The 1,153,433-nt window shown below is 38.7% G+C and overlaps 24 protein-coding genes and 2 long non-coding RNA genes across 61 annotated transcripts; 12 read left to right on the top strand and 14 right to left on the bottom strand.

Moving 5' to 3' along the window:
- Nucleotides 1-48,994: 48,994 nt before the first annotated feature.
- On the bottom strand, nucleotides 48,995-148,722 carry ptn (pleiotrophin). 3 transcript variants are annotated; one of them, XM_015353017.2, is made up of 6 exons: nucleotides 148,586-148,722; nucleotides 127,384-127,417; nucleotides 66,582-66,679; nucleotides 65,162-65,335; nucleotides 60,412-60,573; nucleotides 48,995-49,575 (listed from the first exon to the last, which is right to left on the bottom strand). In XM_015353017.2, exons 3-6 carry the CDS (start codon nucleotides 66,676-66,678, stop codon nucleotides 49,520-49,522), a joined length of 489 nt encoding a protein of 162 aa, XP_015208503.1. In that variant the 5' UTR covers nucleotide 66,679; nucleotides 127,384-127,417; nucleotides 148,586-148,722; the 3' UTR covers nucleotides 48,995-49,519. The 3 variants fall into 3 exon arrangements, with proteins under 3 accessions (XP_015208503.1, XP_015208502.1, XP_006633748.1); XM_015353016.2 differs by lacking the exon at nucleotides 127,384-127,417 and adding an exon at nucleotides 109,722-109,827; XM_006633685.3 differs by lacking the exon at nucleotides 127,384-127,417 and having other exon boundaries at nucleotides 148,586-148,721.
- On the top strand, nucleotides 123,734-127,888 carry LOC138240812 (uncharacterized). The gene is made up of 2 exons (XR_011190058.1): nucleotides 123,734-123,804; nucleotides 125,141-127,888. It is a non-coding gene; the product is annotated as an uncharacterized lncRNA (long non-coding RNA).
- Nucleotides 148,723-253,134: 104,412 nt separating the features above from the next.
- Nucleotides 253,135-266,592, top strand: LOC102697499 (protein mono-ADP-ribosyltransferase TIPARP-like). Of its 2 annotated transcripts, none has more exons than XM_006633686.3 (6): nucleotides 253,135-253,225; nucleotides 254,646-255,409; nucleotides 256,191-256,359; nucleotides 259,887-260,074; nucleotides 260,583-260,852; nucleotides 265,311-266,592. In XM_006633686.3, exons 2-6 carry the CDS (start codon nucleotides 254,790-254,792, stop codon nucleotides 265,756-265,758), a joined length of 1,695 nt encoding a protein of 564 aa, XP_006633749.2. In that variant the 5' UTR covers nucleotides 253,135-253,225; nucleotides 254,646-254,789; the 3' UTR covers nucleotides 265,759-266,592. The 2 variants fall into 2 exon arrangements, with proteins under 2 accessions (XP_006633749.2, XP_015208504.2); XM_015353018.2 differs by lacking the exon at nucleotides 253,135-253,225 and adding an exon at nucleotides 253,693-253,756.
- A 7,568-nt stretch (nucleotides 266,593-274,160) lies between these two features.
- tulp3 (TUB like protein 3) lies at nucleotides 274,161-353,968 on the bottom strand. Of its 10 annotated transcripts, none has more exons than XM_069192129.1 (15): nucleotides 353,826-353,968; nucleotides 324,049-324,090; nucleotides 317,338-317,389; nucleotides 296,198-296,360; nucleotides 295,570-295,743; nucleotides 294,546-294,686; nucleotides 291,432-291,608; nucleotides 287,420-287,608; nucleotides 285,379-285,509; nucleotides 284,651-284,842; nucleotides 280,781-280,893; nucleotides 279,530-279,644; nucleotides 275,689-275,787; nucleotides 275,196-275,367; nucleotides 274,161-274,486 (listed from the first exon to the last, which is right to left on the bottom strand). In XM_069192129.1, the coding sequence occupies exons 1-15, from the start codon at nucleotides 353,843-353,845 to the stop codon at nucleotides 274,353-274,355; spliced, it is 1,914 nt and encodes a 637-aa protein (XP_069048230.1). In that variant the 5' UTR covers nucleotides 353,846-353,968; the 3' UTR covers nucleotides 274,161-274,352. The 10 variants fall into 10 exon arrangements, with proteins under 10 accessions (XP_069048230.1, XP_069048229.1, XP_069048232.1 ...); XM_069192128.1 differs by lacking the exon at nucleotides 353,826-353,968 and adding an exon at nucleotides 352,897-353,126; XM_069192131.1 differs by lacking the exon at nucleotides 353,826-353,968 and adding an exon at nucleotides 352,897-353,126 and having other exon boundaries at nucleotides 287,420-287,605.
- Nucleotides 353,969-361,156: 7,188 nt separating this feature from the next.
- Nucleotides 361,157-369,801, bottom strand: rhno1 (RAD9-HUS1-RAD1 interacting nuclear orphan 1). The gene is made up of 3 exons (XM_006633688.3): nucleotides 369,651-369,801; nucleotides 368,843-369,037; nucleotides 361,157-365,532 (listed from the first exon to the last, which is right to left on the bottom strand). Exons 2-3 carry the CDS (start codon nucleotides 369,014-369,016, stop codon nucleotides 364,837-364,839), a joined length of 870 nt encoding a protein of 289 aa, XP_006633751.2. The 5' UTR covers nucleotides 369,017-369,037; nucleotides 369,651-369,801; the 3' UTR covers nucleotides 361,157-364,836.
- A 77-nt stretch (nucleotides 369,802-369,878) lies between these two features.
- On the top strand, nucleotides 369,879-384,018 carry foxm1 (forkhead box M1). 4 transcript variants are annotated; one of them, XM_015353100.2, is made up of 9 exons: nucleotides 369,879-370,038; nucleotides 371,955-372,479; nucleotides 373,564-373,706; nucleotides 374,533-374,727; nucleotides 375,702-375,830; nucleotides 377,269-377,328; nucleotides 377,617-377,689; nucleotides 382,152-382,330; nucleotides 382,802-384,018. In XM_015353100.2, exons 2-9 carry the CDS (start codon nucleotides 372,005-372,007, stop codon nucleotides 383,573-383,575), a joined length of 2,028 nt encoding a protein of 675 aa, XP_015208586.2. In that variant the 5' UTR covers nucleotides 369,879-370,038; nucleotides 371,955-372,004; the 3' UTR covers nucleotides 383,576-384,018. The 4 variants fall into 4 exon arrangements, with proteins under 4 accessions (XP_015208586.2, XP_015208584.2, XP_015208587.2 ...); XM_015353098.2 differs by having other exon boundaries at nucleotides 369,880-370,038; nucleotides 382,760-384,018; XM_015353099.2 differs by lacking the exon at nucleotides 369,879-370,038 and adding an exon at nucleotides 371,084-371,359 and having other exon boundaries at nucleotides 382,760-384,018.
- Nucleotides 384,019-394,830: 10,812 nt separating this feature from the next.
- On the top strand, nucleotides 394,831-407,086 carry LOC107078064 (uncharacterized). Its single transcript, XM_015353020.2, has 4 exons — nucleotides 394,831-394,900; nucleotides 395,013-395,062; nucleotides 397,272-397,754; nucleotides 406,791-407,086. The coding sequence occupies exons 2-4, from the start codon at nucleotides 395,049-395,051 to the stop codon at nucleotides 406,951-406,953; spliced, it is 660 nt and encodes a 219-aa protein (XP_015208506.2). The 5' UTR covers nucleotides 394,831-394,900; nucleotides 395,013-395,048; the 3' UTR covers nucleotides 406,954-407,086.
- A 1,862-nt stretch (nucleotides 407,087-408,948) lies between these two features.
- Nucleotides 408,949-413,794, bottom strand: LOC107078065 (probable serine/threonine-protein kinase pkgA). Its single transcript, XM_015353027.2, has 2 exons — nucleotides 413,736-413,794; nucleotides 408,949-411,408 (listed from the first exon to the last, which is right to left on the bottom strand). The coding sequence occupies exon 2, from the start codon at nucleotides 411,317-411,319 to the stop codon at nucleotides 409,250-409,252; it is 2,070 nt and encodes a 689-aa protein (XP_015208513.2). The 5' UTR covers nucleotides 411,320-411,408; nucleotides 413,736-413,794; the 3' UTR covers nucleotides 408,949-409,249.
- An 11,332-nt stretch (nucleotides 413,795-425,126) lies between these two features.
- nrip2 (nuclear receptor interacting protein 2) lies at nucleotides 425,127-474,598 on the top strand. Its single transcript, XM_006633690.3, has 6 exons — nucleotides 425,127-425,461; nucleotides 450,466-450,786; nucleotides 467,017-467,099; nucleotides 470,028-470,173; nucleotides 470,900-470,952; nucleotides 473,059-474,598. Exons 1-6 carry the CDS (start codon nucleotides 425,306-425,308, stop codon nucleotides 473,158-473,160), a joined length of 861 nt encoding a protein of 286 aa, XP_006633753.2. The 5' UTR covers nucleotides 425,127-425,305; the 3' UTR covers nucleotides 473,161-474,598.
- A 27,188-nt stretch (nucleotides 474,599-501,786) lies between these two features.
- On the bottom strand, nucleotides 501,787-569,282 carry itfg2 (integrin alpha FG-GAP repeat containing 2). 2 transcript variants are annotated; one of them, XM_015353118.2, is made up of 12 exons: nucleotides 568,951-569,282; nucleotides 567,368-567,463; nucleotides 566,610-566,651; nucleotides 566,150-566,321; nucleotides 558,383-558,522; nucleotides 557,248-557,396; nucleotides 555,894-555,988; nucleotides 545,039-545,092; nucleotides 536,379-536,470; nucleotides 530,717-530,834; nucleotides 520,392-520,565; nucleotides 501,787-501,927 (listed from the first exon to the last, which is right to left on the bottom strand). In XM_015353118.2, the coding sequence occupies exons 1-12, from the start codon at nucleotides 569,044-569,046 to the stop codon at nucleotides 501,851-501,853; spliced, it is 1,305 nt and encodes a 434-aa protein (XP_015208604.2). In that variant the 5' UTR covers nucleotides 569,047-569,282; the 3' UTR covers nucleotides 501,787-501,850. The 2 variants fall into 2 exon arrangements, with proteins under 2 accessions (XP_015208604.2, XP_015208605.2); XM_015353119.2 differs by lacking the exon at nucleotides 545,039-545,092.
- A 21,162-nt stretch (nucleotides 569,283-590,444) lies between these two features.
- usp18 (ubiquitin specific peptidase 18) lies at nucleotides 590,445-603,448 on the bottom strand. The gene is made up of 11 exons (XM_015353015.2): nucleotides 603,210-603,448; nucleotides 600,473-600,564; nucleotides 600,191-600,287; nucleotides 599,506-599,651; nucleotides 598,013-598,092; nucleotides 596,835-596,975; nucleotides 595,981-596,076; nucleotides 594,713-594,877; nucleotides 593,216-593,341; nucleotides 591,734-591,777; nucleotides 590,445-591,215 (listed from the first exon to the last, which is right to left on the bottom strand). The coding sequence occupies exons 2-11, from the start codon at nucleotides 600,537-600,539 to the stop codon at nucleotides 591,110-591,112; spliced, it is 1,068 nt and encodes a 355-aa protein (XP_015208501.1). The 5' UTR covers nucleotides 600,540-600,564; nucleotides 603,210-603,448; the 3' UTR covers nucleotides 590,445-591,109.
- A 1,842-nt stretch (nucleotides 603,449-605,290) lies between these two features.
- On the bottom strand, nucleotides 605,291-616,469 carry pex26 (peroxisomal biogenesis factor 26). Its single transcript, XM_015353013.2, has 6 exons — nucleotides 616,236-616,469; nucleotides 614,855-615,079; nucleotides 611,527-611,676; nucleotides 610,391-610,689; nucleotides 609,530-609,676; nucleotides 605,291-608,431 (listed from the first exon to the last, which is right to left on the bottom strand). The coding sequence occupies exons 2-6, from the start codon at nucleotides 615,076-615,078 to the stop codon at nucleotides 608,328-608,330; spliced, it is 924 nt and encodes a 307-aa protein (XP_015208499.2). The 5' UTR covers nucleotide 615,079; nucleotides 616,236-616,469; the 3' UTR covers nucleotides 605,291-608,327.
- Nucleotides 616,470-619,854: 3,385 nt separating this feature from the next.
- Nucleotides 619,855-640,277, top strand: LOC102699090 (cystine/glutamate transporter). The gene is made up of 12 exons (XM_006633694.3): nucleotides 619,855-620,507; nucleotides 623,240-623,366; nucleotides 624,546-624,661; nucleotides 625,403-625,528; nucleotides 626,025-626,124; nucleotides 628,468-628,512; nucleotides 632,010-632,133; nucleotides 632,664-632,767; nucleotides 633,815-633,911; nucleotides 635,229-635,378; nucleotides 636,461-636,638; nucleotides 638,183-640,277. Exons 1-12 carry the CDS (start codon nucleotides 620,300-620,302, stop codon nucleotides 638,245-638,247), a joined length of 1,440 nt encoding a protein of 479 aa, XP_006633757.1. The 5' UTR covers nucleotides 619,855-620,299; the 3' UTR covers nucleotides 638,248-640,277.
- An 8,305-nt stretch (nucleotides 640,278-648,582) lies between these two features.
- ribc2 (RIB43A domain with coiled-coils 2) lies at nucleotides 648,583-663,779 on the top strand. Its single transcript, XM_006633665.3, has 7 exons — nucleotides 648,583-648,801; nucleotides 649,918-649,999; nucleotides 651,422-651,745; nucleotides 655,652-655,770; nucleotides 658,738-658,965; nucleotides 659,570-659,736; nucleotides 663,608-663,779. Exons 1-7 carry the CDS (start codon nucleotides 648,685-648,687, stop codon nucleotides 663,687-663,689), a joined length of 1,119 nt encoding a protein of 372 aa, XP_006633728.2. The 5' UTR covers nucleotides 648,583-648,684; the 3' UTR covers nucleotides 663,690-663,779.
- Nucleotides 663,780-665,278: 1,499 nt separating this feature from the next.
- On the bottom strand, nucleotides 665,279-676,599 carry ada2 (adenosine deaminase 2). Its single transcript, XM_015353111.2, has 10 exons — nucleotides 676,248-676,599; nucleotides 672,116-672,436; nucleotides 671,775-671,997; nucleotides 671,051-671,261; nucleotides 670,311-670,438; nucleotides 669,024-669,114; nucleotides 668,338-668,446; nucleotides 667,328-667,485; nucleotides 666,741-666,943; nucleotides 665,279-665,446 (listed from the first exon to the last, which is right to left on the bottom strand). The coding sequence occupies exons 2-10, from the start codon at nucleotides 672,429-672,431 to the stop codon at nucleotides 665,338-665,340; spliced, it is 1,548 nt and encodes a 515-aa protein (XP_015208597.1). The 5' UTR covers nucleotides 672,432-672,436; nucleotides 676,248-676,599; the 3' UTR covers nucleotides 665,279-665,337.
- Nucleotides 676,600-680,287: 3,688 nt separating this feature from the next.
- On the bottom strand, nucleotides 680,288-762,688 carry cecr2 (CECR2 histone acetyl-lysine reader). Of its 4 annotated transcripts, none has more exons than XM_015353102.2 (19): nucleotides 762,272-762,688; nucleotides 725,072-725,166; nucleotides 720,181-720,364; nucleotides 712,577-712,704; nucleotides 711,414-711,503; nucleotides 709,721-709,773; nucleotides 708,989-709,149; nucleotides 705,706-705,795; nucleotides 702,097-702,256; nucleotides 699,845-699,974; nucleotides 698,574-698,611; nucleotides 698,350-698,441; nucleotides 696,406-696,532; nucleotides 694,171-694,553; nucleotides 693,488-693,628; nucleotides 692,471-693,326; nucleotides 688,457-689,909; nucleotides 686,325-686,416; nucleotides 680,288-685,427 (listed from the first exon to the last, which is right to left on the bottom strand). In XM_015353102.2, exons 1-18 carry the CDS (start codon nucleotides 762,389-762,391, stop codon nucleotides 686,356-686,358), a joined length of 4,362 nt encoding a protein of 1,453 aa, XP_015208588.2. In that variant the 5' UTR covers nucleotides 762,392-762,688; the 3' UTR covers nucleotides 680,288-685,427; nucleotides 686,325-686,355. The 4 variants fall into 4 exon arrangements, with proteins under 4 accessions (XP_015208588.2, XP_015208590.2, XP_015208591.2 ...); XM_015353104.2 differs by having other exon boundaries at nucleotides 680,288-685,423; XM_069192125.1 differs by lacking the exon at nucleotides 680,288-685,427 and adding an exon at nucleotides 685,494-686,072.
- Nucleotides 762,689-767,156: 4,468 nt separating this feature from the next.
- slc25a18 (solute carrier family 25 member 18) lies at nucleotides 767,157-795,779 on the top strand. Its single transcript, XM_069192124.1, has 10 exons — nucleotides 767,157-767,232; nucleotides 772,240-772,363; nucleotides 773,546-773,668; nucleotides 782,210-782,265; nucleotides 783,160-783,250; nucleotides 789,207-789,325; nucleotides 790,912-791,089; nucleotides 792,674-792,828; nucleotides 793,859-793,934; nucleotides 794,999-795,779. The coding sequence occupies exons 2-10, from the start codon at nucleotides 772,344-772,346 to the stop codon at nucleotides 795,138-795,140; spliced, it is 960 nt and encodes a 319-aa protein (XP_069048225.1). The 5' UTR covers nucleotides 767,157-767,232; nucleotides 772,240-772,343; the 3' UTR covers nucleotides 795,141-795,779.
- Nucleotides 795,780-799,380: 3,601 nt separating this feature from the next.
- Nucleotides 799,381-815,062, bottom strand: atp6v1e1a (ATPase H+ transporting V1 subunit E1a). Its single transcript, XM_006633666.3, has 9 exons — nucleotides 814,814-815,062; nucleotides 811,005-811,070; nucleotides 810,430-810,539; nucleotides 809,472-809,538; nucleotides 809,026-809,115; nucleotides 806,146-806,214; nucleotides 804,474-804,568; nucleotides 803,005-803,092; nucleotides 799,381-801,562 (listed from the first exon to the last, which is right to left on the bottom strand). The coding sequence occupies exons 1-9, from the start codon at nucleotides 814,844-814,846 to the stop codon at nucleotides 801,500-801,502; spliced, it is 681 nt and encodes a 226-aa protein (XP_006633729.1). The 5' UTR covers nucleotides 814,847-815,062; the 3' UTR covers nucleotides 799,381-801,499.
- A 526-nt stretch (nucleotides 815,063-815,588) lies between these two features.
- On the top strand, nucleotides 815,589-856,918 carry bcl2l13 (BCL2 like 13). Of its 2 annotated transcripts, XM_015353080.2 has the most exons (9): nucleotides 815,589-815,737; nucleotides 816,028-816,162; nucleotides 816,273-816,335; nucleotides 818,581-818,768; nucleotides 825,129-825,233; nucleotides 828,611-828,767; nucleotides 830,566-830,635; nucleotides 834,315-834,458; nucleotides 852,186-856,918. In XM_015353080.2, the coding sequence occupies exons 4-9, from the start codon at nucleotides 818,636-818,638 to the stop codon at nucleotides 853,071-853,073; spliced, it is 1,497 nt and encodes a 498-aa protein (XP_015208566.2). In that variant the 5' UTR covers nucleotides 815,589-815,737; nucleotides 816,028-816,162; nucleotides 816,273-816,335; nucleotides 818,581-818,635; the 3' UTR covers nucleotides 853,074-856,918. The 2 variants fall into 2 exon arrangements, with proteins under 2 accessions (XP_015208566.2, XP_015208567.2); XM_015353081.2 differs by lacking the exon at nucleotides 816,273-816,335 and having other exon boundaries at nucleotides 815,589-816,162.
- bida (BH3 interacting domain death agonist) lies at nucleotides 856,272-873,832 on the bottom strand. 6 transcript variants are annotated; one of them, XM_015353010.2, is made up of 6 exons: nucleotides 873,776-873,832; nucleotides 871,120-871,183; nucleotides 867,007-867,284; nucleotides 864,178-864,311; nucleotides 859,864-860,082; nucleotides 856,272-859,611 (listed from the first exon to the last, which is right to left on the bottom strand). In XM_015353010.2, the coding sequence occupies exons 3-5, from the start codon at nucleotides 867,275-867,277 to the stop codon at nucleotides 859,864-859,866; spliced, it is 624 nt and encodes a 207-aa protein (XP_015208496.2). In that variant the 5' UTR covers nucleotides 867,278-867,284; nucleotides 871,120-871,183; nucleotides 873,776-873,832; the 3' UTR covers nucleotides 856,272-859,611. The 6 variants fall into 6 exon arrangements, with proteins under 6 accessions (XP_015208496.2, XP_015208497.2, XP_015208498.2 ...); XM_015353011.2 differs by lacking the exon at nucleotides 873,776-873,832 and adding an exon at nucleotides 872,935-872,951; XM_015353012.2 differs by lacking the exons at nucleotides 871,120-871,183; nucleotides 873,776-873,832 and adding an exon at nucleotides 870,388-870,486.
- A 201-nt stretch (nucleotides 873,833-874,033) lies between these two features.
- Nucleotides 874,034-879,399, top strand: LOC107078063 (uncharacterized). The gene is made up of 4 exons (XR_001479041.2): nucleotides 874,034-874,118; nucleotides 875,111-875,143; nucleotides 876,937-877,047; nucleotides 878,749-879,399. It is a non-coding gene; the product is annotated as an uncharacterized lncRNA (long non-coding RNA).
- A 4,518-nt stretch (nucleotides 879,400-883,917) lies between these two features.
- Nucleotides 883,918-912,556, bottom strand: wee2 (WEE2 oocyte meiosis inhibiting kinase). Of its 4 annotated transcripts, none has more exons than XM_015353073.2 (13): nucleotides 912,422-912,556; nucleotides 907,924-908,225; nucleotides 905,715-905,905; nucleotides 901,190-901,241; nucleotides 900,007-900,176; nucleotides 895,229-895,350; nucleotides 894,120-894,266; nucleotides 892,668-892,781; nucleotides 892,040-892,125; nucleotides 891,159-891,329; nucleotides 887,218-887,363; nucleotides 884,801-884,987; nucleotides 883,918-884,571 (listed from the first exon to the last, which is right to left on the bottom strand). In XM_015353073.2, exons 1-12 carry the CDS (start codon nucleotides 912,486-912,488, stop codon nucleotides 884,837-884,839), a joined length of 1,719 nt encoding a protein of 572 aa, XP_015208559.1. In that variant the 5' UTR covers nucleotides 912,489-912,556; the 3' UTR covers nucleotides 883,918-884,571; nucleotides 884,801-884,836. The 4 variants fall into 4 exon arrangements, with proteins under 4 accessions (XP_015208559.1, XP_006633762.2, XP_015208560.1 ...); XM_006633699.3 differs by having other exon boundaries at nucleotides 884,814-884,987; XM_015353074.2 differs by lacking the exon at nucleotides 912,422-912,556 and adding an exon at nucleotides 911,965-912,050.
- Nucleotides 912,557-912,597: 41 nt separating this feature from the next.
- dennd11 (DENN domain containing 11) lies at nucleotides 912,598-947,493 on the top strand. Its single transcript, XM_006633700.3, has 9 exons — nucleotides 912,598-913,231; nucleotides 928,933-929,032; nucleotides 930,963-931,121; nucleotides 933,479-933,632; nucleotides 934,617-934,755; nucleotides 936,242-936,373; nucleotides 937,828-937,978; nucleotides 941,134-941,202; nucleotides 942,640-947,493. The coding sequence occupies exons 1-9, from the start codon at nucleotides 912,847-912,849 to the stop codon at nucleotides 942,833-942,835; spliced, it is 1,485 nt and encodes a 494-aa protein (XP_006633763.2). The 5' UTR covers nucleotides 912,598-912,846; the 3' UTR covers nucleotides 942,836-947,493.
- Nucleotides 947,133-960,347, bottom strand: agk (acylglycerol kinase). Its single transcript, XM_006633701.3, has 15 exons — nucleotides 960,073-960,347; nucleotides 959,666-959,705; nucleotides 958,917-958,996; nucleotides 958,721-958,796; nucleotides 958,530-958,622; nucleotides 957,256-957,288; nucleotides 956,596-956,690; nucleotides 956,252-956,321; nucleotides 955,634-955,713; nucleotides 955,301-955,358; nucleotides 954,287-954,434; nucleotides 952,467-952,564; nucleotides 951,340-951,410; nucleotides 948,697-948,781; nucleotides 947,133-948,209 (listed from the first exon to the last, which is right to left on the bottom strand). Exons 1-15 carry the CDS (start codon nucleotides 960,180-960,182, stop codon nucleotides 948,075-948,077), a joined length of 1,272 nt encoding a protein of 423 aa, XP_006633764.1. The 5' UTR covers nucleotides 960,183-960,347; the 3' UTR covers nucleotides 947,133-948,074.
- Nucleotides 960,348-960,995: 648 nt separating this feature from the next.
- Nucleotides 960,996-1,021,601, top strand: nup205 (nucleoporin 205). Its single transcript, XM_006633702.3, has 43 exons — nucleotides 960,996-961,053; nucleotides 963,780-963,922; nucleotides 969,657-969,828; nucleotides 970,717-970,861; nucleotides 972,499-972,658; nucleotides 973,423-973,651; nucleotides 974,743-974,907; nucleotides 975,264-975,439; nucleotides 976,143-976,259; nucleotides 977,488-977,628; nucleotides 978,795-978,945; nucleotides 980,007-980,212; nucleotides 981,192-981,374; nucleotides 983,630-983,683; nucleotides 984,066-984,275; nucleotides 984,972-985,071; nucleotides 985,831-985,968; nucleotides 986,801-986,990; nucleotides 987,560-987,680; nucleotides 988,363-988,444; nucleotides 992,149-992,313; nucleotides 993,176-993,300; nucleotides 995,334-995,448; nucleotides 997,225-997,374; nucleotides 999,126-999,200; nucleotides 1,000,075-1,000,232; nucleotides 1,000,561-1,000,641; nucleotides 1,002,041-1,002,232; nucleotides 1,003,235-1,003,442; nucleotides 1,004,225-1,004,323; nucleotides 1,005,139-1,005,287; nucleotides 1,006,599-1,006,790; nucleotides 1,007,640-1,007,761; nucleotides 1,007,868-1,008,003; nucleotides 1,010,336-1,010,462; nucleotides 1,010,879-1,010,952; nucleotides 1,012,848-1,012,979; nucleotides 1,016,326-1,016,452; nucleotides 1,017,817-1,017,983; nucleotides 1,018,727-1,018,856; nucleotides 1,019,923-1,020,051; nucleotides 1,020,361-1,020,437; nucleotides 1,021,307-1,021,601. Exons 1-43 carry the CDS (start codon nucleotides 961,026-961,028, stop codon nucleotides 1,021,457-1,021,459), a joined length of 5,994 nt encoding a protein of 1,997 aa, XP_006633765.1. The 5' UTR covers nucleotides 960,996-961,025; the 3' UTR covers nucleotides 1,021,460-1,021,601.
- Nucleotides 1,021,602-1,023,498: 1,897 nt separating this feature from the next.
- Nucleotides 1,023,499-1,153,089, bottom strand: fgd4a (FYVE, RhoGEF and PH domain containing 4a). 8 transcript variants are annotated; one of them, XM_015353045.2, is made up of 20 exons: nucleotides 1,153,072-1,153,089; nucleotides 1,152,501-1,152,592; nucleotides 1,151,892-1,152,004; nucleotides 1,084,658-1,084,741; nucleotides 1,059,320-1,059,496; nucleotides 1,049,797-1,049,965; nucleotides 1,047,601-1,048,051; nucleotides 1,044,765-1,044,854; nucleotides 1,038,349-1,038,494; nucleotides 1,036,769-1,036,925; nucleotides 1,036,272-1,036,410; nucleotides 1,035,593-1,035,651; nucleotides 1,035,043-1,035,189; nucleotides 1,033,076-1,033,248; nucleotides 1,032,171-1,032,201; nucleotides 1,031,128-1,031,223; nucleotides 1,030,570-1,030,695; nucleotides 1,029,623-1,029,772; nucleotides 1,028,271-1,028,411; nucleotides 1,023,499-1,026,532 (listed from the first exon to the last, which is right to left on the bottom strand). In XM_015353045.2, the coding sequence occupies exons 3-20, from the start codon at nucleotides 1,151,971-1,151,973 to the stop codon at nucleotides 1,026,275-1,026,277; spliced, it is 2,676 nt and encodes an 891-aa protein (XP_015208531.2). In that variant the 5' UTR covers nucleotides 1,151,974-1,152,004; nucleotides 1,152,501-1,152,592; nucleotides 1,153,072-1,153,089; the 3' UTR covers nucleotides 1,023,499-1,026,274. The 8 variants fall into 8 exon arrangements, with proteins under 8 accessions (XP_015208531.2, XP_015208532.2, XP_015208529.2 ...); XM_015353046.2 differs by lacking the exons at nucleotides 1,152,501-1,152,592; nucleotides 1,153,072-1,153,089 and adding an exon at nucleotides 1,152,196-1,152,459; XM_015353043.2 differs by lacking the exons at nucleotides 1,151,892-1,152,004; nucleotides 1,152,501-1,152,592; nucleotides 1,153,072-1,153,089 and adding exons at nucleotides 1,125,417-1,125,473; nucleotides 1,125,604-1,125,680.
- Between the last annotated feature and the right edge of the window lie 344 nt (nucleotides 1,153,090-1,153,433).

Below are 1,153,433 nucleotides of genomic sequence, written 5' to 3'. Positions count from 1 at the left end.
CTTATTTTGCAGGGCGAAATGATGAGGGTTGCGAAGAGAACACACATTTCAAGGGTTTATTCATTGCGAATCTCCACCCATCAGTCAGAAAGATGATCTTAATGCATACAGATGCACAGACCATGAAAATGACTGATATTAAGAGATTCGTGCAGAAAGCCTGGGAGTATGATGTCAAAAGTCGCTCTGAGCGAAAAGCTGTTAAAGCGACTGTGTTCGCCGTCAGAGCCAGCAGGGTTAATTCCCCCCTGCTCGAAGGAGCACAGGCTCCTGAGCTGGCTAAGCCCCGTTCCAAAGCACTCACACAGGACCGCACCCAGCGTCCTAAGTGCCATGAGAACACCGGGGGAGGGAAAGGGCTAGAAAAAACTGAACAAAAGGATTCAGTAGCCGCCCGCCTGGCCAGGCTTGAACAAGCTTTATTAGGACAGGGACAACCGCTCCCCAAGGCTGCCGGAAGCGTGAATGAGCTGATACTCTCCACTTTAGGAGGCGGAGACCCGCCCCCTCTCCCTCCCTCAGTCTATCTGATTGAGCGGAATGGTTCCTGCCTGGATAAGGTCAGCCACTCCCAAGTGAGTGCTGACTCCACCCCTGAAGTCACAGAGCAGGCAGTAAAACGCAGAGGAAAAGCAAGAAGCTTTTACCTCAAGGCTGCCATGGGAGATGTCTTACCCAGTGAGACACTGATTGACACTGAGGTTGAAAGGTGTTTGAGGTCACACGGCAAGCTCAAACGGGTAGAAAAAGAAAAGGGCATGCGACTCAGAGAGGAACCTTTGGTGAATCACCAGAAAGGCAAGGTGTGGAAACAGGTCAAGGCTCCTAAGCCTTCTGTACAGAAGGAAAGAGGGGCCAAGAGGCAGACTGTGCTCACACAGTGCCCACCGAACACAGAAGCCTATGCGGAGATTCCTTCTGTTCCCTCTGGACAAGAAATAAAAATATTTCCTTGTTCCCCAGATATACAGGGAAGTCGTGTCCCGGCTGAGGTCCCAACAGCCTCCCTGCCACAGGAGCGCTGCTCCGAGCAGCCGCATGATCCACCAGGTAAAGCACACCCCTTTTACATCCCTAAAGAGGAGCAGATCTCCCCACCTGGCGATGAAAAGGATCTTTCCCTGTGCACCCTGGCACCCAAGAGGGGTCAGGACCACCACCCTGCAGTGGTGGAAGGGATCCAGATGGCAGGAGAGCAGGTTGGTGATGAAGCCCTCACCCTTAGCCCTGAGAGGTCCTCTATTAGTGAGGATCTGCTTGAGCAGCTGTCACAGGGCCACCGCCAGGTGCCCCTAGTGCAACATTCACAGGTTAGACAGGAGGTCCAGCTGGACGCTGAGACTACTGCGCTGTGGACACACCTGATCCCAGATGCCGATTCCCTCTGCTGTGACCCAGGGAACCTGCAGTCAAGTAACATTATTTCTCACAACTACCAGGTAGTGAGTGAGACTGACCTGATTGTTCCTGCCTCAACGGCAGGGTTGCCTACACACCCAGTCCCCCAGAAGGGACAGGGAATGAAAGCCGAGCTGGTTTTCTTACAGCCACCAGCTCAGTCTGTCAGTCTGAGTCTGACCAACAGTGGTTCAGCCAGACTGGAGCTGGATGGTCAAGCCACCCGCCTGCCAGTGCAGGACATCGCAAAGAGGGGTGTCAGAACCCCAGCCTGCACTGACATGGGCCTGGTGAGTGATAGTAAGTTCAAAGACAGTGAACTAGCTATCCCAGTGCTGGGGCAGCTCCCTGAACCCCTAGCGAGGGAAGGGGGGAGCGAGCAGGTGTCCTACACCTACCCCCAGCGAACGATTGTAAACATGCCGATAGAGGGATTCCTCAATCGGGAAGTGTGCAGGGTGGACCTGAACAGTGAGAATAGGGTAACAATCCCAGATCACTCAGACACTCCAGATGACCACTCAGCCGAGGGTCAGGCATGCTCCACCGCTGCACCGCCCCCTGCAGGGTTCCTAGAGCACAGGCATGAACAAATTGAAAGAGCAGATGCCCTGGAAAAGGAGGAACAGCATCAGCAGCTGCGTCAGATCTCCCCAGATTTCCAGGATGTTGGTGCCCAAGATGCCACAGGGCATACTGAGAAAGACACCATGTACATGCTGCGCCAGCTTAGAAAGGCAACAGTCACTCAGAAGGAGATGACTGGGATCAGCCACCCGAAAAGACTTTTGGGAGGACTGATTGCTGCCACCACTGTTGTGCATTTGCTATTTCTGGTAGGTTTGTGTGCTACTGGCACTCTCACCCTGACTGCCCCAAGAAGGCAGGTGTCAGAGATGCCAGAGGGTAGTGACAGACTGTATCAACAGCAGCAAAAGTTGGAAAGCTTAGGGAAAACCCTACAGGCAACTTCCTATGCAACAGGGTTAAACCTTATTCCCCAAACAGTGGACATGATTGTTGGTGTTATACAGTGGGTTTATGCTTGTGTGCAACAGGCCAGAATGTTGACACAAGACCTGTTAAGGGAGTTTAGTGCCACTGTAGCCAGTCTAACCACGGCACAAATCCCAACCCACTTGATTCCACTCTTCTCAGTAGAGGAGTGTGTGACATTAACCCCATCGCTCATAGCTCACCCAGAAGGCAATCCAAGATTGAATTTGGTTCCAAATCTTGAGATGGGTATGGCTACCAAAGCTATCCATTGGCTGTGTCTAAGCGATTCACCAATGAAGGGTGTAAAGCTACTAACGAGCAGAGGGAGGTTAATGAACCCCACGAAGAGCAGGTGGGAAGTAAATGGCTGGTCAGCACACCACATTTAACAGACACTGTGACTTGTGACAGGTATGATACAGCTACCACAATGCAACTACCTAACCAATAGTTTTCCTGTAAGTTCCCGAGGAGGCCATAGTACAGCATGGTAACTTAACACTGTACGGTCTGGAACCAGACAACATAAGACCAAACTTGAGGTCATGGATGCCTTCAGGTGCCACACTATTGAATTGGATAGAAATCCAAGAAACAGTAAGCCCTGAAGAGGTACAGGTAGTTGAGTTTGCTTTAATGGAACAAACCTCCAAATCACCCTAGCAGATACCCAACACAGGTGTTGTGGTTTATCGGGGGGCTGGGAACAGGAACTGGTGTTATTGTAACACTACTGCCAGGTAGCTGGATCATGACTGACAGTGTACTCTGAATGATGTAGTCTCACATCAAGATGTACTCTGGGTAGCATGAATGAGTCAAAGGTAGCATGTCAAAAGAAAGGAAGTGACTTCTCCCCAAATATCTACCACAGAGGTATCAGATATTGACAGTGAACTTCCTGATGTGTAATTCCTAGACTGAGATAGTGTCTCCTACCGTGTTTATACATACTCCAGATGTTATTCATCCTGTTTGTATCCAATGCTGGTTCCGGTATGAATTCTCGAGGAGTAATGTGGACATTTAAGGTTAATGTTCTAAGGGCAAGGGACATCACTTAACTCTGTTTTGTTTTGAAGGCAACAATGCCTCGGGACCTCGTGGCCTTCAAAAAGGGGGGATATGTAGCGGCGAGGCTTAATAATAAGACAGAATTAAGTGTTTCTGAGCTTTCCCAAATTAGGCCTCATTTCTCTGTTCATCTCTGTGGTGCAGCCACAGAGAAACCATTCATGCAAGGTGATTTAAGGTCCAAGGACAGCTCCCAAAGGGGGATGCACTTAGCTAAGCCTGGCTATCATGATCAATGGTCACCCATTGGCGCCTATCTGTCTAGGGAGTGCGAGTTGGACATCTGGATTGCATTCCTAAGTGTCAGGACTAAGTGACTCATATCTCACCTTGATCAACCAATCAGGGACCGGTAGGGCCGAGTAACCCACGTGGGACTCTGATGCCCATGGAACTTTCAGCCAATCAATGAGCTGAAGTTCCTCCAGGTAAAAACAGGCAACACAGAGAGCCTGAGAGATTCAACAAGATTCTGTAAGATTCTAAAGGGCAGGACGGCCCAGGAGCAGAGGGCTCCCAAGGGCAGGACATTCTCGCAGCGCGCCTCCTGACCATCCTGAGACTCAGCCCGGACAACCACGGAACGGCCAGTGTGTCCGAGTGCCAGAACCTTCCTTTGTTCGAAGAGTCTAGAGTGGAGGTTGCCAGAGAGTAACCAGCAGCAGGCCTCGTGAACAGGTCGGAACTGTGGAAAGCTGAATCACTATTCAGAACTAGCTCTTCATCAGGAACGAACCGGTCCTCTTCCTGACTTGCTGGGACCCACAGTCATCTTTTCTCCTGTGCACAAACTTTGCTAGTTAAAGCCAACAATGAGCATCAGCAGCGCACCGTCGCAAGCCGCACAGCACAGCCTGGCACCGAGCCAGAGAGCGCGGATTGGACAGCAACAGCCTGCAACTGTTCCTTTGTGCCCGCAGGAGATCTGAATCCCCAAAGATTGGATGAGTATTCAACTTCAATGCATTACAGCTCGAGAATTCAATTGTTATCCCAACCAGTTGATATCAATTTAATTCCTAAGAGTTATGTACTTGTTTGAGTATCTAATGTAGAAGTTGTAACCAAGTTCACTTTACGAAACGGTCTTAATGAATGATATACTGAACGTATGTCCTCTTGATATGTGTAACTCTTTGTAACTGATTGAATATATATCTTTTGTATTCTGATAACCCTCTCGATAAGATCTGTTAGGTTTATATGCATATTCTATGTATTAATAAATGTATCCTCGTGTATTAGTACCTGTGTGTGCGCGTTGTTTGAGTTATGTCGCATGGTTGGATTCTAAAGCCATCAAAAGAATCAACTTTGTGATTTACTGCTACAATTAATAATTGTCTCAGTAAATGCCCAAACCCTACAGAACTGGTGCCTTCAGAGAGCCACTATGATTACATATTTGGCGTCCCTGAACCGGCATAATCTACACTGTGTAACAAAAAAGGCAACCAGTCAGTACTGTATACCCATATACAGTATATATACATATATTTAAAATATAGGGACAAGTAATAGGTTTATTCCATGCTGAAAAAAGAAGAAAGAAAACAACATTTCGGCTGTGAAGCACCTGAAAAAGACTCCATGGCCAAACGTGTTTTCTTTCTTCTCTTTTCAGCATGGAATAAACCTATCACTTATTCCTTTGCAGCCTATGCATGCTGACGCACCTACTCAAACTGAGCTATTTAAAATATATGGTTTTTCCATATAAGAATGTATTAATTTCACATCGTACAGTATATTTAACCATTTACTAACGTCAGATCCTTAAGAACTCAGATATTAAGGATTTAAAATTCAACACGTTTTCTAGGTTTTCTTAAGTAAAAATTATTAAAGTTTTAATTAAACTTTTAGCACAGTTTTAAAGATGCTGATGAGGTGTCTTTAGAAACATGACTAATAAGTTTGAATGCATACCAGGAAGACCCTTCAATAAGTCCTAGAAAACCTGCAGAATTCATGAGCACCAAAGAACCCCTGATTTAGACCAGACATACATACAGTATCAATCAACTAATAATTCAAACATTTTTTTAACTGGTACTTGTGTATCTGTGTTTTATGTACTGTATGTATCTTTTAGTTGAAAAACTTTAATGGTTTTCAGCAAACTGTAATGCATGTGTTTTCTGCACTTTTCTTTTTAATTGTTTATTTTTCCAGGAAGATTTGTATAGCACATAATTAATTGGAGGTGTTTGCTAAATGTCAAAGGAACATTTTCCTTCAAATTAGTTCAGGAAATAAATGACTAGGTTAGTGTTGATGTTCTCTTTTGGGAAATCTTCTTTATTTAACTGCCTTAATTAGACATTAAACAGGGGTGAATGCTAAACCAGCTATCTGTTATTTTTCCAAACATGCACACAACAACCAACTTGAATGTTCTTAGACTTTTCCCACTGTCCTCTTAATCCTAATTATGGCATGTCACCACAGACCTGACATAAATAAGTTAGAAATAAGCTTCCAGGCTGAAAAACCACTTAATAGATATTTTGATTTATAATTAAATTTAACTAAAGATATTTAAAGATTGGAGATATTTATATTTCCAATTTTAGATTCAATAATTTATTCAATTACAGATTTTGAAGTTCTATTCTAGAGAACGTTCATGTATAATCTCAATCAGTATGATTTAATAATCTCCATAAATCTGCATTGCCCAATTCAGTTAAAAAAATATTTTAATTTTTTAAAGATCTTGTGATACACCTTGAACTATTATTGGATCTATCAATGCCATCTTTAACCAAATTAAAGTACTCTGCAATGACGAGAGGAATTGAGGACCATGAAGTAATAATAGGGAAAATAGAATTAAAAAATGTGACCTGGATTAGGAATAAATACTAATTATACCCAAATTCATGTTACATTCTTTAACAAGTATTATTTGTCAGAAAAAACGTCTTGAAACTGAAAGCAATATTTCTATTAGATTAAAAGAGATGTGCTCAAAAGCCTGCTTCTTTACAATGAAATAAGACCATATCACATCCCAGGATGTTTTGTTGTCTCGTTCTGAATCTCAGAACATGGCACTGCACATACTGTACCTGGAAATTTTGTGATTTAAAGTTAATGTACAAGTGACTGTGTATATTGTAATTTTATTGTGGTTTGAAATGCACTCATTAATGTTGACCTCGAAATATAAAAATAGATTTGTGCCAGAGCAGGGAGAATTTTCTTTCATTTGTTTCGATTTATAAATTCTACATTCTAAACTCTACATAAAGGAGATACTGTAAATCCTTTAGCTTTCATTATTTGCCAGTATACTGTATGTTATAGTAAGCTACCAGATTTAGTTTGGTCTTTAAAGGTCTGTGTGTTAAAGAATTAAAATTAAAATCTGATAATATGATGAAGGAAAATATTAACCTATTAATAAAGAAACTAGCAAAATTTAAGATACGTATAAAATACAAGTACACTACACAGAAAAAAATAAGTCAGGTATGGCATTTAGTCTAATGTTCCAAACAATAATACAATTGATGTATTAAAGCATCATACTGTCTTGAGGTTAGTAAAAAATACAACCAGATAAGAAAAATGTAAAAGTTGTGTCATGCTTACTGTATAAACCCAGCAGCCCATCAACCCGAAACAGTTAACAGAAACCTTATTAACTAAAATAGCCTTCATATCATCAACTCAAATAGGAATTCCAAGACTAAACAACAACCACATTCTATTGGTGCTTCCCTACCACCCCAATACCCGTTCTAGTCCCAGGACCATCATGATAACTTCCCCAGTCAATACAACATGACTCTCCCACTGAAAACCTCTTTCCTGACCACCCCATCATCTCATATTACAGATCACCTCCAAGTATACTGTATATCTAATGCAAAGCACATTCAAGGCCCAACTCAGTGTCACCCAGATGACATTATGTGACATTAGATAACATTAGATAACAATGTATTTTCATCAACCTCATTTACTTCATCTCATGCAGAAAATGCCTGGACTTTTACATTGGTAAGACAGTTAGACTGGCAGACCATTTCAGGGAACATGTCAGAAAGCTGTGAGGATCAAGATCTCTCCAAACTTTCTTATTTTTGATTTAATGATTCTGATTTTTCTGTTTTGGATATGTTTTTGCAGAGAGACATCTGAAACCAAAATTATCCTTAAACATGGACCACATCTTCCCCCTTCTCTCAATGATAGACTAGTCTCTTTCAATGTCCTCTCTATCTGCATATTTTAGCTTTCCACTCCTCTCCTACTGCTCTCCTGGAGTTTGGACACTCATTCACACCTGCTTTGTGCCCATTTCCCCACTTATCTCCACCCCTTCTCTGTGTCGTGTAGTTATAGCAAATCCATTACTAATATTACATAACAGTATGGTAATCTGTTGATTTTTTTCAACACTGAAATAGCCAGTGGCCCAGCAGAGGTGCTAGAGAGCTGTGCATTGAGCAAATATTTAAGGAAGCTTCACACTTAATAATAAAAGTGTTTATTTTAATTATAATCAAGAACAAAACATGATATTAGAAAATAAGGACATGAGACAATGAAGCTGATAAACATCCAATAAAGAAAATAAAAACATAAAAAAACCAAAGACAAACTAAGAATAACACAATAATAAACACACTAAAATAAAAATGTGAACTCCTGTGACTGGAATGAACATTTCTGGTAACTAGCTGAAAACTAGTCAAGAAAAAAAAATTCTGACTGCTTGTGGGTCAGACAAAACAGAAGGGAAAACAAACAGCCATGTCTTTTTTAGCACTGACATTGCCAGAAGATTAAATAGTGAGGAATAGTGAGGGGTGAAAGCCAAATGGAAAGTGAACTACACATTTGGGTGAATTGCAGCATCACTCTCAGTAACAACTAAGAGGCTTGAACAAATCACAAAAGATATTGAAGAAGTGTAATTCAAAATGAATGGGCTGTGCAGAAACACCTTTGTTTAATCATGATCTGTAACTTTTGAATGCACAAAAGTGACCAGTTGGTAATGAAGTATGTGATATTTAAAGGCAACAAGTTTTTCTTGGGAAATTTAGGAAGAATTCAAGCAGGTAGCTGTTTCAGGATGCATATGCTGCAAAGGAACAAGTGAAGGTTTATTCCATGCTGAAAGGAAAATATAGACAGAATGTTTTGACTGTGGAGCCGTCTTCAGGTGTGAAAATTAGAAGGATATGAGTTTTACTGTGATGTTATCATTCACTTTACACCATAACTGCACTCTGTACTGCTACCAGCAAACATGGTAACCCAAACAATAACAGTTACTGTAATTGGGTCTTTCACAATTATTGTAAGAGGTTAATTAGATTCAGATGTTTAAATAATTGGGATGGCACGATGCTTTGCAGTGCTGGGGCCCTCAGTGTGGAGTTTGAATGTTTTCCCCATGTTCCCCTGGTCCTGGTGTGAATGTGTGCATATCTGTGTGTGTATCCTATGATGGACAGTTGTCCTGCCTTGTTTTGCACCCATTGCTTGTTGGGACAGGCTATGTCTTCCCCACGACACTGTATTGGAAAAAGCAATTAGAAAATTGATGGATAGTTAAGTAATCATGTAACACATGAAGTAGGACTGACTTTGAGCCACCCTGTCCTATATAGTGGTGAGAAACTTTGAGTTTGGTGGTCACCGTATACTGTAGATTACTGAAAACACATCATGCCCTGATCAATGGAGATTTCAGAAGAGCTCAGAAAAATAATAAAATCATGGACTTAATAAAGATGAAAAATAGTCAAGACCATGGATTACCAAGTACCGGTTGTCCTGCCATCTCCCAAAGAGCTTCCCATAAAATCATCCAGGAATTCATAAAGATCCCTACAGTAACATCTAAAACTCTGTAGGCCTCTCTTCCTGTGGATAATATGAGTGTACATGCCTCAGCTCTCAGGAAAAGGCTGAAAGAGAATGGTTTCTTAAAGAGCATCTGTACGATTTTCAAGATTCCTGGAAGAATGTTCTCTGGACTGAAAAGTCAAAAGTTGAGCTCTTGGTAAATTATTTTGGTAAAACACAAATGCTGCCACATATTATCTAATTCTGGAGGAGAATGTCATCCTTTTATAATTTGAAGCTTTGCCAGTAGGAATGATGGGCCCAAAGTCCTAAAAGCCAATGTGAGAAGCTGACAGTTACAGTAAACACCTAGTTGAAGCCATTGCTGCTCAAGCAGGTGCCATCAATTACCAAATCTAAAAGTTAATATATGTATTCACATTTATTTCTTAATTAAATATTCAAAATATATTCTCTCTGTCACAGAGATGCAGCTGTAGATAGGTAGATAGAGTTCCAAAACAGTATTGTACTAAACGAGAGGCGACGTAGTGGTCTTAAATGAAAGTGAGGAGTCAAAAACCAGTAGGCTTCCGAATCGATGAAGTACCAAAATGAGAGGTGAAGTCGTGGTCAAAAGTAATATTCGCTGAAAGGTGAGACTAGAAACCAGTTTCGGAGCTCAGGGAGGAGACTTTGATTGTTAGCACGGTACAGTACAAGAGGAGAGTGAGGATTTAAATAGTGTGCGGTGTTAATTGGTGCATGGATGTTTAGAGTGAATGGAGCTCGAAGGAATCTGGGAGCGCTTGCATGCTTGCATGCGGTTCGTGACAGTAGGATCCCGCCACAAAAGAAGTCTAAGAGACACTGCACCCCCACCTCTCCCCCCTCTTTTTTCAAGCTCATTTCCCGTCTGCCTCCCTGTATAAATGTGGGCCCCTTCCCAGTACATTTATATCACAATAGGATAATTTCTAAATGGTCTCTAAATTCAATTAGAAAGAATAAAACATGGTGGGTGTGGGGTTTGGATTTTGTGTGAAAGCACATGCTTCATGGAAACACATTGTCTGTGGACATCTCACTAGTGCTGGCACTCACCAGAAGCACAGATATGATGTACCTGTATACTTCTGGGTACCTGTTTGTGTGACTGTGAACCAAGTTTGAAAGTAAGACTTCTTTGTGAAAGAAGTGGTTGTCTCTCAGCTTCATGAAAAAGGCTCAGTCAGGTGCTGGGAACTGCAGGGAAGGTGTGCATGAATCCAGGTAAAAACCTGATAATAATAAATGATAAACTTTATTTTATAAAGTGCCGTTAAAGGTGGCTTCTCAAAGTGCTTTACAACAGCAACAGCACCAACAACAACAACAATTATAAAAATACACAATAAACAATAAAAAAATGCAAGATAAGCACGATGAGAATATGCAGAGGAGACAGTAGATGGTAGTGCTTAGTACAGTAGGAGCAGAGGGGTAAAGAATGGAACCAGTTAAGTAAAGGCTCTTCTAAAGAAGAAGTCTGAGTCTGGATTTTAAGGAGTTTAGAGAAAGTGAGTCTCTGAAATCCTTGGGGATAGAGTTCAAGAGCTTAGGGGCATAACAGGAGAAGGCTCTGTCACCCATAGAGTGTAGATGGACTTGGGGGAAAGTTAGACCAGAATAAGAGGAGCGAAGGTTTCAAGATGGGGAGTAAGGCGATAATAGCTCAGACAAGTACTGAGGTGCCAAACCATGCAGACCCTTATAGGTGAGCATGAGAATTTTGATGTTGACGCAAAACTTGACAGGAAGCCAGTGCAAGGACTCCAGGATAGGAGTAATGTGATCACTCGCACTAGACCTGGTCAGGATTCTGGCTGCCAAATTTTGGACATACTGGAGTTTGTTCAATGGGGATTTAGATACCCCAGTGAGTAGCATTACAGAAGTCAATTCGGGAGAAGACAAACGTGTTGATCAGCTTTTCAGACACAGTTAGTGATAACATAGGGCATAGTCTAGCGATATTTCTGAGGTGAAAGAAAGATGTTTTAACAATATGCTGCACATGTGGGTCGAATGTTAACCTGAATCAAATATCACTCCAAGGTATGTAAATTTAGACTGAAGCCCAAGTACATGATTGTGTATGGTTATAATATTAATTGCTTACACTTGTATAATGCTTTTCTGGCTTTTCAAAGTACTTTACAGGTAATGGGGACTCCCCTCTACCACCACCAATGTGCAGCATCCAACTAGATGATGCAACGGCAGCCATAGTGTGCCAGAAAACTCATCACACATCAGCGATTAGTGGGGAGGAGAACAGAGTAATGAAGCCAATTCATAGATGGGGGTAATTAGGAGTCCATAATTGGTAAGGGACAATGGGAAACTTGGCTAGGACGCCAGGGTTACACCCCTACTCTTTTCAAGAAATGCCCCTGTATTTGTAATGACCACAGAGAGTCAGTACCTCGGTTTTATGTTTCATCCGAAGGGCGCCTTTTTTTTTTACAGTATTGTGTCCCAGTCACTATACTTGGGCATAAAGACCTACCTAGACCACAGGGTGAGCACCCCCTACTGGCCCCACTAACACTTCTTTCAGCAGCAACCTTAGTTTTTCTCAGAAGGTCTCCCATTCAGGTATTGCCCAGGCTCACAGCTGCCTAGCTTCTGTGGGTCACCAGTTGAGAGTTGCAGGGTGATGTGGCTCAAGTAACTGGACTGTGGTTTTGCTGCAGTAACAGGGTGCAAGTACAGAAATAAAAAGGGAGCAGTGCTAATCTAGAAATAGTGTTCTCATGGGAATCAGAGCATATTTCACCAGACTTGACATTCAATAGACTAATCAATCAACTCTCTTATTAATGAGGTTATTTAGAGACAGTCAAAGTCACTTGGTCAATCTTGAATAATCAATTAATGAAAATGATGACAAATATTTTAAATATTTAGTCAATATTCTTAATCCATATGCTTCATTTTTCAACAAACACACATACCTAAATAAAGTGATAACCTTCTTTTTGATGCACAGTACTGTTTATCATGATGACTAATATTCTGTGTTCCTGGTTTTTCTTTTATGTGTAGGTTACCTAACTTATTGTTTGCTTTCCCATTTCATTCTCAGTATGATTATTTCCTTTATTTTACTTCAATACCAATTGGTAGGCATGCCAAAAGTACAATGGTAATAGTTGGCAAACCTCTCTTGGCTGTCAGCAACACAGCAAGCCTATGTCCTTGTCCTTGTAGTGCTATAGGTAAGGTAGTATCCCTCCTCCAATCAGAGCTGAATCTCTGGTACAGAGCTGTGTTGCTTGTGGGGTGATGAAAGGTAAATGATTTGCTGGGATGTTGGAGAAATCTGTTTACACTTCTTCATTCTAATCTTTGTGAGGGCAAGAGCTGTGTGTACTTTGTGTTTATTTCATAGAAGCTATTCTCAAAATATAAGATGGTATTTTATTTTTGTATATGGTACTTCTAGTATTCCTTTTTGAGGGTAGTGGATGAATCAGTACCTTTCTATTCTAACTTGAACAAAAACTTACAGAAGTATTCTTGGAAGTCAAGAAAATTGAACTAATACTGTATCTGAGAATAAGGTGTGCAATAGAATTCAGAAAATATCAAAAACAAAAGACATACAGTATTAGACATACAGTAATAGACAAAGAATATGCACAAAGCCTTGCAACCTTGTTCTTTCATAATAAGACATTTGACTTACTTAAATGTGTATACAGTATCAAAATTATTTGAATGACAAACAGTAGATGGAAAAGTATTTGAAGGTCTCTAAGATATCCGATTTTCAAAAGATGTGCTGCTTAGCCAGCATTTGTACAGATTTTAATGGCAATGTCTGAACTGCATAATCATATGATAAAAGCTTTAGTCTAATGAGATTAGCAATGCTCTGAAAGGCGGAGTTGTAAGGATTACTTAGATCTATAATCAGATCTTTCATGACTGGACATTTGCTAGTCTCAATACCAATATAAATAAAGTAAAATAAAGGACATTTATTTTGGAGGTTTATTTTGTAATAAATGGTCTTCCAGTTCAAATTCGGTGAGAGTTGAGTTTAGGTCACAGTGAGCTTTTAAATCATTAGATGTTCTTCAATCCATGTATGGAAGCTGACAGAGACCAAATATTATACAACTCATAACTTGTTTATCTGTTTGGTTTTAAAAAGTGAGGCTGATTATGGGAGATTATGGGAGAGCAAAATGTTTTTGTTTAAAATACTGTATAATAAAAGGCTTGTCTGCCTATACTAAGAAACAACAAAAAACCAACATGTACTGTATTTGTAAAATAAAATGAATGAACACATACAGTATAAACCTTTATGTTAAAGTTAAAATTTAGCTGGAAATGGGGAAAAAAAGATGGGAACTGTTACAGTGGGAGTAGCTGCATCCCTCCTAGATGAAAAAACTCAAATTGTGAATGACAGAATGATGAGGATCTGACTACTTTGGTTCTAAATTTGAAAGTTAGTATACAAGTAGATAAAGGATATTAGGTGAAGGAGAAGTAGTTACCAGATCATCATGCTAGAGGAATCACTCAAGACCAAAACATGGTGATGTAGCTTGGGTTGGCTCATTATCGGGGCACAGGTTAAGCGGCAGGGTGCTGAGTACAGACACTCCTCACACACAAGTTAAACTGCGATTTATTGACTGGAATTGTGTGGATTATGGCTTGTTCCTGCAACAGGGGTGGTCATTTTCATTTCTGATGCAGTCCAGGGTGTAGTAGAATAGGTTGTGATTTGCCACAGAACAGTAGTCTTCCCCTTGTGGCTGTGTTGGTGTACTAGCAGCCTGAATGGGTGGCCAAACAACTTAGGCAAAAAAGTACAGTTTTTCTTCAGCCCCAAGTTTGTTTTATATTAAACCCACTAAGGGGGTTTGAGCTTTCAGCCTGGGGCTGAAGAGTAAAAAAGATGCACCCAGCCTGTGCTTGAGGCTGGGATTGTAGCGGTTAGGCAAGTATCATCAGCCCAGAGGCTAGATTAGCAGTATTTCAGCCTATGCCAGGGAACAGATTGATGCAATGATCTTGCAAAGTGCATGCTTAGACTTCATTTCCTGGTCATCTTTGCATTTTACTGGTTTGGCACTCTTTTGGGTTTGAAGCAGGATACACAGATTATGCCTGCTCTGGTGTTTGCCAGCATCCAGTCTCTGTCAGATATATTTTGCCATCTTAGGTACAGTAGGGGAAAAGCTTAAAAAAAACTAGGAGTCCTCAGGTAACGTAAAAAAAATGACAAAGACAAATCAAAATAAGTGAGACACCAAGAAGAATGCGTCACATGTTTTAAATATGCATAATTTAAAGAAACAGTTCAGGTGGGTGGCTGCGTCAGCATGCGTAGGCTGCAAAGGAACAAGTAATAGGTTTATTCCATGCTGAAAAGAGAAGAAAGAAAACACAACATTTTGACCGTGGAGCCTTCTCCACAGCCGAAATGTTATGTTTTCTTTCTTCTCTTAGCAGAGAATCTTTAAAGATATGAGTGTTTTATCACATGACCATTAGATACTATGAACAACTACTAGAAGAATTGTCATTATCATGAAAAGTAATGAGTACCAATGTTAAAACCCTTTTTAGTAACTGAGTTATTTCCTAATGATTCATTTTGAAACAAACATTATGCTCTGATCTTTGCTTTTTGGGGCTCATGTTCTCTACCTTATTTGCACATACTCTAAAATGTTGTGTATGATTTTCCCTTCTTTGGTGACTCTTCAGTTTCATTTTCAGTGCAGAGCAACAGAGTACTTCCTTTTACTTTTTGGACTGCACAGCTTCTATAATTATGTTGTACTTAGAAAGATTGGCTGAAATGTTTCTCTTACAGTTTGAGGAAGCACGTTTTCAAAAACTCTGGGTTTTACTATATCTCATAAACGCATGTTGGCTGTTGTATGCCAGAAAGAGGAGAGAGACATTTAAGAACAACAAACAATTAATTCTGTTGGGAATGAACTTTTAAGATTAGAATCTTTTCTAATTTTGGGGAAATAAACACACAAATTGCCATTCAATATGGAGATCTTTTGACAACAAAGCTTCTGCAGTCATCAATTTTACAATCCCTTCTATTTTGCAATCTCATTCATGGTTTTGGTACAACTAGAATGGTGTAAATCTTTTTTTTTAAATAATTAGTTGCTTTAATTTATGTAGTATGTAAAGTTATTATTTAAATTAATATATTATCTTAAAACAATTTCCCCAAACTACTGAGTAGCAGTGTTCATTTTTTAAACTGTGAATTTAAAAAGTAAATCTCTTATGTACGTACAGTAGCTTGTAACTGTATTGCATTACTTTTGAAATTACATTTTAGGTTCTTTTGTTTTTTTTCCTCCATTCATACTCTCGTGTTTTGCAACTTACAATTTTGAAACAACATTAAAATGCGTTTCTTCACAGCACCTGGTCTTCTAAGCAGATGTATTGAACTATACATAGAACTGTAGCAACCCTTAATACTAGTCACTCCTGGATTAGTGCTTGTAGTTGGTCATCTTCCTTTTAGTTTCTATTTGTGCCCTTCGATTTGTGCTTCACTGTTCATTCTGAAAACCTCTACTGGGTTCTTTGAAAATGCCTTTGAGGATTTTAAATATTTGTGTCAGGGCCCAACATCTTTTCTAGAACATGGTTGATAAATATTGTACAAAATATTCTAAATGAGGGCTCACTAGTGCGTTATACAGTTTTAACATAACATGTCTTGATTGAAATTCTACACTTTTAACTATATATCCTAGCATTTTGTTTGCTTTTTGTTTCCCCATATTGTATAGAATCTCTAGATAATGTCAACATAAACACCTGTCTTTTTTGTAAGTAGCCTCTTTGAGCTCAGTGTCAACCATTTTGTATTTAGTTTATGTTTTTATTACCTACATGTAGTACCCTGCACCTGTTATATTAAATGTAATCTGCTAGGTGTCTTTTGCCCAGTCCGGAATTTTATTTAAATCTTTTAAAAACTAATTTGCTTCTACTGTGTTGATAACTCTCTTAATTTGGTATCATCTTCACTAGACCAGTCATCTTCACTAGTTTACTAACTATTCCAGAAGTTATTTCGTTGATATAAGTTAAGAAGAGCTGTGATCCTAGTTTGGGTGGCACAGTGGTTAGCATTTCTGCCTTGCAGGTCAGTCCTGGACCTAGGGTGGTATCTGTGTGGAGTTCACATGTTCTCCCTGTGTTTGCATGCGCTTCTTCTGGGTGCTCAAGTTTCCTCCAAAAGTCCAACAAAGTAGCGACAGACTGCAGGGTCAGCCATTTATATGGTACCCCTGGAGCAATTGGGGGTAAGGGCCTTGCTCAGAGGCCCAACAGAATAAGATTCCTCTGCCGGCCACGGGATACAAACCAACAACCTTCCAGCCACAGGCACAGATCCTTAGCCACAGAGTCACCTCACTACCCTTAGACATAATACACAACACAATATTCCCTAAAAGAAATATATATATGAAAGAGACTTTATTATGCACAGAATTGTGGCTACCAGCTGCAAAACAGAAATATTTTGGAGACAAGACCAACTTTGCAACACTAAAAGAGGATGAAAATGAGGATGGTGAATTGATGAAAATGAAAATTATAAATTATTCTGGAAAGAGTTACCACTCAATCTGAAATCTATTACCAGCAAGTCAGTGATTGTTGGTTGACTGGACTAGAGCAAAGAACTGTTTTGTATGGTAAATCTGGTGCATACTGTATGTTATTTTGACATACATTTCGAAACACTACTTGAAATGTACTTCTCAAATACAAAACTGCCAGCCTACAGACGATGTCTTAAACGCATCAGGGCATCAGTTATAACTGTAAAAACATCAATGCTTCAGGACTGTTTTGAGTCCACAGACTGGAGTGTGTTCAAAGATGCAGCTTCCCACAGATCCCACACCAATACTGACATGTACAGTATGTATCATCAGTCACCAGCTACATCAGCAAATGTGCTGATAATGTGGTGAGCATTAAAAAGATACGCAAACTCGCAAATCAAAAACCTTGGATAAACACTGAGATCCGCTCCCTGCTCAAAGCACATGATGCAGCTTTCAAATCTGGTAATGTGGAAGAATTGAGAGTGGCAAGGAAAAAATTAAGAGCTGGCATAAAATCTGCCAAGAAACACTACAAATCCCAGATAGAACACCACTACAACACCAACCATAACCCACAACACATGTGGCAAGACATAAATACAATCACAAACTACATGAACAAAACAAGCCCTGTAAGTGCTACTAACCCCTCCCTTCCAAACAAGCTTGACACCTTCTACACACGCTTGGAAGCTCAAAACTTTGGACCAGCCACCTGGACCACTGACTCCCCTGCCACCCCAACCTCACACTATCCAAGCTACAGATGCAGCCATTCAAAATGCGCGGGCGATACCGCATTATTTTCCAGTACTCTGTACGCAGTCTACCGCGAGTTACCGGTAAATACCGCGAGTTACCGGTAAATACCGCTAGCGAAATAATAGTATCCGGAATTTCCGCAAGGTGGAGCTAATAAAGCTCAACCTCTCATGTTTGAGCTGTCGCCATCAAAGTCTTTATCAAAGATATTACTAATAGTATTAATAATGAATGACCTTGGACAAGCTGTAAGTGTAAACTCAAAGTTAATATTGTTTATGGCCTTCCCTGGTCCACATTCCTTTTTTCATTGATGGTCTTTGTAAAAGTAACACCACAGCATTTCGCAATCACGCATTTTTTTCCAATCATGCAAAGTACAGTAATTTTAGAGAATCGATTCACCATGCCTTTCACATGCTCATAAAAGAGATTGATTTAGGAACATAAACATATTACCGTATGCAAACTGTACTGTATACAGTATGTATATGTATATTTAATGTCTTAACTGTGCCCGTTTAAGTATTGAATATTCATATGGAATTTTACCACTGAAGGGAAATCTTAGTAGCTGGGCATACAAAGAATAGGAGCATACTGCAACGCGTGTGAAGGCCATAAACAATATTAATTTTGGAACATAAACATACAGTATATGGCTGGTCTCGGTACTTTAAAGAAAACATACACGAAACATGGTTTCATTATGACCAGAATTGGTCTTGAGATGTTTTTAACTTGATTTACAGTATTTGAGAGGTATGTCTTAACACCGATACTACGTAAATACAGTTCACGTACAGTATATGTTTCTAGGTTTATATTATGCATTTCATACGGTCAAATTACTTTTCAGCAACTAATAAGAACCGCGAAACAGTATGCCCAGGGCGTTTTAGTTTCGTTTTGTGCTGGGACTCTGCTTTAACAATGTCGCCGTGGATTGATTAGAGATATCAAGTACATACAAGTCATTTTTTAAATGTTGTAGTTCGTCTTGTAAAAATGTTACGAGTACATCATCTATCAACAATTACACAGGTTCTGTTTCCATATTGCGGATTTTGGTTACGTAATATTATTTTCTAAATTTCACGTTGTGAATATATGATTTGGGCAAACAGAGCCGCAAAGAAGTACATTATGGGTTGTTGTTTTTTTTTTTGCAGTTTTATCTAGAACAAGCGATGCTTAAACCTTTGTCTGATTCTTGTGAAACTATCCACACGACAGTTACAGTACCTAGGAGTTGACTTCAGTGATGTCACTGATGGGATGTTTCTAAAAATCCACCCTCTGTAAAACGTCTTCTCTAGTTGTCCTGCATATGTATTCGCTAATGAAGCTGTGTGTTCTGAGCCTGGATCTCTACATTTCTGTGTGAACCAGCTTAGAGGGCTAAAGACAGCTTGTGTTTAAATTGAGTGTAAGGTAATTTATGCTTCTAAAGTCATGGTCAGCATTTATTATTGTACTGTGCTGTAAACTTGTTCTGTGCCTAGTCACATTATTTTATAGCGTTTGTATAGCGTTATCAAATCTGGTGGCGCTGTGTGTTAGTTTCCTGACTCCCATGTCACATGGTCTGTGATTGAATCCCATGGAACTATGACTTTATTTTTTAACAAACATTTCTTTGAAAAAATTAAACGTTTCCCTTGGTCAGAGATTAAATAAAACCTCACTCGCACCAAATTTATATTTCTAAATATCGCATGATCGAATTTAAGTATTTTTAATAACAATGAATAGTCACCTATGCGTTACAAAATAAACATTTATATTGATTTGAATCCCGTTTTGATTTAAATCGTAAACGCGTGTTTAAATATATGTGTTTAAAAGCGATATACTGTATAAAAGCGCTAATTCTTATCGACTGTGTTCCACCGGGGATTCAAAACATTTTTTTTTAATCGAGTATCTAACGAAAATTGCAGTATAACTTTGTTCATGCACAAACAGTGGCATGTTACATTATAATTTGGGTGTCTCCTCTTGCCAGAAAGCTCTAAATTGCATTTTGAGTGCGGTTTTTGACTTTTTCTAAATTGCAACCCATAAATAAAGCTGATAAAGTTTAGACTAACTGTATTCTAAACTGTATTACAACAGCACATTGGACAATGCAATGCAAATTTCAAAAATGCACTTGGAATTTGTCCAAGCCCTCATACGAAAATTATTTAAATTGCGACACTTATCATTCATCTCTAAATAAACTTTATTTTATATAGCATTTTAAGCGAATAGGTAATTAGATTGCTCATAAACCTAATCGCTTTTTCTACATTAACACAGCGTGATTGCTCTCTGAAAATGCTTTTCCTTTATATTTAGGCTCAGATTTCAACTATAGATCGTATTATTATAAACTTTCTTGGAAAATGTATTTTATGTAAACCATGTTTGCTATTAATACATTTAGGGCTAAAATACGTTCATTGTCTTCCAATCGAGTCGAGCTGACATTGGAAGCTTGCCACTCCCAGACTGTTACACCAACGCATTAGCATGTTAAAGCGATTTCATTGAGGAGCCTAGCTACCAGTTAACTGTACTTCCTACTTTGAAAATACCTGTGAAACCAGTTTAATTTGTCACAGTCAGCACTCCGGCAGAGAGGGGGTTGTACTCGTAAAGTAGAAGCAGGCGAGATTTACAGCGAAAGACACCTCCCCCCCTCAAAAACCCAGTAAGTACAGTACCAGTTAAGAAAGGTGAGGCTCCTCAATGAAATCGCTTTAACATGCTAATATGTTGGTGTAAGAGTCCGGGCGTGGCAAGCTTCTAATTTCAACCCGACCACGGCGAAAGGAACCCTTCTTTCATTTGAAGACAATGAACATACTTTAGCCCTGAATGAATTAATAGCAGGGGAGGGATGTTAGTTTTGCATAAGGGGCGGGGCTATGGAAATGAGGTCTGTTAGGAAATGTGGAGTTACATGTTCTGGCTGTTTGTGAATTATCTTTGTTGAGTATTGCGTGTTGAGGTATTCATTTTGTGTAATGCTTTATGTTGAAAATTGAGGTGGATTTTATTTATGATAAATAGGATAAACTGGGCTGGGAGGAGGGTTTGGTTTTGCATAAGGCGTGGGATTATGATAATTGGAGGAATTTGCGAGAGTATAATGGTTTGATATATTTGTTTTTGTATTGTGGTCGTTATCTATGTTTTTGGTTGGTATTATGTTTATATGGTTGTTTTGTTGGTTGGTTGTTATTATGGTTATTAATAATACGATCTATAGTTGAAATCTGAGCCTAAATAACAAGAAAAAACAAGTGATTAGGTTTATGAGCAATCTAATTACTTATTCGTTTAAAACGCTATATAAAATAAAGTTTATTATTAATTTGCTGGACAGAGCGGTGAACATTATTATGCATAAGACAAAGATAACGATCCTGATCAGTTTAGAAATCTGTGTACGCTGTAAGGTTTTTACTTCTTAATTAAACTTTTAAAATACACGTTTCGAATAGAAAGAAATCCTCTTCCTGGTACAGTCGCATGAAGAGAGAGGCGAAACAGCCCTACACAGCCCTGTCGCAGTACACGAATATAATCATATCATTATTAAATTATTTAGATACGCGATTCCATATTATATTAGCAGAAAAGCTTAAAACTACCACTTTTTCACACGCTATTTCACGTTAGTTAAATTTAATTTATTTATATATTATATATTTAATATCTCTGACCAAGGGAAACGTTTCATTTTTTCAAAGAATTGTGTTGCGGTACATGAATATAATTATATCGTTACGAATTTCGTTAGATACGCAATTCCATATTATATTCCCTTTTAATCAAATTCTAAAAGTATGCTTGTTGACTACGGTATCTCTTTAGTTAAAGACTTCAATGCTTAAAATGTTTAGGGAGAAATGGAATACTGGTGTGTATTTTTTCTTTAAAGTACCAAGACCAGCCATATACTGTATGTTTATGTTCCAAAATTAATATTGTTTATGGCCTTCACAGGCGTTACAGTATGCTCCTATTCTTTTTATGCTCAGCTACTAAGATTTCCCTTTAGTGGTAAAATTCAATATCTACAACGGGCACAGTAAAGACGTTTACTGTAAGTCTTTCTACGACGGACCACGAGTGGCCCTGTCGGTCAACCAATCACGTACCGCGGTACCCCGCGTCATCTTGCGTCACGATGCGCGACGCCACCTGCGGTACGTGTCTGTAACGCGCACTTTGAATGGCTGCATCTGTAGATATCTGGAAATCACTATGTAGAGTGAACACTCAAAAAGCTGCTGAAACTTGATAATATCCCTGGCCTGGTACTCAGAACATGTTCTTGGCAGATAGCTGATGTCTGTACCGACATCTTCAACATGTCCTTGGCCCAGGCCACTGTACCTAGCTTCAAGACGACCACCATCGTGCCAGTTACTCCCTGTTCACCCACGACTGTACTGACAAGTTCAGCACAAACACCATCATCAAGTATGCTGACGATACCACAATCGTGGGCCTGATCACTGACAACCATGAGACTATAGGGAGGACATAAAACAACTTGCAGACTGGTGCCAAACCAACAACCTACTGCACGTCGCAACATAAGCAAAACCAAAGAGTTGATCGTTGACTTCAGGAGACAAGGAAAAGTCCACTCCCCCATCTACATCGAAGGGTCTGCGGTGGAGATGGTGAATAACTTCAAATTCCTAGGTGTTCCCATCCCTAAGGACCTCTCATGGGCACTCAACACCTCCAGTCTCATCAAGAAGGCACAACAGCGGCTGTACTTCCTGAGAAGGCTGAAGAAAATATTCCTGCATCCACACCTCAAAAACATCTACAGATGTACAGTGGAGAGCATACTAACCAGCTGCATCACCGTCTGGTACGGCAACTGCACCACACTGCACTGCACCGGGTGGTCAAAACTGCCCAACACATCATTGACAGTGCCTTACCATCCATCCAGGAAATCTACAACACCAGACGTTTGAAAAAAGCCACCAAAATTATGTCTGACCCCACTCACCCCAGTCATAACTTGTTCTTTCCCCTACCATCTGGTAGAAGGTTCTGGACCCTCCAGTCGCACACAACTAGACTCCAAAATAGCTTTTTCCCCAGAGCCGTCAAGCTGGTGACGCCCCCACTCCCTCCCATCATACTATGATCTCTCCTCACTTCTTCCTGTACACACAATGACTGTACTCCAACACCACTACATACACGACAACTGAATGTAAGCTGAAATTGTACTTAAAACTGTACTAGTTGTACTATTTATTAATCATCGTATTGTTTTTGCAGTGTTCGCCTTTTGTACTGTTTTTGTCCTGTTTGTATACTTTTCTCTGTTTGCATATTTGCATAGTTTTTCACGATTTTGCATTGGCTCCATACTGTTGTTTACAATTTTTATTGTATTACTGTCTCTTATCTTGTCTTCTGTTCTATTTACATACTGCACCTGAGAGACTAATGAGAAACACTTTTCACTATACTATACACCCGTGTAAGTATAATGATAAATAAAGTTGAATTGAATTGAACTGAATTGAAAACAGTGTCTTCAGAAATTATTCACCCCCTTTCCAAAACATTTTCAAATATTGTTTGAGTATGGTCAGAACTTTTAGTGCATTGAATGTTTTTTCACCTTGATTCACACACATGCAACAAAGGACAAAATGGACAAAAATATTTTTGTTACTTTCAACACATGCTTTAATATACCCCTCCCCAGATCTATGCCTCTTCAAAATGATATCATGGACAGCTCCTTGGTCTTCAAAGTAGAGTTTCCGCTCTGACATGCACTGCCATCCTGCTGTATACTGTATACAGTATAGGTGTATTTTTCTGAAATCATGTCAGCAAATTGAACTGGCCAGAGGTGGACTCTATTTAAGTTTTAGAGTGATCTCACAAGGAAATTGGGTGCCATTGGGCTCAGTTTGGAGTGGCATAGCAAAGCGTGTGAAGACAAAAAAAAAACAAGACAGTTAATTTTTTTAAATTTTTAATTACATATAGTATAACAAATTTCCAGAACTTTCATCCCACTTTGGTGATTTGTGTAGATCAGTGACAAAAAATCCCACATGCATAGATTTCTCTTTGAGTATGTAATATAACAAATCATGAACAAATTGCAATTTCATAACTTTTGTGAAAAAGTGCTTTCTAAAGCAATGAATAATTATAATTTTTAACTCCTATATTTTCTTACAACAATAGAACAGTGGTCTGTGGAATGATGTTTTATGCTAACAAAATACAGAAGTTTAGAAAAACATTATGCTGTTTAAAACATCATTTAAACCATTTTGTTTTAATCTTTTTTTTTAAACTTCTGAATAATGTACTCTGCTAAATTATTTTAGTTGACAGTATTTTGAGGAATATTCAGTTGGTTATTGGGGCCAAGGGATAAAATCCATGTCAAACCTGCATGCTTCTAGGAGCATACCAAAGATCCCTGTGAAAACCTGTAGAAACACTGGGGGAACATTGACATTCTCACAAAGGGTTCTTCAGCATGGAATAGAACCATGGACCTTTAATAAGAGCTTTGTCAGCATCCACCCTTCTGTTCATAGCTGTTGTGCTTTAAATTCTCAGTTTCTCTGTACATTTTCTCCATGAGATGATCACTTACAGCATGGAATCAAACTCACTCTGGGTACATAGGCTTTGAATCTTTGCAATCCTAAGGTGCTGCATTTATCCAATTAATCAACTCGACATATAAAACAATTAAGGGATTTGTTATGGTGCAAATAACAGGGGTTTGAAACATTTAACCTAGACTTTACTGAAACTAAATTGATGTTTCCTTTTTGAAATGTCAGTTTATTTCTTGGCTAGTCTTAGCATTGTTGGAACATTTTTTTCCCAGTATGATGAAGTATCCTTCTTTCTTCTCATTTCTAAAACAATCTTTTTTTATATATACACATGCATAGCTAAGTTAGTAGATATAAGAAACTTCAGCATAACTTGTATTCTTTCTTTATTGTTTAATAGTAGATGAAACCATGGCTCACCTGTGCACAAACAGACAAAGAAGTTGAAATTATTCACAGCTGGTTGAATAGGCTTGCTTCTTTAGCCATGGTCCCCTGAGTGTTGATTTTAATGTACTTGGCTGGATTCCCCTCCGCCAGGTCATTTGTTTGCGTCACTTTTAAGATGTTAGAAGAGTGGTAATAGTGGGATCCTGAGAATGCAGATTAAAAATACTGTCTAAAGAAAAACAAAAGGCCTATTCCATCATCTGGTGTGAAACTAGGGCACTAGGGCAGTCAGGCACCATGACTTAAGCCAACTAATTATTTTGTTTACAAATTGTTTTCTTGTTACATTTGAAAAATCTTATTATTTGTTAACTCTTGAAAATGTTTAAAATTTCACAAAATATAAAGATGTTAGGAATCTCGACATTGTTTCCTTAATACTACAGGTGATAGAGGTAATAGTAACAATCCCTCAGAGAATACAGAGATCAGCTAAAAATGGCATAGCACACAAAATGAACAAATAAAAATTAAAACTTATGTACTGTACAACTGGAGTTGGTCCCATAACATATACACTACATTAAACTTTCACTTGGTAATTAATTGACAAACTCATGTATAGTACTCAGAAGAAGACAAATCTTTACTTGTAACTAATTTCAGAAAATAATCCTCCACAGGTAAATTCACAAAAGACTGAACGCATCCATTGGTCTCTCTATCATGTATCCAAATAAAATTAAAATTGCAAACTTTACCTGATTAACCTTTTTCCTGAGTCATTTCAATGCCCAATGCCCAATAAACAGTATTAGGCTTAATGAATGTTGAATCTAATTTAGTAGTGCTGAAACCCTCCCTCCCAACTGCCTCTACCAAAATATGCTGGTTTCCAGGTCCAAACAATCCAAGCTGTGAAACAATTTTGATTGTCTCTGATAAATTGGCAGCTGCTTGACTTTGTTATCCTTGACATGTAAAAGCAGCTCAGAAGAGTTTGACTGTACATGTTTAAAACAATTCTAATTAGACCACTGCTACAACAGCAACATTTTTAAAATGAGAGACAATACAAATAACAAACGTGCATGTCCAAAATGTCTTGAGATACCCAACAAATAACAATATTTATGAAGGTTTTTAAAAAACTTACATGTACATTTTACACTTTCAATAGTATTTGGCAAAAATATTTCTCTTAAATGAAAGTGGAAACCCTGCAGTGCACCAAGGTAATATGTTAGTTAGTACTGTGTAATGTGCTTAAATAATAGGAATACTTTTCAAAAACTACAACTTTGCAATTTACTATGAGCAAAATTGATTGGGACTGTTATGAATAAAGTCAGTGAAGTGTGTTCATGAAACCAATTTCACACACGACAGACTTCGCTATCTGTCAGTCCCAATGGGTGCAGACTCAAAAGCTGAAATCATGTATAGTGCACAAGTGTAACACCAGCACTGAAATATGGCAAGAAAAATAAACAGTCTTTAGTGTTGCATGAAGCAGATGAAGAGTTTGACACACATTAAAAAAGTATATCACATAAGGTAAGACACTGAAAGAATAAGTTAGAAATTGTTGTGACATACTACGAAACATTCCAGTTTCTAGCAGTATGCCTCAGAGATATTTATACATGAAAACATTCCACTTCAACAAAGATGTAACAAAGAACATTTATTCACCCTTTAGAACAATCTCTTCATCCATGTGCTAGCAATACGTGTTCAGTCCCTCTCTATAAACACAACTGGCAGTTTGTTACTGGTTCCAAACCAGCTACTCTCTGAGATCAAGAGAAACTTATACTTTTATGCTCGTGGGTTCATTGGTTGGTCAATTTCTTCTTTGTTTCCTTTTTCCTTTTGATACTACACTTGAGCTAATCCAAAAAGTCGAGAAGCAGCTTTTTCACTTTGGTGACATCGCAAAACTGAAAGTCAGCGGAGTTTAACAAGTTCTTGTAAACCTCAGCTTCCTGGTTTTTAAATGTCACCCAACCAATTGTCTTCCACCACGTGGACAGGTGACTGAGGACAACAGGTACTCATGGCCTTCTGTGGAATATACAGTAGACAAATGTCTCTATAATACCCTTATTGATTTATTCCTTTTTTTAATTGTATAATGTATACATGCCCAAAGGGGTTGGGCAGCCAGTTGACCTTGGACCCCTAGAGTTTTTTTTCTCCTTACTAAGGAGTTTTTGGTTCCTCTCCTCCATTGTCTTCTGGTCTTTTTGGTTCTGTATTCACAACATTTATGGACACTTGCTTTGTTAAGTGCCTTGGGGCAACCTTGTTGTGAAAGGCAATATATAAAAATAAATTGAATTGAATATCTTGTCTGAACCCACCGCCCTTTTACAATACCGAGTTAATTTAATCAATCCCATATGATAATTTAATCATAGCCACCCACTTACAGACTAATCCACTCCAAATCTGGAGCCTCAAAACTTAAATTAAAAAGTTAGATTCAAAGATCAGTAATATTTTCAGTTGCATGATTTGCATTTCTCTCCTACTAAACAGAAACCTGTGAAGAGACAGGTGAACTATACATATCCCTTGAGTGAGTCTGAACTACAGGAGCTATGCAGGGAAAGCAGTGATTATAGAAATTATAGTCAGTGGAGGGAAATTATGGAAAAAAAAAGTGTGGAATTTAAGTCAAGAAATGACATGGTCAAGATTTACAATGCATCAGTAATACTTCATTTAGAATATTGTGAAGAATGATTCTTCATCATACAGGAACAAGTTAAAGGAACTCATATATATTCAGTCTAGAACAAAGAAGAGTGACAGGAAATTACAATAAGGTGAACCAAGAGGACCCAAGTTAACAATCTGAAAGTAAACCATAATTCATTTAAGATGGAGAAAAGGAAATAGTTGTTTATACAATTATGGATATCTGTAACAGGCTTCCCAGCCAGGTGGTTCAGAAAATGAGTGTATAAGAGTTAAGGAACAAGTAATAGGTTTATTCCATGCTTCAAAGAGAAGAAAGAAATGTTTCTGCTGTGGAGCCTTCTTCAGATGTAAGCCAACGTATGCTGACGCAGCTACTGTACCCACCTGTACAAGAGTTAATATTCACTTACCTTGTTGCAGAATTTCTATTTAATTTTAAACTACCATGTTCATTAATCTGATACCATACTATTACCTTGGTATTTTTTCTTATAATTATTTCTTATAACATTAACACAACATTAAAAAGGGAAGATGATACATTGTAGTGAAAATGTGAACATCTTCTAAATTTATTAGTGTTAGCCTTGAGGTGATTAGAGTGCACACTGAGTTTTTTAGCCTGGAGGATGCCAGAAAAAAATTAAAGGTACAAGTAAAGGTTTATTCTATGCGGAAGAGAAGAAAAGAAACACAATGTTTCAGCTATGAGCCTTTTTCAAGTGTCTTTTTCCTCACCTTTAGAAGGCTCCTCAGCTGAAACATTGTGTTTCTTTTCTTCTTCTCTTAAGCATTGAATAAACCTTTTCTTGTTTCTTTGCCGGTTACGAATGCTGACTCAGCTACCTACTGTACTTGAACTACAGAAAAATGTAAGCTAACAGTCTATGACTGGGGGCTACCGAAGAGTGGTGCGCAGCTGACTAACAATTGCTAGGGTTGGAGGAATAGTATGGATTTAGTTGGGGTTTCCTAGATCATCAAACATAATGAGCCCCTTTTAACTTAAAAAAACACTGACACCATCACACAAAATTAGCAAGTGACAAAGTCATTTTAAAAAACCCAAAAAATTGATGAGTTGTTTGTTTGCTTTACGGAGCATATACAGTACCTTGCAGATGATCAGACCCATTGTATAGTTTCCTATTTTATAAAATTACAAAATAATGTGTACTGTACAGTACATATTTGTAACTAGATATTTCATTCAAAATATAAATAGCCTTGCTGAAGACTTCAGAGGGTAAAATATGTTACAGTAAATGATGGCAAAAACTGAAGAGAAAAAAAGGAATATATTTATTGTACCTGAGTATACAGAAGGTCCCTGAACTGGATATTTGGTGGAAGCATTTTCTTGAACAATTACTATCTCAAGCATTTTCGTTTGCAATTTTTAGTTTGGTGCAATTTTTCTCCATTACTCTTGACAGATTTGCTGAAGTTTTTTGAAGTTGCTTGGGGCTCACGTAAGGCCAACAGTTTTCAAGCATTTCCACAGATTCGCAATGTAAAGTTCAAGTCAGGATTTTAGTTAAGCTTCTCAAGGACATTCAATTTCTATTCTTAAGTCACTCCAGTGTATCTTTGGCCTTGTACTTTGGGTCATTCTCCTACTGAAAAGTGATTTTTTGTCCATGTTTTATGTCTTTAGCAGATTGAAGGGGGTTTTCCATTTCCCTCTAGAATAATCCCTTGCCAACCGTGAATTTACCAAATGCGGATTTAAGTGTGTACAAATTTCTGTATATCTGCTTGTGTACCATGACCCATTATAATTCTGCAACAGTAATGTATATTTAGAGTTTCTCTCATTACTTATCACATGTACTATATACATTGTTTTAAGTGCCTCTCATGTTGTATAGTGAATTACATGGATAGGTGATTGTAGTTCAAGTGATAACAATATAGTTATACTGTACTTTCCTCCTGTCTCCTATCAGGGTGAGTGTCACCAGTGGTACTGTACCCTGTCTTCACTTAAAGTTTCAAGTTTCATAAATGCCACGTGACTCAAACACTTATAAAATAGAGCAGGATTTGCATATTTTGATAGAAGACCAGACGTCGAAAAAATGCCTCTGAGTATGCATATAATATGTAATAAAGCTAAGAGAATTACCAAGAATCCTGTTGAAAATTTAGGACAGGGAGACTTTGAAAAGTTTCCTTTTAGCAAAGGGTGGTTTGATAACTTTAAAAATCATTACAGTCTACATAGAGTGAAGTTACTGTAGCATGGGTGGCAGCATCAGCAGATAAGGAGAAATGATCTTAGTTTCTTGCTGAAAAGAAGAAGTTGATTGATGCAAATGTCTATTTGCCTGATCAAGTCTTCATGCTGATGAAAGTGGGCTATTTTGAAAATGTGTGCCTGATTGCACATTCATTGCAAAACCTGAGAAAATGCCTAACGTTTATGTGACTCCATGGTGAAGTCTATGCTTTTATACAGTTTTTAATCCATGTTCTCTTAAGGGAAAAACAATAATGATTCTGTTCTCTGGAGAGTAAATAGAAAATGACTGTAAATGTATGAAGGTATGGGTGTTATCACAAAGTTTGATTGATTTGCCAAGAAGGCAAGGGAACTGTACATTGATCCAACCATTTCACCTCGGACTACACAGTTCTCTGTCCTTAATGATGAGAAGCTGTCCCATAAACATACTGAGTGACTCACCGTATTGTTTTTACTACACAATGAAAATGATACAGACCAAAATGTTTAAATCTGATCACAAACACATTTTACCAAATGTTTCTATTGTCACTTTTACATACTGTAATGGGTTTTGAGTTTGTGAAAGTCATGTTTTTAAAAATGCTAAACAACCAGATGTGTTAGATAGACCTAATGGTCCCATTTCATTTATAATTTGTTTTATTTTTTACATTATAGTCTAAATGGAAAAAGAAGAATTTAAACCTAACAATCCCATAAAAATATACTGTACAGTCTTGTCTTCACCATAATAGCTCTTAGCTTCAACTCAGTCTTTACATTAAAGTACTTACAGTACAATGAGTAATGCCATTTAAAGGAACATAATGGATTTGAAGAAGTAAACAGATAGATGTTAGCAAATACTCTTCTCGTCTTAGATCACAGAAACAAGGAAATCAAGGATTTTGATTTGAAAAAAAATTCGCTGAACTCTGTTTCATGTGTCAATGCTATTTTGCTTTAGAGCAGGGGAAGAAAATTAGTTATGTTGCCGATAATTTCAACTTTCAAATTTCAAGTCAATTAGACTTGTTCCCTATCCTTTGATGGACTTTCCTTTTTAATGAGCAAAAACACCTCTAGGTATTGTATTAACTTATAGTTATTCCTTTAATTATATTTCTGAGGTACTTTGCTGTTTCTAACTAGATTGCTAGAAGAAAATCAATATTCACAGCTCATAGTTGCATTCTCCCTAGAACTCTCTCTTGACACCCTTAACAGCATTCCTTTCAATTCAACTGTGAAGAAAAATAGTCATATTTAACAGAAGTATGTAATAGAATGTAAAATGTGCACCTCAAAAATTTGAAAGGGACGACATAAACCTAAACAGTGATACCATTGTAGAACTTTACATACTGTAAGTGGTGAAAAAGGTGGCTCCTGGAAAGGAAAAATAAAAATGACAAAAACATTAAAAATCAACGTTTTAGCTAATGAAGTCTAGAGCTGGTGTTTTGTGGGAGCACACATTCACTTTACACCAGGTGCTGTATACAGTATTTGGTTTATTCCATGCTGAAAGGAGAAAAGAGAAAACACAACATTTAAGCTGTGAAGCCTTCTTCAGGTGTGAGAAATACAGACAGCAAAGATTAAATAGCACAGAAGAACAAAAGCTAGAAGGGGGGGTGGGGGAGAGGCAGAGAGTCCCCTCAGGTAGTGCAAAGTGGAGAGGGGTGAAGAAAGGTGTGAAGTCAAAACTGTCATGAGAATAGAGATTACATGAAAATAAGATGGTCATTGAGAGAAGGGGGAAGGTTGAGAAACCCTTCTTTGTGAACAGAGACAGAGAGATCAGTGTGATCATGGCTGTCTGAGGTGAAATGAGAAACTATGGGCTTTGAGAAATCTTTAACATTTTAACATCTTCACAGCCCTAACATGTTCATTGAAGCGGTCTCCTAGTCTCCTAGTCTCCTTCTGGTTTCCCCAACATAGATAGCTGGGCATTTTTTGTGAGAGAAACAGTAGATGAGGTTTCTGGAGGTACATGGTCTCGTCTGGGTGATCCAGAATTGACCTGAGGGGCCCTAAATGAGTTGTTAGATATGTATTTGCAGGTGATGCAGCGAGTTCTGTTGCAGGGGAAGGTGCCTGGTGGGGATGATTGCCAAGAGTAGTCAAGGGAGTTCTGAACAAGAAGTTTACGTAGATTGGGTGGTCAGCGGTAAGAGATGATTGGGCGGTCAGAAAAAAAGGGAACCGACGGAGGGATTGTCCTGTAAAATGGAGTAGTTGTTAATAATTCCTGGGGGTAGAAAGAGTGTTATAGTGGTAGGGAAGCATTAAATGAATGCAGTTGTGAGACCGGGAGTTCCTGATTGGGTTGATGATCCAAGGGCTGTTTTTGGCCCAGGTGAGGGCCCTATCAATAACATAGATGGGGTATCCTCTGTTGAAAAAATAATGCATTTTGAATGCTTGGTTCTGGAAATCCATGTCATCACTGCAGAGTTGATGTAGCCTGAGGAACATTACCTTTGCTTACTGCCTTGTCTTTCTCACACCTGAAGAAGGCTCCACGGCCGAAACATTGTGTTTTCTTTTTTCTTTTTTTCAGGATGGAATAAACCGATTACTTTTTCCTTTACTACCCACCTGAACTACTGTACCCTCTATTGGTTGCCTTTTTTCTGACCACCCAATCATCTCTTCCCATCGACTACCCAATCTACGTAAACTTCTTGTTCACAGCTCCCTTGACCTCACTCGGCAATCATCCCCACCAGACACCTTCCTCTACAACTGAACTCGCTGCATCACCTGAAAATACATATCTAATAACACGCTCATTCAGGGCCAATCAGGTCAATTTCAGATCACCCAGACAACACCGTGTGCTTCCAGCAACCTCATTTGCTTTATCTCTTGCAAAAAATGCCCAGCTATCTACATTGGGGAAACTGGAAGGAGACTAGGAGACCGCTTCAGAGAACATGTTGGGGCTGTGAAGATTAAAGATTTCTCCAAGCCCATAGTTTCTCATTTCACTTCAGACGCCCATGATCACACTGTCTGTCTCTGGTCTCAAAGAAGGGTTCCTCTACTCCCATAGCAGAAAGACTACACAAACGAAACTCATCCTGAAACTAGGTTCACACCTTCCCCCTTCTCTCAATGACCAACTAATTTTCATGTAATCTTCTCTATTCTCATGCCAGTTTTGACTTCACACTATTCTTCACCCCTCTCCTCTTTGCCCAGCTTTTGTTCTTCTGTGCTATTGAATCTTTGCTGTCTGCCCTGTCTTTCTCACACCTGAAGAAGGCTTCAAAGCTAAAACTGTGTGTTTTCTCTCCTCTCCTTTCAGCATGTAATAAACCTGTTTCTTTGCAGACTTCACCTGCTGACACAGCTACACACCTGAACTGCAGTATTTTATTCTGAGGGAGGATTGTAAAACTAGTAACACTGACTCAAGTAGTGTTAAAGAGAAAAACCGAACACTCTAAAGGTAATGTAAACTTCCTTAGAGCAAAATAATAATAATAATTGCTTACACTTATATAGTGCTGTTCTGGACACTCCACTCAAAGTGCTTTACAGGTAATGGGGACTCCCCTCCACCACCACCAATGTGCAGCATTCACTTGGATGATGGTGTGCCAGAACACTCACCACACATCAGCTATCAGTGGGGAGGAAAGCAGAATAATGGAGCCAATTCATAGAGGGGGATTATTAGGAGGCCATGAGCAGTAAGGGCCATTGGGAAGCTTGGCCAGGACACCAAGGTTACACCCCTACTCTTTTCGAGAAGCACCCTGGGATTTTTAATGACCACAGAGAGTCAGGACCTTGGTTTTACATCTCATCCAAAGGACAGCGCTTATTTACAGTATAGTGTCCCCATCACTATACTGGGGCATTAGGACCCACATGGACCACAGGGTGAGCACCCCCTGCTGGCCCCACTAACACCTCTTCCAGCAACAACCTTAGTTTTTCCCCACAAGGTCTCCCATCCAGGTACTGACCAGGCTCACACCTGCTTAGCAGCAGCAGGTTGCCAGATGTGAGTTGCAGGGTGATATGGCTGCTAGCTGACAGCTTGCTAATAACAACAAAATGTTGTTATCAACAAGAATTGTGTAAAGTAAAATTATTTACTTTTTTGCAACACAGCAAAAGGGTGAGGCAAAGTCTGCGGAGAGTGGTTCTGGAAGGAACATTACTCCATCACAGAGGATGCATACTGTACACACATATAGTACATATATGAAGACCTAGCACATAGAGACACTTTTAACAACACAAATTAACTCTGATTATATATGAATAGAAAAAGAAAAAAAAAAACATTTTAAATCTTCTGACAGGAATGGCAGCCCTTCTGTGGGATCATATTCATTTTTGCAGAGAAATCTGCATGACACTGCTAACATTTGCTCCATTACATTTCTTAATGATACTTCATTACAGCCATGGAACTATAAAAATAAAAAGGAAAACACCTGGAAACATTATAATCCTCTTGTGCCAATGTCTGCATCTCTTCAAACCTGTCAAAAACAGCCACAGCAGGAAACTTACAAGGTATGGTGAATCATCACATTTTTCAACATGCCATTAAACAAAGTTTCCTTTTGCAATTTTTCCAGTTGTCTTTTACAATTCTATTGAAAAAAGTTTCTGAAGCTTAATTTTCATGAAGAAAAATCTTAATAATAGATTTGCAAGTAAACAAAATATATTTGTGCCACAAGAGTCAATTACGTTCTTTAATTTCCTGGACAATTAGTGATAGTCAATGTGCTCATCTTCTAGTTAAACCTCACAAGCTTGACTAATGAGTTATTGGGATCAATAATCTAACAGCATTTTACATGCTGCAGACCACATTGTATACAAACCTGTGGTGCAAGAAGCAAAATACAGTAGGCTTTATGTATGTTTTAAGAGAGCTATATGCAAAAGAAAAGAGTAATAAAAAAGCAGCTAACAATAATGCAGATTATACAGGGGAACACAAGACAGCATATTAATCACAGAGATGTGCTATCCCTTGGACTGCATACACAAATTGTAACAATAATTACAGACCCCCAAGTGACTCAACCAATAATTGTATTAATGGTCTATGATTCAGATATTGTGTGTTAAAGCCTAGGTTATGTTACAGCCAATTGTGACTGGGATTCCCTGATGGCAGTGCTGAACTGATCGCGTTGCGTGAAATGACAAATGACTCTGTAGATGCTCAGAGGAACCCTCTTGCATGTCTCATTCTGCTTGAAAGCAAAGTCTTAAAACAAATATCAATTCCAAATCATATAGGTACTGTATAAACACAATAGATGGAGATTCAAATTTTATAAAATATTAGTACACATTATGATAAATGTTAAGATGAGCATATACTTTTGAAAACGTGGAAATATTCTTTCCATAAACCTTTGATATTCCCCCTGCTCTATGCTTCTTTGATGGATGCATATTGCCTTTCTTGTGTTTTTAGTTTTGTAGTAAGTTTGTAGAAGCTGAATATTCCCCTAACATTTAGAATATTTTGAATTATTTTGAATGCAGTTTTATCACAGATAATATCCAATTAGCTTCAAATTCACCTTCTGGATAATGGATAATAAATTATACAGTATGTCAGATTGTATGTGCAACAGACTTTACTGGGTGCATTATAAATTTGATTTGGTATTAATGAGAGTTGTGTTGCTACTCCTTTTGATAACAGTTCATTTTGTGGAATTCTGTGTTGGGAAAATGGAAGAAATGGAAAAGTGATCATGGTCTTTACTTACCCATATTTAAAAAATCTGAAATAAAAATGGAAGATATTGAAAGAGGACAGCATTGTGGCACCCTGGTAAGCATTGCTGATTCACAGCATTGGGGCCAATGGGTTTTATTCCTGTAGTGCTCTCTTTATGGACTTTTTATGTTCTCACTATGTTCGTGTCAGTTTCTTCCAGGTTCTCTGTTTTCCTTCCACAGTCTGAAGACATACTGTACAGAATTGGCTTCTTGGAAATTTGGCCCTGGTTTAATTGTCTGTTTGTGTTACTGTGTGTCCTGCAAATGGACAGACATTGCATCCAGGGCGCTTTCAGTCTTTTTCCTATTGCTTGCCAGGATAGGCTCTGGCTTGCCCGTCACCTATATTGGATAAAGAAGTTATAAAATGAATGGAATGGATGGGACTGAAAGACTCTAGTAACAGTGGATGGTTTATGACACAATAGCTACTCACTGATTACAAATGATCCTCCGGTAATACCGTCATATATTATACTACGCAAAAGGTACTGTAATTAGATATCAACAAGAAGATATAATTTATGAGGTCCATGAGTCAAACATAAGCTCAGTTGTCAGAAGCTCAGCAGAAGTACTATAAAAACAAAAAGATTAAAGGGTTTTATTGTTCTTAAAAAACATGATCTGAATTTTGAAACAGATCAAACTTCAATAAAAAGAACATCTGTATTCCTCATTCATATGCAAACCTTTTAAATTAAGACAGCAAAATCTTGATAATTATGACATGTATTGTTTATACTTCTTCACAACAAATGGGCGTTGTGGTGGCTCTGTACCTAAGGATCTGTGCCTGTGGCTGGAAGGTTGCTGGTTTGTATCCGGTGGCTGCCAGAGGAAATATACCCTGTTGGGCCCCTGCACAAGGCCCCCAACCCCAACTACTCCAGGGGTGACATATAAATGGCTGACCCCAAGCTTCTTTCCCTGTGTGTGTGTCTCATGGAGAGCAAGTTGCAGTATATGAAAAGAAAAATTCCTAATACATGAAATTGTATATGGCCAAGAAAGTGATTTTATCTTAAAATCAAACAACTCTCAAGGTAAATTTTCAGCATGTAAATTACAGCTTTTAAAAAGTCAAAATAGAATTCTTGTCCCTGGTCTCTGAGCTCTTTAGTGAGCATATTCATATGAAGTTTAAGAGCTAAACCAGAACTTTTTAAAATAAAACCCAAAGAAGTGAAAAAAATATTTTTTTTCCTTTCACTGCATCCTTATATTTGTGTCACATGGTCTTTACTCCTCCTCACTCACGTTCTCTGGTTCTCTGGTAAATTTTAGATGTTCAGCAAAAAGTACAGTAATTGTTATACAGCTGAAGTGGCTGTCAAGCTTTTTTTTAAAGCTTCAAGCTTTCCAAAGATCACATAGAAACAGATTTAGTGCACTGTGCATTACAGCTTTCAATGAATGGGGAGAGGTGGAGAGGTGGCTCTGTGGCTAGGGTTCTGTGCCTGTGACTGGAAGGTTGCTAGTTCAAATCCTGTGGCTGGTAGAAGAAGCCTATTCCGTTGGGCCCCTGAGCAAGGTCTTTAACCCCAACTGCTCCAGGGGCACTAATAAAAAAGGTGATTCTTGCTTAACGTTTTTAGTCAAGTTAAGGCAACTTTGACAAGCAACAACAGTAATGGATACAGATATGTCACATTATGTGGTGTATTTAGATTTTCAGAAGGCTTTTGATAAAGTTCATTTTGGTAATCGATCTACTGCTTTATTAGGGCCAGGTCTAGGATTCTAAGTGAAAGGAAGATATACAGTAGACAGTACCTAGTGATAATGTTCAGGTGGGTATCTGTGTCAGCATGTGTAGTCTGCAAAGGAACAAGTAATAGGTTTATTCCATGCTGAAAAGAGAAGAGAAAAAACAGGTTTCGGCTGCGAAGCCTTCTTCAGGTGATAATGATAATGAAAGTGATAATGACTCACTAAAATGACTGCTTGTCATCTAAATTTTGTCTTGGAGTGTTTTATATTTTTGGGTTTTTTGAAATAAAGTGTATTATTGATGGAAGAAAGTTGAACCTTTTGTTTACTTTTTGTTACCTTTTGTTTTAACCAACTATACATTAGATGTCAATCTAAATATTCGCAAACATTTGCATTTTCTGAGGAAAGCTGTTATTTTTGTTAAGGAACAAGTAATAGGTTTATTCCATGCTGAAAAAAAGAAGAAAGAGAACACAACGTTTCGGCCGTGGAGCCTTCTTCAGGTGTGTGAAGAAGACACCTAAAGAAGGCTCCACGGCCGAAACGTTGTGTTCTCTTTCTTCTTTTTTTCAGCATGGAATAAACCTATTACTTGTTCCTTTGCAGCCTACGCATGCTGACGCAGCTACCCACCTGAACTACTGTTATTTTTGTTGTTTACTGAAAGGCGTTTGTTCATGTTTTGTCTCTGTGCTTTGTACAGTATGTGTAACTTGACTTCTCATAATAATGAATGTATATATTTATCAACTTTCTGACCTTGTCCATATGTTAAGCACAGCTCAAGTGCTACAATATGGCAGTTCTAGAGGAAAAAGGGATCAAGGGTTTCGTGTTTAAAGAAGCAAGATGACATGGGCCTGTTTAAAAGCAATCAAAATATCTAGGGATTAGAGAAGTATTAAAAATGCCAATGAAGGAAAGTAAATAGGAGGCAAAACCTAGAAAGAATCAAAATGTAAGAATATGAGCAAATTCAGCAATTAGCAAAAAAAGGAGGCAAGTTCAGAGATGATTGGATCTCTGAATCAAGGTAAAGGGAAGACGAGTGTGGGGCAAAGTGACACAGTAGAATGAGATTGTACATAGCGGAGAAGATGTGAGAGAGCAGCAGAGGTGATGGTAGTGGGGGCAACCATACAAGGTTAATGGCATATGACAGTATGAAACATGAAAAAGGAAGATGTTATAGAGATAAAGAGTGATTAAAGATCTTGAGGGGAGTCAAATAAGGAATGTGGAGAGATTTAGAACCCTGAGAAGTGGGAGGCAATAAACAACTGTAGAGAAAGAAGGGATTTAGGAAGGCCAAGTTTATTAATGAAGTACCTGAAAGGACCTAGTGTTTGATATGGAACAATAAGGAAGAGACAGGAATGAGAAGGAACATCAGGAATGTGGAATGGGATGTGTTACAGACATGGTGACTCCTAAATACAGGAACTACTTTTGCTTTGTAGCCAGCTATTGTACGCCTAACAATTTTAAAGGGTGCTAGGTCCCTTTTTCCCTTGCCACAGGTTCTTGTTATGTCCCAGAACCACCAGTGCACCCACAGACCAAGATCATTATCCTACATAATATCACATTTATTTATGGTATTTCAATTTTACCATCAATTAAAAGTATCCCGGTAATACAGCAAGTCCTACGACTGCCCACTCAAAGCACAGAACACATGATACAACTTACTCATAGAACAATACAAGAACTCCACGGACCTCAGTTACCAGAATCAAATGTCCAAGAGGAACAGTTCAGCAATGCTGTTCTCCAAAACCAGCTCTCTTCGGTAACTTGTCATGCCTCCTTTCACTGCAACAAACAAATTTGTTTTTAAGCCAGTAAGCAGCTTTACAGCCATATACAATAGGTGTGGACTAAAGAAGTTAGTCAGTAGCTCAGCTACTTAGCTGAGCTAAGCTTTTGTTGGTTTAAATTGCACTGGTGTTTGTATATGTACACAGCTGTATATTAGTGTATCTGTTCTTCTGGACCCATCTATTTTTTAAAGATCCTGTTAAGACATATCCAGTGGGGTCTGACAGTGTGCAAATTCTCCAGTAGACATTGCAGAGACTATAATTGCATTAAGACATATGGGGTCAATTGCAGTGCGCCAATTTAGAACTCAACTAAGCTGAGTACTAGCCGGTGTGGTACTATCTTGGGATCATCTCCAGCAGCACATTCAATTGTAATGAAAAAAAATGTCAGAGACCTGATGATCCTGTTCTTAGTATGGGACTAGGGATTAAGCTGTTGTTCTATTAAGCAGAAACTGAAGAAGGTCCTGATTTGCAATATTTTAATTATTTGTACCAGTAAGATAATATGTGGGCTGATATATAAATATGTATTTAGTGCTTTGTCATATACAGTATATAGCCGAATGCTCATAATGTTAGTTTTTAAGAAAAAAACACATTTTTGTATGCTAAAATACTCCAGATAAAGGCACGTAACTAGCTATATCACATTCTATAATGTCAATGCACAAAAAATAAGTGCAATTGCTGTTGGTTGGTTTTTTAATTGGATCATGTGGCTTTAATTTTCATTGACAGACATACTAAGACACGTTGGAAATTTGTTTTTTAGGAGAGTCTTAGTCTACATTTTTGTGTGTAAAATAAAGGTAAACTTCACACCCTTTCATGTGCTACATTAGTACTAAGATGCACTAAGAAGTGTTTTGTAATTTTTCTGTGGATCTTGACTTTTCAGAGTAGCTGGGTTTTGATAATGATCCTTATTTTCTGAAGATGAAGGAAGCCTCTAATGCAATCCATTCCTTTATACACCCTCACATTTAAATAAATAAAATGACACATTGTACCCACTGTACTAATGTTCCTCTATACTGTATGCGACTAATATGTGTCTAGATATGACTGAAAATACTTATTAATAGTTACTTCCCTTTTAGTTATATGTATCTGCCTCAATTTCAATTCAATTCAATTTATTTTTATATAGCGCCTTTCACAACAAGGTTGCAACAAGGTGATTAACAATGCAAGTAACCATACATTTTGTGAATACAGAACAGAAGACCAAAAGACAACGGAGGAGAGGAACAAAAAACTCCTTAGTAAGGAGAAAAAAACCTCTAGGGTTCCAAGGTCAACTGGCTGCCCAACCACTTTGGGCATGCTAACATTATATAATTTTAAAAAAAGAAATAAATGAATGAGGGTACTAATCCATCCATCCATCATGTCTTCTGTATGTCAGTACTCCATGCAGATCCACAATGTCCCGCTTGGATCCATGGCAGTAATGCAGATGCAGCATCCAACTCAGATGGTGCCCAGCTCGGGCGCCATCTGGACATGTGGGGAGGAGAATAGGATAGTTTGGTCAGAACAGATGTATCTGCCTGGTGGGCCGACATAGAGACACACACATGTACAGCAGCACCAGCAGCCACGGTTGCAGCAGGCTATAATGTAAGGTGTGAGTAGGCTAGTCTGAAGTAATATGTCTTCAGTCTGGATTTGAATACTGAGATTGACTCAGCATCCTGAATATGGAGAGGGAGACTGTTCCATTAGCTAGGGACCCTGTAGGCTTTACCGCCAACTGTTTTTTTATTAATGCATGGAATATTAAGAAGACTGTGATCTAAGCAGGCGACTTGGATGGTAAACATTAATACGTTCTATTAGATAGACAGGTGCCTGACCTCTGAGAGCCTTGTAAGTAGAAAGATTTTGAAGTCCTGTACCTGACAGGAAGTCTATGAAGAGAGCTAAGTATGGGGGTCATATGGTTGTACTTTCTGCTCCTAGTAACAATTCTAGCTGACGCATTCTGAATTCGCTCTAAGTTGTTGAAAGAGTGGTGGGTGCTCCCTGATAGTAGGACATTGCAGTAGTCTAACCTGCTGTATATAAGAACATGTATTAATTTCTCTGTCTTGAGTGGAGAGAAACTGCCTTAGTTTTGCAATATTTCATAACTGTAGGAAGTATGTTTTAGATACTGTTTTAACATGAGAGTTAAATGAGAGGCTTGTGTCTAATATGACGACTAGGTTACATGCTGAGTCTTTGAGGCAAATTTTTAAATCCTCTGAGTTAAGTGCTAAAGTTATAGTAGTCCTATCAGTATTGTTGCCTCCAAACAACAGAACGTCAGTTTTATCAGAGTTGAGTAACAAGATGTTTTCACACATCCAAGTCTTTACTTCATGAATGCAATTTACTAAAGTGGTAGTAGAAGAGTTGTCATTATGTGTAAAAAATATATATATTTGTGTGTCAGCAGCATATGAATGAATGTTAATATTATGTTTTTATGTTATCCTACCTACTGGCAGCATGTAGTGAGAGAACAATATTGGTCCCAGCACTGATCCCTGTGGTACCCCAAACTGAACTGGTGATATTGATGAAGCAGTACAATTATTAGATATTTGAAGATAATGAAAATGATTAGCTGAATATGAAGTAAACCATTTAAGGACGGATCCAGATAAGCCAACCTCAAACTCAAGCCTGTGTAACAAAACAGAGTGGTCAACCGTGTCAAAGGTAGCATTAAGAAGCACAAGCACTGTTGCATTCCCTGCGTCAGTAGCTAACAGAATATCATTTACGACTCTTGTTAATGCAGTTTCAGTGCTGTGGCCTGGGCAGACACCAGAATAGATTTTCTCAGGTATATTATTTGAGTCCAGATACGATTGAAGTTGGGGCACAATTATTCTCTCAAGAATTTTAGGTAGAAATGGGATGTTTGAGACAGGCCTGTAGTTGTTAAGAACTTGTGGATCCAAATTTCTAACAACCGCTACCTTAAATTGATCAGGTACATTGCCTGATGCAAGGGTCGTGTTCATCATACTAACTATAGGTCCTGCCAGTACTTCGAGGGCATCTTTGACTAGCTGAGTCGGAATGGGATCTAGCGGACAGGTGGTTGACTTTGTCTTAATAATTAATTTCTTAAATTCTTGTTCATTAACTAATTAAAAAACACTAAAGAGGTGCTCATATTGTTTCTGTACCAGACTTCTTTGCAGCTTATTTGATTGTGTTTGAAGTCTGATTAATTTTATCGTTAAAGAAGTTCATGAAATTGTCACTACTAAAGTTAGATGGTCCGATAGAATCGGTTTTATTTGTTAGATTACCTATTGTCTTAAATAGTTAGTAGTAGAGTAGTAAGCTGAACGAGCTCTACTCGAGCCTGTTGCAGGCTATCAGTCCATGATGACTTGAATACTTGCAAAGCTCCATTTGCGCTCTAGTTTGCGGCACTCCAGTTTAAGGGATCGTGTGTGATCATTATACCATGGAGAGTGTCTAGTGGTTTTGACTACCTTAGTCTTTAATGGGGCAATTTCATCAAGGGCCTGTCTGACCACTGTATTATAGTTATGTGTGATTTTGTGAACATTATTACTGGAATGGCATCTTGAATATCAGTTTGCTTTCCCGCTCATATTTTTCTCAATATATATGGTATTTCAGAACTCAGTATCACATACCACATACCTTTCTTTATGATCAGTAAAAGAAACATGGGATTTAGTGTATGTGGCTGGAATACAATTTTAGTTGAATATTACAATTAATTTCTCTGTGCGGAATGCTTACAATCGTTGCATATTAATTATTTTATTTCAATATTAAGCCTCTAGTATATTCATAACTTCCTCATGTGATCAGCGTTGGGTTCTTTGCAATATTTCAGGATCTGGTAATTTTAGAAGTTTATTGCAATTGGTATTAACCTAACATACAGAGCTACATTCTAACTGTGGGATCATCTCCAGTTAGAATGCGACTTTTTCTATGTTGCAAGTGACCCATAAAGATGAGAGTTTACTTGTGAGCAATTGTGATGGGCAGTTTTTTTTATACAAGTATGCAGTAGGTCCAGGTCCAAAAGGATACACAAATTCTTCAATTATCATGGCATCAATTAAAACATGCATGATTTTTTTATAACCATGGTTGGAAAATGTGTTTTTTGCAAATCCACATAATGGAAATGGAAGAAGAGACACATAGACCATGCCCAGAAAATTATGATCAAAGAATAAGTGGTCTTATAGCCGCCCATTTGTTTGCCTCACAGGAGGATGTTGACTACTTCATTTTTCAAGCATTTTAAGTGCATTACTTTGTAAGTCATTGTCAGTATCTTTTAAATTTCTATAAATTGAAAATAAAATGTAGTGTTTTCAGCCCAATTTAGGCTCTACCATTAAGCTTAGGTACTTGAGAGTGAAATTCCCACAGCAAACTTCCTGTTTCTTATCACATAACTCTTCTTCCCCTTTGAGATGGATTTTAATTGCCCTTTGCAAGGATCTGAGTCCTTGTGGAAAAAGGAAAAGTGAATTTCAACTAGATTCGATGTGTCTCTTTTATTTAAAGTGGTGTGTTTTTTATACAAATTCTAACCCTATTGAGGAAACAAGATGTCACAGCATGAGCACTGTGACCTTTTATTGAGTAAAGGTGGGAGTTTATTTTGAGATCATAAATTCAAGAAATGTCTTACAGTATGTGTATTCTCAGTCAGACTGAATTTGAATCTGATAAACAGGTGATCACCTATGAAGGAGTGTGCAGATACAGTATGTCAATTATTTTTTTTAGATAATTGCTCTTTATTTAGAGTATGGGATATGGGACAATATATTTAAGTTAAGGGCTAATAATAGATAAAGTTTACTACATACATTTGCACTTGCCTTTTAAATGAGTGATTTTTAAAATGGAAAATATACTATTTTTATCCAAATAACATGGCTTATTTTGATGTGTAGTGTGCTCTCTGAAGGCACCAGTTCTGTAGGGTTTGGGCATTTACTGGGACAATTATTAATTGTAGCAGTAAATCACAAAATGATTCTTTTCATGGCTTTAGAATCCAACCATGCGATATAACTCAAACAACGCAAACACACAGGTACTAATACACGAGGATACATTTATTAATACATAGAATATGCATGTAAACCTAACAGATCTTATCGAGAGGGTTATCAGAATACAAAAGGTATATATTCAGTCAGTTATGAAGAGTTACATATATCAAGAGGACATACGTTCAGTATATCATTCATTTAAACCGTTTCATACAGTGAACTTGGTTACAACTTCTACATTAGATACTCAAAACAAGTACATAACTCTTAGGCATTAAATTGATATCAACTGGTTGGGATAACAATTGAATTCTCGAGCTGTAATGCATTGAAGTTGAATACTCATCCAATCTCTGGGGATTCAGATCTCCTGCGGACTCTCTGGCTCCGTGCCAGGCTGTGCTGTGCGGCTTGCGATGGTGCGCTGCTGATGCTCACTGACGGCTAGTTAGTGTTGGCTGTAACTAGCAATAGTTTGTGCACAGGAGAAAAGATGACTGTGGCTCCCAGCAGGTCAGGAAGAGGACCAGTTCATTCCTGATGAAGCGCTAGTTCTGAATAGTGATTCAGCTGTCCACAGTTCCGACCTGTTCACGAGGCTTGCTGCTGATGCTAACTTTGGATGGATCCTCTGGTTACTCTCTGGCAACCTCCGTTCTAGACTCTTAGAACAAAAGAAAGTTCTGGCACTCGGGCACTCGGACACACTGGCCATTCCGTGGTTGTCCGGGCTGAGTCTCAGGAAGGTCAGGATGCGCGCTGCGAGAATGTCCTGCCCTTGGGACATTCTGCTCCTGGGCCGTCCTGCCCTGGAATTCTCCTTTGAATTCCCTTTAGAAAAGTCCACAAAAAGTCTACAGAATTCTCTCAGGCCCTCTGTGTTGCCTGTTTTTACCTGGAGGAACTTCAGCTCGTTCATTGGCTGAAAGTTCCATGGGCATCAGAGTCCCACGTGGGTTACTCAGCCCTACCAGTCCCTGATTGGTTGATCAAGGTGAGATATGAATCACTTACTCCTGACACTTAGGAATGCAGTCCAGATGTCCATCTGGCACTCCCTAGACAGATAGGCGCCAATGGATGACCATTGATCATGATAGCCGGGCTTAGCTAAGTGTATCCCCCTCTGGGAGCTGTCCCTTATCAAAAGAAAACATCTTTAAATCAGCCTGCATGAATAGTTTCTCTGTGGCTGCACCACGGAGATGAACAGAGAGATGGGGCCTCATTTGGGAAAGCACCGCAACACTTAATTCTGTCTTATTAATAAGCCTCGCCGCTACAGATGTCATATCTGTAATTTTATTTTAACTTTTGAGAAGCCTTTTTTCCTGTTGTAGTGCTCATTTACATTATACAGTATATAATTAAATAATATTTTTATATTCTGACAACTTTTAAGTAAAGGCCTGTAATAGCAGGACTCATACTATATATCCATAGTTGTGGAAGTATAAACAAGCAGTGCATTTATGGTATAATACTGTTACAGTTTTGGGTGACTTGAGAAGTGTTTCTCAGATTTTAAATAACATTTGTGACATTGTGAAGAGTAAACATGTCTAATTTCAAAGCAGAGAGGATGTTTGCTGAGGTCCCTTGAGCAGAAACAATAGTAAAGTTTATCTTAGTACCTGTATGCCTAGGCAAGTTGTGCATTGATGATTGCAAAGGAGCAGGGCAGAAAGACACAGTATAAGTTCTGTGTCCTCCAGAGAGGACAGGCTGTGCTCCCACTGCCAGCGGGGAGAAATAGAGAAAGAGGTGCACTTCGTACTGCACTGAGACAAATATTCTGGGATTAGAGAAACATTCTTCCCTAAATTTACAAATCTAATCCCAGAATTCCCACACCTGCCATAATCACAACAGGTCCCAATCCTACTGGAAAAGGGAGGAGGGAACTCAGTTGAACTTGCAGCCCAGTATGTGTTCTCCTGTCACAGCCTGAGGAACAGTGAGCCTGTCTCCCAATAATGCTTTGTATGTTAACAGTATATGTAAATATATTATGATATGTCTTTGTTGTAAATGTCTGTAGATTTTTTAATGTTCATTTTATTTCCATTTGCTTTGGCAACACTGGTTGTACTCATCAGACATGTCAATAAAGCATCTTGAATTGAACTGAATAATAATTGTAACCTTAAGAGCACATGGGGAGAAAGAAAAAAACAGGAGGAGATGCAGGAGGAAGAAACAAGGAGAGCAGGGAGAAGAGAGAGAGTCCAGGGGGGTTGGGACTTGAAGCTTGCACCAGGCAAGAGCTAAGCATTTGAACCTTGATAGAGAGAGCATGCTATTCTCTGTTTCTTTAGAGAACTTGGGTTTCCTGTTAACTCAGTTAGAAATGTCTTTCCTGATTAGGGTGTATTTTATGGATAGAGATATAGGCTCCCATTTATTTTGTGGCATCCAGGGTGTGGAGAGAGAAATTTAACTGTAGGTTACTTTTTATTAAGTTAGAAGGCAGCTCATCCCTTGTGTGGCCTCTGTAGGCATAGAGTATGTTTAGTGCTTAGCAGCAGTCTGGGGTTTTCTGGGTGTCCAGAATGCTAGGCCTGTGAAACGCCTTGTCTGTAAATACTGTATGTAATGTAACTTTATGTGTTTTGTTGTGTGTTGTGTCATTGTTTTAAAATATCTCTCCAGCCCCATTTGTAACAATATAATGTAACTTGGTGTGTTGTATGTTTTGTGTATTTTATTGTACTTTATTGTAATAAATATTTGTTTTAGCCAAGTGTGCCTGGATTATTACTCCTCTCAACAAAGCTGTGCCAGAGAATAAAGAATTTACGTGCCTCTAGTTATACCAGCTGCTCGGGTATAGAAATCACTTACAATTCGGGGGGGTTAAGAATAATTATTTCACTGATTGACTCATTTCCTGATTTTCACCAGTTCCATAGCCCCCCAATTGTAACAATATGTAGACTAAAATGAAGAAAGAGAAAAAAGATAGCAATAGTACTTAGTCTGCTGTATAAATGCTAGACCATTCTCGAACATATTCATAATTCATTTATAAGAGCTGTGAAACACAATGTATAAATCTGAAGCCATTTTATGCATTTGATATTTAGATATTTAATCCTATTATTTTTTTCCCAATGGCTTAATAACTGGTTTTAAAGTCTACATTTTCCTCAAAAGAAAATAGAAAAAAGGGTCCTGCTTATGATACATAATACAGTGCAATAAGATAAGTATATAAAAGCTTGTTTACTTATGGGTACACATTTATTTCAGCTATTAGAAAGCTTAATAAAGTTTGTCCATAGGTGTTATTAAGAAATTCACAACTTTAACAACAGAGCTTTGCCAAAAACTGATTGAATTAAGGGCATTCGTTTAGCATGAATTTGAAATTAAGTTCAGTGATCTGAGTCCTTAACAAGCCTTAGATCCCAAACAGCCTGAATCCCTAATTGTCCAGATGCTGTGTGGAAAATCAGCTATTCCACAGTAGGCTCTGTTAAGACACAGAAGTGAAATGTTTTGCATTTCATTTTAATTTGAATTCAATTTACTTTGAATGACAGAGTACACAAAGATGTTATTTCTACAGTATATCTGTGTTTTAGACTGTTTTGGTCTGCAGGCATAAATGGACTCTAACGCTCTATGTTTCTTTTTAGACAAAATATTCAGATGTGGATATTTATATTTAAATATATTTATACAATATTGATGTGTTTTTGATGTCATTTATATTAGTTGATCATTCATGACAGACTGATCAGACTGACTTTAACAATTGCATAAGCATAAAATCACCTCATTAGTAAAAGAATTGATTGGCATTCTCAATAAAAATGTAAGACAAACACAAATATGAAACGATAGACCCCTCTTAACAAGAGAACAGCACCTTCAGGATATCAGTATACTGGAGCAAAACCAGTGGTCTCTTTAGTAATGAATCAAAGTTTTACGAAGACCACCCATAAGGTGACCACCCACACAGCAACAAGTGTGGTGTAGACAGAACTCCATTTGTAGTGTAGTGAGTTGCAGCCTGACGGTACAGAGGTACCTTGTTTAAGTCCTCAGACCTCATTTGTTGATCTTTCCAGGGCGTTAATCCTGACGTACAGTAACAACACATTTCCTCATACTGAATGTATAAAAATGGCTCTCTTGCACACTGACAAAATTAAAGTTATGCCATAGATGTCCTACTTACCATGCTTGAGACCCATTGTGTGAAATTTAAGGATGCTGAGGCTAGTGAACAGACACTTTATTTTCCAGGAGAAAATCAGACAGATGTAAAATATCTTGTATCATGGTGGAAAACATGCATTTCATACTGTATGTACAGCTTGTATTACTTGCAATGGTGATCAGAATTGCTACTAGCCTCTGACTTTAACAGTAGAACCTCTTCTGATCAACCTTGGTGATGACATTCATCAAATTAATGAATTTAACAATGTCATATCCCTTCAATAAAGTATCTCTTAACCTACTACAAACTTATTTGTCTTTCCTTTTCTCATGTTGTTGTATATAAATACAACATTTTATAAAAATGATAAGCTTCATTGGTGGGTCAATACTTTATTCCAAACTTTCTTCACCAGAAAATTAAAATAGTTCCAACAATGGTTTCAAATGATTTGCCAAGATGCTGATTCATGTGTTTATTACAACACTGAAGTGAGACAGTGGATGAGGAGGTAACATATATTTAATCTTAACATAATTTTGCTCACACTAAGAACTACTGGAAATGATCCATTGCAGTTTGTTATGTAGATATGTTATACCAATAAAATCAATTCACACCTGAAAGTTCGACTTATAGTTTTCAAATTGAACAAGACCTAAAAAAGTATTCGACCCAGATGCCAATGGGAAATTCCAGACATGGTAGCTTTGCGCATCTTTCCCTGTATGTAGCTACTGTCAAGAATTGGGTCTGAGATCTAGCTTGGTCGAATTTTTTTATTTTTTATTTAATCTGGACTCAGATGTTTTAAAAAGTATACAGTACAGTACTCAGAAGAAAAAAATAATAACCACTCCCAAATACATTGTAATAATAATAAAAATAATTGTGTAAAAAAGGATTAACAGTTTTCCCTCTATGTAATATACAGCCCAGACTGAAACCTACAAAAATATTACTCAATAGTGTTAAGTCTTTATTATTATGATTTTACAAGCATGCATTTTGAAAGTTTTTTTTTTTGCAAGGCACTGTAGTGCCTATTATTAGTCCCTTTGTATTTTAATATAATTGGAAATTAAAGTCTCTAAAAGAAATACAAGTAAATTTATATCTGTATTTAGGAAAAAGTAACACTTTATTTTTTGTCTTACTTACACATACTGTATGTGCTACAATCATGATAATGGGTTCATTCATGACCTACTATGGGTGGGAAAGAGTTAAAGAAAAGAAATAGAATGGTCAATATTGTGAAAGGCTCTTCCTAACTAGCCTGCAGCACCATTAGTCCATTGGAGTTCTCTCCTTCTTCTTTCCCTCTCGTTTCGGCTTCTTAGAATCTGCGCAGAAGAGGAAAAGGATAAATTGTCAAAAGAGAAGCTTATTTTTGCCTTTGTTCTGATGGTGGGTTTTCAGATTCTGTGCTGTGTATTTTATTAGTTTTACAAGATCTAATGTCTCCTGTTTGAAAAGATTCCACTATTGTTGCATGGAATATCATGCACCTTTTCAATAAATCTGCAGGAAATGACTGACCATTAACAAAACCAAATATATTTATATTTAGGCTGAAGAAATAGGGATAAATGTAGCCAACAATCTCAATAACAAAAACAACAATAATTTTTTACATTGTTTTAATGTTCATGTAAAACTTTGCATACATATACAGTAAGTTACTTTATACAGTATAGTGTATATATAATTTTATGAATAAATAATTTGTGAATTAATTAGAACATTTATTTTACAGTAACATAAACAAGGCTGCCATTTCAGCTTTTCATTAGCTTAGTTTCAGTAGCTTAGTAGCTTAGTAGCTTAGTTTTCCAAATTTAACATTTCTAAAAAGAAGTCCAGGTATCAGCTTTACAAACATGGCTGTGAATTGTTTTGCACTCCTGAAACCCACTGTATAATGACCAGGCTAACAGAGCTCTTGTTTTTTTTCCAATATAGAGGGGTGAGTATATAATAAGTATAATTTTAGACACATGTGCATGGAGATAAAAACTCAACACAACAAACAAGACAGCAACCCAAGTTTAAATTCACTAAAACTGGGTTCATAGAAAATATAGTTCTGATTAATACATTAAATAATTCTAACATAATATCACTTGATTTAAATACTACAACTTTAACTGCTTTGCAGTATACAGTATATCTGAACACTATGACTTATTCATTGTTTCGAAAGTAACAATGATGTATCAATAAAGACACCTAATTCATTTTCATACTTTTTTATATATTTTACATAGTTTCTTTGGATATGTTTCCCATCTTTTATTCACAGTTTATTTTTTTGCTTCCTGCATGTAACTCTTTACTCTACATGACATATGTATTACTCTTCTTTAAATGTCATCTGTCAGGTGTTTAGCAAAACATGACTGTATGCAGTAATGCAGAGATTAAAACCATGACTTTTTATTAACTTGCTTGCCTTACATTGTTTTTTGTGTTGGTTTTATAAAGTGCCCACTTAATTTGGAACTATAAACCAGCAATGTCAATCTTTCCCGCTAACGCCACAACCCGTAACATGCTCAAGGCCATTACACAGAAAAGACATTATAATTTCATAGTACAGTGACTGTCCAAATAGTTTATTCTCCCTTTGGCACAAGCCTCTGTCTTGAAGATGTGACCTTTTGAGAATGATTGAGAGCACATTTGCATGAGAGTGCCCCATAGCTAAACTGAGAAAAATGCAAATCAAAAGAAATTCTTTTTTTTTTCATGCTTAATGTACCAACTGGATGAAACAAAGGGTTTCAGCTCTTCCATTCTGCCTGAAAATCAAGCCACTGGGAATGTATTTAGACCTTGAGCACAGAGAGGAAATATGCCCTTTTTAAAAGTTCAAAGATTGCGCGATAGTTTGGGGAATCTTCAGTTTAATGCATTGCCATCTACCACGTAAGATGAAATCTTAAAATCACATCCCAGCTGGGCATTTCCTTTAAACAGCATATCTTTCTCTCTCTTTAGTTACAGTTCAGGGAAAGCTGATTCAGAATAACAAATTACTCTTTGTTTGTGGCTCCAGCTGTGTTAGGACATGTCTCTATCATGGTCCTGTGTGTTTGCACATGAGTTAAATCAACATTAATTTGTTTTTTCTAAAACAAACATCAGGTGATCTGTGAGGAATTAGAAAACATGCCTGTGGTGGGCTTACATTAGAAAGGCATTAACTTTTGTTTTTATTTTGTGGACACAGTGGTTGGGTTGAAAGCCATCTTAAAAAGAGCTGCATGTACAGTATGTTTAGGATCAATGTCTTTCAGTTCAGCTTCAGGTCATGTACAGATAGCTTGACATTCTCCTCTAGAATCTTCTGATAGAATGGATAATTCAAGTTTGTGTCAATGATGGCAACTCATCCAGTACCAGAGGCTGTAAAGCAGCCCCAAACCATCACACTCTGACCATGCTTGATGGTTGGGATGAGGATCTTCTGTCCAAAGCAGTATTTAGTTTTCGCCAAACATAACATTCTCATTGAGGCCAAAGATTTCTATCTTTGAATCATCTGTCCAGAGAACATTGTTCTAGAAGCCATGTGGACCATCTATGTATGACCATCTATGTAGGCAAACTTCAGATGTGTAGCAATGTTCTTTTAGGAAAGCTTAGAAATGTTTTTTTCCTTATCACTCCATGAATAACATTTTTGTTCTGTCCTCTCCTGATACCAGAGTAATACACAGTCACATTAACCAAGGTGAAGGTAGCCAGCAGTTCCTTGAATGTTACTCTGGGGTTCATATAACTTCACGATTTTCTGGTTTGTTGTTGAAAAGATTATGCTAGGATGACCACTCCTGGTAAGTGTAACAGTGGTCTGTAACATTCTCCATTAGTTGATTATCTGTTTGACATAGAATTGGTGGAGCCCTAAGAAATAGTTTTGGAACCCTTTCCAGGCTGGTGAGCATCAATAACACTTCATCTTTATCTTCTAAATCCACTTTCCATGATCTACTTAATTATTTAAACATCTGATTTTAATTATTTCCTTATTGGAGCTAATGAAAGTTGAATTCATACATTATGTTTCTTTCAGGAGACATGCAGTTGGTAACTATAAATCCCACTGTATATGTACATTCAGACTACTTTTTGTTTAAGAAGGCTATCAATAGTCTTGGTACTATAGCAATATTACATTAACATGATCAGCCACTGAACTGATTATTGTTGAATGTTCACCACTTCCTTTTAGTTGGTGAGGGTCTGCAAGTCACAAGTCTCCGGTTGATGGAAACTGCTGTGTTAGATAGCTGATTCTTCCCCACATCATCACATTTCCACTGCCCCAATAGTTGCTTTGAACAAAAATAACACCAACAAAGCATTGCACTACTCTCCCTGTCACCATGTCAGATATACTCTGACTCACTGAAGGTGGATTTGTCTCTTAGATGTCAATGTTATCTCTGAATAGCCTCTAAGCATGCAAATAATTTTCATACAGAAAGTAAGCTATTTCTATTTCTGGTTTTACTTCTTTGGTTGCTGATAAATCAGACATATGTAATTGTCTTGGCCTGTACTAGGAACCTTCCAAAAATGTGACTTTTCCTCTCACAGAATATATTTCCTGTTTTTTTTTTCTGAATTCGCCTGCTGAAGGTTTCCTTTCTCTGAGAATTTTTTTTCACAGAGGATACCTTCAATGACACCAGTAGAAACTAAATAAAGTCATCTTCAGAATGTTTATTTAAACAGATGTTTAATCAACTCACTTTAACAATCTTAACTCAACTCAAGCACCAAACAATGAGTGCCAGACATTTGTACACAATTGTATGCCGCAGCTTAGTATTCTGCTATCTGAAGATAATAGCCAATAAACTTCTCTGCTCAATATTGAAAATGGAAAGAGTGCAGCTTTCCCCCCTCCGACTTCAGAGGCATGCACTCCCCAGACATACAGTAGGATTCAGATAGATTAAAAGGTGAGGCCTTCCACTACAGGAAATTCAATGTAAGTTCCAAGAGAGAGACATCAGCTTAACCCCCTTGTGTGTCTCAATTCAAAATTCAATTAATTTTGATTAATATAAGGAAGGTCATTTTTTTGTAATATACCAGTTAACATTAATGTGAATCCACTGATATAAACACTCAAAAAACAATTTGGATATGACTTGTAGTGTGACCTAACATTTATTTTACCCAAACACCTTTCCATCATTTGGGAACCACATTGGGGAAGAGAGAATTAAGCTAGTTTTCTTTTGTGGCATCTTTTAAATTAAGATGTTTATAAAGGTAGACAGTTTTCTTTTCACTGAGAACCTTTACAGTATTATTTCTGTTTTTGTAAGTACCTAAACATTGTTTTTAGCCAATTCTGGTCCAAAACTAAATAGCCACAACATAAATAAGTTTTAAAATGTGTTAAAATGTTTCATCAATTTCCCTACGGGATTAATAAAGTATTATCTATCTATCTAAAAGAAGCCTTCACACTTTTCAAAATCATTTATTCATATGTACTGAATCAGATATCTAAATATTCTGCATGTCCCGGGCTATTTTCATATTGGAGTGGACTATTGTTATCATTTCCAGCTGGGATCTCAAGATATTTCTGCAGCATAGGCATTTTTTTAATGCATTCTCATTACCAAACAACTGCTGTTCATCAGCAGGGGTCCTTGATGTGCAAATATTTATGCAGTGTGGTCCCATTGTGACAAAGCTTGCTATGCAATTACCATGTGTTTATATAGGAGTTCTGGTATAGGAGCAAAGAGCCTCCTGAGAAGAAATGTCTTGACATTGCAAAACATTACCTGTTTTGAGCTCTTTAAGGAAACAATATCGCATTTTTTTGTGGAATCATCTTTGACATTCATACTTGCTCCCATAGATGCATTTTACTAACACCGGGAAGGAGGAATAGAGCTCCTTTTCAAATGTAGGGTTCTTCCCTTTTTGTAATTCTTTAATTTAAAGGACAATACCCCTGAATGCCTCATACCTCTGATTCTTTAATAAGTCAACTTATTAAAAACTACATTTGTTTGGGTGTTTTAAATGAGGGGAAGCCTACTGTATCTCTGTCACCTGGAGTTACAATTTAGAACTGCAAATGACATCACAGGACTTCTTGGTCTAGCCAGAAGTCAGATGACCTTTTCTTCACAACACAGGAAACACTGGAAATATTATTGTTGCCATAAAGTATTTGACCTTTTTTCCAAGATACACATTGCCACAACTCTATGTATGTCTATTATGTCTAATGTAGTGGCAAAGCATATTATAGCACTTCCTTAGAGAGGTTTTCTCAGCAATGTTAGGCAAAGCTCTCCCCTCTCTCCTGTCTGCACAGTGACGGCCCCACAGTGCAAGCAACTGACAAATCTGACTGCGGGAAACTCATCAAGAAACATATGGAAAATGGATCTTCAAATATTATATTTCTTTATTCACATTATAATTCTTAAGAGTTGAACTATTACAATATTCCACACTAGTTTGATAGTTTAGTAACGCGTTATAGCCAAGATACCCTGTATGTGCTGGGTTAGTCTGCAGTCAGATTTGCACTGTGGGACAGGAGAGGGGGGAGAGCTTAGCCTAGCATTGCTGAGAAAAGTTTACATATGTTAACTCTGATGCTATCAACTATTATCTTTGTAATCCCTTAATGAAGGATCAACCTTTAGTATCACAGCAGTTCTATTCTATTCACAAATATAATAAAGTAAATGAGACTGTAAAGTATTACGTTTGATTCCTAAGAGTCATTGTGATATTGTATTCTCACAATGTACTGTTGTAATTTTTAATTGTTACTGTACATTAAAATAAAAACCTTCACATTGCTACATGCCCCAATCATCCAAGCCTTCTTACATACATGTACTACATAGTTCTGTCATTCATAAAAAAAGCTCCCTTGGTACCGATGCTTCTGGTTATACTTACAGTAAATGTAAACATAAGGCAGCTAAATTCTGCATTAGATCTTCATTTTTGCCACCACTAAACAGACTTCAAGTTTCCATTTTTAAAAAGCAAAATTCTGATTATGGTTTATGATTTAATTGTCAGATTCTTATCAGACCATGTACAGTATGTTCAGTATGTTTATAATTCTACGTTATGGAACTGTATTTTGGAACAAGGCTGTGCGTTGTGCATTTAAAGTAATAAATGGAGTTTGCTGTGATATTGATTCACAGAAGGGAATGAAGAGTGTTAATAATCATAACCTCAACTTAAACTTCCTCATCTTTGTCAGACTATCATAGAAAACACTCTTTTACACCCTGTTTTCATCCCTTTTAGAAACAGGGTAATTCAACAATTTCTTGATACCTTCAGGCTGGAGCTTGGCCTGATTAATCTCTGCTTGACCTCTGTCTTATTCTGTACTGCACAACTATATATTTTGTGGTGAAAGGTTTTAATTTAATTTATTTTTTGTTCCTGGTTGTTTTTTGTTTATTGTTAGCACAACTGCAGAGTCAGAGGCAGAGTCAGGATGCAAACTAATACTGTACCTATCTTCAAGACAAGTAGTCAAAACAGACACAAGCTGCAACCTCATCGAATACTCAGAATTAACAACAACTACTAGCCTGGTTTATCACATGAATAAGGAAGAATATTAATTTTCTCAATCATTGTTTTAATGGTAAAACATGATTTTATGTTTTAATATATATATAATATAATATAAATATATATCATATATGCTGTACATGAGAGGTTAGCAGCATATATATTTGGCACGTAAAACAGTTCACTTATATAACAAAAGAAATTGTACTGAAATTACATCAGGAAACTTAAAACTTAAGGAAACTTTAAGGAAACTTAAAAGTAAGAAATAAAGCATCTAATTCAATGTGTGACAGCAGTATACCTCTTTATACATAGTATCACAGCAATGTGATGCAGTGAAATTCAATGGTGGATTAATGGAGTAACAGGGACAAAACAGTGTAAATATGCCATTGAATGATTTCTAAGAAAGCTTATATACTGTGTACAGTATGTACTGTATACAAATACAGCCATTCAAAATGCACGGTACAGACACATACCGCGGGTAATTGGCTACGTCCTCGCGCATTGTGACACGCGTTGACGCAAAATACCGCGGTACGTGATTGGTTGACCAACAGGGGCACTCGTGGTGCGTTGGTCGGTCGTAGAAAGATTTAAATGTCTTTACTGTGCCCGTTTTAGTATTGAATATTTATATGGAATTTTACCACTGAAGGGAAATCTTAGTAGCTGAGCATAAAAAGAATAGGAGCATACTGTAACACGTGTGAAGGCCATAAACGATATTAATTTTGGAACATAAACATACAGTATATGGCTGGTCTCGGTACTTTAAAGACAAAATACACAACAGTATTCCATTTCTCTCTAAACATTTTAAGCATTGAAGTCTTTAACTAACGTGAAATAGCGTGTAAAAAAGTGGTAGTTTTAAGCTTTTCTGCTAATATAATATGGAATATCTAAAGAAATTAATAATGATATAATTATATCCGTGTTCTGCGACAGGGCTGTGTAGGGCTGTGTAGGGCTGTTTCACCTTTCCTCACATGACTTCCCCAGTAGCCTGCTGGTCTACATGCCAGACTAATAACCCACAGGTTGTGTGTTCAAATCCAGCTGACGCTGCAACTTTTCCTTTAACAAACATTTCTTTGAAAAAATAGAATAGCAATATTATGGACAATTGACTTTTTATATCTCTAAATCGAATTTAAGTCATTTTTAATAACAATGAATAGTCACCTTCTTTCCTTCTGACAACTGTCCCCGCTTCTGCTTCCTGCTTCTATTGTGTGTGTGTGGGGGGGGGATCCCTTTAGATCTCCCTTCAGATTTAAAAGGTTATTAATCATATCTTCGGTGTCGCATCTTCCCAGTGTAGCTGATCTTTTGCTGCCTGGGTAAACTATCACAAAGCTTTAGAGAACTTAACATTTATATTATCAACAAATTGTAAATACGACGTTTACATTGGCATTATTAATTTTTCACTTGGGTGTATGGAGGATTGTCAGCTGTCACTGAGAGTAGACCCCCCCTCTTTTAAACGATCTTTTAAATTTTGAGAAATGGAATACTGGTGTGTATTTTTTCTTTAAAGTACCCATTCCTGGAATCTGACTGGCCAACACCCTTCTGAAGTGGTACCATAATATTTGGTATACGGAAAAGAAAGTGTAGATAAAAAATCTTGGATTCTCATGTATCTGATACAAGTATCTTTTAATACAGTCTTTGCTGTGCTCTTGAGGATCCTTGTGATATTTTGAGCTCTGGTTGAATGATACGTGTCGCAGTTTAAATAATTTTCATAGTTAGAAATTATGAAATGCTCTGTTAAAAGCAAAGGGAGTTTTTATGTCCGTTGCAGTAATAGAAAATGCCTGACAAAGTAGGGCTTGGACAGATTCAAAGTGCTTGTACAAATGTGCTAAAGAAATTAGCAAAAAAAGTAATTCCTTTATCGTATTGGCTAGCTAATGTCCTGTCCTCGTTAGTTAGATCAATGAAATGTTGTGGTGTTTGTCAAAGAAAAAAATAAAAGTATTTTCGTTTATAATGACAGTTAGAAAGAATGTGGACCAGCGTAATACTTTGAGTTTACAGCTTGTCCAAAGTCATTCATTATTAATACTATTAGTAATATCTTCGGTAAAGGCTTTGATGCATAAAATATTTCTGCATAATTAAAATATTTATGATAAAGGTAGGTTGTGTACTTTTGTCCAACTGAGCAATCTTGCTTTCATAAAATATACCAACTTTTTAATGACTGATGATTAACATGCTGTAATACACAGTTTAAATTTAAAAGCTCAAATGCTGTACATGAGAGGTTAAGCTTTATTGGCTCGTCCTGGCGGTTTTACAAGGTGATTCCGGATACTTTCCGGCATGACGTCAAATACGCGATACACTTCGTGATACTGATGCGACACGCCCACTGCAGTATACCGCGAAATACCCCACCTGTTTTGAATGGCTGCATCTGTATATATATAGTATTTGTGAATAGCGTAATCTCAAATATTTTATTTTTATCTTTGCTCCAGTAGCTCTGACTCAGTTTGGTTTCACATATAAAATGTCAAAGATAATTTTGGCTAATTTGAACATAAGCAATTATTGATTTACTTTAAAGTGCAATTACTCTGCAAAAGAAGCATGCCATGGTTTAGATATTCTTTGTAATTATTCTGCTAAGCAAAAGGCAAAAGGATCATGGTATACTCAGTTTAATATCCATTTCACTTGTAAAATTATTTTGATCAAATCTGCTCTCTTTAAAAACAAGCATGGGGACAGAAAGTTTTTTTTGCATTCTGTATTTTATGTTATGAAGAATTCCTTTTGAATTATTTTATCTGATAGAAAGTAAAATTGTGTTTTTGTCTGGCCAGCCCTAGAAATAACTGCAATTGCAGTTACTGTGCCACCAGGAGAACCTCTGATTTCTGTAAATAGACTCAGTAGGTGTCTATTTGATTATTAGGCAATTAGTGATAGGTTAAAAAGTGTATGATCTCACATTGGGTTTAATAAGTGGTGCATTTTGTATACAAAGGGCATGATTTTGCATGCTGCAAAATCCTTTGTGCTTAGCCTAGAAAAAAGATTACTATAAAAATTCTGTTACTTCACTTTGATGGTCATTGAGTGCACTGATCTCTGTGACTTCCTATTGAAAGGTGCAGGGTCTGTCACAATAGTGTTCATTAACTATGTATTAAAGAAACCTGCTAAATAGCTTTAAACCTAAGCCATTTTTAACCTTTTAAATGGGTTTATTTTACCAAAACATGGGCAAGAATGGTGGCATAGTGGTTATCATTGCTGACATACAGTGCTGGGGCCCTTTTTGTTCAATTCTGGCCCTGGAATGCTATCTGGATGCAGTTTGTATGTTCTCATCGTGTTTATGTTGATTTTTATTAATATAAATCATATATCTTAGCATAGTTACATTTTAAAATGCAAATATTTTATATTCTTCACAATTGTCTAGGCTGTTATACTGTATTAAATCTGACTATGTGGCTTATTAATTGATTTAATGTAAATTACCAAATTCTCTTAACTGTTTTTAAGATGGTCTTGCAAATTCACACTTTTATTCTCACCCATGTTTAAATGTTTCCTTAATATACAATATGTCACATATTCTTCGCCAAGCATTAATTTATTTGCTGTATAATATATTTGATACATTGTTTCATTAACAAAACTTAGCTAAATCAAACTTTGCATGATGTATGATGATTGACCTTCTAATCCAAGAAAATGTCATTTGTGAGCATTGTTGGCTGGTTACTACAACAGCAACATAGAGTAGTTAGTTGGCATGTCCTATAGGAAGACTACAAGCTGAGGACAGGAGCCCTTTATAAAGATTTTGTACAGAGAAGACTTGACTCTACTTATTATCCTGCATGCAGCTTTTAAATATTTGATTTCTTACATTAGCAATACAATGGATTTACTTCAAATGGCTTTTAAGCCAGTTTTAACTTGGAGAATCTCAGATGAAAATAATGACTCTAAAACTGCTACATAAGCCTTAAAAGAGCACTGTTCTGAAGGATCAACATAGGGATTTCTTAATTCAAACAGCTAAGAAAATTAAACAATTGCATCCACCCAATAAATTAAATATAGATTATGACATTTTCTGCTAGCATTGTTATACTATAAATCATTTCACATTTATGACTTTTCACTTTAATTTACTTGCCATAATCTACACAACTACCTCGGAAACTGGTCTACCAAAGTTAATTGATTCTCAGGTGTCAAAAAAGTAATTAAAATACTTTTCACACTGTTATGGCAAAAAAGAGTCAAGTTAATTTAAGAAATATCTATGTTTTAAATATCACTATCACATAATGTTTGACCCAAGAAAAAATGAATTGAAAGAAGGTTGTATTATGTGTTGTAATTAATTAATTTGTTGTATTGGACTGAATTGCAGTAACTGTGTCCCCATTCATTTTAGTCTTGAAAATAATTGTAATCTTAAATGATGCTTAAGCAGGAAACCAATCTAAACTGCTCAAAAATGTACTTTCCAGTGTTCCCTTTGCAAAATAAACCTGGTTCTAAACTAAGTTGCCTCATACCTAGTGTCTCACCTTGTAGTTTTGTCTTGACAATTTTGCCACAGGGCTTTGTGGCACTGACGGTGTCAGGACAGGTGGCATCTGGTAGGGCTCTTTTCAGGACCCCCGTACGGTTCTTCTTGCCAGTGGACATGTCACAATCCCCCCATGCCTGGAAGTCATACTTGCATTCACCTGCCAGGGGCAGGAAAATAAGTTCTATGACATTGGTACAGAATACATATACAGATATACAACAATGTACATTTCTGTGTTTAGAAAGGGGCTGAACGATAGCAAGTTAAGTAGGTAGTGATTGAGATGTGGGTGTCTATAGGCTGTTTTCATGGATTTTGTTTGGTATGTGGGTGGTGGGTGATTCCCATGTGGGTGAGTATTAGGAATTTCTACTGTAGTTCCCTATTGTTTTTGTCGGCCTTGGCAGAATTGCTGAGGCTAGTTAGTGAGTTAAGTAAGGCTTGTAATGTTCATATTCGAATCCTTACATGGATACTTTATTGTCCACTGCTATGGAAATTTGTCTTTATTAGCAGCACCAAAAGAAATAATGCAATATATTTCAATTTCTCCTCTTTCATTTACATAACCTATAACAGTTAACTGCTACTCTGGGATTCTTATCATCCCTGCTCCAGAAGCAGGAAAAGTGTGAATTTTCAGACAGTAAGTTCTCATTTGTTTTATGAGCAAAACAAAATGAGGCCTGTTTAAAGTTAATGTTGAGGTCTTGTATTGACAAACACTTTCTTGGTTAGAATGATGCAAAAAGTACTATAGTTTACCTTTCAGAAATTACACCTATCTGATTTGAAATCAGCCCAGTATTCAAGTATCCATTAAGTGTTTTTAAATGAGTGCTGGCAAGTGTATTGAGATCACTTCATGGATATAAACAATTTTGACTCATTGAAGGACAGAATATAAAGCTTCTTTCTATGAGGTAGCCATAAGGCATAACATAACAAAAGTATGTCTTCTACAGTGTAGTTTGTACAATGATGTGAAATAAATATTAACCAGAGAAGCAAATCTATCCTGTAACATACCATATAATACAGTCTAGGATACTGTAATGACTGATACTCCTGAATGTGTAGTTCAATCAAATTAAGGCTTAACTAAGATTGTCTTTCTTCAGCAGACTACCTTACATGTCAAGTGAAGTATTTAAAAAGAGTAGGCAAAAATGAGGCCCTTTCAGAAGTACGAAAGTTCAAAGAGGTGCTTTCTGGTATTTTAAAATATAATATATGATCTGCAAAGTTTGAGAATGCTGTTTGTCATTTTATTTCAAATTGAAATGCTTCGGTTTGTTTATAGAAAGAGATTTTTACTCCTATAATCATCTTAAAGTAATGTTTTTTTCTCAGTGTTTTCATAATCCTTGTTTCTGGGATAATACCCCATATTCCAAGTGTCTTCTGACATTCTGAAGCAAACTCAAGTTGCCTGGTAAATGAATAGATCATTTGCTATACTTTAAAATGACAAAGGATACATTTTTATTTTTATTATTTTCCATATTTTCAATATTTGACAATAAACCATTTTGCAATGAAGGAAAAGTAGCATGATTATTAAATGCACATGCGGTGCCTCACTGGAGCGAATAGCTCTGTTTTTTACACAGCACTAGTGACCCACAGTTCAGTTCATAACTCTTAAAGACCTTGTATCCCAGTTCATATGAATCCTCTCTGCAGCTGATCTAATATGCCTAGTAATTCATATTTCCACCTTGCTGCTGTCATGCTTACTTGCTTCCTGATGTTTGGTTTCCACAGGAATGGCGGACACAGCCTTGCCGTTCACTTGATTCTTACAGCCCCATGGGCTCATTTGAAATCTCAATTTCCCAGTCCCCACAAGCTAATACATCTGCTTCATTTTCAAATTGCCAAGCAGCCAGCTAACCCTTTAATCTTGGAATACCAAGGGAAGAGATAGCCCACGCATTACAAGTTCTCAAAGGTCTCCTTCTTAAAGTACCAAAAAACATGTATACCATCACAAAGAATATACTGTATGTAGTTTGGAATTTTAGTAACTTCTCCAAGAAAGTTTTTTTTTTCTATTTGTCTCTTAACTTCTATCAGCCTAGTTTTGGCTTCTGCTATGTATGACTTATTTAAGGAGTAAAATTAAGTACTGTACAGATCCAGAAATTAACTCTTCATTGTTTTCTAGAGGATCTTTGTGCAATCAGTCCACACAGTTTGTATGCACTACATGTGTACCAGTATATTCTACTTTTTGAGAAATTGGTAGAGGAACATGTTAAACTGACATTCAAAAATTGTTTTTAATCTACATTCACCTTAAGAAGATAGAGGCATTTTGAAGAAGAGCCTAATTTTGAAGGCATGTCATGCAGAAGTTAGCATAGAAAGTTAGCATAGAATTTTGGTACAGTATATTAGTATTAAAATTAATCAAAATTAATATTTTGATTAATATATTTTCTTCTTGCTCCTGACATTTCTCATTAAGAATTAAACAACCATAAACATATTACTCCAATGGCAATAAAAGTGCAAGTCATTAACTGTTGAACACCTGTAGGAATTATCACAACTTTGTCTAAAAATTATTAATATTGACAGTGACAGGTATCAGCACTGCATGGACATTTTTACAAGCTCTCACCCTGCTCTAGCCTATCAAATCTATTGGAAGAGAGAAACTGTCATTTTGAGATGCCCTTGTACTTAAACTGTCAAGACCCTTGGGCCCAACGTAAAAAAAAATAGAGAGAAAATAAGTGCCAGGTTGCCCTGCAATGGTATTCCCCTGCAGTTAGTGAGCAGGCTAAGTGTTGGCATCAAAGTAGATACAGGTAGTACAATGCTCACTCATCAACCAGCATGTTTATATAGCAAACAAGTTATTTCTGAAACAAGTGACAAGAAAAGTGTAGTTTGATGACCCGGGAAATTATTTAGCTCTCAGATGGGCAAAGCAAATTGATCCACCCGTTCAGGAGGAAGGTACCCCATTATGTTATTGACAATAGAGAAAAATGGGTAGGTAAAGTGGGTTATGAACCAGATTAGCACTGCAAAAGTGAATTAGTAACAGCACAGTAGGTTCAGTTTCTGCCTCTGAACAGACATTCCCAGAGCAGTTGTATTCAGTTGTATTCTGTTTCAATATAAATGTTATAGAGACCCCACATAAAGGGCAATTAATGTGCATGAATGCTCCGCCACCATGGCAAAAGTAAAGGCATCCTAGGTTTAGTGTTGCACACTCCAACCTGCAGAGCTAGCCCTATAGTTAGCACTAAGCATACTTTAGGTGAAAGGGTTGCACGACTGCCTTCCCATGTGGCTGCCAGCCGTTTTATTCTAACAAACTGTAAGACTAGTATACCCTTCTTGGCCTGTCTAAATGATATAAATCTGGTGTTACACATTGGAGAGGTATGATGATATTTTATTACTCTAAAACCTGACCATTATAGTGTTAATGTAATGAAAAAATTACAAATGTTTAAACTCAATTGTGAAAATTCATTGGAATATTGGGGTATACGGACATACTGTATAAAGTATGTACAGTTTTTGCTTTCATATGTAAAACATACTCCACACATTCAAAACAAAAAGTAAGACGTAAATACATAATTCATATGGAACAAAAATAGAAAAGTTGTGATCTCATAAGTATTCAATTACCATTTACTGTGGCAAACCCAAATTAATTTAGGTGCATAAAATTGATTTAATGAGCCACAAAATTAGTTCAGTGGCCTCTGTGAGCAATAAAAGGGGTTCACATGACTTCAGAATAAATACATCTGCTTCTGTGTGGTTCTTCAGTCAGGTAGTAGATTCAACCATGAAGACCAAGAATCTTTCAAAACAACTCAGCTGCAAAAAATACAGCATGCAGAAAACACAGCTGCAGAAGAGCATAGACCAGAATAAGGGTATAAACATTTAAAAATTACTGATATTCCTTTGAAAATGGTGAAGTCAATTAGTAATAAGTGAAAGGTGTATTGCACTACATCAGAAACTGCCTACATCAAGTTGTCCCTCCCAGCTGAGCAACCATACAAGGAGAAAACAGTTAGGGATGACACTGTGAGGGCAGCAGCTACTTTATAAAAGATACAGAGTGGAATGACTGAGAGGGAAGATAATGTTTGTGAGTCAAACCTAACTTGTATGCAAAGTGGCAAAAAGGAAGCCATTACTGAAAAAAACCTATCTCAAATTCTGCATGGAGTTTCTAGCAAAGCATTTAAATGATGTTGCATACATGTGACTATATTTTTAAGGTCAGCAATACAGAATTGTAAAATAGGAATTGTGTTCTAAATGCAAAATATGCTGTCTAGTGCAAACAACCCAGAGTACATCACTCAGTCAACACTATCCATCCTATTATGCTTCTCAAGACTGATTAGAAAAGAAGTAGCAAACTTCTAATAAATATTATATGAATAAAATTCAATAAAACTTTCAGAAGAACAATGATCCATAGCATAATGCCAAAGCTACACTGGAGTGGCTTAATAATAAGACAATGGATGTCATTGAGTAATTCAGTCAAAATCCTGCCTTATATTCTATTGAGAATCTGCCAAGAAAATGGGCAAACATTGCACCAAAGAGTGCAAAGTCTGTAGAGACCCAAACCTATCTGCAGCTGTAATGGCATCCAAGGGTTCTGAATACTTCTGCAAGGCAATGTTCCTATCATTAAGACTGACATTGGATCAGAAGCATACAAAGACTTAATGAAAAAAACTTACCCCCAAACTGTTTTTTCCAGTTACAAGGAATCTTGCACTTCTGAGTTTTGATAGTCTGCTTACAGTCATTTCCTGTCCTAGTTCCCTCTCTTGTCCCAAGACCACAATCCCCAACGTTGGCCACACAGACGCTCCACTGCCACTCTCCACAGTCTGACTTCCTCTCCTTCTTCCCTGTGTATACAGTACATATGGAGATCAATCTTTTTCTGTTTAAGAAAAGTATTCAGAGTCTTTTCTTTGCTGTAGCTCTAGGTCATGTTTCATACAGTATTTTTCACAGGTAAAGTGCCAATTGTTAGAATGATTACATTTATTTTTCTTAACCTCAGATGTTAAGAAAAAAGATTCAGTTTATTGCTGTACTCCTCTGGTCATGATAAATTAACTGATATTGCATGTGGAACTGTGCATAACATTTAAATATCAGTTTGGGATTTATCCCAAATAATAAATGGAGTAAATCTGTTGTTTCTGCTTCCCCTTAAAAGACAGTCAGGAGTCTGTCTCAGTTTTCACTTAGCTTTGTATCACACATTCCTACAGTATATAACACAGTATAGATTACATAGTAGCCCTTGTGTCCAGCGATTCTTCCATTCCAGGTCAAAGTATGTCCACCTTATAAAATACTTTAGCTTCAGAAGGTAAAGTATGTAGAAAGACAGAGTTCTTGGATAGTCTTTCATTCCCTCCTATTAAATCAACTGTTGAATCAGTTTCTCTGGTTAGGTTGTCTTAGCTTATATTCTTATTAGACTAATTGGAAACACTAACTCCATTAACTCCATTCTCAAGAAGAATATATCAAAATATTTATATAGAAATAAGTTCCCTTGCAAAAATATTTGAACTCTGTATTTTTAAGGTGTAAAGATACAATTCAGTTAGAAGGAGAAAATGTTTTCTGTTAAAATTAAAGAACAATAGAAAGGGAAACAGTATATACAAAGTAGAAGTAGAATTCAAAGGAACAAGTAAAGGTTTATTCCATGCTGAAAAGAGAAAAAAAGGAACACAACATTTTGGCTGTGGAGCCTTCTTCATGTGACCTGAAGCATGCCGATGAGCCACCTACTTGAATTAATTTAGAATTACAGACATACAGTACATTTACCATTTGTAATAAACTACTAGTTTAGTATCAGTCCCATCTGTGTCTCCAGATATTAATACAGTATATGTTTTGCTAGTAACATTATTTTTCTGCCTTTTCATTAACTATTTGCTAACCACATCATCTCCGTACTATGACACTGATAATACCGGGCATAACTGGGGTGAGGACTGTACATATTTTCTTTCGGAACTGTGAGTGCTGTTTTGCATCGAGGCTTCTACTTTAAGGTTCAATATTTAGTAGTTCTTCATACTAGTTAAGACTCTTTGCATCTTGTGTTGGTAAATAAATCAACTTCACCTTGTTTCTCTGCTTTGCCAATGTCTCCTGCCATTGCTGTGAGAACCAAAAGAGCCACCACCAGAGCTCCTATCATCCACTGCTGATGGTTCTGCATTCTGGGGAAATAGCAGAGAAAATATTACATGGTTACACGATAAGGTGGTAAAAGCAATGGACAAAACCATACTTACTGTATGTTATTTTGGGAAACCTACTGCATTAGAATTGGGAAATGTTTGGTATAATTATAGTACAATCAGTTAACTGAGCAGATAAAAACAAATGTTTAAAAGGTGGACAACAAAAATAATACATTTAAAACTAAATTTAAATTAAATAAGTCAAATAAATAATTAATTTGAATCTTTATGTTATTAACTTTTGTTCTAGGTTTTATTGTGATTTTTTTCACCCTCCTTTTAACTTTATAATCCTTAAATGAGGCATTTGTGCTAACAAGGAATGATATGACCTATGGAGTTCATATGTATTATATATTTTACATTAATGTAAAACAGCAAAAAATATTTAATATATTTTGTATGCTAAACACTTACATAGGCTTTATTGCATGTTGTAGGGACAAGGTCTATTATTTCACTTAGAATTAAGTGTTATTAAATATTTCTGTGCCTTGACCAAGTAGCTGAACAATGTAAGAATATATAGTGCAAGTGGGTCCACCAACATTCCAGTCACCCAGGGGAGGATCCACCAATAATTGATCTGTTAGGTAGGTACCAGAACCAAACTTGATAGTATCTTGGCCAATTACCAACCGGTGATGTCACCCCATATAAACAAGTCATTTTTTTCTCCAGTTAACTCATTAATCTGAAGATCTCTCCCTAAACTGGCCAACTGACTTTTATGACCAGATAACTACAAACATTTGAACATTTCTCCAAGACACCAGGCCAAGAGAGTGAGTCATTTAGAACAGAATATATACTCTCTGAAACAGAAGAAATCTTGTGTTTGTTTATTATTATTCAAATCCACTATTATTTTCCATGATTAATGAAATTAGACCACTTGACTCTTTCTTTTTGTTGACATCCAGAATTTTCTGAATAAAGCTATAGCAAGGAATAAACTGAGTTTCCCTTTTGTCTTTTGTCACAAGAACCTCAAGAAAGCAAACTGCGTACAGCCAGTTTTAAAGACCAAAGCCAGTAGAGTGCTACTTTAACAAAGCTGCCTGAGGCCAATGTAAGTGCTAGGCAATGTCAGAAAAGCACTCTCTTTCTCCTGTATTGGGACCCCCAGCACCAAGAACCTGCTATGGAAATCCAGCCAGTTTAAACTCATCAAGGACTAGGCAATGGATTGTTAAGTATAACCTCATTAGGCACAATTCTCAACAATTATTGTTACAAATGCATGTTTGATGTTTAGTTCCCAATAGTAAATGCATATTTACTTGTGTCTGAAAATTTAAATGTGATTTAGTTATAATAGACTGTTATAATAGACTATAAAACCTACAAGCTAGACTGTTAAACATTAGGAAAACATATACCTGAAGCCATTATAGTATAGTTTGTATGTATATTGTTTGGCTTTGTGCTTTGGATTATTGTCTTTCTGGAAGATTTTTAGGTCTAAAACAAGCTAACTTCTAAGAAAAACTAGTACTTTTCTCCATCTATTCACATCAGTTTTTACAAGCTTCACAGTCACTGTTTTTTTAAACAATATATTTATTGGTTTTTCCATATTAAATATGAAATGAGAAATATTAACATGTACAAACAACAACAAAAAGGAAAACAACAATAAAAAGGAAGAATGTGATAAAACATCCAGACAGTTTGCACATTTACAAATAGCTTATACAATGGCAGTGATTCAAAACACAAGTTACATAGGTGTTCGTTTTTTAACATAGATACATGTTGTATATATATCTTAAATGTATTACCTTTCATAAAGTAGTTCCCCTAATTTAAGCCTTTACTCACCTTATCTCTAGATGTTACCCCTATGATTCTCTAGAAAGTTTAGAAATGAATCCCATATCTCTCTGAATTCTCTCATTTTTGATTTAAGGAGATAAGTAATCTTTTCCAATGCAAGGCATGAAGTCATCCCCTTCAACCAATGTGACACACAAGGACTTTCTTCCTGTCTCCAAAAATAGGCTATCACTCGTTTTGCTTCCAAAAGGCAGATGGTTACCAATGAACACTCCTTTTTAGTTATCCTAAGCTGTTCTGGATATATATTAAGAAAGCATAATTAAGGGTTAGGAGGCAATTTCATACCAATAATCTGTGAAACTACATGCAATGGCTGCTTCCAAAAACCCTGAACTTTTAGACATTCCCACATGCAGTGAAATAATGCACCTTTGTTATCTTTCCATTTAATACAGAAGTCAGGAATATTAGGATTGAATTGATGAAGTTTATGTGGTGTGATATATAATTTTCCTATCCACTTATACTGTTAGAGTTTTAAGCTAGTATTAACAGTCTTAGTCTGAGCTTTTAAACAAGTTTCCCTCCACTCTTCCTCAGATATGTCTTCTTGTATATCTTTCTTCCAAGATTGAAGCCTACAATCAAACGATTGATCTAATGAGTGATTCTGCTTTGAGAGGATATAACTTCTCAGTTGTAGATACTTAAAAAAACTGGGTTTTTGGAATACTGTAAGTGTTTCTAAGATCCTCAAAAGTCATGTTATATACCCATCTTTATAAATATCTGATACCTGCTTAATACCTAGATTTGACCATAATTTTAAATCCTGGATCAGACTTCCTAGGACAAAAATCTTCATTACCAAAAACAGGAGTAAACTGAGATATCTGTGAAGCCTCCCCTAAATATGAAAGGGTTTCGTGCCAAACAGATAATGCATTTTTAAGAAAAGGATTTTTTGTGTTTTTCAAGTTTTTACTATCAGATAAAAAAAAGATATAGATTCAGTGGGATCTTAGCTATTGATTGAGATTCAATCAGCATCCAAGCAGGTGGTGAATCTGTGTTAAGATAAAACCTAGCAGCCTGGATCTGTGCTGCCCAGTAGTACCATTTTAGATTCGGTAATTGTAGCGCTCCACTCTCATATGGTAAATACAGTAAAGACAAACTGAGTCTAGGATGTTAATTATTCCAAATAAAATTTGTGAATGCTTTCTTCAATAAATTAAAAAAAGAAGGAGGTGGGTAAAGAGGGATTGGCTGGAAAAGATACAGAAACATTAGGTAAAACTGACATTTTAATTATATTGATTCTCCCAATCAATGATACGGGCATTTTGGTCCACCTATTTATTGATTCTATTACTGATTCTAATTTTTTGGGATTATTTGTTGACTTCTGGGGTAATGTTATAAAATAAGATCACTTTATTAGCCATTTACAATTTCTTGCATTAGGAATTTGTCTTTTCACATACCCCAGCTTGCTCTCCAAGAGACACAGACACACAGACAGAGAAGCTTAGGGTCCAAGCACAGGGTCAGCCATTGTACAACACCACTGAAGCAGTTGGGGTTAAGGGTCTTGCTCAGGGGACCAACAGAGTAGGATTCCTCTGCCAACCACAGGATTTGAACCAGCAACCTTCTAGCCACAGGCACAGATCCTTAGCCACAGTGCCACTGCTCCTTAATGCCTAAATAAGTAAAACCCTCCTTGCATACCACAAAAGGGGTTTGAATTGGTGGATGACCTCTCTCATTCTCATATAAGAACATGAAAGCTGATTTATTGTTATTTATCTTATATCCTGAAAAGAGCCCATATGTTTTAATCAGATCTTAAAGAGAGGGTATTGAATGATTTAAGTTTGTAAGAAATAAAATTATGTCATAAGCGTATAATGCTATCCGATGTTCTACATTACCTATATTTATACCATTAATGCCATGGCCAATGGTTCAATGGCTAGTGTAAACAGCAACAATGACAAGGAACATCTTTGTCATGTTCCCCTGCTGAGATTAAAAGTTGTAGATATCAAACCATTGGTTAGAATTTCAGCGGATTGGTTATCATAAATTACTTTAATCCATTTGAGAAACCCTCTTCCTATCCCCATTCTGGATAGAACCTCAAACAGGTACTGATGCTCGATCTGATCAAATGCTTTATCTGCGTCTAATGATAAAACTGCATTGTCAGGCACCCCTTTCTTTCATCATACAATGTTGAGTACCCTTCTAATATTGTGGAATGCTTGCCTATCCTTAACAAATCAATTTTGATCACTATGAACTAATTGAGGCAAAAGATTCCCTAGTCTTTTTGCCAAAACTTTACACAAAATCTTTGTGTCATTATTGATCAGTGAAATGGGTCTGTATGAACCCTGTTCTAATAGTGATTTTCCGGGTTTTATTAACAGTGCAATTTATGTACGATTAAATAAAAGAGGTTGAATTCCATTTTTATATGACTCTTAGTACTTATATGTCTATAAGCGGCTGAATTAGTTAACTTTTAAATATTTTATAGATTTCTATAGGGATGCCATCGGACCTTGATTTCTTTCCTCCATTCATATTGACAACAGCTTCAGACAGTTCATCAACCTTTAAGTTATCCTCTAAATATGCAACTAAATCCTCCTCTAGATAAGGAAACTCCAGAGTATCTAAAAAGTTTGACTGCTGGGGCTGGCAGGCCTCTGAATATTCTGAACTACAGTATATAGAGTCTCATAATAACATTTAAATGCATTATTTATCTCTGTTGGTTCAGCTGTAAGATTTCTGTCATTAGACTGAATGGCACTTATTGCACTCTCTGATTGTATCTGTTTGATGTGCCAAGCCAATAATTTGCCAGCTCTTTCTCCCTGTTCATAATAACTTTGTTTCAGTCGCAGTAAACCTTTTGCTGCCTGATTCATTGATAATTCATTATAGAGGGTTTTACTTTATTCAATTCAGGAATGAACTCAAAGGAGCTATTTGAAAATATCTTCTAGTTCTTTTACTCTGTTCTCTAATCTTTTCATTTCAAGTTGGGAGGCTTTAAATTTAGAACTCATATAGCTAATCATTTGACCTCTAAGAAAAGCTTTAAATGCTCCCCAACTCACACAAGCTGAAGTTTGAGTTGTATTTACCTCAGAAAAGAAATCTATTTGTGCTTCCAAAAATTTTAAAAAGTCCAGATCTTTCAACCATGTTGTTTGAAAACGCCACCTAGAAAGTCCTTTGAGAGAGCTTGGACATAGAAAGTTAAATGAAACACATACATGGTCTGAAATAATTATGCTGTCATACCAGCATTTTGAAATTTTAGGTAATAAATCTTCAGATATCAAGAAATAGTCTATTCGAGAAAAAGTTTTTTAAGTGTCTGAATAACAAGAGAAAGCCTTGAGTTCAGGGTTTCTAAATCTCCAAATGTCCAATAGGTTAAAATCTTCTATACAGTGATGTAGCTTTCTTTGCTTGCTGATGAGATGTGTCGATACCAGTCAACCTCTTTTTCAGGGCAGAGGGTACAGTTAAAATCTATGATAAAATGACCTGGCAGTGAGGCCAGTATCAGGAATAATTTTCTGTAAAAGTTGGGATCATTATCATTTGTTCCATAAATGTTTACTAGATTAAGTTTAACAGAAAGCAGCTCACACTGGATATTGACATACCTCCCTAAGCGGTCACATATTTTATCTTTTACTTGTAGAGGAATTGATTTGTGTACAAGAGTAATGACTCCTCTTGCCTGAGAGTTACATGAAGCAATAAACACCTGTCCAGGCCATCTCTTGCGTACTCTATGTCCTCAGACATTAAATGGCTTTCCTGGAGAAAAACTATTTAAGATTTTAATTGTCTTATTCTATTCATAACATGCTTTAAGTTAGTAAGTTTATTTAAGCCTCTAACATTCCATGATGTAAACTGTATTTCAAAAGGTACCGCCATTGCAGCAACATAAATAATTTATTATAAGAATTGTACCATCTGTGCTACGCTCACTGCCGATAATAGTAATCCTACATTTTAAGATGTATTTAGATTTAGAACGAAGAACAAAATAAACCTTGCAAACACCCATAGAAAGAAAAACACAACCAAACAAAAAAACATTGGAACACAGAAAAAAAATACTTCCCCAATCAAGCTTTGCGACGATTCCACCCTACCCATTCCCTTTCCAGAAAGACCTGGTTATGGAGCCTGTCCAGTCCTTGTTCTTAAGGAACAGCTCTAGACTGTTTTAAAAGTCTGGGCTGAGTCCCTATAAATCAGATTTACTAAAAAAAACACTAAATGAAACAGATCAATAATTCGGTGCAATATCTTAATGAAAACCAGTTCAACACCAGTTCTTGAACATTACACAGAACACAAAGAATTTTAAAGTATACAGCATTATAAATTTAACAAGAAAGCAAATACTGTAGTCAGTATGACTTGAACTAAGATCAGCAAAGAACCTTTCTTTCAGTAGCTAAGCACTATACAATAAAATACATTAAGGCTATAAAAGAAACTGCAAAGTCATACTCATCCCTCATCTGTCACTTCCCGATTTTCATTTTTTAACTTCTGAACGAATTTCTGTGCCTCTGACGGGCTATCAAAGGTGCTACATTTTTTAATTGTACTGTATGTCACACAAAATATTGCAGGGTAGATGATTCCTTATCTGAGACCAGGGATATCAAGAGCCCAAAGTTCCTTCTTTGCCGGATCAAACCTCATCCGTTTTTGATGAAGCTCTGCTGAAATGTCCGGGAAGAACATTATTCGTTGATTTCCAACCATTATTGTCTCTTGCTTGTCACTGTAGTTAAAACATTTTATTATAACAACCCTTGGGAAGGATCTTGACAGGTCTTCGTTGATTCGACCAATTCTATGTGCCCTCAGAAATGACCAGTGGGACAGAAAAGACACCGTAGCCCAGCACCTCAGGGAGCCACTTTTGTAGAAAAGCACACGTCTTTACCCTCTTTCTTTTCTGGTAGGCCTACAAGTCGCAGGTTTGATCAGCAACAAAGATTTAACAAATCATCCACCTTTACAGTTAGTGCCTTAACAGTCTCATCCAGCTATTCTGCCTGACTTTGCAGAGCACTGATGTCATCCTCGTTGGTGCTAATTCATTCCTATGCTTTAGTTATCTGTGTAGTGTGAATTTTCAGCTCCCCTTGAATTCTTTGGATAGCGTTTAGGATGCTATCAGACCTTTCAGGAAAGTCCTCTTTCACAGAGTCCTCTTGCTGTCACTTCAGACTTACTCCCTCTTCATCGGCATTCCCTTTAGCCTCGCTCTGTGAGTCCAGTTTCAGCTGTTTTTGAGCTTGTTTGATCATTTTCGATGCCATATGTCTTAAGTCCATTATATAAACTGATATATACGTTTGAATGTCATGAAGTGGTTTTATTCAAATAATTAATTCAAAATATTATAGCAGGGCTCTGACTAACATCTGCTCATTTCTGCACCATAATCCGATCCCTCTCACAGTCACTGTTGATGAGAAAGCAGAACTACAGTGTAAAATAATAGTGACCGTTTATATATTTTAGATTTTATTAAATGGTGGATAGTAGGGATTGTATTAACTGGATGATGAACTGTGTTGTTTGCACTAGATTGTTGTTTTGCATTCAGATTACAATGTTCCCATTTTGTGTCATCTGACCCTTAAACAAATTGTTTACAATATACAGTTACCGTATATACAGTGTATATAATCACTTAAATCCTTTGCTAGAAACACCATGCAGGATTTGAGATTATATTTTCAGTAATGGTTTCTGTCTTTCTATTCAACCATGCAGGCTATCTTTTACTCATGATCTGTAGATTTTTCAAAGTAATTGCTTTGAAAAAAAAGTTAATTAAAACAGCTCTATTCCCTGAGTTGTTTTGAAATTTCCTTAGCTTTCACAGTTCAATCTTTGCTTGAAATTCACTACCTGATTAAAGAACAGTGACAAAGGTACTGTATGGAGCCATGTGAACCAATATTACTGCAAACAGACAGAGGCTATTTCTAATTTTGTGGCACATTAAGGTAATTTTGTGCACCTAATGAATTTACTTTTGCAATAGCAAGTGTTTCGGTACTTTTGCAATCTTGCTACTTTCAAATGAATTATCTGTTTACTGTGCATATTAAGTTTTATTTTTGTATTTGAATGCACAGAGCAGGTTATGTTTTTATAACAGATATTAATTGCTACTTCAGACTGCAATGACTGCAAGCTGTAAAGCAAAAAAATGTGAATACTGGGCAGGGGTGTGAATACTTTTGCAAGGCACTGTAACGGGTATTCTGGTAACAAAGGTCAAACGGCACTGAGATTCAAGCACTGGTACTTAACATCAGCATATACAGTAACACTTATGTCAAAGAGTCAGACTATTTTATGAGGCCTATGTTTCTATATACAGTACATCGATTTTCATTATCTAGAGCATACCATACCATTTCCCTATGGCAGTTACAGTATATACAGTATGACATTTCAGAGATCCCTGTACAATATACAGTATGCTCTGATACTACAAACAGTTAAAGCAGTTGAAACTCACAAGATAATAATCATGAATATCCTGGACCACAGTTAGATATTATACTACTGTGGAATTCAACAGGAATATGTAATTATAAGAACATACTTGAATAGTCAGCCTTACAACCACTAACCCACTGTTCAGTGGCATCTGAAATACAAAACTAGTAGTCCTGGAATTCATATGGCATTTATCCTGGTGAAAACACTTTTCTGTCAAAACATTAGACTATTTACATCTCTTGCTCATTGTGATAAAAATGATTAAGTGCATTTTATTAGTGGATTAACTGTTCAACTGTTGAAATCTAACACAATGAAAGGAACATGTGAAGGCAACTGAGCATGCAGTTGGTAGTCTTTATTTTACTAGGAATTATTATGAATCAAAGTTACTTTGTGAACTTAAAACTGTACCTTTTGGGGCAAAGCTATCTATTCATTGAAATGGCAATTACAACAACCAGAAGATGAATTTTCTTATAAATTGTAACAGCACAAGACCCTTATTTTAACAGTCCCCTTTCTCTCCCCCTTCTCTTTGCAGAATTCATTAAATGAACAACTGAGAATGCTCAATGTACAAATCTTTTATGTTATTCGTTATGGGCTTGGCTAAGACTGGATTGATATAGGCAAGAGGATGATGGCCTTAGAGAATAAGAGAAGAGGTTTAAAATTGCCTGTAGCAAAGATTTGTAGTTAAACATGAATGGAAATCATACAAAACGCTGTAATTTATGAAGCTATACATTCTCTCACTACTTTCCTGCACTGAGCACTATTCATCTTTGTGTTTTGTATAGTATTTACATTTTAAAAACCATCAAGACTCTCTATAGGACCAACAGACTGCAAATGGATGGATTTAAAAAAAGGCACAGCTATTCATTTAACTATTTGACTTAAAGCTTAAGATTATTTAATTAAAAAGTGAATTTAAATGTAAATCTTGTCACAATATTGGTCATATAATAATAATAATAATAATAGCTTACATTTCTATAGCGCTTTTCTGGACACTCCACTCAAAGCGCTTTTACAGGTAATGGGGACTCCCCTGCACCACCACCAATGTGCAGCATCCACCTGGATGATGTGACGGCAGCCATAGTGCACCAGAACACTCACCACACATCAGCTATCAGTGGGGAGGAGAGCAGAGTAATGAAACCAATTCATAGATGGGGATTATTAGGAGGCCATAATTGGTAAGGGACAATGGGAAATTTGGCCAGGACACCGGGGTTACACCCCTACTCTTTACAAGAGATGCCCTGGGATTTTTAATGACCACAGAGAGTCAGGACCTCGGTTTTACGTCTCATCGGAAGGACGACGCCTGTTTACAGTATAGTGTCCCCATCACTATACTGGGGCATTAGGACCCACATGGACCGCAGGGTGAGCGCCACCTGCTGGCCCCACTAACACCTCTTCCCAGGAGGTCTCCCATCCAGGTGCTGACCAGGCTCACACCTGCTTAGCTTCAGTGGGCTGCCAGTTGTGAGTTGCAGGGTGATATGGCTGCTAAAATAAAGCAGTTATTTCAGTTACTTTCATTCTGAGGATTGACAAATGGATTACAAAGTTTAAATTTTTGTTATACATACTCCAGAATGTTACAAAATGTTTTAAGAGAAGAAATGTCAGCAAAATATTTGAAATGAGTGAAAAATTCATGCAGTCTCCCTGAGACCAACATCAGTTAAACTAGGTGACCAATTCAACAGATTGTAATAGAACCATTACATCAATTTTTTACTGATAGGGATTGGCATGCAGAGCAATTCTCCAGGTCTGTTCTAGAGCAGTTCAATAACTCAAGGCTGGAAGAACACTTTTCTCTGTGTGGTGTCTCGGAGAATTTCCTCAACCCTGGAAGAATGGACAGATTTAATCATACACATTGCTATAGGTCCCACATGATGATGAGACATTAACATAATTTCAGTAAGAAAGGGACAGAGACTTCCTTTACTTTCAAGTCTCAAAAGGAGTACAGCATTTGGTAAAAGAGAATCAGCATGAGACTGAAGCAATTACGAGCAATCTTGTTACTTAAATGCTCTGCTGTGCTCAAATTACTGTAAAGGTACAGCACACTGGGGAATTCATTTCTGTTGCTCAATTTCAATTAATTATGAGTTGACTCCCTCGTATTCACATCACTTTGTAGTTTCTTTTGATTTTTTAAGTCTATAAAGAAGTAATTAAGTTTTTTTTCAATTAGTTGGGACACCAGATCCATGAAAATACAACAAACATAGAGTACAGTAGATTATGAAAAGCATAAAGCAGATTATAAATTCATTTGGCCTATTTTATCCTCCAGTTGTTAGATTATTTCAGACAGACATTTCTGTAATGGTCTTGCTAAATCAGGTTCCAGTCCTGTTTGAGAGTATTCTCCAATCCTTTGATCAAAAATAACAGGGTTAACATTTCTGCATTTAATTTTTAGTTTTATTTTGAGTTGTGAGACTAAAATGAAATTAGGGGTTATTTTTAAAAATTTAAACTAATTGACATTTTGTCAGTATTTCTGAACAAATGTCTTTTCTATGACATGCAACATCAGACAAGCATGTTTGCTCACATCTTCTTGCTTTGACAATTTCCTAAACTCAAAGGGAAGATCTGGTGAAAAAAAATATAAACTGTACCAAATTGGATCTCATGATGACAGATTTCTATCTCGTTGATACAATGAAGAAACTCTTCAAGGTGAAAACCTCAGTTATGACAACAAGGTTCAAGTGTTTGTGTAGGACGTTACAGGAGAACATTAGTTCTCCATGAGTTTTCTCTGAAATAGTTGAGGTACCACATGCATTATCTAGAATTTCAGGCAGAAATTCCAAGATTTATCACATGCTTGAAATCCTGGTGTCTACAAGGCCATATCACACTGCAACTCAGAACTGGCAACCCACTGAAGCCCAGCAGGTGTGAGCCTGGTCAATACGTGGATTGGAGAACTCCTGAGAAAAAAGGTTGCTGCTGGAAGAGATGGGGCCCTTACCCTGTGGTCCATGTGGGTCCCAATGCAGTGGGTCCATTGTAGTGACGGGGACTATATTGTAAAAAGGTGCCATCCTTCGGATGAGGCGTAAAACCAAGGTTCTGACTATCATTAAAAATCCCACAGAGTTTATTGAAAAGAGTAGGGGTGTAACCCTGGCATCCTGGCCATATTCCCCCATCTATAAATTGGCTCACTATGGCTTCCGTTGCATCATCTAGGTGGATGCTGCACATTGGTGGTGGTGGAGGGGAGTCCCCATTACCTGTAAAACGCTTTGAGTGGAGTGTCCAGAAAAGTGTTATACTGTATAAGTGTAAGCAATTATTATTATTAATTACAAGAGATTTTAGGTTTATGAGATGTTGGTCACTCTTCTTGAATCAATGGGATTTGTACAAGCAGAACCTTTAAGTCAGGCTTCAGGCTGCCATAGCACTGAAACTGCTTTGGTGAAAGTTGTGATCTCTATCGATACTGTTTTTGCTCTCCACTCTTGTTCTATTAGACCTTTCAGCAGCCTTTGAAACTGTAAACCAGTGTAGGTTTTAGTGACAATGCACTACAGTGGTTAAAGTCTTATCTTTCTCACAGACAACAATTTGATAGCCTTGGTCATTTTAAATTGGATCCTTACTCCTTATGTCCAAATAACATGAATAAGACCAAGATGCTTTTAATTAGCTATCCCCATTATTTATAATAACAATTAATAATTGCTCACAATTATATAGCAGGTTTCTGGACACTCCCCTACACCACCACCAATGTGCAGCGCCTGTTTACAGTATAGGGTCCCCATCACTATACTGGTGCATTAGGACCCACATGGAACACAAGGTGAGCACCCTCTGCTGGCCCTACTAACACCTCTTCCAGCAACAACCTTAGCTTTTCCCAGGAGGTCTCCTATCCAGGTACTGACCAGGTTCACATCTGCTTAGCTTCAGTGGGTTGTCAGTTGTGAGCTGCAGAGTGATATGGCTGCTCTGACCAGAGTCAAACTTCTCTTGTTGGCCTATAAGGTACTGCGTGATCTGTCTCCTGTGTACCCACACACCCCATTTTACTCACTTCATTCAGCTGATTCCAGGTTCCTTAACCATCCAAGGACTCCACCAATTACATGAGGGGATCTCTTCCTAACAATATTACTAATAAATTATTTGCTGGTGTTTTTTAATATTATTACTATTTTTTCTGCTCAATGTACTTTTTTTCACATGTATAATTTATGTAAACACCTTGAGAGTGCTCTGGATTTCAACGCAGGATTTCAACGCAGTACTGTATATAAGAATATAAATTGACATTGATTGATTGATAACAGTCAACATCTGAATCAATATGGAGTAAATGCAATGGAAAGGTATACTGGCAATGTAATTGAGAATTATATACAGAGTTCGGGGCAGGGTGCTCAATTAAAGGGAAATCAGTTGTATTAGACATTGCCCATACTGAAACATTGGTGATGAGGGTAATTGCTTTTTTTTAAGACCAAGCAGGCTAAAAACAATGAAAGTAAAAGAAAAAGCCTTAAACAACCAAGCCTGTAGAAACACATACCTAAATGCTAGGAGCATAAAAATAACATACTGGATTTAGAAGCTATAGCATTAACAATCTAGTAAACTAGTAAACTATTAAGCTTTGCAGAGATTTACAGTGACAGAGTGAATTTCAAAAGTGAGTATGGAATCTGCACTACAAATAAAATCTAAAACATTTTTGTTGGAAGTCATTTACAGAAATACTAGGAGCTAGAAATACTAGAAACGCAATTTTCATGTTTTCTGGCCTTTATGATACATGTGATTTTGCTGTTGTATTATAATTACATTTTTAAAATAATTTAAGCAAGAGACATTATCCAATCCATAAAAGCAAATAAATGAGCACAGTGACGATGATTATACTGAGGCAATTTATGGAATCAATAGTCCTTTTTTAAGTCTCTTACAAAAATTATAAAAATGTTCAGTTGAGACAGAAAATACCAAATAATTGGTGGACTAAGGCTTAACAGTTCATATAAAAATGACTGATATAATTTAACTGTATGGATTCTCCTTTTCATCAAATACAGAGAAGCTACATGATAGTTACTGATGTTTTAGAGGACAATCCAAAGTAACATATCCAGACTAATTCCTGGTCTGTAGAGAATATTGTACTTAAACACAAAGGGAGCTGAAACCTTTTAACTTGGATAAAGATTACATTAGACCTTGATTTGGAATTTTAAATCCTGAAAGATATTGACAAAATCAGTTCCTTGAACTCACTTTGCTGCTTTTTGCATGGGGTTTCAGCTCCTGGTCTATTTTACACAACAGAAGCCAGACTAGTCTGCTTTCCACTAAGAAGAAACTAAAATATAAATTCTCCTTAACTGTTTAAGATAGCCACACTGCCCAAGCACCTAATAGATCAGCAGACAATGGTAACCCCTTTACTTTGTTGCTATGGAGTTGAAAATGCCAATTATTCAACTAATCGGTTAAAGATTAAGATTAAGGACTTCACCTCAGTTAGTAGCTGCTTCATATGTTATTTCTTAAATACTTTTATTCTTCTTTCATGTTCAATTGGTTTCTAATACATATGCCTAATATTTCTATTTTGTCCTGGATCATGCACAGACTAAATTCTTACACCAACATTTGCTGTGATCAAGAAATATAGATACTGCCATGATTCAGTCTCATTTGACACAAAACAACATTTGCATATGTACTAATTAGTATTATTTGTTAATTTAAGAAATCATGTTCAAGATCTGGGAGGTGATAGATATATACAGTATGTGACTGGCACAGTGTGCAGAAGCTTGTAGCCTACTATGCCACCTACTGTGGCAATTTAAGGGTGCTCAGACACTTCTTCCTGCAAGAGATTTTTCGTATCCCTCAGACCCACCAATGCACCTAGACAGTAATACTACATAATTACTTTTTTTATTACTTTAGCTACTACTGTACATTATTTAACCATTAAAAATACAAGAATAGAAAAGCATCTTTAAGTGATGCACACAGAAATAAATGAATATCATCTAAGAAGGCTCCACAGATTAAACATTGTGTTTCTTTTCTTCTCTTTTTCATATGGAATAAACCTTTACTTGTTCCTTTGCATTCCTACGCATGCTGACACAGCTACCTACTTAAATTAATATCAGATTATTATCACCCAAAAAATGTTTCAGGAAAAGAAATTCAGCATTACTCAGTTCGGTACCTCAGTCTCAAATGATATGTCCCATTATACGCCCCCTATCGTGTCCCAATACAAAAATACAAGGTAGGGAGTAAAATATGATGACTGAGCCTTCCTCTGCTATGCAGAGGAATCCCTACCTCATTTCTGTGTCCTTTATAGTGTTAAGTGGTGCAAATCCTCTGTCCAAAATTATATAGACCCTATTTGTAGGGGCCTAATTTATTAACTGTTTGCAGTTTGCAGTTTGCAGTTTACCAGGTGTTAACAGCCTAAGGCCTCTTCCTTCTTTGTTCTGTTGCTCCCTCTCTGTCTCAGGTCTGGGTAGACCAGTTACAAAATGCTACGTCACTCTGACTCTGTGATAATTAATGGGCTTCTAAGCAAACAGTCGGATTAACTTTTTATTTTATTTACAACTGTCCTACAGTTTGCACCAGGAAGGCTTGGAGACAAACATGCCAAATCTGATAAAAACACTGGCCAGTATACTGTATGCATCTACTGTATAAAACCAATATAGCCTCCATGCTACTGCCCTACCCCCGCTATTTGTCACTCCATGACAATTATTAATTCCTCATTGACAATGAACATGATCATTATTTCTGTTTTGCCCTGGAATACAAACTGACTAAATTCTCCCACCTGTAGAAATCACTCAATGATCAGGTTCTTGAAGTGAGCAGGAAAGCTGACCTTTATGTATACATACAGGAGCACAGTACAGAATACAGTTCTGAGTGTAGTTCAAACTGAATACAGCAGTGTTTCCCTTTTTATACAGTGAGAGTCACACTAATTCAGTCATATGTAAATGACTGGCGCTAGGGCAGTGTGGTGGCTCTGTGGCTAAGGATTTGCACCTGTGGCTAGAAGGTTGCTGGTTTGTATCCTGCAGCTGGTCAAGGAATCCTCCTCTGTTGGGCCCCTAAGCAAAACCCTTAACCCTAACTGCTCCAGGGGTGCTATAAATGGCAGATCCTACACTTTGACCCTAAGCTTCTCTCCTAGTCTGTATATAAAAATGGAACTCAACCTCCTTTATTAAATCGTACATAAATTGCACTGTTAATAAAACCCGGAAAATCACCATTAAAACGGGGTTCATACAGACCCATTTCACTGATCAATAATGACACTAAGATTTTGTGTAAAGTTTTGGCAAAAAGACTAGGGAATCTTTTGCCTCAATTAGTTCATAGTGATCAAAATTGATTTGTTAAGGATAGGCAAGCATTCCACAATATTAGAAGGGTACTCAACATTGTATGATAAAAGAAAGGGGTGCCTGACAATGCAATATTATCATTAGATGCAGATAAAGCATTTGATCAGATCGAGCATCAGTACCTGTTTGAGGTTCTATCCAGAATGGGGATAGGAAAAGGGTTTCTCAAATGGATTAAAGTAATTTATGCTAACCAATCCGCTGAAATTGTAACCAATGGTTTGATATCTACAACTTTTAATCTCAGCAGAGGAACATGACAAAGATGTTCCTTGTCGTTGTTGCTGTTTACACTAGCCATTGAACCATTGGCCATGGCATTAATGGTATAAATATAGGTAATGTAGAACATCGGATAGCATTACACGCTTATGACATAATTTTATTTCTTACAAACTTAAATCATTCAATACCCTCTCTTTTAGATCTGATTAAAACATATGGGCTTTTTTCAGGATATAAGATAAATAACAATAAATCAGCTTTTATGTTCTTATATGAGAATGAGAGAGGTCATCCACCAATTCAAACCCCTTTTGTGGTATGCAAGGAGGGTTTTACTTATTTAGGCATTAAGGAGCAGTGGCACTGTGGCTAAGGATCTGTGCCTGTGGCTGGAAGGTTGCTGGTTCAAATTCTGTGGTTGGCAGAGGAATCCTACTCTGTTGGTCCCCTGAGCAAGACCCTTAACCCCAACTGCTCCAGTGGTGTTGTACAATGGCTGACCCTGTGCTTGGACCCTAAACTTCTCTGTCTGTGTGTCTGTGTCTCATGGAGAGCAAGTTGGGGTATGTGAAAAGACAAATTCTTAATACAAGAAATTGTATATGGCCAATAAAGTGATCTTATTTGTTATAGAAGTGGAAGCCAAAACAACAGCAGATATTCCAGCTGAATAACATCTACAAGATATTTTCTTAAGCAGTTTCAGTTGTTTGCATACCAAGAGAACATTTAGTTTCAAAACAGGATGTCTATTACCTGATAATAGAGAGTCATAAGTGATCAGCCAGCTACTCACTAAGGACAGTTATGAGAACAAAGCCCATTGTTCCTTTCTCAGAGCACAAAATTCTTAACTCTGGATTTCTTCAATTCCCCCCTTAGAAACCCTACCCACATGGTGATTTTGTTTTAACTATCTACTTTTAACTGTCTATTCTCTCTTTTTAGAGGGAAACTCTAAAATATGCTAACTGTTAAGAGGAAGATATGGTGAATGATAAACTATCATGAACCAAGTCTACTTTGAAACAAGATTTATTGTAAAATATATAATTTATAATATTGTTTGTACATTTGTTATTGCAGTATAATATAAATATACATTCTAAATTATTTCCATGTGGTTGCCTCGTCTTATGCATTGCAAAGTTTTTGGAATTTCTACACTGGGAACAGGGCATAACAAACTAAGAAGGGTGATATATTTAAGAACTAGTATATCAGACAAAAATTGATTTTGTTTCCCATTTTTGCCCATATGAATTTAGACTGACTTGTAAGCATATTTCCTATCCAAACCCCTGCTGGAACATAATGTACTGCCTTTGATGTGATTCTGAATGCAGACATTAACCTCGGCATGCATCACATACTGGACCCTTAAAGTTGAAAGAGATAAATGTCCAATATTTTCTGCTACAATAGATATAAACTGTATAGAAGAATATACTTTATATCTGTTTTCCAAGTGATTTTTTCTGTTGCATTCAAAGCCTAGATACTGCCATGTCTTTATCAGATCACCATGCCAGTTTCTTCAGATATGTTTTAATTGATATATCCTTGCGTGCCCCTACTGGTATTTATCTTTACATTTTATTGCATTTTGTACCACTACAAAACCACAATGTTGTATAGGATATATCCTAATGTTTCATAAAGGATAATTCTGCTCTAATAGCTGGACAACTACATAAATATAATTTTAGGAAAAGGAGTTAGCTTTTCTAGGGCATAATCACTCCTTGGGGTGCAGTGGTGGCACTGTGGCTAAGGATATGTGCCTGTAGCTAGAAGGTTGCTGGTTCAAATCCTGTGGCCTGCACTCTGTAAGGCCCCTGAGTAAGGCCCTTAACCCCAACTGCTTCAGGGGTGCTACCGTATATAAATGGCTGACCCTGCACTCTGACCCCAAGCTTCTCTCTGTGTCTGTGTCTCATGGAGAGCAAGCTGGGGTATGTGAAAAGACTAATTCCTAATACAAGAAATTGTATATGGCTAATAGAGTGATCTTATCTTATCCCTCATAAATTTTAGCTGTCTTTTTCTAACATAGCAAACAAGTATCCAAAACAATATCTTGAAACAAAAGCTGCAATCCTATACCTTTGTCTCATATCTAAATTTGGTCTCAGATACTTTTGATTATGTGCTTCCTTGTAGTATTTTTATCGATTCCTGTAACGCTACTGGGATAGATTGCACTTTAGAATTTTAAACTTTCCCTGACACTCCTATGTCTTGGTATGCACTTGAAAAATGTGTGTCATAACTTAGATGTAATTTATACTGTTAGACATTATAGATTATGTTTTGGCCTCATAGTTACACAATTAATTTAGATTTGCCATTCAGCAAAAAAGATTCATAATATTAGAGAAATCATAAAATCTTCATAGATAATTAGAAGCGAAAAAGAAAGATCAGCAGCAATATGAAGACCTGGGGACACAAGCATAAACTATTTAAATGCATTCAAAACAGAAAACAGGAGGTACATCCTTATTCCACTTCCATATTACTATGCCTACAGATCCGGAAAGAAAAGAATAAAATCATGATATCTAAACTCCAAATGATTAAAACTGGTCAAATTTCCTCTTATTATAAGCATTCTTATGCTCCAACCAACATCATTCTATTATGTGGAAATCCATAACCTTCTAATTTATGAAAGAATTATGTAGATGTGCAACAATAGTGACAAATTAAAGTTTGTCATGTTTGAAGAGTATTTGTGCAATAAATTTCAAATGTGCTTTTCTTATTGATTAACTTTCATGTTATAGTTAAACACTACTCTAAAATGATCACTAAAGCCTTAATAACCACTACAATATGTGACAAAGTGTCATATTGAAACATGCCAAATCCTCTGTAACCACAAATGAATCACAAAAGTATTTTATAGATAAAGATGGGTTACAGAAGATAAGAAATAGAAGAAAACAGACAAGTCTTCAGGTGCATAGAGACCTATCCATTGCTGGAACATCACTAGCCTAAAGGCAAAGCACAGTTTTCCTCTTACTCTCTGAACGGCTCAGTGTTTAATCTTAGGCAATTTTGTCTTCTAAATGAATTTTTGAATTTAATATTCTGTGTGTGAAAGGAAAAATATTCCCCTTTCAAATTTGTTTTGATTCATCTACAGTATAAAGTACAAAGTAAAAATCTGGCTTAACCTTACATGCACCATTTTCATTTATACAGTAGATACTTTTATTGTCCCAGATGGTAAATTTGCTTTACAGGCAGATAAAAGATATAACACAATGCATTTCATAAAACATGAACCCATTAAAAAATAACAGACATATGTCTGATGAGAAAGAAAAAATATCTAAATAATATATACTATCAGTTGTCCAGATCAAGCTGGTTAATAGCCATGGGAATGAAGGATAACTGAGTTCTATTGGACTCTGTGTAGTCTAAATGGCCAGATGAAAGGAACTCAAATTCACTGGGCAAGGGGTGGTCACGATAGTCAATGATTCTATTGGCCTTCCGCACTACTTGTTTGACCTAGGTGCCTGACAGCTGTAGCCGGCATCCACCAATAATTTTGCTGGCTACCTGCTATCTTCCTCAATCTGTATCTATTGCATGTATTAAGGTGTAAACAAACGAGGTTACTGCAGTGAATGTTAGGACAGATTCAATAAAACTTCTAAAGAATAAAGTCATTGTTGTAGTACACATTAAAAGAGCAGAGTTTTATCAGGAAGATCAATCACTGCTGGGTCATCTTACATATAGCATCTGTGTTTTCTAAAAAGGTAAACTTGTAATCAACAATAGTGCATAGATTTTTGTAACTGTTGACAATTTCAATTTCTTGCTCCTCAGCTACTGTTGGTTTAGCAGCTGGTGGTTGCTTTCTGCAATCAATGATCATCTATCTGGTTTTTGACACTTGGAACCAAAAGAAGGAGTTGTTACACCATTCAGCAAAATAAACCACCACAGGCAAATTGTCACGATCGTCATCCCCCCTCTTAAGGGAGCTTCAACCCTTTTGTATTTTAGTTTATTATGTGTACCTGCCCCCTGTTTAGTCTGTCATTATTTAAGCCTGGTGCTCCCGCTATTCCTGGCCCAGCATTGGAAGATGGACCAGCAGGTCCAGGAGAGACCCGATGGCATAGGCTTCATCACAGTGTCCTGACAATCAGAGTCCCGGGCTCGGGGCCTGGCCTCGTTATCCTGTTTTTATCTTCTTGGTTCCCTGTTCCTGTTCTGGATCCTGTTCCAGATTTTAACCTGTCTTGTATGGATCTCCCAGCACCTGGACCCTGGACTGCGCCCCAGATTTCCTCCTTGGACTGTTTGGACTTGTTTGCCTGTCTTTCCTTAGACATCATCATAAAGATGATGATGATGCACTTCTCTAGTTAATTTTATCCAAAGGAAGAGGTGGTCTTTCCAGGTGTTGGCTCTCTGGTAATGAGTGACATCTAGTGTGTATACACTACATGGTCAGAGAAAGACTTTGGCAGATAAGAGTGAACACCACACTGTGAAATTATGAACCGGTGAGTAACGTGAGAGAACTGTGTTTGGGTGATATAAATGTAAAAGAAAAAAGTAACATGACTGAGTTACAAGTGTGTGAAGATCACATACAGATGGGCCTGTTCACCCAGTGGGGTGAGGCCTGTTTTAACATCTTCTTAGAATTGTGCTCCATCAGGAACATTGGATTGAAGTATTTAAAGAGAAGAATGCTTACAAAGTATTAAATCCACAACCACAAAAATAATAAGCAATCAGTAAAATAAGCCATGATTGTTTTGTTTAACTCCTTACATTTTATTGATGATCTATGTAATGTTAAAAAACTTTGTTTGAAACAATCCTTTTAGAAGGATAAAAGTACAGTAGGTGACTATACTAAAAGATGGAATTATTCTAGTGTATTGCAAATCACAAAGAGGTTCATTTTCTCTGTGTTTGTCCTTCAGAGAGGGGCAAAGTCAAAACAATATATTTTTGTTCAAAATCAACATGATGAAAATTGAAGAAAACAAAATTGTTTCAGCAAATACATTAGACGCTATAGTCAGAACTGATTATCCATCCCCTAAATCTCCCGCAGATAGGTTGGAAACCAAGGACAGAAAAGTGAGGGGAATGGAGATATTGTCAAGGCACTGCGTGAATGCCGCTGAATACGATAATGTGAAGGTAATATAAACCATTCTGTGTTGTTGCAAAACTGTTACTTTTTGACATTCCCTCCCATGGAAAAGTTAAGGACAAATATACGTCAGCAAACTTTTGTGAATTATGTTATTTTTTCAGCATGGTAGAACACTTCAGAAAGATTTTCATCTCACAGAAAGTCATATTTACACTATGCATCATCTCAGAGTGTATTTGGATCTGAAAAGAGTGAATATATATGAAGTCTTCCAGTACATCGGTCAGCAAAGGATTTGATATGTAGCATGCAAAACAAGCACAGCTCTTCCTGCCTTCACCACAATATAATACTGTACCTTGTGGGCTAAGAGTTCACAGAGCACCACTCCCTAGACAGAAGATTAACTCCACTGTGCCAAAAAACCTGCACTGTTTAGCACAGTGAGCTCCAAGGATTTCTTATGTACGCACATATGCAAAGGTATCGACATTAAAACTGACAGTGGGCAGCCTTTGCAGCCAATAGTACTCAACGATCAGTCTGCAGAGGTTGTGGAGAGATTTAAATTACAAAAGACACATATTGACCAGAGGCTGAGTTACACTGAGAACACAAACAATATTTTTAAGAAAGCAAATCAGAGGTTGCTTTTAATTCAAAGACTAAAGAACTTTAGTCTTAGTCAAAATGTCCTAGAGAAGGCCTATAAAAACCTTGTTGAGAACATCCTGGCATTTAATATGAGAGTTTGGTAAGGAAACCTGGGGTTGAAAAGTAAAACCAAACTGTCCTGGATTGTGAAAATGGCAGGAGAAATAATTGGGAAACAGCAGTCCCAGTTCAGCGATTTATTTCATAATACTCTCAGAAATGCAAGGAAGAAACATCACATTAATTCCACCCATCCAGTCTATTCTCAATTTGTAACTTCTCATCAGGGAGACAGTATAGGATTTCAAATTTAAACAAAAAACATTTGTAAGAAGTCCCCTGTACAATGAAGCTGCTCAATGATTAATGTTTTAAACATTAATTTAAACATGAGTTTGAAAAACATTTTAGCATGCATCTTACAAATGGACATGTCATCAACATGATGTGAAGTTTGTGCACTTTTGGGTGAGAATATTTTTACTGCCCACATAAAACTGCCCAAACAGATATTTTTTTTAAGAACAACTATCCAATTTTCATGGATTGTGAAGATTCTTTGTTAATGATGTTTTATTTTACACAGTGCTGATAACTAATGTTAATATGCTATTTACACAAATTAGGGCTATTGTGGAGATTGACAGTAAACAAATCACAGGGAGGGTGTCAGTAGGTGGTTCTCAAGGAGAAAACAAATGCTTTTAGGAATAATGTGGAGCTTGCTTTCTGAAAGCAACCAGAAATTAGTCCAATCTAACAGTCCATTTCTCTATTGATTGGTAAGAATTACAGTAGACTAGAAGGAGGAGAGGGAGATGGGTGCCAATCAATGAATTCTCAGCATGCCTGCGTGCTTCAACACACCAGGACAAAAGAGTCTGCCATTTGGGTATAGATGAGGAGCAGTTTTTACCTCCCCTAATTGGTAATCAACCATGGCATGCTGCCTCATTCATATCGATTTCCAGTTAAGGTGCTGGTATTACATACTTTATAGTCGGTGAAAAATGGTTTTCTTTTTCCCTTTCTAGTTTGTTTTATTTTAATTGCATTTTCATTTTGTAGCTGTAGTAAATGTTATTTATTGTCAGAAGAGAACATTAGCCAGTGACGTCGTGTCTGGTGGAAAGGTACAGTACACCTACACTGTTGGAGGCATGAGAGACAGAAATTGATTAAAATGCCACCAGTAAATGCAGGGCACGAGTCGTTTTGACCTATTTTTAATTATTCACATTAGGAGCATATGCATTGTTTTTATTGTAGTCAGAAATAATAATAATATAACAAACTCATAATCTCTGAATTGTTTTTTTTTCATTATTTATTGGGTTTCATCACAGAATATTGTTCTGTAATGTAGTGTTTGTTTATAGATTGGTGTTTGAAATGAAACTATTGCAATGTAAATCACTTCTACAGCTTATTGTTATATATTCAGGTTGAGTATACTCAAGTAAAAACATATCAAAGTCAGATGAAACTGTGAAATCACGATTCAAGTATGAGCTTTGCAAAATACAATATTGTATTGTATTAAGCACTACACATAATACATCAAAAATTTAAAAATATTATATAGTAAAGAACATAAAGAAAAATCAAGGAAAACTGAAAATGTTACCTTTATACAATATATAAAATATAGCACATTATAAATCCTTCTGAAAGGATTTTTGCTAATTTGAATATTACAAAATGACCTGAAGCAAAATATAGTATGTAATCATCTGATTAAAGATTAATCAGCTACTTTTTATATGGAATACGTTTTCTAATTTATCTCTAAACTGAAATAGATACATAATTAATGACTATGATGTGTCATTTTTAAAATGTCTGCATCTCAAAATGTAAGGTTAATCTTAGTCACAGTACCAGCTCTAACACTAACATTGCTTCTTGGCAATAAGACAGAAGTCAAGTAAAAAGAGGTTACAAGAAAATGGATTCCATGGATTTTTTTTATTCACTCTTCAGTTGAGGAAAAAAGTCTACCTTTTTCCTGAACTGAATCTCCTTTTGCAAGTGATACCCCTGAGGTCATTATAAAGTATTTAACATCCTAAAAAACATTAACTTTGTCTACCACTTTATATTCAACATTTGTTTCATATTTAACAGTGCATTTAAGATGGAGAACAGGAGACCCACCTTTGTACAAAGGACTGAGTGTCAGCAATGTTGCTAATGACAATTACCTGGATCCTTCAAGAAATAAGTAATCATTAAGATTATAATATTTGAAAGAACAAGATGGGTTAAATGGCATCCTCTCTTGTGTAACCTATCTTTTACTTATTGGTGAAGTACAGTAGTATTAAGTTGAAATGATAATAACATTAAGTAAAACAGCAAGAAGATGTTAAGGAGGAAGAGACAATATTGTCTCCACTACCAACATCATAATGGGTTAATTTTATAAAATGGTAATTTTTTGTCTCTTTCATTCATTCAGTGCTGTTTTATTCTATTAAATTATTATTAGTAGCTCAAACTGGTGATGAGATAATGTACTGTATACTAATGCAATATGAATGGGTTTCAGGTGTTCTTGTAGCCTGCCTGAACCATTCTTATGCAAACTCCTTATTGTAGTCAATAAATTTCATTAGATTTACAAACATATATTCTTGTTCATTACAAAATATATTTACAATTTATTTACAAAAAGATAGTGTACTGATAACACATCATATTACTATACCTAATCCAGTTTCCTCAGCATAGCTGATATTTATCCTTTATCAATGACTACAAATCATTAGTTAGATTTTAGATGGACTGAGAGACAGTACGCTATATAAGCATACAGCAAATTAAACCCTGAACATTTTAGTACCTTCTCATTTCTCTATCACAGCTTAGAATATCATTATAACTATGTGAGAGTTTGGAGAAAAGCATTACAATATGTGAGGGTTTCTTTGAGTCTCTCACATGAAACGTTGGCAAGGAAACATGCTCTTGTTTCAATCTGATTCTTGAGAAGTTATGGAGTAGAGCCAGCTTAATTGTCAAATAGATTAGCAGTGCACTGAGATGTGTATCCATTCAGCTATAAAATGAGAAATCCCAATTTATATTCAGAGCAGATCAATTGTTGAATTAGAGGCAGTAATTGAATTACATCTCATAAGATTGTGATACATCTGTCTTGTCTTTAAAACAAAGGGATCTGACTAAGGGGAGTATAAAACCACACTACCCAAAGAAAACAAAACATGAAAACAGTTTGTTTAAATCTATTATCATTCAAGATGCTGTTTACATTGTGGCACAAGGTCTCCTTTTCAAGACACAATTAAAACAAAATAATTAAAAGAATATTAAGCCTTCTACATCAAATTAAATGCAAATGCAAAAGCCATCCTCAAGAATGAGGGCTAAATTGAATTGGATAATTACAAAAATATCCATTTCATTACATTTCATTATTTCATCTGTAAAAAAATGGCATCTTTCATAGAAGCCAAAGGCTATCTGTAGATTAATTTTATGTGCTGTAATGTTATCAAACAGGATGGGAAACAAGAGTTTCAATGATTATTCAAGATCCAAAATAAATTTCTTTAACAGTATACTTGGATTTCCAGAAAGATCTTTGTCCGTACAGTACATAACCTGTTGTACAGAGTGATAAAAGTGATAAATGAAAAAGAAAAACACAAAGCCTAAGTCAGAGCCACAAGAACTGATAATGTTAGGTTTTTCCACAAAGTATAAAACTACCTTATACTGTAGGTTTGATATTCAAAGAGTACAACTGAGTGTACTGAAGGTTGAAAACAAAAGCAATGTTTTCACAAAATGAGTTCCAAGCCATGTTGTGGAAGCTAATTTCTTAGTAAGCCTTGAAATGTACAGTAAATGTGAATATATGTGAATAGTGTGTGTCTCACCCCCTTCATTGTGAATTCACACTTCATCCATCTGGGAGATGCCTCTCTGCCCCCAGGTGTAAAACCAACAGACTCAGGAAATCTTTCATTCCCACTGCAATTACACTTTTAAACAATGCAAAGTAACTACTTTGTCTCTTGTTTATTTTCTCCTCTAACACTTCTGTATTCTCTTCCCTTTTGATGATGTGTAATTGTCATTGCGTTGTGTTTGTGCCATAAAACAAGTTTCCCCTGGGGGACAATAAAGCTTAAAGCTTGAATTGAATAAACCTATAACCATATAAGGATTATAGATTAAACAGCTTCTTGGTGATACCAATTCTCATTTAAACCCATTTAAATGGGGACAAACAACACATAGGAAAAAAACTTAAACACATACAGTATGCTTTGTGTTTTCAAAGTATAGAGTTTGATGTTAAAATATGATTTTTTAGTACTGAAGATACAGGTAGAAGATAAATCTGTAAAAGCATGAAAATTAGGTCTACAAAATACTATGACATTATTATTTAATTACTTTGGACACACCCTTATCACTTCAATTTGTGTAACTGCAAAGAAAAGCAGACATATATATCCATCATTATTCAGCCCACTTACCCTGGTGAAGATTGCACTGGAAAAAATAAAAGTACATTCATCGACCAAATTTTCCTGACAAATTTAGCTTCAAGTCTATCCAGAAATTACAAGGTAAAAGGCAGCCAATCACAAGACAAACAAACATCCACATACATATAGGGATATTTTTAGACACCGATTAACATAACCAGCTTGTCCTTTGGAAGTGCAAGGAAAGCAGAATAAGTTCACAAAGGATAGAAATTTAATTCTGCATATGTTGTTCATGCTTCTTGAAGGGGAAAACATGGTATTCTCAGGGGTTCTTAATATTTTTACTAGTGAGTATAATGTAAGACATACAGTACTATTAAACAATTTTATGCGACAGTGACATTAAGGTTTTATTACTGCATAAAAATTTCAGGACATTTATCATAAACATATTGTTACACTTCTCACTTTTTAAAGTATGTCACTTTTTAATTTGTATACAGAGCATCAGTTCAGCTCTCACTAACACCATGAATATGATCATGCATTTACAAATCCCGCCTTTTGGATGAGACATTGAACCGAGGTCCTAACTTTCTGTGGTCATTAAAGAGCCCCAGGCATTTCTTGATAAGAATAGGGAGTTATCCCAGTGTCTGGGCTAAATTGTCTCCCTTGGCCTTTACCGTGGCCTCCAAACTGTCCCCATGTATGATTGGCTTGCACTTGCCCTGAGATTGACTGGTGCCCTGTCCAGGGTGTACCCAGCCTTGCGCTCGTTGCTTGCCGAGTAGGCTCCGGCTTCCCACAACACTATATGGTATAAAGCAGTTTGGCGAATGACATGACATGACATTTACAAGGACATTTGGTCTATGAAGCGCACTTTGGTTTCAGTATCTATTTGAAAATGTCAATCTTCTCCAGCAGGTTTTTTACAGAAATCTGGGTGTCACTTCAATAACATGTGTAGCTTCTTCTATACTGAACTCCAATAACCCTTTTCATAAAAACCCTCCTGTTCCCATTTCAAATGCACATAGCCGTAGTTGTTACGAGTTTAGTTTTAATTATCTTTTTCATAGCTTGCATTTAATAGACGTAAGACCTGTTGGTCTACAATTACTTGGTTTGTTTTTTCATCATTTGTATAATGTATTTAGATTGGTTACTAGCAATTTTCCAGTCAGTGGGTATGACCCTTGTCTTAGGACACTGATGGGAGAGTTTTATTAATGGTCTGTTTCATTTTGTTTCCTTAAGTACAATGGGTACTTAAGGAAACAAGTGAAGATTTGTTTATTTTAAATGTTTCAATTTCCTGTAGGACTTCTAGTTCTTTTGAGAGAAGCATTTCTAATTGACTGAAACAAGAGAATGAATTGTTGTGAACCTGTGTTTGACTACCACTACTGAAAAATGAAGCCATCAATATAGATGTAACATAACCATAAACAATAATCTTCAGAGCACAAGCAGCAAGATCTGAAAAACATTAGCGGCTCAATTATTTATTTTTATTTTTTTGGCACCCGTTTTCATGGTAGGGGTGAAAATAGACAGTTTGCATGTGGTTTGCATGACAAAAAGATGAGCAATGATTTATATTGTTGAAGTTGCAGACCAAGATTTACAATAGGCATATACTTGTTTACTTAAGACAAAATCAGAAAGAGCATAACTAGTACTGGGCAGCATGGTGGCACAATGTTTAGGATGGCTGTCTTACTCTGCTGGAGCCCTGGGTTCAATTTGACGTCTGCATAGAGTTTTTATGTGCTCCCCATGTTCACATACTGTTTCTCCTGTTCACATAGGTTTCTCCTGGGTGCTCCAGTTTTCTCCAACAGTCTAAAGACATGCCAGTAAGTTAATTGGCTTCTGTAAACATTAGTCCAGGCATGAGTGCTTGCATGTTTGTGTCTGTAGTGTGCCTAGCAATGGACTATCGTTCTGTTCAGGGTGTATCCAATATTGTGCCCAATGCATTCTGGGATTTGTTTTGGGCCTAAATTGGGTAAGTGGTTATTAAAATTGATGTTACGATTAGTATAATTATGATTAAGGACTTGTTTCATTAATTTGTTCAATTGTGGGGTGCTGTCAGGGGCTGTGAAACCACTGGAGAAAGTATAGAAACTGAAGAATTAGTTCCTAAGTTGTATAGTTTAAAAGCCATTGCATTTGTTTTATGTTCTATGCTGTTATCCAGGTGGAGAGACTTTAACTATAATTGGACAAGTAATGATCCCTTATTAAACAGAATGCTTTCTTTCTCTACAGTATACTGTAAAGTCACGGGATGACAAAAGTGGGTCGTAGGGCTGGGACTATGTTTACTTATGTTGTGTATATAATGGCCAGTACTTTTGTCAGTTTATTTTTTCTCTTCTGTGTCTGCATCTCTCTCAGTTTGTCCCTGTAATGAATAATATGTGGCAGGTGACAATCATCACAGTTTAAATGAGATGCTGTTGTGTAGTTGCCCATCAATTACCAACCAGTCAGTGGTGACACGTTGGGTGTATGGGGTTGCTAAGCAGACTAGAATCAGACCTGGAACAGACGGGCAAAGAGGAAAGACAAAGGATAAATGATGATGTCCTTTTAAAGGTGGTTCTGGGAGATATGACAGCATGTGGAAAGACAAACATCCTAGCATTTTTTAATTGCTAAGATGTGTAGGTGGCTACTAGACGTTCTAATGAGTATCACTACTATGGCGCTGCATATACTGTACTCTAATTGTCCCTAATTCTTAAGTGATTTTATCAGAAATATTTTCTAATATATTTCTTGTGCAATACAAAAAGTGGTCATGTCACATTAAACTCATCTGTAAATTACATGTTGTCTTACCCATAAAATGGAAGCTATTTCTTTTAGAATCATGATTTAAGCAGAACCTCGCAGGAAGGGTTAATGATCCTTGATCATATTTTTAGAAAATGGTTGTGATTACTGTTAAAGAGAGGCTATATGTCACCTCCACAAAATGATTGAGATAAAACTTTGTGCAGCCTTTGAAAAATTTTCCAAGTCAGTCAGTTCTCGAGTTATTTGATATGCGTCTACTAAACCTACTGAATAATGCACTTGCAATGGCTTTTATTCCAAAAGGATATGAGTAACATTCAATGATCAGAAATGAGTGGATTTACAATCTTATCCTATGGAAGCCACAAAGCAAATCAGCTCCACGGCTACAGCACATATTGTACGCATGAGAAAGCAATAAGCTTATGAATCATACCCTTGTGGTCTAGAAGCTGCAAATAAAATTGTAACTTCACAGAAGAAAACAGACAGTGAAGAGCAGGATTCGTTCCCATTCTTCCTGTAGGCAAATATAAAGGTTGACATTTCTGATCTGAAATGTTAAGAAAAATCAAGCAGTGTAATGATTTCTAAAACTATGAGAGATTCAAGTTCTGGATTGAAGTGTGAGGGTTAATATTTATTGGACCCAAAGCAGAAAACCCCAACACAATCAAGAAACTATTCAGAATTGTTCAGTCTGATAATACAAAATATACTAAAATGTTTTTAAATACAGAAGAATATGAATGCAGAACATAAGAATGCAAAATGCAAATAAGTAGTGTTAGTAAATACATGCAATTGACAATGGTGACTAATTTCAGTATTCATCCATTTTATAACTTTATCTAATACAGGGTGGCAGGTGACAGGTATATGGAGCCTATCCTGGCAAGCAACAGGCTCAAGGCAGAATAAACCTTGGATGGGATGCCAGGCCATTGTAGGGCTCACACAGATACAAACATGCACATGCTAACAATTGGGCCAATTTTCCCAGAAGCCAATTAACCTACTGGTATGTTTGATCAGTAGATGGGAGGAAAACCAGAGGAAAACCGCACAATTGGGGGGGGGGGGGGGTATATAAACTCCATGCACATAGCACCCGAAACATTTAACCCTGGGCACCACTGCCATGAAGCAGCAATCCTAACTGCTGTGCCACCACACTGCTTTAATTTCATTAGGAGGAGGACTACAGTTCTTATCTGTATTTGGTAGCTTATTTCAATCAGCTGTCCAAAAAAGTATTTCTTCTCATAGAATAATATTCTTCTATATTATTCTAATATAAAAATAGGAGTACTAACACCTTCCAGTCCAAAAATAAGAATAAATTATATCCATTGTCATGTAGAGTTCAACAGCACCCTTACAAAAACAGGAGGGTTAAGGAAGAAACAAGACCTTTGAACTAATAAGGAAGGGAATAAGGAGAAAGTTCCGAACAATCTGAAACAGATTCTTTGCCACTGGATGCAGCTCACATTCATCGCCTTCATCCAGGACAAGAGCCTCTCTCGCTTCTCTAGCCTCACCACACCTAAGGCCCCATCTTGTACAGGTATACTGTACTGTATGTTGTCTCCCACTCCACTCCACAGGTACGAGCGCATGGAGCCTGTCTGCACCAAATCCAGGTCCACCCATTGTTCACTCCCACACAGTCCCAAGCTGGGACAAGGCTACATCGATGGATTCCATATCCATGTACCCCTCCTTTTGTATGGCATCCAACTGGTTGGTATCAACATTTGACTCTTCTGCCACCTTTAGCTTCCAGCCTGATATACCTCCTCTTAAATATGTTCTGGTCATCAAGTTACAGTAAATTCAGCAGGCAGCACCTCTCTTCCACATTCCATGCCAGCCTACTCTTCTGGTGACTCAGCATCTTCCACTGCCCACAGAGTTCCTGTCTCAAACTAACTTTAGTAGCATGCTGAAGTAGTTCACGTAGGTAGCTGTGTCAGCCTGTGTAGGCAGTAAAAGAAAAGAAACACAACCTGAAGAAGGCTCCATAGTGGAAATGTTGTGTTTAATTTCTACCCTTTTCAGCATCGAATAAACCCTTACTTGTTCCTACTGTAGCATGCTACCTACTAACTGGTAGCTCTTCTTCCGATTCCATGTCCGACTACTCTTCTAGTTGCCTAGTGTCCTCTGCTACCCTCCACAGAGCTCCAATCCAAACAAGCCAGTCCTGCTATGGCTGCTTGCCGATAATGGTACCACCTGTTTTCTGATTTGAATCTTGTCATCCACAGCATCCATGCTTCTCAGGCACTACATCCAAATCCACAAACTCATACAAGTGTAAACCCGTATTATACATGTTTTTATATGTTACATACAAATTCTACTGGCTTCTGTCAAAACCAAACTCCAACCAACTTGTTTTTAGCTCAGAGTTAGAAATCTGTGTCTTAGGGGGATGATGGTGCTGATCCTTGCTCAGTGCCATCATGTTCTCAGCAAGACAAGTTAAATCCAAATTATTGAGCACTTTTTATTCATCAGCTCATTTCACCATTATTGGAAATGTCCAATCAACTGAAATAGTTAAAGCATAAAATTTATATCAAGGGATGGTAACTGTAAAACTCAGTTTTAGGGCTCATCTGGGATATTGTTTATAATACTGGTAACTGGTAATATAGGAAAAGATATTGCTGCTTTGGAATATGTACAGAGAAGAGCAACCAAATATTTTCTGGGGCTTAAGGGAATGTCCTACACTTTCAGGTGGAAGGAACAGAACAGAACAGGACTAAGAGGGGAACTGATACAAGTATCAAATGCTCAAAGGCACTGATAAAGGCAACCCAGCAAACATCTTCAGAATGAACAGTGAAACACAAACCAAAGCGCAGAAGTTGAAATTACAGTATGTGGTATGTAGTAAAAACGAAAACACTTCGCCCCGGCTTCCGGTATATATTGTACTATAATGTTATACAATGTTATACAACAATACCCGTTCTTATAACAGTTAATGTTGGTTGTAACAAAGAACTGGAACCAAATAATCTGAGAAGGCCATTTGGTGAGTAGCTCAATTTGTACTAATCACTAATTAAAATATTTTCATATGCCTGAACAGGGTCTTTCTCCATGGTACACTTGTAACACAACTGGCAGGAAAATTCACTTTGTGGTATTTGAACTTTACCATACAACACGTAGCTGTGACAATTGATTTTGTTAATTTATTCCAAACTCACCTATTGCAATCAAACATTTCAAAATCTTTGCATTCTCAGTGAAACAATTCATTTAATTCAATTTATTATTGTTGCTTTCCATATAGTTGTTCCCCGTCTCTAAAGGTAATCCACTTCATCCTTTAATATTTTTAATGGAGATATAAAGCATCTCTCTTCAAATGTACTCATGCTGGGATGCGAACAGATAAAGCCACTTGTTATCGGTTATGGTTCAAAGTAACTCAGAGATTAGAGGATATATACGCTTTCCATGTTTTTAGAAATAAGGCCAAAGAAGAGCATTCAGTAGTATAATGAATGGAGTCTTTTGATGTTCCCTTTAGCAATCCCATAGTGCCAGGGAAAGGTTGTTCTATTTGTTTGTTTTTTTTTTTATCAGGGACAGGTGTTTTATTTTGTTATGAACAAAAATAGTTTTTAGAGGAGAACCTGTCCACAGCTGACTGAAATATGCTGTTATTTTCTAGTGGAGTGACACTCGGGGGCACATGCGAGGAAGAAATGGAGTGTATAGATGAATTTAGGCGAGCTTTAGGATAAAACTGAAAAAGGGATAAGCAATTGTCTGATTTAAAAACCCATCTGATGCTTGTCTGTGGATAGCAGAGTCCATTTTAGAGAAAATAAAGCCTTTTAGCAATTTATCTAAGTACACAACATTGAAGCTCCTGCAGTCCAACACGGATAGATCCTCAGTGTTTGCAAATTATCTCTATGAAAAAAAGCTTAACTTTTGCACCCAAAAATGCAGGATAAATAGATGCCGACATTTACTGCTATACATCTATAAAAAGTCTGATTTTCACAGATATCCTGTAAATGCATATTACAGTAGGTTTCTGATTGACATTTAAAATATTCATTGGGATTCCTCACAAAAGTGTCTCACAATTTCATTGTGTTGATAGTAATAGCTGTATTATGGTATTTTGGTGTATAATGCTCTTCCTTTAAGTGTGGCATATCCCTTGTTAATTTTACTAACTTTATTTTGTGCATGTTGTCCAGGTGACTGAATAATCCAGGTGTAGACACCTTGGCAGTTCTATTCCACAATTTTATTCAAGTTCTTAATGGGCTACAGATGCCCTATAAAAACACAACAATCTACATTTTGCACCAGTAGCTCACTGGGCACAGCCATAATGTTACTGTATATACATTTTAAATAGAAGAATAGTTTGCTCATAGGTCAAGTAACATTGCTGCCTGGAATAACAAATCATAGGATTTCATTAAGTCTTATTGTGCTCAATTTCGTATTTGAGTTTAGTTACAATTGCTGAAATTTCCATGACTGAAAGCATATTTTAGGGAAAAGTTGCCGAGAATTTAAATCCGCTTAAAAATTCAGAAGACTAATCTAGAAAAAAACACATAAATGGTTCAATGAGGAACAGTCCACTTCTTGGGATGGCAGAGGATTACCAAAGCAGGGAGGGACCATCTCAAACATTTGATGTGTGTCTGTGTAATTTTCATCCAGACAGCAGAGTATTGTGACAGCTGTATGGAATATGGAATTATACTTCAAAATGAAATGTTATGATAATGTGGCTTACTGTCTGTACAGAAATTATTTGCTTGCTTGGAGATTGTTGTGGTGTAATGTCGAAAGTTAAGAGACAAAATTCTGTACGCCGTGGGACTGACAACATATGATGTGGCAACAGAGTGACAAAGTGTTTAAGTCACTAAAAATCCTGATGTGGCCTTCACAGACCTGGAAAATGTCACTGAAGAGGTGGAAGAGGGATGGCATAGAGGAGCTCTTCTACCCCAAGAAAAACTTTGGAGCAGACTGAGGCCGACATTACTGCTCAATGAAAATGTTTAGTCTTTGAGCCAAATCTTGTCCATTCCTGCAAGCAGCGAGTATTCCATTGCGATGATGCAATACCACACAAACTTTGGATCATAAAGGAGCAAACTAATAGTAAAACTGACCAATGTATTAATATTCAGGTGGGTAGCTGCGTCAGCATGCGTAGGCTGCAAAGGAACAAGTAATAGGTTTATTCCATGCTGAAAAAAAGAAGAAAGAGAACACAACGTTTCGGCCGTGGAGCCTTCTTCAGGTGTCACACCTGAAGAAGGCTCCATGGCCGAAACGTTGTGTTCTCTTTCTTCTTTTTTTCAGCATGGAATAAACCTATTACTTGTTCCTTTGCAATGTATTAATATATTGTCTAAGATTTTGCTCACCATGTTATAAAAAGATATTGCTGGTCTAAGATCAGTCCAGAGAAGAGCAACCGGATGTTTCAGGGCTTAAAGGAATGTTCTACACTGACAGGATAAAGAACCTGAACAGACAAGACTATGGGGGGACCTGATCAAATTATTAAAAATCCTCAATGGAACAGAGAAGGTGAGAACACAGAACTTCTAAATAAACAGGGAAACACAAACCAGAGGACATATGTTGAAATACATTTAAAACAGAGAACAGGACAGAATCCTTAACTCTAAGGATAGTGATAGTGTGGAACAAGCTACCAAGCACAGTTCAAATAGCCTGGTTTCTTCAAAGAAATGGATGGATGAGATCTTTGGATCAATTCGTTTCTATTAACCAAACAAGCTGGATAGGCTTGTTGGTTGCAAATCATTTGTAACTTTTCTTATGTTCTTACTACTGCCCTGCCATCAATAGCTGGCTGCACGGGGTGAAACATCTCACAGCAGTGTGTCCAGAAACAAGATTATAAATGTTATCTCAGTCAAGGCTGTGATAATGCTGAGGGTTTACTATATTTGAAGTGTTTTTATTTCACAGGGACCCATGTTTCATACTGAAAATGTATCATGATTCTTTGATTTGTGTTTTTATTTTATCTGTGTTCGTGTTCTGTGATGTTGCTTGTATCTGTATATAGTATAAAACATTTGATTCTATCTATTTTATTTAATTCCTTGACTTACATTAACATCCTTAGGTACTGTACTTCAAATGTATCAAATGTATTTTATTCATTTGCTTACAAATCTGTGTTGTAAGAATTGTTAAGTTTCCTGGATTGATCCTGAAGCTGCCCTAATATATTATGTATAAAAACTTGTAAACATTTTAAGCATCAACCCATTTTGCTTGATGTTGCTTCTGATTCTGTATTGTAGTTCTAGCCCCTAGTTTTAATTGCCATAGGCACTACATTTGTTGAATCATCCCATCTTTATGGAAAGTGTGTACTGTGGACCCAAGATTAATAGCCATCCAAGCCTGTGTGAAAGAACTATAATTTGATCTCTTTACATCAGCATTAATTTGCTCAGTGATAACACAAAGCTGGTTGTGAATCATGTTTTACAGTTCAGGAGTGAGCGCACAACCCCTAGTCTTTGAAAGCTTTGCTATTTTCAGTTTCTTGTTTCTTTGACCTTTAAATGAGGTCATTCAAAAAGTTAAATCCTTTCACGAATTCTCAGGCTGTTGGTAATATGAAAAATCCCTTTAGAAGTCACTAGACTGTGCACCATAGACATACAGACAAAAATACAGAAAAACAAATTGCAGATACTTCTGCTCTCAAAGACTACTACTATTCACTACACTTTATTGTGTATGATTATTTGTAGTTCTTCCTGTACACAAATGTAATGTACTGTAGTTGAATGGTAAGAATGGTAAATCAAGAACTACAGGAGAAAATAGGGAAGGGTATAACTGTCCTCCATTCAGAGAAAAAAAGTATTCCCAAAGATACTGTACTTGAATTCCAAATGAGAAACCACACATTCAGGAGGCTCGCATTGCACTGTCACATAATACCACTTAAATACTCTGTGTCCTTTTACAATGGAGAAAATCATCTTTGGAGCACAGTATACAGTGCCTTGCGAAAGTATTCGGCCCCCTTGAACTTTTCAACCTTTTGCCACATTTCTGGCTTCAAACATAAAGATATAAATTTTTTATTTTATGTGAAGAATCACCAACAAGTGGGACACAATTGTGAAGTGGAACGAAATCTATTGGATTTTTGAAACTTTTTTAACTAATAAAAAAATGAAAAGTGGGGCGTGCAAAATTATTCGGCCCCCTTGCGTTAATACTTTGTAGAGCCACCTTTTGCTGCGATTACAGCTGCAAGTCGCTTGGGGTATGTCTCTATCAGTTTTGCACATCGAGAGACTGAAATTCTTGCCCATTCTTCCTTGCAAAACAGCTCGAGCTCAGTGAGGTTGGATGGAGAGCGTTTGTGAACAGCAGTTTTCAGCTCTTTCCACAGATTCTCGATTGGATTCAGGTCTGGACTTTGACTTGGCCATTCAAACACCTGGATACGTTTATTTGTGAACCATTCCTTTGTAGATTTTGCTGTATGTTTGGGATCATTGTCTTGTTGGAAGATAAATCTCCGTCCCAGTTTCAGGTCTTTTGCAGACTCCAACAGGTTTTCATCCAGAATGGTCCTGTATTTGGCTGCATCCATCTTCCCCTCAATTTTAACCATCTTCCCTGTCCCTGCTGAAGAAAAGCAGGCCCAAACTATGATGCTGCCACCACCATGTTTGACAGTGGGGATGGTGTGTTGAGGGTGATGAGCTGTGTTGCTTTTACGCCAAACATATCGTTTTGCATTGTGGCCAAAAAGTTCGATTTTGGTTTCATCTGACCAGAGCACCTTCTTCCACATGTTTGGGGTGTCTCCCAGGTGGCTTGTGGCAAACTTTAGACAAGACTTTTTATGGATATCTTTGAGAAATGGCTTTCTTCTTGCCACTCTTCCATAAAGGCCAGATTTGTGCAGTGTAAGACTGATTGTTGTCCTATGGACAGACTCTCCCACCTCAGCTGTAGTTCTCTGCAGTTCATCCAGAGTGATCATGGGCCTCTTGGCTGCATCTCTGATCAGTCTTCTCCTTGTCTGAGCTGAAAGTTTAGAGGGACGGCCAGGTCTTGGTAGATTTGCAGTGGTCTGATACTCCTTCCATTTCAAGATGATCACTTGCACAGTGCTCCTTGGGATGTTTGAAGCTTGGGAAATCTTTTTGTATCCAAATCCGGCTTTAAACTTCTCCACAACAGTATTACGGACCTGCCTGGTGTGTTCCTTGGTCTTCATGATGCTCTCTGCGCTTTCAACAGAACCTTGAGACTATCACAGAGCAGGTGCATTTATACAGAGACTTGATTACACACAGGTGGATTCTATTTATCACCATCAGTCATTTAGGACAACATTGGATCATTCAGAGATCCTCGCTGAACTTCTGGAGTGAGTTTGCTGCACTGAAAGTAAAGGGGCCGAATAATTTTGCACGCCCCACTTTTCATTTTTTTATTAGTTAAAAAAGTTTCAAAAATCCAATAGATTTCGTTCCGCTTCACAATTGTGTCCCACTTGTTGGTGATTCTTCACATAAAATAAAAAATGTATATCTTTATGTTTGAAGCCTGAAATGTGGCAAAAGGTTGAAAAGTTCAAGGGGGCCGAATACTTTCGCAAGGCACTGTAAGTGCCATTTATGCATTTATTTTTTGTTGTTCCATAAACAACAAAAAAGTAGACCATTTTCTTTGTTCAATTGATTTAGCATTTTTTAAGAAACAGACCACTCCATAATGTACATACTGCACACACAGTCTCCCATAGGGATGTTCTAATCATTTAAGTTAGCTGATTTGAGGATCAGCTATTCCCAGTGTGCTCACCAAAGGCCAAGCAATTAAAACCTATTTGTGGACTGTTGCACCTTGGACGGTGTCACCATTAATCAGAGTTAGTTGAACATTGAACATGTTGCATAATAATACACAATTTTAGATTCATTTGGAGTGCCTGCTGAGGAGCAGAACGGCATGTTTAATGATAAAATAAAATGATAAACAGCAGCTCAAAAGTGCATTAGAGCCTAAATGTTAGAATTGAAGGCATCAAATTGTGCATAAAAGACGCCATTTCTTCCAACAAATTGCACAGCTGTGCCTTTCACCCCCTCTGAATAATCTTCATCTCAAGGTACCTTGTACAGGATCTTTCATCAACACAGAAAGGTCAATGAGAAATTACTGTCCTATGTCTGTAATTCCTGCAGAAATCCTTTAGATCGGCTAGGCTGTTGTTGCTTGGATTTTGTACACATTTGGCACAGAACCAATTGGAGTATATATAATTAACTTGTTGGTATTTAATGTTATCATATATCAGAAAAAGGGAAGCAGTTTCTCTTCTGTGTTTTATGTTTCTGTACAAAAGATTCATAATGGCATCTGCAGAGTAATTGTGTGGTTTTCCTGTAATTTCAACAGACTGTCCAAAGTATTTACTGTACTTACAATATGCTACACTGATTTTATGAATTAACATTTAAAATTAATAACTTTACAATACATATATGTTATCATATCCCTTCAATGCTTTATTATGATATGATATACCATAGCAAGTAATTCTAATGTAATATAATATGTTATGTCATTAACATAAACAACATGTTTTTATGATCACCTTGGATCACAGGATTTTTCCTTGGGACCTGGACCTGGAGGTCAGAAATTAGCCAGTACTTAAAAGATTTTTAAGGGTGGTAGAATATCTGTCATGGGACAGTTAAGAGGGTTCATATTACTCTAGAGAGATACAACTTAAAACTCTGCTTAACTCGGTCTACTTACAGTACTTCGATGAAAGTCTTATAAATGATAGGAACACTGTGTTCTGATTAATCTAAGGCTGTTACATTTTTGCTTTGTTGCATCACTTAAGGATGATCACCTCTTGTATTCTAAAAATAACTTTCATAACCTTCAAGTGAAAAAAACAAAATAACAAATGTAAAAATTGTTAAAGAATACAATGTGCAGCATTCTCAACTGGAAATTGAATCCCCTGTATTTCTAATGAAGGCTTTCACCAATGGGTGAAATAACATACACTGCAGTACTTTATTAATTCAAAAATGCGTGCTAAAAATAAAAATGTGGCAAGTCATCAAATCATTCATCAAACATCATAAAACCTGCAACTCCACAGCCATTTGTAAGAACACTCAGCAGTGTAATCAGCAACATCAAGAGCTGATGAATAAGGAGATAATTATTCAGATTTCAGAGATAAACAGAGGATGTATCCTGATCAGAAAATGTAATGGCAAGAATATAATATAAAGTTCATAAGTGGCAGAAAATAAATGTAGTTGTTGGTTTGATGCATGCTAGACAAATGTATGACCAGAAACATTTTGGAATGTATGATTTTTTAACTGAATCTGGTTCACTTTAAATGTTAATGCATTTGGAATTCTTTGAAAAAAAAATAATATTGACAAGGTGATGACCGCTTATATGATACTTTCTAATGTCTTGAACTCAGTTTACTTTAACACACATAGGCTATACATTTATGATTATTGTGTCAAATTGCCACCATCATCAAATAAAATGCCATAGAAAGAGACAACTAAAGTAGGATTATGTAAGATCCAGCACTTTTGCATTCTTTTATCCAGTGCTTTGAGTTTGTTGAAAAGTGCTTATAAATAACTTTTTATTATAATATACATTTACCACTAAGTGTTTGAAGTCAGGATTGAATTACGAACCTACTGGCTACCCATGGCTTTTTTAAATGGTTTCTGTTTTTTTTTCTTTCTTCTTGGCATATAGGAGATATTTATTCTTAGTCATTTACAATAGATCATCTAATTCTGACGTTCTTTCTGATCTCTTCATGAGGCTGACAGCTGCAAGAGGCAGCGCTATCACACTGCATTTGTCCTATCTATGTCTTCCTCTCACACTTTCTTTTTAAATCTTTAAAAGGTGTCTTCAAAAGCTTCTGATTTAAATGAATGAGCAACTTAAATAAATGAGTTTTGGAGAAGACATAGTTTAAGGCACCTTGGGATACGTGTTCATTAAAATGTGCCATGTTCCCATATAGTATGCCAATCGATAGGGGCTTTGTCAGCCTCTAATTTAAGCACCTCTTTCACACTGATAGTCTGAGCACTGCAAATGCAATTGAGTCACAAAGGACACCATTTAAAGCTGGTTATAGAATGCTTACAGTTTAGATACAGTCCATTGCAACACACAAATTTAGTGACTTCAAAATTCAGAATGTGCATCTGTGTATAAACTGATAAGATGTACAGGAAAGCACAGCAACCAAGATTTCAAAATTACGCATTGCATCTAATTCACTTTCACAATGTTTCCTCATGTTTTTTCACCACTTCACATCTTACAAGGATCAATTGGAGTTAAAATACGTACAGCATAACACAAGTCTCCACAGACATAATTTGGGGTATTAAATCAATAAAAAATGTGTTGACATTGAAAGCATGTGGGTGGGACTAAAGTTTGTTCATGCACAAATCAAAATTCTTTTTAAAATAAATATGTTCAATATAAGATGATCATGCATATTATACAGATCATGCATCAATCCAGATTAGATTTCTGGATGTGTCCCATTTCAAACCTTTGAAACCTACAGCTCTGAGTACATTCTCAACAGAACCACAGGCTGTGGTCATTGCATTGGAATCATTTGTCCATCCATCTGTTAACAGAAAGCCATTTAATCCTAGTGATTATTGCAGCAATCCAGAGCCTTTGCCAGTGGGGGTCTGGAAAAAGCTGTTCAGCTGTTTTATTGAGGCATGTTTCCTGGTATCATGCAAGTGGTCAATTCTCAGTAGAAACCTTTGAAGTAAGATGTGAAGACGGGGTTAATTTAAAGTTCTTTCTTCATTAAGGTTAGACTTCTAAGGCTGGAGTTTATGGCAGGAAGGGGGTTAACTGATAAGGATTCCAGATGTGAGCTAGGAGAGCTAGAGAACCCCCTGTGTGAACCCCCTGACCATTTGGCCAAAAAGCTGTAAGCTGGCCAGACACGTGACCTCCCCCCTTTGCCATAACAGTGACATCAGAAGCGGAAAGGAAAGGATATATAAACCTAAAGTTTGTACCAGCACTTTGAACAATACTTCGGTTTTGTTGTTTCTTGCAGGAAACAAGACTTCAGCTTTATTGTTCCTTGCATGCAATAAACTCATCTGTTTAACTTCATCTCAGGATCCAGAACCTTATTCTTTCTGTTACACCTTTCTTTAGCATAAAAACCTAGATGACTGCTGAAATAAAGACTCCTCAACACTATGCTTTGGTGTGCTACACCCTAAATGTCATGTTCTAGTCATTGCATAAGATACTGAAACTACAGTACATTATTAACTGTCAAATACAGTAAATGTCTTAGTATACTTTAAGTTAATTTGCTATGCCAAATAGTATTTGGAAAGTATTCAAAAGTAATTGTCTTGTAGTTTTTAACCTTTATAACTTCAAAATATCTGAATTTGGTGGAGGAACAATATCCATTTGTTCTTTTTTCATAAAGGTGGACTTCATTTGGAACTGATATGACTGTACATAAACAATGCTATTGTTAACATACAGTACATAGACAATGAGCCATTACTGCCAATGAGCCTGACTAATATTTCATGATCATTTCTTAATCTCTAATCATTTCATAGTCCCATCTCTATCATACTGCAATACAAATTATAGTGAGTAATAAGAAACTGGAAAACAAATTATCATAAATAAAACTTTTTTTTATTGTTCAATTGAAATTACCCATTGTACTGTAGGTCTAGCACATTTCTGGAAATCTGAATACAATCTCACAATTTATATTTACTAGGTTTCAGAATACCGTATGTAGCATATTGTATATGACGAAGAACTGATAGATATGTTATAATCATACTGTTTGGCCATAGATAGTCCTGTCATGATTCATAAAATATCTGCAAATTCATATTGTGGTTTTAACAAGTCAAATTTTAAAAAATGAAATTGTTGTGAGGAGACTGAAAGTTATATGAAGCTACAATTTAAACACTGTTTAAAATAGTACTTACCCTCTCATTTTTTTCTATTTTTGTATTATTTGTGATAATACTAAAATGACTTAGAAAATCATAGTATTATTTTACTGGTTGTTAAATTAAAATGTGCAGCTGTCAATTACAGAAAGAACATTTATGCAAAGTATTTGGAAGTGAAGGGAAAAATGTTGTTTATAATTTATTTTGTCTTTAATTTCCTGCTTACCTTTGTGTTATAAGAAAACAATCTTTACAAATAATTCCTATGTGAATGACTTTTATTCTGATTTTATTTAAAACTAGAGGTTCACATTTCATAAGTATTCTCTTCTTTTTCTATTATTCATTCTCAAAGAATACAAATGCAAACTACTCCTTATTTGACTTGCATATTGACTGTCCATTTCATATTAAATTAATTACATGACTAATTTGCCTTCTGTTCACTGTTTTAATCTAAATTGTAACACAACTGAGATTATGCTAATAAACCAATATCAGATTCACAGGATATGTAATCTTAGTTTTGTTATTGATAGTGCTGAAATCATTACTATACAGTTTTAAACCTGTGGTCATTTGAATCTCATGTTATGAACACAGAAAGGGTATTTTTTGCCGATGTGCAAACATTGATTAATGTTTAAATGGATATCTGTATTTAGTCAAAATCTGTAATATTAATTATATCTAATATCTAAAATCTTATCTTTAGTCCATAACCGCTCCATCTCAGTGGTTCCCAGTGAAATTAAGAGGTTAAGTAGAACTGTTCTTACTTACGTGTAGGACACTGAGCAGTCAATGTCCAAGTTAATTTAAGGAGCTCTTGCTTGGGCAAAATCCTACTTCAAATCTTAGATCAACCGAGGGAGGCCTTCTTGCTTATCTGAGGATCAAGTTCCACACAATAGGAAAGAGTGACTTGTATCAACCTTATGTCTGTCAGACTCACTGCCCAAGTCCATTAGAGAATGTTGACATTTTTAAAATCTTGCTTTAAAGACTTAGCTTTCCACGAAAATATTTAATGCAATTAATTAAGCTTTACCTGGTCAGTTCAATGTACTTTTCCTTTTACTTGTTATGTACAGTAAATAATGCACAGAATGCATACATGTACACATATATATATATGTACAAACATATGTACATCATACATACATGTATAGCATGTACAGTATGTACATAACAGTGCCATGCGTGCACTTTGAGTTTCTTGAGCAGTACTCAAAACAAAACTAGAATATTACTACAACTACAAAAGACTCACACCCCAAGGTGCCATTGAAGTAAATGTACTGTATATTTTTTTTCAATTAAAATAGGCATGGGTGTACTACACCATGCCCACTTTATTTTGATCTCCAAATTAATGTTTGATTTACTTCACAAATTTGCCACTTTTACCAGGGAAAATGTTATTTCCTGTCTTTCAACCATTAGAATATATTTATTTCAGAATATTAATGAAAAAATACATTAAGGGCATTTTGTGAATGTGCCATATTTGAGAGATGTGTTTTTTTTTAAGATGTACTTTTTTAAAGTGTTGAACTCTCTTTTAGATATACTACACTGGGTGCAGTGTAGTGTCCTAGGTAAGTCTCTGGACTCATGACCCATGGGTTTAGAGTTCAAGTCGTTGTTGCACACATTGCTAGTATACCCCAATTGCTTCAGTTCATCTAGCTGTATAAATAAGCACGGTCATTGCTGGGGGTAATATTTGTGATGGACGAGTATCTCATACAGGTGGGAGTCATGTGCTCTCTGATCACTTCATGCCTAAAAAACAGGATAAGCTCTGCCCTGAAGAGTTACTGAGTGTTACTCAAATGGAATTACAAACCTACAGATGTACTGTTCTGCTTTATGTTTTCTGCAGTATTTTTGTATATTTATGCTGTCAATTTGTATAGATTTTTTCACTTTTCACATGATATCCTACTTACTTTTTTTTTTGCATTATACCTTGCTGTTTATCTGCTATTCTACTTATTTCATTCCTTGTATTGTAGTATTGCAATAGGTTATAGATGATTTATAAACAAAAGCTTTATTGTACCTATTGCATTGTGTAACCTAGTTATAGTTGACTGTGAAATTGTGATACCTTGTGCATCTTGCTTGAAGAAGAAGAGGATTAATTAATTCATGATTATTTTATCAATTGTAATGAAATTGACAAGATTATTTGTCACAAACATGTTTTTATTGAGTTAACACAGTGGTATCATGGCAAGCATTGCTGCCTCACAGCTCTTCCACAACTAGGTTTGATTCCAGTATTCAAGTGCTGGACTGGATTCAGACATTTCTTTGTAGAGTTTGCATGTACCCTCTGAGATGTGGATCTTCTCTAGATCTCGAGATACTCCAGTATCCTCCCACCATCTAAATGCATGCTGGATAGGTTAAAAAGTATTTTAATTGTCCATATTTGTGTGTCCTGGTGACGGGTGTCTCATCCAGGAATTAAACCCTCCCTCTATGCTTCCAGGATAAACTTTTGATTGCCACAAACCTTACCCGAGACATACAGATTTCTGTTAAAGGATGGAAGTTAACATCTTAGATAAAAAACAATGATGAAAACTATATATATATACAATATCTTGATTATTTAAAACTTTGTTGCACTGAAAGCAGTTTGTGCAAATGTCTGTCATTTTACCAAGCTAAGCTCTCTCCCCCAGTCTGTACCCTACAGTTCGTGAATGTGTCTCTGAAGAGGAACTTCAGTCAGAAAGTACCTGCTGGTCTCCCCCACTGACTACTGGAGGTTGCTTGTTGTTCTTAGAGAGAAGACCATTGGGCCAATGATTTCATAGCTTTTAAACTGATGTACCACATCCATAAATTCGGTGTCTGACACAACTAATTTCAACCATTTATTTCACTTTGTGGTGTCTATGTTTTATCCAAAGTTAAAAACGTGAGTGAACACTTGTAAAGCATGTCTCATATCTACCATGGTTAATAATTTTCCTATCTCAACTGTCAGCCAGCCAGTAGTTACATCTTAGAATTCAAATTCCATTTTTGTCTTGCAACCTGGGGCTAGCCTTCAAGCTAAAGTGATAAACAATAAGCATTTTCTGATGTCACAATTTCAGCAAACACCACAATTTTTCTTGCTGAACTTCAGTCAAAGGATGTTACTGACTGACAACATCCAGAAGAAGAAGAGTCATCTCACCGCATACTGTATAGCAGAGTTCCTAGTTGTACTATTCTACTAGCACCTACTGTAGCTGCTATGGAGACAAAGAAAGGAATTTGGGTCATCTTTGGGTGTAATTCTAAGGTCATGCCGAGCAGGTATCTTCCTACACTCACACTTGCATCTATGAAGAAAGTCTACACATATATTTATAACTATCGAAGTTTGAGGGCATTTTTATTAAATTATTTTAAGTTTTATTTTTGCCCTCTGGGATGAAAACAATAACCATGTTTTCTCACAAATCTTTTTAGGTTTTGTTTAATATGAAATATGAGTTTCATTTTTGTGTAAATTTAAGTTTCTATTTTCTGTGCAGGGCACAGCTGGAAGTCATGTTTTCAGAACACGTCAGTAAGAAGAAAATTTCAGACCAATTTGAAATATTTTAGGGCTTTCTTACAGCACCTGTTCATGATGAAGAAGTCTGCATTGCTCAATGAAAAATTATTAAAATACTGTATTTGGGCTACTTTACTTTGACTTTATCAGTGAATGATTCAGGAGACACTAAATACATCAATCAAAAATAGTTCAAAGAACACTTGGATTTCCCCAAGTAGCTGTTGAGATTGCCAGAGAAGTTGTCAAAATTTAAAAGAAAGGCTTGATAAAAGCCTCATCATTTTACTTCAATTTTTTACTTTGAATTTTATTTGAAATTTCATTAATTTTACATATGAATTTTCAAGCTTAAATCCTTATAATGATAATGCAGCACAGTAGTTTAATTAGAAATTAACACCAAGGAGCATAAAGATTAAAACTCACTCTTCAGTCTTCTAAACCATTCCTTTCATAAAAAATCAAACTTGCTGTCCTATCTTATCCTATGCTTCTACACAGAGATGTTCCAGATGAAATATCTTGTTAACCTGTGCCCAGATTCACAGACTACATTCTGCTGCAAATCCCATCATTAGGTGATATGGTAGAATTGTCATAATTCCACAGAATTGGACTGGTGCTTCTGATGCTGCTAAAATTATCTCTATTCCATCAATCACAGATGCTCCCCCCACCCGTGAGTGTCAGCGTTTTACATACCAAATAGAGTTTATATTAAGTATTTCTGAAATTAGTTATCAGTGATCCTCTTGAGCAGATCTTTATGAAATAGAGTGAACAATGGCCCAGGACAGTGACTGCTCATATAATCACATTAAGAAGGTGGACAAGTTGAATAGAAAGAACCTTTTTTAATGCTGTAATTACCTAATTGAATGCTTCATTCTCTGCCTATAAATTAATTTTGCATATTTCATTTTGTTCTTCTTTGCAAGGTTTAGGTTTATTATTGTGAGGAAAATGAAGCAACAAGAGCAGTAGTAGAAAATGTGCTGCATTGCACATGGTATTGCAGATGGTAGTAGGTACAGCATATACCAAATTACAAAGGTATTAGGAGCCTGTCTGCCTCCCTTTTAGCAAAATTACCTCCCTCATTCAATGAATCTGTGTCATGACAGCCTTGCCAACATGCTTACTATATATTTCAAGTGCCAATTAATATATTTCCAAAAGATTATGCCAAAACTGATGAATAATTATCAAACCACTCTTTGGAAGCATTACTTCTGCTTACGGATTTGATATAAATATGCATTCTGTTCTATTTCTATTTGTCTATTCACTTTGGTATCAAAGAAATGTTTGTATATTTAATTAAAATAATTAAATCATCAAGTCACTGATCAGAAATTCAGGTTGTGACTTGAAGGAAAGGCACAAACCCTTTTTCATCTTAACTAGGTAATGCCTTATCTACTATTTATATATTATTCCTTGATCTTTTACCCTCCCCACACATGCTCATTCTTCCTGCTTCTTGCCATATGAAAAAGGTGGTAGAATATAACTTGAGTTTATCATATGAGGTGTTAACAAAGCTTCACTGTCTCTCTCAGTGCTTAAAGATTAAAGACAATAAAACCCTGTGACCTTGCAATCTGTTGTTTTGCTCGCTTCCTTCTCTATTCAATGACACACTTCAAAAGGTAAAAAGTATACTGCTACATTAGTGTCAGTCGAATAGAAATCTCATCAACTTTTTCCCACAAAGGTACTGTTACGAGTTCGGTAATAGGGACCGAACTAGTGAGTGAACCCACTTGCAGGAGCGAACAAAGCCAAGTCGTGAACCGAAAGCAAACCGTAATCGTAGGAACGAGCCGAGAGTCCAGGGGGAGCAAGATATCCGAAAGGGAACGTGTACCAAAGCCGAAGTGTGATCCGAAGTCGTAGTCCGTAGAGCAATCCGAGAATCCAGAGGTAGCCAGTAATCCAAGACAGAGCGAAAGTACCAATCCAAGTCGAGATCCGAAAAGCCGAAGTCCAAAGGGAAAAACCGTAAGCCGAAATCCAAGACAAACACAGAGTAGAAGAAGCGCAACCAGGAAGCTCGATAGGGAAAACCAATACTGAGCAACGAGGTAGGGAAGGACAGGTGTTTAAGTAGGATGAGACGGGGGTGTGGTGGTGAATGGGAAAACTGATAGGTGAACTGATGGATAGGGGCTACACCTACTTCTGCCTCCTCCGTTGCCGAGAGGCAGGGATCGTAACAGGTACAACATGGATGAAGGGAGGAAGATGGATGAATCCCAATTTGGCAAGTATTTGGTTGGATTGCCAATCAGGAGGGACAAGAGACCATACTGTTGTGGCAAGAACAGCTTGAGTGTAGCTTTTGTCAAACAGGGGAGAAACTCCTGGGCTTTTGGAGTAGACCACTTGTGTTTGAGGGAGGCCCAGGAAGAGCTAATTGGCCTTACTTCATCATTACTAGGGGCTACACCTACTTCTGCCTCCTCCGTTGCCGAGAGGCAGGGATCGTAACATTACCCCCCCCTCTACGGGCGGCTCCTGACTCCCTAACGGGACGATCCGGGAAGTTAAGGTGGAAGTCTTTGATGAGATTGGGGTCCAGAATATCCTTCTCCGAAACCCACAAGCGCTCCTCCGGACCGTAGCCTTCCCAATCGACGAGATATTGTAGGGCTCCACGAGACCATCGGGAATCCAGGATTTTATTGACCGTGTAAGCAGGGAGTCCATCAATCACTCGAGGCGGTGGGGGTTTTTGTTGTGGTTTAGACAGGGTGGATCTGTGAAAGGGTTTAAGGAGGGAAACATGGAAAGTAGGATGGATCCGAAGGGTAGGAGGCAAGGCCAGTCTGTAAGTTACAGGGGTAATCTGGGCGAGGACACGAAAAGGACCAATGTACCTGGGAGCAAGCTTGCCAGAAGGTTGCTTAAGAGGAAGGTTACGAGTGGATAACCAAACAAACTGACCGCGTCGAAGTCTGGGTGGGATCCGACGGCGCCGATCAGTTACCTTCTTCTGCTGAGCTGAGGTGCGAAGAAGGGTGGCTTTGGCCTTCCTCCAGAAGGTCTTCAGGTTAGAGATATAGTCCTGAACCGAAGGGACCTCTGTGTTGGGGTGGGAGTCAGGGATCAGAGGAGGCTGATAACCTAAGGCACACTTAAAGGGAGACATGCCAGTAGATGTAGTATACAATGAGTTGTGTGCATACTCAGCCCATGGGAGCAAGGACACCCAATTATCATGGGTAGAGGAGATATAAGTCCGTAAATAGGTCAGCAGTTCCTGATTTATACGTTCTGTCTGACCGTTGGCCTGAGGGTGGTAAGCTGAGGTAAGTGAGACTGAGGCGCCCAGAGTCTTACAGAAGGCCCTCCAAAACCGGGAGACAAACTGAGGGCCCCTATCTGAAACAATATCCTTAGGGATGCCATGCTGTACAAACAATTCTGCTAGTTCTCGAGCTGTAGGTAAAGATGGTAGGGGAATAAAATGAGCAGATTTGGAGAAACGGTCTACCACTACCATAATAGTTACCATGGCTGGGTGGAAGGTCAGTAACGAAATCTACTGAGAGGTGGGTTCAAGGACGATCTGGGATGGGTAAGGGTTGAAGAAGACCCGCTGCCTTCATTCGGGAAGACTTCATTTGGGAACAGATAGCGCAGGCCTGGACATACTCCTTGGTATCCTTAGCCATAGTTGGCCACCAGAAGTCTCTGGAGATGAAATCCAAGGTACGGTGGACTCCAGGGTGTCCAGCGAAGCGGGAGTCATGACCCCATTGTAAAACTGCCGATCGGACGGGATGAGAGACAAATAACTTGTCCTGAGGACACTGAGGAGGTACCGTCTGCCCAACCAAGGCTCGTCGGACAATCACCTCAATGTCCCATCTTACCGCAGCCAGGAACTTACCAGATGGAATGATGGGTTCTGGGGTCAATTCGGCCTCAGGGGGGTCATGGATCCGCGAGAGGGCGTCTGCTTTGACGTTCTTAGAACCTGGAGTATAGGTGATCAAAAAATTAAACCTGGAAAAAAAAAGAGACCACCTAGCCTGGCGAGGACAAAGACGTTTGGCCGACTGCAGGTACTCCAGGTTTTTGTGATCTGTGTAAATCAAAAAAGGGTGATGAGCACCCTCTAACCAGTGCCTCCATTCCTCCAATGCCAGCTTAATGGCCAAGAGCTCACGGTTACCCATGTCATAGTTCATTTGGGCAGGGGATAACTTCTTGGAGAAGAAGGCGCAGGGGTGAAGAATCTGTTTTTCTCCATGACGTTGAGAGAGAACAGCCCCCACACCATGGCCAGAGGCATCCACTTCGACTACAAAAGGCAAAGTTGGATCAGGGTGTTTTAGGATGGGGGCTGTTGTGAACAGGTGTTTCAGACGCTGAAATGCTTCTTCGGCTTGAGGGGTCCATTTGCCTTGTCTTGGTCCTTTACGGGTCAAAGAGGTTATGGGAGTGACCACTGAGCTGAAGATTCGAATAAACTTCCTGTAAAAATTAGCAAAGCCGAGAAATCGTTGAATGTGTTTGAGGTTCTTGGGTGTGGGCCAATCAGTAATCGCCGAGACTTTACTCGAATCCATTTCCACACCCTCTGGAGAGATGACATAACCTAAAAAATGTATCCTTGAAGCATGGAAGGTACACTTCTCCAGTTTGACATATAGTTTATTCTTGATGAGCCGGGAGAGTACTTCTCTGACGTGGAGAACATGATCCTGGAAGGAATCAGAAAAAATTAGAATGTCATCTAGATAGACCAAGACAAATCTTTGTAGTAGATCACGAAAGATGTCATTAATAAAAGACTGAAACACCGCTGGGGCATTAACCAAACCAAAGGGCATGACCAAATATTCGTAATGTCCATGGGTAGTCATAAAGGCCGTCTTCCACTCGTCCCCTTCCCGAATGCGGATTAGATTATAGGCCCCTCGTAAATCCAGTTTGGTGAAGGCTTTGGCTCCATGCACCGACTCAAGTGCTGCTGGAATTAGAGGCATAGGGTACCGATTCTTGATTGTGATCTCGTTGAGACCACGATAGTCGATGCAGGGACGAAGCCCACCATCCTTCTTTTCCACGAAAAAAAAACTGGCACATGCTGGTGAAGTGGATGGACGTATAAGTCCAGCTTTCAGAGAATCCTGTATGTAGACTTTCAGGGCCTCAGACTCAGAACTGGAGAGCGGAAAAATACGACCTTTAGGAGGGATAGTACCTGGCAAAAGGTCAATAACACAATCATAAGGTCGATGAGGTGGGAGGGTCAAGGCCTCCTGCTCATTAAAGGCTTCCTGTAGATCGGAATATTGAGGGGGTATGGTAGGAACCCCTGAAGGGGATGTCGCCGTGAGTGCAATTCGTACTGGTAGACGACAGCAGTCTTTAATACATCTGGGTCCCCAAGCTAAAATTTCTTTTCGGGACCAAGAAATGTTAGGGTCATGCTGTTGTAGCCAAGGAAAGCCCAACACCAGAGGATGTGTTGGGGTCTCAAGGAGATAAAACCAGATGTCTTCCACATGGGTGGCGCCAATCTGCAAACTTATAATTTCAGTTTGCCATCTAATGAGTCCTGGAGATACGGGGGAGCCGTCGATCGATTGAACACGAAGTGGTGTAGTCACCGGGGTCAAGGGTAATTTCCAAGTTTGAGCGATGGAGGCATCAATAAAGTTTCCTGCTGCCCCTGAGTCTATAAAAGCTAGAAGAGGTCTCCTTTCATTACCCCAGAATAGTGTAGAACGAATAAAAAATCCAGAGGAAAACTGAGGGGATTGAGAAATCTCACTCACCTTAGGAACTTGAGAAGGTGGGCTGCGCCTCAATGACGAGTATGAGGCAGGGCAGGCCGTTTTAAAGTGTCCTAATTTCCCACAGTACATGCAGCGACCCTCTGGTTGGCGCCTCTCTCGTTCTTCAGGGGTTAACTGGGTTCGGGCTACTTCCCTAGGTTGATCTGAGTCGAAAGATCTGATAGGAGAAAGCCGAGGAGCCTTTAATATTGAGGTCCGAGATCTTTCAGCACTCCTTTGACGAATTCTGATATCCAATTCCAATACTCGTGAAATTACTTCTTCCAAGGTACTGCCCAATTGCGGCATATTTACCAGACGATCCTTTATTTCTTCACTGAGTCCTTGACGGAAAAAAAAATTAGGACCTCGTTGTTCCAGTGAGTCTCCGCTGCTGCTACTTGAAAATCTATAGCATAGTCTTGTACAGACCGGCAGCCCTGGCGGATGGAGGAGAGGCGGAAGGCAGAGTCTAGACCAACTACAGGATAACAAAAAAAACCCTTAAATTTTCCTAAAAAGAGATCATAATCCTGAATTTCAGGAGCCTCGTGATCAAGCAGAGCAGTAGCCCATTCCAAAGCGCGGCCAGTTAGCAGTGAAACTATGAAGGCGATCTTGTCCTGAGGAGAAAAAAAGGTTTCCGGATGGAGCCTGAAAACCAGCGCACACTGTGCTAAAAAGCCCCGACATTTCGTAGGGTTGCCGTCAAACCTGTCAGGTGGAGTTAGTGGAAGAGGTCGAGGGGCAGGTGTAGCAGCTGGCGGGGGTGGAGCCAAAGCGGCAGCTCCAGCGTTGCTTCCTAGATTGCCGATGGGCGGCATTGCAGACAGGTGCACAGAGATCTGTTGGACAGAAGCCTGGAGCTGGAGTAAGGCTTGTTCGTGCTGATCCAAAGCCGTGCGAATCTCCTGTTGCTCCGCTGGGTCCATGTTAAATGGCTCAGTATTCTGTTACGAGTTCGGTAATAGGGACCGAACTAGTGAGTGAACCCACTTGCAGGAGCGAACAAAGCCAACTCGTGAACCGAAAGCAAACCGTAATCGTAGGAACGAACGAGTCCAGGGGGAGCAAGATATCCGAAAGGGAATGTGTACCGAAGCCGAAGTGTGATCCGAAGTCGTAGTCCGTAGAGCAATCCGAGAATCCAGAGGTAGCCAGTAATCCAAGACAGAGCGAAAGTACCAATCCAAGCCGAGATCCGAAAAGCCGAAGTCCAAAGGGAAAAACCGTAAGCCGAAATCCAAGACAAAAACAGAGTAGAAGAAGCGCAACCAGGAAGCTCGATAGGGAAAACCAATACTGAGCAACGAGGTAGGGAAGGACAGGTGTTTAAGTAGGATGAGACGGGGGTGTGGTGGTGAATGGGAAAACTGATAGGTGAACTGATGGATAGGGGCTACACCTACTTCTGCCTCCTCCGTTGCCGAGAGGCAGGGATCGTAACAGGTACAACATGGATGAAGGGAGGAAGATGGATGAATCCCAATTTGGCAAGTATTTGGTTGGATTGCCAATCAGGAGGGACAAGAGACCATACTGTTGTGGCAAGAACAGCTTGAGTGTAGCTTTTGTCAAACAGGGGAGAAACTCCTGGGCTTTTGGAGTAGACCACTTGTGTTTGAGGGAGGCCCAGGAAGAGCTAATTGGCCTTACTTCATCATTACTTAAGCACCAACAGTCTAAGACACCACATTTTCCTGGCTATCTCATTGGGTAGGCACGTGAGGCTGAAGGAATCTTAAATTAGTCATCTCCAACACAGTCTGACAAGAAGGACCAAGTGCCAAACCAGACAAAGCTTCCCTTCTGCTCAGCTGGTCATGGCAGTTGCTAATGAACGTGAATTGACTATTGTCCATCCTGACCTTCTCCCATAAGAAACTCAGCTGGGTTCAACTGACCTGAGGTTGAGCACAGTTATGGGAGACATGTGTGCATGTGTGCACCTATGTAGGTGTGCTAACAATCCTTCAGAGAACCTCGATGGGTTTGCTGCCATCCAAATCCAATCTGCCAAGAGTCCTATATTCATGGCTTGGATTTTTTCGGCTAGTTGGAGCTAGTTGGATCTTTAACAGTCATCAGTCTCCCTCCTGAGAGATTCAGTGCTCTGCCTGCATACCGCCTGTCTCCCAGATTGTCCCTCCTGAGCTGTTCAGGTTGGTACAATCCCAATCCCTGTACTCTGTATCCCTTTCCTCTCCTGATGGGAAGTACAAGGGTTGGTCTGGATCACTAGAGGCCATGTAAGGTCAGCAAGCTAATTGCAATTCACAGCAACCAATGTCCCTTAAGAGGCAGTGTGGCTCTAGAACCAGGTTACCAGGGATGCAGTGGTCTGTGCTCTGTGGGAAAGAGGCACCAAAGGCTTGAATCAAGAGCAAAGAAACCACTATTCATTAATGTATAAACAGTAATGATGGGAGAGCTGGACCTACTCTCTCATGAGTTGCCAGATAACACTACACAGAGTCTATGCCTCTCTGGAAAAGAGTATGAAGACAGACTTAGAGCTTCCAGAAGCCTTCCAGTGGTAACACCCTACCTGGGATGAAATAGTTGCTTGCCCTACCTCATTATAGGTGCTCTGGGCTCAGTGTTCAGGCCCATAACTCAACTAGGGGCACTGAAGCTCTCAGGAGGTGAAAGAAATGCTGGATTCATCCTTCCTCTTGAGAACCACTGTAATATTCCCAATAAAAAGAGGGGAGGTAGAAATCTCACAGTACTTTATTTTACCCCATGGAGTGTTAGTTAATGTTATGCTCTCTCCAAGCAATTAACACACACCTGTCAAACACTGAAGGCAAAAATCCCCTATGAACTTGCAACCAAGTGTTCTTACAGATTTGTTCTTCGCTCATCAACACAATTCAAGGAACAAAGGGAAACTTGTACATTATGAGTTATATGTTAAAAATCCTTAAAAGCAGAAAATACTTAAATTAAATTGACAATTAATAAACTACAGCGCAAATCTTGTCAATTAATGTTTTGTAAGCATTTGTCAAGTGCTCTCTAGAATGCTTATTTGTATTTCTCTATATATCACATCTGAAAAAAAGTCAGCCAGCATCTTTTTGATCCATAACTCTTCCGGCTTTTATTCAGCCCAGCTGTTCTGTAATTATACTTCAGGCTTCATGCTTTCATGTTATCTGCTGTTGTTTCTCTGAGGCAGCAGGCTTTCTCTCACTACATCCTATTACAGTACTTAACAGAGAGTTCCTTCTTGAACCCCATCATGATATCTCTGATGTTTAAAACCAAGACATCTTGTTCTTTTTCTGTCAGACTACTGACATTTTCACCAGCCAATTACTTTGTCTTTTATAAACAAAAAGAAATAAGAAATACCTTTCTTTCTAGTTTTCATGATAAATCATAAATACCTGGATATGTGGCATTATGCAGGTAAACTAATGGTTTTCATAGAATGAGATCTTTGAAACACCAGACCAAGTTGTACACCCTCCAGAAGATTTTTGAAATGCATTGGGACGCATTGGGACATTTTTGTAATACAAATCCAGTGAAAAGTATACAAGTCAAACTCACTGGAAGGGCATAATGTCCTACTGTATGGAAAAATATAGTTTATTGTGCTATAAAATGGAAAGTTTAAATGGTGAATAAAGTTCTGTAACAGATTTTGTAGTCAGACATTATATATGTGTTCTTTTTTTATTCTTAGCATTTAAAAACACACAACTGTTTAAATAAATTTGTAATTAATAAATTTAACCCAGGTAAGAAGAAGGGGGTCACAGATGACCCATATTGACAATCTATGCTAGCAAATAGTTTAGAAGTGGAAGCTTTTGTTTGTTAATTACACACTGCCCTCTGGTGGCTCCAAATAAGACAGTGTTTGACATAAAAACACAGCTTAAAGTTTGACTTTTTGATATCACTTTGCGTCCAAACCGACTCTATGGCACTTACCAGAACTTTAGTATTCAACAACATTTTGAATTTAACAATTCAATTTTACGATTAGAGTTTAAATAATGGTTACTGTATTACCTATCTAGTGAACCTATTTATCATTCCAAGCATATTATTGATGATGCTTCACACACCTGTGCATTGCCAAGCTATTTAACACTGAAGGGTTCTCCATGTGTTGTGGATACAATTCAATATTTTCTCAAACCCAGGCTTGAACATTTTGGGATCAAGTCTATATTCTGGATGTATTTAATTCATACTGAAGACTAGCATTTGTTTTGTAATTTATGTACAGCAAATGATTGATTGTTGATACTTACCAAGCAAATGCTGATTTTGAATCATTTTATTGAATCAAGCTCCAATGCAGTCCAAAATGTCCCTTATTGCCTGAAAGTAGAGCCAATAGCCTACTATAGTCACAATACTCACAAATCCTACAAATTAAAACCACAGCTAGGATGTAGTGTGCAGTATTGTGGAGGATAGGTGAGGTCAAATCCACTGTAAAATCCTTGCCTCAGCATGCTACGAGGATAGCCAGTTGCTGTTCCATGTTACTACAAGTCATTATAAGTGTTATTTTAAAGCCACTATTTACATCATATTAAATTCTCAATGCCCATACTGAAAGCTGATGTTCAACTTTAAACCAGCACAGTTCAATTATTTGATTTACACTGTACAGTACATACATACTACAGCAGGGGTGCCCAACCTTATTTAACATAAGATCTACTTTTTCATTTGCCAGTCCAGTGCGACCTACTAGTGTGAATTTGAAGCTCTGATATAAGAAAAACAGACTGTGGGCACATCAGTACAGTAACAATACCCATCACTAGAATGACAGCAAATAAAAGCAAGTGACTCATGCTACAGTGAACAAGTAATGTTTCCCCTTTTCGAAAAAAAAGAATAGCCTACCTTAATGTGAGCATTGGCACTGAGAAGCTTACTTGAGAACACTTATAATTCCTTTAACGTGTTGACCCTGCTGATCATGTCGATGACATTTTTATTTTGTCCCTACAGCTCAACATTCAGCAGTTCAGTCAAGTATGTGAGAAATAATAAATCCACAAGCCAGTGGTCATCCTCTAATTGGGCATATTCACCATGTTTAGACAACTTGAGAAACTCTTTGATTTCAGGCAACAGCTGTCTGAACCTTCCCAAAAATGTTTGCTTTTGAAATCTCCAAACAACAAGTCAGCAGCCTCAGTAAACGCGTTTTTTTAATTACTTCTCGATCCCTGAATGACTTCTTGTGTTTAGCCAGGACCTGGCTCACACGGAACGATGCGATGATTGCCGTTTTCCCTCGTATTAGGCCTCGTGAAAACCGACTGCTGCTAGTTGAGATTGAAATTTTTTCACTTTTCTTTTCCATAACTCACTTTTAGCCGGAAAATCCACGTTATATGTTTTGTGTACAATTTTGAAATGTTGTTCTATATTTCTCTTTTTCCCTTAGATGTCAGCATTGCAGATTTGAATGCGAAAGTACAAAAGAATAATCATGCTCCCATTACTTGTGGTACCGGTAAGATTTCGGTCTCTTTGCTTCATCATTTTCACTCAAACACTACAACTATCAAACAGGCAATCAAACTTACCAAACTGTTAGCGAGTCCGTTTCGCTCCACTTTGCACTGTAGAGAATGTGGGGTTCGTGCGGCAATAACCAGAGCACAACAAGACTATTTACGGAGCTCCTGTAGCCTTTTCAGTGTCAGCCAGCACTCAGGGAAGAGACGATCACAACCCATTCAACAAGATTTAAACACACACAAGGGCAATGAAATGTATGATAACATGCACAGATCTGAATGAATTTTTAGGCTATCAAAAAAGTCAAAAGTCAAATGGCCCATTTATTTTTTTCCAAACATTCTTGCGATCGATCGACCGACAAGCACTGGTTGGGCACCCCTGCTCTACAGTAAATAAGCACAATAATCAGCTGCTATTCTTTTATTGTATTTGCCTGATTTTTTAGACTTTATGTTGATGTACTTGACCATGTACTGACCCTTAAAAATTCACTGACCAAAATGTATAATTTAGTATTTAGAATTCACTCATTTTGGTTTCTGACCAAACATACTGTATTTGCAAAGAAAAACAATCGAAGCACAGCTTGAAAATAACTTTTCAGTATTCTTAGCCCAAGCCTTCAGTTGTGTTTGTATCAAGGATAATGGTGTGTAGGACTGAATTGTACATTCCACCAGATTCAGATGTAGGGATTGTAGACAGTTAGGTCAGGGAAGTCTATCTTGTGCTTCCCAAGCCTACTCTACTCACTGAGAGTCTATTTCACTAATATTTTCAACAATTAATAAAATTAAGAAAACATTTAGTATATTATTTAATATACTGTTAAACATTATGGGGGAAAGTTACAAAGGAATTATGGACAATGGAACTAGTAAGTTTCTAAACCCTTTAATCTTACTTGCTAAAGTTTGTACTGTACATTTGAGGATCTTCCTATATAATGCGAGGTAGAAAACACAATCTTAGGATCTAAGAAAGCATTTTGAGAGAAGACATCCAAAATGAGCTTTAAGTCTAGGTTGTGGATCACAGTTCTTTCAATTTAGGTTGTTTCTCAGACTTTAAAAAGGAACAAGCATGGCTCTGGGTGAGACCTGGTCTTATGATAGAGCTTTTATTGTCAGACAAACTTCTATAACCAATGGAGCAACTGGGAAAGGAGTACTTTCAGAATGATTTTTGGGAAAATGCAGAGATCGATTTAAAGGATCTGTGAGGTATTTGGTTACCATCATTTAATGATTAGTTAATGGTGTTGCTCCCAGGCTTTCAAATAGACCTACTGTATTAACTGAAAATGTATTTTTGCTTATTTCTAGGGGTGCTTCATGAAGATAAAAACACCATGGCAATAGCACATACTGTAAACACTTAACCTATGACTGTCACTCTGCTAAAAGTATCTGGGCTAGCAATCTACTGGAACCCCAGAACATCACAATATGTATTTATAGTGACTTGCAAATATATCTTACTAATTTTTTAGCTTTAAAGCTTGATGTCAGGGGCAATTTGAATTATCAATTAATATTTATTATATACACAATCTACTCCACACATTTACGGCAAGAAAACAAAAAGAAAGAAGTAAATTAATAATTCATATTACAAAATTGAACTTTCATGCTTGTATGATCATTCAAACCTTTTGATGGGGAAAACCTAAGTTAATTAAGGTGAACAAAATAATTTGATGTTCAATGGTCAGGAAGTGAATTTCAAGCAAAGAGTCAACATTAACATTGCATAAAACTATTGAACAGCACAGATCAGAAGAAGGGTACAACAAATGCTGAAGTTTGTGAATATTCCTGTGAACACAGTCTACTCAATCATCAAGAAGTAGAAGGTGCATCGTACTACCCAGACACTGCCTAGATTAGGTCATCCCTCCAAACTGAGCAGCCAGGAAAGGAAACTCATGAAGGATGCCACTGTGAGGACAACAACAAGTTTGTTATTAGCTACAGATTCTCTCCTTAAGAGAGACCCCTATATGGGGTGCACAAGTGACTGATCAAGTGTTCATCACAGCTCTCAATCCTGTTCTCTCCTATAAAAAGAGAGAAGAAATAAAACACTTCTCCTATTTCAAGATGATAGTTACAAAGCAAACAAGTATTCCCCAGAGAGCTCATTGCTGACAGTCTACTTGTTGACAGAGATATTGACTGGGGTCAACGATCACCGCAGGTCTGTTCATTACCTCACAGTACCCTGTTACAGAGTCTACAACAAAGCACCTGAGTGATTCTACAAAATGTTTGGGCAGATTACACTAAACTGGATCTTTTTGGTCTAAATGCTGAGCGTTACATTTACTAAAGGTTCATTTTAGCTTAATTAAATCCTGTTAAGTCAGTCCTGACATAATTCCTATTGACTTAAGAGAGCCTGAACAAATCTGCCCAAAAGAATAGTTAAAAATTGCACCAAGGCAGTGTACAAAAGGAGACTTACCCAGAGAGATTTAATTTAAGTCTGCAATTGCTCTAAAAGGTGCTTCTACCAAAAAACTGAGTTAAAGGGTCTGAGTTTGATTTTATTTACTCTTTACTCTGTATTGACATTTACTGTAATCTTAGCATTAGAAGTTTTTAGTTTGAGCCTTTATGTTTTGAATAAAATGTGGTTTCCATTGTCCTCAGGAATGTGGACAATATATTCCTTTATAAAGGATAAGAACAGGATACAGTGTATACAAAAAAACAAATAGTGTAGAAATGTAGAAGTTACTACATTACTTATTTAGTTATTATTTATCTGAGACAACCTATATTCAAGACACTTACTGACCTGTAAAAAATGAACATTGCAAATGTTACAGCAATAATATGTAGCAAAAAGCTTAGAATTTTACAACCAACATATTAAGAAAGAAAATACTTTATCACTCAGCAAAAAAAATGTGAGGAGATAAAATCAACACATAGCAAACAAACACATATAAATAAGTATAGCTATCTATTGTTACAGTTATTGGAAGTGACTACTGAGAAGAATCTAGGGACAATAGTCAAACATCTAGCATGTGTTAACATTTATACTTCTCAGGGACTATAAAGCAAGAAAGGACCTTGGGTATTAATAATTAATAATAATTACTTATACTTATATAGTGCTTTTCTGGACACTCCATTCAAAGTGTTTTACAGGTAATGGGGACTCTCCTCCACCATCACAATTGTTCAGCACCATCCTGAATGATTTGACAGCAGCCATAGTGCGCTAATATGCTCACCACACATCAGCTTTCAGTGGAACAACATGAAGGCAATTCATAGGTGGGGATTATTAGGAGGCTGTGACTGAAAATGGCTAATGGGAAATGTGGCCAGGATGCCAGGGTAAAACCCTTACTCTTTTCGAGAATCACCACAGAGAGTCAGGACTTAGGTTTTACGTCTCATCCAAAATGGAACACCTTTTTACAAGATAGTGTCCCCGTCACTATACTGGGGCAATAGGGCCCACACAGACCACAGATTGAATACCCCCTACTGGCACCACTTCCAGCAGTAACCTTAGTTTTTCCCAGGAGGTCTCCCATCCAGGTACTGACCAGTCTCACACCTGCTTAGCTTCAACTTGAGGAACTGAGGAAGAAGAAAAGACAGAAAGACACAAAGGAAGAGGAGAGGAGCCAATTACAGTTGGCTGATTACAGTTAAGCATTTGAACCTTGTTTAAGAGAACTTGTCCTTCTTTGGTTTTTGAGAAGCTCAGATTTCCTGTATAGAGAATCCCTAGGTTAAATATGGCCTCCCCTGATTACTTAACGCGTTTTTGGAATAGGGAAATATTTTTCCCATTCATTTTGTATCTGGGTTTATATACTGTATAGAGAGATTTAACTCTAGGCTGCATTCTGTTGGCTATATCTCTGTTTTTGAGCCTGTTAAGTGTTACATAGGATTTGAATGCTTGGTAGCAGTCTGGGGTATCTCTGGTTGTCAGGACGTAGGCCTTCGACATGCCTTATTTGTAAATAGTGTAACTTTTATATTTTTTTTATGTTGTGTGTTGTTTAATTTGTGTTGTGTCATAAATAAATGTTTAACCCAGTGTACCTGAATTATTTCTGTTTTCACTTAAGCTGTCTTATCACTGAAGTTTTCACAAAGAATCCTTTGCCTCTAATAATACCAAGTGCTCTGACATATTCTTCTCAAAATCTTTACAATTTAGGGGGTTATGATTATTTATTTTTAAATCACGTTCCACCTGTTTTGTGTATTTCTATATTTTTGTATTTTGTAACACTAGTATTTTAAAAATTCTTCAATGCAATGCGTAAGGGAACCATATGAAGCAGTCTACATACCTGCCTTGAAAACTGTACTGATAAAGAAAAAAATAACATTCTTGAAATATTTCATGAATTAAATATGACAAAGTGGGGGCCCAGGTAACAAATTATATTTCACTGTCATACCCAAATTGTTGCTCTCTTTTGGCTGGCTGAATGCTCTCTATTTCATGATAAAGATGTTCTTTTGCCACACTCTTTACTCCTTCTCTTAAATCCAGGTCAGCCCTTTTTTCCCAGCATGCCTTTCTCTCCCTGATGAATGAGCTTCTTTCTTTTGCTTTGAGATGCCAATGAAAAGACCAGAGGTAGGATGCCCCCGTTTTTTCGGTGAAGCTTTTCATTTCCATGGCAACCATAGTGGTAGGGTTGAAGGGTAGATGGTTAGGGGATCATTGGAGAGTGAAGGGGGCTCTTTCTCAATTGAGTCTTTCAGCCTTGCCTGTCTGTATTTAAGAGGGTAAGTCAGATTTTGGGGAACAGACTGACATTCCCCCATAAGGTGTGATATCTAATTTACCAAGTTTTTTTTGTTAATATTTTTTTCACTACAAGGAAAAATAAAAGTAGGAGATCCCAACTAAAAATGTTCAAGTCCTAAATGTAATACGTTTTTAACAAATGTTATATTATCACTGTTTCATTAGCATGAAAACTGAAAGCACCCCAGGACAAAAAGCTCTAACATTTTGTCTTCTAATGTGGGTCATATGCAGCAGTTGACTAATCATCATAATTGGACATGAAGGTCTAGAAGTAGGTGTTACAATCTTACTCTAGGTTTTAATTGTTACAAATTACTCCCTATATTTATCAATGTGTGCTAAACAGTGATTGTGTGAAAGAATTCAGGAGGAACTTAATAAAGACAAAATTGTGAATTTGACAAGTGTTTTTGGAATTCTGTCACTAATGATGGTTGACTGGTTGTCACCAAACTTTGTAAAGAGCAATTCTTCAACTAACAAATGTAGCAAAAGATCACACTTCTGACTTGCAGAATTCCAGAATGTTGCATCAGAATGGAATCTTGTAGGCAGAATTACTGTAAAACAATGTCTAGTGAGAATGCATTACAGTACATTTTATTTTAGGATCAAGTAAAACTACATTCAAAAGTACACTCTTTAATACAAATGAGAAAATTGCACATACTGTACAGTACTTTTCAGTTTTGTATCAAGTATCTTGTATCTTTCATCATAGTGCAGTGACTTATCATTTCAATAGGCCCACACAACAACATGAAACAAGGACTGGGCAATATAAGTTAGAACGTACCACATCAGGAATTATTTTTACTGAGTAAATAGATTCTGAATCAGAGTAGATATACAAATGAGAAATACAGTATCCTGAACATACTATTATTTTATTTTATGGAAACAGTTGAAGAAGTAGTAATGCAAATTGAAAACCAAATACAGTAAATACTCCCTGGGTGTACATGTAACTTCTTAACTTCTTCATATAAATTATATAAATTATTTAAAATTTAAAGTATTGCTGGGTTTAAGTTTAATTTAAGATCATTACCATTATTTTAGAAAGTACACCAATTAAGCTACCCATTAATCAACTTAGGTACCTGAATTAACAGACTAAATATTTTATTTTAATGACAACCCAGCTTCTGTGAATTACATAGCAGTAGGATTATTACTAGCACTGTCAATAACATTTTCCACTCATGGAAACACCTTGTGTCAGTTGCAGAGTGCTGTTTTACCAAAGTCTCCAAGGTGTGAAAGCTATAATTTTATAATACTGGAAGAGTAAAAACACGATTTGACAGACCAAAGCATTAGGACTGCTGGTGTAAGAAAGACATTGCATATACGGAAACACAAACCATGCTCAAAACTGAAAAGCACTTGGGAAGAGCTTGGGATTGTAATATTAATATTACCAGAATTTCAAAAACTTGTTTTAATATCCAGTTGCTTGACAAAAAAAAAAACACTTTTATGTTACACTGCTTAGGAGCTGACTTTGACGTAAAGGTATCAACAAGCCTAGGAGATTGTTCTTGTTTCGTTGCTATGAAAGACACCAGATAAACTTACACCCCTGGAACTGAGGTAGAACTGGGCTAACCAAAAAGAACAACTCTGGAAGCAAAAGTGCCACGATTGTAGTCCCTCCTCCTTAAGGGCGCTCTGGCTCTTTTCACTTAGGACTTAATTCTGTGCACCTGCCCCTTGTTCCAGCCTCCTTCCCGTTCCCCTTAAAAGCTCAGTCAGATCCGGGCTCCGCATTTGATTTCCATATCGTGCGAGCCCGGGTCCCAATGAGTATGGCTCTTTCATGTTTTAAAGTCTCTGTTCCTGTTCCCCCTTCCGGTTCCGACCCGGTTCCTGGTTTTAAACCTTTGTCGTGGATGGTTCACCTAGCCATGTACTTTTGCCCATTTTTGGATTCGCCTATGGATTTATTATTTGGATTGTTTGCATCGCCCACACCTCCCCCGTGCACCAGGGCACTTTGGACATGCCCCCCTGTTTTCATCCCCTTATTCCTGCATGACCTTTTTCCCCAGTGTTTCCTCACTACTTCGGATTGTGTCGTCCACATAGGGTCCGGAAAGAACTGTTCCGTTACAAAAAGATGTTTATGTGTGAAATTTCACAATGTGAAAAAGGTGTCTCTTACTTATAATTCTATTATTATTAATACACGATTTTGTTGTTGGGGGCAGAAGTGCAGCACAGTGTTTAGCATTGTCGTCTTTGTTTCTAGTGTGCTACACTACGGTATCTGCATGGAGTTTGTATATTCTCCTGTTGCTTGCATTTCTTTACTTCAGGTGCTCTGTTTTCCTCCCACATTTCAAAAGACATATTGATATGATAATTGGCTTCTGTAAAAATTGGCCCTAGAGTGACTGTGTGTGTTTGTGTACAGTATGTGTGTGTCTTGCGATGGACTGGCATCATGTCCAGGGTGTATCCCGCCCAATGCTTTCCAGGTGAGACTGGCTTCCCCAGCTTTTGATTAGCTCTTATTCCAGTCCCGGCTGAGAGGGAACACTGGTGTGCTTGTCTGCCGCTCCTCTCACCAGTTTTTCAAATTACTTCTTTTTAAAATCTACTTTTTCATCTTTTTTCTTTCTCTGCTGCCCTGGTTATTTATTTTTATTAGCTTTTTGTTGCAATTTACAAATGCAACCCACTTGCATTGTGACTATTGCTTCTACTGCCAACTACTCCCTGATGAAATTGTTCAACTGAGGCCTTTTAACCACGTGCTACCACATTGATTCAGGATTTCCTTCTTGTCTTGTTGCATCGTCGCAGATTCATCGAACATGCTTCAAAGGTACACCTCACTGCAACTGCTGCAACTGAAACTGAATTATTTCCTGGTAGAAGACACATTTGATTATTGTAATATTGTAATATTGTAAGAATGATTGTTCGGAAAACCGTCTTTGAGAACACAGACGGAGAGATTAGAGTGGCCGTGGCCGTCAGAGGTGAAATGAGAAACAATGGTCTTGGAGAGATCTTTAATCTTCACAGCCCTGACGTGTTCGAACTCATACATCAGAAAGACCACCGAAACTAAAATTATTCTGCAGCTAGGATCACATATTCTCCCTTCCCTTAACGACAGACTACTGTTCTTTTAAATTTTCTCCATTCATTGGAAGTTTCATTTCACACCTCTCTGCACCCATTCTGACTTCACACCTCTTGATTGGCCTCTCTTTCTGTCCCCTGCTCCCGCCTCTCACTCCTCCTCCCTCCCAACCTTTGTTCTCCCGCTACTTTACCTTTGCCTACCGCCCTGTCTCTTTCACACCTGAAGAAGGCTCCACGGCCGAAACGGTGTGTTCTCTTTCTTCTTTTTTTCAGCATGGAATAAACCTATTAAAAGTTACTAATGATCTTTTAATATCTTCTGATTCTGGTTCTCTCTCTATGCTCATTCTTCTTGATCTTAGTGCTGCTTTAGACACTGTTAACCATAACATCTTACTTTCTCGTTTTAAGACTGTGTCTGACACTGCTCTCAAATGGTTCAAGTTTTACCTCACTGATCGCTGTTACTTTGCCTCTCTTGGTGGATTTTGGTCTGAAATTGGTCTGGTGTTCCTCAGGGCTCAATACTGAGTCCCCTACTTTTCACTTGGTCAGCTCTAAAGATTACATGGCCTCAACTATTATTTCTATCCTGATGATACTCAAATATACATCCATACCAAACCTGACACTGACGTGGCTGTCTCTATTCTATCTAATTGTATCTCTGACATAAAAACTTGAATGACTCCAAATTTTGCAAATTACCCATCTCATCCAAACAGCTTTGAAGGTCATGTGAGTGAAACAGCACCCCTCCCTTCAGACAATCTTTGAAAAAGCCATAATCAAACAGGCAGAAAAAACCCTTCCCAGGATCCTCAATTCTGAATACCAACTTCTTTCTTCTGGCAAACATTTTAGAGTTCCCAAATGTAAGTCAAACAGATGCAAACATTCCTTTGTTCCTCTATATATTAAAGCTGTCGATGCAAATGGTGCTTAATCTTAATTGTGACAAGACTGAAGTCATGCTTATTGGCACCCCCCATCAACTTTATGAACCCAATCCTGTAACCCTGTCTGTACTTGAGCTTCAGTCTAAATTGAAAATCTTTGGGGTGATATTTGATTCAGGCTTAACATCCGACCCCCATGTGCAGCACATTATTTAAACATCTTTCTTTCACCTCAGAAATATCACTAGACTACACCCTTTGTTATCACTAACAGTGGCTGAAAAGATGATTAACACATTTGTCTTGATTACTGTAGTGCTCTACTTGCTGGGGTATCTAAATCCACATTGAACAGACTCCAGTATGTCCAAAGTTCGGCAGCCAGAATCTTGACCAGGTCTAGTGCAAGTGATCACATTATTCCTATCCTGGAGTCCTTGCACTGGCTTCCTGTCAAGTTTCGTGCCAACTTCAAAATCCTTATGCTCACCTATAATACTCTGCATGGCTTTGCACCTTAGAACCTGCTTAAGCTATTATCACCCCACTCCCCATCTCGCAACCTTTGCTCCTCTAATTCTGGTCTCCTATCTGTCCAACAAGCCCATCTACACTCTATGGGTGACAGGGCCTTCTCATCTTATGCCCCTAAGCTCACAAACTCTCTCACCAAGGATATCAGAGATTCACCTTCTCTAAACTCCTTCTTTACCCCTCTGCTCCTACTGTATTAGGAATTTGCTGTTTCTTATTCTTCAAGATTTGCATAACATCTTTCTATTATTTTGTAAGCTGCAACTGATGAAAATGATATATCTAAATATAGTGAAAACTAAAGTTGTTTTGAACTAGTAAGCACTGTTATGCCAATACATTTGATTCAGTGTAGTATTATTTCTCAACTTCCTAAAATCAAGACCTACCTTTGGTAGCAAGTGCTCTGGATAACAGATACTTCTTTGAGACCAAGATATGGAAATCGATGTGTATCCAGTCAAGGAGGTCTAATACTGCACTTCCCATTTGTAAAATATTTTAGGTAACAGTGAGCAGCCTGACATTAATACCTGTACATTAATATAGCATTAATATAGAAGAGACCCATCCAGATTTCGGATGGTCTGAGATTCCGCGGAACCTAGTAAGTGAACAATTTGCAGTATTTCAATGACCCATAGAATATGTTGTGCATAGTACACAGGTTAATGTTGAGTTTATTTGCTCTATTTTCCTTTGGTCTTTCACAATTGCACATTCAATCCAATCGAAATTATCTTCTGTGGTGGAGGTGCTTGAATGCCTCAGTTGCTGCTCAGTGTATACCTCTGTCCTGCACTTATTGAAAGTTTTCAGCAGTTACTGTATTATTTACGACATAATGTTAGGTTTACAGTATGTTTTCACTGATTTCCATAGAGAGGAGAGATCAACAAGAAATGGAGTCTATCTAATAGCCAACATGCTTGCAGTGATACAGCACTCTCTTGTTAAATAAATTGTTATTTTTAGACGCCTTCAATCCTGTTAAGTACAGAAAATACAATTTCCCCCAGACACAAAATCTAATATAAAATCATGCTGAGCACCTCAATGTTGGACTACAGTATGCCTGCCAAGGCCAGCCAAGTACATAATGTTACTAGGAGATTAGTGACCATGGGCCAGGTACTGCATTTCCTGTAATTTATTTCACGAAATACAACAAGAAAAAATTATCAGAATCATAAGACAATAGACATAAAGTCTAGAAAACGCATTACTTCCAGCAAAATTTAAAATATATCTATTTTTTGTCTTAAATTGGAATCAATACCATAAAGCTCATGTTTTCAATATTTTGCTGATACCTACTGATGATGCATACCTATGTTAGCTATCGAAAAGAGGGTGAATATATACTGTATACAGTACAAACATATTTTAGTGTTGGATTTTTCTTTGCAGCTTTGTGCTGACATTTGGCTTCTCTCTCTCAGAGAAAGTTTTGATAACGTAATCCGTTTTGAGCATTAGTGGCATTAGTTTTAGAACAAGGACAAGATAAAGACGTACTGTCATGATTGTAATCCCTCCTCTTAAGGGTGCTCCGGCTCTTTCACATTTAGTTACCTGCCTCCAGTCCTGCCCCTCCTTAAAAGCCAGACGCTCACTCTATTCCGGGTTCTGCATTGGAAGATAGACGCCCGCAGGCCCGCAGTCGCGCCTACCACGAAGTCGCCCTGCGCCCGCGGCTTGAGGGCATAGGCCTCCTATTCACGTCCTGACATAGCCGAGTCCATGGTTCAGAGCACCTGGCCTCGTCACCCCCGCTTCTATTCCCCGTCCCTGCACCGGATCCCGTTCCGGTTTCTAACCTTGTCTTTGTTTTGTTTGGATTACCCAGCTCTGAACTTTTGAACTTGCTGTCTGTTTCACTCCCTTACGGATTCTGCTGTCTGCATAGGGTCCTGTAAAACGCTTCGTAACAGGTACGACTTTATATATTGTACATGTATATATGTATATACTGTGCAACCTACACAGTTACTGTATCTTGGATTGGTACTAATTAAGACATGGTAAATACAGTGAGTACTGCATCACTGTATAGATATATAGTAAGTTAAATTTAAGACCTCGCAAAAATAAATATTACAGTAAATATATAAAATCTAAGCTGATGCTGAATATGATTGTACTAATGAAACAGGCACCAGATATGCTGTAAGAAATAATTAATGGCTCCAATACATTAGAGTATGAAGTTAAATGGGGATTCAAACATTTTAATTTGAAATAATTTAAATTGACTCAAGATGAATAAAATAAGCTGCTTGTGTTTGGAGTTTTTAACTTGAAATAGGCTGCAATCTATTTAGGTGGACTAAAAAGAATTTTGATTAATTTCACTTGAATTACATAAACTGCATTTACTAAAAATTGTTGCCTTGGATACTAATGTAACAGCTGGAAAATACAAGAAGTGGCTACAATAGCTATAATTTACATGAATAACTTCTATAGTTATGAATTCTGATATTATTTTATTCAATTTAGCTTTTTCTTCTTAAAAAAACATTTTTACATGGTATAACGTTTTAAATTTTCTACCTATAATTCTGGTAACTCTGGAACACACTTAATTTGGGGTACAAAAAGGCACAATTAAAGAAACCAGTGCTCCAGGTGTTAAAGAGCATGTATATGACAATCCTCAACTACTGACAAAACAACAAAATGATCAGCACCAGTACAATATTGCTACAAAATGGTGCTTTTTAAAAATAAATCATAATAGTACTTTTTGTTAGATGTTGTCGTTTATAATCTATGAAGTTTTTACTTTGTAACCTTTAACATCTGTTCCGAATGGTAAAAATTGTGTTTGAAGCAAACTTCTTTGAAATGTTTGTAATTTGCAATTAATTTTTTACTCACCATAAATGCACAGGCAAAAAAGTCTATTAGTCATGACAGCTTTTGTGAATCATGGGGAAAATAAGTTTAGATTTTATTAATGGGACAACCTGGAAAATCTGTTTAAGAATGACCCTCACATAGCACAGATCTTATGTAATTACAACCAACTGATCACCAATGTGGGCACCAGTTACTTAAAGTCCCTTAGTGATTTATCAACATGAGGTGGTTTTTAATGTACCAGTCTGCAGAGGAAGCTACTGTATACGTCTGCAAATGCTGCAACAACATTCGTTTGTATCTCTGTGTATTTCATTCCCGATATGTAAATAGCAACATTTTCCGCTTGTTTGTTGATTTAGTTATTTCAACCCATTTTCATGTGGAATTAGCTTAATTATATACTTAATTAATATACTTAATGATCCCTTTTTTATGAAAGATGTTTATATGAACGTTTCTGCACTTAAAGTGCAGTTTACATTATATCTTTCTATATCTAGAAAGAATTTCTAGAAGTTCTATTGGCTACCAGGTGAATACTTGATACAGTATGAGAACTGCAAATGACACAGAACTGACCCACCGAGAAGTGATGCCTTTTCCCCTTTGTTTTGTTTTTAAAGTAAAATAACTGGATACTCCTGTGAGGGTTTTATTCTGCCTCAAAATTAAATTTACACTGAGAAAAAATCTCTAAACATAAAATATATATATATATATCATATCCATATATACTTTAATTTCTGGTTATTTACTGTATATACCCCTTTCAGTTATATCTATACCAGTTACATTAAAATCTATATTAAATCAAAATGTTTACCCAAATGGAAATGTCAAACCTAGTATCTGATGGTGACTTTTTTTTGTGGAATTTGTAGATCAAATATTTTGTCTAAATCCATCTCTCTTGTAAGTACAGTATATATTGATATTGGACTACAGCCTGTGAAAATGTACATTTCTCCTAAAGCACAACACATGTTTCTCATTGTTAGAAATAGAATTCAGATGGAATAGAGTTCAGAACAAAGGTTCAACTGGAAGACAAACCCCAACTACAGCCAAAACGTGTTCTCACAAAATATGAGAAAATAGACTTTAGCTCCCAGTATTTTTCAACAACCACATCTATCATTGCAGCTCCTTATGCTTATGATGTATCAGTCAATCCATTAAGCTAAAGAAATTTAGCTTTCTCACTTAAACTGAAAATGATTGATGTTGGGCTTGTCTCTATTTGTCTGTATGACAGTAGAGTTCACCACTAATTTGCTCTCAGAAGCTAAGCAAAGGTTGGCCCTTTTCAATAGAAGGATAGGAGACCTCTAAGAGACACCAGATTTGCTGTTGTATGTGATTTTGGATCATAGGTGGCATTGTTTATTTTGAATCAGAGTTTTTTGACTAAACATATACTGTATTTCATCTTCATTATGTACGTATTGAAATAACATGCTGTCCCACTCCCAAAACAAAAATCACAGCAAATTATCTGAGTGGAGAATTATTTTAAAATAGTAATATATAATATGATGTAAATACATTTTAGTAATATGAATTGTATAAAATATTTAAATAAAAAATAAAATTGCAGAGCATACATACAATGGATAAACAAGAATCACGTTATTAGTTTTAAATGGGATTGTTAATACCTCTGTCTCACAGCTTTTTGATACAACAGCAGGTTCTATTAAAGCTTTGGGCACCTTCTGCTTACCTTTTCTCTGAGTGATTACATGGGTTTTCTCTGTATGTTCCAGTTTACTCACATAATTCCTTTCTATTACTTCCACCATCGAAAGACATGCTGGCTAGGTTAATTGGTGACTCTAATTTTTCCATGTGAGAATATTGTATATGTTAGGGGATAATGACTGGTGTCCCATCCATGTAACAGTCCTGCACTCACTACTTATGGAATAGTCTTCAGGTCATCACAACCCTTAACAGAAATAAATGATCATGATAATAAATGGATAGTTATACATTATGCATTGGGGACATGATAGTGAAGATGATAGTTCACTAATGTTTTACACGTCCAGGGCTCCTGTTTTAGTTCAAAATCAGGGAGCCTGTAGGAAAAGCATGCAGTATGGTGTCCACTGGTCTGTGAGCCCTATATATGCCACATGTAATCCCAGTCCTTCTCACAAATCATTACTTTTCTTCTGTGTATTCTGTGTTCCTTTTGTGAATTTGTATATGCTGTATATTATCCCGATGTAAGTTTTCTCAGCATGCTTTGATTTCCTCTCATACAGTATGTGACACTCATGCAATTTAAGTTTTATTGGCTACTCTACATTATGCCTTTCTTGGTGGGGAGGGGAAACTTCAAGGGAATATCATGCTTTGGTGAATTGTTCCCACTACCAGCTATGGCACTACAGAAAAGTACAACCAAACAAGCACACGACCAAACAGTCTATTCTTTATATGTGGCTCTTCTGATAGTATCCTTCACAGACATACTGTACAGTAGTCCTAGATTCACATTTTCATTATTTGTATTTTTTTGTATTGTTTAATTTTTTTGCTTACTGACATACTTTGACATGCTGACAACTTTTTTATGTCTCCCGTGATATATGGAAATACGAATTATCTAAGGGCTACATTTAAAAGCAAGATACAAGTGTTCACAAGACACAGTGGCAAGCAAATATACCTAGGAGCCTTAATTATAAAAACAGATCAAGCACAGATCAAAACTCAGACTACATTCTGTTAATGAAATACAAAAGAGACAACTGTGGGAGGCCAAAGACAGTCCATTACCTAATCAGAGCTTTACATCACCTACTTATCTTAAGTAAGTGACATAAAAGCCTTGTAAAACTTAATTTTATCAACAAAATAAAATTAAATTCTATAATAATTCAATATATGAATTATTGAATTAGGTTTACATTCACAACACCTGAAATAATTCTAGCACTGTTCATACCAAAAAGAAACCTTGACATTTTTCTTTGTTTATGTAGTAAGAGCAATTGTACATACAGTAAACATTTAATAAAAGATGTTTGCTCTGTAAAAGATATCTATCAGCAAAATGATGATCTTTTCTGTAGGTGTTCTAACATTTCATTGAAAGTCACGATTGAGGTAAATGTTTTATGCTGATTAGCATTTGTCATCAAATGGAATGATTAACAGGAGTTCTACTGTTAAAGTCACATGCTAATTATGGCCAGTGTTGTAATCAATAGAAGCTGGATATCTGTGACACATGCTTTTTGCCAAGTTGTAGGCGCTGTCTAGTAAAACCTTTCCACTTAAAAGTGTTCAGAGAAGCATATGCTTGTTCACTGGTCTATGAGCCCTAGATGCCACATGTCATCCTTGTCTTTCTCAAAATCATCATCGGGGTTTTTTTTGACAAGTAAGGTGTTGATGGCATGCCTGTCGTATTCTTGTTTCACATGACAGCCACCATTACATGAGGATATTGACCTGCTGGAATATTGTCACTTAAAAATACCCCTGCAGTAAGATCAGGAATTGAGGCCCTAGGACATGATTGTAACGCACCGGAGGGTACAGCAAGGGGATTGGACCCTATGTGGTGCTGAGCAAAAGATGTTAGACAAGGAAATTGTATGGAGAGCAGAAGCAGGGAGTACTTAGCAGAGTCGCGTTGCCAAAAGTCGTGGTCAGGAGGATGTGTAGGTCAAGAAGCTGGGTTTTCTCAAGATGATGGTTTTCTCAGACAAAGAGTTTATAATGAAGGGGAGCTCTATTAGTACAGATGTAATACTGAGTGAGGAGGTGCAGGTGAGGAGCCCTAAAGTAGTGGGTGGTTGGATGGTGTTTTGCAGGACTAGGGATGTGGTTGGATAATTTGAATGTGCGTTGGCGTCTGTGGAAAGAAGCAATGGCTTGTGTCTGCTTAGTGGAGGCCGAGACAATGATGAATATAATGCTATGCTGTCAGGTTCCTTTTTAGTTTACTTTCTGGTAAAATTAGCTCTTAGCTGTTTAGAACACATAGAATACTCTAAAACTGCTGCTTAATGTGAATTACAATGTATTTTATTTTCTAAATCAGAAAATCTAGATTCTTCGAAATCTTGGGCACTTCTTCTAAACAGCACTTCTTTATAGGTCAGTGTTTCTGTACTGGAAAATCTAATGCTGCCAAATTTAGTTTTGATTAGAGGTAATTCCATCAAAATGAGAGTAAAGTACCAAGATGTATGCAAATATTCTAGACAAATTGGGAGTTCTGAGCCTAGAAGCCCTCACTGAGGGCAGACTGTGACAATGCTAATCAGTCCTCCCACGCCAGGCTCTGAGAATACCTCATCGAACTGAAGTCCCTAAGAAACCTTGCTAAGCCAGTCAACACAAACTAAAGGATAACAGTGTTAATTCATTCTGACTTCATCCTTCCATCAGACACCTCACAAAGTGTGGCTGTGTTCTGCATACCTTGGCTGCTGCTGTGCTCTGGTCTATGTGCTCTAAAACATGTGAGAACATAAAGAGAACAATTATATCATTGACTACATTAATACTAAACAGTATATTTATTTCAGCTACCATAAAAACTCTCACAATTCACAAGAAAAGGACAAAATAATAAAAAACATATTCACAATATTCATCATATTCACAAACTGTAAGACAAGTAATTCTCCTGCCTATAATTAAGTACTAGCCAGCTGAAACAAACACCAGATATTAAGGCCAGAAAAACAATTTAAGATGCTTTTTTTGCTGACTTCATAGTCCTTTAATTGTGATAACAACATATATTGGCTGTTGATAAATGACCTATGACAACCACACTGTTTTCCTGGCTGTACAATCTCCTGTATGTCCTCATTCTCCTCACAGAAACTGCAGAAACTGCTCATTGTAAAATTAACCACGCATTAATGCCAAGACTACACTTTCTAGCATCTATATTTTCCACTCTGTTCAGTATATACAGTACATGTCATAAAGTCTGCTATAGCATACCTACTGAGTGCTATAATTCTCTCCACTAGCACTAGATCATTTTATTGCACATACTGCATGTTATTGTTTATTGCATATTATTGTACATACAGTACTGTATTTCCATTGTAGGAGCCCTGGTTTTACTCATACTTGAGCACCAGAAATGGATTGTAAAATCTGATGTAAAGTTACTGTAATTGTATTTATAAAGTTAGGACTGTTTTGACTTAAACCTTTCTTTCAATTGGAAAAAAGCCCAATTACAGACAGAAAAAAGTTTCTGCCACCATGGGAAAATGCACAGTACATTTTATACCCAATCCGTATAACTCAGACATGTTTGTTCTTACAGAAAACCTGCTTTTAATACAGTGATTCACTGAAGATTGTGATTATTTTCTACTACTACAACGTACAACAGTACACCATTAATTGAGTCTTACATTGGCCCTTTATAAAGCTGGGACAGTCACAAAATAACCCCCAACACCCAAGATTTCATTATTTCAAACTGGTTTATATGAAGAGTTTAGGGATTTGCTTACCAAGCTTCTTGTTCCCCTAAGTCCTAAATATTGTATGGAAAAAACTGTGAGTAATAAAGTACTACATCTTGGCAGATATAATTTCTTTGTAACTTTCAGTAATATTCTTCTTTGAAAAATAATAATAAAAACCAGTCAACTTGGGAATTGGTAAAAAGCAGTTAATGAACATAACAGATTGCACATGTGTATACAAAGTGACAGTTTACTTGATAGGGTCATAGTTGCTTTGAGATGTGAAGTGTATGCATGGTATCAGTTTAATGAGGTTTTTAAAAAGTGAACATGTTCTACTCTTTATCTCATCTGGGATTTGTTGGAGTTCTTTTAAGGCTGCGGCACTGGCATATCTCCCAATCTGTTAATAAGCAATCCAAATTGCAAACTGCAAATGTTGTTTTCCAGTCATCAACAAAATACTACCACATGAATTAGATTATATGGTGCACTGTAACCTCTTCTCTCTTTCGCTGTTCCATTAGTTTTGAGGCGGTGATAGAGCAGTTTTGAATTGTGTAAAGTGTGACATGATAAACAGAACCTAAATTTAACATGAACCTAGTTTCATGTTAAACATTTGATCTCTCACATACAGTATGGGGGTTGATGTCATCGCATAAAGTATTTGACATTCGTTTAAGGTTTGTAGCACTGTAGGTGTGAGGACTTTAGATATGACTACAAAAATGTCTTTGTTTCGTCCAGTGTCGCTTTTCTTTTGCCCTTTTACAATATGGGATTTGTGAATTTATCTGAATAAAATTGATCAATCTCTTTAAAAAGACTTAATGTTGCTTTTCATCGTCATCTTGAAGGTCTATAATCTCTGATTCTCTCAGGTTTTATAAATTCCATGTTAAAAGTAGTTTGAAAAAAAGTTCATTTGAAATGATTTTATGTTTGACAGAATTTATAGTAAACATTTCCTTAACATACCTGTAAAGCATAATGTGAAGACAAAAGCTTCAGAAGCAATGACAACTAAAATATACCTACAGATCATACATTTCCCCCGTGCTCTTGTCTCAAAACTCCTCCCCTTACTTTCTTTTTCTCTCCGGTGTGCTGAGAGAAACAGGAGACTGTGTTAATTACAGAAACACAAACAACAAGCACAAACACTTCTGTCCCCAGGGGAAAGTAATGTCAACGGACAAACAAACAGAGAGAACGAGTATACAAATACCTGTAAGTATCAAGAGGGGAACTTGATCTTGACTGGTACCTAAACTGTACCTAAACTGTGCACTTCACAGAACCCAATTCTGATATAAATTCCAAAGGGCACTTTTGTACTGTTTTTTTTAATTCTTGCAATGTGCATACTTTCATAAAAAATAGCAATGCTCAAATGATTTGTTCTACGAAAACTAAAAGATGTTCTACCACACTTTTGTAGCACTCTTTTTTCCAGCTCTTTCCTATTGCATAATGACATGGGTTTCTGAGTCTCTGAGTCTAAATTTAATGAGTTTCTGAAGTATTTTTGCTTTCTTGCTTAATTGTACCTGATTTTCAAGAAAATCACAATACTTACAGTATTCACTTACACTTGACAAAAGTGATACTATTCCTTACCAATGTTTGTACAGTATTTGGCTGCACACCCATTTAATAACAAATTCTCACATTGATTATTTCACACAAATAAGATCAAATAAATTGCTTTAATATTTTTCTAATGCCAGGAATTTTGTTACTGTGAAAGTTACTAACTGATTTGAATTGCAAGCTTCATAAATGAACTCGAGTGCATGGTAAATTTAGTATTAAATGGAACCTTAGCGTACACAAATTGATCAGTGTTAAAGGCCAGGTAGTTTCAAAAGTGTCTTGAATATCTAGCAATTTAACCTGTAAACACTTCATACAGTAGCTTCTGAGGAACCGTACACAGTCTAGAAGTACCCAAGCTACCAAACTGACATGTTTGGTCACAGCTCTGTTACACTACAGCAGTTTTTAACTGAAGCCTGGGATCAGAAGGTTACTTAACTCTTAAACTGAACAAAACATATCTGTTCTGCTTTGTGGAACCTGTGGTTTTAATATATGAAGTTGCTACTTTACAAGCCCTTCATTATAAAAACTAATAAGTTACGCTTACTCCTAACAAGGTAAACACCAGTAGTATTTTTTTTCCAGCTTTAGTGAGATGCAACTTTTATCATGAATACAAATATGGTAATTTCGTTAGAGAAAAGCCTTTTTACCTTTAAGATAAATACCAGTGTATGTCATTTTCATCATGCAATAACACTGGGATACTTATTAAAAATGCATTGTTTATATTTTTGTGATCTTCATATTCTTAACTACTTTTTCTTCTGCAAATAAAAAAAAACGTATTCTCCTGTATTAGCTCTTAATAGTTAAATCCAATCAAACATGCTTGTTTTATCACTTTACAGTATGGCTATAGTAAGCCCACACAACTAATTCAAATACAATATTGTGTACAAAATTAGGTCACATTATATTCTGAGTGAAGCTGGACTGTGTTCTGTACACATACGTAAGTAGGTCCCATTAGCCTTTGGGGCTTACCACTCTGGAAGGGCAGCAATTGCATCAAAGTTATATAACTGTAGCTTTGTCAGTTTTTGTTAGAACAAACTATTTAAAAAGACCTAAATGCAAAAACTGAATAACCTTTGCACAGAAAGACAGCCTCCTCAAAGACAAGCTTATTCTCTTGAATTTCATTTTTTACAGTTTTATTGTTGTTTCATTATACTTATATTTAATTTTACTTAATGTGTCCATTGAGCTTGACAGTTTCTTTTTGTGATTTTTTATTTACGTTTATTTCACTGGTCTTTTGTGCATTGTTCTGCTTTTTCTGTGATGTACTACTGTAAAAAAAGTATTTGTAAAGGTAAACAGATAATTATTTTTGTCTCAGAGTTTTAAACAATATTCTTCTAGAGTGACTTTAATTTTCAGATCCAATGCAATCCTAATTTTATAAAAACTGAACAAACATATTGGCTGTCAGCCAGACAATATTATTTGACTCAATTGTGTTGAGTACCTTGTAGCTTTTTGCTGTTTGTTGCTAAATGTTATACACAATTTGAACTACAGTACATGCATACTGTTTGGTGGTTTCCTTCATGAAAATAATAAGCATTCATATAAATAATGTTATTTTATTCAAGCAACAATTGAGAAAACCCAATGTAAAAATAACTTAAGGACAAACACAGACCTCATTATGTTCCCCTGCCATTCTGTGCACCACAGCTCCAGAAACTCTCAAGTTAACAATAAACAATAAAACTGCTTTGTGTACTGTATCAATACCAGCTCCACTTCTCAAAGACTCAGCCATAATAAGGAAAATAAGCCAAGTGCAGTTTTTTTTTCTTGATTACTGGGATATGCTGTGATTGATGTTACTCCCAAAAGCACAAAAGACAGCTTGCTGGATGTGTTCATTGAAAAATAAAGAATTTGCACAGCAATTAGTTAATTTTTTATCCCTTTTGCTTGTTTAAGGAATATTTTGTCATTGCAATACAGACAGTGCTCAGTTTCCAGACCCCTCACTTTTAATGCTGCCTGCAATGCAAACCCTTCCAACCCCATATGAATTGCAGCTTCCTGCTTTTTTTTTTGCTAATGCAGTAACCAAGAAAAGAAAGCCTTCTGAATTAGAGCAAAGCTAATTTGTGGAATCTATCAAGCCACAGACTCCTTAAGGATTCAAACCAAAAAACCTGCCAGGCTTCAATGCTTCACCATTCAAGTGCACAGGTTTGTTCTATACATTGTCCACACCACTTCACACCAACCGCTGATGTTCTGGAAGTTCAGTAGCTAGTGTGTGTGATCTCCTTTGTTCATCAACAAAAGAGAACAAATGTGTGTGGTGTGACTGTTAACTGGTGAAACTGCAAATGCTTGATGCTGATTTTAGTGGTTTGTGTCACTGAGATTACTTGCTGTTTTTCTTTACTACCCACTGTAATACCAGACATAACTATATACAGTAGTTACTGTATATATATTTTGCGACATTTCTCAAAGATTGTTAGAAAAAAAGACTAATGTGAATACTACTCAGTTCAAATACTGCTTCTTTTGTTAAATAAACCATAGTTGTTGCAGACATAAGCAATATCACATAATAATATTTAAAACAAGTTTCAGTACTTCCAGATTTATTACAGCAATATTTATATTTGTCAAAACTCTTTAACAACGTTTTAATCTTTTTTGGATAAATAGGTAGCATTTCTTTTAAAAGTAATTTGGAAAATCAGAAAAAATAAAGCTTTGACTCCTTTTGTACATCTCAAGTCAATTGTCTTCCTCAATTAATTTACCCTGAACTGTTCGAACTGTGTAATCTCTGAATTCGTGTGCGGCATCTGAACCACGACAATCTGAAACTGACGTTCTTTCATCTTGGGACTGTCACCCTGGTGCCTCACCATAGCACTTGCTTTAGAGTGTATTTCATTTTATCAGCCACTGGCAGTGGTATGACCTGGCACTGGGTCTGATTTGGTCTAGAAAAGCAAAGTGTGAGGATGGCAGAGAGCTTATGAGGCCTTTTGCTGTTTCTGTTCTCAAGTGAAAGGTCAATGTTTTCAGAAGAATAATAATTCACAGGATGAATGCTGGAGGCTTAACACTTATTTTCCATTCAGAACTCATTCATTGAGAATAACTGAAACACAGCAGAATTACAGCCAATCACCTCTCACTGCTGGTGTGTTTCTTATGATCAAACAATGCATCAAGGATGCAGGTCATATTCATTGGATGTACCCTAAAACAGATTGCATGACAAAGAAAAAACATAATATCGTTAATGCACATGTGATGCAAGATAGAAAGATAGTATGATACAGTTCACCAGTTTATGAGTTCACATCCTATACTTTTTAAAGTATTGCCTGGTGAAATCTACAACAACTGGGCAAGTGAAAACCGAAAAAGAGATATCATTTGGAATAACATTAAGCAGAAGAAGCCTGGTGTATTATTGATCATTTGTTCAAAGGCATCTGTGATCTGTTTGTAGGGAATGGGAAATGGGAAATAAATGAAGTCCGTCAAAAGGAATTTCTCTATGCACTGATTGCAAGAAACTGAATGAGTAAAAAGATGGCAAAATCAGCAGTTGACATGGATTTTGTCTAATTGTCTGTTTCCTTCTTCATATGAAGAATAATTCATGTTCAAGATTAAATGTACCTCTAGCAATAAGACATGTTGGGTGCTAACCCAAAAAATAAAAGCCAGTTAGGGCCGAATATCACAAAAACTGGCAAGAAGTAATATCCTTAGAAAATGCTAGAGCGAGAGTCAGTAACAAATACCAATATATACAGTATGATGGCATAACATTCAAATTAACATAATTGCTTCTCAATTCTAATGCTTTTTATAAACAGATTTCAATGGAGAAATGTAGAAAGAACAGATTTAATGTTTCCTATTTTATTTTGGAACCTAACCACATGGGCTACTTGTTTAATGAGTCATATCTAACCTAATCAATATGAGTGTTGTTGGAGGTTTCTTAGTTTCCTATTCCTGTCAGGTTTGACCCAATTTCTTCTCTTGTGTGATAACTCCCCCACTCTCCCTAGCCAAACACATACACAGCTCTGCTATTTTCTGGCTCTAGCTATGCCAAAGCAATTGAATAAGGTTAATCCACAAGCAACCAATATTTCAGTTTTTCTTATAAGAACCAGTAGTTCTCAGACTTGAATTCCTACAAGCTCTGAAAATCTTTGAAAATTGTAACTCAATTGTAAATGACTTCTTTCCTCAGGAGCAACAGCCAGACTCAGAATACCATGCATTGAAATACCATTTGTATTCATTCGTTAATCAGCATCAGCTGCAATATTTAATGAGAAAATTGCATTGCAATTCATGCCAATTTCTAACTTGGGATGACATTCCTGAGCAGAAAGATCCTGTACAATTAAGTGTACAGAACATTGTATTGGAATTGACTTAGAAATGCATAACAATTGAATTGTTTCAATATCAATATATCAATTGTATTTATTAACCTTCAATAATAAAGTAAAAAAAGAAATACTCTCTAACTGGGCTTATCTGAACTCATTTTTCAACAGATTTCAATGTATTTCAGGAAGGTTTTCTGTGTAGGATTTCACAAATACTTCATACAAAAAAATGATGCATCTACCACAAAAAAGAAAATAATATTTCTTAATAGATATCTGAAAACATTTGGACCATTTGGTAAAATGCACAGTTTTATTATCCAATTCTGGACAATGTAACTGTTGCCTATAAAATTTTTGTTGTTGTGCTTGGTACAACGTTTATTGCCAGCTTGTCCAAATCCACCTGCAAATGGGTTATAAATGGAAACAAAATTTTAACTGTGTACTGAATGAAAATCATATGTGAGGTACTGTATTTAACTAGATTTGGTTACACAATAATGACAGTAAAGTTTTAAAATTTATTAAGATATATTTACTATTAAGATATAACAAATGTCATATACATAAGGATTTTTACTTTAATGAACAGTTTTCCAAACATTTCTTAATAAAATATTCAAAGAACATTAAAAAAAGTACTATGTATGATCAAGCCAAAGTGAAGACACCTGTTGCATAAACTCAAGGCAAAAAAGAGCTCCAACCGCTAATTCAGATCCTTAAAGTGAGATCTCGCAATTATCACAAATTATGAAAATGCCAGCTGTTAAAATACTCTAGCCCTTGCTCACTTGTGGTTAATATAATCAATACAATTCAACTTTATTGTCATTTTTTTTGTTTCTGAGTTTGCATACATACATCTTTACATTTTTATATTAGTAAAGAAAATAATCATATAATTGATAATTTCACCACTGCAAAACCTCTTCACCTCTTGTTTTTTATATGTCATCACAGTATGCTTCACTCACACAGCCCAACAGCTGAGTGAACACACACCAGACTCTATTCCCAGCTCAGAAGGAGCTGATCAGAGTGCTGAAGTACATTTCTAGCTCTCCCCAACTGCTTCTGCAATTCCGTGTTTGTGAACAGAACACACTACCTTCAGCACTTACTTTGAGTTGAAAGGTGTAGAAGTGCCTTTGAACTTGCAGTGGTTTTCCTTCTCTTCCCCAGTTCCTTCTTCTCCCTTTAACCAGACTCACAATGCAATGCCTGTTTTGTTGTGAAGACACCCTGACTGAAAGCTCTTTTCCTGACTCGTGATCAGGAGCTCATTAAGGCAAGGTCACTCCAGGGACAGGCCTGACAGCAGGGGGAGAGCTAAAGGGAGTAGGAGGGAGGCATATGGATGGAGAAGTACAGCACAAGCAGCAGAAGAATTGGACAGAGGAGAGCTTAGGACAGATGGAAAGTAGGGGTAAAGGCCTGAGAAAAAAGTTGGGAGTTAAAAAAGAAGCAAGGTGAAGGATATAAGTGATCTGAAGCCAGTTTAATAATAAGTGCAATTAGCATAAATGAGCATTTATTGTTGAAAGAAAAAGCCAAGTTTCCTTTGATGATGCCAATGAAGTTAATATGTGAACAAAATAGTTTAGACAATAAAATCTTATCAGTTATTTTAGTTAAAATAACAGTGAAATGTACCCACATACTTTATGCTGAATAAAACTTTTTTTCTGTGGAAAATTGTAAAACTAAAATGCATTATTAATGTGCAAAAAAGATGATAACATCAGAACATTGTTCATAAATTACTTAGTAAGGTAAAATGCTGAAATCTGCCACATGCAGTGCTACACATCATCATAAAAATGGTAGTGAGTGAATATAGTGAGGATACACTTAGGAATTTTTACCTATTGTTATCAGTCCTATTACATACAGTATAGCCACATCACCGTACTTTCATTTCCTGTATATTCTAAGAAACGACAGCAGATTGCAAAAAAAGGGCATCCTACAATCGATTCATTCTTAACACTTTTCTTAGTTATGGCACAGATTGTTTTTACAAATTTATGAGATGTCTTTGAGTTGAAAGATAAGACTCAGTAGTTACCATCTATTGCACAGTGTATTTTGTAAACTGTCCATGGTTAATTTTGTCAACAACATTTCTGATCAAAATCTTCATCAGCTAATTCTTTTATCTTTTACTCAACAATGACAAAAAGCTCTTGTAAATAATTTCGAATGATGATGATGAAGATGCTTTGCATTTTTGTTTGAGTAAATTAAGAAGAGACAAAATCACCTGTGTGACTAAAACTCAGATGAAAAGGAATGTCGTCATGAGAGTCACTGTTTGAGCATTTATTGTCTGGCAAAAACCATGCTGATTCTAATTGGTACAATCTTAGGGCTACTACTGTATAATAATTAACAAGTCCCGGGGTCTGTTCTTTTGTTTTTTTTCTATTATTTTGTATCTGTCCCTCATTTCCAGCAGGTCTTATCCACACTCCAGAGTAATGAACTCTTATTTTGTGTTAATTGAAGCAATAATGTGCATTTCTATCAAATTATATACAGTAATCCACACAAGTGTATGTGGCAGCATTTGGACCAAAGAAATACTGAATTGCAAGAGTCCAAAACTGACCAAGCATTTTCCCCTGTATAACATAAAAAGTGTGCAGACGCAATGTGGATTAGCACAGCTGAAGTCAGTATTGCAGATGCAGATGCAGATGAATCTAGAAGAGACCTTCTTACAGCTGTGGGTCAACTAAGGTAAAGATGAGGATGAAATTGTTAATACATAACCAATATTTTTAAATGACATTATTGATTGATGATAGTTTTTCAGGCACTCAGTGAGAAGCTGTCAATGTACAATTTTTCAAGTGTACAGTATAGAAAACATTTTTAGCATGAATCTACAATATAATTTCATAATATTCTTCTGTTAAGGACACTTCTCTGTTGCCCGAGGAAATGTGACAAGAATTTGCTCATTAGAATACATTTCTGAATAAGGTTAATGTATTTTACTTTATCCATCAAAATACCATAGACACATAATTATTTGAATCAGTCCCGCATCATTGCAGTAGCAGAGTATCACTTACTGTATATAGCACCTTATCTAAAGCCCAACACTTATGTAAAGTTATCTTAAGTTCCCATTCTAAATAAAAAAATGCTAAGATCATTTGTTTATTTGGCAGGAGTGAATTGCAGTTTTGGTCCGAAAGCAAGTAAGCAGTAAAAGAATACCAGAAGGGGCACTGTAGCTAATTAGTGTTAAGTAGCTGGAACCATAAGTGCTGTGCCAATAAATAAAAAAAGTGCTTCACTGCTTTCTTAGAAAGTTTAGTAAACTGTTAGACCATAGGACCCTGCAACACAAGAATTGGGATTTCTAAATTAAAATTTGCAAGCACATTCTGCAATGCTTGTTTAATAGAAATATAACTTCTCATCCTTGTTATTTCTTTTTAATTTAATTTTATTTTTGCTGTTGTCACTTCATGTTCAAAAATGTACTGTAGCATATTACAATCTGGAAGAAGTAAAATTTAAATTCCAACAAAACAAAGGTATTGGTGACCTTCCTTGAAAAGAATGTTATGTATTTCAACTCAATTTATTATATTGTATCACTTAAAAGTGCCGTGAGTTTACCAGAAACATATTTTTTTTCCTAAGGGGAAAAAAAACCCTCAGGATGACCACAAGATGGAATAATTACATCTTTTTTATTGAAATCAAATGTTTACAAATCAGTTTGTTCCCTATGCATTGTAGGTACTTACATAATAAAAACAGCATCTGCAATTTGTTAAAACCTACACTGTTCTCAAGCAGCTCAAGCTGGCTTAATCAGCAATCAACGTTTTGGTATCTGGTGTCAGAAAAAAATACTGCAGTCATACCACAAACTGTCATCCCTCCTCTACAGGGCGCTCCAACCTTTTACTATTAGTTTCATTATTACGTGCAGCTGTCTCCTGTTTAACCCATTAATACTGTATATAAGTTATGTGCCTCCTAAGCTCTGCGCTCAGCATTGGAAGATAGACACCCGGATGCCCACCTACTGCGCCAGCAGAGACCAGACAGCATAGGCTTCATTACGGCATCCTGACCATCTGGGTCCGGGGCTTGGAGCACCTGGCCTTATCATCGTGTTTTTAACTTCCTTGTTCCTGTTCCTGTTCCAGTTCCAACCAGGTTCTCGATTTAACTGTCCGTCTTGGATTGATCTCTGGGCTACCTGGACTTTGGACTACGCCCTGTTTTTCCTTTTTGGACTCCCACTGGACTTGTTTGCCTGCGCTCCCTCTTGCACCTGGATCACCATCGGCACCGCCCCCTGTCTATCCTCCCATCCATTCTTCTCTGTGTTTTCCCTATTGTCCTTCTCCAGTCTCTTCTGGATTATACCGTCTGCATAGGGTCCTAAATACGCACTACACAGGAGTCAGAACCATCTCCAGTTTCAAAAACACTTGATCACTTGTGATCGACCCCTTGGGCAGACCCTGGTGATCCCCTGCAGTCTTGACCTGAAAGATAGATGGCTCAACAATGACTCCAGCTGGCTAAACAATGTCCCCAGGGAGAACTCTTATCTTCTGCCTCAGTCAATTACACAGTTGCAATTACACATCAAACCAGTCCATAAACCACTGGAGTGGTTGCCAACACGGTTACAATCACCAACCAGATGAGGAGCCTATTTAGGGATATTAATTAAAAGGGAGAAACAACAACAGAAAGGCAACATACTTATACAGCAACCCTTAATTCCTGCTTGCTAAAGCACCCCCAGGTCACTAGGTATAACATAATATTCTTCACAGCAGGATATTTCTAATGTGTTGCCTGAGCTGGAGAGGGAAATAAATAGCAGCATAATGGCTCTCCAGACGGAGCTGGGGAAGAATAATAGTTAGCAGTAGTTCTGCCCTTTAAGCCAAAGATGAGGAAAAATAAGATACCGTAGTAGTAGCACAGTCCTTTCAGCTGGAGATGGATTCAATATGTGCTGGTTGATCTGACAGGGCTCCTCCTAGGATTTGACTCCATGTGAACACTGTCTTGTTCTCTGCTCAGTGCTCCATTCTTTCTGTCTGAAGCAGGATGCACAGCTGATCCTTCTCCAGTGATTGCTGAGTGTCCTGTCAAACTACCCATGATCTGTGCACCACCATCTTGGGAAGAGGAAAGCTTCAGAAAAAAATGCAAGTCCACAGGGGAAGGCACCACTCCTTAAGGACTCAGCCCCACAGTAATTATCACAATAATTATTGTTATAAGCCGGTATGGTGTTTTGTGATATATTGAAATACAAGCCTTTAAGTGTTCTTTTTGATGATTATCTTGGATTTGTACTCAATACAAAGCCCATTAAATAATATGATCAATCGTTTCTGCTCCTAACTTCTATTCCAATTGGAATAAGGCACAAACACATCTACTGGCTACACGTAGTTCACTGTACTGTATTCCCGACTTTAATAATTCATCATTAATTAATATTTAATATTAATATAATACTGAAATCGGCAGTGGTGGCAACTATCCCTTCTGTGAATTCAGAATATACAGTATCTGTCATTTTTAAGTTATGGAAAGAGCAAAATCTGAATTTGTTTTGACACAAGATGGTATTCACATTAATTCAGAAATGAATGTTTCAAAAATGTCAATTAAAGGTTCAAGGACAGATGGTACAATCATAAATAAAGACTTAAACACAACACAGTTTCAGATGATCACACTTGACACAAACCAGATTTTGCATTATATAACTGTCATATTTATTTTAGCAAACTTACATGAAGAGTACTTGCATGTTTAGTTGATTGCAGCATTTATCATTTATTTTAGATAACTCATTAGGGTATGCTGGTATGACAGTGATGTTAAATGTTAAGATTCTGGAATATACAGTTAGCTGGTTCAAAAACATGATTTTCCCTTGTGGCATTTTTAGTGTGTATTCTTGCAATGGACAAGAGCTAATTACAAAACTCTGAAAGCCCCTTGATTGCCTCATTTGCATGTTTCAGTGTGGTGAGAAAAGTGGAGTTGCAGAAATGTGTGCTCTGAAAAAACACAGCTGGATGTCTCTATGAAGGATAAGTACATCTAGGAATATATGTCCTTGTCATGGTAGGTTAATGAAGTGCTGATCATGATATTATCCACTATGATTGGTGATGCACAATACCCCAAGATGATAGCATACATTTATTATAATTTGTCTTCAATTACATTCATGCATTTCCCGAAACTGTAACGAATGCTGTACATTTTAATCATGTAATGTTTATAGTCATTTGGTAGTTTCATAAAGTCTCAGAAAGTTTACGGAAGCTTACTAAAGCTGCTTTGTTTGTCACTGGGAATTAAAGGAGAGTGAATAGAGAAATAAAATACAAATGCCTCTTGTCATCGTGGGGTTTGAGTATCTGTGGTAAATGATTATTAGCTTCATTAGCTCTTGTGGTGTATTTTTAAAGGGTCTATAAGACATCTCAGTTTCAAATCTGGCAACCGTCATCAAGCAAATCAAGGCTAATGTGATGATGGCTTCCACCAGGAAGAGCACAAACGAAAAGTTTGCCTAATGTGTAGCCAGAAATGTAGTTTATAGTGAGTACCCACAACCAAGGGTAACAATTGTAAATCTTCAAATACCTTGGGTAACATCAGGATACAGTGTCTTTTAAATTATTAAACTGATATCATGTTGCATTGTCCAAACAGAAAATAGTATTATAAAACACAAAATATTGAATGACTAAACTAAGGACATCTTTTAGCTTCAAGATAAACAAAGATAGATCTAGTCAGTACTGGGTTGAGAGATCTCCATGAAAAACCAAGTTGCCTCTTTGCACAGATGCTCAAGACACAAGATGCCAAAGCAACAGAAAAGTTATTAGACATCTTTATAATAATGCTTAATTCTCAGTGAAATAATATACCTTACCTCTACAAAGATAAGTAAATATAATTATTATTATTATGAACTAAAATTAATCATTTGTGTTTGGGATAACAAGTTAACTCTTGAGATCTATAATGCAATAATTACAGTTTTCTTTATTTAAACAATCTAGTCAAACAGTTCTATGAGCAATTTGAAAAAATACAAACGATAGAGCTGGGCTGAGTTTGACACAGCTGTCCAGTCTCTCTGTGCTCTGTGCCAGTTGTACAGTCAGGGATGGAAAAGAGAGGGAATTTCCTGACTAGTGTTGCTTAGCTAGGTGCTGAAGATGGAAGCTTAGTATTATGCTTAATTTAGCTTTCAAACACTCTGCAAAGACAGTTTGACTACGGTCATATCAAGAAACCGGTGGGGAGAAATTGGGTTGTCCTGGGGTGTAGCACTTTTACTGAATATAGTTTTGATTTTCATGCTGTCGACAAGAAGGTCCAACTGTATTAATTATATTTATAAGGTGATATTTTATAAGACTTTACAATCCGACTTCAAAATCCTCATGCTCACCTACAAAGCTCTGCATGGCTTGGCACCTCAGTACCTGTCTGATCTATTATCGCCCTACTCCCCACCTCACAACCTTAGTTCTTCTAATTCTGGTCTCATAACTGTCCCCCACGTCTGTCTACACTCTATGGGTGACAGGGCCTTCTCCTGTTATGCCCCTAAGCTCTGGAACTCTCTCCTCAAGCATAGCAGAGATTAATTCACCTTCTCTAAACTCCTTAATATCCAGACTCAAAACCTTCTTCTTTAGAAGAGCCTTTACTTAACTGGTTCCATTTCTTACCCCTCTGCTCCTACTATATTTAGTACCACCATCTACTGTCTCCTCTGCGTATTCTCATCGTGTTTACCTTGTGTATTTTTTATTGTTTATTGTGTATGTTTTATTGTTTATTTTTAATTGTTGTTGTTGCTGTTGTTATTCTGTAAAGCCCTTTGAGAAGCCACCTTTAAAGGCGCTATATAAAATAAAGTTTATTATTATTATTAAATGTACAACTGACTAACCAATCACAAGATTTCTCTAATGCAGAAAGAATCTTAGGCAGAAGTCTGTTTACTTATTGGCTTACTCTCGATCTGGCCTGGTTGACAGACAAGTTGAAGGTAGAACTCTTTGACCGCAATTAGTAACGATATGTGTTGCAAAAATTAAACACTTCTATCAAAGAGAAGAACCTTACCATAAGGCCAACAGCCATATCACCCTGCAACTCACAACTGGCAGTCCACTGAAGCTAAGCAGGTGTGAGCCTGGTCAGTACCTGGATAGGAGACCTCCTGGGAAAACTAAGGTTGCTCCTGGAAGAGGTGTTAATGGGGCCAGCATGGGGCGCTTACCCTGCGGTCCATGTGGGTCCTAGTGCCCCAGTTTAGTGACAGGGACACTATATTGTAAAAAGGCGCTCTCTTTTGGATGAGATGTAAAACTGAGGTCCTGACTGTCTGTGGTCATTAAAAATCCCAGGGCACTTCTCGAAAAGAGTAGGGGTGTAACCCTGGTGTCCTGGCCAAATTTCCCATTGGCCCTTATCAATCATGGCCTCGTAATAATCCCCGTCTATGAATTAGCTTCATTACTCTGCTTTCCTCCCCACTGATAGCTGAAGTGTAGTGAGCATTCTGGCGCACTTTGGCTGCTGTTGCATCATCCAGGTGGATGCTGCACATTGGTGGTGATGGAGGGGAGTCCCTGTCATTACCTGTAAAGCACTTTGAGAGGAGTGTCCAGAAAAGCACTATATAAGTGTAAGCAATTATTATAATCATTATTATTATTATTATTATTATTATTATTATTATTATTATTATTATTATAACTGTCAAGGATGATAGTGGGATTTGCTGCCTCATAATCTTGAAGGCTAGCCATCATTGAGACACCCTTAAATTCAGCAGTGTATCAGCAGATTCTAGAGCAAAATGTCACCTGAAGTGCATCTTGTAGTGAGCCAGATCCTAGCTTAAAAAGAATTACAAGAAGCAGAAATGTTATATTTTACAATGATCTAGTCAAACACCTGACTTGAACCCCAAAATAATATTTTGGCAGGACCTGAAGTAAGCTATCCATTTAAAGAAGTCCTCAAAAATTGCAGTGTTGGAGGAGTCATATAAGGAGGAATGAACTAAAATTATTCAAAACCAATGTGAGTGAACAAGAGTTACATGAAATATTTACTTGCAGTCATTGCTGCTGGGGCTGCTACTGATTAATGAATTTAAAGGTTTACATTCTTTCACACATGGATAATGAATGTCGCATAATTTGATGAAAAATAAATGTTTAAAGAGTATTATGTTTCATGTCATTTCATTAGCTAACCATATATATTATTAGGACTTATATTCTGATCTAAAAACATTTTACTTTTTAGATATGTGAAAAATGTGAAAATCCTAAAGGGAAAAACTTTTTTTGGGCATCATAGGTTGCCATCTTTTTTCCCTTTCATTCTCTGTTTTTTCTGTTCTTCTAATTCAGGTCCAGTATCTGTTCTGCACTACACATTTAAACAACGCAAGCAATTTGTGAGATGGCAATGGAGTGTTCACTGGCTGAGAGTTAAGATTGCCACAATCTGTGGTCCAAAAAGAAGACTTTAAATAGACAACTGTGATAGAAGCATTTGTCATTTGGTTTTCTTTTCTTTATTTATTCATTTCTTATATAATGTGGACTGTATATGTATGTATACTATCTATATTTATATATTATAAATATATAGGTATTTATAGAAACCAACTGTGAATCCATCACAACTGTGAAGTCAACAAGAAAACAAACATACTGACGCACTACTGTACAATAGAAAGAGAACATTTGTAAAGTTTTCTTTACGGACATGGTCATGGACACGTTGTCATTATGTTGCAGTGAAAAAATCTATTTTATTAATCTAATGTGTTGTGATTAAATGTATACAAAAGGGCATAATGCAAGAGATGAACATAGTCTTTTTTAATTCAGTGTAATACAAATGAATAAGAGAATTTCAAAACTCCATTGCTATTACTAAATATATACATAAACAATATAAATCTGTTTCCAAAATAATTGGTTCAAAATCTTTGTATCCACTTTAAGGATGTAGTTCATATTATTTTATTTTAATCGAGAATGAAATCATAGTGAAATACAGTATGAGACAGACAATGCTCTTAAATGGAGCATGTAGTATATTTAGAATTCAAGAGAGAGAGATGGCTTTTAGAAAATATGTTTGTGCTGTGAGGCAGAGTTAGCTCCATTGGCCCACCACACTGTGGGCTGCAGTGAAGCAATGTGTTCCTTTGAAACAATTTGTATGTGTGTGCTGTCTGCGTTTCTCGGTGAGTGTCAGTCAGCCAGCTAATGATGGGAACTGGGGGCCTGGGAAGTATAGTGTCTGTGAGGGCTGTTTATTCCTTAGTTGCCAGCAATTTCAGTCAGGCACTCTTTCCTGCTGGGATTCTCTAACAAAACCTACATTCACTTGCCTTTGCTTCTGTTGCAGCTGGCTCTGCTTTCTCTGTGCTGGTGATCTCCCATCCCTGCAGCCTCAGTGTGAAGCTTTTTAAGGGGGTGACAATGCTAGATGATTTGAAACTGAACACCAGTGGGACCCTCATTCTAATTGAAGCCATAGCTAATGCCCTCCCGTCTTCGGCCTCTGCTTCTCAGCTCGCAGCTTTTCAGTGTAGTGTGTTTGAAACAAAACTACATGGGGAGCATGTGACTGTCCAAACAACAGAGTTACACTGTGAAATGACCTAGTGTAATCCTCCATGCAGATTCAGAAGTAAATTACATTAGAAGGAAGGTGTTCATTGGTTCTTGTTCCCAAACTTTATAATTAAGTTTAGTCTTCAGTGAACCTCTCACTCCTAATCACATCGCTTATGGGAATTAAGGAGGATTTCCATAGAACTCTGTATAAAAATGTAAATGTAATTTTCATGAGACGCATGCTAAGTTTAGAATCTTACTGGAAGACTGGTTCACAGTTTTATCAATTGGCTTTTGCTTTTGTGTGACTGCAAGAAAAATGCATTTTTTGTAGAAAATCTAATCAATTAATGTATTTTTTTTAATTTGTGCACTTTATTTACAATAAACCATAAAGTGCAATGGAAAATGTTAAATATTACCATTTTGAATCACATATTAGAATCCAAAAAAGATTTAGACTCTATAGTCTTTCTGAGCTATAATTAATGTTGTAGGGATTGAAATAAATTTTCAATACTTTCCTGTCTATGAATCCAAACATTTTCTAATCAGTACTGTATATCCAATACAGGATCATGGGGAAGCCAGAGTCTCTCCCAGCAAGCAACTGGCACAAGGCAGGATACACCCTGGACAGGATGACAGTCCATTGCTGGGCACACACAGACACTCACATACAATCACACCAGGGTCAATTTTTAAATAAGCTAATTTACCTGCAGGTAGGTCTTTGGAGTGTTGGAGGAAACTGGTGAACCTGGAGGAAAAATCCACAAATACAGGGAGAACATAATCTCCACGCAGATAGCATCCCAGGAATTTAGCCAATTCAAGGGCAATACAATGCTAATCACTGTGCCACCATGATGACCATTAGTTTTTTGTAAATAATCAAAGTGTCAATATCATTATGTAGCAGAGTGTAGCTTACGAGTTTCTAAATGTATTCATTCATCTCATTTGTACATTAAAAATGTCATAAGCATTATTTTTTAAAATTCTATTTGACAGTTGAGTTGTTTTCCCACACATTTGTTCTTACTAAAGCAATTTATTTTGGAAGACATTCCACAGAAAACACAAGAAAGACATTGTAGTGCAGCATAGCTCAAAGTTAGGCATTTTTTATTTGCTACTTTGCCTTTAAAGCTTTTTCTCATTTAAAATCACTGTTGTGATACCAACAGTTTTCACAATAATTGACACAGACCTTGAGATTGTATACAGCACTGTAATAATCTGCGTATCTGAAGTTTAATTATGGTGTGGTGTAATGCGTAATTGCAATATGTTTCAGCTGATCCCTTTAAACATTGAAGGTCCTTCCCACAATGCACTTCATTCTTGCAGGTTTCTAAATGGTGCACTCTGTGTTTTTCTTTGTCACTGTTTTATGTTCTAATATCATTCATAATTTTAAAGCCATGGATAAGAATCACTGGGCATCTGAGAATTGTTTGGACTGTACTATTTACTGCATACTATTTCATTGATTAGTGAATTTCAGGGATGTGGTATCTTTTAAGAGTATGCTGTCACTATAAAAAGGACTGTTATAGTAAAATACTATGAAAAGGAATATTGATTAGCCCTTACTGTTTTAATGGGACAGGAACTGTCTGAACAGAATTTTAATTCCTCTGCTGTATAAATCATTTCATTAATAGTTTTAAAGGAAGTTAAGCTGCAATACAAATAAATGACTGAAAAAGAAATGTTAAGTTCTCATTTTTTACATCATTTGTGTTTAAATCATATGTTCTAGATGATTTATACAAAAAACTGTATCTGTTTAGAAAGATATCACCACTGAGAATTAAAAGACAAAAACAAGCACAATGAGTTTATTGAACTGGGGTTATATTGGTTAAGTAGGTCCCTTTCTGTATGTTAAGCTCTTTTGAATCCTTTGGGATAAGGCATAGTACCTCCACTTAGTTTCTTGTGGTCACTCAGTACCTGTCCATATTCTGTCATGTCTTGGTTTGATCTTGGTGTTGTTTCTATGAGGCTTAACAATTTAAGCACATTCAAGCAGGATTTCCCAGCCTCTGTTGGTGTGCTGTATAGTTACAGTAGCTGTAAAGTATTGTATTGGAAACCATGGTCCCTGGCAAAAGTTTGAAAGTCTTTGCTTCTTAACTGCTGGCTGTTTTTAGTGAACTCCAAGCTTTACAAAAATTGATGTTATATTTGTAATTGAATGTAACAAGAAGTCCTTGCCTTTAGGTGGAATCAAGTCAGCTCCCACATTGTATCAGCACACTATAGGCATAGTGTACGGTTGCAGTGGCTCTTTCTGCTACTACGTTCTGTGTCTTTGACAGGCCTTGCATCTGTGTCCTATGTGTTTAATGCCTCTGTACATGTTTGGCCAGTAAATAACATGTCCCCTGTGTCCGTTGAATACTCAGCTGCACTCTATCTGTACAATTTTTCACCTCTTTTGTTCAGTGTGTCATTTGTGATAGTTTCTTCAGCTGTTGTGCTGTCAGACACAATGTGATTAAATGGGAATCTATTTCATGTTTACTAGAGCTTGGGATACTGTTTTGCACACTGACTCTAGAGAGAACAATGCCAATTTGTCAGAACATACCTTTACTCTCTGAGCAAAAATCACTGTTTGTCCAGAGAAGTAACATGCAGCCTCTTCTTGGAGATGGGTGTAAGTGGTTTGTGATCTGTTTCCAGATTACTGGTTGCCCAAAAATGTACTCACGAAACTCTTAAGAGTCACAGACTGTTCTAGGGATAACTTTTTGTAATTTGAACATTGTGGTTTTCTGCTAGTGTCATACTACTTGAAGCTTTTTTAATCATCTATTTGACAAGATAAATTAACAGAGAACAAAATTACATTTACCCTGACAACCTGGAGAGCGCATATTTATACAGAAAGTCATTAACATGCATAATCTGAGTGAAACAGTTTCCTCAATGTTTCAACAGTACTTAAAATGTAAAATGCAAACGTAAAGGTATATGAGCCTGAGGCCATCTGTCAATACATAAATTTTTGTATGTGAGTTTTTGAGCAGTTTTTGGCTCAAAGAAATTTAAGGCTATTTCTTTGATGAAGCATATTTTCAGTTCCAGGCATTTGTTTCATGTATGTGGTTACATTGTCACTCTCTGCTTGTCTCCAATAGGCTTCTCAGTGCTCCTAAGTTTGCTATCATGAGTAACATGAGTAAATGTAACAATATAAGTCATATAAATCTATACTTTTTTGTAAGTTATTATTTATGAACTGTTTTTAATAATTAATTTGGGAAATCATTGACTGATATATCTTGTTGTTTCTTTCTCAGTACCATCTATGGAAATCACATTTTAATAAACATAATATTAAAGACAAGGTAGTGACAGGGTAGGATGATTATCTTATTTGACCTACAAAAAAAAACAGAATTTTATAATAAACATTTTGTCACAGCATTTTGTCTGTGACAAATACAAATACTATCAAGAACACTAACTATGTATTGTCATTGTGCATATTTGGAAATATATTGTATAGTTTTGGTAGTAATCATACAGTAAATAAAAATTCTGGAATTCTTCACCCCATCTAGCCCACTTAGTAATTGATAAGGATCTAGACTTTTCAAGGAGGAAATTGTTTTGTGGTTTTCACAGATGTTATTTGGCTGTTGAGAGCCCTTCGGGATGCTCCACATGTTTCACAAGCTGTAAATCCCAGGACTGAATACCATTTTTCAGGTGGATGATTATTTCTATAAAACATTTAGGAAAGTCAACTTTTTCTTGAGATGAGAAACAGAGCAGCTGTTTCTTCCCAGCTGTTCAGCTCTGACTGTTAGTCATAGCCACCAATCTCCAAACCTGGGGAATGGCAGGGGGGAAAGGGGGTGGAACAGTGGTCTCCTGAACCTTTCACAGAGGGTAGACAGTATACAGTATTTTCCCCAATTTTAAAAATCTCATTAAAATATTATATTGCACAATCTTTGTGGGATTTTTCTTTGTATGTTTGTGTGCAGGTATGTAAGGGACTGAGCATACTAGAACATTTGTCAAGAATCTAAATGATAAGTTAATTGAAGGTTAAATTCCACTTTTATATAACAAAGACATACTAACTGGGAAAGAGGGAATTATTTTATATGATTCACTGGTAATGTGTGTAACATTTGGGCAAAGAATTTGAAAATGTTTACAGAGCAGATGTAAAATTTAATACTATGCTTACGGATGTGAGTAACAGAGCCTCAAGCTCAAAAGAAGGTTTTACAGTGGACTAGTTTCTAGTCTTGTTTCACTTTATTTTAACAGAAACTTAAAAACATACAGTACTTCAAAGCCGTAATACATGACATACTGGAATACCTCGCAGAAAGACTCCCCAAGTCTTTGTCTGAAGTTTTCAACTGTTCAGCAGGTCTCCTTAATTTTAATCAATACCACAAGACCTCAAGAAGATGGTTAAATTATCTCAGTTAAGACTCAATTGGACTAATTTATCCCTCTTCTACAGGTCTGAGGATGCTAGTGATTTAAGGAGACTACAAAACCTACTTGACTGTAGCTTTAGGCATCTTTAGGAACCTTATACAGTATCCAGTCAATCAGTTTTGAATTCTGTATTTCTACATTGCCTCCAGAACTGTCAAGTTAACACCCAGAGTATTTTATAAATATTCTCAGATCACTCTAGTCAGCTCTGGAAGAGGAATGGAGTCCCACAATAAAATGTGATTATAAAAAACATTATTCCCACACTATTACAGAACAAGAGTGGTACAGTGGTTAGCATTGCCTGCCCTGCAGTGGGTGCAGTTCTTGGAATGGTTTTATCTGTGTTGAGGTTGCATGTTCTCCTCATGCTAGCATAGGTTTCCGTTGGAAGCTCTGGTTTATTCCCACAGTGCAAAGCCTTACTGATTTTTTAATTTTTCTATCAACAAAATGGCCCTGGTGTGAGTGTATATATGTCTCTGTGTACCCTGTTATGAATTACTGTCCTATCCAGGGTGTATCCCACCTTTGCGCCGAGGCTACCATGACCCTGAATTCCAAAAGTGGTTATTGATTGTGATAAGCTCATGATGATAATCATGCACATCTCTCCTAATGTATTATCAATATCCCTGGTGGTTCCAGTATTGCCCTGCCTTAATGTCTTATGCCACAGTAATTAGCACTGCTTCTCTATGCAATATAGCACAATTAGTTGTCTTTTCTGACCCTGTGTGCTTAGACTCTTGGCTTAATATGCACAGGGGTCTTGTCTTTCCCAAGTAGTAATACAAGTCTGCAAATAGATCAATTTGTCAATTTGATCAATTTGCCTCATGTGCACTCAAAGGGAAAACCTCCCTATTGCTCATAGTAGAACTCTAGAATGCACATCTGGGCAATAATGAAATGTACGGTATTTAAAACTAGAAAAACAAGATAAAGTGCTGAGGAGCACTAAAAATACAGTTCTCTGCTCTCTCTCCTCCATGTGTAGCTTCTGCAGCACATCTTTCAGTTTCTTGAAAGTGAATGTTATAAAGTTGGTGGAGGGAAGACAAGCCACATTTGTGGCTTGAAGTTTAAGACATATTTTAATTCAGATTGTTTCCAAAAATAATTTGTACCATGCACCATGCACCATGCACCATGCACCATGCACCATGTACCAAATTGCCTATGCCAATGTCCAATATCAAATACTTTGAAACATACAATAGACAGCTAAACCATAGTTCTACTATTTCTGAGTCCTACCAGAGTGTGATACACTTTCTCTCAGCTTTTTTTAAGTTTCACTACTTTTTCATGCTTACAAATTAAGACCAATCAACTGAAAAAAAAGTTCTTGATACAAACAGGGCTCTGTTTTATAATAATGTGTGAAAAACTATGCTATATTGAAATCTATCAAATCTTGTAAGAAAATGTGCCTATATACTGTATATTTTACTTTGCAATAGGTATTTCATGTAGCTGTAGTTCTCATCTTTAGATATCAGAACAATTTCAAAAGAAAATGTTCAATCTTTAAAAAACTGACAGTTTCATTATTAAATCCCTCCAACATCAGTTCTCTATCTAATGACCTGTGTTTTTAGATTTCAGCTTAGATGGAAGGAAACTCCCCTTAGTGTAGCATTTAATATAAAACCATATCATTTCCTCTAAACTGCTAAAATTACCAAAGAAAATCCATTGCTGTGCTGTCATTTTTATCATTTTATTGCACAACATGTTTCCAAAACGTTTAGAGCTCTTCTGTGGATAGATTAGAAGATAAAAGATACACTCAAAAATACTCAAAGCAATAGAGCTAGGAGAATTAGTGCCCAAAGGTTTATAAGGTCCACAAGATGCAGTGAATTTCAAGTGATTTTCCTTTTGTAATGTTTTCTTTGTGAAGGGTTGTTAGAGAATCTAAGTAATGTTTAAAGTGACACCTGTCACAAAGCGTTCTTTCAGGACCCTATGCAGACAGCACAATCCAGGGAGGAGTGAGAAAAATACAGGGAAAAAAGCATGCAAGGGGGCTGGAAGGAAAATAGGGGGCATGTCCAAAGTGCGCTGGTGTTCAGGGGGTGTGTCCGAGGAAAACAAGTCCAATGGGTGTCCACAGGAAAATCCTTGACGAAGCAAATGTCCAGAGCAGAGTTAAAAGCCGGAGCGGGATCTGGCGAAGGGTCGGGGGAATAAAAAGGGGGAAACAGGACCTGACGCTACAGTCCCAGACCCAGAAGGTCAGGATGCCATTGTGAAGCCTGTGGCGTCGTGCTCCTCCTGGACTCACGGGCTTCTGGGCGTCCATCTTCCAAAGCTGAGTCCAGATTGGCAGGAACATCTGGCTTTTATAGGATTGGGGGCAGGAACCGGAGGCAGGTGCAGGAGATGAGTACAAAACTAGAAAGGGCTGGAGCGTCCTTAAGAGGTGGGGTTCTGAGCATGACAACACCCTTGTGAATAGGTGGGTGTGGAAAGCTGTTCCACCAGAATAACAAAATATCATTTGATATAATGTAATGAAAGTAAGCCGCATTAGTCCCCAGAAGCCTTTTGAATGGAATTATTTATAAATTTCTGTAAAACAGCCTCATTTGATATGAAAACTTTGCCAGCAAACCATTTCTTTAAAATTTCAAATTTTCCAGATTAGATAGATAGATAATACTTAATTAATCCCGTAGGTAAATTGATGTGTTACAGCAGTCCAGCCCAAGACAAGCAAAAACAGACATCAGAATTGATATAAAACAAAAGACAACAAAATCAATAAAAATAAACATAAAATAAATAAATACATAGGTGTGTGCAAAATGTAATGATCATAGTCACTGTAAAAACAATAAAATATGTGCAAAATGTGTATAGGTTTATACAGACTGACTGTCCAAAAAGTACAATGGAGCAAAAATGCTGTCCATAGACGAGCAAATGAAGGGCTAACAGTCCTAGCCTAGGGCAGGGTTATACACCCTGACAGGCACCGGGAGGAAAGACCTGTGGAAATGTTCCCTTGAAAACCATAGCTGGAGCAGTCTGTTGCTAAAAGTGCTCCGCTTCCCAGTAACAGTCCCATGAAGTGGATGAGAGGTGTTGTTCATGATGGGTGTGAGCTTGGTCAGCATTCTCCTCTCAGCCACCACCTCCATGGGGTCAAGGCTCATCCCCAACACAGTGGCAGCCTTTTTGATAAGTTTATTGGGCCTATTTGCATCTTTTGTCATTATGCTGCTGCCCCAGCACACAACAGCGTAGAAGATGGCCACTGCCACCACTGATTCATAAAAAATGTGTAGCAGTGTTCCACACACACCAAAGGACCTGAGTCTCCTAAGAAAATAGAGTTGGCTCTTACCTTTCTTGTACAGGCTGTCAGTGTTACCAGACCACTCCAGCTTATCATCCAGGTGTACCACTAAGTACTTGTAGGAATGTACGCCCTCTATGTCCTCACCCAGGTGGAAACAGGGTTCAGCGGAGACTTATTCCTTCGAAAGTCCAAGATCATTTCTTTGGTCTTGCTGGTGTTAAGCTGGAGATGGTTAAGGTGACACCACTCCACAAAGTTGGTAATCAAGCTCCTATATTCCTCCTCCCTCCCCTCTCTAATACACCCCAGAATTGCAGAGTCATCCGAAAACTTCTGCAGATGACATGTCTCAGAGTTGTACCTGAATTCAGAGGTGTAAAAGGTGAACAGGAATGGAGCAAGGACAGTCCCCTCTGGAGCCCCAGTACTGCTAACAATCTGTTTGGACACACAGCTCTGTAGGCGTACATACTGTGGCCTGCAGGTCAGATAGTCTATAATCCAGGACAGCAGGGGAGTGTCCACCTGCGCCGCCCTTAGCTTATCTGTCAGTAAAGGTGGATGGATGGTGTTAAAGGCACTTGAGAAGTCAAAGAACATAACTCTCACAATGCTCCCCATCTTCTCCAGGTGAGAGTTAGCTCTGTGTAGCAGATAGATGACTGCATCCTCCACTTCCAAGTGTGGCCGGTAGGCGAACTGCAGGGGGTCCAGTGCTGTACTCACCAGGGCTCTGAGGTGGTCCAGTACAAACCTTTCCAGAGTTTTCATTAGGTGTGATGTAAGTGCCACTGGTCTGTAGTCATTCAAGACTTTAGGGTGCCCCTTTTTGGGTACTGGCACCAGGCAAGATGTCTTCCAGAGCATAGGAACCTTTTCTAATCTCAGGCTGAGGTTGACGATGTACTGTAGCACTGAACCCAGTTGGTCTGCACAGATCTTAAGCACCCTGGAGCTGACACCATCAGATTAGTGTCACATGCACCTGTTGATGATTATGATCATAATGCAAATTTTAACGGTATTCTTCTTATATATTACCTGTTCCATAAATATTTGTGTTGTTAATGTTCACTGACAAAGAACAGTGTTTCATCTACAAAAAACCTTAAAGGAGCAGGGACTCACAAGTTCAGGTTCTACAACAAAAGAACGTTCCTCTCTGTTAATCAATAAGTCATCCAAAGTGAAGAGATTAATTTAGCTGTCCTTTTTCACAACACCAGTGACCTTTCTGATTACAGAACTGTAGTTTGCATTTCAATATCCATCAAACTAATGCTCTCAGATTCCCATTCTTTCCATTCTCTTTCAGTATCAGATTTCAACCTTGCTTTCTCCATGGTCAGAAATGTCCTGTACTCACCATTCAGAGAGCAATGGAACAAATTGGACAACAACATGTCCTCTTGACCTCACTTTCTGTTTCAGTGGCTCAATCCTATATGGATATCAAAATCAGCTCTCAGCTCAAGCTGCTACCCACCTAGAGTTACCCTCTAATAACTGTAAAATCCCCTCAGCTACTCATATCTTGGATCATTTTCTTCTCATTAATTTCCCTTCTGTACCTCCTGTTCCAACTCTTTTGGCCCTAATTCAACCACAAAATTTGGGGTGGTGCAGTGGCTCTGTGGCTAAGGATCTGTGCCTGTGGTTGGAAGGTTGCCAGTTTGTATCCCATGGCCTGCAGAGGAATCCTACTGGGTTGGGCCTGTGAGTAATTGCTCCAGGAGTGCTGTATAAATGGCTGACCCTGTGCTCTGACCCCAAGCTTCTCCCCCTGTCTGTGTGTCTCATGAAGAGCAAGTTCCTAATACAAGAAATTGTATATGGCCACTACTGTGTTCTCTTACCTTAATTAAGGTATTTTCAAACTGTTCCATCTCTGATTCTCAATTCTAATTCTCTGTTTCTTTACTACAGGAAAATACTGATTCCAAACCTGATAACAAACTTATACATACATGTATCTTCCTTTGCTCTCATTTTTGTTATGTCTGAGCTTCTCTTATTTGTGAAACTATACCATGCATACCATAACTTAAGTGTGCTCTTTTACTTCCCATCTCTTCAACCTCACTTCTTACACAGCATCTCTGCATCACCACTTTAGGCTGCGGCTCCTTTTTCTGCTGCAGTGAAACGGAATCATCTTCTTTTATAGTGACTGGTAATCTCCAACTTTTTCCGATGCTGCACTCTCTTAAGGCTTTGTTGCTTATTAGTTGAGAAAATGCCCCTGGGCCCAAAAAACTTTGTTAAATTTCACTTTCGGATTCCCCTGTTACACTTTAGGAAGTTTTATAGTTTTATAAGTTTTATTTAGTTTCTATTATTTGGGATCCATCCTGTGGCCAACGTCCACCCACATTTCTTCAGACAATATATCTGTAGTCTTATTCTAAATCTCTGATTCACTTTCTTATTATTACTTTAAAAATTATGAACCATAAATATGGATGCAGCTAAAGAAGAATCACCAATTTATTCTTATTTTTGCATGCTGATTACTATAAAAAGTTTTAACTATTTTCAACTCCGAAATGACTATTTCTCCTTTCCTACATTTCCTATATTTTCCTATATTTCCAAGAGTTATTTCTTCTAGTTCTCTTTCAATTCCTCTAATTCTATTAATTTTCTGCCACTAATGTCTGACCTGCTTTTCAGACAGTTTAGTTTTCAAAATTACAAATGGAGCCACTCAGAAAGTGTGGTAGAACTCATTGCTGTGTTAGATGTGTTGAGGTACACTGTATGTAATTTGGTTGTGCAATTTACTGGCCAAAGCAGTGCTTTAGATGGTAGTGAAATAATTGCTTAATTTAATCTGTTTCCCTACTCTACTTCTTTCAATCCACTTAAAATAAAATATACCCCTACTTCTTTTTATGAAGGTCATTTGTTCCAAGAAAACCTTTCGTGTATAGAAAATTCATAAAAAGAAAAGCTATTTCCATTATTTCTTGTGGGGAAAATTACAGTCCATTCCAAATCCCAAAAATGTCACTCCTACGTTTACCTTTTTCAATAAAAAATGATAAAAGATACAATAATATCTAACATTCATACTGTGTTTTGTGGTTTTAGTGTTAAAAAAAAACTGCTTACCAAGTTAGACATCCTTTAACATACCTACTGCAAGTACAGTACTGTACAATAATTAATTTATTTAACTTAATTTGCTTTTTGTATAATTGCAGACACACTGACAATTTTAATTTTAATTAAAACCTTTAGGGTCCGTGATAAAGTCTAAACTGTAACGAACAGTTCTTTCCGGACCCTATGTGGACGACACAATCCGACCGAGTGGGGAAACACTAGGGAAACGTCATGCAGGAAAACGGGGCAGAAGACAGGGGGGCATGTCCAAGGTGCGCTGGTGCACGGGGGAGGTGTGGCCGAGGCGAACAATCCAAAAGAGTAGTCCTTAGGGAATATCCAAAACACAAGGGTAAGTCCAAAACCAGGAGATCCATCAGAACAAGGAATTAAAAACCACGAAGGCCGGGTCAGAACCGGCGGACGGGGAACAGGAATGGGAACAGAGGTTAAAACCTTAACGGGACCAGGCGCTTCCAGGTCCCGGACTCCCACGATATGGAAATCAGATGCAGAGCCCGGATGAGCATCAGCGCCTGGCTTTTAAGGTTTGCTGGGAATGGGAAACAGGTGCAGAGAATAAAGTCTTGAGTGAAAGAGCTGGAGCACCCTTAAGGAGGGGGAACTATAATCGTGACATAAACCACACATTCTCTAACACAAAAAGTAGGAGTTGCATTAAGCAAGACGCGGTGAACTGTATCACTGTCTCTCATAACACTCCATAGGCTACGTGCTAGCTCTCACCCATACTAGTTATTGGAATGTGATGTGTACACTCAATATGAGGCAGTTAGTATTATTTTATTTTTTTCGACTGACTTAAGAAAAAAGGAAGTAGGAAGTAAAAGAACAAAGCAAGGAGGGAGGCTGAGATATTGCAACAGCATGCACAGTGACCTAAAGGAAACTTTTTTCTCAAGATCAGGAAAATAATAAAGTGTTAATAAACGTGATTAAGTTCCTTAATCATGAAACCATCATGATTAATCCAGACAACACAGACTCACACCAGTTAACAACTGTGATTGTTAAATATTTGTTTAATCCAGTGTGTCTGAATTTTTACTCTTTTCACCAAAGCTGTGCCAGAGAACAAAGAATTTGTGTGCCTTTAATTGTATCAATTGCTTGGGCATATTTTTGGCAAAATAATTTACAAGTTGGGGATTATGATTATTTATTTCAAGAAATGATTTGTCCACTCCATCATTTCTGATTTTCTCTATTTTTGTAACTCCCCATTTGAAACAGTATGTTTTTATACTTTTTAAATTAAATTTAAACATACAATTGGCAGAAAAAATTAAGTGAAAAGCATGTATGTCTTACTTTTTACTAAGGAGATGCAAACCTCGATGGAATTGGGTAAATTAGGCCTTCTTCCGTCCTTCAGTGGTCTTCAACTCCTACAAAGGCATGTTTCCATTGGACTGTTGCTGGCAGTAATATGTCTAGAAAGTAGGACAGATCCCTCTGCCAAACAAAAATATCTTTTATATGTCCTTTCAACATAATTAATTTTTAAACTCCAATTTAACTACATGTGTCTTCAGTGCCTTTTTTGTGGCTGTTTCTCATCAAAGACATTGTCTCATCCAAGTCGTTCTCTTCAACAACATGACAGGTAATGTAGCTTGTTCCTTATTACCACAACCCTTCAAGTGCCTCTTGTTCTCAATTTTAAATGCACTTCCACATTGTCTCCACTGATCCTCTGGTTGACTTTGTCAGTGCCTTTGAGGATTCTGAATACTTGTATCAGGTCTCCACATATTGTACTCTGTTCTAAACTAAAAAGGTTCAGTTCTTTTAGCCTGTCTGTGAAGGATATTCCATGAATTAATAAAATAACAGTTGGTGGTAAAGCCTTTAGTTACAGGGCCCCTAGTTTATGGAACAGTCTCCCACCCCATATTTGGGATGCCGAGTCAATCTCAGTATTCAAATCCAGACTGAAGACCTATTACTTCAGCCTAGCCTACTCATACCTTACATTATAGCCTGCTGGTGCTGCTGTACATGCCATTGTGTGTCTCTATGTTGGCCCATCAGGTAGATACATCTGTTCTGGCCAAACTATCCTATTCTTCTCCCCACAATTCCAGATGGCGCCCGGGCTGGGCACCATCTGAGTTGGATGCTGCATCACTGCCGTGGATCCAAGAGAAACATAATGAATATAGCTATTGTTTAGAAGGAATTTACTGGTCTACAGAAATCTGCATGGAGCACTAACACACAGAAGATATGATGGATGGACAGATGGATTAATACCCTCATTATTTCCTTTTTTTAATTATATAATGTTAGTGTAACGCTGCTCTGTAGAGGTGAAAAGGATCCGATGCAGATGCAGGAGTCGCAGGGAGGTAAGTAAGCGTACTGAGCAAATCCAGGAGCTGAGTCGTAGTCCGAAGGCGAAGGTAGGTCGAGATCCGGTAAAGGCACTGGTGGCGAACAATCCAAAACGTGAGACAGAATCGTGGTCGAAAAGAGAGCTACAGGGTCAAATCCAAAACAGGCAATGATAGCAAACAATCCAAGGGGCGAGACGAGATCCGAAGTCCGAAGGCAAAAGGTGCAGGCAGAATTCCAGGAAGGCAAAAGAGGGGTAAGAACGCTAGGCTGAGCTACAAGTAGAGAACTCAATACCGAGCAACGGGAATCAGGTAAGAATGGTATAAATAACCCGGCGTGCCGCACGGTTGAGCATTTGCAGGTTTGTTAACTCGTGCTGCGGCGCTTGTTAGTAGTAATCCGCTGCTGGTGCTGATTGGCTCGCTTATGTGTTGATCTCAGCTGGCTGGTGGTCGTGACAGTTAGCATGCCCAAAGGGGTTGGGCAACCAGTTGACCTTGGACCCCTAGAGGTTTTTTTTCTCCTTACTAAGGAGTTTTTAAGTTCCTCTCTTCCGTTGTCTTCTGGTCTTCTGTTCTGTTTTGACAAAATGTATCATCAATTGCATTGTTAAGCGCCTTGGAGCAACCTTGTTGTGAAAGGCACTATATAAAAATAGATTGAATCTAATTGAATTGAATTAATCCCTGGTACTATATGTTCTGCTTGTAGCAAAGTGATCAGAGTCAAACTCTTTCTGCTTCTTTTTGGGGATCATAAAGAGGAGTGTAGCTTTTTGGGAACCCTTACTATCTCAAATTAAAGACAATATTTCAGAAACATCTGCAGATAGACTACATTAAAAAGGAAAAGGAGCATATGGCAACAAGCTCCAGATTTGGGCTTTCATTTATACAATCTTGCCACACAATCTCCCTGAAGAATCAATACTGTAAATGACAAAGATAAGAGTACTATACAGTATAGGTATACAGTATAATTATTGTCTTCTTCTACTAGACTGTGGAGGAAAGCAATGACATACTGTATGCGAATATATTGTTAGTGTAAAATTTAAATGAAGACAATTCATGTTAAAATTATACAATATATTCGTTTAACCTAACATGGAATAAGTTCAGTTCTGTACATCATTTTACAAGAAAGACATTAATTCTCCAGAGGAAGTACACAACCAAGCCTGGGTCTAGCCTGTTGGGAATGTTACAGGCTGGAACATAGAAGATTATAGAGGACTTGATTCAAGTATTTTGAATCCTGAAAGACAGCAGCAACACAAGGATTTAAGGATGCAAGTGGAAATTAGAATTAGGGCCATTTATGACAAACAAAAAGACACTTTACAAAGAGGATAGTAGGAGTTTAGAACCAACTTCCAGGATGTGGTTGAAGTTTACTGTATAGGAAAGGTATAGATAGAATTATTAGAACATTAACCTTCAAACAACAAAACCAGCAGGATGGGCTTAATGGCCATCTCTTGTGTATTTGTTTCCTTATGGTCTATTGATCAAAATAATTGTTGGGGCTCATGGATCAAGTACAGCATAAAGAAAGAAACAAGGTATGACCAAAACTGTAAACTGTCAAAGTTAACTGTTGTCATCTGTCACCTCGTCTTAACCGTCATTTGTTTTGTTAAATCATTTCAAGCTTTTTTTACTACCGTCACATTTCTGTATGGATTTAATGTATCCATTTTTAAACATTTAGAACTTGTACTTTTTATTCTAAAGAGGATTATGAATAACAAAATAATATTGGCGTAGCTAGGTCCCATCCTGGTGCCCATGGCGATTCCACTTACCTGCTGATAAAAAAGGTTATTAATTATGTCTAGCATGTGCTTGAGCACTGTAAGACTGTCATGGAGGGGAATATTTTTGTCGGCTGGGTAGAAGAATGCCTCTTTGCTTCCTACACTGTCTTTGTCCCTGACCTCTACAAGCGATACATCGATGACTGCATCAGTGCTGCTACATGCTCTAATGACCAGCTAACTCTCACCCATCCCTCAAATAAACAGTTAACATATCTTCCACCACTCTTTTGTTTCTAGACATAAATTTATTTATTAACCACCCATGACTCTCTACCTTGGTCTATTACAAACACACAGATTCACACAGCTATCTCCTGTACAGCTTTTTTCAACCCACTCACACCAAGAACTCTCTCCCTATTTCACAGTTCCTCAGGCTACGTGAAACTCTGCAGTGACTAAATGGATTTCCAGAACCAAGCACTCAAAATGCATTATTTTTTCATTGACGGAGGATACCCCACCCATGTTATCGATAGGGCCCTGAATCAGGCCAAAAATAGCCTTGGATCATCAACTCAATCAGGAACTCCCGGTCTCACAACCACATTCATTTAGTGCTTCCCTACCACTCTAACACACTTTTTACCCCCAGGACCATTATTAACAACTACTCCATTTTACAGGACGTACCCTCCATTGGTTTCCTTTTTTCTGACCGCCCAATCATCTCTTACCACCGACCACCCAATCTATGTAAACTTCTTGTTCACAGCTCCCTTGATCACTCTTGGCAAACACGCTCACTCAGGTCAATTCCGGATCACCCAGACGACATCCTGTACCTCAAGCAACCTCATTTACTGTATCTCTTGCACAAAATGCTCAGCTATCTACGTTGGGGGATCTGGAAGGAGACTAGGAGAACGCTTCAGAGAACATGTTAGAGCTGTGAAGATTAAAGATTTCTCCAAGCCCATAGATTCTCATTTTCACCTCAGACGGCCATGATCTCTGTCTCTGTTCTCAAAGAAGGGTTTCTCAACTTCCATAGCAGAAACTAGGTTCTCACCTTCCCCTTTCTCTCAATGACTGACTTGTTTTCCTGTAATCTTCTCTATTCTCGTGCCGTTTGACTTCACACCTTTCTTCACCCCTCTCTGTACTTTGCACTTCCTGAGGTGCCTCTTTGCCTCTCTGCCTCTCCCCTCACCCCTCCAGCTTTTGTCCTTCTGTGCTATTTAATCTTTGCCCTTACTTTCTCACACCTCCACTTCCACTGTTCCATTTTCAGTTGAAATTTACAATTTCAATATATACAGCGAAATCTTTTCCAACACTTTAACATTAAATTAACATTAACTGCATTAATTATGTTGTTTAGATTTAGAAATTTTAGTTTATGAGTGTATGGTTGCTGCTTATTCTTTGGATATTGGATTTTGTTTTTTAAAAGGCCTCATCATTTCTTTTTCTGAACACTGCTCAGCCTGTGTATTTCTATACTTTCATAAAAAGTATAGAAATAAGTCTATTTCTATACTTTCATAAATCCTCCATACATGTTTTGCTTTTCATTTTATTGTTTGCTGACAATATTTTAACCTATTGTGAATTTTCTGTGAGTCTTGCTGCATGTAAAGCTGTTTCAGCATGAAGACATTATCCATAGTGCACACAGCTGAATCGATTAATACAAAGGATAGAAACTTGGTAGGAAAATGAAGGGCCCCTGGCTTCACTGTACATTATCTGGGATGACATTTTTTAATCTCTGTCCTAAATTCCTAAAGGCTACAATATCTCAGTAATTCTCTGATGTTATAGCATTTAACCACAAACACTTTATACATCTTTTTCAAGGTCATGGCCTATATTTCTGCGTGCAACTCTGTTGAAAGGTTGAAAAGTACATTTTTTAAAAAATTGTTTAGGGGGAAGAGAATAGAATGCAATAGTGCAGTGGTTCTCAAACTTTTTGGACCAAGTACCACCCCTAATCCAACCAAAGCATCCAAGTACCACCTACAAGTCATCATCTCATAGGAACCCAAGAAATTCTCAATGACCAACATGAGCGCGCGTGCACACACACTCACACATACATACTGTATAATAAATATTATAATAATAAACTTTATTTGATATAGCGCCTTTAAAGGTGGTTTCTCAAAGTGTTTTACAGAAAAAAAAACATTAACAACAACTGATAAAAAAGCACCATTTCAGTGAGAGGGGTGAGCCTGTTTAGTGAGCAAAGCAGATGTGAATTAATTTTTCGAGCCTTGATACAATTCACAACAGAGTCTAACAGATATTAAATCGTCAGGCATTTTCTTGACGGCAAAGGTCTCGCGGTGGATGTTGTAATGCGTACATTAATTTCTGGAGCAACCTATCTAATTCGTGCAACTACACCGTCATGTCGGCTTGTCATAGCTCTAGTACTGTCTGTACAAACTCAGACGCATTTTATCCAGTCGAGGCCATTCTCTTCGATAAATTCATTCAGAAGCTGAAATATGTGCTCTCCTGTAGTTCCTGTTGGTAGCGGTTTACAGAACAGAAAGTCTTCATGGGACATGCCCTCAAACCCGTATCTCACGTAAACGAGCAAATTGGCCAAATCGACTACAGACTCATCTAATTGCAGTGAAAAACATCTGCTCATCTTAACGCGCTCTACCAGTGTACTTTTGATATAATCCTTCATTTCAATAATTCTATGAATGACTGTGTCTTTCGGGGGGGGCAGCAGGTCGAGCTGTTTAGCAGCTTTTTCTCTACACATAATACGTGTCAGCTCTTTTGCCAATGGTAAATACGTTTCTTCAAAAACAGTGCAGCTTACCTGCTTTAGCAATCCGCAAGCTTGCATTTTTCCGCGTTTCCGTTTTTATTTCCGTATTTATTTAAAGTTTTTATTTCATGCGCATGGGAGCGAAACACAGAGACACTCGGTATATTTTTCTCAAATTAGAACAGTTCTTAAATATTTTTCTGTTATCACGCTTTCGTGTGCTCACAAGATTACCTGCGTTCGTAGCACGTATTTCTATGCATTTCTGTGTTTACAACGTTAGCATTGTTCCAAAATCACGCACATTCTACTTTCTCCCTATTTGCTGGAGATACAGTAGCTTTTTTAAATACAATTGGTCACTTGCATCCGTAGCACGCATTCCTATAGAGTGGTATAGAATTACAGAGTATCTCTTGTGACCACTGAGGTATTAGCGCGCACTGAATCGTAGTACCTAGGCTGCGTATTCGACACGTATTAAAATACTAAATATGAAAACCCGTCCCGATTTTTCAGCGCACACGACACAGTTCCAGGGTCATTTGGCGTACCACTTGGCGGCACGCCACGTACCACTGCCGGTACGCGTACCACAGTTTGAGAACCACTGCAATAGTGTATATGAGGAAAAATGTGAATAATGTTGGCATAGTTTCACAAGCTTGATATCTCACATTTCCAATCCTTGAATCCTTGTCTGAATTGTAATTCTTCCACCCAATATGTCCAATGATTGTCTCCAGTAAGTAATAAGAAGTCTCCAGTGCAAATACATAAGAAAGTATAAAACAAAATTAAAAATAAATAAATGTAGTTGAAATAATTCTATGCAGAAGGTTGTTTTAAATTTGTTACTATTCATACAGTTTAGGTATAACTGCAATTACTTTTAGTATTTACATTAACTCTGTATTTCTGAACATACAGAATATACAGTATTCTTTAGGCCTGAAGGTCTATAACCAGGAATATATGGGGATGGTGTGCTATCTCATAAAAATAAAATCACCATTTTAACTTTGTCAATGGCAGACATTTTTCAGACATAGCCACAACTATTCATCTAAGCTGAGCATTGCAGATGTAGGGAAAATCATTCAAGAAACATATTTGTAAGCCCCTTGAGCATATTTTGTTTTGGGCTTTCATTTTAGAAAGTATGACATGTTCAAAAAATTCGAAAGAATCGCCTAGAAAGACAATTGCAGTCTTCATAAATGTTTCTTCCTAGAATGCCAATCAACAGCTTCAAAATGTGTGTCTTGACTTTTCAGTAATGTTTTAACCTTTTTAATAATGTTTTATGCTTAAATTGTACCCAAACAGGAACATTGGCCTCACCTGAACAAGAATAAAGGCTTTTACAGTCTTTCACCCTGTTTGGCTCATAGTGCACTGGAAAGCTTCCCATATGCCTTGTAATGATATAAATGGCAATTCTGATGCATTAACAGAGCTCTCTTTCCTGCTGATTACTGACCATGATAGGAGTACCTGAGAGGAAATCAATGAAAAATAAATTACCACCAGCAGTGTTTACCCACTGGATATCTATTTTATTTTCAGGTACTCTCGTGCTAAATCAAATCTGTCAAATCACCAAACTCTTACACACCTCAGCTAAGACAAAGCATCTATAGACACAGTGCTGTGGTATATCAAAATTAATCATTTCTAACACTTAGCAAATCATCAGCATTTACTCAATATCCAACATTCATTCATTAATTCATATGTTTTCTAGACAAGCAAATAAATCTAAATTTTATCAAGGGCTGTAGTAATTGTGCTGGCATCTATTGACATAAAATGAGCTTCAATCCTTTTGTCCAATAAAATCCAGACAGTACTTTAACAACAAAAATGTGATGATGCACAGCACCTGTCACGCCCTCTGCAGCCAGAGGGCGCTCCTTCTCTGTCCTGTCCCTAGTTTCCGGTCTGCTGTCCTTCCTGTCCCTCTCTTTCCCTTGGGCTATATATTTCTGGGTCTTGGACTCTGTCCTCGTTCAGCATTGACGTTCGGATGTCCTGAGACCCGCCTAGCACCAGGGCGCCCCACGTCCGCTCCCTGAGGGCATAGGTTTCTATACGGCATTCCTGAACTCTTTGCACTATGAGCCCGGGCCTTTTCCCCGTCTCGCCGCTACGCATATGGGTCTTTTTCTGCTCTCCTGCTCCCCACGGTTAGTCCCTTTGGACGTCCGTGACAGAATGCTGAGCCACCTACTGACCCCGCGAGCGGCGCTTTTTTTTGTCTTGCCGCAGTTTTTTTTTTCTTTTTTTCTCTGGGCTGTTTTTTTTCAGTTCCTCTATTCTAATCACTGGATATCACTCCGATCTTCCGTGCCTGTGAGCGTGTCCTGCACCTGGCTTTCCTCGGGTAGATCACTCCGATATCAGTGATTTGAATGTTGAGCTGGCTTGCCTATCCTTATTACTGGATATCACTCCGAGCTTCTGTGTCTGGAGCGGGTTCTCGTGCCTGGCTCTTCCTGGTCTGGCTCTCTCCGATATCAGTGATAGAATGGTAAGCTTTCTGCCGTTCCTCCATGCCTTTCGCTGGATATCACTCCGGGCATCTGTGTCTGCGAGCGGACTTCGGTCTGGCTTTCCTCAGGTTGTCCACTCCGATATCAGCATTAGAATGTGAACGTGCCATTTGCCCAGTCTGCGGTATTTTTCCCCGGGATTTTTGTGTTTTTTTTTCTTGTTTTTTGCCTTTTGTTTTGATTTTTTTCTTCCTGGTTTCCCCTTTGTGGTCCCCCCCTGCTCTCTGTGTCTCGGAACTTTGGTTCCTACCTGTTTTTGGTTCCTATGTTTCTTGTGGTTTGTCTCCCTGGTCTTTCCCAGGTTTTTGTTTGTGTTTGTGCTTGTGTACTTTTTTGTTTTTAGTCTCTGGAGCTCTTCTCTACCCCCCCCTTCCTCCACCCAATAAAGGTTTATACCCCGGAGGAAGGGGTAGCTCTCAGCCGTGGATTCCCGGAGGTTTCCTTTCAGTTAAATGAGGTTTTTCCTCCCCCCAGTGCTGGGCAGCTCATTTATTTGTATGGGCGTCGGGAGCCGCCCATGAAGGGGGGGGTACTGTCACGCCCTCTGCAGCTAGAGGGCGCTCCTTCTCTGTCCTGTCCCTAGTTTCCGGTCTGCTGTCCTTCCTGTTCCCTCTCTTTCCCTTGGGCTATATATTGCTGGGTCTTGCACTCTGTCCTCGCTCAGCATTGACGTTCGGATGTCCTGAGACCCGCCTAGCACCAGGGCGCCCCACGTCCGCTCCCTGAGGGCATAGGTTTCTATACGGCATTCCTGAACTCTTTGCACTATGAGCCCGGGCCTTTTCCCCGTCTCGCCGCTACGCATATGGGTCTTTTTCCGCTCTCCTGCTCCCCACGGTTAGTCCCTTTGGACGTCCGTGACACAACTTAAGCACAGTATCAATTATCATGCACCTGCTAAAAGCAGGACCCTCTGTCCAAGGTGTAGGTGTGAGTATTGGGTACGCGAGACTGATTAAGAAGCAAGTAATTGATAAGTGGATAATGCAGATTCCTTGTTAGATTCATTTGGTATCAGCACTGTTATTTTTCTTGCTTTCTCTTTTATTCATTACAGTTGAAAGGTGGAAGAGGCTGTCCATGAGAGACAGAGATATGTGTTGCTGCTGAAGTCAGACTTTTTTTTTTGTTTATTAATAAACTTTTGGAATCAATGCTGCTCATCCCACCCCCTCCCCAGTAAATATGTTGTATTATTTCCGGACCCTGCTAGCGTAGTAGTGTATTTCAATTCATTCCTACTTACCTGTTTTTTTTAAAGCAGCATTTATCAGGGGAAATGTCTTCTACAAATCTGTAAGAAAAGTGATACATTTATTCAACTGAGTAACGTTAAATCAAAGGTGGGCATTACTTTGATGTAATACCACGTAGAAATTATGGTGTATATCAATCGGTTTACAATACTAGGGCAGTATACCCTGTCCATAGCTGAATAGTGTAGACCTAAACTGGATTAAGAATTCTGAATAAAATGAATTTTATGTAAGATGAATTCAGCATTTCTTTCACAGAGAACTGTTGACCATCTTTTGATTCCTGAACTATTCACATTTATTAGACATGAATTAATAAAAATATATTCCCTTTAAAGAGCAGTGTATACAGAATATCCATTGAATCCATTTGCTTGTACTTGAGCTTAAATGACACCTATCAAATTCAGCTCAATTCAATTTTTGTTGCCAAGTGGTACACTAAAACCCACACTACACAGTTCCAAAAACAGCAATAACTCTAAAACTCTAATGGGCTAATATTCAGAAAAAAATGTAATTAATGGATTGGTAGTATGATAGGATGTATATTTGATAGAGTCACTTTACAAATTTTATATATTTTCATGGATATTATTTATTTTTAAATATGGGTTTTAAAAATATTATGTAAGGAAAAAATGTAAAAATCACATTAATTCATTTGGGACATTGAAAGTGATTATGTAATGAGTTGCCTAAAAGACAATATGCAACATTATGCTGCTCAGAAATACATTTAAGCCCACACATATTGTTTATAGACAAAATGTAGCTGGGCTGTTTAAGAGCTATTTTGTACAAGGAAAATGATTCAACTTAATTGTGTCCCCAGTGCTGATTTCGGTAGGCATAAATGATTTATGAGAATATATATAAAGTCTAATGACAAGTTAAAACATATACTGTTCCCTGCACTACTAGTAACATAGTTTCCATGGCAACAAGAAATGTCCCATAGACTGAAAATCTCTATGCAAAGAGAGATATTTCATCTAATTAGAATGATAAGAGAACACTTTTATCAAAATTATAGCATTAAGTTAATCCATTTTTAATTAAAAGTATCTTAAAGTTTTACTTTCTTGAAAAAGGAAAAAAGCAGTTTTCAGCAGATGTCACTATTGAGATTACTAGAAATGAGAAAGTCATCAGAGAAAATAATACATGGTTCTACAGCGACAACTTCAGGCTGTGTGTGAAGACCATGTAGTCATAGCAGTACATTATGATTATTATGAAAAGGAAACTTTTTTCTGCTTTTTAACCTTCCATCTAATATGTGTATAGAAAGTGCATGTTGTTTTTTTTTTCAAGCAAAAAAGTAATTGTATTTCTCTCTGGTTCTAATGTCAGTATGAGGACCAGCAAGTGTCAATCATTCCTTTGAATCAGAATTTCTAAACCAATACCCTAATGTGGACAGTACTGATCTATGAAATACGACACATTTTAAAAATGTATTGGTGTTAGCTACATTGCATTCTGCAATGTGGCCTAAAGTTAAAATAATTCATAAAGCAATTTCTCAATTCTTTGCTCGAGCTGCTGTGTAATGGAACTGTTGGCACATAATTACTGCTGCTTGTTGCCCATGTGGATGCTGCATTTGAGTGGTGGATGATATCTGAGTTTTCTGATATCCATAGAAATTTACAGTACTTTAGGATGAATGCAAGGCAGTATACATATTATTACCGTCATTAGCACTGTCACATCAATGTTTTACTCCTTAAGCTTCACCCCCTCCAATAATTTAGCTTTCCAGCACTACAGGAGGTCACAGTGCCTTCCTGCACAGGAGAGAGCTTAACTAAAGCTATTAAGATAACTGAATTATACTGTGACCCCTTTCACAAACAATCTCAGGACCTGCCAGTTTTCTAGTACCCGGATGTTCCAAAGTCACACAGAGCAAATACTAAAAAAATACCTTATGGCACTAACACAGTTAAAGCAAAACAGTTTAGGTTTTTCAGTTGGATATAAATGATAAACAAAGACTGTCGATACAAACTCAGGTTTGTCTTCAGGCTTACAAGAATGATAAGAATAAAGAAATAGCACAGTATATACAGTATATATCACTGATTTCATACGGATAGTAGAAGTAAAACCCTGAGTTCAGTCTAGCAGTAGAGTTCATAATCACACAAAAATATATTTTAAAAATCTATATAAATCCCCCTCACTCAATGAAGAAACATTATTCTTCCAAGAACATTGTGAACAGATGATTGAAGCTGTCATATTGGAGAAGGACCAAAAGTTAATGAAGAGAAAATGCCACAAATGGAATCCAATAAAAAGATTGTATGAATCATTTTTCCTCCCATGCAGTTAAGTTAATCTTGGATACTCTGACTGTTACAAAATCTTGATGTCATCTCTAATAGTGCCTTAAAGTTTGTAATAAAATAAGGCTGAAAGAAAGAGCCTACTCAGCAGATTTTGCTTGTTTAATTGTCTCATTAGGTCAACCTAAAAATTCATTATTTTCAGAGCCTGGAGTTTAGGATTCAACCTTGTGCTTAGGAACACTGTTGCAGACACCCACAACTCTTTGCATAAAATAGTGGCACCAACACTCTATCTCATATTAATTCCCTTTTTATGTTTAATTGTTCCATGTTCTTGTTACAGGTTCTTGTTTCACTAGTAAGTGATAAACTTATGAGTGATTCATGTTCCTGTTTCACTTATGAGCGATAAAGTCTGATTTCGCCCAGTTGACTCTACTTACATCTCTTGAAATCTTATACTTTTATTCTCTTACCTGTTCACCTGCTCACCTGATACTCTTCTTTAAACTTTTTCAAGACAAGAATATTTTTTGTGGTATGCTGACCAAAATACTACAAATATTCTATAAAAGGTTTTATTGTTGAATTGTATATCTTGATTTAAATTGCACATTTTTCTATATACATGTAGATGTACCCAAGCATTCTATTTGCAATTTTTATTGCTTCCCCTCATTGCCTTGATGAGGACATAGAAGAGTCTACATTAACTCCCTTATCCTTTTAGTGCACAGATTCTTGCAACTCACATTCACTAATATAGTATGTACAGTATAATGTAATATTCATAGTACCTGTTTGGATAACTTTGTACTTACTGTATCAATGTTAATTTTTATTGGCAATTTCTGCCCAATACTTGGTTTTATCTTGAATATCTAAAATCAAATGTGTCTTTGCAAATTGCTTGTTGCTGTTACTATGTTTGTACTCCCTAATTTAAATCTTATTTATATAAATCTGGAAGTTTAACTGACCTAAAATGCTCCATACAGATGCATTTGCCTAATTAGAGTTTAATTAATCTGTTTCCTGTTCCTGTCCTGTTCTTAATCCATGAAAATACATTAATTTAGCATTATGGCATTTAATTTGAGAACACCTTTTTTTTCAGTGGCCTCATTAAAAGCCTCCCGAAAGTCTGTACAATATCATGCCACATGCTCTTTGTTGCTTGTTTTAAAAAAATCTAGGAAGTCAAACTGCACCTTTCCTTTCAAAATCCACCCAGCCATCTCCACTCTCTTACTGGTTCCCTTCTGGACTATTGGGCTGATATGATGGCCCCACCCTCAACTGGTGTAGTAGGTGAGTAGATCTTTTGTTATCATCACCCCCCTTTTCTTTGCTGATCAGGGAGAAGTCAAGCAGCTCATGTCTCCTTTTCTTTCAATGTCAGGGGAAGGTCAGGATGCCCCTTTCTCTCTTTCACCTCAACCTCTGGCAACTCCTTTTCTGCATTTCTTACAGTCATCTTGATTCAAGGGCCTTTCCAAAGCAACAATGACTAGTATTCTTTTTCCTCCAGATTCTCATCAATTATAGGGTTAGCTTTCACTTCTTAAGACAGGGATTGTGGCTCCTCCCACACACCCTAAGAGGATTAGTAAGGCATCAGCTAAATTCTATGCAGTTGATTCTCACCCTTCTCACCCACTTTCTTATTTAGCTGATATTCTCTCACTTATTCATTTACTAACTTGATTTTGGCTTTTTCTTCACCCCCACCCTTGCTTTGCTCCTTCTCCTACTCATGCAATGGACCAATAGATCCTTCAGACTATGTCTTAAATTGTTACCTGACCAGCTGTCTTTCTCCAATTTCTTAAGTGACTGGTGGTAGGTAATTCCCCACAGGTTTCTAGGGAATATACTAAAATGGGGTATTTTGTCTGAATCTACAATCCTCTCACATATCACTTAATATTACAGCAGAGTGCATTCATTTTCGTGTACAAAATAAATTCAAGAACATTTGCTAGCATCAGCTTACTAATACTACTAAAACTGTAGTGATAGGGCTATGGACAAGTTGCAAAAGTTTCATTAGGGTTTCCAGAAGAAATAGTTCACAAATAAAGAGAAGAACTACAAAAAGGTGAAAAAATAAAAATTGTTGACTTAATATTTTTAGAACGTATGTTCTACTACCTACAGTAATAGTAAAAAAAATCAAACCCAATCAATCAAGGTCAGAATTATTTGATACCAGTTCTGGGTCTGATCTTGCTGAAAACAATACCTCAATCAATACTGGCAATACTCTCTCACCCACACACACAACAGAAAAGAAAAAGGAATTGTATCAAAAACAAGTTAGATATTAAACAGTGAAATCTGGGCATGTATCACATTCTATATCACATTGTGTGCTTGACATTATGCACAGTGAAATCATGTTAAAGTTAACTATTGCTCAGTCTTTTTTTCTTTAAATAAACATACTTTTTACTCTAAAAATGTGTAACTCTGCCAAAGTCACGAGTTGAACCCAGAACATTTTGCTGCCCATCAAGCTCTCTCATGGCTTTTGTTCTATGAACACAGTACAGTCTTGTTATGGAACTCTGCCTGTTTTCAGATGATGGCTTATATCATTCTGTTAGTAGGTTTATATTTGTCACTGTGACCTAGGGTTATTGGATCTTTACGTAGAAGAGTCTTTGTTTTCCATAGAAGCATTAGATCAAAACCATGAAACAAAAAATATTTTTATAGGAATAGAGTATTTATATCATAGTGTTATTATTTCTTAATACATTGTTAAATACACTGTCTTTATATATTGTGTATATTGTAAAGTATGAGGCATGAAATGCCAAAAGGCAGAGCCTCTTGTTAGAGAAATGTGTATTGCTTAGCGACAACAGCTGTAGAGACTTGGTGATTTAACAAGAAACAACTGTGAGCAGTCTTATTGTTACCAGTTCCCTACTTAATTATTTACACAGCTCTTTTGCAGATGATCATTAAAATTATATTAAAATGTTTTGAGCAGTGCACATCTCAACAATGTAAAGGCAAATTGCAATATTAACTATTTAAATATATGGATTTAAATATAGTGCAGATTTGTATAAGCTACAATGCACCTTACAGTCAAAGTCGTTCCAAAATACTCAGAATTTTTATTTCAATCTGGGCTGTTTTTTTTTTTTACATGTTTATATGCTTTTAAATAAGCTATATTTTTTACGCCACTAGGAATACTATATTCTATATTTTTTTCTAATTAAGATCTAACATAAAATTATGAGTAATTACTATTTACAAAAATTACTAAAAAGTGTACATACTCCATATAACTAATATTATTATACAGTATTGGGACATACAATATCTCATTTGGAGTTGTGGTAGCAACATGGTAACAACATCTTAGCTCAACAATGTAAACATTGTATTTCATGAATTGGTTGTTACTAGTATGTACATGGTGTGATTAGAGCAGAAAAGCACAAATGGGTTAATAAACATTTATAACTGTACAGATTTGATTGACAACTTAAAGGAATTTAATTTGTTTGGTACTTAAAGGATTCACTGCACCACCAGTTTAACAGAATACTGAATTTCTGCATCAGAATATATGAATATAGAAAAATAAAAAAGCAATACAGCATTAGGGTCCATGACACCACATTGCCTATTTCAGCATTCCTACTGACACCTCACGCATTCTAGATGGCTACATCTGCAAGTGAGTCTGGTGTGCAAGATTGATGTGTTGAAGGCTCTAGATGAGTTGAAAGTGTGAGAATGTCAGCCTCTTGGTGTAAGAGACATCAGCTGCTAGGCAGACATTAAGACTAATGTCTGACTCACAGAGAGTGATTGAGTCAATAGCCATCGTGAGTGAGTTACAGAAAGATGCATTTATAGACTAATAGTGAGAGAGGAAACAGGAGGTTCGATGTGAGTGTCTTGGAATACAGAGGCTACTACAGGCACAATATCATCAAGGTGTGGGGAAAAATCCCGTAAAGTAGCAGTCTACTGTATGTCATTGCCATGTTGGCCTGTCGGTGGTTAAGAAAATGAGAAAACAGTAAAGCATTCCTCATGTCCTACTGTATGTACCCTGAATAGGGTGTTTCTGAGCACCACTCTCAGAGGACAGTGTATGAAAAGTGAAAATGAGTGAGAAAGATTCCCAACATACAGTGACGGGCATATCAGTCACTGTGGATCCACCTTGTATCATGTCTTTAAAGTGATGGCCAGCCCCTTGGCATCACAATATATACTACATGTATTTATAGTATATTCTTGTGTATGATTGTATCTGTTGGGTGGAAGCACAACTTATAGCCAATATACAGTGCCTTGCAATCATATTCACCTGCTTCTAATGATGCCCCATTAGCTGAATTACAATGTACAGTATAAACATTTTTATTTACAGTATATGTTTAATATTTCCATCTTACAGCTAATGCAATACTTCACAATTTCCATTATGTTATAGTCACTTAACTTTTCTATTTGATCCATGTGACTTACTAATCATAGATAAATGGTATTTTGATGTGCATTTCACAGTCTATGGACTGACTTTAACTCATATTATTTACTTCTGAAATCTAAGCACGACTTTTCTGTTGTCTACGTTATTTCCGTTCAAGTTAAATTTCCGTTAAAGTCAATAGCAACTTTAAAAGAGTTATATTTAATGGGGAGAAAATGTTCGCGAGTCAGAAATATCAAGTCTCTGGGGGCTACTTCTTATCAGCAAAGACTGGGAAGCTTGCCAAGATTGAAGGGAAAATGAGTGAAGCAAAGTAAAGACAAATCTGAGAGGAAAACCTAGGACACATATTCACTTCAGCAAGATAATGACCAAAAACATGACACAAGGCTAAACCTACATTGTAGTAGGTAGTACTAAACTTGGGGGAGGGGGAGTTCAATACTTGTGCAATTAACATGTTTTAAATTTAAAATGTTCTTTACTATAATTGGTGACATTTTAATGCATTCACTCACAAATGTTCAGTTTGAGAATTCAGATTTAGATTAAAATACTGTAACGCTCTCGGGGTTCGCCGATGGAAAGAAAAAGGCCAGAGGCTCTGGCACAGGTGGGCAGGACATTTATTAAAGATGCTGAGGGGGGCTACACACATAGAGACAGGGGAAATACAGCACTACACCACACCTACACAGACACAAGAGGGAAGAGGGTGTCTCCAGCTCATCCCACTATATACGGACGGGTAGTCCCGCCCCTCAGCTGCCGTTCCCAGCCTGCGTTGTGTGCACCCCACGTGGGCACTAAAGTACACATTTTTTAAATATACACATTAGTAATTCAACAAAACAGGTTATCATTGGAAGTGTATGGATGCTTTTGCAGGGAACTCTATATTATATAAGAAGAACGTTGCGCTCCACTCTTGTACCTAAAGGTTTGGATACCTAACACTAGAAGCTTTAAAATGTTAGTGTCATAAAAAGAGCACACTGACCCTGAAACAGGCATGAAGTACACACAAGTAATTCTGTTTAATAAAGCCTTCCCTTAAGATGAAAACCACTTGTATAGTTTGCTAGGATTGCGGACTGTAAGTAACAGTACTGTAGGTGACAGAACTGTTTTCAGTAAGTAATTCAGAAATGTTTTTTTTCTACCAAACAGGATAAAACAAAATAAGCAAGACAGGCTCTGAAATCTGAAGTGAGAATGCAAAACAAGGTTGAAGAACTTTGCTACTCATGGAATGTATCTTTAAGGTCTGAAACACATTTGAAAAGCATTGGTTCTTTCCAGGCCACTGCCAGACATTGCTGCTTTTAAGTAAACAGAGTGGCATTCTGTACCCTGAAAAGAATGCAGGCATTGTGAATTTGCAGAACTCTTTATAAAAAGTTTCAACAACTACCTTTTACCCTAAGGGAAATATCCTCTTGTGCACTCCACATCACAGGCAAGACAGGCAAGACAGGCAAAACAGGGAAAACAGGGAAAAACTGGTTTTGTCCGCTATTATATTTACTAGAGCTCAAACTTGTAGAGTATGTAGCGTACCACAGTGCTCGAAATACCAATTTCAATGATTAATCCGTTATTAGGCATCTTAGTTGAATGAAGGAGTCATTTACCACAGGTTACCATGTGGCAGATCAAAATAATAAAAGGCAACTAAACAGGTTTTCTGTCAGGGCTCGATCCCAAAATGTAGGATCGTTTAGCTTTGTAGCCGACTATGCCACCTAGCAATTTTATATCTTCCAGAACTACCAGTGCATTGACAGTCAAGCACAAGACATTAATATCCAAGAATTTTTCTTTTTATTCTTCTAACTCCTAGAATATATCACTATTTATCCAAAATCACAAAACACACAACACAGATTTCCCACAAGGGACAAATGCATTCACAAATACACATGGACACTACGGACCCCAGTTACACAAACACCAAAGTCGTAAAGGAGCAGTCCATCATCACCTTTCCCCAAAAACACAGCTCCAGTCAGTAACCTGGCATGCCCCCTTTAACCACAGTGAAGAAACTCTGTGTAGTCTTCTGGTGGCCTAAGAAATTGTCTACGGTCTCAACCAATCTGAACAATGTGATCCATTATGCTCCCCTATACTGCTAGTGTCTAGTCTAGTGGTGCAATCTATATTTTGTCAAATTCTCCGTCCCATTCATCTGTCCCTCTTTCTGTGTGTGCTGTGTCAATCCTCTGGCACTGTGAAGCCTTTTTCTAACCAGGACTCGTTATAGGAAGGGGGAGTAGCATGTTTCCATGGAGATGTCTTCGTTGCAGGCAGAGATAATAGCGCTGGGACAATTAATGAACTGGCCATATGCAGATAGCCAGGTGTAATGATAAATTGTCTATTCTTACCCTGTTCTGGAGACCCCCACTCAGTCAGAGGCCCAGTTAGACATATCTTGCAATTCCACATGTCTAGTCCACTTCTGAACTAGCTACTACTTAGACTAAAGTTACTGTTTCAATGCATAAAGAGGCAAATGCTCAGATTGGGCTGGCACTTTATCTAAATCTTGTTATATAAAACTTTATTACAATAGTCTGTCAATTATCTATCACAGTGTTTTTGATACAATTTTAATTATTGAGTTATCATTTATTTTTATCTCTTAAAACTTCTGATTTGTCCTTAATGGTACATGTACTATAGCTGTACAAAGTATTAGGTCTTGTAACATTAACAGGAAAGCTGGAAAAAATAAAACACCATATTAATTTTAGGGCTGCGGTTTATAAAATGTCATATTTTGAAAGCAATATATAGATTTCACTTCTGGGCAAAATAGATCTGCCCTATATTACTTCATAATTTAAAACTTAATTTTGTGATTTTAATGGCTAGTTTGCAAAGCAGTGCAATGAATGTTTCAGGCAATCACTACCATCAATATCCCAAGAAATTCTTAACATCTTTATGGATAATAGCAGTTCTAAACAGTCAATATAGGCTGACCTTTTTGAAGCCAATGGAACACATTGGCGGACCATCTAGCCCACTTTGTTTCCTTTACTTATTGTTTAAATGCCATTATTTGCCCAAATTAAATCCCTTAGAAAATATTGAACTGAGCACAATGAAGCAACCTTTGGCCATACAAATGATTGATCAGGAATAAATATAGCAGTAATTTGACATTGCCCAACAAGTGTGGTCGATGTGGAACTTAATTTCTGAAACTTTAAAATCTTTAAATTACCATTACAGATGGCTTTTTAGTTATGTTTTTATAGTATTTTGTTTCAGTTGAAAATCTATTCTGTTTCACATTAGATTTTTAGATCTTATCTGATCTGAGGGAAATGAAAACTAAAAAATAATCTTCAAAATGAAAGGCTGGAGCTACATTTCCCTTGTCACTTGTGACATTATTTTCCATAATTTCATTATCAAGGAGAGAAACAGAAGAAATAAATATTCACTTTAACACTGAAATAAAGCAGAAAAGGCAACATTATATTGAATGTGGATCTCCAATGGGAATGTCAGTTTCTGATGCTTTAATCCTTTGCTGATCCAATTCCTGGTGGTATTCAGTCACACATCTTGGCTGTTGCTGTATGCTACATAAGCATTTGCAATGCCCCTGGCTTTCTGTTCTATTTTCAGCTTTTAATTGAATATTTTTTGCAGTTATTTACTATTTTCATTATGTTTCCAAGTCTATAGGCATTGATTATTTTCAGAAACATGATCAATCTGCTGGGCTGATGGTTTTGTAGGTTCTAGGGATGGAAGTTGGGACCAATTCTGAAGTAATGTATTACCGTTACAAGAGGAAGGGAGTTTAGAAGAAAAGTTTAGAACAGTTTAGGAGAAAATAACTTCACAAAGAAATTATTAACATCGATCTATAGTACATAGTTAGTGTTAAGTTAGTATGAAAAGTAACACATTAACTTGTAAAAGAACCTGTTTGAACCTGTTGAATATATTTTAAAACATTCCTTTCATGAGATTAGTTGCATTGCATTGATTTTAGCCATTGTGTTCCAAACGTAACACTTAAAAACCCCACAATCCTGTGAACACATACTGTATATCCTCCCACCCATCACAATGTGACTGGCAGAGAAGTTCAACAAAAAGTTCACTGATTAAGCATTTTAATTTTTGTTTTTGCTAGATTTGTTTTTCCAAATAGAATGTGTGCGAAAACATAGTAACACCAATGCATTTGTGATGGGTGATGGAGAAATATCTGCACTCGAGCAAAAGAACTTACATTACTGCAACTATAATGCCTCTAAAATGTAGTTCCTTTCTAAGGATAGGCCAAGGCTATAATGAATTTCATAATAAAACCATACCTAATTTAATTATAATTTAGCAGCATGTTTTCCTTAAACTAACCATCGATATTCCTTTCCTTCCAAAAAAACTCAAATTGTCTCACATGCAAAAGTAAAACTAAAATATCTAACAAACAAGGATTCAGAACTAAAATACTGTATAAGAATAGCACTTGCAAAATGTAAAATGGCGTGGTCTAATTAGACACATGACAGAATTATTTCAGTTCAATTATTAATGTTATTTGAGATGGATTGCTCATTATTTTTGACTATTTTATTCTTTTTTACATTATCATGTGTTTTTATCACACCTTATGAAGATTAATTTTTGTGTAGGATTGTTATTTTGATTACTTTGACTGTTTTCTCACACATCTGTAATTTCCTTTCATCACCATTGTGCAGCTTCAGCACCTAATGAGACAAGCAATTTTTCTGTTAAATCAAAAGCAAACAGTACCAAACTTTGAAAAACACATCTTACAATGACATCTAATATCCTGATGACCAGAATTCCTGTTGTTTTGTTTTCTGTTGGAAGCAAAAATCATGAAACAACACCATTTGCTGCATCATATTAAAGGAAGTTACAATTCAATTTGGATGACAGTTAGTGTAATTGTACAGCCCTCCTCTCAACTAAACATCTTTGGATAAACTTCACTTCATGTGTTCAGCACCATATGGTTTTGCTAACAAACTGGTGGATTTAAGGCCACAAAGGTTTTAAGAAAGTGTTGGAGTTAAAAATGTACGTAATATAGAAATCTATTTCACCTTGTCCTATGCCTGCAGCCTTAAAAAAAAATCTGTTTAAATTTCAAAGTACCAAAAGTTAGCATATTCTCTCATTGTTTATGTCATTTTCAGCCACATAGTTGAAATCTCAAATTATGCGCTCTTTCTGAAGAAACAATAAAAATTAAGTTTTTCTGGAGTTTGAATGAGTATTTCCTCATTAAATTATGCTATTAAATGCACTTCATTATTTTATTGGTGAGGACTAAAGTTTTGGTTTTTTACAAAGGTTAAAGTGTTTCACTTACTTTTCAAGATATCTTCTTCGAATTTATTGTTTTTTATAGTTTCTAACCAAGCCTGAAAATCCTGTTAAATACTATTTAACATGAGTAAAAGGCCTGAAGCAACCCTTCTGTGATTAAGAGCTTTTCTGTACTCATTCAATATGTTCTCATGAGCTAGACCATCCATCCATTTTCTAACCACTTCATCCTATACAGGGGAGCTAGAACAGTGTCTTACAAATGAGCAGGAGAACGTCCACTTTAAATTTCACCAACACGATTAAAGTTCAAATATGTGCCGAAATAGAGTACAGTTAGAGTAGATGGAACATGATTCATAGGTCTACTCTAGGGTTACATTTATCCAATTAAGATTTAGCTGGATTAGTTTAGCCTTTCCCCATGGCCTTAAACAGTGTACAGGCACGCTTGTAATATATTGTAGGAATATACTGTAAATGTTAATCTTCAAATGCATCTTTTTTGATTACAAAATGTAATGTTCAAACTGAAAATGTATACATTCATAGTAAAGGAATTTGAATAGCAGCAAAACCTGCAAAGTAGATATACTAAGTGAAAAAGTTTCAGCCTCCTTAATCAGTACTTGGTGGTAGGATCTTTGACATTAATTACTGCTCTCCTCCATTTTAGATAGGTTTCAGCTTTTCATGTTGGATGGTGTAATTTTATCCATCTTTCTAGGGCTTTTTTTACATTTCAAAAGTTTATTGGGGGTATTTAATGACTGCAATTATCAAGCTTCACCATAAATTTTATATATTGGATTCATGTCAGGCTTTTGACCAGAACACTCAAGAACATTTACTATCTTCTTGTTGTAACACTTCAGTGTGGCTTTAGTCTTTTTTGTGTGAATAATTTTTGTGAATACTATTCCAAGGGACCCAACAGTACATGACTGAATTAACAACCTGGAAATACATGGCTTTTCATGTCTTATTTCCAATAAAACTGTTATCAACTGTACTGTATATCTTCATCCTTTCAGCTGGACTTTTAACTTTCTAATTCAATTCATAATTGCCTTATTGAGACAATTAAGATAACTTTTTTTCTTTGCACTTCAGGGGCTTGAATGTGTAAAGCAATGAATGTGTCTGGATTGTACCAGTATAATGTCCTTAAACTATATGTAGAAATCATATACGAGTTTTTGGTCCTGCCAAGCTCTAATAACATATTTGTACATGTATTTGATGTTCATGATTTTAGCTTTTGCTGTACTGTGCCTTACTTGTCAGTTTGGTATTTTTAAAGATGCTACCACATTTATATTGTTGAGCTGAAATTGCTTTTGTAGCTCTTGGATAGTATTTTGTTTCACAGATGATCTACATTCACTGTGATTCAATGGGAAATAGGGAAGGCATTTGAATGAAAGGGATACAACTTGACTTCTTCCCCATATTCTGGACACTGCTATTGACTGTTACAACCAGGCACTGCCCCCCAGGGAATGGGGAGGTCATGGAAAGATGTTACAGACCTTGGGTGCCACAATCAAGGAGGAGTGGCCGGCTCACTGCACCTCAGGCGCAAGGCAAGATGACACAAAGACATCCTGAGGCAATACTGTCCACACAAATCCAGGGCCAAGGCCCGTAAGTAAAGGATGCACAGGGCGTTGGACATATCAGGATCAGTCTGGGCCCCTCTGGTCAGAGGGCCACACAAGGTGGCAGACAGCCAGGGACGCAGGCAGGAAGACTGAGGGACTGAAATGCAGGAGATGGAAGTGCGGAGAAGGTTGACAGGCAGGCATGGATGGGCAAGAGCCACCAAAGTTCAGAGCTATACTTCATTCCAGAGTCCCAACATCCAGTTCACACCCAGCAGCCTGGTGAAGCCCTGGACAGCACAACCACGGACAGCAATCCCCAGCGGACCACAAGAGAACTGGAAACCAGGAACAAGAAGGGCTTCACTGGGAGGCTGGGACACTGGAAGGTGGCTCAGGAGTGAAGTGGTGAATGCTGAGGGGGACTGAACAGGTTTAAAATACCCTCAGAACACCTGCTGCAGGGAGACTAATCACTACAGACAGGTGCTCATTCTTTCTCCTTGGCAATCGAGCTGAGGCTGTCCAGTAGTACAGCAGGGTGAGCTGATATAAATAAAACAGTGAATGTGGCATATGCATAATATCAGCTGCTGTTCTGATTAGATATTGGAATTAAAGACAATTCATGAATGTAAGCTAAATATGGACTCTTTAAAGATTTTATCCTTAAAGAAGAAATGTAGAACAGAATCAGTTTGTTATTCAGCAGGGGCAGCCTTTCCAATTCATAAAGTTTGTGACTTAATTGTAAATTTAATGTTTTCTTTTTCCATTAAAAGGTATTTGTTTTAATCGATCTTGCCATAGCCTGGTGCCAAATTCACAGGGGTTGCAAGGCCTTTTGCTTTCAATGCAGTGTAAACACTTAATTAACATAATCAATCTAGTGATTTACTCATTTGGACATATTTTCTTCAAGGTCTTTTACTGTTAAAAAATTAAAATACTGGAGTAAAACAGCTCTAATCCTTCAAGATGTACAGGTGTCATCTATCAATGGCTAAAAATGACAATGAGCTTGATTAATGAACTTAAGATTTGGTTCCATTAATAAACTGATACTGTAGCTGTGTTAGAAAACCTACAGCTCTTCTCTACCAAGGTTAGTACTCCCTAAATCACAAAATACTTGATAATACTTATTTCATTTACAGAAAGCAAAACATATACAGCTTGTGGAGATGCATCAAATGTATTCAATGAATTTTAGGTTAATATTAATTCTTGTGTTTGAATTAATGCCTGAAGACGCTGAGGTCCTCTGAGAATTGAGCATGACCTCCCCATTAGAAGTTAGTAGATTGTTTTCTTTTTGTACTGTTTGGAAAAGTGGTAACTCTCAACATGAATGCGTTATCAGGAATCTAGATAACATAGGATTTTGAAGTTCCTTGAGTCAGAAACATAATGAGAAAAATGTCTGCCTTTGTAAAATCCTAAATGTAAGTATTGCTGCATTCAAAGACATACAATGATTAAGTTCCTTAGTAACCATATAAAAAGCTGTTTTTAGAGTCTGAAACGATCAGAATCAGTTATTTTTTGAAAATTTAGATGATTTTATCACTGATAACTTTTTGACGATAGAGGACAATGTCAGATTAATTGTACTTACTGTATACGCAGATCTTTGCCTATGTGCTGTCTGTTTCCATATTTTGTCCTTAAGAGATTCACAACTGAAAATGCTGCTTTGCAAATATAGTCATAAATACCTTACTTCTGACTTTTTTGATTTTCCTCCTTTCCGAAATACAAAAAAGCCAATTGCAACAGATGTTTTGCTTCTTTCAGCTGAACACCAGATTTAAATTCTTTTGTTACATATTCAGTTTAGGTCAACATTTTTAAGGTCTGACATTGTTGATTTTCCTCCTTTCCAAAATACAAAAAAGCCAATTACAACAGATGTTTTGCTTCTTTCAGCTGAACACCAGATCTGAATTCTTTTGTTACATATTCAGTTTAGGTCAACATTTTTTAGGTCTGACATTTTTGATTTTCCTCCTTTCCAAAATACAAAAAAGCCAATTACAACAGATGTTTTGCTTCTTTCAGCTGAACACCAGATCTGAACTCTTTCGTTACATATTCAGTTTAGGTCAACATTTGCCTTGCAGTTAACTCCATCCAACTTCAAAACAGACCAAAATGCTCTGTGCATTCAGGTTTGGTTCATATTTAAAGCTGTAGATGTGACCAGGTGTATGCAATTTTTTTACAGTTACTATATGTAACTTACAGCATATAGAGTTTAGTAAAGGATATAACTGAAATTTAAACCATCACAAATTCCATATCAGGTCTTTTTTTGAATGAGTTTAAGAAGGTAGCAGCATCAGCATGCGTAGGCTGCAAAGGAGCAAGTAACATTTTATTCCATGCTGAAAAGAAGAAAAGAAACATGGCATTTCAGACTTGGAGCCTTCTTTTGGTGTGAACTAGAAGACCCACATTTATTCAATACCAGAAATGGTGTTTCTGAATATCAGAAGAAATTTATCACATACGTGTGTATTTTGAGAAATAAAGTATACAGATTTTGTATATTGATTAAATATTGTGGAACTTTATTATTTTGATTAACAGATGATCATGACTAACTGTGATACAATGACTATGAGTGGTACAAGAAGAATAAATCACCTCATTAGTGAGGCAAATGATAAGGCAAAGATAATGAGGTGATTTAATCTGCTGAATTTCAAGAGTGGCAAAAATAAGAAAGAAGGATACAGAAAGTATAAATACTGTACTGCATATCATACTTGACAAGAGAGCAGTACCTTCTGTGGTGTCGACGGGGGAACACAGGTGTAAAAGAGATGTAACTCACACCACACTGATCTTCTTTGTTCTTCGTCCGTACATCTCCCTAAATCCGTTCCGTAATCCATTGCCAGTATCCTTAAACGACCCAAATTTCCAGGTCTGTATGTCCACACTACTCCGCACCGTATCCAAGCCGTAATCCATAATCTTAGTCATAAAACGTATCCAATAGTTCGTTATTCTCAAATTCCTTCCAGCACAATCCTAAATCTCTCCTTCCTCCGAAACGCTTTCACCTTATCGGCTTCCGTGCCGGCTCATCGCTTCTGGGACATTTATATCCTGTTGCCTGATGTAGTTCAGCTGTGTCTCCTTGTTTCGCTGCATAGGCTTTTTCCAATAGCGGGTCAGCTGGTTATCCTGGGTGGCATTCTTGTCCAGGTCTATATGGAGTATTTTCAGTGTTTCGTTCCGGAAATATCGGTTATAAATGACCCTTCCCTTGGTCCTCTTACTTTCCCTCCCCCTGAGATCAGCCCTGTCCTCGGGTGATCTAGAAAAAAACAAACAGTGCATTCTGGAGAGAACATCTGCATTTCCTTGTTTCCTTCCGGGTCTATATACCATTTGGAATTGAAACCTTTGCAGACTAAGACCCCATCGTGTAATTCTATCATTTTTATCCATATTTTGTAACATCCATGTTAATGGTGCATGATCTGTGTATAATATAAATCGTCTTCCCAATAAATAATACCTCCAATAGTCTAGGGCCATTTGATCGCTAGACATTCTTTCTCTATCATAGAATAGTGTTTTTCAGCCGGATTCAACTTATGGCTGATATATAAAATAGGATGCTCCAGTCCTTAAATTTCTTGTGAGACTATGGCTCTAATTCCAGTGTCAGAAGCATCAGTTTGTACCATGAAAGGTTTATTGAAGTCTGGTTCCTGTAAGAAGGGTTGAGAAGAGAGAGTTGTTTTTCAGTCTCGGAAGGCCCTCTCTTCTAAATCGGTCCATTTTTTTTTCTCCGGACAGCTCGTCTTCCTCAAGTCGTGCAGAGGGGCAGCAATGGAGGCAAACCCTGGAAGGAAACATCGATAGTACCTTGCCAGTCCCAAAAATGTTCGGATTTGCTTCTTAGTAGCAGGTTTGGGCCAGTTCTTAATTAACTGCACCTTCTGATCTTGGGGCATGATCAATCCTCTCATGATCGTATAACCCAGATAATTGGCTTCCCAAGCCCCCAGACAACATTTATTTGGGTAGGCTGTTAATCCTGCTGCTCGCAACGGTCCAGTCACTGCTTCCAGGTGTTGTAGATGTTGTTCCCATGTCGTGCTATGGATCACAACGTCATCCAAGTAGGCGGCTGCAAAATCACGATATGGTCTCGGAATTCGGTCCATTAATCTTTGAAACGGTGCGGTAGCGCCATGCTGATATAGTCCCTCAGGTGTGGCAAAAGCGGTTTTGGCTTTATCTTCTTCAGCCAGCGGCACTTGCCAATATCCCTTCATAAGATTAAGGGTGCTGATGTATCAGGCGTTACCTAATCGCTTGATTAGTTCATCTATACGGGGCATGGGGTATGCATCAAACAGCGAGATCTCATTTAACCTTTAAAATTGTTATGAAATCGAATAGTTCCATCCGGCTTGGGGATCAGAACTATCAGGCTGGCCCACTCACTATGGGATTCCTCGATTATTCCCATCTCCAGCATTTTTCCCACCTCTTCTTTAATCAATTTCCTTTTGGCTTCTGGCACTCAATACAGGGGTAGCCTTACCTTCTTCCCTGGTTCCGTGATAATCTTATGTCGTATAAGATTGGTTTGACCAGGTGTCAGGGAAAAAACATCTTTGTTTTGGGTTAGGAATTCTTGTAGTTCCAGTTTCTGTGCTGGAGCCAGGTCTCCCATGGCTACTGCACCCGTTTCTTCTTCCAGAGGGTCAGGGGAAAAGTGGGTGAGCAGAACTTCAGAACCATGCCATTTCTTCAGCAAATTGATGTGGTAGATTTGATGCTGCCGTCTTCTGTCATGTTGCTTGACCTTATAATTGACCGGCCCCACTTTTTCCACCACTTCATAAGGCCCCTTCCAGGATGCCAAGAATTTACACTCTTGGGTTGGAACTAAGACCAGTACTTTGTCCCCAGTCTGAAATTGCCTCGCAACCACTCCCCTATTATAAATTTGTTGTTGTTGAGCCTGGGCTTTCTCCATGTTTTCTTTCACTATGGGATCAATAACATTTATTATTTCTCTCATCTGTTCCACATGCTTAATGATGGTTTGTAAAGGGGAAGGTTGATGCTCCCACGATTCTTTGACCACATCCAATAGGCCCCGTGGTTTCCCGAGAGTATAATAATTCAAATGGGGAAAATCTGGTCGAGGCCTGCGGTACTTCTCGAACCGCGAACATGAGATCCTAATTTTTCCCATCCTTTTGCATAGTCTTCCTCAGCATGCTTTTCAGGGTCTAAATAAAACATTCTACTAGACCATTGGTTTGAGGGTGATAGACCGAGGTTCGGATCTGCTGTATACCCGGTAGCTTACATTAGTCTCGCATGACTTTATACATGAAAGGAGTCCCTTGATCAACTGATCAACTGAAAAGATCTCTTTAGGTATTCCGACTCGAGCAAACAGCTGTACTAGCTCCCTAGCTATGTTTTTGCCGGTGGCAGCTCTCAACGGAATGGATTCGGGGTACCTTGTAGCATAGTCCACTATTACTAAAATATACTGGTGACCTTTGGTGGTTCTGATCAGGGGCCCCACCAAATCCATCCCAATCCATTCAAAGGGGGTTTCAATAATTAGGAGGGGAATCAAAGGGTTTCTATAGTAAGGTTGTGGTGCACTTTTCTGACACTCGTGGCATTCCCGACAATACTTCTCGATGGCCTTATAGATCCCTGGCCAAAAGAACCTAGAGAGGTGTCTCTCGGACGTCTTCTTTACCCCCAGGTGTCCTCCCAGGAGGTGGCTATGGGCCAAGTTGAGGAGCTTTATCTGGTAGGCCCGGGGAATAAGGAGTTGTTCCACTTCTTCCTGTCCTTTCTGCTGCACCTGAGAGAGGAGATTATTCTTTGTCATTAAATATGGGCAACTCACCGTACTAGGATCAGTACACCACTTCCCATCAATTTTCCTGACATGTCCCCACGCATATCTCAAGTTTCCATCTTCTAATTGGGCCGACCTAAAATTACCACGATGTTCTGGGGGTTCCCAGTCCGGTAAATCCATATTTTCAAACTCAACTCCAAGTTCAGCTCCTCCTTCTTGTGGGATCATCTCATCAGGGTGTCACCCCGGTCTTCAGGGCAGGGGATTGGTCTTTGCCTAGGAACAGTGTTCCAAATCTGGAGGAAGTGGGGACAGTCTCGTCCCAGTACGACAGGGTAAGGCAACTGCTCAACCACTCCTACCGTTGAACCTGGTAGGTCCCCTGTTCCGTAGAGATGCTCATTTCTACCGTCGGATAGACCTTGGTGTCCCCGTGAATGCAAGTAATAGGTATTTCCTCTGTTCTCCGGATCTCCAGTTCTCCTGGAAGTATTGTAGGGGTCACCAGGGTCACAGTACTGCCGGAGTCCAACAAGGCCTCAACGGGTTCTCCCCCTATCTCGACTTTTGTAAGATGGGGATCCTCGCAGGTTGGGACCCGTGCTGTAAGGTGGCTTCGTCCTTGGGGTCTACCTGCATGGGTTCGGACAGGCCAGGGCAATGGCTGGCAAAATGCCCTTCTTCCTGACAATTAAAACATCGTTGGGTTTCTTTCCATGGTCGGGGCCTTGAGTCTGACCTTTCCCAAAAGGTTTCTTAAACTGTATAGGTCCACGATAATCACTGTACTTTATCGGCCGATACTTAATTTCGGTTTCCAGACTCTTGGGGCTTCTTCTCTCCTCTTTTCGAAAGTCCCCCTTTTCCTCCCTAATCAGGGCCTCTGTGGCATGGTGTCTGTCCACTAAGTCCACTGCCTGATCTAGTGTCTAGTGGGGATCCCCTTCACTTATTTTCCTTTTCAGGTGAACAGGCAGACTCCTCACAAAGTGATCCAACACCACCCTTTCTACCACCTGTCTTGGGTTTAATTCTTCTGGCTGGAGCTATATCTTTGCCAGATGTACCAGGTCAAACATCTGAGACCTCGTAGGCTTGTCCATTTGGTATCTCCAATTGTGAAACAGGACCACTTGTATTGCCATGGTTACCCCTAGTCTTGCCAAAATCTCCTTTTTCAGAGTCTCATAATTCTCTGCATCTTCCTCTTTTCTTCTCTAAATCATAATAGGCTTTTTGGGCATCTCCAATTAAATAAGGGGCTACTCTCCCGGCCCATTGCTCTTTGGGCCATGCATTTTGAGATGCAGTTCTTTCAAAGGTGGTTAAATACGCTTCCACATCATCAAGCTCTGTCATCTTTTGTAGCGCAATTTGTTCAACCTGAACGGTGTCTCTCCCTACTACTGGGGCCTGCCGGATTTCTTCCCCTAATCTGTGCAATTTTTCCAGTACTAATTTTTGCTCCTCTATAATTCCTTCGTTAGTTTCGCTTTGAATTTGATTCGCCTCCCGTTGCACTTGGATAGCTTCTTGCTGTCCTTTTAAAACCTGAAATTGGGCGAGGGTGGCCTGAGACAATTGCTGTATTAATTGTTCCATGGTTTTTCTCCACACACGCAAAGTGAAACCCACACACACACAAAAAAAAAACTTGCTTTCTTCGATTCTCAATCCTGAGCGGGAGGTGCCCGCATCCTCCACCAATTGTGGTGTCGCCGGGGGAACACAGGTGTAAAAGAGATGTAACCCACACCACACTGATCTTCTTTGTTCTTCGTCTGTCCGTCTCCCCAAATCAGTTCCGTAATCCATTGCCAGTATCCTTAAACGATCCAAATTTCCAAGTCCGTATATCCACACTACTCCGCACCATATCCAAGCCATAATCCGTAATCTTAGTCATAAATCGTATCCAATAGTCCTTTATTCTTAATTTCCTTCCAGCACAATCCTAAATCTCTCCTTCTTCCGAAATGCTTTCACCTTATCGGCTTCCGCGCCGGCTCATCGCTTCTGGGGCATCTATATCCTGTTTCCTGATGTAGTTCAGCTGTGTCTCCTTGTTTCGTTGCATAGGCTTTTTCCAATAGCAGGTCAGCTGGTTATCCTGGGTGGCCATCTTGCCTAGGTCTATATCGAGTATTTTCACTGTTTTGTTCCGGAAATACCAGTTATAAATGACCCTTCCCCGGGTCCTCTTACACTTCATACTATCAGTAAGCTGTTTGGGGCTAAACTCTGTGCACAGGCACCAGTTATCTGAGGTTTTCACAATTGTTTTTAACCTAGCAAGATGTTACAGCTCATTAACGATGGGCCATGGTCTGTAAGACTACAAGTCACAGCACTTAATCAAAGTAGATTGATTAGGAGATTCAAGTATACTTCAAGTGATAGTTTTGATAGGGAATTCTGCCCACTATAGAACTGTAGTATTTGTAGTAACCTGACTGTATAGTAATACTCTGATTAAGTACGTGGACCTCAGTTGCTTCCCTCAAGTGGCAGCAAGGGCATAGAGACCAATAGATAGACGTGTGTGTATGCAGGCTCAATGAGATGAATGGGACAGAACAGAATGTACAATATGGGGCAAAACATGCTTTGCAAATTGCATTGCTTCTAGCCAGTGACTTTTAAAGTGATCAGTCTTGCGGATGATAAATTGTAATTAGTATAATAAATTTACCTGAATCTTACAAAAAACGATTTTGTCATTTTCCTGATATAAATATACTGAGCTGAGTTTAAATAAAAACCTGCTGAAACACCATCACTGACATGACTCCCAAACATAGCTTTATAATTAGGCACTTATTGTCCGTATCCTGCTGTACTAAGGTGAATGGTTTAAAAGGCATCCGACAGACTCAGCTTTCTCAAAAGAAAATTATTTAAAATGTTAAAAAGAAAAAAAGTTATTGTAAAACATGTAAGCTGTTGTTTCACTACTGTACTGTACTTGTGTTTGTTTGGCATAAGGATTATGTAACAATGGGTACAATTAGCCAAGTTATTGGCATACTTGGAATTAACCCAAATCCATCCAAATATGTCATTCTCAAAGTCAATGTGTTATTATGGGGATAATCCTAATGAAAACTGACATATTTACCCTCCCAAACATGTCTTTTGTATGTTGTTAGATTGAAATATCACATAAAAAAGTGATACCAGGATGTTATGCAACAGACTACTGGAAAAATCACTCCTGAAACAAATAGAGCTGAAGAGTTTAAAAAAAGGGACCAACAGCAGTTTTATTTTGAGGCATGAGATGAATGATGATTCTCAATGGCAGAAATAAAAAGTGTGTCCTAGGGAGAAATAATGCAAAATTCTGCTTATAAAAGCTTGAATCCATTTGAGATGATTAAAAACAGTAATCATTGCAGCACAAGCCCATACTGTATACTGTATGTAATAGTATTTAATTAGTATGCAATGAGCTGATTTCTGAATATGAATGCAGGGTTAATTATGTAATGTTCTGAGGGTCCCTTTAATATTGCACTTGTGGTATACTGTATGCTTTAAAGAGCAAATGTTTTCAGAGTAGATTAAAAATATCTGCTACAGGAGTAGATCAAGAACAGTGAAGACTAACAGTGCACAGTTCAGGTCTCAATTGAAACAGGCACTTCAGCACACCTTTTGTTTTCCACACCAGAACCTGAAAATCCTTCTGTTCATCTTGGGCAAAAGGTTAGTCGGACTCTCTTTAGCTGTCTAGCTATAACTCTAGTCCTGGTGTGTGTTATTGCTCTTACTACCTCACACACCTGCTGTGAAGATGCAAGCCATTAAATACAGAGGAGCTCAACTGTCAGGTATCAGGAGTACAGCATCTGACAGCTGACTCCTCTTAGGTAGTGACTCACGCTGACTGCCTGTCACAGTTCCAAAGACAAGACTAACAACATAGATGAAAGTGGGCATTCTTGATGAGGGTCTTTAGATATAGCAAACTGGGATGAACACCTGACATTGCCATGTGGTAGGTATGGAAAATTTTAAACATTAATGAAACCTGATCTGGGATCCGTATGATCTAGAACAGACAATTGCTATTCCCACTGGGCTAGTGAAAAGTCCTCTTGATATCCAATGAAAATATGGTAAAGGGGGAGGCATATAGCAGGAAACCATAAAAATTATCAGATGTAAACCCTATAATGAAGCCTGTCTAATCATGTATTAATGCGGCCAAACAAGCCTCCACACAGCATGATAGCAGCTTATCATATAGCTTGGCATTTTAACTATCAAAAAGACAATATGGGAAATATTTTACCTAAATTGTGAAATGTTTGTAAATAATAGGGGTTATTATTATTTCATCATAATAATAGGTACAATGTTAATAAAACTAACATAACAGTGTCACAATCGTCATCCCTCATCTAGAGGGCGCTCTGACCCTTTTTTATGTTCACTTGCCACTTGTTCTGTGTGTATTATTTAAACTCCGTGCTTCCGAACCGCTACACCCAGCTTTGGAAGATGGACGCCACAAGGCTTGCCTATTCCCTGGGCTTGTGGGTAGCCCGAGGGCAGGTGTTATCCTGGCTATCTGGGTCAGGGGCTCGGAGCACCCGGCTCCTTTATGATTTTAACTTCTTAATTCCTGATTCCTCGTCCACGTTCCTGTGTATCTTTGGATGGATCTCCTGGCTATGGACCTTTGGACTGCTTCCTGGATTCCCCTTCCGGATTGTTTTGGACTTTTTCACCTGCGCCACCCCCCCCGGGGTACCGGAATACTGCTTTCACGCCTCCCTGTTGGTCACCCCGTCCTGATCCTGTCATGTTTCCCTGTTGCCCTTCTCTAGTCTCATCCAGATTTTACCGTCTGCATAAGGTCCTTAATATGCACTACACGGGAGTCTGAACCGGCTCCCATTATAAACACTCTAATAGTCAGTAAATGGTTTGGCCAGTTACGATTAATATATTACCTACTGTACATTGATGAATAAGACAGTCTAAGCATTTGCAAAGTTGTAGTGATGAAGTAGCATCAGGAAAAGTGGATGTAGATCATGTTCTAAAATTGACAGTTTGGTTTCCAATTCAATAAATATACTAAGACTAAACTACTATCTAGAGAGTTGTGAGGCAAATAGTGGAGTTATCTTTAATTAAGTTTGGTATGAGACAAGATCTGCTATAAGAGGATGTTAAAATTGAGAAACTCCTCTAAATTAGCCTGAACTGAAATACCTCAGGATCAGGACAGAGACACAATGGTTAGCATTGCTGCTTCACGGGCACTGGAGCCCTGGGTTCAATTTCCAACCCAAGATGCTACTGTATCTACGTGGCATTTGTACGTTCTTCTCTAGGTTTTCTCCAGTTACTTCTGTTTCCTACCACAGTCCAAAAACATACTGGTAGGTTAATTGGTTTCTGGGAAAATTTGCCTTGGTGGAAGCGTGTGTCTGTGTTTGTGTCTGTCTGGTGATGTACTGGGATGTACTGGCATTGCGCCTGTTGCTGGCCAAGTTAGGCTCATGCTCTCCCTTTACTCCTGAACAGCCGCAGTTGCTTGCTCTAAATTAGAACAAGTGGTAATAAAATGAATGGATGGATGAAATATCTTGTCTTGTAATAGTTTAGTATCAAAACCCCAAAAGGAAGGTGAGTATGTATTAGAATCAATCTTCTGAAATTGGCATAATGATCTAATAGCAACATAGATAGCATCTCACCATTGCATATAAAAGGTGCTTGGGTGGAAGAAATAAAGGCAGTTTTTGTAGCACAAATTCTTTATCAGATGGGTTATAGACACACATTACATACAATTCCCAATCTGCAGAATCCACACATAGGCAACCCTTCAGCTTTGATTGTAGTCTATCAAGTACATGATTCATTACAAAATTTCACCCAAAACTGAAATACTATACTAATTTTCAAATATACTGTACTATACTATACACAGAAAAAAAATAATATAATAAGGAAAACAGTAAAAGAATCCCACTGTACTAAACTGCCAAACAAATTAAGCAAAAATTATGATATTATTTAACGCATTTAAACCGAAAAGCATGGTGACTTAGTAGTTAGCTGTAATGTCTCACAGCTTTTGGTTGCTAGGTTCAGTTCTGGTCTATGCAGTTTGGTTCCTTTCCCCACAACCAGAAATGTTTTCTTTTGGTGCTCTCATTTCCTCCAAGTTCATTGATCTCACATGTGTGGACTGTGTTGGCCTTGAGTCCCATCCTGACTAAAGTGACCCCTTGCGCCCCATACTTCCAGGATGGGCTCTGGGTTGTCATGAACTCTACTAAGTATTAGTAGCTTTAAATCAGTGGTGGTGAAGGGCCAGCGTTTTCTGCAGGTTTTCTACTTTAGGGATCTTCAAAGTACCAGTTAAGAGCTGAGCTATATTGAAAGCCTTCAGACCCTCTAGGACCAGCTAAATGATGTATTTAAACACTATCAAAGTATAGTAGAGAATTCGGGTTCGGTGAGGACGGACATAGTGACTCAGACTTTGAGGAGTGAAAAACAGCGCTTCATTTATTTATTTCTCTCCCGCGTGTGGAGGGAGGGAGAGAGAGAGAAATAGAGACAGAGGTGCACTTCCTACTGCACTGTGACAGATACTCTGGGATTAGAGAAACATTCTTTCCTAAACTCAGAAATCTACAGTAGTCCCAGAATTCCCACACCTGTCAGAATCACAACGGGTCCCAATCCTACTGGGAGAGAGAGGAGGGAACTCAGTTGAACAGGCAGCCCAGTATGTTTTCTCCTGTCACAGCCTGAGGAACAGTGAGTCTGTCTCCCAATAATGCTCCTTCTGTCTACAGTATATGTAAATATTTTATAATATGTCATTGTTGTAAATGTCTGTAGATTTTATATTAATTTTATTTTTTGTTTTGTTTCACGTGAATTTCATTATTTTATTTGCTTTGGCAACACTGATTGTAGCCATCGGTCATGCTAATAAAGCACCTTGAATTGAATTGAATTGAGAGAGCAGCACACAGGGGTCTATTCGGGTAGTTACACAGGGATACAGTGTCAATTGGGTACACGTATAACAGGGGTGCGAAACCAGGGAAGTATGCCCGTTTTGCAGTGGGTCAGCTGCACTGGTCATTGGCTTTCCTAGTCCCTACTCTGACCACTACTACTCCCGTCCTGCCCCAGCTGGGCACTTTTCGGCTGGAGTGCCGGGCGAATGCGCTACAGTATATTCCAGTAGGACAAGTATCTTAGAGGAAACTTACAGTCACTGAGCTAACAATTTTCCATAACAAATATAACAGAACAGCAAAAAAATAGTGATGGCAATGCTCTGCAAATGTCAGATGTTTTGAGTCAGGAATGTGTCACAAAACCTCAGAAGGTGAGTTTTAAACAATGCTTTCACTCATTTGTCTCCTGAGCTGAGGTTAAACAGGCACTGTCCATCCACCATGGAGGACTTTGAGCACTGTGGGGCACAATAGGTAAGAGTTGTCTGCCATCTGTAAAGTCTCAAAAAACAAATAAACTTGTTTTGGCCTCCAGAAATGTCTCCATATAAGCTGTGCTCTCTTTCCATGCTAAAGTTTGAACCATACTTGGAAATCACATGGATTTTTTTCAACAATCCAACAGGATCATCAAATTCAGTTGTCAAAGTCCACTATGTCAACGTTATTCCATTGTGAGCAATCTTCCAGTTTGACCTCAGGCTAAACTTTCCAGCTTCATGGTGTGAGTATTCAATTACATTTTTGTAACTCTTCCAGTTACTTCTTTGTTGATAATTTATATAATTGCAGAATTGTTAAAACATGTCTAATACTGTTGTAGTAACAGTAAGAGTCACTTGGGACTAAATTTAAGAAGTAGGGTGGGTGATATACTATAGCTGTTCACACCCAAAGTTTCAAATGTTAGCCTGTGTAACCCCAGCCTTCTGAAATGATTAACTGTCATGTATTAACAAAACACCATAGTTCTAATTTTCATAAAGGTTCAAAATGAAGCACATATATTAAGTCATTACACCAATCACTGTATAAAATAGAGTACTGATGTCTTTGTGTGTGGAATTTAGCTTGATTCACAGAGAAGAACAATATTAATACATTTTTTAATGCAATAGAGGGGATACAAAAAGTGAAAAAAACAAGAAATAATTTTATGATTAATGGAAAGAAATTGACTTATTTGACCTCATTTTAATGTGGTCATTATGTCATAATGGTCGCAATGTGGTCATAAAAAAAATTCCCTCAGGGGACAATAAAATATTATCTTATCTTATTTATGACAGCATTTGCATTTTTGATAACACATAGTACTATTTTTATATTGGTTTGAGGTTCAGTCTCTAATGTTATTTTCTCTTTTAAGTTATTTACATTTGAAATATTTTAAAGCAATTAGTAGCCAATATTTAATCTGGTGATACAGTTTAAAGTACAGATGAATGAAGTGAAGATTGTAATAAGATGTTGACAATGCAAGATGAATATAATGAAGAAACTGAAGCACATTAGAATTCATTTATGAATTGAGAAACCCATCCAGGTCAGGTTAATATCAATTATAACAGTGACAACAGCAGAAATGATTGCTTAATATTAAGGCTTATTTTGCTGTGCAGTCAATGGTGAAAAAAACACAATATGCCCTGCCATTTCTCAAGAATAGCTATACAGTATGAAGAATGTGTGTCTCTTATGGCCCTGTTAAACAGTATTTCAGGAAGAAGTCAGATTGTAATCTCGCATCTGCAGCCTCTTACGTATGCAGACTTACTTGCTGTTCACAGCTCTGCACTCTGTGTTTGGTCTCATGTCAAGGAATCTTTATCAAAGAAGAGCCAGGAAAGGTGTTCTCATTCACTCAGTGGCATTTATTCATATTGCGCAATAGGGAAAAACAGAAACCACTAGTGTGTGCAGCAAGTGGGAGCTGATTTCAAAGTAAAATAAAGAAAGGTCCCCTATTTTATACACTTAACTGATGCAACACCTCAACCTGTTTACTTCATTATGTTTGGTTAGTAATACAAAGACAGGCAAGGCAGTAATTTTCCAGTCCTTATAGGTCTTAGCCTTCAAGGACAGAGAAGACAGCTACATGCAGTTTTGCATCGCCTTTTTGCTGGTGCAGAGATAAACATATACTTAGAACATCCTGTGCCCTTGACTCGGTGGGTACAATCACACTTTCTTCATAGAATCCAGCTGCTTTTGCAACACAGCTCTGCCCGTAAACGACATTTTTAGGATAAAACACTTTTCTTCAGTAACTTTCCATTACACTCATTGGACCACTCACTCTGCTCTCTTCTTCCCTCTTCTCTCCATTTCTCATGGAGAATCCAGCCCACTGCACATGTAGCCCCTGTCTATCTTCATTATTACATCTCTTACGACTGATACTTATCCTACTCCTGTATTATGACAGTTCATGTCCAGCTATTCTTTCTAGGTTTGTTGCCCACCACAGAATCCCAGCCTCAAGCGAGCTGGTGGCTGTTTGTTGACTTGCGTTTCATTGCCTGCACCATACATGTTTCTAATTCACTTAATTCTACATCAGTGTTCCTGCAAAACACTGCATATCCAAGAGCTGACTCTTGCATGATACTATAAGTGCTTCTCATTAACTCATTGCTACGGTTCCTGTAACATTTTCCATACCCAAACAATCCAATAATATTCATGCTCCAAAGTTTAAAGTACACTATTTCTTTATGTCCATCAGTTTTTTTGTCATCTTTAAAATTTGACTGAAATGTTTCATTGAGTTCTCTTTCCTTGTCTATAGAAAGCCGTGCTCTGATTGTCACATATTTTTAAATACCTGTAGTAATAGTCTAAAATGTGTGTTATTGTATGTATTTATAAATTATTGGAAAGTAAATATTTGTTTATACTTTTTAAGTTTGGCACCTGGCAATTAGTTTTTTATCACTCTGCGCCGAAGAAAAATGTGTACTCTTGGCATTCCCTAATTATATGGAGTATATAACTGAAATTTTTTAGAATTTGCTTGCATATCAAACTGGTGTAAGAACAAGATATTAATTTTAGTGTGATTTAATATAAAGTTTTTTTTTGTTTCCCTTATAAATAAAGTGTCTATTAATAAGTCCAGGTTACAGTACATTCCTAAATAAAGCAACTTATAGTGAAATGACTTAAGGGAATCAATATAAATAAGGAATAATGTACTTTTCTTCAGATACATTTATAAGATACAGTTTAGACACATGTACAGTACTCTTCACAATATTTTTTAATTATTTTTTTTAAATTGTTTAAATAAAACAAAACAATCTACAAACCGCCTGCTGTATGTTTCTCGCTTTTGTTGTCTTGATAAATGACTTAAGTGCTGGGATGTTTTATATCAAGTTCCTCAATTTATCAAAGATGTACTGTAAGTGTGAAACAAAGTGCTGTACCTATATACTGAACAACTAATAATGGGGGACACCTGCACTCTCTAATTTTCTTAATGCTGTGAGACCAGGATAAACTCTTGCCAATGAGCCACTGTGGCTTTGGTATGGTCTTTATCTTTCTTTCATTTATTCTCCCCCTAACTATATAGAATAGCTTGAATGTCTTTTACAACCATAATGGGACATGCTTTAACCTTTTTTACAGTGAGATTTGGGTAAAATGGCAAAGATAACTGTCTCATTCAAAGCTTTTCTACTGTACTTGGCTCTGACATTTTATATTTGATGGAAGGAGAGTCCTTCTGAGGTTTTGTCCACAGTAGCTCTACCCTAGTAGAGCCATAATTCTATAATACTAATGCCATTGTAAAGCAATTGTGCCACAGCACAAAGCATGAATTGTAAGTACAGTAAATTTTAACTTTTCAAAGATCTACTGTATGTGAACCACATAATTGTTATAAAATACAAGTTTAAAAAAACTCTGTAACTTGTGGCAACTACACATTCAATATTCCCTCCACAGCTCAGAAGTAATACTCAGAAAAGTTTAATACGAGACATTCTCACACACTCAATATCTCATTTGGAGAGAACAACTGGCAGTAGAGATAGGTTCACACTCAGGTTAGGTTCTTTTTTTAGCAGACAGAAAACATCAAAAATATTTGTGACATTGTGAGTGACCATCCAGTGAAATACTAAGATTTAGTTGAAAAGGTGATCTCAATTTAGCCAAGGGGTAACTAATTAGTGGTACACTTAAAGTCACGAAGTGTGAATCCAACTTTCGGTTACTATGACTTCAAAATGTCGCTGAGAAAGAATGATCTTCGAAAGCTTACAGTGCAGAAAAGACATCAAAGAAAGAAAGCTAACAGACCATTATTTTTTTCTGCCTTTTGCTTATTCCATGAATATTTGGACCCAGATACAGTAATCCTGGCAAATTGAATGTATAGTTACAGTACATACTTTACATAACTTCAGAAAAATATTTTAAAAAAATTCAGAATCTTTACAGGGTTTCTTGAAAACATATTGGTCATCTTATATTTATCACTTTATACATAGAACTGATGAAAAGTGGGTCCACAATGCAAATGATACATTATAGACTAATTGGTTTGTGCAAAACTGAAATTTTAAAACAGCATTAGGTTTGAAATGGGGTCCGAATCAATGTTTGTTGATTACAAAGGAATAAGTAAAGGTCAATTTTCTTTCCCTTTTTTCTTTCTATTTTTTTTTGCAAGGAAATAACCTTTATTTGTACCTACAGTTGCGTGCTACAATAGCATTAGTTGTTATCAGCCTATCAGAAGGACCTACACTGCCTGAAGGCCTATGTGAATATGGGTAGTGATGCGAATGTAGAGTTTTTAATATGTGTTGAACACAATGGCTCTGGGGAAGGATATCTAACAATGCCTAGAATTTAAAGTTTAGCTAATGAAGGTGATTCTATCAGCACATTGCAACCCAGCTTAAAATTTTGCATAGTAATATACAGTTGCAAGAAAAAGTGTGTGAACCCTTTGGAATTACCTGGATTTCTGCATTAATTACTCATAAAAATGTGATCTGATATTCAACTAAGTCACTATAATAGACAAACACATTCTGCTTAAACTAATAACACACAAACAATTGCAGTTTTTCTTGTCAATGCTGAACACATCATTTAAGCCAGAGCCTTGGCAAGCAACACATGCAAGCATTGGAGTATGGGATAGCAATCCATCATAGGGCAGACACAGACATAAACACACACATACCAGGCACAGTTTTCCCAGTATGTCTTCGGATTGTGTGAGGAAACAAGAGTTCCAGGTAGAAACTTTACAGAAATGGGGAGAACATATAAACTCCACACAGATAGCCAAACCCTGGGCCCCAGAGGTGCAAGGCAGCAATCTTAATCATTGCACTTCCATACTGCCCATAATGCATATTGATAATGCAATTCAGTATGACTGTGATTAGAAAAAGGAGAAAGTGCTGTATGTAGTAAAGTGATATATATATATAAATAAATGTATAAGTATTATTTGGAATTACAAGTAATAGTCCATCAGATGGGTCTACCTCATTTTCCTAAGCTGTAGGAGTCACCCGGCTGTTATAGTTTTTGCGCCAGAAAGCAAAGGAGAAAACCGGGAAGAGCTGGGGAGCTTGGGGACAGTTGAGGGGAGCTAGAGTGAGAGTGAGATGTCGGATCGGTAGTGTAATGTTCTGTACAACCAAACTTGAATATATAGTTCATTGTTCCACACCCGCCTCTTTGTCATTCTTTGCTTCATGTGAAGATACAACAGGGTACTGTACAAAAGTGTCACTCAGATCCCCTAGCAAGAAAATAGGAAGACACTCTAAAATGAGCAAATGTGCCTTGAAAGCAAACAACACAGTTCCTCCAGTGTTCAAGAACCATTAAGTTTTTTTCCTTAGTACTTCATTTGTCAGCTGGAGCAAGGAAAATGTCCCTTTTTTAAAACTAGAATCCCCTCTTTTTTATATACAGTAACCAATACAAAGGAAAGGGCAATAGTGTGTTTTCTCATTTGGGCCAAATAGAATTTCTTTTTTTCTGGGACATTACACACACTCAGGGTGACTATTCCCCAAAACAGCATTTTTCTGATCTGAAGAAATCAGCATGCAAACTGAGTGTGGTCCCCTAAAAGGGGGTCTTTTCTATTATACGGTTCTGGGTTTAATGATTAAGGCTGAAATGAGAGTGAGACCACCAGGACAGTGAACTCTGGACAGTTTATTATAAGCAAGGCTCCCACTGAACATTTTTGTTCTTTACTCTCAGCAAATAATAAAGAAATGAATCAGCTAAGAAATTGGTTCTTTTTTTCCCTGTTACTTTCAACTTCTCCTTTCACAATCCATCTTTGTCAGCCATGAAACATAGCTCTATGATCCTAGTTTTCACACTTCCATTGTTTGGCTATCGTTAATGTTACAATTCTAGACAGTATTTAAAGTATATGTAAATGAGTTCTGTAGCAGTGTGAGAAATGCCATCATTATGTGTGTGGTCCTGTATTATTTATCGACCTGGTTAGTGTGCAAGCATGATGGTAGGGTTTTTAAGTGATCCTGGATTTTCAAAGAAATTGTTTGTGGTTCTTCATTATTCATTTTCTTTTGGAAATACGTCTTTATTTTTTTCACCTTTAAAACTTCAATTATTTTTCAATTGTACTTTCCAAACCTAAATATAATAAAATATTCCTTTATGTTTTGTTAAGAGACATTACTTTTTCTGTAGTCCTTTAAATTAAAAAAATGAAGGGATAGTTTTCTTATCAGGTACTGTAATGACACTTTGCAATACATTTAATAAGGAAATGGTTTAATTAGATGTTTAAAGATGACTCTGCCCAATAATCACACTTCAATGTCACTCAAGGGAACAATATTAAATCCTGTAAGTATTATCTACAGTGGTCCAAAAGATTTTCCTGTGATTCCAGTATGAATATTTTTCTCAATTTGAATTTTTAATTTTCCACTCCATATAACACATTTGTTGTATTATTAACTTATTTTCACCTTAGATGAAAGCATTAGCCAAATAAATCAATAATTTAAGAAATTAATTTAACAAGTATCTGTTTTTAAGTTTAAATTCACACTTGACATGAAAGTTAGATAGAAATCCTTTATTGTCTGTGAGAAATGTTTGTGATGACTGAGTCTATGAGTCATTAGCAGTACATTCAACAGATCTTTGTGAGTATTAAAGAATTTCATTATGTATAAAAAATATATTTTTATAGCTGCACTTAATAAATTGATTGTGAAATGAACTATGTAGTTTCAGGGACCCTTATGGTACATGAGCATTTTTGTGTTTCTGTTTAATGTATTGTCAAAGATTCCATCAAAAAGTTTAATGCTGTACTGATATAACATGATCATCTATGACTCACCAGTTCACACCAGAAAACATTGTGTTTTAATACTTAATATTTCACATGGCTATTTCATCCATCAGCATATTAGATTCAAACATTGCAGCTGTTGCAAAAAGGCAACTGTTCTAGCACTTCTAGCACAAGTGGAAACTATTTCTACAAGCAAGCAATAGACAATCAGATTTAAGGAAAAAGTTTGAAACAAAGGAAAGTTTAATAGTTTGAGATGTTTAAGAACATGTTTGAAGACTGAACACTTACAATTTATTTTTAAAAGTATACTGTACACTGTAGATCAAAGAATACAGAGGACAATGCTTTGTGTAACAAGTATGAGTAAGCACTGTAACTGCATCTGTCCAATTTTGTAAACAAACATGCACTAAAGGAACGATAAAAAATGATATACTAACAATGCATTCATTTTATCCCTTAATTTGTGCATTACTGTTGCTCCTATTGAGGTAATAAGGAGCTTTACTGCTGAAGAGGGTAGATTCCTTGGAGGAATGAGCTCATGTCAAAGGGAATTCAAAATGGAAGAATGAGCTTGTGATACTAGAAGAATTTAAAGGGAAACTGCAGTCCCCATTTCCCAGACCAGGTATGAAATCTCTATAACAAAATAAATTAATTGACAGCATAGCAGAATTTTACAAATTTCCAATTAAGCACAAAATCGTGAAGTTTGCGAAGGTGCTGTATGCTTTCCATGTTGTTGCAAACTGCTGGTCTTGCCACAGGCAAATACATGTTGTGCAACAGACACTTCAGTGCAGAAAATGTTCCAATGTTCTGCATCCAGAGCAGTAGTGTTTGTCAGCAACACCGGCTGAAAGTCGATATGTTGTATTCAATTCAATTGCACTCATTCAAATCTGCAGTCTAGATAAAGTAAAAAATGCTGCTTTGTATGTGTATTATATATAAATTAATACAGTAGCAAAATTTGCTTGGTCTGAAGCATGTGCTTTATTGTATTATTGAAGCAGAAATAGATTGGCCTTCAAATATTGTCTATTAGGACATATGTCTTGAAATTTTCTCTGCTTTGGAGTTTATATTACAATGAAAATCTGACAGCTCTTAATATGATTTTTTTTTCATTTCAGATACTGAATCAAAATTGTGCTAGTCCTGTTATTTCAAGAATCAAGGCTGCTCATTCTAATAAGGTAGCATTGTATAGATGTATTTTTGTCTTCTAATTTACACACAGCTATAGGGACTTAAATGAATATGAATTTACAAGGCTCTATAGTACATCACTGTGACAGTGATCAATAGGTATGTGGTAGGTTTGATAAGCTAAGGTTAACTTAATTACTTTCACCAGGAGATACTTGTGTTTGTGATTTTCTGTTTAAAAGAATTTAAGAGTTTAAAAGAATTTGGAATAAGAACTCTATCTTCAATTTTTTTTGTACAGTTAAAAATACTTTCCATTAACTTCACTGTCTCATAAAAAAACTGAAGTTTACTTTCTATATAAATCTAGATACAGTTTATATTGCCATGTATTCTCTGTCATAGATTACTAAATGATACTTTTTGTAAAAGGTCTTTGTTATGAAATGCAGTGATACATTTTTGCCACTATGCGTTCATCAATCAAAAATCCATTACATTGTTTCCTTGCAATACAATAGAATTGTTTTTGCTCTGACTGTGGAGGATTATTAAAACAGTAGATACATTTCTAATGATTCTGTGTTTTGCTATCAGTGTTGTTTCAGACTTCATCAATATAGCATATCTACTGATGATTAAGCTTTGAATAGATCTCCAGTTAGGGTAGTTTTTTTATCATTCAAAAGAAAATTTACAAAACACAGTATTATATCCTTCAATCTAAATAACGATTATCCTTTTTTGCAGTCTCATAGACTCTGGATATTTACAAAGTATAAGAGTGTTACAGATTCTTCTTGTCATTCTCACTTACATGATATGCAGGACCGTGAAAGATGCATCTGTATCTTTAAAGTTAAAAAAAAGCTTAATGTACACAAGGATATTAGAGTTTCTGGGAGAAAGCAGAGGCCATTTGGGCAATTCAGGGTAATCTCTTTCTGATAGCCCAAGAGAAGCAACTGTTTTTCAACAGTTTTTCAAAATAAGTACATACAGTAAGTATTACAAACAGGGTTCGGCCACTCATACATTTAGTTTGCTACTATAGGTTGATAGTACTCAATTGATCAGAGGATCTTATTGTGTTTTTGTATAAATGTTTGTGTAAAGAAGAGCCTTCTGTTCTCAGTTTCAAATGCTTTTCTACTTGTAAAGTCCATTGGTTTACTTTGCCAGTGCTTTTTAATCTGTAAAATTCCTGAATCAGATCCTCTCATAATTATTGTCTTTTCATGTAGAAAACAAGTCAGTGCTACAAGTCAGAGTAGCTCTTTACTTTAAGCCCAGAAATGTGTCTGCTCACTCATTTCTGGAGTGATTCTTAATTTTTTTGTAACGGACACCCAAATTGTACACAGTATTCAAAATAATTACTTCCACATTGTAGAAACTGAATAGAAATTCACCTGAATGAAATACTTTAAAAAATATTTTTGTGAGCTGCTGATGCGTCATTTGCAGTTCACGTCTTATTTAGAAAACCTAAAACAAAGGGTGTTATCTGAGGTGTTTGTTTAGCTGTAGGTTTACTGAAAGACAGGTAATGAATAATAAAAATAACCATTCAACATCTATAGAACACAGCATAAGTAAGGAAAAAAGGGAAAGATAGAATATTTCTTGTTCCTGTAAGGTTTGTGCCATGGGAGAAGACCTTCTTCTGATCAGTCTTGGAGATCAGATTCAGGCTAAGTAATCTAAATCTATAAGTAGTCTGTTGTTAAATTAACAGATTAAAAACATTGGCTTTTAGATGGTGATACATTTAGTTGGAAAAGGGATGTCGATTCCCTTTTACCTTTAAGCAAATATGTTGTAGGAAGGGAGATATCGTTCTGGTTTGTATTATTTTATTATTTCTCTTTGTGGCCTGTTAAGGTATTGCATAGTGTTTCCAATTATAGGGGGTAGAATTCTGTTTCTGGGTCTATAGGACATTGGCCTCTGAAATGTATTGATTTGTATATAACCAATCATCAGCTGTGCTTTCCTCCTTTATAAAGGAAATATACAATTAATTTAATTGGTTAACTCACTGGACCCTCTGCTTTCTCCAACTAGCCTGGCGCTCTGACTTTCCCAAATATGTGTCTAAAGTACAGAATTACAGTATGTGCTAGATATTCTTTCTGCAACAGATGAAATCTTGTGTTTTGTAAACCATTTGTTATTTTCACCTGATCAAAAAATTGAAACAGTTGGACTCTTTCTGATGATATTTTGAATATCCAATCATATTCCGTAAAAAGCTATAGCCAGCATGAATCCAAGCAAACAGCTGTGCACAGATTGTTTTAAAGACTGAAGTTCAGTATAATGCTAAATTCCTTGTACAGTTGTGCTCAGCAACGATAGGGAAAATTCTTTCTCTTCTCTCTGAACTGGGACACTTCCAGAGCAAGCAGTTGACAAGTGAGCTCACTGTCCATCCCAGCACAGTGCATCTCAGAGGGAAATTGAAACTCATCATGAAAAATTTGACCAGTTGATATTTGAGTATAAAACATCCTGATTCACATTATAATCTCAAGAGTTGAACTATTATTCCAATCATATTTGATAGTTAAGTTCACAATAATATATGCATACTTACTTGTGTACGAAAATCTACAGTAAATGTGATTTAACTATATGAGGTTATGAAGCATGAAGTAGATCATTACATATTATAGTCAATATATTTTAACACTTCTGTTATTATCTCTTATTTTTGTACTCCCTGGGTGAATAATCAACTTTTCATATCACAGCAGATGTGTCACGGATGTCGGAAGGGATGAACTGTGGAATGGCAGGAGAGCGTAAAAGACCCTATGCGTAGCGGCGAGAGGGGGGTTAGCCCTGGCTTGGCTGTTCAGGAAGTGCCGTATAGAAACCTATGCCCTCAGGTAGCGGAAGTGGGGCAACCTGGTGCTAGGCGGGTTTCAGGACATCCAAATGTCAATGCTGAGCGAAGACAAATGAAAGACCCAGAAATATATAGCCCCAGAGAGAGAGAAACACCGGAAGGACAGCAAAGCACCAGAAACAAGAGACAGGACAGAGAAGGAGTGCTCTCTGGCTCCAGAGGGCGTGACAGTATCCACCCCCCTTAATAGGCGGCTCCTAATGCCTATATAAATAAATGAGCTGCACAGCACTGGGGGGAGGAAAAACCTAATTTAACTGAAAGGACACCTCTGGGAGTCCACGGCTGAGAGCTGCCCCCTCCTCCAGGGTATAAACCTTTATGGGGTAGAGGAAGGCGGGTTCGAGTAGGGCTCCAGAGACTTTAAAAAAAAGACAAGTACACAAGCACAAACCACAACAAACATAAACCTGGGAGACCAGGGTGACAAACAAAAAAAAACAGATAGGAACCAAAAGTTCCAAGACAGACGGGACAGGGGGACCAGATAGAAGGGGAAACCAGGAAGAGAAAAAAATCAAAACACCAAGCACAAAACAAGAATAAAAACAAAAAACCCGGGGGAAAAATAACGCAGACTGGGCACGTTCACATTCTTACACTGATATCGGAGTAGACAACATGAGGAAAGCCAGACTGTAGTCCACTCACAAGCACAGATGTCCAGAGAGATATCCAGTGAAAAGAATGGAGGAACGGCAAAAAGGTCACCAACCTAATGCTGATGTCGGAGTGGACAACCCGAGGAAAGTCAGGCACAGGACCCGCTCACAGACACGGATGACCGGAGTGATATCCAGTAATTAGAAAGGGAGAGGAAAAAGGCTCAGCATCCTATCACTGATATCGGAGTGATCTACCCCAGAAAAGCCAGGTACAGGACCCGCTCACAGACACGGAAGACCAGAGTGATATCCAGCAATAAGGATGGGAGAGCCAGCTCAACATTCAATCACAAATGCCGGGAGAGACAACCTGAGGAAAGCCAGGTATTCAGGAGTGTATGTTGGAACAGCATGACACAGAATGACCTGCTCACAGACATGGAAGTCAGGAATAGCATCCTGTGATTCGAATAGAAGAACTGAAGAAAAAAAGCCCAGAGAAAAAGAAAAAACTGTGGAAAAAACAGAAGGCTCCGCTCGCAGGGTCGAAAATGGCTCAGCATTCTGTCATGGATGTCGGAAAGGACAAACCGTGGAATGGCAGGAGAACTAAAAAGACCCTACATAGAGGCGAGACGGGGATTAGCCCGGGCTCAGCTGTTCAGGAAATGCCGTATAGAAACCTATGCCCTTTAGGAAGCAGACTAGGGGTGACCTGGTGCTAGGCGGGTTTCAGGACATCCGAACGTCAATGCTGAGTGAAGGCAAATGAAAGGCCCAGAAATATATAGCCCCAGAGAGAGAGAAACACAGGAAGGACAGCAAAGCACCGGAAACAAAAGACAGGACAGAGAAGGAGCGCCCTCTGGCTACAGAGGGCGTGACAAGATGAATTCACAATTCTAGCCTACTGCTGTTGTTGGTTTGTTATGCAAAACTTATTGGCACATAGGTGATATTTAATATTTTACTATATGTTTTCTCTTTTTTCTCCATCCACCATTACCACCGTGTTTTCCTAACAGTTTCTAATTGCTACAGTAAATTAAAAACCCCCACATCACTACATCTTTTTCATTGCTTCCCCACATTCTCTTGTAGATGTAAATGATGTGTCAACATAAACACCACGGTCTTTTAATAAGTAGCTTTTCAAGATCAGTATTTCCCATCTTATATTTATAATTTATGTCTTTGTTACCCATAGGTAACTTTACGCTCTTCACTTATATACATTAAATGTCTTCTAGGTGTTTTGAATTTTGTGTAAATATTTTAATCTGCAGATTCTATAGTATTTGCTAATCATATTATGATAATATAAATTGCGAACTATAACTGACACAATACTGTAAAAAAAAGGTGCTTTCCTTTGGATGAGATGTAAAACTGAGGTCCTGAATCTTTGTGGTCATTAAAAATCCCAGGGTGTTTCTCAAAAAGAGTAGGGGTGTTACCCCAGTGTCCTGGCCAAATTTCCCATTGGCCTTTACCATTCATGGCCTCCTAATAATCCCCTCCCAACACATATGGCTGCCAACACATCATCCACGTAGATTCTGCACATATGTGGTTGTTGAGGGGAGTCTCCATTATCTGTAAAGCGCTTTGAGTGGAGTGTTCAGAAAAGCACTATATAAGTGTAAGTATTTCTACTTGACTACTTTAATTATGCCAGAATCTATGTCATTAGAGTACTGTAGATGATGCAGACTGGATGGTATTCTATATTTTGAATTTTAGAAGGCTCATATTAGATTAATTGCTAATTTTCAGGCAAAACAGTAAAGATTTTGGAATTATAACTAGTTTAACAGAAAACATAAGTATTCTGATAAAGTTTTAATTAGTACCAGTGGGATAAGTATTAAGACCACAGCTTTTCCTAATTTACTGTATTTTATCTATCTTGCTTGTTAAAAAACTATAACTTGTTTAATATTGGGGATGCAATATCTACTATCTCTAAAACTTTGTTAACTGTCATATGGAATCCTATTGTCATGATTTTGTAATTATTCCTATTTATTATTCTAATGTTTAAATTATTTGTTCCTTAACTTTCTAGTTTATGTAGTAAATATACAGTACTTATTATTTTATAATTACATGGATCAATCTTATTAGCCTTTTTTTGAATAATTGCATCATTATTTTTCTGTGATTGCAAATTAAATCAAACCATTAAGCTGGGAAGATATATTTATCCTGATTACTTCTGATTCCTGAAACTCTCCTACCTCTGCTTTGCTAATACTGTCAATATAAAATTTTGTCTTGAACTTCAGCCTCAGGCATATAGTCTGTGTGTTCCTGGATAATCACCTTAGTGAAATGTTAATTTAATAAATTATTTTTTTCATACTCACTTTCATCCTCTAAAACATTCCATTTTAATATCTCCATAATACTTTATTTTATTCTTTACAATTCTTTTCCTGTTGTTGTATAAAAATAAAATTTGATTTATTTTAACCTCTATGATAATATTCTTTTCTTTCTCTCTCTGGGCTGCTCTAATATCATTTTTATATCATTCAAGCGTTCATAACGCTTTAATCTTGGGTGTTCATTCCTAGTGAAATGTGTATTATATGGAAGAATGAAATGTATTACTCTTTACTTCAGTTAATTATTCTTATTATTTTTATTTATATATATTTTTTAAAAGAGATTCAAGATAGCATTGATATTGGGGTATTTTTACCTTTACCAACAAATCAATGGCTATGTTTTAAGGTTCATTAAACAAACAAAGAATCACAAATCATAAGCAGAGAGAGAAGAGAGAGTTTTTCTGTCACCAAAATGTGACTGTTTTTCTTAAGGTTGACTTTTTTCTCACTAGAAACCTATATGCAGATTGTGTTACTTAATGTAATTTGCAACTGTAATGATATTAACATTGTGTTCAACAGTTTTCTGATAAATCTTGGATATGAACTGTTGTTTTCACAACTGTTCTTTTCACAACTAAAAAAATTAGTTTTGCAAAATTTGTACAAAGCAGCTGTAAATTTGACAGCAAATAACAAGACATCTTCACTTGTGCAATGTATCAGAATTTGTGTATTGCGCAATTACACACAGAACATGTTCATGCAGGTATAATCTGATAAAGGAGTGGTGCTTTTTCATAAAAATGTTATGACAGCATAGAAGAAATCTTTTACAAAATTAAGCTATGATTATTTGTGAAAATAAAATAAGTCAAAAATGTCAAAATTAGCAATGCCATAAAAGACCCACATCTGTGCGGGTTACGAACACTGAAAAACACTCCAATGAGAATCATTTGTGTATTTTTGCTCCTTAATATTTTTCTTAGATTTCCTCTCTTTCTTTCTGGTTCTCTGAAATGAATGCAGCCATTATCAATAGGAGAAGCACCATATCACTTACCAGGGTAACGTGGTTTCATCTATACCAATTACAGACAGAACCAGAGGATGACTGAGATCAGCCTAGAAAGGATCATGACAGCATTTTTTTTCACACTACAGGTTAGGTCAGCAGCACAAAAGAAAAGTTACAAGCGTAAGTAAGACACTCAACCCATCTCGTCCATTTGGAATAGCAACTAATTGTCCCATAGATCTCATTCAGGTGTTTCTTTGCATAAAGAAGAGCCACCTGGGTTGTGAAAAATAGAACACCCTAGCAATGGCAGGCTGTAGGCTGATGGCACAATCAAACTCAGGGTGTGATTCATCCATCACATTGATAATATATAACCCTGTAAACTTAGTGGGCAAACTCCAGTTCTCTACCACACAGGTCTCATCCAGGAATATACCTGGATGGTATAATATTGGGATATAGAGAGCCCAGCACAATGTGCCCTGGTGGAGGATACTGTAGGTTCCAGAGATAGGAGACCAGTGACAAGGAATGGTGACATTTTCCAATAGTTCAAAAGCAGACTCAGTACTTATAGAAAACAGGACCAGGGAGGCCAGAAGACTGGCAATACAATTAGGTGATAGGGGTGATCCCAGAGGATACAGGACTGATAAAGTATTCAGTAAGAAGACAAGGATGTGCCCCAGCAAGGCCCAGGATAGGTCAGGTGATATAAAGGGAGGAGTCTTTAACTGACAGCACTTGAAGGTCATGCACTCTGATAGTAGCAATGATGACCAACAGAAAGGTCTTTTTAAATATCAAGGGGTATGTGAATGGTAGGATTAGCTGTTCAAAAGAGGACTGCATCAAAGCCGACGCAAATAAAAGTAGGTCCCAGGAGCTTCCCTGCAATAACTGAGTGGCATGGTAACATACAGCAACTGTCTGACTGTCGGACATGCAATGACAGGCTGAAATGGCTGCTAAGCAGACTGCGAGTAAAGAATTTGTCTTTTCATCATCGGACAAGGAATGCAGGGATTCGAGCACCATGAAGATGAGACAAAAGAACACGTCCTCATTCCAAGTCAAACACCAGAGTATAAGTGTCAAGGAGAATCCCTGAAAGTCAACTACAAAGCGTGGTCTATATATGTACCAGACACTATGTGTTGTCCATCTTAGTCAATGTGTGAGTCATGACTCAGTAAAAAAGGTTGGGGCCTACAGAAGCACTCTTCATCAAGTTGTTGGAGACTTGCCATTGGCCCAGAGACCTAGAGTCACAATTATGACTAGGTATTTTAGGCATAATTGCTTCACATGACAAAGAAAAGGAATACAATGAGCAATAAATAACAATTTATATACCATACATTTTAAATGTATGACAGTAGTAATAGTGCATAATTACAGTATACCTTTTTTCTGAAGAAACAAGTAACAATTACTTTTATGTCTATAACTCTGATGAAGGATAGTAGGTGGGTAGAGTAACAGAGATAAAGAACTTTAGTAACATGTTTTGACAAGGAAATTATTCTCCCAAATTTTGTCACGAAGACTTCTTTTGTCATGAGATTTCATGATAGATTTCACTTTTATATGTGTTACAATTATGACACAGTGGTTTTTCTAATATTTCATTGTATCAGTTAGAATTTAGTTTGTCTAAATCAATTTTCTGTTGAGTTTTATTGCACTACCTTAATATAAAAATAAAATATTTATAAATCCTATTGCTCCTCAGTGATAATGACTTTTGCTGGTACAGTAGGTCTCTGAATTAATATACAGTGCCTTGCGAAAGTATTCGGCCCCCTTGAACTTTTCAACCTTTTGCCACATTTCAGGCTTCAAACATAAAGATATAAATTTTTTATTTTATGTGAAGAATCACCAACAAGTGGGACACAATTGTGAAGTGGAACGAAATCTATTGGATTTTTGAAACTTTTTTAACTAATAAAAAAATGAAAAGTGGGGCGTGCAAAATTATTCGGCCCCTTTACTTTCAGTGCAGCAAACTCACTCCAGAAGTTCAGCGAGGATCTCTGAATGATCCAATGTTGTCCTAAATGACTGATGGTGATAAATAGAATCCACCTGTGTGTAATCAAGTCTCTGTATAAATGCACCTGCTCTGTGATAGTCTCAAGGTTCTGTTGAAAGCGCAGAGAGCATCATGAAGACCAAGGAACACACCAGGCAGGTCCGTAATACTGTTGTGGAGAAGTTTAAAGCCGGATTTGGATACAAAAAGATTTCCCAAGCTTCAAACATCCCAAGGAGCACTGTGCAAGCGATCATCTTGAAATGGAAGGAGTATCAGACCACTGCAAATCTACCAAGACCTGGTCGTCCCTCTAAACTTTCAGCTCAGACAAGGAGAAGACTGATCAGAGATGCAGCCAAGAGGGCCATGATCACTCTGGATGAACTGCAGAGAACTACAGCTGAGGTGGGAGAGTCTGTCCATAGGACAACAATCAGTCTTACACTGCACAAATCTGGCCTTTATGGAAGAGTGGCAAGAAGAAAGCCATTTCTCAAAGATATCCATAAAAAGTCTTGTCTAAAGTTTGCCACAAGCCACCTGGGAGACACCCCAAACATGTGGAAGAAGGTGCTCTGGTCAGATGAAACCAAAATCGAACTTTTTGGCCACAATGCAAAACGATATGTTTGGCGTAAAAGCAACACAGCTCATCACCCTCAACACACCATCCCCACTGTCAAACATGGTGGTGGCAGCATCATGGTTTGGGCCTGCTTTTCTTCAGCAGGGACAGGGAAGATGGTTAAAATTGAGGGGAAGATGGATGCAGCCAAATACAGGACCATTCTGAATGAAAACCTGTTGGAGTCTGCAAAAGACCTGAAACTGGGACGGAGATTTATCTTCCAACAAGACAATGATCCCAAATATACAGCAAAATCTACAAAGGAATGGTTCACAAATAAACGTATCCAGGTGTTTGAATGGCCAAGTCAAAGTCCAGACCTGAATCCAATCGAGAATCTGTGGAAAGAGCTGAAAACTGCTGTTCACAAACGCTCTCCATCCAACCTCACTGAGCTCGAGCTGTTTTGCAAGGAAGAATGGGCAAGAATTTCAGTCTCTCGATGTGCAAAACTGATAGAGACATACCCCAAGCGACTTGCAGCTGTAATCGCAGCAAAAGGTGGCTCTACAAAGTATTAACGCAAGGGGGCCGAATAATTTTGCACGCCCCAATTTTCATTTTTTTATTAGTTAAAAAAGTTTCAAAAATCCAATAGATTTCGTTCCACTTCACAATTGTGTCCCACTTGTTGGTGATTCTTCACATAAAATAAAAAATTTATATCTTTATGTTTGAAGCCTGAAATGTGGCAAAAGGTTAAAAAGTTCAAGGGGGCCGAATACTTTCGCAAGGCACTGTATATATATATTAATGGGTTGGAGCATCATCATTTGTTAATGCATAAACTTTAGCAGAAAAATTACATGTATTTTCCTTAAAATGTTGTAAATAGCCACCATTTTAGTGTGTGAGTTCCTTTTTTGTATGTGTATTTTCAAATTAAAACAGTCATTAATAAAGTTATTAATAAAGTTATTAATAAAGATAAACTATTAAGACATGCAGTAGTTTGGATGTTGTTTTACAAAACACTAAACATTGAGAGATAAATTTACATATAAAATAAGTATATTAGAAAAGCTATTGTACTTTTAGGAATTGTGTCCCGCGGTTGTTATAAATATCAGCCTTCCTGATGTCTAATTGAATTTTACCATCTGGACAATCTTGAATGCTTCTATAGCATAGCATGCCAGTGATATCTTTCCACTGTCAGGGAATATTCATTTAGTCATAAAAAATAGAACATCTGTTTAAAATGCTGATTTCAGCAAAGTCATCATTCACATTTCTTAGCTGACTGCTGTGGGCTTCTTACTTCAGTCAGTATGAGAAGGATTAATGTCTAGAAATATATTCCAGAACTGGAACTGATCTTAAATAAAGCTAAACATATATTTTTTTTACAGCATTGTGACATTAAAAAAATCACAATGCAGCAAAGTTTTTTGGTAAAATACCAGTTTTCACTAAAAATGAAATGGCCTTAAGCATATGCTGGTTTGGGTTGAGCATCACCTAACTGCCCAGCAGAGCAATTCATCAGTTACACTTTACACCTCTTGATAATGTACAGTTTGAGAGTGCAGCCAACACAAAAACAGACACCTGGGACCAATGTGTAGCCAGCTAGAGTGTGTTAGCTGAAGATGGCAGCCATGAGTTTAATCTTATCCTTGCTGTGAGAAACAGATCAATTTGGCTTCACTTAAGATTTTCCTGTTACACTACCTATTCTACCTCCTTTTTTCAGAAAAGGTTTTGTATTATTGCAGGTCCATAAACAAAATAAAAATATGGTCATAGCGTATTCATATATGTCTAGAGGAATTGTATATCATGCAATTTAATGCACACTCATTAGTGCCTTCACTACATTTGAGTGGCCATAGACAGGTTCTCACAGTACTTCTCTGGTATAAAAAATGAAGTGCTACTGATGTTTTTTATACAGTACAATCTCACTTGAATACTTATTCTTAGAATGTCAGAGTGGAGCAGGTTCTTTACCTCCAGCTGATACAGAAAACATCTGCAGCAAGCTGAAAAAAGATTAACCTTCCAATGCTTTCATTGTGAAATTTCCCTCAAAAGGAAAGGTTGGTAAACCAGTTCTTGTCTGCTGGCTGAGAAGTTTATGACTGACTGAACTGACTTAATTTAATTATTCCTCCTGAATGGACAGTTCAGTAGCTCAATAGCCACACAACCAAATAAAGCTTAGGGTGTAAACAGAGCCCTGCAAGGACATCCCTATTTTCATGTGTGTTTAATTTATGTCATTTTCTCATTTTGAACTGGTTCCTCCAAATGGCAAAGCACACTAACTAGCCAACAGCCATATCACTCTGCAACTCACAACTAGCAACCCACTGAAGCTAAGCAAGTGTGAGCCTAGTCAGTACCTGGATGGGAGACTTCCTGGGAAAAACTAAGGTTGCTGCTGGAAGATGTGTTAGTGGGGCCAGCAGGGGGTGGTCCATGTGGGTCCTAATGCCCTACTATAGTGATGGGGACACTATACTGTAAACATGTGCCATCCTTTGGCTGAGATGTAAAACTGAGGTCCTGACTCTCTGTGGTCATTACAAATCCCAGGGTGTTTCTTGAAAAGAGTAGGGTGTTACCCTGGTGTCCTGGCCAAATTTCCCATCAGCCCTTACCAATCATGGCCTCCTAATAATCCCCATCTTGAATTGGCTTCATTACTCTGCTCTCCTCCCCACTGATAGCTGATGTGTGGTGAGCGTTCTGGCGCAGTATGGCTGCCGTCGCATCATCCAGGTGGATGCTGCACATTGGTGGTGATGGAGGGTAGTCCCCATTACCTGTAAAGTGCTTTAAGTAAAGTGACCAGAAAAGCGCTATATAAGTGTAAGTAATTATTATTATTATTATAATTATTATTATTAACTTACCAAAACACTGCCTTATAGAAAAATAAGAATAAACAAATAAGAAATAAACAAATTATAAACAAGAGGGCATTCAGCCCATCTACCGTACCTCTTTTTTTCTAGCAGCTAAATAACCCCAGGATCTCATCCAGATGTCTCTCTTGTTCCATACAATCATTTGTGTAAAAATCTGCCACCTGTTCTGATTTTTAAATATACTTCCACATATTTTTCACCTGTGTTCTCTGCAGACTTTTTTACTGAAGACTAAAGAAGTTCAGTTCTTTTAGCCTGTAGGTATCAAGCCTCAAACATATCTATTTGCAGGTGAATGCTTACTAATTCTAGTGTAGCATTACCTTTTTTTGTAACATGGTGACCAAAATGTATACAATATGTACTATATGGCAAGTGTACATGTTTAATGTTGCATCACTCAAATTAAATTCTTTTAAAATATACTGTATGAGCTAACACTCTGTCTTTTTATTGCTTCCCCAATTTTTGCAGAAGTTACCTCAAAACATAATTTTGTTTTTCACAGATGTCTCCTTCAATCTCAGCATTTCCAATTTCTAACATTGGTTTTTTGCTGCCAAATAGGAGTGGGCTCCTATGGTGTCTTTGGCTTGCCACACAGCTGACAGTCTTCTGACTTGGCAGGTGCCTGTGAATTTGCAGTGTTGTCAATAAAGTCACACCACCCCTCAGATGATCCCAACTGCTCTATGAGCTCTATGACACCATGGCTCTGGCATGGTCCTCCTTACTCCTGTGCTGGGTCACGGTGAATCCAAATTGTCTGAATTCTGAAAAGGAAAAGTGTTTCATTATTCTTATTCAGGCAAAACACATTTTTCAATATCACAGTACTGAAACAAACATGTCTCTTCTTAACTTTACTTCTGATGTATTGCCTTTAAATGTGTTTGTCCATCTTTGTATTCTATAAGCAATTTCAGAAATCATCAACAGACAACAGCTGCAACGTTAACGTTTTTTTAAGTAGTCCATTGATAGGATCTAGTCTTCTCCATTATTCTGTGTTAGTCTCAACAGTGCAATGCATAGCAGTGGAATTATTCTGTGCTTGTATCATTTAAATGGTGTGAGGTATTACTAAACAAAAAAAACACTTAATAGAAAACTGAGTCACACTCAAGCACAAATTAATCTTTCAGAAACAACTTGTACACAGTTTCTCAGATGGAATGAAAAGTAGCAGGTATGTGGAGAGCTTTGTTCTCACTTTCCTGTCTGCACCATGTTATTAAATTGATGTCAGTTCTTTAAACTCCATTAGGGGGAAGGTGGAGGGAAACTGCAGACCTCATAATTCTCAGCTTTTAGAACACCCCTGGGATCAGGCAAACAGCTTTTGGCATGCTTCCAGCACCTCAAGGAGGTGGCTGAGCATCAGGCTCCTGCTTGAGCACTGAAAATAAGTTTTGATTCTTTTTCAAAGCTCACCCGAGGAATCCCTTCTGTATATGTATAGATTTAAATATCTGGACTTGACCCTGATAATCCATAGAACACAGGTCTGCTTAGTTCCCAGATGTCTTTGAAGTTAGGTCTAGCATTGCTGCTTCTAAATGCTTTCTTGCCTAGAGTTTTGGAAAGCTCATCTAATTCAGTGGGCAAAACGTGTGAGTCATGGTAGTAGGCTACTGTATTTGCTCAATATAGTAACTAACATTATGAAACAGGGCCTTTTCTTTGATTTCAACACCACATCTAGTGATGAATCCTGTGAGGATGATCATGTTTTTTGGACACAGTTTGACAGAATCTGGGAGTAAAGTTTGTTTTCTGCTAGAACTTATATAAGTTTTACTAATAAGTATGATAAACAAGTCAGCTGTGTACTGGAAAGAAAACTACGCTTGAGTCCTCTTTCTTACTGACGATCTTCAGGTTGGACGTTCATCCATTATTTCAACTAGATTTATAATACAGTCATTTTTATTCATTTACATTTTTAACAATACTTTGATTTTAAGATATTTAGTCATTTCAGGACAGATCCCATACAGTATGCTTCCTCAGGGGATGCACAATTTAAATTACACTGTTTGAGTCAAAAAACAAAGGAGAAAGAAAAAAAGGGGAGAAACATACTAATTTTCCTTAAAGGCTCTTCCTCTGCCAACACACACAGCTTCCTTTGTTGAGCCATTCTGTAGCTGAGACATGAGACATTGGTACACTTGCTGAGCTGCATCAGTGCATTCAGGTCAGGATATTTACTGTCTCTAAGAAAAAGTATATGGTATCGGATTGTGCTATTAAGGAGGAATCTGGGTGTTTTTGCTTTGTTATTTTTGTTATGATCCTTCCTGCTGGCAAATCATATTTGGCCAGTGTTGGTGAAGTTAATCAGTTTTTTCTGCCTTCTTCTAAGGAATGTGTTCCTATTTTCACTTTTCTTGTAATAGAATTTGTGCTTGTGTCAGCTGTAAATTATTTTCAAAATAATCAGAAGCATCAGCATTTAAGGAAATGCAGGCAAAGGTGTTGGCTTCCTCCATCTTTTTAACCTATTGTTTTAACCAATTTAGTTATTTTTAAAGATACTTTCTTTTTTAAAACTACATTGTAATGTCAGTTATATGAAGATACTTATATATATTTATATTTTAACAGGCAATAATTCATATATAGGCAACTTTAAATGTTTTAGCTCAATGAGCTCCGGCTGGTGTTTTTATAGTAGAGATGCCATAGGCATTAACACCTCTAAAAAATGCCATACAAGAAACATGCTGATCTGAGAGTTTTGTGAAGATGCTGACTTGTTTCATGAAGATCCCCCCACTTACAAAATAAACATAAAATAAGTAGCAGACTGCTCAGTTCAAAAGTAATAATTATTTGTCTCCAGCCTGCATATTCGGCAATATCTTTGCTCCCTTTTGTTTTGACTGATTTCTGGTTAAGGTAAATAGCAGAAATTTGGGAAGAGACAGAAACCTATTAGTAGCAATAAGTTTTAAAACCCAAATTTTATAATCAAATAATATATATATAAATTACTGACACTATTGACATCAATGATCCCATACTGAAATGTTAGTTTGCCGAATAACATAATCTGAATATATGCATAAAATTGCAGAGGCCACAGAGGATTTAATGAGGATAACAAATAACAGAATAAAAGGAGTGTGCTGTGATTACTGTTCACATTTGTTCATTATTATATATAGTACCATGTAATAATTTTTTCCCTGAAAAACCAATAAACAAATTGAACATAAAAGGAGAATAAAAAGACAATTATACACCTTCTCTACTTGAATGTGCAGAATGGGAAACTGAAACGTATTCCAGCAGCTATTGCTATTTTTATTTTGGAGCAATTGAAAATCCTCAAACATGTTCACAAGGGCATTGAAATTCCAATAGATGTCTTCAGATTGAACAGGAAAACACAAACCAGATTGCAAAAGTAGAAACTACATGTAAGTGGATTTAAAAACTGAGTACAGGAGGCCTATCCTTACCTTAAATATCGTGGGGGTATGGAACAAGCTACCCAGCTATGATGTTGAAGCAGATACACTGGTTTCCTTTAAGAAATGGCTGGATATGATCCTTGAGCCACTAATGACCAAATGAGCAATATGGGCTGAATGGCCTCCTCTCGTTTGTAACTTTTTTTATAAGAATAATAATTTCTTACACTTATATACTGTAGCACTTTTCTGGACACTCCACTCAAAGCGCTTTACAGGTAAATGGGGACTCCCCTCCACCACCACCAATGAGCAGCCCCACCTGCATGATGGGATGGGAGCCAGAGGTGCCCCAGTACACTCGCCCCACACCAGGTACCAGTGAGAAGGAGGACAGAGTGATGAAACCAGTTCATAGATAGGGATTATTAGGAGGCTAAGACTGGTAAAGACCAGTGGGAAATTTGCCCAGGAAATATTTAATGACCACAGATAGTCAGGACCTCAGTCTTACATCTCATTCGAAGGACAACACCTTTTCACTGTGTCCCCGTCACTATACTGGGGCATTATGACCCACACAAACCGCAGGGTGAGCGCCACCTACTGACCCCTCTAATACTTCTACCAGCAGCAACCTTAGTTTTTCCCAGGACGTCTCCCATCCAGGTACTGTCCAGGTTGACACCTGCTTAGTTTCAGTGGGTTGCCAAGCGTGAGTTGTATGGTGATATGGTTGCTTAGGTGCTTAGTTCTTATCTATGCTAATAGTGTTAAACCACATTTAATCTTTAAGTTTTATTTTAATTAAATGCAATTTTTGTTAAGTATGTCCACACTGACTATTTTTAATTTAACAGAATTTAGCAGCATTTTTGGTTTAAATTAATGAAACTACTTGCTGGGCTCCTACCTTTAGTGTTCTGGTCTTTAATCCTCATCCAAAACTCTGCTGTTCTCCTTGTGTTCTCTTTCTCCTTTACAGCTCCTCTGCTTCTGTTTACTCACTGACTGCTAGCATGCATCCAGGTGAAAATACTTTTTCTTACCTACTGTGCTCACTAACACTCTTCCCAATCTTACCTTGAGTCACTCCCTTTCCTTATATCTCTTCTCATATTCATTTCACTCAGCCATTACTAATTGTTAATGCTCCCACTTTTGCCCTTCTTTCTCTCATACTTTGTTTTCTCTTCTTACCCCCTCTATGGTAAAACAAGCTACCTGTGCACATCAAAACTGATAATGAATGATGAATGAATGACATTATTCTACGTTTCCTACCCTGATCCCTATCAGCACTGTACTGCTTCACATATTGTGAAGTCAAGATGACTTGTTTTTCTTTCAGCTTGATCTGCTGTTACTTGTTATTCATCTTTTGATTTTATTTACTTGTTAATAGGTACTTATTCTGTATATTGTATTGTCCTTTATCAAGTTCAGTAGGTTATGTTGCAGTATTAACTTTATTAAATCACTCTACTTTATTGTGACATTGTGTGATTTAGTTACAATTGACAATTAATTTATGATGTCTATTGCTTGAATTGTGAATATCTATTGCAAGACGCCTTGGATAAACTCATCTTCTAAATAAATTAAAAAAGAAATGTGTGAAAAAAATCAGTACCATTTTCCCTGCTTTACAAGACATAGCCAATGAGATAGATAAAATAAGATCAATTTGCATGCTTGTAAAACCACATTTAACTGATATGTAAATAAACTGAAACATGACTTGTTTCAACTTATGGCAACTTGTTTAGAATTATAAGAATAATTACTATTTAATTTATAATAATCTGGGATTTATTTAATTTATTCAAAATGGTAATCATAATTACAGATCATGTCTGGTCAAAGCAACTGACTAAAGATAGAAACCTCAAGATGATATAAAAAAGGCTAGTATCTTATGTTAATAATCATTTGTATTAACTTTTCTTGCAATTCATTAATTTTGTCAATTTGCATTAGAGTTTAGTCTAATCTGCTTTATATTGAACCAGGACAGCTAAGACAGTCATTTTTTTTTAAATATGGGGAACATTTTGAAAGCATCTCTCAAATCCTTGTGAACAACTGGAGATTCTGAAGACCTTATTAAGATTATTTGTTTCAATGTTGCATCAGTTTTTAAGAATTTTTTTATTCATGAATACAATTATTTGTAATTTTCTAAATAACAAGGAAATAACAAATTAAAAGTGACAGTGAGTTCTAGGGAGAATGACAATAACAAGGAGCAAAAGAGAAAGATCTCTGTCACAATGGAACACACATACCAATCCCAAGAGATAGTAATTTCTAAGTATGCTGCAGAACCATAGCAGGAAACAGCTCGACACACATGGAACTTCCTTTATTCTTTAGTTTTTTTCAGAGCCATCTCTTTATAACAGCTGGCTTCTCTCACTCTGTCTCCCACAGAGACGCTGATATAAAGCGCTCCAGTTACAATGGCCCTACCTGTGACACACACAAAACTATTTCTGAGGCTGATGGCTCAGCTAATGAGGCATCAAAGGTTTTTCAGTATCTCTGCATCCGTTAACTTTCCTGTGCATTTGTCTCCCGCCCTCATTCTTACCTAAATTCTTAGGCATTCTTATCAGGGAATAGGATAAAGTTGTGTGTGGGTCAACTCCCTGAGGCCAAGGCTATGGTCTCACAAATAATCTGAATGGCACCTCAAGATTTCAGATCAACTGTGCTTTCCTTCTCTTAGAATCCATGCAGTGAGTACTATTACTTTACATAGAAAACTACTAAATATATTGAAAAATATTTTGTACGCTTAAGAAAATCAACATTTATTTATTGAATTTGCCTGTCTGAAACTGATAATGCATCCATCCATTTTTAGCAATCACTTTATACTTAGATGATCACAGTGATCTGGTGCCTAACCCAGCACGTGCAGAGATCAAGGTGCAAGGGATTGCCCCCTGAAAAGACATAGGCTTCATATACATATAACGGAAGTGGCAAGGCACCAAAGAAGAGGCTTGTACCTGTGCCTTAAGTTATATGAGGTAATAAGGTCTGAGTCAAGAACTCAGTGAGAGAGAAGTACCCCACATAGGAATCATATTACACTCATTCTTCATGTAGGACATTTATAGAGCAGCTCTGAGAAAAAGAAAACTAGTAGTCTGCACTTAGACTCAATTTAGAAACTAAAACTAAAATCTTCAAATCATTTGTATACCACTCTTTCCCATCCTGAGACTGTATCTTTAATGCAAAGTGCCCCTAGACAAACAGGATCAGATGTCCTAGACTAGGGCTCTGTCATTTTGCTAATGGAGGGCTGAGAGAAAAAGTTTTGTTCCTCCACACAGGTCCCGATAAAGAGAAAAACAACTTACTTGCTCACACCATCTTCATCAACTCTTGGAACTAGAGATAGCACAGGTGGAGTGAAAAACAGATTTTTTATTTGTTCTTCCAAAAGTCAGTGGGTGTAAAAGGCTGTGTAGAGTGTATGAAAGCTTCACATTGAGTGAAAGGAGATACACCAGATGGTATTACCAGGACTGAACAGAAGAAGCTTTGCCTTTGCCTGGCCAGACATTTCCTTAAAGCAAATGTACTTTTTTGTACTACTACATGGAGAGAACACAACAGGAATGAATGTGATTAAGTCAGTGTGTGACTCTAAGAGACACTAAGAGTTGAAGATGTTCAAGTAGGTAGCTGCGTAGGTAGTATGTGTAGGCTGCAAAGGAACAAGTAAAGGTTTAGTACATGCTGAAAAGAAAATAAAGAGACACAACATTTCAGGTGTGGAGCCTTCTACAGGTGTGAGGTAGAGAGGAAAACAGACAGTTGATAAAGCAAGGGAGAACAAAAGATGGGAGTGTAGAAGAGGCAGGAGAGAAGCAGAATCGATACTCAGGTTGTGTGAAGTCAAGAGAGATGAAGAGAGATGTGAAGTCAAAACCTGCAAATGAATAGAGAGAATAAAATGAGAAGAAATTGAGTCTGTCCTTGAGAGAAGGTGGAAGATGTGATCCTATTTTCAGGAAAAATGTGGTATCAGACGTCTTTCTGCAATAAGAGTTCCGAAACCCCTCTGTGACAACACAGATGGAGTAATCAGTATGATCATAGCCATTAGTGGTGAAATGGGAAACTATGGGTTTGGAGTTATCTTTGATCCTCACAGCCTTGACATGTTCCCTGAAATGTTCTCCCAGTCTCCTTCCTTCCTCACAAATGTAAATAGCTGGGCATTTTCAGTAAATAAACAGTAAATAAAGTTGCTGGAAAAACAAGATGTCATCTGAGTGATCCAGAATTGTCCAGAGGGGCCTTGAATGTATGCGGTATTGGATATATATACTGATGAAAAAAAGAAATGCAATAGTTAAAGCTTATGAGATAGATAGATACTTTATTGATCCCGTGAGGGAAATTGCAGTGCAACAGCAGCTTAACACAGACAACACAGCCACAGTGTAACGAATGATACAATAATAATAACAATGCAATACATACAATACAATCAGTACAGTGAGAAGTGCACTAAAAGAGTTACTCACAGTCCAGAACACACAAGAACAAACTAGAACAGAACAGTACGCAGAAAAATCGTATTGCACATATGAATATAAATATAGATGTAAATATAAATATAAATGTATTGCACGGGTCCCTGGCATATATTGCACAAAAAACGGTTGTAAATGGGAAAAGAAAAAAGAACAGATGTGTCAGTTTAATGTTCAGTCCAGAAACAGGTCACTGTCAATGTTACCTCTGCCAAGACGCAAGGTGGATGCGTTGTACAGTCTTATGGCAGAAGGCAAAAATGACCTCCTGTAGCGCTCCCTGTCACACCGTGGATGAATCATTCTATTGCCGAACATGCTCTTCATAACTACAAGCCTGTCATAGAGGGGATGGGAGACGTTGTCCATGATGGCCTCTAGTTTGGACACCATTCTCCTCTCATCCACTACCTCCAGGGTGTCCAGGCCAGACCCAATGAAAGAGCTTGCTCTCCTGATGAGCTTGTTCAGCCTTTTAGAATCCACTGCTCCCAGGGCCCCAGCATACCACCGCGTAGAAGATGGCGCTCGCTACCACCGACTGATAGAACATATGTAGCATCTTACTACACACATTGAAGGACCTGAGCCTCCTCAGGAAATAAAGTCGGCTCTGTCCCTTCTTGTAGATGGCCTCGATGATTTTAGACCATTCCGGTCTATCGTCGATGTGCACTCCCAGGTACTTGTCCACCATCTCCACATCACTCCCATGGATGTAGACAGGAGTAGGCTTGACCTTTTTCCTCCTGAAATCTACCACCAGTTCCTTTGTCTTTGTTACATTCAATTGCAAGTGGTTCTCCCCACACCACTCCACAAAGCTGCTGACCAGTCCTCTGTACTCCTCCTCCTGCCCATCCTTGATACATCCCGCAATTGCAGAGTCATCTGAGAACTTCTGCAGGTGGCATGACTTTGAGTTGTACTTAAAGTCCGAAGTATAGAGGAACAGGGAAAGAACCGTCCCCTGAGGAGTCCCTGTGTTACTCACTACCTGTTCAGACACACAGTTCTGAAGTCTCACAGACTGTGGTCTGCCTGTCAGGTAGTCAGTGATCCATAAGATCATGGAGGCACCAACTTGCATCTCCTCCAGCTTCTTCCTTAGAAGTAAGGGCTGGATAGTATTGAAGGCACTGGAGAAGTCGAAAAACATGATCCTTATGGTGTTGCCAGCCCTGTCCAGGTTTGAGAAGGCCCTTTGCAGCATGTAGATGACTGCATCCTCCACACCAACACTGGGCTGGTAGGCGAACTGTATGTACTTTCACAAAAAGTTGTCAATTTGTTTTAAGCCCTCTGACCAGCAATACAGCTTGTGCAGTGAGGCATTGCAACTTGCCAATCACACGAAAGCTCGTTAGGTGCAGTTTTACCCAACATGGTCCAGATGGAAAAATGCCTGATCAGGCCACCTTTTAAAAAGGCCTTCAAAGCTTAGGTCACTGCAAGATAAAGGCCACACTTAGTCAGTTTTCTGTGCATTACATAATGCCTCAAATGTCACCAGAAGCAAGGGAGAGGGCCATTGGCATGCTGCAGGCAGGCATGTCATGTGCCACCATTGCCAGGCACTATGGAGTAAGCCACTCCACTGTGTCTCAACTGCGGAGGAGGTTTTAGCAGACTGGCAGGACAGATGACCATCCAAGATCCAGTTGCCCTCGAGTGACCACACCAGAGCAGGACCGACATATCAGAGTGGTCCATCTGAGAGATTGTTTCAGATCTGCTACCCGTACTGCTGCTGAAACTGCTGGCAGTCACAATGCCCGCATCAGTGACAGGACAGTGAGGCTCCAAGCTGCTGGCCTTAGAGCAGGGTGACCTGTCAGAGGATTTCTGCTCCTACACATCACACTGGTTTGGGCCACACAGAGGCTGAGATTGACTCGTCAGCAGCGGCATCAGGTCCTCTTCATGGATGAGTCAATCTTCAGCCTGTTCCATGCAGACGGAAGGGCCAGAGTGCGAAGGAGGAGGTGTTGTGTTTCTTTTTTCCATCAGTATATTTACAGGTGATGCAACAAGTTCTGTTGCAGGGGAAAGTGCTTGTTTTACTTAATACACAGCTAAGACCATGAATACATTTTAACTTACATTGTACCAAAGTTGCAAATAAAAGGAAGCTATAAATTTTATTTTTTCTTCGACATAAGAACATAAGAAAGGTTACATATGAGAGGGGACCATTTTGGCCTGTGTAGTTCATTTGGTTGTCAGTAGTCAAGTGATCAAAGGATCTCTCCCAGAACATCCATGTACTTTCCACTTGTGGCCTCTGATTCGTGTTTCATCGTTCAGTTTGTAGAAATCTGTTGGTTTGACTTTTCCAATAATTTTTGAGAACTTTGAATACTTTTATCCAGTCCCTTCATAGCCTAATGTGTTCAAGATTTACTATATTTACTCTATTGTGTACTATAATTTGAAACAACTGACTAGTGCTCCATACAATTTTAACATGACATCCCTTGATTTAAATTCTACATTTATAACTACAGTGTTTATAGCATTTATTTCTCTTTTTAATTGCTTCCCTAAGTTTTCTTGAAGATGGAAGTGAGGTGTAAACATAAACCACCAAGTTTTTGTCAGAAATATGCAGTTTTATTAAAGTAAGGACCTCAAAATCTCTGTGTTCTCACATAAGTAACATGTTTATCAAATGCACTAGATTAAAATTCCATTCCTAGCTTTAATTCTGAAAGTATTCCTATTTTATTTTCAGCCTAAAGGGAAATTCTGGGACTTATCTTGCTAGAGTACCTCAGGAATGTGAAGGCATCATTGAAATCTCCCCAAAAACGTCTTTGTGGTGAACTACAGAAGTTTAGGTTCCTGAATGAGCCCACACAAGTTGTGCATTGATATACCACACTAAAAAGGGCTTCCTTCTGCAACTTATCATTGCTCCATCTCTACAACACTTTCCTGAATTTAAAGTTTAAAATTCAAAGGAAGAGCACAGTTGTGTGACTGCCTGTCTTTCTTACTTTCACTCTTTTTCACTTTGTTTATTGTAGTAGGAGATCTGGGTTTTCAAAGCCTATCCCCTAGAACAAAACAGGATTAGAAGTGAGTTTTTTTTTCTAACAACACAACATGTTTGAATGAACGATTCAGTAGATTTAAACACAACACATCAAAGCAGATATGATTGTGTTTAAGAAGAAAATGTGACAGTGCTTACAGCCCAATAGTAGCTTTCAGTTGTGTGCAGACTCTCTGCTGTGCAACTTCTCATTTGAATCTCCCCCAGGTCCCAAAGGAATTTGATGATCGAAATGCGTCTCTGTTCTAAAGCTGTATTAGTTCAACTAATGAACAGTCATAAAGAAATGACCAGCTGCATCACAAATGATCAAAGCGGATGAGTTATGACTTTCCTATGCTCCCTTTCGTCTTTATAAAGGAAAGATTAGACAATGAAATGTACCAGTCCAGGCATGTTTCAGGCTAACTACTGTATATAGGATTTTTTTAAGTGACACAATGTGACATCAGATGTTGATTTCCTCTGGTGTTGATTTCACTATCATCATTTTCTAACTGTTGTGGCAGTGATGGCAATAACAATTTGAGCAGAGTAGATTAGATTTACCTTTCTCCAGATCCAGTTTCTATATCCTCATGAGGGATTTCCAGGTGTTCCCAGGCTACCCAAGAGATGTATTCGCTGTATAGTGGCCTGGTTGTGCTCCAGGATTTCTTCCCAGTGGGTTGTGCCCAGTACACCTCAACTGGCTCTTTCTGAAAGCTTTCTGAGTGTTGGCTAAAGGTGTAAAAGACTGACTACGGTCCACTCTAACTGCTGACACTGAGTAGACTGAACAGTTTTCAGCTGGCAGCTCTCCTGACATCTGTGTCATTGCCATTGTTGTTCTGTGTATAACCCAGGTGTCACCTTAAGGTGTACACAGGTGGCGATATTTTTACATCTACTTACAGTACAAGCAGAACCGTACTAAGCTGCCAAAACAATTACCAAACTAGTAATTTAGCTTTGTTTCCACAAATCAAAATTAAAATTGTTAAATTTAATACTTCATAGAAATGCTATTTTTAACTGATCTACAGCTTGTGTGATATGTGGACCTTCATGGAGAACTTCCAACAGCCAAATACAACTGTGGTAGCTAATACAAAATACAGATCCTGTTTCAAAGTCAATGCATTGGAGAAGAAACTATGGAAGTGTTACACCCAGGCGGGTCCAAACTCTCAGCCGCCACTCTCCTCGGAGAACAGTCACATTCAAATGAGGAACTCAAACAAGCACTAGACTCAGTATGCTCTCCAAACCACTGGCCACTCGTTAACATTAATGAGCACAGTATTTAAACCCAGCAGCACCACTGCTCAGAATTAGGTTATTGAGCTGCTCTCAGTCTCTCTCTGAGTTCTGTGTTTCTGTATCTTGCTTTCTTTGACCCTGTGCAATCCCACTTCTTCTTCCTGGTCCTGTTTCTGCTTACCTAACAGTCTATGCAGTCCTATTCCTGTTTCTAGTCTGGTGTTGCTTCCTGAATATCCTGTCAGCTACATCGCCCCTTTTGCTCCTTGTCCAACCATCTCCCTCTCAATAAAGCAGCCTGTATCATAAACATGGATCCCTTTATTCCTCTGAACACTGAAAGCAACCTTCCATCTGGCCCAGTGTAACAGGAACTAAAGGAACTCAGAGAAATCCAAGAGATTGAAAAACTGAGAAAACCTTTAGGAAGGTGTGCAGCCTGAGCTGTCAGAGAAATAACAAGAAGAAACTGAGAGAAACTGAGAAAAAAAAAATTAAACAACCCATCCTAACCATACTGCACAGCAACATATCACTAGATAAATTTGCTCCATTCCAGGATAGGGAATCAGACAGTTAGGATATAGGACACAAAACAGCAGCTGCCGGTACACTATCATCACTGACCCTGAAATTCAGTGATCTCTACTATGATTACAGGCAATACTACAAAAAATCCCAAACAATCGGTAGTTTTCTCAGGACTCCTTTTCGCACAGGGCAAAGGAGAACAACACTGAATGTTAATCAGCACAACACACTGCTGTTGTGCAGAAGACTTCCACTATTTTGACCACTGGAAACATGTCTATGGGAAAGGTCATCTGTACAGACATGATAAATTACATTTGAGATGGGTACCTGTTGCCAAGGCAAAATGACATTTTTTCAACTAGAAAAATATGAAATATTTCAACTAGAATGGAAAGTTAGACATCCCAAAGAAATTGTAAAAGAAAGATATGTGCAGAATAAAGTCATAAGGAGAATCCAAGAGAAAAACAGAATAGAGTATGAGGTAATTAACATAAGTGGCTATGACTTTATTGGAATCACAGAAACACGGCTAAGTTTCACCAAAAGGTATGAAGATGAATGCACATAAACTCCCAAGCTTAAAGATTATCCTACACTGACAGACTAAAAAAGCTTTTTAGTCTTGAAGAGCAAAGACTACGAAGGAACATGAACCAAGTAAATGAAAACTAAAACACAAACCAAAGGACACAGGTGGAAACTGTGTGGAAGTCCATTTAAAACAGAAGGAATGTCTTTTATACAAAGAGTTATAGGCATATGAAACAGTCTACACAACCATGTTATTAAAGCAGATTCCCTTGCTTCTATAAAAATAAATGGATGGATGAGATCCTTGGATGAATTAGCTATTAACTACGAAGGTTAGATGGGCCAAATAGCCTTTTCTCATTTATATAATGATTCTTTAATTATTCTCATATTTCTCATGATTAAGTAATTTCAATAATCACATTAACTAGAATATCATACCACGATTAATGTAGTCAAATTCCACAATACACACTGAAACAAGCTGGATCAAATTATTTTGCCCAATTTTGAAGGTTTCATCTGGCTATATTTGATTACTTTGGAAATACCCTAAAAAACAAAACAACAAGTCAGAAAAACCTCTATGAAAATAATGTCAAACATTATATGCAGAAAGGTACTTGTACATCACAAATATCACTTTTATATTTTACAGCTTATGAACCATCTTGAATTACAGTTGTTGATTGCATTAGATTCTTGAATACCCATTTCTGAGGAAAAAAAGTCCCTTGAGTTTTTCAGCTCTGACAAATTCTGCACTATGAACTTCATTAATAAAGAGGTGAATGATTCTGAATGCTTATTAAGGGTAATCGAGTAACAGGTTACCTCTTTACATTGATATTTACTCCATATTGATTTAAAAGGTGGAGCAACACAGCATTTACTATAGATGCATCTACAGTATGCTTCACAAAGGAAGACCTGAATTACAACACAGAAAATGTCTTTTTTGTGAAATAAATAATTAGGTGGACCAATATACATATATATAACTAGTTTGTGATTTAGAATAGTGGGAACCCAGTGAATTGTGCAGAATTTGAAAAGAAAGCTAACTGCTACAGTAGTGTTTTTTGTGGAAGTAGGTTAATACAATGAAGATTTGCTACTGTATCTCACTAGTGCATGAATGGCATCAGCTGTTAAATTGCACTGACTTTTCCCTTGATGGTTCTGTCGTACCTTTAAATTTGATATCAGGCATTATTTAGCAAAGAAATAGTTCAAGTAGGTAGCTGTCAGCATGCATAAGCTGCAAAGTTCTTGCCCCGAAGAAGGCTCCACAGCTGATACGTTGTGTTTCTTTTCTTCTATGTTCAGCATGGAATAAACCTTTACTTGTTCATTATTAAGCAAACTGCTTTCATTTTCTAACATAGTTCTGTCAATATTAAAAGTAGATGAAGTATGTTTGCTATACAGCTATAATAGGTTTGTTAAACCTGTTCATTAATAAAGCCTTGTGCTGTATCACTTTGAGACAATGAAAAAATAATCTGGAGTTTTAAAAGCAGCTTTTGTTTTAAACTAAATACTAAGTACAGAAAAACAAAATTAAACAGATAACCTATACATATTTTAGCAATCATACCGGTGTCAATAAAGAACATAGATAAATAGATATGAACATAGATATTAAGGACAATGTTGACTTTTTTCATGGATCCTGTACTCCCTCAGAAATTTTTATTTAAATTAGAACTGACAAAAATATTGAACACTTCTTCCCTTACTAGTTATCTTTTATGTTTTAATTAAGAAACTGTATGCTCTCAGAATCTGTGGAAAGGCAGATACTGTACTGTATATACTGTAGATAAAAACAAAGAACCTTTATTATTTAGCTACTGTACACTTAAACTGTGATAATGTGAATGACATCAGATAAAATTATATAGTTTTCCTTTGAGAGCTTTAATTTTAAATATGTTTACTGTTCAATTATTTTAAACTATTCATTTAAGCGAACAGAATATGAACTTAAATTTCCATCTTGATCTAAATTCAGACCTGGTTCTTATATTCTAACTGGACTGTAGACAAGAAAAATAAAATTAATGAAGCCTATTTTCGCTTTAATCACAGTGCAACAGTACAGTCATCTAACTTTAGTATGATAATAGTGTTTTGCTCATGCAAGAACATTAAAGTTAATTATAGCACAAATTTATATAATAGAAGCAGCATGAAGGCATAGAGGTTAGAATTGCTGCTTTGCAGCACTGGAGACTGGGTCTGTGTAAAGTTTGTAGGTTTTCCCTGTTTTTGTATGGGTTTTCTCCGTGTGCTAGTTTCTTCCCATAGTCCAAGGGCATACTGGTAGTTTGGTAGCTTCTGGGAAAATTTACCCTGGTGTGAGTATGTGCGTGTTTATTTCTGTATGTGACCTGCAGTGAATGGTGTCCCTTCCATTATGCCTACTGCTTGCCAGATTACTTCATTCTCTCCTGCCACTCTAAATTGGATAAAGTGGTTAGAAAATAGTAGTACAGAAAGAAAATTTAGTCAGCTTATTGAAATTACAATGAATTAGTTATATTTTTGTAAGAAATAAATAAGTAATTGCATTTTTGTTTGACTAACATGTAAGAGTAACAGTTAACTTTCTTTAAAAAGTAACTACCATTAAGAATTGTTTTCAGACACAGTACTGGCTATGGAAACATTTTTCCTGTGATAGAATCAACTTTTTTTCAATAACGTTTTGCCTTTGGACATTCTGCAGCTCTGTGAGGGATTCATCTGTCATTGCAAGACTTAGACTTCTGTAGAAGGTTCTGTAGAATTCTGTCACAACTTGTAATTCTTCTAAAGCTCATCATTTTATTGGTATGTACACTACTACACAATGCCCCTTAATGGGAGTACCACAACAGAATCTTTAATAAAAAATAAAAAGAATAGCTGAGGGAGATATAATAATGTGCTGCATAAAGTTTTGCTTAATCCCAATCCATTTAGTGTCTTAAATGTTAATGAAAGAATTTTAGAAATCAACACGATACAAAATGAAAGCCAGTACAGTTAAGTCAATACAAAAATTGTTTTATTCTCTTGTAAATCTGCTATTTATAACAATAACTGCAAACAAAATGAACCCTGATTCTTTTTGCATGTTATATTTAAAGCATTTAAATTTAAATTTAAACCATCTTTTATTGGTGGGAAGGGAGTTAGCAGAATCAAGGTGAATGCAACCAGTTATGAATAGTGACCTGAGCACTTTTTACATTTTAACACAAAAGCTGTATTCAAGCCATAAATGGTTAAAAATACTTAGTCCAACTCTACAGAGGAGCTTGGAGTTCACTATAAGACTCTTTATAATGTCTGTCAAGATAAGGCTGCCAAGGGAGCTAGTATCGTCCTGAAAGTCCTCCACAATGCAATCACTGGTGTTACAAACATTTTCCTATTTTCTCGTTTGTTCCTAATCTTATCAAAAATGTAACATGGTGCATTAATTATCCACACCTCGCCTCTCCAGCACAAAGGAGACAACCCCAGCAAGACAGAAATCACACCTCAAAGTCACAAGAATAAACACAGACCAACTGCGGCAATGAAAAATCCGCCACAATAAATCTCTAGGGGAGGCGCAGTCGGAGACCCATGCCACATGATAATAAATGCTGTTAACGGGAATGGAAAGTTTGTATAGTGTTCCTCCAGCCGTGGCTGATATGACAGTTTAATAAATGAGCTGCTACCCAGATAAACATTCCAGCGGCCCTGCTCGCAGCTGCAGGACCAGCTGAGGCAGACTTCTCTCGCTTTTGATTTTTTTTTGGTCAGTATCTTATCATCTGTCTTAACTGCTATTTTAAAAGATAGCTTTACTACTGCCCTTGAGCATTTTCTTTTTTTTGTGCAATACATATTTTAAAATATGAGAATTATGCATGGATATCAACAAAAAAAAAACTTCAGGGCACTTTTGTCTGAGTTTATCTGAATATTTCTCCACAGAGATAAGGGACATTGTGGAACAGGACTGGTGCAAGACTCCCAAGGGGAAGTGAAGAGGGTACAGAACAATTATTCTCCTTTATAGAAAGCCCACAAAATCTGTAAAGAAATTTTTGTTCACTGTAATCATAATAGTGTTGTCAAGTCGTGAATAACCACAGGTAGTGGTTATTTTTATATTAAACCTTATTTTTTTAAACCTAATGTTTAAAAAGTAATAAAATATACATTTTAAAACACATAAATTGGATTTTATTGACTTCAGGCTCTTCATATTCTTACCAGCTACAGTATGTTTATTAATAAATACCAGTATTTCTTAAGAGACATACAGTACAAAAGTGCCATTCAAAATTTCTTGAAATTAGGGGCTAGAAAGCCATCAAGTCAGAAAAATGTTTTTTTTGTTTTACTTTACTATCATCAGTGTTTGCATCCACAAACTGTGTCCTCTTTTAATAAAGAATTATAGTCATTTATAAGACCAATATTGACCCCACATGCCCTTTACTTTTAAAGCTCTCTTAGTCTAAATAAAACAAGCTTCACTAAAATCATGATAATGATTTCAATGTCTACAAATAACTTTTGAAAAGGAAGTGGTTAGCACTGCTGTCTCACAGATATTAAGTTCCTGGGTTCAATTCCAACCTGTGCTACCTTATGTCTGAAAGAGGGGTCTGGATCCTGGACATTTCCAATCCAATTATTCTTATAGGTCCAACTGAATAAACTGTAATTTAAAGATTAGTAAAACTTTTCTAGCAATGGATTAAGCAAGTTATAATTCAAAGATGGGAAACACAGGTCCTCGAGTACCTGATGGATACTCTGATTTTTCTTCCAAATAACCCCTAAATTACTTAATTGAATAGATTGCCTGTTTAAGTGATCAAAGATAAATTGTTCCTGCCCTTTAGAAATTGATTATTTAAAGGTCACCCTATAACACCTGCTGGACTAGGGGCTTCCCAGGACCAGGTTTGGAGAAGCCTTGTTTCGAATGTTCTCCATACACGTATATTCTCTCCTTATTTTCCAACACACTGGTTCCCTCATGTCTTCTAAAGACACACTGAGCTATTCTGAATTGTTCTTTTCTCCATGGACCTGCAATGGGTTGGTGATGCATCCAGGGCAATAGCAGTCATTAGTGCCATTGTTCTCCATTTGTGACTTATTCTTCCAGTACAGAAGCTGTTTCTTTTACATCCTCAGGATACAAGTGTGTTTAATCTGTGTTGCTGACCTCAGTTTCTCAGAACTTGTTGTTTGTAACTGTGTTATAATAATAATAATAATAATAATAATAATAATAATAATAATAATAATTGCTTACACTTCTGGACACTCCACTCAAAGCGCTTCACAGGTAATGGGGACTCACCTCCACCACAAACAATGTGCAGCATCCACCTGGATGATGCGACGGCAGCCATAGTGCACCAGAACGCTCACCACACATCAGCTATCAGTGGAGAGGAGAGCAGAGTAATGAAGCCAATTCATAGAGGGGGATTATTAGGAGGCCATGATTGATAAGTGCCAATGGGAAATTTGGCCAGGACGCCGGGGTTACACCCCTACTCTTTTCGAGAAACGCCCTGGGATTTTTAATGACCACAGAGTCAGGAACTTGGTTTTACATCTCATCCGAAGGATGTGTTCAAAGAAACCAACACATTTAGTTTGTCAGCACCATCACAGATGGCTGGTCAGGCTCTCTTTAGCTTGGCCTCTAATTTAATAATTAAAACTGAAGATGCTTATAAACAAGTGTTTATACTTGCAGTGCTGAACAGTTATACATACTTTTTATACAGTTATTTATCAGGACATTTCACAATAAAAAAAAAACAAACAAAAGGATGGTCCTTTCCAAAGTCCTGGCTCAACTCATTCCTAAATAGGAATTAGGCTAAATCCCTTTCCAGCCTAAACATTTTCCTTCCTCTTCACAGTGGCTCACACACACATGTATTCCATCCATCCAACCATTTTCTAACCAATTGTGCATGTGCATCCCTAACAATTGCAATACATAGTTTTTAGCAATGGGCACAAGGCAGGAGAGACCCTGAATGGGATGCTAGTCCATTACCGGGCGCACACACAAACACAGACACACACACAAGGCAGGGCCAGTTTTCCCAGAAGCCAATTAACCTACCGGTATATCTTTTGATTGTAGGAGGAAACCAAAGCATCTATGGGAAAACCCAAAAGAACACACAAGCCCCAGTCAGCAAGCACTCTAGGACAAGAATTGATCCCAGGGCTCTAGAGCTGAGAGGCAGCAGTACTAACCACTGCACCATCATGCTACCCCTCCCATACTGTCTGTTCGACAATTATACATTATAATACATTTTTTTCACTTTTTAGGAAACGTGAAGCCCTGTACAATAGCATACACAATACACAACAGAAACAGAAACAAAAAGAAAATAGAAAGTAAAAAAGTACCGAGTGAAAGATAGCATAAGAATAAATTTCACATTAAAAACACATTTCCATAACATTTGCAAGAAAATACACATTGGAAATAGGGTAGCTGTACAGTAGCTCTCAAGTACTTAGACCACTTGAGAAGCCAAAACTGGTTTCACACAAGTACTGTATAACAGCAGACTTTAAAGGCATAAGATCAGATGTCAAGGACTTATGGCGAGGTTACTAAGAAATGGACAAAGAGCTGGGGTGTAGGAATATTGTTCAAGACATGGTTAGCAAGTCTTATTTTAGCCACCAGCTGAATGGCTACCAGCTGTTAAGTAGGCAGCATCAACAGCAGTAATGAGAAAAATACAAACTATGAAAGCAGAAGAGGGCACAGTTGTCTGAACTACAGGAGGAGAGGTAAGTCTATTGTCTATTAATATTATGTATTTTGTTGTAAAAGAATTTCAGGAATGTGTTACATTTTTCAAAGATGGAGGAAAAGCAGACTTATTGGCTGTTTTAAACTTTTTATTGATGTTAGAGAAAAGGAGTATAGGACTACTGTAACCACTCTCAAGAATGGAATAGATGGAGGACCTGTCCTGTACTATGCAATGCACAGTACTATAGGTTTCCTAATGTTCTTCATTCTTCATTAGCTTGTAAATGACCGGTCCTGTCTATCAGAAAACAGAGTTTATTTAGGTCCAGATGGAAAGATGTGTAAGGTTTGTGAAGTAGTTTTTATAGGAGATGGACTACTGATAACCTTGTAACAGAGCTCAGATTTCTCCCATTTCTCCTCAGTTTCTCTCTCTCTTTCCCCTTTAGTCACTCTCTTGTCGGAAGCCTGGTCTTTACCCTAGGTTTATTCTTCCCAAGATTTGGACTGATATGGTCCCTACACAAACTTCGCATACCCAGCAAATATGGAAGTCAGAGCAGTTGCTTTTAAATCCTAAGGATTCAAGTATATTTCATATCCTAATGGAATTTACTGTCTAGCTACAGCATCTAGCGCTACACAGCTGTACTACAGAGAGCTGCAATTTGCCATGTACAGTATATGTTAGGAAGGAGTATCGTCTCGCCATAGACCAATCATAAGCTGATTTTCCTTAATCAAAGCTTAGAACATTGTCAGTTCTAGGGTTTTTACATTACATACTATAAGGACACAAGTTGTGGCTGCCACCAGACTTGATGATCATGCATTCTCATGGTGTGGGTTGTGGTACAGTAATTTAGACTACAGTGAATTAGATAAATAAGTAAGCAATTATTTGTTCAGGGGTATTACTGAATATACTGTAGTTGTCACGAACACAGACTGAAATCCATGTCAGGTCTTGTAGTAGACCCTATGCGATGCGGTAAGAGCTGGAGAAAACAGGTTAAAATTCCCGGGAGGGGGGAACACACGGACAGACAAAACATGGAGGTCCAAGGGTGACGGGGCGAGATCCTCCAGACCCCGGGCTCAGGAAGCGGAAGGTGTCGGGAATGAGGCCTATGCCCTCAGGAGACAGACGTAGGGTTTCCTGATGCTAGGCGGGGCCTTGCGACATCCTTGCCCTAATGATGAGCACAGAGGACTGGAGGAACTATTCTTTAAATATTAAAGCTAAGAGGGAGGGATGTCGGGCATGACAATAGTCTTGACTGCAAAAAAGAATGAATAATATAATTTCCTCTTAATGTCTCTCTGTACATGCTAAAACTTACTATATTATACATTTTGCTTTCAGATTTAAAATAAATTATGTTAAATATTGTAGAGCAGAAGCTATGTTTTTGCTTCAGTTTTGTATTGGAGATATATTCAGTTTTATATTTGTCTACATGGAATCGGAGGGCAATTGGAAAGTTGTATATTTTGCTTTGGCACTGACCTCAACCTGTGAGATAGCCCTTGGGGTGTGGATGTACTGTCAATTGGGCTAGAAGTCATTCTCTGAAATGTTGTTTAAGAATCAGGTTCTCACAGCAAAGAGTCCGCAATACATTAGTCTAGAGTGACACCTACCCACTTTTTTTGTAACTGTAACCTAAATAATTCAAGCACAGCCAAGGAGAAATTCACTTGGCTCCTGGCATATTCATTGCAATGTAAAATAAAATATATTGAATTTGACATATTTGAAAGACCTTATTTTTAAATTAAGTGAACCTTCATGGATCTACAGTATGAAGTTTGTAATTAGAAATCTATGGAACATTCCAATGGACCAAAAACTGATATTCTTAACATATTTTGTTCTTATGTTTCCTTTCCCCCTCTCTGATCCTCACTTGCTGTTAACTAAGTTGTTTGTTCTTTTCATATTCCTGAGCCTTGTTCTCCCTCATTCTTCCCCATTGTTCACTTGTGATAATACAAGAAGCATCAGGACTGTGCCATATCTGGTGCTGACTCAAGACCCTCCAGATCAGACTGTACATTGAGTGTCTGAAGTTCATCCTGTATTGCTGAGCTTTGTACAATCTCTGGACTTTGTATTGCAACCCTTGTCTCTAACTCTGGTCCTAGAGAGCCTCAGAGAGCAGGTTTTATACTGTAGGCAGCTGTTAAACCAACCAATTTATAAAGAACCATTTTACTATAATCAAATAAACAGCTGGTGTGTTCAACTAAGTTATTTAGTGGTCATTTGGAACTAATCTCCAGCACATGTTCTCCAATACAAGGGTTGTATACCCCAGACCTAAGCTGTACTTTTAGAGCCTTGCATTGCATTCTGAACCTTGCATTCTTTCAGTTATTTCACTAATTGTTTTTTATACAAGACTAGTTTATGTATTTTTAATGTTATGGTGTTCACTGATGATTTTAATTTTGACTGACTTTCAACAAAAACACCAATTTAACAACTACTGTATAATGTTTCAAAGGCCTCTGCATGCACTCCAACATTTTGCCACTAGAGAGCATCAAGAACTAAAAAAATACCTTCTGTTATATACTGTATACAATGTACAGTAAATTAATAAATTATATATTATTCTTTGAAAGCTTTGAAGCTTGGAGAAGCTCAACATAGAGAAGGCTCCACGGCCAAAACCTTGTGTTTTCTTTTTTCTCTTTTCAACATGGAATAAACCTATTACTTGTTCCTACGTATGCTGTCGCAGCTACCCACCTGAAATACTGTAGGAATGTTGGGTGACCACAAAGAGATGTAAATATATTCCTACCGATTGTATGCAGATGACCAGGTAACACATTGCCACTGTCCCTCCACCCTTTTGGACATTCACACATTTAGTTAACGCACACATCTAATTAACATCCATTAATAAACCCCCCAGGGCCCAATAGTATCTTACCACTACAAAAGATAAATTCTCAAAGAAATGAGTGACTTTATTCAGAAGCTGTTCATTGAAACAGGTCTTCCAACAGTCCCTTAAGACTCAAAGTGTGAAACCAACTTTTGTCATATATGGAAGGACAGGACAATCACTGACAAACATAATATAACAGGACGAACATTCAAAGCGTGAAATAAACATCTTTCTGAGCCTGTACCATGTACTGTATAAGAGCTGGGAAACTGTTGCAGTTTGTCTGTTCTGCAGGGCAGACCCAACACGCATTGCTTTACTTATTGAACTCAATAAAAACTGAATCTGCACAAGACTGTATCCTGCTCCTCTGATGAAGAATTTCCCACAACAATAAAGTTCCCAGTAAAAGATTAATTCTCAAATTGCAGGCAATAGTATGGAAACATTAGTGTTTGGATTCAGAATTGTTTATTCAACAGAAAATGCAGAGCATAAATACTCAAAAAGGGGTAATGGGGCTAATTAGTTGAGTAACATGGGATCTGTACAAGGACCAATACTCTTCTTAATTTATATCAATGATCTAGATTACAGAATGGTTAATAAATTAGTCAAATTTGCAGATGACACCAAATTTAGAGGATTGGCATATTCTGTGGAAGCTGCTAATTAAATTATATTAGATAAACACATTGCAAATGATTAATGTAGACAAGCACATATTATTGCATACAGGTGGTAAAAACAAATTATAAGTATAATGTGGGAAATACTGAGCTAGGAGAGGCCACCTATGAAAAAAACTTATGTTAACACATTATTTATCTAATCTAGACAATGTGGGGAAGTAATTAAAAAGACAAATAAGATGAGAGGATATATGGAAATAGTGTAGAAGTTAAAACAAGGGATGTTATGATTAAACTGTGTAAATCACTAGTAAGGCATCATCTGGAATATTCAAGGTCAAGGTCAAGTTTTTTTGTCATTCCAGCCATATACAAGTATACAGAGGAGCAGGATATCATTCTCCAGGTCTACGGTGCAAATACAGACAAGACACTGACAAGACAATGCCATAGACAATGTAGAGATAGACTGGGTACAGGGTACATAAAGTGCAATGTGCATAGTATAATTCACTTTACAGGACCGTGCACAGAATTGTGCAAAGAATACATCAGACAGTATGCCTGACATTAAGCAAAAAATAACTACGTTTCCAAATTTGGAGTAGGTGCAGTAGGTACCAGGTTGTTGAGGAGCCTGACAGCCTGTGGAAAAAAGTTGTAATGGAGTCTAGTGGAGCTGGCCCGTATACTGCGATAACTTTTACCAGATGGTAGTAGGAGTGGGAGGGATTGTCCACAATACTGGAGACTTTGTGTGTGCAGTGTTCGTGGTAGATGTCCTGAATGGACGGAAGGGAGGCTCCAACGATGTTTCCTGCCGTACTGATAATTCGTTGCAGGGACCTGTGGTCTGAGACCTTGCAATTCCCAAACCAAACAGTTTGCACTTTGTTAAGATGCTCTTGATGGTACCTCTACAGAATGTGGATAGTATGGGGGGGGGGGGTTTGCCCTTCTCAGTCACCGCAGGAAGTGGAGACGTTGTTGTGCTTTTTTAGCTAGGGAGATGGTGTTGATGGTCCAAGTGAGATAATCTGTAATATACACACCAAGAAACTTAGTACTTCTAGCTGTTTCCACTGGGGAGCCATTGATGTGCAGTGGGGAGTGATCAGTGTGGGCCTTCAAGAAGTCAATTATCATGTCTTTTGTCTTACAAATTGTATTGTGTACAATTCTGTTGACCATGTTATAGAAAAAATATTGCTGAGCAGGAACCGATCACACAAAGAGCAATTAGATCTAGTCCGTAGCTTGAAGATGGTCCTCCAAAGTCAGGCTGAACATTTTTAGTCATGAGAAGAGAAGACTATGAAGGGACCTGATGCAAGTATTCAAAATCCTCAAAGGCCTTAACAAAGTCAATCCAGTAGATTTCCTCAAAATGAACAGAAGAGACACAAAGCAGAAGACACCAGTGGAAACGGAGTGGAAGTGTATTTAAAACTGAGAGCAGGAGATATATCTTTACCCAAAGAGCTGTGGGAGTCTGGAACAAGCTACCAGCTGTGTTGTTGAGACTGTGTGTGGTCAATTACAACTGTAGTAACTGACAGGTGTCTAGTGTGTTTCTGTGATGACTGTGTCCTGCCATACTGTATTTGCAGGTGTTTCAATTTCCTTGTTTTTAAAGGAAATTTCATGACTTTTACATGAATACTATAGCGCTTACACGGCTGGGTTCGCCGAAGAAGAAATGGCACTGTCTCTCAGAACAAAACAGTGTGACTCAGAATGATCACAAGACAGTGGACCGTCTCGTTATAGGAACACGTGCAACGGAGCACCATTTCTCACACTCACTGTCAAATCGTACAGTAACTCCCTAAGGTCACATGGTGCCTAAATGTTATTAACATAATCATTCATATAATTACAATCACAGTTTTTTATTTATTTATAGCGTTATATATTGAGCCAAAATACTGTATAAATCCAGACACTTATCGTACTTAGAGTGCTTTCTTTTACGCAAAATGAAACGTGATTTTTAAGTAGTTTCACCTGAACACGTTTTATTACCACGTAAATACATGGCAAGAGTGAGTGAGACTAAAAAAAACACTATTCACGCTTCCCCACATCCTTTTTCCAAAACTGGGGGGTCGAATCTATCTATATACAGTAAGTGAAAACAAAAACGCGCCACAGAATAATAACAAAACTGAAAGTGAAACAAATTTTAACGTCAAATTGAACATTCTCAGATGTAACCAAGGATGTTAAAATACAGGCTATCGGAACTCAGGAGTCCAGGTAAGAATTTCACAACAGAAATACGGACGAATTAAATTAGTTTAGCTTAATTTTATGAAATGCATTTTATTTTTAAAATACTGTCAATTGCTAGAACTCCTAATACGAATTTTTAAACATTATACCGGAAATGAATAAATTTAAGACATGAATATGAATACAAAACATTGCTTGGAAATATAACTTTCTCCGTTGTTCTGACTTCTACATTCCAGGCTTTCGTGTTTCATTTTATTTTTTTATGATAACATCTGAGCAGGATTGTCGGTTTAGACGTTTGAAGAACGTTACCTCTGGTATTACATTTAAAAGATGTTAATTTTCTGCTAAGTACTACAAGCATGGATTGTTCATTTCGATACAACATTTATAATAGATTGTGAAGCACCTCAAAACGAACAGACACGATCTGAATAAAACGAAAACTACTGTATCTGCAAAACTAGCCGATAATGCAATTGTACTAGGACTGTTCTCTGCACAGGCTGTCGGATCCCCCAGCCACCACGGCTCACAGACGTGCACAAACAGGTAGATTACATATTACGGTTTTATTTTAGATATTACCGTTAAATACAATAAGTATCCATGGCTCTCAATTTAAAAAAAAACGGAACAAAAAAATGGAGGTATCTATGAGAGACGCATGAAAAACAACATAATTTCAATCCTCCGACAGTCCAGGCATGCTTCCTTAGGCCAATACCGAATAAAAAAAAAGTACTTCGTTGTTTTACTAGAATGTACTAGACCGTCATGACGGTTCCAGAACAATATTTTTATTATCGACCTCCAGAGAAATGGAGGCAGATTCCAAACCCTCTACCTCGAGTGGATTTTCCCTTCCTGGAGAGAACTGTTACAGTATGTCACACATAGCGTCCGTTTGGGGTTTACTAGGACTGTCCAGAAGTGTCCGGTTGATCACAGGGGAAGCAAATATTACAAGGCTGGGGATATTGTGGACCATGTCTACATGCGGACTGACAGTCCTTTCTGTCCCTCTGTTTGAAGTCCAGTTTGCATGGTTTAGCACCTCCACACACCTCCCATTTCTGTGTGGTGATTGACAGGCATCTCGTCAAACAGTGTGTCAAACACTCAGTTCAGTGAAGATTGCTTCACATTGTAGTTTGCAGTAGGGCATCAAGAAACATTTAGAAAGGAGAGGAAAGTGAACACAAAAGAGAAAATAACACCATACCCAACAACCGTTATTTGATAACGGAAACAAACATTGTTTCAAAGCTGCTGATCTAATCCTACTTCTGTACCTATCTGACACTATCATTAATGTATACTTATTAATTAAAATATTATGTTCCTCTTAATTAAAATTACTGTGATCACTCAGTGTAAAGGATAACATAAAGGATTATTAAAAATGATTCAGACTTTTATCTTGTTTTCTTTTACTTAGCTAAGGGGAATTCCATATTCAACAAGGAAGGCCTGAGTCAAAGAATTCCCCAGGTCTGACACTTCTACAAGAAATCTTGCCTCTGCTTTGAGGACAACATGCTGCAAGTCCACGCAACCTTTGGACTACCTCCCCTTGACTAAGATGGCTGAACTTCTGACCAGCAAATGTGAAGTCCCCCCAAAGAAGAGGAAATATGACTTTCAAGGGGTCTCAGACTCACCTGGGCAGTTCATTGGGAGTTTTCTCACTTCCACTCAGCTGTCTCTCCAGATACCTCAGAACATCAACACTGACCTGCCTGTCTGGGCCTCAGTTCGCACTTGCCAGGTGGAAATACAGTGGAACATCACACCATACAAAATTGACATTTGCATTGTTCCTTTGAACTCCAGCACAGTGGCTCTCCTCCAATCTCAGGGACAAATCAAAGACGAGCAAGAATGCAACCATTCACACACAGGAGACGATCTTGACACAGATCTAGCTTCAGGCCTTTACCAGCCTGTTCACAATGCTGAGTGGATTCAACAGGCTTCCTTTCACACCAAGCCTTATGACAACATCAAGATATGTGACAAGTTTCTTCTTGGAACCTGTAGGCTTGGCTTTCACTGCAACCAGCACCACACACCCTATCCCTACCACTGGCAGCTGCGTCGAGAAGACACATATCAGTGGGTGAGCGTGTCCCATTCTGCACAGATCAAGCTTGAGAAGCTCTACTGCATCAAGGACAAAGATCAGGCAACACTGGTACAAATGTAGGTTCAGTGAGGTTTCTCAAGGTTTTTATTAAGGCTTAAAAAAGTTTTTTTATGGCCTTATGGCTGCAGTTCAAATCTAGATTTTGCTTTTTTCTCTACTGTGCTAGGGAGATCATGTTTTGTGCATTTTCTATAGTAATCAGTACTCGTACATTTTACATGTTTTAGGTCAGAATTTGGAAAATATTTGTATAAATTCTGTTATGCAACAGAACCACCTGTTGTTCAACTGGGTGGCACTTATACAGGTATCAATGTTTCAACAACTCTAGTCACACATTAGACATTTGGTGAGAATACAACGATTAAGAATAAATTGTATTTTCCACTATTTTCACTTGTCAAAAGTGCTATTTCTGAGAGTTGGCAGGATGGAGGAGGCTTGGGAATCCACAGATTTCCACCTGCCTACCAGTTTTTTGACTGGACTGGACACCGATGGTAACAGAAGTGCGTCTGTCTTCACAACCTTGTGCTAAAGCTCAAACATGAAAAAGATCAGAGTTTAGCATAGTATGAGTGTGTAACTCAGCTTTATTTTTTTTAATTTGTGAATTAAATTTATCAGTGGTTAACGCTTAAGACAATAGACTAATTATGTGCTACAGTACCTTATAAATTGTTCATTATAAAACCTGGGAAAGCTTCATGTACTGAAGAAATATATAAGATTTAATACTAATAAGAAATTTATAATCTATGGACTTTGTGTTGCAAAGAAAATGTTAAACATAGTATCTGTTGCTTCATTTCTTGACTGTTTGCTCTGATTCTTCAGGAGCGACACATTCACCCTGGATTTTGAGAAGATGATGATAGAAAATTCAGAAGTTTATGGTAAAGTGAGAAGACTCTCGAACACAACCAATCCAGAATGGAACACCCATTTCCCCACAAACTGGCAGATTTACTGGTGGAATGATTTTAAGTGGGAAAAGTACACAAAGGTTAGTGTATAACTTTTATTTTGTTAACACGGAATCGGTAACATCTGTAAGTGTAAATGCATTATACTATAGGAGAAATGAAATCACAAACCTTCATAGCCTTACTGAAAACAGTACTGCCTAAAAAATTAAAAAGAACAGGAATTGAAGAAATATTTTCAATTTCAAACATAAATAAATGTCTGCCACCCGCATTCTATCAGGAGAAAAATAAATACTGTAACACTTCAGGGCTCAGGTGGGCACCCTTGCCACTGCCACATCAGGTCAGCCCCCCACCGTCAGGAACTCAAACCCAGGCTTCCAGCATCACTCAACAGGGACCCAGCCTGTTGAGCTAACTAGAAATCTCCCTTTAGTGCAATAGGCTGGGTCCTTGTTGAGTGATGCCGGAGGCCTGGGTTCAAGTCCCTGACGGTGGGGGGCCGACCTGATGTGGCAGCAGGCGAGGGTGCCCACGTGAACCCTGTAGCGTTACATTGGTGTCAGAAGCGGGGTGGGGTAGTCCTTCGCTGAGGATGGTGAGTTAAGCGGGGGAGAGTGTGACAATTACGGCCACCAGTGAGTATGTAAGAGCTGGCTTACCAGAGCGAGATGTCACCGCCCATTCCTGTGATAGCAGGGCCTGCAGCCGCTGTGCTGGGGGGAGATCTCTCTTTAGCTCAACAGGCTGGGTCCCTGTGGAGTGACGCCGGAGGGCCGCGTTCGAGTCCCCAACAGTGGGGGGCTGACCTGATGCGGCAGCAGGCGAGGGCGCCCACGTGAACCCCGTAGCGTTACAATACTATAATATTACTTTAACAAATTACAAGGACAACTTGTACAAGTACTAACAAGTGCTCTGGATTCCTGAAGTTGAAGGTTTCCGTTACAAATGTTGTTGACCTATCATACATCTTTTGCTGTCTTCCTCAGTGGTTATTCTGTCAAAACCTAGACCTGTGGGAACAGTGGAAGTCTTATGTAAAATTGCTGCTATAGATGCAAACATCACTATAATTATCACTGACTTATCATTATAGTTGTTGACAGTATAAGCAGTTGTGTAATTCTTAGCATTGTCCTGAACATTTCCCCAAAGTCTCCCAGTCTGAACATGCAACTCTGTTCAATACTGAAGCTAAACTGTCACACTGTCAATTCCAACAGTTTTAAAACTTCTAATTTTCAAACAGAATGAACAGCATTAGCAATGCTACTGTATGTGGGAACAGCTTATAGAACAGGCTTATAACTGTTACTTATTCCCAAGATGTTACCTGTTACAGAAGTAAAAACTGTTTGTTCTTTAGTTTCCTGGTTCAACCCATCAATACCCCTTAGTGTTGTATGTTCTGTACTTGAATCGAATCCCCTTTTGATCTCCTTTGTTTTCGAGTTTTATGGTATAGTGATCAAAATTCTATGTGAGATATTACTTGGGCATTGTAAAATTTAAAGTTTTTTGTGGCCAGCTGCCATATCACCCTGCAACTCACAACTGGCAACCCACTGAAGCTAAGCAGGTACTGTATGAGCCTGGATGGGAGACCTCCTGGGAAAAACTAAGGTTGCTGCTGGAAGAGGTGTTAGTGAGGCCAGCAGGGGGTGCTCACCCTGAGGTCTATGTGGGTCCTAATGCCCCAGTATAGTGATGGAGACACTATACTGTAAAAAGGCACTGACCTTTGTATGAGATGTAAAACTGAGGTCCTGACTCTCTGTGGCCATTAAAAATCCCGGGATGTTTCTTGAAAAGAGTAGGGGTGTTACCCCAGTGTCCTGACCAAATTTCTATTGGCCTTTACCAATCATGGCCTCCTCATAATCCCTATCTATGAACTAGCTTCATCACTCTGCTCTCCTCCCCACTGATAGCTGATGTGTGGTGAGTGTACTGGAGCACTATGGCTGTGGTTGCATCATTCAGGTTGATGCCGCACATTGGTGGTGTTGGAGGGGAGCCCCTATTACCTGTTGTTACGTCCCAGCGTGTGGTCCATGTGTGTTTTGTTGCTGTTCCGCACTACCTGACCTTGATTGTTCTCCCTCCCCCATTGGTCAATTATTGCATCATTGTTTCTGTTTGACATTGTCTTCAGTTGACTCTCAGACAGTCAGAGTGCAGATTATTCGGTTGGAGGTTTTCAGAAGGAAGGGGCCTTTCATTTGACTTCAGTCCCACTCGGCTCAGTTTAGGCTTCGTTTCGCATTTGGTTTTTGCTTTGGTTTCGTTTCCCTTCGTGTGTATGTCTTTTCGTATAGCTTCGGCTTTTTGTTTTGTTGGTTTGTGTTAGTCTCTTTGTGCTTTCGTTTGTTTGTGTTTATTTTTGTTTCGCCATTGCCTTGCCCAAACTTGTTGTATGTTATGTGTTCAACCTCTGTGTTCTTTTGTACCCTGTTACTTATGTCTACTCTCGTTTTCCCTTATTTATATTCATAGTTTGCTGGTGTATTTGTGTGAACTTTTGTGTTATGGGTTAGTTTAGGTTGTTGGGTACATTCTACACACTTAGTTGATTTTTGTATCAGTAACATTAGTTAGTACGGATGAGTGCCATTTGTCTTGTATGGTTTTGGGTAGTCAGTGAAGGTTAGCTAGGGTGTTTGAAGACGCTGAAGACCGTGTGTTTCGAGTTTTGTTTCGTAGTTAGGTCAGCTTTCTCTCACTTTCTTAGCCAGCTCCATTTTGTTTGTTATTTTCTTTCCTTTGGCATCGCTCTAGTTCCCTGCCCCTGTTTCTTATTGTTTCTTATTTCGTACCAGTCACTTATTCATGTTAAAATAATCACTTTTGCACCAACCCTTGTTGTAACGCTTCCTAAGTCCCTCACCAGAACCCACCTGCATCCAAAACCCATTCTAAATGTTACAGCCCTTTTCCCCTAAACACTTGTGGTCATAACACCTGTAAAGCGCTTTGAGTGGAGTATCCAAAAAAACACTATATAAGTGTAAACTATTATTATTATTATTATTATTATTATTATTATTATTATTATTATTATTATTAAAGCGTAACGTACCTCTAATTAAATTTCACATTTTCCCCAAGCATTCTGTTTTGTTTTCTATTACTTTCCCCATCATTGGGTTGAGGACTTTCCATTACTCAGAAAGAGTAACAGGTTCAAAATGGATCGCTGTGGTAAACCACTGTTCAGATCTGCCTAATTAGATGATGTGCTGTTTTCTGTTTGGCTTTTAATTAATCAACCTTTTGAGACCTACTGTCTCTGAAGCTTATTGGAAGTCTAGATATATTATATTGAATGGTTTTATCTACACTCTCTTTTGTTTGTTTGAAGAATTCTAACAAGTAAGTTAAACAAGCCTTAATTTTTTTAATCCATCTTGATTGTCTCTTTAAATGCTGTTCTGTGCATTATTTGATTTTAAATAACAGTGATTTCCCAAAACCACACTCTTTAACATGTTACTTCTCCCCCCATTCCTGGTCCTGAACAACAACAAAAATGGTAAGAATATGCATATATGACAACAAGAAGCTCTATTTTGTTGTTAAGAGCAATTTCTGTTTTTTGCAGTGTGTTTTAAAGATTTTGCTAGCCAAAATGGAGGCTGGAGAAAACAAATGCACAGTCACAATCAGGAAACAGAAGTATGAGGTGGACTTCAATAGCTTAATGCAGACAAACCTCAAAACGGGATTTGTGCGGAAAATACGACGACGACCCACCTTCCGTTCTCCTCATTCCCTGAAGCCTCACTTGAAGTAAGGTTTCAGTTCTCTGTGCTTTTTGTCTTACCAGTTATTTTTTTCATTATTTTTTTCAGATGATCTGCATATACTATACTTTCAGCTCACTCATGTTGTGTGCATATTTAAAAACAGCTAAAGATATTTTTACAAAGATGTTACTTAAGCTCTAGAGTTAGTTCTAATGTATTGCAAAATACAAAAGGTAAGCACGTAATTGACCAAGAGCATTACATTTTTTAAGAAAAATATTTTTCTTAATTTTTAACAGCTTTTTGGGAACTTGTACTGCACCGATTGTGGTATATGATTAATGTAATTCATGAGATTGTGACATATCAAGAAAGTCCTCAGTCTTGAAATTCACCTTGAGGGATAAACAAATTATATCTGATTTCTGCATGTGACCATATCATGTCTAGTGCCAAAATTAGGGTGGTTTATATCATGCACCACTCTGAAGAGCTTTAAAATGTTTTTAGTTCCAAATTAATATTTGATGGTCTTCTTTCATTCTCTCTAGGACTGTTATCTTAAATGAATTGCAAATTCAAAGTGATATGGTTCCCCAGAAGTACGACTTTGATCCACTGTCAGAATTTAGAAGTTGGTATCCCCCTGTGTGGACAATGCCACTGGCCCAGGACGAGTTCAAGAAAGTGGATGTGCCCCCCAGGGAACAAGCATTTTATACCATTTATGAGCTTTTCTACACCACTATGTCTGAGATGGAGGTGGAGATTGTGAGCATCCAGCAAATCCAGAATATCTTCCAGTGGGACAAATACAGAAGGTAAGAACAGAAGACCCCTAATGTCCAAAATTAGGGCAATGAAGGTATGAAAATTGCTGTAAGAGTTGCTCATTCAATCTTGTGTGCTACAGTACAAATGAAAAACCAGGGATTTCAAAGAAAACATTCAGTCCCTGGTTAAATATTTAGGAAAATGCAGTAAAAATGCTGTGAACGTTCTATGGAAAGCATCATGTTACAGTATTAAAATTAAATTGCTGTTGCAAGGCATCAACACACCATATTGCTAAAGAACAGAATATTAAGAGACAGAACTTTTTCCCCATAGGATGTACATTTGGTCTAGTTTACATCTAGTTAAAACCTAGAAACCTATCCTAGAAAAAACTTACATACACTCATATTAACATTTTGAAGGCATTTAGACAATTTAGACAAGACTGCAGTAGTAAATATAAAAATTAAATAAAAAATGGGTATTCTATTTGCAAACCATTGCCCTTTAGAGTTTGATTGTCTCTCCTGTTTGTTATTGCTGTGCAAGCAATGTAAAGATAAGGGCAATAACCTTCTTTTTTTTTTGAAAAAACAGAACCAAAGAGGAAACTCATTTCAGTCTGGTGATTTTATTAATGCTGACCCTTTTGACCATTTGCATATACAGTACAGGCGGAAAAGGAGTGTATCAGGTTCTCAAAGTTTAGTGTGCTCACTTTAAAATGCAAACTACAAGCTGTGCATTATGAAGCCTATTTGGAGACTTGTAGTGTCTATATTTTTTCGGCAGTCAATTTGTCTGTATTTATTGGGTGGTTTGGGTCCACAGCCATATAATGGTTAGATAGCCAATTTCCTTATGTATAACTATACCTTCACACACCTTGCTGATCACACTTTTCTGCCATCTTTCCCCCACAGTGCAAGGAATTCAACACGTTGCAAACATGTATGTATGAATGTATGAAAAGATGCTAACAAGACATGCTACTCTTTTTTAGGTCATGGCAGCTAATCTACCCTTAAAAGTTAATTTAAGTACCGTATTTACTATTATTCTGTATTTACATATTCTCTGCCATTGACAAATTGCATTTATTATGAGAACTAAGTAATGGACCACATGTAGTATTCTTATGTAAATTAACTAAATCAAATAACAGCTCATAAACTAAACTGCGTAATTTCGCGTTTATAATACCTGTACAGAAAATAATTTGTGGTTTTTATTGGGATGTTGGTCGTGCCATCAATCTATCAAACTGGCTTCCAAACATCATCATAGCAGAAGAAGCTACAGTATGTCCACAAAAAAGCAACATTGAAGCATTAACGGATCCAACCAAAAGAGAACACTTCCAAGAATACACTAGATAAAAGCTCTTTTGGGAGATCTCAAGACAAATATCACCTATGCCCGTGAACAACAGGACTGTTTTTACAAAATGACTAGATATCAAATGACTGTATTGATCACAATCACAAGGGTTTCTGTGCATGACAGATTGACCAAATTCCCAGCTAAAGAAGCTGACCTACTGACAAGTCAGAAGTTCAAAGGTGAACTGTTATGACATGGCATTTCACTTGAATTGAAGAACGGGTGTAAGACAAACAAGGCAATTTAACATCTTGCAGACATGAATAATATCAATCGTTTCTTCACTGCCACTGTTTATGACTTAAAGATCCATGTACATGACCTTTTAAGACTTAAGGAAAGGGGAGAGCTGATCTAGGAAATGGCGGCAGTCAATGCCTATTTGAAGGAGATGGTTCCAGTCAGTTAAGAGCAAAATATTCAATTCCACCCCACAACACGCAATCAGAGACAACCTTATTCTATGGATATGTAATGGAAAACAACAAAATAGCAAAAGCTAATAGAATTACTGCTAAACTTTGTAAGCACAATGGAGAGGAAATAATTTTTACACTCTCTGAACACATCAGATCTGGACTAAAGAGATAACCCATTGCAGGGCCCATTGCAGTCCAGACCATAACAAGAACCTCGGAAACTGTTTCATTCCTTTTGCTGGAGAGCTTCTTACAGAATCCAAGTGTGGGGTTCAGACCTCAAGTGGCACAGCTGAATTAGCACTTCAAATTACAGAAAAAAAAAACATTGCGAGCAATGCTCTGCCTTTTTTGACTTGTCAAAATACTCCGAGAATTGCACGGAATGCTGTAAAATCCTCCTGAAGTAAAGCTATTCTCCACAATTCTACAACTTAAGCAATTCTTGCCTGCTTCATCATATTATACATAGATATGAAAAACATGGTGAACATGAAAAATGGGTCCATTACATAGTGCTTTGTGTTCTAGACAGGAGTCAAACAATTTTGTGTCATCACCTCAATTCTATTTTAGTTATTTCTTAGCACCACGGTGTACTTCATTGAACTCAAACCAAGTTGGAGTGCAGCTGCGTAGTGAATTGAGTAATTGAGTAGTGAATTTAATTAATCCTCAACTACTCCAGTTCAGAATTAGAATTACCAAGACTTCCGTCATTGAACTCCAGTATGCTAATACTGTACAGTAGTAAAACTTGGCAGCAATGGATTTCCATACAACTGGCAATAAAAGTGTACATTCAGATAACTAAAAAAACTCATGAGTAACACTGGAAAGTGTTTATAATTCTATTGCAGGATTTCATTTACTGGCTTTACCAATAAATATCTGAAAAAAATACTTCTTTCCAATGTTCCAAGGCAGGATCTTCCCAGAATTGATTACTCAATTGCACAAACGTCACCTTAGACAACTTGCCTGATAGAAATAGTTAACTCCTTATTTACAATGTTTATATTTGTTTACCTTACTGTTGTTTTATTTTGTTATTTGACTCCTGGTCATGTTTACATATTGTTTGTGATAACAATAATTACACATTTATGAAAGATAATTGTAAGATAAAATGCTAAAATATATAACATGATGTTTTGAAGATTTCCAACCATTATGATTCATGTCTAAGAAGACTTCCGTAAGAAACTTGTGTCCAATTCTGGGAAGAAGTATTTGAACTTCAAACCTAATTGTTTTATTTACCAAAAGTGAATGCTCTGTATGTAAAAAAATTAGCAATGAAGTCCTTAAGTGAAGTCTTCATTAAATATATACTGGAACTTCCAGTATATCACTGGAGAAAAAAACAGGTGAGATCAAATTTAAGATTATTGGCTATACTGTAACAGAAGAAAATATATTTCACAAAAAAGAGAAATAATAAAAAAACATTTGTGTAGACCCAATGTTTAAAGCCAGTGAAGTTCCTATAAAAACGTAGAGGTTGAGATGTGCTAATGGTGTTCAACTTTATTTAAATAGTAAAATGTACAGTACCCTCAACAGGAAAAACCAGGTAGATTCTAGATCTGATTCTAAACCGCAAAGAAATCTTGGCTAATGAAGAACAAACTGGAGATTCAACATTAGTTCAATACCTTCCACACAGTCCATATTTCAATATAGTCAGAAAGCCTGGAATTACATGGAATCACTGAGGAAAGCATAGAAAACCAAGGAGTAACTTTACAATGTTCTTCAGGATAAGATATATAAAAAATACAAGCACCTTTAAGGGCAGAGTATTTAATTATTTCAAAACAAAAGGTGGTGTTCAAACATATTTATGAAGTTTCATACTGTAATGTACTAGTTTGTGTATTTCATACATACATTTATCGTTGCTATGACTGGATAACAGTATTTATAAAAGTGATTGAGCCACAGATAAGGGTTCCTGTTCTATCTGTCCTATCTATTCCAAAACTAACTTCTATAAAAGAGAAAAAGCACTCGTCAAATATAAGCAACACAGATGGAAATGTCTAATACATGATGAAATCACTTCCTGATGTCAATGATGAAGGCTGCATATTTGAATTTTATCCACATGTCTGTACATGAAATAAGGAAACAATAGGAGTGTACTCAGATGGTCTATATACTGTACAACTGCAGAAGCAATAGTCTCTGAGTCTCCCCTTTATATTTAACTAAAGCCTCAACTAAAGTTTTTCAACCAAATAAAATGTTTCCACTATGTTACATTTTGGAAACCTCTGAATTTCACACTTTAAAGATTAAATATCAGAATACAACAGAGGTTATTTATGGAGATCTAGAGTACAACAGAGTTATAGTTTTTAGAATTTTTTTAAAAAATAAATGCCTTACTGATAATATGGAGCTTCACTATCCTGCATACTGCCCTTCTATTAGTTTATTATGTAGAACTTGTCAAGAGACTACACATGGGCATATGGAGTTTACAAGACAATAGCAGACAAATTCATGAGATTTGTCTCAAAGCATGAAATTCAAGTATCCATACCATCATTTAAGAACCAGTGTTACAACAGATTAATCGATAGTCTATTAATTCCCATCTTATCTTTTGGACATTTTGTGCTTGGAAATAGGTGATGAAACATAGAGAATTATAAAAATTAGAGAAACATAACTATTTCTTTTACATTTTAGACAAAAGGAGTTTATGTCTGCAAAGCACTCCCATGGTATAACAATTGAGCGCCATTTATTCCATGGGACCACAGAAGAATCAGTGGACATCATTTGCAAGATGAACTTTGACCCCCGTGTGGCAGGGAAGAATGGCATTGCTTATGGCAGAGGGAGCTACTTTGCAAAGGATGCCAGCTACTCTGACAAGTATGCACCAGCCACTTCAGAGGGATTCCAATACATGTTCCTGGCCAAAGTCCTTGTGGGGAAAACCATCATTGGAAACCAAAGCTACTACCGGCCTCCACCTCTTTGTCCCTCAGCAGCAGGAAGTGACATATACGACACCTGTGTGAATCGTGAGAAAGACCCTTCAATTTTTGTTGCCTTTGATAGCTGTCAGTGTTACCCTTATTACCTTATCAAGTACCGAATTCTCTCGGATGTTGTGAACGCATTTGAATAACGGAATACTGTAAAGAGACCTGTGGAGGGTTTGTGGAAATTTGCCGATTTGTTTTTTTTTTTCATTCAGCTCTTGGGTACTAAATGTGTTTACTTATTGTGCCTGTCACATAAAATATCTTAAAGCACTTTATAAAGAAACTTGGGTTTCCAACAATACAAATTAAATACATTAATCATTAAATAACCAAAAACATTAAATCCAATTGAATCTACATATTTGTAAAGTAGCATGAAATAAAAATAAAGCCAAGTGAAATTACAGTAAAAGCATAGTAAAGCACAGAGATGGAGACATATGGTAAAGCTTGAATGAAAAAAGTGGTGTCTAAGGACACTGTATTACACATCAGTTAGGTATGTAGCAGTAAGACATTGTATGGTGCCAAGTATTCTAACTTGGGTTTCTCCTTTCAGAATTATTTTAAAGTGAAGTACTTCTCAACCTTATTTCTTCACAGAAAATAAGGTATAATTAACTGAATAATAAATTGAAAGGTCATATGTTGTCAATGAAATAATGAAGATTGCAGTGGCATCATTGCTGCCTATTGATGGACAACTATTGGGTGGAGCGGTGGCTCTGTGGCTAAAGATCTGCGCCTATTTGCCGGTTCAAATCCTGCAGCTGGCAGAGGAATCCTACTCTGTTGGGCCCCTGAGCAAGGCCCTTAACCCCAACTGCTCCAGGGGCGCTGTACAATGGCTGACCCTGCGCTCTGACCCCAAGCTTCTCTCTGTCGCTCTGTCTGTGTCTCACGGAGAACAAGTTGGGGTATGTGAAAAAGACAAATTGCAAGAAATTGTATATGGCTAATAAAGTGATAAAGATTAATTATAAGACTGAATATGTTACTTAATATTCCACACAATTGTTTGCAACAGAAGACATCGATATCATAACCCATGTTTAAAATCACGCTCCATCAGTATTGGGTAATCTTGACATACAGTAGCTGACACCCAGGACGATGAAAAACACCAAAATCAATGGGGACTGAGTGCATGTTCCAAGGCATACCTAATGAAATGAAGATTATTATTCATAGAACCCTAAGGAGGATATTTCAGTTCTCACTTTGATTGGGAGCAGTGCTCACAGATTGGAGAACTGTAGATGTAACACCAATTTATAAGGAGGCAGACAGAATTCAACCAAGACACTATAGAAAACCTTACTTCTGTTACAGATCAACTTTTGAAAACGATAATTACAGATAAATTAAATGAATTCTTAGAAAACAATGGTATTTTAAGAAACAGCTAACTTCAGTCTAGAAAGGGAAGGACTTGTTTTTAATAACTTGCTAGAATTCTTGAACAATCAACAAGAAGAGTAAATACCACTGAAGCATGCGACATTGTACTGTATGTTTAACTCTATTACATTTTTTTTATACTACACACACCACCCTATGCAAGATTATGTAAAACACCACCAAAAATCTAATTCATTACCTACCTACCAACAAGTGATCCTATTTACAGGTGCTAAAAGCCCTGCCCCTTGATGGCTTCCAGTGGCTGGTCAGCTGATATTAAAGACTCCACAGCCCAGTCTGCTACAAAGCCAAATTGACTTAAGACATCTGCAACAGTGTATTTTCAATTATTCTTCAATTTTCTTAGTATTGTAAAATGCAAACTGAGATAATGCATTACACAGAAGACTTGTGGTCACAAAATATTGGAATTATCCATCCATCTGCTTTATCCAATATCGGGTCATGGGAGGAGCGCCAAAGCCTATCCTGGCAAGCCGCAGGCATAAGGAATGATACACCCTGGATGGGATACCATTACATCACAGGTTACACACAGAAAAGACAAGCACAAACTCACGCCAGGGCCAATTTTCCCAGAATTAACCTAGCCATATGTCTTTGGACTGTGGGCAGATGCCCACATGAACACAGGGAGAACATAAACTCCATGCAGAAAACACACCTGGAATTGAACCCAGGGTCCAACAAGTGCAAGGCAGCAATGCTTACCACTGCACCATTATACTGCTCATATTTTAAATATAGTTAAAATGAAAATAAATGTGTTTAATGCATGACTTTCCAGTCTTTTGAATTGTCTTCATTAAAGTCAGTAAAAAATTGATATTAAGTCAGCATTCAGTTAACTAAACACAGTCTGTAATACATAAATGCAAGTCTACAACCTGGTGATAGACAACGATGAATAAGTGCTGTGTTTGAAGTTTGCTGTTTGTAGATGGTTAAAGATTTGATTTAATCTCGTCTCTAGAACGAAAAGGAACCTTAAAGATACAATTGTTCTCAGAGTCTAATTTAGCCCTTCTCAGAACTTATTTAATGAAATTACTTCTCATCATTTACAAAAAGAATGACACATTCCAACTAAATTCACCATAATAGTAGTATGCAAGACAGATATAAAAAGCTTGATACACAATCGTTTTGGCTGTCATTTTGAGCTCCATATTCGGGGGATTTTAATTGTTATGGATAATATTTAATTATTTTAAGTATTCGATAATTAAATGTTTTCAGTAAATGGAAAGTTCTATCATGCCATGTGAGATAAAGCTTATCTTTAGGTTGATTGAAGAGATTGGAGAAACCAAACGAAATGATATCCTGTTGAACGCTATTCTAGATGGCACTTACGGATGACTGAAAATAAGTGTGTATTACAGTTAGTATTTTTTCGACATCATTATTAAGCAATATGTTTAGATAAATTCATTTTTTCTGTTTTTTTTTCACTAATGCAGTAAAATAATATAAAATAAGAATGTTTGCATATGGAATACTAAGGATATTACTACAAGGTTCATTGGGTACAATGTTAATCAAGCCGCAGATTGACCAAAGATTAAATTGCAGTGACACCATGTCCCCTTAATGTCAAAATAAGGTAAAAATGTGTTGTTCTGAAACAGCAATTAGTCTGACCACCTACATCAAGCAATTAGTCTAACTACCTTCATAGCTATGAAAGGTTTGTAGCACCTAAAAGTCTCTTTCCATCTCACAAGAATATAAGGCTTTGAAAGGTTTAATGCTATTGGTAATAGGTGGGCATGTTTAATATATTCACCTTACAACAGAGCCATGCACTACACGCCAATCACTCCAGGTTTTAAGAGCCCACATCTTAAGTTAAGTTTTCTAAAAAAAACATTTAGACTAGATGTCTGCATCACTGGTACTGAAGATACAGTACATATTATAAACTTAGTTTTGTCCTTAGTGAGCTGTGAATATGTTGGACAAATTAATTAATTAGTAGCAGTTACTGTTTTCTGTGACTCAATTTTTTAACATTCTGAAGTTCCTTATAAAATCTTCAGGACTCCGGTAGGCCGGTACTCCAAGACCAAGACTACAGATCTCTGGTTAACTAAAAAGAAACATACAGCAGTAAAGAAAGATGTACTGTAATACTGTTCAAAATTCTCTGCATCCTAAATTTTCTAGATTTATAATTTATAATTATAAACACTGTTTCTTAAAAAAATATCAAGTTATATACAGTATAATGGCTTGAAAAAGTATAAAATCTGAGCAAATCCTGCATAAAGTACAAAATTCACATTAGCATAGTTTTTTTTTTACTTGTGCATCATCATAATTGTACTAGGGGGAAAACCAATACCCTCAACAGGAATGTTGCTGTGCTTGTAAAAACAATATTTTGAATTGTCTGGGCAAATAATTTAAAACCTTGTACAGGACAAGTGGCAGTGATATTTCTGTTAGGCTTTACAACAAAGATTGTGCATGATGAAATAGTAAAAAATGACATTCTGGCAACAGAGGAACTGACATTTTATTCAATAGGATGCTTTATAATGGTCTCCCGAGAGGCTTTAATAGAAAGACCTATTTAGTGCTTGAGCTCTACAGTTTAAATATAGCTGACTCAAGTCTTTAATATAATAAAATTCAACAATGCTCAGATTTTTTTCATCATCAGACTTTCCCTTGATGCTATTTCAGCAGAGGATACGGTGTGGCTTGTCATGTGAAAGCTGATAATTTTTTTACCTGTGGAGCCTCGAAATGTTGTGTTTTCTTTTTTCTCTATTCAGCATGGAATAAACCTATTACTTGTTGCTTTGCAGCCTACACATGCTGAAGCTGCTACACACCTGAACTAATTTTTGTACCTGCCAGGTAAAAAAACCTGAATCTGTGTGATGGTACCTAGAATTGCACAGTTGATATCTGAAGGAATAACTGAAACCAAAAACATACTGACATATGAATGTTCACAGACAACATTGTAATTTAATGTATTTGCAGACAAATTAACAAAATAAAAATCAAACAGAATGCATCAAAATAAAATGAATGTGTATCAAAATACATTATTCCAAATACAAGTAATCATTAGGGGTATTTTATCTCAGATTTCTTTCAATACTGTAACAGCAATAACCAAAAACTTAATGTAAGTGAAGTTAATATTTCTCTGTTGTGTGTGCTCTTTCCAACTCATTGTGCAGTAGTTGCCAGGTATGCATCTTTCCCATTGAATACACAACATCACAGTGCTGGCTTAAGATGTACTCATATTCTGCCACTTTTTTATTTGATGCAGGCAGTTTTAAGATCATGGCAGAACACCTGTAATTAAACAAAACTGTGTGCCTTTAAATATATCAGTGTGCACATTACACAATATAATAAAAATGACAACATAATAAAAGACCTCAAGAATTAATGGACAACTTTGGGGAAAAAAACAAGGGCAAATGAAGTGACTTGGATGGTTTTGGATTTTATATATCAGCCAAGTTACTGCATAGGATTTTAAATACCAGCATATATCAGGGTGCCTTTATGATTCAGGAAAATGATTTTTTTTGTTTATTCTCATAAGAGAAAATCTTCTCCTGCTGCATCTTTCTCAAGCTGAAGATTTTGTTGTTGCCAGTTAAAGTTGTTTTGCAGCCTCTTCATTTGGAGTCACAAATTTATCAAATCAGGATGAAGACCACTACAATTTATCCTCTGGAGTGTCTACTATGAAGCCATTTGTCTCTTTTCATAGGGCATACCAAATAGTAAATACACCAGAGATGACATCCAAAGAACTGATGCAGCTCTTGCTAACACTACTCAAAGGAGTTTGTCAAGCTAAAGGTTACTGCCTTGTAACAAGCCACACTCCGGTCTCAGAGGCAATCCATCAATTGCACACTGCAGCTTGCATATCAGTTCCATTCGATTAACAACATGGAAGGAGGTTTCTGAACATATAGAATTGCTAAAGACATGTCAAGAGATAGATACTGTACATTACCTGCAGACAGTAGTAGTGTATCTTAAAAGGATGTACATGGATTACAATTTACCATATGAAATGCTTTTAACTTAAAATCAAAGCAGAGAAATACAGTCACTAAGAAACCTACAGGTGTGGTTAGTTTAACGTTAATGTACTAAAACATAGCACTTACGCTACATTGCTTAAGAGCAAATGTTGTGGGAGAAAACAATTCTGTACAAATAAGAATTACAGTGTACTATGAAAACACAATATTTATACAATATACTGTATGCTATATGCTACAGTAAAATTCAGACACATGGTACATTTTGATATTAGTTTTTATAACATAATGGACAATGGTCTTTGCTATCATTTTGTCCACAGATTGAAAATATAAAATTCTGCCAAAGCAACACCCAGGAGACAAAGAACAATGATTTGGTGATACTGTAGGTCAGAAAAATGGCCATTCAGAGACTGGATCAAAGACTCTGTACTTCAAAGAACAAATGTAATTTCACGTGCTTAAAAGACAGTGAAAAGGGAAAAAATAAGGAAAAGAAAGACAAGCAAGTAGATTTCAATTATACAAAGAAATGGTGATGTAGCTAGAACTCATGGTCAAAATTTCTCATGCCCAAAAAAACTACTATCCAGAATTTACACAGTGATTCTGCACAAGCTGCTTAATAAAAGCATACAATATGTAATGGAACAAGTAATTGGTTTATTCCTATTTCAATTTATTCAATTCTAGTATACATTCCAATATGTAATGTATACTAAAATGGCTTAACTAAGTTAACAGGAAAGAATATTATCTAAAAACATAAATCAATGCTTTATATGACATTGTTAACAAGAAATGCTGTAAAATAAACAGCTGTTGAATAGCATGCTTATGCTTAGTCTATTTTTTGTACAATATTTCTTAGCAGGCACCATTTTCATGCCTACAATTCCAAAATAAGCAGAACAAGACAAAACAAGAGCTGGCTTTCAGGTGTCCAGAAGAGCTAGTTTACTGTATATTGATTTCTATCGAGTCATTTTGGTAAAAATAACTTGATTTTTCTTAGCAATTATGTGAGCTCACAGTGTAGCCAGTTCTAATCCTAACAGTGGATGAAGTGCACTTTTCAGTGTGAAACAAAACAAAAGATACTATATGTTGTAGTGTAAATTCCATCAATGCAGAACTTTAGCATTCTCCCCTAGGGATTGTTTTGTACACATTATTAAATTCAGAGAATGGACAAAATGTGAGCCACAGTTCAAAGCTGAATGCTGACATGGTAGAACCCAATATTTCATGCACAGTACTTCACACATGGTATCAAAATGGTGACTTTCAGCTCAAAGCTAGGACGGGTGATCGCTCAAGAAGGGTATTGACCTGGCAGAATATGATTCAGTATATAAACAAAAACATCTGAGAAACCCCAGATTACACTATCCAACTGAATCCCAGTGAAACCTGGTTTATCTTTGGAATTCTCCTGATTTCATTTGGAGAGGTGCACCAAATTAGACTTAAGTCCATAATTTCAGTTTTGGAGTCAAGAACCATATATTTTACTATTAGACATTGACCTCTTCACTATGCATGACACTCCCAGGTGGCTGAAGGACTTACCTACAGTATATACTGTACCTTGATCATGTTTTTACTGCTTCACTGAGTAACCTAAAAAATTGTATATATCAACCTGAAAAGCAGCAACCAGTGTGAGAAAGGTCAGTACCACCTTCTACCTTGAAATATACAGTTAAACTAGAAGGTGGAAAACCACTGACTAAGCTGATCGAGTCTCTGAGTGTCACAGATAACCTGATTTTAGAACATATTCCATCTCACACTAATTTTAAACTTCAAAACTAATAAGCATTTAAACCTTTTTAGTTACCAGTGACTAGTAATAATAAAAGGGAAATTAATCAACACAAAGACACTGCACTCCAGTGACATAGATTGTAAGCGAGTGTATGATGCAGCATCTTGAAACCCTCAAGAACACAGAACCAGTGGTCTTCCTCTTTAAGTCTATTATGTGACATTAAGCTACAAAGCATGCAAAATTTCTAGGGAGAGTTCCAATTGTAGTTTTTGGTGCTGTGATAACGGTACAGCTATCAATGTGGTGCCTCTCCTGTACAGGACAGGAATATGCCAATAAGCTGCTATAAAAATGTCATTCAAGATTTCTTCACACCTATTGTTAAGTGACATATTTCAGAATGAAAAATTTAAATGCAATGATTTACTGTATGTATTTAATGTATGATCTTTGCCATAAAGCAAAATCTTAGTCAGCTCTTTAAGTTTAGCTTGCCCTTCCAGGGAATAGATTTAAGGCAGAAGGAAGCAAACGGGCTTTTCAATAACTATATTAATATCTCAACAAACGTGTGTCAAAGTGTCAGATGGGATCTGCATGTCAGTGAATTATGTAGAAAATTAGAAAAAACAATACAATTTTGTAAATGACTCAAAATTACCTCCCACATAAAGAAAATCCTTAAAGAAAATCATTTCAAGACCCTGAACTATACAATTGGGTCTTACGTCACAAAGAGAGAAATTGCTATTTCTATCTTACATTCAGATTGTAGCTATACCCCCATTCAATGTATTATTGCACTTTTAAACAGAAAAGAAGCTTAAAGTGCAAGGTCTTTTGGTACACACAAGAAAAAGTTTTCATGGTTAGTTCATAATGCACTGCAGGTTAGCAAAAGCAAACTGACAAATCTTTTCATACAAAAACAGGAGAATTCCAGATACATTAACTTGACAAAAGTATTTCATCACACATAAAAGTACTCACTGATCCTTTCACTGGAGTCCTGGCTCCTCTATTCCAAATATCCTGTTTTACATAAATAATCCATGAAATAAATTTTGAAACACAAAAAAGAAAAATGAAAACTTTTAACCTGTCTAGTAAGAAGATGTTTATACATCTGATTTCCTTAGTTTAAAGGCACCGAGGAAGAAGACTGCCAACACTAGATGGCCTTTCCCTTTCTGTGCAAGATTTGAGAAATTTCTGCTGTTAAAAAGAGTAATGATTCAACCCAATAACATTTAAAAAATAAAGAACAGACACAAAACTTTAGAAACATGAAATCAAAGCATTAACATTAATATGTGTCTCAAGTGTTGTTTGTTTTTTAGTTAACAGAATCCTTTTCACTGAACTCAGCATGATTTCATTATATACCACAAGGTCACATCATGATTGCGACAAAGCACAATGCAGCATAATAAACACAACCCATTTTAGAGGCCCATCTGGAAACTGCATAATGTTAGTCTGAGGAGCCTGACATTCCATTATCTCACTCGCATGCCAGTTTGCCATCAAAGCTAGAGAGTCCAATGGCAAAGGCCTGCAAAGCGCACATAGGGTAGTTGTAGTCCAGAGTAAAGACATCCTCTGCTACTCGGCCAAACTGCATCACTATGTAGTCGGCTGTGGAGAGACAGGCAGAGACATCAAGTTTAGTGTTTATCAAAGAGACTTGAGCTTCCTAGCAAGATATTTACACAACAGTGTAGACATGTGTCTGCATTTTAACCGCCTCTATCCAAAAAATATTTGAAATATTTGAAAGTACAGTATAAAGAGACACAAAAACATGAGTGAACATATGGAACATATGGGATCTCAAACTGTGAATGATAAATATATTTCATCATTATTTTCTTCATCTCTTATCAATGATCTGTTGGGAAAAGAGCTTCCCTATGCATTACCCACTAACATCTGAAAGCTATACCCATCCAGCTTGCTCCTGCAAACTGAATGACTTCATCTTGACATTTCACATGAAGATGTCTTCTTTTTTGTTTTTGTATCTTGGATTTCAGTTCAGTAATTCCATAGTTCATCTGTTTTTCACTCTTCAGGCTTCTGGTTTGAGCCATCCTCTTTTTTGTCTCCTCACTATTCCAATGATATCCAATGTTATTTCAAAGGAAATAAATGATAGAGAAAGGCCTTCCTAAAAGTGAATGACCCTATAGTAATTTGACCTTATTTGGTACAGGACAAAAGCCTGATGTTATTACATTGGGCTTTTATCCTGTACTAATCTATCCTGTACATACCCTGTACTGATTCTTATTTTCTTGTGTATATTCTTGCATGTGCCACAGGTTTTTTCCTGTGAAATACTCACGGTCGTTATCATGGACAATCTGAAAATTCTTCACAGAGGCCTGGGTGACCCTGCCGTGGAAATTGAGCACGTAGGACTGCGTGTCATCATTCCACACGGGTGTCTTGTTGTGCAGCTCAATGAGGTTATCTAAAGAATGGTTCTGCCACTTTGACAACAAGGTCTCATGATCCTGAAAATCAACCATTACAGACATGCATTCTAGTTTCAGCTTCAGTTCCTTAAAACCCTGCACCCCATTAAGATCATTTGTTAAATAGAGGTTTAAAATACATACTTTGAAAATGAGGTAATATGTCAGAATTCAGTCTGTTAGTAAGTAAAGGTGTATTTACAATCATTTCATCTTCTTATACTCTGGTACATCTTACTTGACAGACATTTAAGATGTAAACAGATCACCTAAAATTAAATTTTCAAAATCAGGTGTTAAAAAAGCTGAGGTTGATTTAAGATTAATCATACCACTTATTTTTTATATACTGTAACTCACATTTTGTGGTCGAACAGGCACCCTCTCAAAATTCATATTCATCCCAGGAATTATTACAGTCATCTTCCGTGGACCTTTGAATCCCAGAACATTGGTTTCCTGAAGAGAATACAAATTGCTAACAAACTGTTAAGAGGTATTCGGAACATCTTACATGTGTGGAGTATACGGATATGTGTAAATCATTCTGTTAAATTTAGAGCACAACAAACATTCCTAAAAAATCCTTTTAATGAGAAGAGCCCAATATACTGGACTCACCCAAGTTAGAGAACACACAAAATAAATATGCCAAGGACAGTAAAACACAGTATTTAAGCTAATAGCATCAAGGGAAGAAGACAAACAAGAATCTTAATAGCAAAGATCTGACAACAGCCTTACATTAGATCATAAAGGACTTCCATATAATCAACTAAAATTAAGGTTACTCATTTAATATTGTTGTTAAATGATTAATATTGTTAGTCTAATATCCTCCTACTTTTGTTGTTATTGGTTAATCATTCAATATTCTCATTTTATCAGCCTGGGAAAAGTATAAACTGAAATATCAGTTTCATCACGAGAGACTAACAGTTGGAAGAATGCTATACAGTTAAAAAGGTTCTGCAATTCCTTTAAATAACTTGTAAGAATTCGTTGTACAGTTTCTAGACTTTTAAGGCTGCTGTTGTCAGCTTGTCTTCAGAGTTGATTCTGGGATACATTCAAGGGAGTATGTGACATGAGCCAAGAGTACGATCTTAAAGTGTGTTCAGAGTTAGTTTAAAGTTCTTGTTAGAGACTTAGAAAGATATGGAGTACATATACATAGTAAATGAAGTCGAGTGCCTCCCTCGACTTTTAATTTGTTTAATCATTCAGGTCCTGATCTGTATACAGCAAACATGAAACCCAATGGTCTGATCCTCAATTGTTGTTCATATCTTGGTACCACCTGCTAGTGGGGATTGGTTGGCTAACTTACAGTTATTCTCTCCATCATTTTTATAAGAATCACAACAGGGTTTGGTACAGGGTTTACTTGACCAAAGAATGTTATTCACAGACTAGAAAAGACTGGTTGACATTTCAGCAGAATATCATCTGTTTAACATTTGCTAGTTGCTTATTGTCACAGTGTTCTTCTTTCCTCCAGAGAGATCAAATCATGCAGGAAAGACCCAAAGTTCTCCTTTGAATTACAAATCTTAAACTGGAAACAAAGTAGTACAACAATAATGACTGGGTGGTACATTTGGCATTCTAGTATTTTCTTATTAGACAGTAACACTTGAGTAGTTTGTGTTAGCAGCAATATCAGTTTGAGTATACTTAAATACAGCAATGCAGCAATACCTTACTTAGTGCTGAGCATGCATTTCATAGAAAGGAGTGCGGTGTAAAATGGCCCTAATAGAGGCAATTATAGCATGGTTTCAAATGGGATGCATTCAAAGAAGAGCCATTTCTTACATATGAGTGCTTTATAAAGAATGCATTGAGCTATCAGTAATGGCGGTACCACAGCATATAACAAAATAACCCTTATTATTCAAACAGATTATTTTTAAATATAGCAGCAGAAGAAATACAGTTCATAACATTTCACAACATACCAAACATCCAGCTGGAACTTTACACAGATTAAACACTGTATGCCTTTGTCCTGCAACTTGGCAGCTGGTGGAGTCAGATGGTGGTCTGAGCTACTGTACATCTGGCAGAATGAGCCAGGCTGTGGTCTTTCTTTGGTCTAGATGGGCCTAATCTTATTTGTACCTTTTCCAGATTACCACTCATGGTTATGGCAGTTATCTAACCATTCAATTGCAAAATTTTATCACCAAAAATGTGTTTGTGTACCCGATACATCAGAAGTCACAAGAAAAAAACTTAATTCAAACAGGTCCTACTTAAGTAGATCCTGAGTGGACTGAGCCCAGTCGTCCAACAATGTTCCTCATGTTGACTTGGATTCTAGTGTCACACCAAGGAAAGTGAGTGGGAGGAAAGCTAAGTTGCTTTTTTGTAGGCTTTTTTTCTGCAGTATTCCATCGCCAATAGTGCCAACAACACATACATGAGTTAGTTTTCTATTGCATCCAACACCCTGATGCCCTGGCATCTATTTTAATTTTTAGAATGCGTATGGTGCCAGCAAGAAGCCTACTTCAGCAGGCTGAGAAGGTTGGAGACATGATGAGGACAAAAAATATCTCACTTAGGCACAAAGAAATCCCCTCATCCATCACTATACGTGCACAATTGTTTCCAAAAATTTGCTCATGCATCAAAACTTGTAATTTAGTTTTAGTTTAACTTCGTTCCAAGTGCTCACTAGGGGATATAAACCAATTGATTTAGTTATCTTTATGATGTATTTGGATAGTTTTGCACCATAAATCGCTAAGTATATGTTACAAAATGCAGAATTTACAAACACTTCTTTTATAAGCAAGATGCAAAGCTTAAATTTATTATGAAACAGTAATGTGGAGAAATAAAAGTTAATGATTGCCATAGTAGAGATATAATGTGCTTAATACAGTACATGTAACGTACATTTTAGCAACAGCTTATAATGCTCTGTTGCTACTACTGCTTAAGTGGGATTCTGATACAATGGTGAACCCTTTCTATCAATTCAGTTGTAACTTCATGCACACTGATATGTGATGGTACTGCAGATTGACCAAGTTTCATCAAGTCACCTGTAATGCTCAGAAATTTCATAGAAGTACAGAGGACCAGTAGGGATAGTGCTATGGTTCATTTTTATGGGAAATTCAAGATTCATAGATTCAAGATTTATAGACGGTAGGTACTCTATTTCAGATTGTCATCTGGTAAATGTAAAAACACACCATCCCTCTATGTTCACACCAGGGTGTTCATCAGTGGCTCTTCAGTTCAAAAATTACCTTTAAAACTATTATGGAGATTCCAATCAACACTATTATTGTATTACTCTATTCATATAAGTATACATTTACTAGCACCACACTGTTTCAAAACATTTTATACAAGTTTTAAGACTCATGAGACACTTTGACCATCTGCAAAGACACAAGACAGTTACAGAAAGTCTGCATACAGTATGTTTATCTAGTTCAGATTGTCAAAAAACTGCCTTGTAACAACTGGATGATACCAAAAATTATTTTTTAATGATCTCTATTAAATGACAGTACATGACAAGGAATTATACTGAAATGACAAATATTGGGACACCACTGCTTTTTAATACCTTATATCACCATTTTATTTATGAAGGTGTGTGCCACACATAATCAATAAATGGTAACAGGCAGCACATTTTGTAAAGTATTTTTTCATATAGCATTTCTTTAAAGTATTACCAGCTTCAGATGATTAGATACTACAATTCCATGTCTTAAAGATGTTTTGTTTTTACTTTCAAAATAAACATTCTTATTTAATTGCTTTAATCAGTTTTAAGTCTATAAAGTACACTGGTTATATTATGCAGTGTGGACATCTGTGTGGTACTTAATAAAATGAAAATTCAATTTTAAAATGCTGCACACAGGTTAATAGTATTTGAAAGCAGGCAGTAGAATGTCTCAATTATCAGCTCTAATTAAAATGAGAAATACTGTATGTTTCAGGGTCATTTCAATTCTTCATAACTTTTTATTTTCCTTTCTGTATGCTAGTTTATCATACTGTACAAGCTAGGTTTCTAAAGAACAAAGTGAATACAAACCTGTGAGTTTTCTCAACAGTTATTAAGCGTCAATCCCAGAACACATGCTCTGAGGAGTTAAGCGTATCATAAACCCTATAAAAGGGGTCTCGTAAGGTTCTTTTCAGAGACAGGAGGTGTAGTACTCACATAGCAGATGGCAGCCAGCTCTTGGCGGGTGTTGCTTTCCTCAAGAAGGCCCTGGGCCTTGCTTGGGTTTGTTCCATTATCATAGACAGTAAACTTGGTCCCCATGAGGTTTGACCTAATAAAAGAGTCATCATACAGCATTGAGTTACTACAGTCATAGTAGTCATAGTCATAGGGAGGCTTTAGTAAAAAAAACAGTATCCCTGCATTTTGCCCCCATCCCCGTTCCTGAAGTACCCCTGTGCTATCAGGTTTTTGTACCGTAAGATCATTTTATTAGTACTTAATAAACTATTATTTAGACAGAAGTCTAAAATAAAAATATTTTGTGTATTGAAATGCAATGCAGTGAAATGTTGCTCTGCCGTACCTTTCTTTGCGAATTGACTATCAATTAAGGTTGTACTAAAAAAAGTGGGAATGATACTACATGAAACACTCTCATACTTTACATTCTTTGCTGTGTATAAACTCTACCTGAACATTTAAAAAATAATCCTAAATAACAGGAGATTCTGAATCCAAGCATCTCGCACAGGATTAATGTAATTTTCAAACAATGGCCTACAATATAAGAGCTGTCCAATAAAGTTTATTTAAGAAAGAGCACAGCTGGAATGAAAAACCAAAAGATCAAGGGGTTCTTAAGATTTAAACCTGGAAAATACTGGGCTACTCATACCTCATTAAAACACAAGTTAGAAAATACCCAGCTGTGACCATAGACATCAATTTGTTTTGTATCTACACTGAGAGGCATTAAAATGCAATAAATGAGCAACAATAACCAATAGCTTTTGTGATGTTTTTAATGTCCCTGAGCATATTTCACATCTTGACTGAACAGTTTCAGGACCACCTTGACATTTAAAAATGGATAACATTTCATTTTAGCTCGACTCCTTTTGCCATTTACATTGTCCTACAGGAAACTACACCCACCAATTTAAGGGATGGCATAACGAAAGGAGATGGCAGAAACCTGTGTTCTTTGACAAATGGCTGTAAATTAAAGAAAAAACATCCAACCGTGGCACATAATATTTTGTACTAGATACAAATAATAATAATAAAAAAGCAAGAAGATAAAAGATGCATATATGTATCATTTACTGTTAAATCACAGAGAACAACTATATTTGTCTAAAAATAAAGCTTATGATAAAATGCCTAATGCACAGTAGTATAACAGTGTTTAATCTTAAAGGAGAAAAATATCTCAAAACCACATGGGTGGTGGGGGGAGAGTACCTCAACTTTCCCACAAAACTCTCTCCTTCCCTGGAGAGGTCAGTGGGATCCACTGAAATCAGGTAGTTAGAGGTTTTGCTCTTCTTCCTTTTCCTGCCAGCAAGCAAAAAAACCTGGGAGCATGAAGAAAAGACAACAGGAACAGACTCTGTTACTGATGAACATGAAGGGTACTACACTTTTTTGTCCATCTTTTATCTAACCGGATAAGCAAACTGAAAATAACTATTATATTTACCTGACTATAAGCTAACACTTTTTTCCCCAAATTTCAGGGTGGTACAATTGGCCTGAAGATTACAGTATATTGCAGTACACGCAAAAACAATTCTGAAGTTGATCTGTTTGTTGATATATTTACCACCAGAGTATTGAACAGTCTGTGCATACTGTAGGTTTTGGCATGTTGTTGCAATCGAATTATATAAAACTTGAATATTCATTTTTAGATATCCAAAATGAACAAGAGGTCACAGTGCACATTTGCAACCAAGAAGGAGGTTATCCTGTGTGCTGAACAGTATGGGAATTACCAGGCTTGAAGGCTGTTTTTAGTGGATTCCCCGTCACAACAGATATGATCAAGTTTAAAAACCCTTGAGGGATCTACTGTACACAATTAAACAATCCAATTCACAAATTCAGAGCGACTCATTTTTGAATAACACATTTCATCAGGAGGAATGGGTTTTATTATTGTGGTGTTGTCCTAAAGACTAGGTAACCTTGCTTCTCAGTTTGCTTTGATCTCATTCACCCAAAACATCCTCATACCACCCCTCCCCACACACACGTATTCTGGATATCAGAGAGTTTTCTGTATTATTTGCATTTTGTATTTTAAACTCCTCTCCATTTTCCTTTATTTATATAAAACCAAGAGAACATCTATTCAGAAAGGTAAATTTTGCTTTTAAAGAAAATTACACAGTCCATATACTTATGGGTAGCTTATACCTGGGTAAATACAATACTTCATACAAGAAATAATAATAGGCTTTGTTTAAAGTTTTTTTTAAAGCAATTACTCAAAGCAGCTGACAATACATAAAAGGCACATCACAACATGAAATTAAAACTATAGAATAGATACGGAAAAAAATAGATACGGAAGATAAAACTATAAAAAAAAGCCTTTTTTAAAAAGCAAATTGGCTGGACTGGAAAAGCAACCAATGTAAATGAGATCCTGTCATTTGTAATAGCTTTCTAGAACTTGGAGGAACCTGAGCATGAATCAGCCTTTAAACAATTAGGATATTTGTTAGTCTGCCAATATTATGCATAAAAAATTAAATCCAAGATTGAACATCATCCCCATATTATAAATTCTGGGATGAAACTCAAGTACACTGCCATCTATTAACAAGGTTACAGCAATTGTTTTACATATCAGATAAGAGGAACCTAATATGATGACCTTAATCTCCACAGAGCTAGACAATGATTTATATCAGAGAATGCCATCACACAGCACATAAGGTACAGATAAACATGCCTGTATCATTTACAAATAGCTTTTATTCAGGCCATATACTTTTAGCATTTGAGCAAACTGTAAATTCTACAAGAGGGCGCAGTATTGAACCTTGTGTGATACCAGATGTAACCCACCCAATCTTGAAACTGAAACTACTCAGAGAAATAAAATGTTGATGCTCAATACGGGAAAGTTTACACTATTTAAGGACAGTTAAAGAGATGCCAAAAAAATTTTCCTACTGAGCAAGTAGGATGTCATTGGTTATACTCTCAATCACATCTAAGAAATCTAAGAGAATTTGCAGCCAAATCAGCTGTCATATAACCTTATTTTTAATCAGAGAAGTTATGTTGCTGTAACACTGTTTAAAGCCACATTGAAGGCTTAAAATTTCTTTTTACAGCTTTTTAGTTGAACTGCAATAGTTCACATTCTAAGATCTTTGCAAAAAAGAGGACCAATTAGATATGTAGTGAAAATGATTCAGATTATGAGTAGCCATGTTAGGAGTTTCAGTCACTGACATGGCTACAGCAGTTTTAAAACTGCTGGAACCAAACTAGAGGTCAAAAAGTGTTAAGTGTTATGTTATTATGTTAAGAACCAAGGTGCAAAACACAGAAAAATCGAAGCAAAATAAAAAAGGGAATATGGGGTCCAACAAACAGGAAGTGGATTTCATACACGATACCAATTCAGTAGGATATGCAAAAATAAAATGTGTAAAATAAAAAAGTGCCCAACCAACAGTTGTTCACACAAGGAGGAAGTGCCATAAAGGTATGTGAGTTGAGAATGTTGTGTGAGATGTTATCTTAGTTGTGAAGACATTTAGAAAATAGTGCATAAATGAGATAATGCAATAATGTAACGGGACAGTTAAGCAAATGATTGAAAAAAAATATGATTCTTTTGATTATTCTCAATATTGTGAGAAAATCAATCTATCTAGTTCTCTGTATGGCATCATGCTCAGTGTCATACTGCTTAAATGATGGATTGGCTACCTACAGTATAACCGTCAGAGTGCAACTTGTTGATATACCATTTTAACAAGGGCAAAGTTATCAAGTGTTTATGTAAGATACCTATTGAACAACTGCTGAATAACTCATTTTTCATTAGTACTGGCAACAGGTAAACCAAATGGTGAAGAATGAAGCAAATATGATTTGGTCAACTGAATAAAAATTGCACATATACAGACAGAAAAGAGGGCTAAGAAACTCCATATCAAAAACAATAGTCACGTGATCAGAAAGACCCAAATCGAGATTAGATAAAATCCACAACAGGCTGGAGACAAAAGCTATTAGAAATTCCTAAAAGCAAGAAATGACCTTTGTCATGAGTTGGATCATGGACAACTGTGTAAGGCCAAAAACAACCCAGAAGTGATAGATATTCCACGTCCAGACTGGAATGATGTGAGCATATCAAAATCATTCAGGATTCAAATTTTTGATTCTGTGACTGCCCTGCGATGGACTGGTGTCCCATCTAGGATTTACCCCACCTTGCCCCCGTCGCTTACAAGGATAGGCTTTGGCTCCCCTGCAACCCTGACAATGACAATAGCAGTTTTAAAATGGATGGATGAATGGAAGTACTGTACCAAGGTGAATTGAGTGTAGGCAGCAGAGTTCTACACTCAACAGAATGGCGATAGTACAGAGACATTTCTAAGAGTAGATTCATGGTAATACTAAAACATGAGAGAAAATGGAAAGCAATTTTGCTTTATTGTAGCTGTACAGCAGTACTATTGAGGGCCTTTTGAACGTGAGATATACAGTATAGGCAGATCTTAATTATCTTAATCAATTCATAACTAGAAACCTTGGGAGAAAGAAATGCTTATATAAAGAGTCAATGAGAGAATATCATTTTGTAATGATAATAATGTCTGGCATTTGTATAGTCACTATTATTCTGAACGATGACAGTCATTATAGGATGGAATGAACTCCTTTTGGCAAGCACACTCATTATGCTTACAATGGCGGCCCATTTTTCACTAGCAGCTCAATTATCAACAAATTATGTGAAGTGAGGAATTACTGAACATTTATACCATTTCTGGTGGCCTGGGAATGGGAGCATAAATTGGAATTTTGGCTCCAGTCAGCACCTTATTTATTTGACAACTGAATTGATTTTTAAATGGCATTACATAGTCAGGGCTTAAAAATGTCTCGTACAAAGAAGAGTACAGTCTCCATTCACAGCACACTAAAACATTAGTTTAGAATTTCAGTAACACTACTAGTTCCAACTGCAACCTGATTTCTCCTCCCCAATGCTGACCAAAACCAGCCTTTTTTTAATTTGACCTGATAAGGCCTCTAAGGCTCTTTATCATTTCCCCACAGCCTGGTCTCTCTAACCTTTTTGTTGTCATCCTTCTCCAGGTGCATGAAGTAGGTGGGATACAGACCCCGGTCCATGCCCTTCTTGTCCCTTGTGATACGACACTTTACAGTAATCCCACGAGGTGCAGGCTGCAGTGCAAACTCTTCCAGGTTGTCCACCTCAATGGAAGATCCGTTAGTCTCAGGGGAGCCTTGGTTGGCCCTCTCCTGCAAACATGGGACATTTGTTTTAACATTTCTTCACAAAATGCTTCAATGGTTCCCCCACTACCTGCTCTTCATCAAGATTTTAGACAGGTTTTCTTTCCATTAGTATGCAAGTCTGATTATCAAAACTTGTCTGTATCTGTGTCCAAGAACACCAATATAATTTCTCTATGACATCCTGGAACTGATTTGCCCCCTAAACACCAATGAATACAAAAGGAAGATTTCAACTGCAGCACTAAGAAGGAATATGCCTGTACAGTTTTTGTATTCAATTCTGACTCTATGCCCAGGGTGCTCTTAAGAATTTTAATAGAGTGGTAAAACCCTGGTACACATGTATTCTTCTGTGACCTCTTATTAACTAGGAAGACAGTTCCCTTCACCCAATCAATCTGTGCTTGTCAAAATCCTTGAATTCAAGATCCTTCAATCTTCTGTAAGTCACAAGACTGCACTGTTCTACAGCAATAAACTCCCTGATATCGATCTGGAGACAGTAAATGACTAAGAGCTAGGGCAAGAAAAGGTTTTACCGTGTTAGACTTGCTGCTGGATGCAGAAGCAGGCCGGGGGATTTCAGCATGTGGGGAATGGGACCGGGCATTCTCTTCCTCCTCTGCTTCTTCATCACTATCCTCATCAAAGTTGAGGCTTCCAGAGATCCCTGCCAGTACACAGAAGTGTAACAAGAATTTCCTCCTAAAGCAGTTCCCTCGACACAAAGGCATCTATACCCAGAACACCTGATTGAGGCCAAGTAAATTAAATGTAACTGCAATACATTCCTTCTGTTAAAAACACCAAATCAACACAAGCAACAACACTGCAATGCATCATTTCTGCTTCAATTGGGTTATGGAAGCTGACAGAAATTGATTAATCAGCACAGATCATTTACATTGTAAAAATGTGTATTTTACAATACTGATTATGAAAGCAGGACCTTACATCAATGACAGCAACCCAGGATATATATTGTACAAGCAAACTTATAACAGAATTTATCTATAACATTCCTCTTATTTCTCATAATGCAGATTTTATTTTCCATCTGTACAAAAATAGGAATATCATAAGAATAAAAGTGTAATGGCATTATGAAGAAAAAAGTGTTTTAGATTAAGTAGAAATGTCCGGAAAGTAAAAAAGTAAGGTTCTTTTTCTGAACTGCTCCTTTTATGTCCCCAAAGTGAAAACCCTGTGAGAAAATTCACTTCATTAACACGATAGATCATTCTGCTGTAGGCAAAAGAAAATGAAGATCTTAGAAAAATAACATCAAGCTGGGAATAACTACCTGTCAGATAAGACAGCAGAGAAGGAAAGCAGTGCAGATTAAAGTTACCCTTTAAACCCAAGATCCTAAGAGAGTTGGCCTTTCACCATTTCATCAATCTAGTCACCCAAGGCTGAAGGCTAGAGTATCCCCTTTCACAGGCAGTCTAAGCACAAATTGAATTAAGTAAATGTAATAATTTATACCAATTAGAAAGCTAAATATAAATTAAAGTCACTAGTGGGGCCTTTAAAAGTGAACTGAAATTCATTGAAACAGCTTTGGAAAACACATCAGGTTTAGCCAAAGGCAGACCCTGAGACTACCAGCATAGAGCATATTGAATAGAACTTCCACAAAGCATAATAAATCACTCTCGGCACTTACCACTGTTTTTTACAGGATATGCATGATAGTTCTATATAAATCTGTATGGTAAATTCATACTATTACCATGATTTTACTCCACAGTGTACTGTAGCATACATGGTTCTTTTGTATGCTTTTGCCAAGTGATTAACTACACTAGACAACAATATTATCATAATTTAAGTTAATGGTATGTTTGTGACACTACCATGTCATGGTAAGCCTTCTAACTGAAACCTGATATAGGGGACACACGCTAATTTAAACTACAGTACATTAATCTGAGACACAAACAGATAATTGCATACATTTGATTATACTATATTACATTTTAACAAAAATTAAATAGTCTAATCAAAAACCAGCAAATTGTTGTCCTTTTAAAATATCTCTAAGAGTCTCTAAAATCTTTTAATTATACCTGGGCTGGGCAACTGTTTTTTTTTTTGCAAAAAAAAAAACAAAAATGAGAAATACTGATGCTTACCTGCTTAACTACAGCATACAGTATGTCTGATCATCTAATTAGGAAACAAGCATGTGCTTAAAACTCAGGAAATCCAAGAGTGCAAATAAATTTCAAAATTTATTTTCCCACTGCACAGAAAAATAAGAAAGACATAAACAGTCTATTCACAATGCTATAATTGCCCACTTTTTAAGGAGGTTTTAAGTTTTTATTTGGTGGGATTAATCTTTGTTTCAACTATGCAGTCTCACATCACAGAAGTCATCTGCTGCAGCTGGTTTTCTCATCACTCCTTAAGTACACATTAGGATGTCTTATCCTAATGTGTTTCATCTCTTTGTTTTGAAATGTCCTGTTGTAAATTAACAGAAGTTGGCTTTGATCCTGTGAAAAGGGGACAGCTCTGTGCCTCCAAGCCTCTCCCAGTGAAAAATCTCTGGCTGGTAATCCATCGTACTACCTGATTGAATCAATTTCTCTCGGGCAGACAGGGGACGCAATGGCCCCACAGATGCCCCTTCCTGGGGACATTTCTCATCCTCTTCATCGTTAGCCTGGCTTCCTAAAACCACAACCCTCGCACGAGGGTTCTCTGCAAGACAAGGTGAGGGGGCCCGCTCACCAGGAGCATGCTCAGGGACCCATGCTGCTGTGAACAGAATTGCACAGTTCAATGTGCAGGATTAGTATAAGATAAGATAAGATCACTTTATTAGCCATATACAATTTCTTGCATTAGGAATTAGTCTTTTTTTGCATACTCCAGCTTGCTCTCCATGAGACACAGGCACACAGACAGGGAAAGAAGCTTGGGGTCAGATCACAAGGTCAGCCATTGTACAGCGCCCCTGGAGCAGTTGGGTTTAAAGGCCTTGCTCAGGGGCCCAACGGCGTAGGATCCCTTTGCCGGCCATGGGATTTGAACCGGCAACCTTCCAGCCACAGGAGCAGATCCTTAGCCACAGTGCCACCGCTCCACCCCGATTAGTAGTAGACCTGTGATGATTCATACGAATGATTCATAGTATGTGACTAGGTGACATACTACACGGACACAATGTTTTAAGAAACATTTTGAAGAAGATGTGTCTATGGGATTATTCCTGGGTGTTTCTGTAAGTCTGCAAATACAAGGTGAGTTTTGAGCAAAAACGGAGGTTTCTCAAATATTAAATTAAGATGTATTACATCTCCCAGCAATTCTGACTCTTAAAAATTCACTTGATGAGAGAAGACCGTTGGAAGGATTGTCAGTGCAATCAGCAATCTCTTAAAAAGCAATATGGGAAAAAGAGTGTTCTTTAAACATGGCCTTCGTGACTGCTAAATAAAGCAGACATAACAAAAAGCATATCACCTAAAGAGTTTATCTCAGGACTAAAAAATATATGGTGTATTGAATGATCTAAAAGATGACCTAGAGATTCTCACACATGCTATACCCACAATGGTAAAATGATTACACATACTGTACATTATGTTCAAGCCTCTACCTCCTTTCAGGGAACTGTGGGTATACATGTTGGCATTTTTCGCTTTCTCATGTGGTGTGATTTATGCTTCATGCTTCATTGAGATGAACACACAAATTACTATTTTCCCCTAAAAGCAGGATTGACCTTCAAGTCTCTACCACTTAAACCTTCAGTTCATTCTATGCATGTGTATAAAAGGTGGAATCATACCTATTCTATTATATGTGCAAGTGAGTTGTAATTCAAACTTAACAATTACTAATGTTGTAATGGCAAGGTCAATTTTTAATTCTTAGGAATAGCTGTATTTATACTGCATACTGCAATATTCTGAAATCTGTAGCAAAACCCCTACAACGTTCCAAAGTATTACAACATATATTTAAGTTCTTCTCATTAATATATCATATTTCAATACATAGAACATAGTGTGTACTTTCCTGAACACAACTGCAGATTTCTTTATGTTTGTGCCATGACTGGCCTTTCTAGGTTACATCTGTCTCTTGGTGTTATGCTCAGATGACAACCAGCAATGAGACATATTGTATTGCAATATGCTTACCACCTGTATACTTGTACTTACTTGTGTAAGTTTACTGATATCAAGAAGAAAATTGAGTTAATCTTTTGCTACATCAAAATTACATTTTAATATATAATATAATATATATATAATATAAGATAAATGATAAATTAAGAACAAAGGAGATATCAACCAATGTCTCACAAAAGTGAGTTCTGGTGAATTTTTAAATTGGAGATTATGAATGGCAGTTTTGTTCTTTTAGTTATTTTGTACAGTATGAATTTGCAGTCATGGCTTTCTATAGATCTTCCGAATCAGCAATATAACTTTGAATGTTTTCTACCTAATGAGGTTAAAGGTAGTTAAAGAAGTGAGGACTGATTCGGCAAGTTATAAAACAACCTAGTGTGAAAATAAGGGCATGGTTTACATGCAAAATGACACTGTTGTATTAGATCATTAGATAAAAAATTCCAGGAAAAATTCAATTCTGTACCATGACAAATTGATTTCATACAATACTTTGAACTGCAAAGAGAAAAACTAGTCAGAGAGCTTCAGGGCAGAATCTTACTGGAAACATTTCTCTCTCCTTTGTTTCACAGTCACCTGAGACAAGTCACCTTGCACTCTGTGACACACATCAGTTCTTATCACACAGCATTCTAAATGCAATGGTAGATTGATTAGGCTAGGTGGTAGGTATTGACTGAAGTGCTGAACTTGAAATGAGGGACTGACAAAAAAAATGACAAGCCTTTTTTCTGCCTTCTCTTTTTAACAGACTGATAAGTTTTACCTTCCCACAAGAAGATAGTGACACCCTGCAATAAAAACTTTTTCGCTCTGTCACACATACTTGCTAACAAGATACCCATGTTAACCCTCTGTAGCTTGGTTTATAATATACAGTCACTAGGTTAAAGATTAGGAACTAAGTGCAGGCTCTTTGAACAGCAAGAATAGCTTGAACAGGTGGCATTGTGGCTTTGTGGTTCTGTTTTCTTATCTTATAGATGTTCAATGGGAGTCAGGTTTTGTGATATACATGACATTACAGTCAAGTTTCCAGCTTGCAAGGAAACATATTTTAATCAAGTAAACATAAGATAGTGTGTTGTCCTACTGGAATGCTGTTACATCAGGATGCCTGTACCAAGGGCAGCAAGTGAAGTCCCAGGACTGAAACAATGTAGTGTTGTGCCATCAATCACTAAAAGAGCTCTGTACTGTAGTTATCACTACTATCCAGATCATCACAGTTGAACCTGTCTATTGGTCTTCACCAAGTGTTGTGACTCATGGTCTCCCATGGACTATCATTGATGACTGGGTGCAACATAATTCCAGTTTAGAAATTGCTGGCTATAAACAATGAAGGTGGCCTGTGGCAGTTCACTGACTTAGTATATCCTCCAACATACAGTGCCTTGGTGTATGTATATTCCTTTTGCAATAATGCCTCATTTTGTTGAATTACAATGATGCACTTATTATACTGCTGAAATTGAACACTTTTATGAGTAAAAATGTATATACTATATTTAAAAAAAAACAAAGTAATTTATTTTGATATTCAGTATATAATGCAAATTATACAACAGCAGAACTAATATTTGTAGCAGTCATTGGTATAACTGAATAGTTTTTGGTTATACACAATGTACACATGTCCTAATGTTTTACCACCATATACCAACAGCAGCTAGATGAAAACAACAGCTTTTTGAATATTACAGTTTATAATGTGACTTTTTGTACTCTAAAAACGTTTTTGGCAAGTCTTTCATACTTATGGTTGTTTTACAAAAGCCTACTACATATCTTTTAACTATAATATTCTATAATATAGAATATTATATATATATCTTGAAATTCTATTATATTAGTAAAAATTAGGAAAAACTGTGATATTTGAGGCCATCATGATAAAAAAAAGGCAGAGTGAAAGGGCCATATAGGCCATATATCCACATGGACTGATTTATACACTGGGGCTGTCAAAACATAATATGGGCATTTATCATTACACCTTGCCACTAAGTAACGGGCTAGTTAACTACTGTGGTTTTTAAGTCCTGCCTGAACCCCTTCTCAGTGCTCTGTTTTGGGGTTTTCCTCTGAGAGTCCTCACTTGCTTTGCTGCATTCTGCTTCTCTTTGCTTTCACCTTGCTTTACTTGTGCCTTGTCTTGCTTGCCCCGTCTTCCAACCGAGTTCCTGGATCTTCCCTGGCTTGTTCACATCATGAAACCTGGCTATGTACCTCACCTGTCTGACTTTTTGGATACTCCTTCGGATCCTGCCCTGTGTTATCCCTCTTCTTGCTTAGTGTTTATTTATATCCACCTTTTACCTCATTTTTCTGTGTGCTAGCCTGCATTTGGATTCTAGTTCCTGTCTTGGAATCACTGCACTCACCCTAAGTTCCCGCTGTCAATGAAGGGAGAGACAGTGTGGGCTGCTCACCTCGTTTCTGCAGGATGTCCTGGATGTCACTTTTGGCTGAGGGCTCCAGCAGAGTCTCTGTGTCTCCATCTCTGTCCACCTCCTCTGTCGGGGGGGACTGGCTCACTGATAAGATTTGAACCTTAGTGCTTAGGTCAGGAACCTCAGAGTTCATAAATGCAGCTGGTCCATCAATACCTGCATGGAGAGGGAGTTTTATTCATTATGCTGTGCACAAACATGAATGTCATTCTGATTTTTATAAAGAGATCTTTCTAGAAGGGATGTTAACTCTAATATATTCTAGATTTTGCTTCATTATCAAACTCATACATTCTCCTGTTATTTTAAATTATAAAATTTGTAAATAAATTGACAACCATAAAATAATGTAAGGGAGTCAGTATCCAGTTCTCAAGCATGACAGTTTTTATGGTTTTATACTTAGTACAATTCTTAGATTAAATCACAGACTTTTATATTAATATTTTAATAATTCTTCAGAGTTATTTTTATTTTTTTAAACATTTGTAATATTTGCATTTTATTTTTGATTCATATTATCCTGTTTACACAAGAATAATTTTGTAAATTCTATTCAAATATATTAAAATGTGTCTATAATAATCTGCCAAATACATAATAATAGAGTAATATTTTATTGCTGTTCTATTCATATTAATTTTAAACTATTGACCTCAGAGAACTTAGAGGAAAAAAATTAATTTAAACTAAGTAGCTTTCATTTAATAAATGTGTTTGAAGTGAAAAATTAAGCATAAAGGAAAAGGCATGGGGGAATATTCTCTCGAAAATGTACCAACTATTTTTATGATAAATAGTTTCAAATATAAATTTAGCTAACTGACTCAGAAGATAAAATTACCTGGCATTTCTACTAGTGTTTTATAATTTCTATTAAGAGAAACACTATGAGGAAAAAGAGGAATGAGAAATGTATAGCTCTTTTAGTGCTTAGTAGTCTAATACTACTAAACAGCTCTAATACACTCATAATGTGTAATGGAAAAAAAACTATTTCCATCACAGATGCAGCCAGTAACACAAGAGCCTGGCAAAGCACTAAAGGTTGTACAGCATCCCTCTTAGTTGAATTAACTAAGAGTCCTTTAATCTTGACAATGCCAAAGAGGTACCTGGAAAGTAACAGCTTTGTTTTGCAATGAATAGATCAAGTGTACTTTTAAGTGAAGTGATATGCATCATGCTTAAAAGTTACTTAATTAGCTCTTTGAATTAGAAATTGCCAATTGCAGCTGCTAATTAAGGATGCTGTAGGAAATCAAATGTATTACTGTAATGACAAAGATGGGTTTCCTACAGATTGGGGCACAGCTGCAAAATAGGAAGGGTTAATGCACATGTACCTTTCTGAAATTAATCAATTAGACCAATCCAAGTAATTTTTTACAGGTGTTTGGACAAACAGACTTGGTGAAACCTATCTATGCGTAGATACTATACGGTGCCAAGGAAAAATCCTTCCTTGGCCTGGACAGCCCACAAAACTACCTGAAGACTGCTCTCTGTACAGAAAAGACTATAATTTGAACTTTTTGGCCACACAAATACGTGTTTTGAGTGGCAAAAACCAAACAGTTCTTTCTAGCAGAAATCCTGACTGTTGAGCATGGTGGTAAGAGTATCATGATCTGGGCTTCTGTGCTACCTAGGCACCAGAATGGCTTGCTTGCTTTGTTAAAGGAATTAATTGTGTTGTATTAGCAAATTTTGGAGGAGAATGCCCGGCCATCCATTCATCTGCTGAAGCCAAACCAAAAGTGCAGAATGGAGCAAGAATATGATTATTAAGATACAAGCAGATCTACAACAGAATGGATGAATAAGAAGAAATTTCGTAGTTTGGATTACTTAAGTTGAAGTCTGGCAGTAACCATTTGTAATGTTATAGCAGGACTTGAAATAAGCTGAAAAAAACCCTAAACGTTAATGCAAGAGACTTAACAGTTGCTAGTCGAAGTTATTGCTGATCGAGGATGTGTAAACAGTTATCCAAGGGTTCACATACTTATTCACACAAGGTTAAATAACCATTTAGTAAAATAATAAAAATATTTTTTTGCATTTATATTATGTGTTTTTTGTTTAATCAAGTCAATCTTTATCTTTTATAAAGACTTTCAAGAAGAACTAATGATGTTGATCTAAAATATATGAGAATACTGATAAAAATGTGGTTTTCACAGACACCCCACTGAAGATAATTTTATACATATATTTTTGTATGCATCTCAGCAGCCACAATTTTCAGAACCAGGTCTATTGTTGTAGACAGACAAGTGGCCTACTTGCTGAAGCCTTCGCTAAGTAAGTATCTTTACAACTCAGGTCATTTCAGATTTAGATGAGCTGACGCATTGCTTCTGGGAATAAAAGTCAATCCAAAAAACAGAGAGTGACATTATTTGTGCTTTTCGGAATTACAAACATCCACTAAAATAAGATTTTCCCCCAAGATCAAACTTTTTCTAAAATATAATTGTTTTACTAATCAACCATTTCACATACAGATCAACAATACTACAGCATATGTAACTGATCTCTAGACAGTTATTATTGAAACTGTAATAATTAACATTACATATATCCACATAACAATTTGACACGCCAATTTCAGCTATTTGTGTTTGATGTAGCAATAATCAGAAAATCCAATTACCTTTAGTGAGAGTGATAGAGCTGATTGAATAACCATCTATTTTCTCATATATTTTTCACTTTTGTAGTGTGATTCAATAAATACACTGCTTTAATCTGCTGAACCACTATAATACTATTTATAGTACATCTGTCTTTGTAAATGATAAATCAAACAGCTTAGTGATTTTCTGTCTGCACAGGTTGAAACTTACACACATTCCTTTTTTGACAGAAATAAATGTGTATGTGACTTTCACAATCTCTTGTTAAAAGGATGCATTAATAATGTGCCTACTGTATTTGCAGACATGCTTCAACAGGCCTTTAAGTAATACATACTGGAATCTCCCAGAGATATTGTACAAGGGAATTAAGATATCATTGGTTGTGGTCTACAGAACATGATGCACCACCTGACAGTCATAAAATGGTTAATAACCCATTAATTCATGCCTTGGTTTATGGTAGCTAACTTTCCTCTCTGTTTCCTGATTTTTCCTCTTCCCTGAAATGCTTTTCTGGGTTTTATCCATAGCTCTGGCCTGGGTGTTTCCTCTATGACTTTAAACTTCGGCTTCTCATTCAACTCCTGCACTGTGGAAACATGATACATACAGTATTTGGAGTCATAGACCTGCACTCACAGGCAGTTCTGCTAAATCTCAAGAACATAGCCACCCACTTACAGTGGAATTAATGTGGATTTCCTCACAATAACACATTTTCCCATTCTTCTTATCTTAATGTTTAAAAAGGGTTTCATTTATGTACTCATTAAGTACTCGTGACAGTACACAAGACAGCATACAGCATATAACACTAAACCTTCTGATTCATTGGACTATGATATCAATTTATTAGCAACATGAAAAGTAAACAAAGTTAGTCATGTCAGATGAAGACCGACAATTAATCATTACTGGAAGAGTACTTACAAAGTGTAATAGTGGAAGAGCATTAAAAGACATCTTATATGAATCACAAGAACAGTATTTACCAATCATGTTTTCTGTGCTGTCCATCCAATACCACTGTGACCATATAACAATGAACATAATTGTAATTTGGGATATTTTGATCAATGTATCTTGGGACATACATCAGCTAAAGAATTACTATGAAAATAAATCACTTGCACTCTAAATTGACAATGTTGACAAACGGATAATGTGGGCCCTCAAAAAGTTTCCTTTTTCAGTCACTGAAACAGGTTTTTTGTTGACTTTAAACACTTCAACAGTTATAAATACAACACAGAAGGGAGCCATGGCAAGTAGAGTGTTGCGCATTTATGATAAAACAGTGCTCTGTAACCCTTTAAGGTTAATCATGCTTTCTGTAGACTTGTCATAGAAATGGAATCACGGAAATGGCTCAACATCTCTAATACACTGTAATAAAAAATAAGGACATCAAGACATTCCATTCTCAATTATAAAATTGTTGTTTATAAAACCGTTGGCCTGTTCTGCACTACCTTTGTCTCTCAGCCCTCTGGGTTCCTCTTTGAGCGGGTCTAAGTTATGTTGTTTCAGATTGTTCTTGCTCCCTGACTTTACCCTATAGCCAGTCTGAGCTGTCAGGTCTTCTTTCTCCTGCGCAGAGCCTGTTCTCAGAATACTTCTCTGCCTGATGTCTCTGTGTGCTAAAACTGGGACACAGCATGGAATGATGCCACTCTGTGTACAAAAATGCAATACATTTGCTGCTAGCTCAATACAGGTCTGCTTCAAATTATAATAGTACAAAACATAAATAGAATGTTGCAAGGTCACCACTGACAGCAATTGTGTCAATGTTAAGAAGGGCAAAAGCCATTCACCAGAAGTTAATGAAAGCATCTAAAGCCATCTCAGGGAGGTTAAAGATCTCTTTTTAGAGGAGAACTTTCTTCTTGCAATTTTGCAAGTCTTCTCTAACAAGCTGATGAAAGCCAAAGTGATATTTTTTTTCTAGCTTAGCCCATCACCATCACCATGGACTCCAGGGCATACCTGCCCTCTGCAGGCTATAATTGTTTTTATGTGCAGGTTGTCAGACTCAACTTATGCTATGGATTCCCCAAGCATCTCGTCATCTTACACAACTCTCATTCTCCCTCTTACCATCCAGGATGACATCGCTGGTGATGCTGAGGCGGGACTCTACAAGTGGGGCCTGTTCCTCGCTCCTGCGGGGTTTGGACCGCCTGGGTTTGGCTTCTGGATTGGGCTGCACCATCAGAGGCTCCTGCCGTTTCCTCCTTTGCTTCTGCTCCAGGAGGGCCCGCTGACAACAAAGGACAAGAAGGAGCTTGAGCTTAATGGGTTTCACAGCTTTTGTGCTTTAGTCCTCCATTACTACTAAAAAAAAGACAAATATATATATATATGCGAAATCCAGAATGATATATATTGTCATGGAAGACATTAACAAGACGTCTATAAGAGAGTGAGATCGCCGATGAGGCAGTGTAACAGAGCATCAGGGAAGCTCTGTCAGCTGGAGATGCCATGAAGGAGTAGAAATTCGGTGAAAAAGAGTCCAATCTGACAGCCCAGTGGTAAGAATCATAATACAGCTGGGTATAACTGCTGGTGAAGAGATGGGGCTGGACAGCAGACCCACAGTAGGCTGCAGAAGTCGTGGCTGATAAAAATGTGTGTGGTGTGTTTGTTATCACCAGAGAAGCAGCTCTTGAATAGCTGAGAGTTGTTGACCATGGAGATACTCCAGATATCATGGAGGTATATACAGTGTGTCGTTGAAGAGAGAAAGGTGAGACGGAAAGCCTGCAGGAGGAATGCACCATGCAGAAAACAAATCAAGATCTGTGTAGGCACATTATTTCAGTAAAGAATGCAACCTCAAAAACACATAGTCCAGCTGGAATGAAAACCAGAAGAAGCTTGGGTCTTTCAGGGTTGAGCATTCTAAATTAAAGCGCCATGGGTAAAGATTTCAGTGACAGTGCTATTACAGCAACACAACAGTGGTACACTTCTGATGCACTTCATTAGCACCTTGACATATATGGCCCAATCACAGCAAAAAAGAATTCAGGAGGAATACTGCTGTAAAGGTTTGCCTCCCATCAGAGAGACTTATTCCCTTCCTATCTTAAAATTGTATTTGCAGCTGCTGACAAGAAACAGTGACACAGCTGAATAACATTTGTCCCTTGAAAATTAATAAAAAATTAAGTATTTTTAATCCTTGTAGTGTGTAGAGTATTTTTTAAAAATGTTTATTATGAAAAAAATAAGAGAGTACATAACTCATCATTACAGCCATAAGTTAAGAGCCTAGCTAATGGATGTGCATCCTACTTGCCTGCATTGCAGGTTTACAAACCACTTATACATTAGCTGTTCAAATGGTATTTAATGTAGAACTTCAGGGCTCTCTCGCTGTTGCCTGAAGACACAGAGCTCAGCTACACACTTCCATAAACCTACTGTCAACCTATCATCCTCAGTGAGCATCCCTTTATCATGTATTACTTTATTAACTGAAACAGACATACTGTAGGTAAGCAATGCTTCTAAGCTAGAGCTGTAGTAATAGATAGCATAAATAAATCTTTAGGTAGTTTTTAAAATGGTCTAGGATTGCTTGTTTGTTTTTTTAACCTAAGAAGTTGACGTTGGAGAAAAAGATGACTACAGTACATTGCACAGGACATTGCCAGGGTGACTTTTGGCTCATAACATTATTTTGTACCTTTCAAGAGAATTAAATTTGCATCATTATACTGTACACAACAGAACACATTGCCAAGAGTACAATAAACAACTCCTAAGGAACTAGTTTAATACAAATTTAAATGATAATTCTTTGTTTTTCATTTCAGATTTTGTATGGTTTACTATTATGCTGTTTTTCTGTTTGTCACTGTTTGATACCATGCATGTACTGCTCTATACTTTGAACGATAGTTTCAAAATGATTTCACCATAGATTGTTGCACTGATCTGACTGTATCAGTCATACACCCAGAATTAAATGTAGTGTTAAATTGATCCCACATAATGACTCTTCTCCTTCATGAGTAAGTACTGTACAACTCAGCAAACTAACAACCAAAGAGACCCTTCTCCAAACAGCCATTCACTGTCCCCACCCTTGTGGCACAGGGCCATACTTGCTTCAAACAAGATCCTGAATTACCAGCTTTTATTATGCTCATCTGCTCATCAACACTGGATGTATATAAGCATTTACAATATCATTCATAAACACAGGTGACACATCCCCTGCTAAAGACCTACCTACTCCATTACATAATAATCATGAAAAGTATTTATAAAAAGAAAGTACTGAATGTCCTACTTATTTTACTGAATAAAATATTCAACGGAACATTTTATGAGAATACTCAATTCCAAAATACTCTGTTTCACAGTAGATGAGTATGGTATATTCCCAACAGAATTACTTGAAGGAGGGGGAAAATGCAATGTTTTTCAACCAAAGTGAAATGGCTCCTTCTTTCAAACAAATGTTTGTGTGTGGCTGCCAGAATCCTTGGGTCTAAAAAGAGCAAAAAAAATGTTTCCATGGTAACAGCACGCTAGCAACGATGTAAGAAGGAAAGACAAAAGTAGCTCATGTCCTTGAAATAGTTTTCTGTTCTCTCACAAAAAGGAGCTGCTTTGATCACCATACTGCATCTTACAGATTACTCACTAAAACAATTCTAATCAGACTGACACCAGGCGGGGACCAGAAGATTTTTCTAAGCCACTAATTAAGAGCTTCAGAGGTGTCTGTATTTTAAGAAAGATTTAGATTAGGTAAGGAAGAACATGACTTCAAGTCTATAAGCTTCAAAATTGCTTATTTTAAGAAATAGAAAATAGAATATAATGTGACAGTTGTGTCTCTGAAGTTCCCTTTAAATCACTATTAAATTGTTACAGGTTTCTTACTTCTTGGCAACTAACCAGTTGTATTTACAAATGAGCTGAAGGGGAAAAAAAGCACAAATGACAAGACTACTGTACCTTATGATAAGATTTACTGAGTTATTTTTAACAAAGGGATATTACATCTATAGAAAAAGATCTAGAATTTTGAACAGAAATACCTATTAGAAATCCTAATAATTCCATACAGAAAGATGATTAAAAGAGTATGATGCATGCATTTCAAAACACCTACGTAACCACAAACAGCCATGACCACAGATGAATTACACAACCAGTTATAATAAGCATGGTAGTCTAAATATTGCATTTACAAAATTATACTTTGGTGCGAAAGCCAGTCAGGTCAATCTGTGCTGGGTTGAATTTTACTTGATACACACTATCAAGTTAAATAGTTAAATAGGGTTAGAGAGCATGATTCTTCTTGAATGGCAGTGGATGTACTACAAAGGTTTTGTGGTCATGCCATGAAGCTGCTGCTTGGAAATGCTTCACAGATGGGAATTACTGATGAACAGGAAGAAGAGGACTTCATTTTTCTAGAAGAAGTAAATGATATGTCAACAAACTCCTAAGCTGCATAAGCATTTCATTAGTAGCACCTTCAAGCTCATCATCATCATCATCATATTCTAACAGCCTACTTCTAAGGAGAGTTGTGGTGGTAAGAGCAGAGTCTTTCCCCATCAGCAGTTTCTGACGAATGTCCTGGGTTTGCTCCAGGGTCTCTTCCCAATGGGCTGTGCCTGGTACACCTCCTGGACTGCCAAACTCCTCACTCTGTCACAGAGAGTAAGCCCAGCAAACCAAGGGAGAAACATAATTTCTGTTGCTTGTAATTGTGATCTCCCACTGCACCTCCACGGTTCAGGACAGCATTCACATTACTACAGCTGCTGCACCAAACCACAGGTCAATCTCATGATCTTCTCTACTCTCAAACATCAACAAGACATCCAGGTACTTAAACTCCTCTACGTGGGGCAGCTGTTCCACGCTTTTCCAGGGAGAGAACCACGACCTCAGATTTGGAGGTGCTGACCCTCATCTTGACCGTGTCACTCTCAAGCTGCAAACCTCTCCAGTGCCCATCGGAGATCAGACAGATGGTGGATGGATCATATACAAACAACAAAGATGCAACCCTCCAATCCTCAAACTGGATTCCAAACCTCAGCTGTGTCTTGATATATATTCTGCCCATGAAGATCACAAACAGAAGAGGAGACAAGAAGTACCCCTTGCAGAGTCTTAATGCTGATAACGTGGACACTACTCCTTTCCTGAACTCTGGCATAGGCTTTCCCGGAGAGGCTGTGGAGTGTGATTCCTCTGGTCTTTTTATTTTAAAAAACCATCAAGCTCAGTGTTTTTTATTTTGTAACTAAAGTTTTCCTTTTCGATACCTGTTAGGAATATTATGCATGTCTGGAATATTATGCATGTCTACGTTAAATGATCTCCCTCTCCAACAGGACCCTACTACTGACTACCAAAAGGAAGTGGTATCCACCATTTCTCTTCTTATCAGCAGTAATGAGCTCCCCCATCATGTTCATCATGGAACATTCGCAGGTATCTCAATTTAACCTCCTCCCCAAAATCCACAAACCGGACACCCCTGGACGCCCCATCGTATCAGCATGTAACTGTCCAACTACTTACATCTCAGCCTTTCTCGACAGCCTCATGAGACCGCTGGTTGAAGATCTTCCCTCATACATCAAAGACACCAACCACGCGCTCCAACTTTTTAATGATTTCCAATTTCAGGGAATGCTACATTTTTACCATGGACATCACATCTCTGTACACCGTCATTCCCCATAATGACAGCATTACAGCCCTCAAGCACATGCTGGACAAACGCACAGTGCTTGATCCACCCACCCACACCCTGGTAAGCCTTGCAGAATTGGTTCTCACACTGAAAATGGTCCTCTTCCAATAATCTTTTTTACCAACAGGTCAGTGGAGTTGCCATGGGCACCAGAATGGGACCCAGCTATGTCAATATTTTTGTCGGCTGGGTAGAAGAACACTTCTTCGCTTCCTACACTGGCTATGTCCCTGACCTCTACAAACGATATACTGATGACTGCGTCGGTGCCGCCACATGCTCCAACCATCAGCTTGATTTCTTCCTGCACCATTTCACCAACTTCCACCTGTCCCTCAAATATACAGTTAACATATCTTCCACTACTCTTCCATTTCTAGACATCAACTTCTCTATCAACTACCCCGACTGTCCACTTCAGCTTATTACAAACCCACGGATTCACACAGCTACCTCCTGTACAGCTCATTTCACCCCAACCACACTAAAAACTCTCTTCCTTTTTCACAGTTCCTTAGGCTAAGACGATTATGCAGCGACGACATCGACTTCGAGAACCAAGCCCTCGAAATGTACTCCTTTTTCATCAACAGAGGATATCCCAGCAGTGTGATTGACAGGGCCCTTGCCCGAGCCAAAAACACCCCCCAGACCATCAACCCGATCAGGAACTCCCGCCGTAACAACCACATTCCTTTGGTGCTTCCTTACCACCCTAACACACTTCCTATCCCCAGGACCATTAACCACAACTTTTCCATCCTACAGGATGATCCCTCCATTGGGGCCCTCTTTTCTGATCGCCCTATCATCTCATATCGCCGACCACCTTATCTGCGTAACCTCCTTGTTCACAGCTCCCTTGACCGCCCTCAACAACCATCCACACCAGGCACTTTCCCTTGCAACAGAGCTCACTGTATCACCTGCAAGTACACATCCACCACCACACTCATTCAAGGCTCCTCAGGACAATTCCGGATCACCCAAACAGCATCTTGTACCTCCAGCAACCTTATTTACTGTATCTCTTGCAGTAAATGCCCAGCCATCTACATTAGAGAAACAGGAAGGAGACTCGGAGACCGCTTCAGAGAACACGACAGGGCTGTGAAGATTAAAGATCTCTCCAAGCCCATTGTTTCTCATTTCACCTCTGACGGCCACGACCACTCTTATCTCTCTGTCTGTGTTCTCAAAGACGGTTTTCCGAACTCATACATCAGAAAGACCACCGAAACTAAAATTATTCTGCAGCTAGGATCACACATTCTCCCTTCTCTTAACGACAGACTACTGTTCTTTTAAATTTTCTCCATTCATTGGAAGTTTCATTTCACACCTCTCTGCACCCATTCTGACTTCACACCTCTTGATTGGCCTCTCTTTCTGTCCCCTGCTCCCGTCTCTCAGACCTCCTCCCTCCCAACCTTTGTTCTCCCGCTAATTTACCTTTGCCTACTGCCCTGTCTCTCTCACACCTGAAGAAGGCTCCACGGCCGAAAAGTTGTGTTCTCTTTCTTCTTTTTTTCAGCATGGAATAAACCTATTACATGTTCCTTTGCAGCCTATGCATGCTGATGCAGCTACCCACCTGAACTACTACATTAAATGATAGTTGTTTGTCCACTCTTAGATTTTATCACTTTCCTTTTTGAATTTCATTTGCTGCTTGCTAACTCCTCAGTTTTGATATAACCTCACTAGCGTTCCAGAATATAAATCTTTGGTATAAATTATTAAGTGCAGAGGCCCTTGTACAGATCCCTAAGGTACTTCACTAATTACAGATGCAGCCATTCAAAATGCATGGTACAACCCCATACCGCGTGAAATTGTCTACAGTTCACCGCATTGTACTGCAGTACGTGATTAGCTGGCCAAAATGACCGACAGGTGGCACTCATGGTAAATTGGTTGTTAGTGAAACGATTGCTTCATTTAATCTCATTAATATGGAATTTTACAACTAAGGGGATATTTTAGTAGCTGAGCATAAAAAGAAGAGGAGCATAACGCGTCTGAAGGTCATAAATAATATTAATTTAGGAACATAAACATATTACTGTATGTAAACTGTGTATGGCTGGTATTGGTAGCTTAAATAAAAAAATACACACCAGTATTCAACTTTATTCTTAAACTTTTTAAGCTTCAAAGTCTTTCATTCGGTTACATACTGTGGTTATTTTGAAAAAGTTTTTATGTGCTCCTTCTGACTAGATTAAGTTTATATACTTCATAAAAAGTTATAATGTTTTAACTTTTTCTATGAATACTTGCAATCGTTATTGCAGTAAAGGAAACGCATACTTTCTGAATTTCATTAATAGGGAATATAATATGGAATCGGGTATCTAACGATATAATTATATCCATATAGCTCAAATTATCACAGCAGTACACTTTCTTTGTAACATCTGCATCCCAAATTTGAGCAGTCAGTGTTAAGGTGTCTCATATTGGATACATTCTCGGGATTTTCACTTCAGTATCTTGCATTTCAGCTTTACTAGAAAGAGACATTTCCATCCTCTTTCACTTTCACCAAGTGAAGTAATGCAGTGTTTTTAACAGGAGGTTCGTATGGGTAGAAGGAAGAAACCAAAAAGCTGCCATAACCAGACTTGTGATTGTGTTGACTCATTCTGAAAGCAGCTTTTTGATAGTGTCTGATATGACTGTGTATTTTCTTAAAATACTCAAAAACTTCATAAAGATTGTCTAAAAATGAACATCACAGTATACAATAACTAAATAAAACACATTCTTAAATATACTGACATATCTATTATGACAGTAATGACTTCTAAAGATTCTTGACTATGTATCTAGAAGGTTTTGAAAATCTGCATATCTTGCTATTACCACCAGAAACTGTTAATACTCTGTTTAACACTCAAGAAAGAGTGAAAATAAGTACTTTGTTCTTTTGTGGGAATAGAGGTGCTGCCATGGAGAAAAACTCTTGAACAGACTGTTTAAATTACTTTGGCCCACATGTTCAAAATGAGTAGAGGTCAATGTTTTAAAACCCCTATCTAACCTCAAATTTTACTTTCAGTCATCACTCAAAATACATATACCTGTAAGTTCAAGTGTAACTGTCACTTTGTTGTATGTTAATTATTCCATGAAACATATGCATGTATATGCATACAGTGCACACCACATATATTATACTGTAATCTTAGCAGCAGTTTACAGAGGAAAAGAAGAAAGCCATATTTGACATAAAATAATTTATTTTAATCCATGAAAACAAATGAGTCACAATTATTTACACCTTAGTGACTAGTATTAGTACTACGCTATGTGAATAGTAAGATGCCTACTTAAGTGTGTAATGATGTTCTGCCACTTCTGAAGGGAGTTTTTAAGGAATACTTAGATGTATGAATAAATGTTACTCTCATGTTTTTTTAAACTGAATTAATAAATTGTAACTAATAAGACTGTTCTGTGAAATGATATTACAAAAGCATAATAATTTAAGATTTTTAAGAAATAAAAATATCAATCCATTAATCTTTCTGTAATATTATATTTTTGCTCTTATTTCATTGGGGGTATGAACAAATCTGAAGAGCACAGTATATGGAATCTTCATCTCCAGGATTTATGCTACTTTAAAATGGATAATCACAATAACTACAGTCTGCAGTGTCATTCACACAACCACTCATCATTATCAGTTGTAAACACAAAAACAAGAAGACTAATTCCCCATAGTATGTTGCTAAAGATAAAAGCTGCAGCATAACTCCACACTGTAGAAAGACCAGACTCTAGTGTGACAGAACACAAAGTCATCCTTTAGAGGTTTTTGTTTTGATCTGCTTAGACCACACAATCTCACAGTATTTTGTTAGTAAGAAACAAGCAAATTCGCTGCAGGTGAAAGAACAAATAAGCATAAATAGACTGCAAACAAGAGCAGGTCTTAGCCCTTCCTGCTATTTTGGTAGTTTAGTAGTGAATTGAATCTAAAATTTTGGCCAAATGCATTCCCACCCCAGACATTTGGCTTCGATGACCAAGAATGAGCACCTGTTTCACATACCCATGTAGCAAACAAGCATATTCTTATGTGATAGTCACGGTTCCGCACAGGGTCGTGCCCCGCACCACCCGTTCCGTCCCCCACACCTGGGGCGCGAACCCGGGTCTCTGGTGTAACGCAACAGGGCTCCAACTGCATGAGCTAAAGGAGACCTCCCTCAGCCCAGGCCGCTGAGGACCCTGCTACGCGCAGTGAGGGTGCTGACGTCACCACACTAGCTCCGCTACACCCTCCCCAGCTGAACTTCGGCTCGGCGAAGGACACTCCACACTCCTGGCCGGGTTAGGCACCAATGTGATAGTCAAAGTTCTGCGCGGGGTCATGCCCCCCATCGCCCGTTCTGTCCCGCACACCTGGGGCACGAACCCGGGTCTCCGGCGTAACGCAACTGGGCTCCAATCACGTGAGCTAAAGGAGACCTCCCTCAATCCAGGCAGCTGAGGACCCTGCTAAGCACAGCGCAGTGAGGGCACTGACGTCACCACACTAGCTCTGCTACAGTTACACAAAGAACTAAGTTCTATTAAAGATTTCCAATAATATTTCTGTTGCTTTGACCAGGTATAACCCAGCAACTTAGGCCATCATGTAAAGCACTTGTAATGCAGCAGAAAGGGGATCTTTGGAAAGTAAGATATAACACTAACCATAACATCATAAACTGGGACCATTTTAAACCTAAAGTCTCTTGACTAAGACCAGGGATCAGTGGTCACTTTCAATCACTCAAAAGGTTAACCAACCTATGAGGAGCCTGCAGAGTGGACAGAAAGATCACACCTGCTGTAATAATGTCATAACCAATCACTAACTGTGACTTTCTGGTTTAAAAAGTACTGGTTAAGTTGGATTTTTTTGTCAACATCCTGAATATCAACACCTACACTAACCCACGACGCATGTGGCAAGACATAAATACAATCACAAGCTACAAGAGCAAAACAAGCCCTGTAAGCGCTACTGACCCCTCTCTTCCAAACAAGCTTAACACCTTCTACGCAGGCTTCGAAGCTCAAAACCCTGAACCAACCACCTGGACTACTGACTCCCCTGCCACCCCAACCCCCACACTATCCAAGCTAGATGTGTGGAAATCACTAAGTAGAGTGAACACACATAAAGCTGCTGGACCTGATGGTATCCCTGGCCTGGTACTCAGAACACGTGCCTGGCAGATAGCTGATGTCTGTACCGACATCTTCAACATGTCCTTGGCCCAGGCCACTGTACCTAGCTGCTTCAAGACGACCACCATCGTGCCAGTACCGAAAAAATCAGCCCCCACATGCCTAAACGACTACCGCCCTATTGCACTCACCCCCATCATAATGAAGTGCTTTGAAAAACTACTTACTCCGCACATTAAAGCCACCATTCCATAAACACTGGATCCTCTCCAGTTTGCCTATTGCACAAACCGCTCCACAGAGGATGCAATCTCTATAGCTTTACACACCACACTAACCCACCTGGATAAAAGGAATACCTATAAAAGAATGCTGTTCATTGACTTTAGCTCAGCATTTAACACCATCATACCCATAAAACTTTCTACCAAACTCAGGGCTCTAGGTTTAGATACAACCCCCTGCAGCTGGATCCTAGACTTCCTCACCAGCAGACCCCAGACTGTCAGGATTGGCAACCTCATCTCCAACACACTCACCCTTAACACCGGTGCCCCTCAAGGCTGTGTGCTCAGCCCACTGATTTACTCCCTGTTCACCCACGACTGCACTGCTAAGTTCAGCACAAACACCATCATCAAGTATGCTGACGATACCACAGTTGTGGGCCTGATCACTGACAATGATGAGACTGCCTACAGGGAGGAGATAAAACAACTCGCAGACTGGTGTCGAACCAAAAACCTATGTCTCAACATCAGCAAAACCAAAGAGCTGATTGTTGACTTCAGAAGACAAGGAAAATTTCACTCCCCCATCTACATAGAAGGGTCTGCGGTGGAGATGGTGAATAACTTCAAATTCCTAGGTGTTCACATCTCTAAGGACCTTACATGGACAGTGAACACCTCCAGTCTCATCAAGAAGGCACAACAGCGGCTGTACTTCCTGAGAAGGCTGAAGAAAATATACCTACATCCACTGATCCTCACCAACTTCTACAGATGTACGGTGGAGAGCATACTGACCAGCTGCATCACAGTCTGGTACGGCAACTGCACCGCATCCGACAGTAAGGCACTACAGCGGGTGATCAAAACTGCCCAACACATCATCGGCAGTGCCTTACCATCCACCCAGAAAATATACAACACCAGGAGTCTGAAAAAAGCCACCAGTTGAATTGAATTGAATATCAGAGCATATTCAATAATAGTGCTATAGCCAGGAGAAAACAAGTTCTTGACAGCCACGGAATATTTAACTGTCTTTAAGAATCTGAATGTGGTTAACTATATGAGATAGACAGAACTTAAGACATAGTCAAAAACAAATGTTATAGTCAATATATTTTAACTGACATTATTAATCAACCGTTTTTTATCAGGGCAGATCAATTCACATACTGTACTGTATATGTTGTTGTTGCTTTGCTATGCATTTATAAATTGGAATGTGTGTGTTTCAGTAAATTAACAATCTTCACATTAATACACCTAAAACACTTTGTGTAATAAAGTTTTTTGTATTCTTAGTCCTAAATTTCACTTTCAGATTCCAATTAGTAACTGTTTGTGTCATTATATACACATTATTCCTCCTCTTGCTTCCTGTAGGATTTTATATACATGAGTTAAATCTCTTTAATGTAGCATGTTGGTTTATGCTGTACTTTGTTTTCTGTTTGTTAACCATTTCTCAATCCATTTTCATACATCACTTTGGACTTCTATGACTTTTGATTACTAATCCTTCAAGTGAGACTGCCAAAAGCTTTTAGAAAAAAATTCTAGATAGCTAAAGAGCTCTTTGAGTTTTCTTCCAAGTTTTCTTTTAGGTTTGTACTGAAACTCACCTGTCATCTGTTTCATATTATGTATTCTAACGGTTACATGCACCTGCAACATCTGAAGAAGGCTCCACGGCCGAAACGTTGTGTTCTCTTTCTTCTTTTTTTCAGCATCGAATAAACATATTACTTGTTCCCCTGCAACATCGATGAGTGTGATAACTGAAGACAGCCTAGTGCTACAGTAATCTGAAATTTGGAATTAATGTTAAAAAGACTGAATGATCTTTTAAGTTTGCTGCTGCCAATGTTTTTAGTTAATGGGTGCTAAAAAAAATTCTGGTCAAAGATATATTAATCTGATATTATGGGCTCAATCTTGAATTGTACAGCTACATGCAATATAATACCACACCTGTATTCAGAACTATGTTAGAAATTCTGAAATGCGTGTCCATGTGAGGAATGTGCTTGAGATGTAACGGAGTAAGAAGGTATACACTTGTCTTTATATTTTTATTTTACTGTGCAGTAAACAAAAATAACATGTCCTTCGCAGAAAACATTAGGTTACGAGCAAAGACAAAAAACAAATCCCTTATTCCTAGATAATCCATTTTCTGGGTAGAGGTGGTCTTAATTTGCCTTTTTTTTGTCTTTTTAACTATTAAAACTGCGGTTATAAATGTTTGTTTAAAATATTTTTTTTGAGATCTGCACAATGACGTTTTGTGCAAACGTTGGGCTACACAAATATTTTTAAACAGCATCTACCAAAACAGAAACAGGTTAAATTTAGAACAATAATAACAACAATTTAATGTATTAATATAGCACTATCCAACCCAAAAGATCCAAGGAACTACTGATGTGCAGCACCCACCTGGATGACATGTAGCAGACCTCATGCACCAGCACTCCCACTATACAGTACATCTGATGGAAAAGTGAAAAATTGTTTCAGTAATCGAAGTAAATGATTATGTAAACCCAGAGCCAGAACAGGCAAGACCAATGTCATCTACTTTTCCAAACATTGTCATGGGATCCATAATGACCACGTAATTAGAACATCAGTTTAATGTCTCATCCAAATGATGTCATCAAATGATCTATGTCACTATATTGGGACATTAATTTGTAAATTATAGTCCACAGGGAAATGTGCCACCTATTGGTCCATTAACACAATTTACAGCAGCTACCTTATTTTCCTTGGAGGTCTCTCATCACATTACTAATCGGATTTTGTTTTGCCAACTTTATGAGTTTCAGTTAAGTTTAAGGAAGAAGGTAATGGCGTTGTTGCTTTTACATTTTGCAGTAAATAACACTTAAATATTATTTCTAGATCAAATCATTTTAATTATGGTGCTTCAAAAATATTTCTATCCTCTGTGCCTTGTCATTTGAGTATTACTTCCTTTCATTTGAGCATTCAAATGTGTCTGAGTCACACAGAAGGTGGCAACTCAAGTAGAAAGTTTCAGAAGTGCAGGTGAAAAATGTTACCCACAATATACAATACAGGCCTATCTATTCAGGTAAACAAAATCTGAAAAACTATAAGTTTAATACAATTAAACTAAGACTGCCCTTGACACTGTGTCTGTTATATTGGGGTTGCAAACTTTGGCAAGTAACATTTCAACAGCCAGCAACATTGTGACTGCTCCTTTCATTTTTGGAGCACTGACATGAAGTCCAAAACAAATTGCACTGTAACAATGTCTTAAAATATAATTCACCAAACTTTGGTAAAGGGAGTGGAGCTTTTTTCCAAAAATATTTTTGATTAAATGGAACTAAAATAGAAGATAAGGTGTTCAGGTGTTAACCATTAGTGAAACATGTTTAAAGAAGGCTGGAAATATTTTTTTAACACTGATTTAATGTGTGTGCCTAAAACATGAAATATATAAACTTTTATGATTAGGAGGAAGTGTTAAACAGAAATTGGATGGTGTTTTACAGAATCTTTGAGTACATGACACCCTTCTAAACACAGCAATAGTAGCAGGATAATAAAGCACTAACTTCATGGTGAATTCATAGTTTGATCTGAAGTTATGGAAGATCAACTAAGAGCTACACCAGATTCTACCAGAATTAACACTTTCAAATCTGATTGTGTCTGATCTTGGAAGCTTCACAAGGTTGGACTTGGTCAGTACTGTGATGGAAGAAAACCGGGCAGCTGCTGTATGTGGTGTTGGTAAATCAATAGATAGGACTCTCTACTTTGTAACTAAATTCTCAAACTAACATCCAACCATGGTAACTGAGGACACAGTGTTTTAGGAAGAGCCATCCTTCTTATGATGCATTGAACTGCGGTCCTGGCTTGTTGGTCATCTAAGATCCCAATGGACAATTCCAACTGAGACTTGCACAACCAGACTCACCTAATGCTCCTCCTTAATTCAATTGGTGGAGCAATTTCTCACTTCTCTACCTGATCTTCTGTAAAGTAGGAGGACACATAATTGCCACACTTCAGTGTCGGATGTAGTGGGTAATTTATTACATACAAAGGATGCAGGGATTCTCTGGGACAGAAAAATCCTGTCAAACACAAGAAGTGGCCACTGTTGGAGCTTAGTTTTCCAGGAAAATACACAGCAGATTTCTTCTAATATACTACACAAACGTTTGTCTAAAGGCTGCCAATCACAAAATATTTTTAGCCAGTTTTGTACTTATACTATAAAACTTCAAAAGTATTTTGATTGTGCTATAATTCTTATTAAACTATTACCCTTATTGTAAAAATGTCGATGTGGTTTTCACCTACACAACTTTAAAAAAAAAGATCACTTTAAAATGTTTCTGTCGAGCAAATAATCTTAAAAAGAATTTCTGTTTTAGGCTCCCATGCGGCTCATGAAATAAACAACCTTCACTCAAATTATAAAATGCCATATAGCTTGGACCTTACTTAAATACAGGCACTCCCACTAACTATAACTGATCAGGTGCTTGCACAGGTAGCTGGATGGCTTAAAACAAGCTGGGCAGCCTTAACCTCATTACACCTCAATGACCTTTGCGACTTGTCTGGTGCCAATGCATTTATGGTGTTATTAGGGAGAGCTTCATTAGTACTCTATCTGACACAACAGCTCAGCTGTCTGTAATCTGGCATTTCAGTGTTTTGGACACAAGACTCACCTGTGGACAAGACAAAGACTGTCATTTTGCAACAGTCTGTATAGAATTTAATTATGTAAGTTAAGCTCCTTATAGTCTGAAATTCTAAATCATTGAAAAATTGAAAAATAGTTAGATATTTTGAGCTAAAAATAAAAAAGCATTAAAAATTAGTCAGTTTATTATAAAAATGTAATGTAAATGCAGATCACTTCAATAACATAAAGGCAGTAATATACAAGAAAAATTATTATACATATTTTGTGTATTATTGTATTCATGTCATTGCAGCTACTGTATATGCTAAAAAAAAGCATAACAGATATAAAATACCTCATAAGTAATAGAATTCCACAAAAATCTGCAACACCTTGTTGAAATGAAACACTCATAAATATCTAGGATCTGGGACAGTTTACCGGTGTTTAAGTGAAATAAATATACAATGTCTTAAAGAGCACAAAGTATCATCACAGGATTAAGACAAATCCTTGAATCAAAAGTTAGTAAACCTCTTATAATACAGGGCAAACATGTTGTGAAATATCATTACGAAAAACTATACCATTTAAAGAGCAATTGATAACTGCTGAAACCAAAACATAAATGCTACTATACGAGCGGTGAGCTTCTCATTTTACAAAAGTAACAAAATCTGTAAAGTATGGAACCCATATTCATCAGTGGCAAAGATAGAAATAATACTAAAAAAATAAAATGCATTACCCACTCCTCAGAAAACCTGATTCCAGAAAAAAGGAAGTGAGTTCAAGGAAGCGAGATTAAACCCATCGAAGAATAAGTTGCATTATAATAAAAATACAGCGTAGCTTATGAATACTATTAATGCTATATGCAAGAACAAAACCACAAAATTATACACAAAGAAAAAGCAAACCCACCTTTTCAATAGACATCCTGACTTGAGGATTAGGAGTTCTCTCAAAGACAAGGCAGGGCAGAGCGCTATAGCCCAGTAAACTCAGCCTGTTGTCGTCAATTCCCCCATGCGGGTTCCTTATCCCCAAGTGTGTGGCTTGATAACAAGAAACTAAAGTATTTTAGGATTCTGGGTGTGTTTAAGAGAGAAACCATGCATGTGTATGGCACAGGGGCTTCCTAGGCTGCACATCCACCCGCTCCACAACTGTGCTAATCAGCAGCGCTTCAGCGCTGGAGCTAGAGTGTGATAGTGCTGGAAACAGACAGTACCACTGCTAGCATTCAGTGGAGGGGGGATGATCTCACAGTGCAAGAACACCAGCTCCCCAAACACAGCCTTTTTCAATTCAGAATGCCAGACAGTGAAGTTTTTCTTAAACATCAACCCTTATTTTCATAGCTTACAAAAAATAATAGTTTCAAACCATTTTCCTCCCCCATTTGCCATGGTTTATGTGTACATATCCAGAGGAAACTACTATATTTTTATTGTTTTAATTATGTAATGACACAAAACACTGCCCTGTTGTACTAAACTCATCATCTGGAAGTTTTCCTGAAAAGATTCCTAATGAAGGCAGCCTGCAACAGACTCCCACTGTGTTTCACAAGTGGTTAAAGGAGACCATTGACATCTTCTGTTTGCAAGGCTTTATGCAAATGGTGTGTGCTGAGTTTTTCAGAAACAGCAGTGTTTGTAAAGCACAAACTAAAGCATGCATACATAAAGCTAAAAGAATATACATAAACTTTCATTTAATGATGGATAGAACTGTTAATGATGGTCTTAGCTAAATTCCACTGTGGATTTGCTCAATGTGATTTGCTGCATTTTTCCTTTTAATACAAGTGGTGAAGCAATTTCTGACCTGCTGTGTAGGAGGCCCACTGCCAAGCACTATGCAGGTAAGTGCCGTAGTTTAGTGGTGGAGTGAGTCCTGTACTACTGTATGCATAAGGAACTTTGGGATGCTTAGGGATAAAATGCACTTTGGAAATGTAAACAATTAGATAATAATAATGAACACATACAGTATGGGGTATTGTCACGCCCGACATCCCTCCCTAGAGGGCGCTCCACTGCTCTCATTATTGTTCGTGTCATTTAGCTCTCCAGGTGTACCCTTTTAGTGTTATTATTTAAAGACCAGCTCCTCCAGTCCTCGGGGCTCATCAGTAGGGTAAGATGTCGCGAGGCTCGCCTAGCACCAGGAAACCCTACATCCGTCTCCTGAGGGCATAGGCCTCATCCCCGACACCTCCCGTTTCCTGAGCCCGGGGTCTGGAGGATCTCGCCCCGTCACCCTTGGACCTCCATGTTTCGTTTGTCCGTGTGCTCCCCCTCCCGGGGATTTTAATTTTGTCGCGTCCCAGGATGGATTTCCAGTTGATGGACTTTCGGACCGTGCTTTGACCTGCCCTTGGACCCGTTTGGATTTGGATGCCGTTTTGTCTTCCCCGTACACTGTCTCACGGACTGTCACTATTATTTTGTGCACTATTAAACCCCTGTGTGTTCCTTTTTACCACGCCTCCTGTTTTCTCCAGCTCTTACCGCATCGCATAGGGTCTTCTACAAGATCTGACACGGATTCCAGTCTGTGTCCGTTACAGGTATAGCTTACTGGCCACTTCATTCATAAGGGCCTTTTATATTGCAAGATTTTATTCTAGAGGTGTAATGTTACAAGGATGCTAAAAATATAACATTTATTAAAGTACAATTAGGACATTACCATAATGAGAGTCAGTGAGAACAGATTGAGTTCAAATTGCAGAGACAGGGTGAAGTGTCTGGCACATTTATGGAGCAAAGAACACATAGCATGTGAAAGCTGACAGCACAATTCGTTTAAGGAGACAATTATAGCTTTACCACACAGTGCTCCTTAACTTCTTTAAAAAAGATGAACTGTAAGGCTTTTTTAAAAACTGTTGCGAAACTTACAAAAGTAAGAACTTCATCAGTATGTTAAAAGGTTGCTTGATACAGGAATGAACAAGTTAAAGGCTTGTTCAAGGCTCTGAATTATTTTAGATACTGCAAAGGAACAGTTAAAGGTTTATTCCATCCTGAAAAGAGATATTTCAGCTGTGAAGCCTTCTTCAGGTGTGAAAATGAAACTATTTTTTTTCACCATGGAATAAACCTTTACCTGTTCCTTTGCAGCCTATGCATGCTGACACAGTTACCTACTTGAACTTGTTCATTTTAGATACTTGCAGGAAAACAAGTTATCTAATAACTAACTCAATTAAATTTTACTCTCACTAAGTAGAAATGTGCCAAAAGTGAAGTTGGTGTCATGATGGTACTGTAGGTAGATGATAGTTCCGATTTTAGTAGAAGAGTACTTAATAAAGAGTATTAGGAACATGACCTGTGTAAATTTCAGCTCATCCAAAGATGTGAACATGTTTAATCCTCTAGCATAAAGGTCACAGGAGTGAAGAGCGGAAGTTAACATCTGTTTCTGGATTTATTTTAATTCTTTATTCATGCTATGCATTGCAACCATCACCATACAGCTGTCTTCGCACATTTCTTGATTTAAATAACGGCTGAGTCAGTAGCATGAAATTAAATTCTTCTGTTCTGACGAGAAGGCATTTAGTACCTGCGGAACCAAATATTGACCTAGATTAAAGTGTTCAGGAAAAATTGTTTAAAAAATGTATGAAATTAAATTATTTGTGGAGAAATGACAATACAGTTTATATAAATTGTCATAACAGTTTAAATAACAGGATTAAATAACTTATTTAACCGTTTACAGTGTAAACAGTTCATTTGCTACATATTGTGGCTCAAAGGTTCACCATTTCATTTTCATTCTTAGCGTTTCAAGATTTGATCATATTGTAACAATTAATTTATCAGAATTAAGACCACTTATCGTCTCTAAAGATACTGTATGCTGCATTCATGAATTGTGTATTGTAGTCTGTATTTTTTTAAAAATGAATAGGTCTCTATATCATTTTAAAATAATATTTATATCAGAATGAAAACTTCATCCAATTCAGGAATGTAGGGGAGCCAGAGCCTATCCCGGCAAGCAACAGGCGTAAGACAGGATACACTGTTGATGGGACACAAGTCTATTGCAGGCCATGCTTAGAATATTATAGAAGTAAAATACTGAATACCATAATATGACAGTAAATGAGAAACATTAAATATTTCAAACTGCTTCATAATATATGGTATTCTAAAGTGTAGTACTGCAAATACTCAGTTTGTCCCTATAGAACTAACCTACCAACATCACAGACCGTTAGGAATGACTTGCTAGTGATGCAAAACCTTGTAGAAATATGCTTTTACTCTACCACTATTCAGAAACCACACGGCAGAAATAAAAGGCAGTACACAATAATAAACTGCCTGTTCTGGAAAAATAAATATCCAGAACATTTTGCACTAGCACAATTTTTTTGCTCTGTTTACTATGTGTAACATTATAAAAGTTTTTTACTGAAATATAGATTTCTCAAAATGTTTGGAGTTTCAATGATAAATTTAGCTAAACCATGTATTCTGATGATACGGTCGTTAACAAGACAGGGGTACATATTAAAAAGGGGTTTAAAAACTAGAACAGCCACATTCAAGCTGTCATTTGAGAAGCCCCAGACAGCTAGAGCCCTCTATTCAGCCTGATGTCTACTTTGTGGTTTATCACATCACAGCCAGGGCCCATAGCCTGGAGTAATTGAATAAGTGTGCCCTTCCTGTCCCTGCTAAAGCACCTTGAAAAAACCTTCCTTTCTCATCCAGCTGCTGCTCCATCTGACAGGTAGCTTTATTACTTTATTCAACCTGAATTTCAACCTTTAATTCAGGGAGTCCCCACAGACAGAAAGAGCAGCAGGTTAAGCTCAGACCCCATACAATACAAAGTTAAAGTGGATGTGATTTACCTAATATCATGAAATGATTACTTTTTGCAGAGTTTCTGTGTAGATGCAGGTGTATGACTAGGTGTATATTTGACATGCAAAATCACAAAATTGACTAGTGAATGCTATGAGTTTGAAAATATTGATGATGAATTATTAGAATTATGAGTGTTGCTTTTGTTTAAGACAAAAGGTGTCTCCTCTTTAAGTGGCATGGTGGTGCAGTGGATAGCATTGCTGTCTCGCAGCACTATGGCCCTTGGTTCAATTCTGAACTCTGCAGAGTTTCTGCATCATGGGTTTCATGGGTTTCCGGGTTCTTTCATTTCCTCCTCAAGTCCAAAGACATACTGGTTAACTGGATTAATCGGCTTCTGGGAAAACTGGCCCTAGTGTGAGTGTGTGTCTGGTGTACCATCCACGGTGTTGCCTGCCTTGGACCCGCTGCTTTCTGAAACAAGCTCTGGCTGCTCCACGACCTGTCACAAAGCAGTCAGGAGATAGATGGATGTGATGCATCAATGCTAACCACTGCACCACCGTGCAACCCATATGTGTGCTTTGCAATTGATATACTTTAAGAGCTGCACTAAAAATGTACATAGCATCTGAATTTTTTTTAACAGTACTTTGGATTCTAAGACAGACTGCTTACTGTACTGTAAGCAGATGCAGCACACAGAAACACCTAGTGAAAGCCTTCATCTTTATTCTGATGATTCTGAGCAATGCCTTTTTGGAATGCCATGCTTCTCACTTTTTAAAACTTTTTTAACAAGATTTGTTTTCATCCAAAGATAAATATTTTTATAGTGTGGCTCATCCCCAAGAACAAGAGTTATTGCTAGTTAAAGCAAAGAAGAACACTATGAAAGTCACTTATATACTGTATTTAACACCTCGGCCCATGTGTTTCTTCACAATGTTTTTTGTGTTGACCTTGTTGCAACAAAATGGTTCAACCTGTTGAACCTGTACAAGTAATGCATTCATGCACTGCAGTACATTAAATTCTGCCAGCCCTGCCTCATTAGTATCTAAATTCATAAGTTTTCCTTTGGAAGATACTGTTTTGATCTGAAGACATTATTACTGAAAAAATAGTAACAACAGTAACAAATACTTCTTACAGTTGAAAACATTTTAATATCAGGAAGGTTTTCACTGAAATAACCCCCTAGTATTATGTTTAGTTGCATAACTGCATCGGGATCTGTAGCTAATGCATTATGCAGTACTGTACAGCCCTGAAGGTTTATGTGCATGTTTTACAGCAGTCCATCAATACCACAGCAATTCCACAATAAAATGCATTTGGTTTGATAGTGAGTTATAAATGAGTTATATAATTATAAATTATGAGCATTTCATAAATTATGTAAGTACTGTATATCTCCTAATGCACTAACACAGTCAATTAAGTTGGTTTCTTTGTGAAAGTGGAAAAGATTAGATTTCATTCCACGTGAACATTTACAGAGAAGTAACAGGTTCTCTACTTGTATCACTGTGGTATCTTACCTGCTTCTCGAGCTTCTGCTGTCGGAGGCTGGTGTTTTCATCATCCAGGACACTGAAAGGAAGAAGTTTAGCTTTCAATTTAACAATCAAAGGAACTCTGTATGTCTTCTGAGAAGTCTGAAAATCTGACAGAAGGGTTTTGGTAGGTGTCATATTTACAACCGCCTTAATATGTACACTTAAATCATATTAATTACTGCCAGCGATTAAAAATGAGTCCACAGATCACTAGCAGAACACTACATGTTACTGAATTGGTAACTTGTGGACTTTCCTACAACAACATATAAAACAGTTGAGCAACTCATCAGTTATATTATAGCTACATGCCAAGATATTTTATCACTTGTGTGCTTGCAAAATCCAATAGCTTGTTACAATCACCAACTGTGCTATATAGTTGCTTTCTGTAAATAAGAGTTGCCAACAAAACAACATGCATTAATGGAGATATCCTTAGAAGTGTTGTTGAGTGCAAGTATCTAAAAATGCCTTGTATTTCTAGAGAGATTTCTCAGTCTTGTCCCACTGTTTTGTTTTTTATATTGACAAACAAATGTTTGTTAATGCTTTTTTAAAACCTCTGTACTGTGTTTGCTCAAGACCTTAAGACATTATATATTAATTATCTGTTATTACTATATAATAATACAATATATATATATTACATAAGCATTTATTAAATATATTATATGCAATTGGGGTCTTTTCATCTCCTGTGTGCCTTTGACTTAATTTAGTTTCCACTGGATGGTGGCCAGTAGTTTCTGTATTGGTAATTATTACAGTAACAAATACCTAGAAGTAAAGCCTTATCATACAACTAACAATATACATTCTATTTTTTTCAACTATTCAATACGAAAAGCCAAACTGAAAAATATAGATTTTTAAACAAATGTTTAATTTGAGTATTCATGTATTATATCAAAATTGACTGAAACTGTAGTATTGATCAATACTAATATTGATTTGTTGATTAATTCCTGAGGATTATTTTTGCTATTATTGTAACACTTTTACATCCTGCAAAACTTAGTCTTAAATAGTCTGTACTTCTTTTATACTATTCTCTTTATTTTATCCATTTGTTTGAGAATATTTATATGGGATGACTAAATGATCAAGTACTCCACTATTTATTAACCAATTAGGGTTGGACACTTACAGAAGAGATAGGCAATAATTAGCCAGCCACCCCTACCTGAATGTGTATTTAATGCCTGGTGCTTGCTCTTATTCTTTAAGTGGTTTATGGAGCTCCCATGAAGCTTCTCATGTGCATACCAAGAGTAAAGGTAGAAGATTCACCTCTCTACTGTCTCTAGAATGATTCATCCTTGGGTCTGTCCTGACTGCTTGCCTCTTATCCTGACACATTTAATGTAACATCTTGTAAACATTATTCAAATACTATGAATAGTTTACTCTAAAAATTGAGTCCTACATTTTCCCGTAATTAGTATTTTTGCTTTTGGAATTAAAAAGTGAAAAAATTATATAAAAATATCATTTAAAAAAACATAGCTCTTTGTATGAAAGGACTGTAAAGTCTACAACAATAAGTTAAAATTATAATATTGACGCCCATCTTTTGCCCCTTGAATCTCTGATCCAAAATTAAATAGAAATATCTAGTACTATAAATAAAATTTTCATCAGCTAATTTTTACATTGCATGCCCAATAAACATGAAACTATTTCTTTGTTTCTACCACCAGGTGGCACACACTTGCTTTACTTTGTCACAAGTTCCCAGTAAGACTGAAGTGCCACTATCAAGCCTACGTCTACTAAATCTTTGTAGTGCTTAAATAAAAAAGCTACTGCATAATCGAGGCATGAGAGTAATTACTCACAATAAAATGGATAATTAACAAATAGATATTTTGGTATGAGTCTGTTAGAGTTACGCCAGCAGCTATATCACCCTGCAACTCACAACTGGCAATCCACTGAACTAAGCAGGTGTTAGCCTGGTCAGTATCTGGATAGGAGACCTCCTGGGAAAAACTAAGGTTGCTGCTGGGAGAGGTGTTAGTGGAGCCAGCAGGGGGCGCTCACCCTGCGGTCCATGTGGGTCCTAATGCCCCAGTATAGTAACGGGGACACTATACTGTAAACAGGCGCCGTCCTTCTGATAAGACGTAAAACCGAGGTCCTGACTCTCTGTGGTCATTAAAAATCCCAGGGCGTTTCTCGAAAAGCGTAGGGGTGTAACCCCGGCGTCCTGGCTAAATTTCCCATTGGCCCTTACCAATCATGGCCTCGTAATAATCCCCCTCTATGAATTGGCTACATTACTCTGCTCTCCTCCCCACTGATAGCCGATGTGTGGTGAGCGTTCTGGCGCACTATGGCTGCCATCGCATCATCCAGGTGGATGCTGCACATTGGTGGTGGTGGAGAGGAGTCACCATTACCTGTAAAGCGCTTTGAGTGGAGTGTCCAGAAACGCGCTATATAAGCAATTATTATTATAATTGTTATTATTAGAGTTTGAATGTTTGGCCTTTCCTGGTATGATATAAGAAATATGAAAAGGTCATAGACCTTAAATAAACTACTAAGAAAGCATGCATGCTATGGAAACAAAATGGCCTTTGCCATTTGGAAGAATGAAAGAACATTCCCCATTCAGGTTAAGGAAAGTTTTAGCACACGACTCTACCTTACAGAAAACTGTAGTACAGAGCTGGGGCACACTTAACGAAATGAAGCCAATCTGGCTTCCCTCCCTTCCCCGAGAATACAGATATCGATAGAGACCTTCCTCTCTATCCCATCACTGGGCCCAGGGTATTTCTTAATCTTGAGTGCTTTTAGTACCAGAAACATTTCAGCTTCTTCTATGCTTATTATCATTTAATTCAGACATTTTTCTTCCTTGATAATGGGGAATATGCATACACATGCAAGTAATTACTGTACAACGCTTATTGTATTGTATGCTATATACAATACAATGTATCTTCTTCCACTTTTAACATTTGTCAAACAGTTAAAATTTCTGAATATTTTTCCATCTTAACTTTAGTGTTACCATTAAAAATTAAAATGAAATCTTTGCCTAATTCTTTCAAAAACTGTTTTTACTAAGAAAACTCCATTCAAAGAAAACAATAGCAGTTCTAACTCATTTTAATGTAATGATTTTGGAAATATACAGTATATTACCAGTGATTCTCAGTTTACTGCTTATATGTTTTAAACAGATATGTTAATTTAATAATGCGTTTTGTTTGCTGAAGGTAATACATACAGTAGAAAAGATCATTTCTATAACAGATTATAGTGGTGAAATTGTACAGCTGTGACCAGTTACAAGGTGTTCAGGTAAAAGTAAGAGCTTTTGCTTGTATATGAAAAGCTTCTTCTTACAAGGTCTGAAAGCAGCCTCTTTAAACAAGACAAGAGAACTCAATAAGTTTCAGTTTATTATCACCAAAGTAGAGGTAATTGTCAGTCATTTCCAAGATTAAGTAATACAGTAGGTTTATTCCAAGGCAGCAATACTAACAGTTGCACCACTGTGCTCCCCTGTATTTCATCCTGTATTTATTTTTAATGGCAAAACGACAATTTGTTTGAAGTGAACAAACTGATCTTGGAAATAGTTCAGATGAGTAGCTGTGTCAGCATGGGTAGGCTGCCGTGCTGAAAAGAGAAGAAAGAAAACACAACGTTCAGGCCGTGGAGCACCTGAAGAAGGCTTCACGGCCGAAACGTGTTTTCTTTCTTCTCTTTTCAGCATGGAATTAACCTATTACTTGTTCCTTTGCAGCCTACGCATGCTGACAAAGCTACCCACCTGAACTATTTCCAAGATCAGTTTGTTCACTTCAAACAAATTGTCGTTTTGCCATTAAAAATAAATACAGGATGAAATACAGGGGAGCACAGTGGTGCAACTGTTAGTATTGCTGCCTTGCAGCACTGCGGTCATGGCTTTAATTCCTAGGGTGCTATCTGTGTGAAGTTTGTATGTTCTATCTGTGTTGAGTTTGTATGTCCTTCCCATGTCTGAATAGGTTAATAGGTTTCTGGCCCTAGTTAGCATGTGTCTGTGTGTGTCCTGAGATGGACTGGCGTCCTGTCCAGGGTGTATCCTGCCTTGTGTGGCTTCTTTTTGTAACTGGCTAGGGAGAAATGTCCCTTTGCTAGGAGGAAAAGCATCTGGCTCCTCCACGACCCTGTATTGGATAAAGTGGACAGAAATTGAAGGGATGAATAGGATGAAATTAAACCTAAAATCAGACCTCCAGCTCAAATTAACAAAGATTTCACCAAACATCTGACAGCTGTGCTATATCAAACAAGCTCACCTTGTTTATTTATTTTAAATTTATGGAGCATAAAATCTGTCACAGTTTGGAGATTGCTGATTTAATTGAAAAACTATAAATAGATTACTCTAAAATTACGAAAACTATATACATTATCTTGATACCATTAAATTTGATCAAATTAATTATTTATTGAAGGATTCTGAACATCATAACTGCAAAAACTAAATTTAAATTAATTATAGCAGACACATGTAATGAAATTAAATGAGGAATTTTAAAACTGAATTTAAATTAACTGGAATAAATGCATAAAATGACTGTACCAAATGATTTAATAAAATCTATGTGTTGTCTCTTGCTCAGATAGCACTGGACTGTTGCTGTTAGCAGATACACTACAACAAACATTTGATTGTTTCTTAATATAATCATTGAAACTATCAGAATGCTTTACTTCGAATATAACTAAATAAAACTTGTGCCAACCTACAGTATGAGTTAGTTCCATAATAGCATATTAGCAATGGATGCTCCTTTCAAATGAAAAATGTTCAGATTTCTGACAGATCTGGGAGACTGACACTAAACCAGGTATATTTTTTTGAAGCCAGAAACACATAAATGACAGAAAAGCTAATTAACAGCAAGTGAAGCGAGACTCTGTGACAGACTGGCTGCCACGTAAATCTGAGACTGCAGAGGTGCTAATTAAGCCAGCTGTGACAACAAGAGTCTCAGCTGTGTGAAGGTTACAGCCATTTCTGGAAAGAAGGTAAAGCACGAGGAAGCTGACCTGCCCCAGTGGGTGGGTTTTGAAGTCTGTCTTTAATGGGATTCAGGGAGAGTAAGGATAGGAGGTACTCAATGGGGACCTTGAGCTCTTTGAGCCTAAAGACTTATCAAAGACCCCAGCAGGATCTCTCTGATAGTGTTAAAAAAATAAATTAAAAAAACTAAGCCAATCAGTACACCAGACAAACTAAAACCAAAACACAATTTGTATATTAGGCATGTGATTGTGTTGTGTTGTTAACAAATATAGATGAAAACTTAAATCAAAGACAAATTAAAATTGTGTGAGTAAAGCAAAAATGCACCTTGTTATTTCCATTATGTTACACAGCAGTGTGTAACTGTATTAGATTCTTTGACTTACTATGAAAGATTATTTTAAATAATTAAACATTTAAAATTTCAATATTTATATTAAATGTATACTATATTACTAAAATACTATATTACTTTATTACTTTGACTTAATGTAATGGACTTTGACTGGCTTCATACAGTGCAATACAAAAGTATTCACCCCCTATAATGATGTTCCATTTGGTGGAATTACAAATGATGTATACACTTTACCATTGAGACCATTTGGTAGTTGGTAGCTTGTTCCATACTCTCACCACCCTTTGTGTAAAGCAGTGCTTCCTGTTCTCAGTTTCAATATTTATTTTTTTATGTACTATAAAGTAGTGAATATAATTAAAAAACAGAACATAGTCTTGAGTAGAAACTGAAAATCTGTGCAGTATTCTGGGGCTCATTTTATTCTGAGGACTGTCCACCTAGCAATTTTCTAACAGCTTTAGGCAATACAGGGTTGCGAGGGAGGCAAAGCCTATCCCTGCAAGGAACAGGTGAGAGGCAGGTTACACCTTGGATGGGATACCAGTCCACTGGAGGGCACACAGACACAAAACATGCACACGTTCACATCAATTAACCTACCTATATGTTTTTGGACTGTGGAAGGAAACTGGAGCAACCAGAGAAAACCCACGTGAACACGGGGAGAACATGTAGAAACTGTACAAACTCAGTATTCAAACCCATGAACTCAATATTTGGTGGAATGCCAAACATACAGCTGCCAGGAATTAAACCCAGAACCCCAGCACTGTGAATCAGCAATACTAACCACTGTACCACCATGCTGGCCATTCTTACGGATGTTTAAAAAAAAAGTGATTTTTTTGCAAAATATCTACTTTAGCTAAAAGCACATGGCCTGCAAATTAATACACAAAACACATGCAACTAGACAACATGCTGCATGTCGTCCCCTCATTTCATTTCATCACACCAATTTAATTTATAGAATAATTTACACTTTTAAATAAAGCAATACCAAGTTGGTATTTGATGGAGTAGAACTGACACCAGTAGAGTCTGACAGGTCTATTAAAAGCTTAGAATTATGACATCATCAGTAGTCTTATGAAAACATAATAACAGGCACTATAAAAGGAATATTATTACACAGAGATTATTTTGTGGTGGCAATTTTATGTTCTCCTGTAATAGTTCCATATTTTACACAACTGCCTAGCATTAGGCGACTAGTAAATCTTAATGCAGCAGTGTTCTTGAGAAATACTTAAAATATATGAAGCATCTCAAAGGTGAAATATTAGCTTACCTTGTAGATGAGGTAGATGAAAAACTGGCTGAGCTAGAGGGTCTTCGTTCATCCAGCCAAATACACAGACAAAACAGCACACACAGACAATTCCAAGCAGAGAGGGGGAAAAAAACAACAACATGTGAGTTAAAGTGACCAGAGTTAAGCGTTACAAGTTTTTTATTTAAAAACAAATATAAAGGGCATTGAGTCATATTGAGTCTCCTTAATCATATGATATTTTACCACAGTAAATATGCTTTTTCTCAATGGATGTAGAAGTACATATGCACCCCCATGTTTTACCATGCTTTCACTTTTATATATTTTATCTCACTTTCATCACTAACAGAACAGCGGCTTTCAACAATAGGTCTGGGCAACGATTGTGTTTTCTGGTGGTTTTAATTTATAGTGGTGCTAGAAAGTTTGTGGACCCTTTAGAATTTTCTGAATTTCTGCATAAATTTGACCTAATTTGTGATCAAATCTTCATCTAAGTCACAGAAATAGAAAACGCAACAAATAACACCCAAAAGGATATACTTTTTAATTCATTTATTTATCAAAATGATCCAACATTAAATGTCTTTGTTTGGAAAAAGTATGTGAACCTAGGCTTTCAGTAACTGGTGTGACCCCCTTTAGCAGCAATGACTTCATCCAAACGTTTCCAGTAACTGTTGATTGGTCCCACACATTAGCTTTGAGGAATTTCGGCCCATTCCTCCTTACAGAACTGCTTCAGCTCAGTGATGTTGGTGGGCTTTCTTGCATGAACTCCCCGCTTCAGGTCCTGCCACAACATTTCTATTGGATTAAGGTCTGGACTTTGACTCATCTATTCCAAAACGAGAACTTTCTTCTGCTTCAACCATTCTTTGGTAGACTGACTTGTGTGTTTAGGGTCACTGTCTTGCTGCAAGACCCACCTTCTATTGAGCTTTAGTTCACGGAAGGATACCCTGATATACTCCTGTAGAATTTGCTGGAACAATCCAGAATTCATAGTTCCATCAATGATGGCAAGCCATCCTGGTCCCATGGCAGCAAAACAGCCCCAAACCATGATACTGCCACCACCGTGTTTCACAGCTGGGATGTGGTTCTCATGTAGGAATGCAGTTATGTTTAGCAAAAAGCTTTCATTTAAACCAAAAAGTTCTATTTTCGACTCATCAGTCCACAGAACATTCTTCCAGTAGTCTTCTGGCTCATCCAGGTGATCTTTAGCAAACTTTAAACGGGCAGCAATGTTCTGCTTGGAGAGTAGTGGCTTCCCTCCTTCCTATCCTCCCATGCACACTATTCTTGTTCAGTGTTTTCCAGAAGGCGGACTAATGAACACTGACATTAGCCAGTGCAAGAGAGGCCTGCAGATCCTTAGACTTTACACTGGGGTTATTTGTGATCTCCCGGAATATAATTACCTTGCTCTTGGAGTGATTTTTGTTGGATTTTTGTGTGTTATTTATATTATTGGGATCTCTTTATCTATTTTTATGACTTGCATGAAGATCTGATCACATTTTAGGGCAAATTTATGCAGAAATTCAGAAAATTCTAAAGGGTTCACAAACTTCCTAGCACCACTGTATATCTGTTTGCATTTTGAGGCATATTTCTAACATTGCTTTGAATGTTTCTTAGAATTTATAATTCCTATCAATCTTTTACATGAGTATGGTCCAGAACTGAAATGATTCAGGTCTATAAACAAATAACCAATTGGACCTCTGCAGAGGGAAAAACCACACTGAGGGAGTGTTATTATTCCCATCATTGTCTGTTTATCATGAATTGATTTTAAAAGATACATTTGTAAAAAGTAAAAAAAGTAAAAAATGACAGTCACATTTCTTTAATTACAGGTGCAAACGCCTAAGAGGAAGTTGAAGAGCTCACAAGTTGTCACAAGTCGAATATTTTTAAAACAAAGGACTGAAGTACAGAAAAATATCTAGACAAGCAATCACGCACATCAAAGGCACCAGTCAGCACAGGTGATTTATTGGAATGAAAACCAGCGGTCCCCCAGAACCAGACTCAAGAATAACTGCTATATACAGTGCCTTGCGAAAGTATTCGGCCCCCTTGAACTTTTCAACCTTTTGCCACATTTCAGGCTTAAATTTTTTATTTTATGTGAAGAATCACCAACAAGTGGGACACAATTGTGAAGTGGAACGAAATCTATTGGATTTTTGAAACTTTTTTAACTAATAAAAAAATGAAAAGTGGGGCGTGCAAAATTATTCGGCCCCCTTGCGTTAATACTTTGTAGAGCCACCTTTTGCTGCGATTACAGCTGCAAGTCGCTTGGGGTATGTCTCTATCAGTTTTGCACATCGAGAGACTGAAATTCTTGCCCATTCTTCCTTGCAAAACAGCTCGAGCTCAGTGAGGTTGGATGGAGAGCGTTTGTGAACAGCAGTTTTCAGCTCTTTCCACAGATTCTCAATTGGATTCAGGTCTGGACTTTGACTTGGCCATTCAAACACCTGGATACGTTTATTTGTGAACCATTCCTTTGTAGATTTTGCTGTATGTTTGGGATCATTGTCTTGTTGGAAGATAAATCTCCGTCCCAGTTTCAGGTCTTTTGCAGACTCCAACAGGTTTTCATCCAGAATGGTCCTGTATTTGGCTGCATCCATCTTCCCCTCAATTTTAACCATCTTCCCTGTCCCTGCTGAAGAAAAGCAGGCCCAAACCATGATGCTGCCACCACCATGTTTGACAGTGGGGATGGTGTGTTGAGGGTGATGAGCTGTGTTGCTTTTACGCCAAACATATCGTTTTCCATTGTGGCAGAAAAGTTCGATTTTGGTTTCATCTGACCAGAGCACCTTCTTCCACATGTTTGGGGTGTCTCCCAGGTGGCTTGTGGCAAACTTTAGACGAGACTTTTTATGGATATCTTTGAGAAATGGCTTTCTTCTTGCCACTCTTCCATAAAGGCCAGATTTGTGCAGTGTAAGACTGATTGTTGTCCTATGGACAGACTCTCCCACCTCAGCTGTAGTTCTCTGCAGTTCATCCAGAGTGATCATGGGCCTCTTGGCTGCATCTCTGATCAGTCTTCTCCTTGTCTGAGCTGAAAGTTTAGAGGGACGGCCAGGTCTTGGTAGATTTGCAGTGGTCTTATACTCCTTCCATTTCAAGATGATCGCTTGCACAGTGCTCTTTGGGATGTTTGAAGCTTGGGAAATCTTTTTGTATCCAAATCCGGCTTTAAACTTCTCCACAACAGTATTACAGACCTGCCTGGTGTGTTCCTTGGTCTTCATGATGCTCTCTGCGCTTTCAACAGAACCTTGAGACTATCACAGAGCAGGTGCATTTATACAGAGACTTGATTACACACAGGTGGATTCTATTTATCACCATCAGTCATTTAGGACAACATTGGATCATTCAGAGATCCTCGCTGAACTTCTGGAGTGAGTTTGCTGCACTGAAAGTAAAGGGGCCGAATAATTTTGCACGCCCCACTTTTCATTTTTTTATTAGTTAAAAACGTTTCAAAAATCCAATAGATTTCGTTCCACTTCACAATTGTGTCCCACTTGTTGGTGATTCTTCACATAAAATAAAAAATTTATATCTTTATGTTTGAAGCCTGAAATGTGGCAAAAGGTTGAAAAGTTCAAGGGGGCCGAATACTTTCGCAAGGCACTGTAACCTTTATGAACAATTATAAGAGCAAATTAAATAGAGCAATCCTGTTATTTAGGACACCAGTGACAGTGCAGAAAGTATGAAGTCTGGAGGAGCACTACCCAGGTTTCCATGGAGCTTACAGTCAACACTGTCTTCAGAGTTACAGATTAGAAAAAGAGATTCTTTTTCTCAGTAGTGTACTCATAATGCTTCAGAACTTCTACTGTATAGTCTATAGTATTTTGTTCCAAGAATACCATCTTCTAGGCTTTTCAAACATAGGCACATTAATCTGAAGCTGCCAGAACTCAAATGTCACTAAGCATTAGGCCAGGAGTTAAAATAACAAACTAGAAAACTGTAAGTGATTTTAAAAGCTTCCCATCAGGTTCAATTGTTATGATGCAGTAGAAACTGCTTGAAATTGAAATGTAGTTGAAGTTGGAATAGGTTGTAATAGAAATGCAAACCACATCTGCAATAAGGATTTTATTAAGTAAATGTCTGCAGCAAAGAAATATATAAACATATGGAAACAATGTAGCAGTCAGGTGTGTATATTATTGATGTATAAACTCACAAGACAATACCTACCAGTTTTGAAGTGCACAGTTTAACCACAATCAGTTTAAATGTTTAGAATATAACAGCACAAACGTCTAGGAGTGACCCGACGGCATAGGCTTCATCACTGCGTCCAGACCATCTGGGTCCGGTGGTTGGAGCGCCTGGCCTCGTTAACCCCTTTTTATTCCCTGTCTCTGTACCAGATTCTGTTCCAGTTTTTAACCATGTTTTGTCTTGTCTTGGATGTATCACCCGGTTCTGGACTTTGGACTTCACCTCAGATCTCCCCCCTAGACTCTTTCGACTCATTTGCCTTGGCAACGCCCCCCGAGCACCAGATCACCGTCGCCAAGCCCCCCTGTCTGTCAACCCCTCCTGATCCTCGTGGTCTCCTCCCTGATGTCCTTCTACACTTATTTCCTGATTATACCATCTGCATACGGTCGTGAACTACGCTTTACGGGAGCCGGTCACAAAAGCACCTTAGCAGTCAGGTGGCTACTGATCTGGGCTTGTACAGCAAGCAGTAATTGTTTTGTCTCCACGTTTGATTAGTTTATTGACCAACATTTTGTAAACAGAAGCAACAGCTCTTAAAACACAGTTTACATACAATACATCCTTTGTACCATATTGTCAATACGATTACACAGTAAAGATGACTGTTTATATAGTACAAACCACACTTAAAATCATTTAAAATAATAATGTGAACTATTCTTGCCTTCAGTAGCATGGATCAGATGATCTTCACGCATGAAGTACTGACATACTGAATGAAATAAAAGTTCATGTGGTTTCATGGCTTGGTTTTCTTAACAGGTTTCTTAACATGGTTTTGTAAATAAAATTAAAAAGAAGACTTAAAAAATACATAACACTAAACATACAGCTTCAAAGGCTATAGTATACTTCTTTTCCTTCCTCCTCTCCAGTGACACCACACCCTAAAATGCACTATGGACACTATGTAACCTCAGGTAAAAAGCATTAGATTAATCAAACAAGTAAATAAATGGAGGGGAAACTATTTATACGTATTTACAAAATCTAGTCTTTTAACACTGTTTTTGATTAACCTAAACTACTCCGACAACAGTCCTTTTGGCAGACACCCCACTCTTCTTAGCTCAGGCTCCACTCAGTGGGGTGAGGGTTAGTGTACCACGAGGCAATATACTGGATGAACAGGCAGAACTGAAAATAGAACATTCTCCTCTAGGATCAGGAACCAAATATACTTGCTGGCTCACCCATCCTACATGATTCATCTCCTGCACTCCAGCAGCATGTGTCCCCTAGAGTGACTGGTAAGTGACAGAGGTACTACCTCTCACCACTAGGTACTCCTTCCTGCATGTGTCCAGTGTACTTACTACTGCATTTGCCCCTCATATCTTCACTGTTCACCCTACAGCAAAAGAGAACCTGGAAATCCTTAAAGCAATGGCAGAGCAGACTGCCCAGTCTCTTTCAGGGTTTCGGAAGATGTGCTTTGACCAAACCCCTTTTGTTCAAGGCCATGAGGTGGTCATGGGTGGTGGGACCATGTTCTCTGGAGAGGAACCCCTGCTGTGTTCCTCAATGTCTAGGAAACTACCCTCTATCATGAAGCTTACAGCTGCTCACATTCAGCATCCATTCTATACTATATGTGTCTGAACTGGAGAACTCAGCAAGGGAAAGCAAGAGCAAGGATCACACTAAATGGTAAGATGAGCATATTTATTCATTTTAGATACTATTATATTTGTTTTTTTTCATATTCAAAATGTAAGTAATTGATATATTGAAAAAGTATCAATGGCATGCAAAACACTAGCAACAATTGCTTGAGCTAATTTTTGGCACTCCCCTTCTGAAAGTTTGCCAACCCGATTCTACAGCATACACCAAGGCCTGCTGCCAAACCAGACTGCCAGTGGCCCATGCCTGTTGGTCATCTTAACATTTAGGCCACTGGTGATTAACAATTATACTGTGGGTTCTGTGTGACATGATAGAGAGCTATCGCAAACATGCCTTCTTCCTTCTTGTGCATCTCTTGTATACCTAGTGCAGAGGCGCTTTGCTTTAAATGGAAAGAGGTTAAGTTAATGCGCAGTTAATATAGTGGACTCCAATATGAAAAAAGGTTTTTACTCTATATAAACTCTAACTCCTAATAAATATGGCACATCTTCACACACTTCAAGTGTTCAAACACTTTCTGAGTCACAGAGAGTCTTCTGACTGAACAATAAAGGTAAAACAATGTAAAAGGAAAATATACAAGCTAATTTCTTTATGACGACAGTCAGCAGGTCCACACATGCAAAGATAAAAAGCATACTCTAGCAGCAGGGGAGAGCCAGAGAAAGCCCCTGCATTACAGAAAAACACTACTACAACTACTCAGCAGACATTCTGGTTTGAACTGGCATTCAGAGGCAACACTTCAGTGTGCAAGCTTTTTCTGAAGGAGCCAATGTGCTTACAGTACAAAGCTGTGCACTGTTGAAAAAAACATAGTTTGAAAAATGCCATCATTAGAAAAGCACACTGTCCAAGACAATCTAAAACACGACTACATAAGCAATTGTAGCTTCCCTCCTGAATCAAAGATACGCTATACTTTAAGTGTATAAAACTACGTCACATACCCTTTTCAAGACAAAGAATAACATACCCTTTAAAGTCATTTCATCATCCTGCATTTTGGTTGTATGCTACAGCCACAATTCAAAAATCAAATTAAAGTGGTGCTTTTTTAAAGAAAGTTAATTACTGTACATGATGTTCAGATCCTGGTAGTACCTGTTGTAACTCCATCGACTGTAGACAGGCTGGGAACCATTTTTTAAACTATCCATTCCAGCAGTGTTTGAAGTAAGCCTTGCTTGACTGGCTCCTGTATATCTGAGAGCTCAAGAACTACACCCAGGCTCATTATGAGCTAGGAGAAAGCAAGTGAGAGACTCAAGGGAGGCAGGTAGGCGAGTTGACCTGCAGCGTTGCCATGAGCACAGAGCACTCCACACAGCACAGTCACTCAGAGATGAGGGCTTGCAGGAGGCCTTCCACTTTTTGCAGTCTCTCAATATAGACCCTATAATAGATGGGCCTTTAATTTGAAGAAGACTTGTACTGTCATGACTCTGCAGCTCAATTATATCAGAGCATCCCCAGCTCCAATCAGAACACCACAAGCTACTGTATAATTAGTAAAACTGTAAATGATATTCCTCAGACAGCTAACCTTCTAAGCAATAGTTAATTTTATTGTGTTCTTTATTGTTTTAGCATTTTTCTAGTGATTATTCTGTTACAGAACATGAATTTTAATGTATGGTGATTATCCTAACATTATGTTGTTTAAATTCTTAATTTGTATTTTCAAATAAAACTAGTAACTCTATTACTTTGTGAACATCTGCAAGCAACAGAGATGTATACAGGATGCAACATTTATTTAATCAAAAGCACTAAGGGTATTTGGTACAGAAATCTTTATATCCTCCCATTAAAACCATCTGTTTTAATTTGTCAGAACTTTAGGATTTAAATTTTGTCCTGAAGTCCTGCACCTTCAGAATTACCATATTTCCAGTGTTAAAAACAAGGTAATCTGGGATACAGAGAAGAACATGACCACATTACCTTATTGGTAAGGTTGGTGCCATCACTGTTATTATAACTTTCTTTTTATGGTTCTGCAACAGGTACCTGCAATTCCTAGCAGAAACACCTCAGTGTCCAGTGGATTGCCAATTGCAGTGTTAATCATTGAGTGAGTTTTAGGAGTAAACACACACAAACACAGTTTATGACCACACTGCCTGGAAGCAGGGGTGGTAACAGACATCATCAAAATAATGCAAAAAATTGAAGTGCAAAAAACAGTGGACCCTAAGCTCCATCCCCAGCTCCTCCTGATGCACAGTAAGCCTACATTTAAATCAGAGGCGAGACGGGGTCTGTAATTTGACACAAAATGGTAGAACAGGGAGGACACAAAGACAACACCATGGATTTACAACAGGTAAGACTCCAAGAAAAATAACAATTGCAGCCAATCTAAAACTGAAATTTACAATAACAACAAGTAACATAAACACAAAGATATAATGCCCTTCCTTTACAAATTTTCCAGAATGACAACCATGATGAAATAGGTAAGTGAATAATAAATGTGAGAGATTATGAGAGACATCATCAGAGGTCATGCAATGCAGGTGTGCATCAGCCCTTCATCAAAGATAAACAAAATAATTAATATCACCCTTATTTCTGTATCTTCATATCAAAGTAATAAAAGCGTAATGCAGCAGAGAAAAACTGTTTCAATACCTGTTGCCAGTTCTTGCATAAGTGTTGCAAGAGACTGGATATTTTCAGTTAAGTGGAACAGGGGACTGGCTACTAAGTCACTCTAAGTAAAGAAGCAGAGACAAAAGTACTTGAACTGTCTCTTCTCAATATTTTCCTATTTACAGTTTTAAATTTCCAGACTTTGAAATTTGAAATTTGATAAGACATTTGCAGAAAGGTTAGTAACACAGGCAGCCTGCACAGTTGTAAGACTGAATCCTGTTATAATGTCACAGATAACTGACAACCCTCCAAATGAAGAGCCCAACGCATTTCCCAGGATTTCAAACCTGTCCTAATCGCTTGCTAACTGGGTTTTGACATCTCTGTGAAGGACAAGAAAATCTCAAAACGGCAACAATTGTAGGAATAGGTCCTACAATTAAGGGACAAAAAAAAATTATAACCAAATCAAGCTCTATCATGCTCCTGTCCACACAGCAAAGGAAGGGACATACTGTATTAATGGCAAGATTTAACATCAGCTGTAACTCCTCCAAGTAAAGACTAATATAGCGGTAGCATACAGGTGTAAATGACAGACCATAGAACAATGTAATGAATACTTTGCTATAAAACAAATACATAGGACTCCAGAGTGGCACAAACAGTAGATTTACCTATATTTGGAGTGTATGATGGCATTGTGTAGACAACATTTACTTCATACAGTGCCTTGAAAAAGTATTTAGACCCTTCCTAAGCTGTACCATTTTGTGACATTACAAAATAATGCATACAAATTTTTCTAAATTTATATTTGATTCAATACCTGGATGCCCAACCCAAAGACTTCTTAAGACAACAAAGAGGCACAAACTAAAGAGAAAAGACTGAAATATGCTGACTGTATTCGAACCTGTGAACTCCACATTTGTTGGAAGCCCCTTTGGCAGTAATTACCGCGTCAGGGTTTTTCTCTCAGCAAAATCAGCTTGGTACAATTTTTGCCCATTTTTCTTGTCTGAATTGATCAAGCTCTCTCAGGTTGTGTGGGGACTGCTTATGAACAGCAATATTGAAGTGTCTGTATATATTCTCAACTGGCTTCAATTCAGGACTTTGAGTAGGTTATTAATTATCTTACTCATAAGCCACTTCATAGCTTTGGATTTGTCTTTTGGGTCACGGTCCTGCTGAAAGGAGAATATTTGTCCCAGTTTTAGTCTTTTAAGTCTTCCCAGTCTGGAGCAGGTTTTTCTTTAAGATTTGCGAATAGTTTGCTCCATCTGTTTTCATCAGTCTTAACAAGCCTCCCTGTCTCTGCTGGGGAGAAGAAGAATTATAACATAATGCTGACACCACCATTCTTGACAGTAGGGATGGTGTTGACTGAGCGGTATACCACGTTAGGATTGCATCAGATCTAATGCTTTCCTGTCAGACCAAAACGTTCCAATTTTGTCTTGTCCAAGCACAAACCATTTTTGCCATAGGTTTACAGTATCTCTTAAATGATTGTTGCAAACCCCATGTGGGATTTGCGATGGGTTTTCCATTCTGACAAACAGGCCAGCTTTGTAGAGAGGGATATTGTTGCTTCGTGCACATTTCAATGACTGAGATGAGAGAAATTCTGTAGCACTTTTAAAGTCATCATTGGCTTCACAGTTGAATTATTTTCCTCCTTGCCCGAGTGTTAATTAGGGGGGAAAGCCAAATGCAGGCAGTGTTTAGGTTGTATGATATACTTTCCACTTCTTAATGATCAACCTTGCAGTACACAAAGGGATATTCAGTATTCTGCATTCTGAATTATTTTAATACATTAATTCTGATCAGTATTTTTCAACTACTTTATCTGTGATAGGATTTGAAAGCTCCTTAGTCTCCATGACTGAGCGTTTGCCGTCTTGCCAAGGTACACACATGAGGCCAGTGTACTCGGTGAGAGCTCCCTCAGTTCTCCACTTGAAGCTTACTGTTATAAGTACTGTGAGACCAGTCTGGTGAAAAAGAAGCAGATGGTTTTGAGTGTGAATTTCAGGGGAAAGTATACAAAATCCCCATCCATAAACTGCTGGTATGAAGGTTAAAGTGGTAACATCTAGTAAATATAATTGCTCACTCCACATATTGGTATGGAAGAGGGTATGACAATAGTCCAAATAAATGAAGGCAGTCTGTCCAATTACGAATTTCTCTCCGATTTGAAATTTCTCTCAGAAGTTAAAAGGACATTTTTAAATAGCCCTCAATAAGAAAAGAGAAGTATACTATATGATTATATACTATAATAGAAGTTTATTAGCCTATTATGAATAACTCATCTGAAGCAAAAACATGCTCTATGGTATTAAGTTAATATTATTTGTATAGAGACAAAAAAATAGGATTAGGCTTCTTTTTCCAACTGTGTGGTCATTACTACAGTGCTTTGCATCTGCCAAGCATGAAAAACACAACCTTCTTTTAACTTTAATCTTCCTTTATAATTAATAATACCCAACAATATGTTGATACATAAAATTCTACATAGATCAAAACACAGACTTCCTTTTAGCCATTTAAAGGAATAAGACTGGTTTAATTTTGACATAAGGTTGCCTGGTAAAGTTTCAAAGTGGTGTGTGCGGTGTGAATGAGCGTTTTGGTGCACTATGGCTGCCGTCACGTCATCCAGGTGGATTCTGCACATTGGTGGTGGTGGAGAGGGAGTCCCCATTACCTGTAAAGCGCTTTGAGTGGAGTGTCCAGAAAAGCTCTATATAAGCTCTATATAATTATTATTATGATTATTATTATTATTATTCAAAGTGAATAATTTATTAATAATTATACTTACGTTTACGGCAGAAATTGACTTGCACAATCAACATAATCAGACTGAGACCTGCTATGTGCAGATCATGCTAATCTAAAATCAAAACATAAAATAAATTATCGAATCAAAAATGTATTATTGTTTTGAATAATCATATCAATCAAGGCCCTATATAATTATTTTGTGTGGCAAGAAAGGTTTTAAAATCTGTGAATAGATAAACCAGTCATGAATTCACTTCTGTATTCTAAAAGCCATACAGCATAAGCTTACAGGAATTAAATATTTATTTTGTCAAATGCGTTAAATTCTTACTTACAAAAACGGATTTCTACCTTCAACATGAAAGCAGAACCATTTGTCTAATTTAAAAGCAAGAAACCCCTTTCCTACAAGTCCCCCATCTGTACCATATTAGTACTGACATACCACAGTGCTGCAAATGTGAATCAAAATGAAATAATATGCAAAAGAAAACGTCAGTCTGTAACCAAGATACATCAAGCTTACTTCAAACAGGGCCAGCTCCTCCGTTTCAACCCTCCCACCCCCTTTAAAAATAAACATTCCCTATAGTTAAGGTTCTGTTCTCAGTAACAGGGTTTTTTCTATTTGTTTTTTGAATGGCAATCTATTTTGTAATGATTTCAATGAACAGCTGCACAGGCATGCTTTCCTTAGGTGACAGAGCAGTACAAAGCACAGTCTAGAATATAAAACACTTTCCTCTCTTTCTCAATGGGAGGTCTGCATTCATCTGAGAGCAAATGCTAGTGGTTTTCAGTCCTAGCTCTAATTAAACCAGTTATATGAAATGTAAACACCCGTTCATCTATAAGAAACAGATAAGTACTATATGCTGCCAAGGAGACTGTTATCTGTTGCCACGCTACAAGGATTTCAAACACTCTTGTGTGCAGTTACAAGGAAAGAAACCAAGCACTTTTTTTGTGGTCAGACCGTATCTTCTAGGAATAGATCATGTGGGAATAATTACCAACTGATAAAAAAGGAGTAAACAAACAAATGCATTCATCAACAGTATGTCTGTATCTCCTACCTGAAATTCAACACAGCTCCTCAAGCTGTACCTTTTAGGGGTGATAGACAATTTGTATTAAAATACAGGTTAGATACAATGGCAATATTTTTTATGAATTTAGTCAAATAAAAAAAATACATTTACATAATGGATGCTAAAATCTCGCAGTTCAAAAGTGTTTTAATAGTGTCTTATAATTTGAGCATTCCCGTAACATCTAACTATTTTTTTCCTTCTAGAATTGAATTACTTTACTCAGATCATAAAATCTTTTCTGGCACACAAAACTAAGAGGCTGAAAGATTGATTCCATTATTCTTGCCATTACCATTGATAGCATAGTAAGGAAATGGAGCTGCACTAGGAATTAAAATGACCTACCCTGGGATACAGATAACAAAATCTATTATTTATAAGATACTCAGACCTCAAATATTTTTCTTAGTTTCAGATTCAGGCTGTAGTGGTTGAAACTATAATAATCTGGCATGCCTGTTTATTGCACTACTAAACAAAAATGTGTTCTCCTTATCAGACTCAGCTATTATTATCTGTTACATAATTGTCAACCTTCTCTGCAATTGTTAAGTCTTAGCCCATTTATCAACAGTGTGAAGCACAGCAAAGCTTAAGCTCACTTCTATCACATGAAGTGAGCAAGGCACAAGGAAATCAAATGCTTAGTTAGGATAGATGGAAAAGTATGATGGAAATATAATCATACTTGTGTCTTGCAACACAACAGTACTGGGTTCAAAGTGCAATATTTAAGTAGTTGGAATGCCATGCACACTACACAGAATTATGTTGTTCAAATATCAATGAATATACAAAACATGGATGCATGGAGTTCATTTGTTCTGGGTTTGTGTGGGTTTCCTCCAGGTTCTCTGGTTTCTTCCTACCATCCAAAGACACAATATAGGTTATTTGGCTTCTGGGGGAAGTCTGTATGTCTGTGTGTGCCCTATAATGGACTGGCATCTCATCCAGGGTGTATCCTCCCCTTTGCTTACCAGGTTAGACTCACATTTTACTCACGATCCAGTACTAGATCTCTGTTCAGAAAATCTGTTCTGATTTTTCATACGATGATAGAGACTGTGCTTTCTATAGCACTAGAGTAGTTTCTCAAGATTCTAACATATAACCCTCTGAGACACCCTGTACAAGCCTAGCTCTCTCTTTAATGCTTTCCAGAATTATAAATCTTCATTCATATACTCAGTTTTGTATTTAAAATGGGGCTTGCTTTCTGGGAGTTCCCTTACTCTAGAGCTGTCCACCTCTCACTCCTCTGTAGAGCTCTGGAGTTCCCTGCTGAAACTAACTTCTTTCTAGGCATATTGATTTTCCTTCTTTTGTCAGATCTACTTCTCTCATCTTTACCCTTGAGTAGTCAATGCTCTGTCAACCCCTTCTACAGCAAGATTTATCATCCCTTCGTTGAGAATTTCTTTGTTATGCTTCCTACATAGTTATTCTGCTCCTGTACTCTGGAGTACATATTAGGTTCTACCTCCTTTTACCCAGCTATCATTTTCTATGGTGAATTATATGTAATCTCTCTTTCAAACCTGCCTTCCTGACCAATCCTCCTTTTTTGGTAACATCTTCCCCCATTGAGCACTTATTCATCCAATCTAAAACGGCACCTATGAGGTCTTTTCTGTGCTTGCAGCAGACTGATCCTATCTCCTCTGATCACTCTTTTATATACGTCCCAAGTCACAATGCAGCTGTGGCCAATTCCACTTGAGTATGTGTTGAGTAGTCTTCAATTAAATCCATAATTTCGCATGAAATGCCACGGCGCTACCTGTGTATCCTGTGTAACCTAATTACCTTGCTCTGCATCACAAGTATTCAAATATGATGTCATATTGTGAGAAGTAATAACTGTAGAACCAGATCTTCCAGAACCATAATAATGCCACACTTATCCTTAGCTTATCCTATAAATGTTTAACAGAAGTCAAGTCTGGGAACTGGACATCCATGGCACAACTGTCACATTCTCTTACGACAAGAAAGTATTTGATGCACAAGCAGTACAAGGATGATTTTTGCTCCTAGAATGTAATCACACCAGAATGAGCTCCTAGGAAGGGCAGCATTTAAGCCACTAGAACTATCAAAGTACCACCATTCAGTCAGTTTTCCTTCATTACTCCATGAGCAACAAGACACTCTTGCCCAAACCATCACATTTGGACCTCCCCTCCATGTCTTCGAGAGTGTCATGACTCATGGTCTTCTAGATCTTGGTTTATCATTGGAAAGCCTGTAATCTCTTATGTGATGCAATAAGAGATTTTTGTAGTGATGAAATCAGCTCAGAAAGTTGAAGGCTCAAACAAATGTCAGTGTGCATTCTGCATATGGTAGTTACAGAAATCAAGTGAAACAGTAAGTGTCTGCTCCGACAGAGCTATAATGTTAATGTCTTGGGTGAGACACAAAAAAGAGACTATTGTAAGAAAGTGCAAGCTCGTGGCTTTACGAACTACAGAACAGAAATACTCCAATGGGTGCTTTATCCAACATATGTGAGCTGGAAGAATTCACGTTCAGTCCCAACCTTGGGACAAACAGGATCTATACCAGATATACCAGGGAAATTATGCCATCCCGATGGTATCCGTGTTCAAGGGTCTAAAATACTCTAGAATAAAATAAGGCTAGACCTCAGTCCAAGGTAGTGTATCATAACGGGGGGGGGGGGTTAATACACACCTATATTCTCTATTGTCTTCCCACATACAGGGATAAATACAGTAAATATACATATATCTCACAAAATACACCACATGACCAGAAGAACTGCTATACTTACCAGATTAGAAATTTCTGTTTGTGAACACCCCAAACTTAAAAATACCAATGGCACAAATGGCATTGTTCTTTTGATAAGAAGGACATATTGGTTCCTGTGTAATGTTTGACACCAATCTTGTCAATCAGCAGGTTATATAATCTCTTCACCTCCACCCTATCTCACTAATTAGGTGATTTACTGCAAGGGTATCCCAGTCAGACTTGAAAGATTAATTAAAATGACACAAATTAATCAATATCTAAATCTATAGGCTTTGTTTCTCTGAAACCATACATGCATAGCATTTTTAAGATTAACTGATAATAGTTTAAAATACCTAAATTTTGACATATGAATGACATATGAATGGTATTAAATTATGTAAGTCTTGAAACTGACTCTTTTGTTCATGTACTTCCTTGTGCTCTATCTCTCTACTGTATTGTGCATTGTTTTCAATTCAGAATAAAATGTTATAAATGTCATCGGGCTGAGTCTTCCAGGGTCATATAGACAGATTTTATAACATTGTAATACTAAGAGTTTAGTTTTCCTTTTTTATCATAGGAAATAAACAGTGAACAAGAATTTATGAGTGTAAGATAAGATAAGTTAAGACTTTATTGATCCCGAAGGGAAATTGATGTAAGATGTAAGACTTACAGAATGTCATGAATATGGATACAAATGGTTATAAAATGTTGTCCTTTGTGTTTCCGAGTATGCAGACTACATACACACTCTACACAGACATCACATGCCGTAAACTACAGTAGCAGTCTTCCAACTGTGAGTCAGGACACAGCAGTAGGTTGTCAGGTTGTCAGAATTAAAGACTAAATCTGAAATTTAGGATTATCATATCTATTGTAACTGCAATAACATATCTATATATAGAGAGAGGTCATATCTCTACAATATGGTTTCACTCCAAGTACCACAAAATTGAACAGGAGGCTCAGCATGTGCTTATACTGTACATTTTATATCCACACATCAGTTTAATACACCTACTTGTCAAGAAGGAACAAAGAGGAAGGCTTAATGTAACACGTGGCAATCTTTGCTTTACTCAGCAAATTGTGGAAAAAGAAATAGGCACAGTCATACCACTGACAATTATCCTTTTATTAGTTCTCTGGTGAAATTAAGCCAACATTTGAGCGTGGCACATTTTTTCAAGTGGGTCATGGGGTTAAAAAGGTTGAGAACAATGGCTATCTGTCTACCTTGGCAAGGGTTGGAGTTGTGGGTCTTCTAGAGATTTTCACATACATTTGCTTTAAAATGTAGTTTTGGGAACATTTTTTTATAAACAGCATCTTTAATATTTTGAAAGAAAGAATAGCATTTTTTATTTCAATGCAGCTATGCAACAAGCAAAGAAAAATACAATGATCAGTTTTTTCTGGGCCTAAGAGAGAACAGTTATTTTTATATACAGGTGAGGAATTATTAGAAAATTTGAACATACACAGATCATAGTGTTAAAAAATAACGAGCATTACTCATGCAATAAAAACAAATGACTATTGTTAAAACTGCTGGTGTACAGACTGCACAAACTGGCTCCTATAAAACACCCTAACAAGCCCTCTGTCGTGACATCAGCTCTGTACAACAGGAAAGAGAAAACAGCACCCTCATATCCTCTCCCAGTGAGTCACTATTGACCATAGACAGGGAAATTATATTTCTCACAGAATGATTAATAACTTCATGTGTCACTGTTGAGAAAAAAAGGATAAGCAAAAATGAGTGGTACTTTCTAAGTACTACAATTCTGAGAAGGTGGCTCTTAGAAATACTGTACCAGTTACAGTACATTGCATTTCGATATTTAGTTTACCTATTCTATAGACTTCGTAAGATTTTAGAAATGTATCCACGGTATATTATCAGAAATCGATTAAACTGAGTATTATTTCAATTAATCGTTTTTTATTTTATTGACAGCTGGGACCATACATTGCATTCACATATTACAAAATAGAAAATATTGCAAAGGCACAGCAGGGGATTTTCAAACAACTATGTAAAAATAGTCTTTTGAACAAGGATTAAGAGAAAACAGCTCTCTTTGCAGAAAATACATGTAGGATTTGCAAGCCTAAAAAATTTTCAAAGCAAGGTCATACTATTGACAAAATAAATTTACATGAGCTTTGTAAAGTCTGGTCTACTGTCATGTTTAACATTGCAATATTCTAGGAAAGTTATCAGTCTAAAATAGCTAGTTCTATAAAACACGTTTCTATCCCCAAGAAGTGAGAACTAGGTGAATATACTGAAAAGGAGAACATTTCTCAGCTTCGAGCAAACTCATTAACATTACTGCTGCCAAAAGCATGCTTTGCCCAACAATTCTTCAACAACTCCAAATGATCATTAGCACTTACAGTGTGAGCAAGATTTTTTCAGTGTCCTCAGAAACTAAAGAAAATTCTCAGAAACGATGCAACAAAAAAACATATATTTGCCATGAGGTGGTTATGTAACTGAAATGTGACAGTGCGTTCTAGAATTTTTGCAAGAAAGGGTAAATTGGAGATGGGGCGAAAATTGTTTAGATTGTCCAGAGAATTGTTAGGCGTTTTTGTCACAGGGGTAATAGCAGCAGTTTTGAGGACTGTTGGTACAATGCCAGTTCTCAAGGATTCATTTATAATATCGAGGACAATGGGACAGAGGGAAGAGAAACAGGAATGAAATAAAGCTGTGATAATGGGATCTAAAATAGATGTGGTGGGTTTCATGTGTGTGTAACTGGTTTATTAAGGAAGTCAAGAAGAGAGAAGTTGGAGAGAAGGGAACCAGAAAAGTTGAATAAGGAGGGAGAAGGTATGGAAATTATATGCATAGTGGAGAGAATGGGATCCCAGATGTTGTCGATCTTGGAGCTAAAGAAATCTAAGAAAAGCAAAGCTACGATGAGGCAGGTAATGTGGTGGGACAGTTTTGCTTTAGTAAACTGTTGATGGTGGAGAAAAGATGACTGGGGTTGAGGTGGTTAGTTTTAATGATGTGAGAGAAGTAGGTGGATCTAGCAGACTTTATTGTAACCACTAAATATCACAATAAAATATCCTGCAACCGGCAGAGGAATCCTACTCCGTTGGGCCCCTGAGCAAGGCCCTTAACCCCAACTGCTCCAGGGGTTCTGTACAATGGCTGACCCTGCGCTCTGACCCCCAGCTTCTCTCCCTGTCTGTGTCTGTGTCTCATAGAGAGCAAGCTGTGGTATGTGAAAAGACAAATTCCTGATCCAAGAAATTGTATAGGGCTAACAAAGCAACATTATCATTATCATTAACCAAAACTGAAATTATAAAAACGTTGCAAACACCTGACTATTACCCATCACACCTTACATAGGGCTAAAATTTCTACTGATTTTTGTGTTCTTTCTGATGTACAGCTGGTGCTGTTATTATAGTTCTTTCAATGAGAATAAATTGTAAGCAGTTTATTTACTTGTAACAAAACCACAAACTTCTAAATAATTAAAGTGGCATAATTCAATTATTAATTCCATTGCTAAATAATGCCCTCCCTAGAAAAATAACTTTCATTCACAGCAGAAATTGTATGTATTTAACCAGCCTTCAGCATCTTTTATGTGAATTGTTTAAAATTATCTAAAAATACAAGGAAAAGCAACTACAAATAATTGTTATCAAACTAACACTAACTTTTTTGTCAAAATTGAAATGATAATTAAATCCATCGCACTCCAAAGTTTAGACATTTTGGTGATGTTGTAGAAGATGGAATTCTGATGAATCACATCTTTAAACTTCACATTCATCACAGAACGTCATGTCATGGACTTTAATGCTTCTTACTGTATGTGGGAAATGTTTTTGCAATGCCAACACAAAACCATCAAAGCTAAAAGCGTGCCTTTCTTTTGTTCATGCTGGAAGTGCAAGTCTTGAGGTATTTCAAAAGAAAAAGGCTGAATTTGAGTCATCAGGAACTTAAGAAACATGGATTTGCTCCAAGGCAAAAAGCATCTTACAAAGTCACATTTTTATATTACAAAAAGAGAAAACATATACTATTGGAGAGAGGTCAAGCCTTGGGCCTTGAGCCGATATGTGGTAAAGAACAACAAAAGAAGACTGAGGAAGGTCCTTTCTCAAATGATATAATTCGTTCTCAAATTGCTGACATGTGTAGGATATTCTGAAACCGGTTATGGAAGAATTGGAAGCTAGCCTATATCACTTCAGCATGCAATTGGACAAGACTACTGACAGGTCGTCGTGTAGTCAGCTGCTCCTTTTTATTCAGTGTGTGTACGCGAATACCATACAAGAAGAATTTCTCTTTTGTGAGCCTTTTCCAACAAGGACTAACACTTCAGATGTTCCTGAAAAACTAAAAAATTATTTCCCAAGCAAGTGTTTGATAAGAAGGAACACTCTGGCACAAGATGGACGGATGGAGTAGCTTCTAAGGTGAGAAAGAAATCTAGGTGTTCCTCCGTCGTGAAAAGAACCTCCACACATCATTGGAACTCACTGCTTCCTATAACTGTCATGCTTTGGCTTCTAAATCCCTTACAGACATTTTATAAAAATGTCCTGTCAACAGCTGTACTAGAAGTAACCTTTATTTGTGCGAGAACTCTTAACCTTCGTCCGTTCAAGAAGCTTTGCCAAGAAAAGGGAGAACATTAAGTTTTCTTTACTACACAGAAGGTCACTGTCTTTGGAGAAGTCATGTTTTGAAACATCTGATGTAACTTAAAGTTAAAATCTCACATTTTTCTTGAGGGAGAAAGAAAATCCCCTGTCTGAGTGATTTCAAAGTAATGATTTTATTCTTATTTTATTCTTTCCTTGGGATATTTTGCAGATAGATTGTCTTATTTGAACAACACAAATACATCCAAAATACATTTTAGGTCCACCTGTTACCATCATGGAGGCTACTGAAATACTCCACTGATGTCTGAAAAACATTCTGGTAAAATTGTCCTTTTGGAGAGAAGAGTACAAAAAGAAATCAACACCTTGATTTGCAATCCTTTTCTAACCATGACATTCTTGTAGATGATGACTTAGCAAAAGATGACATAATCAATTTAAGAGGAAAGGAATTATTGAAAAGAAAGGCTGCTGAAAAGCCTGGCCAAATTCTGTTGTGCTTTGGTTCATGCTTATCCACAGAAGAGTTTTAACAGCCATTGTTCCCTTTGCTACACATTACCTGTGCGAGTCAGGTTTCTTCTACACTGGTTGCTGAAACTTCTGAGATTGCAGAAAGGGAAGGAGAAGAAAGGACAGGAAAGAGAGACGAAGGAGAAGATGAGAGGAGTCAGGAGGAATTGGAACTTGAAACTTAGACCAGGCGAGAGCCCCTACTTCACGATCATCTAAACAAAACCAGATTGGAGCTAAGTATTTGAACTTTGCTTAGAGAGAGCTTGCTATTCTGTGTTTTTAGGGAACTTGGGCCTTCCTTGGCAAAAGATACCTTGGTTAGACATTTTTCCTGCTTATGGGTGCATTTTTAGAATAAGCTTCCATTTAATTTGTGCCACCCGGGTTTGCAGAGAGAGAGATTTACCTGCAGGTTGTATTGTATTTTTTAAGAATACTCTTAATAAATCTCTTTTCATCTCTTATTGTGGCCTCTGTGAGTATTATTTAAGAGATTAGGATGTTAGGTCTCTGAAATCCCTTGTTTGTACATACTGTAGATATAGTAAAAGTTGTGTGCTGTATGTTTTTTTTTGTGTAGCATAGTGTTTGTTTTGTCATAGTTAATAAACATTTGTTTAACCAAGTGTATCTGGATTATTACTCTTTTCACCAAAGCTGTGGCAGAGAAAAAAGCATTCATGTGCCTCTAATTATACCAGCCTCTCAGGTATATTCTGGAGAAATCACTTACAAGTTGGGGGTTATGAATATTTATTTTACTCATTGACTAAACCGCTCAGTCAATATTAGACATTTGCCATTTCTGTAACCGACAATTTGTAACACTACTGTATATACAGACAGGTTAAAGGAACTTAACCGTTTTACATCGAGAACAAATGTCTAAAATTCTAAGGCGTATATAGATGCGACACAAACGAAAACTTAAAAGAGAGTTCATTTAGGAAAGACAATAGGATAAACGTCTTTACATAAAGATGTGTGTCCAATAAACAGTTGGACAACAAAATTTGATTTACTTGGATACTCAACTACCAAATGGCAACCTTACTTACTGTAATGCTTACGGCCGACAGATACTGTGTAAGAGCCGGCTTACCAGAGCAGTGACGTCGCCGCCCTTCCCTGTGATAGCAGGACTACAGCTACTGGGCTGTGAAGAGATCTCTCTGTGGCTCACTGGGCTGGGTCCCTGTTGAGTGACGTGGGAGTCCTGGGTTCGAGACCCTGATGGTGGGGGGGGGGGTTGACCTAATGTGGCAAGGGTGCCCGTCTGAGCCCCTGTTCTGTCACGTTGGTGTCAGCAGTGGGATGGGATAGCCCTTTGCTGGGGACAGTGAGTTAAGCGGGGGAGAGTGTAACGCTTATGGCCGACAGATACTGTTTAAGAGCTGACTTACCAGAGCAGGTGATGTCACCGCCCTTCCCTGTGATAGCAGGACTACAGCTACTGGGCTGTAGAGAGATCTCTCTTTAGCTCACCGGGCTGGGTCGTTGGTGAGTGACGCGGGAGTCCCGGGTTCGAGCCCCCGACAGTGGGGGGCCAACCTAATGCGGCAAGGGCGCCCGCCTGAGCACCCGTTGCGTTACATTATGTTCTTATAAAAGGAGCATTATGATTTTGCAGCTGAGATTATTCATACTGATTTGTGAAACTGTGACCCTTTGCTAGTGCTGGGCGATAATTCGATAACGATAAGCATCGCGATATAATTTTCCGCGATATATTTTTAACAAAAGTTGGATAAATGTTCGATATTTATGCATTGCGCGAGTGCGCGTGCGCGCGTGCGTGTTGCAGACCGGGCAGCTAACGTGGTGGTGTTTACCCACAGGGTGGTGGCTGACAGGGTTGTAGTTAAGAGTGGAGAAATGAGCGACACTGAAGCAAATGTAGTGCTGCCAACGACCAGCTCGAAGGACGATGACATCGCCGACAGAAAAGGTCATTCAACTTCGTAAAAAGCCAAAATATCTCCAAATTACCGATCAGACATAAAGCAGAGCACTTTAAACATTGCAGTCTGTCTGAGCCATCTTCTATGCGTGTTTTATCACACTGCAGTATTTAATTTTTCTATTAAGACATTTCTTTTGTAAATTTTACTCATGCATATTTTGACATAAAAAAATACTTGAATACTCTCTACCTCAGATTTGTTTAATGTTTCTGCTGTTTGGCAAGTGTTTGTTGTGTTCTTAAAATAAAGAGTTGTTTAATTTACCAATTAACTGTCTGGTTTCTTCAACTTTCACTCAGGAGAAAAAATCTGCCTTTAAACTTTAATATACTAAAAGAAATAATGATTTGACATTTATCGTGATAATTATCTATATCGACTGATATGAACATTTTTATAGTGATAATGTTTCTGGACATATCGTCCAGCCCTACCCTTTGCTGCCATAGAATCTCTATTAAGAAGCCCGCCCGAGGAAATCATCTTATTGATAAGACAAAGACAGTCCAGACACACCAAGTGAACTCTGCCTGGACAGGCCACAGCAGATTATGATGCCCTGACCCACTTGCCATGTTATAGCTGCATGAGTGTTGTCACCTTGGGCATCATCTGATCATCTTTTAACAGGTGATCACAGGCACAGACAGGTAAACATCCTTTCTGTTGACTAGACAGAAGTTGCACTTACAGTGTTTTGCTGAATGATTGCATCCCATACCATGAAAGAAAGACTGCAATATTTTTTTCATTAACTACTTCCTAGATGGACTAGGAAAAAAAGCAGTTTTTAAAAGACATTAGTCATTTTTGATGATGATGATGATGATAATGATGATGATCTCCACACCAAATTATAAACTCTCCCTTAAGCTTCTCTTCCACTGTTCCTTTGCTCTGTGGGGATGATGTTTGATGGATTGGGTGCTGCATATTTACACATCAGGGTTCAGTTTCCATGCTTCATTTTACAGCAGTAAGTGTATGTTTGCTTGGTTTAGCCCTTTATTAAATTACTTTTTTTGGTTTCTATTAAACAGAACAGTCACTAGCTGAAATGTTAAGAATTGAATATGCAGTTCACTGGAGATGTCTCAACGGTTTCTTTCCTGATCCCATGATCTAGCCATATCACCTTCCAAAAATCTAATCTGTTTAATTCTCTTTTCATGGAATGGTCACCTGAAGACTCAGGATGTCTGTTCTTACTGAGAAGTCTCAGGTGCCTTCCTACAAAAAAATAGTTTAAAAACAAAAACAGCTTAAAATAAAATGTATGGACATTATTCAACCATATTCCTCTGTAATCACTAAGTTCTGCTTGTTTTTATTTCTGGTGCTGAATATGAGACCCCTACCATTTCTTCAGCCAAAGCTATCCTGTTGAGTGGCAATCCCTTGAATGCATTCAACATCGCACATCCTCTCCTTATCATTGTTCTGCTTCCTTGCCTTTTAGGAGTATAATGGTACCATATTCACCTCCACTCATTGTTCCCAATCCGGGGTCAAGCGTTTGAGGCTTTGCCAAAGTCAGTGTTGCAATATAAATAAAACACTACCGGTAGCATGTATAGAATTACCATTATTTATTCAACTGGTTGATGCCTTTATCAAAGGACACTTGTAGTAACCAATACAAGCATGCCAGTATTGTTCAACCACAACTAAGAGGAAAAAGACTCACTTTGCAAACACATCAGAATAAATACATTAGAGGTGGTAAAGAGTGGGTAATGTTTCCATGTTTCATGCATTAAGACAAAAGTTACTGCCAGAATCAATATACATTCATTAAAATTCAAGCAAACAATTCCCATTTAAATCATGAATGTATTTCATGTACCTTTAAATTATATATCTGCTACCATCACTCCACAGTCAAAACATTGTGTTTTCTTTCTTCTCTTTTCAGCATGGAATAAACCTATTACTTGTTCCTTTGCAGCCTACGCACGCTGACGCAGCTACCCACCTGAGTGTACATGTATTTCCTTTGATTTAAATATCTGCTACCATCACTGATTGCTGTTAAGGACACTATGCATACTGGATGGTGGAATCCAAAAGGCATCATGACAGAAAACATTTATTGATAGGGTTTTTTATTCTACATCATTCTATTTTTATCAATCAAAACACACTGAAAGCTTGAACCTGAAAATACCCAAAATAGAATCTCAGCATATCAGAAGCCAGAACAAACTGACCAAAAACTGTAAACTAAAACCTGCCAGTTATACAAAAATATAATGGAAGAGTAGATGGGTGGAATGACCTGGGTAAACTCTATATTCTAATTTACAACTAAATGCCTTTATAATTAGAGCTCCACTGAAAAGCCCATTTTATATAAAGTTTTTACAGTCAAACAATTTTTGTAGTGCTTGCACAAGTTATATTCTTATTGGTCAATTACTTATTTAAAAAAATCGCAATGAGCAACTGTAGAGGAGTCACATAGCCTCCTCTCATTTGTAAGCGTTTATGTTTGCCATACATTTACTGAATGACTCCGGATGTGGGTGAGAGGCTAGATTGGTCCATCGGAGACACAAACATGAACAGGCTCACACCAGGGACAATTCTCCCTAAATACCAAACAGTAAATATTTGGCTGTGGGAGGAAACCAGAGCACCAGGAGGAAACCCACATGAATGCAGGGAGAACATACAAACTCCACACAGATAGCAACCCCAGGAACTGAACCCAGGGTCCTAGCACTGAAAGGCAGTAATACTAACCACTGTACCCCTGTGCCATCTTAGGACATTAGTAAATGGCACTATAAAATCAAATTTAAAACACTCCCCTGACAAAAAAAGCTTTCTTTTAAAAATAATCTTGAAAGGTTCTTTGATGAGCTTTTGGGGATTACCAAGTGGCTCAACTAATCAAGGTGTCAAAGAAAAGTGCAGGCTAAAATGCAATACAGACTTGCAAGTTTAAGAATGACTTAAGCAAGTTTTTCAGCTAGAATTCTCAACCCACTTAATTTTTCATACATAAGTAAACTGAAAATGAGAGCATGGAGGACTGCACTGAGCTCAAAGATGATTCATTTTAAAAAATTCATTACACTGTTACATCTACAAAACCTAGAGCAATCTACCTCTAGCTTTAAAATAATAATATGCCGAAGTGCTGGTAAAGGTATATTATAGGGAAGGACAAAATAATGGAAATACCAAGCAATAGTTGAGCCACCCTTTGCTTTCAGAACACATTCAATGATCCTTGAAATACTATTATACAAGCTTTGATCTGTTTCTTTTTTTAGCTGTTTCTACAGATATTGAAAAGCCTCCAGTTCTTAGAACAATGAAGGAGATGGAAACCCACTCCACACTATATGTTCTATAACTTCTCATAAAGGATCAACAATGTTTAGATCTGGTGATTGGGAATGCCACGGAAGGCATTTGCTTTCATCCTGATGCTCATGAAAGCACTCTTGAATCCATTGAGCAGTTAGACTATGGGCATTATCATATTGGATTATGGGAATATCTCGAGGAAAAAATGGCTTTGTAGAGTAATAACTGTGACCCAGTTCCTTCCACAAGATTGTTGGCCCTACCATAACAGATCCACCACCATGTTTAACAGTTGGAAAACAGGCGGTGTAGGTTGAAGGCTTTCTTCGGTTTTCTCCAAACAGAAACCCATCCAGATTTAGAAAAAAGAATAAAAGACAACTCATCAGGACATACTGTAATACTTTGTTCCATTGCTTGGAAGCCCAGGTTTTGTGCTCATCTCATCAGACAGCCTTGGTTACAAGCAGTTTCTAAATAGCATCCCTACCATATACGTATATCAACTTTATGAAGATCAAGTCGTACAGTACCGGGTTACACAGGCGTAGATTCAGTTCTGTGATAATATTTGAGGCCATTATTATGTGGTCTTAAGCAGCTATTCTCCTCATCAGTGAGACTTCGACATACAACCACTGTTCTTCTTTCCTGATGCTATTTTCTCATTTGGCATATACCATCATGAGTTTATAATAATAATAATAATAATAATAATAATAATAATAATAATTACTTACACTTATATAGCACTTTTCTGGACACTCCACTCAAAGCGCTTTACAGGTAATGGGGACTCCCCTCCTCCACCACCAATGTGCAGCATCCACCTGGATGATACGATGGCAGCCATAGTGCGCCAGAATGCTCACCACACATCAGCTATCAGTGGGGAGGAGAGCAGAGTAATGTAGCCAATTCATAGAGGGGGATTATTAGGAGGCCATGATTGGTAAGGGCCAATTGGAAATTTGGCCAGCACACCGGGGTTACACCCCTACTCTTTTTGAGAAGCACCCTGGGATTTTTAATGACCACAGAGAGTCAGGACCTCGGTTTTACGTCTCATCTGAAGGATGGCGCCTGTTTACAGTATAGTGTCCCCGTCACTATACTGGGGCATTAGGACCCACATGGACCGCAGGGTGAGCGCCCCCTGCTGGCCCCACTAACACCTCTTCCAGCAGCAACCTTAGTTTTTCCCAGGAGGTCTCCTATCCAGGTACTGACCAGGCTCACACCTGCTGAGCTTCAGTGGGTTGCCAGTTGTGAGTTGCAGGGTGATATGGCTGCTGTCTCCTAGATCAGCAGCAGCAGACCACAAAGAGTCAGGACCTCGGTTTTACGTCTCATCCGAAGGACGGTTTCAACACATTAAATAATTTTACCATTTCTTTGACACACTTGCAATTCAGCCACAAGCTCCTTTTTTTTTACTACTAAAAATTCTGTTAGATCTCTCTTTTTGCATATTAAATTGTTGATTTGAATACATCTTTTATAGCAGAAACATATTGCCAATTAGTACTTAGATTAAAGTGAAATACATGTAGAATCCTTTTAACTGTGATTTAGTTATTTGAAAATATAAATCCTTTTTCAGTGGGTAATTTCATTATTTTGTCCACACTCTGTATATGTGTTAACTACATGCTAACTTAATTTTCAGTCTGCATCTGGTTTATTTGATCACTGCATTTCATCTAATCAGATAGCATTAAGTACTATGCTTTTGCCATTTGTTGTTTTTCCATACATACTGGAACACAATATACCAGATGTCAAAGAAAAATCAGCACAGAGAGGGGTGGACAAAAACGTTTACACATGTTCAATACAGTTTACAGCTGCCATGACAATGATTCTGACAATACAGCGGAGATTAAGGCTGCTGATAACTATACATTATGGTGCACTCAAACTGTATTTTATTTTATGTGGAACCCGGAAAAGAAGACCTGAGATGAGATCGTATTTCTAAGACAGTCAAACCTCTGTCTTGACAACAATTTAAAAGAAGCATGATGGCAAAGCGTGTAGCCATGCATGGTGGACTGCTCATTAGCTGACATTAGGGAGCACAAGGAAAACCACAGCTTATGAATAAGTGATCCCTTTACTCTCTTTGACAGTATGCCCTTCTACCATTTCAGCCTTGAACACCAAATATCATTGATTCAAACAAACAGAAAGCCCATTAAGAGTCTATACACATTACAATAGCTATTGCAGCAGTCCCCTCCTACCATTACAAAATCCTGTTCTTAAAAGACCCTATAATATGAGACCTCCTTACCTATGCTTTTGAAAGTCAGAAAAAATGTTTATTGCAAAGAATAACTGTATTGAAGTGATAAAGCAGAGGTCACTTTTATTTTATTTTTTCAGATTAGGAGAGGCTCCTTTCCTAAGAGCAAATGTATTCGTATTTTAGCTTCCGAACTGAAGCTTTGCAGTTTTTCTTGATAAAGAAAGCAATTCCAGTGACTGTATCACAAGGTTTCGGGGAGGGGTGACGTTTATGACTACAGTTAGGGATTTAGAAGCTCAAATGAGGCAACAAGAATTGATGCTGTTCCACACATTAACATTGAAAAGTAAAGGAAACCTTTTAATATAACATAATGTACTGTAACATCACTTTATTACCCCTATACAATTTCTTGCATTAGAAATTGTCTTTTCACATACCCCAGCTCGCTCTCCATGAGACACACAGGCACACAGACAGGGAGAGAGAACCTTGTGGTCAGACTGCAGGGTCAGCCATTGTACAGCACCCCTGGAGCAGTTAGGCTTAAGGGCCTTGCTCAGGGGCCCAACGGAGTAGGATTCCTCTGCCGGCCGCAGGATTTGAACCAGCAACTTTCCAGCCACAGGCGCAGATCCTTAGCCACAGAGCCACTGCTCCGCCCATATGCTAAAGCTTTCACTCCCAGCAGAAAATGTGCAATCTCAAACTCATAACAAATGTGAGCTACTTTACTACTTATGGTCATGTGCAATCGCAAGGATTCAGTTTTCTGAGAGGAAAATTGATATTATAATTAAACACTGAAAGCAACTCGCTTCCTAGTACCAGATTTTAAAAATATATGAAAAAACATTATCTTCAAAATTATATCTCTTTAGTGTAGTTTAGTCCACCACAAACTTCAAATCTGACACAGCAATTCAAGCTACTAATCAAATGAAGTATTTTTTTTTACCTGTTTATGTTGTAACTCATGCTGGTTTCTCCTGTGTATTTGAGGCTAAAAAAAGCTTCTTTTCCAAATGGAGAGAGACTGTAACACCACAGCGACTTCTGCTTGATCACAAAGCTCTCACATTTCTGACTTGAAAAGTCTCATGAGGAGCACAGCCCTTGTTAACTCTGTGGTGTAACTGAATCTGCCCTACAGCGCCATAGTGACCTGTAACCGAGGAGCTTCAGCCTGTATCTGTCCATCCTGACGTCACAATGTTAACTAGCATACACGATATCCTGAATTTCAGTGAGGAGACTTGAACAGCTTCCGCTCCATGTTCTCTGTGGCAGCAATGCGCTACGACAGCACTTCCAACTCTTGTAAAAGTAAATAATATACAGCTATCCATTCAATATCGACAACATGAAGTAAAAGAAAGTAAAATAATCAGAACTGAATTTAAGAGTAACGATGGGAGCCAGAGAAAGAAACTTAAATAGTACTTTCTCATTAAACAAAATAATGATTTACAGAACAGTTTTATTTGTATTGACTATTTAATTTCCAAATTATGGAAAACGAATTTCTGGATATCGTTTAAACTGTAGCTGCTAAGTCCGTAAAATTATATATAGATAATAAATCGCACTGCAATAACAAGAAACGAGTAAAGTACACCTCGTGCTGTTTTAGTACGTACTACAAGTCCTTGTACTGGTTACAATTTCTCAATATTTAATACAAATCAAATATTCCAGATGTAGTATTACTTAGGTATATGTATCGATGTCACTTTCGTCTGTAGCAAAATCTAACTTACAGAGTAAAGATCAACAGCATCGTATAAAATCACAGGGAAATTAAGTCAAACATCTCTCAATCTCCCTCAGAAAGAAAGCAGGGAATTTAAAAGGCTTTAAAATAACGTTTCGAGTTTGTTTGCTTACCTGATGCTGTAATAACTCATGTTTATCCTCCGTTGCTATGGATGCCCCAGCTGTTGGCCTCCCTGTGTCTGTGAGTTCCTTTAACACCAAAGGAAAAAGACTCCTCCAGCCTTAGCAACCGCACAGGCCTGTAAAATTCCTCCTTATTGGCCGCGTGTTGGTTGTAGCGCAGTTGGGATTGGCTACGGCCACCGCGTGGCTTTATTTGGAGGCAAAACAGCGCGGTGACGCGTGTGAGGTGGCAAACACTTTTAAGAAGACCACACAACTATTTTCCATCCTGATCCCTATTAACAAGAAGAAACCTCTCTATCCCGATAGACATTAATTCTTTCACAATCATATTTACTTTAATATATAATATGCCACTCCTTTCTTGTGTCTAGAAATCTGTAATCTGAGTTTATGTTTATATTGCTTACATACAGTATAAAGGTACACAATGGTCTACCTTCAGGTTACCTTCAGGATTTGTTGCAAAGCATGACTATCAAGTCCAACACGTATTCTGCTAATTAAGGTCTTCTCATTCCACATAAAACCATGTTCAAATTATGGGCTATAGAGCCTTCTCTTGTGCTGCATTGCTTAGATTGAATAGATACTTTTTATAACTGTGCACTTAAAAAAATAATTTAAATATATATATACTATAGTTTTAAATGTATAAAACTTTTGGATGTATTTGATAAATGAACTGATGTATTCTGCTACATGTTCTGTGTGTATGGTATTTTGTAGGACTTTGAGGGTTTTGAAAGCATTTATAAATGTACTGTTATTCCTTAAAATATAATCTATTAAAACATTCAGATATCTCTCTGGCTTTCACCCTGCTTTGGAATTTTCCCAATGTAGTGCTTCTTAGTTACAGACTGAGCTTGTTTACAGCTCTGTAGCTAAAGATCTGTGCCTGTGGCTGGAAGGTTGCCGCTTTGAATCCAGTGGCTAGCAAAGGAATCCTACTCCGTTGGGCCCCTGAGCAAGGCCCTTAACCCCAACGGCTCCGAGGGAGCTGTACAATGGCTGACCCTGCGCTCTGACCCCAAGCTTCTCTCCCATTCTGTGTGTCTCATGGAGAGCAAGTTGGGGTGTGTGAAAAGGCAAATTCCTCATACAAGAAAATGTATATGGCCAATAAAGTGATCTTATCTTTTAGATCTTAGCTTGGATTCCCTCTGTAATTTGCTACAGTGTCTTCCCAGGTTCAACACCTTGAAAGTATCGGAGAAGGAGCTGCTTAGTTCAAAGCTGCTGCTTAGTTCCACCTTAAGCAGCGGACATGATGAACCCTACATATATTGCTATATTCAAGATCCAGTTGTAACATTTTTGTCACAACAATTTAGCAAGTTCTATGTACATCAATTGTTGTCAAAACATGCACAAAAAGCGTGGTAAAAGTGTCAGCAACCCAGAGACTGTCCTGGAAACATGCCCATACCCTGACATAAACAAAAACACATAGATTGTTCAAAGACACCAGTTAACTTAGCCAGCATGTCTGAGGTCATGAGGTCTGAGGTCAGAAGGTCTGAGATAGGCATCAAACAGTAACTGCAACTGTATTGTTTATGAAACACTCACAAGTGTGTTAGATTTCATATCTTTAGAATATCATATTGGTGATAATAAATCTAGATAAATTCCATGGGTGCATGCTGCAGCACGAGCAGCAAGTGCCAGTGATATAGCACAGCCCCCAGTGTTGAAGCCCAGTGTTGCATGGACCAGGCAGTCTGGCTGCAGGAGTCCATTGGGAAGGTGACAGGATGCTACAAGCAAGCTTTAGCAGGATCTCCCTAGTGCTCATGTTCCTGGACAAGCTCGGCTCTTACCAGCTCTTCTCATTTCCAGCTTACTCTCATCTCAGCCTTTTACCTACTGTGAGGTTCTCCTCTATTCCTGATACAGTATATCACCTCACCCTCCTTGAGACAACAGCTACAGAAATTTACTCTGTAAAACAGTGTCACAAATACAGACTGAAATCCGTGTCAGATCTTTTAGTAGACCCTATGCGATGCGGTAAGAGCTGGAGAAAACAGGAGGCGTGGTAAAAGGGAACACACAGGGGTTCAATAGTGCACAAAATAGTGACAATCCATGAGATAGTGAACGGGGAAGACAAAGAACGGCATCCAAATCCAAATGGGTCCAAAGGCATGTCAGGGCACAGTCTGAGAGTCCATCAGCGAGAAATCCATCCTGGGACGTGACAAGGCTAAAATCCCCAGGAGGGGCGAACACACGGTGAGACAAAACATCAAGGTCCAAGGGTGACGGTACGAGATCCTCCAGACCCCGGGCTCACGAGGCGCGCCTCGCGACATCCTTACCCTAATGATGAACACCGAGGACTGGAGGAGCTAGTCTTTAAATAATTAACCTAAAAAGGTGCACCTGGGGAGCTTAATCACAGGAACAATAACAGGAGTAGCAGCTATTCTCCTCATCAGTGAGACTTCGACATACATCCACTGTTCTTCTTTCCTGATGCTATTTTCTCATTTGGCATATACCATCATGAGTTTATAATAATAATAATAATAATAATAATAATAATAATAATAATAATAATAATAATAATAATAATAATAATAATTACTTACACTTTTATAGCACTTTTCTGGGCGCTTTACAGGTAATGGGGACTCCCCTCCACCACCACCAATGTGCAGCATCCTCCTGGATGATGCAACCGCAGCCATAGTGCGCCAGAACGCTCACCTCACATCAGTGGGGAGGAGAGGAGAGTAATGTAGCCAATTCATAGATGAGGATTATTAGGAGGCCATGATTGGTAAGGGCCAATTGGAAATTTGGCCAGGACGCTGGGGTTACACCCCTACTCTTTTCGAGAAGCACCCTGGGATTTTTAATGACCACAGAGAGTCAGGACCTCGGTTTTACGTCTCATCCGAAGGATGGCGCCTGTTTACAGTATAGTGTCCCCGTCACTATACTGGGGCATTAGGACCCACATGGACCACAGGGTGAGCGCCCCCTGCTGGCCCCACTAACACCTCTTCCAGCAGCAACCTTAGTTTTTCCCAGGAGGTCTCCTATCCAGGTACTGACCAGGCTCACACCTGCTGAGCTTCAGTGGGTTGCCAGTTGTGAGTTGCAGGGTGATATGGCTGCTGGCTCCTAGATCAGCAGCAGCAGCCTGGTAGAGATAGGGTGTTGGATGCATGTGGCATACTTGCCCCTGCTATATTTGTAATTATTCCTGAATTCTTAACACTTACACTTAACACTATTTAACCTTAATCTAATCCATTCCATTCACATTCCAATGCAAAAAAACTAAAGCATATATTTTCATCAACATTTTAGGTGACAACTGAAGAAGGCTCCACGGCCGAAAGGCTCCACGGCCGAAACGTTGTGTTCTCTTTCTTCTTTTTTTCAGCATGGAATAAACCTATTACTTGTTCCTTTGCAGCCTACGCATGCTGACGCAGCTACCCACCTGAACTACTACCGTCAACATAATAATGCCTACCTCCATCCTCAACACTCCCTTCCCACCCTCAAGCTACTCATTGCATATCCTCTCAGTCATCCACTGCTCCATCCTTCTCCTCCTTCCAACCCTTCTCTGATGTCTGATATTGACATATCCTTACACTTAGGCCATAAGCATGCCACATGCATCCAAGACCCTATCTCTACCAGCCTGCTGCTGCTGATCTCCTCCCACCTCAGCATTTCCCTTCTCTAAGGTTGTTAAACCTTTTCTAGGGAATATATGCATGTATCACCGCCTCAGAAAACATCCTTCTCAGAATTATCATCCCATCTCCTTTCCCCCTTTCCACCTTTCTAAAATTCCCAGACAGACTTCACATTGCCTGATTCTTTACGTACCTCACTCAGTATTTGCTGCTTAAACTCCCACCAGTCTAACTTTTGCTCTCTACTGAAATTGCTTTTCTCTCCTTTCCCAAAGTCTTTGACTACATTATACTGCCTCCCTCTTATCTGTTCTCATCACCTTTGGTCTCCTTTCTTCTGTCTTTGAGATTGTGAATCACATTACCCTGTCAACACTTGCTGACCTGACAATCTCTGTCACCTCTGACGCCTTGCTAATCCTATTTACCATCATGGTAAGATCCAGCCATGGTTCACTCTGTGTGTCTTATTCACTTTCCACTGGTGTCCCCCAAGGCCCTGTGTTGGATTTTCTGGTATTCTCTCTTTACATCTGCTCCCTAAGACCTCTGATCTCCTTCCATGGCTTTTTAAGCACCCTTTATGGAGAGGATGCTTCAATCTTCTTTCTTTTCCTCCCTCTGATCACCTTGTCTCCTCTTATATTAATGCCTTTCTTTCAGCCATCTTGTTCTGGGTGAACTCTCAAATCATCTCAAACTGAACCTTTCTACGTGAATTCTTACCCTTTCTTCTTTCGTTTCTGTTTATCTCTCCATCTGTTTCTTTTGATTCCACTCTCCCACTACTTCTCTTATGAGACCCTTTCTGTTACTCTTTCCTATTCCCATTAAATTTCTGGCTTGGCATACTGCTGCTACTTATTTCTCAAGTTATTCCTGAAGGAAAAAAATCCTTTCTCACAACTTTTTCTATACAACTTCTGATTCAGACCTCAGTACTCTCCTGCCTGGCGTACTGCAACTCTCTTTTAGATAACCAGCTGGCCAGCACTATCTGCCTTTTCCGACCCATTCAGAACTGTGCTTCTCACATGCTTATGCCTCACCTCCTACCTCTCATGTCATGCCACTACTCCAGTATCTCCCTGTAACTGCACAATTTTTTATCAAAACACTCCTTGATAACCATTGTCTTCGCCAGACTGTCACTTCTCATCTCTCTCTACACAGCCCCCTCGCCCAACATCTCTCTTCCTCCTTCAGACGGTGTGTTCCTGCTCTCCATGTCCCCACCTCCAGGTCCCATTCATTCCAGGCTCCACAGCGATGGAATGAACATTTAAATCAGAACTGCTCATTCCCAGACAGCTTTTAGCATCTCTTCCAAAATCATCTAATTGTGACGTTTCTCACATTGTCATGAGTTTTTATTACCATATGATACTGGACTTCACTCAACTCTGCTCCTTCGTTATTGCAGAGGATCTCAGATCTGTCCTGGGGAATGGCTGTGTCTATTGGTTTTTGCTCTATCCTAGTTGTTAATTGCAGATTAATTTCTATTTTACTAAAAAATTTTAGGTGCATCACTAACATTTCTTTCAGCTTTTAAAAAGTTTGATGAGGCTTACAATCGGTTTTTGGCCATTTTTCAAAATTCTCTTTATTGAGGTGTGTTGACAGAGATGTAACCAATTAAACTTCATCTGAGTAAAAAAATTAAAACTTATTGTGAGAGTGTCTGATATATTGTCATTCCAAGTTGTATCTATTCATCATAAATTGATTGCGTATTAATAACTATTCAGTCAGTAGTATGTAGTATTGTACTAGTAGTAGTAATTTCTTCAACGAGTTGATGAGGATTGTCATGAGTCACAATACACTATACAATATCAGCCATCTTGCAAGTCCTCTAGGTAACTACCTAAACCTAGCAATTTAAAAGATGCTAGGACCCTTCTCCCCACACACTTTCTTGGATTCCCCAGAACCACCAGCATACCCAAAGACTAGCCCAAGACACTAAATCACGTAGTAGCCATTTTTATTCCTTAAGCAATTAGAATAAAGTAAAACTCCTCAATACAAAAGAACACAAGAAAAAAAATATCCACAATGGACACACACAAAAAAAATGAATGCCCAGACAAAAGCACCCCAAAAAATCCAACAGCATTACTCTTCTGAATCAGTTCTGTCTGGTATCCTTATACCAGGGAGAAAAATACTGCACCCACACCTCCAGCTCCTCAGCATGCACTGACTATGGCTTTGTGCCCATAACTCTTGGACATATGAGGGGTAGGAAATTTCTGGCTGATCCTTGGCGGGGGTGTTGGGGAACGAGGGGCTGTGATGAGAATACATGAACAAGTGGGGGCTACTTGAAAAACTGACTGCATGCTAATGACCACCATTTCCCATTGGTCTTTACCAATCATGGCCTCCTAATAATCCCCATGTATGAATTGGTTTCATCACTCTGTTCTCATCCGCATTGATAGCTGGTGTGTGGTGAGCATACTGGCGCACTAGGACTGCCATTGCATCATATGCACACTAGCAGCAATATCACCCTGAAACTGATGAATGACAACCCACTGAAGCTCAGCAGGTGTGAGCCTGGCCAGTACCTGGATGGGAATTGATTCCTGGGAAAAACTAAGGTTGTTGCTAGAAGAGGTGTTAGTGGGGCCAGCAGGGGGTGCTCACCCTGCAGTCCGTGTGGGTCCTCATGCCCCAGTATAGTGACGGGGACACTATACTGCAAAAAGGCGCTGACCTTTGGATGAGACGTAAAAATGGAGGCCCTGACTGTCAGTGGTCATCAAAAACCCCAGGGTGTTTCTGAATAAGAGTAGGGGTGTTCCCTGGTGTCCTGGCCAAATTACCCATTGTACCTTACTTAATTGTGACATCCTAATAATCCCCATCTATGAATTGGCTTCATCACCTCTCCACACTGATAGCTGGTGTGTGGTGAGAGTACTGGGGCACTATGGCTGCCATCGCATCATCCAGGTGGGGGCAGGTGGTGGAGGGGAGTCCCCATTACCCGTAAAGTGCTTTGAGTGGAGTGTCAAAAAAAGTGCCATGTAAGTGTAAGAAATTATTACTATTTACCTAGGATATGTTTAAACCAAAGACTGAGGCCAGAAAAAAGTGTAAACTAACAGATCAATTGTATCAAGTTGCACTGTGACTAATGACTCAGTTTAAACAACATCCATCAGACACAGTGGTCCCCAAGGGTCAGGATTGAGAACTGTTTCACTGTAATCTATGATTCTGTATCTACATGTTTTTTTACCACTCAATGAACACTGTTTTCATTTGATCTGCACAGACATTGCATTTCTAACATGTTTGTTGCAGTGTTATTATTATTTTTCCTATTTTTGTATGTATTTGATTTTGATTTTGTTTGTATTTATTCCATAATTTAGTGTCTTGTACATCACCCTGCAGAAATATGCCTGCTATGCAAATAAATAGAAAAAAGGTGGGAGAAACATGGTGACTGTAAATTCCGTTTTTAGCAAACTGGCTCCCTCTAGCTAGAAGTGGTGTGTATTTTGTTTTTCTAACTGTACAGCAAATATTCACAAAACAACCTGTTTATCAGCACAACAAAAATCACTGAAATAATTTCACTTCACCGTGGACACTGGTTCTGACCATTTTTTAAATTCATGGAACCTTCAGTTGAGCAAAAGGGCAAAAGTTTATTTCATCCTGATTTTTAGTTTGAGTACACACCATGAAAAACAGAGCTTTGTGATCCTTCTGGCTTTTAAGATTTTAAGCTGCAGGTGTCAGAAAAATGACTAAATGGGTAAATGACTAGTGGCATGCAAACATACAAGCAACATTACTTCATAATCCTTCATTGTTGGCTCTTCTTAAAATAAAATAAAGCAGAAACATCACTGAGTGCTGGTTTGTTCACTATCTAGAAGGGGACATGACCATCACGAGACTGATTCGTTTTAGTTGCTTTTTTGCTTGTAGTTCACTCATTTGGTGTATAAACAAGCATCTGTGGGATTGTGTTTAAATGTCTCTAAATCAGAATCTCCCCTAAAACCATTCAGTGCTTTCATGGTCTGTTGTTTGTCAACTCTCATTTCCTTCATTCCATTGAGCTGTTGGTCCTTGTTCTTCAGTTCCTTTCCCACTCTCTTAAACTGTATCGCACAGGAGATTGGGGACACAAGAAATACAAAAAGAAATACAAAGTGAAAGAGCAGGAAAACAAAGATAATACTGTCAAGCAATTCAGCACTTGGCCTCCTCTATGATTCAATTTATTGTACATGTTTTCGTGCTCAGCCAAGTGTTACTTTTCCAAGTTATCATAACAGCCTGTAATTATCTAAATGATACATTCATAAGACAAACAATTTTAAAAATATAAGAAAAAGCATAATAATTGAGAAAATGTAATTGAAAAAATAGTTTTTTTCTACATACAAATGATCGTGTGCTTCTTGTGATCATTATAAAAGACATAAAGCTAAATTACACAAATATGAAAATGAAATGAGCACATCTCCTGACTGGCGGACCTCTACATAAGACATTGCTTTCAACAGTCATTCCCCTCCCACCCATTTGACTTTCAACATTGTACAAAAAATGATTTACAATGACATAGAATTTAGGCATCATTAAATTGGTAAGGTGATAAAACATACTTACTGAACAAAAACCTTAAAAAGCATGATCAATATTTTCAAGAAAAAATCATTATTAGATTACAGTAAACAAAATGCAGTTCCTATTATAGATCATACTATAACACTGAAGGATTGTACAGCCTACAATATTTTTATTTTTTAAAATTAGCATTGATTTTACAAATGTACTGTATAAACTGGTAGTAACATTAATAGAACAGAAATAACATGGGGATTTACATTTAAATCAGTGACAAATTAATATTCATAAAGAAAGAGAAATGATGTTATTTTAGGGTTCAGTTGAAATTGATTATGGAATAACTGTGATACTCTTCACAGTGTAGTATTACACCAGGACATTACATCAGGGCAGCTAATTTTTAACTTAATCAATGTGCTATTGATGTATAAGAGCAAATACTGAGGGATCAGTATTGATCAGCGTTGATGGTATTCTCTTCAAAGTTTAGCTAGTACTGAAAATATTTTTTTATTGGGCTCAAAAACTTATGTACTGCTCAGTGGGCATGCTCATAACCGATTTTGGGTGGGTAATAAAAGATGACAGCTATGCTATGCACTTAAGCAACTGTGTCTTTTGTAGAATTTGTAATCAAATAATGTATGCACTTTCATAAATATACTGGATTTGACTAGAAAGCTGCAATGTGGTGCAGAGTGATCATATATATAAGAAATAAGAAATTGTTCCGTTGTTCAGCACTGAAAGTTTCCTCCAATTTACGTAGAGAAAATATTGTACCCATTAGGATTGTCATATGTTTTACAGATTTGCAACCTGACATGTTATTAGTTTAATCTACAGTAAGTCCTAATGAAAGATCTCAGCCCCTACTTTTTCCCTTAACTGAGCTAACTAGGAGAAACTAGGAGTTCACCTTTCCACATCCCCTGCACTTGTTTAACTCATACATCATTTTGTTTCAAGAGACAGAGAACTGGTTACTATAAACCCTTGGATATTTAAAGACTGGTTTTGATTCAAGAAGGATATCATGGCAAAACTATGAAATTTTCATAGATATCTAGAGAGAATCAAGCTCTATGTCTCTGGCTTTAAGCGCATCCAAGATTTTCTGGAGACCTTTGCACCATTTTGGAAAATATCTTGGACCCCCAGCAAATAGTGCTGGGTACTTGTGAGTAGCAAGACCAAGACACAGCATGCATTTGGCAATGCTTTGAAATAATCACATCCCAGTCCCATTCGCTACTCATGCAGTAGTGATAGCTTTAACCTCCAGAAATCTATTTTCTCCCCTTTACAAATTCTTGATTGTGTTCATAGCACTCGCTGCCCTTCCCAGAGGCTCAACCTAATGTGATGACATTCCAGCAGGATGACATACAGTATGTCCTCATGCAGCTAATGTAAGCGCAGGTCTGATGCAAGACTGGAATGTGATAGTTATGCCATGGATACCCTTTGCGCCAGACTTAAGCACCATCAGACATGTGTTCATCGAGCAGGCATGCTTGTCCAGGATTTACAAGAGATGTAAGAAAAAATTCCAAAAGACAGAATTTGCAACCCGGTGCAAAGCAGTTGCGGATACAAAACAGCAATAAATTACTTCCAGCAGTGGCCAGGCATACCCCTAGACTGTGACTTTCACAGCAGACCCCTCTTGATGACAAATGTTAACCAGCATAATTAAATTCACCCATGTCATTTCTGTGGGATAAAATGTCATTGCACCTGTTACAACAATTTGAATTTTCCTGTAGTTGTGATAACTTTCTTTTGATGCTAGATTTGGCCAGTGACTATAACAAGACAACTAAGGATGGGATTAAGAATTAATTATAAGTAATACAATATAATATCAGTTTATTATAGGAAAAACCGCAAGCCTTTAGGAGAGGCTATTTGACTGAGCATTCAACAAAATTACTGTAATTAGCTATTGACTGCACTGGCTCTGTAGTTTGGTATTTACATAGCTACACAGTTACAGCGTAGGGGAATATTCCAGCATTATGTTTTTCATTTTGCTTGAGAATCATGTACAGACAACTAATTTTTCAGGAAGGATGAATCAATACTGTTACCATTTTTTTAAAATCTAAAACAAGAAACCTAATTCTTACATTTTAATGTAGTCATCTGGGAAAATGTTCTATAAATCATTTCAATAGGTAAAACAAAGTTAGTAACAACATTCTAAATATTTTGATGTCCATTGTGCTCCTCAGTCCACCATGCAACATTCAACCACTTCATGAAGCATTCTTTAGTCTTAGACATGGGCACCATTACTTCTCTTCCATTATAGATGCAGAGTTTCAGACACACCTTGCAGATGTAACGTGGTAATTCCACAGACAAAGAGACACTCACAAAGGTTTGCAAGGGTCTTTCCATTATCATGCTTGTGAAACATTTATTACAGGCAAAAAAAGAGAAAACATTGTTTTAACATCATTCATTATTTTAACCTAGATATTTTCAACTCCTGACTTCAAGGGGCATCATCCGATAGGTTATTTGGAATCTCCTTAAGAACCAAATTTGCAGATTAGTTGCAATGTTCCACTTAAGCCTTGATTAGTCATATTTCTTTTTTTTTCCTGTCTGAGAAGGACTTTAAAAATCCTGGGTATCAGGACTCAAGGACCTGACCTGAGTTAGAAAACTCGTTAATCAACTGAAGCACAGCCCCTTCTACCTCTTCCTCCCAACTAACTGCTCACTAACGCCTCCTTGCTGGTCAGCTTGCCCTGGTCTTGCAGGAATCTCATAATCCCTTTCCTCTTCCTCCAGGTCACCTTCACCCCATAATCTTGCTCTGGGGTGTCCTTCACCAGAGTTTCTGCTTGGGACTCTGTGTCTGTTGGGGTTGGGGCAAAAAAGATGAGCCGCCCTGCAAGGTCACTGGCAAAGTTTTGAGATTCACAGCTCCTCCTGCCCCCACTGTCTGCTCCCGGGGTATGAAGGGAAGGTGGGGTGGAGGCACTCTCCATGTCAGAGTCTCTACAAGCTCGAGGTGTCCCCTCAAGGTCTCTTTCCATCTCAGGCACTGGGGTCCTCCGAACCTCACAAACATCACTGCTGAGTTTGCGTGGGTTCTTTTGAACCCCATTCAGAGATTCAAACCCTCTATTTACTTCTAAAGCCTCGTTTTTCTCAGGAAGGCCAGTCTGGCAAGAGCCCTTTCCTGCGGAGACTGCAAGCAAAGGCTGCTGCGGTTGGCAGGGTGCCTCAAAACTGCACTCAAAAGTTAATGAGGGGAACTTGCAGACGCTGGTTTTCTTGGCCCGCACTAGCGAGCTCCTCCCCAGCACACTCCTCTGGTGCGTGAAGCTGCCTGACTGCTGTCTTTTCCTCCGCCGCGCCGGGAAGTGCAACTGCATGGTGGTGTCAAACTGAGAAGTCACCTGCCAGTGCAGACGAAAAGACAACAGATGTGTAACATCAGCGGCATCTCGCTAGTGTACAGAATGCTGACGCTGAAAGTGGAAAACTACTTTATGCTTTGAATACACTTTTTATTTAGCATTCATGGTGGTAGAGCAATTATTCCCCCCTTCTCTGGGGTCATTCCATGACAAATCACTTTTAACTCAGATAAAAAAAAAGCTATCTATGGTGTTTATGTTAATATTGTAAAAGATCACGATTTAAAATTGGATGTGCAGCTAGACTGGATCACCAGTTCTGACATTTCAAAGAGTAAGATTAAGAATCTGTGCATACAAACATTCCTATTCAGGAATATACAGAAAGTACCACATTGATGGCATTAAAATCATGATGTCTAACCATGAAAGAAAATCCCCCCCCCCCATGTTAAAGACAACTCAGAAAAAAGGAAGAATAAAGCTTAAGATGTTCTCTAAACAATTCATTTCAGTTTTGATCTTCAAGATCATGAAATATTTGTTCTTCTACAAATATCTTTTATGGAATTTGATGTTTGACCATAACTATTCTAGGGTAGTCCACTCCCAATATTTAATAATTTAGCTAAAGTCTTTGTGAATTGTGAACCATTAATTAAGCATGCCAGATAATACTCTGGTTCCTGGATGTTGTCAAATTGCTCTGAATTTCAAACTATTATCAATCAAGCAGAAACTGACTTCCTGTATTTGCACCTCTGCCTGATTAAGTCAGTGTTTTTTAGCATACAAGTGTACAAGATACCATGAAATAAATCAGCCAGAAGTGCCAATACTGTGAATTTGAATTACACAAAGCTGTTGTGCATGACTCTCCTACCAGCAACACCGGTTTAATATTCCACTGTACTGTACTAATACAGTGAATAATCAAGAACTTTGTCTCACCTTTCTCAAATTACCCCACACAGAAAATAATGGTCCTCCTGCAATGTCATTACTTTGGATCACAAGCTTTGGTTCAATTAAAACACTTCCAATAGATTCAGATAAACAGCTATGGACTAATTGACTCTCTGTGCTATCTTGACAGTTTCTGAGTAAGACCATTCATGCCCAGTGTACTATAGCACCAATTACTGCTATAGACTAGCAGATGTGAAGGCAAATGAATCTGCTGTTTTTCTCACTAAACTAATTTTCACCTCTGTGGGATGTCAGCCTGGAGTCACTGACAAGAGAGTTGTGTATACTGGGATCCTTCTGACAAGCTGCACTGGTAAATTCAGATTTCAGACTTCATACCAATCTTATGAACACTTTATAGAAAAGATAAGGATTGTGAAGCCCTGCCATTTGTGTACTCTGATTCTTATTCCAGTCGCACCTCAAACACTTCACCTAACCGAGTTCTTAATTAAATTAATAATTTGCTCAATTAGACCTCTTTCAACTGTTTGTGACAATTCTGATCTTGACATCTGTAAACATTTAAGAGAACAATAAATCAGCTTAAATCAGTAAGTTATCAATCCAACAAAGAATTCAATTAAGTCATTGGGAAATCAGTTTAAACACAAGACACTCCTGTGTTGAAGGACCAGGATGAATAGCCCTTCTTAAGGCCAAAAGTATTTTACTAACAACATCATCCAATTGGTAGTGGTTTCATTAATAGCTGTGAAAACTGCATTTGAATTTTGTGCTTTTATGAAAGAGTACGATACAGTGCTCTCCAAATGTATTGGGACAGGAATATAAAAACTATTTTTGCTTTACAGTAAAACAATTAGCATTTGTAATCATGAAATGAATATGAATTATAGGTGCAATATAATATTTAAGTGTGTTTAAGTTTTGGGTAATTACATGCATACTTATTTATTATATTAGATGAAAACATACTCCACGTTCAACCTAGGGATTTCAATTGACCCTAAATACTGGAACACATTCGCTTAGGTAAATTTCGCTCAGCAGCGCCTTTATTTCTTGAGGTGCCTCAAGCGATGGGGGATGCAAACACATGTGTTGGTGAACTTCTACCGCTGCACTATCGAGAGCGTCCTCACCAACGGGATCACCGTGTGGTATGGCAACACCTCTTCGCGAGAAAGAAAGGCACTGCAGAGAATGGTCAATATGGCCCAGAAGATCATCGGCTGCGGTCTCACCGAGATTAAACAGCTCTATGAGGACCGCTGCCGTGGTAGAATTCTGGCCATCACAGAGGACAGTCACCACCCAGGGCATGAGCTCTTCACCCCACTGCCCTCAGGCAAGAGATATAAGAGCATACGGACACTTACCACTAGATTCTTCAATAGCTTCTATCCACAAACAGTGAGACTGGCGAACACATTTAGCCATCCCCCTCGGACCACACCTACACCATCACCATCTACCTCATTGTAATTTATTAATTGTACGTCTCCAGTCATTGTTTACACGTCTGTATTGTTTATATTCAAACTGTCTGCATGTTTACTTGCACATTGTCTATTGTTTGTTTGTACATTGTCTTGATGCACTGTTTGCACTTTGTTTTGTTTTTTACACTTGTTTTATAATCGAGAGACTTTCTGTAAGTAAGAATTCCATTGTACCAGTACCGGTTACATATGGCAATAAAGTTCAAGTTCAAGTTCAAGTTCAGTATAAAAGTCCGTATTTGGCTGCATATCCATCTGAGCCCACAACTGCATGAAGCTTGTGAGCCACTGAGCTCACCAACCTCTTTAATTATCTGAGATCCTTTACATAGCTTTCACAGCAAATATTTTGAATTGTTAGCCGTTTTTGGAGTGTTCAATTTTACATGTTTTGTGCAGTATGTTAAATCATGCTCAGTTGAATTTAAATCTCATCCCCTGTCTTCTCTCCCGATGAACTCCTTAGTTACACTATCGATATCTTTTGGGTCATTGTCATCCTGCACAGTGAAGCCTTGCGCAGTACAGTATTTGTTCTACATATGCTGTAAAAAATGCTTCTGTACACTTCAGAATTCATTCTACTGCTGCCATAGTTGCAATTTACGATTGACTGTAAAGAACAAGTAACAAATTTGACTTTACTTTGCCAATACTTTTGGGGACACTGTATATAAAATCCATGTATTAAAATAATGTTTTAAGAACAAGCATTTTAATAGTTTAATCGGAATTAAAGTTCAGATGAATTAGCCGCTACCAAACAAACATGCTAAAGGGTCTTAGGTCTTTTGTTCACAAAGTAACTTTGGGATGTTATATTAAATAATTGTTAACAATATACAGATCAACATTCTTAACAATTAGTAATAAAACAAATCAGTCAATACATCATTCACGTATGGTTTCATTACCCATTGCTCGCTGGTTGTGTTCTGTTCGCATGGCTGAGCTACAACTCGTAATGGGTTCACAGCCGATTTGATAGGAGTCCCGTATTGGTGTTTGGCTCCATCTATTGGACGTTCCTCGAACAGCAGCGGAGGCTTCTTCAATTGGGTGTAGCTGTTCTTCCCTTTACGGGGCATCAGAGGCCAGCCATGATCGCCCTTTGCATTAAAGAATGGATAGTTATATTCATTATTTATTAAAAATGGTGTAAATACCAATTAATACAACTTGAAGTAAATAGGCTGGTTAAGGGATTATTATAAAATTTAAAAAATATTTTGTAAAAAAGCGCAAAATGTACTCCCTTTAAATGACAAAAGGACTCATGACTTACAAAATATACAATACTTAGGCTATAAACACAAAAATGTTTAGATTTGTGGGCATTCTTCAGTAGGCAGGTAATTGATTTTAGTAAAACATGGCAATAAGATTAAAGTAAATAGAGAATCGCCGGAGCACTCTGGACAATAAAGTACTAATCACTAATGATGTGTGTGCAGATCTCGATTTTCAAAGTCACTTAATTTCAGTAATATTATACTGGAAATAAGGAAGTAGGTATTGATGCCAGATGACGAGTGTAAGTGGGCCGAAAGAACTACTATAGTGAACATAATTGACAGTCACTCCACTTCCAGTTTCGGAATATAAAAACTACTAAACTCGCATCATTTTAGTGTTCGTGAAAGCTTGATAACGAATTAAACTAAAATACAATATTTGATAACCTTAGTCTGACACGCATACAACTAAAGGCTGAATACTCACGGCTCTATTGTCCAAAAAAGTATTCCCATGTATCAAACGATATCCACATTTCCGTTTCTAATTTTTCTTGTTTGATGTCCCTGTCTTGTGTGACACAGTCCAAAGTGAAACCTGCCAGTCGCGCTGATTGGTCCGCTAAGGAATCGCGAATCGGCTTTCCCTGTCTCTCATTGGATGGTATCAGATCACATGACCGGAACGAACGTACCAGCGCCAAAATTCAAAATCCTACTGTGTCTGAATTAGAAAAAATTCAGGCTCGATATTTTTTAAAATGGTTGCGTAGAAACGTGTTGGAAATAATAACTATTTAATCAGTCTACAAAGGAATTGTTGCGTTTCGGCGCTGGAATCATAACTTCAAAAAGAACAGTCTTCTAATATGAAGGTAAGCTTTAAGTCATTGTGTAACTCGTAACGCTTTGTTATAAAATAATATGGAGGTCACACATTGCTCAGCGTAACAGATAATATACATATAGAAATTATGTTTTGGGGAAAAAATCACACTGAAAAAGATCCTGAAAGTTAACATCACATTCGTCTGTGTTTTCTGAAAAAGAAACTGTCTACTATAATGTGATGAGCGCGTACGCGTCTTAAGAACAAATAAAGGTTACAAATGAAAGCCACAAATAGTGTAAAGTAGGGTATTTTAACTTTTTTTCCGTTGCACAAACAAGTAGTAAACAATTACTGAATCAATTGAGAAACACAAACTAGAGGACACAAGTGAAGCTAAGGGGAAGTAGAACAGGAAGCACTTTTTACACAAACGTGTTGTGTGGGTCTGTAACAAGCCATTATGTTGAAGGTGATACACTAGCTTCGTTCAAGAAACCGCTTCACGAGATCCCGGGATCAATTAACTCCAATTCAAGCAATAAAACGAACTAATTATATAAGTATCTCAAGCAGATGGCTTTCTCTAGCTTGTCACAAGTCTTATGTTTTTAAAGTATCCTGCTCTCAACTCAGGGTTTGTTAAGGTGGTTCGTTGTCCTAGAAAGTACAGCAAACTGGGTAAAGCGGAGACATGACGGTTGTAAACCTCTCGACCACTGAATGATGGGTAGCCACACCTCTGTATATGTATTATTGCGATGTAATATACAATATTTTTAAAGCAAAACATGAGAATTTCGTTCACGTTTCCTGTGCGCGTCAGACCCTGCAACATTACTGCCGTTTTTATCGAGGACTTGCAGTAGGGGAGTCCGAAGGCATTTTGAATTGTAACTTCTTTAGGACAATTTGTGATGTCCATAAATAGAATCCGGCTGTAATCTAAACAAAAATATCTACTATTTTAAGAATTAATACGTCCAGATATTTAATCGGCACCCGATATTTTTGTACATAATAAGGAAACGCAGTCCCAAAATCAGTTTAACGGCTTTTCTGTTCCAGAAGACTGCACGTCACAAGAGAGGTGACATTTGAAACAGAATTTCAATCGTTACTAAAAGTCGCTTGTTGATTTCAATTTGAACGTGTCCTGTGACTAAATCAATCGAGGTTGTTTTCGTTTAATTAGCATCGTTCGGTTGGACTGATCTGTGCTCTCCTGGAAGTTCTTGTCCAAGTAATGATGCCTTTTGCTTAAAGCGCACCGAAAGACAAAGATAAGCAACGTCTCAGACCAATAGAACAGGAAATATACCCAGTGCGCAGCAGCTTTTCAGATATAGTACCGACAGTGGAGACAGGTAGCCTAGTCTTAAATTGTTCTTTTTGAAAGTTACTTGTTCAAGTCATTTTGTTGTTCTCACCAAATAGAATTTAAATACCAGATGCATTGTTTAACACTGTGATCGTAAATTGTTAGGATTAATTTTTAAATATTGCATTTTCTTACTTTTGATATGCACTCCCTTTTATTTAGTGAGAATGATTATTTGATTAATATCTGATTATGATGATTGAATATTAAGTCGTTCATTTAATTTATCCTGCGCCGTGTTTTACGAGTAGGTAAATCGCTGTGGGATTATGGGATTGCGAATTATTTGACACTTCCATGAAGTTCCGTGCACAAATTAAAGTCATTGTGCTGTTCTTAGAGGGGACAGCTTCATGGAGCTCCTCATTGTGTGTTTGTATTTTTGCAATCTACATTTATCGCACTAATTGCATATGATTGTATTCCAGATATAATAAAGTTAAATATGATCTTGATTTTGACATCTTTATTCTTTCTCAGGATTAGGATTTTAGAAGTGAAAAAAACTCCATATCTAAAGATTTTGTCTGATTGGAAGCCTATTTAATTGGCTGTGCTAAATGCCTTTTTTATTTTTTCAGAAAAATAAATTTTGCAGAGAGATTTTCAACATCAATACTGCCTGATCAGGATGAAAGAGAGCCCAAGGAGGCCCTTAATCCTTAAAAGGAGGAAGCTTGCCCTCTCTAAGAAGGAGGAAGAGGTTGGCAAGGATGAGCCTGATGGAGCAAAGCAGAAGTCAGACGCCTGCAGTGGACAGCAGTTCCCTGCCGGAATCCGGATCATGGATCACCCCTCCTTGCCCAACACACAAGTGGTAGTGATTCCAAAAACAGCCAATCTTCAGAGTGTCATAGGGGCCCTCACTGCCAAAGGGAAGGAATGTGGTGCACAAGGGCCCAATAAATTCATCCTGCTGAGCAGTGGAGGTGGAATAGAGGATGGGCCTGTATCCTCCAAACAAAGCCGTATTGTTGCTCCTGAGGGAGATGGGATTTCCCCAGTCCCCCTAGGTCCGTGTGGGCAGCTAGAGGTGATTAAAGAGCATCAGGGGGATGAGAAAAATCAGTCCACATCAATCATGCCTCTAACAGAAATAAAACCTAGTAAGTATTTCTTGGTGCAAGCTGTCAGTCAGCATGTTTCTTTTCTACAGCAGCAGCTGTTCTGTGATTGGGATTTCTTTCTCGGGCAGGAGAAAAAATTGCCAAGTTGTAGGGTTAAATAAAATAAGTGCCGGTTACTGTTTGAAGGTAATTTTGTGGAATTGAGTTAGTCATTATATACATGTAATGTTGAAAATCAATATTAAATCAAAACTGTTTTTTTTTCTAATGGATTTATTGGTCTGGGAAACTTCATTTATTGCCATATTAAACCGGTTCACTTTAAATATATTGCTTTCACCATGCTCTCAAACTAGGGAAACTTAAAGAGAACAGGTAAAGGTTTATTCCATGCTGAAAAGAAAAAGGTTTTGGCTGTGGAGCCTTCTTCTGGTGACGGAATTAAGGAATAAATCTTTTCCTTTGCAGCCCACACCTGCTGACGCAGCTAACTACATGAACTTCTTCAACCCATTTCCGCCACTACCCACTATGCCTTCCGCTACACTGTTTTCTAGATCTCTTTTATAATTCCTTCTCCTCCCTGGGCTACTTGTGCCGTTCTTTCACTAAACTGGCATTCTGTCTCTTCACAGAGATCTCTTCCAAGAAGGCTTTCAAACTATCTCCTTTTCCTCTAGAGATTTTGGTTTTATAATATCATTCCTGAAGGATTTAGTCTGAAATTTAACACCTTTTCCTTTGACTTGGACACCACCCAGAGTAACATTCAGAGACTTCTTCAACAATTTTCAAAACAACTAATGCTTTCAGCCATTTTCTCCCTCAAACAACAGCTAGCTCTTTCTGAATCAAAGAAACAAAGGAATTTGTATGGCTAACAGCTCCGCATTATCTTCCTTTTATAACTAACCTCATCAGATCCCACAACTCCACACCTGAAGAAGGCTTCAGAGCCAAAATGTCTCTTTTCCTTTCAGCATTGTTATTCCCCTTACTTGGTCCTTTGCAGCCTATGCATGCTGTCACAGCTACCTACTTGAGCTACTTAAAGAGAAAATTCTCTTCAAAGGGTTTCTAAAAATTGGAATTGCTTCAAATGTATTGTTTCTCTTTTTTCCAGTGAATAAGGAATCAGACTGCTCCCCGCTTGATGAAAGCCTCACTAATATCCATTGGCTGGGTGGAATGAGTAGTGATGGCTTAACACCTTGTGATGTTAATGAACAGTCAAGCAAGGAGAATCAAGATTCACAAATGTCCCAGGTGATTGTTCTACTATAACTAACACCTTTCATCCACTGTGCTATGGTTCAGTTTTATTTACTGAACAGTGTTCAATAAACTTGAATAACTAGAAGGTATTGGTTGACACTTGGTTCAAACATTCTGCCAAGGCCAGTGGATGTCAATACTTCTAAGTGTGTGACTCAGCGGGCAGTTCCTGTCCACAATGCTGTTGGAATTGACATCACAAGAGACATCACTAATGCTGCTTGTCTCACTGAGGTATCACTGAAGATAAACTGGCTAAAGTCTTCTTCGCAAAGATGTTTAGATATAGTCTTTAGACAATGTTTGCTGGATAAGAAGGCTAACTTTGTATTGAAAAGAGTGAACCAAAGGGACAGAATTTTGCATCTTAAGAGAAAATCGTTTAGTATCATCTTATGTAAATAGACATTTTAGAATGTCTAGTTCAACAGATGCTGTGGATCAATGTTTCAATTGTAATTAGCTCTGGAAGCGAATTAACTAGTAGGTAATTTTGCTTATTTCTGATTGGGCAGTTTACGGGACATGGGCAGTTACGTGAATATGCTAAGGAGTTACATATGATACTCAAATGATATTCTATTCACGCTCAAATATCCACACTGTTGCATAATAATGAAGAAAATGTATTCAAGCAATCTATTTTCCCACACTGCTGTTCACATTTGTAGTGCTAAACCATCTTTCACAGAATTCCCTAGCCTTTACCAAATAGAGAACTTCTCTGTGAAAGCATGCAATGTACTGTTTAGTGAGGTAATAATGTCAGGTTTTTTATAGAAACTTCATTCATTAAGTTTTTGCTTCTCTCATGTAGGCAGTGAAAGAGAGTAAGGAGGAACATTCTCCTGTTAAGGACCCCTTCTTTGAGCGACCTCCTTACTCTTACATGGCTATGATCCAGTTTGCGATTAACAGCACAAAAAGCAAGCAGATGACCCTGAAAGAAATCTACACATGGATTGAGGTCCATTTTCCTTATTTCAGATATGTCGCCAAGCCAGGCTGGAAGGTAAATACAAATTCTGTTGCATGAGCAGGTTTGCAGATTCAGCAGTTCTGCTTTCTAATGAAGTGTTGTGCTGAGTACAAAGTTTGGTGTTCGTAATTGCGCCCTCAAAATAACTTGTAATTTGACTGAAATGGGGGGAGGGGAGTTGAACAAGTAATTGTTGGAACAATTTTCACAACACAGTTCAGGCACTAACCATTTCTAACTGGCATGGCAGATTTGGCAGGGTGATGCCAGTGCAGGGTGTGATTAGTTAGTCAGCATTTGCTCATGTGGCAGCTGTAGGTTTGCAGTGGTATCAGTAACAGATTCAACTCTAGCAGTGCTGTCAAATTCTACAATGTATGGAAACATGAGAAATCATAACAGGTGTGTTAGAGGAACCTGGCTGTGTACCTTTATTAAGAAAGTATTATCTGAAATCAATTGGTAGTTCCAAACTGGTTGAGTTATATATAATACAAAAAGCTGGTTATTCCAAATTATTGTAAATGAAATGAATGCCTCCATTCACAGTAAAAGAGAGCATGTTTCACCCCTGGCAAAGTCATGAAGACGTGCTATAGTCATTTTTTATTTGAAATTTAAGGTTTGATGCTGATGCATGATATAATTTAAATTAATATCTATATTTTAAGACTATTATAATAAGATTTTTGAGCTCTAAATAATAGTATTGTTGAGATTATCAAAGGCAAAAGGTACAGTATTTACATTGCTTTTACTAACCCCAAATGATTTTTGGAAGAAACAAATTGGAGTTTTTTTTAAATCCAGTAGAGACTAATAGCTTAAAATAGAACATGACTGAAAAACCTACTGTCATATAAATCCTTTTCTGGTTGTTGGAAAAAGATATACTACAGATATGAAGATATACTATAGTCATCCAGATATACTATACATATTGTTTAAAAAAATGTACATTGTTATTTTCATGGTATTTGACTTTGTCTTCTTTTATATTCTGATAGAATTCTATCCGCCACAATCTTTCTCTTCATGACATGTTCACACGAGAGACTTCTCCAGATGGCAGAATCTCCTACTGGACCATCCGACCAGAGGCAAATCGCTGCCTAACCTTGGAACAGGTGTATAAGGTTGGTATTCTTAGGGTTCTCTCTGCATTATGGTTCAGTTCATCCACCCCATTGGTAGCTACTAACAAAATTAAAAAAAATTGTAAAGTTGCCATTTTAAAATGGGATTTAGCACAGAGGGCTCAGGTATGCTGAGCTTGTATATCAATTCTGCAGTGTACACTGAGTATGCAGTGCATAAAATGCCCCATTGTCTCTCTGATGATATAGCCATGCTATTTTCCACAAATTTCAGTTCCATATGCCTTGCAGATGGGACATTTCTAGTGTCTTAAAGTTTCTACTGTCTTTCTGCTCTCGAGGGTATGTACTGTATGCAGAACATATTAGACATGTACCTCTTCCCACAGTGGCTATACCAATGCAATTGCTAGACATACTGTACTGTGCTTTTGCCTGGTGTACATGCTTTCTGTGCACTCCTTACACCTATACCTGCCTTCCATAATCTTCTGTGTATCATGTAAGCCTTTATGCCTTTTGGGTACATCTCCTGGGTATCAGTGTGTATTTTAAACCTGTGCCCCCTTGCACTTGATAGCTACTTTTTCTTAGCACCGCTTTGGAGACCACATTTCATCAGTGTACATCCTGGGGTTGGAGCCTGTCTCTGGAGGACAGTCATACCTGCTGATAGGGCTGCTTTCTCCCAGAGCGCATTCACCAGGAGGGCGATAATGGATGTTTCTGTGCAAGACATCCATGGTCTGAACCAAATAGTTTAAAAATGTTTACAAGTTTGTGTTGCTGTTATAACATTGTACATTTTATTCTAATTTCCCTTTTTTATTGTAACCATTATTGTTTTTCCTCCACCTTCTAATTGCTGCTGCATCCTGTGTTAAGGACAGGATTAGATATTCCCAGTTGCATTTTACAAGTGTAATACTAGTGTATTGCTTTGCATTGCTTTGTGTTTCCTCATGGCACAGACAAAAAGTGTTATTTTTTATATTTATACTACACTTTATATAGTTCTGCTATACATTTACCTCATCTTGAATTTGTGTAAATGCTTTGTGTTAGAGGGCACCACACAAATTACATTTATATTAAATGCTCAACCAAAAGAAAAAGCATGTTACTTCAAGAAGAAATAAAAACTGTTTGCTTTCCCCCCTGCACTGTTACATTGTACACATCTTGCTAGGTACATCTCATCTCTTATGAAAGTGATACTGATTCATTGACAAAAACATAAGAGGTTACAAATGAAATATTTGGTTCATCTTGCTCATCCAGTAGTTCCTGCCCTGTGCTTATTCTAGAAGAATCTCTGAGTTGGTTCTTCAAGATGTGAGGTTTACTTCTTCTTATGCGTATACACTTTTATATCTCTGAAATCTATTCTTTCAGAAATATAAACTTTCTTTCCAAATTCCATTTGTGTTTCAACTACTTCATGTGTTTTTTTTATTTTTATCATAAACCCCTTCAGCCAGTGGTGGAGCCAGCTGCACCCTCCCCAGTACAGACTGTGCAAGTCTGTGAGGAACAAGTAAGACTGTTTAATATTTAAAAAATCACTTTCATTTGTTTTTTTTGGTATGGTTTTATGATAGCTCCAGTGCAATCAGGTAAAGGAGGCATCTCTGTCTTTATACCAGTTCCCGAGCATCTAAAATACTGTGGTCCAAGATTAGTCTGATCACTGAGACTAAGAAACCTGTTTTTCTTTAAAAGGAGTTAACATGAAAGCAGCTGCAGGGAAAAGACAGGAAGTGCAAGCAAGGAGCAGGGTTTGTCAATTTAATTCAATGTTTGACAAATCTTTTTCCTATCCTAGAATCAGAGGCCTGTTGTAGCTGAGCCTAAAAAGGTCCAAGCCCCCAAACCTTCCAAAGCCCCTAGTGGTTCAGGTAAGTATGCTTCAGTGGCTCAAAGTATCTAGATCTTTTGCTTTCAGTGGACGGAGAGTATATGTGTGATTGGGATCCACGTTCATGGAGGTTAACTGGAAACATATATATTGGGATAAATACTCTTGCGCATGTATGCTTTGAGTTGTGAACCCCACATGTCCCTGTGATTATGAGTGCAGTAGTCTAATCATTATTGCCTGTTGCTATTCCGTGGGTTTCCCTGTATTCCATGGGGAAACAGAGCGAGCAGGCTCCTGTGATCACTGCTGCTTTGTCAATATGTACTCTGTTGCTGACAGTTGTTAAACAGAACGCTTTAAAAAAGGCTATCAGAATGTTATACTCTAAATATTTTATTATCATTTCTTTAAACATTTGTTATTGCTAGAAATCACTCATATTTAAATGAAAGATTGAAATTAAAACTTGATATGTCTTTTACTTAGTTTTCACTGCTAAAGAGTGATAAGGTTTGCACACAGTTTAACCACTGAGGTACTTTTATCTCACATGGGATTTAATCTTATATGTATAGTTTTGGGATTAACTGATTTGTTTATTTATCCTTTTAATCCCTGCAGTGTGCATGTAGATCTCACTACTCAGGCAGCAGAAAGTGTTTAGAGTATTTTCAGAATTTTTATATCTCAAACCTTTTTAAATTGATAGCAGGAACATATTTTGGAAATCTGTTTGTGATTATGTCCCAGGACACGATCAGTTCAGTGCTGTACAGTCAGATTGCCATCAAATCAGTACAAGTGGAGTTCTCAGGTGATTAGACACTCCTGCCAGATAATCACATCTGGAACTCCCTATTGATTGATCTGTTGTATACAACAATTGTTTTATCCTGCACATCTAAGCCATGCTCATTGAGGTTTGTAATGGTGATCTACAAAAAACCTGGATTCATAATTAAAGAGATATTGGCTTCGTGCTGGCAAATCCACAAGCTGTTGTTCTGACATATCAAAGACAAAGCCACATAGATGTTATATTGACAAGCAGAGCATATTGATTCTTTTTTGTTTTTCCTCACAAGATTTTTACAAAGTTGACCTTCAACAGGCTTAATCACCCCTTTTTACCTCGACCTATCTATTGAATGGTTTGTTATAGAAATTTTGTGCACTTAATTTAAGGGCACAAAATTTACCACAGCAGAGGTTTTGAATGCAGTCATGACCTTTTTATTTTATTTTGTCTTGCATATATGCGTGTTAACTTTTTTAATTTTTTGCTTTGAACACTTGGAATAGGTAGTGTACCTTTTTGCTTCTATAAAATCATGACTGCAAACTTTAAAGCAACAAAAGTGCAAGGCTATAGATAGTTTTGCAAGGCACGATCTATATGCAGGAAGGGAAAATAGGTGTCGGTATACCTGATACATTAAATGAGAGTTGCGTCTTTGAGAAATATGTCTTTCTTATAGTCTTATGTCCAACCCTCATCCTTTGGTCTGGCTTTAAAAGTTCTGGTTATAAGTATAGGTATTTGTACATCAATTTGAAAACATTTATTCAATGGGGGACAGAAGGGTTGAAAGCCAAACATATGATAAATTACATTCTACAGACTACATTTATTGCATATACACACAATACTGAAGCTAAGAAACGGCATGTGGGATGCAATATGAGGCAAGGGTGTGGAAAGCAACCTTGCCATAGCAACACTTTGTAGTTTTTGGCTGCAACAATCAAGTCCCAGGGAGATATAGGACTATCGGGAGCCAATTTTTTGTTCGCTCCAGGTTGATTGGGTACAGCTGTCTTCTGTCGAGCCGTGTTGTATAAAAAGATGAGGCAAACTTTTGTTTGAGAACTGACCTGGTGCCTTGGGAGCAAGAAATCCAAAAGATAGACAAGATTTCAGAAGATAGATCCGTAACCTAAAGCTAAAAGAGAACAAACCTTCTACAGAAGTGAAATGATTAAACATTGTCTTGGATAGTCCATTTAAAACCCTTCTTGTAGTTTAGATTCACAAATCAGGTTAATATTTTTCTTACCATGCTGGAACTGACCTTCTCTGGAAATGTAAACAAATGCTAAGAAACCAGTTAAAAACACCAATATCCACACCCAGACTATTCTTTTATACTAGAAACTAGACAAACTAGAAAGGACTCATTCAGGGGATGGGGGTAGTGAGGCTGTCAAAGGCAGAAAACATTGTCTAGGTTAGCAAACAATAGTTTGAGAACCTCTTCAATTGGGATTATGCTGAAATCTCACGTCTGTTCCCAATAAGCAAAAACATTTATGGAGGTGTTCGAACGGTGCTCTTAGCGCTGGAATGTCTATTATTAAAAAATCTAAGGGCGAGATCCTGTGACTTTTGAGTATTGAAGATGTGTATGTGTACAACGTGAAAGTGATGGGTGGTGTTAGGGATGTACTGTAGCAATTGAAATTTAATTGAAATGCTAATTCTGGCTAGCTGGTATTTGTACAGGGTGCAGGAAGAGGCTCACTCAATAACTTGAATAGTGTAATAATCACTTAACCTTCATTTATGGTTTCATCCCGCTTTGCTCTGTTTCCATCCAAGACCCTATAAGCAAGATCAGATGGTGAATAAATTAATTTGCGAATGTTAAATTTGAACTTCGAGATCCTCACTGTATTTGTTTTACTGAATGTGTCCTTTAAGGTTTTTTTTAATCTAACCCATTTAGTTTGTAAGGGATCTAAGGGTAGGTTAAAGGGTGCATTGATTTGATTTCCAGAATTACAAAGAATTTTGTACTTAAGAATGGTGCAATTAATTAATATCAGTATTTAATTGATAATTTGTGATAGGTGATACAGTACATTTATCCATAATCATAACTATCCTCAGACCCTTGTTCAAAACAAATGCAAAAAGGGGACTATCCAGAAGAATGTGATCTTGTATTTTCTCACCTTTTTATATTAAAACAGAACAAAATAATATGCTTTTTGACATAAAACAATGATCTGATTTTAAATCTCTTTTTTCATAACTTATAGTACAGGTTTTTTTCTGGCTCTTTTCTACATGTAGAACTTTGTCTCCTAGCAGCCACAATCAAATTAAACAACAAACTAAATACATGATTCTCTGTAACACTAGTTACCCCTAAACAGCAACATCATAACTATGTACTTAGCTTTGCATGCAGCATAACACATCTGAAAATTGCATGGCGTTTGTACAGTTCAGTTAATATTTGATTGAAGCCTGCAAGTTAGATAAAAAAATTGGCAGGGGGTAAAAACTGTGGGAGCAGTTAATCTGCATAGACAATTCAACCATAATGTGTGCTCAGTCATCCCATTAGATTGTTCTGACTTCTCTTAGAGTTCTAGTTTATTTTTTCATCTCTTTCCTGGTGGGGATTTTCCCCTTCTATTAAATGTATACATGTATTTTCAAAAGTTACTTATTCCAAAACGTGTGTAATATGTCAGCCCCTAGCAGACAGTGAGTGGAAGGCCACCGTGGGGTAAATCATGTGACAATCCCTGTTACAATATGCTCAAGGATCTTTAAAATAGGTGGGTCCAGGACAACTGACTCATGTACACATCCGTGCTCCTTTATCTATATTGAGGGGAATCCAAATATACCACAAACAAAAAGGACAAAGCTCCTTTTTTGAGCTCCTGGCTAAACTTCTCCATAAAGTTCAGAACTATCATACCAGGCGGCTAAGAAAACTGGTGAGCACCTTTAAAACAAAAAATCAACAAAACTTTTGTGTCCACTGAGACTTTTCACAAATTTTCCAAAAAACCCAAAACATGTGGTTCAATTTAACAAAATCTCACTAAATATTCCAGTCTTCAGTTAGTCCTCTCTCTGGTAAGTGGAGTACGCAAGAGAACTGTCTTCTGTCCTGACATCATTCCAGCTAATTGATACAAGAAGCCTCTGCTTCCTGGTTTTTAAACAGTCAAGTGACCAGTTGTCTTCCAGTAGATGGTCAGGTGACTGAGAGCAGGAGCTCATTCCCCCAGAAAATCTGGGGAATGTAGTCCAGACTCAACTGTGCTCTCACTATTATTATTTCTAAACCAGTAATGTTGTAAATAAATATAATAAAATCACAATGTGACGATCTTCTTTAATTCTGATGTGGGAGTAAACGTTCCCTTTAAGTATGCCTATAGATGATGATAGATTTTTGATATACAGTTCTATGCCACTACTATCAATTTAGTCGATTTTCAGTTGCTCCTTTTAAGACCTTCTTGTGAATTCACCTCTATTTATCACGGAGATACAAGCTTTGAAGTGTATATATTTAAATGTTTTTTTCTTTTATCATACTTTTTCCCATCTGTTTTCATCCGACTTTTTCCCATCTGTTTTCATCCCATTTTCCCCCATTCTGTTACACCTGAATAGTTGTGGAACACGTCTGTGGCTTCTTACTACAAGCACATATGAACCGATTTAAACAAATGTCTTTTTCTCCAAACAGAGAGAAAGATGAAGCCTCTTTTACCTCGCACAGACTCCTACCTAGTACCAATTCAACTTCCACTCACCTCGCCACTCATCCTGCCTGCAACTCCACAGCTTCCCCTTTCACTTCCCATGGAGAATAGCAGCTCCACATCTGTCAACAGAAGTGGCAAGAAGGTTCGCATTGCTCCCAAGGTAAATATCAGCTGATGCTGCTCCCTTATCCAGTAAGAAAGATGAAAGCGTGCCAAAAGAATCTCTTTGTGTTATCCAATAGTAAACAGTCTAGTTTTATGATACTTTCAAAAGTGGTATTTGCCAAAGAAAGTGTTATCAGTCTTAAAGTGTCAAGTACTTTGATTTCATAGGATGAAAATGTTTTTTTTTTCTGAAACTGTTAAATCTTCTACCTTTTTTTTCCATTTTTACTGGAAAGAATAAAGTGGAAGATCACATAAGCAGTACTGACTGTTCAAGTTCTGATATCTAACATGATACCTCAATTTGAAAGAATTTAGTGGGTTTTTTTTTTTCTCTGGCCCATTCGTTCTTGATTCATAGAAATTAAACATTGGTCTGTATTTGTTTCTATTATGTTGTTTTCAAAGAATCTCTCTTTTGCAGGCCCCTGATCTTTCCAGTGTCCCTGTTTTCACACTTCCCCAGGTGGAGCCAAGAAAGGACAAAGAGCTCTGCATTAGTGACACTCAGACCCCAGAGGCCCAGTTGGACTGCCCACCCAGAGAGAGAAAGGAGACCAGTAGCTCCAGGAGAAAGCAGCGTCTAGTATTGCCTGGTTCAGAGGAACCTGTCATCCTCTTTCCAGAGACCAGCTTCTTTGACTCTGGGCTGGCCTCAGACCTTTCCACCTTCCATGAATCTCAAGAGCCTGACCTGGACAGCCCTGTGAAGAAGTACACCTTCAAAACACCAATCAAAGGTGGTCTGCCTGCCTCTTCCACTCCCAGCAAGACCGTCGTTGGAGAGCCACTGACCACTCAGGAACCTTGGAGAACAACGCCACTCAATAAAGGAAGCCATGGCGTACTGGACTTCAGCCCCATCCACACCCCTCGTGGAGTCACCCTCACCCCCCAGCAGGAGGACCAGACCCACTTCAGCTTCAACAGTACTCCATTCAAGGAGCTGCCTCTCTTCAACTCCCCACGAGAGCTACTGAACACTCTCTCGCCTGTGTCTCTGGCCCAGCCTCACTCCAGCTCCCCTGTCCCTGAGAGTGGCAAACTGAGGCGGTGTTCCCGGGAGCTGCAAGTGGAGACCCTAGGTACCAACCGCTCCCTCACAGAGGGTTTGGTTCTGGACACCATGAACGACAGTCTCAGTAAGATTCTAGTGGACATCAGCTTTACTGGGCTGGAGGAAGAAGATTTTGGCATGGGGAACATTAGCTGGTCTCAGCTGATCCCTGAGCTGAAGTAACTTCCACTTTAAATAAGCATCGTCAACGGAAAGCTTTCCAATAATTTGATTTAAGATTGTGAAAACAAGGAACTGTGCCTGTAGATTGCATTTTATTGTTAAGGCGTTGCTCAAAATCTTCCTCTCTTATGGAATTTTGCCTTCATTTGATCCTTTTGCCCTTTCTGTATGACTGATATTTTGTCTGATGAGCTTTGCAAGGCTGCTTTCCAGTTCACTGGGAACTTACTTCTATGCCATTGTCTTCAAATATCAGCTCACAATTTTACGTGGATTTCTCCATGTTCTCCATGATGGATATGACAAGTCAGTAAAACAAGCCACTTTCTGTATTTATCATTTGTGATTAATGAATGTACATAGAATCTTTTAGCTTTGATTTGCACACTGTACATTTTTATTTAGATATTCAATTGTAAATTAAAATATTACCTTATCTTCCAGTAATACACTACCATGCAAAATATTACTGCTGCTTAAGCTTGCTGTTTCTGTGTGTCAAGATTAAGTGTCCGTTCATGGAAGTATTCACTTTACTTTTAGCAGCATAAAACCAGAGGGTTTTTTAGGTTTTATTTTTATATAGCCTGTATTCTGAGTAATATTAATTAACAACAGCAGGGAAAAAACTAGAGGAGTTTTTTTAAGTTCTTTCCTTGAAACAAGGTAAGACGATGCATTTGTGTGGCTTCCATGGCTGCCCCCTTTAATGCATCCAGACAGGTACTAGAAGTCTGACTTCATACATTCAGGGGTCTGTAAAGGTTTATTGGATGCTGATCATTTTCTGCATGCAAAGAAACCTTTCTGACTAAGTGTACAAAAGAAAAAACGGGGTGATATTTTTTTAAGCGTATAACGGTTTGATAATTTGCTTTCCACAGTATTGTAATAGTATTTTTTCATCATCATCATTGCAGCCTGAAGAAAACATTAAACCTGGCAACAGATTCCAATTAATTCTTTTTAATTCACTAGCTGTATTTGTCCTAATCCTGTTTAATATTCACATCCTAAATGTAGTAGCTTTGCCCGGAGCCAAGGATAGCATCTTTTCAGCCACATGCTTGGTTTCCTAATGTATGTTAATAAATTAGCACTTAAAAACCATAAGGACTTTTTTTCAGGCTTAACACCTCAAGGACTGAAGTTTTGAATTGAATTTGAGTTTGTGATGCCCCTTAATACATTTGCTTTCTGTGACATCCCTTGTTCCTGATGTAGCATTTAACAAAGGAAAATCTTTTTCCTTTCCTTTATCTATTTTATTGGAGTTAATCATAATTTAATTTAAGTTGCCTATGCAAAGCTTTCATATAGAATATTTAAGCCCTTACGCAAATGATAGGACAACATTACATACACATTTGAATTAATTAATTAATAATAATAATTGCTTACACTTATATAGCGCTTTTCTGGACACTCCGCTCAAAGCGCTTTACAGGTAATGGGGACTCCCCTCCACCACCACCAATGTGCAGCATCCACCTAGATGATGCGACGGCAGCCATAGTGCGCCAGAACGCTCACCACACATCAGCTATCTGTAGGGAGGAGAGCAGAGTAATGTAGTCAATTATTACGAGGCCATGATTGGTAAGGGCCAATGGAAAATTTGGCCAGGACACCGGGGTTACACCCCTACTCTTTTCAAGAAATGCCCTGGGATTTTTAATGACCACAGAGAGTCAGGACCTTGGTTTTACGTCTCATCCGAATTGCCAAATATAGAGCAGTGGGTTTTAGAGTCTTTTGTCACATTTGTGTTATTGTTGATATATAATTTATAAGCAAAAAGCAAATACATATAATGTAAATTTCACTTCTGTTTTCTGCTAAATTAAAAAAAATGCAATTTCAGAGGTTTATAAAAATGAATATCTGAAGGAAAGACTGATGCTTTGTCTAGCAGCAGAATAAAGCTGTCAAATGGGGACTACAATTGCTAAAAATGTTTTGCAAAGCTTTTTTTTTACTTAATTTTGTTGTTTTTAAAAAAAAACAGAAATGGAGTGTGTGGTAAAGATTATTGGGAAAATATCTGCTCTATAAGAATCCCTGCAGGATTCTGTAAGGTTTGTTTTACACTAGTACAGTCACAGACATATTCATTGGCACCCCTTCAGCATCGCCAAAGATATAATCTGAGAATTAAAGAAGTTTGTCAAATTATACATTTCTTTGAACATTAGAGCTATATCAAGTTGACACACCAATGAAAACACCAATGTAAAGTCACTTAAAGGGAAATTCAGTCCCAATTTCTCAGACTGGTTATTAAAACGGCAACAAAATAAATTGACAAGGTATCGAAATTTTACAAATTCAGAATTCAGCACAAAATCATGAATTTTGTGAAAGTAATGTACAGTATACACCTTGTGGCGAGAACAAGGGTTTGCAACGCGTGAGAGTCGCTGTAATGACTAATGTAATGTGATATATGGGCGAGTAAGAACAGGTTGTACAGCAGACATTTCACCGCGGAAATTTCAACATGATCTGCATGTAGAGCTAACAAGTAAGTTGTATTTGCCATCAAAACTGTCTCAAAGTCAAGCTTAATATTTCTTTTGATCTAAGAGATGTATATTCAGAAGCCTGTTTTTTTAATAATATAATAGGGCTGCTTCGCCTCACCAGATGTTCAGTTGCCTCATTCTAAATTGCAGAACATGGCTCTGTATACCTGGACATTTTGTCTATTTTATGATGTAAATAAGAGGTTTTACACAATACTGTGTACATTTTATGGCTGTTATGGTTTGAAATGGATTCATCAATGACAACTATTTTTAAATCCAAAATATAAAAGTAGGGCTGCTGTTCCTTTTTAATAGGGAGGTGGGTTACCACACAGTTTGTACAGGCTGTATGCAATGTGGCATAGAGGTCACCAGCATCTGGAATTCTGCTGTTCAAAAATGTTGCTCTAGAATGTCCTATAAATGCTTGATTTTGTTCAGATCTGGTGACTGAGAAGGCTATGACCTATGGGTAATCAATGTTGTGCTCATCAAACCATTGGGCAACCACATGTGTTACCCCTAGCCATTCCTGGCCAGAAAGAAATGCTGGAACGTGATGTGACAATAATCACTTAGTACCATTAAATAGCAATTAGCATTGATCTTGTCTTCTAAGAGAATGAATGCACCCAGTCCATACAATACAAATTTATAGAATTGCTAGAAATATGTGCTGTTTGAACCAAGCATTCAGGGCTGTATAGTTCTTTAGGTTAGCACCACATGTGCACTTGCTTGTACCTGTATGTTGATGGACATGATGAAGGATGATTCATCTGATTCATATTGCGTCTCATCCCTGTGTGGTATTCTGTTGCCTTTTATATTGGCCTTGACTTGAACATCATGCATTACCAGGTGTGAACGTTTTGCACATAGAACATCTCATCTAATTTAAAACTTCAAGCATGAATGCCTTTTTTAAATATCTTTAACAATTATAGTTTAACAATATTTACTAAACTGAATTCACTTGTGAATAACATTTTTGAAGACGGAGAAAGATATTTGACTGTATTAACAGGTTGGTGCCATCTTATGTCCTGCGAAGCAGAAAAAAACATTGGCATGGTCTCTGATCACTGCCTAAATCAGTCCAGTGATCCCAGCTGCATAGATATATGATTAATATGTTCACCATCATGACTTAAGAGGAACCCTTTAAAGAATCACTGCTGTAAGGCACTGCATTTGTACTGAAGCTGCACAAGATGGCAGTAAACCATAACTTAGCTTCAGAAGCAGTTTTGTTTATTACAACCTGAAGACACCCGTGAAACATTCAGCACTTTTTCATTTATCCCAAAGAATCATTTATGTAGAATTTTTTTTCTCTAATGTTCACTTCTGTCCACATCATTGTTTTTTCAAATGCATGTGACTGTATGTATGTCTGTCTTGAAGTAGGGATGGCCAGCCACAATTTTTTTTTTAATGGAACAGATGTTTGATCTTAATTTTAAAAGGTCTGCATTCAATGTATCACGACCAGATCTCCAGAGACTGCAAAACACTGAGTGGTTATGTACTTAACTTTAAAGTTGTTCCAAGCTCTTGCAGAAATCGATAATTCGAGGAGGACCTATAAAACCTGGATATCAGCTCTACAAGTCTGTCTATCCATTTCAATTAATCTTAGGTTTATATTTTCATTTATCTACTTCGAAGACAACATGTTCCTAAAGCCTTGTCTCTAATCCCAAATGCCAGTCTTGATTATGAGAAGCATTACTGTGGGCTCTAGTTAGCTTGTGTTTTATTAAAGCATATTGCAGAAACACATTTTTGTGTACATTCCAATGATACAATAAACAAAAAAGATGAGCAATTTAAAGTTTATAGTATTATGTACATTATCAACATCAACAATCAAATCTCAACACCTCTCTCTGTATAGTGAGTGATGCTTCACAACAAAACAGGCCTGATTTACATTTGTGTAGTTCCAAAGCATGGTATTTTTAATAATAATTTGTAAATGGATGTTTCTGATGATGAGTAAGACTGTAATTCCTTACACCAAGCTGGATCTAACAAAAACTCATTAAATTTACAGCATTAACTTGATGTGATGGATTTAGGTACAATTTTCATGTTATATGATATGTACTGCATCTGATGCCAGTAATTGCTTGACCTCATTTACAATAACCATATCTACTTTCTGACACTGGAAATGTACAAACTCTAGAAGTGGAAATGATTTTCATAACTAGTTTGGAGCAGAGGATAATACTGATTTCAGAAAAACTTTGTACAGCACTTTACTGTTCCAGTAAATACGTTTTTACATACTTTAATTCTCAATTTCACATTTTTAATTTTCAATTTTACAATTCATCCTTTTACCTAGTCTTATTTACTTAATAAAAAATCTGCAATTTTTCAGCATTCCAGTTCTATGAAATAGACAAGATTTTCAAAGCAATATTACACTGCTGCACTTTCTACTTGGTGATATGGAATCAGGATACACTAAAGACTACCTTGGTTGCTATAGGAACCAGTCTAGTTTGCAAACAGACTGCAGCCAGCGTAGTTTGTTAAGACATAAGGACTGAACAAATTAATTTCTTTATTAAACAGGAATTTCTTTAAATAGCATTAAAGAAAAATTAAATTGCATGTCTGGCGTTAACCATGTTCACAAAATGCCTACAAACAAAACTTGGAGAACTAACATAAACTGATAAGGTACAGTATGTTTAGATTTCCCTTCACTGCCATTTGAATCTTTTCAGGCCTTTTCAGATTTGCTGATGAAAATTGCATGTATATTTCAGATGTGCACCAGGATAAGCAGGAATTACACAAATAGTAGAAGTAAATAACTTTTTTGAGCTGTGCTTGTACTGTATGTGATAAGCAGAAATGTGCAAATTTATTTTTTTAAGGATTATTATTGTAAGACATAGGTGTCAGGGCTCCCAAGGTGTAAAACTCAGAATACTGTACTGGTTTCTATAAAATCATGGATCTGCTTGACATCTAAAGTGGCATTATAGAAATCTGTTTAATCAACACCCTTCTAATGTACACGTATCTATTGGGTGGAATATTTGTATTATTATGCACAGTGTTCTTGGAGAGATATGTTTGTCTAAAAATGGATTTACATAATCCTTTAATAAAATTAAAGTATGTAGTAGCTTTGCCTGGAGCCAAGGATAGCATCCTTTCAGCCACATGCTCGGTTTCCTAATGTATGTTAATAAATTAGCACTTAAAAACCATAAGGACTTTTTTTCAGGCTTAACACCTCAAGGACTGAAGTTTTAAATTGAATTTGAATTTGTGATGCCCCTTGTTCCTGATGTAGCATTTAACAAAAGAAAACCTTTTTCCTTTCCTTTATCTATTTTATTGGAGTTGATCATAATTTAATTTAAGTTGCCTATGCAAAGCTTTCATAGAATATTTAAGCCCTTATGCAAATGATAGGACAACATTACATACACATTTGAATTAATTAATAATAATAATTGCTTACACTTATATAGCACTTTTCTGGACACTCCACTCAAAGCGCTTTACAGGTAATGGGGACTCCCCTCCACCACAAACAATGTGCAGCATCCACCTGGATGATGCGACGGCAGCCATAGTGTGTGTTAAAATTGGACTTCTGTTTTAGACATAAATCTTGCTTTTCATTTGTAGATAAAAATTAACTGGTATGCTTTACTTATTTCAATAATTGCTTGAGGTATTATATATTTCATGAAATCGAATGTTTGGGGACATAAAAGCAGGTATAGAAAAATAAAGGAATGGCTAATAAGATTCACTATGATTTTAAATCCTAAGACAGGAAGTGTTCACTGCCTTAGATTTTTTCCACAATTTGTTAAATTGAGTTATACTCAAATAAAAATTAATTTATCATTAATTTCACTCATTTATAACAGATTTTTGTCAATGATACAAACAAAGTGCTACTCTATATAATGTCACAGTGTAACAAAAGTACTGGCATTTTTTATGTGTAATTTAAAGTAAAACCCTGAAATGACTTGTTTTGTTAAGCTTTCACCTACCTTTGTTATGTGTGAAAGCCAGTAAAAACACTCACCACAGCTAATTCACATAACAAAGCCAAGTTTATTAAGTAAGGTAGTCTCCACAGATCACCATGTTCCACAGCAAAGAGAAGGTAGAGTCTACGATGCCAGCATTAGTCAATCGCACTGAGAATCTGTAGAAGGACTTAAAGTTTTTGTTCACTAATATACCCCATCCAGTTTGACAGACTTTGAGCAAGTGTTTAAGGAAGAATGGGAAGAAATCCCTTAATCCAGATGTGGAAAGCTGATATGGTTCTTCTCAAGATGTCTCAAAAATATTTTTGACTCTTTAAATTGTTAACATCTGTTGTGTGAATCAAGGTAAACAATTCATTGTAATAAAATAATATTTGGATTTGTGCAGGAGGAAGGAATACTTTCTAAAGGTACTGTAATTGTAAAAAATACAAAAGATGCACAAAATGTGTGCAATTTCAATAAGGGTGTGTAGACTTTTTATATCCACTGTATTAGGGAATACTATGTACGCATGTAATAAATGCCCCAAATAAAGATATTAATGTTGTACAGCAAAGCCTCCTTAAAATCTCTTTTACATTTAAATTGTAAAATTTAGTCCAAAGCCACTTCTCCCTCCTTAAAAATTCAGAATTCATAGCACATGATTTTTCTCGGTAATCCACTGGGCCCTCTCATTTTGGAGGCAAAGGACTGAAAATCTTAATGCAAAAAGACTATTAATTTTTATCATAACACAGCCAGTTTGTAATGAAGCTTGTAAACACACCCATCTATTCATGTTTGCCTTCAGCTGTCATAAAATCATTAAAAATGTAAGTTATGATAGAATGTAATAAGAGCTGAATATCTACACCTAAATAGTTTACATGCATAATCAGCAGTATTTTAATACTCAGCAATGGCAGGGCAGCACCTTCCATCTCAGTGTTCAAGGACATCAACACTGTCTTTAATCAGTTAATCATACATCCTGTCACTGAACAGACACGGCGTTGATTTAGAGACATTAAGAAGTGCACATCATCTGTGTGAAGGGAGCTGATGCTGAGCTGAGTTGACAGTGATAGGAGCAGAAAGGTTGCCAAACAGCAAGAATTAGGAGTTCCAATGACAAGGCAAAAATACTGGAAAAGTGGAGAGCCCTGATGAGCGCCTTTCGAAATAATAAACTGGGTATTGCATGTGGGCAGAGACACTGAAGGCTTAACATATGCAGTAATACTATATTAATAAACTGTGGGCCCAGCCCCATCAGATCCAACGCCAACCAGAGATGATGCCATTCTTATTTGGTAAAACGCTCTTTGGGACCTATTGATTGAACAGCACAAGTATGTGATGTGTAGAAGATGGTGTTTTTCATGTTGGAGAACATCTTCTGAGAAGCCTTGTTCAATCAATATGGACTATTTTAGTTATAAAAGCTTAATGCTGATGTGATAATATAAGACAGAGCTTGGCATCTTTTTGATCTTTTAATGAAAGACGGTGATAATGTTCTTTTCTAGTAGTAAGGACATACAATAGTAGCTGTTTTTTACATCTCTAGGAGATGAGACTTGCTTAATAGCAGTCTGACTAATATCTACAGTAACAAAAGGAAGGCCAACTAAATCCAAAAAGCTAGACAGAATTCAGATGGGATACCATCAATTCTGGTAAAATGGGAGATCTTTTATGCCCTGCAGTACATCCTTTAGCTCTGCGAATATCAATGGTTTAACAAGGCTTTGAAGGAAACGTGCAGATTTCCTTAGCAAGATGGGTATCAGAGCTACTGTATATAGTGAAGTCCAATAGAAACAGAATGCATTATTTATCCTGGTTAGATACATTAAAATAGTAATAATTCCTTACACTTATACAGCGCTTTTCTGGACACTCCACTCAAAGCGCTTTACAGGTAATAAGGACTCCCCTCCACCACCACCACCAATGTGCAACATCCACCTGGATGATGCGATGGTAGCCATAGTGTGCCAGTACACTCATCACACACTTGCTATCAGTGGAGTAAAGTGATAAAGCCAATCCATAGATGGGGATTATTATGAGGCCATAATGGGAAATTTGGCCAGGATGCCAGGGTAACACCTCTCTTCTTTTTGGGAAACGCCCTGGGATTTTTAATGATCACAGAGACTCAGGACCTTGGTTTTACGTCTCATTCTAAGGACGGCGCCTTTTTACAGTATAGTGTCCCTGTCACTATACTGGGCCATTAGGACCCACACGAACCACAGGGTGACTGCCCCCGCTGGCCCCACTAACACCTCTTCCAGCAGCAACCAAGCAGTTTTTCCCATGAGGTCTACATCCAAGTACTGGCCAGGCTCATACCTGCTTAGCTTCAGTGGGTTGCATGGTGATATGCCTGCTGGCTAAAATATCCTAATGGAAAGATTTAACTTATACAATGTCTACATAGTTTTCATTATTATGAAGTCAAAGAACCAGCAAATAACTGGGTCTTCTGCTGTTTAAATATTTTTTTCTGGCTCTGTGGATCAGTGAGTCTTCATGCTTCTTAAACAGAAGATTAATTTCTGAGCTAATGATATTCAGTTCATCTTGTATAACTTCCAAAGGAGTGCTTTGCTGAGCACACTCCTGAAAAGAGTCTCTAATTCAGTAATTTTGAGTTGATATTTTTTTTCACTGTGAGGCAAATAGTAAATTTATTTTTAATACATTTCTTAAATCCTATGTAATTTATGGATTGTCTGCTACACCACTATTGAAGCTGATAAGTTAATTGAACTCAGTCTGGTATTGTTATTTGTAAAAATGTGGTGTGAAACCACCAGCATTTGGAGTTCAATTGAAAGTGACAACTAGTATTGTAGGTGTCTCTGACTGCTCTGACTGAGCAACTGTGCATTATGTGTAAGAAACATGATTCTGAAAGTAGTCTATATCTGGAATATTGTAGGTTACAATAGGAAAAAGAACCCTAACCCTAAAAAAATATACAGTATACCTGATTTAAAGCATCTGCCCTCGATCTTCTGTATCTAAGCTAATGTCTGTGCTTTAATTAAGACATTTGAAGAGAGGAAGTAAAACGACAAATGAAACAATTTCTGAGCAACCACATACTCATTGCGATCATTATTTACTGATGTATATTTATGTTACTGCACAGCCATTCATCACCAGCATAGCCACTGTGGCAATGGTAGTTCAAACCAGAAAGAATGTGTTTGTCCTGAGAGGTTTACTGCTACTATATTGATGTACTGTATAAAGTAAAGCAGGTTCCAGGTGGCCAGAAAGAGCGATCAAAAGCAGATTCCCAATATTGTCTGACTATAATGACCATGTACACATGTGTGAACAAGAATCAGCAGAGTCTAATTCAATGTGCGGTGGCATTCCTCCCACTCCCAGCCCAACATCCAGCTCTCAGAATGGCTGGAGAAACTGAGTGCTTCAAGAAAACAGTGAGCATCTGATATTTCTGATGATTTAAACAGATGTTCACCTAATCGCTGATTAATCTGTCTTTAAATAAATGTGCAGGTTGTCGACTGGACTGGTTGAACCTGATGATGTAAATTAACATGGAAACCATGGAAAAGTTCGATATATTGGGATAGTGATCAAATGCCAATGTAGAGTTTTAGAAGGTGAATTTGTTAATTAATCTGTTGAATTGGGAAGCGGTGTAGTCTATTCATTTGTTGTTTTTTGGCCATTTAAAAAGAATGCAATAGGTATATGCAACCATTCTTAACAGTATTATCAGAAACTGATGATGCTTTCCCTTATTCCCCATAATTTAATCATAAACAAGCACTACGTATCACGTTTGGCCTGTTTAATGAAGAATTGTAACTTTTTTTCCCCAAAATTCCATTTTTTAAATTCTTTATAACCTATAACAGAACTTTAGCAGTGTTAATAATCTTGTAGAAAATGACACCTCTTGATCAAATTTTATATAATATATACTTTATTAATGGATGCTAAATAGTAATAAGTTTAAGTGAGTTATTTTCTAAGTGAAACTGCTACTGGAAGACTGTCGTTTTTCATTCAACTTAGGTTATACATGGACCAATGTCTTCAATTACAGTACCTCTTATGCTTCAACTACGCATATTTGCATAATGAAGTATTGGTCATATTAGGAAGGTTTGTTAATGCATTTGTGAATGTGTTGAGTGAATGCATTCTGACATTGTCTTTATGTTGTATATATCTATGGTATTTCTTTAATTGTATGGGGTCACCAAACCAACACACAGTATAACTAGTTGTTATGGCAATAAAGTAATGAATCTATCTGAAAATTACTTATTCCTGGCACAAGCTGTGACAGTTCACAACTTGTTCCAGAATCACAGGGTACAATGAAGTGAGTCCTGAATGAATGAGTCACCAGTTCATTGCAAGGCACACATACAAAGGGATAATTCAGAGACACCGGTTAACTTAGACATGTCTTTGGGGATATTATTATATTTAATAATTGTATCCAAAAGGATTTAGAACAGCTGGAGAAAACTCCAGAAGATACAATACAAAATCAAAGCCAGGACCCGAGTGCTGTGAGCCAGCAGACGTAACCACCACATTACCCACAATGAGGTCACAATAACAGTATCACCTGGCACTCAGCCACTTCTCTGACATCACGGCTTTTTATATGAGGTCAAGGTAGTCTGCAGAAAAAGTTGCTGTCTCTGAAACTGCCGTGGCTTTTCATAGAGAGTGCTTCCACTGCCAATAGAGGGGTTGTAAATGTAAGAGTCTGCGATTTTAAATTGTATGCATAATGTATCATAATAATCTATAATCACATAATAATCTATCTATATAGGTACTCTGTTCCTGATACTTTGATTTTTTATTCAGGATAATATCAGCATCAGCATAAAGGACAACATTTCAATGACTCTGAAAAGGTACAGAAAAGGTACAGCATTTTGAAAATGTCTTAATAGTTGAAAATATGTCATGTTTTATTTTGTTGGGACTAAAGATTATCCATTCAACAGTTCTTAAAAAGCAGATTTAAACTAACTACAACCTACAACAGCGTATAGTATGTGAAAATTATGGCATGTTTACTGTTCCTCATCAAAATGTGTATTTACAACAGTATGCACTGTCCTGGTGGAGAATGTCAATACATAATTGTAAATTTAGTGTAACCATTTTGGGAAAAGAAAAATAGACGTGGACAAGATGTTGGGTTTAATTATTAGACCTGCCTAAGCGTTTTTTGCTTACAAGTTTTCTTTGACAGGAAAAAAATCTAAAAGTTGTATTTTACTATTTAAACGTTGATGAATGAAAATGCTAAAAATTTAAAGAATTATACAGTATGTCAGCCCATATAAGATTACAATGTTGTTATTCAATTATTTTCTTATAAGAGTAGAGTAAGGCTCTAACACTAATTGTCAGGTATCTTCTTAAATAAGCTTTACACAATTATCTGTGAAAATGTGGCAAACATATTCATACATTATTCCATAAATATAAATTAGCAGTGTGCACATACTGTATGTACTTTTTAGCTTTTGAGGATAAAGTTAGTTATTTAAAGTTAGTTGAAGAAAGTGTTTTTGATTGAAAACAACTCAGAGAAAGAAAGAATGACTCTGTTTTATATTTAGATTGATATTTTTTAATATTTAGATTTTTAATTTAATCCTGTAGTAAACTAGACTATAACTAATTAGTGTTTACAACCACACCCTCAGAGAGTTCTTACTTATACCGCAGAGCAAATGACTGGAGCAAAAAGAGTGAATTTCATTGTTCAGGCATGTAGAACCTACAATCAATTGATCCAGACGATCAGTGCCCTGGGGAGTTTTTAAATATAAAACTCACAACTGGTAACCCACTGAAGCTAAGCAGGTGTGAGCCTGGTCAGTACCTGGATGGGAGACCTCCTGGGAAAAACTAAGGTTGCTGCTGGAAGAGGTGTTAGTGGGGCCAGCAGGGGGCGCTCACCCTGCGGTCCATGTGGGTCCTAATGCCCCAGTATAGTGATGGGGACACTATACTGTAAACAGGCGTTGCCTTCGGATGAGACGTAAAACCAAGGTCCTGACTCTGTGGTCGTTAAAAATCCCAGGGCGTTTCTCGAAAAGAGTAGGGGTGTAACCCTGGCTTCCTGGCCAAATTTCCCATTGGCCCTCACCAATCATGGCCTCCTAATAATCCCCATCTATGAATTGGCTACATTACTTTGCTGTTCTCCACACTGATAGTTGATGTGTGGTGAGCGTTCTGGCGCACTATGGCTGCCGTCGCATCATCCAGGTGGATGCTGCACATTGGTGGTGGTGGAGGGGAGTCCCCATTACCTGTAAAGCGCATTGAGTGGAATGTCCAGAAAAGCGCTATATATGTGTAAGCAATTATTATTATTATAATTATTATTATAAATATATGGTGTTTTTAACAGGTTAATTGGTCCTGGGTTTTACACACAGGCTGAGAGTGGCTCTTATCCCAGTGTTGCCCCTAACAACCAGCACATTCGCACTGGGACCTGTCTAACCCCGTGCAGATTCACTCAGGGCACATCTCCCAGCCCCCATTAATTTATTAATCAGGCACACCCCAATCATCACTTGAGCTCTTTATTTAAGGTTGATTCCCTGCTTGCTCTGTGCTCCAACGTTGATCTGATGCTCAGTTCCACTAACCAGAACTCTAGTGCTTTTCTCATTTTATCACAATGATTGCCGCTAATGGCACTGACAAGTAAGGGAATGTTTTTTCCACACCACCTTAGATTTACAGTAGCTAATCTTTTTCTCCACACCAACTAGTCCGCCTCTGAAACTCAGGCAGACCTTTGGTCCCCCCAGAACTCCTCAGAGTCTCTCTGAACACCCGTAGAGCTTGGCTTGCCAATCATCACAGTCCCTGTATGTCAGGGACCTGAGCATAACACTGGGATTAATTGTATTTGTGATTTATACCATGTTCAATTGTATTTTTTCTTGAAATGCTCCTCAACACTGTCACTTAGCACACTGTTTATTTTCATTGCATGGGATTTGTCTAGTTGATTGCCAACTAAACTTTGGAGGGCACAACAATGTGTGTTTCTGGCAAGAGTTTAACACTGCTTTTATCTGACTTCTGCAGAATGGACATGGTCAAATTTACAAGCTTCTGTCCACGATCCACACAGAGGCTTATCCTCACAAGCCCATCAAGAAGCTCTGACACCAAGATGAGACTCCAGCATTGGCTTAGCCGGTCCACGGAGCAGATCCCTCTTGACAAGCCATGCTTGGAGTACATTCAGTGGTTGAAGGCTGGGGAGGACCCTAATTGGCAGGAACAAGGGTGGAGAGACACTGCTTATCACAGCCGGGCCCAGAACATTACGGTCATGATAGCCTCTCTGTATCCCCTCTCCCTACCCAAACCTTCCAGAATGGGCCCCAATACCTACACGCATTTCTTGTCACAAAAGGGACATACATCTTCCTGGTCCAGGAAAAAGGCATCGGTACAATCAAACCTAGCAAGGAGAGAGCAAGATAGGATCAGTTTTCTCAGCCAGATCAGAACACCTACTCTGGACAGTCATGGAAACATACTTCCTCCTGAAAACTTCAAAAGGTATCCAAAAAACAGACTTGCATAACTTCATCATTTGCATGCTTTCGAAAAACAGGGTGAATAATACATCCCTAATTAAAGTACCTTCGCTTACATTTAAACTGTCTTTTTGGTTACTTGGGAGTTAGGAAAGATGCTGCTTGCTAACATCCATAAATCAACGCATCCCTTTAAATTATGCGTTCCTCAATGCATGGGTTCCTTCTGGGTGTTGTAATTATAGCCTTTCCCTTACTATTTGGAGAGCTACTTAGTTAAGCCTTTTTTTAAAACTGAAGGTGAAAGTTAGATAACCTGAACTTAACAATTAAATTCAGGATATCACAGCTTAGCATTCTTACTCTGGTGCCTTTTTATTGCTGATTTTATCTAAACTGAGTTTTAATGACCACAAGTAGTTTAAAACAGCAGTACTCCTAAAAATCAATAGTCATTGTTATTATATTAGGAGCATTAGTTTGGAATTTCGTATCCAAGGAAGAAGAGTGATAAATATTTGTGGTCCACCAGCACTACTAAACATGATGTTAGATTTATTAACATGATAATAGGTCTCCCATTCAAGTACTGCAAGGGGAACTTTGCTTAATGTTGAATATGATGATTTGATTATCAATTACTACAATTTCTTACAAATTCATATCACTGATCTAGATTTTGGAATACATCATATGCTAGTTAAATTAGCAAATCTTACTATAATAGGAGTATAGTTTCCTTTACTTTTGTCTAGTCTTTTTATAATTTTCCTTGATGGTTTTTCAGTGTTTTCTTATCTTCCTATTTGATATCATCGATGAAACTGACTAGTATACTTAATATATCAAAAATAAGAACATATGGTAGGAACCTTACAAAAGATTGTTACAAACTACAGGTCGGTCAGTCCATAAAGCCCATTTGGTAGTTAATAGTTAATTGATTCAAGGATCTCATCCAGCTGTTTCTCGAAGGAAATCCACTGTGTTGACTTAGTACCTGAGGATTTTGAATACTTGTAGCAGGTTAATTTCCTTCAGTGTGGACTGATTCGGCACAGCAATATTTGTTCTGTGAGGTGGCAACCAAATTTTACACAATATTGTAAATGAGGCTATATGAGTACGTTAGATAATTTTATCATAATGTCCCTTAACTTAAATTCTTCATTTTTAACCATATAGCTTAGAATTTTGTTTGCCTTTTTAAACGCTTCTCCACATTGTTTAGTATACTGTATGTTAATTCTTCTATGTGATCTGCATTTCCCATTTTGTATTTACCGTATGAACTTTAAGTGCCATTATTATTATAATTTATTATTTAAATTAAGGATAGCACTGGCCCTAGTACAGATCCCTGTGATACTCCACTAATTACATCACACAGTCTAAGTATTTATCCCTTATCTAGTTTGAAGGCTGAGTGGGGAGCTGCATCAGTGTGCAGCCTACAAAGGAAAAAGTAGAGGTTAAATCCACACTAAAAAGTAAAAAGTAAAACATACAGAAGGCTATCATAAAGTGTGAGAAAGAATGTGGGGATTTAAAGCCCAAATTAATGGAAGTCAGGGCAAATGCATAAAGCTGAACTATAAAAAAGGAGAGATTCTACAAAGAAATGTGAAAATAGAGCTGTTGGAAGGTGCAATCCAAGTCTGAGGATAATCTTGGCTTCTGATATCTTTTAAGAGTATGAGTCTTGAAAACCCTGTAAAAGGAGACAGACAGAACAGTGTAATCACTATGGCCGGATAGATGTAAAAATGGGCAACAGCTGTAGTTGCTTAGACAAAACTAATACATACTGTTCTGTTATGTTTCCTGAAAAAGTCAGTCGCCAATAGAATATACTACAGGGTACTCTCTGCAAGACATGCAATAAATGAGATTGTGGAGACAACATTAAGGACTCTGATTATTGGTTGATTATTTAAATACAAAATAATCCTATGATAATCCTGTAGATCATTAGGAACTGAGGTCTCACACAAAAACATGGATTCAGCTCTTGTCTGTGTTTTAGTACTCTAATTCCAAAAGTGCTTTACAAATAGTAGGAGAGCTATTTCATCCACCACTGAAACTCAACCACTTGGGTAATTTGTGGCTGCCCTTACAGTATGTGCCTGCAACAGTACAACAGCCTGCAGAAGATCACTTGGAAGAGAAAAAAATCTTAATCTATTGGATTAAATAGAAACTTTAGTTTCACCAGATTTTACAAGCAAAGACTGGAATTTGCCCAGTCACATATTGGAGTATTGGTTTGAAAATGTGGGGGTACAGAGTGTGCCACTACTAGTCCATCTGCAGCAATATTATAATGCAATATAAAATTGAATTAAAATTAGTATCTGAATTTGGTGATCTGTAGTGTACTCCTAATGCCTTTCGAATCTTTTTTTCTTATATTTTATATACTGTATATGACCTATATACAGATTTTGATATAGATGTTTGAAACCATTGATTTATCTAATTCATCTTATGCGTCTGTATGCTCTTTTGATATACAGTATAGGTAAAAGTTTTTTGACTGATCTTTTAATGTATTGTTTCTCACTTTCCCACTTGAATCTGCTCTCCTATGTATCTGCCTTACAGATTGATTTTTCTATAAATGTTATTGAAATCTTTGTCTCTGGCCTCTTCTCAAATAGATGCATTCCATGGTGACTGTTCAGATAGGTCTTGCTATAACAAGGCGTTCAGCGCACCATGCATTCTGCCCTGCGTCTAGGTTTTATGGAACGACATTTGGAAGTGTTCCATCAGAAAAACACTTAGTTGGAACATTCTCTTTTGCACTGTATGAGTATATAAATGAAGTATGAGGTCTCATTTTGAGACACATTGCTTATAAAACTCAATTGAGATGAAAGAAAAGAAGCAAGAAAGGTTAAAGGAAAACAAAATGAAGAGGCTAAACACAGGATTATTCTACCTAGAACTTGTGTCCAATAGTGACATGTTAATTCTGAAAAGTGTCTGACTAAAATCAACATGCCACCTGCTTGGATAAGCATGTTTTCAAATGCTTATGAGTAAAAGATGTAATTTGATACACAATCCATGCCAGTAAAAATCTGGAAATCAAGGGGAAACCAGCACAGTCATTAAGCATACTGTATCTGTTTTTGCTATTTTTACAGTTTAAATTTACAGAAGTGCATTTAATAGCAGTAGTATTTTACTAGTCTAGTTCACATAACAAAGTTTTACGTGGTAAAACAAAACAAACTTGAATATTTTAAAAACAGAGGTCCTCCTATTCAATGTAATTGTAGTACTTGATCCTGATACTCTTTGAAATCCAATTGAAAAATAGGCTGTATTCTTCACTACTCCACTGTAGAGGCAGTGTGATTTTTCCATAAACAATGCAATCCTTTATGTCATTCTTCTCATTTTTGGTTCAGGATGTTACAAGTTATTTATAGCCTGAGAGAAACAAAACCGCACAAACTGCATGTTGAGATAATTGAGTCTCAGATAATGTGAGCAGCTTTGAATTAATTACAGTAGTGAGGCATGAAACAGCTAGCAGAAGGGATATAGGAGGAAGAATTAAGTAAGACTGAATTACACATTTCAGTATGGTTAAAGCATCTAAGAATACTGCAGTCGTTGTTTTGGATGAGCGTTAGAGAACACTAGTTGAGAAAAAGACTAAAGCCTGGTCAAAGGAATGGGTATAGACATACAGCTTTATCTGAGATGTCTTTTATGTATGGAGTCTGTGTATAGTATAGACAGTTTCACTTACCTCTAGGTTTCTCAATTGTTCTGATTGTGATTTATTAACCAGAGCTGTATAGCAGTTGTATAATATAATTAACAATATGAATGGACTGTGGTCAAGGTTGTTGGGCTTTTCTCAGCATTTTTTCTCTACTCCAAGCAGTATGATAAATGTGTTATATTCCAGTATGTTCATGCTCTTTGGTAAATTAGAACACACTGTGGTCTCAGTGTGAGGCTCACCCAGTGCTTGTTCAGGGGCAGAATGAATCCTAAAGCTCAGAAATCATCAAATCAAGTTCGGGCTGTGCCATTAACTTTTTGTGACTAGTGACAGTTCTCAGGTGATGATGTTAAACGCACTTATTTCTTCTAGGGTGTCCTTATTGATCCCTCTGATTTGCTGATATCCTGTGAGCCCACATTGTTTACAGTGAGATCACAGTTATCAACAGGTCTCGATTCAGCCAGATAGGTGAGACATAACAACCCAAGCATTGACTGCTTGTTACCAGGACATTATTGATCAATTATCACTCGGCAACTTTATTTCTACTTGTATTCACTGTTTCTTTGGATTCATTGTAATTTGCTGTAACTGATATTTTTGCAACACTGTTCACAGGAATGAGAGGCTAGAACCTTTGCAATAGACTCTCGAGTGTGATCTCTAATTTACAGCAATTAAAGAGATACTGCAGGTAGTCTCAGCAATAGCATGTATCCAACTCCTGGACTCCCAGAGCTCGAGGCAGGAAATTATTTTGTGGTGTCCCAAAGAATGTTAAAGAAAATACTGAATGTTAAATACAAATACTGAAAACAATTCAATCCATAAAACAATTAGTCTAGGAAAATACAGTTTAAAATACTTTAACAGAGAAATGAAGAGAAAACATCTGGAGAGAATGTTACACATACTGTACAAAAGGGCCTAATATTCCACAATAAAAGAGTACACAGAATTGCACGCACAAGTGAAAAAAATAGAATTGTCAAGTGAGAAGTGGAGTCATAAAATAACATATACAAGGTATGTTTTCAATAACACAACAATGAAAGAACTGTAAAATGTTGAATGACTCATTCATGGGATAACAGATGATTTATAATAAAACATAAAAATAAATAGAAAACATTCTAAATATTTCATGTAGTTGTTTTTGCAGTAGATAATATCAGTAATACACCCTGTGATACAGAAAGACCTCTATTGTTGTTGTAACCTACTTGACACTGAGGATCTACTGAACTAGCCTGTGGGTCTGATTGTTTAATTAGTTCCTGTTTAGAAGAAATATACAAAGTTTTTCTAGACAACCAAACTGAAACCCAGTACTAGGGCAAATGTGAATTCCAATGCTCTGTGCTGTTTAACACCTAATACAGTTAAAACTTCTAATCAAACAAAGAAAATAAAGCTCTCCTAAAGGGTTCAGTACACTTGAGTAATTTAGTACAGTATATTGATGTTAGGAATATACAGGTTCTGAGGACTAGCAATGGGGAACTTACTTCACCTCTTGAAAAGAAAATGTTAAACATTAAATATTAGAAAATGTCAACCTCAATCCTGATTCCACAGTGATTCTTTGCTTCATCTAATTTTTTTTATATTCAAGACATCTTCAGCAAGAGGAAGGACTAGGAAATTAAAAGTAATTTAAGTACAGGTTTGATTGAAAACTTTAAATTTGCTGCTGCAATATGTTTTTTCTTAGCTCCTATAGTCATGTATAACAATACAGTATTTGCAAGATTTTAGAACACAACATTTCAAAATATACAGAAGCATCTATCAGTCTCAACTGTTTCACTATAAAATTTCTGCTTATCAGTACTGATCTTAAATAAACTGATCATTTTATTGTGATTAAGAGTTGTTCCTTTGCACATTTATGATAATACAATTCCTAATATTTCCAGGTAAGGTCCCAGAATATAGAAAAGAAAACAAGCATTATATAGCATATAATATATGACCGTTGGTTTTTACTATTGTGTTTCATGTTGTTGTCCATGAGACCTTGAATAACAAAAGTATACATAGTGGACTTTTAAATGTCTGGTCTGGAGGAGCTCCTTTTATTCTTAAACCCATCTAAAATTGTGTTTGTTTTGATTGCAAAGCTCAGAAATGAGTGATACATTTGCAGTTTCAATTTTAAAGTGAGAACTGAAATCTCTGCAATCTTCATAACATGCACATATTCTGAGAAAACACATTTGCTCCTTTAAGATCTGAATCGCCTGCATTCTGCAAATCCCAGGATTTCATTTTTCACAGCCGAAAATCCCAGTTTGCTTCCTTAATGCTTCCTGAATGTCCAAATTTCGTTGATTCTTTCATCTGAGAAGGAGATGTAGGCTTTGAATTATAATGAGTTGAATTTTCAGCAGCTTCTTGTGTTTCGCAGTCATCCTTCCTTGCCTTGAATGTCTCAGAGCAAATTACAGTAATCAAGGTTTTGCTATTTCTAGATGAGTCCACACAGGGTATCTTTACTCCTTTAGCTGTGCTTTCATTAGAAGGAAGCTGATCTCCAAAAAAAGGGGAACATTTATCCCAAGCCCCTGGGGACAGACTTGTTGAAGCATCTCTTCCACTAGTTTTCAGATATTTCATCCTTGGTACCTGTTTCTTCATTTCCTTACAAGCCATCTGTTATTATTCTATTTTTAGAATAGTTTTGAGTCTACAGTAACTGTGATCCTTAAAAACGAGTAAAATTTGCCTGAATAATTCATGTTACTGTCCTCATGTCTGTATGCCTTTCTTAGTAAAGGGTTAGTTTGCCGTGTGTTAGGTTTTTCTGTATAAACTTATATTTTTAACTATTACTACAACCTGGTTTAACTAATTGTTCAGTTCACTATACTACTGTAAATAACTTTTAGTAACAGTGGAGTTACTCTTTCACAAACAGTTAAAGTTTTAAATGCTTTTAAAAATATGTTGTGTTGTTTATTCTCATAACACTAATGATAATTTACTGTGGTTTATCATTGTGCAACATGAATTATGAAAATGCAGTGGATTTTCATTACCATGGATTAAATCATGGATGAAAATAAACCTTTACTAACCCATCCCAACCATATGTAAAAATACATACTGTATAAACACACTGTCAGAATAATTATTTGCATTTTACAAAATGCCTTAAAATACTAGTTTGTTCACACACAACTGAAAAAATATTGATTTAACTGATAACATACATTGAAAATGCTTTTATTTTTATTGGGTCACATATCACTAGCATCATTGATTAGTTTTATTTAGCATCTTTTAAGTTAGTGTGCCCTATTTATACAAGGTGTTTATGAGGAGGGTCTCAAGCCATTAAGGACTTAAATCTATGATTAATTTAATCTGATCCTTGCTTTAAATGTTTTCTTTCTTTACTTGGTTCCTTGAATCAAAAGGGTTTACCTTTAAATCGGGTTCTTTACCAAATTAAAAGAAAAATGCTTTCATCTCAGTCATTGAGATTTGTGGCAGATTTGAGTACATCCACTACTCATCAAGGTCACCTTACAGGTGCTTGTTAAACTCAGGGCCATCATATTCAGCCATCTTAAAACACTGCCACTCCCACCCCCTTGTGGGAAGTGTAGTTCCAGATACCAATGTTGCGACTGCAAGAACTACAATTTCTTCATAGCAAGGTTACGATATGCATAATGGCGATCCTTTTTATGGACCAGACTATCCCCTTATTCTCAGGTTTTCCTATCTCCATATGTAAGGAATAGAAGAGCTTTCCAAAGCAATGGAAACTTTAAATAAATTTACTAAGAAAAGTACTCATCACCAGATATCTCATTTTTCAATAATTGTCTCAAACAAGGCTAGTAGTAAAACAAATATAATAACATTCAAATAAATTAGATTTTTTGTATAGCACCCTTTACAACATGTTGCCATAGAGAGCTTACACAGTTATTTACACATACTGTACTTTACAGACAAGGTTATACAATACAATAAATCAAAACAGAATTAGAGCGTGTGGATGCAAAGTACTTTAGTGGATCATAGAGTAGTAGTGTAACCATTAGATACGGAAGTAAAGAAAAAAAACTCCATAAAGAGAAAAATAAATCTCATTATCAAAATAAATTGTATTACTATCCAAATATTTCAACATTCTGTATAACAACTATCTGCTTTAAAATACAAGGTTAAAGACCTTACAAAAACACCCAAAACAAAAATCACAAAAATCCTTTATGTTAAATTCGTCAATATCTGCAGGGATATCAGAGAGAATATCTAAACTCAGTGATATGAGTTTTTACTTTCATTAATAACACAACAGTTTAAGGGATGTGAATGACAATTTATAAATGCAAAACAAACTGAACACTCAAGCATATAATAAGATAAGATTTTATTATCCCCTGAGGAAATTTCTTATGGCGGCCAGCACTCCTGGCACACACACAAAGAAAAACATTGCATATTATACGATATTATATATATATATATTATACTACCTGTGAGTGATCACCAACTGTTCTGGGATCGAAAACTATTTCTTTTGTTTTTTTAGCATTCAAAAGTAGGCTATTGTTGTCACACCATTGCACAAATCTGTGGATTTCTGACATGTATACAGATGAGCTGCTACTATCTATATATATTATGCATTAAGCCAAGAACAGCTTGTTGACCCTGACATACTGTGATTTGTTAAAAATGAATGGTACCATCTTATAATGTTATGGTTAACGGACATTTGGTTCACCTTACTTATCAATAGATGGAGCTGCAGCATATTAAATGCAGAGCTAAAGTCCACAAACAGCATCCGAGCATAGGCATTGGGTTCCTCTAGGTGTTTTAGAACAAGATGCATTATGTTGTTGAGTGCATCATCGGTGCGCCGCCGGTGTTTATATGCAAACTGATATGGATCCAGTACAGTGTTCACTTCTGAGCACCACTGATACATGAAATATGACATATGTCTGACTGGTAGACAATCAGGCAATTATCTATTAGTGGCAATTATTTTTACCATATTATTTACACTCTGTTAACACCATGTTACTGCAATACATTACTGGTTAAAAGAGTTCATTTCCAATGGAAAGTGTTACCATTTCCTGTAAAAAATCTCATAAACAGTTTAGTGGATCCTTGAACTGATTAGATCCTTGTCTAATATAAAAGAATTAAATATATTGAAAATAGGAAGAGGTACACTATTAAAAAAAGAAAACATTACCAAATTGTAACTGTAATTTTTCCTCTGTTTATTGAAAATCACAAACCTTTGATAAGTGTCTCTCTGCGGTCCTCCAGACAGACTGGCTACAGGTTGACTCCGGCTGTCAAGAAGGACAGGACAGTGCCACCTGTCCCAGACCTCCCTCCCCCCTCTGCAGATGGGTTCAGACCCCGACTGGGAAAGCTGTCTTTCCAAAAGAACTGCCCTGTCTTTGAGAAGCTGATGAAAAAAGACTGACAAATAGCACAAAGCTGAGATCTCTAATTGCTAGCTCATACTTGTAAGTTTTACAGTCTCTCATAAACGTAAAACATTCAGACTTACATTCAGATATCCTGCTGTATCTACAGTATAAAAAGTCTGTTAATTACATCGTGTAAGTATATTCATCCAATTTTCTGTTTCATCCGATATAGCATTGTAGTGGAAGCTGGGGCCTATCTCTGCAAGCACCAGATGCAAGCAAGGGACAGCAGTATATCATAGGGCACACACAGGCACAAATAAGCACACAATTACACCAGGGCCAGTTTTCCCAGAAGTCATTAACCTACCTGTATGTTTTTGCACTGTGGGAGAAAAACCAGAGCACCCAGACAAAACCCACACAAACATGGGTACAACATACAAACTCCACGCAGGCCTAGAATTGAACCCAGGGCCCCAGCGCTGCTAGGCAGCAATGCTAGCTGTGCTGCCCTCTGAGAATCCACTGAGATCTATACCTGAACTGGCATCCTTGGTATTGGAGAAGAAAATCAATAGAATCATTTGCTAATAATTTACTCTACTTCAACAAAGCTTTTCTTCCAAAAAGGACAATCTGTACACATAAAATTTCATAGGACACAAGCAAAATACACAAGAATTATGCTTATGTTTTAGGAAAATACTTTAATACAAGCAGAATAAATACTGCATGCTGAAATAAATACAGGATAAGCAGCTAAAATCTTGCATAACCTGTATCTGTCAAGACTGAAATGCTCTATTTTACCAAATGATCTGAATATAGTACCAGTATGTCTTTAGACTGTGTGGAAACTGGAGTACATGGAGGAAACTATCATGGACATTGGGAGAACATACAAACTCCACACAGATAGCACCTAGGTCTTTATATGAGGCATGAATGCTAACAACTGCACCACCATGCCTTTCTAAGAGTATGTACTATATATAATATCGAAAAATCTTTGAAAATACATAGAAAAGGTTTTGAAAACATAGTCAAATCTATGCTCTTGTGTCTGAGTCTTTGGATATACATTTTTATTATGAATTGTTTCTTATTCTCTGTATATTTTTCAATACTAAAAAACAAAAGAAAATCATTTAAATTGCACTAAAAATAGAAATGATTTCCATTCCATTTTTCAAATTAAAGTACACTATTTAAAATACAAATTCAGGATATTTTTCATATTTTCATTCACTGCAGGCAGTAAAGCTGGGTGTGTCCATGGGCAATTACAGTACAAACGACAAAATTCCATTAAATGGAAATTATGAAGCGGGGGAAATCTGAGAGATCTAATATGAAATATGTATGGAAATGTAAATGGAATATTTAAATGGAAAATTGTTAATGGAAAATTTAAAAAGGTATTTCAAGAAATTATACTCTCACCGTGATAAAATTATACTCTTGCTGTGATAATATATAACTGGAATTGTGTGAAATACTTGTTTATGTTTGAATAAAGTGCTTGGTGAAATGTAATCTGCATATGGAGATAAAATTATTATTAACAGAACTTATTGGATCAGAACTACACTTTTTCTCTGCCTGTAATAAAAACTTGACTTTGCTTTATAAAGGTTTGTTTTTAACTGTGGAATCCTCTTCAAGCTATAAAGCTGCAATCCACAACTAATGGTGGAATTTATAGGTAAATTATAGGTAGCAGAAGGCAGAAGTAAAATCAAATGCACAATAATCACTCTTAAATTAAAAAAATAAAATAAAACAAATGTTTTCACAGAATGGCATGTGCATGATTTTATCATTGCAAAGCCATAATGGATGTACAGTAATGCATTTTTAATGTTTGCAATTTTTTCTCAGGACCTGTGATTTTGTATTTGTATTTGTATTGAAAGTGTATTGTGTTGAAATTGAAGTGATAAAATTATATAATTTTAATTTAAACCCCTTTTCCAAACTAAATAACCAATACATAATGTTCTTAATAAACTGGCTTAAATTGTTATTTTTTAATAGTGCACCACATCAGTCACACAATATTAAATATCAGCATACAGTAATTATACATTTGTTTGCTTCCATTGTCAGTAGACTTTAGTGACCAGCAACACAGTAATGAAGGTATTATTCCATGTCACATAAGGTGAAATATGTTAAAAACTGAGATATACTCTTTACCTTTTGTGACAAAGAGTAACCACCCATTTAAGATGAAATGATTTTCCTAATACAGCACTTCATAATTTACATAGTTACATAATGTTTTTAATATATAGATATAGAGAGCAAACAAAATTTTCAGAACAAGTTTGATATTCTTTAACCTCACTGAGTTTTGAAAACTGCCTCTCCTTCACTTCCCTGAGGCTCAGGGCGCTCAGGTAAGTTCACATTAACCTGGTTTCCAGTTGCATCTGTTCTATTTCCTCTTTTCCCTCTGATTTTAATTTTAAGGGAGTTGGCTTTACATTTGTCTGAAGATTTGACAGATTTTAAGCAGACAGGCTCAGACTCATTGGCATTCAGGTTCTGCTCTGAAATGTCACTACATCCTGTTTTCACTGCATTCTGGGCCAGCACTCGCAGGAACTGCTGCTCCACTGCCAAATTCAACTTTGCATCTTTAACCCACTTTGGTCTGGTCACTGGATTCAGAATTGACTCCATATCAGAAGACCTATTAAAAGGGATCCCTGTATCCACCTTATTCTTCCCCTCTCGGATTGTTTCTATTCTCCTCCTGGCCAGTTTTGGGATAATGTCCTGGAGATCAGGGTCCAACTGGGCCACCTTTTTCTTATGTTTCTCCTCATTCTTCTTCTCTTCTGTCTTCCTTTGAAGCCACTCACTATGAGATAGCCTAAGACTTGTTGGTAGTTTATTTCCACTGTCTGGGCCTTTAGAGCACAGAGGCCTGTTTTCTGATCTATGTGGTTTGAGGGGCTTCATTGGTATGATAGCTAAGCTCTTTTTGGTCTTCCAGCTTTCTCCTTTTTTATCATCTTTGGCATCTTGTAAAGTGCCAACACTGGTTGTAAGCAAGGACTTTTCGTGTGGTACTACTTTAATATCTGTTAAAGTTCTTCTGATGGTTTTGGAAGATTTTAGTGAAAGAGTCTCATTTTTGGATACTTCTTCAGTTCTCATCACTTGAACTTTACTTGTGTCTGTAGGCTTCCCCTTTCTTTTGTTCTGGGATGCCAGAGGCTTGGGAGTAGCTGTCTTACTCAAAGTTTCCTCTGTAAGACCAGTCACTGTGCTTGATATCTGACCAACTGGCTGTGAAGCAGCAATGCCCTCTTGCTCTACTTTACTAGAAAGCATGTTATATTCTAATGAAAGATTCTCTGAAGCTGTGTTCCCGTCTTTCATCGAATCTGTTTGTCCCTCACCAATCAGACTTGTCTTTTGGGGCAAGGGGTCTGCACTAGTGTGGATCGCCAATTTATCCATTTTTGGTCTGTTTAGCTGTTTCATTGCTTGTAAACATTGACTTTGACGAGCATGAGTACCACAATGTAGATGTGTCTCTTTATCATGGCTCTTTGGTTGCTGGGATACTTCACCAGAGCCATGATTTTTTAACCCCCTGTCAGTTTTCAAATGATTAGCACTCTGCTGCACAGAAGCCTCCCTTCTCTTCCTTTCCATCCAGGCTCTCACCTGCTGCTCTGAGTCCTTTGCTCTCTCCTGCTTCTGTTGTTCTCTCCTTTTCTTCTCTTCCCTCTCCTGCCTCTTTTGGTTCCTCCTGGCTGCTCTTTTTTTTCTCCTCAGCAGGTTCTTCTGATGAAGCCACTCCTTGAGCTGCCTGTTCTCAGAGGTGTCCAGCCTGCATACTGTAGCTGCCTTTAGAGGGAGGGTTCCCACTTCTGCTTCCTTTTCCTCTGTTAAAACGTTGTTAGCTTTCATTTGCAGTTTGGCTTTCTTCAGGTACTCCACAGACACATTTTTTGTAGGTGCTGAATGACACCGTAGAATCCGTATTCCAAAAGGCTTCAAAACCGCAATGAACAGTCTTTGGTGATTTCTGTCTTTGGATACTCCAGTTCCTTCAGAATTATTTCTTGTAATGCTGGAGATTTCCTTTTCTATCTCTCCCAGAGACGGTATTTTGGAGTTAGGATGTGAAGACCACCTGATTCTGCTACTGGCATTTTTCCTTAAAATGTCGCACCCTTGCTTGTCTTCACTGGTCCTAGATGTCTTATTATGAGAAAAACACTGTTCATTTTTCTCTCTCTCATACATGTTCTGCAGATTGACAACTATTGTCTTCTTCTTCACATTCCTCTTCTTCTGGGCTTCCTCATGATCTCCCCTTTGCTCTGCTGCTGAACAAACCTCTTTTATAGCTGGTTGAGAAAATCCTGTCTTGGTCTCTTGGTATGATCTCATACTTTTCCCAGAGACCACCAAGAAGTCTCTGTTTTAACTTTCTTGGATTCTTTTATGTAGTCTGTAAAGTGCTATCCTCCACATTTCATCTGTTCAAAAACAAATCATGGAAAAATATTTTGAAATGTTTGTGGAAAATTGATTAACTTACTGCTATCTCACTAATAATACTGTCATTATTAAAACACACTAACACTTAAAAATGTAGTACATTTAATTTAAGGATAATAGGATAAAGTTTATTTGCATTGAACATTTTAAATGCTCTGATTAAGAAAGATTAAGAAAATATTAGCAGGACTATAGGTTAAACAGGAAAATACAAATTCTAAAGGATTAACATGAGGTGTACAGTATATATAGCCTCAGTGTAGCCACATCCCCTCTTGTCAACAGCATAAGCACCATAGCAAGCCTTTCACCGGTCACTCATATCCCGAGACTCGCAATTTGCCAGCTATACAAATTTAAGTTATGGCATTTTTGCTGACCTGCAGAAATGTTTTGTTTCCCTTTTGAGAGAAAAATGATTTGGTTGTGTAGTCATCCCTCTCAAATGGGTGGTGCAATGCGGTGCAGTGGTTCTGTGGCCAATGATCTGCGCCTGTGGCTGGAAGGTTGCTGGTTTGTATCTGTCATGCCCTCTGCAGCCAGAAGGCGTTCCTACTCTGTCCTGTCCCTAGTTTCCTGCTTTGCTGTCCTTCCGGTTTCCCTCTTTCCTTGGGCTATATATTTCCAAGTCACTTATTCTGCCTTGCTTGGCATTGACGTTCGGATGTCCTGAGACCCGCCTAGCACCAGGTCCCCCCATATCTGCTACCTGAGGGCATAGGTTTCTATTCGGTACTCCAGAACTCTTTGCACTGACGAGCCCGGGCTAACTCCCCGTTCTGCCGCCTTGCACAGGGTCTTTTTCGCTCTCCTGCCTCTCCACGGTTTGTCCTTTCCGACATCCGTGATAGTATCCCATGGCCGGCAGAAGAATCCTACTCCCTTGGGCCCCCGAGCTCCATGGGTGCTGTATAAATGGCTGACCCTACGCTCTGACCCCAAGCTTCTCTCCCTGTCTGTGTGTCTCATGGAGAGCAAGTGGGGGCATGCAAAAAGACAAATTCCTAATACAAGAAATTGTATATGGCCAATAAAGTGATCTTCTCTTCCCTTCAAACTTCAGTTAAGAACTCCATTTAAAAAATATTATACAAGTATAGTTTATTAAGAAACAGACTAGCAACTTGGGGGTTCTAATAACTTCTTACTATCTGCATATGTATATCTAAAAGAAGAATTTTAATTAAGCTTGTGCATCTCACCAATAGCTAATGATGGTTAATTACTGTATTTGTTGTTTATTGTTCTTTTAAAACATTTAACCAACAAATGTTTTAGTTTAGAGACTGTGAGCTTTGTGGAAAATTGCATGGGGAATAAGATGCATGTAAAGGACACCCAATACAGTATATAATGTTAAAGTTATTTTTTTCTTTCATCTGAACAGAGTCTACTAAATCTACCCCATCTCCAGAAAAGTGGTCTGCAAAGCCTTTTAATCCTACAGTACATGTTACATTTTAAAGTAAAACATTAAAACAAATGAACAAAAGGTGGTAAGATGAAGAAGCACAATTGAGATTCACAACCAAGAGCATCTTCTTTATGTTGCATTTATGTAGTGATACAGTAAATACTACCCATTATTAGGTCATAATTATATTTTGTCTGACTCCCAGTGAAATTAATTTAGCAGAAGTTCATATCTAGTCAATGAAAGATAATAAGGTCAGCAATACAGCTGTCCACTAAAGTGTGGACGTAGAAGAACTAAGCAATAATAGTAAGACAAAGGATAGTCTACAGGAGTTCCTGAGCTGGCATTGAACATCAGTGCAGGTTTTACATTGTTTTCAGAAAAAAATATTCTTCAAATGTCAAAGTATAGGTTCAGACCTTACACACATATACAGTACGTATGGCACATTTCTATGGTATCATTAATTAGATTAGGCATTCTCATTATGCTGAGTATCACAAATATCCATTACTGTATTTGTTGTCTGCAACCTTTTACAGTATATTCAGTTTTGTTAACACCTTGCGTACTGTAAAAGTAAAACGCTTGACACTTGCAGCGCGCAGATCCACAATTTGTTACCTAAAAATGTAGATTATGAATGCACTGTAAAAAAAGTCTTCATAAATTGTACGTTTTAACATTCAGCTAGATTCTGAAATGCCGGCGTTGAAAAGCACTATTGAATAGTACCTTTCAACCAATCAAATTATTTTCGAGGTCTACTCCATACTGGAGATGGTTGTGCTATAAAATCTACTGTTTGGTTTCAAAAATCATAAACTGTTCAAAATGCTTCTTCTTTTGTTATTTTAACGCCCTTCCCCAATACACATGAATACTTACAATAAATGGAGTTTCGTGTGCGAATTTTATAATCTCATCTCTGTTCATTTTGTGTCTAATGCTTGCACTTAGCAACCAAACCAAACAATAGGACTTAAACCGTCTCACGTTTTTAAAGGGCTAGTTGATTTTAGTTTAGTGACCTATCCATGCATTTAAAATTGCGATATAAACCCAGTTTTGGAAAGACGTGATAGAATGGTAACGTTACGAATGGTATTTAAGAGCCCATAATAAAGTGTTCAAAAAGAACAGCAGAAAATAAAGTATCGTGACTTTACAATAAAGAAAAAATAAACAATACTTCACAGTCCTTAAAACCAAACCAAAAATAAATTATTCAGATTAGGTTTGCTGCCTCGGAGCGCACGGGGCTTTGATTCAATTCCGCATCTGAGTTGCTATCTGTGTGGAGTATGTATGTTCTCTCTGCGTTCGCATGGGTGTCCTCCAGGTGCTCCACTTTCCTCCCACAGTCTAAAATCAAAGTGTAAGTAAATTGGCTTCTGGGGAGATTAGACCTGGTGAGAACGTGTGCTGGTTGCGTCCGTCTTGCGATGGACTGCAGTCCAGTTCGCTGTTTATCCCGCCTTGTGCCTGTTGCTTGCCGGAATAGGCTTAGGCTCCCCTGCAACCCTGAATTTAATGAAGCGGTAAAAAAATGGGTAGGTCGAAGTCGCTAGAAATGGACAAGCTAAAAAATGCGTTGTTGTACTGTATGCTTAATTTTGGAAATTAAAGACGTTAATTACCAGGAGATGGCGTTATTGCTCCAACGTGACGAAATGAGCACATTGCGTCTGCAACTGCATAAAACTGCTTATCCGTGTTATCTGATGACATTGACACCCCCAGTTACTCTTTTCTATACTTTTGGGTTGTTTAATCCACACCCCTGTGCTAAAATAATTGCAATTCTAGCATCGGAACCTGAAGAAAATACCTTTTGATTTAGATTATAATGTAGCTTGCAGTGCAACCAGACCACACGTTTTTTTTCTTTACAGAAGATGTCTTCTGTAGTTTGCAACAGACTTGTGAATAGCTGCAGAACTTTAACACTATTAACTATTTAACAAAGGCTTCCTACATCAGCAATTAATTAATGTGCATAAACACTAAAATAGAACTTGAGACGTGAGTGCTAAAGATATTACTGTTAAAAATAATTAATATAAAATGTACTATATAAAATGTCCCATATTTGGGAAAAAAAAGTGCAGACAATTTGCTAACTCTCTGTAAGCACATCATACAATTCAGAAAGGAAACCCATGTTCATAGGTTTTCTAGATTTGTTTTTATTTATACATACCGTTATTACATAAAATGCGCAGGAAGTCTCAGAGATTAATGCTTATGAATTAGTCTCTATGCTAGCACTATAAGAGCATTACTATAGTGTCCTTCATCCATTTCAAGTATTTTGTACTGTGTAAAGGAGAGGAAACACAAAACAGTGAAGTGAGAAGTATCAGAATTTCAAGTTATTTCACCCAAAGGACAACACTTCCTACAACAGTGTCATTAGTCACTAACTAATAAGAAATTACATGTAAAGAAGTAAAAAGTATTTACTCATTTACATGGTTGGCACTGTTTTGTTCAATATGTCATAGTCATATTCACCAATCTTGAACAGTTCTTTTCCATCACAAAGTAGTCTGTAACATATACTAATGCACAAATGAAATGCAACAATAATGGTTTAAATCAAGGGTGGCATGGTGGTGCAGTTGTAAGCATTGCTGCGTTGCAGTGATGCCGCCCAGAGTTCAATTCAGGAACTGTGATGCTATGCGTGTGGAGTTTGTATGTTCTCCCAGTGTGCAAATGGGTTTCCTCCAGATGCTTCTGTTTCCTCCCACAGGCCAGAGACATACTGGTAGGTTAACTGGCTTCTGGGAAAATTGGGCCTGGTGTGAGTGTGTGCATGTCTGTGCCTGCATGGACTGTATGGACTGCATCAGTCCTGCAATGGACTGGTGTCCCACCCAGAGTATATCCTGCTTTGCACCCGTTGCTTGCTGGGAGTAGACACTGGCTCCCCTGTGACCCTGCATTGGATGAAGCAGTTATAAATATGGATGGAACGGATTCAATTAAATCTAATATGTTACTATGCAAACATCCGAGACATGTACTGTATGATTTTTGTGCTCTTTTCTCTCAGTGTTTTTTCCTTCTTTATGCAGAAACAAAATTCCTTTATTAACTTCTACTCTCCAAAATTTTAGTCATTAACAGTTATATAATAGAAATCCTAATAGATATCTGTCCTGTGCTACAAAAGAAGTCTTTTAGGTTTATGGATGTGTAGAGAGAAACACCCATTATTAATGAAGAGGAACACCTGAGAGAAATTTGATTGAAAAACATGATAGATAAGCTACTAAGAGCACATGATATATGCTGCTCATGTGTTGTTTACTTTGAACTGTTGCAACTGAGTTTTTGAAGATTCAGATTAAAGTCAATTAAAAGATTACTAAATGACAACTCTAATTTAATCTATTTCATCTAACTAATTTCATTTAGCTAATTTCTATTTATAATTTTTCGTGAAAGTAGAAAACAAGAGTGGAGGCTTGGAATGAGTTCTCGTCACATGCATACAACAAAAATGTTGATAAAATAATCATAATATGTTTTCAGTATGAAATGTACCGTAACACTGTCAAGAAGACAACAATACAAAATCAGTACCAGCTATGATTTGGTGAATAGAGCACTCTACCACTCTCTTGGCACCACTCCAAATGTTCTCTGGCCCACAGACGGCTGGGTCAGCCAGCTTTCTACATTATCTACATTATGAATGGTTTCCAAACATACAGATCATTTTCATGTAGATGGCAAGCTATTTCTGCTCCTAAAGTTCACAAGTATTGGTTGTAGTTAAGCTTTAGAGCATAATGCAAAACCAGTGCTGTAAACAATGGGTTACATGGGTTTCAAGATATGAAAGCATGTAAGAGTTAGGGATTAAAAACTGTGTAATTGCATTTAAAAGCCTTGGATGAGGAAAGTACTGTGGATCGATAAATTGTGGCTAAGCCCTATAAGACATATTAACATAATGCTACAAAAGCCTATTTACTGTAAATTTCTACTGAGGTATATGTTAGGTATAATACACCACAATTACCCAATACTAAAACAGTGAAAGAAAATGGAAAGCCATGGCATAATAAATTAACTTTAGTTGAGGCCAGCAGCCATATCACCCGCAACTCACAACTGGCAACCCACTGACACTAAGCAGGTGTGAGCCTGGGCAGTACCTGGATAGGAGACCTACTGGGAAAAACTAAGGTTGCTGCTGGAAGAGGTGTTATTGGGGCCAGTACGTGGTGCTCACCCTGTGGTCTATGTGGGTCGTAATGCCCAGTGATAGGGACACTATACTATAAAGGTGCTGTCCTTCGGATGAGACGTAAAACCGATGTCCTGACTTTCTGTGGTCATCAAAAATCCCAGAGCGTTTCTTGAAAAGAGTAGGAGTGTAACCCCGGCGTCCTGGCCAAATTACCCATTGTCCCTAACCAATCATGGCCTCCTAATAAACCCTATCTATATATTGGCTTCATCACTCGGTTCTCCTCCCCACTGATATTGTGTGGTGAGCGTACTGGTGCACTATGGCTGCCGTCACATTATCCAGGTGGGGCTGCACATTGGTGAGGGGAGTCCCCATTACCTGTAAAGTGCTTTCAGTGGAGTGTCCAGAAAATCACTATATAATGTAAGCAATTATTATTCATGGTGTTAGAAATTTAAATGGCTGTAATATACAGTACCAAAAAAAAGTACATTGGATATTAAGGAAAAAGGAGTTCATTGATAATAATTATTTTAATTGCTAGTTATAGGGGACATGGTGGCGCAGTGGGTAGCATCTCTGCCTTGCAATACTGGGGCACCTGAGTTTGATCCTGGGATGCTATCTGTGTGGAGTTTGTATGTTCTTCCTGTGTTTGTGTGGGTTTCTTCCAGGTGATCTGGTCCAAAGACATACTGGTAGGTTAATTGGCTTCCAGGACAAAAATGGCTCTGGTGTGAGTGGTGTCTGCCCAGGTTGTATTCTGCCTTGTACTATACTTGTTGTTTGCCTGGAAAAGACCCTTTATAGGATAAAGGAAAATGGATGAATAGATTACTAGTCATTAAAGTTTACACTGAAGATTACATTGATTACATTGAATGTATTTAGGAACATTTGCATTTTGTAACCAACATGAAGAAATAAAATCATCAAAGGCTTTATGAGAAGGTTTAATTCAAGAAACCAACACAGGTTTGTCAAACGTTGCTTTCTTGATCATTTTAACAAAAAGTTCACAATTATACCTTTATTTTAAAATGCTTCTGATGCTTTCTTTACTTGGATTACAATGTCCAACCAAAATAAATACAAGCACAACCTCACATTCCCTTCCTTTCTTTCAAGCCAATCCTGAAACATAAAGGTTATAATATACCAGTATTCCTCATTAAAAACAAAAAAAATTAAACATGTCATGTTTCAGTAACCCCCACTATATTAAATTATTAATATACTGATTCCCAGATAGCTTTCTGTATTTTTTAGCTAAACTGCAGGTATTTCTCCACTCTCTCCATTCCCTCAGTTAGCATACTGTACATCACCTCCTTTTCAGCAATTATACTGAAAACATTTCCAGATCTACAGTCCTGTGCTGTACGATCATACTAAATACTGTTGTACTGTTACAGACCAAAGTTCAGCTAGTCTTTCAACAATGCCCTTTACATACGTAGGCCATTACTACTGTATGTTTTCTGGTGCATTTTAATGAAATAGGGTTAAAATAAAATATGATCTGCTATTTTAAAAATCACATAAATTTTGGATACACATAATATGTTTCCACCACCTTAAACAAAGTTTTGGAAAATATGTAAAAGCTGCTGGTTGATTCTTGTTATTTGAGAAAATCACATAGTTCTCTGTGGGTTTGCCAAACATAGAAAATCTGAGATTGTTCAACATGGAGACACAGAGAGAGAAGGCAGCTCTGGGAATAAGGGACTCATGGTGACAATTATTTATAAATGATTATTTATCTCATAGCAGGGCCTCTACTCTTGTGTGTCTGGTCTACCAGTCTCCTGAGAGGGGCTTGAGTTTGAAAAGGGCAGGGGCTGCTGAATCAATCTCCGAGCCTGCCAGGCAGAAAAAGTGACTCAGGCCATACAGGGTGTCAATTCATGCTGCCCATTGATTACTCTCTCCAGTAGCACTTGTGCTTGGCCCCAGAAATCAATGGGAATCATTGAGCCAGTCACCATATTGTGTTTCCCTGCTTTTACATTTACAAAGCAGTACATGAAGTTTGGAAAACAGTATTGAATTTAATAGCCTAATTCACCAAACACATTCAGCTCCACAATGAACGTTTTGCTTTTTTGGGGGGTTTGAATTTGTTTAACCAGTACAAATTGCATCAGGATAGAGAATTCATTAAACTGTTTCGATGGGACTCCAAAGCGATAGCGTTTATACGGAGCACTGGCTGAACCCTATGAGCCAGACATTTTGCACATCTGGATTATCATTGGGAAATCTGGGAAGCAATGGATTTATCATCATTTCACTGTACTTCAGTATTCTTTATTCTGATTCAACCATGGAGTACAGATAAACACTTTTATAAGGGAGATTATTCGTAAGGGAGATTAATCTCCCTTAATCATAAAAGAGATTAAAGGTGAGAGTTAGGGAGAGCAAGGTTGCTTATGGGAGGAAAATGGAGGACAGGCTGAGCGAGAGTAATGTGAGAGAAGTGTGGAATGGCATGAGGAAGATCTCCGGATACAAGTTGTCCGGCGGCCAACAGAGTGAGGGAGGCCTGGAGAGGGCCAATGAGCTGAATCTTTTCTTTAACAGATTGGATACAGGGTCCACTGTCCATTCATCTCACAGGCCTTCACCCCAGACACCCTCTTCATGTCCTCAGTCACCCCATCATGAGATCCCTCCTACTCCTACTCCATCTTCCCCTGCCCTCCACGGCCTATCCATCACAGCTGACCAGGTCAGAAGGTAGTTGAGGAGAGAGGGTCCTGACAGTGTCAGTTCCAGGGTGCTAAAGATCTGCACGGACCAACTGGGTTCAGTGCTGCAGTACATCTTCAACCTCAGCCTGAGATTAGAAAAGGTTTCGATGCTCTGGAAGACATCTTGCCTGGTGCCAGTACCCAAAAAGGGGCACCCTAAAGTCTTGAATGACTACAGACCAGTGGCACTTACATCACACCTAATGAAAACTCTGGAAAGGCTTGTACTGGACCTCCTCAGAACCCTGGTGAGTACAGCACTGGACCCCCTGCAGTTCACCTACCGGTCACACTTGGAAGTGGAGGATGCAGTCATCTATCTGCTACACAGAGCTAACTCTCGCCTGGAGAAGACGGGGAGCATTGTGAGAGTTATGTTCTTTGACTTCTCCAGTGCCTTTAACATCATCCATCCACCTTTACTGAGAGATAAGCTAAGGGCAGCGCAGGTGGACACTCCCCTGGTGTCCTGGATTATAGACTATCTGACTTGCTGGCCACAGTACAGTATGTAAGGCTACAGAGCTGTGTGTCTGAACAGGTTGTTAGCAGTACTGGGGCTCCACAGGGGACCGATCTTGCTCCATTCCTGTACACCTTTTACACCTCTGACTTCAGGTACAACTCTGAGACATGTCATCTGCAGAAGTTTTCAGATGACTCTGCAATTGTGGGGTGTATTAGAGAGGGGAGGGAGGAGGAATATAGGAGATTGATTACCAACTTTGTGGAGTGGTGTCATCTTAACCATCTCCATCTTAACACCAGCAAGACCAAAGAAATGATCTTGGACTTTCCATCCAGGGTGAGGACATAGAGGGCGTACATTCCTACAAGTACTTAGGGGTACACCTGGATGATAAGCTGGTGTGGTTTGGTAACACTGACGCCCTGTACAAGAAAGGCCAGAGCCAACTCTATTTTCTTAGGAGGCTCAGGTCCTTTGGTGTGTGTGGAACACAGCTACACATTTTTTATGAATCAGTGGTGGCAGCGGCCATCTTCTATGCTGTTGTGTGCTGGGGCAGCAGCATCATGACAAGAGATGCAAATAGGCTCAATAAACTTATCAAGAAGGCTGGCTCTGTGTTGGGGATGAGCCTTGACTCCATGGAGGTGGTGGCTGAGAGGAGAATGCTGACCAAGCTCACAGCCACCATGAACAACACCTCTCATCCGCTTCATGGGACTGTTACTGGGCAGTGGAGCACTTTTAGCAACAGATTGCTCCAGCTACGGTGTTCAAGGGAACATTTCCGCAGGTCTTACCTGTGTGTAACATATTGTGTTTTCGTCCCAAAAAGTTCACCTCCCCAGTAATGATACATAAAGAGATCACAGCAGTGAGTTGGATTGAAAAAGTTATAGAACTAATTTGAGAACTAAGAGGAAAAAACATCCTTATAGACTGTTTGTTAGTAACTAATTTGCTTAATGAGCCCTTCCATCTCTTTCTTGAAAGTTCCAGGCAATCAGCTTTAACATTATATACATAACCATCTTTGACCCTGCTTACTGCAGACTCTCACAACCCACTGTGTTAAAACACTCCTCCTGTTCTCAGTTTTAATTGAACACCCCCATAGCACCAATTTGTGTATTTTAATTAATCTTAAATAGAAGACGTCCATTGGGTTAACTTAGTCCTGACTTGAAGATTTTGAATACTCAGAGTCAGGTACCCCTGTAAATGTATGTGCTTAAGACTAAAAGGATTTATTGTAATTATCTAAGCCTGCCAGGGTAGGGCATTTCTTTGAAAGAGAGATTGTGCCTGATGGATCTTCACTGAGTGGATTCCAGAACAGTTATATATATTTTGTAATATTACAATTACAATAAAATATTCATCTGTATAACTGTTATCAGAAAAAGACACTTATTCCTGAAAATGATCTCTACAATCTGGAGCCTTTCCAGGAAGAATAGGGTGCCACTCCAACAGACATATAACATCTCTTAATTGAAGGGCCAAAATTGTAATGATACATCCTAACATTCCAAAACTGATTGAGTCTACAAAAGCAATTTTCCTACAATGTTTTTTCCTAGGGTAGCTACTTCAAAAGTAGCATTTCTCACCTTATATGTAAAAGTTATGTTTAACTACCTTCATATACTGTAGCATGTGCTTGCATTTTCTGATTCCTGAAACTCCATGCGTAAAACAGAGGAGCTTGCCCAGTCTTGAATTTTGTCAACTTCTTTTTGAAATTCCTGTAATGCTTTCAAACAATTTGAAAATTCTGTTAAGTATCATCTTCTCTGGTGTCCTAGATATACCTGAGTCTAGATCAGTTACAGTATATAAAGCTACTGTAGTGGAGCGGTGAGTTCTGATACAGACCCATGCAGTACTCCACCAAATTACATTGCCTCAATGTGAGCAGTCATCTTTTATACTTTTTTTGTTTAACCAATTCTAGATCCAATGATTCATATGCATTCATAATTACATATGATCAAATTGGCAGATATTTGAATCTTAATTCTGTTTACATTTGCACCCATCCATGCAGCATTTTTAGTAAAACACTCTTACTGAAGAACCTTGCTGAAGGGTACAACAGCAGTGACACACCTAGGATTTGAATCAATTTATTTTTATATAGCGCCTTTCACAACAAGGTTGCCCCAAGGCACTTAACAAAGCTGTGTGACAAAACTTGACATTACAATAAAGAAAGAGAAAAAGCCAGAAGACAACGGAGGAGAGGAATCCACATTCCTCCATCCTAACAACTTCTCCACACTGCTGTCCAGCATTGGCTGTGTTACCTGAGATGCTTACAGCCTTGAATTTATTTCATGTGCAACTTTCTCAAAAGCATTGAGAGTATCGAAATATTCTGTATTCTATGCTTTACTTGTGTGCATTACGGTTCTTGTATCTTCAAAGAAGTTTGCTTTAGTACAATTAGCTAATTCCTTCCATTGCCTGTAACACTTCTTCCGCTATGCTAATACAAACATATAACATTTTTTTATCAGCCTGAAGAAATATTATTTTAACAGAATAACCATTTCCTTTTAATCTTCTAAATGTACCTCTGATACATTTTACTTCATTTCATTTATTTTCTTTTGCTATTACAGTACTGTAAAAATATAAGTTTAGCCTCCTTTGCAATACTGTTTTCTCTCTGTTGAACATTCTAATATTTATTTTAATCTGTGTATGTAAATCATTGCACTCCTTTTTTAACCTTACATTTTGCTTATTTTAAAAACAAAAATAAACCACTTGTGTTAGTGCTTTCTGAATTTTGATTTACAGTACTTGCTTTTTGGATGAATGTGTCCTGCATACATTATCTGCTAATTGCACATACTGTATATTCTATCCCATTCCTCTTCTCTTTTGCACAGTTTTATTCCACACAATCTGCTTTCCTCACAATGTAAACCTTTGTTTTGGATTTAACCTTTGGACAGAATCATTTAGAATTGTACTTCAAGCCATGATCAGTGTCCTAATGATTCCCTTGCCCCTCTTTTCCTTACTGTCATGATTATTTAAAAATACTGCATCAATAAAGTATTCCTTTCAGAGGTTATCCCACGCGACTGAATAAGATAGGTGTATCATTTCAGTTCTCACATCAGTGAGGGTTTTGTCCAGTCTTCAAGAGGAAAATTAAAATATTCTGTGATAGCCACTTCTTCCTTTTACGAATACATCTGATTTCATTATAAAAGTCTTGATTAAAAACATTTGATTAATGTATGGTAATTCTCTAGATGCTATTTTTGACTGATAGTGTTCAAGTTCCACCTCTTTCATCTTCCCTGACTCTTTTTAATGCTGTATTTGTCACCACCTTTTCTGTTCACCATGTTTCCTTGATTCCTTTTCTGCCATAGTCACATATTAATATGTCAACTTTTTTCCCCTCTTTTACTTGCTAATGCTTCTTGGAATTCTATTCTACTGTACTTCAACTTTTCTCAAATTTCTCTGTACCAAGAGAAAGCTAGATCAAGAATTGGTAGCTTGCTCTCCAAAAGAGCTTGCCATTATGTTGGTTTCAAATAGCACTTTTTACAGACTGGTTTTCAGTGAACTAAAAAGCAGAAGTCTTTGGTGACATTTCATTGAATGTATTTGCAAAGTAGTGCATGTAGTTGTTCTGTTTTGCAAGATACAGACGAGATCCTCAAAGACCCTAGTGGTTTGGTCCTACTCTTCTGTTTATTTCCAACATCTTTCAATTTATTTTACAGATAAAATTATTGCTTAATTAATAATTATCTACATTTATATAGAACAATTAATCCCAAAGCATCCACAGTGCTTTACATTTAAAATGGAACTCATTTCATCCACCTTTGAAGTACAGTACCCACATGGGTTGACATACAGTATTATAGTCATTATAACAACAGTAGCCCTGCTACACAGTACAACAGACATAAGATATTTCTCTACCAATTGAATTAAGGAGGAAAATAGCAGGTTGGATTTAGTCAGGATAATGCAGTTATCACCCACACTTTCAAAAAGTTACAAATATTTAACACCTGGTTTTAACTTGTCATCTGAAGAACAGCACAGTATCTTTGTTCACCATACTAAAGCATTTGTTTGGAATTTCTAGTCTAGAAGAAAGAGTGCTACCTATTGGTCCATCGATATCAACTTGGACCTACTAGGATCATCTTACAAGGTGGTCTGCTGCCTTAAGCCAATGTCATTTATCCTGACTAGAACAACAATCACCAGGTGTTTTCCTAGACTTGCTAGAATCCTTTACTCTTTGTCAGTCATTTCAGTTCCAGGGAGGCAGCATATTGCTGATGACAATTTAAAACCAGGAGGGTAATAAAATGAGCAATTCTGAATTCGTTTTAAAATAACTGGTAGAAGGGACAGGTGTTTTACATTCTAGAAAACCTTCTAAATTTAGAAGGGAATTTAATATTTTTTGATAAAAAGCACAATCATGTAATTTGTTACCATTTATTATATAAATGTGAAAATTATGAGTCGAAAGTGATCACATCTATGAGACATATCACTGACACAAATGTCTTAATTGACAACCTTAATGTGGTTTTCATTTTATCTGTTTTTGTTTGATTTGTCCTTATGGCAGTATGGTTCACTGGTTCAACACTCTTGAATGTATTCCAGTGGCAGTCTAAGTGTTAAAGAACAGTGGTTAGGCATTGCTTTCCAAACCAGTGAATTTTATTCCCCTCCCGGTGTTGGATAATATATGGAAATGTGTTCATGACGTAAAATGATGGGAGGGGAGGTGTGTTTTGTAGGGGAGGGGGTTGCAAAAAAGCACATCTTCAGAGCTGCAGTGAGAGAGAGAAAGCACTGTTTGCATCTGCAGCACAGCAAGGACAAGTTACAAAGAGAGAGAGGCAGAGAGGCAGAGGGACTGAGATCAGCACTGCCAACCTGAAAGAGAGCTCAAGGAAGATAACACATAAAATCAAGCCCTGTTTTAGAGGAACAGGCTGTGCAGGCAAGAAATATCATGACAGACTCCAAGAAGAGTGAGATGGAGATCCGGGATAAAGCTATTCTGCACCAGCAACGCCGACTTAAGCAGGCAACCCAGTTCATGCACAAGGATTCAGCTGACCTCCTTCCCCTGGATGGACTAAAGAGACTGGGCACTACTAAAGACCTGGTGAGCACCGTCACCCCCTCCCCCTTGAGCTGAGGGTATCAGAGAGAGAGAGAGAGCTGCAGGATTGAGACACTGTATTGCAGCTCTCTCCCTCTGCCCCAGTAGAGAGCCCTGCACTCATAACTGCTGTAGGAGATGTGCGTATGTAAAAACAGAAAAGAATCCTGAAGAGCAGCATTAAAGAACCTAATCTGAAGTCACTCCAAATTCCTATTGTTCAGCTGCAGTTTTGAATTAGTTGACATAGAGTAAGTTACAGGTATGAATTTCTAAAGGCATCTTTCAGACCTTTGAGGCACTCTGAAAAGTAAATTATAATCATATGGAATATGGTAACGTGTTTCATGTTTCATTTAAGTCACTATGCATGGTAGTCTTTAATGGAAATTGTACCTAAAGTATCTATATAACTATTTATCTGTGTTTAACTCTTGATCTACTGTATATACTCTGTGTGTCTTGCAGAAGAGTTTGTGTCATAATGTTACTGTGCAAGGAACAGTTGCTTTAATGGTCGCTGCTTTTTTCTGAGTGTTATAAATTCCTTTCTTTGTTATTTGCATCTTTAGAAAAGCAATCGTTTATGCGCATCAAAGAGCTTTTCACTGTGACTGAAAACTTGGAATAACGTAAAATGAAAATATCTATCTAATCTAATAGCTAAAAATATTGTAATTGTGCTATAAGATCAAAAATATATAGGAAAAAAAACATCACTTACTCTGTATCATATTTTTCATCATAGTTGGTTATAAAGCATTCTTTATATTTTAAATATTCAGTTTTACTTAAGCACTTACTCTTACTAAATTACCTAAATAACTAAATTAGCTAAGAAGGCTTGTTTCTTGTAAAATAATGATGCCCAAAGATGAGCAGCCTGGTCAATTCAAAAACCTTAGTTTCTTAGACTCTAATACTACTAGACTGATAAAAATAGATTTCCTGTGGAAATTTCCTACACATTTATTTCAGTTAATTAGACTTTTATTATTGCCTAATTTCTGTTAAAATAGAATGACAAATAGAATGGCCTTAGTTTTACTATACTACAAGGACACAGTAAAGGCTACAAACTAGTGAAAGCCATTTGGCCCAGCTGGCCCATGCTTCTTAGTAATTTCTCAGATCTAAGACCTGTTTCTTAAAAGACTGTAGGAAGCTATTTCGTCAATCTGTCTGGTAGATCATACCAGACACCCACAACGCTTTCTTCAAAGAAGAGCTTTTGTTTTGTTAAAGACATTGTTTTTTTTCCTTCAGCAAAAACAGCTGTTGAAAGGATGTCAGCTGCCCAATTGAAGAGCCCTTAGTTCTGTGTTTGAATATCAACAATAAGAATTCACTTCAGAAATCATGTACGTCAATGGGGAATCTCACAGCAGTAACCCCTGGTCTGGTGCAACTGCAAGGATATCTGCAAAGTATTCATTGAGGAGGAGTCTTGAGGCTAGTAAACCTGACTGACTACTATTGAAGTAATAATTCTACCTAGATATACAGTATGTGTAATAAATTTAAATAATATCCGTACAACTAATTTAATTATTTTAACAAGGCTAATTTCAAATGCAGTAGAATTGAAAAAGTGAGCTCTTAAGCATGTTCTAAAACACCCATGTGGTACCTAGTCACTAATTTTACTAAAATGAGATTTATGCAGCTGTAAGGCAAATACAGTAACACTATGTTAAATAACATCTATAGCTATGTCCAAACCATGTTTAAAACCAAAAAAAAAAAACAGAACATTGTGTAATAATCACATTTCACACGTTCTTGCAGAGATCGTGTGAAATGTGAAAAACTGAAAAAGCCCACAACAGACTTGAATAAGAATATCTGGATTCTAGATTATATACAGTAGCAGCATTACCACCTTATAGCTTGATCTCATTATGTCAGTACTCAGTAATCATTACCTCAAAGAAAAGTCAAGTTACTTCTGTAACTGGCGATGGTGGACCAGTAAATGGCGCTTCTTCATAAGAACATAATAATGGCTAAAACCTAACAGGACATTGGCCCATTATGCTCATTTGTTTGATATAAACTAATTAATCTGAATATTTAATGTTCTTTCTTGGAAGACACTAGGATCTTCAAGGCATCTCTGGCTGGGGAGCTTGTTCCAGCTTTCCACAGAGAACTAGAATTCCCAGCTAGTGCTACAAAATGGTGACAGAGAACACTGTGCAATAGGAGGTTCTGGCCTTCCAGAAGAGGTGTTAAGTTGATGTCCTGAATTCTTTATTTAAAGAATCATTCCCTTTGAATTTTGCAGCTGGTGAAAGTCAGCTTACCTCTTACTACTCTTCATATACTATCACAGTAACAATCTTAATAACATTCTTAATCAGGCTGAAGTGCACTTGACCAGATGAGCTAATTTGACCAATTCTTTTCAAGCTTGCATCTTTGAAATAATATCTAAAAATAAACATGCTTCCTCTTTCTCCCCCTTTAATGAATAAGATTTGATTCCATTCTCAAAATCCAAAATTGTTTTTTTGGTTCACTTCTCACATTCTTGGCATCCACTTGAAAAAAATCTATTCCCGTTACATATTGTAGATAAACTATGGCGACATCATTCCAACTTGGTGTTTGGTGAAAAGATTCAAAAAGATTTGTTTCCTTTGACAGACATTGCCATTGACAATGGGAGAATGGGAGATAGTTATAATGTTAGACTGCTATATTCTGATTTTTGTCTGTTTTTCAAAAAAAATGTACTTTCATTAAATACAAGGTTGCTGCACAGTAGCTATCTAAGAAAAAGTGAATATATCAGACATTTATTATAAGCCAATAAAAAGTTGAGGCTAGTTTATTGCCGAAAAGCAAAAATAAATGTTTTAGTATTAGACAAAGGTAGAAGTTGAAAAGGTAATATAAGATGGAAATCTGGTTGTGAAAAGGAAACTGAATCCGAATCTAACCTGCAGGGTAAGATTCTACAAATAAGTGTAGAGATTAGAAAGACATTAGTCATTTGTTGCACACTGAAAGAATACAGTTTGTGCACAATTTAACAATGGACTAATTATTTTGTATATTACTCTTTTCCACACCAACCCATCTTTGCTTCATGTTTTTTCTCTCACCCTCTCTACTGCACACAGTTCAAATCTTTCTGTTCACTTTTCAGTGAGGAATGAATCTTTTCTTGCTGCTTTGTGGCTCGCATGCTGACACATGCTCCCCACTCCATTCTATGTACTGTAGTTTTTAGTCACACTCTGTGACTGCATAATTACAGATCTGGGAGCATAATTGCAAATGAGCCTGATTGCTCATAATATTGCTGTTTTTATTACATGTCTATGAGTAATAAAATTAAGACAATATTAGACATTGATGAGATAATATGACATGTTTACATAGGTGCAACATCTCAATATATAGTCATATAAAATGTATATACTTCAGGTATTTAAGACTTGATGTAACTTAGTGGCACATACTGTAATTATCTAATTACTACTTGTAGCTACAGGGGAAGCCTAAGTACATCGCATTTGCATTCTAAATCCTAAATATCTTTCAATGACAGTGAAATTGCACATTAAATTGTTTTCTCAGAAGATCAATGCTATAGGTTTCAGAGAGTGCTTTTGTGTGTATGAATATAGTAGTCCTACTGCCAGCTCTAAAATAAGAAGCACTTTGGCAGGCTGACAGATCATTGCAGAGGGATACAAAAACAGTGCTCTCAATGTTGTTTTGAAGATCACAATTTCTAAAAAAGAGCTCCCCGATCAATCCCTGGAGGGAATACCTCACATAACTGATTGCGAGTCTGAGTTTAAAAAAAAGCATTGCAATACTTAATTTTTATTAAGCATATGATTCTCTATTAAATTAACTTGGAGAGAATGTTTAATCTCCCGAAAATAATAAGAATGATGTCCAAGGATAATATGAGCCATATTGACCAGAGGTAGATTCATTGCAGAAGTAAAAGAGGGGTAATTCTGCAGATGTTCATGCTACAAGCGATTCCCCTGTGTTTTGTCAGCTTTGTTTTCTGTGTGTTTGAAGAACTTAGTTATGACTGATTGATGACATCAGGAGACTGTATTGGAGATATCTAATACATTATAGGTCAAGCACTCTGCAGCCATTCTTGTAAAGGTTTCTGGAAGTGAACTCTATAAGATCACAGGAATGTAAACCCTCTGATGTAAATGGCAAACCAATGGAAATGGAAATTGATACTGGTGCTTTCGTCTTTCTGAAGACATGTAGAAATTAAAACTGGCAAAAAGAAGTAGTTAAAGTATTGCTAACTGATCCTGGTAAAATTTGAACATACTAAGTAGACTGCACCCAGTGTGAAGCCTGATGGATTTATTATAGATGATGTGTGGATGGCCAGTGATCCTGGCTATGGCAGTGCCAGACATAAAACATTTCACCAAACTAAAGTATCCAGTTCTGGGAGGGATTGGACTGCACAGGACCACACTGGAAGTTAAGGGGACTTGACATTGATGGCATCCCTAGAGTGTGTACTTTTGTTTATCACCTGGTAAATGCCAGCTAATCCTGGTTGTGTCCAATACAGTTGGTCCAGAAAAACAAAATCTGGAGAGAGTTGTCCTGGAGCAATTGTGCTTTGAGATGCTATTCTGAGCTGTGTCATTGAGTGAAGACCCACTGACTCAGAACCCTTAGAGACATAAAGAAGCTTGCTGAAGATTACCTGCACTACAGGGAAGATGAAAACTCACAACCACTAGCTGTCCTCTGAGGACAGATTCCACAGATTCCACAGCAAAGACAGTCCAAGGCTGCAGACACATTTCAGTTGCCTGAAAGTTGCATTCTACAGCCTGTGCCTCACCTAAATTCCTGTGCAAGACCAGCGTGATGTTTCTGGTACCAACTTTCACTTTTGGCAGGATGTGTGTCCCTGGAAAGGCAGAAGTAGCAAGTCTGCACTGTGGGGTCCCAGGGCATAGAATACCACACTGTCTGCAAATGGATGTAGAGTGAACAGGGCTGCTTGGACATGCGCTAGCATATCTCTCATTTTGGAAAAGGACTTCATTTGGAGTAGACAAAATCAATGCTCTCCTAGACTCGGGTTGCAGTCAGACCCTAGTTCATGTTCCAAAGAGGCGTGGGGGTCATGGCACAAGGATTAGGACAGAGCTGATGTACTCTGTGTAGAGTATTCTACACAGACGATGACTCTGATTATCGACTAGAAAAATTACAGGGAGAGGGGATCCTGGGGAATCAACAGCTTGGCTGGCAGCCACAGTGAGAGATAACGATGAACATCAAGCACCTTCTGCTGGTGACTAATTCTTCTTGAAGTGTGATAAGACTGAAAAGTCATGAGACACGGAAACCACCTATCCCTAGAACCTGAAACATACTTCTGGGAAAAAGATGACACTCTGAGCAGATGGTTTGAAAAGGTGGTAGTGGTAGATGGACAGAAAGACAGAGCACTGCGCATTCAAACTACTTGCAATTCCATGGAAAAAAAAGCTCTACAGGACGGACCGCTAAACCAGCGAACAGTTGATTGTTCTCAGAATCCACCACCAAAAAATTGAATTAGTGTCTAGCCTTCTCCAAACCCCACTCAATAACAGTGGCCAGACTATATAGACATATATGGCCTGAATTATTGGTTTTAATTCACCTTTTAATGAGAGAGGAATGCACAGCTGAGAAAACACAGCTGTACCGGAGGCGTTCTTTCTGGACCCTATGCAGACAACACAATCCGGGGTAGAGTGAGGAAAACACAGGGGAAAAAAGCATGCAGGAGTCGGGAATGAAAACAGGGGGCATGTCCAAGGTGTTCAGGTGTTCTGGGGGGTGAATCCAAGGCAAATGGTCCAAAAGGGAGTCGAAAGGGAAATCTAAGACGTGGCAAATGTCCAGAGCTGGGCGGTCCATCAGAGACAAAGACAAATGGGTTTAAAAACGGGAGTGGGATCCAGTGGAGGGCCGGGGGGATCGGGACCAGACGCTACCAGTCCCGGACTCGCCTGGTACAGGAACCAATGCAGAGCCCAGAACAGAGTGAGGGTCTGGCTTTTAAGGTGGGCTGAATAGGAGGCTGGAACAGGGGGCAGGTGCACAAAATCAAGTCAGAAGTGAAAGAGCCAGCGCATCTTTAAGGGGGAGGGGCTACAATCATAACAACAGCAGCAGGACCATGTCATGAGCCCCACTCATACCATTATCTCTAATGGATACTCTATTTCAGCATATATGTATGGACCTGATTGGTCCACTTGAAGATAGTGAATCAGGACACTGTTTTGTGTTGCTTGTTGAGGACTACACAACACAGTATCCTTAAGCAATCCTTCTTATAAAGATGTCTACTGGACTGTGGAGGACTTCTTTAACATTTTCTCTAGGGTAGTGGTTCCTGATGAAATCCTCACAGATCAAGGGACTCATATCCTCAGTGATGCAGGAACTCTGTCAGATATTAAATGTCTAAGACCTTGGGACCTCAGATTGATGGTTTAGTTGAGCTGTTCAATCAGATTTGAGAATTTAAATTTGCAAGTTTGTGAGCACTGACAGCTGGAACTGCACCCTGGACAAATTAATACTGGGTTTTCTCATCTCACAATGTATTACAGAATATGTGGGTTCTCAATTTATTAAAATAAAGATATGATAATAACCAAATGAATGCCAGTCCACAGTACACACATCCTTGATATAAAGAGATCGCCAAGCACAATAGCATGTATTTCTCAGGAAAATCTTTGAAAGATCTAGGAATGTTTTGTACTGTACAGGTGAGTCTGGCTCTGAACGTTTGCTCCAAGTAAGAGAGTGTGGATATTACACCACATCTCTTCTTCCAAACTGTTAACAAGGGGCAAAGGCTCTTTGAGGTGAATTATGCATTTATTTGCAGAAACAGGTGTCAGGAAAAATTGATCTACCAAATAAATGAGTTGAAGGAGAGTGAAGAGAACGAAGGAGAGTGGCATTTCTCCTATACCAGCTTGCCTGGAGATCGGCAAATCACCTTTCAGAATTGAACTTGAACTTTATTGCCATATGTAACTGGTAATTCTTACTTACAGAAAGTAAAAACACAAAGTGCAGACAGTGCATCAAGACAATATACAAACAAACAGTAGACAATGTACAAGTAAACAAGTAAACAGTTTGAATGTAAACAATGCAGACATGTAAACAATGACTGGAGATGTGCAATAAATAGGAAATCATAATGAGGTAGATGGTATAGATGTGGTCCGAGGGGCATGGCTAAATGTGTTTGCCAAAAGCACAAACCTGAGACAAACCTGAGCAGCGTGCAGAAACGTCAGGTGCTCTTTTCGAATTCACATGATGGTTATGACAAACATGCTCCAGGAGCTAAGGACCACAAGACTCACAGCTATCCCAGGTAAATGTGCCATTCTTTTTGATAATTGAAAACAGAGTAAAACTACTTTCAAGAACACCAGCCATCCCCCGAGTGCAATTCACAATTCTTCAGCATTCACGCTTCTGTGAGGTGCTTTATTTTCAAGCAACAGCTCCATAGTCTCCATGTGGCTGATACATCCCTGCTGAGATCCCTGGACAGATTGCCAATTAGACTGTACTGATGCTCTTGTTTAATTTTTATTACCCTCTATCAGCTCTTGCCATAATGTTTACTAAATGGCAAATTACCAACAAAGTACTTGTTGTCTGCAGAGAGGGTTTCACAATTCACTGTTCTGTGTCCAGTAGCAACAAGAAATATAATTTATATGTGCATTTATATCACTGTATTAACACACTTCTGGGCAGCTTCTGGACATTCAAAGCTTTTGAATCAAACCTTTTCCAGTGATAATCTAAATGTATGTTAGCTGAAGAATTATAGGGTTTTACTGGACTGAAATGAGGAAGAAGGGCAGTCTTCTGATGACTTACCTGATTCTTGGGTTCTTCACTTCTGGTGTTCTTTAGAACCCATTGCTTATGAACATGAATCTACCCTAGAAGTACTTTGTGCAATATTGATGATTTTAAGATAAAAAGACTGAGTCAGGTAGTATCAAGTAACAGATTTTTAACGTAAATATATTTTACAAAAAAAGTATGGTTTCTAATCTTTTAGTGCATTAATAATTCCGTTTGTAAAAGATAGTTATTGGGTTTTAGATTTGTAGTATTTCAAGGACTGGGTCTGAGCTCCACCTTTGTTTGTAGTTGTCACAAATTCCTTAATTGTTAAAATACTTTGCAAGAAGATAGCAGGTTGGTCAAGTAATTGGTGTGAGGCAAAAAGACATTAGGGTGGAGCGGTGGCTCTGTGGCTAAGGCTGTACCCCTCTGACTGGAAGGTTGCTGGTTCAAATCCTGTGGCTGGCAGAGGAATCCTACTCTGTTGGGACCCTGAGCAAGGCCCTTAACCACAACTGCTTCAGGGGTGCTGTACAATGGCAGACCCTGTGCTGTGACCCCAAGCTTCTCTCCCTGTCTGTGTCTCCATGGAGAAAAGCTGGGGTATGTGAAAAGATTAATTCCTAATGCAAGAAAATGTATAGGGCTAATAAAGAAATATTATTATTGACCTACAAGAGTACAATGAGGCAAAAACTCAAAAATTCTGGCTCTTGAGGACCAAATAATTAAGGGTTCAGTTAGCACATTCTCATGGTGTTTAGCTAGGCCATTGATGGCCAGTTCAGGACATGAGCATTTATTTAGTTAATCATTTGTTTTTCTTCCCACTCACATTTTAAAGAGTTGTGCTCCATTATCAAGTGGGGGCAGTCCTGCACTAAAGCATGTACAGTACACTCTTTTCATGTACAGTACATAGCCATTAGAATACAGTTAGAATGTCTCAAGCATCAGTCGTTTTTAACTTATCCTTTAGTATCCCAAGCCAAAATGAAAAGGGTTATGCTATGCTTACTTGGAGTGGCAGAAGAAACAATTTGAGCTATGCTAATAATTGGAAATTCAGTAACTGGAACAGACTGATGATTCAGTGTAGGCTCAAATCAGAACAGATTGTAAGAATCAACTGGAACAGATGATTCACAGTGCCCCTGCATCCATCTAAACTTTTTAAAAAGGCCTTTTATTAAACAATGTATTCATCCTTCATACTCAGTCTCTTCCAGAGTTCATTTAAATCAGTCTCCTGCACTCAGTTTTGTTGTCTAAGAGTGGGTGAATTGTGGAATTTAAGACATTCAAATACCAGCTGCTCACCCAATGAAAGGGTACCTGATCCAAAGCTTCATTTAGTCTATCCAAATGTCACTATCAGACAACCTTTGGTCTGTTTTTTTTTAATGCTGTCTTTCCAGTTTAAAGCAGAAATGCACCTTTAATTGAGATGCTACATTTCCCTCAGGTCACATACATAACGCATTAGCAAGCTTGGTTGCAAGGTACTGTTCTCCATTACCACAGAGTGAGGTCTGACAGACAGCCTGTGATCAGAACATTCTGTGACCTACATTCACCCCTGTCATGGATAGGTGTTAAAAATGGCCTATAAATATGTAGGCTATTCAGATCATTTTATAAAATAGAGTACTTCAGTCTTGAAAGGTACAGGTTATGCAAGATTTTAGCTTCATGTCATGTATTTATTTCAGCATGCAGCATTTGTTCGGCTTGTATTAAAGTATTTTCCAAAAACCTAGGCATAATATTTGTGTATTTTGCTTGTATTTTATGAAATCTTAATGTGCACAGATTATGCTTTTTGTGAGAAAAACTGTTGAATTAGGGTAAATTATTAGCATATGAGTCTGTTGATTTGCTTCTTCAGTCCCAAGGATATTAGTTCAGATATAGACCTCAGTGGATTCTGAGAGGTCAGCAGAGTTACAGTAGTATTGCTTCATAGCAGCACTGGGGCCCTAGGTTCAATTCTAGGCCTGTGTGGAGTTTGTATGTTCTCCCCATGTTTGTGTGTTTTGTCTGGGTACTCTCATTTCCTCCCACAGTACAAAAACATTCAGGTAGGTTAACTGGATTCTGGGAAAATTAGCCCTGGTGTAATTGTGTGCTTGTCTGTGTCTGCCCTGTGATGGACTGGCATGCCATCCAGGGTTTATCTTTCCTTGTACCTACTGGTTGCTGGGATAGCCTCCAGCCCCCAGCAACCCAGTATTGGATAAAGGGGTTAGAAAACAGATGGGTGGTTTATGCTAACAGCTTTCAAAATAATCGATACATTAGCTTGTCACATAGTTATTAATTGTAATCGGATCTATCTATGATCAAAGCATTAACCTCTTTGGTAATTATTCCACTCTACATGATAGAAGCAGCTCAGGAGGTAGTGAAGTTCTCAAGGAATATGCATGTGAAACAAAAAACACATTGTCTCCTTTTCATCTTAGTACCACACTAAAAATAAGTTCCATTAAAAAAAAAGTTTGTTTTATACATCACTGCAATATGACACATGCAACATTTACACTTTATTACAGCCTATAGAGTATATAAATTATGATAAAACCATCAGGATGCCTTCTTTCTTAATTTGTTTCTTAAGTATCAGCAGTCACACTACTTAGTTGTCAACAGCTAAAGTTATTGAAGGAATTGTAAATTAATCATTCATGAATCACTATATCTTTTTCTCATCAAAAGCATGTCACCTTTGCAATTTATTCTGTCTCTTAGTAAGCTCTTACCACAGTCAAATGGTTTAATTTGTAATTTTTCATTTGTTTCTAAGAGTTTTTTGTACTGAAATGAGGGACAATCTCTGGTAACCTTGGAAACCTTAGAATTCAACACTCCAAGGCCTATGCTGGGGTAAGAGTTTAATGAATGGATTCAGAGTTTGTTTTCCCCCTGGATTTCTTCATATCCTGTTTTCTCTTGGTCTAGCTGCCAAAGTTGTTATCAATCTTGTTGTATTATTTTGCAATCTATAACCTAAGGCTGCATAAACAAGCTACATTGGATCAGTCCATGATCTTTTATTATTATTGATATTTTCTGCTGTGCATTGCATGTCAGTTTCTTTGTGAACAGTGTATAGAATGTGGCAGGTAATTTGTTACTTTGTGAATATAAAGTTAATACAGTTATTGTTGATGTACCCAATGAATGTGCCTCTTTGGAATCCCCACTGCATTCAAATAAATTTGTCCCATCATTTCCTGCACAGAAGAAATCTTTAGTTTGACAATTTTGTTATAATGACTTTTCCTATCAGATATTCATCCTCACTGGTAAATTTGGATGCCTCTAGCTGCAGTATTTGCTTCTGCTTGGTAGCTGTGAACCAATCACGTTGTCAAACCATTGACCAAATATTTTGTCACATTGTTTGTTTAGTGGTCTCCAGTGACCATTCTTGGGTGCTTATAATTAATAATGAACTAACAAGGATTCATTGATTATGAATCCTTTTGAAGAACCTTCATGTTTGCTAACACTGAACTGAGTTGTTAAAAAATTATTAACAGGTATTTGTAAAGGATTTATAAATCTTATCCTTGACCTAAAATCATGTTGCTATAAAGTATTAATGGAAATTAATAAGATATTATTAATTAATTTAACAAGGATAATCTACAATTTATTAATGTTTTTGCAGCACTCCATCTAAAGTATCAACCTAGAGTTTATATATTTTATATATCACCGCAAAATCATGTCGTAGCAAACTATAGACGTAATTAAAAACATTTTTAGCCACACATTAATTGTGTGAAAAATGGAGTACACAGCACTAAAATAAACAAGAGATATGTCAGAGATATGTTTCTAATGGTGAGATTGTGTCTCAGCGAAACTGTAGGCACTAAAACTAACTACATTTAGTCTAAAATTAATCTGGAATCTGGTTCTATGTCCTAGAATTTACACATAAATTACATGCATTAAATTGTCTGGTGTTCTGTTCCAGGTTGGACTTCAGCAATCTTGTCTATGTTTGCAGCTTAGAGATACTAGCCTTAAGAAGTGGAGAATTGGATGCCATAAATATAGTGTGTACTTGCAATATTTTTAATATACAATATTTTAAAAATATGTGTTTTTCCAAAAGCTAACTTTACAAAAAAGGAGAGTTGTAATTAAAGAAAAGGTATAGAGTATGTATTTACTGCATTTTTTCACTTCTTATCCAACATTTTCCATGGTGCTTTCCTCTGCTTTTGGATTTCCTGACCATAGAGCCAAAGCAATTCTATGTCTGTCTGAGTGATCAAAAATCACTCACCCTTGGAGCTCCTCACTTTTGGATTTATACCACAAGCTTTTCTTAAATTCAGTTTTCCAAACACGATAAATAATTGTTTTCCAATGGATGCAGTGAACTGCTTGTTTAGGTGCATGAATACGGCTAACATTTGAATACAGCTGGACATTTTTCCAGGGAGGAAATGTATGTGTGACTGCACCCTGTCAGGGTTTTCTATGAAGGCTGAGTGCAGCTGAGTAACCAAATCAGTGGCGCATACATTTATGCTCTTGTATGCTGTCGTCTTGGATTAGTGTGGCAGCTCATGAAGGAAAGCACATTTTGCTGAATCCAGGCACATGTAAAAGGGACAGAAAAGTGGTTATTTTACAGCAAGAGACATAACAGGAAAACATCCAAAGAAAATCCTATCATATCCTTTCATAATCATGCCATTCGATGGCACTTATTATTCGTAATAGACTCTTTGTACTAAAGACTTTGGACTGAACTGTAGCAGGAACTGAATTCTGTGGCCCCTAGCTCTTGTTCCAACCCTGTGCTGTATTGTCTAATAGGTCTAATTATTTAATTAATTAAGTAAGTATGGTATAACATTCCCCTCAACCCATTGGTATATTGAAAAAAACACAGTGTAGTGTATTAGGGCTTTTACTGTAACTATCACTGCAGTCTTAGATCATTCACAATTATTGAAATACTAATCTACTTTCTCTCCTGTTTTGTGAATGTGAAAAAAATGGCTACATTATAACAGGCCTATTTACTAAAAGTAGAGTTATCGGAAACAGATGACAAATTGCAAAAACATTGGGCTAAACTTGTCTCCCAAGCTGCAAAGCATGACTGGCTATTGTTTCATGTGCATAATATGTTTCTTACAAATATTTTGCCATTTGCACTCATTAAACATTTGTATGGAGACTCACAACATTAGTCTAAGGTATCCCAATACTGACCTTAATAGACCCTGCTTAACCTTTGAAAGCTGGCAACATCAACCTACATGTTTTATAGCTACTGGCTGTTTGGTAACACAACATGCATTTAAAATGCAGAGGAAGGTAAATTTTAATAAGCAAAATACAGTATTTCACAATGACCTTATAGCCTACTTTGTTTGAGACATGATTGTAATAACACAACAATTCTGTTCTCATTAGGATTAATACCTAATTAAATCCTTTACACAACCAAACCCCTACAGTGTTAATGTTAAGAAATGATTTAACAGATTTAAATAATAATCAAATACTTAGCATCAAAAGAACTTGTAACTGCAACAAGAACCTAAGAACATTGGGAATATTAAAAATTAGATGAGGCCATTCAACCCATCTAACCCATTTGGCAGTCTGTACCTAATACACAATATATGGTAAAGTCTTCTAGGTAGATCTTGAAAGAAGTAGGGATATCAGCTGTGGAAGCATGGCTTAGTAGCTTGTTCCATACCCCCACAATCCTTTGTGTAACAAAGTGATTCTTGTTCTCAATTTTAAATGAATTTGTTTCTAATTGTGTCCTCTGGTTTCACTGTTGATAATGAAGAAGATTACTTGGTTGACTATGTCAGTGTCTTTGAGGGTTTTAAATACTTGTATCAGATCCCCATTTAGTTCTCTGTTAAAAGGCTCGACTAAAATGTTTGTAAGGACATTGTTTTAAAACACAGTATTTTACAGGTTGTTCCCCTCTGGATTGATTCCAGAGCTGCAATATACAGTTTTTTTATTATTCCAATTCACAAAGTGATATTTGTAAATTTGATAAATGTAAATATGATCATAAAGTTAGTATCATGAAACCAACCTAAATCTTTCTTGCAACATGTGCACTCACATGCTATTGAAAAGACATGACATGGGTTCGTTCATTATGCTGATAGACTTTTGAAAACAGGGCTGACCTCCCCTGGGGTTTAACCATCACCAACTTGCAGAATGTGTGGCAACCGCTAGAAACAATACAAGTTGTACAGATTCGCGACAGCCCGAATTCTTGGGATTCTGTTCCTTTCCTTTCAAAGAACCTGGACAAACATGTGACTGTTCACTAACTTGTCTCTGAAGCTACTGCTGACGCGTGGGTTGTTGCCATCTGGAGTTCCTGATGCAGTGGAACAGGCAGTGCAGACATGATCACGCAGATGGATTATAATAATGTGTCCATCTTGAAGAGGTCTCCCAGATCGTGGCATATTACCATGAACTGTACTTGGACATAAAGTCTTGCCAGGTTAGAAATAGGTGGCTTTTAATGCTTCATGCATGGAATGACAGTGTGCTGACTAAGTAAACCCACCAACTTCCAGTACCAAAGACACAAAGGTGCTTTATCGTCTCTTAATAAAACCAGGAACATTGTTCCTTTTTTCTGTTTTGATTTTTGACGCGTTAGAAGCACCTCATCACGTGCATCCTCTCAATTAATGTCTATTTTGTTGTTGTTTATATACGGTGCATACATATAGAAATATATTTTTCTTGTAATGCTCTTTGTGAATTACTCTGACTTTCTGTTTGACTTTCTGATTCTGGTGGACTTTCATTCAAAATAGAGGATGTGGATAAGGGATGAATACTCAGATTGGGATGGTGTAATTAATGGAGTTCTGGATGGATCTGTACTAGGCCCAATGCTCTTCTTAATTTATATCAATGATCTAGAATTCCAGAATATTTAGTAAACTAGATACATCTGCAGATGATTCCAATTTAGGATGAACAAACACTGTAGAATCTGCAAATTAAACTAAAAATGATATTCATAAAATCCAAGTAAAGGTTTATTCTATGCTGAAAAGAGAACAAAAGAGACACAATGTTTCGGCTGTGAGGCCTTCTTCAGGGGAAAATAAACTTTTACTTGATCCTGACGCAGCTACCTGAACTACATAAAAATCAAGACTGCTAACACATAGCTGATGAAGTGGACAAATGCTGGGTATTGCATGCAAATATTAAAAGCAAATTATGAATAAAAAAAATTAAACAATGAGCTAGAAGTGACTACTTAAAGAATGCAAATGCCTTTTTTTTAAAGTATGTTGACGTGTTATTTACATTTTGCAGACTATATGGAAGCAATATAAAAAACAAATTAAATGTTATATTATACTGACAAAAGTGTTTATCTTGACATGTTATTTACATATTCCAGACAATGTGGGGAAGAAATTAAAAACAAAATGCTAGGATATATACTGTAGAGAAAAAAGTAGAATTTATTGCTATGTTTGAACTGTATTATGCACTACCTGTATTAAGGCCTCATTTGGAATATCATGTCTAGAGAAAAGCAACTGGAAACATTCAGGGGGATTAATTCAATATTCTACACTGACAAACTAAAGAAACTAAACTGTACCAGAGATTTTCAGATTCAAGCCAGGACTTTGATTAGTTGACTTGAAGACTTTCACTTTCTTCTAGTAAAGTCACAACATTGTAGCTTTTAAGTCATTGTCCCACTGAAAGGTAATTTTTCATTCCATTTTTACTAAAAGTAATGGTTGGAATTTTATAATTAAATAGATTTGGTGTATTTCAAAAAACACTTCATGGCAAAATGTACAATTTTAAAATAGAAATACAGTACTTCGCTAAGCATGATATGAGTACTACAGGCTTTGTGTCTGAAGTAAGTTCTGAGGAAGTGCTGCATCAGATTTCCCCTCCACCTATCACAGTATGTGTGGGTTTGTTAAATAGTTTTTAATTAATCAGCAAAAGTCCAGGTAAATTAGGTCAATTAATTAATTTTATGCAAAGGTACAATTAAAAGTTTATTCCATGCTGAAAAGAGACAAAAAGAAACACAACATTTTGGCTGTAGAGCCTTCTTTGGGTGGAAACTTGAACTAATTAATTTTATTATTTAATTGAAATTATGCCTTACTGTAATACAGTAGCAGTAAGCAAAGGCTTAAAGTTCAGTTCACACATTCTTTTGTTTCATTAGTAGCGATTAGAAGGCGCAGAATAAATCAACATGATGCAAATGATCTATGGGCTATTACTAAAGTACAACATGCCTTTGAAATGCACTTGATTAAGAAAATAAATATTTAATTCAGCACTAATAGATGCAGATCTAAAGTCACATTGATTGTATTTCATTACTCATAACAAAGCATCACATTTCTTCACCACATTAATTGATTTGTAATGTCAACAAATGTCACTGCGATGCCACTGACAGCAAAAACTACATTATTTTTGTTAGCTTGCTTATACAGTAGCTCACATTGGAATTCAGTAAGGGTGCAAGAGGACACAGGTTTTGGTAACAATGTAAGGCTTGTGAGGAATTGCTGAACTGAAATGATCTAAATGGGTGAATTTCCAACACACCTCCTAATCATACAGTAGAGAGGAACAGTAAATTGGATATGTCATGCTGAGCACAGGTGCTTGTTCCATCATGGCTTATTCAGACTCTGAGACTCTTCTCTGCTTTTGCAGCTGTCAGTCCTTATTGTGTTGCGCCAGCCACACATTACATTCAAACACATGAAAACACAAATATCTGTCAGCTGGGAAAGGCTAACAATAGGAGGCAAGGAGACGGCACATGTTCCACTTTGATAGATACTGTAACACCAAGGCAGGGCCTTCAAGTGAATTATTTTACAGATTTAATAAAACCCCTCCTAATGATAACAAGAGGGCACGTTTGAGACGGGGGGGGGAGTTGAGAAAAAGAAAGCTAGAAAAATTGCTTGACAACCAGAGGGGTTGTATGGGGAAGTGATGATATCAGTCTGTGGCTGTGCGCATCTGTCAGCAAGACCTCAATGAGACATGCTTCTTTGTTAAGCTCTACAATGTGCTGCCTATAGGACTCATGAGGGGAAGCAATTAAGCAGTAGGACAATTGTACAGTATGTTTATAGTCAGGGACTGAATCTGCAGGGCATATGAGGAACCCCAAAAAATGAAAACCTTGCCTTGGTGGGAATTCTTAGCATTATTTTCTTCTTTTTTAAGTTATTGCATTTAAAAATTTGTGTGTGGTATTAAATATCCAATGCATAATTACACACAAAACATTCAGTTTCTATGAATTTGAAATGTGTCCCAGAACTTTATGCCAGTGGTATTATCAAGATTGACCTGTCATTTATCTAGAGAAGTGCAGATTAAGTTTAAAATACTTTGCTGTTTTCAGCATCCATAACCACTTTTCATATCAATACAGGATTCTTCCGCAAATAAAAATGCACAGCAATTTGAAAGGATGCTTTCTGTTTCACAATACAGTACATAATTTGATGTTGCCCAATAAGAGTATGTCTAATGTTATACGTCAATCAGCAGAGTCACCTGGCAGTTGTGTTAGCAGAATACATAGAGTAATATTTAATGCATTGTACTGCAGATGATGCTTTTATCTAAAGCAGGTTACCTCCTAAACACCCAGGAAAGGTAAAAATACTTTTTATAATTATATTATAAGTATATGTAATGCTTACGTAGTGTGAAGTGAGTTGACACGACATGATACTGTATATAGAATACTACAGTTCATGCATTAAGTTACATCAATATCATCTACAGTAGTTAACTCGACAAATAAAAAAGTATTCTGGTACACTTAAGGGTGTTAAAAAACGTATGTTTTTGAGAAACCAGAAATCAGGAATTCAGGAAGAAAGAAAGATTACAAAAAGATTACAAAAAGATTAAAAAGAACAAATCCAATAAAATAAATAGTATAGAGACAGAACATTGTAAAGAATTTCAGAAATAGTTTATTTTAAACATACTGTAGTAATAATTAGGCCTTTGGACCCATAGCTGGAAGAGTGTGGACTGCTATATCATTGAGCTTCAGGATGCAGCGCTATTATATTGTTACAAATGATCAGGAAAATATCAGATCAGAAAAATAGAGCAGTTAAATAAAAAGGACCTGAGCACTACTGTAGGTACTAACTGAGACACATGAGTTCTGGCAAATGGGTTCTTTATATTCTCTTGCACAGCTCTGGCAGAAGAGTAATGAGAGTCGGTAATGAGAGAGAAATGAAAGTCAAACTTGGACATATATTTTTTAAGCATCAAATACCACATAAATATTCAACAGAAAACCTTAAACAAAAACACTTGTAAACAAAACTATGCCTCTTAGAGGCCTATGTACTACATACTTTGTATGAAGCCCTATACACACTTCAACAGGCCAAAAAGATAACAAAACCCTGCAACAAAAACACAATTTTTCTTTATTGAAAACGCAATAGGACAGCAAGCTCTCTAAAACAAGGTTCAAATTATTTAGCCAAATCTGGTCTCTAAGGCTGATCAAAAGGTTGTCTTGCATTGGACAAGCTTAGAGGAAAAGGAGTTTACTCTGCTTCTCCCTCTCCTTTATACAGTATTTCCTTCCTTCCTCCTGTCTGCTATCTTTGTCTTTTTATGCTCTACTTCTATGAAGGCTCTAATGATTTATCATGAAGTTAGTTAACCTGAGTAAACTCAAAAGTAAACTTTGATCATGTTTGTTTACCTCTCAACCCACCTACACCTAGGCAAACACCTCAAATGAAATTCATTATTCTTAGGTTTTCAGAGATGCTAACTTTAGAAATGTAAATCGCTAGTATTAAAGATTGTAATGTCCCAAACCTAGATTGTAACAATACACATAAAGTATCATAAAAGATCAATGTTCAAGGCCTTTTGGCATTCTTCCAAGAGTGATACATACATAATATCATTAATAAGAGTCTTTCAAAGGCAATAATAGATTAATTAAATTGCCGTGATTCTCTGTGGCTGTGAAGCCCTTGAGCTCCAGGGTGTCTTCCTTCTCAGTGGGCCTCGGGCTGGTGGAGCAGGAGTGGTTGCCAGGAGATGCTACAGTTCCTTGGTAGGAGGCCATCTGGTCCTGGTGGAGCAACCAGACAGCCTCGCAGGGGCAGGCCCACTCCCTAGTGTATTCCACTACCCTGTGGGCTCTTTGAAGGAGAGGAGCCAACTGAGGGCAGCAGGGCCTATTAGAGGCCAGACACCTTTTAATGAAGCATGTCTGCTCACATTGAACTAATTAGTTCATATAACCTCCAGCTCACATGAAAATGCCAGAGTTCTGAGCAGATCGGTGAGATGGGACAACAACTTCCGCAAAGTTCTTTTTACAATAATAGAGCAGTGTTAGCATCCCTTGAATAGAGACCCCCCCCCAAATATAGTAGCTTCTGAAGGAGAATGACTACTGTATATAAATGAAGGCATTGGAGAAATCTCATTCTCTTTGCCTGATAATACTGAATTTATATTGCAATTTAGAATAAAACAAGCAAAATGTTGCATTTATATGCATGAGACTGCAGAGTCTGCAAACTAACAAAGTGGGTGGCTTCAAAATAATGTTTTCTTGAATGACGTACTGAAGATAATAATAATTAATAATAATAATAATTGCTTACACTTTTATAGCACTTTTCTGGACACTCCACTCAAAGCACTTTGCAGGTAATAGGGACTCCCCTCCACCACCACCAATGTGCAGCATCCACCTGGATGATGCGATGGCAGCCTCAGTGCACCAGAATGCTCACCACACATCAGCTATCAGTGGGGAGGAGAGCAGAGTAATGAAGCCAGTTCATAGATGGGGATTATTAGGAGGCCATGATTGGTAAGGGTCAATGGGAAACTTGGCCATGCTCTGGAAAAGTCAGCTTGCTTTTCAATTAAAAAAAATCCAAAATGATAGAGTATCCTTTAATTCCAATATATAATAATTCCAATACAACCAAGTATTCCAGTGCAATTCCAAAGGCAGAAAACTATCTTTATTGAAACCTTTGTGTTCTACAGAATGCAAGAATTGTCACCCAGGCCATGGTTAAAGTCAAGGAACTTTTCAAATTTAGCTTGAAACAGCATTCACATTCCCTCATTATGCAGTAGTGTAATATTAAAACATCAGCAAGAGGCACACAAGAATCTATTTAACAAAAGAGGTGGGAGTTGTCAACAGCATCTAAATTATAAACCAAGATTCCCTACCTCCTCCTAAATTGCACTGCACAGGTGGATAGATTTAAGGATGGTTAAATGGGAAATGTATTTCTTTAAAATCTGAAATATAGACCTTTTCAATGAATTTTAAGTGACTTAAAAGCTTATAATAGATATGTCTTATCTGAAATGTGATATGGATCAAGCAAATTGCCTATAACACAGTTTTAAATCCATCTTACTTTTCTAACAACATTAATCACTGTCACCTCTTTCAATAGGCAGCTGGCACTTGTTTCAAAATTCCCTTGATGTAATAATAAGTTTAAAAGCACCTTTAAAAATATAATTTCATAACAGTCTGCAGGAAAAGTAAAAAAACAGTTAAAATTATGAAAACAGTAACTAAATTAACTCAAAGAAACAGAAGGAATAAAATGAGGTAGAGGTTCAAGGGGGCAGGCACAGACATCTATTAAATAAAAGCCTTCCTGAAGGAGAAGGTTTTGATTCTGTGTTTGAAAGCACACAGGGAAATCTGACTTTCTAATATCCTTAGGGATAGAATTCCAGATAGGAGACCAGAACGAAGGTTGCAAGGTGGGGAGTAGGAAGATTATCACAGGTCAGATGTCAGACAACGAATGAGTTACCAAGACATATAGTCTTATACAATACAGTAGGTGAGAGTTTTGAAGTAGACATGAAACCAAATAGAAAGCCAGTGCAAGGACTCCAGTACAGGATCACTTGCACATGTCCTTGTCAAAGTTCTGGCTGCTGAATTCTGGACATGCTGAATTTGGTTCAGAGTCAACGTAGATACCACAGCAAAAAGAGCATTGCAGCAATCAGTTCTAGAGAAGATGATCTTATTGATCACCTTTCAGCTATAATCAGACCCAAAATGGGATGTAGTGTGTTAGATTTCTGAGGTGAAAGAGTGATATTTTTACAATATTTGGACACATGAGTATCATCAGTATCAGTATCATCACCTCCTAATAATCCCCATCTATGAATTGGCTTCATTAGTCTGCTCTCCTCCCCACTGATAGCTGATGTGTGGAGAGTGTTCTGGCGCATTATGACTCCCGTCGCATCATCCAGGTGGATGCTGCACATTGGTGGTGGTAGAGGGGAGTCCCCATTACCTGTAAAGCGCTTTGAGTGGAGTGTCCAGAAAAGCGCTATATAAGTGTAAACAATTATTATTATTATCAGCATAGAAATGACAAATCAGACCATGTGATCTTAATAGCAGACCAAGTAGGAACATGTAAATGCTGAATTGTAAGAGGCCCACATGTCAAGCCCTATTAATAGTGTATATTAGAGGAAGACTTACAGTCCCTAACTTCAGAACTGAAATCTTCAACAGAGAAATGGGGGTTAGTAAAGTAAGTGTTGATAAAGTAAAAGGTGGACCACTCAAGAGCAACAAGAAGCTCCAAACACAATCTAAAAACTGGAAAGTAAGACGTCATGGTTAACAGTGTCAAAAGCAGCACTGAGATCTAGGAGAATAAGGATAGATGGGGGACTGGAATCAGAAGCCATTTGAAGATAGTTAGTGACTTTAACCAGTTTCTGTGTTGTGTAAGTGACTGAAACCAGTTAAGGAAGGGTTCAAAGAGGTTATTTGCAAAGAAATTGTTATTTAATTAAACTGCAACAGCACATTCTAAAATATTAGCAATAAAACGTAGGTTGTCTATAGGGCAAAAACTGCTTAGGTTGTCCAGTGTCATATTTGGTTCTTTTGTTGTCTCTGTGCATGCCCTGTATAAAATTGCTGTTATATTTATATCAATACAAAGTTAACAAACCTTTAGCACATACTATTCACCAGACATTGGATAAGTATTGAAAGCAGGCGCCATACAGAAAATAAAACAAAAGCAGAACAATCTTGTTAAGCACTTAACGCATCATTGTCAAATATTACTTTGAAGTAGTATCTGTCATAATTAAAAGTTCCAAAATCATAATTACAAGTTCCAAAATCATAAAAGGCATTGAAAAAGTCAACACAGTTGACATCTTCAGGGTCAAAAGTAATGTGTGAGCCAAAGCACACAGGTGCTAACATTAATTTATTATTAATGTAATGTTAATAATGGCTAAAATTCTTTTAAAAGGAGAATATCTACAGTAGCACTATTTTACCAAAAAAAGTGTTGTGGGATTATGGTACAAGCTACTCAGCCTTATTGTCAAAACTCATACCCTGTTTCTTTGTGGAAATGATTGGCGGCAACCAATCATAGCAACCAAGCAAGATAAGTCAGCTAATGACCTCACATTTGTAACTTTTCTTACATACTATGTTTTACTTATATTTTAGAAAGTACTGTAATGTATTGATTCAGCTTATCTTTCAACATAAACAGTGGAAATATACTTCATTGTATTTTTGTAAGAATAAGAGTTCATTGTGGTATTCTGAGGTAGTGCTCTTTACATACATACTGTCAATCTAACAGTTGCTAAATGCAGAAATCATATTTAATGACACATATTAAATAAAACATACCCCTAGCCAACCTTAATTCTCTTTGCAAAACAATTCTAAACACTCCCATATTCCACAAATGTACAGTAGTTGCTTGCTTACCACAGAGTAAAATACCAAAACAATTATATTTTCTTTTTTATGGGCATTTTTTTTTCCCCTGAGTGGAGTGGGGCTTAATGAAAGATAATAAAGAGGAGCATACAGAAGATCCAGTAGAGATAATCAGCATTGGTTTGGAGATTAAGGCTTTAATGGAGCAATAAAGAACACTTGAAGCTAAAGTGAATGATCGGCAAAGCAAGGGTCTTTTGCTTTAGCATCATTAAGTGGCAGCTCAATGGATTTCAAAATGCAATGCGAATATGTTTCAAAGGAGCGCAGAGATTTGAAGCTAACTGCCTCTGATGCAGTAGGATGCTACATGACTTACAGTATTACTGAAAACAGTTTGTTCCCTTCAGGGTGGCCAGAACTTTTTTTTCCTGTTGTCGTTGCTCTTTTATTTCTTTAAGAAATTGAAAAAGGAAAAAAAAATACCACCTTACCCAGAACACAATGAGTTTGGCTTTTACAGGAGAAATTAGCTGAGCACTACTTGTGGAGGTGTATTTTTCCCGATCTTTTAAAACCAAAATAATCCTCAGCTGGTGCTCGTTATTTACTGAAATTGTACTGTACCTTTTTTTTCAATCATTAAGCCCACTCCTTTGACTTCTTCAGGAGGAAAAGACCTGCACATCACAAATAAAAAGAAATCTCACAGCAGGTGACTAATCTTCCATCCAAAAGACACAGAATGGTATTACTTTCTCAAGTAACATTTTAGCATATTATGGAAAGTAATGGTCTGCATATATCAACAGACAAAAACGTCTAAAAAGGTCAGTAATTGTGGAATTAGTAATTTACATTCTTAGGATCTTAGCATTAAGCAAGAGAGATAGAGCTGAATGAGTAGGACAATTTGACTGACAGTTTTGATCTTCTAGGCTGCAGTATTAAACCATCCATTAGGTGATTGTAATCAGCTAAACTGTTTTAAAGTGTCTGACCTGAGCTAAGATCAAAACTACAGCATTGCACTGAAGCTCTGATGGACTGGTTCATTGAAAGGGAGCTCTGCATGTCTGGCCTGCTGGAGACATTATTTGATGGTCATATAGAATAATTGCTGTATGACAAATTTGCATGTGTTTCAAGTAACTGTATTAGTCCATATTTTTATGATTGAATTCATACATAGTGCCTTGAAATGTATTCAGACCCTTGTTCAGTTTTCACTAAAGCTAGCAGTCATGACACTTTGATGTAGCAAGTACAGTAATATTTGTTGTATAATCAACCTGCTCCACTGAAATTCTAAAAGAAAACTGGAGAGGTCATGATTGCAAAAGTACTCAAATCCTTTACTGTGCCAAACCTACATTTATTTAGGTGCACAAAATTAACGCAACAAGGCTCTTAATTAGCTGAGCAGTCTTTGCCTGTGCGCAATAATATTGGATCAAATGATTTCAGAGTAAAGTCATATATCTCTGTAAAGTCCTTCAGTCAAGTAGTGAATTTCAAGCAAAGATTTAACTACGAAAACTAACCTTGAGCTGTCCAAATCAAGAAAAGGGTATTAAAACTTAAGGACAGTGAATAACCCTTTGAGTATGGTCAATTCAAATATTAAGAAGTGTAAAAAGGTGTAGGTGTATTTGGAAATGGATGGAGCAAATTACAGGCACATCTAAGAGGAGACCTGGTTCAGTCTGCTAAAGTGCTAAACCTAGGACATAAATTCATCTTTCATTTGGAGAATGAGACAAAACACGAGGCCAAAGCTAAACTGGAGTGCCTTAAAATTACAAAACTGCATTTCGTTGAGTGGCCCAGTCAAATTACTGACTTAAATCTTATCGCAAATCTGTGTAAACATTTCAATACTGCTGTCCATAAGTAATCCTCTAGCAACTTGAGATAACATAATAAAATTTGACAAGAAGAAAGGACAAAAATTGCACAAAGCCTGTGTGAAAAAGTTGATAGAGACTTATTCAGAAAGATTTGTGGCTGTAAACACCAACAAACCACCAAATATTGGGACTGGATATTTATACAGTACAATCAACATATTGCAGTATTTGCTTCCTTTTAGCTTTTGCTGATAATTTTTTGCAAGTTATCTTACCCTTAGTAGTCCTCAGCTTTTAGGCTTTGAATCAAATATTCTGTTTTAACAATGTGTATGTATGACTACACAAACTAAAGGACCCAGAAATACATTTTCTCTGTCCACGATGACCTCTTTAATTTCTGTTCACCTCTCCCTTCATTTCTACAGCAACCTCACAGCATTGTACAGCGGCGCCTCTTAGAGGGAAACGTGACGAGGCTGAGGGGGGAGAGCAGAGACTTGTCCACCAGGGTGCGCTCCCCACTGGCAGAGGAGAAGGAGGACAGAGAAGCAGCAGAAACAAGAACATCCACAGTGGAGAAAGAGTCTCCAGAGGAGGGAGAGATAAAGGAGGTAGAAGCAGCAGAGGAGACAGGCACAAAAGGGGAGAAACGGGAGAGAGAAATGTTGGAAAACACAAGGAAGGAGGAGGGACAGACGACAGAAGATAAATCCAAATCCTTAGAGGCACTGGTTATCTGCTGCAAGGTACAAAACTAGGAGGCTCTCAAGTTTTGGGGCAGCAAAACTTTTTATAACTAAGTATAAATATTCACCTATGATGTTTTAAAACTATTACAATCAGGCTTGTTGCTATTGAAATTAATCAATAGGTTGTACGGAGTCACTGCCCTTGTAGTGAGCAGATTTAAATCAATAGATTGTACAGAGCAGAATTTCATAGACAATACATTGAAAATTATTGAAAAACAATGTTACTTTCTCTATATTATTTCTTAATGGAACGTACTTTTGTCACTTTTCTGGTGGATTTTCTCCAAGATAATATTGTTATATTTATAGTTATACACAATAATTTATTTTAGGAAAACAATTCATAAGAATTATTGTAGCTATTTTTTTCTAATTTGATTAATTAAATTAGATGGTTTGATTAGATACAGTAGTTTCACTTGATTTCAACAAGTGAAAGGGCTACTTCTGACGCCAGATGATTATTATTGCCAGGTAGATCTTTTGCTCCTTGTTTTCTATTTACTGTATCTCTCCGTTTCTGAATACGTTAAAGTGGCTATCCAAGATCAAAGATGCCAAAGTCTTGTGGGTCTATTGGATACTGGATACAGGCCAATGTCTATAAAATCACATCAGTTTAAATAGTTATTTAGTGACATTCACAGTTTTATCCCAATAGGAGTACTGAAACATAAACAAAGGTGAGTTTAATATTAATTAGTGCATTTCTTCATTTGGCAAACATTTTATCTAAAGCCACTTACAATCACATGTGGTCAAGATACAAAAGGTGCATATAACATGAGCTAAACGGAACATTTCAGATATACTGTATTACGATTTAGTGCACATCATAAAGATCATAAAGATCAATGTTAGTAAAAGAGAACCACTAAGATATTATAATATTGTGCTAACTTTGTATGTTTACTTACTCATGCAATGTTATTTCACTATTTAGCTACTGTCACAGTAGCAGTTAGCTTTGTCAGTCACTGAAAATATTGTAGGACAAGGTATTAGGCAGCTCTTCAATTGCTTCCTCCTATCCCCACATTCTTAGTAACGGAGGCTATCAGATAATTTAATGGCTTCTCGCCTGCAGGTACTGTGGGAGTAAGAGAGCTGTTTAAAAAAATACCCCTTAAAACATGCTTGGGGAGAATATTCTGAAATAGTCCTATAATTTCATTTTATTGATTCTAAAGGTCTTGTGATAATAAAAAGTCAGAGGCTGTGGTTCTATTGGTCTGACATTTCCATTCCACTCACATGCATCTCAACCTCATTATCACAGAGATGATAAATATGCACAGACTCAATCCATAGTCTCTGCTGGGCTGAAATGGACCTGCAGTGCGATGAGGCTCTGTTTCATAAGCTGAATTCACAGACAAATATTGCTTTTTTATGAGGCCTTTGGCAATTGTTCTACAGAAAATACAGTTTAGGTAATCCATACCCCAAGTGTGTTGGGCTGCACACACATTAATTCTGACCTAGAAGATTACTGACTAGTTTATTTGATTATGCAATTTTCATTGACTTTACAAATCCAAAGAGAATTCAGCATTTACATGTGCATTTATCGCTCTTATCGCTGTACATTGTGGGAGAATTGTCATTTCAAAAGAAACTGCAATTGGGTGGCCTGGTGATGTGACAGGACTGTTTCCTCGGAGTTCACGTGTCCTCAGATTCTGGACAGGGGTTCCTTCTGTGTGTGGAGTTTCCTCTGACCTTTCAAAGACATGTCCCTGTGTATCTGACTATAGACTAGTGTCCCATCCAGGGTACAGTTCTGCCTTCTTCCTTATGCTTCTATTCAATAGGCTCAGTAGTTGCCACAGACCTTCCTTATGTTAAAAATATTTTCTTCTTTCCTATAAAGCCTTGCATATTCCTTATTTTGTCTTATGACTTTTATGCCTTTGGGGCCTTATTTTAACTTGGGACTCATTTAGCATGTGATACAGTCCAGAGAGTACTGGTTCTTTTATACTAACAGAGATCTTGATGATGTGCACTGAATATGTCTGATATACAGTATATTTGAAATGCTCCGTTTAGCTACTGTTATACAGTACGCACCCTTTGTATCTTGACCAGATGTGACAGTAAGTGGCTTTGAATAAAAACGTCTACCAAATGGAAAGAAATTTAATCAAATAAAAATAAAATATTATTTTGGCTTTCAGTTCCATCTCGCAAGAGGCATTGAGCTGTGGCCAAACCTTTGGTTAGCTTTTCTTAGTGAACACAGCTTAATAATTAAAAAGAACCTCAGAAAGATTGGCTGTGTTAAACTATATAATAATAATAATAATAATAATAATAATAATAATAAGAAGAAGAAGAAGAAGAAGAAGAAGAAGAAGAAGAAGAAGAAGAAGAAGAAGAAGAATTAATAATAATAATTGCTTACACTTATATAGCGCTTTTCTGGACAATCCACTCAAAGCACTTTACAGGTAATGGGTACTCCCCTCCACCACCACCAATGTGCAGCATCCACCTATATATCCATCTACAGTACATGAAACATCACATTTATTGTGTCGGATTGCATCTTTCCTAAAAACTAAATCAACAACTTTACAAAACTAAATTGAAAATCAGATAATTCATGTTATGTATTAGTCTAGACTGGCAGATTGTGTGTGCTGTAAATTGGGGCCGAGTTCCACCCTCTGTGTGTCTGTTTTGTGAATTTTAATAAGGAATAGAGGTGTGTAGATGAAAACTGTTCCCCTTTCCAAATGGCCCATTTGCAGAAACATTTAGGGAAGGCTTATTATATTAGCTAAGGTACAGAATGAGCTACTGTATTTGTTTATAAACAAGTAAATTACATCAACGGGCAATTTATTCGAAAAAGTCCATGAAGATCTTTTTGTTTTGGAATAGTGAAGCTTAATTAGTTAATTCCTGAAAAAATAGTACTGTATAATGATAAAACTTTGTTATATAAAAACATGAACCAATCACAGGAAAGGGTTCAAATGAAAGCAGGTTAGTAGCAGACCAATTTCAGAATTTCATCCAAGATATTTCTAATATTGTTAGATATTCTAATTCAAAAACATGGCTGCAAAAAATCAGCCCTGGGTAATCGGTAGTGGATTTGAACCAGGCAGAAACTAGCCGTCTCTTGCAAACAAGAATTTGTTTAATAGTTTCGAATTTATAGCTTTATTGATTCATGTCAATTCAGCCTATAAAGGGTCTCAAGAGAGAGATCTCCTTGTTACGTTAGTACAAACTGTGATACTATGATCAGACCCTTTTGCTCATCTTCAAAACCTGGTGAAGGGGACCCCACCACTTCCCTAAATGAGCCTGTGCTCCACCACTTTCTGTATATGGAACATAGCTTTTCACATTTTCTTTTTTCTTTTGTTAAACATATTTAAAACATGTTCAGTGCAAGGAACTTCTTACCTCTTACTTCTTACTTCTTACCTTATATTCACACGCCAGCAGCCATATCATCCTGCAGCTCACAACTGGCAACCCACTGAAGCTAGGCAGGTGTGAGCCTGGTCAGTACCTGGATGGAGACCTCCTGGGAAAAACTAAGGTTGCTGCTGGAAGAGGTGTTAGTGGGGCCAGCAGGGGGCGCTCACCCTGCGGCTCATGTGGGTCCTAATGCCCCAGTGTAGTGACGGGGACACTAGACTGTAAACAAGCGCCGTCCTTCGGATGAGACGCAAAACTGAGGTCCTGACTCTCTGTGGTCATTAAAAATCCCAGGGCGTTTCTCGAAAAGAGTAGGGGTGTACCCTGCCGTCCTGGCCAAATTTCCCATTGGCCTTTATCAATCATGGCCTCCTTACAATCCCCCTCTATAAATTGGCTTCATTACTCTGCTCTCCTCCCCACTGATTGCTGAGCTATGGCTGCCGTTGCATCATCCAGGTGGATGCTGCACATTGGTGGTGGTGGAGGGGAGTCCCCATTACCTGTAAAGCGCTTTGAGTGGACTGTCCACAAAAGTGCTATATAAGTGTAAGCAATTATTATTATTATAATTATACCTAAGACTTTTCCTGAAAATATTCAGTAATTTTCATTTGTTGTGTCACCTTTTTCATTTTGTACCAATATTTATTTTCATTGATGATGTACAGTACAGTCACCTTGATAAAGATGAGCAAAAAATAAAAACTGTATGATCATATAGAAAATATAGGGAAGCTATATTCTTGTATTCTAGTTTTTTGTTATTAAAAAGTAATAATTTTACTTCTCAAATAGATAGATGTCAAAATTACTGGCACCTCTAAAGATTCTTATAAATTAAATCAAATAAAATTACATCCGCATTCATATTCTACTTTTTATGTTCATCTGAGTCTTAAGGAACTACTGTATATGATGGAGTTCTATGGATTCCTTTTTCATTGGGTTATAAAAATGAAGTAACATGCAAATAACATCTTTTCATCCATCAGCCACCACCATGGGGAAAGGCAAAGAACTAAAAAATGAACAGAGACCTCGGACCTTTATAAATTTGGCAATGGGTACAAGGAATAAATGCAAACTAAGTACTGTATACCAAGGCAATAATTAAGAACATTTAAGTCACTGTAATGGTGGTAAACTTGCCTGGTAGAGGATGCAAGTTCCCTTCAAACAGTGAGGAGGATGGCTTGGGAGGCAAGGTCACAAGGTCCGAGGTCACATTTGAAGAATTACAGAACCTGTTTGCATCTTGGGGTCACCAAGTTTCCAAATCTACAATTGGACACCACTTCCATGCCAATTGTCTGTTGTTAAGGGTGCCAATAACTTTGGAGGTGACTGTATCACTTACTCCATGTCACTACATATAAGCCTTTTTTATGCAGGATCCAAGTACTGTATACTGCACTTACCCAAGGGAATGCCAGTCAGTGGAAGGTCATGAACAATAATTTAATATGTCTGTGTCTAATATCCCCTTGTGTATGGCAAATGTATTCCACAATATCTCAGTCTCAGTATTTATCAAGAATCATGTCCATAAAAGGAACTTTTAAAAGTAGGACATACAATACAGTAACAGCATGTTTCTGAAGGAAATTTATTTGGAAATTCCATGCATTATAACAAGAAAATGGGACACTTGCAATCTGAAGATTTGCATACAGGATATGCAGATGCCTCCTAGAGATTAATAACAACATTAATAATGATTTAAATTGTATACATGATTATGTAAAAATATGAATACGTTAATAATTTATTTAGCCTGGTGATATTGATTTGTTAATTATACAAGTGATATTGGTTTGTAAATGAAATGTTGAGAGGGGTTTCAAACATGCCTGTGAAAACAGAATAATAAGAACTGCTTGCCATTTTTAGATGTGTGTCTGAAGTCATCACCATTCTGAATAGGATTGAATAGGATGTTAGGGCATGTAGAACATAAATAATTACAATAGGGAAGCAAGTATTTTGATCTACAGTACACAATAAATTAAAACTACAGAATCAAGGGAGATACGTATATTCATGCAACAAAGTCAATGGATGACATCTTTATGAAAATAAGCTTTGAAGCTTTGATGTTTATAAACTAGCTGGCTGGAGAAACAGCAACTTCTCTGATATGACTATCATTGTTTTTGTTATTTTAGGAGAACTATTCCTGGAGCAAAAGTTAAAGAAACCATAAATCTGAGTCCATTTTTCTAAATGCTTGTGTCCATTACTGTCCATGGCAGAATAAAACTGTCTCTCCCTCAAGAATCTAGAGGAGCTGGTGTATCAGGGTGCGAGTATACATCAGTATACATCAGTACATGAGTATAGCTCAGGTTTTAATCAATAATCATACTCATTTGTTTTCTGCATAAGACATACTGTAAGAACTTAGAAATGATATAAAGGACAGGATGTCATTCAATGTATCTAGCCCATTTTATTGCTAGTAGCTAAGGATTTCATCCAGCCATTTCTTTAAAGAAGCCAGGGAGGTTTGTTCTGGACTCCAGCATGTGATGTGTTACCCACGGCTGAAGATGTAAATAAATGGTCCATCCATTATCAGTACATCACTTATACTGGTAAGGGGTGCAGCAGTCTTGAGCCTTATAAAGAGACACAGTACACAATGTGGGGACTCCCACCTGGTTGGGATTTCAATCTAGCATAGAACCAAGGAAAGGGGTGATTTAGAGTAGCCAATCAAACCGGAGAGGTGGGGTAATTGCAGCACCTGGCCAGAATCTACATAAATTCAAGGAGACCATGCAAACTCCACCCAGACAGACATCCAAGCTGGGGTTTGAAGTGGCAAAGAAAAAAAAATCAAAACACCACAGTGCTGTTTGAAAGAAGTGGTGGTTCGCTTATCTGGAAAATTTTCTATTTTGAAGACTAACCAACCTTTAAAAATTGTAAATGAGTCCAAAGGTCTCACCAGTGGTCTAGACTCATTCAAGACATCTCATTGAGCTTTTCTGGGAGAAAAAATCATTTTTTTATTCCATATTTATTGTATTATATTCCATTTGTTTATGTTTCTCAAAGGTTTTCTTTTGTCACTACAATAAAAAATCACAGCAAACATACTTCACCCTTACAAACGCCAACAGTGGCTGTTTAAATATTGACATTTTTTTATAAAGATACAAGACACCTCATTAAAAAACAATGTATCTCAATTTTTCAGAATTACAATAATATCCATAACTTACTTTAGAGAATTAAGAAAATAATTTTAAAATGCAGTCTCTAATAAATACAACTTATTTAAACAGCATAGCCAGTCATACAAAGAATGAAACTGCAACAGTTTTTAGAATACACTGATATCCATCATTAATCAACATTACGTCTCTAATTTCAACTGTTCAACTGAAGCTAATGTTCCACCTTCCTTCAAGATGCAGCTGAAAGTGAGTTTTATACATATGGAGAAGGACATTCATCTAAATAATTTCATAGCCAGAGTATAAAATCGAATTCTTTTTTTCATCTGATTTGGGATGACATCTTTAATTTATACCTCCAAAGTGACTCTTCACCACCTGACTCCTTAGCTTTTTGACACCAATACACTTCAAATCAGAACTCAGCAAGAAGTACTATCATGTTTAAAGTTGTTGTTCACTTAATCTGATGAATGATTTTATATCCATAACCATTTTCACATGGGCATGGTAATTAATCAATTTAATTGTTATTATATTAGTGTTATAATATTATTGTATTAGTATTAATAATATAATTATATTATTAAATACAAAATTCAATTTAGCTTTGTATGACCAGAGTACAAAATTTAAAATGCTTTAATAGGATTTTTCCAAAACGTGCTACTGAAAAACATCCCATTTTATTTTTCTTGGCAAGATTTGAGATAATAAGCTTTCACTAGTATATTTTAATAAGTTCTTTGCGTGCTCACTATTAAAATTATGTACTCTAAAATTAAGTGACAAGTAGATGTGTTAAAAAGTGAATTGATTTATCCAAGGGCAAAATACTATCTGATGTGTGGTAAGAGTACTGGTGCACTTTGGCTGCCATCGCATCATCCAGGTGGATGCTGCACATTGGTGGTGGTGGAGAGAAGTCCCCGTTATCTGTAAAGCACTTTGATTGGAGTGTCCAGAAAAGCACTATACTGTATACTTTACAAGTGTAAGGAATTATTCTTATTGCCAAATATAGACTTAGTTGAATAACCCTAAGGATTATGTGAAATCACATAACATATTTTATAAATAAACATATAATAAACATATTCTAAATTGGTATTATTGGTCTTCAAAGTATTCCTCTTCCTAAGTTTCTACACAATCTATAGTATATATTTGAATGAGATACTTCTTTAATAATTGGATGATAACTGACTGATAAAGTTATTTTATTTGCTGTTTTGCAACATACAGTACAGTGGTACTAAAATGATTATCACAAAGACTCACATATAGTAAATTAATATAATTCATTTTTCACAACAGTGTTAACCTGTTCATTGTTAACCTTTGTATAAATGGAATTCACAAAGTTTCCAAATTAGTGTCAATGACAGGCAAAATCATCTTGCTCTTACAAGTTCAGTATTTTACAACCTTCATAAAGATTACTGTTATCAAGATAATCGTCTTCAAATTAACATGCATATATTTGCATAATTGGGTGCTAATGGGGGTCCCATTGTCATTGCTTGTATCTGTAAACAATAATCATTGTCAAAGAAAGAAAAATAATTCTTATAATTGCTAATTAAAATCAGCAGGAGGATGAAAAATCTGTCATCTAAAGAGAATGTGCTTCAATTATGTCAGAATCAGGGGTATTTGTGTAAAAGGAAGAGTATATTTTTAGTTGGAATTCTGTTTGCAGATGCAATGTTCTAGATCAGTGGTTCTCAAACCGCAGGGGTTCCGTAAGCTCTCAAATAGGCTATAAGAAAAATAAAAATTTGCTATCAATGAAAACAAAAAATTGAGTTACGATGGCTTTTCATGGCTCCAAGAAGTCAGAAAAATTCGACATACTGTACAGTATCTTCTGAAACGTCATCTTCAAATTCACTCTCTGAATACATTTCTGTGCTTTCGCTGCTAGAGCCAGAGGGTACCTCAAAGGTGTCGGATGAAATTTCCTCTTCCATTTCCACTTCATCGATCTTGTTTGGAGATACTGTACAAATATTTGCCATTTCGCCATCCGGCTAATCTCAAAAACTCTCGCAATGAGAGAAAATAGCATGTTACTGTGTAGAAGGATCGCTTAGAAATTGCTGCAACCACGAGAGAGAGAAAAAAGAAAAAGAAAAATGTGACATAAAACTTAAGAGACTTCACGTCACAAGGAAATGAGAAGTTCATTGACCTAAATTCAGATTCTTTCTTACAAACAGCTTTTAATGAAGAGTTTTGGTGCAGCACCGAAAACGAATATCCAGTACTATCAGAGAAAGCTCTGTTCTTCTCCCGTATGTGACTACCGATCTGTGTGAAACCGGATTTTCGTCGTACAGTACGTGTCCACAAACACAAAGTATCGCAACTGATTGGATGCAGAGTCGAACATGAGACTGCAACTCACATCCACAACTCCAGCTATAAAAAAAAAACGTAGAAGAGGCAAACTCACTCATCACGCTGAGATTGTTCTAGTCCTACTGGTTCGAAGTAAATGTTGCTTAAAAATTATCAGCACTCTTTTAAAAAAAAATACATGTATTGTTGTCTCACTGTGTTTTACTTAGTCATTTTGCTACCAACGTTTCGTATGTCGTCTGGTTTTATAAATCTATTAGTTTTTTTTCCTTCGTTAACAATGTAAACAATTAAACGGTTTTCAAACCAGAAGGAAACCCTTCTGGTTTTCTTCTAACTTGGTCAAACCAGTGGTAAGAACTTTGATTATTTTATTCTTAAAGAGTATTTCAGTGATTAAGCTTTATTGAACTTTATTGAATCGTAGACAAGTTATCATGTGATTAATCCATCCATGTTCACTTCCGGTTTTCCTGGTGAGGGTCGCGGTGAAGACGGAGCATAACCGGCAAGCAACAAGCTCAAGGCAGGGTACACCCTGGACAGGGCGCCACTCCATCGCAGGGCAACTGCAAAGCAATCATACTATACAGTACATGGGGACAATTTGTAGGCCACAGTAAGGGCTGGGATAACTCCCCTACTGTTCTCAAGAAAGGTCTGAGGATTATCGGTTTAACGTCTCATTGGAAAGACAGCACCCACTACAGTATAGTGTCCCTGCTACTATACTGGGGCATTAGGACCCACACAGACCACAGGGTGGGTAACCCCCACTGGTCCCACTAATACAGGTCCCAGGAGGTCTCACAACTAGGTACTGTCCAGACTCAACCCTGCTTAGCTTCAGTGGGTTGCCAGTTGCGAGTTGCAGGGTGATAAGGCTGCTAGCCTAACGTGATTAATAAATGACTGAAATATACTCAATGGGCTCATACAGTGCTTACAATTAAAACAAAAGCAAATGATAGTTTCTTCCGTAATAATTGGCTAAATTGCCTCTGAATAGCAGTCCTAGAATGCTTTTTGCAGAACACCGTCATAGCTAATCCTGAAAAGTAAGAAAAAAGGTTGCTGGGGATCTGCGGCATTAGCTTCAACAGAAAAAGGGTTCCGTCATCGAAAATGTTTGAGTACCACTGTTCTAGATGATGAAAAGGAAATGACGGATGTACTAAACCACTATTTCACTCAGATGCTGACTTTGAAAAAGTCAACAGTATGCCTCAAGCAGCAGAAGGTAGTTTTTTTATTAAACAAAATAAGTTTTCCTTTCAACTGTCGCTTAATAATAATAATATCACGTTATTGACCCTTTACAATTTCTTGCATTAGGAATTATCTTTTCATATATCCCAGCTTGCTCTCCATGAGACACACAGACAGGGAGAGAGCCTGGGGTCAAAGCACAGGGTCTGCCATTATATGGAGGATTCTTCTGCCAGCTGCAGGATTTGAACTGGCAACCTTCTAACCACAGGTACAGATCCTTAGCCACAGAGCCACCTGTGAAGAGAGGTGTAGTACCCATGGACTGTAGAACAGCTAAACTAGTGCCGATTCATAAGAATGCTGACAAAGCTGACACACATAATTATAGACTAATGTCTGACTTCTGTTACATGCAAATGTTACAGGGTTTAGTGTGCTGAGTGAGTTAAAGAAGTGATGCCATCTATCTACTGTATGCTTTTGGCATGGTGGAGTACAGGGAGTTGCACTGTGCATGTTTGGAGTGAATGATTGGGATTAACTCCTGGCTAGGGCATTTGTCACATAAGGTTATGGAGAAAAACTGTTAGAACTGGAGTATCACCCACATGGGGGTGGCACGGGGGTGCCGTGCAGTTCTGGGACCCAGGGTTCAATTCCTGACCTGGGATGCTATCTGTGTGAAGTTTGTATTTCCTCCCTATGTTTGCGTAGGTTTCCTTCAGGTGGTTTGGTTTCCTCTCACAATCCGCATACATACATGTACTGTACTCATAGGTTAATTGGCTTCTGGGAAAATTGGCTGTGGTGTTTGTGTGTGCCTTTGACAGACTGGCTTGGTCTGAACAAGAGATAGCAATTGTGTATCTAAGTTTGGAGAAATAGTCCTGGCAGTTCATCTCTAGGGAACAGAACGCTACAAATTGTACAGAATAAATAAAGCACTATCAGATACTGTAATGTACAGTTAACACCTACCTGTTTACAATATGATAACTTTCAAATTTCAACAAAACTGAAAACTTGTGTCCCACACCACTCTTCTTAACTCCGAAAATATGAAAATAAAAAAAACAAAACAACCAGTTACTAAAACATACTCTAAATAAAAGGTAAAATTAAAAAACACAAACATTAGGCTAATTATGTATATAGCTTGCTGTATTTTATTTATTGTTTATTTTAATATATCCTTATCAAAAAAGAATACATTTACCACAAGAGTGTACATTAATATATAAAATACTATAATATTTATTGCAAAATCCTTCAATCAAATCTTACATTAATGCTTAAGGGAAAAATTGCTTAAATGCATAATTCCACTGCAAGTGACCTCAATGAATAACAGGGTGTACACTGTACCTTACCATTCATCTACTGTGTGAGTACTGCTAGGGCATGTTTGTGTGCTTTTGAGATGGCTAGAGAATATACAGATACATGTATACACATATTGGTACATGTAAGCACCTATCTTTTTACAGATTATTCTAATACACTAGTAACTCCTGATAATTTCACAGACAATGATAATGAATGCTGTTTTTTCACAACACTTAAAAAGATGCAGGAAAACTGCATTGTTGAGCAACTCTGAATAATATATCTTGTCACAATGTTCCTAGAATGTATTTCTTTCATTGGTTCTATATATGATGCATTAGGATATTTCTTATGAAAGTTTACAAGGGATTTTCTGCCCCATCAGTTTGCATCTGCATTCTTACAACAGCAACACTGGCAGCTGGAAGAGATATATCAGCACTGAACTGGAGGGAAGCACAATTAAAACTGACCTTTGATGAACAGTTGGATTCTCCAGTTGGATCATTTCTGGAGGGCTTTTGAAATTGATCAGCTGCCTAAAACCCAAGACACCAGTGCTTTACAACACAACAGAGAAGTCACAGCCATTAATTTACAGATATTTAGAGCATCTCAACAAATCCAATTCCCCTCTTACATATTTTTGTCTGTTACAACTTGGCCATCCCCAGGCTAATCTTGAGCCTCAAGCACTTTTAAAATAACATCTTGAATTGAACATCGTCAGTATTCAGCAGTGAATCAGATTGAAAAGTGAGAAATGTTCAAATTCAGGGTGGATAACGAGCAAAATTATTTGAGATTATATAGCCCTGTAACATTTACATCCGGGTTCAATGTTGTAGGGAAAACCAGTTCAGGGACGCCAAATATGTAATCATAGTGGCTCTCTGAAGGCACCAGTTTTGTAGGGTTTGGGCATTTACTGAGACAATTATTAATTGTAGCAGTAAATCACAAAGTTGATTCTTTTGATGGCTTTAGAATCCAACCATGCGACATAACTCAAACAACGCGCACACACAGGTACTAATACACGAGGATACATTTATTAATGCATAGAATATGCATATAAAACTAACAGATCTTATCGAGTGGGTTATCAGAATACAAAAGGTATATATTCAATCAGTTACAAAGAGTTACATATATCAAGAGGACATACGTTCAGTATATCATTCATTAAGAGCGTTTCGTAAAGTGAACTTGGTTACAACTTCTACATTAGATACTCAAAACAAGTACATAACTCTTAGGAATTAAATTGATATCAACTGGTTGGGATAACAATTGAATTCTCGAGCTGTAATGCATTGAAGTTGAATACTCATCCAATCTCTGGGGATTCAGATCTCCAGCTGGCACAAAGAAACAGTTGCAGGCTGTTGCTGTCCAATCCGCGCTCTCTGGCTCCGTGCCAGGCTGTGCTGTGCGGCTTGCGACGGTGCGCTGCTGATGCTCACTGTTGGCTTTAACTAGCAAAGTTTGTGCACAGGAGAAAAGATGACTGTGGGTCCCAGCAAGTCAGGAAGAGGACCGGTTCGTTCCTGATGAAGAGCTAGTTCTGAATAGTGATTCAGCTGTCCACAGTTCCGACCTGTTCACGAGGCCTGCTGCTGGTTACTCTCTTGCAACCTCCACTCTAGACTCTTAGAACAAAGGAAAGTTCTGACACTCGGACACACTGGCCGTTCCGTGGTTGTCCGGGCTGAGTCTCAGGATGGTCAGGAGGCGCGATGCGAGAATGTCCTGCCCTTGGGAGCCTTCTGCTCCTAGGCCGTCCTGCCCTGGAATTCTCCTTTGAATTCCCTTTAGAACAGTCCACAGATTCCTCTCCAGAATCTTACTGAATCTTGTTGAATCTCCCTTTCTGAATCTGAATCTGAATCTTAATCTAAACCTGAATCTAACAGGCTCTCTGTGTTGCCTGTTTTTACCTGGAGGAACTTCAGCTCATTGATTGGCTGAAAGTTCCATGGGCATCAGAGTCCCACGTGGGTTACTCGGCCCTACCAGTCCCTGATTGGTTGATCAAGGTGAGATATGAGTCACTTAGTCCTGACACTTAGTAATGCAGTCCAGATGTCCAACTGGCACTCCCTAGACAGATAGGCGCCAATGGATGACCATTGATCATGATAGCCAGGCTTAGCTAAGTGCATCCCCCTTTGGGAGCTGTCCTTATCAAAAGAAAACATCTTGCATGAATGGTTTCTCTGTGGCTGCACCACAGAGATGAACAGAGAAATGGGGCCTAATTTGGGAAAGCTCAGAAACACTTAATTCTGCCTTATTAATAAGCCTCACCGCTACAATGTATTGTAGGAAATGTATAAGGGGAGGGGTTTAGAGTTTTTTGCTTCACAGCAGAATTTCTCTCAATTTCTAGCAAGGTGCAGTAAAAGTACTGTATAAAAAAGACAATCATGAGAAAAATACATGAATTAAAAAAAATCATTTTATCCATTCAGGAACTTAAAGTGTCCATCAACTTAACCTTCACAAGCGAGATGAGAACTGTTCAGGCTGGCCTCTGGAATATGCACTCTCAACCCCATCCTTAAGTGACTGAGCCATATGAGAAGGCCACCCCATCCAACTCTCAAATATCTTTACCTTTCCCTTTTCATAAAATACTCTGCACACAACATGCTGAGAGGTGAAAGTGTGAATTATATTGTCAAGCTCTGCTAGCCCCAGGCAGAAACCTGCCTCATTCTTTACTGAAACAAGCTTGAGTTTAAAATGATACAACTGCCACCAGCTGCATGTTTCACACATTTTATTATTCTCAAAGTGCAAAGTATTTTTCACATCATGTCAGCGTATTGCTTTTTCTTAGCAGTTGCTCGTGCCCTCTGGTGCTTCTCAGTAAATAGAAGGAATTTTTAAGCATGTCAATGAAATTTTTCCAATGTTAGGGCCCAGAGAAGTTACTCTAACCTCTGAGATTACTTTAACTTGTGTTTGCAGCACAGTAACTTTATCTAAGTATTTATTTATACATTTATTTTATAAATATGTGCCATATACTGCCCAGCAAAAATATTCCATAATAACCCTCTTCATATCCTTATGATATATACTGTATACTGTATGATTGCAAGTTCCACTTAAAGGTTTCAATTCCAATTTAATGGTAAAACATTCACAGATGTACAGTAGATATATGGGACCACTCAAGAATTGGTCAACTTTGGCTGTATACCCTTGCAAGTTTTTAAATTAGCCAGGTTTGTTGTTGCATCAGCTATGCATGAGAGCCACCCATAATCATGGCTCTTTTGAGGCCTAGTCTTTTTTGAGATCCTAGTGCATCTTATAATCATGTTATCAAATTCTGAGCCATTTCTATCAGATAAGATCACTTTATTAGCCATATACAATTTCTTGTATTCGAAACTCATCTTTTCACATTGCCTTTTCACATTTCACTCAGGGATTCAACAGAGTATTCCTCTGCCAGCCATAGGATTTGAACCAGCAACCTTCCACCCACAGGCACAGATCCTTAGCCACAGAGCCACTGCTCCACCCTATTCCTGTACCTTTGGCTTATTATTATGGTAGGGCAGGGTCTATAACTGAGGTGAAGCATTGTGCAACTTTCGCTTTACTGTTTTTCAACTCGGCAGTATAAGAAACACAAATGGTAAATTACAAGCGTTTTGCTCAGCAATAATTTATTTACCATTCCAATTCAGATTTATATTTATATTGCACGATTCACAAAGTAGTTTCCTTACCTATGCGTACCCCACACCCATATTTAATATGTATTCACATTTTCTTACTTTAGGCATTGCAGTGTATAGAAAAATAATAAAAATGATTTTACATATGGCTTCACATCTTTTTTTAGATTCGAGAAAAAGTACTTCTCCAGGAAAAGCTGTTTGTACAAACTTGACACACACTGAAAACGGAGGTCTTCACTCCCTTTATAACCACTATTAAACATTGGTAATGGCCCCATTTCTATATACATGACTGTTCGTATACAAAATAGAATAGTGTTTAAAAAATGGCTCTGTGTGCTACTGATCCACACTGCAGAATGGGTTGTGTGACAGGAAGAAGGCTGAGTCTTTAGAAGAACTGTTTATCAGAGCTTGATCATGTCGTGATGGAGTCCCTGCTGTGGTGCTGCGTGCCTGTAAGGTCTTTTCCATTGCTTTAGAAAAACCACTCAGCTACTGTATTTTCTTGAGCTGCTGTACAACTGATTGTCACGGTGAGTCCAGGACCCCACCCCTCCCCCTGCACACATAAACAAAGCCTAAAGCAAAGCAGCTGAGATGCATGGAGGAGATGAAAATAAATGCCTGTCTGAAAATCACTGGAAAGTGAAAGCCTACCAAAAGACAGCAAGCCAAGATACATGTTGAGAAAAAAAAACTGAGCTTCAGCATTAAGCATCTGTCATTTGCTAATTATATACTTAATACAATTTAAAATGGCATTTTTTATCAAGAACAGCAGTGCTGAGTGATCAGATAATTCCTCATTTCCAGACTGAAATAAAGGTTTGACCCTTGATGACTGGAGTTTGAGACCCCTTACATACATGTTTTTTGTTAACACCTCAACCTTCCTCATCATACTAAATTCAACCCAACTGCTGTCTGTGTCAGTAAAGCAGGCCACATGTAGGCCTTTTACTCACTCTACCATTGTCTCTGTTTCCCTATAGTGCTGTGACAAGGAGCTGAAGGCAACAATCAACACAGGCCACCAGCACAACTTTATATCCCAGAGCTGCTGCAGACAGCTGGGGTGAGTTTGGGCTCCTCTTCAGCAATGAGGTGCTTGAACACTGTAGTGTCCTGGGAACAGAATTAACTAATTTCAGTTCACATGGTCTCAATGTGCAGCACTTGAACTTAAGCTGGGAGTTTAAAAATTAGGGTTTGAAAATATGTACAAAAATGCATGTTTCAATTTGGCTTCTGGCACAAAATGTTCTCTCTCATGTATTCATGATGTATTCATCTCGGGCTTCATTGAACCTCACCTTCCTACCAAATTCTGAATGATAGCAATTCAACCCACACAGCTTCAGACCATGGTGTTTACTGTGGTGTAAAGAATGGCTAGCATGAAGTCACAGAAATAACAGGTCAGGAAAGTGACAGGTGTGTTTTTTTAGTTTTCTTTTTTTGTTTTAATAGTAATGATATATTTAATATAAATGTGTGTTTATGACTAATTGATGATTAATAAGGGGTATAATATGATTTGGTGTGAGATATGTCAGTCCAAAACAACAACAACAACACAACATAACAACCACCACCAACAGAGAGGTTACAACAAGCAATATGAGGAACATATCATATGAAAGCTATGTTAAAATAAACGTATTAGGCTGCATATTGAAGCAGTGATCACAGCACTGGAGCACTGGGTTCAGAAATGGACCTGTGTAGAAATTGTATTTTCCCCCCATGTTTGCGTGGCTTTGCTGTGGGTGTTCCAGTTTCACTGGTAGGTTAATTGACTTCTGGGAAGATTGTATGAGAGAGTGAGTGTGTGTGTGTTTGACTGGTGTACCATTCAGGATCTATCCTGTTTTGCATCTGTTGTATCTATGACCTATACCTAAAATTTGTAATCATTAACAATCTCTGCAGTCTGATCATTTAGACCAATGAAGCGGGAATTACATTTCTCTTAAAACCGATTATATAAATTTTTTGGTATCCAAAACATTTAACTCCAAAGAGAACTCATTGCACCATTTAATAAAATAATTAAATATAAATATAAAAATGTATTATTTTACATAAGAAATCTGTCTGTGTGTTTGTCCTTACAATCATAAGTATACAAAATGTAGAAAACAGTGTACAGAATGTTCACTTCTATTGGATAGTCCTTGTACATGAGATTATTTTACCACTTTTAAACTGTTTGTTAAAAAATCTCAAATACATCTCTTCAAGTTGCCATTCAATATGACATTTTTTGAGTGTTTGAATCATTTGAATAGGTGTTTATATACAGGTATGTTTGACAAAGTGAGTATTGTATTGTCTACTCCTCCCTTTCCCTGTGTGCAGGCTGCTGGGGATCAGTAAGGTCCTGTGTGTCCTTAATAACATATAGCTTCATTATTCTCTCCAGACTCTGCATAGGTATAAATGTGAGAGCCATTGACCTGTAGTTGTTAAGTTTAACTTGGTCTTGCAGTTTTTGGGATAGGATAATAACACATTTGGGAAAAATCCAATAATATTTTGTAGGATAATAGAGTTTGCACAGAAAGAAAAACAATCAGACACTACTTAAACAATTTCACGAATATCCTTTGATTTGTGGTGTTTAATATGAACTCAAACAGGTAACCATTATGATATATATTATATTTAGATTGGACTTTAAATAGGCAAAGGTTTGTTTTTTTCATTTTTATCTGGTACAAGCTGAATTTGTATAACTTGTTTCAGAGCTAAAAAATATCTCCTCGATGTCCTTATGAACAAGGACAGGAGAGAAAGAAATACAGTACCCTAATGGTCTAAGTGATTCTGATGACAAATGAAGTAAAAACTGGGAAAGAAAATGAATGAATATTGTGCGAAGGGCACTCCTTAATCAGGAATGTAAGAAATTGGTTCTTCAGTGCAGCAAGGGGCTGATTCCTTTCTGTCCATCATGTCTGAGAAACTAGTATGAATAGTTAAAATTAAAAGATTGAACAAGTTAGCTTATCTTGTATTTTTCACAAGATTCCAGATGCCTATTGTCCACACAGATATTGTCACCCCAAAATCATGTTTATCTTCCTCAGCTGCCAGTTCATTCCTTCACTTTTACCAAAATTAGTTTCCCCAAAGAGGAGAATGGTAATTTATTGTTTATCATATTACTATGGGGAGTGTATCTTGGTTACTGTCTGGCCTTGGTTTTTCTAGTAAAAACCCTTTTATTCAGTCATAAATTGGCATATATTTATGACACTGCCATTAGCAAAAAGGAAGCTTATAAGAGTACTGAGAACATTGGAGGAGGACGTCATGTAGTCTAAAGCCAAACTATGGGGATGAAACCAAACTACAGAATCTCTCATGAACATGGAACCAAAAAAGCTCTCTAATTGTCTGTTCCACCTGTGTCCTGCTTAATGGTTTTGATTACTGCACATTTGTGGCTTTATCAGATTGCTTTGAGAATGTCTGGAATACTTGGTAAGGTTGGGTTTAACCTGCTTGGTTAATGGTTAGCCTATTAGCCATAGGTTAAGAAGGCTCGAACCCCATTTAGAAGGACTGAACCAAGGGGCAGCTGCAAGGTGCACATGGGGTGATGACGGGATGCTTCACATGAATGAGAAAGGAAGTGTTTGTGTTCGATATACTGTACGGTATATAGCTAATTTAGTAATGATGGTGATTTCATAATGATGGTGATACAGCTGTGTGTAATTGATTTGACACTGTTATTCCTCCCAAATGTCAGGTAATAAACTTCATTTTATTTTCAAATAATTATTTGTGTGCTTAAAATTGGATATTAGTGAGGAAATATTGGAAATTCCTGATAGAAATGTTGATACTGTACTGTTTGTTATTTTTGATTGGTGCAGATGTAAACCCAGCACTATAAAATATAGTCATCAGGAGGGAAAACGTCTCCAGAACAAATAAAACATCTAAAACATCTTTTTGTCTAGCACTGAAGGCTAGTACTTTCTGTTTACAGGCTGAGGAGCACCCAGGAGAGTGGCAGCCATGACCAATCAGACTCAGGTCTCTGCCTGTCTTCTGGGATGACACTTGCTGGAGTGGTGGAGAATCTTGAGCTCCAGCTGGGCAAGGAGAAAGTGGAGTGTTCAGCACATGTCGTGGGTAAGAAAGAGAAAGCAAATGGCAACACAAATTCAAATGACAGTACTGTGGCTTCTCCAATGTTGCCACTTTAATCCATGTTAATCAATTTTACTGTGTTAAAATTCAATTTAACTGTTACTATTTTATAGCCCCTTTCAGTTATAGAAGCAAAAAGACATTACTGTTATGCATGATATCCTGTTATATACTGTATGATGTGTGTTAGTAGGAAGAACAAGACAACCATAATAGACTGGAGATTCAAAGTCACAAGGAAATGCTTTTGTTAAAATCAGTTTTAGAGACACTCCAGGCAATAACGATAAAGTGAAGGTATTTAAGGTAAAAGCTAGGATTGCCATGGCACCAAAAATAGGTCACATTCAATAAAAACAGCATACAAAAGAATTTATTCTTTAACATTAAAACTCTATGGGCTTCCTCAGTACATCAGCCCTAACCAGTAAGGTGTTACATTAAGTTAATCTCCACTGGATTTCTAAAATACAAAACTGATAAAAATGTTGCTTTTTAAAATAGTTTTCTGTAAATATAATGTAGCAAACCACAGTGAATAATTTAATTTAAGCCCTCTGTCACAAAATAATAACCAACTGCTGTGGTCTAAATTGGCTCCTGATCTGTCAAGTGTTTAAAAAGTCCCGAAAACATTTTAGTGGGTTTCTAATGGCTATTATTCTTTAAAGAATTAACTTTATTCTTCGTTTTTTTCCCCTTTTTTAGAGGACGACACGTTTGAGCTGTGCCTGGGATTGCAGACTCTGTTAAACCTCAAAGTAAATGAAGAGGTCTTCTTTTTGTTCAAAACCTGTTTCTTCTTCCTTTAATGAAAGCACTTCAAAGTACTCTGTAGCCTTCTCAGTTCATTAGCTTGGCAACGTGATCTGATAAATGTTCACTGGATTAAAAAGAGTACAGTCCATACAGGAACTGAATGTCTGTCTTCTTAAAAAAAGACCAAGTATATGAGTACAGTACTTGAATATTTATACTTGGCTTCCTGGGTGGGGTCACATAAGGAAGAGTTATGGATGCTAAAAGCTCTTCAGCTGAAGAACAGGGATTTCATTGAAGTTCTCAGCAGTCCTTAAATATTTTTCATATTCAAGAACCTTTAATTTTAAAAGAAAAAATATTACATACATTCCCGAAAAGGATTTTTAATTATTCTCTCATCAAAAAAGAACATTAATTTTAATTTAAAAAATCTCTTCAGATCCCAGATCTCTTCAGTAAGCCTCACAACCCCAAAAATAGAGAGCAATCAGAAAATATTGCTTTATATGTAGAAGTTCCCCTGAGATACTGTACATCTTCTCTCCACCAGAGTGTAACTGGGGCAAACCTAAGCAGTATTTCCTTAATTTGAAGTGCTTCATTGCTATAATCAACCATTATGTATCCAGAAACCTTGATAGAAATACAGTAATTGAATATCTGATTATCTGGGCTCTAAATATTCCCCAGTGTGCTTCTCCCTTTTTTCAGTAGTATATTTTTTCACTACCTATGGTCCAATAAGCTGAAAAGTACTTCATATTGTTGTTTGCAGACTTCGATTGGTAATGTTTTTTTAGATTTTTTGCTGCTTTTTACAGCATTCCAACAATATCAAGGCAATGCCAGGCCTGCAGTGACAAATCATACTGTAGTGTAATGGTATAGTAAGATATTTTTCTTCTTTCATGGACATTAAGCAAACTTAAACTAAGCAAACAGAAGAATTTAAATTGTTAACAAGGGCAGTCAAGAACACAATGAGTGAGGATAGTAAAGTTGCAGATTTGTATTGCTAAAACCAAATCAGAATTACTGCGAAGACATGACTGTATTTACTGTATTGGAAAGTTTAGCAGGCCTTGTTAGTATTGTAAATAACGAAGTCTTTACAAACATAGGCTTATCATACACTTTGTGTCATAGTTATCATTAATTATGAATACAACATTTTCTACACACAAAAATGTTACATTCATGTTTACTGACAGCTTAGGATCTCAAAGCATTAGTCATTCTATTCTACCAAGACACAAAGTAAGTAGACCATAAAAGCAGGAAACAGGAAAGGGAAATAACTTTTTTTGTGAGAATCTCTTTGGAGTATTGAAACTTTTATTAAATATTTTACTTACATGGATTTCACCTTTATACTGAGGTTTCAGTTGATATTTTATAAAATAATTCAAAAAGACACTGCCCAATATCATGTGTTCTCATTCCCAAATTTTACCTAATGCCTCTGGAATAGGCTCCAGTTTGCCAGCCCTGTAATAGAATGCAAGGTTGGACAGTGCCTGTGACAATACTTTTGGACATTCCAGTGCAGCTGAACACAGACAATACCAGGCTTACCAGTACTACAGCAGCAAAACTTTTATTTATTTAGACTATTCGGTTCAATTAATTTTAAACCAAAGTAGTTTCTCAATAAGGAAGGACAGAAGGAGTCTTGAATTCAACTGGTTTCATTTTATAGTCTACAAACAGTATACCGTACCATTTTTCACTGATGAGGCACAGAAATAGATAAAGTACAGGGTGGGTGCTAGCCTTTTCACACAGGGATGTTGGATGTGCTTGATTAAAATAAATGAAGCAAGCACCAAACTTTGGTGTTATTTGTTCACTTAGAATCCCTTTATATATCACTAGGACCCACATTTAAGCTCTGATACCATTCAGTGGCAAAATATGCAAAAATTCAGAAAATCTGAATACTTTTGCACAGACCTGTATATTGGATTCAGGTATTAACAATGTCATTGTGCTTGGTTCAGAAACACTGACACTCATGTACTGTAATGTACTTGACTGGAAGGAAGGAAGACAGCTGTCATTTTGCTAAGAAGAGTATGTTTTTTCTTTTCTTCCTTATGTTGCAGTGCTGTCTGGACTTGCACATGGGAGTCCTGAAGCTGAGTGAGTCCGATGTGGAGTTACCTTTCCTTGAGAGCCCCAAAGAAGATCACAATGACATCATCTGACCCGGCAGAGCGGTTAGCTTCCTCTTTCATTCTGAGTCGATGGCATCAAAACAATGAAAAAGGGCCTTACTTTCCATAGCAGAGTTGCAGTCCATCCCACGACATGACCACCAGGCCACATCTGTCTAATTGTCTTCTGAATGTTGAATGTGGCAGGATACAACTTTCTTGTTTTAGCTTTTTTATGGAAGGCCATAAAGATCTGGGTGGATGAAGCTATTACTCAAATACATCTGTACCCTGCACACACAGGCACACACAAAAGAAAAATCAGAGCAGCGTGACAGTTGTTCAAGTTATCTCCTCTCTAGCTACCTGACCGTGGAAAATAATCTCATCCGCTCTTGGGCAGTTAGTGGAAGTGCTGTCAGTCTTTCTGAATTGTACTGTACTTCTACAATACCTGTTTTACAGTCTCCATCTTGCAATACAGCTTTGTAAGAGTGTATGACAGCCAGCTAGAGCTGCAGGTTACGAATAAGGATGACAGTAATATTCCCAGGGAAAAATTTTCTAAAATGCAAGCAATGACCAATGACAGATTTCCTATTTAGCCAAGAAAGATATGTATAGTTTGTTTATTATGCCCTGTCCCACTAAATGGTGGCCTGAAAGACAACTATGCTTTCTGAGGATCGTATTTAGCTTCCTGCTTTTGAATCTGGGCATGTCTACATGTGGGTGTGCTTATGAGTGTGTGACTTATGCTCCCTTTTTGTTATAATCATTTCACACGGGAAAAAAAAATGTTGCTGTGTTTATTCCACATCTGTGCATTCCAGAACCAATCTAGCTCGGCTGCCAGGCAATGGCCTCATGTGTTTTCCTTGCTGTCCTTCAGGGGATATTAATCAAGCTGAGCGGATGCTCCATTTTGTACCAAGACACTGGCAGGGTTTCATTCTGGGAAACTGTTGTTTGTATTTGGCCAGCTTCATTTTTTTATTCTGGCCTTGGATAGGATCCTTGCCCATTCTATCCTTAAATCAACTCATTTATAAATTCTTTCTACTGTTGCAGAGCACCTGTGAAGAGTCAATATGTCTGTCTGTGACTGTGCGCTCCATAGGTATTTTTGGCATGTATACCGTATGTTTCTATTCGGCAGTTTTATGTTATCAAGCTCCATCAGCCATGTCGGTCTTTTCTTCTGCCTTGAGATGACATGGAAATAATCTGGTCTGTGTTCAATCGCAGTTTTGTAGCTGTATGCGCTCCACATCCTGGTTCGTTTTCATGGTAGGTAGTCTACAGAGTGTTAGTTGAATTAGCCTTTGCATACTTCCTCTTTTGTCATATTAAAAAGTTGATGTACTCTTTCTGAAGTTCTGTAAAATAAGTGTCTGGAACGAAGAGACTGGTGCTTGAAAGAAATTTATTTTTTGTGTTTATGGAAAGTATTTTATCTGCCTAATAAAATATGTATTCTGGCTATAAATGTCTTATTTTATTGCACATAAGTGAATGAATGGCTGACTGATGCATAAAGGAAAACACTACATGCAGAGAAAATGATATTTTGTTTAGTTTGGGCGTTTGTATGGGCATTAACAATCTTTATAAAAGGCAAATAAAGGGTTAACACCCCTAGAGGTAAAAGTAAATGCGTTATGTATTGCAAAACACTATCCATCTTGGAGTTTATAGTGAAAACGCAAGTTTGAAAGTGTGAAAACGCAAGGATGATATCAGCCAAGTTCTTGAGTGGGGTGTCCAGAAAAGCGCTAAGTAAGTGTAAGCAATTATTAAATATTAATTATTAATTATTAATTATTATTATCTCCTTCACATTAGCCGTTTACATCTCTCCTCCACCCCATCTCCACCTCTCCAGCTTCCACTTGGTCTCTCCTCATGCTGAGAGCTCTAGCCTCCTCGTCCAGTGGCCAGGAGGTTAACCCTCAGCCAAGTGGGTAAAGACAAACTACTGTAACTTTAAACACTGAATAAACCTGAAAAAATATGCCTAATTCCCGGCTGTTGTCATTCTTAGTGAAGTGTAAATTAAGAAAACCCTTATCCTGACTATAGTCTGAAGCATACCTTTCAGACATAGTCTGACATAAGTCCCCCAGCCTTAAGAGCCAGAATCCAAAAGGTTTGCTAGGTCTCTTTAACAGATAACAGACCTTTAAACCTATTATACTGGCACAATTAAGCTAATGATCAGCTCAATTATGTCATTAAGAACAGAGGTGGAGTAAACATCTGCAGACACTGTGGCTCTCCAGGACTGCATCTGTCCAGCACTGCCCTAGGGTTAGAGGTGTGTAATATTTTAGAACCATTGTTAACAGCTTTAGTATATGTTCATTTATTATTTGTAGACAGTTTCTAACAGACAAAAACAGTATATAAACTGAAGTGTTATCACCCTTTCCACCACTATGAAAACATACCAGATTAACCAAGCAATCTCTAGAAAAATGCAACCAATAAACATTTCCTTATAACAAGGGTAAAAACTGGCCAAAGCTACATGTCTGGTGTCTTAGCTGAGAAAAAATAGTTAACTTTGTCCAGCATTTTCCAAGCAGTGGCACATTATTGTCTCAGGAGAACCAGAGATGGAGTTGGAATTAATCCATTTCCTCAGTAACATGTATAACTTCACAAACATCTACAGGGTCACACTACAATGGGGGTTATGCAATTATGTAGTGACCAAATTAATAATATCCATATATGAGTGAAGAATATAAATGTAGAAGAACAAGTAATAGGTTTATTCCATGATGAAAAGAGAAGAAAGAAAACACGTTTCGGCCGTGGAGCCTTCTTTAGGTGTCTGAAGGTCTTGACACCCGAAGAAGGCTCCACGACTGAAACGTTGTGTTTTATTTCTTCTCTTTTCAGCATAGAATAAACCTATTATTTGTTCCTTTGCAGCCAATGCATGCTGATGCAGCTACCCACCTGAACTAGTATAAATGTAGAATATAAATATCTTTGATGAACAGCAACTGAGCATCAGATGAGATAAAGACCTTAGTACACATTCTCTGCCTTCATCTTAAGCTAAGTATTTCTCTGGAAATGTGATTTTATTTTGTTTATTTTTTCAATGTGTAAAAGCCATTTGAGTCTATATACTGTCAGACAAGGAGGCAAACTCCGAAAATACTGATTAAAAGATTAAACGTGTAACTAACTTGAATGGCCATGTTATTTTCAGGTTGACACAGTTTTCTCTATTGAGACCTGAAGCATGTTAGTATGGTTGATGGGCATGTTAATATGGTTACAGTCTGCTTTTCCTGCTACCACATGTGTTTTTGCTTTCATATTACTGGTGATGCAAACATTAATATTTAGCTGCATTATAATTAGGGTACCAGTGAAACACGAATGAAAAAATGACTGGTGTCATAGGTAAGCACTGAGAAGACTAATTAAGACTAGTGGCAAAAGCCTATGATTAAAAAGTGGTAAATATATTACCTGTCTAGTTAAATCTGGTTACTAATTAAGGTATTACAGTACAGTACATCAATTTTGGGGCTTTTAATTATAAAAGTGTTAATAAGTTTAAATTGAATATAATCAAAACATTTACAGCACAAGGTAAGAATCAGCAGCTCTGTCATTATGAGCCAAAGGACCAAGTACCCACCACAGAAAAGTTAAACAAAAAGTTCAATAAACTCTCCAAAAACAAAACAAGTAAAATTTCTTACATGTATTTAAGTTACACTACATTATTATTTCACATTTCGGACTACATACTATAAAATGTCTACGAAAGACAACAGCACATATTGGCACTTGAGTATTAACTTCTTGGGCCTGCCTGGGGAAAGCAATGGCTCTGTGCCCCTTAACAGAGGTTTTGCAGTGCATTCCTGAAGCTGAGCATGAATTTGTGGGGTAGCTTACTTCTGCATTTGAGTGAGGGAAGCATGCATTTATCAAATTAATACTGCTGTACAGTATATTTGTTACAATTCATTTTCTTGTAAACTTCAAAAATATTAATGCAGTATTAAGGCTCTGATTAGCCAATCAATTGTTTAATTAATTAATAGATGTCTCTAAGTCAGGTCAACTCGTGGTAAGTTTGTTTAATATGTAATTCTGTACTGTAAAGCTTTGCCATTCAGTACCTTCAATTTAACATTCATGTTAAGTTGTTTAATTAATCTTTAAAATAAGTCAATGATTGTTGTACATTTTTTTGTTATCTTATCATTATAGTGACCTTTTTCACCACTTCAAATTTAATCATTCCACTTTTTAACTAGTTTTGGGTATGACAGTTTGACAGATGTGTCTTTAAGTTTTTCTCACATGTAAGAATCGTGCGAATGTTAAGTTGATGCAGACTGTGGTAAATTTTGAATAATGAGACTGAATAAATACTGAATGTTTAAAGATTCATTCTTGTATGACTTAAAATCCTCTCTCACCCTTAAAAAACACCTCCTCCTCATTGGCGTTTATACTGTATATGCTGTTATGAGGAGTATTTCAATTTTTTTTAATTACATTTCTGCCTATACATTTTTAATTTTTTAAATTACTTTTAAACAATCACATTGCTATTGAACTCACATACTGTCAGGACACAGTTTTAATAATCTGTGAACATATTCAAGGTTAAAAAATGATAATGTAATTTGTAGCCACAAATCCAGAGGTTTGCCATAATAAGTAATCTACTACAAATGACATGGATTATTCAACACAAATTGCTTTGTCCTTCCATAATGAAAAGAGTAGTCTCAGTCTGACCAAACATCATATTAGACATTAAGATTATCAAAATTGCAATCAATATCTGTGTCACAAATGCATATAGGTGGGGAAAAACTGATAGTTATAATAAAAAAAATGAAAGTCATCTTGGATTTTTGAAGTCTGACATTTTCTTCTTAATAAATATTTCACAACAGTAGGTTTTTACCAGGTTTGATTCTTGTGACACACTTGGAAAAATAATCATATGCACTATTCACCCAAAGACAGTGATCATGTAACATTTTCGAAGCAGGACATATTTTATCTATCTTTTGTTGATGACTAAATGTCTTATGAAAAAGTAAAAAGACACAAGATTTCTTTAGCAGATGTGGATGCCGATGTTCCCACAAAGAAGTGGCTGACCTAAGCTGGCCTGTAGCTCATTGCGTGGTTCATATCCCATGCCCCCTTTGGTGCCCATTCATGCTGCCAGATGGAAATAAGAGCATCTCAGACACAGATGGTTTACACAAATTCTGGACCCTCAGGAAGGAATCTAAACACATTAGGTCTGCCTCCAAATATACTAGCTATGGCCCAGTGCCAACATACTAGAAATATTATTAGATTTGTGACCTTTTTATAGCTTTATCTCACGATATGAATTTTATTTTGTCTGGACAGGAAGTCAAAAGCCCCAGCATTACAAAGATAAAAATATTCTTAATTGTATTCTGCCTTTGTTTTTTTGTCATTCTAAAAATGAATAAATTGTATTTTTTTACAAGTACACATATTCTCATACTCCTTCAGGGCCAAATGTAATTTATCACACTGCAAGCCCTGTTGAACCTACAGCAGGGATAGATCACCGAGTTACAGACTGCAAGCTCACAGGCACACATCAAGTCACATACTTGCCTCGCAAACACACAGATTTGCAAAAGAAATGCCCCCTTTCCGAGAACATTGTTTTGTTCTGTTCTATTGCAAAAGAAAGGAGAAACAACATAAGGATATTATAATGTGTTATACAGACTGGGAATACAAGACACAGTGAATTAAATACATTTAAAGCCATAGGAAAATATAGTGCAAGTTTATTTTTGTACACTCTAGATATATCAATATAAGATATGGATACAGCTAAGATATAGATACATACAGTATAAGATAAAACAGATTAAATTAAATGGAAGAATCTGTATTAATTGCTTCATAATATGCAGTGTTCAACATTTGACATCTCCTGGGTGTCATTATAATGGAAAATTACATTGAAAATGCTTCCTGCTGTGTCACAGGTCATTTTATATTCCATTTGAATAAATAAAATCACACTTGAAACTTGGCATTACAACTTCTTACTATAGGCTATAACTTACTGTACCTGTAGTTTGCACAAGGAAATCTTTATTATTCAGCTGCACCACATTTTGTTTTGGTCTCTGCACTTTGAACATGATGAAAGGAGGCAGAAATTACTTTATAGCCTTTTCCTGTATTAACTGGTTCCTGTCTGAGAGATTAACCCTTATTACACAGTACTTTACAAACCAATTTTTTCCTCCCTTTTGATTAAACCAAAGGTCTTCACCATGAAAATTGTGAACCTGATAATTTGAAAGTTAGTGGGATCTTCTTTTACCACCTGGATTTCAGCAGAAGAACATATTTCCCTTTCCTCCGGACACATCACCATCAATTTAAAATATCTAGTATTTATTTTAGGAAAGCCTTGACTCTTGGTTCTGCTGTCTTTTTATTGTTCAAGGCCTGAAGAGGAGATGTTATGAGAGCAGGCTGTGGGAATGCCAGAGAAGAGTCTTGATTTATTTTACTGGCTGTATCTACAGTATGTGTGCAAATTAAAAATGTCCAGCTATCAATATCCAAAGTTCCCTTTTCTGTCAATAAGAATAAAAGCATATAGAAATGCTTTTGCAGCACTGAAAGGTGGTATGACACATGCTGTTCCAGTCCCCTGAGGTGTTATACAGATGCAGCCATTCAAAACAAGCAGGCGATACCGCGTTAAAACGCGGTGCGCTTGTCGCAGTATAACTCAATTTACCATAATACCGCAGGATATCGCAAGTAAAATAATAGAATCTGGAATTTCCGCCAGGTGGAGCTAATAAAGCTCAACCTCTCATATACAGCGTTTGAGCTGTCGCCATCAAAGTCTTTACCGAAGATATTACTAATGGTATTAATAATGAATGACCTTGGACAAGCTGCAAACTCAAAGTATTTGTAACCGTCTCTGTAAACGGAAATATTTTATTTTTTCATTGACTGTCTTTGTAAATGAAAAGACTTTATTTTTTCATTAACAAAAAGTAGCACCACAGCATTTCGTTGATCCAATCATGCATTTGTTTCCAATCATACAAAGCAATTCTTGAGAATCTCCGATTCACCATGCCTTTCACATGCTCATAAAATATATTGATTTAGGAACATAAACATATTACTGTATGCAAACTGTACTGTATATGTATATTTAATGTCTTTACTGTGCACTTTTTGGAATTGAATATTTATATGGAATTTTACCACTGAAGGGAAATTTTAGTAGCAAAAAGAATAGGAGCATAACGCATGTGAATTATGTATTATGTTAACTGTATATGACTGGTCTCAGTACTTTAAAGAAAACATACACACCAGTATTCCATTTCTCCCTAAACATTTTAAGCATCAAAGTCTTTAACTAACATATGAAATAACGTGGTTATTTCAGAAAGCTTTTATGTGCTTGTTGCTCCCTCTGATCACCTTACTGGACATTTATACAGTATACAGTACTCTGTGGGAAAAGTGGTAGTTTTAAGCTTTTCTGCGAATACGCTCGATACCAGAGTAAAAAAGCATACTTTTAGAATTTGATTAATAGGGAATATAATATGGAATTAATAATTATATAATTACAGTATATTCATGTACTGCAACACAAACAGTAGTATACTGTAGCTGTGTGAAACATTTTATCCTCATTGAGGAGAAATGAACAGTGAATTCTAGAAAATTAAAAATGACAATAAATACAGTATTTGCACATTATACTGTAGCTTTCCAGTCTAATCTGTTAGTTCTATTACAAAAACTGTTGCTCCCAAGTGACTCAAACATGAACGATGTCCATTAGGATCACAGTTTGTGTCACGATTTTAGTCCCTCCTCCTTAAGGGCGCTCTGGCTCTTTCACTTCTGACTTGATTTTGTGCACCTGCCCCCTGTTTCAGCCTCCTATCCAGCCCCCCTTAAAAGCCAGATGCTGACTCTGTTCTGGGCTCTGTATTGGTTCCTGTACCAAGCGAGTCCGGGAACGGTAGCGTCTGGTTCCGTTCCCCCTGACCCTCCACCTGATCCCACTCCGGTTTTTAATCCTGTTTGTCTTCGTCTCTGATGGACCTCCCGGCCCTGGACTTTTGCCTCATCTTGGATTTCCCATTGGACTCTGTTTTGGATTGTTTGCCCCAGACTCACCCACCCAGAACACCTGCGCACCTTGGACACGCCCCCAGTTTTCATTCCCGACTCCCGCATGCTTTCCCCCCCAGTGTTTTCCTCATTCTACCCCGGATTGTGTCATCTGCATAAGGTCTGGAAAGAATGCCTTTGTTGCAGTTTGTGCCCTGTGCACCAGAATAGTGGTCCCATTCAACCAGTAATTGGCCAGCTCAGTGTTGTAAACACTTGTCTAAGACTTGGGTGGATTCATAGCAGGATATCCAATTGTGACCCCTCTGCATCTTTCATCTTGTAGTGTTATCAGAGATAGCTGCATCATTCCTGTCTTTCTCACTGGCTCTGTGAAAAAAAAATCAGATGGTCTGTCAGTACATGTTTCAGATGATGTTTGTATGTTGTTTTCATCTGTCATTTGTGAACAGGAAGATTTTTCATATTTCTGTTTCCATATGCAGTCATAATAACAACAATGACAGTAATAATAATAGTTATAAACGTTATATTATTCACAAAGAGCTTTCCAAAGTAGCACACAATAAAAAGTCATAAAGAATACAGCTACTGTATTTACATACTTTTTTGTTACCATTTTGACTGTTTTCAATTTTGAAGAGGGTATTAAGCAATATATATATATAATTCTCCAAGTCTACGGTGCGAATACAGACAAGACACTGACAAGGCAATGCTATAGCCAATGAAAACATAGACATTTCAGACAGGGTACATAAAGTGCAATGTGCATAGTACAATTTAATTTACAGGATTGTGCAAAGAATACATCAGACAGTATGCCTGACATTAGGCAAAAAAGAACTAAGTTTCCAAATCTGGAGTAGGCGCAGTAGGTACCAGGTTGTTGAGGAGCCTGACAGCCTGTGGAAAAAAGCTGTAATGGAGTCTGGTGGAGCTGGCCCATATACTGCGATACCTTTTACCAGATGGTAGTAGGAGTGGAAGGGATCGTCCACAATACTGGAGACTTTGTGAGTGCAGCATTTGTGGTACTGTAGATGTCCTAAATGGACGGAAGGGAGGCTCCAATGATGTTTCCTGCCGTATTGACAATTCATTGCAGGGACTTGCGGTCTGAGACCTTGCAATTCCCAAACCAAACAATGATGCAGTTTGTTAAGATACTCTCGATGGTACCTCTATGGAATGTGGATGGTATGGGGGGGGGGGGGAGGTTTGCCCTTCTCAGTCGCCGCAGGAAGTGGAGATGATTTTTTAGCTAGGAAGGTGGTGTTGACGGTCCAAGTGAGGTCATCTGTGATATGCACACGACTAACAGTTATTTATTATGGTTTATAATAAACATATTTATTATGTGTTAGGAATTAATACATTATAATATTTTAAGATAGGATCAGAAATGTTATTACTAATGCAGTACTACAGTAACATGAGGAACATTTTCCTTAAGAAAAAGAATTATTTAACATATAGACTTTGGTGAGGCTACTATCTGTGCTTAGCACCAGTGATTCTTTATGGTTGCCACAATGCATAGAACAGGGATGTCAGCCTCAGGTCCTGGAGGGACTAGTATTTTTTGTGCTCTGCACAAGCTGTCTGCTCCATAGCTGGTCTAACTATTTACTGTAATTAACAGTGTAATTGTTAATTTTTCTAACCAGACTTAAAGTATTTTACAAGTACAGTAATTGTCCATATTTGTACTTTTCTTGGTGTGTTTTTTAGTAATTAACTGTGGAAAAATATGTTAGAAATACTTAATATATCTGATATAGAGAATAATTCTAAACTGTTAAAAATATACCCAAGTATTCTGTTGGCCATTTTCAGTACATTCCATTTCCACAATGTTTAGATGATAGAACAATGAGACTACATAAGCTCCAACATCTTACTTATACTTTGATTCTTCCTTATTAATACAATCCTTTTGGTAAATATATATTTGTAATGTAACTATGCATGTAATGCTTTCTACTGAAATTAAAATCCACATTATCCACATTAAATTAACTTGCCAAGTGTTTGCTCAGTTGCTCAGTATTTGCTATTGTTCTGAATAGTGTCTACATCCTCATGCACTGTCTGCATTATCAACACACTATTTGAAACTCCTCCTACTTCAGTCACATATACAAACTTGACAGCTTTATTGCTTACAGTATATTAGGGTCTCTACCAATCTTGGTCCTGAAGGATACCTGTATCTTCTGTTTCGTGCTCCAATTAAGAGCAATCAAAATGAATACATACCTAAACCATCAAATGATTGAAAGCATATTGAAAAGGATTTAATAAGCTATTTACTGTATTTACTGTATTTCTATTAATGTTATAAAAAGCAATCTAGTGCATAAATGGAAAGAGCACTTATTGATGAAAACCAGGAAGAGCAGCATCCTAATTGTTATCCATATGATAACCTTCTAATGAATTGGCTGCAGTCTGAAGTACTGTACAGTAACTCCCTTTATCAGTAACCTATGTTTCCTATGTACAGAAGTGCATTGCTGCCACCAAGGGAAAACAAATTTGCCCCATTATCTCGTAATTACAAGAAAAGTATCTCGTAATGACAAGATAGCAATGATTACTTCAGTGTATGTACGACCTGTGATGTTGTGCACTGAACACATCTAGAAGCTACCGTGAACTGGGCTGGCACTTTCGGCTTAATGATTATGAACAGTTATACACGCAATCAGTTCCACTGCTTAAAACTGTAAGTCCACATGTAGCAATATAGGTACTTTTATATGACAATTGTGCTATCACATGATCACAAAGTAAGTGAGAAATACTCTCTCTTAATTACAAGATAAGGGCAAGGATTTTTTTTTCCTTGGTGGCAACAATGCACTTCCATACCTGTGGATTAGCCAGTTCTTAATCCATGAGCATACAGTACATTATCCTGGATTCCTGCTGTTTTAAGTTTGAGCATTAGTCTGTTACGTGGAACTTCATCAAAGCCTTTTTAAAAATAAAAATGCTGTACACTTTGTCCTATTTTTTATTTTTTACTGTTGTACTGTAGGTAAAAGCCAACCTATATTAATTTATTTAACAATAAATAAATTAATGACCTCACCAGGTGAAGTGTATTGGAGATCGATGTATTGGAGATACTGTAGCTCTAATAGGCCCTTTCTAAATTCATGCCTTGTCCCAGAATTTGTTTTCCATTAGATGTTCATCAAATGTTTCAGCTTTACATGTAATCAGTGTAAATTATGCAGCTGTAATTGCCTTGCATGGTTTTGTAATAAATGGGTATTGAATTAACGATTTTCGGCACAGCCCCTGTCCTAAGAGCCAATTAGCTCTCAATTAGTGGTATGTGAATAAATATCAATAGATCATAAGTCAGAAATGTCTAAATGCATTGCTATTTGGCTTGTATGGAACATCACTTGATAAAGCATTTTAAAAATGGATGGATATATTTTATAGGATCACATTCTACAAAATATTTTTTTTTAATTTCGGTATGTTGTGCCTTTTAGCAACTTGGCACATGCAGATCTAACGGTGTTTATTGTGAGAGTGTTAACCTGTTAATAGTTCCTTCCTGTTTCTATGAGTTGAGCTGCATGAGTAGTTATAATACTTTTATTTCACAGGCCTGTGGAGACACACAGTTCTCAGGACAATGAGACAATGAGACGAAGAACAGTCGTCAGCTGCTCCATACAGAAAATGACCAAAAATATTCTTCTTGTATGCTAAAATATCATTCTGAAGGCTAATACTACTTTAAGTATACTGTAATTTGAAACATTTCCAGTAGTGGAGAAAACTGTAATTTAGCAAATTTATCGGAAAAACAAAGTGTTGTGAACTGGCTGCTGGTGTAGGAGGTGCGGGGAAGGAGCAGGCTGGAAAGGGCTGGTCAGGCTCTCAATCAGGTTTATTGCCCTTTTTATTTCCAGAAGAGGCATGCCAGTCACTACAGGGAGGTAGCTAAGGGCATGAGAGAGGAAAAGAGAGAGAGAAAGAGGCTTTGGCTAAACAGAAGTGAAAGAGGGAGAAAAGGGTTGTTGTTTTTATAAAGAGGAAAGGTAAGCCTTAGAGGGAAAAGGGCAGAGGTTACTGGAACAGACCACTCCTGGGGGTGTGGAATGATACAATAGTAGAAATACACCTGGGTTTGCAAACATGATGTTCAAGTGCAGTGAATATTGCACCAAAGCCATAGCAATCATGAAAAATAATAAATTTAACTCACGACATTCATTCCTAAACAGGCTAATACAAAGGAAAACAGTAGTATGGCTTGTCATTAGTGTGGATTTATGTTGACTGAACAAGGTTGGGCACAAACAGTACTGGAAGTACTTCAAAGCAAAAGCAGATTTTAGCTGCTAGCCGTGCTTACAGACCAGTAGATGGCATACTTACCTTTGGACCACAATTTGCAAATCAAAGAGCCAGAACCAGGTACACTGTGTTGTGGTATTATAGGTGTTATTCAGATGAGATATCAAACCAAGGTTTAGTACTTCATCAACATAAATCTTGTGGCTCTTTTTAAAAGCTTAGGATTGAATTGTTGTTGGTTAAAAAACAATATTATCACTCTTAAAACATGGTGAAGGATTTAAGATCAGTTTGCTAATGTGGTTAACGCCAAATAGTCAAGCTCCTTCTAAACCCTTTCTAAAGAAGACTACCAAACTATTCCCCCCAAATTAAAAAAGGATGGCACACATCTCACATCTTAACAAAAAGTTTCCATAGACTTGTTCAGGTCTAGCCAATTACACACTTGTTATTATTTAAACCTAAAGAAAGATGAGGTCAACAACAAAGTCTAACAAAATTCACAAATATTCCTTATCACCGTATCATAGGGAAACGATCAAAAATTGAAATTTTAATTACAATATCTACAAGTGTTAGTTTATAATGTACTATATGTCAGTTTTGATTGTATGTATCTGCTCCTGATTTTATCAGCACACCTCATCCGTCGAGAATGAATCATGTAATGACAATGTGGGCTGGCATTCCGAAATGTTTTTTTGTGTTTGTGTCCTGTCTGTGATGTTTCCATGACTCTGTTATCACATTACTCTCCCACCCCCTGCAAAGGGAAACTTGAGACAGCTGTGTTCTTCAGGGTGTTGGCATAGTTCAATCATAATTAAATCAATAGTAAGAAGTGTTCATGTCACAGGGGTTTGTTTTGTTTTTTGGGTGGCATTGTTCCTAGTCAGGTATAGTAAGTAAGATTTCAAGAGAAGAAATCTCCAACCTTATTCTGTAACCCAGGGTAATGTACTTGAGCACAATGAAGGTGTAATGACAAAACCCAACACATGCATCAATTACTGTTGTCCTTCATAGTGTTAAACCACTGGAGAGCACTATAATATGTTTACAGTTTGAGTAATTGTCCAAATAATATTGTGGAGTAACTGATCAGAGCCCACTTGACAGCTAGACACACTTGTGTTGGTGGCATCAAAGGTATTTGCAATGTAGGTACTCTTGCAATCTTTCTCCTGAAGTGAGATGTAAAAACTGGGATTTTAACGACAGATGCATTGATTTAGTTTTTGTTCAGTTTGTGGAAGATAATTATTCATTTGTCCAAGTAAATTTCTTATAAGATTTTGTCCTCACTGAGGTTATGACAGTGATGTCAGTGAACTGGGAAACAAAACGTTGATACAAGCTGACTAGACCAAGAAATGACCTCATGCCTTGAGAGTGGAAGGGATGACCATGCAAGCATAACCTTGGCTTTGTCTACTTGAGGCCAGTCTGTGCCATTGCTCACTATATATTTGTGATATTGGAACATAGTGTGAGCCAAATAACATTTAGTGCAGTTGATTGTTCAGCCCACCACATTATGATTCTTTGGAAGTATTTTGCATATGATAAAAATGGGCTTGCCAAGAAAGTGCAGTAATGAAATATGTTATCTAATGTAGATAGGCATGACGTTGAATTGAAGAAGTTAGAATGGGGTTCTGAAGGCAGTGAGCACTGTTGCATGGTTGATAAGTGGAACCTGCCTACATTCTTTGCTGAAACCAATTGTGGGAAGATACTGTATAGTCTTCCTGTCCTGTATAGAAAATCATCAATACAAGGTATAAATCTGAGCCAAAGTACACAGAGGTCTATGCATCCTATCGATTTCTTGTGTTGTAAGGGCTTGTACTGTGTATTGTCAAATGGCTTTCAAATGGGAATATGTTGTTCAATTCAGCTTTAACCATTGTCCTCCTATGGTGTGGCACTTGATACCTTTTCTCCCTTTGTGGCACAATCCAACCCATGAACTACATTTATAACTCTGAGTCAGTATGTCACCAGATTACACATGCACATTTAGATGGTTTATCGCTACTGTATGTCTGGAGCATAGAACCCAACTGGGCTTCTATGTTGTATTAGTGTACCCCTTTTGGAGAATTCTGCACAGTCCATAGCTTAGTTCCTCTCACAGAGGTATTAATTAGAACAATATCCATCAGAATGGATCAATGGGACCATTCTCCTCAACACACTGTACAGACCCTGCCATTTTGCCAAGATTTACTATAGGCAACAGCAACATGACTTTCTGTTCAGGCTTCCATGATCGTTTTCCAAAATAGAGATTATATACAGTAGTTTGTTTTGGTCTCCTCTGGGGTTCTGTATTGCCAGAGACTCTTTGGAATGCAGTCACTGATTTTCTGATTGAGTGTGCTGGTTTGCACAGAAAAGGACTCCACAATATCCTCAGAATGGATATCCTTCACAATAGCCAGTGGGCTCCTAGTTTTCTGCCACAAAGGAAATGGAAGGGTGAGAAATGTGTTGATGCTTGTGGAACCTGAAAGTTTGCAAACAACAAACTTTGCAGCAAGGCAAGATATTCACTCACTCTATACTTTTTCACAAGTGATAAAATTAAATATCTTTTTATATACAAGCTGTGACACATGCAGGGAAATTCTATCTGAATACAACTTTGTATGGCATATTAAGTAGGCTAACAGTTATTTTAGACACTTGGTTCAAAACATAAAACAAACCATTCTCAGTTTTACATGAACACTCTTCTCCATGCACACAGTGAAAGGATTATTTCTCCTAATATGGATTCACCTTCTACCAGATTCACTCTAAGGACAGGTTGCTGTCGCTTTCTATGAGTATCTGAGATGTTTTAACATTAACCGATATAGTGACAGGTTTTTATCATTTTTATTAAACGTTTTACGTGACTTGAATGTACTGCATAAAGCACATTTCCTTAAAGAAACACTGTGATGCTGTGTAACCCAACATTTGTTTTACAAGGATATAGGACAGTTTATTTACTGCAGCTGTTTCACAGACAGTGCAACTTGCTTTCACCCTCCAGGGTTTGCTTGGAGAGAATACAGTACTACCCAGACTAATTCTTATTTTTGCAATACACAAATACTATTTTACGTGTTGGAGCCACTGATGGAGACACTACAGAATACAAGCTTTCTGCAGATTATATACAAGTAGAGTTACATTTCTCAGGGTAGGTAAGGGGAAGAGGTACATTCACAGTAATGTCCTTGCTTCTTTGACCTCAGTTCTCTGACTTTCTCATAAAAGCTTTAATTTGTACCACATAATGCAGTTTAACCTTCTGACTGACTCTTCCTCCCTGAAAGCCTTCAGATGTTTGGGCCTATTGTGTATAAGGCTTGTCTTTAATTGCACTGCCCAAATGACATTCCTGGCTGAGGAAGGCTGTGCAGGGTGAAAATGAAGCCCTGGGGATGCTATGTTCAGTCTATCTACAGGACAGACAGGCCTTTGGGCAGCAAGAATGGAAGAATAAGCCATTAAGCAAGCTGTGGACAGATAGAACAGAGTTGTGTTTGACAACAATACGCTCGAAGCAGGCATTTGTCAGACTAAGACAGAAAATTAAGAATTATTTGAGATCATTGAGAGTGCGAGAATTGCTAACCTATGGATATGTTAGTACTCCAAAATCAGGAATGGGTCTTGTTACTATACAACTTGTTCCTTTGTAGCCTACGCATGCTGATGCAGCTACCCACCATTGTTACTATAGTCTATTATTATGTAAATATTACAGTCCAGGCAGAGATGCCAGTGAGCTACAGTATGACATCTGAAAGGAAATTGAATCTCGGTCTGGGTTCTGCTTCTTTATTCCTTGATTTACATAACCCTCCTTCAGACATGGCACCCTTCAGCCCTGTCACGGCAGATCAGGTTCTGTAAAAAACTGAGAAAAAATTAAGTGGGGTTTGTTTTATTATTTTATCTTCTGGCCTGGGGTAGTGAGATTCTTGACATAAATGTTGTTTATAAAGCTCTTGTCCTCTTGACAATAAAATTATTATTCTGACTAATCTCTACTGATCTGAACACAGCAGTTTTGATAAGGCAAGGTTCTGTGTATATAAAAACAGTATGAGAACTGGAATACCCAAGAGACAGAGAAGACAATAAATAGTGAAACACATTATCAGCAAAGTTCAGTTTTAAAGATATGAATCCTGAATATTGCATATTTAGCATATAGAAACAGCCTGTCAAATTAAAAACTGATAAAGGCTACTGTTCTACAAGATCCAGATAAATAATCAATTTACTGTTTAAAGCTAGCGAGGTAAATTCTGTTTCCATTTATATTAATTTCACAGTTTGTTATATCATGACACTATAATCACATGCCAGTATTTTGGCTTTTCAACTGCATTTATAAAGGACATTTCATCTCAATGGCCCCACAAACCTGGGTGATGCAGCCATTATGTAGTAAAATGCCATAAAAAAAAATGAGAAAGTACTGTATGCCATCAGCTGAATTAAGGGGGGGCTTCAGGTAGTTCTGATTTAAGCCGATGAAACAGACAGAAATCCCCTACTCATAAGACCAGTGCCATGGGATCTTTAATAACCTACTAGTCCACCATCAACAGTAGTCTTGTTTTCCTTAGCTGTCTCCAATTCCAGAAACGACCAGGCCCAGCTTTGATTAGCTTCTCATGTCTGACAAAATGGGACCAAAAGACATTAATGATGCGTTATATTCTCTGTGTGACTTGCTAAAATGTCTGCTTAGTTTGTTGTTTGCTGAGCTCATTGACTATTCAGCCCAGAGCAGCATGTAACATATTGCACAGAACCAATAGTAACTCATGCTGTAGTATAGAAAACTTTATAAACATTACTTATGTGGAGTATATTGCAGTATTGATCATCAGTAAAGCACTGTGAATTCAAAAGACATAATGACAAATGATGGCAAATAAATAAACCATGGCAAACTTTCACAAGGGTTGTCAATGTTATTAAGACAGATGCTGAAAGATCAACTGAATATACTGTAGAGCTCACAGCAGGGAGCTGCAAAGGGACAAGTTAAGGTTAATTTCACACTGGAAAGGAGGAAGAAGGAGCACAAAAACAAACTTTTGGCTGTGAATCCTTTCTCAGTTCTGCTATAGATAAGGAAGACTCAAGAACAATAGTTGTCGATGTACAGTCTACAGTATTTGTCTAGATACCTGTATTTGTTTGAATGCACTGTAAGCTCATAAATAATTAAAATAGACTTTAAACAATAACTATAGCTAAATTTCAGTATTATTCCAATAAAACATTTTTGTGTCCTTTTTCATTTTGAAACAACAGCATATGCCCAATATAATTACATGCTGCTATAACTTAAAAGGTTATTTCAAATGTGATTTCAAAGGTCAGTGCATGTGCAGATGGATTTCAATACTTTTTTAACCACTTTAATATTGAAATGCATATATATAAACTAGATTAATCAAAGGCCTTCATGAATCTAAGTAGCTTATAAAGCAGTTCATCCTGGCTTAAATAGCACGGAGTGACCTAAGAGCTCTCATTTGTCTGAATCGCATGCCTAGTCAAGCTTCAGTTCAGGCAGAATCAAGTACAACGACATGAAAAGGATTATACAAACAGACTTTATCTATACAGTCCTCAGTCTTCTTGTCATATGTTAAAATTGCCATTTAAACTAATCTTTTATATAGCAGGATTAAGTAACTTAATTAGTATGCCATGTGCTACTCTTCGTTGGGATTGATAGAACCCAATTCAGTGGGTTATTGTGGCAACATCATAGTAATTCTAGAATCACTTAACCATGCGTCCAGTTCATGTGCATTCTTGCAACAAAAATCTGTCACAGGCAGTATTGCACAGATGTAAATTGAAAGACTGTGACATTATCCAGCTACAGTATTTCATCACAGATTTGTGCAGCTCCAGGGTAGTGGTTAGCACTACTGCCTTGCAGGGCTTGGGTCCAGGGTTCAATTTCTGGGGTGCTATCAGTGCCAAGATTGTATGTTCTCTCAGTGTTCAAGTGGGTTTCCTCTGGGTGCACTAGTCAAAAGACATGCTGGTAGCTTAATTGGCTGTTGTAAAAATTCACCCTGATGTGAGTGAATGTGTGTTTGTGCCCATGCGTGTCCTATGAAGGACTGGTGTCTCATCCAGGGTGTATTCCACCTTGTACCCAGTTTTTCCCTGAAGTGGCTCCAGGCCACCATGACCCTGAATTGTATAAGCATTTATTAAATGTGATAGTGATGGTGATTTGTGCAGATTATCCACAGTCCAGCACAGCTTTGACAAATAGCTGTGGGAGACTGTGAACTGCTAAGGAGATGCAGAGGTCAAGAATGGCATTACTATGAAGTTATTGATGTTATTATGTTGTTATACACTTATATAATCCTAATTACTCTAATTGCTGGTTAGAATGGAATGTTACTTTTGTTCTGTGCAGACCTTATGGTACATACAATATCCAGATACAGGAACTTGACATACAGGACCAGTACTCTCCCCTCCGGATGTCCCATTTTGTTTAAATGCAAATGATGAATACATTTCTTTAAAGTGAGGATTTTCAATAAAAACCTGAAACATAATGCCTGTTTTCCCTTAAAAGAGGTCAATTTGAGCATTCTAGTTTTAACTACAAACACTAACTTTAAAAAAATAATACATTTGTAATTCAACAAAATGGAACATCATCAGAAAGGAGTTAATACTTTTGCAAGGCACTGAGTATATGATGTGCGCAGTAGATGGAGACACTTTCTTCAAAGATCATGATGAGGTACTGCACCTTTATTTCTGAAAAAAAACCCAATGCACACTTTAAGTTCTCATTCATATTATAATATTAATATAAGACAATAAACCATGACATTGCCACTAACAAGTGGGTCCACAATTTGCAGCAAAGTCGGCAGGGCATTTCTGCTTCATGCCCCTAATGAAGTGAACTAGCTACATCTGTGGAATTTGGTGTAAAGAAAAACAACTCTTGAAGATTTATATGCAGTTGCTGCAAACCCTGTGAGGGATGGTCAGGGCTGCTGGAGATGTTTGCAACAGATATCCTAAAACTCTTCTACTGGTGACAGGTCTGGCGATATTACTGCCTAAGTTATGTTATGAATAGGCCGTCTCTCAAAAGACTTACATAGTACAACCCGGGCAAGGTCCCAGGAAAATCAATCCACCACAAAGTTAATGGACACGAATTAATATCCAAATCGTTAATGCATAATTTAACATGGAGATTTTTAAAATATTTCTACAAAATGTATAACACTCAAAAGGATTTTAATATAGCTCGATCAACTTGCTTCATCAGAGTTGTAGTTTTGGGCTTTCACTCATGTGATAAAAGGATACAGGCTTTGGCTTTGTTCCAAATGCAGACAGAAACTGTACAGAAGGCTCCAGAGCAGGTCAGTGTGAAAAGCTGCTTATTTCTGGTGATGATGCACCTGAGCCATGATTCACACTTCTTTATATATAATCTCTTATTCCCTGGTGGAATAAATACTTTTTAAACACCTGCTATTGCTAATTAGCACCATTTTAAACACAACTCCCTAAAACTCCCCGACATCCCTTTCATCATATATGATTTCTGACCTATTTTATTTTTGTTTCAGACCCTGCCTGTATAGGGGTTGCTTTTATTTTGTTTTATGTTAAAAGGAGAATATTATAATATCTACAGAATAATCCAAATTAAGAAATTTAGTATTGACTACCTAAAAAAAATATTAACAATGTTTTTTTCATTACAAGGGCTTCAGGAAACTCCTGGGAATATGTTCCTAAAAGATGATAAAGGAGCAATGGAGAATGTGGTTTCCTCTTGCTGGAGATGGTGGGATGATGACTCTGTACTGTACATCAATTCTTAAATGGAATGTGATATGTCATGATATTCTGTAACTATATGTATTCCATCAGTTATGTTTTCCTGTACACACCTTTCTGCATTACTTAACTTAGGCAAAATACAATGGGGACACTAAAGTATTGCATTGTTAGTAAGGGACCAAAATAATTTGAGGACTAATGTCATTCACAATCTCTTCAGCCTTGAACAGTGAAGCTAATGGGTGATTTACATATAAGTAACACTTTAACAGAAAAAGACAAACATATTAAACAAGCCAATGAGATTAATTAGTTTGGTTTTGGTACAGTTGGTGACAATAACACAGAATCCTGAAAGGTTTTGACAATGGTACTGACACAATGGATGACATCATTTTCAGGAATGAAACAAAGATCCAAGGACTTTTGTGAAAATTATAGGAAGATGTTATTAGTGTGAAACAACTATACAGTAGGTACGCATACTGGGATTGGGACAAGCACAGATATTGTGCATCAATATGTACTGTACAACTACAGATACAGCTATAGATACACACATACCTGTACTGTATACAGTGACACATACAGGTCCTTAAGTAGTTTTTCTTGCTGTTGCATACAATTATTCTCAGGTGAGTTTCAGAATGCACCAAACATTTTTATCATTTTACAAACAAAATGCATAGTTTAGAGTCATAAAAATGATTATTGTCTGTAAACAACAACTTGAAAAAAAAAGCTTTGCTAAGAGACCATTCACTATACAATGTGGCAGGAGATAGGAAATCCCCACACACGACAAGATCAGGGATGTCAAGAATATGGCCTGCAGGTCCCTCTCATCAGTACCATTGTTCAGCTTGTGTGGCAGTTGTTGTCCGAGCTGTGGGCCAGAATTCAATATATGTGTTGTCCGATTCCTTATAGCCCACACAGTAAACAGGTGCCCTCAGTGATGGATCTGTATCACTTGCCAACGAACTCCCTGTGGTCCTCTACCTCTGTCCAATCATAGTGCACCTCTTTGATAATGTCACAGTTTTAGTTTGACATGGACATGTCTCCTCCAAAGTTCAGTTACTAAACCACCTTTGGTCTTTCTTGAACATTACTTGCAGTAGTGTTTTTTATGATCTCAAAAGGAGATTTTTCAACACAGAAATAGAGAAGCTCGCACCTGTTCACATGCCTCTGAACCCTAGATTCCATGCACCATCCTAGCTCATCCCCCATTCACCAGGGCTTGAATCTGAGAATAAGGCATCCATAGCATAGTTCATCTCTCAGGAAAGCTGTCGTTACACCAAAAACAAGAGGACACGCATTGCCCTGCAGGAATGTTGTTTCAGTATGTCACCAAGCCAGAACAGCAGCCAGGGCGCCTTTAATGACTACAAATCAGGGTCTGTAGTAAGTAGACACTCCTACACAGGCGATCACATTTCAACTACCACATTGATTAGTCTCTTTTACAGAACATTTAAGATAAGATAAGATCACTTTATTAGCCCTATACAATTTCTTACATTCGGAATTAGTCTTTTTGCATACCACAGCTTGCTCTCCATGAGACACACAGACAGGGAGAGAGAAGCCTGGGGGTCAGAGCACAGGGTCAGCCATTGTACAGCGCCCCTGGAGCAGCTGGGGCTAAGGGCCTTGCTCAGGGGCCCAACAGAGTAGGATTCCTCTGCCAGCTATGGGATTTAAACTATCAACCTTCCAACCACAGGCACAGTACCTTAGCCACAGAGCCACTGCTCCACCCATTTATCTGACATTCAACAGTGTTCTACACAAAACCTTAATTCATCACTACAAAGAATTCGATTTTCTATGTCCAATCAGTACTTACAGTAGGTGATTTTGTGCTTGTGCAACAAAGTCACTCATGTGTATCAGTCAACCATGGATGATCAACCAATCAAAATGATGTAAAAAACTTGTAATCAATATTAAAAAATCCAGATACTTATTTGTAAATACAATGACAAGTTATTTGTTATGCTTGGAATCTTACAGTGTGCTCTAAAAGACGGTTAAATCAATGAAGACATGTTTATACCTGAGCCTGCAAGAATGGCTTTAAAGCAGGAAAAATTACTCCAAGGCCCCATTGGGATAAGTCAAGCCACATATACAGAGCAGTGAAAAGCATATACTGTACCGTATTTAACTCAGAAACAAATAATACAACCATGTCTCACTTTAAAATGATGCAGACCACTAAATTATAATTTAAAACAGTTGCTAATATAGATGCATTATTCTCCTTTAAAAGGTACGTAAAAATAAAAGGGCCTGGTTAATACTGTGATGGGAGTTTTATCTATTTAGCCAAAGTAAATTTTATGAGCATTATAATGCTTAGAAAGTAAAGAGATACAATAAAACCCTCAGTTTAATGAACTTTGGATTTAAAAGACAACATTTACTGAAGGGTAATTATGGTCAGTTGCTTACAGTGGGTGTTGTTTGTGTTTCATATGTGTTAATGAATTTTGTACAGTATATTTACAACACATTAATATAAACAAGATAAATAACTTGTATATTTATGCTAAAAGCACAGAAACAATTTTCATTGATGGTGGTGATTGCAATTGTTATAAAATAAGTCAAAAGATCCAGTAACTGTATATACTGCATATATATATTTCATATATACTAATGTATTTTTGGACTGAAAAAACATAATTTGTGATTGAATGGACACCCCTTCCCCCAATTAGTCCTTTAAACCAAGGGTTTACTACACTAAAATACTGCTGTTTATTGCATTTGGGTTGGATTTTGCCTTTGTTACAGGAAAGCAATGTATTATATTCTCACATTTGAGTGTTTTTATTAATTTTTTATTATTGTTGATTGAATTTATTTTTGAAGATATTATAGAGAACCCAGACACCAGGATTTATGAACCAGTATTCATAAACACATGTGATAAGAGTTAAATATAAACTGTGCAAAACCATACGTAAAAGGAACCAATTCTAGTTTAAATGGAAATCATCACAACCGACTATTCAAACAACAGCTCTCTAAAATGTCACTTGGCACCATTTATGCATTATTATTAACTCTCTGACATAGACATGCAGTAGAAATTATGGCACAGAAGATCTTGCTCTGGCTTTGCTTTTTCATTTCTTTGTTCCCTTGATTTTTCTTCTGAAAAAGAGATGGAAGTGGTATTGGTGGACCAGTACGTAGCACTCTCCCCACTGGTCCAGAATTTCCGAACCAGTGCTTTTGGATAAATACTGTAAGCATCTGTCAGGAATCCGGCAGGTAGTTTTCCGGGGATCCTGTGCATAGCCATGAATTCTGGAAGATGCAGAGGCAAACATTCCAAAATTGTAATCCAGAAGCAAGGTCGACAGTAGAAACTAGAGATCAGTTAACCAGAAAGAGCCGAGACAAACTGAGAAGACAATCCAAAAGGTGAAATCCGAGAGACGAGATCAAAAGGGAAAAGTTAAGTCCAAAAAATGGGAAATCCAACAAGACAAAAACATGCACTAGAAAACACTAAAGGAGGCTTTTCAATAGTGAGCATGGTTTGGTGCGTGAGGGAACTTTAAATAGTGACGGGAGAGGGACGTGTTTGGATCATTGGTTCAGGAGTGAGAATCTGTGGAATCTTGTTCCTGTGAAAATGTGATGGGTTCCGTTAGAAATGGGAGCGTGAAACAGTGGGTTTTGGAATATTATGGCTTTTGCGACGGCAAGTGCGGGGCGTGACAGCATCCAGATCAGAAATAGTCATAAGGAACCATACAGTATGTGCTGATGGAGTTGCTTTCAGACAGTCCAAGGTCCTGACTACTTGTCTGATTGATAATTGCTCCTCTTGGCATGCAAAATCTGGTATAACTACAGTTCCCCTCTAATCCAACCTCTAATCCAATTCATTAGGTGAAGCACTTTCTTACGTCTCCACTTGATGTGCTGTGTATTGGGCCTGGCTGGTGTAGAATTGCTGCCACACCCCAGGCAGGTGGATGCTGCCCTTCTTTGGGTGAAGTGGGTCCTATAAGCGGAGCACTTTGGGATCCCTTAGGATGAAAACTTTCTATAAAAATGCAAATAAATCTAACCAAATTAGAGTTGAGTGTGGGGCTGCATCAGTGTTCAATCTAGAAAAGGAACAAATTGTGGTTTATCTATCTAAATGTAAAAGGCACCAGAGCCAAACTGTAACCTTCCTTCTTCCATTATATTTTTTGGCACAGAATTATACTCTACTTGTTCCTGTAGACATATTTAGGCTTGAGTTAATAACTATGCCTGCTAGCCACTGAATTTCTAAATGGCCTGGATGCGGTATCCCTTATGAACCTAATTCACCATATATACTGTATATACAACATGTTATATGCTCAAGGGAGGGAGCTTGATATACTGTACATCACATGGTGTATATTCTCTAAAACAATGTTGGACTTTATCTCAACAAAAGAACTGAAGGGCTGTCAGACCTCTCACAGCAAAGCTGCACTGGATATAAATGTAATAGGAAATGTAACAGGAACATGCACAGTATGTTACTTAAAGCAAAACACTATACAATATACAGTACTGTAATGTTTTATTCACTCTATACTGATCTCCACTTCACCCATAAGGCCATAGCGCTTTTTTATAGAAGGCCACTGGGTTGAACTAACAAAGCACAAGGGCAAAAAGAAATGTATATACAACTGAAAACTCCCCTGTCAAATCTACCAATATCCTTTCATGCCAATGAATTCTAAAAGTCATTTTTTTCTGTCCCAATGACAGGGAAATTTCATCCATAATGCATGCTTGGCAGCAGACCTGCTGGACAGGAGATGGGCGTGGGATCTTCCCTCTGAACCCTGTCAATAACACAGCCAGTGGAAGGCTGTGGAATGGAATTTCGCAATTCCTACAAAAACATTGCTGACACAAGACTAGGCACAAGACATACAAACTGTGAAACTCTATGGTGCAGGAGGGGAATGATGGGGTCTTTGTGCATCGATAGTGAAAATAAAAAAAATAATGACATCAGACTATATAAGCACACACATGCTGCTAATAATGAATGTGTACAGTACATTAGAACACTTTACCTGTTATTAATAACACACAATAAATAATTAGCAGAGCATCATTTGCTACCATAGTGTCAGGTGATGACAGTGTTATAAATGTCATTTATATAGTAAGACCCCAATGTAAGGTGTTTCTAGATGTCAAAGTGCAGTAACTGTTTGGGTGACTGCAATCGTTAAGATGCAAAATGACAAAGATTTGGAGCACAACTCATACTGAAATTGTGTAATGTTTTAACTGGAAGGGTACATGCTTGATGCTTGTAATAATACGGAAACATTATCCTATCTTGTATACACCTGAGTATAATACAAAGTAAGGCAATATCAAAATCTAGTGTACTGTACTATGTCTGCTCTTGTTTTCAGGTTAAGGGTTAAAATTGGGTTTTTGTTTTACATGTGGTCTCTCATGTTAATGATGGAACATTGGCAAAAAGAGCATTTAGTTTTATAACTTCAATTATCATTATGTTATGGTAAACATCTAAACCTGAAATATTTTTCTGGTTTATTGCATTGTTTCAGGTGATGTGAACACATTTCACTCACACTGTCTTCACTGTGTACTGTGATACATGGAATCATGGATAAGACCAGTTATATTTGACCAGTACCCAGACTCGTATGACAAAGGCCTGTTCTGCTCTAATATCATAGAAACACTATATTCCCTTGAAGTTTGCCTGTTTACTATGAGTGACTGTAGGTATAGATCTTCCTTACATGGTTTTTTTATTGGTAATATTTAAAAGTGTTATTAAATATTAGTTTTATCAAATTATTTCTATAGCAGTTCATATTGAAATAAGTAAAAATATTTTTTTCAATACAGTACAAACTAGATCTGGATCTTTGTTGTTTTGCTGGCATTCTACAGAGAACTTTTTAACTGAAAAACAAATACTGTCTGAAGATCACTGAATTGATCTGAAGATTATTGAAGTAATGGTGTAGAATGGAGGAATAAAAAACAGCAAGTGCAACAGTTTAATGTACTGTAACCAAGGTCTGCCTTTCTTGGGTACAGAAATCACCCAAAATTAACTTTTCACTTCAGAGGTAATACAAGTGATGTTGCCTACTTACTTTTGAGTTTTAAAAGGCAATTTCAAGAATAGGTTTAAAATTGAACATTTTAAACCAGAAAGTTTGGTCTGAAATGCCAATGCCTTACTTTTTATGAACCTACTGCAATAACTAAACGTTTGATGCCTCATTTGTATCGCAGTGCAGAAGCAAATGGAATTGAGCCATCCCTGGATACAGTATGATAAATTCAGTTATTTTTTTGTCCTTCTCTTAATGGAGCAGAAGAATCACAGTGTAAACACTCAAAACCCTTTCCCTTCCACACAGTTCCCAGTTAGGTGTCCAGCTGGCTGTCAAATGGGATAACAGGAACACGGTTGCTATAGTAACTCAGCCTTCACCTAGGCCTGCTCTTATTCAAATGTCAGCAAGGCCTGTGTATCTCCCCAAAGAGAGGCTAAATAGATATTAGTTAGGAAAACATCAGAGGGAGATGTTACTAAATTCCCTCTTGTGCATTAAGTACTATAGACAAAATAGGATTTGTGAGTGCCTAAAACATTTGCAATAGCCACGAGCATCAAATACAACCGAATGCTCCATTAAAACCTTCATTTAACATACTGTATAACTTGATCTACTTGGTTCTTCTGCCAATTGTTTTATTTAAAATGTAGTAATTAAAATATTTTACATAGTTTCCTATACACCTTAGAAAACAAGAATCTGATGTTACACACAAAGAGAGGCCAATCGCCTTAAGTTTGTGCATTAATACTAATGCAATAATAACTAATACAGGAGGACACTTACTTTATTATCCAATGAACTGCAGCACCTGCTTGCTGATGTTCACCAGCTATCTTCCACTAGATAGCAATTCAGGTAAAGCAGTAAGAAACTACTTCACCAACTAAATTAATGGGAATGGTATGTAGGTAGGTCAACTTGTGAACCTGTCAAGATGAAGGGATTAGTAACCCTTACTCCTCTAAACTTCCATTGAGCTGCAATACAAAAAAGGAGCAAGTCCACAAATCTCTAACAATTTGGCTTTTTACTTCCTAACTAAAACCAGACTAGGAAAAATATTAGTAATAATTATCTTGGAGTGCCAATAATTTTCAATTTCAAACCAATGATCTTGCAAAGGTTTGTACCCTTCTCTTTCTTTAAGTGTAAAATCCAAGTCTTCAGTACACCCACCTAAGTCTCAATACAAAAACAAACCACTCTGGATTGCTGCACCTTATATACTGTACACACAGACCTTAATTGACACCATCTATTATATTCTCAGGTAACTCAGAGACTCCTTCAATTTGCCAACAAGGAAACCTACTGTACAGGAAGTTCTAGATAGACTCCTTGGACTAAACAAAACAGATAGGAAATTTGAAGAGGGAAAGACTAATCAATATCATTGGCCCACAATAGCCTAAATCTCTATAACTTTACCCTGTACTCTGTCAGAGGACTTATATATCTTTGTAAGGTTGGTATTAATCAAAAGCACAGTTCTAATGACAGCACGTATATTACCAGCAGCAATCTCACCCTGCAACACACAACTGGCAACCCACTGTAGCAGAGCAGGTGTGAGCCTGGTCAGTACCTGGATGGGAGACCTCCTGGGAAAAACTAAGGCTGCTGCTGGAAGGGGTGATAGTTGGGCCAGTAGGGGGTGCTCATCCTATGGTCTGTGGGTCCTAAAGCAGCAGAATAGTGATGGGGACATTATACTATAAAAAAGCGCCATCCTTATGTTGAAATGCAAAACCAAGGTCCTGACTCGCAGGGCGTTTCTCAAAAACAGTAGGAGTGTTACCATGGCGTCCTGGCCAAATTTCCCATTGGCCTTTACCAATCATGGCCTCCTAATAATCTGAAACTATGAATTGGCTCCTTCATTCTGTTCTCCCCACTGATAGCTGATGTGTGGTGAGTTTACATCATCCAGGTGGGATGCTGCACATCAGGGGAGCATAATTAATATTATTATTGAACCCATAAATACTGTCTTTTCCAGAAACTCTTAAATAAAGCTGCTCAGGTCTAATAAGCCACTCGACAAGAATCAATTTAAGGCCTTCCAGTGTCCTAGGATAGAGCCATATTTGTGACAAACACATGAGTCAAGCCTTCAATGGCAGACACGAAAAAAAAGCAGCAAAAGCAAGACATTTCACACCAGGCTTTATTAATAGAAATATATTTAGAAAGAAAGACACGAGTTACTGATTTCAAGGTTGTCTGAGTTTGTTTTCCTTGTAGAGTACATTGTGGATCAAGTCTCTGACGGCATTGGTATCATCAGGCTCTGTTAAGACAAAGAAAGAGAAACACAGTTAGGCTCTTGAACCATCTTCAGTTGTCCATAGGGTAATGTACTGTAGGCTTTTGTTTACATACCTCTACCATGTTCCATTAAATATGTTTAAGGTGAATTTGCAGCACAGACTTGTAGATGTACTGTGAAGTGAATTTGCCATTTTTCTGACTAGTACATAACCAGCACAGCCAGTTTTTTTCCCAGATGACATAAGGAAGCATGTCACTGTAGTTGAAGTAGAACTCTTCCTCTCCTTCTTCCCTTACCAGTTTATTCTCCTACAACATGCAGTTCATGGAAAATTAAATAGGATGTTTCAGAACAGAATTAGAAGTAATTATCTCAAATTGAAATTTTAATCACCTACATTTTGGAAATAGAGCTTAATGTTAAAAAGCTTAACGTAAATGATATGCTGGATCCAGAACCACAGATGCAGATTTCTCCTTGTCTGGTCCTGCCTCTATGCCTGCCAGAAAATGATTGTAGAAGCCACAGTCTGCACCCAGGGTCCTACAATGCATTTGTGCCAGACAACCTGAAACCTAGACGCCCTCTCAAGTGCAGAATTACAGACACTCAGTCTATAAGAAGAACTAGTATTGCATTATTCATGAATAATGTTTGCGTCATTTGACAGATAATTCGGCTGCAAACAATAATGATACCACAGTATATGTAACATGTTATATCATTTCAGAAATGTTTTCATAATGCATAATACATTTAAGTCATCTTATACATTTGATAACTTTTAAAGGCAAAATTAAGACAATGGGCAGAACCTTTATGAACATTTGTCAGTTCCAACTGCAACTTATGCATGTACAGTACAAAATCCTCAGAATGTCAGTAAACTTTATTAACACAGAGAATACCTTAAGCATTGCAAAAAATACAAATGTTTCAGTGATTTGTCTTGAAGAAAGACAACAATATTTTTATATTTATATATTCTCCTTTAAGCAATGGTTTAGTGTTTGTTATTATTGATGTTATTTTCAATGGGCTGTCTTTTGTTCCTCTTACTGTACATTTTCTATACTCACGATTGTAGAAGCAAACACACAAATAGACATCTAATTAAATTTGCTGATGACACAGCCCTGGTCAGGCTATTAACCTCCTGTAATTAATGGTCAGGCTATAGAAATTGACAATGACTACAAGTACTTGGGACTGGTCATAGGTAAAAACCTTAGCTGGGTTAAATGCTGCAACATAATTTATAAAAAAGGACAACAGAGACTCTTTAAGCTATTACAAGATACATAGAACCATCCTAACACTTTTCTACAACTCTTTTATTGAAAGCGCCTTAACATACTGTCTCACTTGCTGGTTTGGTAACGTCACTACAATTGATTGTAATAGGCTTGAACATTAAGTAGCAAATTAACTGGGGCAAATCAAATCACCTTAAATATCCTCTACAAACAGAGGGTGGCAATGAAAGTAATGTGTCTCAAATCATGAGTTTCACTAACAGTGCTGAACCTGAACCTTCAGACCTGTTGCATCCTGTGGCTACGCAGTTTTGCTGATAGGAGAGAATAAAGTAATTTCAGAACAGCATAAGCTTTTAAGTCCTTCACACATAAAGTAAAGGCACTAGAGAAAGTACAGTACAAATGTGCCAAAATTACTTAATAATTTAAACAAGTCAAGACTATACAGGGGAAAATAATATTTTAAAAAAGCACTGCACATTGGGAAAGAGAACACAAATCCATTAACCATGTTTACATTAACAAATGATGTTAAATGGACTGAGAATGCTTCCCAGGCATAAATATGAATAGATATTTTTAAACATTTTTCTGCCCAGCAGCAGATGTACAACCACGGAGAATCATGCACACTAGCAGAAGCATTATGAGAACAGGATATGGTGCATGGCGTGTTACTGATAAATGTATACTATTCAAGTAATGCCCTTTGATTGGCTAAAAATGATAGTTTAGTATGGATACCTGCCAACCTTCCATGGATGCTATCTGTGCTGTAAGGCACTATTGAAGTAGAAGTATTGTTGCATGTTTACCTGTGAGACACCAGTGGTCCTCGCTATCATATCAAATCTGATCTAAGCCTCAACCAGGGAAAATCAACTAAGAATAAAATGGATTCTGCCTGCTCCCGTGTCAGTGGCTCTGATACAGTTGTCGACTAGGCAGGAGAGATCAAACACAGAGAATCACTTAAATGTGACAGCGGTTGAGTGAAGTCCATCTGGGGCCGAAAAAGTGGCGGAAAGTGCTGCTTCAAGGTAGGCTCACAGCTAACAGCCCTGAAATGATCAGCAGGTTGAGAGAAAACAATCGAGAACATATGGGAAGAAAACTCCAAGAGGAGAGGCAACAGTTGGGTGAGAATGCCTCTGTAAGAGATACTGATCCTGCAGTAGGAGCAGGACAGAGAGACAAGTGAGGATAGACCATGATGCCACCACAGACAGAAGATGGCAGCTGAAGGATGTCAATGTCTTGATGAACAAGCAGATGGGTTTCTTCCTTATGACAGAAGGACGTGTGAAGGGGTAGGTAGCAGCAGGAGAGGGAGAGAAGAGAAAAACATTTGCTTAGAGATTGAAGGACTAAGTTACAGAAGCAGACACAGAGGGCAATCACCCAAAAGAGTTTGCAGTGGAAAAGACTACAGAAAAAGTTTGAAAAGCTGATTGTTTTCCCTTTTCCTGAAAGCCCCGATAGATCCAGGAAAAGAGATGGAACAGAGAATGAGGGGGCCGTTGGGGATCTGATGTATCAAAAGAGGGAGTTGACTAAGACAAGAAAAGATTCCACCTGTCAAGTCTAAATGAAGTGGGCAGCAAAGAAGCCTGGACAAACCAGAGTAAATCCCAGTCTCATTTTATACACTCTGTAAGGATATAAGAATTTGATCTACAACCCCAGATAGGGTAACTGACAAAGCAGGTCAAAGAGAAACCAGTAAAAGAATCGTCTATATGCTCAGGAAAGCTCCCTTCAAAAGATGACACATTATTGCAGAGTCTTCAGCTTCATTGATTCTACTGTAATCCCAGGTCACTCAAAACTTCACAGAAATGGGGTATTGGTGGGGTATTGTATGTCACAGGCCCACATATTAAATCTCTGGCTAGCACCCCCCACAAATATTTGAATTACATGTCAATGCCCATGACAGAGGAGATCTGGCATGATGCTCACTCTCCTTATGCGGGTGTAAGTGGAGATTCAGGTGCATTTTTAATTCCAAATTATAAGGTTTCAAAAAGAATAAACAGTTCGTTATTCAAAATGTAAAGGAGAATGCAGCTTAAAATTTATAATTGGCAAATTATATTTTTAACTGTCTGCCAGAGGCAGGAATATTCCCTCCCTGCTGCCTAAACGTAATTTGGATTTTCTTTAAAATTTAATTAATGCAAACTATCATCTCCAGTAAAATACTACATTAAACTTATGCTTCCTGCTTTCAACAATACTTTAAACTGAACTTCAAAGGTACAAGGCATTTCAATAAAATCTGTAATTATTAACAACCAAGCAATGGATAATTTTGATTGGATTAAAGACAATACCAGGTAATTTTATAGTGAAGTAATTCTCAATTCAAGGAAATGGAGTGACTGTGACAGATAATGGCATAGAAAATAATCAATATAAATTCATTTCTTTGGGTTGTCTCACTCAAGCATGTCACCTAATAAAATCAGTTTTTTTTTTTTAATCGGTGCTGAAATAAAAGCACAAAACAAGACTGTCTTGCTCAAAAGGAGTGGGAAAATGGCTAAATAAATAAAACACACCCATAACAGAAAAGGCTCATTATTTGCTTTCAATACTCTCCAACACAAAATGGTTCACCAGCTGGTTTCCCTTGACAGCTGTAATAGGGTCATTAATTCAGGTCCTGTCACTCCTGGGCAGATTCACCATCTGTCATGCACTGAGCAGGCAAGAAACAATGAATCCAGCATCTTTGCCCAGTTAACACCCACTGTGTGTGACCAGGGCACACACACCAATTTCCAACGGCCATGATGCCTTGTTCTAAAGGTGTTTTCATGTCTGCTGTTAATTTCAGTACTCAGATTACAGTTCTATACACATCTGTTAACTGAATGTTAATCAAGGCCGAGGGGTAATGTCATTCCTGTTAGAAAGTTAATTTTGACTTTATGCGATCTCTTCCATAAAAAAAATATTTTCAGACTTAAAATTATATTATATTATAATTATATTATAAAAATCAGCAGCATGCAGCACTGGGACCCTGGGTTCAATTCTGAACCTGAGGCGCTCTCTGGTGATGTTTGTATATTCTCCCCATATTCATGTGGGTTTCCTCAAGATGCTCCAGTTACCTCCCACAATCCAAAGACATACTGGTAGGTTATTTGGCTTTTGGAAACACTGGCCCTGGTGTGAGTGTGTGTGTGTTTGTGTCTGGCTGTGCCCCACCTTGCACCCATTGTCATTAACAGTCAAATACTTTTAAAATACTAACAAGGAAAACCTTTCCACAAACTTGATGTTGTTTGGTGTTTGACATATTCATTGGGACTGAGAACCGACAGGCACATCCTGATTTGCATTGATCCTCTGTTTCCAAACAAAGAATAAAGCAAGTTATCACACATGGATTATTAAAATCTTTTGCAAATGAGATAAAGATCAAGGACCCTGATTCCAAAAGCATTATTTCCCTTGAGCTGAGGTAGCTAAACACTGCCCAAAGAGCAAGACTGTCTCCTGGTAAAGGCAGATGAAGACCCAAATGATGTTGTCCATATTGGGACAAATGACACTGGCATAAACAACACTCTAAGAAAAAGAAAAATACCATAGAAAAAAACATGAAAGAGAAGGACATAATCAGTAGTTTCTTAGGAATCCTGCCTGCACCATGCCAAGATCATGAAGAACTGTAGTTTTGTTTTTAATCTTTAAACATAACATGTCTGGGTGCTGAAGAAACCTTTCTACGGCAAAGACTAATTCAAGAGACAAAGTGGATTACACCTCAATGAGATGGGTAAATCTCAGAATTATGGAAGAGAGTTACAGGTACTAGAAGCACTAAAGACAAACCTTCAGGGTCTTGTGGTACTCAACCAATCGTGCATTAGGTTAATCTATTAACAAAACAGCAACAGTCACTCATGGCAGGCTAATACTGACTGAAAAAAACAGTAAATAGTAAAAAATACAGACAAAACAGAACCCAGTATTTATAGACAGGTAAGCTATGCTATTTAACTTTGGTTCCTCATAAGAAATAGGGAATATTTTTGTGACTTTGAGCAATAAACTCAGCACTCTAGTAACAATTTTGTGCATGTTAGGTAATCAAACTCATATCAGACACAGGCTTTTACTAAAAGAGCTACAGTACAGTACTTAGGAGCCTCCTTTAGAAGCCAGCTTTGATTCCCAATGAAATCATACTGTTATACAAGTTATTGGTATAGCAGTTTAATAAGAAAATCTGTTTGATGTTCTACAAATAGGACGTATCATTATAACTTAACACAAAAGGTAAGGCAAGGGAATTAATGATCATAGTCTTTCAACATCAACAATGGCTGGCTCTTCTACCATCCATTAATAGCCCTTCATATTCATTGTTACATGTACATAATTACATGAAATCCCTCTCAAAATGCTTATTAAAACTTTATTTGAGGAACATCACCTTTTGTTCAGTGACTTGTCTAAGAGATCATCAAGAAAAATCAAACTCTGTGTGCACGCACTGTCATTCTCCCTCGGATGGAAACAAAGAATCACATTCTAATTTTGTTTTTGTCAAAATCAGATGCAATTATTCAGCCTCAGAGTACGGATCCTTTTCTAAGAGCTTGTGTTTCATGTGAGACAAAAGCAATACATTAAACACAGTGTTCCTAAAGACTCATGCATGCTAGTTTCTTTTTCTCATCCTCCAACTAGGTCACTCAGTGCTCTAGTCCCCTAAACAGCCTGCAGGAGAAGCAGCGAGTAACGCAAAGCACATCTGACATGACCTTTCATGTAAAGAGCTATCAGCATGCCGCTTCAGTTCAGCTCCAGATTTCCTAGTAAACACGGCTGCAGTGAACGGGGTCAGGATTTACATCATGGGCTATGTGCACTGCTAGGCTCTTCACTCACACAAAGCTGGATGTTCACTAAACAAGGAAACCAAGCAAACAAATTCTAATTGTCATTACTGTATATTCCTTATAATAAATGAATATGGCTCTTTTTAACCAGTCATGGCTGGAACTAGCCTGTATTCAGAGCTAAGAACACTGTTTCCGTAAGACTGAGGAGACAAAATTCTTGGTAGAGTAAGAAGTACTTCTTCCCTTCCAAAAAAAAGCTTCATTAAAATTCTAAAATTATGTTTTTGTCAGTCATGTTTCTGTATTTTACACATGCACAATTTCTTTCACTGTTACTATATGAGTTTTTCTACTGTAGAAAATGCAGTTACTCTTTCATAATAGAACTGCAGGTTCCTACCACCTTGTTGTTGAAGCCAGAATAAAACTGAGGAATAAATCACTTTCCATCCAATTATATTTTTCCAGATGTATATAACAGTACTAATATGGACCAGAGTGCATACTAGATCACTTTATTTTTTTTAAATGGAAGTGATTTTCTCCTCAGTACAAGCCCCTGAAAAATATAATAGACAAAGCAAAAAATATTTACAGAACAGCATTTAATTAATTACATTTAATCTAAAATGAAACACTCTTCTTCTAAACAAAATTATGCAACTAATTCTGGAAACAGAACTAGACATTTTACCCACAACTGTACCAACAATTATAAATAACTGGTCCACTTAGAGGCATGGGACTGGGTAGGCAGAAATATTCTTCCCACACTTGGAGACATTCCTCAGGTTCTCCAGAGCCACCTGTGACACCTCCAGATCAGTCTAAACATGCAGACAAGAACAGATGGAATTTGTTCTGTCTGTCACTCTTCACTAAAGCACTGCTGGGTCATGTCAGCCTAGCCTGCTATCCTCTCCTTCAGACATCAGGGTATTTTAACTGCCTGCTCCCACATGTCCCCATTGTGAATGAATGATTGTTAATGAGAAAAAGATACAAAAAACAAAAAGATATATCCATATTATATTAAACGTATCTTTTTAGTCACAACCTAAATGCTTAAACTGAAGACTTCTAGGGGTAAGATATGTAACATTAAACAAAAGTTAAGTGAACAAAAACTAAACAAATAAGTTGACTGTTAACCTTCTGAGACCTCCACAATTTGGTCGAACACCTGACTTCCTAATTAATTAATCAGCTGATGTTTTTACACTGTTTGCTGTTTTCAGTTTATAAATTATTGAGTCATATGTTTGCTATACTGTGCTATGATCATGAAGGAATGAGAAAACTTTTTTTCTCTCAGTCATATTGACCTTCATTATCTAATACTTTACAGTTAACATGATAATGACATTTTCCCTTTTGTAATTATTTTTGGATATTACTGAGGTTATTACCTCTGACTGACTGCAGCATATGCCTCCACCTGTTTGACTTGTAATTCTGCTTTATGTTTGTTTGCCCTTGTTGGCCATGTAAACTTGTTTAAATTGTAAAAAGTTTAAACTGAGCAATTTAATTTTTAAGCTTTATTAGTTACCAATAAAGCTCCCAGCAAATGACCATTTATTTGTTTTAAAAATAATTGAAAATATCTTTTTATCTCAGGTCTTCTATTTAAGCCTTTCACTTTATCTTTACTCTTCAAAAATAAAATTCCTGTGTAGTAAAGGGAGAACGAGGATGTGAGTAGACTCCCCACACAGGCTTTTTCCAGATTTATGTGTTCTTCTAGAGCCATATACAGTATTCTATTCTATTTCTTCCTTCTATTTCCATTAATGGCAAAGGGAACTTTTGTGAAATAACTTCACCATGACATTTTTTCCGCTTTGAGAAGAGTCCTAATAATAAAACCAAACAAATGCAGCCAACTCCTGTAAAAAAAGGCAGCAGTAAAAATCACTTGGTTTACCAAGTCAATGCGTAAACTGAATTATGTTTTGTTTTGTATATCTTCAGTAAAAGCAACTAACAGAATCAGATTCCCTTGGCTGTGCCTCTGAACTGCCAATCTACTGAATGCCTGCCATGGTCCCACGTTATTGCACCCCCACAAAAGAACAGATGTCATTTTTAGCGCACTTTATTTATATCCATGTCACTTTCAGAAGGTATCACCCTTCCCACACTATTTTCTCAAACAAGTGTGAGACAATTCACCGGCTTAATTCAACAGTCATCAATGATCAGGGAGAGAGTTGTTCACACTACACAGATTGTTGCACATCACAGGGCTCAAACCTTATTGCTGCTGCCCACACTGTTAACATGGAGTAAACAGTGATCTGACTCTTGTACACCACACAGGTATCAGTAACACAGGCATCAGCTACATCACATACAGATACTGTAGGTTCTGCACAGCATAAGGGTCAAGGTTGTTGTATTGTGTTATATTATCATATCACAAATGCCTTGGGGGAAAGCTGGTCAAAGAAGCCTTTACAGGCCCCTTTCAAAAATATTATTTTTAAAAAGTGAAAAAAAGCATTTACCAATGAACACGAATAGAGTTTATTTTTGCAACGGTATTAATAAAAAAATCAAAGCGTTTTAATTTTTTTTAAAGAAAATTAGTAGCACATCAAGACAAGACAAAGACTTGACAGGGAAATATTATATCATACATTCGCTGACAGCACCAGAGTGACTCACCAATGCCCACTACACCTGATGACGGCACATCAAACCACCAGCCATGACTACATTACTAAAAAGTTGCTGCACAAGATTACAATGCTCTCTGGGATCCTGGAAACCTGACAGGAACAACATGTATAGAAACTGCATCAAACTTAGCTGAAAGTAACTGCTAGGCAGAGAGACCTTACATATGTAAACCAAAATTCTGCCCAAGACTTCCTCTGCAATAAGATACATTTTATGACAAACTCCCAATTATATTTTTACCTGATCACTAAAATAATACAGTTGGACGTTTGTCAACAGCATGAACAGCAATGTATTCTCAGCGTAGCAGCTCCAAAACACAGGTGAAGAGACTTTGTAAGTTTGTGCCCATATAAGTCTCAATTTAGATAGTTTTCCAAGTCCTGAGACTATATTCCTGTAGAAGTGAACTTCAGTAAAATGCTAAGCAGAAGTCACTTCTCTCTTCCTGTGCCAACAAGACATCTTTTGGAACAGAGCCAGTGGATGATGACTAGACAAGCCAAGATACATATCAAGTGTTCTCAGTTTCAATATTTTAATAATCATACATTCAATGATCACATTCTTACACTTGAGAAGTAAGTTATTATTCCAAACATGTTTTAGAAAGATTAATTCCGGAAAGTAACTGAACATTTCATAATTGGATATTTATTTACTTTTAAGAGTTTATGAATGCTGATGTTTGATATGGGCCTGATTATTCCAAGGTTACACTAAACCAAGTCTTATAATCAATGGATTTTAACCCTATATTATTACTAGTACCGCATCTCCAGCAATCCTAAGAGATTCATCCGTCATTTGAGTGTCACAGATCAATCACAGCAGACTGATTCGTATATACACTTGTACTGGCATATTTTATGATTGTATTTAACAAAATTAAATATTGTATTTTTGGAAGCCATATGTGTATATCACTGTGTATCATGATCGATTTCTCAGTACTTACAGGTATTGCTTGTCCTGTCCCAATTTCAAATTATTTAAATTCAAACCAATACATCATTGGATTTTACCACTTTTTCTGTTAATATTTGTCATCAGGGAGGTAACACAAGCCTCAATGGGATCCCCCCCCCCCCTTTGAATCACTGTACGTCATTCTTTATATCACCTCAGAAGTGAGAAACATGAGCTGACCGACAGAAACCTCCTTGATCATGCAAACCACTAACTCCAGTGGTTACATACAGAAGCACTTGAAGAAGGCCTAGGCTGAAAATGCTTCCAGCCTATGGGTTCAGTCCAGGCAGTTTCAATATGGGGACTTAATAAGTGCAAAGTGTCTGCCCCATGGCAGGGACCCTGTGAGGTAATTAAACAAACAGGACCAGGAAAATATCAAATTTACCAACCATATCAGAGGAAGACAGAACAAATCTACCACTGAAACCTATTAAAGACCTGGAAAGGTACTGATCAGTGAGAATAGCCAGACCCTGCTTATGGAAGTGAACATGCTTCACTTTATGCACACTCTGTAGTTTTGACTGACTTATCAGAGGAACAGAGAGTCTACTTACAATTTCCTACAACAAAATTCTACTGTGTTTTTTTCAACTTGCTTTTTAAAATATTGGGAGGATTCAGGGAATTACAAAATTACATTGATAACACCACCTCTCACTTAGTGCTGTTGTTCGTGAACCACTACAATGAGGCTACTAGGCCTGAAATGCGGCAGGAAGTTGAAAAGATGTCAGAGTTCGACGTCACTGAAGAATGTTTTGACCTGCGGTTCAGCATCATTGTTCTCATCTCCAGACCTGAAGAAATCTGACATTTTTGTAATGACCTACAGAAGCTTAATAGGGTCTCTACAGTACATTTCATGCTTGTCCCATTAACACAATGGATTTGAGAGTCTGGGAAAGCCAACTATCTCAACACTACTGATCTCATAAAGGGGCATAATCAAATTCCACTATTACGAGACTAAGCCCAGGACTGCTTAACACCAATAGGGCTAAACCAGTGTAAACACCTGCCTTTTGCCTTACATGGACCCACAGTTAGCTTTTAGCAGGTGATGGACAGACTTTTACAACCCATGTGGCATATACTTCAGCCAGTGTTGAAGATGTGATATTTTTCACTGAAGAATGGCATACACATCACACCTCATCAGCACCGTTAAAAGGTTTATGACAGCCTGAAAATACTAGGTTAGCTGTATACTCACAAAAAAGTAGGATGAGGTCTGCCCATACCCAATATTCAGTCACATCTAACCACACATTGAGAAGGTTCAGGTCATTCAGGTTTGGTTAATCTCCAAACTCTCTCCATTGAGCACTGATATCCTGAGAGGGATAGCATGCTAACAGACCCTTACAGGTAAGATAATGACACCTAACACCATTCATTGGATCACTGAGGTAGAAGCCACATTAGCCAAGTACTGAGTTGAGAAATGGACTAGTGGTGCCTACTTTTTAATAAGCACTTCTTGCAAATCAATGCTTCACAGAAAAGGTTAGGAGCATCCTTATCACAGGTGAGAGAAGGGGGAGACCATCCTGTTTTCTACTTCAGAAGGAAAGTGTTACCCAAAATTAAATATTGTATTTTTGGTATTATTGTATTGTAGTTTTTTGGAAATAAAACACATCCTGGTCACTGACCATGCTCCTGTGCATGAAGTTAAATAAGAAGAACACTTTGGTTACAAGAAGGCTTCTCAGAACATTACAGGCTTACCGGTTCACTGCTGAGTATTTTTCAGGAATCCCTTATGGTAATGCCAAAACTCTTTCTATGGTCCACTGCCTCAACCTGGTAGTTGGGGGTAATTGGGGGGAGAGGACTTGTGACAGCAAAACAAATGTTCCAAAAAGGCCTCCAAACCCTCTTCATCATTACCAAGAAAATTGTTCTCCAGAATTCTTCACTGAAGGAATTAGGAAATAATTTTTCACACTGGAATTACAACAACACATACTGTAGGTTCTCTGCATTAAGGTAGGAAAATATTAAGGTGTAGTTTTGAGAAATGAGAGTTAATCTGTGGGGATTTTTGTCCTATATGAATGGAGTCTTGTAACATAGTGCTGTGGAATATAATTATTATTTACAGAACTGTTAAATTGTAATGGCAAACTTCTCACAAATATTTATCTGAGTAATAATGTGAGAGACCATGTTGATGCTACCACTAATATTTAAACACTGCATAATATATAGCAGAGCTACATTGAAGCCATGCATCTCTCATTATACTGCTCTCATATACTGCCTCCTAACATAGAGCTAAGCTGTTACAGTGCTTTCTTCTACTATCCAGAATGTACACAATTTAAACATATCAAATTCCAATTGACTGTCATCTTCATGTACTATGACATAGTAATGCAGAAATATGCATCATATTATGTATTATGTCAAGCATGTCAACATCATTCCATAATCCCTAGAATATGATGGGGTTTTACATTTTAATTTAAATGCAGAGAAATAAACATGTAAATTATTACATATTTCCCAAGATGAAAAGTGTAATAAAAATGTGATGTTTTCCAGAGACTGATCAGACTGAGTAAACAGCTAATTAGTGTTTCTGATGTGATGTGAAAACAGATTGCAAATTTGCAAGTTTTATTCACTACCAGATGAAAAACGTGTAGTTAACATATTTGTGAGTGGAAAAAATGTTTTCAGTTATGAATTAAGACAATGGTTTTGCTTTTATGTGTTTTAGTGTTTTAAATGTATCTTCTCATCCTGTTCAAAATCACAGACAGCAAAGTCTGTGACATGTTAGCAGATAATGATTATGGAGATCTCCAGAACAGACATTACTATTGATATTTATGTATCTGCAAGTACTATGGTAACTAATACTTTAGTGACTGCAATACAACAATTATTAACTACGGAAACTGGCTAACAAGAATGCAAACAATGTTGCAGTAAACACTATAAATATTGCTGCAATGTATTAATTTAAATCACATATGTAATGCTAGTAATAATGTAATTGGTAAATTATTAAATGGTAGATGGGCTAACGTTCAGGTGATTATATTAAATTTATCTCATTAGTTAGATTATCCTACATTATACCTTTGATGATATTAACTGAACAGTTACATACTCTACAGAAAATGTATTTACATGTTAATTAAATGTATTTGATTTATATATGGAAGGTCTAGGCATATTCTTCACCAGATATATCCCTACAAACAAAGGCTGCAAAGCAAGGCATCTTGATCAAAATTGTTAATTGTAAATCAGTGAAAACCAAGATACAAACCCAAGATACAAGATAAAAGGGTGTGTCCTTTGTCTGACTATTTACTTACTTATAGTCTCACAGGGTGAATATTATTCAATTATTGTATTATTTAATAAGAAGTTAGAGTGCATTTTCTCCCATGGGGTTAATTTCTGGTATGTTTGTGTATCAAAGATGCTTGCAGTGACAGTGGTGGTTAGGGGTGGCTAGGTATTATTTAGGATTAGTGATCCTGGAATCAAGAGACTTAAACTGTAATATTGCAATTGGTAAAATAAAGCAAGCAAAGTTTGTGGCCAACGCCACAGCTTGTTCAGACTGTAGGAGTTCAGCAACTGCAGTGCAGACTGAATAGAAATGGATACAAAGTTGAGAGAAATTGTTCAGAGCAAAATAAGTAGAAGCAATAATAATTATATAATATTTATAACTAATATCGGTAGTAATGATAGAATATGTATATTAGAAAGTTATTGCTAAAAAGACATACTATTAATTCACTTTTTGAGCTGTCAAGAAGTAAAAAATGGTAATAATACAAGTAAATCTTAATCTACATCACTTATCTTTGATGTGGTGGAATACAATTTCCACTATGTCAAACAAAAAACCAAAATAATGAAGAACTGTGCATTTCATTATTGTGACTTACTGCCTTGCTCTGCAATGTGTTGCTGTTGTGGATGATAATACAGTAATAAGATGAAGCCAAACTGGATTTTAGCTTTGCAGTGTTATACAAAATGGAGTAACTAAGGGTGTACATTGAATTTTCTTCAAAGAGCTCTTATTACAGCACAGACATGTGCTGACCCAACAAATACAGTAAGTATTGTAACCATTATAATTTGTTCAGTTTTAATGCCTCAAAGTATACCATACAGTATATAAAGTAGAAAAAATAAAGTATTATACAATGTTTAAAGTTTACTGAGCATCTAAAACACTTACTCTATGCATGTACTGTATGCTTTTATAAAAATAAAGTACACAGATCTTGGATACTGAATAAATGTTTTTGGTGTGATTTTGATTAATGGATCACTTATCACAGAGTATAATGCACTCAAGTGGCTTTGGCTGTTGCATAAGCAATAAATCACCTCATTAGTGAGAAAGTTAATTGGACACAGGTCATGAGACGAATCATCTAGTTAAATGTCAAGCATGTTGAAAATGTTGGAAAAAAGCACAGAAAGGAATATGGTCTGATTATTAAGGTATCCATATATTTGTGCCATTCGGTGGACTACACTACACTACAGCCCATAATTTTTAACCTGGCAAGACATTACAGCTGGAGACAGTTCATCAATGACAGGCCACGATCAGGGAGAAAACGAGGCATGGCACCTTGTCAAGATCAATAGGGAGGTCTATGTGTGATGGTCTGGCCAGGAGTGTCTAGTCACTATATACTGTAACACCATTTATAGTGATTGATAGGGGTTTGATTGCATTGTATTACACTGATCAAATCCTGGGACCACACTTGCTGCAATTCCTACGGGCTCATCCTAACATTACCACATCTCACAAGGGCATGTTCTCAAGCTGCTTGTATAACAGTGGCTTTCTTTTGAGAACAGAATGTGATACTTTGCACCATGAAGGCCTTACTTTACTTGAGCCTGACTGATCCTGTCTGGGATGAAGAGTGATGCTGTGTGGCATCATTTAAACTTTTTAAAAAAATCTCCCTTGAAATTATACTGATCAGCAGCTACAGAACACAGCTCTCAAGACCAAAACTTACGCCATAGTTTAAAATCCACACATGACACTGCAGGGGGTAAGGTGCTGTAGCAGATATTTTAATAGGTAGGACTTCGAACCAAAGGTGCCTCCACCACATCTTGACTCAGGGGATTGAATAATGCAATCAACATATGAAGTTTTTTTTTACTTTTCTTTGCAGGTTTTGCTAACATTTACCTTCTTTCACTCATTAAACTATTAACTTTGAGAGTTCACGTTTTTAATGTAAAATATTTACATACACGATATACAAATATACAAATACACTAATTGTATTTTTAAAAAATGGGCCATTATGTACTATGTACCACATTATGTGGCACAATTGTCAGCATTGCTGTCACACAGCACTTGGGCCATGTGCTCAATTCTGGACTTGGGGTGCTATCTGCATGAAGTTTGTACAGTATGTTCTCCATGTGTTCACTTGGGTTTCAACTGGGTGCTCTGGTTTCCTCTCACCGTCCAACAACATACTGGTAGCTTAAATGGCTTCTGATAAAATTGGCCCTTGTGTGAGTGTTTGCATTGTTGTGTCTGTGTGCCCCGCGATGGACTGGCATCCTGGCTGGTGTGTATACTGTCTTGCGCCTACTGCTTACTGGGATAGACTCCAGCTTCCTGAATTGGACGAAGTGATTAGAAAATGGACAGATTGGACATTATTTGAAGGTACATCAAAACAGGAAAAGCTGGTTCTTTAAAGCAGAGCTTCACAATCTGAGGTGAAAGATGAAGTACTGTATACTTAATTTTGTTCTGCACATTATTAAATGATAGGGATTAAAATATTATGTAATTGTAATAATTAAGTGTGCTGATTTTAGTGAAACAGACAATGTATTGTAATTATAAAAATTTGTAGAAGAAAATAAGAGAATAAAGCTCGGCGTTAAGCAGCAAACGACAAGTAGAAGTTAATTCCACATGGAAAAGGAAGGTGTTGTGTGTTTATAACTTAAAAATGAGTACTTTGTTCCAGTGTGGTGCAAGTCATAATGGAAAGCAAAGTAAAATGACATGATCAGTATCTATGTAAATCTATCAATTTTTAAAAGACAACATCTTATTTTTAGAGTATTTAATTTCCAGCTAATATTACTGGCCTGGGATGTACAATGACATTGAGAAATGGCAAGTATATTTTCTAGTAATATATTAATAAAAGTGTAATCTTAAGCAGATGTTTCTATGTTCATAATAATTCATAATTATTATAATTATAATAATTATTATACATTTATAAATATTACAAATTAATAATTGTGATAAATTAATAATTATTATGCATAATAATTATTCATAGTTTTCAATGTTGTGGATTCTCTGCAAAAATCCTATAAACTCATGGGCTGGCAAAGCCTGTAACAGTTTCAGCATTATTCTATTCATTTAATTGATGTCATCCAAAGCAATTTACAGAATTTTTCAAAATGTATTTCACAAAGTCCCATTTACAAAACAATTTCACTTAGCAGAGCTCAGTGAGTTTGTAAGTGTCATCACAGGCGCAACACTGTCTCAATACAACAAAGACTGGTGCAATTTCCATGCATGTGTTTTTCAGAAGGTATAAAACGTTACCGGTTCCTTTGCAGCCTAAGCATCCTGATGCAGCTCCCTACTCAAACTTCTTAGTATCCTTATATTTTTTAGCATTGTTGAGAACATTGTTTTGGGCAAAGAATGAAGAATGAGGTGGAGTTATCAGTTCCAAAGATTGGCTCTGTGTAGAACCCATAAAAAGCAGCTTAACAGGTAGCAAAATGCAGATGAGGAATCCACAGATTGGAAACCATTTCACCAGGGTATCAGGTCAGGTGAGCTGGGGCAGTGGATGGAGAAGATTGGGCAGGGATAGAGGGAAGAGATTGGAGTTAGGGCTGATGCAGCACCACCTTGGTCACCAGCAGGGAAAGCAGGAAAGGGAGATGTCAACAGATGTTGTCAAACTTTGACAACCTTTGTCATATAGGACATTTATGAGTTTACTGTTTTGCATTTACCAACACTTTTCAAACCAAGTAATCTCTCCAACGTCTGTATCTTGAAGTAAGGAAAATAAATGTATTTATTTAAAACAATATATTTTTGCTAGATTGCTAACAATATCAGGTCAGTTTGGTATACACACCTATCCCTAAGAAACTCTATCAACAACATAAACTAACAAAAACTGCCATCCGGACAAGATGGCAAGCTTGTTTGCACACTTCATGTTCTTCATTGTCTAACAGAGTAAGATATTTCGTATGAGAAGTACCGCAGAACTTGCTGACCACTGCATACAGATAGGGGAAAGCAGGTGAAAGACCTTTAGATTATAGTCTAAACCCCTTAAGATTATATTCTTCTTAAATTGTTTGAACCTATAAACCTATTACTTGTTCCAATGAAGAATGTATGCAATACTGTGTAGCCACTATTTACAAGTGAAATTCAGAAAAAAATAATCTATGCCTTCAGTGAAAGTGACAGCTGAAAGAAACTGTGACATAGATTAAAAGGTTTAAGCCGAAATGAAGCACTGCAGGTAAAACTAGGCTTCCAGCATTAACCTGCTGTCAGTGATTAACCTAAAATAAGTGAGGTGGAAGTTGTAAAAATGTTTCTGCTTATTTTTTTTATAACCAAAGTAGTAGTTACTATGAAATGCTGTCTACTGAAAGTGAGAGAGTAACACTAAGGAAAATGGAAACTAATGCTGAATTACATTAAACTGTACCTAAATTGTAAAGGATTATGTTATGACAGGGACCTGCACTAAAGGATTACAAGTCTGAAAGTAGAGATGCAAATAAAAAAAAGTGCTAAAACACGTCAACAAAGCAACAAAAAGGGGAAATACAATGACTTCCAAAACACAATCCAGATTTTTAGGTTTTGCTTGACATGTAGAATACTTACTGAATCAATTAATGTCACACAGGGGTCTTACAATACTATATTGTTACTAAACATACTACAGTATTTTAAACAGGGCTAGAAATTCTGAATATTATACTTCCTATAGGTGGTGCCATCCAGAATGTGTGTCAAAATGTCCATCTGCAATACGATAACTGTCGTATACTGCTGTGTGTTTCGGCATGCTGAATGTAGTGTTCACTACCTTAAAAAGATGGATAGATGGCATTTGTGGTGCGTTAGATGCTAGTGAAACAGTAGCATTATTTAATATGTTTTAATACTTCTTTAAATCCACGTAATATTGGAATAATATGTGGAATATTAATGTGGACTAAGGTCACTAAATGGAAATTATGGTTTAAAAAAATAAAGATAACCAAGGTACAATAATGTTTTCAAACATTATTAATGATAACATGTTAACATAATGTTTATACAGTACGCTGTAGCTGGTAGTGGTAGCTGAAAATAATGAGTTCTTGCTTTGGTCAGTTTTGATGACCAAAGTATTCTATAAGGAAGTGCCCACCTCTATTAGATTTCAATCTTGGGATTCTGGTGGCTTTTTCATCCAGTTTATTTCCTCTGCTTTAATACTAGACATTCCTGCTGTGTGTTTTGGATCACTGTCCTAAACGACATAATGCTCCCTGTTTTTTTTACGTACAGGGTACAGAAAAGCAGAACAGAAATGTATAAAAACAGTCCAGTTTAAGAATCAGTTTAAAAAAGCCTCTGCAAATGAACTGTGCAACTCACCCACACCAAGCTTCTCCAAGATGTCCCTGAACTCTGGCCTCTCCTCCAGCACCTTGAGCAGGTTGGTGGACTCCATTCTCTCCAGCTCCACCCTCCAGTAGATGTAGATCTTGTGGTTGAAGCTCACATAGACCAGGCAGGGGCTGTTCCTTCCATCTTTACAGGTGTACTGACCTGCAGCAAGAAGGGCGATGCACGAAGATTTATTTTTCTTTATGCACTTTAAAAGAAATTGCTGGCTTAGACCCATTCCACAGAAAAAGGAGATGGCACTAGTTTTCAACACGCTAGTGAACACACTTTTCACACAGTTTAAGACTTAATTTTAAAAGGAAAACCAAGAAAAGGGAAGCTTTAGTGTTATATCATGTCTAATATCTTAAATGCACAAGATGAAGCGGCTTTTGAATTTTTGTTTAGTGCTGTTGAAAGCTCAAAAGAAAATAATGTGCCCCATAAGATGTTATTATTGCATCCCTGCTTAAATCCATTACTGTCGTACTCACCCATCCCCCCCACTGAACCAATTTTCTCCAAAGCTTGCTGATTCAACACTATCTAACCTAGACGCTTGCACTAATTAGGACAAACATTTACATTTATTTACTCTGTTCCTCTTTTTTTATGTTGTGTATATTTTATTGCATGCAGTAGGTCCGCTAAGAGGATTAACCTGATGGTTTTTCTGAGGCAGTAAGAATTCAATTTCTGCTTTTCTCATCTAATAAAATAATAAATGAAAACAATCACTCCACTGCTCTGCACACAAAAAGCTAGAGCTTTGAAATTCCTATCTCCTGTCTACCAGAATTACATCCCCTGACATGGCATTAAGAAATGGAAAGGAGTGCTGTGGGGGAGGAGGGAGAGACAGCGCCAACACAGAAGGGCAAGTTAGCAGGAAGCTTTAGAGTGTGACAGACCTTTGGCACATCATGACATTTTCTGTTTCTTCAGCTGAACTAGCCTCAGAAAACAAATCTATAAATCTCTATTAATCACTAAACAGATAATCTGTTGTGGTTATTTGCAGACTTACAGATTCTCTGGATCTGATCTGCTTCTAAAAGCCAGTCACCAACAGTATCACAACATCGCCACCTACTGACGACACTTCCTATCCAATGCTCCACCAAGAAACTACAGAACCAGCACCTGCCTTATCTAATAGGTAACAGGAATACAATAAAGCTATCCTTCTCATCTGTTATTTGCTTTCCTCTTGCACTCTCTGTAATTTTTCTTCTACAATAGGTGACATTACCTACTCAGTGATGTTCAACTGTCCACCTTTCTTTCCACACTGCGGTTCAAGAACTGAGATGTCGCCATGTGAAAAGATGTGACCCCTGACATTCTCAATAGAAGTATATAAACAAGAATTACATTTGAATCAAATTCCAAACAAAAACATCCAGACAAAATAAACCAATTGAGGATGAAACAGAGTAGGACACAGAGAAGGCTTTAACTACTTGCAAAACAATAACTGTTCTAACAAACCAAACCTCTACAGACAGCCAACAAAATAATTTGTCACATAGATCTCTTCAATTGCTTAACCAACATTTCCTTAAACAGCTCCTTAAAACCCATTTTTATCTCTGAAATCAATTTTAAGATGTCCAGTCTCAGTACGTAATACAGCAATCACAATGAATGGACAGCCCCACAAGGTGAAGAGCACTTATTTAACTTAATGGGAAACCAAACTAATTCGATGAGCCTAAGAAAAGGCTGAATGAGACCATCAGATCAATTAGCAACTAAAAGCCAAATGACCTAGGTCTCCTCCTATTTGTAGTCTCTTGTTCTTCTGAAACCTTATTAAACATAAAAATACTGTCTTGATGTCTTGACAAACTAAGATGGGCACAGAAAAACATTTTACTCTTCACTGAAGCTTGATATACTACTTGTAAGTCCAGACAGCAATGTTTTGGAAACCGAGCAAGAAAAACTATGGCATATTATTTTAAACACACAGTGCCTAGGAAAGGTATTCTGACCTTTGCACAGCTTTTATTCACATTTTGTTGCTCTAAAGCCATGACACTTTGAAGTGGCAATTAATACTATGTTTTTTTTACTGTAGACAACCTACTTCACGCATTCAATCCAAAGAACTAACAGATAATTAATATGAAAGAAAAACCGAGAAGACATAACATACAGCATGAAAAAAAGATCTGCAAATGAGCCATTCAACAGTGGAGCCATTCAACCTGTTTTGCTCATTGGGTAGTTTAGCATCTAAGTAAACCTAAAATTTCATGTACTGTAGGTGCCAAGAGTTTAGCCCTCAACAAACTGTCTATGAAGCCTGTTCTAGATATCACAGCTCTACATGCAAAGACATGTTACTTTTTCTCTGTTCTAAATACTTATTTTGCTTCCAATTGTTACCACGTGTTCTTGTTTTACTACTGAGAGTGAAAAGGTCCCCCTGGGTTGAACCCATCAAATACCCCTTAGGATTTTGTATACTTACATCAAATCTGCTCTCAATTTCCTCAGTTCTAGACTGAAGAGATTTAGCCTAACACTAGGTTGCTCTAGATAAAGTCATATTACTGTATATAGAGCTTAAGCATAACTTTCCTAAATTTAAATTCCACACTTCTGCTATATACCAAAGTATTATGAGTGTTTTTTTATTACTTACCTACACTGAATAAAGAGGATATAGAAGTGTCTAAATAAACCCCAGATCATTTTGTAATGCTTAGTAGCAGTGGGGTTTTCTGGGTGCCCAGAATGTTAGGCCTCTGAAACACCTGGTTTGTAAATACTGTACATACAGTAACTTGTGTGTTGTATGTGTTGTTGTGTGTAGTGTAGTTGGTGTCTTGTGTCACTGTAAGAAATGCCTGCTTAACCATATGTACAGTATCTGAATTATTACTACTCTCAACAAAGCTGTGCCAGAGAACAAATTTACGTGCCTCTAATTATACCATTCACTTGGGTGTATTGCTAGAAAATACTTGCAAATTGGGGGTTATGAATAATGATTTCACTTATTGACAAAGCCACTAGGTCAAATCCTGACTTTCACCATTTTCACAAAACCCCATCATAACAATATGATGTTAAGTTGCCAGGGATCCAGAGAATCTTGCAAAATGCAACTGTACTGTCATGGAAGGTGCCTGATTGTGACATCATCACCTGTAGTGGAGTGGGTATGTTCTAGGTGTCATATTCCTTATTGCTGGTTCACTCTATAGCCTTGTACGTGGTTTTATGACAGGTGAACTCCACCTGGGGCCAGATGTGCCCCCCTCTTGGAACTGCAACGATCCATCCATCCATCTTCAGTCCGCTTTTCCTGGTGAGGTTCGCGGTTGCAGCAAGCCGAGTAGATCAGCCCAGACTTCCCTGTCCCCAGCAACAGATTCCAGCTCCTCCTGGGGGATCCCTAGGTGCTCCCAAGCCAGCCAATATAATCCCTCCAGCGTGTCCTGGGTCTGCCACGGGGTCTCCGCCCTGTGGGACGTGCCCGGAACAGCTCCAGTTGAAGCCGCCCAAACCGCCTCAACTGGCTCCTCTTGATCTGGAGGAGCAGTGGTTCTACTCTGAGGCTCTCCCGGATTGCCAAACTCCTCACCGTCACGGAGAGTCAGCCCAGCGGCCCTGCGGAGAAACCGCATTTCTGCCACTTGTATCCGTGATCTTGTTCTTTCGGTCATTACCCACAGTTCGTGATCATACAGTAGGTGAGGACAGGGACGCAGATCAACCGGTAAACTGAGAGCTTTGTCTTCAAACTCAGCTCCCGCTTCACCATCAAAAAAAGAAAAGCAGCTGATGCTGCCCCGATCTCAAGCTCCCCTCTTCCATCACTCGTGAACAAGATCCCGAGATACCTAAACCCCTCCACTCAGGGCAGCTGTTCCCCTCTCACCTGGAAAGAGCAATCCACTCTTTTCCGGGAGAGAACAATGACCTGAGTCTTGGAGTTGCTGATTCTCATCCCAGCCACTTCACACTCGGCAGCGAATCGCTCAAGTGCACACCAAAGGTCACAGTCAGATGATTCCAAAAGGACAATATCATCTGCAAATAGCTGAGATGCCACCTTTATTCCCCCCAACCGGACACCCTCACATCCTCGGCTGCGCCTTGATATCCTGTCCATGAACACCACAAACAAGAGTGGTGACCAGATGCAGCACTGACGGAGTCGACACCCACAGTGAACTAATTCAACTTAATGCCACCTAAGGTGTCAAAATGGGCCCAGTTTATGGTGGCCTGGGATGTCATTGGAAAGCCAGGACATCTTATAAGAGTCCAGGAATACTTATAAGAGTCCAACCTCATTCCTAAAAACATTCCTAAAAAAGTGAGTCAAAGGAAGGCAGCAGAAAGATTACTATTACAATGTTCCAAAAAATATTCTGAGCATAGGCATAGCCTTGCTACCACAACGGCCAAAGGAAAGGTTCACTGATCTTCAAAGTAAAGAGCAGCACTTTTTTCCCACCCCTCCGTTGACACTTTGAGAAGTTATTGATTTGACTTATCCAGGGCAAAAAGAAATGATTCAGGTTTATTTCTTGGGCGTGCATGTGTGGAATATTCAGTTACACGTGGCAAAAAACGAAAAAAACAAGGCACTAATAGTTAATGACAGGTGATATGAGCTGGTTTGAATAAAGGAAAGTACTCTGCAACACTAGCTTAGTGTTAGACCATGGTTATGTACCAAGTAAACAAGAAAGCTTTCACTGCAATGATTCCTAGATATTTTAGAAATTGCTTATTTCTTTTGTTTTGTTTCATTTTTTTCCTTCAAAGCAAACCTTGGGGTTGCAATGTAATTGAATCACTTTGAGGGTTTTCTTCAAAGTCTGCTGTTTCTTGACAAAAGGTTTAAGAACAAAAAATAAGAAAGAAGCAAATCATCTTCCAAGCTGAATGGAGATTGAGCCAAATGTGCACTAGCAGATATTGAGAATGATTCTCAATGGACAGCTTTCCCTCAAATTTAAACTGAGAAATTGACTCTTTATGACAGGCTGAGCCAGACAAGGCAAAAAGCAGTGGAGTATGTAACATAAACAGTAAGCTTATCTTAAGTGACACAGGAGCCTATATTATCAGAACATTCTGAATTACTGTTGAAAGGTGCTTTGCTCTCTTTCCTGGCTAGATTAATTTTGCCACAATATTCGGGCAAACACAAACTTCCTAAACACATTTTTAAGGCTAAGTTGGAGTAAATGACATGGAAATGTACCAATAGGAGTAACCCAGAAAAAAAGTAGAGCTACACTTTCCCAGTGGGCTTCAGAGCATTGCGAAACTACCTCTTAACAGCCACAGAGGAACTATGTTGAAATCTATCTTGCTGTTTATACTATTATATGTTCATTAACTGTATGCTAAGTGTGCATTTCAAATCATTCTCATCTATATTAAGCCGATGTGCCAAATACATATTACAACCTCTTCAACCTTCAGATTTGCTTTCTGATCTAATGATGTAAAATTAATGAGGATACTTGCCCAGTTGGGAGTCAGATGTGTACAAACTATAAAATCCTTGAGGACCACACAACACAGTTTGCCAATGCTGTGTTAGCTGCTGCATGTAAAAAAAAATAATTTAATTTTCAAAAACAGATTTTAAACTATCCAATGGGAAAAGTAATTATGCCCATTACAGTAAGATTACTCCACAACATCCCTAAATTGTTAGGCAGGGATTTCGTGCATTTATTGAAATATTTAGAGAATGTTGTGAAATTCCTTGCTTCATATTCTGATTGTAAACATATATACTTATAAGAAGTGAATTGCTGATATTATTAAACATTTATTAAATTAATGTTGATTTCTGATCTATGCAGGACAAATAGTTTGACCCTATCAACAGGGTGCAGCTGTCAGTATGTCCCATGTAAAAGAAAATAATAAAAGAAATTGGAGTCTAGTTATGGCAAACACATGCACCCAGTACTTGAGCAGTATACAGGTACATACTATACAGACTTTTCTTTCAAATTATCCTTTCATCCATTTTCTAACCACTTAATCCAATACAGAAATGCAGGGAAGCCAGAGCCTATCCCAGCAAACAATGGCCGCAAAGCAGGACACATCCTGGACAGGGCATCAGTCCATTGAAAGGCACATGCAGACACAATCACACACACACTCACGGCAGATACATTTTCAGAAACAAATTAGTCTGCCAATATAACTTTGGACTGTGGGGGAAAACCAGAGTATCTGGTGGAAACCCACACAAACATCAGAAAGCAGGTCTGGAACAGGGTACCTCATCTCTTCTTTCCTTAAGTAAACTTTTGTAGTCTGACCTTGGAGATTTATCTTAAGATTTTAGTACTCACAGCACTACTGCCTCTTCGATGCCAATACTACTCAATACAGACCTTTGCCATTCCTTAGTGTTTAGTAATGTTGGTTTATTGCTTGACACCTGAATTAGGTAGTTTTATGATTTGGCTGTGATTTGGTCTCTACATGTATGGTTTCAAAATATACTTCAAAGCCATGCCACGTTATGATCATTGTGAACTAACAGTTTTATCACCTCAATTTTCCTTAAACTTGATGTCCGAACTCTGTGTCCTGACTGGAGTTTTACAAGATGATGATTTTTGCAAATGCAATGTCTTCAAACATTTAATTAAACCTGAATGTATGTAAAATAAAGTGAATTTATGTAGTGTATAAGAAAAGCAAATTACAAAAACTGTAACTGTAGGTTATTTTAATATTTTTGCATCTCTTCATTGGACTGGCATTACCCCACCACTTACACCACCATTTGCATTTGTAATGATTTCCTTTTTGACTATGAACAGCTGTGTGGTCTCATAAGCCCCGTTCTTGAACCCAAGGTTCTAAAGAAAACATACAGCTGACAGCCTGTTAAATCTATTTTAAATGTTTCCAGCAAAATAACATAAAAATGCTATTACATTGTTTTTGTAATATATTGATAAATATTCAAAACATTGAAACTCCAACTGAGAAATATTGAGCTTGTAGCCTATAAACAGCTAAAACTTCAAAAACTGCTTTTGCAAACAAAACACATTCATCAGTTACCATCTTTATTCTACAAAATAGAACAATACACACTCCAGAGACACACTCCAGTCAACTTGCACAAATTGTTAATAAATTTCATTTTGGGAATGACTTTATACATCAATAGTTCCTTCTGTGCCATTGTATTAAAGCACCAGGTGTATATCTGTTTAGTAAAGTAAAACTTTATCTTTAATATATATTTATTGTTGTCAATTGCTTTCACTTAATTTTATTTACAAACGTTGATGGTGTGAAATGTATCACTTTTTTATTTTTATTTTGAATTACATACAATGCTACACTAATAGATTTTTGGGAATATAGCTGAACAACTGCATGTTTCAATAACCACACCCGTGGTAGGTGTACAGTTTGTAAATGTGTATTCTACTAAGCAAATAAGACTGATGAATAAATGTAACATTGGTAACAAATCTAGAAGACAAATTGAACAGTAGCATTATTGTTGGAGTAAACCAAAATACAAAAAGGTGACACATCAGCATGCTAAGAATGAATTATATTGTTTATTATTAAATATATGTGAAATATAAATTAGAACTGAGAATCAGACAAAATATGCACTATATTATTATATTGTTTAAATTTGATATTTTTTACGATATACTTCCTTGTACATTCTTGTGTTTGTGAAGGGTAAAAAGGAGATATGTGGCAGCCATTCTGCCATTCTGCACCAGCAGCCCTACTACACAGTGGATCAGGTGAGGAACTGAGTAATTACTTCACCAATTTTCAAGTTCTCAAAATGGGCTTAGCACAACAGGCCCTCACATTCCCTGACATGCCAACCTCGATGTGACATCCAATTGTGTTTGGGGGTAAACATTTAAATACACAAAGTTTTCTACCAGGATGTAAAATGAATTTAGTTTTGAATTTGCTAGTTTACTTAGTTATTATGTGGTGTCTCTGCATTCCTATTAAAACATAATAATCACTTTAAAAAAAGTTAAATACAGCAATATATCAATATATAAAGTTAAATACAGCAATATATCACATACCTGTATTTTATTACATGTTTTATTTATTCTTCTCTCTTATTCTCTCATTGTAAATCAGAGTTCTGGTTTTTACTTTTAAAGATGCACACTTATTAAAAAACACCAGATGTCAAAAGAATGGAATATTTTAACTGTTCGCTCCCATTACTAACTTAAACATATTACACTTATCAGATCAGAAGAACAGCACTCATTGTAAATATTATAATGCTGTGGAAGAAAAGAGAACCTAATTACAGTTTATTGCAGAAAACAATAATTAATAAGAGGTACTAGCAAGCAAACACTGCCAAGTTACCATAAACGGTGCTGCTACATCTGCAGCCTACAAAAACAAGTTAACCTTGAAAACATGAGTATGCATAATGTTTACTTCATATTCATATGATCTGACTGTCATATGGTAATAATGCATTTACACAGTGTCAGAAAGCAGCTGAATCATGGCAGAGGCCAGGATCTATATTCTGAAAGAGACAATGGTGCATCACAAGAAACATATTGTATCTGCGTCACAAGTTACAGTATGTACTCCTAGTATTGCTGCAGGACATATTATTAGAATTACAATTAGAATTAAGTATTAATTTAGATTTCTAATAATCCTTGTATTATTGAAAGGCACAGCTTGGTGCCCTGTTGTAAATGCAGAGGAATGTAGCTAAAAGGCCCCTCTGATAAGGGACACCATTAAGCTGTATCCAATGCTGAACCATCTAATGTGATACAGTATACAGATATATGGAGCAAATGGGTTATATTAAGTCTGTTACTTCACAAGACCATGGGTCCAAAGTCACTGCTCATCACCCAAAGGCAATCTGACTTTTCCAAACACGTGACTGCAAGCAATCCGAGTCAGGACTCAAACTTTTTTCTAAGACGCCAGGCTGGGAGAGTAAGTAAAAAGCAGCCGAGATATTCTTCCTAAAACAGATTAAATCTTGTGTTTGAGAACTCAGTTTTTTTCACCTGATCAACAAAATAAGACAGTTAAGACTCCTTTTGTCGACATCCTGAATATCTGAGCATGTAGCCGAGATTAATCAAGTTTTCCCCAATCTACCTTGCAGCCGCACCCAAGAAGAGAACCTTGCACAGACTGTTTTTAAAGACCAAAGCTAACCCACACTAACTTCTGGCAAAGCTGCCTCACCAGAAATGTTAGGCAAAGCTCTCTTTCTTCCTCGCTCTCCTCTCAGTAATGGTACACTCTCTGTAGAGAGCAAGCAGCTGACAAGTAGACCACAGGCCAACCCAGCCAGCTCAGTTTTCTCAGTTGGAAGCTTGAACTCATCAAGGATGTTTGGCCAATGAATCTTTGAGTATACAACTTATTTATTAACATTATAATTCTCTAGAGAATTGAACTATTATTCCAAACACATGTTTGATGTTACTGTCTGTTCACGATAGTAAATGCATATTTACCTGTACCTAAGAATATGAATGTAATGTCATTATATAAGACTGATAAAACCTAAGAGCTAGACCATAACTCTTTTTAGTCAATGTATTTTAACTCCAAAGTTATTAACTCTTCTCCTTCTTATCTCTGAGTAAATAAACGGCTAATCTATCACAGTAGATCATTTCACAAATATATTCTATTACGTTTGATACGCATGTTTTGGTGTTATATCAATACATTATATATTGTATATTTAGAATCCGTGTGTGGAACTGTAAATTATTTAGTTTAATTGATTCTTAAAAGTAATCAAATTACTCTTGCAATTTACTGTTACAATTTCTGATTACAATAATTTACTAGTTATAATATTTAAAACCCTCACATCACTACAGTAACCAGCATGTGTAAAGAAGAATAAGGAAATCAGAGCATCCAGACTCCCTAAATATTTCAAACATTATTTATTATATAACATTATTTACTCCCACCAAGTTAATGGTAACTACACAGCTAATTAACAATGAAGAAAGATTAGCCCAAGATTTGAATTAATCATATATGAATGGATTGCTGCCCACTCATAAGTGACTTATGACTCTGTGTTGTTCACAACCCAAAAACATTTTTGAACGTACAATTCTTGTGCATTACTATTAGACATAATATGTGCTGAACTGCAGTTTGATACAGCGTGAGTGATTGTTTAACTCACCTACTCTATAATTTTACAAGTTTACATTCTCCTCTCATAAATAAAAAAATGACAAAAAACAGCACTTCTGAGAAGATAAGAGTAGTCTGAGTATCCTTACCTGCACAGAAAGCATTGACATTCTCATCAAATTGAAACCTGACCACCATCCGATTATGGTCAATAATGTAAGTCTGCCCATCCCAGGCACAAGCAACTACCTCCTCACGTCCATCACCCTACACAGAGATAGAAAAATAGGCATCGATTAACTTGAACTTGAACTTTATTGCCATATGTAACCGGTACTGGTACAATGGAATTCTTACTCACAGAAAGTCTCTCGATTGTAAAACAAGTGTAAAAAACAAGACAAAGTGCAAACAGTGCATCAAGACAATGTACAAACAAACAATAGACAATGTGCAAGTAAACATGTAGACAGTTTGAATGTAAACAATACAGACGTGTAAACAATGACTGGAGATGTGCAATAGATAAGAAATCATAAAGAGGTAGGTGGTGATGGTGTAGGTGTGGTCCGAGGGGGATGGCTAAAAGTGTTCGCCAGTCTCACTGCTTGTGGATAGAAGTTGTTGAAGAATCAATTATTAGAATTATTAGAAATTAGAAAGGAATGAGGACTATTGATATTATTATTGCCCTGATACAAGATGCAAAAAAGACTGCAATTTAACAGAACTTAATATAATGGAGTAACTGAAAAACATAAGGTAACAAAATGACTGTGACAGTAAGATGACTCACTAGGTCTAAAGGTTAAGTCTGAATTGACTGGTTATGACACAAAACAAAGTTGTTAGTAAGGTGTGCAGAAGTGTAGATAGGTTACTAAAAGAATGATGACACAGCCACTATAGCCACTATAGCCACATACTGTATGGCCAAAGAAAAAATGGAGCTGTTTCCCTGAAGTCCACACTACAAAAATGCAACCACTTCAAACACAAAGGACACTATATTTACAGTACATGTATATTTATAATACTGTCATTTACAAAGAATAAAAGCTGGTGGAGGCTGGAGATGCTTCTTTTCTACATAAAGCCCCTCCCACCAGTAGTGTGTCCCACTACACCAAACAAATGGAATTCCAGTAAACAAGCATCAACATTTCATTTGGACCCACCCTGTGAATTGCATATAAACCACATTCCCTATTAACCAAACAAAACACATAATAAGACCATTTATTTTAGGTATATTTTTCAGTTTTATATTATACACCACCTACATAACAATGTCTTCTCACTATTGTGAACTACGCATTTTGGAAGTCATGCCATGGTTTGGGTCCTACTCTACCATCCATGCGGAAGATGCAATTGCACTAGAGCCTAACATAAAATACTTAGTGTCACGGAAGCCGGTTCTGACTCCTGTGAAGTACGTTATAATCCGGAAATGACTGGAAAGGACAACTGTGGAAGGTACAGCAGGGTTAGGACGGGTTGACAGACAGGGGGCGGTGACTATAGTGATCTGGTGCACGGGGGGAAATGCTGATGCCACCAAGTCCAGTGAAGTCCAAAACGGGAAGTAGGCGCAGTCCGTAGTCCAAAGTCTGGGAGATCCATCCAAAACAAAAACAGGATTAAAATCAGGAACTGGATCCGGAGCAGGAACAAGAACTAAAAGCATAACAGAACCAGGCGCTCTGAGCCCCAGACTCAAACGGTCAGGACGCTGGGGAATAAGGCCTGCCCGTGCGCTGCCCGCAAGCCTGGGGAATAGACAAGCCTTGTGGCATCCATCTTACAAGACTGAGCCAGGAACTGCAGAGGCGCTAGGCTTTCAACCGAAATTTAAACGAGACTCACCAGAAAATATTAAAAACTAATCATAACAGAAAGGGGTAGGAGCAACCTCTAGAGGAGGGATGTGGAACATAACTTAGAATACAGAAGTAAGTTAAAAAATCTCTGGTTGTTTTACTTTTCTTGTCAACTGAAGACTGTGCCCATTTTGTGTTTATCTGGTGTTTTTTCATCTAATAAATGACTTTGCTTTCCTTTATGTTTGTACCCACATACATTTGATGTACTGCTTTTAATATTTGTACATCTGCCAATTACTTTTTTAAATTCATTTGGCAAATGAATGATTTACTTGTGTATTTGCGTGTGTATGCACACCCATTGAGTGCTGTCCATGTTGTTGTCAGTTTCCAGACACAACTAGAAGCAAATTTCCACTGAAATTGGGTTTTCTGAAACAAGCACTAAGATGCAATTTTCTGTAAAATTACTTGCTCTGAGTGATGAAATGGGTATTCTTTAACAGTGAAATAACAAAGCATGTTTTGTTAGGCCAGGACAGAGAATCATTTTATCCACACCCCTGGATAACATTCAGCACAGTGGTGTATGTCACTATTTGTTCACAAGAATAAATGCAGTTTTCCAGATTGAAAAGGGGGCAGAACGGTTTCTGTGCACTCTGAAGAGCAGGGTGACACAGAATGCAAGGAAACAATGACCTACAGTATAGATGGGATTTCCATGCCCTAAGCAACCTGCTCACTGAGATGTGTGTGAGTTTGGCAATTTGTCTAGGGCAGGGGTGGGCAAGCTTTTTTGGTCCAAGGGCCACATAAAATTTTGAAACTGTATAAAGGGCCACTTCAGGCTCCTCTTACAGATAGCCTATGCCCTATATAAGTTTAAAATCCAACATAGGCTTATTAGTTCAAGGTTAACGAAAACCTGAGAAAAAAAAATTAAATATAAAAAAATAAAAACTGAATAAAACTTGACGGTCAACTCACAAGGCAAGTCTTCACCAATCACCTCAACCTAAAAGGTAATTGTTCTGCATGATAATCTTACTATCTCAAATTTGCTCTTGCTCTCATGACAAAGAATATCTGTGGTTTCTATCATACACTTAAAAAGCTCCCCTTCAGAGAGCGGCTTTTTTTCTTTAGCTATTTTATATGCAAGCAGGTAGCCTGCCGTTGTGCTGGCCTCTTGGATAATAGAAGGGCAGAAAAATACATTTTGCTGAACCTGTAAACTAGCGGCTAGTTTGGAAGCTCTATTAGCCCGCTCTTCACATGACAGATTGCTAGCATAGTTACTGTACCATGTCTGGTAGAAAAATACCAACTGAGATTGTATTCTTTGAACACTGCAACATTTTCCTTACAAATTAAACATACAGCCTTTGTTCCAACCTCTGTGAAAAAGTATTTTGCAGTCCATGCTTTGTTGAACACTCTGATTCACTGTTTACTTTCTGCTTCTTCAATCAGGGGTTCCCAAACTTTTTGGATGGGTGCCTCCCTTGGCCTGTCAAATTTTCCACATGCCTCCCGTCTCAAAAATACGTTCTATGGCAGTGCGATATTTTACAAAAGATTTTACATTTGCAATGGAAATGATGGGTTAAAATAAAAACAAAGTTGATCCAATTTTTATTATTTTTAATCATTTTCAAAACCAAAATACTTTTTGGTTAATAATGACTTTTAAAAAATAGTCAACATCTTTGTAAAATGCAAATAAAATGACTTAGAAAAAGTACAAATTTAACATGAATGTTTTTCCAAAAGAGGGAGAAATACAATGTATTTTTGTTTGTGCCTCTTAATAGGTAGGTGGGCTTGTTTATCAAATTACATTAACATGATTCATTAAAAATACTGGGTAGTATTTTTTAAATGGCAACATGCATCTCCTTCTCAGTATTGACTCTTGATCTGAACTTGGATTTGATAACTGCAAGTGCTGAAAACCCAGCCTCACAAAGGCAGGAAATTAAGATAAGATAAGATCAGTTTATTACCCATATACAATTTTGTGCATTAGGAAATTGTCTTTTTTCACATATCCCAACTTGCTCTTTGTGAAACACACAGACAGGGAGAGAAGCTAGGGGGCAGAGCACAGGGTCAGCCATTGTACAGCACCCCTGGAGCAGTTGGGGTTAAGGGCCTTGCTCAGGGGCCTTCTGCTGGCCACGGGATTTGAACCAGCAACCTTCCAGCCACAGGGGCAGGTCCTTAGCCACAGAGCCATCTCTGCAATTGCAAAGGGAAGCAGAATTTGCAGGGCTCTGTTGCTTATTCCTTGGTACTCCAATAGTATGAGTTTTTTGCATTGTGTTAATCGGTATGCAACTTTGTATGATAAAAGAAAAACTTTGCTGGGACTGTAGCTTGGTTAGAAAAAACAGCTTTGTGTTCATTCATTTAACTTGTGAGAAAAATAGGAGGCTTACTTATCAAACTACAGTGAACAGTTTCTAAATTACGTTTCAATGTTTTAAAACTTTAAGGCAGACAACACACAGTGGATATTCTTCAGTGTCCACAATTGTGCATGTGAAACAGAAATTCAAGAAACTGTCATCATACTTTCTATATTTGGTTTACATCTCTCTTTATAACTAGGCTCCATGTCCTTCAAGTTTTTTACTCATATTTAAAAACCTCTTCATTGCGATCGTGTAACAAAAAACTCACAAAATGACCACTCATAGAAACATGAAACACCGAAGCCGCGGTCAACTGGTATGCTTCTTACAGACTGCCGACTCTCTTGCCTAGTGTCATGTGACACAAACTAGCTAGATAGCGCACAACTCATACATTCAGTGTGCATGAACAGCTTGTTTTGCTTGAAATACATTTTTTCTTTGACTGGCGATACCCGTGACACCCCGACCGACAATGGCACCTTCCTAAGGAGGCGCGATGCACAGTGTGGAACCACTGAGGTACGTGCGCCATCTAACGGCAAGAATAATGAAATGTAAGTAAAAATAGAACCAAACAAGGTGGAATATGGCGAAAATTTACTGATTTATTTTTTACCTCAAGGGCCGGTTAAAACTGGCTGGCGGGCCAGAAGGGGATAGAAGGTGAAAAAGCAGGGTCAAGATTTCTATGTCTTGGTGCAGGACATGAAAGCAATATAACTCTGCCTCAGCGTCCCCTGGCACCAAGAAAGGAAATCCATAAGGTAAAGATCTGATTCATGGAAACAAAGCAATCCTCAATGAAACGGGGCTTTCTGAGCAGATCCAGATAGACAGAAAAGAATAACGGATAGAGCACGAGCCTGCATTCTCTCCTCAACTGTCCACACCACAGTTTTCCCTGGGTCAGAGATTAAATAAAACTTTACTCGCACCAAACAAATTACCACACACAGAACACTGAACATGTTGACCCAAATATGTCTCACGATAGCAAAACTGAGCTCCTTGGATCAACAGTTCAGAATTATATGTTCAGTACTCTAGTTACTGTTACCCAGTAACAAACAGGATTCTGAGCCAGTTAGCGGCTAAGCATTTTTATTAATAGTAAGTATACTGCTTGACATAGTCATCTATAATAAACAAGCCCACATTTATTTTTGATGTCCAGGATGTGTGTATCCTATGCAGAATGTAAACCTGTTTACATTTTAAAACAAAAAAATAGATAATTAGAATGAGAAAATTAGATAATGTATATAAACCTGGACCGGAGTTGGAAACAGTGCACATTCTTGAAACACTGCATGTTCATTAAAGTAAGTTTGTATTCTAGGAAGACAATACAGGATCTACAGCCAGTGCCATGTTCTGATAACAGTGTAAATTCAAGAGAAGATCTACAGAATCACAGTATACACAGTATTCTGTAGATACTGTGCAGGTTCTGAGCAGACATTATATGACAGAAAACAGTAAAGATTACAGTAAGGATGGAAAGGATTTAGTAAGGAAACAATGAAAATGAATAAATAAAACAGAATCTATTTGGCACTCACTGTCACATCCAGCTTCTGAAGGGCGAAGAGCTGGTGATCAACCTGGACTGACCATAGTAACTGCTCAGTACTGTCCATCAACTTCAGAGTCCCTGCAAAATGGACAGAGAGAACTTTATGTCTTCAGTCAATCTGGCTGAAGAAATGTCCTTTATAATGCCATGTATAAGACCCAGATACATAAGCAAACAAGGATGTTATATTTTCCATTATAAAAATGTTTCAAATCAGAGGTAAAATAAAACAGTCCTAGGGTATTGGTATTAGAGTACCTCCTTGGAAGTCTGATAACATCCAAGATGACCCTAGACCAAACTTTTGTTTTTTAGGTGCACCATTTAGGAATATTTTGAACTGTACATGCTGTGCTAAAGTTTAACATCTAACACTAAGCAGAAGATCAAACTTGTGATCTGATCCTTTAACGAAAATTTGTTTCAAGTTGAAAAAATGCCCAAATCATGTTAAACTACTGTAAATGTTAAAATATTTAGTGTTTTTCAAAGTACACAGGTGATGTTTTTCAAATGTTTTATATTACAGTATATATAAAGTAATATATATATACTTCAAAGTACTCAAGTGTTATTTTTCAAATGTTTTACATTACAGTATATATAAAGTAACTGACACTGACATAATATGACTTAAATAGTCATATGCGTATATCACAACAACCTTGGAAAAGGTCAGTGTTAGTCACAGCCAATTAGTCTTAGTGACAGTAAAAACATTTCAGCCAAAACCTAAATAGACGTACCTTACTAAGGTGTGGATCTGTTAAATAAATGGTGGACATGATATAAAAAATTCATAATAGATAACAGAATACACGTCTTGTAAGATGTGTCTGTGGGACCCTTTGAGAAAACAGCTTGAGGGAATTTTTTAATCATTTGGCTACTAACATTGAAATGAACACGATGGGCTGAATAGTTCCAAACTGTATTTTTTCTTTCTCTTTTATATGTTTGGAGGCTGTCCAAATCTAGATATACCGCAACATTCAAATTACAGATACTAAGGCATTTATAAGCCTCCTTCTTACATTTTGGTGGCTTTCACGTAAGATAACTACTGCATACTGCATGCTGGAGATGTGACTTTTCATTGACAAATATTTAGAGATCTACACTATGCCCCTGCTCAGGTTAGGTCTAACTTGACATCACACACAGTTAAGCAAGCAGAAATGGTTGTGATTGGTTGACATCCAGTAAAGGTGCCTTTTCTGGAATTCCTGGAAGACCATGAGTGAATAAATACAGAAGTAGTGAGCTAAGTAACCTACAAACACGAGAGTGGCCAGAACTCCTTAAGCCTCAGGAAACTACGACACGTATAGGGGACATCAAATAGGACTCTTTAAAAAACTTTTAAAAAAATATAAAATAAAAATGAGAGGCAATGCAGATGCTTATGAACTGATGTAAAATTGTCTAGTTTGAGGTAATGTACAGTATGGACTGGATTATACTGATATACTGAGTTTAGTATGATTTACAAATTTGAAACCAAGGATGTAGGCAGGCCAAAACAAAAAAATAAGCACTATGGTACTACAGTAATTCGGCAGTAAAATGTTTATCCTTTCACTTTTCTTCAAATAGTAATATATTCTACACTTTGTTAACAAGGAGCACATAGGTTCAATGCAATAGTCTCTAAATAAATAAACCATTTAGTTTATTTTGCTCAGCCAGCCTTTTCCAATTTCTTATGCCTACCAAACATTATTTTTTCCTCTCCTAACCCAGTGAGGAGGTAAATATAGATGCGAGTCGGTAACGTGATTGGGGGCAACCAGCCCTAAGCCTCAAACCATGCAGGGAGACCCAGGGCAGATGGAGACTCCATCCACTCTGAGATGATAATCCACATCACAGCACTACCCACCAAACAAGGAGAAGATCATGCATTAATATTAATTACTTTCAGCCCAGAGGGCAGCCTGCTGGGGGTCTGTATTGAACTCCTTTAGGCTCTTAATGAAGAGGTCTCAGTGGGAACAGATCATTAAGAGACCTGCAGGAGCCCTTAGTAAAGGAAGTTGGGGCTCCCTGTGTCCGGAGATTCTCTGGTTCCATCTCTAAAAACTGTTAAAACTTCAGGTTTTGTACCTGCTCCTCTCCTCTCTGCATACCTCCATCTAGTTAAAGCTTTAGAAGGATCTTTCTTTGCAGTTCCATTTCCATTATACGGGACAAATTGCACAAAATACTTGATCAATGTTTTACAATTGTGTCCATTCCAACATTGAAGCTTGATTAATCCAGCTAATTTAAGTAAATGCAACCCTCCAACTCACAACTGGAAACCCACTGAAGCTAAGCAGGTGTGAGCCTGGCCAGTACCTGGATGGGAAACGCCTTGAAAAGCTAGGGTTGCTGCTGGAAGAGGTGTAAGTGGGGTCAATAGGGGGTGCTCACCCTGCAGTCTGGTCCTAATTCACCAGTATAGTGACAGAGACACTATACTGTAAAAAGGCGCCATCTTTCGGATGAGACATAAAAACGAGGTCCTGATTCTCTGTGATCATTAAAAATTCCAAGGGCATTTCTCGAAAAAACAGTGGGGGTGTTACCCGGCACCCTGGCCAAATTTCCCATTGGCCTTTACCAATCAGGGTCCCCTAATAATCCCCATCTATAAATTTGTTTCATCACTCTATTCTCCTCACTTGATGTGTGGTAAGCGTACTGGCGCACTATGACCACCGTCGTATCATCCAGGTGGGAGATACGCATACTGTAGGTGGTGGTGGAGGGCAGTTCCCACTACCTGTAAAGCGCTATGATGGAGTCTGCTAGCAGAATCTGTATGTTACTCTGTACCTATATAGTGGTAGGAGATGTGAACTCCTTCTGAATTCACATGCTAAATTCTAACCTTTATGCTTGCTTTAGCACAGATGCGTTTCCATCTCTGTACTAAACTCCCACCTTCTGTACCAAACCCTGATAAGGAAGGAATGTTTTAATTGCTCTCTGACTCCTTCAGTTTCTTGAGAACGTATCTCAAAGACAGGAGAGGGGGGTCTAGAGAAAAGTGTATATAAACTATCCCCTTTGAACAACTACAATAATAATCCTCATTGTATTGTTCCTTGTATGGATACAATAAAGCTTTGCTTGACAAATGGACACCTCAGGCTCGAATCTCTTTGTTTCTACAGCTTTAAGTGGAGTGTACTCTGAAGAGCGCTGTATAAGTATAAGGAATTATTATTATTAATATTGTTTACATTTGTAACTTTCAAACTTTGTCAAAATGTTAACCCTAACTCTAGATAAATTCTATTTCTTAAATTAAACATGATGACTGTACAAACTATAGGAGCATGGACAGAGATGCAAACAGATTTTCAGTTGGTGTCATAACATTAATAATCTTAAATCTTTTCCATTTGTTGTTAAAATGCCATTTTAAGACTAATGGAAAATGAAACTAATTGTCAATAACATGATCGCTAGGCCAGCTAGAGAGAAACAAAACTCTTTTCAAACACTTAAGTTTCCCCGGGTGACTGTCCACGTCTGTGTGGAGTTTATATGTTCCACATGTTCTCCCTCCCACTTCTTTGCTCCTTGATAAGAGTGCGTGTGAGCTGTGTCCCAGATCAGGACATTATGCTTTTTAACCACAATGCATTCCATGCAATGCATCATAGACATCAGAGGAAAGTTAATAAAATATGTTCTTCTTAATTTAATATCTCATATGTTCCAAAGACACAGTGTTGTGGTGATGCACAACAGTGTAAAACAGTTCTGCAAACTGGGCAACTGCTAAACAATTGCAGTACAGCTCATAGTAGCTAGTGACAAGGACAACTGTTTTCTGAGTTTCTTAGTTTCAGAAATTAGTCTGTAGTGTTTCACACAGATGTGCTAATTTAGCTTTAAACCTCTCATGCAGATCCCACCCAGGCCTTATTATATATGTTGACTACCAGATCTGACGAGGGGACAAAGACAAAGGACAAATATTTTATAATATTTTTGGATTTTGTGAGTGGCTTTTATGAATTTTGTGTTTCTCTTTTTTATTTTTAAAGGGCTTCCGTAAAACAGAACAGGAAGTGTATCCCTCACCAAGTACAACGTGTATTTTTATTTCAGTGGGTGAGCGGAATACATTAACAAAAAGCTACATGTCCCATACACATTACAAAATTCTGTGAATATACACAGATATCCACACATCAACTATTACTGCCATTCTTGCAGACTGACTTCATCTAGAAACCATTATTTCACTATTGTTTTGCAAGAGATCATTAAAACGATATTCCCATATTTCAAGCAATGCATACCTCACCAATATAAGGCCAAACTGTAATATTAACAATTTCAGGTGTTTTGAGTAGTTTATAGTCATTCTATTAAATTCCTTGTTTTCTAAGAATTTCTGTGAAACCCAAATATCCAAGTCTGATCCTGCCTCCAGTCATGGCATGTAATCTCCTTTTCAGAAAAAAGATACCGTTCAGCGATATTGTTTTTTAAAATACATAGCTAGGCTATGTACTGTATCTCTGTGAAACTGCAGAGTGCATCCCCTGCTCGGTTACCTCCATCAAACTGCACAGCGCATCCCCTGCTCGGCTATCTCCACCAAACTGCACAGTGAGTGGTAGTGTTTGTGATTACAGCCTGTCTCAATCTGCCAGAAGTACAGAGAATTCTAAGATAAGGATGTGGTGCTGCTACAAACATACCGTTATGATTCTTAACATTGTTTTGCTGCACTTTGTGCAATCCACTTACTCTCTGCTTACTAAGCATGGTACATTCACTCGATAACAAAGGAACCTATAGTTGTGAAAATCTTACAACTGGCAGACTACAGTAGTTCTCAGTACTGTAGGACATATCATGGCCAAACCCCTAGGCATCAACACCAACATAAATAGTAATGGTAAGCAGCAAATCAAGATGACCTTGGTCACAATAGATGAATCAAGGTTAAACTGTAATACAAATAACAAAAAACAAAACACTGTACAATAAGCCTCATCCACACTTGGGAAACAAAGTGTAGTCATGGGTTTATATCATTTGATAAGTGTTATGCTGGGGTTGCTGAGGTTTCAGGGCCGTGGCAAAAGACAAGCAGCTCCAGAGGAGCAGAGGGCCTCCGGCATCTTTCAGAAGGCTTGGTGGGAGCAGGGCTTATAGATATAAAGAAATGCAGGCTGATTGAAATGTGGCTTTCAGATAAATGCAGATCGAAAAAAGGCTGCCTTGACGCAGCAGAGAGGCTGGCTTGAAGACAGCTGTCTGAAAAAATGTGAAGGTTTGAGGCAGAATAAGACTCTCTGGAGACAGCAGTGGAGAAGGCTGGGAGCCGCAGTTTGGAGAAGACAGAAAGAGAAAAAGGGTCGAGAAATTCCGCACCAAAAAAGCAAGGAGGGCTGAATGCCCCCCCTCATTTAGTGCTCGTGAATCTGGGCAAAAACATTCAATGGATGTTTATAGTTCATTATAGTAATGATAAGCTTAGCACCGAGTGCTTAGCTTAATGTCGGAGTACTGATTAGCGGGCAAAAAGTCTTTTAAGTAGTCTGCTTAATTGTCTGATTGATTTTGGAATGGTCTATTTGATTGAAAGATTAGTGGCCTTTGGGAAATGTGTCCTGAGTGAGTTTGCACTGGCTCAGAAGGAGGTTTGGTTACCTGGAGCAACCGAGGCACTCCCGGCCCTGGTGTAACTATAAGTGCATGAGTTAGATAGGAGTTCTAGAATGCTTGTTTGACTATCTATGTTTGTGAGTTAAACAAAACAAACTATTTACAGGAACAAATTCTGTCCTTAGATAGCATTTCTTTTCTTGGGTATTCCTTTTAAATGTCCACCACCATGAGGATAAAACAATGAACTGTGAGCATGCATTGTGGACATAAATTGTAGGAATGTGCAATGCTAAGGAATACAAGTCTGAATTTTTCATAAGTAATAAAATAAATATGTAATTTTCCATGTTTCTAATGAAATACATAAAGGTGACTGAGGTGACATCCTGTGTTTAGCAAACACATTTAGCAAACTGTAATTATAATTTATAAATTTCTAGGCTTGAAGTTTTTAATGTTACTGAAACAATTTACAGTATAAACTGCAAAGCTAGGCTGCTAATTTACAAGCAATACAAAAGACCAGAATGGAAAGCAGTTTTCCATCTGATGCAGTACATTTGAGCATACTGTCTTTTATTTTTGAAAGACCCGAAGGTTTCAGGCATATAATTTCTAATATCCTGTAATAGCTCCATATAACTAACTCTAATTACACAAATTTACTTAATTACTTTAACGTTAATATTATCTCTGCAGTCTGAGCAATATGTTCATTTAATCTAAGCTATTTAGGGATTTAGCTGCAAACATCATAATTTTGCCTCTGTGTTTGACAGAGGTTCTTCCATTTTGAGGACTGTGAAGAGATTTCCACTGCTATTAATCACCCTGTCACTGAAAAGCTCATCTTGTGAATAATGGAACAACTCTTCCTCAAGAATAAAGAGATTTAACAGAATATTACACTTGACAGTTTGGTTAGGATCTGTTGCCTTTGTGAAAAGGACTAATGGCAGGAAAGATCTATCAAGGAACTTATTGTTTTTGTGAGTACAGTATGAGTAACATAAATAAAAAATACATGGTAATACAAGAAAAGCTTTTGCTATAGTTAATCAAACATTACTGAGGAAGCATTATGAGCAGTAGCTGGAGTATCTGAACTTGTAACTGGAAAGTGTTCAAATTCCAGGTAGGACAATGTAGCTTTCCCCTTGAAGAAAGTGCTTCACTAAAACTTCAGTAAAAACCCAGCTGTATGAATGGGTGCAAATTTAACTCACTTTGGATAAAAGCATCAGTCAAATGAATTAGTAAAAATACTGAATCTTCTTAAAGACTTCAAGGCTATGATTTTGGTATGACTTTGGTCTTTACTGTCTATTATGCTTGGTAAAACAACTCACCACTACTGAATGGAGGAACAGTATGACAAAAAATATTCCGCTCCAATGTTGAAGTCCATGATTAAACCAAAAACACTCCCTTCTCAAAGGCAGCTCACTGCCCCTCTCCTGCTTTCACAGTTAATTATATTTTTCAAAGCGATGTATGAGAGCACTTAGTGAAAGGTCTCCATTTCCTCTGCTCGGAACCCCCTAACACTCATGCTAATTATGTCTCTCACCCCAAGATGAAAGTGACTTACTGAGATTCTGGAGCCCAGTTTGACAAAACTAGCACGTACCATCCAGCAGATTTCAAAAGAAACCTAAAACGACTATTAATATTTGATCGTCCTTTGGAGGAGCTAGATAGATAGAAAGAGTTTCCATATACAATTTTCTCTCAGATTCCAGACCCTACAGTATTAATATACTGTAGATTTAATTTTTAGAAAAATATCCCTAAACCGGAAATGTACTGCAAAATAATAAAATGTTTATCTTCAGTTGTAATAATTATCCTTACAAAAAAGGTGATCTTGTAAGGCTAATTCCATACATTTGTCGTTAGCGTTAACTAGTATTCTCTTCAAAAACAAATTTTAAAAAAGCACACTTAGAGTTTCTTACACATTCCGATATGAACAGGAATACAATATAACAACTTGATTGTTTTGATTTAGGTAATTCTCAAAACAATCTGTGGTTCACCACGATAGTTAATACTCAGAAACACTGCTCATTTTGTGGATAACTTGCAGCAGTCCAAACTTATTCCTGAGCTCAAATGTCTCTTAGCATCTTTTTAAGACTGGTGTAAACCTATTAAGACATTAGAATGCACAGAACAAAAAACATTACACAGTAATCTCCTAAAATACTGTGTAGATTACTTTTCTTGTATCAATACAGTCTTTCACTTTAAGGGGGGGTCTCATGTGGTTCAAATTTAGCAGAATTAATTGGCATTCCAGCCCAGTTGCTGCTGCAAAGTAAACTACAGCTAAAACAGGAACAGCTCATTTGTTACCATATTTATTTCAGTGTTAATTTAAATGATTAATTTGGAGTCATAGCCAACATTTCTAATGCATGCAGATGTGGCTTGTAAAGGATATTTGCATTAAAATTTTCCTTACATCAACATTTTCTGTAAGAAAAAATAAAATCAATATGTTCACAGCTAATGCTCTGTTGTATGTTGCGAACCACTGTCACCCCACAATTTCCAAATCATATTTCCTTCTGAATATAGTCAAAGAGGTGAGAAACAATTGATCTTACTCACTACGTAAGCTATTTAATTAATTTTGAGGCTCATGCATACCAACAGGATTAGATGAAGGCACATTCAAGGAAACTAGTAATCAAAAGTAATCAAAATAGAAATCCCAATCACCCAGAAAATGAAAAGGCTGTTTATGAGAAGCATTGTAGTGTAATTGAAGGAATGTCAATGAATTAGATGCAGATTGTAGATTGTAAAATGTCAATACTGCCAAAGTATTATTTTCCAGGGTAAAATTCCGTGAAACTCTAAAACCTATTTAACTTTCCACTAAGCTTGCAATGCTCTAATAATGCAATATATCATTTTCTCCCCTGTAAAACTAAAACTAGTGTTTGTGGAAGCCTATTCACCAAAAAGCAATTTTAAGGACTGAGCAGCCACCTCAGTAATATTTCACGGTCTTACCATCCAATGTGCAGAGGGCAAAGAGGCCGCGTTTGGAGGATTCATCTTTTGAACCTGTAAACGAAAATAATACAGAGCAACTCAGCTGTTGCTACTGGCAAAGGAAAAACAAAGAACTTCATTTAAGGAATGATGAACTGAAACTTCCGCTCAACCCAACGAGCGAACTGTATTCAGAAACCATATCTAAATGCAGTCTCTCATTACTAAAAAAGGTACCATAATTCACATAAGTTAAGTCTATCAATTATTTCTGCACTATAGAATGGATTTGAGTACTGGATTTGAAAATAGCAAGCTGTTTTTTTCAGCTCAATTTCTGCAAGCTATGTGTAATACATTTAAGTTCTCAAGTTCAAGATTAATTTTAGGGTTTCAAATGTTTGCAGTCACATGCAATATACTAAATTCATTGCTTTTAAGTATTCCTGAAAAGAAAGACATCTTCAACATTACTGAATGATATCTTAATGGTACCAACTCTCTGATTAGTATGCTGGTATCAGACTGGCAGATTTTAAACTTGAACATATCTATAAGTGAAGTGTTTCATGTTTTATCACAGAGGAGTATTATTTTCTTTAATATAATCTCAACTTACAGTGCTTGCAAATGTATTCACCCCCCTTCCACTGATGTACAGTTTTGCCGAATTCTAAATGATGCATACAAATTCATATTTTCAAAACTGAACCTGGGGGTGGATACTTATGCAACCAATTATAGGCTTTTATTTTTTAAGTTTTTGCTTTCTTTCCCCCATAAAGGTATTTGACCATTCAAGTTCTGAATAAAATATAGTACTCAAAATGTCAATGTGTATCTGTCATTTCTATATCAACAATATGGGTCAAAACAAGAAGAGGAGTCAACACTTAGAAATACCTGCAAAGGAACAAGTAACAGGTTTATTTTATGCTGAAAAGAGAAGAAAGAAAACACAACATTTCGGCTCTGGAGCCTTCTTCTTTTTCCCTTAGAAATATCTTACTACTATGCATACGTCAGCACAGCAAAGTCCCAGCAAAATGTGTCCTAGATGTCAAATTCCTGCACTCATCTGCAGACTCCATCAAAAGAATGGCAATGGACTGTCTGTTTGGCTTCAATAAGAAGTCTGCATGTAACCTATTAATTACCAGCCTTATTCAGTTCAATAGGCTGTGAAATGACACGACTTCTCTACAGTCTGCCACCAGGATTGAAGATCTAGGATATTCAAAAAGCCAGATGTCATCTAGTGCTATGGCCAATTAACATGGCTTTCAAATTCATGATCTTTAAAATGAAATATTAATGTTCTTCTTCAGAAATGAAAAATACGCATTAATTAAACATTTCAATATCAGAAGTACTATTTTTAATGTAATGTTTGTAAATAGAATATGTAAATGACATACATAAGGCAGTGCCTTACAAAAGTATTCAGACCTTTGCATTGTGTTTACATTTTACGGTTTAAAGCTTTCAGTGATTACACTTTTAAGTAGTAATTATGATTTGTTACATACACAACCTACTTCAAATATGCAAAGCATTAAACAAAAAGAAAAGTTTTTATGTCATTATTGCATATATATTCAAACCATTTGTTGTGGCTAATCTAAATTAATTTAGGTGCAGAACATTACCTTAATTAGCCACGCAATGAGTTGATTTCAGAATAAATATACATGTTTCTGTAAGTCCCCCAGTCCTCAGGTAATGAATTTCAAGCAAAACTTAAATCAGGGGGTGGCACAGAGGTGCAGTGGTTAACATTGCTGGGGCCCTGGGTTCAATTCTGGACATGGGGTGCTATCTGTATGGAGTTTGTATGTTCTTCCCGTGTTCACTTGGGTTACCTCCGGGGGCTCCGGTTTCCTCCCATAGTCCAAACACATACTAATAATAATAATTGCTTACACTTATATAGCGCTTTTCTGGACACTCCACTCAAAGCGCTTTATAGGTAATGGGGACTCCCCTCCACCACCACCAATGTGCAGCATCCACCTGGATGCTGCACATTGCCATAGTGCCATAGTGCGCCAGAACGTTCACCACACATCAGCTATCAGTGGGGAGAAGAACAGAGTAATGAAGCCAATTCAGGCCATGATTGGTAAGGGCCAATGGGAAATTTGGCCAGGACGCCGGGGTTACACCCCTACTCTTTTCGAGAAACGCCCTGGGATTTTTAATGAACACAGAGAGTCAGGACCTCGGTTTTACATCTCATCCGAAGGATGGCGCCTGTTTACAGTATAGTGTCCCCATCACTATACTGGGGCATTAGGACCCACACAGACTGCAGGGTGAGTGCCCCCTGCTGGCCCCATTAACACCTCTTCCAGCAGCAACCTTAGTTTTTCCCAGGAGGTTTCCCATCCAGGTACTGACCAGGCTCACACCCGCTTAGCTTCAGTGGGTTGCCAGTTGTGAGTTGCAGGGTGATATGGCTGCTGGATACTGGTACATTATTTGGCTTCTTGGAGAACTGTCCCTGGTGTGAGTGTGTGCGTGTCTATGTTTCTGTCTGTGTGTGCCCTGAGATGGACTGGCATCCCATTGAGGGCATATCCTGCCTTGCGTCCATTGCTTGCTGGGTTAGAATCCAGCTCCCCTGCAACCCTGTATTGGATAAAGCAGTCATAAAATGCATGAAGCCAGAAAGACCAAGGAGAATTTATAACAACACAGGGGTAGATTTGTATGAAGTCACAGAACAGGAGAAAACAGAAAAATATATTTCTTTAGGCACCCGTGTAGTGCCTAGTACAGGCTGTCCTTCCAAACTGAGCAGCCCAGCAAGGACGAAATTACTTAGAGATGCCACCGTGAGGTCAATGGTAACCTTGAAATATCTACAGAGTTCAACTGATTAGAAAATCCCCATGAATAAATATCCAAGTGACTCCACAAAGGAGTCGTATATGGAAGAGTAGAAAAACATATCATATTTCACCTGGGGATTTCAACAAAGTGGTCATATTGCAAACATGTGGCAAAAGGCTTTGTGGTCAGGCATGGTAAAACTGGATATTTTTTGTCTAAAAGAAAAGCCTTACATGTGATGCAAACCTAACAGCGCATTTCTCAGTCAACACCATCCCTACTGTCAAGCATGGTGGCAGCAGCATAATATTATTGTTCTCATCAGCAGGGGCTGAGAATCTTCACAAGAGGGAAATGAAGATGGAGAAACATAATGACAAATCCTAGAGGAAAACCTGCTTTAGACATAATACTGAGAGAAAAATTCTCCATTCAGTAGAAAAATGGTCCAAAACACAAAGCCAAAGCTCTTAGAATTAGAAAGTGAATGTGAGTGGCCCAGTCCTGACCTGAATCCTAATCCAAAAGCAATCCCCAAGCAACTTGAGAGATGCTGAACAAAGACGTCAAGAAGAATGAGCAAAAATCGCATCAAGCTGCTGGGCAGAACTGGTAAAGACTCACTCAATGCAAGCAGAATGTAATTTCTGCCAGTGGTGCTTCCACCATATACTGAGATCCCCTGTCTGAGAAACCTATAGAATCAACATATTTCATTTCTTTCTTTAGACTTTGCAGACATTAACTGTAACTAATCGTACACTTAGAAGTCTTCAGTTTGAACATTCCTTTTTTGAATAAAATAGTTTTAAAAAATGCGACTACATTACTTTGTCATTTCACAAAATGGGAAACTACAGGAAAGGCCAAAATACTTTTGGAAGGCATTGTATATAGGAAGGTCTTTTTTAGCCTTTTTATTTTGTTGCATTTAACACAGGTTTGTAAAAAAGATTTTTGTTAAACAACATTTTGTATTTAAAATGCACTGACAGGCACCATATGACAGCATTGCTACACTAGAGCCTCTATGTGACATGAGGCGGAAAAGAAACTACTGAGCTTTGTGGCTTACAAAATATATAAGCCTTGTTACACCAAATAGTGTATTATTGCTCAAAATAGTTTTTCCTCACACCCCAACAGCAAATAACTGTCATTATTTATTATAAATATTCTAAATATTTTAAAACACATTGTATCATTGTGGAGTAACACTGTAGCACAGTCATTTGAATTGCTGCCTCACAGCACTAGAGCCCCACGGTTAAAATCCGGACCTGGGCTGCTATATGTGTGGAGTTTGTATGTTCTCCCAGTGTTCACATGGGTTTCCTCCAGGTGCTTCACTTTCCTCCCATAGTCCAAAGACATGCTGGTAGGTTAATTGTCTTTGAGTGAAATTTGCCCTGGTGTGACTTGTGACTAGTCCCTTCCAGGGTATATCCTGCCTTGCGCCTGTTGCTGGCTGAGGTAGGCTCCAGCTCCCCCCCATTACCCCTTATTGGATATAGGATTTGGATTGGTGTGAAAATGGAGAGAAGCATAATTGTATAATAACTAAAATATAGGTAAGTGCTATTACTGTATTTTTTACCTTTAAATCAGATTGAAAACCAACACTTACAGCACTTTGCAGGGCTGTAAAAGACTAAGGAGGTCTAAATTGTGCAAAAGACTTGATTTGAAGTGTGAAACACCTCCTATGTTTCTTAACTGTATCATTTACAGAGCTGCCTCCTTGCACCTGATAATATGTTAATATGTGTATTTCTCTATCCAATTAACCATATTGCTTTGTGCCTCTTTTCATCTGGCTCACATTAAACAGGAGCAACCTTTGTTCCAACTCAATGCCCAGGTGATCAATCAGTAAATCCCATTGAAATATTTAGAGCACGGTATTTTTACTCTACTTACATAAGCACTTCGGCTACATTTGCCATATGTCAGACATTGTGTCTTTTTATTTTAATAACATACCATTTAATATTTTTCCTCAGTTGGACTGTATTTATTTAGAATATTGACATACATAATATTTAAATGTAAAAAAATAATAGCATGTACGCCCTTATCAAGGTTAACTGTGAAATCACATGTTAAACGGACATGTTAACAGACTGCAAATCATAATACTGAATTATGACAATGGAAACATTATATGATCTAAAAATGATCTAGAATAACAAGTAAAAGGTTGGGAAATGAAATGCACTGCTCAACTGTAATTTTCAGTGCTAGATTTGAGACAACTTTTTAAAATAGCCTTCTTTAAAACAGAGAAGGTTATTTCAGTTGCTACAGCAAAATGTATCAAGGACAAAGGAGGAGTACTATATGGTCAGAAGCTTGCCTGGTGACAGGCTAAGCTGTATTGTCAACCTTAAAAAAGGGTACAGTAACTACTTAATAAAATCAAAGGAATTTAATTTCAGCAGTTGCAGAAAATATCACACCATATACATTGTAAGTTTAAAACAATGGGCTCTGCTGATGCTCTGAGTTTTCAGTTTGTTTCTGATGGTTTTGAACTGACTCTGGAGGGCACTCTGTGATGCAACACGGTGGGCTGCTGCTCAATAACAACACCAGCATGAGGCTGATCTCTCAGCAGGCAGGGCCAGCACCGGCACCACAGCCTAAATAATTCAGAATTAGAGTTCCAGAAAAAGAGTTCCAGTTGAAACTGCTGAGATGCCCAGGGACAGGAAAGGGTTATGTCATCTGAATGAAGAGAAATAAAGACCAGAAAAGGCCCATTTTTGTTACATTTAAGTATAAATTCTTGCTCACCATGACAGCAGCTCCATTTCCACCTATGAGGCCACTTATATCCACTTATTCTACACAGAAACAATTTGGTCACAGGACCTTCAACATGATTTTCTTGAGCCTTAAGAGTGTGCTCATCTCCATTAGTCACAAAAATGAAGGATTGAAAATTCAGACCTTTTCAGTAGTGCTTCAAAATTGAAAATTGTCATCTCAGTCTATCAAGACCAACACTCCAAATGGAATTATTCAAGACTAAGAAATGTGCCATTAATTATGACAGCACACTTTTCTAAAGCTGGACCTCATGAAGTGAGGCCTCTGTGTCTTCTAGATTGTTTATATGGCTGTATTCTCAGATACTTAAAAAAAATAACATTAGGCCTTTTCATAATGGTTTTATCCAGTAAAAACTTGCAGATTTTAATTAGCTATTGAATTTGTATAGGGGACTTCAAACAGACTCCAACAGTTTCAGAAGTACAGCACAATCACTTAAGAAGACTTGATTGGAAAATAGTTCAATTAAGTGTTCAATTAAGCAACAGACAACTGAGCTACAATAAAAGCCAGGAGGTGCTGGGATCACAAGGATCAGCTCATGGTAGCTTTTTATTAAAGGCTAGTGCACAAAGGCTTCTAAATTTGTACTAAACCGAAAAAGAACATGTCTTTTCACCTTAGACACATTGCATCTTCTACCAAAATCAGACTGATTTACTGATGAAAGGCCATCTGCTGATTAGTTTTGTGGTGATAAAGGACATTGTGTCAATTGAACTGGGAATCACAGGACACCCTGCAGGGATACAACTTGAAAAATGAACCTAGAAATGCCATTCAAAATAAAAGAAAACATAAAATTGCAAATGTTATATTATTAATAAAGTAGGTAGGATTATTTTCCTTTCATTTTGTCAAAGATGGGAAGCCTTCTCTCTTCCCTTGTTTACCTGTTTAATAACATCATTCTCCTGAGTGTTTTGTAATGGTGCGTTTCTAATTAGGCCTAATTATTTTATTGCACCCGTTTCTCTTTTCACTCATAACTGTTATTGCCTGTGAACAAAATCAATTACATCTTTAATATCTTCTCACTAAAATTAAACCCTGCGTGATTTTTTTTTACTTGGAGTTCAAAAATATAACAATTAGCCACTCAATGTCCAACAGAAGGAAACTGCTTTAGCAGGAAACCTTTTTTTGTTTCTTTCTCTTCTGTATGACAGTTGATCATTCAAACTGCCAGATTTTGTTGGTGGAGGCAGACAATATGTAATCTGAGGTGGCAAGCATGGCCTGTAGTTCCCCTTGACATATTTATTCAATTCAATTCAATGTATTTTTATATAGCGCCTTTCACAACAAGGTTGCCCCAAGGCGCTTAACAAGGCAAGTGACCATACATGTTGTGAATACAGAACTGAAAAGACCAGAAGACAACGGAGGAGAGGAACCAAAAACTCCTTAGTAAGGAGAAAACAAACCTCTAGGGGTCCAAGGTCAACTGGCTGCCCAACTCCTTTGGGCATGCTAACATTATATAATTAAAAAAAGAAATAAATGAATAAACATATTTATGACCTTGTTTTTGGGGGTGTTGCAAAACATGGTTCCAATCTCATTTTTTTCCCCTCAAAAGTTCCTATTTTCATCTTGTGTGCTGCTCATCTTTTCCTTTCCTTGAGTAAGGACTGCACATGCATTTTCTGACAACATAGCATTAGGGATTACTGACACATCAATATGGAGGCACCTGGCCACATCTGTCCCACGTTTGTGCTAGGGCCTAGTCATCATTCCAAACATCTGCATTTCTTTCAGCAAACTAGAAGAAGAAATCTTCTGGGTAGGAATTTTCTGTTTTCAAGTATCCTTCAGTATTTTACCAATGTGATTTCTTTGGTCAGAACCAGGCATTCAAACTCTCTCACTGAAAATATAATCGCCCGACATCAGGGGATTTTAAAACTCCTGAGAGACTAGAAATAAATTATCACAGCAAGAGTTCAATTAAACCCAAAGGGACTCATACTCCTCCTCTAAATTTTACAGCATCCTTAGCAAGTGACCACTATCAATGTCAAGAGCACATTCGGTCAAACCCTTTAATCACCTACTCAGGTAAATCTATTTTTTTTGTGTATCAAACTAAAACATGATGGTAATACAAGTATAAAGTATGTCCAGCCAGTTCAGAGATGGTACAGACCCGTTGTTGTTGCCTGCCATCATTATCCCACAGGAGGAGCTTTGTCTGTACTTAAGTGCTAGAATGGCAAACATAACTACTTCAAGCCAGCAAGGAATAATATGCACAGCTCTAGGTGAAGCCTCTTCTTCAAATTCTCATCTCCTATACATCATCTTCACAGAACAATGTGTGCCTGCACAGGTCAGTTCAAGCTTTAACAACCAGGCATGCACTGTGTGAAAGAACAGGTAAAAGAAGAAAAACAGTACATTTTGGTTGTGGAGCCTTCCTCAGGTGTAATGGAGAGAGGGAAAGTAGCAAATAAATCAGGCATATGTTAACAAAACACAGCTTAGGTAAAAAGGGATGGGGACCGGGAATAAATGGCCAAACAGCAGGTGAGATCAAGTGTCCGAACTAAGAGAGATTAGGAGGAAAGGGGTGTAAAGCCAAGATCTTCAAATAAATGGAGAGGATTAAGAAAGAGATGATTTATGGTTTGAACAAGTGTTTTTTTTGTAATGGCTCTGGAACTCCCCTTAAGAAAGCATGTCTCTCTGCAAAGCAATATTAACTCTCCTGTATATGCTGTAGCCCTCGTGCCTCCTGAACAAGCAGTGGCTAGATCTGACAGTGCATATTTTCAGTGATTATATGAGGGCTTCAGTGGCAAAGCTGAGTTTATTAACAATTGCTGATTAAACAATCCAAAGAACAATTCTTGTCTTGTTCACAAACCTGTTTCATTGCATAGCCAGGTGAAGAACCTGGCTACAGTGTTGATAAAACAATTCTTATATAAATAAAATGAATAAATTCCCTTATACATAAAAGATACAGTTTCGTCCTGGGGCTTAAACTGTGCATAAAATAAATATGTTTTTACTTTGTGTCTACAATTGCAGACTGATTTCACTGTGATCTGGAACAGAATTTATCTTTCTTGGCAAGCACTTAACTGATAAATAGTAAAAATCCATTTCAGCGCCTTCTTTTTTTAATTTGTGTTACACATGGCACTCACTCCAAATTTATTGCACTCTCTCCCTGTGAAGTTATCAGTGAATACTTTAGCTCCAAATGCACAGGTTCTATTAGGTGAATAAATCACTTCCTCTACCCCTGGCTGTCTAATGGCCTGATGTCTCGGGTAATGCAGTTTCCATTTGTCAAACATCTTGGCTTTTAAACTCTCTTTCTAAGCTATGATGGGAATTAAAGCAATGGATGGAAAATAGAAAAGAAGCAGAAATATAAGGATCAACACTGGTCCAATTTTTATACTATGTAACATAGGAAAAGGGTGAGCTATCATGTAGCTTTCTTTGTCTTAGCCTTCAAGACCTTAAGTAATGCAAAAATAATGAAAGAACTGAGTTTACCCCAATAAAAAAAGTTAAAGAAAAAATGTTAAATATTACATTTGAAATAGAGCTCTCCGGAGCTGGTTCATTGGCCTTAAAGGAACCCGATTCAATCATTGAGTTTTTGCAAAAATAGAAGCATACATTTTAATGTGTGTAGACTTCGCACAGCAACCCTAAATCAGGGTACATCAGACAACGAAGGTTTAGAAAATAAAGGACTTATTTAACTACCTTGCTACATTTCTTCAATCATGCAGCAAAGGTATCAGCTAAAAGTAAGCATATGACATTGAAAATTTCAATTCCAAAGAGCTTGTCCCTCATAAAATGTTGATTCTTAAATAAAAGGCTATAGGAATCTGAGGTAAAATATGCACATTGATTGAGAATTGTAAACAGGAAACAGTGCTTCATTTTAAGTGGCACAGCTTCTGATTGGGCAGATAAAGGCAGAATTGTGATGCAGAGATTTATTTGAGGCTTGATGATCTTCTTGATGTGTATCAATGATTCAATTACTCATTTACTGAAATTAACATTCTATTTAAATTTGAAGATGATGCAAAAAAGGGGGAATAGCAAGCAAAATCCCAACAAGGAAATATTACACAAAGTCTTTTATGAAATTTCATGCTGACAAATGCAAAGTGATCCACACTTGCAGTAAAAGCTAACAATATACATATTTAATTGTTGATGCAGAGTTGAAAGGTGCTACACATGGAAAGGATCTGGGTGTTTATGTTGACTCTTCTACACCCTCATGAAGACAATGTGGGGAAACAATAAAAAATACAGAATGCTTGGGTACACTGAAAAAGTTGAGCCATGCTTTATATGGCTCTAGTAAGACCTCACTTAGAATACTATGGTCAGTTTTGGTCACCCTAACATAGCAGTACAGAACTATGACCAGAGAAATTTGTTCTATTCCCAAATCATAACAAATAAGTATGGTCTCGCATTTGTATAACATAAAAAGTTTTTGTTTCCTATTTGACCAACTTCTTCAGTTGTGTTTGTATACTAGCTCTGAACAGTAAACAGTGAAGTGTGAATGTTATTAGTCAAAGTGAGAATGTAGGAAATGGGCCGAAGAGGAGGGACAAAATCAGTATGGTTTCCATATTCTTACGTTGACACTCTTACACAATGTGGAACTGGAAGAATCAATTCCTTTATTTTAAATTCACACACTAACAATAAAATGTGTAATAAAATATAATAAATTAATAAGTTATTTGCCCATCTATTCTTCCATTTCTAAAACTCACTTATTACTATAATAGGTTTCATAACAAGAGGTGCCAAGTTACAAGTTAAAAAGTAAATGCAAGTGATTTAAACTGTGTATCCTCTACAACTTTTATATACAGTATTAAGTCTTAACATTCCATTGGTAAAGAGCTAAAACAACTCTTAAAAAAGCAGAATATAAATAAAACATTCTTCAAAATTAATTATTTCTCACACCTGAAGGAGGCTCCACAGACTAAACATTTTTCTACCATTTTTTCATACCATTTTTTTTTTACCATTCAGCATGGAATAAACCTTTACCTGTTCCTTTGCATCCTGCAATATGTTGTGTTTCTTGGTTTTAAATATATCTGATTGTTTAAAATGATAATATGTTAAAGGAATATTAAACTTTAATTATTAAAACATGCTAACACACATTCTGCAGACACATTAACTTTACCTCTACTAATGCTCCCAATCAGGTGCGTGGAAACATTTTTGTTGTGGATACGGCCTGTTGTCAGATGAAGAATGACATCCCTACTGGCGCCTTCACTGTAGATCACAAGTGAAAAGAAAAACACAAGTCAACCAAACATAACACAATTACAGCACATACCTTTCCACAAACCACTTCAACAAGACTGTCCTGCTTCCTGACCCACTAGTTTCCTCGCCTTTTCAGGCAATATGTGAAAAGAGGAAAATAGTCTATTTTAGGTGCACAAATCACTTGTATAATGCAGCACGTTTTGTAGGTCACTTTACATTATAAACAGTGTTAAACTTGCCCAATTAAGACAAAAATGACTTTATTTACGAAGTTAAGTGAACAGTAGACTGTGTTCAAAAGGACCGCAGTCCAGTCATGTGAATCCAATATCTTGCATGTCCTCCAGTTATTTGACACTGGAAAAAAAAACTAAAGTGTCTCTGGCTAAGGATCAATGCCTGTGGCTGGAAGGTTTCCGGTTCACATCCTGTGGCCAGCAGAGGAATCCTACTCCGTTGGGCCCCTGAGCAAGGCCCTTTACCCCAGCTGCTCCAGGGGCGCCATATAAATGGCTGACCCTGTGCTCTGACCCCAAGCTTCTTTCCCTATCTATGTGTCTCATGGAGAGCAAGTTGGGGTATGCGAAAAGACAAATTCCTAATACAAGAAATTGTATATGGCCAATAAAGTTATCTTATCTTATCTTAATTAAAAGGACTAGCAAAGATAAATCATTCAATGTTCTCTCCTCCTGATCAGCTAGACCAGGATATCCCATTCCTGGTCCTGTAGGGCTGGTTTGTCTGCAGGCATGTAGTATCTTTATGTATCTCTTAAGAGCACCATCAATTGAAGACCGACATCCTCTTTGTCTGTCAACCTATTTTGCAAGCAAAGCATTTTTCAGATATGCCGACTATGACTTTGGCCATTAAAGTTCACATAAGGTAAACACAGCAGCCAAGACCAAAATGTCCTGTGTAACAGTTTGGACTCAACTGGACTTCAAAACTCCCATCTGATGTCTGACATGGGTTCATATTTCCCAGCATATAACCTTCTGGTGGTACCAGCCCCAGACATGTTAGAGTAGCTCAGTAAATATTACAAACCAAAATGATCAATCTGATCATGAAGACTTTGTACACATATAAAGAAATTAATGAGACTATGTGGAAGAAAACAAAAATGTCCATTTTGGGTGAAAATGAGCCTACTGAGTGATAAACGTGAAAGGGTGGACAGCTGGCGAGGACAATGAAACTGTCCAGCTTTCATCTCTATCCTCTTCCTCTCCCTCTCCCGCTCTGCACTCACTGACCTCATAGGTGTGCCGCCAGGTGTGTCCCCTGCAGTTGTGGCAGCTTCACGATTCCAGGTGCACAGCAGAATAGCATAGCCACAGCCCGGCTGGGACACCATGAGCTCAGGGACACCTTCAGGGCCTGGGTTCACAGATAGACTGTCCACCTGTGGAAGGAATAGAGCAAGATAAAACCACCTTCCAGAGAGGAAAGTCCTTACACTCAACTATTCTGTTAAGCATCCATTTACTTAATGGAACTCTTTACTAATCATGACATTAGTGATGTGACATTAAAGCAGAACACCCCATCAATAAATTTTACACATGTAATTTCCTGGAAAAAAAAATACTGTCATTTCCCCAACAGTCAACTGAAGGTGCATATCTAACAAGACATAACATGGGGTTTGGTAAACTATTATATTTAAATTAAATATATATAGTTTTAGCTAACAGGACATTTAACTCTATTCGAAGATGTATTCGAAGGTAGGATACAGTTTTTTTTACTAGAGGAAAAAAGAAATGAGTCCTGTTGAGATTAAAATAAATAAATCAAATTTGAGTATTGGATTATCAACGGAGGAGAAATTAATGGAAGGCTCAGCTGTGACCTGGAGGAACTGCAGCAGCCATTTGCTATTATTAATGCATTTTATAAAGCAACAATAAAAGCCTGTTCTTATGAAACACATTAAACTTGTTCTTTCTTACATATTAATGATTATTGGTAAAAAAAACTTGCATTCTTCATACAGTTTTACTGTAGTAAAAGCAGAGAAAAGTGTGTCAAAGCCTGGTGAAATCATTGTGAAGCACTGTAAAAGCCCAAGAGGCAAGGAACAATTAAGCGTTATAAAAACTATGGGAAACCATAGCAAACTAAAGTAAATGAATGATATAAAACCAGAAAAACCATGCAAGGATGAGAAAAGAGAGTATGCAAATTTACCATGGTGATATTTCATGAAGCCTGGAACATGCCAAAAGGATGGCAGTGATGTCAAACACGCCTCCTACAGTTGAATGTAACACTGTCTAACATATCCCCTAGGGGTGACAACTGCAATTGAACATATCTTAGTGGTGATAGAGCTGTTCAAAGCACCCCAGGCATGGTAGTGCAGCTGACACTAGTTTGTTGTCTTACCTGTCCCTCCAGGAGCCACTTCTTGAGAAGGACCAGCTGGCCACAGCCCAGCTCTGAGCTGTCTGGGGAGTCTTCCCAGCGGAAGGCCCTCACCACCCGGTCCGTATAGCCCACCACCAGCTCATTCCTCCCATCTCCATCTGACAGCGAGAGCACAGGACAGCCACACTAACAGAGTGATTTTGGGCCTTTCATGTTAAATCAATGTCAACTCCAACTTGATTACAGGCAAATACCAGGTCCTCCTTTCAATTCTATTACATGAATTTCTCACATGAATTTCTTTTATATTTCAGGGTTAGAAATACAATTTCAGCAATAAGCGATAACTGCATTTCAAGTTAAAAGTACACATTAGCGTTTTAAACCTCCCATTTCCATCACAAAACAGACAAAATTTCCAGGTATGAGGAGTGCCATATTATCGTCATTGTCTGCGATTCAGAACGAGGTAACAAAACTTACGGTGATGTGAAAAGGCCCTATTACATTGTAAACTACCAGGCTTGTGAATACTGCACATCTCTTCCAATCCAATCCAATAGACATATTGCTCTTGACTTTGAGATAGTTTTGCCAACAAGTGCTACTTAGTTGCCTTAGTGCCTGCAGATCACATTGGAACATTCCTGTGGTGAAATGTCTGCTACACAGCCTGTACTTATACGCTCGTTGTTATGACCCCAAGTGTCTAGGGGTACAGGGGTTATAACATTTAGGATAATTCAGGTGGAAGCAGGTGGGTTCTGGTGAGAGATTAGGAAGCGTGATAGCAAAGGTGGGTGCAAAAGTGATGATCAAGTTGAATAAGTGACTGGTAAGACATGATAACACACAGGGGTAAGGAACTAGAGTGGTGCCAAAGAAAAGAAAATAACAAACAAAATGGAGCTGGCTAGGAAAGTGAGGGAAAGCTAACCTGACTACAAAAGAAAACCCGAAACACACGGTCTTTGGCGTCTTCAACAGCCTAGCTAACCTCCACTGACTACCCAAAACTAATACAAGACAAATGGCACTCACCTGTACTAAACTAGTGTTACTAATACAAAATCAACTAAGGGTGTAGAATGTACCCAACAACCTAAACTAACCTTATTCACAAAAGTTCACACAAAAACACAAGTGAACTAGGAATACAAATAAGGGAAAACAAGAGTAAATCAACAGGAACAGGGTACAAAAGAACACAAAGATTGAACATGTAACACGTTAGGGCAAGGTAATGGCAAAACAAGGATAAACACAAACAACTGAAAGTAAAAAGTAACTAACAGAAACCAACAAAACAACAAAACCGAAGCTATACAAAAAAAACACACACACAAAACAAAACAACAAACCAACAAAGCCGAAGCAAAAGCTAAACGAAGTGATAATCAAAGCGAAATGAAGCAAAGCAAAACCAAACGGGACCGAAGTCAAACAAAAGGCCTCTCCTTCCTGAAAACCTCCATGTTATATAGTGATTAAGATGCACTCTGATTGGCTGAGAAGCTAATTGATCATGATGTCATACGGAACAGTGGTGTAATGGTGGGCCAATGGGGGAGGGAGAACAATCAAGGGTCAGCAGTGTGGAACACACACAGACCACACACTGGGACGTAACACTCGTATATTGCATGACATCGGTCGTTACGATGACTACTGAGCAGGAAAGGCTGCTTCAAGTCACCTTTGGCAAGATCAGTGGTTTTGACAACAATGGCGACCATTGTTATACACAGTACTTTCAGAAAGTTCACAATATCATGCTTAATTCAAAGTTTGTAAAACTTTGCAATACTGCATATATTTTGTTATCGTGAATTAATAACCGGTCTGAGAAATTTGAACTGCAGTTCCCCTTTAACATATATTTGTAATGACGAATTGTGCAGAGGCTAATTTTTCCAAAAATGAGCTCTGTACCCACCTGTCATTTAAAATGTGAGCTAACTCCCACCCCACTCCAGCAGGTGTATGAGATCAACAAACAAATCATTATTTACCAAAGACTTGAAAAACTCTCACTTTGATCACTGAAGCAGGTGGTTTGAACAATTTAGCAATTTAAATTTAAATTTAACTTGAAATGAAAAGGGTCATTCCTGTTATATACAGTACAATTCACAAAACTTGCATAAAACCACAAAATATATGCAAACACGTTCACAAAATACAGAAAACATATTTCAAGGATCATATCTGTCAGATTTCAGCAAGTCAAACAACTTATTTTGCTTTGTCTAAGATACAAAGAAGTTGGTCTGAACTTAGATCTAACATAAAGCTTTCTCTTCTTATGACATTCATTCATAAAATATATTTATATTGTTATGAGCTAATGGATCATAAAATCTATAGCTTGTATTTCACATCTTACTGAACTACCCAAGGCCAAGGGAGCCTGTAAATAATAGGTTTTATTGAGTAGGCTGCTGAGCAGCAGCTGAGCTTAAAGGCAGGTAAACACAGATGATTAAGGGGTTTATTTAGTGAATCATAATTAGGGATAAACATTTAACTCACACAAACACAGCATAATGAAGACATAAGGAGACAAGGAACAGATAAGTATAGAAACTGAAGGAAAACAGAGAGAGAAGAAACAAGTCTCACTCCAGGTCTTGGAGACCTGATTCTGACAAAGTAATCTGAACCTTGATAAGAAAGCTCACTCTCCTATTTATTTGAGGAAATTCCGTTTTTGGTGAATCCTCAGGCTAAAAAGATCTCTCCTTTTTGGTGATACATTTTAGACATTTCCTTGAACTCAATAACATGATTAACGTACCGACATATTAATTTTGCCCTTAAAATCCCTCTCATCCACTGTTTTTAGAATATACTCTCCTACCCTCTGGAAGGAGGTAACAGATCCCCTGTATAAAGAATAAGCGAGTGATTACTTCATTTGTACCTAAAAGCATTCAATTGTTGAATAATGAAAAGAATGGTTGGAGTTAAGCATCTTTTCTATTATTGTTATCTATTATTGTTGTTTTAGACACTTTACCAGCTAATTGTGTTTTTAATCTTATGAAACTGGATAGAGTTTTGACTACAAATGTTGTTAAATGTTGTTTTGTATCTTGGTATTGTACTGTTGTTCTATGCTATTATTGTCATATATGTTATACGTTATGAGCTCTTGATGTGCAACGTAAATTCCCTTAGGGACAATAAAGGTCAATTCAATTCAATTTAGAATAAGTAGATAGACTCCCATTCACTTTTGAGCATCAAAATATTAGGAAGGGATATTTAGTCTTCCTTTATTTAGAATGCAGGTGTGTTGTTTGGTTGTGCTATTTTATTGTTAAAAAATATTATTGCTGTCCAAGCATTGACTCTGATTTAATTACTCTTTTGCCGGGGCTGTGCCAGAAATAATGAATGTTCCTTAAATCAGACCTACTGTACCATTCGGACTTAATTATTTTGTTATTTTCTTTAACTGCTCTGTTTTTCTTATATCCCCTCTTGTTATATATATTGTAATAATATATTTATTTTTTACATTTTAAAATACATCTTTCAGGAATGAACTGGTTCGCTAATGTTGCCACATTGTTATACAGAGATTGTAAGAGTCTGAAACAAGCCTCCCAGACATGCTGTTGAAGCAGATCACCTAGTTTAAGCTAGGCTTCTCTCAAAAGACATAAGGAGATTTGAGGCTAATTATATTGTTGTGAGCCTTGAAAAGCAAATGGTTACACCAGAGATCATTTGCAATTGCTATTACTAAGGGGTTTGTACACTTCTCTAACCCATTTTTCTAGGTTGTAATTACTTTTCAGAATGGTTGAACATTTTTCATTTGAAAGTTGTGTGCTATAATATGTAAATAAAGGAAATAATAAATTCCTTAATTCTGATTTAATGTGTTTTGATTGGAGTTAGGCAACAAAATGTATTACTTTGGAAAGGGTGTTGTGGATATTTTATAAGCATGATAATATTATCTTATTTTATAATTGTAAGACAGACAATTTTAAGGCTGTTGTGCACAATTTTCTATTTCAAAGCCTGTTGTATGAGGTAAGTTATAGTATACAATGGATATAAAAAGTCTACGCACCCTTATTGAAATTGCAGGTTTTTGTGATGTAAAGCAAGAAGATAAATCATGTCAGACATTTTTCCATCTTTAATGTGACCTTGAAAACAACCATATTCAAGAGAAAATATATAATTATTAGGAAGAATAATTTAAATTAAAAAACTACAACATCCTAGTTGCATAAGTGTGCACACCCTTTTATAATAGGGGCTGTAGCTGTGTTCAGATTTAACCAATCACATTCAAAATCATGTCCAAAATTAAGTCGCATTCACCTGCCATCAGTGAAAGTGATTCTGATTAACCCCAAATAAAAATCAGCTGTTCCTGTAGGAGTTCTTTGAAACTTTTGTGGTTGCATCCTACTGAGATAGCCATGGTCCGCAAGGAGCAGACAAAACATCTATGGAATCTTATCGTACCGATCAGGAGAGGGGTATGAAAGAATATCAAAGGCATTGGATGTACCATGGAGCACTGTGAAGAGTATCATCAATAAGTGGAGAAAATGTGGCACCACAGGGACATTGCCAAGATCAGGACGACCCTCCGAAGTTGATGACAGGCTAAAAACTTAGCAGGGAGGCTACCAAGAGGCCTACAGCAACATTAAAGGAGCTGCAGGAATTTCTGGCAGGTACTGGTCACTCCTTGCATGTGACAACAATTTCCTGTATTCTGCACATGTCTGGGCAATGTGGTAGGATGGCAAGACGGAAGTCATTTCTCACAAAAAAGAACATCCAAGTCCATGTAAATTTTGCAAAAAATACATTCAATCACCTCAAACCATGTGGAAAAATGTCTTATGGCCTGATGAAACAAAGGTTGAACTTTTTTACCTTTTCTAAAAGATGTTTGGCGCAAAGACAACACAGCTCATCATCCAAAGATCACCATACCTACTGTGAAGCATGGTGGTGACAGCATCATGCTTTGGGGCTGCTTCTCTTCAGCTGGGACAGGGGCTCTTATCAAGATAGATGGGATAATGACTAGCTCCAGATATCAAAATATTTTGGCACAAAACCTGCTGGCCTATGTCAGAAAGCTGAAGATGAAGAAGAATTTCACCTTCCAACATGATAACGACCCAAAGCACAAATGGAAGCACAAGGAATGGCTTTAGAAAAGGAAGATCAAAGTCTTGGAATGGCCCAGTCAGAGCCCAGACCCCAATCCCATAGAAAACCTGTGGAATGACCTAAAGAGGGCTGTGCACAGGAGATCCCCTGGCAATTTGGTGTGCACACATATGCAACCAGGGTGTTGAAGTTTTTTTAATTTCAATTAATTTTCCTAATAATTATCTATTTGTTTTTCTCTTGGATTTTGTTGGTTGCAAGGTCACATTAAAGATGGAAAAATGTCTGACATGATTTATCTTGATTTCTGGCTTTACATCATAAAAACCTGCAATTTCAATAAGGGTGTGTAGACTTTTTATGTCCACTGAAGCTAAAGCACTCTATAAATGCCTATAAATTACACTCTCCATTATTAGATGAGCAAAGTAGAAACTTGTTGTGGTATTTGCAAGGCAATTGTCTAGGTTCCCTTGGCAAAGCTGTCAGTGCTGAAAGAAAGTTGTAATTCAAGAGGGTCTATAACCCCAGACAGGCTGTGTGAAATTATGTCAACCAGAATGCCAACAATTCAAGAGGGAAAAGTGACATTACAAAGGAGATCTTTTTCAGAAAAAAAGAAGTGTCATGCCCATCTCAAAAAGCCATTTACTCTTGGCAAGTGTGGCAGTAACTCAAATCACAGAAGCATTTGGCATAACACACACAGATTCAGTTTAGAAACACCAGTTAACCTAAGCAGTGTGCCTTTGGGAGGAAAATAACCAATGTGGACTCAAGGGAACATGCAGACTCCACAGAGAAAGCACCCCCTAGGCCTGAATTGAGCATAGGATCCAAAAACTGTAAGATAGCAACGTTAACTGCTAATGCCACCATACTACTTAACTACTGTGTCATTTTCTTGAGAATATGAAAATACTGAATATGTTAAATTTCAGGTGAAATCCTTTAGGAATGATATTATAACAATGACATCTGTAAAGGAATAGGAGGCGGTTAGAAAGCCTGGTCTTGCAACAGATCGCTGTGAAGAGACGGAATGCTGGTTTAGTAAGAGAAGGGGACAAGTAGCCCAGGGAGGCAGAATGCTTTCTAACCACCACCTATTCCTCTACTGATGGCGTTGTTATTATATCATTCCTAAAGGATTTCACCTGAAATTTAACATATACAGTATTTTTTCTTCAATGATTTAGCTTGAAATTTAACACTTTTTCCTTTGACTCCGACACCACCCAGAGTAACAGTCAGAGGCATCTACAACCATCTTTTCGAGGATACTGGATGTGTGTATGCTTAATTGTAATACTTTTTTCATCATTTTGTGTCCCACATAACCCTAGTGCACAAACCTGAAGGAAAAGCACAGAAGAAAACCTGGCAGGTACACTACACATTGGGCTACACTACACAAGGTGTTATTGGCACGGCTCTGACATTATCACTTTGCCTAGTGGTAACTGAGTGCCCTCTAGGTATGGTATAGTGTTACTACAGGTTTGAAAAGGTATAATCTCGGTCTACTCATATTTACAAATGTTTTCCTGAATACAGACTGGAAATGGAAACCTATGAAGATTCCTTTGGGAAAAAATGATTAAGCACACAGAAATAAATGGTCTGTCAAGGCCCAGCAAAAAGAAAATAGGAAGATAACAGAGGAGAAATAGTCTATTCTGAAAAAATCTGGGTGTTCTAGATTCTTATTCTCTTCGGGAGGAACCCAGAGTACCCGGAGCTATTTATAATGACAGGTCTAAATACATTAATTGTGTTGTGTGTGACTGTCTTTCATTTTAATATTAAGGAGATATATTTTCTGTCTGCTCAAAGGATGTTTAGTCTAACAATATAGTGATGGAGTTTAAAGATCAATTATGAAGCCTGTCACTCTGTGGACCAGCACAGTCGTAAATACTATGTATCCTCATGACGTCAATGGGCCAGAAAGAGTAATCATTTTGGTATTTGTTTTTACAAAAGATTAACAGGATCATCTTACTTCATGCCTTCTGGCAGGCCTATGGCACACAAAATTAGATCAGTCTGTTATTTTCCCATTCATCCAAACAGGACTTTAGCAGATTGTAACAGGTGCCGTGGCAGGACAATGGAGGTAGGGTCCAAGGTGATTACCTTTACCCAGAACACCTCAGACCAATCAATAAATGTACAATGTGTTATTGTGCAAAATTATTAATCCATTCCTACAACATAATAAGTGCAAGAGTTTTAGAATCAATATATCCAACTGGCGGTTTTCCAAAGGTGTTATCCGGTTCAGGGCTGCAGGGAAGCTAAAGCCAATTTCAAGCAACAGACTCAAGGCAGGAGGCAGGCAAGCAACAGGTGGAAGGCAGGGTACACCCTAAATTGCACACACAGACACAAACATGCACACACTCACACCAGTGCCAATTCCCCCAGAAGCCAATTAACCTACCACCCACAATCACAGGAAGAACATACAAACTCTATGCAGACAGCACCTGAGGCCTGGAATTCTGCCCAGTTCAGCCACTGTACTGCCATGCCACCCAATACACAACATCATCTCTAATACAATGCTTTCTAAGTGTTAGGGAACAGCCACACAAAAAAAAACACTCTTCCCAGCTGTGTTCTTACCAATATCACTAATAAGAATTGCCTTGGTGTTGGCAGGAATGTGCTGGGTAAAGCAAGGTTTCTGGTCCTCTCCGAACAGTGCCTCCTGGTGGCTGGAGGAATCCTTTGCAATGGAAGCACTCAAGTCGAAAAGGTGGAACCAGCCCTCTGCACCCACGGCAACCACAAAATTCTGAGAGCACACACATTTCAATTAAATCATTCTCAGGAAAAAAAACACACAGAGACACTGAAAATGCCTTGTTTGTATTCTTTACGTCTAATAACTGATGTGTGGTGAGCATTCTGGTGCACTAAGGCTGCCGTCGCATCACACAGGTGGATACTGCACATTAGTGATGGTGGAGGGATGTCCCTATTACCTGTAATACCTGTACCTGTGTCCACTCAAAGCAATTATTATTGTTAGTGTAAGCAATTATTATTACACACAACAGGATGAGTTCCAAATTCACCTTACCTTTCCTTTATTACAAATGTCACCAACTCCGACACAGGTGAGCTGCAAAATAACAAAACAGAAGATCTGCCTGTAAAAATCACACAACATTTCCTTATTTCCTTATAAGTCTTCTTTCACAGAATATTTAAATAATTTTTAAATTATTAACCAGATTAGAACATTTCAGACAGATATTAATATTGGTATAAAAGATGCACCAATGGGTGTATAAATCAGAGTTAACTTTTATGTTTGTAATATGTCTTAAAAATACACACAGCATAAAAAAACATGCAAAATACTGCCTACAGAGAGAAGGTTAAAAGTTTATTCTGATTTTAAAAAGCTGTGACCAATTAGCAACTGAGGTCACAGACTCTTACTAGCCTGGTGGTTTTGAGCACATATCACACAGAGAACAAATGTATCATAAAACGAAAATCAAGGATTTTGATGCCAAACCACTTCTGTAGATATATTATGCCACAATAGACCATCGCATGAATTAAAGTACATCTGCTTTCTGTTAAAAGCAATGATATATCAAAGAAATAGACAATCACAGAATGTTGTCTGGTGGCAGGGCCACCTGGCAAAGAAACAGACAGGAACTTTCACGGGGAGAAATGTGTGTGTCTCCTTAGCAATGAAAGGAAAGCCACATTGCACACTCTGGAATAGAGCTTGCACTCACTGTCACTCAAGAAGAAATAATAGAAAGGAATGAATCATCACTCTTTTGTCTGATGTCACATCTCACTCCTCTGCCTCCTTACCATGCCAACGCAAGACCTTGTAAGCCAAGGCCTGGATTCATCATTCTTGTAAATGTACAGCTTCCCACTCGTGTCGCCCACAACAAGCTCATTCAGCTGAAACACAACAAAAGTGCAGCTTAAAAACAAAGGAGCGATGAGACATGTGAGGACATGTTGCAGTGTGAGTTTTACTGTTCTATAACAACTTTGGCGTAGAAATATACTCCTTAGCATCATTGATAAATCATTGATTTATTTTAATGACACTTTTACCCAAAGCAATGTACATTTGTAACTATGTATATAACACTACTGGTGCAATCAGTGTAAAATACTTTTTAACACTAGTGCCCCACGCACCGCTGACATGATCACAAACTGTAAGGACAGTGAAATCAGAACCTGGAGCACCACACCCAGGGTGGCAGATCCAGGAAAGCTCAGTGATTTCAGTCACATAACCATGCCAGCAAAGCCATCATCACCCCCACCCCAGGATATCGGTGACACACCCATTGGCCAGAGGGAAGATGAGGACCCCTTGAAGTTTATTTTCTCCCACTGGCAATTTTGTTTTTTCTCTCTTCTGTGTCCAATGGACAGCTGCTAGTATATTGTTAAGTGCTTTGTGGCAAAGTGTTGCAAAGAGTGCTATATCAAAAGACTGCCTGACTGAACGCACAACTTTCCAGATACAAATGCAGAGCCCTAAACGCAGTACTGCAAGTGACAGCATCTGCATTACTCAGTGATTCCATACTCTCTCATGAAAAGATTCTGCCAAATACCTTGAAACTCAAATGACATGCCATCATGGTATAGAGGTCACTTACTTCTACATCTTGGGGCATATGTCCTTTCAAGCAAACACTAAGCAACTTCCTTACAACAAATGTCAAAGGATGAATTATAGTACTTGCCTACAGCTCATGATGTGTTTTCAAAGATTACTTTACACTACACACACATATTAGCTTGTCTAGGAAGTATGATGATGTTTATACACCCATCTATCCATTTTCTGAACCATTTTATTCAGTACAGGGTCAAAAGGTAGAAGAAATCCCGGACAGAAGACCAGTCCATCGCAGGGCACACACAGAGATAAACACGCACGCCTACACCTGGGCCAGCTTTTTACAGAAGCCAATGAACCTACCAGTATGACTTAGGAGCACCAAGAGGAAACTCACGCAAACATGGGAAGAAAATACAAACTCAAAATACAAATACACACATACAGTATAACACAACTGAAATTGAACAAGGCAACAATGTAACCCCTTTGCCACTGTGTACAGCAGTTACATTATTATTACTATTTTTATTGAATATACTCATTTATTATTATCATCATCATCGAGCTTGCTATTTTTACCTTGCAACTTCTAAAAGTAAACTGCAGTGAAACAAGCGAATCAAGAACAGTGCCAGAGGATTTTAACTGGGAACCTCCGAAACAACGTGATTGTCATTTGTCATGTTTAAAATTTCGCAGGAAAAGCAGCCATACTCATAATGCCAAAACTACCATTTATAACCTTATTCAAAATAAAAAAACGCTTTTCACTGACAACTTTGACGTTTCTCTGCTTTCTTACCGTGTCATTGTCAGCATCGCCCAGGCATATAGCGTGGGGGAACAGCGTTCCTGAGAAATCCAAGCTGACCCGCTGGACGTAACTGAGAGAGCGCATTACCCAGATCGATCGGTGTGGTGTGTCCCCGACAAACACCCTTTGCAACTGGGGAAACAGGAGGCCACTTGATAAGGATAGCTAGCAAGACCTACAGCAGGTTGATCCTTCCTTTAAGATCTAGGTCGTGAAAAATATATTTCCTAGGAAGCCATTGTTATGTTCTTTTAGGGAATAAAATCATTAGCACGCACTTCTCAAAGCCTAGGAGCATCCGTAAACAAACGACACGCGGCTACGGGTAAAGCGAAAGGACAAACTTCATTTGCTTTCAAAACAGAACGGAACTGTTTGATGAAGTGGATAAGGTTCTTGCTCCAGTAACCAACTACTGTAGTCTGTCTTTAGCAATAGTATGAACCACATCTAGATATAAACGATGTATTTATTTTTATTTATTGAATAAAACCTTGGAAATGTGCTTGTAGAAATATATTTTATAGAAATATATTTTATGTCTGTCAATTATATTTTTAATCTGGGCAAATTTCACATTGCTTTTAATCCAGGATTATTTCCCTTTCCTGTTAAAATTTAAACACAAATCTCTGAACTGTGCTCGGTATAATTGCTTAAATCCTAGATACTTTGCTGAAATACACACCACAAAGAATGTGGGGAAAGGAATATAACTGGGAATGGAGGAAAAATAATGAAATTCAGATTTGAAGTCAATATTGGACTAAGTGTCATTCCATCAATCATTTACTGTAGATTAGTGTACTCAGTTCTGGCGTAATATAAAAATTAAAATAAACCCAAATAATTCCTGGTCTGAAATCAGCATGATAAACAGACAAAACTAAAGTACTTGGTTAAGCACACAAGAGATTGCACAGGAATGCGATTTGTCTAGTATTTTAAACATCAAGCTTAGTAATGAAACATAAACCCACAGATACATCCGCCTTAACATCTACATCCAGTAGAGTTTGAGCTTTTATATAACTTTAATGTTTTATGATGGTCTTGAATGATGAAATTTAGGGGTGCAAGCTAAAGAATGTATTGAGAAGTAATGTGTCTGAAGATGAACCCTGTTTTCTAGGTGTTCAAGATGCAGACAGATTCACTTTACTTCTAAAACAATGGAGTATGTTCTCCCAGGTTTGTGTGTGTTTCCTATGGGTACCCCGGTTTCCTCCCACAGTCCAAAGACATACTAGTATGTTAAAACTGGCCCTGGTGAGTGTGTGTGTTTGATGGACTGGCACATAGTCCAAAGTGTATCCCGCGCCTTGTGCCTGTTGCTTGCTGGGATAGGCTCAAGCTCCCCCACACATATTGGATAAAGCAGTTAGAAGATGGTTGGATGGATGATGGACACTAAAACATCATTTGAAAATAGTATGTTTTATTTCTTCAAAAATGTGTATTCTCATTGATCTTTTACCCCACCCCCAGAAATAATACCAATATCTTTGTGCCAAACAAATGAACAAAATGCATTGCACAGTACCATTAGAATGACTGACAGAACTCATGCATTTCATATTTATTGATTTTATATGCATTCATTTCATCCATTCATTTTATAACATAGAACATTCTGTATTTTTATAATGTAGATTAGTACTGTATGTTTCTATTTCAGAAATTCCAGTTCCCCTTTCCTGTACCGATTTCCAATAAACGGATAAATGAAAAACGTACATGATAGGTCTTATATTTAAAGTTCTACTGTGCAAAATATATCTTCCTGGAAATTTATACATACTTTTTTCATTAAAAAATAAATAATAAACCAGTACACTATTGTAGCGGCGAGGCTTAATAATAATGCAGAATTAAGTGTTTCTGAGCTTCCCAAATGAGGCCCCATTTCTCTGTTCATCTCTGTGGTGCAGCCACAGAGAAACCATTCATGCAAGATGTTTTCTTTTGATAAGGACAGCTCCCACAGGGGGATGCACTTAGCTAAGCCTGGCTATCATGATCAATGGTCATCCATTGGCGCCTATCTGTTTAGGGAGTGCCAGTTGGACATCTGGACTGCATTACTAAGTGTCAGGAGTAAGTGACTCATATCTCACCTTGATCAACCAATCAGGGACCGGTAGGGCCGAGTAACCCACGTGGGACTCTGATGCCCATGGAACTTTCAGCCAATCAATGAGCTGAAGTTCCTCCAGGTAAAAACAGGCAACACAGAGAGCCTGAGAGATTCAGATTCAGATTCAGATTCAGATTCAGATTCAACAATTCTAAAGGGAATTCAAAGGAGAATTCCAGGGCAGGACGGCCCAGGAGCAGAAGGCTCCCAAGGGCAGGACATTCTCGCAGCGCGCCTCCTGACCATCCTGAGACTCAGCCCGGACAACCACGGAACGGCCAGTGTGTCCGAGTGCCAGAACTTTCCTTTGTTCTAAGAGTCTAGAGTTGAGGTTGCCAGAGAGTAACCAGCAGCAGGCCTCGTGAACAGGTCGGAACTGTGGACAGCTGAATTACTATTCAGAACTAGCTCTTCATCAGGAACGAACCGGTCCTCTTCCTGACTTGCTGGGACCCACAGTCATCTTTTCTCCTGTGCACAAACTTTGCTAGTTAAAGCCAACAGTGAGCATCAGCAGCGCACCGTCGCAAGCCGCACAGCACAGCCTGGCACGGAGCCAGAGAGCGCGGATTGGACAGCAACAGCCTGCAACTGTTTCTTTGTGCCCGCAGGAGATCTGAATCCCCAAAAATTGGATGAGTATTCAACTTCAATGCATTACAGCTCGAGAATTCAATTGTTATCCCAACCAGTTGATATCAATTTAATTCCTAAGAGTTATGTACTTGTTTGAGTATCTAATGTAAAAGTTGTAACCAAGTTCACTTTACGAAACGGTCTTAATGAATGATATACTGAACGTATGTCCTCTTGATATGTGTAACACTTCGTAACTGACTGAATATATATCTTTTGTATTCTGATAACCCTCTCGATAAGATCTGTTAGGTTTATATGCATATTCTATGTATTAATAAATGTATCCTCGTGTATTAGTACCTGTGTGTGTGCGTTGTTTGAGTTATGTCGCATGGTTGGATTCTAAAGCCATCAAAAGAATCAACTTTGTGATTTACTGCTACAATTAATAATTGTCTCGGTAAATGCCCAAACCCTACAGAACTGGTGCCTTCAGAGAGCCACTTTTCTTACATATTTGGCGTCCCTGAACCGGCTTAATCTACATTATTTGGCGTCCCTGGGTGGGCGTGGCAAGACTGAAATGAGTCAACCAAGCGGAATAATTCAATATAAAACGCCGCGGGTTTCATACACGACAATACAGTGTGCTGAAAGCCGAAAGAAAAAGTTCCCCTTGCTCTTTAAGCAGTGCTTGATTGTTTTGTGATCTTTTGCGATCTACCGGGTTGATTGCATACTTGATCTTGTGATTTTCTGTGGTAAAACTGTGATTTCGTACTTAAAAGTAATACTCTTTAAGTTTAACGATGGTTGCTAAAAGGTCTGAATTCGAGTCGCTATTAAGCACTCTCTCTAGCAGCGACAGGTCTGACCACGATCTCTTCCATATCTCCGTCAGCGGAGAAGCTAGGAGAATAAACCTCCATTCTCTGAGAGAGCTAGCAAAGGACATAGAGAGATTTGACCCCGCTGTGTCAGAGAATAATATTGAGAGTTATATTCAGGACCTCAGGTATAACCTGCAGTACCTGCCAAACGCCACAGAACAGGAGAAAGTGTTTCTGGTCAGGAAAACTACCAGCAGAGCTGTACATGAGTGGATGGCTAGGCAGATGAAAGAAGTCTGTAATGATTTTGAGCAGCTTTGTCAAGCACTTATCGAAGAATACAGTGCATTCATTGACCCGACTGCTGCAATAGCAGTCTCTCTTAATATTAAGCACGAGAGAGCAGAGTCCCCTCGCGAATATTACGAGAGACTTAGACGAACTTATTTTGCAGGGCGAAATGATGAGGGTTGCGAAGAGAACACACATTTCAAGGGTTTATTCATTGCGAATCTCCACCCATCAGTCAGAAAGATGATCTTAATGCATACAGATGCACAGACCATGAAAATGACTGATATTAAGAGATTCGTGCAGAAAGCCTGGGAGTATGATGTCCAAAGTCGCTCTGAGCAAAAAGCTGTTAAAGCGACTGTGTTCGCCGTCAGAGCCAGCAGGGTTAATTCCCCCCTGCTCGAAGGAGCACAGGCTCCTGAGCTGGCTAAGCCCTGTTCCAAAGCAGGCACACTGGACCGCACCCAGCGTCCTAATTGCCATGAGAACACCGGGGGAGGGAAAGGGCTAGGAAAGGCTGAACAAAAGGATTCAGTAGCCGCCCGCCTGGCCAGGCTTGAACAAGCTTTATTAGGACAGGGACAACCGCTCCCCAAGGCTGCCGGAAGCGTGAATGAGCTGATACTCTCCACTGGAGGAGGCGGAGACACGCCCCCTCTCCCTCCCTCAGTCTATCTGATTGAGCGGAAGGGTTCCTGCCTGGATGAGGTCAGCCACTCCCAAGTGAGTGCTGACTCCACCCCTGAAGTCACAGAGCAGGCAGTAAAACGCAGAGGAAAAGCAAGAAGCTTTTACCTCAAGGCTGCCATGGGAGATGTCTTACCCAGTGAGACACTGATTGACACTGAGGTTGAAAGGTGTTTGATGTCACACGGCAAGCTCAAACGGGTAGAAAAAGAAAAGGGCATGCGACTCAGAGAGGAACCTTTGGTGGATCACCAGAAAGGCAAAGTGTGGAAACAGGTCAAGGCTCCTAAGCCTTCTGTACAGAAGGAAAGGGGGGCCAAGAGGCAGACTGTGCTCACACAGTGCCCACCGAACACAGAAGCCTATGCGGAGATTCCTTCTGTTCCCTCTGGACAAGAAATAAAAATATTTCCTTGTTCCCCAGATATACAGGGAAGTCGTGTCCCGGCCGAGGTCCCAACAGCCTCCCTGCCACAGGAGCAGTGCTCCGAGCAGCTGCTTGATCCACCAGGTAAAGCACACCCCTTTTAGATCCCTAAAGAGGAGCAGATCTCCCCACCTGGCGATGAAAAGGAGCTTTCCCTGTGCACCCTGGCACCCAAGAGGGGTCAGGACCACCACCCCGCAGTGGTGGAAGGGATCCAGATGGAAGGAGAGCAGGTTGGTGATGTAGCCCTCACCCTTAGCCCTTACAGGTCCTCTATTAGTGAGGATCTGCTTGAGCAGCTGTCGCAGGGCCACCGCCAGGTGCCCCTGGTGCAACATTCACAGGTTAGACAGGAGGTCCAGCTGGACGCTGAGACTACTGCGCTGTGGACACACCTGATCCCAGATGCCGATTCCCTCTGCTGTGACCCAGGGAACCTGCAGTCAGGTAACATTATTTCTCACAACTACCAGGTAGTGAGTGAGACTGACCTGATTGTTCCTGCCTCAACGGCAGGGTTGCCTACACACCCAGTCCCCCAGAAGGGACAGGGAATGAAAGCCGAGCCGGTTTTCTTACAGCCACCAGCTCAGTTTGTCAGTCTGAGTCTGACCAACAGTGGTTCAGCCAGACTGGAGCTGGATGGTAAAGTCACCCATCTGCCAGTGCAGGACATCGCAAAGAGAAGTGTCAGAATCCCCGCCTGCACTGACATGGGCCTGGTGAGTGATAGTAAATTCAAAGACAGTGAACTAGCTATCCCAGTGCTGGGGCAGCTCCCTGAACCCCTAGCGAGGGAAGGGGGGAGCGAGCAGGTTTCCTACACCTACCCCCAGCGAACGATTGTAAACATCCCGATAGAGGGATTCCTCAATCAGGAAGTGTGCAGGGTGGACCTGAACAGTGAGAATGGGATAACAATCCCAGATCACTCAGGTGCTCCAGATGACCACTCAGCCGAGGGTCAGGCATGCTCCACTGCTGCACCGCCCCCTGCAGGGTTCCTAGAGCACAGGCATGGACAAATCGAAAAAGCAGATGCTCTGGAAAAGGAGGAGCAGCATCAGCCGCTGCGTCAGATCTCCCCAGATTTCCAGGATGTTGGTGCCCAAGATGCCACAGGGCATACTGAGAAAGACACCATGTACATGCTGCGCCAGCTTAGAAAGGCAACAGTCACTCAGAAGGAGATGACTGGGATCAGCCACCCGAAAAGACTTTTGGGAGGACTGATTGCTGCCGCCACTGTTGTACGTTTGCTTTTTCTGGTAGGTTTGTGCGCTACTGGCACTCTCACCCTGACTGCCCCAAGAAGGCAGGGGTCAGAGATGCCAGAGGGTAGTGACAGACTGTATCAACAGCAGAAAAAGTTGGAAAGCTTAGGGAAAACCCTAAAGGCAACTTCCTATGCAACAGGGTTAAATCTTATTCCCCAACCAGTGGACATGATTGTTGGTGTTATACAGTGGGTTTATGCTTGTGTGCAACAGGCCAGAATGTTGACACAAGACCTGTTAAGGGAGTTTAGTGCCACTGTAGCCAGTCTAACCACGGTACAATTCCCAACCCACTTGATTCCACTCTTCTCAGTAGAGGAGTATGTGACATTAACCCCATCGCTCATAGCTCACCCAGAAGGCAATCCAAGATTGAATTCGGTTCCAAATCTTGAGATGGGGATGGCTACCAAAGCTATCCATTGGCTGTGTCTAAACGATTCACCAATGAAGGGTGTAAAGCTACTAACGAGCAGAGGGAGGTTAATGAACCCCATGAAGAGCAGGTGGGAAGTAAATGGCTCGTCAGCACACCACATTTAACAGACACTGTGACTTGTGACAGGCATGATATTGCTACCGCAATGCAGCTTCCTAATCAAACAGTTTCCTGCAAGTTCCCGAGGAGGCCACAGTGCTCTTGAACTTAACACTGTACTGTCTGAAGACCAAACTTGAGGTCATGGATGCCTTCAGGTGCCACACTATTGAATTGGATAGAAATCCAAGAAACAGTAAGCCCTGAAGAGGTACAGGTAGTTAGTTTGCTTTAATGGAACAAACCTCCAAATCACCCTAGCAGATACCCAACACAGGTGTTGTGGATTATCGGGGGCTGGGAACAGGAACTGTTGTTATTGTAACACTACTGCCGAGTAGCCGGATCATGACTGACAGTGTACTCTGAATGCTGTACTCTTGCATCAAAATGTACTCTGGGTAGCATGAATGAGTCAAAGGTAGCATGTCAAAAGAAAGGAAGTGACTTCTCCCCAAATATCTTGAACTTGAACTTGAACTTTATTGCCATATGTAACCGGTACTGGTACAATGGAATTCTTCCTTACAGAAAGTCTCTCGATTGTAAAACAAGTGTAAAAAAACAAAACAAAGTGCAAACAGTGCATCAAGACAATGTACAAACAAACAATAGACAATGTGCAAGTAAACATGCAGGCAGTTTGAATGTAAACAATACAGACGTGTAAACAATGACTGGAGACGTACAATAAATAAATTACAATGAGGTAGATGGTGATGGTGTAGGTGTGGTCCGAGGGGGATGGCTAAATGTGTTCGCCAGTCTCACTGCTTGTGGATAGAAGCTATTGAAGAATCTAGTGGTAAGTGTCCGTATGCTCTTATATCTCTTGCCTGAGGGCAGTGGGGTGAAGAGCTCATGCCCTGGGTGGTGACTGTCCTCTGTGATGGCCAGAATTCTACCACGGCAGCGGTCCTCATAGAGCTGTTTAATCTCGGTGAGACTGCAGCCGATGATCTTCTGGGCCATATTGACCATTCTCTGCAGTGCCTTTCTTTCTCGCGAAGAGGTGTTGCCATACCACACGGTGATCCCGTTGGTGAGGACGCTCTCGATAGTGCAGCGGTAGAAGTTCACCAACACATGTATTGGCATCCCCCATCGCTTGAGGCACCTCAAGAAATAAAGGCGCTGCTGAGCCTTCTTCATGATAGAGTCAGTGTTCACAGTCCAGGTTAGATCTTTAGAGATGTGAATTCCCAAAAACCTAAAGCTGGTGACTGTTTCCACTTCCGTTCCATCAATACTGAGTGGGCTGTGAGTGTGTGGCCTGTGTCTCCGAAAGTCCACTATTAGCTCTTTCGTTTTCTTTATGTTCAAGTCCAGGTTATTGCTATGACACCACCTAAGCAGCTGTACAACTTCATCCCTGTAAGTGGACTCGTCATCATCACTGATCAGTCCTATTATAGTGGTGTCATCGGCAAACTTGATGATGCGGTTATTGCTGTGTCTTGCTGTGCAGTCGTGAGTAAATAGGGAGTACAACCTTGGACTCAGACAGCAGCCTTGTGGGGTTCCAGTGCTCAGGGTGAGTGGTGTTGATGTTTTATTGCCTATCCGCACCACCTGTGGTCTCTCGATAAGAAAGTCCAGCAGCCAGTTGCAGACAGAGTTGCACAGACCTAATCCCCTGAGCTTTGTCACCAGTTGACAGGGTATGATGGAATTGAATGCTGAACTGTAGTCCACAAACAGCATTCTCACATACGAGTTCTTAGTGTCCAGGTGTTCCAAGGCTGTATGCAGAGCCAGGGAGACAGCATCATCCACTGATCTGTTGTTCTGGTAGGCGAACTGCAGGGGGTCCAGGGACTCTGTGATGGAGGAGTTGATGTGTGACAACACCAGCTTCTCCAGGCATTTCATCACCACAGATGTTAATGCTACTGGGCGGTAATCATTCAGGCATGTCACTTTTGTCTTTTTGGGGGTTGGAACAATAGTGTTTTTTTTAAAGCAGGTGGGGACCATGGACTGTGACAGGGAGGAGTTAAAGATGTCTGTAAACACTGTGGTCAGCTGGGCTGCACATGTCCTCAGGACGCGAGGTGGTATCCCATCAGGCCCTGCAGCCTTACGGGTTTTCACCCTGCTCAGAGTCTTCTGCACGTCCTGCTCTGAGAGTTTCAGAACAACCTCGCCCTGCACACTTGGGGTCTTCTCAGCAGTGCCCGTGTTCAGAGCATCAAAGCGGGCATAGAAGTTGTTCAGCTCGTCAGGCAGGGATGCGTTGTTCGTGTCAATCTCCTGGCTGGAGCCCCTGTAGCCTGTGATTGACTGTAATCCCTGCCACAGCCTCCGGGTGTCAGCGCACTGCATTTCGAGCCGCACTCTGTAGCTCCGTTTGGCGCGTTTTATGGCTTCTTCTAATGCATACCGTGATTTCTTGTACAGCTCTTTGTCCCCCGATTTGAACGCGGTGGATCTATCTTTTATTTTATTGCGAATGTCGTGGTTGAACCACGGTTTCTGATTGGGAAATGACCTAATTTTCATTTCTGGTACACAAACGTCGGTGCGGTATTTAATATAGCTGGTGACCGCGTCCGTATAGTCATTTAAATCTGTGTCGGGAGCTCTGAATGCGTCCCAGTCTGTACTATCAAAACAGTCTTTTAACTTGCTTTCCGCCTCCTCAGACCAACAACGTACTGACCTGTTCGCAGTGGGGGAGGTCTTCAGCTTCTGTTTGTACTCAGGAAGCAACAGGAGAGCGATGTGGTCCGACTTACCGAAACTCGGTTTGGGAAGCGCTTTGTATGCCCCTTTTATTGTTGTGTAGCAGTGGTCTAAAATATTTCCTCCTCTTGTCGGTACAGTGACATGCTGAATGTATTTTTGCAGAACTTTCCTCAGATTGCAGTGGTTGAAGTCCCCAACTACAATTGAGACGGCTTCTGGGTGGGAGTTTTCGTGCTTGTTGATAATGTCGTGGAGTTCGCTGTGTGCTGCTTCCACGCAGGCTTGAGGTTGAATGTAAACGATTGTGATAATAGTGGCGGAAAACTCCCTCGGCAAATAAAAGGGTCGACATTTTATGGTCAGGTGTTCTAGATTCGGCGAGCAGGATTTAGAGATTACCTTCACGTCGGTGCACCACTTGCTGTTGAACAGGAAGCAAACGCCTCCGCCTTTGTGTTTGCCGGTTGCTTACCACAGAGGTATCAGATATTGACAGTGAACTTCCTGATGTGTAATTCCTAGACTTAGATAATGTCTCCTACCGTGTTTATACATACTCCAGATGTTATTCATCCTGTTTGTATCCAATGCTGGTTCCGGTATGAATTCTCGAGGAGTAGTGTAGACATTTAAGGTTAATGTTCTAATGGCAAGGGACATCACTTAACTCTGTTTTGTTTTGAAGGCAACAATGCCTCAGGACCTCGTGACCTTCAAAAAGGGGGGATATGTAGCGGCGAGGCTTAATAATAATGCAGAATTAAGTGTTTCTGAGCTTCCCAAATGAGGCCGCATTTCTCTGTTCATCTCTGTGGTGCAGCCACAGAGAAACCATTCATGCAAGATGTTTTCTTTTGATAAGGACAGCTCCCACAGGGGGATGCACTTAGCTAAGCCTGGCTATCATGATCAATGGTCATCCATTGGCGCCTATCTGTTTAGGGAGTGCCAGTTGGACATCTGGACTGCATTACTAAGTGTCAGGAGTAAGTGACTCATATCTCACCTTGATCAACCAATCAGGGACCGGTAGGGCCGAGTAACCCACGTGGGACTCTGATGCCCATGGAACTTTCAGCCAATCAATGAGCTGAAGTTCCTCCAGGTAAAAACAGGCAACACAGAGAGCCTGAGAGATTCAGATTCAGATTCAGATTCAACAATTCTAAAGGGAATTCAAAGGAGAATTCCAGGGCAGGACGGCCCAGGAGCAGAAGGCTCCCAAGGGCAGGACATTCTCGCAGCGCGCCTCCTGACCATCCTGAGACTCAGCCCGGACAACCACGGAACGGCCAGTGTGTCCGAGTGCCAGAACTTTCCTTTGTTCTAAGAGTCTAGAGTTGAGGTTGCCAGAGAGTAACCAGCAGCAGGCCTCGTGAACAGGTCGGAACTGTGGACAGCTGAATTACTATTCAGAACTAGCTCTTCATCAGGAACGAACCGGTCCTCTTCCTGACTTGCTGGGACCCACAGTCATCTTTTCTCCTGTGCACAAACTTTGCTAGTTAAAGCCAACAGTGAGCATCAGCAGCGCACCGTCGCAAGCCGCACAGCACAGCCTGGCACGGAGCCAGAGAGCGCGGATTGGACAGCAACAGCCTGCAACTGTTTCTTTGTGCCCGCAAGAGATCTGAATCCCCAAAAATTGGATGAGTATTCAACTTCAATGCATTACAGCTCGAGAATTCAATTGTTATCCCAACCAGTTGATATCAATTTAATTCCTAAGAGTTATGTACTTGTTTGAGTATCTAATGTAAAAGTTGTAACCAAGTTCACTTTACGAAACGGTCTTAATGAATGATATACTGAACGTATGTCCTCTTGATATGTGTAACACTTCGTAACTGACTGAATATATATCTTTTGTATTCTGATAACCCTCTCGATAAGATCTGTTAGGTTTATATGCATATTCTATGTATTAATAAATGTATCCTCGTGTATTAGTACCTGTGTGTGTGCGTTGTTTGAGTTATGTCGCATGGTTGGATTCTAAAGCCATCAAAAGAATCAACTTTGTGATTTACTGCTACAATTAATAATTGTCTCGGTAAATGCCCAAACCCTACAGAACTGGTGCCTTCAGAGAGCCACTTTTCTTACATATTTGGCGTCCCTGAACCGGCTTAATCTACATTATTTGGCGTCCCTGGGTGGGCGTGGCAAGACTGAAATGAGTCAACCAAGCGGAATAATTCAATATAAAACGCCGCGGGTTTCATACACGACAATACAGTGTGCTGAAAGCCGAAAGAAAAAGTTCCCCTTGCTCTTTAAGCAGTGCTTGATTGTTTTGTGATCTTTTGCGATCTACCGGGTTGATTGCATACTTGATCTTGTGATTTTCTGTGGTAAAACTGTGATTTCGTACTTAAAAGTAATACTCTTTAAGTTTAACGATGGTTGCTAAAAGGTCTGAATTCGAGTCGCTATTAAGCACTCTCTCTAGCAGCGACAGGTCTGACCACGATCTCTTCCATATCTCCGTCAGCGGAGAAGCTAGGAGAATAAACCTCCATTCTCTGAGAGAGCTAGCAAAGGACATAGAGAGATTTGACCCCGCTGTGTCAGAGAATAATATTGAGAGTTATATTCAGGACCTCAGGTATAACCTGCAGTACCTGCCAAACGCCACAGAACAGGAGAAAGTGTTTCTGGTCAGGAAAACTACCAGCAGAGCTGTACATGAGTGGATGGCTAGGCAGATGAAAGAAGTCTGTAATGATTTTGACCAGCTTTGTCAAGCACTTATCGAAGAATACAGTGCGTTTATTGACCCGACTGCTGCAATAGCCGTCGCTCTTAATATTAAGCACGAGAGAGCAGAGTCCCCTCGCGAATATTACGAGAGACTTAGACGAACTTATTTTGCAGGGCGAAATGATGAGGGTTGCGAAGAGAACACACATTTCAAGGGTTTATTCATTGCGAATCTCCACCCATCAGTCAGAAAGATGATCTTAATGCATACAGATGCACAGACCATGAAAATGACTGATATTAAGAGATTCGTGCAGAAAGCCTGGGAGTATGATGTCCAAAGTCGCTCTGAGCAAAAAGCTGTTAAAGCGACTGTGTTCGCCGTCAGAGCCAGCAGGGTTAATTCCCCCCTGCTCGAAGGAGCACAGGCTCCTGAGCTGGCTAAGCCCTGTTCCAAAGCAGGCACACTGGACCGCACCCAGCGTCCTAATTGCCATGAGAACACCGGGGGAGGGAAAGGGCTAGGAAAGGCTGAACAAAAGGATTCAGTAGCCGCCCGCCTGGCCAGGCTTGAACAAGCTTTATTAGGACAGGGACAACCGCTCCCTAAGGCTGCTGGAAGCGTGAATGAGCTGATACTCTCCACTGGAGGAGGCGGAGACACGCCCCCTCTCCCTCCCTCAGTCTATCTGATTGAGCGGAAGGGTTCCTGCCTGGATGAGGTCAGCCACTCCCAAGTGAGTGCTGACTCCACCCCTGAAGTCACAGAGCAGGCAGTAAAACGCAGAGGAAAAGCAAGAAGCTTTTACCTCAAGGCTGCCATGGGAGATGTCTTACCCAGTGAGACACTGATTGACACTGAGGTTGAAAGGTGTTTGATGTCACACGGCAAGCTCAAACGGGTAGAAAAAGAAAAGGGCATGCGACTCAGAGAGGAACCTTTGGTGGATCACCAGAAAGGCAAAGTGTGGAAACAGGTCAAAGCTCCTAAGCCTTCTGTACAGAAGGAAAGGGGGGCCAAGAGGCAGACTATGCTCACACAGTGCCCACCGAACACAGAAGCCTATGCGGAGATTCCTTCTGTTCCCTCTGGACAAGAAATAAAAATATTTCCTTGTTCCCCAGATATACAGGGAAGTCGTGTCCCGGCCGAGGTCCCAACAGCCTCCCTGCCACAGGAGCAGTGCTCCGAGCAGCTGCTTGATCCACCAGGTAAAGCACACCCCTTTTAGATCCCTAAAGAGGAGCAGATCTCCCCACCTGGCGATGAAAAGGAGCTTTCCCTGTGCACCCTGGCACCCAAGAGGGGTCAGGACCACCACCCCGCAGTGGTGGAAGGGATCCAGATGGAAGGAGAGCAGGTTGGTGATGTAGCCCTCACCCTTAGCCCTTACAGGTCCTCTATTAGTGAGGATCTGCTTGAGCAGCTGTCGCAGGGCCACCGCCAGGTGCCCCTGGTGCAACATTCACAGGTTAGACAGGAGGTCCAGTTGGACGCTGAGACTACTGCGCTGTGGACACACCTGATCCCAGATGCCGATTCCCTCTGCTGTGACCCAGGGAACCTGCAGTCAGGTAACATTATTTCTCACAACTACCAGGTAGTGAGTGAGACTGACCTGATTGTTCCTGCCTCAACGGCAGGGTTGCCTACACACCCAGTCCCCCAGAAGGGACAGGGAATGAAAGCCGAGCCGGTTTTCTTACAGCCACCAGCTCAGTTTGTCAGTCTGAGTCTGACCAACAGTGGTTCAGCCAGACTGGAGCTGGATGGTAAAGTCACCCATCTGCCAGTGCAGGACATCGCAAAGAGAAGTGTCAGAATCCCCGCCTGCACTGACATGGGCCTGGTGAGTGATAGTAAATTCAAAGACAGTGAACTAGCTATCCCAGTGCTGGGGCAGCTCCCTGAACCCCTAGCGAGGGAAGGGGGGAGCGAGCAGGTTTCCTACACCTACCCCCAGCGAACGATTGTAAACATCCCGATAGAGGGATTCCTCAATCAGGAAGTGTGCAGGGTGGACCTGAACAGTGAGAATGGGATAACAATCCCAGATCACTCAGGTGCTCCAGATGACCACTCAGCCGAGGGTCAGGCATGCTCCACTGCTGCACCGCCCCCTGCAGGGTTCCTAGAGCACAGGCATGGACAAATCGAAAAAGCAGATGCTCTGGAAAAGGAGGAGCAGCATCAGCCGCTGCGTCAGATCTCCCCAGATTTCCAGGATGTTGGTGCCCAAGATGCCACAGGGCATACTGAGAAAGACACCATGTACATGCTGCGCCAGCTTAGAAAGGCAACAGTCACTCAGAAGGAGATGACTGGGATCAGCCACCCGAAAAGACTTTTGGGAGGACTGATTGCTGCCGCCACTGTTGTACGTTTGCTTTTTCTGGTAGGTTTGTGCGCTACTGGCACTCTCACCCTGACTGCCCCAAGAAGGCAGGGGTCAGAGATGCCAGAGGGTAGTGACAGACTGTATCAACAGCAGAAAAAGTTGGAAAGCTTAGGGAAAACCCTAAAGGCAACTTCCTATGCAACAGGGTTAAATCTTATTCCCCAACCAGTAGACATGATTGTTGGTGTTATACAGTGGGTTTATGCTTGTGTGCAACAGGCCAGAATGTTGACACAAGACCTGTTAAGGGAGTTTAGTGCCACTGTAGCCAGTCTAACCACGGCACAATTCCCAACCCACTTGATTCCACTCTTCTCAGTAGAGGAGTATGTGACATTAACCCCATCGCTCATAGCTCACCCAGAAGGCAATCCAAGATTGAATTCGGTTCCAAATCTTGAGATGGGGATGGCTACCAAAGCTATCCATTGGCTGTGTCTAAACGATTCACCAATGAAGGGTGTAAAGCTACTAACGAGCAGAGGGAGGTTAATGAACCCCATGAAGAGCAGGTGGGAAGTAAATGGCTCGTCAGCACACCACATTTAACAGACACTGTGACTTGTGACAGGCATGATATTGCTACCGCAATGCAGCTTCCTAATCAAACAGTTTCCTGCAAGTTCCCGAGGAGGCCACAGTGCTCTTGAACTTAACACTGTACTGTCTGAAGACCAAACTTGAGGTCATGGATGCCTTCAGGTGCCACACTATTGAATTGGATAGAAATCCAAGAAACAGTAAGCCCTGAAGAGGTACAGGTAGTTAGTTTGCTTTAATGGAACAAACCTCCAAATCACCCTAGCAGATACCCAACACAGGTGTTGTGGATTATCGGGGGCTGGGAACAGGAACTGTTGTTATTGTAACACTACTGCCGAGTAGCCGGATCATGACTGACAGTGTACTCTGAATGCTGTACTCTTGCATCAAAATGTACTCTGGGTAGCATGAATGAGTCAAAGGTAGCATGTCAAAAGAAAGGAAGTGACTTCTCCCCAAATATCTTGAACTTGAACTTGAACTTTATTGCCATATGTAACCGGTACTGGTACAATGGAATTCTTCCTTACAGAAAGTCTCTCGATTGTAAAACAAGTGTAAAAAAACAAAACAAAGTGCAAACAGTGCATCAAGACAATGTACAAACAAACAATAGACAATGTGCAAGTAAACATGCAGGCAGTTTGAATGTAAACAATACAGACGTGTAAACAATGACTGGAGACGTACAATAAATAAATTACAATGAGGTAGATGGTGATGGTGTAGGTGTGGTCCGAGGGGGATGGCTAAATGTGTTCGCCAGTCTCACTGCTTGTGGATAGAAGCTATTGAAGAATCTAGTGGTAAGTGTCCGTATGCTCTTATATCTCTTGCCTGAGGGCAGTGGGGTGAAGAGCTCATGCCCTGGGTGGTGACTGTCCTCTGTGATGGCCAGAATTCTACCACGGCAGCGGTCCTCATAGAGCTGTTTAATCTCGGTGAGACTGCAGCCGATGATCTTCTGGGCCATATTGACCATTCTCTGCAGTGCCTTTCTTTCTCGCGAAGAGGTGTTGCCATACCACACGGTGATCCCGTTGGTGAGGACGCTCTCGATAGTGCAGCGGTAGAAGTTCACCAACACATGTATTGGCATCCCCCATCGCTTGAGGCACCTCAAGAAATAAAGGCGCTGCTGAGCCTTCTTCATGATAGAGTCAGTGTTCACAGTCCAGGTTAGATCTTTAGAGATGTGAATTCCCAAAAACCTAAAGCTGGTGACTGTTTCCACTTCCGTTCCATCAATACTGAGTGGGCTGTGAGTGTGTGGCCTGTGTCTCCGAAAGTCCACTATTAGCTCTTTCGTTTTCTTTATGTTCAAGTCCAGGTTATTGCTATGACACCACCTAAGCAGCTGTACAACTTCATCCCTGTAAGTGGACTCGTCATCATCACTGATCAGTCCTATTATAGTGGTGTCATCGGCAAACTTGATGATGCGGTTATTGCTGTGTCTTGCTGTGCAGTCGTGAGTAAATAGGGAGTACAACCTTGGACTCAGACAGCAGCCTTGTGGGGTTCCAGTGCTCAGGGTGAGTGGTGTTGATGTTTTATTGCCTATCCGCACCACCTGTGGTCTCTCGATAAGAAAGTCCAGCAGCCAGTTGCAGACAGAGTTGCACAGACCTAATCCCCTGAGCTTTGTCACCAGTTGACAGGGTATGATGGAATTGAATGCTGAACTGTAGTCCACAAACAGCATTCTCACATACGAGTTCTTAGTGTCCAGGTGTTCCAAGGCTGTATGCAGAGCCAGGGAGACAGCATCATCCACTGATCTGTTGTTCTGGTAGGCGAACTGCAGGGGGTCCAGGGACTCTGTGATGGAGGAGTTGATGTGTGACAACACCAGCTTCTCCAGGCATTTCATCACCACAGATGTTAATGCTACTGGGCGGTAATCATTCAGGCATGTCACTTTTGTCTTTTTGGGGGTTGGAACAATAGTGTTTTTTTTAAAGCAGGTGGGGACCATGGACTGTGACAGGGAGGAGTTAAAGATGTCTGTAAACACTGTGGTCAGCTGGGCTGCACATGTCCTCAGGACGCGAGGTGGTATCCCATCAGGCCCTGCAGCCTTACGGGTTTTCACCCTGCTCAGAGTCTTCTGCACGTCCTGCTCTGAGAGTTTCAGAACAACCTCGCCCTGCACACTTGGGGTCTTCTCAGCAGTGCCCGTGTTCAGAGCATCAAAGCGGGCATAGAAGTTGTTCAGCTCGTCAGGCAGGGATGCGTTGTTCGTGTCAATCTCCTGGCTGGAGCCCCTGTAGCCTGTGATTGACTGTAATCCCTGCCACAGCCTCCGGGTGTCAGCGCACTGCATTTCGAGCCGCACTCTGTAGCTCCGTTTGGCGCGTTTTATGGCTTCTTCTAATGCATACCGTGATTTCTTGTACAGCTCTTTGTCCCCCGATTTGAACGCGGTGGATCTATCTTTTATTTTATTGCGAATGTCGTGGTTGAACCACGGTTTCTGATTGGGAAATGACCTAATTTTCATTTCTGGTACACAAACGTCGGTGCGGTATTTAATATAGCTGGTGACCGCGTCCGTATAGTCATTTAAATCTGTGTCGGGAGCTCTGAATGCGTCCCAGTCTGTACTATCAAAACAGTCTTTTAACTTGCTTTCCGCCTCCTCAGACCAACAACGTACTGACCTGTTCGCAGTGGGGGAGGTCTTCAGCTTCTGTTTGTACTCAGGAAGCAACAGGAGAGCGATGTGGTCCGACTTACCGAAACTCGGTTTGGGAAGCGCTTTGTATGCCCCTTTTATTGTTGTGTAGCAGTGGTCTAAAATATTTCCTCCTCTTGTCGGTACAGTGACATGCTGAATGTATTTTTGCAGAACTTTCCTCAGATTGCAGTGGTTGAAGTCCCCAACTACAATTGAGACGGCTTCTGGGTGGGAGTTTTCGTGCTTGTTGATAATGTCGTGGAGTTCGCTGTGTGCTGCTTCCACGCAGGCTTGAGGTTGAATGTAAACGATTGTGATAATAGTGGCGGAAAACTCCCTCGGCAAATAAAAGGGTCGACATTTTATGGTCAGGTGTTCTAGATTCGGCGAGCAGGATTTAGAGATTACCTTCACGTCGGTGCACCACTTGCTGTTGAACAGGAAGCAAACGCCTCCGCCTTTGTGTTTGCCGGTTGCTTACCACAGAGGTATCAGATATTGACAGTGAACTTCCTGATGTGTAATTCCTAGACTTAGATAATGTCTCCTACCGTGTTTATACATACTCCAGATGTTATTCATCCTGTTTGTATCCAATGCTGGTTCCGGTATGAATTCTCGAGGAGTAATGTAGACATTTAAGGTTAATGTTCTAATGGCAAGGGACATCACTTAACTCTGTTTTGTTTTGAAGGCAACAATGCCTCAGGACCTCGTGACCTTCAAAAAGGGGGGATATGTAGCGGCGAGGCTTAATAATAATGCAGAATTAAGTGTTTCTGAGCTTCCCAAATGAGGCCGCATTTCTCTGTTCATCTCTGTGGTGCAGCCACAGAGAAACCATTCATGCAAGATGTTTTCTTTTGATAAGGACAGCTCCCACAGGGGGATGCACTTAGCTAAGCCTGGCTATCATGATCAATGGTCATCCATTGGCGCCTATCTGTTTAGGGAGTGCCAGTTGGACATCTGGACTGCATTACTAAGTGTCAGGAGTAAGTGACTCATATCTCACCTTGATCAACCAATCAGGGACCGGTAGGGCCGAGTAACCCACGTGGGACTCTGATGCCCATGGAACTTTCAGCCAATCAATGAGCTGAAGTTCCTCCAGGTAAAAACAGGCAACACAGAGAGCCTGAGAGATTCAGATTCAGATTCAGATTCAGATTCAGATTCAACAATTCTAAAGGGAATTCAAAGGAGAATTCCAGGGCAGGACGGCCCAGGAGCAGAAGGCTCCCAAGGGCAGGACATTCTCGCAGCGCGCCTCCTGACCATCCTGAGACTCAGCCCGGACAACCACGGAACGGCCAGTGTGTCCGAGTGCCAGAACTTTCCTTTGTTCTAAGAGTCTAGAGTTGAGGTTGCCAGAGAGTAACCAGCAGCAGGCCTCGTGAACAGGTCGGAACTGTGGACAGCTGAATTACTATTCAGAACTAGCTCTTCATCAGGAACGAACCGGTCCTCTTCCTGACTTGCTGGGACCCACAGTCATCTTTTCTCCTGTGCACAAACTTTGCTAGTTAAAGCCAACAGTGAACATCAGCAGCGCACCGTCGCAAGCCGCACAGCACAGCCTGGCACGGAGCCAGAGAGCGCGGATTGGACAGCAACAGCCTGCAACTGTTTCTTTGTGCCCGCAGGAGATCTGAATCCCCAAAAATTGGATGAGTATTCAACTTCAATGCATTATAGCTCGAGAATTCAATTGTTATCCCAACCAGTTGATATCAATTTAATTCCTAAGAGTTATGTACTTGTTTGAGTATCTAATGTAAAAGTTGTAACCAAGTTCACTTTATGAAACGGTCTTAATGAATGATATACTGAACGTATGTCCTCTTGATATGTGTAACACTTCGTAACTGACTGAATATATATCTTTTGTATTCTGATAACCCTCTCGATAAGATCTGTTAGGTTTATATGCATATTCTATGTATTAATAAATGTATCCTCGTGTATTAGTACCTGTGTGTGCGCGTTGTTTGAGTTATGTCGCATGGTTGGATTCTAAAGCCATCAAAAGAATCAACTTTGTGATTTACTGCTACAATTAATAATTGTCTCGGTAAATGCCCAAACCCTACAGAACTGGTGCCTTCAGAGAGCCACTTTTCTTACATATTTGGCGTCCCTGAACCGGCTTAATCTACACTATGTACTTCTATGTTTCTGAGGTTTGTAAAATAAAGTCACTGAAATACAGTTCTGAGAATATCACATACTCACATAACTTACTCTAATTATAACAAATGAATAACTATATTGTAATAATGTAATTGTGATAATGTAATCATAGCCGTTCCAGGGACGCGAAATGTGTAATGTTGCCATAATGTAAATGTAGTGGCTCTCTGAAGGCACCAGTTCTGTAGGGTTTGGGCATTTACTGGAACAATTATTAATTGTAGCAGTAAATCACAAAGTTGATTCTTTTGATGGCTTTAGAATCCAACCATGCGACATAACTCAAACAACGCGCACATACAGGCACTAACACACGAGGAAACATTTATTAATACATAAAATATGCATATAAACTTAACAGATCTTATCGAGAGGGTTATCAGAATACAAAAGGTATATATTCAGTCAGTTACAAAGAGTTACACATATCAAGAGGACATACGTTCAGTATATCATTCATTAAGACCGTTTCGTAAATGAACTTGGTTATAACTTCTACATTAGATACTCAAAACAAGTACATAACTCTTAGGAATTAAATTGATATCAACTGGTTGGGATAACAATTGAATTCTCGAGCTGTAATGCATTGAAGTTGAATACTCATCCAATCTCTGGGGATTCAGACCTCCTGCGGGCTCCCTGGCTCCGCGCCAGGCTGTGCTGTGTGGCTTGCGACGGTGCGCTGCTGATGCTCACTGACTGGCTAGTTAGTGTTGGCTTTAACTAGCAAAGTTGTGCTCAGGAGAAAAGTTACTGTGGGTCCCAGCAAGTCAGGAAGAGGACCGGTTCGTTCCTGACGAAGCGCTAGTTCTGAATAGTGATTCAGCTGTCCACAGTTCCAACCTGTTCACAAGGCTTGCTGCTGATGCTAACCTCAGGTGGATCCTCTGGTTACTCTCTGGCAACCTCCGCTCTAGACTCTAAGAACAAAGCAAAGTTCGGACACACTGGCCGTTCCGTGGTTGTCCGGGCTGAGTCTCAGGATGGTCAGGAGGCGCGCTGCGAGAATGTCCTGCCCTTGGGAGCCTTCTGCTCCTGGGCCGTCCTGCCCTGGAATTCTCCTTTGAATTCCCTTTAGAAAAGTCCACAGAATTCTCCTGAATCTTACTGAATCTCCCAGGCTCTCTATGTTGCCTGTTTTTACCTGGAGGAACTTCAGCTCCATCTGGCACTCCCTAGACAGATAGGCGCCAATGGATGACCATTGATCATGATAGCCAGACTTAGGTAAGTGCATCCCCCTTTGGGAGCTGTCCTTATCAAAGGAACCTTAAATCAGCCTGCATGAATAGTTTCTCTGTGGCTGCACCACAGAGATGAACAGAGAAATGGGGCCTCATTTGGGAAAGCTCAGAAACACTTAATTCTGCCTTATTAATAAGCCTTGCCGCTACAACTATTTAAACTGCCTAAAAAAGAAACTGTTTTTTTCACACAAAATTTGGAGGCCAAATAGTAGCTTTACAGCATATTGCTTATTTTTTTTAAATGCTTATTATGCTATTTGTTTTAATGATTATTTTCTTTCAGCTAATCATTTAACTTCAGTGGAGATATGTGTTTGTATAAAGTTTTTAAATGTTAGGTTAACATCTTGTGAAAATATTTTTACTGCATCTCATTAAAAAAGAAATTTCTGTTTGACTGGATAATTATTAGTTTGGCTTAGGATTTAAAATCAGTACAGCATCAGGTAAATAAAAAGTGTATATAGCATAGTACAGAGAATTAAGCATACATATTCTAAAATAAAATTACAATTATAAGATAATTCTTTTTTCTAATTATGAAATTGGGATTAAGAACTAGATAATTGTTTCCAATATAAAATACTCCATAAGAAAATTTTAAAAACAGTTCCCAAAAATACAGTTACCATTAGTGTACTTAATTTCCTTAACCTTATAAATTCATCACATAAGTATAGTATGTATTGTACAGAATATGTTTAACAATTGCAAAACAATTATCCAAAACACAATTCCATAATCATAATAAAAATGGTCAAGGCGATTCTTTAAAAATATAACAGCAATTCTGTGTTTGAGCCACATACTGGTGTAGAAATCTAGAGTTTACTAATGTTTCTGGTAAAAATTGGTTAAAAAAATCAAAATCTAAAATATTGCAACATGAATTAACTTGGCAATAAACTTCTCCAGCGAACAGTCATTTGGACTCGGTTTCCATCAGTTCAGAACCATGAGTTGACTGAGAACTCATAGAGGTCTCCTCCTCAATTTTCCGATACAACAGCATGTAGGCAGATCTACTCCTATAGCACATAAAAAACAGAGATTGGCACACAAACCAAGCAATCTTCAAAACCACTGTTCTAGACCAAAATTGAAAAATTCCCAGTTTCCTAAAAGAAAGTGTAAATGTCAAAATCCATAATCAGTTATAGAGTAAATAAAATGAAACTAAATAAAGTTATTTTTTAAATTAGAAACAACCCCTAGTATTGTTCTAGTTAGCACAGCTCCCTGTGCCATATTTTTTTAATTAGTCTGGAACCTTTTAAAATGCTAAGGTCCAATTTCTAAAATTTCAACCCACTTACCAACAACAAAATCCAAAACTAAATTATTGAGTAAATTATCACTGAGCAGGTTTATGAAGCCTCTGGTCTGCTGCCACCAAGTGACAGGTATTAAATTTGCAAAAGAAGAATCAAAGTTTTAAAGTTTTAATTTTGTCCTCTTGCCTTCTCTACCCTTTTGCATTATAGAACCTTTTTAAAAGTACTATACACAACGGTCCAGATTTCAACAGGTTTAAAACTGAGCTTACCCACTTGAGCTCCCGTATGTACTTTTTACATCTGCCCAGGAAGCCTGAAAGAAGAAACTATTGTTATTTCAAAGACAGAGTATATACAGGTAAGCTCTCACAGCAGGGATTTATTTACCAGAAGCTATTAATGAACCTCCTGTGTTAATAAATAATGAGAATTCCAGAAAAATATGTCTTAAAATAAAATAGATTTCAAAATTCTGATCCATGAAATACAGTATATTTAAGCAGAACATCAGCTTACAATATTTTGGGGGAGGAATGTTATGTCATAAGAACCTTACAGTAGCCTAGGGGTCTGTGGTCTCCCAGAGCCCAGTCTCGAACAGTGTGGAGCTTGTATGCTCTCTCCGTGTTTTCTCTGGTTGCCCTGGTTTCCACCAGACCTCCCAAAATCAGAGTTTGGTTTCCATGGGCTGGTTTCCCAGTCAGGGAGAGAGCAGCTCTGCCTTCTGCACCTGTGCACCAGAGTTAGGCTCTGATTTGTCCTAGCCTTCACCAGTTTTCACTGGCTTTCTGACAGTGCAAGGATGTTATGTCTTTAATTAATTAATCTCACCAGGTGTTTTGTCTTTTCTATCTGTAAAACTTCATATATTATCAACAGCACACTCTAAGTTTGTGGTGTGTATTACCACACGATATTGCTATAATATGCACCTCACAGCTTGCTGGGATAGGCCCAGCTCCCTCAAGTCCCTGTACTGCAAGTGGTTAAAAGATGGATGGATGGATATATACCCCACATATTGTGGCAATTACTCAGGATAACATACCCTGCATTATCCACTATTTCTTAGTTCTTAGTTATTATCCACTATTTCTCCATCTCTGCATCTGCTACACAGATTATTGCTTGATAGATAGATACTTTATTGATCCCGTGAGGGAAATTGCAGAATTGCATTGTGGTGATGGAATGTTTTTTCCCTGGGACTTCCCCTAAGTATTGTTAGGCTACAAGGGAACCATTTCTGGAATTCAGTATTACATTTTCTGAAGCAACTTATTTCTCTGTGGCATTTACAGTTTCCAAAAATATTTAGGAAATATGCAAATTCTATATCATACTACTCTACCAAATTTCCAAGGAGTGTGTCCTATGGCACTAGTTCTACATAGTCTGTGTTGTGTGTGTTAAGCTGCTGTTGCACTGCAATTTCCCTCAAGGGATCAATAAAGTATCTATCTATCTAGTCAGTTTGAAATACATGAACAGCTCCCTTTGTCAAACATCTTCCTCTTGGTCACATTTATCTTACTAACCTAGAGTTAGCTAGAGTGGTCAGTCTCTCTACATGGGCTTGTCAGTTTGACCAAGCTTTAGTTAAAGATGAACAGTGATCTGCAAATACAGTAGCTTTCTTAAAGATAATACAAGACAGTCCTGGTTTACTTCTAATGCAGGCTGGTTTGAAAACTGAAAATGAACAATAGACGTATATCTACTGTAAATCATTGGAAAGATTGGAGACTTACTGTGGAAATGGAGCTGTCATCAGCATGGTACCAGGTTTGTTCCCCTGGTGATTTAATGTAGGCTGTGTAATGCCCAAACATAGCTGTTCCTGAGTGCACTATGACAGCAAACAGTTCATATATATACTGTGGAAAACAAGCACACGTTAATAAAACAGAGTAATTTAATGCTTTGCATAACAAACTTTTTCTTTCTTTTGCATCTTTTCCACTATAAATCTTTTGTTAAGGAGTCGGAAAATGTATACTGAGCATCACAAAAACCGATCATTATATACTGTATGTATATGATTTTAGAAAGGTGCCAGTATGCTACAGCTTTCAAGAGAGCAACACCTCAGTGCTGTTTGTACATTGGAGGTTGGGGGGTTCTGAGAGGTTCATAAGCCAGCTTTTTTTAACCTGACAAGATGTTACAGCTAAACACAGTGAATAACATGCTCTCAGAGACCACAAGTCATGGCACTTTCCCAAGATCAACACATCATTATAATCTAAATTCATAAATGTTTTTTTAGTGCAACTACCAGTGCATCAGAAATGCAAAGTCACAACAGTTCAGCTGTGAAGAGGTGGCTAGATTATCTCCATTGACAGGATGAGGTGGTGTGAGTAACACCTTAGGTGGACTGACCAGCAGTGATGAGTGAGTTTGTATAGACCATTCTGATGGACTTCAGCAGGTTAGGTACAAATACAGTATGAAGAACCTTGTGCTAATTATTATGTACAACCAAATGCTGTGTATGACCAGGCAGGAGTGTCTAGTCAGCAGAGAATTCTAATTGTAGGGTCTGATGTTACCTTCAGAGACCTGCGTTGTCCAGGCTCAGAGGAATAAGAGGAATGGTATAGAATCCCACAAGACAGCATCTGCAACCTAGGGTATCATAGATCTACTGCTTATATTTCTTCCAGCCCGTGACCTTTACAGTAGACACTCCAGTGAACAACCCCTTTTGTTGTTGAACAACAAAAGATGGTCTCCATAATGTATTTACCTCTGTCATACCTGTTTAATAAGATTTCAGGGTATATTCTGCAATATGAAGTTTGTGTTTTTTAAGATAATGCAAATGTATTATAGATAAGGTTTTTTGATGCTGAGTATATATTTTTTCATAGCACTCTAAACTACCAGACGGAATTGCCATTTACTGCTTTACTGACGCACCGAGCAGAAATAAAATTATAGACTTAAAGGTGATGAGCATTATAATTTGTTATTTTTAATGCTTTTTTTAATATCCTTTTTTACATGTGCCTACATTTCACTATACTCTTGTTTTTCTTTCGCAACTGAAGATCACAATACTGGAGACAATAACTGCACTGGAGCTAAAGCTTTAAAATCGACCCTGCAAGTCTAACCTGAAAATGCATTTTTTTAACAGTTTTTAACCTGAAAAACGTTTTATCAACTGATTACTTTGCATTAACTTACATGAAACTTAAAAGCCCAACAACTACCTAATGAGGTTCTTTATTAGACCTTACCATTTGACCTTTGTTTAGCTCATGTTGGTCCTCATGAAGTATTTTCTGAAAATCCAGAATTTCAGGGAAGCTTACTTTACAGTTAAGCTTTCGAGTAGACCCTGAACATTGGAATCTTTTCAAGTGAATGACCAAGACTTTTGGCAGGGAGGTCAATTTAAATACCTGCACATACATGCAAAGACAATTGATTAGATTAATCAAGTCCTAGGAGATGCTAAGAAAAAGTGATTCTTTTGACATTTTTATCAGACACGAGTCTGTCCACTTATATAGTCCACTTTGCAAAAGCTTAAGACATCAATGTTAATTAAAGATTAAAGCTAAATGACAAGCTTATTTTCATCCACACTAAGCTGTTTAGAATTAATAACAGTTACAGCTGTTATAATACCTAAAACCACTAGCAGAGTCTTTGAGCAAATTGTTGATACTCTCATAACCTACATATACAGTATTAAATCTTGATTGTGTCTACGACTCTTGCACAGAGGCTTATGTATTGAATATATGTGGCTCTTTCAAAAACTACCCTCAATATCAAACGGAAATAATTTGTATAAACATCACTTAACTTACTCATTACTTCTAACCCTAAAAAACAGTAATGCAATGTCTTGTCAAAACATCTTCTTACTTTCTTCCTGTCTAAACATAGGACAGCCAGTTACTTTCTGAACCACGCCCTAGATTCATCTATCAGGCTGACACACAGACACATGTGGTAATGTCCAAACAATTATATTAGTCCAGCTGGCTTCCTGCACTCTGAGAAAAGGAAAGGAAACAGTGGAGCCTGTGTGTTACTATGTACTGTAATTGTCTTGCCCTCGCATTACAGGCTGTACAATGTCAATAAGGAATGTACTGAAATTAAGAAACCATTTTTTTTGTTTCTATATTATCATATGATGTTGCATGGAGATGAGTGCTGCAGGTATGCCTGCGTCTGAAATACTGATAGGATTACTAAACAGTTACAAACCTGACCTGACAAAGGTCACAAGAGTAAAACTTTGTCTTTTCTCTGAAATCAAGTCCAGATCACAGTGTGCAGGAGGCTGTTTGCCTTAGACTCACAGGTTTTTCTATGTCTTTCTATTTGGTCTATAGTATTATCAAAAAATACAGAACAAACATGCAATTCAGCATAACTCAGAACTTCTCATCTATTCTTTCTACTAAATGTTTATTTTACTAAATGTTTTTTTATAAGTAGATGCTTGTGTCCGGGATGAATGTACAGTCACCAAGGAGGAAGAACTAGCCTGTTCAGTTGTTTTTTTCTCTCCACAGTAGTTACAGTAACATTTGTTTCTGTCAGTTAGCTTTTGTGGTCGAAAAAAGAACTGGAAGCAGTTTTCCTGGAAACAGAAGGACAACAATCCAATTAGAATACAATGGCTACTATCACAAAACTTTCAACAATATTGTATCTATACAGAAATTATTTTACTGTACACATGGGATGGAATGAGTGCCATCGAGTCGGTGTCAACACATGGCAACCCTATGGATAGTTCCCCCGTCGTTATCCATAGCTTTTTCTTGGCAAGATATGGAAATACATTGCCAAGCCTTTCTTTTGCACAGATAGTGCTAGTGTTGTTGCCATTGTCATGGAAACATGATCCTCCGCCTCCAACACCGCCCCATACTGCTGCTGCCCAGTATGGGTTATTCATTGTACACATAGGGTGCTGTAAATCTACCTGATTTCAAAATGTCTTATTTCTCTTTACTATATAGTAAGTTGCATCAAATTATTTTTGCTTCTAGAGTCAAACAATCCTTGAATTCACTTAGTAAAAAGTGATGGCCTAAAAAGTTTCCACTGACAAATTGTCACATACTGTACAAATCCATAATGAATCCTCAGTATGTTTCTGTGTTTTATTAGTGTAGGAAAAGCCAGAAAGTGTCTGTTTCATGGATAGGCAGTAGCTACTGTATGTGTGCTTGAACGCAGAGGGTGAACAATACATCTACAAACACTTATCTTTAACTCAAATTGTCACTGGGACAATTTTAACAGAATTCTTAACTTTACTGATGAACAAAGCAACAGCTGCCAGTTGCAACACTTTAAGGTCACCAATAATATCTTCTCTAGGAACCTTACCACCATCTGACAGTTTTCATAAACTGATAGCGGGAAGCTGACAAAATAGCTGTTATTGGGTACGTCATGCATGGAATTGCAGCTCAGACACTTCAGGTGCTGTCTTACTTCAGTCTTGTACAGGTCTCTGATCTCTTGTGCCTTTAGCAAAAAAGAGGCACAAGATAAAACAAATACAAAGTTCAAAATTCAACAGAAACTAATTTGGTCTTGTTTTTTTTATTTAAAAATTACTATATCTAACTACTTTTCACCTTTGTTTACCTACCATTTTGAATGTATGTCATATTTCCAGACTCTTACAACAGAAGTTTGCATTGTCAAGCTCTCCACTTTTTTTCACACAGTTTCAAATAATCTGTTTCAGTTCTGTTTTACACCTGAATTCAGGTACTCCGGATTTGTGCCAGTAAATTTGTAGATATTGAACTGTCAGCTTATGTTCTATTTTCCACATGGCTACAGCTGTTTTACTAGTGACATCACTGTATGGTAACACTAAAGTATGTGTTATGTGTTATGGCATGTGGAGAATGACAGGAGCATGACAGGAGAATGTGCACTTCGATGACAGTTCTGATCATATCACTGCCACAATTGAAAAATAATCTTTATATACGATATAGGAACAAACCCAATTGAAGAACCTCAGTAATCTTTGGCAATTATGTACCAGCCAACCCATGACACAGCGGATCAGCTGTGTCTAACTGAATACTAGGAAATTTCAGAAGTGCTGTATTGTACAAGCCCAGAGTCAAATTTTTCCAGAAATGTAGCGTTAACACTTCTGCCCTTCCGAACTGTTCCATAGGATTTATAATTATCAAGACTAAGACATCTGCAGGACCGTGTCCCTGGTCACCATCCTGGTGTTTTGGTTTTAAATTTCTTATTCAGAGGGAAAAGTGCCACCTACTGATCTGCCACTTACATTATTATACATAATCTGAATTGTGACACTCCCTTCCTGAGTATGACTGAAATAGAGGTATATATCTTGCCATTATGGTAATAATACAATGCATTCCTATATTGAAACAGTATTTATGGATACAAAAGTGTATGTACTGTATATATCTAAACCACCTTCATAAGACATCCAACATCTGATAGGAATGAAGGATTCCAGTTCTAATGTCTAGACATTATACTGGAACTATTTAATGATCACTCACCAGATTTGTGTCACTCATCTGCTGTTGGATGAGATTCAAGATTAAAAGAAATACTTCATCAGCATCGTGCTGCACATAGACTAGAAAACAAATGTCATGTTTATCAGTGAGCTAATGCAAAAATGACAGTAAGAGAAGTCCGTTTAATGTTCATAGCAATGAGGAATTTTTCAAAGAGTTAGTTAATGTTCCTTGTCTTTTCACTTAATGTTAACCCACAATTTGATATTCCTGGGTTACATAAGTGCAGTGGAGTGTGACTATGAATAATATATACTAATGGAAAAAAGAAATGCAACACCTCCTCCTCCACACTTTGGCCCTCCCGTCTGCGAAGAACAGGCTAAAGAGTGACTCATCTGTGAAGATGACCTGCTAATGAGTCCATTGCAGCCTCTGTCTGGCCCAAGCCAGTCATGTGTGATGTCTAGGAGGTGTAAGCAGAGGGCCTCTGACAGGTCACCCTGCTCTAAGGCCAACAGCATGGAACCTCACTGTCTTGTCACTGATGCGGGCATTGTGTCTGCCAGCAATTTTAGCAGCAGTACGGGTGGCCGATCTGAAACGATCTCTCAGATGGACCAGTCTGATGTGTCGGTCCTGCTCTGGTGTGGTCACTCAAGTGCAACCAGATCTTGGAAGGTCATCTGTTCTGCCGGTCTGCTGAAACCTTCTCTGCAGTCGGGCCACAATGGAGCAGCTTATTACATAGTGTCTGGCAACGCTGGCACATGACATGCCTGCTTGCAGCATGCCAATGGCCCTCTCCCTCGCTTCTGGTGACATACGAGGCATTATGGAATGCCTTTTGTGTGGCCTTTTTCTTGCAGTGACCTTAACTTTGAAATAAGGCCTTTTTAAAGGTGATCTGATCAGGCATTGTTCAACCTGGACCTCGTTGGGTAAAAGTGCACCTAACGAGCTGTTATGTGATTGGCAAGTTGCAATGTCTCACTGCACAAGTTGTATTGTTGATCAGAGGGCTTAAAACAAATTGACAACTTTTTGTGAAAGTACATAAGCTATAACTATAGTATTCTCATTCCAGAAAATGTTGCATTTCTTTTTTCCATCAGTATATAATCCAAATATTAACTGTTTTCTGTTTACCTCTAAAGTTTTTTTCTTTAAATTGATGCACAAGGCCTGATGAATTCTCAAGATTAGGCTGTTTTAAATTAAAAGCACTGTGAGGAAAGGAATGCTTGAAAGACAAAATTCAAAATTTTCTTTAATGCATTGCTGAATGATTTATAGTCATACTATGGACATTTAAGTGACTTTTGATGGTGTAATTTGTTATTATTAATGAATTATTTCATTGATAAATTTATGTTCAGGCCAAGGTAAACTACTTATAAAACTACTGTACTGGAACTGACCTGGATAAAAAAACAAGGATTTCTTTTCACTGTATACTATTATATTCTGTTTAATGGTTAACAGATATACTTTTTAAAGACAATAAGGTAAGTAAAAGACTGGTTTAGTACATCGGATGTGATTCAGGTGCAGGCAGTACAGAAAATCTCTGTGCGCCTGAGTCTGTGACCTATCTTTCTGCATGACTCTGAGAACACGCTGAAGTTGAAGGGGTGTATTGCACTTCTCTTCTGCTGCTGTGCTTGGTCCATTCCATCTGAAAAACAAGAACGCTCAGCTGCCCTTTCTGAGCTCAGTGAACTATACAGTAAAATTCTTCCTCTATATGACAAGGCATCCCAAAGCACCTGCCACACAAAAAGCACATTTTCATGGCACATGTAACCATGGCCAGTAACCATTTATAAAAAACCATTTATAACTGGTTTTTATAACCAGTTATAAAAAAAAGCATGATTAAAAACAAAGAATTTTGGTTTAGGCTTTACAGTAATCCAGGACAGGGGTGTCAAATCCTTATCTTGGAGGGCGTATGTGACTGTGGGTTTTCTAGGTCTCTTAAAGCATCGGCACCTGAAGAGCTTGGAAAAGCTGTTAAAATAAATTGATTCCATTTAGATACAATAGGGAGATGATTTAGGTTGTTAAGAGTTGAGTGTATATTAATGGTTTCTTTCAAATAATAAACAATATATGCAGAATAGATTTCACTATAAACAGGGGGAATAAAATGCATTAAGAACATAATACTAAATCTACAGTAGCTGTAAACAAATTCAAGAAACCCAAGCTTACCTATCCAGTTTTTCAGTGAATTCCTCTGTTGCAAAGAATGACTGGAGTACAGAATTCACGCAACAAGACAGTCTGTAGTTTAAAAGGCCCATAAGCCCTGCGAACATCAGAATAACCTAGTGAGTATTCATTTTATATTGTATAAAATATAAAATACACAGTCCTCAAAGTCATCGGGTTACTTTCATCTCCAATCCTCAAGTAACCCCAGCTATCCACACGCTAATTTGTCACCAGCTGGTATTTTTAATCAATTCAATGTTGATTCCTCGGCTAACACACCTGGTAGCCTGGTACTGGACATTGAATCTTGAAAGGAATAACTTCTGGTAAAGCAGCGGCCAAGCATGTTTGATCCAATCTTGAAGAAAAGTCTGATAAATGAAAACAAATAATAGTACTTTAATACATTCATTCGATACATTCAAACATTAGGGTGACCTAAGGGGGGTGTTAATTGGGGGTGCAAGAGGTGACTCCTGATGACCAATATTGGCGGTTTGAGAAAGATGAAAAATTCTGCTGAAAGGTGCAGTCACTATCAATACCTGTGATAAAACCAGATATAACCAGTCCCATTACCAATCTGTTCTTAATTATTTATAGTTAGTGCACTGGCATGATCACACCACTAGTTTTCATAATGAAAATAAAAACAAAACAAAGCTTGCCTGCTCTGAATTTGTACATATAGTTTGAAAGCCTATAAACCAAACAACAGAGAGACTGATACACTACAGGGCAGGACAGCAGATTAATAAGGTCTGCAAAGGTACTACAAAACTTGAGTTCATTATATTTTTGAGTTATTGAAGGAGGACTTTTGACCATGTGTACATTTGTACACCCTGTGTAAAAGTAGTATTAGAATTTACCCATGGAAAGGAAACAATTAAGTTTATTCCAGTGAACATGAAGTGGACATTACAGTTAACACAATGGCTGTCAGTCACACATACATCACTGGCGAGAACAAATTTGCTGATCTTAATCTCTTGGTACTAAAAGAGTCTTGTAGACTTGCGTCCACTGTGGACTAGGATTGAATGCACCTATTGTTACCAGCTTGATGAGATAATCACAGAAATTCAGGTTTTATTTCTCCAACCACATAATAAAATGTTACAATCCAGGAACTTTTGCAGTTCACATCTTATTGCACTGTCCAAAGCCTCACTCATAACACAGAAATAATAAGGATTATTTGTAATGTTTGCCTAGCTGCAGGTGATCTTAAAGGCAGGTAATCACAGATGATTAATATGGGTTTTCTGGTGTATTATTCTGGTTAACAATAATAAAATATACTGTAAACATTCAACAGCTACAGACAGCAGTATAAATAAGGAAGACAGAGAGAAAAAAGAGGGACACAGACAGAAGGAACTCCAATCACCCTCCTCTTTTTCAAACCCTGTCATGCAAGAGGACCTTGTTCCGATCGGTCTTGGAGACCAGATTCAGGCTACTGTAGGTAATCTGAACCTTGCTCTTGAGATCCTGCTGTCCTGGTTGAAGAAATTATGAAAAATGTTCTACTAGCTGGTGACATTTTTTTTTAATTTTGAGCATCCATGTTGCAAGAAAAGACTTTTAGTTCGAAGTCATATACTTTTATGATGCAGGGTGTATTTCTGTTTCTATGTAATGACTGTTTAGTCATGACATATTGTTTCAGGTTTCTGGGATAGCATTCAGGTTTGTGGGTCAGTAAAACATAGGCCTCTGAAATATATAGTATATATAATCTTGTACCCTCTTGTGTTGAGAGGGTAACTGGTGTATGTTGTGGAACATTTTGTGTTGTTTAGTCATGGTATTTTATTGTTAATAAATATTTGTCTTATCCAAGACTCTGATCTGTTACTCTTTCACCAGAACTGTGCCAGAGACTATATATTTTTCAAACTGGAAATTATTAACTGAAGTTTGGGAGGGATAATAATGACATGTCAATCTCGCACAGCAGCAGCTGATCACCATCACCACCAAACTAGCTCCATAAATCCTCTCTAGCATGCCTCCTCTGCCTCATCTCCGTGTTAAAGCTACTGTACCCCTTGGTTCACTCAATCTGAATGGGGTTCAAGTCTCCTCATCCCTATGGCCAGGAGGCTACCCGTTAACCAATCAGGTTAAAACAAACTCTTCTCACCAAATAATCCAACTTCTCACAAAGCATTCAATCCTTGGATTTAATTTGACTGTTCCCACATAATTGTAACAATAAAATAACTCCCTTTCAAATACCTTATAGTGTTCAATGTGAACTTCAGCCTATCCTAGTGAAAACTGGAATCAAAAGGTTATATTTCTACAGTTTGTAATTTTCCCATGTACTGTATATGCGGTTTAAAGTTTAGTTTAGTTTAAATTGTTGTACTGTACACACATTTTCCTGTCCCAGAAAAGACAGAAATGCAGAGCATTCCATCAAGATTTTGAAATCAAGATATAAAAGCCAAAAATCCTGTTGTTGTTAAATGATCTTACAGTAAATTATTGAAAACAATTATGGGTTAATATTAATTTATAATAATACAATAATTGTTTTATTAGTTCTAAAATGTCATTATTTCCAATTGGATTGTACATGCAAGACTTTGAGCAATACTAAAATTCACAGGGGTTAATCACGTCACCATGTTAAACCAATATCACGAGGAAAACAGACTATCAAAGGCCAGAGAAACTACTTTATAAGTTGTAGGACGGTTGCACTAGAATCAAACAAAATACTCTGTTGCATTAATTTAAAAAATATTACAAAGGTATTATTAAATGGCCCAATAAACATAATAAGTAGTAGTTTACACTGAGCGCAGTGATGTCCTTACTCAGCCCCCAAAGAAAAAAAAAGTACATACAGTATAGTTCTGCATTGCTCATTGTCATTTTTAAGAATACTATAGTTGTGACTTCTGTATACTAAATGCCCCAATCTGTTAAAAAGAATATTGTCCAGACATAGGCTTCAGGACGTCAAGTGACAAAAAGATGAGAACAAAACAATACTTACTGTATTTCGAGTAACTCGCATATCAAATGATATACATCCTCAGTTCGATTAGCTCGCTCATCGTCATGTCGAAAATAAAAATTCACGTTAAAAAATACAATTTCAAATCTAATCCTAACTTACTGTACAGTGTTTGTTTTGTAATGAGTAACGTCTCTCGGTCAACTCTGTGTCTGAATACAGTATTGACAGATTACAGTTGAGGTACCCAAGCTACTGAGTAAACAGATGTTCGTCTTTCGGTTTCGCTTCTTCAACACTGTTCATTGCAGTTAAAAATGAAACTTAGCCGTTTCCCCGGTAGAAAAAAATCTTAAGTGCGGGACGGCAGGCTGATTGTATATTTTGTTATTGCACCACTAGAATTTCGGTTAAATATATAATATACAAGATAAAACGAAATAAGTATAGGGTTTTTTCTCACCACTTCATCCTCAAAAATGGGATAACTGTGTGCTTGCCCTTTTTTTACCCATTCGCGTGCCGAATAAAGACATCCTCGGGCACGTTTATCAGACAGGCTTACTTCCAACAGCAAAATTCTGTTTAATAAAAATTAATCGTTTTTTATTCTAACCTATATCCACAAGGTTTTTGCAAAGTATTTAAAGTGCTAATGATGGAATGACAACTCAACATTCGTGACAATATATGTACAGTACATTAGCCTCATACTGTATACTGTACAGTACATCACTAGAGAGAGTATTTAAAAAAATGAGGACTGTGCTTCTCGGACAAATGAATTTTCTGTGCATAAAACCAGGATCACGGGGAAGATGAAGAGATCAGCTAATAAGTATCCATACTGCACACTGGTCATAAAAGCTATTTATATGAATTTGACATTCTGTACATAAATGACAAACCTAACAATAAGATCACATTTTGAATCCTTCCCACAAAATTAAAAAACATCCCCACAATTTAAATTTAAAGTCCCCTGGAGACAGATTTTCAATTACATATAACATATCAGTTTCTGCCATCAGTCTTTAATTTGTTTGGCTTCTATCTGGTTGTAGTTAGGTGACAGCATGGAGTACTGTTAGGGCTCTGGAATGCAGAGGTCATAGGTTCAAATCCCAGGTGAAACAATTACCTCCTCACCAGGAAGGTTACAATTGGAAAAGTGAATTTGTTCTCAATTCACTAAATTGGTTAAGATAAAAGAATTTTAAAAAACATGGTTATACTGCAAGCATGGGTCCACAGCACTAATCACAGGTTAACAATATTCCAAGTGGTGACACTAAGAAATAATCTATGGCTACAGCTGAACAGTCAGTGGAAGAAAATGTTAAATATACTTAATGGTTCAACACGTTCTACAAACCTACTCTGACAATAATAAGTATGGGGCCACTCAGAAAAATAAAAACAACCAAGGTAATGAATCAATATATTGCATTGCTTGAAACAGGAAACTCTTTGGAGACTAAAGCATGACTCTAGCAGCACATTCTACCACACAGCTTTTTGTCTGGCGTGTGCAAATGATCCAATATCAAAATATCAAATACAGTGTAGATTTGTGCCAACACTGAACGTTTTGCATCACTCACTCATTAGGATCTACCAATAAGGTTTCAGTGGGGATAAGATCAGGGGTCTGCAATGACTTTGGCAATGATTTCATAGCCTGCTCTTCCCTCTGATATACAGTAAGTAATTCAAGCATATTCCACATTTTTTAAAGCCAATCCAGCCATCTAAAATACCGGCTTTATCCTTAAGAAGGTCATGGTGAACCAGAGCCTAACCTGGCAGGCCGAATCACACAATGCAGGACTACACCTTGGATGGGACACCAGCCCATCACAGGGCATACACTTGGGGATGGATTGTCCAATTCAGGGACACCAGTGAATCTGAACAGCATGTGTGTGGACTGGGTGAAGGGGGGAATAGAGCATGCAGACACAGGAGAGATACAGTAGATCTGCCAGGCAGATGAGCTAACTGCTATTGCTACTATGGCAATTTACTGATGAATGTTGTGCTGAAAAAGATACACATAATTCAAAAGCCACCTTTCTGAGAGTACTGCAGAAGTTGAAGAATTCGTTTTTCAAACATCACACATAAGACATTTTTTTTAATTTCCTTGAGTGTACCCAAGTAAAACAGGCAACACGTTACGCTACTTACATTGGATTTTCACTGGGCAGCAGGATCACATGAAGGATTTACAGTCATTATATCTCTTGGAAACCTTTGTTTTACAGAAAAATATGAATACCCAGCATCATACTTCACTATTTGCTATCGTCTTCACCATAGTGGAGCACTCCTGCAGTGAAGAGTTACACCACTTGTACAAAGAATTTATGGACAGAAACACAAAATCACAAGCATTGTTATATAGACCATTTAGGATAGCTCACTGACAAGAAATTATACAAACGATGTTGGATTTTATAAAACCGATACTTTCACTTCCAAAATTTTGATGAAAGTAATTCTTTTCACTGAGGGACAGTACAAAGCAAATGGTACTGAATGGAGTTGGGCTGAAGATCAATAAGGACTGTCAGTACAGGAATGTACATATGCAGCAGACTCCGAAATTATTGGCACCCTTTGATAAATATGAAGAAAAAAGTATTAATAAAATAAACCACATAATGATATTTAATGCTCATGTTAGGGGAATACTTGTCCTCTTTTTCTAAAACATTTTCTCATTTTAAGGTTCAATTGCAAACAAGCAATGCTGTTTTATCTGAAAAACACAGGTGCCAAAATTATTGGAACCCTTCAAATACAATCAAACACATTTGAAAAAAATAATACATTAATACTTGTATGAGTTCAATTTTGTCTTAAGGAACTAATGTGTGTAGCTTAGTTACTTCCTGTTTCCCTAGGGTATAAAAATGACGAAACGCACACAGGAAAACCTTTTGACATCTGTAAGCATGGGGAAGCTGAAAAAACTAACAACAGAAATTAGGCAAACCATTGCTGATCTTCAAAAAGCAAATAATTTTAAAAAAGTAAACCCTTCAAAATACCAATATCGACTGGGAGTGGATGCTGTGGTCAGATCAAAATTGAACTTTTTGGCCACAGTCATGTTTGGCGTAAGAAGAGGGATGCATATACTGAAATGAGCATCATACCTACTTTAAAATTTGGTGGGGGATCTTTGATGCTCTGGGGCTGCTTTGCTGCCAGTGGTCCTGGGGCCCTTGTTAAGATCGATGGCATCATGAATTCTCAAAAGTAGCAGAATATTTTGGCCATAATCCTGATTGCCTCTTAGCTGCATCTTGGCCGAAGATGGATCTTTCAACATGACCATGATCCAAAACATACTTTAAAATCAACAAAGAAATTGTTGACAGAAAAGAAAATCAACGCTTTGCCAACTCAGTCGCCAGACTTGCACCCTATTGAAAACCTGCGGTCTGAGCTGAAGAGGGCTGTCTATAAGCGCACACCTACAAACCTCAAGCACCTGGAAAGGTTCGGCATGGAGGAATAGTCTAGAATTCCTCACAGTGTGTTCACCAATCGGATAAAGCATTATATAAAAAAACTTACTGCCATCATCCTTCCCAAGGGAGGGTCCACCAAGTACTAAAAACAGTAATAATTGTAATAAAATATGTTTCTTTTATTTTGGAGAAAATAATTTATAATAGTTTTTGTCTTGGTTGATTTCATTTAATCATTAATTCAGCATAATTACTTATGTTAGAAATATATTTCAGTGCTTAATGAACTCATTGTTTTATACTTTTTTTCTTCATATTTATCAAGGTGTGCCAATGATTCCGAAGTACACTGTAGTCTAATTGTTTTAGTGGATTTTTGGTTTTTGTATGTAATATTTACAATGTCCTCTAGATTTACAGTAATCATACAAAAACCTCTTATAACAGAATGAGATATGGCCTGGATAATGTAACTTCTTTAAAAAATTCTAAAAATGTTATAATCATAATAAAGCATTGCACATAGCAAAGTTAGAATTAAATATTTGTCCGAAATAATTAACTGAATTTCAGAAAACACAATTGGAAACACAAACACATTTTTTCACACCTCTAAGTACTCTTTTAAATAAAGTTCAATGAAAACAAATCTTTACTTTTTGCTTTGGGAAGTGCAGATATATAGAGAAGCCTCCAATAGTGCATTTAGCTGTGACTGAATGACTACATCTGATGGACAACTGGAACCATGTCTTATAATAAGACAAAACATACAAACATACGTAAATTGATCTTTTCGACATGCTTATCAGTGTTGTTTGGCTAAAAAATGTGAAGCTTATGCTTATATTCATTGGTTAAGGGAGAACCATAATACCCAAATACCAAATACCCAATTCCCTGTGCAAAAAAGCTCAAGCTTGGGAAACCATGCACAATCCAGCATGACAGTGATCCTCAGCATGCATTCCAATGGACAATGACGTGGTTAGCTACACACAAAATAAATGTTCTTTACTGGCCCAGGGTCTGAAGGAACTAGAGCAATCCTGGCTGGAGGAATGGTTACAATTCTCCCTTTAAAAGCACTAGAACTTCATAGCAGATTATAAGAGGCATATAGTGTAATCTATACAAGATTGGGATTTACAAAATACCAATTACCTTTATGTTTTCTGGATTTAAACCAATCATGACATATGACTTTACTCTGTCCAATGCTATTTAGATTAAAACATAACATTTTCAGATTCATTTTAAGTGAGACATATTATCCAATACATAAATTCTTTCTATGATGTTTTGTGTTCCTACTGTATCAGGGATATGAGCAAACCTAGAAGGAACTGTATATCCTGTATGTAAAGACATCCTTACAGCTCAGATTACAGAAAATAAAATGAAAAACACTTTACAGCAGCATCCATGTTTCAAAGGTATGTTGGCTCTGAGGATTGGCCTTCATTTGAAATCTCCTGCACAGCAGCACAGTATATCTTAGGACAGTCCAGTTTTATTTATTTCTCTTCTCTCCGGGTCTTCTTGCAAAATCTGGGCCTGATTAAAAATAATAATAAATAAATAATATATGGTATTTACTCAAGGAGACCACCTGTAGTTCTTCAGAGTCTGCAATGAAAGTCGGCCAAGTTTTGAAAAAATGCTGGATTGTTGCTTAGTCTGTGACAGCAGCTCTGTAATAGGGTGCAAACATAGTATCCCACATCTGTCGGAACATCTGGAGAAGATTGGAGATCCAGGGAAAGGCAGAAGGAACAGCTGAAAAACAAACACGAGAGGGGAGTTGTTCATTTACCTCCAGAGTAAATCCTTAGAGCTTTAAATCTATATGAATACCTAATTTTTCTAGTAACAAAGTACAACTATCTGTTAAGGAACATATAGATAATAAGTCACACATAGTGAATAAACAACTCTGTTCTCTTCCCCAGCTTTTCCATTCAGAGTCTTTCTTACCTTTCCATTACACTGTATCCCATATATTTTATTACAACATGTGTACATAGATACTTAAATGTCCACTGCTGTGGAAATCTGTCATTTTCTTCTCCCATAAAAGTACAAAACACACAAGCAAAATAAAGTTACGTAAAATCACCAAAAATCCCAACAACAAAATTAGTAATACATAAATAAATGGATGAATAAATAGGTAGTGGGGGGATGACATTTACATACATTCTTTGAGCTGCTTTATTATAGAATGCACATAAATAGTTGCCATCGTTATGAAAAAAAGTGAAACTGATCAAAGCAAATAATATTTGGCATTTAGTAAAATCATTTTTCACAAATATCAAATATTAGTTTCAAATGATACAGGTAAGACAGTGAGATGGCACAATGATGCAGTGGTTTGCACCTCACAGTGCTTGGGCCCTAGGCTCAATTCCTGGGGTACCATCTGTGTGGAGTTTGAATGTTCTTCCTATATTTGCATGGGTTTCCCCCAGGGTGCTCTGGTTTCCTTCCACAGTCCAAAGACATACTGGTAGAGTACTGGCTTTAGGGGGAAAACGGCCCGGTATGAGTATGTGTTTATGTATGTGTGAGCCCTGTGATGGACTGGAGTCCCGTCCAGGGTGTATTCTGACTTGTATTCTGCTCCTCTGTGACCCTGAACTGGATAAAGAGGTAACTGAAATAGATGATAATGATATGAAATAATGCAGGAGTGATTAAAGTTCATATTCCTAAGTCAAAAGTCAAAATGGTCCTCTAGCTCAGCCTGTAGAAGCACATTGATCACAGGAATTGTCACTCCTAATTTAAATCTTACAAATGAAAATGGTAAGATTGCCTAACTCATGGCTTAAGTTCCTAATTACAGGACATCTGGAACCTTTTACATCTTACCTGGGTCCACTCTTATTAAAAGCAGGTACAATAAAACTGCAGCAAGCACAGTCTTCTGGAAGGGAAAAGCACGGAATCTTTTCCTGACCAAAAAGAGGGCTCTGTACAATAACCTCACCGTGGAATCCAACCTCTGAGAAACAGCACCTGCAAGCAAAATGGGAAATTAACCTGCAACTCCTCTAACTAGTTCATCTTTTGACAATCTATGAGCTCAGTGGCTAAATTTAGGTGGTTCAGTCATGAACCTGCAACATAGGAATTATGGAGATCATATTCAGCCAAACCATCCTAGAAACCCATGATGGCAACCTAATACAGTATGTGCTTGTTATACTAGAAATGTTGTTTCTTACAAGCCAACAATATTATGCAAGCACCCAAAGCTTATTTATTAGGCAACACACACCTGGCTCACAGCACATTGTTATACAGCTCTTCTTCAGGTTCTCTTATGTATGGTGTTTCTCTAACTGTATCTTATATACAGTACAGTAAAAACAGGAAACACATACTTTCACTGCTAATCAATACCACTGTAGTGCTTTGACAAAATTAGCTCTTTAGTTTTGTTTGATAAACTGATTTAAACAAATTCTACTTACTATTAAGAAGGCTGTTAGAAGCACCCACAGTACACAGACCAGGACTACAAGAAGGGTTACTGGCTAATCGTGTTCTGTATATCAAACTGAATTCACATACAGAAGTCACTGAACCACTTCCATTTTTTCTATACAAGATATCTATAGTTTTATAATTTTCCAGTCAGAAGAATAGTAAGACAATCTCAATGCTTTCTTTAGTGCTGAAGAATGATTACTAGACAATTTATCATCTTTGAAGTGAAAAGGGACCTACTTCTGCATATCTTCTGTTCCAACTCCTGGGCCTGACTAGGGCTCTGTGGCTGGCTGGAACTTCGCTTGTGTTCAATGATGTCCACTGCCACCTGCCTCTGCTCCTCGCTGAAGGCTGTGCTGCTTTCTGCCAAGGCCTGTGCCTCACCCAGCCTGCCCAATGGGACTAGGATGTGCAGGAGATAAAGTTCTGCTACAGCACCATACCCAGGAAGGCTTTGGTTGGCTGGGCTCCTCAACCAATCACCACCAGCTTGCAAGACCACAGCTGGTTCATCCACCTTAGTGTAGAGAAGGATGCTATATGGATAAAACAACAGCATCTATTGAGTTTTGAGTCTATTTGGATGGTACAAAGAGGAGGTCCATAGCCCCATGAAAGCACTTTATCACTGAACAAACATTTGCACAAAATTATACACATCAGTAGTTTTAAATCAATCTTTTGAGGAACATGTAAAAGTGACTGGAAATGCTACATGTTTGGCAGTAGACTATAGTCACACATAGAAATGTGCAGGAGTTCTTATTGAAAAAGAGTAAGTTATACCAAGTCAAAATATATTTGTTAGTTAAAAAGCAGGGTGTTTCAGATGTAAAGATAAAACAGCTCTGCAACCACTGTATGCACTTGCGCAGAAAAGCAACAATGAAATGCTACTATTAAAATTCCAAATAAACTTTAAATTGTCTTGCAAGAAAATCCATGAATTCAGTAATAGTTATTATTCTAATTTGTAATCAACAATTACCGTTCTGCCTCACAACACATTATACACAAGACAAAATACAAAGATGTTCAGGGTTTTCCCTAAGGTGAGGCAGAGTAAATGAGGGACAGAGCTAGGGACATCCTGGCACTGTGCCAATTATTTTACGCACTACAAGATCTACCACTCTGATTCAGAAACGAATACAACAGAGTATATGAGGACAACTGATCCTCACTCTTACTACCCAGCTTAATATTTGCTATTTATCTATATAATATTTGTCTAGATAATTTGAGCCACCTTTGGGGATGATTAGTAACAGCCTTCTCACTGCAGTGTTTTTCCTACACTCTTTCCAGAAGCTTTGACGGTAACTCTCACCTAGTGAGACTAAAGTTGAAAATAAATGTCAGAAAAAACTCACCACATTTGCATTATTTTTGCAGGTATTTTCTCTGGAGTTCCGTAGTACTGCAGGATCCAGGGGAGGACTCCTCTCCATTGGTTGAGTTCTGCAAGAGCCTGGACTCCAATGGTGCAAAGCGCCACCTTTACTTCACTGCATCTGAAATTGCTGCACAGACAAGAGCTTCAAATCAGACATACTGTAGAGTGCAACCAAAGGGGGAAACTGTTTCAGACGAACCACTGTAAACATTTCCAGGGGAATTTAATACACCAGCTACTGCATCCTTATTTTACATTCTGCTTGTACAGAGAGAAAGTGAAAAATAATTGAACTCAAGGGTTTGCAATAACAGTCCATCTACAGCACATCACAAACAATTCTACAGGTCACAGGGTAATAATCTAGTATCTGGACTATTCTGTTGGGCCCACAGCATATAAGCCTGTTTCTCATTCATAATGTGGATTCACTCATTTCTGCTTGAATGGCCTTGATTCTTCAAAAAAGGATGAGAAGCAATTCATCTTAACTAAACACCCAATTTGTATCCTTTTCAGAGCCGGAAAATAATAATTTAAGCAAATACTAGACTTCTTTTCAAACACTATATTCTCACTGAACAGTAGAGCATACTTTTAGCTTAAGGGTCTTTTCATTTAAATTGAAGAAAAATCCAGAAAAATAGATCTGCATTCTTCTTTACAGAAGCTTACTAGCGCTACGGAGAAAAAAAATATCTCGTTTATACTAGATAGTATTTTGTTTATGTGAGAAAAGAAAAGTGTCTCATGTAAGGTAGAAGATTTTTTTTGTCTGTGGGGCCAATAAGCTTCTGAATCTGAGACAGATGGTATGAAACCAGATGAAATACTGTATATAAGCTCCACAATTTATATTTCCATATATGTTATAGAATACATATACATATATTGTAGAAGAATGTGTTAAAATGTACCTATGAATGATGCTGTACAGAGAGCAAGGTAGATCTTCTATAGAAATTGTATCACACTTTTCATCCCAAAATATCCTAAAGCACTAAAAACTTAATTTGCTACTGCATGACAGACCCATTATGCTCCAGCACCCCAGTGCACAGCAGATCAGATAAAGTAATGAGAAATTATTTCGGTTTAGGATAGGACAGCCCTTCTGTAGAAGTACACAGCATTCATCTCTCTGCTTTGGCCACTGGAATAATCTTAATGATCCAGTAAACATGATGACATCTTGATTTTTTCTTCACACTCTTCAGTACTACCTGTAGACTAGGCTTGATCAGATACAGCGACAAAGCACTTTATGAATCATAACTGGCGTCTTAATGTGTTATGAACTAATGTCCCTTTTGATGTCTAAGGAAATACTAAATATCAGGTCAGTAGTATGGAGCAATGACCAGGGCTCCTGATTTAAATCTTGGTTGGAACACTGCTGTACATCACTGCAATTTCTCCAGGAAATGGCTTGCAGCAGGAAAGGGCACACTCCAGGTCATCACCATAAAGGAGAATTTGTTCTCAATTTACTTATCTGGTTAGATAAATAAACAAGAACTTTCAGCTGTTCTGGTCACTGGGACCTGTGGGACGGGTTGACCCAAAAGGGCCCTGTATTTATTTTGACTTTCCTCCAAGTTCCTGAATTTCCTCAAAAAGATGTACAGCCAAAAAATTGTGAGGCTACTCACAGTCAGAACATAGCAGCAAATTCTGTCAGACTCTATGTTAATATACAGTGCCTTTAGAAAGTATTCACCCCCTTGATTTCTTTTGCATTTTGTTCCTGTTACACCTCCACATTTAACACATTAAAAATTTTTTTCACTTTTCAATAACACAATAAATTAAACATTTATGAATCTTTTTTTTTTAATTCAAGAACATTCATTTCTCCAGAATGAAAGACTTACATTTCTCATTAACAAAAGTATTTAGCCCCACCCCCAGTCAATACTTTGTACATAGTCCTTTAGCAGCAATTACAGCCATGAGTCTTCTCGGGATTGTCTGTATGAGCTTTGCACATTTAAATTGTGGTATTTTTGCCCATTCTTCAATGCAAATTTGCTCCAACTCTGCCAAATTAGATGGAGAGCATCTGTGGAAAGAAATGTTCAGGTCTCACCACAGAATTTCAATTGGATTCACCTCTGGGCTCTAGCTGGGCCATTCCAGAATACTAACCTTCTTTTTTTCAAACCATTCCTTGATAGTTTTTGCCATGTGCTTTGGGTCATTGTCCTGCTGGAAAATGAATCTTCAACCTAAACGCAGATCTCTGGCTGACTGAAACAGGTTCTCCTCAAGGATTTGCCTGTATTTGGCTCCATCCATGTTGCCCTTGATGGCAACAAGCTTTCCAGTTCCTCCTGCTAAAAAGCAACCCCAGAGCATGATGCTGCCACCACCATGCTTGATGGTGTTACCTGGGTGTTCAGTTGTATTTGGTTTCTAGCAAACTCCAGGAGTGATTTAATGTTGGCCTTTCTCAGAAGTGGCTTCCTTCTAGCCAATCTCCCAAAGAGGCCAAATCTGTGAAGTGCTGAAGAGATTGTTGATGTCTGGACAGTTTCTCCCATTTAAGCCAAAGAGCTCTGCAACTCTGTCAGTGTTGTAGCTGGCCTCTTGGTCACTTCTCTGACAATTGGCCTTCTTGTCCGGTTGCTCAATTTGGTAGGACGGCCTGATCTTAGTAGTGTCTAGGTTGTGCCATGTTTTTTCCATTTTGTTACACTGGACTTCACGGTGCTCCTAGGAAGGCTCAAAGCTTTGCCAATCTTTTAATAACCTTCTCCAGTTTTTTTCCTCCTTACAACTTCTTCTCGAAGTTCCACGGGCAGTGCACCATCGTCACACCCCCGTTCGTCCACCTGCCCAGTTCCTCTCCGTCTCCTCCCCGTGTCTGTTGCACTCCCTTCCGGATTCTATCGTCTGCATAGGGTCCTGATCTACTCTTCGTGACATTTAGTGTGATATCTCTCAAGGTGGTTGAATACCTCACCCAATTTAGGTTGTTAAAACAAAGGGGGTGAATACTTATCAATTAAGAAATTTTCAGATTTTTATTTTTAATATAATTTTGAAGACGTCTAAATACTTCATTTCATTTTAACATTTTAGAGGAAAAAAATCCCATTTAAATATGTTTTAATTTGACTTTGCAACACAGTAGAACAAGAAATCATCAATGGGGGTGAATACTTTTTGAAGGCACTGTAAACTACTTAATTTTATTAATCAATACCCAGATTTCCTTGTCAATCTCATTATTGGCCCCCAAAACATATTGCACTATTATGAGTACACAACACGCCCTTGTTTGTCTTTGGCTGTAGCGGTACCTTGATGTGTCCTCCTGCTCAGGGACACTCCCCATGCTGTCCAAACCTCTCTCGCATGAATCCAGCGCTGCTCGAAAATCCCGCTGCACCATCAGCTGCTCGGCGGCGGTCTCCAGCAGGCTGAGCGCCTGAGCCGAGCCCTGGGACAGCAGCGGGCTGCTGCCGAGTCGCACCGAGCCCAGGCCCCTCACATGGGCCAGAGAGGTGGAGGAGCTGCTCCGCATCCTTGCAGAGAAACAGAAAATATTCACTTTCCACAGCAGCGCAAGGACTGCGTCTTCTGTTAAGATACAATGCAACAGCATGCAGATTTGTGTTCACTGTCATAATTCCTTCAGCAAATCCTATAGTGCCTTCAGCAAGTCACCCACAATGGCTACATGGACATACAGTTTTCATTGTATTTGGCATACTGCACTACTTGGACATAATGTATTGCATACACCCTGGACACATAGCAACTCTATTTATATTGAGTTTATCTTATTGAATTTCTATTGCACTATTATCTATCATTATGTAACCTTATTTTGCAACTTTAATTCTGTGATTTTTATCTCTCCCAGTGAGCTCGTAGAAAAGACATTCCATTGCCAGCAACTACTGCTGCACACTGTGTTGTTGTGCATTTGATAAATAAACTTTGATTGATAACTTCAAATAAGAATGAAAGCACTTATTCATCTATCCATCCATTTTCTAACCGCTTTATCCAGTTCAGGGTCTCGGGGGATCCGAAGCCTATCGCGGGAAGCAACTAGCACAGGGCAGGATACACCCTGGACAGAACTCCCATCCAACACCACAGACACAGGCCCCCAGCGCTGCAAACTAGCAATGCCAACTACTGCACCATCATGCCACCATAAGTAATCATTTATTCTGCAAATAGGCATGCATGTACATGTGTACTGCATATCAATCCACTATGAAGTTACTAATCACTCTGAATACAATACTCACTTGTTTCACTTAAGAAGTGAAAAACCCGATCTGGATACTAATGTTAAGTAATTCAGTATGTAAAGGCATAAAAGTATGTAAAGGCATAAAAAAACAACGAAAATCTTTGCGAATATGCATTCGATTAAGAATTTATTTTTAAATTGCAGATGTTAATCGAAAAGTGTCAGGAGGTTTTATCTCCGTAAAAAGCATTACAAATAATTCACTCCATATAGTACGTTTTATATTTATTCTGAGTAAATAACCATCTAACATTTTCTCCACCGTTTGCAGAACTGTACGACAAAAGTTATTTGAGTTTTTATTGATCTTTTTGAACCATCAATCCATTAACACTAACATCATTTTAAAGAGATCATTTTTAAAGAGACTTTTACTTACTATACTCTTCACATTTACTATATAATATACCAACCTTTCACGCACTCACAGCACGTTTAATCCTGTTTCGCAGAAAACTGACTTTCACTATTTAAAATTGAGCAGGTAACATTAATGTATTTTACCACATCGAAACGCAAGAGGAAAAGAAAGCAAAAAAAAGATATTGTGTTGATTTAGAAATCTGCGTCTAAAAAATCAAAACCTTATTACACTTTTTTCCACATCAAAGTTAAAACTGATCAGCTACACAGCGGACATACTTGGAGCGGATGTCAACAACGCAATGAACTGTGGGAATCATAGTTTTTACTGTTAGAATGCACTCATTGGAGACCGCTAGAAAACTACACTTCCCATAATATATGTTTGTGGAGACTATAATAATAATAATAATAATTGCTTACACTTATATAGCGCTTTTCTGGACACTCCACTCAAAGCGCTTTACAGGTAATGGGGACTCCCCTCCACCACCACCAATGTGCAGCATCCACCTGGATGATGCGACGGCAGCCATAGTGCGCCAGAACGCTCACCACACATCAGCTATCAGTGGGGAGGAGAGCAGAGTAATGTAGCCAATTTGGCCAGGACACCGGGGTACACCCCTACTCTTTTCGAGAAGAGCCCTGGGATTTTTAATGACCACAGAGAGTCAGGACCTCGGTTTTACGTCTCATCCGAAGGACGGACTAATACTTATTTTTATAATTTTATAAAGCAGCAACTTACTAATATTTTATTTTTATAAGATTATAATTAATTTAATATAATACATAACAAATATATTATTGAATATAATATACTTTATATTTTATCTTTATAAATGTTTCTTATTTGTTTATTCTCTGGTATATGAAATATTACAGCAGGAGCTACCAGCTATTCTTCATACCTGCCAAGTATTGCAAAAGTATTCAGACCCCTAGATCAGATATTTTGTTTCTTTAAAGCTGGCAGTCACGACACCGTTGAAACAGCAATGAATAGTTATCACATGCACAGCCTATTCCACAGCACTGCATCTGTAGCAGCAGGAAGGTTAAGATGCTCTTGACTTTTGTAGCGTTTGTGTCCTCTATTCTTAACACATAGAGAGATAAACAGAAAAAAAAATTAAAAGTTAGCACAACCTATACTATTTGTGATATAACATGGAATCTAGAATAGTAGGAGATGGAGCGTGAGTAGGACACCAGCTATCTCAATCTGACACACTTGATTGTTATTTTTTTAACTGTTTGGGTTTTCTTATACATTTATTTTGTGAGCAACTGCAGTACTTACACAATCTGACCGATTTTTCTAGAGTTTTGTCACAAAAGCTATTCTTGATCTACTTCATGATTTCTGTTAATTCTAAATCGGAGCAAGACCTTAGACTATATGGACAGTGGATAATTTTAGTTTTTTTCAGTCTCCCATTCTCTTCCCTTTTCCCCTTCTCCCCCTCTACAATCAAAAGCTCAGTTTTTTTAATAACTGAATTATCCTGACTTCAATACATACACTTACAATTAATCTAAGTTAGGTTTTTCCTATCAGCTTTTGAGGATTTCCCTTGATAGACTTATTTTATAAATCAGGTGGGTAGCTGCGTCAGCATGCGTAGGCTGCAAAGGAACAAGTAATAGGTTTATTCCATGCTGAAAAAAAGAAGAAAGAGAACACAACGTTGAAACGTTGTGTTCTCTTTCTTCTTTTTTTCAGCATGGAATAAACCTATTACTTGTTATTTTATAAATATTCAATTATTCTACAGCTATTGCCTATGCATTTCCCCTGTTTTAACTGACAGCTCAGATGTTATGCCACTAAGACAGTGACATTAAAACAAAACGTTCTATTTTTTAAAGAGTGGTTTAATGTCTGAAATCATGTGTACACTTTAACATACTCTGTGACAGTTCAAGAACACTTCAGAACACAGCAGTGCAGGTTTTTAGGGCTAATTGTAATGATCTGTATTTAGTAACTTTGGGATAAAAATCTTCAGACTGCTTGCTATTTCCATCTGTATCCCATGGTCTGTCTTAGCATTTGCTCACTATTTTGTACAGTGTTAAGCAAATGTATATGAAATAGCCATCTTTTGTCTTACAGGCAATCTACTGCATTCCTATAGTGCTTCCTCTAAGAGCTACAGGTCAGGTGCAGCTGAAGTCTTTATTGGAGAATAAAAGTGTGTTGTTCAGATGACTGGCTTTAAATGAATTAAAAATACTATGTGAATGTTAAAAATTCCAAAATGAAAATGACAAAACTCCACTTAATTGCAGAAATAAATATAACTGATTAACTCAGTATTTTTTTGTTTTTGCTTGCCTGTAGTGATTCACTCAAGCACATAAATCTGTGTTGATATCAATTAATGTCTCTGTGGGAGTTTGAATATGACAGCTCTAGGCGTGGGAACAGATACAGACATTGGTCTTATACAATTGTAGATAGAACTTTTAATCAGATTATGTGAACATTGGGGTAAGTATAAACCTACTCTGGATACTTTACTTGTGTGCTGTCATGTGTAATCTGCACATGATATACCGATTCTTTTCGTTCAAATACAGTGTCAAATCTCTGGAGTTGTCCTGTAATTATACTGTAATTAATCATTCGATCTTAAATTATATATTTTGTAGTTGTATTAATCAAGGCAATAATAACTCAAACATTTATATAAACATAAATCAGCCTCTTTGGCCAATTTAAACTACAGTGTATAGTTCAAAATATTTGTACATATGAAATCAAAATCTCTCAGCACTCAAGATTTGTTTTCTCTGTTGGGTTAATCAGTACTAGACAGTTTTTCTCTTGCAGGTGTGACAGTGGAACACAGCTCTTTCTGCACTCCGTACTCCGCGGCGCTAGGGAATGCACAGCTACTGTAACTACAGCACCTGAGGCTTAACAGGTTTGCTATTTAACATCCCCGCGAGCGCGCGGATGGGGTCCAAGCTCTGAACCAGCGTTGTAGCGAAGTGGTTACCGAAGTATAATTTTCCCTTTAGTGGAAAGACTTTTCGTTGTACAGTATATAGCGGAGAAGACGCCTTACGATACGACTATACACCAGCACACCGCTTGCTCCGTGGTTACGGAAACGAAGCGCTCTGCCGGTGTTCAGGCAGTCCACGCAAGCCCCTCACTATTAACGTTTGGCGCCAAATTACACTCCTGAGTGTCTGTGGCAAACAGCCTTCTGCTATCCAGGCCATTGTCCTTCTTAACGCACATTAATTTCCCCTGTTCTTGGCAGGGGGTGGATACTTTTGTAAGACACAATGTGCATTTCATTGTCGCATGTTAGCCAGAATCACGCTGTGTTCCAGCTCTGAGGATGTTATTGGAGATACCGGCTTAATAATGAGAGATACACACACAATGGAAGAAACGATAGTATTTTGAGCAGTAATGTTAGTGAGATTGACTTTAAGTTTCTGATTGACTCTGTGGTACTCGGAGCATGATGGCTTAATAAAATTACATCTTGAAGGAAAGCCCTTGTTCCCATTTGTAATGGTACAAAGCTCACAGTGAATCCAAATATGTGGATGTAAAAATAAAATAATGATTGTGCATTTGAAAAATCCTCCTCTGTAAAGATAGTAAGGACTTTGTGTAATAAGGAAATATATGAAGCCATCTTCCATCAAATATAAATTTTTTGACAGGTTTTATTTTGTTTACAAAACATGTCATGACTTGTGATTGTCATTGATTTTGATTTTTTAAAAGAAATCCTGCGATCCTTCCCTAGGCCTATTTAATGAAAAATATTTTCTCAGAATTCAGTGCCCAAATTCAGTCCACAGATACAGTATTTGAGGAATAAAAAAGGAGGTGGGGGCCTGTAGTGTCAGGCAGCTGTTTTCCATTGGGTGGCCTTCTCTCTCTCAACAAGCTGCGCGCACACAGGCAGCAGTTTGACCCTCAGACGTCTCTGATTAACTATGCGAGAGCAACTCGAGAAGACTGCTTCCTTTGTTTTTGGCCCAAAATAGGTTACTGTGGCGACTGTGCAGCACATAGTCCAAAAAACACAGCCTTGGAGTGTGAGTGCATGTTCTTCCTTGGAGCAATTCTGCAAACATGGAGGGGAATAAAAGTGAAGCTAAGTCAGGAGCTGAAACTGTTTACTTGAGGAAGAAGATTGACCTGCTGGGAGCTGTCTGTCTGATCATCGGCACTGTGGTGGGCAGTGGGATCTTCATTGCTCCCAAAGGTGTTCTCAAGAACAGTGGCAACGTGGGTTTGTCTCTGATCATCTGGGTGCTCTCTGGGATACTGTCCACCTTCGGTGAGTGGCGATACCAGCAGACTTTGTATGGTAGTTCTAGTCTAGTGTTCAGGTTGTTCTCCTTTGATTTAAATTATAAAAATAGTTGCAAAAATGTAGTTTTTTTTTTTGCTCTCTTGACTAATGAAAAATCATAAAAAGGTGGATTTAGCTACATGTTAAAGCATTGAACCATTATGTTATAAACACTATGCAAGAAAATTATCCTGTTGTTCACCTGTGGAACACCACCATTGTTCTGTGGGCTTCAACATGTTTAACATACTGTATAAATGGAAATCCTTAAGCAGTAAGGGTGCTGTTAACAAATTTAGCCAAGGTGACAAAAAATGGAACAATGATTTCACCTCTCATTCTGGCCATGAGATGTAAAAAGCTTGTATCAGAAACATAAAAGGTTTGTTAATTTTAACTATGCATATCCCTTCAAAACAGAAAAGGTATTTTTGTTATAATAATAATTGCTTACACTTATATAGCGCTTTTCTGGACACTCCACGCAAAGCACTTTACAAGTAATGGGGACTCCCCTCCACCACCACCGTGCAGCATCCACCTGGATGATGCAACAGCAGATATAGTGCGTCGGAACGCTCACCACACATCAGCTATCAGTGGGGAGGAGAGCAGAGTAATGTAGCCAATTTATAGAGGGGGATTATTAGGAGGCCATGATCAGTAAGGGCCATTGGGAAATTTGGCCAGGACACCGGGGTTACACCCCTACTCTTTTCGAGAAGCGCCCTGGGATTTTTAATGACCACAGAGAGTCAGGTCCTCGGTTTTACGTCTCATCTGAAGGACGGCGCCTGTTTTACAGTATAGTGTCACCTTCACTATACTGGGACATTAGGACCCACATGGACCGCAGGGTGAGCGCCCCCTGCTGTCCCCACTAACACCTCTTCCAGCAGCAACCTTAGTTTTTCCCAGGAGGTCTCCGATCCAGGTACTGACCAGGCTCACACATGCTTAGCTTCAGTGGGCTACCAGTGGTGAGCTGCAGGGTGATATGGCTGCTGGATCGTTTGTAGTTGTAGTTTACAGGATGCTCTATTATTTCACTTTATTAATTAAGTGTTATTAATTATTTCTATGCCTTGACCAAGCAGCCTGGTGCCTCTCCCTAAATGCAGAGGAATGTGGTGAATAGGCCCCTCTGATAAAAGACCTCATAAAATTGTGATGTATAGTGCAGATGGGTTCCTGCACGTCTCCAGGTTGAATCATTCCCAACAATCACAGATCCGCCAATAATTGATCTGTAGGTGGGTACCAGAACCAAATCTGATAGCATCTTGGCCAATCACAAACTGTTAATGTCGCCACATATAAACTGGACCATAAGTCATTTTTCTCCGGTTAACTCACTGACTTGAAGATCTCTCTCTAAACTGGTGAATTGACTTTTACAACCATGTGACTTTAACTTTTCTCTATGAATCCAGGCCAAGAGAGAAAGAGAGTGATTAACCCACTACGGATACTTCATAGAGCATTTTTACAAAAATATTCACAAAAAACAATATTCATCAGGATATATTCCAGGCTTTTTATAAAGTCTGGTTAATGTGGCATCAGTTAAACCTACTATCCAGAGCCACTGGAATTAAATAAAATGCCTTTGTGGACTTGCAAGAGTGTGTCAAGTGACTCTCTGGTGTGTCAAGTCACTCTCAAGTGACTTTTGCACATCATAAACAGTCCAGAACCTGGGCTCTGTTTTCAGTAATTTGTGACTGAAGTTTCCCAGGGGAAGCAACTGGCCAGATACTGTTGGGGATCTGTGGGTCTGAAGTTAGTCAAGCCGGCATATGGCCTGCCATGCACCTGGGAGCATGCAGATTAATCAGTGACAGGTTCATCTCTCCTTCATTCAATAGTTCTGCTTTTGGTGCTGTGGGCTTGTGCCTTGAAAGAGACTGGAATGCCAGATGGTGCACATTTTGGGATACCTCCTGGGAAAAACTGAGGTTGCTGCTGGAAGAGGTGTTAGTGGGGACAGCAGGGGGCGCTCACCCTGCGGTCCATGTGGATCCTAATGCCCCAATATAGTGACTGGGACACTATACTGTAAACAGGCGCCGTCCTTTCGGATGAGACGTAAAACCGAGGTCCTGACTCTCTGTGGTCATTAAAAATCCCAGGGCGTTTCTCGAAAAGAGTAGGGGTCTAACCCCGGCGTCCTGGCCAAATTTCCCATTGTCCCTTACCAATCATGGCATCCTAATAATCCCCATCTATGAATTGGCTACATTACTCTGCTCTCCTCCCCACTGGTAGCTGATGTGTGGTGAGCGTTCTGGCGCACTATGGCTGCCGTCGCATCATCCAGGTGGATGCTGCACATTGGTGGTGGTGGAGGGGAGTCCCCATTACCTGTAAAGTGCTTTGAGTGGAGTGTCCAGAAAAGCGCTATATAAGTGTAAGCAATTATTATTATTATTATTATTATTATTATTTTGGAAACAGATATGCGTTGTGTTTACATCTCATTTGCTGATAATGGGGCTGGGCTACTCATGAGCCAGGCGCATTTTCAATCAATGCTAACGTCAGATCTGGGTTGCTTAAAAATAAAAATCACATGGAATTTGAAAGTCTTTTGTTGAAAAAGGAAGAGACAAAAAAGAACAACTCTTTCTTTTGATGTCTTCTGAATTGTTCCCAGTAACAAGGAGATCTGTGAAAACACCTCTGTGTGGCTGACGTGTTTTGCTTGTGCCTTCCAGGGGCCCTCTGCTATGCAGAATTGGGTACAAGCTTCAAGAAATCTGGAGGCCATTACATCTACCTCCTGGAGACTCTGGGGCCCCTGCCAGGTTTCCTGCGCCTCTGGGTAGAGTTTATAATGATCAGGTCAGCCTCACCTCCGTGGTAATGAGCTGAAATAGGTCAGACTCTGGTCACAGAACACAGGAAACATTTTCTTTTCTGAAAAGCAAGAACATTGCTCACATCCTGTTCTGCGTTTGACAGCAATGTCAAGATGGGTCTGTGCAACTAGATTTTCCGACTTCCATTCAGCCAAGCACTTGTTAAAAATAATGGGGATAGATCTAGCATTTTTTAAAAGAACAAAAAAACATATAAAGCTACATCTAGCCTTTAACAGTTGTACAGTACCTGCACCTTCAATCACTCGGATCACATATATCACAACATCACAATAAACACTTGGATCTAGTTAATCCAATAATTACATGAATTTAATTCATGGTACTCTGTTAATTCAGTGGTGTCTTCCTTAAAATTTTAAACTACAAACCTATTACTCACATTTAAGACAAATGCATCTATTACGTGGAACTGCAGAGATAAATATTTTTTACCCATCGATAGTGTTTATTCAGTACCTAATTTTAATGTTATATTTTGCAATTTTAAAAAGCTTGTACTGTATATCTCAGATTTTCTATCCCTTGAAATGAGATGGATGAGAAATTTGATTTTGAACAGAGCCTTGAAGATCCTGAAGCCTGCCTCGGAGATTTATGACATTCATGTTATTCATTTTTTTCTTTTCTAGTTTATTTTTACAGTTTAATATCAATAAGCATTTTTAAGCAAGGAATTATGTGATGTGATTCGCTATGCTCAGAACTTTGACAGCTTGGCCCATTAGAGATTAAAGACTGCTGCTGAGAGATAGAGGGTAGATTGATTATTGAAGCATTGCATAATGTTTCATTTTTTGAAGAAGTTAATAAAGTTTAGGCAGTGATGCCTGTTTGCACCTCTGGACAAATGCCTCTGAGTGCTAACCAGCAGTGCTGAAACTGACGCCTAGGCAGCTTTTAGATGAAGATGAAGAGTGGATGAAATTCCCTTACTGATTAACTGCTGCAAACAAAACAAGCAGAGAGACCTCCTCCAGTTAATGACTGATCTTACTTTCTTTTGTGATAATTCCCAGAGTTCATAAAGTCAGGTTCACATCACAAAGATGCACAAATGTCTCTGTATATCTGTTACATTAGCAGATTCTTCCTTATGTCCGACAGCTCCTCCACTGATCTCCCTGTGATCTCTTTCCAGGCCTGCTGTGACCTCTGTGGTGGCCCTGGCATTTGGGCGCTATGTTGTGGAACCCCTGTTCACCCCATGCCCAGCGCCCACCATCCTGGTGAAACTGATGAGCATCCTGGGTGTCAGTGAGTAATATGGGATTCACGTCTTTAAATGTTTCTCAGGCTGAGGGAAGAAAAAAACACCTCACAAAGAATAATACCCCTCCACCCCTTCCCCATCAATCCAGATTTCTGATTCAACCAGCATCTGATGATGAATTTGTATGCTGGGAATAATCCATTAAAATGTACTGCAAAAAACGCATAAGTGCATGTCAGTCTTTCAATAAAAGCTGATAATTTCCTTCAGAAGACTCCTATTCTGAATGACAGTGAAATTTCCATCTTCAGTGTATTATATCAAAATTAAGACCCTTCCCCACATCACAAATCCTTTAGTCCAGACCTGGTGGTAGGTTTCCACGTGGTAGAAGCAAGAAGCCTTTGGAGAAAACAAAGCTGCCGTCAAATAGTGCATTCTCATTGTGTCAATGGAGGGGGTCAAATATAATTTAATCTGGTCTTGTAAAACAAATGGCCAACAGGGCCTTCTGAATTTCATTCCATGTGAGTTCTTTTGATTTAAGTGAATCAGTTCATTTTTACACTTGATTCAGTGAAGAATTTCTCTATTTCAAGGTCTTTAGACTGAAAATCCATTTTCCTGGGATTTAAAATTCTTTTTAAAACCTGTACAAAGGCCTGTGCTAAACAATCTCTGCTCTGGGCTCTGTTTGCTCTATTTGACTAATGTGGGCCTAATGATCTGAGCAAGCTGTCAGTCCTTTTCAGTCTAAACTTCTCTGCCCTCTCTGCTCCCCTCAGCTTTTGTTGTGGCTGTCAACTGCTGGAGTGTAAACTGGGCATCGCGTACACAAATCACCCTCACTTTACTGAAGATGGTATCCCTGGTGTTGATTATAATCCCAGGCATAATCGCCCTCGCCAGAGGTAAGAATACAACAGTTTGGGAGCTTCATGTGTCCTTAGATCTTTAATCCAATCACAAAATTAATGCACTGCTTATGAGTTAAGAAATAACCTTTTTTCTGACATTTCACATTACATTGCAGGAAAAAAAAGAAATCCTATGTCATATTTCTACAAGGCAGCCATTCCCTTCTCCAGTCCCCACATGCTATTGTCAGTTATTTTCAGTCAGAAGCTACAGACCATCACAGCATTCCTTAAGGCTATCATTTGAGAATTATGCTAGAAAACCCTCTTGCAGAAAGGATGTGAGGTATTTAATATATTTTTTTTATCTGGAAGTAATATACTGAAGACAAAATACTCAAATTCCATGAGACAAAAGGTTTTAAGACACCTTGCTTTAAGAAAAAATCAAATTTAAAGGATCTAAAAACTTTTTTAAAAAATTAGCAGCAACTGCAATACATTCAGAAGATAACGCTGTTTGAGTGGTGTACTTTGCCGCCCTCTTCAGGACAGACAGAGAACTTCAAGGACGCCTTTGACAGCAGCTCTCTGGCCCTTGACAAGGTGCCGCTGGCCTTCTTCTCAGGACTGTATGCGTACTCAGGATGGTATGTCATCTGAACTATTATGTATACATCACTGTAGCTGGTGTTCATAATCAAAACGTGGTTTTCCAATAAGTGAGTTATTAATAAGTCTGTCTTTTTTAAGCTCTGCTTTTTTTCATTTTTTCGAATAGTTCATGAACCTCACAGAATGTCCCTGACTTTCCCCTTCAAAGGCAGCATTAAACTACATAACAGACAGAAACGTCGTGCGTAAATGTAAAGTTCATAGCTCTTTTGATAACTACAAAAAAGGAGGTCTCACAGTGATGCACCCTACTTAAATTACCTGTCTTAAGCAACTACTGTGTAAGTAGGCAACTTGTGCCTTTTAGGCAATGATCCCTTGATTAAGGGATGTAAAAATCCTGTTCCTTGATGGAAGGTGCGTCTGAGGGTTTTCCTTCCAATCAACTACATACTGGTTTAACTGGAGCAGTTTACCAACTACAGGGGCTGTTGCTTTAAAGAGACATTGAATCCATACAGGAATAAGAAAGGTTACAGATGAGAGGAGCCCATATGGCCCAACTAGGTTCAGTAAATACTTTAAAAATATTCATTAATCTCTTTTGATAGTTTCCACATAATTGAAGAGAGTGCGTTAAGAGCTCTAAATCAAGGATACCCTAATTTATTTGAACTTTCATGGAGTTTTGTGATTCAGAGCCAAGCTGCTAATTTTTGTTAAAAAATGTCTTCAGTGCCCCTTTTCAATTTTTTTTCTCAAAAGCAGAAAGAATGCAGTCAGTAGTGACCTTATTTGACTGAAGTATTAACTTCCTGTCACTGTAACTCAATGCAGTAATTTATGGAGAATAATACATTTTGTTTCTTAATCTATGTTTTTTTGCCTGTGATATTTGTTCTTAATTATTCAAAAACTTCATATTAGCAAAGGTTAAATGAGATGTTCTAGTCAAATTGAATTTATGAATTGTATAATCTTAGAAAGCCCAGAGGGGTTAGGCAGCCTGTTGACCTTGGACACCTAGAGGTATTTTTTCTCCTTTGTCTTCTGACTTTTTCTCTTTCTGTATTGTAATGTCATGTATTGTCACACAGTTTTGTTAAGTGCCTGGGGGCAACCTTGTTGTGAAAGGTGCTATATAAAATACATTGAATAGTGAAATAAGGGCATAGTGTGCTGATATTAAGTTTTTAACTGCATATAGACTCTCCCCTCCCCCCCCACCCTCCAAAACAAACTGTACTAAACAAACATGGCAAATTTCTAAATATGTGGTCCAGTTAATTTTTGTGGTTCACATGTATTAGGTACTACAACAACACAACTTTCACATGACAGCTCGTGACAAAGAAAAGTATTCAAGCATTCATTCTTTGAGCTGCATGTGCAAAGTGTATTTTTCATCAGAGCACATAAGGTACAACAACTAAAATAGTTGACAAGCCATAAATGCCTAGCAAGGGAGTATCTGTCCTATACATAATGATGCCATGATCATCTATTGATGAATGCAATGAAGTGTTGGGTTTGCTTCAAGACAGAATGTTCCACGAAACTGTTGTCTCAAAAGTGCAGTTTCTTTTTTCTGTTTTCTAAGAAATTTCAATGTCAGACAATGGTAATTGAAAGAGCCTGTTTAAGGCATCTATGTGTAACAGCACTGGCAAACACAGCTGGATCAGGGACAGAGCCCCCATAACTGTTCTCAGATGGCAGCTGCAAAGCATCTGTTTGATCGTCACTATGACAAGATACACAAGTTGCTGACTTTGTGGCTTGCATTCCTTATGTGTAATTTAGATGGACACAAGTTTGTGGAAGTCAAGACTTCAATGGTTGTACAGTACACACTAGTTTTGGAAAATTTCACTCATTATTGAATTGGTTTTTTGCTGTGCATCATACCTCAATAGTACCATTAGAAACAGTCCTTTTGGTAGCAACTCTTAACACAAGTATGAGCCTTCCTACCTTTTATAAAATACATTCTTTCTTGTTAATTTTTTTATAGTATACAAACTTATCTGCAAAATGCATCTGAGTATTAACTGTAAACTGAATCACATTTTCTGTTTCTGATTTTACATTCTTAACCTGTAACCTTTTAAGGGTATTGTGTTTTATAAATCTACAAATGCTTAGCATAATCTTAATGTATCAAATGTCCTTTTTATGAATTGTATTACAGCCTTTGGCATGAAAATCTTATTAATTATACTGTCTTTGTTTTCTGAGTATAAGATCCTGGGATGTAAAGGAACTGCTGAGCCATTAGTCTCACCGTTACCCAACTTTACTGCAGAACCTGAATGTGACCTGAGACAACTGAGTAGCTAATCTAAGGATTTTCTATCTCTTTCTCTTTCTCTTTGAAGGTTTTATTTGAATTTTGTCACAGAGGAGGTCATTGATCCCAATAGGTAACCAATCAATTCCATTTTTTGTCTAATTTCAATCTTAGAAAATTAAGCAAAAACAAAGTTATGGTTTCACAAGGCAACATGATTGGATATATACAGTATATGCTCTTTTATGAGTTGCAGGTTTAACTGAATTTTGTATTTTTTACCATGCAACTGCAAAACTCATCACATAAAACTGCAAGAGATGCCTGTGCAGCCTTTCAACAACTTAAAATAATGCTGCTTAATACATGAAACATTGCAGAGTTCCACCCTACCTCCTTTAATGCTGGCGTTGTTAGCACCGTCCTGTCTTTCCTGGAGTAATAAACCAGTAGCACCTGGAAGACAGCTCCTTTTAGCTGCTAGCAGAAGTAATTCAATAGTAAGTTTGCTTTTTTCAGTATCATTGCAGGTCTAAGAAATATTTAACTGAGAGTTTTTTTTATTTATTATTATTCGTATGAGCTTAACATGCAGAAGTTACATAGTTATATTGTCACAGTCAGGTGCCGCAGCCAGTCGCGGCTGGCATCATCCAAATCGGTGAAGTTGCCAGGGCACCTGAAGCAAGGGCAGGAGTATAGAATGTGGTCGGCCGTCTCTCTGCTCCTTGCTGTCGCAGCATTCGCAGATTGGGTCATCAGTGAGACCCCACTTGTGTAGGGTGGCCCGGAAACGGCCATTAGTCGGTTCTTAGTCAGTTCAGCTTGACCCAGGCTTGTCTGGGTAGGTCATTTCCAGTGGGTTTGTTAGATGCTTTGTCGATAAACTGTTTCAGTCTGTGGTTGTTATTATTCCACGCGTCTTGCCACTTTTTGTTAGTGCCATTGTCGATGTTTGCTTCTTTCATAAGGCACCTCATTGTGTTAGAAGGTGAGTGCCGGTTTTCTAGTCGGAGGATCGTGGTGTTACGGTTGCAGATGGCATCATGCAGCAGGTGGTTGGAGTAATCTGAGGCTTTCAGCACAAGGTTGAGCAATTTGATTCTCTGCGAAGATTTGGTGGAGAGATGCCGCTAAGAGTCGGTAGCAGTTCAGTGGGCGTAGGTCTAATGCACCCGGTGATTCAATTCAACTTTATTGTCATTAAACGTACACAGGTGCATAGTATAATGAAAAGTGTTTCTCATTAGTCACTCAGGTGCAGTATATAAATAGGACAGAAGATAAGACAATAGACAGTAACACAATAGCCATAACATAACATAACATAACATAACATAACATAACATAACATAACATAACATAACATAACATAACATAACATAACATAACATATAATCAAGTAATTGAGTAAATAACGTGACAAAAAGCATAAGAATAACGAACAAAAAGCACCATTGTTGATAATTGTGATAATTGGTGATAATGCGCATGCTGTTGTTCAGGGCTGTGTCTACCTTCTTCGTGTGGCTGCTGTTGTGCCAGGCAGGAGAGCAGACTCAGCTACCGAGAAGGCTAGAGAAAGCACAGAGGTGCATAAGACGGTGAAATTTGCACCCCAGATAGTGCCAGCTAGTGTTCGCAGGAGGTTGTTCCTTGCTTGGATTTTTGCTGCTGTTTGTTCGAGATGTTGCTTGAAGGTCAGTGAGTGGTCAAGGACTACTCCTAGATATTTCGGGCTTTTCTCAAATGGAATAGTTTTGTCTTCGCACTTGACGTTGATTGTTATGTTAGCAAGGTGATTGGTGAGGTGGAAAATGTTGCTCACTGTCTTGGTGATGCTAAGTTTTATCCTCCAGTCTTTGAAGTAGCAGTTCAGCTTGTTCAGGTCAGTCGATAGTGTAGTTTATATTGCTTTGATGTCTGTGGAGCAACAATGCATAATAGCGGTGTCGTCTGCGTATATGTACTTTTTGGCAGTTGTACATGGCAGGTCAGCTGTGTAGATGTTAAACAGCATTGGTGCCAGCTCCGAGCCTTGCGGGACACCATTCTTAAGGTAAAATTTCCTGGAGGTGTCGTTGCACCGTGTTAAGGTAAATGATCTGTTACAGATTAGTCCTTGGATAAAGAGGACGTTTTCTTGTTTGGGATGAAACGAAGCAGTTTGAGTATGAGTCCTTTATGCCAGACCGTGTCATAAGCTGCTGTTATATCCAAAAGAACAGCACCTGCCTTCTTTTTTTCTTGGAAGCATTGTTCGATATCATGGACCATACAGCAGACCTGGTCGGTTGTTGATCTATTTGGCCTGAAACCTGCCTGTTCATTTGGGAGCTGCGTGTCTACGATAGAGCTTATTCTGTTGTATATTAGCCTTTCCATAAGCTTGAAGGTGATGCAGAGGAGGCTGATTGGCCGGTAGCTTTTTGGGTCCTCAAGTGGTTTGTTTGGTTTAAGAATAGCGATGACTTTTGCTGTTCTCCAGATCTTAGGCATTTTGTTTAGTAATAGGCAGTTGTTGAAAAATGCCTGCCTCGAGGGTGGAAATCGCTGCAATCGGTCCAGGATAGGTGAAGCTGCTGTGACTGTGCTGTCGTGAATCTCTTGTTTAACTTTCCTGGCAAACTGCTTGTCTATGTGGGTTGGTTTGCCACTGTCAACAAGCACCTTTGCGACGTTTTTGCCTTGACCTGGTTTTGGATTTGTGGTTAATGGCTTTGGCCAGTCAGTCGGTTGATGGTTTGTCAGACTCTTCTACTGGAGTGCTTCATGTCGATTTCAGAGACCGTGTTGTTCCACTCTTGTTTCCTTTTGTTATCCAGGTATTCTATTAGAGCCAAGCCGGTGGATTGCGCTCTTTCTGTTGTGGTTGCTGACTCAAGTTCAGAGGCTAAGTTCGTACATTCTTCGCCCCAGCCGGGAACGTAGATCTTTTGGAAACCTCTTGGGATATGATTGTTAGATGTGGAGATAATCATATGGCAGAACCTTGAGTACGAGTCGTTAACATCAGTTGAGTTTGGATCTGGAAGTTTAAGCGGAAAGGAGCTGGTTTCTTTGGTGAATTCGGTCCAATTTGCTTTTCGGAAGTTCCAGTAAGCAGATGGACGACTTGGAGTTGGTGTCACAAGTGCTGGGTGGAAAGTGACTACTGGTCTGTGCTGCGAGTTCGGAAATCTGCTCTGCACTGAGCGTTGTGGTGAAGGCATGTGGTTGTTTCTTGAGCTGAAAAACACCAAGTCTGGGTTTGTTCCACTTTGCCACCTGGCAGAGAAGAACGTGTTGGCTTGTTTCTTATCGAACAGCAGAGTTAAACCTTGAATGGATGCCCAGTCAGCTAGGGCCTCGCCTTCCTGTGTACTCTTTCGATAGCCCCAGTTGGTGTGTTGACAATTGAAATCACCAGCATAGATGACAGGATGCGGGTAGCTTGGAAGACTGGAGAACTGAGTACTAGGTTTAAATGAGAGTGAAAGTATAGAATTAAAAATGAATATTGCTTGCCTTGAATGAAATTGTAACACACTAACAGCCTTGTGGTCAGGAGGAAAGACTAAATATAACTAGCATATACTTGGTAGCAGCAGGTTTTTGTGTATCATGTTTTTCCCTCTTTTTCTCTTGCAGGACCATTCCCCTTTCTATCATTGTCTCCATGCTCACAGTCACCACAGCCTACGTGCTGATTAATATTGCCTACTATGCAGTGATGACAGCCGAAGAGGTCCTCCTTTCCGAAGCTGTAGCTGTGGTCTGTATTCAACAGAGGTGTCTCATGCTCACTCCTGGTCCATAGTATCATTTACAGAAACCTGGGGGCTCTTTCAGATAACTCACCAGGCTGGTAATGCCAGAAATGCTGCTCACAAACGTATCTCAGCTGACATCTTTCTACTTTATTTGCGGTATTTTATAAAAAGAGAGAATTTATTTCAATATAAATATGCTCAGCAGTTAAAGTGGCTGAAAATGTTCTTATTTTATTGCCATCTGTGATATTAAACTATAGCAAGCTGTACAGTAAATGTGATGTCCTCTGAAGAGGAGGACTTTGGCAGCACTTACTCTATATTTGTCTCACCACAAGTACAAATTATTATTATTCAATAGACTGTCTTTACATTTTACTTTATCAATAAACTGACATCTCAGAGACTTTATTTAGACTACACCTGTCTAGATGGTTGGTCAAACTCACAAAATATTTTTTCCATGGGTTAATGACACTGAAAGTAAAGATGCTAAAGTAATCGTAAAATGTTTTCTCTCTGTTGGTGGAAGACCTTTGCTGACAGGACACTCCATGGCTTCTCCACTGTGATGCCCATCTTGGTGGCTATCTCCTGTCTGGGGGCATTGAATGGGGGTCTCTTTGTAGCACCGAGGTGAGAGACTACAGCCCAGGAAGCATACTTAAGGTCTGGAAAAGTAAAAATGAGTCTGTATTAATAAATAGTAGTTTCATACTGCCTCAGTGGAGATTCCTTTTTCCATTATTTCACATTTCCACCTGAGAAAGCATGACAATACTATTTTTTTCATATTTATTCTTTAAAATGCTACTATCCATCTTTAGAAGGCTATAACCATTTTCTAGCCATTTCAATACAGGTTAGCAAATCCCGGCAAACATCCCAGAGAACAAGGCAGAATACACCCTGGGTGGGACACCAGTCCATCGCAGGGCACAGTCAGATACAAACACACACACACTCACACCAGGGACAATTTTCTCAGAAGCAAAAAATAAATAAATTTTTCATGTAATTTCTCATACTGTGCTTTCCTGGCATGCAGAAGAGAAGCTTCAGGACATCCCTCATTGCATATCTTCCCTCTTTATGCAGACCTATTACATATTTTCATCTTTCATATTTTACAGTGCTCCTGCTCGTTTCAACATTTTCCACAGCACAAGAATCCACTAGAAATTAACCTTAACTTCAATATAAAGGTTAATCTTTACAATGAAGTAAAGATCTTTTTACAGATTATCTTGGTCTACATTGAAATGTCTTTCTGCTCCTTCATTTTATATCAATGTTCCTGAATAACAATAAAATAAAAAATATAATAATAATAATAATAATAATAATAAGTTCTTTTCAATTTAATTCAATTTATTTTTATATAGTGCCTTTCACAACAAGGTTGCCCCAAGGCGCTTAACAATACAATTGACCATACATTTTGATACTTTTACTTCAATATCAACGTTATACAAAATAATAAGAGGGTTTCAGACAGAACAGTTACCCACAGTAACCTAGACTCTGTCTATACTGTATAGTTTGAATAAAGACGGATTCAAGTAGAATCACTTTGTGCAGTTTATTTCAAACCAGGTCTTGGGGGTCAGCGCCCCAGTGTGGTTGCACCTCTGATCAGTGTGCTGTGTGGCAGCTCTGTCTCTGTGGTTGCTCCCGTTCCAGGATGCTGTTTGTGGGCTCGCGGGAGGGACACTGGCCACTGCTCTTCTCAATGATTCACATTCGCCGACAGACGCCCATGCCAGCGGTGTTGCTGCTGGTACAGTCACCCCCCCCTCACCCAATCCCACTGCTAACACCCAGACATGCATCATTCACTAGCAGCTTTTAGGGAGATTCTAAGCCTACCCTAGAAATGTCTTCACACCCGGGAAAGTTACATTTGGTGGACAGAGAAATAAGAATAGAAAGTATACTACACAAAGATTCTGTAGAGGCAGAAGTTGAATAAGAACTTGGTGCTAAATTAACAAACACCAGGTGGATCAGGTAGCTGTTCTATAGGTTGTTTGTCTATAACTATAAACACAATGTCTAGATTTTCCTAGCGATGTCACTCTTTCCAGTTTTGTATGGAAAATGTCAAGACACACCAATCCCAGCAAAGAAATTTAAGGCTGGCGCATATGTGTGCTGAAATATTCCATCCATGACATTTAGCAAATTAAATTGAAACCGGTTAGTGTTATATTTGATGGGAAAATGTCAAGACACACCAATCCCAGCAAAGAAATTTAAGGCTGGAGCCTATGTGTGCTGAAATATTCCGTCCATGACATTTAGCAAATTAAATTGAAACCGGTTAGTGTTATATTTGATGGGATGCACATGATGCATACAGTTGAATACATAACAAATACAATATTGTTTAACAACTGAGGATCTCATAGCTGCCGATACTTCTACAGTCTGCAATTCAGTGCAAGAGTAATGTACAAGAGTAATGTAACAATCAATTCAAATACTCTGTAACACTCACTTAAAGCCCAGAAAGCAGAGCATGGTTAAAAGTTGCCTGTTCCAGTGGAAAATACTAAATATGTGATTTTAAAATAGGAATTATTGATACAGACATGTGGAGAGCAGAAGAAAATGAAGCTAGCGACTTAGATGAGACTGAGAATACTCAAGCTTGATGCATTCACATATATCATAAAAGAAACAATTAAATCCTTTTATTTTAAAAGGCATCTTCAATTCCACAATAAATCCCATATCAAAACCAAACTACAATTCTGACTAGTAACAGGCTTTCTGAGGTAATACTTTTTGTAGAACTTGAAAATGTATTCTTTTTGAGGAGGAAACGCCATTTCTTTTGTATACCAGAAGCAAAATAAAAAAAAAATATTCTAGATCCCCGTCTTATTAAATCAGATTAAAAATATTGGTTTATTGTGTTTAACAGTCTTTGACCTGCTTATAATATCAATGTGGCCTACAACACCTTGCCAAGGTCAGTTGAAAAGCAATATGGATGAGTATCCAACCCACACCATGTCTGTATAAATTCAGTATAATGTGTCATGGTTCTGCGAGTGTTGTAAAGCAATGCCTATTTTCTGCTCTTTCTAAGTATCCCTTGGTGGTCCTGACGCTCCTGCGAGGGGACCTCTTCCAGCTCATCAACTTCTACAGTTTCTCACGCTGGTTCTTCATAGCTCTGGCCACCTTCGGATTGCTGGTCCATCGCTACAGGTTTCCTGACCACCCCCGTCCATTTAAGGTGACAAAAGCTAAAGCAAGAGCAACATTTTCTTCTCAACTGAGAGACTGAGATATCACTACTGTCACGAAAGTGTCCTTTCGGGACCCTATGCAGATGACACAATCCAGGGTAGAGTGAGGAAAACACGGGGAAAAAAGCATGCAGGGGTCAGGAATGGAAACAGGGGGTGTGTCCATGGTGCGCTGGTGTTCGGGGGAGGTGTGGCTGGGGAAAACATCCAAGCCGGGCGGTCCATCCGAGACAAAGTCAAAGGGGATTAAAAACGGGAACCAGGTCAGAACTGGCACAGGAACAGGAACAGGAACAGGAACTAAAAACTTGACGGGACCAGGTGCTCCAGGTCCCGGACTCGCCTGGCACAGGAACCAATGCAGAGCCCGGAACAGAGTGAGCGTCTGGCTTTTATTGGACGGGGGACAGGAACCAGAGGCAGGGAATGAGTACAGAACAAGGAAAGGCTGGAGTGTCCTTAAGAGGAGGGGTTAACGATCATGACAACTCTGTCCAGTAGCTAACTGCATCTTAAACTGTAAATCAAATGGCCATTCTTTCTTCCAAATGTTAACTAGAAGCCAGTGTAAAATGTCAGCTCTTTGTCCTAAATATAATCCCATTATATTTACACCAGTACTCAATGTTTCCTCCTCCTTTCTTTTGCTCTGGTCTAATATATTCTGCAACAGCATCTTAGAAGTTTCAACATTTCAGTTAGTCATCTAAAGCTTTGTGTTTTGAGATGAACATATTATTTTCTTTCAAACTGTAGGTGTTAAACTGAACTAGAGGGCTTGCCTGTAATGAAGGAGTTTCAAACCTTAGACTGTAAAAGTCACAGGCTCTGGAGTCACCTATAAAACCTCAATGCATCTTCCAGAACCAATTCAAAGCTCTGTATTATTATTGGTATTATTATCACATCATTCTCTTTGACACATGATTCAATTAAAATGGCAAAAAAAGCTGGACTACAAAGTTAAGTGTAAATCTCAAAGAGAAGTCATTTTGAAATTGTATTGTATATTGCACTGATATGAATCACTGAATCACTGATATGTTTCTCTGTACTGGTTCCATCATAGGTACCCCTGGTCATTGCAGTGGTCTTCACAGTGGTTTCATTCAGCATAGTAGGGCTCTCTCTTTATTCAGACCCCTGGAACACTGGCATCAGCTGTGCCATCACCCTCTCTGGAGTGCCAGTCTACTACCTCACTGTTCATCGGCAGAGATTACCCAAGAGCTGGAGCAAGGCTGTCGGTATGTACAGTATATAAAGAAAACAGCAACAACCAATGACAAAAATCATTCATTGCTACAAATAATGCTTAGCATTTATGTAGTATTTTTCTACCAAGCTCTAAAATCAAATCTGTTTTTTTTTAAGGAGGGGGCTGAGATGCTCACTGACTGAAGTGCAGCACCCCCTGCAACAACCACGTAGTCCCAAGCAGATAGCATCGAGAAGTAAAAGTTACTGAGCTTATTCAAATGATCTGTACGACAGATTAAGAATGGTTAATATGGCATCCAAACAGATGGCCAATGATACCACTACTCTTTCAAATAGTACCTGAAAGGTAGCCAGGACTTTGTTTTTCTATCTAAAAGACAGCATATTGTCACCTGTCTTTGTACTGGGACGTTGATTTGGAATTTCTTGCCTAGAGGGAAGAGCACTGTCTATCGACCCTACCAAAACTGCTTTCAGTAGCAATTTGACGTTCCATAGGCAAAACCCATCCCAATTCTGATCCAGGCTCAGCCTCACTTATCTTTTGAGAAGGATGCTTTAGGTCCAGCCCTTAAACTCCAAGTTTAACATACAGATCATCACAGTCCCCTGGTCTCTTCCACAGTGCACTAACAGTAGATGGCTGCAGAAATACGTCCTGGAGCTGGTTACATAAAACTGTATTGACAACTCTAAAGAGATAGACTTAATCTAGTAAAACTAGTCTAATGCATGTTAGTCAACTACATGAATATAAGGTCTGACTGAAATATTAGCCTCCTCATAGGCCACGACTAGCTGAATGTTCAGTGCCAGAAAAAGATTCCTTGAGGTTTTGATGATGAATGATTATTGAAGAGTGAAGTAATTAAAGACTTCGTTACTCTGAAGATGTTATTACCTAGAGATTTTAAAGCTTTCCATACTGTATGTTCCTTGTTTTTCTTATGTTTTTTTTTTTAATTCTGTGTGAAATCTGGCATGGTAACATGAATCCCTTTGCTCTATATGAAGTATCCAAGGAACTGGCACCAGGATGGCTGAGACATTAAAAAGTTATGGGGTCAAAATCTGATATTCTGGAATCTTGATGTGCAGCACAAGTGTTGTGGGATTTTTCAAGAGAACATGGGCAGCAATACAGCTACTATTTTGTATTCAGGTATGTTTAATAAATAGCTGAGTCCGGGGTAGCTCTGTGGCTAAGGTTCTGTGCCTGTTGCCAGTTCATATCCTGTGGTGGGCAGAGGAATCCTACTCCATTAGGTCCCTGAGCAAAGTCCTTAACTCCAGGGGTGCTGTATAAATGGCTGACCCTGTGCTATGACCCCAAGTTTCTCTCCCTGTCTGTGTGACTCATGGAGAGCAAGGTGGGATATGTGAAAAGACAAATTCCTAATACAAGAGATTGTATATGGCTAATAAAGTGATCTTATCTTATCTTAAAATTTGCAGGTGAGTTATTTCAAGCTTCAGAGGGTTTGGACATTGGAATTGGTTCATATATGAAATTTCACATGTACATGGAAATAGTGTCATTTACCTTAACAGGTGCTGTCTTTTCTTTCAGACTATATCACCATCAAAATGCAGATATTAATGGAAGTGGCCCAACAGGAAGTGCAGACATTTTGAAGCAATGGAGCTCCTTCCTAAACTTTCCTGCTTCTGTTCCTATTCTTCAGGAATCACTTTTACTAAACATCTTGTTACGTGCATTAATAAAGAAAAAACATAAGGAAAAATTAATCACACTGTGAGCAAATGGCTTTTGTGAAAGAGCCAAAATTGTCTTCAGCTCTGGGGACTTTTTAAATATTTTTGTAAAATATAACAAATTGAAATTTAAAGAAATAGTAACATTAAAAAGCATATTTCTGTTAAACAACAATCAGCAGTTTTGTGTAAATCTTTAACACTAATGTTAATTATATGTTTAAATAATGATTAATATCAAACACTATTGCAGTATATTATTATCATCTATATATCATTCATATATTGGCCTCTTCGATATCCTGACTGCTAAAAGCAAATTACTTAATAATAGTTTTATATGTTTTTAAAATATCTCAGCTGGTAGTAAGGTAATTGAATGTCTTTTAAACAAAACTAGTGTCTAACTATCCTTTGCTGTCATAAAGCCAAACTCAAACAAATTAACATTTTTATTCATTATCAGTAGTTTGGACACAGAATTAACAAAGAATGGGTTACGTTCAGTGCAACCATACTCTGATGCTCATTGGAAGCTCAGGCTATGTCAAACACCATGCAAGGCAACTTCTGTGCTGCCAGTGCTTAACATCGCTTATGTAGCATATGACATACAGTTTTTGAGAACAATTGTATTACAGTACCATCAAGTTGTCCAACTCAGATGAATACAAAATAAAATGGTACAAATACCACAGAAAACCCTCGTTCTCTGCCCCCTCTTTGTGTTTTCTAGCCAAAGGGGCCATAAAATTAAGTCAGACAATCAGCCAGTGCAACAATGACCTTAACACATCAACAGCGGCTCTCCATACTTCCACCTACTTCTCCCTAGTATTAGGGATCCAAGTAACAAAGAGTTGCTTACAAAATGTCAAAAACAGGAAAAAATGGGTCCACTGGTGTCAGGGAAATGAAAAACAAATACCTAGTGAAAAGCATTTTAAGATTTAATCCCATAATATTTTGTCAGGGATCTGGCAGGTAGTTCTCTGGGGATCCTTTGCGTAGCTGTAAGCTATCCGGGATGCAGAGGCAAACAATCCAAAATCGCAATCCAGAGGCAAGGTCGATAGGCGAAGCTAGAGATCAGTTAACCAGAAAGAGCCAAGACAAACCGAGAAGACAATCCAAAAGGCAAAGTCCAAGAGACGAGATCAAAAGGGAAAAGTTAAGTCCAAAAACCAAGAGATCTAACAAGAAAATAATGCACACTAGAAAACACTAAAGAAGGCTTTTCAATAGTGAACAGGGTTTGGTGCGTGAGGGAATTTTAAATAGGGGAGGGAGAGGGATGTGGTTGGATAATTGGTTCAGGAGTGAGAATCTGTGGAATCTGGTGCTTGTGAGAATGTGATGGGTTTTGTTAAGAAAGAGATTGTGAAACAGTGGGTTTTGGAATATAATGGCGTTTGTGAGGGCAATTGCGGGACGTGACAATTTCCAAGTTCATTCATGGTTGCCACACCCCTCCAACAGAAATATTGTATGTACTGTATGGTCCTAACACAATACTGAATATTTTTCTCATACATATTGAATAGAATGAATTTAATTTGTAGGTTTTATTTGGAACACTACAGATGTAATATACTGTATATATTGACATGTCTTTGTGGGTACAGTAGCTGACTTATGTTAAACAAAAAGTACCTTTAAAACTGTACCTTGCTGAACATAAAAGCAGAAATGTTAAAAAACACCCACTCCTACTTCATTGTAAAAGACTGTAGGAAAGCAGGACATGAATCTTCTTCACAAGATTAAATTATCTAATTATAGTGAAAATATAGTAAATTTTCCAATTACATTGAGAAGCTTATTGGATACTTAAAGTGCAAGTGTCAGAACTACTAAGTTGGGGATAAGTGAAATTGGCTAACTGTAAATATTCTCAGTTTTAATGTATTAATAATGTATTACTTTTGTTAAGCTTGCTGTATGTTCAAATAAAGAGTATTACTACTATTACTACTTCAAATAATAATAATAACTCCTTACACTTATATGGCTCTTTTCTGGACACTCCACTCAAAGCGCTTTACGGGTAAAGGGGACTCCCTTCCACCAACAGTGTGTAGCACCACCTGGTTGATGTGATGCCAGCCATAGTGAGCCAGTACGCTCACCACACATCAGCTATCAGTGAGGAGGAGAACAGAGTATGAAGCCATAGAGATGGGATTATTAGGAGGCCATGATTGAAACATTGGACAGGAAGCCAGGGTAACACCCCTTACTCTTTTTGAGAAATACCCTGATTTTTAATGACCACAGAGAGTCAGGACCTCAGTTTTACATCTCAACCCAAAGGATGGTGCCTTTTAACAACATAGTTTTCCTTATACTAGATATTAGGACATATACTCCCTACAGGCCCCACTAACACCTCTTCCAGCAGCAACCTTTTTGCCAGGAGGTCTCCCATCCAGACTCACACCTGTTTTGCTTCAGTGGGTTGCCAGGTGAAGGTTAATGGCTGCTGGCATTATTAATACTCATCCACGACATCAGAGAAAGTAAAACAAATGCTTATAAACTCATAAACAAAACATGATTTCTTCCAAACACATGCAGCGAAAGGGTTTTTCAACCAAATCAAAAACATTTTGCTGGAAAAGGATTGTATTATTTTGTTCAGTTCAGCATATTTGAATTTGAAAATTGAATCTAGAATTAGGGTAAAAAATCCCCTTAATGATAAAATTTCATTATAAAAGGGAACATCAATATAAGATGTGTGATGATTAGTACTTGGCTTCAAGTCAAGCATTATGGACCATTATTTAACTTACAATTAAGTGCTACTAAAGATTTTTTAATAATCTTTGTGTGCTTTGGCCAGGCAGCCTGGTGCCTGTCTGTATCATGGCTCAAGAATGTAGCTAAAGAGGCCACACTGGTAAGAGACATCATAAAGCTGTAAGAAAACTGATCAGTGTAATGGTATATAGTGCAGATAGGCTACAGCCAATCTATAGGTGGTTTCTTCCCAAGACCACAGGTCAAAGGTCACTATCCATCACCCAAAGAAAAATCCACCAACTGGGGATCTTTACAGTGGGTACCAGAAGAAACCTGATCCCCAAAGTGTGATGTCATACTGTAAAACTGTAACCCAACTCATTTTTCACTGGTTGACTACTAGCTTCTCATCTCTCTCCATTTATGCAAGAAATCTAATTTTTCCGGTCTGAGTTAGACCTAAACTTATCTCCAAAACACCAGGCCATGAGGGTGACAGAACAGTACAGAATTCTGTCCAATACACTTTCTCTGAAAAGAAGACATCTTGAGTTCATGAACCCACTGTTATTTTTGCCTCAAATTTTAAGTCAAGAATTACTGAGGAAATAGCTTGTATAAGGTTTTCCATAGGCAATATCCAAAATTCCACAACCCACAACGAAATACTAATCCAAAATTTCAGTGATAGCCACAGAAATGCTTCATGAGCTCATTAAATAAAACATTAATACTTCAAAACACATGCATTTTGTGACATTCTATGCTCAAATGTCACTGGTTGAAATACTAAGATATAAGCAAAATTTATAGAAATTCTCCCTAAACTTGTGAACTAATAAATTAAAATTTTCATCATGAATGGGAATATAAATATAGGATAAGTTGTGTTTTTGAGATTTGGTCTGGCACCATTTAAGAAAAAGATTGTATAATGATTTTCCATAAGCAATATTGCAAATTCCACAACCATAAAACTCTGAAAATACTACTCTTGTATCACACTTAGTTTATCCATTAGGAATTCAACCATTAACATGACTGAAGTCCAAATTTTATGGATTTTCAAATCCCTAACTGGGTGTTTTTTCTAACCTTAGACTCTGTGTCATGATCGTAAACCCCTCCTCTTAAGGATGCTCCAGCCCTTCCTTGTTTATTCTTTATCTCCTGCACCTGACTCCGGTTTCTGCCCCCGTCCTATAAAAGCCAGACGTTCCTACCAATCTAGGCTCAGCTTTGGAAGATGGATGTCTGGAAGCAAGCCTACCCGCGAGTCCAGGAGCGACTCGATGGCATAGGCTTCACAATGGCATCCTGACCATCTGGGTCCGGGACTGGTAGCACCTGGCCCCGTAACCCCATTTTATTTCCCCCAACCCCTTGCCGGATCCCACTCTGGCTTTTAACTTCATTTGTCTGTGTCAGGATGGATCACCCGGCTTTGGACATTGGCTTTCCCAGGATACTCTAACGGACTCCCTTGGACTTGTTCACCATGGACACCCCCCCCCGAGCACCAGTGCACCTTGGACATGCCCCCTGTTATTCTTCCAGCCCCTATCCTGGTCTTTTTTCCCCATGTTTTCTCACTCCCTTCTGGATTGTGCTGTCTGCCTGAAAGACGCTTCGTGATACTATGCTAATTTGTCCTTCACTGAAATATTGTATATGGAGGAAATGGTCTCCTCTCATTTGAATCGTTGTTTATGCTCTTATGGATCTGGACTTGATTTCAACTTGATTTTCTGTCCCTTCATTGGAAGAAACTTTCTGTGCCCAGTTTTCCCAGAAAGAGTTAACCTATGTTAAAAAGAATGCCTGTTCGGCCATCTTTGTAGCACCAGCATCTGCATTGTTAGACTACATTTGATGATTTATTCTTTTATTTTCCCAGGTAAGTCAACTGAACATGAATTTAATTTCTAACAACAAATTATATCCTTCTTTGATTTTATTATACTTGCACTTGATTATTTTCTTACCTTAGAGTCACAGTTGAAATGCCTTTCTAAGCCTAAAGAGTCCCTCCAGCAATGCAGAGCACATGTACCACTAGGGCTGAGAGTGCTGACATTCGGAAGATCATGACAGCTAACGCCGGCAGCACGGGGTTCTGGGATTGGTGGCTCTTCCAGAGTACAAAGAGGACAAAAATCCTCCAGAAAACCTGGAGCAGGCTGGGAAGTTTGGGTGTCCCCTTACATCATGTTTTCTCTGACGTACTGTAGATAGTCACATTAATTAAATCCATCCATTTTCTAGCAGCTTCTTCCAATTCGGGGTAGTTGGGGAGTCAGAGCCTATCCTGGCAAATAAAATAATATACTCCAAAATACAAAGACAGATACACAGCACACACAATTTTCCAGAAGACAATTAACCTACCAGCATGTTTTAGGACTGTGGGAGGAAGCCAGAGTCAGTTATTTAATAATTTAATGCTTTGAGTATTTAGTGACAAATCATTTCTGAATTCTGATCATTTGTGTTTGTTATAGATGATTATTCTGTTCTTAAAATATAGATGATTGTTTCCTGCTCCAGCTTCCTCCTGCCTTCCAGACACATGATGGGTAGCATCATTAATCTCTCTAAATTGCCCCAGTGCGCTTGTGCTTGTGGCTGTGTGTGAGATGAAGTGATCTCCCATCCAGAGTGCTGTCACATCTTCTGCCCTGTGTATATGAGGCACAAACCTTGCCCAGAATCAATACCTTTCACATTGTTTAAATGGTTTGATGTCCCCCCCCCACCATAAGCAATGAAGGGCTATCAGTTGTTGAATTAATTCTTTTCTATAAATACTTTGCTGTCTCTTTTAATACATTAAAGCTATTCCTAACAGTTTGAATAACAAGTCTCAGAATCCTAACAATAGTCATTTTGACATCAATATTAAAGTTTTATTTAAAACATTAAAGTTTCCTGTTGGGTTAAAGCATCCATTTACCAGTATGAACACAAATATGACCTCACCAATACTTATCCTGCGATAGGCAAATGGGTTTGAAGGACGATCTTTTGATTGAACAGGGTAAGTGTTGTTTGCAATGCTTTCAACTTGCTTTGAAGCCATCAGAACCATAGCCTGTTGTGAAAAAAAAAACACTGTGGCTTCATGACTTGGTAAATGCATGCTGATTGAGCAGTAAAACAACATAATTTGTTGGCAAAACCATGTGGATGCTGCACAGTGGTGGTGGTGGAGGGGAGTCCCCATTACCTGTAAAGCGCTTTGAGTGGAGTGTCTAGAAAAGCACTATAAAAGTGTAAGCTATTATTATTATTAATGGTGTAGAAACATCCGGGGCTCCCAAAAGCATTGAATTCTCCTTTGGTAAAGTGGAATTTACTATTGTTGGAAGGTGCTCAGGGATTGGAGTATGTCCAAAACTGAATGGAGATTAAGTCTTGGCTGAGAGTGAGATGTGCATACCAATGTGGTCACCAAGTGACATTGGCCATTTGACTTGAGAGGGAGACTCAATTTATTTGTCAAATCCTGTAATAAACTAATTGTGGGGAAATCAGGTGACCAGTGTGCTGGGATAGCAGCCCAGAACTAGAGCTTCTGCTAAGTGCTTTTCCTTTGTTTTTGTCATCCTTGTGCTGTTTTTCCATTAGAACACATCAACAAAAATGATTATTTGACTGTTGTTTCCCCAGCTGAGAAAAAAGACTGTGATTCTCCTGGAAAAGGAGACAAGTGGTAGCCACACTGCTGGAGCAGTCAACAGAACAGTACTTACAGCTTGTAAAAACTGAGATGGTGGCAATGAGCTGAATCAATTCTAATGTAGGTTCAACACACAAAACAAGAAAAGCACTTGGGCCCGACTTTATTCCAACAGCTACACTGAAATCTTGTGCCAGTCAACTTCCTCCTGTTTTTACAGATCTACCTTACAATCTCTCTCGTAAGCAGGCAAAGGTACCGCACAGTTTTAAGATGACTAGTATATTACCGGTACTTAAGAAATCCATTGTGAACTCCATCAATGACTGCAGACCAGTAGTCTTGACATCTGTCATTATGAAGGTGTTTGAGCAGCTCATAGTTTCCTGTCCAGTGCACACTTGGACCCATGTCAGTTTGCCTAAACAGCAAACAAGTCAGTGGATTGTGCAGTCTCTCGGGGCTCCATGATGTATTTCAACACCTAGCAGCACCCAGCACATATACCTGGATCCTATTTATTGATTATAGTTCTGCTTTTAACACAATCACCCTTCTTAAGCTTTTTGATAAGCTAGAAGAGATACTGTAGGTATTAACCAGACTCTGAGTTATTGGCTACTGGTGTAGGAAGCTGTTGGTGAAGCTGAAGGATACTATCTCTCAGCAAATCAACCGGAGCACAGGAGTTCCTCAAGGTTGTATCTTATCATCTCTCAGCATCTCTCATCTCTCATCTATCATCACAGCAATGAACACTTTTCACATATTCCTGTCTTTAGATCATCACACAGGGTGTTATTGTCAGATCCCATACAGATAAACTCCATAGTTCACCCTTTATATTCTAAATTATACAGGTTGACATTTTCAAGTGTATGAGGTTTGGGAAACTGACTTCTTCTGAAACATTGGCTGTATTGGGAATATCTATATCCCTGTATCTTCCTGGGAGACATGAGAAATAGGAGACATGAGAAAGTTTCCTGGGTTTGTTAGCCTTCCTCTGTAAAGTTATTTAATTTTTACCCTGATTCTGGCCTTCTTCAGCTTGAAATTATACAGTACAGCTTGAAATGATACAGCAAAGGTATACTAACTTTGAGAACAGTTAATTTCAGAAGCATATTAATATGGCTATTTTTTCCATATTTATGAAAAATCAGCCACAGTTTGTGTGGGTTATGTGATGCCAAGCTACAGTATATATTAAAGTGATATTGTGCTGGAGAGCATATGGCCAAATTAATACAACATCAGGGGTGCGCAGTTTGTTGTTTTTCTACTTTTTGGAACAAGTAACTCAGACTGTCCATCACTATTAAATCTACTCTGACAGTTCTTTTGTTAAAATTTGATATAGCTATGTGATAAATAATTATACACAGTATGAAGATAACAACTCCCAGTCTCGGCCTCAGTTACAATTTTACATTATTTTTGGTGCTCTATCAAGGTCTAAAATTAATAGGTGCTTTTATTTCTTTTTTAGTTCTATGATTCCTCTCTCACACCCTTCAGTGCATTGAGAAATGTCTCAACATGGTAGAGCTGGGTAGGCAGAGGGCTAAGCTCTGCCAAACATTCTGTTTTTTAACACCTTTGATTTACAAACACGGGTGCAGTCTTGTCACTAGACAAGACAAGACAAGATATACAGTATCTAGTTGTCCCCTTGCAGATAATGTTGTCATCCCACTTAAACTTAAATGTTTATTCTAGCATTCAACTTATATATTATAGACTAAAATTGGCCCCAGTCTTACACAACTAAATATGATTGGTATTTGCTCAAAAATGTGGTCGCAAAATTCCAGAAAACACAGGATTCCTACTATTTTCTATAACCACAAACTTTTCTTTCTCTTTTTCACTCTGGGTTGAAAAGATGTTTATTATTCTAGCAGACATTTTTAATGAGAATTCCTTCCAGATCCTGCAATCTCAATAAAAGCTACACGCTTACTCTTTCTTTTTTCTTGCATCTTCATTCTGCTATGCATGGCTCTAGTACCCCCTGCACAGTGAAGCTGTCTACACACCTAACCTATAATCTACTGGTACAAAAGAAAGGAATTGGTTTACTCTGCTTTTTCTGTAGATTTTTCATTCCAACTCTTACTAATATGGAACAAGAACTTTAATTCTTTAGATCAGGAAATTAATTGGGACATTATAAATATAGCTTTCAACATTCATCCATCCATTTTCTAACTATTTTATCTAATACAGAGTTGTGGGGTTTTGGGGGGTGCCTAACTCAAGCAACAGGCAGAAGGATTGATACAACCTGGATGGGGCCCCAGTCCATCACAGGGCACATACAGATACAGAGACTCACACACTCACACCAGGGCCAATTTTCCCAGAAGCCATCAGTATGTCTTTAGGCTGTGAGAGGGAACTAGAGCTGGAAGAAAGCTACGGAAACATGGAGAGAACATACAAACTCTACACCTACGGCATCCCAGGAATGGAACTCAGGTCCCTAGAGCTGTGAGACAGCAATGCTTAAGCACTGTGCCAGCATGAAGCCCCAGCTTTAAAAATCCTAATAATGAAATTATCGTCTTCAGGCATTGTATTTGACCCATTGTTCACCACATCTTCCCCATATGGTCCTTTGTTTATTGTCTGTCCAGAGGACATTGTAAGCACTATTTGGAAATAGTTCAGGTGGGTAGCTGCGTCAGCATGCGTAGGCTGCAAAGGAACAAGTAATAGGTTTATTCCATGCTGAAAAAAAGAAGAAAGAGAACACAACATTTCGGTCGTGGAGCCTTCTTCAGGTGTGAGAGAGACAGGGCAGTAGGCAAAGGTTACGACCACTCTAATCTCTCCGTCTGTGTTCTCAAATACAGTTTTCCGAACTCATACATCAGAAAGACCACCGAAACTAAAATTATTCTGCAGCTAGGATCACACATTCTCCCTTCTCTTAACAACAGACTACTGTTCTTTTAAATGTTCTCCATTCATTGGAAGTTTCATTTCACACCTCTCTGCACCCATTCTCACTTCACACCTCTTGATTGGCCTCTCTTTCTGTTCCCTGCTCCCGCCTCTCACTCCTCCTCCCTCCCAACCTTTGTTCTCCCGCTACTTTACCTTTGCCTACTGTTCTGTCTCTCTCACACCTGAAAAAGGCTCCACGGCCGAAACGTTGTGTTCTCTTTCTTCTTTTTTTCAGCATGGAATAAACCTATTACTTGTTCCACTATTTGGAAATGTCGAGATGTTTTGAAAAACAGTTATTGTTTTCCACATTTCTAAACAAACATACAGTATGCTTTGCTTTATAGTACTCTAGATAGTTTACAGTACTCCTTAAGTTATAGTACAATAACTTTGATCTTGTCTCTCAGAAATAAAACTTATTTGGTTGGCGGGTCACTCACCACGGTTTAAAAAAAGGACACAATGTCTTCCCTCTCCTCTTCTGGAGTCAACTTTAGTAGTTTTCTACTACTTATATCAAAGGTGATAGGGAAGACAGTACAGGCTTGGAGTGCTTTAGCTGTCGTGATTTAATTATTATTGCACAGGGCTTCTACCATGGCTGCATAACTATGAAATTGTTTATAATTACGCATTTGTTAAAAGCTGAAAACTTACATGTGCTCTATTTTATTTGTAAAGTCTTATCATACGACATTTGGAAATGTTTATTTTATAACTCAAATATACTGTATATTGTCCACTCATCTTAAAACTATGCTGCAGTATTCTGGTTATTAACCCGTACAAGGATGACAAAATACAGTAAACACCAGGGGGAGCTCACCACCCACGCTGAAACTCGAGGCTCGTTTCCTAGCAACCAGCCTGTGTACAGTAGTCGCGGGAGAGTACACGGAGACCAACACACACACACAAATTCTGTGCGAACTTCATGCAGTAAGCAGAAGTGCAAAAAATTAATAGAAACTGAGATGTACAAACTGGAACTGCCAGCGGATCGTACTCAAGCCGCTCACCTCGAGAGGAGACGAAACGCAGATGTTCAACGGCAAGATAGGATTTTCAACGCTAAAGTCAGAACGATTGGAGTAAGGGGCTCTATATGTTCTATACTAGATGTCTTGAATTTTTAACAGTTTATTTTCGCAATACGTGAATGATTGATATCCTGTAGATCAAAAATTATTCAGCACACAAAATAATGTAACGATTAGATTGAGTTTGATTTCTTATAAATGTTTTTTCTGTTTCCTTCTTAAGCTTGAATATGTATGAACAAATTTACATCTGTATTTTTAAATTACATATACTGTACATAACCCAGCGATTCCCAACATCAACCGCTTCTACCCACAAAAGGTGTAACTTTATAGTTATTTTCACACTTGTTTTCAGTGCTGTATCATTAGTGTTGCAACAACGGAAATCTACTTATTTAATGTTTTATACTTGAATATCGTTATCTAATAAACGAGATTTGTATCGTGTTATTATCACGATTTTTTATTTTCTAATTGTTCACCGTATTGTGCATTGACAACGTATTATACAGTATAATGATACATTAACTCTCCTCAGGAACATGTCTGTATCTGCTTCATCTGCTCATTTCAATGGCACTTCTAACCGCTTGTCTTTCTTATATGTTTTTACTTTGTAACCTGTGGTCCTACTGTTTCTACACCTACTGTTTCTACTTGAGATTTTACTTTCAAAGGTGCTACTGTACATAAAATAACGTTTTTTTGTAATTATTGTTATAGAGGAACATGATCAGATTTTCCCTGGTTCAGAAAAAAAAGATCTGAAGTATACTGGTTTATCACTGTTCTCACACCCTCTTTGGTAAATGGCTTTGCATACTAATCTGATCAAATCTACCTACAGATCCAGCAATTCAAAATGCATGGAGTACGCCGCGTTAAAACGCGGTAGGCGTGGCACATCGTACCGCATTTTAAATGAATTATGATAATAGTATCTAGACATTTATCAGAAATGTTTCATATTGCAGAAATGACCTTGGACTAGCACAACAATCCATCTGGATCGTCTTATATTGGTGGAGAGCATTTCGATAAAATCAGATCATTCTACTTTATTCAACGTAGAATAACTGATATTTTCTTTAATACTTAACACAATTTAGTGCCAGTCTGCCTGTGCAATGCCTTTTCTCAGTTCCTTCATTTTGAAATATCTAGGTGGATAAAGAAGCATTAGATTTCCAAGTGAAGGAAAAGAACATAAAAGAAGACAAAGAAGCTAGGATACTGAAGGCCTACGGTGAGTACAGGTTTCTGACATGACAATGTAAAAATATTAAGTCTGCAGCTGGTGTGGTGGCGCAGTGGTTAGCGTTGCTTCCTCACAGAACTGGGCCCTCTGTTCAATTCTTGGGGTGCTGCTGTCTGTGTGGAGTTTGTATGTTCTCCCCATGTACTCATGAGCTTTTGCTCTGGACATATTGGTAGGTTGATTGGCTGCTGGGGAAAATGGCCCTGGTGTGAGTGTGTGCTTGTGTGTGTCATTATGTGCCCTGCAATGGACTGGAGTCCAGTCCTGGGTGTAGCCTGTTGCTTTTCAGGTGTGGCTTCTGCTCCCCCACAGCCCTGTGTTAGGGAATATTAATGAGGACCCTATGCAGAAAAACCAGGACGAACTCCAGAGGCGTAGTTGATTTAACAGTCTGAGGTCCGAAAGCAGAAGGTAAACAAGCCGGTGCAAAAGTAAAAAATCAGAAGCGGAGCTGTAAGCCGCGAGGAAGCCGAGAGTCGAAGCCAGAACAATACTCAAAGTAGCAAAACAAAACCAAGAGACGTAGACTAACCGGGGTCAGGAAGCCAAAAACTAAGAAGTAATTAATTGGGAGAATTGAAGTAGCTCTAGCCAGGAAAAACCTGACTACTGAGCACAGGGGAGAGTATGAAGCAGCATTAAATTGGTTGGGGTAAATGGGCTAATTGGGAACCGTGCGGGAATGCGAGGTGGAATGACGAATCCTCCGGGGGCGTGGCGTAACACCCTGCATTCGAAAAAGTGGTAAACTAAGAGAACAAGAGTGCAGAAATGTGCAAAAAAAAAAAGGAATTTATAAAAAGAGGAAGTAAGAAGTCTGTAATGTTATTTTTTTATTTTTATGTGAAGGATCCCATGCCTTGTTAGGAGTTTACAATGAAGTGTTTAAGAATTGTTGGATTGTTTGGCACATTTCAGGCCAGCCAAGGTCTCTTAAATGCAGATGCACTGTAATTCATGTATCCTACACTCAAGTTTAGAAGGGAAGAGGGGTCTTGGTTTATTGCCACGACTGACCTGAGCTAACTGCCTGACTCTCTGACCATGTTTACATCTTATAAGGCAACAAACTGTTACTGACCAATCATAAAAATGTATTAGATTTTGCTCATCTTCAACAACAAAAGCCTGTTGTTCTGTTTGAAAAAGCGAGTTAGGGACGAGGTTATAACCTGTTAAATTTGCCTGTCCTCCTTTCTTTATTGCAATAAAGAAATCATGATTTGATTCAGTAGAACTGTGTGTGGTTTTCATTGTGGGTTCTAACATACAGTATGCAAGATCTTTAATACAGATCTTCAATGCTCCAGCATGCAGGGAACTTACATTTGTAAAAGCAGATATCTTGAAAAGAAAAAATGGGTGAACCTACACTCAGAGTTATTAATGCCTTTATGTTTATTCCTTAAGCCGAAGACCTCATCTGCGCTGACAAGGTGGCCTGTTTGCTGGAGCAAAGGCAGAAAACGGATGTGAGAAAGCTGTGCAGGGCCACTGATGAGTTCCGGCACAGCTATCAGAAGCCGGAGGACAGGCGGGAGTTCAATCTGAATGACCCCGAGCAGCTGAAGAAGGAAGCTGCAGGAGACGGCTCGGGCCAGAGGCTGCAGGGGCTGCTGGGAGAGGACCTGACCCAGAAGGAGAGGCGCCGCAGCCAGCAGGAGCAGTTGAGAGAGTGGTCACTGCAGCAGCAGAGGGAGTTCAAGGAGGCCAGAGAAGACCAAAGAGCAGCAGGTATATTCTGGGAAACTACTAAAAAAATGTTACAAAAGAGGCCATTCTACCCATTGGTGGTGGTGGAGGGGAGTCCCCATTACCTGTAAAGTGCTTTGAGGGGTGTGACCAAAAAAGCGTTATATAAGTGTAAGGAATTATTATTATTATTATTATTATTATTATTACTATTACTATTATTATTATTATTATTATTAACCCATCTAGATTGCTTGATTGCTAGTAGCTATTTGGTCCATGTCATGTCTTGAAATAAACCTGGGTTTTGGCTTCAACAATGTGCCTGGGTAACTTGTTATATAATTAGCCTTTTACCACACTATTAAAATGGAATATCAGTATTGTCGCCTCCTACTTTAAGCATCTATTGCTATGGGACATTTTTCTGTGAACAAGAGGTGCCTTCTGCCCTTCAACCACCTGCTACCATTACTGTTGTCGTTGTGACTAAGGTCTTTTTCTAGTTTTCTCTGCTAAAGAAACCTCCGCCCAACCTCGGCAATTGAAATGAAGCAGTAAAATCACAATATTCAACACACAAATATGTAATCTAAAACTCCTTTTGGCTCTGTCCTATTGGAAATAGAAGACCATAACATTTACAGTTAATCTTTATTTACCACAGAGACTCATTTTTACCCTCTCCTTGAAATGAATTTGAGTGGTATAAATCGGGTTTCTTTCAGTTTTCTCTGGGAGAGTACTCAGTCTGCTCTCTTAATTGTTCTCAAACCAAGAAGTAATCACTTTAACACATGAAAACCTTTTTTTTAACCCACTTTCACCCCCCAACTTCGGAGGACTTCTTTATTCTTTACTTTTTATTTTTCACTCTCATTTGTGTTCTTATAAGACAATAACAAACAAAATTCCATTACAATTACAATTACAAAAAAAACTTCCTATTGATATTCTTAACATCCGGTGCGATTCAAGTATGTCTCTACTGGGCCCCAAACATTCCTATACTCATTAACTTTCCTCTGTAAATTATATGAAATCTTTTCAAATTTACCTTGTGATATAGCCTCTTTAATCCATTCTTTGTACGATGGTCCTGTTCTGTCCACCCATTTTCGCAATATTATTTTTTAGCAATAATACAGAGAGTCAAAAAAGTATTTTTATATTGAATTGCTACTTTAACCTTTGATAAATCACCAAGGATACATGTAATGGGAGTAAGTGGAATTTAGATATTTAGGTGCCTGAGAGCTTTCCCCACTGTGGAGGTCCAGAATGACTGTACAGTATGTGCTGACAATACCATCTTAATATAGTCAAGCTGTCTTCTTCCCTGGGTCACTTGTCCCCCTCTCCTACTAAACCAGCATTCCGTCTCACACCTGAAGAAGGCTCCATGGCCAAAATGTTTTCTTTCGTGTTTTCTTTCTTCTCTTTTCAGCATGGAATAAATCTATTACTTGTTAATTTACTTTAGGTAGTATTGACATCTTGACTATATTAATTCTACCCCACATGGAAATTGGTAAACATCTCCATCTGAGTATGTCCCCATTTATTTTATTTAACAAGTCTCTTAAATTAACATCTCGGGAAGCTTTCACGCTGGACTTTATTACTTTATTTACACAGCCCCAGATACGCTATCTCTGTTGTAACTCGTACTGGGTGAGTAATCGTATGATGCAATGATAATGAATTAAGATACATAAGTTTTGTTTTGCTCCAGTTGATCTTATAATCTGTCATCTTACCAAAACATTCAATGACATCTACTGCTTATAAACATTTTTATGAACATCTATACCTTTTATCTGGACTGATGCTCTTATTTTGCAGGTTAAAGGTTCAAGTGCTAAATTAAATAGTAAAGGTGAAAGAGGACATCATTGTTTGGTGCCTCTATATAAACAAAAAGTTTTGGATATACAGCTGTTAGTCACAATAGATGCCTGTGGACTGCGGTATAAGATTCCAACCCATTTAATAAAATATAGACCTTAACCAAACAATTTTAGCACATTAAATAAGTACTTCCATTCCACTCTGTCAAAGGCCTTCTCAGCATCCAGTGTGCATATAGGTGATGTTGATTTACTGAGTTTAGCGTGATAAATCAAATTAAACAGCTTTCTTGTATTATCTGAAGAATATCTATTTTTCATAAATCCTGTTCGATCTGGATGTAGAATTTTTGGTAGCACCTTACCTAACCGATTAGCAAGTACTTTAGCTAGAATCTTATTGTCCAAGTTCATTAAGCTTACTGGGTGGTAGCTACTGCACAGTGATGGATCTTTACCCTTCTTATATACAAGGGTTATTAGAGACTCCCTAAATGATAGTGAAGTCGTGTCTGTTAACCACATATTATTAAATGTTTGCAGTAAGATTGGACTGAAATGTCTGGTAGAACTCAGCTGTACATCCATCGGGTCCAGGTGATTTATTGTGAGAAAAGGAAGCAATGTCTTCTTTAACTTCTGATAGAGTGAGAGATGACTCAAGAATGTTTCTATCTTCTCTACTAAGTTTTGGGAGCTCTGTATCTGCAAGAAAGCACTGCATATCTTCCAATGTGCTAGAGGCTTCAGATTAGTAAGGCTGAACTTATTTCTTTCTGATCTTTGATAATTGGCCCGTCCATTTTCTTGATGCTGCTAATAGTATTGTGCATACAGCGCTTTTTTAACCTGGCTGCAAGCATTTTCCCTGCTTTTTCCCCCTCTTCACAGTTGTGCTCTACTTAATGCACTCTCTGTTATTACCCTTAATAAGTCATTATATTGTAGCTGTACTTGCATCAAATAAGCCCAGTCTTGTTTGTTAAATTATTTTGATAATTTGAGCTGTATAGCCTTCATTTTGGTGAGTAGGCAACCTCCTTCTGACTGTCTTTGCTTTTTATGAAAAGTAGCAATTCTAATGAGTTCTCCTCTTAAAGAACACATAAGTTATTCCCAAATAATATTGGGGTCAGAGACAGGATTTAAATTGGTTTCCATAAAATTTTGAATAAACTCTGCTCTACTTGCCTTTTTATATCAACTCTTGTAGTAGAGAGTAATTCATTTTCCATCTTCCTAAAGGTGTTATTATGTCAGGTTCATTATGTGAAAGTAATAACTGTATAGGACTATGATCAGAGATGGTTCTAGGATGAATACCTGCATCCCTAGTGTGTTGCATGATATTTTGAGAAATAAAGAAATAATCAATTCTGGAAAAGGATTTGTGTCTATCAGAGAAGAAAGTATAATCTCTTTCTGAGGGATGGAGGACTCTCCATACATCTGATAACTTATGTGCATTGATCAATTTGTGAAGTGCTAGGGCTGCTTTGGAAGGTTTATTCACTTGTTTCCCATGAAAACCTGACAGGCTGAGCTTCTTGATTTCAGGAATGAGGAAGGATTGCTCTTGTAGTGAATGTACTGTGTTCTACAGATCGTAGAATCCAGTCTGCTCCCTTACTTGTGGATTTGAAGGACAACTAAGTACTATATCATGAACCTTCATTTGCACGAGGCACTCAATGTTATTAATAGTAGCAATATTCCATGCTATTTATAAAGCAAAAATATATAATTGCAATCTTCTGCCTGACAAAATAGATCACACTACGTTGTCACACTACACATCTTTGATATTATAGCAGGTGAGAGAAGGAGCTTTTAATCCCAGGGATATGTTAAAATGTTGCTCTTTTGAGAAAACCTCAGGTACTTCCATCAGTATGCTGAATACACCCTTCTACAGGTTTCTGACATTTTCATATTTCATATTTATAAGTTTGTGACAACCAAAACCAACAAAGAGACTAGCTTGCATTAAGAATGCATTGCTTACAAAAAAAATCAGTTTTGTTTAGCATTGTTCTAGGCAGTAACTCTAGCAGTGTTGGAGGATTCATGTCTGTGTATTTTTTTTTGTAAACTCTAGACAGGCTTTATGACCAGACTCGAGTGGCTCTGGATAACTGTGCGCTGGAACTGCAAAAAATCCAAGAGGAAACCAGGAGAGCCGTGGCTGTATCCATTAAAGATTTCAACTTAGCAAAAGTAAGCTTCTTCCATACTGTAGACATTCTTTTGAAATTCATAACAATTATTTATCCATCATCATCCATTGTCTATCATCCTCAATTATCTGTTGAGGCAGCAGCTTTGCTGCTGTGCCTTTCTAATTCATTAAGCCTTCTATTATAAAATATCTTTATTGAACTGCTGTCTTTAATTTTCAGATACTCTCATGGTGGATATCATGCAGGCTTGCTGAAAAAAGATTAAAGTGGAAACATTACTTGCCCTCTGACTATTTGTAGATTATTGTGTACATTACATTTTTTAAACATGTAATATGTTTAAAACATGGAATATGTGTACATAAACAGTTTTTATTTCTATTAGTGCTTGTGCTACACCAAAAAATAATAATAAACTGAAGGGTTTTTAAATGAAAAAGTATGTTTCACAGTACACACTTACTGTAGTTGAACACAGATGTACAGTGCCTTGCGAAAGTATTCGGCCCCCTTGAACTTTTCAACCTTTTGCCACATTTCAGGCTTCAAACATAAAGATATAAATTTTTTATTTTATGTGAAGAATCACCAACAAGTGGGACACAATTGTGAAGTGGAACGAAATCTATTGGATTTTTGAAACTTTTTTAACTAATAAAAAAATGAAAAGTGGGGCGTGCAAAATTATTCGGCCCCTTTACTTTCAGTGCAGCAAACTCACTCCAGAAGTTCAGCGAGGATCTCTGAATGATCCAATGTTGTCCTAAATGACTGATGGTGATAAATAGAATCCACCTGTGTGTAATCAAGTCTCTGTATAAATGCACCTGCTCTGTGATAGTCTCAAGGTTCTGTTGAAAGCGCAGAGAGCATCATGAAGACCAAGGAACACACCAGGCAGGTCCGTAATACTGTTGTGGAGAAGTTTAAAGCCGGATTTGGATACAAAAAGATTTCCCAAGCTTCAAACATCCCAAGGAGCACTGTGCAAGCGATCATCTTGAAATGGAAGGAGTATCAGACCACTGCAAATCTACCAAGACCTGGCCGTCCCTCTAAACTTTCAGCTCAGACAAGGAGAAGACTGATCAGAGATGCAGCCAAGAGGCCCATGATCACTCTGGATGAACTGCAGAGAACTACAGCTGAGGTGGGAGAGCCTGTCCATAGGACAACAATCAGTCTTACACTGCACAAATCTGGCCTTTATGGAAGAGTGGCAAGAAGAAAGCCATTTCTCAAAGATATCCATAAAAAGTCTCGTCTAAAGTTTGCCACAAGCCACCTGGGAGACACCCCAAACATGTGGAAGAAGGTGCTCTGGTCAGATGAAACCAAAATCGAACTTTTTACCCACAATGCAAAACGATATGTTTGGCGTAAAAGCAACACAGCTCATCACCCTCAACACACCATCCCCACTGTCAAACATGGTGGTGGCAGCATCATGGTTTGGGCCTGCTTTTCTTCAGCAGGGACAGGGAAGATGGTTAAAATTGAGGGGAAGATGGATGCAGCCAAATACAGGACCATTCTTGATGAAAACCTGTTGGAGTCTGCAAAAGACCTGAAACTGGGACGGAGATTTATCTTCCAACAAGACAATGATCCCAAACATACAGCAAAATCTACAAAGGAATGGTTCACAAATAAACGTATCCAGGTGTTTGAATGGCCAAGTCAAAGTCCAGACCTGAATCCAATCGAGAATCTGTGGAAAGAGCTGAAAACTGCTGTTCACAAACGCTCTCCATCCAACCTCACTGAGCTCGAGCTGTTTTGCAAGGAAGAATGGGCAAGAATTTCAATCTCTCGATGTGCAAAACTGATAGAGACATACCCCAAGCGACTTGCAGCTGTAATCGCAGCAAAAGGTGGCTTTACAAAGTATTAACGCAAGGGGGCCGAATAATTTTGCACGCCCCACTTTTCATTTTTTTATTAGTTAAAAAAGTTTCAAAAATCCAATAGATTTCGTTCCACTTCACAATTGTGTCCCACTTGTTGGTGATTCTTCACATAAAATAAAAAATTTATATCTTTATGTTTGAAGCCTGAAATGTGGCAAAAGGTTGAAAAGTTCAAGGGGGCCGAATACTTTCGCAAGGCACTGTACCTGTTGATTTAACACCAGTCCTCTTTAGAATACAATTTCTTGTGCTGTTTTTTTACAGCAGTTACTTAACCAATCTCATCACTATGAGAATTACTTCTTTATTAAATCTCTATCACATTATATTATTTGCACCGTTTTTAAAAGAAAACAAGCAATCAAAAATAAACATTCACTGTTTCATCAGTGGTGACATTATGTTTTGCTTATGATAGACTCTACATAATTATGTTGAGGAAAATACAAAAAGTCTTAGTAAAAAAGCAAAAGCGCAATTTCCCCTACTGTAGTGCTAATGAATCACTTTGTATTACAAATATTGAAAGATAATGAATCTTCTTTTCCACAAAATTAGGAGAAGGTGTAAATAATAACAAAACCAGATGCAAAATCTTCTTGTTTACCTCACAGCACAGTTTGGGAACTGGTAATGTTGCATGATGTTTTTACAAAATTATGATTGTCATTTTGAAGGAATGCAAAAAATGGGGGCAGTCGTGTAGTGACTGTTTATCTGACATTTAAAAGCAGGACACCTGTCATGTGGCTCAGTAGCAAAGAACTGACAGGGGTTATGACAGATATGTGACAACTAGACACTGCAAAGCTGGCATGTCTGGAGGTCAGGAATATTCTTTCTGTGCTGCTGTTTAAATACAGTCTTTACAAATATGTCCCTTTTCCTTACTAGACATTTATGTTGCACAGGAGCTTGTTCATGATGTGTCTGAAGTGTAAAAGCACATAGAAATGACCTAAGCTTTTCAAGTTTATCTCTGAGAGAACAGGGGGATTAAACTATATAACTATTAAGCTCTCTGGAATGCCTTTCGTAAAAAAAATTAATACTTATTTTAAGACTATACTGAACTGTGTTGTGTTTTTCAACAGGCTGCTGACAGAGCTGAGAAAAAGAAACTGGAAAAACAGCAAGAGGAAGAAGACAACCAGGTGGAGATTTCCAACCTCCTGCAGGGAGACCTTCTGTCGGAGAACCCTGAACAGGCTGCTAGCATCCTCGGCCCTCAGCGTATTCGACCGGACACCTGGAAGGGGCTCAGGCCTGAGGACCTGCAGGAGATTACAAACTTCCAGCTCCAGCAAGCACAGGACAAAATGGTAAGAATTAAAATAACAATGATCTTGAATTTAATTTTTTAAAAATTCTAACTTACTCTGAAGTATGTTCATGAAGATAATCTGTTTGTTCTGCATCTTTATATACGATATTACTGGTAAAATATGAAATGGGTGACACTACTTTGTGATTTGTTTTGATGCTCCCCAAGTCTACACCTTGAAGTGAATGACAGTAATATTGGCATGCAGAACCGAAGCTTTTTATTGGCATCGAGTCTTTCTTAAGCTACCCTAGGAAATGTATTGTGCTTGTAATGTTTAATTAATTTATTGCAGCAATTTCCTTCCACCTCCCAAAGACTTGCTGGTTTTGCTAGTGTCTCTAAATTGTGTAAATGTGTGTGTAGCATGTGTGTGGTTGCCCACCAATTCACTGACAACAGTCCAGAATGAAGTCTCAAATAGCCCCCTGTGGTTCCTGGTTAGAACCCTGCCTGAAGCAGCTCTTACAATGAATAAGGAGCCTTTTGATTATGGATGGATAGATACCACAAATGTCTTTTTTCTCCTTCATCTTGGCTTCTCTTCTCATAAAGGAACACAGACTTGTAGTGGCCAATCGCTCCTTGTGTATTTCTCGCAGAGGGCCAAAGCCGAAGAGCGTAAGCAGGAGCTGGAGTGGGACAGGTACCAGGTGAGCTGTGCCCGTGCTGCCCTGCTCCTGGAGCGCCAGCAAGCCAGACTCAACAAACAGCTTCGCAGAGCCCAGGACAACATCAACGCAAAGCTCTCGGAGCAGCAGCGAGCCCAGTGAGTTTGCTGAGGAGGTTGGGAAGGGAGTTACTCTATTGATATTTTACTCTTAATTGTACTCTTAAAAACAGACAATGGTACTCATTCTGAATCACAGTGCCCAGTAGATTCAATTGATAGGGAAACAAGATAGCTTGAGAAATAATACAATTTGTAGACCGTAAAGTGGTTCTTAAAGGGGAACGCTATTTTTATTTTCTGGGGTTGGGAAGAATCAGCATTGGTGAGTGCATTTCAAACCACAATAAAAGTAAAAATATACACAGTCTTCTGTAACACCTCCAATTTTCAAAACAGAATAAACAAAAGTTCCAGATATGTCCAGCGCCATATTCTTCAATTCAGAACTAGGCAACAAAACTTCCGATAATGTGATGTGGCCCTATGACATTGTAAATAAGCAGGCTTGTGAATAAATCTCTTTTAATCCAATAGAAATATTGCTCTTGAATTCAAGATGGACCTTATTTGTTAACTCTGCTTGTAGATCACGTTGGAAACTTTCTGGGGTGAAATAACTGTTGCACAACCTGTACTTATTTGCTCATACATCACATTACATTAGCTGCATCACTTCACAGTTCTCAAGAACTCTCACTCTTGCTCGTGGTGAGAATAGAGCTTTGCGACAATATGGTACTTTCACAAAGCAAGCACTTTCACAAAGTTCACAATTTTGTGCTTAATTCAAAAATTTGATTTTTTTTGTCTAACTTTATTTTGTTACCAAAATTTGAGAACTGGTCTGAGAAATTTGGCCTGCTGTTCCCCTTTAATGGACTTCAATCAGAGATTTAAATTTAGAAAGGAGCCCAGAACTGCAGTGTATTGGCCTCAATACACCAAATAAGTCTTGGATACTATATTTAATGTCAGTGGTGGTTGATATGCCTTGTGTGCTAACTAATCCAATATTTACACCTCCATTTTCAATGCCATTCAAACTCTCCAATAAATAAACCTCTTCTTGCATTCTTTGTAAACATATACAGTTGCAAGAAAATGTTTGTGAACTCTGGAATTACCAGGATTTCTGCATTAAATACTCATAACAATGTGTTCTGATCTACAACTAAGTCACAATAATAGAGAAACACAATCTGCTTAAACTAATAACACACAAACAATTGTACTTATTCTTGTCATTATTGAACACAGTTTAAAAATTCACAGTCAAGGTTGTAAAAAGTATGTGAACCAATAGGCTATTGACTTCTCCAAAAGCTAGTTGGAGTCAGGTGTTCCAATCAATGAGATGAGATTGGAGGTGTGGGTTGGAGGTGCCCTGTCCTATAAAAAAGGCACACAAAGGGTGGTTACTGACAGAGTCTGCTCTTCTCAAGAAAGAGCTGTTCATGAGCTGATCAAAAGAAATATTAGAAGACCTTAGAAGAAGAATTGTAGAGATGTATAAAGCTGGAAAAGGCTACAAAAGCATTTCTAAAGGCCTGGGTGTCCATCAATCCCCAGTAAGACACATTTTCTACAAATGGAGGAAATGTAGTACTGTTGCTACTCTCGCTAGGAGCTCGCAATGCTGAAGGAGGTGAAAAAGAACCCTAGGGTAACAGCAAAGGACCTGCAGGAATCTCTTGAACTTGTCAAAGTCTCTGTTCATGAGCCCACTATAAGAAAAACACTGAACAAGAATGGTGTTAATGGAAGGACACCACGGAGGAAACCACTGCTCTCCAAAAAATAAACATTGCTGCACATCTCAAGTTTGCGAAAGATCACCTGGATGTTCCATAATGCTTCTGGGACAATGTTCTGTGGACGGATGAGACAAAAGGTGAACTCTTTGGCAGAAATGTGCAACGCTATGTTTGGAGGAAAAAAAGCACTGCACACCAACACCAAAACCTCAGCTCAAACATGAAGCATGGTGGAGGGAGCATCACAGTTTGGGGCTGCATTGCTGCCTCAGGGCCTGGACAGCTTGCTGTCATAGAAGGAGCAATGAATTCAAAATTTTACAGGATAATGTCAGGGTAGCAGTCTGTCACCTGATGCTCAATAGAAGTTGGGTGATGCAACAAGACAATGACCCAAAACACAGGAGTAAAAAAACAACAGAATGGCTTAAACAGAAGAAAATTTGTGTTCTGGAATGGCCAAGTTGGAGTCCAGACCTCAACCCATTTGAGATGCCATGGCATGACCTGAAGAGAGCTGTTCATGCGAGCAATCCCAGAAATGTCAATGACCTGAAAGGTTTTTTTAAGGAGAAATGGTCTAAAATTCCTCTTAACTGTTGTGCAAGTCTCATCAGCAGCTACAGGAAACGTTTGGTGAAGGTATTGCTGCTAAAGGAGGTTCTACCAGTTACTAAATACAAGGGTTCACATACTTTTTCCAGCCTGGACTGTGAATGTTTAAAGATGTGTTCAATATTGGGAAGAAGTTCCATTGTTCGTGTGTTATTAGTTTTAAAAAGATTATCTAGTATTGTGACTTAGTTGAAGAGCAGACCACCTTTTTATGAGAAATTAATGCAGAAATCCAGGTAATACCAAAGGGTTCACAAACTTTTTCTTGCAACTATATGCATCATGTTTTTATTGGACAGGCCATAGTTCTCACCAAGAACAGGCTTTCTAGGGTAAAATTACAGGCCTCTAAACTATTATTTCCAACTTTATTCATTATGTTATCATCACTTCTGTTCCTGAGCCCTACTTTCAAGAATAGAAACTATACTGCTAGAAGTGTTCATGAGTCTAAACCCACATTGCAGACTTCCTAAATCCTAAACCTGTCATCTCCTTTCCACTGTTGCTCAGCTATACTATAAATAGCCACTTACTTCTTTTAGTCAGACAAAGACTTCAGATTACTTTCAGCATCAACATCTGCTCAAAGAACAGTTATAAAAAGCCTCACACGTGCAGTGTATTTAATATGGGAAACCATTACTTCAAACTATCACTGTTTAGGATGTGGAGTAGTTTGTATCCTGCAGCACTTTATTTTACCACATGAATTAACATCAACCTCTAAAATGGTTCTCCCTCATATAATTACCAAAAATAAATTATATTTCTAAAGGTTTTCCATGTCTTGGTTTTACAAAACCTTTGTACATCCCACTTCAGTATCACACTGTATTTTCATAGTTACTTTTGACAACGGCTTCAGAAAAACAAGTATGGAAGCTTGAGTCATAGCAGAATTTGAGTTCAGCATAATGGCCTTGTTTAATACTCACTGTCTTCCATTCTTACCAAGGGCTCCAGTTACCAATGTCACCAAGAAATAGAATAGTGAAAGTACTGCAAATCTTCAGCTTCCAGTGTGCGTAGGAAAAGGGTTTTAAAGCATGTTTCTAATTACCCCTTGCAACTTGCAGTATGGTGATAAAGTAATTACACCCCCTTAAGAGTTTATAATTCAACACTTTTAGACAATCCAAACCTACAACACATAGAGATGCTGTGGCAGGGCTTTAAGAGAGCTGTGTATACAAGAAAGCTCTCAAGCATCACAGAGTTGAAGCAGTTTTGTAAGGAAGTGGTAAAGAGTTCATCCCAGCTGATGTTCCCTAAATGTTGATGTTTTACTTCTAAGATGTTTATTGTAATCTTGTCACTTTTATTCTTCTTTGGCATGGCTAGGGACCTGATGTTTCACTCGTTTTAGTGTTTCCAACTTCCTTGCTTACTGTATAGGGCTCTGTGGTTATCTTTCAGTTAAGACAGCTAATCCCAAACACTCATATATACTGTATGTTTAATCAACAATATAATAAATATTATTAATCACAAGTTTTGTATCTACTGTTGTGATATAATACTGATGAGAAAAAAAGAAATGACCTTTAAAACATAATACCTGAATATTTTAATCACATCTCCTTTTCTCATTGTAGGAGGAAGAGCCTGGAGAAGGAGGTGTACACTAATGCTCCTGATGATCGCTACTTTGCACAGTTTAATACAACCAGTCGATGAAAGTGACTTTAAGGACAATGGAGTTACCTTTTTATCTTTTTAATTTTTACTGTAATGAGCTACAGCAATAAATCTTCAGTAATAATTACAGTCTGTGTTTATGGGGATCTTTTAATCCACAGAAAATATTAAACATGTTAGTTTTGGTGTAATCTGATACCATCATAGAAAAATTATTGTACATACAGCATTTCCAACAGATCAAACCAATAGGTTTTGATAAATGGTCCACAGAAAAGTCCTCCCTGAACACAATCTTTTAATGTTAGAAAATTGCAAAGTATTTTTGCAACACCCTGTAAGAGTTGTATATAAATGTCTGCTGTACTGTAGATAAATGACTCTGTATTTTCATATTTGACCTTAGCAGGACAATGTGATATTCCTGCTGTTTTTGGCATCTATTCTAGCTGATTTTAAGGAACACTAGATGCATTAATGCTTTAGTAATAATGCATCTAGTTTTAATACTAGTATTTAGTGTAGGAGGGGAGCAAATTCTTGTTACTGTTAGGATCAAAATAGTAAGAAAATATAAAAACAAACCATTTGTATTAATGACTATTTTAACAAGGACAGATACTTTACACACATCTGTCAATTTCTGGTAGTTCTGCAATTTCCCACCACAACCTCAAATGCCACAGGTTTACGTAGCTAGAGTTACCAGCTATATTGACCCAGACATCTTCATTCCCTTCTTTATAGTCCAGACAGTTTTTCACGCTGTCCTATAATTTCCTAACCTGAAACATAAGACTAGATGGTAGCTGAGTAATATTTGAAGATATGCCAAAAAGATTGGTGTTTGGTAGTTTTACCACTGCAGTGTTTATGTACCTTTCCTGCACAAAGAAAACTGTCCAAAATGTAAAACACAATTTATCAAATATATTTACAATTTTACTTATTTACATGTAAAACAGTCTTATTACCTACAACATTGCACTACTTAGTAGTGAATAAACCTTTAAAAAACAAAGTTTATCACAATCCTAAAACAAACAATTCAAAACACAAACAATACAATACACACAAACATTAGTACTTTTTTTTTGTTATTGATTTCAGCAGGTAATTGTGACATGTCAGTAGGACATATTAAAAGGCTACCGGTTCTGTCATTATTGCAATACCTTGCATCACTTTAACCCAGGGCTTTCCAAGCAACAGTCCTACAATGTAGCCTTATCTTGTCAGATCTCAGAAGCTAAACAAATTTGGGCCTGGTCAGTACAGGGATTGGAGAAGTTTACGGTTGCTGTTGAGTTGTTGAACCATTAGGTGGCACTCTAACCTCTGGACTTGAATTTCCAAACCAAGGGCCCAGTATTATGCCACAGTAATGTAGGAGGGCCCCCCTCTAAGTTTAAAATGGGCCCATGAAAGATTCTGTCACACTGGTTGTAAGAGTAATGGCATAAATTCTAAAATCTGACTCTTGCAGAACCTGGCCCATAATGGCCATAATGCCTCTGGCACATAATGGCTACCCAGGTGGGTACTGTCTTTCAGTGGATGACAGAGTGGGTCCCCTCCTATATGTGAAGTGTGTTGGGATCCTTCAGAGTTCAAAAATGGTAGACAAGTTCAAGGAATCTATTACTGATATTATTATTAAAACCTAACAAACCGGGGGTTTGAGCTCTTATAGGTCTCTCAAGTGAAGATTTGATGTCTCAGAAATGAAAGCCTCCCACTTCATCTGCCACAGTGCTTTTGCTTTCTCCTTCAGTTCAGGCGGCAGGGAGCTGTACCTGGGAAACAGAAAACAGTATGTCAGAGCCCTTCTCTGAAGATCAATGGGAAAAGTGGAGACTCGTTTAGGATGGTTTCTCCCTCTCTGGTTCCTCATTATCCCTACATCTTTTGCCTGGTGGTCCAGTGCTAATATAGTTACAGTACATCAGTGGGTAATTACAATACTCCTTAGCTTAATTAAAGCATTTTGATACCTTAAAGAGCCTACAGATTGGCAGATTTCAGGAGCTGTCATTTATTTTTAAAAAAACTTAATGTCTCCAGACGTTTTAGAGGTGAAAATAAAATAAACAGATCACAAATTATGTGTTCATTTAATATTCCAATTATCTAAGGCCCAGTTATTATTAGGATAAACAACAGGACAGGGCACCTTTCAGATAGGAAAGGGTTGTTAATTTTCCTTTGAATCTTTGCTGAATAGAGTCCCCACCCGCTCAATAACTAAGTGTAGCAATAGCCTTTTTCATGAAATACCAAACAAGAGAAACACTCAGTGAATAAACTGCTATATTATATGTTTGATCCATCCAACATTATCATAAAATGGCTAAATCGTGGGAGGGGTTGCAGCAAACCTAAACCTACCCAGGAAGTACAGTATAGGGCACAAAATAAGACATGGGAGGACAAGCATACATGGACAAATGTAAGACGCCAATATGTCCGATATTTTAGATATTTTTTTGCAAGGACTAATTTCTTAACATTTCTATTTGTGTTCTCTTCACAATATTGCTGTAATGGGTATAAACTCTTAGAAGATCTACTTGGTTACACTAATACAGGGGGTTAATTGCTCTGACCATTGAACACAACAGTAAATAGCTGATACATTTTATCACTGCACACAGCAATTTAAACAACAATCTAGATCAATACAGACTGAAATCTGTGAATATGACATGTTTAATGGCTATACCAGAATCTTGATCACTGATATAGATTAGGAAGCGGATCTGAGTCTATTTTGTCCCTTTATTAAGATATTACTTCTATTACTTCTTAATAATAAAATTACCTTTCAAACCATTGGAAAATTCACTATTGCAAGAATGGAATATTTCTTTAACATCGAGAATGAATTTTCCTTACCAGTGTGTATTTTGTGTAAGAAACACAGTTTGCACAGTATCCATGTAAACTGTTCAGATTTACCCTTGTGTTCATTTCAAACTCAACCTGCTTACAGGCACGAAAAGACAACGGAAAAACTACTAAACTTTAGTTGACACTAAAAGAACACTAGGGACCTGATATTAACCGCATCCGTGAAGAATAAGGACTTACTTGATGGAATTCATGGCCAGCTCCTTTAGAGTCCCCAGATTAGACCGCATTCCTCCGATACCCATGAATGCCTCATAGAAGTCATAGGACAGCCCACTGGAGCCAAAGGCAGCAGGGTCATCTGAGCTGATCACCATAGGGTGCCTTTCTGCCATCAGGACAGCGGCTGGATGATTCCTCAGGTCTGACAGCAGCTTCAGCACCTGTGAAGGCAGAGGGTGGGTAGGACTGTGTAGCTCTGGATTTTCTTAAATCATCCTTTAATCAATGATGGTAAGTTCAAAACATACATAAATTACACTTTTCAAAATAAGATGGGAGCAGAACAAAAGAAAAAATACATTTTTTAAAGTACAAGCAAGAGGAGTTAGGTCACTAACAATGGAACGTTCAAAGGGACCTTTAAAACTTCATGAGTATGACCCACAAAACAGAGTCCTCTAACAGGTACAGTACTCTAATTGTTTAATGCTTTGTACCTTGAATTAACCCTCACAGTGCATGTTGTGGCTGTGGTATATCTTTGCTGTCCATGGGTTCAGACCATGCTTTGTGATGCAAGGGACACAAGTTGAGAGCTGGACTACCTGGTTTGAGATAGGGCAGACCTCTACTGGGACTGCCCTCTTCCTGGAGAGTTGCTTGGCAACTGGGTGGTGTACCAGTGCGTAACCATGCCCAATACGACTGGTGTTAAACAAGAGAGCATCAACCACGTTCTGGTCCACATTTATGCCATCCCAGTCTGCAGAGAAAGAATCGAAGCTGTCAGCCACTGTCACGTTCATTAACATCATCTCCTGGAGGAGAGGGTCGTCAGCCTTGGTCCAGCAGAGGCAAGACCTTTATATGGGAACTGCTGTCCCAATTTTTGACATTATGGAAATAATTTACAAATTTTGAATTAAGCACAAAGTCATGAACTTTGTGAAAGTACTGTAAGTCACTATGTTTTCACAGAGCCCTGATCTCACCACGAGGGACAGCGAGAAATCCCACTAATTGCAACGTGAAGAGGCTCCTTATTGCTCACTAGTCACTGTAATAACTAATGTAATGTGATGTACAAGCAAATAAGTACAGGTTGTCCAGCAGAAATTTCAATGCAGAAATGTTCCAATGTGATTTGCATGCAGAGTTCACTAGATAAATAGTATTTGTTGGCAAAACCAGGTGGATGCTGTACATTGGTGATTGTGGAGGGAAGTCCCCATTACCTGTAAAGCGCTTTGAGTGGAGTGTCCAGAAAAATTATTATTATAAAACCATCTCGAAGTACAGAGCAATATTTCTATTGGATTAAAAGGGATGAGTTCTTCTTTACAATGTAATAAGGCTGCATCATGTGACCGGAAGTTTTGTTGCCTCCTTCTGAATTGCAGAACATGGTGCTGAGCACACTTGGAAATTGTGCATTTTGTGATGTAAATTGGAGGTTTCACAAGTTACAGTACTTGGGACATTTTACTGTTATTGTGGTTTGAAATACACTCATCAATGCTGATTCTTTCTTACACTGAAATATAAAAATAGCATTGCAGTGCCCCTTTAAAAGGTCAATGAGCTGCCCCCTTCTCACACTGACTGCTAGACTCACCTGTCTCTCCTGCATGGAAGAAGTATTGGAGTTGGAATCCCCTCTGAGCTGGCAGAGACAGTGGTTCTCTGAAGTACCACAGTGGGTTACCACCATCTTCATAGCCCACCTATGAAAAGTTTGATATTTAACAAGACATCACAAAATTAATAAAATATTTTAGAGATCACAAGTGTTACAAACCATTGATATAAAGCACATTCAGGTTTCTATATTCAGTTTAAAATAATTCAGACTTTCAGTATTTTTAATGTCAAGGGAGACAGTGTTTTTACAACAGCTGTACTTTGGATCTCTGTATGATTTCAGTGACATACGGTGCACAGCAAAATTATTTGCCCTCTTTTGCAATGATTCCCCTTTTTGTTGAATTACAAATAAAGGGCACGTTCTATAAAGTTACTGTTTTCAACCAAAACACGAAAACTTACACTAAAGAAGGACCATGGAACAAGGCCTGTGATGGTCTTGAAAATGCATAACACACGCCTAGTTCCAGCCTTTGCTTATTAAAAATAAGTCATTTCAATTAATATAACAAGACACCTTAAATTTAAAATTACAACTCCTAGGTATTCATTTGACATTCCGTGGCCTTCTTTTCCTTTTGCGAATTTTCACTTTGTATTTTCACAGCTTGCTGTGCGAATACCTCCAGCTGTTGTGGAAATTTGAGAGGTTCTTACCAAATCAAAGCCAGCCATTACTTCAGGGAACTTTGTTTTCAGCCTCATTGCATCTTCAACGGCCTTTTTGACTTGCGAAACATTCATACCCCTGTTAAACACATGAAACAATGGAAGACCTGCCTTTAAGCAAGCTGTTAGCTCACAGTGGGGTTGCTTGGAGCTGGGATATTGACAGGTACTGGCTAAATGCAAAGCACTCACAAAGAAACTAAAAATAAATGAAAACTTTTGCAAGAAATGGAATCTATATCATAATGTGTTAACAATGATCAATGGAAAATGCCATTCGTTATAGTCTTTCACAAAACTATTAAGGTGATTTTCAGAACTACCATGGGCTTAAAACTTTAGGGAATGCTTAATATTTTTAAAAGATTTCCAAATGGCAGCATGAGTGACCGAAGATACAGAGGAGGCTTTTTAATTTTCACTTTTTTCAACCATCCATTACAACATAAATTACACAATCTTTGAGAAAAGGCTTTGGAGTACACTTAGGTTGAAAGGTACTTTACTACTTTTGTACAATGTATATCATATTGTATTTTATTATTTTCTAACTGCTTCATCAAAATCAAGGTAGTGGGGGAGCTGAAGCCTATGCTGGCAAGCAACTAGAGCAAGATGGGGTACACCCTGGATGGGACAGGACACAAACAGACACGCACACAGTCACACCAGGGTCAATTTTTCCCAGAAATCAACTAACTTAACAGCACGTTTTTTGACTGTGGGAGAAAACCGGCACACCCAGAGGAACACCTAGAGAAAATCCATACAAACAAGAGGAGAACATCCAAACTACATGCAGATAGAAGCCCTGGTCTGTAAGTGAGTCCAGGGCCCCAGCACTGTGAGGCAGCCATGCTAATTACTGCACCACCGTACCACACACTATTGTATATATATTTAATTTATACGATTTAATATAACTTGTAAAACGTACTGTATTAAATGATCTAAGCCTAAAATATACAGTACTTCACAATATAATTTCAGTTGTTTCACAATATACATTTCACACAGTTTTATAAGACAGAAATACTGTGAAAAATATGAGCAAATGTAATAGCTTTTTTTCAAAAAGATATCAATCTTTCCAAAGTATGCAAAAAAACTTCCCCAAAGTATGCAAAAATACCCCTAAAATGTTTTATATTTATGTCAAGATTTTCTGTGGCATTCTATTGGCTAAAAATTCTGAAATATATTTGTAAATCATCTCTGCAATAGTAGGAATACTTGTCATTTTCTGATCAGAGTTCCGTAGCACCATATACTTACCTGTGCACTGTGAATATTACTCGGGCTCCCAGGAAGTCTGGATGATCTGCCACAAACTGTCTGCCGACTTGCTGATAAGCCGTCATCGACCAGTCCATGTCATGCCTTGTTCCATCCAGCTCATAGGTCTGTTATAAAATCCACAAGGAATTCAAATTCAGTTCAAATATGACACCATTTAAAAAAAAATAAGATGGACAGACACTCCTCTCAGTTTACTTGGGCTTAAAACGTATCTTGTATTGTTCTTCAATTTCTGCAAACTCCTTATTGCAACCTCAAATTCAAATCCTAAAATGCTTTCCTGGCTTGACTTACATGAAAATTGTTGCCCAAGGCAACACAGGTACTTTTCTTCATACCCACACATCCATTTCCTTCTGAAGATGTTACATGGTCAAAAATGTACAATGGTATCATGTTTCGAACTGAGGAAGAGCATCTTGTTCAAGTACATTTAAATTCAATCAAACCCGTAATCCATTATCACACCCAAGGTAAATATTTCACAAAGACATACAAGTACATGTCGTTCTGTGGTCTCCTGATATATCCTGGTCCTAAGCCAAAAATGAGCTGATTTAGATCATTAAGCATTTTCAAAAACCAACAACTACACTGTCCCTCCAAGATCCATCCCTCTAAAAAGAATTTTGGAAAGCCGCGAGGAGACTTTGAAACTTTTTGTATATGTTTTTAAGATTGCTCTTGCTTCTAATATGTACTGTAGCTGGACTTACTGGTGACAGCAGAGCCCGGAGCTCTACATACATGATGTTGTCCTGGTAGAACTGGAGCAGGCCTTGATAGAAGTATGCTTTAAAGATAGGTGCATAAGAGATGAGTCCTATGGAAGCTGTAAACACTTCCTCAAACTTCCTCCATACTAAATCCTGGGTAGGGTAGGCTACCTCTGGGTCTTCTGTGAACATCGTCAGGTTTCGGATTAAGCTGTTTAGCGAACAACGAAAAGCACAGAAAATGCATAAGAAACAAAGATAACAGTACATTTATTTTCTGCAGGAACCATTATTCACCTTGGATACATTTTAGAGAACTCAGAACATTTCCAGTGGGGACTGTTTCCTGGATCCTATGCACTGCCAGATACTGATATATGTCTTGTAATATTTCTAAATATCTTTACCGTGCAACTATTTTAATACAAACTGTAGTTATATCCTTTTGCACGAATATTCAACGTTGCTGAATGGAATTCTAAAAAGAGAAATCTATCAATATTGACTTGAAAAAGAAAGGGTTCCATTTTTCCTTTTATCAGACTTTATGTAATAGCTAATTTATTCAAATTCTCTCCATACAGCAAGTTTTACTCACTGGTAAAAAATAATTTTATTGGACTAATAAGCAGTCTTTGTGTGGACCGGTTTGTATTGGATTAGCCATTCCAGGGAGTCTGACCCATTAATAAAAGTTACCCATTAATAAAAGTATGAAGCTCACCTGTTATCGAAGTCTGTGGAATTGCCCATCTTCTTCCTCAGTGTATCCAGTAACACCCAGTGGGAGCACCCCGACAGCCTGGTGTAAGGGGCTTTATCGAAGAAGTGAAATCGCACTGATTGGTTGGTGGTGAAGCAGATGTAACAATGGGGCCAATAGCTGACATTCCTGACCAGCCAGTCAACATTCACGATAGAGAAGTCGTGAACATGCAGGGCAGCACCTGGAGAAAGACAGGCAACAACTCATTAAAGGCAGTATGAAGCTTCCATTTCAGGAAAGGCAGACAACACCAGGCCTCAGACTCCTTCAATTTTAAGCGGTGGTTAAAATGTGATTACCTTTGGGCATTTTTTGTAAAAACTTGAAGACACGGCTTTCCTCAATGAGACTTCTAGCCTTGAAGAAGTGCATAGCTGGGGGGAACTTTCCTGAGATCCTGCAATCTGCCACCTCCTGCTCCTTCAGTTTCTGGAGGTATTTGTTGACATTTAGTTCTGCCTCCATCAGCACAACATTTCCCCCTGTCCTCAGGAAATCCTCCTGCTGGAATAGCTTGGCTCTCTCCCTGGGGTCTGGAGCACACCGGCATTGACAGGCCAGACTAACAGCCAGCAGGAACAGCTCTAGGCCTCCACGGATGGTCTGAACCTTCATTATCTCTATCAGAGAAGAACGGAAGACAGGAAACAACAGACGGCTTCAACATCACGCTATTTTTAAATCACGTGAACGATACACCAGGATGTTACCTCAAAGTTTCAGCTCCTGCTGCCTGTTACTACGCTCTCTGCTTTTCTTATCCACCATCAATTATTTGTGTTGGCAATCCACTGAAAATGTCAGGAACAAATTTTGTGAAAGACGTCTTATAAACCTTTAGCTGCTGTTACTATTTAGATTAGTGATATGAATGTTAGAAATGACATGCATGTTCCAAAACTCCAAAGGTGGGGCAGAAACAGAAACTGGTTGGATGGTCTCCCCCAAGCTAAAAACTTAAGAAACATGAGAAAGAGAAGACAAATGATAAATGATCAGAGTATCCGAAATTTAAATTATTTTGAATTTACTTGTAGATCCTTGCCCCAAATGGACGGACTGGTTTCCATCAGTCATTTTTCAGTCATTTTTAAAGAGGCTAAGAGAAAGTCAAAGACTCTCAAAAGATGTTGGAGCTGTGTCAAAACCTCTGCTTTATCTTTTGGCATCTTCACCTTCTGCCTGGAGCTCTACTCTGTTCTGGGAGATCTGAGGAGATGAAGCGTATTTATTGTACAGGACCTCTAGCATAGCTGTATGATTTCATCTGAAGTGTTCTTTGGTTAGAAAACCTGTAAGGTACCACAGGTAGTGGTGGTGGGTTGGGGAAAATGTATTTATTTGTGAGTTCTTCAAAACATTAAAAATCATTAAAACCTGTTTCTCAAAAAATGGAAAACTTACATTTTGAAAAAGTTGTCCCCTTGATTCATACCTGGGGAAGATTTAGTTGGTGAGGTTGGGGGTTAAAGCTGTGTTGTTGTTATTTATTATTATTATGTTGTGGCTCCTATCAACTCTCCAGCTGAGAGCTCCATAAGGGAATGTCTTATATAGTCTAAATCTTTTACAATTACATTCTAGGGACCTCCTGCAATTACTGCATGTTATGAGATTAAAAGGCAGATTACCAGCAATTATGGGAAGGAATCTTTAAAGAGTGACTCTAAGCTTCTAAATTATTAACACAACATGGAAACATACCCTGTACAAATTTGAGGAGAAGGGGAAAGGCTTATCTTAATTATCTGTGTCAAACCTAGCAATTGCAGTCATGAAAGAGACAAAAAGGCTTTTGTCGGGACATGCAAATAGTGCAAATGCAGTTTGACACTCAACACTGCATTAGAAATACAGGTGGACAAAACCTGGATTCTTTTCTTCATTTCAGAAATATAAAGGAACAAGGCCCTGTTGGAAAAGTGTGTACGGTCCAATTTGGATAGCTAGAAATAAAACTACAAAATTCTTAGTTCAGGTGAGCAGCTGTGTCAGCATGCGTAGGCTGCAAAGGAACAAGTAATAGGGTTATTCCATGCTGAAAAGCTTGTAAGAAGCGTGTTTTCTTTCTCTCATTCTTCCATTTTCAGCATTGAATAAACGTATTACTTGTTCCTTTACAAAATTCTTATGCCAGTTCTTGGTAAAAATTATTGGTATTTCAATATGTGTCTGCATCACTTTAATTATGAAGATTTGTATAGTGAAATTACAGTGAACTCAGCACGAAGGCCACAATTCTACAACTTTTGCAAACAGTACAAAGTGATGGGCTGTTTGAATGCCATGGGGGGACATATCTGTCCTCATACATCACTCTTTGAAGCACACTAGAAATCACAACAGCCATTTATGAGGAACATAAATGAGGAACTCTGCTTTAACTCCTCTCTGGGCTCTTTCACTTCCCCACCTGCAATGCCAAACAAAAATATAAAAGAAAGATACATGCTCGTGATTCCACCCTCACCCAAAGAGATGTTGGCTTCTGTAAAAACTGGCCCTGGTGTGAGTGGATGTATGTGTGTTTGTATCTGTCTCTGCCCTGCGATGGACTGGCATCCTGTCCAGGTTGTATCCTGCCTTTCAGATAGGCTCAGGCCACTGTGACCCTGAACTGCATAAGTGGTTACTGAAAGTGATGTAATGATAAAAGAGATCTGCCACTGATGTTCTCTTGGAAGTCACACAGCAATGACATTCATTTTCCTGCTTAAGATACTCTATGTTTTCAGTATGATTTATAAGCTATTTCAGTTTTAAATTCAGTTGGAATAATGCTAATGGAGCACTCTTTAGAGAGAAAACTTTAACTACACCATCCGGACCATGACTTTATAATTAATTACAGCAGAACACTTTGACCTAGAACACACATTTTCTTCTGGGACATAATTAGTTTTAAGGTGGAGCCTTAAAACAAGATGTGCACAAAACAAGGTGGAAATGCTTTAATTGAATGACCAAAAAAGTGGCATTTTAACAAGTCACACAGTACATATCAAAGCATCGTTCAGGCTGGAATCATAACTACTGTATATTGAAGCATTTAGTGAAGAGAAAAACGTAAGAAAAGCAAATGTCTTGTTTTCTTTATTTCATAGCCATACTAAATTATAGAAAACTATAATTTCTATAATTCTATAGAATTTAGAATTTTCCGAATGCTGTATCACCAAATCAATGCTTATCATTGAGGCCAGGTGACAAAAAGAAACACAGGCGAAATTTGGTGATTAAATGTAACATATTGACTATGTCCTGTTATAACTGTTTGTTCACCATGAGGCACAGTACAAACATGATGTCTTGTATGTTTTATTACCTATTGTTAAATGCCTATTTTCCATGAAAAGTATGAAATGTGCAAAATATTTAAGGATTCATAGAATTGGGCGGGTTTTCTGCAGGTGCTCCAGTTCCTCCCACCATGCTGAGAGGTTAATGGGCTGTATTAAATTGCAGTAAATTAAGAAATAGGAGTTGGGACCATTCAGCATTAATCCACACCCTCTGGATGAATTTAGCTATAGTGCTGACCATAATTTAACTGGAAGGAAGTTCAAGTTACAAATGGAGGACTGAAAAACAGTTATCCTACAGTATTATGGTAAAGTGACTGTTCTGGAAAATCATGAAAATGTCTCTAAAATTATTTGACAGAACTTGTGCAATTCATTTTCGAACAAAAAAAAACTTCAGGTGGGTTTTTGTTTCCCAAGGAAAAAAATGCAATTGTTCTCTCCACCCGAACCTACAGTATATAGTGCCAAATTAATTTGAAAGTTTAGGGTTTTTTCCCAGGGCTGTTCTTTCGGTATTTGTACTTTCAGATCTATAGTGAACATAGTACTGAACACTTACCAAAGTCAAATTTCAAAGGTTATTCTTAAACCACGGTAACGTTTTCTAGGTTTGTAAGGTTAAAGGTTTAAGACCGTCAAGGGTGGTGTTATCTGCTGTACAGCGCAAGCTTGCCCGACTGGTAAACTTCGGTGTGTGTTTGCCTTCAGGACTGCTCTGGGCTATTCGCTTTCTCACATTCAAGTAGAATTAATCTGCCTATCATTTGCCATATCGTATTTTATATTGCAATTGAGACTTTGATTAATTTGACTTGTTATATGGACCATCAGAAACTAAAACCCGTTGTTTAAATCTCGGATTACTCAACAGGTGATTGCTAAATAACAACAAAGCAGGTTACCCAATGGCCACTATAACAACAAAACCGACCTCCAAGACAAGGGAATGGCATAAATTACAAATGTGCAATTGAATCACAACTAAGCTAAAACCTAAATAGAATCATTCTCGTTTAATGGTCTCAGCTGCGCCCAGCTGAAAGACGCCGCTCCCGACTGCACAGACAACATATAACAACGGCAAAAAATACTCTATTCTGTATCCACTGAAACTTAATTTTCTCACCTCTCACAAAAGAGCTTCAATGTTGGTTGTGTACAGTCTCAAAGCAAGTCAGCTTTGCGAAGGGAAGTGAAAAACAGCTGTTGTACTAGTTACACTCCCTTGCCTCCGACATAATACGTCACATCCCTTATTTTCCGTCAATACTGTACTACAGATTGCATGACCTCAGGAGATCGTGTGTAACCTACCGAGAAAGAATTCTCATTCGTTTTTTAAAAAAAATAAGTTAACGCTAGTTAGCTGTTAGTAATACAGCATACATTTGTGCGAGAGAAAAGGAAACCAGTGCACCCAACCGTGACTGTTTTTCTGAAGCTGATTTCGCTGTCGCCTTGGGTCATGCGTTTTACACATGCAAAGCACTACGACACCTGGCTTGAAACTGATGTTCTTGCTTTGGCGTATTATGATTTAAAATCCAAGTTATTTGATTTTTTTTAACCACAGCTGTTAATTAAACATGCGTCTTCACAAAAGCCGATAGCTTATACTTTGCTGCGCCGAGTGCACAAGAACAAGAATTCCCCACAAATTGAAATTTGTTGACATAGAGTTTCGTCATGTCCGCAATCCCAGAGCTGCTTCTGCATACGATGTTACACAGCGTAACTGACGCTGTCCCACTTTCGGAAACGTTGTGACAAACCTGATTTGACAAACAGCTGATTAGTTTAACCGTACTTAGAGTAGTGATGTAGTGTACGATGGATTCTTTGGAAACTGGTGGGGCCTTTCATTGAATGTCTCAAAGGCTCATGGATTTAAAATTTGCAGCCAAATGTTTTGCTATGGAGACAGATATGTATTTGTTTGGCACAATCTTGCTTACAGTGCTGTTAAACACTTTCCCCCCTAAGGATTTCACTTAGTTTATGTTTTATGCATAACAGGAAAAGTCCGCCTGACTAGTGCTGCCTCTTTAGTTATTGAAAGCTCAGATTCTTAAAGGGCCCCGGATACATTGGTTAAACAGAATGTCTGAATAGCATGTTATAGACACTCACAACTAGTTACAGGAGTATATCAGAAGCAAGAGTTTCTGTTAAAGAGGTGTTAGTGGGACCAGCAGGGGGCGCTCACCCTGCGGTCCATGTGGGTCCTCATGCCCCAGTATAGTGACGGGGACACTATACTGTAAACAGGCGCCGTCCTTCGGATGAGACGTAAAACCGAGGTCCTGACTCTCTTGTTTCATTAAAAATCCCAGGGCGCTTCTCGAAAAGAGTAGGGGTGTAACCTTGGTGTCCTGGCCAAATTTCCAATTGGCCCTTACCAATCATGGCCTCCTAATAATCCCCCTCTATGAATTGGCTACATTATTCTGCTCTCCTCCCCACTGATAGCTGATGTGTAGTGAGCGTTCTGGCGCACTATGGCTGCCGTCGCATCATCCAGGTGGATGCTGCACATTGGTGGTGGTGGAGGGGAGTCCCCATTACATGTAAATCGCTTTGAGTGGAGTGTCCAGAAAAGCGCTATATAAGTGTAAGCAATTATTATTATTATTAAGCTTTTATGTGTTTTTGACCTCAGCTCAGCAGGGTATATAACAGAGCTGGTAAGCTGGTTCATATATCTAAAACCCATGTTCCCCTTAAAAGTACTTGCTTTATGGTGTCTGGAGGTCCAGATCACAAATACGAATGAGAGGTCACAAGTGGAAACTACATAGAAGTGCATTTAAGAGAGAAAGGGAGACACTTCTTTACAGAAAGGGTTGAGTGAGTATGGAACAAACTTCTCAGCAGCCTTGTTAATAAAGCCCAAACCCTGGCTTCTTTCAAAAAAAGATGGAAAAGATAAATACTAACAACCAAATGGGCTAGAAGGGCCAGTCAGCTTTCTCACTTTTGTAAACTTTACATTCTTATGTACCTTAAGCTTCACCCAGATCATATTTAAATCTTCATTTTGAAAACAAAATGTATATATATCTCCCTGAGTTCAGAAGAAAAGATTTATAAAATGCACACCTGAGAACATTCTAATGACAAAGGGCAGCATCAATGAATTTGTACTATCTTTTCTTTACCTAAGTTTTCGAGATTGGGCTAGACTTGGAACATACAGAGAGGCACTAACATAACATAACATCACTTTATTAACCCTATACAATTTCTTGCATTAGGAATTAGTCTTTTCGCATACTCCAGCTTGCTCTCCATGAGACACACAGGCACAAAGACAGGGAGATAGAAGCCTGGGTTCAGAGCACAGGGTCAGCCATTGTACAAAAACTATTAGGACAAAAAGCATTGCTCATCGTAGTAAGAATCTAATGAATATTCCTTTCCACTATTATTTACTAAAGCCAAAATCTTTTGTTTTAAAAATGGAACTTCTCACATCAGTTTAGTTCATTTGTCACTTGCTAAGATAGTGTAGACCATATAAACTGGTATTTAGGCCATGTTTGTTTTGCAGATTTTATTTTTGCAACTCATATTGCACCCACGGATGTATCCGACCTTTTCATTTGGTAAACCATTCTTATTAAATGGGATGGTACCTGTCTCAAACACCATACATCCATAAAGTTACTAGCTGTGATGTCACAGTCATGTCTCTCCCTGTGAAACAGGCGCAGTGTGTGTATGTGAAACAGGCCTCTCAGGACCTTCTTTGTAAAAAGTACAACTCCGCTGATATACTGAACATAACAAGGAACAAAATAACAAAGAGGGGAATCAAGGACAGGGAAGAGCACAAATGCATAAATAAAACCAAAACATCACAGGAAAAACTTGTTTATTCTAAGAAATGTACAGTATCGAAAATACTTCAGTTCATTTCCAAAATAATCTATGTCAGTCAGGTAACAACATATGTAGACTTCACAGTTAAAAAAAAATATGAAATAACATTTCTTCCATCACACTATTGAGGTGTCAACTGTTACCAAACAACAAGACATTACATTTATATTATAAAAGTCAAAATATACAAAATGTAAAGTACAAATAAATATGCTTCACATTAACTCCAATCTAGTTAACTGGTTTTCACTAGTGCAGACACACTGGAAGACAGAAGAGAGCAATGACTTGGACTAGTTCACACCAAAGGCTCCGAGATGAGGTCAATCCAAAAGGTGGATCTTTTTAAAACTACTACTGAGACTGAAGGCAAATTAACCTTTCGTATGTATGAGTGCATCTACACCAACAGCATTGGTAGAACACCCCCACCATCATGCCCATTATAGTTAATCTATAATTGCAACTACATGGAAGAAAAAAGCTTTGTAGTACAGGCTGAGGAACCTTTCATATTTTTGCCAAAACACTAATTGTGAGGATATCTCAGGAAATCATATGCACTGTATCAAGTGAAATAACATTTTCTCCTACTAATATATAAAATACTGAGGTATACTCTGCATTCAAGTAACTAATTTAAATTAATTTCACAGTCCTGTTCAAGTTAACTTGTGAACAGTATACCCAACACAAAAATAACTTGAAGTCTTCACCTTCACCTTTATGTCATATGGGAGAAAGTTGAATAATTAAGTATAAACTAAATTGCAGCAAAGCACTTAACTGCTATGCCAGCCCTGTTTAATCTGAACCCCTGGACCAGGGGCATCCAGTCTTTGTCCTGGAGAACTAGGGTATCTGCAGGCTTTCAATCCAACTCTGCTCTTAATGAGCTAGACCAGCTGGCTACTGGTTTAACTGGAGCAGTGTAACAGCCTCTCCCAGCTCCGCAGGCACTGCTGCTATAAAGAAATACAGCAAATCTACAGTCACATAAGCTCTTCAGGACCAGAATTGGACTCTCCTTCTTGTAGACAATCATTTTCAGAAAATCCAGCTCTTACACATTGATAAAATAAATCATTTACACGACAAGAAACATCCTTTTCCACTTTTTAAACTCCACTTAGGATCATGGCTGATTATTTTTTAAGGTTATCCAGTAAAATTACTCTTAGTTCCTGCCAAGCAACTCAAAACATTTTGAAGGTATTTTAGTAATTCTTGCTTTTTTTATCATTTTAAAACACACTAGAGCTTTAAGAAAGAAGCTATAAGTCCGACTTTGAATTTGGATGAAGAATGTTCTCTTGCTTCAGAATGAAGCAATCATTACAAGGCACTTCCTTGCCTTGGCTTATTTTTCACTGTTCAGCAATCTTGTTGGGTGTCTCTTTCAATATCGATCCTAATCGGCTATATATTCAAAAATTGATAATTAGGCCAACCACTGTTATGATGTCTTCAAACATAAAATATGGAAAAATGCGTTCTATTGCTGGTGACAGCTATGTTCTTTCACTTCTATCATATTTGATTTTCTTCTATTGGGAGTTGCTGAAATTCAGACTCCGGATAAGCAAAAAATCTTGCTGCGATAGTTTCATGGTACATTAAGAAACTTTCCATGTTTCTTTGAAGCACTTTCACTTCAGATTTGTGCTGCCCATAGCAAAAGGCTTTAGATATTACCCTGCCCAAAAAGAAAATGGCTTTGGATGTTAGTCAAACCAGGCAGACAGGCACCAAATGAGCCTTCAGTAGTTTCTCTGTGACAGATGTTGGAAGAACATCCAGTTCTGCTAACACTGCCAAAATGACCTGGTGTTCTTTAAGACCATGGCAGAAGAACCTGTCTATAGATTTCAGTGGTGTGTCACAAATGGGTGCAGTGTTTAAATTTGTCCAGGGGTGGTTTTCAATATTCCTCTCATGCAAACCACGAGAGCCATCCAGTTCCAGCAAGCTGATTACCTCCTATTTAAACACATCCTTATTGGAATTGCAGTATACCAGGATAGTCACTAAGGGATTCTTATTCAGTATCCAATACTTCAATTATCCAATATCCCTGACAGGTATGCATAGAACAGTCTGCTAAAATATGCTATCGGCTATGAATTATAAAATGAATAAAATGCCAAAACAAAACTACATCATGAGAACCATCCAACTGCCAATGCACAATAGTGGCTGTACAATTAGAACTGCCATGCTGTGAAACTAATGCATAAGGAACAAAGTCAGAAAATCAACAACTCTATCACACTGCAGAGATGTAAAATGTTCTCTTTCATGACCTTCCGCTGTCACTCCTTAAACAACACACATTGAAAAGAGGGGGAGGTTTCACAGTTGAATATGTCAGGCATTTGAGTATCTTTATAGATTTTTTAAAACATGGTAAACTGTTTGGTTTTACCAACGGAAATACAAGGGCTTTAAAAGTCGGCTCTGTGGGATAGATACCATCTTCCGTATCAAAATATAACAAATATGACAGAAGAGCTCATGCACTCATGTAAGGTGACCTTAATATTGCATAGCAGAATCCAAAGTCACGATAGGACTCAAGCCCAGCACAAAATAAACTCTATGAAATATAAAAGGCAAAAATATTCTGGAAGCATTTTAGATCTGCACAGAAAACTCCAGCTGCAGTCTTTTACATGTGACAATGCTTTTGGTTCTAAAACAAATCAACCTGCACTGAACTTTAAAACACCAACGCCATTGCCTCAGAACTTTAAAATGTTTATTTTTTAATTCTCTTCACATGACGAAGTACATGTGGTTGCACTGATATAGGTTATCCCCCCTCAGAAAACCCTTCTGTCATATGTAGGACAACCATTCTTTCATTAGAACAAAGCAACAGCATGGTAAAGCTAGTGTATGATGCCATCATTTCCCCAGCTTTCCTTTTCCATTGGTCAGGGTTCACAGGGGTCCTTTACCCTTCACACCATGAATAGTCTCAATCCAAGGTTAAGATCAGCCAAGCATAGCACCACCTAGCTCTGATTCCATTCAAAGGTTAATTTTGACTGTGTTCTATTTATAATCTTTAATAGAAACAGGCCATCTATCCTCCTGTTTACAACAGACAACTCGCAGGAAAACATGAGATTTGCATTACATCCATCATGTGATCAACTGACCTAGCTGGAGGCTTTTGCAAGAACTGTACTGAAGAAACAGTAAAGCATGAAACTGTTTTCAAGTCACATTCCTGTCAATGCATGTGTGTTAAATATAGAGGAAATTCTAAAATATATATATATAGCATTTTGTATTGGGTTATCGAAGAACCTGGAGCTTACAAAAGCCAAAATGGACCAAAATGCTTAGCAATGGTCTCACCTATTTCCCTACATTGCTATTCAAGAAATGCCTTTATAGGTCTGGTCCGTTTGGTCAACCTACATTTTCCCCCTAATTAAATTATTAAATTAATATTTTGTCTTCTTCTGATGGCAAATCAACAAGGTGGGTGCTGGACTTTACTTGTGGGTGAAGTGGGGTCCCCCTATAAGCTTTGGGATCCTATGGGATGAAAAGCTGATAATGACTACAGTATTCAATAGTCTCCATGGGCCACCCCTTAACATTGGTCACATTTCTGCATTTAAAAGCCCACCTGACTTGTCAAAACCTGTGAAAAAGCCACTCCACAGGGAAGAAGTGTGTTGATCACCCTTTACTCTTTTGTGCCTTCTCATTTGGCACTTTGTTTCACTGAAAAACACTTCATTTTTTTCCCCCTGGAAAGTCATTGGTTTTTTCAAGGTCTTTCCTCACCCTCCAGGTAAACCAAAAAGTTTTAATTTACTTGGATAACTGAAGAATCCAAGACAAAATTCAATGTAGTGTGCACTCTGAGCATGCATTTAGAGACACAAAACAGCAGATCCAATGTCTGGAAGAAACATCCTGAGGTAGTTTGCTATTCTTTCAATAACAAAACCCAATGTTTCAGTCTGAAGAATGGCCAGGGTCCAGCAGTAAGGTAATTCAGGAAAATGAGATCTGAACAATACAGAAAAATGGGGAAGGGTAATACACCAGTAAGATATCTAAGCAGGATGTCATTAATGTAATCTGGGTAACAAGCATATATAGTGTTTGTACAGTACTGTCGAAAGCCTGAAAAAACAATCATAAGTTCTGAAGTTTTAAAAGGAGTTCTTAACACTCCATTAAAGGAGAAAGCATTAAAAATCTCCAGTGACATTGATGCAACTATTGTTTGAAAATGAAGAAGTGAATGGTTTGTCAAATTTGCATCATCTGCACATGTGGGGTCAAATCAACATTTTTTTTACATATAAAACGAAGATATAGAAGATATATACAAAAAAGTACAGCTGTAAATATAAACAGGTTTCCAAATACTAAATAAAAAAACATTAAAAGAATAAAGCTTGAAGATTTAAAACAGTACTAACTCAAATTACCAAACTAAATACTTAATATTTCCATACAAACCAAATAATTTTTTACATGACTCAAATGGATCACCCACGTTTTCAGTGAGATCAAGAAACCTATGGAGCCTAATGTAGTTCAGCAAGAGGCAGGTTTCAAACAAAAAAATAAGCAAGGGATTAAAATAACTTGGCAAGAGTTAGCATTTATTAGAGCAGTTTAATCAACTTTCAAAGGGAAACGACAGGAAGTGTGACATATGTCCATCATAGCAGAAAATTCATTTATAATGTCCTTCAAATAAGTAATTTAAAAAATACCCGTATTAAAATACTGTTATACATTCACCCTGAGCAAACAGTTAATCTCCTGTTGGGGATTTATCTTATTTGAAGAAATATTTTTTACATTTAAACATGCAAATGTGAAATAACACGTAAAGGAAAGGAATCTACACTACAGTATACTACTTCATGTACAGCATGTCAAATGAATTCATAAAGATTTTAAAAAAGCAAACTAGCCTTAGTGATCACAGTTAATTTAATAACCCTTTCAGGTGCTTAATTTGATCTTTTACAAGTTAAGAACATTAAAATGTACTGTCAAAGCAGAGTGCAGAACTGACTAGGTGACAACCACAGAGCGCTTTCTTAAATACCTGCAGGAATTTACAATTCCTCCTGTCTTTTATCATCAGTGGAGTAGGACAAAGCGGCCTTTGACTATAAACAAACGCATCCCTCATGTGTATATCTGTGCGTTATGACAGTGTGGATATTAAGGCAAATTGCTCACAGCTGATGATGCCAGTTATGCGTCATTAAACATTCAAGGTCCTTCCAACTGAAAATGCACATCAGTTCATAGATACTGAACTCCACCATTAAGATGAATGCTTTTATGGTCCCACATATAGACGGTTACGTCTGAGGCCACCCATCCAGTATTTGGCTACTATAATCCAGTGCACAATAAAAGAGCTGCGAAGCTCTTCGTAGATCAGAGGAATAAATACATCTTCACAGTAAAGGCAGTATATAAAGAGACAAATTCCTGTACCAGGACCTGACCAAGCTGCTCTATACTGAGCACAGTGGGCAGAACACTGTTCCAGCCCTGCCCACTCTTGATATAGGTTTCCAGTATCTTCACTGACAAAAACAATGGATGATCCATACAAACTGAACTGCAGTGGTCTCTGACTATTTTTAACAGTGCTCCTTTCCTGTATTGCTACATCTATTTACAAGTACATTCAAAGGAAGAAAAAAAAAAAGGCAACTGTAATTTCTGTAAACTGGTTTCTAAACCGCTCAAACATTTCTACAGTTTAAAGAACCTTCTTTTCTACACCTGAGTTAATAAAGGTTTTGTAAGAAACAAAACAAAAAAGAGAAAACAATTTGAGTAACCTCTTTCTGGTCATCCCTCCAGTGAGGTACGAATTATCGCCATTCGTGTTACAGCAGATACTCCCACAGGCCTTGTGCCAGAGCAGCAGTTTCGCCAGGTGTGTGGTGACGGGTCCAGAAATAGCAGTGCTCCAGCTTCCCCTCCATGTAAGGGCCTTTACATTTCTCTTTAAAAGAGAAACTGGGACCACGGAGCAGACATCCGTGAATGAAAATTTTCGTCCTCGAGAGATGCTGTGGCTGCATGTGACACACGTCCTTCAGTGACAGTAACTGAAGCGCGATGGTGGCCAACGATTTAGCTGCAACAGGATCGACGCCCCTAACCCCTGCCCTCGTGCCACTCTGCAGAGCTGACCAAGTAGCAGGACTTTATCCCTTTTTCAAAACTTCCTAATTACATGAGAAATTAGCCAGTTTGAGAGCGAGAGACATAAAAAAACACATCAAAATGTCGTGGTACCAAGTTCACAAATTCATTTAAAGAAAAGAGAATGGCCATTAGCTGCCAAAGTCAAAGTCAGACTGCTGGTTGAAGAGTGAGGCACACCTGTTTCTTTTGCTGTAGTCTTCTCTACCTTAGGAAAAAGAAAAATAGCTGTAAGTCAGATATAAACAACAGATATATTTGGGATTCACTATAATGAGGAATACAGAATTCTGCAAGAACGATCCAGGAGCTGCCTTAATGTAACCTGATAAGAATTATTATGTCTTACAAAAATATATGTTCCAATATATTCCGGGGAACACATTTTCAATTAAATAGATTTTAAAATTTTCTCCTTTATTAGTAAAAACAAGTGCAAGGAGCCACAAGCTCCTAAAACATTAAGAACTGTTACGTGATTTATATTTGCCTGCTTAGCACATATTGGAGAACAAAATGAAAGAGTACTGTGCAGACACTAAATTTACAAAAAATGGATGACCAAAAAGCATCCAGTGTGAACTACCCATTTGTGAATTAGCTGTACAAGTCCTCAATTTTTTTCAATTTAAAAATTAAACATTGTGGGGAATGATGAATTTCACTCAGGAAAACTTTCTGAGGAAAGCTTTAGGCAGCATTGTTTCTCTCTCCACACCTGAAAAAGGCTCCACGGCCGAAACGTTGTGTTTTCTTTCTTCTCTTTTCAGCACGGAATAAACCTATTACTTGTTCCTTTGCAGCCTACGCATGCTGATGCAGCTACCCACCTGAACCATTGTTTTTCTGTTCTCTGAAACAAGATATACTTTCACAGTTCATCGATTCTCTTTGCAGTTGTACCAATTTTTATTTTCTTGAAAACGTAAAAAAAACACTGAACAAAAACTTTAGGAAGCAATTATTCAATTTTGTAAAAAAAGATTCCCATTTTGTTGAACTCATCCTACCTTTTGCTGAAGGTTCAAGCTTATTAACAGAACATACTCAAATGTCTGAGGACTTATTAATAGAATGACCTGAACTGCTTCTCAAATGACCTCACCTGCTCTTCTCCCAAGGTGGGCCAGCTATGCTCAGACTCCCTGTTTGCTGGTGGACCCCCTGTTTTCAGTCAAGGGGACTCCCATCTGCTGTCTAAATGACAGAAAAATGCAGATTCAATTAAATGAATTCATCCCAGTAGCTGCACCATTGTTTGTTGTGCTACAAATTGTTTACTTACAGTAACTGATTAGTAGAGACAAGTTAGTAGAAAGCAAAGGTTTTCAGTGATGTTGGTAAAAACTGCAAGACTTCACTCACCAAGGACCACTTAAAGGGCTTTGCTCAGCACTGTATGACAGTGGAGGTGGTTGGAGAGTAAAGTAAGAAATAAAAGCACTACTTGCATAGTCCCCACATGGTGATTCAAATAATGAGTCTCATCAGCAGCCATATCACTCTGCAACTCACAACTGGCAACCCTGAAGCTAAGCAGGTATGAGACTGGTCAGTACCTGGATGGGAGACCTCCAGGGAAAAACTAAGGTTGCTGCTGGAAGAGGTGTTAGTGGGGTCAGCAGGTGGCGCTCACCCTGCGGCCCATGTGGGTCCTAATGCCCAAGTTTGGTGATGGGGACACTATAGCGTAAAAATGCACCGTCCTTCAGATGAGATGTAAAACCGAGGTCCTGACTCTCTGTGGTCATTAAAAATCCCAGGGTGTTTCTCGAAAAGAGTATGGTGTAACCCTGGCATCCTGGCCAAATTTCCCATTGGCCTTTACTAATCATGGCCTCCTAATAATCCCCATCTATGAATTGGCTTCATTACTCGGCTCTCCTCCCCACTGATAGCTGATGTGGGGTGAGTGTTCTGGTGCACTATGGTGCACCAGGTGGATGCTGCACATTGGTGGTGGTGGAGGGGATCCTCATTACCTGTAAAGTGCTTTTAATAGAGTGTCCAGATAAGCACTATATAAGTGTAAGCAATTATTATTATTAATTAAATCTCACTGCTATTGGATCCTGACATACCATGACCACTAGATGGTGCTGTGCATCTGACATTTCTTTTTACTTGAGCCATGTGTTTGAACAAAGCCTGTTACCTGAGCCCTTATGTTCTGTGCACAGTAAAAGCAGACTCGCATTGAACTAAGAATCATAAGCCAAGGGAGAAAAAAACAAACTATCAGACCAAGTCAAGTGACAGCAAGCATCCAGTAGAAAAAAACGATGAACAATAAAATGAAACGACGAGCTTACTGTGTCTCCCAGTTTTCTTTGATATTAAAACTATAAGTTACTTAAATGATCAGTGTTTACAGATGCAAAAGCATCTCATCTTTAAATTTATAATGTACTGGAATAATAAATTCCAGACACAGTAGAGGAATGACTGGTCATCTACTGTGTTCAGTCAGTTTAGGTAAAACCACTGTTGTATGCACTTGTCATTATAAGTCTAGGTTCAGACTGTCTTTATTGTTTTTATTATCCAGGGACTATAACTCCAGTAACTTTTATTACACACTAAAAGGAATTACTGGCTAACTAACCATGACACATTTCATCCAAATATGAATGAGACAAAAGCAAACAAACACATAAAACCACACTGTGTATGGTTTCAGATATTCAAATTCAGAATAATAGTTTTCTTGTTTAGGAATATTCAGTACACAAAACACGAGGCACAGTGAGCTGCTGGGGTCTCCCTAGCCACACTGTTGAAGCTGTTTCCATTTGGATAAGTAATTAAATGAGGAACATGAGCTGAATGGCCTCTCATTTTTAACTTTTTCTCCATCCATCCATTTTCAGTAACCACTTTACAGGCCTTCTAAGTATAACTGTAGCCTAGGCTTCGTGAACTGTAGCCTAGCTTTGCAGGCATAGGGCATCAGACCTAGACGGAGAATAAGTCTGTGGCAGGACAAACACTCTCATATATACGGGGGAAGGGGGTAATTATAGACGTCAAATAACCTGGACAGCATTTCTCTGGACTGTGAGGAAACTGGAGTGTAGCCTAACCTTTCTAAATTCTTCAGTAACCTAAACATTAAGATAAACTTGAAGACATCAAATTAGAGTTGAATACAGAAGATGTAGACACTGTAAGTGTAGCCCCATGAACCTATTAGTCCCAATACACGGGTGACAATGGGAATGGGTGTCTGGTCCTCACCCTGGGCGGAGGTACTGCTGTGGCACCGGCCCCGTCATTCTCTGCTGGACCATCATGCCCTGGAAGTAGCCCATCCTCTCATCGGGGTGCCTGTACATGGCCATTCTGGGCTGGCCCTGGGCGAAGCCCATGTGCTGAGGGTGCTGCATGGCTTGCATCAACTGGTGAGGCCTTTGAGGTGGGTAAGGGCTAGCAGTGAAAGGATGTGCAGGATAAGGAGAATGGGGCATCATGTGGGGCGATGGACCACTGCCGTCATCCTGCATCCCTGGGTGCACTGCACGAGGGCCGTACATGAACCCAGCCATATTAGGCAAAGACTGGGTGCTGCGTCTCCGAGTAGCTGCATTGTGACTGTCCAGGTCCAGTATTTCTTTGGGACTCTCCGGCCTTTCAGGCTCCTCTTCTATTCTCGCTGCCTTTACTGGGGTAGCAACCTCCCTGATCTCCACAGAACTACTTCTGGTCCCTTCGGGCAGCGGGTTTGGAGAGACCAGGCTGCTTGTCGAGCTCTCGGAGCCCTGAGGAGACATGCTGCTTTCTCGTAGTCTTCCGTTCACGTTGGCACTGGCCATGGGCATGTAGGTGCCGGAGGGCGCAGGGTGGCGAGGCTGATAAGGTGGTCTAGGCCACTCCTCTGTGGGGAAGCCACCTCCTGCGCCACTGCCTTGGTGCTGGGGGAAGTACTGTGGCTGCTGGTACTGCTGGTACATGTTGGAGCCGCCTTGGGGGTTCTGGGAGGCCATGTGGTAAGGATATGCTGACCCCTGCTGGTGAAACTGGGGGTACCTGGCCGGGCCTTGGTGAGGAGACATGGCCTGAGGCAGGGCCTGGTTAGGGAAATGCTGCCGATTGGGGACAGGCATTGGCCTACCCAAGGGCATTCCATACATGGTATGTCTAGGCCCAGTCATGTTGTTATACTGGCCTGGGACCCCCTTCTCCTGGGCAAGCCTGTAAGGCGACATGGCAGGGTTCAAGGGCCCTGGTCCTCTGTGGGCCATGCCGCTCAACAGATGCTCCGTCCCAGAATTATAGCACTGCTCTTTAAAATACCCGTTAGGAGACCTCATCTCGGATTCGATGTGCTGTTTAGGGTCTGGCTTGCCGTCGTTTTCTTTCCGGTTCTCTGGGGCTAGTTCTGGCTGCTTCGCTTTGGCAGGGGGCTCACTTGTTTTTTGATCGTTTGCCTCCGGGGGGCCCTGTTCCACCGTGCACTCGCGCGCTGCAACACAGGTGTCTGTTCCCTGCGGGTGTCCCGGCACAGGCACGTGGTCTGCCAGGCCTTTGTCCTGACTGGCACCCTGGTCAGGGCTCTGCATGCCCACGCCTGAGGATCTGTTGGAGGTCTCCGTGGGGCTGGGGACCGATTTCCTGTCTTGCTCCCCTGGAGCCGGAGTGACTCGAACAGGCTGAATGGGCTCAGCCATTTTTGGCTCAGATGGTGTCATTCCTTTAAATGAACAAAGAGCAGGAAAATATTAGTGCCTTTTTGGTGCAAAGAAAAACCAGCATTTTACATGTACTGTGGTGTGATCGCCATACTACAATATCAGTTTCATGCAAAATAATATTTTCTTTCAATGTGAGAGGAAACCAAAGGACCCGGACTAAACATAGGGACAACATACAAACTCCACACAGATAGAACCTCAGGTCCAAGATTGAACCCAGGGCCCCAGTGGTGTGAGGCTCAAATGCTAACCTCTGTGCCACTGAACCACCCCTCATTATTCATTTACGTATAAAAAATCCACATTGAACAGGTTATATAGTTGACTTTGGGATAGTTATTATGATAAAGGAAAATAAATATTATTTATTAAACAAAAAGTACAGCTTGTGCCTAGCTTGCTGTGTGTGCCCTCTAAAAACATTCACACTCAAAACCTTGCATGCTTCAGCACATGAAGACTTCATCATGTGCCTCCAGGCTGCACCGAAAGAGCAGAGAAATAAAACTGCTCAGAGCTCTTCTGGGACTCTCACTGTATCGATTATTGTACCTTCTTTCTCCAACTCTGGCAGAAATAATGCCTAAGAAGTAAAAGGCCCAAGTCTGGTCTATTGAATATTTCATGAATGACAGAACAGTTTATAAGGAAGGGAAATACTTAATCATAGACACATTTGATGGATTCTAAGTCTTACCTGTTTTATTCCTGCATCACTCAAATTAATCTGCCAAAAATATGCCAACAGCTCCACCTAACAACCTTTTGTTGTCAATTAATATAAAATGTGCTAAATACAATGTATATGTACACAGTGTATTTAGAATCTTACATATTGATGCATATTGATGAATAAGGCAATGTTATTGGCATACTTAATTCTGTATATATATCATGTATTAAAAATTCGGCAGCTACTGTACATTTTTTAAATAGTGGGTAAGACTGATTGTTCAGACTGCAGTTGGCAATTATTTATAGTGTACAAATATTGCACAAATAATCCCCTCCCAAAGGTGCCTCTTCCAACAGTTAAGACTAATAAGCAATAACAATAATGGACACATAAGGCATATGACATAATGGATTTAGATTTTCAGAATGCTTTTGATAAAGTTCACATGACAGCCAACAATTTTGGCCGCCATATATAAAAAAAAGATGTTGCTGCTCTAGAAACAGTTCAGAAGAGCAACCAGATACATTTGGTATTTTAAAATCTTTAAAGGCATTGACAAAGTCAACCCAGAAACTGTCAAATATGATCCAAAGGATACAAGAGGAAATACTATGTGAAAACTGATAAATAGGAGGGACTACTGTACCAAGAGGGTTGGGGGAGTATGGAACAAGTAACTCGGACATATTGGTAAAGCCGATACTTCTTAAAAATTTAAATGCTCAACTGAGTAATATATGGGTGAAAGAAGTTAAGTTGTCTATGTATTCATCCCTTTTACTATAGTAAATCTTAATTACTGTGGTGCACATTTACCTTGACCAGTCACACAATTAGATGAATGGTCTCTCAGAGAAATAACAGTGGTTCAGATGATATCATAATACTTTATATATGGCCATTTCTACAACGTTTCTCAAATACTGAATGTGAAGCAAAGATTCAACCATGAAGATCAAACAGGGATAAAAGCTGTAGAAAGGCACAGATCAGGAGAAGCATATAGAAACTCCAAAAAGCACCGAATGACCCTTTTAAGCCATTGATCATTAAGTAGTTGAAGGTGTATCCTACTACCCAGACACTGTCCTTATTAGACTATCTCTACAAACTGAGCAGCCAGGAAAGGTGGGAACTGGTTACGGATGCCATCCTGAGGTCAAAGAGCATTTTGAAAGAGCTGTAGAGTTCAATGACTGAGACGGGAAAAAAATGTCTCAGTCATTGAACAAAGCTGGCCTGAGTGTACTGAAAAAAATACATCTCAAATCCAGCATGGAAGTTGAAACAAAGCATTTAAGTGATTCTGCAAACATATTGCAAAAATTGGAACTTTCTAGTGTAAATGCCTAATGTGCCAGAAGTTAGAGGTAAACCAGCTTTAGTCCACTAAAGACCTAGAACTACGATGAAAATTCACTTTTCAACAGGACAATGTTTCAAAACTATACTGGAGTGGATTAACATAAGTGAATGTCCAAGACTGGGCCTAAATCCTGACTTGAATCCAATAGAAAATCTAAGGTAAGACCTGAAGATTACTGTCCATCAACAGTCCCCAACCAACCTGATAGTGCCTGAGCAAGCCTGCAGAGGAAAATGGGTAAACACTGCACCTTCCTGCTGTGCAAAGTTGACTGAGACTTATCCAAAAAAACAAAAACAAGCTGCTTTGTACTTATCAACATAAAATTCACCTCTATTCTTTTCTGTATATATACACATACAAGCATATACTTTGAGAGGTAAATACTTCAGGAGACATCCATTACAGTGCAACACTAATTCCTCAGGTAATTTATATGATTATACGGCACTTTTACTCATGAGCAGAAACATATACATGAGAATCCAAGGCAGACAGAAACAGAGGAGTATTACCTTTCCTGAAAGGTTCCTCGGGGTGGCTGCTCTCACTCTCCACGCTGTTCTCTTTGGCAGGCTTCAGCAGCTGTATGTCGGGGGGAGGGGGAGGTTGTGGCGGGGCCTGTGGTGCAGGTGGAGCCCAGGGGGGCTGTTGATAGTTTCCCAGGTGCTGAGAGAGGGGGGAGGTGCCCGCGGGGGAGCAGGAGGAGGCAGAGAGCTGCTGCAGAGCGATCATTTCGGGGCTCTCTAACATGGAGCCCAAGTGCGTCCTGTGCTCCTGGGGAGGGAGAGGAGGAGCGGGGACGCGGTGCAGGGGGTCTCCCCGAGGCGCCCCCGGTACTGGGGAGCTGGCCCCAGAGGGCAGTCTGTACAGGCCTGCTGGCTGGCCATTGTGAGGTAGGCAACCAGGCGGTTGATCTGGCCAGTGTTTTGCGGGCGCTGGGCCGTGGACCACGCTGGGGTTGAAGGGGGGCTGCACCATCTGCCCACTCGAGTTCTGCTCCTGCAGCCTGGGTGTCGGGGGTCTCTCCTGCCCCAGGCCATTCATCCCCGACCACATGGGGGGCAGTGTGACCGTGGGGTGCCGGAAGTGGCCATACATGCTCTTTTGGGGAGGCGGGACCTCGGCCCCTGTGAAAGCACTTCCCCCAGGGGGTCTAACTAGTCCTTCCGGCCGCTGCTGGGAGGGGTACAAGCTGCCCTCTGGTGGGGGCCCACAGAGGCCTCCGGACTGCAGAGCTGCAGGACGGGGCCCCAGCGAGGGGCCGTGAGTGGGACCGATGTAAGATGGTTGTTGCTGCGGCGCCGACAGGAGTTTGGAGTTGGGACCCCTCATCCTTGGACCAAGATGCTCATTTGCTGCTGGAGAAGGCTGAAACCACAGAGGCGTTCAGTCAGTGCGATCACATGTAAGCATCTAGCTGAAAACAAATACCTTCACCTGAAGGATACAGAAAGACCTGAGTGGCTTTTCTCTGCAAAAAGCACTGGTGTTGAAGATAAAACAATGGAGACTGATGATCTCCAACCTACCTGAATATTGAACTGCTGAGGTAGGTGCTGACGGGCTGGTTCTCCCAACCTCGGCTCAGGTGGTCTTTGCGGTGCATAAGGAAACCGGGGATCCAGAGCAAGACGGTGGATAAATGTCCCAGGAACAGGGGGTCTCTGCAGCTAACATGACATTGACACCAACAGAAATTAGACCAGACACCAAAAACGACAGCAAAACGCCTAACGAGATCTGCATCTTAAGCTCCAAATGTATACCTTGTACAACTTAACAGCCGACTAATAAAAATGCTGCTAATTTTTTCTCTAGTTTATATGCAGAATTTTATTATCCTGTACATGAAGTCAGCGTCTTTTTCATTCAAAGCAATTGGCTCAGTATATTAACACAAAATAATTAATTTAATATTTCAATCATTATTAAATTGCAATATCTTCTTTTAGCACTAATCAGGTCATCTTCCATGCAAAAACAAAGAAGAAGGTATACACCGGTTGTCATGTTGATCAGATTTGATTTAAAAAAAAAAAGATTCTTATATCCTGTCACACCACTATAAAACCAGAGTGTTTTTTGGATCACGAGCTAAATTATAAATGCACGATTAACTAGAGGGTATACAACCTTTGACACAAAATGACTCCTTTCCTGTGGGACCGTGGTGATTACAGAGTTACCATTGAGACAGAACAACGCTGCCTACCGGATGGCATGGCTGATAGCTGGGAGACTTCTGCTCCGGCCCCGAAACGCTCCGACCAGAGGGGAAGGGCTGGCTGTGTGCGGGCCCGTTGACCCAGGCCGCCGGCAGGGGCTCGGAGGCCGGTCTCCACCTCTCCTCCTCTGCGGGGGGGGCTCGGCCCTTGCCGTTGTGGGGGACCCTTCGGCGATGGACCTGCTCCATGGTCCGGGTCAAGGCTTCGGGCCCCCCCGGGCGCTGGGACCGGCTGCGTCGCCTCTCCCGCCGCTCCCTGTCCTCGCTGCTGACTTTGAACTCTTCGTCTGTGTCCCCCTCCTCCGAGGGGAAGTGCTTGAGCAGGGCCTTGTTAAAGCAGCGCTCCAGGGCCTCCGCCATCTTGGTGTACTCTGGAGAAGAAGGAGGGAAAAGAGCTGCTCAGTCGACAGTCGGAACAACAGGGCCCAGTTTATTTTTGGGTTAGCTTGTCCAACAGCGTTCCTTGGAAGGTGACACCCTTTGAACTGCAAGGGTGCAACAAAGCCCCCCCTTGCACTGTAATTTAATTTTGGCTACAAGCCACATTTCTCAGATCTTAAGTTGTTGACCTTTTAACATTTCTATTTAAAGCCATGAAATACAGAAAAATATGGTATTAAAAGAATATTTTCTGTTCTACGCCAACAGGAAACAAAAGTAAAAAAAGCATAATATGCCAAAACAAAAGTTTGTGAACTTTTCTTTGTCAAATAAGATGCTACAAGGACAATTTTGAGAACATAGTGTGCATGTCTGCTTTGATAAAAGTTCAGATTTTCAAATAAATAAGTAGTAAACAACACTAAGTAGAGATGAAAACAATGAAAATGAGATTAAGTTTGAAAGATCTTCGTTCAGGTAAAATGGATGTGTCCTGAACGAACATGGTGTATCCATGCCCTTCGGTGTTGAGGCACACAAATCTTTTTTTAGCTCAAGCCAACTGACAGAGGAAGCTAACTGCACAATGGCTGGGTCAACATGCTCCATGTAACCTTTGACCCGCCTGACATTCCCTAAGGAGCACCTCATGGAAAGATATCCCATACAATTATTTCTTAAGAAAATATGGAATGTCTTGTGGTTCGTCTGTCAAGAGAGAGCTCCTAAGCACCAACAATGCTGAAATACCACATTGAAACATTTGAAACTAATAAAATAACACTAAACTAGAAAATTAAATGAATGAAAAGCTATTTCATGGCATTCTTTTACACTAATAAAAGAAGCAGGGTCTCTTTGAGCAGTAACAAGGAAAATCCCCCTGGAATTCTTCTGGCAGCTCCCTTAAAGTAACAGATAAAAGAACCAAGTGGTTCATGCTTTTGATTTGATAAAAAAACATTAAGAATTCTGCTTTTTAACTTGCCTAAGTGCGCATACCCGAAAGATAACAGTTTCGGGCTGACTGGGCGTTGGACAAGCAGGCCTTCAGTATAAGCAGCTTCACTGAAGATTTTTGTAGACCGTGCCTTCAAAGTACAGACATCCAGTTCCAAATGGGGTCTGAAGCCTTTGCTTACACATCTGCCCTCCACCCTTCTATTATGACCATCAATGCCAGTTCAGCATCTCTGAAATCACCAACCAAGCCACAGCACGGATGACACACTGGCCAGCCACAGCAAATATATTCTGCTCATAGGGGGCCTCTTTTTCACAGATTTAAAGGGTCGATCACATTGCTGTCCCCATATATCCCATTTGTTGACTCATGCAACTCATTGCCAGCAATGCTGTAAGGGAAGAGCTTTTAACAGTCTCGCTGGGAACAGGACCATCTCTGGTTCAATTTATTGGTTCATCAGTTAAAGCAAAAGTACGGTTCTTTGCTAAAAAAAGTATTTTTACTGCACTAGGGAGCTTCCTACACTTCTGTCATTAACTGTAGTACTTGCGAATACAACTCACTAAATTTTAGTTTACGCCTTTGAAGTCAGCCTAATTAATGATCTTTTATTATGATATCTACACCACCAACAACAACAATACCAACAATAATAATGATGTCCCTAAGCGGGCAGAGAGAATTTGTCTAATTTCGTGCCTTAATCTACTGCAGTCAGTTAAAACCACACAAAGCTTTTCAGTTGTTTTCACCTCTGAAACCCTAAGGACGGTTATTAATGTACATCAGGAAAAGTAATGGGGGAAAGGCAACTGTGCAAACTGCTAAACACAACAGTGAGAGGTTTTCAGTAAAAAAAGATAAAAGACTTTTACCACTATCTTCTCCATTGTATTCCAGACAGTTTTCAAACATGAGCTTCACGTCTGAGACAAATTCATCCTTTGCAATGTACTGGCCTTCATTGAGCTTCTTTTCAATTGTTGACAGGTCCATTGGGGTCTGAAAAAGAAATGGTAAATTTAAGTAATACATCAATATGCTGTTCATTTTACAACTTTAAGGTTGAATACATGATCTGAAATTTATTGGTCATAGTGGATAATTACTGCATGTGTATAAAGTACTTGCTTCTTATTTTCTGCTAGTTGTGGTACATCATCACATGCAGCACAAAGTGGCAGCCTTTCACCTGGGCTTAAGAAACATTTAATTAATTTAATTACAAGTTGTCCCTTATCTGTTTAGGTTTCAGTCTAGAAAAGTGTGAAATGACACCTAAGAAAAATATTAAAACAATTAAACTCTTGACGAATGTCCAGGACTGCATGACATGTTTATAAATCCCTATATACAACTTGTAACAAGAGAAAGAAACACATTTTAAGCATCCTATTTAAGATGCAATTATGAACTAACTCGGAAAAAACTTTCAACAGATCATTCTGCTTTAAAAAAGTTATATTTACCTTTTCAAATCTCAACAGCTTACATTTGAAAAAAATGCAAATGTGTACCTGATTCAACATATTGTACATCTAAACTGTTCCTTTATAAATTATAGGCGTATGTGTGAAATTTTGGGAGATTTAAAGAGGGGAGGACATTATAATTTTAAATAGATGAAAGCAAGAAAAGAACACATAAAACTATTGTTATCATACTCATCTTCCACTCACACTTTTTAAGTGCCAAAATGTGTTGCCAGACTTGGACCACTTTTTTTTTACAGATTAAATTTAAGAGAAAAGATCTTGAATGGTCACACAAAACTGAGGAAGGGATATGCTCTTTCTTAATTTTCAACCTTAGTCAAAGCTAGAATTTAAAATAAAATACAGAAAATATTTAAAGGAAAAAACAGTTGTGTACATACTAAATTATCTGACCTAGTTTTAACAGATTCTATAAAAAAGATGTTTTCCCCTGAAATGCTTCTGTTTTTTCAATTGGACTTTATACACTGCTTTTATATCAGACCCAACAATATCATACCATAAGTGTCTCTAACACAATGTGTCCAGGGAACACAAATGACTAAAAATGAAAGCATTTCTTTACTCCTACTTCAGGTTTTAAGCACATAATATTTACATTTGACTAAATGCAGTGGTGCTACACTGTGAATGCCTTGGAGATGATTAGTACTGAGATGTACTTATCAGCTACAGCGCTGAGACAGACGGACTCATTAACACAGCTAAGCAGATTTGCCTCCCTATGGAGCGATAAACACGATGCAGAAACCACGTCCATAATGCAAACAAAAAAGGGAATCATCTTGGCAGAACACAATGCTTCTCTCAGGTATGGAAGGCATCTTCAAGTCCTTTCTCTCAAGACATAACTGCAATTAGACGAGTCATAAACTAGCTGTTACAGAGCCCTGTCAGATTAGACTAGCAGCCCTGGTACAGCAATAATAAACTACTGAAGCAAATCGTCTAAACAAAAAAAAAAAGAAAGGCATAAACAACAGTCACAGAGGCCTGACACAAAAGGGCTGAGCTAAATGATAAACAAATTAAGATTATGCAGATCTTGAGGTTGATCATTCCCTTTCCTGGTCCAGGTGGCACAACATCCCTTTCTCTTAAGAATCCATTATCTTACGAAGTGGAATGAAACTCAAAACTGAGGCAAGCCTTTAGAACTTGAACAGTGGTTCTCTAGAACCAGGATTGGCCACCTGCTGTTCTAACCATAACGACTTTCTGTACAACTATGCTGCAAGAAAGGAAAAAAATAAATTCTACATCAATTTATCTCAGAACAAGCAGAACTTTGGCTTCTTCCTCACTGGACGTTGCTGCACTCACCTCAATGATCTCATGGTAATTTGGAGCATAGGACTCATCAACAGGTTCCATGAAAGGCCAAGCATCCTTGTGAGCCTTCAGAGCATCTAAAACTGGATGGCACAAATGCAAAAAAACTCAGGAATCAACCATCCTGGCATGGCCAGCACTTTCAGTTTGCATCAGAAGCTGCCTGAGGCAGTTTAAATACATGAATAATAAAATAAATCTGACACAGATCCTACCTTTGTACAAAGCTGTGTAATCGTCATCTATGTCGAAGCTGGAAAAGACACACACAATCAGTACTTCTGCAAACTGCACGCTCCCCTCTAAAGTTTTGATTAATTCGGATCACATACACAAGGAAGCTTTGCCTTTGTGGGTGTTTATCGTGTGGTAACATATTCTGCAATTTAAATAAACAATCACTTTGATTCAGATCATGGACTCGTTTGTAATGTAATGGACTTTCTCATTGCTAAAAAAGTAAATACAATTATTTTGCTGCTTCTATGCTGCAGATAACTAAAAACAGTCACACTTAATGGAGATTAAATATGGCTACTGCCCAGTACTGACATCTAAGGAGAGACCAACAAAATAAACTACATTACGTTTGTAAGAAATCACATGTAAAGATACATTAGTTGTCTAACTTAACCTCTGTTTCTAAAATCATATGTAAATACCCGGTGCACAATGTGTTTCTTGCAAAGCACTAGTCTCAGGTAAAAGTGTTTGAGGTTTGCTGCTAACAAACAAAACTGAACAAATAAAACTGTAAAAAGTCACTCCGATTTTAACTCACTTTAATGGACTCAAAAGGGGAAGTTCAGTCCAAAACAAAATTACAACATAAAAAAAATCAGTCCTCTTGGTGCAGTTTCATGAGCCTAAACAGATACTTTCTTTTCTTTTTTGAGGCTTTTTCCACACAGATGTGGCCACGGGGGCAACGCACCAGAACACGTCAGTACAAGTACCTCTCCTTCCTGTATCAGTGGGAGGCATCTTTTCTGCCTCAGGAAGCAGCTCTTAGGGGGCTGAGTTTGCAATCGTCAGTCTGGCACTGCAGACATGTCTGGGAGCACTGGATTATTAAACTGTGATCTAACATGCTCCTAACTGCAGTTCGGTTTGATCTACAATTGATTTTTGCTTTGAAATAAATTTCCCATTAAAGCATAATCTGTATCCCTGTTTCTCCCTCGAGTGGATCCCCCTAGACGAGAGTTTCCAATGAAAAGCATCTCGGTGAAAGAAAGTAGCTCAGTGCTCTCTAATGCATGATACTTGTGAAGCCTGCGCATCTGGAAGAATTAACATGCACGTTGCAGCATAATTTCTTGAAAAAACGTGAAGATTTTGTGCCTTGAAAAATAGAAAAAGAAAGATGCGGAGGAACCCTCCAGTTAGACCTGGGCTACTTCAGTGGAGTTGAGTACTTCTGGATTTAACGTTATGAGCCAATGTCCTATCTGAGATGGTGTGGTAAGATGGGCTGGGGGCTTACAATTCTTTGGTTTTCCTGGCTCTCCTGACAGGTGAATGGGAATCCAGGCTGAGGAGTTCTGGGGGTAGATCTTTTCCCTGGGACAGCAACCAGGCCTTCTCCTCCCTCATCTTCCTCCTCCTGGCCCGCTCTGAAACAACACAGACAGGGAGACCACCACCCCTGGCGGGTTACTACCCAGTGTTGACAGGTCCTTGGGGGAACCACCTCCGTCAAGTTATTGAGAACACTTGCTCTTCCCAAGAGTCACAAGAACAAAGACGATGACTGGGACATACAGCTGTGACAGATTCTGAGGAATGTGTCTGTTTTAGAAAGAAAATGCATTTAAATTTAAATCAGTATATCAGATACTAACTGTGACCAAGCAGAAGTATCATGGACATTAAGGTCACAGGACTCAAAAAAGAACAATTCTGAATTTGGCATGAACTGTTCCAGGGACAGTGACACAGTTCAGAGCAGACATTTTTAAATAAACTAGTGAAAAAAAATGGTATATTTGTTACGGAATGACAATATGATATCTAGACCAACTACCAAAATCCAGTAAGAGATCTCTCCATTATGGGCGAGTTTCATTCACTGCTTTCCAAAACCTATTTGTTAACCTGTGACACATACTGAAACAAAACCCAGTCAACATGAACCAGAGAATGAAGAGTTCTGAATATACATCTTCTCCATACATGGTTAAAATGGATATTGTTTAAGGAAATTCAGTTCTGGACATCGGACAGCTCATCACCAATTAGAAAATGATGGGTCATAAAAGAGATCGTACAACTGACCCGTAATATACTACCTGGGCCTAGTTCCTCATCTAAGACATATTAATAAGGGGCTTCTTACTGACATGCTGAATAAGAAGCTAATTAACCCCTGACTGATGACATCTGAAGTCCACTGGAAGTGGTAACATGCTGGTGATTAACAAGTCTGAACATTGCTAATAACATCCCATACATGATTCATACAAAGAGAGCCATGGGGAAGGCAAACAGCTGACTAATGCATTATTCAAAAGCAAAGCAATAAATCACTTGCCCTGGGCTTAATCCATGTAGAATTGTCTTTCCCAAGTGGTATCCAACATTAATTTCCTTTTCTATCTTCAGTTTGTTCTTGCTTTTCTTATTTATGAAGCATTTATCTGAATTTTAACCATATTAAAAGCAGCTAAGTGTTCTGTCTCTATCCAGAAAGCTAGCTGATTGATTCAATTACTTCCGTTAGTGCTGTACTCAAGGATTATTTGGATTATGCTTTTCGGAAGTGGTTTAGAATAACCCCAGTGTAAGTAAATGAGAGTTACAACTGCAAAGCAGCTGCATGAGTTGGTGCTGATTAACGAGCACCTTGCAGTCAGAAATTGAACTAGAACAGCCAAAGGGGAAGGGGAGGAAAGTTGTTTAAATTGTGAAAAAACTAAAAAAAAGTCTTCATGGTTTGTCATTTGATACCCCTAAAATATAACACAAAATATCAACCACAAAACTTTTAAATAAAAACAGTGTTTCTTCTCTGCCAAAATGGAATAGCCATTCACCAACAACCAATATTTTTCATATGTACTGTATTAACTACTCCGTGTTTGAGATGTACTTATTTATTTAGGGTTTACTACTAAATGGTCTGTATTGCCATCTGACCACCAGCTCAAAGAGTACGTTGATTGCCAAAGTACTATTTGGAGCCCAGGAGATGGGCCTGTACTCCCACTATAGACCTGAAGAAGAGCAAAAACTCTAAATAAATCAGATGAAATTAGTCACTTTCATTACACATACTATAATATGAAACTTTAAAGCACCTGTCACTGAAGTTTTTTGACATCTCTATACATGGTAATTGGTACACCAATGGGTTTGACCATGTACTTAGGCTACAGTTTTAGACCTTTTTTCACACAAACATATGCACCAGAAGTCTTATGGTATTTTTTGAAAGCAACAAAGAACAATATAAACTGGATGATAAATGTAGATTGAAGCAGAGTGCAGCCCAAATTGGATCAAATTGGAGCTGTCCCTTTAAGCAGCAACACCCCACAGAAGACACCGTCCTGCAAGATTCATGAGGCCAATAGCTGCCACCGTCCATTTCTGTCACCCACCTGGCCAAGTGTTGCACTTCAACTGTCACTGGACAGCAGGACAGGGCCATACTAATTGAAATGAACTGCTTTTCAGCGCGAGGGGGCTGACACCATCATTGAGCGCGGCTGGACGAGAGGAGGAAGCCTCCCTTACCTTCGACGGCCTTGACCTTGTCCTGCACCTCCTGCCTGCGCTCCTCCTCCAGCTGCCTCTCCTGCTCCCTGCGATGCTCGGCCAGCAGCAGCTGCCGGTCCACCTCCTCCTCTTCCTTGCGCTTCTGCTGCTCCACCTCTGCGATGGCCTGAAGCGTCTCCTGCGAATTACAGCTGCCTGTCAGACAGCTGGCGGGTCAGCGCCTCCCCGCACCTCAACCGGAGATGTGCGGAGTCTGCCATGTTCTGTTCTTGCTCAGCTCTCACACATTTACTTTAAATCACCACTGGAATTCTATTTTTTAAACAGAATATAACCTCTCAAACAAAATAGTTTAATTCACCAAAGCATTACTCCAAATAACGGTTTAATTGTTGACAGTTGACAGTTCCACTGGAACAGAAGAATGGAGAGAGAGTGTCCTGAAAAATGGGTTTACATCAATTTCCCTATGGGATTAATAAAGTATTATCTATCTATACCTAAGCTTTTTAAGAATTTGCCATCGTGGGCTCATACCACTCACCCCAGCCCAGTGCCACAATCTCAGTACCAGCCAGAAGGCAACCTTCTCAATTCATCTCAACGTGTGCATTTAAAAAAGTCTGACTCCACCCACCCCCCCACCCCTGGGCCCAAGCATACACAGAGGAGCTCTCATTTCAGAACAACTCATTTCAGCGGTAGCTGGTACACATGAGCAGCTGAAGCCCCCAGTGCCATGCTCAGACCACCCAACCTTGGGCACTGATGGAGCTGACCGTGCACAGCCCCTTCAGAGCTCCTTCCCAAGTCATGTCAGTCAGCAGCACAGCCAGGGCTCAAGCCAGCTGTTTCCAGGCTACAGGGCACAGTTTGCACTCAAATGAGGCACTCAGAGGGCCTGGCTACTCTCCGTTTAATCCTGCTGGCAGATGCAATATTAGTGCGAATACCACTGTGGCACCAAAATACTCCTTAAAGGAGAATCAAATAGAAGGTGGAGGGAGATTCCTCAACAAAAATGTAAACTGTGCAATAACCACGACAGATGCTGATGAATTATCAGCTGAATAAAAAGACAGTTATTTTTGCCCTACACAAGCCTTTTAGCTCTCAATGCATTAGCAGAGATGAAATAGGGAGAGAATGAAGGTGAGAGGTGGTGTCGTCCACCCATTTTCAGTAACACTTTTATCTTAAGGGGGTCATAGTGCGCCTAACACGGCAGGTTCAGGGCACAAGGTAGGACTACACCTCGGAAGAGGTCCAGCAGAGCACACTGAACATCAATTCACCTAGACAGCATGTCTTTGGACTTTGGGAGGAAACCGAAGCATCTGGATAAACCCACGAATGCAGAGGCAATATACAAACCCACAGAGATGGCACGCCAAACTGGAATCGAACCCAGGACCCAAGAGCTGTGAGGCAAAAGCACTGGCCAGGATGCCAATGTGCCACCATGGTGCCATGCCCTGATTGCCAGCTTTACAGTCACTGCCTATGTGCCTTCACAAATTTATAGCCATTAAAAATATTTCTAAAGTATATGAATCACTTTGTACAGTATATTATACAAAGCCCAATTACCAAATGCTAACATTTCCCAATTTCCTAGCATAGACCTTTTTACCTTACTTAGTCCCACAGGCATTCACACATAAATTTGGAAATAAGACTTGGACCCACTAGAAAAATTACTTCAGCCACCAATTAGATTTGATTTAATTTATTTTATGCTGATCCCTCCTGCTTACATTTCCTACAAGAAGACAGAATGTGGTCCTGAAATAAGATGTATTAATTCTCAATGGTTTGGAGCTGAGGCATCCTGAAACAATTCAATACTTCTGATATTCAGCTTTGAGCAATAAATGAAGTATAGAAACACGGACAGCAGCCACGATGAAGTATACAGAAAGATCTGTATTTTAATATTTCAAAAATCCTAAGGTGCTTATTCACCAATCACATAGCACAATAAAGCGCTTGACAATGATTTTGAAAAACATTCTGTCAAGCTGAACACTGCTGTCAATGGGCCATTCAAGCTCTAACTATATACATCTATACTGCTTACTCTTTCAGGGTTGTTCAAGGCTGTTATGTCCCCAAACTTCTTAAAACAATTCATGTGTGTGATGGAAATAAATGACAATGAACATGCTGCCACCTGAATGCTTCAAAAAGGGCACAGAGCCAGATTTTGAAATTACTAAAATTTAAAGGACTTCTGTTTCTAAATCATCACAGTTTACCAAAAAATACAAATTCTATGGATACCTATATATTTTGTTGTATATTTGAGTATTCTAATCACACTGACAAAGGCTGTGCAATTGTATATACTGGTGAATAGTGAATGCTAAGGTTTAATATACAAAGCAACACCCTTAATGGAGTTAACGTTTTTATGTGTTGTAGTTTTCCTTGAAATAATGTATGTGTTGTTTTTACTATATGATATAATGTGGGAAATATAAGATAATGTTACTCTACCCTTGAAAGTGTTTGTATTTTCAGGGATTTATTGGCCCTGAAATTAACTCAAATTTCAGTCATTGATATTTGTATGATCATTTAAGGCAAACTTTAATGGTGTATAATGGTGATATTGTTTTGCAGTGTCTTAAATTGGTGATAAGGTCAGTACTAACAAATAATGTTAACAATTGTACTCCCTTTTAAACATTATTACATGGAAAATAAAGAAATACGGAAACTGTTAAAACAATAATGGCAAGAATCCCTGCCTTTCCCTTGCTGGTGTGGCAGTACCGGCATTTTTACCACTGTGAACAGCACTCTTAATTTTCTGTGTTTTAATTGTTCTGTCATTCATTATCACAGGCTCCTAGTTCTTTATTGGCATCGTCTCGGGTAAGTCTATATGGTCTTCTATTTCATTGCTCGCTGCTCTGGCTTTTACTCGCCCAGGTCTTCCATTATCTTACTACCTTTACTAATCACTCTTCACTAATACGTCAGGCACTGGAGTGTTCTACCTGGTTCACTTAATGTCATCCAATCACACTTCTTCATTTTCTTCTGCCTTCACTAACATAATCACTTTAACTCAATCAACTCTTGGCTCTTTACAAACAACTCTGTTCACGTCTGACTATGCTGGCTGATCCTGTTTGGCCAGGAATGCCTCTCTGTCTTCATTAATCACCTCTTGGCCCCTGACACAGCAGCAGTCCATTTGTTGTCTGTCTCTCTCACAATTTCTGTCCCTGTGAGACAGCGCACCCGTCTGATGATGGTAACAGCTGGAGTACACAGGAATCTGTCTGTGCTATCTAGACTCCTCTCTTAGCAGTTGGGAGGTGATACACTGCTACCTTTCCAGGCGATGCTAATGCCGGCTGCATCTGGCCAGCCCTGTACCTCAACAGCACACTTCAACTCTGTTGAGCCTGGAAAACAAACCAGCACGCAGTCCGCCAGTCCTGCCCCCTCAGTATAACCTAAACTACTTTCTCTAGCACCCTGACCCTCACAAGCCTGTCACCAGCTCAACCTGTTACTACTCTGGAGCTTTCGCTTGCCTTTCTTTGAAGCTGGGGGCTTCATGCAGAAGAGACAGTAGACTCTTTTCCTGCTCAGGACATCAACCTCTCTTACCTCTTCTTCTTGTAAGATGCGTTTTATAGTAAGGCGGTCGGAGCTCCTCCGAGGAGCCATGTCTAACAACCTCTCCTGCCTCTGGTTCTCCTTTAAAAACACAAAAGACAGGAGAAACACGAATTGACAAAAGGATCTCAACCCTCCAGCGAAACAAGCTGAACTTCCACACCAAGAAGTAGAAAAAGAACAAGCAAAAGGGCAATGTTTTGGCTCTCTAGGCTCTTCAGGTGTGAGGAAGAAAGAGAAAGGGTACTGGGATATAAAGCAGAAACGGAAAAAGAAGATCAGAATAACCCTCCAATATCTGCCAAAACCATCTATTGTACCGAGGTACATATTAATGTATCATATGACAAGACATGCGCAATTTTGATTAGTTAGGGGTTGACAATGCTGCCTCAAAGCTCCAGGATATTGGGGTAGATTCTGGTGTCTGTCAGTACAGATTTTGCCCTGACCCTCAGCTTCAATTTTTGGTTTCCTCGCATCTCCCAAAGACAAACGGCTTAGGTTCGTACTGGTTTTTCTAAATGAACACTTCCTCAAGGTCGACAGGTAGATAGGAGGAAGAGAGCGGCTTTGCGCCCTGTGCTTTCTGTGCCAGGATAGGTTCTGGCTTGCTCCAGCCCTTAGAAACAACTTGTTGATAAGGAAACAATAGATTAAAAGTTAATTATTAACATCCATCCATTTCCGAACTGCTTTATCCAATACAGGGTCAAGGGAGAGCCCATTCTGGCAAGCAAGAGGTGCAAGGCAGGATACACCTTGGATGGGTTGCCAGTCCATCACGGGGCACATAGACAAAAACACACACTCACACCAGGGACAGTTTTCCCAGAAGCCAATTAACCTGCCAGTATGTCTTTGAACTGCGGGGGAAAACTCTTAAAGCCTCATCTTCAAGTGATGCCACACTCTGAACATTACACTATATAAACACCCCCTGAAACAACCCTCTCTATTGATCACAAATATTGTAATATTCCTATTTATCTTTTCCAACTCAAAAATGTAGGAAACAGTTATTACAGGAGCTAAGGACTTTAATGTTTGAAGCTCATTGACAGTAGTCAGTAGCCCTTTAATTATAAGGCTCTCAATCAAAAAGCATTTACAAAAGTTTGTTCTATTATGTGAAATGCAACCTGTAAAAGGTACAAAACCAGCAAGAGAATAAACAAGGATGAAAAAGAACGATGCATTCTATGCCACAATACGATACTGCAGCAGCCCACTCAAATGTTGGCCCTTCTGTCCACCCTTTTGAGGGAAATGCTCTCATCCCTTCATTGGCAAGCCACCACATGTTCACATCAAGCAGTAAGCACTTGGGGTTGTGAGAGACTAACTCAAATCATTAATAAGTGATAGAGTTTTGACAAAAGCACCATGATCATAATAAGTTCAAGTAGGCTGCAAAGGAACAAGTAAAGGTTTATTCCATGCTGAAAAGAGAAGAAAAGAAACACAATGTTTCGGCTGTGGAGCCTTCTTCAGGTGTGTCAAGGCTCCACAGCCGAAACGTTGTGTTTCTTTTCTTCTCATTTCAGAATGGAACAAACCTTAACTTGTTCCCATGATCACAGTAAGCTGTGGGACCAGGTGCTCAGAGTGAATTTTCATTGAATGGAATTGGGGTTTTCCCTGTTTCTCCCTTCAGCACCCACTTTTCTTCCCTGCTTTACAAATCCGAGAGCTGACTGCCAGTGTATGCCTACAATTAAGTATGTGCCATATACAATAATGTAATATACAGTACGTGTTCATTCCACAGAAGAAAACGGAACCAGCACCATTCAACCCCACAAAACGTCCACCCCGCAAGTGAGTAACTCAAAGAAGTGTTAGCTTTATGTAATGAGCATAACACAAGCAAATAAATATAACAGACATTGTTAGGTGGTGGTAGAAGGCTTGGTAGAAGGGAGCTGACCACATGCAAACAGCACATCAGAAGCACTTAACCTTGTGGAGAACAAAAGGCTTCAGGATGTGTACGCTGAAAGGAGGTTTGTATTTCCTGGCTAGCAGGAGGGTGCAGTGACCGGAGGACATGATACACGAAAGTGCTGAATTAGTAACAGCAATCCACCCCCCCCAGCCTTCCGCACTCCCCCCCTGCTTAGAGCATTTCCAGCAGCAGTTAATCCTCAGGAAAAGAAGGTGGCTTGCCTTTTTGAATGTGCACTTAGGAAAGCCTTCTGCAACCCACGGTAGTTAATCACCAGACCTCCCCCCACCCACTTCAAGGTGAGAGCTGGTATCTTCAATCAGCTCTTTGCTAAGTAATGGTGACAGAAGTACAATATTAGGAGTTTTCAGTTATTGACAATGAAGAGGTCTGCCCAGTAGTGTATTGGCAGAAGGCAAATGCCATTTTGACCTTTGTGAAGGCATAAACCATCAAGCTGATGGTTTCTGGGTTCATTTGTTAAAGCTTCCCATCAGGTGTTACAGATGTTTCAGTTGAATACAAATTAAATCTTGTACTGGCGTTTTCTTAAACATTTTTCTGATGACTGTAATAATGGGTAATTTCAGGTCTATTTCTTCTTTGCTTCTGCTCATTTTATTCTATTTTTATGTGACACCCCAATCTTGCGGTCCTTATTCGTTATTGTTATACGTCTTGTGATTTCGTCTTTCTGAACTCTTCCATTTCGGCTTTTAATATCTTAAAGAAAATTAATGGTTACTACATAAGAGTACACCATGTTGCCAATAGAAAGAAAAATCAATAGAAAATAATTTTCATACATGCACCATTGTTTTTAAAAGAATAATTTATCCTTCCAATAATTCTGTCAGAATAAACACCAGCAGTAGAGTTAATCATGCATACATAAGTCAATACAGTATTAAAATGACATATTTGATTATGTAGAGAGTAATCCTTGTCCTAAAGGGCTGCAGAGTTTCATGAGAACCATGCTGGTAAACTGCTGGTAAATCAACTCATTACTGGATCAACTGGGCCTATTTAACAGTTTCTCCCAGCTCTTCAGGAGCTGCTGTTTTAAAGAGATCTTGAAAACCTGCAGGGACACTGGCCCACTGGACAAGGACTGGACACCCCTCACCAATGATTAAGCCTATCCATCTCATTTTGAACAGTTAAACAAGCTCAGATCAGAGGAACCCTGAACAACCTGGGGTGCCCGGAGGTTCTTATTTAGCCAGACTGAAACAGCTTCCCATTTCATCACAGGCGATAAAAAAAAATTCCAAAAAGAGTTCATGTATTTGGTTTTTGGTTTTTCTTTTAAGGTCTGCTCACCTTGTACAGTATCATGTTGCTAATTTCCGGGATGAAGTTCTCGCTGAGCAGCTTGTAGAGCTGCCTGTCTTTGTAGGTGTGTTTCCCTTTGATGCTCTCTGCCAGGCTCTGCCACTCCTCCTCAGTGGCACACACAAGAGACCAGGCCCCCCGCTCGCTCTCTGAGGGAGACACACATCATTATACACTGTAGCCCTGCAGCAAAGCTCCTGCTCCCTCACACAGCATGGACTTAAAAAGGAATTTGCAGCAAAACAAAAACAAATAAGGAAAAGAGATGACATGAGAAGAAAACGCTATCAATTTGTCAGGGGTTAGTGCTCAGTTCTGTCGGAATACCTGCTCTGCTCCTGAAACTTAGCCAAGTGCAGGAACCACACTCTGAAATAATTTTTATGTCAACAGATGCAAAACGTATTCTCAAACCCCTCAGCTGCAGAAAAAATGGGAGGTAACCCAGCACAATTCTGAACACCATAGCAGAAGAAAAAGCAGCCTCCATGTTAAGTAACATCAGGACCAAATCAAAATTCTCATTTGTAATTTGTCTGCTGAATGCTTTTTTTTGTGCACTTCTATGTTGTCTGTTTTAAGGTTTCTAAATGTAATTTGACTACACAAAGATTAATTCACACTTGTATGGTCACAAGCCATTTTTCTGCATGGTGGAAAAAAAAGCCCAAACAAAAATACTCTAAAGCATCTTGCCCCAGACATAATGGTCACCCATACCTGTTAGTAGATTCCCTTTTCCATCTTCTTCTTTTATCACACTTTCCAACTCACTGGAAACAACAGGCAACACACAATTAGGAGGACCGGAATACTCAAACATTTTAGTTTTGACATTAAATGCAAAAATGCTTTAAGACAGAAGACCAAAAAGCATTATGAGGTACTTGGGCAATCTTGAGTAAAGGTATGCAGGGAATTCCACGTCTGTACAGACTATGGAACACTTCTAGTTCAGAGCTGTCTAACTCGGCTCATTTCTTCTGCCTGTGCTCCAGGGCAGCTGAGCCGGGCTGACTAGACCGCTCAGGGTTCATGCATTTCTTGGTTTGGGTCTGGGTTGTATCACTAGCTTCCTCAAGTGGTGGCAAACCACAGGCAGAGCACTGACAGGGTAGGGCAGAACTAGTTCGCCAGGGCTCTCTTGACTGATATTTGTGAGAAACAATTTTTATATTCCTGGATATTTGCATTAATAAACAAGGCTTCATGATTAGCTTATGTTCCACATCATTATTTAGAATGTTTAAAAATAATATATTAAGTATACAATATGCTTTAAAACTACTGTGTTGCATTTCTAAGTATCTGAATTAATAGAGTAAAGAAATTTATATTTTCTTAGCTTAGCTGTGTCTTTAGATGCTTTTGAAGGGCTATACAACCAGCTGTACAGCACACAGCAACCCCTGTGACTTGCAGACACCTGCAGTGTCCCAGTGGAAGACGTGAGAGAGGTGCTACACCTCCGGTTGGCACTAATTCTGCTGCAGAGCTGGCTATATACATCAAATGACAAATGAGCCTGTAGGTGAGTTAACTGATTCTGGTTATTCAGTGTAAGTTTTTTGTATTACTCAAACAAGCAATGAATTTCTCCCAGCTGAAGCTACATATAATCTATCACAATACAAAATAATGACCTGTAGATTACTATTCTTATGAAATATGGGGTATAATTCTCACAATGCTAAATATGATGAGTAAATAAATGTTGCTAAATATTTCTTCTTTCTTATAAACCATACAATATGTCTGTTCATCCAACAATGAAGGATTCTCAGTATTGCAACTTTTGTTTTCATTCATTTACGTCAGTAAAATTAATAAAAAACACCAGCTATCAGAATTAATGGGCTCTGTCATTAGGTTCTCTGCCTCAAGCTGCTGTTAAACAGGAGAAGAAAGGCTTGTCTGTGTAGACGTGAGCACACACACACACCTGTTTGTCCAGGGCAGAATGAGACAAGAGACTATGCTGTCAGGGGTGCAAATGTTACGAATGTGCCTGAGGTGCAGCTGAGGCAAAGCTAAGTCACAGTGTAAACACCCTCCAGCCAGACTGGCCAGCTCAGCTATTCCCTGAAAAGAGGCATCAGTGACAGACCAGAACAGACTCAGCAGTAAGGACACCTGCACTAACCCAAAGGGCATATCAGGTTTGATGTCAATACTGTTGGAATTTTAAAGACACTGAAGTTTACAAGCGTGAGATCTGTTTTGTGACAATTATCTGTGCTTTGGCCACCCTTTGGGAAATTGTATTTATGAAGCAGTAAAGATTTTCAGGGTCAGCATAACCTTCAGGAATAATTTAATTTGCCAATCCTGCATTGCCAGTTCATTTGGAAAATATCAACCCAACTGGAGATAATCTTGTGTCCCTGTGATGGTGAAAAGACCTCACTTTTACCTCAGTCTCTTTGCTTCAAATTTTTTCTTTTTCGGTGGTCTTCCCCGTTTTCTCACTGGTTTCTCTTCAACTTTGACTTCAGCATTTTCACTGTTCACGAAAGAGAAGCATGCGCAAATAAAAAAAAATTAGTGAGGTTCAATGAACCGCTATAACAAATTTACCATGACCAATTGCCTCTCTTCCTTAGGACATCTGGATGATTTAATTTGGTGATGCTACTTTTGACTCGTCTTTATCACTAGCATTATCACCCATTCAGCCATCTATCCATCATTAGGAAGCCGCTTATTCCTACTATGGACTGCAGCATTGCAGACAAGAGACAATCCTATAAGAAAACAACTCAAAACAGGATGTCCCTGGGCAATATGCCAGTCCATCATAGGGAACACACACACTCACAGGGACAATTTACAGACACCAGCTGACCTACACAGCACCCACAGAATGTCCATGTAGGCCCAAAGAGAACATGCAAATCCCACATAAAAGATACCCCAGTCCAGAATAGAACACAGAACCCAAGAGCTATGAAACAGCAGCACTAACGACCCTGTCGCCTACAATAAAAGCAGATGATTTAATAAAAGAACATAACGTTTTGCAGCAGATGTTCAGTTTTACTTGAAAAAATCCCTCTATATCACTGCAACCTCCTGTCACAAACACCTTCCAAATAATTACCCACTGCTTCACTACAGAGCATTTTATCTTCCCATTTTACAGTTAACTGCAAAATGAATGCTCCACTTAACTCTGAGCCTTAGTTAAGGTGAAAAATTAAACATCTTTAGTCAGGGTGATTTACGCTTGTATACAATCAATGTACTAACCAGAAAACAAAACACAAAGCAATAAAATACAATAAATCACAGACATCACACATTGAAGACAAACCCGATCGTTAAAATTACATCACTCAAGCTCCACTACAAATGCTATAATACAGAATTATTAGCAACTGACATATTGTGAACATAACCTTTACTAATCAAATGAATTAAAACGAACATCTATCTTATGCAGCCAATTAAAATTAGAAGCTCAAGGCCCTGTGCCCTGAGCATGTGTCAAGTATAACCACGGTGAAAGATTAAAGTAGTTTTGTCACAAAGATAGTAACCCAAAACCCAGTGTTCTTCCCAGTACTGAATTCTCACCTCTGGGCTGCTGTTGTCCTTCTCACAGGCTGTTCCTTGTACATGCGTGTTCCATAGAAATACCAGTAGAGGGCGCCGTCACTGTCCTCTCCCAAAGGCTCGACCCGCAAGCTGTCAGCATCCAGGCCCTGTGTGCAGAATACAGGTGTTGGACTGGATTGGGAGTGGTGTTCTTCCTGGCACCAGACTAGATTGAATTCCAAGATGTGACCAGTACAGCCTGCAGCATGGCAGGCACACTCAAACACCAGGTTGTGCTCCAGCGACTGTTCAACCTGAGCCTGCGCTTGGAGAGAGTCCCGGTGCTCTGGAAGACATCATGCCTGGTCCCAGGACCAAAGAAAGGGCGCCCCTCTGTCCTCAACGACTACAGACCAGTTGCACTGACTTCTCATGTCATGAAGACACTGGAGAGGCTGGTCTTATCCCACCTGAGACCCCTGGTCAGCTCATTACTGGACACCCTACAGTTTGCCTACCAGCCCAGTGTTGGTGTGGAGGATACGATCATCTACATGCTGCAAAGGGCCTACTCACACCTGGACAGGGCTGGCAACACTGTAAGGATCATGTTTTTCGACTTCTCCAGTGCCTTCAATACCATCCAGCCCTTACTTCTAAGGAATAAGCTGGAGGAGATGCAAGTCGATTCCTCCATGACCTCGTGGATCACTGACTACCTGACAGGCAGACCACAGTCTGTGAGACTTCAGAACTGTGTGTCTGAACAGGTAGTGAGTAACACAGAGGCACCTCAAGGGACAGTTCTTTCTCCATTCCTCTTCAACCTCTATACTTCGGACTTTAAGTACAACTCAAAGTCATGCCACCTGCAGAAGTTCTCAGATGACTCTGCAATTGTGGGATGTATCAAGGGTGAGCAGGAGGAGGAGTACAGAGGACTGGTCAGCAGCTTCGTGGAGTGGTGTGGGGTGAACCACTTGGAACTGAATGTAACAAAGACAAAGGAACTGGTGGTAGATTTCAGGAGGAAAAAGGTCAAACCTATTCCTGTCAACATCCATGGGAGTGGCATGGAGATGGTGGACTCGTACAAGTACCTGGGAGTGCACATTGACGATAGACTGGAATGGTCTAAGAACATCGAGGCCATCTATAAGAAGGGACAGAGCCGACTTTACTTCTTGAGGAGGCTCAGGTCCTTCAATGTGTTTAGTAAGATGCTACATATGTTCTATCAGTCTGTTGTGGCGAGTGCCATTTTCTACGCAGTGGTGTGCTGGGGCTCTGGGATTAGAGCAGTGGATTCTAAAAGGCTGAACAAGCTCATCAGGAGAGCAAGCTCTGTCATTGGGTCTGACCTGGACCCCTTGGAGGTAGTGGCTGAGAGGAGAATGGTGTCCAAACTAGAGGCCATCATGGACAACATCTCCCATCCCCTCTATGACAGGCTTGCAGAAATGAAGAGCACGTTCAGCAATAGACTGATTCATCCACGGTGCGACAGAGAGCGCTACATTCTTGCCTTCTGCCATAAGACTGTACAATGCATCCACCTTGCGTCTGGGCAGAGGCAACATTGACTGTGACCTGTTTCTGGACTGAACGCATCTACACATCTACTACTGCATCTGTTCTCTTTCTTTTCTTTTCCCGTTTACAACAGTTTTTTGTGCAATATATGCCAGGGACCTGTGCAATACATTTACATCTATATTTATATCTATATCTATATTTACATCTATATTTATATTCATTTATGTGATACAATTTTTCTGTGTACTGTTCTGTTCTAGTCTGTTCTTTGTGTGTCCGGACTGTGAGTAACTCTTGTATTGTATTGTATGTATTGTACTATTATTATATAATTTGTTACACTGTGGCTGTGTTGTCTGTGTTAAGCTGCTGTTGCACTGCAATTTCCCTCACGGGATCAATAAAGTATCTATCTATCTATCTTATGGACGCTGTTGAACTTCGTGTGATTTGTGCTTAAGGTTCACATTCCAACAACAGAATGACTGAGGAACTCTGCAGGTGAAGTGGACAAAACAGTTTGACTACAATGCTTTTGAGCTCATTGCTGGCACACTTTGCGCGTCTTGTTTCTCTTGTGTCTCTGTCACACTCCATTGTACAGTGTAAAACGAAAATAAACTAAGGCTTTAGAGCAATGAGGGAAATTAAGCAATGAGGCTCAGGTCCTTCAATGTGTGTAGTAAGATGCTACATATGTTCTATCAGTCTGTTGTGGCGAGTGCCATTTTCTACGCAGTGGTGTGCTGGGGCTCTGGGATTAGAGGTGAACACTCCACAGTTTTACACTGTCACACTCCATTGTACAGTGTAAAACGAAAATAAACTAAGGCTTTAGAGCAATGAGGGAAATTAAGCAACCAAAAATGTAGAGTTTCGGCAACAATACACACCTGGTGGTAAATTTAATAAAAATCCTTCTGAATATGACAGTTGCAAACAAATGTTTTTTAGCATATATTCAGCGTGCTGGAAAAATACTTTATTCTTAAAAGTGAACAGTCTTTACATTTTGGAGAACAGATGTATGCATTCTATCTCAAAAGTAAAAACAGTTGTTCAGGTAGGTACAGGAAACTGAATGCTTTGGGGATTCCAATGTAGCAGGAACAGAAATGAAGTCATATTTTAATCCTGATCTTACTTCCGATGTTCCCACTCTGCCTTAGTACTGGGTTACCAAAACCTGAAGCTGCCTTTTGTAGCCTGTGAAGACTTTTCTAACATCATTCCTTCATCTACAAAAAACCCAAAATGCAACTTCATGGGATTGATTTGAGGCAAAAAGGTAACATCCCTTCGTGCTCAGGATGCTGATAAAGGCATTCAGACCAGAAGGCTGAACACAAGCATGCTCTAAAACTCTCTCTCCCTTTCAGGTCAAAGACTGGCCCGATCTGGTCCAAGAGAAAAAATGCACCAAACACACCCAACCACAACTGTTGCAGGCTATGTCAACTCATTTAAGAATGGAGGTTTAGGCCTCCTAAACAAAGAGAAATGATTGCCAAATTCAGCAGAAGAAAAAAATCTCACCAATACTAACAAATCAGATAATGCTAGATCCCAGCTATGCCCTCACATTCGGCAACTGTAGATTGCTTATACTTGCCCTTTTTTGCTGGATACTCTGTTTTAGTAAACAGCATCAAATCCACATCATTCCCTTTGTTTTTCATTATTTAATGAATGCCTCAGTTGTGACTGAAGCTTTCTTTTCTTATTGTTTGTTGGGACACTTTCATCCACAAGTGTCATTACACTACAGCAACAGTTGGATGAGATCCTTGGTTTAATTAGCTAGCATCAAATGAGCTATATGGGTTAAATGGCCTCCTCTTGTTTGTAACCATTCTTAAACTATTCGGCTGAGTAAAAGGGCAGTGTTTTATGATGTCCAACCACATGAAGGATGGTGGCCACTCCTTGGCCCTGGGAGGAATGGGATACGGGCAGACAAGCATGTTGCCCAATGGTAAAGGTTAAGTGACATATTTATTACACCTCGTAAATACAGGAGGCTCTTCCTGCCCTAGGATATTTGAGTCAATCCCTTGAGGAAATACCATTTAGCCGATAATTAATGGGTAACCAAATAAGAGCAACAGGAGCTGAAGCACACCAGCGTCACAGCCAGAAAACTATTAATAATCCCTATTAAAAATACAACAACTTGACTTGCAGCTGAAAACTGCCTGTTAGCAGTATCCTGAACAGCTTCAGAAAAGTCACTGACGTACTTAATCACCCACATGTGATAAAATGCACACTTATGCCATATATTTCACACCTGTAAATCGAGTTTGGCAATTAAATGTATGAAAGTGATAGGCTCTACACAACCACAGAAATAAGTCATTGTGTTCTCTGTAGCTCAAACTAAAGAGCTTGCACAAGCTGAATTTCAGACAAAATAATGCAACAAAGACTCTATGATGGTGGATATCCTATCCTGGACCTGGAGGGGAGCAGTTTTTTTCAAGGTCTCTTTAAAACAACAACACCTGAAGATCTAATAGAAGTAGTTAATTGGTGCAGTTAAGTGAATAACCAGATGGTTTCGCTCATTAACAGATGAGTTAAAATGGAAACACTGCAGGACCAGCACTGGTCTCTTCCAGAACAGGGCATGAAGCTGGAGTCTTTCGGCATTTCCACTGCACTCTGTGCTGTGTTCAGAATGTCTAGACCAGAGGTACCCACCTCCAGTCCACTGTCCAAGAGGTTTTATAGGTCTTTCAAATCTACATTTTCCTAAGGACATGGAAAGATAAGATAAGAATACTTTATTGGCATTATACAATTTTCGCACACCCCAACTTGCTCTCCATGAGACATGCAGACAGGGAGAGAAGCTTGGGGTCAGAGCGCAGGGTCAGCCATTTATACGGTTCCCCTGGAGCAGTTGGGGTTAAGGCCCTTGCTCAGGGGCCCAACAGAGTAGGACTCCTCTGCCAGCCACGGGATAGGAACTGGCAACCTTCCAGCCACATGCGCAGATCCTTAGCCAAAGAGTCACCGCACCACGGTTACAACCAAAAGGCTACAACTTTGGCAATGAAGTAAATAATAAGTACATTTAGACAATCAAAGGCTCAGGTAGAAAGAAAAACAGAAAATGGCACTGTGCACCATGACCTGCATACCTAGGTTTCTCACTGCGTCTCTGGACACAATCACTGTGACGCCACTCCAAAGTGAAATCTGAAGGACCTGTGTTCCTGTTGTCTTCACTCAAACATCCTACTTGCTAAATAATGTGGACTCACTCTTTGATGAGAAATGTCCTGAGGTTTCCTCTGGTCTGCACCTGTTCTCATAGCTAAAAGACATACTAATCAGAAGGCAGGAATAGTCACTTTAGATTCCTTGAGTGACTTCTTCTTTGTAAATCTCTTCAATTTAGCTACTTTTTACAAGAAATGCCTCTGTGGGATAACTAAAATGATACAACGATAATGCAATTATCAGGCTTTAACTGCCTGGCATGTCCATTTTAATATTAGTGTCAAGGAACGGTCAATTTATACTGTACTGTACAGCATTGCTTTATACAAGATATTGAGACAGCAAAGTCAAAACTTATTTTTGCTTTATAATCAAGCAATGTGTAGTTTTATTATCCCCTGGGAGAAATTTGCTTCAGTCAAATACAACAAAAAAACAAAGAATTGCCAACAAACAATTCAGTCAAACAGTAATGGGAAAACATTCACTTTGAGTCAATTTCAGAGGGTAAAAGACTGAAGCTGGTTGAACAGGCTCAAAATGACCCACGGAGCTCAGAAAACTGTGTAATCACTTCATATGTTTTATCAAACCTATACAGCAACCACTTTAAGTACTTGTGTAGTCCATATATACTTATGGGGTACTAAATATGTATTAAATATTCTCTTGTACAATAAACTGTGCAAAGACAAACCCATAAACTATCTGTGATACTTTCGAAGAAAACAAAAGCTGCCAAAGAACTGACTTAAAGCAACCTTAAATAGTACATTTTTACTAATTTTAATTAATTTATTTTAATTTGATTCAACCTTACTTATCCATATTACCTATCCTTCCATTTTCTACCCACTTCTTCCAATTAAGAGCTGCAGGGGAGCCAGAGCCTATCGCAGCAAGCAACAGGACACAAGGCAGGGAACACCCTGGACGGATCGCCAGTCTCTCTCAGGGCAGGCAGACACAAGCACAAACACACACAGATTCACACAGAAGCCAAACAACCTAACGCTATGTTTGCAGACTGTGGGAGGAAACCGGAGCACCCACTGGAAACCCACACAAACACATGAGGAGAAAATACAAACTCCACATTGATAGCGCCTAATATCTGGACTTGAACCCAGGCGCTCAGCACTAAGAGGCAGACATTCTAACCACTAAAACACCATGTCGTTCCCATCCTTGTTGTTTACATAAAAACTATCAACTTCAGAAAGTTAAAGTATGGATAATTTTTGTTTTCATTAATGCTACCCCAATCAGTTGAACATATATAATCTGATTTCTAAAATATTCATATTGGTGTGTAAATTAATCTTTATGCTCATCTTTATTGTAAAAGAAACCAAAATTGTGTGGTGCAATGAATTCATGAAAGCATCAGCTTTCTCACGCTGACAAAGCAGACTTAGCACTGCCGAGTCAGAGTAGTCTACTGAGCAAAAAATTTACACTAAAAGACAAGTTCAGGTGTGATCGAAAAGGGATTTACAACTAACAAAGCATACTTATCAATTATAATACTCATAACTTTTCTCTGAGTAACAATCTTCAAGAGGCTTCTTCAGTAAAGTCACATGAATAGCTCACAATAATGCCAGATAGTTAACACAAGCACCATAAGCACCACCATTAATAAAGCACTGCTGTTAGATTAAGCAGCAAAATCTGAAAAGTAACGGAGAAATACATACTTAATATCTTCATATATACCTCCATTTTGAGTTTTATTTTTGTGGCATTATCTCAAAACTCAGACCTTTTAATTCAAACTAGAATTGCCCCTGACAAGAAAAGCACAGCACACAGCTCAGCACTTTCCCAGTGGGCCCCAGAATGTGCCAGACAAGCTAGAGACACAGCCACAAATGTCACTGAGGCTATTCACAATGGGTTATGGAAGAAATAAAACAGAGACAGACAAGAACGAGTACAAGGAAAATTACTAGGGCACCCCCCCAACCCCGACCCCCCCTCCAAGTGGTCTTGAGGCCTTGAACACACAAGGCACCCGAGACGCCTCATCTACGCATCACAAAGTTGTCGTTTCTGAGTGAGGGGCAGCAGTTTGCGAGAGAGAGGGAACAATCGCGACCAATCAACCTTGAGTTCTGACTGAGCGTAGCCCAACCGAGGTCAAGTTGTGCCACCACTGTGGCTTACTTCAATAATCACCCCTAGAGACTATTTTTATTGCAGAGATTTAAAATTGGTAGCTTCATTATATTTAAAAGTGATTTGTAAATGAGAGATTTTATTTTAGAGCCATATTATAGCCTTTTCTTAAATATTTTGCTATATTTTTCTACATTTCAAGGAAGTCCATTTACCTGTTTCTTCTAGAGGACACGTCAACCACAACATTCAAAATACACAAACCAAGGTTAGGAAAATGAAGACAAAAAAATTAAAGTTGGTGGATTTTTTTAGTAGAGTTGGCAAATTCCAGTGCCATTATGACCAAAACATATCTTTGTGTAATGGCCACTCCTTAACGGAAGAATGAGAAACTTGCTAGAACCACAGTGAAACGGAGAGAAAATTAAAAGTTGTTTAACACGTCTATATGGAGAAAATTTTTGCTACAGCTGTGCTATTATCCCATTTCTGCCAAATAGAAAAGCAGGCTTTAAAACCTGGCCTACACTTTGTCTTAAAATGGAATCATGCTTCCATCTCCCTAAGTCTCTCTTTAAAGACATTTTAAACTCTTTGGGGCCTTGGAGCTAAATAAACATACAGGTCAGGCAAGCAGGCTTGTCTTGACCCTGCTCACTGCTGAAAAGCCCAGGAGCGACACTGCCGAGGGCACCGACAGGTGATGCCGGACACCGCCCACAGCTTCAGGCCGGAGACCCGCAGGACCGCCCTACCTTGAGAAGGTCGAAGACGTCGGCAGCGTCCAGCCTGTAGTCGCAGAGCCGGTGCAGCAGCTCCACCTGCGTGCGGGTGGGCAGCTCCTCGAAGGGCCCCTCCTTCAGGGGGTTGGGCTTGCCCTCCTCCAGCTCCCAGCGGTAATTGATGATGTCCTCCAGGTAGCTCCGGAACGCCTGGGGCCTGCCAGCGCAATGGAGAGGTCAGCGCCACGCCCGCGGTCCTCACCCCCCACGGCTCGCCCCAGTCCCCTCCTACGGCTCTCAGCAACACGGGTCTCTGACTGCCATGGAAGTCAGCAGAGCCCTTGATGGAAAAAAATGTTTTCACGCTTAAACCCTGTGGGTCTTAATTTTAGTGTACACTCACACATTTCATTATACTCTTTTACACCCTATTGTGAGTGACTCCCAGCAGCTGATGACTAATAATAATAATAATAATAATAATAATAATAATAATAATAACTTGCTTACACTTATATAGCGCTTTGTTTTGGGTCTCACTAATATATATTTATTTTTCCACAACATATTTATTGTTTCTGTTGTCTACATTGTGTGCTGTTGTACTGTTTATGTCCCGAGAGATCAGCGCGATTAAACTTCCAATGTACTTGTAGGCAATAGCCTACTCTACTCTCTACTCTTTCTGGACACTCCATTCAAAGCGTTTTACAGGTAATGGGGACTCCCCTCCACCACCACCAATGTTGGATTTGGACCAACTGCTAAATCACTAATTACTAGTTATTCAGTTTTGGAATAATCAACTACAGAAGGTCAATACTACATTAAGTTCCTTTTGGACAAGAGCAACCCTTCTCACTCAGTATCCCAAACAACTGTGTAGAACTAATAATGACTGAAATCAAGAACAGAATTACTAACTTCCCACTAGTAATATAAAAGGATGTTCAAAATGGGAAGATTTAAATTTGAACTTATGTCAGGTTTTGCATCTTAATGGCACAATGGGTGACAGTTCTGACCCCAGCTGACCTTGTGTATAAGTGACCCTTCAATATGTGCTCTGATTTCACATGCAAAATATGGAATGTGAAGTTAATAAAACAGTTGAAAATAAATTCCATATCAAATTTCACACAAATGATGCCACATCACTCTGTAATAAAAAAAACAGGCAGTACAGATAAGGTGTCAGAAAAGGGGGAAAATGTATTTTTAAAGGAATTAAAATGTTTTAAACTGATTTAAGCCAATCTGAAGTGATTTTGACTCATTTAGTGAGTTGCATAATGTCTAATACCAGCAAAATAATTATAAAAGAAAGAAATATACTCACTAAAAAAAAAATGAGTGTCACAAAGACAACACGCTGGGAAGCAATGTAATAATAATATTTGCTTACACCAATATAGCTGCTTTCTGGACACTACACTCAAAGGTGCTTTACAGGTAATGGGGACTCCCCTCCACCACTACCAATGTGAAGCCTCCACCTGCATGAAGCCACGGCAGCCATACTGCATCAGTACTCTCACCACACATCAACTATTAGTGGGGAGGAGGACAGAGTAATGAAGCCAATTCATAGTTGGGGATTATTAGGAGGCCATGATTGATGGCCAGTGGGAAACTTGGCCAGGATGCCAGGGTTACACCTCTACTCTTTTTGAGAAATGCCCTGGGATTTTTAATGACCACAGAGTCAGGACCTCAGTTATACACCTCATCCGAAGGACGGTGCCTTTTTACAATATAGTGTCCCCATCACTATACTGGACTAGGACCCACATAGACCTCAGGGTGAGCACCCCCTGCTGGCCCCACTAACACCTCTTCCAGCAGCAACCTTAGTTTTCTCCAGGAGGTCTCCTATCCAGGTACTGACCAGGCTCACACCTGCTTAGGTTCAGTGGGTTGCCAGTTGTGAGTTGCAAGGTGATATGGCTGCTGGTGAGTTGCTGGTGATATTTAAGTGGGCCTGAATCTCAAAACGCTGGAATATCCAGAAAGGAGGATGAATGAATAAAATGGTAACAAAATAGATTGCATCTTTTAGTAACTAATTCCTCCTAGTTTAGGTGGCTACTGAAAAGAAATGTATAAAAAACGGTCAGGGCCTATAATCTAGCATGCAGGTTGTACCATAAAGATTCACAACTCATGACTGACCGTGGACTGCTGGAGTTTAGTGGACACAGGGTCTGGGCATTGTCAGCACTAACAGAAAAATAATAGTTCACTTAAAACCTCGTAAGGTCCCATGTTTTATGGGCTTACCAACATTTAAGGTATGAATTGTTTGTGCACCTACACCAAAAAAGAAGGAAATAAACACTGACAAAATTTTCCAATGTAAAAATGCTTCTGTCTTCACGTTTCCAGAAATGTGTCTCTCAAGTCATGTAACAGAAATTCTGCACAGCTCATCCCCACCTTTTAAATAAAACAACACTTGCTGTACAGTATTCCCATACCTACTCTGTTTCTGAAGGAAAGACCATAAGCAGAGGTCCAAGGCCCTGAAGACAGTGGAACAGAGGTACTCTGCTTGCAATAAATGGATATGCTGGCTGCAGGCAGGGGTTCGCACAAGTGCAACAACAACAATAAAAAAAGACGGAAAAAAAGAATGGATTATCTTGAAAGGACACCCGGCATTTTTACACAGCTGCAACCCAGCAGCACAGCCTCTCCTCTCCCCTGTTGCGGGAGTGTTTAATGCATAAAGATGAAAGCAGAACTTCTTTGAAATGGCAGAGGAGTGCTGCAGCCCCTGGGATGCCAGGGGCTGTCTAATCCAATAAAGGATTACATCCTGTTACCGCCTGCCCAAGAGTGGAAAGTGGATCATTTATTTCTACCGAGTCACTGCCGGGGTGGGTGGGTGTAAGAGGAGGGAGGGGTCTGACATATTTGCATGGTACTAGCTGGTTCTTTGAGAATTCTGCCATTTAATTCTGCCCTTCTCCACTGCATGCCACACCCCATTCCACCTATGCTGGCAATCCAAGCCAGTAGACATGGAGTTCTTTGAATGCTGCTCCTTCTTCGGTGCTCAATGATGGAGTTTTTGGTGGCACCACGCCCGGACACACCATGAGATCTGAAGTCAACGAAAATCTCCTTTAACATCCAGAGCTATCAGCTGCATGACCTTGGAGCCACTCCCATTTTAAGCAATGGTACAAAAATGCTATTGATTAGGTGATTTTTTCAGCTGAACACTACATATAGCTTGTCAACAGACTAAACACATTTCTGGATCTTAAAGAAACTATACTTTATAAATCAATACACAGACTTTGAACCCATACAAAGAGATGCATAAAATGACTGCTCATGTATTTGGAATATTTTCTGAGGGGGGGGGGGGTTAGAATGACTCTAACCAAGGTGATTAAACCTTTAAATGGCTGAAAACAGCTGAGGGACCACATATTGATTAGGCCTACTCATCAACACTGAATAAATAAAATGAAAGAGACTAATTCTCACGAGGAGGGAAGATTTGTCCCACACCTTATTTTCAGATGTTGTTTTGTAGACCCTAATCAAACTGAAATATGTCTCCTCACTAAAATATACATTTTCAGTTGAGTGCCTAGATGGAAGGTCCTCACATCTAACAAACAGGAAAATCAATGTGTTCAAACATGGCAACTTCAACAATAAACACTGGTCATAATATAGCTTTACTTCTTCTGACACAAGGAAATCACATACAATTACATTTTATCTTAACCCGAACATCTTATTTTTAGGTTCTTTTACTTCAGTTGCAGTTCAGAATACTACTCTGTTTACGGATGATTGGCTGTTTGTTGTGCCTTATTTTAAATGCAAAGAAAGCCCTGAACATAGACTCCCATCATTATTGTACTGTATGTAACTCCTAAATCTTAAATTTTGTGTAAGTTACTCTTTTTTGGCTGTTAATGAAACCTTACACAGGCAATGCAAATCAAATGAAGAGCTATATATTTAGAACAGCCACAGCTTCAATAGTGTATTTGTTCCATTCAAAAATAAACAAGTGACAAGCACAAAGGAAGGAAAACTCAGAGCTGTTCTTTCAAAAACCATAACACAAAGGCACTACGCATGCAAACCTTAAACCACACCTTTACTATGTCTTCATGTGACCAAAGACTGCAGGACTGCAATTTAGTAAACATAAGATGCAATTTGCTCATTACTCATGAGGCAATTTTCATGCTCTGTGCCCAATTCCATTAATTAAGTCTACCCTCAAAAATGTGAATCACCATTTGAGCTGGCCTGAATTTGTTCTGCAAAACATTCAAGGCACCATCTCCTGAAAAGCACTGCTGTTTTTCTATGCTGGGAGATGAAGTAGTCTCCCACCCAAGGCAGAACTCTGACCTATGACCTTGAAGTCAAGAGGCAAAAGAAGTAATTACCAAGCTACCACCACCAGAAAGAGCTCTTGATCAATCAACACAGACCTTTGTTAAAGTAAAGTAACTGAGGAAGAGCCTTAGAGCAATTGTAAAACCAGGAACTCGTGATTTGAGGTGACAAGATGAGTATAAAGATTGATTTTAGGAAATAAAGGAAGTGAAAATAAAATTTCTGAAATAAAACTGAGCCTCTTTTAAGCTTTGCAGTGAAATCGATCTAATGTCTTATTATTTTATTATTTTATGGCAAGCACAAACTGCAATTTCAACTCATAAATTTTACCACCATTGAAATATTTCTCGATTTAATCAACATAGGCAGTACTCGAACAGTGCAAACATACGAAAAGGATTATCAAAACCACTTGGGCAGCAGATGGCTGTACAGATCTGTACTAAAAACACCATCCATGAATACACATTAACTCTAACACTCAACTGAAAAACAGAGCCCACAGTTTTAAGTGTCAGCAAAATGGAGAGTTAACATGGCAACTCACGTGATGTCGGTCCGCTGGTAGCATCCCTGTAGGAGAGAGGAGATCAGTTCTGACAGAAAAGCAAAGTCCTGTTTGAGCAGGGCTTCTTCCAGTTCCTGTGAAAAAGGAAGAGGAAAAACACTTAAATCTGTGCCTTTTTCCACAGAGACAAGCACACCACAACCAAGTACGACTGTAAACCGTACCAACAAAGCATGGATTGCACAAAAGAGCATTTCAGTTCAATTTCACAGAAAAAGATCTTTATTTTAAGGACTCCTTAAGACACTGAAACACAGTCTATTACCCAGCTTTATATGTTCACTTAATATATACATTTCTTATATTTAAGAGTTCCAACCTTTTCTATCTTTACTGACATAAAATAAAGATAGAAGGGTTTATTTACTTTAATTTAACCTACTGAAAACAGAAATAAGCAAGCTCATATTATATTCACTGTACATATCTCGCACGTTACAGATTAACATCAAAACAACACTGTTCGTCAATGCCCTATATGTTCATAAGCTTAACAGACAGGGGTTCATAAGTGGCTCGCCCATTAAATGGTCTCTTCCGGTAACACAGGACGGGCCCTGTAATCCAGAAACCACAGGTCTAAATCTCAGTGGTGTTAACGCTCTTCACTGGCTGATGACTGTGATATCCAAATGTGTAGTGCATGACTGGGGTGTTTGGAGGCAGCCTGGGCCCTCTTGGCTCTCCCCCGTGGACCGCCAGGTGCCCGTGAGCTTACAATGCTAACAGCAGGACTTAAATGAGCTTCTCTGACTCCGCGACCCACTGGCACAAGAGAAGCAGATGGCCGGACAATGCGCACTGCACAGAAAGTGGATGGGCGCGTCATCTTCACCTTTGACGGAAGCAGTTAGCCAAGTTCATGAACAATTGGTAATCCAGCATTTAGGGCTGCAAAAGTAAAAAAACCACCCTTCTGAAATCTTACAAAAAGAAGCAATGGTAACATGGATTAGACCACCAATTGTCAGAGTAAAGCTGTAAAACTGGGAACTCGGAAAGCAAGCCCTGTTTTTCAAAAGGATTAGTCATGTCTGCTCAGACAAATACTGTACACAACCTGCACACCAGGGAGGAAAGAGGGGAGGGTTGCTCCCCTTTTGCCATGCAAATCCAAGACTGGGCCCTCCACCTACAGGCCTGGTGGGCTGTTATACAAAACACTGAGTTTTGTCTTGTAATTCACCTCCAGGCTTCTTTTTACAGGGAACTAACAAAGACTGCATCTGTAGGAGACCTATGGAGGGCTTTTAGCAGGCAAATGTAAAAAATACCTCCAACAGCACTGCAAAGAGGACTAAGTCATTAGACAGAAGGATTGGTTGCATAAATCACCTTAAGTAGATCTGTAGATACCTTTCTTTCTTGTGTCCGGCATCTTTGAACAGCACCTTTAACCTCAAGAAACACTTAAATGGAAAACTGACTGAACAGAGGAAATGTAATTTAAGGTCTGGTCAGAGGACTAATGTTCACTCTTAAAGACCCCCCCCCAAAAAAAACTTATATACAATATTTCATCCTATTATCCAAAAAACATTAAAAAGCCTGGTTAAGAGTCATTGTTTGCATTATCACAGCAAAACACCAAGTGAGAATTTACATTCTACAGTTATACTGAAAATGGGGCCTGCTTTAAGTGCTCGTCATAAACTGGAGGAAGTTGCTCTGCCACACTTTTAAAGGCAGCTCACTGGAGAGCGTAAAGGAACAGGAACTTTAACGGACTTGAAGTTCCAGGCATTTGATCTCTAAATAAAGTTCTGAAGTTGACGACTTTTCCTTTGTTACCGAGGATGCGTCTGATGTTCCCTTGGGGTCCTCAGACTCCCATATGAAAAGCTTACACTATTACAAAGGAAAGGGAATTTGCTAATTTGCCACATCAACATGTGTCACAGGTAGAGCAGGCCATTTTATTCTTCAACACTATGTGATGTTGCAACCTCCCCCCAGACGCCTGAGGGGATGACTAGAGTCATACCATCACCTGACCAGGCTGACAAAGACAATTAGTCACCGTGAAATCCAGGAAGCAAAGCTGGTTACTGTAAAGAAGCAGCTTAATGGCCCAGCTCCATATTAGTCAGGGAACAGTTAAGTTTGAGCTGAGTGTAAACTGGGCTTTTGTTTTCTTGCTGGATCCAGTCGTCTGACCAATGTGTGGGGGAGTTACACACAGCAGCTCTGTGGGATATGGTGGAGTCAATGTCTGCCATCTTGCTCACCTACAGCTTTACTGTCACTATAGACTCTTTGTTCACCCACACACTTCTGCCACTTCACAAGGTTATGAATGCCCCAGTAATGAAGTGTTGCTGGCTGGGCTTTAGGCCATTTGTGTGCGGGCACTTGGACCTCGCAAATTCCCATTTCAGAGAACTTCCTTTATCAAGCCAAACAGATAAAGATTTGACAGTGTAAGATTAAATGGTGGGAAAAGTGAGGAAAATATACAAAACCAAATCTCAATGGACTGCATATTGTCATGTTGCTTAATAATAGTTCTGTCTCTAAGAGTTGCTCTTCACCAGTATTGCCAGCTTTCCAGATAGGAAAAGATATACTTGACTTTTCAAGCCACAACTGCCAGGTTGTAGCCAAGACCAAGGCGAGGGTAGGTTTGAAGAGGGGTTCCCTGACAGATTTTTGATTGAAAAGAGAGATGTTGGCCTCTGCCTCACAACTGTATTGCTCCCAAAGACCGCTTGAGGATCTCACCTGCAAGTTTCTGTTTTGCTTGGGTTACTTTTTCACCTCATATTCTAGCAACTCCATTGGGTTGACAGTGGAAGTTAACTTAAAATACAGCCTAGAATGTTGTTATTGTAATGGTCATTGTTACCCAATGTAATGAGGAATCTGTTTATCTTCTCTGCTATGTAAGTACATCTAGGCTTCTTAGAAGTCTCAAAGTTTGCCCACTGCTGTATTACTGACAAATAACACTCCATACTACACTTTGTGGCACTTGAGGTAACAGTGACTGACTTCCACCACTTTGCAGATCTTTTGTATCCATAGTCCACAATATGAGCACTATAAAGAAAAAAAAAGTCACCAGGTGTTATCCCACCAGTTTTAAGACATGACTTACAGCTTATACCTTCCTGCCTTTTACTTTCCTTTTGTAATCCTCTTAGCCGCCTCAAATAAAAGCGTCAAACAAATGAATAAATCATATGCAGAGAAGCAATATTTGCCCAGTTCTGCAAAGCCAATTCATGTATAATTGTACTGATTTAACCGAGAGCGTGGTGTGAGGAGGGGGGACTTCAAATCTACTGGCAGAGCTTTTTAAGTCAGCAGTTGAAGACAAGGTTCAAGTTCAATCACCTTTCTCGCATTGAGCTGACATCAACTTTGAACCCTCCCATGCCTTATATTGTGGGGCAGTTATTGAAACTTTATGAAGCGTTAATAATTCAGAAAGTAAACTTCAGAGTGGTGAATGAGCTCCGGCCTGCTGAGGAGACGGAGAGAAGCAGCAGCAGAAGCAATCAGCAGCCTGCGCCCACTGGGACCGGGGTTTGACAGCCGCGGCAACCCTAAATCTGCCCCCCTTCTCCCAATCCCCCCCTGACCCAGCTCGCAATGAGGCCCCCTTACCCTGGAGACAGATGCCAGTGTTTTCCCAGAATCCCCCTCTGTGAGCTCCCCACAGAAAAGAGAGAGAGAGAAAGAGAGGAGGGCAATGCTAATCAGCCCTTAGCCATCCATCTCCCCACGCACTCCTTCATGCCACTTTTAACTCTTTCACCACATATATTCAGATGTCTGCAGCCACATGAACCAACCCAGTTAATTGCTAACTGCAGTCCTTCATTCATCAGGGGATGAAACAAAGCCCCTCACAATGCGCCTTCACGAGGGAAGACGGAACATAAGATAGGAATTTCCACCAGTTTCACCCTATTGCCCCAACACAGGACTAATTTGGCTTGGATTTCCAGCCACTTCCCAAGCGGATGGCCTCAACAATTCCGGCCCATGCCAATAACCACCATTGTTGAACCTTCAGGTTTCCAGATGAGGTACTACTCATTTTTCCCCCTCTTGCTGCTCGCTATTACTCCAAAGTGAACACAGAAGGGCATTTCGTCTCTACTCTACTATTAGTGCGCCTGACCCGTACATTTGTGTCCTGTGCATTCTGCCAATGTAGCCCTGGCTTTTTTTCTTGCTAATTTGCTCGGATTGTAACCACTCTCCCTCTGAGTCTGTGCAACTCTACGCAGGACAAGGCCAGGGAAGGTCACAGAACACATGTCGCAACACCAAAAAAACAGGGAAGTTGAGCACAAAGTCAGTGAAAGGGCGAAAAGAAGTTGAAAACAGGATAAGATACGCATTGCAGTTGGGGATATATAAAAACAATATTCTCTTCTATTTCAACGTACAGCAAAAGGAATTAAAACAGGAAAACAGCTCTTTGGGGGATTCCACTGAAACACAAAAACAAAAACGCTAATTTTGCATAGTAAAATAAAAAAAACAAAATGGAGTACTTTCACATCAAATTATTCTGAACTCCAAATAACTAAAAAATGGAACAGAATAACATTTAACACATCAACGGTGGGAAAAACGTTTAAGAGACCCAAATTGGCCAAACGCGTTATCGTATAAATCCATGCACGCCCTCTGATGGCACCCCAGCAGTGATACGACAGATTTCCATTTCCTCCCACTGTTACTGCAATCCGGTTTTTCTACCATTATCAACTAGGAAGTGTGCCAGGGAGAAGCTACAGGATTAGAGAGAGGATTCCTCCAGAACACAATTAGAAATCTAAAGCCTTCTCAAAGCACAAATGTGCTTTAGTCTTCTTAAGGATGTAAAAAAGGAAGTCTGCAGGCAACAGATCCAGGTTTGTCTGGGAAAAACAAAAGATGGGACTGAGCCATAACTGGCTGCTGTTTTATCACCTGTCTTACAGACCTACGTCTTGTCACTCATTCTGACAATCACACTGTAGGTACTGTAATTCCTCTGCTTACTGAAAACATATTCCAGTTTTTAATTAAGACATGGAGTGACTCTACCTTTTGCTACAGATTTTTAACATGTCCAAGCCGCAAGGAATTGCCGTAATAAGTAATCATTCTCTTGGTCTTAAATGAGTTTATTCCCTGGAAATCCTACCACATGTTGGAATGGAAAAAGGTCTGATAAAATGGAAATTAGGTTCCAAGTAAGTATAGTTTGGAAAACGGATATTACACTGAATAAATCAATCAATAACATTGTGGGAGATAATTTATTCCAATACCAAACACCAGCATCTTTTGCCAAAATGTATCTGCAACTGTTTGCAAAATTATAACAGGCAAGCAATTTCCAGCGCTTTTTGCCAGAGGTTTGTTTTAGCAGATAAGTTCTGGTTATACACTCATTCCACCATTCCAGAGCTTGGGCAGAGTTACACTCAATTTCAACAGCAATGGGGGAGTCGCTAGCAAACTTTGCAGTCTTGCCAACTTTCTTTTCCCTGTGACCCACTGGACGCAGATGCATGTGGGTCATATGACTCCTGGCAGACCCTGGCTATAGTAGACTTAGTGGCAGATAATGATCATTAAAAAATATATGTTTATGTTTTATGCTCCCTACAAAAGATAGCTCTATATTTGATGTTATTCTTTATCTTCTCCATTTTCACCCCATAAATTAAAAAAATAATGAAGTAGAGAGAAAGTAACAGACCTTTGAGTAACTGAAGTCTGAGAAATACAACAAGCTTGATCCCTTTCAATAAAACTTTATAGTGTCCTGTACATCTTACAGCAGATTCACAACATGGTCCAAAAGGAAACCAAAAGCACTTTCACAATAATTTGGATGACATTATCTAGCAAATTATCCCATTACTACATTCTGACAGCCATTGGCATCCTTCCAGAACTCAGAACATACATCAAGGAACTGCCCAGTTCAGCTTCAAAAGACAATGACAGTGGAGTCTGGGACCCTTTGTTCCGCTGAACACAAGTCTAGAGAGAAAAGCAGAAGTTAATCTGGGTAATAACAAAAAACACGAAGAATGGGGCAGGGAATCCTAGAGCTCGTGCAGTTAATAGCTCACTGTATGCCCAAGTTGTCTTTGCTGATCAGGGCTGTATTTAGAGCTAAGAAGAAAAACAAAGTTAAATAAAGCCTGTTCATAAATGATGCATCCGATAAAGGATTAGCATTATCTTTAGGCATTTGAAACAAATATTAGTGCTTAATTACACAAGTGCTTTGAAACAGTGTGACTGTATACTGCATTGTAAAAGCAAAATACAGCAACAGGTTCTGTGGCTTACACATCATATTTAAAAACATAGAGATTGTTGCAAGCCTTTGAAAAAATAAGTCATTTTTTAAAATGTTCAACTAACCTCAATTGGGATAACCCTCCTTAGAAACAGCTCTTGAAATCAAACCTGGTTACAGCAAAGGTAACTTGTGATGATTTCTCTAAAAATGTTGCAACAGCTGTACTGTTATCTCCATTCTCCATATAAACTGATATTTTGCAGACGATGCAAAAGATACAGCAACAAAGCATAAGGTATTAGAATTCATGGTAAATCACAAAAGAGAGAATATAGACATTTTAAATTAAAAATAAAAGCAATCCAAAACCAGATGGCTAGCACAGCAATATTATATCTTCATCACCTAATACAAAAACTTTATTAATCTGAACAAAGTGACAGATTTCTCTTTTCTGTGTGGGTGAGAGGATTTAGACCAGGCCTCTTCATTCCTGACCCTGGGGGTCTTCTGTGTTTCATCCCAGCTGAGCTCTTTGTTATTTAAGGATATCAATTATACTCATTTAGTTACTTACCATTACTGACCACTATTTTCAGGTCCTTAGACTCGAAGGTTTCCCATACAACCTGCAGGTCTATATCTCCCTGAGCACAAGAGCATGAAATGCTGTAGAAGTTAAAAATTCTACATTTTTTTTTGTAAGAGCTAAATTACTTCCAAATTAAAGCCTGATGCTCAAAGCAGAGAACACATTGAGACAAGCAGCCAGGTTTAATGAATTAAGCAAGGCTTCTCAAGTTGCATCCCTTCCAGTCCCCACAACTGTAGTACTTGAAACATCCAGCTCCTTAATTGTTACACTGATCCTTCTAATTATCAATTAGACAGCAAGGAAGTTGGCTGCAGCACAATTCCACAATAGCTTGGATAAGAAGTGCCAGAAGTTGAGAAGTTTGGTTTAAGATATTCAACACTTAAGTGGTTTATGCATCCAAAGCCAAGAGATTCCCAGTCCTAATCCCTGGAGATCCCCATCTCCTCCAGTTTTCATTCCAGCCAAGTTAAAGTGAGCTATTAATTTGCTTAATTGGACCTTTTGTAAACTGCTTCTTGTTCTAAAGCATAGAGCGATTTCAAATCTTTCATTTTCTAAAGAGCAGGAGTCCGATTTAATTAAGAAAATTATCCATTCAATCAAGGTTAAATTAACCTCAGCACAAACACTGTTAGTCATTATTGTGGACCAGAACTGAGGTACTCCACTGTAGACTGATCTAATGGTGCAAACAGGTCAACCAAAAATTCTTCATCGTTGGTCACAAATAGCCTGCAGTATCAGCTGAACATATCTAAATATATCAAAACACACACTTAATCAATTTTTAGTTGATTATACTTTACAAAACCTTGATCCTACTTTTGAAATTGCAAATAATCCAAAACAGGACAATCAAAAAAATGTACAAGAAACAAAACCGTATATCTACTTTGGGTTTCGATCAAGTAACTCGAGAGTTCAGCTCGAACAAAAAACAGACACTGGGAATATTCCAGGGCAAATGCTGGAAAGGCCTGAGACACACCACACCTTTTAAAGCAATGGGCCCCAGACAAGAGAGGATGAAGACTGGTGTTGTAGCTCAGAAGAGGATAAGGCTTGGCAACAGTCATTACTCACGTCAATGCAAAAGCTTTCGTTGTTTGCCAAAATCCTGCATTACTCTGTGGGACCTGGATCAATATTCTCAACGTTAAAACATCTGGAGTCTGTGCCTTTAGAAAATTGAAGTGCTGTTCAAGACTAAAAAGTGGTACCAGCTTCAGGACAAGCATTGAGTGAAGACTGCTGAAAGGAGATTGCTTCTAATTGGATTAGATGGGAAGAAATCCCACTGATAACATGATACACAAACACAAGTGTGATTTTAGATCTCTATGATACTATCAACCTGTCAAAAATTTTAGAATTAAACTGCAGGATTAAGCGAGGCACCATTTATGTGCTTGATCACGTGGTTTGATTGATTACAGTGCACACCCCACCAATACTGCTCACTTTTATGAAGCAGGAGTATTTAAACATTTTTGCTAATGTTAGAGGAGAAACTTTCACTATTTCAATTGGACAAAACAAATATACAAAAAGCGATGAAACCACACCTTGGCATCTCCTACATACAGTAGAGACAAACTATAGCATATCATATCTGAAAATTTTTAATTTTACAGAGAAATGCCAGATCAGTCTTAATCAAATATTTGATCGGGATAAAGCACATTAACAAACTATCCTGTGAAAGCTTGCTAAACATAACTTCTTGTGTACCCTCCAGAACATTAACACTTTATACAATAAGCATCAACACCTTTACACAAAAAAGGCTAGGCAAAACAAAAGAATACCACTGCTGTACAAATGAGTCAGCACCTTTAGAAAATTGAAGTGTTGCAAGTTTCAGTACAACCCTCTTAAGTGAAAACTATTGAAGTGGGACAGTATCTAATGGGATTACCTGGGAGAGAATAAAGGGGGTGAAAATGAAACAGTGCTTACCATTATAGTTAGTTACCAAATGCACTGCGCTAAGGAAAACCGATCACATAATCAACGGCTCAATGTTAAAATGATCTCAGATGATGATGTAACTTGATGAAAACGCTTAAACGGCATTTTGCAACTTCTCATTGCTATTGACAGGTTAGGTGTTTGTGTTTAAATTAAATCATGAAGACAAAGGCATTTTCTAGATGAACACTAACAATATTTAATCGATATGAAGTGTTGTGTTACCAGCCCACTAAATTACTTAAGGAATGAGGTCATCCTTGCTTCTCTTTCACACTTCACATGCTATGACATGCTATAGTTTCAGTAACAAGGTGGATTGCTTTACTATAATTTACCAGAAACTACCAAAGCTTGAAAAGGGAAGAAAATGTATTCTGCAGATAAAAGACTAATAAGTAAACTCAAAAGGCAACTCATTGCATGCTCATCAAAAAATTAAATATGTACTTAGAGGGGACAAACAGTCTCAGTTTTAAGATACACTGACAGTTTTTGACAAGACTTCCACATACAGTGCTAACTCTGTATATCCACTATCAAAAAAACAACTCATTCCACATCAGGGTCACAACCCAGAGCCCGTCCCCGAGGTACAGGGCTCAAAGCTGGGTACCAGTCCACCCCAGAGTGTGCACACACACAGGGACAATGTAGACACACCAGTTAACATTGCAGCATGTCTTTAGATGATGGGCTTCACGCAAAGTACATTTCTCAACTTCCTTGTGCTTAGTGCTCCACATTCCACATAATGCTGAGGCATACTGCAAAAGAATCAGCTTTGCAAAGCAGCTAACACATTATTTCAATGAATTACCAGTAGTAGAGGAGGCTGCTGACACCAAATTTCATCCTAATAATGTAATGGAGCTGTTCATCAAAGACATTTCTCCATTGTAGCTCTTTTGCCCCTTGAGTCCACTTTGCGGTCACTGTTGTGGTCCCCACTGGTCAACAAACAGGCAACTCAGCTTACAGAAGCAAAGGCAGACACCTGAGTGGGCTGACAGTGAGGGGGGACAGCTGGCAAGGTCAGATGCATGCGACGCACTTCTGAGCCCCAGCACCCCGTGATAAAGTTGATGCGTTTCAAGGGGGGGGGTTCGAGTTACAGGTCAGTCTTGGATTACCCAGAACACGGATACTGTATTACACTCTGCCAAAAGCCAGAGCCTTGTCTTCTAACAAAAATGTGACTGGAAACAAGCCATCCATCATTTTCTGATCTGCGCTTTGATCACATATCAAAACCTGAACCTAGTGAGGGAGAAGGAGGTGGCAGCAGCCCCTATATAAAAAACTGCCATCCCCATCTTTGAAGTGGAATTAAATAGCTCAAGAAGCTACAGTCGTGCAGTCAAGAGGAAAATGGAATCATTTTTTAAAAGGATATCATTCCCATTAGCCCTCTCTACTTTCTAGAATGCTGTAATGGTTTTGCAGTACACAGCATGACAAAGGTATGAACCACTGTGGCTGATTTAATATTAAGTCTACAATTTAAATAACTCCACATATGAAAACACTATCTATATGGTGACTTTCTAAAAATCATAATAAGCAGATGAAAGTATGAAGGGGTTGATAGACAGAGTAAAAACATAAACTCATATTTTCTAACAGTTTTAGCAATCTTTCCTGCACTGTCTTGCTAGCAAAGTCTTGTTTTAGATAAGGATTACAAGAATTCGTGAACCTTAGGTTATGTGGAGGAAAATATTTATTTCAATAATTCATGTAGATATGCAAGGTCAAAACCATTAATGGATTAATAGTCTAAAAGGGATCTTGAAGTCAACTCTTAACTGCAGGTTACCAGAGCAGTGAAGCCAAGAACAGTGATATATGCTGACAAGAGGCAGCTCTGCTTACAACCCAAAACACTTTTTTATATGTACTGAAGCACCTCACTGCTTTGCTGTGCTTTGCTACATCACTTGTCTTGACTCAAGTCTTTTGACTTTTGCAAACATTACAAATTCTGATGCAAAGTATAAAATGAAAGGATTGGACACTCACAGGTTGCAAGAACTATTAAACTTTATTAATGTATTTGCTAAGTGGAAGCTCTTTTCTCTGTCCAGAAGCTGCAGATTTGCACAGGGTATATCTTTCAGCTTGGTATCCATCTAATCACTTTTTACTTCAAAAGAAACATTTTTCACCATACAATGTCACAAAGTTTCCACATCTTTCATGCATCATCCCTGCCTGAAACCCACTGCTGTCTGAACTGTCCTGATGCCCTTCAGCATCAGGGATGAGTGAATACACCTGTCATTTTGAAAGTTTGAAACAGAGGTAATTCTTAAGTAAGTCGAAACCTAAACCTGCAGTTTTCTCCTGCAGTGTTACATAGAAACAGGTAGAACAGGGAGAAGAGGCAAGACTGATATAATTAACCTCAAGTACAAGTTTCAACATGTTCATACAACTCATTCAACATTTTCTCATGCTTACAACTGCTCTTCACTAGACTCGTTTACTGTACGTGCTCTTCAAAATGCTATGATACAGGATCCTTGTGCAAGTCAATGTCTGATGCCAGTTACATCCACAGTACAAGACATATTAGAACTGTAGCTGCTTACAGACATTTCTATGTATCTGCTATGCACAGGTCTGTACTAAGTTTGTCTTTAAATACTGAAGCAGAATGTTAAAGCTTTGAGATGACTGCTTTCAAAGGAACAAACTGAAGTTCATTACTATAAAGCTCCAGAATCAAGAAAACGGGGGTCTTACTCTGCTTCTGAACACTTGACAGATAAGAAAAAAATCCTAGTCACAAATAAGGTTTAAAATAACAAAAACAAAAAGATCTATTCATCTGTTTTTTTAATAACTGCTTATTTAATTAGGTAGCTGCAAAAGAGAGCCTAATATGGCAGAGAACGAATGCAATGAAGAACTAAATAAAAAATAAGTGGTATTTTATTACCATTATAGGCTTCACATTTAATTCAGATAAGACAGTGACAAAAAACTATAAAGGTCCATGGTTCTGATATTCTGTCACTTGTGTAATATGCATTTTCTTATAGTCTGTAGTTATTTTTTAAATTTATTATCAAGTTCTCATAGTTACAAGATATTACAAAATCAACATTGTTGAGAAGAAATTAAATGAGAAGGAAAAACTGTACTACCAGTCCTGCAACATAACCTCTCTGTGCTAGCAGCATTGCCAGGAACTCTGATATGCTCTGCTTGGGGCTGAACACTGCTTATAGCCATCATAATTACTCAATGGTCATGTGACATTCCTGCCACTCTAATGCTTTCAAAATCTGCTTGGACTATCATGCTTCATCAAAACATATCTTGTCAAGGTTTCACTTCTCAAATGTTCTTTGGCGCGTCTTCAACACACTTGACTCTGCCAAAGGAAGGTCTCCAATCAAGCATAAAATGCTGCTAGTCGTAGTTAAGCATTTTAGTTTGAGAGAAGTTGATAGCTGCCTAAAGATACCTTTAATAAAGAATGAACCAGTGTTATAAACGCAAATTAGGCCCTCCCGCCTCATCTAATCAAGAGGATATGAAAGCAATTTAAACTTCAACAGGAAACCCTTTCAGCAAGAACGTAATCAAGCAGATTGAGCAGGCTGATCTTTGTTCCTCACTGCTTATTCCTGTAGCTCCAGGGATAAGCAGGGAGTATCTACACTAGACCCAAAAGGCACAGAGAGTTTTTTTACCACCATGAAGAAGTTAACTTGAAGTAACACTACTGAATAAGTTCTTTCCATCACACACAAAGTCAGAGTGTGTGAGCAAAAAGTTGGTGAGAAACCTTATCCATCCATTATCAGAATTGCCCCAGCTTTGTGAGGTTAATAGCAAGCTACAGCCTGGGGAGTAGGGAAGCACATGGTGCCAATCTGAATTGGTGGATTAACTGCTGCTCACCTGAACAGGATGCCAAAGTGGAGCACCCAAAACAACTGACAACACTTAGGGAGAACGTGCAAACTCCCCCACAGAGGAGTTACCCGAGGCCTGAATTGAACCTGACAGAGAGAGTTATACTGATTCTTCTGAATATCAAAGAAAAGAATAAGGCGTGGAGGAGAGCAAGTCACCATTAACATGAAAGGAGGATATTCGCCTCCCTGCTCATTTGGGCTGTCAGCATGGACTATTTTCTGTTACATGAAGAGATTACTGAAGCCCCATTGCAAAACGTTTCACAATATTTAAACCAAACATGCTTGATGGGCCACATGGACTCTTCTCATTTGCAACCATTCTTATGTTCTGACAATCATGAAGACCATGACTCATTTAAATGTGTTCAATTCAAAGTTTAGCAAAACGAATGCACTGTTTTTTTAGATGTGCTTTAAAAGCAACTTAAGGACGTGCATTTGCATGGAACTACCACCACACAATGCGACCATTTCTTTACATTTCACAAATTCAAGGACCTTTGGGCTATCGCCTGTATGCAAGAACATTCTGCTCTCCATGTTAGCATACAAAGCACTTACTTACTGCACCAAAGTACTTACAATGATGTTAAATTATGCTTCTTATTAATTTATCTACCAAGAAATACAATGAAAGCACTGTCAGTCTTTTCAATTTCCTCTCTAACCGATATTGAAATGTTCCCCGAGAATCTTTTCTCTTGTGACCAAACATAATGACTTGTAAAATGTCATCATTCAATGACAGGTAAAACTGACTGCTAAAAATACACTTTAAACCTTATCAGGGAACTATTTTAAAATGATTAGGGTCACAAATGTAAAAAAAAAACAAGAACAAAAGTTACAAAACCATCTTAAAAGATGGTCTGCGTTTTAGCAATCTATGAAGGTGTAAGCAACCTAAATCCACTTTTAAACCAATTCTCAAACACACGTACATGCTGATGTATAGCCAATTTAAGATATTTTCCTTGCCTCTTTAAAAACAAGTGGACCTTCTCCACTCCCACCTCTCCTGGGACGTCTCTCATCAGCAAACATTGTCTGTGGGATGCTTACTTAAACCCCAATCCCACTGCTCTGAAAGGTTTTCCTGGCCTTGGTGGGGGCTGCCGATTCCTCCCACCCTCCCCTGGGGCCCTCGGATTTGCACAACACCAGGAGCTAGGTCACACTCCGCAGCTGTCTGCCCTACCAGGCAATGGTCAGCTTGCACTCTCCCAAATTAGAAAAAAAACAGTGGCCCGATAAGTTTAAGCATGTCTATCAGCATGTAGGCGAGATTCCTGAGAGCATTCTTGCTTATGCAGAAAATGTAAAAGCAAACTGCACTATCTTGAGAAACGAATGCAGAAATGAAAACACCACAGAATTCCCAGGGATATGTACTATCATTTGAAACTTTAATCTGGTGTCTTGGATGGTGTGCATACTGCAAACTGGTCTTTGCAAATTTCTCCATTTCAGATACTGTCTTTACAACGATAAAAGAGACAGAACCAATGTTATTCTTGGGATTTCCAAGACAACACAAAGGAGGAGACATTGGAAACTCTTAAGCTTGATTGCCTGATAGATTCATCCTGTGCGTGGGAACGTGACAAGCTCAGGCTGAAGTTCATTTTAATCGTTTGCTATTATCACTTGCTAAAGTGTGACCAAAAGTTATTTTTAAACAAATCACATTCTGAAGCAATATCTCAGCAGTAACTACAACTACACTTACCAGACTGTCAAAGAGAAGGGCAGGATTGAGTCAATCATTCTAGAGCAGTGCTGACAAACCCTCTTGAACAGAAACTATAGTACATGGAGATATTAGGTTCAACATTAAAGTTCAACACCTGATGCTACACAAAAGAAGCAGAAGTGTGTGTGTGTGTGTGGGGGGGGATTCTGTCTCCTCTGAGAGCATTATACTTAAACTCTGGCATGACCTAAAATTACACCCCTTTCTCCAACATATCCACTTCAGAACTACTTATTACAAACTCAATTCAGCTTCCTCCAAGTGAGTCACAGTTAGATATAAAGGCCTTAAATACCTTGATGACAGTTGACGCAGGGGGTGAGAGGAAAGGTCTTCCCGGCCCAGTCAGCTCACGGACAGAACAGTGCTTACAAAGACCACAGCTTATACTTACTGTCAGACACAGACTTCAGTGGATTTAATCACTACCTAAGATGGTGGGATAAAATACCCAATTAAATAGCCATAATCTGGGGCTCTATAGTTAGCCAACACTCACAATTTCACTTCAGAAGCATAACCGACCATTAAACACTTGAACGAAGCACCAGCTCCTAAAATAAGCAAATAATACAGGATCAAGAAAATAAGGGTAATTCACCAGTCAAATGCATTCATCAAGAAATCCGTAGAGGAAGTGTAGAATCAGCTACAATTACCAGTATTTTACATAATTAGGTCAGAGGACGACAACTGCAATATTCCAGTAAAAAAGCTTTATTTTTTCCATCCATCCATTTTCTAACTGCTTTAGCAAATATAGGGTTGCAGGAGCCTATACTGTCAGGCAACGGACACAAGGCAGGATACACCCTGGATGGCACGCCAGTCCACCACAGGGGGCACAGACACAAACACACACACAAACTCACACCTCCGTTCTTACAGAACTGAGGTTACCTACAAGCATACCTTTGGACCGAGAGGATCTGGAGCCCCTGGAGGAAAACCACGCACACAGTGGGAGAACATGCAAACTCCACACAGACAGCACCCTTGGAACTGAACCCAGTTTCCCAGTGCTGTGAGGGAGCAATGCAAACCACTGCCCCAACTTTACTGAGCTCTCCCTGCGTGTGCGTGGGTTCCCTCAATGAGCTCCGGATCCTCTCAGTCCAAAGACATACTTGTAGGTTACCTCAGCAGTCATATCACCCTGCAAATCACAACTGACAACCCACTGAAGCCCAGCAGGTGTGAGCCTGGTCAGTACCTGGATGGGAGATCTCCTGGGAAAAACTAAGGTTGCTGCTGGAAGAGGTGTTAGTGGGGCCAGCAGGGGATGCTCACCCTGCAGTCTATGTGGGTCCTAATGCCCCAGTATAGTGATGGGGACACTAGGGCGCTGTCCTTCAGATGAGACATAAAACCGAGGTCCTGACTCTCTATGGCCATTAAAAATCCCAAGGCATTTCTCAAAAAAAGAGTAGGGGTGTAAACTTGGCTTCCTTGACAAATTTCCCATTGGCCTTTACCAATCATGGACTCCTAAAAATCCCCATTTATGTATTGGCTTCATCACTCTGATCCCCTCCCCACTAATAGCTGATGTGTGGTGAGCGTTCTGGCACACTATGGCTGCCGTCGCATCATCCAGGTGGATGCTGCACATTGGTGGTGGTGGAGGGGAGTCCCCATTACCTGTAAAGCACTTTAAGTGGAGTGTCCAGAAAAGCAGTCTATAATTGTAAGCAATTATTATTATTATTTTAACGGAATACAATTAATGATATATTCTACATCATCAAGAGCAGTTTCTGTTGTCCAACCCAGTGCACCAGGATTTTTCAAAAAGTAGAAACATCTCTTAACAAGCAGCGAAAGCCATATTTCAGGGCCAAATTCAAGTATCCTGAAGATAGATGCAGTGCACAACCCTTTAAAAAAGCTGACTAACTTATTTACTCTCTAACAAAAAATAACAGTTGTCTTGAAATAAAACACTTCCGAAAAGCTACCTTCAAAATGAGCAAACGTCTTAGTTCTGGGGAATTACTCGAAAGAAACTCTACAACAAGCCTCGGTCTGCACAACGGAGAAAGGACAGACAAGCCATCAAACATGACTACTGTTACAAATGAAAGGCCATTTGGCCCGTCTAGCCTGTTTGGTAGTAAGCTGCTAATTGATCCAGGGGTTTCATCCAGCCATTTCTTTAAAGACCGTGACAACGTCTCCATTTGCATTTGCACTCTTCTATACGTCTGGTTGAGTCACTCCTGACCTCTGCACGAGCTACACAAAGGGATCAGGTGTGATTCATCCACCTCTTTGGGAAAACCTGGAACACCTTTACCTGCTTTGCGCTACACAGAGAAATGAAAGCTATGCATTGTTCTCCAACCCTCCCAGCCCCGCAGAATGCTTCACAGAGTTGAAGATTGCGGGCTACCATTTGAAGTTTCGTTTTTTAAATACCACCACTCCTGAAGGCAGCCTACTGAAGAAAGGCTAGAAGGCTAGACCTGTATGAGCACTAGATACTCTTCAAACAGCCTCGCTCAGCTCCGTCCTGCTCCAACCCCCTGAGCCCCCCCTTCCCCCTTGAACTGGCCCACAAGATGAGCAGCAAGACCAGTTTATTGCCCCATCCATTCAGCACTATTCCCACTTCCCCCCCCTTTCACATACCTCCAGCACACAGCGGTGGGGGCATTGTCTCAATGTCAGGGGCAGGTGTTAAAAGGACAGCATTACTGGTGCAGACAGCACTGTGTGAGTGTCATTGACCCAGGGACTGGAACCTTTTGGGGCCATAAACTGTTCACCCATATGCTAATGAAAATGTAAAAGAAAACAGAAAGTGGCCCCTTCCTTTTGGCTGTGAGTCATACCAGTTTTATCTGTCCTCTTCTCCTAGCCTGATGTGCACCCCTAAGCCAGTTCTTTCCCACTTCTGAGCTTGTACCCATTTTAATGTTCACGATCAAAACACAAAAGAGGAGGGTTTTTTTTTTAGATGTTCTGGGAAAGTGGTCAGTTTCTGTTCAGTGCGGCCAGTCTATTTAGATGATGACTGCCCTTTTCTCTCTCTCTCTCTGTCCCTGCACAGCAGCTGCCACAGTTCCCAAGTATAGCCATAAAAAAAAGAAAAGCACCAGAACCTTGTTTATCACAGACTGCAGTGACACAGCCGGCAAACTGGCTCAAAAGGATTTACAACAACACGGGCCTGTACTGCACAAACTCAGGGGACCCAGGCCAGCAAATCAGCTCTTTGAAAATCAAGCTGCATGGTTCAGCGACATCTGCTACCACCAAGGTACATGAGAATATCCCTGGCAAGCAAGTAGACCTTTCTGTTTTGGTAGCACGTTCGTATTTATTGAGTCAACACAAAATATTAGGACCAACATTTTTCTTTCCATTTCTGAGTCCATCCCAAAAACCTGATGTTAGGTGTGATGAGTTACTCTGTACCTCCCGTTTCCATGGAAGTTTGTTCCCACAACTGCAAACTTCACTCCAGCTATGTGACTGAAATAGAATTGCTGTTTTTTTTTAATATTCATCTCTTGTTGGCAGCCCTACTGACATCTTTCAGTAATGGTAATAAAAACCTTACAACAATAACACAAGAAGGCTCCGGTGCAGTTTTCTGCATAAATACGTTTGAGTGCTGACCATTTAATGACAGGTAAGATACTTGACTTTTGATGAGAAGTAGATTAAATGTAAAAAAACTTGTATGTCTTTTCCTATTGGTACAATTGTGTTTCTTTCCTGAGAAGGCAGGTTTGCTAAGAGGGCTCCAAAACAGAGATGAGGACTTTTTTCAAGTCAAGGATGCAATATTACTGCTCTATAGCAGAGTGGCTCTGACACACATTGTATTTCTGACATTTTTCAGGACGGGGACCACTATAAACTGTTGTTTACAGGTAGCACAGGTCCTTTTAAGTCAGCACAAAAAAGCACTAGTGGCCAGTGAGATCATGATGAGAAGTCACAGCGGAGGTCCTATCTGTGAACTCTGTATACAGCATATTCCTTCTCAAGTGCCTGGATACATGGAGTCTCTAGGGATGATGATATTTGTCTATCACAGTGGTCTGAGACAAAGATCTGCAGCCAACCTTCATATACACCATTTTACATCTGACTAGCTAAGTGCTTGTGCCTTTTGCCCCAGTAAGTGGCTCTCAAGACTTGTCATTCATTGTCTATTAACTACTAAAAATTACACAAGGAGTCCCCACTTAAAGGCAGAATGAACTGCCTTCTCATCAAGAATAAGGTATCAGGAGTTTGTTGATTTGTTTGTTTCTTAGACATTATTTAGGTAGCAGACTTGTAAACGGACAGTTTTATTATACGTATATACTAATATCTACTGCCAATGCAGTTAGATCCTTGACAGAATGCTGCATACCTGGTCTATACAGCAGATTTTTCAATTTCCACACTTCAGAAAGCCAGTAAAGCAGTTTTCTAAAAAGGCTTTTTCCCCCATGCCTAAACGACTTCTTCCAAATGGACTTTCAGACAGGAATGGCAGGCATGTTTGGCTTTTGTTCTTCTGCCCTCTTCACTCTCCTGTAGCCACGAGGCTGAATTAAGACCACCAGGGATTCTGCACCACCCCCTCTTCTCCCAAGCTTTCCCAAACGCTACTGAGCCATGGGGGTGAAATTCACACTGGTGTGTAAACTCAAAAGGCGAACTGGCAAGACTCTGAGGGGAAGAAAGGATGGAATGAACTTAATGATTATCGGAAAACGTGACGCCATTCTCAAAAACAAATCTTTTGTTTTCCCTCCAATCCCCTAAAAATATTGTGGGGAGGGAGGAAGGTTATTGTAAAAGACAACACATTAGTGCCGAAGTGTAGAAGCAGGCTCATGTCTAGCTGACATGAGTCCTTGGAACTCTGGGAAGGGAACATGGCAGACCCCAGCAGCAGACTGGAGACAGAGAGTAGAAGGCATGGGGAGCAGCAACAATAAGGCAGCCTGAGGAAAAAAAAAGTGCATGTTCCCCTTGCCTCCCCATGACACCATGTGAAACAATTTGATATATGTTCTGTTCCACTCTCCTGTCAATCACAGCTGGGGGAAGGGAGCTGGCTCAGTGACTGTTGTTGGAGGGGAAGGGGGGGTGGTTGTGGAGGCATGAGCTTGCAAGGGGGTGGGGGCATTGCAGAGGCAATCTGATTCCGATGGAAAAACAACAAGAAAAGAAAACAAACAAGCTGATCAATAGCTTTTTGTTGTGTACAGGGCTCTTTTCTCTTGGACGGGCCTGCAAAGGGAATGAGCACACTGGGGTTAAAAGGTAAAGATATTCAGGATAAAAGCAGCAACTGCTGAGCCCTTTAAAGACACACTATTTCTTACCCAAGACATGGCCCAGTGACCTATTACTTATTTATGCTGATCCTACAGCTTCTGCTTCCACTACTCTTTCAAACCCCAAAGACGTGAGCAGCTGGGTTTGGTATTTTGTTCTTTGCTTCAAAGACTTTCATTCAATAGATATTTAAGCATTACAATGTTAGGCTGAAGACATAGCAGTTAGTTTTAAAAGTTAAAGATATTTTCAGAGATAAATACTGCAGATACTAGACATGTGAAAACTTAATGGGTACCATCATCAGGTAGGTTTTTTCACACTTTTACAGCAAATTGTGTCTGATAACCAATCATTGTCCAGAAACCATAATAAAAACTGAGGAACAACACTAGTTACTGAGAGCCCCAAATTCCACACTCCTGGTCTTGAAATCAAGTAATGAAAATTGTGTTTCCAATTTTTGTTAACATTATTTGCATAAAACTTATCAGAAGGATTATCAGTGTGATGTGTGGTGTGTGTTTGACAAAACTCCAGTCACAGAAAAAATACATTTCTCAGAAATATGCTTGCTCACAAACAGCTGGCAGTATTGCTTATCTCTCTTCTAGTTGTTTAACACACCTAAGTGCAAAATGTCCAAAAATCCAACAAGCTGCATGTCTGTTTTTTTTTTTAGCTGAATGCTCACAGCTTCGGAATAATCAATGTGCTCAGAGTACATCACTCCAATCTGTTACTCCAAGCGTGCTCAGCTCATTCAGTGGGAAGTGGTTCCATATTAAAGCACCTTTCCCACTACATTCAAATTTCCTATTGATTATTGATTTACTGCACTGCAGAAAGACCCTAAGTACTCCACTCACCTCTGCAATACCATTTGTCACCCCAAGATGTGAACTGGTGTGGGGTGGGCTGTGGGTGTTGGCTGACAGGACAGCAGAGATGTGCTGGGAGCTGAACACACCAGAGGCCTGAGGGCTGGGAATCTGGCCACACTCCACTGAAAGCCATTCACACACAAAATAAGAGCTGTGCTCCATCCCAGCTGCTCTCTTTTTTTAAAGCGTTCTGCATTTTAAATGCATATTTCATTTTGATCAGTTCAACCACCATTTTTAGTGCAAACCCCTGTTCATAATCTGTCTCCATTATTCATTTCAGAATGTACCGCTTAACAAAAGGAGGAAGGGCAAGTACTTTCTAATCTAAACAAGCTTTAAGGATTGATTTGGGTTAACACGGGGAAGGAACATTATTTGCAAAACATTTTTGGATTACACACTGAACCGATTAGTCTTCTTACACAGAGCAAGCAAATAGAAGCAAGGTAACCACAGTCAGATATTCCCAAATAAAGCTAAGAAAAAGCAGCAATTGATCTTTAGAGCAAGGCAGAGAGATCCTCAAAGGTGGACAGCTTTAGCAAATGACTTTCACAGTCAAAAGTCTTTCAAACTGCATAACGCAAGGACACAGACACTCTGTTGTGTATTTGAGATATCAGTCCAACGGAATTGTAGCAATACATAGATTTTATTTTAGTTTCCAAATACAAATCAAAATCAAAGCGTGATGCAAGTAATACTAATCATTTGCAAAGTGTTCAAAACAGCATCTCATACCATAAATTCCCAATAAAGCACAAGAATTTGGGGGGCATGCATTTCTGGAACTGGCTCACCTTAAGTGATGATGTGACAGAGTTTTGATAATTCTTTGATTTTGATAAAAAAATTAAATTGTGTTTTGCTATAAATCTAATGGATTTATTTTGAAAGAATTAGTCTTATTCTGTTAAATAATTTACAGAATTATTTTCTCTGCTTCTATAAATGAAATACTTACATACTTGGGTTGCACTTTAACACACAGCATGACAACGACCCAAAATATACAGCCAATGAAATCAGGGAGTTCATAAGGAGAAAAACACGAAAACTCAAAAGTGGCCAAATCTCCAAATTTAAATCCAACTGAGCAGGCACTTTACATCCTGAAGAGAAGATTGAATTTAGAATACCCCCAAAATAGGCAAGACACTAAGGTTCCTGCATCAAAACATCTTAAATGATTACACGATAGGTTTAAGGAACCCAACAGATCACAGATGTCATGTAGTAACTGCCTCAAAGGGATATGTAACCAAGTACTGATGTTCATGTTCTGAAATTTGCTTAAAGCGAATGTATCCCAAAACGTATGGTCACACATTGGATTGAACACAAAACATCTTTTCTAATATGATAAAAGGCATGCACAGCATTATCCTGAAATAAAGCATATATTGTATTTAGCATTCATATATATTTAATCACGATCATGAACACATGGGTTGACTATAACACAAAAATAACTTTACTGTCCCAATATCTTCAGAGGATATGCCCTTCAAAAAGATGCAGGCACTATGGAACTACGAATTTTTAATACATTTCATATAAAAGCAAAGTGTTATAAAACAGAAATTGCCAAAAGCAAAAGAAAATCATTGTGGCATATGAATCATGCAGCGATTCATTCCAACCATTCATGCCACCCTGAACTCGTGTAAAGGCTTAACTTGAAATCTTTAGACACATAGGCATGATTTATGATGAGCAGGCTTTTTAACTCGCTCCGCAGAAACAAAGTTGCGCACAGATGGCTTTAACAATCTCTCAAGAGAAGTAAAATTTTGTATTTCATCCAATAAGGAATTCAATCCGAAATTCAATAAGCTTTGTGCTCTTCAGAGCAAGGACCAATCATAGTTTGTCCAATTTTAAGATCTCATTTCTTTAAGCTGACTCTTCTGCAGTTGTTTGGGCTGGACACCCCTATGCCCATCTCGTCTGTCTGATAAAAAAGGACATGTGGTTTTGCCACCTGCTCTAGAATGCTTCAGAGATTAAAGCGGTTTATAACTTTAAAGACAACATTACATGCGCACAAAATCTAAAATAGTATCACAAGCTGCTCGTATTCAATAAACATTTAGTCAACTAAATTGACATGACATGATGATATAGGGACTTATTTTCCCCACACAAAATCCCTCCTGCCTGCAGATTCAACTTGACTATTCACAGAATTTGAGAGAAAACTTACAATCAGCAATTCCACTTGTTCAATTGTTCAGAGGTTTTCTTCATCAAGAGGTTTCTGTTATCTCATCATTTCCATGTCCAGTAAGACTGATTCTCAAATGCTTAATGCCTGCTTGTGGCATGAGCCCTCGTTTCTAATTAGAGCTATGATTTAGGCATGTGTCAAGGATGACACAGATGCTGCAATTTCAAGTAATGTCAGGGAATTCGCTTGAAAAAATCCAATACAATTTTACATTTGAGGAAAAATGGGGGGAAAAAAGTCAATTCAATTCCTTCAATTTCTTCTGTACCACTATAAAAAAATGTTCTGCATCCTTCAGTGGCTTGATCAATAAGTTGAGTTGTAAGTGAATTCATGAGGGGAAAGGAGGGAATACATAGTACAGCAAGGTTTAACAAGACAGATACAACCCCCAAGGAAAGATACCAAAAGGGAAAATTTCATGAAAGTGGCCAACTGATGTTTTGTACAGCATGTAATGTCCTATAGATTTTAAGAGAAAACCAAGCTGCAACAAATGCATGGAGGATGATTTGCATAAACTTCAGGCACAAGGCCTTGAGTCCGTAATGGAACAGAAGGACATCCACTGAGCTGACAACTATTAACACCAAAGAACAGATGCTTTGTAGAACAGAAGATGACCAACATACAGAAAGAAAACCACGTTCAAAATGCACAATTTCCAAAGGTATTTAAAAAGCAGGTCACCGATCTGTAAGAAGTACTGAATAAATATTCGGGAGTAAGCCTTTTAGCAGATGAAACCACTGACGCTGGAAGACACTAGATACTGAATATCCTGGTTGTGTCCTGAGTCAACAAAAGAAAGGCAGCAAAAACTGAAGTTTTTATTATGAACTGAGGACAGTTGGAGACTGCTGACTTTAAACTATGTTTAATGCAGCGGTGGTAACCTTTCAGAAATACAGAACTGCTTTTGTTTAAATCCCTATCTTTGTGACAGGCAGTGCTGTATGCATGAAGAAAACCCAAGACACCCAAAGTGCTCGTCCTGAATGCACAGCATGTAACACGCACTGCTCATCTCCTCACCTTAGAAGTTCATATCTGGAGACAAACATTTGAATAAGTAAATGAACTTGTCACTTCTGCAAATCGCATGTTCTTTGCCCGGCCATCTGTGGCTCCGTCGATCATGGCTGGAGAAAGGAAAAGGGCCTGCCGTTCCACCTTCACCTGCGACCACGATGGAACAGCTGGGGTGATGCTGTTCATTTTCATACAGGAGGAGCGTGAGAGGAGCTGCAGCTCAGTTAATCAGCAGCAATATAGAAGCAGTTGTGACAGAAACAGAAGCATGAGTATCAATAATAAAGGCAATTCACACTGCTAATGGAAAAAAAAAACAGTTTGGACATGGTGGCAAAGAATTTTTCCAGTATTGGTAGGTGTGGGAAAACACTCCTTCAGTGGTCTGACCGAATTGGTTAGCTATGAAAGCTCCATGCAAAAACAGCAATAAAAGTGAAGCCTACAGGACTGGGCGGGGACACGTTTGCCAGCTTGGGAGGTTTTCTGAAGAAGAGGGACCTTCCCAGGTAGAAACCTCTCTAAGCTTGCCTCCCCCTTCTTCGGGAAGCAGACATAAGCAGAGCTCTGGTTAAAATGCAGCAATGCTACCTACACAAGCCCCACTGCATTCCCGCACAGCTTCTAATTGAAACAGTTTCATTTCACAATTAATAGCAAATTCAATAGCTGTTTACAGAAAGGCAAACTAATACATAACTCTACAAATCAAGCAACATTTCCAGCCATCTTTTCTTGATTGCCTTTTTTTCCAAAACCGTTAAGGAGAAAAGGACATCCTTAAATGTAAAGCAATCTGTATAATACAGGGCTGAAAAGGCTACTTGCTCTAAAATGTGTCCTACCTGGAATGTAAATCCTGCACTTACTGTGCCTAATTTCTTTCTGATTAGTCTGGATTTCTTTCTTGAGCAAGCTAGTAAAGCTTCTATATACCAAAAATTTACTAATGTTTTTCATCCTTATTAAACTATAGATACTGTCCCAACACAAAATCTTGAAATTTTAAAACATTTTGGATTACATCATTAATCTGTGGCTACATAGCTTGATGGGTTTATTTTTTAAGTATCTACCAGATCCACTACAACTTTTATATCTCTGCCTGAATGTTCTAAAACTACACTCTAGTCTAAAATGCAATCTTGTTCATTTTACTTTTACAGTACAATATGCAACTGTAAAAATTACATGAAGTTTAAAGAATTGGCTTTTCCCTGTCAATATTAGAAAACCCTTATGAACCCTTTAAGAAAAAAGAATAAAACATCATACCTGAACAGCAGTACTGTGAAAGCACTACAACACACACACACTACTGTTAGCAATTAGAAACAGAAGAAAAAAGGAGAATGCTTGTAGTACAATTCAAACCCTTGCAATGAACTGTTATAAGCAGAAGGGTAATTTTACTGAAAATAAAGTATTTACTTTGGTGAGTACAAAACTGATTACAAAGTGTGAGTAATTTCCACACCAAGGAGATGGGGAGGAATCTGTTACTCTGACTGGGGACCCCATTATTTATTTCTCAGTTTAGCAAAACTCAACTTTATCCCCCCAGAGATATATATTCTTGATACATTCAAGAACTTCCAACAACTTTTTCCTCCCAACAGTCTTCATATCCATGATCAGTTCAGCACTTACTTTTTCCTCCTCTCTAGTCTATGTTGCTGGCTCTCATCAGCAAGTTAACCATTAAAACAAAACTCAATGAATAGATCACAGCACAGAGAGGAAGAAAAAATGCAACAGAACACTTAAACAGGAAAAAAGGAAAATGAAGGCCACTGTATAAGACACTTTGGAAACAAAAGACAACACCAAAAACAAATACAATGCAACCAGGTCTTGGCAAAACAGTTTTGTAACCAAAAAGGCACCAACATGCACCACTTACCACCACTGTTGCTCGTAAGGTTTTTTGGGAAGTTTGTATAGCCAGCAATTTCAACCTTGGCAAATCAATACAGCCATCAACTACATTTCGTCCAGATCAACACCTTCATGCTTCATCTACGTGATCGTTTTCAGACTCCCTGTTCCACTACATCAGAATCCCAGATCACAAGTGATTGATGGCAACCTGGCTGCATGGTGATATACTGCCAGTGGGCTCTTTCTGATGTGACAACATTCCAGCAGGACACTGCACATCCTCACGGCACAAATGTCTTAAAAATTGCTTTTTTGTGTGATGAAAACAGGTGCCCTACTTGTCATACTTGAACACCACATAACATCTGCAGGGTGCCATACAGCATCTTAGGCTCAGAGACCAGTGATTAAGCTCGCACTGGTCTAAGCTCTACAACATGAATGGGACAGAGTCCCACACGACAGCACATGCAAAATGGCGCAAAGCATTACAGATGTACAGCTCATACCACTTCAAGCAGTGGCCCCACATGCTACTAGCCTATCACTTTCACAACAGATCAACCCTGTGGATGACAATAAGCGTAATTAATTTATCCATGTCATAGTGTTTGTGTGAGTGGACATGCTAGAAAAAAGATTGTCGTCATTAACCTAATGATGAGGCTGCGAATCTGCAAAAGCTGTGTATTTAGTGAATGAACAAAGGCATGGTGGTTAACACCACTGCCTCACAATTCTTGGGTCCTGGGTTCGAGTCCAGCCTGGGGTGCCGTCTGTCTGGAGGAACATGTTTCCTCTCGCCTTAAAAAGATATGCTTTGGGTACCATTAACTGGTGTCTCTGACATGCGAGTGTGTGGCTCCAGAATGGAGGGGTTATGTTCCCCATGCTTCTGGAAAGATACCGTGGTACCTTTTGGGGGTACCGAGACCCTCACCAGGAATATGTGGTTTCCTGACAATGGACCAGTGAGTTTCTGATGCTCAAGATAAGGATTGCCCAGGATCTTATCTGGGTAACGGCCTCCTCTCCCTCACCATGACCTGTGCATCACACAGTATCTTGGGTTTCATATGAAAATGCCCGAAATCTTTATTTAGCTTTTGTTTGGTGAAAGAAGACTAACTTAGACTGATCTCCCAATTTAAACAAGTTACAAAAGGCCATTAGGGAGCTTCTCAGTTCTAGAGACAGGAGAAACAGCATAAGAGAGCCTCTTGTGGATTCAAGTTTTGGCATTCAAGATTCAAATCTTGTTTAGAGCAGAAAGAAAAAATGTACATTGCTTATCGAATTAAACTGTTATTACTGTTGCAATTAAATTGCAAGCCAAATCTGTGTTGCATTTTAGATTTTCAGGAACACCCACCTCTCGTCAGGAATATTAAAATACTAGCTCTGGAGTCTTACAATCCCTGATAAGAAGCTACAATAAGACAAATTACACTTAACCTGATTAAATACGTTTGGAAAAGTTTTGATGGGAGTCAAAGTTTTTAAAAAACATGATATGCAATGCAAACATTTTTCATTTGCCTTTTTACAGTTAAACAATCTTTAATGAAAAACTCTCCTGCATTAAATTTGTAATGAAGTTAAAAAAAGAAATCAGCTGTCATGTAACACCTATATTGTACATAGTGTGTTTTACAGTAAATTTCAGAATATATTTTAACAATGAAGATAAGTACTCTCCCACAAAATTAAATAAGAGATGTGTTTATTTTTAAGGCTTTATACCGTTAAAAACAATTAATAATCTGTCAGTTTAGAAGCACTTTACCCTGCCTGTTAACCCTGGCGTTTACTGTAGACCAGCAATGAGACTCTGGGTTTAATGTGCATTATTTGGTTTATAATCTTTGGGTGTTGGTTTATTATCCACACCTGAAGAAGGCTCCACAGCCAAAACATTGTGTTTCTTTGCTTCTCTTTTCAGCATGGAATACACCTTTATTTGTTCCATTATCTGAAAATCACAACATTTAAATACTGATAAAATGAAAATAAATGCAATAATCAAAAATCAATTTCTTTTGAATGTTGTAAAATGTGTATGATCATGGGAGAAGGAACAGGAGACATTTGCACAGACTACATGCGCAAACTACATGAAAGTCTTTAAAAATATGAATGCTTGTATTAATATGAATACACCAGCACCCCCAATCAGTGTTGAAAGGCAATCATCTTATTTGACTTGTCCAATCTGGGACAGACAGAGTCCACTGCAGTTTGGGCAGGTGTTCCAGAAGAATGGATAGTTCTTGCTGTTGTCCTTGTCTACAGAATGCTGTTTCCATCATTTTGTCTCCATATAGTTTCAAAGTAACAAGATTTTTAAAACAAACTCCTTTCTCCATCTGAGGTAGACCTGGATACTCTACATGACAGTCTCCAATACCGACACAGATGTGTGACAATGTTTCACTTCTTCATTTTGGCATTGAGATCATGTTTCAGGCACCTTTTCTACCCTCCTCTTGAGTATATGTCATGGCAGAGCAGGGAGAAAAAGACTTCCAAAGTTTCTAGTCCATCTGATAGAAGCAAGCTTTTCATTGGAGTCATTTTAGCCAAGCAATTCTCTTCAAACCAGTAGGCTTTTAATGTAATTTGCCAAGTCACATCCTCTTACAATGGTTTTCGGAGTATTTTCAGAATGTGCCTTGGTTAAACTACAGCTATTGCAGAATAATTTTCATGTTAAGACAAATGAAACAGTTCTTCCACAACTGGCACCTTTACATCTGCCAGTCATTAGTCATCATGTATCCAATAAAATTTGATCAGGATCAACTTTGCACACCTGAGAGCTCTGGATGCAAGGATAAGGCAACCAAAGAGGACTAGATTCAATAAATATGTATAATAATAATTGCTTACACTTATATAGCACTTTTATACAGTATATATATTTTTTTATATATTAATGTGTTTTTGGGCTCTAAATATCACAATTGGTAATTAAACAGATAGGTTTCAATACCAGACAGCTCTTTCTCCCACCAGTCCAGTAAAGCAAGGTATATTGTATTTTAGAATATTTCCAACTTTGTCATTTTGACAATATGACTAATTAACACAAAATTGATTTTCCTTTTTTTAATCCCTGTTCATTGATTCAGGACTCGGCCCTGTAACTATTTACACTGCCACAAATCAGGGAGAATCCATTTCAGTATTTTTGTCCCTAAAGTTATATTCAATCTGCTGCAGCTTCATTTGCTTCGCCAGTCTGAATTATTAGCAGCAGCTACCAGAACATTTGATATCTATCTGAGCCAGAAGCAGCAGCAGTCCCAGCCCGTGGACTGATCTCTCCAGGTCTCTGAAGCTAACCAAGGCTAAACCTGGTCAGTATTGGGACGGGAGACCTCTGGATAAACAGGTCGCCACTATAATTGGTGTTGGTGCACCAATTGTGTGGTCTTTTCCCCTCTGGACTGTGGTTTTCAAAACAGTGCCCCCATATGGTGACCCAGGATCCTACAGTAAAATGTTCTATCCGTTGGAAGAGGCACATTAAGTCGTAACTACTTGGTTGTTAAAGATTCTGCGGCACTTTTAAGGGTAAGGGCGTTAAGTCAGGTCTTCCGGCAAAACGTCACTCTGGCCTCCCTAAAATTACTCCTTCATTGACTGATGAAGCAATTTCTCACTCTTCTGTCTGTTCTGTAGTGGGGCTGCTGATGTATAATGGCTGCTGCATGTCACCTCTGTGAATGCTGCACCAGTGGTTCCCCCCACCAAATGTAAAACAGTGCGACATTCTTTTGGACAGAGAGAGCTGTATTAACGCAAAGGAATTATCAGTTATCGAAAGGATGCAAAATGAATTCATGAAAGAAGGGGAAATTACACATTGTTTTTAAATTTACTCCTTCAAGGAGAGGCTTTAACTGGGATCCTTTAAATTCTTCACACTTGCACTCATCTTGCATCATCACACTACCATGTGACTATAGCCCGGGGAAACATTCAGGCAGCCAAGGGGCTGTAGTCTCTGTGTGATCAGTGATGCCAAACATTATTCGTCTTTCAGATGCAAAGTTGAGAGTACTGTGCTTCGCTCCTCCTTCCTGCTGTATGCCAACTTGAAACACATTCCTCAACAATGTCCACATCAGATCTGCAAAATGACACAATTACACAAATTCTACACATTTTGCAGAGGAAAAGGAGAGAAGCTATCTGGAGCATGCTGAGCCCTTGCTACAACAGCTAGGACACTGCCAAAAATAGCTGTGATAAGTCCCTAATAGCTTCATTAGATTGAAAGAAGGTTCAAACGAGGTGGCCAGAACAGGCTCGATTAATCACCTTTACATCTTCTCCAGTCTTCCTGCCACTTGAAAATCCCAGTTTCAAAACACACAACTGAGAAAAGAGAGCTGCCTCAGCTCGCGTTAAACTTTTGAAGGCTTGGCTGTTTTTTTTCCCCCTGCCGCTTTCCAATCTCAGAGGTTGCAAGACTGATAAGAAAAACGCGTAACCCAATGGCTAGGACTTTCCATAGGATAAGCTAGACGAAAAGCAGAAGTTATTTGGTTATTCCCCACATAGTGCTGACTGCGGGTTATTAAAGGGCTTAAATTGATTTACACTAAAAAAAGATTTGGTAAATCCATTTGCATCTCAAATGAATACAGAAAGAGGCAAAGTTTTTTTTTCTCTCCTAGATAACAGGAACACAATTAAGGCACAAGCAAACAAACCTGATGTTATGCAGCAGTAAGACCATTTGAAGGCTGCCAGGACAGAGCCCTCTGGCTCTAGCTGTGCTGCTCAGGCAATTCTTGGAATTGTCTAAGCGTTTCAGGACTCCCACTGGTATCCTTCATGGATGAGGAGCTTTAACCACAAGTCAAGCATTTGTCATTTCAAGCGAAGACTCCCGGGCTGGTTGCATGAACTTTGTCTTTTGCTGTAGGCTATATTTCCCTTAGAGCTCTCAGGCAAGACACTGGAAGTAACAGTAAAGTGTGACTAAAAGATTTATAAAGAAATGCTCCTGCAGTGCAGATTAAATTCTCTGTGCAACAGCCACATCCTTTCCATTTCTGAGACTCATGCCATTCTACTTTTTAATATCTTCACAGATCTCAAAAACCGGGATACATGTTCTGTAGCTAATCTACAAACTGCAGCCATGAAAAATGGTGCAAAACATACAACCTTTAAATTGGATCACAAAGACTAGGCAAGGCTATCTATAAAAATGATTTTGGCTACGTCTGTAAAGGTACTGAAAACCAGCAGATAGGTACCTTAACATGTCAAGATCGATTACAATATAGATATTTCCTTCAAAACTTCCTAGTATAACACTTAGCTTTGTCTCCCCCTCCCCCCAGATAACATTTATACTGCACCCAGATACCAAAATCCACATTCTTTGGAAAAATCAGTTCTTCAGATATAAGAAGTTAGTGTTAGGCCACTGGAGAATCTCTTTTTAAACACAAAAAATTAGGTAATAAGATTTTGCAAACTACAACAACAATAAAATGTCTACATTTAATCATACCCATTTTACCAAACAGCTAAATTATGCAGTTTTAACACTTAGAAAAAAAAGCTGCAGATTTTGAACTACTCAGGAAACGTTCACAGGACGCACATGTGAGAAGCCTGAGTTACTACTCATGGCTTACAACAACAAAAGGGGGACGGGAGGGGGGGGTGTCTTTTGACTGACTCACATCTCGCAGACTCACTGCAGCATAATGACCAGATAAGGTCTTAGTGGTCAGCCCTGGACGTCTTTAGCTTAAGAGCCTGACTCAGCGGAGAAGCAATTCTGAGATCAATACCTTGAGAAAAGTCTATCCTTTCTCTTTACTGACAGCTACATCCTATTTGGCCTCAGAGAAAGGGTTGACTCTTCTAGAATAAAAAGATCAAATCCAGCATTCCCAATACTTTAACCAACTAGCCCAGTCCTAATATTCAAATACACCTCAACTTAGGGAAAATCCCAAGAAAGCAAAAACAGCACTTGGATGAAAAAAAAAAAACAGTCATGACGTATCTTTCATCCAGGAGTCAGCCTCATGGGCTTTTCTTCTACTCTAATGCATACAATGGGTCCCTGCGTGTCAAAGGTTATACGTTGGGAATCTTTGGGATGAAAAGCCCTATACAACATGAACATCAAGACCTTTAGCAAACAGATTACCTGTAACATTGATACAACATTTACAAGAATCCAGGTGACCTAAAGCCTGAATAAAAATCTGTGCAATTTAACTGCATTCTCACAGATTTAGCATTTTGCACTTCGGCTTTATAAAGCACTTAAAAAGATTAGCCTAAAGTTAAAGAATAAAAATGACATCTCTTAAACTATAGTGAGCATTGATGGCATCTAATCAGCATAACAGTAGTTCATATGAATAAACATTCTACTGAAATACCGTATCTTCATGTCTCAAAATATCTCCCAAGACAGACATGAAGGTACGATATATTGAACCAACATTTCAACACAAAAGCTTACCCTGAAGAAGGCATGCTTTTGTGCTGAAATGTTGACTCCATAAATAATAAGTAAATGATTGGTGTTTTCCCCAATTTAATTGTGACTTTCTTCAAAAGTCTGAGCAAACGTATTTCAGTTTACTCATCTTTCCAAATCCAGCACACAACAATTATGACAGATTTATTGGTATGATCTGATATTGTGCTCTATTTTCATTTTTGATTTTGTTCTATTATTATGCATATAATTTCTAGAAAACAATTTTCAGAACAGTAATTGTTTTCACATTGCTGTGTGATCCTCTCCAGGTTCTGATACCACCTCACCGAATAGCCTAAGTTCTTCACTATTGCTTGCTCAATTGTTATCACTATGTCACTATATCACTAAGTCTAAAAGGTGTTTCAAATTTTTGGTCTTTCACACAGCACCCTATCCCAAATGCAAAGCAAGCAGAAAGAGCTATAATGGACCTCTGAATAAACCATTCTGGTTGTTATTTTTGTTTTTTTTAAGCCATGCGTCTTGAATCTAAACCCCAGGTAACACCACCAAATTAATTTATTGGCCTCCCGTGTTGTGCAAAATTTCCTCCTTAACATAAATGTTTCCAATTATGTTAACTTGGACTCCATTCCTCCTCACATTATCACATTCACAGAACTCCCAGGATCAAGAAGGACTTATGCCCGTACATTTTAAAATGTTATTTATGGGCAGACGTAAGGACTTCTTCATTATAAGATCAACCAGTGAACACATCTAGAAACTACAGGGATGTGCATTTAACACCAAGACCAGGCATTTCTTTACACAACAAGCTACAGGGAACAAGCAACCCAGACGTATTTTTAAAGCCATTGCCCTGGACTGTTCACAACATAGCTGGATCCGATGCTTCAGATCAATTAGCTAATATCAGCCAAACAAACTAGATGGGCCAAATGGTATACTCTAATGTGTAAACTCTTATGTGAATAAGTTAATGTCCCACAAGTATGATGCACAAGATCACGAACAAAGGAGACTACTCACTGTGGGAATTCCTCCCATTACAGATACACCTGCCTTTGTTCTAATTAGTTACTCTAGTACTCCAGTGAAATGGATAAGACTGCCACTGTATTGCAGCCTCATCTATTACAGGTTTTATAACATGCAGACAATAAAACAACATTGAGCAATATTTCAGACCTGTTATTTTTAGTCAAAGCAAAATAAAATGCAGTGCTTTTCTGCTTTATCAATTCAAACTTTATAAGAGCCTACAGCACATAAAATATAAAGGGAGTCAAGTTGCTGTGCTATGGATGTCATATTTGTTTCTCTGGACTCTCCTCTCCATGTGACGAACACCCTCTGTATTGTCAGAGTTAACACAATCAAGAAAAAATAAATGGAAGAATGAACACAGGACCTTCTGTACTCAACGGAACTATAAGCAAAATCACTATACTAAATGAAAAAACCCCACCCTGCAGCAAATTTATCACACAAAAATGCTTGTTTATAATTCATCGGTGATGGTGGCTCAGTTATTACACACTCAGTCTTTATCTATTGTGTTTTTCTATTTTATTCAGATATTTTCCTCCAGAACAAAACGGCATCATAACAATGTGACACTGACTTTCTGAGATTTCTACTCAGGACAGCACATTAACCTAGGACATTGTCAACTATTCCTCAGATATCAATATGCCAAGACATTCCCAAAGACTAGTGCGATGAAAATGGATCAATGAATTGTAATATTAAAAGCAAACTCAAGGATACAAAGTCACAAAAGCAATGTTTTAGAAGAAATAAAGCAATCCTGGAATAGGCTAATCAACATATATTACACAATCTGTTAGAGAAAAGTGCATCGTTATTCTTTTCTAATTTAATTTGTTTCAATTTCAAATCATCAAGGCACTTTTGATTTTAACTATGCCTTAAAACATTCTTAACCCATTTTTCAGATCTCTAAATTCTGTGCTACTTAGTGCTTTTATAGAGGCTGCTGGATAATCTTTAAATGAGCGTCTGTTTTCAAGATATACTGCATTCATAATGTATTTCTCTACAAAATGAGTGTCCATTAACACCCATTCAGAAATACATCAAATGAAAACACTGGCCTGCTAGTCTGTTATCATTCTGTTATAATAATAGTATGAGCACTAATAAATGTTGCACTTGGAATAATTCCCTGGGTTTTAAGTACCCTGACAAGAAAATGTAATTCCAAATACTTTCTGTAGTTTAACATCACAGAACCAGTGAAATCTGCACAGAATCAGAACCTCAAGACCACGACAGCCAAGTTGCTGCTAAATAACACCGCCAAGCAGACACAGCAAAGACGGGGGCTAAACGTCTATTGAAGTCACTGCTGTTCTAATTAAAGTAATACCACACAGACACCCGCCAGTCTACAACTTTGTCAGTCATATCTGTTAGCGATTAATCTATCAGGCTACATTTAAATGATGTGGTTAGTAGACTGTGCTTTGCGATTTACATCTGACTGATTTCATATCCCAAAATTACATTTTGGTGGCCATATAGAACCCAAGTCGTGCAGGATGTGGTTGACAATGCACAGACACACCTACATATAACTAACTTATGAAAAACAGTTAAAACTATACTCAGCATCTGCTCATCAGTAGATGGTGACACTGTTCAATTCCATCCAGATTAATGACAGACGTGCACATTAATGCCGCTTATTGGAAATGATCGCAGGACAATACAACTCTTACACGTTGTGTTTTTGTTTGTTTTGCTGACCTCAATAATTATAACTGGTCAAGAAGTCGACTGTCGGGCATTACTTAGGAGAACTGACAATGTATAATTATTCAGAGAAACACGCCTCCTCGCGCATTACTCCACGTTGAACGAAGGAAAATCCACAAGAATCTCAACTATAACAGGTAGCCGCTTCGTACAATGCTAAGGTACAATGCCTTTATCATCGACAAACGTATGAGTTACCAAACCGTGTCCTACGTGTTGACAAGTGAACGCTCCTTCACTGGGAGGGGGGTCACATGACAGGACACCCCGCGACGAGGCCTGGGAGGGTCATCAAAGCGGACATAACGTCCCGCGACAGCGGAGACAACGACATTTTTACTCGCCCTCTGCACAAGTCCACTTGCCTTGTAATGGTTGCAGTGAACCCGGGGAACGGCCGATCTACAGCTGAACGTAACGTGACCTTGGATAGTCGGCGCTCCCGATCAGATTAAGATGTTCCTGATCGCCGGGGCTTCAGCTCCGGGTCTGCACAGTCAAGCCATGAGGCGCCGTCCCATTGCAAACGGCAAAATCGTCAGCTACCCCAGCTAACTAACCGCATCACCTTCTTTCGACCACCCTAAATTTATAGAGTCGTGTCATGCGTCACCTTGGATGAGCCTTGGGGAATTAGATTAAGACGTTCCTCTCATCGACATCGCAAAACCAGCAGTTTACAACAGCTGCGATAACACTCACGCAGCCAATTGGAAAAGGGAAATGAGCCCGACCGATATTCAACGGTCTCGCCAAGTTTTATTTCTCAGGTTGGGTTTGTTTTATAACATACGGAGGCATTACGCGCATCATTTTAGTGGGGGGGAAGGGGTAATCGACCTCAAAAATTCGTTTCTGACACCAAGCCTCCTCGGCAAGGGACCTTCAATCATCCACACAATGGGCGAAGCAGCAGAGAGAAAGCCAACTTCACTTGAGCTGAACAGCGTGTGGTGTTTTTCTCCCCTTCCCAATAACAAAGCGATGCTTTGGATTTGGAGAAGGAGGAGGAGGGGTGCTGATGCATGATGTTGACCTTCCTCGTTTTTTCCCCCAAATCTCAGATTTCCTCAGATCTTTCTGGGATCAAGCAACCGTTCTTAACTGGAAGCGTTTTGAACCCTAAACCTAAAATGCAGCTCGACTGCCTTTAAACTTCCTCCCCACTCGTACAGCTAGACGCGATGTAGCGTAACATTAACAGTCAGCCTCTCTACTTGCGGCGCTCGAAGTGTGATCGATTACAACAAAACATCTCACTACAAACACATACAAATGCACACCTTCTCAAATTCAACCCTCAGTTTTGAATCGGGGTGAACTTTAGGTAAGCTTCAAGCAGCATTATGGGCGAGTGAGAAAAACAAGCTCAGCAGGAAAAAGCCTCCTTTTGGAAACGAGATGCATTAATACCCTCACGCACCGTAAACAATGCTCTTAAATTGAGGTCAACTGACCATAAAACTTAAAGGACAGGTGAACTTGACTTTTTCCATAATAATAATGATGATAATGATGCAAGAAATTACAGTCACCTGGCACACATGATCATGCTCAACGAACAACAAGAAACTGAAGTCCGTCTGAAATAAAATCACAGTGTTTCGTTTAAAAAACCGTATGCGCGCAATTGATCCAACATAGTTTCATTTTGTTAGCAAAAATTACAAGTGCTACAATTTTTGGACTGGGGTCGCTTAGCACAGCGATGAAAAACCCATTTAGAATACGAAAACAAACGGACTTCTCACAATCCAACTTTATTTATCAAAACAAACCCACATTATCGCTGTTTAAAAAGACACGAATCAACCAGTAAAACATTTCTGTGTTCTGACGGAACCCATTATACCCTTGTAATCGAAAATCAATTTTGAGGTAAATGTGTTTTAAAAGGGGGATCAAAGAAAATGACCAAAGATCACAAAGAACTTAAACATCAGAACTTTTCATTCATGCATGGTAAAGGGAGGTGGCAACACGGATGGGTATAGTTAAAGTTTAAATCACGCAACCGGAAAACAAATGCACCATCTTAATGAATGAAATAAATCACTGCGCCCTTACCTCAATTTCAAAGTCTGGTAAATTGAAAGCGGTCCTGAATAAGGAGCAGAAATGAGCTATGGCAGGGACTTCCCACCACGAACGGATTTCTTCCACAGAAACTGTACATTCCTGGGACATTTTCCAAAGGTGCGAGGTATATATTATTTTACATCAGTGGGGGAAAAGGTGGCTTGCGATTTTTTTAAAAGTTTTCTTTTGCTTGGAAAAAAAAAACTTATCTTTAAAGAAACCAAAGTTGTTGTTGCATCAAGTCAGTTGCCATTGCAACCTGGAGAGTACTACAATCTGCTTCAATCTGAATTTCACAAGTAGGGAACAGATGGGGGGGAGCTACCATCTCAGTAGAGTAGGGGGAGTTGCCGTTAAACCCAGTGTGTCCTTGAGTGCAGTCAGCCTGGAGTTCTTATACAGTAGCATCTCCGCTGTGATCTACAACGAAATGTCCTCTTTCAAAAAAGCTTTGCTTGATTGTACCTCTTCGGTGTAGCGAGCTCCGCGTTGTTTTGTGAAACTTTTCCCCCCGACTCGGCTCTGTAGTCGAGGACCCAGTTAAAGGGAATGCTTGCAAGGGTCCCTGTGTGAGCTTGAAAGAAGCGCTCGTGCAGAGTGGGCACATGGAGGTATCCTGTAGCGTGGAGCATCCAGAGAGGGAGCGCAATCACATTATCTTAGTACACACTGCTGGGGGTGGGAAAGGGGGAGAAGCTTGGCGGACAATGATAAGCCGCGATGGCTGTTTTTTGTGTGGGGGGTGTAGCTACGGTGTGGACCGGTTTAACACCCACAACATAAACCTTTCTAGCCTGTCTCCCCCTATTAAACAATAACACATAACATTAAGTGCAAAGAAAATTTCAAAGTTAAAAGCAGAAGATTCGGTGTCGGTAAAGGAGCTGAGAGATTTTTGTTTTGTGTTGAGCAGTGTTGCCTGTAGTATGCCGAGTCGCACACAGTATTTTAGTAGACAAAGGAGGTCAGTCATTTCTTAGATTGCTGTCAAAACCTTATATGAGCACAGAGAACGTGAAGTATTTCTATATTTGCGTGTCTGAGTTTAGACTTAAATACTTACCATTTTGACAGTTCACAGCACTTTGTAAATTTAACGTCCTTAAAGAATTGTATTATAGAAAGATGTGTTGTCGATTCAAATTCAAATCTGTGATATTAATGAATAAAAAACTCGTTAAATGCTGTTGTAGATATTTGATGCAAGAGTCGGATTTAACTTTGCCTCTCTTGCGCTCGCCTAAATTCATACCAATGTTTTGACCTGACATCTTTAATATTTATTAGTGTTTTTACGGCGCTCAGCTTTTTCGTGATTTACAGCGCCTCCTGGCGTAAAAGAGGTAGACATGTACATAACGTTCCACTAGAAAAACCCAACACTATTATGATAATCTCTTAACTGTTAAATTCAGTTTTTTGTATAAATTGAATTCACAATGAAGTGCCACGAAAAACTTTACCAGTCCTTGTTTTGCGTGTAAGGACAGACAATGCAGTACATATCACTAACCCTGTATGTCGAATATACACGATTTACTGAGTTTTCTTGTTCTGACAAATTACATTTGAGTTCTAACTCATTTTTCAGAGCGAAATCAGTTCTGTATCCATTCCTTAATCTTTTAATTTTCTTTCTTGTTTTTGTGACTGTGCCAAACATGCGAGGACCCTACAATTGTACAAGATAGGTGTGCTTGGCGTACACATGGAAACAACCAGCTTTATGTATAAGCTTTTGCTATGTCAATTCTGTATATATTCAAGCATCTATAATAAATGTATGAATTTACTTTTTTACTTTCATCATTCAATAAACAGTGGGTTTAAATACAGTGTTAGACTCGTTTCTCCCACGTGAGATGGGGCATCACATTTCAGTTTGACTCAGTTTTGGTTTAATTACATTGTTGTTTTGTTAACCCGCACACTCGCGGCTGTGACATCTGCCAAGGTAGATGTTGCGATGGGCATCAGTCTCCAGAGATAACAGGGCCCTGCGCTGAGCTGTTGCTAGGCGACCGAGAACCCAATGGTGTCCACAGAGACATACCTTGGCCCAAAGTGCATTTCTCATCCATCAACCCCTCACGCCTTCTGTGGAGCTATTTCATGGTTCTTCGGGACTTGAATGTCAAACATGTTTGACTCATTTTGTTGGGCTTCAGTCCCTGGCCTAACGAAAGATGGACGCTTAATTGAAAGAAAAGGAACACCGAAGGTAATTATTAGCCCCACGATTATTTAGATGACCTTTACCCACAGAGACCTCCATTCAAGATGCAATTAACAGAACTGCACCATATGCGTGGTGGAAGGTTACATGGAGTGTAACAAAATGTTTAAAAATATAAAATCTAATATATTGCAAGAAAGAAATAGCAGGAAGAGAACTGAACTGGATTCTTGTCTAGCTTTTACTGTAGTTTCTAATACGGCAGGTAGATTATAGACACAGTAAACCATTTTACATTCAGTAACAGGTTTTTTAGGAAGAACTAAAAACTCGCTGAGGAATATTAATTAACATATTGTACCGACTGTTTAGTTTGAGATGAGTTTCAAAATCAGGTTCATCCACGGCATTTGTAAGAAATGGTACCGATAATATTGAATCATTTTGCTATCCTGGGCCGATGTACAAAATGAAAAAAAGTGAACTCTTGATGTTTGACAGTTTGAGTCTGTGTGCTGTGTGTGAAAAAAAGCTTCTGGAAGGTAACAGTCTAGTGTGAGTTTTCTTTCAAACCATGGAGTGGCGGTGCCACACAATTTAGCTACTCACGGAGGGATATTACAATGGTAATTTGAAGCCTTTACCTTCGTTGCCTGTGGTTTCTGCACAAACTTTTTTCCCAAAGTTCATTTACTTTTTATACGAGAGCTGGATAAAAGCTCGGGCTTCTATCGTTACACATAACCCTCTGTACCACCCAGACCCTGGGGAATGTCTCCTTTGAAGCATCCTCTCTGTTTTTCTCCCCCAGTCCTCCCTGGGTAAAGACTGAGGAGGAGGCTGTTTGTAATTTGACACTTGCTACACTGGGGAAAACAGTCAACCACTGCTGCAGCTGGAATACATTAGGTGGGCTGGCTTCTCATTGGCTCTGCCTGAGAGGCACAGGCTTAGCTGCTATTCAAGACAAGTCCGCCTCTTTCACAAGGGACTGTGCATAATGCTCAAATCGGTCTTGGAGTGTACAAAACAGCAACTGTTAAAAGAAGTTCAGCACCATAGGGAGGGCACGAAATGAACAGTAATTTGAAAAACAACACAGCTACTCTTTACAGAGGAAAAAAGCAGAGTAGGTGACCAATTAATGGCATGCCACATTTGTAACATTGTTGTTATGGTGTTCAGTTTTCAAATGTTTAGTGTTTGAGAAGAAGTTTCCAACTGGTTACAAGAAGAAAAGAAAAACACTGGTTAGCCTCTGAATGAAGACAAAAATAGAACCTTTAGGGTTTTGTGTTTTAACACTGTCATGAGCTGGGAAATCAGATATTTATTTATTCACCAAACATATTATTATAATTGCATTTGTTTCTATGCAAACTACTTCCGACCTTCTACATTATTGTATTAATTAACACTGAAATGCAGTGTTTGCTTTTTAATTTTCATGAAAGTAATACTGTACATTTGCATTCTGACCTTAAGCAAAAACAGCCAAAAGAAAATACATCTTTCCCTTATAAAACACATCAGTATGGTCACTTAGAACGGTTCTTTAGATATTGCATAAAATTCAACTCTTAAACACGTTTTTTTTCTTGCACAAAAGGTGTTTCATGCATTGGTAGCTCTGCTTCTTCCGTCATCAGCCAATTTAAAGAGGGTTTTAGTATTATTATTGTCAAATACACAGCTGCTCACATTTATCAACCAAAAAAAAAGTCAGGAATGGAAGAAAATTCTTTCAATGGCAGAAAATAATTTCAATTCTTTCAAATAATTTCTGAAAAACAGGTGTCACCAAAATATTCAGTTCATTTGGCTGCTGCTTTTTTCCAGTGTGAGTTCTCTAATAATACATTTGCAATATTTATTATACATATTGGTATGTGCCAATTAAAAAAAAAAACTTTAAGAGTGTAATTTTAAGTAGATCAGTCTAACAGACATGGAGGATAAATGCAGTTCTTTATATTAAACAGTGAATAAATCTATACAAAGTCACAGGTAAGCATGTATGTGAGGCACACAGCATAGCAATTTTTTAGTCATGCAAGTGAAAAAAACAGATCAGTTGGAAGTACTTCAAATCTATGTCTCGGTTTGATATGGCAGTGGTAATCTCATAGTTTTTAAATATGTTGAATAAAATAACCCACTAATGTATTTTACAGTTAAACTGTATGTAAATATATGTACAGCATTTGTTCTATATAAACATCATAATTGTAAAGTTGGATTACTTTATTCAAAATAATAGAAAATAGTTAAATGTAAGCATGCTCCTTTCAGTTACAGTAGTTACATCAAGCACACGGGCCCCAAAATCAGTATAACTTATCAAGTTCCTGTTTCCAATGATAATACCTCTCAAGTATTATTCATTTATACCCCAGGAATAATCAAATACGCGAACCTTTAAACATTTTTTTTATTAAAGGACTGGTGAAATCATCTCAATATATACATATATAACAGTATATAATCTCTGTATAGGTTGCATATATTCTCCATTACTGTCCACATTTGAAGTCCAGTCTCAGGCAAGAGATAAAACCGCGAGATACTTTTAAAATCACTGAACAGCTTACGAGTCCAAAAGAGAGTGAGAACAGTACTTTAATGAAGATACAAAAGTGAGTATTTGTGAACGGCCCCTTAGTTGGATTATGCTCTCCAAGAATATATCTACTTGACTACGGTTGCTTGCTCATATTGTTAGACCGAAAGGGAGTGGACAACATATCCTGTGCAAGAGATGAACTGAAAAGGGGTAAGTGCTAAAAAATCATCTTAATAAAAACATTTTTATAAAAACAAAGAAAGGTATTTTTCACAATGTAGTTGAAATGAATATGCACAAGAATGTAGGCATACTTACTTTTATTCCTAAACTTAAAAAACTGATGTCTTATTTTTCTGAAAGCACAGCTAAAGCATAACTGGCTTGAAAGAAATTCTTAAAGCATTTTTGTGCCTTCGCAATACCGCTGGGAAAGTCAGAGAGACTGGGACAACTACAACTCCATTAAAGGCCAGTTTCTGGGAAGTATCAAAGCAGTTTAAGAGTCTGTGACCAATTATATATCTACCCAGACACAACCATTGTATAAAAATAATTTAGTATTATAGATAATGATGAATAAAAAAGCGTAGAAAGAGTTTTGCTTTTTGTGATTTGTTTACTAATCTTTTTTATTTATACCTGGAAAAACTTAGAAGCACTGAATGGAGAATCTACATTACTGGAAAAGTCTTTTTTTATTGATAAATTAAAAGCAGGTTGCCCAAAACTGATTTTCCAACTCGGTTTTTGTCACACTCCTAGATGTCCTGACCGAATCGGGCGTGTGTCAGGCAGTAGAAATCAGTGTATCAGAAAAGGGCAGGTTATGATGCATCAGGCTGGAGAGGCTATATAAACGTTACCTAAATACTACTGAGCTCAGTGTCTTTTGGATTTCATTTCAACTCTGGGTATTCATACAAATAATTATTTACAAAATCGTTTAATAATTTTTTAAAGACTTTTCAGGTTTGTGATTTTTTTAACAATAAATGATAACTAAGAGTAAATAAAACACAACTTTAGTGCTTCACAAAATCAGGAAAGGAAATGCTTTTTTAAATTAATGTATATCAAAAGTCCAATTCTGGTCCTGAAGGGTTTTAGTGTGCGTGTGGATTTTCAAGGTCTCTTGAAAGAAACATTTATACCATTAAATCTCATCCAGTTAAGCTGCTAACCAGCTGGTTTAGCTCTTTAAGAGCTGGGATGGAATGAGGAGCCAGCAGACACAAGGGCCTTCCAAGACCAGGACAGGACAGTGTGAGTCGAAGGTCCCCAATCCTAAAGGACCTGTGTGCTTTTGAACTCCAACTATGCCCTTAATAACCTGAACTGGCTCATTATTGGTTTGTTTGATTCAGTTTACCAGCCTCTTCCAGCTCTTAAGGGGATAGTTCTGGTACTAAGAGCTAGGAAACCTGTAGACACACAGGCCCTCTGGGATCTGGATAGAGGACCCCTGGTCTGAGCCTTATTTTCCCTGTTGAAATGGAAAGGTTTCTTTTGCCTATCTTGTCTGAAAATATTTACACCTTTGTGATGTATACTGCCCTGACTTCTTCCGAAGATTTGATAAGTGGTATCTGTTACAATTATAAGTTGTTGCACTTGTTACAGGTTGTCCAGGTTAAATTGAAAATGCAAGAATGCAAGTCAGTAGTGGAAATTCAGCTTGACATTTTGAATTATGGCATTATTTATAGCAGTATTTACAGGTTGATGGCAGTTTGCATAATGTGTGTTTAGACTGAAATATGGTTTAACCAAAGTTAATGTGGTTGGAAGTGAAAGGAAATCTATAGCAATCTGATTGTCTGAAGATAGATACCCTGGTATCTGACTAACCTTAACATCCCAATCAATCAAACAGTCAATCCATCAATAAACAACTTTGTACACAACGCTGTCTGCATAATAGTATCTATTACATTAAAAAACACTGAAATGAGTCTCTGTGCCGCATGAACTGTAGGTGTGTGTTCTAGTTCACAGGGGGCTATTTTACTGTTTTCCTTAATTACTAACATTTTACTAATTTAAATTAACAGCACTATTTCTAAAAGTTCTGCATGAATGAACACTGCTGGAGTAAAATATTCTTTTTGTTTCTTTTTAATTCACACAGAGGCTGAAGGGAATTGACTGTCAACATATTCATTCCCTCTTATTTAATGTTATGTAGAAGTTTACCAAAGTGAGGGTTACAATGTTTACTTTTTTTCTAAGTTGACAAACTGTGTCTGTATCCCTTAAAAGAGTGTCTTATTCTGCAATGTATTCAATCCAGCCCAATGCGATAATTGAACAAAAAAGAACATTGTGTGTGACATTTCTTAATTAATTATCAGTTTAGCAATAAAGGAACTAGCTGGAGCAAAAAGGGTATAGAATGGAATCCCTTGTTTGCTGTATTAAAACATGTATTCTGCTATACCATGGTCTAACCATGCATTTATATTTGCTTTGTTGAAGTTTCCCAAGTGTTCATATTACGATCTGCCATTTTCATATATGTTTTTCCCACATTTAGTTCTCTTCCACCATGTCTCTACCACAGTTAACATTCAGACAGTACAGCCTCTTGTCGGAGACCAGTGTTTGTGTGCATAGTTTTTGAAAATCAGGAATGATGACAGGTATGTTGTGAATGTAAGGAAATATTTCTTCAGCACAAGAAGCAAAAGTTGATTAGGTGCATGCAAGCATGATGAGAGGCAAAAACCACAACGAATACTTCCTTTTGTCCTTCAGATCCCAACTGCAAATTAATTTGCCTCATTTACTGGCTTCTTGGCTTTTCTAAATTCGATCTGTTTTAGGTTTGCCAGTTCCAGATTAAACTGACAAGATAAGTTTTTGTTTCCACAATGCCTCTGAATTGAACTAAGTGAATAGGGCTGATTCTTATCCCAAATAATTCATACTGAACTTTTTCTAAAATCCAAATCAGAACAGCATGTAACCAACAAAAGGAAGGTTTATAGTAAGCTAAAAGCTTTTTTTCAAGTAATGTAAAGCCAGATTTTTATTTCATTCATCACAAACCATAGCTCATATCTCAGGATTCACATGCAAATAATATGCAGATAGATGTAAATCACTATTTTTCTTCTCACATGGTATGCTCAGAGGAAACTTTTGTTGGTTAAAAATGAGCAAGACAAATTGTTTAATCGTGTTTCGGTTATACCATAGAGTAAAGGCAAGTTGAAAAACAAGCGCCCGTGCTAATCTGTTAAGCAGTTAAGTGTCCTGTTTAATGACTGCTATTACTTTGCTCAGTGAAGTGATAAAAGTCCAGTGCCAATTAATATATGTTAATTAATTGTATGCAGTCAATGTGCAAAATATATCCATATCATTTTTCAAAATGAAAGTTTTACCAACAAAATCAGATTTTACACTAAGCTACATTTGTTTTCTTCAAGTTATGTCAAAGTTATGTTAAAACATTTTTAGATATCACTCAGCTCATATCCCAGAATTCTCATTTAGAAATAATAGTGTAATAATAACTATATAAGATATATAACATTATAAAATTATAAAATAACTTTATAACCAAGATAGTGTAAATAACTACAGTATATGTATTTCCTATGCATCCCCAACTTCCGAGCAGTTTGGAAATTGAAGTTGTCAATCCTCTTGGATCTTGGCTAAGGTGTTCATAACAGCACAGGAACATGTCCTTGGAAAAATGCGCATCTCCATTTTGATTTTGCACTGTAAGTGCCATGGCACCTCCGGTTGAGATAGTGTGAGGGGAGGACTCACAGGGGTTTATTTAATCTATAAGCTCAAGGCTGAGGAAACCCAGGTTAACCCTTTCCTACCCCCAACCAAACAACTGTCCAAGCTGCACTGCTTGAGTACATCTGCCATCAGACTTTCAGCTACCAGTGTCTGCACTACTAATATATCACTCAACACTATTGCATCAGGTGTGCGTAGTCCTGGTTCCAGACTTTGCCTGACTGGGTAATTTATTCCCAGTAAAGACCTTTTATCTTGTTGTCTGTGCCATTAAATGCATGCTTTATAATGTTTTATACGTGAATTAATTGTTTTTGATAATAAACAAATATGTATTTGATAAAAATATATGGGGACTGGTTGTGTTAAATGAAGGCATGGAGTGTTTCTTAACACATTCTTTGAGTGACATTAATATTATTAATATTAGAAACTTATAGGTTCTAACTTAACTTCATAATAAAGTTAAGTTAGAAGCATCAAGACATGATTAAAACGATGTCTTGATGGTGACAATTCTATGATTAAAAGAATACAACAGTATCCGTACATTTTACTTGATACTGTGCTTCAGTATTTCATACTATTCCAGTAGAATTACAATCTGTGCTCTGGGCTTCTAAATAATAATAATAATTGCTTACACTTATATAGCGCTTTTCTGGACACTCCACTCAAAGCGCTTTACAGGTAATGGGGACTCCCCTCCACCACCACCAATGTGCAGCATCCACCTGGATGATGCGACGGCAGCCATAGTGCGCCAGAACACTTACCACACATCAGCTATCAGTGGGGAGGAGAGCAGAGTAATGTAGCCAGTTCATAGAGGGGGGATTATCAGGAGGCCATGATTGGTAAGGGCCAATGGGAAATTTAGCCAGAACGCCGGGGTTACACCCCTACTCTTTTCAAGAAACGCCATGGGATTTTTAATGACCACAGAGAGTCAGGACCTCAGTTTTACATCTCATCCTAAGGACGGCGGCTGTTTTACAGTATAGTGTCCCCGTCACTATACTGGGGCATTAGGACCCACATGGACCGCAGGGTGAGCGCCCCCTGCTGGCCCCACTAACACCTCTTCCAGCAGTAACCTTAGTTTTTCCCAGGAGGTCACTTATCCAGGTACTGACCAGGCTCACACCTGCTTAGCTTCAGTGGTTGCCAGTTGTGAGTTGCAGGGTGATATGGCTGCTAAATGTCCCAACCCCTCTAGCGTCAGCATGTCTAGAGTGAAAAATCAGAATCCTTTTTTTACATTTAGCTTTTTTAGATTTTTATATTGCAAGGCATAAAAGATCTGCCAACTCAAACAATGCTGGAATGCAAGTGCAAATGCAGCAAATATTTCATCTTGCTAATGCTGGTCAGTTTCCTAAGGTGACCAGATTGTTATATTGTATAAAATGACCTCTGTCTGTGGTATACAATATTTATATTGGTTTTTCACAGGGTATTCCAGGAGGTGTTTGGACCTGGTGTTGTATCGAAGAAGGACCGGGTTTCCAAAACCTCATAAAGTATCTGAGTATTTTTTGATCTTCATAACAATTGCAATGGCAGACCAAAAACTAAGGTAGGCCATTGTTTTTCTATTTCCATCCTTGTCCAACATGTATAATTCACTTAGGTTCACATACAGCTAACCACAATGAGATGACAATGCGAGTATTTTACTTCCACTTCAGAGTATTATTATTTGTATCAGTATTAGTATTGAATTAGGCTGAGATCATCCATGGTTCGCTAGAATCTACTATGGATCAGAACTTCTATGGCAATATTTAGGGCCAGTTTTTCTCCTCAGCCACCCAACTTGGGAACATACTTTTTTCACTGTATTTGACCCCAAAAAAATGGTGTGTGTAGTTTTCCATGTAGTGATAACAGTAATTCTTAGCCATTATAAATTAGTGATTACCAAATACTACACAGTACTGTATAGGTATCAACCTCAGGTCTCAGGGAGAGTTGGTTTCAATTTATTCAGTAGACCTTTTTTATCCAAAGTGACTTATACTATTGCCTGTTTATTCAGCAAGGTATTTTAATGCGGCTATCTGAGTATAGTGTCTTGGTAAAAGGTACAACAGCAGTGCCTCACCCATGATTTAAACTCAAAGCCTTGCACACTGCTGCCTGAATTGGTGACATATTTAAAAAAAATCACTGTTCTATTCATTTATGAGTCACAGGCTCTGTAGAAACACATCACATGATGTACGATACATGAAAAACAAAGTTAACATAACATAATAAACAAACATGCTGCTATTCAAGCACAGCTTGGTAAGTTTGATATATTTATATTTAAAAAATAGAATACATTTTAATGGTCTTTAGACCAGAACTTGGGCCTTCTACCTATATGTGTTTCACAGGTCAGCATCCCAGGGAAGTCAAACCCAGACTCAGAGAGGTTGCCGGGGCCTCTGGTTTTGTTCCAGCTCAAGCGTGCAGCTAATTTATTTTATTGATGTTTTTTAGGTTCAAGTGGACACATAATTTTTATATTTTTCCATTTATAATCCCAAGTATTTTTGAATTGCATGTCATCCTACAGTATGTTATGGTTTAAACTAAAAATAAATGTTTAAGAAATACTGGAAAAACATATGTCATCACTTAACATCAGGTGAAGTCAAGAGCATGTCTCCTATAAACTGATTTTTTAAAATTGCACTTGTCTTGAGGACACATAATGTTTCCAGAGAAAGAGAATCCCCTGTTATTGACATCTGTTATCTGTTCCCTTCAGTCTCCCAGCAAAGCTGATTAACGGCGGAGTGGCTGGGCTGGTGGGGGTGACTTGTGTGTTCCCCATTGATCTGGCCAAGACTCGACTTCAGAACCAGCAGGGACCACGCCTCTACACCGGCATGTGGGTACACGAGCATTGTGGGTAACTGGTGTCTGCGGTTCACAGGGTCGAAGGTCACTCTTCAGCCTGTTCCACGCAGACAGGAGGGCCAGAGTTTGGAGGAGGAGGTGTTGCATTTCTTTTTCCATCATTATATAAACTAGAGATTTTTTTAAATTATTTGGAAAGTCTTCTTAATGGTATTTAATGGTTTACTTATGATAATCATCATCTTATGCAATTGGCTTGCTTTATGTATTTTGGAGAACATTTTTTATAAAAATATGAATATCAAGACATGTTCATCTAAATACTGTAAACAAGAGGTAAATTGTAGATTAATGTTGTTCACTGTGGTGTTGTCTGCCCAGATAAGGACATGCTTTTTGTACAGCTCAGGGATAAAATTTGATGCAGCACCACCATTGATAGCTCCTGTTTCGTACTGCACCACAGCCTGTGTTGGAAAGGTTTGTCATCTTGATTTCCCTAATGTTGGCTTGTTAATCAGGGTTTGTGGGTAATGGGATGGGAGGTGGGAGGGAATGTAGTCAGGAGTGCTATCATGGGCTGTAGCATTTGTTTTTGGAAGTGCTCCAGAGATGTTATCAGCTTATTGTATTAAGCTGTAGGAAAGTGACTATATTGACTAGGTTCCATTAGCACTAGTTAGAGGTGGAAGTGAAGTACTGACTGGAACCCAAAGTACAGGATTGTTTAATTGAGTGGATAAAAATAGTGTCTCTTCGGCAGTTAAAATACAAATACAAATTCAAATTTCAAATTCAAATGAGCTTCGTTGACATGATCAATGAATGACAGTGTTAAAGCAGAAACAATAAACAGAAAAATTACAGACATTTACAGGATAAACATATTAATGGCCACATGAACATTTACAGACATCACACCAAACATTAGTATGAGACAGGCTTACTGTTTGTTCCTCAGGCTGTGACAGGAGATCACATACTGGACTGACAGCTCTATTGAGTTTCCTCCCTTCTCCCCCATTAGCATTGAAAGCTGTTTTGATACTGGCAGGTGTAAGAATTCTGGGATTAATTGTGTTATTTTAGGGAAGAATGTTTCTCTAATCGCTGAGTATTTCTCGCAGTGCAGCAGAAAGTGCCTCTCTATCTCTGCTTCTTCCTGCTGGCAGTGGGAGCAGAGCCAGTCCTCTCTGGGCACCCAGGTGTTCGAGTTTCTATGGTCAGGCTGTGGTCGGGGTCTGTTTCTCAATATTAATATCACTGGATGTTTGCAGTATCACTGATGCACTGTCACACATCACTGTAGTGACAATATAAACAATTATTTTATTAAACACATGAGCTGATATACACAATCAAAACTAGTACAAAACAGTACATTGCAGTGTGGAAGGTGGGCAGGAAATAAACTGTAACTTTAACACAGGCTTACACTCCACTCAAAGCGCTTTACAGGTAACGGGGACTCCCCTCCACCACCACCAATGTGCAGCATCTTCCTGGATGATCATCACCACAGTGTGATACGGCCAATTCATAGATGGGGATTATTAGGAGGCCATGATTGGCCAACTCCAGGAGGTAATTTGGCCAGGACACAGGGGTTCACACCCCCACTCTTTTTGAGAAACGGCCAAGGATTTTTAATGACCACAAGAAGTCAGGACCTTGGTTTTATGTCTCATCTGAAGGACAGCACCTGTTTACATTATGGTATCCCCATCACCCCATCACTGTACTGGGACATTAGAACCCACACAGACTGAAGGGTGAGAGTGAGCGCTCCCTACTCGTCCCACTAACACCTCTTCCAGCAGCAACCTCAACGTTCCTAGGAGGTACCGCCCAGGCTCACACTTGCTTAGCTTCAATGGGTTACCAGTTGTGAGTTGCAGGGTAATCTAATCCATCTAGACAAAAAATAACTTCAAAATGAGGTTAATTCAGCAGCAGAAGTTAGTAAAAAAAAAGCTCACACACAAAGATGGCTCCACAGCTGAAACGTTGTGTTTTCTTTCTTCTCTTTTCTGCATGGAATAAATCTATTACTTCTTCCTTTGCAGCCTATGCAGCAAACACAGCTACCCACCTGAAGTTAGTAAATTTTTGGTTTTAAAGACATGCTTCAGGAGCCTATCTCAGTGTTGGACAAAGTGCCTCCAAATGGTGAACAAATTCATGAACCATGTAAACTGGTATACTTCAGTTCCAAGAAAGTGACCTTGGCTCTGATGAGTGAGGAAAATTCTCAAAATGCTATAAGGGGTTGTGTGGTTGGGGAAAGCGGGGATCAACCACAACAGGATAAGGTGGCAGGTATTAAAAACTGAACTCGCCCAAAGGTGAAAAGACAAGTATGGTCCTTATTGGATCTTATCAGGTAGGATTGCCTTTAGTTTGCCAGGATCACAAAGCTCAAAGTTCCACTTTCAGACCTCACAAAAATGCACCTAATGTAGTATGGTGCACCTCAGAGGCTGTTTTTTTTTTGCAGATTTGACAGGGTGGTATGTGAACCCTATATTCTATCTACATAAAGACGCTTCTCCTTGGTGAGGTTTTATTCCAGGTTTGGGATGTAGCACAACACCTCATACTGTACTTGAGTAAACTACTCTTTAGATAGAGGATCTATGCTGTGTTTGAAAAGGAAGATTTAGCTGTCAAATGGGCAGTGAAGACCCTACAATATTACTTTCTAGGTTCTAAGTTTGCATTCATTTCAGACCATACCCTTCTGACCTGCTGAATAAGGAGAAGGAATGTTAAATAAGAAGATGAATGCCTTTGTGATCCTATAGTTTCATCTATTTTTACAATCAAACAGTGCAAAGGGAGTCAATATGGAAATGCTGATACTCTGTCCAGGGCAGGTTGACTGTTGAGATGTGTAACAGAGCAGCTGGAACTGGGAGTGCCAATACTGGTTTCAGTCACTTGAGGATGGCTTAGGGACACTCCAGAGAGAAATAAAAGGTACACATTTGCACAAGGTGGTTAGAGGAATCAAATAGATTTGATGGTGATCAGATTCCTGAATGAAAAGTTTCAGAACACAGGGCAGATTGTCCACTCCTCTTATGGGATTAGACCAGTAAAGTCTCAGGGGGGAAAAGTAAGGTTAAGAATCTAAGCTCTGTGGTTAATTTAGATTAGTAAAGTCTCATGGTGAGGTAAGTCTGTGGATTAAATGGTACAGTCTCATAGTGAGACAAAATAAGCCAGTTAAAAGTCTGAAATAGCAAACCCAGCTGCTGGTGGTCAGAAACCCTGATATTTGTTATTACGATAGATCAGATCACTTTATTAGCCATATATAATTTCTTGTATTAGGAATTTGTCTTTTCACATACCACAGCTTGCTCTCCATGAGACACACAGACAGGGAGAGAAGCTTGGGGTCAGAGCAGAGGGTCAGCCATTGCTTGGGTCAGCCAGTGCCCCTGGAGCAGCTGGGGTTATGGGCCTTGCTCAGGAGCCCAACCGAGTAGGATTCCTTTGCCAGCCACAGAATTTGAACTGGCAACTTTCCAGCCACAGGTGCAGATCCTTAGCCACAGTGCCACCGCTACACCCAAGATGTTATTGAGATGTGACCTGTGACCCAGGACAAACAGGATCAGCTGGTTAGGTTTCAGAACAAAAGAAAAACAGGAAAGGCCAGTAGGTCATGGACTAAAACTAAGGTTGGGCTGGCCTCAGCCCCAGTCCCAAATTTCTCAATAGAGAATGGAATTCATGTGCATAGGCTCTGACACAATGCTACTGGTTAACTGGGACCACATTTTCAGTAGTGCTGAAATGTGTTACATTTAGCTAGGAGCCTGAAGACTGGGGAAATAACCCTACTGTTTCAAAAAATTAACATAGAATCTATAATGGCCAAATAGTCAGGACCTCAGTTTAACATCCCTGCTCACCCTGCAGTCCATGTGGGTCCCTAATGCTGCAGTATAGTGATGGGGACACTATACTGTTGAAGAAAGATATAAGATGTGAAAATGGGGTTAGCTGATTTCTTTCTGCACAAAGACTTCTTGTAACACAAAACATTCCATGCTTAGGCACCTTTGAGTTATGGCAGGGATGGGAGTTAATTGATATGAAATTCCAAGTGTAAGATAAAGACCCCCCTAACTAAGGAAAAATAAAACCGACCATTAAAAGTGTTCAAGGTCTTGGGAATGTCCAAGCACAGGTGGCCTTCCCTTTACCATGGTAGCAATTTGCGTCAGAAGTGGACGAAATTTGCTATATAAACTGGACGCTTTGTACCTATATTTTGAACAATACTTTGGTCTTATTGTTCCTTGCATGCAATAAACTCAGTCATCTTGGGTCCCAGAACTTATTTGTCTGTTACTACACTGTAAAAAGGCACTGTCCTTTGGATGAGATGTAAAATCCAAGGTCCTGACTCTCTGTGGTCAGTAAAAACCCCAGGGCGTTTCTCAAAAAGAGTAGGGGTGTAACCCCGGGATCCTTGCCAAATTTCCCATTGGCCCTTACCAATCATGGCCTCCCAATAATCCCCATCTATGAATTGGCTTCATTACTCTGCTCTCCTCCCCACTGATAGCTGATGTGTGGTGAGCGTTCTGGCGCACTATGGCTGCTGTCGGATCATCCAGGCGGATGCTGCACATTGGTGGTGGTGGAGGGGAGTCCCCATTATCTGTAGAGTGCTTGGAGTGGAGTGTCTGAAAAAGCACTATATAAGTGTAAGTAATTAGTATTAGTATTAGTATTAGTATTATTATATATACTGAGACTTCAATTGCCATGCAAATGATTAAATGTCACGAATGCATCAATATTTATTTCTAAAGCCCCTAACAATCTAATTATGATCAGTTTAGAAAATGTTTTTTTTAATTACATAATTTAGAGATCATTTAGAACAAAAATCACTATACCTTTTAGCCCTTGATGATCAGAGTTCCCTTAATTGAACAGATAACTTAACTTAAAAGTTATCATAATCTTTAGTTAATACTTCAATAATGACCTTCAAGACCAGAACTGGAGACTCCTGAAACAACAGCAACAGACAGGACATATGGAGACATGGATCTGTGGATTGAAGGGGGACAGTACTGAGAAGATTTAGGACAAAACAGTATGGGGGTAATTTACAAAAAATGTACACATACTGTCAAAAGACCATATTGGAATTTTTACTTCATACATATATCCACAATTAGGATAAATAGCTTGATAGTCACTGGCACTTTTAAAGCAAAATACAATTATAGGCAGTGATCAGGCCGTAAAAATAAGTCAGTATGCAAGTAAGAGTCCATGTCTGATGGTTGAATTTATAATAAAATGCACTGTGGTAAAGGTGTGGTTGTGCTTGAGCAGTTGAAGTCAGCCTTTCACGCACACTCCTCTTTCAAGACTTTAAATTCTTGTCTCCTCACTGGCTACTTCATAAGGAGGCTTGAGACAGGAAGGGTTTATCAATTTCTCTGCTGTGAAGTACAGCTACTGGCCCACATGTTATACTTAAGTGCAGGAAAAAATGAGCTTCCTCCTACACGTGCACTTTGTGATGATCACAAGGCATTATTATGAAAAATAAAATATTTTTAGCATTTAGAAAACCACTCAGATATATGAACAATTTATTTTCCTGCATGTGCTGTCCAATACATGTAATGGACAGCTTTCTGGTCATGTTAAAATTGTTTCCATTAACCAGTCCAAAAGCAAAAAAAATGTTCTGTAGTGTCAGTTGAAGGGTGGTTTCTTTGAGGGTTGGGCTGGTTAGTTTCAGCTCTGAGAATGTAAACTCTTTCCTCAGACTTCCTCTATGACTCAGATAGAAAATAACTCCAGCTTGTTCTCTCTTTTCTCCCACTCTTGGCATTAGAGCACAGTGTCACATGGACTTTTCACCATGACATGTGGGAATAAGTAATCTTGTTCTGGCATTTCATTAATTAGGTGGTCTGATTCTTTCTTGTCCAGTCCAATCCTTATACCGTTTTATAACACTCATTACACCAGGAATTCAAACAGTCACTTGTAAAATTTATAAACAAAATTGAAAAATTCAACTGTTTTAGGTAGATACCTTGATGTCTGATTTTATAGATGAAAAATGACAGAGAACAAATTTAATACTTCAACAAACCTTTTTAAAATCAGTACCCAATTACAGTGTAATTATAACTTTATTTTCCAAATATTTTTGTAATTATTTATTTTTAATTAAGATGTTTCACAAAATGTATATCTATTTTAAGGATTTGTTTTTAATTGCAATGGATACTTGCAAATTTGTAGCTAGAATCATTTTTCACAGAATGTCCAGACCAAACAACTTTGTATGTTCTCTGTCTTTGAGTGTCTGTCCTTCAGGCTTCATTTTTAGATATAACTGAAAATGAGGCTCTTAACTACAACAACATTCAGTTGTTTTTTAATGGAAATGTTTTTTAAATCACCGACACACTCTCCTAGTGGTTTATTAATTTGCTGTTGGTTGTTAGTTATTAAAAGATCGTTATTTTGTTGTTGGTTAAAACAGGGCATCTTCGAGGAACTAAGGGGAAAGGGGTCTTTTGCACTTGTTCAGAGAAACAATGTAGGCATTCCCAGTGTAACAAAATGGAATGCTCCTGTTTCCTACTTAAGGTTTTGTGAATATACCATTTCCCTTTAAAAGGAAAGGCAGATAGAAATGTGACAAAATGACAAGTCAGTGGACTGAAAATTATTTCAAACCTGCATGTTGCAAATTGAACAGGGAACTAAGTTATGTCCAAGTGAAATTAAAACTTTGACCTTCCTTGCAATCACAAATTTAAATAAATATATTTCATAGGATAGAAAAAAAGCTATCATCCCATAACATATTTGGCAATGGGTAGCATCAAAAACATTTTCTTGTGCAGTAACTTAAATTGTTTTACATAGCTCTCTTATAGCAATATCATTCCTTTATGCAAGAATCTTGCATTCACCTTTTATTTTTTTTTTTAATTTGTGACTTGATCAATGTTCAGGGTGTCAATATCATTGGTCTCAGTGTTCATAACTTTTCTGTTCAAAGAAATGCATTGTGGAATCTGTGGACAACAACAGCAGACACTGCACATCTTCACTCCCCTAAGCACCATGTCATTGTGCACCTGCCAGCTGCACAGAAAACAATTACAGTGCCCTCTCACATATACTCGATGTCCCTGGGAATGTGCTCCCCACATGTCTTAGTTAGTGGACCGCATACATATATTGTATGTAGGCTAATTGTCTTAATAAGATCCCTGTACTATTGTAACTAAAGGTCAATTAAAAAAAATTCCACTATACCTACTGAGGGAGGCAGACTGTCTCATGCAGTACCTGTTGCCTGCATTCCAAAATAACCAGTGTAGAATCGATTATATGCAAGCAAACAGGGAGAGCATCTGACATTTTTACCACATGAGCCTGCAAGGGAAAGACTTAAACAAGGGTTTGCCTTGTCAATAATAACCACAACTCCAGGGGCCCATTTCCAAGGTCTTAATTGTTTTCCTAGTGAGTCAGCATTGAAGCATCCAGCACTAAACTTACAGACATTCTGTGATGACAAGCCACAAAGCCACTTGTAAAAGTGACCAGCAAAAGTTTACTGGTGTTCATGTGTGAGCAACCATACAAATAACTGTTTCAGAATGCCACTGCAGAAACTGAAGTTGTCCAAGGTTTTCATATATATAAAAGATGATCAAACATTTCATATGGAGGATGTGTTCCCTTATTTCGAGCAATGCAATGCCATACACACACCCAGAACAGAGCTCAGGGCCGCAGAGCCAAGTCACTGTCCATGCGCACAGCCACAATTGCCCTAGCTACAATTCTTTTCAAATATTTCCCACTTTTCCTACTAAAACATACCTACAAAAAAGAATAACTTTAATTAGGTAGTAATTATCACTTTTACACACCACTCACTAATTGCACAAGCAGAAACTTTTAAATATGGAGGGAGGAAATTGCAAGTTTTAATGCTGGAAACAATTAAGATACACAGCACATATACGGTAGCAAAACATAGCTTAGACATTGGTAGTGCAAGTGGCATACAGTATATCATCATGAGACATTGACTGACTGCATTCCATCAGCACTTTCCTGGCAGACGGTGATGACTCTTAAATCCCATTAATTATATAAATTTGTAGCACATGTTAAAATTGGAGTACTTCAGAGACAGAAGTTGTAATTTCAAAATGCAAATTAGTTTTGTTATCATACAACTCTTGTGTTCTAAATATCATATTGATATGGGTAGATTAATGGTTTTATGATTGAATCTGGGTAACAAAATAAAATCTGAAAATGATTTAAAACTTAATTCTACACCAGTGAGTACCTATTCAACAAGAGTTGAATCATATTTAGAACCTTCCATTGAAAGTTGCTCTCAAGGTGGTTCAGCAAACAATTTCAAATGTTGAACTGCATAAAATAGTATACATCAAATCTTTATCTTGTTTTACCAAGACAAGGAATACAATTAGACAAATTAAGTAAAAATTAAATGTTTAATTAGCCTTTTTCCCACTTTTAGGTTGGACTGCCTGGTAAAAACTGTTCGATCGGAAGGCTATTTTGGAATGTATCGAGGTGAGTTTTAAATAATTGTAAATTTAAATTGCCTGCATTTTGATTGCCAGAAAAAAACAGCAAATGTGAGATTTAAAATAGAAAATCTTTCAGCACTGATAAGGGAGAAAAGGGATGGTTTTCAACAATTACAATGTAGCATTTGTAACTAATTTGTGCTTTATGAACTAAAACTAGGTGTCATGCTCAATCAAGGAGATAGAAGTAGACAGGCATTTCAGTGGTTAAAACTGAAGGTCTTACTAGCAAAGCCTGCTATTGATGTATAACACCGTATTTCCTCTCTGGGCAAAGACTGCACTATGCTGTTTTTTTCTGCAAACATTGCAAACTTGACCCACTTTTTGTAACCCTAAGCAAGGTACTAAAACTTATTGTGCTACTTCTTACACATATATTACATGAAATCCAAACCCTGTTGTAAGCATAACTCACCATCATAATCTCTATACCACAACTCAAACCCTGCGCAAGAAACCCAGTGAACATGTGATCCAATTTCAGGACTCTCACTAAACTCTCACTTCCCGTGTTTTTTCCTTTAGACTCTGTGCCAGCAATGGGCAGCAGTCGCACACACTAGGAATGCTGATCAAGCCCTCACATTGTGACAGTGTTTTGCCTTTTGTAAGAAAAAGATCAGAATAACAATACACTCTTCACTTAACGCAGCTCTTATTTTGCTTATTTTGATGTCGTATATGGTTCCAAACTAAACAGCTGTTTAATGAACATGGCTACCTATTTTCTTAATCTCTGCTTATCAAAAATCAGATCATAGAATCATAAAATTATATAAACACTTCATATATATATATACTTACATATCACATTTTATTCTTGAAAAGCGGATTTTCTTACTGTATATCATGTCACATTGTACTTTGTTTTAAGGCGCTGCAGTGAACCTTACTTTAGTAACTCCAGAAAAGGCCATCAAGCTGGCTGCTAATGATCTGTTCAGACAACAACTTTCCAAGGATGGGTATGTAATCTGATTTGTCATTGAGTTACTTTCACCATATGATAAAGGTTTAATTTTTTCTAAAATTATATATATATCTATATACAGTGTTCTTAACTGTTTTGGGGATAGCAGTTCAGTAAGGCCTTTGCCTTGAAGTCAATAATGTAAAAATCACTATAGATAATGATACAATCATATACTTCCAGGTGTATTACTATGATAGCAGGGGCTGATCACCTGCTACCTGCCAAACCTAATTGTTATTATTGTTGATCTGCCATCTTTTGGAAGTATCCTTGGTGTGCCTTCCTAAATGTCAGAATTTTGAGATTTTGCCTGCTTCTTCCTTGATTTAAGCAGAAACTGGAAGAATTTGAACTTGCCTAAAAATGGCCAATCTGTTCATGCAGTCGACGGAAAAATAGCGTTGCATGTTAAAATTGAAATGGTGGTGATCATGAGCATACGGCTTGCTGTGAGGGGTACAGATATAAACATTCAGGTATCAACTATTCATCAACTGATTTTGAAACTGGACTTGGTCTCAGATGAGCTGGCTGAATAGTCAAGCAGTACAGCTGAAGAGCACAGAATATAAGGCGTGCTTGGCTGAGGATTCTGTGCTGGGTTCTTACCCACAAGATAGCCCAGCAACTACACAACAGGACCATGCCTTTGCAGGAGTGTTGAAATTGCTGAGGGGGGTGAGTTCCCAGTCCTTCCTTTTCCACCTTGTTCAAAATCATATGTGCTATTGTGCAGCACCTTTTCACCTCAGTGCAGGAAGATGCAGGAGACATGTGTGTAACATCTGAAGAACTCAACTCCTCAAATCTTACTTACATGTAAGTAAGGTCAGATCAAGTGTCTCTGTCTTTTATTTTGCATTCTGTACTCTCTTGTTAAGTAATTTAGTTGCAAAGACTGCTGAAAATGTGGTTTTTATACCCTACAGTAATTGCCACATAAACGCATAAAATCTTTCTTTGCAAAACAAATGATTTGGAAACCAAACAGACTTTTCTAAAACATGCTCAACAACTTACTTCTTACAGGTGCTTCTACATTATAAATCTAGTTAGAAATGAATTCAGTTTGTTGCTTAGGCATCATACTCACTTTCTTACAGTATGTAGATATAGACAAGATTATATCTTTAATACAGTTGGTCCAGACATCTAGTAACTTTGAGACTCCACGACAATGCACACCAGGTGGAGTAGTACAGATTGCATAATTATCAGATCCCACTAAGTTAGACTCCTTTTGCTTGATTTATTTTTAATTATATATAATAGATTGGATATTTAATACAATGCAGAAAAGTGTACAAGACAATTTTCTTCATCTACCTTGCATTTCTCCAGGAGAGGCGGCTGTGCTGGAGACACCTATATCCTTGTCTGAGCTAAGGGAGGAGGTACAGGATATGAAAACAGTTAACCGTCTGGTTATAATAAGTTGTTATTCCAAAGGAATGGTAGTACTGCTATATAATATCTGTTTTATGGAAAAAAGATCCTACACTTCAAGTGAGCTACAGTTCTCTTTTTTTGTACTCACTAGCTCTGTATGCTAGTACTGTTGCTATCACACTGGTTGAGGTTTATGTGATCAAATTAGTACATTGCGATCAAACTAAATTTCATTAAAAGTTATCTTGTATCTGATCATGTTTGCTGCCTTCACATTGTGCATTATACAAAAGCCTTATGACTACCCTGAGAGGGAATATTTGTGGTTGCTTCCAGATCACGAGATACATGATTTTGATTCAGGCTTTACTGATATGGTTAAAAGGTTATACACCAACCTTCCAGCAGCAATTGCTCCTGTTTTTCATGGGGGACTTGTCAGAGATACCCACTGTTGTCTTTGGAATTACTAATTCAAGCTGTCCACCAGTCTGATAATTCTACTCCTACTTCTTTAACAGTACTCAGCATTGTGTATCACTAGATGGTGACCTTTATTGTATGTTAACAGTGTCTTCCAGTCCTTAGTGCAATCCCAGTCCTTGATCTACTAGATTTGATTGGTACTGTAATTCCTCAGTCAGAGTATAGAATCATTTTGTCTGTTTGCATTATGATCTTTACATTTTACAAAGGAGAAAACCAGGTTAAGCTCTGATTCTGCCACTGGTCACTTCTGATACCATGTCATTTTTTGTAATTTTACTTTTTTTTTCAGAAATCAGAACAAAACTCTGATAAAACAATGCAACATTTTCCCTTAACCACATAAAATCCCTCTCCCCCTTTATTCTCAGTGGTACCACTCTCTTCAAAAGGCTGAGCTTCTCTGTGGTAGCCCCTAAATTAATAAATAACCAACTACAATTGATGTTCCATGCAATAAGGCTTTGGCTGTGTCACTAGCAGCACTATTAGGCTACAATATCCCTTCAATGGCACCATGTATGTGAGTGCTAGAGAGCTGCATAAAAATGCTGTCAAGATCCCAGGATTCAAAAAAGCAATGTGAGCGTTATTGAATCTCCAGCAACTTCTTAGCTGCAGTCAGACCAGTCTACCAGATCAAGTTCTGCTGCTGCAGGAGTCCCTGTGAATCTCATTATTACTCCAATGAGCAAATTAGAAAGGAGATTTTGTGTTATTGCATGTAAGTGAGGGGAGAAGGGAATCATAAAACAAAAAAAAATTCAAACAAGGATATACAATTATTTTTTATTAGGGAAAAACAAGCCTGTAGAGATAGTTCGAGTCAATATCTACCTTTATAAACACATTTTCAAAGTTGTTTACTTTGGTGGCATGTAAAGAACAGTAAATCTTAATACCAAGGTATGCGAAATGTTTGACAAGTAGCACCACCAGAGGTAGGCCAGTTTCCTACACTCCAAAACTAAATGACAGTATCCAATAGACCAATTCATTATATCCTGATAAAGCACTGAAATAATCACAAATAATTAGCATCAGGGATTGGGGGACATTGTCTACATATAACAATATATCATGAACATAGAATTACAGTATACACAATGCTGTGTATAATTAAAGGTCATCAGACTACAAGTAGCAGATGGATGAACACCCTGAAATAGAGGTTCTGAAGAGGGCAAACACAAAAGTGAAAGTTAGTCCCCCTGACATATACTCTAGAAAAAACAAACTGGAAAGAACACTTGTTGTCTGTCAGTACCGTTGCTAAAGGGTTAATGTCGAAATATCTAGCTATATTAACGAAACCTCGTCATAAAACCATATAATCCAGAACCAACTGAAAATATTCCTACTTCGGCTACTATAAAGAACTAATGAACAATTTCTGATCAAATAATTTCACAAAGAGAGTTTATCGGCACATTATCCGTGTACAATGTGGAGAAGATGGTTAATGTTATGAGTCCAAAATTCATTTAAAGAGGAACTGTAGTCCCAATTTCTCAGACTGATTATTAAAACTCAGTAATAAATAAATTACCTTGACAGCATCGCAAATTAAGTGCAAAGTAGTGAATTTTGTGAAAGTACTGTATTGTCACCATGTTGTTGCAAACCGCTGGTCTCAAAGCTAGTAAATAGCTACTAAAATAATAATTATGTCTGGAGATACTTATAAAAAGACTCAACACTGTCTAGGCAGTAAATTTAGTTATTTGCTGACAGGATTGATTTCCAAATCTGTTGTCTCAGAAAAGCTGAGATGTTGAACACGATCTAGAAAAGCCACCTCTGTTTCAAACTCAATAATTCTCCTCTATGACGTGATTTATACAGCTGTAAGCCAAATACATAAGGCTTAAGTTTCATGAAGCCTTTGACTGCGTCCCATAGAGTGTTGAAGGCATTAACCCGAGTTGCAGATAAAATCAAGAGAGTCCTTGAATTTGGCTTGAATTGCATTTTGCAGTAGTGGAGCCTGCAAGCTTTTCTCAGTTAAAGGATATCTATAGAAACTGGCATGATAATATAACATCAACATGGGTGGTATCTCAGAATTGTGTGCCACAGAAAAACATCTCTTGATACCCTGGTATCCTGTGCATTACTGATTAATGTGTCTTCACAATTAACAACTTCCATAAAATTTTTCGACAGGTTGATGTTAATCTCAACAGATATACATTTCCCCAATTCCCTTCAAGTTTGTTTCTCCTTAATAAAGATGAACATGTTCCTTCTTTTGTCTCCCCATTTTACGGTATTGTGATGATTGCATACTTGAATTTCTAAATTTATATGGAAAGGCAGAAATTCTCACATTTTATTTAGTAATTCATACCTATTAAATTCTGGATTGTGAGAGATATACAGAAAGCTTCTTCTGGTCTTCTGTTCTGTATTGACAAAATGTATCATCAATTGCATTGTTAAGCGCCTTGGGGCAACCTTGTTGTGAAAGGCGCTATATAAAAATAAATTGAAATGAAAGTTAAGTCAAATTTTAATGTTATTTCCACACCTTTGTCTTGTGAGTGCTGTTTCATTTACTCTTGACACTCCTGTATCTTGGCATCCACTTGAAGAAAATCTCCATTCATTGAGACTTAAAGATATCGTTTATTCTTGTGTTCCTCTAAGATACTGTAAATTGACTTACAATTTGGCATTTCCTAGAAAGATTCAAGCATTCTCAGAAGATGTGGCATACCCTTTCTGCTATTTTCCATAATCCTCGACTCCAGGTAATTCACTCTTCTCCCCTTTGGATAAATAAAATAAGGGGATTCACCTTCTTAAATATATTTTTAAAAATGAGTCCTTTCTTCACTTATCCCAGGATTGTGATCTGAACATGAATTTCCTGGCTCTTTCTTTTACTAACATATCCATTGTCTACATCATGTCTGTGGTGTCTTTGGGAGGGAGAGGTGGTCTATACACCCAACACGTAATCTGTTGGTTCTCAGGGGCAAAAAAAACGGATTGATTTGCTCTATTTGTTTTTTTTTTCTTTCAGAAGCTTCTTAAACACATTTAATAGCACCTTTTGGAACGTAGAATCGAATGTTACAATCAAGAAATTTATTGCAGCAACACTTTGGACAATATGAATTCATTTTTTTTTTAAATTCTAATCACTTACATTTTCTTCACAGTGTACCTGATCCCACATAGATGATATATGAAGCTTGTCCCCTTGAGTGTTCTCTGCCCAGAGAGTGCTTTAGGTACTTTTTGACATGTGGTTTAGGAGTATCCAGATGTGCTTAAGTTTTAGGAAAAGGGTTCCTTCTTCTTTGTCCACTATTCACAACCAAGATGCTCTTTGCTCTCCCAGTGGTCTTGCTAAATAATAACTCCAATCCTGGCCTCTCATAATAACGGAAACAGATCTGGTTGGGTGGTTTTGTCGCAACTAATATGTTGTTGGACCCTGCTTTGCCTCTCCTAGAAGCCTTGGCATTATATCCTGTATATGAAGCTCTCTACTGCTTCATGGTGGCGGGGATACGATGGTGGAGGTTCGGTCTGCTGCTGTTGACGTGTTGTCCATTGCTTCTTCAGGGGCTCTCTGATCTTGTTTTAGGGATCCTTTGGTGGGAGACTTGGAGTGCTTTAGTAGTGATGGCTGGGACAATTTATTTTTAGGGGACAGATGTTGAAATGTTGTGTTGCATGTTCTTATTGGTTCTTCTTTTGAAAGATATATTATATCATTAAAAAATGATTTACAATAAAGAAAATTACTCAATTATATTACCTCGTGGCAAGAAATATAAACATTAATTTTAAGTTATTACTTAGAAAACATTTTCATACTTATCTGTTTTCTTTCCAAACTTAAACTGATAATAATCTAGAAAGTTAAAGAATTAAAATGTATTAGTCAGGATTGTGCCACATTTTAAAGCAACGGAGAAGTACAGAGTTTCTTGTCTCAATTTATGAAAAATAGTCAAACATTATGTCAATCATTATAGCCATTACATTTTAATTTATCTACCAAGTAATGTTAATCTACTGTTTCACATTACTTGTACTTTTTTGCACTTATCTTTCAGTAAAGGGCTCACTTTGATCAAAGAGATGTTAGCAGGCTGTGGGGCTGGAACCTGCCAGGTCATTGTCACCACACCGATGGAGATGCTCAAAATCCAGCTCCAGGATGCTGGGAGGCTGAGTAAGTGACACAGGGCTGTAACTACAATAATATCAGAGCCAAGGTCAGAAAACTGCAAGCAGTACCTTCAACATCTATGGTAATCGAAAGAATGCAGGTAGCCAAGTGATAAATTATATTAAATTAAGAAGGAACAATTACTGTATGCAACCACTGGCACATCAGTTTTCCAGGCCAACTGTATGTTGAACATTATGATCATTCTGACCCAACAATGCTGATATTCAAGTGTTCTTTAAATTCATTATCAGCCAATCATTAACATGCACATGGGAATCAGAAAACGTTTAACTTATTAGAATTGTTATTCTTGTAATCTTTAATGGTCTGCAAGCAAATGCATTATTTGAATAATATAAGAAGGGACATCGATCAATCTAATAAAAAAAATCTTATAAAAGATGATACAGTCTCACAGTCCTCTTTTTTTAATGGGGAACTGCAAAGCTATTTTCTATTTCAGGGTTAGAAAGATTCAGCATTGATAAATGTATTTCAAACCGCAATAAAAGTATAATGTTAGCAGTAACTTGTAAAACCTTCAAATTAAATCACAAAAGAGACAAAATTTCTAGATATGCACAGCACCGTGTTCTGCATTTCAGAACGAGGCAACCAAGCTTTCAGTGACATGATGCGCCGCTATTACATTGTAAAGAAGAAGACTTATGAATACATCTCTTTTAATCCAATAGAAATATTGCTTTTGATTTTGAGATACTTTGCTGACTAATACTACTTACTGTACTTGTTAACTTTCCCTGCAGATCACATTGGAACATTTCTGTGGTGAAATGTCTGCTATACAACCTGTACTTGTTCGCTTGTACATCAGGTTAAATGAGTCATTACAGTGACTAGTGAGCAGGAACGGTCGCTCCACGTCACAATTCGTCAGAACTTTTGCTGTCGCCCGTAGCAAGAACACGGCTTTCACAAAGTTCACAATTTTGTGCGTAATTTAAGATTTGTAAAACTTTTCTATAACATCACTGAATTTATTTTGTTTACGGAGATTTAGTAACTGGTCTGAGAAAATTAGACTGTAGTTCCCCTTTAAGCAGTGAACATTTAGCATACCTCTCCCTCTCTTTTCTTCCTTTCTTTCCATGAATCTTTTCTATTTATGATGTGACTCAAGAAACAGAGGGTCCTTCCTGGTTCACCTGTTCAGAACACAGACCCACATGACAAATTTGTATAGAGGTCAAATATAAATCCACACATAAATCCACACATCTTTAACAGTTTACTGCACCTTCCACATCGGTGTCTACAGACTTGAACTAGAATATTTTGACTTTGATGTTGAAGTAAACTCAAAAAAGGAATAGAAAGAAACAGTACTTGTTCCTGGTATTTCCTTATTGGATACAGAGCTTCTCTCTCTAAATAATGTCAGAAAACAGATTTCTAAGCATAATGTTTTTAATTTAAGACATGAGTATGAGGTTCTTCTTTCACCTAGGAGCTCATGACCTTGTTTGATGAAAAACTATCTAATATAACTGGTAAGCTTCAGCTGGGCCCACAGCTCCTTTAATTGTATACTCTTTAACAGCTTAGTTGTTATGTCAAAATTCCAGCTTCTCAGAAGCCTGTATCTGCTGCTGGAACTGCCCCATCGCCACACACTTCCCAGGTCAGTGGCAACACCCCTACCTCCCTTCACCAACGCCCCTCAGCCACCCGGATCACCAGAGAGCTGCTGAAGACTCGTGGGATTGCTGGTCTCTACAAGGGAATGGGAGCCACTTTGATCAGGTTAGAGGGAAGCTGCACAACCCTGCACATCTTAGCCTTTGCTATTTATTATTCATTATGACAGATTAACTGAATGAATTGAAAATTAAGGTGTTATGGCAATGTCATGACCCTTAAGGCTAATAGTCGGGAAGTATGACTTAAATTGTAAATAGTTTGACATTTGATCGTTAATAATATATTTAAGTCTGTCACCAAGTAGCAATTTAATTGACAGGTCAGGATAGAGAGTTTGATCAGCTGTGGAAAATGTATATGAAACATGCCATGAATTTTTCAATACTTTATTTGTAAATTGTGTCTTTAAGGAATACTTAAAGCAGGACCTCTGAGATAGCTCTTTAGATAAATCAGTACTAGGAAGTCTTCATAGCCTTGTTTCCTTCACAGAACAATTAGATGTATTCATTAGGTTGATCTTCTGGATGTTACACATAAAAAGGCACTAGGATAGATATTAAGATCGGAGTAATCTAGCACGAATGAAACCTGAATATACCAGCATTGAGACATACAGACCTGAACCTAACAGTTTCAGTTTTGGAGGGGAGTCAGGAAAAACAACCAGGCTACACCACAATCCTAAGAGCTGACAGTACATGCTGTGAAGTAAATATCAAGCCCTAAGACATGGTGACAGGCAGAGGTACACCACTTGCAGCAGTTTTATGTTTCACAATGTTGTTATGGTATACTGAGGTACTTTTTAAATATTTATGTTTGAGATTTGTGTAAAACAAATAAATGGTGTGCAAGTCCTTTACTTTAAGGGATCATTAAATGTATTTACCTGAACATAAATAAGCTGAACTACTATGGTTGGACATGTAAAGCCAAGCAATACCATTTATTTAATTTATTCTGGATATCTGTGATGGACTGGTATCCCATGCAGGGTATATCCTGCCTTGCGCCCATTGCTTGCAGGGATAGGCTCCGGATGAATGAAAGAATAGAATATGAATAGAATAGGAAATGGAAGGATGGATTCTGGAGATTCCATAACATCTAACTGGGACACAGCAGTGCCTCTGTCACTGCTGACAATTGTTAGAAAGCGTCAGCCAGTTCTGCTAATGCTATTTTAGAAACCTCCTCAGGAGAGTTTAATTCCATTGCTATTTTGAAAAAAGAATACACTGGAGGGTCTGAAACAAATCACTCAGCCATGTTACTAAAGTTGATTCCCTGAAAAACCTTTGATGTCTAAACTTTCAGCAGCCAGATGACAAGACAGGTCAGATGACCTCTTCTCTTTTATAACTTCTCTTATCTTCCAACGGTGAAATGTTATTGATGAGAGAGAGGAGTAAGTCTGTCATGACATGAGGAGTTTGAGAGGGCTAAGGCTGGTTAAAGGGAGTGCCAAACAAATCAGCTCAAACAAAAAAATTTGGAAGAGGCCTGTAGTTGTTCTGCCTTTATGCAATGTTATGCAAAGCGTAACTAGGTACTAGCTCTATATTTATTCAAAAAAGTTTAATTTGTCCTTTCCTTGGGCAACGCCTCTGGTACAAACCTAGAAGCCTCAATGCAAACCTCAGGAGTGTGAATTCTACTGACTGTTTGTCCTTCTCTGTCCAGGGATGTGCCCTTTTCCGTGATCTATTTCCCCTTGTTTGCTAACCTCAATGACCTGGGCAGGAGCAAGCCGGAAGAGAAGGCCCCCTTCATGCATTCCTTCATGGCTGGCTGCCTGGCTGGCTCTGTGGCTGCAGTGGCAGTCACCCCGCTGGATGGTAAGCCGCACCTCAGAAGCACCCTTTCACGCACGAGTAAATAAAAGTTCTTGATCAGCGGAAAAGACTTGATTTATGAAACCTGCCACTTTGTGAAAAAAAAACGAGAAAGAATTAGCTATGCAGTTAATCTTGGCCTGATATCAGCTAAGAGACTGTGACCCCTCCAAGGTCATCCGTCAGCCCTTTGATTTTGTCATACATCCAGACTGTCACTCATTTTTCAAAAATGCAAGCTAGAGAACAAACGTTTTGGGAGCTATTTTAACAACTGAAAATCACTCCTAGAAAACCTCATGATTTGAAATTAAGAGACGTCTTAACTGATAGAGAGAGCAGTGATGTATGAGAAGTCAGAAAATCTTCCTTTTCAACCCCTGGTGTAAAGAATCAGAGTGAGTCCTTGCTGGGTGTGGAGAACCATTTGGTTTTGTAACTAAAATAAAAAACAGAAGAATCAAAGAATAACCAGGCTGATCTCAGCATGGTTTAGCAGAAGATTGAATAGAAACAGAAACCTTTTCCAGACTTGTGACAGAAAATGATCTGCCTCGATTCTCTCATGAAATTACACAGCCGTATAATTTTCTTGATCTTGATCTTTGGTGTAATAGAATACCCAAGACGAGTGCCCTAAATACTGTGCTATGAAAAGAGAATTTATTGAACCCCTTTCCAGCCTTTAAATATAAGTTTTCTGGTATTATGTAGTACCTATACATTTCCATTTGAGGCTAGTCCACTTGAAGTATACATGTCCAAGAAACAGCAAAAAGCATCTTCCCTACACAGGACCGTTCACTCTCCACAAAAGGTTTCCCTGGTCAGAAGAGACAAAATTGGAACTTCCTTCTGTTCTAACCTGACAAGTCTTAATGAATCATGTATCTTCAGAGCTACTGCACTTGATTTTGGGTGACCAAGTAGCTGAAAGCATTGCAGACCTGAGCAGAGTATTCTAGTCTTGGAAAGTTCATCATTTAACTTGAATATCTCATTCTGCAATTTTAAAGCATGATTCCATTTTCAGTTATCAAGACTCGGCTTCAGACCCTGCAAAAAGGTGTGGGAGAAGACTCATACAGTGGCATTCTTGACTGCACAAGGTCAGAGCTGTTAATCATGTGAAAATACTGTTGCTAATAATAATAGTAAATTATTTGCTTTAATGGTGTATTCAACTGGACCTGCATTAATAGTACAATACCAAATGCTATTGTATATTATAAGCTTGTAGCTATTCTAAACACAGATACCTCCAACTTTTTTATTATTTTTGAGTTGAATCACAACCTGAAGAATAATTTCTGTTAGCTGGCTAAAGTGATGGAGTTTGTCGCTGTACCCCCCACTCAGAATGTATATAACCCTCACTTACAGATCCAGAGCCTTATCCTGTACACCATACTAATTTTTAATTAAATATAAGTAAAGGAATTTTTAAATATAGAATTAAACATTATGTTTTTGCAAAACCATACGATTTGGCGTAGATAATTGTGTGTTTATCACTAGACTAGGGTCTCCTGTGAATTATTTATTGACATCACCGCAAGTGCTCAGGAGGCCACAGTGATCGTTATGTCGCCAGAAAATGAGAGAGCTCTGGCCAGTTAATCCCAACCCTCTCCTCAGCAAACTCGTATGCAGCCACTTGAAGAATCCCAGTCCCGGTCCGCTGGTGACATAGCGACACCTTATTCATAGAGCCCACCCTGTGCTGGAGCGAGCACTATTACTGCCACGGAAATAATCAGGGAAAATAACAATGTATTTACAAGATCATTTTTAAAAACACTGTTGACACCTTCATTTTTACCCAGAAAATTAATAGATTCTATTTTGGTTTTCTGATAGAAAACAATGGACAGTGTCTTAGTTATGAGCCCAGCAATGTGAGGACTGTGTGTTCAAGTACTCAATGTGCCTTTTCACCCACTGAGAGGTTCTGGAGGGCACTGAGTGACTCAGAGTGGCTCAGGATGTAGGTGAGTGAAATCAGCAGGAGGCTTCTCATCTCTGACTGGCCAATGTGCCTGCGGTTTCACGACAGCTCGGTTCGGCGGCTTCCACATCCATGTGCAGCACGCAGAGATGCCTCAGGCAGCATGACTCTGGTCCTCCAAGGCCATTGCTGACATTCTAACGTACTGGCTGGTCTTCTTTTCAGGAGGATCTGGTCAAGAGAGGGGCCCTCTGCGTTTCTGAAGGGAGCTGCCTGCCGTGCACTGGTCATCGCTCCGCTGTTTGGGATTGCGCAGGGGGTCTACTACCTCGGAGTTGGGGAGCACATCCTGGAGATCCTGGGCTAAACGCATTCCAGAGGCTCATTAACACACATAATGGTTCCTTCTATGGTTTCTGTATAGGAAAAGCCTTGACCAGAACAGTACTGTACTACAAGATACCAGTGTAGCCCACATCTTCACTTCACATCAGAATGGGACCCTCTTTGGACTCCTCGTAACATCATGTCAAATGGGTGAATGAAGTGTAATTTATGAAACTGACAGCGGGGGAAAAGGTTTTCATATACATAAACTTTTGCTCGCATTTCAGACTAAAAGATCCAGTTCCTGCATTGGCTAAACAATTTTAGATGTTATGCCTTTAACAGATACAGCTTTTCACTGTTAATGCCTTGAAGATATCCAATCATTTAATACATGTATTAGGTTTATTAAAAAATATATATATTACATGCTTTTAAAAAAGGAACACATAGGAGGGGGAGTATGTAATGACCCCAAGAGGGGGTCAAAAATGCCAAATGATTGCATGGCTTATGGATGGTCTGACAGAGACTATAGTTCTAAAAGTTCTATAGCACTTTTCAGTTTCCTGTTTTCAGGATATCTATGTTATATATTTTTATTGCTTTCCTAGGAGGAAAAGTACAGTAGGCTGTGTCCAGTTTTTAACTGCAATTGCGAATAAAATATTAAATCCGATCTCCTGTTTCTGTGGTTTTGCGAATACAAACACAAGGGGAGACTCCCAAGAGGCTCAATCAGCAAAGGTCAGCATGTGGAGTGCAAGTCGAGTCGTATGCTGTGAACAGCTCTGGTCGCATTATGGGCTGTCATTACCCATCTGCACCCGGGAATTCCCAAGGGTCCCTGCACAGCTGGCTGATTGCCATCAGACCTAAAGGTTAATATTCAGTCAGTCTGTCCTAGTCTACCTTTTGAACAATAGCTCTTTGGTTTGCCAGGGCCACATGAGCTTCTAAGTGCTACTGGTATGAGCTGGATCTGTCTACCCTCTGATAACGTGCCTCTTTTGGGCGTTGCAGGATTTCGTTTGAATAAGATGTGGATGGGCGTGACTAGTTCTTGATTTGGATGATGCACATGCAGATACTGGAATGAATGTTGTACCTATGAACTTAAGAAAGGGTGATTCTAAATAAAGCAGAGCATAAAACACGGCAGTTAGAAGAATGTTTTGTAAATGGACCTACGTTAAACCTTTCATGTTACAACATAGCCCACTGCATAGAACATCAAAAAAAAAATCTTTCTCCAGATAAATGATCTGAAACACTTAACACCAAAATATTCAGTCCTCTGAACTGTTCATGAGTGTGCACCCTTCGATAAATGCTGTCTCCATTCGTCACATTTGCTCAGGGCTTTTTCCAGCTTGAGCTTGTGATTTGGAGACAAACGGACTGAGAAGATTAGTATGTAAAGCTGTAGTGCAGCTGTCAGAATTGGTATTGATTAATCAGCATTTGAGGGGGAACATGAAAGAAACCACTTCACAAGTAGAGAGAGGAAAGGAATTCTTCATGCAAACATGTTTCTAGACCATATTTTGGATTCTAATTACATTTGTTTTAAATATTACAGTCTATAAAAGACAATAAACTTTCTCTGTAATGGACAGCATGTAATGGTTACAAAACTAACTCAGGACTGTCACCAGCAGAATATCTGTAGCTTGTCATCTGTATGGAATAACTTGAATGCTTACAGGCCATTCAGGAGTAACACTGGATGTATGGAGACATTTGGTGAGAGTAATGCAGGGTGGAATCTCTCTGGACACGAGAACAGCTTTGGAGTGGTTTAACTGCAAACATACTCTTCAGTGCTAGACTAACAAAGAAGGGTCTAACAAACTAAAATAGAAAGGTGTTGGGCACCAGGCCCAACATAACTTTGGTATTTCTTAAACTATATAGAGCTTGTTTTGTTTTTCAGTTTTAAGTGTGAAGACAAGAAAAGACCTTGACAACCAATGCAGAAGTGAGGACAGTTCTGGGGGGTCAGCAGTTTTTCCTGAGTCCAGTAAAAAATAATAACTGAGACAAGCATACCAATGCTGTTTACAGTAGGCATCTATGAATGGCTACCTTTTGCCAGTAGACTGCAGCTGCACTGCAAGAGTGGCCGTTCATCCCACAGGAGTCTATCCAGAGGTGGATCAGGTCTATACGTCACCAAGGTGCAAGGATAGTGTTAATGCCCATGTCAGACAGTAACTACATAATGTGTTTTGACAGTGTGTCATAATTCAAACTTAGACATTTCCTTGATTTGTATTGTTTTCCCCACATTGCATGCTTTTGATTGATACTGCTGTGCTTAAGTCTTACTATCTTTGACAAAACCAGCATTGTCGTTTACTGTAGCATTCTTTTCACAAGGTTAACCACATGTACAGTCAATACACAGTGTTGCGGTACATAATTCATTATATTTACCAATCAAATCAAACTAAGTCACTGTTAGGTGTTTCTTGTTATTAACGTCAGTTACTTGCACATCAGGAAAGTTAAAGGGCTAATCCTTATCTAAAATCAAAATCTAAGTGTAAGGATTATCATTAGAAAATGGTAACAATTTCAGTAGATCACAAGAGAATCACGTTTGTGCATAAAATCATTTGAGTGAAAAGAGCAGAAAAATGCAAAATGTCTAAACATTTTGCACAGCAGTGTTTTCGAAATATTGGATTAAATCCATTGGACCAGAGTGCACCATTTCTTGTGCATATCAAAATAATTATTTGTATAATGTTCAATAGCATTTCAAGTACATCTCGCTAAGAATGGGCCAGTTTTGACCTGACAAAATGCACTGAAAAGTCATGCATTAGGGAGCATCACATGGCATAAGAGTTAAGATTTTCGGCAAAATTATACTGTGCCAGGATCACTACTAGCCAGCGACAGTTGTACAAGGTTCATTCAATTATATCCGATAGACAGGAAATGTTTGCAGAATTAAATCTTAACTTCCTTTTACTTTAAAGTATGGAGAGAACAAAATAATGCTGTGCTGCCATGAAAAAGCTCAGAAGTAGTGAGTAGTTTATTATAAACACTGTATTATCAATTTATCAATGGTGAAACCATACGTTCTGCTTTATGGGACTATTGCCATTTTCTTTTTTTGCCAAGTAGATCACCCAGTGGATAAGACAGAGGTACCTACACTTAAGTTGTCTTAAATAGACTTACTACAGTAAACTAAATGCTTATCTGATACTAATATGTTTTCCCAACCTTCAGGAAAAAATGAAGGCTTTTTCTTCAGGATGTTTTTAGATGACAGATTATTATCTCTGTAAATTGCCTTGAAATAAAGCTTGTTTTAAATTCTTATTGTAGGTATTTATATTTATGCTGTCATTACAATAATGGCCAACAAAATACAATCTGGTAAGAAACCATGGAAGTAGCACTCAACACACTTTGCCAGTTTTATTTTCTCCTGGCATCATAAATAGATGTATTTCAGTGTGATTGTGAAACCCCAAATGCAAATGCCAATGCAAAACTTGATCTTTCTACACACACATTTATTCATTCTTCCAACATCATTCCCGCGGCATGCTTTTGGAATTCTCTTAATAGAAATGACCAACGCTGGGTGGCACAGATTAATGAATCATTTTCTTTCTACTTATAATAATAATAGCTTACACTTATATAGCGCTTTTCTGGACACTCCACTCAAAGCACTTTACAGGTAATGGGGACTCCCCTCCACCACCACAAATGTGCAGCATCCACCTGGATGATGTCACGGCAGCCATAGTGCACCAGAATGCTCACCACACATCAGCTATCAGTGCGGAGGAGAGCAGAGTAATGTAGCCAGTTCATAGATGGGGATTATTAGGAGGCCATGATTGGTAAGGGCCAATGGGAAATTCGGCCAGGACTCCGGGGTTACACCCCTACTCTTTTCGAGAAACGCCCTCAGATTTTTAATGACCACAGAGAGTCAGGACCTTGGTTTTACATCTCATCCAAAGAACGGCACCTATTTACAGTATAGTGTCCCCATCACTATCCTGGGGCATTAGGACCCACATGGACTGCAGGGTAAGCGCCCCCTGCTGGCCCTACTAACACCTCTTCCAGAAGGAACCTTAGTTTTTCCCAGGAGGTCTCCCATCCAGGTACTGACCAGGCTCACACCTGCTGAGCTTCAGTGGGTTGCCAGTTGTGAGCTGCAGGTTGATATGCTACTTCTGTAATGATAAATGTAATGATCACCTGTGAATGAAACGAGAGGCTAAAAAAACATCAGATGATTTAGATGTCTACACCATTTGTCTTTATATATTTAAAACCACATATACACACACACAGTACAGTATATGACATGAAAGTACACATCTCATTTTACATTGCATTACAGACTGTACGCACCTGGCCCAACATAACTTAGGTATCTTGTAAATATGGAGAGCTTGTTTTGAGTTGTTTTTCAATGTGATGTGAAGCAGAGTTCAGCTGCAGTGAGAAATGAATAAAGTATCACTAAGTTCTGAGAGGCTGAGCATCCTTCAGCAAAGCCTCATGAGGAACACAGAGCACACATTTCAAGAGGCTGCTCTCTCTAAGTCTGACTTTTCTACACATTGCACACATTTAAATTTCACCAAAGCACTTTGTAAATAAGAAGATGACACAAAGGTATTTTTTTCCTGCTGATATTTTACACAGTACTTGTGTCTTTTGTATTTAGATATGATGATTTCCTGAACATACTCTTGTCTTTAGACTATGGGATTTTTGTACAGCAATGGCAGGCACGTCATTGCTAAATATGTACAACGATGAGGGAAGTCCAGCTTCAAAAGAACGGCTTGTTCAAATGCTGTTCTGGCTGCAACAACAAGCCAGGTCTAATCTAAGCGAACAGCAGTGTAATTTAACTGCACACCCTCTGTATCCACACCTGAGGAAGTAGGTGGGACTCCAATGTTTGGACTTAATTTACTTCTGGCCACTGTAATGATACCAGATCTATTAACATCATCCATGTTGTTTTTCCACATTTGTCTGTATTTGACACAATAAAGCATTAATTATTTTTTAATATTAATTTGGTAATAAATGCGAACGTATCCAAGTTTATAATAAACGTTTCTGATTCTGAACATGGAAAGTATTTTAAACCCAGCTCTGGAGCCTGTGAATCACATGATGAGGCTGGAGACCAGTCAGCTGCCTGCGCTATATCCATCACTCACCGAAGTTAGGGGGCTGATATTTGGAATTAGAGAACCAAGTGCTTTGACAACCAGAAGGTTGAGATGATAACTCTGTTGTGTTGCTCTCTGTCTTCTAATTAGGTAAAGATTGCATTATCCACAGTCTTGACACTTGGTGCGGACACTTGGATTTTTAAGATTTTTTGGATTTTAACACTGACCGTTGTGTGCCCCTGAGGGTGAACAGAGCTTGAACTGAGAGCGCATGGGTTAGCCTTTTCAACCAGATAGAAAAGTTAAGGTTGAGATATTCCTGGTTGGCCATGCAGACAGGAGTCTTGTGGAAATCAATTAGCATTCTGAATTCAAAAGAGAAAGTTAGGAAAACCCTCATCTACTGTATTTACAGTACAGCCTCATCTGTCAAAATAGTACTTTCTGTCAACATCTGGTTTCCCAAATTTTAATCAGCCAGATTTCTCATAAAATACTGAACATTTAAAAAATATATTAATCAATGATGACAGCAATCTCAGCTTTAATTTGACATTTTGGAGTAAATACCAATGCATTTTATAATGGAGTTTATGTCATATTCATATGTTTTTGGATTATTATTCAACAAAACTTTAAAGGCAGACAACGTAGTTTAATCTGTTATCTTTTTTGGAATAGTAGTGACACCTGGAGCTATATTTAGCATAAAAGGTAATATAGTACCTAAAGTCAAGGTGTGCAGTATGCATGAAACAGAACATGGTAATAAGGCAACTTGCTCAGAGAGGAGTTTGCCTGAAGGAAATGTCAGTAAATAATTGGCAGTGAAACTGCTCACAGGCAGAAAGAGAAACATCAGCACAATAGGGGATTAAGCTGCTTGCAACCTATTTGCTCAGGTGTGGCATATGGTACCGAGGCAGAACTATTCAAGAAAGGACAAACAGCACCCCCTTCAGGGCCATAGTTGCACTACAGTTTCAAATATTTCTCACCAATTTAATGTTTTCTATTTTAAATAACTACTTTATTTCCCCCAGAACACAAATCAGAAAACAACTAAACAACACGAAATATATCTCTTTTTGTTAACATATAAGTTTCACAATACAGACATGGAATGGAATCTTTAAATATGCTCCTAGAAACTTTCAGATGTTGCCTTGCATTCTTAAACACACAATCTGCTACTCAAGGTAACAATGCACCAAGTCCTTTAATCCAAGAACTTCCTGTTTGGGTTTTTGCCAAAGAGAGCAACTCTGATTTCAGGCATCATCTGTAAGAAAAAAAGGCAGTAATGGGAATTAGGAACCAGACGTTTTAAGAAAACCAGGAAGGGCTTGCAGAACAATATCAGGAAATTACTTTTATGACAAACGGTGTTCCACTACCACTTTAGAAATGGGAGTTCTGGCTACAGTTGTAATTCAATCGATTGCTGCAGTAAATGCATTGCTGTGTTGAATTGCATACCTGGTGAAACAACAAAAAATGCACATATCCAGGATTATCCTCACCATTGCATTATAAAAACAAATAGAAACGGAATTGTGAAGATTCTGATCCACACTTGGTATGGTTCAGAACAAGGTGTGAACACAGGGTATTCCATCTGTCTGAATAGCCAACAGATCTCTGGTTACTTTGTGTGACCTATTCCTTGACTTGATCCTTTCACATGCAGAACACAAATTATACATCAATGTAAGACATAATACACTAGCTGGACTGACTTATTTACAATGTGTGAGAGCACAGCTCTGTCAGGACTATATTCCCCAGAAACCTCTGGGGGAATGAGCTACTGCTATCCATCATGTAACCAGTTTCTTGAGGACAGCTAGTCAGGTGACTCCTTAAAAAGCAGGAAGCAGAGACTCCTGTGTCAGTCAGTCAGAGGATGTTTGCCATCTGAAGGCCAGAGGGCAGAATCTCTCTGTGCATTGTCCACAGGAGGAAGAAGGACTGACCAGGGACTTCAGGGACTTCAGGAACTAGTGAGTTCTGAGAGTTCTGTGAACATTTTGTGTGAAACGCGTGAACAGTGAAAAGTCTCTTTCGTCCTCTGAGACTGTTTATTTCAGAAATTCAGTCTCAGTGGAGAGAAACTGTTCGGAAAATTGTTTGTTTGAGGCCAGTAAGCAGTTTAGCTACTCAGCTGGGATACACTGGGATACTGCTGGGAGAAGAAGTTCATAAAGAACCTCAAAAAAGATCTTAATTTTTCCTAGATTTTGTTTTGGTCATTTGGTGGTGGTATTCTAGATTGTTCCCTGCATTGCGAAAATAAAAAGGCACTAGGGTGCTTTATTAACCTTATAACCTAACCTTTTAACCTTTTTTGTTTGGTGTGTTGGCTAGCCTGCACTTGCCTATTGTAAAGATCCTGTTACAACACACCCAACAGGTTGCCACAACAATAGTTATATATACAAATAGGGTCAGGTGGAACAGGTTTCTATTATGAAGCAAAGTGGATACTGACCAGCTTCGTGCAGCTGTGTACCACATCCTTCCACACATGACGGCAGCATTCAGACTGGGCCAATGCCATTTGTACATGGACCAAACTTCACTGCTCTACAGTGCACTATTCTTAGTACAACTGTTGGAACAGGCCAGTCAACATTCTAAGCACCCTGCATGTCAGTTTTACTATTACGGAGGGATATTTATCATGTGCTCAAAGAGTGAAGCACCAGCTCAGACCCCTCATACCTGCTGTGCCATTAGGTCCAGCCTGCTCTCCAATGTGTTAGAGACTTTAATTTTTCCATCTTGATTGTAGATCTCAACACCTCCAGAGCTGAAAACAAATAATGTCAGAAGTTATCTATTCCTCCTTCTTACAGGTGATAGGGGAACAGTGCCAATAACACTGCTGTTTGAAAACAGTGCAAGAAACAAGATTTCCACAGGCCGAGCACTCGGTCAGAGGACTTAACAGGTGTGTGTTTTTAGGTAGAAGAGACAGGAGCAAATCTGGTAGCTACTTTTGAATCTGAATGCTTTAGAAATCCTTCATTGGACACCTGTCCTGCAGTGCTTGTCCTGTCCTTGCCTCAGCAGCAGAGTTAAAGTTCAAATTCAGAACATCCAGAAACCACATTTTTGCAAAGCTATTTTTATTAAAGTTTTCTTGAGAAAGGAACCTTACTGTAACCCAAAATGAAAAAAAATCCATCTAAGTTTCTCAAGGTCTCTAAAGTTTACACCCAGATGTATGCATGCGTTATTGTGCAAGTACAGTAGAAGTATACCTTTACATTAAAAAATACCAAGACACCTTTTGGTTTCATACTGTTACAGCTGGGCGGGGGGGCATAAAATCTATTACCTTTGCCTTCGACATTTTACACTACAGCTCTTATTCTGTCAATAGGTATCATCTAAAGTATTTACCTTAACTGACTACTAGACAGGCAAACACAGATGATCAAAGGGAATTTTCCGGTTTACTCTAGTTAATTAACTTCTTGATAAATCATTAAGAGGTTTCAACACAGAAATAGCATAAAAGACACAGAAATAAAACAACAGAAGGAAAACAGAGAAACAGAGCAGACCCAGAGAGACTAAGGAACAGCATCACCCTTCTCTTTCTCTAAGCTTGTCATGCCAGAGGATCTTGTTCTGATGAGTCTTGGAGACAAATTTCCAATTAATTTGAAACTTGTTACAGAGAGCTTGTTGTCCTATTTATTTAAGGAAACTATGATTTTCTTTATAATCTGATTATCAGGCTAAAAATTTTCCCTTCTAGTGTGTGATGAATTTTTACAATAGGGAGATTCACATTCACTTCTTAGACCATCCATGTTGAAGGAAGAGAGATTTAGTCCTGGGTCACATTACAGGGGCTGTTTTTTTTCTGGGATAATAGGATATAGGCTTCTGATATTCATAGTTTTGTATACAGTGCAATGTTTTATGTCGTTTGGTTGTGTTATTGTAAATAACATTTATTGTTGTAATTAAGTTGACTCTAATTTTATTAGCCTATTGCCAGAGCTGTGCCAGTTAAAGAAATGTGCCATTTCTGACATGGCTCAAATTGTTTTCTTCCTGCTCCCCCATTTTTGTAAGAGTACAATTAGAAATAGCTTTATAAAACAAGTTCTAATCTTGCTGAAGTATTTTGTTACACAAAAAACCTGGTTATGTTTAGAAGAAAAGGAAATCCTTACATGTCTGCTGAAAGGAAGTTGTTCTGGTCAATGCGGACATCAATGTCCTTCTTCACAGCTGACTTGTAAATCGGAATATTCTTCTGTATAGCAGCCTACTCAAACGCACAAGGAAAAGGAATTACGTTCATCTTCTCTCCCCCTCAGATTTGGAAAAATATTTTTAATTCTAAATCTACACAGCAAGAATTTTAAGTTTTCCTCTTACCTCTTACCCTTTTCCTTGTAAGATTTTAAGTAAAAAAAGTACCTGCTGAATAGTAACTATCAAGGGGTTGAAGGTGGAGGCTTCTGATATAGAACCATGATCTTGGTTTTAAATTTTTTAATAATGGAGTGTGGCTCACGGATAAACTGAACAGAGATATGCCAGACTACATCTCTAACAGTGCAGCTTGCATACAGCAAGGTATCCTACAGAGGGATATTGAATTATATTATGACTGTCTTATCACAATTTTATGTTAATTCTTGTACCCACTGGCATGATATCTGTTACAATATATAACCAGCCCCTGCGAAACAGGGCAGATGTGTGGAGGATGGTTGTTTTAATACATGCATTGGTGTCCCTGTCTATGAAACACTTAGGACTTTTATATAAGCAGTGTTGAGTACAGACTAGAACTGGCATCCATTAATTCACAGTAAAAAATTAAAAGAATACAAAAGGAAAATAGTGGATAAAAGGAATGTTCTACCAAAGTTAAATGCAGAGTACCATCATGAATTTACAGGAAAGAAAAGACTGGTGCTGCTTTAATTTTAAATTAAAGATGTGATCTGAAGGGTGGCAGTGTGAGAGTGTGTAAGTACTGGAATACTGTACTGTCCTCCATGTTGAGCCATGAGCTGATGGTGTACTGGATAGTGTGGCACAGCCTTCTGACTGGAAGGTTGTATTTTAAAAGGCCAGCTGGGGACACTGTTACCCTATCCCAGCAAGCAACCAGAGCACTGTTCCCAGCAAGCAACCAGAGAGCTCCAGCATTGCCAACTATAAGTGGGCTAAGCTTTGTAGATAAAAAAATCAATTACAAGCTGCTTATGATAAGTACATAAGGCAAAGAAATAAGCAGTACAAACGACGTAGTGCTGTAGAATTGTAAAAATATCTCCTTTAGCTATTGTCAGGTTGTGTGGGCTTTAAGAAAAGGATAATACAGCATTCTTTCAAATTAATCATAATCCAGGTCTGATTCACAGAGGCTGTGACACCTCTAGGGGAACACAATTCCTATCCTGTGTCAGTGTGTCACTGTCTGGAAAATCTTAACAGAGCAAGGAAGGGGATGTCATTTGAAATAAGGATTGTAGAGCTAAATTCAGAGGAGTGAAATAGTCATAAAGTACATTCAATAATTTAGCTCCACAGCTTGTCTTGTTTTTCAAAGAGTGCAAACCTAGCAACAGACAAATTTGGGAAACAAGAATGAGTATACCTCACTTCATTCAAATAGTTTTCAAATCAGATTTAAAGATCAAAGATTAATTAAAGTCAGATTTTGCACTAGAGCAGGCATTTAAATAATTCCATCAATATATGTTTGAAAGTGATACACAGCTACCACTAAGAATGAGTGTGAAATGAGATGTTCAATACAAAATTGTGTGTTATGTACTTTTCTCTCAAGCTGTCAAAGAACAAGCTGCTCTTCAAAAAACCTCATACCTTCAACATGGGAATGTCCTGCTTGCGGCAGCGGATTGTCACAACAGGCTCCAAGAGCTGATAGAAACCCTGTCATCACAATGAAAAAAGCAGACATTTCACCGAGACTGTGAGGCTATACCTCCAGCACCAGAAACCAGGATTGTTAAGCTCAGCTCTCCCAGTCCTTAATAGCAATCCTGTCCTAGAGCCTCACTTAACTGCACCAATCCATGTTTAACTTCTTTTCTGAGGTCTCCTACAGTTTTTGACTTTAGAAAAGGGAAATGTTCCAAGGTAGTGAAGAGATAATCTGAGATACAGACAGCTGGGTTAAATTTGTACAGTTAAATTTAAACAGACTAAGTCAGACTTTAAGAGCCTGGAAAGAAGCAAAGCCTGAAACACTAAAGCCTTCAGGAATTCTGAATGTCAATGATATTAATTGACTATGCATGAGATGAGCTTATGCTCTTCAATTACAATACATTAATATAAATACAATAAAAATAAAACGCATAATATGCATAATGTTATTTTTATGACTTGCGCACATGTTAATACCCTTTCACTACTAACAGTTAACAGCAACTGCAATGGGGGTGCAGTCAGTTCTTGAACTGTTGACAGTTTTTATTTTGCTATGTGGCAATAAAGTAAACTAAGAAAAGCATTTTGAAGCATGTGATTACTCCTTTCTTTGAACCCATAACATGAACCCTTTCTGTTTGTGTTACTGGATGGACTGGTATTCATTTACATTAGACAAAGAAGCTGTTTTGTATATATAAAAAGTACACTTTCTGAAGCTTATCTCTGTAAGAAAAGAAGAAAGTGTCTTTCTCAAGGTTATGATATAAAAGACCTAGCATGACTGTGGTGTGACAATTTAGAGCAATTAAGAGAATTAAACAGCAAAAACAATTTTAAATGATTTGTTTCATGTTTTCCTTACAGTCACTTGCAAAAGTATTAATTTCTTTTCACTCATTGTCTTTTTTTGTAGAATTACAAATGCATACACAGCTTTTAAAATGAGTCCATCTTTAATTCTAAAGCTGAATACTTTTAGGGGTGAAAGAAGTTAAATATCCAAAACTGCAAAGCAAATTCCCACATTAAAATATGTTAATTGCATAAGCATTCATCCCCCTGTGTCAATATTTAGAGGAAGAACCTTTGGCAGCAGTTACAGTTGCGAGACTTGTTGGATAAGTCTCTACCATATTTGCACACTGGGTTGGTACAAAGTTTTTCAAGATTTGCCCCAAATCTACTGATGGATTCAATCAGGGCCATACTTTTGGTCACTGAAGAACGTTCACTTTCGTATTGTTACACCACTCCAGGATTATTAGCCCTGAGCCTTGGGTCTGAGTCAGTTTGATAGAGACCTACCCATAAAGACCTGCAGCTGCAATTGCTGCTTAAGTCATTTTCCTAACAAGTCTTGACTCAGTGGGGAGAACGCTTTTCCTTTTCAAACTGCATTCAGTTTGAGCATTCAAATTGTTGAAAAAATACTCACTTAAAATAAAATGGGCAAACATCATCTGAGGTTCAACAAAGAAGGTATCATAGTGTAAAATCCTGGGTTCAGTAAAATGTTTCAGGCATTCATGTGATGGACAACAGAGCTTTCACTGGCCGATTATCAAACTTTATTGGTAAAACAAAAACAAAAACTAGCCGACCAAGCCAGAAGAAGACAAAGAATCAAAAAGAACGGACACAGCGCGAGCCTGCATTCTCTCCTCAACCATCCACACCACACTTTTCCCTGGGTCAGAGATTAAATAAAACTTCACTCACACCAAACAAATTACCACACTGAACACATTAAACCAAATATATCTCACATTAGCAAGGGAGTGAGTACTTTTGCAAACCACTGTACATCCCTTAACTGGTGATGTTAATGAAAAAAAAACATGTTGTAATAATAAGCAAGATCACCCGTTTTAACCAAAGAAAGGTTACAAACAAGATGAGGCAATTCAGTCCATCTAGACCCTTAGGTTGTTAGTACATAATTGCTTTATGAGGATCTCACCCAGTCATTTCTTGAAAGAAAGCGCATTGGCTTCGAAAAGATGAATGAAAAGCTTATTCCCTACTCCTACAACCCTTTGCTTCCTGTTCTTGGTTTTAAACACACTTCCACTAAATGCACCTGGTTGCCCTTTCCTAGACCGATTCCAGGACAGCAGTATTTCTTGTGACATGATGACCGGAACTGTACACAATATTCAAAATTAATATCCCTTTAAGTTCGACAATTTTAACATCCTGTTTGCCTTTTTTATTGCTTTCCCATATTATGTAGAAGATGTAATTGATGCATCAATTTAAAACACCCAATTCCTTTCCATACACAGCTCTTTCAGTGTTTCCCATTATTCCCTAAAAGCCACCACAGGAAACACAGAGCTCAAGAAATCATGAAACAACTTTGTGGAGTGAGAAGCTTAGCCAAGGTGTCAGAATCTAAATCAAGATGACCAAATCTTAATTTACACAGCTTGAAATATAAGCAAATAGACCAGGAAAAAGTGATGTTTCTCCAAGCCCCACTACTTTCTCTCCAAGAAGGCAGGTGGAAAACAAAAAGAGTTAGGGGACCTCCAGTTCCAGGTGAGTGGTTTTTTGTTAACATTTTTATTTAGCTATTTGTTTTTGTTTTCACTTGGTTGTTAGTAGGTCAGTGTTCACTAGCTAAGGTTAGCAGTGAACCAGCTAGCACCTGTCTAGGGCTCTCCCAGCATGTTTAAGTGTCAATAAAGCTGGGTACAAAGCTAAGGTCTTTTTTGCCTTTAGTGCAACTGCAACACAAATGTCCTAGTTGTCCTCAGCACAAGTGCGGCCATCAGGAAAGTGAATGATGGAAGTTAAGAACTGTACCTGCAGTACCAGCCCCTCCATTAAGGTTTGGTACCTGGCAGGGTCCTTCGCAATCTTAGCAAGCCTCTGTTTGGCCTCATTCAACAGATCCTAAATGGGGAGAAGACAGATCAATGACAATGCGCAGTATCGCTCTGCACTGGCACTGACAGGACTGACAGACAGCAGTGATTCCAGAAAATTACAGCAGGATTACAGCAATGATCCCTTAAAAACACTGGATGTGTTACTTCTTTTTGAAACATAACCTTATGAATAACAAGTACGTCAGGTTATGCAGAATAAAACTCCAGCATGCATATCAATGCAGGGTAAAAAAAACAGAAGCTGGAAAATGAAAGAGGAACCAATCCATGCTGTGAGCCTTTTATAAATCATAGAAAGAATCTTTTCTGTGAGATCATGACTACAGACACAATTTTCATTATTGTTTAAAAGGTACAAACCGCAATTAAGTCATCTCGAGCCTTAAGGACCTTCAGCCTGGCTTGGTTCATCAGGTTGGACATCTGTCTGTTGGTATAAAAACCAGAGTCAGACTGTAAGTCAATCAGTGGGAGAAGGTCAGAATATTAATACATCCAATCACAACATAATGACACTTCCAAATATCTTTGCCCTGTCTTGGTGAATGCTGAAGGTTCCCTACGGACACTCACTCCGTGACAGGAAGTGAAGAAGTGAGAATAAACTTCCTATTGATATTCCACAGTTCCAATGAGCTTGTCAGCATGAGGACATACAGTAAGAACAATGATAAATGAGAGGAGGCCAATCAGCCCATGTAGACTGTCTGGTTCACCTTGAACAACATGGCAGGGTGTTTCATACCGTACATTACAACCCTTTGTGTCACTTGTTCTTGGGTTTCAATGCACTTCCATGTCTGCCATGAAAAGCAGATTGTTTCTAAATCCCTCCTAACTGGAGAGCAATGCACAAAAACAATACAAGACCACAATTGTACTGTAGAAAAACCACATTTGAAAAAAGTGGATTTTTTATACCCCCAGCTGTTACATTGCACAAAGCGTCCGGTTGGGGTTTACGATGCTGTTGCACTTTTGGTTTGGGGGTTACTGCTTTACGGCGCTTAGGTGCCTTGGCGGGTTTTTGCTGTTTGGTGTCAGTTACGAGTTATGCACAATAAAGAGAAGACGTCTGCGAAACCTGTCCGCCTCAGTCCCAGGTTTTCCACGGCCTTACACTAGCAAGGATTCAGAAGTATATTTTCAGAATAACTACGCTTTTTGCAAAACAATTCACGCAACAATTAACAATAAAAAGGGAAATGTTTTTTTCTCAGAAGAGACCTGACAAAAGAATATCACTTATTGGACTTGCGTTCTAGTCTAAGTAATCATATATTTGCCCTTTTTGAATCGCTATAATGGTTGGACTCACATTTTCTTCTGCTGTTCAATCTGCTTTTCCTTCTTCTCATAATACTCCATAATCTTCAGCCTCTGGGTCTGAACAAGGCGGCCCTTCTCGATGTTAAACTCTTCCTCAGCCTGGATGACAAAGAATTGGAACGATGGAAAAATACTCAGTTATAAGGTGTCTTTTCCAGATGCATTCAAAGGATAGACAGCCTTTAAAAAACATTTCTGCTCGTGGACAAAGCAACTTTAAATTGTCAAAAAATAACCCCACACACCTTTGGAAGTTGTCAAAAGGAAAAATGTAAAGTGGTCATAAAAAAACTCACCATTAAAAAAAGGTCTGTTCTTCCACTAAACCTACACCATCTTTCAATAAACATATATCCACAATACCCAGTTTGCGGCTTGTGAAGTACTGTACATAGTTACAGTGCCATTAAAGATGTTTCACTGGGTCCCACTCTGTATATAATATACCATGTTCATTTCACAATACGACTTTCGACCACTTAGTTTAAAAGCGCGTCCTGTTATGAAAACAGCGAGACACAAGTAAAGTACGATATGCCTGGCTTCTCCGATCAAGGATCTCACCTTGGCATCGATTTCCTCTGCTTTCTCGCTGGCCTCCTGATCGATGAAGGCCATCATGTGTTTGATCTGTGCAGGAGTGGAACAGCAGCATTACTCTCAGGGCTTAAGAACACAACACCAACAGAGGAGAGCATTTAAAATGTCACAGGGCTACCTAAAGAAAACCCTTCATTGGTATTGCAGACTATTTTATCAGGAAAAATAGGAAATTTGCTTTCAATTTAGTCCTGACGTATACAAGCTGGTTTGTAGTTTGAATTGACTTCTGCTAGCCTTTACGGTTATAACTTGCTGGGCTCAGTTTAGAACAGTAAAAATATTCTGGTGGTATTTTATTGTTTCTTAGGCTTGAGATGTAACAGGTCAAGCACCCTATAAAGCATTTCACTTAAGAGTTGAGCACATTTCTTGTACAGATGTCCAGCTGCTGTAATATTCAAACAAGGGTAACTGAATGGCTGACTCATAACCACCGCGTTATGTTAAACCATAGACTAACGCTCACAGCAGCCTTCTATCTTTTTTTAGAAAAGACCTCCAGCACTCATATCGCCAAGATGTGGAATGTGGCTCATTGTCATGAGCCTACTGCTCCATACTGTCCACAAGTTACAATCAGAGTTCATTTTCTTGGTCTCTGGAAATGTTACGTTTAATAATAAGAATCACACCACTACCTGTCTGTTGCTTTTGACCCAATCACAATAGCAGCTAAGCAGCTTGAAAACTACAGACCTCTGTTCACGGTAAAAGTAGGAACCTTGAGTCCATGCATTACTTATTAATATCTGGGCTACACTCATGCTTTTATGAGGGCCTCTGCCGGACTTAAAGATTTCTTGAAAAATGGAATTCACAATTGGTCGTCACTAAAAAAGTACCAAAATAAGAGTGGACATGGAAGGGGTTGCTGGTTACTGTTTGTAAATGGAATTACCCTAAAACAGAGCAAAATCCCAAGGTCCCACCACATGTGGTTGGATAATAAGATTGCGAGGCCAGCTGTCTAACTCACGCGTCTTTTTGGAGTTGCCGACCAGTTTGTGTGATGTGTCATTGGAATGAAATAAGATCACCTCATGAACACGCACACAGGGACATAGAGAACACTCGACAACAATGGCACTGAGGGCTGTGATAGTACCCAGGACCTTGGGCTTGTGAGATACCAGCACTAATCATCACCCTGTAAGTGCTTAATGGTTTACTGTAGGTCAATAGAAACATATTGTAGTGCATTGTCTCTTGCTGTGCCAAAGCCACAGTGACAAGACCTCGATGTCTCATTCATTATAGGAACACACTGCGACAGCACACTGTGGAAAAAATCCCTACTCCTGCTGGCAGTTCTTAGGGATTTCCATCAATAAACCCTGTTTCACCGATTCATTCCCAGGCTACACAACCATGAGCTCTTTGTCTGGAACGCAATTCATGTGAAAAAACCCAAACATCAACCAAATACAACAGTTTTCTAAAGTGCCTTTTATAGAAACTACCACTATACTTTTCATGGTCTAACAATCTAACTAAAATTGTTTATAAATTCATTCTTTTGAAACTATGGAAACTGAGTCTTATGTACAGTATATGTCACTCTATAATGGAAGGTTTAACTTCTACAATTACTTTAAAATACAATTTAATTCGATCTTTGTCCTCGACACACATTATCCGCTATAATAGCTAATGTAGTAGCACTATAATAGGAGTTACAGTCAGGGTTAGGAGAACCACTAACAAACACTGAAGAAGTTATGTATATGTGCATTTAGAGCTCAGGAAGAAAATGATGGTTGTGTGCCCTTTAGAAATGGTTTACGTAATCTCAATCAATCACAAAGCCAATAAAGACCTGATAATGCATTTGTAATGGGCCCATTTAATTGACCATGTTTACCTCCTCTACCATCAGAATTCCTCAACAACTATTCTGAGCAACAAAAATGCAAGCAGGTCCTTGGAAGGATCATAAGGTGCTGTAGTCAGACAACATGGAAATAAAATCATGAGTTTAAGTCCTGACGTGACATTTTTGCTTTAACAAGTTCTCCAAAAAGTTCACAGTCTTCAGGGACACTGTGGCAGGTGATCAACCCTCAACTGGATTGAGATCTTGTGAAGTCAAGTAAAAACAGAACTGAGCACCAAACACCAGATCAACCCAGTTCCTTGTTATCAAAATCAGGCTGCCCGAGAAACTGGAGATGTGTGCAGGTCCTCACAAACTAACTGTTTGTGAAAAGGAAGAAAGGAAGGGGGAGAGAGAACACAGAAAATCTCATGATTTATACACCTGTGCATCAAAATAACCATTTTGACTGCAGATAAAAGGCACATTATGCAAAAATAAAGCTTGCCAACACGATTTCATCACTCTCCACCATTAATAAGACTGTATTACCAACAAAACCATTAAGAAGATAATAAGAACACGTGAATAAGATTGATTTAACTCATCAGGTTAAATCTCAAAACCCTCAATATTATTTCTGATAAGTTCTGTTGAAGATAGCACACCCACCTGTAATACAAATAAGTCAGTTCCTAAAAACACTTTCTGCAGTGTGGTGAGTATACAGAGAGGCCAACTATTTAACTGATCTCTCAGAATTTCCATCTTTGGTCAAAAGAAAGGTTCGCAAAAAAAAGAGAAAATTGTCATGTCATGGAAGTTTGTGTGTTTTCTTTTATTTGTATGAGAGAGATGTTAAAGAGAAAAAAGTTTTGGTTTACCAAATACTGAATTTCTTTACCAATAATTCCTTTACCAATACTGAATTACAGTGGTTGTTAAAAATATTGTCAACTCCCTCTTTGCAAAATGTGCAATTTCACGGTATAAAAGTAGCTTCCTGCATGCCATTTTCATTAATTTGTTCATTTTTTTATAACATATAGCATTATACTGTACATGAAATGAAAAATAAAGAGTTCCACAGTCAGCAGCGACTCCAACAAAATCATTTTACAGGCATTACAGTTCAAATGAACACAATCCTGTTACATTCCTGGATTAAATGAGATTTTAAGAAAGGAGGATTTTCACATACAGCAACATTGTCCAGTCAATATTTTACTGAGCAAAAAACATTATAATAAAGTTTCGGTGTCATTACTTTTGTGACTTCATATTTTGCTGTGGTGCCAATACCAGATGTCAGGAGGCTGTTCCTGAAAAATGTCTGCATAACTTATAAACATAATTACTCTGAAAAAGCAACATATGTCTTGTACTTGCACCCTATGCAGAATTATTAAATGCAAAAATGTTGGCAGGTTAACGAAAACCATCATTGTCACACTACAAGCATCTTCTACAGTTCTGATGCTTTCTAATTTTATTTTTAACAGATTCATAACGTAAAAATCATAGTGTTTCTACACTATATTTTCGATACTTGCGAAATACAGGATTTAAGAGGCATTTAGCAATATTTTTGAGGAACAAGTCGACTGTCTTGTTCTCATAGTTGAGTGTAGCCCTCAGACCTGCGCAGGACTTTTTAGCTAGAAAATGGCCAGTATTTATCATCATGCGGTAACCTACAAAGCCTTTAACCATGTTTTTAAATCATACAAATGTTAAAGAATTATTAACGAATAAACACGAGACAAGCAACCACGGTTTTTCTCCAATTAAAGATTAATTGGAGAAAAACTTATTACATTACAGCTACACATAAAACATTATAAGTTAAAAAAATCTAAATACAAGTAACTGCTAAAACAGAAAATAAACGACGCTCGTTTTGTAACGAGATATCCAAATTAAAAGAGGATCGTTCAATTATTCAAATATACTGTACCTGCTTCTGCACATCTGCGTCGCTGAGCGCCATCGCTGCAGTAATACCAGAGGATTTTAGATCTGAATAAAAAGATGGCAAATACTTATATTTGAGCTTGTGTATAAATTAGTTTAAATATTTTACATGCAGACTTGATTTATGTGTAAATGCTTTTTTTATTCTATACTACTGTACTGAATGACAAATTGTGTCCTCCCTCTGCCGCAGTCACGAAAAATATCCCAGAGTCGATCAGCTGATTCTCACACAGCGGAAACGACCTACACAGTCACATGATTGTCAGAGACTTCCGGCCCGTAAATACTCAAATAAAACACCAATTCTACCAATACTTTTTATTAAGTTAAATACACAGACTTTTATTTTATAATAAATATATATAATATATAATATTTTTATAAGTTATTAATTGTTTCATTTCTTGCCTGCCTGACTACTTCATTCTCTACTGAAACAGGTGCAGTTTTTAAAGCAACCTAATTTTCTGTTGCGCTTAAACTTCAAATGGACGGTTGTTTGCGAATCATACTGATTGACGTGCCGACGTCATCGAGAACTGTAAGGACAGAAATATCTTCGGACGCGTGGTGGCAGCGTGTGCTGCATAATATTTAGATTTTGCTGGTATTTTAGCATGTGTTGCTTCAGAGATATTTAACCCATTTGTTAAGCTTACGTCAAATTAATTCGTGCAATATGTATATTTTAGACTAAAGTGTTCATTTGTGTAAAATGTATTTTGAAATTCCGTTATACCTTATCATTAGTTTTATTAATACAGTGATAACAGCGAAAATAATTACATATATAGTACATATCTTATAAATATCACAGGAAAAAAAAACATCTCCGATAAACCTATTTCGCTGAATTTGTTATTTTCACAAACTAACAATGGTAGCCGCGATCAGAAGCGAAAATGTAAGTATTTTTGGGGGGCACAGGTGTCAATACAGTATTGACAGATTATGTCCGTCGGCCCAGCTGCAAGGAAATACTTTGCATAAATCCATAACAAAACGTGCAGCCGATGACCTTTGACACGTTAAGTGCAAAACTTGCAGAATTTGCTAAATGGCACCTCGCTGGTATTTGCCTGCTAGTTTATGCAGGCTGACTCTCGTCTGCCATTGTTGGAACGGATTTAGTAATGTCGTGATAAAATGTTTACGTTAACCGAGCGCCCTTTGACCCCTCCCCTTCACCGTAAGTGTTGCTGTGCTCCTCTGCCCGCATGATGGCTACCCTGGCTCTAAATTAGGAACTGGAGAGCCGGGAGACATAGCTATTCCCCCTTGAAGGACTCTCACTTGTGCTAGACACGGACAGACAGCACTGGAGAAAGGGTAAGCGATGGGACATTGAACTCCACTGTTATGAGCCAGTGTCACTGTGTTTGCATGAAGCTGGGAATGTGTGTTCCATTGGAATAGGTTTACCTCTCTTTTTCTTACAGTTCATTGCAAGTGTGCGTCAGACCTCCAGTGAGAGGACAGTAGAATTGGGGTTGTTAGCTAAGGTAGGTGAGGTGTGGTATAAAAACCGAGGTGCCAGTCTCCGTCTAACTTTCTGACGAATGATTTTGGTTTGTGTAGAGCACACATCTTGATAAGATAAGTGGTCAGTCGCGGTTTGCAAAAGTTGACACCACACAAAATGAATGATTTCGCGGCGTTTCAACATTTGTAGGCATACCGTCGTGATTTAAACGTGCATGGTTGTGTTAAAACCATGGTTTCTAACAAACGTGACGTGAGAATAATTTACTGGAGAATATCACGATTATTGATTTTTTTTCTTTCAGTTCCAAGGTAAAAAGCTAGCTAAGCTAGCAACAGAGAAACACATTTTACGTTTATGGCATTTGAATGTTAAGTGCGTTTTCCAGGCATGGTTTAAATAGTGAAGTATAACGAAATTAAGAATTAAGAAAACTTTTGAGGGAGGGAATTGGTAGAGAGTAGTACATGATAGAACAGTATGACCTGTAATTTTGTCCCTTTTGACATAGCAACCTTTACCTGACACAGTGTAGAGTAAATCTGAGTCATGTCCTAACTTCCGTTTTGGCTACGGAATGACTCTGGACACCAGCGCTGGTCTCCTGTCTGCAACCCTGAGAAAATTGGGGTTGGTTCACAGCTGCTGCTCTCCTGGTGCGCTCTTGGTGAATATGTACAGTAGATGTGTTTAAGTAGCTGTGGGAAGATGGAACTTTTTCTTTAGATAAAATAAATATAACCATTTATTCCTTGATAATCTTTCTGTTTTTTATCTTGTTTTTTTCTATACTGCCCATCTATTACAAAATGCAGTTTTATGCAGCTGGTATCCAAGAAACAGTTATGGTATTTTTCTTTCTGTGAAACCTAAAGAGGGTTGAAAGGACTGGAGGTTGGAAAAGGTTTTATTACATCAGTTATGTTGTCTGTGAGTGTTATTTGAGTAGCTTGAGAGAAAGCTGCCTTGGAGAGACACTCTTGCCATGTTATTCTTAATCTCACCCACAGTGCAATTAGTTATGCTGGAGAATGTGCCTGGAAGAATAGTCAGACCTGTTGTTTTTCCCCCACACAAGCTAATTTCCAAATGGGTAATATAAGTGGTTTTAACTAAATTATAACAATCGCTATTGTGTTTGTATAGTATTTCGCAGTCAAAGGATCCCAATGTGCTTCACATATAGGAGGGGACCCATTTCGTCCATCACAGAGATCTAGCACCCACCAATGTGATGCAGAGCAATATTTATGTGCCAGTAGCCACACTGCAGATTAGGTAGAAGTGTGAAATGACTTTGTCAAATGATTTAAGGAGGACATTTGAGGGAATTATGATTTTTTTGAGCCCAAAGTGGAATTTAGCCAGGGCATCTGTGTTAACATCCATGCAACAGTGTCATGGGATCTCTAATGTCTTCATGAAGTCAGGATATAGGTTTAATATTTTCTCAGCACCTCCTGTTTTTGGAGTATGGGTTTGGATTCAAATGGAAGAGTGCCACTTACTGGTCCACTAATACCACTCCCAACAGCAACAGCAACAGCAACATCTAGTACGGGCCAGACCCAGCCTGTTTTAGCTTCTGAGGTCTCAGGAGATCAAGCTAGAAAGTGGTAATTTAGCTGTCAGATCAAATGAGCCTTGGTAACCATTAAAATGGAGAAAACTTGCTCCTCCTGGTTCCCCAGCTGCCTGCCAGGTTGTCCCAGGATTTGTCCCATTGGCTGAAGGTCTGCCAATGGCAAAGCCCAGATTTGAAGATGGGATCTTCGTACTCTAGGGCTACACCCTTGCTGAAGGTTTTAAGTTGATGGTCCCATTGGAAGAAATGCACACATTTTAGTGAAGTGGCAACTTTGCATTTTGACCTCAGATGTCCTAATCATTCATTCTGCGTACCAAAGACAGAGGCCTGCCATTGTGTACAGCCTTGGTGTATAGATCCAGTATCTGCAGCAAGACACTGTGCACTAGAAGGAACAGATACAAATATATCTGTATCTGGTAGCTCAGCCTCTTTGGGAAATGCAGGACTCAATACAGAAACTCAGACAGAAAGTTGTTAAAACTAGGGAATCCTACAGTACGTTTGTGACATTGCATTGCATTACTACAGTACATTGCATTACTACAGGGATGGACACTGGAGACTTCCTGTTAATTGCACTGCTGGTAATATTTATGCGCACCACTTGCCCAGACCAGACATAAGTCATTAGAGCTGTGTTGCCACAGCTGTTGTATAATATCTCTTGTTTCAGGAGACCCTGAGAAACCCAGTTTTGGCTCTTCAGCCCTGCGGAAACCTCCTCTTCAATGGCTGCTGCTGCTGCCTCCACCACTGCTGTGCCAGAGGGTTTTCATTATGAAACGAAGTATGTCGTCCTCAGCTACCTGGGTCTCATCTCGCTTGACAGGCCTCAAGGGCAACAGGGTGCCACTGCAGAAGGTAACGAGCAAGTGATGATGGACGCTCAGGGACAGACAGTTCTGGCCAAGAAAAAGAATGAAATGAAATGTAGGCTATCTGCCATATCATTCTGTTCACTGTTTAACTTCCTCATTACACAGATTTCAGAACAAAATATTTTAACTATTTAAAACTTTTTTTTTCTTTTGCGTTTCAAAAATAAAGGCACAATGGCTTAGAACTGAAAAATACATGATATGAAATTGCTTATATTAGAGCCAGCATGTTTTGAAAGTAACTTGGTAAGACATCTTAACTAGCACATGGATCATTTACATTTTAACGACCAAGCAGTATCCTCGTTAACAAGTATAGTTTAAAAGACGTGTATGGTAATAAAATTGATTAATTCATGTTTTTCAGTTGCAGTGTGATATTGTTGGTCAGCAGGTGCACGTTTGCATTTAAATTCCCTTGTAAGAATGTAAGAGGTTGCAAATGACAGACGATCGTTGGACCAATTTAGCTCATTCTTTACATGCTCTGTCAGCTTGTAGAATTATGGTTGGCTACCATTAGCAAGCAACACTCAAAAGTCCAGAGTGAGCTGGTCTTTGGACTTTAAATCAGAAAAAAAAGATTTATCCAGTCTTCTACTTTTTCTTAAGCACTGCATTAATTATTTACCTATTTACTTTATGAAGCTGAATTTCAAACTTACATTTCACTCTGCTCCGCATTGGAAATTAGTCCACCACCTCACCCCTACTGCTTACTGTCAGATGTTATTGGAACTTTTTTGCGCCTTGCGGAAGTTATGAAGTGGTTTTCATATTCATCACAATGAGTAGGAAGAGGAGAGCTCGGACTAAAAGGAAATTCATTTAGAATAAAGATCAGTGCCACTTACTCGTATGTAATAGTATGAAAGAAGGCTATGTTAAAATGTTTTTCAGTTCTGGGGCAGTTATAACTTTCAGCCTGTGTCTGTCCATACGAGGGGAAGTGCAGGTTATGTCTGAATCCTTACCAACCACTGCCAATCATTTGCTATCTTAGTGTTTGCTTTCAATGCAGGAGTTTTTTTAAATGGAGTATTTCAGTAATGACATAGGACTTTTTTGAAGATCTTGGTGGCCACCTTGGTAATGTAAGAACTCTCCCATCAAGTCTGTACCATCTTTCTGCTATATACGGCTATAGATGGTCAGGGAGTGAGTACAGATCCTAGAGGTGTGTTCGTATTCCCAGCAATTAAATAACTGCTTCCCAAAATAAATAGGATTTTAACAACAGTAATTAGTACCAGTGAGTGTTAAAATGCTTCGTATTGCTGCAGCACAAGAGATACTTTGGAGTGCTACACCATCTTCTATGAAGAACACATGCCGGAATGTGGATTAGATATAGTTTATTAAAAAATAACATATGGAGAACAGAAGTCTAGTGAATAAAAGAAGAGGGAATGTAGGATATTTATATGCTGTTCAGACAAGTCTGTACAGGCAAATTTGAATTTTTTTTTTCATTTTCTTCATAGAAAAACAGAGAATTTCCTGTTTTGCTCAGAGCGTTGGAAATGTGACTGATCCCTCCTTTCCACTTGACCGGTTATATATTCTGACAGACTGTCATGTGCAATCACTGTACAATTACTCACACGTGAGCAGGCTGGCCATGGAACAAAACCAGTCCTAAAGAGGCAGATTACTGATCTTATTCATTCTGTAGAAGAAAACCGCTCACTGCCCCTGGGTTTGAAAAGCCACAGGGTCAAGCCATTCAGTCTTGTGGGCCAGTCAGATGGATGTTGGCTTCAACATTCCTGCTGATAATGCCCCTTTTGCATTCTGTAGACACAAAGGCAGAATATCACGATTAACCCTTACGTCCTGTGATATTTTTGTTTCTTTTTCAAGAGTGGGTTGTCTGCTGCAACTTCTCTTCCCTCAACCTGTCCTGTTTTCCTAAAAGTAATGTAGCCACCGTGAGTGCATTATTCTTTATCATGTATCTCTTCGCATTAAGTCAGTTTAACATTGAAGCTGTATTTATTCAGAATAATTTATGAGGTATCAGGTATCCTCAGTAGAAGGGTCTCTTCAGGAGAAGGTTTCTGATATACACATACACTGAAAACCACATAGTATTAATCTACTGGGAGGAGTGTTAAGTGAGTGAAAAGTCCAAACGTGAGCTAATGCAGGTTTAGATATCATTATTAACTGGAATGTATCAGGTTAGGACAGTGTCTTTTTGACATGACTGTTTTTACACACACCATTGAAATTCTGCTTTTTTCTTTTCCTGTAGTTGTTTTAAGAGCCCACTTTTAAAAATGTGTGAACGCTAAGGGTTTGTTTTTCATGTCTGTGGTCTGTCATGCTTTCAGTTTCCTTCCTCTTCAGTGCTCTGTATTTTTATTTGGTTCATTAAGTTACAAACCTCAGGAATGCATGAAGATACTGCGCCATGGGCTTTAACAAAAGAGTTATAATCTTTAGAACAGTGAGTGAGCGGGGTCTTCAGTGGGGTCAGTTGCATCAAGAGCACAAGCGCCTGAAAGTCCCAAAATGTATCTTTTTTTTTTTTTTTTTTTTAGTTTTATGCTGTCTGAGACAGAACTTAGTTGGACAGGTCATGTTCTAATTAGCACAATGCAAATGGTTGGTACAAATTGCTAGTATTGAGGAGTTAATTACGTGCTTTGAAAAAATTCAACTGACTTGTTAAAATGGGGGAAGGAAAGTCCCTCTCTTAACCTTCTGCTGTCCCTGTCTCAGGGACAGAAAGAACTTGTTGCATAAGTGAGCTGGGGCTTCCAATTTGAGAGAGGAACCAGTTTAAAAATGAACCCAGCTAAACTCTTAGTATGCCTGAAATCCCTGCGTGGCGTGGAGACTGAGGGCTCATCGCTTCTTGTGTGTGGAAGTCCACGATCGACTGTGGAGCACTGGCAGCACAGTAGCCTTTCTCTCCCTTCTCCTGACGCTGTGATGCAGCTATGAGTGTCCAAGGACACGCACCAGGGAGGGGAGGTGGGCACGACAGCTGCGAGGGAAAGGGGTGGAGTAAGAGTTAACTCTTCAAGGACGGACCTGGCTGGGTTCTCTGGGGGGAAAAAAAAAAAGTTCAGCAGATCTGCTAAAGGGTGATGCCATTACCGAGAAGATTATTTAATTCACACATTTAGTACCTTTCAGCATAAAGTTTGAAAAGCGGTGCACTGACTGTAACTGATATGATTTTGATCTAAATGTTTTCCCGATGTCTTAAAGTACATTTCCATCATGTTTCAGCTGGTTGGCAAATGTGCATAACTTAAAATAAACCCCAAGGCTTGTCTGAAGTATGCAGAAGTTGTGCATACTGTACCCTAACTTAAGTCAAACTTTGTTTTGTTGTGAACTTGTGTTTAGGCCTAACTCAGGAGATCATAATACTACAGGTTTGGGTTTATGCTGGTCACTTGTTAATATGAATTTAGGGATAAGGCCTGTTTTAAAAGAATCATTACTTATCCCTGTGATGTAAATGATAACCACGCATTTCATAAGGGTCATTTGCATTCATTTCTAAAGTTGATAGTATGTCACTAGAAGAAAGTCAGCAAAACCTTTCAGCATAATTTTCACAAACGCTAAAGACAAAATACTGTTGATAACTTGTTGTACAAAAAATATTGTCTACATCCAAGAGCAGTTGCATGGAAAAGTTATGGCACTTTCTATTTTTAAATGATCAGAATCTACTTCATTATCCCCCTAGAGTGGACATTTTCCTTGGCCTCACTTAGGCAATACAAATTATATACAGAGTACATAAAACATTAGGTGGTGTTTACAGATATTTACCATCAATATAATATGAATAACATTATCTTACAATGCATACATAACATGTGATTCAAGTTTAAAGCATAAGATTCGTATGTGAGCTGCATGCATTTAAAGTATATAATGTATGCGCAGAGCATTGCATTGACATCATCGCAGTTTAAAAGAGTACTAGTACTCAGAATACCAATTTGTTAAAAATTTATTTTGTAACCTTTGAAGTGATGCCCAGATGGTAATTTTTCAAAATAAGAGTGTAATGTAGCTGTAGTGGATGTGGGGTATTATTTACTATTACCTATTAAAAGAGAGCACACTCTCTACCAGATTTGTGTAAGACAACTTTAGGATGTTTGCTTATATCAAAGGTCTTGTCTTGTCAAATGTCTAAAGGAAAATAATGCCTTATAAGAGAAGTAATACTCTTGTATTGTCTGAGAAGTTCATCAATTTCCATTGGCTGTCAAAAGTATTCACCCCCCCCCCCCCCCGGACTTTTATTTGGTATTGTTTGCCATTGAACAACACAAAACACTGTAATGTCAAATTGAAAATAAGAGTCTACAGATCCCCCTAAATTACAAATAGAAAATAGAAAATAAGTGATTGCATGAGTATTCACCCCCATTTCCTAAGACCCACCTAAGCAGGCTCTAGTGCAACCAAATAGCTTTAGACGTGACAATTTGTTGAATGGAGTCCACCTGTGTGCAATTAGGGTGTTTCACATAAGTTCAGGATAAATATACAGTATGTATCTCTGCAAAGTCCCACAGTTGATTAGTACAGCTCCCATCAAAACCTAAATAATGAAGTGAAAGAAACTTTCAAAGTAAATATGGAATAGAGTTATTAAAAGTATCAATCAGGGGAAGGGTGTATGAAAGTTTCAGAGCCATTACATTTCCCCCAAAACACAGTAAAGTCTGTTGTAAAGAAATGTAGAAAATATGGCACAACAGCACAACTGTGAAGAACAGGGTATCCTTAAAAACTGAGTAACCAGGTGAAAAGAACACTATTCAGGGAGGCCACTAAGAGGCCTGTGACAACGCTAAAGGAATTGCAGTTCTCTGTAATTGAAATGGGAGAAACTATGCATGTTACAGTCTTGGTGCTTCACAGGTTTGGGTTTCATGGGAGAGTGACAAAAACGTGCATCAAATCTCAACGTACACTTTGCGAGCAGGCTGTGTTCTGGATTGGCCCAGTTATACCCTGGACCTTAATCCCATCGAGAATCTGTGGCAGGAGTGGAAAATTGCTGTTCATCAGCTTTTCCCATGCAAGCTGAGGACGTTCGAGCAATTTTGCAAAGAAGAATGGACAAGGATTGCAGTGTCCAAATGTGCAAAGCTGGTAGAAACTCATCCAAAAAAACTCATGTCTGTAATTTCTGCCAAATGTGCATCTACCAAATATTGACTCAAAGGGGTGAATACTTGTGCAGTTATTTTCTGTTTTACGCTTATAGTTAGTTTAGGAGGATCTTGGGAAAACTCCCAGTTAAAAACATTATGATTCATATTCAACATATTGAAACACAATAAAATGTAAACGTTCAGGTGGGCTGAATACTTTTGAAAGCCACTGCATGTACTGTACCTAAATTTTTAAAACGATGGACAATCTCCACAAGCTCCCTATATTTATAGGTTGAAATGTGGCTCAAGTCTGCCTGAGTGAAGCACAAATTAATTTTTTTAAAGTGCATGACACCAATTAGTAAGAGTTAATACTTAGTGAAAGTAGAGTGTTTGGATCAAACTTTCACTTACCTGCAGAAGTCCAACTAGGGCCGTATCATCAGCATATTTAAGCAAGTTTAAAACCCCATTATTGATCTGCATTTCATTTGTGTAGATCGAAAACATTGGTGATAAAATACTCTTTCTATAACTAGATGTTGGAGTCTGTGGAGTGTGAAGTGCCATTCATTAAAACCATTTCTTTAGAATGTATACCATTCCTAAAGACTGTGGTTGATTACTAAAGAAATTGTTCACCCAGTGTAACCATTCACCTCCAAATTAAGATTACATTGTAATGAAATAAGAGTCTTCATTATATTAAAAAACAATTTAAAATCTATGAATGAAACTCTTAGGCGTTTGGAAGCTGCAGATGATGATATGGCCAAGGGTTAGTAACATTTTCAGTGCTGCTACCTGCCTTATAAGCAAACTGGAGAGGATCTAATTATTTGACTACAGAAAATGTAAGATGAGGAACAAGCACTCTGTTCATACATTTTACTACAACAGAGTTGAAGTCCACAGGTCTTATGAAATGACTCATTCAGTTTAATAGATATTAGTAAAATACACTGGCATATCAACAGGGTCTTCAGAAATTAGATGAAGATTGATTATTTAAGGTAAGTAGCGGTTAAGATTCCTCATGAATTAAAATTCTGTCAGGGAGTCCTAGTGCTTGTCTTTGCGGCCTTGTAGATGAGTGATCTTTTTCATTCTGCCCTTGAAGAGCTAAGCGTACGTGTCCTGTACTGTAGAAGAGACCAAGTTCTGGGTGTATCTGAGCTGCAGTGTGGTGTTCTCCGCAGGAGCTGCACAGCCGGAGCAGTCGTCCCAGGAGAAGGAGAGGGCAATGCAGATGAAGGCGGAGATCGAGGAGGAGCTCAGGCTTCTGGAGGAGGAGATCTCTGCCTGTGAGTCTGAGAGGTGGTGAGGGGGCGCTGGCCGGTACCCACTTTACCACGGGTGACAGAAATGGTCTCTAAGCGGGACAGATCTAGTGGAATCGTGGTTAATCAGCATTGTCTGGATAAGCTTAGCTTGGAGAATAGTAAAATGAACGTTTTTACAGTGCTTTGCAAAACTATTCAGACCCCTCTTGTTGTGTCCTGTTTTATTACATTACAAAATGATGCCTGCACACTTTTTAAACTTAATTTATTCAAATATTATTTATTTATACTTGAATGCTCAAACTGGAGATTTATAAGGCTAAGATAATCCATTCATCCATTCTTTAACTGCTTCTTCCAATTCTGAGTTGCCAGAACGCCGGAGCCTGTCTCATCCAGAAATGGAGGCAAGGCAGGGTACACCGCCAGACACACTGAAACGGACATGCACGCTCTCACACCAGGGCCAATTGTCTCAGAAGCCGTTTACCTTAGCAGTATGTCTTTGGACTGTGAGAGGAAACCAGAGCACCTGGAGAAAACCCATGCAAACACAGGGGGCACATACAAACTCCACACAGACAGCACCCCAAGTCTGGAGTTGAGCCCAGGGCCCCAGTGTCATGAGGCAGCAATGCTAACCACTGAGGCACCACGCTACCCAGAGTGAGATAAACAACAGCAAAAAATCAACTGTGAAATAGTGGTTTCGTTAGTATTCTGAACCATAAAGTCAGTATTTGTTGGAAGCAATTGCAGCCTCAAGTCTTTTTGGGTCAGTCTGTGCTATCTTTGCACACCAAATTTTCACCCATTCTTTTTGGCAGATTTCCTTCTCTGCCTGAAGCAGAGCTATAAATAATGCTGTTACTCAAATGTTTGACAGATTAGATTACAAGAACTTCTGTATATTATCCCAAAACTCTGAACATTAATTTGGCGATATTGCTGCCAACCTTCACCAATAAAAAGAAAAGACACATGCATACAAGTACAGAAGAATACAATAAATGCAACATGAAATTCTTCAAAATAAATCTTACTATTACTACTACATTCATATTAACTATTATTCATACTGTACATGTTACTATAGTGATTCAGTATATTTTAACAATTATGGAATTTTAGATGTAGCTGAATAGCTTGTGAATGTTACTGTGTTATTGTACAATATTATGCCTACAGGAATAAAAGAGCTTCCATGTCTGTTGGTGTTTATCTGGTTTTGCAAAAGATGGGAGCTCCCCCTTCTGCTTTATCTACACAACCTGTGATAAAGAGGGTGACTTACATCTCCCATTATCTATCTTGTTTTTTCCTTCAGAAGATTTTTATAGACTTCAAAGACTTCTGCTGCCATGAATTCTACTGGATTGTTTGACAGCTTTCTCCAGTTTATTCCTATCTCACATTCGCATATTACCATATGCACTAATGAGACAAAAGAGGAGAATACTCTGGAATACTGTTGTAAAACGGAGTAATCAAAGTGCAGTCGACATTAAATGAGATAAACCTCCTCCTAAAATATAAGTGTTGCTGTATTTTTATACTTGGCTGAAGCACAGGCCTCAAAGTGCATTTTATTATCAGTTTCCAGTCCCAAATACTTATAAGTTATCATTCTCTGAATTTCTGAGTCATCAGTTTTCACAGGAGGAATACTTGCCCCAACCTTCTGCAAGTTAATCACCATATCCTTTGTCTTCTTGACATTAATCTCAAGACGGTTATTCACATGCCCTGGCTTGCAAAGTTAAAAAGGCTCTGGCAAGGCTCTCAATAGATGACTAGCTATTGTGAAATTAAACCAACCATGGCTGTGTAATCAGGATATTTAATACAATGATGTGACTTTGCTGATGCTCTGCAATCAATGGTGAATAGTGTGTAGAGTACAGGTGAAAGAACACTGCTTTTGGAAGCTCCTGTCTTGGTACATGTAAGGGAGGATAACGTGGAATTAAGCCTCGCCTGCTGTTTCTGTTGGAAAGTTTTTAATCCATCTAATCAGTCTTGTATTTACTTCTAAATCGATGGGTTTCTCTGTCATAAGATGAGGCTGGATGTTGTTAAAAGCAATGCCAAAGTCGACAAACATGTGTTTACAAAGGTGCTGGGTACTTGAAAGTGTGAAATAGTTTTATGTATATAACAACTGTCAATTAAATTAAATTTTAAATTTAAAATCAATTAAATGTTATCACTGCAAGCATTAAAGCAACAAAACATGAACACTGCAGTAGTTTTGCAAGGCACTGTATGTTTAAAGTTTGGTCTTGCCAAGTGGCTCAAACAGTAAAGATGGTCACTCGGACTTCAAGTTAATCCCTGTGGTCTGGGCATTACCAGTTTGCACGTGGGCCATGCCACTTGACCAGTGTGAGCATTAATAATCCAGGTTCTTTAATGCTTTGAATGAAACAACTCCTCTAACTTCCTAGGTTTCTGCTGCTTTGCAGCATCATCACTGAGGGATGTGTTGCTCCTTAGTGTGCACTTAGTCTGTGGACTGTGGAGTTTTCAGCATCTCGGCAATGCCATGAATGGGTTGATAGATAATTTGATCCTCAATCTCCAGGTGCAGTACAAGAGTCATTGCTGTGAGGTGATGAGTAAAGAACAATTGGCATTTTGAAACTGAGTGAGTGTAAAGTGCTAAAAAACAGGATGAATGGCTCTGATAATTGGGCACATCAGAGGAACGTGGCAGGTCCTCATTCTTCTCATGCAGTATGAGAGTTTTAACTAAACTGAGTGTTAAAAACAGTAAGTGATTCCAGATTGGTTGAGTAGATGACAAAATAATTGGGGATACTAAATAAAGAAATTTTCCTCAGACATACTGTATATTCTTTGTTTTCAGTATAGTTTATAAAGAATAAAAACTTAAACTTGCATTTTTATGAAACAATCTCTTATCTAAACTTAAGAATTAGTGAAATCTTAAGGAATTGTGAATTTTGCTTTCTATTTAGACTTTAAGTTGAATAAACACAGGTGTGCTGGTCTTGTAGAAGGTATTTTATCTGAACGTATTGTTGCTCTCTGCTTTTGGAAGTGAGACTTCCATCTCGTATCTCCACACATCGAGATGTCCCGTCTTATTAGAATGGACTGACAATCCTTCTAAGAATCACAAATTCATAGACATTGTAATAAGGCGGAGTCTTGCCTTTGTTGTTGTAAAATAGTGTCCAAATAAGTGTCTAATAATAAAGGGTTTTAAGAACTGTCTTTGCTGCATTGTAAAAAAAATTTAGACATTTGTCGTGCTGCTGAAGATGAAGCACTGTGAAAACCTTACTACTGCTTATCCTTGCAGAGACGAGAACAACAACTGCAACAGGAAACAGAGTGCGTATGTGTTTATATATACTTCTGTATCTTTCAAGCCTTCCACAGCACAGGCTTTGACTGCCATACATCTCCAGTGTTCAGCCCTGCCAACCCAGAGAGCTCTATAGAAGACTGCCTGGCTCACCTTGGGAGCAGAGTGTGGGAAGAGCTGGGCACACCTCTGCACCTGGCTCTCCAGACCCTCCTCAGTGCGTGAGTGCCCTTTCCTCCAGTCCTTCCCTGGGCTCTGTTCCTCTCTTTCCCTGCCTTGCCCTTTCTTTCTTGGGAAATATGCTTCCTTCTCCTACCTGTCTCTTTCCAATTGCCCTGCTGAGGGCAGTCCGACCTCTGGCACTTTCCGTGCACAACAGTGTTGAATGTTTCATGTCTGGGCTGCTGCTGGTCACTATTGAGACAGGAGACCTCTAAGGAACATTTTATTGCTGCTGTATGTGATGTTGGACCAGTAGGTGGCGCTCTTCCTTCTGAACCAGAGACACGGTGGACTCCCTTTTAATGTCTAATCCAAAGGACAGCAGTCTTCTCTGTTATTAAAGATCAAATGGGACCGTTCATAACAGTAGGAATGTTAACCCCATTGTCTTAGGAAATTCTACACTGAGCTTCCTAAAATGTCCCCTTTAATTCAACTGGTGAAGGAATTTCTCACTTCTCCACTAAATGGCTGAGTGGCGGGATTGCTGGTGCAGAATTACTACTGCTCTTCACAAGAGCAGGGCCCCTCCTGAATGTAAAGAGTTTTAAAATCATTTGGATTGAAAAATAATGTATTATTCATTAATTTGCTCCACTGGCGAATCATGTAAAAACCAGCTCCTCAGTTCTTTAATTGGTAATTCGTGGGATCAGTATAATGACTGAGGTGCAGAGTGAGAGGGTGCAGTGGAGAGGATTGAAAGGGCTCTGTGTTGCATAGCCCTGGTACAGTGTTTGCTTGAGGTGTGAATTCAGTGTGCTGTGTTTCTCCACTTTTTTCTCTGTCCATGTCCTTTTGTTAACCCCCCTACCTTCATACATATTCTAGGGAACTCAGTATGTGCCCTCAACATAGCAACATAAGCCTGGGTATAATTTTTCCTCCTCCTAGTGTCCATGACTAGAAGTCATTTCCGTAAATAACTTTTTATTTGATATGTATGAATGAATGACATGACTAAAAGGAAATTTCTGAATCATGCCCTTTTAATTCTCAATTTCTGTGTTTTAATTTATAAACGAACCCCTTAAATGCCTTATATACATTTCCAAAGCATGGTGTTTCTGGTTGTACTGATTAGTACTTTGGAAATCTGCTTATTCATTTAAACTGTTTTATTTTTGAAGGCTTCCTATACAATTCAATTCAGTTTATTTTTATATAGCGCCTTTCACAACAAGGTTGCCCCAAGGTGCTTACCAAAGCAAGTGACCATACATGTTGTAAATACAGAACAGAAAAGACCAGAAGACAACGTAGAAGAGGAACCAAAAACTCCTTAGTAAGGACCTTAGTAGTTGACCTTGGACCTGTAGGGGTCCAAGGTCAACTGGCTGCCCAACCCCTTTTATACAAAATAGTGACTCAAGGACAGATAAAGAAAGTGTGTCCAGGTCTCTTGTGTGTTTCAGTGTTTCAGGCTGTAAGGGCAGTTAAAAGTCTTATCTTCAAGCTGTGTTAATGTTGCTTAATATTAATGGTAAAACTATTTTTTCTTTTCTTGTGTAAAGTTTATAAATTAAATATTTCATAAAAACACTGTGTTCTAATCACTGTTATACTGCTTTACTTAGTAAATGTGTAAAAAAAGGGATATTGTAAATGAGAAATTAGTGACTGAAAATGACTTCTGGTTAATGTTCTTTCAGAAGGCTGTGTGGTCAGCTATACATTACCTTGCAAACGTATTCACTCTAACAGTAACGTCCCATTTTGTTGAATTTCAAATGATGTATGCACATTTTTATTTAGCGAATATTTTAATCGAAACTTGAATGCTCTCTCATTTTATAGACCCCTGGATTACCAACAGTACAAGTTAGCTGTTGATGAAGTGTCAGCTCACTGTCATGGCTGGAATAAGGTAGGATGTCTTTGTCACATTTGGCACAATGGCAGCTTTATCATTGATAAACTAGTGCCTCTCTTTCTTAACTAGAATTAATTTCTAGTAGTATTAATGCTAAAGCTGCCACTTGTTGTTTGTGGTTTTTCTGCGCATTTGCTTTTGAGTTTCCCATTTCTGCAAAAGTGGTGAACGTTTTATTCTTGTTTATAAGGACTTACAGAGAAATATTTAATTTCAGGGAATTGGTTTCAAGGCTATTTGTATGACGGCTCCTTTTTCAGGTTGGAGACTTTTCAATACCCAGGTGTATTCTGCTGTGATACTTACATTTCGATAGCGTAATTATATAATCCACTTATTTTTAAACGCCTTGATTTTCACCTACACAAATATTTAATTTGGATTTTGTATTGCCAAAGGTCTCATGACTGCCTAAATATAACTACAACATTTAATTATGGCATCAAGGTTGCAGGAGAGATGTTTCAGTGTCCAGCAGTATCCGTGCTTGATTCTGTGTGGCGTTTTGCCAGCCAGACTCTGTGAGCAGCTGTTCCAGTGGTGTGAGGAATGGCGTTCTGCTCCTTCTAGCCAGTAGCCATATCACCCTGCAACTCACAATTGGCAACCCACTAAAGTTAAGCTGCTGTGAGCCTGGTCAGTACCTGGATGGGAGATCTCCTGGGAAAAACTAATGCCCCAGTGAAGTGACGGGGACACCATACTGTTAAAAGGAGCTGTCCTTACATAAAACCGAGGTCCTGACTCTCTGTGGTCATTAAAAATCACAGGGTGTTCCTCGAAAAGAGTAGGGGTGTTACCCCATTGTCTTAGCCAAATTTCCCATTGGCCTTTACCAATAATGGCCTCCTAATATGAACTGGCTTCGTCACTCTGTTCGCCTCCCCACTGATAGCTGATGTGTGGTGAGTGTACATCATCCAGGTGGAGCTACATATTGGTGGTGGCGGAGGAGAGTCCCCGCTACCTGTAAAGCGCTTTGAGTGGAGTGTCCAGAAAAGCGCTATATAAAGGAATGTAAGGAATTATAAAAGGAAATAGTTTATTATCAATAATAATAGTATTACCATTACATAATGAATACCTTACTACTTACAAGTATCATTATTTTCATTTGTAAAATGAGTGTACAATGTATTAAAAGAAGCCTAAATACAGCATTGTATTATGAGCATTTTGAAAATTCAAAAGTCTTTAAAATTCGAGTATATGTCATATATATATATAGGAGTTCAATAATATTGTTATTTTCCAGAAATAACAGGTCAGGTCTAATTAACCACTCAACAAGAATCAGTTTAAGGCCTTCCAGTGTCCTAGGATAGAGCCATATTTGTGACAAACATGAGAGTCAAGCCTTCAGTGTGGCAGACACGAGAAAAAAAAGCATCAAAAGCAAGACATTTCACACTGGGCTTTATTAATGAAAATATATTTAGACAAAGAGAGATGGCTACTAGTTTCAAGCATTTCTGAGTTTTTTTCCTTGTAGAGTACATTGTGCCTCAATCTGGCGGCATTGGTGCTCTGTTAAGACAAAGGAAAAGAAACACAGGCTCTTCATTATACAGGCCACAAATTATAGGTAGTGCTTGTTTATGATTAAATTATGGAGAATAAGGGAAAGCATCATCATTTTCTGATAGCACTGTTAAGAATATAGGTTGCATATACCTAGTGCATTCTGATCAAACGGCCAAAATCAATAAATGAATAAACTGGCACTTCATCTGAGTTTAGAAAATGTTTGTAGAAACAAATGATGATCACATGGGGATCACTAACAACATCAAATTCCATCATAAAGACTACACTGCTTCCCAATTCAACATATTAATTAACAAATTCACCTTCTAAGACTCTACTGTACATTGGCATTTGATCACTATCCCTATATATCAAACTTTTCCATGGTTTCCATGTTAATTTACATCATCAGGTTCAACCAGTCCAGTCGACAACCTGCACATTTATTTAAAGACAGATTAATCAGCAATTAGGTGAACATCTGTTTAAATCATCAGAAATATCAGATGCTCACTGTTTTCTTGAAGCACTCAGTTTCTCCAGCCATTCTGAGAGCTGGATGTTGGGCTGGGAGTGGGAGGAATGCCACCGCACATTGAATTAGACTCTGCTGATTCTTGTTCACACATGTGTACATGGTCATTATAGTCAGACAATATTGGGAATCTGCTTTTGATCGCTCTTTCTGGCCACCTGGAACCTGCTTTACTTTATACAGCACATCAATATAGTAGCAGAAAACCTCTCAGGACAAACACATTCTTTCTGGTTTGAACTACCATTGCCACAGTGGCTATGCTGGTGATGAATGGCTGCGCAGTTACATAAATATACATCAGCAAATAATGATCACAATGAGTATCTGGTTGCTCAGAATGTGTTTCATTTCCTCTCATCAAATGTCTTAATTAAAGCACAGACATTAGCTTAGATACAGAAGATTGAGGTCAGATGTTTTAGATCAGGGTATACTGATATTATCTTAGGGATAGGGAGTACAGTTTTCTTTCTCCTATCATAATCTACAATATTTCAGATAAAGACTACTTTCAGAATCTCTTTTCCTACACATAATGCACAGTTGCTCAGTTATAGCACTCAGAAACACCTACTGTACTAGTGCTGGTGGTTTCATACCACATTTTTACAAATCACAATACCAGACTGAGTTCAATTAATTTATTAGCTTCAGCAGTGGTTTAGCAGGCAATCCATACATTTTATAGGATTTAAGACATTTATTAAAAATTAATTCATTATTTGAATCATAGTAAAATTAATCTCAATTTACTGAATTAGAATCCAAACCATCTCTTCAGGAGTGTGCTCAGCCAAGCACTTTTTTGAAAGTTATGCCAGATGAATTGAATATTATTAGCTCAGAAATTAATCTTCTATTTATGAAGCATGAAGCATGAAGACTCTGTGATCCACTGAGCCAGACATTTTTTTTAAACAGCTGAACACCCAGTTATTTGCTGGTTCTATGATTTCATAATAATGAAAACTATGTAGACATTTTATAATAAAGTCTTTCCATTAGGAATATTGCCAGCAGCCATATCTCCATGCAACTCACAACTGGCAACCCACTGAAGCTAAGCAGGTGTGAGCCTGGCAAGTACCTGGATGGAGACCTAGGAAAAACTAAGGTTCCTGCTGAAAGAGGTGTTTGTGGGGCCAGCAGGGGGCGCTTACCCTGCTGTCCATGTGGGTCCTAATGCCCCAATATAGTGACGGGGACACTGTACTGTTAAAAGGTGCTGTCCTTAGAATGAGGTAAAACCGAGATCCTGACTCTCTGTGGTCATTAACAATCCCAGGGCGATTCTCAAAAAGAATAAGGGTGTTACCCTGGTGTACTGGCCAACTTTCCCATTGGCCCTTACCAATCATGGCCTCCTTATAATCCCCACCTATGAACTGGGTTGATTACTCTGTTCTCCTCCCCACCAACAGCTGATGTGGGGTGAGCGTTCTGGCGCACTATGGCTGCTGTCGCATTATCCAGGTGAATGCTGCACATTGGTGGTGGTGGAGGGGAGTCCCCATTATCTGTAAAGCACTTTGAGTGGAGTGTCTGAAGAAATGCTATGGAAGTGTAAGGAGTTAATTATAATAATTCTGTGTCTTTGTGGGTCCCCAGGTGCTGGTGCCGCTGGTGCTGCTGCAGGATGTGATGAGGGAGCTGACAAGGCAGGGGGAGCGGCCCCTGGACCTGCTGCTGCAGCTGGGGGTGCAGTACCTGGAGGAGACCGCAGCAGATTACATCATCCAGCAGGGCGGATGGGTGAGCTGGGGAGTGATGCTTTTTGCAGGAAGTGGCAGGGACAGCCTGCCAGCTCTTGGAGTGTCATAGCAGACTTGGTTATTATAAGTCAGGATCAAATCATTAGGCTCTAAACTCATAACACATTCCAGGAGTCATTCCGTCAACCTGTGGGGGAGGCTCCCCCAAAACCTGGTTTTAAAGCCTTAACGAAGAAAAAACACACCTTACTAAATGAAGTCACTTATGTTAAATTCAGCCCTGTGCGTTATTTCAACCTTACCCATGTATTTTCTTTCTGTACTGAACTTGTAAAATTCCTGCTGTTGTTGATAATATGGCTTCCGAGTAGCAGCGCTTGTACAAAAAAATCACTTTCTTTTACAGATAGTTGTTGCCAATGTATGTGTTTAAATTCTAAAGAATCATGATGAAAGTTGGCATGACTTTTAAATGTGCTCTTTAATTTAGATATCACTAGGGGGCAACACAACGCAGTTTTTAGGTTTGTCTCTTACACTCAGTGTTTTCTTATCTTGAATGATGTGAAGGCTGCAGAATATTTTGTTCATATTTCTTCAGAAGGGGGCAAACCTTGATATAATTCTACTGATTCTTTATCCAGAATATGTCCAAACTTCTTTCATCCAAATTCATTTTCTTTGTTTCAAGGTCTATGTAACGAAAGCAGCTTTCTCTACAACCATTATGATGTATGACTTTTAAGTTCTCTTCTCTAGGGAAAAATTATTTGTTTACATAAATAGAAATAAGAAAAAGAGTCAGATGGATTGGTTTTAATCTTGTTTTTTCACAGTTGGTCACATGGACTCTTTCCTGCTGATTATGTGCTAGACTATTCTTGGATACATTCAAATTACAAAATGGTGGTAGTTGTGAGGGCAGCATCATGAAGTGACCCATTGATTGTGTGGTGGTTTTTCTTAAATTAACAACTGGATTAGATTTAGTGGTATATTGATATATTGTGCTATTGGTGTCACAGGAGCTTTTATTTGGAGCAGAATATGAATGTATACAAGTTGTTTATCTTAAGCAGATTGACAAAAGCAGAACAGGTTATAGCTACATTTAATAGTAATGGCGCTTACAATAACAGAAAAGCTGAACTGTTTTTTCATGACGGACACCAGCCTCCAATGAGAACTGAACATTTCTAAATGCATTGAGGAGTCAGGCATAAGAGGCTTTGTCTGAGGGTTAACCACTTGGCCATAGAACAGGGAAAGAATGGGATATTTTGCATATTGAGGAATCATCCCAGAAGCAGCTACAAAGAAGAAGGTGGGATTGGAATTACAAATTGGTGTATCGGAGGTGAAGGAGAATTTGGTTATGGTCATCCCTCCCGAACTTCCATTGAAAAACTCCATTTAAAGAAATCTGGGTAAAACTGGTAGATTCATTTCTGCGAGTATAAATATGTCGTAGGCCACCTTAACTCCTCTCGAATAACAACATTGAGAGGATTTTTGTTTTAAAATTATAATTTGGGAGTTATTTATCCATTTGTGGACTTGGAAAACTGAATAAACAGTGGAATAGACAATGAGAATCCTTGGATTGAAAAATGTTAGTGTTAGGAATTCCTATAATGCATCAACAAGCTGATATCTAGTATAGAGATGGATCACTGTCTAAACCAAGACCTGTGCATTGTAGTTGCGGGTACTTGACTGATGTTGCTATAGCCATATAATAATATTAATATGCAGAGACCAAGTTTGACAGACTGTGGGAAGCTAGTCTTCTTGATGAAATGTTAAATCAGGTCTTGACTACTCAGTTGTTAAAGATGCAATGGCACCGTTCGTAATAGTAGGGGTGTTAAGCCAGATCTCCTCGCTAAACTCTGGGTTTCCACAATCTGCTTATACTAAAGGTCATCCTTAATTGAACTGGTGAAGCAGATTCTCATTTTTGTACCTGATCAGCTCTTTTGTGATAATTATGGCTACTACAAGTCACCCAAGAAAGAGCTGCACTTCAGTGACAGATGAAGCCGGCCCCCCTCTTCTGTGTAGACCAGTGTGGGATCCCTTGAACTAATTCTTCGCAGTCATGTAGCTCTTCATAATTAAGGAGATTGTAACAAAGGAGGAGTGCTAAGGTTCTACATTCCCAGTGCTGGTAACTTTAGCTCTCTACTGTCCATGTTTTACTGTGTATTTCTATACACCCATGCATTATTTGAGGCGGTGCGATGGCTCTGTGGCTAAGGATCTGTGCCTCTGGCTGGAAGGTTGCCGGTTTGAATCCTGCGGCCAGCAGAGGAATCCTACTCCATTGAGCCCCTGAGCAAGGCCCGTAACCCCAGCTGCTCCAGGGGCGCCATATAAATGACCCTGTGCTCTGACCCCAAGCTTCTCTCCTTGTCTGTGGGTCTCATGGAGAGCAAGCGAAAACTATGGGAAAAGACAAATTCCTAATACAAGAAATTGCATATCTAATACAAGAAATTGTATATGGCCAATAAAGTGATCTTATCTTATTACTACTACTTATTCATAGTAAGTGTTACAGCAGCCCAAAGTCAATCCCCAAACTAGGTGTAAGGTGGATCTTCTCAAACGGTTCATTTTCTGACGTTGATTTTCTTTGACATATGCAAATAGATGGATTTTTGTAAGGTCTTCTCTGACCGAAATTGTATCCAGACAGGCAGTGCCATGTGACTAGGGATTTGCAATTTCATTCTGGGAGCTTATGTCTGCTTGTTTTTCATCATTCATTTCAATTAATAGTCCCACCCATTAGATTAGAAGAGCAGGATCTTCTGTAGTTAACTCTTTACAGTCCAAGCAGGCAGAGCAGTTAAATGGATACAGAATCTTGCTTAATGGGTAAATCGCCACCAGCTTTCTCTTTCCTTGGTAAAAGAAGCTATAGTGGTGTCTTTACTTTAAATTTGACACTATTGTCAGACGAATATTTTTGTTCTGTATCTGATAAAGGTCTGTGTGGAGTTTGTATGTTCTCCATGCATTCGTGTGGGTGTACTTCAGGTTCTCCAGTTTCCTCCCACAGGCCCAAAACATACTTGTGGGTTGATTGGCTTCTAGGAGAATTGGCCCTAGGTGTGAGTACATGCGTGTTAGTGTCTGTCTCGACACTGTGATGTATCGGCATCTCTCCTGCCATGCACCTGTTGCCTGCTGGGATTGGCTCCCTCTCTCCCACGACACTGAATTGGAAGAAGCAGTAAGAAAATGGATGGATAGATACGATATGTGTGAGCTTTGCAAAGACATAATTGCTAATACTAGTTTAAGCATTTACGTTTGTAGGAATACATCCAAAATGGTTATATACTGCAGTCCTTGCAGATTATCACCATCATTATTGTCATTAAACTTTAATAATTTTTGTTGGTTCAAAAGGTAAATTTTAAAATTTGTTTCCTTAGCTAATTTAATAGGTGGAGTCCACTTTCTGGCCTGTAAACTGTGAAATAAACTGTGTGCAGACCGCAAACCTGGTAACATAAATCAGAAATTTTGGAGGAAGAAAGCAGCCTTTGATTATGAGCCGTGGAGGAGCGGGAGGTGGGTTTTACAGCACTGCCTGCTCGCATTCCTCGCAAGCTTACAGGAGAAGCCTCAACAAAACAGCAACCTCATTTCGTCCCTGTGTTATGTCAGGGTTGGACTAGAATAGAAAAAAAAAAAGCGTTCACTGCTGCAACTAGAGCAATCTGGCGGCAGCCTGTTCACAGACTGGACCCTGCAGCTGTGTCCTTAGCATAAACAATGTAGCTGCCCCTGATCGGCACAGCACTCGCGCTCTCTCTCTCTTCATATCCGCACTTGCATTGCTATATGACGAGAGCCCTCTGTCTGTCTCTCTCAGAAGGGCTGGGACAAGGAAGCCAGGTAGGACCTGTCCGTTTTCTGCTTCATGTCTGTTAGCGTTGAATGTTTCTAGTTACCCATCACACAGTACCTCATGACATTTATGGCGGGGGGAGGCATTGTAAATTGTTGTCCATTGATTCTTTTTGGAGCAACTGAGAGCTAGTTTGCTTTTGCCTTATAACACATTCTTTGTTTTTTTGATGTGTCAGTGGCCCTGGAGCTGTATGCCCTGTAGAGTAAAAATAGTATTTCTCAGGTCTTGTGCATAACGTTGTATTGTACTTGCATTATCTCCACAGGGGATGTCTGCTTGTAATATTTTGAAAAAAGGATCAAATTTGGGTTTTGAAGAACAATGTTTTATCACATCTGAGTTTTAGGTCTTCACATCACATGAATGACTGGCGAAATCTTTAAGAAAGGGACGTAATTTACTCTGATCACAATGGTTAAAAATTAGTGGAATCGTATCATTTTAACTACTTCAAATTAACACCGGTTGTGAAATGTCAAGAGACATTGTTATAGTGAAGCTGTGAGTGGGAGACATTTTAATAACAGAACAGGCCTTGAGCAGTGAAATTAATGTATTTTCATTTTTATTGTGCTTGAATGTATCTGTTTGCATCTGTTAAAATCAATGCACAATGAACAATGCTCTTTTGTTTTTTTTCCATTGAACTGGGTTTTAATTTTAAACATGAGCAGAGTGGTTGAAAGAATGTTAATGGCATCAGCAGCACTGCCTTTAAAGTACAAAGTACTCTTGTGCCCTTGATTTTTTTTTGTCATGTGAATCATGGCATGTCATCTTAGGTGGGTATGAATTCATCACGGGGTAGGGCCTAGTCAGAGAGCCTCCAGCAGTATTGTGTGGTCCTACTACAGTACAATGACATTCATATAGAGCAGTGAACCATGAATTTGAGCTCTACAACATTAAAATAGCACAGGGGTTGATTTTGCCAAATTTAAATATGTTTACATTATGTGCCTGGTTGTTCCACGTAAGAAGCACTCACACCGATACAGAGGACAGTTTAGAGATGACAAAGCACCTAGCATAAAGACAGGCTGCCACAGGGTGGACATGCAAACTCCACACAGAAAGTGACTTAGGCCAGAATTGGGATCAAAGAGCTGTGAGTCAGCAATGTTAACCTCCACTTCACTGTACCATTTTAAACACCCATCTTTGCCAGTTAATTTAAACTAAGATAACAAAGTTGGTTTATAAATGAACAGTTCTTAAAAAAACAGAGATAAGTGGGGAGTATCTGGTTCCCTGTAAATAGTTAAGAAATTGAGTTATTTATTGTTTAGTAAGATAGTGCAAATGATATTCTAATACAAGTGGCAATACTAAATAGCCTGATGGGCATGATGTGACACGCAGCTGGATTGGAACTGGCAACTTCCAGGCTTTAGGGCTCATCCTGTGTGACTGACACAACATTGTCTGGAGCTCAAATGAAGTTTTTTTGCCTTTCTTGTTCCAGACCTTTACACCTTTTGCAAACCTTTGGAACAGTTCAGTATGAAAGGACGCTAATTCATTAGATGGCTGGTCGTTTCTTTTCAAATGGGCGTGACATCACCTTAACAGGTGCATTGTACTTGATGAGCCTGGTTGCAGGTTGACCTCTGTGATCACGGTTGATGCACGTGTCATGTCACTAGTTAACAGTGGTCAGGGTTCCCCAAGTGGTGGCACACAATTGGCTGAATGCTGTTGATGTGAGGGTGGAATTAGTTGGACAGGGCTCTCCTTGCAAATGCAAATGACTTCATTGGTACTTGCAGGCATGTAGCGCCATTGGTGAGAGACACACCCCTCTCCCAGTCTGCCCTGAACCTCTAGGCTGTATTGCCTTTGATGAATGACAGTGGGGAATCTGAGAAGTCTGTTGCACTTTCTCTTTATCTCCATCTATAGTCACGGAGGTTCACGGCTGCTAAGATATGAAACACAATTTATTATTCCAAATTGGATAGGCATAACATAATTTTAGTGATTCTAAAATAATATGATATAAGATCTGGTGGATCTTGCTGTATTCTGTCCATAGATAGAATACTCTTTTTTTCTTACCCTTAGATATCCAAGAAAAGAATAGGTTTTAGATCTGGGACATGTTTTGCAATGAGGATTAGAAGATGAAAAGAACAAAAAAAGCACCGGGAATTTAAGACATTTCTTGAAATCCTCTGATTGTGAATAATCTTTCAAAGGAGCAAAAGGTCTGTGATTGTGATCTCGATGGTGAAGATATATCATTTCAGCTTCTTTTTTCTTACTTGAATTAACCACATGTGAGTCTGATCCTCAGAAGCCATGCTTCACAGTGAGGTGCAGTCCCATCATTGCAGCAGACTAAGTAAAGACAGTCCTTAATTCCATCACAGTATCCTGCTTTTTTGCAGGTTATCACTCCAGCAATACAAATTAGTGAGATATGAGCTTAGATATGTATTGTACTCATACTTACATATCTTGACATGTATAATTAGGGTATTTAATATCTGTTCTGTAAAAAAAAATTCTTAAAGAGTAAAATGTTTTTTCTTAAATGGCATTGTTCATTCTGCCTGTCATTGTTCCATTTTAAGAAACAGTTTGTGTGTGTCGTTGTTATTGAAAGTCATTTAGCTTAAAGTAACCGTTTCCTGTCATGCAGCTCGTCCACTTGTATCTTTCAGAGCGTTAATGGAGTTTGCACACACCTTCACTGCTCTAGAATTGTTTTCTTATATGTATGATTCCTAGTGGTCCTCAACTCTGTAACAAACCAGCTGTTTGATGAGAGCCTATACCCTTAGAGAAAACAAATTTGTTTTGTGCAAAATAACTGCAAAATACATTTTTGTGCACATTTACAGTCACTGATTAAAGTGATGTAGTGTATTAGGTATATACATATATTTAAGATGTCTGAGAGGGAACCATGTTGTCGTTTAACACTTAATATTATACATTATTTTTATGCTGTTGACAGCCCAGCATTGTTTTGTATATAGTTTAATTCAAACAAGCAGTACCTTTTAGTTAATTTCAGTAAAATTAAATCCTATATGATGATTCTTAAGGGGCAGAAGGATTTTGAAAATATAGTGATACAACCATGCGTTACTGCTGTTAGTAACGTTCCTATTGGCAATAGGTACTGTCTTGGCATGTTACAATTGTGAGAGGGTTTGTGTCAATCCACCACATTCACTCCCTTTTGATGGGAACTTGCATTGCTACTGGCACCTTTGCCCAGTGTCCTTGTTTTTCTGGAAGCTCTGAGTCACTTATGACTCCTTCTGCTCACATGCAGGCTGACACCTTGACCGTGAGTTGCAGTTATATATATCCCCCATTAGATCTTAAATGTGAAATTATTAAAACATTGTTTTTTTGCATAAATTGGCACTGATGCTGCAGTCATTACTTTAGAGATTACTCTCTTCATCAAGTAGTTTGTTTCAGAATTCTAGATGCTTCAACCTTCTGTAAAATGTTTAATTGCAAAAAAAAACATTTGGCAGAACAGGGCATTTTTCTTGAAAATTCCCTCACACCCAAGTTCCCCTTTTAAGACAAATTTGATATCATGACTGATATTTGACTGGAAGAGTTGCCCTTGTAACTTTTCATTGCCCCGGTCAAGCCTGGGTGTGATGTCATGAGTACATCTGGGAGATTGGCAGACAACTTGCTGGAGACTGGTGCTTTTTTATACAGTATAAAGCAGTTGCTGTTTCAGAGAGCTGTGCTGGAGGGCAAAGTTGTTAGTGTGCTTCACCTATCTCACATGCTTCTAGGCTTTAAAACATGAGGAACTTGATGCTCAGTCAAAGGTGGCTCTTGTTAAATTAGACTTCTTATTTTATCATTGTTCTCCTGCATGTTAATTGTCAGTCTGGTACCACCCCCCCTTGAGGAGCACCCAGTTAGAACCACTTGTTTGAAAGGAAAGAGCAGTTGTTTTGTTGGTTTACCTTTGCTTTTGGAATTTTCACTTCTTGCCCCAAGCACGGGAGAGGACTGAATAAGTGCTGAGAAACAGCTTCGCGTGCCAGAAAGGCAGAACAAACAGGCTGCAAAACACTGAAATTTCTTGCTATGGTATGCATTAGATCCAACCTATTTCAGCACAGAGACGTTAGACAGTTGGGAGCTCAGCTTCTCCACCTGGGCACCCAAAATGCAGGTGCTCAGACTGGGGTGCCATAGAATTGTGCAGTAGAATTGTATTTGCAGTCTTTGCTGGTAAAGTATCTCAGCTACGTGGCACCTGGGTCACAACTGAAGGATTTTTACAGTCACCTCTGCTTCTTTTCTGCAAATTCAACAGGCTAGGTAAGTTGCACTTTTATCACAGGGATAGATTAGTGTAAAAGAAATGAAAATGTCATTTCTGTTTGGTCTGATAAAGTCTGCATGGTCTTGATCTTTCTGCAAGGCTTTTTCCAGTAAGAACTCTGAAATATAATAAAACCTAATGCACTGGGCTTGGCAGTCACCTCCATAATCGTTACACCACTGACAAAGGCATGTTTCAGTTGTGGAAGCATGCGTGACGATCTTGTCGTTGCCTCATCTCTAGAAACGACTGCATTTTTTCAGTGTCTGTGACTGACTGTGTCCTTTGGGAGTGAGATGGTACAGCTGCAATTTTACACATGATCTCAGGGCCAGTGATGTGGATGGGATAAACCACAGCAGTGGGATTTATAGAAGGAGTGCAAATTATTTATAATGCAACCAACTGCCACAGCCTAGATTCAGTGGTCTGGCTACAAGAACTCAGCTTTTTCAGAATCACCAGATTTCTGGGGTTGATCCTGGGCTCACTGGCCTCTGGTGCAGTGGCCTGCAGAGGATGAAAACACCACTCAAATCAGCTTAAATGAAGAAGGGAAAGCCTAGTGGATATTTAATCCTTTGATGTGCAGATTGGATTCTACCTTTTGTGTAGATGTTTCTCAGCTGATTATTTGATCTGTCCTGGCCATTCCCGAGTGATGTTTTACCATATTAGTAGTGTAATGTCCGTAATTAGAAACTAACTGCTGGGAAGACTCAGGGTATAAACACATTTGTTACACAAGGTATAAAGGTATACAAGGTATAATATTTTTAAAATTGCTTCTTATAAAGACTAATACGTTGGCTAAATAAAGTGGAGATAGCTTTGGGATGCACTTTATATGTTATTAAAACTGTACTTTTAGAAGATGTAAAGTTTTCCTGTAGTGGGGAATGTACTGTCATGTTTGCGCAGTTCCCTATAGTACAGTTCCTAGATCAACAATGCGCGTATTAAACCTTGAAAAGTGTTCACGTCTGTTTGTTTTTTTCTTTTTCTCATTAGATGTAAGTCTTTTCCCTGAGTATTGAATATTCCCTTAGAACAGAGGTGTCCAAACCAGGTTCTGGAGAGCCTGGGTATTCTACTGCAAGTCTGTTTAAAGCAGCATTACCTGAACATCCATAAGAAGCTGTTAAATGAGTCCAGTAGCTGACTAATTTAGCTCATTAAGAGTGAGTTGGATTGAAATGTATAGGCACTATACACTAGCCCTCCTGGACCAGGATTGGACACCCCTCCTATAAAGCACTAATAACAATGGACTTTCAGTTCCTAAATTCTAAAATTACTTCTACTAAGACTCTGTCTTTGGCAGTGCTTAGCTAATGTTTGGTTTTCATGTGCATTAATGTTTTCTATGTTTCAGTTGTCTAAAAGCAGCTTCCTGTCTCAAGAAGCAATATAAATTTTCATTGTGTTGTTTTCTGAAATTGGATGTCTGAAAGGACTCACCAAGAAATACCCGAGGGCACAAGTGAAAAACTACATGGAAGTGCATTAAGGTTGAGACGGGAGTAGCTTGCTTTGGTAGGGGGTGTCTCAAATGAGCTGTCCAGCTGTGTTGTTGGGGCAAATACCCTGGTTTCTTTCAGAAATGGCTGGTCCTTAAATCACTTGGCTACTTCGCAACTCAATGAGTTAGATGTGTGTCCTTTCTTTATAACCGGTCTTACGTTTCTGAATGGATATCTGTTCTGATTTCTTCTTCCTCTGCACAAGTGGAACATTGTCATAAAATGTCAATGGTTGAAACAGCCATTGCTCTTTTGTAGGTTCAGCAAATCCACCTTCCACCTTTTCCGTCTTTCCTGGTAATAATGTAATCCTGCACCAGTGGGAGACATCACGTGTTAAAGTGGGGCGCCCACAACCTGAGCTTTTGATTGGCACTCAACTGTCTTTTATTAGTAGGAAAGGGGCAACTGGGGTATAGATGTTGCTGTATCCTGTATACTAGAGCTAAGCATAAAACAGGAAAGGAAGTCTGATTTTTTTTTAATTGCTTGTTACCATATCATGAAGAAAGAGCTTATCAAAGCCTAATTATATAGTTACTTGTATACATAAATTCTAAACGCTGTCAAACTGCTGATGTACAGCCCCCTCCATGGTTTAACCCATTTCTCCATTACAGTAGTGAGCAGTGGCTTCACCAACTGAATTAAGGTCTCCAGATGAGCTACAAAGGAAGACCAGATTGCATAAACCCAGAGTGGAATTTAATCATGATGCTGGAGTTTAACCCTCTTCTTTTGCAAATAGTGCTTGAATAAAAGGGAAAACTAATGCACAAGCAACCAGGAGATCAGAGTCTCATTAGAAGGATTATACTTCCTCCAGTACAGTGATCCCAGTCACCATTACTGTGTCATGGGCTTAGCAGTCCAGATTGAAGACTTCTACCTAGTGGTCTACCAATACCACTTGTGGTAGCACCTTTAAGTTTACTAAGAGGTCTTGCATCCCATCCCAGCACTGACCAGGGCTAAGCTTGTAACATGTAATGAGATCTGGCTGCAGGTAGTGCTCTTGCAATTAGAAGAGATTTGTGATATGGTGGCACCAAAACCCACATGGTCCTAATCGTCCATGTTGATTTGACACATGGGGTTAAAAGAGTGACATTCTACTGATCGCAGTAAATACAGTTTTTTTTGCCTTAATGTATTACACCCTTGGAATTGTTGAAATCTGTTCTTGCACAAGCCTGTGCTTGGTGCCTCTGCCGGAATTAATTTGTCTGAATGCCTGTAAGCAGGGAGGAAATGGAATCTGCCTGTCAGTTACTAATGCAGCTCAGGGTTGGTGTCTGCTGTCTGAGCTGGAGGAGCAGTCAGCTCTGGGCTCTGTCTTTCTACCCCTTGATCTGCCCAAACACCTTAGAAATGCATGTTGCTCCTTCAGGCTTCACTAATTCTTTCCTTTCTTCTCATAGGTTGTGAAGTTGGCCATTGGTATGGGCGGCATGTGGGATATGCCCTCCCCAGATTTGTCCGGGCTTGATTGAATAGTGTATTGTTTGTAAGTGGGCTTTGGAATGTGTTTGAAACTTTGGAATGGTCAAACAGGCCAACGGATAGTTCTGGCAAATGGCAGATGTCCAGGTGTGCTGTTTACTGCAGCCATCCTGCTGAAATGTTCTTATTATCTCCCACTGGTGTGTTTCATCGTTTATTAACGCTCTTAGTTTACATTGCCTCCCGTCTTCAGTAGCCCTGATGTCCTTCCTCAACCTGCTCACGTTGATTTGGACCAAACCAAATGGGCCATGAAACTGCATGTCAAAACCCAGCAAGTTACGTCCTTATCTTATCACTGAATTATGTAGAATTAAATGAGTCAAGGTAAAGCCTTGTTAAATAAGTCACTATATCATAGTATTGCACATAGTTCTACTACTAAGAAGAACATAAACACATTTTGTGTTGTTGAGACACGTGTAATAAAATATAAAAGCCAGGGTCGTTTTTTAACTCCAGTTCCATGTTGTTAGTTTGTTGGTAGAAATGTGGTGTTGGAATATATTGTTTCTGTTAGCAAATTTCCATTCAGAATAAGTATAGCTACATCACCTTGAAACTTCCAGTGTGAATACCAGGAAGTAATTGTGTTCTCAATCAAAACCAGAGTTTTCTCACTATGTGATTGTTGCATTTAAAAACTTTAATATTAAATTTAATATTAAAAGTTTTTCTCACTTGACCCTTAAGCCTAAGTACCATCAGACCCTTAAACGTGCACTGTCCTACTGTCAGCACAAGTACATTGGGTCTGGAACTTTTGTGATTATTCTTCTGTGTCTAGCAGAATCCCAGGATTCTTGATTTTATAGGGATCTTAAACTCCTCAATGATTTTAAGGCTTGGAAACAGGAGATTTAGCCCATAATTGATTCATTTAAATCATGAAGGGCTCCAACGCCAGCAGTAGGAGTCACTGCTTTGTGTGAATGTCTGCCATGGTTTTATAATTATGTGAAGCAAAACAAAGAATTTATTGCAAGAAGCAGTCACACAGGAAATACATCTGTCAAAAAGTACTAGTAGGTTGGTTAAAATAATACAAGAAGGTAATTCAAAATAAATTATACAGTCTGTTGCATATCACTGGCAAAACCGTATGCACCACTGTTCCAAGCAAATTAATCAGTATGTAAATTCAAGAGGCGTTTCCCATTACTTGATTTCAGGGAATGTTTCTGCATTATGAAGAACAAGGCTGAAACTTTCTAATGTCCTTTCTTTGCACTATGAGAAAAAACATAGGTACTTTACTCTGAAGTACTACTTGACCCAGATTCAGATAGCTCCAGTAAACAATGTATAAACTGGTACAAAAATTGTATGTAAAAATGGGTAAATGTTGTAATAATTATGACAACAGTACAGAGCTTGTAGCCTGCAGTAGTTTGACCAATACTAAAAACAAAGCTCCAGGGTACTCTTTCTATTTTCCTGTGTCCAGGTGTTTTGGAATGTGTCTGTTGAGGTATATATGAGGTTCAGTTCTATTCAATTAAATTCACAATAATTCAAGCCCAAAGGAGGCAATTTAAGCAACAAGTGGTGAAACATACAACACAGACATTTAACAAAAACAGCAGGCACATCATACAATAATTATGGGAGTAACAGTGTGCATGTGCATTATACAAACTCTGCCCTATACTACAAAATATATTATTATATGCACCTGTGTGAGTATAATGACAAAGTTTGAATTGAAATAAATAATGATCGGATCATAAGGTATTTAAGAAAGTGCTTAAGTGTGTGTGCATTTAAGGAAGCTCTACCCAACAGAGGTAATTGCAATACAATGTCTGTATATTCATTATGTGCATCCTGATGGCCTATGGGGAAAAAAAAACTAAAATGGATGGATGTCCTGGATGACAGCTGGAAGTTTTAAGAGCATTTTGTTCATGTGACAAACTGCAAAACATTCTACTATGTTGTAGAAAGGCTATAAAATTTTTAGCTATTTCTTTTAGTATTGTTTTCACATACAGTAAGAAAAAATGTCTTTAAAATATTATGGTCAATTCTCTGTTTGCTGCAGATAAATAAAATATTAATTTTAAGCATTTAGAGGTAAATGTGAATATGTGAAATATGAAATACCAGAGTTGTCTATGAGGTTCAATATATTTATGTAAAACGTCAGGCAAGACCTCCATTAGACTACTGTCTAATGGCTGTTGTATTCTATTGTCTATTCATTTAAACATAAAAAAACATAAAACAAAAAAAATGTGAAATCATAACCTTGAATTGTGAATAAGAAGTCAGAAATCCAGAACAATTTAGCTTTTGTTAAATGAGAAATCAAGACACTTTTGCCTTCCTCTCTTTGACCACTGGAGTGCGCCAGTGCACAACAGGAAAAGGGCCAGTTCTTGTTTTTTTGATTTAGCCTGTGAAACTGAGAGAAATCACTGTGATAAAAGCTACCTTTTTTAGTTTTGTCTTTCTGTTTTCGCAGTACACTTGCATACAGATTTCTTAATATGCTGAATATTCTTAGTTCTTAGTTCATGACTTTTTTTCTGTCGCAGACATGTTTTATTTTTTTTTTTCATAAAGATATAAGTGGAATCAAGGCTGTCTTGATGCACTGCAACTAGTGTCTGAGTAGGCAAACTGTTGTATATGAATCTGGTCTTTCCATTGCCAAGATTGAACTTTCACCATTAGATAAGGTGAATTTCTCACAGCTTTGGTAAATTAAAACACATTTTAATTATTAAACAGCAGACCAAAAGGCAGGTCTTTGTGAACGTTGGTCTGTCTTGTATAGTTCTTTGTATCCTGTTCAAAGCTCGAGGGAGCTGTTCTTTGCCTTGGATGTAGAACAAGAGAGATGGACAACAGCCAAATAAGAATGTTCTTATAACAGTTCTTACTCTTATCGCAATCTGACCTCCAGGTTTTTCATTTCTGTACCTGTAACCTACATTACTGTGCAGCTGACCTTTTTGCAATGCACTGTATGCGTTGCCCATTTGAAAAGTTATTGGTGGTTGAAATAACTTTAAAAATTAAAGAAACTAAAAGTCAGAAACTTTTGAACTTGCATGCACATGAAATGATAAGCAGTGACAAGCATGGAGTGTCTGTGTGGGGTGGATAGGGAGTGGAGAAGCTGGGAGCCGAGACTTGGCATCCAGATAGGTTTGAGGTTTAACAGACTGCAAGCTGGCGTGTGTGGGGAAGGTCTGGACCAAGCAGATATGTACTGTTTAAAACCAAACATAATATTATCAGAAGATCAATAGGCTGGATGTAGTGACATCTTGTGTTCAGTTATAAAGATGTCATAAAGGTAGTATCTATTGATGTTTGCTAAAATTTGAAATGTTTCAGTGTATTTGACAGGGTTTGATCTAACAGTTTTAATATCTGTTTTAATCCCAAATGTAACTACTCAGATTTTAGCATTTATGTTTGAATTAACTTGGGGTACATAAAATTAGTGTGACAAATCACACAATTAGGTGAGTGACCTGTGACTCACTAGATTTCAGAATAAATGTACCTGTCAGAGTTCTGTATGCTCTCTGCTTGAAAAACTGACAAAGATTAAGCCTTTAAGAACAAGGAGCTTTCAGAACCACTCAGATAAAGTCAAAGAAAAGGGTAGAAAACATTTCAGAGATACTGAATATCCCTTTGAGCACAATGAAATTGATCATTAAGTAGCGGAAGGTGTATCAACCTACTCAAACACTGCCTAGATCAGTGCCCCTCAACATATGGGCAGCAGCAACTTTGAAAGAACAACAGTTCAGCAGCTGAGATGGGAGAAAATGTAGTCAAAGCTGGCTTGTATGGCAAAGTGGTGAGGAGGAATCCATTACTGAAAAAAACTATCTCAGATCCCACATGGAGTCTGCAACAAAGCTTAAGTAATACTGCTAATGTGGGAAAGGATTCTGTGAACATATATAGCTATAGGTCCATTCCTATAGCTATTTTTACAAATGTATTCTAAAAGCTGAAATTTCAAAAAGATGGGATGGGTTTCTCCCTTTGGTTAAAGTTTATCCTGGAGGTTCAGGAAAGATTACAACTTAAAGGATGGCTGGAATTAGGATTTCAGAATCACAGCATATCCAGGCCACACTGAGGGGATGTAGTTTAGAGGAGGAGGTTTATCTTTACATTGTTACAAATACAACTTGGTATTGGTATTTTCTGTAGCTCACGTTTTTACTGCCTCTTTATATAGGACTGTGCCAATTTGGAAGTTGATACACATTACACATTGACCCTCAAACCTTTTCTTGAAAAGGGTATTGAAGAGATAGAGGTGGGCCTGTGGAGATCTCCATGGTTTTGTATGCAGACTTTCCAATGAAATTCACGTTCCTTGAAAATCTCAGTTGTTTCTCCGATATGTCCAGACACCTCACCAAGTCTTCTACCTCAGCCTTACACCTTCAAAATGTGTTATTAAGAGCCATGATAACTCCCATTTCCATCATTTACTAGAATTGTTCGTCTGTTAATTTTCACAAGCTGCTCATTCATTGTAGGGGATAAGAACAATAAGAGAATTTCCTGGCAGAACAGGCTGTGTGACAAGAGAATACCCAGGATGTCAGTCCATCATGGAACACCCATTCTAGACCCCAATAATGTGATCAAGTGTGCAGATTTAATTTTATTAATTTGCTTACTTAATTTGTCACAGATCAAGGTGTGTTGGATTACACACGTATTATGTGGCTAATCTTATCTGCATCTTTTCTCACTACAAAGATGTGCATGAAACATTTAGTGGTGAATAATTTAAGAGGTCACTTATTTCAGTCTTTTTTTTTTTAGGAAGCAAGCAATAAATCCATCTATTACAGTGTTGTAGTTCATTTAATAAACTTAATTTTCTTTATTGACATTCCTAAGCCTTCTTCACATCCTTTTGCAAAATCATTTGCTTTTCTTTTATGTAGTTTTGATTTGAAACACCTCATTTAATTTATGGATATATTATTTCCCACCAAAAATAATTAAGGTGAATCTTTTAAATTCACAATTCTCTGTACTGACAGGTTTTTGCATTCCTGTATTGTAATAGTATTGGTTTGAAAAGTGATTGTACTCAGCGTGGTAAGATGAGTCTTAACAGTGTTTGTACTAAAACTTCAACTTCAAGTTCATGTTTAGTTTCAGTGCCAGCAGTGATGGAGCGATACTGGAAAACCACCATGTGTATCTTCCTCATGTGAAGTCTTTGAAAAGAAATTTCTAATGCATACATACAATTGTTTTTATACATATGTGGTTGATCTTGACGTCAGTATGCCCTCAATTGGTCCCATAACAAGGTACCTGAGGTTTAGGTTGAATTAGCAGCTATACCACTGCTATGGTAAACGACTTGACAAAATCTTTGAAATACGCGCTGCTAAAACGGTGTTCAACCACTTTCCTCTTCAATTAGCTAAAACGAAACTGTTGATAAGACTGTCTGAGGGGACTTTGCCTCCTACAGGTGCTTTATTTAGAAAGTCGGAATAACACCAAAGCATCAAAACATCTGTTTTGCTTGTCATAATCATGTCATTGCAGTGGGTTTTGATGCCAATCAGTTTTAAAACGTTTTTCTTTTCAATGACATCCTAGCGCTAGTTGCTTTTCTGAGCTTTCAGTCATGCCAGACAACCCTTCCCCCCATTTTCACAGTGCTCTTCACAAAAACAACACATACGGTTTGTTAAACTGTCCATATTCAGTTGTTAATATCTTAACGTGTTGAATACTCATTCATTAGAGCAAGTGTTAGTGAAGATTTCTTCAAATTAATTAAGGGGTAAATGCAGATTTCAGCAGATCAGTAAAAGTTCTACATTTTATGCCATGGCTGCCACTGGGACATGGTTAGTGGTCACAAGTTTTCGGTCCTGGGTTTGATTTTCGTTTGGGATGACTTGTGTGAAGTTTGCATGTCCTCTTTGTGTCCAGCTGGGTTTGCTCCAGGTAATTCAGTTTCCTGCTACTTCTCAAAGACAAGCTTGTGTCTCTGTATTGTCCTTGTGAATGTGCATGATTTTGGATGGGAGGGTGAACTATCCATGGTGAAGTCTACCCTGTGCTTTTGGCATCGGCTTCAGGATGTTGTGAACCTTATCTGGAATAGGCAACTTTTTGTTTACATTTCATTTTAAAGTTCTCATTTTCATGTGCCCAACATTTTTAGGACATTCCTATTTCGTGTTCCTCTGTCTTCCTGTTAAGGTGCTCTTTGTGATTGTCCTAGCAAGCACTTAGACACCACTCAGTAGGCAACTAATCAGTTACTTGTTGGGTTCACTCTTCTTTAAATTCATGGGGTTATTTTTAAAGTGAAAATTGTTGTGCTGTTTCAAGTCCCACAAAGTTATTTTATAGAACCTGGATCAGCACAATTGATCAAGAAATATATATACTCTTGAGACCCATCTTCTTGCACTGTAAGCAGTCTTTGATTTGGGGTGGTTTGTTGATGTGTGGCTGTCTTTTTCCTCCTGGCAGGGCACTGTGTTCAGCCTGGAAGAGGAGGAGGACCAAGGCATCATTGCTGAAGACAGCAACGACATCTACATCCTGACAAGTGACAACTCTGGTCAGCTCAGCCCCCCCGAGTCCCTGGTGGCCACCAGCTCTTGGCAAGCCGAGAGCCTCCCTGTCTCCCTGTCTGCCAGCCAGAGCTGGCACAGCGAGAGCTTGCCAGTCTCCCTTGGGCCCGAGTCCTGGGCGCAGGTCACCATGGACCCTGAAGACATCAAGAGCCTGGACAGCAACGGTGGGGCTGAGGAGCGCAGCGAGAACAACTCCTCCAACTCGGACATCGTGCATGTGGAGAAGGAGGAGATCGTGGAGGACGAGGGGGCGGTTTCCTTGGCCGAGATCCTGGAGGTCCCGGGGCTTCAGGAAGGGGTTCTGAAAGAGCTGTCCTCTCTGGCAAGCGAGGAAGGCGCTGCTCTTCCTGTGTCAGAGGAGCCAGCCTTGCCACGCGCTGCCCCCCCCGCACCGCGCGAGAGGCCTGCCAGCCCTGCACCGGAGTCGTCTCAGACTGCAGCAGCTGAGCCCCAACCCGTGGCTCAAGCAGAGAAGCCGCCTGCGCCCGCCGCAGAGGCCAAGCCCATCACGGAGCCGGCTCCCCCTGCTGGGGGGGAGGAGAAGTCTGCTGTCGAGAGGGAGCCAGAGGTAGAGCCCCCTGCCGCTGTGCCGGTGTGTCACCTGGAGCCCGTGGTACCTCCAAAGGGAGAGACGCCCCCGGAGGCGGAGACTGTGCCTCCTCAGGAGGAGGCGCTCCCCTCTGTGCCTGAGGACATCCGGGTGTTTCTGTACGGTGGTGCAGCGGTGGTTGCAATAGTGGCGGTGGTCGTGGCCGCGGCCCTGGTGTACAAAAAAAAATAGGCCAGGGTGGGGGTGGGGAGTTTCATGAATCGCAAATGTGACTCGCTGCAGGCTGCCGTTTCCAGGCTGCTGAAAACCGTGGAAAGGAGGGAATGTACTTCCGCTGTGTTCAGGTTTCCCTTTTCTTTTTTTTTTTTAGTGCTTTCATATGTTTCTTGTAGTATTTTGACTTAAACTGGAGTGGAGCTGTTTTAATTTTCATTTTCCAAAGTATGTCTTCTGGAACATTCGGTATCGTACACCATGGTCATTTGCTTTTATTCATATAGTTGTCCTATACGTGCGAGTGGAATCTGAACACCCACAACTATAAAAAAAAGTACAGGAGGTAGAGAGAAAGATTTAGGATATAATGTATATGCTCAGGACCACAGTTGCCTCTCTGGAATGGACCTTGTGGTTTTAGATATTTAGCACGCAAAGTAAACCCAAGCATTTTGACCGTTTCTCTTTGGGTACTGGGCTTGACCTGACTTGTTACACTGAGTATGGGAATACATTTTTAGTCCATATTGAAAAAACTCTTTCACCCCCTTTCAAAAGTGTTTAGCCATTTCTTTAACCCGAGAACTAGGTTACTCGGTAACTTCTTAAGGCTCCAGATGCTTTGTCAAGGTATAGGTCCTGAATACAGGCCTCCACATTTTGAATACAGATTGATTTTCACAGACATCATATTTTATCACAGACATCAAAGAAATCATTACATGGAAATAAAAAAAAAACGTTACAAAATTCACCCTATGAATGGTTCTTTCCCCTTCACTTTGAGAATGGTTTACATGTGACTGACAAGCCACTGTCCATATACCACTTTGTGTGTACCTTCATCACTGAAAACTTAAATCAGTTATCCAGGGGAGGATTATGAGAGTTTCTAGAAATCCAAGATCAGCATCAGCATTTAATTGTATAAGAGAACAGCCTTTGACGTGATACCCAAGCACCGCTTTATTTTTGTGAGTGAGAACTAAATTATTATTATTTTTTTTAAATAATTATATTAGTTGAAAGACTGTTTTTTAACATTTAAAATGCCATGATAAAAAAAATTACTTTGTAGTCAAGAGATTTTTCAAAGTGGTACAGGAACATGCAAGTTTGTGGGTGTGTAACAGATGCAATTGTCAAAATACACTTTAGAACTACTTCCCTGTATTTTTTGCCATTTAAATCACTTTTTTTTATATTAGCTTTGTGGCATTTCATACCACTCTGTCAGTATTAGTGGAAACTGACTGATGCATATATTCCACTATCCACGTTCCAACCGGCAGTTACAAATGATGCAACAGAAAAGTAGATTTGCTGCCCTTTGAGAGTGTCAAAACTAAAAAGTGATTACATGGAGACTATTTATATTGCCTCCAGGTAAATGAAAATGATTGTCCAAGGCGAGAGTATGTTCTTCTTGTGATTCAATTTTATAATTCAATATAATATTAAATACAAGATTATATGCATTTTTTAGTTAATTCCTGCTCACATATTCTTCCATGGCCACATACCTAGTCAAATAAAAGTGACCACAGTATTAACTATGCATATCTGTATTTATTGTGTGCTAATCTTGTTTTATGAAGAGTTTTTTCCACCCCCATCTCATTGCAGCCAGTGTTGGTCATACTTGTTCTCACTGGACTAGGCCCAATCCCTCGGTTAAAATGAATTTGTCAGTAATAATGGAGGCACTATAGGATAAGCCCTAGTTTAAATGAGCTCTTGAAGAACGTTAGAAATCAAATACTCTTATGGTTTTGATTTGGGTGATGGTTTTGCCGATTTAGGGTTGCAGAATAGTTAAAAAAAAATATATATATGTTTGTGTATCTAGTTATTTTTGGAAAGAAGTGGAAACGTGGTTTGTTCTTTTGTCAATACTTCCTGTTTTTTTCACCATTATTCTGATGTAGCTTTCTCATTGGGTTCCCACTGGGCTCCTTTTCATGTTAAAAACAAGCACAATCAAGACTGATTATCTGCCAGGGTCACTTGGGTACCCCTTTCAAAGACTGAAGTCAGTGGAACACAGATCATCTCTGGCTTAATTTGCAAACAAAAGGGACATGAATGTATTGTCTTGTCATTATTTTTTTATCAAAGGCTGTGCCAATGGATTGTTTGCAATGGAGAGGGTGTTTTGGTTCACTGATATGCAGCAAACAAAACCAGAAAAAGTCTGCCCTATACAGATGAACCACTGAACCCAGTATTAGCTCATTTAAAGGCTAGCAGATATACTGTGTATGTTTCAGAACACACCGGTGTCCACTTATTCGTGAGCTTATACTTGGTTTGTTCTCAGTTTTTAAGCCCAAACTGACTTTTCAGACTAAATGTTTTAACCCCAGCAACACCTGGTTGCCGTCTTTTGCCTGTTCAGCCTTTTGTGAGAGTCAGACCCCTCTTTTGAAAGCATTAATATTTTCCAGTACTCATCTTTTGAAAAGTACTTATACAGGCCATTATTTTATTATGTGTTTTGAGAATAAAGACCAAGAATAGGTGTGGATCACAGTGTTCATCAGAAATACAGTGCACTTTGTTAGGGTGTGAGTAAATATCCATTCTTCAAATAAAGGTTTACTTTTTTATTTAGAGATGTTTCGGAAAGCTGAGACCTAATTGTAGTAATATGAATTGGGTTAAAGATCGCAAGACCGGCAATACAATTTTCCTTTCGGCATGGCTTGTGACTGACTGGGGAGTTTTTGTGTTTTCTCAAAGGAAGATTCCATTCCCACTCTGCTGAAACGGTAGGTTTTTTTTGCTCGACACATTTTCCCATCAGCCAGCATAACCTTCAGCCTGACACAAGTGATCCAATTCAGTAGTGAGCTGTGCCTGTCTTAGACTAAATGCATTTGTATAAAAAAAAGGTAAAGCTAAAGACAATTCAGCATTAACCTGCTGGTGTCTTTTGGCTAAGACAACCTCGATCAAAAGAGAGTGCCATTTCAAAAATGAAACCTAACTTGCACTTTAAATTATGGAAATTAAACCAGCTTTTTCCCTTAGCTTGGAATAGCAATCCACGTAGTGATGGATCACATTCTGCAATATTTAAACTAGAAGAGCAACTAGATTTTTTTAAAAACCTTTTTGCTTTGATACTGCTAGGGAAAAATACCATTACTACCACAGACAATCAGTAGCAAAAGATAGAAAATGAATAAATGAAAATCATTTTCATAGCTACATAGCTGCCACGTGTGGCATTCAGAAATTGTTTTGTGAAGATTATTTATGTTATGGTTGGGAGTATTTTTCTAGAAGCCCACAGGTGGCTTTTGACTGGGGGTGAGGTAATTTGAAAGACACCTTTAAGGTTTTTGACATTAAAGATTTAATTTTGTTATACTTGGAATTAAGATATGAAAAGTTAAGAAGGCTCACTCAGCTCTGCTCCAGTCCAGTTCTCAATAGCAGCTAGTGGAAATCCTTTCACAGTGTTGAAGGGACACAGCTAAAGAATTATTCAGTGTGGGCCCTACTGTTCATCGGCATTCAACACAACACCTGAATCAAATGCAGGGGTAATACATTTTATGACCAGGTGTATGGTAGACTGGGTGGTAGCAAAGTGTGGATGTAGAGGAAAGGGGCTTTTACCATTGAAATGTAACAAACATTTGTGCTGTTTAATCACATTACAATTGTTATGGGTTAAAATGCAGAACCAAGTCCCGTTTGAGATTCTTGAAAACTGCTCAAGTCACACCTTTATTTTTAAATTGGACATTTTTTGACAACAGTATGAATGTAAAAGCCCCAGCTTTACATTTTGTACTGAGTTTCCTAACTGTACAGTTTAAAACCATTAAATAAAAATATTTTCAAAACTTGCTGAGTTGTTAGCCCCTGCATATCTCCGTGTTTCTGGCCTGTGTTGTTTAAAGGCCTTTTTTCCCCCAATAAGAAATAGCAGAACATTGTCAGAAATACACTATTTACCCATATACTGTAGTTATACTATAAATAAGCCTTAACCAGGAATTAATTTAGTTAATTACAAAGTTTTGTGGGGGGAGGAAAGTCTGACAATCAAAAAAATGTTTTCATGTAATGTAATAAAACAGGTAGAATGGGCTCTTAACCTGGTACCTCTACAAAGACTAATTGTCCTATTAGGAGAACAACAATATTGTGTAACATTCTCAATACACAAGCCAGCAATTATATTGACATTCTATATTTAATTCAGGTGAGTAGCTGCGTCAGCATGCGTAGGCTGCAAAGGAACAAGTAACAGGTTTATTCCATGCTGAAAAAAAGAAAGAGAACCCAACGTTTCGGCCGTGGAACCTTCTTCAGGTGAAGAAGGCTGAAGAAGGCTCCACGGCCGAAATGTGTTCTCTTTCTTCTTTTTTTCAGCATCTTTTTTTTAGCATGGAATAAACCTATTGTTCTATATTTAATGATAACATTCAAGATAGAAAAAGGCCACAAATTTAAGTTCAGAAACCCACTTGCAGAAGTTGGTCTGGATCAACAGACCTTTTATCAAATCCAACCGGGATAGCAGGTGAACAGGGTTCTCAAAACTGCTAGTTTCCATTAACTTTGTCTTTTGGCAGTAATTTACCTTCAGGTGTACAACTAAGGAAAAAAAGCTGTCCATCTCTGGTTTAAATACAAAGGACATTCCAGGTACAAAGTATCCAGCTTTGGGGAAATAACTAAAAGGTACGAAACGGTACAATGAAAAACGTCACAACGGATGACCTTTCAAAAAAAGTAAAAATCTTTTACTGGCTCCTTACTAAGCAAAAAAATCAGAACTCTAAATATCACCAGACAAAAAAACAGTCAATTCCTTGCAAATGGAAAGACAATAACAAGAGCCAGTGCTCTTATTAGTGCTAGTTTGACCACTTTGAGTAGCAGACACTGAACAATATGAAAGGAAGACATATGTCCAGCAAACTCTTTTTTGATTGATTCAAGTCAGCAGTAATGAGAGGCACTTGTCATTACCTCTGTATGATGTTAAGGTTCATGACCCTAGCGAGTAGTACTTCACAACAGTGCATGACCCATGTACAGATGCATCATTTAAAATGACAAATTCACTTCTTAGACAATTGTGCATTATAGTCTTTAAAGCTACAATTTATTAATGCATGCTCAGAAACAGGAATTAACTAAATTCATGAGAAAGTTTTTACAATACAGACATACATTTGAGCCAGCACACACTGCTTATTACCTTTAACATTCAAAAGGGAACTCTCAAGACATTGGCACTAAAAACAAGGAAATAATGCCAGAAAATAATTTACAATATATACATATTCAGACCTCTCCACTTTCTATTTTTATCTCATAAAAAAAAGTGGAAAGTTGGCAGCTGAAACAGAGTCAAGGAGGGAAGAAAAATATTCCGGTTTGAAGAAAGTGAAAAATTCCTTAAAAGCAGTTGAATTAATAGGAAACTTTAAGGATGTTAGATTGTACAAACCCAGCCTCAGCCAGGACATCACCACTACTGAACTAACAAACAGGTTATATGGATATAATGGCCTCTATTGTATGTTAGCAGCCATATTCCTTTTGATCGGCACAATGGCATCTATAATGAACTAGCAATCAGCATCTTTTTACATCTAGAAATAAAATAGAACAGAAATTGCTGTTCTTCCTGAAACTGGATGAAATCTGTTTCATCTGAATTCCTAATATTAAGCATCTGCAATTACAAACTAAACATCGCATAAGCCTGGACTAATTAATACAGATATTGGCCGGACAAGGCTGGATTGCAATAGGAAAAACCCAGAAACCGTCTTGTAAAACTGAAAATAAGTCAGGTCTTCATATATGCCAGGTTTACAGCTTTTTCACACGGCATTGTTCTTCACCCACCAGATACTTTAATGAATCATATTTTCAGATAACGGATGCCCTTTCAGCTATTTAATTCTTTTACTGACTTAGAAAAATAAATCAGAACTTATCTAAATACCACCAGATATAACGTATATAGGAATGGAATATTTGAGGTGGTTGTACAAGGGCCTACCTACATACTTTCATTAGCATTTGGTTTGATGATTTATCAAACGAGCTTGCTCACTACCTTGTTTTTACAAGCCAAGAACACATTTTGCAGTTCTCATTAACTAATTGCTAAATGAACATGGCCTATGGTTCTGCTCACCCTTGTATTCCATCTTAAAATAAAGTTCTTTCCTCAGGTACTTCAAGAGTACCATATCTTCCAGCTTTCCATGAAAATAATCAAAAGGTCTATAGTAACACTGGGTGAAAGGGTCTGAATAATAACATTTTAGCAACCCTAATTGAAAGCTTGATTCTTTAGGGACTCTTCCAGTCATGGTGCTGGCAGTGCAGGAAGGACTTTGTCAAAGAATTCCCCAGCATTTGCAAAGAAATGGCCAAGTGTCACCAGGCTTGGATGGACAACGGAGAATCGTCATAAAACTACTTGTCCCCTGTATGGCTGGTTGAGCATTTGCAAGCTTGCAGTGTTGCTGCAGACCTCTGCATTGGTCACAGCATGGATAAAGGCAGATGGCTGGAAAAAAAAAAGCAGATGGAAAAAGAAGGGATTTACTTGTTCACATCCTCCCCAAAACAGGTAGGAGGACACATTCCAAATTGGGAGTGCACAATTTTAAGAGGAAAAAGGAAAGCAATTATTCAGTCTGTTAAATTCTTAACATTGCACCAGTTCTTTTTTAGTTAACAGCTTTGGCATGACTAAAAACATTAAACCCTATGAGAAATATTCTTTTTTTTAAATCAGACTTCCACTAGGGATGCTTACCTATCGCATATTGAACATGAAATTGGGCTGTCTGGAATTGATGTAGTCCACTGCAGTGCAGAACAGGCCATGCAGGAAACTAGGAGCCTGCTCACACACTCTCTTCACTAGAGTCATGGTGAGAGCCAGCAAGACTCTCTCCTGGGAGAAGTGCTGCAGACCAGGCAGACGTGTCTGCATCAGCTGACGTACCTCTGAGGACAGGTGGTTCAGCCACAACTGCAGATACAAAGGAACACTCCTGTTAACATTGCTGACAGGAAGTGGGGAACAACCAGACACCACAGGCAAACAAGTAACTGGATGACACAGAAGATTGAGAGTATTCCTGTCTGGTGAAGGTTTGCTCAAGTCTTATGCTAGATCCAAACAGACTGATCAAAATAAGGAACAGCATGAAAATGAGTGGATTTCAACAGTACACCACATTTCCAATGTATAAACCACGATCATCCAAGTTATTAAGTAGTGCAGCTCCGAGCCCAGTGCATTATTCAAGTTACCAAGTCAGGATCTTGTATGGCACCATTAACATTGATGACTGCAAGGCATCACCTCAGACCAGCAATCACACTGGTCTGTGCTGCTTAGTATTGCTCTGGGTATAGGCAGAGGTGAGCATTGTTATAACATAACATCACTTTATTAGCCCTGTACAATTTCTTGCATTAGGAATTCGCCTGTTCGCATACCCCAGCTTGATCTCCATGAGACACAGACGCACAGACAGGGAGAGAGAAGCTTGGGGTCAGAGGGCAGGGTCAGCCATTTATACTGCGCCCCTGGAGCAGTTGGGGTTTAGGGCCTTGTTCAGGGGGCCCAACGGAGTAGGATTCCTCTGCCGGCTGCGGGATTTGAACCAACAACCTTCCAGCCACAGGTGCAGATCCTTAGCCACAGTGCCAACGCTTCGCCCACATGCTAATCATGACATGCTGATCCATGTCATTCATGCAAGAATGCAAGATGCATCACGGATCAACACTGCAACATCTTAGAAGTGCTGTAATGGGGTTTCTGTGACATCTGAAAGTTTGCAGCATCTTATCAGGACAGTTCAGGTTGAAGCATACTCAGGAGATGATACAAGACTGCTACAAAAACCTAGATCAAACACTCTTATAGGACACCAGTTTCTAAAGGTCGGGAACACCTGCTTGCTAATTAGTTGTTTACTAAACAGATGAAAAATCAGGTAGTTGTCACAAATAGTCTTTAAACCGTATTGATACACTAAAAAACAACTTACAGTTAATATGAACATTTTTGGTGCACTGATATTTTTAAGTCATGATATACAGTAGATGCATTAATCTTGCTCATTGCATGTGTTATGGAGTGTGATGTGAATTAGTACAGCTTGGGGCCATCACTGGAAGCAATACAAGCTGTAAATAAAGAGACAAGATCTGTACCACACAGCAGATGCTGGCTTGTGGAATTCCATCCCATGCCTTTATACTGATGTGTGGCATCTTGGAGTCAGACAAAAACCTAGCACATCCCATAAATGAGCAATGGGGCTCAAGTCTAGCAAACAGATCACATATAGTCTAACTGCCTCATTCTCATCTCATTTGTTTCAAGAGCACCATGAAGAAATGTGCTTTCCTTTGGCTCAAGTCACCTTGCTGACGGATGGTTCCCATACAACTTCCCTCAGGTCCATCAGGGTGGCCACCACACAAAACCTTGGTTCGTGGCAAAAAAGGACTTGACTCCACTGTTCACAGGTCCACCTGACTGTTGCTCACACCACATTCTGCTGTGTCAATGAACATTGGTGAGCCTTGGGTCCCTAAATGGTTATCAATCTCACAAACGATTACTGATTCACTGCCCTCTTACAGTAGCAAACTAATCTTGGCAGGTGTCAGAAATTGTGGTCCCCCAAAACAGAGCCTTTCACTGACTGTTTGTCTAGAACGTCTTACCAAGTTAGAAGTTTCCAAATGTGAACATTCTATTTGGCAAACACTGACATGGTTTAGACCAGTCTCTAGCATACCTAACATAAATCAGTTTTCTTTGATACTTAAGCACTATGGTAGAATGAGAATTGGTTATATTAAGAGATTCAAAACCTCTGAAGCTCCTAAGGTTTTACATGCAAAATCATGTGAAACAAATCCTGTAAGTAATTCATAACAATTGGGGTAATTGGAGGTAAAAATGGAGTATTAAGTTACGTTTGATACTTAGCACATTTAATTAACAAGCCACCTGCTTAACTGAGCACAATGAAATTCCTGGCCAATAACGTCTTACTCAAAGGGGCTGTGCTGAAGACTTAAGGTGAAATTCAGGAACACTTTCCCCATTGTTGCCCGTTTTCAGGGTCCCCTACAACAGGAAAGATGTTTATACTGCTGTCGTGTCTTTAATACTGAAAAACAGATCCCACTCCTTGCAAATTATCAACCTGTGCAGATGGGTCAAAAGGCCTTCTTATTTCTAACCTTTAATTGCCATGATAAGATGCATGCGGAAGTGCTAACATTTACTTCCATTACACCACTTTTTAAAATTAATTTTAATTAATGCCCATCTTTCTAGGCGATGTCAGTCATTGCTTCATCCAGATTATACATTGCTTCCCCTTGTACTGTTAGGTTGCCAATAGAATTTTGTTTTTGCACATGAGAACTTATAAATTGGTAAACTGATTATATGATCATAATCAATTCATTATTACAATTAAAAATATACCAAAGCAAATTGCCTTACATCCAAACACCTGCAATTAATTTTATCCATTCTGCATCACGGAAGATCTGCAGAGGGTTTAGCTTTCACATTTGAAGATTTTTTTTTGGTTCAATTTGTTGGTTTAGTTTAATCCAAACAAGCCTGTATCTTGGCATTCCATTAAAGAAGCTCCCATCTCTCCACTGTAAAGTCAAGATGAGAATTCATACTAGTATTTCCTTTAGAACGCATTTTAGGCCTAGAAATACAGTGTGGAATTCCCCTTCGCCCAGCTCCTATCACCAAGCTTCATACAGCTTTGCCTTTGCATTTCCACATTGGAGAAACAAAGATTCCCAACCAGTTTCATCAATACAATGCATCTGGCTCTCTCTGTTTTACTGTAGCGCATGCCTACAGCGTCCTCTGGAGGGTGTGGTTGTGACAGTCAAGCATCATATGCTAGATTGTAGAGGAAAACATCAGGATTTTTGCTTCCATTGTTTTTAAACACCTCGGAGCAAAAGCATCAGATTGCATGGCCTTTCTAGTTCTCTTAATGGACCAAAACTTGATTCCAACTTTGATGCAACCACCTGCTCACAACCGACCACCTCCAGAATCAGAAATCATCTGCTCCTCATCCTAAATAGGTCTCAGGGCTCCCATCCACCTGCAGCAGTAACGACGACGACGACTGTATTTATTACAGTTCACCTTCTTGCAGCTAGAAAGTGTGGTCTGGTCGTTCACACAAAGCCACCACATACCTCATCCGTCTAGCCCCCAAGGCAACCCACGTACACCATCTTTCGCTTTATTTTCTTCTTAAGACTCACACATCTGTTAAGGCAGCCTGTAAGTGGGTTAAGGACCCCCACCACCTTCTCTCCTCGATTCTCCTGCAATCTGGCCTGGCAAACAAACTACATCTTGTATATCTAGCACTGTAGCACCACTCAGTACAGCACCCTTTACTGCATTCACTCCAGACAGTAGGCTCTGAGTCCTGAAGTCTGTAGCCAACCAAATCACCTTGCTCTTGAGAAGCTAAGCCAATTTACCCAGATATGTTGACACCAGAACCTCAGTTTATATCAAGAAATGGCGGCATGAGATAACTTATAATACTTCTCACTTGCTTTCAAAAATCCCAGCTGTTCCCCCATGGTCAAGGGCACACCTCATGAACAAAAGTCTAACAATTGCAATACCCATAACTCTGGAGCTCCAGGCCTCAATAATTTAGGATATGTTCACAAACAGATTATAGACAACTACTAATAACCAGTACCTAACATGCTACAAAATAAAGGTTTTCTCGAATATTTTATTATATGACCTCCCAGCTTGAAACGGTCTTCTGTCTCAGCAATAACCCTTGATTCCACAGTGGGAAAATGAGGAAGGGGGGAGTGGTTGCCTACCTATCAGCCATTAATTTTTTGACACTACAAGTTCTCCCGTGATTCACAAGAAGATCAGCCCCAGCTGGCGAGCAGGCATATTCCTCACTGTCATTGCTCTGTGATTTGCCAGGTGCCTTCAGGCTCAGGAGTCACTATCTACCTGCAGGCCAGTGAAAATTAACTCGTGATAAGTGTTCTAATGCTTATAGCCTCTTACCTGCTGTGATGACTTCCTTAACTTCATGACCAAACTCTCGGAAGCCCGAGCAACAACTCTCTGTTCCAGCTGGTCAGCAATCTCTATCAAACCAGCAGCGATGTTCCTCAGTTCAGCATCTCGTGCTGCATTTACTGCCAAAAGAGAACAGAAAACAGTTACCACTCTACTCTTTTACCATATTCAACAGTGAAGGAATATACCAGCCCTGAACATACCGCACCTTTTAATACTGCTGGAACTAATCCCCTAGAAAATCCAATTCAGTCTGACTGAATTCTGTTGTTGGCAATTCAAACATACTGTACCTCAAGCAGGATTACACAATCAATACATCATATTAAATGAACAATGATGATTTTTTAAAAAAAAGCATTGAGGATTTACAATTGATACTGACTGAAGTAATTTTAACAAATGTGACAAAAGGTATAAGAAAGGTCAAGAAAGTTTTAATATAAAGACAATTCCATCTATCGGGTTTAGGTATAGGTTCACAGCACCTTACTGTACAGCCTATCCCAGAAGCACAGGGCGCAAGGACAAGAACTACACCTTGGTCAGAACTGGAATCCCAGCAAAGGAACTATAACTGGGAGACACAAAGTCTGAAAACAAACAACCTAATGTAGGTATTTATACATGGTTCTGGAGGAACCATGTTAAGTGGCTGGACAGGATTCTGGGATAAAATCAGCCATCAACCAAGCAAGGGGAGCCTTAAGCCTCCTCTCTTTTTAAAATACTAAAAGTTAAAAAACTTCCAAGTTTCCATTTATATAATTCTCTACTAAAAAATGATTTTCCCAATGCCTTAATTTAAGCCTGTGTACACTCACAGCTAAGAAAAATATTGAACCACCAATATGATAAAGGGGATAAGGAACAAGTAAAGGTTTATTTCATGCTGAAAAGTGAAGAAAGGAAACAGGTTTCGGCTGTGAAGCCCTCTTCAGGTGACAGCCGAAACGTTGCGTTTTCTTTCTTCTCTTTTCACCACAGAATAAACCTATTACTTGTTCTTTTGTAGTCTACGCATGCTGACGCAGCTACCTACTTGAACTAATAAAAAAGGGATTACAATTTCTTACCATAATATTCTTTTTTTTAACAAAATAGAGGTTTCGATTAAATTAATAGGCGTTGCATTTACCAATTCAAGTTTATTTTAGCTGCAATGCTATATGAAGTAAAGAAAAATGAAAAATTGAGAAACTGTATGAGAAATAAGAGAATCCCTACTGAGCAAAATTCTAATTAGAATCAAGCAGTCAAATAAATGGGTAAAAAAAAAAGAAATGTTTTTTACAGTGCTGTCTTATATAATGGTCAGAAACAATGCAATCATGGTCCTCACAACACAGGTAAATGGAAAGCAGTTGATGCTCATCAGTTTACAAAACCATCTGGGGCTTCAAGTATTTTACTGTCCGTGTACAAAGGGTCACAGAAGACACCAGATCATAACCCAGCAAACCAGTCCAATGCAGGGAAAATTGAACAAACACACACACAGTCACACCACGGCCAGTTTTCCCAGAAGCCAATAAAACTAGCAGTATGTCTTTGGACTGTGGGAGGAAACCCATGGGAACACAGTGAGGACATACAAACTCTACACAAATAATGCCCCAGGAACTGAGCCCAGTGCCCCAGCATCGCAAGCCAGCAATGCTAACCACTGTGCTACCATGCCACCCTTTCTTTAATATTATTATTATTATTATTATTATTATTATTAATAATAAACTTTATTTTATATAGCGCCTTTAAAGATGGCTTCTCAAAGTGCTTTACAGAATGACAACGACAATAAATAAAAAGAATACACAAGATAAAACACAATTACAATATACAGAGGAGACCATGGATGGTGGTACTAAGAAAAGCAGAGGGGTGAAGAATGGAACCAGTTAAGTAAAGGCTTTTCTAAAGAAGGTTTTGAGTCTGGATTTGAAGGAGTTTAAAGAAGGTGACTCTCTGATATCCTTGGGGAGAGAGTTCCAGAGCTTGGGGGCATAACAGGAGAAGGCCCTGTTACCCATACAATGTAGACAGGCTTAGGGGACAATAAGGAGAGCAGAATTAGAAGAGCGAAGGTTGCGAGGAGGGGAGTAGGGCGATAATAGTTCAGACAGGTATTGAGGTGCCAAGCCATGCAGAGCCTTATAGGTGAGCATGAGGATTTTAAAGTCTTTTTTGTTTAGTCAGAAATAAGGAAAAATATTCTTAAGTAGCAAGTTGATGAGAGACTGCACAGAGTTCTGTGCGCTGCAGCTATTAGAAATAACATTTTAACTAGCATACTGTATTCTACGACACACTGGGATTGTGTCCAGGGTCTATCCAGCCTTCTTACATCTGCGTTTCCCATAGGCGCAGTGGTAGACTCTGTAAGGTTCTACCCAAGAAAGAAGGACAACTAGAGAGGGGGCATCTCTAATCAATGTACGATAATTGCTATTTAAGCAGTTTCACAAACCTTTTGTGTTTTTAAAAAAAGCATTTAAACAGATTTTTTAGGTAAAAGCCTTAGGCAGGGGGTGAACATACATTTGTCTTGCAACTCTTTGCAAGAGTGGATTTCAGACATTAGAATTGGCTGTTCTGCTCTCCACTCTTAACTCGTATGAAGTATAAGATTATTTAGAGTACAATAAACTTCTGAAATACACATGTATAGTCCATAAAACAATTAAACCAAGTGAATAATTTCTCTGCAACTGTAAGCGAGTTTCACTAACCACACGTTTCCAACTCCAGAATGTTCTTTCCACTCTCAACCACCATGATTAAATAATCAGATGTAGTACAGAGAAAATACTGTACTTGGCATTATTCCTTGGACGTCAAACTGCCTCTCCCTGGCAAACTCCCGGACATCAGAACAGAAGTGTCCGTCCGTCTGCAGCTCCCCGTCCTCTTCGGCGTAGCAGTCCTCGAGGTACTGGCAGCTGTTCGAGTTTGCATCCTTTTTCCTCATCTTCTCTCCCAGGGTTTCCAGCTCCCTCTGGAGCTCCTTGTTTTTACACTCCTGGTTCTGGAGGAAGGCAAAGAGAACCAGGGACGTGCGGTCACCCCCCAGCTCACAATACTCCATGGTGGTGCTGTAAAGGGAACAGAGACACTGAAAATGAGAGGAGGCAGATGGAAGTCTCCTGTGCAACCACTTATTGCTCCTGCCAATTACCAGCTTCACAAAGGTGAAGTAGTGCCTCCTACTCCTAATAGTGAGGGGCTTTGAGATATTGCCATATCAAAATTTACAACAGAGGACTCGAGTCACCCCCTTCTTCAACCCACTGGTCTCTGAACGGACCCTGATTGAACTGGAAAGATTATGACAAAACAAAAACAATCTGTTAAGAGGAGATCTATTACAGAAGAAAAATATCCCAGATCAAAACTAATGGCAGCCATGTTCGACATGACTGATCTCACCAATCCCCCCCCCCCCAGTTCAATAATTTACTAAAGAACAATTTCAAAGGATTTCTGCAACCAGCAACGATCGATTGTTCTGAGTTCGAAAGAGCTCTGTAGACTCCACTGAGGGGGAAAATGGGGTTATGTTAGGGCTCGTTTTCATTTTTTAAAATAAATCAATACTGATTAAAGCAATTGTGATACATCAGAAAAGGGTTTCTAGTCTCTGTTGTAGAATGTCTTGATGTGGAACATTATGAAAGAACCACTTTTCATAGAAAAAGCATTCCATTAGAACTACTAAAACTACTACAAGACTCCATAAATTGTCACACAATTTTGGGAATGCAAAGCCAAGCACAGAACACCGGGGAACAAGGAAACAGTCCTGTAAATACAGTCATAAAATAAAACAAAATAGATGCATGGAATCAAAGTCCTACTCTCTAGTCCCAGTATTTGGATGTTTTTTGCCAGAACCAGCATCCTAAAATCCAACTCCTGCTGTCACACCCTAGCTGTAAGCCTCAAGCTGAAAATGAGCAGGAGTTTATGAAATCCTCCAGTACAGGTAGGCAAGAGGGTAGTTTAAACAGGTGTACTCAAAATTTAGTTTGCGAGTATGTAGATTGACTACAAGCTACATTAGTGCACAAGGTCTTCCTAGACAGCTATGCACTGTCAGTCTTAAAACATCTATCCCCCTCTCCAGGAGACTGTGCGGACTGCTCTGTGGCTCCTAAGAGCAGCACACAGTGAATGGACAGTGTGTGTGCTGCTCCATTTCACACCACAACCCACTACTACTGCTACTTTAAAATTCAAGTACTAGTCACCTTCTGCCAATACATCTATTTTTAATATTTAAAAATACTTTAATAACTAAACATATACTACACCATAACTAAGTATTTGAAGTAGAACATCTGCTTTTAATATTAACTCGACTTCTTGATGAGGTACCATGATTTGTATGGCGGAAGAAATATTAGAAATGACACTTCCAGGATATTCTAAAATCTAAATAGCAAAATCCTACTTTATACCAGTAATCAAGCAGCCTCTAGTAATATAGAAAGCATCATGACCAGTGGTAAAAGTATATTAAGTGTAATATTACTTGGAACTGTATAAAGGAGGAACAAAACTTGCAGAGCTACAGCAGCAATGAGTATGTAGTTTCTCACTATAAGTAATCATATTACACATAACTGCTAGTGTAGCAGCTCCTGTGAAATTAACTCAATTAAATAGTTCAAATAGGTCAAGTTCACACCCAAAGAAGACTCCACAGCCAAAATGTTGTTTTTCTTCTCTTTTCAGCATAGAATAAACCTTTACATAACTCAATTAATACTCATTTCAATATTTAATACAGACACACGTGTTTAAAATTACAAGTTATTTTACATATACGTGCCATCAATAATAAATATAAAAAAACTAAGTTTCACTGTCTTACCATAGCTATGTCACTATTTAAAATACATTCATATTGTAATTACATGTAAATTATACATGTACACAATGCCGTCTACAGGCATTTAAATAATGTGGTTTGAAATGTTTAACTAAAATACATGTCAAAAAACCGTTTATCGGAGGATATATAATGTCAAAGAACTTACACTTTTAGAAAAAGCAGTATATGCCAGAGAATAACTACTGTATCTACTCCAGGCTCCTGTGAATTTAGCAGTGGTAAAATTATTCTTAAAGTCTTAAAATACATTGAGGAATAATGTATTTTTTGCACCTGGTTTTACAGCAATGTACTTACAATTTCAACATGTTTACTTACATAAACAAGTGCCTACTTGGGACTGATATGAATTTGAATCACGTGATATATTGGAAATAAGTACAGTGGACAAATAAAAGTGATTTTAGGAAACTACAGTAGTAATATCATGTTTTCCCCGAAATGATTAAAGACGACAGAGGGTTACAGCAGGGTACATTATTTCGCCCTGAAGTGGAGTCTTGTCTCACCGAATATTGGATTGCAGATCGAAACGAGAAGCCCGTTTTGTCACTCAGAAACTGACAATATCTGTGCTTTAATAAACATATCCGCTAAGAGAAAACACTATAAACCTTTCGAATAACGTCGATTTACATCAACGTACTTAATCGTGGCAGCAAGACTGCAAGATTACACCATAACTACTGCAGATCGTGTCATAAAGTACTTGCTTCACAGCCTCACAAGACAAAAAAGAACTATAACGAAACAAACGTTTTAAAATGTTTTACTTTAACTCTAACGCGGTGTTTAGCAAGGCCCCCGGAACACATTCCCGGTTAAATTTTTTTTTTTTTAACAAAGAACCCGAATCGCCCTCACTTAAAACGACTCCGTCGACAACCTCTCCAGGACACAGGCACTTCTCTCTGAATATGCTCCCCCGGGACAGCCAATTCGCCAAGAGAGAAAAGTTCCTGTTTCTTTAATCTTATACTTTAACTATAAAATTCGGCTTCTTTATGCAAAACGGAAACTTAGGCTTGGCAGGATTGCAGCCGTCCCAGGTTTTAATTGTAGCTCGAGGTAAATCGATGACAATAAATCGTTAATACTCACGAACTGGAGCCAAAAGCCGGACGAAAGCAACACAATTCCATTTACACTGAAACGTACCCTAAGAGATGCGAGCTTATTCTCTCTCACACACACATATTATGAAACACTAAAGATGTGTATGGGACAGAAACAAGGGGCTATAGTTAAACAGAGGCGGGAGGCGTTTCTAACAAAAAGACATACACCACCCCCCTGCCTACCGCCTTTGCGATGTTTCCTTATTTCCAAGCTTCCGCTACATCTTTTTTGTTATGAGGTCAAAGTTGTCAAAATTCACACTCGATTCTCACAATAAGTCACTGTTTGTTTAAAAAAAAGAGAGAAGGAACGAGTCGTCAGCACTCCGGGAGTCTTTGAACACTAGAGTAGTTTTAGTTTATGGGTTCAGGGGGTTTCCTGTAGGAATTAGCACGTATTGGGAATGAAGCAAACAAACTAATGAAAAGAATAACACTGTCGTGGTTTATACCGAGTAGATTTAAGTACTTGCTCAAAGCTAACGAACATTACCATATTTTACGCTAATATTTTGACACCGTTCAGTACGAGTTTCTAATTGTAACTGCATCATTTCGATAGCGATAGGTCCTTTATGTATGCACGGTAGTTTCATTATGCGTTACTAATAAGCATCATTATTTCTACTTAAAAACACTTAGTCGAAAAGCATCAAAATATCGTTCTGTACAGTGAATCTCGGTTTTGCTAGGCAGAGATGTTTCTCTCCTAATAAATCCGTAATCTTAACACATTAATTGTACATTATCCAAGTCAGATGGAGGCCATCCTGTGTTAATTTGTAGTATTAAAGAGAACACTTTATCTACTCTGCTTTATTTCATCCGTCATTGAGGAATTAGTTTTTAGATTTGACAAAAGTTGCACTGTAAAATAAAGTATGTTCATCCTATCTATCTTTGCCTGAAACTTACTTTTGCCCAGATCTCTCAGGTTAGGCCTCTGGTCTCCTTCAGTGACGGAGATCTCTGACAGGTGCTGTGGACAGAAGAAAAAGATACTATCAAATCAAAGGCAATAAGACTGCACAGCATGTAATGCTTATATGGATGGCCTACCGTCAAACTAAAATTCAGGTACAATCATAAAAACCCCTGTTAAGTCATCACACTGTAAATGTGTGAATCTATTAAGGTGTTTATATGGATGTTTGCACTAGTAGTCATTTATATTTCATTCAGAACCAAGTGAATTGTAGCAGGAATGTTTCTTTCAAGAAACTAGCAAGTTTCCCTACAGTTTCTACCTGCTTAGATTGTGGAAATAAAAAAACAGACCTTTTACTAATTTGTATAAATCCATATATTCTAGAGCTACAATTACTGTAGATTAAGTAGTTCAGCCAAACCTTCTTATAGAAGAGGTAGAGGAGGGAAGGTAACTGGTTTTCTTTATTGGCTTTACTTACAGTACCTGGCTGAGGGAACAGTTAATCTGACTAGTGGGATGAGACTGCAAAGGAACAAGCTATAGGTTTATTCCATGCTGAAAAAACATGTTTTGGCTATGGAGCCTTCTTCACTTGTAAGGGGATGTATTGGGTGGGATGAGACTATTCTTTAAACAAAACATGTGCCAGGAAGTTTTTAAGAGCAGGGGTATGAAATGATGCTGGTCAGGTGTATGTTCTAAAATTGTGAAATTAAAAAAATGTATTATAGCTAAGGTCCAGACCTGGGTTTATACCACTATAACCAATATTGATCTGCTTGATCAGAATGTGCAAATTAACGTCTTAATTTATATTAATCAGGAATCAAAATGCCATTACATTTATGATTAACAAATGTGAAGTGACTATTTTATTTAAAATGACTATTTTATTTAATTTTAAGTGTTTATTAACATAAAAACACTGGAGAAAGCACAACTTCTAGAACTTTTTTACATACAATGCATAGGCATAAAACAGGTTCCTTTTAAAACCTCAAAAACATTCCCACTGGCTCAACTGCAAAGCAGAAATTAAACTGATGAAAAAAAAAGCACAAAAAAAGTATTTAAACACTTGAAGGTAATTATAGCAAAAGCAGGAGGACCAGTGAGCAGAAGAATATGTCCACTGATAAAAAAACATTTGCCAGTCCTATTTCTTCACATCAATTTACATTAATCAGAAATCAAACTGTCAATATACAATTTATCATCAATAACTTAAAGGTATTGGCATTTCATGTGCTCTTAAGGTTTTTGTCAGGTAAAAAGTCACTCTGGAGAGACCACATCTAAAATGCAATCACCCACCACCTGCTAAGCCCTGTGTACTGTAATGCCAAGCTACACTTCATTGTGCTATAAGGTCTTCAATGGCTTTACATTAAAATACTAGTTTACCACAACTGAGGATGGTAAGGCCACCTGTTGAGCCAACAATAACTTTTTTCCGTAAAATCGATGTGCAACATTTAAGACGTTGTTTTGAGGCAAGCCATTTAAATTACTTCCTTAACACATTTAGCGACTCACTATTAAGCAAATAAGGGCAGCCATGCACACCAGCCAGCATGACAGTAATCTTTTTTAAAAACACCTCTTAGGTGGTACTACAGCTCAGCTTTAGTTACAATCTTTGAGGCCTAAGGCTCTCAGAAACGAGGTTCTCATTTCTAACTTTATTGGAAGTGGCCTAACTGTAGTCACAATCCATAAACAAATGAAAATTATATGCAAAAATCCCCTTGTTCGAGGAAAATCCCTGTATGCCCTATAGGGCGAAGTGAAAGTCAGACCTTATTTTGGAGCCTGGTAAGCAATACCCGTCTGGCTTCTGCACAGAATCGCTGAAACGTGCAAAAATGGTCACCGTTCAGCTGTGGGGTGTAATACAGCAATTTATTATCCGGTAAAGATGGGAATCTGGTTGTAATGGACTCAACATGCCTGCAAGCTACGGCGAAGAAAAACTGCGCCAGAGCGATTTTCAAGAAGAGTTTACAACACCTCTGAACCTACTGTTTTTCTGTAGCCTCTCTTGGCGAATTAGGAGATAGCTTCCCACTCACTCCATTAACAGCACAAAAACTACGACATTATTAAGGTGACATAAGCATTAAATGCCGTCCCTGATATTTAAAACAAACTTTATCGTTGAATTCAAAGTGCCTGTTTTTCTAGCTAGCTACGCTATTCAGCTGCGAGGCTACACACGAAATAATAATAATAATAATAATAATAATTATTACACACGAAATGACCGAATTTATTTCTCGCTAGGTTTGTTTCGTCTGAGAGACATGGTTTCCACCACAGCCTTGCCAATAAACTGTCAAGTAAAAGCGGCCTGTCACTTGCCTAATGTTTTTTTAAGAGGTTAGTTTTTCGACAAAGAATAGCGTTTCTTTAAACACCTGAGGTGTGGCTCTGGACCCATTAATATGACCATCCAATATCCTTAAACCCCTTACGTTAAGTAACAAACGGCACGTAGACTAAAGTTAATAGGGAATGGGCAAGAAGAAAGAAGGGCTAGTGTACGCTTCGTTCAATTCCCACAACACAGTCAAAATGCACTCGAAATTTACGCTTTACAACTCGCGGAAGTTTGTACCCGCTTCAACATTTATTGCTTACCCTCGTTACTCCGCTTTGATATGCATTTACGTGTACTGAAGAGTTTATTTGGGGGAAGTCACACTAAACAGGTGTTTCTAATCAACCTTTAAAACAAAATGGGGGGGTGACCACACGCCTTTAAAAGGGGGGCAAGAATGGGAATAACAAAGAAAATGCGAGGAATACTGTTGATGTAAAAATAATTCTTCAGGACCGTTAAAAATAGCAGCACGTAGGCCTAACATGTAGCATGCCTATTCCAAGTACAGTACTCTTATTTCCATTACTGCAGTCATCACAATAGAAATAGCGGGCATGCATCAAGATTTAGGGATCATAAGTATCACAAGGGACTGCCTCTGTAAGCATTTGTAATTCCAGTATGAAAATGTTTCTTTTTGAATGTTTTAGATTTGCACTTGTTGTGTTTTGTATCTGGGATTTTATTCGTATTTTACCTTTTCTTATCTAGCTCTCTGGTAATGTGAAGCACGTCGAGAGCTTTTGTTTTTACATACAAGGTATTAACATAAAACAGGTTCCTCTATTAAAGTAACGCCAGATCGTTCACGTTAACCCAGCTGCAAAAAGAAAATAAAAAAAAAACAAGCACGAAAAGGATGTCATGGTATGAAGGGAAATTCAGAAAAAAGGGGAGTAGTAAAAAAAAAAGTCTGTCAAACTCTTATTCTTCCTCATCCGCGGTCCTTAAACCGTACAGATGAGGGGGTGGAGGTGGTGGGCTACGGGCATTTTCGATGTATATCTTAGACTGATACTGTGAACGCCTCGTTTTTTTTACCTAAGAAACCACGCAGTGAAGCTGCAACACGACACTCTGCTAAACAGTGCAATGTAAAGTAAGACGGAGATGTAAAACAGAGAAAATACTTTTGGCCGTATTACACAATGAAATCAATCTTAATTACAGTCCTAACATTTAAATAGCAAATCATGACATTATTTCTTCATGTACTACTGCCAGAACGAGTTTTTCTTATTTTGCGTTGCACTGTTATCAGACGTCAGTGTTGAAAAATTACCGGTTTCTTAGGTGAAACACGAGGGGTAAAATTAAAAGAGTAAAGATTTTTTTTTACTTCAAATCCATCAGACATCTAGTAGATACAGGTACTTGCCTTTGTAGTTTCATCTTTGAAATTTATATCAGATATAAGGGGTAGACTCCTAAAAATGGATGAACTGATAAATGATAAATTATAAAATGTCTGTCTCTTCATGCATTAATTGTAACAAACGTCTAACAGGGCAAGTCTGATATGCAAATGTTAAGCTTCGGCATCTTGATAAGAGCAGACTCATTTGAGTTGACATCATGCTTCTCGGTTTTAGGTGTTGGTGACAGACAGTGACATGATGTCGAAGGTAAGTAAATTGCAGAAGGCACGAACACTGACATGTTGATTTACAACACTTTTGGCTCCAGAGCAAAACATACTTCTGAGTTTTCACATTACAAAAATTGCAAATCTGATAAGAGACAAGACGGCATACTAAAATCGACTAAATAGGATTTCCCCATCTTACTATTTTACTGGATTATAGAAAACAAACCACATTTTTACAAAAGCTTTGAAAATATGGCATGCTGCTGTTGGTGCTGGAGAAATAAACTTTTAATACAATTACTTGTGAAAGGGAATACTTGTTCAGTTAAACAGAAGTCGGGGGAACATGCTTTTAAGAGGTATGATGTTACTTTACATAGTAACTATACATGATACAGGGATCATTGTTAACTGAAGAGTTTTAAAAAAATATTTCCGCCCACGTTCTTGTTAACTTTAATTGGTAATCCCTTACGCATGTAACTGTAATGGATAACATTTTAAAAGCAACTTTCCCTAAACATTATCACCCAGTGACTTACTGTACCTTCCGAGTCAGTTCAGCTGACTCAGTGCCTCAGTCTTGCATATCGGTCAACTTGGGGCAAATTCATGAAATGTATTGGTAAGCATCTAACATCTGTATCTATAACAATATATTCAATATGTGTATGAACTGATAAAATACATTTTCAGTTAATATCCTTCTGACCTAATTAAACAGTGTCAGTGTACCACTATATAAATCTCCAGGACTGCAGTTGACCAGAACAGTTGTGATATGTTGCTAAACATGATATGCCAAGTAATCGGTTCACCTTCTGGCCATATGGAGAGAAAAATGTGGAGAGCCATTGACTAGCCCACAAACGATTGTTAAGGAAAAACATGCATGTCCATGGTCATTTACTGTGAAGTTACCAAAACTCTTTGAAGAGGCGACCCTGCATCCCAACATTGGGATGTTTGCGAGGCTCAGTATTTTGCACTCATGGACAGGATTCTGAAGAAGGAACAGTGATATGCACTCAACAAAAATGTGTGATTGTAGTGTGCAAAAATCAAGCAAAGGCATGTATCGGGTACAATGGTATTCCCCAGGGAAAGAGAATCCTGCCAATTCTAATACCTCCTCTTTCAGTATACAAATAGCTAAAACAGGATGGGTGAGCTGTATGTGTTACAGAACATCTGTCATGCGGTGTCTCGGACATTCCCGCCTTGTAATAAATAATCTCAAGAGACCAGTGTGCTTTCCTGCAGGCCTGCAGGACATGATGAAAATAAGAAATGCTTCCAATGACTCAGAGATAATGAACTGTATAACCCTCTTGAATTTTATTTTTTTTCTGTGTAGGAGGCACTATACTGTAATAAAACTTTTACTTGATTACTTTATTTACTTTATTAAGGTAAAAATCAAAATAATCCTGACACCAATTTTAAATATCAAATACCACAGCCCCCATTATCAGGAATGAAAACTAACCAAGTACTTTCCTTGTTTCACTGGTATATCAACATAGCAGAGTAATGGAAGCAAAAAACATGTTTGAGCCAGCAGCCTTATCAACCTGCAGCTGACAGGCTGGCAAGGCACTGAAGCTAAGCAGGTGTGAGTCTGGCCAGTACCTTTGTGGGATACATCCTGGGAAAGCTAATGTTGTTCTTGGAAAAGGTGTTAGGGGGACCAGTAGGGAGCGCTCACCTTGCAGACTGTGTGGGTGATAATGCCTAACGATGGGGAAACTATACTGTAAAAAAGGCACTGTCTTTTGGGTGAGATGTAAAACCAAGGTCCTGATCCTCTGTGGTCATTAAAAATCCCAGGAGTGCTTCTCGAAAAAGATTTGGGGTGACTGATTGATCGATACCAGTGCAGGTTGTCAAATGGAAGGACTGCAACAATCATAGCTCTGCCAGAACTACCGACTCAAAAAGGTTTGTAATGTACAGTAGTTTGACCTGGTGTGTATTAGTCACTGATTGTATAATTGATAACAGCAATGCCTTCACTTAGCACTGATTTGCTCTAGTGCTCTTTGTCCTTATACATTGTCCTTGTATTTGTTATTCCTATATACAGTACCAGTATAAGAGCAGGATGTCTGTTTGTCTGTCATGCACATAAAGGCCAGGTGTAAGTACAAAGATTGCAGCCTATAGTTGTCCATCCTGCCGCTATTTGTGCTAAAGGCAAGACGCAATGTGCAATTGCTTGCAAGCTCTCAGGCAATGAGACTGCACCCTCTGTAAAACCAATAAGGATATGTATGTGCACTCAACTGTATGGCCAAGGCCATTTGTAATTGCTCTTCTGCTTCTCTGTTTGTGTTGTGCTCCATTGTGTTCTCACCTGTCTTTCTTATTAATAAGAAAATAATAATATTGATATAATAAGAAAAATAATATTAATAAGAAAAATACATCTTCACACCAGTCTCTCACCACTGCCAAATTGGGGGAGAAGGCAGACAGTGTTTAATCTGCGTAAGCATTGATGCACAGCCAAATGTTTCTTCTGTAGTCAGTTTAAAATAGGAATTCCATTCTGTTTGAAAAATGTACATCATTACCAATACCCAAATGAAGCCCTCATACTGTACATCACTTATGTACAGTAAATGCTCCTGAGACCACATCCACATTAGACCTTTGCTATAATTATTTCTATTAGCACTGAATGTCACAGCAGTACCTTTGTGGAACACATCTTCCCTAGTGTTAAGCATGGTATTGTAACTTAATTGCTTGGAAGATGCAGACTCATATGGTTTAATTGTTGGCTTGTTTGTCTGTATAAGGGTCTAGTTTGAGGCAGTTACTGTATGTTTGAAGAGATAATGAGGGGATTGAGGGGTGTTGAGTGAAATTTGGTTTGCATTAGCAGTAGCAGTGTTGAAGAGGAGTGGTGTTAGGCACCCTCTCTAAAACCAATATTACTATTATTTCGGAGAAGCTTCTTAAGCTGTTTTTAGAGATTTTTTGGCTTATTTTCTTAAAACATTTAAAAAAAAATAAAGTCAGGAAACCTGCATGACTTTAAAATACAGCTATTTTTGGAGTGTTATTTTGTATGTGCTAAGATCCCCTGACTCACACAGTCAAAAGCAGGGCAGTTCCACACAATCTCACCACAACTGATCTCTGTCATCCTCATGCCCCAAGTCTGCCTTAGCAACAGGCTTCCCATTTGTTGATAGTTCATGAGAACACTGAATAATCCTCCAAACTGACTTGGACTTGGCAAACTGTCTAGCTCTCTAGACACAGCAGAGTCAAATCAGCACATGGCCAGAGGAAGTCATCAGAGAGCTCTCATTGTTTACTGGTCTGCATTGATGCAGGATGTTAAAATGGCATTATAATCCATATTGGCAAGACTAGTATACCCACCCAGCACACAATACTCCTTTCAGTTTTTATTAACACTTGAAATATTTTCACTTCTGGTTGAGACATTCCCCCCAGCGAGCTACCTACTTTTAATACATCTGTAATTTTCTCATTATACATATTTTTTTTCTTTTATAATCCAATGTGATGTCCTCAGGGTGTGGAGGGAACTTTTTACCATCAGGTTTGGGAATGTCCTGTTCTACTTTATTTTACTTAAAAGAAACATCCTCTTTTTTCCCACAGCTACTTCTACTGCATGATGGTTCCTTACTGAAAGTGAAAAAAAAAGAATTTTGCCTCACAGCTACCACAGGAGCCAAGAAGATCGCTCTGCATGGGCAATCTTCAGCTACTCTCCCCCAGTGTCAGTTGGCCCTGTCCTTTTTGGATGTTTTGTTTCTGGACCTTTCCACAGTCCAGAATCATGGGGCTGGAGACTAGACCCTTTGCCCCTGGAAGTCTGCAATAGAAATTCTCCTGTAGCTTTTTATAGATTATTTTTTCCCTCTTTTTCTAACTTTTTGAGTGTTCTTTCTTTTAGCCGTTTCCTTTTATACTAGTTTTTTTTTATACTAGTCCTTAAACGGAATTTTCATGATATACATTTGTGAGTATGGGCCAGTTTGCCTTCCTAGGTGGTGGAGGTTGGAGTAGGAGGAAGGTTTGGGGACTGGGATTAGGGTTTTTCCGCTGGTGGTGTTAGGGTTAGGCGTTCTTACTGTACTCTCTTTGTGGTATGCTATTACACAATTAAAAAATAGTTCACAAAAAGATCCGGTTCAGGAGTAGAAGATGACTACACTTTATCTTCAGCTATTCTGAGAGTTTCAACTTGAAAACTTTCAATCGCAAACAGCCTAATATTAGAGCATCTACTCTCGAGTAGCACTTTGAATAGGGAGATTTCTGCTAAAAACAACCCCCATGCAACCACAGACACAGACGTGTTAAGCACTGACACGCTCGGTGTAATAAAGGTTAGTTAAGCTACAAGTATTCCAGTGAAACCTCTTCAAGCTCCGTTTACTGAGCTCATTTCAATTTAGCAATCGTATTGAAACTACTCTAGTGGTTAAATAATACTAGGTGCTAATGCTTCCATCTACAATTCTTAAGAATCAGAGAGTATGGAACTTTCTCATCAGTAGAGCTTGAGCCCACCGATAATGCACTTTGCTTCAGCTCTGACAGTGCTCACATTTCTGTCAGACCTACAGAAAACATTCAAATGTTTTCAGTAAGGAAACTTTGCAATTTAGACATACTTTTTGACGTTTTAGGTTGTGGTTAACCATTTGCTCTGATCACTTCGAAAGCACATAAAAGACTTATTGTCTTTTACACACAGATGCAGAAAAATAAAAAAACTCAGGAAGTGCTATACTCATTTCTCTCTTGATATTTTTTCACTGGTGTCCTGTAACTTCAAGCATCACAGCATCAGTTCACGAGAAGCTCAGAGCCTGTCTGTTTTGTTCATCTCTTTTCAAAAGGATGGTAAGGAGGTCTTCCAATACACAATCCCGAAGTACAGACCTTTCATTTTCTTTGTTGTGGTAGTTCAACAAACCTCTAAGATCACCACTGCTACTTTCAGGTAACTTGTTTTATTTCTGTATTTTACATTTTAGTTAATGTAAAACAAATTCTCATTAACATCGAGGCCCATTTCTAAAGCAAAGGTCTTACCTGAGCAATGTGTGTAAAGTACCTTTTCCAAGGGTACAACAACAATACCCAATCTTTGATTTCAACCCAAGAATTCCTAACCACTACTCTGTGTTGCTTTTATAGTCCAAGAGTTTCAAAACAAAATTGATTCTCTATTATAAAACCTTATTTACAGAAATATTTCACTTCGTTCCTTGTTAGTTGCATCTTCTGACAACAATTACTGTATATACAGTATATGTCTATACAAACAGAAAATATATTTCTGTTCTATGTTAGAAACCAATTCAAGACAGAATCCCACTGATTGTCTTTAGTGAAGGAATGTTGAACAGGAATGAACTATGTGAACATAGTATTAATAATGGTACACAATAAAAATGCACCAATCTATGTTCTGTATCAATAGCTCATTAGGCACATACAAACTGTTAGGTTCCTCCTGACCATTCTCCTGTATCTGCGATTGAACAGTTTGAACATGCAGCAGTCACAGAGCACACACAGGGGAGGAAGGTAATGTGAATGAAAGGAACCCTGGAGAACCAATAGAGTTTGGACAAATGGGGTTCTCTCCCATAGATGGGGTGCTCTCCTGTAAATCACTATTGTTTTTGAGGGAGAGTGGGCTTTAGAGTCCAATGAAAAGTGCAGGTTAATTGTCAGTCTCTTCTGTCTTCACTCATTTTCTTCAGTGCTGGATTCTGATTTTTGCTGTTTGTGTGTGATTATCTATGTTTTAAATTACAAGCAAATTGGATTGTTGGTTGAGTAGTTTTCCTCATTGGGATTGAGTTCAAGCTCACTGATGGGGAGGAATTCTTCTTAACACAAACATCCTGTTGGTGAGTATTCAGGGCTTTACTGGTCTGTGATACATCAACAAAGTCCATGAGCAAACTGTTTCTGCTTCTGTAAGACATCTGGAAGTATTAATTTTCCACTGTGACAATGCAAGATCATAGATTACAGAGACATTACTTCAGGAAAGCAATGTCAAGGTCTCACTGTGGCCAACATTTTGCCTTTCTATCCAACAAAACATCTGAGTGGACATCTTGCCAAAGCCATCAGCAGGACTTTTACCCGTTGGCTTCAATCACCCCAATGCAGTCTAGAGGCAAATCAGTTCTACTCAGTCACCAAACACACTTAGGTTTTAATTTATAAGGTCTTGGTTTTAGTTCTAAAACTAACACCTCACAGATTACTTAGAAAACAGATACTGTTGTAGTTCAGGTGGGTGGCTGCATCAGCGTGCGTAGGCTGCAAAGGAACAAGTAATAGGTTTATTCCATGCTGAAAAGAGAAGAAAGAAAACAACATTTTGGTTGTGGAGCCTTCTTCAGGTGTGAGAAAGGGCAGACAGCAAAGATTAAATAGCATAGAACAAAATCTGGGGAGAGGGGAGGAGGCGGAAGCAGGGAAGAGGCTGATGAAATATTGATGTATTTCATTTTTATTCTCTTCAATAAATAAATGTATCAGATATGATTGTCAAGGAAGAAAAGGTAGTGGGGTGGGCAAAATACAGACTCCTAGACACAAATGACAGTGCTTTTGGTAGAGAATTCATACAGTACATCTGGGGAACCACTCCTTAAAATAATTACACAGTGAAAGTGTTATAAAGGAATGCCACTGTAGCAATTTCAGTTAAGAGCTGGAGGATGAGATCTTTTGATGCGCTTTGACATTTTAGGGTTATCTAATGAGACAAGCACACTACAGCTTAGAAGAGGGTAATTTATTTTTACATTTATGAGTGTTGGGGACTAGAGGCCAATACAGGCGATTAAAATTGTAATTAGAGGAGGAGCAAAATGAGAAGAGAGAGGAGTGAAAGTTCCAGCACTAGACAATTTCCATCAGGTGGTGTCCTCATTAATGAACAGAAACCTGTCAGGTATTTGACTCTGGAGGAACTCAGATTAAATATAAGCAAAGGAACTATTTCCCATATACAGTAGGTGGAATTTTATTTCCTTCTCAATCCCACCCAGCAATGTTTTTGGCAGTTTCTGTTTGGAAGCATCTTTGTGTAGGGGCCAAGGTTAAGTGATCTTAACTAAAGAGGACTCTTTTATGAAAGATTTTACTTTTCCCAGATAAAGAGTTTGGTCTACCTCCAAGAGCCTTAGGTAGCCATTGTCAATGTTAGTAATTGAATCTGAAAGCTTGATGGTGTTTATGAGCTCTGAAAATGGCTACAGCTGTATATTGAAGTATGTAAATATTGTGGTTTTTGTGTTGTTACCATTTCCAACATTGTTTAAACAATACCTGTCTTTTTCAATATTACCTATTTTCCAACTCCCAAATTCTTCACAGAAAATTTAAAAGGGGAACTGGAGTCCCAATTTCTTGGAACAGTTACTAAATCTCAGTAACAAAATAAATTAATTGACAGCTTAAAAATGTACCAATTTCATAAGCACAAATCGTGAACTTAGTGAAAGTAACAAAGTCACCACGTTGTTGTAAAACCCTAGTGTTGCCACAGATCAGAGTGCGAGTTCCCACTAATTGCATTGTGAAGGGGCCCTTCCTGCTCACAGGTTACTGTAATGACTAATGTAATGCGATGTACAAGTGAATAAATACAGATTGTGCAACAGACTTTTCACCGCAGAAATGTTTCAACATGATCTGCATGCAGAGTTAACAGAGCAAAACCGTCTGGAAGTTGAGAGCAATTTTTCTATTGGATTAGAATATGTATTCACAAGCCTGATTCTTTACAATGTAAAATGGCTGCTTCACATCACCGGAAGTTTTGTTGCCTTGTTGTAAATAGAACACCTGGAAATTCAATTTTTTTGTGATGGAAATTGGAGGTTTTAGAAGTTACCATGTTCACTTTACTTTTATTGCGATTTGAAATGCACTCATTAATCCGGATTTTTTTTATTATGAGGTTAAAAAGATAGCCTCTGACAGCCATGATCGTACTAATCTCTCTGCATTTTCAAAGATGGTTTTCCTAACTCATACATCGGAAAGACTACAGAAACTTAAATTATCCTGCAGCTAGGATCACACCTTTCCCCTTCTCTCAACGACAGACTAATTTTCTTCTAAATTCTCTCTATTCATTGTAGGTTTCATTTCACACCTCTCTTCACTCATCCTGGCCTCACACTACCTGGTTGGCCACCCTGTCTGTCCCCTGCTCCCTCCTCAGGCCCCTCCTCTCTCCCAGCTTTTGTTCTCCTATGCTACCCTGTCTTTTCTCACACCTGAATGCTCCACGGCTGAAATGTTTTCTTTCTTCTCTTTTCAGCACGGAATAAACCTATCACTTGTTCCTTTGCAGCCTACGCATGCTGACGCAGCTACCCACCTGAACTACTATAAAAAAATAGCATTGCAGATCCCTTTTAAAGCAGCCACATTACATAGCTCAGCATAACTGACCTATAGGAGGCACTCTAGTTAAACCTTGCTACCGTCATCTACGTTATAGTTTAAGTGGTCTAAGGACTGACTAATATTTATCCTTGATTAGTCCCTGACTACTGTTAACCCCTAACAAAGCAATATTTATGTTCAAAATATTCAATTAATCTACTAGACCTTGAGTATTAAGTTTTTTGTGCTTCCATGTAATGCTTTAATAATATTTTATATAATACTATGTTTTCTATACTATTTTTCTGGCTGAACCCAGCAGGCTGACAATATTCACAGGTATACAATATTCTTATTTGAACTTTAAAAAAGAAAACTACTCAAGCAGGATTGCATAAAAACACTTAAAACTTTATTTACAATGGATAAGTAAAAATGACTAAACAGTAATTAAGAACATTAAAAAAAAACTTAAAATTAAAGGGCAACATTTTTGGCCAATGTACTTGATGAAATTTCAAGAGTACAACCAAAGCTATCAAGCGTCGCTGACTAGTTCACTGGAAAATGAGCAGTGCTATATGAGGCCAGTAACCTGCACTGTAAAAAGCACACCGTGGGATTCTGCTTTATTGTGGAGAACTTACCAGAACAGAATTTGTAAGGGGTATCACTGGTGTACTAAAGCATGCTCTATGCAAGTGTTTAGCATTTCAGGACATTATTCATTTGCCTTCGAGACAAATGGTAATCATGGTTCTTTGTACTCCTTTTCATATCAAAACTAGCCTTCAAAAACATGTACCATCTACTAAGATAGAGCTCAACATTGCTACTTCAGAAAAAGCTTTCCCACAGATCAGCAACGGTAGCAGTATCTGTTTATCTTGTTCATCACATGCAATGGCAGATCCATTTGGTTCCTTTCTGGAGTTCCTTTCCAGGTAATGTGTGACCCCGCCCCTCCCAGCAGAGCGGGGAACAAAAGGGCATTTCCAATTGTTCTTTGGCAATCCCTTCTCCAGGCCCAGATTTCTGGCAAGACTGTGTGTGGGCGAGAGATAACCAACAGTTACAAAGGACATTTGAGAATGGATGCCAGTCATGGAATCCCAAGTTATCAATGGAACAATATACGCCAATCCCACACCCAAACCACATATCCTTCCCTCGCTGACATCAGATTTGCTGGAAAACGTCCAAACTTTAAGCTGCGAACGATAAGATGGTCTCCCCTGTCCCAGTTCCTGTCTCTACTCAACCCTTCACCAACCTAGTTCACCTACAGTAGGTGACGGGAGAAGCGCGGTCAGTATCCTCCGAAGCTCATGGATCGCACGGCTTTTCCGCCCACCACCCTCCGCGGCCGCGAGTCAGAGCCCCTGTGGTCGGACAGCTGCCAGAGGGAGCTAAGGTCCTGCAGCGGTGAGGAGGCAGCCTGCCGGGCTTCCTTCAGCTCCCTGGAGAGGGTGGGGGTGGAAAAGAATCATTTCTGAAAAGCCCGAGGAGTACTGATCCCTTCATTCCATCGTCCTACTTCGGGGTGCATTTCACGCGCTATTGTTTCTGTGCAAGTGGCACTATGACAGCGGAGAGCTGTCCCAGCTAGACTACCAGGGGAAGCAAGTTTCTTCAAAACAGAGAAACCTGTCAAAGGCCTTACTGGTTTCACCTATAGCAGTAACACGCTTTTCCTCAACTCCCCTGCTTATGTCCCATATAGCTTCTACCACTGCTTATTTGGAACCCCACTCTTTGCTAGCAGCTATATCATCCTGCCGCTCACCACTGGCAGCCCACTGAAGCTCAGCAGGTGTGAGCCTGGCCAGTACCTGGATGGGAGACCTCCTGGGAAAAACAAAGGTTGCTGCTGGAAGAGGTACTCACTCTGCAGTCTGTTTAGGTCCTAATGCCCCAGTACAGCAATGGGGGCATTATAGGAAAAAGGCACTGTCCTTTGGACAGGAAACCGTAAAACCAAGGTCCTGACTCTCTATGGTCATTAAAAATCCCAGGGCCTTTCTCAAATAGATGAGGGGTGTAACCCTGGTGTCCTGGTCAAATTTTCCCTGGCCTTTACCAATCATGGCCTTATCATTCCCATCTATGAATTGGTTTCATCACTCTGTTCTCCTCCCCACTGATAGCTGGTGTGTGGTGAACATACTGGCACACTATGGCTGCTGTCTCAGCAGACACCACGATCCCCACAGGGTGATGACCTATTAACTTTGTCACTCTTAATTCATCGATTTGTAAAGACTTGGAACATGAAGATTTTGATTAATTTACTAAACTAATTGAATCATTTAAGTGATTAATCATGAATGGACAACTATGATTCTTGGGAGTAGGGGGACTTTGGTATTTTTGCTTCAAAGCTGTGTCAGTGATCAAAACAGCAGTTTAAGTGTCCATACAGCCTGCTAGGCTATATCTCTCCAAGATCAGGGATGGCCACCCCTGGTTTAAAACAATTAAGAGGGTCAATTTAAGAAAATTAGCAGTTCAATTAAGGGTTCACTACAGTAATAGAGGTCTGTAACCACAGCCCCCTGGACAGCTATGCCTTTTCTTTTGTTTTTGTTGCATTTGAACGATGAATCACTTAACTCTATCAACTGGTGGTTTAATTAGGAATTAACATGCTTTCCAAAACTCTGCCTACTAACCATTTAAAACTACCAATAAGAGCCACATGATTATTGCCACTTAGAGCTAACTATCCCATAGAAGAACAAGATTTTGTCAATGTTTTAAAATCTAAGTAGCAAAAATAACAACGCTATTTTAAAAATAAATCGTAATAACAGTAATAATGAAACTAATACAACCATATCTCAACACACAATCTATTTCTTCATTTTGGCAGGCGGAAACTCTACAGCAACCACCTGGGTTAAAGCCTTCCTTCTAACCAACTTAAATATAACTAAAATCAGAGGCTCTTTTGAATATTCTATAACATTAAGATATTATGATAATCCAGCAGTACCAGCAGATATCAATGTATTGATTCTTTTTTTATAAACAGGGCTAGATTTGTTCAGTAAGTCCAAAATGTTCAAACAGCACTATTCTTTCAGCATGCTCATTAGTAAAATCTTCTAGTGTTCATTCTTAATCTATTCGGTTCACACAAAAGTTGGCTATAGTGTTGTTGCCAAAAAAAGCCCAAGTAGCAAAAAAAAAATGCTGCAAAAGCATGTTTTCATCAGAGAATTCTGAAAACGGCTCTCTCTGGTGGAGACAGTTTTATAAACATTTCCTATAATTTATTAAGCAACAAGTTAGATCTACTGAATGTCAAAGCAGTTCCACATATTCCTTATTTTCTTTGACATGCTGCAGATAGGAAAAGTGTTTTCTGTGTTGGGGAATAAAAGGGGAAACTTATTTTCTAACGTATTATTTCAAAACCATGGTAAGCAAGTTTTTCAACAGGGTAGATTTAAAAAAAATGTACTTAAGTGGGGATAGAGTGTTCACAATTTCTTTCTTTTTGCTGCATTCGCTACATGCACATGTTAAAGTTCTAGGCATGTCAAAGGGTCCTAGACATTGAGAGACATTGAGCAATGAGGGGCACCTTTTTTAACTCCTTTACCGGACAGACAAAAAAGTCTGGTTTTGTGAGGAAGCCACACACTCTCTTGTGAGGCCCTGTCTCAGGGCTGGTCCCTGACGCACCTTTCCAACATGGCTGTCCTGAACCTCTCCACGTTGAGCTCCTTGAGAAGCTGGGCGGCTGTTTTCTGGGTGCCCTTCCTCAGAATGGGGTGTCTGCACAGCGCCGAGGCAGAGGGGCGCAGGGACGCCGCAGGATCCAGCAGCAACTGTCAAAGTCGCACACAACAGAGAAAGAGCAAGCCATGTCATGAGTCTTCCCATCTGTACACGGAAGGATCTTCTTCTGTTTGACACATGAATTCCCCTTCCACGCCGAATACATACTTTCATTTTGACTGCAGTTTCAGTTCTTAGTTTTTACACAAAATCTCGCCCGAAGAAATTTTAATAATTTGCAGAATACATTCCAGGAAGATTATTTTAGAACCAAGGTTGCCGAGATAGCTTTTATACCGGTAGTAACTCTTAGGTACTACACCGAGTATAAGTAGATCTTATCATAAGAAAACAGGCCACAAACTACCACTGCAAACCTGTTTACTGCTAAAGCTAAACTGCTTTGCATAATGTTAAAAATACTGCTGGACCTTCTACACCATGGTCTCCAAGATTAAAATATCAATTTGATTGGCCAAGAGCTTAAAACAAACAATGACTTGTGTCTCTCTCTGATTGGGGAATCTGCAACAAGGAAGAGGTATACCAAAGATTGGTACAATGTAGCCAAGTGAAGCTGTGGGAAACGGAAACGAGAACAAAACTGATCAGCCGTCACCACTGGAACTACAGACTGACTGTGGTATAGATGGGGTTGCTCATTTAAAAGAGATTGATACAAAGAAAAGGAACATGGTTCAAATGTTCAAGTAATAGGTTTATTCCATGCTGAAAAAAAAGAAGAAAGAGAACAAAGAGGTGTTCTCTTTCTTCTTCTTTTTTTTTCAGCATGGAATAAACCTATTACTTGTTCCTTTGCAGCCTACGCATGCTGACGCAGCTACCCACCTGAACTATGGTTCAAATGTTTACACTCTTGCCAATAAGATGGACCATTTATAATAAATGTCAATTTGGTTAAGAGAAAGGGGATTCTACTCATGAAAAAACACAGGATTGGGGAAATCTGATCTGAAATAAAGGAACCACTGTAACACTAACACAAAAGGGATTACATTAGCAGAATGATGACGGGGAATATTATTTAATCACTATAATAGGGCGGAAAGTCCAGAAACCATTTAATATGCAATTTAAAGGACACCAAAATGAATTTTAAAGTTGTATTTTCCTGGGTAGATTTTTGCAGTTCAAAGATAGAATTTAGATCAAGATATTTGCTTGCTGGAGATAATGGCACCCAACTCTTTACATTTTGTATCACACATGACCATATCAGGCTAATGATGTTAACTGCAAAGACTGCCACCTACCATTGTTGTCTAGCTGCTATTTTTTGTATTCCTACTTTTCCAAAGCCACAGCACAGAGTTTGACATATCCAAGCCCAAGTTTTTCACCCTGAAAGGATGCACTTCAAAACATTTTGGACCTGAATGTGACTGCAGTGGTCAAGAGTAGTGACGAATGAAACACTAAAAACTCTAATGAATGATGTCATTACAAGTAAAAGTCATGTTGCTAACAAGTCAAGGAATTTCATGATTAGTTATTTTATAACAATTAATGCTTTATTTTTGGGATATGCAAGGTTCTTATTGGAAGCTACAACATCTGCAAGAAAGGCTGGGTATATCCAAAAAGGAGCAGATCTAGAAAACTATTTGAGATAATCGTTCTTCCACAGGACAAAAGTGCCCAATTTCAGGAAAAAATATGATGGTCACCTGGATTGGAAGATGGGTTAGAGAATGGATGAATGGATGTGATGGTCATGTCAAGATCACAGTGATTTTGTATGGAATGTACCTACTATATTCCCTTGAGTTAGGCTCTTATGCTGTACCTATGTGTGTGAATGGCCAAAAATGGCTTGACAGGATGTAGGGGTGCCAGCAGTATTTCTGTCTTCTCGCGAGAGGAGTATGAGCTGTCTCCTTTGATGCAACATGCCAGTGCACAGTGATCTTGGGCTGAACATCCCCAGTAAAGGGCGATCAAGTCCATTCTGAGCATCTGCCCTGTGATGCTACAATATGTGCAAAGTGGACACAGTGCATTTTTTATCCAATTGAATATAATTATTGATTTTTTGGTCAATGGAACACGCTGTATAGTGGCTTCGTCTTACATCTCTCTCTTGCTCTGTCCCAGGCTAATAATGAACTGAGGAAAACACATTCTAACAGCCTACTAAGTATTAAGACTCATCACCATTAATAGTTATGAAACAAGTAATAGGTTTATTCCATGCTGAAAAAAAGAAGAAAGAAAACAATGTTACAGCCGTGGAGCCTTCTTCAGGTGTGGCCGTAAAGTTGTGTTTTCTTTCTTCTTTTTTTTCCCAGCATGGAATAAACCTATTACTTGTTCCTTTGCAGCCTACGCATGCTGACGCAGCTACCCACCTGAATTAATAGTAATGTGTGATTAAAGAAGTTGGACAATGTCAAGTCAAGGCAGCACTGCTTAAAAAGCAGGTGGGTTGGCTTGAGATACATGAATCACAACAAGGACTCCCCTGAGAAAGCATGACGTCTACAGGATTCATTTAAAACCTCATACGTGATTAACAGCCACAGAAAGAAAGGAAGTTTTGCAAAGTTATAAACAACACATACATCAAACTAAATTAAGTTCTAGATCTCTGTCTCAGAGGGTTACATTTTTTATACTTAAAAAAATAATAATTTCATTTGAAACCTTTACGCCCACTAGATAGAGACTTAACTGTCAGATTAGTTAAATTTCTTTAATTCACTGAATCTTAGAATTCTATCTACAAAGAGACTTACTTATAGATCTAAGGACAACTACCCCAGTTTGGGACCTAAATCTATTTTAGCTCCAAATTCAGAGAATGCACTTCCGTTGGGTACAGTTAAGACATGATGAGTACAGAACCCTGTCAGGAGACTGTGTGATGCAATGTGGTTTTATCACACTGCTTCAGATTCTTTAAAAAAAAAAGTCACCTTTAACTGTTCTCTCTGTCTGGGAAATGAAGCAATGAAAGACCACAGTGGGAAAAAATGAGTCACCTTCTACCACTCTTGCTCTCTAATATTTGTTAAATTTCGTATATACTACTAAGACTTTGGTTGTTGCTCATATCTTCAGTCTCAAAGCCACAGGCAACTCAAAATTCAGTAGCACAGCTTGTTCTCAAACATCTGTTTCAGAGTTTTAGGTTCTTACTGTAACTACACAGCTCATAAGCACTACGAGACTCCCAGATTCACACCATATACAGTACATGTATCTGTGCTTTGCTCCAGCCCATGGCTAAAATAAAACTGAACACTGGGGATGGCAAAACCTTCGGTTATTAAAGTCTTTACTGGTGAAGGTTCTTCCTGGATCACATGAGAGGGTCAACATCTGTACAATGTTCAATTTCAAGTGCAGACTCGCTTATTGTTCGCACACTGCCTTGCACACTCTTCTTGTCTAGGGAAGACAATTTATGTAATTAATGTTACATTTGTGTTGTACAGCATCTGGAAATGTGTACTATAGTATATTATTCTGTATGGGGATTGTTTACATCTCGATAGCACCCACAGCCTTTTTGACTCTCTAAAATCAGCTCGCAGGGTTCAATGACCACTCATAAGAACGCAGGGCGAGTCAATGCAGAGAAACAAGCAAGCAAAAAAAAAAAAGATTGAGTAACAGCAACCTTGTAAATATAATCAAGAGACTTAAGTTCTTAAGTTCCAATTCCTACTTTGGGGATTTCCCCTTCACATGCAGAGAAGAGCCTCATAAGGTAGGGACTGTATGCCCTCTGTATTAATTAAAGCAGAGCCTCACACTCCAGTGGACAGCTTGGTATTTCCCTTCCTGAAGGAAGTTGGCAAGATGCTGGGGGAGAGTCTGACCTTGATGAGGCCCTGGAATTGTGCCGAGAGCTCCTGGGGGAGGGCGGGCAGGTGGCCCTGGCGAATGCGGTGCCATTCTTCACCGTTCTGGGGGAGTGGATCCGCCCCTGCGGCCAGCAGCATAGTCAGGCCCAGGGCAAAGATGTCAGCCTTGGGCAGGTGAGAGTAATCCTGAGGAGGAGAGGGACGGCGAGACTCGCAATCCAGAACTGCCTCTTAGTCGCCTTAACACACCCACAGCCAGTCACACTCAGGTCACCATTCAAACCCCGAAAACACTCATGTTTTCCCCACTCCTTTTCACCCTGCAAGCTGGCACTGTGGGGCTTTTCACATTTGGAGGGGTGGGAGAACACGATTCATGACTCGTAAGGACAAATTTTGAAATTACCAGCCAACTAACCCAAGGTTCTCATCCAGCCGTTTTTAAAAGGAAGTTTCAGCAACATGTGCTGTGGAAATCTGGAACAAGCTACACAGCCATTAGGTAAAGTGTCCTCATTTGCAGTTTTAAAGGCACTTCTATGGGAGTCCTCTGGCTCATGTTTCACTGGTTACAGAAGTCTAGCTGAGTTTGTCAATGCCTTTCTGTAGTACTGGGTCCCCTTATAATCTTGTCTGCTTATGACTAAAAAGATTCAGTTCCTACAGCCTGGGAGTGCATCAGGTTTTAATTTTTCTGTAACATAATGACCAACTTAGTAGACTTTTCTATCTAATTTCATATTTTATGTTTTTGCTACCTGCATGCAAAATCTTGCACTAATGTACATTAAATGTCATCTGCCATGTCTTTGCACAGTCTTGAATTTGATCTAAATGTTCTTTCATTTAATTTGCTGGTCCTTCAGGGGTTGAAAATCCTCCTATTTTGGACTCACCTCCTCCAGGACCTCTTTGGCCAAGAACCTGCTGTCTCCCTCCTCCACCTGGGGGCTGATAACTGAGGTCACATGACCCAGGTCACCTGGGATCACACACAAACAAGACTTTTTCAGGGGAAAGCACTCAAGGCTGTACTGGAACATCCACACTTGATCATGTGTGCTTTAGACTGATCCAGTCCACTCCCTGTACTCAAGACCGAATATAATCAATTTCCTTTCTCCCTTGCTGCTCCCTTGAGAAACAGGGGAGCTCTGGCAACCAACTGTCTGCATTCGCAGCAAAGGCAGAGCAAAGACCTCAGAAAATATTTCAGATTGGTCAAGGTCAATATAAATCATCAGCTAAACGGAGAACATGCTAGTTCTGATTCAGTGCGAGACAGAGCATAGCAGTTTAACATGGCAGCAATCAGAATTGCTAAAAATAATATATATGCAAAATCATAACCGGTGCCAAGTATCAAACCCCAAAATCACCAATAGTAATAGCAGTGCTACTTCATTTTCTCTAGAAACAAGTTGAAGATCTCAGCTAGGGTTAAACAATTCTGTGGAAATGAAAGCTGATGCTATTTTTTCTCTACATGTCTATTCTCCTGAACGCGACAGTTGAGCAGCTCACCTATTTTATAAATAATGCTTGCGGAGGAGTTGTCATCATCGTCCTCATCACTCTCCCCATCGCCCCCCTGAATCTTGGACACTGGGGCTGGCTGGTGGCACACGAAGATGTTGCCTGTGTGCAGTGCAGAGGGAGAGGGGACAATGAATCAAGGACACTTTCCCCCAAGTCTATTTAAAAAAAAAACCTTCCAAAATGTTATTTAAATTAATCAAGTTAAAAAAATTGGCACTGTTGTTCACAACTCGACAAGAAAAGGAATATGAGAGTATTCCTTCTACTATCTCCCATCTTTGAGGGACAGAGACCTGCAGGTGTTACTGGTAGGTTTCAATTAGCATCTCACCAAGTTCTAAGAACTATACATGACTGGACTTCTAATCCAAACAAAACAAGCAGCAATGTTGCCAAAGTGTAGCCAGATCCTGTCACATCTCGGGTGTTCAAGAAAACTGAGCCTGGTCAAAGTGGGCAGGGAAACTTCCTAGAAAAAAGGTGTGTGCCGGAAGAGGTGCTGGTGTTGTTGGACGATTCAGTCTTCCAATGTTCCAGTATGGCAAAAGGGGACACTGTGCCAAAAGAGGGGCTATCCTTCGGCTCAGATGTTAAATTAAAGTACTGGGTTCTTAACGATCCATTGATGCCTTATCAAAAAACTAGGGGTGCTGGCCCTGCATAGTAATTATTTCAGGTGTTCTGGCTAAATTCTGCTATGGACTTATATAATTTGGCCACCCTGAATGCCCTCTTAATTCAGTATAGTGAAGCACTTTCTCACTTCTTTAGCCAATCTGTAGTACAGTGGGGCTGCTGTGCTTAATAACTGCCCAAGTGGATGCAGCACTCCAGTGTTGGATGGAGTAAGTCCCTTCCCATGAGTAGCTAGGAAATCATCTTGGATGAAAAGCACTATACAGGTGTAAGGAAGTATTACTTCAGATAAAACATAAAACCTGGAAGACCCTGAGGAATTCAAAGACGGCCTATTCCTTTTCTAGATTACCATTAATAATATAAATGCAAAAGTATGAATGAACATTCACTAAAATTGGGATGATGTTTCAAGTACTGGAACTGTAATTTTACGAGAGGCACGACAGAGACAATTAAGATGTAATAAGGTCCTTACATGTAAAAAACAGGATCAACATCCCTGTGTACAAGACATCCAAGATGGAAAGGTTCAGAGTAAGTTGGGGACAACTTGTTTTGAAGTTATGCTGCAACAGTTTTTTTTTATAAGAGTCAAAACATAATGCATTAAAGTAAACCTCTCCGTTATGTTTAGTATCCTAATTTGGAAATGTCTCCTCTGGATTAAAGGATCACTGGCATGTTTTTCTTCCACAGGTTCAATGATCCTACATGTTAGAATGCACTTAGGCTGCTCTTGGAGATTCCAATAAAACACCCTGTTCCGGCTCTCTCCTGCAGCGTGAGAGGGGGGCTCACTGGGCTTGATGTCCAGGTGCACAAGGCCGGAGCTGTGGATGTACTTCAGTCCCATGGACACCTGCAGGAGGATGTCCTTCAGCTCCATCTCCCGGAATATACACCCCTGGGCAGTGTTCTCCATAATGGCATCATGAAGACTTCCTCCTGTCAGCACAGAACACAGCCTACTGTATTTAAGTGCAAGTTGCCAACTTAATGCACCTCAAGTAGCAGGTATGGATAACCTCTTAAGTTCTTAATTACTTTGTGTAAAAATTTAAGCTTGATTAACATCGCTTGTACATTGCATTACATTAGTCATTACAGTGACTAGCGGGCAGGAAGGCTACATCACGTCACAATTCACAACTCTCCTTCTCTTGTTCGGAAATTTAATTAAGTATTTTACGCAAATGAGCACTGAAGGCTCCACAGCCTGTTCTTACACAACTGATACAGTTAAGTCAGGAATGGCCAACTGCAGTCCTTGAGAGCTACAGGTGATAAATCACCAGCTTTGGAGGCAGAAAACTAGATTGCTTCAAGTGTTTAGTAACTGACGACCTTAGGGTCATCCATAGAACCTGCTGGACTGTGCCTCTCCAGGTCCAGAGCTGGCCAACCCCTCCGCCAATGTTGTACTCATCAGTTTCACAAAACCACTGTATCATTTGATAGGTGGTTTCTTTGCTGGCTTAGTCTGCTCTGCTTGCAGAATATTTCCCATTGACTGATCCAGCAGAAATCACCTAAGTCACTCAACCAGCTGAAAGTTTGTTTTGCCTTTGTATTACTTCATTAATGATAAAGCCAACTGAATGTATAGACACCTGGAAGTGCTTTGTGGAATTGCCACCTTTTTGCTTTTCCCAAAATTGAAAAACAAGGACAAAAAAAAAATCTGTCAACGAGTGTGGTGTAACAGTAATTCCCAATCTAACTTTAGATAACAGGGCTGATTTAACTGGAATGCAGAGCAGCAGGAATTTTAAATCCACGATTATGCGGTGGTATAACTGTCTGGTTTGGTTCTGGGTAACAGGAAACGCTGCACAAGCAGCACCTGACTAGACTATTCGGACTCTCCTGCTTTTTCCAAGACTCTGCCGGGTCTGTTCTGGTCTTACCGTTGCAGTACTCGTTCTGAATAATCATGTGGTCGTCTTCGGCCCAGGCGGAGTAATAGCGCACCACGTGCGGGTGATGGCCAAGAACGGCGTGCGCGTACACCTCTCGCAGGGCCAGTTGCCTAGCAACAGGACAGCAGAAGGACCACAGTGGGAAGAGAAGGAACAAAAAAAGGTGAAATGTATTATTCCATCTGCAAAACCGTTCATGTAGAGCAGGGTGCCCAACCTTTTGTAATGTAAGGCACTGAGAAGCTTACTTGAGAACATTTTTTTTAACGTGTTGACACTGCTGATCATGTCGATGACATTTTTATTTTGTCCCTGCAGCTCAACATTCAGCAGTTCAGTCAAGTCTGTGAGGAATGCTAAATCCAGAAGCCACTGGTCATCCTCTAATGGGCATATTTACCATGTTTAGATGACTTGAGAAACTCTTTGATTTCAGGAAACAGCTGTCCGAACCTCGCGTTTGTTTTTGAAATCTCCAAACAGCAAGTCAGGAGCCACAGCAAACGCTTTTTTAAAAATAACTTCTCAATCCCTGAATGACTTTTTGTGTTCAGCCAGGAAGTGGCTCACACGGAACGATGAGATGATTGCCGTTTTCCCTCTTGTATTAGGCCTTGTGAAAACCGACTGCTGCTAGTTGAGATTTTAATTTTTCCACTTTACTTCTTTTCTGTAACTCACTATTAGCAGGAAAGTCCACATCATATGTTTTGTGTGCGGTTTTGAAATGTTGTTCTATATTTCCCTTTTTCACATAGATGCTATCATTGCAGATTTGAGTGTGAAAGAACAAAACAAAAATCATGCTCCCATTCCTTGTGGTAACGGTAAGTTTTCGGTCTCTTTGCTTCATCGTTTTCGAACACTACAACTATCAAATAGGCAATTAAACTTATCAAACTGTTGCGAATTTGCGGCTCCACTATGCACAGTAGTGAATATGGGGTTCGTGAGGCAAAAACCAAGAGAAAATTCTTTGGTAGCTCACACAACACTGTTTACAGAGCTCCTGTAGCCTCCCCCCCCCCAGTGTCAGCCAGCACTCAGCAAAGAGACTTTTACAACCCATTCGACAAGGGTTAAACACACACAAGGGCAGTAAAATGTATGACATTACATGCACAGATCTGAATCAATTTTTAGGCTATAACAAAAAAGTAAACAGTCAAATAGCCCATTTATTTTTTCCTAAACAGCCTTGCTATCAATTGACTGGTTGGGCAAGCCTGATGTAGAGCAAGGCCCCTCAATCCAACCCTAGAGACCAACAGTATCTTCAACACATCTGTGAAAAATTCATTTAAGCCTCAACTTGTAAGATTTTTTAAAATATAATCTCTTACTTATTTTTAAATTCTTTAGGTAAAATGCCTTGCAGCTGCCCAGGGGTGGATTAACGAACAGGCTAGCATAGGCTGTAGCCTAGGGGCCACGGATTGATCAGGGGCCCCTGACTAGCCAGAGTATTTTTTTTAAATGGACCTGTGGGGCCCCATTAGTCCATAAAAACGTTGAATAATTTGTGAACCAATGACTGGTTAGGTGCAGTGGGTTTGCAGTTCAAATTTATTTTGGCAGATTCATCGGGTAATTTCTGGTGCAAGTTTACGGTACCCAGCCACAAAATGTGCGAGAGAAAATATGATAGTGTTATTTCACAGTTATTTCAGGTTTGCTGAGCCGGACCCCGATCCTGATTTTACGGCTAACGTTGCAACCAGTGCTCCTGCAACCCGCGGCTGAAAAGTGAGCTGCAGCGAGCTCTAGCCTGGGCGCAGTCTATGTCAAAGCCGCTCATGAGGACGAGCAGCTCCCGCAACGGAATCGCAGGAGCACGAGTCGGAGGCAGAGCCATCTGAAACGCCACCACCATCTCCACAAGACCAACGAGCCGTGTCCAAGCCGCCGCCATGGCTGTTGAACCTGCTGCCGTGGAGCTAACAGAGGCTGCAACAGCAGCTCCCGCTTCCTATAGCTCGGACCCAGCATGCTGGGGGTAAAACAGATGAACAGATGCGGGCATACCGGCTAAACTGGTCCCGAAATCGTGTCAAAACCAAGACGCAGAAGTTGCAGCATCGGAAAGACAACATACACACCAAAAGAGGTATTTCTCAAAAACCCTCTTCAAAAGAAAACTCGGAAATGGCGAGTGTGTCAAGAGATGCCGTATTCCCCATCGAAAGGTGCAGTGTTTCGTTTCGCATGTAAATTATTTGGGGACAGTGATAATCAGTCCGGACTGACCGCAGGCTATAGTGACTGGAAAAACACGAGGTGTCGGAGAGCCATAGAAAGGCTATGGCTGCATACGTTATGCGCTGTGCTGATAATGGTCCAATGGATTCAGAACTAAAAAGACAGTTTGACAATGAATATGAGTATTGGACTAAGGTCTTGAAAAGGGTGGTTGCAGTGGTGAAGTGTTTAGCAGAGCGAGGGCGGCCTTTTAGGGGACACAGCGGAACATTCAGGCGCCCCGACAATGGGAACTTCATGGGAGTCCTCGAAGTTATTGGCGAGTTTGATCCCTTCTTGAAAGCCCATATAGAAAAATATCTAATTGTCCATGCAGTGTACTGACTGATTTGAGTCTATTGGCTGCACTGGACTTGAATGAGTTGGGAGTGTCCTGCTGTTCTTGAAATAATGCGCTCAAACAGGGTGGTCACTGGTCTCTGCTGTGCTGATCTTGTTGTTGTGTATCTTCGGTTTCAAAGTAAGCGTGCGCACAATTTCTGATGTCAGCAGATTGGCTGTGAATCTGATTTATTGGTTGCATTGCTGTACTTACATTAAAGGCTTTTGTGTGTGTATTTGGGCTCCCTGTGTACGTGTGTGTTCCCTGCGTGTGTTGCATTACATTCCGTTTGAATCAAAGGTAGCAGTCTTTTACTGCGAATGCGTCATTGAATTATTACAGTATTTTCTCTCGCTTTTTTTCTGGTAATGGGATGGGTTGGAGCCTACAAGACGTGTAGCCTAGGAGCCTCTGATCACCTTAATCCGCCACTGCAGCTGACAATAAAATGGCTTCATGAAGATGTGTATGATTAATTTAATCAAGTAGTATGGTTAATCTTATAATAATAATAATAATAATAATGAAAACAAAAACACTGAGGTTCTAACTTGGAACTACTGTGGTTCTCCAGGACTTGGAAACTGCGACCTGACTAAGTTTTATACACCTCACTCATGTTCTGCTTGTGCTAACCTACCGTGAGCCACTAGGTGGCAACCCTAAAACGGGCTGATTCAAAAGCAGTCAGGCCCAAAGAGCCCAGCAGACAATTTTCAATAACGAATTGACAATCTTTGGGACATCCCCTGGACGAGGCGTCTTCAGATTTACTCTTTCTTTAAAGCAGTACGACGAGGAATGGGAATAAATTTATACACTTAAGCTAATAAGCCCATTAAGGCTGTAAAGAGCCCAGCTGGACTGTAAATATGCTCGTTCACTTGTGACCATGAGTGAGGCCTTCTGTCCTTGATTATATCATTTGCTGTGAGAATACGTGAGCAAATATAAATAAGACATAAAACATTCTTCTATTTGTAAATAAGAAAAAAAACATTTGCCCAGATGTTGAATATGCATTTGTTTCTAACAATTCCAAACCTTTTCTCAATGGATCACCGTGACTCTCAGTTAGCATGGCAGGTCAGTCTGGGTTCAGTTCTAGTTATTTCATAACTGCTTCCCAATCTTGTATACCATGACCCCAGCGTGTGCTGGTTTTCAATCCTGCTGGACTTCCAGTTGCTCAGGTTGGAAGCTTAACTGAGCTAATAATTTGTTTATTTAGATCTGTTTTAATAGTTTGTTTAATTATATATGTTTCAACTCCTAAGAAGTGAAAGTTATCAAATTACATTTGTTTTTTAACCTATAATTCTGACTACAGTATTAATGAAGAATTGAATGAAGAAAATGTTAAATTGGGTTTTCAGTCAAATAAATACACTCCGGTCATTACAATCCAGTTTTGAAGGCCTTAAATTAGGCCATTTCAATCTTAATCCTTTAAATAAAACACCAGTTTTATATTTCAGGGTTAGAAAAAACCCATTGATGAGTGAATTTCAAACCACAATAAAAAAATGTATGCAGTAACTTGTAAAACCTCCAATTTACATCACAAAATAGATTAAAATTCCCAGGTATGCGCAGTACCATATTCTGTGATTCAGAAAGAGGCAACCAAACATCCGATGATGTGAAACTGCCCTATTAAATTATAAAGAAGCAGGCTTACATCTCTTTTAATCTAATAGAGATATCGGACTTAAAGATGGTTTTGCTGACAAACAGAACTTACTTGTTAACTCAGTATGCAGATCAAGTTAGAACATTTCTGTGGCACAATGCCCGATTATTCACTTGTACATCACATTACATTAGTCTTTACAGTGACTAGTGAGCAGGAAGGGCTGATTCAAGTCGCAATTTGCGCATACTCTCCTTGCCAGTGTCGAGACTAGCGGTTTGAAACAACATTGTTATGATTGTGACCAAAAAGTACTTTTAAATTGTTCAAGAATTTGTGCTGAATTCAGATACAGTGAATTAACGTCGATACCGAGAAATTGGGACAGCAGTTCCCCTTTAATAAGACCAATTTAACAGCCTATGCCAGCTCTTCAGCTGGAAGCAGACCTAGAAAACCCACAGTCCAGAAGGACCAGAATTGGACACCCCTGTCCTACTACAGCTTTGCTAGACAGGGCCTGTACAGGCTCCACAGAGAGGCTCCACTCACTCATCTGCAGATCCAGCCAGTGGTCTCCTGGAGCGCTTGATGGCGTACAGGCACCCATCGAGTCTCTTGACACATTTGAACACTGCTCCAAACTCCCCCGCTCCAATCTTCTCCAGCTCCAGAAACTCTGACTCGTAGCGCGATACCATGTCGGTGCAGACTGTAGGTCTCTGGGAAGAGATATCAAGGTGAGCCACTGATGAGTTTTCATCCAGACCTCTGGATTTGTTTCAAGTACCACTTCTTAATCACAGACCTGCACAGCAGTGAACTGGCCCAGGATTTTACAGGAACAGAAAGATTCCCCATACTGTAATGGCATTAACTTGTGAAATATTTGTATCAAAATGCCTACTGCTTTTTAAGGTAGCAGACAGGATTTTTACAACGCAGTAGGCAATTTTGTCTTTGCAAAGAAACAAATCGGACATTGCCGCAGGAGTAAAGCTGGGAAGAGTTGTCTTCAGGAATTCTAAAACATTTCCTCTAGTGGGAGGTTCTTCATGATGTAGATACTAATTTGTCAATAGTTCAAAGAAAAAACTAAATATGAAAAAGCATAGCTTAACACATGGGTGAACAATCAGGGATGACAATTTTGATTTTTGAATTCGATCTTTCAATTACAGGTTCACTGACTAGCTCCTCTCTAGTAGAACCAGCTACCTGAGGACATCAGGACTGTTCCATCACCTATCAGTGCTCTCTCTGGACTTTTGTTCCAGACTGCAATTGCAAGTCTCAAGAGCTGTCTAACCCCTAGCACGACAATTCATCAGCAGAACTCCACTGCCTGATACCGACTGGAGAAGCATCTTTGTACTTTGTTTTATTTGACCACATAGTACAACAGAGGGCACGTGCACAATGTTGACCCAGAGATACATCATATTAATTTGAGCATCTTGATCAATGATGCAGCAGAAACATTCCAACCTAGGATTTGAACCCCCCGGTCCTTCTGGTCCAGAGCCCCACATCCTGACCATTACCCCACCCTCATTCTTCCCCTTGAATTAAACATTTCTTATTTCATTTGGTCATAGAAACAGCTTTGTGATGCTACTCTATTTCTAACACTAACTGCTACGGTTGCTTATGAATATTTTAGTGGGACTTCATATGATTTACCTTGGAAAAAGACATCTGCAAACTTAAAAATAAGCTCAAACAAAGCCCATACCTTTGATGGTAGGAAAGACTCGTCATCAGACAGCTTTGACTCCAGTCCACCTCTGAATCAGAGCAGAAAGAAAGATGAAATGGGTTTCACTCAGCTGCATATATACTTCACATTTAAGGGTTTTATTTCAGGTCTGGGCATCCACTGGTTATTAGAATGCCCTTTAAAGAGTTATTATTTGAAATTTACCCAGCAGTACAATTCAAATGTCAAAACGTCCTGAGATAATGAAAGGTTTGTTGAGCACAGCGGTGAAGTCAAGGTAGAAGAAAAAGGTGCACACCTTGATTGACAAAGATAAAGGAGTAGAATATTATACCAAAAATATGTATGAGGGCAAACACTTAAGATAGAAATGAAAACACAAAATACGCTGTGGAAGTCTGCCTTTTGAAAGTCCACTATCAAGCTAAAATTGGTAGGACTGGATAATTAAGGTCCTAATTAGCAACATAACTTATTGGTCAAAATAAAATCATTTCCACTAAGTATAAAGAATGAAATAATAATACATCTTAGAGATTTCTTTATCCAAAATGCCGTAGTAATATGGTCACAGTTCCATCTCCAAGAAGGATCCAAAATCAGAATGTCCATAATCATGACTTTCACCGTTAGAAGGATATAAGGGTACTTTACAGAGTTTGGGGTACAATTTGAGCAACATTATATACAATACTCTAAATATTCACAGGTCATGAGGAATATATCGGAAGATGCCGAGCCTCCTTCTTAAACAGGAACCTTCTCTTTTCAAACCCTTTCTTTAACCACAATGCCACAGTCTATTGGCTTATTAGGTCTCCAAAAAGGACATTGGGCACCCTTGTGCTAAATTAATCGCAGTCTTATTTTTAAAAATAAACTGCATGTAAACATGTTTCTTGTCCCCTCATGCTTGGTCACAAGTGTCCCAGGGCTTTTCCAGCCTGAAGAAATTTAACAAATACAGCACCCCTACAGCAGGTTTCAGCAAGAAAGATCAGGCTTGGGCAAATCCATTCTTGGAGGGCCCATTTGTTTCCAGGTCTTCAGTCCAGATAGGCTCGTCAACTAATCAGCTCATTATTGGCTTCATTTGACCAGTTTAACAGCTTCCTGAAGCTCATCAGGTGCTGACGATCTGAAGAAACCTAGAAAAATTAGAAAACACCACCTCTCCAGGACCAGGATTGGGGACTCCTGAAGTAGGCCTTCAATAAGGCCTACAGCAATGGAGGGAAAACTAGTATCCCTGTACTTCGTGGTTTCCATTCTAGCACAGCTCTTTATTAATGAAGCTGCTTATAGTAGTTTCAACTTAAAACAGCAATGTGGGCTTAAAATTTGCTTGAATGCTGTGCTGGATGCTACGTTTTCCCTGCCATTCAGGAAGATGTGTTTAATGACCAAGTAGCATTTAATCAATGGGTCTATACATCATTAAGAATGTTAAGAAGGTGAGTGACCACATGTGACATTCTTAAACATCTCTACCGCATGTCCTGTCTGTGTATGTCCTGTATGTAACAGTTAGGAGCTCTTTTGGAGAACTTTTGGAGAGTTTAAAATATTTCTAAAACCTGAGTGCAGAAAGGAGTACAAATTTCCAACAGCATGTTGACCAAGCAAAGATATTTATAAGAATCTTACTTGTTGCCTTTTTCTTACAACCACTTTTAATACATTACAACCACTCTTGCTAGCACAGAAAATCTAAAAGATGAGATGGGTTCTAGACTTAACAAATAGGTCTAAACAGGTCAAAGCGGGAAACTTATCCGATACACGCTACATATCTAATGGATCGCTACAGGGCATTAGGACCCACACAGACCTGAGGGTGAGCGCTCCCTACTGGTCTCACTAACACCTCTTCCAGCAGCAACATTAGCTTTCCTAGGAGGTTTCCCCATCCAAGCACTGGCCAGGCTCACACCTACTCAGCTTCTTAGCTACTTAACTTAGCAGTGGGTTGCCAGTTGTCAGATGCAGGGTGATATATGTAGCTGCTGGCTATAAAGAGGTTCAGTAACCTTCTCAGCATGATGCAGTGAATTCTGCTGTTCAGATTCTAGCCCAACAATCAATGGGTGCAAGGCAGGGTACACCTTAGATGACTCACAAACACGCTCACACAAGGGAAAATCTTCCCAGAAGCCAGTTTGTCTTTGGACTGTGGGAGGAAACTGGTGCACCTGAAGGAAACATACAAACTCCACACAGATAGCACCCCAGGTCTGGAACCATACCCAGGGCCCCAGCACCAAAAGGCAGAAATGCTAATTACTGCACCACCATGTAACTCGTAGCAATTGAAATCATCAAGGTAAAACGTGGTGAAAAACAGGTTATATTGGTGCAAATAAATAAATTTCCCAGTGAGAATTACAAAGAGAGGAGGAAAGAAAAAGTCCCCCATGGGATACAAAACCAGCTTTGCCCCAGATTGCTGATCGGCTTTGATCAGAACACATGGTAGATGTACAGTGCCTTGCGAAAGTATTCAGCCCCCTTGAACTTTTCAACCTTTTGCCACATTTCAGGCTTCAAACATAAAGATATAAATTTTTTTATTTTATGTGAAGAATCACCAACAAGTGGGACACAATTGTGAAGTGGAACGAAATCTATTGGATTTTTGAAACTTTTTTAACTAATAAAAAAATGAAAAGTGGGGCGTGCAAAATTATTCGGCCCCTTTACTTTCAGTGCAGCAAACTCACTCCAGAAGTTCAGCGAGGATCTCTGAATGATCCAATGTTGTCCTAAATGACTGATGGTGATAAATAGAATCCACCTGTGTGTAATCAAGTCTCTGTATAAATGCACCTGCTCTGTGATAGTCTCAAGGTTCTGTTGAAAGCGCAGAGAGCATCATGAAGACCAAGGAACACACCAGGCAGGTCCGTAATACTGTTGTGGAGAAGTTTAAAGCCGGATTTGGATACAAAAAGATTTCCCAAGCTTCAAACATCCCAAGGAGCACTGTGCAAGCGATCATCTTGAAATGGAAGGAGTATCAGACCACTGCAAATCTACCAAGACCTGGCCGTCCCTCTAAACTTTCAGCTCAGACAAGGAGAAGACTGATCAGAGATGCAGCCAAGAGGCCCATGATCACTCTGGATGAACTGCAGAGAACTACAGCTGAGGTGGGAGAGTCTGTCCATAGGACAACAATCAGTCTTACACTGCACAAATCTGGCCTTTATGGAAGAGTGGCAAGAAGAAAGCCATTTCTCAAAGATATCCATAAAAAGTCTCGTCTAAAGTTTGCCACAAGCCACCTGGGAGACACCCCAAACATGTGGAAGAAGGTGCTCTGGTCAGATGAAACCAAAATCGAACTTTTTGGCCACAATGCAAAACGATATGTTTGGCGTAAAAGCAACACAGCTCATCACCCTCAACACACCATCCCCACTGTCAAACATGGTGGTGGCAGCATCATGGTTTGGGCCTGCTTTTCTTCAGCAGGGACAGGGAAGATGGTTAAAATTGAGGGGAAGATGGATGCAGCCAAATACAGGACCATTCTGGATGAAAACCTGTTGGAGTCTGCAAAAGACCTGAAACTGGGACGGAGATTTATCTTCCAACAAGACAATGATCCCAAACATACAGCAAAATCTACAAAGGAATGGTTCACAAATAAACGTATCCAGGTGTTTGAATGGCCAAGTCAAAGTCCAGACCTGAATCCAATCGAGAATCTGTGGAAAGAGCTGAAAACTGCTGTTCACAAACGCTCTCCATCCAACCTCACTGAGCTCGAGCTGTTTTGCAAGGAAGAATGGGCAAGAATTTCAGTCTCTCGATGTGCAAAACTGATAGAGACATACCCCAAGCGACTTGCAGCTGTAATCGCAGCAAAAGGTGGCTCTACAAAGTATTAACGCAAGGGGGCCGAATAATTTTGCAAGCCCCACTTTTCATTTTTTTATTAGTTAAAAAAGTTTCAAAAATCCAATAGATTCGTTCCACTTCACAATTGTGTCCCACTTGTTGGTGATTCTTCACATAAAATAAAAAATTTATATCTTTATGTTTGAAGCCTGAAATGTGGCAAAAGGTTGAAAAGTTCAAGGGGGCCGAATACTTTCGCAAGGCACTGTAGGTGGGTGGGCACCATCCGAGTTGGATGCTGCATCACTGCCATGGATCCAAGAGGGACTTCGTGGATATAGGTCCTGTTTATAAGGATTTTGCTGGTCTACAGAGATCTGCATGGAGTACTGACATACAGAAGACATGATGGATGGATGGATTAATACCCTCATTCATTCCTATTTTTTTAAATTAGCATGCTCAGAGCGGTTGGGCAGCCAATTGACCTTGGACCCCTAGAACTTTTTCTCCTTACTAAGGAGCTTTTGGTTCCTCTCCTCCATTGTCTTCTGGTCTTTTCTGTTCTGTATTCACAAAATGTATGATTACTTGCATTGTTAAGCGCCTTGGGGCAGCCTTGTTGTGAAAGACACTATATAAAATGAATTGAATTGAATGTAACACGGCAGACTACCATTAGTTAAGCTACTTCTACCTTATATCATCCTCGAAGTCCCTGCTCTTCCTCTTTAGCTGCTCACTGCACTTCCTGAAGGTTTCAGGAGTGAAGGGGTTCACATTGACCGAAGGCACGTGGGCGAGGTCCGACCCCGCGGTGACCCTGAGTAGCATTTGTCCTTGACGCTTGCTGTTGGAGCTGAGCAGAGTGGACTTGGACAGTAAGCTCTGAGGAAGAAGAGAAATCAGCCAGTAAAGCTACTAAGCGACTCATCCAACATTTGCTTTTGCATGACTTTCAGATGTCAGCTCACAAACAAGTAGGCAACTTCCACAAGAGCAAGCACAGACACCGTTCCTTTTACAGCGTTTTTGGGCAGACAAGCGTAGGACTCTCAAATTCCAAGAGCATATAGTCTTTAAAGTAATTTAATTTTTTACCCCAAATGTGGAACTAATGGGTTCGTTTCGTACAAGCAGAGCAGAAGGTGAGAGTGAGAAATTCAAAAATCAATACCACGCATGGCAAAATCAGTGCACGCCAAGCACTCAATTTTCTCAGCTGAGGCCTACAAGATAAATTGGACATTTGAGTACAGGCCTGAATTAACATTAACTATGGGAGCTACAATTGTGTTTTTTTTTTTAATCAGCATTAAATGACCATGCAAACAAATCTGAACTTCGGTTATATTATTATATAGCACAAACTCTTGAATTGGCAGGATGTTTCATTTAAACCTTTAACAATTTGAAGCTTAATTCTCTCCATGAAGTACAATTTGCAAGATTGTAAATTAATTATCTTATTGGAGGTGGGGTGTGTAATTCATTTTACATAATTGTGATGGGTGCCCCAGTTTTTGGCCAACATGAATACTAGACAGGGATCCTCAGACTAATGTCTCACCTTTCTATACACATAATTTCTCCCCCTTCTCTAAATTCATTTTCTAGGACTAGGGGGTCCCAACACTGGTACTGGGAACTAGTGCTGGGCGATAATTTGATAACGATAATTATCGCAATATAATTTTCCTCGATATAATTTTAACAAAAGTTCGATAAATGTTCGATATATATGTTTATGCTTTGTGCATGAGCGTGCATGCTGCAGACTGGGCAGCTAACGTGGTGGTGTTTACCCACACGGTGGTGGCTGACAGGGTTGTAGTTAAGAGTGGAGAAATGAGCGACACTGAAGCAAATGTAGTGCTGCCAACGACCATCTTGAAGGACCATGACATCGTCGACAGAAAAAGTCATTCAGCTTCGGTAATTTGGAGATCTTTTGGCTTTTTACGATCATAATTTTTCTATTAAGATATTTATTTTGTAAATTTTACTCATGCATATTTTGACATAAAAAAGACTTGAATACTCTCTACCTCAGATTTGTTTAATGTTTCTGCTGTTTGGCAAGCGTTTGTTGTGTTCTTAAAATAAAGAGCTGTTTAGTTTACCAATTAATTGTCTGGTTTCTTCAACTTTCAATCAGGAGAAAAAATCTGCCTTTAAACTTGAAAGAAATAATGATTTGACATTTATCATGATAATTATCAATATCGACTAATATGAACATTTTTATTGTGATAATGTTTTTGGCCATATTGCCCAGCCCTACTGGGAACCTGTCAGCTACGTCCTGGTCCTGACATTCTGTTTTGTACCTAAGTGAATCCTTCATTGAACTAACAAGTGGCATGATGGAAACTTCTGCTTTTTTTACTACTCAACCTCTGACATGTAATGAAACGGAAAACAGTTAAAATTAATCCAATTATTTGGCCAGCTAGAGTTTCAGTTCCATAACAGAGCTCAGAAAACAAGCAGGTCTTGGATCCACAGGATCAGAGGTGGTAACTCCAGCTCCGAGGAAACAGGACATCTGCTATAATGCTTCCATGGCACCACCTTGAGGTAGACAAGTCGTTTGGTGCTTCTGTACCAAACCTGTACTTCCCAATCATGGTTTTCTCATTGCAACAGACTCCTCAGGTTTTCCTATCAAACGGATTCCCATTTTCTGAATGAATCCCCTTATGGAGATTAAAATGTGTTTGTCAAGTTGACGTTTTTAAAGCTTTAGGAGTTGACCAAAATTAAGCTCTAATTACAGAGTCATTTGAACAGAAGATGATATTTTTTCATAACCTCAGCTGAAGCAAAAAAAAAGAACAACATTGACAAAGTGTACCGCTCACGCTACCTTATCAGCTTTGAAGCAGTGGCTGATTCAGGCTTACTTTGGGTGTGCTGGGAGTGTCACAGAGGCGTAATTTTCTCCAGGTCGTGTAGTGCAAAGGGGTGCCAGGGCAGGTGGTCCTGGGGGTGGAAGGGGATGCTGCGCTACTGTGCTGGCGTTTCCGCGACATTCTGGGCGTCCGACACATCGAACTGCCACTCTCCCTCCTCCAGCTGCCTTCTGGGCCGCCCTCCCTCCAGCTCCAATCTTCCAGGCTGCTGTCGCTGCTGTCCTCCTCCCCACAGCTGGAGAAATCCAGCTGCTGGATGATTCGGTCACTCAGACCCACAGCCGCCATCTCTGCTGGGGGGTGGGAACAAAAGACCTTTTCAGGACAGTGCTTGGGAACAACTCCACCAATCCCAATTAGTCTTTGACACTGCCTATGTGAGGATAAAGAAAAGTCTTTTAAAACAAAGTCTTTAAATGCCCACATTCCTTTATACACAAAAGCTAACATCAACACTTCATTTTCAGGACCTAAATGAACCATATGTATGTCCAACCTCAAAATGAATCTGTAATTCAGACAGCGTTTCTTCCAGTCAGAACAAGCTACTACACCATGTCAATACAATTTCAAACCATTTTTGCAGGACACTTGTAACTGAGACTTACAGTAGATGTTCCATCAACAGGCACAGTCCAGATCCTATCAAAACTGAATAAAATTGTCCCTAATGAAATGGTCTAAACATTTAGCCTGTTAGTGAAAATGTTCCTACATATTAAATGTAATCTTCCAGAGAGCTATTTATCATCTCTTATAAAATGTGGATTATAAAATTAAAAGCCAGAGGAAACCAAAAAATATGCACATGAATCAAGAACCAGTTAACAGGAAACAATGAGTTGTCTTAAGAAACAGATTCTAAGTAGGCAGATATGAGCTGTGGTGTGCCACAAGAGCTGGTGTTGGGGCCGTTTCTCTTCCTGATCTTTAGCAGTGATTTAGGTTCTGCTATAGTTAGCAAATTTGTTGAATGCGCAATGATACAAAAAAAGGGGAAGTGGCAGACAAAATAAAAGGAAGGGATGTCAGAGACTCAGAAAAAACCATGACAGGACATGAACCTTGGACATAGCAAATGCAATTCAACATTGAGAAAAGCACAGTAATCCACATTGGTAATAGATAGATACACAATATATATTGCATTAGAAACTCAAAGTTTCATGGAGACATACAGACAAAAAAGATCTGGGTATTACAATGCCTTGCAAAAATCTTCACCCTTTTCCTCTAATATCCTGTTTTCATGAATAACAAATGATGTACACGTTTATAAGGTAAATATTTTTAATCCAACTTGAGTGCTCAAACAGAGTGAAAGAAACCAAAACCTGCAAAGAAAAAATGAAAACCAAAACAAGATGGCTAGTTTAGCATGCAGTTTAGCAATCTGTATTTATTTAAGCAAAGTGTTTGCTATAGCAAACATCAATTAGTTCTGGTGCAAGAATAACGTGCACCCATGTATGCAAATAAACTAGTTAAGATGATTTTTTAATCAATATTTTACAGTATATAATTTCAAGAAATGATTTAATCATGAAGACCAAGGAGCTTTCAAAGTAACTTCCAAAAGAAAAGGGTATGACAAACATGAAAGACTGAATATCCCTGGGATACTGTATCACCCAGACACTGCCCAGATCAGCTGTCCCTCCAAACTGAGCAGTTGGTCAAGGAGGAAAGTTGTCTGCTTTCAGCAGGATAGTGACCCAAAGCTGGGTGGCTTAAGAAGGTGAAGGTCCTTTAAAAGTGCAAAGTCCTGACTTGAATCTTGCAGAATGTTTTGAATACCATAGTCCATCAACAATATCAAACCAACTAACAGTATCAAAATGTATTAACACATTTTTTGCTAAAATTTATTTTACCCATAAAACACAGTTCTATTTAAGCTTTCAATAATGATTAAAATATTCACATTAAAAAGGCATAATACCATCCATTCATTCATTTTCTAACCAGTTTATCCAGTACAGGGTTGTGGAGAAGCTGGAGCCTATACCAACAGGCACAATATAGCCTGAATAGGATGCCAGTCCATCTGCACAACACACATTGGCACCAGCGCCAATTTGTCTGACTAACCTACTACAATGTCAGTATATATACCAGTAATAGTATAACAAAATATGATTATACCATGATCTGAAATTCAAGAATATGGAAGGTGTTGAATGCTTTTGCAATGTACTGCATGTAGATTATTCTACGTCTTTGTTAAAACAATGTTGGAAAATGTAAAAAAAAGCAAAAAAACAGGGTGAACAGCAGGATGTATGCAGGGAATTATGCTTAAGCTTTACAATGAACTATGAAGATTCCACAAACAACTGTGTTCAGTTCTTGTCACTACAGTTCAGAGTTACAGTTGAAAAAGGAACATCATAAATAATTTTCACGAGGGAATGTCATTCACAGAGAGGTAAATGGAACTAAATATATTACGTCTAGCACAAAGTAGACTATGGGGAGATTTAAGTATATTAATTGCTAATGGCTACAGATAAGGTTAACCCAGGGGACTTTTTCACACTCACTAGTAAGACTCTTACATTGGGTCAACCATGGAAAGTAAAAGTAAATTAATTTAGGAAGGTAAATACAGGAAAGTAGAGAACACGTCTTTATCAACAGTGTCACAACAGGTTTCCCAGCTATCGCTTTTAGGAAATGGCTGGATTTAAATGTCAGTGTCATTAAGCCTCTAAACTGGAACAAGATGGCTTGTATGGATATTTATATTGATAAAAGTATGAAAACCTTTCTAAATGCAGAGCCAAGGCATACCAGCTTTATTTCAACCTGCTTTTCATAGCTGCTCATGCAGAACACAGCAGTGACAGCTGTTAAATTCCAGTTGGGGAGTGGAGATTGTTCTTAACAGCAGTGTTTTAACATATACAAATATTCACCAGGATTTGCATCACAGATGCATTGGAGTGAAGGCAGGTTGTTTTAAAATGTCTCAAACTTACCCCATGGAGCTCATACAGCACAGATTCCTGTCTAGTAGGTCTGCTATAAACCACCAGGTGAAGTATGGATTAAACAAATGGTGCAAGTACATGCTGTCAGGTCCCAAAGACAGCACTTGAGCAATTCAAATGAGAGGTACATTGAAGACTACAGGACGTTTATGTTTTCATTACAGAGCACATTGATTACTTTATGAAACAAATGCTCTAATGAAAAAAGTGAAAACGTGAAGAAATTTACAGGAGAGCAATAAAATCTTCTCATACTCCCCAAGACTCATTTTCACCGTCTCTAGGTGTATATAACTTTATTCATATTGCTTATGATCAGAGATACCTTTTTCGTTATATACCTGTAACCATTTCATTTCCCCTCAGGCTTTTCTACTATATTTACTTACATAGTTATTACATTCACCTTGGATTTAGTACAGCCAATTCTATTTCTAACATAGCGTTCCTTGACTGACAATTCACTATTATTTTAACGTCAAAACACACTCATTTCCCGGGATGGTGGGCTATTAACTACAAACTTACGTTATTCACACACCCTGAGCACATTTCGAGGAGTTACAGCATGCTGTTCAAAAACACACTCTAGGGCTAAAAATACTACCTCCTATGTCTCCCAAACCAGTTATTCCACGCATCTCCGTTTACAGGAATTTAAACAGTTTTGAGGACAATAGCACACGGAACCATGGAAGGGTCGGTACACAAACTAATCTGATAATCCTTGAGTCAAGTCTACCGACCACCTACTTGTTGATTATTTGGAAAAAGGGAAAAGGTAAAGAATTCGGCCATGATCTGTACACAAACTGATAGCCAAGTTTTTAATAAATAAGCAGTTTTGGGTAAGGCGCTTAATTCAAATCGGCTCTAGCTTAATTTGCTCCTTCATCTTTAAGTTTATAGGAACCATAAATAATCAATAGAGAACGAAAATGCTCAATTCTGTCTTTTTGCTCGCCCTTTCAAATATCACTTCAGGTAAAAAAAAAACTTTAAAACACCTAATTCTGGAGCTGATTATCTTACTCCATACCTGCAGCCTCAAACTCCACCACACCTCTGTTTCGCGCGAAGAATGCAAAATAAGAGACACTCTTCAAATTGCGACACGTCGACGTTTCTCTCCCGCCCATCTACCCAGGGGAGCGCAATCGATTGGCTGCACGGAAGATCAATCACAATTACCCACATTTCTGTGTTGCGTACACGCACCTTTTTCATGACAAGATATTGCCCGTTTGGCGCCTATAATACATTTTGTTGTATTTATAAAAGCTTATCAGTGTCGCATTAAACAAAATGCACACGAATAAAAACAACAACAACAACAACAAACGTATTGTATTTGGGAAAGGTTGTCGCTGGTTACCTTTTTATATTTAAATTGCATGGAAATAGTATGGTTTTTAAGATGCTAGCACCTATCTTACAGTTCAAAAACATTTAATTTCAAACAGCGGGTTAAATTTCTGTTTAAAGCGGGTGTTTACCACGAAATGAATAACCGCCTTGAAATCGTCGCATTTTATGATGATAGGTTTGGTTTGGATTTTTCATGCTCGCAAAGCAACTCCACAGGTAGCGCTGTGCCTTTATTTGCTTTTGGCAGCGCTCAGGAGTGAACCTCTAGCCACTGCGTTGCGATTCTTTGCATTTTTAATGAGCTCACATGAGCGGAAGTAGTGCTCGACTCTGACGCTGTGGAAATGCCCTGTGCACTCCGGCTGGATCTGTGAGAATCACCAGTGCTCGTACGAGTAGGAAAAGTCAACAGCGATCGTCACCGGGTTTATATAACTTGCAGTCAGTTGGACCGAAACGTTACATTACAGAGGTGTTATTTCCGTGAGCGGTCCAGAGACACCTACCCAACTTTATCCACAGATCCAAGTACAGTATTAAAGGGTCCAGCGAGATGGTAGAGCAGTCGGACCGAGCTCCGCTGCTCGACTGGGAAGAAACCCCAGCGGCCGAACCGGGTCCTGCCGCTCCGCAGGACAAGGTTCCGGAACCGAGCCCTGCCAGCTGCAGGGCGCTGGGCAGCACGGCGCCGGGCACGGGGTGGAGTACGAGCCCAGGCGGTCCGGCAGCCGGAGCAGCAGCTGTTAGAGGAGAAGCGGACAGCGAGGTAGGAGCGGTACACAGGGGGCCGTGCTGGGATGCGCTGAGCCCAGTCAGAGAGAGTCCCACATACCCCGACTGGGAGTCCGGAATCGCCGTGAAGAATCAAAGGGCTCCCAACTGGGAGGAAAAAGACCAAATCGTGGCAGTTTTCGTGGTGACTTTTGATACCAGATCGGGTAAGTGAATAATTTGTCAGTAGCGTGTAAAACGCAGGTGGCAGTTGTATGCTTTTTCTCTTTGCATAGATATGGTTAAAGAGAAAGAGGTAGTGGTAACTGGAAAGGCAGGTGTCCTGAGGCATATGTGAAGTATTCGAAGAAACGAACACATACAAACCTGAAAGTCTTCCCGATGATTTGCAATTAAATGAATCAGTTAATAGTACAGAACATTTTTTAAAACCTACTCTGAGACGCTCTGTCTCTTTATAAGGTGTAAAACCTGCAACGTAAATGCCTAACAAATTGTTGTGTTGTGCCTAATCTGTCAGTTCTGGATCGCATTGTAATAAATTTAAGTTCTGGTGTAATTGTGATGTAGATCAGCCTAGCAGAAAATTCAGCTGATGTAGGCTAATTGTTAGAATGTATTCAAGTATCAAGTAGAAGTTCTGTTTTAGATAGACTAATGCATTTTGTTCAAATTATACAGAAGACATGCCTGTGCTGTGAAATTAGAATAGTGTAAACGACTCTACATTCTGTAGTTCTGGGCTTTACTAAAGTGAGTTATTGATAGGTGTAACTCATTTGCATGTTGTAGACTTCAGTTTTCGTCAGTTTATCCATCCATTTTCTAAGGCAAGATAAAACCCTGGATGGGATGCCAGTCCAGTCCTTTGCAGGGCACACAGTCACACTCATACCAGGTCCAGGTTCTCAGAATCTAGTAAACCTACCATTGTGTCTTTGGACTATGGAAGAAAACCAGAGCCCCCAGCAAAAACTTACATGAACATGAAGAGAACAGACAAACTCCACACAGACAGCATCCCAGGTCCAGACCTGAGCCCAGTATCGCTGTGCTGCAAAGCAGCAGTACTAGCCACTGTGCCGTCCCCTTAGTATCCATCCCTATCAAATGTTTTTGCACACAGTAACTTGTTAGGTCTTTGACTCATTTGAAAGATTTTGGTTTTTTAGAGTTTTTTTGCTTGTACTTTGCTTGATGGACCACTTTAAATAGCTGCATTTAGGCTGTGTGGAGTAGAATGATCAGTTTAAGTAGGTGTCATAGTCCTGTTCTTTAAAGGAAATGTTGAGAGAATATGGTAATGCAGAAAATCACTTAATTTCTGCAATTAGCTCTTTAACAGTAACATTGTACATTGGCAATTGAAATGTCTCACTCATTTCAGAATTTGAATGTTGTAACTTGCTTACATGGTGGGCTTTTAGTGGTTTTGGTTTCTAAAGGACTCCTAAACTGACCATTGTTGTTCATACTCACATGTTCTGGCGTCCTTGCACTACTGTACATTAATCTCTAATATCCCAGGTCTCGGGATGCCAGTGTGTTGGCATTGATGAAACATTGAAACATTGTCTACGGCTGTAGAGTGCAACTGTTTTTTGTAATGGAAATTCATGACAATGATGATCAAAGAACAATATGATAACCTGTTTGCAGGAAACCTGATGTTTTACATGAAGCATGTATAGATCATTGAAGCAAATATTTTATGCTGAAGCAAATAAAAATGAATGCAATCATTAAAACAGATGGATATTGCAATGCAGTAACCTGAATTATGTGCTTATGCTATGGAGAGCTAAAAAACAAAAATGGAAATATTTGCTGTACCACAGTCAGCATGCAGTTGTAATCTCTTTCACTTGTCTGATGGAAGTCCTGCCATGGACTCTTTAGAAGAGTTGGAACACATTTCATTTCCATCACCATTAGAAACAGGGCTGATGTGACAAAGCCTAAACCATAGAAAGAATGGTGGCTTAAAAGATCAGCAGTATAAATGAAAACGTGAGGTTTTGAAGAAATGATGGTGGCTTGTTTCTTAGCTTAAGGATGTGAAGAGTTTACACAGCCAGTATATCTCGGAAAGAAAACATTACGAAAGAGGAACCACACACTCTGGGTCGTTTCTAACTGTTCTGACGGTATCAGAAAAGCTGATAGTTTATCTTGAGAGGTGTGAGTTACGTGGTTGCAAAGCCTCAGCAAGGCTGTGTTGTATCTTCCCTTTATACAGAGCCTTCAGAAAGTATTCACCCCCCCCCCCCCCCTGGTTTTTTCACTATTTATAATGTTGCAGACACAAACAGAAAATGGCATTTATTTGATACTGATCTACAGAAGTTGCTCTATAATGTCAAATTAAAGTCCTGGGAAATGTTTTACACACAATTTAAATGTAAACGCTGAAATTTCTTGATTTGATAAGTAAACGCCTCTTTGCTGTGACACTCCGAGGTTTCATTCTCCATCGGTTGCAAAGCCTCAGCAAGGCTGTGTTGTATCTTCCCTTTATACAGAGCCTTCAGAAAGTATTCACCCCCCTTGGTTTTTTCAGTATTTATTATGTTGCAGACACAAACAGAAAATGACATTTTTTTGATACTGATCTACAGAAGTTGCTCTATAATGTCAAACAAAAATCCTGGGAAATGTTTTACACACAATTTAAATGTAAACGCTGAAGTTTCATGCTCCATCAGCATACTGACTCCTAACATACAGCCAAAGAGACACTGCAGTGGCTTTCAGAACAAGAAGGTGGAGGCCAGTGAGTGGCCCTGCCACACCCCAGACTTCAATTCCAGTGAGAATCTGTTGAAAGACATGAAGATTGCAGTTTGCCCATGCTCCCCATCCAGCTTGACCCAGAGCGAGCAATTCTGCAGGGAAGAATGGGAGAAAATCCCCAAATCCAGATGTGCAGAGCTGATAAATACCCAAGAAGGCTCAAAACTGTAATTGCTGCAGAAGTTGCTTCAACTCCTTATTGGCTCAGAGGGGTGAATACTTTAGTGAACTAAATATTTCTGCTTATAATTTTTAGAAATTTATGAAACGGAATAAATATATTTTGTTCCTTTAAATTCTTGCAAATGTGTGTATTGGGGGAAAAAAATCATATCGATGCATTAAATATTCTGGTCGAAACACAACAGTATTTGCAGTTGCTTAGGGAGGTCAGTTATTTCTAAAGGCACTGTCTGTGTTGTATAAAAAGAAAATGTAGTGTACATTGACAGACAAAAGACATACAGAAGTATGGTTCTACTATGTTTTGTAAAGGAATGTACTGACATCTTAATAACCACTTGCTAGTATGAAAGTGTTTATTTAACAGAAGGGGTGTCATTGACAAATATTGTATAGTTTAATACTGTGCTACAGGCCAGAACACACTAATAAAAGAATCTTTTTCCTGATGAGTTTTGTAGAATTTCTTTTTGCTAAGCGTGAACAAAAACTAAGGAGAAATTGGCTTACAGAGTTAAATAGACTTCAGTTAAATGGTCTTAAAAAGGCTGAAATTGACGTTCTGGGTTTATTTCGGTCTGTCACGGGATTTCTCATACTTTCACTCAGATTCTCCCTCAGGTTCAGAATGTTACACATAAATTAAAAAAGAAAAGTTCCTCATCCATCAGCTTTTAGTGCGAATGTTCCCTGTGGTTATTTGGACTGAAATGCAAGCTCACAGTTATTGTTTCTGGAACTGAGGAGCTCCATCTACTGTAGAATAGAATATGTGACTGACTGAGATGATACCAAGTGCTTTTAATTTATCCTCCTGCATTCTGAAACTTGCCATTGTATAAAAATGGTCATTTTTCAATGAAACGTCCGAAAGGATTGGGTAAGTGTATAGTTGCTTAAGCCTCAGTTTGGCTGATCAAGGTAGAAAACTGCCTGTTCCTGTGCACCTTTTCTGTGTGAATGCAGCTTTAATGTTTTCCTCGAGTGTCGGGTGACTCACAGACATCATATGACTGTGCCTGGGCTATCAGGTCTCTGGTGTAAGGTGCAGGATTGTGCTGATTAATTTTTAACAAGGGACCAATCTTTTCATGACAAAATATGTATGTATTAGCAGGGGGACCAGTGGCTTTTGTTAGCAGGTATGTAAATGTGTTATCCAGAAGTCTCCACTATCAGCAAAAGTATTTTCTGCTTGAAACCAGTTTTCACATAGCTCTGTACCTGGGCCCAGAACTCTCTCTGGCAGCGAGTGCTTGCTAAGGGCAAACCTTTCTTTGAGTAAAGTTTTTTTGGACCCCCAGGTTTGGCTCCTGCGTAGGCATTGTAGTGTAGCCTGAGCTGCAGGAATATGTTTTACATTTTCTGAAAGGAAGAGCACCTTTTCCTCTGCTGAACCTGTTATTTAAAAATGTAAAGCTTCCCTATTGGCCTCCAGAGAATTCACAGCAGTGTGGCCTTGTCTAAGAGTTGCCTGAAAGATATCAGCTACATATTCGCTCTATATTGTCTTGGAAGGTAGCCAGGTATATTCTTCCAAATTTGGCAGCAAAGCTTTGTGATTTCTGCATCAGAAAATGTAAGTGATTGCAAATTTGGTCATTGTCATTTGTTGGTGTATAAATACATCAACACACTCATTGAAATTTTACTTGTACTCTAAAATCAAATAAAAAGCTGGGAGTCTGGGTTCAGGAAGCTAAGAGTAAAACAAATAGTCTTTTTTTTAACCATTACTGCTTAAAGAAGAAGAAAATAATTTAACTATAATATATATAAGTTCCTGTCAGAGCTCTGGCTAACCAGCAGGTAACACAGTTTTTGGCTAAAGCAGTGTTTACATTTGGGTGTCTCTGAGAATTAAAACCATCTTAGCCTTTATTATCCCCTGCTTCTCTTGAATCACCTGACATGTACAGGTGAGGAATCCGGGAATTGTAGTTTCCAAACCCACATTGCATTATTGGATCTGTTGTCACTGTATATGTGTCATACAGTTCCTTCAGAAAGTATTCACTCCCTCCCTGAGCAAATGAAAATATTGTTGTGTTATGACCAACATTTCTAATACATCAAAATGACTTTTTTCCCCTTGATTCTCACAACATGTGCAACAATTTAAAAGGGCAAAATATTTTAATGTATAACAAAAGTATGAGCTGTCTTCAGTTTGTGCCAGGCATAGTGCTTTGCATTCAGGCCAAAGGCTCCAGTTTTGGTTTTATTACACCAGCGAATAATTTCAGAATCGCTTTTATTTGCCACTTCGTGTCAGGTACAGGAATTTGCCTTGGCACATTTGCAACCTGCTCAACACAAAAAGCACACAGGTGCAAGAGGAGATTTAACATTACTGGCATAATTACATTGGACAATATACAAAAGATGGGGAGACACAAAAACACAGTCACAATATGTGCTCACAGTACAGTAGAGATGTGCGGAACATGTAGACATTACAGTATATATGACAGAAGTGCATTCACATTTTACAGTATACAGTGCACATGTACAAACAATAGATATTATTGTATATGCAAGACACATGGCAAGTATGGTCTGTGGAGAAGGTGCAACTGTGGAAACATGTTGGGAAAATGCACCAGTTCTTAAGTGCAAAATGTACAAGATGTATGAACCAGGTTGGCAACAATACTAATTCAAAGCTTGTTAGCTGAAATGGGGAGATGTAGGGGGAGGATGCTGGTTAAGCAGAAATATGGCATTGGGAAAGAAACTGTCCAAGCGTCTCATGGCTTCGATTGCCTTGAAGCGTTTTCCGGAGGGAAGCTTTTGAAATAAACGATGTCCCGCGTGGGAGGGATCTGCAGCAGTCTTGGTGGTCCGAGTCACTGCTTTAGATTTCTAAAGCATGGCGAGGGATGAAAGGTTACAGCCAATCACTTTCTCAGACTAATAATAGAGGACATTTTATTATTATGTACTATTTTGGCACATAGTCTCATGTTCTGGCATGTGTGCTTTTGGAAACTCTAGGTGTGCTATTACCTTTCAACTAGCCACTATCCCATAGAAGATAAATCTGCAAAGTAGTGCTGCAAAGTTTTTCGTTCTTTGACAGGTTCTTCCATCTCAACTATGGATCTCTAGTTCTGTCAGGGATGGTCATTGGGTTCTTGATCATCTCTCTGACCAAAGTCCTTTTGAGTTGTTTGCTCAGTTTGGGAAGGGCCACATGCTGTAGGAAGAGTCTCAGTTGTTTGGTATTTTTTTCCTTTTCCTAGTAATGGCATGACTGTGCGTCATGACTTTCAGCAACCTTAATATGTTTTTATTTTCCTCCCCAGATCTACTGTATGCTTCCTTACAATTCTATCGCATAGTTGTGTGGATACATTTTTGGTCCTCATGGTAGACTTTCTGCTCTGACATTCAAATGAAGGACCTTTTAGAGACAGGTGTATTTGTTCTGAATTCAAGTCAACCAGTTGAACTGGCCACAGGTGGAATCCATCCAGAGTGATCTTACAAGGTTACTAGATGCACCTGGCTCAGTTGGAGTGTCAAGGGGGGGTGTATACTTATCAAATCAAGACCTTTCAGTGTTTTTTTTTTTAATTAAACATAAAAGAGTTCACTCCATTTTGATATTATAGAGTAATTTGTGTAGATCAATGATAAAACAAGTCATAATAAATGTATTTCCATTTCAGTTTGCAAAGTAACTAATTGTGGAACAATTCAAGAGGGGTGAACACTTTCTGAAGATTGAACACAACATTGCTTAGGCTTTGCAACCACATAACTCACACCCCTCAAGATGAAATATCAGCTTTTCTTATACTGTAGAAGAGTGAAAAACTGCCCAAAGTGTGAGCTTCCTCTTTTGCAGCAGTTTTCTGAAAACACAGTATATACAGTACATGTACGTATTATGTATGCTTTTTAAACAAAACACGGTTCTGTGGTTCGTTTCTGTAACACCTGTAGCAATATTCACTTTAAAAAACCGTGCATATATGGAATCATTTGTAATTCACAACATATGACATCATTGACCTCCATGAAAAAAATCCCAGGGCACCTCTCGAAAAGAGAAGGGGATAGCCCTGCCGTCTGGACAAATGTCCCCCTGGCATATACCAATCATGGCCTCCTAATAATCCCCATCTATGAACTGGCTTCATCACCCTGTTCTCCTCCCCACTAATAGCTGATGTGTGGTGAGCATTCTGGCGCACTATGGCTGCCGTCGCATCATCCAGGTGGGGCTGCACATTGGTGGTGGAGGAGAGTCCCCATTACCTGTAAAGCTCTTTGAGTGGAGTGTCCAGAAAAGTGCTATATAAGTGTAAGCAATTATTTGTATTAATTATTATAATTGAAAATAGATTAATGCATTTGGAAGATACTGTGTATGTAACAGTTTTCAGATAAGCAGGCAGAGTCTTTTTGTGTCAGTTTGTAAGAATTAAATATTTAAAATCGGTTGTTACTTAGTGAGGGTATTTATTTTCCAGACGTCCTGCACAAGGTTTGTGAGCGGTAGTCCGAGGAATGTTTACTTCGGCTGTGCTTTATTGTTAAAATAGCCAAAAGTGAGACAACATTGGTTGGGGGTGGACAGTTGAAGTTTCAAAGGCTGCAGTTCAGTAAAGATATAGAGTGAAGAGGGCAGAGGTGTTGTGGCGCCTAAACAGAGCACCACAAATTTATTGAAAAACACATTTGCTTATACTTCTTTATTATTTGCATGTTACAAATAATAACATACTAAAACCTATGTTGGAGGCAGAATCTAACAGTCCTTATGTTATTAAAGTGAGTCCTCGCGTACAAATCTTCATAATTTAAAAAACAAGTTTCAGTATTATTATCAAGGTCTTTTAAAATTATGTATGACATTACAAATCTGGGGGTGCTCAAATTATTAGTGAGGGAGGTTATTAAATTAGATAACAATCAGATTTCTGACATCATCTTGCTATGCAAGCAAAAAATCAAGATTAATAATTTCACCTCCTAATGTCTGGGAATGCCAAGTGTTATACAATATTTTCAGGCCCACTTTTTTTCAACAAAGAAAATCCTATATTCTGTCCTTATAATCTCAATACAAAATACCCTGACCAGGCCCAAGGGAGAGAATGTGCATCCTGATGCTCACAAATGAAGGGGAATCCACTTCCATATTCTAAACACGTTCTGTTATTAACACCAGGATAGATGTTTTCAGTCTGCAGATTCTACAATAATGGAAATCGGAATTTCTAAATAAGACTATAGGATCTCTCATACAGTAAAGCGTGGAGTCTGGTATTCTTCCAGCATTCAAATTACCTGGGCACTTATGTAATTTGTGGTCTAATTGGAAGGAGACAGTCTTGCAAGGCACATTCTTGTGATGGAGAAGATGATGGTTGATGATGACAACTGACCTTCTTCCCTCTTTGTTCTTTCTTGTTCCTTAGTTTATTTTTTTCTATATGCCTGTTTTTATGTTATGGTCCATTCCCATGGAGGTTAGCTTAATGACCTCACTAGGATTGGCCTGGTTACTGCTCAATATATCTGTCATAATGATCTGTTGTAAATTGGGAATTTATGAATTTGATTAAATTATTGTACTACTTCTTTGATTATTCATGTCTTCGTATATTCTATATCATCTGTGTAAATCCAGAAAAAAATAGCTAATAAACAAAAACCTTCAAAATATGGTACCTTTGACTACATATTTTGCTAAACCTGCTGAAACTCGGCTGCCCTTCAATCCACAACTATAGAAATAAAAAAATTGTTCAAAGTAACATGAGTACATAAAAATGCTCATATACAGAGCAGTGAAGGCCAGTCTGCATTTGGCACTTACTGTAAGGTCATATTCAAGACTAGTGCCTTTGCTGTGTACTTTTAGCCTATGAAGGGACTTAATGTTTCAATAATAACAGGATCAGAAGCTCAGTAGCCTCTGCAAAGTAGAACACAATCCACAAAGGTTTTCCTTATATTTAAGTTATGCTTTTCATCTGTTCCCATAAAACCATCAAATACATAGAAATATATACATATACATTATACTTAGAAAGGGCACTCAAGTCATCGCCCACTGCAGTGCAGCACCTATGTAGGTGAGACACAGTGGCCATTATTCACCAGCATAATGAGAAGAAAAGTGAGAAATTGCTTTGACAATTGAATTAAGTTATCAGGACCTCTTGCAGTCCCCTCACAGTGCCCCTGTCACCATGCTGGACAGTTGTCTTGGAAATTCTGGTGCAGCTCAAGTTCATTCACTTGTTAGAAGAGGGTTCTTTTCCAACAATAGGAAGTTCTTTACAAAGAGAATTATTGACGCACAGTGTACAGTATGTTGCCAGATCGTGTTGTGGAAGAAGCTTACCTGGATCTGTCGCAGTTTGTATGTGATATGCTAAGAAGACTTCTTGTGTTCTTTCATGTTGAAGTTGTCATATACCTTTGCTTGGGACAGCATTCAAGAAGTCAAGCTCAGTTGTTAAAATCATTTGTCTGTTTCTCTTTATTTATGTTCTTTTCTCTTGCCTTGTGGGGAGGGAATCTTGGCATGACCACAGAACTGTATGCCAGCAGCTGGCATCCTGGGAAAACCCTCCCCCCCCCCCCCCGTCCCCCCTTTAGGTAAAACTTCTGAAATGGAGATTTAATTATTCGGTTTGTTCTTCCACATGTCTAACCAAATAAAAAAAACACTCTGCTCTTAAGACAATTTTTCTTGCCTTATATTTTGCAAACTCGGACAGTAGTTCTTTGAGATGCAGTTTTCCAGCGGTTTGATGTCCTGTTGACATTGTGGCAAGTCCAAAAGTCTCTCTTGCCATGTTGTTGAGTGCTACAGTGAGCTCCCTACTAGCTACAGAAACAGGTAAAGATAAAAGAATGTGTAGAGCTATTAAGATATTTAGAAAACTGATCATCTATTTTCATCAGTAGCCCGCAGCTGTCAACTGGCTGCTTTCTGAAGCTAGGCAGGGTGGAGCCTGGTCAGTACCTGGATGGGAAACCTCCTGGGAAGCTATGGTTGCTGCTGGAAGTGATGTTAGTGGGACCAGTGGGGGGCCCACCCTGGCCCACCCTGCAGTCTGTGTGGGTCCTAATGCCCCAGTATAGTGGTGGGGACACTATACTGTAGTGGGCGCCGTCTTTCAGCTGAGACGTTAAACCAAGGTCCTGATTCTCGGTGGTCATTAAAGATCTCCGTGCATTTCTTGATAAGAGTAGGGAGTTATCCCAGTGTCTGGGACAAATTTCCCCCCTTGGCCTTTACCTTGGCCTCCAAATTGTCCCCATGTATGACTGCCTTGCACTTGCCCTGAGATTTACTGGTGCCCAGTCCAGCGAGTACCCTGCCTTGCACTCGTTGCTAGGCACCGGCTCCCCACGACACTATATGGTATAAAGCAGTTTGGTAAATGACATGATATAATCTATTTTCATAAATAAACTTCAGGAGTGGAATTTTCTTGTTGCCCTGAAAAATACTCAAGTTCACTAACTCATACAAAAACCTGCAGCATCAACCTACAATATCTTTTGAATTTCCGTGTATCAATGCCAACTCCAGTTTTATGCAAACTTCCCTTATCTATTTTACTGTTTTCTTTTGAAAGCTGATTATATCCTATTAAAAGCCAAATACTGACTCTAGCTGCTGCAGCTGTTTAAATCTGTTTAAATCTTTCGTAAACCGAACAGCTGTATCAAGTACTGCAAAGTAGGAATTCACTTGGAAACTCTGTTTTGGGTTCTGAATGGGTGTATCTAGTCCTTCATAAGAAAACTGTTATTTCTTTTGCCAAAAGCAAACTGGCTCAGTTTAAAATCTGTCGGAAAGTCTATTTCTTCAGCAAGCTTGCAAGAATCTACTAGTGATCCTTCAAATTCTTCATCACTTCTGCATTCCTACAGAATATTTTTAGCCTGCTGCAGTTTAGGAATAGCAGAACGTACTTTCCCTGAAGCTGCTGGGTAGTGAGATTAATCTAAAAAAGTATACTGTACCACAAAATAAGCGAACTCAAAAAGTTGAAGATGTAAAGGCCATTTTGTGAGAGCTTTTGCATCTGAACATGCTGTATTGCCAGATGGTTCAGTATACTGTAGGTGGTGTAATCAGAAATTTCAATTTGGGTGTTGTAAATATTTCCTAGTTCATTGCAAAGAGGCTTTAAATGAATGGTTATTTTCAGTTGCACCAACAGCTAAACAACACTACACATTACACAACATACAACATAAAAGTTACACTATTTACAAAACAAGGTATCTCATCTCAGAGGCAAATTCAGAAACCCGGAATGTTAACCGTGTAGCCTGAAATTCTATATAAAACCCAAACAGGCCAACAGGAGAAACACCCAGCATCCTAAAATAACAGAACCCAGTACTGAATCTCCCTTACTTTAATTCTAATTGTCCAAAAGTGAAAGGGACTGAGTCTATCCATTCTAAAAATGCATTACCAAATTAAAAAACAGAACAAAGTCCACTCACCTGGTGCTTCTGCTTCTTTCTGTCAATTCCCTGTCTGTCTGTTCATCTCTTTTCTCTTTTTTTTAACCCTGTGTTTCTACTATTGGTTTTTAATTTTATGACCTCTTAAGTCATGAAATTATTATCAGATGTATCCAGACTGTTAGATGTCCATATATTATTATGTACATACTATAGCTAAGAAATGTACAGCTGATATTGCTAAGATTTAATAACAGGTATTATAATAGGTATTTACATTCTGGATTTTTAAGTCTGCAGGAAGTTAACCGCCGATACGGCAATAACAAGGACACCATGGTGAACACCTTTGACAGTAGTGGTGTATCCTGGTGAAATGGAGTGACAAAGCATGCAGTGAGATTGAAATTAATACTTTATCTTGGTCTATTGTAAGCTAATTTGACATGTCAATAGTAATTTCAACATTTGTTCCATCTTAGGTTTTTGTCCATGACTAGGACTAGTCTAAAGTACTAAAATAATCATTAAACCTTTATAATACACTTTTCTAGACGCTCCCTCAGTGCACTTTACGGGTAATGGGGACTCCTCTCCATCACCACCAGTGTGTTTCCCCCAACTGGATGAAGTGCGCCAGTATGCTCACCACACATCAGCTATCAACGGGGAGGAGAGCAGAGTGATGAAGCTGGTTCAGAGATGGGGATTATTAGGAGGCCATGATTGGTAAGGCCCAGGGGGAAATTTGGCCAGGACGTCAGGGTTAACTACTTATCTACTCTTCTTGTGAAAAGTGTTGGGATTTTTAATGACCATGGAGAGGGATAAAACTTTTTTTACATCTCATCCGAAGGACGGTGCCTTTTTACAGTGTAGTGTATAGTTTTACAGTATAGTGAGAATTTAGTAAAATCTCAGAAATGTATAGAAGTGAAATATAATCGTATTCCTTCCTTAAATACACATGAATTGAAATACTTACGTCTTATTTAATTTGTATTTTTTACATCTTTTATTTTTTTGACTACTTTTTTTAAGAAGATGAAATTTGTGAGCTCTTAGAAGGTTTTTGTGCACAGTGGTCTAAGAGAAATACAGACAGTGAAGTTGTCTTCTTGACAGCCACTGTATTCAGAACTCATTAATGGCCTTTAAATGTGATGTCTTCCCAAATCTACCAAATCTCGACTTTGTAAAATTAATTCTTACTCGCTTTCAAAGGGTGTTTTAGAGGAGACACAGGCCAGCTTATTAGGTTTAATCTTAGGTATACGTCAGGATTGACAATGTACTGGAAATGTGGACACACAAGTGGAATTAACAAGAAAGAACTAAAAACAGGATCCCCATCTTCACACACAGTATCAGGTGTCCATAACAAACCCAGCCTTGTTGAAAGCCGAATTTATGAGATCCCTTTAAACAGTGGCTGTAGGAGATCCACTGGTCAATAAAGTTACAACCAAATAAAACAGATGGACTCTTCATTTGTAACCTTTTCTGGAATAATCTTACGGTATTCTTTTTAAGCAGGAATGCCTTCACAATCAAAGGATAGTTGTAGAAATGAATTGGCCAGTCTCGGACCTCAGTGCTGAGAATCAAAATCGAAGCACATCCCTCAGGTTGAACAACAGAGATGGCTAGAGTGCCACCAGAAGATGAACACAAACCACCCTGGATGTTTGGTGGATTTAAGCTGACAGAAGACAGCGGTGTCTGATCAGCCTCTTTTTCTCTTAACCACAGCTTCCCTTTTCTTTCATAACCACAAGGGAGAGAGAAAGCGAAGTGCTCAGAGGAGTGTTGAGTCATGTCACGAACTGTGACAGCCTCTGCTGCAGTGATAGCCAAAGCCTGTTTTTTCTTCATACTTTCTAAGTACTGTTTAACCGATGTCTTTTCTTTTTTTCCTGTGTAACAACACAAAGGTTGCAACAAGATAAAATAGTGTATTTTAAAATAACAAAAGCTGCTTATCAGCACAGTGTGTGTTTTCATTCAAGACAAAGATGAAAGATGAAAGAGATTGCTGTCTTCCTACGCCAGCCTGGAGGAATTGTGTGCAGATGTTCAGTGCAAATTCTGTGACTTTTGACTGGGTTGTAGCAGTAGATCTCGGGGAAGGAGGCTTGTCCTCTCAATGGCTTTCTGTGAGAGGAAGTAAAGTGTTGATTTGTTTGGTTTGTGGCACTGAGCTGCAAAAAACATTCGAAGCATGTGAGACTAGTTGCACTTAATAGCAGGGTAGTTTTGTTGTGAAAAACACTTGTCACAATTCAGCAGTGGCTAAGGTGTGAAGCTGGCATTTTGGACAATGTCTGTATCCTATATTTAGATGTAAATCGGGGATAAGAATAATATGCTTATGTAGGCCTTTAATCAAAGGCCTCAATAGCCGGGCATCAATAACAGGATAGAGTTTTGCGAATCAAAAGGTATCAAAAGGTCATTTTATTTTTTGCTAGGAATGTGTAATTGTACATGTACTATCTGCCAAAAGATTAATAAAAACAAATTTAACCTAAATCTGTTTAATTACCGAGTAGTAAAGCAGAGTGAGTTTACACATCATATTGTAAAGGAAAACTTGTTTTATTACTGGAAATTTCATTAATTTAGCCCATGGGGTTAGAAAATAATCTCATTTATTGATAAAATGGTCAGAAATAATGACTACTGAAAGACTAACAGAACATGTTGACCTTTACCTTTTTACAGCTTGTAATTCCATGCCCATCTTTTCTTTTTTGTATATTGTGGTACCTGTACTCCTTTTCAAGTGTTAAAGTTGAATCATTGCCTTTTGTACATTTGTATCTGATATACAGAATGGTAGCAGGGTGCCGTAATTAGCATGGCTGCCGCAGAGTGCTGAGGCCCTGGGTTTATTTCTTTGGGTGCTGTCTGTGTGGACTTTGTATGCCCCCCCATGTTCCCATGGGTTTCCTTACACAGTCCAAAGACATCCTGGTCTGTTAATTAGCTTCCGTAAAAACTGGTCTGTGTGCACGTTTGTGTCAGTGTGTGCCCTGTGATGATCTTGCGTCCCATCCAGGGTGTATCCCACTTTGCACCCACGTGGCTTGCTGGGTTAGGATCTGACTCCCCACCGTGACCTTGTACCGGATAAAAAGGTTTAGAAAATGGATGGGTGGATTAGCTAAATATGACAGTTTCTATTGCAGGTATTCCAAGTAGTTTGATGATGACAATACAGAAAACACAGAAGTGTCTGAACGGTTTTTAAAATGGGCATTTGATCTGTGCAGTGTTCAAGCACGTTCTTGGTTCTTGGCGGTGCGGTGGCTCTGTGGCTAAGGATCTGCGCCTGTGGCTGGAAGGTTGCTGGTTCGTATCCTGCGACTGGCGGAGGAATCCTGCTCCAGGGGGGCAGTATAAATGCGCTCTGACCCCAAACTTCTCTCCCTGTCTGTGTGTCTCATGGAGAGCAAGCTGGGGTATTCTTAATGCAAGAAATTGTGTATGGCTAATAAAGTGATCTTCTCTTATCTTGCACAGACTGCTATTGATTAAGGTCTCTCCCTCAGTCTCACTGCAAACAGTTGGCAGGTTTGCGTTCGCGCTGAGAGTGCCTGTGCGTGTTTTGGTGGACAGTTGCAATGATGACTTAAAGTGGCTTTTTTTCTCTTCAACACATGCAATATGAGTTTAATTGTTTGTGTCATTGGTGATGATCTTCTGTGCAGTGGAAAGAATGAAAGGATTGGCACTTTCCATCTTGTGCCGTGCCGTCTTAGACTATAATGTCGAGCTTGGACAATAGAATGAGATTGGGAGATGGCAGATCTAACTTGTGATGTAGCAATTTCCTGAGAACCTCCAGACCACAGCAGTGTCAGCCCCCTGACAATGTTTTTTGTGATGTAGAAATGATATACAGGGACGGAACTGAGGCTCCCATTGCATAGCATTATAATCCATTTCAGGCTTTATGGGCTGCAAGCAATTGTATGGACTGTATTGATAACGTACAATAGGGCAGTGTAAAGCTAATGGTTGCCTGAGTGTGTAAAAATATCTGCTAGTGTAAAATATAAAGTGGGAGAAACTGCTATGCTTTAGGCACTATATTTTGTATTCCCTGTAGGGAGAAATTATACAATCCAAAATGACAATGGCACTTGCATTGGTTTTTCAAAAAATAAGAAGAAAATGTGGATGACTATGGATTAAAAAAAAAAAATAAAGAAAAAATGGGTAATTTTACTATTTGTAGAAATTGATGTTGTTATTCAGACTTAATATTTTTTCATACTGTGCTAATAATTGTTAGAGTATTTAAGTAAATATGAGTGTTGGAGCCATTACTCAGGTCTTTTAAAGTTTTCATAAATGTGCTGATATTACAGCTGGATTAGAAAATGCAGTTGATTGACTTTAGGGCGCTATTGAGTACTGACTCTGACTCAGAAATGAATGCACTGGTAAACGAAGTCGCTTTTCTTTTCAGGCAATATCGTGGAATGGTGTTTGCCTCGGGATATAAATCTTGACGGTGTGGAGTTCAAATCTATGGCCAGTGGGTCACATAGAGTTGCCTCAGACTTCATGTAAGTTTTTTATTTTTTGAAAACAGTGTTTTGCTTTTAATACAACTTCCTTATTGGAACTGTGAATTGTTAAAAAAATCAAAGCTACTCATAGGATTTTGCATTTGGCAGTTATATGTTTTTCACATTTTGGTTCAAGGCTACAGACTGCTTGACTTCCCACAGGGGAGAATGAGGAGGTGTAGGCAGACTCTTCTGACCTTTGAACCCCACAGGACACACAGCCCCATATTAGAGAGGCTCGTCTCAGCACCGTGGTACTGACAGCTCCACAGACCAGCATGCACCCAGGAGAAGGCAGGGGTTGCTGTATTTGCTGAGAACTGAGACAAGGCCCACCATACACTTGGCATCACTCGCCCACCTGGGGAAAGTCAAGTCCTGGTCACAGCTGGCTGTGCCTTTACCATTTTTAATTTAAGAATAAAGCTTTAACCAATAATTTTAAAAAACTTTTTAGCTGCCCAGCCCCAAATCCTGCACCTGTGTGGGAGTGCAAAATGAAACATTTAGATTTGTCGAGAAGAGCCACTGAGAGTTGAGAGAGTCTAAAACAAGTTACCCAATCATGTTGTCAAAACAGCCACCCTTGCTTCTTCAAAGAAATGACAAGATGAATCATGTTTAATTAATTAATTTCATTATGTCTTGCTCAGTTTATGGTTGTAATACTTAACTGTAATCTGCTATATCGACAATTAATACGATTTAATTTTCACTTCCTGTAATTACCAGACTTAATAAAGTCGTGATGAATGCCGACCCCCGAGCCACAAACTGCAGCTCTGAGCCAGCATACCATCCACTTGAGTAGTTTTTCTTTTTGGTGATCTGTCACCCTCCGGGCTCCTAAGATGTGCCGGTGGTCCCCTTTCAGAGAAGCCTACTCAGTCCCCAAACCAGTCCTTCACAGAGATAAGTCCTCAAAAGATCATCAGTTCTTTTTCTCATGTGGAACAACTTAAGTTCCACTAAGCGAACTGGAACAGAAATTCTCGACGAATTCCACAATTCGCCTTTTTTTTTCTTCCTTATAAAATAGAACTTTTTACTTTAATTTCCTGGAATCCTGGCTCACTCAACCGTGCTCTCCTGTCTGTGGCCAGTCTTCCCTTTACCTGGAAGAATCCTGTCCCATCCCTACTCTGAGACCCTGGCTCACTTAATCGGGCTCACCCTTCCCACACAGCTTGTTTTCCCTACACAGGAAGATACATGCTCTTGGTCTCTTCTGAGACATTCTGGCACGTCTCACCTACTGGCACCCAGTTTCCAACCATAAACACTACTAATCCATTATACTACTACAGAGAATTCAAACTAATCCAGGGATATAGCACGCACTGGAGAAACTACTATATTCAGTCTGTGGATCCATCTTTCTTTACTAAATCCACCCATAACAAAATCCTTGCAAGTCTTCATTTTCTCTTTCTAAAGTTCAAACCTGGACCTGGTTGGTTGGCTGGCGATGTTAAAAGTCTAAATGTAAACTCGCTACAATTCAGGAATCCACTAGCGCTCTCCTTCCCTGAACCGCAAGAGCTTAGATGCAGGCTCTCTGCCCTCAGCACTTGACTGCTGTCATAGTGACTGCTGCTGCTCCCGAGGAATGTCCCAGTTAAACACAGGGCCAACCAGCTGATCCCTTTACTGCCTGTAGAATTCCATTCCACTGGAGTCCAATCCGTCAAGTCAAGGCAGGTGTCCAATTTACTGCAGTGAAGGAAGAGGCTTTAACTAAGCTCCAGCTTGCTCCATGACAAGCATTATGTTGATGAACCCTAGGATGGCACTCACCAAGGCCTGCCCTGTTCAGCGAATTGTCCTGACACAAGTAACACGTTTGGCATGACAAACATTTTGTCCAAAGGTCTCTCTATTTCTGTAATCCTAAAAGTCCCACTGTTCAATTTTTTTTGCCACGTAGATATTTCCGTAAAGGCAGCTACTTTGGTCTGGCATGCTTTGCCAACATGCCAGTGGAGAGTGAGCTGGAGAGGGGTGCCCGAATGAAGTCTGTGGGGATTCTGTCACCATCCTATACCCTGCTGTACAGATACATGCATTTTCTGGAGAACCAAGTCAGGTAGGTACGAGCCTCTCGTCCTCTTTATCTCTCACTTTGTGTTGTTAGGAGAGAGTTCAAGATAGACACACAACCTTCTGTTCTCCAGTGAGTCAGTCAAGCCCTGTTTGTGTACCTAAAATCCCTTTATGTTTCATGTCCTGTTCGCCTTCACAGCTGCTTCCACAGCTCTAGTACAAACAAAACTCAAAATGCCTGAGGACGTCGGACCCTCCTGTGTTTAATACTGGCTGAACTTCAACTAGCCCATGGTTCCGATTGTTTGAAAATCCAGGTTTGTTTTCCATGCGCAAAAGAGATAGCGGCTTTTTTTAAATTGACCACTATGGAAGTCCAGTTAAGAAAACTGGCTAAATGACACAAATATAGAGATGGCAAAAACAGTGACAAACAGTCATGAAGACTTGCCCTTAGAGGACAGCAGTTTGGCCTGGTCGTGTATTGCAGTGCAGTGGGGTAGTTTGATCGCTGTGCTCCACCATAAAGGAGGAGCAGATCCACAGAGAAACTGTCACCACCATTGAATCTTTATGAAATAGGAAATGTTGGTCGCAAACTGTTATGGGATGGCCTGCTCCACCCAGGGAACAGAAGACTGTCATCAATTTCCCTTCGGGATCAATAAAGTCTTATCTATCTAAGAGGTTTCTCTTGTGAAAGTTGGGAAAAGGTGCTGTAGGGGGCAGTGTAATGGACTGTACACACACTATAGTGTGAGGGCGCTAGTAAGTGGTGTAGAAACGCTCCTGAGACCGAGAAAAAGGAATAACACGTGGTTCGCTTTCCTCACAAGGGTATTGGAGAGATGGGCTACAGCTATCAGAGATCTGATTTCACACTACAAAAGAGGTTTGGGGCTCTAATCCAAAAGCTTCAGGTTCTGAAAGGCTTGAAACATTATGGCTCGTGTATAATGAAAGAAAACAGTCTTTATGTACATAATGTAGATCCTACAGAAGATGCTACATTTTTAGGAGGGTTTGCTACAGGTAGCTTCTCCAAATTGACTACAGCATGCACTTTGGTCCCAGTAGTAGATTTTTTTGTTAAATGTCCAACTGTGACTGTTAAGAAAGATTTTAATTGTGAGGAATTGAAATGCTCTGCATAATGAGAGATGTAGAGCCAGTTTGAAAGTGTTGCTTGTGTTTGGGGCCTTTACTCGCAGTTTGGTCATTTGACAGACAGGCTGTCATGAAACAAGGCCCAGTACAGTGAACCAAACAATAAGCAGCAGGACTTCAGTCTTTGTTCTCTGGCTTAGCTTGAGCAGTACTGTGAACTGCCTTGGCATCTTAGGGAGATGAATGTCGCAATATAATGCCACTATTCATGAACCAGTGTGTGTGAGTCATTGAAAAGTCCTTTAATCAATGAGTTTTATCATTTAATTACATGTATGGTTCTTCTGAAAAGGAAAGGTAAAATGTCAGAGAATCAGTCTTTTTTTCTGGAAAGCTGTATAATCAGATTGTTTTTTGCTTCAAAGATAACAGAGCTTGTTTTTCCAAAGGAAGGTTTGAGCTATTATTTAATGATTACAGGTTCAAACTACGTAGTTCGTGTTACCAAATGATGAAGCTGGACTGTCTGAAGCCCAAACGTGTGGGAAGCTTGCTTGAATTGTAAATGACTTTTTATAACCGGAAACAGAAAAATGAAACGGCAGGCGCATTGTAAAACGAGATTTCTTTAATCCGAGTACTGTGGTATATCGGGACCATTCGTTTTGGTTATAACATGTTAAATGTGAAGAATGAAGACAAAGGGTGTGGAACATAGAGGTGAAAACAAAAAGAAATTAGGAGCCTGCCTTATGGAGACAGAGCCTGCTTCTGGTAAATAAATTAAGAATCACGGGTCTAGCGCAGTTTGTGCTCTCCAGGCTTCCGGTGTGTACATACCATCTGTAATTTTTGAGTCGCTTTCAAGGGTTCAGTAGGATAGTCATTTCACGGTTTTGTGTACATTGTTCTTTTTGGCAGGAGCCACTCACTTTGATAGCTTAGTCTGCCATACCACGCTAAACCAGGACAACATTTTTTTATGAGCTATGAAGTATTGAGATGTGGTTCCATGAGCTAAATTATTCATTAGGTCTAATTTAATAATATCATTTTACTTTTTTACCTTGTTAGTTGACAGATTGGGTGCTTTGGCACTGCATATTCTGCATATTCTATAGGACTCCACACATCGTGGCACATCTGCACAAGTGCTGATTATTCATACCAAAGCCACACCAAAACAGGATGCCAGGGATGTGGGCAGAGAGCCATTTTTATGCTTTGAACCAGTCAAAAGGTAAATAAAGATTCTCTTCCTTTGCTGATATGATATTGCATCTGTTCCTGTAGGCATCAGCTAGAGGTACCAGGACACTACTCTCAGTTAGAGGCCTTTTACGAAGACAAGAAAGGGGTTCTACCAATGGGAAACGGAGCAACTACCTCACTCCAACCAGGGCCCTGGGTACCCACTGTCAACAGGTGCATGCACCCCGAAATGAAGGTAGGAGATTTTCAATAATTGGGGCACAATATACTGGTTTAATCTCACTTTCAAATTTGAACTGTACAGGCGAGTTTCACAGGCCAAGATTAGCAGTAGTCCTAGAATTGCTGACTTTGCATAACAATAGGTAGTCCTAGATTAGCACATTTCCTGGTGCTTTGCTTGTTGTTGTACAGACATCAGGGTTGTGTCTCTCTTGAGTTATATCAAAATCTGCTGTTGTTTGTGTAGCAACGGCAGTTGGCACAGATGGGGTAGAGACAGTATGTTCGCATCTAGCTTGCGTCAGTCGTGTACCTTTTTAAATCACTGTGATGAGATGCAACCTGGCAGCTTTTAGATAATTTCAGTGGAACAACAATGAGGCAAATGGATCAGACATAAATCTAGTCTAGGTGGCATGGCTAAAAGTCCGCTAGTCATAATTAAGGTGCCCCTTTTGAAAACATAGAGAGAACCCCTGAGATATTTTTTCTTCATGAATGACAGTAAGAGCTTATGATGTTTTTCTACCACATTGAGAGTTTGTTTTCTGATAGTCTGACGTGCACCTTTGCCTCGGGCTGTCAAGAAGTAGATCCGAGTCAAGGGATTTGGTAGCTTTGCAGCCTGCTCTTTTTGAGCTCAGAAATGTTTGCATGTCTGTGATGTGGTTAGAGAATTGAACTGTGAGCTCCTTCTGTGTGCTAGCTCAGTCTCCACATTCCTTTAATCTACAGAGATGTTCTGTGTTTTTATACGTCTTCCAAAGGCATAAATCTGCATTGTAAATCCTATACATGTTTTTCTGAAGCTTTTAAACCACACAATATGATTTGAGTTTCAGTTAAAGCCGATCTAGGGCACCAAACAGCTGTGACTTAAATGTCTTTCAAAGAGGAAGTAAGATTTTAATAAATGCATATGCTAAATCGTTATGCTAAATTCTGTATGATTTCTTTGTGTGCCTCATGGTCAAAGGCATTCCTCCTTTCTTTGTAGATTACTCACCCAGCAGGCTGCATGTCCCAGTTCATCAAATTTTTTGGGGAACAGATCATGATCCTGTGGAAGTTTGCATTACTACGGAAACGGATCCTCATCTTCTCTCCGCCCCCTGTGGGAGTGGTCTGTTACAGAGGTATGGCATAAGAAATGTCCTGGGACTAAACTTTTCTTCACTGAATGAGAAATTTACAGGAGACGGTTATGACATTATTACAAAATAAAAGGCACTACTCAAGGCATAACCTCTCTTTGCTGATCAGCATAGGAATCTTTATCCTTGTTTCAAAATATAACAAAGGTTATCTTGCTTCCTGAGTACCACAAAAATAATTATTTTTACAGACATACTATTATAAGAAAACAGTCATGTATAAAATTTAAAATACCTTGTGAACTTCTGTCTTTAAAGGGGAGGGCCCAAAATACTGAATGTCTGGCATATTAAGGGATGGTACCTAGATACTGTACCTACTCCCTTCTATTATCAGGAGAGAGGAGATGGCGGAAACTCCCTGATATACTGACTTCATCTCTTTTTCTGGCGGTTCACCTCTTAGCTTGTGAATTCATTACTATTCTAGGGCAGCCTTCATTTAGGCCTCCACCTGTCTGTACCTCCAGCTCAAAGAGGTGTATTGTAGTAGTTCAGGTGGGTAGCTGCGTCAGCATGCACAGGCTGCAAAGAAACAAGTAAAGGTTTATTTCATGCTAAAAAGAGAAGAAAGAGAACACAACGTTTTGGCTGTGGAGTCTTCTTCAGGTGTAAGGGAAATGTAAGATGCTTACACCCGAAGAAGGCTCCACAGCCGAAACATTGTGTTTTCTTTCTTCTCTTTTTAGCATGGAAATAAACCTATTACTTGTTCCGAGGTGTATTGTACACATTGTCGCATTTTTGCTTCAGCTCTCCCTGGTTGATCTGGGGATCATAGCAGTGAGCCTTGTTAATTAATAGATGGCTGTTCCAATACAAGGGATTGAGGTATGAAAACAAAAAATAATATCGTATCACCCCCAACTTGATTTTGTGAGTTCTCCAAAAGTGGAACAAGGCTGGGCCTAGTCAGTACTGGTAATGGAGACCTAGTTGCTGCTGTCAGTGGTGATGGTGGAGCAGTAAGAGGCACTCTTCTCTGTACATTAGAAATTCCAATCTAACACCCCAATATGGTGATCAGGGATACAGGGCTGCAGGAAGTGCAGTCCTTTGGATGCGATGTTAAACTACTCCCTTACTTTCTCATTAACGATCCCATGACATTATAGAATTACGTTTAGCCTAACATTTAGGACTGGCACAATCTGGCCTTCCTAAAGTTCCTCCTTAAATTCAGTTTGGTGAAGCAGTTCCTCTCTAGCTGAGCTACGAAGAGGGGCTGCTGGTGCCGTAAAGACGGCTGTGTATTGCCCTTGTGGGTTGTTTTGCACTTTGCTGATTAATGAACGGGTCCCCTCCTTTCTGTACTGTAAAGCTCTTTGGGATCCTATAGGATGAAAAGTGCTTTCATTGAAATGGTATGGAATGATTATTTATTTATAAATTAGAGCACTAACCAAACTTCTGCCAGTTGCCGAACTATTGGAGATGTCTCAGCGGAGGCTGTTCCTCTCCCCTGCAGTGTACTGCTGCTGCTGCTTGGCCAATGTCTCTCTCCCTGGAGTGGGCCTGTCTGTGCCAGAGTTCCGCCCTTTCTTCTACATTAACGTCGCCGATATCGAAGCCCTGGAGACGGAACTGTCATATGTAGCTTGTGAGTACATAACCGTGCTGCATCTCGGGACCTTCCAGCTGCTTGTGTGCTGTCACTGACATAGCCTGGTTAACCTGCTGTGAAAGGTCTTGTAATAAAGGTTACAACTGATTGGAGGCCATTAAACCTGTCTTTCTAATTTTCTTGATAACAGTGTATCGATGTTGGGATATTATCAGTTCTTGAAGGGTCTCACGCAGACTGTTTAAACAATCAGCCTGAGCTGTTCATTGCAGACAACCAACATGCAGTTTCATGAAGAAATACCTTGTATTGTCAGGAGCTCGTCTGTCCTAATTGCATTTCACGGTTTGTCCTGAAGTACTGTTCTGGGTTTGCTTTGTCATGACTTTTTAAATACTTGTACCAAAGTCTTCTCTTTTTTAATTATTATAGGTTTAGCAGTAGAATTAAGTTTACTTGAATACACTTTCAGATTCTGAACCTTGATTTAAGATGCCATTGATGCCATTTTTCAAGAGCACTGCTAACAATTCTTTAAAGCCAGGGGTCCCCAACCCTGAACCTGGAGAGCCCCATTCCATTGAGCCTTATATGTCACTCCCAATTGCCCATTTCTAAAGATTGGGAATGCTATCGAGTTAATGATGACTTAATTAATGATCACGATTAAATTGTTCACTTTCGAAACTGATATTTCATTATCAACAAAACCTGCTGGGTGGCGACTGTCTGTTTTTAGGCCACTGAAAGTGAGGAAGGGCCTTTATATCAAAAATGTTGTACCAATGGCCTGGGTTAGGAGGGTTAGGGTTAGGAGGCTTCGAGACACCTATGTGACTCATGCTGGAAGTTCCTCTGGAGACACGTTTGAGTTATATTTCCATAATCCCTGCTTCCATGCGAAAAAAATAAGAATGCAACATAGAAGGTAAAATGTTTTTGAGGTGACAGATACATTAGTGTTGATATTGAAAATGGAGCTGCTATTTAAAAGCCAAGGCCACTGACCTCACAAGCGCCTCCACGGAACTGTGGACCTGGAGCCATAAGAAAAGTCTTTTTTAGTCTCTGTGCCTTGAATTTGTTTTGCGTCCTTGTAAAACAGTCCAATAGCAGAAGACCTCTGACTGCTGGCTGATGCAAGATGATCTGTGTAGGAGCTATTGACATTTGTATCACCAGAAGGCAACCTTGCAAAAGCAGACTTGTGAATGTCCGCCAAGATGCTGCAATTTATTGGTACTATTGTATTATTGACATTTCTGTTAAGACTGATTTAATATCTTCTTTAGAAGGTCATTCTGAAGGGCTTCAAAATGGGAAACACTAAAAGGAGGTGTTTGTAGGTTACAAAATACTGTACATTGAAGTCTGCAGCGTTTCAAAGAGTTTGACCTTCGATTGTTAGCTGTTTTCATTTGTAGAGGCCACATGCTTCTACAGTCCATTTTTTTAAATTTCAGCTTAACATTTTTATGGTCTTCCTTCAGGTACGACAGAAAAGATTTTCGAGGAGAAGAAGGATCTGTATGATGTATACGTGGACAATCAGAATGTAAAAACACACAATGAGAACCTGCAGCCACTTCTGAGGATCAACAGCGCAGACAGGGATAAATACCGCAAACTCAGTGAGCAGAGGTACTGGCCAGGAGCAATATCGGTGTGGATGTTGGTTGTGAGTTGCCTCGCTACAGGGAACAGGGCAGGGGGTTGAGTAGGAGATGCAGCACAATTAGAAACTATACATGTAATTTTTTTAAATATATATTATATTTTCCCCTTTTATTCTTATTATGGACTCAGGTTTTATGGTTGATTGGTTTTGTTCCCCTGTCCAAATACTGGGAGATAGGTTATTGTTTGTGCGCCAGAAGGTCAACCAGTAGGTGACACTGTTCCATGACTACTTCCAACATCTTATTACTCTTTTACATAGAATACACTGACCAGCCCCAGCTATGTTAAGCTTCTTACCACCAGTGAGATTAGGCTTCGGGATGGTGTAGTTGCTAGCTGTGTTTGGTATGTGAGAGCTGTAACATTATTTTTTTGTGCTTGGGTAGAGCCAGTTTTTGAAAAAAATCTATTTAATTTGCTTTAACTGACAATGAAAGGAGAGAAAGCACACCAATGTCATTGCAAAGACTAATATACTGGTGTCAGATTCAAATTATAAATAAGAAAATCAGTCAAACAAGATGAATACCAAATCAATATTGGGTTCTGACACCAGCTTGCAATGCAAGCAGATTAATAAAAGTTAAGAATTATAAATTCCCTGTTGTCAGGAAAGACAAAGCATTTCACAGAAAATGCTTTCATTGTTCTCTATTGCAGAGAGTCGTGACAAAGCTAAAAAGTCAAATATTAAAATAAGTTGCAGATACCCAAAACATCATTTTACAGTGGTGCTAGAACGTTTTCGAACACTATGGAATTTTCTGAATTTCTGCATAAATTTGACCTAAAATGTGATTAGGTCTTGTTCTAAGTAATAAAAATAGATAAAGAGAACTCAATAAAACAAATAACACACAAAAGGATGTACTTTTTCATTCATTTATTTATCAAAATGATCCAACATTAAATGGCTTTCAGTAACTGGTGTGATCCCCTTTAGCAGCAATGACTTCATCCAAACGTTTACGGTAACTGTTGATCAGTCCCGCACATTAGCTTTGAGGAATTTCGGCCCATTCCTCCTTACAGAACTGCTTCAGCTCAGTGATGTTGGTGGGCTTTCTTGCATGAACTCCCCGCTTCAGGTCCTGCCACAACATTTCTATTGGATTAAGGTCTGGACTTTGACTCATCTATTCCAAAACGAGAAATTTCTTCTGCTTCAACCATTCTTTGGTAGACTGACTTGTGTGTTTAGTTTCTGTTGAGCTTCAGTTCACGGACGGATACCCTGACATTCTCCTGTAGAATTTGCTGGAACAATCCAAAATCCAAAATTCATAGTTCCGTTAAAAACAGCCCCAAACCATGATACTGCCACCACCGTGTTTCACAGTTGGGATGTGGTTCTTATGTTGGAATGCAGTGTTTGGTCTTCGCCAAACATAACATTTCTCATTTAAGCCAAAAAGTTCTATTTTCGACTCATCAGTCCACAGAACATTCTTCCAGTCGTTTTCTGGCTCATCCAGGTGATCTTTAGCAAACTTTAAACGGGCAGCAATGTTCTGCTTGGAGAGTAGTGGCTTCCTCCTTGATATCCTCCCATGCACACTATTTTTGTTCAGTGTTTTCCTGATGGTGGACTCATGAACACTGACATTAGCCAGTGCAAGAGAGTCCTGCAGATCCTTAGACTTTACCCTGGGGTTCTTTGTGATCTCCCGGAATATTATTGCCTTGCTTTTGGAGTGATTTTTGTTGGACGACCGCTCCTGGGGAGAGTAACAATGGTGTTGAATTTTCTCCATTTGTACACTATCTGCCTAACAATGGATTGGTGAAGCCCAAAGTCTTTAGAAATCATTTTGTAACCTTTTCCAGCATCAACAACTCTTTTTCTGAGGTCCTCAGAAATCTCCTTTGACCGAGGCATGGCATGTGTTCACAAACCTGTGTAGTGAAGACTCAGGTTTGTTTTTTAAATAGGGCAAGGCCACCCAAACTCACACCTGATTGTCATCCCATTGATTGACACTCCTGACTAATGATCCCCTTAACTGAACTGATAATCCTAGAGGTTCACATACTTTTCCCGACAAAGACATTTAATGTTGTATCATTTTAATGAATGAATAAATTAAAAGGTTTTTAGTGTTATTTGTTTTATGGGGATCTCTATCTATTTTTATGACTTAGATGAAGATCTGATCACATTTTGGTCAAATGTATGCAGAAATTCAGAAACCTAAAGGGTTCACAAACTTTCTAGCACTACTGTAGATTATTGTAAAGATGTGTGAGAATCAAAGCCCTGTCTTTTATAGACGTGAAAACACAAAAGTCAGCCTGAGGCAAAAATACTGCAAAAGAAAAAAGAGGGGACATATTGTCTTATTATATAATAGATCACACTCAGGTCTAAATATCTCTCTGATATGGATGTTCAACAAAATTGTATCTGTTTTGCTATTCAGAACAATTCATCACTAAACCAATGAGAGATTAATTTTAGCCTGGTAGATAACACAAGTAGAAAAGCAGTTTTTCCACAAATATAAAACTATATTCCCTTAGGTAAGACGTTAGCAGCCTTTTAAGTACTCAAATTATCTAGGAGTTCTGTAATCTTGGTCAATGAAGGAGGAAACGTTCCTGGCACAAATTGCTTCTAGTTTAATTTCTTTTTCTTCCCTGTTTCTATGTGCTCTTGTATCCTGTCTTCTCTATTAATGCTCCTAGAAGACTGAACAAATGATTTAACTTAAATTGGCTTAATCCTAGTTAAAAATTACTACAACTTTTTTGTCCACGATTACAGAATCAGGGACATTATCAGACATTGTGTGTTTCCAAGGCTGCTTGTGGTTTTACCTTTAAAGAATGGGTTACTTGGAAATGAATTTTAAACAGTGTGATAAACCCCAGGTGTGACAATATGATAATAGCACAATGTGTGACGTGGCTATGGTGTTTCTGTAATAGTTTCACTCATGTTTGTGGTTGCTAACAAGGCAATTCTTTGTATATTTATTCTCATTAATATTATTATTAAGTCAATTTAGCTCTTCCATTCTAACATGCCGTAATTACCATCGCTCTTCTGATTTAAAATACAGCGTGACATTACGAATTTAGGAGTTAATCTTCCTGTTTTGGTGACTTGTCTACAGACAGATGCTGCTGTACTCCCTGGAGGTGGATGGGGATTGTTCTTCCAGTGAAGAAGACCTCTTTATCCTGTGAGTAGCTATAGACTGGTCTTACAGTTTAGGGGACTAGGGTAACAAGGGATAGTTGAATGCAATACAGCTACAGTATCTTCTCAATTAAAATGATACCTTGTGCTCAACACGTTTTTGAACAGGAAGTTTATACGCATTTGGATAATTACAAAAGTAACAATCAATTGTAGAGGTCTTCAATTTTATTGGTGCAAAATAATGTTTGTGGCTAAAAAGATTAATGTTTTTTGGATATCTATGCGTTTGAGGAGCCACTTCCAGATTAGTGGTTCTCAAACGCACTCGTGAGGGACTGCTGTGTGTGCTAGTTTTAATCCTAACTGGCACCTTAATCACTCATTCTATTTAATGCATATAATCGATCAACTTGCTTTTTTGGAGTTTTTTCTGTACTTAGTCCTCATTTCCAACAGTTTAAGAGCAGATCTTTCAGCCTCTGCTCAACTTGCTTATTAAGAACTTGCTACATTTCGGAGTAAACGGCTCCGAACAGGAAGCCAGTTGATGATGAACGGACGACGGTGGGAATGACTCTATATAAAACAGCTTCCACTGTGATTGAATGTTTTTCCCTTTCGCTGAAAACTAAGGTTGGGTGCAGCTCACACACCTGAGTGAGGGCATTCATTCTGAACGACTCAACACATTGAAATCAATTAACCTGTGATTAAGGCAGGAGCAGAAACCGGAAGACAAGAACCATCTCCCAGGAGCATTGTTGAGAACCTCTTCTCTAGAGCATGTAGAAATGTCCTTTTTTAACAGCATGTGCGGAATACAGAGATTACACATTACTAAATTGTCCAGATGCATGTGCTCTGCAGTGGACTAGCATTCAGGTTGTAGTTGTGCCTTGCGCTCTAGGAAAGGCTCCAGGAATAACCTTGCCGGGAATACGCAGGTTTTTGATCTGGGATGAATCCATGTGAAGTCTTAAGTGGTGGGAGGTATCTTCAGTTTTTTCAGATTCTAACTCATGAAGAAGCTGCCCTTGTTATTCCTTGAGCATGTCTGGGTCTGCTGACATTTCTGTTTCTAGTTTAGTGTGCTGTGAGGAGAAAACTCATTAGCATTCACGAGCAGACAAATTTAATTATGAACGCCATGCATAATTAAACCTGGGGATTAAATATGAGTGGAATACATGTTTAACTGCTTATAATTTCAGAAGTATTCGCAATCAGGTACAATGCTTTCTCATAAAACCATTGTTGATCATGTTCATAAACAGCACAGCTAGCTGTTGCTCATTTCAAATCATTAGGATTTTTTTTTTTACATAATGTAAAATCTGACCTGTTCAAAACAAGATATTTGTTAGGGAAGAGGTGTTATTTTTCAAAAGTGGTAACTCCTTTGGGACATATTGCAAACGATCACCGAGTCAGTGCCAACATGGATATCGCGGATAATTTCCTAATTCTGTGCCAACAGGTTTTTCATGGAGCTGAACAACCGGATCTTCCAGACACTTTGGGAGGTATCAGGCAGTCAGGACAAGACTCTGACGGAGGAGCACGTGCGGGGCATGGGGCTGGACCCCCAGGGGGACCGCAGCTTCCTCATCGACCTGCTGGAGGTGTATGGCATCGATGTCATGCTGGTCATCGACAACCCCTGCTGTCCCTGAACCTGCAGAGCTTTTTTCTCTTAACTGGAGCCTGCCAGAACTACGTGGGGGGTGTTGGGAAGCATGTGTCTCCTTTAACCACTTGGACACCTTTGGTTAGGATTTTTTTCTGGGGGCACGTTCCAAGTTTTGCATTTCACAGAAGACTGCTGCTGTTCGAAGGGGGTTTTCAGATCTTCCCTACGTGAGGAGTGAGCACTACACAGTGTCTTAAATTATGTTCACTTAAGGTTTTTTTATTCTGTTCTTTTTGCTCCCCAGCTAAAGAGATACAGAGGTCATCATGGGTAATTGTTGACAGCTGGAGAAAGAGCCCAGATGTTTTTATTTTTTCTAATTCTTTAATTTTTTAACTGTTTGAACACAGTAACACTAAAAGTGTAGTAGAATCACTTTGCTATACCTGTATATAATGTGTAGAAAAAAAAGTTGACTGTTTAATATTCAGAGATGGCAAAATCCTTTTCTGATCTACCCTGGTAAGTGTGTAATTTCTGAGCCAAAAACCATTTGCGTTCCGGGCAAGTGAGAGAAAAGCTGTCAAGTATGGTAGATAATAATCTGAAGGTTATAAAGTATTTGTCAACAGATGTACTTAGAAACTGAAGAGTATGTGAATAAATGAGCAGTGAAAATGCAGACCTGTCCACAAGGTAATTCCCTAAAATGTTACCATGGTAACAGCAGAGTAAAGTCGCAGAGCGCAGAGGAATGGTGAACTGTGTTATCAACTGTTTGAAACCATAGTATATCCCAGAAAAACCACTTTGTATAAACTTGTAAAATGTACTTAAAGACTGCAGTTACCTTACAAATTAATCGTGGTGGAGTGCAGTAAGCGCTTGCTAAAAATATTTTCTCAGTCTTAAAGTGGTGATGAGAAATAATACAGATGATATTTGTGGAGCTTTGCAGGATACCCCTTGTTGGTGAACAAAACCAACCTACTCATTTACTGTGACTTTCAGAATGCCTTCAAACTGTGGGAGTTTAATTTACTTCATTCCTTAAGTGAACATACAAGTTTCAGAGTTCATCTCTGCCAGTGTTTTAAGATATATTGAGATGTATTTTTGCTTCTAAAACTGCAAGCTGTTCACTGATGAAGCCTTTCTCCACGTGTCAGTGGGACAGAGTATTTATTGAATTTTTTAAAGAGTATTTATTGATTGGCATAATTTAAAAAATAATTGGACTGTGAAATGAAAGCCTCTTGCTGATAAGTGAAATATTGGTGTTAACATTTTTCTTGTGTTTCAGTAATGGTTATATATTGTTTTATGTTTTTGCACTGTGCCTGATGTTTTCTGTTCTTGTACATCTTATCTACGTGCTTTTTAGTGAAAAAAATAGCATTGAGGCAGGCCGCTATACTGTACATTGATATTTTTTTCAAAATTCAATATCATCACAGTAGAGAATGTTCTCTGCAGTTAATCAGCAGTCACTCAAGTGATTTCCACTTAGTAATTAAAAAAGAAATCAATTTAAGAGACGTGGAATGAAAACCAGCAGCCACTGAGGTGTCATGATCCAGATTAAAATAAAGAGATGTGAAGGCCACCAGTTCAGCTATTTTTTTTTAATCCTGAGCTTCTGCCAAATCAAAACGTTTAATAAGAAACCCTTCAGCAAAAGCCAGTTTGTAAAGCCTTTGGGTCTCTTGACTGTAGAGAGTGTGCTCTGCATCGCCAGTCTCCTGTTATTTGCAAATTAAGACCATTTTCATTTGTCTCACAATGTTCTCTTCCTAAAATGTCACTCCTTGAAGAGCAGAGTGTTAAGGGTCTTATAATAAACAAGACAGATTGTTAGTGCTTAAGAATTTTTTTAATTTGTTTTAATTAGGATAATGGTGACAGTACAAAAATAGGAAATGAACTGTAGTTGATATGAATGTCTTTTGATTTTAGCCATTTTCTGTCTTGGTGTTTTTCATTTCAACTGTATTTGATTCTACTCCACTTAAGAGGGAATAAACTTAATCTATTTCCCTTTCAGCTGTAGAGAATGGTACTGTACTAATACTTTAATTCTTTACTCTGATTACAGAGTTGGTCACTTTTTATCTGCACCAGTATGAATGGTGTATAGTGTTGAGAAAAGGTTTGTAAACCCTTAAGTATTTTTTACGTTTGAAACATAAAATGATATTAAATCTTAATCCGACTCTTAGTAATAGTCACTCGATAAAACAAATGACTCAGAATATAGCACTCTTTCAACATTTATGCTCAAGTGATGCATCATTATATATGTGTTCTAATAGATTCCTCTTGAATACGGGATATGCTGCATATCCTGTCAATAAATGACAAATTAATAACAATAAGCATCTGAGACAAAGTTTGAGAACCTTCTTTAACTAATGGCAGTGAGTTTTGAGAATTTTTACCCATTCCTCCTGACGGAACTTCAACTCTGTGCCATTTGAAGGCTGCCTTGCATGTACAGCTCAGTTTAGGTCCTGCCACAGTATTTCAGTGGGCCTTAGGTCCGGACATTGACTGCTAGGCCATTGTAAAATGCAAAATGTCTCCTTCTGCAGCCATTCTTTCGTAGATCTGCTTTAATTTTACGGATCATTGGCTTGCTGTAAACCCACTTTTGGTTCAGATGCAGGTCATGGACAGATGGCCAGACATTCTTCCCTGGAATCCACTGATACAATGCAGAGTTCGTGGTTGTGTCAATGATGGCAAGTCATCCAGGTCCTCAGGCAGAAAAGCAGCCCCAGACCATCACATTCCTACTACCATGCTTGATGGGTGGGATGAGGTTAATCTGTTCCAATGTAGTGTTTGGATTTCTCCATTGGTTTCTCATCGAGGGCAGAGTTCTAACTTTGACCTGTCTGGCCAGAGAGAGCCTTGTGGATCATCTGTATGCTCTTTGCCAAACTTCAGATGGGCAGCCCTTTTCTATTTGGAGAGCAGCGATTTTCTTCTTGCCATCCTTCCTTAAACACCATTTTTGTTCAGTCATTTTCTGATAGCCGAGTCATGAACAGTCACATTAGCTTAGGCAAAAGTGGCCTGCAATTCCTTGGATATTTTGGGGTTCTTTGTCACTTGATTAATTTTCTGGCTTGTTCCTGGGACAAAGTCTGGAAGGATGAGTGCTCCTGGGAGAGACTGTGATCTTGAACTATTTATCATTTGTAGATTGTATGACAGTGGATTGGCAGAGCCCGGGATTCTAAAAAATGGCTTTGTATTCCTTTTGAGACTGAGGAGCACCAATATCTTTTCTTATTGTGGTATGATTTGTTTCCAAACACCTGTAGAGGGAAGACCAATCGCAGACCAACCATCTTTTCTTTTTTTTTAAAGTTGGAACTTCCAACCTCAGTGTCAGTTCCAAACTCAATTTATTATTTAGACATCTGATTCTTATTATTCTGTTGAGATAATGAAACTAGGGATTCACTTCTCACATTTCCTGTATGTACTCAGTTTAATTCAAACATTTTGTTTCATGTTCCAAGAGACAAGGAGTGTGTTACTATAAACCCTATTTAAATAAAGGCTGGTTTTGCTAAAGAAGGCTTTCATGTTAAAATTATTAAATTTCCATATTTATCTTTGGAGTTCTCAAACCTTTTCTTGGCACTGTACATTATATGACAGTAATATAAACTGCAAGAGTCTGTCTTTGTACTGTACCTACACGTGCATCTGACACTGCTGTCCCCAATGGATAGAATTAGCTTATAAAGGCATCCAGCTAAACCACACCCTTAAAATCTACCACACCTGCAAAATGAAATATGATTACCCACACATGCCATGTACAAATCCCAGATGATTCAGTATTACTAAAGCAATAAAAAGGGACTTACTTCATTTAAAGATATCAATACAACAGTAACTATGAATACCATCACAAAACTTTTTTTTTAGGCAGCACAATTCTATTTTATGATGTAACACAAGCTATAAATGTTTTTTTTCTTTCGCCTAAATGCTGCTAGTGAAATATATTCCTCACATTATGGTAACTTATTTGAACTTAAATCTAATAATTACATTTTCCTGTATTGTTTCGGGTGACAAATGAAAACTGGAATAAAAGTCTTTGGGTCCCCGTCTTGAATTAAACATTCCAAGGAGCCTCCAGCATGTCTAACAGATTAAGCTAAAGCTCTTAATAATCTTGAATAGCAGGTGGTATAAGTAAAAATGTTTTAAATAAATGATACTTCTGCTTTGGTAAAAAAAACATGTGGATTACTTTTATGTGAAGGGGGGGGGTACATGTTTTCAGAGGCACAATTTAAATGAATAGAACCTAAAACTATTTTAAATGAACTATTTAATAGTCATGATATAAACATAAGACATCACATTAACTTGACAAAGTTTACATTTGAAGTTGCAGTTTTCCAATGAAAAGGTAACCGATTTCAATTACATCTGACTACCAATTCAAGTCAAGTTGGGCTTGAGTTGAATAAGACAGGAAATGGAGAATGTTGTGCCCAAGTGCTATGGTTCAAACACAGGATTTATTCCAGAGAAATGTTTTGCTGTATGCCCTGCAATGGACTGGCATCACATCCAGGGTGTATCCTGCCCTATGCCTCATGCTTGTTGGGATAGGCTCTGGGCCACTGTGATTCTGAATTGAATAAGCAGTTAATAAAAGTGATGATTATGTTCTGTTGCATTTCTCAAATGGTTCAGCATTGCCTTTTTCAGCCACAAATAAACATCCCTGGAGAGCAGAGGAAGAGAAGAAACTTCAACATTTCAGCTGAGACGCTCTAAAATGCAACAGCTGGCAGCTCACTCTGGAGATGGCTACTGTTCCGTGTCAGAGAACACACTCAGCTGAGACGCAGTGCCTCCGAATCTAGGGAGGCACTGTACTTTTCCAGCTTCACATAATATTTACAGTGAATGGTGCTCTTTCAGTTTTCTGTTTTGACAGATATCAAAAATTGACAGAGCATGTACCTGTGCAGAAATATCTCTGGGAAATAAAAAACAGCAGGAGCCTGTTATTTTATTTAAATGTTTTGTTTCTTGCTTGTCTTAAGCTTTTAAGACAGCAGGAGGAAAGCTGGACTGGTGTACAAGAACCAAAAGTATTACTTGAGTGTGCTGTAAATAAACCTATAGGAGCACAGAGATGTACTGTTAACATACTTGTTAATTGTGTCTCTTTTTTCCCCCACGTAAAATCATGCTGTGAGGCCTGAGCAGTGTAAAAATGCCTCTCTCTCTTGTCTGTGCCCTCACTGGGGATCCTTTAGCATCTCCTTTTTGCTGGCTGGGCTGCAGAAGAACTGGAGTTTCCGTGGTAACAACATGACCTCCACTGGCAAGGCCTCGTACTCCTCATTGTCGATGCTGTAGAAACCAGCTCCCTCCTGTGGACAAGAGGCAAGGCAGGGAATAAGCAGAGAAAACAGAACTGTGCCGTTTCTCAACTCAAACCTAAAGCCATGCAGGCCCCTAAACTTCATAATACATTATTTCAGTTAAATAATATAAACTGGAAGATATTATTTAACTGAAATAATAAGATAAGATAAACTGGAACTGTCCTGTTGTTAACTTAGACTGTTAACATTCAATATAAATTACGTTTATTTCCTTTGGAGGTATTCACTGTCTGAAAGCCCCGTTACTAGTAATTACTGTTTTATATGGACGTAGTGAATGGTTATTATTGATAGTACTAAAGACAACATTCAATTCTCTCCACATGCTTCATTTTAACTCCCTTTTTGCCAATGGTCTGCTTGATGGAATGTTTGGTTCCCAACATTGTCAAGTTCACCCGTCTAAAAAGCACAATATATGAGTGAGTTATGAATATTTAATCACTGACTATAATACTGGCTGTCCACTCACCTCTGGCAGACTGAGTTGGCAGCGACTTGCCAGTAACTGGACACCACTCTGTGAACACGTGGACGGGTCTTTCATCTTTGTGCTCCTGTGGGATTTGGAAAAAACACAGTTACATGGTCTTTTGGAGCACTACTAGTTGTTGAGAGTCAGATTCCAACCAGACATGGCTGGTGACTTCTGAGCTGGAGGTGGCAAAGGTGCAAATTGTTTGTCGAGAAGAAAGGTATATAATATAATAATGTACCTATATAATAGGTAAATAAAGGAATAAAGGCTAAATACAAGCTTGAGTTTTGTTTCACTTTTGGGTATGAAGGGCTTTTCTTATAGGATTGGCATAAATGTATGTGCACTGTTCAGCATTTTCAGTATTTATTTTTCAGCAACATATCTTCCTTTAAAAAGAAGGTCTTAGTTAATGCATCTTTGCTACATCTGAATTGAGAAAACTGTATTCTTTAAATATAGGATACTTTTGATCATTAACCTAAATCATTTTAAGTATTGTAATGCTCATAGATCCACATAGATCTCTATTCTGTTTGAAAATACTGAAGAGATTCAACAGCTGCTGAAAATAAATGCACAAGCATATATATATACACTGGTAAACTTCAGGACAGAAAATGAGGTAAAGGGGCTTTGTGATCAGCGATCACTGACTTACAAAATGCGCATGATGGATTGATGTGATCAAACATTGAGGGGCTGAAATGGTGTGAGGTGAGCACTCACCTGCATTTGTAACTATCAAACTGTTTATTACTGAGAGGTAATAAGGTAAGCTTAAAAAATAACAGATGAGGAACACAACAAATGTCAGATGAAACAAATACAAATAAGGTGTAAAGGGCATTTTCATGGTACAGAGCAGCTCTCTACAAGAAGACTGGGTAGCCAGCTGAGCTCCGGCTCTACAGATCAGCTCCCAGGGAGATGCTGTCACAGCTCTGTGACTCTTTCAGGCTGATGCCTGGAAACTTGGCCTCTCCTTCAGTTTCCCCCACTTTTGCACCATGATACTGTAGTTCCTTCATGCCTGCCTTTCCCTCAGTGTTTGCTCTGCAGCTTATTACTTTATTGTTGTCTGCTACAGTAAACAGTTTGATTTGTTTACGTCAATTTAATAATTTAAAACTCTATCAAACTCGATTCCTAATGGGTTGAGTGGCTTCTGCTTTTTGATAAATAATTGTTTCATTGACTACCCATAATTTCAAAAACTAATAGACACAAGGCTTCCAGGAGCTTAGTTTCTCTTCTAAAACACAATTGAGATCCGCTTTGTATAAACATTTATGAAGGGCAAAATAAACTTGTATCAACCTGGAATAACACCACTTTTCAGAGTTGTCATTAACACAATTCCTTGTCCATGAATGCATTTGGCTCAATATCATAAATCAAATATTTTCTCAGGAATATCGCAAATCCTTCTAACCTCCTGCTATGTGCAAACAGCAGATGACCTAACCTTAATTTCATCAATATCTTACACTGTGCTAGAAAAGTGTAAGTCTTGTTATAAGCGATTTTACTAATTTACTAATTTGTCATTGTCAAACATTGGTTTTTAATTAAGTGAGTATTCTGTTTAGTTGGGAAACAGATTGCTGGTTCCTGCTAAGATAGACATGGAGTTCTTTGAGAAAGAAACAGCAGTAGTGGATTCTAAAAGAGCATATGATGTATTGTAGTATATTAAAATTTCCAGAAAGGTTTTGATAAAGCTCCTCGTAATAGAATGATTCTTAAATTACAGACTGTAGAATTTCAAGATCTTTGGGGAAAAAAAACTTAACTAATGGATAAGATATAGTACGGATAAGAAATGGATGCTCAGATTGGGTTGATGTAATTAGGAGAATAACACAGAAACCTGTATTGTGAACACTGCTCTTCTCAAATTACATCTGTGATTTAGGCTCTTTTGTTGTTAATAAACTAATCCAAGTCAATGACGATAAAATAGGAGCAAATACCCTGAACTTCAATCTCAGTTCAAAACTAATCTAACAAAATACAAGACTGGGCAGACACAAACTTTATGAGGTGGGAAGCTGAGCTTGAAGAAGCTATGAAAATGATTATTCAATCATACTGTCAAAGTTTCATTCAAAAAATCTCGGAATCACTTCGTTACCAACAACCAAATGAGCCAGATGGGCTAGGTGACACTCTCTCATTTGTAGCCTCTTGCCATGTTCTTTTTTAAGCCACAGGAATCTATATGCGAATATGTGAAATGTACATACTGAAATGTAAGTACTACGTGGGCTTTGACTTGCTATGACTTACGGCCCGAATTAGGTCTTTTAAGATCAGAATTTTTTAAACATGCTGAAAAGTACAAAAGTCCAGCAAAAAAGACCTGTAAGCTACATCCCCAGTCAGTCAATCCACACTGTCGTACCAGATTTCTGAATTTGAATTTTCGGGTTTGACCTCCCTGCACATTTTATCCAAAGTCTATCTTGTTAATTCTAACATGGCAAAAAGAAACAGATTAGGTTTGTTCCTGTTTTACCTTTAAAAATGACAGACCACAGGGGCAAGAGAGACAATAAATGCTTTATCTTTACATAAACCGTGGTATTTCACATTCTTACCAAATATTTTTTCCTGGTTTTCTGAGATACCTACCCAGTAGAAATGAATTCCCCTTTGCTGAGTGTGTCAGGCTCCACACACACCACCAAAGCGTCTTCTGTGCGCTGCGAGGAAAAAGACGACAAATTGCTTCTTAAGAAAAGTGATCATGTCTTCATTTCTCCACCCCGTGTTTGAAATGACTAAGGCCTCCCACCAGCTAGTTATCATCATGCTAGTCCAGGAGTGACAGGAAGCATGAATACTCTAAAAACATGCAAACCGTCAGATCACCTGTTCCTCTGCACTCTGCAAGCCCACAGACTCACGTGTGGGACTATGGCATTGGATGGAGTCAGTGGTCAGGGGAAACAGTTCAGCTGACCTCACACTAGTGTCACTCGGTGTGGCCCAGCTGAGTGGGCAAACTTTACATTGTCACCCACCCTGATCATTGTTGAACATTGATCTGATTCTGTTTTTTTTTTCAGGATTACAATGCAGGTAAGAAAAAGCAATATGTGCACATCTGGTGGGGCGCAAGTGTTCTGTCTTCATCTTCTTCAGACAAGGTTGCAGGTGTAATCTGGACAGGCCAGTCCAAATCACAGGGCATAAAGGGGCACAAAACATCACTGCAACAGAGGCAAACACTACTCCTGATCTCCCCTGTCTCAGATGTGTGTAGGGTGTAACTAGTACATACTTACACATTTTTGGATGTTCTGTACTGGAATGCATTTGGATACGTGGTACTGACATGCTCTTGGATGTGACTGTAGTGCTGGACTTGTTATTTGATAGTTGCCACTGATTGTGACCAATCTTTTGGCATTACAGCTTTCATCGCTGGTTCCAACGGTAGCTAAAAAATCTTATATGACTGGGAGGAGACTAAGATTACCTTAGACTGCATATGATTGTATTCCTTTTGCTGAAAATGTTCTTATGGAAAGCTAGGTTACAATGCAAGTAGAAAAAAGGGGACAGCACGATCAGATGCCTTTTCTGAAAGACTTGTTTAGGCACCCCCCCTTTTCCTTTTAAGATTCAATTTTTGGACATTTTGTTTGCTTGTCTGTTTTGAAAAATCAGCAAAAAGAATTGTGATCCTCCATGACTCAGTTCTTGAGAGGATCATTCCAATCTAACAGCGAACACGCACAATCCCCTGATCTCACCCTGAGGTCCGGGTTTTTGTTCTGAGTACTGATCGACAGCTCCACAGCAGAGACATCCATCTTCTCCCAGGGCTCTGGCTCCTCCTCCTGTGGAAGCTCTGAGGAGAGACAGATTTTCAATCAGCATTCCCAGGCTGCCTGAGCACTTCCCAGTTTAATATGTGCATGACGGATCAGAGTGAGCCTTGACAGATCCATTCAGTAATGTATACCGAAGGAAAAAAGAAATGCAACACCTCCTCCTCCACACTCTGGCCCTCTCATCTGCGTGGAACAGGCTGAAGAGTGACTCATCCGTGAAGAGGACCCGATACCACTGCTGACGGGTCCATCGCAGCCTCTGTCTGGCACAAGCCAGTCTAGTGTGACGTCTAGGATCTGTGAGCAGAGGGCCTCTGACAGGTCGCCTTGCCCTAAGGCCAGCAGCATGGAGCCTCACTGTCCTGTCACTGATGTGGGCATTGTGTCTGCCAGTAGTTTCAGCAGCAGTACAAGTGGCAGATCTGAAACGATCTCTCAGATGGACCAGTCTGATGTGTCGGTCCTGCTCTGGTGTGGTCACTCGAGGGCGACTGGATCTTGGACGGTCATCTGTCGTGCCGTTCTGCTGAAACCTTCTCTGCAGTCAGGACACAGTGGAGCAGCTTACTACATAGTGTCTGGCAATGTTGGCACATGACATGCCTGCCTGCAGCATGCCAATGGCCCTGTCCCTTGGTTCTGGTGACATTCGAGGCATTATAGAATGCACAGAAAACTGATGGAGTTTGGTCTTTTTCTTGCAGTGACCTAAGCTTTGAATTAAGGCCTTTTTAAAGCTGACCTTGTTGGGTAAAACTGCACCTAACGAGCTTTCATGTAATTGGCAAGTTGCAATGCGCATACGCATAACTATAGTATTCTCATTACAGAAAATGTTGCGTTTCTTTTTTCCATCAGTATATATGTATAATTTACCAAACACATAGGCTGCTACATATTAAATATTTGACAGAACTAATGAGAACACCCATGTTCTAATTATAACTTGCTATCAACAAAATCAATGCATCTCTCCCTCTTAATGAAAATGATCTGCACGATCAAAGGCTATTCAGGAGTAACATGTAGAGAGCTACGAGCCACAACATCCCTGAGGGATCCAGTTTTCTGTTCCTTCCGGTCAGTCCAAGAATGTTGATTTTCCAGCAGGACAAGTGGCAAGCCACAGAAAGCTTTGATCGCAATGGCATGACTTCAAGAAATCAAGAGCATGGTCTTGCTGTGACCATCTTTTTCTCCTGGTCTGAGTCTCATAGAAGATTTGGGGAAGTAGTTCCCCAATCACAATAGACAACTGGCAATTGGATAAACTTCACCAGCTAGCTGCAGCTACACTGGAAGAGTGGTGGAACATCCTACAGGTTTCTCTCCATACCCAAATCAGTTCTGCGTGATGATCATGTTAACATCTCAGGGATGCTGATTCTTCACGTTTTCTGTGAATTTGATAGCTATTCTTAAAATATTTCAATTCAAATGCATTGCACTTCCTTTTTAAATCAGTCTACTCGACTATAACAAACATACAAAATATGCACCTTTTATGTAAGGACAAATTTTGTGACTTTTAACTTGGATTCTGATCTTTAGCTGTGTGTATCCATCAATTTATTAGCAAGAGAAAGAAGCAGTAACACCTCTAATTAAACGGAACAGAAAGAGTAGTGGAAAGTTCCATCACCAATGATTGTTAATGTTGATTAAACATGATTTCACCTTTCAGTACAAACAGCTAGTATGACTCATCTTGCAATATCTCGCCCTCCTCCCCATGTTACCTTCCTTGGGAGGTGCCCAGTAAAGTGCCAGCCTGCTGAATATTCGGGTGAGCAGTGGCGGACGGACAGGGGTGTCGGTGGACTCTTCTGGGGGTCGAGGAGTAGGGCCTTGGTAGGTCAAAGTGGCTTCATGACTTTGTGGCCACTCCTTATTATGAGACAACAAACAGACATTGAATCTTTCAGCCAACACCTAACTTTAAAGGTCTTATTGTCTACCGTTTGGTTGTCTGAATTCTGACTAAGTATGCTGTTCTGACAGACACCTCCTGATATTTGCACTACAGTATGAATGTAACTACACTTTGTATCAGGATTTAAGAGTACGTAAGGAAAACTCATTAAAAAAGTGTTGATCAGGAAACTGAAAAATGAACATGCCCCTATCCACATCAACGGAACTGAAGTGGAAAGGGTCAGTAACTTCAAATTCCATGGCGTCCATATCACTGAGGACCTCACATGGTCTCTCAACGCCACCTGTCTGATCAAGAAAGCGCAACAGCGCCTGTACTTCCCCGGCTACAGACTGTATGACCCTCTACCATCTGGAAAACGGTACCGGAGCACTCGGGCCCGGACTACCAGACACAGACAGTTTTTACCTCTGCACTATCAAACTATTAAACTCCCAGCCTCCCTTACCTACGATCTGAACCTCACAGTCCCTTCTTTCTTACCAAAAACTCAAACACACATTAAAATCTACCTCTACCTCACATGTCAAGAAGCTCACTCACCATAATTATCTATCCTTTATTTCATTCTGCACATCTTTTGCGCATTACCTATTACCTTTTGTTGTTTTGCACACTGCCTGTTGTCTCTGTCTTTCTTTTACTATACAATTGTATTGTTGTTTTTTGTACTACTTATCATCTTAGAGCTAGCTAAATAGCATTTCAGTATACCATATACTTGTATATGAGTATAATGACAATAAACTTGAACTGTACTATATACACTAAACATAAATACTGTATGTTAAGAAAAAAAGAAGCAACACCACCTTACCTTCAATGTACTGAAAAGATGAGCTGCCTTTGTTTTTAAAGGACCAAGGTACCAATATCTGAGATGGTAAACAATTAAAAACAATAAAATATACATGAAGATGTAAGATAGAAAAGATAAGTATAAAAAATATAAAAATCTACAAATGCAAAGGCCTTTTAATTTTGCATTTTAAAGCTTTTGTGCTTGGTGCTCTTATGCTCAGAATATGACTGGTTACACTGAATTTGAACAAGAAAAAAAACAACTTGCACAGGCTGTCAGGATCCAGCTATTGGAGAAATGGCTAGTTTTCAGCTGCTTTAGGATCAGTTAATAAAATCCACGGCTTACTTGCTAACGTTGGCTGTTACATCTCTGTATGCTCCCCACCTCAACCCAGTCAATGCAAAAACAGGCTGGTCTCTCTCCCCCTGCGAAGGACATGGATATATGAGTGGAGTGTTATTTCATTTTGTCCTGTGTATCAAGTTTGGCATTTTATGACCTTTCAACCAATGCATGAAATTATCTGAAAATACAATTTACATAAGATGCAATAAACACTAAATAATAAAATATAAACATCTTATGCTGCACTTCTGAATTTGTTCATTTTTCAGTGTGATTTATTTGTTACTTCTGAGCAAGTTCAACTGTTCACTTGCTTTTTGTTCGATAGTTACTGTATTTTGCTTTGGTTTACCTAATATAAATAAAGTTGGTCAAAGGTTACTGGACTGAGCTGTGTAAAACAACAATTTTTACAACAGTGAGGCTTGGAATTTCCTGCCGTCCCACCATGACCTGTCAAAATATTTACGCAAAGACTAGAGTGAACAAAACAGACAGCGAGTGGGCATTAGGCTCTAGTATAAAACATTGAAAACCCTATGACGCTCAGACTTTGTCTAGAGCTTGCTCAGTGTAAATGACAAACTGTGGAGGCTGGAACATTTAGCTCTGTCTCACCTTTATCTGAAGCACGTCGAGAGGGACAGTTTCTCCCTTCAGGATTGAGAGAGCAGCCTCAGTGATGTGTCTGAAACAATGACAACACGTGTGCCCTGAAAGTAATTCATACTCCAGTGTAACCTCATATATAATCTGTCAAATTTAGTTTCCCGTTTAATTAATCCTATCAAGACTGACCAGCAAAGTACTACTGACAATTTTTACCAAACCAAAAATAAACCCACAGTGCAAGGGAAGAAAGCACTCAGGACCAAGAGAGAAACACTAAAAGTGAACAGTAAGATTAGAACTGACATGATTTTGGTCAGGGGTTGTTTAAGTCTAGGCTTTGAGATACTCACTTCACTCTGTTGTCACTGTGAGGGTGCAGAACGTGACTCAGGGAATTATGGGTACCCAGGGGAATGAAACCAATTGGCGTTTTACTGAAGGAAGCCTTTGGAAAAAAAAAACTTTCATTAGTCTTATAGCATGGTAAACGTAACTCACAGCTTCCGTAAACATGATGTAAACTGTTAAAAATCATGCATTACCCACATGAATTCATTTTGTTCTAATGCAAATTCGCACCCCAGTGTTGAGCAGCATACAATTTATGATAAGTGATCATCTTTCGCACCTAGAAAGATCTCCATTCTCCACAATGTTTTCATAGTTAGGATCAACCTTTTTTACAGCACAGTCATGGATGCATCACTGATTTTTGACAGTGGGTTTGCTTTCAGAATACTTTCTGTATCACAGCAGCGGATGAGTTTTGATGTCACCTCACTTCCTTATAGTGACATCTACTCACATGCTAAACTTGCTTCACTCTTCACGGTTGGCTGAAGTAAATCCTTTATATTGGTTTTGGCATTAACCTCTTTAATGCATCATATGCTAAGTCGCATCACACATTGCACAAATTTATAGAGCTTCCTTTATTCAGCTTAATAGTAACTGTCTCAAAGCATTGATGTGTGTGTTTTAGTGTCAGCTCAATCTCAAACCATCCTCACCTGATCAGCTCTCCGAAGAAGGCCAGTTATCACCTACAAAAAGAAGTAACGAAACAGGTCAGTGATTTTGATTTTGTTAAATGCTCCTCTCTATTTAAATGTGCTAACTGTTAGCAGATGCGCAAGGTAGCTAAGAAATGACCAGAGAAGCCAACCTTTCAGACTCATAGGGAGTCACAGAATCCGAACAAACGTGAGAGACAAAAACAGAAAATGGACAAAGAGCCAGAAAAAGCTGCCGAGCAAAGCAGCATTGGAGCTGACAGTGGAAGCCAAACAGAGCCAAAGTGAACAATCTTTCTTCTGTTAGTATGAGTTTAATTTTCTGGAGAGGAAAATAAAGGGCTGTCATGTTATTTTTCACAATCATGTGCTGGCAGTTTTTTTATAATCAGCCTGTAACAGAGTTAAAATATTTTTTCAGACTCATCAAGACATCCCCGTTACTTATGAAGATCAGTGAAAGACCTTCTGTGCATTATTAAGATGTGACACATATGATATGTGATGTCTGAAACGATTATTTTTTACAAAATTGATCAAAACTCTTAAGACTCTATAGACAACATGAATAATTAAATTTGAAAGGGAAATGGGAAATGCATTTTAAAAATTGCATTGTCTAAGAAAGGGGTCAGTGTGCTTGTTGGCTCAGCATGGTTACATGCTGCAAGATGCATATTATAACATTTAATTCTTTATGTTGTTTTAGCTGAGTTGAACATAACTATTGCCACATGTAACCATGTTGAACAATGCAAAATTTTAGAACTCTTTCCTAAAACCGCCCTTTCAAATTCAATTCTTCATCTGACTTTATCAGACATGTTTTCAATGTCTAAAAGACACCTTCAAATGAGCTGTAGCTAACATATTCATCCTTTTGTAGACATACAGTATTTGGATGAGCTTGGAATATTTGCAGAATAAAAAATTAAGCACAGTCAAAAACATTTTTGCAAGCTTTAATACTTGGGGGGCGTGGGCTTGATTCAAGACTGGAAAGCCTTCTGGGTGGAGTCTACACATTTCAAATGTTGCAATCTAGAGATGCTCAGGTTTCCTTCTCCTGTCCAAATGAATGCTGGCCAGGTTAACTAGTGCCTCTAAAATGACCCTGTGTGCCTGCAATGGACAGGCATCCCATCCAGAAAGCAGCCTCTCCATGTGCCTCCTGATTTGCTCCCCTCCTACCAGGAATAAGTGACTTGATGGATAAGGAGCATCATCAGGTCCATCAGTAAATGCAAGTGATTAGAAACACTGTGCTGTACCTCCTGTAGTGTCCCATCTCCCCCTGCCACAATGAGGAGATCAGTATGTTCCATCAGGTCCATCAGCTTTTTTGCCTGGCCTTCATAGTCTGTCTGGGAGACCAAAGCAGCAGACGTGTTGACATGCCGAAACTCAGTGAGCTTTAGAAATGCAGAGACTTTTAATACGATGACCAGAAAAACCTACATACCTTTACAAGCGTAACCTCCATGCCACCCAAGTGCAGAATGGGGGCTGCATTTTTCTCAAACAGGCTGGTGGCTTTTCTGGAAAGGAAAAGTCCCAGATAGATGCTTAAAATGTCGTGCAGCTAACAAGCAAGGAATTGTAGTTCATACTTCTGCAAATGCATTCCGTAGTTTGGCATGATTGTCCCTTTATCTTACCCGCTGCAAGCTGCAGGGTTGAGAATCACAGTGGCTTTTTTCACTTGAACATGTGCAGGAATCCCCTGGTGACCATACTCCTAGAAATGAAAAACACAGCTTTGACATCAGTCTTGACAGTGCTAGTTATTTTTGAGGGGGGGGGGGAAGAAAACTGTACCTGGAATTTTTTTCATTGTTGCAAAAATAACTTAAAAATTGTGATGACCAAGATTATTTTGTATTATTATTCATTATTACATGTTTTCTTATATTTTTTGTTTCTTTTCACTAGTTCATCCAAATTGATTAATGCCATCTATTTATTTTCCCAAAACAATTAGTTAAAGCAAAACTAAAGATAAATTGCTTATGGCTTGAAAGAACTTAATAGTGAGTGTTGTATCCTTCTGTTCTTCATGTAATCTGCTCTTTTATTATATATTTTTTTAAAAGCAGATATAGTGATACAGTTCAACATCATTCATATCTACAGCAGCAAAAAGCAAATAAGCAGAAACCTAGTGTATTCTTTACCATGACACTTTTTCTTTTCTAGTGCCAATATGTAAGTACAGAACCCAAAACTTAATGTTTGTAGCTAGTCTTGTTGTTTCCATTAGACTAGTTGTATGCTTCTGCAGAGTAATATCCATACCTATTGTCTAGCTTTACAGGATGCTTCCCATAACCGTTACACGAAGCCAATCACAACTACATGCAACACACAAAAACAGAAATGTACACACAATACATACAGAATCTCTTACCCGGGCTTCCTGACAGGCTGCCCGCCGCAAAAGATTGTCGCTAGAAAGAACAGATTCAGAAATGAGGAAACCGGTACATTTTTTTTTACATTCTGCAGATGTTTTTAATACATCTGGGACTTCTTTTTACAAAAATGTTACATATGTGTTGCAAACAATGCTGTACATTAGCAGCACAATCATATTAACATTGTTTTAGATAAGTGCTTGGCAATTAACATACTAATTGTTCTAGGGTCGAATGTCACTGCACCCAGATATAACCGAGCTGAGCAAACAAGGACATTATGACCCCTACTTTGTTAAACAATACGAATTTTAAGACAAATTCTAAATATGCCCAGATTCCGATATATTATACACGTCTTTTGTATAACATGATAAATTATTGCACAGTAGCTATGTACCAGTGTTTTCCATAGAGCCAGTGTCCACCGTAGGATACCACACAGACCCCGAATACAGACTTCTTCCAGTGATTTCTCAAGGTCTGCAAGATTTTCAGCACCCGTGCCATGAGGAGGAAGTTAGTGACCTGTCACCAGACAACTCCGTCAACACCCTATCTAAATATAACACTATCAAGACATTAAAAACAAACAATTGCCCTTTCCCCACAGCTCACTCCGTTCTCACATGCAACCTCTAATAGTGCAGCAGCTAAAACAGTCCCCATGCGCCGGAAATATTTCTTTAGTTCCCACACTGTAGGCACGGTACACAAATCAGCGCTTATGGTTTTATGTCATGAAGACAACGAATACAAAATTGTTTTTTTTCGAAGTACAGTCTGTTTATTACATACAGTGAATTGAAAGCGTGTGGAATCTTTTTTTGTGTAATAAAATATCCATTAGTCTCACTATAAATGTCAGCACAGCTCTTCTGTCATTTATAGGGGACTTATTTATGTCCCCTATGTTTTAAACAAAAACAGACACGCATATAAACAATGTATATATATATAAACATATCTTCTTTCTAAAGCACACCAAAGCCTGAATAGGTTTTTGTTGTAAGACACGCATTATAAATCTACAGAATTGATAAAGCATTTTTTTATAGCCGGAGAAGACTACATTTCCCGATATAAAAAACGTGTTAATCTTTCTTCCGACATTCATACTGGACCCCGCCTGAACAGAAATTTAGAATGGCACTAGAAACGAGCAACAAATTATGTTTACTTGTAAAATATGCCTTTGATTCCCTGTGGAAAATTATTTCGTTGTCCACAAATGAAAACAAACACCAATGAAGACGAAATATTTTAACACTACAGCTTTAAGAATATAGCTTTTATATTTACTCAGGCATGCATGAGACACCCCTTGTCTATAGAGCCTGAGTTGACTCCAACATGGCTGCGCAGATGGCGGTAAATTCAGGTATATTCATTTTAAAATGTATATATGTATTAAATAATCATATTAAGGACATAAAGTAATAAAAACAGTCCGTAATAACGGTGCGTCTTAAATATATAACACACATTTTCGTATAACTGTTAAATATTTATAGAAAAAGCGACCAGTAATACCACCGGCAGCATTTCTTGTGTTGCATGGGCACACTAGTTCTTGTGATGAGCCATGCTATTGCAGAAGCGGTGTTAAAAGAAAGCTTAAGAATACAATCGAAGAACAAATGCATGCGCCCCACAGTCGTTCAAATAGGACATCTTTTCGTGTCGGGATAGGAAAGTAGCTAGATGTGATCGGGAGAAGTGCCTCTTTGCTGTTGACGGAAGTTTTGCGTTGAGCTATTTTGAAACGAATCTGAAACTAATCCTGCTGGTTGTGTGGTTGTGATTGATGATATTTATTTATGTTTTTGCATTGTACTTCACCTGATTTGTTAATGATTCATATAAAACAATAACAGAAACAACGCCAGTATTGTCAGTCGTAATTAAGAAAATTACGTAGCGTTATTCGCTTTATTTAGAGTTTTGCCAGTACTGAATGTGAAATTTAGAAAAGGTGCATTTTTTTATTTGGATAGATTAGGGTATTCTCTGAACAACTTGACGCATGGTTTTGCGTCAGTGAGAAATCACTGTAACGACATGAACTGGTCAGTGGAGATTGACAACGTACTGTATGTATTCTTAAGTAATGTATTGGGATGAATTTAGACACCTGCTGACAGTTCACTATAATGCCATTATTCTTGCACGGGACCGCTTGTCTTGATTGTGTACGATTCTTAAGAATTTGCATTTCTTTATTGTGCGATTTGAGGCTTGAATATAGAACCGCGTTGTTAGCACGCGAGGGGAATCATTTTTGTTGCAGTTAAATGTTTTGTTCCTTGTATTTTGTTAAATTAGTACTATTGATTATGTGTATGTACAGTAAACCCTCGGATTAACGGACTAACAAGAGGGGAAAAGGGGTGTCCTTAATTGACGAATGTCTGTCAGATCAATTATGACGTTTTTCTGTCCCAAGACACACATGTATGCATATAAACTGTACTATACGTTTTATCTGAATAGTTTGTCTTATTTTTGACATTTTTGATCCTAAATATACAAGCTCCATTTAATAAATCATACGTATACGTTATAATATTCGCTAAAGTTTACGAAAAACAGATAAGCAATTGACTTTACTCCTACAGAGCACCTTTGACGTTCCTGAATTTTAAAACTATGTAGTATTTGTTTTTAAATCCGGTAAATTGATGGTTTACTGTATACGCAAAATACACTTTAAATGTCTGTAGTATCTTTACTGAATGTCTGAATAAAAGAACGAGAGAGATGCACAGATATGTATACTTTGAGTACATTGTACGCACAGAAAGAAGACTGTCATGCTGCTCTGATGTTTTTAATCTTACAAAACGTAATTTCGGATGACGTTCTGAAGATTGTTCCATAAATATTTTTCTTATATTTTGCTCACATCACAAGGGAAAATTTCATAAAATATTTTTTATTCAGGGTGGTTTGCATTGCTGCCTCACAGTCCAGGGTGTATCCCTCCTTGCACCCGTTGCTTGCTGGGATAGGCTCCAGCTCCCCTGCGACCCTATATTGGAAAAAGACGTTAGAAAATGGATGGATATTTTGTTTCAAGGGAGATGGCGAAAAGTCTAAAATGATTAGGTGTTCTAATACTTCTATTACTTAATCAGAATTATGATCAAATAAGTGGGTGCTGCATTTCAGTTTTGCATAAAGTAATGGGACTCTGCATTATAGAAGGCAAAAAATTACTGTGTAATAAGCCTGCACATAATAGAAGATCAGGTGGTGAAGTGAGAAATCGCTTAATTTGAATGAAGTAAAAACTTTAGGTAATTGAGATTTTGCAAACCCAAGATTTTGCATAGACAGTATTTACCATATTTACCATACTGGGGTGTTGGTTTGTAAATTCAAACCAACAGCCCAGTTCCTTGTCTAGCTTTTGCTATCAGATAAATCAGGCTACAGGGTGGTAATATTAAGGTATGCAATGTGAATAAAAATACATTGAATATTGAGACCAATCTAAGTCACCTACAGCTGTAACAATATAAAGTCTACACACATGATACAGAAAAGACAGCTGTATCCCTAATTACAAATCACTGTTTTCAATTAACATTGAAAAAACAAGGAAATGTTTTTGAAGTTCAATCCTATCAGGGCAAGATGCATCTACTTCCTTCTCAGGTCACTTCTGATATTAAGACACTTGTTGTTTCAGTCTCGTACTGTCAGCTTAATTCACAAGCTGTTCTTCTGAAGTAAAAATGGAGAACGAAAATTAATTCACCTTTGACTTCCATACATAGTTAACCATATATTAATTTGAATAAAGCACATAGGATTAGCAAAGAATAGGTGATGCAGTGCAGATGAAAATGTTTGGAATGTGGCACAGCTTTTTTATTGTTAGGAATTAACCTTTAATTGTTAGGGGCACTAAATTAAAAATATTAAAAAGGCACCTGTTATTATTACAGTACAACGTACACAAGTACTGTCTTTTCGGTACTTTGTTTGTTTGAGGTGATGTCTAGGTTTTTTCTCCCAAAGAGAGAGGTGTTAGTTGCTGTACTTCCTGCTGATGGGGATGGGTTTTGCTTGGCCTGAGCTGACCTCCTCTGCCCCTTTTAGGAGCCAGTCTGTGGGGGCCGTTCAAAGAGTTCTGGGAGACAGTGGTCAGTGCCATCTGGAGGAGGCAACCAGAGGCCGTGCATCTCCTGGACCTGATGCTGAAGAAACACAAGCCCCACTTCATCTCACTCTTCAAGAACCCGGTAGGGTGTGAATTCTTGATATGTTTAACGTGTGGTCACAGCGGCGTTCACATGCTGAATGCCTTTAGACAATGTGTGGAGGCAATAAAGACGGCAAGCAAAATTTCAGGATGTCTCATTAAAAGTAGGTAGCTGCCTCAGCATGCGTAGGCTGCAAAGGAACAAGTTAGTGATTATTCCATGCTGAAAAGAGAAGAAAATAAATATGTTTCGGCTGTTGTTTCTTTTCTTCTCTTTTCAGCATGGAACGAACCTTTACTTTGTTCCAATGCACTGTTATGAACGTCTTTAGACTTTTGGGCGAAAATGTGGTAACCATCTTGCAGATAAGATGTTGCTTCTTGAAGATCTAAATACAGAGCCCTTTTGACTCTTCAGTGACATTGACAAAGGAAGTTTTAACTATCTAACATATTTTCTGCATTCTGTCTTTGATAAGCTATAAAATCTTGTAACATATTGGAGTACTCCAAAAGGATGTTAATGTTGATAAAGACAGTTGGTGTATAGCTTTATGCAGGTTTCCTTTTTAAATACCATTTTGTTTTGTCCTCTGTATGCTTGTAAATATGTGTCTGCTATATAACATGACTTTAAAAGTTAGTTATAAAAAATGTATTTTTCTATGTCATCTGTATATATGACTTTATTCACATGCTGTTGGGAGGTTTCAGATCTTTTTCTTAAATAAAAAAATGTTTGGAGAGTGATCATTGGCATATATGATGGGGGCGGAGCGGTGGCTCTGTGGCTAAGGATCTGCGCCTGTGACTGGAAGGTTGCTGGTTCAAATCCCGCAGCCGGCAGAGGAATCCTACTCCGTTGGGCCCCTGAGCAAGGCCCTTAACCCTAACTGCTCCAGGGGCGCCGTACAATGGCTGCGCTCTAACCCCAAGCTTCTCTCCCTGTCTGTGTGTCTGTGTCTCCATTGAGAAAAGCTGGGGTATGCGAAAAGACAAATTCCTAATGCAAGAAATTGTATAGGACTAATAAAGAAACATAAAGAAACATATTCTGGAACTGCCCTAAAATAAGGCTTTTCTGGAAGGAGTTACATGAGGCCCTGGAAACGATATTTGAAACGAATGTACCCTTTACATTTGAGGCTTTATATTTTGGTAAACTGTATTTTGATTGGAGGCGAACTGATTAATATTTGTTTGGAATCCTTATATCAGCAGGGAAGAAAGCTATAACAAGAACGTGGCTTCTCCCAGATTTACCAGCGATGAATGATTGGATTGAATTAATAAAGGAAATATATATAATGGAAAAATGAACATTTTCACTAAAATTACAAATGAATAAATATGTCTAATATTGGTCTAGATGGGTTCAGTACATTAAACCTTTAAGGTTGAAATTTGTTGAGATACAAAATAACTGAAATTTAATAAGGTACAGTTATATAGTCTCCTCCCTTTTCATATTCATAAATGTATACATCTTTCTCATTTTGAATGTATATCGTTTTGTTTAAAAGTTAATTAATTGTAAAATACTAGGGGAACAAACAGGAATAGACAATTTTTGCTTGTGATGTATAGTCAAAAGTGTTTTGTAAAAGAAAGTGTTGAATAATGGTGGTTTATATGTAAAATGGTTTAGCTTTGTTCTCTAAAATAAAAAATGTTTGGAGAAATTAGTCAGAATTTTGTAGAATAACTGGAGAATTCATAGACTAATTTTGTTTTGATTTCATACAGTATATGTTGTAAGTCCCAGAACTGTGCCAATTAGAAAAAAGTCTTGTCTCTTCCTGTTATCTTTCTCTGAAAGTTTTTATTTAACACAGTAACGTTGGGTCCTGTCCTGGAGAGTCATAGTGTTCTGGTTTTCATTCCAGGTGAACTCTGAATTAGTCAATTGGATCAGCTAGTTAATTAGGTGAAGTTAAAAGTGTTTTCCAAATCTTCAGGAGTGTGGCTGTCAAGGATCAAGATCTGACAGCCATGATTCAACTTAAATCGCTTTCCAGCTGTTGTCTTTGGGTTTATATTTGCCTCTAAAACCACTTGTCTTACAGCCTGTGGTGGGAAGATATATTTGTGTTTTCTTCTTGGGTTGCTACTATATCAGTAGCCTTACATTTGTTACAGTAGGTTGCTCAGCTTTTTGTACATTGTTTTATAACTGTCCCCCAACATTTGGATGTCAGTGACCATTTGCCTACAGATTTCAGATTACAGATTAGTTAAGGTCAGAGGAGACTTCTATGAATTTATCAATGATGATGCATGCTACTACTGAAAGTCTTTTGTGTGTTACCTCCTTCTATGCATCAAAGGACAATGAAACTTTCAGAGATGTTCATATAGTTTCAGAGCTTTCCATTACACTTCCCAAGAGCAGAGTCTTATTTGTAAATTGTTTTTGTTGGACTTTTTTAAAGGAATGCTTAAAGGTGTGAATAAATGTGATTTTTGTTTCTGGACTTGATTTGTATATGGCATTGGTCAGTGGATTTCCATTATAACTAACAGTGTTACATTTTACTTTTTGGTGTAGAGAAGAGGAGTTTATTGCCATATGTACATGTACACTAGAATCCTTAATCGCACTGATCTCTCGAGACATACACAGTGCAATAGACAGCACCATACATTGTAGACCAGGGGTGGGCAAACATTTTTGGCCCAAGGGCCACATACAATTTTGAAACTGTATAGAGGGCCACTTCGCGTTGCTGTTACAGAAAGCCTATGCCTTTATACAAGTTTAAAATCCAACATAGGCTTATTATTTCAAGGTTAACGATAACCTGAGTGAAAAAAAACCCTATATTTTAAATATAAAAACTGAATAAAACTTGACGTTCAACTCACAAGCCAAGTCTTCACCGATTACCTCGACCCCATGGGTAACTTCCGAGTAATAAACTTATTTTCTCAAATTTGCTCTTGCTCTCTTGACAAAGAATATCTGTGGTTTCTATCATACACTCCTTCAAAAGCTCCCCTTCAGAGAGCAGCTTGCTTTGTTTAGCAATTTTATATGCAGGCAGGTAGCTTGCATTTGTGTTGGCCTCTTGGATAGTAGAAGGGTGGAAAAATACATTTTGCTGAGCCTGTAAACTAGCAGCTAGTTTGTAAGACAGATTGCTAGTGTAGTTAGCATGTTTGGTATAAAAATGCTAACTGAGATTTTATTCTTTGAACACTGCAAAACTTTCCTTACAAATTAAAAACATATAGTCTTTATTCTAACCTCTGTGAAAAAGTATTTTGCTGTCCATTCTTTGTTGGACACTCTGTATTCACTGTCAACTTTCTATCCACTCATTTTGGCACAGGATCCCTCACAGTACGATGGACCCACTCTGACTGGTGAATCAAATTGGTAAAGCAGGGGTTCCAGAACTTTTTGGGTCCATGCCACGCTTGACCTGTCAGATTTTCCACATGCCTCTCCTGTCTCAAAAATACGTTCTATGGCAGTGCAATATTTTACAGAAGATCAAGTAATATGTTTATTCAATGCTGAAAAAAAGAAGAAAGAAAGATTATAGATTATACATTTGAAAAGATTAACAAAAGATTTAAAATTTGAAATGGAAATGATGGGTCAAAATAAAAACACAGTTGATCCAAATGTTTATTATTTTTAATCATTTTCAAAACCAAAATACTTTTTGGTAAATAAGGACTTTTTAAAAATAGTCAACATCTTTGTCAAATGCAAATTAGAAAAAGTAACAAAATTAACATGAATGCTTTTAAAAAAGGGGGAGAAATACAGTGTCTTTTTGTTTGTGCCTCTTAATGGGTAGGTGGGCTTGTTTAATAAATTTTTTAAATAATTGACCAAAAATACTGGGTAGTATTTTTGAAATGGCAACGCGCATCTCCTTCTCAATATGGACCCTTGATCTGTACTTGGATTTGATAACTGCAAGTGCTGAAAATCCAGCCTCACAAAGGCAGGAAATTGCAAAGGGAAGCAGAATTCACAGGGCTCTGTTGCTTATTCCGTGGTACTCCAATAGTATGAGTTTTTTTGCTTTGTGCTACTCGGTACGCAACTTGGTATGGTGAAAGAAGAACTTTGCTGGGGACTGTAGCTTGGTTAGAAAAAGTAGCTTTCTGTTCATTCATTTAACTTGTGCAAAAAATACTCTCAGCAGCCAACACTTTAAGGACGCTGAGGACATTCTTCAGTGTCCAGAATTTTGCATGTGAAACAGAAATTCAAGGAACTGTCGTCATACTCTCTGTATTTGGTTTCCATTTCTCTTTATAACTAGGCTCCATGTCCTTCATGTTTTCTACTCATATTTAAAAACCTCTCCATTGCGATCGTGTAACAAAAAACTCACAAAATTACCACTCATACTAGAAACATGAAGCACCGAAGCCGCGGTCAACTGCTACTTACAGACTGCCATCTCTCTTGCCTACATTGTACATTGTTTTAAAAAACATTTGAAAACATATATTTTTGATTTAGCTTTTAGTTAATGGTTCTTTGTTCTTTCTATTTATATTTCTTTTTTTATTTCACTTTTATTGTTTTTATTTTATTAGGACTTTCCTCGTTTTTATTTATTTCTTTTTCAAGCATAAATTGACATTTATGTTGCTTTACTGTATTACTGTGTTTTTCTTTACAACTGAAAGTATATCTCTGAATTTTAAGATTTTATTTTTACGCTTGGTTTGTAAAGCGCTTTCAGCTGCTATTTGTATGAAAGGTGCTCTATAAATAAAGTTTATTATTATTGCCTAGTGTCATGTGACACAATCTAGCTAGGTAGCGCGCAACTCGTACATTCTGTCTGCATGAACAGCCGGTTTTGCTTGTAATACATTTTTTCTTTGGCTGGCGATACCTGCGACACCCCTGACTGACAATGGCACCTCCCCAAGGTGGCGCGATGCAGTTTGGAACCACTGTGGTAAAACGTTTATGAGCCATCTAATGGCAATAATAATGAAATGTAAGAAAAAATAGCACCAAACAAGGTGGAATATGGCAAATATTGACTCATTTATTTTTGTATTATTTCTCAAAGGCTGGTTAAAACTGTTTGCCCACAGGTGATGTAGACAGTACATTCAAACATAATAAATAATAACTGGAACAATAAATATATTGTGGGACAATAAATATGTAGTAGTGAGAGGGGAAAAAACATGGTAGACCATGCAAAAAGTACAAAGTGCAGACGTGCATTGAGTCTGAGGCTTTAGAGTTAGCTTTTGAGGATGTGTACTGCTGTAGGATAGAAGCTGTTCTTAAGCATAGTGGTCCCGCTTGCCAGAGCGCAGGGGAGAGAACAGTTTGTGGTGGTTGGGATCCTGAATGATGGATTGGGCTTTATTGCGTCTGATTGATAGATCACATCCTATAATCCTCTGTGCCGTTGCCACAACCTTTTGTAGTGCATCTCTGTCATGCAATGTAGTACTGCTGTACCACACAGTGATACCACTAGTGAGGACAATTTCTATGGTGCTGCAGTAGAGGTTCATGAGGTAACTGCTTCCCCATACTGCATTTATTTCAAGGATGTTTCAGGTAGTCATCCAATCCATATTCCATTCTGTTTTGTGACATTTTGTTCTTCCTGTTTCATCAGGGGTATCCGTAAACCTGCTGTACAGTGTGTGTATTAAAACTGTTTACCAATTGTTCCTGTTAGTGTGTGACTGTGACTTCACTGCTAGGAAGATCCTGCATGACCGAGATTGATACTGTGTGTGATATGTGACTGTATGCCCCCTTCCTTTGGCAGCCCAAGAGTGCTGAGCAGAGGGACAAGGTGAAGAAAGCCAGTACAGAGGGCATTTCGGTCCAGGGCCAGCAGGGCACCAGGCTCCTCCCAGAGCAGCTCCTCGCAGAGGCCTTCATCCTGAGTGACCTCTTCAACATCGGAGAACTGGCTGCCCTGGAGCTTCTCCTGGCAGGTATGGGGTCACCACAGATGGGTTCCTGACCCAGTGACTGGCTACTCAAGAAAAGTACTGCCATCCACACAGATGCAGCTCTTCTGCCCAGCTGGGTCTGCACTTACCTATTAGAGCCGGAGAGCTCCATCACACTCACTGGATTGTGGGAAAGATTCTTTGTCAGTGGGAAAGGGTTGAGGCTTGATGCTATAGATTGAGGGGTTAGAGCAGGTCGTGTTGTCAGTGGATGCAGTGATACATGAATGGCCATAGGTAGGTGAATGTGCACTTTGCATTTTGTGGCCATCTGGAGCTGTTCTGAACTGCCAGAGTTAACGGCCAGGCTACCGTAGGTTTTACTGTGGTGTTTTTTGGTTGTAGGTCCTTTGAATTTATCGCTGGAAGTAATCTTGGAGAGACTGATGCTCTGCCAAGTAAACTACTGAGCTGCAGCACATTTTCTTTTTGAGATTCTGTAATGGCAAAGTTTCCAAATTTGTTTGTCTGTATACCAGGAGGCACAAATCGAATTTCATATTAAACAGACAAGATGAAGTGTCCAAATGTTTCAACTTTGCTACATTATTCTTTGAATATCATGTCATGAGAACATGTTTTAAACTTCTATTAGAAGAAAAACATGAGTTTTTTATCGGGGAAAAAAGAAGACTGTTTCAGTGTTTTGGTTTTTGGTATTTGTTTTTTACTGTGTTCTTAATAACTGTGTGATTTTAATATTTCCAGTTGCTACTTCTACTTATTAAGACTGTTAAAATCTTAATAAGTGCAGTTCAATTATACTATGTTGTGTTAAGGATGTGTGTTCCAAGCACAATGCTTTCTCACTGTGTCTGAATGCTGACATTTTTTTCTTTGCTTTGATCTCTCTGTTGGCTCCGTGCGCAGGGGAGCACCAGCAGCCCCATTTCCCTGGCTTGACCCGAGGGCTGGTGGCCGTGCTCCTGTACTGGGATGGGAAGAGGTGCATCGCCAACTCGCTGCGCTCTCTCATTCAGTCCCGCCATGGAAAGACCTTCACTCTGGAGCTCAGGTTTGCCTGAACCCACTCTGGTGTCATACCAGCCTCACGTACTTCCAGGGAATCATAGCAGTATAAACCACAGGCCTCCTATCCAGTCTGGTTTATTTGAATACACAAACAAAATCTATTAATAATTACTTAAACTTATATAGCGCTTTTCTGGACACTCCACTCAAAGCACTTTACAGGTAATGGGGACTCCCCTCCACCACCACCACAGTGCATGTGTATAATGCAACAGCAGCCATAGTGCGCCAGAACACTCACCACACATCAGCTATCAGTGGGGAGAAGAACAGAGTAATGAAGCCAATTCATAGATGGGGATTATTAGGAGGCCATGATTGGTAAGGGCCAATGGGAAATTTGTCCAGGATGCCAGGGTTACACCCCTACTCTTTTTCGAGAAACACCCTGGGATTTTTAATGACCACAGAGAGTCAGGACCTTGGTTTTACGTTTCATCCAAAGGATGGCGCCTGTTTACAGTATAGGGTCCCCGGCACTATATTGGGGCACTAAAACCCACAAGGACCGCAGGGTGAGCGCCCCCTGCTGGCCCCACTACCACCTCTTCCAGCAGCAACCTTCGTTTTTCCCAGGAGGTCTCCCATCCAGGTACTGACCAGGCTCACACCTGCTTAGCTTCAGTGGGTTGCCAGTTGTGAGTGATATGGCTGCTGGCATGAGGACTTAGGGTTTTTTTTGCAGGATAATTTTGGTTTCTGTAGTCTTTCTGATGTATGAGTTCGGAAAACATGTTCCCTGAAGCGGTCTCTGAGTCTCAGAGGCTTCAGTGAACATGTTAGGGCTGTGAAGATTAAAGATCTCTCCAAGCCCATTGTTTCTCATTTTACGGCCACAACCACTCCAATCTCTCCATCTGTGTTCTCAAAGACGGTTTTCCGAACTCATACATCAGAAAGACTACAGAAACCAAAATTATCCTGCAGCTAGGATCACACCTTCCCCCTTCCCTTAACAACAGACTACTTTTCTTCTAAGTTTTCTCTATTCATTGGAGGTTTCATTTCACACCTCTCTTCACCTATTCTGACTTCACACTACCTAATTGGCCACTCTGTCAGTCCCCTGCTCCCGCCTCTCACTCCTCCAGCTTTTGTTCTCCCGCTACATTACCTTTGCTTACTGCCCTGTCTTTCTCACACCTGAAGAAGGCTGCACGGCTGAAACATTGTGTTTTCTTTCTTCTTTTTTTCAACATGGAATAAACTTATTACTTGTATCTTTTAATATGGCTGTTTTAATGATTAACAAATGAAGTTATCTTTGCTACATTATTGGGACTCACTTTCATGATTTCTTCCTTTTGCCCTGTTTGTGTTGAAAGCTTTTTTAATATTTTCCATTGTCCCAAACTTTCAAAACAGCCACCAAGCTAATCCCAGTTTAAACTTAGCTTTCCTATTTCACTGCAACAATAAGCTACAGGGCCTGAATGACAGATATCATATTTTTCGGGGGGGTGTACATACTAATATTGTGAGACACCATGCATAAATTTAAATGTTTTTTTCTTCTATGATTTTGTGAAGAGAATATTTTTCTAGAAGACATGGTTTTATTAATACCCTTTATAAAGAGGATTCTCTTAAGGATTGTTGGTTTATTTTGTGTGCAAGCAGCTCAGAGCTGGTGTCCATCACCACGCGCTTCACAGATGACCTGATGAGTCAGGGCCTGACTGGGAAAATCCTGGCCCTGATTTCAGAAATCAGTGTCACCAAGGAGTTTGAGAAACTACAGAAGGAGCGCGGCCTGGGGAATGAAAAGCACAGAAAGGAGGTAAGAAGATGTGTCTGAGTAACGACCTCTGGTTTAACACAGTGACACTTTTTCTAACCTTGGCAATAGTCTTTCACGTGTGGATCTAGAAGACAAAGCTTTGTTTCTGTCAAATACATGGAAGGCACTGCTATCATATGATATCATCTATTGCATCATGAATGTAGGACAGCTTTCCACAAGCTCTTTAAGTGCTGTGTAAGACACAGCACTTACACTTTGCCTGTATGTGGTCTGACCTGCCACAAGTACTATACTGGATTCAGAGTGAGGAAGATACAGTAAATGCATAGGAAAAAGAAGGAGCAATTTCCTGAATATACTACTCTAAGATTAATAGTGAAACAAAGTAAACTGAAAAAAGATGTATGTGTTTTCCTCAAATTACCTAAGTTGGTTTATTTCACCCGATAAATCCTGTCCGCATTGTACATTTCCTGCTTGTATGGCTGAGAGTCCTGCTTGACCCCTGGGGTCCCAGTCCTAGTGAGAAATAATGAACTGGTGATTCCAGTTGGTTGAGTATAAAACCAAAAATACAAAAGTGAGTTTTAAAAAAGATCAGTGTTCTTCATAAAACACGAGGCCACAATGAATTTTTGAAAGAAAAAAAAAGACTCTTGACAGGAAATAATTGCATTTTGTTGTTTTTATAGGTACAAATAAGTCTGCTCAGATTATTATGTTTTGTAAATCGTTGCAGAAATAAGGATGTTTGCAAAACCAGATCCTATGCCAGTGCTTCTGTGCCCCCACTCTCCCAGGTGTCTGATCTGATTAAGGAGTGCCGCCAGTCGCTAGCAGAGTGCCTTTTTGCCTGGGCCTGTCAGTCGCCTCTCAACAAAGACGACACCCTGGCTGTCATTGGCTACTTGGAGAATGTGACAACAGAGGCAGATGGTTCACTGGACAGCGTGAATCTGGCACTTGTCATGGCCCTGCTATACTGTCTGGATGTCAGCTTCCTGGAGCAGGGCACTGAAGACAGGGAAGGTGCGTGTATAACAGTGGGTCTTGGTGTTGCCAAAATCCTATCTTTAATAAGTGGCCAGACGTCCGTTTTCCTTTTTTTTTATTTTCTATTGAATTTGTATAAACTGGTTGGATGCCACAGGTGTTGTAATCAAACAAGGAAGATAAAAGGCCCTTCTGTTAATCGTAGCTTGAATATTGTAGCCAGCATCTGTTCCTCAGGATTTTTCCTAATACTAAGTGATCAAAGAATACAAAACAATTCTGCAAAATGTTATCTTTAAAATACCACAGATTCATTCTGCATCTGTGATTCTTACCCTTCTATGGCTGCAATCATTAAGGATAAATGTATTAAGACTATTATTACAGTTTTGATGCACAGTTAGCTTTCAAAAAAGTATGTCCTTGTCATCCAACAATGATTGGAAACCTTATTTTATTGTGTGTTGTTTTGTTGAGTATTTTGATCCTGTGCCCTTGTGTCAGTCGCTCATCTAAATGGAAACAATAAATGTACTGTATAACCTGCAAACCATGAAAGTTATAAAGCTAAATGATAGTCATACAGCAGTAACATACAGTACCCTTCAGATTTATTCATACTTCCAATGAAATGGGAACAAAAACAAAGATTTACTTGGTGGAAAATGTTTTCCTGTAAAATGTTACACTGTAATCATAACTTTATAGCACAGTGATATTTGTCTTGTCTTGGAAAACCCGAGTTAGATTGTGGTTCAATCTCAAGACGGCACTTCAAATACCTAGAGTAAGTTCCTGGAGGACCGGTCAGACTTGCCCCTTCAGAAGTGCCAGACAGGAGGCTAAAAGGAGGATTTACAAAATTGTAGTGAATTCATGTGTATTATGTTAAGGAGTCTTAAGGAAATCCAAGTCTATGTCCGGTATCACTCATAGAAATATTCTGTCTATACCGGAAGATGAAAATGGCAGAGGATTGAATGGGACAGCTCTTAATTTCAAGTAACACTGCGCTCGAGGAACACAGGATAAATTTTTAAAAAATCTGGATCAGTTCTATATTCTGCCTGTTAATGGAGCAAGAGCTTGGCAGGCTCTGACGTTGCCGTCGCTTTGCTCTCTCGCAGATCTTATCCAGGCCCTCCCGCTGCTGACGGAAAAGGAGTATGTGGACGCCATTTACAAACGCCTGCTGGACTCCCGCTCCTGGAAGCTGCCTGGCCTGCAGGCTGTGGTGAGACTGGCCTGGGCCCTGGCACTCCGTGCCCTCTCCCAGCTGCCCCAGGGCACAGGTACCACACATTCACTGCTCCCTGGCAAACTAATCCATAAGCGCGTAACTACTGTTACACTGCAGCTTGGGGATTGACATTAACCTCAGTCCTAATGGATGTTGCATTGCGTTATATTGTAAAAATCGCTTGAGTTAACATATTAGTGTTTTAGAAAATATCACTATTTATCTTTTACATTTGTCTATTTTCGAATCTGTCATAAGTTGTTTATATCTGTTTAGCAGCAATACAAATATTAAAATTATTGTAACCCCCAAATGTCTTTTTTTTTACTTCATTCATCTCTACTGAACTATGCGTTTGTCCTCTGTGAGGATAAGGTTTCAGGCATGTTTGTGTCTCGTTCTCCCCAGCTCTGGTGGAGTTCACCGAAGGGGATGAGACCCTTGCAGATCTAGCCATCCAAGACAACGCTTTCCTCTTCATAACCGAGGCCATGCTGGGCTCAGAGGGCTTTGGACAGGAGGAGTTCTACACTCGCCGCATGCATTCCCTCTTGACCGACTTCTTGTCCCTCATGCCCATGAAGGTGAGATCACTGGCAGAGGGAGACATTGAGCTGTCCTCACAGAGGAACACGGCATTCCTTTTATGTGGCTGTAGGATTTCCAGACATCAGTAGGGGTCCTGGGTTGGAGAACTCAAATTCATTAGTGCGTTTAAAGTGCATGTCCCTTACCAACAGCAACGCAAGCATGCAGGTGCCCTGGGATGCCACCGGGAGTACAGTATTTGCAGACAGCTGAGAGAGCCCTCACTGAATATACCCACTCTACTGCCCAAAGTTTTTTGAGGAATCCCAGTCTGGTGATATGACCAGGGCTCAAACCTGCAAATCTTAACTTGCCCTTGGTGAATGTATTTACTGATTCAGCCAATCTGTTTGCCCCTGAAAAACAAAGTTTAATTTGGATCAGTCTTGCAAAATAAGACCATTTGGATCTTGTATGTCATCCCAAAAGCACAAAATATATTATTTTCCCTCCTTAAATTTACAGTTTAGACCTAATGGCTTTTCACATTTAGACTTTTTTTAGTACTGTATCTTTTCTAGGAGTGAAAGTAAAGTACTGAACAGCCTATCAACATACTGTAGCACACAGGTTTATTGCTTTCAATCCAAATTAGTTTGAGACATTGTGTAGAAGACAAGTGATAATGAGTGTCATCTGTGAGGCGAGAGAGTTACCTTGTCGGTCTCCGTTGTCTTGATGGTGTGCTGGTGAATCCAGGTGAAGCAGCTGAGGAACCGGGCTGATGAAGATGCCAGGCTGGTCCACATGAGTCTGCAGATGGGCAGTGAGCTGCCGGCTGCCCTGCGCAGAGACCTGGAGCACCTCATGATTCTGGTGAGTCTGCTCTCTCATGGTCATGCACAGAGATGTCCACATTTTATACATCTTACTCTTTTGGGTTTGTTTGTGGTGTGAAAGCCAACTTGCACAGGAGCTAAGTTCAGTGGAGCTGCTTTGACACAATATAAGATCCATATTGCTCTCCTGTGCTGTTGAAGAACAAGAAGACCTTTTGCCGATTTAGATTTTATTGATGTGAGGAATTTTTCAGCTTGACATATTACATAGTACTCAAAGTTTTTTAGAACATGCTTTAAAAATAAATATGTATTTTACACTTTTAAATATTAGAATTTATAATGCCATACCATTTCTTTCCATTGTTGAGAATCTCTGGGATACTTTGACTTTCCATCAAAATACATTATATAATAAGTATGGAGTTAAACACAAACTTAAACGTACAAGTGAAAAGAGTTGCAGCTTTGAGATGTATAAGGAATTGTAAAAAAAAAAATACAGGTGTCTCTGCGTTAACGTGATAGATGCGTTCCTTTAAAATCACGTGTTATGCAAAAATTGTGCGTTAAAAATAACAGGGCTTATGGGAAAAATAGGGTTAGGGACAGACCACTCAAAACCTAACCAAAGCTTTACTAAGCTCATTGGTTAACCTAATAAAAAATGTTTACACAGTTTAAATTTATATTAATATATTAAATTTATATTGTAGCATATATGGAACGGTTCACGAGGGCAACAAGACATTTAGACACACCTAGCACTCTTTATTACAGGCCTCCATCAGCCTGTTACCAGGCAAGAGAAACCATAAACCCATCGAACAAAACTTAAACATACAAGTGCAGCAAAGGGAACACCTACTCACAACTGTGCCAACATTTATATCTAGTTTCTTATATCTAGCCTCACTGAAAAACTGGTCTTGCCAATAGAGATCTCTTCTGATGTTCTCTATTTATAGAGTAAAACCTCATTGAACCAGCTGCATCAGATCACTCTTTTACTTTTATTTCCTCTCTAATGTGTCCTTAAGGCACCTTCTTATGGCTAAAATCACAAATGACAACTCAGAGATAGCTGTTCTGCTAGATTACAGCAGTTTGAGTAAGATCTGGCTGTTGGAATGTAGTAAGGAAACAAAAAAAATCTAAGATCCAAACCCACTGTTGCGCTCCTGCATTGTTGCACGTTTCTCTTGTAGTAGTATGGAGAAAGTATGGTGTTCAGTGTATTGCGATCTTTGTTTTTCGGCCCTCAGATCGGCGAGTTCTATGGGAAAGACCCCTTTAACCTGGAGCTGGCCCTGGAGTACTGGTGCCCACTGGAATCCATCCATCAAAGCTCCACCTTCACAGGCTCGTACCTGGGAGTGCCACACCAGAGGCCCCCCCACAAACAGGTGTGCCAGCTACAGCAATCCCAGCATGCCCTGTAGAATCGAGTATGGTTGACCGTAGCTATTAAAGCTACTTACTGCCTTCTAAGTCAATTTTCCTATAGGCATTGGACATTTTGGAAACAAAATGACTGATTTTGATAGTGTTGGACCACTTTAAAGCAAATGCCTTTGAATTAATTCAGACTTTTCATAGCACATGCTTTCAATATGAAAATCCTCATCCTAATTCTTAATAGATGTCCTCCTTCATCCTCTTTCAAATTGATATTGAAATCTGTTGCCAGTATTTAATTGATAAAAAAGTGTGCAAATGTGTGCCCATGAATCATTTGTCATTGACTGTTTCCAACTTCATTTGGGTGTAAGTCCTCTTGTAATCTCTTGTTGCGGTTTAATTCTAACTGTAAACAGTAGTTTACTTTGAACTGTAAACATCATTTATGGTTTACTTGTTTTCCAACTCTAGTCTAGGGTTCTTACTAACAATCGTGGTTTTTCGATGTACTGTAGGTGGCATCTTATTCTTTATTGTAAATCTTTCACTTTCACTGTTTAACCTTTTTCCAATGTTGTGGAATTTAAAGTAAATGTTGGGGTCATTCATAGTGTACCACCATTGTAAAAAATATATACGTTTTATACAGTTCATATAAAAGTAATGTGCCAGCAACCTCAGTACTCAGGAAATGTGAAAAAGAGGAATTTTAGGCAGGCCTGGAATTGTGGCATTTAGCTAGCGAAAAGATTAGCACACTTTATAGTACAGAGTTCCCGGTCACCATGCTTGGGCGTTAGATTGGAAACTGTGTTCCAGAGGGGAAAGTATCATCTATTGGTCCACTAACACAACTCAGAGGCAATCTGGTCTCCCATCCCTATCAGAGCAGGCCTAACCTTTCTTATCTTATGAGCTCTGATGAGATCGGAAGTTCCCAGTGTAACTGCTGAAAAATTTTGAATTTAAAGCTTGTGACAATATAGTGTTTATTAGACACTTGTGATTACAAGTTGTGTAGTGATTTATCTCCGGATATATATTGAAGACTTCCAGACAGCATTAGTTTTGGTTGTGTGTTTTTCCCAATGATAAGGAAGCGATCTGTTATACACAGACACTGTGAGCTATTTTTTTTCTGACTGTAAGTGGGCTTGTGGTTGTGTTGCAGGTGGTGCTGTCCAAGTTTGTGAGGCAGATGGGGGACCTCCTGCCCTCCACACTGTACATCCCTTACCTGAAAATGCTGAAGGGGTTGGCGAATGGGCCCCAGTGTGCCCACTACTGCTTCAGCCTGCTCAAAGGAAACGGAACCCCACATGGTAATGAGCTACCACTGAACAGTGCTGTGAGGACATGATCACTGTGTTGGTGAAATTTAGCCAGCAGTCAGAACCATATTAATAAACTTCATTTATATCTCAACTGACAGTAAATATATTACATGTTGTATATGTTTCCTCGTTTAATAAAAGTTAGTTTGGACCGCTCTGTTCTCATAGGATGACGTTATTCCCATGTGGATACCTGTGGAAATTCTAGGCCTGCCTGTTAAAAAATATTTTCCCTATTTTTCTAAGTTCAAAAGGAAGATATCTTTTCCAAACCATATGTTGTGGTTTGTAATTGACTGAGCAATTTTCACTTGCATTCTGCTGAAATTTTAACATCTTAGAAATGTTTGGCAGAGAGTATTTAGTCAATCACAGATGAAAGTGTTGTGAAAATTTAGAGTGGAAAAAATAGTAGAGCCAACAGGTAATACAAAGTATATTCGAGCATGACAGGATATCTAAAGAACCATCATTCTTTATTTTCTACTTCTCTGTTGGAAATGCATCCAGATCATTATTTGATGTACAAAATGAAGGGGAAGCAACAGCTTTGTAGCCAAGAATAGATGGACCTTCAAGATCAAGATTCTTCCTGCTAAAGCTCGCAGCAGCCTTTAGCCTGTCCCAGATTCACAAGGCGAGAGTACACCCTGGACAGAATGCCTGTCTGTCACAGAGTGTAAATATAGGATCAGTATAAAGAGACTGGTCAACATGCCTTTTGAAGATGGAGGGGAAAAAAATAGAACTTCAGACACCCACCTCGACACGTGGGCACCTTATACAAAGCACCCCAAACTGGAAGAGAAGCATTGACTCATGAGCTTTTAGACAGCGGTGCTAACCCTCTGGTTACTAACCTGCCCAGCTGCTGTCTCCATTTCTTCAGTTAATTGTGTAGTATGTGTGTAGTAACACACTTCACTGCACTGGGTCACCCTTTTGACTTTTACTCGTCTCTTGTCTTCACATGAGACGCCCCATTGTCCTGTGCCAGCTCTTCAGCAGACCAGCGCGGCTTCTGTTGACGTGACTCTTGTTTTCCTCAGTGGAGAACATCCAGGCAGCGGTGGGCAGTCCAGTGTCCTGGGAGCACTTCTTCCACTCTCTGATGCTCTACCACCAGAACCTGCGGCGGGACCTTCCCAGCGCAGACGCATCGCAGTACCGCCACCTGGCACTGCGGGGCATCACGCAGCGGGAGCTGGACGGGCTCACCGTCTTCCTGCAGCTCATCACCACCATCATCACCTGGGTGTGTACCGGTGCCAGCTCAGGCGCTGCCCTGGGTGACAGGTGGTCGCTCTGAGGAGACGTTAAATCTTCTCCCACTAAAGGGATCTGTGATTTCTGCCACCTTTATCTAAACGGCAAGAGCATCTCCACTCCTGCTGTCCGTTACTCAGGATTGTAGGATCACTTTTCTTGTCACTCTAGTGGAGATGAAACCAGGCGTTTTCTCCAGTTCAAGATAAAAATTGAGTAGTGCAAGCCTGATTACTTGACGAAAGATTTAATACCCTGAGAAAGAATGACAAAAGTTTAAATTGAGCAACTGAGGTTGGAGGTGATGTACTGTGTAACCTTCCAAAATTACATGCATACTCTGGTACATTATAGTGCTGTCGCAAGTTAGTCCACGGAGGGGATGCAAGAAGTCATACCACAAGCCTGTAAGGTTTTGAAATTATTTTTAGTCTTTTATGAAAAGGTTCTCATTTCCAGAAAGACAACAGAGACACACAAAAGTATACCTTCTGTTACACTCTGCACCAGAACATGTACAAGCAGTCTTCATCTGTGAAAACATCTCTCTCTGTTATCGTGATTTGATTTATATAATAAGGATTAACATTTAGGTTCAACACGCGGATATCCTCCCCTTCTAGGTGCTCTGAAATGTCAAGCGTTTTCTGAAAAAAATCCACACAATCCTTGTGCAGAGCTTAACCAGCTTTAGAATTAATGTTTTCATGGATCAAAAACTGCGCCACCCCTGTATATCATTAGTTTGACCTCATACAGAGTTTTTCATCATTTAGTGAGGTTATCCCAGTTAACTGCCCAATTTCACATGCCACGTCTACTTATCCTCAGCCCAGGTCCTATCTAAAACATTGCGTTATTGAGTCCAGCGTAAAGGATGTAGCCAGAGATGGAGCTAGTAGGCCTTGACGTGTGTCCAGCTAGCGGGTGTCGTGGGTTAGTGACTCCTGGCTGTGTGTCGTCCTCAGAGCGAGAATGCGCGGCTGGCGCTGTGTGAGCACCCCCAGTGGACACCGGTGGTGGTGATGCTGGGCCTCCTGCAGTGCAGCATTCAGCCTGTGCTGAAGGCCGAGCTGCTGCATTGCCTGGCTGCTTTTGGAAAATCGCCCGAGATCGCAGCCTCCCTTTGGCAGTCGCTGGAGTACACCCAGGTAAATATCCAAGCTTTCTGTGGTATGTTAATCCATTCTTGATTTGAAGGTCTTATTCGTGCCATTGTTTTTTGTTGAATTTGCTACCAAGTTTTTCCTTGAATTCTTTACTTAATTTTGCTTCTAGCAACCTTGGGCTTCAGCACAATCTCATGTCTGCTATAGTCTCTGTACTGCTACTGCTGTGTTCTTAAGATCTGCGTCTTTTTGTTGACCACACCTTACTTTCTTTTAGTTTTATTCTCATCAGACATCAGAAACTAAGCAAGACTCGACCTACTTGGTACTGAGATAGGTCTCCAGTGAAAACCAGTTTATGGTGGACCAGTAGGCGGCGGTTTTCCCTCTCGATATGAACAATTTCCAATCCAATGCCCCAATACAGGGACTAGGAATATTGTGTTGTTAGGGGGCTGTTCTAATGATGAAATCCTTACTAGTAGTCATTTAGCATTTCTTGTCACTGTTCGTATTACCCTAGTATCCTGGCTAAATTCCGGTCTGTACTCTTAAATCAAAGTTTAATTTAAATTCTGTTACATCCGTATCTTAATGACAGACAGCTGTAAAGTGTAGAAACCACAATAGTATCTGATTTAGCCTGCAAGTATTTTTGAGTGTTTTTAGAACAGTAGAGAAGCCGAAGTCTGCAGTGGTGATTAATCTGACTGTGAGGCAACATGTAAATTTGTTTCTGGTTGCCAACAAGGAGCCACACCATTAAAGAGAAGTCTCAGTAACTCCTAGATAGTTGTTTGTGCAGTTCAGTAAAATGGCATGATTTCCAGTGCAATCAAAAGCTGCATTTAGGATCAGTAGGAGTGGACTACTTATGTAAATCTATTAGCACATTCTTAACTATATTTATATGGTTTCGGTATGGTCTCTAAACCTTTTGCAATATGTTCAGAGGTGCAAGATAATTGTAATTGGTACTTTAACTGAATTGTCTAACTTTAAGAAAATTCTAATTGAAAATGGGGTATTTAAATTCATGGGGGGTCCAGGCCGGTTTTTTATTGTGTTAGAGCAGCAGAGTTAAGGCCTTTAACAACAAAACCAATTTTCAAGAACTCATTGATGAGGTCAGTAACAAATACACATGGAGAATCTGAAGAACTTTGAAAAGGGTCCAAGACAGAAGTAGCAGAATTAAATTTGGCTACAAATCGGACCCCTAGGTAGCAGTGAACAGCAGTAAAATGAAAGATGCTGAAGCTTAGCAAAGCTAAGAGAGCATAATTATATATAATTGTAATGAATGCAGGAGGAAAGATAAAGATCTGGTTATTAATAGTATGTATTGTTTAGTGAAACAATGTGTTACATTATTCAATAGTGAAGGGAAAATCAGATGTACAGTATTAACTATTCAGATATTGCATTAAGTGTGAAGCAAAGATATATAGGATACTGCCATCCCACTCTGTAAGAGTGGATTAGGAGGAGTAATGCCCCCTTTTTGGGCATTTCTGTGGGCCAGCTGGCTTTGTTCATTAGCCTTTAAATGTGTGGTAATTTCTGTCTTCCTCCATGAGCAGTCCAGACATTATTGTGCAGCCTTCATAGAGCATAGTTCATTGTTTACTGGAGAAATGCAAGCAAAACAAACAAGGTGGAATTTTAATGGAGCTAAACAATCAATATTTGTTTAATAAATAATCAATATGTTAATAATGTGTTAAACTGTCTATGTAAAATGCAACAGAAGCTTGATTTAGTTATTATACAGTTCCGCAGGATGTGGTAACTGTTGTAATGCTTAGGTTAAGTAAATTAGCAAGAGAATGTGCAAGCAATTACATTAATTTCACATATATTGTAGAATGATAATTATATATCAGGTACTCTGAAAGAACTGATGTCAACCAAAAGGTTAAATCAGGCTTCCTGTTTCTTAAATAATAATGAGAGTTTTAATAATTATGCTATTCAAAAAATAGTTTATAGATTATTATTATATTATTATATGTTTAATATATTAGTATATTAAATAATATATTTATAATATATATTATTGTATTATATTTCAGTACAAGCCCCTGAATTGACAGATTTCTTTATGGTTCACTGACCTTCAGGAAGAAAACAATGTCTTTCTTTTTGCTTGACGTTTGCAAAGCCCAGGTTAACACCAAGTTAACAAGGGGTATAGTATCGTGAATTACAGTGGCAATGCTTCCTTTTTGATACCATTGTTCTCTCCCAGTGTGGATAGAAGGATAATCCAATGTTTTTTGTTTCTGTTTCTTCAGATCCTGCAGACAGTCAGAGCTCCAGGACAGCAGCGCCAGGCCTCTGGGATTGAAGTAAGGGCTTGTTCTGCTGTATGTCTTCCAGCCCAAAGTTTCATACACATTCACCTGCCAGCCTGAAACTCCTGGCAAAGAGACTCTTTGGGTTTAAAGGGAAAGTTTGCTTTCCAGAGGGTTTTTAGAATTCAGATAGTGGTCTTTAATAATCAAATAAATGGAAATGAGAAATGTCACTCCAAGCAGGTATGGTCAGTTAAAATATATGCCTTGAAGTACTGTTATGGGTATCGGATAAAGTTGTCCTTTGTTTCAAATTCGAGTGGAACCAAAAACCAGGTTGATGGTGAAGGCTGTGGTGGGTGTAACTATTGCCTAAGTGCTGTGAAGGGCTTTGTCGCTGTCGTATGCTCAGCGCATGCTCTTATTCCCTCCGCAGGTCGAACTGAATGAGATCGAGTCGCGATGTGAGGAGTACCCCCTGACGCGCGCCTTCTGCCACCTGATCAGCACCCTGGTGGAGAGCTCCTTCCCCACTAACCTGGGCGCAGGGCTGCGCCCTCCCGGGTTTGAGCCATATTTGGCCTTCCTTCGTGACACCGTCTTCCTGCCCTTCCCTACTCGGGCCTACCGCCGTGCCGCCGAGAAGGTAATCCCCCCACCGCTGGAGCGGTGAAGACCATAGTTACATGACTCCTTCCTCAACCCGCTTAACCTATTCGAGTCTGGGCCACAGTGTTTTTGGGAGAGGAAACCTCCACAATATAATTGTAGATAAATGTAGCTCCTACTTTCAGGTCTGTTAGCAAGTCCAGTTTGTACTAGCTTCACGCAGTTTCTTGAACATGTCAGAACTTTTGTTTTCATGTTTTAGAGAGTGATGCAGACCCAAATTGTGAAACGTTGTTCATTCTCTCATTGCAAGTTTTTTGTTCTTTGATTTTAATATTATTTTTCAAAATATCACACATGTATATACACTAAGTCTTTGCACTTTTCTTCTTGTAGCCACTAGGACACTTTAACTTGGCAGCTCATATACATTCAGCTGTGAACCCATTTTAGAGGTTTCTGATCAAAGGGAATTAAAACAGCTAAATGACAGTATTTGCAACACTTAATAATGGTTGTAGTAGAAAACACTACTGGATGTTTATTGTTGATGTTCTGACTGTCTAAGGTGTCAGATTTCTGCATGACAGTATAAATTGCTTGTCATGGACCATTTAAAGCGTTGTTTCTGGTCAACAGAAAAGGTGCCGATAGTGTTGTCTGTGGTGGCACCTAGGGAAATGTGCTGGCTGCTAACGAGGTGAGTGTGTCTGTGTTCTGGCTGTACCCATAGTGGGAGGTTGCAGAGGCAGTACTGGAGGTGTTCCACAAGCTGTTGCGAGACTACGAACCCCAGCCCAGTGACTTTGTGCAGGAGATGGTGGAACTTCAAGGTCAGATCTCACTCTAGATGACAAGAAACTTCATGCACACAATCATTTTTGTCATCTGGAGATATAATGTCATTCCAGTGTTTTGTTTGGGAAAACAATGGCACAACATTTTGAGTGTTCTTCTGTGTATGCCAAATTGTATGATGAGTGGGCAGAGCCGGGAATTGTTCTCAGGTAGGACAATGCGCGTGTTGAAAGTGCAGTTTTATGCGGACCTCTTTACAACTGCGCTGTGGTTGCCCCATGAAGATTAAGGCCCAAAGGAAGTAAAACACTTTATGAAGCCATGTGATCTTATGAAAGACTCCACAACTATCCTCTCTATCATACTGTGTTAACATCTGGTGGTTAATAATGCTCTTTCCAAGGCTTATGAAGTTTTGATTTAGGGCACTCTTGCTTTTTTGGTTGCAGGCTTTTTGCTTTAAGAATCCTGTTGGAGCAGCTTCTGATAAATGATTAGAAAAATCATTCCTAATAGTTTGATCCTAATACCCACAACTGTGTCTATAAAAGAATTGTTGTGAATACACTTGCCCTTACCTTCCGTTTATGTAATCTGGTCCGCATTAAACATGTGGTGGTTGAAGTTTAGTTTGTTCTTTCTGCAATTTTGAATCTTGACCAAAGAGACTGAGTTCTACCTTTTGGTGCACAGCACCATTGTCTTTCCTGACTCATTCCTTCATCCTGCACATAGTTAATTGATCTTCTGTAGCATGGTTACTAGACCCTAAGGTGGTAAAAACCTGTTTCCAGGTGAGCAGGTGCCGGCGAACATGCCTCCTGGATACAGCGTGATGTTCCACCTGCTGAACGACTCGCCCATGTTCACCCTGTGCCTCAGTCTGCTGGAGGAGGGCGTGAAGTTGTTGGACACCTATGCCCCCTTCCCAGGTCAGTCATCTTTATCGCTCACATTTTGCACTGAGGTTGTATTTCTGATAAATAAAAAACAGAAGCACAACGATTTATCTTGTTAATAAACAGCTCTTTGGTGCTGCGATTAGTTTTTGTTGTTAATTCTGTTTAATACTGCTCCACCCCCCCAGTCCTGTTTTAGTTCAGCTACAATACTGTAAACTATAAAGTAAAATTATTAGACCCTGCAGCGTCTTCGTAACTTGTGTGTGATCCTGGGCTTGGTTCACTCTTAATCAAAATAATTTGAAGGAAAAAAAAACTCAAGACAGGCAGTACACAATTAATTGTCAAAATTGTAATAAGATACTGTAAAACTTGTTTGAATCAAATTCTTGAAGTATTAGGTACTAGTGGTAAGTGGTGTTGCCACTTGGTCTAAAGCTCAGATTTATAATAGGTCCCTAGGGAAACACTGCAGTTCTGTGATGTTATGCTTTAATATGTTGAACATTCAAACTTAAATCAAGTGGTCAGTTGTGTGTGGTCTCACCTCAAAGCATCATGCACTGTCAAATACAAGGTAACAATGGACTGTCTTACTGAAAGAGGATTTAAGTGTACCTAGTTGTTCATCAGTGGATACTCATGCAGAGAACTGTGTGTAGAAATTAAACTTTTCCCAATAAATCTCACATGGAAACGCCTAATACCTCTGTGCTGGGATTTATTTCTGTATCCTTTACTAAGCTTATGGATATATGTGAGCCTTTGCCAAGAGCATATTGTGCGAGTTGGAGTGTAACTGGTTTCACACCCTCCTTGCTCTCTGATACCCCGCTTGAGCTGCCCCTGTTGTGTGTGGCAGGTAAGAAGCACCTGGAGGGGGCAGTGCTGCACTGCCTCTGCCTGCTGGACCTGGCCCTGCAGAAGGAGACTCTGTTCATGGACCTGCTGCGGGAGAGCCAGTCCTCGCTCATCGTCAGCCCGCTGGAGCAGCTCCTGCAGGGGGTCAGTTCGCAGAGCCGGAAAGCCGAGCACATGGTCAACATCGCCAGGTGGGCTGTCAGCAGTGTCATCGACTTCGGCTTCCTGGGGTTCAATCAGTAAATCTGTCTTATGATTGACATCTGCGAATTTCAGTCAGTTCTGTAAATGTTTCACGTATAAATTTTTTTTTAAAAGAGAGCCTTAGTTACTGTACATAACCGCTACCATGAATAGAAGCCAATCTGTAATTTTAGCTTGCCTGTAGGACTTAATTTTCCCCCTAATCCAATCATGAATATGAATTATGAATCTTGCTATTATGTAGGCCAGTTCTTTAAGTGATTATATTACTACCAATATGACTTTATCTCAGAAAAGGGAAAAAATAGAAGTAAAACCTTCAAAACAGATTTGTTTTATTTCTGCTTGTGATTCTGTCTGACAAAATATATTCTTAAAATGGATTGTGTGGGTTGCCTTAGCTGTGATATTCAGGCAGTGCGTGCCAGTTTTTGTATAGCCAGGTAAAATGTTACCTTTACATTTATCTCATTACGTCACAGAGGCAACGAGGTGAGTCACAGCAGGAATGATTCTCTCCCTGTTCGGTAGCCATCGTAGTGTCTGTTCTCCACAGGTACCTGTACCATGGCAACTCCAACCCAGAGGTGGCGTATGAAAGCGCCAAAATCCTGTGCTGCATCTCACGCTACCCCAACATCCAGGCCAGGCTTGTGGGGGACTTCACACATGACCAGGTGAGCACTGAGCTGCTGACCTGTGGCAAATGACATTGCACAAGCACACTTATATTGCACATGTACATTATAAGACACCTCATTTCCTATAACAATATGCTGTCAGAATCTGAAAGTATACTGGGGCATTATAATGTTATAAATTCTTATTGAAATGTCACATAGTCATTTAAAATGTAATTGTTACATTTGAGATATATCATCAGTTTGATTAGGCTCGGCATATAAGAACCAGCCAAAGAAAGAGCACAAAGAACTGTTAATTTGTACTTAGCAACATTTAAGGGAGTGGTGCAGTGGTTTATATTCCTGCCTTGCAGTGTTGGGGCCTTGGGTTCACCCCTTTATTAGATAAAGCAGTTAGAAAATGGATGGAAGGAATATTTTTCAAATAATGTTTTACTTTACAGGGCATCATATATTAAAAGAAGTGATTCAAAATGTATGTTTTAAAATGATATGTAATATTATCATTTTGGTGAATGAAACATATGAGAGTATATTATTATCACGTCGTATATTTCACTGTATGAACAAAACATGCTGCCAGAACGTCTTCCATATCAGAATGCTTGTGAACATTTGAACTTGAAAATAAACAACAAAGAATTGTTTTCAAACTAAAAATAATTTAAATGCATGTTTTAATTAAGTGTGTGTTTTGTCATGTTCCTGCCCCCAGTCTGTGAGTGAGAAGCTAATGACGGGGTTTGTGGAGTGCCTAGACAATGAAGAAGCAGAAGAGTTGGGCCAGGAGGCAGACGGTGAGTGACTTCAGAGATCAGAATGCACCAGACATGCAGCAGCAGGGTCTCTAATGATTGCACCAGACCAGGATTCAGAGAAAGAAGTCTTTGTTTGATTTAGTAAACAGGGTCTCACAAACCTCTTCATGGAAATTTTCTTAGATTTGGCACCTGTGGATTCTTGTAGGTCAAACACAAAGGTGCTTTAAGATTTAAGACCAACATTCAAATCAAGATGGTGTAGAATTGCAGTGCATATTAAATTGAGGAAAAGAGATGGTTGTGCTGTTCATCCATAGGAATGTTAAAGATCCTTTGAATAAAAGGAGTATGTGGTGCCTTTTAAAAGTATTGTAAACTTTGGAGTACATATCAATAAATTTAGAGCTGTTATTTTTACTTTACATTCAAGAAATTAGTGTTTGTAATCATGACATTTATAATGACTATATTAGAACAAAACATACAGTGTTAACCCAGTGATTTCAAGTGACCATACAGTCATACAGTACATACTGGGAGACATTAATTGTAAATTCAAGAGCATTACAGTCAATATGTGATTGCATATTCATCCCTCTGATGCAGTTGAAGCCTGTGAGTCATTAAGCTCAACAAATTTGAGCTGTTTAGTTGAAGCTGCTTTGAGTTCTTGCCAATTCATGGTGTATTCTAACTTCAGTGCTTTATATCAGCATGGACAATGCATGTTTAAGTGGATAGGTTAATGTAGATTTTAACCTGTCTAAAGTTTCCACTTTGGTTTCTCCTGTTGAACTCCTTGGTTGCAATAATTACATGTTTTAGGTCATTGTCATGCTGAATGAACTCCCACCAAATTGGCATGAAACCACTTTCTTATGCATATGCCGATTAAAATTTTCTGTAAAATGTATTCTGTTGCTGCCATCTTTAGTTACATCATTATTAAAGGCAAGTGAGCTATGCAATCTTAGACCATGACAGAACCTCCACCATGCCAAGAATTTGCTCTGAAGTTCTTCCAGGAAGGTTTTGTAACCACATTTTATGGACAGATGAAACCTAGATCAACCTTTAACAAAGTGACAAAGTTTTAAGTGTGAAGATGGAAAGGATTGTAGATAGTCCAAAGGTCACCTATATAGCATGCATTTGATGCCTTCTGTGGTTTTCTCACAACATCAGCTCATTTAAAGTTTTGATTCTGTTTTTTTAAGTGCAATCATGATTCTTTTAGGGTGATGTGTAAAACGTGATGAAAATGGCGATTTTCCTTATTTTTTTAAGTGTTACAAAAGTTAAGACCTTTACCTGTTTAACCTCAAAACTAAGCTAAAAAGTTACTGATTGCACATGAATTTATTGTATTGTATTGCATTGTATAATTGTATGGTGTGTGAACAATTAAAAGAATGTCATGCAGGAATAGCGGATTAAACAGATGCATAAGACACACAGGCTAAAGCCATACAGTACCCCCTTGGACTTTTTCACATTTTGTTGTGTTACAGCATGGAACCATGATGTATGTAACTGAGAATTTTATCTTATTTTATCACTTATCAACACAAAGTACTCTATAATGTCATAGTAAAAATAAATCCAGACATTTTACTAAATTCATTAAAAATAAAAACCAGAAAATAATTGAATGCATAAGACTTCATCCCCTTGCTTTGACACACCTAAATTACCTCTGAAGTAACCAACTGTCTTCTCCAAGTCACATAATTACTTGACTGGAGTCTACCTGTGTGCAGTTGAGGTGTATCACATGATTTCAGAATAAAGACACCTGTGTCTGGGAGCTTCCCCACTTAGTGCATTTCCAAGGAAACACTACACCGTGAAGACCAAGGTACATTCCAAGCAGATCCGAGACAAGGTTCTTGAAAAATACCAGTCAGGGCAAGGATTTAAGAACATTTTCAAGGCATTGAATATACCTCAAAGCACAGCGAAATCCATCATTAAAAAAGTGAGAAAATATGGAACAACTGTGAATCTGCCCATAACTGTCTGTCCTCCAAACTGAGTGTCCGGGCAAGAAAAGCCATAGTAAGGCTGGCCACCAAGAGGCCTACGGCAACTCTAAAGGTGTTACATTCCTTCATGACAGAGATGGGAGACACTGTTCATGAGACAACAATAGCACGCACACTTCATATGGCTTGTGTGGAAGGGTGGCAATAAGAAAGCCTTTTCTGAAAAAAACTCATCTCGCATCTCGGCTAGAGTTTGAGAGACTCAACAATTTGGAGGAAGATTCTATGGTCTGATGAGACCAAAATTGAACTTTGTTTGGCGCCAACCTAACACAGCACATCACACTGAGAACACCATCCCTACAGTTAAGCATGGTGGTGGCAGCATCATGCTTTGGGGATGCTTCTCTGCGGCAGGGACCGGAAAACCCATAAAGACAGAAGGAAAAATGGATGGAACCAAGTACAGAAAAATTCTGAAGGAAAACGTTCTGCAATCCGCAAGAGCACTGGCCCAGACCTCAGCCCAATCGAGAATCTGTGGAATGACTTAAAAATTGCTGTTCATAAACAGTCCCCATCCAGCTTGATGGAGCTTGAGCAGCTTTGCCAAGAAGAATGGGCAAAAATTCCAGTGGTAAGATGTGCAACGCAGATACAGACTTACCCAAAAAGACTCACAGCTGTAATTGCTGCCACAGGTGGTCTTACTAAGTATTAACTCTGGGGAGGGGGTGGGGTTAATACTTATTCATCAAATTATTTTCTGTTTTTTATTTTTAATTAATTTAGTAAAATGTCTGGATATTTTTTTTCACTTTATTATAGTGTACTTTGTGTTGATGAGGGGTAAAAATTCTCAGTTAAATACATCATGCTTCCATGCTGTAACACAATAAAATGTGAAGACGTCCAAGGGGGGCGTAGACTTTTAGGCGTTTCCTAAAAGTTTCACCTAAATTATCAGTTTGTGAAGTAGTTTTGGTTTTTAAATTGACATAACTCCTAATCTACACAGATGATATTAACAGGTAAGCATTTTAAAATTTGTATATATTGACCTGTTTGCTTATGATCTATGTCTTATGTCTATGTAACTTCAGCTGTTTTACTAGATGATAGATACTTTATTGATCCCGTGAGGGAAATTGCAGTGCAACAGCAGCTTAACACAGACAACACAGCAACAGTGTAACGAATGATACAATAATAATACAATACATACAATACAATCAGTACAGAAACAGGTCATTGTTAATGTTGCCTCTGCCCAGAAACAAGGTGGATGCGTTGTACAGTCTTATGGCAGAAACAAAAATGACCTCCTGTAGCGCTCCCTGTTGCACTGTGGATGGATCAGTCTATTGCAAGTCAGATACTAGCGAGTGTTGCCAACATCACAGTATGGTAACAGTACACTATTAGAAGTGTGTAATGGCATGTGGAGCTCAGTACGATGCCTCACTAACACGATTACAGCCCTCATGTGGCATAAAGCACACATGATGGAAATAAGATATAATAATATAAATACATTCTGTAGAATGTAAGTATTCTGCTGCATGTTAATATTGGTTTAGATCTGGTTGTTCATGCATTGCGTACCTAGGTTCCCTGATACTTCTATTTCCATGTTAAACATTTCTTTAACCTGCTGATACAGACTCTTGAGGTAAAGAATTGAATCAACTTGCATATTTTATAAGTAACATTGGAACAACTCCTTACAGACTCTTAATCATGTGGCTCTTCCAGACTCCGACCCAGAGAAGAAAGTGGCACGGATCCGAAATGAAACTCAGATTCACATCCTCAACCTCCTCATCACCTCCCTGGAGCTGAAGCCGCCCAACCTGGCCCTGTACCTGCTGGGGTACGAGCTGAAGAAACCTGTCTCCACCACCAACCTGCAGGACCCAGGTAGGGAACTGGCACTGCAACTGTGTCACTGAGGGACATCGGCAGTGGGGTAAGGGCTGTGGATCTGGTTTTTAACATTAACCTGCTGTTTTTGTATTTGGAATCCACAGTTCATTTCCAATTTATTATCCATCCAAGTTGTTAATCAACTTGCCTCACAATTCTAGTTGTTGTGCTGCACATGCTCCTTTGACATGCCAGCCTGCCACACTTCGAGCATTTCAGTGCTTTTCGGGGGTGTTACTTAACATGACCTGCCAAAGCCCAGGCGTCTCCTTTGGTACGTGTGCGTGTCTGCATCGCTCCATGGGAATCTCAAGCACATTTCATGAGCAGCATAACCACTGACTGGAGCCTGAACTGTCCGAGCTCCTGGATTCAACCTGTGCTATAAGCAACGTCTCACTGTGCTTATTTAACAACATTGCCGTGGATGAGTCATGACCTTACTTCATATGAACAAAAGGCCTGTGGTATAAGTAGGCTGCATGGTTACAAAAGATAAATCCATGCTCCATAATGTTTGGGTTTTATATCCTGTAAGTAAATCTGGGTTTGTTATATGCTTCTTATACATTTCATTAACTTTTCATATTGTCTGTTGATATAATAGGTCTTAAAGCGCAACAGACTTATTTAAAAAATAGATCTGCTTTTAACCTGTATATGTTACCAAACAACACACTATAATTTCTGAACGCTATGTGCTGTTTGTTGTTTTACCATATTTTGAGGTTTTTTTTTTCAAGGACAGGAACATTTCTGTAAAAAGAAAAACTGAAAACTGTTGGCGCAGTGTTGTGCGATAAAGTTGCTGTTCGGCTCTCCGGTGACCGGTCCTCTCTGTGTCGGTTGTGAGCAGGAGTGCTGGGCTGTCCACGCAGCTGCTTGCACGCCATCCTGAGCCTGCTGCAGAAGGGCAGCGAGAGCCGCTCGGGCCCCGTCTTGATGCGCGAGGCCCCCCATCTGGCAGAGCTCTGCTATCAGGTGAGGTTCGCCCAGCACCCCCCTGAGCCCTGTGAGCGCCATGACTGGACTGAGGGACCTCACTTCGAGATTGATGGACCTCGCTTTGAAGGAGCTGCCACCTCCGTGCGCTGATCCTTAAAGTCTGGGAGTAAATAGAGGGCAGAATCTGGCTGCTTTGTTGCAGGTCATGGCAATAACTGTTGCCAGCTGATGGCCTTCCACCACTTTGTCAGGTGACTGAGGATGGCAGGTCATGCCCCATTGCCTTCTGGTGCAGACAAGAACTGCCTTCAGCTTTTGAAATAATGCTTAAACAGGAGTTACTAAAATCCTAACTCAATACAACACAATCCAATTTGTTCCTATAAAGTTCCCTTCATGCCTAGCCCTCCTAGTGCACTGTATCAGAAAAAGAGCATACACAAGCCACTGTGAAGAATCACTTTCAAATAAAAGGCAAATGTTGACTTCCGCACTGGGGTGAAGGCTGGTCAGCCTGGATCAGTAACCTGGCAGGGGGATTCTTAAAATGCCATCGCCTTTTGAATTTGTTGTCATGCAAACTCTCAAATTGGTTAGTTACAGTAATAAACAAAGAACATTATGAAAGCAGTTACCAGAATTTCAAAATCATTTGTGTTAAGGAAAAAAATTACTTAGCTAAGTTTATTAATTCAAGTAGGTAGCATGTGTAGACTGCAAAGGAACATGCTCAGCATGGAATAAACCTTTACTTGTTCCTAAGTTTACTTATGATATTTATTATTGTTGTTCCTTTCATGACATTGCCACAAGGAGCTTTGTGTTAGAACAATCTTTTCTTGAAGGATACAAATATCACACTTTGCAGTTCATTATTCAGTTTTGTTCTGAACATGCTGCAAGCTTTCTTTTGCTTGCCTAGTTGGGTAGATTGTTCCTTATTCCTTCAACACTTTGGATAGAAAAGTTTTATTCAATATTAAACAGAATTCCATGAATTTTCCACTTGTGCCTCCTGGTCATGCCCTGTCATTTACATTGTTGAGACAGGAAAAATACTGGCCGACCAGTTCAGGAAACACGTCAGAACTGTGAGAACCAAAGTTTGTCTCTACAAGCTAATAGTTCCCCCATGGCACTGACCTGTTAGAGGGATTTTGGGATTCATACTCTAGAAAAACATCAGAAGCCAAGATTATCCTTATCGTTAACCTCATCTTCCCCAATCACTTAATATCACTTTTTAAAACTTCTCTGTTCATTTCTAGATTTCAGCTTTTCACACCTCTTCTTGTTTAAGCATTATTTCTCACCTTCTCTTGAGTCCATTTTCACATGCTCTGTAATTGTTCCAGTAGAAAGTAGTTCCAGTAATACCAATAAGTTTGTTGATGATATGATATGAACAGTTTCAAAAGCAGTACTGAGGTCCAGCTGGACAAGAAGGGATAAAGACCCAGAGCCAGCAATCTTCAGTAACTCATTAGTAACACGTGTTGTTTCTGTACTGTGCATCAGTGTGAACCCAGACTGAAATGGCTCACATCGTTTCTGAGGTGATTGAAAGCATTTCTTCTCAAAGACTTAAGTTGTAAATCAAATGAAAACTCAGTCTAGAATGACACTGGAGAACCAGTCAAGTATGTGCTTTGTCTGGGTTTTGTTTAAGTATTGTACTTTGAATTCCTTTTTTATTCTTTGTTTCAGATTTTGTCTACACAGTTGGTTTTATATAGCTGTAAACTGAGGCACAAGCACAGATACTGTAGCATTGTAGAATCAGTCTGGTAAGAGCTATGCTGTTCATTCTTATCAAATAAAACAAAACTAAAAACATATATAAAAGGATTGATTAATGGTGCAAAGTTGTGCTTTTACCTGGTGATCAGAAAAAGAGTAATGCTACTATATCGCATCTTTTCCAAGTGTTCTTACTGAATTTAAAATTCAGTAAAATGTAAAGGCTAAGTGAAAGTGGTTTGAGCGTGTAGTGATCTCTGCGATGTAACTGACTTACAGACTAGACTGTCAGTCATCAATGTCTGTGTCTGTGCTGTCCCCCAACACAGGTGATCTACCAGCTGTGTGCCTGCTCGGAGACCTCCGGCCCCACCATGCGCTACCTGCGGACCAGCCAAGACTTCCTCTACACCCATCTGCAGCACCTGCCCTTCCTCACTAAGGGTATGCCCTGTCTTATTTAGAGGCTGTGTTCATAGACGGATAAATGAGTCACCTCCTGTGTGACTCTGGCATGGAAGGGCTGTCAGTTTTAGGTTCAAGTTTTACAAGAAGAACAGTAGATCAATATAACCATCTAAACAAGGTTTTCAGGTAATAAATCCCCTAAATTACTGATCCCACATCCCTCCTCTCTGCTATACCCTGAATATTAGAAACATGGGAGAGGGTAATTTAAGTATGGGCAGTCTGCTTAAAACAAATCATACGGAAAACAAAGATGAAGCAGAAGTAATGATAAAAATCAAAGGAAAGACACAAACTAAAATAAGGATAAGAAATTAGAATAAAGTAAGAAAGAGGCAACAACAAAACCCTCAGGTGCTCATGGTTATGTTACTAAGGATACATGACTTCAGAATTGTCCATTTTTATTCTGTAGATCATAAGGCCTTGTTGAAGAGCTCAAAGGTTTGCTCGCTTTCCAGGATCCCAAAGTTAGTTATTTTCTAAATATTCACTTACTTTTGCTCTTTGGCATTGCCCATTAAAATAATTTTATTTGACCTCAAACCTTGCCACGCATTAAAAAATAATTGTAAGTGCTTATGTATAAGTGTCGATGTCACTGTGCTTATTCAACCAGCCACCTTTTGTCCTCTATTTCATTGCTGCACCCGTAAACGAGGCAACAGTTAAATCAGTTATATATAACTAGCAATTTTAATTAGGTTTTGAAAATTGTGTTTGTGTCTGAGTGTGCCCTGCCTTGCCAGGATAGACTCCCCTGTGTACAATCCTTGTATTGTATGAGATGGTTAGAAAATGGATGGGTGGAATTGGGTTTTGGTAGTTTTAGTGTGTTTAATGAGTGTTCCGTCATTAAATGGTACAAATTTAACTGTTCTGTTTTATTTTAGCCTTATTAGGGTTTGTATAATTTTAATAAGTGTATGGCTGCAACAGACAATAACAATGTAACTCTCACATTGCTACACTCACTGTAGGCTGTCTGATGACACCTGCAACATCCATTGAGACAGTTTTTTTTCTATGTTGTATAGCAGAGAAGCAAGTGCCAGTCCTCAGTGAAAGCATTGTTGATGTAAATTTGCCCACAGTGACTTTAAGCGCTTGTGAATGATTGGGCCATAATGGAATAAAGCAAAAGCACAGCCCTGGGCAGGATATTCTGCAATATAAAGCATAATATGAAGCATTGTCATTGACATTTAATCAGCGGCAATATAATAGGATAGATTTAACTCGCCTGTCATACAGTAGTGTTGCCAAAGCAGTATTTTTGAAGTTGTAAAATTTAAATTTTTTAGGTTACTCGCAGTTCTCCTGTACAGAACTTTCAAGCTCTGCCACCGTCTTTATTATTTTTTTCTAAAGCACAAATTGTTTTCTGCAGTGCATGGGCAGACTGGAATAATTAATTAAATATTTTTATAGTGATCAAAATGTGCAGGTATGATTGATCAGTTCAATTTTAATTAAAAACCCTGACCTTTGAAGGAAGTTTCTTCAGTCCAGTGACATGGCCAAGGGAGATGTTACAGGTGTTCACGTAGTATCCCACCAATGAGAAAGAAGGTAAACTTCTTAATACAAGAACAAAGGTGCTACTTAATACACGAACGATTTATTATTCTTTGCTGTTGGTTAATTCTAATCTAAAAATAAGTAAGGAAGAGCAGGTGAGTGGTGCTGTTAAAAGCAAAAAGGTGTTCCCAGAGAGATAACTGTATGCTGCACGTTCTCCTTTTCCCTCAGGTAATGAGGTTTCTGCTCTGAACCAGATGTCCTGGCTGATGAAGACCGCAGCGATCGAGCTGCGACTCACATCTCTCAACCGCCAGCGCTCCCACACGCAGCGGCTGCTCGACCTGCTCCTGGACGACCTGCCTCGCAGGGCGCCCATCGGTACACCTCCCGTTACCCCCCGTTTCTCACATGGCTGCGCACCCCTATACACGCCTCCCCAGAGTTCACAGATAAGCACAGGCCACAGACACACGTGCTTTCTCCGCCTCAAGTAGGCCACCTATAGAATTTCTGATTTGGGTAGCAGTGTCTTATATTTGATCACTCACCTGAATATCTTAGTTTCCACTTACTCGGGCAAAACATGGTTTGTTAAACTTAGAAGTGGTATCATTGACAAATAAGATTTGCTTATAACATTATCACACTTTACTTTTTTACACTTACAATTACAATTTATTATATAAAATTATACTTTAAATTGTGGTTGTAGCATTTTCAACCTCCTTATTTGTAAATATAGCAAAATATACATCTTCATATTGATGCCCATTTTAGGAATTTTGTGGTTAAATTTGCTTTGAAGAACACAAAAAAGTTATTGGCCACTGCCACACTTTTTATAGATGGAAAATGTGAAAGCAGAGCAGTTGATCTCAAGATTCGAAATTGGTCAAAGCATGAAGTCTTTAAAAATAAGTGTACATGCAACGCAATAATAAGAACAATTGATTTTTCTTTCATAGTAGCCAATGACCGGCTGGCTAAAAAATCATTTTTTATATACTTTTTGTTTGAGAGTACGGTAGGTGCTGTGTAAACATCTGCAGTTAATTACTTTTTAACCTTCTGAAAATAGTTTGACAATTCAATTCAATTTATTTTTATATAGTGCCTTTCACAACAAGGATGCCCCAAGGCGCTTAACAATTAAATTGACGATACATTATGTCAATACAGAACAGAAGACCAGAAGACAACGAAGGAGAGGAGCCAAAAACTCCTTAGTAAGGAGAAAAAAACCTCTAGGGGTTCAAGATCAACTGGTTGCCCAACCCCTTTGGGAATGCTAACATTGTATAATTCAAAAAAGGAAATAATGAGGGTATTAATCCATCTGTCCATCATGTTTTCTTTGTATTAGTACTCCATGCAGATCTCTGTAGACCAGTAAATTCCTTCTAAACAATAGCTATATCCACGATGTCCCTCTTGGATCCATGGCAGTGATGCAGCATCCAACTCAGATGGTACACAGCCCGGGCGCCATCTGGAGATTTGGGGAGGAGAATAGGATAGTTAGGTCAGAACAGATGTATCTACCTGGTGGGCCAACATAGAGTCACGCAATGGCATGTACAGCAGCACCAGCAGCCATGGTTGCAGCGGGCTATTATGTAAGGTGTGAGTAGGCTAAGCTGAAGTAAAAGGTCTTTAGTCTGGATTTGAATACTGAGATTGACTCAGCATCCCGAATATGGGGTGGGAGACTGTTCCATAAGCTAGGGACCCTGTAACTAAAGACTTTACCGCCAACTGTTATTTTATTAATTTGTGGAATATGAAGAAGACCTGCATTCTGTGATCTAAGCAGGCGACTTAGATGGTAAACATTAATAAGTTCTATTAGATAGACAGGTGCCTGACCTCTGAGAGCCTTGTAAGTAGGTAGAAGGATTTTGTCCTGTACCTGACAGGAAGCCAGTGATTTTACAATGTATTTATTGCTTTTAAAAATAATATTTATTTTATTTCAGTTACTACAGTGTTAATTCATGAAGTTTAGACTGACCTTGCTGCAGGCCCAGTATGTTTGGCAGGGGGGGTATACATCTGTGATTTGATTAGCTTTGTCATAGATTTAACAGTCTTCAAGCGTTAAGGCTTCTTTCTTTCTCCCATGTTACTAGGTGATATAGAAGCTGGACTGGAAGAGGAGACACGATCAGTCAGTGGTTTCCTGCATTTTGACTCCGTTTCTAAAGGTCAATGCAGTTCTTAAATTGCTGTATCATATTTGTTGTGCGTGGCTGTTACAGACTCGATTTCCCTAAAAAAGTGAAACTTCAGTCATGTGTTTTGGTATAAAAGCTGCATTCAGTTAAGTAAACAAGTATCATTTATTGAAGACCTTATTAAGTAATTTACCTATACGGGCAACACATCCATATGATTTTCATTCTGTTGGATGGGAGTACTTTGAAGCTGAAATTTGAACCTCTGTCTGATATAAAGAGGCTTTACACGCTGATTATTATTTTCTGCCTCATAAGGGCAATAGTAATGTCTGAACTACCTGTAAGTTTATTCTCCAGTGTTTTTAAATGTTATTTTAAGGCATGACTGAGACAGTATTACATTGGCTCATTTGGTTCTGGCCTAGCCCTGCTTCTCATGATCAATGATTTCACTCTTGACTTCTGACAGTAGTATCCAGTTTCATTCCTGGATGTAATTCAGCTTTAATCAGTTGCAGTTATAGACACATCCTGATTATTTGCAGTTATTGTCCGATACAAGTATTCTGTATTGTGTGCTACAAATTCTCAGTTGCAAAATGCTGATATAGTTTTCTTCCTAATTTCAGTGTGATAACTGCAGTGTGTCCCCAGACACAGAGCCTCTGAACTACTTCTCATGATCCTACACTCCCACTGCTATATTGTTCTGTTGCCAACTCGGTGTTGGATGCATCTCTCTGCGTCTCTGTCTGTCATTTCTGTGGAGATACTCTTGCCTTTTTTTTATTTCTCACCTTTGGTGTCTTCATCTTATTGATTCTTTGTCCTCTCTTGCTGCCAGTGATCGATGCACTGTGCCTCCCTGGCATTTCTCACTCTGCAATCCTGTCATTCCTAGTGCGCCGGAAGATCCTCAGTGTGCTAGATGCCATTGATTTCAGCCAGGAGGTGCCAGAGCTTCTCCAGCTGGACTTCTTTGACAGGACCCAGATAGAGCAGGTCATCTCCAACTGTGAGCATACCAACGAGCATGGCCAGAGTGTCTGCAACGTCAAGGTACACGTCTTCCCAGGGATCTGCGCTCTCAGTGATGCCAGTGTGACTCCCAGGTCTCAAGAATCCAAAACTAAAAAAGAAATGACCCAGCGGTTTCGAGATGTGGTGATTGGATGATGCTTAAAATGGCATCATCAAAATGCTATCAAATATCAAAATGCTTTTTTTTGCAGTTTTCAAAATACAACATACTGTATGTGTGCATGAACTATTTATAATACTTTTTTTCCTAAATTACTTAATTCGTTCAATATCATTGGCACTCTGTATCACTTAAGGATTTCTTGTTTTGTCTGATCTTTCATGCGGTCTCTTGCTTGATTTGCAGCTCCTGCACAGAGTTCTGTTGGCAGAGGTCAATGCTCTCCAGGGGATTGCAGCCATTGGCCAAAGGCCATTGCTTATGGAGGTGAGTTTCGCTTTAATTGTTTGAAAAACCTGCAAGTTCAGCGAGATCAAACTGAGACAAGGTTATCATACTGATTGACATAAAGAGTATTAGAACCAACACAGACTGTAGGATGAGCGCCCCCTACTGGTCCCACTAACACCTCTTCCAGCAGCAACCTTAGTTTTTCCCAGGAGGTCTCCCATCCAGGTACTGACCAGGCTCACACCTGCTTAGTGTCAGTGGGTTGCCAGCTGTGAGTTGCAGAGTGATGGCTGCTAGCTATAACTGGGTATTATAGATAGATACTTTATTGATCCCGTGAGGGAAATTGCAGTGCAACAGGAGCTTAACACAGACAACACAGCCACGGTGTAACGAATGATACAATAATAATAACAATGCAATACATACAATACAATCAGTACAGTGAGAAGTGCACTAAAAGAGTTACTCACAGTCCAGGACTCACAAAGAACAAACTAGGACAGAACAGTATGCAGAAAAATCGTGCCACTGTCAGTAGTATTCTGGTTATAGTAAGCTAGTGACATGGCCCAGGCTGAATTCCTGTACCAGGAGCTCTTAATCACTTGATTTAATCAGTTTTTAACTCAATTCATATGATGGGAAACCTTACAAAGATAGAAAGACTGCCACAGCACACACTTAACTATTCAGAATGATCCAAGTTCTCATAAAGTGCATAACAGCAGGAGTTCAATTGCTGTTAATTGTATGTTTTAAATTCACAGCATGGAAATTGCCTTAAAGCACATTAATATCACATAGCCAAATGGAAGTTCGAATTTCAGAGTAGGATATATACAAGGTGGCAGAATCGACCCAGCTGTTGAACTGTTTCCAGGGAAAGAAGGGCTATGAACTTCCCAGTTAGTGCATACAGTTACCCACCCCATCATTATAAAGCCCCAGCTACATCAGTAGAAAGCCTGGCCGATAGAACATTCTAGCTGTTCTTGCTAGAGTCTCCTCATAGCCCATATGACCAGGCAGCCTGACTCTTATTACAAACCCACCTGGACTCCAGACAGACTGCTTGTCTAGAGAGAGATGTAATTTAAAGGTCTTAACTACAAATTTTGAATTCCCTTGCTAGGCTGTGGCTCTCTATTTCCAGGAGAGAGATTCACTTGCCTTAGGTATAAACAGCATATATTTACATCATTGCTTTAGAAATGGGTTTTAATTATATTCCCCGTATTCTGGTGGTTTTGACAGTCTTTATGTGTTGAATTCTCATTCTTTGTTGTTAGTTTTAATATGTTATACTTGTCTGAAAAGGTAAAAAAGTACAAGCAGAAAAGGGGAAAAAAAGGTTTTGATGGAAACTTGACTGTATGTCAGTTGTTGGAAGTTACTATTCTGTTTCCTTGCTTGTGTGTCCATCTCATGCCAGGAGGTCAACTCAATTCTGCAGCATGTTGTGGAGAGAAATCGGGTGCGGCAGAGCCTCAGTGCCAAACGCCATGCCCTGCAGTCCTGGCGCAACCTGGTAGAGACCATCCTGACTGCCTGTCCCCCAGACATCATTCCCGCTGAGGACCGCCAGCTCATCATCCGAGACCTACTGCTGGACTTGCATGACAAGGCAAGGCTCCTGGTGCACTTTACTGAGCTCACAGTACCGGAGTGTCTCTCGGATACTGCACTGAGCTCACAGTACCGGAGTCTCTCCCGGCTACTGCACTGAGCTCACACTACCGGAGTCTCTCCCAGTTACCCAGTTACGGCACTGAGATCACAATATTAGAGTCTCTTGCAGTTAACAGGTTACCACACTGAGCTCACATTATAGAAGTCTCTCCCGGTTACCCAGTTACGGCACTGAGCTCACAGTATTGGATAAGAACAATTTGTTCTAATGATTTAAAGGTATCCGTCTCCAGCCATCTTTGTAAAATAATTTGCTTAGCTGCATTTATACTAACGTCTAAGATCGTCGTGCCTGAGGACCAATAATTATTTGAGTGTGGATGCTAAGAAGGAGCAAAATATGCTAAAGCTGTAAATGATCTAAACCAGCTCCATCGAAAAAATCTGTCCAAAAGCCAGACAGTGTTAAAACCAAACCACTGTACAAAGGGATTTTATCTGCTTCTGTGCGCAATGCAAGACTGATGCTCTGTCGTGCTGCATGTGAATGCTGTGAATAACAAACACTGGTACCAAAAAACTTTTTCTATTGACAGAATCTGCTCCATCTGTTTTAAATATTTACTGGTATTCGAAGTACTGCACTTAAACTTTTTTATAGTTATTATTTGCAGCCCATGTCCGTATTTCTTCTTTAGTTTCATTGCCTGTGTTTATCACATGCCAGTTCTTAATGACCTAGAAAATAGGCAGATACCTCTTTCTGTTGCACCATTGTCAGAAGTATCACTGGGACATAGTCTGTCCACACATCTGTTACACTCACACGCACGCACGCACGCACGCGCAACTCCTCCTGCACACTCAGATTTTCCGAAATTCTGTTGCACGCAACATTTTCGACCCGTCGAGTCGGCTTCGCCTGTCTGAGCTTGCTCTGCACGGCGGCTTGTCTCGGCGTGACCGGGCCGTGTCTCTTCTGCGTCTCTGCGCCCAGGTGCTCTCCGAAGACGCGGCCGAGGAGCTGACGCCGGTGGTCGCCGGGGCAGTGTTCACCCTCACCGCCCACCTCAGCCAGTCGGTGCTCTCGGAGCAGCAGCAGGGGGCGCGGCCGGAGGGATCCGCCGCCTCGGGCTTCGCCTCCATAGCGAACTCTGCTCTGCACCTGATCCTCAGGAAGCTGCTGGACTTCATCCTCTGTACCGGTGAGCCATCCATCCTCTCAGATGGGGTTAGTGTAAGACACTGATCTGATCTGGACTGATCTAAGCAAGCGTTTTGTTATCTTCAGTTATAACCGCAGTAATAATATATGTAACGTCAATATATGATTTTAGTATAATAAGTAAATGGCCAGCAGCCATATCACTCTGCAACTCACAAGTGGCAGCCCACTGAAGCTAAGCAGGTGTGAGCCTGGTCGGTCCCTGGATGGGAGACCTCCTGGGAAAAATTAAGGTTGCTGTAGGAAGATGTGTTAGTGGGGCCAGCAGGGGGTGCTCACCCTGCGGTCCATGGGGGTCCTAATGCGCCATCCTTTGGATGAGACGTAAAACCGAGGTCCTGACTCTCTGTGCTCAATTAAAAATCCCAGGGTGTTTCTCAAAAAGAGTAGGGGTATAACCCCAGTGTCCTGGCCAAATTTCCCATTGGCCTTTACCAATCATGGCCTCCTAATAATCCCCATTCTTGAATTGGCTTCACTGATAGCTGATGTGTGGTGAGCGTTCTGGTGCACTATGGCTGCCGCCGCATCATCCAGGTGGGGCTGCACATTGGTGGTGGTGGAGGGGAGTCCCCATTAGCTGTAATGTGGAGTGTCCAGAAAATGCTATATAAGTGCAAGCAATTATTATTATTATTATTAATTATATAGCTTGAGTATAATTAATTTAGTTGTTTTTGATTCCACACAACTTTACAGGGGTTATAAAAGTGAAATAAGTTGAGATAAATATGCATCAAGTAAACACTTGTCTTCTTGCAGGTGGTGGTTTCCAGAGGTTACGGGCCCACCTGTATGGGTCTCTGCTCTACTACCTACAGATCGCACAGAAGCCGGAGGAGCCGGACACACTGCAGACAGGTATGCAGAGAATGGATTTCACTTTCTACGCCTCCTCGGTACGAGCTCTAGACAGGCTCTCAGTGGGTCTTCTCTCCCTCACAGGAGTTTGAGCTTTGAGATTTGTACATACAAGCCTAATTTCGTAGAATAGATAAAGTGTGGTTCAGTAAAGTTGAATTCTCTGTGGATATATTTATAATTGTGCCTTTTAACACCTTTTTACTTTTCACTAATCCCTCTCGGAGCCAATGAATATTGTCATGTCAGACTTTGAATTAGGCAAGTACCATGTGTTCACCGTTGAAATGGAAAGTTGTCTTTATGCTATTTTATTTACTGTATAAATGATAAATGTAAGTAAATGATTTTTTCAGCTGTCTCTCTTGACACCTCTAAGCTCATCTCCTTGGCACTGTCACTGCATCATGTATAAAAAACAAGTATACAAGTATACAACTAAGCTATGCACAGGCACAGTAACAAGTTACTGTGCCTGTGTATAGCTTAGTTGTATACTTGTTTTTTATACTTCAGATAGCTCTTTACATGCTTATACTGATCTGCACCGCAAAGAACCTGGATTATTCCCATGTCTATGGAGATATTATGTACAGTAAATAGGGCACTTTAAGGTACTTATTATGTGCCTAAATTGTGTTGTGAACCACCTATCAATATGAATTCACAACGGAGTAATAGAAATAATGGGACACGAAAAGCATTCAAGCACCTCAGTTTTACCAGGGACGAGTGAGCAGGACGTTCCTTTATTGGGATCTTCCGGCTCTTGTGCTTGAGTGTGGCAGCGTGCGACTGTCCCAATCTCCTTGCAGCCGGGACGTCCATGTGGGAGCGTCTGACAGCCCCCGAGGACGGCTTCAGCAAGCTGCAGAGGGAGAACCTGTCCATCATCCAGAGCTACGGCACAGCGCTCATGGAGGTGGTGTGCCGGGACGCCTGCGATGGCCATGAGATCGGACGGGTAGGCAGGCCCGTCGTGGTCTTTTTTTTTATTTGTAGCCTTTTGTTTTAAACTGGAATCACCCATGGTGTGTGCACAGGTCTGGAAAGTCTGGAAAAGTATGTATAAGTTAGTATAAGTATAAGAATGACTGATTTCCAGACCTGGAAAAGTTTGGGGAAAATGAGACATATGTTTTGAAAAAGAATGGAAATCCTAGTTTCAAAATAACTGCTGGCCATGTGAAGTTCACTACACAACACTATATTTGGTGTAAAACACAAACACACAGGAGCAAACCTCCTCCGTGTTTCTAAAATCGCACTCCTGAAGAATGGCAAGCTCTTATTCATGTGCATTTGAGTTGGCTGGGTGTCAGAAAGTGGCTCAGCCGATCAAAACTGAAATCTACCGTGTTAAAACAAAGTTTGCAGTTTCATTAATTAAACCTTGGACGTACTTGCACGATCATGCCTATGTGAAGACAATTGACTGGTCCCTGCAGTGCATCATAAATACAGTGTGGCATTAGAATGTAGCAATGGAACATTCTCACGATGGAGCAACAATTCTGTCTAGTCTTCAGCTTTTTCTTCTCTTCAGTGTTTTGTGTTTTGGTAATATGGACTTGATTTGCACTTAGTTAATATGGACATGATTTGCACTTAACTAACAATAAGTCTTTTCTTAAATTCTGTTTCTTTTCTTAAATTCGTTCAACAATTAATTTCAGGGAATCAGATGAAAATAAAAACAGAATTCAAAACCTGGTGCCTCGCCACCAGCACCGTGTGTTAGCAAACATGTCAGGGGTCACGGTGTCTCCGAGAACCGACAGACTTCCCTGACAGCCTAGTGCCATCCTATCTTAACTGCTTATTGTGTATTGTTTCTGTTGGGCAGGCACCAGGTACCATTGGGTAATGACATGACCCAGACCCAAGCCCGTGATAATAGAGCTCAACCGTGTACTTGAGAGAGCACCATTATCAGTTGAACCACTCAGGAATCTCTGAGCTTCAGCTTTTTAATTATTGTCTCTTTTTTTTCTTTTAGCGAGCATGTAATCAGGTTTCAGAAACAAATGGGTGTGCTATATTTGTGTCGGCGTCTTTTTGTAATCTTTCTTTTTTACCTTCTTTACCATCCTTTACGCTTCAGGACTTAGAAGGATGAAGCACAATGAGCTTTGAGATACTGATTTGCATTTGTGCAGCAGGGGTGTGTCCTGGAGTCCGCAACCTGTTCGACATTGCTCCGATGTGAGGTTCTCATTAAAAAGAGGACAAGTGCCTGTGCCCCTGCTGATTGGGTGTTCCCGCTCTCTGACAGATGTTGGCGCTGGCCGTGCTGGACCGGATCATCTCCATCGACAAACAGTACCAGTGGCTGATGTACATGTCCAACAGCGGGTACCTGCGAGTGCTGGTGGAGAGCCTGCAGCAGGACGACCTGGCCCTGCAGAGCGTTCTGACACCGCAGCCCCCACTTCTGAAACCCCTCTACATCTACGAGTCCAAGATGGTGAGAGCTTCTGCGGCCGGCCCCTGGCCCCCATCCTGTGTAGTCTTTCTTCCTTCCCTGGAAATCCCAGCTCTCGCCAAGGAGAGGAGAGCAAACTCGACCTGTCTCCGTTTCGTTTTTTTGTGATTTGCACCTCAGATATCATTGATGTTCTTTTCATTTTTATCTCTGAAACATTTAAGGATTTACGTAAAAGAAGTTAAGGTTCATGGCAGGTCACCTCATACTATGAGGCAGTGAAAATGTTTTCATTGAAGTGAGAAAACAAAAAATTAAAAACACTTTAAATCAACTAGTTCATTATACACATCACTACTGTGCCAAAAATAAAAAATAAAGCAATTCCCCTGAAATATCTATTTGATAAGGACAATATTGTGAAGAATATTTTGCCTTTGGCTCCATTAAATGCCTCTTAATATGTTTAATATTAAGATGTAATCTAAAACAGTCTAGTATTGAGAGCAGGACAAAACCAGCTTTCTGTGACTGTCCTGTCACTTTTCCAAATCCTCTAGAAGAAGGCAGCTAACGCCTTACTTATTTTTGCAGGCTGATTCTGCAAGACCATTTGCCGTTTACCCTCACTATAACACTTCACACTTAATACTGAATTTCCTTTCCAAATGCGATCTTCTTCTCTCTGAACCTACAAGGCTAATACTGTAACCCTAACTCTTCTAACAGGGATCAAAAAGGAAAAGTAACCCAAGCTGCTTGGGAGAGTAAATTACCATGGAGGTGTGTGTGTGTGTGTGTGTGTGTGTGTGTGTGTAAATATACTTGCATCAACTGTGTCAGAATGTGTGGGAGTCACGCGGGCCGTATCCCTGCCTGTCGCCCTGCCAGGCTCTCTTCACCCGGGTGGCGAAAACAGGCCAGGGGGCGGTGGAGCTGCTGCGCTGCGGGCTGGTGGCTCGGCTGATGGAGTGCCAGGTGTACGACATGCTCCCCGAGACCGATGTGCACAGGTGAGCGCCCCGGGGTAGCAGCAGTGGCCTCTGCGGCGATGCCGCGTGTTCCTGCTTTTGAGACGCAGGCGTGGGTTAAGAGGTGTTTTTGTTTCTTGCTCCACAGGGCCTTTGGCCAGAGGGACCCCTCCTTCATCCCGAGGCCCCTCGATCGCTACAGACAGATCCTCTTGCCAGCACTGCGGCTCTTCCAGGTCATCCTCACCTCCAGCACCGCACACCACCAGCAGGGGGCAGCACAGGTAAGGTCGCATATCGCTTTCATAGCTTGCCGGAACACTTGGACGGTCATGATGATAATAATAATAATAATGTTTCTTTATTAGCCCTATACAATTTCTTGCATTAGAAATGCGTCTTTTCGCATACCCCAGCTTTTTCTCCAGGGAGACACAGACACAGAGACAGGGAGAGAAGCTTGGGGTCAGAGCGCAGGGTCGGAGCAGTTAGGGTTAAGGGCCTTGCTCAGGGGCCCAACGGAGTAGGATTCCTCTGCCGGCCGCGGGATTTGAACCGGCAACCTTCCGGTCACAGACGCAGATCCTTAGCCACAGAGCCACCGCTCCATGATTAGGCGACCGTATGATTTGTGTTTGAGGGCAGTGAAATATCATGAATTAGCCTGTGGTCTTGTAACAGGTGGGTTGTCGCTTCAAATCCCTGCTGTGGTCCTGCACTTGCAGCTAGAGTGAGTTATTTCACCCTAATTGCTGTAGTCTGCCCAGCTATATAAATGGGGTTTTATCTGTGATGGCTGCCATCTGGGCAGTGGGGGAAGTCACGTGCTCTCCTGTCTGCTCAATGCCACGGAAACCAGGACATTTTTATTATTTGTGTTTGGCGTTGTACCAATTATTTTTAACTGAAATGATTTAGATATTCCTACAGACCAAATAATCATGTTTTGTAGAAAAGGCCGCTTCACCATTTAATTGTTCTGATTGATTGAAAAAACAAAGAAAGGAAGCGTTTTATTACTGAATAGTAAGCACAGTGGGGTCAGCTCTTTACCGTTTGGTCTTGTGATGCTCTATGGAGATGCCTCAGGTGTTTACAGAAAAATAGAAGTCATATTTTTCTTATATTAACTGCCTTATAAACATAATTTGTTTACAGTAATTAGAAATGTTTTATCTCATCGTTATATTCCAGTAGTCTGTGTAAACCACAATCTCAGAGTCTCAAACTCTGTTTGCTAAGTCTACTGCAGCAGAACAGTCTTCCCATCGGACAGATTTATGTGCTTCCTTTATTGTGGGAAATTTGCTTTGCAGGAAGCCAAAAGTCATAACACGATACTTAAATACATCAAATACAACACAAACCCATTAAGGAACAAGAAACACGCAAGCATAAGAAAAACAATTTTAGATTAACAATTTTAGCAGTTTAGGTAATCCTCACAATTTAGAAAAAAAAAATCAGGTTATTAGAGTCTAAGATAGATTTGCCATACCACGTGTGGTGAAACATAAATTAAAAATGGTTTTGCTTTGTCTTAAAAAAACACTCCTTGAGGATATCTTTAAAAGCTGACAAGCAGACAAAGGTTAGAGGTTTAATTGAACAAGCAGCTAATTTCCTTTTTGAAAGAGAGAAACAGGACAGCCAGTTGTTTCATGGGTTTGCATTCAGAACCTATAAACTAAAGTTCTTTCTGGCAGGCATTTCAGGAAGTTTTGCTCATTCCATGTACTCATTTACTGTTTTTCTCAGTGATGCGAATCCCTGGTGAAATAAAACCCACATTGATTTTAACACAATATGTATTTAAACGAGCAGTTTTAAAAGGTGGCAAACATGTTTTCAAATTAACTTATTAAAATATTCCTAATTTTGTCATATTTGTAACGATAGCAATAATAAAATCCAGAAAAAAGGTTCTGTTAAGGTTTTCCAAGATCTGACTTTCCACCAGGTCTATGGGTTTTTGCATCATTAGTTTATTTATCAAAGAGTTTATAAAACAGGACAAACTTTGCAGATATCTGATAACAAATCCATGAAGCCTTTTCCAGCCAGCCGGTATTGCTTGATATTTTAATGTGGATTTAAGCAGTGCCAACCAACAACAAAGGTGTTGTTTTTAGTGTGTGTTTAGGCCAACAACAGGAAACATTTGGAAATCTGTTGAATGTTGCCTGTTGTTTCCCAAGAAAATGACCAGATGAAATTGTAGTCTGGCATTTCTTTTTTTTATCTAGAAGGGAGTTTCTTTTTAGTTTTCTCATATGTGCAGTTTTTGTATACATTTATAGTACAGGATAGGATTATGGTAATTCAAGATATTAAATAGAAGTAAAAAAAAATAAATAAGATGCCTATATAGGCTCACTTACAGGCGAGCTTGATGTATTTTTTGGAGAGTGAATTTTTTCAGTATTTTTCAATACTTATCCAGAGCCAAATATGTAAAGCTGCGACCTCTGCGAAGTTCCATGTCGACTATTTTGTTAAGCTATATTTCTTTTTAGATTTTTTTCCTCAGTCATTGGATAAAGATGCCAATTATAATAAATCCAAGGGCTGTACAGGGCGTTTTCAGTCTGTGCCCTCTCTCTCCCTCCTCCTCAGGTGCTGCAGTGGCTGATTGTCCACTCTGACACCATCCACTCCATCCTGCGCTGCCAGGACATGAGCATGGGCTCCCTGCAGGAGCTCTCCCTGCTCACAGGCATCATCAGCAAGTCTGCGCTGCCAGGTACCCTGGGCACTGAAGGCATACACCCAGTTTGAGAGCTTGCTGCTCGGTTGTTAAATACAGAATGTACTGGCAGCTCAGCAGCCGAAGTTAAAGAGGTGGTTTTCCGAAATACTGCACTGTAATTGTTTGAGACGTGCTGAGCTTTTCTTCTGCCTGTTATTTATAGAAATGGGTACAGTGGCGAGAATTTTATTTGGGTATGACATGATAAAAATGGACTTTAGTGCAGCATCAGTCACACCACATGTAGGAATCCAATGCAGAGTGAACTCAGTTGGGCAGAGCTGTCTTTCAAAAAGCCTGCTGCTGCTGCATGTGGTTGACACGCTGCCTGCATTGCATGACATCAGACTAGAACAGAAAGAAGGCTAACCCCCTGAATGTTGGTAAGCGAGCACCGTTGTGCTTCTCAGGAGTCGTGGAGCTGGGCCAGGATGTGAACAGTGCCACCCTGCTGGAGCTTGAGGGTCACATTGGCAGATTCCAGGTAGGTCTTCAGTCTGCCTTCATTCTCAAGAGCTTGATCTGTGTGGTGAAAATATGTTACACTCACAAATACGTACGTTGGAAGCTACTCTTTCTTAGGAGCGTGAAAACGTACATTATACCATTCATGGATTTTATAAAGAAAAGCATTTTGCTTAATGAAAGAACATTTTATTACCCTATAATTAGGAAACATAATTACCAAATAAAGCATACTTTAAAAATATTCTGTAAATAATAATTGAAAAGTTGGAGAGTGGGAACTGAGATAGGGATGATGTGCAGAGAATGTTGCCTGTGCGCAAGAACAAAGAGAGACCGAGCTAAAACAGGCAGAGGCCGGGAATGGCCACATTACATTTACTACACGCTCTTCATCAGCACTAGAAACTTACCACACTGCTTTCTCTTTACTCTAATGTCAACTTTCCGTATGTCAGGATGTGGAATTTCTACTTTTAATTTCTCTAGCTCAATCCCAGTGTATCCCAGTGAGAGAGTGTCATGCTGAGATGTCTCTACTGGAGATGCTGGGTTATCCTCATTGCCCAATTCACAGGCTAAATCCCCTATAAATGTGATGAAACAGACTATTATTTTCCTGGACTAGCACAGTTTCAACCAACACAAATTCAGTTTAACACAATTTTAAAAATAGGACTAATCCTCTACCAGCACTCTCAGTTTAACACATTTTTAATACATGGGGTTTTTCCCCCAGTCATGATATACTTTAGAAAGGGTGAGGCAACTCTGGCGCACAGGCTGTGAACCTGTTGTGAGTGGCAGGAGTCACAATCATGGTGTAGGTGCTAGAGGTAGTAAAGAACTAGAAAAGTGACGAGCTTAGAGCAAAAACGTGATGCTTGTCAGGTGGCACAAGAAAAATGAGTGAACGTGCTATTGGCTTGTTTGGTCCACCCATAACTGCATTTTGTTCTTATGTTCTGACTAAAATCTTCCTTTTTTTCCTGAATTTGTTAGTTTTGTGTACAGGATTGTTAAAACTTGGAAATGTTTAGCTGTGAAACATGGTTGCCCTTAGTCTTTTTCTCTTCCTTGCAACTGTATACTACCTGTCTCTTGCAGCTCTCAAGCCCACACGTGTTAACTTTACTGTTGTCATTGATGAAGTTATTTTTTCATCAATGACATTCAAGCATAACATTAGCATTAAAAATCAAACTGCAAGCATGTGACGATTTTGTGTTGCGTCTAGAATGCACTGCCTCCACACACATTTACATTATTACCAATGATAAATTCATGTCTGACTAATATGATTTCTACAGAAGCTTGTTAGCGCCACAGAGAACAAAAATGCATTTATATGAGATAGGATTGCATTTTAAAATTGTGTTTTAACAAGTTACTCATTTCATTTAACAGCATCGTGTTTTTTTCCCAAAAAACAGGAGTTTGACAGTATTCTACGGTTGTTAAAGTCAACGCTCCTTTGCATGAGACAATATTATTTCATATGTAATACAAGATATTAATAGGCAAGATTGTTCACAAATTAACTTGCTTTTAAACGTAATAATTTTCTCATTTAAATGCGATAGTTTTCTCTGTAAAGGAAATACGATCTCGTATAAACACAGTTATTTTCTTGTTAAAACGCAAAACAGTCTCTTGTAAATGCAATATTGTTTTTTCTCCGTGGCGCTAAAAAACTTCCATTGGATTTACTATACTGGGGACATTCCTTACTGCTCATCTACTGTTAGTCAGGTAATACCTGTAGATTGAAAACTTGGAGTGCTGGCCACTGTGTGCTGGCTTGGCTAGACTAGTTTGAAAATTGCCACCCCCTGCTGTTGTCCTGTCAGTGAACACATTTAGTGCAGGTCCTTTGGCTCACTGTTCTACCTCGTGTTGCTCTTGTTTGTGCAGCGGCTGTGTTTGTCTCTGCTGAGCCGGTTTGCGGGGTTGGAGCGACAGAGCTTGCTGAAGGCGGAAAGGGACGGTGTCATGCAGGGGGAAACAGTAGACCACCGGGAGGAAATGGAACTTGCCATCCAGCAGGTGAACTGCGAAGACAGGGACACCTCGCACCTACACCCACACCCACACACACACACACACCTGTGTCCACCTCTACACCCACACACACACACCTGCGCCCACCTCTGCATGCACACACACACCCACACCCACACCTGTGTCCACCTCTACACCCACACACACACCTGCGTCCACCTCTACACCCCCACACACACACACCTGCGTCCACCTCTACACCCCCACACACACACACCTGCATCCACCTCTACCCCCACACACACACACACCTGCGTCCACCTCTACCCCCACACACACACACCTGCGTCCGCCTCTACCCCCCCACACACACACCTACGTCCACCTCTACCCCCCCACACACACACACCTGCGTCCGCCTCTACACCCCCACACACCCACACCTGCGTCCGCCTCTACACCCACACACACACCTGCGTCCACCTCTACACCCCCACACACACACACCTGCGTCCGCCTCTACACCCCTACACACACACACCTGCGTCCACCTCTACCCCCCCACACACACACACCTGCGTCCGCCTCTACCCCCCCACACACACACACCTGCGTCCGCCTCTACCCCCCCACACACACACACCTGCGTCCGCCTCTACACCCCCACACACGCACACCTGCGTCCGCCTCTACACCCCCACACACGCACACCTGCGTCCGCCTCTACCCCCCCACACGCACACCTGCGTCCACCTCTACCCCCCCACACGCACACCTGCGTCCACCTCTACCCCCCCACACGCACACCTGCGTCCACCTCTACACCCCCACACACACACACCTGCGTCCACCTCTACCCCCACACACACACACCTGCGTCCACCTCTACCCCCCCACACGCACACCTGCGTCCACCTCTACACCCCCACACACGCACACCTGCGTCCGCCTCTACACCCCCACACACGCACACCTGCGTCCGCCTCTACACCCCCACACACGCACACCTGCGTCCACCTCTACCCCCCCACACACACCTGCGTCCGCCTCTACACCCCCACACACGCACACCTGCGTCCACCTCTACCCCCCCACACGCACACCTGCGTCCACCTCTACCCCCCCACACGCACACCTGCGTCCACCTCTACACCCCCACACGCACACCTGCGTCCACCTCTACACCCCCACACGCACACCTGCGTCCACCTCTACACCCCCACACACGCACACCTGCGTCCACCTCTACACCCCCACACACGCACACCTGCGTCCACCTCTACACCCCCACACACGCACACCTGCGTCCACCTCTACACCCCCACACACGCACACCTGCGTCCGCCTCTACACCCCCACACACGCACACCTGCATCCGCCTCTACCCCCACACACACGCACACCTGCGTCCACCTCTACCCCCACACACACACACCTGCGTCCGCCTCTACCCCCCCACACACACACCTACGTCCGCCTCTACCCCCCCACACACACACACCTGCGTCCGCCTCTACACCCACACACACACACACCTGCGTCCACCTCTACACCCCCACACACGCACACCTGCGTCCACCTCTACCCCCACACACACGCACACCTGCGTCCACCTCTACCCCCACACACACACACCTGCGTCCGCCTCTACCCCCCCACACACACACCTACGTCCGCCTCTACCCCCCCACACACACACACCTGCGTCCGCCTCTACACCCACACACACACACACCTGCGTCCACCTCTACACCCCCACACACGCACACCTGCGTCCACCTCTACACCCCCACACACGCACACCTGCGTCCGCCTCTACACCCCCACACACGCACACCTGCGTCCGCCTCTACACCCCCACACACGCACACCTGCGTCCACCTCTACCCCCCCACACACACCTGCGTCCGCCTCTACACCCCCACACACGCACACCTGCGTCCACCTCTACCCCCCCACACGCACACCTGCGTCCACCTCTACCCCCCCACACGCACACCTGCGTCCACCTCTACACCCCCACACGCACACCTGCGTCCACCTCTACACCCCCACACGCACACCTGCGTCCACCTCTACACCCCCACACACGCACACCTGCGTCCACCTCTACACCCCCACACACGCACACCTGCGTCCACCTCTACACCCCCACACACGCACACCTGCGTCCACCTCTACACCCCCACACACGCACACCTGCGTCCGCCTCTACACCCCCACACACGCACACCTGCATCCACCTCTACCCCCACACACACGCACACCTGCGTCCACCTCTACCCCCACACACACACACCTGCGTCCGCCTCTACCCCCCCACACACACACCTACGTCCGCCTCTACCCCCCCACACACACACACCTGCGTCCGCCTCTACACCCCCACACACCCACACCTGCGTCCGCCTCTACACCCACACACACACACACCTGCGTCCACCTCTACAGCCCCACACACACACACCTGCGTCCGCCTCTACACCCCTACACACACACACCTGCGTCCGCCTCTACCCCCCCACACACACACACCTGCGTCCGCCTCTACCCCCCCACACACACACACCTGCGTCCGCCTCTACCCCCCCACACACACCTGCGTCCGCCTCTACACCCCCACACACGCACACCTGCGTCCACCTTCTCCCCCCCCACACGCACACCTGCGTCCACCTCTACCCCCCCACACGCACACCTGCGTCCACCTCTACACCCCCACACGCACACCTGCGTCCACCTCTACACCCCCACACACGCACACCTGCGTCCGCCTCTACACCCCCACACACGCACACCTGCGTCCGCCTCTACACCCCCACACACGCACACCTGCGTCCGCCTCTACACCCCCACACACGCACACCTGCGTCCGCCTCTACACCCCCACACACGCACACCTGCGTCCACCTCTACCCCCCCACACGCACACCTGCGTCCACCTCTACCCCCCCACACGCACACCTGCGTCCACCTCTACACCCCCACACACCTACATCATTTGCGGTCTTGAACGTTGGCCAGGTGGGAACATGTAAATGCTAAACAGCAGGGGCATCATTCAGATTAGTGTTAGAGGTCACAGTAGCATATCAATAAATTTGAAACACATACAATTATAAATACTGTACATGCAGTAGTTTTTGACAAATGTTTTATTTATTTCAATTGAAAGTCACAGACATGTTTACTTTTGGTTGATCTTTTCTTTAAAAAAATACTGAAGTTATGCTAAATGAGCTTTTAGTTAATATAGAATACATTTACAAGTTTTTGTCCCACCTAAATGGAACATTCAGGCCCAACAGGCCTTTTAAAAAAAAAGATAATTAAGTGTTAACGTTTGCTTCCTGATTTTGCTTCAGTGACACTCGGTTCTCTTTTGGCGTAGATATGCGCCAACGTGATGGAGTACTGCCAGACACTGCTGCTGCAGAGCTCCCTGGAGGCCCAGTTCAGCATCTGTCTCTTCAGCCCCTCAGTCATGGAGCCCACAGGCCGAGACGGCTCCAGGCCAGGTTTGCCTCAAAATCTCAGGATAGGAAACGCATGCTCTGCTCACAGAGTCACACTACTGGTCATAATAAAACCTCTCAAACCTAGCAACAGCTTTACACATAAAATGATGTACACCTCAACAGAGGACATTTTACTACTGGTTCTGGATTTCTGACAGTCTCTGCTACATTATGTTATTTTTTACAACATAGCTCTCAGTTCATCAAACCTCATACTTTCCTTCATTACACCCAATTTTCAGCTCTTGAAGCTTTAAAGGTTTTAAATTTGCTGTAACATTACACGTACCGGGTATGTCTACGCGACCTGAAAATATCTAAATGACTCTAAGCAGAGTTGCGGGACTGGTGAAGGCAAGTCTTTGATATACTGTTAGAGCCCTTCAGTCCAGACATCACCGCTCTTAAGTGCTAGATGTAACTGGAACCACACTTGGAAAAGTGGAAGGTATCAGGAAGAAAGGAACACACTAATGAGTGAGGAAGTGAGAGGTTATTGGAAGTGTTGACAGTTTTTTCAGCCAGGACTAAATCCGTTGCAGAGAAACCATGTATAAAGTTATACATGTAAAATAAAAGGAGACTTCTAGGTGGCTTAATTAGTTAAGGCCATAACCTGTGCCCATTGTTTCCTGGACAAGATCATTGGAGTTTTGGTTGGCTTGAGCTGGCTGAGGATCTTGGTCCTTGGTTGCCCCTGGGGTATGCTAGTTGCTTGTAATCCGTTAATGCTGTCTGACTTTTCATGTTCTTCTGCTTATTCAAACGGCAGTGCATGTTAGGAGAGGAATGTGCACAAGATCATCAGCCTTGTTGCCCTTGTTGGCACTAGAGTCATAGTAGCAACTTAGCACCGATTAAGAAGTGGACTGTGGGGATGTAAAAAGAAGACATCAATTCGAAATTAAAACATGTGGTCCAATCAGATAATAACTTCATTTCAGGTTTAACTTAGAGATGTGTTGTAAGGTCAATAAGCAGATGACCAGAGCCTTCGAGACAAAGAAGCCTGTTTCAACATGTTTGCCTTTGTAGGACAATTCATTCCCTGGAACAAAATAATGTTTACTTTATTTCACAATATTGGACAAGACATTTGTTTGCATCAGTGCACTTATTTGCTGATTTTGCTACAAGCAGTATTTTCATTTCTTAATGTGTTTAGCAATTATAAAATAAAACAATTCAGTGAGTTGGATCCAAATGTGCGTGAACTAAAATTCCCAGATTTTTGCCTCGTTCTGTTGATAAGCTGTACTTTGACCATAGGGTGTTGAATTATTTTACAGGTTGTTAACTGTCCGAGTCTTTTTCGGCGCGTATCCCCCTTTCACAATCATCCCAACTCCCTCGTCTCTCTGCAGACCTCCCTGTGTCGGGGGCTCCCTACTCCCGGGTCCCCAGCCTGGGTCTCATCATCTTCCTGCTCAAGCAGACCGCCAGCGACTTCTTCCGCTTCTACGAGAGCCACAGGCAGAGCGTCAGCAAGCTGCAGGGTGTGGAGCACCTTCCCCCGGAGGAGGTCAAAGAGGTACAGCTTATCACTCGCCCACACCGCATCACGTCAGCCATCTGCTGACAGGGGCAGGGCCCTCCAGAGGGTCTAAACAGTCACATCTGTTAGTGAATGTTTTGTTATCTCTAAAAGCAATATTACACTTGGTTTTGTATCATGGGCATTGTGGCAAAATACAGAAGTGAATTTTAAATGACTTACAAATATACAAATAAATCACACTTTTAAGATGTGCAGTCATAAACATCTCTGAGACTTCGGAATAAATCATTTAACACCATGTATACAAACATTTAACGCTAGCCCTGTCAGACACAGATACTGGATAACTTCAAATACAACTTTGATGAATACTTTTTAAAATGTTTGGATTTTACTGTTTTTTTCTGAGTTTCATTGTTCATTTTGGAATAGACATACCTGTTCCTATTTTTAAAGCATATGGGGCTGTAGATTGTGTTCTGAAAATTTCTGTGGTGTACAGAAATATATATAGGAACAAGTAATAGGTTTATTCCATGCTGAAAAAAAGAAGAAAGAAAACACGACGTTTCGGCCGTGGAGCCTTCTTCAGGTGTGAGTAAGGCTCCACAGCCGAAACATTGTTTTCTTTCTTCTTTTTTTCAGCATGGAATAAACCTATTACTTGTTCTTTTGCAGCCTATGCATGCTGAAGATATATATATATACAGCCCTTTTCCTGAAATATGTATGTGGCGTATGTCTAGACTCTCATGGGAGTTTCTTGCTCATTTCAGCTATGTCAGTCCCTTGTTTCCACCTCCATTGGAGTGGACAAGACCTCCATGGTGCAGCGCATCATCCTGGCCAAGAGGCGTCTGGTCAAGCACATCAACAACCGCGCCAAACTGCTCTCCCTGTGTTCCTGTATCCTTTTCCTGCTCCACACACTTCTAACCTACAGCACAGAGGCCGACAGTGGCCTTGGGCACCACAGAAGTCAGGAGCACAGCACACTCTGCCCCCTGACAGGAGAATTCACACTGTTTATTTCAGACATGGGTTTATTTATCAAGGAAGTCCCGCTGAGATTAAGATCTCTTCCTCCACTGAAAACGTGGGAGATCAAGCTTTGTAAAGAAAATTGATTGGAACTGTATACATCCATCCTTTCAGTTGACCATAACGTGTAGGGCGGCACAGTGTTTAGCATTGCTGCCTCTCAACACTGGGGATGGTTCTATTTCAGACCTTGGGTGTTATCTGTGTGGGTTTTGTATGTTCTCTGTGTGTTTGCATGGGTTTGCTTCAGGTGTTCTGTTTATCCCCACAGTCCAAAAACAAGCTAGTGGGTTAATTGGCTTCTGGGAAAATTGGCCCTGGTGTGAGTGTGTTTGTCTGCGTCAGCCCTGCAACGGACTGGTGTCCTGTCCAGAGTGTGTCCCATCTTGCTTTCCAGGGTAGGCTCCAGCTCCCCTGTGACCCTGAATTTCATGAACCGGTTAGAAAAAGCCTTGATAGTCTTTTTGAATTGCATGAACACCAGGATTCATGCCCTAGCTCTTGCCTAAAATAATTCTGTGGAACCTTAAAATGTGCCTGCTGAGGAACCATTATGTTGAATATCAGTTCTGTTTAGTTCCCAGTTAAAATTCTTTAATCTATAATTATACTATAATCATTTTTACTGTTAGATTAACTATTACTCATTGCTTCCTTTTAGTGGTATCTAGTTGTGGTATCTAGTATTTTTGATAGAAATATATTTCCAGATATATTTCTATTTTTTCAACACTCTTAAAATGTCTTATTGCTCAGACTACATTGTCTCATCATGCCTTAGGCCTGCAACTCATACACATTAATTTTACTAGACTTTCTCATTTGGCAGAGGATGTACTATCATTTAACTAATGTCTGAGAATGATATATTTTACCCTTGTGATGATATTGTGTGTTTGAGGTAAAAGAATTCCTTCACTTTGTCCTTCAGACATCATTGAGACGTGCCTATTTGTTCTTTGGCGCCACTTAGAGTATTATTTGCTTTACTGTATCCCCTCTGACACCCAGCATTCACTGCTGCCTGCCAGTCACTCTTTTAGTTCCAGAAATCCAAACGGTAAGAAAATGGAGAACTCTGTGAGCTTCCACTAACATCTCTTGACTGAATGTGTAGTTAATTCAGCCAAAATGTCACACTCAGGTGTCTTGTCAGTCAATTGTGTTAATTCCTATTAGCAGTTAGCTGAAACCGTCCCAATTGAGAATTTGCAGGTTTTTGTTTTGAGTACCAAAAAGTGTATATCACTATCTCCCCTGAGAGTTATTGGCTGCTCTTACTTGCAGTGAATACGTTTCACTATTATCCCGTCATTTGTCATAATTTATCTTAGGTGGGCTTTAATGCAGTACTTTGGTTTTCCTCCAGATTCCTTCGGAGTGTTGCCAAACAGCGATATGAGAAGCTTTGGTTTGTCTCGAGTGAGTCAGCAGGATCTGGAGCAGGTGAGAAGCAAAACTCAAGTGTAACTGCACTCCAGTATGCCACAGCATTTTACTCTGTAGTTTTCTTGTTTTATATATTCAGTTGGTTAAATATTCTGGTCCTCATGTTTTGACTTTGAACTGTATGAGAGCAATTACAAAAGTGAATGATGCCAGCGGAGCAGTTGAATTTTGATCTCAAGCTGAATGGTTCCCCTTGACTTGTATTCACTCACAGCTCCACTAAAATGAAGTGTAAAAAATGTGCTACTTCACAATACCAAGAAGAAAAAAATAAAATGAGTGTGGCAGATTGGAGGTTATTTAGAAAAAATCAACATTACAGTTACATTACAGGAAAAGTTAAATTAGCCATGTTCTTAGAAAAAAAACAGATTTTATTCTAGCCTGGGCCATATCACCCTTCGGCTCTGGTCATGGATCCCCAAGAGGGGTTCTGACTGGATTTGTTTCTCTGCTAAACGGCAGAGGTGTCTGTTAGGGAAGCACCACTCCTCCACTTGCTGCTGTTCCTCTTGTGAGGTGCTGTGAGCAGAGAGAAAACAATTAGTGATTCCAAGAAGAGAGGGTTTTAAATTCAAAATGCACACATTTGTTAAAATAACTCTTTTCACTCTTGAACAAGACCTACTTGGATTACAGCCCGTCAAAGACCTTTCAGTGACAAGCAAGGATGTTAGCAGACTGACTTTTTTCACAGGTCCAGAGCAGTGTGGACCTTGAAACACTTTAGCTGATGAGCTTAGTTTGTAAATCCTGTGAAGAGAATCTAAATACAGGCATTTGTCAAACATCTGCTGTTGGTAGTCTTCCAGGCTCTCATTAATTTAAGCAGGAATATTGAAATAGCCTGGCATTCTCTCCGACAGTTACAGACAGATGTGGCGTGCAGTTTCGGGGACTCCTTGCAGAAGAAAGTCTTGGATGTGGAGGGGCTATACTGCCAGGTGCGCTCGCGGTACACCTTTATCCAGGCACTCGTGAGACGGATCCGGGGCCTCCTGAGGACCACGAAGGGTTAACTGGCAGCAGCACCATGAGTCACTGAGCGATAGTTCACCTCCAGTGCTTCACTGTTTTCATATTATGTGTGAAGAGATCAGTAGATTTATAAAATGCTTTTTCCTTTTTCTAATGTGAAAATAAAATTAACTTTTTAACATCGCCTCCCTTGCCTGGTCTTTAATCTGCGTATATGAGGTGGCAGTGTGAAGCTGGTAATTGTACTTGCAGTAATACAGTACACCGAAATGAAAGCATTCCGAACAGTAAAGTCTAAATCTATTTAATAACTGGATTACTGCTCCTGGTGAGCCTCAATCTTCAGGACAGAAAGGGACCACCATTCCATAACTGAATACCAAAATTGTCTCAATTAGTAAATGAAAAGAAGGTTGGAATGATCACAAGTACAGCTGTTTCCACCCGTGGTCCTGGGTAGAACCTCTCGTTGAATTTTTTTTCCCCAGTCGAGTTCTTAGGTGCAGGCTAGTTCATTTAACTTTTTTTTTTTATTTGAGGTCTGCTTTGAGCTCTTAAAAAGACTGAGTTTTGTATAAAAACTTGTACCTATTTTGGAATGTGCCTAGTTAAGATATTAAGTGAAATATAACAAGTTGAATCTCTACCACTGGAACGACTAGTCCTTAGTTTTGGCGTTAAATACATTATCATTCCCACCTGTGTCTCTTTATTAATCACCCATTAAGAGCTGTTTAAAAGAAAAACAAGGAAACCCACTTTAATGAATGGAGGAAAGGGGGTAAAAATGTACACACTGACATTTTGTGAAATCAAGGAGTGCAGAAACAGTCAAACAAGTCTCAACACGCAAACTGACAAAGGCATCACTTTGCAACATTGAAAAAAAGCTCCACTGGAATGAAATCCAGCAGGCAAAGGAGTCCCTTAGTACCAGGATTGGGAACAACTGCACCAGCATCATTAGCCAGCAGCCATATCACTCTGCAACTCACAACTGGAAACCCACCGAAGCTCAGCAGGTGTGAGCCTGGTCAGTACCTGGATGGGAGACCTCCTGGGAAAAACTAAGGTTGCTGCTGGAAGAGGTGTTAGTGGGACCAGCAGGGGGCGCTCACCCTGCAGTCCATGTGGGTCCTCATGCCCCAGTATAGTGACGGGGACACTATACTGTAAACAGGCGCCGTCCTTCGGATGAGACGTAAAACCGAGGTCCTGACTCTCTTGTGTCATTAAAAATCCCAGGGCGCTTCTCGAAAAGAGTAGGGATGTAACCTTGGTGTCCTGGCCAAATTTCCAATTGGCCCTTACCAATCATGGCCTCCTAATAATCCCCCTCTATGAATTGGCTACATTATTCTGCTCTCCTCCCCACTGATAGCTGATGTGTGGTGAGTGTTCTGGCGCACTGTGGCTGCCGTCGCATCATCCAGGTGGATGCTGCACATTGGTGGTGGTAGAGGGGAGTCCCCATTACCTGTAAAGCGCTTTGAGTGGAGTGTCCAGAAAAGCGCTATATAAGTGTAAGCTATTATTATTATTATTTTATTATTATAATAATAATAATATCTGCAATAGCTGAAGAAAAATCTGTTAGGACTCATCACCTTCAGAGAAAGGTGAAAATGATCCGGCTAGGAACAAAGCTGCTTGACAATACAGACAGAAAATTTGAATTGTGGCTCTTACAATAGCTTCTACTGCAGAGTGCTGCTAAAGCAAACCCTGTTGTTAAATTGATAATTAGCTGGATCAGTATATATATATAAAAAAAGGAACAGACTTTCTCAAACTATTTCAGAGGAAACCAGTTATTCTCCTATTTCAATTAACATGATCTTGGAGCATTGATTGAAGACAGAAAACAAGAACCAAAGCTCTCCTGGATCTGAGCATAAAGACTTCCGAATGTACACCTCATCTGCAACATCGACTTTTAACCTAACAGCTAAGCTGCCTTGATGTGTGACAAGACTACTAAGGCCCTTATAAGAACTGATTGTATTTGGACTTTTATACTTTAAATTCCACTGACATTTTAGTTCTAAATTAGAAATTAAAATGGCTTCAAAGGCCCCAAAAAAGGACAATCATGTAGTAGTTTATTTTACAAGGTCCACATTTAATCATTGACAGTAAAGTGCATTTATTTTCAAATATTTGGGAAAATCAGGACTGCATCCAGTCTTAGTATCTCTTATCTTACATTCAGGTCTCTTTTATTGAAAAGATGCCAGATGTGCTTTGTGTCCTTTTACCTAAAATGACTTTTTTTAAAAGAAGTGTGTGACAGGAACAAAATATACATTTTCAGATTATCATTTGACATCTGACAGTAGCAATGATGTAATTTTCAGCATTACAATAATAATAAACAATATTATGTAAAAGATGGAAAAAGATCATATCCATTATCAAAATTATGGCATACTGCAGGAATTCTTAACACAACCATGACGTCTCAAGATTCAGGTTTAAAACCAAAATGTACAGGAATTAGTATAATTTAACCTTAAAATGGACACATACTGGGAAAGGAAAAATGTTATTTCACAGCTCTGACCACAGTTGCTATGATGTTGACAAATTAGACAGGTACAGTAGGAATAAAACACTGGTTTTGTGCTAATTTGTGATCATGCGTGCATTCTATAAATTAAATAAAATTACAGTATCTTTTAAAAAAATAACATTCTCATTGTTATCAATGTATGTGCCTGACAAAGATCCTTGATTGTACTTGTGTTTTTATTGTTTTCAGCTCATTAATTTCTGAAAAATTACAGACATTTACAATATTTTACATCTTCCCTGCGATTAAAGAAAAAAAAGCAAAGTATAACCATCACAACTCAAATTATCAAAATAAATTTTCTAACAAAGAACCTGGAGTTTTCTGCTGTAGGCTGATGATAATTTTACACCTTACGACTGCAGTTAACTCTCATTTCTCACTGTTGGCACTAATTGGCAAATACAAGTATTTACCAGGATTGAATTCTTTCTGTACAACTGAAGGTCAGGAGTTACTGAAACAATGGCAAAAAAATGTATGATCTTAATTATCTCTGCAGTTAACAGTGAACGTTGGTAAGGGTGCTACTTTACAATTAATGGAAACAGTTTCACATTTAATAAAAAATATTATGAAAAAACTTACTACGTTAGTAGGACGGTGATTCAAGGACAAAGGCCCTCTGCAGTATCTGTTTTATTCAGTCCCTGCTAATATGGCAGGGCCTGTGCTTAACCCTCCTATTACTCTACAGATCTGTTTTATTTCACACTGGGTTTACCTTCTAAATGCTGTATTAGTTTTTGGCATTTCAGACATTGTGGTCATAAACCTGTAAATGTTTCAATATAATTTTTTATACAAAAACAAAGCCCTGAACTGTATGTGCTTTGTGGAATTAAATATTTTCATTTGGCTGTTTCATTTGTAATGTAACATTCTGTTATAGCTAGTCTGGAGAACAGTTTATAAGCCAAGGTGATACAAACCTCTCCAAAGCTGAAGTTAGCCATTGACATTGACATTGACATTGCATTGTGATACATACTGTATATGATACAAAAGAAGGTTGCCTTACTTTGTAATACTTGATTAAAATATCGATATGACTGGAAACGACAGACGTACCCAAATTCTGAACACAACAGGATGATTTATGGATGCATATGCAGGGAACAATGCTTTATGAATCATATAACATTTACAGACATGTAAATTAGTCACCATGGGGACAATTTCTAACCAACCCTGTGTTTTCTTTAAAAGCCACACTGCTTTGTATTTTTTTAATGGATAGCACCAGCTATTGTCATTCGTCTCAAAAGGTACATTTTAAGTAAAACAGAAAAATTCATAGGAGTCGGTTCAGCTTCCTTCATGGAACAGCTGTCTGTTGTTACTGTGTTTATCCAACATGGAAAGCTCATCTTTACACATATTGTATCATATTGTCTTTAGGAGAGGTAACAGAGCATTTAAAATTCCAGGTGACCACATTTGTTTGCTGTGCATTTTACATCGTTGATGAATCAAGTAAGAAAACGGATATGACTGAAAAAACATGGCTTACTTATTCTATAGTGAGAACTCATGCCTCACATACAGTATTTCTACTATGCGTTTTATTACAAACATCTTGAACTTGATCAATTTTTCTCCATGGTTATTTGAAATTCATTTGGTTTTGAATAGAGCTTAGTGATGAGTAGGAAGTCAAGGATGAAACCTACAACAGAGTTTATCCACTTTTAAGCATGAATGTTGCTAGGAATATATGACAATTCATCTGTTACTTTCCAGTGAAGAATTCAGTCCAAACTCCACTCTTTCAAAAGGAAATCCTTTCAACATATTTACAGTTGTGGTCATATCGAAGAAGATACAATGGGTCCTCCTTTAGAAAGAGATGAGCAAAATCACATCTATATATTAAATGCTTGTTTTCTTTAACATATCTATACTGATTTGCATGTCTAATGAGAGCGGGTGCTTGTGTTGAACAATTTGTTCACTGAAGCACCAAAAAACAAAGAACAGAGATAGATCTCTTGCTTTAAAACAGGCACTGTCTCCATTCGTAACTGTCCTTGCTATGTTTGGGTTTGCTCGATGTATGAAGGATGCAACAAAAACACAGCCACAGCAAATTCCACGTCCCAGGTGAAAGAATGCATTTTGAAAGTCTTGCATTTTGCAGTTTCCAATCCACATTTCTAGTGTTAAATCTTGTAAAACAGGTCCTGCTTATGGCAATAGGGGATTGTACTATTCGAACTGCAGTGGAGAAAAAGCTTCTTGTCTGGAGAAGGAAAGCCTGCCTTATCAGTGCCACAGGTTAAGATCAGAGGCTGTCTGCCCTGCTGTCCTGTGACCCTGCCGATTCCAGATTCTGTTCAGGCTGGATTGGCTCTGAAACCTCCCCTGTGACTGCCACCTTAATCACCCTCAGCCACTTCTGTTTCAGCTCCTCCGATTCTGCCGCAAAGCTGTGCACTGACTTGGACTGGGTCAGTTTGAAACTGGCAGGCATGTCCATGTGTTTTGGATTTTCGTCCACCGCATACCCCAAGAGAGGAATCGTAGACTGGGCTTTCACATCCTGAAAGACAGGAGCAGGACAATAATATGAGAACGTAACACATGAGAATTTCACAAAATTCTTTGGAATGATCATCCATTCATTCATTTTATAACCACTTCATCCAATTCCAGGTTGCAGGGTGGGGTAATAATAATAATAATAATAATAATAATAATAATAATAATAATAATAATAATAATAATAATAATAATAATAATAATAATAATAATAGCTTACACTTATATAGCGCTTTTCTGGACACTCCACTCAAAGCGCTTTATAGGTAATGGGGACTCCCCTCCACCACCACCAATGTGCAGCATTGGATGATGCGATGGCAGCCATAGTGCGCCAGAATGCTCACCACACATCAGCTATCAGTGGGGAGGAGAGCAGAGTAATGAAGCCAATTCATAGAGGGGGATTGTTAGGAGGCCATGATTGGTAAGGGCCAATGGGAAATTTACACCCCTACTCTTTTCGAGAAACGCCCTGGGATTTTTAATGACACAAGAGAGTCAGGACCTCGGTTTTACGTCTCATCCGAAGGACAGCGCCTGTTTACAGTATAGTGTCCCCGTCACTACACTGGGGCATTAGGACCCACATGAGCCGCAGGGTGAGCGCTGGCCCCACTAACACCTCTTCCAGCAGCAACCTTAGTTTTTCCCCAGGAGGTCTCACATCCAGGTACTGACCAGGCTCACACCTGCTGAGCTTCAGTGGGTTGCCAGTTGTGAATTGCAGGGTGATATGGCTGTAGGAAATCTACACTACAGTAAGGGTACCATTTTGCCAAAGCTGGTACTGATGTCAGAAGCAGTATGCTGATTTGGCGTTTCTCACGTAAATGTTTTTAGTTGCTGAATCTTAGTTAACTGTGTAGGGGTCAATGTGATAATAACATTAGATGAACATCAAATATTTACCTAAAAATGAAATCCCTAACATCATATAACATCAAGTTAATCATATATTTCCTCATTCATTGATTTTCCAAATATAAATCAACGATATGTTGGGGAAAATACTGTACCTACAGTATCTTTCAGGCTTCACATTAATATACAGTATATTTTTGGAAAGTAAATATGTTTACAGTAAATGTAGCACACACTAATCATACCCAACACAATGTACTGGACTATAAAGATTTATAACTGCACAGAATATATCTGCATGAACAGTCAGTAGGTAATTTACTCTTTATAAGCTCTCTTTATAAACTCTTTTTTCAGCCCATTATTGGATTACTGGTAAGTGTTATAGAAGCATCAAGGCATGTACTTATAGTTTCTTCCCGTAAACAGTCAGAATATTGAAATCTACCTCTTTGACTGAATTAACGTCTTTGTATTGGAGCATACATGCCAACAGCATTTCATTGTGCGTATGACAAAAAAAACTGAACCCTGAAGCGGAGGAACTATCTGATTAAATGTAAAATGATAACTTTCTGCTCTGACATTTTATGACGCTGATCAAAAATCAGGGTCAGATTACCACAGGCTGATGTGTTTGTACCTGCTCCATTTTAATGTACAGTTTCAAACCGGGCCCTGGGTGCACTAGCATGATCTCGGTTTCATTCATTCTAATTTTATGGAAAAATGTACTGCAGCCAAGAGATGAAAGACAAGAAGTAATTCAAGTGAAAGTGAGACTCTGATTTAATCTTTGATCATGCAGTGAAGAGTAAAGAGAAGGAATTCTGGAGATTATTGGACTGGGCAAGTCAACGGCAATAAAATATTACCTGCGGTGCTCCATACAAATACAAGACGAACGCCTCCTTCTTAGGAATAACGCACCACACTTTCTGCCACGGTTTGGTCTTCTCAGAGTATTGCAGGAACCCACAGATGATGCTGTTGCCAGAGAACTGAGCTGCTTCAATCTTGAAAAGGACATTAACATCGAATCAGTAAAGGACAACAACTGTTTTGTCCAGTGTAACCCCAATAAACTATTGAGAAATGGGGGCCGTGAAACCTCTCATTGCAAAAACATGCATCAGCATTCGAATCCAAATATAAAAGAATTAAGGTTCTTCACTGGCATAAACAAATTGCAAAACTATAGTACATAGCCATCAATATTAATAAAGTGATTTCAGTCCCCAAATATTGCTCATTGCAGCCATATAAAGACTCATATCAGAGAGTAAATGATGCAATCATTTTTCACATTCATTTTTATCACATTATATACCACACGTAGACTGCCCTGGTCCGGAAGCACCAGATTTCTGCAGATTCTAGATGAACCTTTCAACTGGTACCTGAGTCGGTCTCACAGTTGATTTGACTTCATACCCATTTAATTTGCTAAATTAAGTCATTTTGGGCTAAGATATCAAGGACTCAATGATGAGGATTGCTGATCCCTGGCATAGACTCATCTTCAGATATGCACATGAAACATGGAAACTCCAAACAGACATGTGTCCGAGGCAGGAATCGAGCCCCTGACTCCAGAGCTGTGAGGTAGCAGGTTAACAACCGCACTACAATGAAGAGTTTCATTCCATAAAGAAAGAGCAGGATACCACAATTAAAATGATTTTTTGTAAATCTGTCAGATATTCCAACAGAAGGCATGCAAAAATGTAGAGCAATAAATACTAATTTCTAAACATTGTTAGCATTATTGAAAGAAGAATGGCCTTTGTGTTAAAACATCATAGATTTTGAGTCAGTGCTGAAGATGAGTTTTCCTCATATCAGCAAAGCACAGTCAAGACTACCTTTAGTGCAGCTATTGAAAATTTTCAATGCAGATATTAAAAATGATGACACTAGCCTCTCCCCGTCCCTTTTCCAAATAAAATATGGGATATTAATATACTGTAATAAATTCCACAATAGAAAAATATTCAGAATCTAACTACATACTTGATGTTTAATATAGCAGGATTATACTTACTGGCTTTGTGTGTGGAGACAGAAACCAGGTTATTGCCAGTGGAAAAAACTTTTATTGAGCCCCTTAATACTTTCCAGGATTCTCAAAGTAACACTATTTACCTTTTATTTAGCCTTTACAGGGTAAAACTGTAAATTCTTATTTAAAAACAACACTTCTTTTCAATGCCAAAAATTCACTCACCTCTAAGATTCCTTTCTTTTTACCATCATTCTTCTCCTCACTGTCGGTATGCCCTGTCAGAATTAAGTAACAGTCCTTGCATACTTTGTTCATTTTGTTGCCATCATACTCCAGCTGGGCTTTGTAGTCAGAGCACTTCCAGCACACCACCTACAATGGAAAACCATGCTGTTGCAATGGCAGTCACACCACTGAACGCTCCGAGTTCTGTGACAGAAGCTTCAGAGGCTGCAGTCTGAGGCCTTCTAAAAGAAAAATGTTACTGACAGCATCAACCCCTGACCTCACTTAAAATCTGCAATGTTATTCTTGAGCTTGAATCCTGTAAACATACTTGTAGACACAATATTGGTTATGTAGCCTATGTAGTGTACTTTTGTCTTTCACATCTTGTGAATATAATAAGTAATTAATCATATTCACAAACCATCAACTTAACCATCTATCCATTATCAGAACGGTTTATCGGAAAGGTGCTTTTCCTATTGTGTTGTGCCAACCCAAAGCTGTAACATTTCTCCCTCACTAACTAGTGTAACGAATACGCCCCTGCATATAACAGGAATCTCAGCCACCCGGGCTGGGGGAGTTCTCCTTTAGCTCAGCCGGGGAGCTCCCTGTTGCGTGACGCCGGAGACCCGGGTTCGTGCCCAGGCACTGAGGGACGAACTGGCAAAGCAGGGGCGGCGAGGGTGAAAACTCCAAAAACCGTTACACTAGCAAAACAAAATTGCAAATCCAGAATCGGCATTTCATCAATTCCATACAGATATACATGCATTGGATGAGGGAGATCTATTTTGTGTCCTTGCAAATTCCTCTCAATAAAAGAAAAACAGGGAAGAACTGAAAAAGCCTGTGCTGAGATAACTAGGCATTACATTCTGAAATGCCACCGATTAGGTCTTTTGTGACGCATGCCTCACACCCAACGGTTTGTTACTTACATAACCACAGGCCCGACAGTGATGCCTTCTTCGAGTCAGTGCGTTAAACTGCTCCCTGCACTTCATGCACATTGTCACCTCATTGTCCCGTATCCACCTTGGGGCTCTCTTCCCCAACTCTGCCATCTTGAGACAGGAAAACATTGCTTTTAGATTCTACACCAAACAAAAAAAAGTGATCTCCAGCATTCAATAGAGTAGTACAGACCTACAGGTTGGGAATGATGAGCATAGCCAGTGCATCATAATTCACACTGAAGACCAAGATGAGATCACTTGAGATAAGCCAGAACACAACCTCAAATAAAGGCCACTCAGAACATAAGGAAAGGTAACAAATGAAAAGTCTTTTGCCCATCTTGCTTTTACGGCTGCTAGTAGCTTGAATTGCCAATAATCCCATCAGATTTTTGTAAAAACTGTCTCTGTCACCTTCAGACAGTTTTACAATATTTACATATTATGGAGATCAATGAATATCAGCTATCCATTTCTCAGCTGTCTAAAAATATCTAACCTGTAAACATAGCTAACCAAATCAACGAACAAAACACTTACAGAAACTTCACCAGAGTGGTCCTCATATTCTTTAGCTATTGCAGATTTGAAAGTCTCATTTTTCTGCTGGAATATTTCTATAGTTTGCTGGAAGGCCTGAAAAACACAAGGACGAGCACATATACTTGAACACTCCAAAAACAGAAAGATCAGATTGATAATACGGCTTCATTCACAGTCCATAAAATGGTACTGCTTGTCATGAAGCCAGCTTAATTTTTTTTGTGGTCAGTGGAATCTGTAGAGAACAGGGAATACCAATTAACTAAAAACCAACAAACATACTTAATCTCTGTGATGAGTGCAACATAGCGATTTCATGTATATCACATCACATGATCCATAAACTGCATATCCAATTCAGGGTCACAGGTGACCCGGAGCCTATCCCAGGAACGTTGTGTGCAAGGCGGGGGAAGATACACCCTGAGCCAGATAGCAGTCCATCGCAGGGCACAAAGACACAAACACACCCACTCACACCAGGACCGATTTTTTACAGAACCCAAGGAACATACCAGTACAGTATGTCTTTGGACTGGGGGAGGAAACTGGAGCATCCAGAATAAACCCATAAGGACACAGAGAGGACATACAAACTCCACATAAATAGCACCCCGGGAACTGAATGGAAGGGCCCCAGTGCTGTGAGGCAGCAATGCTAACCACAAGGTCACTATGCCACCCAGAATTAATGTTAATCTAGCATGACCTTTAGAACCATAACACTTACGGATAGCCTATCTTGTGCTTGAGTATAGTCAAATTCACTTGATATCGTAACAAAAAAAAAGCACAACCATGAAAGTATTTCTTTCAGAGTTTTTGCATGCCAAAATATATTTTCATAGCTTCTGAAAACCCTCTTAAAATAATAACATCAGAAAGGTTACCGGCAAGAGGAAGCCCTTCTCGTTTGTTTGGTAGCTAATGAAAGCCTCTTTTTCATATAAAACTTACAGTACTACCCACATTTGTAATAGTTACTCAGAGAAAAAATTGATTTTCACCTCAATAAATATTACTAAAAGTGATAGAAATACCTTTATCCAGTCCACCTTGTCTTGCTCAGAGCTAAAAAAAGAAAATAGAGCATTCATTATGATTTCTATAGCAACTGCACAACATAGGTCACTTTGCACTACATCCACAAACAAGGAATTACTGAAATGTTAATACTGTTCTCTCAAAACCAGAGAACACCAAGGACATTTCAGATGGTTATGCTTTTGATCTGGGCAAATTAGTTCTTGCACACATCCTGACTACGTAAGTCATCATTCAGTAGCTGCAAGCAGGCAGCAAGCAGAATGAATTAATAAAATGATACTGAGATTAATCACCAAACAGTTATCTTTCAGTGCAGAATGCCATCAGACAACGAAACCACCAAATTTCAAACTCTTAATAGAAACAATGGTAATGGATAGAAAACAGAAGCCTTTGGGAGAAAAAATCGCATATTTTTGTTGAAATGAGGCTCATATAAACAGCTCTTATAATTCTTAATTTTTTGACAACACAGCTGAAGTTGTTAAAAGAGTGTTACGTGTTACCTGCTTAGAATGGAAGTCGTTAAGTCACAAATATTATTTGTGAAACTATACTCATTTGAAAATGATAGTTCGTCTACATTTATGAGAGACACCGATGATAGGTACAATTTGTAGCAAATTAACTCATGACTCACTAAACATTGCTTCAAAGATTTGCTTTCAGTCTTTTCTTGTGCCTGAGACAGAAGTAGGATAATTTGCATACTTTAGTAGAAACTTTAGTGTCTAGGACAGTAAAGTGATTAAGTATGATGGTAACCCCCATCATACGTAATCAGAAAATTTGAATAGTTTATGTTTTTTCCCTTTATTTTTTTTCCAGCTTGTGTTCCTTGCCTGGTCTTAACCTGGTACTAAGTGTTCTAGAAAAGGCTGAAGGCCAGGAGTCTCACCTGGCCTGCAGCTCCAGAGTCCTCTCTTTGCCAGACACCTGGAAGGTGTGGGGATAGTCTTCATTGGATGTCTCTACCACCTTCATGCCTTCGATGCCTATCCTAGTTCGCACCGTGAACTTCTGTCCCACCAAGCTGAACTTTGGCACACAGTACAGCAGCATGTTATTGAACTGCAAAAAAGAATCAGATACACATATTGCTTTAATACACATTTAAATCTTTTGTATTTTTATACTTCCCAGTTCATCTTACAAGGACTTTGTAATATCCAGCACATTGGATTTGAAATGAAACAATGACTATGTGGTTAAAGCGCAGAATGTCAGCTTTAATTTGAGGGTATTTACGTCTATATTGGGTGAACCATATAGGAATCACAGCCCTTTTCATACAGTGCATAGTCATCCCAATTTAGGGGACCAAAAGTCATTGGACAATTGGCTGCTCAGTTGTTTCTTGGCCAGCTGTGTGATGTTGCATCATTCATGTACAAGAAAGCTAACAAAAGGTTTAGATTTGATTCTAAATGTGGCATTTGCATCTGGAGTCTGTTGCTGTTGTCTCTCAACATGAGGACCAAAGAAGCGTTAATGCCAATAAAGCAGACCATCATGAGGCTGCAAAATCAGAATAAATCAGAGACATAGACAAAACATTAGGTGTGTCAAAAACAATTGTTTGGTACATTGTCAAGAACGCACTGGTGAGCTTAGCAGTAGAAAACGGCCTGGTATACCACGGAAGACCACAGTAGTGGATGACTGAATAATACTTCCAATCATGTAGAAAGACCCCTTTTTCAACTGTCGAACAGGTCAGCAACACTCTCCAGGATGTACAGTAGGTATAGATGTGTCAAAGACTACAATAAAGAGAAGAATACACCAGCATAATCTAAGAGGGTTCACCACAAGATGCAAACCACTGGTAAGAAAGGCCAGTTTATAGTTTGCTAAAAAGTACATTAAAAACCCTCTGGGAAAAAGCCTTATGGACAGATGAGATAAAGATTTACCTGTACCAGAGTGATGGAAAGAGAAAAGTATGGAGAAAAAATGGAACTGCTCATGATCCAAAGCATACCACCTCATCTGTGAAACATGGTGAAGCCATGGTGTCATGGCTTAGGCATGTATGGCTGCCAGTGGAACTGGCTCACTTGTCTTTATTGATGAAGTGACTGCAGACGGAAGCAGCAGGATGAATTCTGAAGTGTGCAGAAGCATCTTATCTGTTCAGATCCAACCAAATGCTTCAAAAGTCATTGGATGGTGCTTCACCTTGCAGCAGTACAATGACCCCAAACATACTGCTAAAGCAACTATGGAGTTTTTCAGGGCCAAAAAGTGGAATATTTTTAACTGGCCAAGTCAATCACCCGACCTGAATCCCTCTGAGCACGCATTTCACTTACTGAAGACAAGACTGAAAGCAAAAAGCCCCCGAAACAAGCAAGAACAGAAAATGGCTGAATTACAGGTCTGGCAGAGCATCACCAGGAAAGATATCCAATGTCTGGTGATGTCTATGGGTCGCAGACTTTGGGCAGCCATCAATTGCAAAGGATGTGCAAACATGCCAAATTTTATTTACAATTATGTTAATGTGTCCAATTACTTTTGGTCCCATGAACTAGCTGCACTTTAACCTCATAGTCATTGTTTTTTTTTCAAACCCAATGTGCTGGAGTACAGAGCCAAAACAGCAAAAATTGTGTCACTGTCCAAATACCTATGGTCTGCACTGTATATGAGTATATAATTTTCCTGTGTGTGAAGGCGATATTACAACCCAAGGCACCAGCTCTCAGGACTTCTCTCTGCAGAACACAACAAATTTAAAGCAGCCTTAGCCTCTTTGAACAAGCTGCTCCACGTCAGTGAACTGAAGGACATAAAACATAAATCTTTTTCTTCAGAAAACAAGAACGAAAGCCGGTTAAGATGCTCTCCTGCCTGACTCACCAGAAACAAGTAGCGCTCCATGGCAGAGGTGTTGCGAGCCGCCAGCTTCAGTATCTGACCTTCTTTAATAAACTCATTGGAAGCATTTACAATGTCTTCCTCCTCGCCCAGCATCTCGTATATCTCCAAGAGCTTCTTCAGATTATCCTGCACAGACACAACGAGCAGAATTGGCCTTTGTACAGGGGGAGGTTTTAGGACTTTCAACTGCAGAAGGAAGATCTGCTCTCCACTTTCTGAGCGCAGAGGTTTAAAGGCCCAAAACCAGCAAGTGATAATTTAAAGGCACATTTTAGGAAAACATTAAGTTTTGTTTTTGGAAAATTAGCTGTCGTGTATTTGGAATTTGAAAATATACAGTACATTGAAGTTCTCAAAAACATAGCAGCATTGTCCTGTAATTCATGAAAATGTTTTCTCCTGGCTTGCAAATCTATTTCTAAATAGTACCATTCTATGAGAGTTTCAGACTTCTGTTAATAACTATGTCATGTCAAAGATACTTATATGAGTAAGAGCTTTTAAGAATTATTTTCATTTTGGTACCTACCGATTTCCGAATGGCACTGTTAGAATGTGTGGCAGCCATGGCAATAATTTCAAGAGATTCTGTGTGAGAAAATAGAATTAGAAAACTCATAATACCATAATTAAATTTTACTGGCAAAAAAAAGTCTCGGGCTTTTAATTATAAATGAGAAAAAAGGATCATCATCTCATTTAACTATTAACTGAAATTAAATTGCTGAACTGGTGAATCCAGGATCCTCTGACCCTTTGGAAAAACACTGACTACTGTGATTTGCCAGGTGTCTTTAGAATTGCATCTTCTCCAAACTGCAATAACTCTTCCATAAAGCACTGTGGACTTTAAATTCTGGATCTGTGGTTTCTCAGTCTCCTCATGTAGTACAAGAGCCGCAGCCATAAAACCTAGTCTTAAAATACTGGTAATTCCAAATTGGGTGGGTATAGAAGAAAATTTTGTTTCAGCAATTTTAACTTTCATAAGATAACAAGACTGCTGAGAGAGGCTATTTATCATTATTAAACTAATTTCAGAACCATCTCCGTCTCGGTGTAGAATGACTGCAAAAGTGCAGCGTGGAATGGAAATAACTGAGATGATCCTGTAGAGTCATGGCAGAACCCGCGGCATCTGATGACCTTCATGAGAGGTGTGACATGAGAGATGGCACACTAAAAGAAGGCGAGCGCGTGGTTCTCACTTTCGGCGTCACTGCGGTCAGAGGAGTCCCGAGGGAGCTTCTTCAGGTAGTCCTTGAGCAGCATCTCATATCGGGGTACCCTCTGCACCGGCTCCAGCATGTGGTGCTGCAGGGTGAGGTTCCCACATACTTCCTGTTTCTGGTACAGCACAGCAAGAGCAGTATGTCAGCACACACTCTTGGTATCTGCATAGCCACTTCACAACAGGAGACAGACTGAGCAGCAGTAAACCACTGGACAGGAAAAAAAATATCTAATTTCTATTAATGTTTCTATATTTCAGTAGAAATGGGAACCACAGTAATAGAAGCAAGAACATTAATAACAAGTTCCATCAGTATTGTAGAAGCAATGTTAATGGTAATAGTTATAATAATGATGGTTAAAACTAGAACAACAGTTGTAAAAGCAGAAGTATCAGCGTCACACTAACAAATAACTGCACTGGGGAGGCTTGGTGCTTTGAATTTGGGTCATCATGCTAAGGTGGATTTACCTGGATATCCTGAATGATGGCTTTAAACTGAGGTGATCGGTCTGTCCACATTTTTAAGAGTTCCATGGCATGGTCAAAATTCTTGACATATTCCGCATACATTTTGAGAAAAGGTGTTAGCTTCAGAAGGATGTCACCAATCCTTGGTGTTGAATTCCTTCAGAGGGAAAGGGAAATAAGGTATGCTGTCAGTATACTTCAGTGCAACACTTAAAGCAAAAGATGTTACAATTTCAAAAGCTGAATGTTCATGGTTTTGTGTTGACTCACAATATAGTACCACATAATTCTTTTATTTCATTTTCATCATAAAACAAGCAAAAATAATTGATCATCCACAGTTGCTAGTTCACGCCCGGATAATGTCACTAGCTGACTGCGATCAGCATTCCTCATACTGTACTGTGCAACAAAATACCATCATGGTAATAGTTGTCCAGCACTCTAAACAACTTTCAGTGGCATCCGTGAAAGATATACTGCTTTTCCAGTTCTTGTAATGTGTCAAATGACAGATGGTTGTTTCATGGATTCCTGCCTGCATCATGTCACTAGCCGACTGTGACAAGGACTAGATGCAAAATTCACCAAGTGCCACCAAGGGAAGAATCTGGTTATTCAGCCAAGTTTCACTTGGATCTCAGTAACAAAGCAACCTAGCCAGGCACTTACAAAGCATGCACTTCTGTCATTGGGGGACATACCTCTGCTCTAGTCAGTGCTGAACTTCAGATACGGTGGCTGTATTGCCTATGATGTGGTCAAAGATTTATGGTAGGAAGGTAGGCAGGTCAGAGAAATCTGCCGAAGCTTACTCATCCTCATGCAAGTCAAGATGTGAACCACATACTGTACAACTGATAATTCCATTTTGGGTGGGTATAACAAAAATATTTTGCAATTCTAAATTTACAGAAAAAGAAATGCATGCCCACTTGTCTTCTTCACTTTCTCTTAAGAAACATGATGTAAACTCAAAGGCATTGTCTTTGAAACCATTTGGCAAAAAGTGGTTTTGTTCCGTAACAAAAATTACCACTATTGAGAGAAAGTACTGTAGTTGGGATATGCATTTTATTTCCTCAGAAGAGAGGACTTAACATGTAAATTTCAAACTCATTATCTGTAAACATATGTTTATTATGTTAACCTAGTCACATTGTGCGATCACAGTTTTAGGTGTTTCACAATGTTGAATCAATTGACACATAAAACAAACAAAATCCTGATAACTTCCTAGCAGAGGCCTTTTTGGTTGCTGTGTAAAATAACTGCACTAGCTACTAGATCTCATGGTCAATGACAAATCTTTTTATTGCGGCTACATACTGTAGCAACAAAAAAGCTTCTAGTCTACTCTCTTAACTAATACCACCCAATACATAATATCTAGTCATTTGATTGTTTTAGGTTTTGCTTTCACTAACTGAAACCTTATATGCTTGCTTGAAAAACTTTGATTTCAGAAACTTCTCATTTCTAACGTGCCAGCAGAGACCCTGTTCTTGTGTTTTGTTCTGTCCTGGGGAAAGCAAGAATGAAAACCAGAAAAGAATGAAAAGGAATTCTTGGCCCCTCACCATTCCCCCATGCGCTTCTCCAGGGCTGGCAGCAGGAACTGGCTGTGAAAAGCGTAGATTGAAGAAGTATTGGAGAAGATGTTTTTCACAACGTCCACTGGAAATGTGCCCTTGTTGGCTTCTTCCATCAGCTTGGCACAAAAGAACTGCAAAGTTGCAAAAGAAGCACCCACGTTTAAATAGGACGCCACAGCTAAGTTTTAAGCTGTATTTCCACAGGTCAGTGAGCAGAATCCAATATCTCTGCACTTAACATACAATATTTTTGAGAAGTGAGAAAACTTGTTTTTTATTCGGGCTACATTTTCATCTCTATGCTGCACACACTGGAAAACTGGACTGGCTCAGAGTGATTTTCATCTGAATTGTACAGGAAATTCCTTCAAGGTCTTCAAATCCCTCTTGACAGTTACTGCCATTATAATCCATCTTTCTTTGGAACCCGTGAATAAGATTTTCTGGAGTAATCCCTTAAGGCAACAAGCACTATAGGTTTCACACTGAACAGTGAATGCTAAAAACTAATTTTAAGTATAGTAAACATCTTAGGTTCAGTTTAATTACAACCATAATCAAGTAAGTTCAGGGCACTTATTTGAACAACAGAATCTAACAAACATAACAAACCCAGTTGACATGTTGTTGTTGTATCAAACTGGTTATCATAAATGTGACATCTTCTCATTACCAGAAAATAGAGCTGCTCTTTCTAACATGCACATGAAAGAAAATTACTAAGAGCCTGCAACAGGCAAGAATGAGAGTGGTTAGCATATGTCAACATTACAAAAACATTCTACTGTATGTGGAGCAGCAAACGACAAAGTGGTTCTAGATAAACAGCTTTTGCTCCTTGAGGAAAGAGTGTATTAAAGCTAAAATCAACAGCTCACTACAAATGACAACATTGCTGTAAGAGTGTAGTCTGGTAACATCACAGTAGTATGCGAGGGTAACCAATAATATCAAGAAGAAACGTCGTATGAATGTACTTATGGAAACTCAGAAGACATGTTTTCTGGTTCATATGCATCCTGGTTCATTTCCAGTATATGGACAGGAACACTGTGAGAAAACGGTAAGTTCAGACACATACTGTAGCTGATCTAGTCCTCAGAAACAATGACCACTTGGAGGAAGACATGCACTTAATCTGAGCTGGATCTTGCAAGTGTCTCTCAGTTTGGGACTTACTTTTGCATTTAGTTACTTTCTCAAGGCTACAAGAATACTGCCTCACCTGAGATTTAAACCTATAACCTTCCAGTAAACCAGTTACAAGTCCAAAATCCTGAACACTGCCCTAAAGAGAAGAGCTCAAATAAAGAAGTTTAGTTAGAGCTCAAATTGAGCTACTTGGTGTTTGTGTCTTGGACATTTACTGTGTGTATAAGGAGCTGCGTTCTAATTATATAGATTTTATTATTTCACTGTGCATAATACCTAGTCTTTAAGGAGTTTTTGTTTTGTGTAAAAAAGTAAGAAGTGCTCAAATATTTTATTATTGCTTCCTTTCATAGAAAAACAAATTAATTCAGAACCTTATTTGCATGAAGGAAGACGTTCCCAGGTCTTATGTTGAATGTGCCAATTTTGAATACTGTGGTGTTATTACTGTGGTTTGAAAAGGAATGTCTTTTTACAGGGTGTGTATATATTGTTTTGTGAAATACATAAAATTCAGTTTTATACATTTTTGGGAGACCATGAGTGAAATAATATTCAAATATATGAATAATATTCATATATAACAATGATTAATCTACAAACAATATCTCAAGTGTTAAATGAATAAAAAAACATTTATTTATGTGTGGTGAAACTCCAAAAAGATGGTCTTAATTTCATTCATGAAAAAAAAAACCTTTGCAGAGTATGCACTACTGGTAGGACATTCAAATTCTGACAAGCTTTAAAGGTTTATGCGTCTTCATGTTATTCATTTTTCATAGATTCTGATACTTATTAAACCCGTCACTTTATATTTGCCAGCTGTTGATCAACGTGGCACAACGTTGCTCTTGGGCCAGCATGAGCACACAGTGAATAATAATAATAATAATAATAATAATAATAATAATAATAATAATAATAATAATAATAATAATTGCTTACACTTATATAACGCTTTTCTGGACACTCCACTCAAAGCGCTTTACAGGTAATGGGACTCCCCTCCACCACCACCAATGTGCAGCATCCACCTGGATGATGCGACGGCAGCCATAGTGCGCCAGAACGCTCACCACACATCAGCTATCAGCAACACTTTCCCCTGGAAATGTGCATGTGTCAGAGACAATCACTGCACATCCTTTTGCAAGTCCTGTTGTCCCTTAATAGGTGAAAGTTCAATTCACTTGAAGAAATGATCAGGGGTTCCCCAGTAACTTACAGCAGCTATGTACTTGTCTGACGAAATGAACAGGGGTCAACACCTAGTCCCTCAGTAGTTATACAAGTGTCAGATGTGCCTTAAAAAATTAGCCTTGGTCAGTACTGTGTCCCTCAGCACATTACAGGATTTTCACAGTAATCCAAAGAAATTATCAAAGATTGACAGCAATTCCCACACTGCTGTACAGGACTTTCTCCTAAACAAATAATCAGGGGGCCAATAAAAAGTACAGTAGTACCTTACAGGACCATCAGAATGGCAGACCCTGTGCTCTGACCCCAAGCTTTTCTCCCTGTCTGTGTGTCTGTGTCTCCATGGAGAAAAGCTGGGGTATACAAAAAGACCAATTCCTAATGGAAGAAATTGTATAGGGCTAATAAAGAAACATTAACATTAACATTAACACACTCATAGGAAAGAAATGATCAGGGGTTGGCAAGCTTATGTGTGTCTGGAGTTATCAGTGTCTGTGGTAGAAAATATTGTAACGCAACGCGGACTCAGGCGGGCGCCCTTGCCGCATTAGGTCGGCCCCGCACTGTCGGGGGCTCGAACCCGGGACTCCCGCGTCACTCAACAGGGACCCAGCCCGGTGAGCCAAAGAGAGATCTCTCTACAGCCCAGTAGCTGTAGTCCTGCTATCACAGGGAAGGGCTGCGACGTCACTGCTCTGGTAAGCCGGCTCTTACACAGTACCTGTCGGCCGTAAGCGTTACAATATGCTTGCGGAAGTAAAAAGTATTTATTCTCGCAACAGTCAGATAGAAAGCAGAAAATCAACATTTAAAGAAGTCATTTAATCTTCATGCATCTTGTTTTTCTGAAAGTGAAAAAGTTCAGAGGAGAGAAGCCTTGTTTGTGGCAAATGCCATTCTGGAAATGATTAGGCTCTTGATATTTGTTCATGCTGCAAGACCTAGCCTGAAGAGTCAGCTTTGCCTGAAGAAATATTGTAATTCTAGGCAGCAGCACAGTGAGTATACAAGCAAATGGGAAGTTTTAGGAAAACCAGAGATATCCAATATCTCTACCCAAGCCCACAGAACACCTTTGCTATTTCTTTAAATGCCGCTCTATTTGCTAGGGTTACAGTCACTTTATGATGCAGGACAGGCCTGAAAAGGGCATATCTACACTGGAGTGCTCAGCCTAAACTCTGAATACAACTGACTAAACTGGTATCAGTCACTTGGAATCCCACGGCCATTTAATGCTAATTCCTTTCTTCATGTTTTTCTTCTACAAATGTAGCCCTAAAACACAGCAGACTTCCACATGCATCATCCTGTTTGCATCCATCCTTTTCAAGTGCAGTTTCAGGATTCAAAAATGCTTACATATAGAATCACAACAATGAAATGATTAAGTAGGCGGTGGAACAAAAATGGAAACACCTGTGGAAAATGAAGGAGACCGAGCATTTTGAAAGGGAGGGCATCTGAACAAGTGTTGCACATGCATCGATTAAGCACGTGACAGCTAGCACAATGGTGGCTAGTATGGCCGAAAGTGCCCTTGCGACTTTGAAGGAAGGGCAATTGCTGGAAGAAAGTCATTTTGTCGGGAGTTTCAATAACCAAGACAGTTCAACTTTGACACACAAATGTATCTAAAGTGATGACAGCATAGAAGCCCAAGGGAAAGACATCATCAGAAAAGGGCAACAGTGGATGGAGACACAAACCAACATGTGAGTATTTCAAAGTGCAAGACAGGTAAGCCACTGCAGATCAACTGACTGCACAGTTCAATGTGGGCATAAGTGGACAGTTTAATCAAAAACATTCCAAAGAGAACTCCACAGAGCAGGATATCATTAGTTGGGTTGCAGTGTGCAAAAAATGTTTTTTAAACATGGCAATGCATGTTGGTGGGTCCAGTGGTGGAAAGGGCACAGACAATGGAATGCCCAGCCCTGGAGAAATATGAAACGGTCAGAAGAATTGGCCTGCACCATGTTCTTGAAAACCAAACAAGTTTAAGTGTGGTGCTAACCGAAAAACCTTATACCCCGAGTCCTTGGTTCCAAAAGGTGGTTCCATTATATTGCGGGCTGTTGGGGTGTTCTGGAACTATGTCTGAGACAGCATCTTCCACCACCATCATCCGGGTGTGAGGTGATTAAATAGCTCATGGAAGAACGGTGTCTCATCTCTCCTGCAGAAAACCAGATGCTATGCTATGGCACATACTGGCTTCACACGATGATATGCCCTGCCTTGTGACTTTACATCGGTATTTCCATTTATTTAAATCCATTTGCAATTGCAAGTTTCATTAGCACTCCACTCTCCAGCAACACCCTAACACACTGTTATCTGTAGCCCAGATAGCAAAGGCAGTACAGAACAGAAAAACATCGCCTCTCTCCGCAGGCACCTTGCACACGCAGGGAACTGCGCAGGCAGCATGCACACAGGGAACTGCGCAGGCTGCATGCACAGAGGGAACTGCGCAGGCTGCATGCACAGAGGGAACTGCGCAGGCTGCATGCACACAGGGAACTGCGCAGGCTGCATGCACACAGGGAACTGCACAGGTGGCATGCACACAGGGAACTGCACAGGTGGCATGCACACAGGGAACTGCGCAGGCTGCATGCACAGAGGGAACTGCGCAGGCTGCATGCACACAGGGAACTGTGCAGGCAGCGTGTTGCTCTAAACAGCACTCAGGGAAGCGCAGCAGTGTGGGCAGACAGAAGCACAAGCTGAAATCATCCGAAAAAGAACAAGGTCCAAGCCGAGCAAACAGAGAAGCATAACAAGTGCAGGGGAGAAGCTAGGGACACCTGGGAAATAATTGTCGAAAGGCTCACAGACTCTATGATATGAGCTCTATGTCTGATCTGAGTATTTAAAATTCTGAACCACTGAAAAGGACGTGGTCGTACAGTAAATCATCTTCAGGAGGTCCACCATTTGCTAGATGGAAGTTTCAAACCCTGTACTGTATCTCATCACATGTTTTTTTTTTACCTGATGCCATTTTTTTGTTATCCAAAGAAAACCTATTATGGAGTAGCAGGTTTCTAATTTGCAACTGGATCAAAGTTTTCATTTAATTGAAGCTTCAGTCCAGAGTGGGGGGGGGGGGGGGGGGAGGGTCACATTTCTTCCTTAGGATTATCTACAGTCTAAATTACAGAGGTTACAGAGTCTGTAACCTAGGCCACAAGATCATATTCCATGGGAGACCGCATATAAAATGTTTCTCTGTTCAGATTCAATGTTGGCTACCTTTATTGGATCACTGGTAAAGACTGTTTTTAACAATTTGTAAAATTATGTACTGTTTCTGTATCCCATACTGGAGCACGGCTATCTGAAAATACTGTTACTGTAGCCGCCTACTGTTATAAACCTGGCTCACAGTGATAAACATGTTTCTGAGCTGTGGTAGGTCCAGGAAGTATCACTCAGGTCAAAATGTTTTCTGATTTATTGTTGTTAAAGAAATTCTCAAAGCTTGTGTGCTTTCCGAGCAGAGCTGCTACACAGAAAAACACAACCAGAGATATGTTTGAGCATTTAGCAACAGCTCAGACCTGAGTCAAACAAAAACTGACATCCATTAGTAGCTGGGATATAAAATACTGGCTCCTCCTAATGGGCAGGCCAAGATTCCATTTCAATCCAGTGTCAAGAGTCTTTAATCGACACACAAGACAGAAGAGGACAAGATAGTACTATATAACTATATAAAAGAAAAACAGATGATCATTTATGTATGTGTGTGGGTATGTAGGGTGTGTGAGTGTAAAACATGTACAATATGTGTGTGGGTTTGCACTGTGTGTAAGGTTGTGTGTGTGTATAAACATATACTTGTGTGGGTATGTACTGTATGTAACAGTGTACTGTATGTGCTCAGTATGACCCATAAATGATGAAATGATAAAATTGTGCTCAAACCCAAATACTGTATTTAAGGAATGCTTACAGTTGGCTTGAAGGAGATCAAGGCAAACATTACATCATCACATTCACCACCTTAGTCTTAAATTAAATGCACTCACTTGGTCTAGGAGGTTAAGCCGGGCAACATAAGCCTTTTCAGTTTGTAGAAGTTCATTGGCTATGTTGTAAAGTTTCTGCTCATTTGTTTCCTGCAAAAAAATAAAAAATTACATTACGCTTTCAGTTGCTTGACACCTCAACTACTAAAACAAAACTCAACTCAGTTTTAGTCTCAGAAACTTCCTGTTTTTTCCTTCATTTTGAAGCTGTGATAATTTTAGAGCACATAATAATTTTATTATTTCTGTACTGTCCAGTCACGAAAATTTTACAATTGGCCCTTTTGTCACTAGGTATGAACCGGCAGCACAGATGTCCTCATTGACTGATATGAATATATCTATGAATTTAAACATCATGGCAGAAAGGGTAATTTTATATTCCTCATATCCAAAAGCTTGCAAGTGTGAAGAGAGAATCAATACTGCAATACTGCTAGCAAACTAACATAGGTTTGCTACCACTGCCCAAATGGCCTCTAGATTCTTTGTCTAAAAATAAATCCAGCACAGACACCATTGTGTAACCCAGTCCCTTCAACATTCTAAAAAATACCTCACATTAATTCGGTCTTCCCAGAATTTGGAGTAGGCAGTAATATCTTAGACATTATAGTTTTGAGAAAAGTGTGATTTTGTTATCACTTCAACCTATCACTGATCCTGAAATAATAGTTCCTCGACTCTATCCTTGGTTTTTGATGTACAAGTTTTTATTTCTTTTATATGTTTCAGGTCATAAATCGACCTCAACACACAAGCTGAAGGGCCTCCTGAAAGAGTCGCCGGGAAAGGTGCTTTTCCCCAGGGCAGGATAAGCTCTACGATCAATTATTGATTGATTACTGATCGGGTCCACCATCTGCCTGCGGCTGGGACCCCCTATTGGCACTACACTACTGTTTGTGGTGTGGCTAAAACAAGGGACAATGATGGAAATGGGTACAGCCTTAGGGAAAGAAAACAACTATTGGGACTAAAGTAAATTAGGCGGCTCCTGTAAAATAAAAACAAAAGAGGACCTCAGAGGGATAAAAAACAAAACCCATTTTTCTGCAAGACATCCTTGCAGAACTAAGAGAAGTGCACTGAGAAAGTTATGGACACAAAGATGCCTACCATTTTCTACTTTCCTAAATGGATTATTTGTTTAAACCGCTCATCCTTGTGTTTTTGTTGCCTTTTGAAATGTGAGAATTTTGCCCTGACAGACAAAATATCTGGACAATGTATTTATGTACATTATGTTCCTACACACCACTCCAAAAATCTGCAAAAATACATTTCCCCTTTCAACTACCAAAATGCAATGCATTCTTTCAGAAGTGAAACTGTCTACTTAAGCTGTTTTACAAAAACTACATGAAAATGTTCTCTTTCTACCCAGAAAAATCCATTTATTTGGACATTTACAACCAGGCAAAATGATTTACAGCTGTAAATATTTGTATACTTCCACAATGTTATAAAATGAGCCCCAGCCTGTGGACCAAAAACAAACCATATACAAACCCAAATGACGTGTTGCAGCTTATGATACTTACATTTCTATAATTATATTTCAAAATAAAGATTCTGACTTTTATCAGGTTTTATGAATATCAGAATTCTGAAATTGTGCTTCAGTTCGAGAACAAATCAACAGTTTTGTGTCTCTTAATTAATCATGCAGGTTTGTACGCGACTATTCATATTGTATCTTGTACTGTATCATATCATGTACTGTATCAGTAGGTCACTCCACAACAAACAAGTTGCAAGTGAGCAGCCTCATCTCTTATGTAACCTCTCCTTTTTCAAACTTCGGCATGCTAGGCCACACAGTTAAGTGAAGCTTTGCTGTACCTAAATTACGCTACAAATCACACTATTTTGTAATAATACTGTTTTCTTCTGAATCTGTAAACATGTTTTTAAAACGGTAGTAATTACATTTATTGCAGCATCTTTTTTGAATTCCTATGAATCCCACAAAGAAGTTGGATAACTGTCCTCTCACAACCTCGACTTGTAATTTATCTTTAGTTAACAGAAGAGACTTATTTAGCAGAGTCTGGGAGATGAAGACTGTGAAAACGGACTTCCTGAAACGTTAGTCATTGCAACGTTATCCAAAATTAGAACTTTCAGTGTCTTCCTCTGAGACTGCACAAGGCAACGGCATTACAAACAGAAAACACTTTGAACATATTTAACGTGTGAATGTGACCACATGATATTCTATTTTTTAAGATTTACAATGCAGAACATTTATTTTCCAAACTGAAAGCTTCTCTTTTTTAAAATATTGTGCAGATAAGGTACCTCTGATAACCAGGATAAACGCTTTCACAATACCTGGCAAGTTCCCTAAACAGGAAAATGTAAATGAATTCTTCTTGTGACCCAACCAAAACTGAGACAGATTTTCTTTAAAATCTATACTCTTCAAAATGTATAAAAACGCTTTCTTCGATGGCTTTGGGAGACAGCTGGGCTGCTGAACTGTACATTGTTAGGCTAAAGACATAGACATACTGTACTATAGTTCATGTTACAGAGAAAAAAAAACTGTTTTACAAGAATAGCCACTTTGAGAAAGCTTTCATAATGTGACATTTGAAGAAAATGTCACAAACTGTCTTGCTTACTATTGCTAAATGGTATAAAGAAACTAATCACAAAGCTTATTTTTCAAAACAAAACTTGCAATTCAAACACAAACGGGTGGAATGACAGATTTAAGTTCTGCTTTGCCAAACTGAACAGAAAAAAAAACAAATAAAAAAGGTTCCTATAACCCTGTGTTTCATCCCTGGTATGTTTTACTTGTATTCCACACATCCTTTTGTCTCACCTTACTTGGCTCCCGGGCCTTCTTTTCCCCATCTGATTTGGGATCTCCAGTGTCCACAGTTTCCACAGGCAGCGGGCTGGCAGGATCCTGGCTTAACCTATTCTTAGCTTGGTCTTGGTGTGCCTCCAGAGCTTTTGCGCTCAAGTCCCCTCCATCACCATTCACCAGCGGCTGGTCAGCTTTCATCCTAAGCTCCTGGGGCTGGCTCTCCAGGCTGCTTTTTGTGTGCGGCAGCACCTCCTTATCACTGCCTTCCATCTGTGCTAAAACGCCGTTGGTAGTGTGCGTGAACACATCCTCAGCAGCCGATTCAGCGCTGTGGGAGGACAGTACAAGCTCCTGCTTTGGCCTGGGCTGGAACCTGGATTGCGGAGAGTTGGCGTTGTGGAGTTTCACCTGGTGCCTGGAAGAGGGCTTGAGGTGAGACCCATCTCTCTTTCCTTCAGGGTGGCTTGAAATAAGGAGGAAAAAGGCAGAAAAAAAATCATTGGGTAAGAAACAGAGGACAATAGCAGCGGAAAAAAAAAACTGCTTAAGCAGAATGAACTTCCTCTACTGTGTTGAAATACTTCAATGACAGCAGCAAGGAAACTTTGCTGCCACTGAGTGCAGAGGCTGGGCTGCAATCCCACGAGATTCTCTGCCCTAGTTCTTTTCACAGAAAAGGAGAGCTACACAGCAAACCTACACAGACACGTGCGTCGCAGGCTAAAATTATCGGCTTCTCAGCTAGCAGCAGCCTAAAGCTCTCAGGATACATCTGCTTTTAAAAAGACGTAGAACCACACTGTAAAGCGATAGACATCAAAAGGGCATAAACTACTTTGGGAACTCTCATTTAGTGGATTTCGATATGTAAGACAGGAGAATTAAGTTATAAGAAAAAAGACTTAGTGTGGATTACCTCAAATTTAAGCAAATAATTATTTATAAACGGTTGTGCCTACCCCATGTGCAGGATGATTTAGACGTCTGTAGTGAAACAGGATGAGGCTATTTATAGATAAACAGAGACTTCATATTCAGCTGCTCAACTAATTTAAACTCGACCCTATCATCTCCCATCAGTATGGTTTGTCCTCTCACCGTCTAGTCTGTCCTTCAGCAAACTGCACAATTATTTTTCCCTCAGCTACCACAGAAGGGAAACTCACAAATAAACACGACTCTTGCTGCAACACATTTGAGCGCTGATACTTTTGTGCAGAGAGAAGTAATTCTATCCACAGCGGCTGATAACTTAAAAGGGAAATTCAGCAGATCTGAGTTTCTGACCCTACCCCCACTCCCGGCCAAATAAACAACTGCTCAATCATGGAGAAAGATTCAAAGAGAATTCAACCACAAACCATACAAAAGTGACAATGGGGAAAAAAGGATTTTCAAACAAACATTGTACACCTTACCATGGCAACCTATGAAGATCATGAGGTCCCCAAAAAGCACAGAAGCACTGGTATTTTTTGCAATGATTTTTACCTCCCCCAAAAAATTAATCTGCACAAAAGCCTTATCCTTGTTGTTCTATATGTCAGCAAAAAAAGAAGCGTTTCAACATGAGCATGCCTTCTAATAAAAACTCTTTTTAGCATTCCTTAATACCTCTGTTGTTAAAATTACTTTTGCACACACCTTTACTTGAAATCCAGACATATGGCTAATTTGAATGCATCTATATGCCTTAAGTGAGATTGCGTCGATATTACTTCATTTATTATTATTATTAAATCGTGCATGCTGAATAAAAACACCCAGTATTTAAATTAACTATTTCTTTAGTTTTAGCAGTATAAAAAGATGTAATTGCACCAGATGCAGTGCTACAGTGTTCAATGTACATTTTGTCATTATACTCACTATAGCTGTGAAATAATTTAATATTCCAAAGTCCATTATGCTGTCAAATATTGTCCAACAGTTCTATCATTTTTCTTTGAACAGTGGTGTAGAATCTTTGTGAAATCCTGAGGTCCTTCCAGCAATATGAATGAATAATAATAACCAAGCACATTTCTTCTTCTAAGATGTTTATGTTTTTATGCTTTTCATGTACTGTATCAACTGTAACTTTTAATGTAATGTGTAATGAACTTCTTATGGATTTAGTTGAAGAGGTTTGTGTTCTCTTTGTGCTTCTCAGCATGGTGTTAACAGCTCAGAAAATGACAAAGGTACAGTACTAGCGAGCACGACTACCTGTTCTCTTCGAAATGGCTGATCAGGTCTGACACTTTGGAGGGCTTTTCTCGGGATTTCCCTGCTAGGCTGCCGTCTTCCATAGTGCCTCTGGTGCGCAGGTTTCTCTCAGCAGGGTGTCGTGGCGGCTCTGGGCATGGACTCTGAAGGTGAGCAGGTTTTGGAGGCACTGTGATCAGAAAGAAGAAAAAAAAACAAAACAAAAAGGAATGTCAAGACCTCTTAAAGACGTGTGCAGTCCTGGTGCTGGAAGACCATCACTCAACAAGCTTGCAGGCTTCTTAAATGACTAAAACTGTATCAAATGGCAAAATATAATAAATCATTTGAATCAGTCCAGCAATTAGCGGAATTATTTACTCAGACAGATGCAGCCTTCAAGGACTAGGATTGTGTTCCCCTATTGAAAAAGTTTCATAAAACAATAATGTTAACCTATTTAGACAAAAGGTGCTTATTTGAAGCACACTGAATACTGCTACCAATATGAAGTAATGACAGCAGAGAAAGGCAAAATTAACTTCATTACCTGTTATTAACCCAGAGGGCTAGAAACTGCTCAGACAGGGATGCCAAGTCCTGACTGCCAAGACTACCTGTTTCATCTCACTTGCAAGAGAAAATCGAGCTCTTAATTACTATTACTTAGGCTGCAAGTTTAATAATTTGTTGAATGAGACCTGTTAGTTTTGTTTTACTACTTAACTCATCTGTTAAAAAGTTGGAATTAAGCATGAAATGTGTCCCAAATGCCGGGTTTCAGAACTGTGCATTTGGATGCATCGGCTCTGTTTCTATAACCTGTTGTTTCGCATTTAAGCAAATTAAGCACATGCAAAAATAAGGTTTTTACAGGATTATCTGACAGTGTAATTTGCATTTGTTTCTGCATGACATGAATTGGTCGTCTGAAAAGATGTTTTTGGATATTTCAGAGAGAGCAAATACTTATTAAAAGACTGAACACACATCAAAGAGATTCTTGGCAATTAAACATTCACCGGTACCTATTCCTGTAACCTACTGTAGGACTGCGGGCAGAGAAAAGTTTAAAATGATCTAACTGAGAATGACTTCAAATAAGTAATAAACCCACGTGTGGATTAAATTCAACCTAGAAGATGTACAGTAGAGGGTTGAAAGGAGAAGAAACCCTCAATTAGCATCATGTTTTTAGTTGGACTCCCATTTTTACTTGGAAGTGATACAGTACTTTGCAGACTGGTGAAGTAAGAAGGGTGACTGCCTTAGTACACACATTTAAATTGCTAATTCAATGGCAGTAAAGCTACAACAGCCCAAACCAGCTGTATTGTGTAATCACTACAGTACGAAACTCAGGAAGCAGCAACTGCTCTCTTGCAGCGTTGTCTTTTAATGTCACCTAACTGTACTGTACATTTCAGATAATATCAATATTAAAGTTTTGAAAAAAATAATTCCCCATTTCCAGGGGGTGGTTCAAAATTTACCACAGAAGAAACGATCAAAAAGCACTACTGCTGCTAATGATCAAACTGTTGATAAATAAACTGTACAGATTTTCATTTTGTTTTTCCATTTCCTCACAACCACCCCACCCCCCTTGCTTTCCCCTCAATAAAAGTTTCCAAATCTACTATTAGAGGAACTTAAAAGTACTTCACAATTTTGCTCTGCAAAGGCGGCAACAAAGGCAATTAAAATCCTGCTCTGCAGTTTTGCCTGAATTTGTGCACCTTGGAAAACAAGGCACTTGAAAGTTTTCACATGTAAGAAAATCTGCTATAATTACCAGCAAAACCAACAACAATATTAACACAATGAAAGGAATGGTGGGACTGTTAGAATTTTATGAGGTTTATTATTATTATTTTTCTTATTATTATTACATTCCTTACATGCATATAGCTATTTTCTGGACACTCCACTCAAAGCACTTTACAATTAATAGGGACTGTATGCTCACCACACATCTGGTATCAGTGGGGAGGAGAACAGTGTAACAAAGTATTCATAGTAAATTCATAGATGGGGTTTTATACTATACTGGGGGATTAGGGTCCACTCACACCACAGGTTGAATGCTCCTTACAGATACCACTAATACCTCTCCCAGCAGCAGTCATGCAGATTCTCCCAGCTGTTATCATGGAGGAAGGGACAGCAATTCAACTGTATTGTCCAGTGACAGAGTCCCATGTGCGCTACCCATGTCTTCCACAAGCAGTGATACCTATTTATTTGATTGAGAAATAAAAGTGTCTCCAAAGCTAAACATACAATTTATTCCTTGTCCATGATTACTTATGATTATGTGCTGGCCATATGTCATGTTTTCAGAGATGAAAATCTGCAAATGGGTATCTTAAGTTCAGGAAAAACACGAGCTGTCAAGGCACAGATACTACCTTCTCCCTGCACAATCCTCAGAAAGAAGTGCAAGTTCTTAAAATAAAGTACTGAAATAGGTTCCAATACTTAAAACATTTCAATAGGAACAATTAATGGCAAATAACATGTAATAAACATAAAACGCTTTCAAATATTCTAACAATTAATTTATTCTATTTCTACAGGGAGTCAAAATTTTGACAGTTGCTAAGAGGTCAGAAGAAAAAACAGAAAACAACTGGAAGACAACAGAAAATCTCTCCCTGGCCTAACAATCTATGGTTTACATAAAAAAAATGCTTGGCAATGTCAGTGATCTATAATTAAGAACAGAGAAAATGTCTTACTGAAACAAAACATAAGTAATACAATCACACAAGTCTGTCTCGTGAGAAACATTAATAGTATAAGAGAAAGCAGTCTACTTCGGTCTGTGACTTAAGACCATTTCATTCATGCACTATTCTCACTGCTGTACTTTAGCACAGGACTAGATCAGGCACTGTCAGAAGAGCCCATTACAGCTGGAAACGTAACCTACAATGTGAGTCATTACATGTATAGTCCCTCCTAACTGTGCTTGATAACCAGTGGAAAGCAGAAGCATTGCTGAAATCTTTTTTATATTGTTGTGAAGGGGGATGTGAGTTTATGTAAGTTTAGCCACACTTCCCAGCAGCTTCATTGCCTTTCTCAGAAGATTTTAAACAATGGTTATTGTTTGGCTGTATTTCCGTTGCTATTCTTGGGACAAGAGGCAAGTAAACATGGAGGAAGATACCGATGGTCAAGAATCCTAATATTTTACGCAGATTAATTGATTTTACTGTCAATATGGAAACCCACCATATTAAAAAATACAGATTCAAAATTCAACCAGGACTAGAACATTCCTAGTGAGGTCAAGAAGTCAGCCTCCATAGGAATAAACAATAGCATAAACACAGAAAAGGACAGAATAAATTGTGAAGTCAGAGAAAACAGACATCATTACTGATCATAATCTATCACCTTCCTCTGAAACTATGCCATGGGAGAGCTCCTCTTTCGAATCAGACTTCTAACTAAAATTTGAAGAACCTGATTGCTGAAAAGAGTTCCGGACTCTGAGCTTGATTATAGACGACAGCTTGTTTTTTTATTTATTTGGAAATTGTGGTTTCTGGTTATGTGGTATCCTTAGGTTAAACACCTCGCTCCTATTTTAGTTATGCATTCTTACATGAGGGAAATACACTGTTATTAACTTGTGTTTTACGGAGAGGTACTGTACAGTAGATTTAAGTGTTGGGTATGATCCACTTTTATTAGGATGTGGGTTTTCTATTTTTGGCCTGTTAAGGTGTTTTGTTGTGGATTTAGAATACAAGGACAGAATTCTGAATATTCTTAATTTAGTGAGTAGGACTCTGAAACCCACTGAATTGTAAATGAGCACATATAGTACTACATTTAGGCTTGATTATTACTCCATTATCAGAGCTGTGCTGAGGAATAAAAGAACACACGTAGCACAAAACTTGTAAGAGTTTGCAGGGTGAAATTATTATTTGATTGCATAGCAAACTGATGTAACAATCTGGTTTTACTACTAATTTAATACTTCACCTATTAATAATCTTAACTCCTCCATATTGTACCAATGTATGAACCTATTGTCCCATTTTCATGCGCATAAATACTAGCATCAGGGGTTCATGCAATGGTGAAATAATTGCAGGATCATTTGATTGTTTCATTCATTCCCTAGAACTCATGGATGATTGTAACCAAATAAGACCAATACAGGATCTGTACACTCTCTAGTGGGCTAAGAAGATACTGTCTCAAGATGTATCTGGACATATACTGCATAATACTCCTCTAGTATTGCTGCCTTGGCTAAGGTGGAAGATGAGGAAGTTTTTTGTGAGTCTGGTGTCTTAAATCTGGATAACATGACCAACCCAATGGAGCTGATGGCAGGTGAGCATGGCTTCTATTGTCGTGACTTATTGGGAGACAACATTGATGATGGTGTGTCTGTCCTCTTGATACAGTACATAAAATCTTCCACAATTCTGGTGAGAGAACTCCATATCTTTGAAGATTCTTCTGTATGTTTTAACAGTAAAGAGTGAATGATGACTGCACAATCGAACACAAGTTGGGTTTTGATTTTCATGTACTCAAAATCAAACACCTGCTTCCTCTGGTGGCCACAGACTGCAATTTGGGATGTCAGGCAATGCTGGATTTCTTTGTCAATCTCGTCCTCCCATGCAAGATGCCTCCATCACTGCATGACAGCTTCCACACACATCCTGACAGAATACAACATTGATTGGAGGTCTCATTCTGCTGCCACCATTGGATACTCCAGCAGCCACTGAGATTTTCCAGGTGGTACATCATCCTCTGCCTGTTCTGCTATTGAGAACTTGGTTCTTTTTGCATAGTATAGGTAATACAGGAATCCTGACAGGCCTTCGTAAGCTTTGAAGGTTCAACTTGTGGTAGACCAAGGAGCAGAAGGAATGCTTCTGTACTTCACCTGTGTACTTGAGAACCCTCGCAAGTTTAACAGTGCAAAACATAGCTGCTGTCTCATAGTCACACATTTTGCAGCACACAGACCATATCAGAACCTACTACGTAACATGAGAACTAAAAAGTGAAAACCAAGATAAGAAGTCTACACTACAGAAGAATACAACAAGCAGTTAAGCAAAATTACGTTCTTCACTGCTACCTTAAATACAAAATGAAAGGGTGCTATAAAAGGTCTTCTTGCCAACCACATACACAGTCTGATACTGTACATTTACAAGGAAACATTAAAGAAGTCATGTTTGAATAGCAAATGGTACGCCTAGAATGATCATGTGGTATGTCCTTTGCGAGAAGAACAGAAGTTATGAAATATGATTACGACTGGGATTAAATGAAAATGTCTACTTATCAATGGCAAATTTGAAACCCAGTAACTGACGACAGGATGCCAATGGAAAAAAGAATACAAACTTTATTTTTCTCATTTAGGTATACAGTATATTTAATTTAGTTTGGTGTTTGTCATAATTTATTTTTAAATGTCTGTATGATAAATAAAACTTGGTGATATACAGTATGTATTTTGGTTGTAACAAGAGTGGTTTTAGTACAGCAAAGGACAAGTTGCAGTACCGGACATTCTAGTAAACAACACTAGGTGGTGGTAGACACAGCCAGTTGACAATTACAGTCTGGTAATCTAGAGCGTGACTGACTGTGATGAAGTTTCATTAGCTCTAACTACTCTGAGATACGAGCAATCACATGGCAAGAATTACAATGGCTACAGCCACTTGCAAACACAGTTGAGAGTGTCTTAATCAACTGACTAAAGTCCACAAAGAGATGTTCAACGTCCACTAAGAAAATGTAATAAAATAAGTGTAGGTGTTAACGAAGGAGACCACAAGATCCACATCTAACAGTGAGTGAGATTTTGTTTCACCAGGAGCAGGGCATATAGTCAAACAGGAAAACCAACAGCTGGTCTGGTTGATTCTATGTCATACTGTCTCCTTTCTCCGGCTCTGCCCTCCAAACCAGAAGAAGAAGTAACACAAATCAAACACAACAAGACGCATTCTAATCATGTGAAACGTGTTCAGTGTAACTAAATTAAACGGGACATACTGTACACACATCTTCACCAATTTCCAGCATAATGCCTAACTACACTGAAAAAAGCTGCTTGCAATATTTGATCAGTATTTGTGATCATTTTACTAATAAACACATCTGTGCGTGCAGGTATCTTCAAGAAAGTTTGAGAAAGAATGATCATTTTGTGATATGCACAGAGCGGGTATAACAAGTAAGGAGTTGGTACCACTAGAAAAGTATTTTCCTGGAGTCTTTCTTTTGACTCACCCAAGACCAACTCTCAGTTGATCTGGTAAAAGAACTGAAGAATAACAAACACCTAGGAAGGTTAAATGTAGAACTTGCCCAGGTTCTTGGTGGTACACATAATAAACATCCATCTACTTGAACATTGTAATGGTATAAGAACATAGTTTATATTTTATATGTATAATAAACATGACACGTGAAATTAAGAAGTCTTTTTTTTTATTTCATGTGTGAAACCCTGCAGTGCCAAATACAGGCCGCAGGGGTGGCTTGGCTATTTTCTACCACTCCAAGTTTGATCTACTGTACAGTACATCTACTGCCGACTGCTCCTGTTAACTCTTTCGTACCTATTACTTTTGAAATTCTCTCCTTGGCCATTTACTATTTTTCTTGTTTATTGCTCACTGAAATATACCGTGCATTATGTGAACTTGTATTGTCAATATGACTTCAATCAACCAAGTCCTGACCTTTGGTGATTTGATGTGGTGTGGCTTGAAATAACTCAGCTCTTCCTAAGGAATTTTTAAAGATATTAGAGTTTTGGTTTATAGCCGCACATAAATGGCTCCACTTAAAAACATCGTCACACTTAGAGCTAGTCATTAGTGGAAATTTAAACCTACGACACAGGCATTTCTGACCACATGGCGGAACAGTTTGACTGCCTCAAAACCGTAAGAATCTTGTTACTTTTCAGAATGTGAAGCAAGTTTTTTCCTCTTGTTCTCCACTTTAACTATAAATGATCTGCCTAAGTCAACAAGAAACACAAAAGATTTCACAAATATATCGTGCTTAATGCCATATATTCTCTTGCTCCTCTTACTTGATGGATCTCAAATTCCAGGTCATTAACTCTGTTTACTGATAAACTATGAATAAGTACGAAAACACATGGCCGCAAAATGCATTTATGGAGGAAAGTGCTTTATCTGCTCACCTCATAAACACCATTTATCTATTTCCAAGAAGACCCTGAGGCTAGCCTGTGCTGCTTACTATTCCAATATTACTGACAATGTTGGTTAAAATACCAGATGACTCTTTAGGACAGTAAACCAACTTCTAAATGATAATTCCTTCTTTCACTCCACCTTATGTTATGACAGTTTTTTTTTTCCTGATTAAGACAGACCATATCAGATGTAACTGAACATCATGTACATTCTTATGACTCACTGCTACTCTGAAACAGTGCTTTTCAATTTTATCACCCTCTACTTTCACTCATTTAGCTCTGAAAATGGAATTTTATTAACTATTCACTGGTATAATTACTCCTTAAGTATTCAGTGTTTCTCAGGAGAAGCTCCTATTATTTGTAATATGAAAAACTTAACCCTGTCTACATCATTTATCACTCTACAGCTGAAAAGGGCTGAAATGAACCCTCTTTTGAAAAAAAAAGAACGACAATTTATCTGAATTTTCATATTTTGGCAAAACCACAAGATTGTGTGGTAATATCGCAAATGTTAAAGTCCTTTGAATCTTTTTAATCAGGGTTTAGGGCTGCCCATAGCACTGAACTGCTTTAGTGAAAGTTGTCATCTCTAAAGATACCATTTTTTTTCTCTCTCTAGAAAAGAGAGAAATAGTACTCTTGTACTATTAGACCTTTAGTACAAGAGTAATAGTACTCTTGTACTATTAGACCTTTCAGCAGCCTTTGACACTGTAAACCATGACATCTTGATTAATTGACTAGAGCGTTATGCAGGTCTAATTGGCAATGTGCTACAGTGGTTCAAGTTGAAAGAATACAGTTTGTCAGCATTGATGACATTTAATTGGATCCTGACCCTTGTCATCTCTGAAGTCTCTCAGGGCTTAGTTCTTGGCCCTTACCTATTCAATATTTATATATTACCTTTATGCTAGGTGATCAGAAAACATTGTGTTGACTTTCAGTGTTATGCTGATGATAAATCTACTTGCATACTGTGCATTACTGAATTCTCAAGTTGCTTGTTCCACAAATGTCTTGAAGATATACGGTTGTGCATGGCTCAAATGTATCTCCAATTAAACAAGAATAAGACCAGTATGATTTTGTCTCTCCCCATCAAGTCTCAAGGTCAGACTGTCAAAAATTAACTTTTTGGTGATCCACCCATTTTCTAACTTCTTCTTCCAATTCAGGGTCACAGGGAAGCCAGAGCTTATTCCAGCAAGCAATGGGCATAATGTAGGGTACACCCTGAATAGGATGCTAGCGCAGACATACAGACACATGCACACACAATTTAGGCCAGTTTTCCCAGATGCCAATTGACCGACCAGTATGTTTTGACCCTGGAAAGAAATTGGAACACCTGAAGGAAACCTACACAAACACTGGGAGAACATACAAACTTCACACAGATAGCAACCCAGGTCCAGAATTGAACCCAAGGCGCCAGTGTTGCGTTGCAAACGAGGCAGCAATGCTAATCACCGTGCCGCCCAATATAGAATTGATTCACACAAAACCTATGGGTTCTTTCTGACTTCCCTATCTCTCATATCACATGTCTGCAAAGACTGCCACACATTCTTCTATTTACTCAACATATTTTGTTTAAAACCATTTAGTTCCCCTACTGATGCTGAGAAATTAGTTCACGCTTTCATTTCCTTAAGGCTGGACTCCTGCAATGCTTCGTTAGTTGGATCGTCCACAAAAGTATTTAAAAAACTACACTATGTCCATAACTATGCTGTTTGAGTGCTGACCGAGTAAAAAATATCTGAACAGATGCCTGTTGTGCTGAAAAACCTGCACTTGCTTACAGATTTGACTTTAATATTCTCATTGACCTATCAGGCACTGCATGGTGTCTCCTGTATTCCTTCGAGAGCTACTATCCCCTCATGTCCCAGTTTGCTCACTCGTTTGAACCGGATTTAGGCTCCTCAACAATCCAAGGATGTCATATTGTACATTAAGGCACCAAGCCTTTTCAGTGTAGCCCCTGCCTATGGAACAACCTTCCTGGCCATATTAAAAATGCATCCTTTGTAGATGTTTTTATATCAGGTGCTACATACAAATAAACTGTCTCAACTGAATGTGTATTATTTTCTTTGAGATTTTTTATTTTGTGCAGCTCTACAAGAATGCAGTGACTGACACAATTATGCTGAAGTCAGAAAAAGTTTAGATCTCCAACCACTGGTAACTTCTCTCACTGTAGAAGTTTAATGGGGTCATAAGTCTATTGAAGTGATTCAATACCATACTACCAGCAGCATCAAAGTTATGGAAGTTGTTTGATTGTACCTTGAGGCTTTGGGTTGACACTGTGAGAGGCCTTGTCGGTTTTATTTCTTCCATTTATCCCCTGAGCATCCTCAGAGCCTGCTGCCTGAGCTGCCCAGCTCCCAACAGGCAAAGGATTGCTGGGGCTTGCTCTGCTGTTCGGTGATGGAGACTTTGGACTACAGCAGGTGCTGCTGCCTGGATGAGGAAGAAGAACGGAGAATTTAACACCACAGGCACGGACGGTGAACTGCAATTCTAGAGTTTTGAGGTCAAAAGTTGCAGTTTTGTTTCTGAGTTTGCTGTTCTTCCCTTAAAGTTGTTGTTTAAATCCATTTAATCTTTTTGATTTCTGCTCTCATGAAAATACATTTCATTTTGATTATTTGCAACTTGAAATTCTGCTATTGATAAAATCTGCTATTTAATTTCAACGCCAATAGAATTAACAAGGCCACAGACACTAAGAATGAAGCATTCTGTTCCCCAGTGATGGGCTCCCAGGACTGACTCTTAACCTTTCCTCCAGGCATGCTCACTTCTTCACCCCTCTTCCATTATATAAGCAGGGAAGGAGCCATCTTAGGTTCTATTTACCACATGCAGTGCTAGTGAATGTCATGCTCACTCCCTTAACCTCTTTCAGTAACTAGCATATGTTAATAAGGGATGATAAACCCCTGTGAGCTTATAAAACTGCTTCCCTGCCTTTTTGTCTCCCCTCACTGCCACATTTCACAAAGGAGATAGGGAAGACTGCTACATTGGTGTTACTTAGGTGGACCCAAAAAACACAGGAAGATGTGAAGAAGAAAGACAAATCCTGCTGTCAAGCCCTGGCAGTTGGCAGGGTCATTAATGGATGAGGACAAGGAAACTCACATGGAGGAATGCTTGACTACATGGCAGGAGTGTGGCTGTAAGTACACTTGGCTGAATGGGGACATTGGCCTCCTCCACATAGCAGCACTGTCAGGTAGGACATGTGCCATGGCAGAGCTCATTCATGACTTCCAACTTAAGTCAACTTAAGTGAGAAAAGCCACAGAGCAGAACTGTGATTTCCTGTCGAAATCTTTGGACACAGAGAACCCGGGTCCTTTTCACATATGAATAATGCCGAGAGTGTAACTGAGGGTGGGAGGGAAGCCGATTTGGTACACCTCCAACATAAGTAGGGTGGTGTGAACTACAGAAAAACTCCACCCGGAATTATCCGGACCAGGCTACAGAGTGACTCAAGCAGAACAACGCAGCTCATGGCATCAGACTGAGCAAGGCCCGTGGGAAGCCTTTAGGGCCAGGTTAGAGCTGGGTGCATGTCTGAATGGATGGTTAGTGGAGGAGAAGGCCATAAAGATGGAGATGAGTGTTGAAGGGGAAGCTCAGGGGGTGCTGCTAGATCTCATGCCTGGAGAAGTGACTGATAATTGACACTGTCAGCGGCCTTTCATCTCTGTTTCAAGAGTGTGGGGCCCAGCCCATGTGGGTACTGTGAGAATAGCCTGAGCACTACTCTTAGCAACCAGGGTGAATCTTGTGGGTTTTTCAGCAGACCTCTGCTATCTTGTATGTGTAAATCAACCCCGGTATAATAAGAAGGCCCAGGAGAGCCAATCACTGCTTCAATTATGACCTAGCTTCCAAGAGACTAAGACACAAAGTCCACTTGACTGTCCCAGTGGGCCTGAAAGCTGCACTTCAGAAGGCATGTGGCTTTGAAGGTGTCTTTGGGTATATTCCACCCAGTCTTAACACAGCTTTACATTAAAAGCCCAAGTACCCACCAGAGAAAAAAAAGGCAGTGAAAAGGGGCCCACAGTTTTAATGCCATCTCCCTGAATGATCATCAGCTTAGTTAACAAGTATATTGATGTTACACAATATGACAATATAGGCTGACCAGATACAAGAACATATGGTGCAATGATAAGACCTTACTGGTGAACACTCCTTCAAGACAATCCCATTTGTGAGTAACAGACATAACATGCTTACAGTAGCCAAATTGCTTCATATAGTCCAAAGATAAAATGCAATACAAGGAACAAAAAACAAGAAGTTTTCTCCTCTCCAGGCTTTAGCAAAACAAACATTTATCACCTTTATTCTCACAATAAACTTTAAAATAACTTGCCACACAATTGAAATTACATAGTTAAAGACTCTATTACTCTTCATTAAAATCTTGTTAGTTTCCAATTCACAGCTGAAGAGCATAAGATGCCACCATCTTGCAGAATAACATTATTGAATGTTCATTTGTGTGCTTTATTGGCTTTTTGCAACAGGCTGAAAGACCCTGCCCATGAAATGCAGCAAGTGAAACCCCATAAAGCTGATGCAGAATTCTTCAGTTATAAAGGTTTCAATAGAATATGAACAAGGACAAGGGAAGTAAGCCTGGGAAACGTTTCCAAGTTAACCAGGGTGAGTGGAGAGTTGAAGGCACAATGCTCTAAATGGCTAAGCAATGATGATGAAGGGTAAGCTGGAAAATTGTGAACAAGGAAGAGTCAGCATCAGTGTTGCATCATTTCTGCTTCTCCACTCCATGGATAGAATACATGCAATGTTATTTTCCACTTGATGCAATACTGCAAGACACGTCTTAGTTTGAAACAGCTGAGGTTAGAAACTCTCTCAGACTAGGACCTGAAATCTAGAACACAGAAGTTCATCACCTTATTGCAGTAAGAAATTTTGTATAAATAAGGATGTGATGAAAAATAAGCAACTCAGCTCTCATATAACCAAAGGAGCTCATTTAGCTTGACGATATTAGCAGCCTTAACTAGAAATTTCCAAAACTTAATGTGAAAACAGTATGAGCTCTTTCACAATGGGTATAATTTTGTTCATAACGCTATTCCTTAGTAACATATTGAAGCCAAAACCAAATGTTTCCTGTGCTAAATATAATAAATAAAATTATTCTGGAGGGTAGAATGAAATACAGATTAACAGATTAATTAACAGATATATTTACCAGTCTTCGACCAAGAAAAACAGTTGATAGAAGAGAAATGATCAAAAGCCAGACTAGAATTTGATAGTACTTTGTACTCAGAGGTAAAAAGTTGAACCAGAAGATTTATGGAAAAGTTTTTTGGACAGATGTGACCAAGATGTGACATTACCAAAATGAAGCAAAAAGTTAAGTTTTGAGAACGAAAGGAGCTGCAGAAGGTCCAAGGAGCACCACCTCATCTGTGAAGCATGATGGAGGTAATGCCAGGGCCTGAAAATAAATCCTCAAGGTTACAGAAATATTCTGTCTGCTTATGCAGAAGAAAATGCTTCCATACCTATCGGGCAGCACTTCATGCAGAATGGCAATGACTCAAAACATACAGCCAAGACAAACGTTCAACAGGGGAAAAAGTGGAATATCTGAGACTGGTTAAGTCCATCACCTATTTTAAATACAGTTGAGCATTCTTGCTTTTTACAGCGGGAGAAAGAACTGAAGTCAGAACAGGCAAAAGCTCAAGGTGTCTTAGCAAAGCAACTCAGATTAGACGACTATCACACAAGAGTTTAGTGATCAGCAGACCCACAGACATCATGCAACTGTCAGACATCATGCAAAATACAGATTTTCAAGTAAAAGTTAAAGTGATTCAGTCAGGTTTTCTCAATTTTGTAACTTTGGTGATTTGTATTTTATACTTCAGTTACAGTTATAATACTCACTAGCAGTAAAAGTGAACCTGGGTTTCTGGGCACAAAAGAATCACATGATCTAGAAAAGTGCTTCTGGCTTGCTTTACAACATTTGGATGGGGATTTGAATTTGGCTAGTGTGTACTGTTCTTAAAATATGTTTAACTTTCATGTGGCCACTTAATGCTAAACTGTTTATTGAATTAGGGGAAGGAAAAATGAGAAACACTAGGCTAAATTGAGGTAGATCTATGGTAAGTTTTTAAAATGTTGCCATAGTTCATATATATATATATTACAATATAGTAAAATAGTAATATACTGGGTACTACTAAGGAAGGATTACAGGATTAAAACAAATGGAGTTTAAATTTGTTGTAGCCTTCCTTAATCACCCTTCCAACTGTTCAATACACAACAGCAGAATACTCTTTCAAGAAGCACCTCTCATGCAATACATCCAGACATGTCTTATGTTAAAAAATATGTGCTCTGCTATAATGCAATGACTTTAAAAACCAACCAACAATATCAATATCAATAATGTAAACATAATGGCATCAAGAACTCTTGGAAGCTCATAATGAAGGTGGGTTTTCAAATTCACAACTTTACATACAGGAGAGACAACTTTTGACAAGAGACAACTTTTGAAGCCTCAAGATTGAATAAGCATTCTAGCTGCAACTTTGCAAGCAAGCTGGAGCCTGTTCAGTTTCACATCAGATTAATCAGCACGTAACAGTAGTTAAACAAAAAAAAACATTATTTCACCATCTCTATAGCTTGTTCTTTAAGTTTATATTGTAAGTATAAAAGCTGAGGCATCACATTTACTGTAACAGCAGCTTTCTTATTCAACCCAGTGAGAGAAACATTATTCCTAGAGGACACTAGTCTTAAATATTCCAAAAATAGATAAATACAGACTGAAATACTGGTAAAAGTTTATGCTTATTAAATATGCACTGTTTAAGAGCCCAGGAATGTTTACACAAAAATAGTACAGTACATTGCTACTACAGTTCTCACAGGATAATAATAAACTTTATTTTTATATAGCACCTTTAAAAGTGGCTTCTCAAAGCACTTTACAAAGCAACAACAATAGAAAAAAATAGACTGACAGGAGACAGTAGTAAAGCCAAGGGGCAACCACAACCAATTAAATAAAAAGAAGGTTTTGAGTCTAGATTTTAAAGAGCTCAAGGAAGGCAACTCTCTCCATCTTTGGGGTCAGAGTTCCAGAGTTTTGGGACGTAGCAGGAGAAGGCCTTGTCACCTACAGAGTAAAGACGGTCTTGGGGGGCAGACAGCAGACGGCATTAAATAAGCGAAGGTTGCAAGGTGGGGAGTAGGGCGGACAATAGTAACTCAGACATGTACTATGGTGTCAAGCTATGCAGAGCTCTGTAGGTGAGCATAAGGACATTGAAATCGACACAAAACCTGACAGGAAGCCAGTGCATGGAGTCCAGGATAGGAGTAATGTGATCACTTGCACTGGACCTGGTCAGAATTCTGGATTCAGTGAGCAGTGCTGTGGTAGTACTCAAAAACAAAACAAAAGTGTTTGTGAGCTTTTCAGCAACAGTTAGCGACACCATATGACGTGGTCTGGCAATATTTCAGAGGTGGAAGATTGATGTTTTGACAATATGTTGCACATGTGGATCAAATGTCATGCCTGTCAAAAATCACTCCATAGTTCTTCAAGTTTGAGTGAAACTCAAGTAAAGTACCATCAACAGAGAGGGTTGCATTGATTTTACACAATTATTGGAGTATGCCAAGAAGCATGATTCAGTTTTGTCACAGTTCAAATTATTGTGTTTTTATATTAGAGATGGATTTACACAGTACAGAGACAGCCACGTCAGTCTCGGGTTAGGAAAGGGCGTATTTTTGGGAATCATCAGCCTAGAGATAATTGAGACCATGTGATCTTAATAGCTGACCAAGTGGGAACATGTAAATGCTGAAAAGTAGGGGGCCACTATCAAGCCCTGAGGAACACCAGACTTAAGTCCAATTTCAGAACTAAACCTGCCAAGAAAGACAAATTGACGTGAGACCTGAACCATTTAAGAGCAGCAGCAGTAACTCCAATAACTTGTCTCAAGAAGAGAAAGTAAGATATGATTAATTGTGTCAATAGCAGCAATGAAGTCAAGAAGAATAAGGATAAAAACAGGACTGGAATCAGATTAAAGTTGGTGACTTTAATCAAGGCTGTTTCTGGGCTGTGAAGTTGTTGGAAACCAGATTGGATGATTTGGAGGCAAAGTTGTTTGCAAAGACATGGCTATTCAACTAAATTGTAACAGCATCTTTTTTGCAAGATTTTTGCAAGAAAGGGTAAGTTGGATATAGGGCAAACATTGTTTAGGTTGTCCGGAGCCATATTTGCTTTTTTGGCACAGTGATGACAGCAGCAGTCTTGAAGACTGTTGGCACCACAGCAGTGCTCAAGGGCTCACTTGTTAAACTGAGGACAACGGAGCAGAGTGGAGTGAAACAGGATTGAAATAGAACAGTGGGAACGGGATCTAAACAGCAGGTGGTGGATTTCACATGTGAAATCAATTTACTGACCCATGCAGAGTCAAGCCAAGAGAAACTAGAAAGAAGGGAACCAGTAAAGCTAGGCACGCAGGGTGGAAGTAACATGCGTTGTGGAGCGAATGTGATGCTGGACGGTGTTGATCTTGGAGCTATAAAAACTCTGCAAATTTGGAATGAGGCGGGTAATGTGGTGGAGAGTTTGGTTTAAGCAATCTGTTTTTTGGTGGAGAATAGGTGTCCAGGGCTGTTATGGTGGATTTCAATGATGTGGGAGAAATAGCTGGATTGCAGCACATTGCACCCTTGTATTCAGACGGGTGCTCCTTCTGAAAATGAACATTTATGGCAGAAAGACTCCACCTGTTCAAGTTTACGGGAAACTGCCTTCACAGGGCAAAGCTGGTCAGTGTACCAAGGAGTAGAGTGAGAATAAAAGACAGTCCGATTTTAAGTGGCAAGGATACACAAGAGTGAGCTATGAAACAAATGTACTTTGAGTGAAAGAAGCGAGATAAGGAGGACAGAAATGTGGTCAACTGATCGCCAGTGCGAAAACTTACAGAGCGTGAAGGGGAATAGTGCGAAACAGGAAAATCAAGATTGAAGAGAATAGCAGAGAGGTCAGAGGGGCCTAGTTCAAGATAAGAGAAATGAGAAACAAAATAGTCATTTGCAATTACAAAGTCCAGGGTGCGTACCTTGTTATAAGTTTGGCTAAGAACAAACTGGGTTAAAACAAAGGATTAAAGTGGATATTAAAGTATAAAAGTATAAAGTGCAATGTAAACAAATTTTGGACATTTTTACGCAGAATTCATTACTACAATGAAACATAATTGCATTATATCACGCTTAAGAAAAAAGAGCATTAAATTCTACTTTAGACCCTTCAGTAAACTGTGGTAAAGAGGGAGCTATTCACAAACTACACTGACCAGCTTCTACAACGGAAGCAACAGCTGGCTCTGTATGGTCGTAACTCTTAGTGACAGGGTTATTTATAAACGTATTCTGTAACAAATACCTCAATGATAAAGCCACAGTTTATTTGAAAATACAAAGTTCAATTATGCTATGTATCTCTTTAATATTTGGCTCACATAAGCATATGTCTGAGTGAATTCTTTCACGCCAGAATTTAAACATGTTTGTTGTGGTATAACATAACAAAACATAAAGCATGGTGAGATTATGATTAAGAGATGGTCCGCGTAGAAATATGTGGCAAAGAAACAAAGCAAGAAAATCAATTGCAAACCAAGGTCAGTGCAAGCTACTCCAAAACATTTTGCAAACATTTTCCATGATTACACAAGAGGCAGCTTATCATTCATTTTTTCATAATTGCACTCTTTATTAAAACTGAAAATGATATATAAACAAGGTGTTAAACATGTTCAAGCACGTATCAGGTTTGACTATTACTGACTTTCTGCCCAAAGAGGGCTGGTTTCTAATCTTAGCAAACAGTATTTACACATACTATAGATACTGTAGTTTAAAACATCACACAAGCCTGCCTATTGTACATGACACACATATGAATAAAAGATAAGGGCTAATACACAGATAAAAACATTAGAAGCGAGCAGAGTACTTTAAAAAAAAAGAAGTACATGCCTTCAAATATATATATTTAAATATGCACACTAGACCATCTCAATCTTATATTTTAGTACTGTAGAAATTACTACCAGAGAGACTGGAGGGAATTCCTATGTACTTGAATCAAAAGTTATAGGATCTTGGTTTAAAGAGGAGCACTGACCTACAAAGTTGTGTGTCACTGCAGAGCAAGCAAACTGCTTGGCCATGGTGTCTACTTAAATACAATCCAGATCAGAGTTCTCAGCTGTTCCCACCCAATTAAAACAACTAGTAAGCCGCATGAAGTTGTGTGTCCAAATCTACCAGTGCTCAAGAGGAAGAAACCAGTGGACAAAGAAAAGGCAGCGGGCCTTTTCAATTTGCAACAGACCTGATGCTAGAAATAGCTCACTGGAGTGAGGAAGTTGACCAAACGTTCTGACTGCTTGAGATACTAAAACAAAAAGCAAAAAGCAGACACGACCTTTTGTAAAAAACAAAATGTCTTCTCTTGAAGTGGGGAAATGCAACTGGTCATATAGTTTGGTAGGTCTGGTTTTGTCTTGTTTGTCCAAGAGGTCCTGATGGTGACTGTAGATTGTAGGGAGATGTATATTGTAATGTGTTCAAGGAGATTTGTATCAACAGTTCTGTGGAATTTTTGTCTGCGGTGAAAGCTCAGCACTTGCAGTATACAGTATGTTGCCATGTCTTACAGGTATAACTGCTAATGTCAATGTCCAAATACTACCTTTTGAATTTGAACATGAGTTTTTTCTGTATGTTTGGTCCATTGTAGAAACAATTGCAATTTGACATGCTTTTTTAAAAAAATGGTTAGCACTGGGTCTCTGGGTTCAATTCCTGGTGTGCTATCTGGGGGGAGTGCATTATGCTCTTCTTGTACTCGGAAGGATTTCCATCAGATGATCTGCAGTCCAAGGAAATACCGGTAGGTCAATTGTCTTTTGGAAAAATTTGCTTGGCGTGAGTGTGTTCAGGTTTATGTCTGTGTCCTAATCCAGGGTGCATCCTGCTTACACACATTACTTGCCAGGATTGACTCTGAGTGCCCTGCAGCTCTGTACTGGATCAAAAGGTTAGAAAAATGAGTGATGTGAAACAAATACATATTATTGCACAAATTCAATTAAATGGAAAAGGTTGAACTATTCTAGCTTGATGGTTAGTTCCCACATTGGGTTATTATATTCCTGTTGTTATAATACTGACTAAATATCAGCCAGCAGCCATATCACCCTGCAACTCACAACTGGCAACCCACTGAAGCTAAGCAGGTGTGAGCCTGGTCAGTACCTGGATGGGACACCTCCAGGGGAAAACTAAGGTTGCTGCTGGAAGAGGTGTTAGTGGGGCCAGCAGGGGGTGCTCACCCTGTGGTCCATGTGGATCCTAATGCCCCAGTATAGCGACGGGGACACTATACTGTAAACAGGCGCCGTCCTTCGGATGAGACGTAAAACCAAGGTCCTGACTCTCTGTGGTCATTAAAAATCCCAGTGCGTTTCTCGAAAAGAGTAGGGGTGTAACCTCGGCGTCCTGGCCAAATTCCCCATTGGCCCTTACCAATCATGGTACCATTTATAGATGGGATTATTAGGAGGCTTCATTACTCTGCTCTCCTCCTGTGGTGAGTGCTCTGGAGCACTATGGCTGCCGTCGCATCCAGGTGGATGCTGCACATTGGTGGTGGTGGAGGGGAGTTCCCATTACCTGAAATGCTTCCTTCTTCAAAGGAGTAAGTATCAGTAGACATCTAATGTCCTATCTTCTATGGTTAGACTAAGAAACAAGAAGCACCATTCCAGGTATCTCATACTGGCACTCTGTTTAACAGTATAGGGTAATAGGTGAGCTATGCTACAGGTAGTTTGACATCTTTTAGTAGAGATACTCTTAACCGTGATTCTCTAGTCAGATATCATGCGTATATGTAAAACCTTCAAATCAGTGACATAGAACTCTTTTTAAAAAAACCTGATCCCCTAGCAAACTATCAAAAGCATATTGATCTTTTCCCCTTGCGTGCACATCACATTCAGCTAGCCACAGCTAGACAGGATAGCAATGCTATTCAATGCTATTCAATAGCAATGCTATTCAAAATGAACAAAAGTGGCAGGAGTTCGTCTGCATTTGACCTCAGTTGGCGTAGTACTAGACATCTGTTTTTGAGATTCTTTCTCAACGCAGGCAACATCTTATTGATTCAAGCTCTGTGGAAGTTTTGTAATTAAAATCAAATGCAATATTCTGGGTAAAAACTAAAGCATGACTCTACAGTCTTCTCTAGTATTAACTGAGTTCTATATATGACCTCATGTTTCATAAGATGTGGAACCTTTATCTCTGTATCTCTTACTTGTGGTTTCTTGTCTATCTCTATCTGTATTTCTGTTCTAATGACCATTTCTCATACTTCTGTAGCGGCGAGGCTTATTAATAAGAAAGAATTAAGTGTTTCGGAGCTTTCCCAAATTAGGCCTCATCTCTCTGTTCATCTCTGTGGTGCAGCTACAGAGAAACTATTCATGCAGGCTGATTTAAGGTTCCTTTGATAAGGACAGCTCCCAAAGGGGGATGCACTTAGCTAAGCCTGGCTATCATGATCAATGGTCATCCATTGGCGACTATCTGTCTAGGGAGTGCCAGTTGGACATCTGGACTGCATTACTAAGTGTCAGGAGTAAGTGACTCATATCTCACCTTGATCAACCAATCAGGGACTGGTAGGGCCGAGTAACCCACGTGGGACTCTGATGCCCATGGAACTTTCAGCCAATCAACGAGCTGAAGTTCCTCCAGGTAAAAACAGGCAACACAGAGAGCCTGAGAGATTCAGTGAGATTCAGGGAGATTCAGGAGAATTCTGTGGACTTTTCTAAAGGGAATTCAAAGGAGAATTCCAGGGCAGGACGGCCCAGGAGCAGAAGGCTCCCAAGGGCAGGACATTCTCGCAGCGTGCCTCATGACCATCCTGAGACTCAGCCCGGACAACCACGGAACGGCCAGTGTGTCCGAGTGTCAGAACTTTCCTTTGTTCTAAGAGTCTAGAGTGGAGGTTACCAGAGAGTAACCAGCAGCAGGCCTCGTGAACAGGTCGGAACTGTGGAGAGCTGAATCACTATTCAGAACTAGCTCTTCATCAGGAACGAACCGGTCCTCTTCCTGACTTGCTGGGACCCACAGTCATCTTTTCTCCTGTGCACAAACTTTGCTAGTTAAAGCCAACAGTGAGCATCAGCAGCGCACCGTCGCAAGCCGCACAGCACAGCCTGGCACGGAGCCAGAGAGCGCGGATTGGACAGCAACAGCCTGCAACTGTTTCTTTGAGTCCGCAGGAGATCTGAATCCCCAGAGATTGGATGAGTATTCAACTTCAATGCATTACAGCTCGAGAATTCAATTGTTATCCCAACCAGTTGATATCAATTTAATTCCTAAGAGTTATGTACTTGTTTTGAGTATCTAATGTAGAAGTTAACAAATTTCATTTCCGAAACGGTCTTAATGAATGATATACTGAACGTATGTCCTCTTGATATGTGTAACACTTTGTAACTGATTGAATATATACCTTTTGTATTCTGATAACCCTCTCGATAAGATCTGTTAGGTTTACATGCATATTCTATGTATTAATAAATGTATCCTCGTGTATTAGTACCTGTGTGTGCACGTTGTTTGAGTTATGTTGCATGGTTGGATTCTAAAGCCATCAAAAGAATCAATTTTGTGATTTACTGTTACAATTAATAATTGTCCCAGTAAATGCCCAAACCCTACCGAACTGGTGCCTTCAGAGAGCCACCACATTTACAATATGACTACATATTTGGCGTCCCTGGGCTGGCTATGATTACACTTCCATTTCCTACTGTACATATATACATATGCATACAGTCCCATAATCTACATTTCAGGGATCTATAACTGCTTTACAACAACAGAAAAGTGTATGTAATCTGTACCAATCACCAAACTCACTACAATATCTTAAAACACTTGAAATACATTGTATTTATGTTGCATAATATAATCAATTCAGTGTATTCTCACCAGAAACAAGCAATACTTCTTCAAATTTCAAATGGTTTTTACCATGGTTTTTAATTGCAATTGAAATAAAATGGATAAGGAAATAAAAAAAGTATTTAGTAGTAAATAGTAAGTTTTACTGCATGTTACCTCAGACCAATGCAAGAAAAAAAGCGATACGGGGTTTTAATAGACTTCAGACACACAGAAGTGAATGTATCTTATTCTTTTTGGCACGTAGTAGCTCCTCTAATGATTTCACATCGCCCTTTAAAAATAAAGTGGTAAATAAGAAAGGGCCTTAGTTTTGCTGTTTTAACCAGATTGAAATAACCCAGAATTGCTGTTTTTCTCTTCTGAGATAGTGTTCCCTATTCTGATACACTTTTTAAACACTTAAGAAATCAGTGAAGTCAAAAATATTTATAAAAATTGGATTCCATACTAACACATTTTGAAGTTACAGAATGCTTCCTCTTTGAGCACATATGAGAATCGATTTCCTTTAGGAGTTCTAATGTTTATTACCATTGAGATTTTACATTCAGTAGCAAATGGGTCTCAGATTGTGCTTTTAATTTATAACTGCACTTAGGATGCTTGTAAATGTGATCATTAGTTGTTCCCTAGCAAAGTTAAAGGAGTATAATGTGGCTTGACCAATTAAAATAATTCTGAGAACAACCATTTGATACAAACAGCCCATAAACACGTTTTCTCCCTCGTGACTCTGTGTTAACTCTGTAGTTCATAACTGTTATCTGTCTTGTTAGGAGGCTACAGTACTAGCTGTCATGAATCATCCCAGAAAAAAAAACAACTGACCATTATTACAGAACTCGCTGTCCTGAGACAGCTGAAAGATGAGTCTTGCAATATCAAAGACAAGTCACATTTTCTTATGATGGAGTAAAGAATATTGCCAAATCAACCAAGATATTTTTAGAAATATTTAAAACTCAAAAATTTTCAGCTCAATTTTGTTACTAAAACAGCAGCTTCAAAGCATCCACTGACACTCACACTGTCAGGCCTGATATTTCTTTATCCACACTGCAATTTGTGCTGCACCAGCAGTGGTGTAAATCACAGAGGGAGGACAGATGTACTGTAGGTAGCTCTTACTGTTAACACAACACCTTCAATTGCACCAAGAAAGTCACAGAGGGACCACAAACCATAACTCATGTTAATGATCTCTGCACAACATGGCCCAACATGTTCCCCCTGCAACTGCCTTTGTTAAGTGATGCCAAACACACTTGCTCAAATTTAATATTAATATTTTATTTTTAAAATATTTTCTGCTACATATCATACAATTCGTTCAGTAATGGTTATGTGTAAAACATTAAGTGATTAGTGTAGCTGGATAGTAAAGGAACATAACTGAAACAAAAAAAAAGGAAAGTGGATTAAAAAGAAAGGGATAACTTTCAGAGCAGGAAATCATTAATTTGAGTAGTCAAGTCATAGTAATTCACTACAGCTACTGTACACAAGATAAAACTTATGACCCTATTAATTCAAATATTATTATTTCTTGGATAAAGATAATGTATTTTAAAGTCAGTCAAAATTCTGTGTTTTAAGCATCTCTTCCAATTGTAGGCAGTGGTGATTAACGAGTCTTTTCTAAGCAAAAGGTTTGGACCTATTAATCTGTAGTTAAAGTGACCTCATAAAAGACATTTTAATATAGGGAGCATGCCCCTTGACCTAAATGCAAACTGCAAAGAGGAATTCTGAAAGCACTCAGAATTACCATAAACTGGGCTTGGCTGTAACAATGTGACCTGTTGCCAAGTGATGAAACAGTCCAGATTTGAACAAAATCACACTGGCTTGTATGTGTCCCATGTAATTGTGCTTCTTTGCATACTGTACATTGCTTTAGGTATGAAAGACTAAGGAAGGAAAACTGCAATCTGGCAGTCAAACTCACAGACAGTTTTGTCAGCATCTACAGGTCACTGTGCTTCAGCCCAGCTCCTTTCATTTTGAGGATATGGTGTGAGCATGTATCTAATAAAACCTCCCACACCTTCCTGTTCTATTACATCACCATCCTATACTAAGGAGAATTATCATTCTACTGCTGATGATCATTTCCTTATTCATCTTACTCATGTCTACTGTGGAAAAAATAAGTACACATCCTTGCTTCAGCAGCCAGCTGGTGTTGCCCCCTTTAGCAGAAATCACTTCTTGTATGCATTTCTTGTAATTGTCTATCAGTCTCCTACATCAACTTGGAGAAATTTCTGCCCACTCCTCCTTACAGAACCCCTTCAACTGTGTGATGTTTCGCTTCAAGTTCCCCCACAGCATTTCTATGGGGTTAAGATCTGGGCTTTGACTTGGCCATTCCATAACCCTCCATGTCATCTTTTTGACCCATTCTTTTGTGGATTTGCTTGAGTGTTTTTGGTCATTGTCTTGTTACAAGGTCCACTTACGGTTCAGCTTCAGTTTTTTGACAGATGGCCTCACATGCTCCTCAAGTACTCTCTGGTACAATGTGGAATTCCTGGTTGACTATGATGGCAAGCTGGGCAGAAAAGTAGCCTCAAACCACAATGTTTCTACCAGTTTTTGGTTTTCACCAGAAAAGAGGTCTGAGATTGTGGCCAAACAGCTCTCCCTTTGTCCCATCCACCCAGAGCACATTGTTCCAATAGTCCTGATCTTCATCTACAGTAGGTGTTGTCTGGCAAACTTCAGTCGTGCATCTATATTCTTTTTTGATACCTCTCATGTAGGGCAAAGTTGTGCAGTCACTTTTGGATGGTTGTGTAGCGGTGAGGCTTAATAATAAGGCAGAATTAAGTGTTCTGAGCCTTCCCAAATTAGGCCCCATTTCTCTGTTCATCTCTGTGGTGCAGCCACAGAGAAACTATTCATGCAAGATGTTTTCTTTTGATAAGGACAGCTCCCAAAGGGGGATGCACTTAGCTAAGCCTAGCTATCATGATCAATGGTCATCCACTGGCACCTATCCGTCTAGAGAGTGCCAGTTGGACATCTGGACTGCATTACTAAGTGTCAGGACTAAGTGACTCATATCTCACCTTGATCAACCAATCAGGGACTGGTAGGGCCGAGTAACCCACGTGGGACTCTGATTCCCATGGAACTTTCAGCCAATCAATGAGCTGAAGTTCCTCCAGGTAAAAACAGGCAACACAGAGAGCCTGAGAGATTCAGATTGAGATTCAGATTCAGATTCAGATTCAACAAGATTCTGTAAGATTCTAAAGGGCAGGACGGCCCAGGAGCAGAAGGCTCCCAAGGGCAGGACATTCTCGCAGCGCGCCTCCTGACCATCCTGAGACTCAGCCCGGACAACCACGGAACGGCCAGTGTGTCCGAGTGTCAGAACTTTCCTTTGTTCTAAGAGTCTAGAGTGGAGGTTACCAGAGAGTAACCAGCAGCAGGGCTCGTGAACAGGTCGGAACTGTGGACAGCTGAATCACTATTCAGAACTAGCTCTTCATCAGGAACGAACCGGTCCTCTTCCTGACTTGCTGGGACCCACAGTCATCTTTTCTCCTGTGCACAAACTTTGCTAGTTAAAGCCAACAGTGAGCATCAGCAGCACACCGTCGCAAGCCGCACATCACAGCCTGGCACGGAGCCAGAGAGCGCGGATTGGACAGCAACAGCCTGCAACTGTTTCTTTGTGCCCGCAGGAGATCTGAATCCCCAAAGATTGGATGAGTATTCAACTTCAATGCATTACAGCTCGAGAATTCAATTGTTATCCCAACCAGTTGATATCAATTTAATTCCTAAGAGTTATGTACTTGTTTGAGTATCTAATGTAGAAGTTATAACCAAGTTCATTTACGAAACGGTCTAAATGAATGATATACTGAACGTATGTCCTCTTGGTATATGTAACTCTTTGTAACTGACCGAATATACCTTTTGTATTCTGATAACCCTCTTGATAAGATCTGTTAGGTTTATATGCATATTCTATGTATTAATAAATGTATCCTCGTGTATTAGTACCTGTGTGTGCGCGTTGTTTGAGTTATGTCGCATGGTTGGATTCTAAAACCATCAAAAGAATCAACTTTGTGATTTACTGCTACAATTAATAATTGTCTCAGTAAATGCCCAAACCCTACAGAACTGGTGCCTTCAGAGAGCCACTATGATTAGATATTTGGCTTCCCTGAACCGGTTTTCCCTACAGTTGCCTCATGCACTTTGACATTGACTGAGGCAAGACTTGCCTGTAAATCCCTTGATGTTATCCTGGGGTTCTTGGAGACTTCCTGTAGCATCTTTCGTTCAAATCTTGGGCTGAATTTGACGAGACGACCTGGTCTGTATAGACTGAAATGTTCTCCATTTGTAGATGATCTTTCGGACAATGGAGTGACGGACTACAAATTGCTTGGAAATAAAACCCTTCCCAGACTCATTGGCATCAACAATCTTTCTTCTGAGGGCCTCAGAGTTTTGGTGCACCTGATTCTAATTTTAGACATTTGATGCAATTGTTGAAATGACGATCAAATATCATTTTGTCCCAAAATGTAAAAAAAGACAATCCTTTTCATCCTGTCTGTAGCTGTACTAAATTGAGCTGATTAACAAATTACAGTATACACTATAATGCAACTGGATGAAAAGTGAATACAAAATGTAAGATGTATAGTAATGTCTATGATTTAGCAAATATGATCCAATATTCTTATTCAACATCAATATTAGAGTTAATCAACAAGGCCTCATGATCTGATAACACTGTATGGCCTAAGAGCTGATAAATAAACACAAATAAAAGTTTCTTACAAGCAGTAACAGCCTAACATGAATAATCTTGTGTGTCTTCAAATCTTACCTGGGCCTGAAACATGAAGACTGTATGTAAACTACACTTTCTGACAACCTCCTGACCAACTTATGAAGGTTCTGTGGCAGTCAACAACCTTTCCTCTCTACATTTAATGAAAACAGAAAGGGGGGCAATTTATGAAGGTAATAAAGTGTTGAGCCCATCAATCAATGAGGAAAAATAATGAAATTCACTTTTGAGTTACACATGAAGGAAAGCAAAATCCCCTTCAAACACATTCAAAAACTATAAATCTGCTGTTGAAATGCTGGACAGAAATAATACACGGAATTTCGCACCACGGTGAAAAGACAGCTGATTTCCAGGGGATTCAGTAAGACTGTAGCTCATCTTGGCTGCTCCAGTACTCTGTCAGGCACAATGAGCCTGACCTCATTCAGCAACAAAAACAAAATAAAGACTGCCATGGCTGCCTCGGCCGTCATCCAAAAAGAAAGGCCTGTGGTGCTCAGAGTCCAGATGGAGCAGGATTTACCAGTGCAAAACAGCTTTGTCCTGTCTGCTGAGCTGCAAGGCGTAACATTGCGCTACAAGTGAGTGGAGAACCCGAAACAGAGTGTGAGGAGAGTGAAAGGAGGAAACCACCCTGCACTCTGCACAGCACAAGTATCCTGCGGCACAATCCCAGAGACACAAAAGGAATGTGTTATTTTATTCAGGTCACCAGAAGGGGAAAAAAACTTCCATGGAGGTGAATTTGCATTATGTACTCATCAAATAAGTTGTGTATTCTTTTTCTAACTCTGCATTTCTATGTGCATTCTTTCAAAACAGAATTCATTGGTACCTCTTTTCCCACTATTGTGCTACTCAGTTTTAAGCATAAAAAGAATGACTTTCTAGACACAATAGCATGTGAACAAATGGGAAATAAGTTAGAAATACTAAATAAACATGCTTTACTTTCAAAAAGGTTTTCCTTGAAAACATGGTTCTTTGAATAGAGAAACCCAAATTTCTGCTGATCAACCAGTAGAAATATATAAAACAGCACACCACCTTTGCTTAAATATACAGTATACCGAACCTAGCTAAATCTAGCACTGACAAGCCTTAGAATGAGAACTACACAGCCTTCCTGAAACTTTTCTCAGCCTAGGTGTGCTTGATCAGTGAGCTGTGCTATCCCAGTTCTGCCATCACTGTTACAGGCTGTTTTTGATCAAGAAACTATCCAGCAATATCAAACAGCGAGGCAGCAAACTCACCAGGGCTTTTGTTTCACATAATCCTCCTTGGTACGGTATCCTGGAGCAGACTGTTTGTGAAATATGTACTTAAGATCCTCAACACATTGAACACAGCTTCCCTGTTGAATCACTCACAGCATCATTTTACGAATGGTCACAGTTAAACTCCTCCCTCAATTGTAAATCTGAAAAGCATCATTCTGAGCCATAGATCTTGGGAAAAGCTATGAAGTATCAGGCCTGTGTTTTCCTCACACAAGGAGAGGCAAATTTCTAATACAAGGGGAACAAAAGGATGTGCTCTGATGTGTCTGTGTCAGGTGATTCTCATTGTGGTAATCAGCACAGTGCCCCTCTCTCTCTGTCTCAGCTACATAATTAAAGTGTTTACTAGATTCCTCACATTCCTTTTGTTGATGTGATTTACTATGATTTTATTTTCCAGTTACTTGCTTAACTGAAAAAAACTATTTTACAACCAGAGATTTTCTATAGCTATAGGAGCAAACTAAATCCAGGCTAAAGAAACATGCACTCTCACAACTGGGAACAAAATGACAACTGTGTCACAATTTCACAAAAAATGAAGTTAAAGAGAAGGCTCACAAACTCTAGTTGACCAGAGACCAGACAACAGCTGTGAAATCCTTACATTGAACTAAGAAATTCTGAGCTAGTTACTAACTACAATATCCTGTAGTGGATTGCCAGAAACATGCCTTGTTTTAATTAGGAATAACACATTATTCTGACTTGCCAAATGGCATTTACAATATTAATACCAAGAAAAAGCTGGAGGTTTTCTTTCAACTTATTTCTATAACAGGCAAGACCGTATAATACAACCCTACTCCCCCTTAAGAAACATTCCCGTGGTAGCTCTAGGGAGTATCTGTAAATTGACTAAGACTTAATTACAAAGTTGTAATTTCAAAAAGATACTGAGATTATTTATTAAAGAATTTCTCAAAGCTAAACTCTGTCCTGCAAGCAAAAACTCTGATGGACAGAGAAAGACAGCCTAAAGGAACTACAGCTTAGACCCAAATCAAAAGCAGACTAAGTTTCACAAGCATGAGTGCCTGGATATAAACTGTAAACCCTGCCCCTGGCTTCCTCTGGCCAGAGTCCTGCCTCTGGCCAGACTTCAGGTAGCCTAACCAGAAGCAGAGTATGAAACACCTACAGCATTCTTAGAAGTTATGTATTAGAATTCCTCACATTTATGTACCACACCTTGAAATTATATCATTACTAATGCTGACTCTTGGTCAATGACATTTTCTAAATCAACCTTGTATTGTTTTTGAGCAAAGGCATAAGTAATAGGTTTATTCCATGCTGAAAAGAGAAGAAAGAAAACACAACGTTTCGGCCGTGGAGCCTTCTTCAGGTGTGAGGAAAAACCTGAAATACAGTACACTATATCGGCCTGGCCAAACTTAATTGAAACGTATTATGATTAGTCTCTCTGTAAAAACAAAAAAAATCATACTTTTATTTAGCTCTTTGAATAAACAAGTCTGACAAATGTTCTAATGATGCTTTCCACAACAAAAGTCAGTTAATTTCACTAGGACTGAAGGCTAAAAGACAACTTGACAACTGCAATACAGTGTATGTACCTAACTAAGTGTTAAATTGTCCACTCAAAATTAACAAAATGGTTTAATTATGAGTGGCAAATAGTCACAGCTGGTGACACACATGAGGTGTACTAAAGCTGGCAGAAGAGCAAATAAGCAGTCAGTGTCCACATACTGTAAACTGTGGAATTTGTCACAAGGAGAAAGGACATGTTTGACAGCATGCATCTCTCTGTGGCATGGTGAGAGGCAGCTGTTCCACACTAGCTGTCTCCAGAGCAGCATATCACCAAAATAGTGAGAAGTCAATTACATTTTAAAATCCCTCCACAACAAACTTTTAAACAGCTTGAATTCTGGACCTTTATGTCTTTAAAAAATAACTTTATTTGCATATGCATCGCAGCATATTGCATCCAACCGTAGCCATTACATCTGAAAGTAAGGGGTTTTCTGTTTGCTTTGCAAGTTTGTTTTACCTACAGTACATCACTTTGCAGGAGGATTAGAGCCATCTCCCCTTGCACCTCCCGTTAGAGCAGCTGAAAGGTGGTAGTCAGGGGGGTGAGTCATCAACTGTACCTGCTGGCTTTGCCAAGCTACTAGGACTAACATATTCAAATTACAATACACTGAGGAACAGCCTTCCTAACAAGGTAGTAACCATGTCAGTTCAGTGGGATTCTCGTTTCAGGATAACCAACGCCATTGTCTTATGTGATCAATGAGACAGGAACCAGCATTGCGAGAAATGTAAGGAGGCACAAATCACTCCAGTCTGCTTTCAGTAACTGTTTTTAAACCAGGAAAAAAAATCTTTGATCACCAACAAGTGTAACAGAAAAACACCTCAACGGTTGGATTAAATCTCAGTTTTAATGGACCTTCTAAACAAATTCCAAACCCAAAATGGTGCTCTTCTACTGTGCAGCTGCAATAAGCCACAGGTAAGCAAAATTACAGCTGTTTACACTGTTCCCATGATGAGACAGGGACCAACTGATGCTTACAAACTGAAAGCATGACTGTATGTGCACTGAAATGTGAGATCTAGTCTTCTTCATGAGCATGATACAGCAATAATGGGCCTTTCGTATAATGCTCCTCTGGTCATGCTGGAAATCCACAAATGTGCTCAGTTGGAGTTTTCATACTAACAGTCATACCTTCTCTATTATCTTGCATCACAACAGTATAATTTATTAAGGCCAGTAGATCTTAATTCCATTAAGTTGCCAACACTTACTGTATATTTCACCACACAAAAGTCTTCCCTTTGGACCTGCTGAATGTTAAGCTCATTGAAAGATCTCCAGCAGAGCTGGTTCCTGTTGTTGTAAAAGTGTGAGTTTTCTTGGTTTTTTGTTTTGTTTTAGCGGAACATGCCTTCTGAATCCTGGAATGAAGACTGTTCCTCCTACCATCCGGAAGCAAACATTGTCAATATTTTCATTACATATTTCCTCCATAACCTTGGGCTCACTCAGTCGCCTGTGCTCCTCTTTGTTGAAAATATATGAACAATGTTGCACTGGTAAATGCTACAAAATGACACTTTGTCACATACCAATGACGATGTGATCTACAATAATCCTCTGTTCTGTGCACATTAAAATAACTGGCTGTTAATCATCACAAGTTGAAACAAACACTTTGGAAAGATTTTTTAAATGCCACAGAACTTGGCAGGCAATTCCCAAGGGAAGGCTGACAAACAAGCAAGTAATAAGGACAGAGCTCCTGTGAAACAGACACTGCATTCTTAGTTTGAGTTAAAATTTTAATCCTGGAACTGAATTAAAAAAAATTAATCGGAAGAAGGGGGAAGGCTCTAGCTAGAAAGCCCCCCTCCCCATCCCCCACAGGGCAGATGTTTTGCATCGAGAGCTCGTCTGTATTCCAGATCAGCAGCAAAACACTCTTAAAACCCTCTCGAGGCTGGGTTGTCGTCTGTGGCTGGATAAGCCTTCATATCTGTGAGAGGGTGTCACAGCACGTAAGAGATCTCAATATCTATTAGTATTCCAGTCACCTACCTAAGCATACAGGAACCACTGAGCTACACCTAAAGGTCTATGAAGCCTTTTATACAGCCGAGCTAAAACAGAACTATTCTCACTGGGTTGGATAACAGCACAGCAGAGAAACTTGCAAAGTGTTCTACGAAAATACAGGATTATGAGTTTATGAACCAGTCAGAGCATTTTTCAGAACATAAATAGTACATAAACGCAGACAGCCTAATGCTTCTGATTACAGTCCTCGGCAGAAGAAAATTAAATGTCAGAACACTCTGTATAGAATGTGGAATCTTTTCTCTTTTTTAGAAATAGCAAAAAAGAAAAAAACATTATGTACAACTAAATAAAGGAAGCAGTGTGTATAAAAACTGGTGTGAATCTAAGTAGGCTTTGAAAAGTGAAACTCCCTACTACTGTGAATGGTGTTAAAGAGGATGATTAAATTGAATATTTTGCAAGATATCTAGGCTTTGCAAAAGCTGTTTACAATTAGAAAAAAATCAAAAATGATCATTGCTTATTAGGTAACTTCAATTTCATATTTCTATGAAATAGCTTTTGAGTCTTGAGTTCAATTTGGGTTCAACCCTAACCAGACTGCTGCAGGTTAGGTTACATAGTTACTAACTGCCAAGCTTCTTGACAACTGTAAACTGGGGTACCTTTCTGTGGAGTTTTCATACTACAGTATGTTGCAGCTTTCCCCCACCTTCCAAACACATGCTAGTTCAATGGTATTTTCAAAATGTCCCTGTGTATATTTTCCTGTGATGGACTGGCATACCGTTCCATAATAGGTGGATTTAGCTAATGGATGGATGTATAGTTTCAGCAGTGAATCATTAATTAAAACTAAGATATTCAATTTGTATGTATGTCCGACATTCCCTATATACTATGAATCCGGATTTTCCTAAATTAAGGAAACGTTTTAGAATTATCCAGTTATAAAGTAATGGGTATTTTAGGATTTTCCTTACTTCTTGCACTGCTAATTCTATAACAGACTCCAGTATGCACAGTGACATTAAGTCACTGTTGTGGGCAGACATTTGTGCAGGGAGTATTAAACCAGCCCAATTACGTTGCTGCAGTTAGGTTACATAGTCAAATTTCTTGCATGACAAAATACATTTCAGGGCTACAGAACTGAGTCTTCAGTCTAGCAAAAAGAGTCAGCTAAAATTGCATTCCTAAAAAGGAATATAGACTTGTACAACTGTCTAGCTAAACTAGGAACAGTATAATACACTATAAATGGATGTTCCTTTAAGTTACCTAGGCAGTTTCAGTTTTTCTCACGCAGTATTCAAATACATGAACTGTGACAAATTTCTGGAAATATATTTGAGAAATATCATGTGTTTTTGTGGAATACAATTAGGCCACAGGTGAACACAGGTGAAGGATCAGGTCAAAATAATTTAAAACAATTTAAGACAATCCTCAAGAGATATTTTAATTACACTGCAGGGGATAATCTTCCATATCCAGATGATTTGTTACATTAGCTATTTCCATTCAACCTCTAATATTGGAAAAAGTCTGACCACTTGGTAACATTACATTTTATTTTGAAATTGCTTTCGTAAAACCACGGCCTTCAAAGTGCCTTCAGAACAAATTGCTCCAAGACACAGAAAATTAGTGGGAGGCTAGTGTGATGTTTTTATATCCGAAATTAGGACATAGATTCTAAACCTGTATATCTGTCCTGAGCTATCACCATGGGTGTGATATTACGCTGTCCACTAGATTTTGAGTTTTGAAGTTGATCTTGCTCACAATGCTGTACAGTGCATATAATTTTGATAGTTAAGCTTTAAATGTTATCACCGCCTTACTCAATGAAGACAAAATGGCTTTAGAATTCACTATCTTAGTCTCAAGGGAGGTAAAAAATGCAAGCGCAGACTTTTTGAGTCCTGTTGGGGCAGCCTCATTATCAGGTCAGACAGAGACAGAGAGCGTGGGATCATTATACTGGGCTCATTTACATTCAAGGCAACAGCTTGAGGGGTTTTAGAATATTTATCAAGCCAGCCTCCGCTTCTGAGCCGATATAAAAATAGATTTGCACAAAAAGATATCACTTCACACAAACTAGTGTCTGTCTTGAACAAAAAAAAACTGACACTCTCTATCTTGAGCTACTTGAGCTATCTGTGGTTGTGCCGCACCTTGTACCATATACTATATAGTACACAGGATTAAAAAAAAACAGGTGCTTTCGAAATGGCTAGGACACTTATTATTGCTGTAAAGCCACCCCCATCTTTCACAACTGAAAGAAACACAGACACAGAGGATTTGTTTCTAGTATTTCAAAAAGTAACTGAGAGTGTGCTCTTTTTCACTACTCAAGTAGTGAGTATAGTACTCAAGTCTATACTCAAGTAGTGAAAAGTAAAGAAGAAAAGTAAATAATCTTCAGTAAAGAAGATGTTAAAAAGCAATCCTGTTCTACAAAAAGTAACAGAAGATGTAAATAATGTTTATTGCTAGATATTTCATTCAAGAAAGGGTCAGTCCTATGCACCTATGTGAAAACAGATAAACTGAATGGACTGCCATGATCAGAAAAGAAATGTTTTACGAGTTACATATAAATGTAGCAGACTGACTGGAAAAACCGCCCAAATTCCTCTTGACATAAAATGATCCCAGTAGCTGTAGCTTGAGGCTTTTCCTGGGAATAGCGGCCATTGACAACCATACTGTAGTTCAATTATGAACAATATAAGAATATAAGAAGTCTCAGAGCGGTCAAATACTGTAACTGGAGTCAGCCAAAGATCTGCTTCACCTTAAGGGGTAGGGGGGGTGTGTCAGGTAGTATGCTTCATTGGTACCTGCTTGGGCCTATGAAAGACTAACAGCTCTTGTATTTAATATGGCCTTTAGATTAGTGGCATAAGGCAAGTTCGTTGCTGGCACCCATCTGCAGCTCTGTTGAAGTGTTTGGGTTATTGTCCTGCCAGAGTGGAAATACTGTTAACAGGATGTGCTCTTCAGATGAAAGTACCTTAGGTAAGAGCACTGTGGTCTTTCTCCGAAATTTCTTTTAAACAGCTCTCTCCACAGCATCAACTGTGATCTGTAACTTGTGTTCCCGAGTGACAAGCATATGAATATGAATACTCCACAGATAAAGTAATCAAAATCAAAAACAACATACTAATTGTTTTTCACACAGTAACAACTGATGTACAGCTATGCTGGGAAATATATTGTGAATCTTAATTAGAACATACACTCCTGCGTTATAAACAAGTACAGTACTATGATGCAATTGCAGTTTTGTCTCTCTGTTGGCAAAATTACACATCTGACAGCTCTGCAAAAACTAAGATCTGTGAACTACGTGGGTTCAGCATGACTGTATACATGCACCCTCAATGCTGACAGGTGGGTTAATAATGATGGAATACTTAGTTAACATTATAATAACTCCTTTACATTTAACATATTAAAAGCACAAATAATCCCTAATATTAGATTTTTGATTATATTCTAAATAAACAAGCTACAAAAATTTTAATGGAGAATTATATTTTTGACACAGGATCATATACATTAGGGAGGAAATATCTTAAAATATCGATCATTCAATATGTGTTTGAGAATATTTTTGTAATAAACAGGTATCTCCCAAATGATGAAAGCATCAAAATTGCATGATTATCTCTTTACTGCTTATTGGCTTTAATATCTAAACGCCCTAGTGTCTTTATTAATACTACAAAAGAACAACTATAAGAAAGATTTAATCAGATTTTTAAAGCTAGAGAACAGACAGCAGGTGTTGCTACCTTTAGCCTGAGCAATTTTCAGTCCCACACAAGCTGCTTCATCTGAGGTCTTTGAGGAGAAACAGTTCTGTTTACTTTTCTTATCTGAAAGAAAAAAGAGACACAAAATATTACATAATGTGTAAAGAGGTGTACAACATAGATAAGGATTTCCTTGCGAAATCATATTTAATTTGAATACTGTTTGTTGCTAACTTACAGAAGCAGCTTTATTAGACTCTTGTGGTGAAGTCTCAAATAATTTCTGTTGCCTGAGATGAGTGCATTTCCTGTGCCTGTACATAAAGAAACTAAAATACAAGTTCAAAGGTTTGAAAAAGAAATTAATTCAGAAAATTAAGTAAACAGAGTATGAAGTAAACCATGTCACAGAAAAGGATATCACTTCTCTGCAGTTGGTTAAAACTATTTTAATTCCAGTACTTGAGGCCGGTCATAATTAAATATGTGAGGACTGTGAGAAGTCCATATGCAAATGTTAAAAAACCTTACAAGGTATCACCAAAGTTAATCCTCAGATCTGCTTCAGGATCAATTGAAGGCCCCATGAGCACAAGTGTGCGTTTAGTTCAGAATAGGTATTTCTTTATGCAAAAGATGTGGGTTTCCTGAATAAGCCACCTAACCTCACTGGTGAAAAAAATTCATTGCTATCAAGTAGAGGGTTGACCAAATCCTTGAAACAATTAGCTAATGGCAAACAATCAAAAAGTTCAGTCCAAATAACGTCTTATTGTCACCCTTTTGATGATCTTGTGTTACACAGTTTAATACTGTAAATCACCCTGTTTTGCTACACCTTGTAAGCACTTGCACTTCTCAATGTGACCAAAAAGTTAAACTTTTGACTCATTTGTCAAGAGAACATTCTTTCAGTAGTCATGTCAACTGACAAACAAGAGATAGATAATGTTTTGTTTTTTTGACAGAAGAGAAGTTTTGTACCTAGCTACTCTCCTATGTAAACTATTCCCATTCAGTCCTCTCCTGATGTTGAGGCTTGAATACTGACACTTCGTAGTAAAAGGGCCTGGAGATCCTGGGATTATACCCTGGGGATCCTTTTGACTTCTTGGATGGTTTTCCGGGTTGCTCTTGTGAAAATCTTGCCAAGACAAGATTGACAAAACAAGACTGTACAATGATGTATAGTATCATACCGGAAAAAGCCAATCTAGGTTTTTTACACAATATACATTTCATAAATAAGAAACCAAGAGTTTCAATTCTTTAATGGAAAGTCAACATTTTTCACTCCTATTTAATGTCAAATAATTTTACCCTCAATTGTGTGCCGTTCCAGAAGTATGACTTTCTCACATAGACTTGATCTGCTGCAGTTTTAGAACAATATCTCGATTTAAAACCTGGGTAGAGTCAGCATATATTTGTAAACTTTGCCTTTGTAATCCTGCTGTATCAGTGGATGGATGGAGCCCCAAATGTTTAGACATATTTTTAGAACCTCATCTATACAGATAAGCATCAACAAATTTTATTCTGAGGTCCTCTGAAAGCTCTTCTGATTGTGGCATGATGTGCACTAACCTACAGTATATGGTGAACAACAAACTCCCAATGTGTCTGATTATTATACAGGACAGGGCTACACAAAAGAAAAGATCTGTGTTTAATCAGACCCTTATGATGATAAGAAATTCTAATTTCCATAATCATACTGGAGGATGACAAACTTTTTCTTGATACTGTACAGCCCTAAGGAAATGCAAGCTGGCTTTCAAAATAAGTTAAGTAAACAAATATGTTTTGCCTTGTAAGAAAAAGGATAAGAAAACTTACTGCGGTATGAACATCTATCTTTCCATTTTCTAACATCTTTACAGGGTCAATACAAGGATGTGGAGGAGCCAGAGTCTATCTCGGCAAACAATGGGTGCAAGGCAGGGTACACCCTGGACAGGATGCCAGTCTATCGCAGGGCACACACAGACACAAACACACATGCTCACATCTGGGCCAATTTTCACAGAAGCCAATTAACCTACCAGTATGTCTTTGGACTGGGGAAGGAAACCCACATGAACATGGGGAGAGCATCCAAACTCCACACAGATAGCACCCCAGGACCCCAGCACTCTGAGGAAGCAATGATAACCACTGCACCAACTTGCCACCCAGGGTATGAACCGTTAAGAGAGAAAATACAGGTATGCTAGTTTAATATTTACAAAAACAATTGATAATGTCTAATTTAGCGTTCTTTGCAAACCTGGAGTTAGCCATTTAAGTTAAGATGTAAAGAACCTGGACAAGGATGACTGTGTTTTGGAGTTCTTGGGAATCTGTATGACTAGATAAAACCCTCAACTTGCATGTGCTTTGAGAAAGGGCATTATATTTGGAAGCATTTGGATCTTTCAGGTCAAGGACACACCATTTAAGAAAAGGTTTTCTAAAACTATTTTAAATGGGTATAAGGCACTCTAAAATAGAAAGGCTTATATATTATAAAGTCAGTGCTCTGTCCACTGTTAATACTGTATTATAGTTTTATTCTCTACCTCCTAACAGTGCCGATATATCATGTTTCTGAACCCCAGTACAGCACATTAACAATCTTATTTAGGTGATGAAAGCTTGTCAGTGTTCCCAGCATGGGGTCTCACTTAATTTGGACAACTCATTGGCCATTAAAGATATGCTCTTACAGAGCAAGGATACCTCAGCATGAGATGAAACCTAGGGCACCATGAACAACATTAGGAACAAAGCCTTCTTCCTTCTGGTTTCACAGCCTGTCCTTGATTAGTGCTTTTTCAGAGCTACAGGCAACACTTTGACAGACTGTAATGTGATTGAACTGTAAATATTTTAAATCCTTGTGGACATGCCCCAACCTCATCAAGGGTTTCCTGCTGTTAGTCAAGACCCAAGGCTTGTTAAATGTGCAGCTCCTGCCTGCACCATTATGTTCTGTGAATTTAAAATAGTTCAGACAATTAAGTCAATTGTGCCTTTAGAATTTACGAAAGCTCCTCATTGCAAAATACTGTACATAGCATACTCTCCAGCATTCCACTTTGCTTTATAATATACAGATACTGGTTATGATTGAACCAAGAGAAGGAAGGATGTTTCAACAAGTTTCATTACATCTACTGTATATATACTGTACACATACACGAGTGGCAGTATATACAAGAAGCTTCAAACTTTCATTAATAAGGCACAAGTCATGTGAGTCAAAAATCTACTTTCCTGTGTACAGTACATTTTAAAAGCTTGCAAATATATGATTTACTTATATTTGTATGAATCTTTTGATTAAATTATGAGAGCTTTCTTTATATTGTGTGTATATTAATTATCTGTCACCATTTCAAAAACCAGAAGAGCAGACCCATCTAAATTGTTATGTTTCTGCTTATCATATATAAAATTAAAGTTAGCAGCCATGGACATCTGTTTCACTCTTATTATTATCAGGGAGGCATGACTAACTTTGACCAGTGACCAAGGTGTAACAGCTGTCAACTGCAACTGATGCTCAATTTGTATACAAGATGAATAGAGGTTTCTGTTATTAGCTTAGTGGAATGGTAAGGGCTAATTCATATTCACATTATTATAATCCATTATGAGAATTAATCAAAATAATCACTCTTCAAAAACACAATATTCCTGAAAGATGTTCCTTGTAAGACATAAACAGCATATGTATGTACAGTAGTTGCAATAATGAAATCTCTGCAACCTTATATTAACCCCTACGTTCACACAAATACATATTCATTATGGATTCATTATGAAAATACTTGAAACACTGACAAATGTAACATTTGCAAACAAAACTGCTGACATTCTTTGTTTGAAACAATAAACCTAGTTTTGAATTTCTTCTACATTTACGGGCAAGTAGCAGTAAACATTCCTGATGAAAGAAATGAGTTCTGACATATAAAAATAAGGCAAACTGAGGTAAGGCAATTTATGCTTAAAGGCTTTGGAAAGTGAAGGAATGGGCCTACAGTCTACAAGACAGCAAAACGAGGTACACTCGCCAAGAACTCGAGATACTCAAGAGACAACACCATTCTCTTTTGCATAATATTTGCTAATACACTAACCAGACACAGTCGTGTTGTGTTATTGTTTGCTTTTAAAAAAACCTTAAACTCGCCCAGCATGTGAATTTGTTGAGGTGAGAAAGGGTTTAGCATTCAACAGAGCTTGAGATGGCCTGTGAGTCACCATTATGCAGCAGAGTACTATCAATACCAGCTGCATCTGTAAGCCCCATTTAGCTTGTGTATAGTCTATGTTCACACCTTCTACTACACTGGCTGAGAAAGCAAAGCTGGGTATTGCAGAGTCCATGAGAAAGGACCAGTGAAAAACGAGATCAAATTGCAACGGATCTTATTCTGTTAACCTTGAGTTAGCAAAGGAACGAAAGAGAAGACCAAAATGAGAAGTGACAAACAGCAAAAAGGGAAGCAAGAGGCATCCAAATGAGCAGTGCAACCCCTCCATGACTGTTTTGTGACCTGTGGGTGAGAGCTCCACAGCAAGAGTCACACAGATACTGAAGTGAAAGATAAATAATATTTTGGAAACACAATTTGGAGACAAAGGTCCCCCTTGCTTTCCGTTCACAAAAACCACCACGCAAGGGTGACAGTAGTAAGGCAAAAATCAGCTGTTGAGAGTGAAGAATAATCACACTGGGAAAAGGGTCTTTAGAAAAAAATGTGAGGTTTTAGGGGTACAAAGTAAAAAAACAAAACCTTGTAAAAGAAGTCTTTTAACAACAACAAAAGAAACCAAGATAAAACCACACAACCTTATACCTTTACTCATTTCCAAGACACTATTAGGATCTGTTTTGAATTCCTTCCCAATTCTATTTACTATCTCAGTTTAGTAATGAGCTAGAAATAATCCACAGTGTTTAGTTGTTGTTAAACATAGGATGAAAAAGCAGAAGTTATCATTTACTTATACCTTTGTATTTCTGAAAAAATGCAGAGAAATAAAGGAACACCAATATAACAGAACTTAAGAGAGAGACATTACTTTAGTGTCTTAACTTTCAAAGGAGGACCCTGAGGCTTTCTTGCTTTCTTTAGATAATGTGTCTATCTTTCTAGTTTTCCACTGACATGTTCTATTCATAATTGTTTACTGCATCATCATAACAATAATCTATTCAGCCACCTATAGTCATCTCTTTGAATAGGGTCGAAGAGGAGCTGGAGCCTATCTCGTCAAGCAACTGATGCAAGACAGGGTACAGCCTGGACAGGATACCAGTCCATCGCAGAGCGCACAGAGATGCAAACATGCTCACACTCACACCAGGGTCACTTTTTCCAGAAGCCAATTAACGTACCAGCACGTCTTTCGACTGTGGGAGTCCAAAGCACATGGAGAAAACCCACATGAACATTACAAACTTTACACAGATAACACCCAGTGCTGCAGTGAAGCAGTGTTAATTACCTATAACAATAATGATCATTTTTAATTTAGATAGCACCTTTCATGATATTACACCTGAAGGTATTTTACAGTACAATAGAAACATGTAAAGACAAATTAATACTGTACATTAAATTAAACAGAATTAAAACCAAGTGTATACAAGAACGTTTTATGACAGAATTTGAAATGACCTTCAAATTTCTCAACTTTGGGAGACAATTTCACCGCCTTAGAGCAACAGAAGAGAAAACATGGTATGAACCCCATGGAACTGAAAGAAGGCAGAAAAAGAGTGGAAATAATGTTTAAGGGCATTGCATGGTATTGCTAGAGGGGTAACAGCTCACTGATCTAGTCAGGTGCCAAACCATTAAAATATCAAGGGGGTAAAACTCACAAAAGTGAGTTGTATTTCGAATTTTATTCTGAAATCCTCAGAAAGCTAGCGCAATGAGACTGTAACATGCTCATGCATGTTAGTATAAGCTAAGATCCAAGCAACGAACTTGTTAAGGATACAGTATGTTTCGAGGATTCACCAGCAAACACTGCCTGCTAATTAATACTTTTGCCATTTCCAAATTAGATTTGTATGTAAACTCACACGAGCAATTTTCACTTTCACAACATTACCACCAAGAGCTTTACACACGAGGCACTAATAATTTATGAAATACGTACAGTATGTTCATTACTTCTGTTAATAACTGAAATTATTAACATCACTTAACTTATTATTAATTAACAAATAAAGTTAACCTATTTTCAAAGCCATCCAAAGATGGAGCCATATTCATAAACCACTAACCATCACATTAAGATCGCACCTACTCTGCTATTAAGAAAACAGCTTGTTATCTGTTTACCATATCGTTTTGGTTGACAGTCTGACATCTAATTTTCAGAATATCCAAAAATGTTTGTCTCGGTTTTTCCCTGTCTCTGGCAATGTAATTTAAGGGACATTCAAGTACAACACCACCCTCTGAACTATAAACATAAAATAATCAAAATATTATAAATGAAGCCACAGGCTACGAAGATGATCGCATTAAACACATCAGTTCTGTCACTCTAAACAAAACTTTTTTTTAAAACAGAAAGTAAAACTAAGACCTTGGGAATATTATATTTCTACATTAAACTTGTTTCCAGTTATTAGAAGATCAAGACTTCAAAATTAACTTGCAAATCTGTACACAATACATACAGTATTTTTCTCTCTATGTGAAGCAAGTTTGAAAAACAGGAAGAAGCTAGATCTATGCATCTTAAATCACGTTCACACTGAATTTCCCTTTTAATTATTGAAAAAGGAGAATGACATATCTACCTGTACCTTTACAAGCAGGTCCAGAATCCATACGGTACCTTCTGTGTAAGTGGTTATCCATTGCATATGGCAATTCAAAATGTAAAAGAAGAGTCTGTTTAGTTTGTTTGCTGAGTACTTCCTCACAGGTTGCTGTTGTGCTTCAAATGACTTGCAGGACAGATCAGTTCCTAACAGTGCTCTGTGGCGTAACAGGGCAAGTACTGTCAATGGTTAACATGTAACTGCTCTTGCAGGTTGTGGCTACTGTATGTCAATAGCAATAATAACTCAGTTTTGTCTTGCTGGGCAAGACAAATTAAGACATGCAAGAACTTCAGTAGCTGTTTCTCTCCCAGTATGTTGAGTGAGTCTTAATTGAACTGACGTGCTCTCATGCCCCCTGTCTTGTAGAACGTAACCAGGGCATTAAAAAAAACTCTCCCACTGTGCTTTGAAAATGTAAAGGTTTATGTCAGACATTAACAGGATACTTTCTTCTCTTTTTAACTTTCAGCATTCTATAGACAGGCTGTTACTTCCTCTAGAATATTCAGCATTTTATCTGTACACCTGAATGTTAATTTTACTAATTTCAATCACATTTATAGGCTTTTACTGCAAGTTGTTGATAACAACAGGAAAGCAAATGCACTGTTTTGGCTGAGGCATTCCTATCATTTCCCCGCTAGTTTGGGGAACAGCTGTTCAGCCTGTTTAACTGGTTATTTTTCAGACTGAGGCAACAGGGCAACAAATGGCAACAAAAATTCCAGTGTGTAGTTTTGTTAGAATTACCTTTACTGGATTGGAAGATACAGTAATAGTGTAAATGTATTTAGTAAACAAAAAAATAGGAAAGGGCATTCTATAGATTTAAGCTGTTTGCAAAATTGGCTTATCCCAGATGAATAGATCTGTTCAAACGTTTAACTTAATCACCTTATTAAACATCACAAATTATGCTGGCACTCCTTTGCAGTTTCTTTTAAAGAAGACTGTCTTTTTATTATTATATTATAGTCAGCTGACTACATTATATCTTGTGAAGACTCATCTACATTCTTCTTTTCCTCTTAATTTAGCATACACAGAATTCAATTTACAGTAAAACAAGTAGCCTTCTTTCAAACTAGAGCATCTATCCTGCCCTGTATCAGTGTTTCAGGAACAATGAGGCTACGTCAAAACTGCTGTCAGTAAACGTAGCCGTCGACAGGAGTCATTCAAGGAGAGAGGGCTAGAAGAAACATCTTCACTCAGTAGTGATGATCTGTTCTTGGATACAACAGCTGTGGAGCCTTTCCAGCACAGCTGATGGAGCAAATGTTTTACAGCAATGCTTGAGATACTCAAAAAGAAACAGTTTGGCTGCTACTAGTATGAAAACAACTACAAAAGCACACTGATTCTGGTGCACCACTGACAAGCTAACCCTGCTTATTATATCATAGAAACCCACATGAAAATTGATTCAATAAACATAAAGAGGGTCTTCTCAGTATAAGACATGATGAGGCGTTATATTTGTTTAACTGGGAATGAAAACTGGTCAACAATGCCAATTTAATTGTGAGCATAATGCAGAAGGAAATACTAGAGACCACTTCTGTTCTGATTGTCCCTGTAGAATATACTGTGATAGTGCACTCAGGGATTCTGAAAAGTGCTCTTCTTTATCAAGGTTTGATTAAATTCAAAATACTTTACTCTTCCCCAAGGGAGGTTTTTTTCTCCGTACACCATACAGAAATGTGGAAATAAAAAGTTAAATCTAGCATCCATTGCTGCCTGAGAAACACCTTACAAGTTCATTTATTATTTTCAGCTTCCATGATTTCTGGTGTTTTCTTCTGGTATCAGCTGAAAAACATTTGAAAATAATCTCATAACTCCGAACAACTTCTGTACACAAGTTTTTTGGCTCCAGGAATTGAAGGAATTCTGATTCAAGGAAAGGTTTAATTTCTTGTAGTATTTTATGAGGGCAAAGAATATTATCATGTTAGAATGTTCATTAGGAATGAGGCTGAGATTAATTGCCAAATTTAAAAGACTTTAGAGAAACGTTCTGTAATTCTGTAGTAGTAATCACTTAAAATGCTAGAGTGTTAATTCTAAGGAATCAAAATGGCATGGTACTCTTACACATGATCCACCATTACAACCCAAACAGAAAACGTACAAGAGTGTACAAGAATAATGTCCCAAAGCAGAATTTACTTCTAAACATCTTAGTAATTACAGATGTATGAAGACACATAACTCAAATGTGTAAACCAAAACTGATTTTAGTTTTTTTCAGGTGTCCTTTAACTCTCTTCTTGCCTACAAAAATTTATAGTAGTTAAAATGTTACTGCACTAAAATAATAACATAATCAAAGTCTTTGGCGCATCTCATTGTGACTCCTTGTTTAGATTAATTTCATTTATTCATTTCAGCTGACACAGAACGAAACCAGACTTTACATGACTGGACAATGAGACCTGAACCCATCACAAACAGGGCTTTCATGACCAAACCCTGATTAGTAAAGCTGGTAATGATTCTGTTGTTTCTGTTCTTAATTTCCTTTCATAAAGAGCTGTTTCCACAACAGCTGTTCAGTGTGGACAGACATTAACAAAGAAGTACAGTCTAAGTGATTTCTACAAATAGCTGGTTACAAACATAAATGAAGAAATTAAATTATAAGTAGAAAGAGGAGTCTGCTGTGTCTGTCCATTTCCTAAATATTACAGACGTCCTGATTTTTAATCCTGTAATTAGAAGGATTCAATATGTCTTTGATACAATTTGATACAAGTGTCAAACTTTAATTCTGTCATAATACAAAGAACCGAACAGTAGAATCACTCTAAACAGTACATTACAGTTAATACAGTATGTGTACATGATGAATCACAGATATGTTTGTATTGAATATCGCAGTATGTCACACATAGAAAAATAAATCTGAGAGGAGGTATTCATTTTCTAACAGCACATGCCAGACAGAACACCCAGTGCTGATTTTTATGGAATCTAAAACTCTTGAATCTAAGATATATGTCTTTATTAGTAAATAAGGAAAATAAAATATCCTAAAGTGTTAAATTGAGCACTATCTTAACAATTCATTAAGATATTTAACTAAAAAGATAAATTATTTCATATTAGTAATGGCGGTAACATATACTGTAAATGACTGAGTGTCTAACAGAGGTGATATAAAAAAAGAACACAAAGCCTTATCTTATTAAAATACAACAGCAGTGTAATAAGCAAGTTTAAATTGTGGATTGTGGGAATTGTTTTCCTATTATACTGCCTTTTTTGTTTTCTGTTGTTCAATGATTTACAAAATTGGTTTATAAAAAATGACAGACATTATGGTTGACCTGAAATAAAAAACAAAACAAGAAAAACAAAAATAAAGAAAAAACATTATTAATAAATCATTATCATTTGATTGTTATAAGTAATGACTACTAAAATATTCAAAAGGATACCTTACTCTTTTCAAGGAACAAATTCATTTTTTTCTGGAAAACTAGACCAATGTTTAATGAACAATAAAATGCAAATTCAGGTCATCCCAAAAGCACAAAAGAAAAAAGACTGGAGATCCATCAACAGATCTAGATCAGTGTAGGCTTGTCTTACCTTAGGCTATTTTCAGGCTGGAAGTGTGCTGGACTTCGAGGATAAGTCAATCTTTCCATCTATTTAAGGCTTTTTTACCCTCAATGTTTGCTTTCTATTCGTCTACTGGATGTTCCCCATTTTGTTCATCTGATGTTTCTGTAGCATCTATAGTTTCTGTGAATGCTTTTTGTGTGTTTTTGCATTAACCTAAACTCCTGGAGTCTCCTGTACTGATGTCATTGTTTTTTTATTATTCCTTATTTGTCTCTTCTTGTCTTTCTTCCTGTCAGAAGTACATTTCTCACAGAAACAATTTTTTTGCCATTTACTAGGAATGTAGTCAAATCATGTCTGGGTCACTATTAATTCTCCTTTCGATCAAGACCCCCTATTATTCCTTTTCTGTTCTTCTAATGAAAGCTTTGCTATTTACATTACTATCCAAAACAGACCTTGACTTTTAATCTAACTGCTATAGCAAAAGTCTACAACACAGTAAAACAAAAACGTTTCTCATATGAAGTGAATATATGGAAAATTTTAACTTATTTCCTTAATATGAATTTTTGTGACGTACTGAGAGACTTTGCAAAGTATGAAAAAAAAATACATTTGTTCTGTGTAGATTTTCTTGACAACCTACCATATATTGAAAAAGTAAAAACAGTCATGTCACTAGCTTCAGTAACAAATATTTCCAGTATTGTTATAATTACTAAGTTGTAATTAAGTTAGATAAACAAATATGATTATAGTAAGGACTCCAAGTATACTGTATATAATCTTAAATCTTGTTTTATATTTACATTAATTAATTTTATATTAAAATAGTCTTCAATCATGTTTTAATTTAACATTTTAAACACAGAAGTTAGCTGATGTGGTATGGCTGTGAGGTTTCTGAAACAGTTGCTTAGCTGAAAGAAAAACAAAACATGTTTGTCTTGTGCTGTCCAAGAAAGGAAGTCTATTATGTTGTATACTACATTGAATCTCTGTTTTTAGAGATTTAAAAAAAAATGTGAATTAAAGTGATATATGAGATTTTAGGTTACTTTATTTTTCAGCTTGTTAACAACATCTAGTATAACTGACGGTAGACGAAAAGAAGTCTTATATTAATACTTAATATATGTGTTGTCTGAGGTTGTGAAAACCCCAACATTTTTCTGACATTGCCAAAATAAAAGAAAACGAAATATCCAACATAATGGTCAAGAGTCCAGATCTTTGATTCCTTGTAAGAATAATTAAAAGTTAAAGTTGATACATTTGTTTAGGACATCTGTCCTAATTCTCAAAAAGAAGTGGCTCAATTAATGACTTTTCTTATACAGTAAGTTACGCAACGACAGGGGACATTTCAAAGTTTTTCTTCTCCCATTTTGTGAAAGAGATTTTAAAAGTTACACGGTTCAAAGTTAACAAAAGATATCATACAGGAAGTAAGGCAATGAAAAAAATTAAAGATTTTGTTCTCTTCCTGTTACCTAATGTTTAGTGTAATTTTATTCTTGGACAGAAAGAGTTGAAAAGAAAGATTTGCGAGCCGCATTGGGGATCTCAGGCTGTAATGAAACTAATTCAACAAGTCTGTGCAGCTAGATTTAATCTGACTAAAGGTCAGGATCAAGTTTACCCCTGCCAAGGTCTTTGAAAAAGTTTATTTCAAAGCAGTGGTAGTAGCAGCACTGCTTCAGCTGCACTATGTTACTAAAGGACCACCAGGGACACATGCATTTAAATGTCGGCCTGCACAAAATTATAATTCTTTTGTGCACCTAACATAACGATACAGCTCACAACATAAGAACTTTGCTTGAGAATGGCATGCATCTGAAAGAGAGTCATTCAGCATGTCTTCAATAAGCTCCTTTATCCAAGTGCAGCTCCAACAATTAAAAGAATGTGGCAAATTACAGCTCTGAGCAAGGCTCTACAAGCCGAGTTTGTGCAGCAGATTGCTTGTGTCGGATTAGCATGAGGTCTACGTATTTCTCAAGTGGCCTGAAGAAGGACTGACATACAGTATCATTATGATCAAGCTCTCTCCTCTCCTTACAATGGCATGGGACTGTGCTAGAAAAAAGCAAATAAGCTTCACCAAATACTGAGAATGTACAGTATTTCAGTACTACATGAATTGGGGTAGTCTGCTTAACCATGCACTGTTTTTACTGTAAACAGCTTATGTGGTGAACCACTTCTTTAGTTATTGCAGAACCAGCTAGCATGTATTTTTTGCTGTCTGCTAAGAATTCTTATTGATTTGGCTGAACACTTCTCAGTTTTCCTACCACTTCTGCGTAGAACGTGACAAACAGTGGGGTTCCCCAGGACTACTGTGGGACTCGTTTTGTACTTCCAAGAGAGCCAACAAATGCTTAACGAGGAAGTGAACTTTCTCAGGAGACAGAATTCTTAGAAATAACCATAAAACCTATGCCATTTGTCCTATCACACAGTAAAACTGTTAAAAATAATTCATAAAAATGTTTCAGTCGAACAATGATGTACAGTCATCTGGAAACTCTCTTTCAATGGCATTCCTGATTTTTCCTCTGAGGTCTCTCATCAAACCACTGCCCTATTCTGGCCTATTAAGCTTCTAATTTTTGACAAGGTACTGTACAATCCTACAGAGAAATAAGGTTCCCAGGGGAGTAACTGACCTGAATTGAAGGGTTATCAACCTGCATGTACTTTTCAGCCACATTATTGTTTAGTTCAAACTTACAGACCTTGCAACTACATTCAGATTATTAGAATCGCAAATGCAGCAAATTGTATTTTGAGGACAAAACATCAAAACTATAAATTGCAACCAGTTATAAATGAGCAAATAATTATAGAACTAACACATAAACCTCCAGCTGAGTGCTGATTCGGCTTCATGCACTTGACTGATTACAGAGCCCTACTGCATAAGCTCCTAAATTATTTCGCAATATGAATAATATTGATCATATTGGTATTTTTTTTAAAGAGAAAATTCATTTGGAATAGCGATGCAATGAGCTGCTGCTTTGTAAACAGCGAAAATGAGTTACTCTCTGTTGTCGATCAAAGCACTGCTTCCACAGCACCATATTCTAATATGTGCTTTTAGCACAGCTCGATCGACTAGAAAGAAACTCCGGGTTAGAAATTGTTTGTTAGAATTAGCAAACATATCTTACTGTACTCAGGGAGCTAATAAATAAACAAAACAACATGTTTTATCCTGAATGAGTGTAGATACAGTGGCTAGTAAAGCCACATCCGCTACATTGAAGCCCATGTATCTACAAGCATCCCTTCACTGCTGAAGAGGCATTTTAGCTAGATCACTCGCTTGAAAAACCCACGGTTAAATCTGCCCCTCACACACACTGCCCTGTAGAAACAAAGATGAAATTCGCTCGAACGACATCAGAGTGCAGGGTTACATGAAAGCTGACCTTTATTGCTGTTGTGCACTGCCAGCACAGGATGAGACACAGCGCTGTTGAAAAACAAAGGCTTCCCTCACAGCCAGCATAGAGCACTCGGAGGACACAATAAGCTCTGAACGAGCCACGCTACAATAACGTAAACTCCATCTGGTCAAAACAATACCCAAAATATGCAAATACTCAGACAATAATAAAAAAAACAGCACGACAGCATGAAAAATAAGATGAAAAGCCAAGCAGTTACAAATGAACGGTACCACAGCGGATTTTTACTCACTTCTGTTGCCACAGTCTGTGTGGGCACTTCTTTCATTTTAAAGTAATGCAAGACAAAAACTTCCAATGTGTCTTCTAAGCAGTTTCTGCTTTCATCGTTTAACCAATATCACCAAATTGTGACACTTCCTCTGTTGTCACCGAGAGAGAAGCTCTTCAACAAAACCAGCAGGCTGGTGGAAGAAGGCTCACAGAATGTTAACAGCGAGCCTTGATCGAATAGATCTTCAACAAGAGCCTTATCCGTGGGGGTTTCAGAGATGTACAAGCCATCAGCACAGCGCTCGCTAGGTTACACTGGCCACTGCTAAACAAGCAGCAGCTTTTCCAAACCTGCCCAGTCTCAGTCACTGCAGAAGCCCTCCCTTCTCAAACAAAGCGCACTCCTGCCGCTGTGAATCCAGCACATCGGAGCAAAAAAGAAAAACCACACATCTTGCGTTGCAGCATGTTTAATGCAAGGAGTTCATTCCTTCAGTTATATGTTTAAATAGATCATTTGCATTAACACATCATTTCATTTCACATACTCTAGTGAGGATGTGGTCTAAGTGATAATGATATCAACATGTATATACCGTTGTTCTGTCTATTTAAAGAAAGAAATGTAGGCAGCTTTGAAACAGCGATGGAGCAGCAGCAGCAGCACTGACCTCATACAAACTGGCATGACCGTTCATTGTGACATCTGTGTTTGCTTCCTCAGTCAGAATCTCCATCAGCACAGTTCCAGCGCCGACAACTTAGCACAGCGCTAGCTGCCCCCTCCTTCCTTCCAGACACCTTCAGCACTTCAGCAAGGATTATCACATTCCGACAGAGTGAGGAACATATGGCCGCTTCTGAGGAAAGAGCATCCACTCCAGCCACTGGCAGATCTCTTGCACTGCCTCTCTCCTCCTTCTGCTTTCTGCCTGGACGGCGCGCCTGGGAAACAATCACAGCTATTGTGCTTGCTTCTCAGCGGCGCAAGTTCTTACAAGGGAGAGACTCGCGGCCTCCTGCTGCCACTGGGCATGCCCGGCAGGTGCTGACCCCATTTAAAGAAGAGGCGCTGACTGAGCTCAGAACTCACAGAACTGGGCAGAAAGGCTGGTCTGCGGAGGAGGGGATGGGGGTGGAGGTCAGTTTCTCCAGTGTTTTGAGGCATGTGACAAGACCACAAGACCAAAAAAAAAAAGAAACTCCAGGCCAGTTGCTGAACGCAAACAAAACTAAAGTTAAAAGGTAGAATGTAGGCAGGAAATGACAAGCCTGAAGCACAGACATGTGACTTCAAACTCCACAAGAAGATGGCATTCTTAAATCTTCCTGTTCTAAAAAGTCAGCTCTCTTCTAGCCTACTGCTAATTTAATTTAATTTATTTATTCAGTATACTCGTAGCAAAAACATCTGCTGTACATAGTAAGTAAACATTAATGATATTTTAAACATTAATGTATTTATTGAGCTATATTAACAAACAACGAATGTGAATCAATCAGAGCACCAGAGAACAGGAAAAAAAAACTACAGTACATGTGCAGAGATAAGAAATAACAACAGCTCAAAAGCTAGGAAATGCCAGAAAGGCAAATGGTTGGAAAATTAGCTTAGAATAAACTACCTTTACAAAGTGTACATGAAGTTTAAATGCATTACAAAAATCCCAATTATGTTAGGAAATAAACTTAATGTTTATTAATTTGACCCTTTCTCAAAGGTTTACAGCACGTCACCCAGTGTATGAATATGAGGGTTTTCACTGGGTGGAAGAAGACAGATACTCCTAATCTGAGGAAGGGAGAGCAGTGGGCCTGGTTTCCCTGATACAGAGAAACACTCAGTAAGATGACGCCTCCTGTAGTGTCTCTGACTCCAATAATGATAAAAAAGACACACACGATGTCCTTATGTCAGCTTTTACTAGCAAACAAAGAAGGTAGATTAGAAAATATTACAATATTAAATAGAAGTTAAACACCTGCAATTAATGTAAAACTCTTGGTAATGTACTATGTGCTGCCGTAAATATAAATAGTAATAGCTTGTCAAGCAATTCATTTAAGAAAGTTAATGACAAATTTTCCAGCTTTTATATCAATTCAATTGGTCAGTTGGATGAATTCAGGCACCACAACAAACTGGGATCCTCTTTAACATGACTGTATTAATAATAAAAGTCAAATGTTGTAACTGTTCTGTTTAGCAACATGTGATGAACACTCTCAGTCAGAGTGTGTTATTTTCACTTCCTTCTGTGGATTTTGTCCTCCTTTCCTGTGTGTGTGTTTTTTTTTTGTAATTAGTTTTGCAGAACCTATGGGCAGCCTGTCATGGTGTCGTTAATGGCTTCATCTTGCCCTCCACAGACAGCCCACAGCTTCCACTGTAACTCCACCACGCAACACACGAGCTCACTTGAGTGCACTTCCGCAGTATCATTCCGATCTGGGTTTCATGTTGTCTAATTTAACTTGTCAGCTAATGGCCCTTCATCCCCACAGATTGGCCGCCTGAGGAAATGGAGAGATCCGCTCAGACCCCCTATTGTTCAGGGCCACAGCTGGGTGCTTTATGTGGTTCTGACCTACTGGCTTTCTGAGTGACAACTAATGGCTGGAGGAGGGCTTAAACAATTGCCAGTGGCTACACAGGCCATTTGACTGGGCAATAATGCTGCTAAAAAGCTATGATTAACAGTGGAGAAACTGCTTAGATAATTGTAACTTGGCATCTGGAGCTCCTGTTGGTTCTGCTTACTTCAATTAAGCCTTGATTGTACTGGAAGCCGGGAAATATTAATGTCTTGCCATTACACACTGCATTTAGTCATGCTTTGTGCTGTATGGGAATGTAGATGTGCTATAAGTCTGAATACTTGAAATTCACATCCATAGGATAACCTCAAAACCTTGAAAATCTCTCCAGGAAATATTAATAAAATAATCAGCCTCAACCAACAGGACTTTAATCTTCGCTGCTTTTCTAACACTAATGGGCCTTGCTCCAGATACCCTTAATCTTACTTCTGTAAGAAGATTAAATAACCTTGCATCTCAAGATTAAAGAATGCCAAAGTGACCCATTATGCTTCAAATGGTATATTTAATAAAAAATGTTCTGACCTAGAACACATTTTCGGTGAGCAGAGTGCATTTTCTTATAGTTTGTTAATAATGTTAATAATGCTATGGGTGTTTTTTTATAAGGAACCAACAGGGTCTCAAGGAAAGTCCCTTGAGAGAGAGTCTTGCTCATTACCACAAAGTCATTATTTTTTCTGTCTATGTGCTCTATTAAAAAAGTTCAAAAGGTCAGGATATTTAGATGAGCCCCTGCTCTTTAAAATACATCTGGTATTGCTAAGTAATAGATCACTGACTGGAATTTATATGAATCTGTTGCAAAGACACAATCCTACAAATCTAGTGGACTTTTTTCAAAAGCACAACAAAGACTTTAAACATGTGCAGCCAATCTCCATGTACTTGCTTCACTAAAATGTTTACTTTTTAGTGTTTTCTGCTCATCATGCTTCACTGTTGTTCAGCTAAATTACTTACTGCTAAATTACTGGTTTGAAATTGAGGTATTACTCAAATTAAAAAGTCATAATTACACATTTCAATGTAAAGACATTTACAGCAAATACAGTAGGAACAAGTATTAAACAAAAACATATCTATATTATATAGTGTAAATATTCACAAAGTCGACCATTAAAAAATCTAGACAATCAACACAGCTTCAGTTTTTATAACAGTTTTAAACCTATAACAACTGTATTTATTATTTTTCTAATTAGAATTCTAATTCAGTATTTTTCAGTATTCAGACATTCAGCACAAAGTATTTCAAGTAAGCATTATAAGAATATAATCAAATAAGAATTATAAATACAATAAGGTATACTTGTTTTCACCATGTGGTTACAAAGCAAGAACCTAGAAGTAAATTAAACAAAAATGTAAACCCACACACCAGTCCAAGAATGCAGACCTAGTACAAGATTCCAGCCTTTAAATCTGCACTGGTTCCCTCCTTTCTGCCTCAGAGAAATGTAGTCTTTAAAAGTGCAGCTAATCACCTATTATTAAAGCGGAGCGGCACTGATTAATGAGAAATGGTCACACATTATTTATCTGAAGGCGGTAGAGTGTTGCAATACTATTTGCTTCACTGCTCAGGAATCAGGAAGCACATATTCAGACTTTAAATAATACATGTCAATATTAGTCCTGTATAAGTATTTAAAGGAATCCTACTGAAAAAGATCTTATTTCTGTCACAAACTAAGTACACACAGAAACAAGAATTAAGTTAATTTAAAATTTAAATAGTTAAATCAGTACTTTACTTTTCCACCAAAATAATAGGCCAGAGTGACCTTCAAAACACTTATCTAGTGAAGTGTTCACTGTCTCAGAATCTGTTCAATGTAAATGCCAGTCTTCCTTGCAAAGTATCAGGACATTCACAGCTTTCTTCACCAGTTCCGAATGCTCTTAAATAAATCGTTGAACATTTTAATTGAAGCAAGCTGAAAGGGGGTGTGTGGAATATGCTTATTCACAAACATTTTTCACATGATCATAATACTGGGATATGTAGCAAACTTTATTTTGAGATAGAATGTCAGACTTTTACACAGCAACAAAAGTTGTTCTGTATGTGTGCATGTTAAAAATAAATGAAGCAAAATATAATAATTTCTTAGTCCATAAAAAATAAGATTGCTGCTATATAATGGACAAACCTTTATAACTACAACCCCTATTCTCATTTATATTAAACAGCATACAGTATATGAATGTAGGATTTTTATTTTGAAACTTCTACCAGGCCATTTAAATCCTCAGTTTGGCAAACTAACTTTCTGATACATTTTCAAAGAACCGTGAGCTTAGCTTCATTCTTAATAGTAGTTGCGCACTTTCATGACTACTGAACAAGTGAAAATAGATAACGACCAATCTCATTTCAAAGCTTCAGTCAGGTTTCTTGGCAAAAAATTTGCCAAGTCCATAAAAGTCTGCTGACTTTTGCAATGGAAGTACACAGCACATACAGTTCTATCTAGCTCCTTGCGGATATGTGATTTCTTGGAAACACAGGTACTGGCATTGGAAAAAAGAGGAGGTTGCCAAACCACAATACAGGAAATGGCTTTTAAATTCAATACTCTATTGCAGAGATTAAAATCCTTTTGTTGACATGTACGACATGAAAATATAACAAAACAGCACCATAGATCCAAAAATCATAAGAATATCCATCCATTTTCAAACTGTTTTCCCCAAAATTGAGGTCACAGGAAAGTACTTCTCCTGGCAAGCAACAGGCACAAGGCAGGGTACACCCTGTGCCGGACACTAGTTCATCACAGGGCCGTCACAGACACACTCACACCAGGGCCAGTATGTGTTTGGACCATTGAAGGAAACCGGAGCACCTGTAGGAAACCCATGTGAACACAGAGAGAACATACAAACTCCACGCAGACAGCACCCCTGGTCCAGAATTGAAACCAGCACCCCAGTGCTGCGAGGCAGCAATGCTAATCACTGTGCCACCACCCTCACATGAACGTCTATAAAATTATTTTGTTTTAAGCTATTTTTTGCAGAAACCTTCATACTATATCCATGAGAATTTATTTCGAGTTTATTCTGAGCACTGCGAGTATAACTCACAAGGAATAGTTGCACCCATCACACACGCTTGTAATTATATTGCAGATGACTAATCAATGGTTTGACTAAGGTAGGGTACTGTACATACAATAAATAGGGTACTGTACTAGGCATTAAAGTCTTATAAATCATGGAAAATGTTTCAGGTGCAGACTATGCCCTTGCAAAAGCATATACAGTAGACAACATACAGGAAACTTTACTAGTAGCATAAATAAGTACTTGCTTTCCCGTGTGGTCACCTGATTACATCTAGGGAAAAGAGTTCCATGAACATTATCATAAACAGAAGTAGAGATGAATTTGCACCAATACTAAGTGTGTGTGAGGAGATTCTGGTACTGTACAAATCCAAATCAAATCATCTATGACCAAAAGTAGAAATACACTAATATACAGCAGAAAACCACTGCATTACACCGCTTACTGGTCTCAAAGATCCTGTTTGGACCCAGAGAACAATCTCTTAGCCAGAACTCCTTAGTGCTATAGGAATTGAGTGTGGTAAATACTGTCACATGGCACGTACAGTAGCTTATTAATGTTATGGGATTATCACTTTATTTATCTGATGGCTGACAGAAGTCTCTAGTCTGGGTTGTAAACCCAGGCACAGAAACCAGGATTAGCTCAGACTCAATAAACTGCAGTAGCCTGAATAGGGAAATTACCTTTTTACAATCAAAAGAAAGGTTACAAATATGCAGAAGCCATTTTGCCCGCCTGTGTTAACAAAAAGAAAGGCATTCATATTATATTACCACATAACACAAAAACAGGAACTGAAAAAATAAAAAAACATGATTTCAAAGCTTGTTGTTTCCTTGTCTACATATCTAGAGAATTTTTGAGAGCACATAAAAAAACTTGTGTACACTGGCTATTATTATGATGGTTTGCAATAACATTTTTAGGAAATGCCTTCTTTTGCAAAATAGTTATGCATTGGAAATAAATGGAAACTCTCCAACCACATCTCTAGGAGGCTGATTCTTGAACATGTGGATCCTGGCAAAATATTTTCATGGAAAATGTCTGAATTTATCAGAACATATTAGAAAAATCAATAAAGGTGTAGGCTATGGGGTGTAATAAAGATGTAGCTTTAAAGTTGTCTTTTGAAACATAAGAGCAACTTCTCAATTTCTTTTCAAATTCTTAATATATGTTTCAAGACCTCATAGTCTCTTCTGCCCAAGACAAAAACATGGATTGATCTTTCTGTTCTATTCTGAAGTGATCTCAGAACACCAATACCCATTTTGTCATGTGGATGCCAAAACTGAACAATTAAATGTCTTACCAAAGCATAACTGCCCTCGTTTTAATTGTATACTTTTCACTATACAATGCCACACAGGTGTTCCCAGTCATTGCCCTGGGGGACTGGTACAGTATGTCTGTAGGCTTTCTTGATCTTTTTAAGCTCCAGCCCCTAAAGAGAAGCTGTAGAACTGGTCCAATTAATTCAGTAACGAGTTGATTCCGTGTGTTATGAGCCCAGCTGGACATGGAAACATGTGGACACACTGGCCCTCCAGGAGCAGGATGGGGGTCCTGTCTGAACATCTTGCAGGGCTTTTTATTGCTCCTCCAGATTGCTTGCTAGTGTGTTAAAAAGAAAACCTCTGCCTTGAGAACCAACCTCCACAAATGTGATTCCAGCAGAGCAAATTCTTTCAAGAGAGCAGAATATAAATGAAACCCACCTATCATTAAATCTTCAGTCTGTAACAAAACACACCACCTGAAAATACCTTAAAATAATCTCTTTACTTCATCAGTAGCTAAACTGTAAGTCCGGTATAAAATATACTGTTATTCTACTGTATTCACAACCCTCTTTATATTCCCACAGAAGTCCTTTTCCAAGGAGCAGCCATGTTCTACTCACGATGTTTATCTTTATATGGTAGGAATCTCTTCCTTGTGTGTGGGTAGAGTCTTCATTTAAGAATCCAAGTGTTGAACAGCCCACAGAAAGAGAGCCACTGGAGATCCAGCTGGGTGAAACCCAGACTCCTCCAGGTTGGTGAATCGGGGCTCTCCTCCACCTGATGATGAGGCATTTGTGTTTCCTCGCAGGACCAGACCACAGGAGGATTTGGTGGCACTTCTCGTTGCCCTGGTAGCCTGTAGTCAATGGGAGTGGTAGAGATGGACATCCACCAGAAGGACAATCTTTCCTACAATATCTTGAGATCTGCTTGCTCCTGTCTTGAAGGACATCTGACTGGATGAAAGCCTGAGCTTCTCTCATGAAAGCATACAATGCTCTCTTGACACGTTATGCTTCCTCCAGCTGGAAGATCCCATCATTGAAGGATCTCATCACAGGAGTGATCTGGATTGGTAGCAACTGTGAGTGCTGCCCGGATGGTGGTGAGGTGGAAAGCAAGACAAAATGGGCAGATCATGGGTTGGTGTACATGTACATTCACATATCATGCTTGGAACAGAAGTGCACAAAGTTGACTGACGAGTTGTCAGAAGTATGCTGACGAATTATGGCTTCTCTGCAAAACAGAAATAACAGTTTTCTACATTTCAAGCCGTAACACCAATGCTATGATGGAAAGTAAAGATTCTATCCAGCTTGAACCCCAGGTAGATTGGTGTGCTGGAGAAAGTGGGTGACAAGTTGGTTCCAATGAGTCTGACAGTGGTGTCTGTTTGCTTCCCCATAGTTCAAGTGCAAAACTGAGGAAGGAGGTTTTCTGAGTGTTGAGACAGAGTAGCTACTGAAGGAAAGAGGTGTGTATAGTCCTGATGTCCTTTTCGAGAGACTTCAGAGACCTTGCTGGTGTAAACTACGCTCATCAGGGTTAGCTACTGCTGACAGCAGAAACTTCTTAAAATACCCTTGCCTTTTATAAAAAAAGAAAATACATCCTCTTTCCTCTACAGAATTAAGTGGTAAGAAAACTGTTTTACACTTAGCATAAGTAATGCTTAATTCAATCAATTCACCACACCACAAGCACTACATTCAGATAGTTTGAACTTTCCACTTTTTTCTAAAGGTTTTAAGTAAAAAACCTAAGAAAGACTGTTTCATTTGTTTAATTTAAAAACTTTGCATTAAGCACACCAACCAGTAAAGCACAAATCCAGTGTCTCAAGATGTAGAATGCAGAAGATAATTGAGGCCTCAGGTTGAAATCAATTTCTTTCCGGTGTTACTCTCTTTGTCTCTTACTCCAGGAACTAGATATCTGTATTTATTTCCATAGCAACACTGGTTTCACAACCTTACACTCTCAGTTTTAGTGACCTCTGATACATACATACATCTGAATTGTTTCTAACTTAAGTAATGCTGGCATGTTTATTTGGAAAGGTCAAACACTTAATTTTCTAAGAGGAAATTTGTATAAATGTCATAAATATGTATTATTCACAGCTTAATACCACGGTTTAAACAAATAGCTGGGGGTCAGTTCAAATAATTAATATAAAAGGCTTTGCCATTTAAGAGACATTTAAAAGACTTGAATGGAACAAGTTAATGTCTTACATTTTCAGAACTGATATAATGAAATTACAATTGCAAAAAGTGTAATTTTCAGTTCTCTTTTGATCTGATACCATTGGGATTCTTTCCACATTGAAGAGAAGATGTTCCTTGGTTCAAATATTTAGAAAGCCTAGACAGAAGTGTTGAATTTCTTTAAAGGGCTTCTTTGAAAAAAAATACCTTGGCTTATCATACATTTACAACTGATAACTTTCAGAACATAAATTCTACAACACAGCAGTATTAATTATTGAACGTTCTATTCAGGATTATCTGTACAAAACAAGTTCAGAATGAATAAGTATGAGTTTACAAAGATATTTTAATATTAATGCATTTAATTCCGCAATTAATATTCTACTCACAAAGTGTATACATGTACGCATTAGAGCTTATGAGACGAGAAAATAGTATGAATGCGATTGGAACAGAAAAGCACAGTGCTTACAGGAATGACAAATAACCCAAGGGTACTTTCAAAGTAAATCTACTACTGTCACAAGAGACAAACACTATCTCCCTAAAGGGAAGCATCAGAAAACTCAAATCAGCATAATTATAACTCATGCATAATTTCACACACTGAAACAGAGCATCTATGACAGTTATTATGTTTGAAAACAGCAACAAGAAATCTAGAACAGCCTTCAGTGTTTTTCTAAAAATGAATACAGCTAATTGCCAGTATGAATATTGCCAGTGCAGCAGTTGTGACTGCAGTTTCTTATGGACACAAAGCTCGACAGCCAGTATCACAAGCAGAACAAGGCCCTTTTGGTTCAGTCCCAGCTCCGTTTATCAGCAAGAGGATTATGGATATCCTGTCTCCTCAGTATAGATCATTTCCTGAACTTCTACAGGGCTGAGCTGAAACAGGCAGCTTATGCAACACAATTCGCGCAGCCTGCCTTCCACAGCGCAGAATGGCAATCAGCCGATAATGAAAACCCCCACAGGTCTTCTGTTGTATTGTAAAGCTGCAATGCTGGCTTTGTCCCAGTTTGTAGAGCACACTCTACTCCCATCCTTGGCACAAATGACAAAAATAAACTTTCAACTGAAACTCACACGTTAAACTTTAAGATAGGGCTTTCCAGCCCAGCTCCTGCTAAACTACAGGGATCTCATGTTTCCACTGCTACTAAACCGAACAACCTGTAAAGCAACAGAAGATTAGTGTGATTGTGAGCTCCTGACTGAAGGCATCTTCAAAACAAAGTCCTGGGGCTCTCCAAGTCCTGGGCAGACATCTTTAGCTTTTCTCTATTTCATTCTATTATAATTTTATTGGAGCTACTCTGATTGATTTTCAGCTCTGGGTTCAAATAGCCAATTAAGGATCGATTCAGTAATTAATGTACAGTACTGATACTGGAAAGAACAAATTCCTGTGATGGCATGGACTGGATGAACTTAGGTTGCTTCCTGTATATTTTCCCTGGATGAAGGCTTTAAACCTGCTTAACATGATGTAAAGAACAGTGATCAACAACAAAAAGCACAAGATATCCAATAGTTGACCATTGGATCAGGGCTTTGATAAATACATTAAGACTAGGAAGGATTCAGACATTAACTGCTTAATTAGCAGGTTAAGGTCTACTGAAATGGCCTCTCAAAGGCATTAAGATGGCGATGATTTAAAGAGATCTAAAAAGGCCTCCAGACTTGTGGCCCTTGAGGATAGACTGTAAGAATGCCTTGTTAAATGTGGGATTCCCTCAATACATCAGTACAACACAGGAAAACTCTTCTAGAATTTGTTCACTAACAAAAGGGTAAATTAAATCTTATCCATACAATTTTATTCTAAGGATTTATCCTGTGTGTCACAAACTCTCTTAGAGAGAGAAAAAAATCATTAAATGGCGACTTCAATGGAAAGTTTAACCCCAATTTCCTATATTGTTTTCCACAGGAATCGCCAATTATTTTTTTCTATTTGCATCTCTTGATTTGCCATTGTCAATTGTTAAAATCCACACTGACTACCGTCCCCATCCGATTAGCAATCTTTTTATTTTTTCATGACTAGCCCTAAGCTCAAACAACAGTATCCTAGACAGAAAACTAAAAAAAACACTTTCCCTGATAACTCTGCAAACGTTGTACAGCAATCCAAGGGATTCCAAAATGAGTATAAACCCACCCAAACCCTGTGGCATTTGACCAATTACGGGGTCAGATTTTGCTGGCTTCCAGTCACAGCCGGCTAGCCTGAATCAAGTCCACTATGTTGTCCAAATGTATCTACCAGTCATACTGTACTTTTCTGAAATCTCTTAAATAAACACTTACTTATCTGATTGCGTTACACACAATTTAAAGTCTTTGGATCCCGGGTCTTCCCGAAACATTCCAAATTACATGATACAACTTCTCAAACCAAGCATTTAGACTCCATGAAACTAATGTCAGTAAGATGTTTCCATTTGTCTTTGACCCACAGCAGTGGCTTTTTGGTCCTTTAGCATGTGTAGCAAAGTAAAACCAACAATCCTGCCTTTTTGTGAATTAAAAGCAGTGTGGTAAGCAGTTCTTGGGAGAATGCTAAAGTAGATTAAGCACATATGTGTGATTCTACAGAAATGAAATGGGTGGTTTTCACTTTAGGCTGTTTGAACAACAAGATGCTAATTAAAAAACAGCCCCATATTCTAGTTGTTAAGGGCTCAGATCTTCATGCAGTAAAATAATTCCTTGGTAGTTATGCTCCAGGAGTCTAAAACTTTGTGGAGCTGCATAATGAGCACTAGCTGGGCAATGTGCCAGCTCCATGTGGTTCCCGCTGCAGTTGTTTATAAGAGCCACACAATGTGAGCATCACTAGCACTGCCTCATAGGAACTCTATAGAAACCCATGCAAGCATTAGAAGCCCTATCCACAAGCCCCGTCACTGCAAATCTTCCATGTACATAACATAGATAAGTAAATGCATGCTTTTGCTAACGCAATGTGTTTCAGGTTGCTGCCATGCAGGAGGGTGAACATCTGTCCCAGTTTGAGCTTTATTGCAGCTAGGAGCAGGTTTTCCCACCAGGACGTTTCTTTACTTTGCTCCATTCATTTTCCCTATCCTGAGAAGTATCCCATTCCCTGCCAATGAGAAACATCTCCATATCATGATATTGTTCGGGTGATGTGCTGTGTTGTGTTTGCACCAAATATAGTGCTTTCATTAGGCCAAAATGTTCTATGTTAGCCTTTTTAGACTATAGAACGTTTTGCCATTGAAAAATGTAGCTTTCAGTAAAACAATAATCTAAAAAACTGAATGTGCTTTAGTGGAGCAGTCAAAGTCCTGACTTGAAACTTACTGACAATCTGTGGAAAGACGTAAAAATTGCTATCCATGTGCAAATTGTTCAAGAAGAATAAGCAAAAACTGCAGCAAGGCAACAGTTTTTCAGTTTTGCCCTTTAGTCTTTACTGACATGTACTGAAACATACAGTATCTGACCCTTAGTTTAGTTCTCACTTTAAGCATTCAAGTTAACAAAAAATTTAAAAGCTTTTTACACTAAATATTTGTATGTGAATTTGTATATACACAGTCGGCAACAAAAAAGTGAGAAATCTAATGATGCTGGAAATTTCACTAATTCAAATCTAGCATATGAGAGAGAGAAAACCAGAGGCGAGGGTGTCTGTGAGTGAAGGGCTCGGCGGCATTGAGATAACCTCGAGTTGATCTCGGAGGCGGTCATGAAAAGGACAGAGACATGTACAAGCATGAAACTCTGAGCCTGAAAGAGTCCAAAAGCCAACTGCTCAAAGAAACACTGTAGCATGCCTTGTGTCCTAGTCGCCTCACTATTCTCACAGGAGATTGTGTATAAGCCGAGGTAAAACAGAGCAAAAAAGTTTCCCCACAGGCTGAGGGGCGCCCTGTTGTGTCACAGTGTGCAGTATTCTGTTATATAAAAAATGGGACACATTAGAAAGTGTCTGAATACTTTTGCAAGCCACTGTACAGTACATATATACACTGTATAAACATCTGAAATCTTTGACAAAAAAATGGGTTTAGGGTTAAATATTTTGGGCTTTCAATGGCTAACAAACGTGAGCTATTAGCATCAGTCTGCTACCATCAGCCATCAACCTTCAATTTACTAACCTGTGTCTCTTTCCTGTTGCATTTTCAGCTCAAGTCAGGCATATTTTAAAAGAGACTGGTCTCCGTTTAATTAAATTGAATAATGAGTAGGTATTATTGTATAAATGATCAAACCTGTTCTTGCACAATTTTCTCAAAAATGCATTTGGTTCCTGCTCAAAATAAAAATAATATGAATGTACAAGTCTACTAAAACCTTGGTCAGACTGCCATGAGAAAAAACTAGATCAGATCAAAAAGTGGTATTTGAGGGCAAATTTCCACCCACAATGTCTGACAGCTGCACCCATTGTCCTGTAAAGCACAGCAAAAGTGAAAGAACAGTAGGAGGGAAGATCATTTTACTAGATAATGTGATACAGTAAATTTGTGTCTATTTTAAAAACTGAACTTTTGGGGGATTCTAGTGCCTTGAACTGTTGAACTGTTAATCCAAAAGATTAAGAAAACACTCTTGAAATAACTGCTATCTTGCAGTTCTAGGGCCCTAGGTTCAATTGTGAACCTGGGGTGCTATCTGCATGGGGTTTGTATGTTCTTCCCATGCAGGTCTTCTCACGTGGGTTTCCTCTGGGTGCTCCAGTTTCCTCCCACAGTCTAAAAATCATACTGATAGGTGAGTTGGCTTGTGGGAAAATACAGTGCAGGTCCTGCCCATTGATATCTCACAAACCATGTGACCAGGGAATATACAGTAAGTGTTTATCCTATCCCAGATTTTGCAAATTGCTAAAGCAATTTGGATACTTTTGATTTTGTGATTGTGAATATCCTGTTTCTGAAAATGAGTTATCACATCCTTGGGGAACTTTTATTTGACTACTGCCATCTAGTGACTGCTCACTCAGAATAAAAGCTTTGGTGCTCCAGGGAGAGGGAAAGTCTTACACAACAAAAAAATATAAGTAAACATGCTTTAAAGATACTAAGTTATACAATTCCTATTTAAAGATAATTGAACAGTAATTTAATTTAAGAGCAACATGGCAATGATTGAGAGGATGTTAAATTTTTCTGTGACAGTCTGGTTTGGGAACAGACAGTAGCCACTCAGAAGAGGAACCAGCTGGATAGAGTGGACCACACTACTACTAAAATAATTGGCTGTGACTTACAATCTGTCGCCTTCATATACACAACATGTTTAAAAAAAACTCAGAAGACTATGAGTGACCACTCCCACCCAGCTTTTCCCCCGTTTGAGCTCCCTCCCTCAGGAAGAAGGATAAGATGTATCAAATTTAGAAAAGAGTAGTCCCTGAAGAGCTTCTACTGATATATCTAAATGGATATTGAATGCTATATGATGGCAACTGTCAACCAGAAAAAAATAGTAATACAGTAACAGGCAAGAGGGAGGGATTTCAGGTAGAGAACAGTCACAACTGTGATGCTAACTGTGGTTTGGTTGACCCCACAAATAGAATGCCAGGTTTTTCAACTGATAAACGGTTGTTCTTTTGCCCTTACACACATTGCAATCCAATAGTTAGCCAAGTCGGGGCTCCATAAAGTCACACAGCTGCTGACAAAGATTAGAACACATCCATTACAAAGTCAACGTATTAGCCAGATAAAGTTCAGCTGAACTGGCACCTGACAAGCACTCTTTCCACATGCATGCATGCCACACAGAAAACTCCCAAAATCTGAACACAGACTTGATTCATTTATTCTTCCCTTAATTTAAGTGTACCACAATTAATTCATTTGTTATGATGAAACCAAGGTTTGCGTCTCTTGAAGAATTCAGTCAGTGAAAAAGAGTTAAAAAACAAAGACACTTATTCTCCACTTCATACACAATTCATGATCATGGCTGGTATTGTTTCCACATACAACTGAGCAGAAATCATACAACCATCGCTGGCAAATTCAAATAACTGCTTTTACTAAAAAGCTAATATAACATTTTCTAAAAGTCTCTTTTCCTTGTGGAACCCGTTTTCAAGCAAACACCTTAACAATAAAAATACCACTGTATCAGGTATTTAATTTCATTATCCATTGATTGAAAATAATTCAAAATTATTTTTCAAATTAAAAAAAATATTTACTGCAGAACTACAGGGTAGATTGTTCACTCTGAACTTTCTCAGAACAGATCCGTTAATTAAGAAAATCTGAATCACTGCAAAAGTGCTGATTTTGCACATTGCAGATCTTTGGGGTACAATGTTTGCTTGTATCTCAGGACTGTGAGGCTCTTGTGTTTTGTATATAAGGTTGATCAACCCAAAACGTAGTTATTCTAAACACTTATAATCTCCTTGGTTCATGACAATTTACCCCGATGTGAAATTTCAGACAGATGTGGAGCTGTCATTGCTGCAAAACAAACAGCCATAAAACTGAGGACTCAACAAACCAGTCCTGAGCAAATTATTACACTTGAGTGTTCTGGAAAAAAGTAGTTCAAGGAGTCCACATTTCCTACTGAGAGGATGATAATTTAAAATAATTTATATTCTAAAATATCAGTAAAATACTGTATGAAAATCCCTAAAATATTTACATCACATGATGAAACATTTGATAGATTATTAAATTTATTTTTATAAAACTCTTATTCTGCTTAATCAGTAGTATCACATGAAGGAGTAGACTATTTGAGAAAACTGAGGAATTCTGGTTAGTTTGCATTAAAAAAATAATAATTTTCTCTAAAGAAAAAAGTGATAATTTTATTCCATGCTGACAAGAGAAGAGAGAAAACACAACATATCACCATGCAACTCACAACTGGTAACCCACTGACACTAAGCAGGTGTGAGCCTGGTCAGTACCTGGGTGGAAGACCTCCTGGGAAAAACTAAGGTTGCTGCTGGAAGAGGTGTTAGTGGGGCCAGCAGGGGGCACTCACCCTGCGGTCCTTGTCGGTCCTAATGCCCCAGTATAGTGACGGGGACACTATACTGTAAACAGGCGCCGTCCTTTCGGATGAGACGTAAAACCAAGGTCCTGACTCTTTGTGGTCATTAAAAATCCCAGGGCGTTTCTCGAAAAGAGTAGGGGTGTAACCCTGGCATCCCGGCCAAATTTCCCATTGGCCCTTACCAATCATGGCCTCCTAATAATCCCCATCTATGAATTGGCTATAATACTCTGCTCTCCTCCCCACTGATAGCTGATGTGTGGTGAGCGTTCTGGCGCACTATGGCTGCCGTCGCATCATCCAGGTGGATGCTGCACATTGGTGGTGGTGGAAAGTGTAAAGTGTAAAGTGCTTTGAGTGGAGTGTCCAGAAAAGTGCTATATAAGTGTATGTGTAAGTGTAACTATTAATTATTATTATTATTATTATACATAGCGATGTCAATCTTCCAATAAGCCAATTAACCTACCATCACGTCTTTGGAATGTGGGAGGAAACCAGAGCACATGGAAAAATCCATGCAAAAACGTGAAGAACATACAAACCCGACTGTAACTACTTGATCCAGGATTGATCCTGTGCTGAAAGGCAGTAATACTACTGTAACTACTGTGCCACAAACACCAATTAATTAAACGTTCTTCTTCTACTCTATAGTTACTGGTTCATTGTGGTCACATTATTGCAAAAAAGTACAATAAAGGCTGCCAAACCTGTGACCTTCCAAGCTATTCCCAGTGTCAATCAATGCTGTACAGTATGTAACACTTTTTCCCTTCAAACTCTTAATGGTGACATTACTGCCCTCTGTTGTCTGTGCTGGTTATTGACCACAGGCATGAGTGTTTTGAGTAATCTGAAAGGTATCGTAATTATGTGAGTCACTGTGGCAGGACAATCACTAAACACAAAATCAGAAACTGCTGCACAGCTGTGGAACACATTAACCACTATTTCCATGATTAATTAAAAACCTGACAACATCAAACGAAAATTAAGATGACTAAAATGTTAATTTGCCAACTTTATAATTGCATGTAGAAGCTGTGTACATGAAATGAAAAAGATCAATGGTAAATTGCAATAGAAACACTATTTTAATATGAATCAAATTAAAAACAATTCTACTAAATTTATGTCTGTTGTACCTGTATATGTATTTCACAATTAAGGTGTTTATTATAGAATAACTGTTACAAAATTGAGCAGTTTACAGTGACTTTAGAAGCATGTATTTGTGTAAAAATGTTAGAAAATTAGAAATAAAAAACAGTAGATGTGACTCATAATTCTTTAACAGAAAAGGCTGAAAGGCATGAAGATAAAAAATAAGAAAAAAGAATAAGAGCTACAGTCAGAGGTAACGTTCAATAGACCTGAATTTGCAATACTGACAAAACTAGGCAAATTCTATTGCAACTCTAGTGCAAAGTTTGTTAATAAAATATTTATCATTTATTTCAAAGGTAAATTGGTCAAGTTATCTTTTATCGTGGATAACTCCTCAGGTCAATAATATAAAGTTCACAATTGCAGTACTTCCACAAAAAATACACATTAAAAACCAGGGATTTTTCTTCTAGATTAAAATCATGAACCCAAGCTCAACTGAAAGCAAAATTTCTCAAAGTACAAAAAAGATGAAAACAAAAAAGAATTATGGGCTTTTGTCTCAGTACCTCAAGATAGCTCTGTCAGGAGATAACTAGGGCTTTTCAGATTGTTCTCACAACATCTGCTGTCCCGTCGATTTTGGAACCAAGGTTTGTTTTGGCATTCCTGTAGTCACACAGCAAGTACTGTCACTCTTTCCAGGAGATGATAGCTTTCTTTCCTTTTGCATTTTGCCAAGCTCCCAACTCTTAAAGCAGGCCTGCCCTGGCTGTTGTCTATGCGGCAAGATATTGTGGAGCTGAAAAGTACCAGTCAAGGTGCCAGAATTTAAACCAGATCCGAGAAAAGAACTGTCCTTTTTAATGTGTTCACCTTGCATTTCAGTTCTTCGGCATCTAGATCAGGGCTGTCCAATCCACTGTTTTCTGCAGGTTTTTATTCCAACTCAGGACTCAAAAGGCTAAATGGTTACTGGCTAAACTAAACCACATCAGCAGCTTTTTCCAGCTCTTCAGGTGCTGCTGTTTCAAAGAAAGTAAATCTGCAGACACAGGCTGAAAAACAGTCCTCTAGGAACGGGACTAGATGCCCCTGATCTACACTGACACTGCCCAGTTGTCTGGAGAGAAAGCAGGCAACATATTCAGCTGTCCTAACTCACTATAAATCAGGTACCACATGGCACCCCTCCTGCTTTTCACCGAGTGGCTCAGAAGGGCAGCACAAACTCATACAGGACAAGAGCCCTAAACAGAAAATCAACAGCTGCCGCTGTATAAGTAACAGTCATTCCAGTTCTAGGATCCCCAGTTCTCAAGCACAGGCTTGGCATGGTTCCTTTTATCTTGAGCAGCCAAAGCCAACATTTCTTCAGCTGGTAGTGAAAATACAGAAGGACGGAACCACATTACTGATGAACCTCAACAGTGAAAATAGAAACATGGCTTTAATAGTAAAGGCCTTCACACCTGGTGCACAAACAGCAGAAAGAATTGTCCCCCAGTCAAATGTAAATGGATCTCCACTCTTGACCTGATCTCCACACTTGTTGACTCGTGTAACTTGAAGGTACAGTTTTGAAAGCATTTTAAAACATCAAGGGATATTTCTTATAAAACATAAGATGCATGTACAGTATTTATACAAACTGTATATTTGTATAAATATAGAGATGTGACATTTGTACTTTTTTTTACACAGTAAAAGTGGATGGCACGGCACAGTGGTTAGCCTTGGTGCCTTGCAGTGTTGGGATGCTGGGTTCAATTTTGGATCTGGGGTGCTATCTGTGTGGAGTCTGTATGCTCCAAAACCAAGTGGCCTTTCTTTTACCACAGTCCAAAGGCATCCTTGTGCAGGGGCAATGCTAATTTCTTTCCAATTTTTGTATATGTGCTGTTAAATCATACAGTATGTACTAGGCATACTGGTATGTTAATTAGCTTTTGGGGAAAACGCCCTAGTGTACATGTGTTTGTGTCCGTGTCTGCCCTGTGATGGACTGGTGTCCCATCCAGAGTGTGTCCTGCCTTCCACCTGTTTCTTACTGGGACAGAACCTAGCTCCACTGTAACCCTGAAAATGGATGGATGAACACAGTACAATTGACAGAAGATACTTTTTTTAACCATGGTTTATTTCAGGCAGAAGTACAGTGAGTGACTGGAGGTCTAATTTAACATAACCTCTGCAGCAAACACAATATGAATCAATGAATGTATAAGAACTCATGGAATAGGGCCCAGTGCTCTCTGTCTTTCTGCAGGAAATGAGAGATCTGTCTTGACCTTTCCCCTGAAAGCCAAGGGAAGTCTGCATAATCACAACTCCAAAATTTCTTTCAATAAAACTCCGGGAGTGCAGTCTTCTGATTTACAGCTCATATCCTCAAATACAAACTGCTTCATTGTTCTTTTCATGTTCCCCTGCCAGATCTGAACAAAAACAACAGAAAGAAGGACCACTTCTTGGCTGAACTCCTGCCTGGCACACTAATCAACAGTTTCTAAACACCAAAAAATCTGCATTTTCTGTTTCTCTGCCACAAAGATACTGGGAAACCGAGCAGACTGTCTTAAGGCCATTATCACAGATCAGTAATATTTTATTGACATTCCAGCAACAAACATCTTAGTAACAGAATAGTGGAATAAAAAACTATGATAAAAAGTGAACACTTCTTTAATAATTATAATAATTGCTTACACTTATATATATCTGGACACTCCACTCAAAGCACTTTACAGGTAATGGGGACTCCCCTCCGTCACCACCAATGTGCGGCATCCACCTGGATGATGCAACGGCAGCCATAGTGCGCCAGAACACTTACCACACATCAGCTACCAGCAGGGAGGAGAGCAGAGTAATGAAGCCAATTCATAGAGGGGGATTATTGGGAGGCCATGATTGGTAAGGGCCAATGAGAAATTTGGCCAGGACGCCAGGGTTACACCCCTACTCTTTTCGAGAAACGCCCTGGGAATTTTAATGACCACAGAGAGTCAGGACCTCAGTTTTACGTCTTATCCGAAGGACGGCACCTGTTTACAGTATAGTGTCCCCCTGCTGGCTCCACTAACACCTCCTCCAGCAGCAACCTTTTCCAGGAGGTCTCCTATCCAGGTACTGACCAGGCTCACACCTGCTGAGCTTCAGTGGGTTGCCAGTTGTGAGTTGCAGAGTGATATGGCTGCTGGCTGCTTTGAAAGTCTCGAAATCAATAATTTAGTTTACTTGATTCTGACTTGTTGTTTTATGTTGTTTTATTCTCTACTACACTACATCACTACAGACCAAGCCCAGGAATGTCACTGCCATCTGTCTGGAAAAATAATTTCAAATTAGTTTCAGAAATTGCACAGAGCTTTGCCTCAGGACCTGGATATTCTCCTTAAGGATAATTTAAAAAAAAAATCTGCTTCCCGACATAATCATATCTTTAAATACATCAAAAAGCATACTTCAAAGGGGATTAGAGATGAGAAAATCTCCAACCACGATCCCCCATAGAGACTGGAAAAGCACCAAGGTGAACACCTCCATCACCCACAGAGAGAAGAAATGGCCTAAGATGGACACCACCATCTCCTATAGAGCAAAGCACCAAGAGGGACCACCCACATAAGAGATCCAAAAAGCATAGAGGGGAATGCCCGTAATGAGATCAGCATTCTCTGAAAGTGCATCAAGCCCTTAAAAGACATATTGGCCACCCCCACCCACACAACTTAGCATCACTCCATTGACTTCAGGCAGAACTAAAGATGATTGAGTCACGGTAATTTTGAGTTCCGATGTCAATCTAGGAAAGAAATGGTGTTGTGGGGGCAGTATTATTCCTGGAACTCATTAAAACAAACAAATGCCAATCATAGCTGCTTTTACTGTAGGTACTATGTACAATTTACTGTACTGAAAAATGATTAAGTGTGGAATGATGAGAAGGGACAGAAAAAATAAACTAACAGAATAGACATCGCTGCGAAAGCGAATTGACCAGAACTGCAAACAGATGGACACAATGAAGAAAATCAGATCATTGTTGAATGAAAGGAAAACTGGACTACATCGCAGGAAGCTGAATAAAGACGTACAGTAATAGAATCGAACGGAGACTTCAGAATTATTCTATTGGCTCGGCAGATGCCTTCATGCAGGATAACTTCAAACATAACAAAATCACTCAAGAATAGTACAAAAAGGGAAAAATCTAAATGACAAGAAAAACAGAACAGCAGGCATACAGTATGCTGGAAGTGTAATGACTGTTCAGCACATGCACTGGTACTGTAACAGTGATGAAGGAATGATAGTGCGAAAGATCACAGATGCTCTGTAAACAGATGAGAACCGAGGACCCACTGACTGGTGGGTAGGGACAGAGCAGTTCCAATTTTAAGGAAATACACTGTGGGTCAAATGGTAAATGTCACCAATTATTAAGGTGAAGATATATAGAGTTTATTATATCTTATGAGGCTCTAAAGAATTATAAAGGGACTTTTGTAAATAGTTATTTATTCTTATTTATGGTTCCCTCCCTGTCCTGGACCTATTGTCCCTGTTTTTTGTATCTCTGTGTGTGTCTGAGGCAGCACAGATTGAACAGGCCCTGCAGCAGTTTGCCCATGCAGCAGTCACGCAGGTCCACATGGGAGGTGTGGGGAGTGGGGTGGGGGAGTGGCTGATGGGTAAAAAAGCCTCTAACCTAAGAAAACCCAACGAGTAGGATAAAGGTGAACTTCCCAGCCCCAGGGAGTCAGGAGGAAATGACTGCTGCTGAGTGTGTATATTTGTTTTAGTGAATCTGCTGTTCATTGTTTTTGCTCTTACTGGGTTTTTGTTTTAATTCTCTATACTGAGTCAATTAAACAAAACATGGTGGCACTAAGATCTAGTACAAAACCCTAAGGAAATGCTGCACACAGTAATGGACAGCAGTGATATTGGTGCAATGCAGAGTACATTGTTATTAGTGGATGTCTGTTCTCTATTGCATCGTTAACAAATGGACACTTTTTCATTTTTCACTAGGTGTAAGGGGTCTATAAAGTTACATTTATCATGTACTGTATATACTATGTCTACCAGAAGTATCCAGCCCTGGTCCTGAAGGCCGGTGAGTGTGGGATTTCAGTTCAACATCATCTCTTAATGAGCTAAACCATTTGGTGACTGGTTTAACTGGACAACGTTTACAACTTCTCCCAGCTCTAAAGAGACCATGAAAACCTGCAGATACTCCACCCTCCAGGACCAGAATTGGGACCAGGACACAAACAGATTCGAGGGGGCATCACCTCCTCATGAAACATCAAGCAGGAAAAGAGCCTTAAAGGTCCGGCAATATTTGATTAAGTTCTCATTTCAAATCTGGTACTGCTATGGCTGCCGTTACTTTGAGATTGAGTTTAACATGGAAATGTTGATGCCACAGATGATTACTGAGTCTTGACAAAAACATGTACAGGTCAGTTGTATTCCAGGATTTGTCCATTAACCTTTACATTTGTACAGTATTTTTCCACAAAAATAACCACAAAAGTCATCTTGAGCTTGTGGCCTCAAAGAGTAAGCAAGCCATGATATGTCATAATGGCTACTAACAACAAACACATTCTCTGTTCTTTAGGGCACTGCCAAGTAGCCCAGAAAAAAAAAATCACTCCGAGCACAAGTTAATCTAGATGGTCAGGGAAATGTTGGCTTCAGGTCTCAGTACACCAGGAATTCCTATGTCACTAGTGTCCATGAGCTTGCAGAGACAGTGCTAAGTGATGATAAAGTGTATTAATCAGTGCTCCTAGCAGTTACAGCTTGCAGTGTTTCCAAAAGATGAATGACTGATGGGTGGGTGAGCCATAATTGAGTCCTGCTCATCCTCATTGTCACTGTGGAGTCATTGCCATGAGTCACAATGTAAAGCAACAACTGAAAATACCAAATTGAGCAAGTAAAAAAAAAAAACAACAACACAAAAACAGTTTAAAAATAAATCACTATTCTCATGCATGCAGAGTACCAGGTGTGTTTTTAGAATATGCGTTTCAAAGAGAGGAACTGTAATTTTCCATAAGGAACTGGAGAAAAGAACTCCAGCTAAAATTTCTGAGCTCAGGTGTATTTTCTTGTATATAAAGACAAATGAACCAGATCTTGTGGTGCTGGAAGGACTGGTCCCACTGAGACACAAAGACACAATTACTGTACATGTACAATTAAAGGAAATAAACATATAAGCTCTGCTGATAAAATGCATTTGCTGCAATCGCCACACAAAAAAAAAACTTCCAGCTTTGGAGTTCAAGCCTAACTAAACAGCAAAAGCAAAATAAAGAAAAGATAGTTCAGATGGGTAGCTGCGTCAGCATGCGTAGGCTGCAAAGGAACAAGTAATAGGTTTATTCCATGCTGAAAAAAAGAAGAAAGAGAACACAACGTTACGGCCGTGGAGCCTTCTTCAGGTGTCACCTGAAGAAGGCTCCACGGCCGAAACGTTGTTTTCTCTTTCTTCTTTTTTTCAGCATGGAATAAACCTATTACTTGTTCCTATAAAGAAAAGATTGCTGGCTGATACTGATCTGATGTCCCAAGTCTCATTTATACAGAAGGTAATGAGGAAATAAATAGAACTTTAAGTTGATAATTGTTTAAGCCTTTAACTGCTTCAACTCAATAGTTTTCAATTTTGAGTCTTTCACATGGACATAATACTAACTTCAGAAAACAGTCGTATAGTTAAGAATAGTAACGAGATCTTCAAAGGAGTACATAAGATGCTAGAAACTTTCAGATTTTCCAAAGGCATCAGATACATTTCTGCACTTGCACGCAGAAAACGTAATCAAAACAACAAACTGGTACAATAAATGAAATCCCAAGGTTATAATATTCATATACTGTAGGTTTATTTCTTAAGTGCACAAGTAATGAGATTGAATGGCGTGAATCATCTTAGATGAAGGAGGTAACAGCACTTCATTTGACCTATCAAAATTCACAAACATTGAAAATGTAAAAGCAGATGTAGAATTGAAACTTTTTGTTTAATTATACTTACTCCTCAAAATCTTTGTCAATTACTGTAGTTGAAATAAATTTAGTGTGCTGCAGAGGTTGGCCTGTAATGTCTATTTTTATTTATGAACCTGTATTTGGAGCAGAACTAAGTTTAACACTACAGTAAGTTTAGATCTGGTTTTGAAGTACTATAGAACTACTGTAAGTACTTTAGTACGTGAGCTAAAATAAAGATAGAACACACATAGAATTCAGATCAGAGACTGAATAAGGACAGTAACCGACTTAAGATATTTCCATGAATACTGTTAATTCAAGAGAAAGACAGTAAAATATGGTTATTTTAAAAATAGCCTTGTAATATATACAAACTTAAAAGTTAGCATCACACACTTTAAATACGTTAAGACGTGCTTCTTTTTCAACATTTATGTTTTTGTTGTGCACAAAACACTGTAAAAAACATTAGCCTTTAAATTCTACAGGGCTTTCTGCAGTCTACCCAAGATGTTCAGAGAATTCAATGTGATGTTGAAAGTGTCTATTCTCTCAGTGCTCTCCACAGAGCAGTAAGCACCTACAGTAACTAATCTCTTTCCTTCATCAGGCTGTATAAACAGCTACACTTCAGGTAGTCTTCAAATTAGATAATTTCTACAAAAGTAGTATATCTCCAAAACAAACCAGCTCCCCAGAAGGACAATCTCTGTGATGCCTCATATGCAATTTTGCAACAAAACTCACTCCTTGTGACAAAATTTAAATACACCACTCCACTTACAGATATCAATATGAACAATTGTGATCTGGATTTGTTACAGAGGTGCAGACATAAACAGTTTTATAAACTACAGACATAAACTACAGTCCCCTGTAGTTTGTTAATGTTAATTCACTACAACACATTAACTACTACTCAGTAGGCTGAATAAACATGATAAAAACATTAAAACAGCAAACATAGTTTAACAAAACAATACTACGCTTGAAAAACTGATGAATTACTTTGTTCATGATTCTTAAATCATGCCTGTGAGTGCGTGTTCAAATCTTCTCCCTTTATCATATCAATATTAGTTTCGGACAATATACGCAAAGACAGCGAGTTCTTTGTCACCTACTGATGGGATCGCTGCAATTCACACACGGGATTAAAGAGGTTAAACGGCTCACTCCCTCAGCTCTGGAAAACAGCAGACCAACCAGTGACAGCAGCTCACATCCCACCCTTTTCCTTCCTCTTCCACCAGAAAGAATGAAGGCAGCAACTCCCTCAAACTCCCTAAGAGCCACCCTAGTTACATGAAGGAGGACTTGGCAGTGGATGCCAAAATTTTTCTGTGGGGGGTGGGGGGGGAGTGGAGTGAAACAATCATTCCCATGGTCAAGAAAATAATAACACTCTAAAAAAACAAACCACCAGCTTGAGAAAAATGCATGGGGCAGACTCAAAATGTGCACAGAAAAAACATCTGTTATCTCTCACCCTAAGTTTAGACATGTTATTTACTAGTGGAGAAAGAAAAGGTTCGTGCAATTTTTATTTTCTAATAGTTTGCACCTCTAAATAGCACCTTTCATATTGTTAATTGAAGTAATACTAGAATACCAGAAACAGTACTATTCTAACCTTCAACACTGCAGAAGCACTGCCGTACTTTTTGCAGAATACAGTTCTCTGATGATTTTTGAGAGGTCAAAAAGATTGTTTCAGCTTGAGGAGAGACTGGAAAGGTTTTCAAAAATATTAATAACATTGGTCAGAGAACAAGAAAAAAAAAGTCTTCAAAATGAATAGTTATGTTCTAAATAATTAATAATAACTCGTTATTCATTATTCAGTCTTTTTCTACTTGGATAATTATTTTTTAAAGAAATGATTTTCTATTCTTTGTAACAAGCCCTGAACAGCTCATTTAGTTCACTAAGTACTTTCATTTCTTACAAAATGTTTAAATATTTTAAATATTTTTGACTATCAAAAAACTCATTTTCTTTATCACTGGAGCTGTTTTTTTTTCCATTTAACCAAGAAAAATACCCAAGTTTTCCTTCCTACTCACAAATTGTGGAAATCAAAATAGCATCCAAAATATGAACATCATTTTTGGAAGGGAAATAAGGTGGTGTAATGAGACCTGATTCCCTTCCCACATACAGGGAACAAAGTTCACTGCCTTAGTTTCTTGTTATGAATAAGGAGAGAAAACTGCACTGTTTTTGTCCCAGGTTAATGCTGGAGAATGCTAACAATGGAATCCATACCTGCAATTCGAGCAAAGCTACCAAGAGTAAAAGAGTCATGCCTAGGTAAAAAGTAACAGAAACATAGGTTACCTTTAGCTTTCCAAAACCAATACTTGCGTCGTCGGTGCATTTTCAGTATCCAAAGCCCTTTCAGGGTGAGAAACAGAATGCTGAGCTCAGACTGCCTTGGGTTTTAAACAGCTTTAACATGACAAGCAAGTCAGACATCTCTGCCGAACAGCCAATACCTCCCAGGTAAAAGTTGCTCATCACCTACCAGTAAAGACAACACAACAACGTGACATCTTGTGATGTGCTGCTAGGTAGTCCATTTTTGTCTCACCGGCAGGAGAGGTGAAAAGAGTTATATAAAAAGAAAAGAGTTCTGCGACTTTGCTGTGACCAAACTTCCTGTTGCACTGCAATACAAAGCACCACCAATATAAATAAGCCTCGCTTCCCCTAGAACCACAGCGCTGGACCAAGTATCACAGCCTAACAATAAGAGCAATTAATTAACAATGGCTGCTGTATTTTTGCTTCATTACCAAACCCAAACAGAATGCGTACACTTCCCTAGGAAACATCCATAAGCCTCACTCAAGATGGTACATGATAATTTCCCCGCCAAGTACTGAAAGAATAAGGCATTTTTCTTTTGCACTAGAGCTGTACACTGACAACAGAACTGACTTAGATTTGGTCATTCCAAGAGGAAAACAAAGCACACAAGACAGGAAACACTAGTAGTGGGGAAACAAAAACATAGGCATTCTTAGCTAGGCCTCCAAATAACCCTTTTTGTTGTGTGACTCAACAGGTTGGTCAAACTCACATTTTTTCCCTTACTTTTCCTGAAAAGACAACAAAGAAGTCCATGAGGACTCCTGAGTCACTCCTTCAGTGAGAGCCTCTGATTAGAGTGCCAGGTGAACCCTATTCTGGATTCTGTTCTTGGATGACAGTGTTTTGTGGGGTTCGAAGATAGAAGAAGCAACTGAATGGGTACCACCCTGGTTCGGGTGCTGAAGTTTGCTGAAGGTGGACAGGGAATCCCCTGCTTGCCGTACAAAAAGTATCTCTTTGTTCTACCCCCTCCAAGAGTGCAGACATCATGCTATGTGTTTAAGAAAATAAAATCCCAGAACACGCAGTTTCAGACGTTCAGTCGTCTGTGACGTCTGGGTGAAGGAAGGGAGGAGACGGTCAGGCCAAAGCAGTAGAAAGTATGTGAAAGCTCCTTATAGATCAGGAACTGGTGCTCAAGGAAGCTTCACAACAATTACAGCTGTACCCCCTCCCATGTTTCACATTGTGCTTTTATAAACATGCTTATTATTAGACAGTCATTGTCCACTACAATGCAAAAGAACAAGAATACTTCCTTTAAAACAGAGCTTCTGCAGATGGCATTTTACTTTGGTTTTTAATGATGTGCTGTTGTTGAAACACTTAATTTACAAAATAAACTCTCAAACACCATGGTAGTATGGTGGCATTGTCACCACCACAACTATTATCTGGTCTACTAGTTTTTTATAATTAATTTACCATTGTCCCAGAAAATTGGGGATTACCCAATATGTTCTTTTTTTTCCACCAAACTAAGTTACCAAATTACTAAACTAAAAATGTAATGACTAAATCCACTCAACAAAATCAAGTATTTAAGTATTTAGGGCTGCCGGCTGGCCTTCAGTTCAGGGAGGGAGACTGTTAGTAGATCCCTGCACATCTGACTGCTGCTACTCCTGATGAATTTCCCAATTAAGCACAGGGACAATCACCTGACCCCTTAATTCAACTGGTATAACAGTTTCTCATACAGCTATCTGATCAGCAGTAGCGGGATTGCTGTTGCAGAACGTGAATCTTCACCTATGTGTAAAGCCCTTTATGGGATTCTTTGGGATGAAAAACAATCTATAAATCCAGGTAATTATTATAGTCCAGACCTCACTGGTTTGACCATGGTCGATGCCTTTAGCTGACTCAGCAGCAGGGCTTGGGAATTTTAGAATATTGCTCCTTCCTTTATATTAGCTACATATCAATGCAAACAGGGTGGAACCAGCTAAAATCATGCTAAATGCAAGATTAAGTTTCCCACCCTTCCTGTCATTTATAATTTAAAGTTTCCCATATCAGTCTTTATTAGTGGGGAAAAGCATTTTGTAACAGTATAAAATATAGAAGCTTTCCACATGAGAGAAATAATAACCAGTGCTGTGACTATAGAAAATCAACACACTGTTTCCAAAGTAACATTTTGTGGCCTAACTGCCTGGAATCACATTGAATCAAAATGTATTTTACTTAAATTTATTTTGCGCAAATTTATTTTAAATTAATAAAATAAATTAAAATAAAAAACTTAAAATTGTTTATTTCACTCCAAAGTGATAAACAAATGTTTAAACATTCTGTAAAGTCATTACAAATGAAAACCTAGAAAAATGGCTTGGATAAGTGTACACAGTCCTTCGTAAAAAGCAATTTCTTAGCTCTGGTGTAACCAATTACCTTCCAAGTCATTAGCCTTCACCTGGGTTCAGCTGCAGTCATTTTGATGATTTCAGAATAAATGTACGTCTCCTTTACCGGATAGTGCAATCTTAAAGTAAAGTGACAATTACGGACAAGGAGCTATCAAAAAATCTCTAGGATTATAGAAAGGCCCATAGCAAGAGATGGATATAAAAAGATTTCAAAGGCCTTAACTATCCCTTGGAGCACAGTGAAGACAATTATTAAGAACTGGAAGATGTATGGCACCATCCAGATCTTACCTAGATCAGGTCATCCCCCCAAACAAAAACAGCAACAAAGCATTAAAGTGTTACTGCAAACATATGGTCTGACAAAAGCGAAATGGAACTAATTGGCCTACTGTAAATGCAAAGTGTCGTATTTGGCACAAACACAACACAGGAGGAGTACATCATTGTCTGAAACCTCTATTAATGGTCTTGACTTGCAGTCATACTCAGGAAGCAAATAATTTCATATATTGCAAATGTATATACTTTACAGAGAATAGGATAGAATATGAAATCTCTCAATGTGGATATTCTTTCTGTTGAAATTTAAAAGAACTAAAGTAATTATTTTGAGATAAAATAACAAAATTTTAAGGAAATAATATATTTTACAAAGAAACCCCAAACATCCATATCTGCATTTGTCACTCAATCAATAGATTGGCTTTAATGTGAACAACAAAATACACTGAGTGTTCTGATGCCATCTAGTGACAGAACAGCATTCATTTGAAAATCTGATTGGTTTTTCTAACTACAACAGAATCTAGATAGTTTGTATAAATCAGGAAGAGCAGTGTAAAGTTTACAATTAGCATATAAGTACGTACTAATAAATATAAAATTACATCATCCAGATTTGAGCATTCACTCTGTGCTGTTTTTTAATACATTAACCATTTGTTAATTTTAAAATGTGCATTATCTTTAAAGCCTACAGCTTTCAGTAAGATTTTGATATATACCATACAGTGATGTCTTTCTCACACAGGGCCATGTAATCACTTTTTCACACAGGGCCATGTAGGTTTGGATTTTTTTTCCCTTAATAATAAAAACCTTCATTTAAAAACTGCATTTTGTGTTTACTTGTGTTATCTTTGTCTAATATTTCAATTTGTTTGATGATCTGAAACATTTCAGTGTGACAAACATGCAAAAAAATAAGAAATCGGGAAGGGGGCAAACACTTTTTCAAACCACTGTATATATCATATATACTTCTACTGGTATGTACTAGTGCTGTTAAACCCACAATCAAAGCTCCAAAGGTGCAATTTTATGCAATCAGTATGCTGATTAAAATGTTATTCTCAAAGAAATTATAGAATAAGTATAGTTTCTTTTAGATTCTGAATTAATACTATAATATTCCAACTCCAAATACCTGAAATTAACATACAGTACCGATTTGGAATTCCTGAAGGTAACTCCATTCTTATACTTTTTGCTTTATTTCTTAAGTAAAATGCAGTTATTTGTCCTCTCTATTTTGTTTTGAAAATGCTGAGGTGTGTTATGTGTGTGCTTAAGTACACACCAAATATAATTTACACATTCCTCAATAAATGAATATCTGCACTTCTCGCTGACTGGTACAGTGTAAACAAAGCCTTATGCAAGTAACTTCATAATCTTCTTATCAAGCCCATGCAAGATCCGTCCACACACAACCCCGAAGACATGCTGTGAAAGCCAGCAGACCTATATGTTTATGCTCCAGTGCAGATGTATAGCTACTCCAAAATCAAGTGCAAAATGTTGAATATGCATACCTGGAAAGAGTCAGAAGCTTAAGAAGAGAAATTTATCAGATTTGCATCTGAGCAGTTTTTAGAACATTATCTTCTTTAATTGTTAGGAAAAGGTTAAGAGATTTTTTTACCGACAAAAGAGAAACATTGATACCCAGATTTTCTGTGTCTGGAACAGTCATGCAGTCATCATTTTTAGGAATTTTAACTGTGTCCAGTTGTGGATGAATTAACAAAAATTCACTAGCCAATATATCTGTTACTGACACTTTCAACATAAATAAACTTGCAACCGGTAAGTCCAAAATGTAGAATCATGACCACAGCAATGAATATTCAGCTTGGCAGTACAAACAATCCTTTCAATCCTAGAGCCCCCCACACCAATTAGTTGAGTAAAGAGAAACTTGAATTAAATCTGTTGTTTGGAGATTCTGAGCAATATATGCTTTTTCATTAAGAGGCAGATGATGGCAACACTTAGTGACAAAAGAAAGAGCATGAATTTAGCATAATTTCAGCCTGGTGTGACATTATATTGCAATTCTTGTTAAGAATACTCTAACCTTTTCTTAGGCATTCCTATTTCCTTGTGGCTTGGTGTATGAATTGTATGCCCTTTAGACTTTCCTATATTATTTATCTCATAATCTGTTCATCTCTACTAGTTTACAGGCTGTCAAGGGCAGTGCGTTATCATCCCATCCCATGGATGATCTAAGTGTTTCAACGGTCAAAAGTATAGGTTTCTGCTCCCTGTATGACTCCCGTCTTCTAAAATCAGTCCCACCTTTATATGAGGATAGAGAACCAAACTACTGTAGCTGGGACTAGAATGTCCTGACTGTGGCACTGTGTGGAACAAAACCTTCTCTTTTTTAAAAAAATCTAGAATACCGACTAAGCAAGTTCAGGTTCAAAACATATTTGCCAACAAGTGCAATTAATTTCTATTCCAATCAATTTAAATGTTCAAATATAATGTGAAAACCACTATGATATACCGATACTAATCACTGATGACATACGTCAAAAGTACCCCAGGCAGTACCCAGCACTTACCTTCTGTGTTTGGGAGTGTCTTGTGACTGTGTGCGTGTGCTGTAAGTGAAAAGTGTGCATTTGGGTGTGACTTGTGAGGCAGTCCCACTGACACCCCAATTCCCCAATCAGGTGACAATACTCAATCTTTACACACAACGCGTTTTCTTTGCCAGTCTAACAACAGCACTTACAGTGCTGGGTACTGCAATACCCTCCAATTGCAATAACACTCTTTAATTGCAAAGAAGTATAGTGTCAGATTTTGAATATTTTAATCAGTTTATAGTTATAACTCCTTATGGTTTTTGTTTCCAAGACTAAATATTGCTCATCCACAACCTATGGCACCAAAGAGACAGAGATGAGTAAAAGAATTACAGTTAAACTGTTATCACTCTTTAGAGTTTTGGTTTGGAATTAGTTAAACCTCTTGTCTAGTCAGGGGGAAAAAAAGTTTCTATAACAGCATAGTAAGGACTCTAATAGCAGTTAGATAGCAGTTTTTGTTTTGGTTATTATGGTTTAGAGAAAATAATTACTGAGAAATTATACTATAATGTAATTTGAAAAAAACAATCAGCTTATTGACTGGCCATCTAACTCCTAGATTTTAGTATAAAATATATATCAGAGGAGTAGAAGTAAATATTGTTGAAGCTGCAAAGGAGGTTACACTTAAAATGGAACTTGAAGAAGATAAAACTATGAAACAAAACTAACAGTAGGTGTTCATGTTGGCATCATTTTGGATTTCTAGACAATATGGGGAATTCACAAAAAATAAAAAGTCAGAATGAATGCTAAGATATATATTTTACCCTTTGAACTTTAAATGAAAGGATGTTATTCTTAAATTGTAAAATGTACTACTGAAACTCATTTCAAGTAGTATGGACAATTTCAGTCACCCTGTTAAAAAAAAGATACTGCTGTTGTGGAATCAGTCCAAAGAAAAGTGACCAGATACATTCCTCAATTTAAAGATACAGTATGTGCTACAATTCTTTTAGGGTGAATCTCTTGAGCACAGAATACTACAAGGGGACCTTCTTCTAATATTCAACCTCTTCATGGAGAAACACAGAGGTTTAAGGTAGAAACAATGGGAATGTGCATTTCAAATTAAGAACGAGACCCTCTTTTTAGAGACAGTTGTGTGGGAGCAACACGTTCAAATTGTTGAAGATGATAATGTGGCTTCCTTGCCAGAGCTCCTGGGGAGCTCTGTGAGCAACAGTAACCCCTGTTTCCCCCTGGGATCCTACAGGCAACTCTCTCCTCTAATCAGTGCTGAACCTCCAAATTAGGGCTGCGTTGCTCGTGAGGTGTTAAAAGACAAGTGGCCTGAATGTGCACAGGTCAGAGGGGTTGCCCTACAACTTCCTTCTTCTTCTGTGTGCAGTCATGGAGTTTGTAGCTGTGAGCCAGTAAGTCAAAAACACAAAATGTGTTCTTCCAAATCTGGTGGGTATATGACAAATAATTGGCAATAAATAAAAAAGCAATTTTCTATCACCTATAAAATCTGAAAGGTTGGAGATCCAAAATCTCAAAATCTTCCACACAATCGATGGGGGATAGTACTTTCAAAGTCACAAACATCACTGTAAATGACAAGTTGAAATCTGCAAAACATCAAATTATTGCCAGGCATGGATATGCCATTTCAAAGGTATTTCAAGAGGAAATAATTTTGCTTAAGAACCAGTAGGCCTTCTCCATACAGCATGGCAGATAAGAAATGAATGATCACCGGTATATACCAGCATTGAGTTCACATCATGTCACTGCTGTCAATCAAATGATTGACAAATAGCATAGGATATGATTGATTAAATAACATAGGAACAATTAATGTGGTACTCTTATTTAAATTGAGTGTTTAATGAAAGTTCTGGAGGAATGAAGGCAGCCAAGTTCAATAAACTCAGCTGCTGCAAACTAATTCTGACGTAAGCACTCAGTCTCCATACGTACAGTGCCTTGCGAAAGTATTCGGCCCCCTTGAACTTTTCAACCTTTTGCCACATTTCAGGCTTCAAACATAAAGATATAAATTTTTTATTTTATGTGAAGAATCACCAACAAGTGGGACACAATTGTGAAGTGGAACGAAATCTATTGGATTTTTGAAACTTTTTTAACTAATAAAAAAATGAAAAGTGGGGCGTGCAAAATTATTCGGCCCCCTTGCGTTAATACTTTGTAGAGCCACCTTTTGCTGCGATTACAGCTGCAAGTCGCTTGGGGTATGTCTCTATCAGTTTTGCACATCGAGAGACTGAAATTCTTGCCCATTCTTCCTTGCAAAACAGCTCGAGCTCAGTGAGGTTGGATGGAGAGCGTTTGTGAACAGCAGTTTTCAGCTCTTTCCACAGATTCTCGATTGGATTCAGGTCTGGACTTTGACTTGGCCATTCAAACACCTGGATACGTTTATTTGTGAACCATTCCTTTGTAGATTTTGCTGTATGTTTGGGATCATTGTCTTGTTGGAAGATAAATCTCCGTCCCAGTTTCAGGTCTTTTGCAGACTCCAACAGGTTTTCATCCAGAATGGTCCTGTATTTGGCTGCATCCATCTTCCCCTCAATTTTAACCATCTTCCCTGTCCCTGCTGAAGAAAAGCAGGCCCAAACCATGATGCTGCCACCACCATGTTTGACAGTGGGGATGGTGTGTTGAGGGTGATGAGCTGTGTTGCTTTTACGCCAAACATATCGTTTTGCATTGTGGCCAAAAAGTTCGATTTTGGTTTCATCTGACCAGAGCACCTTCTTCCACATGTTTGGGGTGTCTCCCAGGTGGCTTGTGGCAAACTTTAGACGAGACTTTTTATGGATATCTTTGAGAAATGGCTTTCTTCTTGCCACTCTTCCATAAAGGCCAGATTTGTGCAGTGTAAGATTGATTGTTGTCCTATGGACAGACTCTCCCACCTCAGCTGTAGTTCTCTGCAGTTCATCCAGAGTGATCATGGGCCTCTTGGCTGCATCTCTGATCAGTCTTCTCCTTGTCTGAGCTGAAAGTTTAGAGGGACGGCCAGGTCTTGGTAGATTTGCAGTGGTCTGATACTCCTTCCATTTCAAGATGATCGCTTGCACAGTGCTCCTTGGGATGTTTGAAGCTTGGGAAATCTTTTTGTATCCAAATCCGGCTTTAAACTTCTCCACAACAGTATTACGGACCTGCCTGGTGTGTTCCTTGGTCTTCATGATGCTCTCTGCGCTTTCAACAGAACCTTGAGACTATCACAGAGCAGGTGCATTTATACAGAGACTTGATTACACACAGGTGGATTCTATTTATCACCATCAGTCATTTAGGACAACATTGGATCATTCAGAGATCCTCACTGAACTTCTGGAGTGAGTTTGCTGCACTGAAAGTAAAGGGGCCGAATAATTTTGCACGCCCCACTTTTCATTTTTTTATTAGTTAAAAAAGTTTCAAAAATCCAATAGATTTCGTTCCACTTCACAATTGTGTCCCACTTGTTGGTGATTCTTCACATAAAATAAAAAAATTATATCTTTATGTTTGAAGCCTGAAATGTGGCAAAAGGTTGAAAAGTTCAAGGGGGCCGAATACTTTCGCAAGGCACTGTATATATCAAACGTCACCCTCTGTCCTTCTGCGTTAGTTTTTGCATGGCTCGTTTTTTGCATCGTACAAGTATGTGCTCTGCCCAGCGCTACTTACTCTCGTGTTTCGATTACTCATGGATCTGCAAATCTTCTGCTCCTACAAATAACTGTTCGGCAGCACAAAGGATTCCCCTAGGCTCCTCGACCAGCACGTTCCTCCTGTTTCTCTTACCAGCATCTCGTCGCCTCCATCCCCTGCTTTCCTACCAGCACCGCTCAACTTCCAGCCAGTCCTCACAGGATTCCGCTGAAGATTACATTCTGCCATCATCGTCCCTCCCTCATCACAAATCCAGCACCCTCCTTCCTCTACGGTGAATTCTCCAAGCAGCCCCTGCCTCACATGTAAACGTCCTCACCATGGTTAACGTATATCCGCTCCTCCTTCTCCTGGTCATCTCCCGTGATTACCAACTGGACTGTGGCAAGCCTTCAGAGAACGCTCCGAAAACGCAGTGTCCGGTTTAAAGGAAATGCTCCCAAAAAAGTCATGTTTTCACAGAATCTATCTGCAGTCTAAAAAAAGCAAACTGCAGTTCCACGGTATTCCCTGGCGCCGCTGTTCCCCAGCCTTATACAAGGACCCTGAGGCTGCCTGTGACTTCACCTGTGTCTTCTGCTGTGTCTCGTCCTGCTATATCTTCGTCTGTGTTTCTTCTTCAACCAACCCTTACCTTTTCTGGGCAACTGCACCCTGCTTCTTCTGCCCAGCCTTCTTCTCTAAACCCACGCTGCCGAGTCTAAGGCCCCAGGTCCACGTCCCTCCCCCATTCCTTCCTCTCTATTTAATTTCATTTCTGCACTCTCTTCTGTCTCCGCCTTCATCCAACCCATCATTCCCTCCCGCACCACCCGCTGGTCATGCTCCCGCTCCCATCTCTCCTGCCTCATCCCCCCAAAACAGGGACTTTTCTCTCCGAACAGCCGTTCCTCTTTCAGCTGCTCCTAATGCACTGGTGTTTAGTCCTCCTCCCATTCCTCTCTCACTCCGACAGCAAATTTTAAGAGGTGCAGATGTCAATCTAGCTCACCCTTTCTCTTCCTCCACTTATAACTCCTACTCTAGAACAGTCAACTGTGGTACAGTCTTCGTTACTCACAAATCTTCCGATCCTCACTCTGCTTCAGTCCTCACAATTTCTGAGCTTTGCCTGGCTTTCAGCATCTTTCATGACATCGTGTGCATAATCAACAGGAACATGATGATTACATGCACCTCATCCTCAATTTATCGGTCTGCTTTGGGGACTCCCTGCTTTGGGGACGGCTAAGGCTGCTGCCCGCCTACTCCAGTGGAATCAGCGCACGTACTGGGGAGCCTTGACATCGAGCTTTACTGCCGTATATTTGCTGGCATCAGATCTCTTTCCTGTGACATCTGCGGGAATGTGCAATCTGCTACTGCCGATCCTCAGTCCATGGATTCCTTGCTGGTACCCGAAGTTGAGAAAGGTTTCATGATTGGCCCATTTGATTCTCTGCCATTTCCCACATACTGTATCAACCCTATTGGTAAATACTCCGGTAAAAACACTGCATAATTGACCTGTCAGCTCCGCATAACTCCTGCGTGCCAAGCGCCAATAGTCTTATTCCTAGCTCCAACTGTTTCTTGCATGATGCCACGATTAACCATGCTATGTCACTCATCAAACAGCAGGTCCAGGTGCCTGGCTTGCAAAGGCTAACATCTCCAGTTCCTTTAAGTGATACCTCTTGACCCCGACTTCTGGCATCTCTTTGGAGTTTTATTGGCGGAATAAGTTCTTCTTTGCAGTTTGCTGAACTTTCAGCTGCAAGAGTAGCCCACGCATTTTTGACACCCTAGCTGAAGCTCTCTACTGGATCTTCTTAAATAACTACAAGCTCCCCCTCCAAACCATCTTCTTGATTATTTCCTCAATACAGATTTTCCCCATGCAAGAGCCTCCTCCACAGTTATTTCTGTTTTTAAGAACCTAGGAGACAAAACATCTGCCCCCTCCCATACTACTGAATTCCTTGGGATCATCCTCAATTCCATCGATTTCTCTGCCTCCCTGCCTCATGACAAACCCGACCGGAACCAGCTGTATATTTTTACCGACTCTTCTGCTAAATTTTGCATAGAAAGGGAACTTCTCTCCCTGCTTGGCCACCTCAATTATACCATGTGCATCATTCCTCAAGGCCGGCCGTTCATTTCCTGCCTTCTTGACCTTGCCTCTTCACCATCATGTAAGCCTTTCTGCTAACTGCAAATCCAAACTCAGGCTATGGCAGCTATTCTTGGCCAACTGGAACGGCATATCTCTTTTCTACAATGATCTCTTCTTTGCCCCTGCGGATATCCAGCTTTTTACCAATGCAGCCCCCTCTATTGGCTTTGGAGGTTACTACCAAGGCCAAGGGTTCACAGCCCCCTGGCCTGCTTCTCCATTCCTCTTGCCGAGCGGTCTTCTGCCTTATTCGAAATATTCCCAATAGTTGTTGCTGCTACTCTTTGGGGTGACAATTGGACACAAAAATCCATTCTTATTTATTAGGATAACATCACAGTAGCTCACATAATCAACAAAGGAAGGTCACCGCCCCAATCCATCAGGAAATTGCTCTGACGCCTTAAATGGATTTCTCTCACAAATCAATTAATTCTTGCTGAAGCTCATATTCCATGCCACCTCAACGGGATAGCTGATTCTCTCTCTCACTTTCAATTTCAGAAGTTCAGGAACTTGGCACCAGATGCATGCTTGAAACCTTGCACAATACCTCCTTATTCAGAACTCACATTCTTCTGAATCATCCTTTCCATTGCTATCTCCAGCCGGCACAGCAAACTATCCTATCGGGGATTGCTCCTCGCACTCTCAGTTCGTACTGTACTACCTGGAAGGGCTTCCAATCCTTCAGCATTTCCCATCTCCCAGACACAAAGTTCCCATCTTTTGATTTTCTCACCATATCGTCTTTTATTTGCTATTGTAGAAACTCACTCAATGTGTGGATATCCACTACTAAGGCATACCTCAGTGGCATCCAGTTCTTCCATAAACTCCTTTTTGGCACGACCTGTCCATCCCTTATTCACCCTCCAATCACTCTCCTTCTAAAAGGCTTCCAGCGATCCGGGAAACCCCTTCAGAATCAACGCACACCACTCACCTCAGACATCCTGGAATCCTGAATTCATGTTCTCAGATCTAGTTAGCACTCATGCTGGGTTGACAGCACACTCGAATCCCTGTTTCTGCTGGCATTCTTCAGCTTCCTGAGACGCTCTGAATTTACTGCTACTTCCACATCCTTTGATCCTTCTTCCCAACCTTGCTTATCTGACATCAATATCTTATCTCCCGATACTTTTACCTTCTATCTCAAGAAAAGCAAAACTGATCAGTTCAGGTCCGGCACCCTTATATATTATTTCAAACACCATTCTTACATTAGCTCATACGAGCCTCTATCCAATTACGTGCGACTTCACGCCCTGGCCAGAGCTTCGCCTACTGATCCTCTGTAAACGAGAAGGACCTTATCGTGACCTGTGGCTGGTTTCTCTCTCACAATGTACTCCTAACTGCTGGATTTCCTCCGGAAACAATTCTCTAGCCATTCCTTCAGAACAGGGGCTGCTTCCTCCACTGCTCGACAAGGCATCCCAGAGTATCTTATCAAACAACTCAGAGGCCTATCATGCATATATTAAAACCAACCTTGATTTCCTCAAACAAACATTTTCTCTCCTCGGATGAATTTAGGTCAAGGACCATTGTTTTCCTGCACTGGTGATTGGGGGTCCTGATTGGTTCTTTTGGGGGTCCTATCCTCCCAGGCCAATGGCCAGGGGGTTGGCCCTCAGCCAAGGGGGTTAAGCCAAGTCTTCGCAACTCAATAAAGAATTCTACCTTCTCTCAATCTTTGGCTGCTGTCATTCACCGTGAACTGCAGTTAAACCCCCGCCATGATGTTCCTAACGAACATCAAGCCACTCCATAAAAGCTTGATGATGAACAGTTTAATTGCCCTTACACATGCTAAATCACCTTAATTTTGTGAATTACACCATATAGAAAAAGCAGACAGTGACTCATGCTAAAAGCCTCTACTAAATATACTAACTGTATCACATAGTCTGAAATCTTTGTTTATATTCAGAGTTACAACACTTGAGGAAGTTAATGATGTTTACAATCAGTGGGTAAAGAAGAAATTTAGTGTGACAAATAAATCACCTACATATTCAAGAATGAAGTATGTCGTAACATTTTAAAGACTATTAATAAGCATAAAGACAACATTAAGACAAGATATCTTAACTAAACTATCCAATTAAAAACAAATCTATGTACTGTAATTACTGTCCACATGGTCTTTGACACTTATATAGTATCTTAATATTTAACCATCCATAATGATGTACCAATATTAATGGAGGGCACTCTAAATACCACCAAGAAAATTATCACAATATATGAAATATTCAAGCACTAATAAGAAGGAGATGAGCCAGAAATCTACTGCAAAGTCAAAGAGGGGCTGGAGAGAAGGATTCATGAAGCTCATTTAAACACAGGTAGGTGGAAATGGGCAGAATAAGGATCCTTGTAAAGTTTTGTTTAAAACTCCATGAGTGACCCACCCTGGAGACTGACAGTCAGCAGGTCTTACAGGCCATCTCTTAAGTCATCATTTTGTAAACGCAGTAGAGCACTTATGAGTTTTAATCAATTTTCCTTTCAAATCAATACAATTTCAATCAAGTCAGGAATAGCCAACTGTGGCACTCGAGAGCTATGGGATTTTAATATCATCAAAACGTGGCGTGCGTCAACAAACTAAATAATATAGTAACAACCTAGTTAGGTCCTGACCCCTGCTTGCCCAGGTGGTAATTATTAAAATATAGCACAATGAAAAGGTTGTTTTGTTTCTGTCAGTTCACTGGTGGTGTAATAACTTAAAGAAACTTAAAAGACAACAATCTACTTACAATAACTACAAACAAAACACAAAATACAAAACAATGTAGTCAAGGTAGCAACTAGTGGCAACAGTGGACCCCAGGACAGCAAATAACTGATAGCCTGTCACACAGTAGCTGTTCTTCCTACTTACAAAATCTGTGTTACTGAGATACTGTGAGGTAAAGGTACTGATAGAGATGGACCAGCCTCAATGCTACATAACTGAGACATGTTTAGGGAGGTATTGCTGGTTTGCACACAGACCTCTCCCCAAATTATACATCCCAGATACAAGTTCTGCCTAGAGGATAGTATAAGGAAGAAAACATTCCTTCAATTATGAAACCACACAGCCCTCTTTCCTTAAATGTATTAATGGTTTCTTTGTTACTCAGGAATGCCTGTTAGGTTTCAGTCTGAGGAGTAGGCCCTAACTGCTGGAATTGTTTTAAAATTATTATTATTTAATAATAATATGCCATTATACTGTAAGTGCCTTTCCAAACCTAATGACACTGTACATAGTGATAAAGAAAGTACACTAGAAAATTAAAAAGTAAAAATGAAATAAAAAGAAAAAATAAACAAAAACATACAGGATAGAATATAGAGCAATCAGAGACCAGCCTTACTAAAAGTGTGATCTTAGATGAGTTAAGGAGAGTTAAAGAACTTGTCTCTCATAGTCAAAGGAAAGGCCAATCCATAACGAAGGAGCACAGAAAAGGCACTGTCAGATTGTTACTGTTGGTGAGAGATTTAGTCTTGGGCACAGTGAGGTACAGGTCAGCCTCAACTGAGCAGACCCTGCAGGAGAGAGCGTAAACACTGAGGAGTTCAGAGATGCATGGAGCCAGATTATTTAAAGCCTTAAAAGTCAATAACAAGATCTTGTATTAAATAGAGTACATGACTTTATAGGCAACCAATGCAGAGACTTACAGTAAGTGCAGGATTAATTTGCTGCCAGTGTCTGGTGGGAGTTAGTAGGTTAGCTGCAGAGTTATTGACATACTGTATTGTGACTTGATACGAAGAGTGTTAGGGAGCCCAAAGAATACAGAGTTGCAGAAACCAAGCCCTGATGTTATAAATGCATGAATCAAGCATTCAGCGTCAGACATTGATATACCTTGTCGTGTCATTTGCCAAACTGCTTTATACCATTTGGTGTCGTGGGAAGCCAGAGTCTACCTGGCAAGAAACAAGTGCAAGGCAGGGTACACCCTGGATTGGCTGCCAGTCCATCGCAGGGCAAGTGCAAGCCAATCATACATGGGGACAATAAATATACATGGGGACGGTAAAGGCCGAGGGGGGAAATTTGGCCCGGACACTGAGATAATTCCCTACTCTTATCGAGAAATGCCCAGGGATCTTTAATGACCACTAACAAGAGTCAGGACCTGGGTTTAACGTCTCATCCAAAAGACGGCGCCCACTACAATATAGCGGTATAGGGGCATTAGGAACCACACAGACCGCAGGGTGGGGGTCCCTGATGGTCCCACTAACACCACTTCTAGCAGCAACCATAGCTTCACAGGAAGTCTTCCATCCAGGTACTGACCAGGCTCAACACTGCTTAGCTTCAGTGGGTAGTGATAAACATTGTCTAATGCATTATTTCTAAGGTGAAAATAAGAAATCGTAATAACATTTTTCATTATATATTTGGGCATCCCTTAGACAGGTCTTGTGCATTCCACTCAGATTGAAGATTGTCAGTACTATGTGGTTAAATTGGAGATTAAACTCCATATTGGTGAACAAAATATTCACTCTATACAGTAAATATTATATATATATAACATAACAGTATTTTGCTTTCAAATAATTTCGGATTTACTTAATTGCAGAAATACCCTCTTAAGTGGTCAAAGCAAAATTGTTCCAAATATTTAGTAACCATGCTGGATTCAGACTCTCTAGGACCAGGCCTTCCCTGAAACATCATCAAATCACTTAAACATAGCACCCCTACATTTCAGAAACTACATAGGATCCTTTATCAAGACAGACAAGCTAACTCTTAAGTATTTAATTAAACACACACTGCAACAGTGTTGTTACAGGCTGTAACCAAAATTGAGCACTCACTCAGATGTCAGCAACACTTGTTGCTCCACCAACACTACTTCCTGATCCCCGAGACATGATTTCCTTTAGCTGTCTTTGCTGCTATCTTTACTGATAGACACTCCACTCAAAGCTCTTCAGAGGTAATGGCAACTCCCCTCCACCACCAATGTGCAGCCCCACCTGGATGATGCAACAGCAGCCATAGTGCGCCAGTACACTCACCTCACATCAGCTGTCAGTGGGGAGGAGAACAAAGTGATGAAGCCAGTTCATTGATGGGGATTATTAGGAAGCCATGATTGGAAAAGGCTAATAGGAAATTTGTCCAGGACGCCAGGGTTACACCCCTACTCTTTTCGAGAAACACCCTGGGATTTTTAATGACCATAGTCAAGACCTCGGTTTTACGTCTCATCCGAAGGATGGTGCCTTTTTACAGTATAGTGTCCCTGTCACTATACTGGGGCATTATGACCCACATAGACCGCAGGGTGAGTGCCCCCTGCTGACCCCACTAACACCTCTTCCTGCAGCAACCTTAGTTTTTACCAGGAGGTCTCCCATCCAGGTTCTGTCCAGGATCACACCTGCTGAGCTTCAGTGGGGCTGCCAGTTGTGAGTTGCAGGGAAGTTTTTAAGAATCAAACCAATAACCAGAATAAGAAAAGAATACAGCTACAGTGCACTGCTGTGCCATCACACTTATGAGCTAGTGGCTGAATGCCAGGCTTTTTTAAACGCTTTTTTAAACCAGCCCCCAGCTGGGCTGTGTAAGATCAGCTGTGTGCCTGGAACCTGGAGGATTTCAGTCCCTGCTAAATCATTTCTTTTTATCGTGGGAAAGAAACATCCAAGATTCCCATGGTGGAGGCCTATGGATACACAAACAACATCAGATAAAGAGGTGTCTCAATGAAGCCGTCATTTCAGAGTAAAACACAGGGGAAGAAAAATGGTGATTGTCAAGCCTAACCTCTTTTTTCTTGGAGCCGTTTCAAGTGTATACTATTACTGTCTTAATGACTGTTCTCCAATAATCTCGCCTTAGGGGACTTCAACATGTCTGTCTAACCACTGCAATTACCCACTCTTGCAGTTCCAGGAAGTACTCACTTCTTCTAGGGGGTGCTTGCAGTAAGCCAGAGCCTGAAAAATACAGGCCTGAAAGTGAGACAGAAAAAGGTGGAGAACTACACACAAACAGATGCCTGACTGACAGAATCCTGCAACCGTGTGGCACGCGCTACTCCACTCCAATTCTAGTAATCTGAAGAACAACTTTTGTAACCAGTTATGGGCTATTTGCAAAGCACTTGCCAACACATGACATTAGAGGTGTAAATGTAAACTACTGCAAGAGTTTGTTAACCTAAAAAGTGCTAAAGAGCATAGATTTTCAAGTACCTAAACCATGATTGGGCCGCCTATCTAATACTAAGGAAATACTCTGTTCGGACTTAAGGAAAATATCGGGTACTGAGCTGGAGTTGCATCCAATTCTCATTGCTAAACCTAAAACACTAGTAATATCTTCTAATAGACCAGCCATTTAAAAAAGAACATCTAAACTACTGCTATCATTTATCCCCAATTCACGTGGCACAGTTATGGCAATTCTACAGTATAGTGTTTTGAAAAACACAAAACACATCCTGAAACACTCTGCATAAGGCAAAACCGCATGCACAAAAGCAAAACCTTTTGCTCTGGAAGATTAAATACAAATTAGGTTTTTGCCTCACTGGCAAGAAGATATTTTGCGCAACCTGCGATTGTTCTTTGGATCATTCCACAAGGGCTGCAACAAACTGACACACGATACAATACAAATGCACAACTAGAAAGGTCATTGAAAGTTAAAATTTATTATAAATGAAAGTAGTATAGGGCTTCATTAAACAACATCTATGTATGTAAAAAAAACATAGCCTGGATGATTTTCAACTTGGCCAAAAGAACAAGGATATACCCCTAGAGAACTAGTTTACCCTGTTTAAGCCAAGGAATACACACAGGAAACTGGTGCTGGTGGGAGGGCAAAGCTTTCAGCCTTTAAACATCAAACAAAATAAGGGTATTTATCCAACCCTGCTGACCTGTTTTTCTCAGTCATTTCAGATTAAATAAACAGCAATATGAAAAACTAACAGGATGCTGTATACTGTATGTCCTGCAAGAAATACATGTGAGATTAAAGAAAAAATAGGCCAAAAGAGGTTAAAATGACAAGAGAATAATCAAATGAGTGTCAGTGCCGGGGTCCTGACAGGTGAAACTTCTAAGGAACTGAACCAGTGACTCAGTCATTCGTGAGGTTTGAGCAATGGTGCATTGCAGATAAAAACAGAAATGATACAAAGTGCTTTTACCAACATCTCCCGTAAGCTGTTCACAAGTCCTTTTAAAACAGTATTAAAAAAAAAAACATGGAAAAGAATGAAAGGGGAAACCAAAACTTTTTTCTCTTTAACCTCTCTCTCATACAAATAAAAGAAATCACACAAACTTCCACAACATGACAATTTTCTCTTTTTGTTGCAAACTAAACAGTTCTATACACATATAATACCGGTGTGGCTCTGTTAGTGATTTTTTTTTTTCATTTTTTTAAGTTAAAAAGGATACAAAACCAGGATCAAGTAAAAAGAAAGTGGTGTGTAAGCACTAATATTAAGTTTTCTCCACATGCCTTCTATTTACCCATTCAGTAAATATGGAAACTTATTCATATTTATTCTCTTCAGACATGACACAGAAAAAGTGACCCAGCCACAGTGTGTAGAAAAGCTAACCTTATTTCTCATCATTCTAAAATTAGTGCCACAAAAAAGCCCTTTTCAGGGCAGCACAGTGGCAAAGTGGCAAGCATTGCTGCACTTCAGTTCGGGGTCCCCTGGGATAAATTTCTGAGGTGCTATCTGTGTGGAGTGTGCATGTTCTCCCCAAGTTCAGATGGGAAACCTGGGTTTCCTCCAGGTGCTCTAGTTTCCACCCACAGGTCAAAGACATACTGGTAGGTAAATTGGCTTCAGGGAAAGTTGGCGTGTGCATGTTCGTGTCTGTGTCTGCCCTACAATGGACTGACGTCACATCCAGGGTGTATCCTGCCTTCCGGCTGTTGCTTGCTGGGCTAGGCTCCAGCTCCCCTGCAACCCTTTAATGGATAAAGTGTTTGGAAAATGGATGGATAGAAAGCATTTCCCCCCCTTTTATTGATTCAAATGAGGAATTAAATCTTTCAAAAGTTAAAGTTAACTTTAGCTAACTTAAAGTATCACGGATATGAGACATCTATGGCAGTATTAACCAGAAAGTAGCCACACTTTGTGTACTGCAGGTTTAAAGGCAATATTGATTAATAATATCACATTGGTGTTAAGGCTAACTCTGATTAAAAACAAAATTAATTTACAAAATTCTGAATTTAACCTGAATGAAAACCAGAAACATCTACTGGCCTTATTGTCCCCTGAGAGCAAAGATAAAATAAGCACAGTGAGATCTTCACAAATAGTAGTGGTAAAACTGCAGGTTTTATTTCACCATTTCACTGTTGGCACTAATGTTGGTGAGAAAAAACACTTTTCTGACCCTTTTTTATTTTTTTTTGCCAATGGTGTCAATCTGCAATATGACCGATCAAGACCACACTTGGTAAGTGTTACTGCAGCAGAGAAGCTTCACCAACCCCCACTTCAGTCCAGACATCACATTGTCTCATTTGTAGAAAGCTTCGGTGAAGAAAATAGGTTTCAAGTGATAGCTTAGGGACCAATTAACACTGTTTTGTTATGAGGGCATCCATTGGTTTGTGAAGTTGTGTAGTTATGCAAAGGGAAAATGTTTAAACAACTTAAAATTTTGAGTGACATTAATTAGGAGAATTCATGAATCCGTAATATTTATGGTCTTATACTCATGTATACTATAGTCACAATAAAATGTTTTAGGATTTAATCCTTTGCACAGGATGTAAAAGTGCGTTGATACTGCTACAAACGTGGGGTTAAGAAAATGAAATAGAGAAAATACAGAGCAGGATAAACAATAAGCAAAACAACCCCAAATTGGAAATTTGATTTGTAAATTGATTATGCCAAGAATATATCCAAGCGGTCGATATAATTAGATATAATTATACTTCAGATCTTTGCTCTCTGGCACAGCTTTGGTGAAAAGAGTAATAAGTCAGGCACAGAAGGTTAAACAAATATTTATTAATTAATTTAGAATATAATACTAACAATGACACACTAAACAACACACAGCATAGCCATTTAACATAGAAGTTACTCTGTTTACCAACATCGTGACCAAGAGGCCTACATTTTGACAAAGCAGAAAAAAACTTTGACTTTCACAAAGTATTCACAGTGCCTACACAGTATATTACCTACAATGGCCAATAAGAGAGATAAACCCACCTCCTAAACTAAACAAAATATGACCTACAATTAAATCTCTCTTAAAATAACTATGGAAAGTGAACAGGAACCTATCTCCTTAACCTAAAAATGCATTCACTGACAAGGAGAGATCATATTTTTGAGCTAGGGATTCTTTAGACAGGAAATCAAAATTTCCTAAAAATAAGAGGATGGCAAGCTCTCTGGACAAGGTTCAATACTTTAAGAGAGTGTGATCCTTATGGCTTATCCAAGCAAGTACCTCTTGCTTGGCACACGCTTTCTTCTCTCACCTTGTGTCTTTGGGTCTGTCCCATGTCCTCCCTTCTCTCTGGGTCTCTCTCTCTGTCTACCTGTCTATTGTATCCTCTGTTCTTGGACTGTTGATCACTGTAAATCATTTGCTCAGAACCTAATTAACCAAGGTAAACTGCAGGATTCCTTTGATCAGACCACCAACCACTCTATATTGCTTTGTAGACCTCAAGAACTGCACATGCTGACACTAATGAGATGATGACCATTGTTTCTATACAAACATTTCAATAGCCCCTTCAAATAGATATAACAATACGAAACATCTCTCAATGGTTTTGGACCCATCATCAGTGATGTAACCTGGGGTCAGAGATCAGTTCAGATTATATAAGGAAGAGTAAAAAATGTGCTTTCTCCAGTTTAGATGTTAACTGCTTTCTTATTTGCCACAATTAATAATAATAATAATAATAATAATAATAATAATAATAATAATAATAATAATAATAATAATAACAACAACAACTTACACTTACTGTACAGTATATAGCACTTTTCTGGACACTCCACTCAAAGCACTTTACAAGTAATGGGGACTCCCCTCCACCACCACTAAGGTGCAGCCGTCACCTGGATGATGCGACGGCAGCCATAGTGTACCAGAATGCTCACCACACATCGGCTGTTAGTGGGGAGGAGAACAGAGTAATGAAGCCAGTTCATAGATGGGGATTATTAGGAGGCCATGATTGGTAAGGGACAATGGGAAATTTGGCTAGGACAATTCCAATAAATGTTAAATATAGAAAGGAGCCATTGTAAAAGATAGAATTTCCAATTCCAATTATTCCAATTTTAATGCATTGCTTTAAATATTAGAAAAAGTAAACAGTATTTGTTTAACTGAAATGCTCAGACCTAAATATACCAAGGACATCACTAAACATCACATCACTTACATTAACAGCTTATCCAATTCTGGGTCAAGGCAGGATACACCCTGGATGGGATGCCAGTCCATCACGGGTCACACTCAGATACAAACGCATGCACTCACACCTTATAAACCAATTAACGCACCACCATGACTCGGGAGTGTGGGAGGAAACTGGAGCACCTGGAGGAAACCAATGCAAACATGGAGGGTTCTTGCACACTCCACAAACATAACACCCCTTTGAACACAGGGCCTAATTGCTGCAACACAGCAAAGCTAACTACTGTGCCACCATGCCTCCCCAATCTCTAAAGAATTAAAAATGAAACTGCCCCATTTTGATGTTACAGCGCTAAACATATCTTACAGATTCAACCCAATAACAGAATTATAGTTCTAATTATTCTTACTGCTGAACTATTAAGAAACGCCACACCCCACCTCCAGCACAATAGCCCCTTTGTTAGAACTCCAGCACAAGGAGGTTGTAGAGTATAGAACACTGCATAGACAAGACAAAAGCATTGCTGTATCAGCCAATTTGAGTATTGCTGATCAGGAATGACAATAATTTGCAGTGTTGTACATATGAAGCAATTTTTTATCCTTTAGTAATATAGTTTACCCCGGTTTGTGTTGATTGATCTAATTCAATGTAAAACTGTACCTTGAATCAAGACTTCTTTAATGCCATCAGCTGCAATCAAATATGAATGACAGATCAATAAAAAAGGTACCAGAAAAATTCAATTGTAAAGATCTTTTTTTTTTATGACAGGGAGGCACTACGGCCATCCAAGAGCTGTCTGATGATCCTTTTACACAGGCAGAGCAAGGTTAACACTACTTCTCCATAGGGAGTACCACTGAGGGCCAGGAGAGCCACCATCCAGGTGGATGCTGCACATTGGCGGTGGTGGAGGGTAGTCCCCATTACCTGTAAAGCGCTTTGAGTGGAGTGTCCAGAAAAAGCGCTATATACTGTAAGTGTAAGCGATTATTATTATTACCTGTGCACCAGGAAGCTTACTTTTTAGGTAATAAACATGAGGGCAAGCAGAGCCTGGCTAGGTAACCGTGTTTTATCAGGGGCTGGGGCGGGATGTGATCTGTAGACATTTAAACAACTCAGTCCACTTTGAAAACTCCAAGGTCTTCTGATATTCATTTCACCTTTCACAATTATTTACCTCATTAACTGTTTTGGAAAAGAGGACAGATCACTGAGGGGGGGGAATCAAGTATATTTACTCTTATCTTGGGGCTAAGTACTGTATGTTGTAGTATTAAAAGTGTCAACAACAACTGCTAAAAATGTAGACAGACATGTAGAGATTGATTAACAAATGTGAAACTTTTGTAAATAGCTTTAATATCAGAGGTATTGACCAAAACAGGAAATATATCTTTTAATATGCAAAAGCTGCAATTCTGAATCAAAATGAAGAAGGAGGATAAAAACAGTAGAAGGTTAAATTAACAAAGTATGTTTGTATGGTGAAGGAGACTTTGACTTACTTCAGTAACACAATTTCTGTGCATTTTGACTCAGCACTCTGTTTACATATTCATACATCATTTGTACATTCTGATAATTAGTCTAATACAGAATAAAATACAATGAATCACTTTTAACTTTGTCAAAGCATCAAGTTCACAAAAGCTATTCAGCACAAACACAAAAAGAAAGGAAAAAGGGAACTACTAGAGAAACAAATGGTGATTGAAATGCTTGACTGCTTTCTCTGAACATTGTGACAGGAAACAGACTTCTTTGTGCTGCTGCAGCTAGCTAATAAAGGTCTACTGTCTAAAATTCTTTCAAGAAAACTGGGGTCTTGCTGTTATAAAGAAAAACAAAAGCAGACCATCTCAAATACGTTTGACAAAATAAAATCTCAGGACAGCTCATCGAAGGTTTTCAGAAGCCAGCTTCCAACTAAATGACAGGGAAGTACTTCTAAATACTTATTTTTGTACTACTTAAAGTAATGCAAAAATATCAAAACTGTCTCCCCCTTAAAAGTATTTTAAGCATTGTCCTGTCTGATTACTACCCTTCTCTGAATGCTAGTCAGCAGCAGGGGAACACAAAAGCAATATGTTGCTACCTACCAGCTCATCTACCAAAGCAGTCAAAATCACTAGTTGACAAGACCCCCAGACACCTTTTAAAATGTCTCCGTTAAGATATGATTGCTACGTGAAGCTCTGTCATTACAGTGTCCGAAAAAAGTATTCACCCCTTCCTAATGATGTCTCATTTTGTTGAATAACGCATGATGTATGCAAAGGTTTTCATGTTCAACACTTAAAACTGGATACCTTTATGGGTTAGAGAGGTTAAACGTCTGCAATAAGTTCAGAAAAATCAAACTCTAAAATATTTTGATTGCGCAAGTATTCAATTCATTGTAGAAGCACATCTGTCAGCAAAATGGAATGTCATTTCAATGGCACTGAGAGTTTGAGTAGTCATTACTTACAACACACTCCTCAAATAAAAAATATACATGCTAGAGTAAAGGTGCTGCAACTGAGTGAAGAGACAAAACCAAGAATAAGAGTGGATCAAATTAGCAGGAGTAAGGGAAGGATCTGGGCCAACCTAGAGAGCTGCACGCCTCTGTCAAGAGATGGGTCTGCAAGAGCAGCCCACCTTGAAGGACAGGAACCTATTTACTGTTCTACCAATCATAGTCTAGCCATATCCTTATTCAAGAAAAGCATCACAGTTAGATGGGTTTTCTGAAGAAAGCTTTTTCCACAGGACACAAAAATAGGTTCCAAATGCATGACTTGGTATTCAGTATATGCAAGCACTCAGTGAAGAAAAACACTATTGTATTTTTATATATAGTATACTATATAGTGAAGGCCTCCTTCCTTTTGTCTGATTGTTTCCCTGAGTCATCCAGCCGAGGGAAACCAAGCCTGTTGACAGAACTGGTTCAGTCTAAAAAAAAACAAAAGACACAGCATGCAGATCTTTTTCCTTGCACAAGCTTACCTTACAGATATTGTCACCAAATTGGGATACTGACACTGTATTACTGAGTTTTTGTTGCATCACGACTCTTTGAGGTGGACATTTCCAGTGTATATCTGTATATACAGTATGGAAGGCATGGGGGCACAGTGGTTAGCTTTGCTGCCTTGCAGTGCTGGGGCCTTGGGTACAATTCCTGAGATGCTATCTGCATGGAGTGTGCATGTTCTCCTCACGTTCATGTGGGTTTTCTCCCATAGTCCAAAGACAAACTGATAGGTTAATTGCCTCTGTAAACTTGGCCCTGATGTGAGCGTATGCATGTTTGTATCTATGTGCCCTGCAATGGACTGGTGTCCTGTCCAAGGTGTATCCTACCTCGAGCCCAATTCTTCCCGGGATAGCCTCTGGGTTACCATGACCCTGAATTGAATGAGTGGTTACTGAAAGTGATGTGATGTCTGTATGTACTGTATGGTTGTAAGATAAATAGGTATATTGTGGGGGAATTAGTGTTACTATCCTGTGAATGTATTTACTGTATATGGAAGAAATGTTCTTCCTAGCGACTACAGTGGTAAGTAAACTGCCATGTTTTCAAGCTGCGTTGGCACGCATAGGCTGCAAAGGAACAAGCAAAAGTTTATTCCATGCTGAAAAGAGAAGACAAGATACACAACGTTTCAGCTGTGGAGCCTTCTTCAGATGCCACACAAAATTGATTTGTGTCATAATTGCACTCTAGCTAAATACTGGGGTCTTGGTCACCAGCATTTAGGCTCACATTCCGAGAAAATAACACCAATTATGCTGCGCCAGCTGCAACTAGTGCATCAAATCTCAGGGGTACCTTCTGATTACCGCTCGGAAATTATCCAAAACTATGGTGGTAAAACAGTTTTTGAGCAGAATGGTTTAAGAGTGGTACAAAATAATGCACGAGTCCAAAATATACAGTAAAGAAAACGCTTCAGCAGGAAAAGCATTCTATAACATTTCAAGAATATTGTATTCATAACATTTGCTATTGCAAAAGAATACTGTGAAGAAACTCACTTGAAATGAACAGAATGATCCTGTCGGCTTTTAACATTGTATAAGCATCTGTTCTAGTTAGGGCGTGTCTACAAATGTTTTCTCCTGCACACCTAAAACGTCCTCGGGCTATGTAAAATACCTTGACACATTCCTGTTTTTTATCGCCAAAGATCCTGAGTAATAGTCTCCGGAATTACATTATCTTGCTGTGCCTAGTTCTGCGTTTACTGTGTCTGTAACTTAATCCGACTGAATTTTGAAAGAAGGCAGTACAAGCTACGACACGCAGCGGTTTGATACAGCGTTTTACTCCACACAAATATTAATTTGTTCTGTTCAGCTGGGCCGATTCGCTTTAGGGAAACTGAAAACCAAAATTGATTTTGGAGTGCTCTTGAGCATTCTGGTACTGTAGTGTAACTACAGCATTTTTCTGTTTAGAGTACGTACCATTTACAGAAGATAAGGAATGATAGTCATTCTGGAAATACACCAGTCACTTGCATTGCCTTTTCCAGGTCTGTACATTAAGCACTGTACTGTATGCAGCTACAGTTCCACTACGCGTGAGAAATTTATCATTGAAAACGCATCGGACGGGTAAACAAAAACAATGACGCAGCGTAAACCACAAAATTTCGCCAACAGGTTTCATTCCACCACAATAAAGAGAGAAACAAAAAATAACGATACACATTCCTCATTATTCTTCATCCAATAAGGGGGTAAATGAAAACTATGGCAACCTTGAGTCATAGCTAAACTCCAGCTTCTTGTTTACGTCTAGGTCTTACCTAGCTAAAGTGGAATTAAAGAGGACTTGACTGTGCACGTGTGATTAGAGAAGCAGGGAAACATTTACAACGTGTGGACGTCACTCCGATCGCACTCTTCACAAAACTGCATCCGAATGAAATCACTTACCTAAGGAGTTCTCCCGGTCACAGTCCGAGGCAGCATCTGCTCTTGGTTTCCGTCTGATTGCTGCCCTCCTGAAGTCATCCATGGGATGCAAGGTAGTTTTACTATTAGATCTCCTAGGGAACATTTAAAACCTTATTTTCCGGTGCGCTGCACTTCCCCCTTTCCGTATTTCAGTCTCCACAAGAGATGAAGGAAAAAGCAAAAAAAGCCGACGCAGTAACAACGCATCTTAAGTACCGGGCTTCATTAAACATAATAATACATTCACGCAACGGTAGTACAGGTGCTGACTGCGACTGTATACCGTCAGCAGAAGTAATATAAAGACCAGCGTCTGCTTCACTGACTGCTACAGAAGTTCGAGTGCAGTAGTAACTTGCTAAGGGTTTCGCCCCTCTCCCTCGTCGATGGAACCACCAGCAGGAGAGTTCGCAAATCCCAGAGCATGACCCCTCCGCAGCTCTACTTCATTTCAACAGCTGACCGCATGTGAGGATTGCCAAACTCTGCACCTTCCAGATTTTTCTAACGCAAAACCTCTTACTGCCAGCCACCTGCTTATCTTTACTGCAGTCCTGTTGCAGTCACCTTGAGCCACATAAACCCCACCTCTTTCCTTGCTGATAGGCGCCTCCTGCAAGATGATTAGAGGAAACCTGCCATTCCGAAACATTTTCCACCGCGTTTACTTTTAGGGTTACCTGATGGAAAAATAAATATGAAGGTAATTCAGTATCCCTTAAAATGAAAAAGAAAACAACGTTATTTTTCTTAAATTCAACATTCTGTTAAACTGTAACGTTAGATCTAAGAGTTACAGATACTGAGATTTAGATTAGAAGGTTGCGTGGCATCTTTAACAACTTCTGAGGTTTTTGGATCGGTAAAGTATACATTTTATAATACAGTTTTCTTAAAACGTACTCTCTGGTTTGGAGACTTAAATTAAACATACACGTATGTCTGAGATCTTAAGGCAGTGGTTTCTCTATAAGCTGCAGTCTATTCAGATGTACCAGGAAATACAACAAGGTATTTAAACTAAACTAGTGTTTGTTCTGTGGGATGGTTTAATTACTTACCGAACCACTTCCCACTGGGATTCTAAACAAATGAATAAGCTTGCATTTTTCACTTCACCATGTCCTGCGCAAACCAACCAAGGAATATCGGTACTCACCGTTTTTGTAGATCTCTAGGATAAATGCGATTATTCGGCATCCAGGAATAAAATTAGATTTTAGAATAACCACAGTTTATTACGTGTTAAAATTAAATGAAATGAAGGAGATCTTCTGAATTCCTTAAATGTGAGGTTGTTGGCAAGTACATTTTATTGACCTGATTAGACTAATGTGTTTTTTAAACTGTGTAGGAAAGGCTTTTTTTAAACTTAAAATTAAATCTAATTACATTAAATTCACTGTACACACCAAGCCAGTATCATTATAATGACTAGGACACTAAATCAATGCTAAAACAAAACACAAGGAGTTTACGCATGTTGAGTTATAATAGTGGGACAGGTGTGGTTTGAATAGT

Source organism: Lepisosteus oculatus, chromosome 7 (genome assembly GCF_040954835.1).
Source record: "Lepisosteus oculatus isolate fLepOcu1 chromosome 7, fLepOcu1.hap2, whole genome shotgun sequence".
In the NCBI taxonomy this organism is placed as follows: domain Eukaryota; kingdom Metazoa; phylum Chordata; class Actinopteri; order Semionotiformes; family Lepisosteidae; genus Lepisosteus; species Lepisosteus oculatus.
This window is presented reverse-complemented; position numbering and strand designations above follow the sequence as displayed.

Bases quoted from the DNA above. Each gene is read 5' to 3' on its own strand.
- fgd4a (XM_015353042.2), bottom strand. From the start codon at position 1,152,015: ATGTTCCCTAGGAGATCTAATAGTAAAACTACCTTGCATCCCATGGAT. The intron at 1,044,855-1,047,600 runs GTGAGACAAAAG...ATTTTTTTGCAG, and splicing joins AGGCCCGGGAGCCAAGTAAG to GAAACAAATGAGCAGAAACT. The intron at 1,038,495-1,044,764 runs GTGAGTGCATTT...GCAACTTTGCAG, and splicing joins GGCTTAACCTCCTAGACCAA to TTCTTTTGTGCCAAGCTGAT.
- wee2 (XM_015353073.2), bottom strand. From the start codon at position 912,488: ATGAAAAATCCAAACCAAACCTATCATCATAAAATGCGACGATTTCAA. The intron at 892,782-894,119 runs GTGAGCCCCCCT...CACTGCACACAG, and splicing joins GCACCTGGACATCAAGCCCA to GCAACATCTTCGTGTGCCAC. The intron at 892,126-892,667 runs GTGAGCTGCTCA...GTGTGATCCCAG, and splicing joins AAGCATTATTTATAAAATAG to GTGACCTGGGTCATGTGACC.
- ribc2 (XM_006633665.3), top strand. From the start codon at position 648,685: ATGTACAAACTGGAACTGCCAGCGGATCGTACTCAAGCCGCTCACCTC. The intron at 648,802-649,917 runs GTAAGGGGCTCT...TGAAATATCTAG, and splicing joins CTAAAGTCAGAACGATTGGA to GTGGATAAAGAAGCATTAGA. The intron at 659,737-663,607 runs GTGAGTTTGCTG...TTCTCATTGTAG, and splicing joins TCGGAGCAGCAGCGAGCCCA to GAGGAAGAGCCTGGAGAAGG.
- agk (XM_006633701.3), bottom strand. From the start codon at position 960,182: ATGGCACGGGTGCTGAAAATCTTGCAGACCTTGAGAAATCACTGGAAG. The intron at 958,623-958,720 runs GTATGTAGGTTT...TTGGTCTCCCAG, and splicing joins TGGAGGTTACGCTTGTAAAG to ACAGACTATGAAGGCCAGGC. The intron at 952,565-954,286 runs GTAACATGGGGA...GTCTCTCCTCAG, and splicing joins CTGGGCACCTCCCAAGGAAG to AGCTTCCACAGGAGGAGGAG.
- slc25a18 (XM_069192124.1), top strand. From the start codon at position 772,344: ATGGCAGACCAAAAACTAAG. The intron at 772,364-773,545 runs GTAGGCCATTGT...TGTTCCCTTCAG, and splicing joins ATGGCAGACCAAAAACTAAG to TCTCCCAGCAAAGCTGATTA. The intron at 791,090-792,673 runs GTTAGAGGGAAG...TTCTCTGTCCAG, and splicing joins ATGGGAGCCACTTTGATCAG to GGATGTGCCCTTTTCCGTGA.
- bida (XM_015353008.2), bottom strand. From the start codon at position 870,228: ATGGAATTGTGTTGCTTTCGTCCGGCTTTTGGCTCCAGTTC. The intron at 867,285-870,187 runs GTGAGTATTAAC...TTCCCTTTACAG, and splicing joins CCGGCTTTTGGCTCCAGTTC to CACCACCATGGAGTATTGTG. The intron at 860,083-864,177 runs GTAAGAGGCTAT...TTGTATCTGCAG, and splicing joins TAAGGAAGTCATCACAGCAG to TTGTGGCTGAACCACCTGTC.
- dennd11 (XM_006633700.3), top strand. From the start codon at position 912,847: ATGGTAGAGCAGTCGGACCGAGCTCCGCTGCTCGACTGGGAAGAAACC. The intron at 913,232-928,932 runs GTAAGTGAATAA...TTTTCTTTTCAG, and splicing joins GACTTTTGATACCAGATCGG to GCAATATCGTGGAATGGTGT. The intron at 931,122-933,478 runs GTAGGTACGAGC...CTGTTCCTGTAG, and splicing joins TTTCTGGAGAACCAAGTCAG to GCATCAGCTAGAGGTACCAG.
- tulp3 (XM_069192129.1), bottom strand. From the start codon at position 353,845: ATGAGTTATTACAGCATCAG. The intron at 317,390-324,048 runs GTAAGCTAATAT...TCTTCCTTTCAG, and splicing joins TCATCTACCTCATCTACAAG to TGTCCTGGATGATGAAAACA. The intron at 284,843-285,378 runs GTAAAACCTTTT...CCATGTTTGCAG, and splicing joins CCAGCAGCAAGTCTAACACG to GAGAGGGCCAACCAAGGCTC.
- cecr2 (XM_015353102.2), bottom strand. From the start codon at position 762,391: ATGTCCCAGGAATGTACAGTTTCTGTGGAAGAAATCCGTTCGTGGTGG. The intron at 725,167-762,271 runs GTAAGGGCGCAG...CCTTTTTCACAG, and splicing joins TACCAGACTTTGAAATTGAG to GAACTGGAAGAAGCCCTGCT. The intron at 720,365-725,071 runs GTGAGTTGCCAT...TTGCGCTGGCAG, and splicing joins TACCAGCGGACCGACATCAC to GCCCCAGGCGTTCCGGAGCT.
- foxm1 (XM_015353098.2), top strand. From the start codon at position 372,005: ATGAAAGAGAGCCCAAGGAGGCCCTTAATCCTTAAAAGGAGGAAGCTT. The intron at 373,707-374,532 runs GTGATTGTTCTA...TCTCTCATGTAG, and splicing joins AAGATTCACAAATGTCCCAG to GCAGTGAAAGAGAGTAAGGA. The intron at 377,329-377,616 runs GTAAGACTGTTT...TTCCTATCCTAG, and splicing joins TGCAAGTCTGTGAGGAACAA to AATCAGAGGCCTGTTGTAGC.
- LOC102697499 (XM_006633686.3), top strand. From the start codon at position 254,790: ATGGCTGAACTTCTGACCAGCAAATGTGAAGTCCCCCCAAAGAAGAGG. The intron at 255,410-256,190 runs GTAGGTTCAGTG...CTGATTCTTCAG, and splicing joins CAGGCAACACTGGTACAAAT to GAGCGACACATTCACCCTGG. The intron at 260,853-265,310 runs GTAAGAACAGAA...TTTACATTTTAG, and splicing joins CAGTGGGACAAATACAGAAG to ACAAAAGGAGTTTATGTCTG.
- pex26 (XM_015353013.2), bottom strand. From the start codon at position 615,078: ATGCGGAGCAGCTCCTCCACCTCTCTGGCCCATGTGAGGGGCCTGGGC. The intron at 610,690-611,526 runs GTGAGTTTTTTC...TTATCCATATAG, and splicing joins GCAAAAATAATGCAAATGTG to CATCCTTCTCTACACTAAGG. The intron at 609,677-610,390 runs GTAGGTCCCTTT...TTTTGCTTGCAG, and splicing joins GGAACAGAAGATATGCAGAA to GTGCTGTTTCTCAGAGGTTG.
- LOC107078064 (XM_015353020.2), top strand. The intron at 397,755-406,790 runs GTATCCAAAAAA...GCGGTCCTCCAG, and splicing joins CCTCCTGAAAACTTCAAAAG to ACAGACTGGCTACAGGTTGA.
- itfg2 (XM_015353118.2), bottom strand. From the start codon at position 569,046: ATGCGCTCTCTCAGTTACGTCCAGCGGGTCAGCTTGGATTTCTCAGGA. The intron at 567,464-568,950 runs GTAAGAAAGCAG...GTTGTGTTTCAG, and splicing joins GCGATGCTGACAATGACACG to CTGAATGAGCTTGTTGTGGG. The intron at 536,471-545,038 runs GTAAGACCGTGA...TCCATTTTGCAG, and splicing joins TGCCCTCTGCACATTGGATG to GGACTCTGAAGTTGATGGAC.
- nrip2 (XM_006633690.3), top strand. From the start codon at position 425,306: ATGACAGACTCCAAGAAGAGTGAGATGGAGATCCGGGATAAAGCTATT. The intron at 425,462-450,465 runs GTGAGCACCGTC...TCATTTCTACAG, and splicing joins TGGGCACTACTAAAGACCTG to CAACCTCACAGCATTGTACA. The intron at 470,174-470,899 runs GTAAGAAAGAGA...CCCCTTTTTTAG, and splicing joins GTGTTCAGCACATGTCGTGG to AGGACGACACGTTTGAGCTG.
- LOC102699090 (XM_006633694.3), top strand. From the start codon at position 620,300: ATGGAGGGGAATAAAAGTGAAGCTAAGTCAGGAGCTGAAACTGTTTAC. The intron at 628,513-632,009 runs GTAACCAATCAA...TTTCTCTTGCAG, and splicing joins GAGGTCATTGATCCCAATAG to GACCATTCCCCTTTCTATCA. The intron at 633,912-635,228 runs GTACAGTCACCC...GCTCTTTCTAAG, and splicing joins TGCCAGCGGTGTTGCTGCTG to TATCCCTTGGTGGTCCTGAC.
- LOC107078065 (XM_015353027.2), bottom strand. From the start codon at position 411,319: ATGAGATCATACCAAGAGACCAAGACAGGATTTTCTCAACCAGCTATA.
- ada2 (XM_015353111.2), bottom strand. From the start codon at position 672,431: ATGAAGGTTCAGACCATCCGTGGAGGCCTAGAGCTGTTCCTGCTGGCT. The intron at 668,447-669,023 runs GTAAGAACCTCT...AACTTTTCATAG, and splicing joins TAATGGCTGGCTTTGATTTG to GTGGGCTATGAAGATGGTGG. The intron at 666,944-667,327 runs GTAGTCCAGCTC...CTGCCTTCACAG, and splicing joins TCTGCCCTATCTCAAACCAG to GTGCTGAAGCTGCTGTCAGA.
- ptn (XM_015353017.2), bottom strand. From the start codon at position 66,678: ATGCAGAACCATCAGCAGTGGATGATAGGAGCTCTGGTGGTGGCTCTT. The intron at 65,336-66,581 runs GTGAAGTTGATT...CTGTATACACAG, and splicing joins TGGCAAAGCAGAGAAACAAG to GGAAGAAGGAGAGGAAGTCA. The intron at 60,574-65,161 runs GTAAGTTTTTTT...TGCCCCTGGCAG, and splicing joins CTGGAAAAAACAGTTTGGGG to GTGAATGCAAGTATGACTTC.
- atp6v1e1a (XM_006633666.3), bottom strand. From the start codon at position 814,846: ATGGCGCTCAGCGACGCAGATGTGCAGAAGCAG. The intron at 811,071-814,813 runs GTACAGTATATT...ACTCCTGCACAG, and splicing joins ACGCAGATGTGCAGAAGCAG to ATCAAACACATGATGGCCTT. The intron at 803,093-804,473 runs GTAAGGATTTCC...ATTTGTTTTCAG, and splicing joins AACTTCCTTTCAGCAGACAT to CTCTGGAGGTGTTGAGATCT.
- nup205 (XM_006633702.3), top strand. From the start codon at position 961,026: ATGGCTGCGCAGATGGCGGTAAATTCAG. The intron at 975,440-976,142 runs GTGAGATCACTG...TGGTGAATCCAG, and splicing joins TGTCCCTCATGCCCATGAAG to GTGAAGCAGCTGAGGAACCG. The intron at 1,005,288-1,006,598 runs GTAGGCAGGCCC...GCTCTCTGACAG, and splicing joins ATGGCCATGAGATCGGACGG to ATGTTGGCGCTGGCCGTGCT.
- bcl2l13 (XM_015353080.2), top strand. From the start codon at position 818,636: ATGGCTGCTGCTGCTGCCTCCACCACTGCTGTGCCAGAGGGTTTTCAT. The intron at 818,769-825,128 runs GTAACGAGCAAG...TGTTCTCCGCAG, and splicing joins ACAGGGTGCCACTGCAGAAG to GAGCTGCACAGCCGGAGCAG. The intron at 828,768-830,565 runs GTGAGTGCCCTT...CTCATTTTATAG, and splicing joins CTCCAGACCCTCCTCAGTGC to ACCCCTGGATTACCAACAGT.
- rhno1 (XM_006633688.3), bottom strand. From the start codon at position 369,016: ATGCCCCGTAAAGGGAAGAACAGCTACACCCAATTGAAGAAGCCTCCG. The intron at 365,533-368,842 runs GTAATGAAACCA...CTGCACTGGCAG, and splicing joins ACACAACCAGCGAGCAATGG to GTGACTTCTCAGTTTGACAC.
- usp18 (XM_015353015.2), bottom strand. From the start codon at position 600,539: ATGCTTGGCCGCTGCTTTACCAGAAGTTATTCCTTTCAAGATTCAATG. The intron at 594,878-595,980 runs GCTAGTTCTTCC...ATGTATGTGCAG, and splicing joins AGAAAAAAACAACTGAACAG to GTATTTAAATTGACCTCCCT. The intron at 591,216-591,733 runs GTAAGCTCAGTT...TATGTGCTATAG, and splicing joins ACATACGGGAGCTCAAGTGG to GAGTAGATCTGCCTACATGC.